At 41.7% G+C, this 1,075,591-nt stretch overlaps 4 protein-coding genes and 2 pseudogenes across 33 annotated transcripts in view; 2 read left to right on the top strand and 4 right to left on the bottom strand.

Annotated features, from left to right (window-relative positions):
• The window catches only part of CADPS (calcium dependent secretion activator), a 483,094-nt gene extending 445,740 nt beyond the window's left edge, over nt 1-37,354 (top strand). For all 23 annotated transcript variants that reach the window (XM_045990930.1, XM_045990927.1, XM_045990929.1 and 20 more), the window contains 2 exons: nt 32,674-32,778; nt 36,126-37,354. In XM_045990930.1, coding sequence (XP_045846886.1) covers nt 32,674-32,778; nt 36,126-36,305 — 285 coding nt within the window. In that variant the 3' untranslated portion in view covers nt 36,306-37,354. The remainder of the gene's footprint in view (nt 1-32,673; nt 32,779-36,125) is intronic.
• A 24,760-nt stretch (nt 37,355-62,114) lies between these two features.
• Nucleotides 62,115-66,013, top strand: FEZF2 (FEZ family zinc finger 2). Its single transcript, XM_045991702.1, has 5 exons — nt 62,115-62,367; nt 62,737-63,651; nt 64,003-64,137; nt 64,323-64,455; nt 65,370-66,013. The coding sequence occupies exons 2-5, from the start codon at nt 62,800-62,802 to the stop codon at nt 65,627-65,629; spliced, it is 1,380 nt and encodes a 459-aa protein (XP_045847658.1). The 5' UTR covers nt 62,115-62,367; nt 62,737-62,799; the 3' UTR covers nt 65,630-66,013.
• Nucleotides 66,014-100,777: 34,764 nt separating this feature from the next.
• Nucleotides 100,778-119,151, bottom strand: C20H3orf14 (chromosome 20 C3orf14 homolog). 5 transcript variants are annotated; one of them, XR_006816389.1, is made up of 7 exons: nt 119,073-119,151; nt 118,311-118,421; nt 117,610-117,693; nt 116,083-116,206; nt 106,721-106,795; nt 104,382-104,784; nt 100,778-101,043 (listed from the first exon to the last, which is right to left on the bottom strand). XR_006816389.1 is itself a non-coding variant. In XM_045989707.1 (6 exons), exons 3-6 carry the CDS (start codon nt 117,660-117,662, stop codon nt 104,653-104,655), a joined length of 384 nt encoding a protein of 127 aa, XP_045845663.1. In that variant the 5' UTR covers nt 117,663-117,693; nt 118,311-118,421; nt 119,073-119,151; the 3' UTR covers nt 102,309-104,652. The 5 variants fall into 5 exon arrangements, 1 of the variants encoding a protein (XP_045845663.1); XR_006816391.1 differs by having other exon boundaries at nt 117,610-117,690; XR_006816390.1 differs by having other exon boundaries at nt 118,311-118,416; nt 119,073-119,128.
• Nucleotides 119,152-144,881: 25,730 nt separating this feature from the next.
• PTPRG (protein tyrosine phosphatase receptor type G) lies at nt 144,882-841,826 on the bottom strand. 4 transcript variants are annotated; one of them, XM_045990633.1, is made up of 30 exons: nt 841,025-841,826; nt 662,402-662,506; nt 435,677-435,856; nt 421,705-421,853; nt 352,106-352,201; nt 304,681-304,747; nt 282,875-283,032; nt 271,880-272,072; nt 248,978-249,162; nt 245,760-245,868; nt 239,440-239,489; nt 236,865-237,642; nt 223,279-223,411; nt 210,667-210,753; nt 197,896-197,987; nt 185,548-185,639; nt 178,241-178,337; nt 173,178-173,260; nt 172,856-172,990; nt 171,726-171,860; nt 169,629-169,801; nt 167,982-168,117; nt 167,101-167,247; nt 165,082-165,175; nt 164,105-164,181; nt 163,497-163,625; nt 159,896-160,042; nt 159,062-159,204; nt 146,290-146,425; nt 144,882-145,746 (listed from the first exon to the last, which is right to left on the bottom strand). In XM_045990633.1, the coding sequence occupies exons 1-30, from the start codon at nt 841,107-841,109 to the stop codon at nt 145,600-145,602; spliced, it is 4,338 nt and encodes a 1,445-aa protein (XP_045846589.1). In that variant the 5' UTR covers nt 841,110-841,826; the 3' UTR covers nt 144,882-145,599. The 4 variants fall into 4 exon arrangements, with proteins under 4 accessions (XP_045846589.1, XP_045846590.1, XP_045846592.1 ...); XM_045990634.1 differs by having other exon boundaries at nt 223,279-223,408; XM_045990636.1 differs by lacking the exon at nt 159,896-160,042.
• A 68,501-nt stretch (nt 841,827-910,327) lies between these two features.
• LOC123933207 lies at nt 910,328-910,578 on the bottom strand (annotated as a pseudogene).
• Nucleotides 910,579-1,012,908: 102,330 nt separating this feature from the next.
• LOC123933262 lies at nt 1,012,909-1,013,574 on the bottom strand (annotated as a pseudogene).
• Between the last annotated feature and the right edge of the window lie 62,017 nt (nt 1,013,575-1,075,591).

The raw sequence follows: 1,075,591 nt of genomic DNA, 5'->3' as shown, positions 1-1,075,591 counted from the left end.
TGCACCACACCCAGTACTCCATGCAATACATGCCCTCCTTAATACCCACCACCAGGCTCACCCATCTCCCCACCCACCCACCCCCAAAAAGCTCACTTTGTTTCTCAGAGTCCACAGTCTCTCATCTTTGTCTCCCCCTCTGACTTACCCCAATTCACTTTTCCTTTCCTTCTCCTAAAGTCCTCCATGTTATTCCTTATGTTCCACAAGTAGGTGAAACCATACGATAATTGATTTTCTCTGGCTTTTTTAAAGGGAGAGTACAACTTAATTGTTATTTAAAAAGTAAGAGTTGAGCCTTGGCTAGCACAGGTAGTAAGACTAGACTTGCCGGACCAGGAAAGAACACAGTCAAATTCAAGCCCTCAGACTTTTAGTGCGAATTAGTAATGAATAGACATATTTAGTAAGCAAATTGTGTTTAGGGTTGTTCGGGAACTCACAAGTATTTCTAGCCCCTTGTTGAATTGCACTGACCAGCGTAAAATGACATCAGTAACTCTGTGAGGATCCTCACGGTTTATTCTTATATTGTCCTAATTATGTTTCCTGAGGGAGTCTTAGGTAAACTCCCCAGAGTATCTGATTTTAAAGACTTCACCGTTACTCTCATTCACTGAACCTCACTCCTGCCTCTGTGGAAAAAATCTTTTTAGTAGCTTTTATGGAGCGAACGAATTTCTTGCCATTTACTTTCTTAATTTCCAAATAACCTGCTCCCCTAATTTACGGACTATTGGTGCTAGGCAACCTAACTGATGGAGTGCAAGAAAAGTTATTGAATCTGTCATGGATTTAAACATTTAAAACATTTGTCATTTGAGAAACCCAGAGCTTCTCAAAAGCTTCATTACCATGCAGCCTCGGCAATTTAATTCAGTACTTACTGTTTTTCTATAATCTAGCAGCAAAACATCAGATTACCAACATGTTTGATTATTTGCAGCTTCTGTTTCCTCAAGCATGGGGTTTATTTCTTTGCATATATGCTTTGCAAGGCTCTCGTGTCCCCCGAGCTAAACAAGGGGATGGACTATTAAGGCAGAAGGGTCTTTGAGACTGGCCACCCTCAATTTCTTGCCACAGTGAACTTATTCTTTCAACTCCGCTCCTTTGCGATGGTGGTCCTAGGGCCGGTTTCTAAACAATTGGCAGAAATCTATTGAGAAAAACTTGTTGATCTGAGAGGGTTCTCTTCCAAATTTGTTGCATTTTGATAAATGGCAAAAATGAATAATAGAAAATTAGCATTCTGAATGAGGAAAAAATATATATCCGAGATTGTTTGCTATTTGGGGGTTGTTGATTCTGACTGTTGTGTCAGTCATTGGTTTTTAGTTCCTGCTGGCATCTGTCAATCAGAGGCCTATTCTCCGAGTTCCCGTTGTGTTTTCAGCTGTGTTTCAAAGCATCCGTTTTATTTACCTGATATGTCCTTCCAGTTCTTGCTATTCACTTTTGTTTCCCCGTCTGTCCCCCACCCTTTTTTCCTTTTTTCTTTTTTTTTTTTTTTTGTGCTTTGTAGAAAAGGCTGGATGGCATCAGCGTGTGTTTGTATCTGAGAATATTTGGACTAATAGCTGGTCATTTAATGAGCGCACTGTCCATTCTCACCAGGCCCCTCTCCTGCGGCTCCCTCTGATATAGCTTTCTCTCTGCCTTGTCATTGTACTTTTGGCTGGAATTGGGTGCTTGTGGGAGATTATCGGCATAGCATTTGGGGCTCTATATTTAATGTTCTGCATTTTTATCTATTTTATTATGTAACTTAAGAGCAGCTTTCCAAATTCATCTTCACCAACACTTTTTTTTTAAAACAGGCGTTCTCTAGGTTTATTGAAACAAGACGGTCAGACAGAAGGTTGCCTAACCAGGTCTTTTTGATGCAGTGAAAGTTTCCCTGTGTGTTAATTATTGATTTACACTGTCCCTCTGTAAAATACTATCAACTTTTTTAGTCATGTACCTAAGATACAGCTAACCAGTCCAAAATTAAGGGCTGATTGGAAAAGAATTCTCCAACTGCTTACCCTGGTATTTCAAATGTGCAGCTGTACATTTCATCTGCATTTTTGTATATCTTTTTCTAAAAATATGACCTACCATTGTGAACTAGTTTCAGCTGCTGGAAAATAACCACTTAAGATATTTCAAAACAAAAGGTTTGGAGATTTCAAGCAAGGGAATAATGCATATGTAAAGTAACCATGATTATATTGATATAAAATTATATTAAAGAAGCTGAATTTTTAAAGGCGAATCAGATTGCTGTCAGACTCAGGTGGAGGCTTGGCCCCCTGGAAGGTTATTGCTGACTTTTAAAGAAAATACAAACCTAGACATGAAATAATCTCCATGTTCCTAAAGCAGCTGCTGGGGAGGAAAACACAAACCCAAGAAATATCTTGAAGACCGTGATTTAAAGCTTGAGTGTCCATAAATCATGCAGATGGCTTCCCCCCCCCCCCCCTTCTCTGGTGATTAATTCAGTATCTTCCCCAAAACAAAAACATGCTTTTTGAAATTAGAGATCAGATCATCGAGAGAAGCACCTAAGATTTCAAGGTCTAAACAAAAATTAATTTATTTTCTTTCCTCCTTGTACTTCTTGAAGACACAGACTGAGAAGAAAATCGGGATTAAAAGAGAGTGCTTAGGGTGAATTCATCTGCTTAAACCTCACAGGCTCGGAGATGAGTGATTAAAAAACCATCTCAAACTTGGATGGAATCCACGTTGGTGGTAATGCCCGATCTGCACTAGCCTTCCTCAGGCCCCGAGTCGTTGTGAACCAGGCCCTGGGAACATTTGACTGGAGATGATACATGGATTATATAGGTCAATTATACACTTAATCTGCCTTCTGGAGGATTAAGTATTTGCAGATTGACTCTGCCTTTGGCTTCTCCGTGGCAGTTATCAGATCAGGAAAGGGCCCCTTACCAAACCCGCCCGGTAAGCACTTAATCAGGCAGTGCGGTCAGGTTCGGATGGGGCTGCTGCTCTGTGTTCTTTGCCTTGCACAGATTTTAATTTGCTGTTCCATTATCAAATCTGGTATTTGTCCACTTTATGTGTCAGCACAATAATCGAGTGTGAATATTTCCCATTAAAGGGGTAATTTGAAAAATGAAACCTTTGCCTATTAAAATATATTTGCTATATTTATATATGAAGCCACAGATAACCTTATTTCAATAACCTTATTAAATTACAAAAACACGATGCATGCAAACATTTATCAATCCAACCAGGAGTCCCCCTGCTTGAGGAAGTAAATGCTGAATAGGCTACCAGGAAGCATTATGTTCTTCTGTTACATCTGTAAGGTGTATCGCCAGCTGTCCGGGTGAAGGAAACTAGTCCCAAAAGTACGATGTGGGGAGAGGTGCACGAGACTCACCAGTATAACAGGTTGTGTTTCCAGGGGGGCTGATTTAAGAAAATCGAGGCACACGGCATCTGGGCACTGAGATAGTGAGTTCTCTCCTCTACAAGCAATAAGCAGGTGTGAGTGCCCCAGATGGGAGCTATGGTGTAGTGATCATGGGCCTTGCTGCGGAGCCTTCAGACTTCACCCCGATCCTTACAAGCTGATTGACCTTCCACAAGGTATTTAATCTCTCAAAGCTTCAGCCGATTCATCTATGTAACAGAGATGATAATAAGCAGAACCTCCTCGTGGAGTTGTTACAGGGTGAAATGCTGCGTACAGCTGCAAGCATCGGGCTCCGGGCGAGTGCTTGGTAAGTGTTAGCCGCCGCCACCATCATCATCACCACATTGCCATTGTCATCGTCATCCCTGAAATAGACGTGCTTTTCCCACACCTCCTCTTTTCTTGTTGAACGGAGTTCCGTATCCGGCTAAGGTGCTGTAAGAGTATCACTGTCACTTTAAGATGCTTAACCCCAGACTTGCGGAGCGTTGTTTGATAGACAGGAGACTGGTACCTTTTTACTTTTGGTAAAACATAGCTCTGAAACAGGCAGAATAACAACAGTCAGGACTGGGGTTTTGGAGTGACCCAGATGGGGATAGGAATCCTGGTTTTGCCATTGCTGAGCTGACCTCAGGTGAATTATTTAGCCTCTCTGGACCTCAGTTTCCCCAGCTATAAATAAAGTGACTTCTTACCATAATTGTGAGGACTAAGTACTGTAATGGCTGTAGACTGGCGTCGTCAACAATTCAAGAAGCACTTGGTCAGCCACATTATCATCTCGTAGAATTATTTGTTACCACAAGTGATTTTGAATTGACCCAGCCCTACCCCTTAAACAAAACTATAGTGCCTTGGCACATTAATCGCATTTGCATTTCTGAATGTGAGAAGTTTTTTAGGGCATGCAGGAATGGCTAACACCTTTTATTATTACAGATGCAAAATATGGACATTGTAGACATTTAGAAAATACAGCTAAGCGGGTGTACCTGGGTGGCTCAGTAGGTTAAGCGTCTGACTCTTGATTTCAGTTCAGGTCATGATCCCGGGGTCGTGAGATGGAGCATCGTGCTTGAGATTCTCTCTCTCTCTCTCTGCCCCTCCCCCACTCCTTTAAAAAAAAAATACAACAAAGCAAAAATAAGAAAATGCTATGTCCCCAGCACCCAGAGATTATTACTTGAGTATTCCTTCTTCGGGATCCCTTTTTATGTGCTTATATACATTATGCATTTTTTAACAAATTAAGCAGAAATTGCTTTTTTAAGCTAATGATTTCCATTTTCTATGTCAGTAAATTTTCATCTAATGCAGTATCTATATTGAGAATCCCCCACTTGTACCCCAGATATTCTTGACATCTGGTTTGTGCAAACCAGGGCCACATATCGCATCTGGTGGTGATACTCTTTAAACTTCTTTCTACCAGCACTGGCCCTTTCTTCATGATCCTGAGTTGTTAAAGGGATCGCTGTGCCAATTGTTCTAGAGACTGGAGGAGTTTATTACCAGCTAAACATAGAACTGATTTGAGGAGGAAAAAAAAATCTAGCTGAATTCAACCAAGTAGTTCTTTTAGACATAATTAGTATCTCCGCATAATTCAACCAAGGATTTTTTTAAGCCGTTCTTTGTATGTACAGAGAATTTTTAAAGCTGGCTCTAAAAAACAAACAAAAGCAGTTAAACTAAAAAAAAAAAAAAAAAATCCACGAGGCTAGGGTACACATTGGCTATGTAAAGAGCTACAGGGATTTTACTTGATATTTTAAGGCACAGATAGGTGAGCATGGATGGGTAAATCTGGGGTCCACAGTCCACTGCTTCTTGTGTCTCTGTGACTTCTGTGGTGAAATCTTAAACTAGTAATTGACATATATGTCTCTAGACCATTAGGAAGTTTGCTTTGTTAATTCTGCTAGGATTTTCCCTGAGGTTATCAATCTGATATTAAGTTCTCCAAATCAGTCAGAAGGTGAGTTTTCAGTACTCTTGAGATCAAAGTTTAATTGAACTCTGACCTTGTCCTTATCATCTTCATTTACGAGGCTAAAGCGCATATACTCCAGCCTATAAGGACATCCTTTTGAGTCTGTGTGATTATATATGTTGGAACGGAAGATAAATCTGAAACGTACCAGGGAAAGCAGTTAGGAAAGAAAAAACAATTTATTTTTTTTCCACCTAGTTTTGAACTCCAAAGTAAATTCTGACTATTAAGCCATGTCCTGAGCCACACATTAGAGCTGTAGAGTGTCATTTCCCAAGAAGATTTTGGAAACTGGACACAGAGTCAGAGGGAAATGAGAAGTAGAGGGCCTCTCCCTCCCACTTTGATTGCAACATTATTACATTACCAGATACACAGCACTTGCACACACACACACACACATGTGCACACACACATGTGCACACACACGCATAAACACACACACACAATTAGGGTTTGAATTCTCGGAAGTGAACCTCAGACCCAAGACTTTTCCAAGTGAGAATTCTAGGACCATCCAAATTCATCCTCATGACTTTGCTCCTCCAGTGCCCCTCAAAGACACAATGTCTTCTAGATTTTCCTACTTCCCCCACCATCTAAATCTGCAGATTTATTATTCCGCTGTTAAGATGAAGAAGATTTAGTGCTGCCTTTGTTGGGATATTTGCAATTTTAACAAAATATTGAGCCAAAAGAATAAAGCACTAACAATAGAAGTTTTTGATCTTTGATAAGACAGAAAGCGAGCTCTATTAGGGTGGGAGTGGGTGGACAGAAGCGTTTTGATGCCTCTGATGCCCTATTGCAATGAATCTTATATTCAGATATGAATCCTCTCTTGCCATGGCCTTCAGAACAACAAGCAAATGATAACAATTCATTATTTTTCTTGGAGTCTTAGATATAGAAACACATTTCTATTCCATGCAGACATGGGAACATGTCTCTCCTTGCCTGATTTGAGGTTTCCGCAATCCCAAATGCAAAGAAGGGGCATTAATAGATTTGGATTATTTGGATTAATTGTGTCAAATGGATTATTACTATCCAAAAGTAATTGCTTATGTTTTTGTTAGTCTTACCCTTACAGATTTACATTTCAGTCGCATGTCTTCAAGTAGTTCATTTCTAATCTAGCTGCTTCTAAAGCCGTTCATAGAAATAGGTCTCATTGACTTTTCGGCAAAGCTTATATAAAACCAGTCTTGAATTTTCTCTGGAGCCTGTGTGCAAGGAAGAGTTTTGCTAAGTGTCTTTATCAGAACAGCTTTCTCTGTTCCAGGAGACATTTGGTGAATATACTTAATTTGTTTTCTTTTCCAGAGAAGAATGTTCCAAAAATCATTCTAAGAAGCTAGGCTGATTGCTCTGTTATATTAAGGTCACAGTAGCCTTGCTAACATGACCCACACAATACTTTTGTGTCTTAGAAATGTTTTTTTTTTTTTCCCTATGGCAGACTATGGCATGGAGGCAGTAAGCAACAGACTTACATACACCACACATGTGCATGCATGCGGACACACACACACAACCCACAGAGTAGCCTAGGCACATTTTGTGGAACAAATATTACCACATTGCATCATAAGATATGGATGTATGAAATCCTTAAATACTACCCATTAATTAACCAACTATTTTTCTCCCTACCAGGCTCTATAGAGGCTACCCTCAAAAGGTTTCACTGACACTCAATACCCAGAGTCCTAGCACTTGCATATATATATATATATATATATATATATATATATATATACACACATACACACACACACAGACAGACATACATACATGCATACATACACACACACACACATATATACATACATATATACTTTAATAAATGAATTTAAAATGTTGTCTAGGTTCTTACTCTTCAAAGTGTGGGCCATGGACCTTCAGCATCAGCCTCACCTGGGAGTTTACAAGCAGTGAAGAATTGCAGCCCTAACCCCAGCCCAAAGGAATCTGAATCTGCATTTTAGCAAGATCCTCTGTGGATTCGAATGCACATTAAAATCTGAGAAGTCCTGAGGAAGATCGGTGCCTTTCTACCTTATTTGTTTATGATTCACAGTAAGAAATATTGCAACCCAGTTATGTATACACATATACAACAGTAGTTTCTGAAACAATATTTACTGCTGTGTGATACAGTCTGACATTTTCTATTACATCTTTCAAAATTTTTGGTGTTAACCAATAAAATTATTTTATCACATACTAATAGGTCACAACCCTCAGTTTTGAAAACACACCTAGAACCAAGTTTCTCACCCTTGGCACTAGGGTGACATTTTCAGGCAAGTAATTCTCCATTGTGGGGTGCTAATCTGTGAACTGAAGAATACTTCTGCCCACTAGATGCCAGCAGCACCCCCCTCTCGGTTGTAATGACCAAAAGTGTCTCCAGACTTGCCAAATGTTCGGTGGGGGGCGGGGGGGCAGGGCCAGGGAGGCTAGGGAGCAGGAGGGGTATCACCGCTGTTTGAGAGCCACTTACCTGGATGAACCAGAAAAGAAATGAATGCCCGATGTGTGCAGGGAAGCCTACCTCTCTGCATGTCAGATGTCCCTCTTCCACCACCACCACACACACAGTGAATATGTTATAGTAACAGCAACAATAAAGTGTCCATTTGTCAACCAGGGAGTTTGCTTGGGAGCTGGGCCAGTCTCAGAAATAGGTTACGTTTGGGGGCTTCATGCAACTACAGTAAAAGCTCGGAGTAATCCACAACTCTGTACCCCTCCCAGAATAATCCCCCAGAATTCTCCCCCAGAATAATCCACTCAGAGCTGGTGGAAGGATCTGGAGCAGTGTGTTAGATCAGCAGTACTGATTCCCGCTTTGGCCTCCCTAATTGCTTTTCTTTTTCTTTTCTTTTCTTTTCTTCTTATAATTCTACCCAGATCTTGGTTTAAAAAAAAAAAAAAAAAAAAAAGTCATTTCTTCCACCAGGTGGCTACATATTTGTGTGTCCAAAAACCTGAAAAGAAGGCTCAACTTGAATACTTCATTCATTCCAAATTCCCAAATGAGAAGAAAACCGTTAATAGCTTCTTGTTCTTCTGTTAAACTCCTGCCAAGTGAATAAAAATCCAGTTAATAGAGTCTAGAAGAATATTCCCGTATCAGAAGGCTTCCAGTGCTAGTATCACTTTGCATATTGGGTTCCCTTGACTGCCTTTGGCAAAATTTTTTACTCTAACCATCCATACAAAACAACAAACCTCCAGGTTCTGCCCAGGATGGGAATACTATTAATTACCAGATCTGTATGCCAATCAGGATATAAAAGCCCCTCTCATTTTTTGTGTAAGAAGAATTAAAAAAAAAATGATGTGTGAAGTAAGATAAGTTAAATTCATAAGTTTTCTCATGAAATTCTGGAAATCACTTTTGAAGAAAGGTAACTATCCCTCCTTTTTGTCCACAGATTTCATTATTTGGTCTAGAAAACTCGGGGCACCTGGGTGGCTCAATGTGTTAAGCCTCTGCCTTTGCAGAGGTCATGAGCTCAGGGTCCTGGGCTCGAGCCCCACATTGGGCTCTCTGCTCAGTGGGGAGTCTGCTTCCCCCCTTCTCTCTGCCTGCCTCCCTGTCTACTTGTGATCTCTGTCTGTCAAATAAATAAATAAAATCTTAAAAAAAAAAAGAAAAGAAAAAACTCTCCCATTAAAAGAAAAAAACTGTTACAAAGTGTCTCACCAGTTTTGGGGAGAACAGTGCAGTGGCACTCATTCACAGGTGATTTTGCCCCACAGAGAACATTCAGCATTTTCTGGAGATATTTTGCTCTCCCAGATGGGAAGGTGCTACTAGCCTCAAGTGGGAAGAGGGGAGGGGTGCTTCTAAACATCCTACCATGCCCAGGACAGCCCCACACAGCACAGAAGCATCCAACTCAAAATGCCAGTAATGTGAAGGTTAATAGATCCTGCCCTAGGTGATACCTGCCTCCCACACAGATCCTCTGTCTTTTAATGACATGGGCTGTGTGAGTTTAAATTTTGCTATACATCATGAGCAGCATCTGTGGCCCATTTTCAAGAATACTTGGCAGATATATCAGAAACTAGACTCAAAAGTCCTTTTCATGGGGCGCCTGGCTGGCTTAGTCAGAAGAGTGTGCTACTCTCGACCTGGGGTCATGAGTAAGAGCCCCATGTTGGATGTAGAGATTACTAAAAGCAAATCAATTTTAAAAATCCTTTCACAAGATTCAACCAAGGATCTAAACAATAAAAGCTAAGGAATTCTTAGCATTTACCTTTCTCAGCTTGACCTTAACACTTATCCATATATAGTTCTTAGGGAGCTCCCATACGTTTGTGAAAATTCCCATTTTGTCAGTTACGGTGAACCACAACTGCTTCTTTCTATTGGAAGGTGTCCCTTGAAATATTTAAGGGACTGGCTCTCATCTATCAGGCAGACCTTCAGAGCATAGGCTTTGCACTAAGACATGCCCAAGCTCAGTGTCTGGGTCTGCCACTTACTAGTTGTGTGATTTTGGGTAATTTACTTAACCTCACCAAACCTCAATTCCCTCTTCTGTAAAACTGAAGATAAAAATAGTACCTGGCTCTTTGGATTAAAAAGACTGAATGAGACAATGCCTACAAAGCATAAACCAGTCTTGGCACATGGAAATTACTCCATAAACATCTCTTTTTGTTGTTCTCTCCATTAGTTAGTGGTGCTAATATAAAAACCAAGGCACACCTTTGCCTAATGCTAAAGTAGGCTTTGTAGCAGAGAGGAAAGTAGTGATACATTCCATGCCAACAGGATTATTAAAAGTCAGAGATGAAAAACTCAGAGAATATGATGGCAAGTCACAAAGACCCTAGTTGAGCTGCCAGATCCCTAAAGAAAATGAACTTTAAAGTAGAGCAAGATCCCAATGGGATGGGGTCTCAGAGGAGGCAGCATTGAGCTGGATCTAGATGCCTAAGATTTGGGAAGGAGAAAGAGAGAGGATTCTATGCTCAGGCACAAGGAGGACTGCGTTAATGCATCCTCTGGGAGCTTTTCTGACTTACCCACACAATATCTTCATTAGCCTTAGAGCTTCTTTTTGGAGAGGTTATTTCAGAATTTACAGAAAGTCTGGCTTCACCCAGCTTGCAATGACTCCAATCTAGGCATCCAGATATTTGCTTTGTAGGCATTGGCCATTCCATCCCCTTAAAAACTAAATTCTTTTTATATTAATATGAGTTTTTCTGTTTTTTTTTTTAAATATATGCTTCTTAACCTGGGGTATACATCAGAATTATGTTTTTTTTTTTTATTTTTAAAATGTACTCACCCCAACTGTATACCAAAAATTCTGAGTCAGTAGATCAAAGATAGGGCTCAGGCATCTGTTTTGTTTTTGGTGTGTTTTTTTTTTTTTAAGTCCAAGGATTTAATCTGATCAAGAACTGTTGATTTAAAGCAGTGATTCTCCACTGTGGGTGATTTTGTCGCCCAAGGTACATTCAGAAATGTCTAAAGATGCTTTTGGCTATCGCGTCTTGGGTGGGAGGCAGATGTTACTGACCTCTAATGGGTAGATGGTAAACATTTTCCATTGTAAGGACAGCCCCCCACTGCAAAGAATTATCTGGCCCCAAATGTGGATAGTAGTAAGGTTGATGAATCCTGATATAGGAGATAAAAGACTGAAAGATGTGTTTATATCTATTATTTCTATCAATACCTTTTCTATTCTGTATCCTATGAAACAAGTTCACAGCCTTTAAAAAAAAAAATTCTATAGCAACAGTACACAGAGATACCCATTTTTAAAACAAGAACCTCAGGTCCAGAAACTACTTGCCCAGGACCTCAAGACTCCAAGGGCCCCAACTCCTGAAATTATGGCTTTTCCATCCCCAGCCTCTGCGAGCAGTGAGGTTGTCTCTCTCATTGACCATGGCATCCCCAGCGTGTGGCATATGTAGGCCCTCAAGACTCTTTGCTAAATAGGTATTGGTGAATCCCCAGTCCCCATGTATTATCCTCTGTCCCTCGTCAGGGATATTTTCTGTTTCCAATTCTAAATCTAAAAATATGTATCAAGGTCATTAAGTATCTCACTCTGAATGTTTATGCTTTTCACCTGATTTTCCCAGAAGCTTTGAAGATATAATGTTCTGGTTAACTTAATGAGGAATGAGTTCTTTGGGCCCACTTGATTTTTTTGGTTAATTTGAAGATTCATTGGAACACCATTTCTGTTTCTAATTTTGAAGCAATTTGTAGAATGTCTTAGTTTCATTTTCTGCTTTTTTTTGAAACAGAGGGTAAATCTCTTGGTCATGATCTTTCAGGGTTCTGGTTTTACCCAACTTAATCCCAAGGGTCACTCTCCAATCATGAAAATGTAAAATGAGTGAATTATCCAGGCTTGCATCACTAAGAACTTCCCAGACTCTAAATACAGTGCTCTTTCTGCCATACCCCATGCCTCAGGAAGAGGGAGCTGAAATGTTTATTAGCCCAAAGCACATCTGAAAACTGCTCTCTTGATTTGATCCCAAAGAGGACTTTTGTGGGGAGGAAAAAGGGAAACTTTCTCCTAAAAGGGAAATGCAAATAAGGGTAACAATTCCAATTAGTTGAAGGTGTTAATAAATGGCTGTTTAATAACAACAGTGATAAATTATTTAGAATTTCTTCTATGTACATTTCCCATCTTACAGCTCTGGGGACTGATGAGAACCAGTATTTATTGGGTACTCTCTATGTGCCCGGCAGGATTCTAGATACTCAAATGTAATAATAATTCACATAATTCTCATAACTTCCTTGGGAAGTAGGTTTTTACAGATAAAGAAGTTAGGTCAGTGAAAGGTAAATTGACTTCACTTATTTCAGAAGTCCGGGAAGTGACCAATTCTAGATCAAACCCCTGTCTTTCTGATGCAGAGTAGACTCCTAACTGTAATATCTTAGGGTTTAAAAAAAAACAAAAACAAAAACAAAAAAACAAACCCTGCAGACTCAACTCTGTGCCCCCAAAGTCCCACTCCACTGAGAGCTCTGCATCCCAAATTCCTCTTCTGAGGGGTTAGTATAAGAAAATCACTATTTGTTGCACAGTACCAAGGCAGAAATTACAATTTCCTGACTCCTCGTACAAGGTGGCTTATTAGTCACGGCTTGTCCACTCACAGTGAGGGGAGTTGCATAGCTAATCAGGCAGACCCCCTAATAAACATTCAACTCTGCCAGGCCAGGCATCCTCCTGAATGTGAGGACAGTGTCACAGAGCTTGAGTTCCGTGAACACCAGCAGAACCTAGATCTAAAGGTGACAGATCCCAGGAAGTGCTACTGTACCCACTTCAGGGTAAAACCACATCCTCAGCGGAGAGGGACCACAGCACGGTGGGGAATCTTGCATACCATATGTGCTGCAAAAACCCCTCCTACCTGGGCCCAACTGAGGGCTGGGTTTCGACTTTCAGTCTGTATCTCCCTCTGTGTTCCGTCTAAGATCTTTCATCCCATAAGAATAAAGTTTTGTCGTATATTTGGAGTAGAAGGAATGATGGTAACACAATACCATTACATCCCAGACAGTTGATAAGTGGTTTAGGGTAGCAGCTTAAGTTCCTTAAGCAAAGCTTGACACAGTGGTATTATTAAACAACAATGCCCAAGACTTTTCTGCAAGGCCTGTTGACTCTTTTTTAATCTACCCACATAGCTAAGTTTTCAATGGCACTATGAGGTTTTACAGATCAGCAGTGCCTTACAGGAGGGGAAAAGTAATCCAGAATTATAGAATAACATGGTTATACAATCTGTTCATAATACAAATGCAGTTGCAACTAAATCATTACATGGTTATTATCCAGTAATACCTCAAGTGTCAGCAATGTGAAAATTTGTGATCAGGTATCACGGAAGTCCTTCCTTGATTTATTTCCAGCCAAAGCTTACAATAAACAATGTGACAAGTGATGACGGAGGGAGGGAGGGAGGGAGGGAGGGGGAGGGAAGGATGGAAGGAAGGAAGGAGGAAGGGAAGGGGGAAGGGAGAAAGGAGGAAGGGCAAGGGGGAGGGAAGGAAGGAAGGAGAGAGTGAGCCAGAGTTGTTTTTTTTCATCTTGAAGCTTTAAAGAGCTTACCAGAGAGATCGTCAGCTGTTAGCCAATCCTTGAAAGTGGCAAATCCCTTGGCCAGTGGAAAGTGGTCTCTGCATTGTTTCTAAAGAGTTTGTTTATTCAAAATATGTCTGCTTTTGGCATTCAGTTTCCAAGTGAGTGGGGGCTCAGGGGTATTGGTCGAGGTCAGCTCTGTGCACTGGTTAATGAAGCTGGCTCCTGCCTCTGGCTTCTGAACACCACCAAATAGTGGAGACCGAGGCACAGGGGACAGGGATGCGGATGTGAGGGAATTCTTTTAAAGGCTCCCCACTTGGCTTACACAGAATTAGAGAAGTGGAAGCCTGTTTGCATTTGTTGGTATACATTAGAAATGAATTTGGGCATTCAGCTTAAAGAACTCACTAACGGCAAGATGCACAAAGAAATGCTATTATGTATTTAGCACAGTCTTTGTAAGCTTGGCCAGGCAAGGGGGTTTATCAAAAGAAATATGTAAATAACACAACCTGCTTTACAAAAGAAAAGAGAACAAAATTAATCCAAGACATCCGTGGCATAATACTATTTTCTGCCCTCAGCTTTTCTTTTTATAACTTGAGACATGCAGCCTAACAGTTCAGCACAAACAATAGCACACTCAAAGAAGGGGAGGAAAAAAAACCACCCAGACCTGGGGCATCCCCTCAGTCCTTAGGAAAGAACTCCAAAGGAGTCTTCAGCCTCACACACAATATTATTATTAAATCTAACACGATCATAGCCAAATCATTGGCTTGGGCACAATTCCCCCCTTCCCCCTCCTTTTTGGGGAAAAAGGGGGAAGTGTTGGGAGGGGTGGGGGAACCAAGCCAATCAAAGTTAAAATAAAGTCTCTTTCTAGCAAGACTACTGTCTATAACATGTTGTTCCTTATAGAAAGTGGGATATGGTGGCATTTGCTTGATTAACTTGCTCGACAAAAGTGACAGCTGCTGTGGGTGCATGCGGATAAGCTACACGGCGCAGTTCCGCCTTTGTACATCTGTCAGCAAAAAGGGAAGAATAAAGAGTGAAAAGAGACAAATTGGTCCCAAAAGACACTCCATTCAACTTAGGAGGTTTGCCCCATTCAGGCGCTCGCTGTACGCCTCAAGTACTGAGAGCTTATTCAATTTCATTCACTCTTTCGAATGAACCCACAAGTGTTTAATTTCTTATTCTGTCGCCTCAAAAAGGTGGGGGGAGGTGGAGAAAGGGGGGAGGGCACCTTGGGGATGGGAAGCATTAATGGCATGGCAGGGTGATCCAGGCCCACACATTAACTCATGGCTAATTTAGGGTTTAACTCTATGTGCTCGGTCCCTGGACCCATCTGAATATTTCACTGGGAGGCCTGACGCAGACATCTTATCTCCTGGCTGGTGGACCCAAAACTATCTAGATATCAAGGGCAGCCAGCGAGGTCGAGTGTGCATCTTGTGTAAGGACAGTGGCCTGAGGTTTATGCTTTTACCAGAGATGGGGTGGCAGGCTCCCCAGGATAAGGTTTGGGTAAGTGATCTGGCAAATGTGGGGGTTTTTTTCCCTCCCAGAAAGAGAAAAAAAAAATTAGAGTCACACGCAGTGTGAAGTAGTAAAAGGGGAATATGGTTTCCAGAGATTAAAAATAAAGCAAGAGGAAAGGGCGCCATTGGGAGGCAGAGCCCAGCTGCACATGGGGAAAACGCATGTTAACTTTTAAAAAGCAGCATTCTCTTTCTCTTTCTCTTCCTCGTCTTTCTCTTCCTCGTCCCGGAGCCCCAGCATCAGAACCTGCATTCTGGCCTCCTTTATACGGGCAGTTGCTCTGCACACACTAACGTTTGCTGCTGGGAGCTTCAGGAGGCTTTGCCAGTGCACCTGTGCCACCATGCTCCACCTGCTCTCCTGCCCTCTCTTCTCTGCCCTTCAGGCCTCCCTGCCCTTTCTGTGAAACCTAGCACTTCCTTCCAGCTTCTGGGCCAACGGCCCAGCCCTGTCTCTGCACCTGAGCTTTCTTCAGTGACTGCTTTTTAAGATTTTGTTTATTTATCTGAGGGAGAGAGAGAGGGAGAGAGAGCACGAGCAGGGAGGAGAGGGAGAAGCAGACTCCCCCGTGAGCAGGGAGCCTGATGTGGGGCTGGATCCTAAGACCATGAGATCATGACCTGAGCCACCCAGGCGTCCCCAGGGACTGCTTTTTGGAAACTACTCAGTGCCATCTCTGGCCCCCTAGATGACTTTCCTTATGAGAAATCATTTCCCATAGAGCTTGGGTTCACTAAGTTGGCATGGGTCTAATTTTTTTAACTGTTTAGAGAACTTTGCAAAAGGGTTCTAGACCCCGTTGTAGTCGTTGGCTTTTGTTGTCTTGAAATCTCAGAGCTTTGGACAGGGACTCTTGGATGCTGTATCAATGTGCTTTTCTTTTTATCTGCTTGGAAAGTAGCTGTGTGGTTTGACCTCAAGCATTCCATTTACCTGTTTACCTGAAATTCTTCCCATGTAACAGCATGGAAATTATGTGAATGTTAAGACAAGTTCTTTCATACTGAGAGTAATGATTAAAACAACTTCAGTCCAAGAAGACAACTCCCTAAAGTCACTGCAAATTTTCCTGCATAAGAACTTCAACTTTGACTCACAAAAACTCTCATGATTCATGACTCTAGAAAGTTTAATATGTGCAAATTATGAAATTACCCCTAATGTGATTAACCAACCGTTTTAAAATGACAAAGTTGGCACTCCACTTTATCTTTCCGTTCTGTACATGAGTTACAATCCTTATTTTAGAGTATGATTTCTATAATCATTTCTATATGGTATGCAAATTTCTTATTCAGTTGCTTACGTCAATCTGCTTGCAAATTAATGCAATTTAACTCTAAATGCACTTCCCGTACCTAAGAAGCAATCAGCGAGTGGGCAGATGCTGTTCGTGAATAATCTGAATTCAGTTCATAGGATGAATCCTTCTCCTACTTCTGAAGTCCTTGTATACATATCAGAGAATAGTTTTCCAATAAATTATTCACAATTCTCACATGGATAATGGGTGGTAGGATGTGCCACCGAAACTAGAATTTCGTTTTCGACATAATTGAGCTTTCAGGGATTGCAATGACTTTGAAAGTGTGAATTTGGATTATAACTATACATTTTCTCAAAACAGTAGGTTCCTTTGAGAGGACAGAGGCTAAAGGCATGGGGGTCCATTTTTTCAGTGCACAGGGAGGCCTAGGAATAAATCCTCAACATATCCACAGAAAAATAGGCCCCAGAAAAAGGTATTGTTAACCGTAGTCAGTTTGTTAATGCCCAAACTGCACACCTGCCCTGGGCGGCCCGGGTGGCAGATGAGGCCTGGTTAGAAGCTGACTGGAGCTCAATCACATTCGGCTCATTATTTACATCTCTCGGAGAAAGAAAGACCCTGAACTGAGAAAATCCAGGTACGTCAGAGAGCTGTTCTTTTTCTCTCAAATATCGCAGATCCCTAGTCCACTTGCTTGCTGGAAGTTAGGTATCAGCCTGACTGACATTTGCTGAAAACTTGTCTATGAGAAGTCGGAAACTCGAGTTTGTCCTGATTTGCTGTCATGGGTCCTGCTGATCAGCCAGAGGGTATTGGAACAGCTGCTGTCAGGCCCATGTTCCATCTTTGCTTCTGGGTTTGACCACTAGTTACATTTTTACTCAATTACTTAAAGGACCAGCAGTTTGAGAAGTCATGTTGTGTACAGGCAAGCACAGATCCAATTATGATACTTACATTGGATTCTGTCTTTCAGGACAGTAGGGCTTTGAAGGCTAATCAAAAGAGAGGGGAAAGGTATATTTTGCCATTTGGGTACCTTAAGTTCAAAAGTGGAAGAATTTCTCAGAAAGGTATGCCTCGTTCCTCGGTTTACTTTATATTAAACAGGGCATGGCATTTTAGAAAATATTATTTACTTGGGGAGCCCATGGGATCTCTGGAGAGCCAGAAGCAGGAGAAATATACTGAAAATTAATAGCCAATTTATTGGGTATGTCTTATTACATTTCCTTTTCTCTCTTTTTCATAGAGAATGAATTCATATTCTGTGCTATAGTAATGTAAAATGGGATTTTATTTTATTTTTTTTAACTTTTTTTTTAAATTTTTTATTTTATTTTATTTATTTGACAGAGAGAAATCACAGCTAGGCAGAGAGGCAGGTAGAGAGAGAGGAGGAAGCAGGTTCCCTGCAGAGCAGAGAGCCCGATGTGGGGCTCGATCCCAGGACCCTGGGATCATGACCTGAGCCGAAGGCAGAGGCTTTAACCCACTGAGCCACCCAGGCGCCCCTAAAATGGGATTTTAAAAGTAACTATTTCTTGAAGTTGTTGAGGGAATTAAATGAGTAATTCACATTGCCCAACACATACGTGTTCATGAAACATTTCCTGTTATTATCGTTGTTATTGCTATGTATTAATATTGATGTCATTATAGAGCTTTTTTCCAAAATAGGTTCAATAGAATATAAGTGACCTGAAAGATATTAGTAGATGGGTCATGGAAAGTGGTTCTTTAATCAAATATGTTTGAAAAATATGAGGAAGAGTTAAATGTGTTTCTTTACCGCAGGACTTATCTGAGCGTTTAGTTTGTTATATAACCGTGTGACTCTGAATTGCTAACAGCATTTAGAGGATAGAGCATGCTTATATGTCTTCACAGACAGATTCACAGGTCCGTGAAAATTGCAAACCTGGAAACATTTATGCCAATATTACTTTTATTTCCTTTTGATGTTTTGCAGTTGACTCCCTCAAGTCTTTTTTTTGTGTGTGTGTAGAGTTAGCTCCACTGGCATAAAACAGCAAATGTTCCCAAGTAAGAGTCTCTCATTCTCCTCCTCCCAAATTCTGGAGCTGATAGCTAGAGGCCCGAGCGGGGCACACGACTTTGGCTGCAGCTGGGAGGCTGCTGGCCTTTGGTGCACACGTGTTCTTTTCTTGTTATTGGGCATTGTTCTGTGTCTTCATGATGTTTTTGAGCCTATCCCACAGCCTCAAACCCATACACTTCAGAATCTCCTTGGATTCCAAAGGTGACAGGCCCTTACTCCAAATCTCAAAACAAGTTCTTGTCCTGGACAAAGAAAGGAGTGGCCTCTATCTGGAGCTTTCCAGTCCAAGTACATGTCACCATTGAAATAAATAAAAAGATACAGACTCTCCGGATTGGTTGAGCTGCACTGGGAGCCCTGCGATAAGAGGTCACTGGTGTGAGTTACTATGGTAATTGAGCACTATCAGGAACACTTTTGCTCTCATGAGCATTAAAGCACATAATAATAGGCAAACAACAGTGGTTAAAGCAAGCAGGTAGGATTACTATGTTCTTTTGTCAGAAGTATATAATGTCTTGTAGTCAGTTTTAAAGACTTCTCAACCCCCAAATCCACCCCACCATCACCTGCTGAGTAATTTTGTATGCTTAATCTCCTGCCCTCAACTCGAAGATCTCTCCTAATTTGAGGCAAATGGGTATTTCTGACATTAAATAGGGCAGCAAGGAAGCTCTGACCTAGAAAGCCCGCATTCTGAAGCAGCGAGAAAAATATTCTTTCAACAATTTTCGTTAAGACTCTTGAATGAGGGGACGGGGGTGGGGGGGAATAGCTTTTACTGCAACGGGAGGTTGCAACCTCCCAAGGAAGGGGTTTTGCAGATCAAGAAAAAAAGAAAGAAAAAAGAAAGAAAGAGAAACTTGCAGAGCATCCCCGCTCTCAACTTCCCCCATAAAACTTGTCACTTCGCATTGCCATCCGCTACCGCAACAATAATCACTCTGTGCCTATTGCTAATTGCAAGCACAGCTGAGGCCCAGCGGGGGGCCCTTGCACAGTCTCAGGCCTTTATACGAGGCTCAATCTGTTGTATGGCACTTGTTCACACACAAAAAAACTACCAGCAAAGGCAGAAAGAGGCAGAGTCACAGGTTCCTTGTAATCCCTCCGCCTCCCCGCTGACAGCCCAGCCCTAGAAGCATTCCTGGTTTTGTCCTCCTCTTCACAAAATCTGAAGTGACCTTAAGCTACGTGCATGTCAGCTTTTGAATGTCGAGTTGCTGGCTCCTTCAGGTGCATTAAGGAGCGGGGCGGTGGAGGGGGGGGGCTACATCTGGCTTCTGCGTGTCTGTTTGCAGCACCCCTGGGGCGAGCTGTGGCTTCCTGTAACATGTAAAATATGAGTGTGAACTCAGGGTTCATGGCAAGGAACAGGAGGTCATGCCTCCATTCAGTTCTGAGTAAAGAAACCGGGAGTTTGCAGATGTTTTTCTGTATGTGTAATGACACCGCCCCCCTCCCCAGCCACCGAGCAACTGAGCGCCGTTTTTTGATAAAATGTGCCACAATCAGTGTGCTACTTGCAGATTTATTCATATCAATTTTTGCAATTTATATATTCAGAGACAAGATTGCTATTTCGGCAACTTTATGTTGGATGCCGTACGTTTGCGTCTAGAGAAAGAGGGAGAGAAGTACGGGGTGGGGAGGGTGGGCACAGAAAGAAAAGAAATTAAGTCTGTTCCTAGGCCCACCAGCTGGGGTGTTGTCAAGGCGACAAAGCATCGGACAGGAGGGTCTGTGTCCCCCTTTTGCCCAGCGGTCACTTCCTGCCTAGGCCTGGAGGTGGGAAATCTATTGCTTCTGGCCCAGAAGAAGTCCCACTAACAGCTACTGTGAGGAAGGGAGTAGAGTTTGGGCTGGTGGAGAAAATCCCCTCAGTAGATAAGGTTCCCGCCACCTGAAGAAAGGTCTTCCATCCTCCCACCAGGTTAAGAACAGGTGCAGGCCCGAGAAGATGCTTGGCCCTGGCCTCCATCTGGGCCTGGCAGGGGGCATCCAGCCCCTTGTGTCCACCTCGCCACCCTCCTTTCCAGTTCCCATTTTCAGAAATTTCTGTTCCCAGCCCAAAGCCTCAGACCATATTTTCACCAACGAACGACATTGGTCGAGCAAACATGGAGATTAATCCTCCTTAGCCCGGGGAATAAATGCTCCTCAGTGGGGCCGGGTTAATTGCCAAGCTTGGTGCAAAGATCATTTTGAGGCATTTAAGAAATACATGATTTTTATTAGTACAACTGTTCCACGCAGGAATTATTTCTCAGCAAAGGGCAAAAGCTTTGCCTGCCTTGCATTATTAGCCTAATTCTACTTAATTGTTTCCTAAAATAAGGGCTTCCTGAACACACATTCCAAACCTTAATAAGTCTGTTATGCTGGGAGTGATTCTGGATGGGGCAGCTGCTGCCCTTTTGGGCAGGGGAACTGGGATCTCAGGGCTGATTGCTGCTTGATCAAATCTACGCTTGGAAAATCAGGGGCGGGGGTTCTGTCAGGGGCCGGGGTAGTCTCCGTGAAAACCTAGGAGGTGATGTGTTGCGCAGTGCAAAAAATGCATCCTTTTTTGTTGTTTGGACCCAAGCCTCTGTGAGGATTCTTAGTTCTCGTCTCTGGGCTTCATTTAATTCTATTTCACAGATTTAGAAATGTTGGCCCCGTGGCATGTTTTAAATAAACCAAATAAATGACTGAGCAAATGCTACCAGATTTGTTCTTTGTTCTTTGCTGTCTCAAAACTCGGCCTCGAGAAACTGTCTCAGTCCTGTTATTAAATGAAATACCCATGTCATCTTACAAAGAATTTTTTGACTTTTTGTCAAACATGGTTGGGTGTTCTGATTAGAATTTGTATATTGTTACATACCTGAGCTTTCTTAAGGAAGGTTTCATTTTCAGTATAGGAAGTGATTTTTTTTTCATTCCCATGTTTTTGTTTTAATTGTGGCAAAATAATCATAACATAAAATTTGCCACGTTAACCGTTTCAAAGTGTACGGTTAAGTTGCATTGAATGCATTCACATTGTTGGTGTAACCAGTCTCCAGAACTCTTTTCATTTTGCAAAACTGAAACTCTGTACCCATTAAACGCTAACTCCTCACTTCCCCCTCCCCTGCCCCTGGCAACCGCCATTCTGTTTTCTGTTCCCACAAATTTGACTATTCTTGATTCCTCATATAAATGGAATCATACAATATTTGTCCTTTTTCCACTGGCTTCTTTTAATTCACATAGTGGCCTCAGGATTCCTCCATGCTGTAGTATATGACAGTATTTCCTTTCTTTTAAAGGCTGAATAATTTTCCACAGTGCGTGTGCGTCACCTTCTGTTTATCCGTTCTGTCCGTGGACCCTTGTATTGCTTCCATCTCTTGGCTTAGAATTGTTATGAATATTGCTGATATGAACATGGGCATGCAAATAACACTTCGAGATCCTGCTTTCAATCTTTTGGCATCTATACTAAAAAGTAGAATTGCTAGATCTTTCCTGATAGCGCCTCCTCGCATTGTGAAACTGGTAGAATAGGGATGTTTGCATTTGAGTTGAGATAGTGGCCACAATTGAAAATTCACATTAGGGCCTCTGCTTTCCCATCGTATGCCTTCCTATCATTAGGTAGATAATCTATGGGTTGGTCTTTGGCTTCGTTCTCTCATTCAGGGAGGGCAAACTGTTTCCAGCAATATCTTCCAAGTATTAGGAAAGAAAACCTTTCAGAGACCATCACATCTGCCTGCAGATAGCCACCTGCCATACTGAGATGTGGGATTGGGCAGGATTCACGGGGTTTCATACAGTCCGATTCTTTCAGAAGCGACAAACGCCTTTCCAGTCTGTCTTTGGGTAGCTTGGATAGTTTACAGAGATTGGCAACAAGTTAATCAAACCATGAAAGAAAAAAAAAAAAAGGAAAAAGAATGTCTTGCAGAGGAAGACCCCTGGATAGTCCATGTAAGCTTAGCTTTAAATTAAACTCTCCTGCTTGATTTGCTTTCAGAAGGGATCCTTCAGGACTCTAACTTCCCTTGGATTTCCCCTTCAGCAAGTAATAGTGACAGGCCTGACTTGGATAAGAAGGGGCAATGCATTCAGGATCCAAGTACGGTTTGATCATTTCAAACATTCATTTGAAATGTCAGTGCCTTATAAAGACTTGTTGTTGGATGCTTCTGCACATTTCAGGGTTAGAGTTCAAATTTGGTCTTGAATAGATAATTGCTTATTTTAATAAAAGAATACTAAGGTATTAATTAGGCCCTTTCAGAGGAGGTTAAAATGATATTTCTCCCAAATGCTAAATTCTGTTCATCTTCCTATAGAAGAATCATCAGTCTTAAGCAGTAACAACTTAAGTTTTTTAAAAAATAGTTTGATTTACGCTGTCTTTCTTATGTGAAGACACTAAAGACAAAAAGAGTGGGTGAATGCTCTTGGCTCCAGGTTGTAGGTGAGGATGGTCTCTGGTGCCTCTAAGTTCTCCATTGGTCTGGATCGCATCAGACTTTGCGGGGTGTGATCCAGAGTTTAGTACCTTGAAGAACCACAGCACTAAGATATCTTTGCAAAACCTCAAAGAAACAGCTGTTTTAGGCATCCAAAAAAATTACATAGTTAAAAAACAAAACAAAACAACACCTCCACTATAAAGGACTTTTGAGATAGCTCGGAAGCTCATTCTGATTACCTTCATCCTCTGACTTTGGTGTCTGTTTATCTTTTGGTATCTTTGTGTTTTGAGCTGAGCGTCCTGAAGCTGTGACAGGGAAATACCCATTTCTAGGTTCAATTGTTTGGGGGAACCAAATCCTGAATTACAATAACTCTGGAAGAAAGCAGAAGATTACATTTTTCAGCTTGTGCCCAGGTTTAAAAGCACTCAGATGATCCGCCCTTTCAGAAAGTGTTGCTTCAACCCTTGGGGAACTTTGACAAATCCCGAAATTTGCATGTGGTTGTTTATTGCTTTGCCCATTTGGCATAGAGGGCTTGAACATGCCAAGGTTTCTTTGTCAGACCCTCTCTGAATCTGGAATAGAACACTGAATACAACCAGATCCCTGGCAATCCTTAGACCTGAGAGACCCATGGGGCTGTGGAATTGTGGTTTGGGTTCATGAAGCTATGGGAACCTTGGTAGAAGTGTCAAGAAACCCTGGATGATGCTTTTCAAATGTTCTTAAATTACCCATATTGTAAGGAAGAAATAAGAAATACGCATTGAAAGGTGTAAATGTAAAAGATTTCATTACGGTATTTCAATATAGCAATTTAAATAGGTTGTGGGTTAATTCCCCTCAACTAATAATAACCCACTTTTGTCACAAAAGCAAAGTGAAGAACTTAGTCATAGGGGTGTGGTCAAAGTATTCTCTTCCTCTTTGACTCCTTGCCAACAAACAGAATGCCCTTGCTTTCATTAGACGCTCTAGGGTAGGTACTGAGCCAATTTCTCTGATGCATGGCTGTGTTGAGTTGGAGAAAGGGTACTTTCCAAAGAAAAGATTACCATCCTCCAGCACTCACTGGGTTTCTTCAATTCAGAAGTACAGGTTGGTTACCAAGAGGTTATACATTGCCTGTTTGTACAGACATTTTTAGAAGAATGGAGGCTTTCTCAGAAAGCTTTGTGCAAACTCTAACAGCTGCACTTAGAGAGGTAGGATTCCCTGTTTGTAAGGTGGGGCAGGATAGCATGGCTAGGGTTTTGACAGCTAACATGTAGGATGTGCCTGGCTCTGTGGTAAGCACTCCACATACATTAACTCCACACATATTAACTCATTTAACCCACCGCCCCCCCCCCCACACAACCCTAAGTAGTTTTCATTATAATCCCCATTTAGCAGACAAGGAAACCGAGGCTTAGAGAGGTGAGAGGTAAGGGGACTTACCAAGATTCAAACGCAGGAGAGGCCCAGGTCATGTCCTTTTTCTTAGCCACAGGCTGCCCTGCCTCTCAGCCTCTTTAGCTCCATCTCTTGCTAGCGGCCAGGCCACTTCTCTGAGTCTCGGATTCCTCACCTGCTAACAGAGACGCGACTTGTGAGAATTTAGCCACGAACTGCCCAGGCATTTAGTGGTGTGTCTGCCTAGCGTATAGGCTTGACCACACTGGTTTCAAAGGAAATACATATTTAGAAATGAACTAACAATAGAACTCAGATCCTTGTGGATTTCAGCTATCATTTATGCCTACGATATATTGGACCAAGTCACAAATTTTTCATCCAAGAAAGTGTGTGAAGTTGGTGTGTGGTGGTTATTGGCCCTTAGGCCAAACGCCATACTTTCAAAAAGAGCTCATTTTTACAATATTGAGCAAAATATTACCCTTAATTATAGGCATGGGGCAACATCTTGTTCGACGTGTGTGTGTGTGTATATATATATATATGAGAATATATTTTGCTTAAAGCAAGACACTACAGTATGTGTGTTCTACTTCAGTAAAACTTTTTTTTTTTTTTTTTTTTAAGAGAAAAGCAACAGAGAAAGAACTGGGTTTTGCACTAGGCTATTTTCATTGGATTTGTTACTCTGCCTAAAATTATTTCTTTTATGGTGCTTTCCGTTCTTTAATTTCACATGAAACCAAATTTCCCCGAGGTCTTACTATGTTACTGTCCCTATTCACTGAAAATTTTAAAGCTTATGATGTGTAGTTTTTCAGAACTGAAATTTTAAGATTTTATTTGTTAGAGAGAGAGAGAGAAAGAACATGAGAGGGGAGAAGGTCAGAGGGAGAAGCAGACTTCCCATGGAGCTGGGAGCCTGATGTGAGACTCGATCCTGGGATCATGCAGGATCATGACCTGAGCCAAAGGCAGTCGCTTAAACAACTGAGCCACCCAGGCACCCCAGAACTGAAATTTTAATCAATGTTATAGCTTTTGTATTTCTAAAACTCTCAGGAAAATTTAGTCCATTGTGATGAAGGCAACTTTTCTAGTTGTGTTTCCCCTTGAAAACTCAACCTGCCCCTAGTGAAAACTTTCTACCAGTAGCATTTGCTAAGTTACCAAGCTAAAAGCAAATAAGAAGAGATCAGGAAGGGCTACAGATAAGAAGAAAAAATACACTGATTCTAGCTTGGAAATTACATGCCCTCATTCCCATCCAGTTTTTTCTAATCATCTCCATTAAGACTCAGCAATGATTGTCTCCTAGCCATTAGTTCTTTAAGGCTGTTGAGTGGTTTTCCCACATTCTGCTTAGCCAGTTTCTAAAGTCATAAAAAGTGGAATCTTTTCAACCCCAAGCCAAGCTTGGGCTCTGAGGGAAACAGGATCGACAGCATTATCCTACTCACGCACTTCTCCTTTGAGAATTTCAGAGCTGAATGACTTTGCTGAGGAACCACACAGAACTGGAATTGTCTCTCTGTAAACAGGCCATTACTTTTTAACATTATTGTATTGAATGGGGCAACTCATACACGTGTTAGTGGTAAATAACCAACTTGAAGCCTATCGGACCACTTACTCGTTGTGTGGCCCCAGGCTACTAACTTAATTTACCTATGCCCTTTTTCCTCATCTACAAAATGAGGCTGTTAATAGTGTCAGCCTCCTAGAAGTCCAACTCAATGACTGAATTATAAAATGTTTGCAGAATACTGTGCAGAGCACTTGAACATTGAAAGGGTTAGGTGTTCAACAAATAGCTAACTACAGGTTCCTCCTGCTATCCCAAAATAGAGCATTCCTCTGAAAACCTTCTTAAGCCAGAATGGTATAAAGTGAAGCAGCAGTTACCATTAATTTATATGGAAAAATTTTTTGAACATCCCCAAGCTCCCAAAATAACCTCTCTTAGGGTTTTCTGATACCTTAGGACACACATGGCTAATGGTTGCACAGAATAAATGGAGATAAGGTGCAGATGCTCGTAGACACTGGTCAAAGCTCTGGTGGCCTGAGGCTGAGATGCTGAGTATAGTTCCCAGGGAAGGAGTTTGTTGGGGCCACTCTCGCTGCTCGGGGTATGCACACTGCCTTTTCTAATGACTCGCTACAACAGAAATGCTGACCGCTGTTCTTGCTTTTTGCCTTTTTTCATTAAAATGAAAATCCTCTTCCAATTTCTTTCAGTTAGCGAAAATGGGTACTAATGTAGGTCTTTCGTAAAAGCGAAGTGGCACAAGGTGAACTTTAGAAAAGTGGGGGATACCTGTACTTTCATTAGCTGTGTGTATGGCAAATCCAGTACACAACAGTTACTACGTTTAAAACAGGAGACTCTAATGCCAGATACGTGGTTGCTTATATCAAGGGCATATGTTACCCTCATGATCAGTGAGGATGGAGGCACACCGAGTTGTTCTCTGCTCACCCTCTACTCCTTGCTGTCATTGCTGCTCATGTTTGCTCTGAAGACAAATGAGTCATTAACAGTCAGGTCTCTTTAGGACATCAAATTAACATCAAGATAGGGAATGCGGGTTTCAAAGGAAATACATATTTAGAGAGGAACTAACAATAGAACTCAGATCCTCCTCTATGGAGGAATTCAGATGCATCTAGGTGGCTCTGGTGGCAGAAGACATGAGGGCAGCAGCCATCCTGTAGTCACCGTCTTGCTGGCTGATTAGGGCGTCTCCAAATCCAAGTGGAAGTCCGGTTGCTGTGAACCCTCTATTGTCTAGTGAAGTGTGAAGTATTCATCATCCTATCTCTCAATCCTGCAGCACTTCACGGTGATCAAGTTTCCAGGGGAACAGGAAGCCCTGGGGCTGGGATTAGGAAGAGGTGAATGAGTCCCTTCTCAGTTATAAAATTTAAGGGGAAACCAAAAAAATATGGTGATTAAGATCAATAATCTTTTAATGCCACCTTAAAAAATCAAAATGGATGCAAATAATCCAGGATGAACAAAATATCAGAATATTAATTAAAGACAATATCTGATCCTGGGGCTCTTGGGTGGCTCAGTGGGTTAAGCCTCTGCCTTAGGTTCAGGTCATGATCCCGGGGTCCTGGGATCAAGTCCCGCATCCGGGTCTTTGCTCAGCGGGGAGCCTGCTTCCTCTGCGCCCCCCTCCCCCCTACTCTGCCTACTTGTGATCTCACCCTGTCAAATAAATAAGTAAAATCTTAAAAAAAAAAAAAAGACAATATCTGATCCTGTATTTGCAAGATCCTGCCTCACTAGCCTCACCCTAATCCTGGTATGGCAAACCCCAATATTATGGAAGAGATAGTTATGTATAAAGGTTTCTCTGCATGAAGTCAGAAGGCACAAATTGTTACCTGAGTAGATCTGCATATTAACTGTCAAAGCTCCTACTAGAAATGAATCATGAAAACTCCTTTGCATTGTATATTGAAAAAGCTCTCTTTATGTTTCTGGGAATAATAATAATAGTCGCTAATTTTATTTATTTTTTTTCAAGATTTTTATTTGAGAGAGGGTGCGTGCACCAAACATTAGTGGGGGGGAGGGGCAGAGGGGGAGGGAGAAGGATGAGCAGCCTCCATGCTGAGAGCCACTCAGAGCTCAATCTCAGGACCCTGAGACCATGACCTAAGCCTAAACTAAGAACTGGACGCTTAACCAACTGCACCACCGAGGTGCCCCGTTGCTAAATTTTATTGAGTGCTTAGTATGTGAGAGTAACTCTGCTGGGCACTTTACATAATTACCTTTTTTAATACTTGCAGTAATCCTATGAAGCAGGTACTGGTATTAACCCCCAAGAGGAGACTGAGAGTCAGAGAGTTAAGTGTCTTGTTTGAAGGTTATCCAGCTAATAAGTAGCCAACCCAAGCTAAAGCTGTAACTTGTGCACAGGGAGTTTGAAAAAATCACTCATTATTTGTCTGAATCCTTTTCATCCAGTATTAAGTCTAGGTCTAATGTAGTGAAAAATGTGCTTTATGCACCCAGGATGGTTGTCTAGGTTTGGGTGGTGATCTACCACAAAACACTTTACAATGGCATTGCTGAGAGTTTGTCCGTGTCCTGTAAGACTCATGCATACAATTCCAGAGGTATTCCGACAGGAGCCATTTTCTCCATAGCCACATGTCTTTCTCTGGTCACTTGCTCATCTTCCTCCCCCGCTTTATGGCCTTTCTTGGTGCGTGAGAGAGAGAAAAAGAACAGAGAGGTGATGGTGATGGCGATGAAGACGTGAGTGGTGACGGTGGTTAATGGTGGTGATGGTGGCAGCAACTCACATTTCTCGGAGCCGTATTATATGCCCAGTATGGGGCTGAGAGCCTTGCTAGCGTAACTTCCTTGGGTCGTCAGAAAGCCTCTGAAAAAGGCCAATTAATCCCCATTTTCTGATCAGGAAACTGCATCTTTGAGAATGTAAATAATTTGCCAAAGATCACAAAGTTGGGGTGAGGCCTCTGCTCTTAAGGACTACACTGTAGAAAGGAAGAAAGAAAGATTAAATGACAGAGTCTCAGAGCAGCCTTCTGGCTCCTCCTCAATAGAGCTTTCAGATCTGGTTGCAACTACTGGAGAAGTCCCTAGCTTTCCAAGGGTTTTCCTCTGGATGAGCATCCTTTTGGGTTCCAGCTCCAGAACCCTCACCAAACTCTCCCCAGAGAATACTTTAAAGGCGCCCCAGGTACAGTGCTTTTTTAAGATTAAAGTAACCTTGGGACGCCTGGGTGGCTCAGTTGGTTGGACGACTGCCTTCGGCTCAGGTCATGATCCCAGAGTCCCGGGATCGAGTCCCGCATCAGGCTCCCAGCTCCACAGGGAGTCTGCTTCTCTCTCTGACCTTCTCGTCGCTCATGCTCTCTCTCACTGTCTCTCTCAAATAAATAAATAAAATATTAAAAAAAAAAAGATTAAAGTAACCTTATTTAGGAAGTTTCCAATTAATATTCCTGAACAAAGGGGAGGCCAGCAAAGGAGTCATGATTATTCTTAAACACTTAGTCCATGTTGTGAGCTCACAATTTTTATCCTAGTGTTTAGAGAGCACCTTATCAAAGTTTTAGTGTCCAGGTGTTAGGATATTTCTGGAAAAGGCATATCTGCACCCAAGACAAAACAAAATGGGGAGACCTTAAAATGTTTCATTTCCCGTTTTGAAGAATCCTAACAAATCTGCCTTGTTAGCATCCATCTCAAATAAAGCAAACCTGAATAATAAGCCCCAAATGAGAACAAGCAGGAACAACCCAGATACCCAGTAATGTGCTGGTAAATGTTTAACAACTGGCTTTCTGAGAGGGAGAATGCCGTGGTTTTTGGCGTTTGCCAATTTCCATGGTGTAAAAACTCCCACTAAGGCCTATTTCTAGCTGTCGATGCAAGATCCTGAGCATGCAGTTGGAAAGAGGTACACATGCTCAGCTCTCCCGACCAGCATACTCTTGTGCCCCTCCTAGGGAGGAGTAATTCCATGATCAGCTCGCTCAGTCCAGTGCCTAATCCTAAAAAAAACCCACCCCTAGACTCACTAGCTACGTGACCTTAGGCAAGTCACATCACCTCTCTGGGCCTTTGTTTCCTCCTCTACTAACAGGGAAGATCTTTTTCACCTCTAACATTTTAAAGTTCTAGAAGGCAGTGACTCTTGCTTCCTCCGACACCCAAATGCCTTTAAGCGCCTTTCTGGAAAACCAAGTTAGCGCTGTGCTGCATCCAAGTTAGCGCTGTGTGCCTCCAATTTCATCTACTGAGCATAAGGTTTGGAAAGGAGTGACTTACTCCCTTTTGCCTCTTGAAATGCGTAGCCAATGGGGCATCATACATTTTTTACACTTCTTTTGCTAGATGTGAGATCCAGGAGGAAAGGCATGGATGTTCCAGGGCTCTCTTATTCTCCTGGGGTGGGAATCGGCAAGCGTGATACACTAATCCATTGCTGTACGCATTTGCCACCTCCCTACCCTTTCCGCAGCAGAGAGAGATTCAGAGTATCCTACCTTTTTATTTTTGTTTTTATTTTTTACTCTCTAGAAGCCATTTGCAAGAATAGGAATATACTTATACAAAGTAAGGGGGGGAGGTCGTTATTTTTTTTTTCCCCCTGAAAGGTGGCACGTCTCTCAGCAAAGAGAAAAAGGCATGTTGCACGAGGCTTGCTGGCAGTGATATCAGCCAGCGCCGGTTTGCCTGTTGTCACAGCCAAAGCAAAATGCCACCTCTGCCTAGAAGCCAGAGTGCCACATTCCTCTTTTGTGTCCCTGAGATGCACCTGTCATGTGGCCCTGGGTGTGTAGGTTTAGCCAGGAGGACCCCATGTTCTTTGACATGTCATCTTCCAACCCCAGGAGGTGGGGTCGAGGGGAGACCGATGCTTGTGACTCTCGAAATATGTTACTGCATGTTAGAAAAAGCCCAGCAAACAGGATTTGAGTGCTGGGGTGAACACAAGAGAGCCCCCAGTTGCTAAGAGTGAGGGAGCGCTGCAGGAACACCGGTGACCCAGTGGTATTTCTGTCCCCAGACCCCATCTTAACAAACCCAGATGCAGTGACAGCAAAGGCTCCAGAATCCCAAGGCAGGAGGTGCCAAAAAACACTCCCCAATAATCACTCCCCCACGCCACCCCACCCCAAAAAAGTTTCAGTAAAATGTTCTCACTCCTAGAGGGGAAAACCTGTCCATGCCTGAAGCAGCTTGACCCGGGCAAACCCCCTCCTACATGGAGTGAACTGTGAATCTCAGGGAAAAAAATTCCCCACCCCCCACCCCGCCTGCTCCCTGGGGAGGGACAGAAGGTTCCTAAAACTGACAGTTTCGCCTCCATGATCTTTAAAAGAGCAGAAGTTGGCTGTGAGGCTGCAATGCCGCCTTGATTGGGGTAGTGTGGTCTCTGTTTGCGGCTGGGCTCCAAGGAGAGCCACAATTGGCTCTGATGAGGAAGGAGCCTAGAAATGAAAGATTGCAAAGAGGGCTTCTGAACGCCATGGCTGAGACTGTGTCGTTTCTTACAAGGTGAAACTTGGCAGTTCTACCTTGCAAGTAAAAACCCAAATTAATTTTTTTTTTTAAAGAAATTAAGTCAGAAACAAGGCTTCAGAAAAACTGTGAGTGTTAGGCATAAACTGATTTTGGATGATCTTTAGGTGAGAAAGGGTGGAGTTACCATCAGAAACATGTTTTTATTTATGCTTTTCAAATCCCCACTGGTGTGCAATGTGTGTGCGTGTGCGTGTGCGCGCACGTGCACGTGTGCATGCGTGCTGGTTAGCACGAGACGAGGCATCATCTCGATTCTCTAACCACTCTTTTTTTCTTGCATCTCTTCTGTGCATGGTTCATATAGATGCCCCATAAATAAATATATAGGTCCATCCACACCTTTTCATTTTATTTGTAAATTGTTTGGTATAAGCGGCAATGCGTAATGAAACCTGGTGAAGTTTAAAAGATTAGATTTTTTTTTTCATACTGACACTTCCTAACACTGTTCATATGTCTCCGAGTGAGATTTATGAATATATGAGCAGTACTGCAGAATCATACCGCACCAGAGACTTCCTGCACCACAGGGGTGGCAGTCTAAAGTGACACAGCTTCAAGCATTTTTCACAGACAAGAAGCAAAATTTAACCCCCTTAAGGGGAAGTATGATTTCAACAGCTTGAAATGAGCTCATTTGTAGATGGTTTTTTTCTTCCATCTTCCATAATTTTTTGGTGTTAAGATTAAAACAGATTGCACAGCCGACGTAAGGGCACAGAAGCTGCCCAGAGTATGATTTGGCCCTTAAAGAAAAACCTCCTTCCTTGTCTCTATCCCAGTGCCCCCAGGAGGGTAAAGGAAGGTACGCTTCACCCTTAATTCATAAGACTCTCAGCCCGATTCCCAACATTGTCCTCTGCAGACAGGGTCTGGATTTTTCAAAAGGTAAGTAGCAGGTAACACCAGTTTGTCCCGCGGAGAAAGCCCCATCGCCCTGGGCATCTAAAACAGCGGCATTAGGAAATAAGCAGTGACTTGACTCTCAACAGACTAAAACTAACCAACAAAAAGGAGAATCAGAAGAGCCAAAATGGTCTAGATGTATTGACTGTGTAAGAGATGTTGATCGTGGAAGAGTTCTGTCTTAGATTCAAAATCCAAACCCATCTCTTTTTAGGCTGATGGGGTAGCATGGCATTTTTGTGTCAGCTAATGTTCACGATTTATCTCTGCTCTCAAATTCCCTTTAACCATTTAGTCTCTCCTCGGAACAGAGCAGGTGCTCAAACATGGTCTGCTTCCTCTCTCCTCTGCAAACGCTTCGTGATGTGTTGGCTGGAGAACTTTTGTCTCTTTTTTCAGCAATGGTACAACAGCTCCATGAACGTGATCTGCACCTGGTTGACGGACCGGATGGACTTACAGCTTCACATTTATCAGTTGAAAACACTAATTAGGATGGTAAAGGTAAAAGAAAAAATAATTATTCTTCTTTGCAAACAACTCACTGAAATACATTTCATTGTCCAGCTGCAGAACTTCCTTAACACAAAAGATATTGGCTTACGTATAAAACAAGACGATTTCTAAAGCAGCATCCCGTGCAAGAAAAACCTATGAAACCACTTCGGGATGCATGGTTAATTCATTACTCAGACATGAAAGGAAAAATTAACAAAAAGGAATTTGATATTTTATCCAGCTGGAAAAATACTTTACGTATCTGTCATGCAAAAATACTGCAGGGGCCTTCGTGCCCTGTGCATTAGACTCTAAAAAGCTGGTTTGGGTACCATTACACTAATCACATAATTACCAATTTCATTTATGGTTTAATTAAATAAAATCTTGCCACAATTAATGTAATAGAAATATTTACCTCCAGCTATTTCTAAATATGTCCTGTGATCATTATCAGGATGCAAATCAATATTGTTCTCATAGTTAATTGAAGTAGTTTCTCTTACAATGCGTGTATACAATCAAATGGGAAGGATCACAAAGGTGAGATAACATACCCTGAAAGTAGCTTTTTTCCCTGTTCTTGTGTGTGTGCCTTGGACTAATGATAATTATTTCAGCGTGAAATCTCAGTGGTTTACATGAAATAATAAGATCACAGAAGGGGGTAAATACGTTTTGATCATTTCAGTTTCCATTTGATGCTTCGCCATAGAGGGTTTTAAAACATTCGTGATGCAAAAATCTCCTTCAAAGCAGAAAGTGTCTTTAAAAACATTTTAACAACAAAACGTAGCTGAATTTCTATGTCTTAACGGTTTGCCAGAAGTCCCCCCCCACCCCGTCTCTACCCCCTACCCCCTCCATCCCCCGCCCCCGCCCCCACCCCATTTCTTAGTCTCTTTAGGATTAGCACCATTTCATTGAAGGTGCTCCTCTACCCCAGTGCTGACTTAAAACCAATTACTGTTCTGTTGAGTGTAATTAAAGAGAATTATTATCATCTGCATTTGATCTCACAAAGCGTCTGCGCAGGGAAGGTTACAGACAGCCGTGTATTGCAGATCTTAAAAAAGAAATGTATGCACTCGGACCATAGACCCAGGCTAATTTTCATATTTTTAAAATTTCAGTTCCTTAAAGCAAGCTCACCAGCCATTGCCTGAGCACTTCAATTCCATTTCCTGGGAATAAACACTCTTCTTTTGAGGGGGGCGGGATTTGTTTGTTTGACACTTACTGGGTGGACATGAAAAGAAGACATTAATTTTAAGATTTTAAAATATATATCTTCCCATTACTGCCATTTCTAGATCTACGTTGGGAATATTGGAACTAGCAATATTTCATTAAGGAAAAAATGTAAGTCTGAGAGAGGTTTATTCTTAGCCTTCTGCCAAAAAAAACCACAGACATGAACCACAGAGAAGGGACAGAAACGTCACTGGCAAAAGAACTCCCTTCACTTTTGCCAGAGATGGGCTCAGCCTAACTAGTGCCACAACACACAGGTATGAAGCAGAGTGTGCCACTCCTCACCAAGCCCATAGCCAGAGGTCTCCTTCTCAGAGGCAAACTTCCAAAGACAGCTGGCTTGCTTTCCTGCCTCCACATCCATTCTCTTCATTCCTCCATTCTTTCCCTCCCTCCCTTCAGCAAGCATTTATTCACTCGTCCAACACTGCATAAGTATTAGTTGAGCCCCTCGCCGTACATTTCAAGATCGAAAATTTTAAAATGACTAGATATGGTCTCTGTCTGCAGGCAGTTAGAGTTGAGTTGGGGACTACTGTTCTGGAATTTGAATAAAGAGGGGTATCCTCAAGTGCTTTCTACCTTTCTTTTTCCCGTCACACTCTGGCACCAGTTATATTATCTTAAGTGGAAACAGAACAACTGATTGAAAAGTACAAAAAAATCAAGTTATTCTTCTGGATATCTGGTCTACACCATGCCCAGAATTTATTCAGCCTCCTACCCTTTCCCATCAAGGTGAAGACAAGTCAGGTAGCTATCTAGCTACCTAGGAGAGCCTTGCAGTCTGATCCATACTTAAGAGGACCTGTTAACTTAGTGCCAAAACCAGATTGCTTTTACAAAGGAAAGAAGGTGCCATGATTAATCATGCTGAGACAACAGGTGTCAAGGGGACACGTGATCATCATATCCATAATTTGATATTATTGGACTTCACTGAGCTGAACTGCATTCACTAGTTAACTCTGCAGTCATTATGACATGGGACCTTCAAGAGGGGTTGACATTGTGATTGTTGATACTGTGATTGCATTAGATGGACGACAAGAAACAGAAGTCACAATGGGAATGCACTGAAGTATGTTAACATTCCTTCCCATGCCCCTTTAGCAAGTGTCCCATATCAATATAAAAAACACACAGCAGAATCAGTAGCTGAAATGATATGCAGTGTGATGAGAAAAGTTGTTAGAGAGAGACCTTTTTCCAAAAAAAATGTTAAGAAGTAGACAACAGCCAGATGCTTCTGGTCATGTTCAATTAACGCTAAGGGATTTCTAGAGAAAAAACAAAAAAAACAAAAAAAAACAGAAAAAAAAAAAAGCAGTCCCTGGGATAACTCAGGAAATCCGAGAGAAATCGCCTGAAGGAACAAAGAAAGAATGTGGTACAGTAATACCAAGCCATTGTTCTTGAAAATGAGCCAAATTTCTTCCCCGAGACCATGAAGTTGTGAACGGAATAGATACATGTCTTTCCCGGGGAGATAAGAAATGAATCACATGTCTGCGACATATTGATGAAGCATTAGCGCTCCGTCTTCCCCATAGTTGTTGCTGCCCATACGAGGTTTCATATACCAACATACATATGTCTGTCTTCTGAATGAGACAGAGGGATACGCAGTTACGAGCCTCAAAAATATTAAAGACCAGACTGCAAAGGAAATTGCAAAATACCGTAATCAGTTGATCCATTATTAATGTGTTACGGCCCTTTACACAGTCTATCATCTTATAATGCACTAACCTAAGAGAAAGAACCAGACCAAAAAAAAAAAAAAAGAGCGAGCGAGAGAGAATCAAAACAATCATGGAACATTTCCCTTTATGGAATTGAATAAACACAAGCTTATGTTCTTTGCTTTGTCTCAGCTAATACAGTTTATCCTGCTACAATTTCTCATTTTCTGTCATTCGGTGAATCTCAGTGTTCAGTACGAGTGAAATCTGAGCACGGTGGCTTTTCATATGACAATGCATAAAGTGAGACACTTAGGCAAATGTCAGTGTTCTCACACCCACACGTGCTTTGTGTCCTTTCCCTCTCTTCATGGAGATGAGACCTCTCTTATCACTGATCTTTTCCCTCCTTAGAAAACCTATAGAGATTTCCGATTGCAAGGGGTCCTGGACTCAACCTTAAACAGCAAGACGTACGAAACCATCCGGAACCGGCTCACTGTGGAGGAAGCCACGGCATCAGTGAGCGAGGGTGGGGGCCTGCAGGGGATCAGCATGAAGGACAGTGATGAAGAAGACGAGGAAGACGACTAGAATGCTAGGGCCTGAAGTCCTTTAGGACAGAGTCCTGTAATCAATGCATGTCCTTAGTCTGTTAGTTAACCCCATTAGGGAATTTTCTGTCAACTACCATGCCCATGAGATGTGTACCGATACAATTGCCATTTTAGCTATGTTGTACCAAGATTAGCAAATGACCTTCGACCCCACTGATTTCCTGATCCCATGTCTCTATGTTTACAAGCAATATGGAGCACCATTCTTTAAATACTGTTCATGGAAAATACATAGTCCAACTGCTAGGTGTGTTCCTGTTCTCAGCAAAGTTAAATGATGCTTCATTAATGTACTGTGTATGCATTGATGGTAAATGGATGTGAGGGCGAGTGTACCAAGTATTGTACTTATTTGTTTCACATTACGTGGGTGAGAGTTATTTAAATGAGTACAATGGATTAATTTAATCAAGACACATAGATCTGCTTTGTTTTTTGGAAAACAAAAGGCAAGTCTCCGGCAACCAACTTTTGGTTCTTTGTGTTTGCCTGAAATGAAAACATGAGCCCCTGGTTTCCTTGTTAACTCATCCTCTCATTGATCCGTATAGTTAGCCAGAAAAGGACGGCTACACACCAGTGGATTGATGCTCTCATTTGCCACGGCAAGCGCGATCCTGTCATGAGTTAACACCAAGCACAGTTCAGAACAACCGTCTTCTGTCAAAGTTGATCCTAATAAACGTGACATTTTGCTTTTATGTTTCAATAACCGTGTATGTAAAAAACCCGAATATTTAAATTACAACCCTAGACTATAAATGTGTTTATAATAAGATATGGGTATTTCCTTCAGTAGATTGTAACCATAATTTAAATTATTTTGTTCCACACTGTTTTTTATATCTGTCATGTACATTGCATTTTGATCTGTAACTGCATGACCCCGGGGTCCTCTGCAGAGCTATTTCTTTTTGTGTAAGGTAGTGGATCCATCTTGCTTTTGCCTTATATAAAGCCTACAGTTATGAAGGTGTGGAAAACTGTGGCTTCTCAATAAATAACTACTCAAATGTCCTAAGAACACACTTCTGAGTCTTTCTTCCTATGTCTCTTTTGAAAGCCAGAACTGAAACACACACAAATTGGATAGAGGAGAGCAAGAGCAGGGAAGAGGTCGTGTCCTTGAAACTGGTGGAGGGGTGGTTTTCAAATGTTTGTCTCCACAAGAGGCAGCTAGAAGTCCCACTAATTCAGACTTCATTAATTCAGAATGGTGGGCATTTGGACATGTTGGGCAGATTATGCTTGCATTATAGGATAAATAAGGGTCTGCTAAGCAAGAGAGTAGTGTAAACGAGAGAAATGTTCTCCTGTACGAAAAGAAGGCCAACAAACTGTTTTTAAGCACTACTTTAACAGCAATGTTTGCATTCAAACAAAGCGTGTGCCAATTATATATGATTCTTATATATTTGTTAAAGCATCTTTCAAGATTCTCTAAGATATGGAGCACTCTTCTTGCTCCCCATTTCTTGTCGGCAAAATAATCACCCCGATGTGAAACAACTCAAATGTTTTGCAAACTTATCCGTTTTACTTGCATCTGTCACTAAACCAAGCTGACCTTTCCTTGGGGCTGACCAAGGTTTTAGAGACATGACAAATTCATCAGTAGGACCAGGTAGACCAGTTGTTCTCTACCAGTCAACCCCTCTGAAGAGTACATCCTACTCTCTTTATTTTTTTTTTAAGATTTTATTTATTTATTTGACAGACAAAGACCACAAGTAGGCAGAGAGGCAGGCAGAGAGAGAGGGGGAAGCAGGCACCATGCTGAGCAGAAAGCCCGATGCGGGGCTCGATCCCAGGACCCTGAGATCATGACCTGAGCCGAAGGCAGAGGCTTAACGCACTGAGCCACCCAAGCGCCCCATACTACTCTCTTTAATCCTTGAGGTCTACAGGTACAAATCAACAGTACTTCCTGCCCTTAGTGGGATGACAAGGATAACTCCCATTTACTGAGCAACTATTCTGTACCAGGCATTCTGTATGTAATACCTCATTCAAATCTCACAACCACCACAAGGGAAGAAGACTGTTAAAATCCTCATTATAGGGGCGCATGGGTGGCTCAGTGGATTGAGCCACTGCCTTCGGCTCGGGTCATGATCTCAGGGTCCTGGGATCGAGCCCCGCGTCGGGCTCTCTGCTCCGCGGGGAGCCTGCTTCCTCCTCTTTCTCTGCCTGCCTCTCTGCCTACTTGTGATCTCTCTCTCTGTCAAATAAATAAATAAAATCTAAAAAAAAAAAATCCTCATTATAAACAAACAAACTGAGGTCAGGAAGGTTAAGGTTACTTGCTCTGTGGTTACACAACTCCATGCGGAAACATTAATCCAGAGACACTAGCATAGAATTGGTGATACATAAATGGTGGGGATATATCATTCAGGTGTAAAAAAATTTTGACTGCCCAATGGCATCAAGATAAGTCAGTGTGGCAGAGCCAGAATTTTTTTTTAAATATTCTATATATTCATTTGACAGAGATCACAAGTAGGCAGAGAGGTAGGCAGAGAGAGAGAGGAGGAAGCAGGCTCCCTGTTGAGCAGAGAGTCCCATGTGGAGCTTGATCCCAGGACCCTGGGAACACGATCTGAGCTGAAGGCAGAGGCTTTAACCCACTGAGCCACCCAGGTGCCCCCAGAGCCAGAATTTTTAAACTATATTTGTATTACATTTTTTAGTTACAAAGCTAATAGTTTTTTCACAATTGTGAACAATTAAAAAATGTGCAAAATAAAAAGAGTGTCTGCCCAGTGTATTGTATAGTTGGAAGGAGGAAGAAAATGCCCAGGAGCCCTGGAGGAGAGCTAAGTGAGTGAGTTAAAGAACCGACCCTAGGGCATGATCCAAAAGACATGAAGAGAAGCAAGTCTGAAAATACTGTGCCTTCCGAATCTGGGGCGGGGGGGGGGGAGGGGGCAGGCAGGGGGTAGGAAGAGTCCTTCAAAAGGGGAAATCAGCACAGCCCAGCACTGAGGGTCCTGGTGAACAGCATCCCCCAGCTGGCATCCTGGGGGAAGGGCTGGGCAGAAGGCAATGATAGCAGACGAGATCAGAGAGAAGGATCTCACCAAGTGTTTAAGTCTCAAGTTATCCTTGCAACGAACTTAAAGCCGAGAAGGAGACTATTGTAGTATCTTGTGCTTTTTTTTTTCACTTCTTTCAGACAGAATCTTTTCTCGTTTTATTAATTAATTAATTAATTTTTGTGAAATGAAATATACATACAGAAGAGTGCACAAATCCTAAGTAGGCAGGTCAGTGATTGGGCCTGAACAGAGTGAACACACTCTGGGAATGACTGCCAGCTCAAGAAGTAGAACATAAGGAACACCTCTGGACACACCCATGCCCCCCCCCCACCCGGCCCTTCCCAGTCTCTACCTCTACCCCCTCCCTCACTCAACAAAGGTTAACCACCATCCTGAATTTAAACCCTTATGTAATTAGAATCACAGTATGTATTCTTTCAAGTCTGGTTTGTTTTTGCTCTACATTATGTTGTTGGTGGAGCTATAGTTCATTTCTTTCCAGTGCTCTATAGGATGAACATGTCACGATTTATCCATGTTCACACGTTGTATTTAGTTTAGGGCTATTGTGAGTAATGCTGCTGTGAATTTCTTTGTGCCCCTCTTTCAGTGCAGTTTCTGTGTCCTAGGGTAAAGGTACGTTCGTTGTTTCCTAAATACTGCCAGTTTTGCCCAGAGGGTGAACCACATACAGCTCTTACCAGCAGAGTATCAGAGTCCCTTAATGCACCAGGTATTGTCACTTTTTTTAGTTTCCATCATTCTGGTAAATGGTGTTGTGGGTTATAACTATAGCTCACTGATTATAAAAATAGAGTTGATTGCCTCTAAACATGTGTACTGGCAGTTTGGTTAGCCTCTCTTGGGAAGCGCAGGTTTAAGCCTTTTTTCCTTTTTTTGAAGAGGAAAATTCCAGAGTTCTTTGAAGGACTGGTAGGGAAGAGGCCATAGGAAAAAGTGCCAGATGGATGGTGAGACATGGAAATGTAGAGAGAAATGTGAACCTGGCGGAAAAGCACTCCCTGTATTATCAGCCCACAAATCGTTGAGTACATACTGGCCAGGCGTTGATAGAAACACCCAGGCTCTCTCTATGCATCCCCCTTCATCAGCCAGGGGGACTTTTCTAAAAGGCAAGTGCAGTTTTGTCCTTCCCCTAATTAAAAGCATCCGATGGCTTCCCTTGATCACAGAAAGAAGCCCCCAGATTCACGAAGGTGGCGTGCATGACCACGCACGATCTGACTCTGACCTGGCCCTCCAGCCTCCTCTGCTCAGTCTGCTCCTCTGGTTCCCTGCGTTTCAGCTGTCCCTGCCAACTTTCACTTCCTCTTGTGCACCACGGTTCTGCCCTCTTGGGGGTCCCCCTCCAAGCACTTCATCTCATCCTTCAAACCCCAGCTAAAGGTGGCTTCCTGGAGAAGCCCTTCCTAACCCCACCCTTGGTTCAGCTTCCTTGTCCCTGGTATATATTCTCCTAACACCCTCTACTGCCCTTTCGTAAGATTCATCACACTCCTCATGAAGGGGTTCTTTCCATCAGTACCTGTTTCATGCAGCTTCTCTCCACCTCAGGAAGCTGTGGTCTGTGCCAGCTTCCCTACTCTGTCCTTACAGTATTCACTAAATATATGATGAATAAATAGACCGAACATACAAAAATGTAGATGATCTGCTGACTGTTCTCTTAGAACCTTTAGTCTCGGTGATACGAATCTCCGAAAGCTTCAGATAGACTGCATACAGATGCAAAGGAGGAAGAAGAAAGGGAGGACAGGAAAGGACATGGACCAAAGCAGAGGGAGGCAAGGGGAATGGGCCTCTTGGCCGAAGCTCTTTTCTTCTCTGATAAATTCTCAGTGCACATAGTAAACCCTCAACAAATACATGTTGATGTGAGATATTAATGGATATGCTCAGAGCGTTAGAGGAGCCCGGCTTCCTGGAGAGGGATTAAGATGGGAAGAGTGGATTAAGGTTTCAAAAAAGGACATGTACTTTAGTTTAGCTTGGGTTTGTTGGGCTAAATAACAGAGAGCTAAGCAGTATTTTTATTTTTTTCAAAATATTTAAAGAAGTTTTTTAAGTTAAAAAAAATCAAATAAAGTAGAATTCTATGAAACAAAAAGTTGAAGCCTCTTCCTTCCCCAACCCATTTCCCCAAAGTAGCCATTGCTAACAGATGGGCATATATTCTTCCAAATATGTTCAAATCATATCCAATATCCAATTGGATATATTTATATATTTTATATATTTATATATTTTTAAAATATATTTTCACAAGTGGGATTCATCCTGAGCATACTAAGGCAAATCACATTTTTCATTTATCAGTGTAGGATCATTTTTATCTCTGCACGTCGAGATTTTCTGTATGACTTTTAATGGTTGCGCTATCTTTAAAGAGGTTGTCTGGTCAAAGAAGAATCGAGAGCAAACTTTGGCAGAATGAAAATCCAGGGTAAAATGAGGATGGACAAGACATAATGGAGGAAATGAGCCATCTGTGGAAGTGACCCAAGAGACTGTTTGAAAAAAAGTGACTGAAGAATTTCTGAAACACCCCAAATCGAATCCCTATCGAACTGAACTATATTATAATGATCTGTTGATGTGTCTGTCTCTCCGCTAGACTGCCAACTTCTTGAAGTCAGGGACTGTATCCATTTGTGTGTGCTGGTCTGGTGCCTGGGATACAATAGGCATTCAGTAAATGTTGGCTGAACTGAATGGATGGGCATCAGAGAGGCACACCTGAGTATGACCCTGACCAAGAAAGCATGAACGAAATGGACTGCAACATACTCTATCTATAAAGGAAGAATGAATAAGACAAAGAATCTCAATGGCTTTAGGAAAGCCATCTACCTCCCCACTAATGTGACCTGAGCTTCCAGCATGGACATGAAGTCCTGGTGTCACAAATTTGAGCTTCTGTAGGAATTCCAGGAAATCAACCAACGAGGGTGGTTATCATTATTGTTTCTGCACAAATGTTAATATATTCATTTTATTTAAATTTTAAAATCCAAAACAAGCATGTTCCTTGTGGCCAGTTTTTATCAGTACATGATTAACCAATCTGAAATAAATCAAATCATGCACGATTGGGCAATTCTTGGTAAACAAATTTTTTTTAAAAATTAGGATTCATCTTTTATTCAAGGTTGTTTTGCTGCTTCATCTAAATACGGAAATTATCGTCTGTTTTCCTCCTTCTGAAACCATGCATTTCATCTAAAGTTGTAAATCTGCATTTGTTGTAAGTAAGCAAAACACAAGGAAAGGGCTGGGATGGTACAATCTGCCAGCCAGCCCTCTCCCCCGAGGACAGCACAGCTCGGGTCAGAGAAAAACACTGCACAACAAATTCATCCCAGCCACCGGCAAACAGAGGGATAAAGTCATCACAGTTACTACAACAACCACAAAATAACTAGAATGCAAAGAAAACAATAAGCCAAAAGTACGCAGATAAATGGTTTTCTTTCCTAAGAATCGCTGGTGCAATGGCACAAAGCAATTGTAAAGATGGTTAAGTTAGCACATGTCCCTCTGTCCAGCAGAGATGAGTTGGCTTGTTTCCTGGGTGGTGACTACAACTGCAAATAATAAACAAGGGTTTGCTGAAATATCAAGTAGGAAACGGAATGGAAGAGAGTACGGATTTCAGAGAAAGTGCTGGAAATATGGGGATGTACTTAGAAGGAAATCAGAGGCAACATGAGAAGGCACATAGGGGTGGTATTTGATGCAAAGACAGCTACAGCTTACGTGGAAGCTGGGCTGAGGTTTCAAATTCTCCTCTCACTACATTATGATAAACAGGATGGCTGAACCGTACCCCATCCCTCACCCCCCTCCCAGTGCAGACCTGTGAACACAACAGTTTCCTCCACGGCATTCCTCGGTGCTATTACTTTCATTCTGAGCACAAAGTACCCTGCAAAAGAGTCAAACATAAAGATTTTTGACTCCAAATTCCAGAGCCTGTGGAGCGAATTGATGTCACAGTGTATTTGGAAAGTTGAGCTTTGCGGTAGTCACTTTAATGAAACGCCAATCTCTATGCTGAACTCCTGTGACATGATTTTTGGCAGGATGAAGAGAACTCTTTGTCTCCAAAACTCAGAGAATAGTTATGATAAAATGATTCTGGGCAGATTAATGTAGACGAGTGTTTTTCCAAATCAAGGGAATGGGTTTCCTTCTGCAATGACAGCAAGTAAAACCATCTCTGATCCATTTCTTATTCCTCTCTTGGTCTGCGATTCTGATATCATATTTTAGGGAGTCTCAGACTAAGTTTTTTTTTCACTTTTATCATCTCCTGAAATTGGATTTCATTCTTCCACTGTAAGTAAACGAACTCACATTGAACCTGCTCTCTGTCACCACCATCTACCCCGGCAGTGAGGCTGCTAGGCACCCAGTATTGGGGTCATAATTCTGTGGAGAAAGCAAGGAATAGGGAGTACCTGTCCCAGAGAAGAGACTTCCACACAGTGAACTGAGGGCAGGGGCAGAACCAGGGACTGACTCAGGAGTGGATACGTAAGAAGTGTCCACTTCTCCCCAAAACATAAAAGAAAGGTAATCCTGAGATGGGGAGGGACAAAGATTCGGTTGGGACAAAGGATGTGAGCTCAGTCCCCACCCCCCACCCCCCCACCCCCCACCCCCGCTCAGTTAAAGGTTAAAGGTGAAAGCTGGGGCGGCAGATGTCATTGGACAGAATAGGCAGTGGAGTCAAGAGCACAGGGCTCTGGTCCCTTCCACACGGAAGGTTTCCAACTAGGGTGACTGAGGCTGGCCAACCTCTGAGGGAGACTTGGGCACCCCCCTCCCCTCACACCTGGAGAAGGCAGACCCCACCCGGTGTCCCCCTTCACTGTGCTCCCTGAGGAGACCCCTTTCCCCCATCAGTGGGAAGCCGCTTGTTGGCGGAGCATTCAGTGTGAAAGTGTAGGGCCCCCCCAGGAGCAGACAGGCATGGGCTTTGTGTAACAAATGCCTGCGGTCAGGGAGGATGACCAGAGGCCCCTTGAGCTTTCCAAAAGAGGTGCTGCAGACTGATTTGATGCCATACATGGAAATAACCTCAAGAGTAAGGAAATAATAAAATATAGTCAAGGAAAAGAAAGAGAGGTTCTAGAGTCAGGCTGAATGTGGTCCAGATTTCAGACAGTTGGTGGTAATCACTAGCCATGTGACCTTGAGCAAATTACTTAATTGCCTGGGCCTCAATTTTCTCATCTGTAAAATAGAAATAACCAGAAGAATCCCCTAAGCATTACCTATTATGGTAATAATGGTTTTAATTATTATGCATAATTATATTATGGTAATTATGGTTTTAAGCTCACTGGGTTATCATCAAGATTCAATGCGTTAATACATGCAAAGTACTAAAAAGCCAGCATACATGCTAAGTTCTCAATAAATGTTAGCCAAGGGGCACCTGGGTGGCTCAGCGGGTTAAAGCCTCTGCCTTCGGCTCAGGTCATGATCTCAGGGTCCTGGGATGGAGCCCTACATCGGGCTCTCTGCTCAATGGAGAGCCTGCTTCCCTTCCTCTCTCTCTGCCTGCCTCTCTGCCTACTTGTGATCTCTGTCTGTCAAATAAATAAATTTAAAAAAATCTTTAAATGTTAGCTAAGATTTTACTGTTCATTTCTTCCGCTCTTAAGAGCTTGCCGCATGTTTCAGGCTCTGAACAGAGGATAGGTACGGCTAGGTCAGTGCCGTCAAGATGCTGGGTTCTGTAACTCCCCGTTCCTTGTGTACTCTTCCCAACAGAACCCCTCCTGATCAGCTGGGGATTGGACAGCAGTGCCTCGAGCAAGGTATGCTTACGGCCCACTTGTTTTAGCATTTGCTTCTGTGTCTTGGAAAGGAAGAATTTGTCCCTCCTGTCTACATTTGCATTCTCCACTTCCCTCTGAGTGTGGACCTCAGTAAATAATGATTGAAGGAATTAATTAATGAGCAAATGAATTTCTCTCCCTGTCTCCCCATCTCCATCACCACTGCTTTCATTTGGGTTTCCCTAGAAACAGACCCTGAGATAAGGATTCAAGTGCAATGGTTTATTGCGAGGTGATCCCAGGAAACGCTACTCGCAGGGATGGGAATGAGAGACTGGGAGGTGTCAGTCACTGAGAGGAGCTGGAGTTTGATCAGCCTGGAGAAGTCCAGGAGCCCCCGCCAAACAGATGTGTGAGAGTTACCCCCCTGAGGTGTGTGAGAGCCGGCTGAGGGCTGAGGGCTGACAGCCCTGGTCCTTCTTGCCCTTGGCCCAGGGCAGCTGAGAGGTGAGGAAGGGAAGGTATTTCTCCAGCCCTTCAGACAGGCTGGGCAGGCGGACAAAGACGACCCTGGTTATCCCAGAAAGCCCTCCGGCAAACAAATGCAAGAAAGGCAGTGGGAAATCAGGCCTGGTTGGGAGGAAGTGCTAAAGACTAGCGGGAGTGGGCAGGACACCAACATAGTCTGCTACAGAATCAGCCTTCTGCACCCCAGGCCAGAGACTGTAGTCAGTGTTGGCCTGAGGACAACGAGACAGAAACCACATTTCTCATGCCAGAAACACAGCCTCACCAGGCTAGACTTGGAAGCCTCTTGCGAGCAGAGAAATAAATTCTTGCCTTCACTATGATGGAATACAATGGAACCAGGAAAAAGAATAAAGTAGGCTTTGTTTGTTTTTCATATAATAGTCACTATTGTTGCAGAGGTTTGTTTACTTTTGTTTTCCTTGCGTAGAGTTGACACACAATGTTACATTAGTTTTAGTGTCCGGCATACTCATTGGACTTCTCTCTTCCTTATGCGGTGCTCGTCACAGAGTAGCTGCCGTCCGTCCCCGTACAATGTTACTGCACAACCACTGGCTGTATTCTCTAGGCTGTACCTTTTATCCCCGTGACTTCTGCACTCCAAAACCTGATGCCGGTATCTCCCGCTCCCCTGCCCCCATGTTGCCCACTCCCCATCCCTCCCCCCTCAGTTTGTTCTCTGTATTTATGGGTAGAAAAAAGTACGGGTATATGTGCTGATACTGCAGAATGCCCAAGATATATAGTTTGGTCTTTCTTTCTTTTTTAAGATTTTATTTATTTGACAGACAGAGATCACAAGTAGGCAGAGAGGCAGGCAGAGACAGAGAGAAGGGGAAGCGGGTTCCTTGCTGAGCAGAGAGCCCGATGTGGGGCTCGATCACAGGACCCTGGGATCATGACCTGAGCCAAAGGCAGAGACTTTAACCCACTGAGCCACCCAGGCGCCCCTAGTTTGGGCTTTAAAAAAAATAAAACAAAAAAATCCACGGGCAGGGGGCCTGGGTGGCTCAGTGGGTTAAGCCGCTGCCTTCGGCTCAGGTCATGATCTCAGGGTCCTGGGATCAGGTCCCGCATCGGGCTCTCTGCTCAGCAGGGAGCCTGCTTCCCTTCCTCTCTCTCTCTGCCTGCCTCTCTGTCTGCTTGTGATCTCTCTCTGTCAAATAAATAAAATCTTAAAAAAAAAAATCGGGGCGCCTGGGTGGCTCAGTGGATTAAGCTGCTGCCTTCGGCTCAGGTCGTGATCTCAGGGTCCTGGGATCGAGCCCCGCATCAGGCTCTCTGCTCTACAGGGAGCCTGCTTCCTCCTCTCTTTCTGCCTGCCTCTCTGCCTACTTGTGATCTCTCTCTGTCAAATAAACAAATAAAATCTTTAAAAAAAAAAAAAAATCCACGGGCAGACCAGCACTTAAAAGAACTAAAAAGTCAGGACACCTGGTGCAATCGTTAAGCATCCAATTCCTGGTTTCACCTCAGGTCATAATCTTTGGGTCATGAGATTGAGCCCTCCCTCAGGCTCCATGCTCAGTACAGAGTCTGCTTAAGATTCTTTCTTCCCCTCTCCTTTTGTCCCTCCCCACCATGCTCTCTCTCTCTCTCTCTCAAATAGATAAATCTTTTTAAAAAATAAAAATAAAAGACTTAAAAGGTAATAAGCAGATTTATCCATATGTGTGTATGTGTATTTATATACACACATATTTTCAAGAGAGTAAATGGACGTTTGTCATTTTGGCCTCCCAGACTCCAAATCCAAAAATCCATAGAAGTTGGAGGGGATAGAATGTTCTCTCTGCATGCCCATGGCTGCTGGTATGTGGCTAACAATGCTTTAGCTCAGAACTTTGATGATTAAGGAGGACCCAAAAGCACATCAGCACCAGAAGACTCCCAGTCTGGCTGCAGAATAGTTCCGGGTACCTGATAATGGGACCCTGGACCCAGAAGCAATTGCAGCCCACACAGAGCTGTCCCTGTGACTCTTCTGACTGTGCCTCACCTCACGTGTCCCTTGGCTCCTCACTGAGCCCGTTTCCCCAGCCCTCTCTGAGCAATTCATCAACTCCTCTTCTGACACAAGTTTCTGCTATTGGTGACCACTGGTGGCAACAGGAGGGCTTCAGAAGAAACTGGGAAGAGTGGTTACCACTGGGGAAGGGGACAGCTGACTTTCGATGGAAAGGAGACATTTTTCAGCACACAGTGTTCTATTTTGTTTGATTATTTTAACCATGTGTATTTATTTATTTTTTTTTTAAGTAATCTCTGTCCCCATCATGGGGTTCAAATGCACGACCCTGAGATCAAGAATCACATGCTCTCCTGACTGAGCCAGCCAGGTGCCCCTCAAATTAAAAATATGTTATTTTAAAATTTTTATTTATTTTAGGGACGGGGAGGGGAGGGAGAATCTTAAGTGGGCTCCATGCTTGGTGCAGAGCCCAATGCGGGGCTTGATCTCACAATCTTGAGACTGTGACCTGAGCAAAAATCAAGAGTTGGACAGTTAACTGACTGAGCCACCCAGGCACTCCTAAAATACTTTAAAGGGATTTTTTAAAAAATAAATTTACTTTTTGAAGTGTTCCCATAGAGCAGCATCTGGACAAGAACAAGCTGCTAGTAGCAGACACAGGGTAAAAGGTTAACCAGTACCTTCTTTCTTCTGCTCAGGTCCTCTTGCCAGGGAGAGAATCTTAACCTGGAGTATACATCTAGAACTCAGAAGGTCTGTAAACTTGAATAGGGGGGAGAAAAAGAAGGAGGCAGTAAACCACAGTAGCCTCTGCAGTATCCATGAATTTTTCACCAAAAGAAATCTTAGAAATTTTCATATCACATTCTACTTATTATGATATCTCAAGATATCACTTATACTCATCCATACTTCTAAATTACCTTAGGTATTAGACCTGCCACTGATCTTATTTAATGTATTAAGAAAAAAAGCACATATATCACTATATCATACTTCCTATTTTTTCATTTTATTATTTTTTAAAACATTTTATTCATTTATTTGACAGAGATCACAAGTAGGCAGAGAGAGAGGAGGAAGCAGGCTCCCTGCTGAGCAGAGAGCCCGATGCCAGGCTCGATCCCAGGACCCTGAGATCATGACCTGAGCTGAACGCAGAGGCTTAACCCACTGAGCCACCCAGGTCCCCCTCTTCTTTTTTCTTTTAAATTGGTTACAGAGACTAAGTTTTTACTTTTTTATTTTTTTCAGTAAACTCTACCCCCAAGGTGGGACTCAAACTCAGCACTCTGAGATCAAGAGTCACACATTCTACTAATTGAGCCAGCCAGACGCCCCCCCTTACCTATAAAATGTTAACAGTATCCTATCCTTTTTCATACAAACCATGTAAGCGATATAATTTTAATTTCTTGAAAGAGAGTCAAACCACCAAACTGGCCCAAACAATTCAGCAAATGGTAGTCTACAGTTTATTGCTTGAGGAGATTAATATGTCATATTTTTGTGCTTCTACATAAAGTGAGATCATGGCTAAGGGCAAGAAGTCTGGGGACCCACTCTGGCTAGCCAGGGGTTTTGGTTCTGCCACTCAACTAAACACGGAGCCTTAGACTAATCACTGATACCCACCAAGACTGGTTTACTTTACAAGATGGGGATAACCAGTAGCTTTCTTTTACAGGCTCAGACTGGTGATAAAATGATCACAATTGCTAATAACTGCTAGGCTCACAGCACACGGCACATAGTCAGATATCAGGAACTGTAGTTGCCCTCTGGGGAAAAAGACTAAATTTGGTCAAAGGGAGACTTGATTTCCACTATATTGTAGACAGTGTACTATATTACGTTGTTGCAACTCAGTAAGTGGTCACAACTGTTACTATTGGGTCCAAAAAGTCAGCAAGTCAGGAAACATGAAATTCGATTCTACTAATAACCTCCTAGGTGATCAATATTAATTTATTTACTCCTTTAGGTTCTCTAGGTGAAAACTTGATCTAACCTGCAAACACGTGAAAAGATAATACTTCCCATGCTGAACTATGTGAAATAAGCATATGCTCCAATTTAATTTAACAAGAGGGATAGAGATTTACTTGCTAGGGCTCTTCTTTCATTCCCCAAGCAAGCTCTTATTTATAGAATGTTAAGTTTCTCCCGTACATAAATTTGTACCACCTCCACTCCTACCCCCAAGGAAACTATGGAGGTGTGGGTGGGAGAGAGAATGAGATCTAAAGGAAATCTTTATTCTGGAATTAAAATAAATATCTTCCCAATACCCAAGGAAAAGTCTGGGAAGCCTTCCTTTCGTTAAAAACTAGACATTTTTAAAAACATGAGTAAGGAGACTAAAAGCACCACCATACATTCCAGAGCCACAAAGGATGAAAAGTCAGTCTGCCTCAGAATTAGTCAGGAACGCAGAATCTTGATCTGAGCTGAGCCTCATTACAGGACAGTGGGGAGAATGTCTGTTTTTGTAAACCAACATGAGGCTGATCTTGTCCTTAAACACTAACCACATGTGGAAAAGAAATACATATAGGGGTGCCTGTGTGGTTCAGTGGGTTAAGCCTCTGCTTTTGGCTTAGGTCATGATCTCAGGATCCTGGGATTGAGCCCCATATCGGGCTCCCCAGTCGGTCGGGAGCCTGCTTCTCCCCCTCTCTCTGACTGCTGCTCCCCCTACTTGTGCTCATTCACTCTCTGTCAAATAAATAAATAAAATCTTCCCAAAAAAGAAAGAAAGAAATACATGTAGTACAAAATGCAATGCTGCAAGGTGAGTTCAAGGGTGTACATGGCAGAGACATAAAGGAAAGAGCATAATTCTTCCAGTCATTTGTTTCATCCAACAAACCAAGGGTACCTGCTGTCCACTGGTAGCTGTGAGGCCAAGACGAAAGCCGAACAAGAGAGGCCCCTGCCTACCAGGAGGTCACAGGCCAGGAGGTTTCAACAGCAAAAATGTTCTCTCAAAAGAATGTTCAAGAAGGAGTGGCAGAAAGAAGGGCAGTATCTTAAGAAATGAGTTTCTTGGGGCGCCTGGGTGGCTCAGTGGGTTAAGCTGCTGCCTTCGGCCCAGGTCATGATCTCAGGGTCTTGGGATTGAGTCCCATATCGGGCTCTCTGCTCAGCAAGGAGCCTGCTTCCCCCTCTCTCTCTCTGCCTGCCTTTCTGCCTACTTGTGATCTCTCTCTGACAAAAAAAAAAAAAAAAAAAGAAATGAGTTTCTTAAATTACCAACACCACGGGGATGCTGTCAGCAAAATTCAGACTATGAAAACTACAGGAGAAAAAAAAAACAAAATAACACAAAAAATGTAAACAGAGGATATTTTAGGTGATGGTAGTTAAATTACTTAAGGGTGACCAAATATTATGCCTGGGACTTGCTTTAGAATAATAGGAAGGCAGGAGTACCTGGGTGGCTTAGTGGGTTAAAACCTCTGCCTTCTGCTCAGGGTATGATCTCAGGGTCCTGGGATCGAGCCCCGCATCGGGCTCTCTGCTCAGAGGGGAACCTGCTTCCCTTCCTCTCTCTCTGCCTGCCTCTCTGCCTACTTGTGATCTCTGTCAAATAAATAAATAAATGAAATATTTTTAAACAATTTAAAAATTTTAAAAAATAATAGGAAGGCAGAGTAGATGGGGACATAGAGGAATCAGGTTTGGTCTTGGACTTACTTTATTGGGGTTGGATATATGGGTTTGTTAAATTATTCTGTGCTCCCATTGAAAACCCCTCATATTAAGGTTCGGTTGTTTTTTTGTTTTTTTTTTTTATTTAGCTGGAAAGATTTAACAGAAATCACAAAGGTAATGAAAAGCATGCATTTCGCTGGCTAGGGAGAAGCTCAAACTGGACATGAAAATCTTGCTCTTGTGAGTAAATAACCTTCCAGTATGTGCCTTCTCTCGTATTTGTATGATATGGACTGGACCACTCTTCTCATTTTCTAGAACTTCCTTCCTCTGGCACTTCTGATTCTTTTTCTAGGCATGGTGAGAGATTTGCATCATCACACCTGTTCTCAGGAGTGTCCCCCTTCTGGCCAGCGACCTTCCATTTACAAACATCTGTCCAAGGCCAGGGCACCATCCTTTGGGTGACTTTTGTGAGAGTTGCAGACCACCTTGGCTTCATTAGCCCGAGGCTCCCACTCATGGGGGTGCCACATCTCCTGCTAGGGGTCAGCACCCACATGCAGGACCTAAAGGGCAAGCTCACCCAAGAAGGGATAGAGGGCCTAGACGACATGAAGGGCCCAGCAGCTTGCTTTCTGACTAGGGATTTCTGAAGATCAAGGTTTCTCAAGGAAATGTTCAAAACCTAAAGCAATCTGGAACCATATAGATGCCACAAAATGTGTGACACTCGTCTCCCCTTTCTCTGGAAGGTTCTCTCTCTGAGATAGCCTTTCCCATATTTCTTCATCTCTACTGTCACCCAGGTCTGTACCATCATTTCTATATTCCAAGTTCTCCATAGCTTGGTACCTGAGTCTGTCCTGGATGAGAAGATATGGGCAGAAGTAGAAATGAGAGACCATTTGGGACCTACCTGATTTGTAAGGATTTTTCTTCAGTGATAATGCCCAGCATTAGTTAAGGTGCTGGAAGAAGGCATTGTATCTTCTTCTGAAAGGCAATTTGTCAGTTGATATTTAAAGCTTTTAAAACGTGCATATCATTTGCCATAATAATTCTGCTTCTGGGAATTTGTCCTAAGGGAATTCGCTATGCACAAAATGTACGTATGGAAATGTTCCTGATGGGAGCTATTGCAAAAAAATGGGAACAACTTAAACATCAAATGATAAAGGTCTGTTTAACTGAATTAAAGCCATTTCATGGAGTAGTACGGAGACATTAAAATTATGTCTTAGCAGCATATTTAAAATGGGAAAATAGTCATGCAATATTAAGTGGCAAAGCAGATTATAAAAGAGTACATATCTATGATATCAACCCTGTCAATTCATAGAATATATGCTAATGCATCTGTGATTTCTCCGTAATAGGATTATGCACACTTTTAATATTCTTTGTAGTCCTCTGCTTTTCCCAAAATTTCTTCATTGATTACTTTTTAAATCAGAAAAAAACGCACAAAGTTTTTATGTACAAAAACATGAAAGTAATTTTGGGGAGAGCGCCTGGCTGGCTCAGTCGTTGAAACATGCAACTCTTGATCTTGGGGTTGTGAGTTTGAGCCCCACCATGGGTTTAGAGCCCCATCTTGGGCACCTGAGTGGCTCTGGGTTGAAGCCTCTTTCGGCTCAGGTCATGATCCCAGGGTCCTGAGATTGAGCTCTCTGCTCAGCGGGGAGCCTGCTTCCTCCTCTCTCTCTCTCTCTGCCTACTTGTGATCTCTGTCTGTCAAATGAATAAATAAAATCTTTAATAAAATAAAATACTTGAAAAAGAAAGTAACTTTTTTGCCCTCTTTCTCCTCCTCCAGGCAGACTGAAGGACAATGGTATGGATAACAATAGCTCTTGTAATAACAATAGCAAACACACATGGAGTGCTTTCCTTGGCCAGAAACGAGTGCTTGAGCTCCATACTCATTTAGTTCTCATTTAGTCCTCGCCACCCTGTGCCCAAGAAGATGTCCGTCTCCTGTCAAAGCTGGGCAGCTCCGGCTTGCAGAGAGTTTTTCCAACCTGCCTGGGGATACACAGCTGACTGATGAGCCAGACTTCGATCTGATTCTAGAACCCACAGTGCCACAAAGACAGCCCTACAAAACCCAGGACGGAGTTCTAGATTGTGCCATAATAGCGTGTTTCAGGGAGACCCAAGTCCACGCAGACCAGAATTCTATCTCCAGAAAAATCACCAGGCAGCAAGCTGCCAAAGGGGGAGTTCACCCACCCATCACAGATGCCTCCAGAAACCTGTTCTTTATTAGTTCAGCCTGCCACCTCTGTTGGAATGGGAAGTTTCTTAAACTTTCTAACTTCCCTGTCAGGGAGTTTTTTGGGTTTGTTTTTTACTTCTTCCCTCTAACTGCCCTCTTTGAGTATCTTGGACCAGCCTCGCCACACCCATTAGCCATTCTCTATTTCCGGACACAAAGCCGGGTTTGCAGAAGGTAGTGACCCATGTCTATTGGCTGAATGAAGGAATGTAAGCTGCTTCTGGGCAGGGATCATGTCTATGTCGGTAAGCACTGTATCTGTGGCGTCTAGATATGGTGCTCAATATAGAAAAATCTCAAGATAGGTGTGCTGGCTAACTAATGAATTAATTATATCACGTTGGGTCTTATATCTTCTCACTCTTTCAGGACCAGAGAATTATTTTTAGTCTATCTAAATTAGAGCACCAGTTCTTACCTCCTCACTCCTCCCTTAATTGCTTTAGTTGTAGGCTCTGGGTATCTTTCTTAAAGTGCTGAGATCAGATTTGTAACCAGACCCACTGGCAGAATTCACCAGAGATTTGCACAAAGGGATTGTCAAGTATTTGGTTTGGTTTCTGTATCCCAAGGCTTTTTCCTGCTAAAATAAACTTTGCCACCCTCTCCCAGAGCAAAACCGCTAGTTCTGCTAACTGGGTCACTTGCCAGAGAGCCAAGATTCTGTCTTTTTTTCTCCTGGTCTTGTCTAGGGCCAAGACCCAGTGAGTTGAGCTCTAAAGACTTGCCAAGACTTTCTATTAATGCCAGTTCCTACCATCAGCCCATACCCCACGCTCCTGCCTTCAACCAGACCCTCCGCCTCCCAAGGCCACTTGCCAGATTGTGTCTCTGGAAAGTTTGAGGCAGTTCCTAGCCTAACATTTTTCACCTGGTGCCCTGGCAAAGGGCACAGGTCCAAGGTCAAAGCTGCCATCCTTCCTCTGAGGTCTTGGGTATGAAAAATGCTTCAGATGAAATCCCCTCATTGAGCCAAGCATTCTTGAGCCCATTGCAGGTTCCCTGGGAAGTTGGATCCATGGTCCAGGCTCCAAAGACTACTGTGTTAGGAATTTGGTAGCAGCTTGTTTTTAGAAGTCTATATGCGAGGCCAATTAACTAATGGAATTGTCTGGTCTAGAGGAAGAAATTCAAGGAGAATTCCTCAAAAGGCAGGTGAGCATTGTCTCTTTCAGATTCTGGGGAAGGGAAGCAAGTCAGACAACTTAATGCTAATTATTAACTTCTTTAACAGCTAATAGAGATATTATAATAGATATATAGAAAAGTGACTAAGTATATTTATCAGTTATATAGAAGTAGAACAAATACATAAAAAGATATTCAAATAATAAGTGTATACATCTTGATAAATATCCACAAATCAGAACCCAAATTAGGAAATAAACACTTGCTAGCACCTCAGAACCGCCTACTGCCTTGTATCCCCCAATTTTGCCTATTTTTGAACTTTTAAAAATGGAATCATGCAATACTTTGTTCAATATTGTTTATGATATTCATTGGTGCTATTTAGTATAGCAGTGGTTCGTTGATTTTTATTGATGTATGTAGCGTTTCATTTCGTGAACATACCCTTATTTATTTATTTATGAGTTCCACACTTGATGGTTATTCAATTTCCAGTTTAGGACTATTACCAATAGCACGGCTATGAACATTCTAGTCCACGTCTTTGAGTGAGCATAGGAACACACTGCTGTTGAGTATATATATAGGAGTGAAATTGCTGGATCCTAAGGAATGCAAATATTCAACTTTAGTAGCTACTGCCAACCAGGTTTTCAAAGTGTCCCAATTTACACTCGGCTAGTCGTTCAGGCTCGTTGTTTAGCTCTGGGTTTTTAGTGTGGTGGTTAGGAACAAACCGGTCCTGGAAACAAACTCTTCCTGGTCATGTGACCTTGGACATGTTATCTAGCCCCCAAGAGCCTCAATTTTTTCAAGTCTGTCTAATAGGCATATGACTATATGCTTCATAGGAAAAAGTGAGAACTGAGTAGAGTGGGCATTAGCTTAGTACCGTGTCTGGCATATCACGGGGCCTCAGTAATAAGTCATCATCTAATGATTGCTACCCTAGCTTCATTCCCCAAAAAGAGAGGGTCTGTGTGTGAGGGAGACAGCAAGGGAAGCAACAAGAGGCTGGTTCATTCTTGCTGGAGCTCTACTCAGGGTCCTTGCTGTCACCATTTTGTCTTTACCAAAGTTAATCTACAAACCACCAGGGGGGAGAACTTAAGTGGAATTCTTGACCCAGGAGTGGAGAAGATGGGATTCAGCTGAATAGTGTACCTCAAGAAACCCAGGCTGGAAAGAACTTTTTGCCCTCACACCGGGGAAATGCCTGTCAAAGCCAAGCCAAGCCAAGCCAAACCACCCACCAAAGGAGAGAATGGACAGATAGCTTCAGAAGCGATCCTAGTATTTCAGGTTCTTCTCCAGTGGACCAGCCAACGCAGACCTATGCTGCCCAGCAAATTTCCAGAAGTTTGGACAAATCTGAAATCCGTTCCTCTCACCCCTTTGCCCCTTCCAGTCCTTCCTTTTCCCTGCCGGCTTAACTCCAGCTCTCAGCACTTAACGCTAATACCTTTGGGCAGGCTCCACCGGGGAGTTTAACTAGCTGCCAAGTTAAATAACACGGAGGATCCTAAGCCGTCTTCCCAGGAAGTCAGAAATCTTCAGTACCCGAATTAGGCAGGGCCAGTTACTTACCAAAACTCCTTTTCATTTCCTGTGTATGTGTGTATATATGCACACACAGTATGCATATATCACACACCCATATATGTATGTATATATGCATATGCGTGTGTAGTATGTCCTTCTTCATAAATGATTGTTTCCTCTGGGTTGCACACCAAAACCGCATCGCAAGGGGCAAAAACACTTTTGCGTGAGGCGCCTGTCTTCCCCACGGCGCCTTGCAAAATGACACGTCCGCTGACAAACTGCTGTGTGAGGGTATTGGATCAGGTTCCTAATTAATGGCATTTCTAAGTGAAGGGTTGTCGATAGCAGTGAATATATATACATATACACATACATATATACACAATGAGTATACATAACGCATATATAATATATATTTAAATATGTGCACTTAATTACATACATATGTAAACGTGTATTTAATTTGTGATTATATATGCATCCAGTAGTCAGAGAGTAGAGCGCACTAAACTGGAATGGGTAGAGACTGCAGATCTGCTCTTGGGGGAGAATCCCCCTGGCCTAGGAGCGCGAATTTCCAGGTTTCCAAATACATAGCTAATGTCCTCTGATGTGATTGCAGAGGGGGTTGGAAGGATTCTGGAAATCATGATAGGTTTGCACCACCGCCTGATTCTCCTCTTGGCTGCAAAGCCGGCCGCCCTTGGCTTATAGGCGCCTCTCGCGTTCAAGGGTGAAAACCAGTCTGTGGGTGCATTGAGATTTGCAAACTAGTCCCCGAATGCAACGGGTGCTGCAAAACCGCCGCCGGGTGCAGTGGGACGGGCACTCGGCCACCCTGGCTGTGGGCGCCGCAGCCTCCCTGAGGACTCGGGCAGATGCAGTCGGCTCTGGCCCATCTGTCCCCGGAGGTCTGGGCCCGAGACTGTGCTCGCGCGCTCTGTGCGGGGATCCGGAACCCGGGAGCTCTCCGGGCGCACCCGGCCTCGTGTGGCCGGGGTATCTGGGGCTCTTTGTCTCTTGGCCGCACTAATCCTGCACACCGCGCACCGAAGGCGGAGGCCCCTGAGCCTTGGACAAGCCCACTCCTGGCAAGCCGGTCCGAATGTTTTCAATAAAATGCTTCCTGGGGGGGTGGGGAGTGGGGAGAAAAAAAGAGGATCGCAGAAAAATTTCTCTGCAGAAGTTAATCTATTTTCAGCGGTTAAGCGTGGCACCATGTAAATCAGATCCTAAATATCCCTTTAGGAAGAAGTAAGAAAGGGAGGAAGGGAGGGAGGGAGAGTGCTTCAACCATGAAGTTTGATTTGGGGTTTTTGTTTTGTTTTCCAAACAAGTTACGGCGGAGCGGGGAGAAAACATCGAATCCGCCCGGTGGGTGTTTCCCCAAGCCCGGCAGCCTGGAACACGCCGTCTGCCCCCACGCTGCTCAGCTCCCTGGGGAGATGGCAGGAGGATGTATTAAGTATTGCAACCTAAGACTCAGGTGAGAAAACAATACTACTATTTAAAATAATAGTGCCTCTTGCCATCTAGAACCAACAGACAGATACAAGCGCCCAGAGCTGGAACTGCAACACCTTCTCTGTGGTAGAAATGCTTGCCTGTCCCCTCGGTGATGCCGGCAGTGGTGCAAAGTGTGAGCTTTTGCTCAAGGAAGGGATTTTCCTCTGAGGCTGTCTACACCCGGGGAAGGCGTCTGCTAAGTAATTTGTCCTCCAGTGAGGGCGATTCCTGGCATTAAACAACAAAAAAAATTGAAACAAAAGTCATCATTGCAGTGTTCGGGTTAGTGACCATAAAAAGGCCAGAAGGAGGGGGCAGGAGGAGAGGGGAGGCTCTAGCCGCGCCAGTCATATTTAATATGCTTCCCACAAGAGAAGCCCTTGCAGAATCAATAGACAACCACCAGCTGCGCTTAAACCTGCGATTTCAATTAAAACATTGCGCTCCAGTCCTTGGGGTTGAGCCTGGATCCCCAGTCAGTGGTGTGCGAGTGGCTTGGCACGGGTGCGGCGTCCCACAGCCGCAGACCCCTGAGGTCGCGGCGTGGGTCAGGCCCAGCCGAGCCGCAGAAGCACCCGGCCTTGGCACCCTGCTCTACAGCGTGGGAAGAGCACAGGCCGCCCAGAGGCGTCAGGCTCAACTCTGGCGGTGTTCCCCCACCGTGGTCGAGGTGCTGAGGACCAAGCGTGGGCCAGATGGGCCAAGGCAAAAGCGTCTGGCTTTCAGTTGAGGCGCAGGAATGAGAGGGACCTGGGGCTGAGGCCTCGGGGCAGAGGAAGAGCCCACGGTGGGGCCAGGCCTGGCAGGCCAGGAGTAGTGGGCTGCGGTCCGCACTGTCCAAGTGAGGCTGGCTGCGGTGGGCCTAAGTGTAGGAAGGCAGCTCCAAATGTGGCCCCTGGGGCAGAGCGCTCAAGGCCTAGTGGGCCTTGCCTGGGCCAAGACCCAAGTGCCTCCAGGAGAGGTGTCTTGCTTGGTCTAGTTGCCCACGAAGGCACCTGACCTCCAAAGTGGAACTTTTGTACCAGTCTGGACTGGGGAGACAGATGGGACCTCTATCACCACAGTCTTGGCCCACTTCTAACCATGAAGAACAGGTCTTCTCTAGGGCGGGAAGCTTTGGAAAACTTTTCCGTAGAAGGATTCCCATCCCAGAAACATCTGCGTATCCCTGGAGCCTCCCGTTACCCTTCAGGTGGAGTTATTTTGGATCCCCTCTCCCCAGTCACTAAAAATGTGTGGGTAGAAAAACAGCGACCCGTCATCTCACAGAACTCTGCCACCAACTTCATAAAATGGTCAAATTTTCATTCCCAAGGTTGTCCCTCTTTGTTTTAACATTTCAGCCTTAAAAAAAAAATGCTGCAAATGAGATGAATTTGAAGGGTTGAGGGGCAGCGAAAGGAAATCTCAGCACTCTCTCCTCCAAGCGCTGTTTCCCTAGTCCTCTTTTATTCTGCCTGAAATCATCTCGTTTACAGAAAATATTTGTTTGCACTATTAGTTGGTACTGGAGTTAATTACTCAATGTGTTAACGTGAAGTAATATGTATAAAAGTAGGATCAGTGTTTATTGTGTGGGTGAGCTGTTGAGCGGTGCTTGAATAAACTGCAATTAGGGTTAGATAGAGATTAATTAACATGTGAGTGGCAAGGTGTAAAATAGTCTCCAACCCTCCACTTCAATATAATCTGCGGGCAAGGGAAGAAGTTTGTGGAAGCTAATTAAATACTTTTATAAAAGCCAGTGTATTCACCCAACATTTGGAAAGAGAGGCACATTAGGGGCAACTTGTTTTTACCCAAATGTTTTCTTTCTGTAGAGGTAGCACTCCTTTGTGATGCCGGGGAGAGCAGGATGGCTTATGCAGTTACAAAAAGCGCTAGGGATGGCCGGGCAGGTTCACGGAAAGACTGGAAGCCTTTCAGCCTGATGGAGCTTTCAAAACCAGCAGATCTTTCGTGCTGCCGAGATCAACAATTACCCAATTTGGAAAGGGGGTTGGGGTGCAGTGCCGGTGGCTGAATGAGACACGCAGGAAAGTCGGGATAGAAATTCGGGTTTTCAGCCCCTGCGGGTGTATTGATATTATTTCAATGTCGGGGTGAGTTGTTGGTTTGTTTCATGTTTGGTGGCGGCGGTGGTGTGTGTGTGTGTGTGTGTGTGTGTTGGGGGGGCAGTTCCGCTGTGTTGTTTTCACATTAACTTAGGGATGGGGGTACACTGGGTCTGGAATTCTGCCTCTCCAAACATCTAAATTCAGTGGGCTGTATATGGAAATATTTTTTCAGACGAGCAAGCTTCTTTCTAGCTTTGAAATCTCGAAGTTTGGGGAGAAGGGCTTTAGGGGGACAAACTTGTGCCTGCTGAATTTAGGGGCAGTAGAGGCAGTTTCCCACCTTGGCAGGGTGAGAAAATCAACCCACTGGTGTCACCCTCCAGGCCACTTTCCCTCGGAGACATCTCTTTGTTCCCTCCCCTTGCTTTCAAGTATACTTTTCCTTTCCCTCACCTGCCAAGTCAATATCGGGTCTGAAATTGCACGTCAGAGGGAGAGCGGGTAGTAGAGAGAAGTTCTGAAGGGGAAAAGGAGTGCTTTGCCTTCAGTTAAAACTAGACCTTTCCCTTCCTTTCCTTGATGGTTTTCTGGGATGTTTTGCAGCTGAGAGGCCTGGGGGCAGGATACTCAGTTTCTCAAGACCTGTTTCTGAGTGAAAAAGGAAAGGGTTTGCTTCCAGTAGCATTTTCTGGGGCTCCACAAGATCGTGTATCTTTGGAGATAAAATTCACTATCAAACCCTCAACCCTGTTTGCTCATATTATACACACCGTAATCCTCTTAAACTGTGGTTGCGGCTACAAAGCTCGTGGTCTTGCAAAAGCCGGCTGGCAAGATATAATTGTCCCGCAAACAAAACCGTCCAAAAGTTTTTAAAAACCCCTGCACCCCCTCCTCCTCCTCCCCAAACCTAATTCTCTCGCTCTCTCATGCTAGCCGTCCTCCCCACCCCCCATAAGAACCCTCAGCCTCGACCACTTTTGTTGTCGCCAAGAGTACCCGGCCTGTTGAAAGTGCTGGAGCGTCTTTGAGCAGTTTGTTGTGATACGCAGGTGGAATGGTCTGCAAACAGATGAATTCAGCCCCTCCAAACTGAGCGTGGAGCGCGCTGCTTTTGTGCGCCGGGCACAAAACGCTGAATTCCTCCGAACTTACTTGGGGCCTGTCTAGAAAAGGGCCTTTTCTTCCCTCTGCTTGTACCTCTGGCCACACTAAGTCTCTGCCCGCCCCCCTTCAAGCCCCCTCCCTCTCCCCTCTGATAATCCTTCTCTTTATTTTAGAAAAACACAAAACCCGGTTCCACGCGGTGCTTTAGTGGCTAAAAGTGAAAGAGCTGCCTTGGCAGAATTCAGCTCTATGAATCACTTCGGAAAATTGGTTCGACTGAATGGCCTTAGGAGGAAAAACGTTTTAATAGGATCCAGGGGAGGTTCTGCTGTTTCAATCTGCTCCTTAAACAGGTGGAGATTGGACCTTCTCAATTATACAAACAGTAAGTACCCATCAGCAGGGAGAGCTGCCCTCCGATTCCTCCCCGCACGCAGCCCTAAACCAGCCGCGGAGCCGGGCTTTGCCTCAGAAACCCGATCACAAATCAGCGATTCTGATCGATTAGGATCTCAAACAGTCCTCCAGCTTGCTGTGCAGTCTCCCCCAGCCGCAGGCGGGGAGTCGGCCAGAGAGGGGGAGGCGCACCCGCTGGGCGCTGAGGCCCCCGGGATCTGGGCGCGCGGCCTTGCTCTTCCGGACGCTACGGGGTCGTCCTCAGGCGGCAGGAGCTCTCTCCCGACCTCCGACGCCAGCCAAGGCGAGCTCGTTGTTTTTGCATAAATTAATATTTCCCCATTAACAAGTTCCCCCCTCCAAACGCGGCGCCCGCGTCCATGCGCCACATCCTAATGAGGTAATTATCATTTGCGCGTGTTCGGGGCTGGCGCCGGCTCCGTGGGTAAATGGCAGTTTATTAGCACGATGCCCAGCTCGGCTGCAGAGGGCTAAGGGATAGTTCAGCGACTAGACGGACACCCAGGGGCCCTTTGGGGCGGCGCGTGCAGGACCCTCTGCCCTCCCCGCATCCCTCAAACCTATAGGCCCCCAAAGTTGTGAATCACGCACAGAACTCTGCCTGGGTTTGGGCTCCCCCCACCTTCTTTCCACCGGCAAAACCATCACGATTCCTCCCCCTCCCCCTCCCGTCTCTTCCCTCCTTCCCGATTCGCAAACCGCTCGCACTTTCCCGAGGGGAGCGCGGGCGCCAGTTGCCTCCTTTTAAAGTTTGAGGGGCGGTGGCGGCGGCGGCCGGCAGGCGCGGGGGAACACAGGGGCCGCTACGGGAGCCGCGCCGCCGCCCATGTCATTCCACTTCAAGTGACTTCATGTGATGTCAGCTGAATGTAAAAGACAGTGATCTCACGCGGAGGGGAAGATGTTTGCCATCAAAATGTGACAGAGGAGACACGCTGCATGGCTCGGAACGCATCTCCTTGGCGGTGGGGGAAAGAGGTAAATGCGAGGTGGCTCTCCTGGTCCTCTTTAACTTTGCCCCTTCACTGTCCAGCTCCCCGCACGCGTGGCGGAGGCCAGGGTCCAAGGAACGGCTCAGGGGGGGTTAATTTGAGGCTCTTTTCTTTCTTTCTTTTTTTTTTCTCTCTCTCTCCTTTTCCTTTGTAAACCCTCCCCCTTCTTCCCCCTTTCAAAGTCTCAGGGCAGGGGCTGGTGGGTTCCTTTGCGCGCCGGGTTAATGGGCGGTAATTTGGTACCCTTGGGTGCACTTTGTTCTGCCCCTGTTCATTTGAATGCAAATGGGTGACCTGGACCCGACAAGGTGCTTATTAAATTGCGGTTTCCCTCCCTGCCTTTTCCGGAATGCAGACTTAGAGAAGAGAGGCTGCGCCCCGGCCCAGTCCAGCACGGCAAGGCTCGGCTCGGCGCGCCATGGCCAGCTCGGCTTCCCTGGAGACCATGGTGCCCCCGGCCTGCCCGCGCGCTGGAGCGTCGCCGGCCACTTCCAAGACGCTGGCCTTCTCCATCGAGCGCATCATGGCTAAGACGTCGGAGCCCCGTGCGCCCTTTGAGCCCCGGCCGGGGACGCTGGAGGCAGACGGTGGCCAGGGCAAGAAATTGCTCAACCTCTGCTCGCCGCTGCCCTGTATGATCCCCCTCCAGCCCCTAGGCTACGAGGTGCCGTCCAAGACGCTGCTCAGTTACTCGGAGCTCTGGAAAAGCAGCCTCCGGGCGGGCGGCGGTGGAGGAGGAGGAGGAGGAGGCGGCGGCGGTGGCGGGGGGGCCCCGGTGTGCGGCGCCAGCGGCTTGTGCAAAACCAACTGTGGCGTGTGCTGCAAGGCCGATCTGGGCCTGGCGCCGTCTGCGCTGCCGGCGGGCAGGGTCATCAAGCCGCAGGTCATCAACCAGGCGGTGGGGCTGCCGGCCAGCGGCTCGCTCTACTACTTCAACTACCTGGACTCTGCCGCGTACCCGCCGTCTGAGCTCCTCGGAGGCCACCTCTTCCCATCCGGCCTCCTCAACGCACAGGCCCCCGCCGCCCTAGCTGCGCACCCCAAGCTCTTTTTGCTGGAGAACGCCAAGTTGGCCGGCCTGGCCACGGACAAGTTCCCCCATCCGTCCCCCTATACCCATAAGGAGCGCTTGCCCGCGCCGCTGGAGCAGGTGCTGAAGGAGAACTCGGCTCTGACCGCAGAGCGCGGCGGCGTCAAGGGCCACAGCAAGCTGCCCGGGGGCTCTGCAGACGGCAAGCCCAAAAACTTCACCTGCGAGGTGTGCGGCAAGGTGAGGCCCCGGGTCCGTGGGGGCTGGGAGGGATGAGCAGGGACAGTAGCTTCCCTGAGGGAGCCTGGCCCGCCCCTTTCTCAAGTTCAGGAGCTTCCCAGTAGTTATCTACTACTCACATTGGGGCCCTAGTTGGGCCTCAGTTTCCTACTCTGTAAAATGGGCATGTCGTTGTCAGTGACCACACGGGAAGGGCCTGCGCACAGTGGGTCGAGAAGAGGTTTGCGAAATGAAAAGGGCTCTGGTTTCTAAAGGGAGTGTTGGTTGGGGGATGTAGGCTATGGCCTCCCCAGTTTGATTCTACTCTCTCTCGGACGGACACACCACAAGGCCCCCTCGTGTCCTTCATAGGTGTTTAATGCTCACTATAACCTCACCCGCCACATGCCGGTCCACACCGGAGCCAGACCGTTCGTGTGCAAAGTCTGCGGCAAAGGCTTCCGCCAGGCCAGCACGCTCTGCAGACACAAAATTATCCACACCCAGGTACGTGGCCCCCGGGTCCACTTCGGCCCGCGCGCAACACCCGGCGCCTGAGCGACGGTGTTGGGGAGAGCATGGCAAGGGTTCCCCTTACTCCTCCCGGGGGCCCGTATCCCTTCAAGGTGCCCCTGAGGTGGCTTCTCCTAGCCGGGGCCTTGGCCTCACTGTGCGCGCGCCCCTTTCCGCAGGAAAAGCCGCATAAATGCAACCAGTGCGGCAAAGCCTTCAACCGCAGTTCCACGCTCAACACGCACATCCGCATCCACGCGGGCTACAAGCCCTTCGTCTGCGAATTTTGCGGCAAAGGCTTTCACCAAAAAGGTAATGTGCAGGGCGAGGCCCTCTCTTCACCTCTCACCTCGGGACTCGGCGGGTCCCTCCGAGCGGGAAGGCAAAGAAGGATCCGCAGAGAGGGAGCGTGAGAGCTGCCAGCTCGGGCGCAGCATTTCTTTGGAATCGGGTTATGACCGGTTTGGGTGGAGGCTCTCCGAGCCGGGCTAGTAGACCTCGCTGGAGTCAGGCTGGTTGCATGGGGAGACTCCGAATTTAGGAGGTGGGAAGGAAGGAGGCCGAGGGAAAGGAAGTAGGAGAAAGAGGGGCTATTGCCCTATAGAAAAAGCTTGCCTTTGTAGCCGGGACACCCCTTTCAGATGAACAAAAAAAAAAAAAAAAAAAAAAAAAAATTGAGACAAACTCCACCTCCTGGGAATAACAAGACTGGGGGAAACCATTATTGTCCCCAAGACCTCCAGGCCTGGCGCCCGGCTTCGGTTTTCCAACGCACTTTTGGACCTCCAGGTGGTAGCTGGGGGTAACAGAGGGAGTAACTTTTAAAATGAGAAGATAAACATAAAATGAGGGACGAAGGCCGGGTTCGTGCGAATTTCTTCCAGCGAGGCAGCAGCCGGGAGAAGGACCCGGTGCGTCTCTGGGCTGTGCAAAAGTTTGCCCGCCAGCCGAGCACAGCGGGAGGGACGCTGCGCGGGCCTGTGCCCCGGGCGGGGCTGGGGCGCAGGGCGGCTACGCGGGACTCGGCCCTCCACCCTGTCGTGAGAGCCTTCGGCTTGATGCAGACGAAGTTTGACAACTTCTTCACTCGGAGAGGTCGCGCCCGCCTAGCCAAGCGTCGCCGTCTTTGAGCGGGCAACTGAGCCAACCCCGGGACGCTCGCGGGCCACCCCACCCCCGATCCTACTTCATGCCCCCCCTCCTTTTTTGTTTTTGGTCTCCCGTAGGGAACTACAAGAACCACAAGCTGACCCACAGCGGCGAGAAGCAGTACAAATGCACCATCTGCAACAAGGCCTTCCACCAGGTCTACAACCTGACCTTCCACATGCACACCCACAACGACAAGAAGCCTTTCACGTGCGCCACTTGCGGCAAAGGGTTTTGCAGAAACTTTGACTTAAAGAAACACGTGCGCAAACTCCACGACAGCGTGGGGCCTGCTGCCCCCTCCACAAAGGACCTGACTCGGACAGTGCAGAGCTGAGAGCTACTGCCTCGCCCTCCCTTCCAGCCCCGTCCAGCCCCAAACAGATCACACGTATAAACTTATTTCTAAAATTAAAAGAAAATAAAAAAAAACTATAGCAGAGAGGCTAAAATCTATTTATCGAAACCAGCATATTTTTTGGAAAGCTAAACGTTTCCTCGATGACTGGCAGCAAACGCGTGGCTCCCACCTTTGTGTATTCGGGAAACTTATTTAAACTCAGTGCGCTGAAACGCATTTCCTTCCAGGCCTCCGCTTCTCCTCGGGCGGCGGGTTTTCACCCCAGCCTGTCACGTGAACGCCCCGGAAGAGCGCGGCGCCCCCAGCCATCTTTATACAGCCATGTAAATCCTCCTGTTACAAGCGAACTCAGAATATATACATGTCTAACACAATAAACAGAATCACTAGTGCTCGTTTTCTTTCCCCCGCCCCTCCCCTCGCCGCCAGGTCAGCTCAGCAACCCCAGAGAAGAAGGAAACAGGCGTTTATAGCATTTCCCTGCCCAAATGCGACTTCCTTTGGGGTGCTGGGACCAGGGTGAAGCCAAACCCGTGTTCCTGCGGCGCTTGCTTGTTAAGAGCCAACCCCCCACCCCCACCCCCCCCGCCCGCCCACCCCCAACCCTACACACCGGGAGCGAGGGAGCAAAGGTCTACATCGGCCTACACGTGGTGCCAAGTTTTTCTCTGGTGACTCTTCCGACGCTTGGGATTCTGGGTGTTGCCTTATTTGGGTGAGAAATTAAAAAAAAAAAAAAAAAAGGAGGGGTTAAAAGTGGATAGGTGTGGGAGAGCTGGGTTAGGTGCATCTATCTTTCAGCAAATCGCCTTGCCCCGAGAGGGCAAACGGCCGGGGCAGTGCCCTGCCTGGGAGCTTCTGGGCATGTTCCCCTTTCTGGGCGACCTCCGGGCGGGGGCGGGGAGACTCTTCCTCCCAGTCTTTCCTGGAGACAGGAGCTGGAGGCCAAGGGTCCCCAGCCCAGCCGGAACTCCGGGGCTCCCTGGCCGGTGCTGAGGATCTGGGGCCAGCGTCCGGGTGCTGTGCGCCCTGCCGCGGGAGGGCGCCCCCGGACTCCGGGAGCTCGCAGCCGCCGCCTCCCGTGCCTTGATTACCGCGCAGTTAGCCCATTTTCTGAATAGCTATCTCCGCCGCCGAGCACGCTGATGAAATGATCTCACGCTTGCTTCCTAAGTAATGACCCAAATTAAGAGAGAAAACAGAGACCCTTCAAACAGCATTACATTAATCATCTAATCATTCCCAGGAGGGGGTCGGCCGCCGCCGCCCCGTTTGATCCGAATCTGGATAATCAAGAGCTCAGATTACTGGCTCGGCGCGCCGGACCTCCCCCCACTCCACACACACACTCTTAATATTCGCGCCGAGATTCAGCCCACGTCTTCTGGAACACTGTTCCCCCGCGTGGGGAGGAAATGCGGCGCCGGGCCGGGGAGTGCGCTCCACGCAGCCTTGCGGTGGCAAGGGCTAGGGTGGCGGCAGCTGGGCGCCCATCCCACGCGGATTTCCACGGCAAGTGGAGGTTATTTGGAGGGAAAGATAGTTAATGCAAAAGGAAACTCTCTCGTAACTTTGAAAGTGACTTGAGTGTGGGTTATCCCAACACCCAGTATACAGTCGGAGCTCAGCGCTCCTCGCGCGGGGGGGCTTCCACGATCATAAAAGCTCACATTTTCCCCAGGGCTTGCTCCATTCCGGGCTCTCGACACACGTGCTTTGGAATGTTCACAGCAACCCTCAAGCTGGGGATGGTTTACGGACGGACAAAGAAATTGAGGCAGAGATAAACCAAATGACACGCCTAAGGTCACATAACTGGGTAAGGCTGGGATTCGAAATCCGGGAGGCTTTTCGGGAACCCAAACTGCCTTCAGTTCTCGTGGGTGGGGGATAAATCTCTAGGTTGGCACCCGCAGGAAGACGTTTGGCTTCTGCGTGGAAGCTCTGTCCTGGTTACAGCCAAGGGTTGGGTCCCGACCCCCGCCCCATTTGCAGACCCATTGCGCAGGGAAGGAGAATTGTCGATTTTGTTTGCACAGAGGACGGCGACAGCTTCCTCAGGCTGTCGCGGGAGTATTTTTAGTACCTCCGATTCAGAAATAGGAACGTGTACATTAGAATTCCATTTCCTGAAAGGAGAGCGTCCTCGTTTTTGTAATCCCCCACCCCCCAAGTCTGGGAAGACGCAGTGAGGGGAGGGGGAACGAGGAAGCGAGGAGGAATTTAAATGTTAGCTTGTTCTGGCTGCAGTTCGCTGAGGGGAGATTGGGACCCAGAGGGATATGCAGATTTAACTCCGAAATCTCCATGGATGCCACAAACCCCAGGAAACCCCAGGATGGGCGAGGAGGACTTGGCGGCTAAGGATATGGAAATATCGCCTTGCTTTTCCCAGACATCTATCCCCAGGGGGATTGCGGGCTGGTTTGAGGAGTCAGCTTTCCCCCCCTGTGCTCATACCAGGTCTTATTAGACCCTCCTTATACACAGACACACAGAGAGACACACACATGCACGCGCACATGCACACACACACACACACACACACACACTCCCTCCCTCTCCCATTTCTGGGAGATCCTGGAGCCCTGTGACCATCCTCTTAACCAAAATCTTTCTCTTCCTTCATTCCTGAAAGGACCCTTGGCAGATTCACTTCTTGGAGACCAGATAATGGCCAGGACAAACCCACCTTCTTTTAAAATAGTTCCAGAACTTTGGGCAAGGGGCAGACACCACAAAATTTAGTGCAAATCATCCACTTAGAGAATTGGGTTAAAAAGTTGGCCTGCGTGTGGAAATCGTGATCAAGTTCTCTTCTTTCCCTTTAAGAAGAAAAGATTAAAAAAAAAAATTAGATGGGGCACCCCCATCCAGGGAAATCACTTTCTAACCTTCAAGGGAGAAAATTTTGAGTTCTTCTGTGCTAAGTTTTCACAGGAGACAACCCAAAAAGGGTCACCCATCTCATGAAACCGGAGACATTTTGTTTCCAGGTGACAGTTCTGAAGATGGCGTGCTTGCAAGCAAGACAGCAAATGAAATCCGAGAAATGGGTGGAGTAGGACACGTTTTGTCTCCTGGACTGCTCATCTCTGCGGTTACTGTGACTCTGAGGCTCACCTGCCTGAGCAGTGTCTGGCATGCTCCAGCCTCCTTGAGGTTGTTTCTGCATAACCTGATTGTTACTTAACCTTCACACCAGCTCCTGTCAATCGCTCTCACCTGAGGAGGTGTCATTTCACATCTGGTGGTAATTGCAGATAAACAGAGTTCTCCTGTATAGATAGGGCTTAGCTCTGCTTTCCACAGGTTTGAAGTCACTCCTTAGGGTTTATGATGTCTGCCTCAGGTGTGGGATTCAGGAAAGGATTCCTTCACCTGCCAAGGAGGACCAAGAGAAAAGGAACCTTCTGCCTGAGCGACTAAACACCTTTCTGACCTTCACCTTTCTTCAGCCAGCGAAGGTTCTGAAGCCAACATTAAGCCTTTCAGTAACCATCTAAACTGGGATCCTTCTTAGCTATTCACCATGCATCGGAATTGATGGGTGAAAGGCTCTGTTTTCTGATTTTTTCCCCCCTCTTCATATTAAGCTGTTTGTGTGACTTGTAGTTTGTAATATTAATAAATGACTTAAACAAGGTAGCCATCAGCTGCATATTAATCTTCTAACCTTGATTAAATGGAAGAGGCCGCCCTTAAAAAATATTTTAAAAAAATCAAATTGCGGGGGAGGGGAATCCTGTCACAGACACAAAAAAGACTCCAATTATCTTTTCCCCTTCAAGATGTTTGTTCTGTCCATGACTGCTCACACTTCAGCAATCTTGCCAGCAAGACTCAAAAAAAAAAAAAAAAAACCCTCCTTCTTCCAAAGCCACAGCCTTGTACATAACAGATTGTACAGTCCTATTGCCTTAGGCGGGTTAGAGGTTCCTCTCTGCAAAGAGCGACACAGAGAAGTTGCCAGCATCCAGACACATTTTGGGGGGTACTGTACTCGTTCTTGCCTTGGCTGCAGAAGTGGATCTATGTGGTCCCCATTTTGCTGTTTGGCTCACAAGAGGATAGGAGGCTGCCTGAGCTCCTCGCGGGAGAGAGTTACAGCAGCAAGGCTTCCAGGTGTGCTGGTGGTGAAGGGGGTGGGGGGGGAGGAGAGTCAGGGTGGGGGGCTGCTCAAGAGAGGACAGGAATCTTGAGAAAACGCTGGGAAATAAACAACCTCAAGGCAGCTGCGTTGCCCTTTTCCCTGCACTTCCCTCTCAAACGTCTGAGCAACCAGTTTGCTCCTAGAAACATGTTAATTGCCAACGGAGCTCATTAAGGCATGCACATGCAAAACACAGCAAGAAAGATTAAATGGACAAAAGCGCAATAATGAACTGTCAACAATCGGGCCCATCTACGACCAGGATCACTCAAGAATGAGGCATTTAGAGGCAACAAAGGATTGTCTGGGACAGGAAGAAAAGACGACCTAGACTTTTGTTTAGTCAACACAATTGATTACAAATGAGAGATTAACAGGATAGCTTCAGATTTTTTTAAAAAGAGGCAGAAAAGAAAAGTCCAATTAAGTCCACCGAATGTTAACTACATTGCGTTCCATGCCTAGCCCCAAAGAAATTCTCATTAAACCATCCCTGGCGATCCCTTTTGGAAAGTAATTTGTCTCCCTGATGGAGCAGAGAAAGAGAATCGTGTAAAAGAAAGCGTTAGTTCTTGGCACAATGAGCTTAGGAGACACACTAGAAAGAGCCAAAGGGGGAGTTAATGAGCATCTGACAAACTGCTTGGATTCAGGCCTAGAGAACAGCGATGAAAAGATGAAATTGGCCAACAACTATTCTTTATATCAAACATAAAAAGGCCAATCTGAAATGGGGCTGCTCAAAACTGGTTGAAAGTACATAGCCCTAGAAAAGGGAGCTGTGGCCAGGCCCCTTGTTGGACACCGGACACAGAACTCAACGGGGCCGAGAGCTAGGAAATAGGCTGAAAAGTGGGCTCTCCATCGCAGAGCAAACTCCAGCCACCGGCCCCAGGCTTTGAAGATGCTGATCCGAAGTTCTCCGTGCCCACCCTCCCTGCCCCCTGGATGTTTTTTTCGTGATTTAAAAATGTATCAGGCTGGCCTTAAAGGGTCCCCTAAAAGTTCTGGTAATCTGGTAATTAGTCCCTGGCATTCACCAAACTACTCCGCTCCCTTCTAGAGTCATCGGCCCCCCAGGAGCACCACATGTCTCCCGTTCACATTCAGTGCTTCCGCGCTCCCTCCTGCGGACCATTTGAAATCCTCCCCACCAGGAGCCGGCCGGCCGTCCTAGATTTGCAGAGGGCAAAGGTGGCCAAGAGAGGAAGACACTGATCTCCCAGGGCTCTATGGCACTGGTTAGGAAGTTTTAAAACTGTTTCTCATAGTGGTTCATCTGGCTTTAAGAAACCACTTCATTTTAATGTTTCCTTTTTTGAACAAAGTAGGTCAATGGTATGTGTCTATATGAGACATAGATTACATCTTAATTCAACAGAGGCGTCCAGGCTTCCTAACAGCACAAGTGTTTGGATGTTCCTTTACACGCAGTGTCCAGAGCCAGGTAAACAGAATCTAGCAGTGAGACAGGGTTTTCAGTTCAGTCCACCAGCAAGGAGCAGAGAACAAATTTTGTGGGTTTTTTTTTTTTTAATGCCTTATTTATTCCATCTTTGACGTGGGACCCGTGCCATCTCAGATACTAGAGTGCAGCATTTAAATCTTGATTCTAGGTTTTGTATTCTTACTCTCAAATCCTTGGTAACAGCTATCACATTTCTGAGGGCTTGGCTTGCACTTCAGGCTTTGCTCATGCTTCATGGAAAAAATATATTGGTGTCTAGAAGTAAAGAATGAGGAAGAAGAAGTATACCAATTCAAAATAAAAATAAAAACAGTTATCTAAGATTAAAGACTACTTCTGGCTTTCAAAGCACAGAGGTGTTATAAAATCGAGAGAGGTGCATTTCAGGCAAGGGGAGAAAAGGAGACTTCTGTTGCAGATGAAGCGGAGACTGAAATAATTAGTTTTTCACCAAGGCATGACCTGACACACCATTGTCATTGTTTGTCTTCTCTCTTCAGTGTTTTTCATCCCAAGCCTATATTTGGAGCTCCATTTCCTCCAAGAGTTTCATTGTCCTCATTTTGCTCCCCCCTACCCCGAAAGTGGGCGGTGGTGGTGCATGCCCAGAGAATGATAATGTATTGTCTATAAGCAGAAAGTGGGAGTCGGTGGAGTCTGGCATGAAGCAGCTGAGTTCAAATCCCAGCTAGCTCATCCATTAATCAGGAAAAATGACTCTGTCTCTGTTTACTCATCTGCAAAATAGGAATAATAGGGGAACCTATCACATCCGAAACAAATATAACATCGGATGTCAATTATACCTCAAAAAAAAAGGGAGAGAGAGCAAGAGAAAGAGAGCGAGAACCTAGCTCCCAGGGTAGACGTGAGGCTAACATCAGTTACCACGTGTAACTAGAACTTAGATCTGCACCTGACACATACATGGTAAGTATTCCAGAAGTTAGTGATTCTGATTACGGAAACTCAAGTCGTGAGACTGGAATTCAGCACTTTACACAGGAACTTTATCCGTGTTACCTTGTTGATTCATTACATATGCATCAGGTAGGTTTTCTTAGCCCCATCTTAAAGAGGAGTAAAGGTAGTTGCTGAGAAGGTATGACTCCCCTTTGTTCACACAGTGGGTCACAGTGGCCTGGGGACTCACTGAGGTGATTCTATGATGTGACAGTTGCAAGAGGACAGTATACAAGAATCGCAACAAGTTGTTTTTTTTTTTAAGATTTTATTTATTTATTTGACAGAGAGAGGTCACAAGCAGGCAGAGAGGCAGGCGGAGAGAGAGGGGGAAGCAGACTCCCCACTGAGCAGAGAGCCCGAGGTGGGACTCGATTTCAGGACCCTAGGATCACAACCCCAGCCGAAGGCAGAGGCCCTAACCCACTGAGCCACCCAGGCACCTCACAACATGTTTTTGCTGAAAATGCACCTGAACCCCATTTCCTGACATGCTGAGTCAATACATCTGCTCTGGGCCCAGGATTCTGTATTTTAACCTGAAGTAGTGGGTTTCCTGGACTACATTTTAAGAAACACTGTTTAGCCTCTGGGTTCTTCCCACCTCACCACGATGCTCTTGATAGAAGAAATAACACCATCAGCTATTCACAAATTAATGAGTACATCTGATCATTCATTCCACGAATGTGACCTGAACACCTTCGATATGCCCAAGCCTATGCGCTGGGCGCTGGAGTTACTAGGAAGAGAAGGGCAGAGACACTGTCCCAGAGTTTGTGGTTTATTAGAGGAGAAAAATCACAGACAACAAAAATCCCCTTACGAAACTTGGTTATGAAGACGAAATTGGGCATTCAATGCAGCCTGGGTTTGGGTGTGTAGTGGACATCTGTTATTTTTGCCTGCTGATCATCATTTCCCCGTCTGGTAACAACATCCAACATTTCCTTTGGAGACGTCACCCCTCCCCCATTCTCAGTCCATATGGTTAAGGTGGGGGCTAGTCCTTCCCCCCACGGTGGGCATGTGACCCAGGCCCGACCAATCAGAGCACAGCATCTCCCTGGCCGCAGTGACTGGCTCAGGACTGGGCACCTGACCCAAATAGGGCCAATAAAAGTCCCACTCAGGACTTTTGCCAAAGCGGAAGCCTTTCCTCTGGGTTTCTTAGAAGGGTGGTCCTCAGTTTGGAGGTGTGGTGTAGGCGTGTTTGCGACAATGTTAGCAGAGCCCGTCGGGTACTGAGAGTGGTAAAGGCGAGGAGGGGGAGGAATTAAGAGCCCGCCCTAAAGACCTCTTGGGACCCTGGTGTGACCGAATCCTGATGCACACCTGGACTTCGTGGCTCTTTGCTCTACTCCAGAGCCTCTACTCTCTCCCTAAGACTTCTGACCGATACGGGGCAGAAGAAAGGGAAGTCTGAGATGCCACTGTAGGGGAGGTGGTACCTGATTTGAGTCTTCGAAGACCAGGAGGTGCTCGCGATGGAGGAACGGAGGAAGAGCTCTCTCAGGCTGCCTTAGCGAAGCCCAGGAGTTAAAGAACCGTGACTTGACGCAAGTAGGTGGTGTTGGTACGGGGTTTGGAGATACGGTATGGTTTAATGTCGCCGGGTGTGACTTTGAAACTCAGTTCTGGTTCTGAGCAGCTGTGGGACTCTGGGCTGGAGGCTGGGCCTCCCAGGCCTCAGCTTTCTTCTCTGCAAAGCGGGCTGTTAGGAGGCAATGCCTTGGGGAAAGTCAAACACCTGATTCTGTTGCAGGCAATCGGGAATGGCTGCAGTTGTAATCACGGGAAGCCGAGGCACCTTAAGAGGAAGTGACTGGTTGGCATTCGGAATTGCTGCGTGGTTCAGTGGAGGGGTTTAATGGAGCTAGAGCTCTCTTGGGGCAGGGATTTCTACCCCAGTACTGCTGCTGAAGCCCTTCTGTTTCTGAGTGAAGCAGGTTAGGTACATGCAGTATTGGAGGCTTTGGAGTCACCTAGATCAGCCGCCACGCTCACCAGCTGTGTGTGACTGTGGTTGTTTCCACTTAACTGGGAAACAGAGCTGCCTCATCTTTAACGTTAACTTGGTTGTTAGAAGGATTTAAATGAGATAATATGTGTAAAGTGCCAGGCACTTTGTAAGTGTTCAATCAATTATAGCTATTTACTCGTACTACTAATTACTACTATTAGAATCATGGTTGAAATAATTTTGAGATCCTTGGTCTGAAAAGCAAGTAGGACGGTAGTATCTTTATTTTAATTCCAGTAGAGTTAACATACGGTGTTGTATTAGTTTCAGGTGTACAGTAGAGTGTTTCAGCAGTTCCATACATCACCTGGTGCTCATCCAGGACTGCAGTATTCTTTAACAGTAAAGTGCCGTGTGTGCTAAAAGGGCAAGGACTGTCTGCTTTGTTCACCGCTGTGCGCACAAAGCTTGGCACATAGTAGGTGTACAAAATTAAAAGGTGGTTATCATTTCTTTCTCCTCCCCACGGGTTAGAAAGTTCCCCTGCTCAGTCTAGGCAGACACTTGCACTCCATTGCATACTGGTTCAGTTGTAAAACAAATATTTATTGAAGGCTGTGTGCCAGGCATTGTGCTGGGGAAAGACCTGTAAACAAGACAAAGTTCACCCCAGTACATCTTCATCCAGTGGTAGAAGATAGATGACGGATAAGCCAAGAGTCAGGAAATAATTTCAGATTATGTAAACAAGAGGAAGGAACTAAGAATGGGACATGAAAGTCTTTAACGTGGGAGAAGTCTGCTTGACATAGGTGGTCGGCACCAGCAGCTGTGTGGGCACACCTCTTGTACCCAGCAGTTACGAGAAGCATCCATAAAACTCAAGGTAGATCCTAGAATTAATCCATTTGTACCTAAAAAAAGAAAAAAAAAAAAGCCTCTTTCCCACAGGTTCATTGGTTGGTCCAGCTCAAATCTGCTTGGGACTCCAAAAAAGGGTTTTCCAGGGTAGGCTGCAGAAAACAAAAAGCATTCCTGGGCAGTGCGTGCTATAGGCCATTGACCCACATACAGTTTTTCCTCCTGAATGGCATGGTAATTGATCAAAGTAAAAAAAATTTATAGAAAGAGATACTGCTGCCATGTTTTTAAAGCCTGTGTTTCCCAGCCAAGTCTCCAGATGGAATCACCGAAGCAACACATCCTTGACTTAAATGTGACTGTTTAACAGTTATATTGGGTAGGCCATATTTTTCCACAAGGAGGTAGTTTCTTGTCTTAGGAACTTGAGACTCTTAACAGACTTTTGGGTGAGAGCTTTCCAGGATACCACTCTTTCTCTCACACTTCCTGAAGTCACAGGAGTCAGAGACCTAGCTGTAGTGTCAGGAGAGGGGCACGCTAGAGTGAAGTGTGAGGCAGCTCGTGGGATGATGAGGTTTATAGGATGCCTTAGTGCCAATCACTGCCACTACTGAACAGCTCATAAGCATAAAGATGGTTCATTTGTTTCCGCCTGACTGGCCTCCCCTTTCCCTTCTTCTGGTTATCAGCATTCTGGTTTTGCTTTGAGGGAGCTGCCCTCGTCCACTGAGCACAGACCATTGTAACTGGGAAGAAGGCTTCCCATGTCACATCCACTGGCCCAGGGACAGATATGGGGCAAAAACCAGGTCACAGAGATGATGTCTTTAGAATCTGACCCTTGAACAGAGGGATAAGATTACAGGTCACTGATGGACCTCCATTCCAAGGAGACTGTGGATCAGCCTACTCCTTATACACATCTTGAGTTGTCCTTATCCCTGCCCTTCCAAACCTGGCATTATAACTCTTTGTTTTATTAAGTCCCACATAACATTCCAGTGGATTAATTTTCTGCATAAATTGGCTACAGCTGTTTTCTGTGGCTTACAACCAAAGACACTGACTAGTAATCTCCCCACCCATGATTCACCTTCTTCTAGCCCTGAGAAACAGAACATCTGAAGTTAAAGATGAGATCTTCTTGTCCAGCCTTTTTATTGTCTGCCTGAATTTCATCCTTGAGTTTCAGGAATCTTCCAAGTGGATAGGGCTTACTTTATGACATGAAATACTTCTGGAGGAAGAAAACCCTACAACCCTACCTCCACTCCATATTTCATATTCAGAATAAAAACAGAGTATTCAGGGTGAGGTGGGGCTGAGGTTGCTTCAAGCAATTCAAGGAAGAAAGAAGTTAAAAAATACAGCGCAACAGAGGTGAAGTGGAGGGTTATTTTGCAGAGAAAGGCCTCTTGGGGTAGGTGGAGGGAGATGGAGGGGAAGGGGCGATGGTTGTCCAAAGGTATAAGCTTCCACTTAGAAGATGAATAAGCTCTGGGAATCTAATACGCAGCCTTGTGAATGTAGTTAATAATAGTGTATGTTATACTTGAAAGTTGCTAAGAAAATCGATTTTTAAATGTTCTCACCCTTCCCACCACACACACACACACACACACACACACACACACACACACACACAAACACACACAGTGGTTCTTAAACGTGACTGGATGGGGGTGTTAGCTAAGGCTGTGGTGGTAATCCTATAGCAAAATGGAAGTGTAGCAAACCGACACCTTGTATGCAAAGTTACATGTCAATTATATTTCAGTAAAGCTGGGGAAATAAAAAACACCACCACCACCTCCCCCCCTTCCCCCTGAAAAGGAAGGAAGAACACTCAGGATATGATCTGGTTCTTTTTTTCTAGCATTCCCATAATGTAGGAACAATTTGTTGAGTGTAGTACACAGAAAAAAGGATGTCTCAACATAGACTTTAGGAAGAAGGTGGGCTGAGGTCAAGTAGTGAGCTGGAAAGAAGGCCGGCTTTCATTTCGGGGCTCTGAGCCTAGAAGAACACAACTCCTGAAACGCAGCGCACCTCAAGGGCAAGAAGCATTATTATTTGTCTTTTTCCAAAAATGAATTAACATAATTTTATCTCAATCCCCATGTATTGAATAAGGTGGTCGATATAAATGGAAAATTAAGGTAACAAATAGAAAAATGTGGGGCACCTGGGTGGCTCAGTGGGTTAAAGCCTCTGCCTTCGGCTCAGGTCATGATCTCAGGGTCCTGGGATCGAGCCCCACATCGGGCTCTCTGCTCATCAGGGAGCCTGCTTCCTCCTCTCTCTCTCTGCCTGTCTCTCTACCTACTTGTGGTCTCCCTCTCTCTATCAAATACATAAATAAAATCTTAAAAAAAAACATTAATAAAATAAAAATAAAAAACAAATAGAAAAATGTGGGACCTGTAAGGGTTAGAGAGCAGACTGGCTTGGACAGACGCTGAGTCTTCTGGGAGCTGAGGCAAAGGGAACGACAGTGGGTTTTACTCCGCTGCCGTCTTTAAGGAGCACCAGAAAACAAATAGAACAGCTTCCTTGACCAGATTTTCTCAGAGACTTTCCTTTTGAATCACCCCTTCAGTCTCGAATCTTGTGAAGTCTGCCCTCACAAACCCACATACTGATCAAGTCGTTAGAGGTTAGCATCGCTTGGGTTGTGACTGGAAGGCGCCAGCCAACTTCAATCATGGCACAGAGTTCATGGAAAAAGAAATGCAGGGAGCCAAAGCCCTCTGACTAGTGTGGCTGGTTCATGAAAATGCATGGCTTCTAGTAAAAGTGTCCTCTCGGCCAGACTTTTTCTCTCCTATAAATTTCTCCTATGTTAGACATCGATTGTAAAACTTGCACGTTTTCTCTGGGGAGGAGGGCAGAGCGCAGTTGGATGTGTAGAGCGAGCCAGAGTAAATGTGGGATTTGACTATAGAACTAAGATTAATTTGAAGACGACGCACAGGTCTCTGCGGTTTTCTCTCAGGTCTATAAAATTGACATACGACCGTTGACTATCTGCTGCAAAGGAATATTGTGTTGGAAAAAGAATGTACTGATGTTTGCATTTGCCTCCCCCGAGGGCTGCTTTGTAGGACACATGAGTGGTTCCTCTAAGCTTAAAGTACTCATCGTATCACTTCTGGGGAGATCGTGGGAAGTCAAGAGCCTTGCAAGGCAGTGTTAAACATTCCACCCTCTGGGAAAATGAATGCCAAAGTCCTGTTAGAGAGGAGGGATTTGGGAGATTTTCATTTCCCCATGAGACTTTTTTTTTTTTTTTAAATAGTGGCTCGTTTCTGTTTGAACTTCCCCACTTCTGGTGTTCTGCACATGCTGTTCCCTGTAGTCAGCCCATGGAGTGGCCTCCTTCACCCTCCTCTACCTCTCTCTTCTTGTGGCCAGTTCCTTCTCATCCTCCTAGTATAGCTTATTTCAGAAAGATCTTTCTTGGAAAGGATGGGGTTCAATGACACTGACCGGTTACTAACGGTAGGGGCGGGTTTGGCCTACAAATGAGCCTTACCCTGGGAAAGAACCTATGTCTCCCTTTCCCCCCCCCATTTTTTTTTTTAAAGATTTTATTTATTTATTTGACAGCCAGAGATCACAAATAGGCAGAGAGGCAGGCAGAAAGAGGGGGAAGCAGGCTCCCCGCTGAGCAGAGAGCCTGATGTGGGGCTTGATCCCAGGACCCTGGGATCATGACCTGAGTTGAAGGCAGAGGCTTTAACCCACTAAGCCACCCAGGCGCCCTTCCCTTTTTCCCCTCATTAACTTAGATGTTCTTCCTCTGTTCTTCTCTGCTCACGCACTGCCTATTTCCTCCCTTCCTAGGAGTTGTGCAAATCCTATATTTACTTATTCCTTTCTCGTTGGCTCCCAAGTACACTGGAAGGACCACAGTCATGTTGTCATGTTGCTACGTGTCCAGGGCCTGGCTTTATACCTAGCATGTTGTAGGCACCAATCACGTCTCGGGGTGATGAAGTTATAGACCTCCTCCTTGAAAACATCGTATGGAGAACGATGTACAAGGTTTGGGTTGTGGTTGTCTCTGCTGGTATGCTCTCACTTGGAGTGGGGAGCAGAAATCCAACAGCATTTATATTCTACCACGAGAACTTGCATTTATTTGGCATCTTCTGTGTACAGGGAATTTTATCAGCATTATTTATATTTCTTTCTAACCTGCAAGGCCCATGTCCTATCACTTGGGGGAAAGGAGGTTCTGGAAGGCTCCAGTTTGGCCCTGCTCTTACTGGTTGAGTAAGCATTAGAAGCCACCTCCAGCTTTGCCCCTTCCAAGGAGCTCTCCTCCCTGCCATGGAAGGGGCTAAATTCTGTGTATCCTGAAGGTTTGGCTCAACACTACTTCCTTCTTCCAAATGCCCCGTGTGAGTTGTCTTTCTTAAACTCTCACAGCTTTTTATCTATAGCTGTCTAATGATGCCTGTTTTCTACCTCGGGTCACCAGGTTCTAATTCAGACCCCATTGCGTGGACTTCCCCATCCAGCCCAGTCTGGTTCCAGCCTATGCCTATGCTTGCCTCTTGAGTAACTCTCTTTGTGCTTTGGAGGCTTGCTGTACTGGTTTCTTTCTGTCCTTGCAGCGGGTCACAACTTTCTCATTTCTTGGACCCTCGAATGTGTGGTTCCCTCTCCTGACATTCTTTCCTCCACGGTTCTATTAAGCTATCTCCTCTGCCTCCCCTAAGACTCTCCTCCAATATTGCCACCTCCAAGAAGTCTTCTTTGATGCCCATACCCAAAAGAAGCCTCACAGTGCACTCCCCTCACCTATCTATCAGTATGTAAGGTCCTTGACGTGGTTTTCAGCATTATCACAACTGGCTGTGATTTCTGTGAGGCAGTTGACTTGCTTTTCTTTCTTTCTAACTCCGATATAAGCTTCATGAGGGTGGGGACTGTGTCTGTCCTGTGCATCAGTATATACCCAGCACCCAAGTAGATGGCCTAACACCATGCTTGGCTCACAGTAGGTGCTCAGTGGAATATTTGCTGAAAAACACTGGATCACATCACTTTTCTACTCCAAGTTCTCTAAGGGTTTGCCACTTACACTCAGAGTAAAAAAAAGCCTTACGGTGACCTACAAACCTCCTCCCCATATCCCCTTGAGTTGATGTCTCTGGGCTCCTCTGCCTTCTTCCCCTCACTTACTGCACACATCCTCATTGTTTCTCATACATGCCAAGCAAGCTTCTGCCTCAGGACCCTTGCATTGGCTGTGCCTTCCTCTAGAACCCTCTTTGCTTTGGATCGTCCTTCTCTCCTTTCAGGTCTTTGCTCAGATCTTGCTTTCTGAAGGAGACCTTCCTCTACCAATCTCTTTGGAATGTGAAACTTTCCCTTAGATGCCCACAGACACACTTACTGTCGCACATTCCTTCTGCCCCTTCTATGCTGTATTTATTGTCCATCTCCCCTTCCCCCCCACCAATAGTGTAAACTCCCATTAGGATGGGATCTTTATATATTTTCTTTCTGGATCTCGGACTGGACATCAACACATAGTAGGTGCTCAGTAAATGTGAAATGAATGGCTATCTTGCCTCGTCTGATCTGCCCCATTGTTCATTGCCCTTGGAGGAACAACAACTTTCATTGAGTCTCCCTTCAAAGAATGAGTGACTGTCACTGAGATGCTAAATATGGTCCCTTCTAACAGTGTACCAGACGAGCACTTGCAGGACTTTCAAGAGAAATACTACTGCAGTAACACTGCAAAACCTTAGCTTTTTGCGTTCTGCTGTCCTTGGTGAATCTGCGTAATTATTAATGAATCTATTAAAGAAATGATTAATGAATGGCTGTCTTGCCATCCTTTGTTCCCTGTCACTGCTGATGTTTCTCATGGCTTCCCCTCTGCAGACTCCCCTTTCTTTTCATGGTCGACCCTCTCTCGTCTAAGGAGCTGGCTTTAAAGGTGGGGCAGTTCTAGTAATCCTTGGGGTGTGTATCTAGACCTCTAGGTTTCTCTCTACTCTTAAGAGTGGAAACAAAAAAGCAATCAGAAGGAGCTGAAGAGAATGGATTTATGATGCGTTTTTCAACCCTATTCATCCAAAGCTGAATGTTGCTGTACAAGTGTTACCTTAATTAGTGTGGCTTCTTAAGAACGGCAGGTCCCAAGGTGTGGGATGGTGCCTGCTTCTTGCCAGCTGGGCTGTGTGATTCCGCCATATTAAACAGAGTAGTCTGAGTTTTTGTTTTTGTTTTAAGAAGCAGCCCCTCCTTTAAGGTTTTTTTGTTTTGTTTTGCTTTGTTTTTTTAAGGTTTTATTTATTTGACAGACAGAGATCACAAGTAGGCGGAGAGGCAGGCAGAGAGAGGGAAGCAGGCTCCCTGCTGAGCAGAGAGCCTGATGTGGGGCTCGATCCCAGGACCCTGGGACCATGACCTGAGCCGAAAGCAGAGACTTTAACCCACTGATCCTCCCAGGTGCCCCTCCTTTGAGTTTATCAAAGCTTTTAGTTTTGCAGAGATTGCAGGGTACTTTGTGCCCCCCCACATCCCCCCTGTGCCCCACCCCCACCCCAGGGCTTTGTTTCTGCTCTGCCCACACCTACTAGCTCTCTGCCACAGCAGGTACCAGCCTCTGCCTCACCTGCTGGTCTCCTCCTGCCCACAAGCTTCCTGGGCACATGGATAGTAGGGGTTCCAAAAAAGTTCATTGAAAAAACTAATGAATGAATATTATTTGCTCTCCCCTTTCCCTTCCATGATCAATTTGGTTTGCTAACTTTCATTTGACCCAAATGTGAACCACACTGGAGTTACTCTTCCTAGATAATTGGTAAAGATAAAAATGTCTCATTTCAACTTTTCAGGAAATTTAGAACCAAATCTTTGCAGAATCTGTACTCACCTAGTCACCCTGTGTTTTTGGTTTTTGTTTTGTTTTTTAAAAAATTACAGGCTTAGAAGGAGGCCTGATTAAGAAATCCCTTCTTTAGCTTATTGTATAAAGTATAAAACTAAAAGAAAAAAATTTAAGGATTAAAAAGCCATGAATTTCTGTCAATACTCACCTTTTGTTAGATATAATGCCTCTTAAGCCAGATAATTTCTAAATCCTGCTCCAGAATTTGCTTCTGTTCTGTCGCACTTAGACTGATCAATTTTCAGAAGTTGTAGGAGAGAAAATAAATTCTGTCTCCAAATGATGTTTATAATCTCAAATCTAAATTAAAACATGTCGATTCCACAGCAATAGTCACTATGGAAATAGAAACATATAGGCCTCGATTCTAAATCAAGAGAGTGTTTAGCTGGGTGGTATATATTTTCCATCATGTTTTTGAAAAATCTGTTACAGTGTATGCATTTTCAAAGGCTTAGATTTGATAAGCTTCTAAGAAATAGTACATGTGTGGGTCACATTAAAATGAAATGTACTTTGTACATGTTTGAGATGCGGTTCATAATGTCCTGCCCCTATCAGTGAAAATCCTGTTAAGGTACTAGACTAGACTTATGGAATTTTAAAAAATAAAACAAAAACCTGTTTGAAATAAATCCATGGAAGTCTCCAGAGCAAGCAGATATGACTATATATTATCTCCATTCAAATTCTTCTAAAATTCAAATGTTATATTAAGAATACTAACAAGTATAGAATGGATTTGAAAGAGTTTAAATAGAATTGCCACTCACATCTCAATTTACACCTAATTATCAAGCTTCATTTAGTTTTAGAAACTTTAAAAATATATTTGCTAGTTTAAAAAATTGTCAGCTTAAAAAAACCCCAAAGCTAATAATAGGAATCGTTTATTCTAAAGGTATATCGTATAAAAAAGACATTAAGCTTATTTAAAAGTTTTAAAACTTAAAAAAAGGTTTTCCCCTTCTATTCAGACGAATAAACAATATGCCTTCGTCCTTTCAAACTCTTTTCTAGTAATTAGTCAACGAATGGTACTTCAGCCGGATTCTGTGTGCCTACTACGTGCTAGGCAATGTTCTAAATTTGAATGCCACTTTTCAAATAATATAAAACAAACATATGCTGCGATCATTTTGCTTTAAATACCATAAGCCAAGCATATAACTCTTTTACATAAAATACATAATTATTCTTATTTTAAGATTACATAGTTCCTTTCTTTCAAGGAGCCCAAGTTTTTTATTTTATTTTTTTCTTTTTAGAGTTAAAACCACTATCTTCATGTTACCCTCCTACAGTTAGTGGAAACCAAGCGCGACCTACCTTTTCTTGCACCAGTCATGCCTCCCTAAAAATTAAAAATGGAAAGGAGTGATCGTTCCCTTGCCCAGTAATCTCTCCTCAATTGCAGAATGAGGGTGGCCTAGCCTCCCTCTCCCCACAAAAGGATCTGTCATCAATATTCAGTTCATCTTCCTTCACCCCCATCCCTCCTTCAGCAAGATGAGATCAGCATCTCTCCTTCTGCTGAAACTTGACCTCAGCCATCACCTGCTTCAATACCCTCTGCATCAGTACGACGTAATGAAATAGGTCAGACACTTTCTGTGTCTGCTCAGAACTTTAGCCGTTTGGACATCTTTTTAAGTGTGCAGCTTGTCTCTAATTAGCCAGAATTCTAAGATCCTTCTCTAGCAGCTGACACCTTAGAGTCGTGCCTCCAAACGTATTAGGGATAATGATGTGTGAAAGTCAGAAGTGTGAGAGTTCTTTTTTTCCCCCAGTTCTAATAGGGTTAACCGAGGCTTCAGTTTTCTTTTCTACTTTTTTTTTGCTCTATTTGACTTCACCCCATTTGCTAGAATACCCCTAGACTTAGAGAGTTGTGCCATTGGGGTGTTTTCTGGTACCGTACCAACTCATATACTTCCTTTTTTTGTTGTTGTTTTTTGAGGTGAAGAGACCAGCTGTTTAGGAGTCCTGCAGGTCCGCTATTAGTTGAAGTTCACAGTCTGCTTAACCAAGGATGGATCCAATGTTTTTTTCTGGAATTTTAAAAAGCTAATGTATCATTTAGAGCTCTTACCTGCAAGTTACATGCTGGCGGCTCAACTGACAAGGAATCGATCATTTCATATTGTAAGAAAGTCAGGAGTAGGAGCCTCTGGTCTTTCGCTGTGTGATTCTCTTCGATCGGCCCTCCCCTGTGTGAAATCTCCTTGGAGGCTGACGGAAAGATGCTGCAGGAGTCCCAGCCACACGGGAAGGCCAGATGATGTCCAAATAAACTATCTTCTGCCTCTTAGGAGGAGGAGACTATTTCCCAGAAACCCTCCTGGCTGACTTGCTGTCCTGTCTCATTGGTCAGAATTTTATCACAGAGTTCACTCCTACACCAGTCAATGGCAAGAAGAAGGCAAGGATTGGCATGACTGGCTTAGATAAATTGGAGTGTATCCCCTGAATGTAACCTGTTGGGACGGGACATCTTTCCTGAAGTACGTCACCTTGGAGAGATGAGATCTCTGAATAAAACTAAGTTGCAGGGGTGCCTGGGTGGCTCAGTGGGTTGAAGCCTCTGCCTTCAGCTCAGGTCATGATCCCAGGGTCCTGGGATCGAGCCCCGCATTGGCCTCTCTGCTCCGCGGCAGGGATCCTGCTTCCCTCTCTCTCTGCTTCCCTCTCAGCCTGCTTGTGATCTCTGTCTGTCAAATAAATAAATAAAATTAAAAAAAAACAAAACAAAACTAAGTTGCAGTCAAAAAGGGGGAAAGGGGGTCGGGGCACCTGGGTGGCTCAGTCTGTTAAGGGTCTGACTCTTAGTTTTGGTTCAGGTCATACTCTCAGTGTCCTGGGATTGAGTCCAGCTCAGGCTCCCTGCTCAGGGGGAAGTCTGCTTGTCTCCTTCTCCCTCTGCCCCTCCCCCTGCACTCACTCTCTTGCTCTCTCTCTCTGTCTCCCCACTGTCCCTTTCTGTCTCTCAAATAAATATTTTTAAAAAGTGAAAATAAGGGGACACGTGGGTGGCTCAGTGGGTTGAGCCTCTGCCTTTGACTCAGGTCATGGTCTCAGAGTCCTGGGATTGAGCCCCGCATTGGGCTCTCTGCCTGCCTCTCTGCCTACTTGTGATCTCTCTGTCAAATAAATAAATAAAACTTAAAAAAACAAATGAAAATGAGGGAAGCAGTGATAGGATGCTAGAAAGCCAGCCAACAATACCCACTACACCAAGATTTGGGAAAGAAGGTAAGAAAGAGCTTTACAGAGCCAGAGAGGCACTGTAGAAGCAAAGGATAATTTCCTTGGGTTAGCAAAGGAAGGTAGTGTGATATATATATATATATCTTTTGGATCATAGTTTTTTTTTTTTTTAATCCATCCCTTAACACAATGAAAACACTGGGTATAGATAGACATACTTAATGTTGGAAATTCCCACTTAGTACAGAAATAGAACTAGTCTTTTAGAAAAAATGAGCTTATACAATTCATTTGTTTTGTAAATTAGCAACTATAATTAACAACGGAAAGCACTGAATAACCTCCGTGTCCAAAGTTCAAAATATTACCAATGGAGATAATTAATTAGCTGAAGTCATCTGAAATACTTTTGTAATTTGTTTTCCTCTCCATTTGATTTGACATTTATATTAAACCCAGATTTTGAAAAAAAAATGTTTTTGATGCTACTTGGCATATCTCTGTACTACATTATGTGTTGCTGTAGAATTTACAAGATCAACATTTAGATGTCACCAGAGAGACATACATCCTTGTACTGTGATAGACATTATCAGGCACTCCCAAAGTAGCAGCAGCTATTTACATTGAACTTAAATAGACAACTATGGAAATGTCAAGAAGCATTACATTTTTAGAAGTTGGAAACATTGAGGAGAATTAGGCTTTTTGTTTTTAATTTGCATTCAAGTGACCAAAAAGTGTCTTCTGTGTGAGAATGATTCGTATGCGCAGAGCAAAGACCAAGGTGGCCAGCAGTCTCAGGCCGTGCCTCCCACACCTTTTAGTATATCATGAAATCAGGAGAGGGGTCGTTACTAGCATTTCCCCCTGTCTATGGTTTAATTTAGAAATGAACAGAAAGTATCAAACAGCATTGTGCACAGTAGGGGAAAGAGTGGGGTGGGTTCACTTCATTTGAACCTAATGTTTTTATTATGAACAATTTCAAACATATGCAGAAAGTAGAGTAGTAGAATAAACCTATGTATGCCCATCACCCAGATCCAACAATTATTAAGATTTGTGCCATGTCATCTTTTTTTTTTTTTTTTCTGATGTATTTTAAAGTAAATCCCAGGGCATTATTTCATTTCATTCCCATATGTCTTAGGATGTACTTAAAAAAAATTGCAGACCTCTTCTTACATTATCACAATGTAATTGTCACTAATCTTAATAAAATTAACAATTGTTTAATTTTATATAATATCCAGTCTTCAGAATATCAGAATATTCTACTTGATCTGAAGGATGCTTTTAAATTTTTAAAAAAATAAGTCTTTTTTTTAAATTTATTTTTAAGGTTTTATTTATTACAGAGAGAGAGAGAGAGAGTGAGCACAGGCAGACAGAGTAGCAGGCAGAGTCAGAGGGCAAAGCAGACTCCCCTCTGAGCAAGGAGCCCGATGTGGGACTCGATCCCAGGACGCTGTGATCATGACCTGAGCCGAAGGCAGCCACTTAACCAACTGAGCCACCCAGGTGTCCCAAAAAATAAATCTTTTTATAGTTTATTTAAAACCTGAAACTTGGGGCGCCTGGGTGGCTCAGTGGGTTAAAGCCTCTGCCTTCAGCTCAGGTCATGATCCCAGGGTCCTGGGATCAAGCCCTGCATCGGGCTCTCTGCTCAGCAGGGAGCCTGCTTCCTCCTCTCTCTCTGCCTGCTTCTCTGCCTACTTGTGATCTCTGTCAAATAAATAAATAAAATCTTAAAAAAAAATAAAACGTGAAACTTTTGTCTATGTGTCTGTATATCTGTGGTGAAATAGATTTCTTAATGTAGGTTATAATTAAAAATACTCTGGGAAGTCATTGCTGAGGACATTGACAAGTATTTGTTGGAAACTCAGGAACAAACTTTTCTTCTTGTAGAAGTTTCTTTAGATGCTTAAAGATCCTATAAGGTAAAAATTTCAGCAAGCAATTGCTTGTTTGCTCTAAGCAGAGCTATGGAAGTGCTCTGTTTTTGCTCTTTTCCCTAGCTGAAGTATGCATTTTCTTACTTTATGAATACCAGCCTTTCCTTCTAAAGATTTAGAAGGAATCTATTGATTTGACTATTTGTGGTACTTGACTACATAATTCAGACTCACGTTTAAGAGTCTCTCCTCAAGCAAATAATGGATTTAGATCCTTGTTCTCTACTAAAAAAAAAAAGCATTATGTGGGGTATATGGTGATGTTTAGTTACATGATATAAAGTCCATTCTTCTTCAGGTCGACAAATTAGGGAATAGCATGGAACAGTCTTCTCAACAACCATGTTCTCAAAGGTCCACTGAAATAGCTGCATTCTGCCTTTCCAGCCTCAAGACCTTAGCATATGCCATTTCATTTGTCAAGAAGAATTAACTTCTTGGGCCACCTGGGTGGCTCACTCGGTTAGGCTTCTGCCTGCAGCTCTGGTCATGATCCCAGAGTCCTGGGATCGAGCCCCGCATCAGACTCTCTGCTCAACAGGGGGTCTGTTTCTCTCTCTCCCACTACCCCTGCTTGTGTTCCCTCTCTCACTATTTCTTTCTCTCTGACAAAGAAATAAATAAAAATCTTAAAAAAAAATTAATTTCTTTACTCATTACTGCTTCTCCTGCTTTTTTCTTTTCTTCCTTTAAATCTCCATCTCCCCTTCCCTAGCAAAGCCGTCTCTGACCTTAAGTCCTATTCCGCCATTATGTGGTTAACCCACCTTGGACCGCTCCTTTCTAGAACTTTCTAGTGTTATAATTTTATGTTTCTCTGTCGGGGCAGTTCATCTAGTATCTCTTTACTTGCCTCATCTGTGAGCTTCACCAGTGGGGACTTTACGTGCTTATCCTTGTAGCATTAGCACCTAAAGCAGTTGAACTCAACAGCAGTTTGATGAATGAATGATGTGCTGAATGATGAACTGAATGCTCTCGCCCTAAGGCAGTTAAATATTCAGGCTGAAAACATCTTTATGGTTGAGCATCCTTGTCTTTTTTCTGACTTAAGAGTTTTCCTGGAGTTTCAAAGAAGTGGGGCATGGGCAATGGATTAGGTGCCGAAGTCCGTCTGTGTTGCTCTTTTAAAACGTCTAAACTCATATGATGATACTAGCCAGACAACTTCTATAAATTAGGAGAGGGGCTTATAGATAATGACTGTTTAGGAAAGCTGTAAGAGAATGTAATGATTTAAGATACATTTGAAAATGTGTAAGGTCAGTCCTGGTTATTGAGAAGTTTCCCGTTGTTCTCAAAGCTATGAATTACATTAGAACATGGGTGAATGGTGTGGAGAGGCATTAGATAAAACCCATGAGACTTAGGCTGGCCCGCAAGACTGGTCACTGTTCACGCCAGGCAGCCTCTCTAGTTTCCATTTCCGCCACTTGTTGCTTCAGTCTTCGTGCTCCAACAATACAGGCCATTTGTTCTTCAGATACGCCTCTTTCATGCTTTCTTGCTGTTGGCTCTTTTCCGAACACAACCCTATTGCAATCTCTCCGTTAATTTCCTTATACTTTAAAATATATTTTCGGGGCGCCTGGGTGGCTCAGTGGGTTGGAGCCTCTGCCTTTCGCTCAGGTCATGATCCTAGGGTCCTGGGATCGAGCCCCGCATCGGGCTCTCTGCTTGGCGGGGAGCCTGCTTCCTCCTCTCTCTCTCTCTGCCTGCCTCTCTCCCTACTTGTGATCTCTCTCTGTCAAATAAATAAATAAAATCTTTAAAAAAAATATATATATTTTCACATGAATTACCTGTGAAATATTGAAGTGTGACCTATAAGATAAGGTACCCTTTGATGGTGGACTTGCTTCTGTACCCTTGGGCATACACATGCATTTTATCTCCTTGTGCAGTATGTAGTAGTAACTCTGTGCTCTTTTTTTTTTTTTTTTTTTAAAGATTTTATTTATTTGACAGAGATCCCAAGTAGGCAGAGAGGCAGGCTCCCCGCTGGGCAGAAAACCCGATGTGGGCCTCAATCCCAGGACCCTGGAATTACGATCCGAGTTGAAGGCAGAGGCTTTAACCCACTGAGCCACCCAGGCGCCCCTCTGTGTGCTCTTTAAAAAAAAAAAAAATTTTTTTTAAATTAAAATTATTAAGAGAGTGGGAGAGGGAGAGAAAGCACAAGCAGGAGGAAGGTACAGAGGGAGAGAGAGAGGCAAGCCCCTTGCCCAGCAGGGAGCCCAACTCAGTCCCCAATCCCAGGACCCTGGGATCATGACCTGAGCTGAAGGCAGACACTTAACTGACTGAGCCACCCAGGTGCCGGGATGCTCCTATTTTTAATAGAAATGATATATTGAATAATTCTGCATTTTGCCTGTTTCACTTAATGTGTCTCTAAGAGGACTATGTACTATTATATGTAGATTTATCTCATGCTGGTTAACTAGTGTGTGTTATTGTATGAATAGATAGTGGGGTTTTTATCCATTTCTCTACAAGGATATGCACATTGTTCCTAATTCTTTTAATATTATAAACAAGGCTTCAGTAAGCATTCTTCTCTATGCCTCACTGCCCAGCTGTGTGAATGTTTCTCTAGAATATAAATGGAAACGTTGGGCCATAGGGTGTGTGAATTGGGGGGATTAATAGATACTGTGAAATTGTCCTGCAATGTAGCTACCCCAACTATGCTCCTCCCAGCAGCATACAACAGGACATTTCCCCCTTCTCTTTACCAGCCCTTAATCATATTAAACTTTGTTAATTTTTTTCTTCCTGATTTCCCGATCCTTGTTATTATTTCCTGAGTATTTCTACCCGGTTTCGCTGATTGTTTTTGAGATTTAACTTTGTTTCTTACCTGAGTGACTCTGTCTTGCTTCTTGCTGCCCTTCCTGGTTGCTTCTTGTTTGGGTCCTGGTTCACTGCTTTGGCTCCTCTGCTCTCACGTCTGGGGACTCTTTGTTGGGTTTTCCTCCTGTTTTTTTGTTTGTTTTTGTTTTTAATAGATTTTTATTTATTTGACAGAAAGAGAAATCACAAGTAGGCAGAAAGGCAGGCAGAGAGAGGGGGGAACAGGCTTCCTGCTGAGCAGGGAGCCCCATGCAGGGCTCTATCCGAGAACCTGAGATCATGACCTGAGCCGAAAGCAGAGGCTTAACCCACTGAGCCACCCAGGTGCCCCTAAGCTTATCTTCCTTCTGTTTTTTTGAGCAGAACTGTATAGATATTAACTTCTTTCTCTTTTAATATATTCAAAATGTATTCCTCAAGTGCCTGGTGGCAGCCAGCCACCATAGGGGCCAATGGTGCGGTGATGACAAGACAGACTCTGCCATCATGGAGCTTGCATTTCAGTGGGAGAAATAGATAACATAGCAATAAATGGTTACATAGTACAATGTCATGTACTATGAAGACAACTCAAGTAAGATGGGGTAGAACTTAAGAGGCATAAGGAAGAGGGTGTGTTATTTTAAAGAAGGTGATTAGGGAAGTCACAGGAGCCAGAGGCCTGCATGAAATGAGGGTGAGAAGAGACTTCCAAGGAGATGCCTTAGCAAGTGCAAAAGCATGGAGGTAACAGGGAGGAATGGGAAGAAAACTGGCGTGGCTGGAGCTCAGAGGTCAAGGGGCAGAGTATTAGGAACTGATGTTGAAAAGGCAGCCAAGATCCAGATTGTGAAGGACTTTGGTGGCCATGATAAGGATGATTATATTTCCAGGTTAATGGGAAGCCTTGGAGGTTTGTGGGCAGGAGAGAATCATTTAGATTATTCTAGTTGCTCTCGAATGAAAAGAAGGACATGCGTCAAGAGGTTACTGCCATTGTCCAGGCAAGGGTATCCAGGTTGATTGAGGTGGTGAGGAATAGGTGTGGGATATATTTTGAAGGTGGAGCCAGAATGACTTGTTGGTTGGGGGAAGAGTTGGGTGATGCCAAGGTTTTGACCTGCACTCCTAGAGTCATGGTCTTTACAAAGATAGAAGAGACTGGGCGGAGTATGCTTGAAGAAAGAAATCCAGAGTTCCATTTTGGACATGTTAAATTTGAGGTGCTGATTAGATATCCAAGTGTTGAGTGGGCATTCAGCTCAAGGGAAAAATCAGAGCTGAGAATATATGTTTGGGAGTTGTCGCCTTCAGGGATCATACTTAATACCATGAACTGCCTGATATTAATGAGGGAAGAGCTGGAGAGAGGAATAGGATCAAAGACTGAACCAAGGGCGACCCAGTGTTGTCAGGGACCTAGGAAGAGGAGCCTATAGTCAGGAATGGTCAGGGCTCTGGAAACCAAGTGAAGAACCGTTTGAAGAGTGAGGGCAGGGCGCTTGGGTGGCTCAGTCTGTTAAGGGACTGCTTTCAGCTCAGGTCATGATCCCAGGGTCCTGGGATTGAGCCTCACAGTGGGCTCCCTACTCACTGTGGGGGGGGCGTCTGCTTCTTCTGCTCCCCCTGCATGTGCTTTCCTGCTCTCTCCCTGTCAAGTAAATAAATAAAATCTTATTAAAAAAAGGAAAAGTACATTACAGACAAATACTACTAATCATCAAATTATAGATGGCGAAATGGAAGCAGTGTGACATTAGTGACTGTCAGAGTCCCATCAGGGAATCCATTCCTATACCTGGGCACTCAGATGCTCATTGTGTCAGATGCTACCAAAAGATGGAGGAAGATGCATGCTTAGAGCAAGCATTGGACGTAGTATGATAGACGCGTTGGTGACCTGGACTGGAGTAGTCTCCGTGGAGGCAGTTGGAGAGAGAATTGGAGGTGAGGAAGGGATTTGTGTACACGAGGGGCGTACACTCACATACTGCTACAGCCAGAGAACTGTCGGTCTCGCCTCTCTGGGATCTTGAAGTTGAAAGTCTCTTGGTTAATTTCTAGTCCTCTATTAGAGATACTTAAAATGTAGCCCTGGTTTCTTTCTCTCACCGAAACTCCTTACCTTTCCATGCTGTCCCTCCCCTGTCCCAGGCTGTGATAGATGCCCTCCCTTCCTCTTTCTACAACATTTTATTTTGTAGGTATGGCTGACGACCCAAATACAAGAGCCCTTCAGAGGCAGCCACATCCTTTAGCTCCTAATCCCTGGTCCCTTCCGGGTCTCAGGAGTAAATATTTGTTGAATGGTACCTGACTTCCAATTCAATTCTACAAGGGAGCTGAGGGAGAAGGACGCTTTGCTGTAGTTAGAGGGGAGCCTGAATTTGATGTGCACGTAGGAGAGTAAATGAAGAAAATAAATTCTACCAAATGAGAAAAACTACCTAATTTATGCAGAAATAGCACTAATTCTCATGACATGTGTATTGCCAGTGAGAGCAGAGCAGAACACTTCAAGGACCTGGTTGTGTGTGCGTGTGTGTGTGTGTGTTTTAAGTTAGTTTTGAATGAAGGTTGATACAAAGATCTGCTCAGAGCCTCTACCAGTGAGTGACAATGATGTTAATTCCATTTTGGACCCAGGCTATTAAGTTTATGAAGTTAAAATACATGCTTTGTGAAAGCAGTGTTTCCTCTCAACCTAATTTTAACTGGTAATTGCTTCTCTCTGGTTCCTCTGGAGAACCTGTTGGCGTGGCCCTGGAAGCAGGGGAGAAGCAGAAACTGTGACTGCTGAGTGCCCAGGTGTAGGAGTGGATCCCCTGATGGGACTTTGACAGTCACTAATGTCACACTGCTTCCATTTCGCCATCTATAATTTGATGATTAATAGTATTTGTCTGTAATGTACTTTTCCCATAAAACATGCTTTGTTATCACCAAGTAGTAACATGGCCTCCAATGATTAGCAGGGTCCTCTGAGGAAAAACCAACCTTTGATTTCAGTATCCCACTTCTTTTTAATCTTGTACTGTAAGAAAGCCAATGCCAAATTATTTCATCTGGCTAGCAGCCTGATGCTGTTTCATCTTTAATTAATGTTCTCATCAAATGTGCTTTAATTAAGTCTGGTCAAAATGCAAGTCTTCATTTTAATATTCATTGAAAACTATTTATTGAGCATCTAATATCTCCTAGCCGTTGTGCTTGGACTTGGGAGTTTTAAATGAATATACATCTTAATACAATTCTGAAGACAAAACAATATTCTACTCGGCTCTTGTATATTTTTTAAAGACTTTATTTATTTATTTGAGAGAGAGAGAAATAATGAGAAAGAGACCATGAGCCTCTACTTGGCTCTTGTAAACTTTCATTTAACTTCTGAAGTGTTCTGTTGGGAGTGAAGTATGAAAATGTCAATTAACTACTTAACCTTAAAAATTTTCCCCAAATCCAGTAAATTATAGTCTTTGTTATTAAATATGAGAATGGATTTTTTAAAAATGCTTTTAGGGGTGCCTGGATGGCTCAGTTGGTTAAGATCTGACTTTGGCTCAGGTCAAGATCTCAGGGTCCTGGGATTGAGTGGGGAGTCTGCTTGTCTCTCTTCCCCCTCCTTCTCATGTGTGCAGACTCTAAAATAATCTAAAAAAATGCTTATAAAGTTTCTGATTCAGGGAGGTGCTAGTGTTCGTGGTTTAAAGCTGCTCAGTAAAATAGAGCAAGTTTCATATGCAATTAGAATTTTCTAGTAGCTACTTTTAAAAAAGTAGAAACAAGTGAAATTAATAATATATTTAATTTTTCTGGAACACTGAAAAGAAATAAAAATAAATCTACCTGGGGTGCTTGGGTGGCTCAGTTGTTTAAGCATCTTTTTTCAGCTGGGGTCATGGTCCCAGGGACCTTGGATTGAGCCTCGCATCAGGCTCCCTGCTTAACAGGAAGTCTGCCTCTCCCTCTCCATCAGCTACTCATGATCTCTCTCACTCTCTGTCAAATAAATAAATAAAATCCTTAAAACATTAAAAAAAATTTAATTCAGTATATTGAAAATATCATTTCAATATAGGATCAGTACAGAAATTAAGAAGCTACCTTCTTTTGTTCCTACTGTTTTTAAAATCCAATGTATATTTTACCCTTGTAGCATATCTCCATTTGGAAGATATGGAAATACTTGATCTCTATTTAGATTCCATAAAACTTAGTTCTAAGAGTACATTCACATACCCAGCTTGTTCCAAACATACTTAAAACTTTTTCCAGCAATTGAAATTAGATAAAAATTAAGTTTCTCAGTTAAGCCAGCTCCAATTTTAAGTGCTCTGTAGCCACATAGGCTGGTAGCTGCCATATTTAGGCAGTGGGGATAAAGAACATTTCCACCATCAGAAAAACAGATCTCCTTCAATGCACTGGAGTGGCAGTTAGTAGCAGACCTGGAACCTAGACCCTTGTTTGTAAGGAGTTTCATAGGTTTTAAATGATCTGGAAAACCGACCTTTCCAAAGACAGGTGGTCAAATGAATTGGGATGCTTGGGGTATAATGCATTCACTGTTGACGGAGAAGTTTTCCAGGAGGAATGAACCTGCTTACATATGCTTGATGGTCACACATAATGAGACTGAAATCAAAGAGATTACATTATGGAATTATTCAGGTTATGTTTAGTGAGGAATTTGTAAATTGTGGCAACATATACATAAAATTTACCATTTCAGCCTTTAAGTGTACATTTCAGTGGCATTTAGCACACCCATATGGCTCTAAAACCCATCATCACCAGCCATCTCTGGAACTTGCTCATCTTCCGAAACTAAAACTCTGCTCGTTAAACTCTTAACTCTGTAGCCCCTGGCAGCCACCATTCTACTGTATGTCTCCATGAATTTGATTACTTCAGGTGCCTCCTATAAGTGGAATCATAAGTACTTATTCTTTTCTGCGTGCGTTAATTCAGTTAGCATAATGTCTTCAAGGTTCATCCTTGTTGTAGTTATGTGTCAGAGTTTCCTCTTTAAGGCTGGATAAGATTTCATTGTTTGGGGGCACCTGGGTGGCTCAGTGGGTTAAAGCCTCTGCCTTCAGCTCAGATCATGAGCTCGGGGTCCTGGGATTGAGTCCCATGTCGGGCTCTCTGCTCAGTGGGGAGCCTGCTTCCCCCTCTCTCTTTCTGCCTCCCTCTCTGCCTACTTGTGATCTCTGTCAAATAAATAATTTCTTTAAAAAAATCTCTAAAAAAAAAGATTTCATTGTTTGTATATACCCCATTTTTTATTGGGATAAAATTGACATATAACTTTGTGTAAGTTTAATGTGTATAATCTGTTGCTCTGATATATTTATATAGTGTAATATAATTACCATCATAGCGTTAATATCTCTATCACATTACATAATTATCATTTATTTTTCCTGTGAGAACATTTAAGATGTAGTCTCTTAATGGTTTTTAAGATTTTAAAAATTTGTCAGAGTACACAAGTGAGAGTGGCAGGCACAGGGAGAAGCAGGCTCCCTGATGAGCAGGGACCATGATATGGGGCTTGATCGGGGACCCTGGGATCATGACCTGAGCTGAAGATAGATGCTTAACCGACTGAGCCACCCAGGTGCCCCCTTTTAGCAGTTTTGAAGCACAGTATGTATATGCAGTATTGTGTTTACACATAGTAAATGCAGTATTGTTGACTACAATCACCATGGTGTGTATTAGATCCCCGGAACTTATCTTTCAGTTGAAGTTTGTAGTCTTTAACAATATCTCCCACTCCCCACCTCCTGCACCGCTATCATTTTTAGGAGCTTGCCTTTTTTAGACATGGTGTCATACAATATTTGTCTTTCACTTACCTCACTGAGCATAATGCCCTCAAAGCCCATCTATGTTGTCGCAAACAAAAGGATTTCCTTCTTTCTTAGGGCTGAATAATATTTAATTGTATTTATGAATGTATTCATATATATACATATGTACTTATGTATACACGTGTATGTGTGTATGTATATATATACATTTTCTTTCTCTCTTTTTTTTTTAAGATTTTATTTATTTATTTGACAGACAGAGATCACAATTAGGCAGAGAGAGAGGAGGAAGCAGGCTCCCCACAGAGCAGAAAGCCCGTTGCGGGGCTCGATCCCAGGACCCTGGGATCATGACCTGAACCGAAGGCAGAGGCTTAACCCACTGAGCTACTCAGGTGCCCCTATTGCTTGTCTTCTTGATGATAGCCTAACAGGTGTGAGGTAATACCTCACTGCAGGTTAGATTTGCATTTTCCTTTTGATCAGTGATGTTAAGCACTTCTTCATGCACCTGTTGGCCATATGGATGTCTTCTTTGGGAAAACGTTTATTTAATTCCTCTGCCCATTCTTAAGTCGGATTGCTTTGTTGTTGCTGCTGTTACTGTTATTCAGCCGTATGAATTCTTTATATATTGTGGAGATTAACCCCTTAACCAGTACATGGTTTGCAAATATTTTCTCCCATTCTGTGTGTTGCCTTTTCATGTTGTTGATCATTTCTGTTGCTATGCAGAAGCTTTTTAGTTTGATGTGGCCCTACATGTTGATTTTTGCTTTTGTTTGTTTTGCTTTCGGTGTTCTATCTAAAAAAATTGTTGCCAAGATGTGAGCTTTTTCTCTCTGTTTTATTCTACTTTTACCATGTCCAGTCTTAAATTTAACCCTTTAAAGGCTTACTCCATTTTGAGTAAATTTTCCTGGGGGTGTACGAGCGAGGTCCAATTTCATTTCTCTGCATATGGTTATTCAGTTTTCCCAGCACCATTTGTTGAAGAGACTTTCCTTTCCTTATTGAGTTTTCTTGGTTCCATTGTCAAATATTAGCTGACCATAAATTTGGGGGTTTATTGCTAGGCTGTTGAATCTGTCCTGTTGGTCAATATGTCTGTTTTATACCAATACCATACTGTTTTAATTACTTAGGTTTGTAGTATAGTCTGAAATCAGGAAGTATGATACCTCTTTGGCTTTGTTCTTAGGATTGCTTCAGCTATTCATGGACTTTGTGGTTTCATTTAAATTTTAGGATTGTTTATTCTAGTTCTCAGAAAAATGACATTGGAATTTTGAAAGAGATTACTTTGAATCTGTAGATGGCTTGGGGTACTTTGGACTTTGTAACAATATTAGTTCTTCAAAACCACGAACATGGAATATCTTTCCATTTTTTGTGACTTCAATTTCTTCCATCAGTGTCTTGCAGTATTTATTGTTCAAATCTTTCATTTCTTTGGTTAAATTTATTCTTGTTTGATTATTTTTGATGCTTTTGTGAATAGGATAATTTTTTATTTCTTTTTTAGATATGTCATCGTTACTGTGTAGAAGTGCAACTGATTTCTGTATTTTGATTTAATATCCTGCAGCTTCACTGAATTGATTTAGTTTTTTGGTTTTTTTGGCTGAGTCTTTAGGATTTTCTCCATGTAAGATCATGTCATCTACAAATAATGACACTTTTACATCTTCTTTTCTGATTGCGATACCTTCTGTTTCTTTCTCTTCCCTACTTGCTCTAGCTAGGATTTCTGAGAGTGGGCATCCTTGTCTTATTCATGTTCTTAGAGGAAAAGCTTTCAATCTTTGTCGTCAAGTATGATATTAGCTGTGGGTTTGTCGTGTTTGGCCTTTATTATGCTGAGTATGTTCTTCTATACCCAATTTGTTGAGTGTTTTTATCATGAAAGGATGTTTTATTTTGTAAAATGCCTTCTCTGCATTTAGTGAGATGATAATATGGTTTGTCTTTCATTCTGTTAATGTGGTATATCACATTTATTGATTCATGTGTATTGAACTGTACTTTCCGGCCAGGGATAAATTGCATTTTTTTTCCATGCTGTATGATAACTTTCCTGTGTTGTTGTATTTGGTTTTCTGATATTTTGTTGAGAATTTTTATATCTGTATTCATCAGGGATAGTGGTCTGTATCTTTATCTGGCTTTGATATCAGGGTAATTCTGGCCTTATAAAATAAATTTGGGAGAGTTCCCTTCTCTTAGATTTTTGAGAAGAGTTGGAGGAGGATTGATGTTAATTTTTTTTTTTTAAATATTTTATTTATTTGACAGAGAGAAATCACAACTAGGCAGAGAGTCAGGCAGAGAGAGAGGAGGAAGCAGGCTCCCTGCAGAGCAGAGAGCCCAATGTGGGGCTTGATCCCAGGACCCTGAGATCATGACCTGAGCCGAAGGCAGAGGCTTTAACCCACTGAGCCACCCAGGCGCCCCTGATGTTAATTATTTTTTAACATGTGGTAGAATTCATCAGTGAAAAGATTTTAGAATAATGATTTAATTTCCTTAGCAATTACTGATTAAGATTTTCTATTTCTTTGTGATTCAGTCTTGGTAGGTTATATGTTTCTAGGAATTTATCCATTTATTCTAGTTTTATTGAATTTATTGATGTGTAATTGTTCATAGTAATCTCTTATATATTTCTGTAGTTATCAGTTATAATGTCTCCTCTTTAATTTCTGATTTTGAGTCTTCTCTCTTTTGTGTTCGTTAGCCAACATTTTGTCTATTTCATTTATCTGTTTTTAAAAAGTGCTTATTTTCATTGATCTTTTCTATTTTTTTCTCATCTCTAATTTATTTCTGTTCTAATCTTTGTTATTTCCTTCCTTCTGCTGACTTTGAGCTTAGTTTGTTTTCTTTCTAGTTCTTGAGGTTAGATTGTTTACTTGAGATCTTTCTACTAATAGATGCACTCATCACTATAAATACCCCCTTAAGAACTGCTGTTGCCGTTTCCCATAGGCTTGGCTGTGTTGTATTTCTGTTTTCCTTTTTTAGAGATCTTTTTAAATTTGCCCTTTGACTTCTTCTTTGGCACACTGACTGGCCAGGAGTGTGTTGTTCAGTTTCCATGTGACTGTAAATTGTCTAGCTTTTTCTTACTGATTTCTAGTTTTGTCCCATTGTGGTCAGGAAAGATGCTTGATGTGACTTTCAGTCTTCTTAAGTTTTTTAAGACTTGTTTTGTGGCCTATCCTGTGATCTATCCTGGAGAATATTCAGTGTGCCCTTGAGAAGAATGTGGATTCTGCTGCTGTTTGCTAGAATGTTCTATAAATGTCTGTTAGATCTGTCTGGTCTAATGTATGATTCAAGTGCAAGGTTTCCTTGCTAATTTTCTGCCTGGATGATCTGTCCATTAGTGAAAGTGGAGTGTTGAAGTTCTTATTATTATTGTATTGTTGTCTGTTTCTCTCTTCAGATCAGTTATTGTGTGCTTAACATAGGTAGGTCCTGTGATGTTGGGTGCATATATATTTATGTGATATATTTTTTTGATGAATTGACCCTTTATTATATAATGACCTTTTTGTCTTTTGGTACTATTTTTGGTGTCATCTATTTTGACTGATGGAAGAATAGCTACCTCCACTTTCTTTTGTAAACAAAAGGACATTTTGTTGTTGTGAACATTCATGTAAAAAATTATCTGCTGAAATAGGTTTTCATTCTTTTTTTAAAAAATATTTTATTTATTTATTTGACAGAGAGACAGAGATCACAAGTAGGCAGAGAGCCAGGCAGAGAGAGAGGGCGAAGCAGGCTCCCCACTGAGCAGAGAGCCAGATGCAGGGCTCCATCCCAGGACCCTGAGACCATGACCTGAGCTGAAGGCAGAGGCTTAACCCCCTGAGCTACCCAGGCACCCCGGTTTCATTCTTTATTACAAATCTATCCATTAAATTTAGACAATGTCCAAATCAGTAGCAGTGAAAAAGTTTCTTCATTGGAAAACCCCAACTCAAGATCTTTGAATGGGGGGGGGGAAATGTCTTCTGGTCATATTTTCTTTTCTTTTTAAGATTTTATTTATTTATTTGACAGAGAGAGATCACAAGTAGGCAAACAGGCAGGCAGAGGGTGGTGGGGGAACAGGCTTCCTGCTGAGCAGAGAGCCCTAAGTGGGGCTCAATCCCAGGACCCTGAGACCATGACCTGAGCCGAAGGCAGAGGCTTTAACCCACTGAGTCAGTCACCCAGGTGTCCCATTCTGGTCATATTTTCTAAGAAACTATGAAATCTGCTTTGTTTTCTTGCATTGAGAAGATATTTTATATGTTCATACTATATTAGATCTTATCACCATCTAATATATTATGTATTACTTGTTTGTTTTAATCTAACTTCAAACCTCCCCACCCTCCACCCTCTCCACAGTGTGAATTCCAGGAGGACATGGATTTGAGGGGCAATTTTGTGTCCTGCTATACCTCTGGCGTTTAGAACTGTGAATGCTACACAGTGGGCAATCAGTAAGATCTGTTGAAGGCATGAATGAATGGTGCTTAAATGTTATCCAGCTTTATGTTTTCCTGGATAGCATTTTAAAAGGTTCTACATTTAGCTTCTTTTGAACATCTCAGTGTTACTGGTTTTCCTGGGGTAGAGCATTCTAGTACAAAATGTCTGTGTTATATAGACCTTATAAATGGTTGGAAACAAGGTACGAAGAAGGATTATGTTGTATTGGGAAAGGAGAGAAGATAGAGATGGATTAGAGAAATTATATACATGGAATTTTGTCCCCCTCTGATCTGACTATAGTGTCCCCAAAGTGATAACATGCAGAACATCAGAGACCCTTGTACAATGATAACCCTGACTTAGGAAAGAATAATAAAAACTCATTTGACCCTAACAGTGAAGGTTAAATGATCTATCATCAAAAACACAGAAACAAACTAAATCATCCCTTTCTTAAATGAGAACACGCCACCGTTTCTGTTCCGTGCAACTATTTATTGACTCATGCTAGTCAGTCGAGATACTGCTTTAGCAGTCTCAGGCTCTGTCTCTGAGATACAAATTAGAGGTTTTAAAATAGCAGGAAATTTGCAACATTACTGTAAGTAGGGAACCGGGTCCTTTTTCTCTCGTGAAGCAAGGAAACTTGACTCTCAGAGGTAAGGTGATGTCCGGAAGTATTTTTTAGCCTCTGTCTTTGTTGGCGTCCTTTTCCTCGTCTTGGAGTTAGGTAAGGATATAATGTCAGTTCTAGTTAGAAAAAGGAGATCACAATGCCAGGTGTCAAATCCACGTATCAATCCTCTCCTTAATTGCTGAAGTTTGACACGTCCCTGTGTTTGTCCCAGAAAACTCAAAACGGTCTTTTATTAGCAGTAGGGAATTAAATTTCCTACGTAGACAAATTAACTTCTAAATTATAAGAGAAACAAATAAAAACACCACGAGAAGGTGGGCAGGGCACTTCCTGCTTCAACTTAAAGCTTTCTCAAAGTAATTTATTTTTCCCTTCTCCATATTTTCCACAGCTTGCTTGCTTGCTTGCTTTTCCTCTTTTTCTTGCATTGGAACTCACTATCTAGTTAGTACCTTCTCTGAAGAGTAAATTTTTAGTCAGAAACACTTAAAAAAAAAATCTTAGAATCCTAATTAAAGTGAAAGAGGTCAACCAGACTATTGAAATGAAAAGTGTTTTCAAGCCATGTGGCTATTATGTTTGGGCAATTCTTGAAACAGGGAGGGTAGAAACTCATCCGAAAGATTTAAGACTTTTTTTTTCAAATTCTATTTTAAATATAAAATGTGAATTGGTTTAGAGTAATAAAGACTAATAGAATAAGGAAAGAAAAGAATATATTTTGTGGATTTACCAAACTCATGGCCTTGCGCACTAAATTTTATACTCTAAAATCTATCTGACAGGGCCTTACACTTGTGATTGCAAACCCTGGTTTTTCAAACCCCCCCACTTCCACTCCCAGGCTTGTCTCAGGTTATCTTAGAAGTGACAAAATAATCTCCAAGTAAGCTTAATTTTAATTCAAAAATACAGCCACATACCCATCTCTCTCTCTCTCTCTTTTTTTTTTTTTTTTTTTTTTTTTTGATGGAAAAGGGGATGAGGGAGAGGAGACCAAATTGTGAAGAAAGGTAAAGATTATTACAGCCCTCTAGGTCTTCAGCTGACAAGTGAAAACACCTTGTATGTAATGCAAAGGAAAAACTGTCCATTTGACCTCATTTTCATTCACACTGCTCCCAACACCCAGGAAAGACCAGATGTCTGGTTTCTAGAGTATTGGGCTTTTTCCTAGTAAAATTTATTTTTTGAAGTTTGGAGAAAAATGGCAGCTCCTTCTGACCTCAATATTTTATAGTTTAATAATTTCGTATACTAAAAGTGTTCCAGCATAAAATGAGCTTTGAATATTTACGCATTTGCAATAATCCAAGGAAGGCTGTGCAAAGAAAATCTTGAACTTTATTTTGAAAATCTTGTTATTATTATTAAAAAAAAAAAAACCAACAACCCAAAAACAAATTCATAGTTTTCATGAATAGGAGGTACAATGTAGCCAATGGTAAAGGTACTGAATTGGTGGGGTGGGGTGGGGGACAGAGGGGTAGTATGAGTAGACGACCTTTCTTTTTCCTTGTCTAATTCCTACTAAGAGCCATACAAAATATACATGAGCTATGGTATTCCTTCCTTCCTTACAGAAAAAATAGTTGGAAATTCCTATGTAAAGCTAATTTGCCTCGAAGAATATAAAGCCCTTTAATGGGGTATCTAGGTCCCTATGGAAAAATTTTTTTTTAAACATACACCATGTGGTGCAATCTGTTACAGTCTACAAGGAGGGAAGGGGGGGAAGCTCTGTGGGGGCCAGGAATAAAGTCACATGTGGGAGTTTTTGAGGTATTCACTAGTAATAGGGAAACAGTACAGCTAAAACCTAGAAGTAACATTGCTTCTGCCCTAAGTCGTAACCCAGGATATATTAAATGTATGCTCTTTTTAGAAACTATTTAGCAAGTTAGTCAATTTAGGGGAGGAAAAAAACCCACCTTTTCTGAGATGGTTAAATTGCTATTCATTTTGTATTTTAATCTAATCTACTGGTGATTTAATTTACAGAACTCAAAGGAAGTGTGCACTCAAATATTTGAGGATGTTAACGTATCAACCACTGTTTAATTTTGGAATGTGCCTACTTGCTTGACACAATATTTTACCATCTCAACAAATGTTTAGCCTTTTTTTCACTTGACTAAAGAGAAATAAGTTTCACATCGCTTCATTCACCTTCTTATGTGCATATGCTGGGAAAGATTGGATGTTAAAAAAAAAAAAAAACTTCCTCATGTTCCTTTCTACTACATCTAAATCTGTTTACCAATTCAAAGCTGCTAAAAAGCCCTGTATTCTCCTGCTAAATCAACTGGATGGCTAGAAACCAAACTGTGATGTAACAGGAAAAAAAAATTATCAATTTATTTTCATGTCAGAACATTCTTGAGAAGGTATAAATTGTTCTGGTCTCTATGCCAGTTTTCTTTTTTCTTTCTTTCTCTCTCTCTCTTTTAAAGGCTTTCAGCTTTTAAGCCGATACTTTTTATAGTTATATAACAGTTCTAATATTTTGTGACATTTTGTATTGTGACACTATAGATGAAATTGTCATCGGACTGACACTCTGTGCTGTTTACTCCTTAATTACAACTGTTAACACTGTAGAGAAGTGTGCTAATCTGCCAGCGCATATTATGAAAACAACATTATTGTTACCCACACCAACACCCACTCAACAGGATATTTCCAAGATGGTAGTTTAAAGGAACTGATCAGCACAATAGATGTTTCAATATAGGTTTTGTTTGTTTGTTTGTTTTTTAAAGCTTGTCCTACTGTCTTCATGTAAAAACACACACCAGTTTGAAATTTTTATACTCTTGAATTGTAATGAGCATAGACGCCCCTTACTAGCAGGAGCTGCGTCTATAGTCAGAAAAATAAAAAAAAAATTTTGAGCACTCCAGCAGTGGAGGACTGGGGAGCCGCAAAGCTTTCTGACAGTTGTTTAGGACATAAAGAAAACAAAGGAGAGGGAAGGGCAAGTTTAAAGATGAAAAGATGAGAGGAGTTACTTCCATTCACAGGGTTGGTAGTTCTTAAATAACTAAGTCAAAATCCAATAACCGTTTCTAGCTCTAATAGGTGACCTTTTTCAGAACTAAGTCTGAGCCCCGCTGAAACTGGCTACTTCTCAAATGCTTTGTTTGTAGTTTAGTTCTTTCCTCCAGAACCTTCAGAGGTTTGATTATCTATAAGGCACAAAATCCTATAAATCCATTGTTTAACATACTATATTGAAGCAGTTCAGTGCTTCTATTTTTTCCATTTGTTAAAGGAAACTGTAATGGCCAACAGCCACTTGGATCCTGTGCTGAACCCAATCCCCATAATAAAAGAGCCAAAACGATTCTAGAAAATGTAAAATCAGAACGAGTATTGTTTAGATGAGAATGATTATAAGTGATTTTTTTTTTTAAAAAAGGACACATGTAACACTTATTTAGCGAGTTACTTAATAAACAGTCCAACTTTCGGTATTAGCTCTTAACACTTCCATGGGTTTGGCAGAAAGCAAATTCATGATCCTGAAGTAAGAGTAGGTCTCAAAGTGATAGAACCTGAGACCTGTCAGCTGATCTTCTTATCTTCATGTCGTCGAGGAAGTAATGGGACAATATGAACATATTCGATTCCTAAGGCACCCGAAATGACCTGCGTATTCTTTAATACTCAGCTCTACTAAACAGGTTTTTTTTTTGAAAAGAGTACGTGAAGAGAAGTTATCACTCTGCCTCATTCTGAACGGTATTTTCTGCTTCATTTTCATTTTCAACACCGATAGGATATGGTGCTCTTCCTAAAAGAAACTGTTCCCATTTGGGAATATATTCTTCTACTGATGCCCAGTAAAGAGTCTGGAAAAAAAACAACATCCAAAAGTAAAAAAGCATATCAAGCAATTGAACTTGGCTCTTCATAATAGTCTAAATGTTTATTCACTGAAGTGTGTGTGTGCGTGTACACACACACACACACATATACGTAGAATGCACTTCCTCTAGAGAATATTTTATGTTAATTTTAGAAAGAAATCTGGCTACTTACTAGTGTTAATTTTCAAATTTCTCAGTAAAACCGGAGCCTGGCAGAATTACAGGTTTGGGGATTTTATTGTGATTTTACACGCCCTCTTGTGGCCAACCGTGTGATTATTACCAGTGGTATCATTTATGGCTACAATCATTAAATGTTTTTGTTTACTCTTCCAAATCCCATACCAAATGATTACCCATACTAAAAATATTACAATGAAATGATTAGACATGGACAACTGCTTTATAACTAATATAAAAAGATTTCACCTGGGGTGAGATCAGGAACTGAAACATAACTAGTGTGTTATAGTACAGGACTCAGGTAAATTGACTCCTTAATTGTATGGGGAAAAACACTTAAAATATTCATCCACTGTATCTTTTAGAAGAATACTCAATATGGTAAACTGTAATTTCTTCCCAGTTTCTTCCTTCCTTTCTTTCTTTTTCTTTTTGTATACTGAGAATAATACCAATAATACCAATATCATGTAACCATTTTTATTTCCAGTAACTTGGAAGTTGAGACACTGTATTATTGGTCTGAGTATAGTAAGTCTGTAAGCTATGAAAGCTCAGGCAAGATCACCATATAATATCTACAAGCTTTGATGGTTCTTGGGTGACTACGCTGAGGGGGCCAAAGAAAAGTGTACTGCCAAAAGCTCTGTATCATGGGAGGGCATTTTGGATGGGATCATCACTATCAATCTTATTTTGGGGAATTAAGACAAAGAATTACTTAGCATTAAGAACACACAGTGATTCACTCTGCACATTAACAAGGTATAGGAGTTCTGAAAGTTGAAATTATGAGCAGTTTTGCATATCCACCCCTCTGTGCATGTGGTCTGAGAAATCGCCAGACACCCTTAAAATGGAGGTCATCCTGTTGTGCAAGACTAGCTAAGAAAAATACCAACCAGGGCCTGTGGTCGGGAGTTTCTCCACCATTCACGGCTGGATTAACCCCTATTGTGTGGGCCCCGTATAGGCCAGAGTAAGGTATTGGAGAATTCAACAAAGAAAAAGACATGCCCAAGGCACAACTTTGTACCACAGCTCTTTCTGTCCTTGATCACTGCCTTTTCTTATTACTCTAGATGACACAGAAAATTGAAGGGCAAATTCTCAGCCTTTAATTTTGAGTCTATTCACATCCCTGCTTCGGCAGCAAGCAAAACCGTATTTGAAAAAGGTCATTAGGAATATAAAATTAAACTATTCTATATGTAGTAAATTTCCTTTCATCACAGACATATTCATATACCAAATAGGGTTTATTTTTGCCAACAGTCTTCCCAATCTGTTCTTGAACTGAGCAAAATAAAACAGACAAAAGCCACACTATACTGCATGATAATATGCATTTAAATAGCTTTGGTTGAAATTTGGTGAAAGGACTGAACTGCTAACATTAGCCAACAGGAAAAGCACTTCGGTTAGGCATGCCGTCATCTTAGGATTTAGTGCTGTCTACCGTCTGTTATGGTTTAACAGGATAGGTGTTCCCAGATGAAAAGATATAGGATCTTTATAAAATTGTCACTTGATAAATCTTTAAAAATCAAAATACTTATCAGTTCCTTACTGTGTACAAAGCACAGCACTGTGGACATGGAAGGAGCAATCAGACACATCTTATTTTACCGAATAAATGAATCTGGGAAATACACACATCTACCACAGTTAATTTATAATGCACTACTAACAGAATGGGGTCTCTTTCTATACTTTTGTTCTTTAAGATTCTCACCTCAAGAGAAAGCACTTCTGATGATGGAATTGGGTGAATCCGGGTCTGCAGAGACTTTTCTGCGGCTTCTATATCCTGTAATAGGTGTCAGTGTTTTAGAAACAAAATGTATTTATGTAACACATACAAATGGTATCTGTAATAGCAATGTCAGTACCCCAAATGTCAACTCTTCTCTGGATAAACCGTCTGAACTGAAGGAAGGGCATTGCAGTAGGAGGACTGATCATTACTTAATCAACCAGTTTCAAGTAGAAAAAGCAGCGTTTCTTGTTTTAAAATAAAAAGTGGGGGCGGGGGGAATTTCAAGGTCTTCCTCTTCATTTAAAATAGTAAATGCCAGTAATTCTGGCAAACGGGACTTTCTTCCAAAACTGCTCAGGACACTAACGTAGCTCTAAAACCGTTAAAAACAGCCAGATGCATAAAATGGTCCAATATTCAGGTACCAGAAACAGTCAGAGAGTTAGCCCCACACTGAGCTAACCTTAAAAGTGAAGAGTTCTAGTCCAGATCATGCAAATGGTGTATTAAGGTCACATTTCATCTGTTCAGTATTCTGTTTTTTAATTTTATACTTATGCAAATCCTCCACGTATTCGAAAGAAAGTCTATGAGGTACCTCAGTACTTTGCAACAAGAGTCTTTTCACGAGACTCTAGGTTCCTAGGACTCGATTTCTGGGGCATTCTCGTTGGCCGGCTTTATGGCTGGGTCGTACATCATTCAGCTGATGACATTTAAGCCCTGTGCTTTAATCTGTCGTGTGACATGTGGGTGTGTGCCTTTTCTCTTGCGGTTGCAGAAGCACAGGGGCAATTACATTTAACGCAGACCCGGGTGAAGATGTAACCTTGATATGTGGATGAAGTACAGGCCTAGAAGTGCAGGACTCTCCCATGTTGTCAGTGAAACACTGAGCTGTTTCATGCTCCCCAAATTGGCACCTGTGTTGTCTTGTGCTTGCTTATGTTTGTCAAGACAGTTCACAGAGGCCTTGGCTGGAGGCCGTGTCAATTTTGTCTCTCCTGTGAGCTCAGTGAGTTAATCGAAAAGGGAAAGTTCTCTGATCCATGTACGAGCATTGGAGCAATCTAAGTACAGGGCTGTTGGGCAGACGGAGAGAGAGGGAAAAGGACGTGGGAGTGGGGTGTGAAGAATCCAATGCTGAACAGGAGAAAAGAGCGAGCAGATGGCAGTGGCGGGAGCAAGGAATGGGTGTGAAATGTAAAAGGGAAAAACAGGAAATTCCCTAAAGGGACTCCCCAAAGTTGCACAACCATTAATGCACCTGCTGTCTCAAAGAAGGTGATTTGAAGGGGAAAACCGTCAATTTAGGGATAAAGAGCCCATCTTATTAGCCCCATCTATTCCCTACCAGAAGTTTAGGGCCAAGATGCACGCTAAAGTGTTTCTGATGCCAATGTTACAGCAGACACCGAAGACTGACTCTTTTGTGATTGCACGGAGATTTTTACAACGTCCTGGGAAAATTATTTTTTACTTTCATAAATCAAACAATAGACTCACAACTCCACGGACCCCATGATAAGAACAGTTGTAAATTTATGGTTGGTGGTAGACCTAGGTGCCACTAGCACCTGTAGACAAGATGATAAACACTTCTCTTAAAGACCGGGAAATAAGGATACTGGCTCTCTCCTAGAAGAGCAGATCTGCAGTGGAAGAGTAGGTACGAGCAGGAATCTGTGGCCTCGTAAAACAGGCCTATGGTTAGTAACTTGACTGTCATCTCTGCAGCCTGTCGACAAGGGATTATCACCCCTCCAGAGAACTTCTTTCGTAAGTGAGATTTTACTTTCTTATATGTTTTGCTTACCTCTCTGACTCCTACTTCTCTTTCTCCTAAGTTGGCGCCTTTTTCTCTTCTTAATCCCAAGTGTGGGCTTTCTAAGATTTGTGACATCTGTCCTCCTCTTTTTACTTTTTCTCTCTCCAAGACTGTCTCTTATCTAGCTTCAACTATTAATATAGAGGGATGGATAACTTTTCTTCCCAGCCCTCATTTCTCAACCTGATGAAACCAAACTCCCCTTATTCCTGCTGAGGGTACTGAATGTTCAGTAGTGGGAGTTCTACTCCCGCAGACACCTATGCTGTATCTTCTACCTTCGACTGTTCTTATTCCCTGACATTTAAAAATGCAAAGGTCCATAGATGACTCCTGTAGGATGTTTCCTCTAGCCGGTCCATGCCATTCTCAGTGCTGTGGTCTCATTATCACACTTACTTGTTCAACAAATATGTATTCGGACCGTATCTCATTTTACTTTAACCACATATGGAATTGATTAGTTTTGCTAAAATTACTACTTTAAATATGTCTTTACACAGATTAAAAAAAAAATAGAGACCTACTACACAGAGGATAAAGTATGAATTCCTTAGCCTGACTGAAAAATCTCTGCCTTCTGTAGCAAGTTGTAGCCCATTATTTCCAATTAAGAACCGTCTGTTTGACTGACTATACGCTGCCAGAAGGTACGGACTGTTCCTCATTCAACCTTTCAGCATCCGAGAACCTAACAAAGTGCAGGGTATGTACTAGATACTTAAATATTCATTATGTAAATAAATGACTAAGGTGTCAAGAGTCTCCTGTGCATAAATAAAAAACTTAAAAAAAAAAAAAAAGTACCCAAGGGGGTAGGGGAAGAAAAGCAAAAAAACAGATGAAGAGAGGCTAGACTCACCTGTTCAGACCTTGGTATCTTGCCTTATAGGTCTGCCACTAGATCATTTAAAAACATATACAATTATAGAACAAATGAAAAAGCAATCCCTAAAAACTGAAAACAAAAGGAAAGAATCTGTCATCTAGTTGGGTGGCATAACCACATTAAGAAAAAGTACCTCAGGTGGTCTTTAGAACACAGTATTTTGACTGAGCATCTGTAATGAGATATACCCCACGAACAAAAAGGATAGTGAAAAGTGTCTGACTGAAAACCGTACTCAGTAATCATATTGTTGCTGGTAGTGCTGTCTATATTATGGGTTAAAGTAAACGAGTAGTTATGCTGGTACTGGAAAATTATTTAGGAACTGAGGTTTTTGGTTTGAGGGGGAAAAAAGTTAGAGGTAAAAGATGGATTTTAAGTTAAAAGTCTTACAATCATGTAATCAAAATGGAATTATTAATATGAGCTCTTGATGAATTTAATCTTTTAAAAAAAGTTATAATAAACATCCCGAGAGCCCAGATGAAGGGCTCTAAACATGTATTCCCATCAAAAGGATCTAGGGCTCCTTGGAGCAATGGTCAGTTCCAGGTCTAAGTGGCAAATGATGGCCTGGAAGAGGCCAGAGTGGAAAGAAAGAAAACTATCAAAGACTGTTAAGATAATGTCAGAGGCATTCAGGAGATAACATGGAGGCTCCCACTTGGTAAAAATGGGATAATTTGAGCATCACTGGGAATACAAATTGAAGAGGGTCCAGACCTTTCAAATCACAGAGGTATTTAAGAGCATCAATATCTAATTGGTCACTTTTGGGGGATATTAGAGAACCAATCTATTTTTGAAAACTAAGTACGGAGAAAGAAGCAAGCACTTACATAATTTTTCCTATATGAAGTGTACTTCAGTGTAACCAAATAACCGATGAGGGGACGTTTATCTTTGAATTTGAGTATCACTTTGCAATCCTTAGTGAACAGATCATGATCATCGGTGACTGCTAACATTTCGGAAAGAGAGACAGCCAGGCATTATGAAGTGTTCTTCCCCAAAACATTGACCCTGAATCTGATCCGGCCTCTAGATCTGCTCTGTTAATCCATTAGGCTCAGTGACTGCTGAGCACTTGAAATGTGACAAGCCCGAATTGAGAAGCACTGTAAATATAAACTACACACTGAATTTTGAAGGCTCAGTGAGGGAAAAAAACATAAAATATTTACTAACTTCCAATATCAGTTACATTTGAAATATGAAATTAATACATTTCCTTTAATCTGTGTCTTTTAACTTTATTAAAAGTGGTTACTAGAGGGGTGTCTGGCTGGCTCAGTGGGGAAGAGCAGGGGATGCTTGATCTTAGGGTCATGAGTTTGAGTCCCATGTTGGGTATAGAGATTACTTAAATAGATAAAAGCTTAAAAAGTCATTATTAGAAAATTTAAAATTATTTGCATTATCTTTCTGTTGCATAACATAACTTCTGTCAACTTATGAGAATTACAGGGAACAGAGGAACTTACTAAGTGATACCTCAGCAATGTAATTAGCAATATTCAGAGTTGGGAAACTATAAGAGAAATGAGCCAATTCCTTCAACAAATAAAAGTGGGTTAAAAAAAAGGCAGAGGGAACTTTTAGAGTTTTGAGAGACCTACCAATCAATTACGTACTAGACTTTATTTGGATCCAGATTCAAACAAATGTAAAAATACTTTAATCAGGGACATCTGAATCCTGACTGAATATTTGAGGAATTATTGTTAATTTCTTGGATCATGGTATTGTAATTGTACTTAAAATAGCCCTTATCTCTGAGTGATAATTACTGATGAAAAAGATGTGATACTTACAAATGAAACAATGTGATGTCTGAAGATTAGCTTAAAAATAATTTGAGAGGTTGGATGTGAAGGTGATGAGTGTAGATGAAACAAAATTGGCTGTGTTTTGAAAATTATTGAATCTGGGAGATAAGCACATGGAAGTACATTCTTCTATTCCCTCTTATACATAGGTTTGAAATATTATGTAACAATTAAAAAACAAGTTTCCATTAGGGATGGTGGTATAAATATTATGCCATGACAGGATTCAGCAGCCTCTGTAAAGGAGTTGACTTGTGACTAGGAAGGATCAACTATGAGCACAAAGTCATTTACTGAGATTTCTTTCTTTCCCCTTGTCTAGATCCGTCCCTTCCTCCCAACCCAGCAATATCTATCTTCCTATAAGTATATACAGTGAAGCCAGCCATGGCTGGATTGGGTTTAATCTTTTAATTTGCTGAAGGGGCAATTTCTGGGATTGAAAAAAGAAGATCCTAAGGCATGAGATACAGGGTCATTGGTACAAGGAACCCTTAAGCATTTGTCAAACTTGCTCTTCATTGAATTGGAGAAAGGGAGAAGTGTGAGGAGGAAAGAGGAGAGACTGGGTCCTCTAAGTCACTGGCCTCGGGGGTGGGGTGTGCAGTTTGTTGAAGGCTGTAACTGCCAGCTGCCTCAAGAAGGCCTCTAGGACCCGCCTTAAGTCGTATGTCTAATCTGCATGCTCCCATTCTTTCTCACCCTGGAATGTTGGTCCAGCTTCCATGAGGTGATGCTCGCTACCTCAAAATTGCCCTTTTGGGTTAAACTAAATTTTGTTGGTGGGGCGGTGGGGTGGGGAAAGAGGTCGAAGAGATGACTGTTTACATCATAGAAGTATTTATAGAAACAAAATTCTCTTTCTCTTCCAAATCTGTACCAATCATGTTTGTTTTTAAGAGGCAGACACATCTTATTTTACTCATAAGAGGGAAACTAGCAGAAACTAACAATCTATTATCATCTGTGATATTTCATTGACTAAACCCTCAATTTGAATTTTTTCACTACTTAAATTCATATCCATTGTTTTACTCTTATGCTTGGATCTTTGGGATTAATCTTTTTGTTATTGTTCCCATTTTTAAATCATTCTTTTATTTTTTCCAAATACATTTAGAGAAATTTTGTTGGGTTTGATGCAGATTTTGGTGGGCTTATTTTTAAATCTAAAAATAACACTGTGACCCCTGACTTAAAAAAAAAAAAAATTGTTTCCCCATCAGGATTAAGGCCTATGTCTCCATTTAAATTTTAAATCTCCCATTCAAATGTAAGAATTATTTTTATACCAATCATGCATATCCCTTGTTAAAAGCATTCCCAAGTGTTTTTATAATTTCACTGTAATGTAAATGTCATTTCATATTTTCCATTTGTATACATATAGGATTGTTACAGATTTTAGAATGGTTACGTTGTATCTGTTAATTTTACTCAACTCACAATACACTAGTTTTTAAACAGCTTTGGCTTTTCTAAGTATATAGCCTTATCAATTAAAAATACTGGGGTTATATCTTACTTTCCAAAAATTAAAGCTCACTCTATGTTAGTGTTTCTTATATTGGTCAGAGCATCTAAATAAGGTCAAATAATGGTTGGTAATAGAGCTTATCCTTATTTTGTTAGTATCTTTAGAGGAATGTTTCCAAGTTTCAGTGGAACCATTTTTCAAATGTATTCTGTACTGAAGTACATATCCTTTTTTTTTTTTTCTTTTAAAGATTTTATTTACTTATTTGTCAGAGAGATCACAAGTAGGCGGAGAGGCAGGCAGAGAGAGAGGGAGAAGCAGGCTCCCAACGAGCAGAGAGCCCGATGCAGGGCTCGATCCCAGGACCCTGAGATCATGACCTGAGCTAAAGGCAGTGGCTTAACCCACTGAGCCACCCAGGCACCCCTGAAGTTTATATCCTGATGTAACTGAACCTGTTCTTGACAGGGAGTGGGTATTCGGAGTAGTTACTTCATGTTCTTCCTCTCTAAATTAGGAGATCAGCGCAGGTCAGTGGTTTTCATTTTTCCTTAGAGCCACAGTAGAGCAGGCAAGGAGGGGCTGAATGGATGGGCCTTTGGCCAAAGCAGGTCCACTTTTACCCATTCTAAATCTTTGGGGAAAAAAAAGGTTTTTAATGCTAAAAAAAAATTTAAAGCCTTAAGTGAAAATATAATCTATGTGCTTTTTAAAGTTTCTCCCACCTGAAAATTTTGTGATTAAGTCCTGCTTAGGTCACATTCATGATAACCTCTATAGTAGAGCTCTTAAAATTATTTCCAAAGTTTAAAACAAAATAATAAGAAAAGCAGGATAAAAAAAGATTACATATACAACTATTCAAATATGTTTTTAAAAAAGTCAGGGAAGGGGCACCTGGGTGGCTCAGTGGATTAAGCCGCTGCCTTCGGCTCGGGTCATGATCTCAGGGTCCTGGGATCGAGCCCCGCATCGGGCTCTCTGCTCTGCAGGGAGCCTGCTTCCTCCTCTCTCTCTGCCTGCCTCTCTGCCTACTTGTGATCTCTCTCTCTGTCAAATAAATAAATAAAATCTTTAAAAAAAAAAAAAAAAAAAAAAAGTCAGGGAAGAGACTGCATGTCTAACAGCAAGCGCTGTATCTGGAATATAAGGGCTCAGTAAATGCTTATTAAAACACTAAACGGAAATGTATAAAAACATTAATTTCAAGCTGGGTGGGATGATTTGGAAAGTATGCCATTTCATCTTCTTGGCTCTTTCCAGTTTTTTACAGCAAGAATATATTACTTTTAGGGACGCCTGGGTTGCTCAGTGGGTTAAAGCCTCTGCCTTCGGCTCAGGTCATGATCCCAGGGTCCTAGGATCAAGCCCCGCATTGGGCTCTCTGCTCGGCGGAAAGCCTGCCTCTCTTCCTCTCTCTCTTTGCCTGCCTCTCTGCCTACTTGTGGTCTCTGTCTGTCAAATAAATTAAAAAAAAATTTTTTTTTTTAAATTAAAAAGAAGAATATATTCCTTTTATAATCGGGAGCTAAAACACCATCTAAACTTCCTTCTAATGACAATGAAACTAGGTTCATTATCTTCCTTCCAGATATGGCAATGATTTCTTAGCTATTCTCCTCAAATCTAATCTCTCCATTCTGCAAATCACATTGCCTCTAAATAGGAAATGAATCTTTCTTAAATACCCATATGCTTCTTATATAAGTCCCTATTTTTCATTTGTTCAAACACTTTTAGTACTGTATTATCCCTACATATCAGGTCTCAGCTTCTTCAGTCGGTCTCACAAAACATGTTTCCCGTGACTTCACAAGCCTTGTTTCTTGTTTTCCGTGACTTCACAAGCTAGTTAGCTCAGGGTCCCAGGGACACTAACACGGCCACTCATTCTTCTGGGTCATGGTTCTTCTATAAGAATGCAATGGAATATCTTGCATTCTTCCTATTCAAACACAGCTCCAGCTTAGTTTCCCCTCTCAGACTTGTTAGAATATTCTAGCTTTTGATGATTTTTTTAATACGTACTCCTAAGGTGCTAAGGATTCCCTATAACTTAATGTTCAATTAACTAAGTTCTCTTAAGTTGTGTGTGATAACCTTAGATCATCAGTTAAGCCTGTTAGCTAGTTGATGTAAAGAACTCTGAATTATTTTGTTAACTCTACTCTTTGCTCAGAACTAGCTCAGTAGTAAGGCCCTTCTGGGCATTCACCAAATACTTGCTCAATAAAAGGAAGCTACTTGAAAAAATCCAAGTAGTACCTGTACTTGTTGCAGGTAAATAGTGATCAAGCCATCAAGCCTTCTAATTTAGTTTTTCTGACTTTTCACAGCAAATTCCAGATTATCCTATATATTTCCATTTAAAAATAAATATTGCAAACACCATTGGGCAAGTAAGACATATGGCAACATAGAATGCTTTGGTAGCACTATGGCTGTGACTTAAATTACTGTGGATCAAACTGCCAGAAGCTGAGAAGATAACTGAATTTTCCTCTTCCTTTATCCTCTAGTGACTACATAAGATAACTATATCATGCCTATCGATGAAAATATTTAACAATAAAAAACTGAAAACACTGCTTTATAACTTAAATAATATAGCCTTACTCCCAAATGTTTTAGTCATAGGATCTCTTGGAAGCTTGAATGGAAGCAAACTTTAGGGTTTTAATTATGGATGAAGCCATACAATTCTGGAAGCAAAGTATAGCAAGCAGCCAAAAATGTTACACATATGATTTAACTCCAAATGGGCACATTGGCCAAATGGTGGGGCCCTGCGCAATCACATACTTTGACCACCTCCTCCATCACTATCAAGAGAGATCTGGGAAATCTGTTATTTTAGATATGAATTCTACGTGCTGACTGTGGCCCCAGTAGGGCAAAATCAAATTTTTCTTATTTTGATGATGTTGAATAGTTTTGAGTTGGATCTAAAAACCTTATAGGTAGTTCATGGGGTTTTAGGATCTCCCTATAAATAAAAGAAGATGGAAGATGGAAAGCTACATCTTGTATTTATTACTTCTTGCACAAAGGTGACCTCTAATTTCTTCTATGGTCATTGGTTCCTCTGGTTGATTAAAAACACTTAGATTAAACAAACTTTTTTTTTTTCCACTTAAAAAGGAATCCGTATGCAATGTATCCAACTAACATGGGTTTAAAAACTAGATGGTACTTCATTAATTATATTTATTACTCAAAACAAAGTATATACATCAAAATTATGAAATTCACTTAAAATCTTTTTTTTGCAAAGGTGGGGAAAAAAGTCTCTATACTCAAGTCATGGAAACTTACCATTAAAAGACTGAGGTTCCTTTTAAAAGCAGTCTCAGCTGCTTGCATCTGAGATGCCTTTCCCTTGTTTTCATCTATAAATTTATTCTCCATTTGTTGAAGTAACATTAATCTTTGTGATACTCTAGAAAAAAATAAAGATTATATAAAGTATTTTTTTAAGGGTACATTTTTTGCTTGACAAACATAAAAAATTTATTTAATTGTACCTCACTTCAAGTTCAACCTATTTTGAAAACCAATTACTATGTCAATTAATAAGGTACTGGAAAACTTAGATAGTCCAATAAGTCTTAAATCTGGGTAAAATCATTCTTATTTTCATCAACATATCTGTCATAACTACATGCTTCTGTTTTTTTAGCCTCTATGGTCTTTGCAATTATTTTAGAGTGTTAAAAACATGTTTTAATTTTTGGTGAAAATGCAAACTGTAATACATATCCCTTTGTACACATACTTATATATACCTCCCCACACACATACATTGATATAACTTGCTATACGAAACCTTCTGCTTAACACTTCAATACCCCTGAATCTCATGTTACACATTTAGAATTGCGCTAAACTTCCATATGTTTGAAGAAGCAATAAAAATATTTTTTTCCTCTTTTTCCAAGAGAAAGATGATAGTTCCATATATGAATGAGAGGCTGTGTGTATATATGCATACTCACAACAAGGTGAAACAGTAATTGAAGAAAGATGTAGAAAGTTGTAAGTAAATTATCAAGCTACTTTGTTACATATATTTTAAAAATTTCTCATTGGTCAAATGCTCATTTTACAAGATTTTTGGTCCTCTTAAATGATTGATTAAAAAAAATGTCAGACGATAAAAAATACATGTGTGGTATATATATATATAACAGTCTAACTACTTTCCAGATAGTTGTGGAGGTTATTAAGAATTGCTGTGTTTCAGAGGGCTATTCTTGAGGGTAGCATTGAAATTGAGTTATTTCAACATTTTGATAAGGGAAAGATCTTAGAAAGCCAAGGAAGAGCGCCTGGTAATTAATTAAAGGAAAACATGAGAGCCCACAGAAAGAGGCAGAGAAGGTTATTATCAAGTATAAGTGCAGGACTGCTTATATAATTTGCAAGGCCTAATGCAAACTGAAAATGTGGGGCTCCTTTAAAAAACTATTAGGAATTTCAAGACAGCAACAGTAGATCATTAAACCAAGTACAGGAACTGTGAGTACACAGGTCACATACTCATGAAACCTGCCCTGGGTAAGAGGTATACAGAAGTCCATTATATATATCAGTGAGGAAACTAGAAAGGAGAGAAGTGTGAATTTAACCAGATAATAGTAAGAACTGTAAGAAGAGAACATGATTATACCTTGTAATCTTTGTTATTCTTAACAGACAGTGACATTCCCTAACACCAAAATCTCTCAAGTATCAGAAAATTTAAATGACACCTTCAGACTTCCTAAGTCTTCTGCACACAATATTTCCACTAACAAAGCCAGTATAATTTATTAATTTAGATAAGCCTTTTAAAAAACTTACATTTCTTCATGTCTCTTAGAAAGGCGAATTTCTTGAGCAAACAAGGAGGTCATGTTTAAGCAAAGCTGCCTTATAAGCTTTCTGCTAAATAATAAAAATATTTAAAGTTACTTTAATGCCCTCAGCTTCATAGCAGTTGATTGTCTTATTACCTCAACCCATTGGTTCTCTCAGAAGAGAAAAATAAAAATTGAGATATAATGATGTACAAAATGAAAGAATGCATTTAAAACCATTTTTATTTACGATGCAGTTTTTTATATGCTAGACGCATCCAAAAATCACCATGAATCAGGTAAACTCAACAGATTTTACATTTCCTCCTCTTACTTCCTCACACTTTAACCTTAATCTGAATTGAAAACAAACAAGCAGCTGGTACTAAGACTAGTAAACATTTTATTGAATCAACAGAAAGAAAAAAAATCCACTCTGTAAAATTCAACACAGGAATACCATCCCTTATGCATGTGCACACACACATAGAAAGGCAAACAACTTATAAGAACCAACTGGAAACTCATGGTCTTTCCTTTATTGGAAGACTGCCCAGTTCTACCATCTCTTTTCCAAATAAAGTATTTTTCATGTATAACTGCGGGGAAGAGCCCAACTGGTCTCTTTACCTTACCCTGGGTGCTCAGGACTCCCATTTGGGGAGTTTAGAAAAGCCCATTTTAATGGCACATGAGCAAGCTCACCTTGACTGAAGAGCCTGGACCAATACAGATAAAGATCAAGTGAAGTGCTTTGAAGGCTCAGAGCCTGAAGGCAAATCATCTGGTTGCGTGCAAAAGCTGAAGGTGACTGTCCTAAGGGAGAAAAAACAGGAATGAAATTCTTTTCCTGGAGCGAAGCACTGGGTTTGCTAAATTTTATGATTTACACACTGTCGCTAATCTCTGAGTATCCAGCGTCGATAGACTGAGCTGCTCCTTCACTGAGCATACATGGAGGCATACAGCACTGATCCTAGCCAAGGGCAAGGAAACACTTCCTGCCCTCAACGGGTTTCCTTCTAAAGAAACCAATGTCTTGCGTTCAGCACCGCGGACAGCACTCGCCCGCCCCGTGCCACAAGGATCTAATTACAGACACGTATCCTCTAAGATCACTACGGACCAATCGTCGTCGCCTTCCTCTCCCTTTCGAATGCAGCGTCAAGGAAATCTCGGAAAGTTAGTCCACGGTAACTTCTTTTCCGTAACGCCCGCCATCAGCACTCCAGACAAACCCCAAGATAAATTCTGCCTTTCCAACCGAAGATCCGCGGGCTCCGAGTTCTTAACCCTGCAACCACTCCAACTTCCTGCTTATACTCAGAGGACTCACGACCTTTCCTCCTCATCCCAGCTCTTTGCCCTTTAACGACATGCTCCCCACCGGCCCTGCGAGCACCTGCGCTGTTCTCGGACAGTCAAGGCACCCACTGGCCGCCCGTAACGCTGTGGGACTTCACTCACCTAGTCCCACTCGGACCTTTTCTATAAAGTCGTTCGCTACCTTGCGGACTCTGGGTCTCAGCACAGGCCTGGGCGTGGTCACGCCACCGTCTTTGCGCAGGCGCAACGAGGTGACGTGATCACGTTGCTATAAAAGGCGGGCCTCTGGCGCAAATGGTGACGGTGCTGCACTCAGGGGAGAGATTACTGAAGCGGTCCTTCTGAGCCTTACGAAAACGTTTGATGGTAGCTCAGTTTCTAGGCCTTTTAAGATGAAACCTGAATATGTTTTGGAGAGGGAAGCTAGAATGTCACAGAATATGGAAATGGGGAAAAATCCTTCAAAGTACTTCAGCGTGTTTAAATGGTCTGCAGAGTCAGTTTAAAAAAAGCTCTTTGCTTCAGAGAGCTCCCCCCTGTTCGTCAGGTGTAAAGCTGAGGAGGGGAGCCCCTGTCTGTACGAGGGACAGTAATACTGATCATGGATGTTTTGAGGGGGTGAATTTTCTTAGCTCTTCCCCTACAATGCCTGGTGATGTAGGTACCATCTTCCTCATTCGACAGAGGAATAAATGAGGTTGACTGTTTATTTGAGTTGGAGCTTGCGGTCAGTAGAGCCTTGAGGAAATTTCCCACAGCCCTCAGTTTACACACTTGGGAATAATCTCTTAGTGCTGTCAAGTGCGTTCTTAAGCCTTTTTTCCCTTTGAAATAACTTGGTGAGACACGAAGCACTATCCCAAATTTCAGAGGTAGAAACTGAGATTCAGAAGAGGTCAAGTTGCTTACTTAACCTGAGTTGGTAAAGGACAAAGTGCTAGGACTCCAATCCAGGTGTCTTTTATTTCTTAACTCCCAGAATTTCTACATGAAACTCCTCCTGCTTAGGGACTAGAGGCACTTCCTGGTTTCTTTGCTTGGAAAAGCCCAGCAACCCACACAGACTTAGTGCCTCATCTTTCAAAGCTACTTCCTTAAAGAAGCAGTGTTCCCTGGACCTTCAGTATAAAGTAGCAACTCCATTTTTTATCTCTGTCCTCCTTCTTGTTTTTTCTCCAGAACACAGTGTTCCACACATTTTACACACGCTTGTTCATGTGTTTATCAGTGCACTCCTACTAGAATTTGGACATCCTAAGAACAAGTATTTTTGATTACTTGCTGCTGTATCCTCAGGAACTAAAATGGCCTTGAAATAACCCCAGATGGAAATATCATAATTTGAGAGGTTCTGTCTTCAGCTGATAGAATGTTTGATTTAGCTGTTTCACAGCCTTACTTTGTAAAGATGAAAAACAGACCTTTGAATAGCCTTGTGTTCTAGGAACGAGATGGAACTTTTGCATGGTTACAAGCCATTCTTCCTCTTATGTAAATTTACAAATAAGGATTTTTGTTAAATTGGTAATGGGTTGCCTGAAATAGAGAACAAAGAAGCTGCACATTAATATGTGTATGTGTATGTTATTTAAAACAAACTTTGTTCCCCTCCCTGCTTTATGTAAGTTTGAATAGTGACACTTTTGGGACAAACCAGCCCTTTAAGCTTTGAATCTGTCTTCTTTTTTTTTTTTTAAGATTTTATTTATTTATTCGACAGATAGAGATCACAAGTAGGGAGAGAGGCAGGCAGAGAGAGAGAGAGAGGAGGAAGCAGGCTCCCCGCCAAGCAGAGAGCCCAACGCGGGACTCGATCCCAGGACCCCGAGATCATGACCTGAGCTGAAGGCAGCAGCTTAAACCACTGAGCCACCCAGGCGCCCCTGAATCTGTCTTCTTTTGCTCATTGTCTGCCCTAGGAGTGAATGAAGGAATGTCTTGGAATTTTCTTGCAATTTTTAGGAGAACAGTAATCAGTAATACAGACACTTAGAGGTTGTCTAGATAGACTGTGATAATATATCTTATAGCATCCCCAAAAGTACTTTCTACTTAAAGATCTGCCGTCACAGCTCCCGTCTTCATGACAACCCCCATCTGATCCTTGAGACACTTGACTGGAGAAGAAGCATCTCTGGCAACTGCACAGTCTGTCAATATACGGCTTCTCTATTTATTAGGTAAGTTTGGGTACTTCCTGGAGTGAGTCTACCATGCAGATTATTAGAACCTACTGAATAATGCCTGGCTCATAATGGGGGATTCTGTAAGTGTGCAGTGAAGTTAATATTTCCTAACCCTGGTGGAGTTCTGTTCACCAGCATGCTAAAATTGTCCCTAAGCCTCATTATTTAGAAAGCCTTGTGCTCTTTTGTCGTAAATTCTTTAAAGATATATTAAATATTTCTAAGGTGTAGCCCCTACCCTCAGGAGCCTAGAAGGCTCTTAAGGTATATACAAAAAGCTAGAGGAGGGCCTGGGTGGCTCAGTGGGTTAAGCTTCTGCTTTTGGCTCAGGTCACGATCTCAGGGTCCTGAGATCAAGCCCCCCCATCGGGCTTTCTGCTCAGCAGGGAGCCTGCTTCCCCCTCTGTCTCTGCCTGCCTCTCTGCCTACTTGTGCTCTCTCTCTGTGTCAAATAAATAAATAAAATTTAAAAAAGAATTAAAAACTAGAGGATTTTGGCTGGCAACATAAAAACGACTAATATTCATGAAGTGCTCATTCCGTGTTAGGCGCTGTGTGTGATTTACTTCAGCTAATCCTAACAACCCTGTAAGACAACATTGCTTGCTAGTTTATGTACTGTCCCCATTTTTATAGCTGAGAAAATTGAGGCTTAGAGACATGATTTAGGATCACACTGTAAGTAAATGAGCCTTGGATTGTTTGATGTTAGTATTTTATGTAATTATATAGAGTATATTGGCAACTTGTGACTAAAAAGTGTCCTGCAGATTATGAGGGTGCTGGAGAAGAAAGGAGAGGGCACCAAGAGCTGAAATAGTCTAGGTGACATTTGGAAGGCTGAGGTGAATTTTGAAAACCGGGTGGAATTTGGAGGTCAGCTTTTCTAATTGGGTGTATCAGGTGGCAAGACAGACTGTGAAGTCTTCTAAGTGAAGGAGGTGTGTGCCTGTGCAGAAGTGTGTGCATGAAGATATGTCTGGGGTGAGGGCCAGTGGAAAGGAAGCATTGAGAAGAATGTTTTCTCTTTATTTCCCCCAATTTTAAAGATTTCATTTCTGGTGTCAGAGACTCAGAAAACAAAAGTTTGGCAGTAATAATGTGAAGGAAGTATTGGAGAAGGTGAGACTGGTACGTAAAGAATAGAAAGGCTTGAGGGTGAAAAAGGAAGGACAAGCTTTAAAGAGTAAGAAACAAAAGAATCCCAGGATCTTTGAAAATATCAAAGACTTCAAACTACGGACAGTAAACTCTGTTATGGGTTATACAGAGGCCTTCTTTTTAGACTGTGTATATTTAGACAAATAATAAGAAAATGAAGAACTCATGGCTGAAATGGAGTTAGTTTTTTTTCCCTCCTTGTTTCAGGATATCCCAGATGAAATGTAGTAAAGTGGGTACAATTGCGTGTATTTCTGCTTTTCTTCACTTTGAAATAGTCTTTAGACTTTTATCTTTTTCTATAGTTATAGATTGTCCATATCACTATGGAAAAATATTCTCTACTCATAATATCTCTAAAATGCTTTAAATTGGCCCTGGATGGGTTTTGACCAAAGAGAATTTACAACCAGATACTTCTTTAGGATCTTTTGCCAATGAATCAGCTACCAGTCTAGGTCCAATCAGATAAAACTCAGCAATAGAGAAATCATTATCACAGCTGTTGCCTGCATTATATACGTTCTTAGCTGGGAGAACAAGACTGCTGATAAAACTATGCTTATTCCTTGAGATTTCCAGTAAGAATTTGCATAAGCTTTTTCTTTCTTGGGAAAGCAAATTAAAAACCTCACTAGTTCTAAAATTCACTTGAGAACACATTAGAATTTTAAAAATTGAAAGCACAAATGATAATTCTTAGCAAATCATTTGTATGTTGTATACATAGTAAATATGTATATTTCTTCCTTTCTAAATGTCAGCAATTTAAAGCTCACATATTCCTTTTGTCTTAAACTGATACCCTTCTAGCTGTGTATAATGTAAAAGGCTTTTTTTTTTTTTTTTTTTAAATCTTGGTTCCTGGATTTCCCACCAGCTCTCAATTTACAAACTAGTCTCTAACTCTTTAGCTCAGGCTTTTCTTAAAGTAAAGATTTTCTGTTTCATAGACCTCCTGCCTGTTTATTTTCTCCATGTTATCACCCCTTTTTGCTCCTAGGATCCTGTAACAACTTTATCAGTCGACTGTTGAGTAAGCAACTAAGAACTATTTATTTTAAAGATTTTATTTCTTTGACAGAGAGAGAGAGATCACAAGTAGGCAGAGGCAGACGGCGGGTGGCGGGGGGCAGGGGAAAGCAGGCTCCCTACTGAGCAGAGAGCCCAAGGTGGGGCTCTATCCCAGGACTCTGAGATCATGACCTGAGCTGAAGGCAAAGGCCTGACCCACGGAGCCACCCAGGCGCCCCAATTAATAACTTCTTAATGCATACTTGACTACTTAGAACATCGTATTCTGCAATTCCCATCTTTTTGTGATACTCTGCAACTGCGTTTACTAAAAAAATTGGAGACTCTTTGCGCCAGCCTGTTTTTCCATCATTGCTGTTTGCTGTATGCATGCACTTGAAAACCTAGCTTTTGAAAGAACAAGGGTTGGATATTTTCCACATTGCAGCTTCTTTGCTTCAAGATCTAATGATATGTGAAGATACTGTTATAACAGTCCATTCTCTATTAATGCATTTGGGACAGATAATTTTTAAAAAATTCCCCATATTCTTCATTTATATGAAAACAGCATGAAACAATGTTTTATCTAGTTTTTTGAACATTTCATATGAATACCTTTCTTCTTTTGCTAGACATCAGATCTTACTTTGAAATCTGTTTTTTTTTCTCTTAAGTATCCCTTTGGTATGGCTTTTCAGACTTTATTAAATTGAAAGCTGAGTTGATTATATTAATGGTTTGTTCTTACAGACCTCAAATTTGAATATGAATGTTACTTTCAAGTTAAGAGTATTGAAAACCTTAGTTAAATATATGCTTAGGATTTGGCTGATTTTTATAATTATATTTTTCAGAGGTTAATAACATGAAATAATTCCTGAATATCCTTATATATGGGTCTGCTTTCCTTGGGCTCTGAAAAAAATACAAGTAGGAAGCCACAGAGAAAGATAGTTGATTAATTTTCTTCAAGTTTTTAGTGTAGTTCCCTAAGTCCAAGTGTGTATTGGGTTAATTCCTAGGTTATACATTCAAAAAATGTTTTAATTAAATTAAATGTGAGCTTCAAGTTTTAGTCAACCTAAAATATTAGCAGCTGGTGGAAATATTTTTTTTCAAAGATTTTATTTATTTATTTGACAGAGAGAGATCACAAGTAGGCAGAGAGGCAGGCAGAGAGACTGGAGGAAGTAGGCTCCCTGCTAAGCAGAGAGCCCCATGTTGGGGCTCGATCCCAGGACCCTGAGACCATGACCTGAGCTGAAGGCAGAGGCTTTAACCCACTTAGCCACCCAGGCGCCCCACAGCTGGTGGAAATATTAATGGTACTTTGAAAAATTGTATAAAGTTTTCCTTTACAATTTTGTTGTCTGAAGAGTACTTGTTTGATATGGAATAGATTAAATGTGTTGGCTTATATGCCTAAAATTTGGAAGAAAAGTAGAAGAGAAAAGAAATGGATTCATTTTAACTCTAGATGGCAGTTAAACACAGCTAACAAAGACCAACTTGTTTGAAATACAGAAACACAAAAATAGTAAAACACACGCACATTCTGTTCTACCATCCAGTTAATTATATTCTCAAAATGATATCTTGGATTGATACTACTAAACAAACATGGATAAGATGTAATTACACAAAAGTGAAATAAATAGTGTAGGCTTGTAATTGCAAGATTTTTTTCAACTGGTAATATGGCATACACCTGTGCAATGGCTTATATTGCCCGTGTTTTATTTTGTCATTTTTTCCAACATTTAATTCAGTGTAGTTTTATTTTATGTACAATTATTTACCAATATCAATTCAAACCATATGCCATTGGGAAAACTATTACATATTTAATGTCTTGAAATGTTAAAATATAAGTAAAGCCTATTTTCATGAGGAAATGTGTTCTATATTAGTCCATTCCAAAAGCTGGCATAGATATCCCTGCATGTACATTTGAGATTGCATTTTATTTTACTGTACCTATTTTTACATATGAGTATTTAATTCACATTAGCTTGTTGCTTGTGGGGATACTAAATTATGTTTCTTATAGTATTTACAAGAGAAAGCAAAAGCTTGGCAGACCATACTTTGCTCTCTTTTCGTGGTCTCAGCTCTTTGAATAGACGGTAAGTTCTGTAAATTTGTGGAGCACAGCTATCTCTGGCATATGACTATGTTGATATGGTGACTGGTGAAAAGAATAAAAAGGACTTAAGTAGACCTAATTAGTCTTATCTGTCTTGTCAGTTTGCTTAGAAAAGGAAAAAATATGGTTTCTTTTTTTTTTTAAATGTTATATTGCAGGTTTATATGAAGTAACAAATTCTTTTGAGAGGACTTATTTGATTGACCTTTGTTTCTTGTATATAGAGATATGACTTGAGTCCATTTTCAAATAGTGGGTTATGGCATAGGCGGCGGCTGATATACTTCCAAAACCTTGGTAGCCTTCACTCAGGGAGGCAGGGGGAAGTGCCTCTCAGTCACAACAGTGGGAGGTTCAGGGAAGCCTACTGGGAGAAGCTAGACTTTGAAAACCTCATATCTTGGAATTAGCATTTGCCTTTTGAGTTAGTAGAATTAATGTTTAGTAGGCTTTTCAAGGGAGATGATCTTATTGTAAAGACTGATTATGCCCTTGGAGTTATTTTCCTAGACTCCAAACTCCTATTAGCAGGTATTGGTTCCTAGTAGGGCCTTGATAAATGCTTGTCAAATATGTTTAAGTTGACAAGGATAATTTTTAAAAATTATTTTAATTTTATTTTTTAAAAGATTTTATTTATTTATTTGAGAGAGGGAGAGAGGGAAAGCAAAAGCGGGGGGAGCAGCAGAGGGAGAGAGAGAAGCAGACACTCCCCACTGAGCGGGACTCGATTTCAGGACCTTAGGACCATAACCTGAGCCAAAGGCAGCTGCCTAACAGGTTGAGCCACCCAGGTGCCCCAGGGTCATTTTTTTTTTTTTAAAGCAACATTAAAAAGTCCCATGTTACTCAAAAACAGATGGAAAAGAATTTGTCTATTTATTTTAGAGAAGTTTCTACTAAAATTGTTATAACAATTAATGTAGTTGCTGCCCGTCTCTAGCACATTATTGCCTTGCAAGGATACAGAGTTGCCAGAAAAATAGAGATTTTTCTTTTTTTTTTTTTTAAAGATTTTATTTATTTATTTGACAGAGATCACAAGTAGACAGAGAGGCAGGCAGAGAGAGACAGAGAGGGAAGCAGGCTCGCTGCTGAGCAGAGAGCCTGATGTGGGGCTCGATTCCAGGACCCTGAGATCATGACCTGAGCTGAAGGCAGAAGCTTTAACCCACTGAGCCACCCAGGCACCCCGAAGATAGACATTTAGATTTCATGTGAAATCATCTGATTTTTGTTAACAACTATTTCAAATAAAACAACCCAAAAATACAACAGCAGACTGATGGTTTACAACTTTCAATGTATACCACTCTAATTTTTTAGCTCATTTAAAAAAATTATTTGAGAGGGGGAGAGAGAGAGCTCGCATGAGCAGGGGAGGGGCAGAGGGAGAAGTAGACTCCCCACTGAGCAGGGAGCCTGATGCAGGGTCCCATCTCAGGACCCTGAGATCATGACCTGAGCCAAAGGGAGATGGTTAATTGACTGAGCCACCCCGGTGCTCCTCATTTGTTGTTGTTGTTGTTGTTGTTTTTCCATAACATACAAGATTGATTGGTTTAAGTATTTTAGTTATGGTACAGTCTAATCACACTTGTTTGAGGTTACACTAGTTATCTTAAATACATTTGGAATCTTTCTGGAAATCTTCAATTTCATGTCCACCATCAGACTTTTGAGTATTATCTATGGATATCTGTTCCCATTCTTGGCATTTTGATCCTTCTTAAGTTCATTCTCGAAGAGTAACCTTAAGTTTTGGGAGTGCTTTGCTATAGTTACCATGTGCTGCCTGCTTTGGGTCCAAAAATGCAAGTACTGAAGAAATGTATGAGTGCCTCTTCATTAGTTTTACTTTTTCTACATTTTCCCTTTCTACAGTCTTCTCTACAGTCTGATTTTTTTTTTTTCAGGACATTAATGAGAACTTGTAACTCCCTTCCTCAAATCCTGTAGTGCCTTTCCATTGCCCTTAGAGTAAAATTCACACTCCTTTGCACACACTACAAGTTTCTGCTTGATCAGGCATTGCTTACCTCTCTGACTTCTCTTACCAGGTTCCCCCTCATTTGCTCTGTTCCTGCTTTTGCACACCAAGCTCCACCCTGACTCAAGATGTTTCATTCTACCTGGAACATCTTACACAGAGCTTTATAGGTTCTGTAAGTGTCACTCACCAAGAGAGTCCTTTTTTTGCCTCTTGTCAAAAATAATCCCTGTCCTCTTACCTTTTCTTTTCTTTTTAAAAAATATTTTTTTATTTATTTGACAAAGATCACAAGCAGGCAGAGCAGCAGGCAGAGAGAGGGGGGAAGCAGGCTCCCCGCTGAGCAGAGAGCCTGATTAGATTCAGGGCTCAATCCCAAGACCCTGAGATCATGACCTGAGCCGAAGGCAGAGGCTTTAATCCACTGAGCCACCCAGGAGCCCCTCTTTTATTATTTTTTTTTAATAGTTCTTGCCTCTACCTGATACGTGTGTGTGTGTGTGTGTGTGTGTGTGTGTGTATGTATCTGGTCAATTTGCTTACATGTTTGTTGTCTTCTTCTCCCACTAGAATATAGATTTCACGAGGGCAGGAACCCAGTCTATCTTATTGACTGCTGTACTTTCAGTACCTCGAAGAGCATCCCTTCCTATTCTGTTTAATAGGACTGTAAAAAAAAAAAAAAAAAAAAGATCTAGGCAGCCACAGTAGTACTGAGTAGTAAAAGAGAAATGTGAAGTTTGGAAAGGTGTCCAGGGGCAAAGCTAGGAAGACACTGCAAGTTATGACTCAGGAACCTCATGTGCTGTACTTGTATGTGTCCATCATTATACCCCGTGGCCTCAGTAGCTTTTTTTCACTTTTAGAAATTTGACTTTCTGTATTGTGTGATAGAATTTAAAAATGGTATGCTAAGCATGTTTTGTAGAACTACATTCATGTATGACTTACTAAATCATGGCATGATTTTTTGCATATGGATTACTATAGGAATACAAAATCTAGTAGAAAGTTATCCTTTCTGAATCTACACTGTAATGTTTACATTTGAGGGTCACAATAAAATCCTGGGGATGTGTTTCATGATAAACCAAATTGCTGTCAGAGAACTTAGGACTCAGAGAAATAAGGTTAAGTAATTACATATATGGTGTTTTTCTTTGCATTGTATCTACTTAGCATGTAGGAGTTCTTGATACAGAGGTAATTCACCATAGACACAATAGAAAATGTGTTAAATTTGGAAGTATTTTGGCACTGTTGAAATCAAGATTTTCTTGAGTAGTTTTTGTTATAGTTTTGTTTTGCATATGAACTTTTTATCTATTTCTATGATTGTATGAGACAAGTTCCCTAAAAAAGATTATTTGGGAGATTAGTAGTGGAACATTCATTTATGTCCTGTGTCCCAATTTTATTTCCCAAAGCTATGTAATTCTATGGCTCAGACGAATTTCAGACAGCTATGAATGCTTTCAAATTCCTTTTAAGACCACCATTTTTACTTTCATTGATCATTTAAATATATTCTGTTGAGAGTACTTATGTGATTTTATGGAAAGTCCTGTGGAGAAAGAATTCTCTTTATTTTGTATACATTTATTTCTCTACACACTTTGCTATACATAAGTATGTCCATATAGAATTTCCATCTTCATTGTAAGTAGACCACCTTTTTAAAAAATTAACATATAATGTATTATTTGCTTCAGGGGTACAGGTCTGTGAATCATCAGTCTTACACAATTAGCAGCACTCAGCATAACACATACCCTCTCCAGTGTCCGCATCCCAGCTGCACTATTCCACCTCTCCCATCCCACAGCAACTCTCAATTTGTTCCCTGAGATTAAGAGTCTCTTATTGTTTGTTTCCATCCCCAGTTCTATCCTGTGTCATTTCTTCCCTCCCTTTCCCCACAACCCCCCACCATGCCTCTCAAATTCCTAATATCAGAGAGATCATATGATAATTCTTTCTCTGATTGACTTATTTCACTTAGCGTAATACCATTTAGTTCTATCCATGTCATTGTAACTGGCAAGATTTAATTTTTTATGACTGCATAGTATTCCATTGCATATATATATATATATATATATATATTGCAATAAAGAAGATATGGTATATACCGTATGTATATATACATATACCAATATATATACATATATATACACACACATATATATACACATATGTGTATACATAGTGTATATATATACACTATGGAAAGAACCTAGATGTCCATCAACAGATGAATAGATAAAGATTTGATATATACCATATCTTGTATATGGTATATACCATATCTATATATACCATATATATGCCATATATACCATATATATACACATACATATACACACATACATGTATATATATGTATCTGTATCTGTATATCATGTATATCATATCATACATATCTATGTATATAATATATAGATACATATACATACATATATACATACATATATATACATATATATACACATATACATATATATGTATATATATACACATATACATATATATGTATATATATATATACCATATATAAATATATATATTTAACCATATATAAATAAAGAAGATATGGTATATACCATATATACACACACATATACATATATGTATATGTGTATATATATACACATATATATGTGTATATGTGTACATGTGTATATGTGTATATGTGTATATATATATGTGTGTGTGTATATATGATATATACCATATCTTTATTTATATATGGTTAAATATATATTTATATATGGTATATATATGGTATATATATTTATATATGGTATATATATATGGTATATACCATATACAAGATATGGTATATATCATATCTTCTTTATCTATTCATCTGTTGATGGACATCTAGGTTCTTTCCATAGTTTGGCTACTGTGGACATTGCTGCTACAAACATTCATGTGCACATGCCCCTTCGGATCACTGCATTTGTATCTTTAGGGTAAATACCCAATAGTGTGATTGCTGGGTCATAGGGTAGTTCTATTTTCAACTTTTTGAGGAACCTCCATACTGTTTTCCAGAGTGGCTGCACCAGCTTGCATTCCCACCAACAGTGTAGGAGGGTTTCCTTTTCTCTGCATCCTCACTTACATTTGTCGTTTCCTGACTTGTTAATTTTAGCCATTCTGACTGGTGTAAGGTGGTATCTCATTGTGGTTTTGATTTGTATTTCACTGATGCCCAGTGATGTTGAGCACTTTTCATGGATCTGTTGGCCATTTGGATGTCTTCTCTGTAAAAATGTTTGTTCATGTCTTCTGCCCATTTCTTGATTGGATTATTTGTTCTTTGGGTGTTGAGTTTGATAAGTTCTTTATAGATTTTGGATCCTAGCCCTTTACCTGATGTATCATTTGTGAATATTTTCTCCCATTCTTTCACTTGGTTTTTGGTTTGGTTTTGTTTTGGTTTCACTGTTTCCTTTGCTGTGCAAAAGATTTTGATCTTGATGAAGTCCCAATAGTTCATTTTTGCCCTTGCTTCCTTTGCCTTTGGCAATGTTCCTAGGAAGAAGTTGCTGTGGGTTAGGTCGAAGAGGTTGCTGCCTGCATTCTCCTCAAGAATTTTGATAGATTTCTGCCTTATACTGAGGTCTTTCATCCATTTTGAGTCTATTTTTGTGTGTGGTGTAAGGAAATGGCCCAGTTTCATTCTTCTGCATGGGGCTGCCAATTATCCCAACACCATTTGTTGAAGAGACTATCTTTTTTCCATTGGACATTCTTTCCTGCATTGTCGAAGATTAGTTCACCATAGAGTTGAGGGTCTATTTTTGGGCTCTCTATTCTGTTTCATTGATCTATGTGTCTGTTTTTGTGCCAGTACCATGCTGTCTTGATGATGACAGCTTTGTAGTAGAGCTTGGAGTCTAGAATTGTGATGCCGCCAACTTTGGTTTTCTTTTTCAACATTCCTCTGGCTATTCAAGGTCTTTTGTAGTTCCATATAAGTTTTAGGATCATTTGTTCCATTTATTTGAAAAAAACTGATGGCTTTGGGTAGGGATTGCATTAAATGTGTAGATTGTTTTAGGTAGAATAGACATTTTTACAATATTTGTTATTCCGATCCATGAGCATGGAATGTTTTTCCATTTCTTTGTGTCTTCCTCAATTTCTTTCACGAGTACTTTATAGTTTTTGAGTACAGATTCTTTTTCTCTTTGGTTAGGTTTATTCCTAGGTATCTTATGGTTTTGGGTACAATTTTAAATGGGATCAACTCCTTAATTTCTCTTTCTTCTGTCTGGCTGTTGGTGTATAGAAATGTAACTGATTTCTGAGCATTGATTTTATAACCTGACACTTTAGTGAATTCCTGTATGAGTTCTATCAGTTTTGGAGTGGAGTCCTTTGGGTTTTCCACATAAAGTATCATATCATCTGCAATGAGTGAGAGTTTGACTTCTTCTTTGCTGATTCAGATGCCTTTTATTTCTTTTTGTTGTCTGATTGTTGAGGTTAGGACTTCTAGTACTATGTTGAATAGCAGTGGTGATAGTGGACATCCCTGTCATGTTCCTGATTTTAGGGGGAAAACTCTCAGTTTTTCCCCATTGAGAATTATATTCACTGTGGGTTTTTCATAGATGGGTTTTATGATATTGAGGTGTGTATCCTCTTTCCCTAAACTGTGAAGGGTTTTGATCAAGAAAGGATGCTGTACTTTGTCAAATGCTTTTTCTGCATCTATTGAGAGTATCATATGGTTCTTGTTCTTTCTTTTATTAATGTATTGTACCACATTGATTGATTTGCAGATGTTGAACCATCCTTGAAGCCCAGGAGTAAATCCCACTTGATTGTGGTAAATAATCCTTTTAATGTACTGTTGAATCCTATTGGCTAGCATTTTGGTGAGAATTTTTGCATCAGTGTTCATCAAGGATATTGGTCTGTAATTCTCCTTTTTGCTGGGGTCTTTGTCTGGTTTTGGGATCAAGGTAATGCTGGCCTCATAAAATGAGTTTGGAAGTTTTCCTTCCATTTCTGATTTTTGGAGAAGTTTCAGGAGAGTAGGTATTAATTCTTCTTCAAATGTTTGGTAGAATTCCCCTGGGAAGCCATCTGGCCCTGGGCTCTTATTTGTTGGGAGATTTTTGATGACTGCTTCAATATCCTTACTGGTTCTGGGTCTGTTCAGATTTTCTATTTCTTCCTGGTTCAGTTTTGGTAGTTTATATGTCTCTAGGAATGTATCCATTTCTCCCAGATTGTCAAATTTGCTGTTGTATAATTGCTCATAATATGTTCTTATAAGTGTGTGTTTCTTTGGTGTTGGTTGTGATATCTCCTCTTTCATTCATGATTTTATTAATTTAGGTCCTTTTTCTTTCCTTTTTGATAAGTCTGGCCAGGGGCTTATCAATCTTATTAATTCTTGTGATAAACCAGCTCCTAGTTTCATTGATTTGTTGTACTGTTCTTTTGGTTTCTTTTTCACTGATTTCTGCTCTGATCTTTATGATTTCTCTTCTATTGCTGGGTTTAGGCTTTCTTTCTTATTCTTTGTCCAGCTCCTTTAAATTAGGTTGTGTACTGAGACCTTTCTTGTTTCTTGAGAAAGGCTTGTATCGCTATATACTTTCCTCTCAGGACCACCTTTGCTATGTCCCAAAGATTTTGAACAGTTGTGTTTTCATTTTCATTTTTTTCCATGAATTTTTTCAATTCTTCTTTAATCTCCAGGCTGACCCATTCACTTTTTAGTAGGATGGTCTTTAGTCTCCATGTATTTGAGTTCTTTCCAACTTTCCTCCTGTGACTGAGTTCTAGCTTCAGAGCATTGTGGTCTGAAAATATTTAGGGAATGATCCCAATCTTTTGGTACCAGTTGAGACCTGCTTTGTGACCCAGGATATGATCTATTCTGGAGAATGTTCCATGTGCACTAGAGAAGAATGTGTACTCTGTTGTTTTGGGATGGAATGTTCTAAATATATCTGTGACATCATTTTGGTCCACTGTGTAATTTAAAGTCTTTATTTCCTTGTTGATGTTTTGCTTAGATATCTGTTCATTTCAGTGAGGGGGGTGTTAAAGCCCCCTACTATTATTGTATTACTGTCGATGTGATTCTTTGATTTTGTTATTAATTGGCTTATATAATTGGCTGCTCCCACGTTAGGGGCATAGATATTTAAAATTGTTAGATCTTCTTGTTGGACAGACCCTTTAAGTATGACATTTTGTCCTTCCTCATCTCTTATTATAGTCTTTGGCTTAAAATGTAATTTATCTGATAGAAGGATTACCACCCCAGGTTTCTTTTGATGTTCATTAGCATGGTAAATTGTTTTCCACTCCTTCACTTAAATCTGGAGGTATCTTTGGTTTAAAGTGAGTTCCTTGGGGCACCTGGGTGGCTCAGTGGGTTAAGTCTCTGCCTTCGGCTCAGGTCATGGTCTCAGGATCCTCAGATCAAGCCCCACATTGGGCTCTCTGCTCAGCAGGGAGCCTACTTCCCCCCTCTCTCTGCCTGCCTTTCTGCCTACTTGTGATCTCTCTCTGTCAAATAAATAAATAAAATCTTAAAATGAGTTTCTTGCAGACAGCATATTGATGGGTCTTATTTTTTTTTTTTTTTAATCCATTTTGATACCCTCTGTCTTTTGGTTGGGGCATTTAGCCCATTTACATTCAGAGTAAGTATTGAAAGATATGAATTTAGTGCCATTGTATTGTCTGTAAGGTGAATGTTACTGTATATTGTCTCCATTCCTTTCTGGTCTGTTACTTTCAGGCTTTCTCTTTGTTTAGAGGACCCCTTTCAGTATTTCCTGTAGGGCTGGTTTGGTGTTTGCAATTTCTTTTAATTTTTGTTTGTCCTGGAAGCTTTTTATCTCTCCTTCTATTTTCTGTGATAGCCTAGCTGGCTATAGTATTTTTGGCTGCATGTTTTTCTCTTTTAGTGCTCTGAATATATCATGCCAGTCCTTTCTGGCCTGTCAGGTCTCTGTGGATAGGTCTGTTGCCAACCTAATATTTATACCATTATATGTTACAGACCTCTTGTCCTGAGCTGCTTTCAGGATTTTCTCTTTGTCACTAAGACCTGTAAGTTTTGCTATTAGAGGATGGGGTTTGGACCCATTTTTATTGGTTTTGAGGGGGGTTCTCTGTGCCTCCTGCATTTTGATGCTTGTTCCCCTTGCCAAATTAGGGAAATTCTCTGCTATAATTTGTTCTAATATCCTTTCTGCCCCTCTCTTTCTTCTTCTTCTGGGATCCCAATTATGCTAATATTGTTTCATTTTATGGTATCACTTATCTCTCAAATTCTCCCCTCGTGATCCAGTAGTTGTTTGTCTCTCTTCTGCTCAGCTTCTTTATTCGCCATCATTTGGTCTTCTATATCACTAATTCTCTCTTCTGCTTCATTTATCCTACCAGTAAGAGCCTCCATTTTTTTTATTGTGCCTCATTAATAGCTTTTTTGATTTCACCTTGGTTAGATTTTAGTTCTTTTATTTATCCAGAAAGGGATTTTATTTCTCCAGAAAGGGATTTTCTAATATCTTCAATGCCTTTTTCAAGTTCAGCTAGCACCTTGATAATCGTCATTCTGAACTCTAGTTCTGACATATTACCAATGTCCGTATTGATTAGGTCCCTAGCCCTTGGTACTGCCTCTTGTTCTTTCTTTTGTGTTGAGGTTTTGTGCCTTGTCATTTTATCCAGGTCAGAATAGATGAATGAGAGAACAAAATACTAAAAGGGTAGCAACAACCCCAGAAAAATATATACTAACCAAATTAGAAGAGGCCCAAAACCAGAGGGAGAAGCAAAGGGGAAAAAAAGAAAAGATATAGATATAGATATTGGACCGGTGAATAGAGCAGAGCCACCCACTTAATTTTTGTTGTATTCTGGTCTCTTGGAAGAAACTGCCTCCCAAATTTTAAAGAAAGAAAAACTTACATATGTAAAAATTAGAGTAAACATAGTGAAGAGATGAAATATGACTATAAAGATGACAAATAAAATAGATTCTAAAAAAAGGAATTGATAAAATAAGTTGGTTGGAAAAAGGAAAAAAGAGGAGAGAATGTGATCAGGCTGGAGCTAGATTTAGGGTATATTTTCATCTATTAGCAGAAATTATATCCCAAAATTTTATTTTATTTTTATAAAGATTTTATTTATTTATATGACAGAGAAGGAGAGAGAGAGAGATCACAAGTTGGCAGAGAGGCAGGCAGGGGGGTGGGGAAGCAGGCTCCCTGCTAAGCAGAGAGCCGGATGCAGGGCTTGATCCCAGGACCCTAAGATCATGACCTGAGTTGAAGGCAGAGGCTTAACCCACTGAGCCACCCAGGCGCCCATAGAAAGATTTTTTTTTTTTAAAGTTATTGATAAGATAAAAATTAACATTAAAAGAGGAAAGAGGAAAAATTAAAAAAAAATACAATAGAAAAAAATAGAATAAAAAAAATTTAACTTTGCAAAACTAAAGGATCATGGGGAGAAAGCCATGAATTCTATGTGTTGATTTCCCCTAGCCCTGGAGTTCTACAGTTCTCATTGATCAGTGAACTTGGTCTTGGCTGGATGTTCTTGCTGATCTTCTGGGGGAGGGGCCTGTTTCAGTGTTTCTCAAACGTCTTTGCCCAAGGTGGAATTGCACTGCCCTTGCCAGGGCCAGGTTAAGTAATGTGCTCGGGTTTGCTCTTGGTAGCTTTTGTTCCCTGAATGCTTTCTGTAGAGCTTTGGAGGACAGGAATGAAGATGGTGGCCTCCCAATCTCTGGCCGGAGGAGAGAGAGCTTGGGGTCCCACTACTCATTGCACCCTCAGACAAAAGCAGTCAGTCCCTCCCATCTCTGTGGTCTCCAGCTGCACTCTGTGCTCACCCTTTTTGTGACTGAGTGTTTCTATCTCTGGTGCACAGCCCTGTTTGGAGTCTCCAAACCCAGCAGATTCCTGCTGTGGTCACCCACACCATTCCTCCCAGAAGAGGAAAGAGGGGGTCTCTCCAGATCTGCCACTTGTTGGGTCCCTGTTTGAAGAGCAGTGGCCCGACTGTGCCTTGGATCATGGTTTAAGGGTACCCCAAGCTGTGAGCCCCCACCTCGGCTCTGTCCCTGCAGCTGGTTTCCCCGCTCTGATACCCGGGAGCTCTGCCACACTCAGACACCCCTCATCTTTCTGTGATCCTGCAGGTCCTGACACCACACTGTCCCTGCACAGGTTCCACCCCTGCTTAGCCTCTGGAACGACGTCCCTCAGTGGAGCAAACTTCTAAAAGTTCTGATTTTGTGCTCTGCTTCTCTACCACTTGGCGGGATCCGGCCCCTTCTCCTGCGGTCTATCTATCTTCCTGTCCTTCAGATTCACTTCTCCGCACATCCTGCCTTCCGGAAAGTGGTCGATTCTCTGTTCCTAGAGTTGTTGCTCTTCTTCTCTTCTATCTCCTGTTGAGTTTGTAGGTGTTCAGAATGGTTTGATAACTATCTAGCTGGACTCCTGGGACCGGGTCTTATTTCAGTTTCCTACTGCTCTGCCATCTTGCTCTCTTTGAAAGAATAACTTATTTGCTAGATATAGAATTTGGAGTCAACATGAAACATGTTTCATACCCAATATGGGGCTTGATTTCATGACTCTGAGATCATGACCCCAGCGGAAACCAAGAGTTGGTTGCTTACCCTACTGCACCAACCATGCACACTGATCAGAATATATATATTTTAATGTATTGTTAAAGTAACAAAATTCGTTATTATATATATATATATTTTTTAAATTTCATTATTTGACAGAGATCACAAGTAGGCAGAGAGGCAGGCGGAGAGGGAGAGAGGAGGAAGCAGGCTCGCTGCTGAGCAGAGAGCCCAATGTGGGGCTTGATCCCAGGACCCCGAGATCATGACGTGAGCTGAAGGCAGAGGCTTTAACCCACTGAGCCGCCCAGGTGCTCCCAAAATTTGTAATATTAAATAGTCATAATTCATCCTGATTATTTCTTCCCTCAATAATCGACAAAGTTTTGGCAGAGGAAACAAACAATCTTATTTATGTAGTGTGATATTCTGAAATAATACTTGATAGGCTTGAAGAATCTGTTACAAAACCAGGAAAAATCTCTATTTTGTGGCCATTTCTTCACAGTAGATTACTGAGTGGCTAAAGAGGCCAACTCTGGCCTAGGGTGAGGGAAGATGATGGCTGATAATGAGAGGTGATATATTGAAAGTAGTGAGAGCTATAAAAGATAAAAATTGGCTGAGGAAAAAGGAATTATTACCGTTCATATTAGTTTATAGAGTTTGGGAGTCGAGATAGAGCATTATAGCTAGTGTAGAAATGTTTGTAATTTATCACAATGCTATGCAGTATTCTGCACTTGGGGTTTGACATTAACAAATATGTTTGACTTTTCTCAGACTATGGAGCTTTTTCTAAAAACAAGTTCTTAGAATGCACTGAGAGATTTAAACCACGAGTAGAGAAATAGTCAGCATATGGAACACTGTATATATGCATTCATTCCCCGCTTCTGGCATTTTTGTTTTTGGGTTGTAGGATACATGGGCTACTTCCATTGCTCACCTTCATCTCCATCTACCTCCCTTGCATCCACTTTGATAAGGTGAGCTTCCTCACCAGTGAAGGAAGTTTTTCAGTATTACTATTTAAATGGGTAAGCTCACGTTGTTGACTTTTTGTTTCATGATTGACAAAAGGTCAGCTGAGCAATTAAGAAAAATAAAGCTAGGTGATAGGATCGTTACAATGGTTAATATTAGTTTACTATCCCAAGAGCTTTTGCAAGCATCTCATTCACTCCTCACAGCAGTCCCTGGGAGGTAGACAGTGATTTCTCTGTTTTACAGTTGAGGAAAATGGCAATTTAGAGAAGTCAAGCAACTTGCCCCAAATGACTGTCAGTCAGTGGTAAACCTGACTGGACCCTTGGCTGTTTGGATTGTAGTCCTTATTCTTTTTTTAAAATTTAATTTATTCATTTGACATAGAGCACACAAGCAGGGGGGCAGGGGGAGAGGGAGAAGCAGATGCCTTGATGAGCAGGGGGTCTGATGTAGGGACTGAATCCTGATTCCAGAACTCTGGGATCATGACCTGAGCCAAAGGCAGACGTTTAACCACCTGAGCCATCCAGGCGCCCTGTAGTTCTTTTTTGTAGTCCTTATTCTTTAACATATTTTTCCCCTGTGGGAAAATGCTTTCTAAGTTCCAGAGGCAAATTTAATATAAAATAGAATTGTGTGGGGGTGCCTGGGTGGCTCAGTGGGTTAAAGCAAAGCCTCTGCCTTCGGCTCAGGTCATGATCTCAGGGTCCTGGGATCGAGCCCCGCATCAGGCTCTCTGCTCAGCAGGGAGCCTGCTTCCTCCCCTCTCTCTGCCTGCCTCTCTGCCTACTTGTGATCTTTGTCTGTCAAATAAATAAATAAAATCTTTAAAAAAACATAGAGTTGTGTGAGCAGTGTAGAAGTTAGGGAACCTATGGTTACAGATTTTACACAAGACAAAACTGTAAAAAAAGACACAACTGTCTTTTGTACTCCATCTCTAAGACAGAGCTAAATAAGAATTTTTGAGTGAACTGAAGAATGAGTTTTTAGGATTAAGTTGTAACTTTTACCTCATCTGACTTGAAATGCCTCTGCCAACAACTTTACATTCTGTACAGGGTGTAACTAGCATGTGCCCTGTGATAGACATTAAGCAAATGCTTTTGGGACGAATTCTAACAGAATGCTAAATTTATCTATAATTTAGAATGTTCGCCTAAGCTTTGCAAGGCCCGCTGGTGCTTGCCACAAAGCCTGACTTTATGCCCTGCATGAGCAGAATGTGGGGAAGGGGTGGAAGATAATTAGTTTATAGGCCAGTTAACTGTTGAAGTCGAATGTTTTTCAAATTACCATAAATCAGATAAAGTTTCCTATTTTTCAATTTGTGAGCAACGTAATGTTATTGTTAGGTTCAGATAAACTGCTGGTCTAATTATCTTTCTTTTCTGATTATTTTTCTTGCCCAACTTCATGATCACAAAAGCCGTCTTTACCTTTCCAGTTCCCAGCTTCTAGTTATTTGCTAGTGCCTTTATGCTCTCTTACCAACACAGTCATAAATATTAAAGCCAATGTCCTTAATCCTGTCTCTGAATCTAGGCATAGTTCCTAGCAACTTGTTGCTAAATCTTGTAGTTCTTAACAATCTGAATGTTAGCTGTTAGAAATGGGAGTTTTTGCAGTAGCTTTTTGCACTCGTTTCTTTGCCCCCTTCTTGGTAGTAGAAATGAGGCTTCCTTGTATATAGTTCTATTCTGGACAGTAAAAACCAGGCAGTAGAGAATTAATTAAATTATTCTGAGCAGTTATAACTGCTTCTGTACAGAGCCATCTTGGGTGGACTTAGAGGTAATTGGGAATATGGAAGCTCCCTTTCCTCATGCTGACTTCTTAGGATTTTGGTGATGGAAGACGATCTCAAAAATTCTTGTGCAACTGCTTATAGAATCCAGGCAGGTTATTTAAATGGCTGACAGGGGGCAGGCATAGGTGATAGGAGAGGCTGGGGAGACTCTGGTGAACTGGACAGTAGCAGCATCAAAAGGGGCAACTGTGACTCCCTCTCCAGCTTGTTAGTTCCATGTGCGAATGTGAACCTGCTGTATTAACACTGCCCACATTTTTGAAAGGAGTTTGAAATCTGAATCTTAATATGAAAGTTTCCATTTCTTAAGATGCTGGTATGTAGCTAATGTGAATTTTAAGATTACAGGCCATGGGGCTCCTGGCTCGCTCAGTTGGTGGAGCATCCAGCTCTTGATCTCAGGATCATGAGTGTGAGTTCCACGTTGGGTATAGAGTCTATTTAAACAAACAAACAAAATAAAATTTAAAAATAGTTAAAATTATGGGCCAAATAACATACATCTGTGGTTGAATACGATCTATGGGCCATCAGTTTGTGCCGTGCTCTGTGATACAGAGGATTAAGTCACTGCAGGTGTCATTTGGGGAAGACTAGGGTTTATCATCAGAGAGACTCATTATTTCTTTTTGCTATAATTGGTCTCAGAGATAGCAGTAGAATAGATGAGATTAATATTGTTTCTTAAATTCCCAGTTACTTAGGGAGAAGGAAATGTAAGTTCTTCATCCCTGTGGGAAGAAAATTGGGGCTCTGGTAATAAGAATGAGCTCCTGGCCCCACTGCAAGTTCGCAGAGAATGGTGGGCCCAAGCTGCCAAGTTTGAGACCTGTGTACTCCTCCCTGTTCAGAAATGTCAAAACTGCTTGTAAGTAGAAGCAATTTTAGTGATCCTACATACATATCATAGTTTTCCAATAGTCTTGGCAGGATACATCCTTTATCCAACATAGTAAATAATTAAGAGGGAGAAGTTGCTATAAATCTAGTTGATAGACTGTTGAAAAATAGTAATTCTGCCTATAACTTAGCAGGTTCATAATATGAATAAGGTTTGATTCCATATGTAGGTAAAGCTGTCATTCTTCATTCTTTAACGATGGAAGAACTCAGAAAAGACATTTCTTTTTGGTTTGTTGCTTATGTAAAGATACTCTTAACATTTATCTTACTACCATGAAAACTAAGATAAAGGCTTGGCAGGTATAAATGTGATGTTAAGGGAGAATAGTAACTTAATTTTATTGGCCATATTTTCACAGAAATGCTCAGCACTAATGAATACATCAAAAACCATACTTTATTTTATGTATAGCAATACAATTTACATATTAAATAACACTATAATAGAATGATTTGATATATTTTTAAACAGAAGAAGAAAAAAGGGAAAATTTCAGGTTACAAAACCCCTTCACCCCTGAACAAATTAGAAGAAAAAAAAAAACAACCCCAAAACAAAACCAACCACTTTTTCCAAATGGGTCAATGCAACGAATGTATTCAGTGACTAATTATGTCTAATTCCTATTGCACAAATGGTCAATGGAATTAAGAAAGAAAACCCAATTTTCACAATCACTGCCTCAAAGAAATAACACATGTTGGGTCTTTTGGAATGCAAAGATGGTTCTTGCTACTTCAATACACAGGAAGTTGAATTCACATATCCACCACAAAAAAACCCCAAAATAACCTCCCCCCCAAAACCAAAACAAAACAAACAAAACAAAAAACTATGACGGAGTTGAAACTAGAAAAAAATTAGCTTTATATGAAAATATAAAATTCTATGATTATATACCATAGATACAAAGTTCCCAGAAGATGCTTATCCAAGCAACAAAATATTTACAGTTTTAATGATTTTAGCTATTTCAAAATGAAGTGAAGAAACATGAATTAACATGAAGGCTGAGGTTTTTTTTTCTTTTTTCTTTTTTAGAAACAATGGCTGCTTGCTAGTTTCAAATGTCCTAACAAAAAAGGAGTCACTACCCCAAATGTTGGAGAGTTGCAACATTTTATAAAATCGGCTGTCTCCTTTTCTGGAGATGTTTATTTCTTAAAACTCAAGATATTTTTCTTGAAATTAATTATCCTCTGTAGAAAATGCTTCCCTTTGCAAATATTTAACAAAAATACTAAAAAGTTTAACAGCTAAGACAAAGTAGAGGCCAAATACTATAACAATTCCTTCCTATTTGTAGCATGCCTTCTTTCTAGAGATAAGTAAAGCCAATATTGCATGTTAATGGCAACTAAGGGAAAGCGCAAAGGGGTAAGTGAAATTATAGCTCTTAAAAAAAAAAAAAAGCAGGCATTTTCCTTTCATATAAAAATTCACTGGCACCATTTGAACATAAACTTCAGAACACAGGAGTTGAAAATGCATTTTCCAGTATAACTGCTAAATTCTTAAGACAAACTACATTTTGATTATTATTTCTTAAATTGTGATGAGTTTGGGTTTATTTTTTGCTTAGAATTAGTAATATGTATCTTTGGTAAATTGGTATCTATATCTTAATTTTTAAATATATATGCATTTAAGAAAAAATTCGTAACAAGGCAGTTGTGCTGTGTCATTATAAAATAATTAAGGTTATTTGTTGATTTCAGTATGTCACTCTGGGCTAAAATTTCCAACAGCCAGACCTTGAACACCGTAACCTTCTCTGACCATGCTGGACTCTTCAACTCGAAATAGACTCTAAAAGCTCCAAGGCATACAAATTTAGGAAAACCAGTTCAATTAATCTTATTCTTGAGATTCAGAAGTAACTTTTAACACACACACACACACACACACACACACACACACGTATAAAAGATGATGTGGCTTTTGGATGCAAGAGTTCTCCTGATGGCAATATGGGTCTTTTCTGATGCCCAGCATGGCCACTTGGTCTGATCAGTGCAACTCAGTATCTTATGAGGTGTGCCTTCTGTCCACCTAGAGCTAAAGTCATACGCAGTAAGCTTATTTTATAAGCTAGCACATGTCTGTCTGCAATAGCTATTTCCTTTCCCCCTGAGCGGAGGTGATAATAACCTTGTCGTGTAGTTAAGCAGTGTGTTTATGTCTCAAAGAGAATACCGTCTTTGAAAAACTCTCTGCCTCTGGAAAGATGCAAGAATATTAACATTGATAACAAACGAAGACTAATATTCAGGCTACACTCTCTGGGGAAAGTGAGGTACTGCTGAGTAGAACTGTCCTCACTGAAGTGTGTTTGGACCACTTTGGCAAGATGGGCAAACAGCAGTTGCTCAGATTTCAGTGTCAGGATTTGTGGACAGGTTCAGGCCCACTATGGTCACATACTTTCTCAGAGAACTTCAAACCACCCTTTGAAATGTTTCTATTTACTAGCTATCTTTCTTTCGACTATGATACCTGTGTAAGAAATGGTCACAGGATTGTGTTGGAACTTAGGCCTTTGCATGACTTGAGCCCTCCGTAAATAGCACAGAAGGAAACACTCCCTGCTTTCTAACCACTGTTCACTTGTATAAGAAAAAATTACCAGGGGACCATGAGCCCCAACTTGAACATCACTTCCGAAAATCCAGTATGTGCCAACTACTAAAAAGAGTTCACTCCTGTCATTATATAAATGAGGTGTAACCTGCTTAATTGACTGAAATGATCTAGCTCTTGCCATGATCTGAAATCTTGTCCTTCCTGATTCCTCTCAGCCTCTGGCAGTGGTGGTGTTCCTATGTTCAAGCTTGCTTCCTCAGGTGTTGGGTAGAGCTTCCTGGTACTTTACCTGTGATGGGAGCAGAGGGGCTGCAAAGGTGCTGCTTTCCTCTAACACATGCCATTTAGCAAACTGCTCTGTTGTATACCTTTTCTTAAGCCTCGCCTACACGGTTCATGAACGGTGGACTGTTTTCCATGTTGCGGAATTGTTGCGATGAAAACATAAGATTACCCCTGGCAGGTACACAGTTCGTGAAAAATCTATCACCCTAGCCTGTGCGTTGGAACTCCCAAACTTGGGCCTGTAGCATCTCCTTAGCAGCTTTGACTCCACAGCACCACTCTGACAAACTTCACAGACAGCCCACTTAAGGTTAATAGAACCTCAGCACTGATTATCACTAATGTTATAGAGCCTATCCACATAGTATGATAGTAGCCAGTATGGACTTTTTTTTTTTTTTTTTTGGTCAAAGTTTATTGACATAAAAATTAACCAAAATCCTTTTTCTTTGTGACAGGCCTTTTCTTTGTGGTGATGATTTCACTTCTAACAGAAGTTATTCCTCAAATGCAAATACGAAATACAAGAACAGATCTCAGTAGTAGCTTATTTTTCTAACTGAACTGAAATTTCTTATTAATGCTCCCAATTTTCCAATTACACAGTTACTGCAGGGTAAATACGGCTCCAGAGGCTAGATCACGTAACTTCCTTGGGTTCTGTGTAATGATTATCAGCCTTTTGTGAAGTGTGCTTGTTCTTGAGGATCCATCACACAAAAGCACACAAAGACACATCTCCTTCTTTTAAAATCTATTTGAGAATGTTGATCTCTCCTTCTGTTTAAGATTGATTTCCTCTCTCTGAATCAGACTTATCGATGTGTGGGAATCTACATAAGACTTGGGAATCTATCCTAGACTAGCTAATACAGTATTTTCAGTTCCATCCTAAGTAGAAGAATGTATGTAATTATGGGACTTACTAGGAAACATTTGGCAAAGAAGGAAAGAAAAGAATGTTAACTATATAGGTAGTTTTTATTAGATAGCTATACGAGTTAATAGGGATACTTTAGAGGACTAATTTCAAAATTACACACCTGCGGAAATTTTCATTATATTACCTGCCATAAGGTGTGATATTAGAAACCAAGAAGTGTGAATGGAGAGTTACTAAAGGGAGAGGCGAGATGTGTAAAATATTGCCATAACTCTATTGTAAAAGATAGCCCTCATTGTAGGGTATAGCTATTTCAGAGGGTCAAGATGGAAATAACACACACCGTCCACATAGCTACTGTGAAAATTGTAATACAGAGATATCCTTTATTTTGACACAGTTGGGCATTTTTTTAGGCTATGAATATAACTTTAACTAATAAGTGATGTTCACATAAAGCTCTTAAAGCCTTCTAATTTCTTAATGGATACCTTCACCATCATAAATAGATCTGTTTCAAGGCCATGAGGTTGATAGACTGTCTTAGTAGCTCCCAGGAACCTGCTATTCCTTAAAAGAAAACAATGCCCATTCACTCCATTAAAATACAGAAGGCAGACAGTATGGAGCAGTGCCTGAAAAAAATAGGAGAGGACTGAGGAGAAGTTCAGCATTGCCTGCTCGGAGGATGCAACTGCTTTAGCGATAACAATAATAATAACAAACAACCAAGGTTCACTGTCATAACAAAGACCTTCACTGTACTGAACTAAAAAGTAGCATGTGTGTTGTCATGGAATGTCACATCAGGGCTTTAGTCTTAGATTATAGGCAGTAACACTGATCGTATAGTGCAAACTAGGGAAAACTGTGTTTCACTGTGAAATGAACAGGTGCAAATGCTCAGTAGGATACCATTAAGACATAAAATGGCAAAAAATAAATATCAAAACTTTTATCAGTGTAAAAAAGTAACTGGGTTATTGTATAACCTAGAGTCTGGCAAAAAAGGCCTCAAAAAAGTTCTCAGTCTTCAGAAGTTTTACAAATGAAGTGCCCTTCCGGGATTGCAATCACACTAGAGATTCCATGCTCTCGGCAGGGTCTGACTCATCCGCAATGAGAACAGCACCATTTTTGTCTACTGTCATGGGACCGTTTCCGTTTTCTTTAGTGCTGACCAGGCTGAGCATCGCTTTATAGACAAACTGGTATTGTTCCTGAAAAACAAGAGGAAGACCGTTTGAGACAAAGAACAGCTGAATCATTTCATCTGAGGTAGCAAGACCAATTAAAAATCTAATTGTAAAAAATGAGAATATACATTTATGTTAAGAAACTTCAAAAAAAGGACTTGGAGCCTTTATAATCAAGACCTATGCATTCTGCATGTCATTCTGATTGTTGCTAGTTTGGAACTAAATTCTGTTGACAGCGAGTGAAGATCTGGAGAATATCATACTCTAGAAAACCGAGTTTCTCCACCTCAGCACTACTGATGTTTGGAGACAGCTAATTCTTTGTCATAGAGATCTGTCTGCCGCATTGCAAGATGTTCAGCAGCATCTCGGGGTGGGTTCCAGTGAGCACTTTCCTCCATCCCCAGTTGTGACAATGAGAAAGTCTATGGACATTGCTGAACATGCCCGGGGCGGGGAGGCGGGCAAAACCATCCCCGGGTCACCACCAGTGTTCTAATTCAAGTGTGAGCCTGAGTTTCACCTGATGACAGAACAGGTTTCACAAAGAAACGAAGTACTTACAATGTCTGTGAATACTCCAGGCCTCATAAGATTAATCATTTTTGCAACCTGGAAAACATCCACAGCATTTTCATTCTCCAGTTGCTGGGACAGGGTGGTAAGGGCACACAACATTCCTGCTGAAACTGCCCCATACCTTGGAGAGGAGAAAAAAAAAGAAGCTATTTCAGATTTTCTAAGGGATTGAGTTTTTTGAAGGAAATTAATATATTTTTGCATAGAAGCTAAGTAGACTGCATTGACATCTCTTCTTGTAATGAGTGAAATGCTGGCCCCGGGGGGAGAGGTAAAAGGCTAGCATAAAGGTGACGTTCATTCATGAATGTGAGATCTCCCAAACTGGCTTATCAGATGCTCAGCTTGATATCCCAGATGAAATGAGAGGGTCAACAACAGACTGGGGCCGGCTATCGAAGATATGATGTTAGGAATGAGGTGGGGGGCATAATAGGAAAAAGAATATGAGGAACCCAGCTACAGGCTTCTGGACGAGTAGAGGTGGTGAAAGGATCTGGAAAAAAAAAAAAAAATTTTTTTTTAACCGTCCCAAATGGTTAAATTGAACTTCAAGAATGTGACTCAAAATGGAACTATATGGCTCAAAGTACAGTCCAAAATTTTTCAAAATGAATTTTATATTAGGTAATTATTTTGGGCACTGAAGAGAAACTTTGTCGGTAAGAGTGCTCTCGGAAAAAGTCTGGAAAAACATGGCACACACTCTTTCTTACACATATGCACACGCACTTAGAAGGATGGACTTCCCCATCAGGCTGGACTGGCAACCCCATTTTTTCCAGGAACCTGTGGTGGCTTCTCAGTGATAAGAAAGCAGAGGCGTAAATGAATTGTTCCAGGTGGTGATGCTGGTCGAAATGAAGCTAGAGTTTTATACCCCGTGTTCACTATTCTGTTAAAAACTATTAGGTGTGCAGTTTGAGCTTATTATTATCAGATACAATTAGGCCATTACAGATGTTGCACATCTTTAATACAAAAAGACCAGAGTCCCCAGTGAGAGGTGACCTATCTTGAGGTAAAACATGTTACACATTTAGGTCCAGCCGCCCAGGGTTTGGTGTATCAGTACATTTCAGTCCAGCTCGTGACTTCATGCGCTGTGTGCATACCGGACGTCCTCTCTTCCCTGTAGATGGCCATACCTCCTGTCCGTATCTTCTGCGCACCAGCAGAAGTACCATGAGTAGGAGAGCTAGGTCACAGGCACGCCCATCTTTAGTTTTAAAGATGCTGTGGTATTTCTCTCATAGTGGTTGTTACCTGTTTATACCTTTCCCAGGAGAATATTTGCTTCTCTTCATCATTCTATTTTTTTTAAAGATTTATTTATTTGAGAGAGAGATAGGCAGAAGGGTAGAGGGAGAAGCAGATGCCCCACTGCGCCGGAAGCCTGATGCAGGGCTCATTTCCGGAACCCTCAGATCATGAGCTGAAGGCAGACGCTCAATGGACTGAGCCACCCAGGTGCCCCCTCTTCATCATTTTAAAAGTTGACATGCTTCTGCTAATTTGATGGGTGAAAAATTCTATCTAATGTTTAATTTGTATTTTCTCTATTATCAGGGAGGTGGAAAATATTCTGGATTTATGGTCCATCTATAGTTCCTCCTCTGAAATTGTTTAATAATATATTTTGGCCATTTTTCTTAGCTTTGTCTCTTTTGTTTGTAGGATAGGTTGGAAATATTTTTTCCAGTCTCTGATTTCTCTTAACATTGTTTGTAGGCGTTTTCGTTAAATTGAAGTGTAGTTTACCCATAATCAAATTGATCAGTCTTTTATTTTTGGCTTAATTGGAATCTTGAGAATGCTTTTTCTAACCCAGCATTTTGAAAACATTCTCCGACATTTTTCTATTTTTATTTTTTACATTTCATTGTTTAATTCATCTGAATCTTATATAGATGTAAGGTAAAGGTCTGATTTTAGTTATTTTTTCCCATGGATAACTACTTTTTAAAATTGGATAGTCTCATTTTTTCTCATTGACTTGAGCTTCCTTTACATCATTTACTAAATCCTCATATATACAGGCCTGTTTCTGAACTCTCTGGCCCTTTAATATGTTTTTTGTATTTCCTCATATTTGTTTTAATTCCCATAAGGTTTTGATTAAGTCTCGGAATCTGAAAAAACAAGTATCTACAGTACACTTGGCCATCTCTACATTCATTTTCATTTTTCTTTTGTGCTTCAAACATACTTCCATTTTTGTTTTTATACTCATTTCCAAATACCTCTATCCCTTCCTATCCTGTTTCATATTAAATGTGAAACTGGATTGTCAAGAAATACAAGTTTTATTGGCATTTTGGTTAGCTTGTGCCGAATACACACACACACACACACACACACACGTTTGAGGAAATTAACATCTTTTTTTTTTTTCTGTTCATGTCTTTTCTCCATTTGTTCATGTCTTTTGTAGTTTTCAATTATATTTTATAGTTTTCTTTATTGTCTTTGGCACTTTCATTTTAGGTTAATTTCTCAATGTTAGTGTTTGTTACTGCTAAGAATGGCCTCTCTTTATGAAATTTTGCTTGGTTTCAGTTGATATATAGGACAGTTACTGATTTTCACATGGTGAACTTGTATCCAGTCATGCAGTTAAGTTCCTAGTAATTTGTGGATTCTCTGGGAAGCCGGCTACATCTTTATCTACCAATAATATCATGTTTTGTTTCTTCTCAACTTTTATATTTCTTTCATCTTTTTGCTTTTATTGTATTGGCTAGAACCTATAGTTCTGCATTCTAACCAGTATTTGCAAGGAGGTATGATACTGTTTTCTTTAATGGTAAAGCTTCTAAGGTTTTAGCATTAAATAAAAATATTTGCTGTAGGCTTCCAATAAATAATATTTATCAAGTTAAAGAAAAGGCTTTTTGACTTTCGGTTTGCTAAGAGTGTTTTCTTTTGGGGAGGGAGATTATGAATGAATGATTTTATTCTGCACTTTCCAACATCTATTGACTTTTTTTTTTTTTTTTAGAAATTCCTTTGATTATGTCCTGCATTCACTTGAGAGAACAGTGGTAACATTTAACCACCTCTATAAGCCCTAGGGTAAATCTTACTTTTTCATGATATAAAATTCTTTTAACTCAACACACTGAATTTTCTTTGACAATATTTTACTTAGATTTTTACAGCCATAATCAAATAAGTAAGACTGGCCTATACTTTTCCATCCTGGTGCTAGCCTTTTTTTTTTTTTTTTTTTTTTAAAGTCATGGTTATATTAAATTTCTTCTTGTTACTGTTCAAGGGTAGCCTGGTGAGCACTTGGTGGATCTTAGCAGTTTGGGAACTCATCTGTTAGTCAGTCTTCAACATTTATTAGTATGAAGAATTTCAAGTGTTTATTTCCTTTAAAATATTTCTATTTTCAACCTTTTATTATTAGAAAACATCAAACATATGCACAAGCTCAGTCACCTTCACACAGCAATTAGTTCCAGTGGTCATGGGCTCATGGACAAACTTGTTTCACATCTATTTCCTCTCCCATATACTTTGAAACATATCCCAAACATTTTATTCACTGTTTTTTTGCATGTAACTGTCTAGTTTTCTCAGCACCACTTACTGAAAAGATGGTCTTTTCCCTTTTGTATATTATTGCCTTCTTTGTTATAGATTATTTGATCATATAAATGTGGGTTTATTTCTGGGCTTTTTATTCTGCTCCACTGATCCAGATGTCTTTGTGTCAGTACCTCAGCTGTGTAGTAGAGTTTGAAATCAGGGTCTGTGACACCTCCAGCTTTGTTCTTCTTTCTCAAAATTGCTTTGGCTGTTAGTGGTTTTTGTAGTTCCATGCAAATTTTAGGATTATTTGTTATAGTTTTGTGGCAAGAATTGCACTGAATCTATAGGTTATTTTGGATAGTATGGACATTTTAATAACTGTTAAAATAAGAATGGTATGTCTTTCCATTTGTGTTCTCTTCAGTCTTTTTCATCAGCATCCTAAAGTTTTCAGAGTATAGCTCTTTCATCTTCTTGGTTAGGTTTATGTCTAGTTACTCCATTCTTTTTGATGTGATTATAAATGGGATTGTGTTCTTGTTTTCTGCCACTTCCTTATTATTGTATAGAAACACAACAGATTTCTGTATATTGATTTCGTATTCAGCAACTTTACTAAATTCATTTAGTCTATAGTACCGTCTGCAAATAGTGACAGTTTTACCTCTTCCTTACCAAATTTTTTTTAAAGATTTTATTTACTTATTTGACACAGAGAGATCACAAGTAGGCAGAGAGAGAGGGGAAAGCAGGTTCCCTGCCGAGTAGAGAGCCCGATGTGGGGCTTGATCCCAGGATCCCAAGATCATGACCCGAGCCAAAGGCAGAGAGAGGCTTAACTCACTGAGCCACTCAGGCGCCCTCCTTACCAATTTTTATGCCTTTTTATATACATTTTCTTGTCTGATTATTATTATTTAAGACTTCCAGTACTTTGTTGAATAAAAATGGGGACAGTGGATATGCTTTTTTTTGTTCCTGATCTCAGAGGAAAAGTTTTTAGCTTATCATCAGAGTATTACTAGCTATGTTGAGAATATTAGCTGTGTTTGTCATATATAGCCTTTATTATATTTAGATATGTTCCCTGTAAACCCCCTCTGTTGAGAGTTTTTATCAAGAGTAGACGTTGAATTTTGTCAAATATTTTTTCTGAATCTATTGCCATAATCATAATTTTTATCATTCATTTGGTTAAGGTAGTATATCATGTGATTAGTTTGTGGATATCAAACCATCCTTGCCATCCTCAAATAAATCCCATCTGATCCTGGAAATAAGAATTTAATTCAGTTTGCTAATATTCTGTAAAAGATTTTTCCATGTATGTTTGCCATAGATATTACCTGTAATTTTCTCTTTTTTGGTAGTATCTTTGGTTTTGGTAGCAGGGTAATGGTGGCTTCTTAGAATAAATTCCTTCCTCTTCTGGCTTTTTTTTTTTTTAATAGTTTGAGAAGAATATGTATTAACTCTATTTTAAATGTTTGGTAGAGGGGCACCTAGGTGGCTCAGTCAGTTAAGCACCTGACTCTTGATTTTGGATTGGGTCGTGATCCTGGGTCGTGATCCCAGGTCGTGATTGTGGTTGTTGGGCTTCATGCTCAGTGTGGAGTCTGCTTGTCTCTCTCCCTCTGCTCCTCCTCCAACTAGCTCTTTCTCTCTCTCAAAGAAATAAATAAAATCTTTAAAAATATCTTTGGTAGAGTTCCTCTGTGCAGCCATCTGGTCCTGGACTTTTGTTTGTTAGGAAGTTTACATTACAGATTCAATTTTGTTACTAGTAATTGGTTTGCTCAGATTCTCTACATCTAATTCAGCCTTGGAAGTTTTTTCTAAGAATTTTTCTATGTCTTCTAGGTTTGTCTCATTTGCTAGCTTCTAATTTTTAGTAGTAGTCTACTATAATCTTTTCTATTTCTTTGGTGTTGGTTGTTACTTCTTTCATTTCTAATGCTGAGTCTGCTTTCTTTCTTGAGGAGTCTGGTTAAAAATTTCTCAGTCTTGCTTATCTTTTCAAAGAACCAGGTCTTTGTTTCACTGATCTTTTCTATAGTTTCTTAAGTCTCCATTTATTTCTACTCTGATCTTTATTTCCTTCCTTCTAATAAATTTTGGCTTTGTTCTTTTTCTAGTTCCTTTAGGTTACTAAGGTTAGATAGTTTATTGTTCATGTTTCTTGAGGTAGGCCTGTGTTGCTATAAATTTTCTTCTTAAAACTGCTTCTGCTGCATCTCAAAATATTTTGAACCTGAAAGATTTTGTGCTCCCATTGTAATTTTCCTCCAGGTATTTTTTGATTTCTTAACTCATCCTCCATATGTTTGTTTTTATTTCCAGTTTTTGTCTTATAATTTAGTTTCATACTGTTGTGGTCAGAAAAAATGTTTGATGTGATTTCATTCTTTTTAGATTTTTGGAGACTTGTTTTATGCCTAGTATGTGATCCTGGAAAATATTCCATATGCATTTGATGTGTATTCTGCTGTTCCAGACGGAATGTTCTGCATGTATCTGTTAAATCCACCTGGTCTAATGTATTGTTCAAAGTCAATGTTTCTTTAGGTCATCCAGACAGAAAATTAATATTTTATTACTGTCAGTTTCCCCCCTTATGTCTGTTAATATTTTTATATATTTAGGTGCTCCTACGTTGGGTGCATAGATACTTAAAAGTGTATATCCTCTTATTGGATTGGTCCTTTTTATTTTTTAAAATTTTACTTATTGAGAGAGAGAGAGAACACAAGCAGGGGGAGCAGCAGGCAGAGGGAGAAGGAGACTCCTCACTGAGCAGGGAGCCCAACACAGCCCAACACAGGGCTCCATCCCAGGACTCTAATCATGACCTGAGCTGAAGGCAGATGCTTAACTCACTTGAGCCACCCAGGCACCCCTGATCCTTTTATTATTATGGAATTGTCTGGTCTCAATACATTCTTTGTTTTAACTATTTTGTTGGATATAAATACTGCTACCCCAGCTTTTTTCATTTCCATTTGCATGGAGTATCTTTCCCATACCCTCAACTTCCAGTCTGTGTATGTGTTTGGGGCTGAAGTGAGTCTCTTGTAGGCAGGCTCTGGACAGGGTTTTTGTTTTTTTTAAATCCATTCAGTCACCCTGTCTTTTGATTGAATATTTAAACTCCCTAAAATAATTATTGAGAGGTCTGTACTTATTGCCATTTTGTTCATTGTTTTCTGGTTATTTTTATAGTTCTGTGTTCCTTCTTCTCTTGCTCTTTTCCCTGTGACTGATGACTTTCTTTAGTTTTTTTGATTCCTTTCTCTTTAATTTTAATGTATGTTATAGGTTTGTGGCTTATGGTTTCTATAAGATTCTTATATATAATATCCTAAGCATGAAGCAGTCTCTTTTAGGTTGGTGGTTGCTTAAGTTCCAACACATACTAAAAGCTACACTTTTACTTTGCCCTCTCTAAATTTTATGTATATGATGCCATATTATACATCTTTTTGTGAATTCTTTAGATACAATTAGTTTTACTGCTTTGGTCTTTTAACTTTTATACTAGCTTTATAATTGATCTACTTACTACCTTTACTATGTATTTGCTTTTATCAGTAAAAATTTTTCCTTTCATAATTTTCTTCTATTTACAGCCTTTCCTTTTTTACCTAAAGGGTCATCTTTAGCATTTCTTCTAAGGCTGGATTAGTGGTGATGAACTCCTAATTTTTGTTTGGTAAACTATCTCTTCTTCAATTCTTTTTTTTTTTTTTTAAAGATTAAAAAATTTTTTGTCAGACGGAAATCACAAGTAGACAGAGAGGCAGGCAGAGAGCGAGAGGGGAAGGCAGGCTCACTGCTGAGCAGAGAGCCTGATGCGGGGCTCTATCCCAGGACCCTGAGATCATGACTTGAAGGCAGAGGCTTTAACCCACTGAGCCACCCAGGCGCCCCTCTTCTTCAATTCTGAATGTCAGCTGGTTATGGTATTCTCAGTTGTGGGTTTTTTTCCTTTCTACACTTTGAATATATCATGCCACTCACTTCTGGACTGCTAGTTTCTGCTGAAAAATCAGCTGATAGCTGTACGGGGCTTCCCCTTTAAATAATTAGTGTTTTTCTGTTGATGCTTTTAAGATTCTTTATATTTGTAACTATTATGTGTCTTGCTGTGGACCGCCCTTGGCTCATCTTCTTTAGGGTCTCTGCTTCCTGGACCTGGATGTTTGTTTCCTTCCCCAGGTTAGGGAAGTTTTCTGTCCCTTTCTCTCTCTCTTCTCCCTCTGGGACCCCTGAAGTGGAATGTTAGTATACATGCACATGCTGTGATTCCCTCTAGTGTATTTTTCATTTTCAGTTAGTGGTTCTTTTTTGTATTTTCTATTTCTTTGTTGAGGTTCTGAGTTCATCCACTCTTCTCTCAAGTCTCGTGAGTATCTTTAACTCTTCATCTGGAAATTCTTAATTTTTGAACAAGAGTTCCTGCCTTTTCATTTTACTTGGGACTCCACAAATTATGTTAGCTGGTCCTTGCTGACACTTACTATTTGTGTACAGAGGCCCTATTAGCTTCACACTGCTTATTTTCTCATGTGAGAAGAGGGGATCTAAATAAGAAAAGGAAAACAGTTATTATTTGTGGGTAACTTTAGAGCAGTTGACAGAGAACGCAGTCCAGATAGTTCTGCGTCTCCTACTGCTTCTCTCAGGATCAAGTGAAAATAAAAGGTTACTGGTGATCCTCAAAGAGCTTTTGTTTATTTGGGCTTTATCTACCAATATTTACTCTATCAAAAATTGGAACTGAGAAAATGTTAAACACAAAACCATGCAAGCACACATTATGGTAGCCATCAGAGTAAGAACGAACAAGGCAAATGGTATCTTTGCATTATTATGAAAATAGTTTTGACCTTTTGAATCTCCTGGAATGGCCTCCTTCCCAACCTGCAGTCCTCAGAACATACTTTGAGAATTGTTAATGGAATTAGCCTTCTAGGAGCTTTAACAGGGTGATAGATATAACATTAAATATTTGCACAAGAAACTGATCTTCTGTGAGTGAATGTCTAATCTGTAGTCTCACAAGACTGTAAAAACTGTGCTCATGTTCCAAACTTCTTCTTAGGAACGTAGGCTCTGCTTTAAAAAAATCTGACAGTAATGCTGAGAGAGGAGTCTGAACAGAACGGTCTTGACTACAGGATGCTGTGAATAAAGCAGTTTGCCTTTAAGCTGTGCTTGTCTTCAAATAGAATCAGTTTACTTTTGGGTGTGGAATTTTATCCTTAGATCATTTATCCTGAAACTTCATCCATCTGGCACACAGCTGAGAACCCTGAGAGTTGGTGTTAAGAGATGTCTGTGAAGACCCAATAAATATCAAGTCTGTCCACTCAAAAGTTCAACTCTTTGGGGGCGCCTGGGTGGCTCAGTGGGTTAAAGCCTCTGCCTTCAGCTCAGGTCATGATCCCAGGGTCCTGGGATCGAGCCCCACATCAGGCTCTCTGCTCAGCGGGGAGCCTGCTTCCTCCTCTCTCTCTGCCTGTCTCCTCTGCCTACTTGCAATCTCCATCTGTCAAATAAATAAATAAAAATCTTAAAAAAAAAAAAAAAGTTCAACTCTTGGACTTAAGTGCAAGTGGCCAGGCCTTCACACCTCTCCTTGTGATAGAGCTCAAATATTTGTAAGGAGGGAAAATAATGATAAACAAAATGCAAGGCACAAGGCTCTCTGGGGAAAGTTCCTATTAAGGATACGGTCCATATCCTTATTTGGAAGGTCGGTTTGAAGCCCAGTACCCACCATGTGCCAGGCATTGAGCAGTGGAGACGGGGACAAGAGAGTTACGTCTGCTGGTCTCCGTGGGGTGGCGGTGACAGTCCCGTGCACAAGTAGCTGCAGTAGGAAGCGGAACCCAAGAACAGCACTGGCAAGAACGGGGTGCGTTAGTGCTGTTAAACGGTTACCTCTTCAGAGAGAGAGACTTTTACAGCGTCGGTCCGCTGACTGAAAGAGCCCTCAAAGGAAATAGTATTTGCAGGGGCAAGGGGACTGCGGGACGTAATTCAGTGGAGGACTGCTTCAACCAGATCGTAAAGGAATGTGAAAAGTGTACTGCAAGAATGGGGGACGTCAAGAAGACTCGTGGCCGGAGACTATGCCGGCGGGGGACTCTGGTAGGGTTCTGGTTTGCCCAACTCTGTGGCTGGGGAAGCTGAGTTGGGTTTTAGATAGGCGACATTTGAGAGGGTTGGAGGCCACCAGAAAAAGGGGTATTTAGAGGCAGAAAAAGTAGGTAGGAGGAAACAGAAAGCTAACTGGTGTTCAGAATATTGCACTACCAGTAGCAGCTGTTTAAAAATTTCACATTTGCTTGGGTAACGTGGAAAAGTCACTTCCGTGGAATTGCTTATCTCCCAAAGAGTGGATATAATAGAAGGAACGTGTTTCTTCAGGAGGCTTTTAATGCAGCTCACTTACATGCTTTGTGCTGATCTAGTTCAGAATTCATTTGCTCTTTTCTTACGTAGGCCTAAGAACAATCTGCATTTGATTAATTTTACAGGTGACATATTTAGCACGTGGCATGCAATAAAAATCACTGAATAAGACCATATACCCCCTGAATATAGACAAATGAATTAAATAGTTTTTAAATGGTTTAACAAATTGCTAGTTTTTTCTTTCCCACATCCCTTACCGTGAAATAGAAGTTTAGCTGCTTTACTGAATCGAGCACAAAATAACAGCAAAATCAGTCACAGAACTGGGCAGCAGCATTAGAATTCAGTCTGAATGGGAAGAAGCTGGCAAAACCCAGAGGTATTTGAAAAGCTAATACAAATTAGTGGGGGGAAAAACCTATAGAAGCAGCCCTAATTTTACATACCCCATAGACCAGTAACAGCTGCCCAGTTATTTTGATGCTGGCTTCGCTATTTAAACACTGCTGGCTGTTGTCACGTTTGTAGGCATCTTAGTATATTTAAAGCTCCGACTATATTTCCCTCTTTTCCCGCTCCCCTCATCTTAACTCAATCTAATTAAGAGGCCAGCATTTTGAAATAGTCATTATTTCCTTTAAAAAAAAAAAAAAGCATACAAACATAGTGATCCGAAGGGGCACGTGTACCCGAATGTTTATAGCAGCAATGTCTACAATAGCCAAACTATGGAAAGAACCTAGATGTCCATCAACAGATGAATGGATAAAGAAGATGTGGTATATATACACAATGGAATACTATGCAGCCATCAAAAGAAATGAAATCATGCCATTTGCGACGACATGGATGGAACTAGAGCGTATCATGCTTAGTGAAATAAGTCAATCGGAGAAAGACAACTATCATATGATCTCCCTGATATGAGGACATGGAGAAGCAACATGGGGGGTTAGGGGGATAGGAGAAGAATAAATGAAACAAGATGGGATTGGGAGGGAGAAAAATCATAAATGACTCTTAATCTCACAAAACAAACTGGGGGTTGCTGGGGGGAGGTGGGATTGGGAGAGGGGGAGGGGGCTATGGACATTGGGGAGGGGAGGCAAACCATAAGAGACTATGGACTCTGAAAAACAACCTGAGGGTTTTGAAGGGTCAGGGGTGGGAGGTTGGGGGAACAGGTCGTGGGTAATGGGGAGGGCACGTTTTGCATGGAGCACTGGGTGTTGTGCAAAAACAATGAATACTGTTACACTGAAAAAAATAAAATGAAGATAAAAAAAGCATAAAAGTCTTTAGAAGCAGCCAATACTATGGCCATCTTCAAATATGAGGAAACCATGATTTGAGGTACGGGTGTTAACCTACGCTGAAAGTCTGTTCGCTTCATGTTGCAGCATTTGTTTAGAAAAAATGAAAACTTTAGTCTTACTTTCAAATTGAAAAGTAAGCAGAGTAGCTGCTAATTTAATGGATACACTGAGAATTTGCTGAGAATTTCTAAAGGAGCTACCTTGGAAGTAAAACAGAAATGAGAATATAGGGGTGCCCAGCTGGCTCAATCGGTTGAGCGGCCAACTCGTGGTTTTGGCTCAGGTCATGGTCTCAAGGTCTCAGAATCGAGCCCTACTTTTACTCCATGTTCAGCAGGAGTCTGCTGCTCTCCCTCTGCTCTGCCCTGCTCATCCTCCCCTAAAATCATTTTTTTCTTTTTTTTTTTTAAGAAATGAGGATCTATAATTGGTGCCGTATTAGCTAAAATGTTGTGAGCTTCTAAACAATCTGGGATGACACAACTGATTGTCAATCCCAGCCATGAAGTTTGACTCCAAATATTCACATATCATAAGTTTCATCTATGATCCTTTCCCTCTGAATAAAGAGGAAAATGTTGGGAGTTTGAATACCACATGGGTGCCTAGAAGCTCTGACACCAGGAGCAAATTATTTGGTCTCTTTGAGAGTCATATTCTTGAAACTTCAAAACACATTGTAAGCTCTAAATTTATGATTTTTTTTTTCGAGATTTTATTTATTTGAGAGAGAGACAGTGAGAGCATGAAAGGGGAGAAGGTCAGAGGGAGCAGACTCCCCATGGAGCAGGGAGCCCGATGTGGAACTCGATCCCAGGGCCCTGGGATCATGACCTGAGCTGAAGGCAGACGCTTAACCAACTGAGCCACCCAGGTGCCCAAAATTTATGATTTTTTTTAAAGATTTTATTTATTTGATAGATCACAAGTAGGCAGAGAGACAGGTAGAGAGAGAGGAGGAAGCAGGCTTCCCACTGAGCAGAGAGCCCGATGCGGGGCTTGATCCCATGGCCCTGAGATCACGACCTGAGCTGAAGGCAGAGGCTTAACCCACTGAGCCACCCAGGCGCCCCTAAATTTATGACTTATAGTAACATTCTCACTCCTAATCAGCTAAATCGTATTTAAAAAGTTTTCTTCTCTCATAAATGCTGAAATTCACTGTAAGGGTATAAAAATAAATGTAACTAAGTTATTAAATAACTATTTACATTATCTATTTAATTAGTGTTTTGAAACAAAACCTCAGAAAGCTTGCAAGTCTATTTTTATAGGCTGGTATACTGCTTTGACCTTCTAGAACATACAGACCAGGAATATCTGAAGCCTGGGGAGGGCCTGACACCTTAAAATGCAAACAGATCTACAACAGCACCTGCACACACTGGTAACACAGAAGGGTCAGGATCTTCCCTTTCCACTCCTAAAGCAAGTCAACAAGAAAAATGTTTGAATTTTAAAGTTAAGAAATAGATACATACTCATCATGAACAATGGTGGGGCCATCCCTTGTTAAGGCCTCTTCCTTGATGACATTGATCAGTTCGAAAGTACTGCTGATGGGGGCATCTGGGTTAGGCCATTTGGGACACTGGAAGTGCCGAACCTCTAGGACGTAGTCATCCTGTAACCAATACAAGAAGTCACAGCCCGTCCTTTAATTCCTGACACCTGTTAATGTGTGGACTAGAACTTGCTCCTGAGAAAGTCCGTATTAGAGATAACTGACGAGTGCCAAATAGTAGGGAGGACTGACTGCCTGCCCTTAAAAAATGACCAGGCCATGATAGCAGAATCTTATTTTTGTAACTTAAAATTTTAAGTGACAAATTATAAGAGACTTTATATAACCTATTTATCTATACATTTAAAGGAAAAAAAGACCCAGTTAAATCATCATTTAAGTTATTAATATAAGATAGCGCCTGTCTTTTCCACCCCATAATAAGTTATTACATATCAAAATGTCATTTCCTACTAAAAAAAAAAGTCTTACTATCATCATTTGTAACACATTGCAAGGTTTACATTTCTGGAGGCAAACACAATATTGAGCTCTAGTATATTGTTTTCATAATTAGGTCAACAGTCCTATTTGTATGCATGCTTAATCAGAGGAACAGTTACATTTCATCTACCCAGCTGCAAAAAGCAAATATTTGAAGGAAGGAAAAAGTGAAATGAACATATTTAAAATTAAGTCATACTCAAATGCCTGGGCCTGTCTCGAGGGTGGCAAGTGACTTTATTACTACTTAGAAAGATGATGCAGGGCCCAGGTATGGCTGTTACTGAGAAATGGAGGCTTAAGTTACCTGTGTAGCTTCAAGGATAAAGTCATGGATGATAATTTGTTCTTCATTAGAGAGGCACAGTCTGTCTTTGCTGATAAGGGTGACGGTAAAGGCCTCACAGTTCATGGATTCTTCTCGACTTGGCCAGTATACAAATTCATCTTCTGCCTATGAACCCCCCAAAGAACAAATTCCTCTGCAGTGCTGTCAAACATTTGTTTTTTCATTTTCTTGCAAATTGATGCATAATGTTTGCCACCTCCCATACCTCCCGAGGCACCATTTAATCATGGCCGCTTCACCAAGTCCAGGGGTGATTATAAAATAGACTCAGTAATAACGGTTTCCTAGCAGTTCCCACAGAGGTCACTGTAACAACCAAAAATGCTCCCTCTAGAGGTGATATATTAAAATTAATTGACCTAGATCCTGTTTTCATTATTTTTTTTCCACTATGATACATTACAGAACATTTTTCACCTGGCGTTAGTATATTATTTCACAGTTGCTTAAGTAACTAAGACATCCTAGTTTTTACTTCCTATGGATTATGAAAACAGTTCTACAGGTGACGAGCATTTTGGCCAGTAATTTCATCAATATTATATTATTTAATTTTTGCAACATATTAGAGAGGTAAAGGATTTTTATTATCGGTCTTTACAGAGGAGGACATCAGGACTCAGGGAAGTCCATACGTTGTCTGAAATCACACTATTGCTAAATGGTAAGCAACAGAACCTGTCTGAGAGAAGTTATGCATCAATAAGCTTATGTTGGCATGGAGTACAAAGTGCTCTTTCAAAGACAAGTTAATCTATCCATGTTAGGCTTCAAATGGAGATTAACATAGAAAAAGGCTTTCAGCCTTGAATCAGGCAAGCTTTAAATGTTCATCTATTTTAGGATTAAAAATAAATATTCAGGCGTGGTATTTGAATTCCATCCCTGAAAACTGTGGAGGCCTAAGAAAAAGTTAAGGGGTACACAGGTTGGAGATTTTGTGAGAAATACAGTGATTAGGATAAGACCCCAGCCCCCCCACTGCCATGTCTCTTTCTCTCACCAGTTCAAATGGCAAACTCTACTTTGCCTGGCATATCTGTATTTCGATGGGCATTTTCCTGAAAATGCTTAGATACTACTAGTGAAGTCAGAAATAATTCTGAATAATGTTCAAAACAAAGAAGGTTTTGTTTAATCTTACACTGTTGCATCAGAAATGAGCCAACAGTCCAATAAGACTTATCACCCTTTCAAGTTTCAATATAGCTTATTGCCAAGTACATTTTTATTTTTAAAGCTCAGCATAAGGGGAAACAGATTAGCAATTGGGTTTAGTCTATACAAAAGAAGTCTGTAACTGTCAGGGGTTTTAATACATTTTGTCCAAGGAAATGGAAGTAAGACCCTTTTAACAGATATTAAAGATGTAAGGTAATAATGGACACGGCCTATACATTTAATCGATATGCACAGACTAAGCACAGAATTTAGAATTGGATGTGATCCTGAATAAATTAATCTGGGCCTTAATTTCCATATCTGAAAAGTGGGAATAACAACATTATGTACCTCCAAGAAGTTAACACGAATCGTACATTATCAAATTGGCCTAGTAACTGCCGAAAGGATTTTATTAACGGTAGAAGAAAGGCAAAAAACAAAAACAAAAACAAACCCCCCAAACCCTTCTGAATACACATAGCAAACGAGGGAATAACTGATTATCTTCAAAGACTATGAAAAATACATGCTGCTTCTTAATTCAGCAGCAACTCCGGGCTCATGGTTATTTTGCTTACAAATATATTTGTAGATCAAAGATCCCTGTATTTTTAACAGTGCTTTCTGAGCTAGGAACTAGTGACTTTGGGCTACTCACAGCATCATGGTCTTGTCAAGTTACAGCAGTGATAAATAATGAAGCTAACAAAGGGAATCTACATACTTAGGAAAAATGTGCACTAATAAATCTGACTTTCATCCCCGGAGCTGAGAATGCAGACATGCAGGATTCCAGCCAGGCCTCCCTCAGCCTGAGACACTGCGATGACCTGTTCTGGGGCAGGTCAAGGTCCTCACTGTCTGCAGAGCAGGCAGGGACTCAGGTGGTCCAGCCTCCCCAGTACAAATGAGCCTATGTGATCGATGCTTTTGGTGACCGTCCTCTGGTAAGTGACAATAACAAAATACTGACTCATCCAACAAATGAACGTTTTAACAACCCTAAGTGCCTCCAATTTCCACATGCCAAACAGAATAGACCCCTATTGCCAGCTAATTTGAAAATTTACACTCCAGTTTTTAGCTTAAGATTCTCAATTTTGCTGCCATTCTATCATACAGAAGCAGTCTTGGTATTCTGAAGCTGGAGCAAAATGCGACAAAGTGAAGAAGTTCCTACTGCCTGGGCACACAGTCAAATGCATGTCAGCAAGACTAGGGGTTCAATCACAGGCTGTTCTTTCTTGATTAAAAAATTCACTAATCTGATCCTCATGGAAGCAGCTCATTGTTTTTTGTTTTTGTTTTTATTTTGTGGCCTTACATGTCCTCATAATAACTTCTGAACACCCAACTAATTCTGAAAGTTAAGCTCATCTTGATAAATTTGTTTGCCCTTCTTTTATATAATCTCCAGGCAGGGCAGAGGACTCAAGGGAGGAGAGAAGGGGCTATGGCTCAGTCAAGGTCTTAAAAGCACCTTTAAATTGGAACAAAATAGCCTTTGTGTATCTCCTTCCCTGTAATACATCTGCTCTGCCTGTGGAATGGAGGGAGAAATGATAATAATTAATACTATTGATAGAGGGGCGCCTGGGTGGCTCAGTGGGTTAAGCCTCTGCCTTCAGCTCAGGTCATGATCTCAGGGTCTCTGGGATCGAGCCCCGTATCGGGCTCTCTGCTTGGCAGGGAGCCTGCTTCCTCCCCTCTCTGGCTGCTGCTCTGCCTACTTGTAATCTCTCTCTCTCTCTCTCTCTCTCTCTCTCAATCTGTAAAAAAGAAAAAAAAAAAGTAAAAAAAAATAAAAAAATACTATTGATAGAAGTTTACTGGGGGAGGGCTGGGAAACCTTTCTCTAATGCAGGTTGGGACGAACAGAGCAAAAGGATTAAAAGACAGGTGACTCAGGTTCAAATCCTGTCTCCAGTCATTTGTGTGTATGCCCTTAGGCAAGTTACTTCCCTCCCTTCTCTTAGCTGTTAGATGAAATAATAGTACCTGTGTCCTAAAGAGGTAGAGAGGATTGAGATTAAGCAAGTTAATACATGTAAACACAAGTCACACACTCAAATGTTAGCTGCTATTTTGTTTTTCACCAAGCGACATACAGCAACTGAGAGGTCAGGTTAAGGTCGTATGTTCAGTGAGGTTACTCAAAGGCCCTTTTCCAAAACCTACTGCCCTGCCAAGTACAGCATGAAAGAATCAAGTTATGGAGCGGATAGGGACAGTAACTGTGACAATACAAAAGGAACCTGTTCAGACTTAAAGACTAGAGAAGTCTAGATGCCCTCCCTAGCACGCGCACACAGTGAGCCCTGTGGCGAGGTATCAAAATGATGTATGCTTATGGCCTCACAGGCTCATTAATATAGAGCAGATGTGCTTTGCTTACCAAGCTCTGGTTGTCTGGCAGCATGACAATGATCTGTGCATTATGATCCCAAATCATTCGCCAGAAATCTTTCGTAGTATGTGGCAGAGGATGCTGGGTTATAATAAATTCATTGCTCCTATAATAGCCCTTCAGTTAGGGAGATGGAAAATCAGCGGTTACAAACATTTTATTCTGATGTTGTGCTAGTAAAATACGTTCATGAAATAAGACAGCATTGTTCTGACCTCACTTAAACAATTGAAAAAGGCAGTCTGTAGATGTGGCTAATTTTCAGATGTATATGCTAACACGTGTAGATCATTTTCTTTCCACGTCCAATTCCCTTCTAGTACCCCTGCTGTTTTTACTTAACAGCAATTTCAGCATTTATTCAAACACTAGATGGGTGAAATTAACAAGAAAATTAATTCCTTAACAATCACTTTTCTTAAAGTATTTCTGTATCCCCGCTGATTAGCAGTCTTTTGTTAGAGGTCGCTCTCTAATTTTTATATTACACATCGAGAAATTATTTGAAAAAATGAAATCAGCCATATAGGTGGTATCTGCTCTTTCCCACCTTTTAGTTTAATTGAATTTATTTATAATTAACTGTTGGCTCTCACCATGATATAAGAAGCATTAATGTAATCTGTTCCTTTCATTCCAGGCAGCGGTGCAAGACCCACTCGGGCACGCTCGGCTATTGTATGGAAAACAAAACAAACCACCACGTTTGCCTTATTACACACACACAACCAATAATGCTTTCTGAGATTCACCTGGTGAGTAATCTATTTCCCTGGCTCCCCTTTCATTTTAAAACTCACCTATATTTTTAACTGAGCTAAAGGGTCAGCCAAGGCAGAATGGAAATGGAATTCTGCAGTACATTCCCAGAAGGGAAGAGGCATGAGAGGAAGAGAATCTTCCTGTGAGAGGTTTTCACAGCACATCATGAAGAGAACACTCTGTGCAGACATGACAGAGGATGTCAGATAATTTTTTGGCCCTGGTTTGATACTCCTACAATTATACCAGCACATTGTACTTTTTGCTCTTTTGCCATTCCCTTACCCATATTTTTCTCCCCATAATGCACTGAGAAAACCAGGGCCTTTGTCGGTAGAGAGAATCTGTCTAGTGATCACCCATGCTTGTGTCTACAGCACACACGGTATCCACTGCTGGGTCCTGAGTTATTCATACAAAGGTCCCCATCTACCCACCGTGCCTTGATCTCAATAGCCAGAATCATGTGATGATGCATTCCAGTTGTACAGATTAATCGGAGATTCTTAAGATTTCTAGGAGCATCAATGCCACAGTGATCATGGCTTTGCTTTTCTTTTTTTTTTTTAAGTTAAAATGGAGAAGTACTATAATTCTTGAGTTGTGAGGTCAACGGAAGCTAGACTTCATGTCACACTGAAGGAGCAGTTTGCTGGCCCGGACAGCCACCCCTCCCAGTTTGATCACACTGCCTCAACTTTCCTGGCATAACAATTCCCCTTGGTAGTCACGGCCTCTTTACATAATACATAAAATTCAATGAAAAAATACTAACACACTCAACCAAGTCAAGCTGATTTTAAGATCTTACATGGCACGACTGAAGAGTTTCGGTTCTTTTCTTTGTTACACTCTTTCTGAGCACTAAAGCATTCCACGTACTTGGCATTACATTGTGTAACCAGCTGAAAGAAAGGCAACATTTTAGTTTTCATTCATTAACTAACCTTACTGTGATAATCATTTTATAATATACGCAAGCCTCAGGTCATTACTTTCTACACCTTGTACAATGTCATGTATCAGTCACGTCTCAGTAAAGCTGGGAAACACAAAACAAAGTTATAGTTGATAGCATTTGCTTGATGATCTGGCAGACAAAGGTCAGTCACCAATTGGATTACTGAAGAGCCAAAACATTTTTCTATCCCAAAGACTATAATTTTGTGTTTCAGTAGTGGTTACTTCTGTCCCATTACCATGGCTATGTTTGTCTTATTTCTACAGTCAGGCCATAGGCTTCTGGTAACAGGTTCAAGATGGGCAGTAGATATTATTGCATTGATCTGGATTTTTCTGTTGAAAATGTCACTGCTTTTTGGCATTTGTCTTCTGTCATTTCTCCTAGGCACATGAGAGTCAGGTGGATCTACGCAAGGAAAGACTGCTTTGAGGTCACAGGAGCGAATCATGTTTCTTGAACATAACTAACTAGGTTCTCAGTACATTTCTGTTGAACTAAACTAACATTGTTCTAAGGCCACTATACATAGCCCAGTAGTTTGGTTATTCTTGTTCTTCTATAAGTGGTCGAACACTATGTCAATCCTCAGTTTTTGTTTTTTTTAGCGGGGAGGGAGTCCATCTTAACATGAGGGAACAACCTCCTCCAAACACTTTTGTACTACTGTCCGGGGTCTGGGGGTAGTTTTCAAGTTTCTTACTCTTGTTTTTCCCCTTCTACTTAAGTGCTAAAGTGGTTAGTGCCTACCAAAGGACCAGTTACCTGGTCTCCAATGGAATGAAGAGATTTCTTTTAAAAAATTCATCAAAATATGTGGAAATAAATATTGCAGAAATAGAACTTAAGAAATATTGGTCCTTAATTTTTTTTAGGAATTAATTTTAAACATTTAAAATGGGATATAGTATCGTTAATTACCTCAAATGGTTTTTCGAATAGTTAGGATGTTATAAAAGGAGAGCTAGAAATTTAAGATTGCTATGGAATGAAAAATAGATTAAGTTCACTCATTAATTTGCGTGGCAGTCTCATTGATTCAAATGATGGTTTCAGAATCTATGGAAAGTTTTACATGAAAAGTAAGACTGCACAGATTCACTCCATTTTTTCCACCTTGATACAGAATGAGAAATTACATATGGAATAATGCCAAAAAAATTTAAAAGACTATGAGAGACTAATAAATAAGAAAGTACTTAGTAATTTGAGGGACAGTGTTGGAAGGTTTGAATAATGGACTGACCTCTTAATTAATGTCCTTATAGTATTTTTTTGTGTGTTTGTTTTAACTTTTCCCTCAGTTACTTCCATATAAACCTCAAGTGCCTTTAAACGTCTTCATGCCCTTATCCAAGCAAAAGAAGAATCCTTTGGGGAAAGTTAACCTCTCTTGCGTATTCCTTGGTAACTCCTTTTCAATTTCTAAACTATCTGATAGTCTTTCAAATAGATTATTTGTTGACATACTGTCCTAAAAATAAAACCTTCTTAAGGGTAAGATAAGTTAGTTCAGAAAAAATACAGCAGCTCTTTTTTGGACTAGAGTGACCAAATCCAACTATGAGGTCACTGTGGCCAGGGGCGGCTCTTTTTCAGACTAAAGTGACCGACTCCAACCATTAGGTCACCATGGCCGGGGGCTGCTGCCGTTTACGTTCAGATGAAGCGCTAAGTGCTCAGAAGGGAATACCGCACCGCACCATCTGCTTGGATCCCAGCCGTTCACCCGCAGGTGGAAACATTATTCTCTTCCTGCTACATTTGAAGAATATCAACGGTAATGCCTTTTCAGTCTACACATTCATGCCAAAAAGTTATGACCCTCCCTAAACTCAAGCCATTTCTTTACTTCTTTCAGTACACTACCTTGAATTGTTTCTCCAGCCGTGTCTTTCCTCCTACTCCCGGTATGAGGATGCTGTTAACATAGCTGTGCAGCTGATTCGAAGATACTTCGGTCTCCTTTCCTAGAATGGCTTCCAACAAGGCATCATGGATGAAAATGTACTGCTCCTAAAAGGGACAGAATGAGGAGAGCTGGTCAGGGGTAGCCACCTCTATCCAAGTCACGAAACCGACCTCACATCAACGCTGCTCCCGCGGACTGCCCCGTGAACTCCTTCAGGCTAGCCGCCTTGCTCCAATACTCCCTGGTTTATCCCTCATAACTTACTTTTGGGTCAAGACCGTGTTTTTCCATACCATGCCCAATGCAGCAGCAAGCCGTGTAGAAATGTGTTTCACGAAGGCCTTTAGAACCATTCTACTTTTCAGGCCAGACATGTTTAATTCCCCATCACATGAACACAGCACTAGATACAGCTGCATATACTTTTTTTTAAGATTTTATTTTATTTATTTATTTATTTGCCAGAGAGAGAGAGAGATCACAAGCAGACAGAGAAGCAGGCAGATAGAGGAGGGGAGGGAGAAGCAGGCTCCCCATTGAGCAGAGAGCCCGATGCGGGGCCCGATTTCAGGACCCCGAGATCGTGACCTGAGCTGAAGGCAGAGGCTTAACCCACTGAGCCACCCAGTGTTGGTATAGTGATAGAGCAATGACACAGAAGATCCTCGCAGAAAGGGATAAACGGGGAGTCAAAGAATAGTATCATGGTCTGCACAGCTGCTACAAACCTGTACATTCCTTCAGGCCCTACCAGAATGAATCTTCTCCTCCGAACCATTCCACTTTGCTTTAAAGCACACACTAGAATCTCTCAAGAGCCCCTGCAGCCGCTCCTCACCTCAGTCTGGACGAGGTAGTTACGCTGTGTCCTGATATGCTTCAGGAATCCCAGGACATTAACTGTGCTTTTGTCTTTGATCTGCTGCAGCATGCTGTCTATTACGATGTAGGTGCCGGTCCTGCCCACACCAGCGCTGGAAGAAAGGAAGACACTCAGCGGCTACCTTCTGCTCTACTGTGTCATGCATTAACTGTAGACTGGAAAAATTACTAAGTATTGAATGAGCTTAGAAATAACCTTGTTTAGATAACCTAGTAGAGAGCGGACCGATTATTCACTGTGGACAGCATCCAACAACTTCATGAGGACATTTCCCATGAGTCTTGATGGGGGGCAGAGACAGCCTTTTATAAAGACCACAGGAGCTGCAGTGAAATGATGCATGTGTATTTGCTTTCTCAGCCTTGCTTGCTGCTCAAGCCAAGGATGTAAGTCGATGACGCAAGGAATGGAGAGCGACCCTTCCTGGCAGAGCCATCCCCCCACCAGAACCCTGTCTGCTGAGGACCCAGGTAGGGAGTTTCTGTCCCTGACGCCCAAGTTTGTGCCTGGTTCGGGAGCACCCATTATCCTTTCAATAAGTGCCCTTTCTGCACATCTTCCTAGTCTGTTCAGTACTAGAAAGTTTCCATCTAAAGGGTGCCTTCCTTTAGTCAGCCCGGTATGGAATCAGAATGGCATGCCTGCAAACTGGCCTCTTTTATCCACAGTTCCTCATTGTTAAAGAAACACCACTACTCGGGAAGATGGGAGTTCTGCCGTACTGATTAACGGGCTGCTTTTGTCAGAGTCCCCCAGCAGGCTCCCCGCCTCCCACGACCACCCCATTGATACCCCACCTCTTTGACACTTCCATGTCTCTTTTTAGCGACTCCTCAATGGGTCAGCAAAGAAAATGTACTTTTCATGAGGCTTTAAAGAGGAGATGGGTTCCAGCATCTGCCAAGGACTTGCTTTGTGATTGCATGTTATGAACAGCAGCCCAGAAGAAATGCTTAGAAAACGCCATGCCCCTCTGCAACATAGCTCACAGAAGAGGGAGCACCTATTTGAATACCAAAGTTAAAAAAAATTCCAAGAATGTAATCACAAATGAAAGATAATAAAAGTATTTTTAAACTACCTACTAAAGTTGTTTAAGGTAGTTAAGGGAAAAAAGGCCTTCCTGGTGCTTTCACAAAGGTCTTTTTTAGAGCATGTATCAACTAAAAAATTAAAAATCTTTTCACTCCTATAATACCTTTTATTATTTAGAGGAACCCTACAGAGAAGCCACTTATAAAATCTCAAACTCCCTAGTGTAGGAAGCCCTGAACTTGCGTTTAAGGTCAGATTTCTATGCAATAGGAGCAGCTTCAAGATTCCCTATAAACAATGGGGATTTTATTAATAATGGAGGTTATAAAAACTGGAAATGCATTCTTTAAGAGCAGATTTTGTTTTGGCCCCAGAAGTAGCAGGTGACTTCCGGATATTTTGAGAATACAGGGATTTTACAGACCCTAACAGGCTGTACTGGTTCCGGTTTACAGTGGAAGACTCGCGTTTCTAAAAACACAGGGCCGCAGTGGTCCCCATCTTCCCAGCCTGGCTGCTCCAGATGTTGAATCCCAGGAGCAAGAAGGAGAAAGTTGTTGGCCCCACCTGCAGTGCACCAACACAGGGCCCATTTCTGGCGTCCGGGCGGCTGAGGATCTCCTCACGAAGGTCAGGACGGGGAGCGCATACTCAGGAACTCCCATGTCAGGCCACTGAGTGTAGTGATACTGAATCACGACCCTTTCATTCTGACGACCCTTGGGATTTCCCTTCTGACCCTAGGAGAAAGGTGAAAAGAGAGGTCTGTAAGCAGACAGGTGGCATTCTGGATTAAAAAAAATAATGATGAAAGGATGTAGGAAACAGGACCTTCCATTTCATGTGCCCTGAGTACTGTTCCTGAGCTAGGTGCTTCCCCTCGGCAGCTGTCTCATGCCAAGGAAGGGAGATGCTACCTAGCTGTGTGTGAAGTAGCACACGTCTCCTGGGAGAGAAAATGGGGGAAGACTAAACCAGGAAGGAACACTGAATACCAGTGTTTTGGATGTGGAACCATCTCCAGCACTCTGTAATTTGCTTACGCAGCCTCCATGTCAACTTCCTGCCTTGACTCCATCCTTTCTCTGTGGTCTGGTTGACCATCAGGATCCTGAGTGCTGGCTGCTGCTATACGTCCTCCAGAAAGTGATTCTCAGTCTCCAGCGTCAATAATAAATTTACCTGTCACTTTCATAAATGAATTTTTCAGAGCCGTTTTCCTTTAAGTGGCTGAACTTTCTACATTTTTAACTACTATGGATGAAAAATTTCCCCAAACAGGTAACTTGCTGCTGTAGGTTTTTTGTATAGCCAATAAATGGATAAATGCCTGAAAATTTCCAATTTTTTTTGAGGACTCAAGGTCATTAATCAGCCAGAGCATGTAAGGTCTTTGGCCCTGGGCTATAGAAGCCTGATGGCTTTGATTTCTGAAATCTTCTGTTAACCCTCATTTTCCTATCTTTCTCTTTCTCCTTTTTCCTCTTGCACAAAACACCCAAAGTTCCTATTTGACTTCCGTCCTCCGACCTCAGTGGTTTTCAAATAAGGGGGCAATGTTCAAATACCTGAAGGGTTTCCATGAGTAATGGCCTTTGGAAACATAAGCTGGTTATTGGTTGGTTAGTTGAAGCCAGCTAACAGCTCTATTAGAACACAGATAAATATAGTGCTACTTGACTTTTATATACTTCTGCCATTCTAGGGAAAAAAAACTAAACATAGAAAAAGACTGTTAACCTTGGATCACAGATGGATTTTGAAGCCAATGAAATTATATATAAAAATTTGAATAAATGTGAATTCTTCTGGGGCAGGGGGCTGTAGTTTGAGCACATTCTCAAAGATGGCCAAGACTTAAAAAAAAAAAAAAAAATCCACACCCATTGCTATAAACACGTGACAGTCCTAAGTCTTTCTACAGCAATTATTTTACATTTCCTTAATGAACATCCACCTAGAGTTCCTAGTAATGGGGTCATGGTCCATGAACCTTGATAGAACAGCAGATTTTGAACAAAAGAAATTGAGATAACTTGAAAGCAGCATTTTCCACAAAGTGTGGAACTTGGATGTTAACAGTTACATTGGGAAGGGTTATGCTGAGTTGCCTTAGGAAATACTAGGCAAAAAAAAGTTAAAGAGGTTTCTTAACTAGTGTTCTGGCCACTTGTGTGCATTGTACGTATTTCTAAAGGGGAATGCATGGTATGTAGCATTCATTTTCCATATTTATTAAATAGCACCATCTCCTTTTTGCAAGCATCTTGCACGGTAAGCATTCCTTGGAACACAGTTTGGGAAAATAATGCTTGAAAACTGTCAGAAGGTTGCTACTGAAAAGCTAAATCCACAAACAGATGCTGCTCTAGTTGCTGGTCACTGAGACCTAGAAGTTCATTTTTTTTTTTTTTTTTTTTTTTAACATGAAGCTCTCACGAGGAGATTAAAGAATTTAATCAGGCCAGTTAAATTCTATTATGTGCTCTGCCAGTATCTTTCACAGCATACATTGATGTCAATCAAAGGAGTTGTGAAAAAATGTTTTTTAAAAATACTTTTTTAAAGCCAAGTTGGTTCTGAGAATTGGCCTTGGTTGTACAGTGATTTTCATACCAGTTTCAAGAGCGACGCCCTGGCAGCCCACCCATATTCCTTCAATACCTTTTTCACGTTTGTATTTCTGACTGAAAAACGACGAACAGTGTAGCAGGCATGTACTTTTGTGCTCTTCAGTGTGACAATAATGTTTCCGTACTCCTCACTGTTCTCTGTTGGCCAATACTGATCACATTTTCGCTGCAAAAAGGAAAAAGTTGTAAGTTCCAACTGCAACTGATGCCGCATTTGTACTGTTGGTAATGTGATCTCCATTGTCTTGAAAACAGGTAATATCACCATGGAGTTGACCTGAAAAAGGAACGTAAGGGCCCAATGGCTTAGGGGTAGACATACTTCTGAAGAGTTTAACCTTGGGACAACTTTGGGCAAGATCATTTGTGAAATGGGTCTCGTATATTCATGAACATCTTTCAACAGACAGTGTACTTTAAAGAGGGCCTCAGAAAGAAACCTGTGCTTGGCCTCTAAGAAATACAGCTGGCTATGTTAGGAGGCTGGGCTGCCTTCCGAGTTGCAAGAGAGTCTTGTAATAGTGAAAATTTCATTTTAGCAACTGGGTCACCAAAGGTGAAACGGGGACTCCACCGTCACGGTGAAGAAGTAGCAATCCTGAGTAACAGAATTTGAGGCTTAGCCTTTATTCCAGCCTAAATCAGCACCATGTAAACTCCTAATCTACTAACTCTAAAATATTAACCATCTCATAAAAAGGTTCTCTTAATGATGGTCAAGGTGTTTCACCAGGGTTTCCCCTCACCCTCCTCCAAACTCTCAGTAGTTCTCCCACTGTACAATGTTTCTGCCAACTTCCCTGTTTGTTGTGCTTTCTGTCCTGTCTCTTAGAAGGCCCTTCTCTAACTCGTCCTCCCTCACTGTTCACAGCTCACCTCACGTACTAGCTCCTTTATGAAATCTCAGTTCTAGAGGATGTATCCATCTTTTACAGCATCCCCATTCTAATCCTCTGTTCATCCCTCTTGCCATGTTTAATTCCCTCTTGTAAGCATTCAGCTCTTTCCCACCAGACCACAAGTAAGGTAGGGGCAAGAGAAGACGCTTTTCATCTCCTTAACTCTTTATACCTGGTCAAGTTCCTGCCCTACAGCAGGGGCTCCATAAAGAGGTTGTGAATGAAGGCACATGATTAAGACATTAAACCAAGAGGTTCTTACCCTTCCTTTTTCCACAAGGTTTGTAATCATGATAATGATTCCAGTGTTTTGTTCCCAAATCATCCTCCAGAAATCTTCAAATGTAGACTTTAAAGGTCCCTGGGTGGCGATATAGGCTTTCGCTTTGTTGTAACCCTTCAAAGATGACACAACACAAAGTAAGATGAAAGGAGTATCACAGACCAGTTAATAATTCAGTGCCTTCCATATTGAATAGGCTGTGGTTTTAGGAAAAGCTCTGTGCAGTATTAAAACACATTCAACAGTCTCTGTGGCACTCTTCAATTATGAGAAACAGGTTTATAAAATATTTCTGACTTACATCGACATAGTTTGCATTAATGTAGTCGCTGTGCTTAGAGTCTTTTCCTGGTAAAGGTCTTAACTTCACCCTACTGTGATCATCTATAGAGGATCAAAAAAAAGCAAAAACAACATGTGTAATTCACAAACTACCAGCATTCTAAAGCAGAAAACAAGGCAAATAGGCAATGTGGCGTCTCTTAGAGCGCCCCAGGAAAACTTTTGGCAGAGCAACAGCTAAAAATTTAAAGATACAGCATTGAAACCCATCTTAAAAACACAGGGGCATTTCTCCATCATGTTCTGACCTGTGAGTGCCCAAGAAATGCAAACTGGGGAGGGGGTGGGGGGGAGGGGACGGAAGCACCTGGGTGGCTCAGTCGTTAATTGTCTTCCTTCTGCTGAGATCATGATCCCAGAGTCCTGGGATGGAGCCCCACATCAGCCTCCCGGCTCGGCGGGAAGCCTGCTTCTCCCTTTCCCACTCCCCCTGCTTGTGTTCCCTCTCTTGCTGTGTCTATCTCTTTCAAATAAATAAAATCTTAAAAAAAAAAAAAAAAAAGGAAATGCAAACCAGAGTCCTTGTTAGTTCAGGTAAAATGATTTCAAGTTGCAGCCCTCCAAAGTATCCTTGTCCTGGATGTTAGAACCAAGGCTTTTGATTACCCATGGCCATGTCCCTTTTCCTTTAACATATATGTGCAGAAGTGCTTGTGATATTAAGTCCAAAACAAAATCTATTTGTTGAGCACCTATTTTCAGGAGACTCCTTTGCTAAAAACCCAGTTAGATTCCCTTCTACCCCAATAGAACGTAAGTAATTGAGGAAACCAGAGCTGTCCTGAGAGTAATCTCATTGCAGCAGTCTGGTCATTGATCAGAATTTAAGATCCCCTTAACCTCAGCTTATGAACATAGAAGTGGGGAGTGGGATATATGCCTCTTGTTGCCCAGCAAAGTGAGCTTGAATTTTTAGGAGAGCAAATAAAATAAGAAGTCAAGGTCATGATTTCATTTTCTCTAGCTAGGAACAGAATGGGTAAAAGTAAATTAACATTTCTGGTTATAATTATAAAAGTCCAGTTCAAGAAGAAGTCCAATGAGTGGTTTAGCCTAGACATTAATAACCTCAGACTACTTATCAGGCACTTTTTGAAAGCCCTCTTCATTCCTGTGACTGTGAATTGCATTTGTTGTTCTGACAAACGCTCAGACTACACTTGCCATGCAGAAGGGCTGCCTACCAGAAATAGGCTCCAAATGACAATTTATCCTCCAAATTATCTGAATACAAACCACTGTGCCTTAGCTCAGTAGCACTATATTGCATATTATTTTTCAGACTGACAAGAATACATGTTCTTCAAGTGGCAAAATTCATATTTAATCTAAAAGAGAACAAGCTCTCTAAATAGGTCAAATAGGTCACAGAAGGTGGTATGGTAGCACCCACATATACTTGGAAAGGTGTAATGGCTCTGAGAGAAGGCTTTTCACACATTTTGTTTCTCACACAGTAAGTCGTTTCATGACACTTCCATCCCGGCTTCTGCTATACTAAGCCCTTAATAATAGGGGTAGACCAAGATGACGGGTGATGTGCCCAGGATCTGACCAGGTATCTTGAACCCCAGAGTCCAACTTTCTGAACTTAGGAAAAGAAAACTGCATCTAATCTGAATTTGTGAAAGTGAAACCATAAATGAACTGAGAGAGTACAACCATATCAAACCACAGATGGTACACTTTCCAGGCAACACCATGACCCTTGGGTGCATCACACAGACACTGCTTTGACTTCCTCCCTCTATTTTGCCACATGCTTATCAGAAGTAAGGACTGCCATGGTGGAAAGAATGATATGTGTGGATATACTCAAGGCACACATGTGTATGTATCCCTGCCTGATGTACATGGTTAGAAATGAGGTATATAGATGGACAAATCATTATAATCTCAGCAAGCTGAGCCTTGACTAGGTTGGCCAACAAATACGGTCAGATTCCATCCATTCAAAGACTGGAAAGAAAAGCAAGGTTTGACTCTTTCTTGTTCTCTTTGTTACCTCCTCATTCTCTCACATAAGTGGAACCAATACTCTTATTCCAAAATGACTTGTGGTTCTTTTAAGACTTTATGTAGAGTAAGAAGTAAAACTCTATTAGTAGATGACATTATCTTATACATAAAAATTCCAAAGAATCCACAAAAAAATCACTACTAGAATAAATGAGTTCAGCCAAGGTTGTAGGATATGTGATCAATGTTAAGCAACAACTGTATTTCTATACACAATGAAAGATCTCAAAATTAAGTAAACAATTCCATTGACCATAGTGTCAAAAAGAATATGTAAATTCAATAAAAGTATAACACAACGCAAACTATAGAACATCATTGAAAGAAATAAAGGATGACCTCAATAAATGGAAAGACATCCCATCTTCATGGATGGAAGACAGTACTGTAAAAATTAATCCACAGATTCAATGCAATGCCTATCAAAATCCCAGCTACATCTTTTGCAGTAATAGAAAAGTTGATCCTCAAACTGATATGGAAACACAAAGGACCAGAATAACCGAAACAATCTTGAAAAAGAACAAACTTGGAGCAGTCACAGTTTCCGAGTTCAAAATATACTACAAAGCTATAGTCTGTGATCAAGACGAAGTGGTACTGGCCTAAGGATAGACATGTAGATCAGTGGAAGAGAATTAAGAGTCTAGAAATAAACCCTTACATTTATAGACAGTTGATTTTCAATAAAGGCATTCAGACAATTCAGCAGGGGGGAAAGAAGAGTCTTTCCTACAAATAGTGCTAGGACAACTGGCTATCAACAGCAATAGAATAAATTTGGACCCTACCTCATATACATAAGAGTTATTTAGATAAAAGATCTAAATATAAGAGCTAAAACCATAAAACTCTGACAAAAACTAATGTGAAATCTTCATAATTTTGGACTAGGCAGTGGTTTCTTAAATATAACACCAAAAGCACAGGCAACAAAAGAAAAATTAAGTTTCACCCAAATTAAAATAATTTGTGCTTCAAAGGACACTATCAAGAAAGTGGAGGGGCGCCTGGGTGGCTCAGTGGTTTAAGCTGCTGCCTTCGGCTCGGGTCATGATCTCGGGGTCCTGGGATCGAGTCCCGCATCGGGCTCTCTGCTCAGCGGGGATCCTGCTTCCCTCTCACTCTCTCTGTCTGCCTCTCTGCCTACTTATGATCTCTCTCTGTCAAATAAATAAATAAAATCTTAAAAAAAAAAAAAAAAAAAAAAAAAAAAGAAAGTGGAAAGACAATGCACACAATGGAAGAAAATATCTGCCAACTATTTATCTATATAGGGGATTCATATTCAGAATGTATACAGAACTCCTACAACTCACCAACAAAAAGATAAAGGGCAAAGAATTTGAATAGATATTTCCCCAAAGATGATCTACAAATGGCCAATAAATACATGAAAAGATGCTCAACATTACTAACCATTAGGGAAATGCAAAATAAAATGACATTGTGATACCACTTCATACCCATTAGCACAGTTATTTTATGTATCTATAGATAGAGATGTATAGATATATCTATTGATACAGATATGTAAAAGTAACAAGTGTTGATGAGAATATGGACACTGGGACTCTCATATTGCTGGGGGCAATGTAAAATGGTACAGCCACTTTAGAAAACAGTATGGCAGATCTTCAAAATGTTAAACATAGAGTTACCATATGACCTAGCTATTCTACTCCTAACTACATATCCAAGAGAATTGAAAATATATGTCTGCACAAATGTTCATAGCAGCATTATTCATAATAGCCAAAAAGTAGAAACAACTCAAATGTCCGTCAAATGATGAATGAATAAACACAATGTGGCATATCCACACCGTAGAGTATTTTTCAGCCATAAAAAGGAACAAAGTACCAATCTAAGCGACAACACGGATGAATTCTGAAAACACCCCGCTAACTGGAACAGACCCAGACAAAAAAGGCCGCATATTCTATGATTCCATTTATATGAAATGCCCAGAATTGGCAAATACATAGAAATAGAAAGTAGGTAAGTGGCTTCTAGGGGTTAGGGAAAAGGAGGTATTGGGAATGACTACTAATGGGTATGGGGTTTCTTGTTGGGGTGCTGAAAATGTTCTAAAATTAGATAGTCGTGATGGTCGTACAACTGCGAATGTACTAAAAACCACTGAAATTCAGTTTATATTTAAATCCCCATTTAAATATAAATTAACTTTAAATGGGTGAATTTCATATGGTATGTGATTTTTAACTCAGTAAAGCATTATAAAAAGCTTTATCTATAGTAGTGTTCAAATTTAAATGGTTTAATTTAATGCACTATAAAATCCTATGGAATGTGTTCCTTACCATAGTGTTTGTTAACCATAAACACGTGTGCTCCTGCCTTTAGTGTCAAGGCATCTAATATCACCCAGTGACTCAAACCCCCATGTCTATGAGAAGTAGTATGGTAGCCACAGAAGTAGCCTGTTTCCTAGGGTATTTCTGTAAGGACCTGTGTAAGAAGAGTGCTTATCTATTTGCATCCCTAACCACAAATTATGGCAGGAAGGATGAAATGCATGGGCCCCAAGGACTGGTGGTTCCATCCCTTAAGGTATAGACCACTGAAGGCATAGTACCTAGTCTCAGAAATTCAGTTTATTGATTCCATTTTCAGCAGTCCTTATTTGAAAACTTGGCTCTCCCCACCTAAAAACAATGTCTAGAGAGCCACAGGACATTCAGACTTTGGTTCCCAACACCTGGTATGAAATCACTTCATGAGAGAACCATGAAGCTCAGAATGTTTCTTTCAATCACCTCATTCTTAAGCGGAGATTTGACAGCTTAATGAAAGACTCAGGGGGTTGTAAATGTCCCCACTTCTTCCTATCCCCTGTTGAAGATGGGCTAATGAGAGGTTAACTGTCGAGTGTAGATCATTCTTGGCATTCCTGATTCTGATTGCTTGGCTTTCGGCTTATCCCCAGCATGAAGATTTAATTTCCTCACAGTTGAAGATAGTTTAAAGTTTATTACTTACATGCTAAAATGTTGATGTATCTGTTTTTGTGCTTGTTATCTGGATGATTGGAATGTTCTGCAGTGATGTTCATATCAGCCGTACAGCGTTGGACTTCCTGGTGAAAAAAAAAATCAAGATTTCAAAGATTTTAGACACACTTTTGGTGTCTCATGAGGATGTAGGAAGAAAGGAACTATAGATCCAAAAACATGAGTATTTACTCACTCCCTAGCTGCGGCCACCATTACTTCCCCACACTCAACTTCAGAAATAACTGACATATTCACAACAAATGTATAAAAGATGTGAAGGAGATAAAAGGATTTCCTTTTTTACTAATTCACCAATCATCTACTTCATTCCAGATTGTGACCTAGGCATGGGGATTACAAAACATCCTCTCTTTGACTATGTCATAGCCTGATGGGGTAGGAAAACATGCCACAAGATAATGACAGTCCAATGTGATTAATAGAAAAGAGGCCTCAAGAAACTATGATGGGAGCACAGAGGATCATTCCTCCGAGTCTTCAAGGATGAACGAGAATTTTCCAGGCAGCAGTAGAATCTCCACCAGCATTTGCAATATGCGTATAGACCATATACCTCCTTTTATAACTACCAGAGCACAAATGGATTACCCTCTGTCCTGAAGTGACGCTACTGTATTAGCCCAGTGACCTGTCCTGTGTGGCTCAAATATATACAGATTTGGTGAGTTACTTGTGAACTCCAGTTTCATTTAAGTTCTCCTTCTTTAGTTGGCAACTCTTCAGTTAACCTTTGCTACGACTGTAAACATCACCCATTAGTGTAATACAAGGTTGCTGTGAAGTCAAATTTTTTGACAGTGTCTTGTTCAAACCCAAGTACCGGTGTTAACCACTAAGGGAAGTCATCAGCAGGACACAGCTGCTACAAAGAGGAGCAAGTGACAGGAAATCATCAGGAGAAATATTTTACACCTAACAGATGTAACAGAGCTTAGGTGCATGCAGACTTTTTTTTCCCCCTCCACAAAGGAGATGCACAGCAAGTATGGCTGTCTTCCATAGCATTTACATCAGGCATAATGAAAACAAGAACTGGCAGTCTTTTATATTCACAAAGCACTTCCCAGTGAGGGCCCCTCTCTTCTCTCCATGGAGGAACGAACTCACTGTCATCAAATAATCTAAAGTCTAAAAACAAAGGGTCACCACCCATGCAAAGAGACCACACTCATGAACTCCTGATTCTTGGAAGCAGTATGATCAATTTTTCAGAGTTGCAGACCTTTCCAGTTGTCCATTAAAAAAAAAAAAAAAAAGTCCACAGGTATTAATTCAACACAACTCTTGGGGAAAGTGTGTGTTTCATAACAATTCTTACTTTTTCGTTACGTTTCCTAAAGGTGATAAGCTCTGCTCTTTTCTAAAATGGTTTATGACCTATGGTTTCACAAATGTTGATTTAAAGGGGCCTCAGGCTGCCTTTGTTTCTTTTTTTTCTAAAATGAGATAAAGGGTAGACAGAAAGTGAGGAGTCTGATACCTTGACCTCTCCAAAACATAAGCAATGCTACCTCTACTCAAAGTACTTGGGGGTACTGGCCTTTTAGAATCACCTTGAACGCCTGAGTCATACTCTTTTCAGTAGTTTCAGGGGGCAGAGAACTTTTGAAAATAGATTTGTTTTCTGGAAGAGATTAATTCAATCTAACCGAAATTGATGACATCTTTTGTTTCTGGGTTTTGAAGGTCAGGCTTTTGGCATGGGCTGGGTTGCTAAAGCATCTTGTGTTAAGAGATGATAGCTTTTCGTCCTCTGGTTTGAGATTCACTTGGTTTATCGATTTTTTTCCCCCCATTGTCTGGATCTGACCACCCTAGCTATGGACTGAGCTCGGGCCTTTATTCTAATATAATGCAATTGACCAGGACTGCTCGGGAGCAGCTGTCTGCACTGTTTAGGGCAGTCATTCAATACGGCCAATCAAATTCTTTGTTATCTAAGACCCTGGGTCTGATCCGTGGCCTCTATTTCACTTTTCCAATTATGTGAATGACAGAAAACAAAGAATAGTCATAAATAATGTTAAATCTGATTTTATGAGAACCCGAGGGGTTTGCCTATGGCCTCCTGATTTTGTCTTGTAGATAATAATGTCATCTGTAATTCCTCGCAGAACTGTTTGGCTCATTTAGATGCTGATAATATCATCTGATCCTGGAGTGGCTTTTCTCCATCAGAAACTGGCATTTCAAAGTTAATGTGATTTTAATAGGTGTTAAAACCCTCCGAAGTGACACCGGCTGATGGAGTGTGGGTAGCAAGTTACCTAGTTGGCAGTCTGACCAACAGTTCAAGATTTAAGCTTCTTTGTATTTTACGGTCCATATGACAGAGTTGGAGTTCTCAAAATGAGTACCGACAGGCACAAAACCACAAAAAAAAGCCAAGCGAAAACAAGAGGTGTAAAAATAAAGTAAAACTTAAACAAAAACACCGCAAGTTGATAGAGTCACAATTCCTGGGAGAGCGAGTGGGGGAAATCACCTGCTGCCTGGGGTCAATGAGATGAGAAGCTATGGAAAAGACCCCTGGAGACCAACTGTCCTACCCTTCTGGGGCTCGATGTGCAATCATGATGGAACAAAACACACCTGGAAATTTTTCAGGCTACTCAGCTTCCCCAAGGAAGTTGAGAACAACATACTCTGGACCAGGTGACCGACCACGTGTTAGACTGAGTACTGAGAACATTCTCAGTGTGGGAGTGCAGGCAGCCTGCAGCTGTGTGAAGGGGACCGTGCTACCGAAGGTGATCTCTTTAGGTCATCACCATGGCCTGGTGTTTGCCTTGTGGCTGACACAGAGCTGGCCCTGCTGCGTACCTGGGACAGGCCATCTTCCTGCTTCTGCTCAGGCTACCAACTGTGGCCACGCCCCATGTCTTCAAATGCTGCTGCTTTGACTCCAGAAACCTCTGGATAGAACTCAGATTCCTTAGCCAGGCTTTCAAAGTCCCATCCTACCTTCCGTCAGCTCCCTTCCACTCCCAGACAGTTTTACCTCTGTGCCCTCTGAAAAGACCAGAGGATTTCCTGCAGCGGGTCTAAAATACAATTACTTTTTGCATACTATTTGTAGGAATTTTGGCTCTGTCTCTTCACTTTTCATAAAAACCTCAACTATGGGGGCAGCTGGGTGGCTCAGTGGGTTAAAGCCTCTGCCTTCAGCTCAGGTCATGATCCCAGGGTCCTGGGATCGAGCCCCACATCCGGCTCTCTGCTCAGCGGGAAGCCTGCTTCCTCCTCTCTCTGTGCCTGCCTCTCTGTCTACTTGTGATCTATCTGTCAAAAAATAAGTAAATAAACAAATCTTTCAAAAAATTAAAAAAAAAAAAAACAAAACACCTCAACTATGGTTTTCTTCAGGCTAAGGGTTTAAAAATGTTAAGACATTTCAGACCCTAACTGGCATCTTGTCACAGGGACTTGAGTCCCCTTTTGCCATCTTGCAGGCTGCAGTCTCATGCAGCATGACCTCCCCCCCGCCCCTTCCAGCAACATCCTATTATGTGTCACCGGCAACTTGGAACACTGGATCTTACATAATGTGACTGTGACCACTGATCCCTCGAGCTCATGGGCTCAGGTGGACAAAGCTTTGTTCTCCTGATTTAAGATGAGTAACTGGCCCAAATTTAGCTCAGCTAGAGTTAATTATAAGCCAGGCGATTCCCCCAAAGGATCTCGTCAAGGGGTACTGGACCTCTGGCCTCGTCTCTGCACTCAGCCTTCCAACTTGTGACGTCACTGCCGCCTGTTAATTCTGTCGACCCACATGGCCTCGGAGCTCTCTCCTTTCGAAAGATAATGCTAGCACCGTTTGGAAACTCCTGCACGAGGACTGTGGAGGCTGGGGAAGAGTGAGGTTCGAGTCAGCCCAGGTAGCCAAGGGAACAGAGTCATCGAACCCCATCCCGAGACAAGGATTGATGTTATTTCCAGTGACTGCAAAATCTGCTAGAGGTATCATGTTGCCAGCTCTTAACAGTCTCCAACATTTATCTGACAAGGACAAAACGCTTGCTGCCTCACCTCTAGACAAAGACTCAAAATTACCAGTGAATCGTTTTTCTCATTCTCCTCCAAGCAGCAAAGTTCTGAAAATAGGACAGCTATTCACCATTTTTTTTTCCACTTCCATCCAAGATTTTCAAACAAGATGGGGCAAATAGAAATTCTTCTTCTTTGACCTCCTCCAGAACTTTCTATCCATATTTAGCGTGCACTTTGCTTCGCCCACTCTGGTCTCCACCCTGACCAGACTGAACTCCTCGAGGGCAAGGTCTCAGATTCAACTCTGTATTTTGTATTATGTCCACAGAATAGCAGGTACTCGGTGACTGTCAGGTGAATTGCTTTTCTCTCCTCTTAATGACCATACATCGATTGTTAAATGGTATTTATAAGTTTAAGATGAATTGACTAACTTTGACTAACTTGAGGCCTGTATGCAGATGTTGTGTAAGATTTTTGTAAGTCAGATTCTCAACTCTCTGGAAGGCTCTAGGCTATAAAGATCATGTAATGGGCTCCCAATATTTTTAGTGGGGTGCGGGGGGTCCTTATTTTTTTTTTTTTTCCTTGTTTCCTCTCCTGCCCTCCTTGTCAGCTGCATGATCAGTTTTAGACAATCACTGGTCATCTCGGGTTTTTTTCTCCTGAATCTGGGTTACTACAGGACACTACTTTAATGAGAGTCCGGAGGGCCTCGAGGTCACACACGGGGGCTTGAGTCTAAGAGCCTGGGCTTAACACCTAACTTCTGCCATTTCAAAACTGAGCCACACAAAGCCTCAGTTTTCCCATGGAGGAAGTTTCCTCCTCTGTAAAACGGGCACCATAGAACAGCACCCTGTTCTGGGGTAGTTCTGAGGAACAAATGAAACAATCCACGTGCAGGGCTGAGGAAATGCTGGCCACCGTTCTTCCACTTAAACGGATCTGGAAATCTGGGGTTGACTTCACTACTCTCCTGCCATAATGAACATTCTGTTTTGTTTTTCTTTTTCTTTTTTTTTTTAAGATTTTCAATTATTTCTAAGTGATCTCTATACCCATTGTGGGACTCAAACCTACAACCCCAATATCAAAAGTCACACACTCCACCGACTGAGCTGCCCAGGTGCCCCAGTTTTGTTTTTCTTTTACGCACACAAAAATCTCTTTTCCAGACCTCTTTTTATAGTCTATTACTATCTCGTTTATAAAAGAGCCTTAATAATTTCTTAAATAGCCTGCTACCCATTGTCCTTTTCAGCAGAGCTGCCAAAACCAGATACCACTACTGTTGTCAAATATTTCAAAATCTCCCTCAAGAAGAGGCCAGCCGATTAAGGACTTGTTCTGTCTCATGCCTCCCTTTATGTTGTTGCCTTATTGTTCTTTTCAGAAGAAAGGATAGTCTTCCATTCTGAATAGTGCTGATTCTCCACCTTCAGACCAGGAGGAACTGTGAGAGGACAACGGCAGAACAAGGCCTGCCTTGTCCCTGCCCTCCCGCGCCCCTCCCTTCACCAACAGCTAATAAGACTTCAGCTATAAAGTTCAATATAGGAGACAAAAGCTTCTAGCCACAGTATTTTTTTTTTTTGTTTTTTTTAAGGATAGAAATAGGGTGCAGATGCCCAGAATTTGTTAACAGGCTTGGTTTTGATGCAGCAAAGCCCATTTTAAGTCAGATCGAGTTTATAGAGGTATAGCTGATTATTTTGAATAATTAAATGGTGTCAAAACCAGCTGTGATGAATAGCACTGGGGTCTCAAATCATAAATAATTGAGAAACTGGAGTTGCATTTGGTCATCCTGATCAAATTCTGTTCTCCAGGGATAAATGTTTGTCCTGAATACCATCAACATTGTTAAATGCCTCAATATTCTTGCTCAGTCATCCAGCCAACAGTCAATTGAACTAAATCACTTCAACCGCACACACATTTGCTGTCCTCATGAATACAAAATGTTTGACTTTAAACCATGTTCTCTGTACTTGAATAGGCACCGTTTTGGTAAGCATCTAACAGCCACATTAAATACTTGACATGCTTGTGTCTGTCCCATGACGCATAGGACTTTGGCGAACACATCAGCGTGTCCCTCTTGCTCTCCCATCTTTGGCTTTGGTTTTGTTCAGGAAAACAAACAAAAAAACCAAGGGCAAGGCTTCCTTTAAAACTGGTTGTCAATACAATTGCCTTTACAATGGCCTCTGGGGACTCCGAATTTGCAGGGACGGGGGCTTGTGGTCCCGTGTTCATTTCTCATTGTGCCTCCTTTCCATGACATCACTTAATCCCGGAAACCCAGTTTGTGAAAAGAGGTGGGCAGTTTAGCAACATCCCCGTCATGTCATTTCCATTTTAAAGGATCCATTTTAAAGGAAGACTGAGCTAGAGAAAGGAACCGACTCACCCGCAAAGCCAGAAGACAGCTGAGCTGCCATGAAAACTTGGCCTCCTCGGCAGAACTCTTGCTGCCAGAGATGTGCCTTAGTTAAGCGCCTCAGTGAAGAAAAGGGCAGTCTGTTTAATAGCTCCTCATTGACACCCTGTCACTGCTGAACTGGCACGGAACCCGGAGCTGGCAGGGCCGTGCGTGCCCCGCTCTACCTTGTTTCCTGCACGACAGTTCTTAAAATCGCAGGGCTGTGTTCGCCCACGTCTTCCCTGCACGAATTTAATAACCGCCAAGCCCGCCACCATCCACCTCTGCAGGGGCTGAACAGGTCACCCGGCACCCTCAAGGACGGGCATCATTCACGTTCCCCCAACTTCGAGATGTCAGGGACATGGGCTCCATTTCTAAAAGCGAGGAAGCCAGGCCATCGGAGAGGCGGCGACGGGTCCGAGGATAAGGAAGCACACTGCCTCCTAGGGAGCCAGCTCCCCGTTCCTCAGACAGCAAACCTGCTGCCTCCTCCACACCTCGTGCAGCCCAGGGAGACGAGGCCTACCCTTGCCATGAGGGCCGCTGTCCCAGCGAGGGTTACTAGGAAGACAAAACTTGGGGACTTGCCTCATTTCTCCCACTAAGTCTGTTCTTTTCTGGAAGCGCAAGTGTAGGACCTGGGCAACCAACTCCCTCCTCCCTCGTCTTTCTGGGGGAAAAGAATGCCTGTCAGAAGGAGAAGTGTGAAGAAAAAAAGAAAAAACCATCTCCCAACTTTTTCTGGTATTGTTTTTGTTATGCCTGAATGGATTCATTTCAAGTTTATAAAAATCCTTATAAAATAAAAGTCAGGTTTCTGGAAATTACTTTTCAGTTTCGAAACATACCTCAAAATCCTCGGAGAACCCATGCTGGTTATTAGAATAGAGCTCACCAATGTGTTTAACAAACTGTTTGACAGGAATGGCTTCCATGTCATCTGTGGGGATAAAATGATATTCAGAGTCACACAGAATAAACTTCGATAGAACAAGTAACACCTTGTTTAATCTTTAATAAAGGATTATTAAAGACAAACACTTGATTTGTATGAGTAGACAGAATTGCATCACCCGAAGCAGATGTCCTCAAGAAAAGTCTCAGAATGTATTTTACTTTTCTGTCTTACTAGGATTTGGAATGCCTAGGAGCTAGGTAAAATACATTTTTTTTTTTAAATATTCAAGGCAATTTACATCGTTAAATTACCACATCATACTCTTAACTGAAAGTCTGAACTTCCTAAGGGTCCCTTTTTGTCAAGAAATTTTATCACAGCCTAAGATTTTTTTTTTTTTTTTAATTGCTCTTCAGTGGGGTCCAGCTTGAACTTGGAGCGATGAAGTTCCATTTCCGGTCTCTGAAGTCGCAGGAATCTTTATACACAATTACAGAGAGATGCCATTGTACCAGCTGGCTTCGGGTACAATGCCATCTATGTTTAAGTGTTCAAAATTTTAGTTCAAGACAGCTGTGTCTACACGATGCCAAATAATCAGTTTGACTGAATTAACTGGATTTTTTGGGTGTTGACAGACTAGGTATAGATTCAGGAAGACTCCCCCTTCCAATTTCTTGTGTTGTCATTTCAAGAGGACATTTTGCAGTTCATGAGCGGAAAGTATCCGTCTTGAGCGCATTTTCCCTGGATCTGGCCCGATATTGGAGGACTGTCCACAAAACTGCCACACCCCACTAACCGGAGCTCCCCAACCTCCTTCCCTCCACCCTCCCCCGCAAATATTTCTTTAAAAATACTCTGCTGAATTTGAGATAAACAACAGACATGACATTTACTTTATTCAGAGTGAAAGATCTTTGGCAAACGCACAAACATCTAAACTGCCACAGATGCTTTTCTTAGCAAAGGGTATGAAGATCTGTATGTGTAAATGAGGTCCTACTTTGGCAAGAATGTTATAGATCCAGGCCTGACAATCTGATTTCTCTTCATCTGGTGACAGCTAACATTGACTATGTCATTCCTTCTCTACTTTCTTTCGAGAGAGCAAAGCTCTAGGGTGGCTTTTTGCATCTATTGACATTTTCAAACTTGAATCATTCTTAAGCGGAAAATAGCATCTCTTATACTTTGTTTAAGGAAGGTGACTTATATGTTCATAATCCAAACTGCTTAGCACAGAAATGTTACTGATCAAATAGATGGTGCTCCGTGAGCACCCATTCTTTCCGTGTGAACAATTAAAGACCTAATCATTTTAATAGGCCACCTTATGAAAAAAAATTGCCAAGTTATTTACAAATATTTCAGGATTGGAGAGGTTCATGAATATGCAATCATTTTGCACGCCCAAGAATTCTATAGCTCCCATAATGATGTAACCAGCATTAACAAAGCGAGCGGAGCCAAAATGTTTCCCCAGAATATTGAGCAGAATGCACAGTTCAAGAAAAAATTCCAAAATTATCTGATCAACTTCGCCTAAAATGTTTAGAAGTAAGCAAATGCTACAGTATGGATCAAGTGGCAAAGAAACGATCTGAGGTTGAGAGAAGGATTAATATGTACAAAATTGGAGTCCTGAAAAGATTTAACCCAAAGAAACCCCTCTTTGGACAACAGGCAAACTGAGTGAGTGAGATGGGACACAACCTAGCCCTGCGATCACTTTAGTATATAAATGGCGGTGTTTCCTCCCAACACATTTAGAACCAAAGATGACACTGTTTCCGAGGGGGACATTGTTACAGTGCAATAGGCCAAGGGCAGCATTTATCCCATGATTAACTTAGAAACTGTAAATTCCAATAAATTTATGTTGCACACGACTCTGGTTCAGAATAAGCAAACTGATTCAGAATCAGCTTCAGAGGTACTTTGCTCTGCAAAGTAAAAAACACGGCATTTTAAAGGTCAAAGCCCACCACTGGTCATTAAAAATTGTTTTCAGGGTAACAACTTATTTTTTCCTGCCAAGCACTCAAGTCTAATATCCAAGGTAATGCCATCGGTGTCCAGAAATCAGTCTGCCTGCTATTCTCCTGGCTAGATGCAGGAAAAACCCAGCAGAGCTCGGCAGGATAATCATGGAAATACATGACTCACTAGTCTCTCCAATTAGCTTCTTTACCCAAGGAAGTCACACCCCTCTGGGTTTCCAGGCACCACGAGTAACATCTTAAAACTACCAGACAGACAGGCGCACACACATGCACGCGGTACTGACCACCACAGGCTACCCAGATAACGCACAGTCTTTTAATCAAGATAAATGAAGCTGAAGGGTCACACATCTTTTTTCTCAATATTAAGATGAATATAAGGCTATGACTAATTAGAAGTCCTCATAGTTATCCTCTTACATAGTTCTATTAAATTTCTCACAAAATGAGCCAGATAATTATAAAATTACCGTAACTAGCAGACGGCCAAGCAATTAGGACAGCGTTGTGGACCTGATCTTCTCAGTTTTTGTCTGGAAAGACCCTGTGGTGTTAGGGGACATCCATCTGAAAGATGTTATCATCTTTCTATCATACAGAGACCATTAGCAGCCACTAACCATGGGCCAGGCACTTTCTATGCCCTTTAGGTGGATTAGCATGTACTCCAATCCTCCCAATAATCCTGGGGGATAAGTACTATTTCCCTACTCATCTCACAGTTGAGAAAAGAAGCTCAGAAACATTAACTGGAATCTGGACTATGGCGGAAGCTGGCCACCCAAGGTCAAGGGAGAATGGCTGTGGTCTGGGTCAGAATGAATGGGAAACCACTAGATGAGGCATTTACTGAGCACTCAGGACTCAGCCAGACCGTAGGGAGGTGGTCTGTGCCCCAGGGCACATTTGTGCTGGAGAAGCGATGGACATCAGCAGGAGTGAGCAAGAATTACTCACTGCAGATTCCACCGGTCACGAAAAGGATGGATCAGAGGACGCAGGTGAGAACAAATGCTACCAACGTAGTAGTGATGAGGGAAACAAATAGGAGTTTGCATCAGAGGAAGAGGTTTTCACTAACTACAGGCTGGATGGGAGAGGGTGAGGATATATAATGAAATGGTCTCAGGACAGACTCAGTAGAATGAGAATCACCTGTGCTAGAGGCTTTCCCTACATTTAGCGTCACCAGAACTAGGCAAAGGGGACGCTGTTCTCCTCATGTTACACACAAGGTAATGGAAGCAACATGTCCAAAGCGACCAATAACTCGGCAAGCAGAGCTGGCATCTGACTCCTGGTGTACTGAACGTGAAGCCTGTGCCCCCCAACACTGGGACACCCGATTTGTCTTCATTCTCCAAGCACAACTTCCAGGAAAAACAAGGAATGAAGCGGAGCATCTCGGTTAACTAAACAGAGTACCTTGGATAAAACATTCCTGTGTCCTTTTGTGCCAATATTTTTAGTTACAGAATTTTCAGATATCAAAGATTTGAATTAGGCACAAATCAGAGTCCTGCTGTTGTCCTTAAATCACCCCAGTATAGGATGTTTGGGTAAGTCCATTGAGAATCAGTACCCTTCAGAGTGAGATTGTTATTTGACATTGTTACACTTTCTCCAAGATTTCAGCCTTTGGTGGTTAGAATTAAACCTCACCTGTAAGAGGCCTTTTATTTCAGTCAACCATCCTTATGTACCATTTCTGATGGAGTCTGAAATCAGTCTTTGGTTTGTAGGCACCCCAAGAGGCGCATTCAGAGGGTGACCGTCTACCAAGAAGCGCCAATGATGACAGATTCCATGATGGTAAAGAAGAGCTCAAGATGATGAACATTAAATAAAGCACTGTACGAAATAAAGAATGATGCACTGAAAACAGAAAAGGTGTTTCCCGAATCTGGCTATGTCCCCGTCGTACTTGCAATCTGGAGCCAGGTAGAGTGAAACCCCCCCCTATTTTGGTCTAGGGTTCTAACCTCCTTGCACATGCTCACTTTGCTTTCTCTTCCTTTTTAGGAATAACAGATAAACAGAAAGGGCAAAACTTCACTGTATTGGGTTTTTTGCTGTTAGAAAGAAAAAAAAAAAAAAAACAACTCAGCAGCCGAGGCTGTTCTTGAACATCAATCCCAGGGAGGTGCCACTGAGGGCTCAGCCCGTTGTGCAGCTCCGTGGCTGTGTCTTCAGCCCGTTACTCAGTAATGCTGTCTATCATTCCACACACCCCCTGCCCCCAGCTGTCATTTTTGTTATCAGTGGTGGAAAGTACCCTCTGTGCCAGGCACCTAGGGGCAATGTGTACGTGGAGAAGCCAGAGCCAGACGGCCTGGTGGGGTGACTTCACCTCTCTGTAATTCCCTTTCTTCATCTGTAAAATGGGAATAATAATGACTTTTCACAGAGAGTTATGAAGAGTCAACAGATGACCGAAGTACTTGTAAGAGTGCTTAGCATTTTGTAAATGCTTAATAACTAGGATTTATTGTTGGGTGCTAATTGCTTTACCCATGTGGCCCTATGATTTGGGGCTGTGATTACCCATTTTATAGATGGGGAAACTGGCTAAAAGAGATCCAAGAGCTTGGCCAAGATCCACTGTCATTATCAGGTGGTGGGGCCAGGCTGACTTGTGTCTTCTACCTTATTTGACCTCTCTCTAGAGCTTAATTTGAATATATATGGTTAGAGAGGGCAGAAAACCATAATAAATCTTAAAAAAAAATTATTTATTTGAGAGAGAGAGCACAGAGGGAAAGGGAGAAGCAGACTCTGCATTGAGCAGAGGCCTGATGTGGGGTTCGATCCCAGGACCCTGAGATCATGACTTGAGCTGAAGACAGACACTTAGCCAACTGAGCCACCCAGGTGCCCTCAATCATGGTTTTTAAAGAAACTTCCTGACTTAAAAGGAATGAAATGATACACTTTGGCTTTAACAGTAAGTTTCAGTCAACCTGGAAAATTCACACTGGTATTCTGATCACGTTGATAATGCCAGATAAAATGAAGTGTTATAGTGTTTACCTTCCTGCCAAGATGCTTAATGCTGGGATTGACTGGCTTAACATCTGTTTAAGATAATACCCATACCAAAAAAAAAAAAAAAAATACCCATACCAGCAAGTGTGGGTACATATATAATTACCATTACCATTCCAGAGGGCCTTCCGTCACCCACCCACTCTGCCACCCATCTCTGTGAAGTTCATTTAACTCACAGTAGTTCCTGCGACTCTATGCCAATTCTGTCTCTCATCAGGGGATCCTAGAACCCTCAACACAGTCCCTAGGTCAAGTCCCTCCTGCTCAGACCTTTCCCCCCTACTCCCCCATGTCTCACAACTGGGCTCTTTACCACCCCTCTAGTGGACAGACCTGGATTTCAGGAACTCAGTCCTTTCTTGCCTGCCTGCTCAGCTCCCAGAGGCCAAGTTCAGGGCTCTTTCTGCACTCGGTAATACCTCTGTGTCCACTTAGGAAGACAAAGCAAACATGAAATTAAAGAACATTATTGGGATTTTTAGTTTCCGCATTAGGGCACGACAAGCAGAGTTTTGTCTAAATCAGACTCTTTGGATGCAAGGAGTGTTGTGGAGATTGGAACATTTTATTTCCTGCCATAAAAAGAAATCTCTTTTCATTTATGACACAATGAAGTCAATAAAGAAAAGGTTTCCTTACAGTCAAAAGACCAATGAATCTCCTTTGGAGATAATCTCTGTATAAATAAAATATGCCAACAAGGTTGGTTTAATCCCAAGGGTTTTAAACTGCATGTTTAAAACCCCTTTATATGCTGGCCCCCTGCTGAAGCCAGTGACCTTCAAATTATTAAGATGTATTTTAACTGCTGGAAAGGCATGAATCATTTCTGGATTTCCAAGCTACTGGTTAGCAGCAACATTTTGTTTTGTAATGCTTTTATTAGTAAGTTAGATTCTCTGATTTCCACAAAAAAGCATTTCTAAGGACATCTGCGCCTGGCGATATGCACACTTGGAAAAACCCATACAACATACTCATTAATCAGGTTAATTGCATGAGCTAAGTTTTGATTTTAAAAAACTGTAATATAGTGAAAGTCTGAAAGAATACTATAATGCAGTGAAACCGAACTGCAAATGACATATGTATGTAACACTTCAGTAACTGCAATGAACGTATTATTGAAGTTTGTCCTTTAAAATGAGTATCTCCTGATTGAAAAGTCTAGATGTATTTTTTTTAAGATTTTATTTGACGGAGAGACACAGCGAGAGAGGGGATGCAAGCAGTGGAAGTGGGAGAGGGAGGAGCAGGCTTCCTGAGGAGTCACGACCGAGGTGAAGACAGACGCCTAACTGACTGAGCTGCTCAGACACCCCGAAAAGTCTAAATTTTTAAAAGTACTTGCAGATGTTAAGAATAATGTGAATCTTAAAGGAACTGTTTTACCACTTCAGTATCTTAAAAATGTCACAGAATTAAGTATTACTTAGCATTACAAGGGGACTGACCCGCTAAGTTTACTGCATTCAATTATGCTTTACCTTCCCAGGGTAACAATGGAGAACCCATAACCATGGAACTTTGGATTCTGAAAAACCGTTAGTGAAAGATATTAAGAGTCAAAGTCCCTTTCATTCTCCTGCACAAGTCAGAGTTCAACTTAACTGGAAAACTAACCAACCAACTAACCACTGTTCCCATATATAGTTCAACTTAACTGGATAACCAACCAACTAACCACTGTTCCCATATACAGTTCCCAGGCACTGTAACTCCAAACTGTCCTGATGAAAGAAGTGATGTCACTTCTACAGTGACTGGAACCTAACTTCAAAAGCACTTCTTTAATTTCTTTCATGTTGGATAAATACTCTTGCATCCGAAGAAGAGTTCTTTCTACTGTGGCTAACCAGCCTTAGCCATCGCGTTCACATTCTCTAGCACTTCCGCATTTTACATAAGTGTAAGTGAGATCAGGAAAAAAAAAATGTCCTCATTCTGACAAGACCGTCTTTGCTCTGTTAAATCAGGAGCGCACACTGAAGATTCTAAACTCCTGAATTTCAATTCAATTACGGAAAATTAATAACTCAGAATTCCTCAAGAATTCCTATGAATGGCTATCTCCAAAGGCCGAGTGATCAATTAGCAAAGCACTCTTTAACCATTTGCCCATTTTATAATACTTTTGAAAAAGTTAGTGTAACTTACTGATTCCACTTATGCTTTGGGATTTGAAGACTAGAGCTGTTTCTGCACTTCAACCACAGCAGAATCACCCAAAAGTTTCAACATATTTATAAATGTCTCCCCAAGCCATTTCAATCACATAGGCCTATTTTTGCACAGGGAAGGAAAGCATAGGTGAGTGGAGAGCCTTTTTCTTAGAAAGTAAGAGAACAAAAAGGACTAGGGAACAGAGGTAGAGAGGAGTTTTTGGTAAGGAGGAAACTTCAACGAAAGAATAAGGGAACTATTCAGAGGGCTGTGAGAGAATGCAGCCGAGAGGCAAAAGGTCAGGACTGGTGGAAGATCATCATCAAGAACTCAGGTGTGGGGGGGAACCACAAGGGATGTTCACATGTATTTGAAAGGCCTTGGTTTAATGAATCAATATCCAAATGAGGGGCTTGAAGGCTTGAGATAGCAGAACCTTCGGAAGAGCCAGCCGAGGGATGGCAGAGCCGTTTCCCAGGCATCTGTGCTTTGAAGCCACACAGAGGAATTCCAGTGTTGGTTCCACCCTTCCCACCAGCTTGGGTGAATTAATAGGGTCTCCGAACTCAGTTTCTGCGGCTATAAGATGAGGCTATCCCCTGCACCTGTCTCTGTAGGACTGACTGTCGTGAAAATAATCCATGGCGTCAGTAAACGCTCAGTATCTATTGTAGGATGATGTTTCCTAAAAACAAGGTTAGATGTAAAGGAAGTTCTCGGAGGAGAGCTTACTGCATAGTCCAGGGATGACCCAGGAGCTCTGTTTTGTAGCAGTTTGGTGCCTTAATTCTCAATCTTGCCCTGTTGAATCCGTAACTTTCTTTTTTTTTTAAAGATTTATTTATTTGACAGATAGAGATTACAAGTAGGCAGAGAGGCAGGCAGAGAGAGAGAGAGAGGAGGAAGCAGGCTCCCAGCCAAGCAGAGAGACCGATGCGGGGCTCGATCCCAGGACCCTGGGATCATGACCTGAGCTGAAGGCAGAGGCTTTAACCCGCTGAGCCACCCAGGCGCCCCTGAATCCGTAACTTTCTTAACTGGTATAATGGTTCAGTTCACTAGAGCAGTGGTCTGGAAGTATTTTTTTTTTTTTTTAAACAATCAGTTATAGGAAATAAGGAGTTCAAGTGATAAAAGTTGTTAAATCGCAGGCCCAGTAGTCCCGTTATTATGTTCTGAACAAGGATAAAATAACTGAGGTTGGGTGCCTGGGTGGCTCAGTCGGTTAAGCATCTGCCTCGGGTGTCATGATCCCACTTGCTCTCTCTCACATAAATAAATAAAAATCTTAAAAAAATTACAACGGAGGTCTAGCAGGTAGAACAAGTACTCCCTGTGAAGTCTGTAAATATTGTATTTTTGGAAATAAGAACAATGAGATAATTCCTAGGGTGAATCATTCAGAAGAATCCCAAGGAGGTCTCCACTAAGGAAAAGGGTTGAAAGCTTTACCAGAGTGAAAATAGCTCATGAATTTATTAAAAAGTGTGTTTTTCTTGTACTCAATTTCTTCTGCATGACATAGTTGGATGCTAATAACCAGAAGAAACCATAAGAATAAGGAGAACACTGGATGGTTAAAGTGCATCATAAATTACAAAATATTTTACAAATGGGACTATTAAACAGGTCAGTGGGGGGTTGTTTCTGAAAAAGGGAGAGAATGGGATTAAACTGAAAAAAAATTTTTTTAAAGATTTATTTATTTGACAGAGATTGCAAGTAGGCAGAGAGGCAGGCAGAGAGAGAGCGGGGGAAGCAGGCTCCCTGCTGAGCAGAGAGCCCGATGTGGGACTCGATCCCAGGACCCTGGGATCATGACCTGAGCTGAAGGCAGAGGCTTTAACCCACTGAGCCACCCAGGCGCCCCAAAACTGAAAAATCTTTAAAGAAAGGTCACAGAGAGTAACTTCTTCCCAGTTAAGAGTGAAATGAGTTGATCTGTCTTGGCATGTTCCCCCCAGTAAAGGCTGTGCCACCTGGGAAAACAGAGGAAGAGTGGCCTCATTTGGTTCTCTAGTCCTTTACCCTCTCACTGCATAAGGGATTCCAACTCCTTCATTTCCACAGCTGCTTGGAGTTCCTCGAGGCTGCACCATGTCCAGTGAGGCACAGCTGAACACCACGGATTTCTCAGTCAGTGGAGAGTCCGAAGCAGTTTCCTCTCCATATACTGACACTACCAGTGAGTATGGAATTAGGAAAAACTCACATTTCCAGAAATGCCTTTGGGTTGTGGGTACAGTAGTTCCCCCTCATCTGGGGCTTTAGTTACCTGCACCTGTAGTCCAGATGCAGGCGACCCTCCTCCTCCCCATGTATCTTCGGAAGGACCACAGGAGCCCAGTGCTACGTCACAATGCCTACGTCATTCCCCTCACTGCGTCTGGTCCCATAGGCATTTTATCATCTCACACCATCACAAGAATGGTGAGGACAGTCCAGTGAGATATTCTGAGAGAGACACGTACCTTTTATAATATTACATGGTTATAATTCTTCTATTACTAGTTATTATTGTGAATCTCTTACTGAGCCTGATACATAAATTCAACTTCCGCACAGGTATGTACGCAGAGGAGAAAACAGTACACGCAGGGTTTGATAAGACCCAGTTCCAGGAATCCACTGGGGGCGGTGGCACATATGCCTCCCGGAAGAAGGGCGGGCGGGGAGAACTACTGTCTTTACTGTGGTGATTGAACAGGTAGGTGGGAAATGGCGCAGAAAACACTGGAAACACCTATCCAGAGGTGTGGCAAGGCAGGCACAACGGACTGACAGTTTCTGAGGATTCGAGGGAACTGGAAATCCTCAAGTCCAAGGCACAGAGCAAGGCGTGGTGGGCCACACCGACTAAATCTGGTTCAGTGTTTGGGACAATCTTAACCTGAGTACCAGGCAACTGCTCATTCTCCACAGCTGCTGGGTGAACCATACCGTGATTTGGAAAGGAAAGCGTCAACAACTGACATTTCTGGGTTATGGTTTCCAAAATGCTTCTACACGTAACACCTTACCTGAGTTTTAACACTGCTTCAAGTGTGGGTAGATCAAGCATCCTGTTCATTTTACAGATTCTGGAAACTAAGGCTCAGAGAGGTCAAGGCAGTGACCAAAGCTTTCACAGCAGAGGCTGGGTGAGATCCTAGGTTTTCTGATTCCCCATCCAGTGGGAAAAGAAAAGAAAAATGGAAAGACAGCCCAAGAAGTATCTCACCACCTAACCTTTTAAAATGGATTTCAACTGCATAGGTACCCACCAACTGTATCTGTCAGATGACTCAGGGCAGAGGAAAGAGAAGCCCCCGGGCATTTTCCAGAGGCCAACACATACTCTGGGTGTCGCGAGAGGAAAATGATTACACACACATGGTAGTGCGTGACTCCTGCAGCTTGGACAAAACTCTTATTCCATGCAAGTGCAAGACTGAGGATCCCTGTCTGCTTCCTTGCCTTTCAAAAGCAGGAGTGGGATTTCCTCCACCAAGACTCAAGGGTGAGGCTCAGCGAAGAAGGATGAAGGGGAGCATAAAACCTACCCCATCTGTCTGGGGACGGGTTAGCAGCCATGAAGTGATCCAGTAAGAACTCACCCAGAGGCTTTTCTACTACCCCTCTTGTTTCTGTGTGACAAGCTTTCATGAGAGAAGGTGACCAGATTGGAGAAAACATGGCTAATTCCAGCAATCCCCAATGACTTCACATATACTGACACATAAAGGTCCAATTAACGTCCCAACCGTAACCACACCTAGTGAAGGTTTGTTTTTTTAATATCTTATTTATTTATTTGACAGAGAGAGAGGGTGTGCTCACTCACAAGCAGGGGGAGCGACAGGCAGAGGGACAGGGAGGAGCAGACTCCCCACTGAGCAGAGAGCCCAATGCACTGCTCGATCCCAGGACCCTGAGATCCTGACCTGAGCTGAAGGCAGCCGCTTAACCCACTGAGCCACCCAGGCACCCCTCATGAAGGTTTTTCAACAACAGAAACATTCTGTGGCACCAAGAGAACGACTGTACCTCCGAGCTTCACAGATACAGTCTTTGGAAAACCTGAAGAAAGCTTTGTTGACATGAATTCATTTATTCAGAGAATTAAAGAATGCTTACTATGTGCCAGGGACTATCTAGCACTAAGGAGACACCCACTTGCCTTTATGAAGCTCTTGTTATAGGAGGAGAAGACAATAAACCAACAACTACAATACATGGCATATCAGACCAGGAAGACCTTTCTGGAGAGTGAGGGAAGCTGCACGTGGGCGGGACACAGCACTAGGGGGAAAAGCAGTGCTTCTGGTTACCAAAAAAATAATTCATGTCAGGAGGGTGGATGTTGGACATATCGAGAGATAGATATTTACCAGCACATAAAGAAACCCAGAGGAAGAAAGTTCAGATTTGGCAAAAAAGGCAGGGATGCCAAACGAACAAGCTGGGAGCCATCTTCAGTTCCCACATCCCATCTACCCAACGAACCAGCTACCGAACTTCTCAGCGGCACCTGCCGGGATACACTACATCGTATTCCAACCAGTCCCGACCCCCAACACCAGCTGAGTGTTTCACCTTTTTTACCGGAGCACCCATGAAATGTGTCCTGGACCAAGAGTGTGTCCCTAGACTTCCCCACAAGTTCCTAAGAAGCAAAACTTCCAACGCTAAGCTAAAGTATTTGCAGAGGAAGGAATCTCAGGAGAAACCGAGAAAACTGTATCACAAATTGCGATTAAAAAAAAAAAATGTAAGCTCAAGTTGCCTATCAAAATGAAACCGGTCCAAGCAGACTGCAAATGATCTTTGCTTTCCCTTTTGTCTGCTGGTACTTCCCCTCCCCGTCCGTGAGTCTCTCCTGTATTAACTCACAGCTATTTGTTCCTCTTAAGAAGAGGACTCCATCACACTGCAGTTATGTATAGGAGAAAAGATTTCACTAAATCCCCCTTAGGGAAGGATCTCTTAGGGCAAGCTTTCAAAGACTAGGAAAATAATATTTTGTCATGGGTGTCACACAAAAGTACCAACAAAAGAGGAAAATGATTAGCCCGCTGGAAAGAAGAGTGTGTCTTACTTACCCGGAATAGGGATAATAGGGATACTTTCATTGGGGACGACCCGAGGTGAACTGCTATCTTCCACATAGAAATGAGCTGTCTGAAAACATTTCCTGTGCAGCAAAGAGAAAAACATGCAAACAGTGAGACCAGAGAAATACACGTGGAGTTCATTTTTTCCCATTCTTCCTTCACAGATTTTACCAGCTTTAAATACCACACAGCACTGAGTGCAAGCCCATGGAAAAGTAATAAGATTTAAGAAGGACAACATTCCATCTACTGGAAGAAGAATATAAGTGTGTGTATACACACACACACACACACACACACACACACACACACACGTATGTATATATATATTTTATTGTACCATATCTCTCCTGAGAGTCAAAAGGAGAAAGCTTACTAGTGAACTGCTCTAATCCACCCAAACTTATCATCCACAGAGCAAAATTTGCTGCACAAACTGTTAGGATGACCCCATAATAGTTCTAAATTTGACCCATTAAGAAGAGTCATTTGGTCTTCCCACACCTCCAGCCCCAAGTTCAAAACCACACCTCACACCCTCCCAAACGCAGTCATCAAACAGCCCCAAGTACACAATAGCAGCACACTGTCAGTGCTCGGAAGGCCCCCGAAGCTACACACAGCTCTCTAAGAGGGTCGGAGGGCTTGGAGCGGGCAAGCCCTCAGAATCCAGGGCCCTGGCCAGGCAACATTGTGGAGAAGAACCTGGAGCTCACAGGTGTCCCCTGCCTGTTGTCTGTGTTATTTTACCTGGACTTCAGGCAAAGCAGGGAGCAAACACTGGTCATCACAGGACACGCAGTACACAGAAAAGCCATCAGCAGCTCACTCAGCCTCTGCCTACTGATGCCGGCTGGCCCTCGGCTTTCCAGCATCCACGTCACTGCTCATTGCGGCCCTAATGAGCTGCCGGAAGCACAGGCTGAATATTTAATGAGGCTGCTCAGCGTGAATGGCTATTGTGACCAGAGAAGGGTCCCTGTTCATCTGGCCGAGGGGCTTCACAGTAGCTGCCCCTGCTGCTGGGGCTTTTAGCCAAGCAGGCGGCATCCTTCTGCTGCTCGGTGTCCTGGGACCCAGCCCGCTCCTGGGGCGCCCCACACCAAGCCCCAATGACACACTCCAGCTCTGCTGTTCCTGGGGGCTGCATTCCAACCACTAGAGTAAGTCAACTTTTCTTCAGAGCTGTCTTTGCTCATTTAATCCAAAGTATCCTGCGATGATTCCGCTGGGCACGGCACTTTTCTTTCAGCAGCGCCTGTTTCCAGACGGAAAGCAGCTCTAACCGATTGTACATTTGGGCACTGTTCTAGAAGCAATCTGGACTGCTGCTCCATGCCATTAGGGGGTTCTGAACATAAGTCACTCCTACTCGGCACATGTCTTGCAGGACTGCTCTTGCAAAGGGCTGAAAATGATGTTCCCCTCCCGCCATGAATTGCCTGGCATTCGTAATATAAATAATAAAACAAGTTTTCATCACTCATCGTTAGCTGTCTTTACCTAAATTTGGAAATAACGTCAGTCAGTCTGACTTAAGCTACACGGATATGAAATGCACAAAATGTTTTAGGGTTCTGGTAATAACCAGATCTTCTACTGAATGTGAAAATGATGGAAATCCATGTGGAAAAAAAAAAACCACACACACACACATGATTTTGTCTGAGGGAGTAGCTTCTTTCTGTTTCTAAATCAGTCATCAAGTTTTCTAATCTCGGATTCCTCTCTCCCTCAAATTTGCAGATTTCCGGAAAGTAGCATTCAAGTAAAAACACAGGTGACGAACTCCACAAGCGAGGTACAACCTTAACCCCCCAGTGTCATAGCTAGGGATGACCTGCTTTTGTTGAGATACTGGACCACTCAGGAACTTCCTAGCCCAAAGAAGTGCTCTCTAACACCGAAACAAATGACATGCAATTCATCAGGTCAGCTGGAACTAGCTGGAAACACACACACACACACGCAAGTAAGTCTCCTATTTTAAGACATAACTCCTACACCTGTTAAATTTCTAATATATAAAGCTACTAGTACATAGAACTGCTACCGGTCAAGGTAGTGCTAAAGTCAGGTGACTCTGAAAAGATCAAGTGTATCATCGCTTCTTTTTCTGGATGAAGGCAGGCACGCCATCCACTCACTGTTATGTGGGGGGCTAGCATCTTTGCATTCTCTTTGGGGAAAAAGAAAAAGGGCAGCGTGTACTGAAGCACATCACACCCCAGTGCGCCATGTGCTGCTGTGTATAATGGATTTTCCCTGGAGCAAAATAAGCCTGTGATTGTCAGAGAAAAGTGCACCACCACGGATGAAGGTCAGAAGTCTGGGAGACGCAGCTCTCCACATCGGCACCTCGGTGCAGGTCAAACCTACTTTCCTTCCACACAAGGACTTAGGTGGACAATGACCTACAGAACTTCGGGGAAACACCTTCCCTCAGAATAAAGGTTACGGGGGTCTCAGCAAACATCGATCCAGCACCCCCTGCTCGGCATGGAGCAGGCAGGCAATGCCTTCTCCCTGCAACTGCTTAGAAGCTTTAAAGCTGCTTCCTTAAGCCCGGCCAAGCATTCAAATTGCATACATAATACATGATGTCAGCAGAAAAATTAGGAAATACAAAGGCATGAAAAGGAAAAGCAATCAATTAAAGTTACTCCAAATCGTCTACCTAGTGATCAACACTATCGGCATTTGAGGAGTATATCCTCCCACGCTCTTCCTCTTTTATTACTGTCCCTCAAACATCTGCGATGAGGGGCCAGCACAGTGTGACCAAGGAGACAGACGAGGCGCTTCTCTCGGTCAAGATCTGCCATAAATAAGTCAACAACCGATTTCACGTTGTCAAGGGGCATGAAGAGAGTAAGACAGGCTGAGCCGGTCACCGGAGCGGAGACCCGACTGAAGAGGATTAGCCAAGGGCAGGTGTCGGGGAGGACGGTTCCCGGCCGGTCAAAGAGCTTGTTCAAGAGCAGAGTGAGCATGTTGCAGGAACTGAAAGGACACCAGAGGTAAAGCAGGGAAGGGCGGCAGGAGGCAAGGGTGGAGGGGTGGCCAACAGCCAGATCATGGCAGCTCCAAAGCCACAAGCGTCGCTGGTATCTACGGGAAATGGAAAGCTGACCAAGGGCTTTAATCAATGGGAAATGGAAAGCTGACCAAGGGCTTTAATCAGTGGGGGCCACAGTCAGACTCGTCTCCTTCCAAACGCTCATTTTGGCTGCTATGGGATGAGCGGGGAGGACAGGACAGCAAAAATGGAGTGAGGACATCCATCGGGGGCTCCTGTTGTCATCTCACTCACACAGAGACACACGCACAGTCTGTTTTCTGTTGTGTTTGCAACAAAATTAAACCATACTGTACTAACTCCCTTACGACAAATAGGAACTGACATAGTCATTAATGCTGGCTTTCTCCCCCATTTTATGGCTGTGTCACATGGTCAGATATTTAGCCCTTTAATCACTAATTACCAGAGGCCTGCCCTTTTTTTTTTTTTTTAAGATTTTATTTATTCATTTGAGAGAGTGGAGATAAAGAAAAAAAAGAGAGAGCACACAAGCAGGGTGAGCAGGAGAGGGAGAAGCAAGGAGCCCAACGCGGGACTCGATCCCAGGACCCTGGGATCATGACCTGAGTAGAAGGCAGGTGCTTACCCGTCTGAGCCACCCAGGCATCTCTGGTGGTCTGCTTTGACTGAGAGGCTGATCCAGATGCTGGTTTGGTGTCAACTTTTCACTATCATCGACCACACTGAGGTGAACTCTTTTGTGTGCAAATTAGACCCTGTGGGTTTACTACCTAAGAAAAGCAGCTGGTCTAAGGGTCCAAAATAACTCTGGGTCTGAACTCACTCCTTTCAGAGAAGTCCCACGAGAGAATGTTTTTGGCCTTCAGCAGTATCCAGGGATAAACAAGCAAAGGCAGGGATTTTGAAAATGAGGGGAAAGAAAACACAAGTTTTCATGCCTCTAAATGCGTCGAAGAGGCAGTATTGTCTCTCATTTTGAGCTCAGGAGAATGGGGACAGAATTTCTGAAAATGTTCAAGGGGGTCACTGTGCATACAATTTCAAATTTCTGCCCGGGTCCGATTCGCTTTCAACTTATTCTAAAAATGCCCCTAGAATGAAACAGATTCTGGATCATAAAGGGTTATTTTTCTAAAAGATCATTCTAAAAGATCTAAATTCTAATTCTAAATTCTAAATTCTAATTCTAAATGATCTTTCTAAAAGATCATTTCTTTACAATGAACATTTACTTAGCAAATACCTTAAAAAAGGAAAGAAAACAATGAAGTGCACCATGTTTGGAATGAAAAATACATTTACAAGTTAAATTACCGATTACAGTCTGCTGGATCCCCACCATACATCTTATGTTCTTCCCTTTCCCCCTTTCTTCATCCCTTCCTTGTTGTCCCTCTACTGACCACCAATATGTCTCCCTTGGGAACGGAGAACAGATAAATTTTTTCCAATGACTCTGACCAGCTTAGTAATGATCCAAATTAGGTAACTTCTGCTTCCCTTAATCTACCTTTGCAACAGATTCTGCTGACACTGAGTTTTCTAAATTAGGCACACCTCCATATTGGAGGGTCCTGAAGTCAGTCAGTCTCTCTCTCTCTCTCTCTCTCACACACACACACACACACACACACACACACACACAAGCACACAAGTCAGTAAGGTTTCAGTCAAGTGGTGGTTATCAGTGAGCTACATATCTATCTCTTTGGTCTGGGGAGCTTTTAAAATGCCCATGCTGGATGAACCCCACCCCTAGTGATTCTAGCTGAGCAGCTCCATGGCTGGGGAACAGGCCTGTGTCATCTGGAAAAACTCCCCTGAGGACGATGGTGTGTGCTCTCCCTGGTTAAAAAGCGCAGTGATACAGGGGAAATGGTTCCAGACTCTAAGAAAGCCACCGAAGAAACAGAACAGTCTCAGATGGCATGTACCATGAAAGTGACCATAAAAGTAACCATCTAGAATTTATAGGGTCCCAGATGGGATAAAAAATGATAGTTGAGAATTCAAGGATGTTAATGTAATCCTCTCAAATTCAGTAAAAAATAAACTGCATCTCATATACTTAAATAAGAATTTGAAAGGTCTTCTCCTCTGTTTCTGTTGGAACCCAAGTTCTCAGAAAGAGGATGGCATTTCCTGAAGTTGAAGCATCATCTTCTGCCACCCAGACCGGAGAACTGTCTCCTCAGATCACAGACTTCGCAAGTGAAAGTTTTCCTTCCCAAAGTGACTCTTTAAGCCACCTTCATGGACAGTTCTGCTTATTGACCAATTAAATTTTAGTTTCTGTCATGGAATTGAATTTGTATTTACTTATTAAGTAACTCATGGATGTTCTGATGTCCTTATTCCAAGTGTCCCACCACTTGAACGGAACTGAAAAACACGGAGTTAGATGGTTCTCTCAAACTCATCCCCGTGAAGAAGTATCATGATAGAGTTACAGCAAACATTCACTGAATGCTTCTAAATAGGAACAAGAAAGACACCCCGGTGGGCATAAGGTCATTTTCCTCAGTTCCAACTCAAGAGGTGTGGGGACCAGAAGACAAACAAAAAGGGAAATGCACATTTATTGCTCTCTGAGTTGATGCACTCCTTACATGCCTCTCTTAGAGAAACTGCCTCTCAGCATTGAATGCCAGTCTACTGTTTAAATGTATACATTCTTCATATAACACAGATCCTAAATCCAAGCCAAGGGTTTCTGGTGCTTGACCGAACATAGCCAACATATTAGATATACGTGCATCTCATGAAAAGTTCTAAGTAGCAAAATGCAAACGCAGTTTCTGTATCACTCTCCATTCATCCATTTTTAGAAAACGAACGTGGGTTCTTAAATTTTAAGACTTCTAGAAAAGGCTTGACTGGAAGTCAAGAGGATAATGTGGGATACCCTCTCTAGCAGCTCATCAAACCGATACAGATTCTGGCCAGCAGCTCCCTCGGTCTCAAGCCCAACCCCACAATCCATGGTCCAGGCCCGTGTGGTGCCCGAGGTCTCGTGCATGGATGGATCAGTCTAGCTTGCATATAGCCCACGGACACGTTAAGCGGGTAGTCATGAAGTCATGACAGTTTGGTCCTGGACTAAAATTTCTAAAAATAACCTCTTATTTCTTTAGGTAAGGGAGAGATTTTGAAGAGAGAGGCTTTTTCAGACACCAAGGAATCTGTACTGGAGAGAAAGCAATAAATACAGTAAACATCCACCAGGATCCGCAAGCCCTCAGTGTCGGCTCTCAGAGCATCAAGCTCCCCACTAGAGCGCGCGTGCGCATGGCCAGCACAGGACAGGCCCGGGGTGCTAAACTGCTTCTCTGGATGAGAGAGAGACAGACAGACAGACGGATGGACAAATGCTTCCCCACTGCAGCTGCTCTGACAGCATTTTATCACCATCAGTAATTACTCAAGTAACAGAGACTAAAATGCAGCCAACGAGGAAGAGGAGGAAGAAATCTCTAGACCTGCCCTTCTCCCTCCCCATCCCCTTCCAGGAATCTGACACACCCTTAACCCAGAACCCCCGAGTGACCGAAGTGCAACAGAAAGACTCATTTCTGTTGCTTCAGTTTCTTCCCCCAGATACTCGCATCGATAACTTTGCTACCTTCATTCTTACTTACAACCCTTCCTGTCCCTCTGACAAGAATCTGGGAAATAGGTGAGAGAGACTTTTCGAAAGCAAGCTGCTGATCTTGGGTCTGGGAAGGCTGAATATTGGAAATACTGGAATTCCACTTAGCACCACCGTGTATCGAAAAGGGTCCTGAAAAGGCAGCATGTCCAGCCCTGCTTATAGGACCAGCGGTTTGAGATGTACGGACATCTGGGTCAAAGCGTACATCCCTTTTGACAAGCGATGTGAGGTCCCATTGTTCTCATTCTGGGACCCCGGCTTATTACCACGCTGCCCTCCACCTCGCTGCCGCAGGGGCCCACGTGAGAGAAGAGCACAACACGGTTCCTAGAGTCCTCCACAAACCTGGGACGACAAAATAATGGAATGGCGTGTAGGGGTCAGAAGCCCAGTCACTGTCCTCCAATTAAGCTCCATGGTTTTATCATCATATCAGGGTGACAAGGACTTTGTCATGCAGCGTGCAGCTCAAAATGCTAATGGAAGACTAGAACAGGCAGTTGGCTGAGCTGCAGCTGCATATTAATTAAGCAATCTTAACTGATTTATATACTGCCCTCATTTAAATTTACAGTGCCATGCCTGCTAATAATCTCATTTATTTTCATGCTGTTGACTACAGAAAGCACATTAATATTTACTTTTGTGAATGGATCTGTTATAGTAAACCATGTATGAATAAGAGCCACTTATAAATAGAAAGTTGAGAACATTCACATGCCTTCAAGTAGATGATTGAGAGCTGTGTTAAAAAGATGGGGATTGATTTATTAGGGCAAAATGTTCTGGAAATTGAAGTGACAAAGACAACAATAGAAGGAAAAGCCTGTGGGCGTTGCTGGGCTTTTCCTCAAAGGGGAGGGTCGGCTTGCAGTAACTCAGGGGTCCCACTTGGAAAAGAGCCCACTTTAAGTTCGGAGTTGACATTTTTTTTTCAGCTGCCACCACTCACTTGCTGTTCAGTTCCCTTTACTGTATGTGAAATGATTCTGTTTGTATAACTCCATTTATACTTGTATTATCTTCCCAGGGTGGAATCTTCTAGAAAGAAGAATTCAGAATTGCACTGCTCATTTTCATAGTCTCCAAACCGTAAAAGGCACATGTGATCTGACAAATATCAAAGTACTTTTGGGAATCATCAAATGACATACTTCACATGGGGGCAATTCTGGAAATCCTGGGACATATGGTTGTCATACCTTGGATAAGTACAGCCTATCGGATGAAAGAGGAGATGAAGGGAAGAAGGAAAGAGGAAAAGTGAACCAAACTATGAAGACGGATGAGGTGTGAGAGAGGATACGTGTATCAAACGAGAAGAGGTTTCAAAATATTTTAGACCTCACATAGTCAGGAGAGGTGGCCCATTCAACTCTTATTATAGCTGCAAGTGACAAAAATCTGATTTCTGCAGCGAGAATTTCACTGGAGGATACAAAGTGCCTGCAATTACCGTCTGAGGAATGTGGGAGGAAATTAAATTATCTGCACCTAAGAGGTCTCAGCACAATACACTTTCATGCTCAATATTAAGTTTGCCAAGCAATCCTTGGAGAGTCCTAGGAATGACTGAAATACTGCTAATGCTTTCCAGGAGATAAGACAGCAGAGGTCATTTCATAAACCACATTTTGACCAGACTGAGAACATGAACAGAGCAGTTTTTACGTCGTGGCTGGCTTTCAGCAAGCTGGCTCTAAAAGCACTGCCCAGTCCTCTGAGCTCTTACCCAGAAGAAGGCTTCAAGTCGGGAGCTTTGAGGTAGCTGTGCTGGAATGTTCTCAATTTTTGGACTGAGGCTTAAGGGACTCTCCACCTCTCCTTGCCACTGTTTCAAGGCAGGGACACAATCCAGCATGGACGGAGGCACTTAATGGGGACAGGATGGTCTGACTCCTTTTGGGCAGGAAGTGGGAAATGAAAACTCACATTTTATTCCCTGCACATGATTCAACATCTGTAACATACAGTGTTCTGGTAGACACTTATTGGCGACTATCTCATGAACATGTTAAGTCGGTCAGACTTCACCAGGAAGAGTGTTATTTTAAGGATTTAGCAAGGTATGAATGTCTTTTCACTAAACAGTCCTATGGTAATACTTTCTAAATAGTTGAGACCATCTGGGAAAGAGAAAAGTTGATTCGGACATCATACTATCAACCGGGTCAAATTCCAAACCATTTAAGAATTCAACATTAAACTTTGAAGCCATACGAGTACTAAAATAAGTCATGTCAGAATGGAGGAAGACTTTCTAATGCAGACCCAAATCTGGAAACCAGCAAAGAAGTTTATGGGGGAAGTTTGAGTATATGATGTCAAAGAAACAGCATGAATATAGTTCAGAGACAAACCACAGATGAGGAAAAAAAAAATATCTGCAACCCTGATTGCTGACAGTCATCTCTCTCGATTAGAAAAAGACCAACAATGCAAAGGAAAAATGAGCAAAAGACCTACAGTTTAGGGCAAAAGAAACACAAAGGACACTAATAGGAAAGGTACTCTGGCTCACTCATGATAAGAGAAAGAATAGTCCAACTACACTTACACACCATTCCTCCCCCCCATGAGGTTGGAAAAAAAAAAAATCACTCCCGTTTGACAACACACGGTGCTGGGTAAGGTGTAGGGAAACAAGGACTCCTGTGTTGCCGAGAGAAGCCGCCCTGCGTATGGCACCAGGGAGGGCAATTTGGCACCATCCATCAAAATTACAAATGCCTATCGCTCCTGACACAGCCCATTTCCTGACTCTATCCTACAGACAGACCTCTCCACTTGCACAAGGACATCAAGTTATTCACCTTGGTACTGCTTGTAATAACAAAAGACTGGGAACAACCCAAATGACAGCTGTACAGGACCGCTGAAATAAATCAGGACGACTACACAGAGGAAAAGTGTGCTTCTGTGAAGAACAACAAGGAAACCACAGACACCTAGAGAAAAGTCACATTGAGTCAAACAAGCAAGGTGTAAGACAGTAGACAGCGTTCTACCGTGTGAAAGGTCTGGGGATAGAGGTTCCTATTTGCTCACACAGCCCGCCCCCAATGTCTGGAAGAAGGATGACAAACCAGCAGTCATGGTTACCTATTTGCGGGAGTCAGATGGGTAGACGGAGTCAGGTGGATGGGTGACCAGACGGAGACAGAGGGGTATATAGAATATTAAGCTCTTTCATTTTCAAGTGCGTCAAGTATGACTTATTCAAAATTTAAGTCAACTACTGTGTTTTTGAAAAATTAAATACTTGGGTCCGATTTTTTTAAAAAAAGATTTTATTTATTTATTTGACAGACAGAGATCACAAGTACGCAGAGAGGCAGGCAGAGAGAGAGGGTGAAGCAGGTTCCCTGCTGAGCAGAGAGCCCGATTCGGGGCTCGATCCCAGAACCCTGGGATCATGACCTGAGCTGAAGGCAGAAGCTTAACCCACTGAGCCACCCAGGCGTCTGGGTCTGATTTTTATTAATTTTTTTCCTTCTCTGTTCCGGCGGGGGATAATCGGCTGTCACTTCCTGCAGCCGATGTCCAGCCTTCATGGGCTCTGTCCACGTGCAGACTCCACAGGCATCCCCCTCCCACTGTGGGCGGGGACTGTTCGAGGCAAGTGAGGTCAGACCAAACGGGCAAATGGCTATTACCCTGGGGTTTATGTGCATGGACTTTGCAACAGCTACTGTAACTGTTTGGAGGGTTGCTATTCAGGCAGCTTTTGGGGCTCTTCTCCTGATTCCTGCCACATTTTGGACAGTATGCAGACCAGGACAGGAAATGAGAGTGGATAGAAAGAGGCCATGGCAGGAGATGAGAGGCTGACGGCCCTGTTTCCCAGAAGCACCTGCAGCCTCGTAGAGGAGGGCGGGGCCCTTGTTCTCTGGGAGGCTTTTTATAGAGCAGCAGAGGACAGAACTGGGTCAGGAGGCTGCTGCCAAGGCTCCTGGGATAAAGAAGGAGGGAGGAGAAGGGACAGTGAGCTGGTGGTCTTTAGCACACACAGCCGTCAAGAGGAACGAGGAACTGTAGGCTCTGGAGGAACGGAGAATGGCAGGGCAACCGCCTAAGGAATGGGGGCGATCTGAGCCCCTGGAGGACAGGCTCTCTCCCTGGCCCACTCTTCATCATGGATTGATTAGCAAAGCCCATCCAGCAGTGAGGAGAAAGGGCACTGCTCAGAACTCAGACTACCACAGGACTGTCCCATCTCAGCCACCCAAGCTGCGGAGCCCAGACAAGTAACTTCTCAGAGTCTCTGTCATCCCATCCTCTGGGTGGGGAAATATATTACAGGCACTAAGCACTTCTCATGTACTCCAGCATTGCCTCTCCGCAACAACCCCATGAAAAGGAACGATTACGGGACCTACCCTTAGATGATGACAACAGGGCTCAGAGGGCTTTGTTCAGTTGCTTAAGGTCCCACAGCTGGGAAGAGGTAGAGCCATGGTGAGAACCTGTCTCTCCCTGAGCCAAGGTCTGTCTGGCTTTGCTACTACATGATCAACAAAGTAAAGTAAAATATGGCATTCATAATCAGGATTGTACAAACACTTGCAGCTTTCCAAGGCAGTACTTAACTTCTAGATCTAAATGAAAGCCATCATGCTTTCCCCAAGCCTCCAGCACTCAGAAGTCGAGAAGAAACCAGAGAGGCTGGGCAGCTTGGGACAAAATACACCCTCCTAGGAACTAAAATACATCTGTAATAAGCCATTCCCACATCTGGGGCTAGGAACATAAATCAGAGTTAACCACGGACCACCTAGCTGTGGCATCGTGTCTGAGGAGAACGTAGAATTAGATGGGTGTTATCTCTGTGGGGCCTGTGAACTGAGCCGCTCTGTACTTGTTACAGTCAGAAACACATTATGACAGACTGGGCACGAATACTAGGCAGTTACATGATGTTGAAGGTACTTTCTAAGACTAGAACTTGGGATTGAGCTAAAACTATGCAGAGGGGTTTCTTGTTTCACTTTTTACCACTGGAATTTTGGAAACAGATTAGAACACTGAAGTAAAAAGTAAAAAGATCTTAGAAAGAATTATATTATGGGTGTCTGCAGTTACCCCTTTTCCCTACAAGGTCAAAACTACACCATGTAGCTTAAAAGAGGATAGATTATAGAATTTCTCATTCATCTTCCACAATTCTTGTACTCTACCTTCTCAGATCTCCCAAGTATACCTGATTAGAGTCGATAGGTATCTAAAATTTTATCTCAATGATCTGACTTATCCTCAACCAAGGCAGATGAATCATTCCATGTAAAAACTCTAAGGTAAATACCATAAATTTGTTCACTGAAAGTAATAAGAAACTACTCAACACAGTACTAGGGAATTATCCTAATTGGCAATATTAAAATAATTACCATATTAAGTAGAATTTATATAGATAAGCCTTATAAAAATATTATCAAGAGGCCCATGTGGGGTGATTAAGATCACATGATCAGGACTTCTAAAGGTCTGCTGTAAATCACTCCAGGACAACAATTTTCCCCAGTATTCGAGCCACCTAAAACGCGTGTGCTTTCATTTTTAAAAAATTTCACTCTTACGGAAAAACACATCCTTTATCCCCGTTTGCTCACTTCTCTCTTCCTTTCCTTCTCTTCTTCCTTAGCTTATGTATACATTTAGATTTCTAAAAGATATTTTTCACTTGCAAGGCTAAATGCATGCATTTTTTTACAGCTCTGAAACATGCAAACATCTGAAATTTTGGAAAGATAATGGATGCAACTGACATACAGACACACCAACATAGAACATTCCAGTATGTCCCCTTCTAGAAATAAACACCCCCCACCCCGAAACCGCCAAATAAAGCAGAGCAAGCATATCCGGGACATACTTTCATTGCTACCAGCTACCCACAAGCTATGTTGGTATTTGTAATTCTTACTTTTGGGAGTTCGGGTAAGACAGGTAAGTTGCAGCACTGTGCTGTCTACAGGACTTTCATCCCCAGAGCAACAAAACAAAAATCCAGCAAGCCAGTCCCAGCCAAAGAGGCATTCCCCGCTTAAGCTTGACCGCCCCTCACCTGCTCCCCTTCTCTCCTCTCTCCCCAGAAGAAGGCACTTCACGGAAACGTCTGGGAAAGCCCTTGGACTTTACTTTGTTACACCCTCTAAATAGACAAAAACACAAAAGAGAACAGGTATAGAAGACAGTACTTTCAATCAACCACCAAGAGGTCCACATGAATGCCCTCCCTCCCACCTAACACAGACATACCCACCATCGGTCCGAATTTGGGGCATTTTCAAAAGAGAAAGCTTACACATAAAAGGGACTGGGTTTATCAAGGTTTTTTTTTGCGGTTCCTTAAGGAATAGGACAATGGGAACTTTGCTCTTAAAAGTGGTGGTTACAGGTTGGAAACCTGTGGGACTCCTGGTGTTGATGGTAGGTAAGGCTATCGCAAATCCAACCATTGACTGGATTTTCCCACTCATACATCTAACCTTCCACCTTTGGGAAGATCGTTTGGCAAATACGATCATTTAAAACACCATTAAAGTCAACAGAACTCAGCAAGAATGTCCTGGGGAATCATCTGAACCTCCTCTCTGTCCGTGGCAAATGTAAGTGAATGTGGTGTCTTTAGACCAATCAGGGTCTTGTCTTCTCCCCAGGCATGCCTCTCCTCTCCAGACACTTCCCAGATTCACAACCCAGACTGGGGAATTGGAGGGAAGCCATCATCGAGTTACATCTATGTACCTGGTCTGACATTCAGTTTCCCTGTAAAACTTAATAACGGCAGCATCTGAGTCTTGTTTCTAGCTCTTGAAAGATACATTTTTTTGTTCCACAGCAACACTGGAAGGTGTTTGCTCAATTATATGTATTCCCCTAATAACCTAGGCTATAGGGTTTCACACTGGAATGATTCCTATTCTTTCCAAACTCTGTTGACAGAACAGCAAAGGCAGACTTGCTACAAAGTTCTCTTTCATTGGAAGTTCTGTTGAGCCCGACTCACAACTCTGAATTCAGGTGTGAAATTCCCAAGAACACTGGAGAGCTTTTGATTCACCTGGATTCACTTTTTACTCTGGGATGAACATCCTTGAATTCTCAAGCATTAGATTTCTCTTATCTTTTAATACTACCTTTTATTTATTTTGATAATCATTAGCCTCTATATTGGATAAAAGTGCTTGGCACAGGAACCAAAATTTGGAGAAGCCGAAAGCTGGGAATAGGATGTAAAAAGCATGTGTGGGTCAGGGTGGGGGGCAGGGAGCCCGCCGTAATTCAGAACTCCCTGTCTCCCTCTGTTGAGAACATTCTGGAACTACAACTGTCCTCCAAACATCACGAACGTACTCCGTGCAGCGCTGAACATTAATCTGAAGAAATCACGAGCGTGTTGGAGTGTTTTTGCAAATCTTCATAGAAACTTGAAATTTGCAGCTTCCTAAAATATTTAGACTTCTTCTCAACCCTTAGCCTTACTCTGAATTCTGCCAGATTCACTCTTTCGGGAATTTTGGAGCTGAGCCGGCTATCTCCGCAGCTTTTCCTCACACACAATCACAGGCGCTTAAAACTACCACCCGTAAACTGACAACACGTCGCTGAGAAACAAATGCCACAAAACCAATAACTAATATCTGGAACAATTGCGGGGCCACCCGGGCAAGCCCACAGGACAGACACAGTCGATCCTGCGAGAAAGGACACTTCATTGTGAGAAACCCGAAGACAGGTGTTGGTTATGTAGCAAGAGACTCAACACAGGAGCTTCCCTTTCCTGAAAAGTCAGTTTGCTTTTAAAAAATGCATCCATCCATTTCCTCCTTAACAGAACCAATCCCTTCTTTTCAGTGTCATGGAGTATGTTTAAATGGCAACCTTCAGCAGTGAATCTCTCTCTGCTTTTGTCTAATGACTACGTGTTAGCCTGTTCCAAGAGCTTCGACTGGCATCTCAGGGCCAACTCGACAGCAGGGGGCCGGTTACTATAACAACTGACAGTTCTTGTGAATTCTGAAAGGCCCCTGAGTAGCCATTTGGGAAACGGTTATCGAGCAGAAAGTTGCCTGGGATCGGCAGCATTAGCTGACACGTGACCCAGATCCCCGGCACGCAGCTGCAGGGGCAAAGGAAAGGCAATGCCCACCTCAAGGAACAGCTGGGGACCTCAGACGGCTCCCCACCCCCATGTCTTTTAGCGTCTCAGAGCAAAGACAGCTTAGCATCGCCATGTCATCAACCCGAGCCCTCTGAGGCAAGCCATACTTTGCGATCATGCAAAGCGCTTTAGCTCTCCCCACTGGCTTGACACATTGTCAGGATTTGAAGGGTTGAATCATAAAAAATTATTCCTGATTAAAAAAAAAATTGAACTATGGCCACAGATACAGGTTCCAGAAGGGGGTGAGGGACATGGGCAGTCTCCAGTTTTAAAAGAAAAAGTGATGCCTGGAATACCAGGGGTGCTGTGAGCAGTCTGTTTGCAGAAGAGATAAAGGTGATTGCACAAAGCCGCCACAAAGTGTGAGTTGGAAACCTGGATTTTTCTAGACTTGGTTAAAGCATATAAACCTACTCTTCGTTCCCATTCCCTTCCACACACAAGCCACCTAAGAGCACGCTGGACTAACCCAGTGCCTTTGCACAGGCTGAATCCCCTAGCAAAGCATCTGACTATACACACAAAAGCAGACTTTATGCGGCATGTGGGTGGCTCAGTGGGTTAAAGCCTCTGCCTTCAGCTCAGGTCATGATCTCGGGGTCCTGGGATCAAGCCCCACGTTGGGCTCTTCACTTAGCAGGGAGCTGCTTCCCTCTCTCTCTGCCTGCCTCTCTGGCTATTTGTGATCTGTCAAATAAATAAAATCTTAAAACAAAACAAAACAAAAAAACAGCAGACTTTATTTTGCATGGACAAGGGGCCGTGTGACCACATCTTCCCTCTGGCAACACAGATCTTGCAATGACCAAGTGCCTCACTGTCAGCTCTGACACAGAGATCTGCCAGCGCACTTGTGGCTGCTCTCTGTTCTGTGAAAATCACCGCTCAACATCCTCTCCTCCAAGGAGCCTTCCCTGGCTCAGTCTCATTCCAACCCCACCCTGGCAGTGGTCAGAGCCCATCCCATTCTCCCTAAGTCACGACTGCTACTCAGGGGAACCCAAATGCGGGGGACAGCCAGGGGAGGGCAGAGACTGACAGGCTGGCCAGCGGGTGCCCTTCTCCCCTAAAAGATGTCCCTGTGGTTAGCTCTATCCAGCCCACTAATGCCACAGGAGGTGCCAACAACGTTGCCACCTCACCCAATTTATCACGAGAACCCAGACAGCTGGAGTTTTAAGTAACATCTTCCAATTTTCTCAACAATCCAGATTTTTGAAAACCATGGATCAGCTAAACAAAACAGGTCTGGGACCTGCATTTGGGATTACCTTCCTTTACCTGTTCATCACCCCCATTAGCCTACAAGCTGCCTGAAGACAGGAACTCCGTCTCCTTGCTGAATCGCCTATGCCTGGCACAAACCAGATGCTTTAAAAACATCTTTGAATGAACAAGCAACTAAGGAAGGAATAAGCGGGCCAGCCATAAATGGTCTCATGTCAACAAAACAAAACCCTAGATTTAAATACTTCTGAAACACATCAGCTCTGTGATCCTGGGCAAGTCATTCTCCTTCTGGACCCAGTTTCCTCCCTTGGGAAGAAGGTGATGCAGTCTGGACCCCTTAGCTCCCACCCAAGTCTGCTAGGAGGATGAAACAGAACATTTGCTTTGTATTGATTCCACAATTACCGGTTACCGTGATGAGTATTTACCCTTTGCTATCTGTTCATGGTCACATGCAAGGGAGACAGCACTCTTAATGGCATTTGTCTCCTTTGCGACTTCCCTGGGTTGGAGGGGGACAAACGCTTAGACCGAGGGCAGTCACCGGGGTAAAGCTGGAAGTGCTGGCTGCTAGAGCAGATGTGTGGAGAGTCTGGACCTGGGCTCACGGCCGCTCTGTGGGAATCCAGGAGGGATCCCTGCTCCAGAGGGGCAGGTGTGCTGTCTCTCCGTGATCAGGAGAGGGGTATCACCACCTGCCTCCACTCAGCGTTCACATGCATCGGCGTTTTCTGGAGCCTCCATTATACCAGCATGGCACCCTCCCACACACACATTTGAGGTCTGCATCCCCTGATTTATTATGCTGTCTCCCACTGAACATCCAGGGAAGCAAAAAAAATAAAAATAAATTTAAAAAATTGCAACATAAACAAAACTCACTTGTTTTTGTGAATTCCATTCTTAATGAGGAGGCACCCGCACATGGCAAAATTTCTCCCAGTGTAAAGGTGGGAGAAAAAGAGACCTTTTCCCCTCTGCCTGTGAGGTGAAATTGGTGTTGACTGATCTGCCACAGAATTTACAGATGGCTCAGTCATGTGCCGAAGGGGGACAAACATTTCTCAGATCAGATTGTGAAATCTTCCTAATACCCACTAACAAACCTGGGTCGGATGCTACAATAACCACTTAGTGTTTCCAGTTTTTGGCTTCAGAGTCTATACGGTTAACTAAGTCCTATCTCAATCAGAGAACTAAAGCTGCCCTATGAGGATGCTTGGGTGGCTCAGTTGGTTAAGCATCTGCTTTCGGCTCGGTCACAAACCCAGGGTCTTGGGGATAGAGTCCTGCATTGGGCCCCCTGCTCAGCGGGAGTCTGCTTCTCCCTCTCCCTCTGCTGCTCCCCCGGCTTATTGCTCTCTGTCAAATAAGTAAAATCTTAAAAGAAAAAAAAAAGCTGCTCTACATTTCTGGAAAGTTTTTCAAGCTAGAATTATGGTCAATGAGATGCTCAAACTTGACATCAAAGTAATACAGCACTGATTAGCTGGTATAAGAAAGAACACACAGGTTATCTGATTCAATATCACAACTTACTCCGTTTCTCAAACCCCTGAAATTATAGTTGGTCCTGTAAAGTTTTCTTCCACGACTTCCATGACTTGGCAAATGCAAACCATAGAATTTTTTTTTTTTTTTTTAAGCAAACGTGCTATCAAAACAGGCTGTGGAAAGAAGTAAATGCCTTTGGACATGCTACTCCTCATTTAGGCAAAATAAGCTCATGATTAAGAAAGTGGCTGGGCTCAAATCCAGGATCTACCAAAAATTAACACTGACTTGGACATGTCACCTGATTTCACCAGTTCTTGGTTTTCTGAGCTGCAAAATGCAGGAATTCCTAGGATTTGAATGCTGATCAGGTGGCAACGTCTTCCGCTAAGCACACACACAATATGGTGAAGATTTGAGAAAAGATTCTTGGCTATAAGGCCTTAAGATATATGAACTCATTTTAGGTGTGCGATTTTGCTTAAAGAGCAAAAAAGCTACCTTCAGAGCAATTTTCCTCAAGGTCACAGGAAAAACAAAATTCTAAATGACTTGTCCATACTCCCAGTTCTCCGTGGACACTAAGGGCGTGTCCACAGTAGCTAAACGATGCTACAAAGCAGGGTAACGACAAGCTGTACCCCAGGCACAGTGTCTGGGCCGTCTGCACAGAGCTCTTCGCCCAGCCTCTACCTCAAGTTATGCAAATCAGAAAGAAACCTTCCAAAAACGTTCCTCTCCTTCCTGAGTGGCAGCAGCTGTGCGTCTCCCTATCTTTTCAGGAACGTCAGCACACTGGTGCCATGTAAACAGCTTGTCTTGGTAAGACAGGGGATCTGGAGCTCTTGGAAGGCGTTTCTGACTGTTAGAAACTCAAAAGGTGCCTTTTGTTTTCATCCTGAGGAGTAAGGCCTAGATGACAGACTTCAAAAACTACTCGATTTAGGGCTTCTTCCTCATTTCTATAGACTCTTATAGCTCTGAACCCATTGCCCGGTGGTTATGGATTACAGTATTTAAAAGGCACACTCCTGGCACCATTTGCAAGAGGACACAAACCGTGTGTATTGATTTTATCTTTATCAGCTGCCCGACAATCCCAGCCTTCGCTCCAAAACATTTTGCATGCATTTCTTCCTAGCCTCATAGCGACTGCTGCATGGTTAGGGATTTCGGTCCCTAAAGCCTTCAATGCACATCCTCGTAAGGAGCTCTTAAGAACTGTGACATCCAGGGCGCATGAGTGGCTCAGTGGGTTAAAGCCTCTGCCTTCGGCTCAGGTCATGATCCCAGGGTCCTGGGATCAAGTCCCACATCGGGCTCTCTGCTCCGCGGGGAGCCTTCTTCCTCCTCTCTCTCTGCCTGCCTCTCTGCCTAGTTGTGATTTCTGTCAAATAAATAAAATACTAAAAAAAAAAAAAAAAAAAAAAGAACTGTGACATCCTACCTGTGACATCTGTGCTAACCAATGCTCAGAAATTAGGTTCTTCCCCAGATTCATGTTGCTACCTGTAAAGACACCGCTCAAATAGTCCCCAGTGGGCCTCTATGAATCTTCTAGTTAGGGAGGCAGTGCAGGAAACAGGTCCCTACTATATTTTCTAGTTTGGGCCAAAGGTGGAGTGATGAGACTCACCAAATGATTGACCTCCAAAATTGTTCCTTCAAGGAGACTTACTCTTCGCTAAATGATGCCAGTGGGTCTGAGTTATGAAGGATACTTCTGGCCACTCAAGCAACATCCATGTGCTCTCCACCTTAGCCTGTATCCTTGGGGCTGGGCGACCCTCTCTGGCCCAGGGTGAGCAAATGGAACTGTGGGATTCCAGTTCTGGGTCATGCGGTTGAAAACAAGGTGCCTCCTTGATTTTTCTACCCTATGGCAGCCATTTGGGAAACACGGGTCCCAGGAAGAGAGGCTACAGTTAGAAGAGAGCTGCCCAGCTCCATGAGACTACACATAGGTGACAGGTAACCTTCGAGTGGTGAGACCACGAGGGTGTTAGAGTACATCTAAGGAGGCTCATGCAGCCAATCCCGAGTGAAGTAGGCTGACCACGGGGCTTCAGAGAGGGCTGGGTGGTGGGTCAGTCATGCCTCGAACCTAGTTACTTAGGGACGGGCTCCTCTGGAATGGCCTCTAGGCCCACTGGGAGAGTCAAAGGAACCTATCTCATTAACCTTTCCTTTTTTGGCCCAAAGTGGTTCTCCTCAGTTGGTTCACCTACATTTACACTATATTTAGCTCCAGACACATGACTTTCAGTTATTTCTAGGATAAACACTCGGCATTGCTGGTATTCAAAAGAATGAACTCTAGAAGGAACTTCCAAAAGCTATTTTCAAGCAATGCTTTGAGCAAGGACCCCCTATCAGAAAGTGTACAACTACACACGGTTACACTTAGGGGACAGCATTTGTTGAGGTCTGTCAATCCGAGGCTATTAAAGAACAACTTTTGAGGCACACCAGGACCCAGAACTACAATGTGATTTCTCCCTGAAGTCGGGGGTCACAAAGCCACTGTGGCTCACTTGTCATCTGCCAGGCGCTGGGGTCACCCTCTCCCACAGTGAGCCCAAGGGACACGTTTCTTAACTATTTTGCAGATGGAGAAGCTGAAGGTGGTAGAGTTTTGTCAAAGACCCAGCTCCTCTGTCCTCTGTCCCCCCTTGGTCCTTCTCCTAGGGGGCCCTTTCCAAAGCTCTTATTTTAATTCCAGTGAGTTAGCAGAATAGTGTTCTCTCCATTTCAGGTGGACTGCGCGGGGATTCAACCCCTCCACACACCAGCCCGCGCTCCTCCCGACAAGGGCACATCCGGAGGAGCCTTCACAGACCGCTTCCTCATACTGCCCCCCCACTGGAATGTTAACACCAGGAACCTGCTGTAAATCTGGACACCATATGCCTGAACTTATAAAAAATATATATATTTATATATATAAAAATTGTGGGGTTTTTTTGTTTGCTTTGTTTTGTTTTGAACTTCCTGAATACCCAATTTTACCCCTTTGGGAATAACTGCACCCCTGCTGGTGACACCAACTCGGAGGCCATGGGTAGTAAACGCCAGAGCCGGCTCCAAATCCAGGCTGGGTGCCTCCGGGCCTGTGCTGCCCCCTCAGCCCTACATAGCATGGCCGCTTTCTCCTGTTGCCTTCCTATCCTGCTTCAGGTAAGGTACATATCCCTTCAGGTGGCACCCAGAACCTTCAGGTTCTGGCTCTTGCCGTCCCCATACTCTGCTCCAGTGATGCTGGACACGGGGACGCGCTTACGACTGGCCAGCTTCTCTCCAGACCGTACACCCTCTTGCTAGCTTCCAGCTGCTTGCTCTCCAAGACCCAGGGTTGACATCAGACCTCCAGGGAGCTTTCCCTGACCCTGCCGCCCCCTCTCTAGGATGAAGTCCTACCTTTATGCCAGCACAGCACCCTGGATTCCAGCCTCCAAACATTCTCTATGCTCCATTTTATGGACTCGTCTGCTTCCCCCAACTCTTGGGAGAAAGCTCATCCCCCGATCTCCAGGCCCAGCATGCTGGGCAGCAGGCATGACAGAAACACGGCACGAACAGAGGAAGGTGCACGGGGGTCCCGTGCCCATGCAATTGAAGAAAGCACTTTCTCATTTCTTCGACAATGAGATACTTCTCAACTGCTGTCTGCCGGCTCTAGAAATTCTGCAGCTGAGATGGGACTGGAAGTGGCCCGTTTTTCCACTCCATGCCTATGCATTCATGGCACCGCATTCCTCACGGAGATTCTGAGGCTGAACAGGCTCAGCTCCCATGCCTACCTTATTCCTTTCCTCCTACTTGACTGCGTCATTCTCTGCCATCCAAGTCTGAATCCTTTCTTCTCAGAGGAAATCCCTCCCCTCCTCATTCCAATCTCCCAGTGTGGACATGGGCTGCTTCTGTCTGCCTGACACCTGCATCTGGTCCCCTTCTGGGCTTTGAGGTTCCTTGGGGGAAAACCCCCCATATGCACTCTCGGTGCATGTGGTTTATGATGGCAAAGACTGCATTTCTGGGTTCCAGAGCCAGACCTGACCAAAGTCTTTACTCCCTCTGCTCCAGAAGGTTCTAGGGGTGAACAAATGACCTGAGTCTGCTAAGAGACACCATCTGGGGATTTAAGCAGAATGGTTAGGGAAGAGAAATTCCCTTTCTACCAGGATGGGAGGATGTAGGTCTGACATGGGCCAGAGGCCACCATGTGGAAACAGAGGGCCACAGAGAAAAGCCAACACAGGGGGAGCAGACACTGGAGACAAGGGAGAGACAAAACAGGAATACAACCCAAGCCGAGCCCGGCTGTCCTCATTCCATCTCGTCTGTCTAGCTGGGCCTGATGCTGCAAACTTCCATTTCATGAATAAGTGGATTTTTCCCCCTTATGCTTAAAGCACGGTGAAATAGATTTTTATAAATCCCAACACAGTAGATAGGAATACTGCACACTGCTTAGCCCATAGTGGGCCTTCCACAAACCTTAGTTCCTTTACCTTCCTGGTCAAAGCTGGCAGGGGAGGCTCACAGGAAGGTGGTGGCACAACAGACCCACTAATCCCACCTCCAACTGACTTTGCTAAATGTCGGTCATGCTCAGCTTTCACAGTATTTAGGTGGGAGATGAGCACCTTGATGCTTCAATAAGGTTATGGATTCTAGAGTGAAGAGGACCCATGGTCAAAACCAGGGTCCACCACTTCCTACAGGACCTCCAGGAGCTTCCAGTTCCTCATTCTTAAATGAGGATTATAGTAGTCCCTGCCCTAAGGTTTCCTCGAAGAATCACAGGAGATGGTACCATCTGAGCACTGGGCATGGTGCCTGGCATGTAAAAAGGGACCTGGGAAACATTAGCAAGCAGGAACACCATAGTACAAGGGGACACTGGGAGAGAAAAAGAAATCAGAGCTCAGGTTCCATTTCTACTGTCTCATGAGCTCATTCGATTGCAGCATCAATGACTCCAACACAGTCAGGAACCAGCACAGTTGCAAAGGGTCGGCCCTTGGTTGTAGAAATGGCCACCACGGCGAGCTGGTTTGAATCCCCAGGTGCACACCTGCCACCGAGGACACAACCCAGAAGGCTTTCATCAGCCTCAGTGTCCTACTTAGGTCAACTCTGCCTGGCAATCATCCACTCTTGCTGTGCTTCAAAAGGCAGAGGAAGGGCACCAGGGTCTTAGCTTCACACCTGTGTTGCCAACGGGAAATGCAGTCTCTTCTGCACTTAACCAGTTTTCTGTGTGAGCTTCCCGATGCCTCCTGCTTGCACGTTAACGAGAAACAAAAAAGTCGGACAGAAAATAGGTCCTTGTCTCCTCTCGGCTGTTCTCATGCTTAGCCAACTCATCCATCCTAATACTAATTCAATTTCACTTCCAACCATAAGAATGTTCTCCTTCATATAACCCCTTTGTGGACTGGCAGGAAGAGTCTATGAACGCTCGTGTACAGAGCCCACTGACATTGAAACTTCTGGTTACTAAAAATCAAGCTTGGGATATATCCAAACTGGTAAAATGTAGGATAGAAATCACACATTTTATACATCCAGTATTATTTAAAACATTTTCTGTTCAAACTGAAGTTTTTGAAAGTATAGACAGTTGTCATTTTCTAATGGGAAAATGCCTCTTGAATGTAAGGGTCTCAGTTCTCGTTACTGTATTACACAGGCCCCTAGCGTAGCTTGTAGTGTCAGCGTGCATGTTTTGGCTGGCCTGGTCTCCATGGATGCTCGGCCACACAGCTGTTGTTCACAGGGATCTGTTCTCGGGTGGGCATAGGACTGAGGTGGGCCTGTCAGAAACAGTCCTGAGGTTTTTGCTACAACTGCTCACGGCAGGAACTTTTCACGCCAGGGCTGCTGAGCGATAGTGCCCAGCCTGGGGGCAGCTGTGCACGCTCTCTGCTCCTCTGTGAAGAGGGTCTACGACTAAAACTATGTAACAGTATGGAGCAGAGCCAAGAGAGAAGAATGCTGAACTTTTCTTACTTCCATGTGCTCAGTTAAATCCATGTCAGGCAGCTTCCCATTTACCAGTGGGCTCCAGACCAATGTCTGTTTGCAAACCACCTTGTTCTAGAGAAGGCACAATAGGGAGAGGAGTCTAGTGTTCCCAGGCTCACCCCCCAATACCAGGAAATTCATGATCTTTCTCGTCTGTTGTATTCATAGTGCTACAGCTGCCATCAGACACCTGGGGAAGCTGGGGATGAACCCTTTTTTATCTCCTGGTTCTACTGAAGGGAGAATGGGCCCAGGGACCCACAGCCCTTCTGCCAGCAGATTCTGTCGATCCCACCTTCAAATGAGGTCTAAATCCAACTGATTCCTACCACCTGCACTGCTACCCCCTCACCATCTCCTTCTGGACTTGTTTCATCTCCCAGCTGGTCACCCTGTGCTGCCCCTGATCCTCTTCAGGCTTTCTGCAACACAGCAGCTAGGTAATCCATAAGTCAGATCACAACACAGTTCTATTGCAAACCCTACTTATCTCAGGGTGAAAGGCAGTATATTTACAATGGTCCACAAGGCTGTACATGACATGACTCCCTTCTACCCCATCTCTTCCTGACCCTCTCTCCTACCAATCTCCCTCATGCTCACCTGCTCCAGCCACACTGATCTCTTTGCTCTTCCTGAAATGTGCCGGGTACACTCCTGCCTCAGGGCCCTTGCACATGCAGTTTCTTTTGCTTGTTACCTGCCCCTAGTGGAGCCCATCTGACTCCCTCTCACTTTAGGTCTTTGCTCAAATATCACTTGCTATTTAGGGCTTCCTTAACTACTTGGAATACTCAACCCAAGTCCCAGAAGGCCCCTCCCCTTTCCAGATTTAGTTTTCTCCATTACACACTTACTATCACTTTAAGTATCACATATCTTACATGCTTTTCTTATTGCCTATCTCCAGTAAGCTCCAGGAGGTAAGACTGTCTGGCACATAACAGGAGCTCAAAATTAACAGAGTGAATGGCAAGAGGGAAAGAAAGGTTGGAAACAGGACACCTGTTTGTCACAAAGGAAGCTCCTTCAAGGGCAGAAGCTTCCTATAGCAGTCAGAGAGGTGAGGCCCAACCAAGTGGGCCAGCTGCCTCACTCAGTTAAGCTGCCTCAGAGAATGTAGCTGGAAAACACGAACTTTCAAAGAGAAGCTGCAAGCAGCCTTCCCAGGGGAACAGTGAGAACCAGTTCAAGGACAATGATAACTCAGGGAGGACTTAAAAATCAGCTGTTTTTATACTGCGGGTAATAAATGCCACATAATGTGCTCAATGTTTCCCGATCACCTGATTTCCAGCAAACGGCTTTCACAAACATCTTAAAGTCAAGAAGGGTCATTATGCAGATACAACAAAGTGAAACATGGCCCCGGAAACCTGGAAATGCTAGGAAACTTACTCATTTTGCAGGTTTAGGAACTAAAGCTTAAGGTAGAAATGGGGTTTGGATCCACCAAGTATCAAGGCTGGGGTCTGAATGTGGAGGTCCCCGATTCCCAGGCAAAACCTTTGGCTTTCAGTCATAGCAGCTCCTCCTAAGGGCCTTGATCTCAGTCGTGGCTCTAGCCCACCAGCAGCTTCCAGATAAAGCAAACCCCCCAGGTGGTGACCCTAGACACACTCCAGCTGCCTTGCCTTACTGAATGAGAGGCCCTGGGCTTCCCCGCCCCACAGCCGGCCCCGCCCAGGGCAACGTGCTTATAGCAGAACCTAGCCCCTCCACATCCCCTCTGTAGCTACAGCCTGGCTTACTCACCTCCAGTAAACTAGCACAGCGATGAGAAGGATGAGGCACACGAAGGTCAAGGCTGATACCACAATCAGAGGGATGATCCACTCCATCCTCCCTGGAGAAGGACGGCTTATCATTCCAGAGGTGTTCTTTTCTGCTGCAAAGAGAAACCACGGCAGTCAGAGGACAGGGGAGAGGGGGAATGGGGAGCCAGAGCAAGACTCTCTGTTCCACTTTGGGGTGGCTTCCAGGGGACGGGGCTGCCTGCTCCGGCTGTCCTAGGACAAGAGGGGCAATTTGCAGCAGGCACCATTTCCTACCGAGTCCCAGACCAAGCCGGGCCTTTTCTCTAAAGGCCAGTGGGAAGGACTCGCAGACGGAGGCCAAGATGTTCTCGCAGAGAGTTGCATAGGAGAAAGACATCCAGCTCCACTCCAAGAACATTACGACCCAGAGCAGCTTCTGGATACACTGAAGAAATGTGCTCTGTCCTGAATGCAGCATCACACTTGCCTCAGGAAAGGGACAGGAGTGGTGGTGGGAGGTGGCTGGGAGCCTCTCAGGTTCCCCAACACCAAGGCCGGAGGAAAGGCAGGACGGGTTTTGCTAAGATAACTGGCTGTAACCACAATGGTTCTATTCTTTGCCTGCTTTGCACCCCTTGCCCCTTCCTCTAGTACCTGCCCTCACTTGTGTTTGGGGAAAGCAGCTCTCCCTAAAAGATAAAGTTGTAGTGGGACAATCCTCCAAGCATGGGGCTCCTAGTCTCCTGGGCAAGGGCAGGGGCGGGGGGCAGGCACGGGACTCCAGGTAGGGCTGCCGCTCTCCCCCTGGAGTCCCAGTCAGCCACTTAGACTCAATTACAGCACAGTCCACCGGGGCTCCCGAAGACGCTTCTGCCCAGCAGTCCCCACCCTCAGACCCCTGGAGAGCCTGGGTCTCCAGCTCTCCTTCCCCTCCCATTACTCCCCACCCCCACGTGTCTAAGAGTTCATAGACAACTGGAGACAGGAAGCCCCGCTCTGCTCCCGTCTAGAAGTCCACAGGCTGAAATGATCCGGGATTCTCTCTTTTCCGCCGATAACTCTTACCCAAGCAGCTCTTTCCTCTGGTTCTCACAGGCCCCAAGGATCTTCCCAAGTCCCCAGGAGCCTCCGGAAGGAACCTACTCTCCTTTATACTGCCGGGAAGCTGCCTGGAAAGCTCCAGGTGGCGCAAATGAGGCTCTGATGGCGGCCGTGCGGGGCTGGGAAGGGCAGGGAGGCTCACTGCTAATTATGGGAGGCAGGTGGTGAGAAAGCAAAGGTTCAGTGTGAGCACCGGGAGAAGCCCCGGGGAAAAAACCTACAGCTGGCTGCAGGCTAACTTGTGCTCGGCCAGGATCCTCCTGCTCTGCAAAAATGAGGCCAGCGTTCAGCCAGCCCAGAGTGTCCCTCTGCAGGGTGGCTGCGGTGCGGGGCTAATCAGTCTGGGTTTCCAAGTCAGAGAAGGTGGGTTGCCCAGGAAAGAAGTAATTGGCCCCGAAAGCAGATTTATAAAGAGGCAAGGCTCCTGAGTAATGAAGAAGCGTGTTACAGAGCTGTTCACCGGCTTCTAGCTTCCTTTGATCACCTCCTTTGTTTTACACACAGCCCTGTGCACCACACGGGGCCAGACGGAGGCCGGTTCACACGGAAGGAGACAGAGGCAGGCAGGCTCTGATGACACACCGTAACACGGCACTTCACAGTTTATAAAGTACCTTCCTAACTGTGCCAGCCCATCGCTCTTGACCCCCTGCTCCACGATTTCGCATTAGGTAACTATTTGCAGAGTCTTCAGTGTGTGCCCAACACCGTGCTAGGTAATGGGGTTGCTGCGGGAAGTCAGGCAGGAATCAGCCCTGTGCTACAGGGTGGGAGTCACCGAAAGGGGGAGAGGCAGACGCCAGAAGGAGGAATTAGGATAAGACGAATGGGACACGGGGGAGAGCCCAAGGGCTATGCACAGTGGAAGAGCTATCCTAGCCTAAGGGTCCTAAAGGCTCCGGAGGGGGCTTGTGACATGGATACCTGGAGGGTGAAGGGGAGTTCGCCAGGCTGAGTGCAGGGGAAGAAGTGTGTTCTGGACAGAGAGCATGAGAATGAAGGGGATCAAGATGGAGCAGTAGAGGCCACATCCACCAGGGCCCTATAAGCTGAATTCAGGAAACGTTCTAGTTCCATCCAAGAGTACTGGAAGCTACTGCAGGTTTGTAAGCTAAGGCTTACAAGATCAGGTGTGCAATCTCTCCCTTGGCCTAATGTTTGAATAGCAAAGCTCTGGTGATCGGCCAGAAGAACCAGTTAGGAACGAGAATAATTGTGCTGGGCTCCAGCAGGGGCAACCCAGCCAGGCAACTATCTGGCTGATAGAAGCATAGAGCATCTTAAAGACGGGAAGGTCCTGTTAAAGGAAACTACTTTCCTTTAGGAAATGTCAGGAGGATTGACATTACAGGTCACATGTCCAGTGAATTCAGTATCCACTCTGGGAGGCCTTGGCATACTGGGGGAATTCCCGATGTCTTTTTTCTCTCCCGGTCCCTTGACAGAAAAGGATTCTTGTCTGGGCTACCAACACATAGACAGGAAGGAAGGGAGGCCGCATGCAATCTCCAGGTCTTATTCCCCCTCAAGCACCCAAAAGGACCCTTGGCCGGAGGAGGCCCTCACACCCATCTCTCTAAACAGTCATTGGAAACACCGGGTCCAGGCTCTCTCTGCCATCCTTAACCCAGTCAACAGTGACCACTCCAGGATTTCTGGGCCTTATGAGTCATGCTCTAGCTGTGAGCATCAAGGGCATATTCCATGGTCCCAGAAATCCCATGTGCCAGCTGTTGCATCTGTCCCCCGCTCGTCCTCCACAAGCGAGGGTGCAGGTTCTCATCAGCTTCTCGGGGGAGCCTTAGGCCTCAGAAAAGACTTGCCAGAGGAGAGCACGGTCTGCAGAGCAGGGGGTCTGGAAAGCACAGCTAGCCTCCAGCTGCACGACTGAGTCGCTGCTCTAACATTTCAGAGCTTGTGTGCGAATTTTGTTTTGAAGGAGGTGGAGAAGTGACCCTCAATCAGCGGCACTTGGCAGCCTGCCAGACCTAAGAAAATTCTGTTCTGCCAGCAGCTCCATGTGGCCAGGGCTTTGCCCTACTGGATGTCCACGTGGGGCCTGCCAAAGGTGATTTCATCGTCATATTCACTGTCCTGCTTTGCCTTCATGGTACCAGGATCTGAGATTTTCATCACACCTGTACACAACCACGTGAACTCTGCTCCTGTCCCTCCGCTGAGGAATTCCTCGCTGCCCTCAGGGACAGCAAGGCCTGCCTCCAATCCCCCACCCCCTGCCTCTCATTATCTCCTGCTGCTCCTCGCCCATCCCCTATTGTGTTCCAAGAACACCCATGCAACCAGTGACCTTGCTGGGCCACGGGGGGGTGGAGGGGTCCCCCCTCTCTGCCTTCGTCCCTGTCATCCCACTTCCAGGAATGCCTTTTCCACCTTGCCCCCAGAAGGCCCCATCGATCCCCCAATCCTGGTTCAGGTGCTACTTCCTCCGTGAAGCCTCCCCAAGCCTTCAGGCTGTGTTATCTCTGGAGGGCCGAGTAGAGTTCAGATCACAGGTTCAAATCCAGGCTCTGCCATTCTATGTGACTTTCAACTAATAACTTGTATCAGTTTGGGCCTGGAGTTCTTCCTCTATAAAAAACCTGCTCCACAGGAGGGGTGGCAAAATTCAAGGGCAAGATGTGCCTGGCGTGGGGCAGTGCTGTGCACCTACTCTCGTCCTTGTCAATACCCTCGCCACGCACTTCCCTTACCGTACACGTCATACGCAATTATAACTGCTCTCCTATTCGTTACCAAGGTCCCCCCAAGGGAGGGCTGACTCCCAACTCTACATGGAAGAACAGTAGTGAAGCCCTGTCTCCTATGAGCTCTGCAGCTCTGGGCAGGTTCCTTAACCTCTCTGTGCCTTCGTTTCCTCCTCTGTAAATGAAGACGATTGTATTGCCCACCACCCTGTGGGGTGTGCGGCATCAATGAACAAGTACATAGAAACCACGTAGAATGCTGCTTGGTAGCCGTTCGGCAGCTGGTTCAAGTTCTCAAAGGGGATGATCACCATCACCAGCCCCACATTCTTCCTCCTCATCACCCCAGCAGCACAAGGCACAGGCTGAGGGTGATTGCCCTGTGGTATCTCAGAGCGTAAGTGGCGATCACACAGGCGCTCCAATGAGCTGGGCATTAGCATTCTGCAGGTGGAGGCCGAACCTCCCAGTTGGCCCTAAGACCAGCCCGCACCACTCGTCTTGCTGTCCTTCAGCAGGAACACCTGTTTCCACTGTGGCCCGACAGGCCCTCAGAGGAGCAGGTGTAATAAAACGGTGAACCGCCAGAAACTACTAGGCACACGTGACATGCTGCCTGGGCTGGGTATGTACTCTCCTGCTTCTGGACTTGTCCTCCTACGGTCCTCCCCATGCTAAGGCCCCCAGACACTGGAACAAACTATACACTATTCCGTACAACCAACATCGTGCACTTCAAAGTCAGGCAGACCCGATGACAAATTCTGGCTCAGGCCCTTCTAGCTGTGTGACTTTGGGTAATGACTGACCATCTCTGAGCCCCTGGTCCCTCCTCTTTCAAAGGGAGACATGACGCTCACCTCTCAGAAGACTTATAAGAAGTAAACAAGATCATCCAATGTGAAGAAGATTGTACAAATGATGGCCATGTAATTTACAGAGCCAGGTGCAAAATGAAATCAGGGGGCCTGTTCGTAAGTTATTAAAGAGTTTCAAGATGGGGACAGCTGAGCATGGAGGCCAGCACAGGGCCTTCTGAGCACAGAGCCCATGCTCCTGAAGCTGGCTTGACCAGGCAGGCATGGAGCACAGGGCCTGATATGGAGGAGGCACCCAGAGAGTTCATTCTTCTCTTCTTTCCCATGGAAGCAGGCAACAGGGCCACCAATGGGATAAAATGAGACACTCCCAATTGTTGGGAGCAGCTCACTTTCATTCAGAGCCTCATTTGTAACCCAGCTGTCTCCTGAAAGAACTTGGCTGCCCAGTTCCTGGAGGGTGTGCTCCCTCCCCAATGCCCAAATCCTGACACCAGGATAAGTGTAGGACCTTTGAGTTAACAGAGGTTTTCCTGCCCTCATCTCCATTTCTGATTCATCCAGATGGTCTGGTTTTCCCAGCAGAACTAGCCTTCGATTCCTGCCCACCGTGGGTTGTGTGAACTGGCAGCCCACACGTGCGCCTGGCTTGGCACCCCTCCCCCACTAATTATTATTAGATTGTGAGGTAGCTGCCAACATTAACAGGCAATAGAGTTCACATAAACCAACAATGGAATCGCCTGTCAGCAGTGTTTGAGGTTGGCAACACGGGCCTGAATTCCATCAGGAATGGCAAACATCAGCTAGAACCTGGCAGCACACTCTCTTCAGACAGGGCATGTCTCCCTAGTTTGCCACAGTCCTCGCTGCTCCCTAATGTCACACATTGGACCTGCGTCCTCACCCCTGGCCCTGACAGCAGCTCACTCTAGGCCCTCTAATTCCAGTCTGCTGGGGGCCGTCTGACCCAAGTGATTCTGAAATCACTAACCTGGCTCAAGAGAAGACACTGCTTCTGGACAAGGCCCCTTTCCTAATTGAATAATGAACTTCACCAAAGAGTTTTTATTTTTCAATCAATTAGAAATTAACCAGGCTCTTGCTCCAGCCATACGATGGGGACCATTCCCCTCAGTGAACTTGGTGGACCTTTCTCATACTCTTTCCAGAGCTGCACCTTGCTGGTCTGCGTGCACCAGGATGAAATGGGATGGGGGTAACAACTTCCACCCACCTCTCCCTCCACCCCTGTGGCTGCAATAAAGGGATGCGGGGAAGGTAAGAAGAGGGAGGCCAGCCGGAGCTGGGACTCAGAAAATGAGTCTCCTTCTGAAATGTCTTCCAGATAAAACTCGGAGCAAGATGCTACCTAACCTGCTCTGAGCATTCGCAGGAGGGAGGCAAGGATGAATGACCTTACCCACATCCCCCTCCACCTCCCAGCTTTTATTTCAACATCCAACAGAATCTGAGTAAAGTGCCTCCATTCTGCTTTAAAAAAAAAATTAAAAAAAAAAAAAAAAGAAAAGAAAAACAGTTTTCAGTGGCATATGTCATCACTGAATTAATGCTGTTTGCCTTTTACTGGCTTGGCTCTCATCCCAGTAGAAGCAAATAAAAACGGAGTACATTGTACTATAAATGCTACAGGCAGTGATGCATCAGATGGACGCATGTGGAACGCGCCTACCCCACGGTCAGGGCTCAGCTTCGGCGGCGGGACAACCACCCCTACGCCGTCAAGGCTAAAATGAGCTTGGATCCAAGAGACCACTCTCAGGAGTAGGCGAAAGCGGGATTCTTTCCCTTTTCAGCAAAGAGCAAGAGAAGGACACACTCCACACTCATAATACAGCCTGGTTTAATGGTGGGCAACTTGACTGCATTTGTTCTGAGTAACACCGCTCATTAAAAACCACCCACATCCGCGAATTAAGACGGCTGCTTTAAAATACACACACACACACACACACACACACACACACACACACCAAGAAACTGTGGTTAAAAAAACACACAAAACTTACCATCTTAACCATTTCTAAGAGTGCGTTTCAGCCGTGTCCAGTGTATTCACACTGTCGGGCAACCCATCTCCAGAATCTGTCTTTCCCCAGCAGAACGGAAACCCTGTACCCATTAAACCCTAGCCCCACCCCCCAGCCTTTGCCAGTACCTTCTCTCTCTGCCCCTATGACTCTGACGACCCTAGGCACCTCATGCTCGTGGAGTCACAGATTCGTCTTTGTGCAATGGGCTTATTTCGCCTGGCATCGTGTCCTCAAGGTTCACCCATGCTGCAGCGCATACCAGAACATTCTTCCTTTCTGAGGCTGAATACCATTCCATTGTATGTGGAGACCACATTTAATTCATCCACGCATCTGTTTGAGTAACAACCCAAATGTGCCTCCCTCGGCGACTGTAAACAATACCACTGTGAACATGGATACACAGGGATCTCGTCAAGACCCTGCTTTCAGTTCCTTTGGGGAGCTACCCAGCAGTGGGATGGCTGGTTCATATGGCAGTTCTATTTTTAATTTTTTAAGGAACCACCATATTGTTCTCTACAGCGGCTGGACCGTTTTACATTCCCACCAACAGCGCACCGAGTGTTCCAAATTCCCTCCATGTTCGCCAACGTTTGTTATTTTCTGTTTGGTTTTGTTGTTTGCATGGTAGCCCCCCAAGCAGGTGTGAAGTGAGAAGGTGGCTGGTTTTTTCCAGGGCCACAAAATGTGTCTTTATTTTTCTGGAGCCCTGGCATCGTCTAAACCACGGCAGCAGAGACACGGCTGTCAGTTACAAACACACATATCCACCTGCAAGGGGCCAGGGCTCTGGACTCCCATTACTGTGCTAGACCTGGATTAGAGCGTCGTGTGTTTCCATCTGTATTACCACCCGAGGGGCACCTGTGGGGCTCAGTGGTTTAAGCCTTTGCTTTCGGCTCAGGTCATGATCTCAGGGTCCTGGGATTGAGCCCTCACATCGGGCTCTCTGCTCAGCAGGGAGCCTGCTTCCTCCTCTCTGCCTGCTTCTCTGCCTACTTGTGATCTCTCTCTCTCCATCAAATAAATAAATATTTAATAAATATATATATGTGGTTATATAACCAAACACACACACACACACACACACACACACACACATTACCACCCAGAGTCCCTGTGAATAAGCAATCCTTGCCCCTTCACAGAGAGTTCCCTTCATCACACACAATCAAACAACAGTCTGTTATGTCTCCTTCAGTCAGGCATTGGAAAACTAAAGGTGTTTGATAATCCCAATTTCACTCTAAGTCCTATAAGTACTCTGTTCCTGACCTACCAAACTGCCACCACAGACCTTGGTGGCAACATCACGTGGCCCGGACATCAGTTGGGAAAGAGCTCATCCATGATCTTGTATCAAATACATACGACAACCTGGATTCCTGACCCCAGCCTTCATGGAATGTCCTGCTTGTTCTCAGTGGGGCCTGGTTCCCCACCACCGAGATACAGACTCTTCCTAGTTCAAAGGTAAGTTCGTGTAGGATAGAAACTTCCAAGGGGCCAGACGCCTTCTGGGAGGACACTAAACCATGACAGCACTGAGCAACTCCTTCAGGTTGCTCCCAGTCGCTGCCTTCTGGCCCTCCCAGGAAGATGACAGCCGAGAACAGGGACAGGCAGGATAATCTAAAAAACATCTCCAAAGAGAGGACCTGACCCATAAAACTAGCCCTGGCTGCCAAGTGCTTTGGAGAGTCCCTACAACAGGCTGCCATAACTTATTTTAGATAAAGTCTCCTACAGTTCCCTCCACGTCCACACAGTTGGGCTGAGCACTACACCCATGATTCCTGCCCTGTCTCCACGAACCTGTCCTAGCCCTTACTTCTGTCCTTAACTATTTCTTTCCTCAAGTGAACTTTGAAAAGGACACTGCATATTAACATGAAAAATCAGTTTCTCGAGCACAGCAGTGTTGGCACTGGGGACCAAGGAGGTCTTCGTTGTGGGGGGCTGGTCTGTGCAGGGTTAGGGTTCTCAAGAGCATCCCTGGTTTCTCCCCAACTAGACACCAGGGGCAGCCCCCTCCCCAGGCATGACAACCAGACATATTTCCAGATGTTGCCAAATGCCTTTGGGGAGTATGGGGACAGAATCCTCTCTGGATGAGAACCTCTGCCATAAATGGAAAACTGCTATTTTTTCCTAAAGCACACATTCAAATAGTCACTTAATAATTAACATGCCATCTGAAATCATCTCGTGTTGCCCACTCAGGGAAGGAGCCCAAAGCCAGAGGGAAAGCAGCGCTGTGTGAGGGGGACTTCCCTGGCCCGTGCTGGAGCTCTGTGTTGCCTGGACATGTTCCTTAGCCTTCTGTGCCTTAGTTCCCTCACTGGCCAAAGGCAAGAAGGACAGCACAGCCCCACAGGGGTGCCATAGGACCACAGACACAGTTGGGCTTTTCGCACAGGCAACAGCAGCAAAGAACAAATATCACCCAGTACTGTTACTATTTCTAGAATCAAAGATTTTCAAGGTGGGTTCCTCAGAGCTCGAGGGTTCCAAAGGGGCACCTCAGGGTTTGCCCAAAGGAGGGGGGTGGCTGGAGCTTGGCGCCCTCCCCTGTGGTTCAAGGCAGAACCGCAGGGGGTCTTGAGTGGCTCGGTCGGTCAGTTAAACAACCAACTCCTGGTATCAGCTCGGGTCATGGGATCAAGCCCTGCGTCTGGCTCTGTGCTGAGCTCAGAGTCTGCTTGTGACTCCCTCTCTCTCTCCTCCTGTCCCTACCCCTTGCTCTCTCCCTCTAAAATAAATAACTATTAAAAAAAAAAAAAAGAAAAGAAAAAAAGAAGCAGGAAGCCCAACGAACTGACTCTGATCATTCTCAGCTCATGGTTCAGACAAAAGGAGGCCGGGAGACTGGTAGGCTGACCCCGGAACCGTACCGTCCTTTAAGTACCTGGCTCAGGACTGACCCAGAGAGGGGCGGCTGCAAGCTTTCAGGGAATGAGCATTTCTCTACTGGGGTCCTGAGCAGGATTCAGTCTGAGAAAGGACTTTCCCTGATTAGAAGAAACGAAGATGGAAAGCCCTAGCACTAAATGATTGTTTTATAGACCACGCCCACTCTGAAATGCTTCTGCCAGGGCCTGCTGTCCTGCACATCACCCCAAGAACATCTTATAGTATCATTTGGCTACTGGGGGTGCCTGCACCACATTCTGCCTGTGGCTCCGAAGAGAGTGGCTACGGCGGATTTCCACACGGCACACGGCCCATTGAGGGCTTCCTGCTAGCAGAGGCCAGCACACAGACACAGCAGCTGCGCGGAAGCCTCTAATCCTTCCCATCGGTCTGCAGGGCAACTGGAACTAGAGCTATCAGCTCTACAGCCGAGGCCAATGACCAGCGGTTCCCACCTCCCTAGTCCAGGGATGTGTTTAGTTGGCGTATGTGAAAACGAAAAACGAAAGGGAGGAAAAAGGGAAAATGTCTTAAAAATTGGAACTCATTTAAAAATTGAGAGATGCTGCACAAAGATTTGGATCTCTGGCTTGTGAGGGATCTTCAGGGGCTGTAATCAGGGGAACTGAATGAGGCTGTCCTCTTTAGAAAACACACGTGCACTCTGGTTTGCTGTGGTCCTCACCCCTCCCTAATGTCTGCTTCTCTCACTGACCACCCCATCTGCCTTCTGTCATTGTCTGAGTTTGCTGCTCCTCCCACAGAAGGACTCCTCTTCCCCTTCCTTGTGAATTAATACCAAAGCCACTACTCACAGGACTTACAAATATGTTATCAGACATCATGGGAGTTTAAAACAAGGCTTCTGGAGATGCTGGTCAAAACAGAACACAGTTCGTAACTTTAGACATTAATGCTTGTTTCAAAGAGGCTAAATGTAGGGGCACATGGGTGGCTCCGTCAGTTAAGCATCCAATGCTTGATTTTGGCTCAGGTCATGGTCTTGAGAGTCTTGGGATCGAGTCCTGTGTTGGGCTCTGTGCTCAGCAGGGAGTTTGTCTGAGATTCTCTCTCTCTCTCTCCCCTCCACACCCTCCATCGTGCTCTCTCTCTCTCTCAAAAAAAAGGGGGGGGGCTAAATAAATAATTGTGTTTACTTACCGTGAAGAAAAACTAAATGAGATTTAAAGAAATGTACATACAAAGTCTTTAAGTCACCACTGACAAGCAGGTGAGTGGCTTTATTTAACAAGTAAATGCCAAGCGGGAGGAGGCAGACGAGGAAAGACTAAGAGGGCTGGAAGGGAAGCGAGGCGGCAGGATCATGGACTGATGTGGGGTTGTGGGTTTTACCATTGAGTCACTCATACCCTTCGTCAACCAACAAGCACGCACATATTTTTGCTTAAACCAGGGGTCAGCAAGTGCCGCTGTGCGGGTCTAACCAGGCTCACTGTCTGGTTCTGTACACGGCGTTTTGTTGGAACTCAAGCCCATCTGCTCACTTACATATGATTCTGGCTGCTTTTGTGCCACCTGGAGGGGCTGACAAGTTTCGACAGAGACCTACGGCCCACAAGGCTTTGAGATGTGAACCTTCCCACTAGATGTACGTGGTGAGGGAGTGGCTCTAGTTTACCAGCCTGTGGAAAGAGCACAGTTCCTGGAGGTCATTCCAAATGCCAGCTAACTGGGGACCAGAGTCTTGGCATGCTCCTTACTGTCCAAGGAGGATGACAAAAGAAAGACCCACGTGGAGCCTCCTTATGGTTGCCATCATGATTTCGTGGCCTTTGGGCTGCGACAGCGCCTCCTTCCTTGTGATGGACCGCAAGGGTGACTCCATTTATCTGTACTGAGAGCTCGTTATCCCCATTTTACAGACGAGAACACCAAGCACAGAGACTGCCCGAGGAGTCAGCATGAGTCCGGGGCAGAGGCTACTGGGGTGACCTGACTCCAGGAGGTACTCTGCCAAGATGGCACATGGTGATGCTTCATGGTGGAAGCTGGAGACCCACACGCCCCAGCCCCAGGGCTGCAAATCCCCAGGGATCACTGAGTCTTTCCCTTTCCCTGGAATCAGACACCAACCCCAATGACTCACTGCCTCCCCCCGAAAAAGACACAGGTCCCCCACTGCTCTCTAGTCTCACGAAGTATGAACACTCTAGTCTCACGAAGCTCTCAATAGCCATCTTTGTCAGAAGTACGGGCAAAGCAGTGTTTAAGAAAACAGGTGGAGAAGACGACCTTGCCAGAGCCCTGAGCCCACAGGCACAGCCACTCAGGATTGAAAATCTGCTGTCGACAAGGTCTACCACTAGTCTTCGGAGAAACCCCACTGGTCCAAGCCGCCACAGCCCTCACTGCCTAACTGGGCTTCTTGCGTCTCTTCCTGCCTCCCCTATATAACCTCCACAGAGAGAGGCCACAGGGGTCTTTCAAAACGTTAATCAGACGAGCCCCTCTCCCGCTGAAATCCACCAATGGTTTTCCATTTCAATCAGAATCAAGTCCTCAGCATGGACCATGAGGCCCCTCCTGGTCTGAGCTCCACCAATCTGTGAACTCATCCCTTCTCCCGACTCTCCAGGGTCCACACACACTGGCCCTGGGATCGCGCCTCCACCACTCCAAATTCATCCCGACTCTGGGTCTCTGGACGTGTATTCCTCCGGCTCTCCGCATGGCTACCTCGTCAAAATTGGGTCTCTGCTCAAATGTCATTCCTCGACCTCTCGATGCCCCCCTGCCCCCACCCCGACCCTAGCACTCGCCACTATCTGATGTTACACACTCATTTTTTGAAATATCCTCAAGCTTCCCCACTAGAACAGAAACCCCCGGAGAACAGAGGCCTGCCTTGATCTGGGTCCCTTTCCCAGTGCTTCGTGTGGTGCCCGGTACATGGAGAGTACTCCATAAATATTTCTTTAATATCTTCAAACGCAAGAAATTCTACTGTCTCACAGTAATTCCTAGAGGAAATGTCACTGTTCGTGTCGGAATGGCTTCAAACGGATTTGTGAGTGGCCCGCTATTTCCTTCCCTCAACTCCACAGAAGGCTACTCTACACCTTTCCTGAAAACCGGGACAAACTGAGCAACACCCACAGGAAACCCAAACTTTAAAAAAATGAGTCCATACCAGCTTTAAGGAGGAACGTAATTCAAAACATGAAAATTTATTCTAAGTTGTATCTTAACATACGAGATCTCAGCTTTAGATGAATTTTAATGTTTACAAGTGCAAAAGCAAATAAATATTTACCAGTTGCTTTTTTTTTTTTTTGCACTCTTATAACTCCACAACAGCTTAGATGCAAAAAAAATTGTTGCTAAACATCTTGTAGTCTGGCAAAAAGAAGAATTTCTTATTAAGAAAACCCCTCACAACAATCACAACCCCTCATGCTCACGGCTGCCTCGCAGACTATCAGGATGGTTTGTTAGGATCTGAGCGCAGGATAGAGCAAAGAAGCACTACGGGTCGGGGTGACCGGGGATCGCCGGCTCAGAGCGGGGGCCAGAGCAGCCACACCCAGGTCTTACCATCAGCTGGGTACTGCATACGGCAAATGGGGCTCTGGCAGAGAGAGCCCCATTGCTTGGGCAAGGACTGTGGGCTCCCCACTGAGCAGGGAGCCTGACATGGGCTCGATCTCAGGACCCTGGAATCATGACCTGAGCCGAAGGCAGACGCTTAACCGACTGAGCCCCTCAGGAGCCCCTCATTGTGTAGTTTAAATCCTCAGAGTTATTCTGCGCTAAGTAGATTTGTTAAGGAAACAAATATCACAACGGGGCTTATTCCAGCCACAATGAGAGAGGAAGTTATTCTTATGAGAATAAAAAATACAGACAGACAGATAGATATACACACACAAACATCTCTTATGCCAGTGACATATACGATCTCAGGAACACTAAGCACTTTCTGGAGCTTTGTCTCCCATCCCATCCTCAGATGAGGACCGGGCCACTTACCTGGATTAACAGTGATAAATTTGCTATCCTCGGAAAATCGGTCCCCTCGGGACATGGGCTTTTTCGATGGCATCTGGGGCCTCCTGGAATCGCTCCCTTGGAAACGCTCCTCTGTGACTGTGGGGGGCACTTGGGTGGAGGTGACCGAGACAGAGTCCAGGCCGGGGCGGGCATCCCTCACATCATTGGGCTGGTCTGTGGGGACGGCAGTGCGGTCCTGCCTGGGTCCGGGCAGAGTCTGATGCGCCCCCTTCTTGGCAGTCCTGTTGGAGGATGAGGGGGTGGGGGTGGGCTGGTCCTGCCTTGGCTCCTGGGCGGTGTGGGTCACCCCGCTCTTCTTCTTCTCGGGGTCCTTCTCCCCCTCGTCCTCGTGCTCCCGCTCCCCGTCCTCACTCTCACTTTTCTCATCCTTCTCCCCTTCCTCTGTGCCCTCGCTGTCCTTGCTCGGTGCCGAGTCGCCGTCAGGGCTTGGGGAAGCCAAGGCCTCCGTGGTGGCCAGGACGGGCCTGACGGCCTGCTTGCTGGCCGAGGCGGCCGTGGGCAGGCGTGTGGGCCACACCGTGCTGGGGAAGGAGGGGATGCCACCGCCGCTGAAGCCCAGGCCGGCCAGGAGCGTACTGGTGACCACCGAGGCCACGGTCGCCTGGCTGCCGCTAGAGGACGGGCCCATCCCAGTCGCCATGGAGACAAATGAGAAGGGGATGCCGGAGGATGTCCAGGTGGAAGAGCCCGAGCTGATGGGGGCCATGTCGGCCGACGAGGCAGGAGATGCCGTGGGCTTCAAGGGGTTACACGGGGAGGGCAGGAGAGGGGAGAGAAGAGAGAGCAGAGCAGCATCAGTCATCAGGATAGGGAAAGAGGCCCTGGTTATGGCCCTTAATGAGTTTTACTCATCTTTGATTCTGCTCACAGGGTTTCTCAAAGAGCAGTGCCAAAGGTGACACGAGGCAATCCGTGAACGACCATCTCTGGTCTTCATGGTTTCACAATCACTTGCAGTGCATTAAAAAACTTAACTAGCCTATCAAACCCAACTTTTCACTAAGCTATGGCTTAGGATGAAGCCAGGTGTCAAAAGAAAAGTAAGTACTAGTAAAGTTGGTGGAAAAACAAATAACAACTAAGTAATAAACTGGCCACGTCAGATGTTCGAGTGATCCCGGGGTGACCCTGGAAGACACAGGCGCCCTTGCCTTTCCATACACCAGAGGCCCTCGTGGAGAGGACACAGCAATTAGGTCCAGAAAAGCCCTCCGGAGTGGCCACCTGAGTCAGCAGCAGCAGGGTTGGAAGCAGGAGCCACACTCCACACTGCCCGCTTTGGGAACTGGCTGACAGCCATGTGCCTTCGGGGTGGGCCCTGCACCACCACCGGAACTTCCAGCATCTCTGGGTCTACATGGTCTATCTATGTCCACATATATGGCAACAGGAGGAATTCCATTTAACAAGAACCCACTGTGTGCCAGGCCTTCACACCCTACCCTGGAGGCACGCAGGTTCATCACCCCATTTTATAGGTCAGGAAACCGAGGCACAGAGATGTTAAGGGCTGGAGGGAGGGCTGCCTGTGTGTGAGCCTCAGCTCATTCTTCCCACCACACCAAACTGGGGCTTACGTGTGGGAGCCACATATGGTACCTCAGGGAAAACAAGAAATGTTGCTCTAAGTTATCCATTTAATTTTAGTTTTTATAACCTGGTGTACAGAACCCAGATTTTCACCCCATCACTTCTATACTTGAAAACAACACAGCCAGAACAACTTGGATTTCATACCATTATCATCATATTGTAGCTGGGAAACTTTGTAGTTTAAGGATGGCCGAGTTAGCAAATGTTAGGTTCTAAAGTTGGTTAATGAAATTCCAAATGCCAAGTAAGATAAGGTGCCTAAGACAGAGAAGTCAGATGGTCTGGGCTTGAGTTGACAAACCCCTGTATGGGGGATGCTGAGTACATTACTTTTAACTCATTGAGCTTCAGTTTCCTCATCTGTAAAATGGGAACAATAGTAATACAAATCTCATGGGATGCAGCCAGGAGTAAATAAAATAATAAAATAATCTGGGTCTAAAACCTAGGAAATGCCAGCAAATTTTAGACTACGACTGTTATCACCAACACTGTCATTAATATTATGATTGTTAGTCACACTAGAAATGGCAAAGCTTAGATATTAACTGAAGCTCCAGAACTTTGCAAATCCACGTAACACTGGGAAATGAGAGCCTCTGAACTTTACCATATGTCAGTGAAGGGCTTGGAAGAGACCTTTTTCACTCCATTTTGAGTACTCCTACATGGTATGATCCCACAGATGACACATAATTTAAAATCGAGACAGTTTTTATCTTGGTAAGAATTATACAGTATAACACAACTGCTTTAACTCTGTCACACAGCTTCTCTTCATAACACACTGAATTATGAACAGTGAGAAATGGAAGGGTTTCTGTATTTTCACCTCTTTGTGAGCAGTTTAGCAACGTCATACTGCCACCTCGTGGTGAAAGTTTTTACTGCACGTGAATGAACAACGAGCCGGACAAAGCAATTACCATCTGCTACTTACCACTCCTGTTTTAACAATTCTGGTCCCTTGGAATATTCGAGTAGTATTAGCTGAAACAAAGAAATTACATTGTGAATAATACACCTTTTCTGTTGTTCCAACAAAACTTTACTTAAGCTTTACATACAATTGTCACATGTCACGAGACACAATTTCTGCAGACTTTCTCCCAACTGTTTAAAAATGTAAAACCCTTCTTAGCTTATGAATCATTTAAAAACTTTCAGAATGCTATACAGTTTGCTGGCGCTTAAGCTATTAGTTTCAGGTTTTTGAGTTTTTAAATTGTTTTCTGTTTTGAAGTATAGCTTACATAAGTAAACATATAAATCTTAAGTGTATAGTCTAATTTTCTTTTCTTTTTTTTAAAGATTTTATTTATTTATTTGACAGAGAGAGACCACAGGTAGGCAGAGAGACAGGCAGAGAGAATGGGAGAAGCAGGCTCCCTGCTGAGCAGAGAGCCCGATGTGGGGCTCGATCCCAGGACCCTGAGATCACCACCCAAACCGAAGGCAGAAGCTTAACCCACTGAGCCACCCAGGTGCCCCTATAGTCTAATTTTCTTTGTAAACACCTGTGTGACTACCACCTGTACTGAGACAAAGATGTTCTCCAGGACCCAGCAGGTGTGTGTACGTCCCCACCTTTCCAAAAGGTAACCACAATTCTGACTTCTGTCAGAGTTTGGTCTATTTTAGAACTTCATAGAAGTGGAATCATATTATTACTATTCCTTCCTCTTATCTTTCTTTAAAATTTATTATTATTTTTTCTTTAGTAATCTCTACACCCAACATGGGGCTTGAACTCACCACCCTGAGAATGAGAGTCCCATGCTCTTCTGACTGAGCCACCCCCCAATTATTTTTTGTTTATAATGTCTTTTACTATCCATTCAGTCATTATAATATGAATCCTGAATTTACTGTAGTGTATCTTAAATCAGTATTTTACCACTTGCTAAAAACATAAGAACTGTACAATAACTTAACTCTATTTGCCTGCCTCACCTTTTGTGTAGAGTCAAGTATTTTTTTCTACTTGTTTTGAAACCCAGTAAGATATTGCCATTACTACTTTAAGTGGTCAAATTCTTATATGATCCACACAATACTCATGCTGGTGTTCACTCCTTGTAGTTTTCTTTGACCATGTTAGTATTATAAACAGGAAACTGAAAAAAAAAGTTTAATTGTATAAAACGCACATAACATAAAGCTTACCATCTTAACTACTTTTAAGTTGTAGTTCAGTAGTGTTAAGTATATTTTAATTGTTGTGCAATTAATCTCCAGAATTTGTTCATCTTTCGAAACGGAAACTCTGTATCCATTAAACAATACCCATTTTTCCCTTTCCCCCGACCCTTTCTATGTGTTTGACTAGCTACTTCATGTGAGTGGAATCATATATTTATCTTTCTGTGACTGGCTTATTTCATTTTGCATAATGTCTTTAAGGTTCATTCAGTGCTGGACTGTGTGTCAATTTGCTCCCTTTTCAAGGCTGAATAATATTCCACTGTATGCATATACCACATTTTATTTATCTATTCATTGTTGGTAGACATTTGGTTTGCTTTGCTGTTGTGAGTAATGGGAACAGTATAATTTAAAAAAATAAAACAAACTGACTCTGCGATAACTCTCAAAAAAAACGGTACTGTTATATAAACTAAAAGTTTACTTCCTATATATACATAGCACTAAAAAAATCAGCCCCCCCCAAAAAATGCCAAAATAAATAATATGTGTACCTGCTGTTAAGTTTTTACCTAAGCCAGAAGTGGCAAATGACTGACATAGTTTTTTGTTTGGCCCGTAAGCTTTTTTAAAAAGGTATTTATTGCAATAGCCTTCAACCTAAAAAAATCCCAATTTCCTGCTTTTCTGAAAAGTCACCATATTCGGTAAAACTGAAGTCTCCTTCCTGCAGGGGCTGAGCGTCCCTCACTTCCTTTCGGTGGACGGAGGATCTCTGACTTCCCATGGATAATCCTCCCCTCCTCTGTATAGGCTCCCCGTGCAGCATTAGGGGCATGAGGGTCTGTAACCCCCGACCTAACCATACATTCCCTATGCATCGTTGTGAAGTCCAATGTGTGAAGAGACAGATGTGGAGAAGAGAACCATCTAAAAGTCAGGACAACTAGGTCAAACACAGCAGCCTCAGAAGCAAACAGCTCTTACCTGGGAATAACTAACTGGTTTAAGCAGGGGTGACTTGGATGTTTTTTCAGGACCATTCTGGTCTGAAGTGCTGAACTCGGTGCCCATGGGATCCAAGGACAGGGGATAAAAGGCATCTGACTTCCCATTAAGCTCTCACTGACATGGTGGAAGGGCTTCCTTCCACCATGAAAAGCAGGCAACAATTCTCAGCCACCCTAGCGGGACCGGAGACTTTGTCTCTGACTTAAGTCGGATGTTTTTATATTGCCTTATATATTTGTCATAGCTAGTTTGGAGTATCATTTATGTTCATCACTACTCAGAAATCACAGTAGCCAACAGACTACTTGTCTGTAGCTTGTCATTCAATGTTTTAATAATAATAATAATAATAAAAGCATCTATGACTACATTCCAAATTTGTTTGAAATATTTTGACAACTATACTTGGTACTTGGATATAATTGGTTGTCTTTTCTATGTACTTTGCTTATTTATTTTAGGCCATGCTGAGAGAGGATCCGTTGGCTTCAGGTTGCCTGACGGGTCCGTGGCTTGGAGAGAAAGCTACAGAACCATGATTTTCTAGGACTGTTGAGAACTGCAGACAGGCTCTGAACACGCAATCAATCTTTCCATCTGTTTGGTGAGTTACTGGGGGTACAGGGCAATATTTACTCTTTAGGGGTGGTCTGTTGCTATGTTTAAATGACTGGGTTTTGGAATAAGAAATTCAGACCCCGCTTAGTAGCCAAGTGATTTCTTTTGCAAGTTAGTTCACTGCCTAGGAAATCATTTCTCCATCTGTAAAATAACACATACGTTACAAGCTGCCACGGGTCAGATGGTGTAACTAATGGGAAAATGTTCTGTAACCGTGAACCATTCTGCGGATACCACTTGCTATACTACTGTTATTATATTTACCCCACTAAGGCAAATAGGTAACATTTATTATGCTATACAGAACATAAACAGTGTGGTATTTACCATAATGTAAAGAGTCCACCTGGCTACCTCATGCTCTCAAACCAGATGTAAATTTCATCACTGGGAAACCCAATTATTCTGAGCAAGGCTTCTGTGAAATTCTAAACACTTTTCCCCTCCCCCCCCCTTTTTTTAAAAGATTTAATTTATTTATTTGACAGACAGAGATCACAAGTAGGTGGAGAGGCAGGCAGAGAGAGAGAGGGGGAAGCAGGTTCCCCGCTGAGCAGGGAACCTGATTCGGGGCTCAATCCCGGGACCCAGAGATCATGACCTGAGCTGAACACAGTTGCTTAACCCACTGAGCCATCCAGGCGCCCCTCTCCTTTCCCATTCAAGACTTAAGTCCTACTCGTTGCTCTGTGTTGTGTATGGGGCCCTACTGCTCAAAAATGCATACTTGGGGGTGCCTGGGTGGCTCAGTCAGTTAAGCATCTGCCTTTGGCTCAGGTCATAATCCCAGGTCCTGGGATCGAGCCCCATGTTGGGCTCCTTGCTCAGTGGAGAGCCTGCTTCTCCCTCTGCCTCTCCCTGTTGTTCGTGAACTCTCTCTTGCAAAAATAAATAAATAAAATCTTTTAAAAATGCGTACATGGCTCCCAACAAGAGGTGTGCTAGCCTACCCAAAGGTCTAGTTGGTACACTGCCCTCTGGCTGCTGTAGGGAAGATGTGAAACCCATCTCGGGGAGGAGTGGAGGACCAGAGCCCTCTGTCTACACATGGGGACAAACACCAATATATAACACGCGTCAACTCATATCTACCTCCAAACAGACTGAGTCCGTGCACAAAGGAGACACTGGCCCTTGCCAACAAGTCTCTGTGATCAAACATTTTAAACACTCCATGCCTGGAATTTATAGCTGACAAGGCCTTTTTGCATTACCTTACATTATAAACATTTAATTTTTCAAAGTCCACGCAGAAGCCAGCAAGCTCGGGGGCCTATTAATCAGGAAAAGCATTCTGCAGAGCCCAGGTTCTCGGTCAGAGCATGCAGGAGGCTTAATCATGATTTATGTGTCCCAATTTCTAGGGCCCTGGCCTCAGCAAGTCCCACTGTGGCCTCCCCTTCTCTCTCCCTCAGGGTGGCACAGGCCCGACTTCAGCCTCCTGGACCCTCCTCCTGGACCCTGGGCAGAGCCGTCAAGACACTCGGCACAGGTGGCCATGGTGAACATGATTTATGTGGGCAAAAAATCCAGCCTTGCTCATTTCAGTTAGTTTAAATGGAAGCAAGACAAAATTTAAAAGAGCACCAAACATGAACCTGAGCGAACAGCTAAAGGCAGAACTGTAAAGCTAGGAGGGCTCCTTAGAGGGAATCAAAGGCTGAAAGGGCTTCCTGCCCAGGGTTCATCATTTCTTATTTTTTTAGACCAAACGGAATACTGAAGGGACATCTATAGTTGGTGCCAGGCGCTTTGCTAACTACTTAACACGCTTCACCGCGCGTCATTCTACAAGGCCCCTGTGACAGGGGTACTGTCACTATTACCCCCTTTCAGCCCATGACACTGTAGCTCAGAGAAACTTATCAATGTTCTCTGAGTCCCACCAATGCTGAGTGGTAGCCAGACTCAAACCTGGGGCCTTCATTACGGGACCAGCACGTCAGTCTTCACTGCGCAGGCCAGTTACCTGGGCCATCTGGCTAGAACTCAGATTCCTGGCCCCCACCCTCAGATTCTGATGCAATTGCTCTGGGAGGCACTCAGATGTGTGCATTTCTCGGAGACTCCCAGATGATGCTGGAGCTGCTGGTCCACAGACTATGGGCTTCACGGGGCCCCTGAAGCTGGATGCAAAATTCTGGCATTTTCTACACACAAGATCCAACACCCTCATCAGATTATGTGACTCCAACAAAAGATTAAGATCCACTGGTTTGGCGTAGAGGTTTCTCTGAAACTGGGGATCCCGGAAGGAAAGGACCTTATCAGAGAGGACCTCAGGCTGACAGAGTAGGACCCAAAACTCTAGCGTCCCCTCCATGCTGGTCTTGATGTATGTCACCAAACCAAGTCAGCAAACTACAGCCCACAGCCCAGCTGCCTATATTTGTCAATAAATTTTCAGTGGAACCGGGGCTGGGATTAGGTTGGGACAAGTGAGACAGAATGGATCCTATCTTTATTTAAAATTTGGGTATTTTGGGGGTGCCTAGGTAGCTCAGTCGGTTAAGTGTCTGCCTTTAGCTCAGGTCATGATCTTGGAGTTCTGGGATTGAGTCCCGCATTGGGCTCCTTGCTCAGTGGGGAGCCTGCTTCTCCCTCTGCCTGCTGCTCCCTCTGCTTGCGCTCACTCTCTATCAAATAAATGAGTAAAATCTTAACAACAACAAAAAAAGAATTTGGGCATTTTGTCCACAAACTTTTTCTTTTCTTTTTTTTTTTAAAATTTATTTATTTATTTATTTATTTGACAGAGAGAGAGAGAGAGAGAGATCACAAGTAGGCAGAGAGGCAGGCAGAGAGAGGAGAGGAAGCAGGCTCCCTGCTGAGTGGAGAGCCCGATGCGGGACTCGACCCCAGGACCCTGGGACCATGACCTGAGCTGAAGGCAGTGGCGTAACCCACTGAGCCACCCAGGTGCCCCAAACTTTTTCTTTTTTTAATTGAAAAATACAACATATCTGATGACTGAGGTTTTTGGTGCTCTTTTAAATTTTGCACCAAGGTTAATGCCTCTATTGCCTCACTTTAGTCCTGGCCCTGGAAATTTCTACAAGACCCTATATCAGCAGGTACAAGCACCTGGGATCCTGTAAGCAGCGGCTCATTTGTGTGGCTTGCAAGCCCAAAGAGCGGGCCGGATATTTGTGCTCTAGTTCTCAAGAGAACAACTAACTGAATCAGGCTAGAAACCCAAACACATGACAAGGAGGTGATTTCACAATGTTAGTGTTAGACAAATACTTGGTTCCCCACAGTTGGAAAACAGCAGTAGTAAAAAAAAATCAACACTTTGCTCTTCTTCCCCATTTTCTGGCCTATGAAACACCCAACCTAAGAGGCAGATTTAAAAATCCCACCCTGATTCTTAGGCCAGGTTTATTTTCTTTTGTCCAGGTCCCTTATTAGAAATGCTAAGGCAGCATAAAGTAGGAGGGGCGCAGGGCCACTGGGGCCTAGAAGGATGGGAACCAGCCTTACCTTGGAAGAGCATCGTCTGGCTGAAGTCACTGCGCATGTCATTCCGACACACCGCCTGGACCCGGAACAGGTAAAGGCTATCAGGGGACACATGGCTAATGGTGGCTTTCTGCAGGGGAAGAAAGGAAACGTAGTGAGTTGGTTTTGAAGGCTGCTACACACTTTACCTTCTAGAGCTGAACCTAAAATCAGGGAAAGTAGTCCTTTTAGATTACTGGGTCCCCTGGCCAAGCCTGAGAGCACTGATGTTTCCCTGACCATAGGCTCACTTTGAAAGGGAAGGAAGTTCAAAAATAACTGGCTGGGAGTCTGTTTTCAACACTGACATGTGCAGGGTGACAGATGTAACAAAATCCATCTTGACTCGTTCTTGAGTGTTGTTTGGGACACGTCCCCTGCCTTCTTTCCACTCACTAAACTTGGACTTCTTCTGTAACGACCCTACCTTTTGTGTAGTTACAGGCTATCCTTATTGACCCTAAACAGCCTCTAGAATTATCAAGTAGACTGACTTTTCAGAACCATGCAGAGATCTTAGTATCAGTAACAAAATCTTGGTGTGTAGGTTTCTTTGCAGTTCAAAGGCCTTGTTGTACCTTGACTGATGGATAATGTGGGGCACGATGCCAGGAGAGATCACCTGACTAGAAGCCAGATGTCAAGAGACCTACCTTTGTCACATCATTCACTAGCGGTGTGATTCCAAGTCAGTTGCTCAATGTCTTTTTGGCCTCTGCCAGCTTCAACTGTTACATGGAAAGAGTAGTGGCAACCTCCCAGAGTTCTTGTGAGTACTCCATAACACAGACCATGCAAAGCTTGTTCACAGGTATCCCACACCACACAACAAAAAACGCCCCTGGTCTAACACAGAGGTCAGCAAACTACAGCCACAGGACGAATCTGGCCCACTATCTATTTTTATAAATAAAGTTTTATTAGCACACAGCCACACCCATTCATTTACATGTTGTCTGTGGCAGCTTGCACCCCACAATGGCAGAGCTGAGTAGCTTCCATGAAGACCTTATGACCTCGAAAGCCCCCAAATTTTGCTATCTGGCTCCTTCTAGGAAATGGTTTGCCAACCCCTGGCCAGGCGTCACCAGCCAAATCCAGATTCCCACTTTTCATATTCCAAGAGCCTCTGAAAAGGAGAAAATGGAAAATTCCTGAAAAGCAGGCAGCCCTTGCTTCCTGAAACAACACACAATGAAAGAAACGGATTCTCAAAGACTTCCTAATGGATGAAATGTCCCGTCACTGAAACGTACATTCTGGGCCAAATACGGAAAGCAGTTCTCGGAGCTTAACTGCTGAGTGGCTAGTGAAATGCCTCTGAGCAGGTGGGCCAGTATGACTCACGACACCTCGTGCTGTGGCCTCACGAATGGTTTCCTGGGGACGGCACTGGGTTGGGGTCAAGTTATTTCACTCAAAGACTCATTTCTTTATTTTGGAAAAGGCAGGTAGTAACACCTGCCCCACAGGTGTGTAGCAAGGCCATGAAACAAGGACTCGGGCTTTTAGGTTTCAGAGCCACTGCCACCGCAAGTTAGAGAACAGCTTTGTTGCCACTAACTCAGCACACTTGACTTCCTGAGGAGTTAAGGAAATTCGTTTTGTGTGTCCCCAAAGAAAACAACCACCCTTAGAAAATTCTGATAAAAAAAGAACCTGCTGTCAAAGCATGTTTTTCTTGCCATCTCTCCCTTTCTCTGAAACTAATTTATGCCTCATTCTCGAAACCTCTGACCCCTGTTCAGTCTTCATTCAGAGCCAAATCTTTGCTCCGTTTATGCAAGGGTTTATTAGAATTCACTACCAACCCGTTATCTATTTATCTTTGTGTGTTTATTTTCCACCTAGAACAGGAAACCGCATAAGCACCTGGACAGTTTCTGCTGATGAATGCAAGTCATCTTTCCTCCAGAAAGAGGAAAATCCCTTATGGACTTCCAGCGGTGACAAGAGAAAGGTTAAAACATATCATAATTTTGGGTGCCTTTCAGTAGATTTCTCTCTGATTTCATGAAGCTCGTCATTCCCTAATGTGACCCAGATAACAATGTCTCGTGGGGAAATTGAAAATATAAATGGAAATGAAGTAAAGGAATCTTCATCTAAAAGAATATGAAAAGTATTATTCCATAACTGATTGAATGGGCCCTGGAGACTCTGTATTGGGAAGGAAAAAAAAGCGATAACCATCATTAAGAACCCCACTTGGTATTCCTACATTTTTTGTGTGCACATACAATTATGCTTTCATTATGCCACAGCCTTTTTTTTGATCAACAATAAGTGCAAGGCTTTCAAGCCCAAATGTGTCACTTTGAGTTTCCAGACAAAGACTTCCAGCCTCCTGCTTGTTGGGAGCATTTGCTTTTCCAGCCGAGAAGACAGCATCTGCAAACATCTGTTCTCAAGGGCCCCGCTGGGTATTGGGCACTAAACACTGATGGGAATGTTCACATGAGAAGCTGAACTGGGCATGAACAGCTCAAAGTGAGGTCAGATTGCCTAGGGTCTGAGATCCTGAGAACAGTGATTAAAAATCACATAGTCCCAGGGATCCTCTGTGGAATGGTCATGTGTAAGGCTGATGGAACACAGGAGTGGTGGGGAGGGTGGAGAGCTGCCTGGTCAAGGTGACTGTAAGAGTAGCAGGTGGGGTGGGGGGCGGGGCAGGAAGAGAAAGAAGAATTCTAGGAGTAATAGCCTGCCTTTATCGAGCACTTACTATGTGCTAGGACCTGTCGTGCGTTTGCATAGCTCATTTAATATTTATAATAACCATAACCGCTAAAAAGTGCTTCACGGAAGTTCTGTGTTGTGGTTGGTGGTTTTTCCAATGAAAGAACAAGCAATCCATTTGGAAAAGCCTGATTCCAGAAAAACGACCTCGCTTTTCCTGGCGGTGCAGTTAGACAGCGGGGCAGGGTGGACCGAGCCACGGGTCGGGGCGGGGGGGCGGGGGGGAATCAGGCCATGCCCCCGCCGGCAGTCGCTGCACCGCAGAGCACAGCCCTGGCTGGGGGCGCCCTCCGCGGGTGGGGGTAGCTGCGCTGACAGAGAAGGCACCAGGCGCGGGGACCCCCGGGACCCCACCCCCACCCCTGACAGAGATGCGGTGGAGGACAGGGGTGGGGGGCGGGGGAGGTCTTTTCGAACTGCAAGTCAGTTCTGAACATCTGCGCACAACAGGGAGCTTTTACCAAGTCCTTGTCGCTGTCCTTCGTGAACGTCTTCTCCTTCTCGTCCTCGTTCTTGGTCCAGCTGTAAGAGATCATGTAGTTCATGATGGGCGGGTGGTAGATGGTCTCTGGCTGGCTCCAGGACACCTGCAGCGCCGTCTGGTTCAGAGGCTGCACCTTCATGTGGACGGGCGGAGAGCTGCAAACTGAAGACAAGCACGCACACGCTCAGGGCCTCCCCGCCCAGCGCACGCGTCCGTCCTCCGCCCTGCAGTTCCTCAGCACTCCAACGTCAGGGCGCCAGCGGGGTACAGGACACAGCCGTCCTCCTTCCGCCCAGATTCACCTGCTGCTAACAGTCTGCACCTGTGTACTCCCAGTCTCCCCTCCTCTCTCTCTCACACACAACTGTTTTCCTGCAAAATCACGGGAAGCAGCTCACAAACCTGCTGACACGTCACTCCCTCATACTTGGGCCATTCTCTCCTATAACGGCATTGCCCTGCACACTTACACCCTCTTCCCCAGATTCATATGCTGAAGCCTCGCCTCTAATCTCATGGTATTTGAAGGTGGGGCCTTGGGGAGGAAACTGAGTCACGAGGGTGGAGCCCTCCTTATGAACGGGATTCATGTTTTTATAAAAGAGACCCCAGAGAACCCCGCCACCCCTTCACCCCAAGAGCACACAGCCATCTATGAACCAGGAAGCGGGCTCTCACCAGACAGAAAATCAGCCCGTGTCTTATCTTGCACTTGCTGGCCTCAGGGACCAGGAGGAAAAAGATTTGTTGTTTACAAATCACCCAAGCTACAGCAGTTTGTTGTAGCAGCCTGAGCTAAGACAATAACCATAATAACGTTATCATACCTAAGAAAATAAACATTAATTCAATAACATGATCGGAGGGGCGCCTAGGCAGCCCAGTAGCTTAAGCCTCTGACTCTCGGTTTTGCTTCAGGTCATGATCTCAGAGTCATGAGCTCAAACCCTGCGTTGTGCTCCCTGCTCAGCAGGGAATCTGATGGAGATTTCTCTCCCTCTTCCTCTGCCCCTCCTGCTCCTTCTCCCTCTCAAGTAAATAAATAAATCTTTAAGAAAATATTATCTGATACCTAGGCCATATTCAAATCTCCCTGATGGTGTGCAATGATTATTTCTAGCCATTTCCCCCATCTCATGCTGTAATTAGTTGTCACAACACCTAAGACTCTTCAAATCTATTAGAGTCCCTGGCTTTTTTCCTTGGTGACTTGTTTGAAGAAACCAGGCCGTTTGACTGTGGAATATTCCAACAAACTAAAATTGTAGATGAAATTTTGCTATAGGGGCGCCTGGGTAGCTCAGTCTGTTAAGCATCTGCCTTTGACTCAGGTCATGATCTTGGGGTCCTGGGATCGAGCCCCGCATTGGGCTCCTTCCTCAGCGGGAAGCCTGCTTCTCCCTCCCTCACTCTCCCTGCTTGTGTTCCCCCTCTCTCTGTCAAATAAGTAAATAAAATCTTAAAAAAATTTTTTTGCTGTAAATAGTTCAGAGTATAAACACATAATTTAAAAAGAGACTTTAAAGAATTTCAAAGACACAAATGTGGATGATTTTCCTATGGACGAGCAGCACCTCGTGTGATTACCCTTCTGGGGGGCATGAGGAAAACCAGGCAAATTCTCCTTTTCACTCCTGTGGCTGGTAGATTTGAAAGGACAGGTGGTTCTCCGTCTCTTTACAGACAAGACCAATCAAGGGTCGACACTATCAAGCTGGCCTTTAAAAGTGTGACATTTAGGGGCACCTGGGTGGCTCAGTGGGTTAAAGCCTCTGCCTTCAGCTCAGGTCATGATCCCGGAATCCTGGGATCGAGCCCCACATAGGGCTCTCTGCTTTGCAGGGAGACTGCTTCCCCCTCTCTCTCTGCCTGCCTCTCTGCCTACTTGTGATCTCTGTCTGTCAAATAAATAAATAAAATCTTAAAAAAAAAAAAAAAAAGTGTGACATTTAGGCCTTTCGATGTGTTCCTTCCCAGTGGCCATCAACCTGCTTCCAGGGGACTTAGGGGCTACAGCAGGGTTTCTTTTCTTTTCTTTTTTTTTTTTTAAAGATTTTATTTATTTATTTGACAGACAGAGATCACAAGTAGGCAGAGAGGCAGGCAGAGAGAGAGGAGGAAGCAGGCTCCCTGCTGAGCAGAGAGCCTGATGTGGGCCTTGATCCCAGGACCCTGGGATCATGACCTGAGCCGAAAGCAGAGGCTTTAACCCACTGAGCCACCCAGGCGCCCTACAGCAGGGTTTCTGAGCCTCAGCACTACTGACCCTGGGCCAGACAAGTCTCTGTTCCTGGGGGTGGGGGTGGGGTGGTGCTCCTCTGCCCGTGGGATATTTGGCAGGCACCAGGATGTAGGCGCCAGGAGTGCTCCCTGCCCAAGTTAGGACAATGCAAAAGGTCCCTGGATAAGGCCAGATGTCCCTGGAAGACCAGTCGCCCCCAGCTGAAAACCACTGGTCTAAAGGGGGAGATGAGGATTCAGCAAAGAATGATGGGTGCAGCTGGTATGACACACCTGGATGGAATGGATGGGCGTGAGGAGAGGCACGTGGTGTTTTCCAAGCACACTAGGGGAGGATCTGACGCAGGCTTTTCGAACAACTCCCCTGAGGAAGGCACATCTGCCTGAGAGCCGACAGGTGAGTGGAGATGAAAGTGGCGGGAGTCAGGGGAGGACGAGAGGGCAGGTCAAGGGACCACAGCAGGGAGAAGACCTGAGGGGCCAGAAGGAAGCCAGGAGGGCTGGATCCGGGCCCAGAGAACAATGTAAGAGGCAAAGAGTTTAGCTGGTGTGAGAGGCCGCACACCAGATGCAAAGTCTGGTCTTTATCCTATGAGCACTGAGAAGCCACTAGAAAGATCTAAACCAGAGAACAAAGCAAGCAGGTTTGCACTTTTCAAGATCCCTTGAGCTTCTACCTCCAGGTGGAAGAATGTGGAGGAGCCAGGAGTGAAGGAGGGAGGTGGGGAAGAGTTACTGCAGGGGGTCGGCCTTGCAGACCAGAGAGAGGGTATGAGAACAGCGAGTTCTAGAGCAAACACTTAGAGGAAAACTGAGGCCGGGTGATGTACTGGATAGGAAGGATGTGAGGGAGAAGGGGCAGTGAGGACCACGCTCAGGTCTGGGGTGTAGGAGGTGAGCAACACCGGAGCACGTGGGTCAGGGGACCATGGCTGGGTTATGGTGTCTACTGGAAGATCAATTACATCGTAAGCAGCCCACTGCGAGCCAGACTCCCGCATTTTCTAACCAAGAACCCCAAGCCCAAGGCTGCCCAGCATAGCATGATGGCTTTCCTGCCAGAAAAGCATGGGCCCAGCTTTAAGGACGTGGCTGCTGGAGACAAGCAGAGATTGATTTTGACAGGGAGGCATACTTTTGCTCTTCAACTGCCAAATCACGCTTCAGCCGGAGAGATTCGCTTTGTGTGACTGGGACAGGAAGGAAGGGATAAATTAATGAGGCATTCCCACTGCCCCGCAGAACCCCGGGAGGCATCGTGTTGCCTGCCTCGCAAATGCCACCAGCACAGGGACATCAAACACGGAATCTGAAGGGAGACTTCCAGTGAGACGCCGGGGTGTAGTGACAAGATAAGAACACAAGGTGGTGCTAATATACCGCTTTTAAGTAGCCCAACTTACTAAGTGGCTGTAGTTTCTCAAGACTCAGCATGGGGGTGGGAGGCAGGAGGAGGTGGGGGTCAAGAATCAGGAAAAGATCTACACCCGTCCTTCTGGCGCCAATAATGAACCAAGGAGATTCAAGTATTGGAAAGCTTCCATCTCTCACTGATGACCGTGTCAGTGTCAGATTTCCTGATTTCTACCTCTCTTCTCACCTCCTACCATGTTCTTATTTGATCTCCTTTATTCTGAAGACATCACTCCTCTGCTCCAATTAGTGGTGAGCGGTACGGGGATGCATCTATCTCCAACAGTTACATCACCACCACATAAATAATTCTATCACCCACATGTGGATGCAACCATTCTTATTTATTCTTTGAAATTAAAATAGCTCGGTTTTCCTTTTGATTAAGATGATTCATGTTAATGTTTTTAAAAAGAAACCCAAATGATACAAAAAAAGAAGTGAACTTAAAGAAAAAAAAAATTACCACCAATCCCAGAATCTAGAGATAACCATTGTTCACTTTATGGCGATCGCATATTCAGGTATCTCTTCATACACACGGAAAAGCACACACATACAATTTGATGTAAATGGGATATGCTTTTACATTATAGTTGTTACATTGTTGTTGTGTTTTACCCAGTAAATCGTGACAATATTTCCTTGTCAGTAAAGAGAGTCTGGCATCACTGTTTTGAATGGAGGTATGCAGGTACAGAATTCCACTGTCTCAACAAACTAGAATATATATATATATATACACACACACTATATATATATACACACTCGAAACCAGCACTTAACTTTTTAAATGCTGAGATTATCATTTTTGGAGACTCTGTGGATCACATGATAACTAGGGAGAATCTCTGTCCCACAGGACCTTTGTTTAAAAAAAAAAAAGTTTATTTTTATTTGAGTAGAATTGACAAACCATGTTACATTGTTTCAGGTATATAACAATGCACTAGAAAACACTGAGTGAAGCTCACATAAGAGGCAGGTCTGGTCTCTAAGGAGACCATCTACTCGGGCTGAAATTCAGTAATGGAGGGGCGTCCCAAGATCCATGTCTGTCCTGGACTACGTACTCAGTCTTGGAGTGCAAAACCAGCTCAGGCAATAAGTAAAGGAATGAGCATGGCCGCACACCCGTCAAACTTTATTCACGGACACTATGTTCCGGTTTCTTACGATTTTCTTTTTTCTTTTATGTTTACTCGCTATTTAGATACCAAGTCCTCTATATTAGTCATTTTTTATTCAATTTATTTAAACTTAAAAAAATAGTTCCCACATGGGTTTTCATGTGTTAGGAAATCCTTTTGATTTTTTTTTCACCTGCTTAGAATAAAACCATTATTCCTGGCTCATAAGGGTACAAAATGTTGTGCTCAAGTTGGCCCATGGGTCAGTGGGCCCATGGCCCACGGATTCCTGATGGAAGATAAAGGGAGGCCAAAGGTTTATCTGAAGCGTGTTCACCACCTACATTCGCGTTCTTAGCACTGGATGCTGCCCCTCCATACAGCCTGAGAGGCTCACTCCTCCAAAGCTGAGACCCTTCCTAGCACCTACTAGTGTGGAATTATGTTCGTGACTTCACTGATTACCCGTAATAGATAATCTACGTGCCCACTCGCATGGAGACTAGTGAGGCTGCTGCGCTGTCTGTCTGGCCGGCCGCATTATCCCCGTGCTTAAAACAGAGCGGGCCCTCAGTAAAGAGTGGCTGAAGGAAGGGCACGGGGGGTGGATGGACTAAGTGCCCGATTCCCCTGGTGCACGGGTCCTGTGTGCCAGCACCCATCCCATGCCCACCATTTCCCTCCAGCCCTCTCTCCGGCCAGCATTCCCACCCCGCCCTGCCCCAGCCTCCTTGAAGGACTGGATTCAGCCTCACACTTCCCCTCTGACGTCTCTGGGCTCCCGGAGCTCCCCACCTCAACCTGCCCGTCACGCGTGTCCCCATTAGCAGCCCACCTCTCCGTCTCTGTGGTCTGACTGGAGGCACCTCCCGGGCAGAGACCACACTCCTCATCACTCGTGCCCTCGGCGGGGCCTCAGATTAGATTCACAGAATGAGGGAAGGTATTTAGCGCCTCAGTCAGGACCACTGATAAAGTTCCTGTCTACAGAATTTTAGTGCCACACAATCCATCCCTGGGGTCACCTTCAGAAGCACTCAAGTTTGTGTGAAGATCCTGTCCCCCAGGCTTTAACTCACATCTCTGTCAAGGGGATGTCTGCCGATCAGAAAAAAACGTTCGGTCTCCGGAGGTGACAGAACTGCCGGTATGCTCAGTGGCTGGGGGAGGCGAAGTGATCAGATGCCCTTCAAACAACAGGCACATAAGCAGACAGCACAGCCCTGTGTTCTGTGTTTCTAAGTTCTGCTTGCTTTCTGGGAAAAAGTTTCCATCACTGTGATGGAAACTCTTTCCCTAAAACCTCCCTTTAAAATGCAACATATAAAACACAGCATTAAGGGATTTTATGGAACAGTCTGGAAAAGCTGGTCTGTTAAGCATGAGCTTTGGAGCCAGACTCCTACACAGCCTTGTGTTCTCATCTGTACAATGGGTGGCTGATATCTGGCAAAATCCTCTTCCCAGGGTTGGGGCAAGGATTATAAAGAAGAGTGGGGCTGGACAAGAGTCTGTGAGGCTCAGGCCCAGTGGCAAATCCAGGGAGAAGCCACCACACGCACACAGTGTTTTTAAGAAATTGGCATTTTTTTTTAAAGATTTTATTTATTTATTTGACAGACAGAGATCACAAGTAGGCAGAGAGGCAGACAGAGAGAGAGAGGGAAACAGACTCCCTGCTGAGCAGAGAGCCTGATGCAGGACTCGATCCCAGGACCCTGAGATCATGACCTGAGCCAAAGGCAGCAGCTTAACCCACTGAGCCACCGAGGTGCCCCCAAATTGGCATATTTTACACATACAGCTGGATTTTTAAATTAGCGGCAGAACAGCTTTCCTTCAGCGCGGGGGAAAGGGTGGTGCTCACTTTTGCCACAGTTCCTACCACTCCCCATTGCCTCTGCCCAGCGCATGTCACTCACAGCTGCCCGGCTTCCAAGGCCAGCTGACTTTTCTGCTGGTCTAAAATGAGCACCAGGAGCACTGTCCTAGGCACCCAACAGGTGCCCAGTACCCTTGAAAATGACCTTTGCAGCTGCACCGAGACCAGGGAGAGGGCCAGTCATCTTTTATACAAACCCGAAGCCTTTTAACCACGCGGGAGTGCCCCAGCTGGCTCTCTAAACAAATCTTCCCTGTGAGGTGTTCCTGCCATCAGCCTTCCCCTTCTCAGGGGCCTGATTACATTCTCACTGGCTTCTGATTGCTTTACACAGGCATCTCAGATGATGCTCGGTGTCAGCTCTGAGAATTTCTGCCTTCCTTCTATACCACCTTTAATTAGGAGCCCAGACTTCGTTAAATAATGAAGAGGCTTCTAGCAGCGCACCCAGGGTCCTCTGATTCTAAATCAATGTCAAGGATATTTTCTCAGTGGTTCTTAGAAAAGGGTCGATTCCCCCCAGCCCTACACCTACCCTTCTTCCTTCTGGGTGGTAGATAAACTGATGGGACAGGTTCCGTTTCAAAGTCCCTGGTAACTTGCCTTCCACTACTGACGGGTCTCCTCCCTGCACCTGCCACCCGAGTGCCACGGGGGAGGCAACAGGCTGATTCCTGATCCAGACTCAAGGGGCCAGCTTGGTTCAAACATAGCAACTTGGCAGAGAGTCACAATTTCACAATTCTTTCAACAGAAATCCCACTGTGCCTCGGCCAGGGGGCTGTGGAAGGGGGCATCTATCTGTGACATCATCTACCACACGGGGTCATGTCCGAGGCAGACAGGGAGAGGGGATGGTAAGGAATCCTATCTCAGAGCGGAAGGGACGCACTCAAGTGACCCAGAGCCACCGAGCCGCGCCTCAGACAGCTTAAATGCCTGTCACTTCTTTATCATGCCGCTCAGCTTAAGAACCCTTGAACATGGAGTCCTGTAGGGGAAATTTCCAAAGAAATGGCCTCAGGGAAGGATTTTTCTTTTTGACGGGCTGAATCAAAGGGGCCTAGGTAAACACGAAATCCCCCAAAGCAGACCACGTAGGACTTTAAACCTGGAATCCCGGTGCTCTGAGGTGTCACCTCGCCCACCCCGAGTGAGCTCACAAAAAGGAAGCTGCACAGGGACTGAGCCAGAACCGGGAAGGAGGACATCAAAGCCAGGCAGATCTGGCATGTTGGGTTTTTATGACATCCCAATAATGTCTGTTTGGTGCTGCCAAGCATGCTGAGGGCCAGGCTCCATGCCCTCATCTCAGATAATCCATGCACATATAACTAAATCTGAGGGGTGGGTTCAATTATTCTCCCCATTAAAGATGATGAAGATATGGGATTCAGAGAGCCCAAGTCATGGCGCTGGGCCAGTGACAGAGAGGGAGGAGGGTTCCAAACTAGAACCCTGTCTGTTGCACTTGAGACCAGAGCGGGTGGCGGGTGAGCCGTGGGAAGGTCACGGGCTTTCTGTTCACATACGCCTCCCACATCGGTTTGCTATCTGCAAGATTGCAATAAAATGACAGGAGTGTTACTCCGAGGTTTCAAAGGTGAAGCCGGCCCCACACAGGTACTACGCATCACTACGCAGCCTCCTTCTGCCCTTAGCCGTCCCCGTCCGCTCTGTTCTCAATGACAGAGGAGAGCGTAAGGTGTCTAGACAGTTTCCACAGCAGCCTCCCCCTCCTTCAAGGCCCTGGATGGATGGAGCTCTATCACCACTCTCCCTCTCAGAAATGCAGTCTAAGCTTGTGGTCCCCCAATCCATCACAGGGATGCTGGAATTACATGGGGTGGTGCAGGGTGCCCCCTCCCAATGCCTTTACTGCCTGCCGTTCCAAGCTGACGGTGCAATAGTAACGAGTCCTATTTGGTGAGTCTGGCCCTGGGCTGAGTTAGTGCATTTCAGAAACCGGGGCATGGAATCCTCTCTGTCATTCTCTGGGGCTCCCGGCTCCATCCTTACTCCGGTTTCGGAGTCAGAGATCCAAGAGGGTCATCCGTTCACTTTCTCACTTTGGAGGCAGACTGCTTTGGTTCTGGACACACCAGAAAGTTTTGGGTAAAACTTTCAGGGTAAATGAATGAAAGGCGCAAGCACATTCTGACTGACATATAGGAAGTGTGCTGTCAAGAGTTGTTATGGTTAAGTATTTATTGAGCACCTACGAGGTACCAGGATGTGGACCGGGAACTAGGGATAAAGGGGAACACAAACTGACACAGTCTGGGACCTTCTAGAGATTACAGCCCAGAGAGAGAAACACACCAGCCACTTAATCCTCCTAAAACAGAGTTCTTAATTCAGAGCTTCTTAGAGGCTCTAGAATGAATCCACAGACATCTGTGAACACGGATGGGTAAAAAAATACACTTTTGTTTTCACGGATCGTTCCCTAAAATTGAGCATTGCCTTACATTTCAAATGCTGGCAACAAAGTACAGCAGCAGTAATTAGCAGGACCTATGAGACATCGCCAAAGGAAATCACAGATATATTCCTGTTAGATTACAGTTGTTGCCAAGATCTCAAATTTTCCTTCATGTTCATTATTATTTCAAAATTACAATGGTTATTAGACCTGCTGTTAGATTTTATAATTTAATGCCTTCATCAAGAAGTGGATAAATTACTGTATTTCAATTAAATTTTTTGGGATAATATCTAAGGATAATTGGCTTCCTTGGTAATCTATTTTACTTTATTTTATGCTTCTAAAAAACCACCAAAATGAAAAGAAGTCTGTGGGATTCATCAGACAGCGGCAGGGGCCTGTGGCATCCAAAATGTTTAAATACTCCCAGCCCTAAGGATTATGTAATTATAAAAATATTACATTTATTCTGTACAAAGTTTTTTTTTTTAAAGATTTTATTTATTTGAGAGAGAAAGTGTATGAGAGAGAGAGAGAGGGAGAGAGAGCACAGTGGTGGGGAAGGGGCGGGGGAAAAAGCAGACTCCCTGCTGAGCCCAACGTGGGGCTTGATCCCAGCACCTGAGATCACGACCTGAGCCGAAGACAGACACTTAATCGACTGAGCCACCCAGGCGCCCCTGTACAAAGGATTAATGAAGGACCCGACCCAGGTTTGGGGGGTTGGTTAGGAAAGATTTACTGACCAGAATGACGTCTGAACTGACATCTGAACAAGAATAAGTTTTATCAAGTGAACAGGAAGGAAGGAGGCTTAGATATGTCTGAAAGAAAAAAAACCAAAAACCAAAAAACACACAGCTTGTACAAAGGCCCTGCAGCTGGAAACCTGGAAAGAACTCTAGAATGGCAGGCAAGCACAGAATGAAGAGAAAGGGTCTAAGGCCAGGTCTTGAAGTCAGTAGGTGTTGGAGCCAGAGTCCACCCAGGTGGGTCTTACTCAAGGCCAGCCTTTGCAGGACAGCCACTTTCTCATGATGGGACAGACTCTGGTGCCCCACATTGTGCCAAGAACAAGGACAACTGTTTCTAGGTTTTAAATCTATGGTGTTTTCACTAATGCAAATGGCATCCGGTTATGGGACAACAGAAAACATAAATGTTCATCCCTGCCCTCGTTCCTGGCACAGAGCTCCTAAAACCCTTGTAATTGTCTGAATGCGAAGATCACTAGGGGAATCTCGTTATAATGTTTGTTTCTGACCCCATCCCTGGCAGAGGGCTCCTGCCACTCTTGAAAATCTCTACGTGATAACATGTTCCTAACTCCACAGGGACAGAGGAAACTCCTACACCGGGGACCCTCCCAGATCTCGCCCTACGTAACTCTTCACCTGCATCCTTTATCATTCGCTCTCGTAGACTGGTGAGCGAAATTATGTGTTTCCCCAAGTGCGGCTCTCTAGCAGATTAATCAAACCTGAAGCGGGGGCTGTGGGAACTTGTGATTTGTAGCCACGTTGGACAGAAGTTTTTGGTAACCTGGGGACCTACCACCTGTGACTGCCATCTGAAGTGGGGTGGGCACAGTCTTTGGGGACTGAGCCCTTAATCTGTGGGATCTGATGCTCTATCTCCAGGGAGATAGTATCCAAACTGAGTTCAGTCTGTAGGACACCCAGCAAGTGGCAGAGAACTGCTTGCTGGAAGACTTCCCGCCCCCCAATTTGGTAACCAGAAGTGCCTAAAGTGAGTTTTCAGTGTAAAAGTAAGGGATACACGCACATGAGGTGGAGAACTGGGGTTTTCCCTACGCAGGAGGAGAACCGTAAGTTTCTCTAACCCATCTGCGGATTTTTTTTCTAACCACCCAACGGCAACCCCTCCATTCCCATGAACAAGAGCTGGTGTGCAGTTTCCCAGCCAACAACTGAGGATTAGAGGCTCTGTGTGGCAATTACCACAGAAGACAGCAAATTCTTATCCCATCAGCTGTCTCTGCTGTGCACGTAACAGAGCCCCAAGCTCAGAATACAGTGGTGGTGGCAGCGGCGGCAGCCAGTGTCCAGGAAGGCTGAAGCAGAAATTCTATTCTCCAGTCCTCCAAGCATGCGGTTCTGACTTTCCCACATTATGCTCCTCCTGATCTCTCCTACCTCCTTGGAGTCTTTTTTTTTTTTTTTTTTTTTTTTTTTCCGTGAGAGCCTCCTTCCTTTGAGAATTAAAGGCCATGGGAGGTGTCCATGTCCTGTGCAGGAAGCAGCATTGTTCAGCCTGGCGCTCAGGGAGGTGGCAAAGTTCAGAATGAGGCATATTCCCAGCCCCACTTGACAACAGCTGCTTCTTGGACATTGGGTGGGAGACAGGACTCCCTGTACTGCAGGGCCCCCTTCCCTCCCTTTCAAGCTGAAGGTGCTGTGATTTCCTGCCAAAAGGGCAAAGTGGACCCATCCCACTCTAAGTGGGCACAGCATCCTCTCAAGACAGTCCTGCCAAACGTCTACCTTCTCCCTCTGCCTTGCTCTGGGTACGGGCTCCAAAGGGAGGTGTGCACCAGACACCAGGGTACAGGGCTAGGGTGAACAGAGGCCCAGTGTCCCTGTGTTGGAGCTGGGTTTTCTCCGGCTGAGTCTCCTATCCCCACCACTGAAATGACGTTATGGCCTCGGGGATTACCAAGAAATGCCCGGGTCACCTAGAGTTCTGTAGCTGCCCTCAGCAATGTGAGACTTTTGTCAAAACACCACCCAAGATCTAAGCTCCCATGAGCTGACTTTATAAGAGAGTCCAATAGCCATGTCAAGAGATCAACTAATGACCCACACTGATAGGTTTAGCCATTGATTCTAGATGATTATGATTCATTAGGTCAGGCTGCCCATATCTGTTTCAATCTGGCTCTTACAATAACTTTTCTCTTACAAAGAGGTATCTCCAAGGCTAGGTATCTTTTAGGTTTGAAAGGGGTGTCCTGGCTCCCACACAACGGTCACCTTGTCAGCTTTAAATCTCTGCCTCTTGGGTGCCTGGGTTCAGGTCATGATTCCAGGGTCCTGGGATTGAGCCCCGTGTTGAGGGGCTGGGGGGGGGGGTTCTGCTCAGCAAGGGGTCTTCTCCCTCTCCCTCTTCCCTGCTCATGTTCTCTCCTCTCTCTCAAATAAATAAAATCTTAAAAAAAAAAATTAAATTTCTGACTCTCCTTTGGCATTTTCCTCTTATTTGATCTCAGTTGTGGCTCAGGGCATGAGCTCCACTGTTTGGATTCCAAGCTCATTTCGACCCCCAGATGCAGCATCTGCACCAACTGGCCATTTGGTTAGGATGGCCCTCAATGGGATGGTTCCAGGGTCTCCTGTATGTGGAGACTGGCCTCGAGCAGCCAATCCTGGGGCTGGCCAGAGGACCCAAGAGGAGAACAGAAGTAGGATGTGCGCAAGGAGACCAGACTATGAACAGGTAGCGCCCCTGGTGGACACCAGTGGCAATTACCTATTCAGCCCACAGGAAGGACAAAACCCCCTTGGTATCTGGCTGCGCCTGGCATATGGATCCACACACCCTGAGGAGCCACATAGATTTCTAGCTGGTTTCTGGAACCAGCGGTTTTAAGTGGTGAGGACATTCCTGACTGAAAAGGCTCCTCTCTTCTGGGCAGGCTTGGCTGTCGCCAGCCCATGAGCACAGAAACTGCAGGGCTCCTCACACTCCATGATACTTATTATGATTTAGTGTCAGACGCGTAGACAGCACCTTTCCAACACAGGCAGAGATTTGAAATAGGAGAGCCAAGATGCTCATTTCAAGCACTCAGACCATTGCTTTGTAATTGCAAAACCGTGTACGACAGGGCGCAGGAGTGAAGCCCACAGCCAGGAGGACAGCTGGTTGTGCCGGGAAGGCAAGAGAAAAAGATGCTTCCAGAGGACTCGACACACAACTGTGCCTTTACAGAGGGGTCTCTGATTATCAGGTCCCAGGGATGGGGGAGGTTAGAGGTTTATTGTGGCCTGAGAAAGCCAAGGGTTCTGCACACCTTCCTTGCACCTGAAGAAAAACAGCCTCAACTAAAGCCTGTTTGTTTGTGGAATAATCAGCAGGAAGATAAATAGTTTTGTCTCCCAGCTACATTCCTCCTGTGGCTCCACGGAGATGAGCGTGAACGTCTCGGAGCCTCATGCTTCATGGGCCGTGAATGCTGGTTAGCTAGGAAGAGGGGACGTCTGTCACTCTGGGAGGAAGGATGCTGCTGGCTTTTATTAATTTCCAGATTATTGTTCACCAGCTCCACAGTGTCCATACAAACAAACCCGATGTCAGGGAGGTTTTTCTAGAAAGCAAAGAAAAGCTGAGGCTGTAGGAGGGTTGCTAAGTTGGCCTTGAAGATTGAAGTCTGCATATCTGCCTGGAGACAGCAAGAATTAAGTAATTAGGGGGTATTTATAAGGTGAGATAACCATAGATGGCCCTTGGTCTCTGTTACTGAAGTCAGCTCAACAGCTCTCAAGCCATAACACAGCTCTGCCTAGCAGCATCCCAACACCAGTGCCTATCCCATGTTAAGTGGTCATTCTCTGCTTTTTGGTGTGGTGGGCGGTTGTTCCTTGGGACGGAGAGGAAAGCCCTCTATTCATGGTTTTTTGAGATGAACATTTCCATCTAAGTAGTTTACGGCCAAAGGAGAAGATGGCTTCCCAAATTTCAGGAGACGCTCTGATGTCGGGGACCGGGAGCAGTGTGGAATCCTACTCCAAATGTCTATAGCTATTCTCCTCCCGTAAGAGGATCTGGTTCTGGCCTAGATCATAAATGTCCCAACTGTGCCAATTCTTGTAGCAAGAATCCTTTGACTCCTGGCCACCTGGCATGTATGGATTAGCTTAATCCATTCAACCATCCGTCCCTCTTTCCCACCCACCCATCCATCCATCCATCTTCCTATCCCTCCATCCATTAATCTACCTCCCACTCCTCCTCCCCTTCATCCATCCAACCATCCATCCCACTATCCATCCATCCACCCATCCATCTATATCCTCCCATTCATCCATCCAGTTACATATTCACTGAGGAGCCAACAGTGAGCACTATACCCTCTCCCCACCAAAAAAGAAATACAAAGACAGTCTCACCCCTCATGGAGCTTATAGGGTGGTGGGAGAGTTAGACATTAGGGGGAAAAACACACAACTGAACAGAAAATTCCAGCTGTGAGAAGTGTTACCAGAGAAAGGTCCTGACACCCCAACACAGGCAGTTGGGCCAAGCAGTCAGGAAACTTCTGTGGGGAACATACCCTAGAACGGAGCTATGAAGGCTGAGGAGGGGTGGATGAGGCACAGAGGTGAGGTGATGGCCTTCTAGGTGGAAGACACAGCCTGCTGGAACTGGGTTGCAGGATGCCTGGACGTGGGCACCATGTAAGGACTGTGGATTTCACTGGAAAGTTTTAAGAAATTCCAATAGCCTCAGTTTGCATTTCTACCAGGAAGAGAGCCTGGTCCCCTTATTCTGAACTGTGTTCTCCAGTGAGCATGTCACATGCAATAGTTTGTCCTGAGCATACAAAGAAGCCACAGGAACCTACAGACCAGAAGGTATAATTATTTGCAGAGAACTTTCCATGTCCCAGACTCTGTACTCTTTGTTCCCTACATTGTTTCATTTTAAAGGCCAAAGCCAAGGAAGGGTTGTTGTTGTTTTTTTTTTTTTCCCATTATTATTTGTATTTTGCAGATAAAGAAGCAAAACTTGGGTATTAACTTGAGCAAGGATGCAGCAGAGTAAGTGGTTGGTCTGGAATTTGAGTTCAGGTTTACCTGACTCCAAAGTCTGTATTTTTATCAATCACTTTTTACTGTCTCATCGTTCATTCATTCATGAGCAAACAATGACTATATACCCCCCATGTCCTACGTGTCGTGTCAGGCGCTGTTGATCCAAGGGTGCACAAGACCCTCAGATGAGGAGGCCCCAGCATGCAGGTCAAGGGGTGCACTGGCCCTCCCAGGGAAAGACCCTGTGATCAAGGCCTCAGGGGCCTGTGCCTTGAACACCCAAGATAACCCTACAAATTTAGCCAAGCAGATAAAGACTGAGTCCAATGATTTCTTTTCAGATGATAAACTCAGATCTTTAGGAAGAATACCCAATCCCCGCAAGTATGTTTATTTTTGAAGCTCTTTGGTTCAGAGAGGGAGTAATACGATGTGTTGTTCAAGCCACCTAATGACATTGAAAACAAAGAGGCCACTGCTTGTAGATCCACGGAAGCTAGAAAATAGAAAGAACGCTGCATTTGGACATAAGAATGCCTTGGTTCTCATCTCCACTCTCCCACTTCCTCCTTGAGAGTCTCTGGCGGTTCCCTCCTTGCTCTCTCTGAGCCTCAGACCCCTCCCATCTGTTAAAGAGAAACAGTAATGCTATGTTTCTCTTTTTGCTCACCCCCAACCAGCCTGTATCCAAATGATAAGTACAATCTCAGAGGCTCTATTTCAAACTCCATCCCTAATGGATCATTTCTGCCTCTACTGGGATCACCATCACGCAACCACTATCATCCTGCAGGGACTATTTCTATCCGCCACGTCCTGGTCTTGCAAGTTCCATCCCAAGTCCCCTTGTAAACATTTTTCACGGAACAGAGAGAAGGGTTTAAAAACCTGTTCAGAACATGTCATTGCCTTTCTTAAAGCCCTCCAAAGGCTTCTCACTATCCTAAGAATACCAAGAAAAGTCTTTTCCAGACATGATATTAGCTCATTTCTCCATGCTGGTCCCCATGTCTCAGGGCCTTTGTAAATGACCTTTCCCTCTAAGAATTTTGCAGGGCTGGCTCCTTATCACCTCTTGCCCTACCCAGGGAAGATCCCTTCCCCACTGCTTCACCACACTCTACCAAACTCAGAATACTACTTGATTGGATCTTGAGAACACTGAAGCTTTAACATTGTCAGTTGATTTATTTCTTTGTTCCCACTAAAATGCAAACTCCAGGATGACGGACTCTTCCCCCTTGTTACCTTTATTGCTAGTGCCTAGAACTAGCAATAGTTCACAGTAGATGCTCAACAAATATTTGGTAAATACGAAGTGAAATGAAAAGTGGTAGGGGGGTTCTCAGGATTCAAGAAGACGTATGAATAGACAAGGCCAGCATAGCATCTGACACATAAGACCCCCCACACAGCCTGTGTAATCCCTGGTGCTTTAGGCACAACTTCTAGAGTACACAAGCTCCCCAATGGAATTTGAAGATGTCTAACAGGTGAAATGAAATTCACTGACTACAAAACATGAAGCAAGAGTACTTAATGTTGCATTAAATGTCTACGAAATATCAACTTCATATCAACCAAACCAAGGAAAGTTATACCAACTCTTTACATAGTTACATAAAGTTACAGTAATCATAGGATGCCTGAGCAAATAAAAATGTTTGATACAGCATGGCACGGCCTTCCAAAGAATGAGGACCTAGGATGCTGGAGAATCCTAAAAACAACCCTACTTTTTTGCCTTCTTTTTAAATCATTCACAAGGTTAAAAAGTAATGGCTAATGACAGTTATTTTTAAAAGAAGGGGGTTAAAATCACTCCACCGGGGCTGTGTTAAAAGTGTTTTTTCTTAAAACTTTTCTGTGCTGGAAGTTTCTGAAAGTAACAAGATAAGTTTTTGGAAGAGTTTCTGGGAGGACAGCTGCCTACAAAGGAATTAAGTGCTCATATCAGAGCTTCTTTTAATAAGATAAAGTAATTCAAGCTCATTAATCTGGTGAGTAGAAATGATTAAACTAAAAATAGAACATTAATATTTTCTCCCCAAATAGCAAAAACCCATGAATTTCAATGTCAAACTCTTTTTTTTTTAATTTATTTGTGTCAAACTCTTTTTAAAAGCAATCATGGATTTACTTCTTTGTTTGCTAATTTGGGTGGGAAATGGGATGCTCTTTCTCCATGTGTTCTGCTTTAAAATAGGCTAGTTACTTAGACATTCTCACACAGTGGTATATGTTCTTAAAAAAACACTTTTAACCAAAACAGGAAGCAGTCTTTACCATTGAAAATGCAGCTAAAAAAGGGATTCCCTCCATCAGCAGAATCAAAGACATGGCATGGCATGACTTTGGAGACTGGCGGGGGGCACACGGGCAACCCAGTGTCCTCCTGGTTTCTGTTGCTTTTATTACATTATGCAGTGCCACTTGAATTACGCCATCAAATCAAATTATCAGATCAAGTGGTTTTGATTCCACTGTGATTTGAACAGGTTTCGTTAAATTAATAAACCATATGTTTCATGTTGTTGGAAGGAAAGTTATTTTTTCCTCAATTCATTGTTCCCAAAGTCTTCACAATAGACAGTATTCAGTACTTAATCACCAAATGCTCTTTCATGTGCCCGGGATGTGTTGCAGAATAACTGAAATGACAGCCCATTAAATCCTAAAGTCTGTCCAAGTTATTTACCGACAAAGGGCAGAGTGGCAAATTGGATGTCCCTTGAACAATCCACCGAGCCTAAATATTGTTTCCATTTACTGGAACTGAAGCTTTATATTTTTTATGGATGACATCCATTATAAGTCTTTCTGTAGCAACAATACAGTATTAAGATGACTTTTCCCCCCTTCCCTTTGGTGTTGTACATGACCATGCGTCTGGTGCTGGCACTGAAAGGCTTGATGCTGCTTTCTCTATTCCAGTATGTCCAATCATCCTGACAGAAGGGCAAGATGGGGGCACATTAATTCAGGCATTCCTCACTGTGCAGCTCAATGAACACCACTTAATGATCATGGCCAAGGGAACAAGGGAGGTGTGGGGCTGTAATCAGTCCAGGGAGGCTCTCCTTACACGTCTGCTGTGAAAGATGACCAGGGGTTAAGGTGAATTGGTTACTGAGTTAATAAATATCTAACTGGTCCCAAGGTCTTGAGGTGGAATGGAGAAGTAGAATGAACCGATGCTTCATAGTCATGGTCATGGTCATGACCATCTTCAAGACAGAAAAAATGTACCTTAAACTGAGACTTTGATTGAGTTTCTCTATCTGACTATGAGCCATCCCCTAGAGCACAGTAGAGTCTGGTCTGCTGCCTGTTTTTGTAAACAAGGTGTTTTTGGAAGATAGTTTTCTACACATATTCATTCGTATATTATATGTCCATGACTGCCTTCATGCCAGAGTGGTAGAGCTGAGTGAGTAGTTCCCACAGGAGACTAAGTATCGAGGTGTCTAGGTGGCTCAGTCCTTAGGCATCTGCCTTTGGCTCGGGTCATGGCCCCAGGGTCCTGGGATCAAGCCTCACATTGGGCTCCCTGCACAGCGGGAAGACTGCTTCTCCCTCTCCAGCTCCCCCTGCTTGTATTCCCTCTCTCGCTGTGTCTCTGTCAAATAAATACATACATACATACATACATACATCTTTAAAAAAAAAAAGAGAGAGAGAGAAAGTAAGTGCTCACTCTCTGGTCCTTAACCAAGAAAGCTTGCTGACTCTTGCCTTATGTAAACAATTTATTTTTCCTTCTTCTGTAACAATAGCACAATAAATGCACAGTTCCATGATCAACACTGTAGCTCTCTTAGGCACTGAAAGTTTCCAATAATGATCAGATAGAGAATGCCAACCAGACAGGCTTCGTTTGTTTGAATTACCAGAAGATTATAGGACACCTTCTCTCTCAAATCTTTTTTTGCAGAAGACTAGAGAAGAGAAAGGAACTCTTCCTTTCTATTGGGACTCTCCACTGCATCAAGGTCTAAGGCCAGTCATCTATGCCCTCGAGGCTGCCTGCCTCCATGCTGGCATTTGTGACTGGCTTTTGGCCCATCATGCCATAAAACTACCCAACACTTCTTGCGGGGAGGGAAAATAAAAGGAGGACCATTTGGTCATGTAGACTATGATTCCATGAAATGTACACTTAAAAACAAACAGGGACATCATCAATCATTAGGGAAATGGAAATTACTACTACTTCGCTTCCACTGGGATGGCTAAATAAAAAAAGACACACAGCAAGTGTTGGTGAGGACGTGGAGAAATCCCACACACGGCTCCTGGGAACGCAAACTGGTGCAAGGGCTCTGGCAAACAGGTGGGCAGTTCCTCGAAACTGGAGAGCTGGAATTACCAGGTGACTCAGCAATTCTACCCCGAGGTGTGCATCTGAAACAACTGAAAACTGATGTCCACAAAGACACTCATACGCAAATGTTCACAGCAGTATTACCGACAACAAGGTGGAAAAAGCTCAAAACACCTATCAGTTGAAAAGCAGAAAAACAAAACATGGTATATCCATGTATTACTTGGCCATCAAATGAAAAATCCTGAGATCCATTCCAGTATGGATAAACTTTGAAAATATTATGCCAAAATATTACACTGGAAGAAGCCAGAGACAAAAAGGCATAATTTGGGGGCAGCTGGGTGGCTCAGTCGTTAGATGTCTGCCTTTGGCTCGGGTCATGATCTCAGGGTCCTGGGACTGAGCCCTGCATCAGGCTCCCTGCTCAGCAGGGAAGCCTGCTTCTTACCCCTCTCCCACTCCCCCTGCTTGTGTTCCCTCTCTCGCTGTGTCTCTCTCTGTCAAACAAATAAATAAAATCTTAGAAAAAAAGGGGCATATGTTGTATGATTCCACTGATATGGAATATCTAGACTAGGCTAATCCAGAGACCCAAAAAGTTGCCTAGGACCAGGAAAGCAGGAGAGATGGAAGAAAGAAAGTGAGGAAGAAGGAGTGAGTGATTGTTAATGGGTGTGGACTTCTTCTGGGGGGCAATAAAACTGTTCTGAAGTTTGTGAAAGCACAACTTTGTGAAGAGTCAATTCACTGAAGTGCACGCTTTAAAAAAAAAAAGAACTTTACTGCATATTATGAACTCTCGATAAAGCCATTATTAAAAAAAACAAATAGGTATGCTAGTGCACGATAAAAAGGGACGAGCTACTGACAGATGCTACAACAGGGATCAATCTTAAAATCCTAACGTCATGCGGCAGATACAAGCAGATTAGAGGCTGTCTGCTATTGAGAATAGGAGAAAGAATTGAGGGAACTTTCTAGGGTGATGAAAATATTCTGAAACTGGATTATATGAACAGAATTATGACTCTAAATTTATTAAAAATGATTAAAGTGTACATTTATAATAGTTGTATTCTATGATACGTACGTTTTGCCATAAGACAACCAGGAAACCCTGACCGACTGCTGGCAGGAGAGCACGGTACACACAGTCCCTCTGGGGAACTGCTGAGCAGTATCCAACCAAATCAGAACATGAATCTGCATTCCAGGCTGTCGCCACTGGACCCGTGGCGTCATGCCAATAGAGATGTGTCCAGATGCTCATCGAAAAGCACGGTCAAGGATTTCTCGTCATCGCCAGAATGTGGAAACCATGCATACGCTCACGGATAGCGAAATGGATGAATAAATTCAGGTGGAGCCTCACAATGACATTCAACAGTAAGAACAAACCACAACTACAGGCAATAGCATAGATGACCCTCAGCGTAGAGTGAAAAAAGCAAGACACAAAAAAGGACAGAGGGGATAATTCTATTTCTATGAAATTCAACAACAGGCAAAGCTAATTCATGCTTGCAGTTACCCTTGGGCATGGACGGTTCCTAGGAAGAAGGAGCTAGAGGTGCTTCTGGGAAGCCGGTGAGGTTAGTCTCTTGACCTGGGGGGTTGCTATTCAAGTCTATGGGGAGTGGGACGCATCAGGGGGTACATGTCCGCTTTCCTGTATGTTATACTCCAGTAACACGCTGAAGACACAAATAGGACTGTACCTCCACCCTCTCTGCCTCTAAAAAAGATCACAAAACATTGCAAAAGAGATCAAAAAACATTTAAGGAAGGGTCCACGGCTCGGCTCAAATTCAGAGAAAGCCCATCCAGTAGAATATCTTGCCCCCTTTGACAATTTAATGCAACAGAAACCATTTTCTTCTCTAACTTTTTCGGGTAGTAAGAGCCATGCACTCCCTCTGCACAGCTGATGTATCTTATTCTCAGCCCGTTTTTTAGGGAGGAACTTTGCAACTGTCATAACCTCAGCAATTCTGAGCTACCAGATCTTGTATTCACTTGTGATATAAATTTGTCATCCCCCGTCGTCCTCTGCATTCACCTCTCACACAATACTTACTCCCTAAGAGATTCCTCTTTTCCCAAGCAAGTTCTCTTGGGAGAAAGCTTTGCAGCTTGGTTGTTTTCTTTATTTTTAGCTTGGTTGAAAAACAAAATTAGCCCAAGTGCGGTTTGCTATGCCAGCCAACCCAAGACATTTCCCGGGTTGGCGTGCTTCTTACTTCTTAACCCACCCATTGTTCCCAGCTGACGACGCCCTTGACAAAGTGTCGGCTCCAAATTACTTGAATCTCAAGCGTTTCTGGATGGCATCTGGCCAGACTAGCTTCTCTCACCGTCCTCAAACAAAATCACACAGACAGGAAGGAAACGATCACATTCTTAAGTTCCTTTTCCTCTTCTGTTAGCTTCTTTTCAGATATACGAGCCTGGAAAACGGGCTCATTCTTATCAAAGTGCACATCAGTGCAGTTACTTGTGGAATACACTCGCATCCTCCTTATTCCTACAAAGGTCATATGCCAGTAAATTAGTCCCTTTCATTGGGGGGTGGGGAACTCTTAAAATGTCCCCGTGTAACTTACCCCACTAAAAATACCACAGTCTGTGTCCAGTGTTGATCAATGACACAAGCCCTTCCCATATGACCCAAGCTCACGATTTCAGAGAGCACACTGGCTCAGAAAAGAACCATCTCAAAAAAAAAAAAGAAAAAAAGAAAAAAAGAAAGAAAGAAAGAAAAGAACCATTACTTCACACCCAAAGAGAATTCCTTCTTATTCCTTCCTCCCTTCCAAATACTGGAATTTTTTTAAAATATTTTATTTATTTATTTGAGAGAGAGAGAGAGAGAATGAGAAAGAGAGGGAGCCTGATGCGGGACTTGATCCCAGAACGGATTGAGTTGAGCCAAAGACAGATGCTTAACTGACTGAGCCACAGAGGTGCCCCCGCCAAGTACTGGAATTTTGATCAGCCTTATTCTCTAAGTGAGGACACACCATGGGGCCTGAAGTAGAGCTGTGAGGATAGAATTTGACTTTCTAGTTTCCTGGAAGAGAAATTTATGTTCAATTCACATAAGAATGTAGAAATAGAAAAAGACTAAGATGCCTGAAAAGAATAAACTCAAGTTTATCGGATATGGGAATCAAACCGTTAAATAGTGGTTTAAAAAAGGCCACATGGTGTCAGGTAGGGGTGGAGAGCAGGAGGGGGAGGTCTTGACTGGTGCGGAGGTCGTCAGTAAGGAGGTAAGGGTGGGCTGCAGGGTGCAGTGCTGGGGGGCAAGTCAAAGGTGCTGGTGCCTGAGGTCAGAGACAGCGTCCTGATCCCAACAGAAGGGGGTGGAGGGGCAGGTATAAGGTAAGACACCCACAAGCTTCCCTCAGAAATTCACTAGTCAGTGTTGATGTTATAAGGTAAAACTACCAACAGAATGACTGGTATATTACTAGTCAAAAGGGCAACTCTGAACATATCTATTTAACTGAAATTTTTCCCACAACTGCTTCTATTTATCATCCAGACAAGTCTCTTTTAGCAGAGAAACATATGCTCTTAACACGGAGTTCCAACTCTTGGCTGGTTTGGAACTTCTTTTAATTTAAAGTAATTTATGATAAGGAATCTTCCTCCGGGCAAGGGCACTTAATCCAACTATACCTTTAGAGGCTTCTGTCCCCAGTGGGTTTTCTAAGAAGTCTGTCATGTCGTGGTTCCAGGCGTCTCGGACCGCAGACTTGGACACCACCCTGCCGTTCAGCTCTTGCTGTGGTCGGAAGTTATTTCTCAGATACTCCACCGACTTGACGTGGTCTTGCTGCTCCGTGGTGAAGATGGAGTAAAAAGCCTCGAGCTAAACAGAGAACCGGAGAGGGGAGGGGGGAGAAAGAGACTAAGAATGAGAAAAGCGATGTGGGTGGGGGGGCTGGAGGGGGGACCAAGGACACAAAACGGTAGGATGTGCCCCAAGCCAAGTCTGACCAACCCAGCAGGATGCAGGCTCCTTGCTGGAACCACTGCCCAGGGGCTTATCTGGCTGTGGTTTCTGTCCTGCCAGCGAACCGGGAGAACACTCCACCGGAGGAGGCTTGTACAGAACTCTAGGAGCCTGTGTCTCAGAAAAGAGTTCCAGTCTTTCTGCTCTGCCCCCTGGCAAGACTGTTCGTGTTCTGGGAAGGAACACAAGGTGATGGTGCAACTGGCAGGTTCCGGAGCCTGGAGTACCTGGATGGAAAGTCTAGCTCCACAGCTCACCCACTCCGGGGCTCTAGGAAGTGACTTCCCTGCTCTGAGCCTCAACTATTCCTCAGTAAAATGGTGCTAACAACAGCAGCATCGATCCCGGCCGAGTTTGTGCCAGTACTCAATGAGATAATCCACGTGCAGTGCTTAAAACAGTCCCTGGCACAGAAGGGCTCAGTAAAGATGAGTGATTCAGTTCTTACTAAGCGTCTTCTTCCGTATGTAATAGGGATTCAGTTCAGCAAAGTTGTTAAGGCAGAAAGTTGATGGCTCGTGAGGTAAACTACTCAGTTTCGACACTTACCAGATGGGTAATCATAGTCAAACTATTCAAGCATCAGTAACTCAATACATATCAACATTATATATATATATTATATAAGACAGATATAATACTAGCCGCTATCTTTTAAGATCATGGATAAAGCTTATAAAATAAGATTATTTTCATCTTAAAAGATTAAAATGTATGTAAACCATTTAGCAGCCATTAAGTCCACGGTTAGGATTAGCTGCGCTCATTATTATTCATATTATTAAAAAACACTTTCCAGAAGACTACAGACCCAACTTTTATGGAGATGCAAAGAAAAAAAAAAATCAGGACTTCAGGATCATATTTCCATTATTAAAAAGGATTCTTTGTGGCCCTCCATCTTCTGCTCATTAAAAAACAACAACAAAAAAACAAACCTAAAAAAAAAAAAAACCAACAAAAAAACCCAGAACACCACAGTAATGCTTTGATAGAAGAGAAATGAAGCTGAGGCTGGGCCAGAGGTCGTTCTCAGCAGACCACAAAGTTATCCTGGTCACCAAAGAAATAAAATTAATATAAATATATAAATATAAAATAAAATTAATCTAAAATGACCAGCCGTGGAACACACTACTTCCTTGAAGTGGGGGATGAAAATGGAATGAAAAAGAGAAAAACTGAATAAATCCTTTCTGGCCCATTTGGTTCCTTAAATACCCAATCAGAATGCTTCCCAAGCAGCCACTGAGTGGTCGCCCTAGGCTTTCAGGGACCATGGCCAACACCAATGTTAAATACACAGGAACATTACAGTGGAGTTTCTTTCTTTCTTTTTTATAAGTATGCTCCACGCTCAATGTGCAGCTTGAACTCAGGACCCTCAGATCAAGAGTTGGATGCTCTACCCACTGAGCCAGTCAGGCGCCTCCCAACCTGGGTTTCTGGATGGTCACCTTGAAGCCTGGAACTAACCCTAGTGTTTCTCAAACAGCTTCAGACAATGTCACAAAAATTGATCTGCTTGATCTGAAACTCCCTCTCTTTGCATGAGAAAGCAATGAATGTGTATAGTGATCACAGCCAAAAAAAATCATTTAACTACCTGGATTCATCTATCATTTCACCTTCCCTGCAATTCCCCTGCAAATGTAAAGTGATAACAAACCATGAAACCTTTTCTGGTTTTTCATCAAGGTAACAGATCCAAAATATCTCTCAAACCAGTCTAAAAGCAAAAGTAGTCTGCTCCTGTGGTGTTTCTCCAGTTCTCCAGCAGTCTCGTAACTTCTAACAACTCCTGTGGTGGCTATTCAAAATTGTCTTTCTTCCCATTCTTCCTTGTGATGTTCCTTCTTTATTTATAGTGAAGAGAGAAAGGCAATAAAAGCAGAAAAATTAAGAAAATTGGATTGTTTACTCTGCCAAATGTGACCCACTCAGATGAAGATAATTGGAGGTATTGAAGAAAAACCAGTCTCCTCAACCTGGCAATGTGTACTCACTCCAACTCGGAACTGAACACATCCACACATGAGAGAAGGTTTTAGAGTTTCCTGACAGAAAATAACTTCCTAAGATTACATGGAAGGAATTAACAAAGACTCTGGAGACCGTCTAGGGAAAGACCAACCACAGTGATTACAGGGACAGAGGCTAACTCCCGTGTGGAAAGGTGAAGGGAAGTGGGAAGTGTTTAGCCTGAAGAAAAGGCAAGTTAGGAGTAATTTGATTAAAGGCCCTTGTATGTGGAACATGCTGACCAGCTCTTCTCCATGTCCAGAGAAGGCCAAAGAGAGGAAATTGGTTTAAATTAAAGCCTTAGAGACGTGAGTTGAATAGAAAGAATTCCTTAACTTCCAGGGTGATTTTTCTTTCTTTTTTTTTTTTTTTAAACGGCCAGGCTGCTATACATAGCAAGTTAGAACGGAAATATTCTGGAAGAGCATCCATCTGTCCTGAAATAGTTTAATCTCTGAGATGCCAGAAAAGGATGGCCTTGGAGACTGTCTTGGCAATCCGACTCTAAGGTTTGTTTATTCTCCAGAAGACTTGCTTCTTTCACAGCTAGCATTTAGTTCCCCTAAAAAGTTTCATTTCTGATGCCTCAGGAAAGAATTAGTCATATAACTGTAAAAAGAGGCAGGTTCTGAATTTAACACAAAAATGCTTTTGCTTAAATTGCTCTTACAGCTTAATGACATGCTATGGCTTAAAAGCTCCGCTGCTTCCTTGTCATTAACTCAACTTGCCCAGAGATTTCCAAGGAAGGATGTGACGGTTTTCAGAGTCAACTGATGACCTGGACGATATTATATTGTCAACTGGATCATAGCTTTGCTTGACAGTCATACAAAAGAGGAAAAGGAGGTCAAGCTTAGCAGACTCATCAAATGTCCTTCGGGATGTTGGCAGTGTTCACTAAAACCCTGTCATTCCTCTAAGTTGAATGAAAATTGCCAGTGGTCTCTCTCGCTGGTGCCTTGCATGTCTGGCCATTGAGTGGAAACCACCATGATGCCTGGATTGGCCAAAGGAGTCACGTTTGCACTCTGGCAGGTGAACAGTGATACTCCGGGTGAGAGCCACTGATGGATCATTACACAGCTACTCCCCTTTGTCCCTTGATCCTTACCCTTTCCTTGTAACCACACTTGATAAAGGTGAATCCAACGACTACCCCGATCTCTACTTTTTGATTCCAAGGGATGCCATTTATAAAGACTACAATGAGAAGGTGCCCCCTAGAGTTGTGCAGGTCTAGCAGCACTACCTAACTCTGCAGCCACAGGACAAGCTGTCAACTCTTCTAGATCTGCTTAATAGCCACACAGCTATTTTCTTAAAATGTACATGAGATGCCATCATGCCTCTGTTCAAAAACTTTCGAGGGCCTCCGATTCTAATGGTGGGGCCCTAAGGATCAGCCTGTGCCTAATTCTCCAACCTCGTAACACTTACTCTTGCTACCTGGGTTCAAAACCCTGTTTCCAATCCCCACTTGCTAAGTGTATAACCACGGTCAAAGTATTTGATGTTTCTATGCTTTGGTTTTCTTACTTGTACAATAGCAATAACACCAATTGTGGTTTTTGCTACATTAAATGAGATACCATACCTAATGCATTTGGAATAATTTCTGGCACATGGTAGACATTCACTAAGTATTATTAACATTACTATTATTCTTCTTTTATGAGGAATGTGGTAACTGTGATTGTATTACAAACTTCCAACAACTCTAAGATGCTCTCTCTGCTTCTCCCTCTTTTCCTCCTTGGAATGTGTACTATCAAACGCATTCTGTGACAGGTACTTTGTTATGCAATTCAAACATTACTTTGGTTTCTCACTTGTTTTAGTTTAAAATAATAACATTAAAGTAACATTGTTAACACTATTATTATATCATTAACACCAGCAGCTAATATTTACTGAGCGTTTATTCCAGGCATTGTGTTAAGAGTGTTAGGTGCTTTCTTTTACTTCCTTACTTCCTCACAGAAGTCTCATAAAGTTGGTAGTATTATCATATCATTATTTGTGACTGAGGAGGAAGCTGGGCTTAGAGACTTGACATGACCTGCCTAAGATCACAGAGGAAACAAGAGTTGACATGACTGGGGTGCCTGGTTGAGCGTCCTACTCTTGGTTTCGGCTTGGGTCGTGATCTTAGGGTCGTGGAATCAAGCCCCTCCATCAGGCTCCAAGCCCAGCTCAGAGTCTGCTTTAGATTCTCTCTTCCTTTCCCTCTGCCCCTCCTCCTGCTCATGCACACTCTCCCCCAACCCTGTTGAAGTGAGGATTAGAAACCTAGGTCTGTGTGAGTGTCATACTCTCAGCCACTTCATGTCACATACATAATAGGCCTGCAGCATTATTCATGGGAAGAATAACATCGCAGTGGAGTTACTGAATGTGAGAACAGAAGTCCCCAAAGAGCTCCTTCTGCTGACCCTGAAAGACCACTAATGCGGGGCACCCACCATTGGCAATATAAAACTATCTGCACTTTTCCGCACTCTGGACGGAAATAGCTTATGGCTCAATGAAGAAGGAACTGGGAACCAGGAACAAGATGGTGGGCACAAGGAGGAAAAGCTATGCCCCACAAAAAGCCCACACTTACTCACCTATTCTTTTCCAGAGCCAAGTAATAAACACACTGGATTTATCTTCACTTTAACATAACTAATGAAGTCTTTATCATTTAGTAAAAATAAACGAAAGTTTTTATTTCTATAATGTAAAATTGACTTTTTAAGTTTTTATTTCTATAATGTAAAATTGACTTTTTAAGTTTTTATTCCTATAATGTAAAATTAACTTTTTAACTTTTGAAGCAAACACGTAAAACACTTCTTTCTTTTATCCCTGCTTGGGGAGTTGTAATTGCATTTTAACTGGTGCTGTTTCAAGACCAATTTTAACCTTGAATTGCAAATGTGTTGGCTGGAAGTGTATATAAATCATTTCAACTTAGTTTTTATTATAAAAATATTACAGAGAATAATTAGTTTTTAATCTGTCAGTTCAAATCAAAGGAAAGTTGAAATCTATTCACGCTACTCGTGTGCAGCAAGAGCTCTCATCCACGAGATGTGGGGAAGGGCCATCATGGCTGAAGGGGAAAAAGGAGAGAAAATCCGAGGTAATATAATTATGAACCACTAAAAGGCTGCTGTGCACAATATGTTAGAGGACGGGCATATTATAGCCTTTACACAAAACCACAGTCCATTATAAACATAATCATAAACGCTGGAGTAAGCATTAAGAATGGAAATGTCACACCTAAGGTCACGGAGACACTTCAACTTCACCACACATTGGAGGGGTGATAGGGCAAGCCCTGGGGTGTTGACTCATTATTAAACAAAAGTGATGGAATATTAAATTCCCAATAGCCCAGAGCATCCAAAGTTTTACTGACTGAACCATGGCTGCAAAAATAAAATCCAAGAATAGCTAGCTAACTACAAGGACATGTCCCTCCCGCAGCAACAGAGAGTTTTGCATGAAGACAATTATAAAAAGGCCTTCCACAGAAAGAAACGGATTTAACCATAATTACCACCAAAGAAAGCTATCTGTTGGGATTAATAATGACACCTTTACCCACCATTTAAAAAACCCTCTCTATTCACATACACGGTGCATAATGTAGTCTTGGAATAGGAAATTTTTGAATTACGCGATTCCTTAGGTGTTGAGATAAAACGTGAAGGCTACAACAGCCACGAGCCCAATGGAGTTGTTTCCCCAGAAATGTGGTGAGCTCCTTTTGTTGGAAGGATAATAATTTGGATATACTGGGTTGAATCAAATATAATATTAAATGAGGTTCACCTGTTTCTCTTTACATTTTTTATATAATGTGGTGACTAGAAAATCATGTATGTGCTGGACAATGCTGCTCCAGAGCCTTGGTGACAATTTAATAATAGCAACAACAACAACAAAAAATCCACCTAATATGTCTTGCACATACCCTGTGGCGCTAGGCACTAGTCTAGGCATGCCACATGCATTCTATCATTTAATCTTTATAATGACGCCATGAAATGGATGTATTCTTATATCCCCATTTTACAGAAGAAAACTGAGGCACAGAGTAAGCAGTGGAGTAACTGAACTCATGTGGCTGAAAAATGGGGCCAAGAATGAAACCCAGGCTGTTTGTCTCTGAACAGAGAACATAGTCTTAATTCAATAGAGTTTCTCTGCTCTTTACGACAGAGATAACACTGGTTAAAAAAAAAAAAAAAAAAGTATTGCAAATCAACCTTTCCTAACCACTCCAGCTTATTGTTAGAAAAAAAAATTAAATATCTGAAAGCAAACAAACTAGACATCTTTATATTTATTGCCTTTTTTTTATAATTTATTTATTTGACAGACAGATCACAAGTAGGTAGAGAGGCAGACAGAGAGAGAGGAGGAAGCAGGCTCCCTGCCAAGCAGAGAGCCTGATGCGGGGCTTGATCTCAGGACCCTCGGATCATGACCTGAGCTGAAGGCAGAGGCTTTAACCCACTGGGCCACCCAGGCGCCCCTATTGCTTTTTTCTTTTTTTTTTGATTGAGCCTCCAAGAGGCACTTAAACAAAATTCATGCTAGGAAAAATTATAGGTAGTATCATATTTTAAAGTACAGGAAGCAGACAGTTCTGGAAACGGAAGGTTGGGGTAGTTTCCAGTGGCCAATGTGCCATCATTTGAGAGCCACCACTCTAGAATAAAACACATCCCTGTCTACTGGACTCAAATGATCATGTTCTCTGATTGATCATGAACACAATAGAGGCACCATCTCAACATGCTAGCCTCGCTCCTTTGACCTGGTAAACCAGCACCAAGAGTGGCACCATTTTGTTGGGATGATAAAGTCATGACACAATGTTTGTCTAATATTTACAGAAGATGTTTTGTGGAACCAACCACCTAAGCCACACTGACTGCTAGCCAACCAAGCCAACACGTGATCCCATTAGCAACACTGTATCAGATCCAGATTATCACAGGGACCAAAGTCAGAGCTCACCGGCTGTGGGGCTGGTTTCAGTGTCCAAGGAGACTCACAGAAGAGGCAAAACAAGGAATTGCTCCTATCTGGAAGGCTTTAAAGAAATCCACGTCATACAAGCCACCATACAAGTGCTACCCACTGCATTATATGGTGAACACATTCTCATTTTCATTGCTGACAGACACTCACACGGTGTAAGGGGGGACAGAACAGAGGAAACAGTCTTTGGAGAAAGAGAAGAAGGAGGAAATCCGAATGTTTCCTTTCTGACAGCAGCAGACGTGGGATTCTGTCTGCTTGGTTTTACGCACTGACTGTCTGTCTTTCTGAAATGAACGTTCTGTGCTAACTTCCGAAAGAATGTTGGCAGGGTCAGGGTGGGAAGGTCTGAAGGGACAATACTTGGATGGTTAATGGTTTCCCTTCTGAGCGCTGACACCACTGTGACCTGCATGCAAGTGTGCCAGCAAGGATCCCGTTTGGCCGCAGGAAAATGAGCTGTTTTTCCTCCCTTGGGGTGGGGGGAGAGGGATAAGGTGAAGCTGTGTCTGATGAAAGTACTGTCTAAGCATAGTTTATAGTAAAGAAACTGGGAAGCCAGTATGATTAATTGATCTCTTTACTATTTCCTTGAAACAGAACTACCTGCAGACCAAGTCATATATTCCAAGTCACAGAGAAAAACTCTTCTACTTCCTCTCTCGGAGTGTTTGAGCGGCACGGAGTGAAGGGTACACAGCTGTTAACTAAGCATTTCTTGGGCGCCTGGGTGGCTCAGTTAAACCTCAGAGGGTTAAACCTCTGCCTTCGGCTCGGGTCATGATCTGAGGGTCCTGGGATCGAGCCCCGAGTTGGGCTCTCTGCTCGGCAGGGAGCCTGCTTCCCCCTCTCTCTCTGCCTGCCTCTCTGCCTACTTGTGATCTCTCTCTGTGTCAAATAAATAAATAAATAAAATAAAAATCTTTAAAAAAATTTAAAAACAAAACAAAACAAAAAACTAAGCATTTCCTAAGATGCCCAATGACCCAATGTCAAAATGCGTCTAATTGACAAACACTTGACAAGATATCCAAGCCTACAGCTCTACCTTTTGTTCGGACCCACAAAATATTTGAAATTCTAATAAAACACAGTACTACACAAGTATTACTCTTTGCCGCTCCCCTCCACAGAGTGTCCTACAAAAAAAGTGGCCAGACTTGTATTTCTTAGTCTCGTTATCTCAAGCCTTTGTATCTCTGAAGACAAAAGCATCTATCTTAATGGACAAAAAGCATCTCTTTTCAAAGTCCCCTGCCCCAACCCTGGGGATATAAATATTTGGACTGCAATTTTACTTTATTCTAGTAAGACAATGCTGGCTTCACCATTAGGAAGAAAACTCGTTTCCTGTTTCATTATCTTCTTAAAGCTGGCAGATCCTGTTCAGCAACCAAACTGCTAGTACTTCTTTTGTCATCAGAGAAGAATTAAAGGAAAAGAAATTTCTTGAAGTAAAATGTCTGCCAACGGCAGTGAAGCCAAGTCCGTCTGGCCTAACTTTGTTGGCAGGACAACATGTCTCTCCTGCACATAGCTCCTTCTAAACGACAAGCTCCATTTACCCCCCGGGGGAGGGGGACAACACTAGGTGTTTTAGGAAGCTACCTGGTCTGTCTGCTGATTTACTTAAGGATGGACACATGACCCAAGGCCAGCCAAGCTGCTGGCTGACCAACATCTATTCAGATCTATCTTCTTGAATACTGGAAGTAGGACCCTCACGATTGTCAGTTGGTAGCTGGCCCTTGAGTTGAAAGGTGAACTGGTACGAGAGCAACCGTATTTGGCCTGGTAACCAAAACAAAACCAGCTGGGCGTTAGAAAAGCACGAGAATTTTGCAGAAGTACAGAATCACAGAATCACAGAGCAGTGGCAGAAACTCCAAGATTTAAGAACCTGCGTGGCCCCTGAGAGAGGGCTTTGCTTCCCAGTCACAGTCCTGGTTACGACGGCTTCATCTCAGGGTGCCTCCACCACTGTTTCCTTAAAATACTCCCTTACCTGAGCTACCTTACGTGGGTTGCTGATTCTTAACTCCAAAACACACCTGACCATGACACCCTCTAACCCTCTTTCCCCAACCCCTTATTCCGAACTTTCTGCCTTTATTAGGAAAATCTTTGGACTCTTCCCCACTGCGGCCAGATCCACAATTTTGTTGCCCATATCTTCAGTTATATCGCAGCTGCTGTCACATAATTCTAGAACTTCCCCTGGCCTACTACAACATTCCTTATTCCTACCTGTCACACTCTAGGAAGGCATTTCTATGAGCAGCTCTGATAAGATCCTTCCTTTTTTTTTTTTTTTTAATTTTTAAAAATATTTTATTTATTTGACAGACAGAGATCACAACTAGGCAGAGAGGCAGGCAGAGAGAGAGGAGGAAGCAGGCTCCCTGTGGAGCAGAGATCCCGATGTGGGGCTTGATCCCAGGACCCTGGGATCATGACCTGAGCCGAAGGCAGAGGCTTTAACCCACTGAGCCACCCAGGCGCCCCAGATCCTTCCATTTTTAAACAGTCCTGCTTAATGGCTCAAATTCCGTTTCTTACAATCCTACCCACTGTTGCTGGCTCTATTTTCTGAAACTATGGAGAAGAAACATACCCTTCTACTTCAGCGCATGCTGCATTATGATGACTAATATTTCCCCTCTAGGAATTTTCTCCTTCCATCTATTATCCCTCATGAGGTAATTTCAAGCCTCCCCACCCATTCCTACTCCCACCCGCCCAGTGGCTCCTCTTCCTCTGACACAGCCCTCAAACCCATCTCCATTTCACCAATTTCCACATCCACCTTCCTAGGAAGTCAGCCCAGGCCACACTCAGAGAGAAGAAGTTCAGTGTAATGGGCAGCTACAGGGGTTTTGGAATAGGACAAACCTGGGCTCAGTTTCCGGCCTCAACGTCATTACCCATGAATTCTTGGCTATGTTACCCAATCTCTCCAGGCCACGATACCCTTACGTGCACCATCCTCGGGCAACAGCCATCTCTCCACGCTGCTTGGCCACGAAACTGACCATGTGTAAAGTGCTTAGCGCACAGAAAGCGCTCAATCAATGGTATTTATTCCTTCATTTCGTCATGTATACAAATCTCTCCCTTTTCTGAACTTCAGGTAGGCTTAGTGGCTCAGAGCATGACTTTTGGGATCGGACACTCTGGCTTTGTAACTGGTTGGGTGGCCTTCTGTATCTCTTCTCTATAAAAGGGTTGGGGGGGGGCAAAGAGGACTGCTGTTTGTGAGGATTAAATGGGTGAGCATATATAAAGAGCTCAGAAGAGTTTCCAGCACAAGCTGGACAGCTGTTCTCTCCTCAAGATGGAATACTTACCTAATACCTGATTTTATACCCTCAATTCTCCTCAGCCAGTCAATTTGTGGCTGAGAAACTGTGTTTTATACTTGACAATTCTTGGGTTCAAAACATGTCTGTTAGACAGAAGGAATTGGGGCGGGGGGGGTGATAAAAAAAACTGGTGTTTTTTTTAACTGGTGTTTTGTAGCCACATTAAATGGTTACGTCCTAATGCAAAACAAGTGAACACTGAGGTCCCATGTGGCGCTGAATATCTACCTGATGGTAAGAGATGGGGACAGGCCTCCGGAAGACAATCCATTCCACGATTTCGCTACACGGTGGGGTGGTCAGAGAACCCGTGTACCGGTAATAGCTGCCCAAGGACGCAGGCAGGAGATCCCGGAGAATGAAAGGATCCAGAAAGGTCTCCTTCTCTGTGTGGAGGAAGGAGGAAAAGAAAGGCACAATGACGTAAGTCATATTATGCTGCAGACATACAGTTGAAACCCTCGGCATGCTGGTGCCACATCACAAGCCTTCTGTTTGTTTACATCCCGAGAAGCACTAGCATTTGGTGGTGGGAGGGCCACAGCAAACAAAGCAGTGTTTCCCAGGATGTGTTCTGAGGCTCCACGGTGCACTGTATTTCACAAAAAACAGGTTCCATGACGAGTGCTGCTGGGCAACCTGCGGTCCTTTCTTTTCCCCACCCCAGGGAACAGACAAAACACTAGCACAGTCAAGTCCCTGAGAAGTCCTGCAGAAATGAAATGGACTTGATTTCATGTAACCCATCCCTTCCCAATCTTGCTTTGCCACCGAACCCTTCCCCATCCAATACTTAGGAACTAACAATCAGTGGCATAAATGCCGGGACACTCATGAGAGATCTGGCATAAAAAGAAAACTGTTAGCCAATGGTAAAGTTCAATTCAAAGCTGGTTACACCTGATTGTGGTTTCACCCAGCACCTCTCCAAAACAAAGTGAAATCTAACCAACCTACAGACCTGAGCTTATAAAATGGGGGCCCAGAAAATAGGCTTCTTCTTTTTACAAAAGCAGAGTGGTCTTTCCTTATGTGGAAGGAATGATATTTCAACCAAGACTGAAAAATGATACCTGACAATAACTCTATGAGAAAAACAAGGTGTGGGGGGGTTAGTGCCTGCCCAAGGTCACACAGCTCCTAAACTTCAAAGCTGGCATATGAACCCAGGCACTCTGACACCAGAGCGTGCACAGCTCTGACTCAGCTAATGAAGAAGCTGAAGCAACTTCAGTGAATATCGAAGGATAGGGGTAAAAGAGAAGAGCATCTGGGGCTGCGGGAATAGCATGTTCAAAGGTCCCAAGGCAGGAAGAAGCAGTGCAACAGTGTTTAGGGCACTGTATTATAGCTCTCCCAATCCGGCTCAGTAGATCATCCAGCTTCTTTCCCAAATCAGAGAAGGCTCTATTCTCTCTCTGGGTCTACAAAGGTCTAGCCCTGAATTTAAAGTCTGGGATTTCTTTCTTAGCCCTTTTTGGGATGTAATAAGGCTATTCTAATCCTGCTAATGGTTTGCCTTAGCTCCCTAGTGGTCTCCACCATGGGCTGAAGGATATTCTTGCGAGGACCTTAGGGCTCCAGGTTACCTCCTGGACACATCTGTGCCTACATGAGTAGTCCTTCCAGGTTCACACCCCTCCTTCCTTTTCTTCAATGCAGAATAAGCAATACAGGTCTTTGTGCAAATGTGCATCCATGGACTTGAGAGAGCTCTGTGACTGGGGGTTATGCAAAAACCCCAAGAGAAATCAACTCTTTAAAAACAAGCAAAATGGCAATTTTCTTTTGGGAGAGATTAATTGACTAAAACTTAACACTTATTTAGCTTTATTACCATATGCCGGACACCATTCTGAGGGTTTACATGCTGTAAACATTTACGCAGTACTTACCGGATGTGCCAGCCCTTGTTCTTAGAGTTTGATAAAGATTAATTTATTTAATTCTTAAAAGAGCCCCATGAAGTTGTCCTATTATTATCACCAATTTACAGGGCTCGGATGTACAACGGGTAGTTGAGTTTAGAATCCAGGCTTTTGTTATTCTTAAACCATCACTATATGCTTTCAATTTACAACTTGACTCAAATTTCTCAGATGTGGAAAAGAAGGCACAGAGAAGTTAAATGACTAAGCCCAAGATCACTAGGGATTGGGGAAAGAGAAGCCGTTATTCATGAGACTCCAAAACCTTGGCTGATTCTCATATAGGTTTTCAAATCTGTTTTTAAGGAAAAATTAAATATTAAGTCATAAATGCCAAAGTCTCCAAATTAGAGGTTCTATAACCAAAATGACAAAAGCAGGTTCTGTTTGGACAAAAGGCCGGAAATCACCAAACTGCCCCTCCGCCCACTGGCAAGTGTGGGTTTTAATTTAAACCTGGTTACTGGCAACCCAATGACAGGGTAAATCTCTGCCAGCGTGCTTGGCTGCGACTGGGTTGGCTGGGAGCAGGACAAATGCTGGCCTTTGCTTGCTGCTCCTGCACTTCCCGAGCTACGTAAACAGACAAGGCAAGGCCCCAAGCAACAGAGGGAGCATAGGGCCTGGCATCACAAACCACAAAATCACCATCTTCATTTTTCCCTCACGTTGTAGGTGAACTTGGCGTCGCACCGCAGCACATGAATCGACCTTAGGATCAAGGACTCCAGGCTGAATGGCCAGAAAACCTGGAGAGTTTTCCCCTAGGAGCCTGATCCAATATTGGGGCTGCAGTTTAGCATGCTGTAGGCAGACAGCTAGTGACATGACAGTGCTCGCAAGCCGGCAGCGGCACAGCCCCCACCTAGAGCATCCACTAGAGGATAAAAGATAGAGCAGAAACACCTGCCCCCCACCCCATCTGAGAACTCTGGATCTCACCAAGGGCACGTCGTTTTAGTAGGCTCAGGAGTCTCCTGTAAGTTCTTGTACGGGCTTCTGAATTCGGCAGGGACATTGCTACAAAGGCAGAAAAGCTTTTTTTGTCTTTGACCAACCTAAGGGCTTCAGGGGCAGGTTCTGTCTTTAAATGATCAGCAGGTGCAATCAGATGGGAGGCAGGGAGGGTGGACATGGTGAGGGGAACCAAGAAGGAGGCTTTGCTGCTTGTTGATTCCGCCACAGTCACTGCAGCTGGGTCAGGATTCTGAGACCTGGAAGGGGCTTAGACCACCCTCATTCAGTGATTTTGGGAGCCAAGGAACCCTTTATTCAAACAAAATATTACACAGAAGGCAGCCAACTGAAACAGCTAAAATGCAGCCACCATGGTTAAAGCTGAGCTGGGAACCTAGGGACACTTTGGAAACCACCAACTTAGTCCACTTTACTTTACTGCGGGGAAAATGGAAGACCAGATGGGAGATAAAAAACTTGAGAACACAGAAACTCAGAGGGGATCCCTTCTTCAAGGAAGCCACTTAGGATCTGGAACAGTAAGCCTAGGACCAGAAGTGTCACCTAGCAGCAGGAGCTGAAAACTGCAATCCAACCACTGCTTTCATCAGCACCTCATTTCTCCATCCCTATGGAAGCTGGGGAAGAGAGCAGATTCTCAGCCGCCAGGGTCTGAATCCCAACTCCTTCACCTGTAAGCTCTGTGATCGCCGTTACTGAAGCTTCCTCGGCTGAGAGCTTAAAATAGAGTAAGCATCTCATAAATGATAGATTTTTTATTTTATTTTATTTTTAAAAGATTTTATTTATTTATTTGACAGACAGAGATCACAAGTAGGCAGAGAGGCAGAGAGAGAGGAGGAAGCAGGCTCTCAGCAGAGCAGAGAGCCCGATGCAGGGCTCGATCCCAGGACCCTGGGATCATGACCCGAGCCGAAGGCAGAGGCTTTAACCCACTGAGCCACCCAGACACCCCTAAATGATAGATTTTTAAAAAAAGATTCTATTTATTTATTTGACAGGGAGAGAGCGAGTGAGAGAGGGAACACAAGTAGGGGGAGTGGGAGAGGAAGAAGTAGGCTCCCCACTGAGCAAGGAGCCTGATGCAGGGCTCAGGCCCAGGACCCTGGGATCATGACCTGAGCTGAAGTCAGATGCTAAATGACTGAGCCACCCAGGTGCCCAATAAATATTATTCTTATTCTAATTCTTATTACTTATATTATTATCATTATTATTAGTTTTCTGAACAACCAAGGCCTAGCCATCTACACCTTACATAGCTATACACTTCCTCTAATGCTGGTACATGTGTCTTTTTTTTTTTTTTTTATTTAAACCTTGATTATTAGTGCCTTAAAAGTGCCTCATGTCTGACAAATTCTCCACCAACCTGAGCAACACAGGTTAGAATTTTCTTTGCCAAAGTTCTAGTAAGAGCTTTGGAACCAACTGATATTTAACAGCTGGGTGACTTTAGGGAAAGGTCTTAAGCTCTCTGGGCTACTTCCCTCATCTGTAAAATGGGAATTCAGAGGGTATTTACCCCTCAGGAAGGCTGTGAAAATTAAGCAAGCTCATAAACGTAAAGGGCTTAGCAGAGTGCCTTGGGAGCCCTGATTTATCAAGGCAAGCACTTGGCTGAGAGCAGACCAGCTCATTTTGTGTTTTAAGCCAGGGATTGGCAAATGTTTTCTGTAAAGTGCCAGATAGTAAATATTTTAGGTTTTGCAGGCCAAGAGGCAAAATCAAAGATGTTATAGGAATACTTATATTAACAAACACATTCCCACAACCTTATTAACGATATTCAAAATGCTAATAACAATGGAGGATAATTTAAAATATATACATCTGCTATGAGAAGAACAGAATTCTTTTGGGGGGGTAAAATTTCACTTAATTACGGTTTGAATGTAAAAATCATTCTTAGGTCAAGGGTCATACAACAAGAGTCAGTGAAATGGATTTAGCCATCAGGCCACATTTTCCCCTGAACCCCCACTTTTAAAAAAGATTTATTTGCTTATTTTAGAAAGAGCATGAGCAAGCAGGGGGTTGGAGGAGGCAGAGAGAGAATCTTGAAGCAGACCCCGCTGAGCTGGGCTCTATCCCAGGACCCTGAGATTATTACCTGAGCTGAAATCAAGAGTCGGCCACTTAACCAGCTGAGCCACCCAGATGCCCCTTCCCTGCTGTTTTTTTATAGCAACTGTTTGTGTGTTGCTGTGTGTGTCTGTAGGGGGGGTGCACCGGTGTTGGAAAGTCACCATGAGGGGTGCCTGGGTGGCTCAGACGGTTAAGCATCTGCCTTTAGCTCAGATCATGATCTCAGGGGCCTGGGATCGAGCCCTGTGTCGGGCTCCCTGCTCAGCGGGGGACCTGCTTCTCCCTCTCCCTCTGCCCTCTGCCGTTCCCCCTGCTTGTTATGTGTGCTCTCTCTGACAAATAAATAAAATCTTGAAAAATAATGTGGGGGTGCCTGGGTGACTCAGTTGGTTTAATGTCTGCCTTCAGCTCAGATCATGATCCCGCGGTCCTGGGATCAAGCTCAGAATTAGTCTTCCTGCTCAGCAGGGAGCCTGCTTCTCCCTCTCCCTCTGCAGCTTCCCCCTTGCTTTTGCACTGGTGTGTGCTCTCTCTCTCTCTCAAATAAATAAATAAATAAATAATCCCGGAGAACAAAAAAAGAGAGTCACCATGATAGCCAGAGCTAGAACTGGGGTGTGTGGGGGGTAACTTTACATGTTCTGATGCCTCCACTACTGATGATCATTTCTGTTGTGAACATATATTACAGAATTAACTCTTGAGCTGTTTTCATTCCTCCTTGAGTCTTCTAGCTCAAAATGAACATCAATTTTTACTCATCTTTCTGAAAATTCCATTTCCTGCTCAGGCCCATAGGCAGTGCCCCCCTGACAAATGGGGTGTTCACAATGCTTAGGTGTAAATAAATAATTTTAGAGATGGTAGCCCTCTACTTTTAGCACTGGCCACAAAGCCCACATAAGCCACAGGGCGCTCAACTGGCTGGACCCAAGACAGGGACCTTCCTGAGGACAGCCACTAGAAGAAGGAAGGAGGAGTGCACTTTCCTGGTGAGAGCATAAACTCTCTCATGAAGAAAGTCTTAATAAATGTAGGTATTATAAAGCGGAGAGACTTGCTAGAGCCAGGGCCCTGGGATTTGACTCCTAACTGGTTTACTTAAAGGTCTCACCTGAGATAAGCTGTTGAACCTCTCCTGTAACTATATCCTCATCTTCAAAATGGGATTATAATAGTGTCAAGCTCCCTCAGCAAGTTCGATGAATAAATGAGTATTAAGTGAATTAACGTGAGTTAAGGGCTTAGGAGAGTGTCTGGCACAGGATAAGTATATGTAAGTGCTCGTTAAATAGCTTTTGTTAGAAAAGGGCAGTTTGACTCCAAACCCATCCCCAATCAGGGAATGGTACCTCCAACTTTTAACCAAATTAGAAATTTGAATTCAAAACATTCTTATCCCAGCCACTTACCTAGTTGAGAAAAATATTTGAAACACTCTATTTATACCACCATTCATTCCATTAAACCATAATAAGCAGGTTCTGTGCATTACCAGATAAAAGAATTGAAAGGGAATGAATCTCATATTCCACTTTCAAGGATCCCAGTGCTGTATGCAGACAATATTATATTTTAATAATTAATTGTTCATCAAAGAAAAAGATGAAGAACAGGGATGCTAAATTCAAAGTTATTCAAATTGCAAAAATGAATAATGTATGACTTTTATATTAAATACACACTGTATTAACTAGTCTACATTTCACCCAACTCTGTCTTTCATTTTTAAGCATTTTGCACGTACAATATGAATAATCAGCTGGGGAGGTTTATTTAGAAAAAGAAATACCTTATTTGAATGCAAATGGAATATATCCGAAGATGATTAAATTTTTCTTATCAATTAGGAAATTTTGTATGAGGGCTCTAAAGTCATGGTCACCATTAAACCCAGCGTGGTCCAGTTATCCTTGCAGTTTCCTTTCAACGTTAAATTATATCTGGCTCAATTCTGTTCAATTCCTTATTTCTGATAGCAGTGCCAGGAGGCAATCTTTAATTAAAGAAAATTTGAAAGATTCAAACATGCATAATTGGATTAAAAATGTGATCATTAAAACATTAGATGATAATCATCTGATTGATTGCATTTTTCAGTGTGTTAATAACCTCATATTTTCAATGCTTTGGTTATATAGGAAGAGAGAAAGCCCTTTATAAGATACGATGAACAATCAAAATATTGATGAGACCTATGGAGTAACCAGGCATCATGGAATTATACTGAAAACACACACAAGCACACATATCCCAATGAACAAAGTATTACATTGGAAAATATATAGGGAAGAATGTACCAGCCCTCAAAAAGCAGTCAACCAAGGGGCGCCTGGGTGGCTCAGTGGGTTAAGCCTCTGCCTTCAGCTCAGGTCATGATCTCAGGGTCCTGGGATCGAGCCCCGCATCGGGCTCTCTGCTCAGCGGGGAGCCTGCTTCCTCCTCTCTCTCTGCCTGCCTCTCTGCTTACTCGTGATCTCTCTCTGTCAAATAAATAAATCTTAAAAAAAAAAAAAAAAGACTCTCCCTCTGCCCCTCTCCCATCTCATTGAAAAAAAAAAAAAAAAAAAAAAAAGCAGTCAACCAATTTTAGAATAGTAGGTAAGATAAACAAATATGAGAAAGCCCAAGCTTCTGTTTTTAGCCCAGTGATTGTTTAGTTCCTTCAGGATTTCCCAAAACTTTATAAGGAAAAACTATTACGTTTTCCTTAACCACTTCAAAGCACTGGTATGCTTTGTGTTGGGGAGGGTAGGGAGAGAGTAACATTGGAAAAAACTGGGTCATAGGTCACTCCAAATGGGGGAAGAAGATTCCTAACAGTACTTCTCAAAGTTAATGTTCATGCACATCACCTGGGGAGCTTGTTAAAATGTAGATTCTGATCCCGAGAGTCTGCATTTTTCATAATGCTGAGCATATTAGAGTAGCCAGTTTCTGTGAGCAATGTATAATTGGGCCCCCACACTGTCTGCAGCCTCATCCACCGCTACTTTCTGACTCTTAGGTATAGCCATCCTGGTCTCTTTGCTGTCCCATGATCACATGACCCCAGGACATTTGCACTGGCTCTTCTTTCTTCATCACTCTCTATTCATGGCTGGTTTTAGATCAAATGCCTTTGAGCTGCTAACAAGTTAGTCATATTGAATGACACATTTCTCAATGAGGTCTCCCCTGACTATTCTGAAAACAGCAATTTTAAAAGCAGGTTCATTGAAAAGGAAGCATCTGATTAAAAACCCGAAGGCAGAAGTGAGCCTTGCAGCAACCTTGAAAGAACATTCCTATCAGAGAGAAAAGCTGATGCAAAGGGATTCTGCCTGGTGTATGGCTGGGGTGAAGTGAGCAAGAGGGAAGATAGAAGGAAAAGTTCAACAGTCCAAAATTTGACGGGCTCTAGGAGGAAAAAAAAAAAGATCAGCTGCTGGTTAAAGTACAATCTGGAATTTGTTTAAAAATTATGAAGCTGCCAAAACACTAGAACACAGAGTCAGCAGCTCAGGGTTAAGTCCGGATGGGCCATGAGTGTGCTGTATGATCTGGGAGGAGCTCTGGGTGTGACAAGCTCGTGACTAAAGGGCCTGCTGACCACAGAAACAGAAAATGGAAGTCATGGTGGAAATAGAGAGCCTGAAGGTCAGAATCCAGGGAATTTAGGAGTGTGGCTTCTAGGAGCCATCACAGAGATCAGAAAGCATTAGTTTAAAATGAAGATGGTGAGAGAAGCCTCCCAGAAGGAGCCAAGGAATTAATTTTATGATCTAAATATGAGGGGCACCTGGGTGGCTCAGTCAGTTTAGCGTCTGATTCTTGATTTAGGCTCTGATCATGATCTCAGGGTTTTGAGGTCCAGCCCTACATCAGCCTCTGCGCCAGGCATGGACCTGCTTAAGATTCTCTCTCCCCTCCCTCTCCCTCTATCCCTCGCCCCCACCCTCTTGCTCATGCACTCGCTCTCTCACTCTCTCTAAAAATACATACATACAAACACACAAGCAATGATACCTGCTTTATATAACTGGATGCTGGCTGTCAGGAAGGAATGGGAAAGATGGACCAAAGGGACGGGCCAGGACCATTTTCACAGTGTAGCTATTTACAAGGCTTCATGATAGATGATTTTAAGGAACAAGCCTAAGGTTACAATGAGGGGATCCTGGGCAAAGTCCCCCAAGAATCACAAAGCACTGCAGGGTTCCAAAGAGTTACAGAGGATGCTAGTTCCACTTCATTTTACAAACAAGGAAAACGAAGTCCAAAGGGGAAAAGTGACTGGGTCAGGATCACAGAGTGAGGTGGGAGAAATCTCGGTCTCAGCCAGCACTGGGCTCTTTCTACCACCCCATTCTCGGTCCCAGGGCTCTGAGTCCTTCACAACGTAAACACGAGGAGGTGAGAACATCTCACAGAAGACTGAGAACTCTTCCAGCTTTTACAAGCATAAGTCTAGCCCTGACACTGCCCAGCTCAAACCTTCCAGTGGCTTCTCACTTCATTCAGAATAAAATCCAAACTCCCACCGCGGCCAAGGGGCCCTGCATGATCTACCTCTGCAGCTCTTTGCTTCTGCTCTCACCCCTGCTGACCACCCACCTGTCTCCTCACCATGCTGTTCCCTCTGCTTAGAATGCTTCTCCCCACTGCCATTCCATATGGGGGATTCCTTTTCATCCCGGGAGACTCAGCTCAAATGCCATCTCCTGAGACTCCACCCCAAACACCCCACCTTATATGTTCCTGATGCCATTAACTCCATCACACCTAGTTCATTTCCTTCTCAGGTGTGTTTACTCATTTACTGTCCTTCTCCCTCAAGAGCCTGATTTCGCACAAGGGCAAAGACCTTGCCTTTCTCATTCACCCATACACCCAGCAACTAAAACACTGTCTGGAACATAGTAGGTTCCCAATAGTTACGTGAAAAGAGAATGAAGGAACAAACAAGCATGGTAGTTGGGGTATTTTAAATAACCAATAAATACGAGATACTGTGTTTCTTTCATATCTAAGTCACTAACGACTATAAGCAAGATGTATCATTATTTCAAATGCCACTACTAAAGGCGGCTCATTACTAATTAGATAATGACATGATATCAGTGTAAGATGCTCCCCAATTTTAGAGTTGTTAAACTACAAAGAAATGAAAAAAACTGCAAGTATGCGTGACGAGGGACGGATCATCTCCCATTATATATAAATATCATACCATTATGTTGTATCCCTGAAACTAATGTCATGTCATGGCTAAACACATGACAGAAAGCACATGAAGAAATGAGAGTCACAGAATTGAGGACATTAGGATATTGACATGACTGAGGGTCACTTCTTTTGACCGGTGCACGTTTATGGTATGTGAGCTCAGGGTCAGGTATGGCTGGTTTTCTCAAAACAAGGCCTCACAACTTTGTGGAGTGGGTATCGACATCCTGATGAGGGTTGATACCTTGTTCATGGTCATGGCCGTGCAGACCTCAGTCTCATTACAGGCCATGTAATTGGTGGATTGTGATCCCCTCTCTAGAAGGCTGGAGGCTCCAGGACAGCAAGACCGTAGATCCTGACTATACCCCGGGGACACAACACAGGGCCTTAAAGGGTAGGTCCTTCATACATGGCTGAAAAACATGGATCAAACTAAGTCACTAAGTAATTCTACATCAAAAGTGGCCCAGAGGCCAAATCTAGCCCAGTAGCTATTTTTGTAAATGAAGTTTTATTGGGACACACCCTCGGCTATTTGTATACAAATGATCTATGCCTGCTTCCAGGTTCCAACTGCACAATTGAGTTACTGCAACAGAGTACATATGGCCAGCAATGCCTAAAATATTTGCTATCAATCCCTTTACAGAGAAAGCTTGCTGACCCCTGTTCCTATAGAAAAAGTAGGACGTTTAAAAGGGATGGCAACAAACATCCCATTTGAGAATGAATGGGGCAAACTACATGGGGATGCAGAGGTATGGACCTTATTTCTGCTTTGAAACATTTTCCACCAGTGGGCAGAGAATTAAATTCCTCCCCTTTGGCTTTTATGACAGGCATAGTCTGGAGAAAATCCTACAGGCCCATATTATGACATGAACAGCTAGTGTTATTCCAGGTTCTGAGCAGGGAGAACTTGATTAGGTGACAGCCTACCTGATTAAACAGATTCTTGAACTCAAGCACCCACAGAGGCGCTCCAAGGTCATCAAACAGCCACTACACCCTGGTTCAAGGACATTTAAGCTCCTTGAGTTTACTGGTCTCTTCAATTGGTCAAATGTGGCATTTTAATTTAAGGATTGACATCTGAATGAAACTGCACTGTCATTAATACTTCCAAAGAAACACAAAGAGCAGGGTCTTGTCAACAATTAAGGAAATGAACATGACACATTATACAGACGCATGTAGTGAAAAAACTCGGTGTTGTCACCCAACAGTTCCACTGCTGCCTCTTCTCCTTACAGGGTGGCCATGACTGACAGGGTACGCGCAGTCTTTTAGCCTCCTTCTGATGCTTGATCAATGACCTAACTCACAGAAGAAAAACTGAGGTTCATAAGAATGAGTGGTTTTGACAATAATCAGGATATTAATCAATGCTGGAAACAGAACCTGGCCCAGCAGAGCTGGTAAGAGAATGGATTTCAGAATCTAATACACTTGGGTTCAAATTATTGTTCCACTCCACGAGCTGGGACAATTAGCCAATCTCTCTGAATCTCAGTTTACCCTTCTGTAGCGCAGGATTAAGAATTTCTACCTATCTGTGCTGCTGGCTAGGATTAATTAAGGCTATACATACAGAACATGCAGGCAGGGCTGGGTCCACAGCCTAATGGAGGAGAGGCTACTGCTTCTTCCTTTCCCACACTTTCTGATTCCTTGCCCCGACCCTTTTCCCTGATCTCAAAGGGACTGGCTATTCCAAATCCTTGGTGACCATGGTCTTCCTCATTTCATTTTATTTTATGTGACTCAACTAATTCAAGTAACACACATTCTAGTCAGGTACTGACGGCGGCAACGCTCAGGGGCCCACAATCACTTCCTGTCACCACACAGCCTTCCCCAGACGCACGTCAACAAGTTACAACAGTAATGGGGAGGGTGGCGGTGAAAGTGGCAACGACAGCGGCTGACGCTGAGTGCTGACCGTGTGCGAGGCACAATTTGGTACGAGAAGTCACTACCTCCTTGAGATAAACCAGTAACACTGGCATTATTATTACCTCAGCATACTGTGGAGAAACTAAGTGATTCGTGCAGGCTGTACGACTAGTCCAAAGCAGAACCGGTATTCACCCCCAGGGCCTGTGCCCTTGCCTTCGACCACGACACCACAGCGCCTCTCCCACACCAAGGTGGAATGGATATAGCAAGGTGAGAAAAATCCCACAAAGTAGCCCCAGGCACTTTAGTGAGCACCTTGCAGGAGATGACGGGAAACACAGTTTAATCTCTCTCTTGGCTCTCCACATCCCATGGAAACGACCAGGAGAAGCATTTCCTTGGGCTCCCATGATCCTGTTCAAACGATCAAATAGTGACAAAGAAGTCTGGCCAAATGACAATTGGCCTCAAACTCAAAGACGACCTGAAGGGAATCACTTTTGAAGTCTTTTTATGTCTTAACATTATTGTTCACAACACTATGGGTGATAAAATAGAGGCCGCCCAGCATCCCATTTCCTGGCTTTGGCTAAGAGAAGAGACGCAAATGGCTCACATCTATGGCTGTGGTTCTGACACACCGAAGTCCAGGAAACTGTGGAAATGGCTTCAGTGTGACTGTTTCTCCAAGATTTTGAGATCAAAAGTGTTCAGATAAGCATCTGCCCTTCCTGGATCCCTAGCAGATGGGAGCCAATTAGCCAAGACCAGGGTACTGCATATTCATAGCACACTTCAGGAAAGTTCCACGTAATTCGACGCCGGGAACATAAACTTCAAATGGGAAATTTTGTCGCATGTTAAGACATTCAAAACTATTGGTGGGCTGCTCAGTAATAAAGCATTGGGCTTCCCATTCAAAAGGGAGAAAATTATTTGATTTCTTTCTCTGAGGTAAACATTAAAACACACCCCTCATTAATTCAGGTGAAACACATTCGGATTGGCTGGTGATTCTGGCAAGATCAAAAGTGAAGCTCCTCTAGGGGCTCCTGGGTGGCTTAGTCGGTTAAGTGTCTGCCTTTGGCTCAGGTCATGATCCCTGGGTCCTGGGATCAAGTCCCACATAAGCAGGGAGCCTGCTTCTCCCTCTCCCTCTGCCGCTCCCCCTACTTGTGCTCGCGCTCTCTCTCTCTCTTTCTCTCGCTGTGAAATAAATAAATAAAATCTTAAAAAAAAAAAAAAAGGTGAAACCCGTCTCTGTAAAGTCTATCAAATAGTAAGAAGTAATGGCCCGAGTAGGTATTTACATTGTCCCCACGTGAACAGGCCACCGGGGGAAGGCAACTCTATTAGCAGAGCTACTATAATTGCTACTGCTTAGGTAAGGCGGAGTTGACAAACCTTTTCTGTCAAGGGCCAGAGAGTAAATGTTTAAGGCTGTGCAGGCCAGACAGCATCTCTGTTATGGCTGCTCAACTCTGCTATTATGGTACAGAAAGAGTCATAGGCAATAGGTCAACAGGTGAGTGTGACTGTGTTTCAATAAAACTTTATTTTACAAAAGTGGGCAGCAGGCCAGATTTGGATCACTGATTGTACTTGCTGGCTGCCAATGTAGAGGACAGTGGACACATGCCAGGTGCCCTTCCTTCTTGGTTCTTTCCCTATTCTAATACATTTAGCATTAATACCTACAGGCGAGGTCCTTTCCTTACCCCCATTTTACAAGGTAGAACCTCAAAGGGATGGAGAGATGCAGCAATTATTTATTTATTTATTTGACAGACAGAGATCACAAGTAGGCAGAGAAGCAGGCAGAGAGAGAGGGGTAAGCAGGCTCCCCGCAGAGCAGAGAGCCCGATGTGGGGCTCGATCCTAGAACCCTGGGATCACCTGAGCTGAAGGCAGAGGCTTTAACCCACTGAGCCACCCAGTGCTCCGAGAGATGCAGCAATTTGTGCAGGATTCAAAACCAGGACAGTTGGAACTCTGAAGCACTGTTCCAGAATCCTTGCAGAAACCAACGCTCCTAAGAATCACAATATAGGTGAAAAATAACAAATTCCATTTCTTTAGAAATATTCCTTAACACAGACTTTTCAAAAAACTCATTCCACAGTTCTAATTGCTTATTCATGTGAACATATGAGATTACTTTGCAGGTGAAGAATATTAGTGTTTTTAATCTTCAGCAACAAGAATGGGAAGGACAGAAAAAAAAAGGGGGATTCTCATGATATTAAATTTTCCTAAAGGCAAGGAAAAGCTTGTTCATCTTACTCAACACCTTACCTATCACTTCTTAGGCCCTCCATAGATGGGACAACAGTTAGACTCTGATTAAAGAAGCTTCAGGTTCACATATACAAAACAGGCAAGAACCTCTCAAGCCATACCAGTACATCTCTGGGCCATCTTCTTGCTGCCCGATTGTCATGACACAGATTATTTCTGCCTAATAGTTTAATTTCCCCAAAAGTCCCTTGTTCTGGGATTTGTCCTTTTCTTCCAAAGTTCGTGCAAGATACTTTTCAGGAACTTGAGCCATTTAGCCTCAGACAGAGAGTTTATGTCCAGATCTCAGACCCCGGGGATAATCTCAATGTGCCAGAGTGATGATGACAGACTCTGGTCCTGTTAAGTATTTCTTCAATTGCCCCTTCCACAGTCTATATGACGAACGTCAATCAGAGGCAGATGGTGTGACCCTGGCAGAGAACAGACGGGGAGATGGTCTGGGAGTTATGAGAGCCACTCTCAAGTCATGAAGACCTTACTTCAAGCCACTCAGCCAAGGCTTGCTCTGCACGCCCTTCTGTATAATGGCGTGCATGAGAGCTGTGTCTCAGAGGCTTTCTGGGGGATTCAGCGGTGCCTGTCAGGCCAATGAGACCCATGCCTGGTGTAGAGCCAGCATGTACCCACACAGCAGCATGGGGAGCCTTTGGTTTTAGACCTGAGACCCGAGTCTCCATCCCCCTTGTTTCTGATTTCCTTCTTCTCAATTCCCAAAGGAGATATTGGCTCTCAAAGTCATCTCTTAATGATAGAATCCCAAGGCAGCCACAGTTCTTTCTTTGGCCTGCAATCAACTTGTAGAGAAACAAACAGCCTGTCAGGGGTGCTTACAGTGAAAAGTTTTTTAAAAAGTGCTGTCGATTCTCCTCTTTGCTTGTTGCAAAGCACCCTGGTACTTGATGTGTCCCAGAGGAAAGCACCATCAGAATCTCTTACTTTCTAAAGCTAGTGACTGTCTTTGATTATGAAATTTAACACACATTCAGCAAAATGCCCAAAACATAAATAGATAAAGTAAATATACTAAAGTGAACCCTGGAGTGACTAGAACAGGAGAAGCCCCTGCCACCCTCCCTGGGCAGGTGCCTCAATACTTTCTGAACCTGCCTCCATCATCTTTCAGAAAGTAATCATGACTTTGCTTTTCCCTTTAGTGTTTTACCCCATGCACTCTTCAGCCTCTTGCTTCACTTTGTGGTTCTCAGATGTGCCCCAGTTTGGGGAGAGGCATAAGATTCCAACCCTTTCCATCAGGCTGAAATGTTCTCTTAAAGGCCTGCATTGGGTTTATCTAGCTTGCTGACGACAGGCCTGTGAGGCATTTCTAGGAAAAACAATGCCAGAAACATTCTTGTATGCATCTCACGGTACACTTTTATCTGCTTTCTCTGGGGGACATGCTTGGGAGCTGGTGTACTGAATCAGCGTGGCTAAATACCACCAAACTGTTTCCAGAAAAGTATGAGAGTTCCCAGCATTCCCAGCCTTACCTATACTGGACACTGTCAGGGTTTTTAACATTTGATTGCGTGGTGCATGCTGCCAGATTCTGTTTGAGTTCCGTGCATGTATTATCTTTGAGAAGTCACCGTGCAATATACATGGGCTACTCTTTCATTTACAAACAACTGAATGTATAAGTCTAAGGGGACAGTAGGGTGAATTTGTATATTATTACCTATGTCATCATCCTCCTGATCAATACGTAATATTTTTATCATCCAAGGAAATTCCCTTGTGTTTCTTCTCCTTTACTACACCCCACCGCCTCAGTATTCTGGCTTTTATCGCCAAAGGTGAGTTTTGTTGGTTCTTGAACTTGACAGAAAGGGAAGCAGGCGGTATGTGCTCTTCTGTTTCCATGTAAATGAAGGAGTGCATTGTTTTTCATTGCTGCATAATACTTCACTGCCCGGTTATTCTACAACTTGCATATATAAGTAGACATTTGGGCTGGTTCCACTCTGGGGCCATTATAAACAAAGCTCCCATGGGCTCCCACTTTCTGTGGACATTTCTCTTGGGTACATACCTACATGTGGACTTGCCAGCTCAGAGGATAAGGCAGAGGGGCGACATGGGCAGAAATGGCCACGTCACTTTCCGAGAGGCTGGACCATCTGCATCTCCACCAAGGTCCCAAGGTTACCGTGTCCTGGTCTGTCTTCTTTTTAATTACTGTATGTGGTGAGCGATGTATCAGCTGCTGTGTAAGAGAAAGCCTAGCCACTGTTTTAGAAGAAATTCAGACCATTCCAGGTCTGGAGTCTTTTCCAGATTATTCCCGATTATAGGAACCTCTATCCTAGCAAGTGGAATATGGGAAAAAAGAGCAGATCCAGCTGCATCAACTCCTACCGCCATGTGGAAAAGCTTGGCCAGGTGATCACGTATGTTCGCAAATTTCCTTTATTTCTCCCCTTTCTGTCAAATGCCTGGACTCTAGCTATTTCATGACTTTGTCTGTCAATCTGGTGAGTGGATGAGTATCCCAGGGCCCCAGGGCAGGGGAGAGAATGGGTATAAACACTCCCAAAATGAATCCAAGTGAATAAACGAGTCAGTCGGGGAAGCTATTCTGTAAAGAGAGTTTTGATCCTGACACAGCCCCAACTTCCATCACTGTAAAATTTGTGCCTTTCTTTAATTGCAGGGTGTTCTCAGGTGATCATTTAATTACTTGTACTTTCACTGACAGCCTTCTCAGAAGAACCTGGGGAGGGAGGACAACGGGATGAGCCGTCTGGCTCTGGCCGGGGTCTGAGGCAATTTCTAACTGGCCCCCTCACGTTTCCTCTAAAGAAGGAAGGTACCATCCTGCTCACTAAGGAAGATGATGATGGGGGGATGGGAAAACACAGTCAGGGAGTCAAAGCTCAACATCCAAGCAGTTGCTACTAGCAAGTTTCCTTGCAAAAAGACAAAAAAAGGGTCTCTCTTAGATGATGGACAAGAAGGAGTGGTTCGGGTTTTGATGTATTTTCACGATACTCTAGAATAACGTACACAAACAGCCTGCCAGATTTTCTTTGGGTGGATATTATAAAAAAAAAAAGAATAGAAAAGCAGGTAATCCAAAAATGTGAAAGTAAAAAAACCAAACAAACAAAACTTTTTAATTGACATAGGATATAACATACATTTCTGAGCATCGGTCAATTAGGTAAAACTAGCTGTCAGGGATGGTTGTGTTTCTATACCAATGTACATACAAGTTGGGTTCCCCCCCCCCCCCAAATGGGTTAAAAAAACAAAACAAAACAGAACTAGACTGTTTTTTTGGAACCAGTATTTCTATCAGGCGTGACTTCTACTGAGTGCTGGTTGCTGAATACAAAAAGCACTGTAAACGACTAAGTCCATGCTATGACTAGGATTCACAGTTTCTCCCTAGATCTTTCCTCCACGGTGGGTCTTGGGAGTGTGTAAGCAAAAACAGCAGACGACACACATTTTAGTGCTTCCATCTATGCTCAATGGATAGACGGGACCAGAATCAATGGCAAATCACATCTTTCTATTCTATTTATATTTCTTCATGGCTCTCAAGTTTGTAAAAATCACAATTTACACGGGAACACGAACACATAAGAAACAACACTTCATGTTTGCCAACAGGTTTCTAGATCTCTCTCGCCGGCAGCACAGTCGCCATGTTGTCGAACGCAGAGCCTCAAACAAGCTCCATGCACTTCCACCACCAGAGACCTCCATCGACTATGGCGCTGCCTGAAACCTTGACCCCTCGCTTCTCCTCCTGCAGGGTCTCTACGCACGCTGGAGGTCTCAGTGGTCGCTTTGCCTGAGGTGCCACCTCCACACCACCACCGCCCCCGTCTGAGTTAAACCTGCTGTTCCCCACTCTTCAACACAATGGCAATGCTTAACTGTGTGTGTCCCCAGAGACTTTATAAATGCGAGGAGGGCAGGTCTAGGTCTGCTGTGTGCTCTCTCTGCCCAGCTTCGTGGTCTGCCTCAATGAGGCACTTACTAACTATGCATGAGAGGACCAAGCACTGCTTCTAAGAATCTGTGAGCATTTTAAGAGTGAGGGGACCCAGTAAAAACCTCTTTGGAAATGGGATTAGGAAGGAAGATGGGAACCTCTGTGCCAGCCAAGGGAGGTATGTGCCCAAGATCTTCCTTCCAGAGACAAGCTGTCATGAGGAGCCTTGTTAGTGGCCAGGCGATAGTTTCTGCCCCTTCAAGGCTGAACACAGTGTTCTCATGGGGTCTGGTCTTGATGGGACACTCTAGCCAGTGACTCTACGTGGCAGGGGAACCCAACACAGGACGCCTCTCTCAGGCCATCTTGGCCCTGAGGTGCTTCAGGGACCTGGCCAGAACTTTCTGAGAGCTGCCTTCAGGCAGTCCTCCTAGATTCCTTCCCCATTCGGAGATATCAGATCTGTACTACGGTGCCGACCCTGATTCCAACCGGCCCTGCTTCTTCCTCTCCTCTTTATCCCTCCTTGCCAACAAATTCACCTGCACTGAAAACCCCACCTTGCTGTCTGCCTCACAGAGGCCCCTGATGTCCATATGCTAAGTACGACTGCAGGGGTGACCAGATTTCTCACTGTCATTTCAGCTGAAAGAATGTGCAAGATTTTTCCTATTAAAAAAAAAAACTTTCGCTTAATGAGGAATTAATATTCTAAGATATGGCTCCCAGAGCTGACGAAATAAAACCAATTCTAAACTGTAACAGAAATGCATATTGATTTTTCCTTTTTACACATTTCTAGCATCATTTCAAGCCAGAGATTCCGTGAAGGACACGATTATTTATGTCCCATCAAATTAACAGATCATTCAATTCCCTCACAGGACCTTCAACTTGAAGATGCTTCTAGTTCCAACAAAAGTTGTTTTAGCCATTTCAAATGTTCACTCTCTGTCAGAAGAACGACGAAGAGAGGACGGTTATCACAACGGAAGTCGGCAACAACCTGAGAATTGGGGGCGGGGACAAAGTCAGTTTCCACGATGTTCTTACTCCCTTCTCTTCCCAGTCAAAGCAAAACTCAAGTGGCCTTTGGTTTCTCCTCCTCTTCTCCCAGTTTCATATTTTGATATTTTCACTTATTTGTAGGTTTATTTGACTCACTGACTTGGCTAAAATTTACGGAGCATCTGTCATTGGCCATACATGCTGGAGGTCTCGCCCTCACGAAGCTGACAGTTTAGTAGGTAACACATGAGTATATAAAACACACAGTTATTTCAGATACTTTTCAGGGATTCGAAGAAAGTAACTTAAGATGACGTGACAGGGAACCACGGAAGTGGGGAGCGGGTGAGGCATTTGACAGGATAATAAAGAAAGAACTGTCTGAGGAAGCTCGAATCTGAACAGAGACCTAAAATGATAATGGGAGACCACCCTTGTGATGAGCTGAGACAAGAACCTTCTGGACAGAAGCTGCAGAAATAGCAAATGCAAAAGCTGGGAGGGACAGCACTCCAGGCAGGCTGGAGGAAAAGAGAGGCGGCCCCTCACCTCACCTCACCTCCCTTCCAGACACCTCCCTGCTTCTCTCAATCACACACAGGGGGCCTGCCACTCTTTTTTACTGTCTGAGTAAGTAAACTCCCTTTTGCAGGGCATTGTTTCTGATAGGTCTCCTCTGACTTCTCCACTAGGAAGTAGTGTTGAAACCACATCCCAGGACATCTCTGCCACCCTCCCTGTGCCAGTAAACATAGAAGAGCGTACACAGAACAGCCTTGCTTTGTGGATAATGAGCAAGGATAACACGATGTTAGCACAGAGCGCATGAACTAAATGATGACTACCCAGTGAGTTTGCAGAGATCTTGGGATCTGGGAGCTAGCAGAAGCTTCTGCTTACTTTTAACATATGGGATTTCCTTCAATTATAATTATGGAGATAAGAACACACAGATCTACTTGAATGCCATAGCTGGTGGAATGCTTCCTTTCAGACCAAAGAATTGGTACCTATTTCGAAGATTCCAGCATTCTCCATGGTGTGTTTGTTTTTATTATATTTTATAAAGATTTTATTCATTTGTCAGAAAGAGAGCACAAGCAGGCAGAGAGGCAGGCAGAGGGAGAAGCAGGCTCCCCGCTGAGCAAGGAGCCCGACGCGGGACTCGATCCAAGGACCCTAGGATCACAACTCGAGCTGAAGGCAGTGGCTTAACCAACTGAGCCACCCAGGTGCTGGTGTGTTTGTTTTTAAACAGGACGAAAAGTTCATGGGGAAGGAAGATCTATACATCATTCACTACATTTCAAGCCCCCAAACTCAGTCTACACCATGAATTTCTGGAAGGAGTTTGATCGACTTGGTACCCAAGGGGATCTTCTGGGAAAGGAGCTCAGAATGCACAACGCGTTGCCCCCAAACCAGCTTGCTTTGCACTTTCGAGGCTGCCCAGAGTACAAGGCGAATATGCTTACTGTCCAAAACTACCCCCGCGGTTAGCAACAGCAAAGCACAAACGTTCAGGCAGAAACAGTTTGGGTAAAGGTGCTCTGTTCTCTGGCCAAACAGCCTAATCCAGCTCCGCGTGAGGCCTTTGCTTCGAAACACAAACTGAAACTGAGAGGAAGCCGTGGATACATGCCACCCATGAAAACCTCTAGGTGGGTGTCTTCGGCCACACTACCTTCCTACTTTTACTCACTGTATTACTGTTACCTGCTGCACGACTGAATGGTTCTAAGAGCAGGACAATTACATTCCAAACCCTACTCGCTTCCACTGCACGCTGACAACGAGTTTTAGCTTCCCTGAGAGAAATGGGAGAAGAGGTCTGGGAAGCTCTGCCGAGTCGGCTAATGTGAAAAGACAATCCTCCCAGAAAGGTGTGAAGATGTTTTATCACAGCTGTGGAGATGAAGGGGAGATTTATTATGGTTACTAATGCTATTTCTGTCAATGTCTTTGGAATTCTAATTAGATGATTAAAACTTCACAAATCATTACATTACCTCTAAGACTCTGCACCTCCCTACGACAAGGGTACTTTTGAAATCAAAGGATCCTGATGTCATAGGTAATGATGCGTCACAGATAATAAAGTTGCAGGGAAATTCCTCCAATAAAAACCAGTTGGGAAAGACAGAACCCATTTATCTTACTTTATCTCCCAGTTTTATGCCTGAGGATACGATGCCTGCTACACAGAACACGGCCTAGCTTTTTCCATGCTAGGAGCTGGTGATGCTTGCTCACACGCAGCCAAGTTTAATGACTTATCACAGCTACTTAAATTTTTTTCCCCCGAAATCTGAGAGGCAAATCAAGAAACTTATTAATGCAAAAATACACGAAAGAAGAATATTTTTAAGGGAGACATGAGACAGTGGCAGATTCCGCGCATACCAATGGTGGCTCTTTGGGCGCTTTGATTGATAACATATGCATTCAAAGTGGTACCTGAAGAGAAACAAATTGCTTACCGTTAACCCAGATCCCTTTGCAGGTAATAAATGGGCGTGCTCTTTACCCATCAAATAATGGCTCTCGTGCCCTTCAACATCAGTGGGTAAAGAATGGGTGTCACCCTCTGTCCTCTACAAGATAACCCCATTCCTTTAGGTAAAGACCTTAGCTGTTCACATCCCAGTAAAAAGAAGTGTACGTGGCTTACTTACCATGATGTACGACGCCCTTCAACCCATGGATAATAGGATCCAGTGCAGAATTGTCCCTTGGACTGACCTACATGTAAAGGAAACATGATTGGTTAAATCTGTTCTGGCATCAGACACAACAGCCTCAGTTTAATCTTGCGAAGAGAAGGGGGGGTGGAAATAGGTGTTATCTAGCAGGCTGTGTAGGTCTTACATAGACCACGGCTCTCACCAAACACAAAAGATTTATGACATCATGAAATCAAGGGAGGAAGTCTAAATCAAAAGAAAGAAACTTCTCAGAATACATCAGAATGGGAGAGAAATACCACAGTCCCAGTAAAATCTTAAAAAGCAACTGTAAGACTTCTCTTTCGCTTTTGTTTTATTAAAAGTACACCCGGATCTGCTAAAAAGTCATGGAAAGTCATCAAAGAGTAATCCATCATTGACTGAATATTTCAATACCTTCTTGTGATGTGTTTTGTTTTTTTTTTCCTCTCCTTTTTAGAAAATGGATCTGTGCCCTGCCAGCCTCCTCTCCTTTCTAAGGCTCCCAGTCTCCTGTGCTTTACCTCATACTATACGAGGAATCTCTAAGAGTCAAAGCAGGAGAGGGGAGGACACAACAGGAGGGGAGCCTGAAGAGACAGTGTCTCCCAACTTCATTTCCCCCTGGGGTTTTTAATTCCCCCAGAAGTCAAGCCTCTTACCTATTCTTTCCCTAACTTGCTGATATTACTCAGCACAAATTCTCATTTGTGCCCCCTCCAGAAGGCTACAATTCCACCAGCATACTCTAATTTTGGTTTTGAGGTACTTTCTTTCAGACACATTATTGAAATATTTACAAATGAAATGAAATGATGTCTAGATTTTAGTCAAAAATAATCCAGGAGTGGAGAGCCATTCAGGAAGCAAGCAAGGCATAGATGCAGGGAGACTGACACTCATTCCATCCTTTATGACCTTAAATGATGCATATCGAGTGGGTCTTGATATAATTTTCTCTACTTTTGTGGATGACTGACTCTTCCCAAATAGTTTCTCAAAATCCATTCCTTTGGCCAGCATATCCCCTGAATTTTTTTTTTTTCAGGAGTAGTATTTCTATTTAATCCATTTTTAACATAATGAAGTTGAGATATTGGTGAACCTTTCAGCATGTATCAAGACCCAACTTGATATCTCCTAGTTAATTCAGGGCCATCTTAGGTGAAAATTTGAAGGTAACTAAAATTTTCCATATTCCTTCTGCCCCTTATAAAATGGTCCATTGGGTTCTGCTCCTGGTTTGCTCTCTGACAATACCCACACTTCATGCATTTCTTTCTCTTTTCTGCTTTAGCATCTCCAAGTCGGAGTAGTGGTTCTCAACTGGAGACGGATTTTACCTATCTCCCACTCCCCACCCCCCTCCAGGGGACATCAGGCCATGACTGTAGACATTGTTGGCTGTCATAAGTAGGGTTGAAGGCGGAAGGGCTACTAGCATCACGAGGATAGAGGCAGCTGCTAAAAATTCCATAATGTTCAGAATAGCCCCCCACGGCAAGAAATTATCTGGCCCAAGGTGTCAATGAGGTCGAGAAATTCGGGTTACGTGCTCTATGAGGTCACAGCGATTACCTATTAATGTCTGGAGCCCTGAGTTATGACTAAATTCAAACACAGGTTTGAATAAACATACACAGACACATTAGGTATGGTGTTACATTTACAGACTAATAAAGTGAGGTGGAATTTTGTACTACGTCGTAAACACTGCAGGTACTTTAAAAAGGGTAAGTGACTAGGAACTGTGTATTATCAGATCGTCAAGGTGGAATTCTGGGAGCTCGCATTGGCGTGACAAATTGCTTGACAGGAAGCCCTAGCCAGGGCTTTAACGTACTGGAGGAGCACTAAACAGTCCTCAAAGGCAAATAATCACAAAAAATACACCAAAATGAAACATTCATATTTACCATAGCAAATACTTATCAACATTTTAAAAACGTGGTCAAAAATGACATCACAACTTAAGAATGCATGATAAGTGAGTCTACCAGTCAATGTGGCCAAGTTTCCAAAGTGAAAGAGCTGAGAGAAATATCCCATATCAAATTGAAGTTAGAGACAAAAACATGGTTTTCCTTCTTCAGATTCAGTCAGGCAGAGAGGTTTAGGCCAGTTCAACGACCCGTAGTTACTCTCACATCTGTGGGAAATGGCAAAAGGGCCACAAACTCCTGTCCTCCCTGTCACAAGCACCTCTTCGATTTGACTTGGCTACTCTTCCCATCAAGAATATAGATCAACGGCTCCCCTCTTTAAAACTGGGTTTGACCACGTGACTTGCTTAGGCCAGTGGGACATTAGCAAACATGATGTAGGGAGCAGCTTACAAAGGCTTGCCTGCCAGAGGTTTATCCTCTCTTGTTACTCTTTGAAATTCTGAGACCACCCTGAGAATCCCATACTAGCCTCCTGGAGGGGGAGATGACATGGAACAGACAGGCTGTCCCAGCTGAGGTCATTCCAGACTTACCTGCCTCAGAAGAACTACCCCAAGTCTGCAGAGACCACCCAAACTGGTCCCAATGAGAAGAACTGACTATCGAACCTAGAGTCATAAAGCAATAATTTTTGTGTTAACTAATTGGATCATTTGTTACAGCATAAAGTTTACCTGTAGAGTTTCTAGAATGTGTAGAAGTGGAAGACTGGGGACAGATTATGATGCCAATAATTTTTGCTTATGATTTGTCATAATGGTTTCTCAGTGAGAGTCCACATACGAAGACACAGCATTTGCCATCAACCCAATTAACTCATGTGTTTCGCAAAAACCATGTTACCCCTCCCCTACTACCATGGAAGTATTTCACGGATACTTTAATTTCCAATCCCAACTGCGGATGTTTTCTAATCAGGGGGACCATTTAATGTATTCAGTCTTATTTGATGATGAGAAAACTCAAAGAAAATGTTCCTAACCTCCCATGACTTATGCCCACCGATAACATGTGAGAGGAAAATAACCAGGCAAACTAATCCAGGTTTACTTTCTGACCACCTCTGGCTACAGTAGCTCCATGTCTGATTCCTCAGGTCTGGTCTCATTAAAGCTTAAGGGCCTGACCCCAGACTCTAAGCAAGTCCATACACGAAAACACCTCCTACAAAGCCCATTTACCTCCACAACCCCTAGTGGCTAGTTTCCATGGCTGGGATTGAGAAGATATATCAGGAGAAGGGAAGAAAATAACAGAGATTATTGGCTGGTCCAAGTAACTCACTAATTGTACTGAGCTTACTCTCCAGTCTGTGTCTTGGTTCTAAAACTCAGGGTGGGAATCCAAATAGCATGCTAATAAGTGGGTTTGTTCCAGTAAAGGCACAACCCTCACTGATAAATCCCTTCCATTTACTGTTTCAATCAATTTGCCACTTAAAAAAAAAAAAATCACGAACATAAGCTAAGCAATTTGGACAGCTTTGAAATATGCCTACAGTGAAGAAGGCTGTTTGAGTACAACCCGTATTTACATTCTGGTCTCCATCCAGAGTAGAGAGGGCCAAGGGGTGGGGGAAAAATGAAATTCTGAGTCAGGGACGAACCCTTAGAGCTTCAGTGTCCTCACCTGTAAAATGGGGACATGATTTCACAACGCTGTCCTGAGGATTACATGTGCAAAGTTGGAGTGTCCTTCTGAATCCAAATGCAGCGTTCAAGAAGGATGGAGGTGACTGGGCAACAACCTGACCCAAACAGTCACATTTCAATGAATGTCAAACAACAGCAATTTCATCCCTGAACTTCTCAATGTACTCGGCTCTAAAAGTAATACCTACTTGAGCTCACATTTCAAAAGATCCAAATTTATGTTTTATTATTTGATATCCACTCAATTTCATAATATGCTGCTCCTTTTAAACCCGCACGAGGAGCTTTCCTGGCTCTTGAAATTTGTCACCTTCCACTCTGAGATCAAAGGAGTTACGCAGTAATACTGAGAAGGTGGCAATTGCACAAATGAGCTTAAAATGGCCTTGAAGAAATGGGAACCCCCCCCCCCCCCCGCGGTCTTTGCTCTGACAGCAAAACTTAGCTCCTGGCCCTTCCATTTCGGAGCAGCTTTCCTGGCATTAGTCATCTTCAAAAGGACAGCATGCCCGTGACAGAGGGCTCTGAATTAAAGCCTTTAAGTTGTCTTTAGATATAACAAACTACACAGAGACATTAGCAATACAGGAAACTGTGACACGTAGCTTTGGGCAAAAGGCCAGATTCATAGGAATGCCTGATGAAATCTAATCTTCATCACATTCTCTTTCCAAAAAAATAGACCATGTTAAGGACTGAACCAACTATCAGTTTCATAACTGCATTATCCATCATGTCTAGAGCTGTGTCTGGAATCCAGGCCCTTAGGAGAACCTGTGGTCTCTCCTGCCGGACGCAAGATGAAATGGAAGCAGAGAGGCCCCAGCAGACTGTATGCGCCTGCATTCAGATAGCTGCCGCCATCTACTTTTCCAGTCCACCGTGCCATCTGGCCCTTGACTTGCATCCTGATAATCTTCCATCTATCAAGTCCTGGCCATCTGCTAACTAGGATGGCCAAGACAACCTACTTGCCTTGAATCCGACATCGCCAGCTGCTCCTTTAGTCCTATAAACGTAACATCCAGCCAATATCCTCTTGTGGGAAAAAGGATTTATGCCTGCTGGGAGTGAATGGCTACACTATTAAACCATGCCTGCGAAGGAAAGTGATGAACAGCAGGACCAGAGTCCCCACATGGCCTTTCTGAACTGCAGAGGTGATGATCCATCCCCTCCGAGGCTTAGTGGGTAACTGTGTCCTCTGATCAAGACAAGGGCAGGCACTTCTCAGGAGATCTGATTTCAGATCTGATTCTCCTCTTCTTCCCACAGCTCCTACCTACCTAAAGAGCCAGGCAGCAAGGATGCCCCACCTTCTTTCATTCTGACTTCCAACACCTTGGTTACCACTCACCACATTTTGGTTCAAGCTGCTGTCAAGAGCTTCCTGGCTCAAACCATTCATAACTTGGCTATGGTCACAAACTGCATTTTGGCTAGGCCTGACCCAGAGACAGAACACAGACCAGATTTCTTTATTAATAAATCAAACACTGTCCGGTAATTTAGGAAACGTATCTGTGTTCAAGGAGACAAGTATAGCATCAAACCACTAACACCTGATCCACAATGAGAACATCGTTCTTCTCCTGACTTCCCATAAGGAAAGTCCATACTCACAGATGCCACTTTTCTTCATGTACAGCCTACAGCCTCCATTTCCGATGGAAGAAATTTCTTTTTTTCTCTTTTGATATCCTACTGATGTTTTCTGTTGTTTCCTGATGCTCTCTGCTGCCATGGGATTACAAAAGGTCTTGGTGCATTTGGTACCTCCAAGTGCATGGAATAAAGTCAGAGAGAAATTGGACACCCAATCCAGAATGAGGCATGGCAGAGCAAGGAGCTCTATGAAGCTATAGGGCCTTTCATGGAAGGAGGGATTTTAGTCTCCCCAGTCAGCTAAAGGCAAGTCACCAAGGGTGGACTCCTGGCCAGGGGGCTTGGTTTAACTTGAGTAATAGGTTTCCAGAATTACTTTAAGCCTAATCTCATAGCTATGTAGAATATCACAGATGCATCTCACAAGAGAGGCAAGAGCTCCTGTGTGTGTTGGGGGTGCGGGGGTAGGGAGGAAGGGTATGGCCCCATATCATCATCAATTTTCTGGTACTTAATGGGACACCCTCTTGGGACTGGTTTCCATCAACAGATGAGAAAAATCCTAATTCCTCAGGCACGGGAAGGGATTAATATGAAAAGGTAACACAATTAAAAATGTTAATAGACTTCACCCTCCCCCCTACCCCCAACTGAGCTGGAGCATTGACACAGCTTACTTACTGTTAATTCATAATATTAGTGGAAACTAGTCCATTCTCGAGTTATTCATCTCTGGGGAATTGAGATACATGGCCAGAGAAGGCCATGGAGGAAATGAATGTAATGCTCTTGGTCTACTTAAACTGACCTTCTCTATCCCTCTGCCTCCACCACTCCTACCCACCAGAGTATTTACCACTTAATTGTCAGACTTGGCTCGGAGGAGTCTATTACTGGGAAAACCAACCCAGCAGGGGGACAGTGAGGCCCAGTAGCAAATCTGCACTACCGCAGATCTTGCCAGCAGAAGCCTTGCCTATTGTCAATACAGGCAATTTCTCCTTTTCATGAGGATCAAACTGTCCTGGACTGAGTAGACAATGCCATTTCCTCTGGCTTTGGACTCACTGAAAAACTCAATTTCAAAGTCAAGGCAGGAGAGAGAGAGAAAGAAAACGGGCAGGCTGGGGCACCTGACAAATGGAACTTCCACATGGTGATTTTTGTCCTTCTTTGTCTTTTTAATGCATTGTGTTTCAGAGCCAAGAAGGTAGTGGGGAAGCCTTTACAGCACTTACAGACAGAGACCCAGAACCTGCCTGTCCCACCCCTGCCAGACTTCTCAAAGTAAAGGTTGCTCTTGAACTGGGAGGAGGCAAAAAAGAAATCCCAACCTAGCAAAGTAGGACCAGGAGTCTTAGGCTAGAGTGCAAACCATTTCACACAGATATTGTTATGGTTTTTGAATTTAAGGAGGGGGGGAGCACGCAATCTGGGGAAGCCTGGGGCAAGAGAAGCTTATTTCAGGTTCAGTGACTTGCACGCAAGTTTCTCTCAATTCAGTGCGGCAGTGCTGGACAACTTGGCCTTTCTCTTGCTGATAATCCTGCCATGCACTGAAAAAACCCCAAAATATCAAAGTCTTGAGTGAACTGCTTCCACAGGGAGCAAGTGGCTTCAACCCAAACACATTACATGTGAACTCTCACCCTTGCTTTCTTATTCCCCAGAAGCAGAAAGCTGCTCAGGGAGCTTCATTTACAAAAGACTCAGAATCCAGAAAGCACTGTGTGGTAACTGCTTCAAATCCGTACCATGTGTGCAGCAAGAAAAATATAGAAGATGAGGCATATTGGATCAAAGGGGTCACCAGATGGATCCTTCTCTTGAAAACATTCTTCCTTAGAGGTAGGTAAGGTTATCTACATTGGAAATAAATGAAACATCCAGATAGCAGTATGAGGGATGGGGGAAGACTCTGTAAATATCATGTAGGTATTACATATAAAATATTAAAATGACCTTGCTCATCTTATAGTTCTATAAAGAGGTGATGGGGAAAATGGAAGGATGCCCTTGGCCTAAATGGAAAGAACCCATGTCTTATACTCATTCACTCAATAACTATGTTCCGTGCGCCAACTGCCTGCTGTGGCGGGTTGTCACTAAGATGGCCCTCGATGACCCCCAACTCCAGGTTTTTAGGCCCCCAATTCCTCCTTTGAGGCAGGCTGGATCTAGCGGCTTCCTTTTATTTTATTATTATTTATTTATTTTTAACATAAAATGTATTATTTGCTTCAGGGGTACAGGTCTGTGATTCATCAGTCTTACACATTTCACAACGCTCACCTTAGCACATACCCACTCCAATGGGTATCCCTAACCCCCCACCCCCTAACAACTCACAGTTTGTTTCCTGAGATTAAGAGTTTCTTATGGTTTGTCTCCCTCCCAATACCATCTTGTTTCATTTTTTCCCTCCCTATCCCCCCATGACCACCACCCTGCCTCTGAAATTCCTCATATCAGAGAGATCATATGATAATTGTCTTTCTCTGACTGACTTATTTCACTTAGCATAATACCCTCTAGTTCCATCCACGTTATTGCAAATGGCAGGATTTCGTATCTTTTGACGGCTCCATAATATTCCATTGTATATACACACCACATCTTCTTTATCCATTCATCTGTTGATGGACATCTAGTCTCTTTCCATAGTGTGGCTACTGTGGACATTGCTGCTATAAACATTTGGGTGCATGTGCCCTTCGGAGCACTACATTTGTATCTTTAGGATAAACACCCAGTAGTGCAATTGCTGGGTCATAGGGTAGCTCTATTTTCAACTTTTTGAGGAACCTCCATGCTGTTTTCCAGAGTGGCTACACCAGCTTGCATTCTTGCCCACAGTGTAGGAGGGTCCCCTTTTCTATGCATCCTTGGGGCTTCCTTTTAACAGATAGAATGTAGCCAAGCCAAAGAGATACCCCTTCGATGATAAGGTTAGAAGAGATTCTAATCTCCATCTTGCTAGCAGATTTTCACTATTGTTTACTTGGCTTGCACACTTTGGTAAAGTAAACAGCCATGCTAAGAAGCCCATATGGTGAGAGACTGAAGGTGGTCCCTGGCCAACAGCCAGAGGGACACTGAGGCCCTCAGTCAAATAGCCCTTGAAGAAGTGAATCTTTCCCCAGCTGAACTTTCAGATGAGACCTCAACACTGGCTGATAATTTGATTGCGGCTTGGTGAGAAACCATGAAGCAGGGGGCCCACAGAAATTATGAGATGGTAAACGTGTGTGGTTTCAGCTGCTAAACTCATGGTAATCCATTACACAGCAGTATAACCCCATGCCAAGAACTGGGGGCTGGGATATGGCACTAAACAAATCACAGACCTCCTCCTCACAGATCTGCCAGTCTAGTGCTCATTCGCACAGGAAGACGAGGGCATTGGCCTCCCTAAAAAAATCCAGGAGCCACCATTTTCCTTCCATGGCTGCTGCATCAGCTCTTCAAGGTAGCCCCCGCCCCTCCGAATGGGTTCTTGCTTCTCACAGACCTGAATACTATGTTACATCATAGCTTTTAGAGTTTGAGGGGAAGCAGTATGTTTACAACCCAAGTTCCAACCTGGAAATTTGGGCAAAAATGGCGAGCAAACCCCAAATTGATCAAACAGCCACCCATAATCAATTCTGGGCAAAGAGTTTTCAGTTGCTTTTATGTTTGAACAAACACAGGAAACAAATAAATTGCAGCAGCAAACCCAAAGCTTTCTCAAAGAAAGATGTCCTTGGGCAAGGGGTACAGCAAAATGCACTGGTGTAAGCAGCCACTGTTTCTGATTCACAGCAACGAAGCTAAGGGTAGACTAACTGTACACTCCATACCTTTCCTTTTGCTTTCGGAAGGGGCATTTCTACTCTGTGCCTCCTTCAGAGCCCTGATAACTGCTCCCATAGTGTAGTCTCTGAGGACTGATTAAGTATCAATCCACTTTTCCCAAGCAATAACTCACAGGGCATTGCCTATTCCAAACCACACATTTATATGAAGGGTTTAGTGCCCGATATGGTAAGAGGAACTTTACACCATCTCTGTCCTTGGAAATCAGTCCATTAACTCATCTAAACGTCCCATGTCATCTTACCAACAAACCTGTGAAAATTGTTTTCAGGATACTATCATTAAAGTTGGAGTATCTGATTTAAGAGCCTTACTTAAGCAGTGTTTTGGGGGTACAAAAAATTATTTAAGTGTACAAATGTCTTCAAACCTACAAATTAGGAGAATTCCTTTCAAGTACATGATAGTTTACAGGAGGGCCAGCCCCATCTCCAGGAGGACACAGATTAATGCTAACCGAGCACTTCAGCTTTGTACTGAAATGCACCTGAGTTCAACAGAGGATAAAATTAAATTGCAATGAGGAAAGACAAAATCTTTCCCAGCAGGCCTTGATTGATAGAACGTGTTATTTGTAGCAGAACAAAATGGAAAACCAGAAAGTTTGTTCCCAGCAATCATTGTCTCACTGGGCCAACTTTCTCTCCTTTGAGAAAACAATATGATTTCTTCATAGAGCATGTAGTCTACTTATTTAGGCAACAGTGCTCAGGATCTTCCAATTCCTCCAGAAGCTCACTTGAAAAAAATGGCCCCAGTAGGGGAGATACAGGTAATATTTAACCAGGAAGAGGCTTATCTTGTGAAACTGTCATTGATAATGACCTGAGTATAAGTCACTTCTTAGAAAACAATGAGCATGCATCTCCTGTGATGAACTCATTGGAAACTTGCCTGTATAAGACTAGCATAGGGGATAAGTGGAATTTTTTAAACCAGGTTCGTAGAACCAGGTTCAAAACCCTGCTCTTCCACTTGACAGCTGGTGATCGTGTGAAAGTTAACTACAATCTCACTATGCCACAGTTGCCTCATCTGTGAAAAAGTGATTATTGTCCCCTAACTCCACAGTGTTGTTCAAAAGGACTAAATGAATGTTCAGTACAGTGCCTAAAACACCCAGGATTCTATTAAAACAAAACAAAACAAAACAAACAAAAAAAACAAAAAACAAAAAAACAAAAAAACTCGGCATAGCCACTCTTTCCCCAAAGGGGCAGGTGTGCCCTTCTGGTACCCAGCCAGGCATACACAAACACACATAAAGACACAAGTACAATTACTTCTGGTTACAGACAGACCACTAGTATCAGGGTTCCAGGCTCAACCCAGCCAGGCACAAGCTCCCCCACCTTTCATTTCAGTAACATGGTAATATCTTTCCACTCAGCAGACCAGGAATTAATTTCCATCCAACCCAGGGATTATTTTCTTTCCATACCCATGTATGATTATATGAGAGAGTCCAGAAGATTCTCCCTCTGAATCAAACCTCAAATCCGAATTCATACACCTGTTCTCTTCAGCTCCTCCATTCTGCTGCCCAGTCCACCATCACTGAGCCTAAACGACCTCCAGCACACTTACCTAACTGGCTTCCCTATTTTCTCTATTGTACCCTCCAAGCACTGGCATCACCTTTAATCAGCTTTAAAAGAACAAGAAAAACAAACAATAGCAATGATGAAATAAAGTTCTGATCAACCTGAGATGGGATCTGGGCATCTGGATGTTTGAGAGTTCCCTTGGAGACTCTGACAGTGAGAACCCCTGGCTTAGCATGATCCTTCAAAAGCTAAAAGCTAAATCTAATTACAACACATGCCTGCTTAGCGGTTCTCCAGGATGAGGGCCAAGGCCCTCTGCAGATTCTCACTGCCATGATTCCCATGGTTCACTACAGTCCAGCTCTGCCGGCCTCCCTCCTTCTTCTTCCTCAGATACGCTTTGGTTCTTTCACTTTGGCCGGGGTCCTGACCCTTCGGTCTAGAATGTTCCTCCATCTGATCCTTGTAGGGTGGATTCTCCCTCTTCAGATCTCAGCTACAAGAGGCTCTCCTCCACCACCCTAACCAAACTGGCCCATCCCAAATATCTGCTAACTCATCAATCTCTTGCTCCTCCCTAGCACCAGTCTCTGCCTGTCACTACCCAGAGCTCAGAGGGCAGCCCAGTTGGTTGGTCCACTGAGGAAATCCAGATTGGGGGGTGGGTGGGGGGAGATCCTCAAAGTTTAACCAAGTCACAGGTCTTCATCCCCTCCAGTGTCACCAAGTGCCACCTGTAAGGCATCCTCTGTGACAGCACGACCTGCTTAAACACCTATCTCCCCAATGGGGCTGACAGCTTCCTGAAGGCAGGGCTCCTCCTTTATTTAATTTGATTTTCTATTCCCAGCTCCATCCAACTGAGTGTCGGCTAAGAGTAAAAACTAAGAAATGTTTGCTTTCCAGAGAGAACAACAGGCAGCTATACGAGCAAAAGGGGTACAGAAATAGGAGAGGGGGAAAAAAAAGATAAGAGAAAATTCTAGCCAAGAAATCTGGGATTTATGTCCAAAGAATCTGATTCCAGTCCTGGCTGTGCATTGGTTGTGTGACCTGAGGTCCATGACTTGATGCCTCTCAGCAAAGGGACAATGATTCCCCACCTCCAGGGATGGGCCTGCAGGTGTAGAATGGAAGGATGTGAATGACAACAGCTATCACATTCCACAGCATGCAGACCAGGGGACTATTACCATGAGGGGAGCTTTGGTTTTATTTCCTCCCAAACTCACAACTGAAAAGTAGTATTGTTGATAAAGGAAGACTTTGGAAGGAAAGGAAAAAGCAAAGCAAACAAGTAAATAGAATAAAATAATTATTAATGAAGACTGCTAAAATAAGTTTTGTTTTTTTTTCCCCCTAATTGGTTATTCCTAATTGGTTAAACACATGGTCTTTAAAGTCACATTGCCTTGGTTCAAGTTAAAGTTCCATCACTGATGAGGCATGACAGGGGTCAGCAAACTATGGTCTTGAGAAGACCCACTAACTGTTTTTGTAAATAAAGTTTTACTGGAACATGTCTAAGCCCATTGGCTTACATATTGTCTGTGGTTACTTTCTGGCTACAGTGAGAGTTGACCAGCAAAGCCAAAAATACTTACTATCTGACTTTCTAGAGAAAGTTTGCCCGTTCCTGGATTCAGATAAATAAATTACCTCACTTCCCTAAGCCTCAGGGTATTCATTCTATGCAATGGAGATACTAACCATATATCCCTCATAGGGCTATTAAGAAAGTGAAATTATATAATCCACATAAAATACTTAGCACAGTGCCAGGCATATATATATAGCATTTGATCAGTTTTGAATAGTAAAAATTTTTGTTAAATTATCAGTGCTAAAACTAGCCAGTCAACCAACCACCTGCCTATTCATTAATATAAAATCAACAAATATATAAAAATCAACAAATATTAGGACGTCTGCCTGGCTTGGTCAGTAGAGTCTATGAATGTTGATTTCAGGGTCATGAGTTCAAGCCTCATGTTGGGTGCAGAGCCTACTTAAAACAAATAAAATCAAGTCAGCAAATATTCACAAAGCACCAAACAAGTGCCAACAATTGGAGTAGGATAGATTTGGCTGCACACATATCTATTAGATGAACAAAAGGAAACGAAACCCAAGACTATGAAGTTTTTCTGTCTATAATGTTCTCAAAGCCTATGAGCTATTCAACAGTGACATGAGTATTTCAGTATTAGTACTGTGTCAACCAGACTTTGAGCTTTATTTTGTTTGAAGGGGTATAATAGGAAGCCAGTGGCCTCTCCCACCTGAAGACTTCAAAAAAATCTTTGGGGAATGGCTGACTGATCAACGGTTGTTACAAAGAGTCCAACAACGGAGCGGGGAGGTTTCTAATAATGGCATAAAATCTGCCCACGTTTTAGAGACAGGAAATGAACCGTGTCCATCTATAAACGTCACAGGAAAATCTCCTAAAATCTAGGAATAGCTTTTGGCAAGAGTTGTGCTATTCAGACCCGAGTATCCGCTGCAAAAGTAATTCAAAAAGGCTAACAGTGCACCGGGAAACGTGAGAGTTCCTTTACAATGTTAAATCTGTGCAGTCCAACACTGCTCGCTCTACGAGGCGCAGAACTATCTGTTGGTCGAAGAGTATAGCGAATGAGCTACATAAAGTGGTTTGTCAGCTGATGGGGAGCGTGCCCTTTTAGTTCTCAGACTTCCTTATAATTCTGGATAAAACCTTTGTAAAATGTATGGCATGCTTTAATAAGAGGTTTCATGAAGCATTAATTCTAAGATGCAAATGTCCTTAGATTAAAATGGCCCTCCCATGGACACTGAGGCCCCAGATGAAATGTATGCTGTGATTTACTTTTTATCTGGATTTTAAATTGAGATACAACATAAAACAATAAAGGATACAACATCTTAGGTGTACAGCTGTAGGACTTTCCACAGATGTATACACCCATGGCATCTCAGTGCAGATGAAGACGAAGACAAACATTTCCAGCATCCCAGCAGGCTCCCTTATGATCCCCCCCACAAGTTGGCAACCTCCCATATCTGTCTCTTGTTTCACCTGCTTTCACTCATTGCAATATCAATGGGATTCATCCATGTCCCATGTAGCAATAGTTTTGTTCTTTTTTATTACTATAGAGAATACGACCATATGAATACGCTGTGATTTATTTATCCAACATTTGCTATTTTAGTGGAAAATGATGTCTCCTTCTGTCATATAAACCATGACCAATTTGATGGAGTTTATGGGAAGGTTTTCAGCCAATAAAACAGCTAAGGGTGGGGAACAACATCTTGGGGAAGCAGGCAGCACAGCAAAGACACTGAATTTGAACTGTATTCAAATGGCACCAAAAGGCATGGCCGATACTATGACAGACTGGCCCCCGTCCCAGGACCAGGGTAGTCAGCGGAGCATCATGGTCAAGTGCAAGGTGTCTGAGAGTTAGGTAAATCCTCAGGTTTCAGTTCTGGCTATCAGGCTGACTTTGGACAAGTCATTTAACCTCAATGTAATTCCATTCTCTCAACCTCAAAGTAAACACAGCTTTTATAACCTCTTACGGCTGTCATGAGAACTGATGGCTCTAATCCACTTACGGAACAAGCACCCTCAAATACTATCATCACTGTACCACAGTATAGAAGAGATAAAATACATTGGGAAAAGTTGCTTACAATATACACCTCTGGCTAATTAAAAATATCATAGTAATAAACTGATTTTTGTAATAACCCTTCTACTTAACATTCTCTCCCACTATGAGAATGTGACTTGAATCAATCAGTATGGTGTTTGGTACAGTTACACTCTATAATCTAAGTTGAAATTCTTCGATAATAAAGAGAAATTAATAATACTTCAAGCACATATGTAAGGGACATATGAATTCTTTTCTCCAGGCTTAGCTATCAGTGAAGAGCAAACATGAGTTTCCAAGTCCTTCCTCCATGATCAATCATTTTTCACAGAGCAATAACCCACCTGCTTATATACCCAACCCCCTAGAAAATCTGTTGGTATAACTAAAGAACGCCATTTTAGTTGGGAGTCTATGTCAGCAATAAACATCCTTTTTTATCTCCTGAGGGAAAGGAAAAAATTTTCATTTGTGATTTTTAGTCATTTGCATTAGTGTTGGGAAGATAAACCTATAGGAAGTTTATGAATTTGAGATCCTCTGTATACCATCTTCCATGAAACCAACAGGAGATTAAAATTCTATCTGGTTGAAAATCAGGCCACTGGGGTACAGAAGAGGTGGGAGGCAAGATGATAAGAGAAGAGACAAACGTGTTCGTGGCCTAGGAATCTATATTTTCCTGATGGCTTGAAAATCTATTAGCTTTGACTGTGCCTCTATACAGCTAAAGCTTTTAGCTGGATCCCATTTTAGCAAGGCTATAGCTACTACTACTAGCCCAAGAGTATAAATTGCTGTATTTATTTTGGATTAAAAAATTGGTTACTTTCTAAAATAGCTTCTAAACAATCTTTAGAGGTCAACATTTTTTTTGTTGTTTCCTACTGACTTTCTTTCTTTCTTTTTTTTTAAAATATTTCATTTATTTATTTGACAGAGAGAGAAGTCACAAGTAGGCAGAGAGGCAGGCAGAGAGAGAGGGAGAAACAGGCTCCCCACTGAGCAGAGAGCCCGATGCGGGGCTCGATCCCAGGACCCTGAGATCATGACCTGAGCCGAAGGCAGAGACTTTAACCCACTGAGCCACCCAGGCGCCCCTCCTACTGACTTTCTTAAACGCTTTCAACAGTTGAAGAGGGTGAAGTCATGAGGCTACTACACACAAAAGGAGGAATGAGATTGAATAATAGCACAAAAGCTTTGTATGTTAAAATAATGACGTCCACATCAAAAATGCCCCCAGGTTGTTGAGAAAGTTGTCAAGTAGGTACTGGCAAAATTGGTTCGAGTAGTTATCGTCTGTGACAGCCTTCCAGAATTAATAGTTATTGACCTAGCATACTTATTGACCTAGCAAATCGACTTCTAAGAATTTATATAAGGAAAAAAACTTGTACAGGCGGGTAAGGGCACAGACAAGTGACTATAACACTTTGATATTGCTTATTATAGGGAAATTGGAAACAACTAAAAAAAAATCTATTAATAGCTAACGGGTTAAGTTATGACATCACCGTTCAGTATAACAATATAAAGTGGTGAAAACAGGACAAGGAAAATCTGTATTTACCAATATCCAGACATGGCTATGACACACTACTAGGGTCAAAACCACCATATAGTTGAGTTTTGACACATAGTTATAAATGCTTTTAAAACTCCTGACTGCTGGGACACCTGGGTGGCTCAATCAATTAAGCGTCTGCCTTTAGCTCAGTTCATGATCCCAGGGTCCTTGGATTGAGCCTTGCGTTGGGCTCTCTGCTTGGTGGGGAGTCTGCTTCTCCCTCTGCCTCTCCTCCCTGCTTGTGGTCTCTCTCTATCTCACTATCTCTCAAATGAATGAATAAATCATAAAAAAAAATAAAATTAAAACTCCTGACTGCAGACAGAACAAACATCAGTAGTTCTCTTCGGAGGGTGGGATCAAGGGCATTCCAGTTTTCCTTTCTCCTTAATGGACCCTGCTCTCATGCTGTTTGAAATTTAGACAACATGGTAATTTTTAGAACCAGAAAAAAGTTTATTTGCCTTTTGAGAAAACACAGCATTCTGATCTATCTGTATCAATTCACATGATAAACAAATTAATTCATGATAAACAAATTAATTCATATACACTTATCTTAAAGCAAGCATTTTAGCAAAGACAACCCAGGGCCAATGACACCAACAGCTTCCAATGGGTTCCTGTCTTTCTGACACACTGTTGAGAGGCTGTAAAACCAGAGGCCTCATTCCTATACCACTTTTCTTGAATCCCCTCCTCCTCCCATGGGGACCTGGATGGGGACAGAAAATGCCACTAAATGCACATCTCCAGGGACCCTCACAAGCCCCACCTCACCCTGACCTGCACTAGGAAAACAAAGAAGTGTTTTGCTAAGCTAAGCCTAGGCAGCTCTTTTCCCAAACAGGTGCAGACTGGAATCCACTCGGAGACAGGAATCATGGTTTTTATCCTGCGAATTGTGAGGCTCATGATTCTCTACACCGGGATCAGATTCCAAGTGGCTTGCTCTGTGCTGAAGGGCAGGTGCTTTGCACTGAGTGAAGCTGGAGAACACCACAGCACAGGGGTAAAAAAGCAGACACGTGATGCCCAGCTCCTTCAGCAGCTTCTGTGTGAGTGGCTGGGTTTTGTTTGCATTCCTCAAGTACCCCCCTCCTTGCAGACATGAATGCACACACACACATAAGGGACATGGCAATGCTTCTGGCTTAACCTGGCATCAGGCAGGATATCTTTCACTTGGCCAATAGCACCTCTGCAAACCTTGTTCAGAATTTCCTGTGCCTCTAGCACAGTCAGGCACGCTCTGCCGAGGGCCATCCCACAGGCTGGCCACCACCTAATGCGTTCTCAAATTAACAGTGAGGGGGAAATGCACATGTACTACCACCGCGTGCTTGACGTTCATTTTTTCACTTTGCCCACAACAAACCTACGAGGTAAGAACAAGTAATCATGCTCCTGTAACACGTTTGGCAACTAAGGCTTTAAGACAAGTGGTTTGTCAAAGTCAGAGCTATAAAATGGTAGGACTCCAACTGAAGGCCATGGGCTTTCTGGCACAATCTAAGCCACTGCCTGAATCATCATAATTCCTATACCTCAAATGCATGGTTCCCCTTCCAGGCCCCATGACCCTTTATCCAGACCTTCTAATTCTTAGGGATGGCAGGAGACACCAAAAAACTTTTTTAAAAAGCCATATAGGTTCTCTCTCTCTCTCTCTTTCTCTCTCTCTCTCTCACACACACACAGGTGGGTAAAAGCTTTGATGACAGCTATTCAAATACAACAGCCAGATTCCCTAATTAGTACAGAGAAATCAGTATTTTGGTGGGACAATCCATATTTAAAGGAAGAAAGGATCCAGCATAGACAAAATTTCAGGAATACCTTGTTAGAAAATGACAGGTTCCTTTTATTTTAGGACTTGTCAGCAACCTTTTGTTATGCTAACTGGCACTGTCAGTGTCTGAGAGCAGGAGGATATTCTAGACTACAGAGCATTTCCCAGGACTTGACCGAGGTCAACCCTCTTCCAGGATCACTGCTCCTCAAAGTATGTGCTAGCAAAGGCTGGGCTAGCAAATTCCAGAGCATTACCTTCACCAGCTTCAGAGCTCCAGACACCAAGGTATTGCTTCTCAATGGGATCTAATGTCTCTGCACGAACAGCCCCCCCCCACCCCGAGAAGGGCACACAGTTCCACCTGAGGGACTCCCTAGAACAATGCTGAGACGAGAACATCTTCAGGACTATTCTGTACAGCGCACATGTATAAAGAGACACCAGACTCTCCATCTGGCTCCATGAGTCTTGCCTACGTCCAGATTCCAAAACTTGAACCACCTCCCATGGAGCCCCACAATATCCAAACCATTGACATTCCACAAAGCACTCCTGCTTCATCCCGCACAGCTGGCTTCCAGTAATTTATACAGTAAAAGAGATAACGCCTCAAGTCCCAAAGTGTGCATATTCAGACACCATTTCAAAGATCTGGTGTCATAAACTATTTTCATTGATTACAGAGGACCTACCAATTTGCAGCCTTCGAAATTCTTACCAGCAAGTATCGAGTATGTAGGGAAAATGGAAAACAATTGAAAAGATAAATGAACACCCATGCGCTTAGAAATGTGAGTGGATGATACAGAACAGAATACTGGTGTTCTGCAACATTACTTAGTCTGGAAATATGAAGCAATACAAATGCTAATGGGACTGTATGCTGCCTTGCAAACTTATTGCATTATTGGTTAACTTCTCACACACACCCCGGGCCCGTCTCCCTGACAAGCCTGCAAGGCCAGGCTGGAGGCCCATTCCTTTTTTTAGCTCTCCTCTAGTGCCAAGCACGCTGACACTGCCGGATAAATCTCTTGCTGAGTGGATAAATGCCTTCATGTTATGGAGGCATAAAGGGTATTTACTTATTTCGTACTCAATGCGGTAATGCTGATGGACATAGCCAGCACCTGATTATGGGCCGTCTGATGTAATCCATACTAAAATAAAATCAGTTATTAAGCACGTTGAAGAATACAGAGTGTTGGTCATGAGCTGGCAGTTCAGTGGAAATTAATTTGTTCCGCAGGTGGCTTTTCTCTTGTCCCTTCTCTTTCGGTCAGGGTCCAGTTAGGAGACAGGAGCCTCATCAGTAATTTGAACAGGGAAAATTTAATACAAAGAATGGCTAATGAGTCAAAAGTGGCTTACTACCAAAAAGCTTTAAAAAAAAAAAAGAAATAAAAAAGAAAAAGAAGATTCTAACGGTAATAGGAGAAGCAAATGCAACCCATCCCCTCTCTGAATCTTCTGGCCTTAAATGCTTCTCTAGGCAAGTAAATGAACACATGTCCAAAGGCAAGTAAATTCACAGGAGGCTTTCTAGGGGCACCCGGGTGGCTCAGTCAGTTGGGTGTCTAACTCCCGGTTTTGGCTCTGGTGGTGGGATCGAGCCCCACGTTGGGCTCTACACCCAGCATGGAGTCTACCTGGGATTCTCTCTCTCTCCCTTCATCTCTCTCTTTAATATAAACAAACAAATAGGGGCTCCTGGGAGGCTCAGTGGATTGAGCCGCTGCCTTCGGCTCAGGTCATGGTCTCAGGGTCCTGGGAGGCTCTCTGCTCCACGGGGAGCCTGCTTCCTCCTCTCTCTCTGCCTCTCTCTCTGCCTGCCTCTCTGCCTACTTGTGATCTCTCTGTCAAATGAATAAATAAAATCTTTAAAAAATATATATAAACAAACAAATAAATAAAATCTAAAAAACAAAAACAAAGGACGCCTGGGTGGCTCAGTGGATTAAGCCACTGCCTTCGGCTCAGGTCATGATCTCAGGGTCCTGGGATCAAGTCCCGCATTAGGCTTTCTGCTAAGTAGGGAGCCTGCTTCCCTCTCTCTCTCTCTCTCTGCCGACTTGTGATCTCTATCAAATAAATAAATAAAATCTTAAAACAAAACAAAACAAAACAAAACAAAACAAACAAAGGATGCTTTGTTTTTTGCCCAAAGGAGGCTTTCTGTATTAGGAAATCTGTGTCTGTATTAGAAAATCCTTGTTCTCCTGTGACTCAGTGGTTTTATAGCTGTTGATTTTAGTTGTCCATATTAGAAATGCATCAGCAGCAAGACAATTAATGCCAATCTTGAATATCCTCAAATTTTACTTCCTGGGAAAAAAAGTCATGTCAAAGTATAATAAAACTATGACAGTAATTAGCCCAAATCACACCCCAGAACATTAATAAAGCTATTTGGCCACCACTGCTAATACAGATGCCCCACAAATACAATGAATTTTCCCACTGACAATGGCTAGAGCATGCTATTTGTCTTGGTGAAACTTCAGCCATAAATATCTGTGGGCAATTGTTTCTTCCCCCACCAATTCCACTGGAACAATGAAGTCCCTACATCTTTTAATAAAAAATACTGGTGTTGTAATGCCAAAGTGACCACACTTGTTGCACTGAGATGTTTTCCACTGTTAATTGCAGAAATTTAAAAAATACTCAGGCACACTGGGAAAAAAAAAGAACAATCAAAATCAAAGTTCATGGGGCGCCTGGGTGGCTCAGTGGGTTAAAGCCTCTGCCTTCGGCTCAGGTCATGATCCCAGGGTCCTGGGATCGAGCCCCGCATCAGGCTCTCTGGTCAGCAGGGAGCCTGCTTCCCTTCCTCTCCCTGCCTGCCTCTCTGCCTACTTGTGATCTCTGTCTGTCAAATAAATAAATAAAATCTTAAAAAAAAAAAAAATCAAAGTTCATTCTATAGTGCAGATGTAAACAATGTTAATATTTCAGTGTGTAGACTTCGAGTCTTTATTCAATGCAATCTCCAATCATTGCTATCACTGACATTATTATAGGTCACATTTGTCATGTGCCGAATATTGGGCTAAGGAGTTTATGTGAATGAGTCCACTGATTTTCACAATGACCCTATGTGATGGATAAACTGAAGGCAGATTCTCAGGTGCCCCCAACATTTTCCTGTCTCTCAAATGTGTGAAAAGTACATGTACAAAAATAGCTTCATTTTTTCTGGTTATTAAATATTCTTCAACATCACTTTTTTTTTTAAATTTTAGAGAAAGAGAGGGAGAGTGTGTGTGTGCACAAGCAGAGGGAGGAGCAGAGAGGGAGGAAGAAAGGGAGGGGGAAAGAATCTCACGTACACTCTAAGCTGAGCAGAGTCCAGCACGAGGTCTGATCTTAGCACCCCGGGATCATGACCTGAGCTGAAACTGAGAGTCAGATGTTCAACTGACTGAGCCCCCCAGGAGGCCCCAACATCTTTTTTAGTGTCTGCTTATGATTCCACCGCAGAACCACAATGTATGTAATGTGTCTCCCCATTGGATAGAGATTAGATTCAACTTTTCACTATCTTTTTTAAAGTTCGAATGAACATCTTGACGGCGATGTACATAGGCATGTTAAGTTCCTTAGTATAAACTTCTAGAAGTAGAATCGCCAGGTTGTAGAAACCCGGGAAAACTACAATTTTGGACTCATGGTCAGATATGGCACTCACAGACAGTTCTCGATTTCACTCCCACAGAGCATGGGAGGGCCTTTCCCGGCTCAAGTGTTTAAGTGAATTCTGTTCCCCACCTAAAGCAACCTAATGAGGAAACAGAAATTATGCTCAAGTCCACTATTTTACATGGTCCTTAATACCAGAAACACAAACACCAGGACACATTTCTCCCCTGGACACTGAAATGGCTAGGATATAATCTCATAGTGTCTAGGGCATACCAGATATTTCATCCTCATTTACCGAGTGAATGACTGACTATACAAGAGAATAAAGCCAAATCATTGCCAAGAGAAGGACAATTTCCAGACAACAAAGACGAGGAACTGAAAGCTCTTTAGGTTGGACGTCTAGGTATCATTTAGAGCTACTACTTAATTTTGGCTATTAGAGAGGGATTCTGGACTATCCAAAGCCGTAGGATTTCATCCCTAAAGCTCATTTTGGCTCACAAAATAAGACAATAATTGCATGTCACAGAAGCAGTACAGGATACACATCAAACAATGCCCATATGCTATCATTTTACCATGACACTGTTCCCGAGTCAATATGCTGGGTGGAACAGCACCAGAATCATGTCCTATGTCTTTCTTCCATTTGCTTTAAAAAAAAAAAAATCCCTGGAAGGTTGCACACTAGTGTTGCCATAAAGTACATTTTGTGTTTAGACAGAAAGTAAAGCAAGTAGGGCTCCCTCCCACATAGTAGAAAGTGTGGGCGGTCGCACACTATGTGACCTGAAGTGGAGGACATTAGACAAATGATAACTCGAGGGAGACAAGCCACAAAGCTGCATTTCAAAACCAGGCAGGGCTCATTCTCTGCTGATTTGGCCAGAGGATACCAGCCCTGATGAATCATTGTTAGCAATTAGAGTTGGAAAGCTCTTCTAATGTGGGAATCTCAGAAAGGACTGATGGTGACATTCAAGAGACAGTAAGCAACGAAGCTTATATGCAGATACAGACACGTATATCCATGCATTTCTCTCTCTCTTCCCTATCTCTCTATATGTCAGAACATAAAGTATAAGGAGGCCAACAGGAAGACAGCTGATCACAGAGAAAATGTAAGCATATTCCTCCTCTTTTGGCCTGCGTCAAAAAAGCCTGTCATGTCATGAGGTCAAAACGATCACTTCTTCCATTTCTGCAGTCCCCACCAGACTGTCAGCTTGGCAAGAAGTTGGGGGTAGATCCATGCCGGTGGATCGCTTTAGGCTGGATAGTTCAGCTGACTTGAAAATGACATGAATATTGGATAACAAGTCACCTAGGGAAACATTTCCAGCTTACTCTCTTTACCAAAGCATAGTTCTAAAGCAGTTATGCTGGAGAATAAAAAATATATCTAACATTCTAGAACCTGAACTAACAACCTTGTTTAATCACAGGGGTGGCACAATGTTGATTGTGCTTTTATTTCATTGATACTTTTATTGCATAGAATCTGCGCCTCATGGTGGGAAAGTCAAGCAAGAGAAAACATGAGTCAAGTTATCAGCAACTCCTGTGGAATGCCAGTTGCTTAGAAAAATTTGGGTCCAACTACAAACTCACATGAGAACTGCATGTGCTCGTGAGACCCCAGTACACTCGTTAGCTGGTGGGGCCTCCAGGTTGCCCACTTCCTCTGCCTTGTTCCTGGGCACTATCTCAGTCTGTATGCCTAGATTCTCTGGTGACAGGTGTCGCCAAAATGCAGACACAGATATTCTGACACCTGGCCTGGGATCGCTGCTTTTATTCACCATCTGTCACCAAATGACACCAGAATGAAAAGAAGGAGAAAGCATCATAGGCTTTGGTGGAACGAGGAACTGAGGGGATGGATCAAACAGGGGGCATTAGCGGGTGGGGGAGGACAGGGAGGTAATCAAATATGCCTTACTACAGTTGGCCTTTCTGGGTACATCTCAGACTGTGGGAACAGGGAAGATGCTTTTTAAAACAATAGGACTGGGATCTGAGGTATTTGAAATGGATGACTTACTCCAGAGGAATTAGATGCACACAGGTGGGAAGAGAAAGCAAAACTCTACTTAGCTCTCTAAGTGGAGGTGACCTGGTGAGGACTGAGTGACACAAAATTTCATTAAGAATGTGACGTAATGGACATCTACCCAGAATAGTCAGAACCTAAAAGATTGGCTTCCTCAGGTTTTAACTGAGTCCAGGCATGCCACGGGAAGATCAGGCTCTTTGGGTCCAGTGCTTAGAAGCTAGAAATACAAAGTAAAGGAAATTTGATGAAAATAGCTGAGAAACAAGATTTATGAGAAAATCTCTGTGAAAAAGGGATTTTCTAGAACCAAAAGTCATGTGGAAGAAGGGGAGCAGGAAACGACAGAAGATGGACTAGTAAGAAATAACATAAAGTGATGTGCCTGGCTGGCTCAGTTGGTGAAGCGTGTGACTTTAGATCTCAGGGTCATGGGTTCGAGCCCTATGCTGGGTGTAAGCCTTGCACAAAAATAAAATCTTAAAAAAAAAAAAAAATGGCCTCTGATTTATCTCTTCATTTTTAATACCAAGATTGAAAAATGGGGGAAAAAATGACACAGAATAATCTAGAGCAACAAGCTGAAAAAAAAGTCTTCCCCAAATTTGTCAGTCATACTAAGTCTTTAATTAGGCAATGGCATGAGTGCAAGAGAAATTACTGGTGAGTGTGATGTCACACAATCAATTTGCACATTTTAGCACGACAGTGCTCCTTTTTGTACTAGATGCTACTGGTATGGAGTGCACAGTTCAGAAATCAGAAGAGGAGTTACTCACACATTACAGTCACCGGCTTCCCAGGACCCTGGGGTTTCCTCTCGGAAGCACTGAGTAAAAAATAGGGTTTCTAACAACAAATTGCTACTCAAAATGGACACTATTGTATTCTATGCACATATGAGTCCCTACCCTGCATCAGACACCAGACCAGGGTCTGTGAATGCAGAAATGGGTCAGATGATGGGAACATCTCAGGAAATTGACATTTGAGAACAGAGGGTGAGCCTGTGTCTCGCTGTAAAATAGTGCTATGAATGTGATTAAAATAAAAGACGGGTATTATGAACAAATACATTTTAAATGGAAAAAAACTGAACAATAATGAAAATTTGGGAACTAGTCATCCTCCATGATAATTTTTTTAAAAAGCAAACTTTAGGGCTGCCTGGGTACCTTAGTCGGTTAAGCTTCTGACTCTTGGTTTCACCTCAGGGTCTGAGATCCAAGCCCTGGGCCAGGCTCTGCACTCAGTGGCCAGACTACTTCTTTGCCTCTCTCTCCCTCCCTCTCTGCTCCTCTTCCCCACCCCGCTGAATGTGCTCTCACTCTAAAATAAAAAAATAAATCTTAAAAAAAAATAAAATAAAATAAAAAGAATTGCCCCCCCCGCCCATATCAGGAGAGATTCTGAAAAATAACAATGCCCACTGCTTCTTTGTGTATGATGAAATGGGCATAGTTACATCATTGGTAGGAGCACACAGTGGCACAACTCGTTCAGAAGACGATCTGAAAATGAGTATCGAGAGATTTCAAAAAGCTCATTCTCTTGACTGTATGGTTCCATTTCTAGGAAATGGTCTGTAGTCGAAGAAATCAATCTACAGGTAGGTTTCGGCCAGACTAACATGGAGTTTATGGAAGAGTAACCAGAAGTCCACTGTCAAGTTCCAGTCACAGATCACGATGAAGGAAAAGTGCCACCAGTCTCTATGGAACAGGTAGTATGGCCGGGAGGGCTGAGAATCTGAAATCCAAGGGAACACTTCAGATACTTGCACAAAAGTTCAAGGGTGAGAGAGTAAGGGCTTCTAAAAGGCTCACAGCTCAAAAGCCACACTTAGCCACATCAAAACCCATTAATATGATTACTGTAAAATTAGCTGAGTTGAAAAAAAAAACAGTCAAATTATTCTTTGGCATGGTTAAGCCTTGTATGCAAACAATGTGATAGACTGTCAGAATTTTTCACATTTCAACTGCTTGTTTTGGCATTTTATAGACTAAAGTTCTATGTAAATTCCCTGAAAATTTCCCTTTCAAATGACATTTGTTGCATCTCATGATGCAATGGGACCACCAGGAGAGCAGTCAGGTGTCTGATTCATTTTCTTGATGACGACAATGTTTCGACACGAACAAAAGTGGAGAGAGTAATGAACTCCGAGGTGCCCATCACACCACCTCATAGCCAATCTTCTTTCATCTGTATCCTTACATTCCTCCAGTCATGCTGAAGCAAATCTTTGACCAATATTCTGTTGATAACCACCTTCATACGTATTTTTAAAAGAAAGGGACTCTTTCACATGTCTTTCAAGAGATTCCTTTGGCATTTGGGGTATGACTCCATCATTGCAAATTAGAGTTTATAAAGGTAAAACACTGAAAAAATGGTTTAGCAGAGGGCTGCCTGGGTGGCTCAGTCCGTTAAGCATCCGACTCTTGATTTCAGCTCAGGCCATGATCTCAGAGTCGTGGGACTGAGCTCCACATGGGGCTCTGCACAAGCATGGAGTTTGCTTGGGATTCTCTCTCTCTACCTCTGCCCCTCCCCTCTAGCTCACGCACCTGCATATTTGTTCTCTCATAAATAAATAAATAAATAGGTTTAGAAGAAAGTCAAGGGAAAAAACAAAAGAATACTGATTCTATTTTTTACCAGCAAAAGAACAACAACAAAAAGGGGGCTATATCAGAAATAGCATAAACAACCCATCTGTCCATAGTTCAAGGGAAACACTGCACCATTTGAAAATGCTTCCCATTATTTATTCCATAAAGTCTTTAGAAGTATTTGTTCCATGGCTAAACGGCCCAAGCATTTAGCCAAATCAACTAAAAATTACAAGATGGGATCTGAGGGATCCAGAACTCAGATCATATATTCTTCCATGCCTCCTGGATTTTTGCATTTGATTGGAAAGCAGAAAAATGTTCAGGCGAATTTGGAATGTGTCCAAACCCACTCAAGCGATGCCAAATCACGGTAGAGGAAGCCTGTCCACCAAACTGGATGGCACAGAAATGCCAGCGTAGGGGTGGGTTTTCATTCAGTGACAGGAAATTTGGGAAAGTATAACGAAGGCTCCCCTTTATTCATTTATTTAAAATTGCATTATGTCCTAATAACAAAAACAGCACACGTTCTTTAGAAGATACAGAAAAACTCTACAACATGGGTAAGTGATCCAAATTTCCACCATGCATTCCTTTCCAAATTTTCCATACACACATGCGGCAATATGGAGGATATCATTTGTGACATTACATTGGGAAGAAGAACTAGAGTGGCTGAGTTCAGGTGTTCAAATCCCCAATCCTCTACTTCTCAGCTGGGTGACCGGACATCTGGCCTCCAGTTTCTTCATCTAAAAAATGAGCTTACCAGCAGCACTTCCTTCCTAAGTACCAGGAGTACTGACCTCAATGTGATGTGAAGTGCTTACATGAGCTCCTCATAATATGTCCCTGATGTGTGTTTGTTCTTCTTAATCGCTTGGTGTAGTCACAATAATGGTATTTTATCAATAACAGTATTATTTAATAATATGACTTTTGTCACTTATGTCATTCAAAGTCTCCATAAAGCATAACTTTTAATGGCTACATAATATTCCAACTTCAGGACGGGCCTGATTTATATCATCATTCCTGAAATACTGGGCCTATCGACTTGCTCACTATTATAAATAATTTTAACTACCATAAATGATAGTGTAATGAATGCTTTTGTGTCCCAACCTTTTCCACCATTGGAATGCCTTCCTCAGGATTATGTTTCAGGCCTAAAATACCATTTTGGAAGACTAATTTAAGTAGGGGTGGGTGGTAAAGATTTAAAAGAAAAAAAAAAGGAAAAACAAAACAAAACAACCAGATTCCACACTGACAGTTTGTTTCAACCCAAAGCTGTGGTGAAAGCAGAGATGGTTTTGAAAACCCTACATGAATCCAACTGTGGATTCTAGCGCTTTGCTCCGAGTCCCGAGTACAAGAAAAACCTCTTTGATAGTCACATCTCAGAGAGGGATCCCAACTCTGCACCAACGGTGAGAATTTTTAAATGTGGGCATTTCAGGAGTACCTCAGAAAAAGAAGCTATACGGCAGACGGCTGTCAGAAGCACTTCCTGTCTCAAACAACACTAAGCTCTGAATTTGAATACAAGATTCTCGTCTCAGAATTTGTCCAGTGCCAGTGGATATGCACTTCTGTTTCTAAGACATTCTGCGTGTTCCGTGTCTCCTCCCTACAGTCAGAATACACACTGTGGCTAAAATCTTTTCAGTGCATGGATTCCATTCAGTCCTACGACCTGCTAATGGTGAGTTCGAGGAAATGGAAGTTTAGGAACCAGGAGACCTTGCTGCCTTCCTGGGCCTACATATAAAATTACTTAGCATGTCTTTCAGAATATCCACTGAACCTGTCCACCCATGAAACTTTAGAGAAGGCCAACAGTTATAGATACATCAGCTTTCCTGGAAGGAAGTAAAGAATTCGAGCATAATAGCTAGGGCCAGACAGCCCCAGCTTTGTGATCTAGGGAAAGTCACTTAGCCTCTGATTTTTCCTTCTCCAAGTCTGTTAGGAAAAATCACCAGAAAAGAAGGGAGGGCGGCCAGGATGGGAGGTGGGATGAAACCCAAAATGCCTTATTTGCCTACTTGTCTTAGGATCAAACAATGTAAGTAAAGGCAGTTGATGAACTGTCAAGCCCTGTAGAAAGGTAAAATGACATTAAAATATTTGTTCTGGTTCTTTTACTAATTAGTTATATTTATATCAAAAGTTTAGGACCCATAAAGCATATAATGTCTAATTAAGATTAGTAGATCTCTAAGAATGCGACTGTTCAAACCTGGTAAAGTATGCTGTGATAATTATTACTCTGAGATATTTATTGCCTGCTTTGGTGACTAAAGTTAATTTCCTAGCATTATACTTTGTTTAAAGTTTTTTTTTTAACCGAAGGTACTTTTGAGAACACCAAATGCCTCCTCTTCCAGAGACGGCTCTCTGAGATAATAATGTTTGGCCACGCCTGTCATTCCACTTAACAATATTTCTAAAAACATAAATCATATACTTTGTGTTCTTTATGAAATAATAGAAAATCGGAAGAGAACTGAGGAGGAAAATCAACACCATTTCTCTGTATTAAAAATACATAATTTAATTTAACCCATGTTTCAAAACAGAAAGAGGATATATAGCAAGATAGAAAATTCCATGGAAGAGATCCTTGAGAAAACAAGTATCTAGTTTTGAAGTATTTTTTGACCATATTAGTTCATACTTATTCTTTATTAAATACATAATTCTGTATCATTTTCTGTATTGTTTAATACATAAAACAGTGAATTTAACTTTTGGACTATAGGGGGGTTCTTGAAAAGTCTCTTTTCTGAGCATTCTGGATACAGAGGGTTCGAAGGTCTGAGTGAAGTTTATCTCATACAAGGGATACCATCTAGAACTCTGTTTTCTGAACAGATCCCTTCTATGCTATGGGATTTTCTAATTTGGGGGAGGACTGTAGAGGACTCCTCTTTTGCCCTAAAAGAGGTGTGCCCCCAAATTCACATTCCTATACCAGTAACACGAGCATGTCCAAAATGCACCATTACTTCTGGGAGTGTTAATTTATTTATGTGGAAATGCTTGCTCAGACCAGGAGTCCTTTAAAGAACACTAGGTGCTGTTATGGGGTTTATTTAGGTTTTCATTTGCTGGAACAGTCACAGGTCTGGAGTAATATCGCCTTTGGCAGAACATCCTGAACCACATTTAATAGGAGTCATACTCTCACTTTGCAGCAGGAAGATTACACAAGCAAGATCTAAAGGAACTGGGAAGGCCATCCTTTACATGGTCTATTTTATATCGTTAGGTTTTACAACCAATATCTCCTTTATAGGACTAAGTGGAACACGGCAATCAGTTACAAAGAGAATCTGAGTTTGCCCTTTGCTTAAATGTACGATAATAGTAACGACTGGCTAGGGGTTTCTTTGTGCTTCTGACAGTGGCTCCTAATGGTGTCATCTTAAGCCAGCTTAGCCCCATAATTTCACTTTTCAGATGGATGGCTTTTTGCTTTGTGTTTTGAAGATGAGCTGGTAAATGGTGTATGTTTAAAAATCCTTCTGTGCCATAAAAGAAACCTAAATGGAAGGTTTTTTAAACTGTACACTGTAATGGAGTGTGGTGTGATTGGCATTAAAGGTCCCTGCAGCGAGGGACGGTCCACCTAATTTGGCCTTGTACTGTGATAATTAGAATTAGGTTTCAGCCCGGTCATCAATCTGTCCTGAAACACAGAGGGTGAAGAGAGAATGTGGTTCTATGAATGATGAGTAGAATTTTTCTATGTTAGAACTATTTGCAAAACACATGACTGAATGCCCCTGTTTTTAAAAAGTTCAGTCTGTGGGTTTCTGGATTTTGCATCGTGGCTGCAAAATTAATTTGCACGGCAGAAAGCAGTGGGCTGAATTTGCGATGACAACACCTGGCAAAATGCACAAATGAACTGATAATCATAATCACAGCCCTGTCCAGCTCTCCAAAGTTAACATGGAAGCCGAAGGAGACAGAAGGCCCATTCAATACACTTGTACAATGCCCATAAAACAAGTAAGGAAATAAACACAACAGGAGAAAACATCAAATGCAAAAAGCAGTGAAATTGCCAGTATCAAGACAACGATGAGGACGTTTCTACAAACCAGATCGTGAGCAGCATTCGTAAACCCTGCTGCCCTGCTTCCTTACCCCAGAAGTGTTATGTTCATTAGTCACCAAGTTGCTTCAAATGCATGCTCCCAGAGCCTGAAACTAATTTTCTTCCTCCTCCATAAGAACATAAAATTCCTACAATCTTGGTAATAGAAAGAGATCATTTTTCCCCAGGTTCCAGCTACCACCATCTCTTTTCTTTATGACAAACGGATGACAGTATCCTCCCAGGCTTCTCTCCAGCTTGAAGCTTTCGCCACTGCATTCCTAATCATCTCCAAAATGCTAACCAACTTGGTCCCCTTGCCTGGGCCAGTTTTTCAAGGGCTCCCAGATAAAAGTCCAGAGCTGATGGCCTTCACGAGTCCGTGGGGTCCAGCGCCAGCCCTGGCACCTTCCTGTATGTCCACGGGCATTCTGTCCTCCCACACTGGAGTCAACATGCATGCTTTTCCCTTGGAGCTGAAAACTTCTTGACCCCCATCATGTGCTCTCAAAAAGCTCTGACTACCTCTTTCCTTTGCTGGACTTAACCCAGGCTGAATTATGCATCCACTGGCACATTTCTATGATGAGTATCTATCCCTCCAACAGACTCTGATTTCTATAAGGACAAAGACCCCATGGTTATGTCTTTACCAGGGTAGCCCCCAGTGCCTATCAGAGAGGCTGCAAGAAATCTTTGGGGGAAGGAACACTGAAAGGAGACAGTAAATTCTGTACACAGACACTGCAAGGACCTAGATATTAACAGGGTTCTTTCGTGGAAGATGAAGACTGGTCCATGATCTGCTGGACTCATGGTGTAGAGTCCACTATCGTCATTTGTAAGCAGAAGAGTCTTGGAGGTCCTCAGTTAGGTGGGATCCAAACCAAATCGTGAAAACCTTCTTGGACATCCTTCTCTGGCTCACTGAAGGCCACACGGGGCATGATGTAGCTTTGACATTTCAATGACCAATAGCATCACTGACTAACAGAGGCCCCTCTGACGCCAAGACTGTCTCTGCTTCACAACTTGTGATGGTAAAGACCACTTTCATTTTGCTTTATAGCCCAGGAATTTTTAAATGAAGCTTTAACAACAAGGAGGTAATTGAACGCACAGTGCTTTGCTGGGTATCTGGGCTGATTTTACACATTTGCCTGACAGAACAACATGGCCACATTTCATCGTTTATAAAGCGAGAGGGGAGGAGATTATTACGCTGGGGTGCAGGCAGATAAAGGCACGGATGGCAGATTCTCATTCGGACCAGCAAAGTCAGCTCGTGGACAGAAGTGCTCCCCTGCAGTGGGTCACAGCCTTCCTGATCCAGAAACTTCAAAAAACACCTGGTGTTGGCAGAACACAGCTAAAATGCTTCTGGGCTTCTGAAAAGTTTCAGCAGCAGCCGAGAGGCTTATCAGCCAATGGAGGACTCCCCCTCATCCCCGAAGCTTCCTCAGGCTCATGAAACCAAGATGATTGCCTCCAGGCCCCGTGTGTTAGTGAGGCTTGACGTCGGCGCTGGATGGCCTCACCAGGGACATGGGGTCATGGGAGGACTGGCTCTGGTACTGAGACATCTAGCTGGGGCTGCTGGAGCTTGGAACTTCCCAGATCCAAAATCTTTTACAGAAGCAACGGGACCGAGGGAGCTACATGGCTCCCACCATAAAAATCCAATTTCAATGGGCTTGAAACTAGGTTCCATAGGTAGCTAATTAAAATCCTGTCCTTTGGAGGCAGGCTAGTGGAAAACACAAAGCTCTCAGCACCTTAGCATCATCCAAATTTTATAATAGCTGCTGGCAGGAGAAGTGGTTCAAAATACAGGTTTCCCCAAGGAAGACTTACCCTGAAAGTCCTAACTGGGTCAGGTCCTGAGAACCTGGGCATCTGCCACCAGGCATCTGCCCCAAGCCTACACTCCTGGGGAGCAGAGGGGGGCTCTGGAGTTTACAGAATGGTGGGAAGCAGCACACTACTGAGATCGAGAAGAGAGGAAGAGCCACTAGAGTAAGGAAGCCAGGAGTTCAGACTCCACCATTTTCCAGTCCTGTGACTTTGGGTCATTCATCAAATATGGCTGTTCCTTGGTCGCTTCATTTGTCAGGTAGGCACAGAGGCACCTACTGCACAAACCTGAGGCATCAAAGCAGGTAATAGGTAGAGACTGGCCAACAGGAATATAAAACTCTCCTCCTCAATATTATTTGTCACAGAAGGAACAGGAGGACAAAGACAGAAACATAAAAAAAATGTTACTCTTTCTCTCTCCCACATTCCCTCCAGGGCTCAACAGAAGTGGAAATTTGTACCGACCTGCATTGATTCACAAGTCCTGGGGAAGCTCTCTCTTTTCCTATCAGTTTCCTACCCTCCATAGCCTCCTCCCCAAGGGAAAGGCAGTCCTTCCTCCCCAATGCTGGGCCACTCCAAGAAAAGCAAGCACAGCTCTCTTCCCCAGGAGCTGTCCTCCCAATTCTCCAGCCATCCCCAAGCCAGAGGGGATACCCTTGTTTCTAGCCTCCAGAATGAAGCAAACCAGCCAAGACAAGACCCTAGTCCTCACCTCTGGTTCCCAGGCTGTGACCCAGGTTGGCCTTACTCTGCTTAGCGTCTCCAGGAGCAGAAGCAGGAAGACTCACGGGAGCTCCAGTCCCTATCATATCGCTCAATCTGCCTTATCCCCAAACAGCTCCTACACCTGAGCTTCTTCTGGCCCAGACTAGGAGGAGGCACAAATAAACAGGCTCCTCTGCACCTCTGAGAATGTTAAACACATTCTCGGATAAACACAACAAGGTGGGGTCACCAACAGAGGACAGCACTTCCTGAAACCATTCCCAACAACGTGAGAACAGATTCCACCTGGGACTGGTGTTTCTCTGAGAAGCTGAGCAAGGGATGCTCATTGGGGTCTCAGCAGTCTCTCAAGAAAACGAGACCCCCACCGAGGAGTGCCTAAAGGAATCACCTGCTAAGCAGAGCGCCGGCTGGGTAGGAGTTGGGGGTGGAGAGCCTCAAGAGGCTGTAGTTCTCATAACCTGCGCTGCACTTTAGAATCACATGACAAGCTGTTACAGATACTGATGCTCAGGCCACCTCCCAGACCAATGACGTCGAAGTCCCATGAGAGGGACCCAAGCATCAGCGTTACTTAATGCTTGCTCAGAGATCCCATTGTACAGCCACCCTGAAGGACAACCGTCCACACCCTTTCAGTCCACTAAGTCTGGAGAAGAGAGAGAGAGAGAAAAAAAAAACCAAAAAACACAAATGTAGATAACATGTCACAAACCCTGTTCAGGGGAGCACGCCTCGCCTCTCCTACACATTGCAAGCCAACCACTCCACCGACTACGTTCCTGTTATGGCGGGTGGCTAACTTTTCCCACCGCATAAATAACAGCACGTGCTGCTGCTTCAATGACCATGAAAGCTTACACTGATGGAGGACCTCCTATGGACTGGGTACACAGTCATGCCACTTGTGTGAACTACCCGTCCTCGAGACAACCCTCCAGGATAGGTCTCCTTATTGGCTCCATTCTCCAGATGAGAAAACTGAGGGACAAGAAGGCTAAGTGACTCTGACTGAAGTTTACCGTTACTTATGGGTAGAACTGGGATTTAATCAAGCATCCGGGCCTCAGAGTCCATTTCGTTTATCAAGTAGACTCTCTGGTGTTGTCTCTTGCTTTCACTCAGTATCTTTACAGTCAGCACTGAGACGATTAACACCAAACAAGCAGCGGTCCTTGTCTTAAGGAGCCTCAAGGGGGGGGGTGTGGGTGTGTGTGTGTGTGTGTGTGTGTGTGTGTGTGTGTGTTGAAGGGGAGAGAGCATGGAGCATGGAGTAATGTCCTCAACAACAGGGATGCTTTATTCAGTCCTCCGGACACTGTGCTGACTGCCGTATGCAGGACACCTTCATGACTCCATGACTTTGCAAAGGGAATCAACAAAGGAGCAAGAGAAGGGCCACAAGAAAGAAGCCAAGAAGGATATGTGTTCGGGATTATCTCACTCCCCTTCGATGAGGGGAGACACGGCCACACCTGCCAAAACGCAGAAGGGAACACACCTCCTACTCACAACCCTAATCTTCAGTGTGCATCAAACACAAGGATGAATGAAATGAATTGCCACAACAGGCAATAATTCACATGCCGTGGTATTTAAAAATCTGTAACGATCACATCATTATTGCTGGCAGTGCCTCTAAGCAAGCAGACGCTAATAAGGGATCGCATAAACGAGGATGTATTTCCAGCACAAATAAGGCCACATAAAGGCTGCCTGGTTTACAACTGTGACACTGGAGAGAAACTCACTCCCAGGAATTAAGCAGTCACTGGGGGCCAGTGGAAAATCTGATGAGGCTCTTTTACTTCCAAACGGCCTCCCCGCCATCTGCGGGCATCGCCCGTGTCGTATGTTGCCTGTCTCTCTCTCGGATGACTGGCGGCTCCAATTAAATAACTATTTATTTCACCAGCCAAGGTGTTACAACTAATTACTTTAGCTCCTCTTGAAAGTAGTAAGAGAGACGTGTTGATGCTCCTTGAGGAAATTTGAATTCGGTTACCTCCTCCTGAATTAGTGAGTGACAGCACCAACAACCACCACTGAGAATTCAGAATCTTGTCTCCCAGCCAAGGCCGTCGGAGAACTGAAGCACCCTTCACCAAAACGCAAGTACGATGGCAGGTGGCACACATCTAATGCCCCGAAAGCAACATGTTTATTTGAACGTTACTGGTTCTGGGCCAGGCTTTGGACGTGCAAGACTAATGGTTCAAACTATTCCTTATGATCTCTAGTTGTTTCTAATTGCCACCATCATCATCACTATCTTAACATACTGTATGCAGTGCTTCAAAGTTCCGCACCCTGGTGCTCTCAGATATAGTATGTCCTCTGAAGTTCACAACCAACCCGTCAGCTATCAATATTTCCATCTGATGAACAGAAGGAACTGAGGGAGCGAGGGAATGAAGAAATAGTCTAGGGGAACATGCTGGTGAGTGGCAAGTCAGAATTGTAGCATAAAGCTTTTCACTCCAAAACCCCAACCCAACCCTCTTCAGCAGTTTTCCTAGACACTGATTTCATCATCAAAGGGAATCGAAGCATCTGGGGAAGGTTCTAGAATCGGAATCTCCTTCTCAGAGGGCTGTAAGGAGAACTGAGTGGGATAATGTATGTAGAATGCTTGACAGAATTGGCAGAGGGCCTGATACAGGACCAGAGTCCATAACTATCACTTATTTTAAAAAATCATTGTTTATATTCAAAGAGAATCAGAAACTGGAAATGTCTTTCTAGAAGACTTGTGATTTTACCTGTCAGAACTGTTTTAGTGGGATGAGGACATCTATACAATGTAAAATAGAGAAGAACCAAAGCTTTCGGCTGCTTGCCATTAAAAAAAAGGGGAAGGCTAGTCAACCTACCAAGTTCAGATGTGGCCCTAAATATTCATTTCCTTTCCTGAAAGATTTAGGAATTGGCTGTGTGTTAGTTAGCTGCTTCCATTTCTGAGACATCTGGCACTAAACCCTATAATTGGTTGTTAAAAAAAAAAAAAAATAGAACCAGTCCCTGGCAGCCACCTTTGGAGAGTGACTAAAAATAGAAATAATTCACTGAAACCTCATTAGAATGGTGCTCAAGAATGCCAAGATACTGGGGAAAACACTGCAGAAAGTCGAGTAAGACCTTAGTAATAGAATCTAGAAGTTCTAAGAACTCAATTATCAAAGAGTAAGAACTGGGTATTCAGAGTATATAATTTTATCTCATATGATGCAAACCAATTTCTGGTAGTGTGATTTTTAAGAATACTCCTCACCAAACCCATTTATAATAAATGATATGTATAAGTTGTCCATTAGAACCAAAGGACTGATATCAAATGAATACTACAAAAAATTGGTTGATAATACTCAATTGATACACACAGATTAAGCAATTCTTCTCATTCAATGCTGTGTATAGGGCTGATGTGCTTAACACTTTCGTCAGCATCAGTCTTGGCTTATCTCAACTTTGGAAAACCCAAATTCCAGGTAAGCAATCTCTAAATTAATTAGTGCTATCGTATTATTTTGTATACAGTTACCTAGGATCTGTATGCATATCAAAATCATGTAATTTCATGCATATCCAGAAAATACAAAAGGCTAAGAAAAACAGAATCTGTTGTACAGATATGTCCAGACAAAGTCAAGATACAAGTAGGTTTCCCAGCTCTCACAAAGAAAGCCCCAAACAGGAGGGGGATCCAATACGAATAATTTTCTTGAACGACACATTGGCAGTCTTGACCAAGAAATGAGGTAAGCGGCCACTACTGTGGCTTTTACTCAATCCCAGTTGGACATTTACTTGTTGCAAGTAAAAGGCAGGAAGCATAAAATATTTCTGTTTTGGAAGTTCTCCCCATTGTCTCTGTCTCCTAATCCTCCACAAACCTAAGGAGTTGCATTTCTGAAAAATACCACAGTTGGCCAAACAGTCTTGCCAAGATCAAGGTGCAGAGGAAAGTTACTGGCAAATCATACACAGTCTCACACCAAAAGATGAAACTCAGTTTCCTACTGGTTTGTTACCACATCCTGTAAAAATGACTGAATGGATTTCCACTGAATAGGAAAGATCTATGCAAACTGGTCTGTCTTGAAACCACGGAAATGGTACATGTGCTTTGAAAGTATGTGACAGAGGCACCCTCCAGAAATAGGCTCTGGGCTTCAGATGGGTACAGACATACCACATATATCAAGATGCTACAGACAGGGAAAACAGTTTCCTCAATACAAAAGAATTGTAAGTTGCTTCTCCTAGAGGCAAGTCTGTGTTACAGCACTGCAGGTGAGTAGCCTCAGGATTCATACAGTTAAAGACAGTTCATCATTCCTCTGGGACAATGCCTAGATGCACAGAGAGTAACAAGATTTTCAGAGACAATAACAAACCTCTAAAATAAAACCAGCATTAATAGTTTTAGAATCCTGCCCTGGGAAATTACTTCTGTGAAGCAATGGGACCAGGGTAGTGCTATGATTTGCAGAAACCAATCCTCCTGTAACCTCCACAAGGGAGTTCCACTGATCTTTGAGGTTTTCAAACCAGCTCCCACTGATTTCAAGTTCAAAGGCATTTGCACATGCTCTTACCTTTGTTTGCTTTTCTGTGTCTGAAGGAATGTTTTATCAAATTGGTGCTCCTTTCACAAAGCACTGTAGTATCTGGAAATAAACACCCATGTGGGCTCTTTAATTTAAAGGGGTTATAGGTGAGCCTGGAATGTGTGGGCTGATGTGAAACAGTGCCAATTTAAATATTTTGGCATACAAATATTCATACCGTGTCTTTAAATCCCTGGTGATTATACCTTGTTTGGCCAGGGGCTGGGGACTTCTCAGGCATGATATTTTTGGTTATTCCTACAGCCATCAATGAGCAGAATAATGCAAACAGCTCCCCCAGCCACTGAAATCAATACTTCACGCGTCCTCAAATACTTCCTTGAGGACCATGAAGCAGGATTTCTCAATCTCATCATTGACATTTTGGACTGGATACTTTTCTGCTGGGAGGGGCTGTCCTGTGTATTGTGGGACACTGGGTAAGTTTTTCTTATCTTTATCCATCACATGCCAGTAGCAATGACACCCCAATAGGACAATCAAGTGCCTCCAGACATAGCCACAAGGCAAAATCCCCTGTCCTCTCCCTCCTCCCCTATAAGAACCACTGTCATTAAAAAAGTTAATAAGTGACTGTTTAAATCTCTACCCCATCCACTCACACTATTCTTAATCTAACCACACCATTCATTCAATACTCTTTATACCTTTTATAAAGAAGAGGAAGCAAAAAAAAAAAAAGAAAAAAAAAAGGCTGTCATCAAATGTATAAAATAATTACAGGCACAGAGCTTAAGAGAATTTAGAAGAGAATCAAAGGTTTTCATTCTGCGCAGAAAGGAAGAGAACACAGTTTTAAGTCACAAGATAATAGCTCTTCAGCTACCAGCAAAATTAACACAGGCCCTGAAGAACTTCTTTCCACGTGGTATTAACCAGAACCAATGATATCTACTTCTTTCTCTACCCTTTCAAACAGAATAGTAACTCCTCTGATTCAGTATTCTACTAAGAGAATAAACTGTGGAGATGAACTGTTGCTATTGAAATACTGGCTTTAACATCTATTGGCCTGTGTAGGCTTGCAAAACTGACATTGAAAAGAAGCTCCATGCCTCGAGCTTCTGCAACTATAAAAAGAGCGTAATAATTCCTCGAGCGTAATAATAACCAGTAAAGGTTAAGTAAGAGAATACTGAATATAGTCATTTTATTTTATTAGCATTTGCCATGAATTAAATCCATAATAGATACTAACTTTTACTAGCAGTATTCGTATTCTATTTATTTATTTTAAAGATTTAGAGAGAGGGTGGAGGTACGTGTGTGCAGGAAGCAGGGGGAAGGGCACGGAGAGAGAGAAAGAATGTCAAGCAGACTCCTTGCTGAATGCAGAGCCTGACATAGGCTCAATCCTACAACCCTGAGATCACGACCTGAGCCAAAACCAAGAGTCCATCACTTAACGGAATGAGCTACCCAAGTGCCAGATTCAACTAGGTCTGGGGGAGGGGAGGAGGAAGAAAAAGAACTGCCACTTGCTTCTCTACCTGGGATGCAAAGTGCTTTAACTGTATCACCCAAAAGTATAGTCCGCCAAATCATCTACTAGGTCACACTCCAAGAAGAATAAAGCTAGGGAAAATGAGAACTGGATCAGGAGTCAGGAAACTCGGCTTCCCTTGGCTTGTAGATGCCAAAGAGCTAGGGGATGATGGTCAACCTCTGAACCCCTCAGAGCTAGGTTTCTGAACTGTCCTGTTTGGTGGGTCACCATGTAGTTCCTTACATTTTCTCTGAGACTATGACAATCAGATTCTACGACTTCTATTAGAACAAATGGCCCAAAGAACTAAATTCTAAACTAAATGACAGATTCTAAACTATTTTCACTTAGTGAGATACAGAGGCAAAGTACTTGGTAACCATCCTTGAAGTGCAATGATTTAATTAAGGAAGATTTTCACACGGTCTTTTTCAAAGTCTCTTAATTATGTGATGCTTTGCCAATTATTAAATTGTCCTCCGTAATGTCTGTTAAGAGGAAATCTGAATTACAGGCCATTTGCAGACAAGAGATGTACTGAAAACACCTGATAGGCTATAAATTCAATGTTGTACATCCACAAATCTACTCCAAAATTGCATCTGAACATTAAAAATGACTCCAGCCTTCACTTAATGCTAAGTCCCATGAAATCAATTAGCTGTTAAAATAGTTTAATTGGAACATATGTATTTTAATTTTGTGTGTGTGTATAAAAAAAAAGTCTTGCTAATCGGCCCCAAACATTCTGAAATTACACTTCTAGGTAATGTAGTGAAAGAAGTGAACTTATAACTGGATAAAACCAAGGATGTGGAAAATGTGAGAAGGATGATATTCAAACAGCAGCAACCAGCAAGGAATAAATTAAGAATCCTATCAGTGTACTGCAATTATCCTGAAAAGCACTCTCAGAAGGAAGTTTTACAATTCACCATCACTCACTGACTCAAACTCACAAGTTCTCCCACTGACGAACAGCTACTGGCTTTTGGGGTGGGTGTTGGTAGATAGGTATAGTTAGTAATTCCTTTTCTCTGTTAGTTCTTTCCTTCCCTCCCTCTCTTCTTCTTCTCCTTCCTTCCTTTCCTTTTTTTCTATGTGGTAGGGGCCCTTGTTTCACATACGCAACTGGAATGGTCAAAAGTTAAAAAAAAAAAGAACTAACCACAGCACTGATAGCAAATGTATTCTTCATTTAAAAAGGGAAAAGATTCCTAGGGGATGGTTAAAAAAAAAAAAAAAAACAGAAAGATCGATTTAGGTCACCATGCATAAAAGGGATGATTTATACTTCCACAGTGGTGTTTTACTTTGAAGAAAGACAGAGGAAAGAAAAAAAATGCAGAAAGGAGAGCCCACAAATACAAACTTCATAATTTAAAATGAAAATTTACCATTTTGAAAATGTACACGAGATATAATTGTATTTTTTCCTTGATATTTCATCTCCCTTACCTGATTCTCCTTTCTTATTCCAGTAATAAAATGATGCTACCATTGAAGAAAGGATTCAGAGGCCAACTCTATTCAAAACCTCCAGTTCCCTATTACTTTGCAGGCAAGCTAGTATTCTGAGGATACATTGACAATTTTCATAGAGAAAGGCACAGAGAAGGTGAAGGTGCTTAATAAATACTGCAGAGTGAACAAATGAGTTAGCAAATGAGTGCATGAATAAATGAGAAAATACTACATTTTGTTCAGTTAGAGAATATGAAGGAGAAAAAGGGGGACAGAGGAAGAAAAACACAAACATGTAAAGAATAGCAAGAGCAAGGAAAAGCAGAGACATACACAGAAGCACCCTCAAACACACAGAAACTAACCCATCAACTATCACAAAGAGACCCCAGAAGGATACAAATAAGAAGCAACCAGAGGCAAGCCAGAAAAAAAAACACAGAAAAATAATCCACAAAAGCCTCTCCATCCACCACCTACTGAGATAAAAGCATTTCTGGCAAGAGACTTTATTTTTTATTATGTTTTAAAAGACTTATTTATTTGAGAAAAAGAGAGAGAGAGTGAGTGCCCACGCCCCGCACGGCAAGAGGCAGAGGGAGAGAGAGAATCTCAATCAGACTCCATGTGGAACATGAGTCCAACACAGGGCTCGAACTCACAACCCTGAGATCGTGACCTGGGCTGAAATCGAGTAGGATGCTCAACTGACTGAGCCACCCAGGTGCTCTAGTAAGAAACTTCATAAAAAAATTCTCTGATACAGATATATCCTCGTATTCTTGGCACCGAAACACTCCTTTGAGGCCTCTGAATGTGCTACTACTTTAAGACTTGTAAAGCCCTGGTGGCTTTTCACAACCACAGGCATAAATGGAGAAACATTCCTTTATTGGCATGACAGATCCAATGGAATCCCGCTACCATTGTCAGATGGTTACCATCCTCACTGAATCAGGAGACTCGTAGCCTTCACGTTCATGTCCTTGACCATATCAAGAGATGGTCTTAAACTTCTGCATGACCACAGTCCCTTTTAGGTGAAGCTTACACAACCACTGGACATGCTCTTCACAATACAGATGATTCATGTTGTGGGAGGACCCCGAGAGGTTTCTGATAACTTAGCCCTATTCAATATCTATTTCCTGAATAGAAACTGAGGTCAAGGCACTGATAGGAGGGCGAGAGAAAGGTGGGCGGTGGGGTACAAACAGAAGAGGAACAAGACATGGACCTCAGCCTCAAAGAGTTTCTGGTGTTGTAGTCTCAGGTCCCTTACTCCTGGGGCCAAAGCATCTACTAGATCACACTCCAGGAAGACCACCAAGAAGAACACCTGATACTCCCCAGCTGACGGGCTATCAGGTTGCTCCTCTCCATTCAAGACAACAAAGCCTAAGTCTGTCTCCCCTGAATTCAGTTAAATAATGGCACAACCAAGCCACAGTGTTAGTCATTTGCAAGAGATTCACTGATGAGTAAGCAAAGACTCCCAGTCCTCAATGATCTCACAGTACAAAGGCAGAAGCAAGCAAGTAAAGTAACAGCTTTAATGCACAATGGAATGCTCAGAGAACAGTGGGTTAAGGGAAGGACGAATCCCATCTACCAGCGTGGGGAAGAGGGGGAGGCGAAATGCAGGGAAGTGGAGAAAAAGCCTTCCTCGCCAGCCCTAGATAGATGAGTCATCAAGAACTCCTCCTGCCTTCTCAAGGTCTATAAATAATCCCAGGTGCTGCCATTTCATTTAATTACTAAGCCTCTCCAGATGGAGAAAAATAATTAAGCAGTCTGTACCACCGACATGATATAAAGAATGGGTTAGCAACTTGTGAAACATTTGAGTTTTGAAGTTTGCTTTAGACTCTGAAGGGAGGGCAGAAATGAAAAGGGGGGCAACCACTGAACCAGAGGCATTAGAGGAAAACCAAGCGACCATGGTCACATTCTGGGCAGAAATTTAAACAGCAATAGGAAAAACAAAAACCCAAAACAAAACAAAACAAAAAAACTGGAACAAGGGGGCTCAAGGTTGCCAGGAGGAGTGAAACTGAAACATTAAGTGAAGAAACTTCATTGAAGATCAGTTGTCAAGAAGAAACACTTTAAGACAATCTATAAATAAGTCAGGAACCAATTTATTTCTTGAATGTACAAGACAGACACCATTGACTGGGTTGCTGGATGCAGACATAATAAAAATTTTATATCTTTGTGGCTGATGCTAAGATTCTGAAGAGACTCTACCCAGAAAGGTCTACCAAGGAGGCTGGTGAGAACAGCACATGAGAAAAGTTATTAATTGTAGCTGCTTTAAAAAAAAAATCATGCATTTATAATTCCATAGCCCAAGGGAATCAGGAAATATAAATAAAATTTTAGGCATTCCAACAATTACTACTAGGTAGTAAAACAAAGGAGATGCCCCCCTCAAATGATAAATTCAACAATAATCATGTGCTTCTTGAAAAAAACACAATCATCAAACCCATAAACCCATAGTAATCACAACTGCAAAAAGCTTGGGGATACCAACTTTGTAGGAGCACCAGATGGAAAGACAGTAAGATGTTTGCATGGATTGAAGCCATGTGGATTCTGATGGAAAATGGAGGGAAGTGTTCAACAAGGAAGAAACAGTGGAAGAAAAGAACTAATTCAGATGGAGATGATGGAAGACTTCTTGGTCTAAAAACATCCAGGCTACTTAAGGTGAGGTCATTCTGAGAGCCTGGTATTCTCTAGTCATAAACTTAAGCCAGAGCCAATCAAGTCCTTTTGTGTGTTGTTTTCAAAGCAGAGCATTCTTCCACAAATTACCTAATCATTCACCTGTCATTTCAGCTGTCCCGTTAACGTTAAGTTTTTCATATTTCTCTCTTTAAACAGATAAGCTAGGTAGAGTGTTGTCAGGATAACAGAATATTTTTCAAGAGTATTTTAATGGCATTTGGTATTTTACATTTTTGCAGGAATTCAAATCAGGCTAACAGCAAAGAAGAGTAGAGATTCTACTTTAACAAACAGAAGACAATAATTTTAATTTCTGTACTTCTATAGATTAGCTACAGCACTTATTCTCTTTAGTGGTTTAACAGATATCTCCAGCCTTTGCCCATCCTTATTGTAATTATTTGTTTTAAAAACCCTTTAGAATCAACCTCCCCCCCTTACCATTACCCTAGATCTTCTAGAGGGTTTCTGATCCAAAGATGTGTGTGAATTAGAATAAAGGTGTTCTTTCCTCTAGACACATTACTCACCAGTGCCTACGAAGTGAGCGAACCTTCTAGAACTGTGTGGCCTCAAATGTGCACGAGCATATGTGGTTGCTGTGATTCATTATCCTCCCTACATGGAAGTGGTCCCTCCTTCCTGCAGTGGTGTTCTATGAAGAGCTTGGGGGAGACCTGGCTTACCATCTTTCAGCATTAAGAATGACTTTCAACTCTGTAATCCAAAGATGTTAGGGACACCTGGGTGGCTTGGTCAGTTAAGCGTCCTACTCTTTTAATTTCAGCTCAGGTTATGATTTTAGGCTCATGAGATCAAGTCTTGCATCAGCTCCATGATGGGTGTGGAGCCTGCTTAGGATTCTCTCTCTCCCTCTCCCTCTCTCCCTATCGCTATCCCTCGTTCAGCCCGTCTCTCCTTCACGTGCCCCCCACACCCCGCAACTTGTTTTTTCTCTCTTGCTCTCTTTAAAAAAAGAAAAAAGAAAAAAGATGTCAGTAACCATTTAAATTACTGGTGCTCAGGTTAGGGGTCATGATCTTAAGATCATGTTGACATGAACGCATGAAGATAGTGCTGCGATGGGAATGTAGGCTCCCCCTGCAGTCACAGACAGCCCCTACTCGCATCTCGATCACTGCTACATCATCAGGACATTTTATGTAATATCTTCCACCTTCAACAGAAGAAGAGAAGAGTAAATGGTACGTAGGTTCAACAAGAATGCCTGTGAGCTACAAGAGAACTACCTGCAGTGGTTCTAGGCTAGGCCAACATACAGTTCATTGGTCAACCATGTGCATACCAGGCCGGGCTTGTTTCAGTGCTTTGGAAACATTAAGAACTTTAAAATATCCAATCACAGCAAAGGCAGTGGGAGAGCTCAAATCATACAAACTAATGGGCACATAATGAGGAAGAAAAGGGAAACAAAGATACTGAAAATTTGAAGGTGTAAGAACATCATTCTAGGGTACAGAGTAAGTTAATATCAGGACAACAACATCTATATGGAACTCAGCCTTGTCTAGACATGCACCTGTCATTCACATTACATCACTCTGGATAATTAATATGTGGGTTTATAAGCACCAAGTCAGCACACAGCCTCTTTACAAATATAAGGCTTTCTCCACTCACCTCTTGCTAGCTGTTATCACATGAGACTCTGACAGTGAGGTCCCAGTGGGCAGGAGCTGCTTGCATTTATTTTATTTAATGTAGCAACTACTACCCTCCCTGGCACCGAATCAGTGCTGAGTAGATGATAAATACCTCCTCAATACCAAAATGCAAGATATCAGGTTTGAATTTGAAAATATATATGAAGATTTATCTGATTACTTGGGGGAAGAAATTTAACATTCTTACAGCAAACCACAAAGATCTCGAAGTATTGAATGTTATTAGACTGTTAAATTAAAAAAACAGTAACACTATCTTCCTCTCCATTGCTCAAAGATGTATAAATGCATATGTGGACTTAAGAGGGAAACAAAAGAAACTGCTCAACACTGTTGGCATCTAAAAAAAAAATTCTGTTCTATTTTATGTTATCTACCTTCTGTGTTGTGTACACAGGGCAGCAAGCCAAAATTTTTAGAAGGATTTATCAGATGAAATATATCTTTGCATGTGAACTAGTTGTCATGTCCTAGAAATACTTTAAAAATTTAAAACCTGTATTTCACACTGAGGTGTTCCGCTGGTTTGTACACCAATGGACTTTGCCTGCCTAACTGGTCTTACATTTCACAACAGTTTACGGAGCTGGAAAGCACAGAAACCTTCTGCTTAGCACATATTATGAACTGGTTCTTCGAGGACTCACAGAAACATTTTTAAACTTTGTTTCCCTGTAAGAATGGTGACCTATACAGTAGGACCTGGTTGGGCTGGGCATGGATGGGCAGGACAGAAGGAGGAAAGGGTTGATTTGATGGTGCAGCTATAGTAGAGGTATCGCTACAAAAAAATATATTGTCCAAGAGGACAATCACAGAAAACAAGGGATTAACCACGGAAGTGGGTATGGTTCAAGAATGGCTCAAGTGACCTCAGTATTGCATAAGGCAAACTGATCATGGTTTAGATGCAGAAGGGGTATAGACAGAACCCAAGGAACCTACCCACAGGGCAGTGCCCAAAACAGCCTTCTGTTCATGCAAAGATGACACACACTATAGGCCTCCATCCTATAGAAAAAGACTTGCATGGATATGGATACAGACTTTATTTGGCATTAAAAATGTCTACTATGTGCCAGAACCCACGCTAGGGCCTTCATTTAATGACTACTTACAATCTTAATGGTGTAGACAGAAGTTTCTATCCCCATTTCACAGGTAAGAATACTGAGGCTGGAAAGTTTAATAACTCCATCACCTTTTTGCAGCTATTAAGTAGAGACGGGACTCAAAAGCACATAGTTTTGATGCTAGTGAATGAGTTTTTAAAACATGATGTTCAACTGATTTATGAAAGTAATCAGGGAAAAGACATGTGTGAAAGAACAATGGGGAGATCAACCAAATACATAAACAGAGAACTTAGAAAATATCGGACCATGAGCCATGGTAAGAAATATGTTTTGTAACATGACCAAGTTACAAACACTATGCCTCTCCATATAAAAGCATCTAAAAAAAGGTCCTACAAAAAAAAATTTTACCCTTATTATGAGTAATACACTCTGATATTTTCTGATTTTTTTTCCTGTTCCATCATTATTCTAAAAGTACTGGCAGGATTTAATAAAATTATTTCATGGCCCACTAGTAGGTCAGAACTCACAGTTTGAAAACCAGGGCCATAACCAATCCTAATGACCACCACTCTTACTGTTTCTGAGATTTAGGAAGAATATTGGGGTTTTCAGTTTTCCATAAATAATCTTCCATTTGAATCTTTATCCATGAAAGGAAAGGGGGAAAGGTAGTGAGAGCACTGGATAGAATTGTCTATCATATGTCATATGCTAAAAAGAGAGGAGAAATTAACATACTCCAAACAAGAATGGGTCTATCTCAAAGACAAAGAAGCTTGCCCCAAAAGGCAGAGGTTAAAGACCCATGGTAGAAAAGGTTCTGATGTCTTAAATATTCCTTTGAGTTGCCAGAAAGACATCATTGTCCAACAACAACTCATTGATGAAAGAAACACTGACATGTAGACTTCGGGCAAATTTTAAGACTGAAAGACAAGTCACATACCTACAACTCAGGTTACTTTCTGCCCAAAAAAGGACCAGGTCTCCTCTCAGTTATTGTTTCAAGACACTTGATGGTGGACACTATTTCAATTAGATGTGACTTAATAAAAAGCCTGGACAGTATTATACAGTGGAAGGATACAATGTTTGGCTTCTAGCTATAGAACCAACATAGGAGCCCGAAGAAACACTCACTATGAACACAATAAAAAAGAGAAAGAAAGTATGGGAGTTCATGAAGGTACTAGCTTGGAAATGAGCTCAGTGAAAACTTCCGTTACCATGGGGATTTCTGGGAGGGAAAGAAAAGGGGTCTTTTCAGAGACGTGACTGATGCTATTTATTAATCTACTTGCAAGTAATGTCAAATTTTAAAGTTGCTCCAAAGAATATCACCTTTTTTTTTTGCATCAGCCTTTTAACATGCTGGAAGAACCTGTTCAGAACGCTTCAGCAGGGACGTAACTTAGATGATAAATGTGTTCTTCAATCTGTGCGCCAGTCAAGTAGCAATAAAATCAGAATAATTCATGCAAAAATTTTCATTATGTTTCTCAACACACTTATTTACATTTTAAATCACACATTAGACAATATGAAATATCTTTCATTTAGACAGGTGTGAACTAGAAAACAGATGCATTCATTAGACACAGAACAATTCGGCGAATTAAAAAAAAATATCAGAGAACTCTCGGTTGAAGTACTTGAGCCACCGTTAACTTACTTGAAAAAATATGGCCATGGCTCCGATTATTCTGTTTTCTGAAATTGCAGTTTGAAAGCTGTCAAAGTCATCTGGATTATAAAAGAAAATCTGCATCTGTAAAAGAACAATTAAAATATGTATTAGGAAGATTTCAAGCCTAGACACAAGTAGACAGAATAGTACGAGGGACACAGATTCCTCACTTCCTAAGATTTCACCAAATATATTCACCTATCCATATTTTTCCTTTGCTAAAGTATTTAAGAGCAAACCCCAGACACTATCATTTTCTCCTTACAAACCGCATAATCACACATCTTCTCACAGAAGTGCCTTCCTGTTACCCAAAAGAATGCTGACACCTGATTGCCTGATATTCGTGTCACGGTGAAAGTTCCCATAGTATTATGTAACAAAAAAAATTTTTTTTTAAGATTTTATTTATTTATTTGACAGAGAGAGATCACAAGTAGACAGAGCGGCAGGCAGAGAGAGAGAGAGAGGGAAGCAGGCTCCCTGCTGAGCAGAGAGCCCGATGCGGGACTCGATCCCAGGACCCCGAGATCATGACCTGAGCCGAAGGCAGCGGCTTAACCCACTGAGCCACCCAGGCGCCCCATTACGGAACAAAATTTTAATGGAGTAAAACATTTTGAAGTTAAAAAAAAAACCTAAGCCTATGAGATGCGGTTCACTTGCTTAAATTATAGATACTTAAATGGGCACATCTTTATAAGCAACACCCTTTGGGAGGAATTTGAAGGGGTCAATAGCCCAAATGGAGTCTTTCAGTGTATCCACAAGAAATTTCATGGTAATAATAATACTTGACATTTTCCAATTTGCAAAACTGTACCATATATTATTTTACTTAATTCATGTAACAATCCCTATGAAGACAGGGCAGAAATGACTATCCTCAGTGATTTGAAGAAATCAGATGAAGAAAGAGTGCTTTAGAAAGTTGATGTTAACTTGGCCAAGATTGAACATCCGAGGAAAACTATAAAATCCAGGTGCTTTCACTGGAACCGTAAATACTTTCTTTTACATTTGGGTAGAGTTTCTTACTCAAAAAGCAGAATACAGATAAATCAACTTAAAATTGTTACATGATCTTAATGCATGAAGAGTCTTTGCTATTTAGTACACAGCAGAGAGCAAAAATGAATCACGGAATGTTCTCGAAAGAATACATATATAATAAAAAGAACAGCTTTGGGTTTTATTCTAACTTCTTAATTTACTGGCCTGTAGACTTCACACAAACAAGTCTAATTCAAAGTATCAGCTTCCTCAAGTACAGAATCAAGTATTTACCCTTGGAAGGGGGGGTGTGGAGATCCAACAAGTCACTGTAGTGTACAGTATGTAGAAGCATCATGCCTACACTTCATCTGTGCTCAGCAAATCATTATCATCATCATCATCATCATATTTCAAGGTTAACATCTGGCAGACACTGTAAAATTTCTAATAAGACTGTGATTCCCCTGAATCTTCTGGAATGATCCTACTCCTCATAGAAAATCCGATCTCCTCTATCATTCATTAGGTCGTCCCTATTTTACAAATGACTTGATGCTATTCTCCACAACAAACTGAACAACCACACCCCAGAGGCAATTTGCAGATAGGATACTGAATGCTAAATTCCCACAGGGGAAAGCTAAGTAAGAAACACTAGCTCAAGTATAGGTCAAAGGTTAAACAGAGCTAAATTACCTGAGACTTCAAGAATAAAGTGACCCTTCTTTTCTGAAGGGTAAAATCAGGTGGTCCAGTCAGGATACTTTCTAGGAAAAGTTATGCACCCAAGTGGATGAAAGAAAGATGGGTAGATTCCTTTGAAGGACTTTCCTTCTTACAGTGAATTATTTTTCTTACACTGTGAATTCTCACCGATTCTGGCAGCCTCTTACACATGTGTTGCCTTTAGGTTTGGACAGCTTTAGACATCATGCATTTACACTGAGAAAACACCTTTCAATGAGGTGCAGATTAAAAGAGTTTAATACCTAGGTGAATTGCTTTGGGTACAATGCTGTGAACGCAAGAAAGAAATGCTACACAAATATATTCAGAAAATACACCTCAGTTTCCTCTTAAAACTCAGGCCCTCAAATTAAGTAAGTTCATAGAAGTTTTTCTTATTCTACAGCCCATGAGCAGCGGTGGCATTGTATAATGCATCACCTGAATAGTGTGTGATACAAAATACTTTAAGACCTCTTCAAGGGCATTTTCATTTATGGCCAGGTGAGGAAATTCATTTTCAGAAAATGTCTTTGAGTCATGGCTCCACCCATCAGAATAATAAAATGTCTCATAAAGAGAACAGTAGCAGAAGTCTGAAATATCAATTTTCCTTGCCTCTTCTCTCAAGTTGTAGCCTACTGAATTAGGTTAACTTTTGAAGCTATCTTAAATATGAAGAGTAAGGAGTAGATGGAGTTTTGCTGAGTGAACTGGACTTTAAAATCACTTTGTTGTTATTGCTGATGAGATAAATGGGGGCAGAAGCTGGAAACCTGTTTCCCAAAACCATATCTGAAAGGTGTTGGGTTGGCTATAAAATATCATCAGGAGCCCACTGGCTTTCTGTATCTGACCTCAAAAGCCATACCCAAAGTCCTCTCCCATCACAAGAGTGTTCTTCCTAATAAAGCAAATCTAAGTCATGTTTATCTGTATCAGTGTATCAGTCCTTCTCCTGAAAAATCATGGTACACAACAACTCAAGGAAAAGATTGGGAAAGTCTGGCAACAGAATGGTCTACGAACTCTTCCACGCAGCCTTTACCAGGAACCCCGATTATTTATATTTTATCCATTTGCAGTCAATCTCTCTCTCTCTTTCTCTCTCGTCTGCACACACAGATATACAATTTCTTTTTATAAATCACCGGGTAGTAAGAGGGAGAAAATATGCCCCTTTACTGCTAAATACTTAAGTGTATAATTTCTAAGAATCAGGACAGTCTCTTATATAAGCACAGTATAATTATTCAAATTAGCAAATTTCACATTGATACAATACTATTATCTCATTCACAATCCATTTCGAATTTTGGCAAATGCCCAAATAAAGTCCATTACAGATCATTATTCTGGTTCTTAGTTCAGGAATCCAATTTAGAATCAAACTGTGCATTTCATTGTTACATCTCTTTATACTGACCCCTCCAGCCCCCACTCCCATCTGGGACAGTTACTCAGTCCTCCTTTATTTGAACAGTGTGAAGTGTGCAGGTCAGTTGTTAGGTACAATCAGGGTCTGTCTCATAGGTTCTCGTGATTGAATTCAGGTGATGCATTCGGGGCAAGTTTCCACAGGACTGACATTGTCTTCATGACGCACCATATCGGGAAGTACACCCTGTGGATTTCTCCCAAAAGGAGGGGTGTTTAACCTCATTGTATGGTTAAGTTGATGTCTGGCAGGCTTCTCCACTATCAAGTCATTAATTTTCCTTTTATAATTAAAAACAGTTTTTAGGGAGCTACTTGAGATTACATAAATACACTGTTCGTCACTGAATGTTCATCTGCTAGTCTCAGCATTCATTGATGACTTTTCCAAGTGCACTACCCCCTCTGTATGCATGAATGGGATTCTAGTGTAAGGAATACCTTTCCCTTCTCCACAGTTTATTTATCCATTCATTCATTTATTTAAATCCACATGAACTCATTTATTTTGTTTTATTCAATGGGTTATAATACATTACCATTATTTATTTTAATGTACAAACTGTCTCAATAGGAGATCTTTTGCACAGTAGGAACCCTTCCAAATGGACTGCTGTCATTCTGCTATGTTTCCATCATTTTATATTTTTTATATTTTATATTTTTGTATATTTATATTTTATATTAGCTCCTTATTAGCTGACACAGACGTTCTAGACTGATCTTGTATTTTCCCTGTTCCAACACTAAAATCGGCCATAACTTGGGTTGTGGCCATTCCTTTCAACAAGGAATGGTATATAATGGCATTATACGCTTACGTCAGTATTTTCCAAATATGTTTGCAATTAGAACATTTGGTCCTTCAAGAAAACTATACAGCTTAAGGCTCAGTGACTCTATTCCAACCAGGACCTTCCTTCCATGGGAAGGAGAGCTGGATCAACTTCATATAAATGGATGTCATTCTACCATTCAGAGTGTCATGAGACACATAAGTCTCCTTAGTTCCAGAAACAAACCATATTAAGATTAACTAAAAAGGGGCGCCTGGATGGCTCAGTGGGTTAAGCCTCTGCTTTCAGCTCAGGTCATGATCTCAGGGTCCTGGGATCGAATCCCGCATCAGGCTCTCAGCTCAGCAGGGAGCCTGCTTCCCCACCCGCTTCTCTGCCTGCCTCTCTGCCTACTTGTGATTGTCAAATAAATAAATAAAATCTTTTAAAAATCAACTAAAAAGCCACTGGTAGACTATGTACCAGTGCACAGTCAAGGGACCAGTTCTTCAAAATCCTTCAAATTCATGAACAAGCCTCACAGATGATCCAGATGGATCATTTGATTCTACCTTGTAGAATGGCTGGATGGGAAAAATATTTTTCTAGCCAGATCAAGGTGATAGAAAAAAACAGAGGATCATATAGTATGACCTGACATTTGTAAAACAGAATTTTACAAAGAGGAAAAGCCCTACCAGTGACCAGGAGGCTTATGCCAAAATATAGGTATGGAAAGTGCCTGAATGAATAGCAACACCTCCGAGTAATGGGAGGGGGATGAAATGGATAGTGTGAGCATAAGTTTGACCAAGGTCAATGCTCCACTGTTGAAGGGTACTAGCATGATGCATAGAGAGTCACAACAAAACGCCCACTTAGCTTCCCCTTTCTCTTGCCTTGAGCCATTTTTCCCCCTTATAGTTAAAATGACTCTAGGTGCAATTTGATATAAAAACTATCTTTATGCCTGCTTTCCAACTGAATCACTAGTTGTGTTAAGCTGAATGAATGCAAAGCAACAAATCTGAAAACTAGATCCTTCTATATTTTTATTAATTCTGTTATGTTCTACACACTTAGGGAGTGCTTACTGTATGTCAGGGACTTTGCTATCATTCATGAATACTCACTGAGGCAGGTATCACCATGATTCTCACTTTATAGCCAAAGAAACCCAGGATTTCCAAGATTTAGAAAGAAGTTAAGGAAAAGGGAGAGGGACTGTCATAGGAACTTAATCTTTCCAATCCTAGAGTTCAGGTCTTAATTATAGGACTTCCTTACAAGGGACAAGTGTATTTGCTTAGTACCCATTATGTATAAGGTACTATGAAAGATGAAGACGTATTTTGTGCTTAGAAAGATTGAAACATCAATAATGAGGGGTGTCTTGGTGGCTCAGTTGGTTAAGCATTTGCCTTCCACTCAGGTTCTGATCCCAGGGTCCGGGGGATCAAACCCCACGTGGAGTCAGGCTTCCTGCTCAGTGGAAAGTCTGCTTCTCTCTCTTGCCAGCCTCTCCCCCTCAGTTCATGCTTTGTCTCTCTCAAATAAATAAATAAAATCTTTTTTAAAAAAGAAATATCCATTTCTTTGTTGAAGGGCATCTTGGCTCTTTCCATAGTTTGGCGACTGTGGCCATTGCTGCTATGAACATTAGGGTAGAGATGGCCCTCTTTTCACTACATCTGTATTTTTGGGGTAAATACCCAGTAGTGCAATTACAGGGTCATAGGGAAGCTCTATTTTTAATTTCTTAAGGAATCTCCACACTGTTTTCCAAAGTGGCTGCACCAACTTGCATTCCCACCAACAGTGTAAGAGGGTTCCCCTTTCTCCACATCCTCTCCAACACATGTCGTTTACTGTCTTGTTAATTTTGGCCATTCTAACTGGTGTAAGGTGGTATCTCAACATGGTTTTGATTTGAATTTCCCTTGGACCACTGAAAAAATAAAATAAAGTTAAAAAAAAAAGAAATATCAATAATGAAAGAAGGTTACTTTTTTTTTTTTTAATGCCAAAGTTAGAATCATAGGTAAATGTATCACAAAAAAATGTACAGCAATGAATGGCTCTTGGACAAGTGAGGCATGTAGTAAATGAATATTAAAATAATGCGGGTGATAGGTTAGAGGGGGAATTTCCTTTATGATGGACTTTCTACCATCTAATGTTATAGCTGTGTGCATAAGTCAGCTCTCACATCTCCATGATAATGGAGGCAAGAGGCCATGACCCCAACACGGGTGGAAAAATCCAACACTGACTTTTCCAGTGACTTAGAAAGCTCTACACTTTAATTTCAAACAACTGGTATTTCTACAACAGGCTTCCCACATACCTATGCACCCAAGCAAAAAAAAAAAGATAAATTAAGTAAGAAAAAAGCATGCAGACAGTTCAGAAGAAAGGCAATCTACTGAAAGATTCCCTAGCCACTTCCAGATACTGTTGGGCACCTTCAGTGGAGTGGAAGAATACACACAGGAACAGCTACAGGAGAAGAATGGACAGAGATGAAATGTAAATGGGACAAGATAAGGATAGTAATAAGAAAGGCAACAGCGACATTAAAAACCATACAGGAGGCAGTAGATTGCAGAACCAAAGAGGTGAAATGTACTTTTCTGATCATGCATGGCATCGACCTGGAGTAAGCCAGATGAGAACATAGCAGACGGCTAGAAACACATGTCCGAGTATAAAAATGTGTAGTAAAGGCAAAGCACAATTCCAAGCACAGTTAATGACCGGCTGGTTCCATCTGCTGGATCACTTGGCTAGGATAATGTCAAAATTGAAGTTTTTGCACAATAACTTCTTAGTCTGACTTGATTTGTAGACTGTGCTGCACCATACTGCTATGAAGCCAAATCATAGATACTCAACACTGCACGTTCTACTTCTTTAATTCTGCCACTGCCATCAGACAGGAAGATCGATGCAGGTAGGAAGTACATCTGCCAAGTCAAAGCTAGGTCTTTCAGAGGGCTGTTCCTTGTAAATAGTAGTACCTTATTTTTGGTGTGAATAACATGGGTGGGGGGCTCTGTGTGGCAGAAGCAAGGAGAGACAACCGATAAATCCAAAAACAATGTAATGAGTTTCTTCCTATATATAGGAATAAATAACTAAATGAATAGCAACGACGGATCAGAATACTAAGAGAATGAATGGATTTAAACCACTGGAGAAAACGCTCAGGAACGTGCAGACGCCAAAATCACGGGGAAATGCTAAGTGGCCCAGGTACGGTTCTGCTAAACACCGTAGATTATATTATTTTCTCCTTGATCTATAAGAAATTCAAACCATTTTCTACCTAAGTAAGTAGGTTGAAATTCTGAAACTCTAACAAAAGAAAACCTAGGCATGCAAATTATGGAAAGCATGATAAAAAACATGCTATATATAGCATATAGAAATAGATGACACAAACATTCTGAATTTAGAATCATTATATGGGCATTTTGTTTTATATAAATGAACAATTTTTACCCCCAGTTACTTTTTAAAAGGATCATTATTATATTTTTAACCCTGTGATAGTTATTTTATATGTCAGTTGTCTAGGCCGTGCTGCCCAGCTGTTAGGTTAAACATTGTAGATGTTATTACAAAGGTTTTTTTTAGATGTGATTAATATTTGAATCTGTAGATTCTGAGTCAAGCAGATTACCCTCCATAATGTGGTGGGTCTCATCCAATCAGGTGAAAGTGTAATGTCCCTAAGTGGAAGGAATTGCTTCTCCAGGAGATTCTGCCTGGGTTTCCAGCCATCAAACTTAAGACTACAACATCAACTTTTGTTGGAATTTCTAGGCTATTCTGCAAATTTTGGACTTGACTGCCCCACAACTGAATGAGACATACACCCCCAAAGTTAGGACTGATTTTAAGCACCTATATACGATATATGTACATGTGACTGTGTATCACATTCCAAACCATTCTGCAAACTGGTTACTTTTTGAGCTTCCTTGAGCTCTGAGCTCTCACCTTCATTCAGTTCTTTCTAATAAGGTTCTCCCTGGAGAATGTAGCCCCTGTTAAAACACAGCTCATACATTCTTGTGGCTTACAGCAAGATGGCCATGAAGTTGTCTGACAACATGACCATGGTGACATAAACAGAGATCGAAGAGCTTGGGCTAGCAAGTCAGACCTGATTCGAATACTTAAGACACCTGAGAGCTCCAAGGCTCGGTGTCCACTTCTGTCCAACAGGGGTATTACTTAATGTCATCATATCCAATAAGCACATGCTTTGGTAAAGTAAGAACAAATTAAGCAGCTCCCATGTTTTATTATTACGTATCTTTACTACTGTATGACCAGCAAGGATATATGAATTAAGGTGAAGATGAATTGTTTCCACAGGCCAGCCAACAACCCGGTGAGTCATGCCACAAAGTACAGCAAAGAAACGTGTATTTAGGCTTCACACAGTCCTCACTGGAAGACTATTTTTAGAAGACTGTGCTCCAAAGAATAGCAGGGAGTCAGTACCTTTGTAGGCAAGGTACCATTTAAATAAACATTCTGAAACATTTGCTTTATACAATATTATTAATCACGGAGTATGCTAATCCTTAATTATTTCACTTTTTTTTTCTTTTTACTTTCCCTGTAACATGGAATTATCTTCAACTATTTTACAGCAGGAATCCAAATTTCTGCAGGAGAAGACTCCAAAGTGCACACTAGGACTATGACTCATACACAGTGAGGTGCTGGGATGATTTCTGGGATCCCTTTAAAAAGTCTCTGTGTGTTACTTGTTTGTGCCTTTCTAAGTCTATTTATCAGCTGATTTTTGAAATTTCTGGTTCGATGATGCATCTGATTAGTCACATAAATATTTAATCTTTGTATTTTTCCCTTGGTAAGGAATGATTCAGGCCCTTGCTTACAGTATCAAATTGACTTTTTTAGGGATTTACTATGCCTGATTCATAGTTATTTCTTAGAGTTCAGCATAAGTTCAGACACAAAGGAGGTAGGTTCAACATCCACCTGTATATTGGCCAGTTACCCTTTTCAGGTCCTCAGGATAGGGAGCAGTAAGCTATAGGTCTCCCATTAATTAGCTGTGTGACCCAGTTGAAATCAGTTGCCCTCTCTATCTTAATATCCCCAGGAGTAAACAGGATAAGAAATGCACCACTGGGGGCGCCTGGGAGGCTCAGTGGGTTAAAGCTTATGCCTTCAGGAGGACATGAACACATATTTCTCCAAAGAAGACATCCAGATGGCCAAAAGACACATGAAAAAGTGCTCCACATCACTCGGCATCAGGGAAATACAAATCAAAACCACAATGAGATATCACCTCACACCAGTCAGAATGGCTAAAATTAACAAGTCAGGAAATGACAGATGCTGGCGAGGATGCGGAGAAAGGGGAACCCTCCTACACTGTTGGTGGGAATGCAAGCTGGTGCAATCACTCTGGAAAACAGCATGGAGGTTCCTCAAAAAGTTGATAATAGAGCTACCCTACAACCCAGCACTCGCACTAAAGATACGAATGTAGTGATCTGCAGGGGCATGTGCACCCGAATGTTTATAGCAGCAATGTCCACAATAGCCAACTATGGGAAGAGCCTAGATGTCCATCAATAGATGAATGGAAAAAGAAGATGTGATATATATATATATATACAATGGAATACTATGCAGCCATCAAAAGAAATGAAATCTTGCCATTTGTGATGACGGGGATGGAACTAGAGGGTATTATGCTGAGCAAAATAAGTCAATCGGAGAAAGACAATTATCATATGATCTCCCTGATATGAGGAATTTGAGAGGCAAAGTGGGGGGCTTGTTGGGGAGGGAAGGAAGAAATGAAACAAGATGGATCGGGAGGGAGACAAACTATAAGAGGCTCTTAATCTCACAAAACAAACTGAGGGTTGCCGTGGGGAGGGGGTTAAGGAGAGGGTGGTTGGGTTATGGACATTGGGGATGGTATGTGTTATGGTGAGTGCAGGGAAGTGTGTGAGCCTGACGATTCACAGACCTGTACCCCTGGGACTAATAATACATTATATGTTAATTAAAAAAAAAAAAAGCTGCCTTCAGCTCAGGTCATGATCTTAGTGTCCTGGGATTGAGTCCTGCATCAGGCTCTCTGCTTTGACGGAGCCTGCTTCCCCCTCCCCTCTCTGCCTACTTGTGATCTCTCTGTCTGTCAAATAAATAAATAAAATCTTTAAAATAAAAAAAAAAAAAAGAAAGAAATGCACCACTGGGTCATAGTGAGCATTAAACAAAATAAGTCAAGGAAAGCACCTCCCACAATGTCTGCCATACCATAGGCCCCCAAATGATTCACATGTCTTTAACAATTAGTTAACAGGAAAAAAAAAAGCGAAGAAGTTAATGAAAGGATTATTTGCAGTCACTCCAAACTGGAAACCAAACATTAGTCATTAATGGAATTCATAAATTGTGAGAGTCACATGTAACAATACAGACAAACAATGCTGAGCCAAGTAAGGCAGATACCAAAAAAAAAAAAAAAAAAAAAATTAAAATTAGAAAAAAAAGTTCACTGTGATTCTACTGAAATGAAGTACAAAGCCTAGGAAGAACTCATGCAGTTAGAAGCCAACACAGAGGTTACCTGTGGGAGCAGTGAGTGGAAAAGGGATTCTGGGGGTGCTAAGAAGTGCTCTTTCTTGATCTCAGGGCTGCTTACAAGAGTATGAAAATTCATTAACCTGTATTATCATTTTTGTTCATTTTCCTCTTTGTACATAATATTTTAATATTAAATAAAAATTCACGAAATTCTACGCTTTTGAAACTGGGATAAACAAAAGTATAATGCCACCTAACAACAAGAGCAGGGAAGAGTTTGCATCCTTTTGTGGGACCCATTCTATTTCATGGAGGCTACTCCAAATCTGAGGATAAGGTTAGAAGTAACATATCTGCTTGACAAAGCAAGTTAAGGGGACTGTCCCTTAGTGTGTAGAATCAGGCCAGCCTAGGACCAATAACAACTGTCCAGACCAACCATCATCTCGCCCCCCCTTCCCTCAAGGCGGACATGGCCAAGGAAGCTCAGAGCTAGCGTGTCCATAAAACATTCCACAGGGCTGCTTAAATGTATCCAATCCTTATAATACTTTACATGAATTAATTCCTTTCATCCTCACCACTACTTTTTGTGGTACTAGGTCTTATCTGAGTAGTAACAAAGCTGGGATTCAAACCCAGGCATTTGATTGCAGAACCCACACATTTAAAATCCTCTCTATAAAACATCCTGATCAGAATTCCACTAGCAATGAGGAATACCTATTAGTTATCTCCAGGATCCTCACACAAAGTTTCCAGAGTAGTAGTTCCCCACTATGGGAGTCTTTGGACTCCAGGGGACCCTGGCCATGTCTAGAGTCATGCTGGGTTTCAGTACAGGAAGGGGTCCTACAGGCATTTAGTGGGTAGAGGCCAGGAATGCTGCTAACCACCCTACAATGTGTAGAACAGCCCCCCAAAGCAAAGAATTATCCAACCCAAAATGTTAATAGTGTTGAGGTGTAGACACCTTGTCTATACTCACTGTCACATGAAACCTAGCCAATGGATTTGGTCAAGCATTTTGTTTTTCTATCTCTCTTCCCACTACTACTGACCTCTAAAGGGGGAGAAACAAAGTTTATTATAATGGGGCCCAAGGACTGGGAGAGCAGTTTCCCCCCTACGCATACCAGTAAGTTCAAACCACTTTTACTTATTCTTGGAGTTACTGTAATAACTTTCTTTTCTATTAAAATTACCTTCCCTTGCCTGCATAAGTACATCACACATCAGGTTGATTCTGAAATGCAGTGGAGCTTAACACCTTGGACACAGTGGAGGGGGAGGGGACCCGCAGGTGCATTGGAACTCATTTGTATTTCAAAAACACGAAAATAACCACCGCAGTGTTTGTGCTCTTTGTAATATGAAACTTTTTAGAAATTGCTTTGTACTTGGTAGTAACAGCCACATGATTCACCATGAAATGAAGTCTGGAAAATCATTTTGGATAAATGGACCTATAAATTCAATAGAATTTCCATGACAACATAGACTGCAGCACTCAACCACAAATAAAAGGTTATAAATCATCCAAAACCAACTAGGAATCAGCAACACGGCTCTCATTTTGAAATATAAGAAACCTGAAATATAGTTTATTTGTTACTTACTCACCCAAACTTCCCATTACAGTTTTTTCCTCACTTCTGATATTGTATTTTCTACCCCATAATAGGTGTTGGGAAAATGAAGAAGCCAAGAACTTGCAATTAAGCTAAATAAAATTAACACAGGTACAGCGCTGGTGGTATTCCTCCTTCTCTCCTAGCCAGAACCCCACAAGAAAGCTTGTGCACAAAGAAAAGTTATGCTGTTTTATCCAGAAAACTGCAATTTGCCCTACATAGCTAATTCTGCCAGATCAGGGTATCTGTAAGAAAAATGTTCATGCAAAACATTTCTGAGAACACACATGCAAGATGACCTGAATGCTTCTCAGTGCTTCTGAGTTCTATAAATCAAAATCAAATCCTCTACTGTCTTTAGGACAATCCCCACACTGAAGGAATTTTTTAGATTAGCTGGGTCAACCCAACTAGAACATTTGTTTTATGGAACAGCTCTCTGTTCCTTGGGTCATCTGTTTAATTCTGGTGGAGATGCCCTTCTGATGGACTCTTTTGGATAGAGTATGCTGGGACTTCTGCTCGTGGGAGGTGCTGGTCCCAGGACCAAGCACACAGTAGGAACTCCTGCAATGACTGTGGGATAAATGAAGGGATATTATTTCTGACACTGGAGGAAATGCACTGCCCTGCTCCATTCACAGCCTCTGATTCTTTTTTTTTTTTTTAAATATTTTATTTATTTGACACACACAGAGAGAGAGAGAGAGATCACAAGTAGAGCAGCAGGCAGAGAGAGGGGGAAGCAGGCTCCCTGCGGAGCAGAGAGCCCAATGCAGGGCTCGATCCCAGGACCCTGAGACCATGACCTGAGCCAAAGGCAGAGGCTTTAACCCACTGAGCCACCCAGGCGTCCCAACAGCCTCTCTGATTCTTGAGTCTCCCTAATAGCCAACGTCTTTGGGAAGATAACTGGTAGAGTAGGGAAAACAAATTTAGGAGCTAGGGCTTTGGTCTCCAGAAGGGCTGCCTGAAATGCCGCCAAAAGATGGATATGTGTGCACTGGACAGTGTCTTTCATTTTCTATCAGATGAACTCCTGTGGTTCAGGACATACAATGTGCTGATAACTCTTCAAGATGCATTTTTCAGCCCTGATCTCACATGGTCCATGGCTTTTGTCAAAATCTTCAAGGGCTCTGCAAGCCGGAAAGGTTAAGAATCAGGGATACAGGGGGGAAAAAAAAGTGAACATGCCCTCCAGGAGCACAAAATCCTTTTCCTAAGACAGATACGTAGAAGCAGTTCAAACCATCCTCTGAAAATTGTACACATTTCATATTCTAGTCAACAATGTCCAAGAATACCAATCTTCCTATACCATTGCTAACAGTGGATTTATGAACCCTTATTTTTTATACATTGGATGAACATATCTGTTCTTATTTTTAGTTTTCCCAATAACCAATAAGAGTAAGGATCTTTACTCACTTTTTTTTTTTCTAATGATTTTCCCTTTTTATCACTTAGGAGGTCTTTTTAATAAGAAAAGTATGACTTTGCCAGAAGTGTTCTAAATACAAAGCAAACATATTTGCCCCACCCCTACTGGTATCAGGGGAAAAAAACAGACATGCATAATAAATAGGAGAAGTGGTAAGACGAACCCTGGAGGGAAGAACAGAAGTTGACCAATAGGCGATGCTATTAAAAGTTCTCAAAGATATATTGCCAATGGAGAAAGTCAAGATGCATGATAAATACACACTTGACTTTAAAAATGCCATAAATCAAAATACTTTATTTGTTGCGGATGTATCTGCACAGAGGTACAGAACTAAGAAAGCAGGTGCAGGGCAAAGCTCAGGAAAACAGCACAAATAACCATGGTTTTCTCTAGGGACGGGGCTCGGATTGGTTTGGGGCTCGGATTGGTTTGGGGCCAAGAAAGGTGGCTTGTTTCATCCTGACTGTTTAAAACACTTGGTGGCTCTAACTCATTGCACATCCAGGGGGAAAAGTCTTCTTTAAAATGAGAGAGAGGGGATAAAGAAGAAAAATTGAAAAGGAAAGGCACAAAACCAAAATCCCTACCACTGCTACAGAGGGAGAAGGTGAAGCTCATGTATCTGTTTGGGGATGGAACTAAGAAAACCAGCCTTATCAGCAAAGTGCTCCAAAGGAATGAATCCATCAGCCCCTAGTGACAGACAGCACAATATCACACAGGCTATGATCCTACTTTATCCCTGATATCACTTTGCCACAATTCACTTCTCATTTATTTCTGCCTGCTATGAAACATACAACCATTCAAGCTAATACTCCGAAAGAGAGGGGGGTGGGGAGTAAAGGAAAAATGGAGCTCCTGTTTCTGATCCACACAGACTATCCAACTAGTCGCTCTCTTGAAAAATGTATTTATGCAGATGAATAGTTTCCCACTTTTTTTTTACTTAGCCCTAAAATTATAGTGTACCCTTGGTAAACACAAAGTACTAATTCTCTCAGACCATATCTATGGTCAGAAAGACAGCAGCAAATTAGGGAGCCAAACAAGGTTGCCCAAGCCAGGAAGAGCACCAGCTTTGCCAATGTACTTACTGGGTACAATCTGGAAGGGATGATTTTGGGAGAGCTTTTTTTGGGGGAGAGGGGGATGATTTTTGGGAGACACTGACATTCTTAATGGTGAGGACAGAGCTCTGCCACCAACATCACTATGATTATAGACCAAAATATTCTTGGCTGAGTGATCCTCCTTTCTATGAATTCCCCAGAGCACAATTTTGGATGAGTTTGGAAAGAATACTGCTGTTAACACCTGTATATCAGCACCTAGATTCTACCATTAACTTTTTAATACACTCGCTTTATCAAGAAACAGTCCATTCCTCTACCCATCCATTCTGTCAGGTACCAAGTTTTCAAGGAAAAAACCCATCATCATTCTCCAACAGTCAGTCATTGTCAAACTGTAACCTTGACATGAAGAGAAAGCCAAGCAATATATGTCCAAGCTTTGGGTCCAAGCCAGAGGATGCCTTGCTGGTTTGCGAGGGGGTTAATAATGCTATTAATGACAACATCTTGAGATTCTGATAGCTACATCTCAGCAGGGAGCTGTTAATAATTAGGAACAAAGACAGAGTTTAAGGAAGGGGATAAAAACAGCATAATATCAAAGCCATGGTTTTATGAAGCCAAGAATCTGCAGGAGAGAATGACAGCCAATAATCATGTTATTGATTGGCTCCATTCGTGTCCATGATTAGCTAACACTAGAACACATCTAGACAGACTATACATTAAATAAAACTGTGCTCAAACACTTGTTTTACTTGTCTTGAAGCTATAACATGTGATGAAACAGTGAACACACTCAGAAGCCTACCCAGGAAACCTGGTTCATTATCTCCAGAGCCATCTTCATAAAAACCCTAGCCCAAAATCTTAATGAAGAAGGTGTTTTAAATCAAGAGCAGCTTAAGTCACTGCCTTGTCTGGGATTTAGAGCAGTGTCACAGAAGTTACAAGGGTGATGCACGGAGCTCATGAAGCATTATTTATGAAATCAAAATACTGTAGATTAGTTCACTGTCAATCAGTCGGAGAATGACTCAATGAACTTGGATGCATCCATACTGTGGAATATTACGCAGCTGCTAAAACGAACGATGTCGATTCTGTATCTGATATGCAAGGTCACCCATGATATGTTATTGAGTTAAACAGGCAAGTTATGATACATTGATTATCTCATTTTTGGACTAAAGGGGAAAAACACCAAAACATACACACGGATGGAAAAAATCCTGGAACAATCTATGAGAAACTTAATTGTGGTTACCTCTGAGAACTGAAAATGGAGATAAGTACAAAACAGCAGCTTCCACTTAGACTCTGTGTGTTCAATAAGATTCAGATTCACCAATGAGAATTTCTTCCATAGAAATAAGTGAAAGACAACAACCACAAGGAAAGACTAAAGCGGAAACCAAACAGCATACGGATGACAAGATTGATCAAACACGACAAAGTACTGACGTGCATGCAGAATAGGGTGCAACGTAAGTGCACTTGCGGACGATCCTGACGAAGCTTCAGAGGATGCACACCCATGTAAACCCTGGCCCTCCAGACACCCTGTGCGCCCACTGGGTCACCATCTTCAACCAAGAATAACCATATCCTGACTTACAAAGGCAGACAGTCATTTTCCTGAATTTCCTTTTAAGGGCATTCTATGCATGAGATGCTATGATGCTTTAAAGTGAATCCTCACAGATCAGGCAAAATCTGTGTTTTCACAAGGCCATTAGCTGTAAGATCAGGGACAGCGCCTGTTTTACGGATGATGGCAGTTTGGTGGCGAGCTAGCAGAGTTCTCAGAGGTAACTCTGAGTAGATACATTTTGAAGATGATTGCCCAAGGTGGTTGGAATGCAGTTTGAGGAACAAGAATTTGAGAACCACCCACTCCAAAAAAATCATAAAGTATACTTTACAAAGATAAGGGAATTTTATCTTTGTGGCATCCCTGTGAGGGAGCTGCTGCTGTTACCCCATTTTAAAGGCTGTGAACGGGAGATTTAGAAAAGTGAAGGAATTGCTTCAGGAACAGCCAGTAAGCAGTTGGGGACCCAGACTTGCTCCTCCTCAACAGATGAGACACCTGGGGATGTGGCATACCCCACTGGGCCCGTCCGATGCCGGAGGATTATTCACTTTGGTCCATCAAGAGTGGAGCCCCTTTGGTGCGATAATCACTCATGGCTAAAGGGCAAGACGCACCCAGCAGACGCCATAATGCAGTTTGGAGCAGGGAAGAACATTTGCCTCGAGATCAGAGCTCACCTTCAGAGCGTCCTATCACTGGGATTCTGCTTGCTTTCTTTAAGGACCCTGAACCTAGTTTGTCTTAATAACAGCTTGGGCTAGAATTCAAACTCTCTCCAGTCTGTTAGACGCTGACTAGTTTTTTTGTTTTTTGTTTTTTTTTTTAGTGACTCTGAATTCAACCTGGTCACTACTCCCTACTAGGGTCACCCTCACCAATGGTCCCTGGGCATGTCCTGCAGCCCAGGGCAGACCCACTGCACACAGACTCAGCACACAAACTTCCCAGAGCCATAAATGCAGGGCGAGAACAAGGATGAGCAGAATCTACAGGAGCTCTTACTTGGATAATAAGAAAATGTGGGAGAGGGGGTAGGCTCTAGAATAAAAGAACAGCCACAATTAAACCGAACACCCAAACGTCACTGTACCGTCAAGCCCCCTCCCCATCACAAGGCAACTTATGCTCACTTCCAAAGTTACTAAAGTAGAGGTCAGGAATGGAATCGTTCTACACAGGGCACAGAAAGATGCATAGCTAATGGGAAGAATGAAAGCCAGGTAAGCACAATTTTCCATGCTGCTTTCTGAACTGCACAGAGAAAGGCTGGATCAATGAAGACCTGCATGCTAGGAGACACACATCTACACACACATTGTGAGCTTTCCAAAGGGGTCACGGGTAGCAGTTATGTTTTTATTCCGAGTATTGTATCCCATCTTAATAGTCCCGTGTCCTGGTCTAAAGGTTGGAGTATTGGGCTTTATTATTTCTTCAAACGCCTACACCTCAAGTATTTTTAAAACAGTGGCTCAATAATTCCTTCCCACAAATCCCCCCACATGATTGTCTATTTGTGCTCACGGAGAGGTCCTGCTTTTCATTCCTAGTCTGGGAGCATGGGGTGGTGTGGAACATAGAGCTCTCTGAGTTTTATGTGTCTTAAACAGCACATTAGGACCCTTCTTGAGTTCTCAGGCATTACCTTTCTGGAATATTAACCACAGAGCAGATGGGTTTCTTTGTCGTTTTTCAAAAAGCATTCCACTGGGCTTTTCCAGGCCATCAACACAGTGGTTCTAGGAGCTGCAAACCTGTCCGGGTACCACTTTGGCGGGGCTATCTCTGTCAGTTGGCATTCCTTGCAGGAGAGCTCTGAGTTCATTTTCCAGTCTTGTGAGCTGTTACCAGGGTACACAACCACGGTAATGGTTGGGGCCAAGAGAAAATGCACCAGCTGACATGGAGGCAAGATAACGCCTTCGGGTGTGATGCCCAGTACATCTTGGGAAATGGCATCCTGTGGATGTCCCAACCAAGTGACCCACAAGGAAGCATTTCTCTGAAAAGAAGAGCAATATTCCCCTTTCTTGAGCAGTAGAAAACAGTGTGGACCAGAAGTTGAAGGATATGGGTGAGCCTTAGGCAGAATTTCCTGATGATCTGCTCCAGTATTCCGCTGAGAATGACCATGGCTTCTCCCCATAAAGAAAAGGATAAAAGACCTCACGAATGTCCTGCAGGTATAAACAGGGTAAACCACTCCCTTTCCCTAAGACAAAAGGCCCTTTAAGACCCTGATCTCAAGGCAAGTATCTCCCTAAATCACAAGTAAAAACACTAACTTCTGGTCTGCCATTAGAGTCATTTGCTTTTTTCTGGAAACATGGATAACCCCTTAATGTTCAAATAAAAGATCTTTCCTTTTACCTCACATGTATTCCAAAACCACTATCTTGCTTTGAAAAAAAAAAAAAAAGAAAAGAAAAGAAATCATTGTTCAGAGAGCACACAATGTGCTTTGGATCTTTAACTCTCTTTACCTCTATTGTCCTCCTTCTCCTGCCCACAGATGCCACCGGGCTTCAAGGAAATTTAGCAAGGATGGCTTGTCTTGCTCTCTCTCTCCACCGGCAACCACCTAAATAAACATGAAGTCTAGGCAAAGCAGATCAAGTGCCAGGCTACATGCTACTCCTCCCTCTCTAACCCAGTGATTCTCAACGGAGGTGATGTTGCTCCCCAGGAAACATTTGGCAATGTCTGCAGATATTTTTGGGTGTCGCAACTGTGACAGGGTGCCAACGGCATGTAGGTAGAGGCTTAGGATGCTCGTAAACACCCCACAATGCACAGGACACAAAAGAGAATTATCCAGCCCAAAATGTCATTGCCAAGGTTGAGATGCTCTGCTCTATTTAGTCTACAAGGCACTGTGACTCATTTGTTCTTTGCACACAAAATGAAGCACATAACTTGTATCTGAGTGGAGAGTAGAGCCCTCCACGTTCATGACAGCTGGACTAACACTTCTTACCAGGACACATTCTCAGGTCAATCCTGTCTGGGCAAGATGTCAATATCATGATGTGTGCTAACTGACTGCTGAACTGAGAAGTACACGATGTACTTGGATATGAATGCATTTCCCAAAGGTAGGAGGCACAGTTGCTATAGCCTTGAGCTATGGAGTCACGTGGACTTGAATCTGAATTCTATCTCTTCTGCCTTTTAGCTGTGTGAGCTTACACAATGTTATGGTTTGAACCATGTCCGTGAAAAAATATGCTGAGGTCCTAACGGGCAGGACCTGGGTCACATTCGTGACCTGATTTGGAACTAGGGTCTCTGCAAATGATGAACTTAAGATGAATCCAATATGACATGTCTTTATAAAAAAGGAGAAATTTGGGCACAAGACACACACAGTGAGAATGTCATACGTAAGCGAAGGTAGATGCTGTGGCTACAAGCAAAGAATGCCAGAGATTGCCAGCAAAGCACCCGAAGCAGAGAGAGTAGCATGGAACAGACTCTCTTTCATAGCTGTCAGAAGACAGCAGTGTGGCCAGCATCTTGATCTGGACCTTTCTGCCTCCAGGGCTGAGCAACAGGAAATTTCTGCTGTTTTTAAGTTCTCTCTTGTTTACGGTACCTTGTTAGGGCAGCCCTAGGAAGTGAGCACAGGGGACTCCACAGGTCTCAGGTTTCTACAGCTGTTAAGTGGTACTGAGCAAAGTAGCATCTAGCAGGGAGACACGCCTCCCCCTGCCCCCACACTGGATGGACAAGACGCAGCATCTGTGCTGTGAGCCTGGCTCGCCTCAACGCCACCAGCCAGGTTACTCTACTTCTGTTGCAACTTCATCTTTTTTTTCTTAACCACAATTTGCCGTTCTAATCCAAAATTTAAAAATTAAGTATGGTGTCATCTTTAAACGGAGCGTAATGCTATCATCATAGTCCTATATTAATTACTGTCTTAAGTCTTGCAATGCAATAAAAGCACAGACTCGATCCCACTAAGACTTGAAGCATAATTGGGCCTTAATTACAATATTAACCGCAACAGCCATCTGTGATGGGAGTGTATCAATTCAGAACAACCAGAAGCAGGAAAGCCAGACATAGAATTCTACCTGCAAAACTCCCACTCATCATCTTCCAAGATTCAGATGAAGCATTACCTGCTACATGAAGTTTTTCCTAACCAGGGAGCCATTGTTCTTCTACCTGCTTCCTCAAAGAACTCTGGGAGCAGGGATCATATTTTGCTCCCAATATAGGCTATCGTTTGGCCTTATAACTTGTCTATAAACTTATTTGACAACATATATACATCTCCTGTGTATGTGCCATATAGACAGAAACCACATCTTTTTCATCTCTGAATGCCACGTCGCAGGTTGCCACATGCTGACTAAATGAAGGAGTACACAGCTCTGTGAAGACTATGATGTATGATTTTGGGGGGCACCTGGGTCTTGATTTCAGTTCGGGTCATGACCTCAGGGTCCTGAGATGGAACCCCAATGGATTCCCTGCTCAGGGGGGAGTCTGATTGAGATTCTCTCTCTCCTTCTGCCCTTCTCCCTGCTCGTGTGCTTGCTCGCGCTCTCTCTCTAAAGATAAATATTTTTTAAAAAGACTATCACGGGGTACCTGGGTGGCTCAGTCATTAAGCGTCTGCCTTCGGTTCAGGTCCTGGGATCAAGCCCCCATTGGGCTCCCTGCTCAGTGGGAAGCCTGCTTCTCCCTCTCCCACTTCCCTTGCTTGTATTTCCTCTTTTGCTGTGTCTTTCTCTGTCAAATAAATAAAATCTTAAAAAAAAAAAAAGACTATCACATGATTTCTTAAAGGTACCTACATAATCCAGATGCCCGTTTTTGTTTCCATTTTCATAAATTTGGAAGAGTTCAAATATCCCAAAGAATCCCCTGATTAGGCAGCTGCCCCAACCTCCACTGTTAACATTAGCTCCTCCTCCCTATACAGGTTGGCCTAGCAGACAAGTGAGATCAAGGGACACTCAGAAGAACCCCTGACTTTCTTGATTCTTTTCGTCAAATTACCCGTAATTTCGTCAAATTACGTTTCCCTCCTGGAAGGGCCATCCCACTGCCAAGGAACAAAAAGCCAATGGGATCCAGTGATCTTCACCCATGGGTTTGCAGATGTTAACATCTTAACAAACAGGTGACAAATATATTAAAGTCAACAGGAGAGAAAGAAGACCAAAGGAGGAATAAAACCATAATTCAAAATAGTAGCTAACTAGTAATAGATGCTTGATTACTATAGAAGACCTACTGCAAATTCTGATAGGACTTTCCCCTGGCTCAGAGCTCTAGATGCCATAGAAGTACCCCAAGAATAATATTCTAATATTCTAAGAACTATGATATCAGCAGTGATTAACTTTGGTCATAAAGAGGCAACAGGGGACAGGAGAGGACCCAAGTCAGCAGAATGAGAGCTTTGGGGTGAAGAGAGGTTTCTGAATGGGAAGGGGCCCCAGGGGGACATCAAAGGAGATAGAAATATTCCATTTCTTGATCTGGATGGGGGTTACATGGGTGCACACATCTGTAAAATCCATCAAGCTTTACATTTACCACCTAAAAACTTTACTATAGGCATGTTATACTCAATAGGAAGTTTCAAAAATTCAGCACTAAATGAACAGCGGGCTTGGCAGAGCTAGGAAGCCAAATTCCCTACCCACCAGTTTGAGCCTTCTGACCCTTTAAAAAGCCTTGGGAGGGAGGAAGAATCAGAGAGAGAAGGGGTGTCTATACTTTCGTTTACATTTAGATGAGAAGAAATCTCAGAACGGAGACCATTCCCTAAAGACACGGAGGGCCCTGAGTATAACTTACTGCATACTTTTCATCCCCAACACCACAGGTGGGAACCAGATGTCACGCTTATCTTTCCTACAGCAAACAAATTCATGCCTTCAGAATATTAAGCACCAGCTAGAGAAATTTCGAACATATTAAAAGCAAGGCAGTGAAGTTCAAAATACAGATAATCGCTTACAAATTACTGATTTCCTTTGGAGAGTAATTACATTTATAAATATGAATACAGTCTATATTAAACCAAGAAAATGACACTCAAATATCTGTCAAGAGTTTGATGTACCCTTAGGAAAAAAAAATTTTTTTGCTGAAGCCAGAGAATGCACACTAGCGTATCCTTTTGTCAAACGGCATTGAAACTGGAAAAGCAAATGGATTTAAGAGACTCTGATCTGAAGAACAGTTTAAAAATTAATGTGTGGCCTGAGCTGAGCTCCCTGGCTACTCTAGGTATCTCCCTCTTTTCCATCAACAAAGCAATATGCAAATGAATCTGACAGAGCGAAGGCAATTTATTAACATGTAAATACGGATGAGGTCGTTTCCCTAATGGCTTAAATCTAACACTAAATGGCAGTTTATTTTTGATTCTTTTCTTTTGTCTTTTTAGAGTCAACCTATAAGGAAGTGAAAGGCTAGCCAAATGTGTCATTATAAGGGACCCTGAGCTCCAAGGATCATCATTTATTATTATTATTATTATTATTTTTTTTTTTTTACAGAGCACTGGTCTCTATATTTTTAAGATCATGTGCCTACCGCACGGGTACAAATTTTCTGTGCACGTGCAGTCCCACTCTTTTTGTTCACCGATAATGATGCACCTGTACTACCGTACTAAATAATACAGAACATTCATTCTAAAACACACACAGAAGTAGAACTAAAAAAAGGAATACAGGAGGATTGAAATAAACAGTATTTCAAAATATAATGCTCATCTTCATATTACTGTTTGTTAAATTCACAAAGTGTAATTTTAGGTGAGACTGATGATGGTTAATGACAAGGGACATAAAAGCACATATCAAATTATCTTGATAACCCATGGTTTCCTTGTCTGAGCCAATTAGAGCCTAATTAATTTTTACCCGGAAGATGGCTGACATAGAGCATGTTGATGAAGCCATTTGTCTATTTTGGGAATGGCGGTTTAGTTACAAACATAATATTAACACATAGATTCACTCATACAGGGATACATAAAATGCAATTGACTGCAATATGCTGAAAGCAATTGAAAGCTCATGCATTTTGGCACACCTTTCTTTCCACTGGATATCTGCCACAGAAGACATGAACACCTGGCACGCAGACCACGTGAGGGCGCCAGCTGCCACGTATATATCAAATACTAATACAGCTTTCTTTGAAAAAAACATTTAAAAAACCCCAGTCTAGCAAATACTCTTCCCTGAGCCCCCGTGGTTCAAGGTTGTGCAGCTCACTTTGGAGAATAATTTTATCATGTATCAGAATTCCCCTGAGTAGCTTAAAGAAAACATAGATTGCGAAGCCTAAAATCAGAAATTCCATTGAGGTCTTGGAATCTGAAGAGTTTAACTCCAAATCAGGTGCTCTACACCCCTAGCTTTGAGAAACTCCAACTCGGTTTGCACATATGATAGAAAATAATCTGCAAATGACTAACAGACATTTTTCTGCACTTAGAACACTACTTTCTAGCACAGTAATTAGTTCCTCATCAGGAGGCCTGTTGAAAGAGCACATTTTGGGGCTCCTCTGCCAGAAATTCTGACCCAGTAAGTCCAGAGGGAGGTGTGCTAAAGGATATCCATGGCAGCCAGCTTTGGACACGGGCACCCTAGTGCCACTCCAATCCAAACTGGGATCAATTTGGTAGTGAAACTTGCTACCTTCTGTACATTGTTCACAGATGACATGGAGTTAAGTGTTTGTAGGATTAATGATCCCAATGGAAAGAATGACAGTCTGACGTCATAGAGTCAGGACACCCAGAGGTGAGCATGAGTTCTGCCCAGAAGTAGCCTCTGGGACACCTGGAAGTGTGACCCCCATCTCTGACAACCAAGTTGTGACTTTCTTCAGATAGTGTTTCCTTCCCCACTCTTAGAAGAAAAGCTTCCTATGAAGCTTTGGATTGATGGAAATGTGACCCATTAAGAGGAAGACAAAATTCAATGGAAAATTTCCTAGAAGTTTTCGAGGAAGAATACTTCTTTTCCACAGGATTTGAACCTAGGAAGATATTAGCTGCAGTTGCTGTAGGCAACCCCAAGAAGACTGTTTGAGAAGAGGAGCCAGGCCATAGAGAGAGGTTCCTGATAACGTGTCTTTATGGCCATAAACCGACCCTACCCTGGACTTTGCACTTAAGCAAGACGCTAAATTCTCAGATTTTTCTTAAGGATTCTGAAATTCCCAATCAAAACAATGCTAACACAACCATGCCAGCTATTATCATCCCCGTTTGTTAATTTTCTTCTGTAAAAAATCAAAACCACTGGGTTGTCTCTCAAGCAACTGCCAAGTCTGCATTTCTATTATTCTCTATACAAGTCAAGAATCACTATATTGGAACGCCCGGGTGGCTCAGACAGCTAAGTGGCTGCCTTCAGCTCAGGTCATTATCCCAGAGTCCTGGGATTGAGTCCCACATAGGGCTCCCTGCTCTGCGTGGAGCCTGCTTCTCCCTCTGTCTGCTCCTCCCCTTGCTTGTGTACTCTTTCTCTCTCTCTGACAAATAAATAAATAAAATCTTTAATAAAGAGAATCATTGTATCATATTTTTCTTCATATAATAGATTTATTGTGTTTTACTTCTTGTACCTCTTTTAACAATGTCTCTAGATATTATCCTTCTGATAATACTGATATCCACTGAAACACAGAACATGCTTAATTTTGCAGTCCATTGCCAGCTTAAAAAAAAAAAAACAAAACTCCTTGGTGTCAATTTAATCACACATTCAATTATTTCTAATATTTTCCTACTTTAACACCATTCTTGATGTTTTTTAACATCCAAGAGAAACAAGATAAATTCTACAGAAAGTCACATGAAAATTACTTCCCAATACCACTGTACTTCAGCCAACAAATTTTAGCTTTCCTCAGAATTTATCTGAACAGCTCAGGAATATTTTTCTTCTCTGCTTTGAATTCCTTTTGACTTACCATGAAAGCTAAGTACTGCAGAGTTCATAAAGTATTCTACATGTAAGTTTCCCTAGAAGTTTTCCCATCAACCTGTCATGGTACTGTGAACCCATGCAAGTTCAAGAACAAATTACCTCCTGGCATCTTTTGCTACTTATCTAGCAAAGATAAGCAAAAAATCTACAAATCCAGTTGATGATTTTAATGGCACAAGACAGGGAAAATCCAGCATATCACTGAGAAACTTACTGAGTAAAGATGCATTTGATCACGTTAAGCATCGAACATCTTCAAAGTAAACTCATTAAACATGCACTGCCACGTAAATATTTCAAATGGGAAAGACATTTTTACCAGACTGAGACATTCAAAATTACTTCTAAACAAACTCTTTTCCACTCAGTATATCAGATGACTAAGCACTTCATTAATTTATTTAGAAATGGAGAAATTCTATAAACTAAAATTCACTTTCAAGGCAAAATGAAGCATGCATGGGGCACCTGGGTGGCACGGTCGGATAGGTGTCCAGCTGTGGGATTCAGCTCAGGTCATGATCTCAGGGTCATGAGATCAGGCGGGTTGGACGCCACACTTAGTGTGGAGTTGGCTGGAGTTTCTCTCTTTCCCTCTCCCATTTCCTCTGCCCATCCCTCCCCCCCACGCTCTCTCTCAAAAATTTCAATAAATCTTAAAAAACAGTCTCCCCGGGGCACCTGGGTGGCTCAGTGGGTTAAAGCCTCTGCCTTTGGCTCAGGTCATGATCTCAGGGTCCTGGGATCAAGCCCCAAGTCGGACTCTCTGCTCAGCGGGGAGCCTGCCTCCCCCCTCTCTCTCTCTGCCTACCTCTCTGCCTGCTTGTGATCTCTGTCTGTCAAATAAATAAATAAAATCTTAAAAAAAAAAAAAAAAAACCAAAACAGTCTCCCCTCCTTATTCATGGTTTTGCTTTCCACGGTTTCAGTTATCTGCGGGCGACCACGGTCTGCAGCAGAGGATCGTTGTTCTGATATATCATCAGAAGGCCAGTAGTAGCCGAATGATACGTCACCACGCATATATCATTCATCTTACTTCATCTTATCCCACAGGCATTTTATCATCTCACATCAAGACATGAAGAAGAAAGAGCACAGTACCGTTAGATTTTTTTTTTTTTTTAAGATTTTATTTATTTATTTGACAGAGAGAGATACAAGTAGGCAGAGAGGCAGGCAGAGAGAGAGAGGGAAGCAGGCTCCCTGCCGAGCAGAGAGCCCGATGCGGGACTCGATCCCAGGACCCTGAGATCATGACCTGAGCCGAAGGCAGCGGCTTAAACCACTGAGCCACCCAGGCGCCCCACCGTTAGATATTTTGAGAGAAACTACATTCACATAAATTTTATTACCGTATATTGTTATAACTGTTCCATTGTATTGTTGTGGTTAATCTTTCACTGCCCCTAGTTTATGAATTAACCTAGGCATGTATATATAGGAAAAAACTTAGTATATATAGTGTTTAGTACTACCCATGGTTTAAGGTATCCACTGAGGGTCTTGGAATGTATCCTCCAGGAATAAGGGGGGGGGCTTCTCTATATAAACCTGTAATGGACAGGAAGTCATTTGGTACTGAGTTAGTTGAAGGATACAGAACAGGTACAGTGAGATTTCTTTTCCTAGATCCTGTTTAAAAACAAACAAACAAACAAACAAACATTTTATGATCTTTGCTTTTTCACACTGCTTTTCAAGTTTATCAACTTCAAATTTGTATCAAAGTCATTTCTCCTTTTTCTCTATTTCCTCATTCAGTTCATAAAAATTCAGTCTACACTGTATCCCCTCTGAAAAGGCCAGAGAGAGAGAGAGGAAAAACAGGCAGTGGGCCACTTGTTCAAGCTTATCTCAAACTTCCTTTACTCAGAGACTTTAATTAAATGAAAGTTATGTGCCTTCACTGGACCAATTTTTGAATTATACATATTCTCTGGCTTTGTTCCTTGCAGGAGGGGAAAAAGAACATGTTCACCTTTACAGATCAAATAAAATGTGATGACACAGCAATTCCGTAATGCTGGTAACTTGCATGATTGGAGATGGAGAATAAAGGACTACAACATTTTTCTTCAATTTCAGTCTGCAAGTGTTCCAGGGGCTTCCAGGGACTCAAAGAGACTGGATGGTAAATTAAAAAGATGGTAAGAAGACATACATTTACAAAAGTTGTCCTTTCTGTTGAAAACATTATGGTCTTTTCCTATCTCTCAACTTTGTAAGAGGTGATTAAAAACTACTACAGTTTTCCATTGAATAGACATAAGGATTTACTTCTAGCTATTATGTCTACACTTAGTGGTCAAAATATACACATCTTGGGAGAAGTAGGGACATTCTACACTGTTCTGTCCCCCATATCCCCACCCCCTAAGAGTCAAAAGCAGGTAGCAGTAACTTTATAAGTTGCCAAATGAGCAGGTTACAACACACATTACCCACTTGCCCCTGACTAGATTTGGGTTTTTTCTGGCTTATGTGTAGACACTGTCTCATGTGGGTGTGTTTTCTTTAATCCTGGGAAAGAGCAACATTCATTGTCACCCTCTTTTCTTTCTTTTTTACAGCAGGCTTTTTTAACATCAGTATATAATTCACCCTCTATTCTCCATAAAACAACATTATTATGTTAACATGTTATATTAAATATGAAACACTCAGAGGCGGCTTGCAGAGGTAATTGTCTTACTTTCAGCAGGCTTCTAAGAAAAGCAAGTTTCACTTCCCAATATGAAATATAGTAATTAATGGATTGTCAGGTTACTAATGCACATTTACAAAAATATGAGTGAAATTAGCTATGCATCCCACTGTTTTAACTGCAGACTGGAGTTCAATAACCGTGCTGGCTTTTTTTTTTTTTTTTTTCCTTTTTTTCATTTGCATTCGTGTAAGTCTCAACCTGAAATCTGTTTTAAGAAGGCAGGGAGGGAGTGGTAAGGGCAGGAAGAGTCAAGCTTACTGTACTGATGAATTCAAAGGCTTCTGCTGGAATGATTTCTATCTGGTACAAAGGGGTCCTACCATCCGGAGGCACGTGCTGCCTCTGAGGAAGTCAACATCGACATCCAGCATTAAACAGACAGGGGAAATGCATATTATAATATGGTGACAGCTGAATGGGGTAGAAAAAACTTCAACTTCATGCAAGTCTGAAACTGTGAGCAAGGCATTCAGGGATACTATGTAAATAACAGGAAGTTGTGCGTGTGAAACAAGAAATAAATCCCTGCATTCAGCACAAGGCAATGAGACAGAAGTCGGCGGGGTTGTGTCAGTGTATTTTAAACAGAAAGATTAGGATTTAAATTCAAGATGAAGATGCAAATCCAGCAGACAGGGGTTTTAATTCTGGGCTCTGGCACTTATACACATGGTCAGATTATCCTCTCCAAGCCCCGCTTAGATCATCCATAATACGGGATGCTAATATTACCTACTTAGCACATTTACGAGAATTAAATGCCATAATGTTCATAATTGGCTCAGCACAGAATCCTGTACCCAGTAAGTGCGGAATAAAGGGTAGTGGTTATTATCAGCATGTTTTCCCAATGCATACAGCAGGTCTACAAATTCCTTCGAGGAGGGATCACAACAATCTGCACAACCAACAAATATCTCCTGCTAAACTCAAAGATGATGTTCCCAAAAGATTTTTTCAATATCCTTCCCCTGAATGAAATCACACAGAAGATTTTTTTTCCCCTTTGAGGTGAAGTTGACATAGACAGAGACTTTTGGGAAATCTGTGACTAGTGAGGACATGTAACTAGTTCAGATTGAAGGTGATACATGAATTCTGAGAGTTTGACTTTTAAAAAAATTAGCACATAATGGGAAGAGACAGAAATCTCCCCCAGGCTAAATATCAGGAAGAAAGAGTTGAATTTGAATCAAAGGTAGCAAAGAGGTTTAATGTAGCATGCAAGTACTGACTAATTGGTGGTGGCTGCTTGGCTCTAATCTTCCAGAAGGATTAGGAAATCTCAGGGGTCTCAGGGGAAAGGATTCTATGATCAGGTAGTGAGGTCTAGCATGGGCTCAGGAGCGTCCCACACATAAGGCACTAAGTCATTTGGTACTAAGTTAGTTGAAGGATACAGAAGAGGTACAGTGAGATATTATTTTCCTAGATCCTGTTAAAAAAAAAAATTACCTGCAACTAATTCTCCCACTATATATGCTGCTATCCTCGTGAAAGAGAAAAGGTCAGTGGAAGGTGGACAGTCCCATGGAAGAGAGAAAAACAGGAGTCCTGCAGGGTACACCCCGGCGTGTACCTTCTAACCACAGATGGAGCAGAGTAGATGCAAATGAACAAGGACATCTTTTGGGTAAAGAGCAATATCATGCAATTTTAAGTACTGCTCCAACACCATTCTTACCTAACAGGTTATAACTGACCTCTATAGAAGGTCTGTCACGGTAGGTGCCCTGGTGAGGTAACCGGAGCATTCCACAGATGACAGTTATGGCCTTCAAAAACAACAGAGAGAAGCAAAGGCTGCTTCATACAATCATCTCAGGTGGGGAAGGTAAGGGAACAGAGCACTGCTCAGAGTCAACCACCTAATGGAGAACCCAAGACTGTGGTGGTACAGCCGGAACACTGTCTTTGAGATACTCTGACTGAATGGTCACTCAGTCTTTGGCCCTACACCTTTGTCTCACTTTAGCCAACCAAATATAACTGAGTCTCATTTCAAAAATAGCATCTACTACTAGGTACTTACCCAAAGGATACAAACATAGTGATCTGAAGGGGTACCTGCACCTTAATGTTTACAGCAATAATGCCCACAACAGCCAAATTATGGAAAGAGCCCAGATGTCCATCGACAGATGAATGGATAAAGAAGATGAGGAAAATATATACAAGGGAATATTACTCAGTCAACAAAAAAAATGAAGTCTTATGATAGGCAACGACATGGACAGAACTAGAGAGCATTATGCTGAGTCAATCAGAGAGACAATTATCATATGATTTCATCATGTGTAGAATCTAAGAAACAAAACAGAGGATCATACGGGAAGGGAGGGAAAAATAAAATGAGACAAAATCTGAGAGGGAGATAAACCATAAGAGACTCTGAACTATAGGAAACAAACTGAGAATTTCTGGAGGGGAGGGAGGTGGGGGGCTGGGGTAACTGGAGGACGGGCATTAGGGAGGGCACGTCATGTAATGAGCACTGGGTGTTATACGCAATTGATGAATCACTGAACTCTACCTCTGAAATTAGTAACAGAGTTATTTAACTCTGTTACTTAACTGAATTTAAGTAACATAAAAATTTTTTAAAAATGGTATCTATCGGGGTGCCTGGGTGGCTCAGTGGGTTAAAGCCTCTGCCTTCGGCTCAGGTCATGATCCCAGGGTCCTGGGATCGAGCCCCGCATCGGGCTCTCTGCTCCGCAGGGAGCCCGCTTCCTCCTCTCTCTCTGCCTGCCTCTTTGCCTAGCTGTGATTTCTCTCTGTCAAGTAAATAAAATATTTTAAAATAAAATAAAATAAAAATGGTATCTATCAGGGGTGTCTGGGTGGCTCAGTCAGTTAAGCATCTGCCTTCGGCTTGGGTCATGATCTTGGGTGTCTAGGATAAAGCCCCACATCAGGCTCTCCACTTGGTGGGGAGTCTGCTTCTCCCTTCTACTCTACCTCTGTGCTCTTGTTTTCTCTCAATTGTGCTCTCTCTCAAATAAATAAAAATAAAAATCTTTAAAAAAAAATGATGTCCATCAGGACACCTGGGTAGCTCGTCAGTGTCCGACTCTTGACTCAGCTCAGGTCATAACTGGGTCATGAGATTGAGCCCCATGTCGGGCTCTGTGCTCAGGGGGAGTCTGCTTGAGATTCACCATCTCTTTTTCTCCCTCTACCCACAACCTCCACCCCCTGGCTCGCTCTCTCTTTAAAATAAATAAGTAAATCTTCTAAAAATTGGCATCTATGAATGAATGCAAAGCTTTCCCTGTAAAAGTACAATTTTCAGTGGAATTCCACCAGGTTTGGGAGTAGGGAGGAGCTCAGAACCATGAGTTATATAGGTCATGACCTACTGAGAGAAGACTTAACATATTTTATTCAAGATAAGGACTGGGAACAATGGTTAAGTGTTGAGTGACTGTCCCCACTCTCCATGTACTTAGGTATTACAACTTAGGACTAAGGACACTTGACAGAGTAGAGAGAACAGCGGCCTTCAAGGGCACGCAATCTACCTACAGGCGCCATTTATATGCTTTCTGACTTGCAGAGATTCGTATCTAAAAACTGGACAAAATGAGGTTGGACACTACATAATTCTTGTCTTTTGAAGAATTAAAAGGAATAAAAAAGTCCACTGAGGAGAGAAACGTATCAGTTTCCTTTTCTGTTTCTTGGCTAAGGGCTGTACGGCTAACCCGACACCAGCTTTGGAGCCTCCAAGTGGGTAAATTTAAATTTCCTTCAGATAAATGTTTTCCCAAATGAGAAAATGCTATTTTTAATGAAACCAAATAGCCTTAATTGGTTGTGATGGGAAGTAAACTCAGAGATAAACACTGCATAAATAATTCAAGGCTTTCCATCTGGGGAAACTTCTTCCTGAATTGGATAACGAATATTCGACCTAAGACAGAGTTTGCATCATTTGAAAGCTAACATTCAAACACACAGCTAAGAATCAAGGTAGCGTTCTGGGACAACTCTTGAGGGTTTCACGAAATGGCTGCCCTCACCCCCAATACCGCTCCCTCCCCATTCTTGCAATGAAAGCAAATTAAAACACTCATCCAGGTCATACTCTTTTATCCTCTCCTCTATCACCATACTGTTTAATTTAAAATAAATTACTTTGCTCAGTCTTGATTAAAAGGATGGGTAAGAAATGATCCCAAGTTTCCAGGACATACATAATAAAATCCATTAAGTATTAAGGGCTATAATAAACACACAGGAAAAAGTAAATAAGAATACAGAAGGGTAATTAATTCCAATGGGTGATGAGGGAAAGCTTAATGGAAGAGTTGGCATTTGGGCTGCGCAGTGACATATCTGAGATTAGAAGGATATTAACAATAATGACAATATGGCTGCATAATATATGTTATTGATTATTTTTATTCTTTATGAATAGCCACAGTTAAGATTTCAGGAGTATTTATTTACTGTGTGGCTGGCCCTGAACTGTTGGCAATGCCACAGCTCACTTCATCCTACAATCATCTCGAGGACAGCATCACTATTAACTTTAAAGATGGGGAAACTGACCACAGAGAGGTTATACAATTTGCTCACTTACTGCACAGCTACTAAGCAGCAAAGGTGAGAATCTGCATTCATAATCAGATTCTGGTCACCCTGCCTCTGAAAAGGGGCAGGATTTGAAATGTCACTCTCACAGGTTGCAAAGAGAGAGCCAAAGAAAAGAAAGAGGGACTCATGGCTGGGTAAGAGGGTGCTGGCCCCATTACCCCTGGGAATGGATTACTATCCCCCCGCAAATGTCTTACCCAAGAAAAGTGAAAATTTCCCACCTTAATCTTCCACGTTGCTTCTAGCTCTTTGTATACATTAACCATGTGCACATTAGCCCCCTATGATTTTCGAAAAGCTGCCCTGTTTTTTGATAGGCTCTGACAGAGATTTCAAAACTGCATTTCACTGATAATTCTGTTTTCTCTTTCATGTACTTTCTAAATAAATCATATCACCCCTTGGATGGGAGTTGGGTCTTTTTTTTTTACTTTTTTGGAACCTATGAGAGGCTATCATGATTCTGATAATAAAACTGGCAGAACTATAGAAATAAAACTAAGCCCTGACGTAAGCTTGTTTTTCTACACCGAAATCAAGATGCCTTAAATTCTACACACATGAGAGTCCCCCAAGTTGCTGAATTTTCAACAGAGGGCCGAAAAAGACCTTTCAAAGCACAGGACAATCTTATCTGTCCTTTGAAAGTAAAACAAACCACGTTTCTTCCCTGTTGAGTTTCTTTATTCTCTCCGGCAAAGGGTTCTGTAGTGATTGCCTAAGAGGACGGATTCTAATTGCATTATCCCAAGGCAGATATAAAAATTCTTTAATAAAATAAACACCGCCACATTAAAATCATTCTGGAATAGGCAAAAAAGTCATTTGGTGATAATTGAATGTTGATTTAAAAAGTCTTGATGTGTGCTGCTGGAGAGAGAAAATAGGATATGAAAATAAACAATATTGCATTTTGGAAGGGAAAATGCTGAAGGTGTACCTATAGCGTTGATTCTACAAAATAAATATAGAAGCCTAATGAAAAAACATAGTGGGCTTCTTTGTATTTGTCGAGATAATCTTATGTGATCAAATTAAACAGAGGAGAGAAATGAGTTTTGCCTTTCCATATACCTTCTGTCTGCTAAAAATGAAAATTTCAAACTGATGAACTTATTACCCCCATTACCCTAATAACCTCCTTGACACCTGTTGCTCAATGACAAAAAAATATACCCTGAAGAGTCCTGGAAATTTATTTTTACTACGTCTTGGTTAACTGTACTTGAGTAAAGGATTTGACCCTTTTACATTGTGGGCCTATGATAAAATGTCACAACCTTAACTCTTTATCCTGAGCTCCTTGATGTGGTTCAGAGATGCAAACATGGCATGAATTCATTCAAGATGACTAATACTTACCTAGCACCTTCCTTGTACCAAGGCAAACGCTAAATGCTGAACACACAGGGATGAACGGGACCACAAGAGTTAACATCTTTTTTTAGCTCACCACTTTAATCCAGGAGAATCTCCTAGAATGGCAGATGTTGGGAGGAAAGGCCAATAGGTGATTTCTAAGCACAGTGGGAGAAATATGGATATTGCAAGTAAGGGGTCATAGGTTTTATCTGAAGAGGTCATAGGTTTTATCTGAAGGGAGAGATTTTGGAGAATCCCCTTGCATTACAAAGGGGAAGGAATCCAAGGACAACCTCATCGCGTTGTCAGTATCGGACTGAGAGTCCTATGTTTCTAGAACTCATGTATGGTATCATCTCAACTTTACCCACAACAACTCACACACTGGGAAAATATGCCAGTGTTCAGCAAACGCTATAGGAGAAGCAACAATGTTTTGTGTCCTGGACTTATCAAATCTGGCATCCCAGTAGGCTTCTAAGTCTCCAAGTCAATCCTTGGAGAAACGATGCTGCAGAGAAGGAACTCTGCTGTTCCATGGCGTGCACACACGTGCATGCACACGCACATGCGTGCGCACACACACACACACACACACACAGGAGCAGCAGCAGTAAAGAGTTCAGGGATACCAAATATAGTGTGGATGCTGAGCAGGAAACTTCCATATACATTAGCTCATTAATTCGCAAGACAATCACAAGACTCAGATATTACTATCTACATTTTATACAGGAAGAAAATGGTCTAATGAAAGGTTACGCATCTTGACCCAGACTGACTAAGCCAAGTGGGCCGGGGCAGGCCTCAAAGATCACACTGGTGCTGACCATCATCACCTTGGCCTAATCTCTCCATCTGTCCCTGCAGCATGTCAACCCCAAAGCTTAGCCTGAGCAAGCCACTTGATCAGAGTCGGCAAGATTATCAAAGCTACTGCACATGCTGAGGACACATGGAGGCTTTAAGAGAGAGAAAAACTCCAGAGGCCAGGCTGGAGCTCTTTCATAACACAAATCGAGGTGTGGACTCATTCCTACCGCTGCCCAAGCTCTGAATTCCTGAACTTCACTACCTTGTGTTCCACTTCAAAACTCCACTCGTGGGAATCACGTACAACTTCACATAAACTCAGAGAAGGCAAATTGACTTATCTGTAACGTCTCAGAGAGCTTCCATGGGAAACAAAATTATATGTCTTAATCATTATCCACAACACATTCCCTGTCGGTGCTCAATGCTAGATAAATGCTAGATAAATACGTTTCTTCAATTGTGCCTTTGTGTCTGGTGTCTTCCAAGCCATTAAAACTGATATTTGCGGGGGTGGGGGGGATTGTCTCCAATTTGTGAAACTTGGAATCCACTTTGGTGTATGAAATATAAATATGCTCGAAAATGAAAACGCTTTTTTCTTATGTTCATTAGGAGTCTTTCAAATTTTAGAGGCAATCCTCATGTTATGTTTTATACACGGATGCACCAAGCAGCTATAAAAGCAACTTTTTAAATATTAAACACTTGGAGCTGGTTGTCAGCTGGAAAAGTAACTACCTATAAAAAATACTTAACACTGAAAACCATCAGAAACCAACAATTTCTTATTAAATCTATTTAATGTCAAGAGTGTCTCACTGAGTGGAATAACTTTGTAAAATATTTAACACATAGAGTCACTTGGAGTCTGAGAAGGTATTTTTTGTTAAACATACTTAATGATTAGCACTGCTCTAATGCTGGGGGGAAAAGGCAAGTGCTACAATTGTTACAAAGCAAAGGCACCAAGTGTTTACAGCTGTGATGGTAGCAGATGGGACGCTGTATCAAGCACATTTAAGGATCACCAGCTGGAGAAGTCCCTACAAAGACCATCACCCCAAACAGATTCTGAAATCAATTTAACACATAGCCACATTTGTTTCTAGCATCCCTGAAATTAATTTCTTAGAATGGTAAATAATAGTTCTGTGCATAACTCTCTTCAGATCTACCCCAAAATTGATCTGAAGTTCAAATCTGTGTACCTGATTATGATTCGCCTTGAGAGAAGGAAAATGTGGGACAAACACCAAAGTATTTGGAAAACCTTTTATGCTTTCACATGGCTATTACTCATCTTGTTTCCATGATTTCAGTAAAGGAAAAGAGATTTTTTCCCCCCCTATTGCATAAAAACACTGATTCTTTATGGCAAGGAACTTTCTAGAAGTTACTAGCTTAAAAAATTTTGTTTTACTTAAGTTGTACACATAAACACTTCAACTCTTCTAAAAAAAATGTATCTCTCAATCTAGATCTAAGTCTACCTATAGATAAATGGATTCCCATACATGTACTATTGCCTCATTTCAGCTGTTGACAATTCCGGTGACAAAGTATTAAAGCATAATTATTCATTGGATAAATTCTAACACATTTAACCAACTGCTCTACATAGACTACACCACCCTATTACAAACTTCACTTTCAGTGTGCTTTTCCACCTTTGAAGGTAGTCCTGTATCACCACCTAGGTAGTGTGGTGAGACAGACTTGTGGAGAAAAAGAAAGAATAAAAATCTCTTTCCTTTTAAAAATTACACATCTGGGGACTGATTGGTTCTTTTAATCTCCAAACCAAACCCACAGTTTTATCTCTATTTAGCAAGTCAAGAAAGAGGCTAAGAAAGGTTAAGCTGGAAGAAGAGGAACTTTTGTCTTTTGACTTCACCCTCTGTATTGTTCCAACACATCAAGGCTCAGTGCTATAGACTGAATGGCTATGTCCCTTCAAAAATTCTTATGTTGAAGCCATAACTACTGCTGTGACAGTTTTTGGAGATGGAGCCTTTGGGAAATAATTAAGAGTATGGGGCCCTCATATGGGATTAGCACCCTTACACAGAAATAGCAGAGAGCTCTCTCTTTTTCTCCCTGGGCAGAAAGAAGGGAGCATAGGAACAAGAGCCAAACTCCACCGCAAGATGGCTGCCACCTACCAAGCCAAGAGAAGAGGCCTCAGAAGGGAACCTACCTACCCCACCCCTTAATCTTGGCCTTCCAGCATCTGGAATGGTGAGAAATAAATTTCTGTTGTTGAACCGACACAGTCACTGGTATTCTGTTACGCAGCCCAGGCTAACTAAATCATTCAGCCACAGCTGGGAGATCCTAGATGGATTGGAAATTTGACTAGAGATGATGAGTTTGATTTGAGCACATGAGAACAAGTCTATGTAATCTGAGCATCTAGACCAGAGGTTCTCAAACGGAGGCCATCTTGCCCCACAAAGCACATTTAGCAGTATCTGTCCAAAGGTGGGAGGAGGTGCTCCTGGCATCTAATGAAGAGAGGTCAGAGATGCTCCTAAACATCCTACAAATCACAGCACAGCCCCCACAGCACAGAATTACTTGGTCCAAAATTTGAGTAGTGTTGAGTTCGAGAATCCCTGTTCTGGAGCATATATTATGCCCTCGATAAACACCGTTGCTTGAGTATATGGATGAAGGCAAAATTACTTAGAGAGCACAGCACCTTCCCTGCCAAGCAGGCCAGTGGCTATAAGAAAGACCAGGGACTGGTCCTTCTATGGGTGTGTTCATATTCCTGAATTTCCCAGAAGCACCAAAGAAGTGGTAGGTAGGGGTGACCTACTTTATCAAGAGGCATAAACTCTCCAGGTGAGAAAGAAGATATCCAAGTATAGAGGGCACATGTGCAAGGAGAGGCAGATTAAAGTCAAGATGTGAGTCTTTGAGATATTCCCTTACAATATCAAGAGCCAAACTCCATCAGCCCTATAACCTGGCACCAAGCCAACATAAAGGATGTATCTGGATATAACTGGATGTATTCTTGCATGAGCCCTGGGGCCAGAATGCCCGGGTGCCCACCCTGACCCCTTCATTTAACTGGCTGTGGGAGACAGGCATTGCTAATTTAGCGATGCATGGCCTCCATTTCCACATCTGTAGAGTGAGGACCTAAAAAAGCACTTCCCTAATATGGTTATTGTGAGATTAGATAATGCCCAGAAAGATTATTATCATGAAATAATTATCATTACTGGTGTCTATACATTAGGGAATGCTACGTGTGTGGTACGGGGGGGGGGGTGGCAATTAAGCGTGAGTTATCTGAGGTCACAGCTATGCCCATGCGTGTGCCGACCCACGGCCACAACAAGGAGGAATGGAGAGTGCCCCGGAGGCCCCGATGATTTGCTCACGGCCATTTAATCAGAGGATAGTACAAATTACCCAGCATTTGTCTTCTGGCTTGTTCTGCAGCACACTGCCTTAGCTACTGCTTTCCTTGCTGTTTATTTACACTGTTTCGTTTTGGACTAAAATCTCAGTAAAATTGCTCTGGGGACATTTTTATCTTTTCCCTTCCTATGAAGTTGCATATATAAGTGAGCCATTAGAACTGAATCAGGTCAGTGAATCATAGTGAACGCCAATAAAAGTGAGGCAAAAGCATGCCTGAAGCCAACACCCTCCATTTATTTAACTCTAGAATGGATCTCAGGACACAATGGAAGTATCACACACAAATGTCACATTCTGAGGTCTCCCAGTTTCATCCAATTCCCCTTGAAGTGAGAAGTGACGGGAGGGTTGGCCACTGTCCTCAAATATTGCCGGAGGCTTGGATAGAAGGAAAGAGGACTTAGAAATTGGGAAGAAAAAAGGGGAAGGATTTTTAGGTTCCAGCAACCCAGGATTTAATATTCTCCAACATGGATTTTTTTTTCCCCATCTAATCTGGAACTCCTTCCTTAGAAAGCTCTGAGATACCCCAGCTCAGGCTCACCCCCTTCAAGGTTTTAACTTCAATGTCCCTTTCTTCATGAGGCCTATGAAGTTGTCACTCCTGATCCCCAATAAATCCCTGGCCCAAATAATAATGCACATTCTTTTTCCCAGAGCACTTTTCAACCTTCTAACATATGATATTTTACCATGTTTTTTTGGTCTGCCTACTCCTTGTTAGAATGCAAGTATCTTGATGATAAGAATTCTTGTCTACTCACTGATAGATCCCTGGTATATAGACAGCATCTGGCGCAGAGAAAGCATTTCATAACACATGGGACGTAGCACTGCATTAACCGAACATCGATTCTTCATCCCTAAAACCTAGAGTTAAAAGTTAACAGTGTTCCCACCAATGGTCAGACAGGCACCTATCATTGCGTGAGATGAACACAGTCTCCAGTGCTGGAGAGAACGGCTACTCTCGGTGAGCACTGCATTTAAAATGAGGAATTTGCATGGGACGCGCCCGCCAACTTTCTGCCTAGAAACGTATAGCTCCTCCATTAGAGAATGATAAATGTCATTGTCATAATCAGAAATTTTCTGTGGTTTTCAATACGCTGGCTTTTTATGCTGAAAGCCAGAGCATTAAAGCAATGGAAGGGGTAGGATTAGAAGTCTAAAAAAAAAAAAAAAAAAAAAAAAAGAAGAAGAAGTCTATGAATGTCTGTGGCAAGGTTTCATATATGTCACTTTGTAGTAATAAAGGACTTCAGAGAGAGTGCTGGGACTGGGCAGCATAGAAATACTTGCATTTTTTTTTTTTTTTTTTTTTTTAAACAGAGGATAGTAAAGACAGGACCAAAAGCAAACACATGACAAAAATGAGGGCAAACTCAATTAATCATTGACCGACTGACATTTTAATGCATTATTGTTATAATTACTCTGAAATGTCCTGGAGGAATCTACACCTTCTCACCCCCCCAGTCTATCTGTCAGGGCATGAAAGTCGAACTACAACCCTTTTGATTGGCTTTTATGTTTCAGGGAACTACCTCCCTATTTCCAGGTACTGCAAAGATTTTTTGGTTTTTTTTTTTTTTGGAAAGATCAGTCTTGACTGATGACCAGGGATTCATGTCACTCTCTTCTAGCTTTGACTTGTCAGTAGAAAAGAGAAAACAGTCTTCAAAATGCAGGTCTGAATGCAGTGCCGTTTTCAAGCTCCAAGCAGAGCTCTGATGTTCAGATTTCAACTTTCAATTTGCCCCCGGGGTTTTGCTGTTCTGATCTGGTGGCACTAACTTAGTCAGGGGCTGGGGGCCTGCCTGGGAGGAGCCCACAACGTAGGGTTCCCATTCTGCATCGGAACGCTTAATATTCTCATCCATCACCCGAATCAATACGAAGCAGTCCTGGTCCCTCAAAAGGAGCCAGGGATGAGGACAGCCACATGGACTAAGTTAATTTAAAAGCAATAGAGTCAGGGGCGCCTGGGTGGCTCAGTGGGTTAAAGCCTCTGCCTTCAGCTCAGGTCATGATCCCAGGGTCCTGGGATCGAGCCCCACATCGGGCTCTCTGCTCCGCAGGGAGCCTGCTTCCTCCTCTCTCTCTGCCTGCCTCTCTGTCTAGTTGTGATTTCTCTCTGTCAAATAAATAAAATATTAAAAAAAAAAAAAAAAAAAAAAAAGTAATAGAGTCAGATCGTTCCCATTACATTTATCAAACCAGCATTTCCAGCAACAGGATGCTGTGGAGGCCAAGCCCGCCACAAATGATCACCAGGAAAACCCAGCAAAACCATAGCGTTGATTTTACATATTTGTAAATCATTTGTCGTTTTGTTCTGCTGGGACAGATACTTTTAAACTTTCTTTGTGGGGAGGGAGTGCTAATTAGCGGCTGCCAAAATGCCTTTCCCTGGATCCCTGGACTAGCCTGGTCACTATCAGAAGAGAGAAACCTACACAAGCTGTTAAAAAGCTTAATGGATGTCTACACAAAGTATGTGTAACTGACAAACTAGGAAGTTCAGCCAAGAGAGGTTTGAAAGACATCGTAGTGAGAGACTCAGCACTCCTCTTTGAGCTGCTGCCTTTCAAGACTCCACATCCACCACTGAAGCTCCCAGAGGACATCGCTCCAGATGCTGAACTGCGTCCACACCACCCACTGCACTTACTAGCTGGGGGACTTGGGCTGGTGACTTAACCTCTCTGTATCTTAGTTTCTTCTTGTGATGTGCATGAAGACAGTGCTGACCTCAAGGTTCCTGTGAGAATTCAAACAATCCACATGCTCGGCACATAACAAGCCCTCAATAAACACTAGCTTGGGCCATCATTTTCCCTGGGAGAATCCTCCATTAACAAGAATGGTCACTGGAAACCTCGAGTGGTCAAAGTAGTGGTTTTCCCAAACTCTCTCCTTTCTTCTGTCCCTCCCTAATTTGCATTCACTCAAAAAAGTACAGGCAACTATAAGACTAGAGAACAGGGTCCCTAGATCTCAGCAAGGAAGACTTCCTCCCTTCCTCAGCATGTGTGCTGAAACTATATAAAAAGAGAAGTCTGTTCAGAAGTAGGACAAGCCAAGAGAGTAGGTCCAAAAGTCCTGGGGCAGGAAAGACAAGGCCGTTGAAAGGAAAAGGGTCACTGAAACAAGTGAAGAAGAAAGGGAAAGAGTATTCCCCGTGGTGGCTGGGGGTGGGAGGCAGGAATGGGGGTCATGCACATGTAATACTTTTATAGGATGTCTATGCTAGCATGTCACAGGCAAATTAAACATCCAATGTGAGATTAAAACAAGATGAACTCATCGTGTCTCTATCTTAGAACTAGGTCGGTCATTCAACCATTTCAATATTATCTTGCAGGAGCGAATTTATAGATAAGCCTGTGCAAATTCTGCCATCTGATTCCCTTTAGCATTAATAGTTCTGCCTGACAAAACCATCTGCACCGGCCTCACACTCCACTCTAAGTCTCTTATACATGAAGAGGCGTCATGATTTTTCACTGATCTGAAATTAAAATTTCCAGCCATAAAAAATATATTTAGATCCAAGGCTACATGTCACTTCTGAAATCTTGTCATTTAAATCACGTTAGGCGTTGAATGAGATATAGGTGAAATTTAACTTTCACTGCATTTTAGTCTCGATCATGGCAAATTTATAACCCGGGAGTAAATCTTGCTGTCAAGGAAAATGTCTTCACTAAATCAGATTTGTTGCTTCCCTCCTTCCTTCAATACTTCTCTAAAATTGGAATGCTTTTCAATAAAATTCAGTTCTTCCATTCCTTCCTGGCCACAAAGGGGCTACGGGTGCTGCTAGGTTAGCCACTGGAAACTTCGGAATCTCCTCTAACAGAGTATTCAGTATACAGGTTTGTTCAGCAAATGGGGTGTTGAATATTTAAATCTAAGGCAACTGCTTGGGGAATGGTCACCAAGAAGTTTTCTTGTAGTGGAATTCCATCGCAGCCCTTATCCCCATGTGGCGCTGAAGGGAACACCTGACACTCTTGGCTCCTCCTTCTTTTTTTTTGTTTTTAATTGTGTTATGTTAGTCACCATACAGTATGTCATTAGTTTTTGATGTAGGGATCCAAGATTCATTGTTTACATATACACCCAGTGCTCCATACAATATGTGCCTTCCTTAATTCCCCCCACCAGGCTCATCCCAACCCCCAAACCCTCGGAATTTCTGAGAGTTCACAGTCTCTCATGGTTCATCTCCTCCTCCTCAAAACAAGTGTGTCCCTGCCCTTGGGAACACAGGTTTCCCTTCGACTTCTGGGACTATTTCACCTTGATCTTCTTAGCAGAGCCATCCCCTCCAGGTGTCTCCTAAAGGCCGATGTCACTCACGGCTCACGATCACCTATTTTCACTCAACGGCACTGGCCCTGCTCACTTCCATTCGCACTAGGGCATTAATTTGTGCAGGCATGTGAATGAATACTTCTTGAATCTTCATTTCCAGTTCTGACTTGTCTTCCCAGTGGCAGATCCATCTCACCAATCGGTTTCTGAGATATCTCCCCCCCTCCCCGCCAGATATGCCCTTGTTTGTCTACAACAGAACGAATCTCAGGGCCTTCCACAGGGCACACTGTCTCAGGGCAGCATGATCTTGGATCCAGTTGTGCAAACCAAAACCCTTCACATCATCTCTCTGTCTGCTCTCCACAACCCACACCAAACCTTGTTAGCCTCATTTCCTAGATATCCCTCAAAGTGGTTCACTTCTTTCCCTGGCCCTTGCCTCCAGTCAGATTTAGGTAAGTAACCATCATCACTTACCTGTATTACTGTGGGAGCCTCCCAAGGTGATCTCAGACTGCAGGCCACCTGGACTCATTCCCCATCCAAGTCCACGTCACTATCTAACAGAGAACTCTGATCACCTTGCTCTCCTTCTTCAGGACACTTTAAGGGATTCTCATTTCCCTTAAGATAGAATACAAACTCACTACTGTCCCCATCTCCAGTCTCCAGTCTCCTCTCTTACACTTTCACTCTGTCCATTAGCTATCCTGGACCTTTTTCCTCAAATGTGCCATTTGCTCCCTAGCCTCTGGGCCCTGACATGTTGGTCCCTTTGCCTGAAACACACGGTTCCCCAGGCTCCCCCATCCAATTCTTCCATATTCTTCAGGTTTTGGAGAGTCTGTAACTCCTTTCAGGAAGCCATCCCTGAGCTTTCAGGCCAGATAAATCACTCATCTTGCTTTTCTCCCCATAGCCTGTAGGTCACCTGTTGTCCTTTGACTGAAATTAGGGCACCACCAGTTCTACTTTGTTCACGTAGCACAGAGACCGATATAGTCAGTGCTCTATACCCCTTTGTTGACTGTTACAGTGGCGGGGGGTAGGGGGGTCAGACTAAATTCCTACCCTATTCCAGAGATGCGTCAGCCTTCATCCCAAATGAAGTTAATGACAAGTTCCTATCTCGTTCAGGTTGTTGCACCACTAATCCCATTAGACACACTCATGTCATATCCTTGGATTTGTCTGCAACTCAACAGTCTTCACTTCGTACTGTTTGCTGTTCATGAGCAGCTCCTGAGCATACCTTGCATCCCAAACGGGACTTTATGATTTATGAAACCCCTACCACTCTCAGATTCATGCCTTAGTATTCACTTGAAAGTCCACTGATGGATCAGTGATGCCATTTCCAGTAAAAGCCTGATTCCTTTTACCCGTAAGTAGGAAACACGCTGAAGCTGACTAATACCCGTTTAACCACAATCGTACAATAAATCCCTAGGCTGAAAGTTTTAATTTATAGAAATGTTGTACCCATCTATTAAAAAATACTAATTAGTCTTATGTATATTTTGTCTCCCTACCTGCCTCGAATTCCCTAAAGCACTCTTTCAATTAGATTGTTTCTACGAGCAACTCATCTATGAGGATTTTGACAGTTTGACATCAGGTCACTACATAAATGTCAATATCAACAAAAACATACTTTTAATAAACTAAACTTTTTTTGGGAGGGGGTAATGTTCCGAAACAGATTTAGATAAAAGAAATGCAGAAGACGACTTAAGTTCTAAAGAAGGGAAAATGTTTCCATCGTTTTAGAACTGTGTGTATACACAGCGCGTGTTTCTGCACCCAAGTTGAACCTGTGTTCAGACACACATGATTTCACTAAAAGCCACAAGTAATTTAAAACTTGAATAATTCAGAATACACAAATGATAGAGGCAAATTGTAAACAATATATTTACGCATCTAACCCATATCCTCTAAGAGAACGTAAGGATAATCTTGAAAGTAATTTATGAAGTCATTCAAGCAGAGCCAGAAAATGCAAGTTGGAAGATCAGATTGGACAATGCCTTGTGACAGGTGGAAGGGGGCCAGGCAAGAGGAAACACACTGTGTTATTTTAGGAACATGACTCTTGCATGGTATTCATAACTCATATTTTCTCATCACTTATAATACAAAGTTTAAAGTAAATGCAAGGTCTTATGAAGGAAGACCTGATCTCAGCAAACAAACAAGAACAGATATACCTGTGTGCATGCATTTTCCCTTTTTCTCTCCTCCTTCTGTGCCAACAGAATAGGAAATGCTGTCTGGGATAAGAGGCGGTTTGAAGGTCATCTACATTATAGTCAACTTGCCTTGGATTTTAATTTATGTGTTTTTTAAATGTGGACAGCATCCAGATGGTAAGTTTTCCAACAGAGATGGATAAGTTAATAAATAAATAACCCAGGCATCCCTTCAGAGGACATGCTGCTATTCTTACTTGTTCATAAATAATACTCAGTGTTTTAGCAGTTTTTAAGGGCGTGGGAATGGTAGCTAGGACACCCCTGGTCACCTTTCAATAATGAACCCGCGTTTCAACAACAGATACCTTTCTCTTCTGTTCTAGGAGGCAAATTTGAAGCATGTGAAAATGGTAGAATGAAGTAATAAGTAGGGTTCCCCAGTTCCCAGATAAACTTTAACTCAGATCTGTGTCAGTCACGCTGGCTAAGCCGTGTCTAGATGATACACAGAGAGTTCCTGCAAGACCATTGCTCGAGATGTGATGTTGGCCCAGAGGCACATAGTCTTTCAGAGGTAAAAATGAAAAAGTCCTTAGTGTGCAAGACAAGGGACATTTTAGGGACTCTGCAGGCCCCTTTTCTCTGGAAACATCCACACAGACAACGACAGGACAGGTCCAGGCCTACCTTCTTGTTTTTATTCCATGGGCACAGCCAACCGGACCAGGCCTGTACCACTGGAGCCAACTTGACCAATCAGTTTATCTTTCCTGGGTCTTTGGTCTTAGGCCCAAGGGACTGTCAGAATGAATCCATAATCCATGAACTCAAGAAGGCTCAGGAACCATTATGTAACACAATAACTGAGAGAATCTATTTATATCAGAAGATACAAAGGAAGAAAACAGAAAGACAAACAGAAACGGAATATGAAAAATAAATAAGTAAATGAATGAATGAATTCTGTCTACTTTCTAGCTCCTTTCTTGCCACAGTAGTACTCTTGCATTCCATGAGACCAGCCTATATATTTATAATAAACTGTTCTTTTGTGTTTACGCTGACCCAAGTGGATTTCTGTGTGCAACTCATGAATGCAAACAAAGCCACAGCATATGACAACATCCTGATTTAAAATTTGCACATGACTTTCTTTTTTGACGGTGACCAGGCAACATCACATTATATGGCGGCAGGTTTGACTACAAACAGTAAGGTCTGTGCATATTTGGAAATGCAATCATAATACCTCAGCACTCCTGGTCCTCTGTTTGAACTAAATAATTTTCTTCTGACTGAATTAACAACAGAATTTAACGAAACCACATATTTCATAATGTGGTTGGTCATGCATTTCAGTTTTGTTTGGAATCAGAATCACTTCTCTCCCAGAATATGACAGATTAAACTATTAAAAATGTATAGGCAGTAATTAGTGTATCACTGCCAGAAACACAAGAATATTTTCCAGTATAATGCAGATGTCATCAGGAAAAGATCACTTTGAAAGAACTCTTATATCAAAAAAAAAAAAAAAAGAAAGAAAAAAAAAAGCCTATCTTTCAACAGGATATTAAAAGGGTATCGTTAAAAGTGGTTCTCCTTTCTAGGGAGGATTCCTTTTCTCCCCTTTAGAACAAAGAACCAGGCAGATTCTGACTTCCAGTAAGCCACTGACTTATCCTTTCAGTAATTAATGGATGCTTTGATACTAAGGAATCCTAAAGAACATTTTTCAAGCCTTAAATGCAGGCTGAGCTGATTCACACATAGCACATCTAAAAAGATCTGGGGAATAAATAATCACGAGTTGCAAACACTTGCCCGGAGCATTTGGGCACCAATCAGATTTCCAACAAGGGATGTGATTTTTTATTATAACAAGGAAAATTACTTACTGAAACACAAAAACGTGCCTCTCTTCTAACCCCTGGCCTTGTCCTATAGACATACACACACATATTCCCCGGGCGCTCACTTAGCAAATCCTTAAAAAAAAAAAAAGAAATGTGACATTGTCTGAGGGGCACATTTTTTTTGACAGATTTGGAAATCTGTGCTCATGAAGAAAGTTTATTTCTTTGGCTAGGTTTCTGACTATGTTAAAATCAGATTAAGCTAGCCTACAGGTAAATTTTTGTCAGTTGCTTGGCTTAAAATATGAATTGGCACTTGAAAATATTTGGAGACATTAGATTTAGCACGGTAGAGTGGCTTTTTCAGGTAAGGAACAAATTAGTCTTAAGCAGGCATTTGCTTTCAGCAAGGATCCTGAACATCTAAGACTCTGTTGAATGGATGTCTGAGGAACTGATTTACTGGGACACAAGCCCATTGGGTGAAAACTGCTCCTCCCAGGAGCTAGGGTGGGGGAGGGGGGATGGGGGAGGAAGGAGGGTGGCTGGCAGCAGGACAGTGTGGCTCTAAGGTGAGGTCAGTCACCTTCTACAACCAGAATCAGAATAAAGTACAGGCAGTGAAAGCCAGCTTAAGAGACCACTCTGGGGACAGTCAGGGCCATTGATGGGATACAGACAGATGGCCTCACCCTCACAATGCTCTTCAGAGCTTGGTCGGCCCAGGGGCAGGTCTTTTCTGCTCTATTAATTGGTGATTGTTTAAAATCTTTTGCAGAAAACCCATTTTGGTTTTTGTTTTGTTTTTAGAAAACCCATTTTGGATTAATACAATGAGCACCACCCCCAATTTACCCTATTAAATAGCTCTTGGGTTGGGGGAGGAGAAACACTACAATAATAGGAAGGAAAAAAAAAAGAATTTAAATTTTCCCCAAGAGAATGCAATACCCATGCTGACTCTCAGTGACGGCTGTGCACGAGACTTGATTCGACTCAGTAGTAGTAAGAAGAGCTGACAATAGTAACAGTCATTATCACGTATTTGTGTGTATGTTGGGCATGCTGCCAAGTACCATCACCACATACTTGCTCTGTTTTATACAGTAATCTTCTATGCACTTTCATTCCCATTTTTTAGATGAGAAAAAGGAGACTTGCTGAAGTCAAGTTATGTGTCCAGGTCACGCGGGCAGGAGCCAAGGGGCTGCCATTCAAACCCAGGTCCACGTCCAAGTTCAAATCTTTGGAGCTTATTCACATTGTTCTTTGTGTCTCTGAGGTGAGCATAAAGAGTGTGCCAGTGGAAACCATTACTCTACCGAGTGACAGAAAAGATACCTGTAAGATAAGGACTTGTCTAGGAAGTAAAATGTACAGGTAAGCAGTTAATGTGAAAAAAAATTAATGTCAAAAATGACACGTTTTCAATCTTTTAAGTATGAGGTTTCCAAAACGTCCGTATCCAAGAAGGACTACAGCTAATCAAAGGCCAACGTTTGACATAGTCATCATCAAACACTTGTATGTGATAAAAGCTGCTTCAGGCTAACGGATCAATTCCATTATGGCTATTTATGCAGCGACACTAGTAAATCCATGAGAAATAAACTGGCCTCACTTACACCATTGATTACTGAGTCTTAAGACAGATAGCATTGCATTCTTTAATGTATGGGTTGCAAAATCATTTTTTTCTTTAATAACATGTCCTATTGAAAAAGAAATCATTTAAGCATCATGACAATACAGCACTGCAATTCCTTTTAACCTTTCCGAAAAACCTGTGATTATAAATATATCAGTAATATATGAGAACGAATATAAAAATGGTTTTGCCTTTTAAAAGCCAATACTTAAGGAAGACAATGCTTAAGATTTTTCGCTTATAACTCAGATTAATTAATAAAAATTAATTAGGTTATCACCGAAGATTCTACAGAGCCTAATGCAATTATTCTTTCTCCAATCAGATTGGTTTTATTGTGCCTTAATGCTAAGACACTGGTAATTTTTACATTGGTCAAAAGAGGGTTGTTCTGAAACTTCATTTTTAAGGATGGGTAGATACTAAAGGGAAAAAACATTAGAATAATTGAGGTCTTATGAAAAGAATTCAAAGGGGAAAGAAATTACCCCAGAATGGTTATATTTTACATTTGTCAGGAAAACAAAAATCTGGGCTCCCTTTTGAAGTCCTAGTCACTTAAAACCAGGTCATTTCAATTCAAATATAATAGATGAAAATTTGGTTACTGTAATATAGGAAAAATCATCCTCAAAAGAACTAGAAAGAAGTGGTTTTCCAACATACTAAATTGAGAAGTCCTAAAAAATAATGGCAGGCAGAAGCACACACACACACCACACACAGTGAGAGCACTTCCCAGTGCTTCTGCCAGGGTCACACGACTAAACTCTCAAAGGCCTAAGCAAAAACGTGAAGCAAATTCCCCATGATAACATTAGTGCATCTGCATCCAGAATATGTGTGTTGCTATATATAATTTTTTTTTTTTTTTTTTTTTTTTTACAATACACTCGTCTCTTAAATGCAGAGGTGGGTAGTGACAGCTAAGACACCACATATTAAAAATTTTTACTGCTGCATCCCACTCTCTGTTACAGCATCTAACTCTGGCTTCACTGCCCACATACAAAAACCTTCTGGTCTAACTCCCAGCTTCTTACATAAACATCTCTCTCCTAACTGGGGTCACAAGCATGACTTTCACACTCCAGGAAGATCACACTTGATCTAATAAACAACGAGGAAGTGCTCTAAGGGTAGGTCTTCATGACAAAGGTAGCAATCCACTCTTCAAGACCAATAATACTGAAAACGTGGTAAGTAATGGATACTGGCAAATAGGAAAATCTCCTGTCAAAAACAAAAAACAAAAACAAAATAACCCACTCCAAAAAACAAACAAACAAAAAGAAACCCACAAAGCAAAGCCTAACTAACGATCCTAAGCGCAGTAATAAGAATTCAGGTCTAAAGCATTTATCAGACACACTGAGTTTAAATTCATTCATTAATTGATCAGCTTTAATCAGATAATGCAGTAGGGGTTCAAGACAACTTGCCTCCAAAAACATTTACTTTTCTCTTCAAATACCGGCTTGTTATATAAAGGTAGCAAGCAGTGAGATGCGGAAAAGATTCCAGAGACGTGGGTAAAGTGGAAAATTCACACACAGCTAATGAAAGTCAGTTGAACTCTGATTTGAGTCCATGTCCCATTCCATCTGCTAAAATGCAGGTGGGGCAGGGTACCTCAGTCTGATGGAATGGGAAATCAAAAGCAGTCCATGACAGTAACAGAGCCGAATGCTCTTTTGAAGTTGCCCGGCATTCCAAAAGGCGTATGCCCTATAACTTTCTTCTAGCAAACATACCACAAAGATAAAGTAGTGGACATTATAGCTATTGCCAAAACAAATTACATCATGGCAAGATGGAGACATGGGGGATCGGTAACAGTGTCTTAAAAAAAAATTTTTTTAAAGACTTTATTTATATGCTACAGATAGAGCACAAGAGAGTATAAGCAAGGGGAGGGGCAGCAGAAGGAGAAACAGCCTCCCTGCTGAGCAAGAAGCTCCATGCAGGACTTGATCCCAAGACTCTGGGATCATGACCTGAGCTGAAGGCAGACGCTTAACCACCTGAGCCACCCAGGCATCCCAATTACAGTGTCTTGATAGAAAAAGAAATTCATTCATTACTACCACCAGGTTCTGTTAAACCAAAGTACTGAATTAAGGTACAAAGCATTTGGAAAATGGTGAAAGTTAATACCTAGAAAGGGCTAGTAGGTACCACTAAACAGTCTCTCTCATAACGACCTTATTTCATTTGTCTTTTCAATAATGACCACACTTAGACTTCTTTGAACCTCTTCATGTCTGAAAGACAATTATGATATGTCCTAAGATAAGTTTTTCATTGAGTATTCAAGTATTCCCCAATAGGAATGAGGTTAATAACACTGTCATTGAAGAATTATTGCCTAGTTTGTAATCTTTTTTTAAAGACTTATTTATTCATTTGAGAGAGAGAGAGAGAGAGAGCCCACGTGTGTTGGGGGAAGGGGCAGAGAGAGAAAATAATCTCAAGGAAGACTCCAAGCTGAGCAAGGAGCCCAACATGGCGCTCAATCTCACAACCCTGAGATCACGACCTGAGCTGAAACCAAGAGAGATGCTTAGCCGATTGTGCCACTCAGGGGCCCACATTGTCTTATAAACTTGTCTGTACTTTTCGATAAACCTTGCGTTTACTCAGGTTCTAATAAATTCTAAAACACAATAACCAGTGCGTTTCTTAATGTTTATCAAAGACCAGGAAAACAGATTTTAACGTCTTCATATGCAAGACTTGGCATTGCCAAAGTTGGTGCTGGGATCTTAGAACAGTCTCTCTGGGTTTCCATGTCAGTTAAAAAGGGCAGATTTTCACGCCATCTAAAATTCTGAAATTTTAATTATTTTTTAGTAACCGTGCCTAGAAATGATTATTTGCTTTTTGTTTATTGATTGTGTGTTTTTTGTGTATTTATCCAAGGATGATGGAGAGAGTAGAAAGTAATACATATTCAAAAACAATAGCTGGAGAAATGCATTAACACAACCAGAAACATTCCAAACCAGATGGAGCCCTTACTAATAACTAAAGAAAAATGGCTGAATATGGGGTGACTGGCTGGCTCAGTGGGAAAAGCATATGACTCAATCTTGGAGTAGTGAGTTCAAACCCAACATTGGAGGAAGAGATTACTAAAAAATAAAAATGACGTTTAAAAAGAAAAAAAAAAAAGAAGAAAAAGAAAAATGGCTGGAGAAATTCCATCAAGAAGATATAAAGAAAACTGGAAGAGACCAGGGTGGCGGAGGAGGGGGTCTTTGGCTAAAACTTCCAAATGGCTGCACACTGGGAAAATGTACATTTATATTAGTGGCACTAATGGACAGCTGAGGTGAATGTCATTGTAAATGACTTTGACCAATTCCATCTTTAGTATAGGAAAGTTCTGGTTTCCTGACGGAATATGAAGGCAAAACCCTTAACACCTGCTTGTTAATATATATATTCTTATCTGAGACTGACTCAGGGTTATGTGTAAATATAACATGGAGGTATAACTTACTAAATAGAAAACAGGCATTGTTACTGGTTTTTTCTGTTTTATTAAACTATTTAGAAAAGGTAATTTAACCACAAATGCGTAGCATCAAAGTTAAGCTGCAGTCTTTTGAGGTCAAATTTAATTAATTAGTGGAGTATCTTCCTAAATAATGAGATTGTTTTGTTTTGAATTTACTTATCATATTATTTTAATAAACATACAATAAGGCTGAAGAACAGTCTTTAAAAAAAAAAAAAAAGCCAAGAAAAATAAGAGGCTTCAGATAAACAATATATCACCAAGCAATCAATTGCCTATTTTTATGAACAAAAATAATAGCTTTTATTTCTGCAGAAATATTAGTTCCACAGAAAAGCCACTTACAGCTTATGTGCAAAATGCCTTTGAAATGTTAGTGCCACTAGGTTTGTTATCTTAAGCAGTTGCTGGGGTGAATTTCAGACCCAAAAAGTGTATCATTTTAGCTCTTGGCAAATCGATTTACTAATCCACCCAAGACTCTATCAGTCCCAAAGCCAATCTTTCTACCTATCACCAAAAACCAGGGTTCCATCGCCATTCATAAGATCATTAGACACGTCAAATAAATTGAAGGCCCTATTCAAATCCCAGCTCCCTGCCAGTTTTCATCTCCACCTCCATCGTTCACACTGTAAGCTACTTAAATTGAACAAAGCCTGTTGGGTAAGACCTTCTGAACTTTCCACCCTCTCCTGAGCCAACAGAAGGTGACAAGCATTGTGCCTGCCAGTCAATATGTCAAAACAAAATGCCTACCAATACTGATTCTGGTGTGCCAGGGGCTGGCCCTGGGACCAGATCTCACTAAAAGAACATTTTATGAGCTAGTTCTTGTGAACCTGAGTTGGAAGGCTCCTTACATGTCTAAATTAACTAAGATAGAGAGTAGTGGATGCATTCCTTTATTTTACAAGAAACTGAAATAGGTCACCTGCAAAGTACAAGGTTCTGTGCTTGGCAGTGAGGTTATGGAACTTAACAAGACAGTGTTGGTCCATGCCCATTGATGCTGGTAGAATAGACATGTCAGCCTTCACTGTGAGCCTTCAGGACTCTAGAAAATTTATGAGACTAGTAATGAGGTTATGAATAAAATTTTATGTAAACTTTATATATTCTGTACATTAGAAAGTAGAAGACAAATTAGTCCTGTACGAACTAAAAATCTGTTTCTTTCTCTCCAGATTCTTTACTATTTTGGAGGGGGATTCAGGGGAGCACAGAACACAATATCAGAGTCTAAATGAAGCCCTAGATCAAAGAAAAAAGAAAAATGAAAAGGAAAGAAAGGAAAAGACACCTAAATTTCAGGAAGTTTATTAGCCCCGTATTAGGAACTGACATCCTGGTGGGGGAAAGTAATTATTACAGTTTCAAAATTAGTATAGAAAGCCACCAAATTATATTACCATATAATACTATACTGACTTTGTATAGCGAGTTGAAGTTTTGTTTTTGGTTGTTTTTTTTTTTTTGGAGATGGAGGGGTGGGGGAAGGGCAGAGGGGAAGGGAGATAGAGAATCTTAAGCAGATTTCCTGCCCAGTGTGAACCTAGTGTGGGGCTGGATCTCAAGACCCTGAGATCATGACTTGAGCTGAAATTAAGAGTCAGACGCATAACCGACTGAGCCACCCAGTCACTTCACATCTCGAACATTCTTAATGAATGGTAATGAAGGTAAAAGGCAGACACAGTGAGCTGTAACACAATAAACTTTAGCTCTGAGATTAAACACGCTGGATATGAAACCCTAATTGATCACCAGTTCTAGCTCACCAGTAAACTGTGAAAGCCAAGATAGTATATTTTATATAAAGGATGTCGTACACAGATGAATACAAATGGAGATTTCCAGCTTGTTTTGAAAAAAGCTGGAAGTTCTGACTAATACTGGCTTATATTCCCAAAGGTCAACAATACAAAAAGCATTTTAGATAATTCCTACCTTTCACCTCATGTCATATGGCTGGTCCCCAGAGAACCTCAGTTTATGCCAAATGCATGGTCTACAGAGCTGTGACAGTTATAATGGGGAAAAATGGAAACAGCCCAAATGTCCACTAATGAGACATTGCTAAAATAAATTATGTCATACCCACACCATACAGGCAAAAATTTATCAACCCACTATGTGATACTCAACTACGCACTTCATAAATATCATATTTTTAGGTCTTCCAAAAAGTCTCATGAAGTAGACAGTAGTATTAAATGTCAGTCTACAGATAAAGGAATAGGTTAAAGCCCAAAATCACACAGCTCTTAAGTGTCAGTGATGAGAGTCGAACGAACTCTGGTGATCCAGCTGAGACCCTCAGTGATGCAGCATTTAAATATCATGACACAGACAGCTACTTACTGACTGTGGAAGACCTCCATCAACTAGTAAGTGGGATGACCCTGCAAAATTAGTGCATACTGGCATTTCTAAGGAGGATTATGTATTTGCAAGAGAAACATGCCCTGGGACGCCTGGGTGGCTCAGTGGATTAAAGCCTTGGCCTTCCACTCAGATCATGATCCCAGGGTCCTGGGATGGAGCCCCACATGGGGATCTCTGCTCAGCAGGGATTGCTTCCCCCTCTCTGCCTACTTGTGATCTCTGTCAAGTAAACAAATAAAATCTAAAAAAAAAAAACCAAAACAAAAAACGGGGGCGGGGAGAAACACGTCCTTTTTCTTAGCTCCTATGATGTTTGAATTATTTTATAATGAACATATATTACTTCAATAATCAAAAGACTATGAAACTATTTGAAATTAGAGAAAAAATTTTTTATGTTTTCATATGCTGCCTTTGTAGTTGCTCCTGCTTAGCAAAAATAAGGTCTCTGAAATGACATTAAATTACTCACTGTCTTGTTATTTTCTTCCCCGATCTTCAAGTAAAATCTGTTAATTCTGAAAAATTTGTAAAATACAGCAAGGTTCAAGTAAGAAAATTAGATTTTGTTTTTGAAGGAATGAAGAACCGTTCAAAATATGGAAAATATTCATAACATGTGAAGTGATGAACAGACTATGATTCACTTCAATACTGACTATAGCTTTATTAACCACCTCCTCTATCCTCTGCCAAACATTGGAAGGAAATAGTTCAACATGGCTAACAGGGATCATTCTGTGATCACTTGAACATGGCATCTAATCTCAGACCACAAAACTCCTTAAAATGCAGTGTTAGGCTCTGAGATTTCATTCACAATGACTCTCTTAGTTCAATTTTCTTACCTGAGAAGAAGAGATTCTGATTCCTAACCGCTGTTTTTATGGAAAGATGTTTCTAATACATGATGATTGAATGATGCCATGTTTACAGAGGTCTCTAAGTAGAAACAGTGGGTACCCTTTGAAGAGCTACCTATCCTTATTTTCCCAGGAGTCGTTTTGATAGAGGAACTATCAAAATGGGGGAACATGGGGCACCTGGGTGGCTCAGTGGGTTAAAGCCTCTGTCTTTGGCTCAGGTCATGATCCCAGGATCCAGGGATCGAGCCCCAAATCAGGCTCTCTGTTTGGCAGGGTGCCCGCTTCCACTTCCCTCTCTGCCTACTAGTGATCTCTGTCTGTTTAATAAATGAAAAAAATTTTTTTAATTAAAAAAAGGGGGGGACATCTTCTCCTTCTCCACACCTAATGCAGGAGGTTCCCAGAGGGACTGGGGGAATATGATTTTGAAAATTTCTTCTGAATTACGTGGCCAGGGTGCTATGCCCCCGCTGTAACCAGTTTCTTCAGTAGAGTCTGTTTCTATAGGTCCTGGTTCCACTTTGCAAGCCCAAAGACTAAGGGGATTCCTTCTTCCACAAGAACCCTTTTCAAAATATCGAGACCCGCAATCCGCTCTATCTACACACCATGGTTGGTGTTAATCATCTGCTCTCCAGATGAGGCAGGTTCTAGTACCAGCATCGATCAATCCAATGTGTCTTCAAGATCTGAAGCTTCCTCTCCACAGTCCGCACCCTCATTTACACAGTGTCTGGGGCCTCCTTCTTCCCTCGTTAGTGTATCATCCAGCCCACTGTGTCCCCTCAGAGTCTACTTCCCACCCAAATGAGAAGTGGATCTGATGAGTTTTATTAATGTGTTCAACAGAGATAAAACTCTTACATTTTGTCCTTTCCCTTGTGTTAGCATTTGAAGAGGCAACGATGCCTTAACTCAAATGTGGGAACTTCAGGCACATTTGACACTGACTTAGCCTCAATCATTTAAAAAGACTGGTCTAAAGGAAAGAGGGAGCCACTTCCCAGAGACTACATACCATCTATTATTTGACTCCAAACCCAGTTCCTGCATAAATCATCAGATTCTAGATTTGCACAGTGGCGAGTATGGTGTTCAAGTATAGAGTACAGAACATTTTATCTGAATGTGGAAAAGTGGACTGATAATGAGTGTTTTTGTTTTGTTTTGTTTCCATCCACCAGTAATAAGGAATGAGTGAGAACTATATAAATTTGATTTTAGAAAACTTTTTTAAATGCCTGCTTGATTTTGTAGTAAATTCTGGTTAATAAGATTCACCCTGCTGGCAATGTCCACAATAGCCAAACTATGGAAAGAACCTAGATGTCCATCAACAGATGAATGGACAAAGAAGATGTGGTGTATATATATACAATGGAATACTATGCAGTCTTCAAAGGAAATGAAATCTTGCCATTTGCAATGACCTGGATGGAACTAGAAATCAATCAGAGAAAGACAATTATCATATGATCTCTCTGATAGAAGGAATCTGAGAGGCAGGGTGGGGGTTTGTGGCAGGTATGGAGGGAAAAAATGAAACAAGATGGGACTGGGAGGGAGACAAACCATAAGAGATTCTTAATCTCACAAAACAAACTGAGGGTTGCTGGGGGTGGGGGGATAGGGATAGGGTGGCTGGGTGATGGACATTGGGGAGGGTATGTGCTGTGGTGAATGCTGTGAATTGAGTAAGCCTGATGATTCACAGGGCTGTACTCCTGGGGTAAATAATACATTATATGTTTTTGTTTTTTTTTTTTTTTAAATCAACTCTGCTGGTCTCTTGGGTGTCATGAAGTCAAGGGACTTATTTGTCTTCTGCACTATGAAATTCCCAAGTGCTTATCACAATGCCTGGTTCTCAAGGATTACAGAGGCAGGCACTGGTCTGGGATGGGGTGAGACCAGGGCAGAGGACAGGAAACTGGCAACTTCATAAAATTTTATGTATAGGCATTGGAGAACCTTCTAGAGAACGATTCTGCAGAGAAATGCAGCACATAACTCTTAGGGCTCCTCCCTTAGCTCATGAATGAAACTGATAATCTCAATCTAAAATTCCCAAAGGCACGCCTTTTAACTCTGCTACAGTAATTGCTCATGTACATATTAACAGCTCTCAAAAACCTGGACCTCATTGACTAATTGGAACAATCTGTCTTGATATGTAGATGTAATGGTTGTTAATATAAGAGCTACCCTCTGGAAGAAAAGACCTTAAAAAGATCATTTTTGTGAGCTGCACAACTAACCCTAAGCCTCACAGGCAACAGGATGAATGTGTTTATTTGGGAGTAACTAATTTATTTGGGTCTTTCACACCCTTAATATGAGAGGTAGTTTTAGGGGAGGATTTGCTTCCTTCAACATCCTTTTTATGAATGAATTACAGGTTTCTCTTCTCGGGATTTAGAGCTCCTTACCCTTTAAAGCCACTGAGACAAGAAGATGAAGATACAATACAAAAATGCTGGTTTCTTAATATGTATCACAGCCGAGTCTTTTACAGGACTGTATCCATCAGCAGCAAAGACTCGGCAGTCAACAAGACAGACAGGGCCCCCTGCCCTCCAGGAGGTGACATGTCATGTAGCGGGGTAGGGGTGAGGGAGGCAAGTTAATAAACAAGTAAACAAATCAATAAGTAATTTCAAAAAAGTGATGGGTGCTATGAAGAAAATGAAGCTGGGTATAGGAAACAAAGGAGTTAAGAGGAGAGAGCATGGGATGTCATCATGGGTAGGATTTAGAAAGGAATGAGCCACAAGAAGGGATAATAGGGGAGAGAACATTCTAGACCCACTGAAAACTAGGTGGGGAGAAAGGGGTGGGAGGAGTAGGAGCCACATCTGGTAAGGCCTTGTAGGGTACAGTGGGATCTTTGGATTTATTCAACATGTGACTGGAAACCACTGGGAGATTTTTTAAAACAAGGGAAAAACATAATGCGATTCAAGTGTTTTGAAGAACGTTGGTCACTAGATAAGGACTGGGAGGTGGGGCCGAGAGAGCTCTCTGGAATCCTTAGCAATGGTCAAAGGGGGACACGGTGATGGCCTGAACCAGGGTGAAAACTGTAGCAAAGAAAATAAATAGAAGGACTGAGGATGGGTTTCCCAATGTAAGTAGAGGATCTGCACACAATACCAGCAGCTAACACTGAGCGAGCTCTTAGCCTGTGCCCAGTCCTGCGTGAAGCACTTAAATCTATTAACTCCAAGCAAGCCTTTGAAAAGGGGGGTTTGTTTTATTACTGTTGTGTTTCATCAGTTCACTATGGGACATTCTTCTTCTTCTTCTTTTTTTAAAGACTTATTTATTTATTTTAGAGGTGGGGAGGGGCAGAAAGACAGAATCCTGAAGCATACTCCCACCTAAGCATGGAGCCCAATGCAGGGCTCCATCCCAGGACCCATTATACCATGACCTGAGCCAAAATCAGGAATCGGACTCTCAACCCACTGAGCCATGCAACTGCCCTCACATTCTTTTTTGGTGTACAAGAGATAGCATGTAATCAGAACTGGTCTATAATCCACATAACACTAAAAAAATTTGTGTATTATATAATCAACAATTTAAAAGAATTTTTTTTAAAGATTTTATTTATTGACAGAGAGAGAGAGCAAGAGATATCACAAGTAGGCAGAGCAGCAGGCAGAGAGAGGGGGAAGCAGGCTCCCCACTGAGCAGAGAGCCCAATGCGGGGCTCGATCCCAGGACCCTAACATCATGACCTGAGCCGAAGGCAGAGGCTTAACCCACTGAGCCACCCAGGCGGCCCAACAATTTAAAAAAGAATTTTTTAAGAATGAAATGAAATGCTATATAATATTACAGACTGGTCAATGATCCATGATTTTTTTATCCTAAAATTGTTTTGTTTTTTTTTAAACAGGAAATACAAACTTTATCATTAGGGAAAAGCATCCCTGTCTTATCTCTTGCTTAGCATGTCATTCCCTCAAAATAATGCAAATTCAACCTCTTCTCCATATATCCATCTCTAGCACAGGCCATCATCACCTCTCTTGAAATATCATAATCACCTTCTGAATTCAGTGTCTGCAGGTGTTTGCTATGGTCAAGTGCAGCCAGAAGGATCCTTCTTAAAACGTAAGACAGATAATGTCCACTCTCTGCTAAGGACATTCCGAGGGCTTTCCACCTCACCTGGAATAAAAGCCATAGAGATGCCCATGGTCCCCCATGACTCATATCATCAGGACCCCAACTATTTTGCTGACTGCACTCCTATCACTCTACCCTTTGGTTGCTCGAATGTGTAGGGCACGCTTCTGCCTCAGGGCCTTAGCACCACTGAAATAAAAGCTGCTTGAGGCCAGGGCATTCTTTGGCCTACACAAAGAAGGCTCTATTGATCAACTGAATAAAAACTGTTGGTAATTCAGAAATGAATGAAGAGTGTAAGAATGTAATTTAAACATTATATATAGCATTGAGGCATGGGAAAGAGCTCCCCACTGAACTATATGGATGCAGGAAATTCTCATCATTAGCCTCTCAGGAAATTACAAATAAACTAAACAAAACTAAATTAAACTCAACTCCATGGTCAGCTGAGTTTGGGAGATTCCTGCTGTATGAAAACTGAACAAGTTTCCTTGCTGGAGTATTTGTTAATAATTTTATTATGTTAGCCCACGATCAAACTCCAAGAGAAAGGTATAGTAGGTAGCATTTCCTAAATATATCTGACCACACATACTTTTTCTGCAGAGCATTTAGACTAACTAACGCAATCCTGAAAATGTACCAGGACTGCTATATATGGTTCTGATGTTTACCCCACATTTACCCTGCTGATAAATAAATATGAATAAATAAAGTAATCAGAGGTAGAGTCAGAGAATTGAGCAAATTTAAAGGCAGAAATAGGCTGAGAAGTGAGTGGCAGGAGGTAGTGGGATGGAGTTTTCTTTCACCACTGGCCTTCCTTGGTCAGGGAACTGTGAACACCGAGGCATACAGTAAGAAGATTCCGTGAAATACCATTTATAATATATAAATATATATATGTATAATATAATATAAAAATGCATTTATAAACCAATGCAGTAAAGGTTTTAATAGGGAGATTCAGAAATCAAAGCTCTACCTAGTAACAGGTGGGATTTAGGAGTCATTTCACTATTAACCCAAATATCTTTCCTGTATTAACCTGAGTTTTAAAGCCCTGTCTTCTAAGACATCCTCAAACATTCAAGAGATGAAATTTTAAGTAAAATAAGGTTTTGGTGAATTTGCCCAGCTGGTCTCCCGATGTCATAGTAAATGTACCCAAATTCATATCTATGCTCAACATAGTGCCAGGCCGTGCAACCAGGGAGGGAAGCTTCAGGAAGTTTCCTCTCCTTTCTGTTAAAGGGTGGGGTTGGTGGGGGAGGAATCTATGAAATTCTATGCTGGGGATTCAAAAGGGAAATAGACTTTCTTTCAATCCTGACTTCTTTCTCTTCCTTATAATTCTTCCTCACTGTTCTTTCTGAGTGGCGGTGGCATTAAAGAACTTGCTAAAGGCTTTAGATTTAAGATGGCTTGAAACCTTCCTGCTCCTGCTCAAATTTTGACAGGACAGGAGAAAAAAAACAGTGCAGGGGTGGGGGTGTGGAGGGGTGTCTCTGAGCCTTATGCCCATAAACCCTCCTGACCCTGAATTTACAATCCATCTGATCTAGCCGCCGGAGGTCTCTACCATTGGTACACAAAGGTCTCCTGGAGCGAATATTATTCGAGTTCCTCAGCTTGGAAATAGATTCTGAGAAAAACAGCGTTCAAAGTCCTGGGAACAAATGTTCTAAAAATAAATAAATAAATAAGTAAATAAATAAGGGGCAAAAGACTGAAAAGCTTACACAGAAAAAAAATGCCAGCATCACATCTAGGTGAAGACTTCTACCATCCAGGTCAGATCACAAAGCAAAGCTAAATGGTATCTATTGTTTGGTTGGGCAGGAAAAAAGTATGTGAAGTATGTGAAGTATGTGAAGATTCGGCATAAAAATTCCTCCTAAAGAATTTCTGTCAGTCCTTTGGCTAGTTTATCATCTAAAGTCCATGAGTGTGGCCTAGAGCCCTCACGTCTGCATGTTTCAGGTATGGTGTGTGGCACTGAGCATTTGAAAATTGGCCAGTCTGAATTAAGATGTGCTGTTAGCGTGTAATACACACCAGACTGCAAAGATAGTACAAAAAAAGGAATGCAAAAAAAATAAAAAATAAAAAAAATAAATAAATAAAAAATAAAAAGGAATGAAAATAGCTCAGGAATAATTGTTTGATTATGTGTTGAAACAGTAATTTTTTTTTAAAGATCTTACTTATTTTATTTAACAGAGAGATCACAAGTAGACAGAGAGGCAGGCAGAGAGAAAGAGAGAGAGAGAAGCAGGCTCCCTGCTGAGCAGAGAGCCCGATGCGGGACTCGATCCCTGGACCCCGAGATCATGACCTGAGCCGAAGGCAGCGGCTTAACCCACTGAGCCACCCAGGCGCCCCGAAACAGTAATATTTTGATGTATTAGGGTAACAATAATAGATTGTTAAAATCAACTGAAACTTAATTGATTTTGTAACAATTATATACCACAAATTGTATAAGATAGAATGAGTTATTCAAATCAAGTAAAATCACTTGTTTCTTTTTACCTTTTTATTTTTTTTAAAGATTTTATTTACTTATTTATTTTTGCACACCCATGTGCATGAGAGAGAGAGAGAGAGAATGAGAGCACACTCAGGTGCATGAGTGGTGGCAGGGGACAGAGGGAGAAGCCAACTCCCCACTGAGCAGGGAGCCCAACACAGGACTCGATCCCAGGATAATGTGATCATGACCTGAGCCAAAGGCAGACGCCCAACTAAGACACCCACATACCCTCTTTTTACCTCTTTTAATGTGGCTGCCAAAAATTAAAAAGTACAATAAATGGCTTGATTATAGTTTCTCTCAGTGTTGTTCTACATGATTAAAAATAGACAGAAATGGCCGATCCAGACAAAATGTGTAGTTTCCTACCATGTCTCTAGGCAAAGAGCTGACAGCATTTCCAGTTCCCCTCTCCTCTCCTCGCTGTATGTTTTACGACTGGTTCAGCTACTCTGAACATATGAAGTCCTTTGATCTTTTTTACCCCGTCCCTGTTATCCAATAAATAGCAGTTACGATTCCAGCAAAATTATTTCTACTACATCAGTGATTCTAAAAACAACCTAAGGCATTGACAAGAAAAACTAGGAAATGACTTATCCAATAAAAAGAAAGCTAGTTAAGATTTGGTAGACACTGAAGCCTAGATTCTGAAGTCCTAACAGTGAACCTCAGCCAAGCCACTTACCTTCCCAAAAGCTCAGCTGTCCCATCCTTAGGGTACCCTTCTCATAAGGCAGGCGAGAAAATTAAATGAGGTAACATCTAGAACATTCCTGACGCAGGCAATGCTTATTAAATGGTGTCTATAGCATCATCATCACAATCTCAACCACCAGCACCACCTTCAACACCATTACCACCACCTCTCTGCCTTCTTTTTGGTTGTCTGAGGGTTCCCTGGGGTCATCAAGTTTCTAGAGCAAAATAATTTCCTATTTAACTGGGGTTTCTTTTCACACTGTCATCTGCTTTTCTGTGATTCTCAGTATAATCCAATCCAGTATCAGCACACCACATTGTCAGCAACACACCATCAAAACAGCCCAGAGCCAAGTTCACATCTAAGGAAGATTCTGTGCGACGGGCGCTGTGGGACATTATGGCAGCCAGGGGCCAAGGCTGTTCCTGCCTTGCCAAACCAGTTCCCTGGCTTCGTACAATGAGGCATTACTTCACCAATAAACGTACGCTAAGTATTAGGGCCCTTTCATATGTTCCCCTTAATTAATCCAGATCATACACATAAAAGATCGGACAGATGGAAAACAAGTATTTCACTAGCAAAGAATGAAACATTCTGCTCTAAAATGGGATCTTTATTTCAGTAAAGTCATTGATTATATTTCAGCCAATTCCCTCACCATTTAATGGAAGTCACTACAGAGAAAAACATGACCGGCCCCACCACAAAGCAGCAAACACCAGATAACCAGGGATAGCGGCCTTGACACTTCCAGTGTTCATTAGGAGGAAGGACAAGGGAAATAGGCCGTGCCTTTAGCATACCCACAAAGGACTCTCCAGGAACAAAGCAATTTTTCAGAGAAACTGCAATAATTCCAGGAATCTCAGTCAAGTAGAAGGCAGGATGAAAGAAACAGCATGATGTGGCAAAACTTATTTTTAATAGAAAACGTCTCAATCTTCCTTTTTTTTTTTTTTTGGTACTTTTATTTATTTAAATGATCTCTATACCCAATGTGGGGTTCAAACTCACAACTCTGAGATCAAGAGTCAGATGTTCTGCTGACTGACCCAGCCAAGTGCCCCTCAACTTCCCTTAATGACAGCTCTCTCTAATGACAGACAAAGTGAGACACTACTGAGTTTATAACAACTGTTTTGTGAACAAGCTGAGTTAGTTTTACAATTTTCAAGAAAAGTGAAATCAAAATCATCATTGGTGTCTTCTGGAAACATTTATTTGAATGGGATTCCATTCCTTTTTTTTTTTTCTTAAAAGATTTACTTATTTTAGGGAGACAGAGAGAGAGAGAGAGAGAGAGAGAACGAGCAGGAAGGGCAGAGGGAGAGGGAGAGAGAATTCTAAGCAGACTTTGTGCCAAGAATGGAGCCCCATGTGGGGCTTGATCTCACAACCCCAAGATCATGACCAGAGCCAGAACCAAGAGTCAGATGCTTAATTGATTGCACTAGACATCCCTCCATTTCTTACAAGGGATATGGACAGAATAGAGGACAGGAGAAAGTTATAAATCTCATTTCCAAAAGAGTGATACTGTCAACTTAAACTGAGAGGGGAGTGGGACACTGGGCTTATACCAGTCTGGAAAAAAACTGAGTTACATAAAGGTAAACAGATATCCTTACTGGAAAACAAGCCTTTAAAATTGGCCAATATATAAAATACACCTTCAGGAAGGCATTTTTGTATCTAAATTTATTTCCAGCAGAAAAGGACGACTCCATAAAGCAGCGCCAGCCAACCTGAACATTCAGTCCGTGCTCCAGAATACCAGACTACGGAAGTCAGGGGTCGCTGTGGGAGCTCAGCCTCTGGTAGACTGGCCCACATCTGCGTTGCGTCATAGCCCACCATGCTCACAGGATAGTGGAGAGCGACTCTGGGGGAGCGTGTGTCACAAGTGCAAGAGCTCACCTGGGAGCGGGAAGGCAGATGCAAGTCACTGGGAACATAATCTAGGGGTCCAGTAGGAATATAAGTGTCTAAGCGGAGTGTAATAAACAGAAACACTCAAAGAACCAAGATCCATTTTACAAAATGAAAGGTGGTACCATTAGCCTGACTCTAGGCAGGAAGATGGGAGCTGGGCAGACAGGAGGGGAGAAAGGAGCAGGTCAAAGTAACAGGCCCAAAGATGTGGATACTGAAGGCAACTGTGGGCTTAAACAGAATGTTAAAATGGGAAAGAATCATGGAGCAAGGTCAGCCTAAAACAAGTACGTGCTTACCCCCCCGGAACAAAACTTAACTCTAAGAAGGCCGTACACCACCACCGGATAGTTCCTGCACCTGCTGGGTCTACTGGGAAGACAAATAATCCAATGTGTTTGTGTCACGGTTGCAACTAACCCATGTTCTTAGGAACCCAAACCAGGGGAGCCACACTACAGATCCAGTCTTTACAACACAGATCCATAAATCTTCATCAGTGATGATGAAATCTCAAAAGCTTCTAAGACGAAAGGTGTTTTGTTATTATTGTTATTTATGAATTGAGGGCGAAAACTAATTTGGTGGTAAAACCTGATGGGAAGCCATTTAGAATACTGAGATTCCCCACTTAGCGTGAATATTCATTTCCAAGTTTCAGGGTTATTGATGCATCCGAGCAGTAGAGTGCCAGCCCCCACTATGTGTCCTCAGTAAAACATACAGCTTATGCACCGTAATACCTTTCCGGAAAAAATCCTGAATTCTGAAACTTCTGGCCTCATGAGTTTCAGCTAAGGGATTGCAGTCCTGTACCATATGGTAATGTGTACATGGTATATTATTAGGAAAAATGCCTTTGCTTCTATTCACTTGCTAGGATGCTCTAAGCAAAGCTGAAATGAACCAGCTGTGAGTTTCACTAGAAAGGGCACACACAATCAGTTTGGATCATTTAAGCTTATTGAAGACTTCAACTCATAAAGTAGCAATAAGTCTGAATCAACAACTCCTGCGATCTCTTATTGTAATAAACGGGATTTTAATTACCTCAGACAACAAGTATGCAATGAACCTCCACTTTAATGGAGCTATCAGAGGCTTCATCCGGAGATTTCTCTTTGCATTAACTCTAGCCTCAGTTAGTAGTGAAAACACTACATGATTCAATCCTATTAGTGTTACACAAACCTTTGTTTAGGTTACCAATCAGAACAGGGAATGAGCAGGGGCAGACAGAAAACTTAGGATACAGTAGAAGCTGCCATACACAACTGTGGTCACAGAGGTAATACAAAGTCAAATGGCCAGGAACGGGAACAGGACCTACCACTGTTTTAATCACTGGCATGTTCTGACACTTTTCACTTTACGGTTACTTAATCATATGTAAAAAAAACCCCTTTTTCCATGTAAAGCAATATATATATATTCATAGGACTCAGGGATGAGTGAGTGGACATTTTGGAGGGCCACTATCCTGCCTATCAAAACCCCCAATGATCCTTTACTCCTTCAACTTACCAAGCATCTCCTGCCTCAGGGCCTTTGCATGTCCCTGTTCTATGAGCAGGCTCCAACTCATCTCTTCCATCTTAATAAATATCACTTAATAAATATAGCTTAATAAATGTCTGTCTATTAGTCTTCCATATCTCATGACAAAACACTTTTCTTCTGCAGAGACAGTATCAACCGATATAACACAACTGTATGTATGTGACTGCTTGCTCAATTCTGTTTCATTACCAGAGTGCAAATACCTTAAAGGCAGGGGCACTGCCTTTCTGGTTCACTTTTATAACCCAGAGCCTACATGACAGTAGGTACTCAAGAAACATTTGTTGCTCGGCTAGAACTAAAGCCACATAATAGGAGGGGAGGGCATCTGAGGATCCAAATTGGGTCTACACTCCTAGGCATGGCATTGTAATTCGATTCTAAATGTTTCCTAACCTAAACTGAGCTGTAAAGAAAGCCAGTTATTGAAGGGCTCTTATTTTTCTATTAGACAGAATGTTTTTAAGTATAGGAACTCTAAGAACTAGTCCAGGATCCCAGCCAGGAAAATGTGGGGAGGTCAGATCTCTGGATGTGTACAAAGTTGTTATAGGTGAACTCAGGGCATTCCCAGGAAGCAGCAAAACTGAACACGTTGGGCTTGTTGCCACTGACCCTAAGGGAGCAGGACCAGATTCTCGCAGGGCTATGCTTACAATTCAGCTTGCAGAGCTGGAGCCCTGAGGCAGCTGCTGAAGTCCATACCCAAGGTTACGACTTAACCTCAAGTGGAACCTCAAGGAACCAGGACCAGCAATGTTCTCACCCATCAGGCCAGGTACATTTCCTCTCTGAAATCCACAAGAAGATGGAACAACCTCAAGCAGGGAGATCCCAGGATGCAAACATACTCAAAGTGATGCCACACAAGTAAAGGAAGGCTCAATTCCAATGAAACGTATGCATTCTCTGCTCCAAAGTCTCACAGCAGTAACATTTTGAGTGGGATAATTCTTTGTCTGGGGGCTGCCTTATGAACTGGAGGTTTACCCACATCCCTGGAGGTTTAACTGCATCTCTACTCACTAGATTCTAGGAGCATACCACTGCCCCCTAAGAGTGACAACCAAACATGGCCCTGACAATGCATCATGTCCTCATGGGCGGAGCACGCGGTCTCTAGTTGAGAACCAGTGCTGTGCTCTGCCAATCTCAGTGCAATCTTCAACAACCATGACTCTTCTCTGACTCTGTACACAAGACAGAAAAGTAGTGTCCCTGATGCTGATAAATAACCCCATGATATACAACAATTTTTTTACTTTCATTCTTTAAAAAAGTTTATTTATTTTTTACAGAGAGAGAGAGAAACCTAGAGACAGTGATCGTGAGCTGGGGGAGGGTTAGAGGGAGAAGGCAGATAAAGAATCTCAAGCAGACTCTGTGCTCAGTATGGAGCCTGACTCGGGGCTCGATCCCATGACCCTGAGATCGTAACCTGGGCCCAAATCAAGAGTCAGAGGTTCAACTGACTGAGCCACCCAGGCTCCCCTTCTTACTTTCATTTTAATTTCTTAGAAAGCAACATAGTTATGCAGAATGAAATAAACCAAGTCTGAGATGTTCAAACTGTAAGACCAGCAGGGAGAGTTCCTGTTCATAAAGAGCTCCAATAAAGCAACTGAACACAAAATATTACAGACATGTTTTGGGCAAAAGTGAGCAACTTTTCCTTGCATATTTTAAAGTTAAATTTGATCCCATTACCTTTGGTCTCTGAAATTCCAAGTTCCTCAAATACACCAAGTAATTTAACATGTTTATCACATTAAAAAAAAAAAAGCTACAAACCAGATGGGCCTCGATGAGGAACCCAATTAATACAAGCAGCCTTACCATCTGACATTACTTAAAAGAAATAAATTCAAACAACTTGGCAGAACAATAAGTCTGTGCATTATACCTGCCATTTCGAAATAGCTTCTGAATTTCAGGGCACTCTTTGAGTAACAGAAAACTGAAATATTCACTTAAGGTAGTAAATTTTTAAAAGAATATGCATCTAGTCTATGCATTTTTCCAAATATGAATGGAATAAGAGGAGGACACAGGCCCTTCACCACGTTAAGAGATATAATTAAGAATGAGGCAGAAGTTCCCAGTTCCCATCTCTAGAGCTCTTCTTTACCAAGGCAACTGCCTAAACAAGTTTTCAATCTTTCAAAGCACAGGTCTTTTGTTTGGACAACACTAGAGGAACAAATAGCAGCCTGATTCTGAGATAAAGAGGCTTTTGAGAAAAACTAGCTGGACGCCAACTGTCCCTTCAACTTGCACTGCCAATGGGAACTGGTCAGAAAGAACCGAGGGAAACCCGAAACTTTTAAAAAGATTATATAATTTGCTTCTAGGAATCAAGTTTTCCAAGTACCAATAAAGCTAAGATTTCTAAGAAGTGATTCATTTAGTACAAAAGGAAGATGAGAGCCCATTAGCAAAAACCCTTCTCAGGAGACCTTTAACTAGTGTAACTAGTACAAGAAGTCCCACAGACAGAAGAATCTTAATACTGGGAAATTGTCAGTTGAAGGAGAAAAAAATGTGAAGCATTTTCTCAGAATAGTTACCTCTGCTTTCTCCATCAATCACAGATAAGAAACAAATTTATACATGAATAAAGGCATCTCTTGACAAAGAAATACTACTGATTTTTCTCATCTTGTAGCGATTCTTCACTTATGTTTCGAGGATGCCTATATGGTCCATAAATAGGCTTGAGGAGCTAGGGTGCATGACGAAGCCCTATAAACTACGTGCAAATCTGTGCGTACATCTGTGTAATTTCCCTATATGGAGGGGATCTCAAGTATTCCTCAGGTAATCAAAGTAGGTCATGACTTACTAGAAGTTATAACACACTAAGAGTTGCTGTTCCATGTTTGAGTCCAATCATAGATTTGAAGGCACATCCATTCAGTTCTTCCTCAAATTTGTAAAGCTCACCACATAAAAGAACCAAACCTAACAAACTCATGTGCCCCAACAAAAGAATATCCCCATCCTGATGATGGTGAAAGGTAAAAACAAGGTTAGCAATGGAAAAGGTATGCCGCCCCAACCAACACTAATGAAGGAATCTGGAGTCTTGCTCTCTCCTCCCTTCCTCACCAAAAAGATGCAAACCGTCTCTCATACCCACCCTTTCTTCTGTCTTGCAGGAAGGATGTTTGAGAAAACTGACACAGGAAAGGCAAAATGTCACCATTGATCCCAGCAACGTTAACTGAGAGTCATACCACCAATGGCCACAGCCTCTTTCTCAACAGCTGGTGGGAACAAACAAACCTTACAAGAGCTTCCCCACCGAGAGAAGGTTCTGAGACACCTCTTCATGTATCAACTAAATTTTCTCTTTTTTAAAGGGCAAAAACAGTCACCTGAGTTTCATACAGAATTTCACCTTTAAAAAGTGGGACTTCAGAAAAACAGAGTAAAGAAATTGTGCCAGATGAAACAAATGGTTGAAAATCCTTGGCCAGGGGTGAGTCTACTCAAAACCACAAGGCCCCTAACTTCCCCATGCTTCTTCAGTCAAACAAAGGTGAGAAACTTGAGGAGGAATGTACACCTGTCACGCTGTATATAAACAGTTTCCAGAGACCAAGGTATGGACAGTATGAGTTTCATTCGCAAAGTCACTGGGGGTAAAGACAAAGCATCTGACTAATATGAGGACCCTAAGTGGGGCTACACTTGACATCTCGATGCCTTCTCACCTCGACAGGAAAGCGCCTCCCGTTGATGCTGTGTTCTGAGCCCGCAGAGCCATTGCTGTGTCCCCAGTGAAATTCCACCTTCTCGGCTTTGAATCTGCCAGGCAGGCCAGCACCACTTATAAAATAGTCGTCCTTCAGAAGGATGGCAACTGCAAAAATATGGAAGGGAAGGGGAACAAAGTGAATCTCAAAAAAAACTTGAATGACTTCCTCCACTGCTTCCAGTAAAGTTCAGGATTACATGATGTGAATTATTTCCTCACGTTCCTGTTGGAAAAACAAGTCAAAAACACTGGTTTGAATAAATTAGCACAATCTATCTGCAGAATGTTCTCAAGCTCTGGTTCACTCTAAATCATGAAAATTCGCAGGGAGCGATCTCAGAATTTCTTATCCATTTCACAGATGCGGGGGGGGGGGGGGAAGAAGAGGAAGAGGAAGAGGAAGAGGAAGAAGAAGAAAATGGAGACAGTCCCAGAGTATGATGCTCTGAATCAGGGTCTCATTAGTCTGTTCAATGACCAAAACTATCTGGAGAGGGAGAATTTTTCTTTTTGTAAGCACTGACTCCAGGGGCTACGCCTGGGTTCAAGGTCTGGAATGAAGTGGGAAAAACATACAATAAGCCAGATGTGAGAGGCAGGTTTCTTTGATTAGAAAGCTTAGACAGGAAATAAAATTTGCAGGTTCTTTCAATTTTAAGGCAGTATCAGTGGACATATGGCAAAGGTGGGGGTTGCATTCCTGGTATTTGAAAACAGTGGTATTGAATACCCTAAAATTTTGAAATATCGAATACCACGAAAACATGGTATTGAAAACAGTGCCCAGGAAAATGCTGGCAAAATTTTATACATTAAATCACTCAAATAACTGCAGATAACTAGATTTCATGTAATGCTTTTTAAAAAAAGAAAATTATTTCACATATAGGAAAATTTTACTTAACCCATCCAAAAGAACACCTGAGAATTCCAAAACATAGGGAACCTTCAACAATTTAAACCCTGACTTTCAAAAGGATCCCCCTCCTGAAACACAGGAAAAGAGAAATTGAAATGAATAACTTGGATTTATATTGGCATAACAATTATTTTCCCAAAAGGAATGTAGTATCCAGATGCATTAGCAAACAGATTTTCTTTTATAAGTGATACACTCCCTTTGTTTGTTTGTTTTCTAAAGTGAATTCATGCATTCATTCAACAAACACTCACTGGCTGCTAAATATGTGTAAGATGTCAACCAATATACTTCATGGTTTGTGATCAACAGCCAAATTTGTGTAAACCGCAGAAAAGCTCTTGTATCATCACTGTCTCTTCTTCCTAAAGTGATCCCAGTTCAGGCTTTGTGAGAAATCCTGCATGAAAATTAGGTCTCCGTAAAAGACTGGGACAAGGCTAATGACCCATCTCTAAAACAGTGCAATTAGTTTCAGTACTCCTCTATATAAAGGAAGCATTAAAAGCAAGTAAAGGAACCCTGCTCATATAAATCCCTTTTTATTGCATTCAAAAGACAGTTTTTCTCCAATTTCTGAAAAAATATACAGTGAATGTTCAATTAGTGGGACAGCAAATTAAGAGATGAAACGAAGTCAAAGCAAGTGTTTCTTGTGCAGATTAAACATGCTGTGGCTGTTTTACCTGTGCTGTGTGGTAGGCACATTTAACAGGGATTGGCAAAAGTTCTCAAGGGCAAGATCATCTCTGCGGGCCCTGAGATCCCAGTTGCAACAACCCAACCTAGTCCTTGTAGCACAGAGGCAGCCAAGCACAACATGTAAATGAATGTTCCAATAAAACTTTATCCAAACTAAAATATGGATATAATTTTCATGTGTCATGGAATCTTATTCTCCCTTTGATTTTTATTTCCACATTAAGAATGGAGAAACAAGCAGGGGTTGTCATTTGGTGATCCCTAAAACACAGTATGCTATTTTACAAGATAAAACACAGTAAACCAATCACATGCCTTTAGTTCTAAAGCCAAAATATCTATGAATTAGGTCAGTAGTGTCTTAGATATTTTTGATTACTCTCATCCTGTTATAAATTCTATACGTAACATTTTGCATCCAAAGGATGAAGGCAAAGCATTTTGAGTGCATCTGTTACAATACATCCAGGGACTCAGCAGCATCTTATAAATATTTGATTTTACCTAAATCATTTATGTCTCTGTCAGGGGTCATTTTACTTGTTTTATATGAATAATTAAAAGCATAATTAGGGAACTGTACAATCTGAAACATTAGTCTCATTTTTCATTTTACTGTATTCCTCACTAGAGCACACAGCACGCTTCGTGTTCCTACTCCCCCTTCTCAATGCGGCTTCTATTTTTGTTAACCTATAAAACTGCGAAGGGAGAACTTTCTCTGCTATCACGAAACCATTTTCCAATGACCACTGAGGACACAGAGCTGTTTGAAAACAAAATCAAGATACTTCCTACAGAACATAGAATATATTAAGAGCCAAGAGCTCAGAAGATGGACAGACCTGGGTCAGAATCCAGTTCTGCTGACTTTAGAGCAGATGACCTTGGACCAAGTTACCTGACTTCTTCGTGCCTCAGTCTCCACCACTGTTCCCATGACACTAAAAGGGTCAACGGGGCAAGGCTGTTTTGATGCCTGAAGGAAATCACACAGGGAAAGGCCTTAACCAACCAGTGCCAGAAAGCCAACAAGTACACATTCAGTGGAGATTCCTGTCAGACTCCTCTGTGGAGGTATGGACGGAGCTCACGTGCCACAAGGAGAGGGACCCACAAAGGTGTGACTCTCCTTTTTCAGACAGAGTTCCATTAAAAAAAAAAATATATATATATATATATATATATATATATATATATATATAATTTATTTATCTGAGAGAGAGAGAGCACAAGCAGGGGGAGGGGTTGAGGGAGGAGATAGGGAGGAGCAGACTCCCGCCAACTGGGAAACCTGACAGACTTGGGGCTCTATCCCAGGACCCTGAGATCACGACCCGACCTGAAGGCAGACGCTTAACTGACTGAGCCACCCAGGTACCCCTCGGTTCCATTTTAAAGCAATACTGACTTCCTCACAAAATGAAGTGTCCTAGGGCAAGGACCACAGCAAGACTTGAGAGACATTGTAAGTGGTGAGTAGATGCTCTGAATTCATTACAACACAGAGTTAAAAAAAAGTATTTTCTCTTCTTGATTGTTTCTCTGCTTTGTTCACATCAAGGGGAAAAAAATATCAAATGTGGTGCTGATCTGCTCTCCACACTTCCCTGATACTCATTTCCCCCTTGTACCCAAGAGTAAGTATTATGCTCAATTTAGTAACTTTGGTAATTTGATTTATATTCACAGATCACAGGCATACATGCCTATATTAGTCTCTCCAAGTCAAATAGTACAGGTCTTCCCATTAAGGTGTTGGTACCAACACTTTATAATCAATTTCTGTAATTAAAATAAAGAGAGCCAGTTGAAAGAAAAACAGTAAATAGATACTATTCTGATAATAATAAAGGGGTGCCTGGGTGGCTCAGTCAGTTGAGTGTCTGACTTCTAATCTCGGCTCACGTCTTACTCTCAGGGTTGTGAGTTCAAGCCCTGAGTTGGGCTCCATGCTGGGAGTAATGAATTTTAATTTCAACTTTAAAACAACAGAAGTAAGTTGAATCAGATTAGGTGACATGAAAGTAGCCCGTAACAGCTAACGAATAGAGACTGATAGGAAAGGAGGAGTAAACAGGAAAGGTACATGGGAGTGGACTTTGTAGAACAGGCCCTCTGGTTGTTGAACCACTACTGTGGACTGGGATGGAATCACAACAGAATGACAAAGGGAGCAGAAGGAACGGAGGCTTCAAATCTGGAGTTTCTGAACCTAGAGTTCATAGTCCACAGCAGGAGCCACCCACGGGCTTTGGATCTACACCTTTCTGAGACAGGAAGTAAAATGCAGAGCACAGGCGTAGAGACAGAGCCAGACTCTGGAGCCAGCTGAGTCTGAATCTGACTACTACCACCTGTCACACTCCACTTGTAGGAAAGGCATTACATTTCTTGGTGCTCTAGTTCCCATTCTTTAAAACTGGAATGCTACAACAGTAGCTTCACGGGTCTGCTGGGAGATCACAGGATTGACAAACGAGGATGCTTACAACAGTCATTGCTATATGACATTACAGCATAAAGATGATATTGTATAATTGCATAAGCATTGTTTATAAAAGTTATTATCCTAGGGAGATAAGCCATAGCTTTTATAGACTTCCCCTGTGTCTGAGGCTCCCCCAAATGCAACAATACCCCAGGGCTGTGCGCAGGGGGAGGGAACAGGTGGGAGTCACACGGCAGATAAGGAACTGGTTTTCTCCTAAGCTCGAAGGGATAACTGAGTACCTGGCATTCATGGCAATGTTTGCAGGACATCCACCCACTGTTTATAAATTAGACTCAACATGTCTATATGATGCTGGGCTAAAGCAAATGTTCATACCAAAATCTAAGTAAACAGCAGTAAGTGCCAAAAGTTAAATAAAAATGGATGGCAGGGAAACTAGCTGCTTGCTATTTACTTCCACTATTCCCAACCAATTTTTAACACTACAAAATGAGAAAAGACCACTATGATTGGATCTTGATGGTGGAACCCTTCCCCCCACCCCAGACCACCCAAAATGCAGGTGTCCACGAGGGAATGCTTAGGGCCCTTGGTAAAAGGGTAACGTTCTGGTCTGGTCTGGTCTGGCAGTCAAGAAACATGAGCTTATCTAACACTGGCATTTATTTCTTCAAATATTTACCAACTTATGACCAGAGAAGAAAAGGTTAGTGAATCAGGCATAGATCTTGGCTTCAGGGAGGGTACAGCTTGTGGGAAAGACAGGTCCTGTCAACAAAACGACAGCAGATGCAGCCCAGCAAGTGGGACAAGTGGTAAGAGGTGAGTCCAAGCCCAGACAGGAGCAGGGGAGTGGGTATCTTCAAGGACTGATCAAATTACGTGAGTTGATAGTTAAAGCAGCAAACTTGGGAAGTACTGACAAGAGGGGAGCTTGTCCAAAAAAAAAAAGAAGCTGATGAAAAGACCCTGCTGTAGTGAGAGTAAGTAAGAGAAAGCCAGGGTGGTTGGCACCCAGACAGCAGGGTGTGACACAGAAGCTGGGGAATAAGGCAGGGACAGCGATCAATCTATCTTTATCCCCAAGAGAAATGGAAAGTCCTTGATATCGCTGAAAGAAAGAACAAGAATGAAAGAGCGTGAGACAGAAAGAGAGACATGATCAGATTTGGGAAATAAAATTATTCTGGCTACTAAATGAAGAAGGCATGGGAAGAAAGCAACACTAGTTGGTAGGAACAAGAGTTGGGAATTTACTGTAGTCATCTGCTAAGGAGAGACTGGACATGTTAAGTTGGAGCAGCCTCAGACATCCAGGAGCTGTCAAGTCATGGAATTATCCCAGGTCTCAGTGAACTCACTGCTAAACTGAGCAAGATGAATAAAGTGGGTAAGTTGACCCTTGAATCATACAATGTATGACAGATATCAATCTAGCCGAGAGAACTGTGCTCTAAAAAACAAAGACAAGCCTCAGACATGACCCCCAAAATTCAAAATTTACTTAAGTCTCCCTGTGTAAAACAGCACTGGTTTCCCCATTATCATTGGTTATGCAATTGGCATGTAATCAGTTTCCATCTACCCCAAAACTTGTTTCTACTACCAGAGTCAGAGAAAAGAAATGGAGCTGAGCAGACTGAAACAGAGCTTGTAGTGGTCTAGCTAAAGACAGACCCAGTGAAACAACTCTGACTTGAATTCGAGTTTAGACAAGACTGAATAATAATAGGATGAAAGAACCCAAGAATTTAGAACTCTGAAACAGGAAAAAAAAATTTTTTTAAAGTTTTTATCTTAATTTCAGTCAGTTAACATACAGCATTGTATTAATTTCATGTGATTCAACAATTCTATACAGGACTCACTGTTCAACATAAGTGTATTCTTAAAGCCCGTCACCTGTTTAACTCGCCCTCCCTCTGTAACCAGCAGTTTGTTCTCGATAGTTAAGAGTCTGTTTCTTGATTTGCCTCTTTCTTGTTTATTTCTTTTGTTTCTTAATTCTAAAAATGAGTGAGATCACATGGTATCTGTCTTTCTCTGACTTATTTTATTTAGCCTTATACTCTCTAACTCCATCCACATGGTTAAAATGGTAAGATTTCATTTTTTTTATGGCTGAATAATATTCCATTGTATATCTATATAGCACCCCTTCTTTATCCATTCATCTATCGATGGACACTTGGGCTGCTTCCATACTTTCCCTATTGTAATCTATATTCTTTAATTAATTTAACAACGATTTCCTGAATCCATCAATGTCAGGCATTGTGGCAAATGCAGACAAGTGGGCAAGAACATAGCCAAGGGAAAAAAACACAGAGTGGATAAATATAAAGTGGGAAAATGGAAGTAAATGAATGCATGATGACAAATCCTTGACTATCTGTCTGTCCTTGGTGTGGGAGGAAAGAAAAAGTAGTGAACACCAAACACCAAAAAGCCCTCCAAAGAGTTAAAATTCACAGGAGCTCATGGCTTATTAACATACATCAGAAGCACCGTCTTAAGTCTTAAATTCTGATCATTTAGCTAGAAGCTAATGCTAGGAACAGCAAGATTATCTTGAAATGTTCTTGATGAATGCATTATCTTTTCATTCTACAAAAATGAAAGAAAGGGAAATAACTTTAGATGAAATCAAATGAGAAGTGGCACAGTAGACAGTTATGGCTTCTCAGGAAGAAAAAGAGAGATGCTATCTGTCTTGTAAAGATATTTTAGACAACTTTCGAGAAGTGGGCTACGTACAACTAACTTGCTCTATTGATTATCCTGGATTGGATATATAGCCCTCTCAGGGGGTTAAGACAGATATGAACATTAAAACTGTTTTATGGGAAAGTTACTGTCTGTATGTAATAGGCTGCTTTAAATATTAACTTTCTATATTCATATTTTAATATCCAAAAGACAGTCTATTTTACAGATAAGTGAACTGTAAATTTCCATCACAAAAAATAAATACTCTCTACTGAATTTATTTTCTGGAAGAAAAAAATTCACAAAAGACTTTTGGAGAAAAATTTAAAAAAATGTGTTGGTTAAAAATTAATGGAGAAGGAAAAAGAAGTTTTTTCTTCATCTAGGTATCCAAGATTAACATAAAATGAAGAACCACAACAAAGAAAGACAATGTGGCTTCTGTGGGGCGTCTTTAATTAACCTTTTAATTTTTCTGGTAATTATAGATTCACGTGGAGTTGTAAGAGATAATACATTGGTCCTGTGTCCCCTTTGTCCAGTTCCTCAAAAGGGTAACATCTTGCAAAACCTTAGTTTGATGATACGCGCGTTTCGTAAAAATGTTTTTGGAACGTCAACAGTTTACTCAAAAGCAAATGTTACACTTTAATAACAAAAAACAACCACGCAGAAGCATTGTGTTTTTCCTCTATTATGTTAGCAAATACACAGAAGAGCAATTTAAAAAATGAATTTACTTCAAAGTACAGGTTCTTACACCCACAAACACACACCTGTAATATTTGCCAAGGTTTTTCAAAAAGCACTTAAGTCCGGAGCTCACTTTTGGGGAAGGCTACAACAGCGGTCAGGACCTGGGTATTTTTAAAAAGCTCCTTAGGGAGTTTGGATGTTTCCTTCTGCTTGACTCTCTAACTTTAGGTCGACTGGGGAATGTTGGGTTTTCCGGGCCAGGCTTCTGAGGTGTGGAAAGATTTCCTTGCAGATTTACTAGAAATAGTGAAGAACTTGTCCTCTGATTTTTGGGAGTCTGTCATGGGTCTTTTCTCCCCAATGAAGAATTTCATTCTTTCTCTGCTGCTTTGATTCTTTGATTCTTGGCTTCTTTCCTGGGCCTTTACCTGGGGTCTTGGGCTCTGCAGCATTTAGGGTTGCCAAACCTGGGAAGGCCTTTCTCTTCCCATGAGCTATATCCGGAGCAGGGCTGAATTTGGGAGACTTTCCTGTGGCACGTTTTTGCATGCCACTGGTAGCAGCAGGGGGACTTCATCTTTGGACTTCTCTAGCACTTGGTGCTTTTCCTCTGCTGGCTACCTTCTCCTCATACTCTGAGGTCTCTTCCTTCCTAGGTCCAGATTCCTTTTCTGGAACAGCACCAGCTGTAGGTCTACCTCAACTTCAGTTGGGGCTGAAGATAAATGGGTGTTTTTCTAGGTTACCTATCAATACTACTCACTGGGGATATTATCAATCCTCGCCCTTAATTTAGACACAGCACCCTACATTGTCTGTATACTGTTTTCAGTTGAATTTATATGATCCATGCATAATGGACAAAACAAATGAATCTTCAATTCTCAAAATACTTGAAAATTCATGAACTCCTTTAGCATTTTAATAAGTACAGGATGAAAGAAGTTTCTAGGTTTGTGCTTATTAAAAAAAAAAAAAAAAGAAGTTTTAAAAAAACAAAGAAGATAAACAACACAGTGTGATTTTTGCACTCAAGTTTCTATACCACCATACATTGAAACTCGAGAGAACAGAAAAACAATTCCAGGTTCTTGTTCAAAATTGCATATACATGGTTGTCATGTTTTACAAAACAGTCCTAGAGAATCATCTTAGATTATTTGAGATATAGTTTGTCTAGGATGATGTCAGGAATTTACAGTAAGTATGGTCTGAGAAGTAAGGGGATTTATTTCTACTTCTCAGAAAGGTGTGCTTCTTCTCAAATTTCTGATATAGATGTGCTCACATTTGGATGGCTATGCTCGAAAACCAGGCACACATACTCACAGACATGCAACAAGTTGTGGATCACTCCAGGAAGTCAGCAAGGTGACAGAGATTGAAAATCAGCTCCTGCCAGACCAAGGTCATGAATCAACTTGCTCTAAAACCTGTCATTGGAGATACCAAGCTGAAAGCTGTCACTGAAATGTGTTATCTTTGCAGAAGGCTGTCAAGCGTTGCAAGTCAAGTAGAAAACCACATCAGAGAGCCCAGCAAATTGCCTTTGGCAGCTTTTCTGGAATGTGGCACTGAGGTGGCACTTGGCTCTGAGGTCTGATTACACCCAGTAGGGCCACGCTACAGTCCACCACATTCAGATTGTTGGGGGAGTCAATATTCCCATCCTGGTTCTCCAAAGGACGCACACATTGGAAACATAAAGCAGCACCACTGGTAGAGAAATTCTGAATTGTAACAATAAATATACAATCTACATTGGGGAAGAGAGGGAGGGGTGAAAAAGTGTGTACAGATAACCTTATCAGTCACAAATTTTTCCTGAGCAGATACACCCAGACGGATGACTTAAGGTACAGGAGAGGGTAGCCTGAGATGAGGCAAGGAGAACTGATCATGAGAACATTACAAAGAAGAGTCTGAAGTCAGGAATCATGATGCGGACTGAGAAGCAACTCTATGAACACACCAGGCCAACCCAAAGCAATCAACCAAGAATAATCTGAGACAAATGTTAATTTGGAGAAGGAAAATGGATCCCCCCAAAGTCGCCCATGCAGCCACTTAGGTTAAAAGAAAAGGCAATGCTGGGGCACCTAAGGGGGCACAGTTGGTTGAGCACCGACTCTTGGTGTCAGCTTGGGTCTTATCTCAAGGTTATGAGATGGAGTCCCGTGTCCAGCTCCACACTCAATGGAGTCTGATTGAGTTTATCTCTCTGTCCTCTCTCTGTGTTCTCCTCCCTGGACTCTGGGGGCTATCACTTTCTAAAGGAAATACATAAAATTTTTAAACAGAAAGGAAAGAAGGAAGGATGGAAGGAAGGAGAAAGAAAGGAAAAAAAAAAAGAAAAAGGCAAGTTTGTGACCCATAATAAGAATGAAACCAAAGGGCTGACACTGAAGTTGTTTTAGCCCAGTGTGGGGGCTGTGGCCAGCCAAGGCTGTTGAAAGGGATTACCAAGAGTGGTTTATAGTGACATTCTTGGTTACAAAGGGATCATTTCAAAAAAGAGAGAGAGAAAGACAGTGAGCTTGTTTTAATGGATTAGAGTTATAAGAGTCAAAAAATAAGACATGAAAAATATACTTAGTACCAATGGAAACCCAGGTAGCACTAAGCAGAGATATAACACCGCTGTGTTTATTTTCAGGTCAGACAGTGGAGCACAGCAAGGCATTCTCTAATTCCATGGACCATCTGAAACTGATAGTTGCACAACAGTGATTAAGAGGGAGGCAGCTCTTTGTATTAGCAATGGTGAAAACAAGAAGTTCTGTATTCATAAATTTCTGAAGACAAATGAGGGTGATGGGGGTAATTAAAGTCAGGAGCATGAAGTTGCTGGGCTGATATAGAAAAGCATGAGAACATGTTCCTTTGTCCTCTAATGTAATAGGAAATATTAAAGCAAAACCTTGGGGTACCTGGGTGGCTCAGTCAGTTAAGCTGCTGCCTTTGGCTCAGGTTATGATCCCGGGGTCCTGGGATTGATCCTGGCATCAGACTCCTAGCTGAGCGGGGAGCCTGCTTCTCCCCTACCTACCATTTCCCCTGCTTGTGCATGCTCTCTCCCTCAATCCCTCTATGTGTCAAATAAATAAATAAATCAAAATCTTCAAAAAAATAAAAAAGCAAAAACCCAAGGAGGTAAGAATTTTACTTCCATTTGTGCATTTGGCACAGAGCTGTCCAACAGACCATTCTGCAATGACAGAATGCACTTGATCTTGCTGCCTCCCTACGGTAACTGCTGGCCATATGTGGCTACCAAGCATTTCAAATGCAACTGGTACAATACTACCTGTGATACGCAAATTCAGTGCAATTGCTATCAAAATTCTAAGGGTATTCTTCATAGAAACAGTAAAAACAAACCTAAAATTTCTACAGAACCATAAAAGACCCTGAAGAGCCAAAGGAATTCTAAGAAAGAAGAATGAAGCTGGAGGCATTTCAAACTATGCTACAAAGCTACAGTAACCAAAAGAGTGTGATACTGGTGTAGCAACACACACAGACTATCGAACAGAATCTAGAGCTCAGAAATAAGCCCACACATATACAATGTATAACCAACTAATATTTGACATGAGAGCCAAGAACACTAAGTAGGAAAGGATAGTCTGTCTCTTCTATAAATGGCGTTAGAAAAACTAAGTATTCACATGCAAAAGTTAATGAAGTTGGACTCCTACCTTACATTATTCACAACAATTAACTTGAAATGAATTAAAGACTCTAATGTATGACCTGAAGCCATACAACTAGAAGAAAACATCAGGTAAAAGCACCTAGACACTGGTCTTAGTGATGATTTTTTGGACATGCCATGAAAAGCACGAGCAACCAAAGCAAAACCGAACAGGTGAGAACACATTGAACTAAAAAGTTTCTTTCTCCAAAGCAAAAGAAACAATTAAAAAAAAAAAAAGGCAATCTATTGAATAGGAAAAAAAATTTTGAAAACTATACATGTGATAGAGATTTTAATACCCAATATACAAAAAGAACTCATGCAACTTCGTACCAAAAAACCCCAATAAAAACCCACTATAAAATCCAAAAAAAACCCTCAATAACTCAATAACCCTGGTTAAAAGTTGGCAAAAGATCCTAGGCATATTCCCAAAGATACACAAAGGGCCAATAGGTACACGAAAAGTGCTCAATGACCATCAGGGAAATGGGTGGCTCAGTGGGTTAAAGCCTCTGCCTTCGGCTCAGGTCATGATCCCAGCGTCCTGGGATCGAGCCCCACATCGGGCTCTCTGCTCCGACACATGAAAAAATGTTCATCATCACTAGCCATCAGGGAGATTCAAATTAAAACAACATTGAGATACCACCTGACACCAGTTAGAATGGCCAAAATTAGCAAGACAGGAAACAACGTGTGTTGGAGAAGATGTGGAGAAAGGGGAACCCTCTTACACTGTTGGTGGGAATGCAAGTTAGTGCAGCCACTTTGGAGAACAGTGTGGAGATTCCTGAAGAAATTAAGAATAGAGCTTCCCTATGACCCTGCAATTGCACTGCTGGGTATTTACCCCAAAGATACAGATGTAGTGAAAAGAAGGGCCATCTGTACCCCAATGTTTATTGCAGCAATGGCTATGGTCGCCAAACTGTGGAAAGAACCAAGATGCCCTTCAACGGCTGAATGGATAAGGAAGATGTGGTCCATATACACAATGGAGTATTATGCCTCCATCAGAAAGGATGAATACCCAACTTTTGTAGCAACATGGACGGGACTGGAAGAGATTATGCTGAGCAAAATAAGTCAAGCAGAGAGAGTCAAGTATCATATGGTCTCACTTATTTGTGGAGCATAACAAATAACATGGAGGACATGGGGAGATGGAGAGGAGAGGGAGTGGAGGGAAACTGGAAGGGGAGATGAACCATGAGAGACTATGGACTCTGAAAAACAACCAGAGGGTTTTGAAGGGGCGGGGGTGGGGGTGGGAGGTTGAGGAACCAGGTGGTGGGTAATAGGGAGGGCACGTACTGCATGGAGCACTGGGTGTGATGCCAAAACAATGAACACTGGTATGCTGTAAATAAACAAATAAAAAAAAATAATTGAAATAAAAAAAAAGTACTGGTGAGGATGTGGAGAAAAGAGAACCCTTGTATACTGTTGGTGGGAACAGAAATTGGTGCAGATGCTACAGAAAAGAATATGGCAGTTCCTCAAAACACTAAAAATACAACTACCCTATCTATGATCCAACAATTCTACTTCTGGAAATTCTACTTCAGGAAATGAAATCACTATCCCAAAGAGATATCTGCAACCTCCATGTTCACTGTAGCATTATTCACAAGAGCTGACACATAGAAATGATGAGTATCCACAACTGATGACCAGATGAGTAAAATATACATTGGAGTATTACTCTGCCATAAAAAAGAAAGAAATCGTGCCATATGTGACAACATGGGTGGACCTTAGGGGCATTATATTCAGTGAAGTAAGTCGGACAAAGACAAATATTCTATGGTCTCACCTATATATGTTATCTAAAAGAGCTGAAATCATAGAAACAGAGAGTAGAATGGTGGTTGCCAGGGGCTGAATGTACAGTAAATGGGAAGATGTGATCAAAGGCTATAAACGTCCATTTGAAGAGAAATAAGTTCTGGGGATGTATAATCATGGGGACTATAGTCAACAATACCTTACTGCATACTTCAAAGCTGCTAAAAAAGTATGTCTTAAATGTTCTCACGAAAAGACACAAAGGAAAGGAGGAAGGAAGCGGGGGAGGGAATTGAGGATGTGAAGTGATTGGAGTGTTAACTAACCAAATTATGGTAATTACTTGGAAATATAAACATGTATCAAATCATCATATTATATATACTTATATCATGTTAAATAAAAGTCAGATCTTCCCCCCCAAAAACACTCCACGAAGATTTTAAGCTGTATCCTCTGCTTTGAAATGCTGTACATAAACAACCTAACAAAGTCAGGGGGAAATACAAAAAAAGATATGTGGCTATTACAACTGAGGGAGTGAACTTTAGTCTTACTTACTGACGGATTTAATAGTAAAATTTAAATAGCCACATGTGGCTAGCAGCCACCATAAAGGCTAAAGCAGATTTCTGAAAGTCCATTTTATATACACTTTACCTATATGGATTCGCTAAATCCTTACAACTTTATGAGGCTGATATTTTATTACACACCTTTATTGTATTTCTAAAACCTGAGGCACAGAGTGGTTAAGTAATTTGCCCCAAATCATACAGCTTGTAGAGCAAGGGGCTGATTCTCCAACCAAGAGCTAATTCCAAAGCTCTCACTCTATGTTCTTTATAGCAACACGCACTACTTAAGGAGCAAAAACCACGGGTAAGGTAAATATTAGAGCCATCTAAAACTATTTCCCATTGATTTGTTGACTAGTAAAAAAGTCGGGAGTCTACCTGTCTTCCCTGTGTTTTTCATCCAGGTTTTGTTAGAAGACTCATTGTCAAAGCCATCCAGCTGCAACTCCTGGTACTCTTCGCCGACCCGTGCATGCTGGTCTACAATGTCTATGGGAGACTGGAGACGGCCCCCGCAGCTGACACTAGACGTGACCCAGTGCTCAGGACCATAGGCACCTGTTAAAAGAGAACGATACTTCAGTCCTCATGACTCAAGGGTTAGGGATGAAATGAACAGGACGCAGGAAGCCAACCACTGTATCTCTGAAAGTACATCACACCCCCACCCCCACCCCCCCCACCCCCACCAATGTTCCCACCCAAAGAAGTCAGTCTGTTGAAAACTATGGATCCAAGCCATTTGCTTGATAGGGCGACAAGATTAAAGAAAAGACATGTTCCTTAAGATGGTTTTGCTTCTTGATTTGTAATCAAACATTTGCTACTTTATCTGTAATCAGATTAAGGAAGCTGAGCAGAAGGGCTGTCAGAGTTGTTCATATTTTTAAAAAATTCTAAGTAAGTCTTCCAAAATAAGCAAAGCATTTATTCACAAGAAACCACCTTCCTCTGTTCAGCATGTTTTGCTAGTACCAACGGCATACCAAACACAACTGCTCCTAGGAGTCTGTGAACTGGAAAAAGGAAAAATTAAAAATTAAAGGCCACATAACACAGGATGAGACTCATGACAAATAATGGGGCAATGAGGCAGGGTTTTCTTTTGGTTAATCGTGGAAGATTTTTTGGGTTGCCAGAAATTGTAAATTAGTGGATTCAGGCACTCATTGGACATGGGGGTATGAAGGTGCATTCAGAATGAATGCAGCACTCATATAAATGCAGGCTTTTGGGCGGACACATGCAGCAGGAATGAAAATGCAACAGTGCAGAATCCTACTGGGTACCAAGCAGGCATGGGCAGAGAAAACGTACTGCATGCACCCCACCTGTCTGCACTACTTGGAAATGAAATAATCTGGGGATGATGTCTATTAAGTTGATAACAGGCTCTGAGATTTTTCTGCACCCAGCCTTTAACCTTCTTAACATGACAAAGCAGGAGTGGCCCACTGAAAGGAAACACCCTTTGCTAGAAAGATTAACATACATCTCTTTTTAAGAATTGGATATGAGGGGCACCTGGGTGGCTCAGTGGGTTAAGCCTCTGCCTTAGGCTCAGGTCATGATCTCAGGGTCCTAGGATCAGCCCCGCCTGTGGCTCCCTGCTGGGCAGGGAGCCTACTTCCCCCTCTCTCTCTGCCTGTTTGTGATCTCTCTCTGTCAAATAAATGGATAAAATCTTAAAAAAAATTTGGAATTTGGATATGAAATAAATCTAAATGTTACAATTTTTAGGTTTCCCAAACAATAAAGTATAATGTGCATATATATATAGAGAGAGAGAGAGAGAGACAGAGTCCTAGGTTTCAGTTTTAAATTTCTTCACATATCAGATGAGGATGGAATGGCCAAAGTGATCTGAAGAGACCAACCCACCCAACCACCAGTACTTTCCTACCTCTCTCTAAACCTAGCGTCGTGTGATGGAGAAAGAGAGACACAGTACGTTTTCCTACTGCTGAATAAAAGGCCACACACCTGTGCCCAACCCACTACCATGTTCACACAGGCCATCAATATCCCCACCCCCCTAAGTCTATACAGCTCACAGCTGATGTAAACAATGGTCCCATGAAAAAAGAGACAACCACAGAACATCTTTTTAATTACGGTAATGGTCAACACTGCAAGAGCAATGGGTCCCCCCCGAAAAATGATGCATATTCTTGCTACCTGGCAAACAACCTGGCTTTCTTCTACGCCTGGGTAATTTTCCCTAATTCTCATCCGAAACAGTAAGATGGAAGAGACTATCAGGAAGAACACGCTCACTGCTTGGCAAAGGTTTAGCAACCTCAGGGCACTTTTCAAAGTCATTTACAAGTGTCATAAGGCTTTTGAGAAAAAGTTAACATCACCATTTTCTTGACTATAAAGCTCCTTACTAAAACAAGCAGCATAAAGGGCTTTTCACTCATGTTTCCTCACCTCTTGGTCAAATTCCCTAAGACTCTGATGAATCATAAAGGAACAGAGTGTGCATTTGCATATATTCTAGCCAAACTTTATTTTCATCTTGCATCATTACATTTGAAGGAAAAAAGGAGGGGAAAAGGGACATTAGGAATAACTCCAATTTCCTGTCCATTCTTTAAATTTTCTTCCAGAGGAATAAAGTGATTGTTGCTGTGTCTCATGAGCCTGTATGTTCAAATTATGGAAACTAATTTTTTTTTTAAAGATTTTATTTATTTGACAGTGGGGGAAGGAGGAAGGGCACACACAAGCAGAGGGAGCCACAGGCAGAGGGAAAAGGAGATGCAGGCTCCCTGCTGAATAGAGAACCCCACAGCTGGGCTTGATCCCAGAATTCTGGGATCACGACCTGAGCCAAAGCCAGTTGCTTACTGACTGAGCCACCAAGGCACCCCTGGAAGCTAAAGTTTTAATATCGTGTGTGTGTGTGTGTGTGTGTGTGTGTGTAATGACTTTTAGAAACTCACTAGTACGATAAAATTATACTCAATGAAAAAAATGCACAGTAAAATAAATCCAAACATGTTTGACTCCAAAGAAATAAGAATGCAAGCTGTCCTTTGTAAAAACACAGACACCTCGTAATTATCCTACTAATAAAGAAAAGTACTCTGCAAACTCTGAGAAGCACACTTTCCATTCGTATTATTTCTCAAAACCTTCTAGACATGGGTGACATATAATTTAGCACTCTGTAAAAATATAATCAGGGTTCGTACCAGTGGGATTCATTTATTCACTGGTAACAATCTGAAGATTTAAGCCGACTACATGCTTGCTTTCACACTTCTACCCAATGTACATTCAAGTGCAATTTTAATTGAAACTGATCTTCCACTTCAGATTTTAAATTAATTTTTCTTTGGAGTGCTTCATGCTCCAGACACCCTTGCCTTGCAAAAACCCCTATGTCATTAGTGGAGGAAATAGAACACTTTTCCAAGCTTGGAGGTATTGATTACCTATTCTCACATCGAAGCACCATCGCCATTTCACACTGTATAAATCTCTCCAGTGTTAAGACACTTTATAAAGCGCTGAGAATTATATCATTAATCATTTGCAGTTGTACAATCTCAGAGTATTGAATGCTTTGTTTTTCAGAAGTTTGAATAAATGCTTTTAAGTAAAAAACATGACACTAAATAAAGACCGCGGTTAACTTAAACCTAGTTTTGGGGAGAAAACCAATCAGCGAGAAGCCTTCCACCATCAGGTATGACATTCTCCGTCTAAAATAAGAAGGAAAAGTCATTTGCACTTCAGTTTCCCCTTACTGACTCTTTCTTAGAATGAGAAGGACATGCGTGCAGTTGGCAACCAGACCCATTTTCAATAGCTCACCAACTCTGACATGGCGACCTACTATACAAGGCTATCTTCCCAAGAGGGGCAGGGTGAACCGGGAGCATAGAAACCACAGGGTGGCTGGGCTGCCAAAGTAATTTGCCATTCACCTGTTGTCTTGTGGGAATGCAATCTTCATGAAGACATGCTGCCAACATATTTGCAGCCAGAGAATCTATAATGGCAGTGAAACCTCACTCAACCTGTGATGAAAACTTTCTTTTTAGTGAATTCCATGAATGCATTTAAAACTCCTGCCTAAAGGTTTAATGTCATCGTCAATACACTCTGGTTGGGGAGGTTTCCATGAGGCATGCACAAGGGCCATGGACCGTCTTGGCAATGGGCACCTGTGTTCTTTGGGACAGCCTATCACTCATGTAATTTGTTGTCCACTCCTTAATTTAATGTCTGTCTTCCTCATTAGTTCATGACTCTCAAAAGAGGTTCCTTCTCTGTGCTGTTTACCATTACTGCCATATGTAGAGCAGGGCCCTACCTACAGAGTGCTGCTAATACATATTTTTGCGCACAAATACATGAATTAGAAGATGACATTAAAGAGTTGCATAGTTGTGTCTCCTAATGACACTATGGTGCTATTTTGGTTTTAATTTTATACTTTTATCTTCTGACTTCTTCCTTCTCTTCCTGACTTCCTTGGTTTCAAGAGTCAGGAGATCAACCTCCTTCCTTTCATCAATAATAGGTTAAATTGGTCTGAATGGGGAGAAGGTACAACACGCGGTTTAGGAAGTACATGATGGAAGCTGTGTGCAAATTTAACTAGCCCACTAAAGGCAATTACACTTTTTTAAAGAAAGGAATGTGACAGAACTTGGCTTGCAACGCCTTTCATGAAGCATGATTATTTTTAAGGCTCTCTTATTTTTTCTATGCTTTAGCAGAGCTCTCTATTGAAAGAAGGTCAGGTAAAGAGCAAAACAAGTCTTGTTCATCAGTTCATCACTGTACACATTTAAATATGGACTTGACACCTGCTCTGTACCAGCCACAGTGCTACGAAATGGATGCCAGCAGGCAGAGCTGCCACAGTTCACCTGGGCTTCCCCTGGAAAACTGAAGCTGCCAGAGGCTCAGGCTGCTCATCTGTACAATGGGAAAAATTAGTGGTGTCCAAGTCAAAGGTTAGTTTTGAGGATTATATGAGATAAGCAATGGAAAGTACTTTAAGAAGTACCCAACAAGGGGCACCTCGGAGGCTCAGTGGGTTAAAGCCTCTGCCCTCCGCTCAGGTCATGATCCCACGGTCCTGGGATCGAGCCCCGCATCAGGCTCTCTGCTCAGCAGGGAGCCCGCTTCCTCCTCTCTCTCTGCCTGCCTCTCTGCCTACTTGCAATCTCTGTCTGTCAAATAAATAAATAAAAATCTTAAAAAAAAAAAAAAAGTACCCAACAATGGGGCACGTGGGTGGTTCCAGTGGTTAAGCATCTGCCTACCTTCAGCTCAGATCATGATCCTGGGGTCCTGGGATCGAAGCCCATGTCAAGTTCTCTGCTCAGTGTGGGGGTGTCTGCTTCTCCCTTTCCCTCTCCCTCTGTTATCTCTGTTATCTCCCTCTGTTGAAGAGCCCAACAATGAAAACTCTGTAAATGATGGCTACTCCCACTGCCACTGCTATTGTTACAAAAACGTGTCGCAGGCCCTCAAGAACTTGACTGTCTAATGGAAGAAACAAGCATGCAGTCCAATCAAAGGCTAAGGTAGGTGGATAAGCATTTTGCCATATACAAAGAGAGAAGAGAGGCCCTCACCTCTCCAAGGGCAGGACTTTGAAGGTGACATTTCAGGGGAGTCACTCCTTGAAATGCTGAAAAGTATGCTGAACCCTGGTACTTCCCATTTTGGAGAACATAAGTCAAAAAGTACCCCTGATTCTCTGGGAAGTGGAGCTTAAGCCCACTGACAGCTGGACTTAGTGCCTAGGTTTCAAAGAACAGAAAAAGCAAGCTTCCCAGTGGAGAAGCCTGGTAATCCCACCTTAACCAGGTAGTGAAGGTTACCATCACCTGTGATGCCACAGACCATCATGCACATCTTAACAGATGTGGTAAGAAGAGGATATCATCTCTGTGGGTTCTTCCTAAAAATCTATAGCCTCAGGGGCGCCTGGGTGGCTCAGTGGGTTAAAGCCTCTGCCTTTCGCTCAGGTCATGATCCCAGGGTCCTGGGATCGAGCCCCGCATCGGGCTCTCTGCTTGGCGGGGAGCCTGCTTCCTCCTCTCTCTCTCTCTGCCTGCCTCTCTCCCTACTTGTGATCTCTGTCTGTCAAATAAATAAATAAAATCTTAAAAAAAAAAATCTATAGCCTCTGTCTAATCATGAGGAAAACACATCAAACAAACCCAAACTGAAGAACATCCTATGAAACACTTGGCTGATACTCCTCAAAAACCTCAAGGTCATGAATAACCAGAAAAGACTGAAAATTTGTCACAGAACAAAGAAAACTAAAAGGGGGAAGAGAACACACACACACACACACACACAAACACTTGCACGGTGGTATTCTAGCTTGAGTAGCAGAACCAAACAAGGAAATAAGGGGGAAAACTCAGGAGCTCTGAATGAAGTTGAGTCAGTTAATACACCCATGTTTGTTTCCTGGTTGTTCATTGTCAATAGGGTCATTTTCTTGTGGTTACTCCGACGAGATGAAGAAATATTTATGAAATTGCTCAGAAGTCAAATAAAATCTAAGTTTTGTGAATATCCATATTTTATTGGATTTACTGTTATATATTTGGGGGCAGGTCTATGGCCTAACAGGTAATGGGCACTGATTTATAGATAATGCTGAGATTGCTGTCCTCAGCTCTGCATGAATTTCCACTGAGCAAAACCAAAGTAAGAGAGAGATTTGTTTGAAGAAAACACAGCAAGCGTGTGGGTGATATTTCATTATTTAACATTATATAAAAACATTATAAAGTTGGAGAGACTCACCTTTAAAAACTATAGTTAAGGAAGAACATTATTAGCTTAATTTATGGCTCATTTGTGCATTAAAAGAACCCACTTCTACCTCCCTGGTGTACCATTAACAAGCCACTGTATTTTTCTTGTTTTCAGATGCTCCAATTCAGCAGACTAGCATCAGGAAGACATATTTCTACAGTAATGTGAATAAATCACACAACTGGAGTTTAATTCCAACTGGCCTGTGTAAGGCAGACAGAATTCCCCATGTGAAAATAATGGCAAATACTGTAAATCTGGGATTACGTCTAAGATCCCACTTTAAATTCAGTGTCTCTTTAAGGCAGATTTAACCCAAGAATTTGGTCAACATACATAAATTCTGGACCAAAACTAAGTTATTGTGTTCAAAGAAAATTCAAATAAAATCTCAGAGAAAAATCTAATTTTGACCCTCCACTTCCAGCAATATTATTTGACAAGTCCAATGTGAACAGATATAAATATAGCAGTAAGACTTTTCAGCAGTTCAAGTAAACAATCTCATTTAATTACAGTTCATTATTAAGATCTGATTTGAGAAAGAGAGAAAATTGCTGTTTTAGAGGATATAAAATCATACTTTTATCTAAAAGTGAGGAATTTCAAATATCTGTCTAGGATTTGTGTTCCAAACAATAATTTCTTTAAATACCTAAGAGATTCTTTACAGAAAATAAGCATACACCTTGAATTTATTTTACCATAATACATCCAAATAACGGTTTCTGTTCACTAATGAAAAGCCATTAAAAATAATGAATTCTGTCTAAATCTAATTAAAAACAAAACTAATATACATGTTATGTGCTGTTTCTAGTCAAATATGCTTATTAATGCCTCCCTCAAGGAAATTATATTAAAAGTATTACCTGAATCCAGGCTTATTACCCTGCATTTTGTTGTCTACTTTTAACCAACAGCAACAATCCAAAAATATTAGTATTCATTTTTTTAACCTAATATTATAATTAATGGTTTTTCTCCCAAATCTAAAACACATCTTAAAACTATTCCATTTTTTAATTAAAAAGCTTTATGGGATTTAGCTTATGATTCTTTTGCATTCTCCACTATCGGGAACTTAATTACCTTTTGTGCATTTATTGCCATATGTATGAAAAAAAGGAAAAAGTACTAAAAAGCATTCATATTACTGATCTCCAGTGTTTTCATCTTTTATGCATGTATCATTATGAAATTGTTCAATGTTATTCATAGGAATATTCTAATGTTTAAGCCAGTTAAGAAAATGTAAATTTTCCTTCCAGGTAATAGAAGAGTTGGGCAAATTTTTGTTTTTAAATTTTAGGTATAAAAACTTTATTCCTCCATTTCGCATCAGTGGTGTGTTTTTAAGGGAATATCAACAACTAACCATAACACCAGATATACTATCAGACAATAACAGAAGACATGGGAATGCTTATATACTTTTTTTTAATACCAACTATTATTCATTTTATTTCACAGCATCTCTGTCTTAGGACTAGATGTCAAAACTAGAAAACAGCACAAATCTGTAAACCAAAGATCCCTGATTCTAATCTTGATGCTTAAGATCTCTCTGGAGGGGGCGCCTGCGTGGCTCAGTGGGTTAAAACCTCTGCCTTCAGCTCAGGTCATGATCCCAGGGTTCTGGAATCGAGCCCCGCATCGGGCTCTCTGCTCTGCAGACAGCCTGCTTCCTCCTCTCTTTCTCTGCCTGCCTCTCTGCCTACTTGAGATCTGTCTGTCAAATAAATAAATAAAATCTAAAAAAAAAAAAAAAAAAAAAAAGATCTCTCTGGAGCCCATTATATTGTCCTTAATAATGAGAGTATTGCGGGCCCCTGGGTAGCTCAGTTAAGCCTCTGCCTTCAGTTCAGGTCACGATCCCAGGGTCCTGGGACTGAGCTGTCATTGGGCTCCCTGCTCAGCTGATAGTCAACTTCTCCTCTCCTTCTGCTGCTCCCTCTGCTTGTGTGCTCCCTCTCTCTCTCTCTAAATAAAATCTTTTTTTTTTTTTTTTTTTTTTTTTAAAGAGGGTATTGCATAGAGTAAGGATGCCAGTAATAACAACCTGGGAGTTTTGAGCTGCAGAACTCCTGCTGAGTAGAGGCTCAGAAGGATTGGGTGATTGACTAGTAATGTCTGTAGGAGTATGTGGTATGACAGCAGTAAAGCAGGCACTATGCAAGCATGCAATTCACAGACTAGAGGATTCTGATCCTTTGAAGACAAAGTCTGTAACAATGCATGTTTAGACATACCTGGGATATAAAAAATTGTATCTTTCTCATGTAATCTATCCTCATCCAAACATGCAGTCAAAATTCTTACTAATAACTGAGATAGTTTATTCACTCAAAATCAAACAAATATTGTTTTAAGTTGGGGCAACTTCATTTTTACTTCTTGTAGATACAAAAAGGAATTGGTTACAAAGAGCATCTGAGGTATTAATAACAAGTCATAATTCTTACTGTCCAATGCCAAACATCTCAAGTGTTCACAAGCTATGAGTAAGTTTGCTCCAGACCTAAAGCTTTCTTTCTTTCTTTCTTTCTTTTTTGTTTTTACTTAAAGATTTTTATTTATTTATTTGACAGAAAGAGACACAGCAAGAGTGGGAACACAAGCACGGGGAATGGAAGAGGGAGAAGCAGGCTGCCCCACTGAGCAGGGACACCAATGCGGAGCTCAATCCTAGGACCCGAGGATCATGACCTGAGCCAAAGGCAGATGCTTAACTCCAGGTGTCCCTGGAGCTGAAGGTTTCAACCTTCAGATCAACTAGGTCTTCAAGCAATCAACACTCTTCAAGTGACAAAGACTTGTTCTTTTAGAATTCTGACTGCCTTCCACAAAACTTAATGTAACCATCCAACAATGAAAATGGCCATCTGGCACGGTGGGAAGAGGGCTGGGTAATGAGACTCGCCATCTGAGTTCTGGATCAAAGATGGCCAATAAGTTCTAATTCACACGTAGCTCCAAATAACTGTATGATTACTATCAGTGAAGAGCAGATCAGTTAGCAATGCCTGCCAGGAGCACGAGAGAGGCAGGTGGTGACAGCACTGCCACAAAATCGTTCTTTTCACTCCAGTCTCAACTCTGGAAGATAGACTTGGATGTGGCTGCGGTCAAGTCTTATAATGATTCCATTTCTTTACACACACAGTACAAGATTATATTGGATTATTGCTAAAACTTCTGTAAGAGTTCTAAATTCACAAGAATGCTTCCTGTAACACCTAGAAGAATGAACTAAGCATGTAAGGTACTTGTTAATAGCCTAGCCAAAATTCACTCTCACCGACGACATTCATACAAGTGACCACAGGGATGTGACGAGTATTAAATAAGTCATTACATATAGAGCATGTCCCAGAGGACGTGGCACATAGTATCATAAACATAAACATGATTATGTATACTTTCTTCTGCAAATTACATTCAAACCCTAAAGTCTGGAAAACCTGGCCTATTTCTAAAGCTCTGGAAATAATGTCTGGTTGGTACCTGGCCATCGGTCTAATTTCATCCTCCTTAACAAGTAATTGGCTTGGGAAAGGGTGTTAACCCAGAACTAAGCCAATTAGCACATGGGATTTCCCCAACTGGATAGAATGTTTTAGATTAGTGTGACTCAAAACAAGGCTCCAGATTTTTCTAAGAGCTGGAGGGAAATATACCCTCCTCCCAGAACATGAATGAACAAGAGGAAGGGAGTGGAGTGAACTGCAACCAAAGGGGAATCAACTAGAAGCCAATGCTGACAAGTACAAAGGCCAGAGGAAAAACAGGAAAAAGGGAGGAAGAGGGAGGTGAGGGGAGGGATGGGGAAGGGAGGCAAAGGGAAAGGAGGCAGGGAAGGGAAGGGAGGAAGGGAGGAAAAAAGGGAGGGAGGAAGAAAACAAGCCTGATTAAACCATTCCTGAAATTTAAATTTCACCTCTAGACTTCTTAAGTTTTTTTTTTAATGTTTTTGTGTTTACAACAGCTTGAGTAGGCTTTCTGCTATTTGTGACTAAAAAAATACAAGATATAATCAGAATATTTGTTCAAAAAGACCAACAATTAAATTATTCAATGCTTTTTCTACATTCATCACTAAAACGAAAATGTCCAATTATCAAGATAAAAATCAGAAATACATGCTGGATGGACTACGCGGGAGGATAACATCTCCTGATTCCCCTTCCTTCCTGTGTCACTAGCAATCCTCAAGATAAACTTGAGTAAAGGTTTAAAGATCTCATTTAGACAAAAGGAAAGGGAACAAACTCCGAAGTCCTTTGCTGTAAATTCTTACTCTTGGTAACAGAGAGGGTAGGAGTCAGGGGTAAGAATCCCTGAAAGCCTTCACTAGAACAGCTGCCTCTCACGGAAGACTTCTGCCTAAGACAAAAGCCACAGTACAAGTCATTAGGTAGGGAAGACCCACAAGGGTCGCAACCACATCCCACCAATGAGGCAAAACTGACAGTTGAGGTCTGGCTCAGACAAGGTGGGGATTTCCTGTCTTGTGCTAAAGGGCCTTTTTCTCACCATGACTCTCTAAGGCCAGCATCACGGCTCAACATGCTCAGAAGAAATCTCAGTCATGAGTAAGAAGAGGGAAAAATTCCCATAGTTTGGTGTTTGGGCGGGCTAATAGTCTACGAAACAACCCACCAACATAAGGGCTGAGAGGAAAGGAACAAGAAATTAAAAACAGTTTTGTGAGGCACTCACTCAACAGCTGGGAGGCCTGGTGTGGAGGGGGTGTGTGGGATCAGGAGGAACTTCAGAGGGTGCAGACAGGATGATTAACACGCTTCCTGTGGCAACTATAAAAGGAGGAATGTAAGCTTGAAATGTATCAACTATTAAACGCTATCTGGGAGTATGTCTAGACAAAGCGACACATTTATGAGGTAAAGCCAAAACAACATGACGGATCATGTGTCTCTGTCCCACTGTGAACAGTTCACTTTAACTTGAACTTTCCTCTACTTCAATAAATGTATAGTGTAAGTAACTTCCAATGAAGGGGACCTAGAAGGAAAATTGGAGAGATTTAAGAGAAGTGACAGCGACAAAAAGAATATCAACAGCCCCACTTCCCCTAGTCTGAGGACTCTTCCCTCTAGCCACCTGAAATAGCACTCCCATCCACATCCCATTGCCCTAACTTTGCTCACTTCTCTTCGTTGTATGTAGTCCATGAGAAAATAAGCTCCATGATGTCGGGTATTTGTCTACTTTGTTCATAAGGTACACAGAAGATAGTAAGTACATAAGGCAAAGCAGATAATCTTATTCTAGGGTAAGTTCCAAATGGATCCAAGGTTTAAAACGCTTCAAGATATAAAAGCACAAGAACTAGTGTGGAGAAATCTGGAGTAGGGAAAACATTTCCACATATCATGTATAAACCCAAAGTCAGAAAAGACTGATAAAGTCAAATATGTTAAAGAAACATTTAATTTTCTCATTCCAGAAAGCACCATATGAAACATCAAAAGATGAATAATCATCAAAAATATCTGCAATTCATACCACAAAAGGGAAAATTCTTTAGTACATCCTTTTTTAGAATTCCGAAATTCTAGAAATCAATAGCCCCAAAACCCATATAAAAATGGGAAAAGGCTATGAACCAATAGTTTCAAAAAAGGGGAAATGAAAATGGATCCTTAATGTAGGAAAAATTGCTGTGCCTCATTAATAATGAGAAATACAAATTAAAATTTATAGATGCATTCTTTCACCTACTAAATTAGTAAACATCAAGATGTTTGATTATACACTGTTACCAAGGATGTATACAAATAAGCACTTTCATTTATATGGCTACTAAAAGATTGATACAATTTTTCTCCAAGAAAATCTGGCAATAACAATTAAAATAACAAATGTGCACTCCTTTGACCCTGGTGTTATTTCCACAGATATATCTGCATTGGTACAAGGTTAAGGTTAGTTATGGCAGCACTGCTGGTAATATCCAAGATTGGAAACAAGATAAACGTACATCACCAAAGGGCTAGTTAACTAAACTAAGGGAAATCGACTGTCATGAATAGTGTGGAATGGGACATAACAAAGTAGAAAAAGAGAGCTCCTTAAGCTAAAATGGTAAAACTTCCAAGTTGCTTTTTTTTTTTTTTTTAGATTCTATTTATTTGACAGAGAGAAATCACAAGAGAGGCAGGCAGAGAGAGAGGAGGAAGCAGGCTCTCTCCGCTGAGCAGAGAGCCGGATGCGGGACTTGATCCCAGGACCCTGAGATCATGACCTGAGCCGAAGGCAGCGGCTTAACCCACTGAGCCACCCAGGTGCCCCTTTTTTTTTTTTTTTTTTAAGTTAAACTCTATACCCAAGGAAATCAGGACCCCAGAGATCAGGAGTCGCATGTTTTACCAACTGCACCAGCCAGGTGTCCTCCAAGTGACTTTTTTTTAAGTGGGAAAAAAAATCATAATAATGCTATGATTTTTATTTAAAAATGAAGGGGCGCCTGGGTGGCTCAGTGGGTTAAAGCCTCTGCCTTCGGCTCGGGTCATGGTCCCAGGGTCCTGATATCGAGCCCCGCGTCAGGCTCTCTGCTCGGCGGGGGGCCTGCTTCCCTCTCTGCCTACTTGTGATCTCTCTCTGTCAAAAAAAAAAAAAAAAAAAAGGCCTTCAGAACCATATTTAAGAAACCATAACATTTGGGGCGCCTGGGTGGCTCAGTGGGTTAAGCCTCTGCTTTTGGCTCAGGTCATGATCTCAGGGTCCTGGGATCGAGCCCCGCATCGGGCTCTCTCCTCAGCGGGGAGCCTGCTTCCTCCAATCTCTCTCTCTGCCTGCCTCTCTGCCTACTTGTGATCTCTGTCTGTCAAATAAATAAATAAATAAACAAATAAATAAATAAATCTTAAAAAAAATAAATAAAAAGAAACCATAACATTTGTAAGTGAAGAGAAAAAGGTATGGGAGATTTTTCACTTCTTATTCCTTTATGATCTAGGAAGATATTTATTTTGAGAATACATTTAGTACTTCTGTAATTGACAACAACAACAAAAACACGCTTTAAAAAATTTGGACATACACATCACCTTTTTCGCATGATTGCTAAGCCAGATCCTTTTTTTTTTTTTAAAGATTTTATTTATTTATTTAACAGATAGAGATCACAAGCAGGGAGAGAGGCAGGCAGAGAGAGAGAGAGAGGAGGAAGCAGGCTCCCTACCAAGCAGAGAGCCAGATGCGGGGCTCGATCCCAGGACCCTGGGATCATGACCCGAGTGAAAGGCAGAGGCTTTAACCCACTGAGCCACCCAGGCGCCCCAAGCCAGATCCTTATTAAAGCAGATATCCTATTTTAACCTTAAAACAAGGCAACTATAAAAACAGCCAATATTATTGAGAAGTCCTTACGTTCCTCACTGTTGTTTGCAGTGGCTATTGCAAGCCTTGAAGTTGTGATTTGAACCATAATTTGTACAATTTTTCCATATTTTCACATTACCTGTTGCTTCTCCTCTATAACATATTTAATTTTCACCCATCATTCCCGCCTCTCAGGAGCTGGGGAGATCCTGATTTTGACATCTAATCTCAGAACTGTGCCTCCTGCCAGCATTTCACTCGCAAATTTAATAAATCCATTTCTTCTGTCAAGTTGTTGATAAAAATACTCAAAAGGCCAGAGCCAAAGATAGAACTTTCCATCATTACAGTGGTGCATTATCCAGAATTCCCTGGGCAGAGTTTTTCAATCTACTATGAATCCTTTTTTCTCCATCTCAACTCTGAGAATATCAAGAGACATTCTGTCAAGACTCTCTCTGAAATACATATAAGCCCCCTATTGGTTGTACCTGAAAATCCAGCAATGTTTTCAACACACAGCAGAGCTTAAAACAGGGAGTAACAGGGAACTCCCTTCCAGAACATTAGAACATCTGAGGGCAGGACATACGTGAATTTCCTCGTCCTTGTTACCCACATCTGGCAGAATAGGCACTGGATAAATAAGGGTTGCATGACATAAAAAGAGTATACAAGGGGAATACAAGGGAAAAAGAGCAAATCAGGCAAAACTCAGAAAAGGTCATCTCTCTTGTTTTTATTCTGTCAAAAATGTGTGATCAAAATAAAGTGTTTAATGGGGAATTTCATAAATCGTAAGAATCACTCTTATATTTTAGGAATGAAACTGATCGTTGACGAAGAATAAACAAATGTAATTGTGAGAGTTATGGAAGTGACTTAACTATACTGACAGCAAAGCCTGCGGTCACCATAAAAAAAAAAAAAAAGCATCCTATAGAAAAATACCAAAAATTTCGTTTGCAAGTGAACTACAATTTCATCTCAGGATTTAAGTGGCAAGATGTGGCTGCCCACTGATGGCCATGGTGATGATGGAAACAGTGGTCCCAAATGATGAACCAAAGACAAATGCGGGGCTTGATGAACCAGAGAAGTTCAAGAAAAATAGAATTCATACTCCTGAGCCTCTAAGAGCAGCACATTCAAGATTGGAGGTGGGGGGTCAAAGAAAATGTGTTTTGAGAACAATGAAAACAGCCCCAAGCAGTCCTAAGACATGACACTTAGTACTGTTTCCAGACATTGTGCTAAGTTCTTTACAAGAATCACCTCACCTAATCCTCAAATCCACCACAAGCTGTAAACTTTACTATTATCCTTATCATATAGGTGATGCACACGAGGGTCACTGTGGTCCAAGACCACTTCCCTAGGAAGCAGCTCTTCATGCCCATTCTTTACATAGAGCTTAATATTTACAGGTCACTGACAATGGACCAAAGTCCCTGGATTATTTTATTCGTTCCTGGCAATACTATTCCCATCTTACAGATGAAGATATTATGCCTAGAGAGGTTACTTTGTTTGGTATTTAGATCACACCACTAAGCAAAAAGTAGAACCAGTATTCAAACTTAGGTACGTGGCTCCAAAGGCTTCGCTCACCCTTTAAATATCCTGCTACAGTAATATTTAAATGGGTAGAGACTTCTGTAAACCAATTTGGAGGTCAATTTCAGCTTGGGTTGTATGGCTAGAGCCAAAAAGCTGCTCCACAAAAGGAATTTGTCAAGGTCATTGACTGGGAAGAATAAGGTCAAAGGTAGCTTTGACCTTGGTTCCTCAAAATCAGCAAATAAAATATTTATCAACATTAAAAGTATTAACATTTTCAATAACACCATGTGGTTGTGGTTGGAGCACAAAGTTAAGTAGGCAGATAAAGGTAGATGAAGTGAGTAAGCAAGGGCTTTTGTCATCTACAGACAGCCACACACAGGACAGAAGGTCCCATAATTACCATACTGAATACCACAAACATTGCAGAATTAAGATGGAAGGACAAAACCGATGGGAAAAATTACATACATGTACAACTAATTAAAATCATATATCCTTTCATATGGAGAAGGTCTTCCCTACTTAAGGTAACAAATGATTTAACTATATTTTAAAACAATATTAACCCACTTTAAAGAAAACAGTGGTGAGGCATCACAGTAAATAGCTGTATTTTGATTAAAAGAAAAAGCTTGGCTTGAGGTGGTTTTGGTTCTGTAATTATTCCACTAGCTCATTAAATATCAATACCATGAGGTAGACTAGGTATGATATTAAGAGGACAAAGCACAATTTTATAGTTACCTGGTGGGACTCCTATATCTGGGACTCCTCAAAGAAAAGAGAAGAAACTAAGCACTGTTTAGAAAATACGACCAAGAATCTTATTTGGCAAATGTAGAAACAGGATTAAAAAGAAACTGAACAAAGCACCCACCCCTTGTGACTGAGCAGGAGACAGACCCTACATTTTCCCTCTGGGTTCAAGAACCACAGCCCTGCACAAGGCAAGTACATGCCTAGGTCTTTCCACCACACTGATGCACTTAGCTGGAATCGTTTTAGTTTAGGAATTCACATCCCAGAGAAAATGTTTAGTGATTTCCAAAACAGTAGGATCCCAGTTGTGAAAAGCAAGCTCTCTAATTAGCAAATTAGAAGTCCCTTCCTTGCAGATAAAACTGCTAATGCAGACAAAGCCTCAATATAAAATAATCATATTCAGAAGATGCTGGGCCAAGAGAGGGAAACACACTCTAATCAGCTTTCATTCTCTTTGCAGCCTTAGTGTCCAACCATAGGACCACTCTTTACAGGGGAATTTAGGCCTTCTGGGTATCGAGGTGAGAGGTTGTTTTCATTTATTAGCATTAAAAATTCTCCCCAAAGTGCTCCAGAAACACCTAACTCAGAAAAACAAAGGGGAAAAGGTTTTGATTAGGAACAGGCATTTCTTTAAGCAGTAGATTCTTAACCATGCTTACTGGGTCATACGAACAGACCTCTAAACCATCGTGATTCTGAGCAAACTTAAAAGTACTATACTTAATATTTTACTCTGAATTTCCTTTAAAATAGGTCAAACGAGGGCTGCCCCCCTCCCTTTGGTTAAGATTCTAAAGAGAAGCAAGTTGGTAGGACACCAAGAGAAATCAATCCAACCACTCCTTTGGCTGCTCATACTCCATCAAAATCAGGACTGAGTAAAACTTAACACCTTCATTGCTTTTGGCCTGAAGTCCTCATTTCCCCCAAAAGTCCCAAGCCCCGAAGGGCACATATGCTCCCTCTGAGAGTAGGGGTAGATAAAGGAATCCGTGGTACCTTCAGCTTCACACTTCTCTGCAAGCTTGGAAGGCAGCTGTGGTGAGTGCAGGTGTTGATTCTGACCCCACAAGACAGGCTTGGGCAGAAGATACAAGTCCCTGGGGACATTGGATCCCAAAACCCCAGTCTTGAATTCATGTGTCTACTCCACATCTTTACTAGTCATTAGTGAGCATCTCAGATTTCACATGTGCAAACCTGAAGCTCCAGACCTCTCTTCCATCCTGAACTTCATACAGGGTGGCCTTCACCATCTTACTGGCATCCTTTAAGTACTCAGGACAAAAACCTTGGTGCCGACCCTCACACCTTCTTTATGTTATGATGTCCTCAGATACAGGAGCAAATCCTAGGATGTACCTTCACAGCAGATCTGGAAGCTGGAGTCTTCCACCTGCTCCCACTCTGGGCCACGCTCCCATCATCTCTCCCACAGATCACTGCCACAGTCTCCACCCAACTCCCTGACTCTCCCTCCTCTCCTTCACTCTGTTATCAAAACAGCAGCCAGTGATCTTGTTAAAACACAATCTATCAACTTAAAAACCTCCAATAGCATCCTTCTTCATTTAGGGAAAAAGCCAAAGACCTGAAAAATTGTGTACAAGGTGCAACACACACATCTGCTTCCTGACCCCAATTACCTCCCTGATCACAGTTCCTACTTCTGTCTTCATTGATCCCACAATGGAAGCCAAACGGGTCTCCTTGCTGTCCCTGAACATGTCCAGCATTTTCCTGCTGTCCTCTCTGCCTATCCAGAGTAACAAGGAACCCCTCACCCCCCCCCTCCGAGATTGTTCCTCACCTATCACTGTTTCATGGAGACCTGCTCCACCACTCAAATTATGACCCCAGCTCAAGGTGCTTTCTTCTTTTATCTCCAAAGCCCTCACCTCCTAATATTTTAAATACTTGTTTTGTACATTGCCTGCTGTCGACTCACCGCCCCTCCACCAGAAGGCAAACTCTATATGGACGGGGTCTGCGTATTACCTGCACTGTATATATACACAGACCAGGAAATAGTCTAGCAAACGTAAACAATAATGTGGCTTCAGTTTAAAATAGAGAGGGTCTTACACAACTTTACTGACCTATAAGATGTATGCTTAAATTCAACCATTTCAAGCATACAATTCAAAGATTTTTAGTCAATTTATTGAGTCTTACAACCATCAACACATTCCAGTTTCAGAACACTTCCATTACATCAAATGATTTGGAGAGAAATTTGTAACCGGAAAGTACCTACATTACCTCTCCTCCCTTGTGTTACAAGGCAATCAAACTTCTAGGAATACAGTTTTTACTAAAAGTAACTTGGTCATGGACCGCTGTTACTCATCATTTTATGATTTCCTTTTGTTTCAAGATGGAAGGATTTTTTTTTCTAAGTTTATACACAGTACCCAACATCGTGAGATCAATGGAAATAACAGAAGAGTAGAATTTGAATTGTGGTCTTTTACCAGAAACACTGGGTAACCTATGCAGGAAATCAATATACAAATATGGAGTTCCTGGCATTGTCTCTACCAAATATGGAAAAGATTTTCTCCTCTTGATACAGTACCAATGGGACCAGGTGCCTCCTCAATGGGCTCTCATTCAAGTACAACCTGGTGTGTCCTTCCAAGATGGTGAACCGACAATTAGCAACTGTCACTTTTGGAAACCAAGGGCTCCTTGAAAATACCACTCACTAACATTCAAACCACCCCGGGACATTAATAAACTAACCACAGGAGAGAGAATAAATAAAATGTTAATTAACATATAGTTACCCTAGGGTTTTAGGAAATCTGTCGAAAATGGCAGGTATAACTTCCCATACAGGAGCTTACTTGGGTCAAATACGTTTATTGGGGTTTCTCCCCTTAACCTGCCACTGCAGACCTACCAAGTTCAAAGCCAAGATTTAAATATCACTTTAAGATTCAGATTCAGATCCTAAGATTTTCATTGAGAGTTCAAAATAAATTCTGAACATCTAACTTAAACATCACTATTAAGAGAGCACTAGTAATCTATACTTACCATTGATTATAGCCAACAACCCCTTCCAATTCCAAAGGTGTTTTTCTCCTTGCATATTTATGAAAACATTTGTTACACATTAACAACTGGAATTTCAAAGCAAAACAGTGTGTCTGTCCTTTCAAGTGTTACCTATAATTTGCAGAAGCAGATGTTAAGTTAGCTTTTAAAAGTAGCAGACTTTGACAACAAATTTCAAAATAAGGAGACTGACCTCACTAGATATTTCTGTTTTCTGCATTTCCTTGTTGGTAATTTTTAAAAACAAGGAAGAAAACACCTGAAGTATGGTCTTCTTAATACAAAAACGCTGGTAGATGACAAAGGAGCTAAAATCATTCTTTCCTTTCCCTCACAAGAGATGAAGTTTCTTAGCACCACCCAAAAGTCACCCAGATCCCCCAAACTGGCGAATCAAATTAATCTGAATTGACATGATAAACACAAACAACTGGAAGATACATGTCACATGATTCAAAAACCTGGCATTTCATTAACTTGCTTAGGAATATTTACGACTGGAGGGTCCCCCAGGTGGCTCAGTAGGTTAAGCGTCTGCCTTTAGATCGGGTCATGATCCTGGGGTCCTGGGATTGAGCTGGCATAGGCTCCACGCTCAGTGGGGCGTCTGCTTCTCTCTCCCTCTCCCCACCCCCCCCCGCTCCTGCACTCTCCCTTTTTCTCCCTCTCTCTAATAAATAAACAAAATGTTTTTTTAAAAAAATATTTATGACTGGAGTCCCATGAACAGTTATCCAACGCTGAAAAGAAATGATCGGAATTTACGGCTGGAGATAGGCTGACCTCAAAATTATCCCAAACGTCTCCCCACTGCAGCTTTCCAAGGGGAAAAACATTGTGTAATTTTCCTCCCCCACAAACCACGTGCAAGATGGAGGGAATGAAGGGCACAGAGTCTGCAGGATATCTGTGGAAAAAAAATCATTCCAAACAGCATGGTGTGCAGAGCCCAGAGCCACTCTACCTCCTCATTTTATGCCCTGATCACACTCCACTCACCCCCTTCCCCAAGTCCTACCTCTCTCCTTCCTCATCTTCTTCAGTACTGTTGCTGAGCAAGAGAACTTGCCCTACTCAATTCAGTATTGGACTACTGTGTCCCCAACTGTTATTTTCTACTTCATGTATTTAATTAAAAGTCCCCAAGGTGAAGAATTAATTCACTTACCATATATCAGTAACCGTTTACTACTCTTATTCTGCACTCATTGATGCAAATATTCAGTCAAGGTTTTCTCCGAGGCTCAGTGTTAACCAAGCTCTGTGTCCTGGGTACACTTGGAACGCAACTGAGGGATAAGATCCTGTGCCACAATAGAGAACACATTTCCTGCACAACCACCAGTCTTGTTGTGGTCATCACTACCTACCATTCGTGAACCACTCATTGAACCAGGCAATGGGCCTGTAATATTTCATCTCACTCCTCATCCTTCCCCGTGTCCAATATGGTATAACGTTCCCATTACACAGATGTGAAAACTGATGCATGAAGGAGTTAAGTCACACAGAATGGAAATACAAATTCTGATGAATCTGAGACTCATCTATACTCTTTTATCGTCATCATACATGACATCGACCTTGAATAAAATGTGCAGAGAATAGACTCTGGGTCTCAGAAGAACGTAAGAGTTTACATCAAAGTGAGCTGTAAGCATAACGACCCTACAAATGTTCTTCAAGGTGGACCAGCTGTGTTACCATTTATTTTCTTTGTCTAATTCCCCTGAAAGAGTACCCTCCATCCCACCACAATTCATCATCCTTTACCTAACAGGTGAGGAAAGTAAAGAAGAGGGGGCTTACATGAAGAGCCCAAACATAACTTAGCAAAAGCAGCACCCTGACTTCACCATGTTCAGAATTTCTATCAGACAAATGTTCCCACACAAGAAACCACTAGGGATTTCCACCACCACCACAAGGGCAGAAGTACTCTCAGACAATGCTGGAAGCACTAGAGTAATAGCACAAATATTTTGGGGAGAATTGTATTAATGTCTTAACAAGTTTCAAACTGAAACCCACAGAGTCTATATGTGGGAACCTAAGGACTCAAGAAAACCCAGTTTAGTAAAGAAAGAGAGGGATGCGTACATATGCTTCCTATCCTTATTCGTAATGACAAAAAGGAAGAACCAACTGCCTGTCCCAAAATGAGCCAGCATCCTCACCTAGTGGAATATAACAGAGCTCTGAAACCAGGGAAATGATGATGACTAGGAAAACGATTATGACAAGGAGGAAGAGCAGGATATGAAGTCAAATATCTACTATAATAATATCTACTATTCAAACATCTACTATGTAGCCGTAACAGCAGCTAAAACCATAAAGGTTTGACACAATAAAATTCCTTCCCTTTAAGGGTTCAGATCATTTAATAGCAAAATATAGTACTTGCTTATGATCAAAATGGTATCAGCCACTTGGCTCAAAGTCAAAAGCAATCACTTCCTGGAAGAAAAAGATGTTAAGGGAATTTCTTCATGTTTGGACTCAACTTACAAAATAAAACAGCCTTGAAATATTTTAACATATATATTTCCCACTACTAGTTCTCCGTGGAAGACCATGATCTTGTATCTAAAGTTAGTCATACCATTTGTATTATTACCGGAATTACTTCATTTACATGTCCGCTAGAGAACATCTAAAAGCCATTTGTATATACACAAATACATGTGTGTTCACAAAATGCATACAACCTTTAGATTATACATACATCTTTAAAAACACCTATTCACTTTGACCCAAAAATCCCACTTCAAAGAATATTTTCCTACAACAACAGTCAGAAATACAGGAGCCTTTTCTTTTTTTTTTTTTGAAGTAGACTTTATGCCCAATGTGGAACTTGAACTCATGATCCCAAGATCAAGAGTCCCATGCTCCACCGACCAATCCCCTTCACAAGGCGTCTTAAACAACATGGAAAGCATTTGTTTAAATTTGCCAATTGTAATCAGTGTTTGGTGACAGTCATGTGCAGGAAATCTGGAAGAATGTCACTCAGGTCTTATCAGGCCATGATGATCAAATATTATGTCATTAGCTCTTTTCTGCCTTTAACTGTATACCTTTCCTTCCTAGTAAGGGAATGAATTTAGACATCTAGAATGCAGCTAATACAACACTGAGGGTTTTGATGCATCACTAACATTTGAAATGAGGCTTGAGACCATTCCTATGGTGGAATAATATTTCTTACTACTTCTGACAAGTAGAGCAGAGATTACGGAGTTGGAAAAGCTGAGATGAATTAAAAGTCTTGCTGATAAAATGAGAAATAATACGATCTTTCTAATGGAGGTTTTTAACGCTCCATTCTGCCTCGTTTGTTAGAAAGGCTCTTTAAGAGTTTGATGTGAGAGATAATCAGCAGCTCCCCCCCCCCCCCAAAACAGGCCCATCTCCCTACCAGGAATATGGATACATGTCAGCTCTGTCATACCTGCAACAGGACTTGTGCCTAGTCTAATAATGACCCAGGTCAGGCCGAGGCTCAGGATCATGTCTGAATTATGTATTCAAGGAATCCCTGCTTTGTCCCCCATTCTAAATCAGTCGACTTTGTCAGAAGCTTTGGGAAACCACATTGTTTACCTTTGGTACCACTGCTCTTAGTTTCATTCATTCACTTGGGAAGATTTGGGGCCTCTGGTGTTTGCGACTACTTTCCACCAGAGCCAAGAAAATGTTTCATGGCATTGCCAAGAAATAGCTAGGAGAGAACATGGGCTGTGGACCTCCACATCATCATGTAAATAAACATACAAGTTAAGTAAAGGCAAAGTGCTTGCTATACCAATGTTGCTGCAAGGCAAATCCTGCTGGCTCCAACTTCCGCCCACACTGTAGTGGCTGAATTTTATATAGAAACTGAAAGCCACCTGTCCATTTTGCTCCCTGTTGTTCCCACTGAGAACAGCAGAAGTATCTGGCACACAACAGGCCTCCAGGAAATCCTCCTTGAATGAAAAACTGAAAAACAAACTAACAAATGAATGGGAATTAACCCAGTGGCTCTAATCGTCTTCATACACGTTGTTCATATGAAATTGATGTGGACTTATCAACGCGGAATCCCAGGCCTCGAACGCCACTGGTACCACGAGAAGTCAACCTCTCATCAGTGCACCTACTTAAAACAATGGTTTGGTTCACAGGGTAAACATGCCATCGGAACAAGGCCATGTGTGGCCCTCTTGACATTCCCCATCCCCTACTCATCAAGATGACTCATTAACAGCCCCGTTTCAGGTGTCTCAAGTAATGCCTCATCCTCCGATTGCTGGGGGCCGCCTGTTTGCAGCACTGCCTGCTGTGCACACAAGTAATTAACTTGCAATGCTCCACTGGCTCTGACACATTCCGTGGCATCAAAAATTTCACCAGCAGGTAGTTAAGCATGCAAGCTGCTTCCCAAGTTAAACTCCATAACCAAATATCACATGTAAGTGTCAGTCAATACAGAAGACCTTGTTGACACGCAAGTCACATGTCAGGTGTGGAGGCATGGTACCCAGGGTTAAATCTCATTCCTTTGAACTCCATTCATTCGGATTCCACGGTCATGCAGACAGTTAGAATAAAGACTAACTTCTTGCAAGCTACGGGAAAAGTTTGTTTTGTGAGCCCTGAAATACAACTGTATGGGACCGGCTGCACTAGATGAGAAGTTCAATAAGGAAAGAAGATGTGCACAGCCTAGTGATAAAGACCAGGAATTTTAGAGCCAGATCACTAGTTGGTGCAGACGTGACCCTAGATAAGTCTCCTAAACTCTCTGCCATTTCATTTTCCTTGTTTGTAAAAATGGGATAATAACGGTAAGTACCTCATAGCACTAGAAGGAAGCGGAGTGCTTAAAATGGTGTCTTGCAAAGAGCGAGGATACTACCTATTCACTATCAGCTCTTAATACCACGAGCATTATTATTACACCACACTGAACACACAGTAGGCCCGTGAGATGACTGAGCATACCCAAATCTCTATTTTTTTTCTTACAGGGAACCCAATCACAAACAACTCATACATTTTTACTCAGGAATATGGGTCCCTTATAAAAGCTTTAACTTAGCATCCTAGTTATCCTGGATTCTTTACTAAAGATGCTATTATTTCATTTTAGCTGGATTTTTTTTTTAAAGTCTGAAAAATTCAAACACACCTAATCTAGACTATATTTTCTTCTAAAATTCTAGGTCAGTGAGATGGTAGGTGATCAGATGACAACAGCGTGGGCTGGAACTACCCAGCGACTCATCAAAAAGCTTTAAAAAAGCAGCGAGAACAAAGCATCAGGCTCAGGTTGAGCCTCGTGTGTAAAGCCGTGACACAACAAGGACGGACAAAGGAACTATAATAAAGACTGGGGAACGGGGGCCAAGGCAATAAAGACAAGAGGAGATTCACATGAATGGAGAATTATTGGCTTTATAGGCGCCTGGAGAAACATGGAGCAGGTCGTATCGCTTTCCTTGCAGTGAAGGGCAGTTTAGCAATTTGGAACTCAACGACGTTGGATACGGGGTTTTGATCTCCAACTAACATTTTGCTATGACAGAGCAGTGCGGATGGCTGGTCAATTCATAACCCCAAAATAAATAAAGACACATGATAATACAGGCCAGGAATGGACACTGTGGGGAGAACAGCTCAAGAAACTCCTGGAATGTACAAGAGGGATCTTCCCCATGATGCTTCCCACCTCATTCACCATTTTATACCCCCGTGAAGATTACTGATTAATTTTATCGTCTCGAAGTCATGTTATAAAGCCGTCTTGCCAATATCTTTGGGAAACTCTCCAAACCACTTCAGCGATTACAGGATAAAATGGTTCTCTGTGTCCCATCAACTTAGTTTTATATTCCTGAAAAGATAACACGTTAACCGTTGTAGTCTACACCTCCTGAAGCAGATTCCACGTGACAGTTGCAATTCTGTTTATACTAATAAAGTTTGCTTTCCAGCTATTTACGCATTCCCTGGATGCATTCAGGGAGCCACTGTACTGTGACCAAAGTACAGTCTAGGATGCCATTTGAAAGAACAAGCAAAATCACAAAAACCATCTGTTCATATGCTTGCTTCTTATCTCTTCTCTTCATCTCCAAATTAGAAGATGAGTGCCATAACAGTAGGAATAGTCTGAAGAGTTCTGTGCTGTCCCAGTCTCTAGAAGAGTTCCTGACACATATTAAGCCCTCAAAAACCACGAACTGAAAGTGTGAGTCATATTGGATTTACGCTATGCACATAACAGATTAATGTATGAATTAATAAACATATGGCTTATTGATTAATTACTAAATAAGTTCACCAGTTTTGACCATACTTTTGAAAGTGTTTTCATTCTTCAGAAAAGCCAGATGCACTTGACTGCAAATGTACCTGGAACCTAAGGAGACATTTCCTGTGTACATATTACTTAACCCTCACCATTTCTCTTTGAGATGGGATGAATTAGACCCATTTCACAGATGAGGAAAGCTGTGTTCAGAGAGGTTGAAGATGTTCACTCAAAACCGCACAGTTTCAGGAGCAAAGCTGAGATTCTACAACGAGGTAAACCTGATTCTAAACCCCAGTTTTCTGGTGTATATAGGAAGAGTTGATTCCCTTAGGTCCTAAGGAATAAACTTAATACATTCCTTTTAGATAGTCTGTTATCCTTGATCTTGTCTTGAGAGTCAACACAGCTGTCAACAGTCTTCCACAATGGTAAACATACTCTTCGAGACATATCCCTCTCACTGCGTATTTCTCCCTCAGATTTAGAGACACTTCGGGGACTTAAAAGCTTAAGGTGTCAGATCTCTTTGAGTCAGAACCTAAATCAACACACAGACACATCAACTCTAAAATCCATACCAATTCCCAGACATAAATGCCTGTAGGTACCCGGAAGGTGGTTTAACGCAGAGAGCCAAGCCCAGTGCACGATTACAAGGAAGGGTGGGGATTGTGGAGAACTTAAAAGCATAGGCTCACGGAGAGCTTCTCAGACATTCCGTGAAAGCAATACCAAAAGGGCTTGAGAAAGGTTGCTGCACCCAATTTGCAGTTTCTAACTTGGAAACCTCAGAGTGGGATCTAGGGTGCGTGCTTCTTAGACGATCCCAGGCGATGCTGATGCTGCTGGTCCAGAGACCACGCTTTGAAAACAGCTGGTCTATAGGGTGGAGGGAAGCTCATCGGTAGGGCCACGAGCTGAGAGCCTTGTGAGAACAACTGGTCTAAGGAGAGCAGCTTCACTCTCGATGCCATTGTTGAAATTAAGGAATGTAGAATGTAGATCCAGAGGAACCTTATGATTTTTTTTAACAAGGTTGGATTTTTCCCATTCCATTTTTATTTTTAAAGTAGCAAGACAAGGGCGCCTGGTTGGCTCAGTGGTTAAGCCTCTGCCTTCGGCTCAGGTCATGATCTCAGGGTCCTGGGATCGAGCCCTGCATTGGGCTTTCTGCTCAGCGGGCAGCCTGCTTCCTCCTCTCTCTCTCTGCCTGCCTCTCTGCTTACTTGTGATCTGTCTGTCAAATAAATAAAATCTTAAAAAAAAAAAAATAAAGTAGCAAGACAATCAAACAGAACAAGACTTCAAGGCGAGCATGTCCAACCCTTGAAGAACAACGTGCTTAAACTTTATTATTTCAGGGTCGAAGCAAACAGTTAAGCCGCATTTTCCCGGAGAAAACAGAACACAGTCTGAGGTGGGCAGCAAAGTGAAGTAAAGGGGTTTTTTGGTGCTGTGCTTTGTCAGGCCAGTTGCAGAATTTTCAGATGTCCATTTGCACCTAAGCCATAAGGTATCACCACTGCTGAGGGAAAAACCACACACATGCCTGTCCCCACACTCGACCCCTAAAGACGTCATTTGGAAACAATAAGGAAAGCTCAATTCAAAGCATATAAATAATACAGGAATCCATGCTTACCGATGTTTCTCTCGCTCAAAATACTGTTTGTGCCTAGACGTACCACATTTCCTCCTTCCTGGCCTCCCTCCAGGTAACATTTGTAGCACATTTTATTTTATTTTAAGATTTTATTTATTTATTTGACAGAGAGATCATAAGTAGGCAGAGGCAGGCAGAGAGAGAGGGGGAAGCAGGCTTTCCGCTGAGTAGAGATCCCTATGCAGGGCTCAATCCCAGGACCCTGAGATCATGACCTGAGCTGAAGGCAGATGGTTAACCCACTGAGCCACCCAGGTGCCCCATTTGTACCAAATTTTAGAGGTCTCCCGGAGGCACGAAGACGAGGATGGTGATGACAAAGTTTATAAAACACTTTACTGTCTGTCTTTGTGTTGAGAACACACAGCATCTTTTCTTTTTTCTTTTAAGATTTTATTTATTTGACAGAAAGAGAGACAGCAGGAGAGGAAACACAAGTAGGGGGAGTGGGTGGGGGAGAAGCAGGCTCTCCGCTGAGCAAGGAGCCCAATGTGGGGCTTGACCCAGGACCCTGGGATCGTGACCTGAGCCGAAGGCAGACACTTAAGGACTAAGCCACCTAGACGCACCACCCCCCTCCTTTTTAAAACTAGGCTCTAAAGTGGGGCTTGAACTCACAACCTTGAGATTACTGCACCAGCCAGGCGTCCTGAGAACACAGAGCACCTTAATGAATCCTTCTTGGATCCCTGCTCAAGCAATAATACTATTACCCCTATTTTACAAATGAAAAACAGAGGCTAATGGATTACATAACTTGTCCAAGATCACACAGCTGAGTAGTAAAGGGGCAGGAGCTTCTACCTGCTGGTAGGACTTCTACCACAGCTGAGTAGTAAAGGGGCAGGGGCTTCTACCTGCTGGTAGGACTTCTACCACAACTGAGTAGTAAAGGGGCAGGGGCTTCTACCTGCTGGTAGGTCTTCTACCAGTCCTCCAGGTGTGCAAGGTTTTACCCCTGCCGCTGGCAGCCCTTTAAATTCCTCACAGGAATTTTAGAAGCTGGGTACCTGAGTCGAGAAAACACTAGTTGGAACACAGGGATGGGCCATACCTCCCAAGCCCCACGGAGAAGCTGTGATTTCTTAATACCATAATTAGCAGGCCAAAAACCATCTTGCCCTCTAATCTAGAAGGGAGGGGAAGAAAGCTCTTAGCTTGCTCATTAAGAAACAGAAACAAAAGGCAAACACCTCTGTCAAAGCTGGACAATTAGTCCTGTATCTGGGAAGGAAAAACAACGGCTGTCAAGCAGCATCTACTAACTTTCTGGTTCCTGAGACAGATCCCATTGATGTGTCTTACTTAGACTCAGTCTCGAGAGTTGACTTCATAACTTAAGTTTACGACTTGATCAAATGATGCAGAAAAACAACCCCAAAAGCTAAATGATTATATTATGCACATTATGGAGCGCTCTGTTCATGACAGGGCAGCTGACTAAACAAACAGGGAATTTATCTCCCTGATACAGATGGCCTCACGTGGGGTTCGGTTTTAGCTGTTGGAGAGGAGGCTCTGTTGCATCTCAGGAAGATCTACAGCAGCCCAACAAATGCATGCTAAAGAGGCATTTATGGGGCTCCTACTGGATACCCCAAGCACTGGGATCCAGGGTGGACAAGGCAGAGGAGGCATTCCAGGGGGTGAGAAGGGCAGTAAAGAAGCAAAAATGCACAAACATACTCAAATGCACTAAAGACTATGAAATAAGTGAACGTGAAGTAAAACTTTTATTTTAGGGGGGCTCCTTGCAATACAGGTCCTCTGGAGCAGATGACATTTTAGCTGAGCCCTGATGGATACATAAAGGGAGGGGGAAGGGCAGTCTGGGCACAAGACTCAGTAGGAATGAAGACTGCAGTGTAAAAGACAAGGACAAGGAGGTTGGAGAACAGGGCAGGGCTCAGCCCAAGCAAGTGTGAAACGAAGGGCATGGATAACTCTTTAAAAGCATAATGAGGGCAAGATCATTCTGGGCCCCAGTGGCTCAGGAAGAGAAAAAAGACACCTGTCTCTTGGGTCCGAGAGACACACAACTACAGTCTCCAACAAATTCCTGCCTTTGCCTAAAGCAACTTTATGAAGATTTCCCTTCTTGCCGCCTGATAAACCCTGGCCGATACAAGGAGGGTTTAGAGGGTAGTTAGTCTAGAAAATCTGACTATCTCCAGTTTAACAAGTAATTATCAAGTGCATATTCTGTGTTCTGCAAAGCAAAGCGAAGATGAGTAAGACTCCGTTCCCATCTCAGAAGGCTTTGCCATCCAGTAGGGAGGCAATCATGAAGAAGTTAAGCAAAGCAGCCTCATAAAGAACACAACAAAGGAAAAACCAGTAATTACAGAAGCATACTAAACAGGGTGATCCATTTAAACTAGGAGAAGCCAGGATGGCTTCACAGGAGAGGCAGCATTAACAACCCTTGACCCTCATCTGTCCTCAAATGCAAGCGATATCACAAAATTGCTATTATTTCAACTGAGCAAAAAGAATTCCTTGAACAGTTAAAACCAGCCCACCAACATGCAGAAATTAATTAACTAATTAATTAATAATTAGGTCTACAATGGTTTGCTTGGGGTAATGGAATGGGTATCCAACAACCAACAAAACACATAAGCTTCATTAAGGCAAATCCTCCAAGCCAGATAGGAAAAGGGAAGTACAAGAGTCACAGATTATTAACTGGCTGCAGACACCTGCTTTCAGATTAAGAGAGGGGTGGCCAAACCACCCAAACGCCATTGTTTTACCCTATCTATCTAAGGTGGGCTGACTCAATAGTGCAAAACTTACTGCTGAGAAGTCAATTAAAAAGGAATTGCACGAAAATAGGGATCTTCACACAGAGGCAAAAAGAAAATACAAAATTGCTTGCAAAAGACAAAATAAAATTCTTTTGACCAGTCACTCCAGGAATCCATGGAATGAACTTCTTCCATCGCCCCATAGAGAAGCCACTGACACCTACGTGAAGAGAGAAGACAAGGCATCCTGTTGCAAGCCTAATGATTACCTAACTGTTCTCCGGGATGGGAAAGAATTGGCAATTACCTATACCAGAAGACCTATGTTCAGTGATTACATGTTTGTACACTCTCCATAAAAATGCTGCATCCAAGTCAATAAATCTGTGGAGAGCATTATACAGCACAACGCATCATTCACCTAGAACTGCACAGCCAAAGAAGCAGAGCAGATGGCAAGTGAGAAAGAAATATTGATCACCATGAATAATTTTTACTAAAAAGCATATAAAAACTGGATTTTAAAATATTTCAAAATAATTTATTCACTGTGGTCTCACTGTTTTACATTTCTGTTTATAAATATTTACAATGCACTACCTTCATAAAATAATTATTATTCAGTGTTCACAGTAAAGAGATGGCATCTGAGACTGACTGACTGTGAGTATGACTACACTAATCTGTGTGACAATATTTTAATTTAGCATTAATTCTCAACTCTTCCCAGTTAAACATACACGGCTTTATTTGTTCTGTTTCAGGTGATATTTATAGACAAGCAACGTGCATCAGAGTATAAGTTCTTATTTGTAGTGATTTAGTGACACGAGGGAGAGAGAGTTCAAGTTGATATTAATGTGGGATGCTAGCAAGCTCTCGACCCAACTTCCTATATACCTTAAACCAGTCAACAGAATAAAAGAAGCAAATCAGAGAGATGGGTATGGACAGAGAGCAAGTTCATTAACGTTTAAACGAAGTAAGAAGCACACTGACGTATGACTCCAGGCAAAGAGAGATGGTTAAATCACCAATGACTAAAAATCCCTCCTGAATGTCACATACCCAGTCCAATCAGAAATGTCACAACAGGGGTGCCTAGGTGCTTGGTGGGGTAAGCGTCCCACTCGGGATTTTGGCTCAGGTCATGATCTCAGGGTTGGGGGATGGAGCCCCATGTTGGGCTTCAAGCTCAGAGGGGAGCCTGCCTTAGATCCTCTGTCTCCCTCTGCCCTCCTCCAGCTCACACATTCTCCTTCTCTCTCAAATAAATAGATCGATCTATAGATCAACAGATAGATAAAATCTTTTTTAAAAAGCCACTACATCCTGCAATGGTTCTGAAAAGAAAGACAGGACACCATACTCTATCACCGTTGACCGGTAAAAATCTCACAATACAGATACAGAAGTTTTAGTATATTTCTCACTTGAATGTACCAGTAACAATGGTTTTTTGCCCTTTGATTATTGGCTTTCAGGTTCCCTACCTTCAAGTGTCTGGTACATCTACGGAGTTGAATGTTGAGATGATTTTTAAAACAGGAATCGGTAAGTCGACAGTCTTTCTGGATTTCTCTAAACTAACCAGATTGTGACCTACTCGATCCTTGTTAAATATTTTTGCAATGAAGAGCAGGGCAGAGGGTCAATGATACGTAGAAAGTTGCAATAAGACAACTCTGAGATGATTGTGCACACAGCTGGAATAGTAGTATCAATAATAGTACCTTCTTCTCTTACTCTCCTTCCCTGTAGAACAAATGTGTGAGTATGCAGTAAGCATGTATGTGTGTGTGTGCGCTGAATGCTATGGTGATATATGCAATGTAAATAATTAATGAAACAAAAATTAAAAATAATTCCTCATGGCACTGTTTGGAGGATGGGAATCCCATGTCATTTGAAAATAAAGACATACAAGACAATCTAAGATAGAAAATTCCATTTTTAATAAATACATTTCATTAGTTCACATGTTCTTTCATCTCTAGGTTAAACAAAGGGGTGACTATCTATTTCTTTCTCCAGAAATAATGAACACAGCAACTATCTCTGAAACTGAAATTCTGTTCTTTAATGAGCATAACATATTATGTTATGTTACCTATTTGGGGATTGAAGAAGTAAATAAGGATCCCGTGACACTCCACAGTGATATGAAACCAAGCATTTTTATTTTATTTCAGAGAATATTAAAATCATCTATTGTTAAAGAGATTCTCAAGTACATTTGTATATACGTATAGATACGCATGGGCCTGTGAGTGCTAGGATTTCAACGGAACTAAAACATAATATAAATCTTTAACTCCCCAGAGTAAGCCAATATGATAATCACCAAGCACATTCCCTACAAAAGTAAATTTAAGACAAGGATATTTTTAATAATGGGTAACTAACTGTGTGGAATTTGACATTCAGTTACACCTGAGCAGGCAGATTTCTAGCCAGATACCTATACTGCTCAAATTCCGAAAATACAAATAAATAGACTTAAGCCATAGTTGTACTTTCAAGCCATTTTATTCCTATTGCCTAATTCACATACATTTATGTAGATGTTCATAAATTTTTCCTAAGTCCAAAGTGAGACAGCCTAGTACTGCAGGTTATAAATATTATTTTAAAATTAAAAACAATCTGAACATTACCATCGTCATTAGCTAATGGTTCTTATCTTCCTCTGGGACAATAAAAGCATTAAAATTCAATTTATACAACATTTACTTCTCATAAAAAAATGGTCATTAACATTTCCCAGTTTAAAAACATCTAATATCCATCAGGTCACAAATAATAAAGACTTGGGTCTCACAGAGAAAGAGTTGAAAAAGACTGAAGTAGGAAAATAATAATAAAATTCAAGGATATGACATATATACATAGGCCCAGGACAGTCAGTAATTCTTATGCATCATATTTTCAGCCGAAACCGCAGCTTATATCCAAGAACTAAGATGGAGGTTAATGTTAGATTAATTGCTGGGTGATGCCAGTATGCATGGTCATTAGACTGAAATAATACTATAATTCTAACAATGTATCACAAGCTGATTCGATTAGACTATTATTAGGGAAGTTTCTCAGGATATGCTGGTGTTGTTTAATCAAACTCTGCTGCCTGCATCCCTTATACCTGAATTGATTTCTCTTCAAGCATCCCCTCTCCCACCTGATTTGTTAAGTCTTCTGCTCCACATCTCATTGAGATGTTGTCCCCCGTACATCTCCTCATCTTTCTACTTTATGCTGCAGAACTCCCATAATTTCACTGCAAAATATTTCCAGTGAATCACTGCTATCACCTAGCTCAAGAAAAAGTAATGGATGTAGTTTGGGATTTCGTAAGGGATAAAGGGAAGTATCTTATGAGTGTCAGTATCTGAAAAATCATCTTAAATTCTCCCCCTTGCATCTCTTGAGTCCGGTCTCCCCTCTCCAATCTTGCCTGCCCAATGTGTGCCATTTTTCAGGGTTATAAGAAACGTCTCCCTCATGAATCTCTGACGGTCCCTATCACTTACTTCATTAAATAGAAAAGCTCTGCAAGCCAACCTTGCCTTTATCTATCATTTTATCATATATAGTCCATCAAGGTGATGGGAACATATGGTATTTATAGCTTTTACCAGCCCTAACAGTCAGGGATCCTGTAATTCAACACCCTTGCCTGACCAGCCCCTCCACACTGTAAAAAACACGTGCCAACTGACCACTGACGCTCTGCTCCACATATCATCATTACAGAACATATACCATGAGCCTCAAACAAGGGATCAGCAGGCAACTACAGATGCATTTACATCTGGGCAGTGGACCAGAACTTTTGGTGGGGGGTGGGAAGTTAGCATGAATGGGATTTAGATGTGAAAGTCAGCACAAAAAGTGAAACCAAGTAGAATACTATCAAAATTACCCTCCAAAATCCTTTAGGGAGACAACTGGAAGGCCAGTCAGCCTGTCTTTCACCCAGCATTCCAACCCATCTCTCTTTGTCTGGGGAGCACTCAACACAGTAGTTGGCTTACAACTTGACCTTGGGCAGGAAACAGACCTATCTTGAACTTCTGAATCATACGCAGTAAGTCACCATAGGAAGAGGCTGCAGCATCTGGGAGACCAGCGGAACAACACGCAGTATTTAAATGCATGAGTCTTTGTTTCTATTTCCCTCTCCCTCAGTGTGGTTGAGTACTATTAAAAGAGTATAAGGTACATCTCCACAGTCCTTCCACACTGGAGAAGAAAGTTCAGCAGTGAGCCTTGGGGCTAGAAATTATGTTAATTAGAAGAGCGGCAGGGAAGGCACCCAGTCTGTGAGCACAATCTCCCTTCCCCCACAGAACCACCACAACAATCACGTTTATTACACTGCTTAATTGCCACTGCAATATCCAACATTAATTTACTAGGGAGCCCTTAGGTAAACCTTCAAACGTGCTGCCTGGCATCCAGTAATGTTCCCCTTCCTAGAGAAGGATGGATATATGGGTTCTTCAGTAGGTTTGGGTTTTAGAGCAATTTTAGGTTCACAGCAAAACTGGGAGGAAGGTAAAGAGATTTCCTATATATCCCTTGTCCCCACACATGCATAGGCTCTCCCATTCTCAACATCCTGTTCCAGAGGGGCACACTGGTTACAACTGATGCACCAACCTACACTGACTCATCATTATCAACCCAAAGGCCATACTTTACCTGGGGTTCATACTTGGTGTCGAAGAGTTAATGGGTTTGGACAGAGGTATAATAGCAAGTACCCATCATTGTAGAATCACAAAGAGTATCTTCATTGCCCTAAAAATCCTCTGTGCGCTGCCATTCACCCCTTCCTCCACCTGTCAGCCCCTGGCGACCCCTGATCAATACTATAATATTTTTAAAGATTTATTTATTTATTTACGAGAGCGAGCGAGAGAGAGAGAGAGCACGTGCATACAGCAGGTAGGGGCAGAGGGATACAAAGAATCTTAAGCAGGTTCCATGCTCAGCACGGAGCCCCATGTGGGGCTTGATCTCACGACCCCGAGATCATGGCGGGAGCCAAAATCAACATTTAAACACTGAACAGACTGAGCCACCCAGGCACCCTGAGCTACACCATAATTTTAACTGTCTCCATAGTTTTGCCTTTTCCAGAATGCACATAGATGGAATCATACAGTAGGTAGCCTTCTCAGACAGTGCCAGAGTTTTAAATACTAAAGCACAAGGTGTACAAGGTACACCAGCAAGGTGTACCCTCAATTCATTTTCTAACCATTCCTTTCACCAGCATGCCTATGCCAGCACCGCCTTTCTCGCCCTCTCTTTCTCTCTCCCTCTCTCATACGTCTCATAGGTAATCCTTAACAGTCAGAATAAAGGTGGTGCAGGGCATGGGAAGAAGGACCTACCTGGGGGTGGTGATGTCCGCTGAGTCCTGATGCAGGAGTTAGCGTTTAACCAGCAACAGTGGAAAGGCAAAACTGGACATGGGGGTAGTGATGAAGGAGTTTCAAGGAAACTGAGCTGTAGGTGTGAGGCCTGTAGGCTAACTGTGGACTTGACACGGGCCATAGGAGGTAGGCGGGGAGAGATCATGAAGAAAAGCTTTGCTGGGGGTGCCTGGGTGGCTCAGTTTGTTGAGCATCTAACTCTTGATTTTGGCTCAGGTCACGATCTTAGGATCCTTGAACTGAGCCCTGCGTCAGGCTCTGCACTCCATGGGGAGTCTGCTTGGGATTCTCTCTCCCTCTGCCTCTGCACATCCCCCCCGCAAATAAATAATCTTAAAAAACAAACAAACAAACAAACAAAAAAAAAAAAAAACAGAAAGAAGAGCCCTTGCTGGATCCTGGAAGGTATCCTCAGACTAATGGAAAGCCACCAAAACATTAAGGTAATATGGTCACATTTCCATTTTAAAGGATGCTCCAGATTTCTGTGCAAAAACAGTGCGGTTAGAAGAAAGCAAACCTGGAGAGATGTCCAAAGGCTTCTACAGTCATTCAGGCCAGAGATTCTATTATAGAGTGCTAGCAATGAAGAAAACGGATTTCAGACACATCCAAGGGTTAAAACTGACATACATTAGCTAATGGTTAATGAAGACAGAGGCAGAAAGGAAGTCCAGGTTTGAGGTTAATGTGAACGGACTTATGATTCTGCCATTCCTTGTGACAGGAAGGACTGGAAGGCAGCAGGCTGGAGGTAAAGAAGCAAAAGAGGGGCAAATACCAAGCTCGGTTTTAAGGTGTCCTGAGGAAGAAGTAGGCTATACAGGCCTTAAGATCAAAGAGGAGATCTCAGCCAGAAATATCAATTTGAGAGTGCTCTTGGAATAAATGGTAATTTAAGCCATTATAAACTTGCCTGGGGAGACAGAGCGCAGAGTGAGAAGAGAAAGGGCCTCCATCTGGATCCTTAGAGAAATTCCAACATTTAAAGGAATTTAATGAATGACAATGATTCGACCCTTTTATCATTTAGAGCCTTGATGTGGTTAAAATGATGGCTTGTCACTCCCAGATCACAAACTGCTGAAGAATTCCCCTTCATTGCACAAAGCAAAATGCCCACAGAAATCTGACAATCTTGGCTGACAAGCCAGATGCCAAGATGGCCCGCTGAGGTCAATGGTGGTTTCCTGGGGCCCTGGGGTTGCAGTCCTTCCCAAGGTTGCCGAGCCTGACCTGCCTCCACTTTGAGGTCTGAGGAACCATGGGACTCTGATTCTACCAACTTTATTTTGGTTTGACTTCATCCCTTAATACCAATCAGACAAGGAGGACTTCATGAACACCGCTCTCTCAGCAGGAGAGCACATGCTCTCCACCCTGAGTAAAAACCAGGCCTTAGTACCCTGTTGCTAGAAGACAGCCCTGCCCATTCATTCCCCCACAAGCACTTTCTGTCGCCAGCCTTAGAGCTGGTCAGTGAAATGGGCATGCGAAAGGCACAGGGAAATTCGGTGAGTTCTCTGCTCGTGGGAAGACCAAGAGGGTTGATCGGGATGCATCCCTCTGCTGAATGATCCAGACTAAACATGTGAAGAATTCCCACCACTACACAAAGATGAAGAATGTTTCTGAAAAGGCTGCCTGAAGAAAATGCACAACCTTGATGTGACATCTAAAATACTAAATGAAAGGAGAGATTTCCAAAATATCACAGAGATGGAGTCTAAATAAGTTAAAGAAACAAATACGGCAAGCAAATTTTGAAAAGACAGAATTGTTAGGAAACCAAGAACAGTAAAAGCCACAGCTGGAGGAGCTTCCCTACCCCAATAAGAACACTTCCTAAATTGTTAGAGACCAGGCCCCGTAGGAAAACACCGGATAGCCTAGACTGGAACTGATGGTCACTTCCGATTCTAGTAACCAGGGGAAAGAGCATAAAGGGGAGGGGAGAAGACTCTTTTCCAATAGAAAAGATAAGATCATAAGAGGCTAAAAAAGACTGAAGCATTCCTAAATTCCACATGGTATGCATTATCACATCTGACAATGATTACTGCCTTTAAGAACTCTGGAACAATCCACGGCCTCTTCCGCTACAAAAGAAAATGATTTTTTTACCCACTTCCAACTTCCTGCGATGCAAGTTCTACGTAGACAGTGAGCTAGAAGGGAAAGATGGCATGGCTTGGAGACTCCTGGGTTCATCTCCACAGGGTGTATTTGTTCACACCACAGGACAAAGGATTATTGCAAACCTACCTGATTCATCCCAGGACATTCTACTTTTCAACCTGAAAATGTTTTTGAATGTAGCATGCCATGTAGCACCTGAGCTCTTTTTTCGGTTTTGAGTCCTTATATTAATAATCTAAACCTACGGTTCTAAAAATACCCAATTTCACATTTCCTGGGGTAGCACAAATATGGTGAATTATGAGGGCTGAATCAGCCAGTTCAGGTACAACAAGATTTCCTAGGTGAATGAAGACTTTCTCGTCCAACCACCAGATGCTCAAGATAGCAAATGCAACCTGTCCCAAACACAACCATAGCAAACAAACTCTTAGTCAATGATTTTTTTAAAAAGATTTTAATTTCTTGGGGGGTGGGTGGGAGGGGAGGAGAGAACGAAGTGTAGGGGAAGAGCAGAGGGAGGAGATAAGCAGACTCCATGCTGAGCCTGATCCCAGGACCCCGAGTTCATGACCTGAGCCAAAATCAAGTGTTGGACACTTAACCAACTGAGCCACCCAGGCACCCCTCAATGATTTTTCTTTAATATTAATAAAAACCATAAGGCATGATTGCTACTCCTAAAGATCTTCTTGAGGCTTCAATGTAACAAGAAACACCAAAAATTATTCATCCGCTCAAACCTACCATTTCCTCTTTTTTGAGCATCAACTTCACTGAATATCTACTATGTGAAGACAAAAAAACCAAGATACAATTTCTGTAAGACTGATACTCCCCAAAGCTCCTGCATGGGAAAACACCATGGGAGGCATAATTTCTGTAACAGAGATATAAGCAAACTCACATGGGCACGACAAGTAACAAGATGGCAGACGCTGGAGTGGTAGAGAGGTGGGGAAAAAATGAATGTTGGAAAGGACAGAACAATTCAGAGTAGGTCTGGAAACTATCCGCAGGAGCTGGTCCAGAAAGAACTTTGCAATCCATGCGATGTAACTGAAGACTGTATCTTAGTGACCTTGCAAAGCCATTCAGGGAATCCCTAGAGGCAGGGTCCTGCCCACTTTGCAAAGTTTAACCAGATGAGTTGAGATATTCAAGGCAGTCATTAAAAACCAAAGGCTTAGAAATGTCCCTGGTTTCACTGCCTGAGCTGCCATTTACCAGCTGTGGAAACTTGGCTCCTTAAACTCTCTCTGTCATAAATTCCTCAGGTGTAAAATTAGGACACTATTGGTTCCCAGGAAGGGTGAGCTGTGCAAAAGGTAAGATATATGAGGCCCTTGTGAGGCAAGGGGCGCATGGTAAATGCTACCCAAAGCCACACCTGAATCAGGGTTTCTCCCCCATCACGCTGAGACCCTGGTTCTCTTCCACATACCTGATTTCTGATGCTACTATCCTCAATCATGACAGCCTGTGCCAGATCCTCTCCTTGATATTCTCCCTCAAAAAATAGAGAGTGCCAGACCTTCATTCTGTTTCCATCAATAAGAATAACTGTATTATTTTTATTTTTCTATTTGCTCACTTAATCCCATTTTTTCCCTCCATTACGGAAAGCTGTATCACACCTACTGTTGTCGTAGTTTGTAAAGTCATCAGGTCATGCTCTAAACAACAGAGATCTTTGGGGGACAAAAATTAAGCCACTGGCGAGATCATTTGAGCATTGTCAAGTGCTCACGTGAGGAACAACTGGGGGGCTCAGTTGGTTAAGGGTCTGCCTTTAGCTCAGGTCACGATCCCAGGGTCCTGGGCTAGAGCCCCTCATTGGGCTCCAGCTCTCAGAGGGGAGTGTACTAGTCCCTCTACCTCTCCGCTTTCGTGTGTGTATGCATGCTGTCTTTCTCTCCCGCTCCAATAAATAAATAAAATCTAAAAACCAACCAACAAACAAAAAAACCGACAACCCAAAACCCCCAAAACTCTACCACATGTTACAATCCGGTGGCATTGTTTTGCTTATATTTTTTGTTAAGTACCTTTACTGCTTCTTTGGAGTGCTAGCAAGTTGAGCTCTGTTACTGAAAGTGAAGAAGAAATGCCTTTCTCATTCCCTGACAGCTATATTCCCACTGTGACAAAGATAATCATAGACATTAACAGTGGTAACGAGCTATTAGATCATCAATTCAGTGCTTCTTCGAGGGCAGGCAAAGCATCTAAAATAACACAGTATCATGACTGCATCCTCAAAGGTAAATACATTAACTCTCAGTCCCAATTAACAAAAAGGCTCTTTACACACATATGCTAAATCCCTCTGTGCTTTATAAAATACTCCAGGTATCCTCAGTCTCCTCTTAAGAGGTATTCAAACCTCTCCCCATCCTTTCTCTCCTCTTCTCTAATACACCCAATCTCCAGTTCCCTTGATTACTTGTGCCATTCCAGAACCAGTCACCCCTTCTGCTCTTCAGTGTATCTATAGCAACCATCACTCCAGATTTGGAGAACATACTCCATTCTTGACCTCTCCAACAACAAACAGCATGAAAATGTAATAAGCTCCAAGAAGAAAGGGATTTGGGGAGGTTTTGTGCACTGCTGGAACTCTCAGCACCTAGAACCATCTCTGGTCATAAGGGGTGCCCAAGAACTCTTTGCTGAAAACATGAGTGAATGAATGAAGAATCAGACCACAATGTCCTTCCTGATTGCTTGTAGAAGAGGTATGTTCCTGCCTAGGCTGCATCAGTTCCTCTCCTGATGACAAACTCAGATTTACCTTGGGAGAACTAGCTCCTTGATCCATACTCTATCTTTCTGAAAAAGGCAAGCAAGGTGTCAGGACCTCCTTTGAAAAAGGAGGCAGGCAGAAATCCAGAACTAGCCATTAGATGTATTTATCTCTCTGGTGCAGAGAGTGACTGGTCCCAGGATAAGACCTTTGCAGGAAATGTTAGGGAAAGGCGTTCTTGTTCTATCAGTATTGCAAGCCATAGGATGTTTTAAGCCTGTGTGAATGCTAGAGACCTTTTACAAGGAAAGGATCCAAGTGCAAAGGAAGCCAACCCAGGCAGAGGCATACAGACCCCCAGCCAAGTTGGAACCCAGAACGGGGACCAGACCCTTCAGGTACTTCTGTCTATAAATTCCCATTTTGATTTCAGTCCCTTTTGTCTTGGAGTTTATACCGGCTACTGAACAAGTCCTCATGGATCCATGCACATCCTGATCTTCATCGGGGCAGCACCCCCATCAAGAAGATTCCCCAAACATCACTGGCACTTGTCCCTTGAATACCTCCCCTGTTTGTTTCTGGCTTTCCCATATTGTTGAGCCACGGGTCTGAAACCACTGCTGCTAACGTTAATCCACCCCTGTGTCACATACGTAATATTCAGGTATGATTCAAGGACTGGCCGTTCCATTGTAAGGTAGCTTTGTTAATGTGGTGGATTTTTTAAACAATCGTTCTGCATACTTTGAAGAGATGCTCACTTCACAGGCCAACCACAGAAATGACCTTAGCAGGAAAGTTTATTTCCTTTCCAGGCCCACAAATTAGCATGGTATCAAAAGCCCAAATGCTGACATAATTAAGCCGGACTAATTATCACCACTAATGAAAGCAATGTCACCCTGGTCAGTCCACTCTGCTGATTTTTAAAAGAAACCTGGGCCTTTTCTACAAAGGGCTAAAATCACTGGGGGAAGCCTCTGAAACCCTTCCTGACTTAACCAGAGTACACATCCCCCAAGAAGGGATTTGAGCAGAACCGTCTTCCCTGTAACAGGAGCTGTCATTTCTCATCATACCATGTCTAAATTTGTTCAAATGTTTTCACTAATTTTCAATAATTTAGTAAAAATGTTCTAGAAGACATAAGATACCGAAAGGAACTCTACTGTAAGAACAAGCTCATGTCCTACAAATTTAGCGTGCTTGAAAAGGTCTTTCAAAGTTGAAAGTAAACAGATGTCTTCAAATTTCTGCAACAGAAAAGAACAGTGCCAAAATAGCACATCGATGCAGTACGCAGTACTAATTACTGAGCCCTGGTATTTTTGGCCTCTCATTTACAAAATCAAGACGGAGCTAATTCCATTCCCTGGCAGTGAAATGTACCGGCACTTGCCTTACCTGTGGATAAGCAATTCATCCGGATAAAACAAGCACACTACAATTCAAGCGGGAAAAGAGAACACCTCTGAAGGGGATAGGGGGTCCACTATCAAAGAGTCCCAGAGAAAAGCATAGGACTTCATTCTTCTTAATTATAACCTAGGTCTTTATGAAATCATCTCTAAATTAAAATCCTTCTCTGTTCCCATTCCAAACTTCTCAGGCAAGGCAGGAATTAACATTTTTATTTATCAACATTAAAAATAAATGTACGTTGGGGCGACTGGGTGGCTCAGTCCTTTGGGCATCTGCCTTTGGCTTGGGTCATTATCCCAGGGGTCCAGGGTTGGAACCCTAAGTTGGGCTCCATGCTCAGTGGAGAGTCTGCTTCTCCCCCTTCCTACTGCCTCTCCCCTTGCTTGTGCTCTCTCTTTCTCTAGCTCTCTCTCTCTCACACTCTTAAATGAATAAATAAAATCTTTAAAAAAAATTATGTCGTTCTTAGCTCCTGCTACTTGTGGTGTTATTCTCAGAGCACAGCCTGGATGGATCACATGTTTGATAGACAAATTTGAAACTTCTTCTCCCGTCAGGCTTTTATTTCCTGCTCGTGAGGGTGGAGCAGAATTTGGGTTTGGATGAGGAAGACAGAAAATACTCATCCCCAGTCCTGCCTTAAGAACCTTCTGGCAAAACAGATTTTTAACGTTGTGCTGTTTCAATATTCAAAACTGAATCACACATCCTGTATTCTAGGTAACAGTTTATAGTTTGATACAAGGGGTAAGGCAATACTGAAAATTCAATGAATGAACGAATTCAATCAATCAAAAAAACTTGGCGGGGCAGAGGAGAGCTTATTTCGACAGTTATGTTTAATGACCACACAGGTTGGGCAAGCCACTTCACATCTCTATGCTTCATTTCTCCCGCTATGAGACAGGAATAGCAATCACGTCTACTGCTGGGCCCACCTTCATGGTCACTGTCAGATTTTACATTCAGAGTTCTCAAGACAGTATCTGGGTATGCACTGAGGGCTCGATGAATAGTAGCCCCTGTTAGCTTTACTAATTCAGCAAAATGACCTGAACAGAGCAAAAAAATGTGTTTCCAGCATGAGGTCATTGCTTCCTTGAGAAATCTGTAGATGAATCCTTAGTGGTTCATGAAATCTCCTAGATGTGCCTCAATTTCAAGTTTTCCTTCTAGAACTTTCTTTCTCTCTCTCTTTTTTAAGATTTTATTTATTTGTGAGAGAGAGAGAATGAGAGCAAACAAGCAGGAGAGGGGGAAGGTCAGAGGGAGAGGCAGACCCCCTGCTGAGCAGGAAGCCTGATGCGGAACTTGATCCCAGGACTCCAGGATCATGACCTGGGCTGAAGTCAGTCGCTCTTTCTAGAGTTTTCTCTAGAGCTTTCTAGAACCTCCTTCTAGAGTTTTCAGGGTCAGCTGCATTCAGTGTTTCAACAGACATTTGTCAAAGTATAAAAAAATTCCCAATTGTTGACAAAGACTGTGTACCTCAAAACATGAACGGATATTCTGTTCTATGCTGGGACTCAAACTCAGCTTTGCCCCTTGGCTATCCACTGCAGACACATTTCACAGAAGAGCCAGGAGAAGAAAAGACGAGAAACATATACACTCTGTGGAAGTCTTCAGGACATACCTTGTAGCTTAAATATAATTCCTTTCTTTCTCAGCAACCACTGCAGTCTGTAGGATAGATCTCAGGGAGCACTTTACAAAATACCTTTAACACCAAAGGGTATTTCTGTTAAGGAGCAGGGGTGGGGCTAGGGGGAAGCCTGCTCCCACTGATGCCATCTTGTCTGGTCCCAAAAGGTTTAAATTCAGCAGGTAAAATCATAGAGATAAATGTAAATCATGTAAGTTTAAAAAAAAAATTAACCAATTAACCAGTCTATTGTTGCTAACAATACACTTCAGAGAAAAAGACTGTGGATTAAAACTGAAAATTTTTTTCCAGAATTATACTCTGGCAAGTCATCCCAACCATTCCCTGATAAATTTAAAGGGCTCAAAATCAGATGATCTGATTATTGTGTAGAATGAAGTTGGCCCTTCCGAAAAGACTGAGGCTTCCCTAATGTCACGGAGTTCTTCAAATTGGGAGGCACTTACATTCACCTTAATCAGGTCTCCAGACTTGCACTGTAGCCAGTCTGTTGTGAGCTGAGAACAGAGCTACAGGAAACGATACCTGAAGCATCTGCTCACCTACAATCCAATGCCACCACACACCAGAAGACTCACTCCAGCTGCTCCCGACTACAGGAGGTCATCTGTTTTAAGAAGCATCCCCATGACAGGGACACTAGCACAGAAAAACCGTGCATCATAAACACTGTGGCTCTGGACCCAGGGTGTTTGGTTCCCCAGCGGACATCTGGACCATGTCTAGAGAGATTTGATTATCACTACCGGGAGACGATGCCCCTGGCATCTCAAGGGTAGAGGCCAAATATGCTGTCAAACCTCACAGAATGCACAGGACAGCACCCACCAAATGTCACTAGCACTGGGGTTGAGAAACCCTGTGGCTACAGATGAAATATGGCTATTTGGTTTGCTGCTGTTTCCCTGGTAGGTGGCACTTGCTCAATATATATTAAATGAAAAGATAAAATGACTTTTAGTGTAAAGGAACTCAAGGAAGTATAAAGAAATAACCCCAGATTTGAGACCACCTCTGAAATTCCTGCTTCTTGATTTTCTCTGTGTCTACACTTGGGACTGGTGATAATCTCTACTCCTTCAGCTAACCATCATCTATCCCATCTTCTGAGAGCATGAGTCTGCTCATTTCAATTGTTCAAATGTTCAATTTGTTTATAGGGACTCACAACAAGTGACTGGTATGAAAAATTCCCAAGTATCCCAGGAAGGAAATGAAATGTTTTAGGGTAGTACGATGATGGTGGTAAGTCAATGACATGATTAAAAACTACCCTACGTTAAAAATTTATTGGGGAAATTGATTGGCTCTGTTGGTACAGCATGCAACTCTTGATCTGGGGGTTGTGAGTTCAAGGCCCATGTTGGGTGTAGAGACTACTTACAAAAAAAACTTGGGGCACCTGGGTGAGACCGTTAGGTGTCCAGCTCCTAATTTCAGCTCATGTTATGATCTTGGGGTCCTGGAATGAGGCCGGTGTCAGGCTCCCCACTCAGCATGGAGTCTGCTTGTCTCCCTCTCCCTCTTCTCCTCCCCTCCCAAAATAAATACATAAATCTTTAAAAAAAAGTTAAAAAATTTATTAATTGCTCTGTGTTCTTTAGTATTGCTTAGGCAATGTAAACTGAAAGGAAAACTATTATATGTATTTTTATTAGCATTTATATCTCTGCATTTTTAAAAAGCAAACTTTGAATAATAAGATGATATGGCCAAAGTCCCAGACTAGAATAGAGTTAAGCCAAAAATCCTGTAACTCAGTCCCCTAACTCAGTGCTCTTCACACTATGAATAATCATTTTTAGTATATCTTTTTTTCACCTGGGGATTTTTCAGCATCTGGTGCCGCAACATCAGGAAAAAACTTGAAATGAAAATACAATTGCTTACACACAAATCATTGCAACTTCAAAATGGTATGTCTGCATAGCTAGAATATTCGATATTGCAAAGCAAAGTCAACATTCTGCAACTGGCCCACAGATCCGCTACCAGCCACATGACAAAAGTCTGTGCACACCACTTTCCACATTCCGAATTGTGGATACTGCCCTTTTTACTACTGGCAAACACATTCTGGAAGTCTGAAGTGTCTGCTTGAAGGAGACTGCAGTTACTTCCTAGATCATTTATGCTTGGGAATAAAGCTTACTCCCAAGTCTTATAAAAAAGTCACCCTTTTGGGGGCACCCAGGTGACTCAGTGAGTTAAGCCTCTGCTTTCAGCTCAGGTCATGATCTCAGGGTCCTGGGATCGAGCCCTGCATCGGGCTCTCTGCTCAGTGGGGAGCCTGCTTCCCCCTCTCTCTCTCTGCCTGCCTCTCTGCCTGCGTGTGATCTCTCTGTTGAACAAATAAATAAAATCTTTGAAAAAAAAAAAGTAACCGTTTTCTATACACTGAGACAGTATTAAAAAGGATATTTAACGGAGGGAGAAGTAATTTTTTCTTGATTATTTTCAACATAATGATAATAAAGATGGACTATATCTTTGCCTCAAGATTTGGGGCAGATTTGGTGAAATGGGTAGAAATAACCGAAAACTGTCTAGGAGGGTATGATGCCTAGCTCTTCTAATTAATAGCTGTGTTAGTTGAGACTAGTTCACAAACCTCTCTGAGTCTCAATTTCTTCATCTCTCTCTTTTTAAAAGATTTTATTTACTTACTTGACAGAGAGAGTGACAGTAAGAGAGGAAACACAAGCAGGGGGAGAAGCAGACTTCTCTGGGGCAGGTCCCAGGATCCTGGGATCATGACCTGAGCCAAAGGCAGACGCCCAATGACTGAGCCACGCAGGTGCCCCAATTTCTTCATCTCTTAAAGAAAAGAGAAATAATGATAATAATCATTATCTATATCAAAGATTGGTTGGGAAGATGTAATGAGATGTGAACATACCTAGCACAGTACTTAGCATAAAGTAGGCAATAAATATTTGTTAGGCTGAATTTTGGCCCATAGATAAAGTCTATAAATTGAAAAGGATCAAAGGGGCCAACGAGTAAACTTACTTGACTCCACAGGGTCAAGAGAAATCCTGGCTCATCTTGGCCCAATTTTTGTTTTCCCTTATTTAATAGGTATAGGAAAGAAACAGGTACTTCACTTCTTAGTTCTCCTGGAAAACAATAGCATGTGGGTGGGTCGACAAAGAGCAATGAACATTTGGCTTCTGATTTACAGGGCAGTAGGCGCAGATGGGGGGTGGGGGCAGGGCTAATGTCAGAGCACATGTTCAGGTAAAGAGAACAATGCCAACTTTGCTATGGCTAATTTTTGCCATGATGCAAAATGTACTTAGTTTTTCAGAAAAAAAAATCTATGGTTTTATGTGCTAGATAGCATATCAAATATTTCTTTAAAAACAAAAGTGTCAATCAACAAAGTAGAAGCCAAACAGTAAGGACCATATACACCCAAGATGGGCAATTTAAAAACTGTTGTAAAAGACAGAAAGAAGGACAAAGAACAAGAAGTAGGGAGATATCGCGGGCTAAATTTAAGTGGTCAAGTCATCACTAAGTCATATTCTATGGTACCAAAGTCACTTGCATCTTGATCATTTTGCCCCCATGAGAAAACCCCTGGAGAGAATCCTAAAGATGAGAGTCGCATATGAATGAAGCACTGTGGGAGATCACAGGACAATGGCTCCCACAGAGATGTCATTGATTGTCATCTCTGACCTGCACGAGTTTGTGAAATAGGACTTTTCTTTCCCATTTTTAGAACGCACAGTGTTGTCAATTAACTTGTCAAAGAAGTACCAGTAGCTGGTGTTAGGATCACAAAAGTCAATCTGTCCAACCTCAAGTAGAGCTGCACTCGTCAGACCACATCGTTTAAGCTCCACATCATGCGCATCTATGAAATCCACAGGACTCAGTAAAAACCAAAATAAAATTTGTGTTTTTTTCCCCCCAAAAAGAGAATGCAAAATCCTACGGACATAACAAAACTGGAAACAGAAACAATCACATGACATACACATAAGCATAGGCCAAATCAGATGCATAAACAATCAGGACTGAAACCAGCAACTGATAAAGTTAGAAAAAGCGTCAAAACTCCTCTCAAAGTATTGAGATTAGGGGTTCTGAAGTCCAGCATTAATCAAATTTCAGTCATGCATGCGTGTCATTTACGACTCATGCTCTAACAACCCATCGCCTGCATGATTATTTCTTCCCTATTTTCCTATCCAATGACTTGTTTAAAATTTAAAGGAGGTACAGAGGAATTAAGTCACATAAGCACCTCAAAAACAATTTGGTGATGAAGACAAGACTTGAACCCAGTCCAGACTTCTTTTTATTCATTCAAAAATGCTCCAGCATTTTCTTTTGCTTTACCCCATGTCTCATGGGTGGACACAGAGCAAATGTATTATGGTCAAGGGAGTAGCTCAGAGAGACTGCACTCAGGATTCCAGGTGCAGAAGCTCTAGAGTTTTCTACGTAGCTTTCAAAAAATCGAGAATTATTATTCCCTAAATAATAAAAAGTCTGCGTTATCTGGGCCCCTAAATGAAGTTCAACATACCTCTCTCAAGGTTGCAAAGCTAGGTCAACATTCAGCATCTGCCCAGGCGATCTGCTACCAGCCCCATGAAAAACCAAAGTTAAACATACCTCTCAAACCATTTCATGTACTATTAATAAAGACTAGAAGTCCATAACTTCAGAAACGGGAATATGGATTATTTTGTGGTGACTTATTCCTTTCACATGCCTACACCTCCACGAAAAAAACTCTTAGAAACTCTCAGGCCATTTCTCTGTGTCTGCCTGGCATTTTGCTATGACGATAGATTAAGCAGTATATCTTCACCTTGCAATTTCATTAAGCATTGGCTTTTTCTTTAGGTTCAATCACTTACGACTTTTTATGAGCTCTGCACATATTTACTCAATTTTGCTCTGTAAGCAACCTCTTCTTAAACTGATTGGAGGTAAGGAGCTTGTTTGACATCTGCTTAGAGCACCTGATTGCAAGTTATTCCACTAAGCTTTGTGATCTGAGCATGAGTAAATATAGAGCTGCTTTGCATCAGAAAACAGTGTTTTATTGTTAAAAGTTTCCTTAATTTGTGTAAAAATTACTCCCAAATGCACTGCAAGTGTGATGACCAGTTTGGTCTAACCTACGCAGCATCCAAACACCTGCCAAAATGGCGGGTGTGAACACTGCAGCTGTACCAGCTTCTGGGGTGCCAACAGTGTCAGTAATCTCTCCAAGTTCTAACCAAAAGGACACATTTACACTCAACTTCAACGGGCCATTTCAAGTACACATCATAGATGTCTGAGTTTACTTTCCATTCATATAAAGAGAATAGGGAAATAAAAGCCACTTATAAAAGTTTTAATGTCCAAAGCCATCATCCGGACACCAACAGCTGGGTCAAAATGTGAACCAATGCTAATAGTTCTTTTCGTTCCAGAAGATCTACCTGTTCTGTTCTTCTAGATAAATAGGCCAGGATAATAAAAATCGTCATTCCACATTTGGAACTACATTTTGTATAAATTACAGAGGAACAACACATATTTCATCTGACCACAGCCTAAACGACAAATTAGTAACAGCGTTCAGGACCAAGCCCCTCTGAAGCAGCATCAGATAAATGTCACTAATGTAAGTAGAACACTTACACAATTCATATTATATTCATCCCAGAGCACCGAGGACTGGATCGATTTCCCTTCTCTACTGGTATTTACAGATAACCCTGAAACACCAAAAATAGAACTTAATTCATAATAAATTTCAATTTACATACAAGTCCAGAGAAATGTATGAGATATTCTGAAATCCCTTTTCATTTTAGAGAGTCTCTGATTTTCAGAATAAGATGAGGCAGAAACTCTCTTAAAACGGGTTTTCAAACTTTATGACCACACGAAAAAGTTTATACCCCATATTACATGATTACTCAAATGAATCTGGAAAATAATTAAAAAGAAAAAGCACCCGGGTGATTCCATCTGTTGATCCTCTCCCTTTGGCTTAGGTCATGACCCCAGAATCTTGGGACTGAGCCCCACATCAGGCTCCCTGTTCACTGGAGAGCTGCCCCTCACCCTGACTGTGTGCTCTCTCTTTCTCTCTCTCACAAATAGATAAATAATCGGGGTACCTGGGTGGCTCAGTGGGTTAAAGCCTCTGCCTTCAGCTCAGGTCATGATCCCAGGGTCCTGGGATCGAGCCCCGCATCGGGCTCTCTGCTCAGCAGGGAGCCTGCTTCCCTTCCTCTCTCTGCCTACCTCTCTGCCTACTTGTGGTCTCTATCTGTCAAATAAATAAATAAAACCTTAAAAAAAACAAAACAAAAAACAAATAGATAAATAATCTTTAAAAAAAAAAAAAGGAGAAAAGGGAAAAGAGAGGAGGGAAAAGCTACACAGGAGGACGGGGGGGGGGGGGGGCGTGGAGAAAAAAAGGAAAAAGGAAAAAAAAAAAAAAAGCCCACTACATTAAAGCTTTGTTAAAATGAATCATTCAGATTTGGTTAACTACAGAGAAAAGAAATTTAGATTAAAAAGAACAGTATTTTTAAAACCTTTCCTAAGATAAGACAGATCACTTCAAATGCAGTCTTCGAACAGTAGGAAACCTTAAGTCCAGACAGAAGGAAAAGGTGGTACTATAGTTTTAAATTCCAATAAAAGTACTCATGGCAAAATTCTCTTCTAAGATAAATTCACAGAAGGGGGGGCGGTGGAAACCAAGATCAAGTGCAGGATTGTTTTTCCTTTTCATTTACAGCTTAAAAGCTTCTTGGCAGCACCGGTAATCTATCAGAAAGGGTGAAAAACTGTGCTTAATAGATAATTTTAAGACTTTACTCAAAAAGATGTTAATAAATAGACATGGGCTGGGACTTGGAAGTGGCACCAGCAGTTCGATGAGCACAACGTTCTCCTTTTGCCGTCACCTGGTATAAATCTAAAAATGTGATCACTCTGACTGCATGTTTCTTGCCCTAAAATAAGCAGGAAGCTGTGAAAATGTTTCCAAGTTTCCAGGCCTCAAAGAAGAGAACCGAGAGCCCATAAAGGGAAATTTCTTTAGCTGAGAGTTGCTTTTACATTTTTAAGCATTTGCTCTGAATAACAGAACTATGACCCGTTTAAAATCCTCCATGACAGAACGGTATTTTTCAAATGGCTTCTACTGACTCTGGATCTGGCCATGGACTCTGGGTTTGGTTCACAGATAGAATGTCCATGAGGTGAGAATGTGACAGGTAAGCCTTGCGTCTGCACCCTCAGGATTCAAAAGGACAGCGAGCAACAGTGCTGAGCCCAGGGTTAAAAATGGAATGGCTCAGGATTCTTCATCAAAAGGGACTGGCGGGAAAGCAAATCTTGTGGGCACGGTCAATCCCATACTTGCTGACTCCCAAGAACGCAGTTCCTTTCACAGATCAGTCGTCCTCCAAAACCTGTGACTTTCAATTAAAGTCTTTTGCAACAGAAATATCTAGAGTGCATTTTTTTTAAATTGTACATCTCATCTAAATGACAGGAGGCAACAATGCACTGTCTTTAGAGAAGGTTCCTATTTTAGTTCAGAACATGCTGAGAATTATCTAAAAAGAAAGCCTTAGGCGGCCTGGCTGCTTGATTCACAAGATACCTGTGAGGCTAAAAGCAAGGATTTCTCAGGTATACCTCACTTTCCTGAACTTCTTCAAGGATCAAGTTTTGCTTCTACATCAAACATACCTTAGTGTGGCTTTTTTCAGGGGGTGCTTATACGGTTATGGTTTTTTATGAATTAAAATCATGGAAGGTATTTCCTCCCGATGATCACTTCTGGAAATTCTCTTCACATGTCAGCTATAAATAACACATGATCTCCATGTCCAGAACTTAAGGCTCTGAGATATAACTCCGAGCCCTCGTAGTGTTACTAAGAACTCAAATGTGGTTACCCCCATTTTGCGGCAGACATATAAAGGAAAAGTAAAACACCACGCTCTGAGTCACAGAGCTGCCATGGAAGTCGGTCCTTCCCAATAGACAGCTCTCCATTCTGGGCATCACCGTACCTCCAACAGAATGGGCTCGGTTCTGTTTTGACTGGTATGTATATGTGTGCAAGGTTGTATGTGCACACTCATGTGTGCACATCGGGAGGGTGAAGGAAGTCTCTTGACTGTTTTCTGGCTTTTATTTATCAGTTTCTTAATGTACACCAAACTATGATGACAGCCATGGGAAACCATCAAGGTCATAAATGAATACAGTAGAGCTTACTGATTGTGCTTAAGAGCATGAGGTCTGCAATCAGACCTGCTAATGCTAAATCTCATCTCTGAAAAGGAAAAGTGGGCAAGTTACTTGCCTCACTCAGTCTCAGCTGTCTTGAGGAGGATGCAAGGGGTCCCTACTCCAAAGGTTAATAACTATTTTAAATGAAGTGCTTAGAACAATGCTCCGGTCCAACCCAGGATTAAGTGAGGGTGCAAATATTAATATGATTTTAAGACATACATATTTAATGTAAACAGCACCTCCTTGGATTTGAGACATCTTGCAAATATATAGAAATGTAACATTTTCTCAAAAGGTGGAGGCATTGAAAATGAGGGTAGTGGGGGGGGGGGGTGAAATTAGCAGCTACCCAGAGGTCCAGCATCTAGAGAAGGATAAGGAAAGCTCATCCTTTCTACTTGCTATGGAATGTATTTAATGTGTATTTTTGGAGGGCAGCATGTGTGGGAGGGTATATATGCACACGCATGTCTTGGGCACTCCTATGTCACAAAGAAAGAAGCTGTAGTCAAAAGTTTGGAGAAGAGAGGGTGTCCATCAAAAGCACATGAAGCAGAGTGCTTTCTGTCCATCTGTTACTTGCAAAACTGAGAAGCTGTGCTCCATTCTGTAGATCACACTTTTAAATGAGAAATGAGCAAAACTGGAATGTGCTTGGAGGTGAGAGACAAGTATGGGGGAAGGACCTCAGCTTACAAAAATGTGCAACAGTAAAAAGAAATGTGGGTGCTGGGCGTGGGAGAGAGGTTGGGGGGACACAGGGAGAACTACGCTTGGCAGCTATCTTGAAACCAACTAAAGGCACATATATGGGATGAGGAATGGGGTTGTTCAGTAAACCCTTAGAATAGGAAGAACAACAACAAAAGATTTATGGGGAATTCCACACTCAGGCTGCAAAGATGAAATGGGCTCTATCCTATCCATTCATTCAAGTAACACATGTCATGCATCAGGGACGTGTTAGCCACTGATCTGAGCACCAGGGATATGGCATTTAACAGGAGAAACAGGTTCCTCACCGTGAGAAGATTACAGATATATAGCCTATGTCAACTCAACTGAAAGAAATTAGTAATAGGACCCCTAAGTATTATGCAGACAAATGGCCACTCACACTGAAGACTACATTTCCCAGCTTCCCTTTGCAGCTACATGTGCCCATGGGAGTAAACTGTGACCAAAAGGACAAGAACAGGAGCAGAACAGACAGTTCAACGTACTTAAAAGGAAGAAGACATGCCTTCCACCTCCCTTTCACACCTTCCTCGCCAGAGGACAGATATGACGGCAAGAGCTGGGGTCCCCACCTGAGATCACCGGACATACTATGGACAGCAGAGTAACAAGAAAGAAGCAGCTTGGGTCTCTAACAGTATCATTATATCAGGACTAAATTGCTTGAGTGCAAACTATCATTGAGGACCAGATTCACAATACTGGTTAAGCCACAGTTACATGGGCCACTGTCAAAGCAGATGAATAGGACAATACAATTATCTAGAAAATACAAATACACATGCCCAGAAAAGATACTTGGATTTCGTGAATGGTAGATTACTACAGGTATCCCTGCTTTTCACAAGTTCATGTTCCACCATGTCACATTTACAAAAGATCTACATTAGTACCTGCTTTTCCTAAATGATAAATATTAGAAGATTTTCCTTTCTACCAAAAAAGGTGAAAAGTGAAAACAACATCTGAAGTTTGTATTGTAGCAAGCCATTATAAAGGCAGCACAAACCCCACATAGCCAGAGTGGCCCCACCAAGCTCTCCCTGAACTATAGCCAGCCTCTCAGCATCAAGCTGCCACAGCTCTGAATTGTGTCTGTGAGCATTTGTGCTTTACTTGATCTATTCTTTGCATCCATTCACAAGATGTGTCGTAAGGTATCAGAGAAGACTCAAAGATACCACCTCACACCAGTTAGAATAGCAAAAATTAACAAGTCAGGAAATGACAGGTGTTGGCGAAGATGCGGAGAAAGGGGAACCCTCCTACACTGTTGGTGGGAATGCAAGCTGGTGCTGTCACTCTAGAAAACTGTATGGAGATTCCTCAAAAAGTTGGAAATAGAGCTATCCTATGACCCAGCAATCGTACTACTGGGTATTTACCCTAAAGATACAAATGTAGTGATCCGAAGAGGCATGTGCACCCGAATGTTTATAGCAGCAATGTTCACAGTAGCCAAACTATGGGAAAAGCCTAAATGTCCATCAATAGATGAACAGATAAATATGTGGTACATATATAAAATGGAATATTATGCAGCCATAACCCCCCCCCGAAATCTTGCCATTTGCAACAACGTGGATGGAACTAGAGGGTATCATGCTGAGTGAAATAAGTCAACCAGAGAAAGACAATTATCATATGCTGTCTCTGATATGAGGAATTTGAGAAACAAGACAGAGGATCATAGGGGAAGAGAAGAAAAAAATGAAACAAGACGAAACCATAGAGGGAACCAAACCATAAGAGACTCTTAATCTCAGGAAACAAACTGAGGGTCACTGAATGCAGTGGGGTAAGAGGGATGGAGTGGCTGGGGAATGGACACTGGGGAAGGTATGTGCTATGGTGAGCACTGTGAATTGTATAAGACTGATGAATCATAGACCTGTACTCCTGAAACAAATAATATATGTTCATAGAAGTAAAAAAGAAAAGCCTAAAATGATATTTTGGGGGTCTGGGAATGCCCCCCAATTTTTCCATATAAATTAATGGCAATTCCTCCTTCATCTTATGCCATTTGGGCTTACGAAAGCTTTCATAGGAACATCCTACTTTCAGAAAGCAGAGGAAGACTGTATTGGAAAATTCCAGTCGTAGGGCAAATGCAAGAATATAATCCACTCTAGACCCCTTATGCATCCACCTCCAAGGGGGGCATTCTGACCTATATCAGAATATGCAATGTTAGTGATTCTAATTCTCATTCATACATAAAAATACATAAATATAGGGGCGCCTGGGTGGCTTAGTCATTAGGTGTCTGCCTTCAGCTCAGGTCATGATCCCAGGGTCCTGGAATCAAGCCCTACATGAGGCTCCCTGCTCAGCGGGAAGCCTGCTTCTTCCTCTCCCACTTGCCCCATGTGTGTTCCCTCTATCTCTGTCAAATAAATAAATAAAATCTTTATAAAAAATAAATATGCATAAGTGCATACACGCACATCTACATACATGCCTATAGAGAACTTAGTACGATGAGAGCTGTGTTTAAGACTGACACCTTACTTTTTACTCTAACTAAGATATAGAACTTGGATATATTCCCCCCCACCACGAAGAATCAAAACACCCAGTAGAACAAGCTAAATGTTCTCACAAAGCAAGGTAATTATAACTGCATCCATAAAATATTCAGGCATGAAAACACAGGTGCAGGAATGAAAGATGAGGCCCCAGCCCAAGCCACATATGGCTCACTTGCAGAGAGGAAATTTGCTTTCCCTGGGCTTGATGGCACAGATATCTAATGGAGTGAATTTCTGCAGTGGAGACTATTTTCAAACTAGCTGATCTACTGATTACATGTTTGATGTGAACGCCCAAGAAAGAAAAGACTGGCATCATTGAGGAGACAAGGGGGGAAAACTGTTGGATTATCACATCATGTCCTTTTGCTACTGGTGAGATATAGAGTCTGAAAAACCCAGGAAATGTAGAGAAACAATAAGATTCAAAGAGCAGCAGAGGTCACTACTGTCAATGGGAATCATACTTTGATAATCTCAGATAATCTTTTCCAAAGTCTATTGCTACCAAGTTAAGCAAGGAGTGATGTGGCAGGAATCAACTAAATCAGTTAAGTGGAAACTACTGTTAACAACCAACATTTCAGTTATCACTTATATCATTATAAGCAAAGTGCTCTTTGTGTAGAATCTTTTGGAGCTCCTCAACAACCTGTGAACGGGCCATTGGTTATCATGGCCATTTTACAGATGGGGAAACTGAGGCCTACAGATTAGTCACAACAGATTTAATGAGTGCCTACAGGATTCCCTGTACAATTACTAAGAACATAAAAGGGCAAAAAAAAAAAAGTTTCTGCCTTCACAAAACACAAACTTGTATCCCAGCAACATTTCGGAAAGCCATTAAGTTTTTAAAATTTTATTACTGTTACTCTTCTAATTTGAAAAAAGAATGCACCCTTCCATACCCATTCAGGCTCCATCATTCTCTACTCTCTTATACCATCCCTCTTTTACATATTAATAATCCCTGCCTGGCTTCCTGCAGATATTTGCTTTTGGGAACCCAAGCAAGCACAGAATAGTAGCAGAGGCTCTGCTCAAACAATTTTCCTTTTGTGACCACAAATTCTTGGCCATATGGGTTTCATAATTGGCAGTCCACTCTCCAGACGGCCAGCATCACCATTCTGGACTTTTCATCCCTTAGCTAAAAGTAAAGTACAAAGTGTGTGGAGGGGAGGTAATTGCTTTCCCCTAGCTCCCATCTTGACTGAGTGACTCGTGGCTCTCAGGGATGGCCTGCCTCTCAGGGACGGCCTGCCTTTCAAGAGATATTGAGGCATGTTATACTCAAAAAATCTGCAAGGGAAAGCCAAGAAAAAGTGAGACAAGTGAGTTGTTTCTAACATGACCAAGATTTCCACAGTGGTGGTGGTTTCAAGTTTTGGGTTCAAAGCATGTGGGTTCAAAACCCAGCCCTTTCTCTTCCTGTGCAACTTTGCCAAGTCTCATGACCTCTCTGGGTCTCCTCAACTGTAGAATGAGAATGTAACAGACCCAATGCTGAAGACTGGATGCGACGAGGCAATTGAAAACAGTGCCTTGCACACAGTAAGAACTCAGCAAATGATGGTATTAGGTGTTTTTGTATTTGACCCTTTCAAAGTCTAATGCCAAAGGCACTTGGTCAGCTCATGCTGGGAAGCTCATAATACGTTTAGGATTCATATTTTCCCACATCTTCCTCCTAGCTAAGATGCCTGAGGCTGCCAGAAATAATCACACTATTTGTGATCCTATGTTTATGCAACAGAAACGAAATGGAATTTTATGGTCTGCTGTGTTCAACAGCAATGTGCACATTGGGATAATTCCATGCAGTGCTGTGTAACAAGAATTTATGCAATATCCAGCCAACGATATGCAAAGAATGCAGCTCCTAGGCCAACAAATCTTTACCAAACTATCAGCTTAAGAAGGAGGCAAGCCACCCCACATCTGTAGACTTCATATCACATGCTTTCAGTGGGAGCTACTGAATTGACCTGGAGAGTAAGCAAATACATTCTGGAGGGGGAAATACTTTCTATAGAATGTATGTTTCAAATCATAAAAAGGAAGTGAAAAAATGAATATACAAATGAAGAATAATTATTAAATTGGGGGTAAAATAGTTGGGTGATAAGAAAGGAAGACAGTAGGGGGTGCCTAGGTGGCTCAGTGGGTTAAGCCTCTGCCTTCGGCTCAGGCCATTATTTCAGGGTCCTGGAAATGAGCCCTGCATCGGGCTCTCTGCTCAGTGAGGAGCCTGCTTACCCCCCAACCCCAACCTCTGCCTGCTTCTCTGCCTACTTGTGATCTCTGTCTGTCAAATAAAAGAAAAGAAGACCGCGAAGAAGAGCAGCGTTTCAGGGGTAATCTTAAAAACTTTTGGCCCTAAAGGCTCACTATGGAGTGGAGAATGGGACACCATGTTCTTCATAAAAACAAGAGTTTGCCATCCAACAACCCCATGGATTGAACTCTGAAAAATGTTAAGAAGATCATCACTCTTGAACAGTGTACTGGCACTGTTTATTATTTCATCCTGAGCTCAGGAAGACGACTGGCTCAAAACAACAAAACAAAATGAAACCCCACAGGCTACTATACTTTGAGAGTGTTGAGGTCTTCTGTTTGTCAAATAATGTTCAGTATTCCCCCTCCTTTTCTGCTACTCATTTGTCTCTAACCAACTCATGAGGAAAACAGGTCTTAATAGTAAGTAAAAAAGAAAAAGGTACCAAAAAACTCAAAGCCCATACCCCAAACGGAACGGATACAAGGACCCTCCTTGGGCTGTGAACTTTTTAGCACATTCCTGAAGAGAGAGAGAGCAAGCACACGCGAGACAGCATAGCTCTGATCTTCAGAAAAATCACCAAATGAAACTTGTTGAGACTAACTCTCTGGTGTCTCTGGGTGCCCCTTGAAAGTAAAAAGCAGCACACGATACAGAAACCAATTTATATAAATATAGGTCTTTTATATTCACATCTTCCCAAAAAACACACACATATGCTACAGTCAAGATGGCTGTCACAATTCCATTTTGTATGTACGGCTGTATTTATAGATACAGTGTAGGTAGTAGCTCCATATCTTTCTCTATAAATACACTGGCAATTGTCAACCTGATCATGAAGAATTAAAAGCAATTTGCAGGAGCAAAGAAATACCACATTCTCTGTTATTCCATCACTAAGTATGTCAATATCCAAATTCCAAGCACAAGAAAGGGCATTAGTGATAACTTTAATTAAAACTTGATATTTCATTACTGACAGTTCTGTGTCTTTTATTTAATAGAAATTAATATACACGAATCTGTATTCATAGGATACACACAAAGAAAACAAAAACCAAGAAGCGGAAACTATACACACAAAAACTTTAATGCAGTTCAAGGTCAAAAGGATGTCACTTTGCAAAGAATCCACCCAGAGCTCTCTCTACTCAAACACTGCAGGCTGAAGGGAAGAGCAGGCCTTAAATGTCTGTCCTGGGTCTGAGGTGTGGTGCTCAGTGTGTCTAATAAGCAACCCAGTGTTTCATTTTTCAAGTGCATTTCTGTTCATCTCAGGTCACAACTTAAATGAATCTAACAATTTCATTCATCAACTTTTGGGCAGGATCCACAATGAAAAACCTACATCGAGGACATTTGACTGAATTAATGGGCTTTTCTCAAAGGAAGTTCACAATGAAAAGCATACGGAACCAGAATGTAACTTTCATTTCACAATTAAATGTTGAGTTCTAGTCTAGGAAAGGAATCTCTGGACTAAATATGGGATCATTCAAAAATCACTGAACTGAAAAAGAAAATCACTAAAGAAAAAGTCAGTCCTATAAAGCAATGCAGTTTTTAAAAACGTAAACGTAATTCTTCAAAAAACTAGAATTTTATAATGTGAAAGAGTACTTCAGCCTTCAATCCCAAAGAAAGAAAAACCTCTAGGAAACAATTTGGCTTGGAAGGCTCACACTTGTTATTTTAAAACACAATGCTTTTTGCATGGGATAAATGGCTGATATATTTCTGACATGTTTCTGGTGATGTCTTAAATGTCACGTTAAATAACAAAAAGCTCGGGGGCAGAACATTTGGTTTGGGCTATGCTATTCTAAGGTTTCTCAACAGCAGCACTACTGACATTTTTTTTCACCAAATAATTCATTGATGTGGGATCTGTCCTATGCATTGTTGGATCATTGGCAGCATCTCTGGCTTTCACCCACTAGATGCCAGCAGCGTCATCCTTCCCTGTTGTGACAACCACAACAAATGTCTCCACGATTCACCACATGTCACCCCCTATTGAGGGGTAGGAGGTGGGACGAAAATCACCTTTAGCTGGACATCACTGTTCAACTCCAATCTCCCTGCTTGATAGAGAAATGACATTTTATTATATCCAGAAACTGTCACAGTGTAGTTGATACTTTTACATAAACCTACCAAAGCCGGAAAAGAGACAAGACATTTTCAACCTCTTTATCGCCAACATCTTTGCAATTTCAAAAATAAATCTAAAATTTTTAAAATAGAAAGAAGAACTAAAATGAAGAAAAAAAAAATTAAGCCACCAGTGTCATGGTCTCTTCTCCAAGTCACGTTATCACGGGGGTAGAAAAGCTTTAGTTTTATGGAGACTCCCAAATAACATTCTATCATGTAAAAGCTCATAAACTTCAACTTATTCTAGGAAACACTGATCCCATCCACGAAAGAGAAGTCAATCCCCTCTACGTGATGATTCCTATGATGTCTCTTTCGGTAAATTCATGTAATTTCATCTTCCCAAAAGACATTAAGGGATACAAAATGAACACGGAGGCAAAAGAACAAGTGTGATTTGGAAAATGTGATTGGGTTTCGGTCCTAATTCACTTGAGATGGGAAAAGGTTTCATGGTGTGAGGCTGACAAACACATTCATGTTGTCTCAGTGTCTCGTGAGATCTCGCAGTGAGGCTGCGTTCTTCAGGAGGCAAGAGTAGGTGTCTCCTGGGTTGTCATACTTTCAGGGTGTCCAGGGCGTTGTTCCCAGATCCAGAGTAGAGGGAAAAAGAACTATCAGGGGATGACTTTAACAATTAGATGTAAGCTATCAGAGCAAGCTCCAAAGGCCAGGAAGCTGTGCTTTGTCCGCCCCCGCCCAATATCCTCCACCCCACTGTCAAATGATGTGACTGTGTGTCAGTCACTTAACTTCTCACTCCATACTCCTTATAGTAGGAGAAGGATGACATGGCGGGTAATCTATCATCTGGCTAATTTATCTTCCTCCACACTTCATGGAAAACTCCTTCACACACAGATGGATGGCCGACACAGACAAAACACCCAGGTACAGATGCCTTCCTGACAACCCCTTTCCCAACACCCCCTGCCCATCCCACCCCTTCCTCTTTGAGAAAAGTACACTTCACCTGGAGAGAGGGAAAACGTCCAACTTTACCAAACAAACACTTACGGAATCTTTACAGAGCAATCTTATCTCCAGTTTCTATTAAATATTAAGCTACCACCGTTACAACAGAAAGATAATCCGATTTATAAACCACAGAAATGACACAACTTTAAAGGAGGCCTCAATTTTATAAAGCAAGAAAATCCTATAGTGAGCTTTTAAAGCTTACAGACAAACCACACCAAATACAGCCGCAGGGTTATTTTGTCCCGGTCATGCTTAAAAGGCATCATTCTGCAGACTCAGATGGTTAGCAGCAAACCACAGTGAGTTCCCAAATGAAATCATGCACTTCTCAGAACCCAGCCAGCATGGCCGCATAAATGGGATAGAGGGCTTCTGGCCGACACTCCTGGCCAAGTTCATCCTGTTTCAACAGTACAGGATATAACTATCCTCCAAACAGCCAAGTGGGAGACCTGCCCAGCTGGCAGGAACAGTCTTCAATAGGCCTCTCCCCATATTTAGCTCACGACAGCACACCAGTTAATGAAATTCCAAGGGACAGTTAAGAGCCCTGCCTTAGAATGTGCTCCAAGTCTTACAAAGATGACCGCAGGCAAAGACCTGTTGGCGGGGGCCGAAAGATGTACCATGAGACCAGCCACATTTCCAGTTAGTCAGGCTTTTATTTCCTGGGGAAGCCCTCAGCACTCTGAGCAGAATACAGCTGGAAGAAAAAACATTCTTCATGCTTTGGAAGCTAATGTGCCTACCAATGGAAAAGATCAAATGAACAAGAACAAAAAATAGAAACAGAATTCTGAAATGGAATTTGGTTGCTTAACTATGGAGTTTCCTGTATGTAGTCCAGAATAGAATCCAGACACTTGACAGTCACGGGCGCTCACGCAGTGGCCCATAATGAATGATGGAGAATTATAGGTTAAATAACGACAAGAAGTCACCTATGTGCACTCCAATATGGGTAAGAAAGAATATTGTGTTTTTGAAAGATTTATTACTTTATTTAAGAGAGAGAGTGCACGTGCATGTGAGTGGGGGGACTTATGAAGGGAGAGGGAGAGAATCCCAAGCAGAGCCCCTGCTGAGCAGGGAGCCTGAAGTGGGGTTCAATCCCATGACCCATGTGATCATGACCTGAGCGGAAATCACGAGCTGGACATCTAATTGACCTAGCCACTCCGGCGCCCTGAAAGAACGCTTTTTAATAGACTCCTTTATTGCCAGGACTTTGTGTTCTGTTTTGTTTTCTTTTGTTTCAATCTCCCAACACCATGAACACAGCTAGGACTTGCTGGGGGAGAAAGGAATGAGATGGGACCTCTAAATGACTGTGGTTTACCTGGAACAGCCAACGCCACAAGATGTACGAAGATTTTAAATGTGAAATGTCATTACCAACTGGAGTCACAATGGCACTGCGTGAACAGGAGACGAGGTGGTGCCACCAACCATTCAGTACATTCTTTCTCCAGTATCAGTTGAACCATTCTTAAAATGGCCTTTTAGACCAGCACCTCCCAAATTTTAATGTCTCTGCAGATCATCTGAGGATCCTGTAAAAATGCAGATTTGGTTCTGATTCAGTGGTTCTGGGTAAGGTGTGAGGTTCTGCAATTCTAACAAGCTTCCAGGTGATGCGATATCCCAGGTCAGAGATCAAGCTGAGAGTAGCCAGGATCTCAGTTCCTATGAAAACACGGCAGGCTACCTCAGTATCAGCCTTCTCCTCTCTTCTCACTCAAAGAACCTTGATTTCACTGGAACAGCAACGCACTCAACCCCAGGGATTGGTCATGCGCAAGCCAGCCAGTGCTGGGAATCTCAGTCCTCTCGACCAGATCCCAGCTTGGGGGTGGGAAGATGATCCAGCAGAGGCCAATGATTTGCAAGGGGATGTCAGCTAAACTTCCTGTGATGAAGAAGTTGTTTTCTGTCCTCCCTTCACTCCTGCTTTGGCCACTACCATAGGAGGCTGGGCTCTAGGACACTGAGGGAGCCACCTTGAAATCACAGAATAAGAAAGACAAGGCCGAAGGACTGCACACAGCAACAAAATGAAAGCAGAAAAAAAGAGCCGAGATCTGGGGTCAGGAAGCCATGACCTATAGGCCAAGTCTAAACTGCTGTTTTCATAAATAAAGTTATATCTGACAATACCATATCCATTTGTTCACTGATTATGGTTGCTTCTGTGCTACCTTGGCAAAGATGAGTATTTTGGAACACTGAAATTAAAAGAAAGAAAAAAAAACAAAAAACAAAAGATGAGTATTTGCAGCAGATACCTGACTCCTAAAGCCTGTATTACTCTCTGGCCCTTCTCAGAAGAATTTTGCTGACCCTTAGCCTAGGTCATTAAAGCACCTATCCATATGCTTTATTCACCCTTCACTTCACCTTGACAGCACTTTCAGAACTAGTAATTCTGCTTCAATAGCTGTCTTCCCTGCCGGACAGGCAACTCCTTCGCCATCTTGCTTATTAGCAGATGCTGCTCCGTAGCACAGTACCAGCATAGACAAGACACTCAACAGCTGATGCAAATTGGAATTAAGCCCATACTCTTTAATCAAGATGTTTCCAAGTTTCCTTCCCATCTCTGACTCTTCAATGTAAGGCATTAAGAATAAGCTAAAAATCACAGTTCTTCATTTAGGCTCCTATTAATAACAATAACCTGTTCTTTGTCCTTTACAAGCTCCATTTCCTTCCTCTTAGACTGGTTAGAGGCAAGACAGAATGGAGTTTCCAAATCTGGATGTGCATTATCCAGAAGCAGGAGACCCCGAGACCTGGAAATCCAGGTCAGAATCTGTGTGACCCCCAGGCCCGGGGCAAATGTGTGGTGGACAGTCCATTTTCCAACCAACTTAAGTTCACAGCAGAGAGAAAATGCAGGAGCAGGCAGCCTTTTGTAAGGCCAATATAAAACATAAATTATGAATAAAGGAAGTAAAAGAAAAAGAAGATGATTCAGGGATGATAAAAGCTCCAACTTCCTACTGCATACGACCTACTACAGGATATCTTAAAGAGACCTCTAAACATTTCATAGAACCGTCTCATAGCAAAATAGTATGATGGAAATAAATGCTTACTAGTTATTTTCAAAGATGAAGAGTTTCCTTGATAAAACTAGTAGTCCATACATCCCCTCCAAGCTATTTCATAGCATAACACAATGATGAAACAAAAAAACATAGACCACAGAATCTGAACGTGGCTGGAATTCCTACTGGGAGACTCATATAAATCATTTTACCTTTTTTAAGATTCATTTATTTATTTGAGAGTAAAGAGAGAGAAAGAGCATATGTGTGTGCATGCATGTGCCAAGAGGGGCAGAAGAAAAGAATCTTAAGCAGACTTCCCGTTAAGCATGGAGACTGACATAGGGCTCAAACCCAGGACCTGAGCCAAAACCAAGAACTGGATGCTCGCGGCGCCTGGGTGGCTCAGTCAATTAAGCGCCTTCCTTCCACTCAGATCATGATCTCAGGGTCCTAGGATCGAGCCCCACATCCGGCTCCCTGCTCAGTGGGGAGCCTGCTTCTCCCTCTGCCTCCATCTTCAACTTCCCCTGATTATGTTCTCTATCTTCGTCAAATAAGTAATAAAATATTTTTTTAAAACCCATACATATATATACATACATACATATACATATGTATGGTTTTTCTTAGGATTTCATATATATATATATATGAATTGGATGCTCAACCACTGAGCCACCTGAGTGCCCTTAATTTTACCTTTCTAAGCCTCAGCTTCTAATCCATAAAATAAGCATAATACTAATATTTCTCTTCCACATTTGTCAGGTGAATACTTAGATGATAAGATATTCTTATTGCGGTTTCATTTTTAAAGCAAAAATACAGATAATCATCCAAATACACTACCTAACAACTGTACCCTTTTTAAAGTTTAACTGCCTTTCCCCACACACTATCTTTATCTTTTTTTTTTTTTTTTAAAGTAATCTCTGCACCCACACACCATGGGGTTTGAACTCATGACCCTGAGATCGAGAGGCACATACATGCTCTACCTACTGAGCCAGCCAGGTGCCGCTCCTTATACACTATTTGGACACCACACCCTTGTTCTCTATATTTGAACCTCCCCCATCTGGTATTATTTGCTTGTTCCTGAAAAAGATACTACAAGTAGTATACAAGCTGATCATTACCAATCTATTGCAAGCTGTGTCTGAATATTCCTCCTCAAGGAAACATGAATGTGAGAAACAGAGTTGCAATATGAGGCCTCCCCTTTCAGGAAAACACTGACGACTTCACTCAGCACAGAAGAAATTGGTGAGAATAGCAAAAGTTCACTTTTAATACTATTCCAAAGCCATTATGTAGCTGAGGGCCTCTACCTACACACCTATAAAACAGAGGTTAGTTTTGTGATGACTGGAGAAGAAAGACAGTAATTTAAAGGGCTCAAATTCATGAAAAACACTGACATGGTATGTAAGCATTAACGAACTTAACAAATTTTAATCAGTTCTTCCTAAGCTCTACACACTAGGAAAACAACAGGGTTCAAAGGGTTAAGTTCTTATGGAGGACTATGACAACAATGGCAGGCAGGATCATTTTTCTGAAGAAAATTAAAGGAAGTTGGGAGAAAGGAACAGAATGTGACAGAAGTGTTTTAAAGAGGCTTGTCTGAGGTCTCCCTGGGAAGGTGAAGTTTGAAGAGAGACCAGAATGGAGTGAAGGACCAAGTTACCTGCACTGAGGGTGGGAGCAGAGAGGGAAACATGCTCCAGATGAGACAGTTAAGGGCAAGCCCCTGAGTCTGTTCCAAAGGAAGACAATCCTTGGGTCCTGCAACAATCACACACACACACACACACACACACACACACACACTCACTCACTCACTCACTCACAACAGGAGTATGTGATGAAAGATGTAAACATTTCCGAACATGGCCTCCCACAGGCACAGTGTTGGAAAAACTCTGGAAAGCACATTTGACATGGGAGAAGTAGTTTGTTCTAGAACTAAGGTATATGGGCATGTCCAGACATGCATCATCTCCTCATGCGGGGAAACCTCTCTTCATCAGGGGAACATCTCCCTCTCTCATAACAATGATCATCACATCTCCTGAGACTACCCTCTGGCTGGAACACAGCTGAGTTGCACACTAACCACGCCTCCTGTTATAGGCGGGAATCAAGAGAATTTCCTAACAGGTGCCTGGGACGCCAGGAGCACCAGGTGACTCCTCACGGGTAACTATGGGATTAACAGACAGCAACTACTGGAGACTGCTCTTAAGGTAGGCCCGAGAAGACAACTGGGCCTCTGTACTAAGGACAGGCTGCAGAGGGGAAGAGGGATGGGTGAAGGGAAGAAGGAGTAACAACTCTTCACCCAATGTCTGAAGCACTTTTGTTTAAAAAAGGCGGCTTTTATATGCCAAGTGGATGGCTAGTGTGCAAATACCAACAAAGGCATGTTACAAATGTTGAAAGTGTATTTCAGCAGAAGTCCATTCAAACCAGAAGTGGTTATGAGCAATCCATTAACAGGTGTTGGGGAGAGACTTTTATAAAGAGGAGGAAGTAAGAAAGGAAATTACTGATTGCCTGTACCTCACAGCCTCATTGGCTGCTTGTGACTGGTTGTCCTTTGGCGCCAATTTCATAACCTTGAAGCATTTATAGGCTTAAGATATGGTCTGTAGGGGCACCTGGGTGGCTCAGTTGGTTAATCAACTGCCTTCAGCTTAGATCATGATCCTGGAGTCATGGGATCGAGTCCCGCATCAGGCTCCCTGCTCAACAGGGAGTCTGCTTCTCCCTCTGACCTCTCCCCTCTCATGCTCTCTCTTTCTCTCTCAAATAAAAAAATAAAATCTTAAAAAAAAAAAAAAATATGGTCTGTAGGCCACCATGACAGAGAAGCCACCTCAGTCTAACAGCCTCCTTGTTTAATTAATTTAACAGTAGGTTAGTGGACAAGTAACTGGATCCATTGACAAATGAATCTGGGTATTGTCTGGCTTTTTATTTGCTTTCTATTTGTTGCAACATAAATAGAGAGTAACCCTTTGACCATTCTCTAGATGTTCTGTCACATTCTTAACTTTGGAGAGACCCAAAACACTCCCCCGTTCCACCAAGCACAATCAACCGCATTTGCGTCACCAGCGCTCCACATAGAACTTGGAACAGAGCAGGAGACAAGCAATTATCTGATGGCTACACTCCATGCAAAAGCAACCCCCACCCCCCTTGCAGCTGGAAAGCTGTGCTGACTGAGGACAGCGCTAAGTCTAGATCATGTGTGGGACTTCAAACGCAGGCAATCACAAGAATTACAAGCACCAATGCCCTGACCTTTGGGAGCATTTTCGCCACTGGGAACCAAGTTAAACACCAGCTCACCTCCTACCATGTGGGAGCAGACTACGGTGATTCCCTGGTTCCATTCCTACAACCACTGAATTCTCAAGAAGCCATTAACAGCATTTACAGATGGGTAAAAAGATATTTACAGAACCAGGCTTTCCCCAGGAAATGAGGTAGCCTTTTTGACTCACAGTGTAAAAGAAATCAATGAGGATCAGTTGGCTAGCTATATAAAACGTATGTTAGACAAAAAGGAAGGAGAGGTAGAGGGAGATGGTTTAAATCACCACCATATTCAGTGCATAGCAAGGGCATTTCCTGCCCCAGGCCCTCAATCCATTCATGGTGTCTAATTCAAATACAGTCCTTTAAAAACCTTAAAGTGGCAGAGGAAGCTGGTCCAGGCACCTTCCTTATCCGTGGGATTTCTGCGCTTAGAGCTGAAATAAACAATCAACATTTATGGATTTCACTAAATGTAAGGGGCATTTACATACTATCTCCTCCTATCCTCTTTATTTGTACGGGGGATGACATTACACTCATTTATAGATGAAGTTTGGAAAAATTAATTGGTGTATCTCTAGTTGATGTGTCACACAACTAGAAAATGATGCAGCTGAATGTCAAATCCAAGTCTGGAACGCAGTGCTATTTCCAGAGCACCATGAGGCATCTCAGAGTAATTAAAAATAAATTTCAAAAAATATATATGCATTCAATCGTTGATTTTTTCTCCTAATTTACAAACCTGACCTGTCCATATGTATCTGTGTCCTTATGATATCAGTAAGGAACTCATTGTTTCTGTCTAAGTTAGTCTCCCCAAAATGTCCCACTTTCATATTCACATCAGAATTACTGCTCACAAAGCCACCCCACCCCACCACATCTAGGAACCATCATTCATCCTGGACTCAATGCAAGGACTTTTGGTTCTGGATCTTTGTTGGACGATCTCCACCATGTTGCCTTTGCCCCCTTTCCCCCTCTCTTCTCACTTATCATTGGCTGAGTTATGGGAGCGGGGGTGGCGGGCAGGGGTTGATGCAATAATTCCATAAACCACTTTCTACTGCAAAGTTCTATTTTACTGATCTCTACGGGACGTGGTCCGTTCCTTGCAGGATGTTACCACCTCCAGCATCAATGCCTGTTTGGGTTCTTAGCTTCGATATGAAAAGCAACCTTAACTCCACATCCCTTGTTAGCAGGACACATAACCAAGATTTCAAGACCTGTGGGTTGAGCTCTAGAGAGTCTCCAAATCCTGACATCCCAAAGGAAAACTTGCATGAGACAGGTGTGTTCCGGAACTTCATCCATGGCTCACACCAAAGCAGGGCGTCATTTCGGCAAGACGTTAAGGACCTGCAAGACGATGAGTTAGACACGGAGCAACTGCCAGCAATGTGGCATGTTCATCGCTTAAACACTCCATTTCATTCCAAGGTACCAAAACGATAATAGACTTTATTCTAATTGGATTGTCTGCAATGAGCCAATTTAAGTGCTAAATGCTGCGAATTATTCAGCCTGACATAGCAATGCACTGATGTGAGCTGCTGCAGGGCAGGAGGTTTGTGGAAAGTGTGAGTTCCCTAAGCATAATGAGGAGCTGCGAGTCGAACTTGGCAGACCTCCACCACACAGACTCATATTGTCTCAACAGCTGCGGGGGACACAAAAAGCATTGGCTGCCACCTTGACCCAAAATGCATCTGCCATCAGCCAGTACAGCTGATTCTGTAGGATCCCAGCTCCGGCGTCACTGGGATGCAGAAAGGTCGAAGGCGTAATAGGAGAACAGCTCAGAATACAAGAAAAAACTATTCACAAGAATGGGCATCATACGCCATTGCTGTGGTCCCATTATTTGGAAATTTTCAGAATGTTGTCATGTTTAAACTTATAAAGGCACTGGCTGGAGTTTTATAAACATGATTAAAAGCTTGAGATCTGGAGTGGAAATGGATCTACCACATGCCACCAGTTGAATGACTCCAAGGCAGGTCATGTAATATTCTTATACCCTAGTTTCTTCACTTTAAAAATGGGCAGGATATGTGATATCTCTGATATGAAGAATTTGAGAGGCAGGGTTGTGGGGGGTAGGGAAGGAAAAAACAAAACAAGATGGGATCAGGAGGAAGACAAACCATAAGAGACTCTTAATCTCACAAAACAAACTGAGGGTTGCTGGTGGGTCAGGGGTAGGGACAGGGTGGCTGGGTGATGGAACATTGGGGAGGGTGTGTGCTTTGGTAAGCAACCATGAACTGTGTTAGCCTGATGATTCACAGACCTGTACCCCTGGGACAAATAATACATTATATGTTAATAAAAATAATTTTTTAAAATAAATAAAATAAAAATGGGCATGATAACAGTAACCTAATTGTCACATGACTGGTATGAGGATTAAATATACATAGGAGTTTTGAACATGTATGGAGCCCAAGTTAAGTAATTAAAAATATATAATGATTAAAAATAAAAACAATGTGTACTTATTAGTTTTTTTTTCCCCAGAACAGATTTAAGGAGAAATAAGTAAACAAGCATTTATGGAGCCCCATCTTTTACCTAAATTGTCACTATCTCATATTAGACATAAAAAAGTGCCCTATTTGAAAGTGAGATTTGTTCTGCCATGGCTTCACCTCTAGAAATCATTTACAAAAAACCTAGGAGGTCAGACAGATGGTCTCTTGGGTGCCATCTGGCACTAAAATTAGAATTTTCAAAATTAATTTATGACTATGATAATCTTGTTACTGAAATAATTTTAATAGTGCCCTATTTCTAAATTGAGCTATATTTTCAATAAATACTATGGCTTTATAGAAATAGCCAAAAATAAGTCTAGAATGCTGTGAAAAACTCAATTTACAAAAGCCAACAAAGAAAAAAAAGAGCAACTTTTAATTGCTCAAGAGGAGAATGTTCCTTCAGCTTCCTGACTAAAGGGTAAATTAAAATTTCTTCCATGTCCCAGGTCAAATACAATGGACTCCATTTAGGCTGAAGGGTTAAAGGGTCATAATATTCATGTCTGAGTTAATAGTGCTGAGTATATTTTCTATTCATAAGAATTAACAAGAGCTGAACCGTTTACTTGGTGACTCTACCCTCCTATGTGCTAAGTCACACAGGCCTGGACATATTAATTCCAGATCTGGCTGGAATTATTCATTCTGTTCAGCTAGGAGTTATAAATGCAAACTGAGCTGTTTCGGTGTCACTGTTTGGACTTTCCTCTATGATTCAGGTTCAGGTATTTGATGTTAAATCAAGTGATAACATGGTACTTTGTAAACTCCAGTAATACTCCTTACAATGGAGCACTTCTGCTGAAAAATTAATTTCCATTTATATAGACTATCTGAAAACAACAACAACAACAAAAAAACACTACTTGAACTTCTAAGAAACAACAAAAAAGGTTCTTATACAGCCTCACTCAGCAAAGGCTCAACAGATAACTTCTGAAGAGGGCTCCACAAACTTTAAGTGATGTGTAGCGAGAGGCCAAAGAAGAATAAGATGATGACAAGTAAGACAGATTTCACAGCTCTATTTACAGAACAACAACACCTTCCTCCAAATGGAAGCCATCTCTTGCTAAAAACAGTAAAGAAAGACGGATACTTCCACATTAATCAGGATTTTAGCTCAACTCCCCCCCCATGGCCATACTCAAGCCAGGAGGAGAGAAGAGTGATATGTCTTGAAATGTTCAGAAAACACTGAATAATTTTTAAAATAGTGTCCACTTAAATTATTTTGCAAATAACAGATTCTCATTGTCAAAGAGTCAAACAATACCGTCGTGGTTGGTGAAGCAAAATGCACCCCTTATCTAATTCCCAACCCACGTCCTCGTCTTCTTCAGCGTGCACAGAAATGATGTCTTAGGCTTATGTACACCCTGCCAGTTCTTTTTCTATAATGCATATACCCAGGGAATCAGGCCTGCTCTGTAGAATTGATCTTTTCTTTCCTTAGTAATAAGTTAGGAAGCAGATTAAGCTAATGAAACAGGCAGAGATTTTACTCTAAAAAGGAAAAACTAATGTCATTTCAGAACACCACCTTAATCCATAAAGACAAAGACCGTTCGGACTTATTTACGAAGAATACTTTCAGATGCTTAAATGTGGAACAGGAAAACAAGGGGATGGGTAAATACCTACCTCCTACACCGCCGTTCTCATAGCAGGGGAAGATACATAGGCAGTGATGACTACCAGATGCCAAGGAATTGTCACCTATGGCTGAGAGTATCTAAAAATTTCTCTGAAAATTAGCAGAGAGCAGAAATTCAAAGTTCCCAAGAGGGCACTGATTTAAACTGGAACATAAAGATAAAGACTCACCTCCAAGAACATCAATGAACTTTACGTCTTACACCAACATGGAATCACAAGAAGAAATGGTATGTCAAATGACATGAATCCTTTCCAACACAGGAAAAGTGGGTCAAAGAATTCAAAAATCCAGAGGCCAATGGAATATTTATCATGACCTTCATGTGATTTGTGATCCTGAAGTCAATTATGGGAACATCTGCCCAAAGTCCTTTCCCACTCAAGATAGGTGCTGGAAGGGAGCTCTAAAGGAGAAGAAAAGAACTCCATGACCCAAAGTTTCCATTCAGATGGGAAATAAACTGGATCTTTTGTGATTTCACGGAGAAATAAACTTAATTTAGGCTGAAAAAAGGGGGAAGTTCTTCTTCTGTTATAGCACAGACACAAAAGAAGACTCTTTAGTAAACGTCTACTAATCTCTGAGAGCCATGTTCTTCTCTAAGAGCATGCTTCTCAGTTTACAGGGCTTTGAAAAACTAGACATTCCCACCAGTGAGAAGAAAGCGCCAGAAAGAACTAAAAACTAGGGAGTATTCCCTCAGGTTAGTAACATAATGGCGTACACTCATTTGAACTTAAATGGACAGAGTAACGCTGATCCAGCCAAGGGTGCTGATTTATTGAGGAACATTCTATAAATGGGGGTGGGGGGGAAGATGCCCACAACACTGGATATCCCTTCACAAAGATAAAAAAAGCAAGATTATAAAGAAACAAAAGAAAAGAAACCCTCATAGAAATACAAAACCTAGAAACCGCTTAGCAACTACCAAGCTCACACATCCATCATGGTGAAAAATGCAAATGTACCAGCAGAGATGGCTACCAGCTCATAGAGAGTGTCTGCGATTTGGGAGAAGGTACCCCTAGCTCTGGAATGCAGCCACCCTGTGCTCTTGGCCAGCGCTCTGGCACAGTGAACATCCTGCTCAGCTGTCCACTGCAGCCCTTCCCATGAAAAAATACATGCTATTTTTAGCATGAAAAAAATCAGTGAAGAGAAAAGAAATTGGAACAAAAAGAAATATTTTTAAATAGTGAAAAAAAAAAAATCTAAACATCAAGCTAGGACTTGCTTCGAGGCCATGCAGTCCTTTTCCTCCCCATAAACCAAACTACCCTTGTCAAACCACTCTTGAAATTCTAGACTCTGCATAATTTAAATGCTTTAGAAGAAACCCCTAACTGCACTGAGAATAAAGAAATGCCAGCCTCCCAATCTGAGCTCCCAATTGACAAGAATAAGGGGAATTAAATATAAAACTATGCAGATTATTCAAGTATATCAAACAAAAAGGCAAAGGATTAAAAAAAAAAAAGTCATGAAAGTTTTGGAAAAGATTGCCAGTCTTCTGTGCACAAGAATCAATCATAATGACAAATTCTGATGGATTTTTTCTTTGCCTTTTTTTCTTTTTATTGGTACATTAAAGGGTAATTGAGTCACGCTTAAGTGAAGTTTTGCAGTTTGAGTTCAATAAGCAAAGCTTAATTCCAAATGATGCTGGGACACCAAGGAATATAAATCCATAAATAACTTTTAAATTTAAAAGGGAACCAAGAAAACACACTCTCCATGCCATGCATGCCTCTCTTTTTGGTGGAATATTTCCCACCCAAACTAAGAGAAGTGTTACTGCTTTGCCTTGGTTTTAGTAGCGCTCGGGGGCCAAAACAACATTTAAATGGGATTTACTTATAAAGAACGAGTATTTCTGAAGCTGACTCTACTTTGTTGCTTATTTTCTTAGAGTATTAAAGAATATTCTTAGAAGCAAATCCTGTAAGGTTCAAAAACTACTCCCAAAAATAGTAAGCGGGAAGGAAAGATCCTGACTACTTGCTCCTTATGCCACTCTCAAAAAGAAAAGATGTGACGACATTAGGAGGACATCAAAAGATGCACTCTGACAATTTAAGCAGAGGAAATGGAAGGCGTCTATCATGGCGGTGAAAAATGCACATATTTACTCACAGAGAAAAAAACACAAATTGAAACAACTTTAAAGTTACACTTCGGAGCTATTAAAATACAATGAAATTATAAAACTCAATTTTGGTGGAGCTCTGGATAAGCAGGTACACACTGCCTAGCAATGAAATCAACTTCAATCCTTCTAAACAATCTAGCAGCCTTTAATCAGAGCTGCTCAAAACCAGTAATTCCAAAGAAATTACTCGGGGAAAAAGAGAAATTAATTTATACCAAGAAATATTACATATCACTATAAAGTAATGAAATCGAAAACAACCTAATGCTTCAAAATAAGGGAACAATTATACAAAGCATGACATAGCAGCTCAGTATATAATGATATTTAAGCTAATAACATGCACACACACCTCTATTAAAAATAAACCTGTAGACAATGTTAACAGAGAGAAGTGTATTTAAATACATCTATTCAATCACCAAGAACAATGCAGTTAAATCCATTTATGCACTAAATGTAAAAGGTAGAATCAAAGGTAGGTCCAGATCGACTAATCAATCCAAATGTTTTGCAAAAATGAGATGTAAAACCAAAGGAACAGAATCAGCATTGAACGTACATACACTTTTACCCTTCTGTCCACAAATACTAATGCTGCTTCTTTATTTCCAGTGCTAACCTAGATGCTCGAGATACAGTAAAGAAAACAGAGACGTAGGTACTGACCTCATGGAGTTCCCAAGGAAAATGCTTTTGCCCCCGCCCCAATCCTTTTGCTTTTAAAACAAAAAAATTATTAAATACTGTAAGTAGAGCAAGAGTTTCAAAGAAGGAAGTAGAGGTGGACATATAGGCCATAAAGAGACCTAATCTAGTTTAAGAAGATCAGGGAGCCTCTCCTGAAGATGTCATGGAAAGCTCCAGATAGAGAGAGGGCAGCCATAGGAGCAGAGGGGAACAGGCTGGGCTGAGGCAGAGCAGGCCCTGGAAAGATGAGGAAGAAGTCTTCTGTGGCTGGAACACAGAGCACAAGGGAGGACCAGAGTGAAGGATGAAATCAAAGGCAGGCCTGGAGACCCAGTAGATTCAAACCTTGATCTTAAATCCAAGGGAAGCCATTGAAGATTTGAAGCAAAACAATGACCAGAAACCATTTGCTCTAGTTTGCTGGATTGGACTGCAAGAAGGCAGGAGCTCAGGTGCAAACAGTAGGCTGGGAACAACTGCACAGGGACAAGTGAATCTGGAGGTTGTCAAAAGGTGAAAGGAAATGCAAAGAATAACCTCACGTGGCATCTCACAGTCTTGGAGTCTGCTCTGAGTACAGCAGAAAGACTTCATACAAACTTCACCAACATAGCTCAGAAAACACATGAACCACCACAAGAAAAGAAAGGGAAATGCAACTTTCAAAACAGAAACTGGGAGTACCTGGGTGGCTCAGTCAGTTAAGCATCTGCCTTTGGCTCAAGTCATGATCCCAGAGTCCCGGGATCCAGGCCTGCATTGGGCTTCCTGCTTATCAGAGAGTCTGCTTCTTCCTCTACCCCTCACCCTGCTCTTTCACTCTCTCTCTCAAATAAATAAAATCTTAAAAACAAAATTTAAAAAATACTATTAAATAAAAAATTAAAAATTAAACAAAAATAAAACACCCAGAAACTGATTTGAATAGGCAATTTCCAGAAGGGGAAAATCTAATGGTTAGATATATAAAATGCTGCTTAACTTAAGTAGCAAGAAACAAAAGACAAAATTAAAAGAGTTAGTTACCATTTTATACCCACTGGATTGGCAAAGATTGGAATATCAGACAATGCGAATTATCAATAAGGTCATGTGAAACCCATACGCAAACACTGGTGATGTAAAATGGAACAGTCATTCGAGGAGGTGATGGAACAGACTTAGGTGAAAATTCAGTAATTACCAAACTCACCATATTTGTAAACTTCAAGAAACCCATTTTGGATGGAGGAATGGAGAGACGAATACGTACATACACATGCATTCACAAATGCACATATATGCACATACAGAATCACCTTTATACACACATACACACACAGCTTTATATATCAAGATCCACAAAGCAAAAGGCATGAAGATGCTCACAGTAGCACTGTTGTGAAAGCAACAAGTTATAGACAACCAAGGTGTCCTTCCTTGTGGGAATAGGTAAGCTGAATTGGATGGATGGATTCATGGAATACCACACAGCAATCTAAACTAATGAACAAGATATACATTAAAAAATGTGGATAGACTTTCAAAGATGGTGTTGATTAAAACTACAATAATAGAATGAGTTCTATAGCACAAAAGGAGTTAAAATCACTACTAGTGAGAATCTTTGGGTGGGGAAAAAAAGAATGGAATCAGGCTGAAGGACGATAATAATGAAGATGAAACAAAGCATCATGGGCCTCTTCACAATCCAAGGATGATAATATGCCATAAATTAGATACCTTCTGAATCTTGTGCCCAAATTTCAAAAATAAAATTTCTAAATGATTTTGGGTTTTTATGTTTTTTTTTTAAAGACTTATTAATTTGACAGAGAGAGAGATCACAAGTAGGCAGAGAGGCAGGCAGAGAGGGGGAAGCAGGACCCCACTGAAAGACAGTCCGATGTGGGGCTCAATCCCAGGGCCTGGGATCATTACCGGAGCTGAAGGCAGAGGCTTAACCCACTGAGCCACCAAGGTGCCCCTCTAAATGATTTTTTTAAAAGATTTTATTTATTTGACAGAGATCACAAATAGGCAGAGAGGTAGGCAGAGGGAGAGGAAGGGAAGCAGGTTCCCTGCTGAGCAGAGAGCCCTGTGGGGCTCGATCCCAGTACTCTGGGATCATGACCTGACCTGAAGGTAGAGGCTTTAACCCACTTAGCTACCCAGGCACCCCAACCTCTAAATGATTTTGAAACAAACTGTAACCTTTATCAGTGATAAAAGCTTCACTTGATATTTTATCATATAAGAATATCATGACAGCAATATTAGCAATTATATTTTTCTAATGTGTCTTACCAATTCTAGTTGTGTTACTGTCTCTTGTTGTTAGGGATTGTGCTACCTCTCTTTTAAACTGTACAGTCCTAAAGATCTAAAAACCTGAATTAACAGAGATTCATATTAGCAGGCTGGAAAGGGCATATTTAGCCTAAGAGACCAGCATCTCTACCTCCCAAGAAATACTTGGAAGTAGGTTGTATCATTTGCTTGACCCCTGATAACAGGAAATCTAGAATCCTGGGTTACTGATCTCTGAATTTTCTACTGAGGAGAATGTGAACTCCCATGTGCACAAAAAATTATCACGAAATTGGCCAAGAAACGAAGCCAAGAATAGCCTTGCTATTTAAAAGCACCTGGTTATCAAAAGAGGTGGGAAAACCCATTTTGTTTCTACTCTTAGAAAACACAAAAGTCTTTTTAGTCTTTCTGAGAAAAGGTGGCATTATTTAGTGAAAGAGTAAGTCAATGAAAGGAACACCAGGAAACTGTACTTGGGACAGGCGGGGCAATGTTTCAGACCTACATCGGCTTCCCCGTAATGTCCAACAAATTCAGAGACCTGAGACCCTTATGTGTAAGCAGAAGCCCCTGAAATGATTTAAGTCTGCACTGAGAGCAACATAATTAATGCTCTTTCTCTTAATGTCAGTATTATTCATTTTTATGTAGATTGGTGGTAACTTCTGCCACACCAACAGATTCTCATTATGTCTGCTTAAGCACATAAAATCAAATTAATTCATGTTTGCATTCTTCCTATCTGCCCTTAATTCCTGCAGAGAAGAAACAGAAGCAGAAGGTTCCAGGGTTTATTACTGTGCCGAGTCACTAAATTATACAGGATTGAACTGTGGATCCTAAATTACTCAAAACTCTAACCATGTCCTCCAAAGTTTATGTGCGTCATGGGGGTCTAAGGCAGCCCTTCCAACACTGATTTCAAAAAGTTGGTTCAAAACCGTACCTGGGTCTCTTTTCAAGATTTACAAAGGAAACAAGTCCTTCAGCTTTATCACAATTGAGAAACAAGTTTCACTGACAGTCTGACCTCAGATAAAACCAGAATAACTCAGGATTTTCCTGAGCAGACCGTGACCATTTGTATCCTCTTAATACAGGAGTTTCCATGTGCATTTTGCAGATCCTCTACAGTTGTAGGATGCTATGGTGTTGGAGTAACCCTCCCAACCAGAAACACAAGCTCCTAGAATAAAGAATTATTCTGCACCTCCCTTCAGCACTGTGGTTTGCCCATAAAAAGACCTTCGATATAGATACTCTCATTCAAAAATGACAAACAGATTTCATGTTGACATGACTGATAGAGGCGGCTTGCAGAGATGTGCTAAAAAGACCCAGGGGGACATAAGTGGGCTCTGCGAGGAAGACTGATCCACTGGCGATGTCTTCCACAAGCTCAGTGAGAGATGAGTGCCTGGAGACCCAGACTGAAGGTTTTCCAATCACTGAGTTTTAAACTAGTCTTAGGTTTGAGAGTCACCCTTAAGCTTTCTGTAGTAACAGTGCAAACCAGGCATACTCTATAATGAATATTGATTAGGAGACACCATTAATGTGAAAAAGAAGAGAGGGAAAACCAAGAGGGAGGCAGGACCCCAGCAAACGTTAGCAATGTTAGCCCCAAAAAACAACTGATCAAGAAAATGCTCTGTAATTTCAAACTTGATGTGCTTAAGTTGTCCAAATCAAAACTGCAATAATTTCATTTATTGGTTCAAGCAATTCTGTTTTCTATTAAGGAAGAAAAAAACAGAGCTCTTTGCCAAAGACAAAGCTGAACGCTTTTCTTAATGTTTTAGCCAGGAGCAATGGCAGTCAGAACTTTAAAAACCTAATTCAAATATGTTAGCGTTCTACAACAGGAATACAAAACCATCATTTTTAAATACCAGGTCTTGAAATGTTTTCCTCAAATAGGCTTTCACATTCTCCACAGCAGGAAAGAATCCTTCCAACTTTAATGAGGACACATGCAATTGTGGAACTAAATGAAAGCATAAAAAATAAGGCTAAATACGTTCACAGCTCTTTAAAATGAAACACGCTGATGAAAAAATTAGTATTTACATGATTCTTTCTGAAGAGCCTATTTTTGCCAAAATACAAAGGACCTTCCTCCTGAAGACACGACGAATGTGACGTGAGTGCTACAATATTAAATACCCTTCATGTTTTTCCAGAGGAGAAATATTTGGAAAGTCAACTGGACAGAGATGAAGAGTGAAGAAATACTTGGGCTCTTATTTCAACCTGTATGACTTCACATGAACGTTTTCTAGCATGACCTGTTTGTTCCACCAGAACGAGGCTGAATACCCTACGAAGTTGGACAAGCATCTGAATGTGCTTGATTGCTTTCAGAAACTCTGTCTTGAACGGGTGGGTCTTTCATTCAGATGCAAGCCCCAAAATGTGAAATGTTCCCAGAGAAGCATTTAAGAGACTTTCCGAGTTCTAGGGATTCCTGTTCAAACAAAGAAATGGATGGACTAGTAAACTATGCCAGCAAACGGTTAAAAGAATAGCTACACCTGAGGAGGTGAAAGTTCAATCCAGAAAATGAAGTTCAGAGAGCAAAGAATCCTGAGGATTGATGGCTCGGTGGGTGAAGCAGCTGCCTTTAGTTCAGAGGTCATGATCCCAAGGTCCTGGGATCAAGACCCATGTCCTGCTCTCTGCTGGGTGGGGAGCCTGCTTCTTTCTCTCCCTCTGCCTGCCGCTTCCCCTGCTTGTGCTTACTCTCTCTCAAATAAAGGAAAAATAAAAAAGAAATCTGAGGATTGAAGAAAAGTGTCAAAGACGGTAAGGGAAGTGATTCTCAAGGACTTAACCAGACACTACATATGGTCTTTGCAGATTCTAAGGTGAATGCTGAAAAGTGCGTGGCCAGACCACGGAAAAGGAGGGGAAATGAAGCTTGGAGTCTTGGGTTCACCATGTCCTGTCTCTATGATTGTAAGCAGGCCTCCTACACCTCTCAAAAGCTCATTTACTCCCACGGAAGCCTAGGTGCCCTGCCTAGCTCTCCTGGGAATCGCTAACATATACATGAGCATAATATCAACTGCTTGGGTCTGCACAGCTGGACGATCAGAACAACGTTCTAATTATTACATCTGGTTTTCAGTTATCGACAGGCAATCGTTTGAGCAGGGAGGAGCCTGTTCCTTAAAAAAGCAGTTCCTTTGAGGTCTTCTATGTGTGGATAAAAGCCCTTCCTTCATCAAAGTGCTTGGAAAAGGCAGACAGCAGGAGCCAAATGTACAATTTGCTATCCATTTTCAACTTTGCTCTTGAGCATCAAAAAGAAAGTCTTTCTGATTAAAATCAAAGATCACTTTATATTTCGGTCATATTTAACAATTTACTTTCCGGGTTTGAAAACCCAGTATAAAATTACTTGGTTGATTTGTGTCAGCTGAAGAAAGAATGTATGTGTGAAATGCCAATACACATATTTAAATGCCAACATTGCTCATAGATGCCTCTCATGGCTTTTACAGGCTGGATTTATACCTTTTTTAAGCCACCTAGGAGATGACTTTTGAAAAAGACTACATTAAAATCTGAGTAACACTCTCAATGCAGGGAAAAACCCAGCTGTATGCTTGGGGATTATGTAAGAGTTAGAAAGCTGACCACAAAACTAGGTAGATAGGAGCCGGAAGCTTGTGGGCATCAGAGAGGAAAAGTTTTCCATCCTATAAAGGAGGTAGTCAGTAAAATACTGTATCACGGGAACTCTCAAAGGATCCTGGGAGGCTGCGTCAGCGCTACCCACATTTGTGTGGGGCCTGTAGGGAGATGGTTAGTCAAATGACATTTAAAAAGAAAAGAAAAGAAAGGGAAAAAAAAAAAAAATACCCAGCAGCAGAAACCACTGGCCTTGCTTTAGAGACAGAAAAACAGAGGGTGTTTGCACTTCTTTCTCTTGGCACCAAATTCTTCCTTTTCATGAGACTTTCACAGTCTCTTGAATCCTGAGGGGCGGGGGGGGGGGGGGGAACCCACCTCCTTCTGGATGGAGACTTAGCATCACAGCAGGGCCCTGTTTCAGGTGGTGGGTACCGGCAAGTCTGAGGCAGACGAAGGCCCCCACAGCTGCACTTGCGTGTTGGAATGAGGGAGAACAGAACGAGGTTCTGCCAGAGCAGAGGCACAGAGCAGCACAGGCGGGATCTGTCCTGAGTATGGGAGGGAACACCAGAGCTCATCAGATTCTCTCAGCCCCAGCAGGAGAAACCAAGCACCCAGATGTGAAAAAAACTATTTATACAGAAGTGTCTCTTCCTGCCAATACCTGAATGACATTCATCTTTCTGGCTGACAAGTTTAAGTGGGTCCAGAAATGTGAGAAGATAGAACAGACACAAATACAAAGGAAAGAGTTGGGGAGAGCCTTCCGATTTTCAAGACATGTTTCCTGTTACCAAAAAATACACAAATAATTGAGTTAGTGCATGACTGCCGTGGGACCCAGCTAGAAGGCCCTGGGCTTAGTGTGTTTGAAATAGAGAATACCCATGTGAGGAATTCAGTTGGCAGGCTGACACGCATTCATACAAGCATGTGTCTGGGGCCTGCAGTTCCTGTTCGCTGGCTTCCTTCAGGAGCCTCCATCCTCATGGCTACATGGCCGCTTTGGCCAAAGAATACAGCAGAAGCGAAGGCCAAAGAGCGCTGGGGGGAAAGGTCTAAGAAGATAAATTCTGTTCAGATGGAAGCACTAGGAGAGGCATCGGGAAAGAGGTAACTTCCAACTTGCCTGTTCATGGCTGAGGGAGGGAGATACCAGGTGGAGAGAACCACCAGCATGGGGAGACGCCAGAGGTGAGGCATGGTACGGTTTGAGAGATCGGAGAAAAGCTGTCTGCTTAGCCAGCATGCAAGGCACACAGCAAATGCTGGAGGGTAATGAAACAGTAAGGATTCTGGCAGGCTATGTATGTGTATGTGCTGCTGAGCCAGTCAACCCAACGACATGGCCAAGAAAAGCGGGTCTCGCTGGTGGGAAAGAGAGCTGAGAGCTTGGGGCAACGCTGCTGGTTACTGAGGTGGCAGATCCCTTATTATGTCTCTACAAGGTAAAGTACAAGCCCTCCCAACACCAAGGTTTCTGTCTCCTTTTTCACGGATATGTCCCAGACACAAAACACAAGGGCAAATATGGATCATGCGCTCAGAAGAGATTTGCCGATTGATTAGGAAGAAAACAGCACTGGAATGGAGGAGTAAAGGAAAAGAGTTGATGATTACTGAGTGCTCACTATGGGTTGGGACACCATTCGCATATCACAGGTATTAACTGCTACGGTTCTCACACACGAATGCTGGATTGCTTCCGTATTTTACAGCTCACATCTTCATCTCTCAAAAATCAGGAGAGATCCTAGAATTTATGGCATCTTTAGCAATATGTCACAGTTAAATTAGTAATGAGATTTATTCCTTAGGGGTACATAAAAGAGTAGTGAGTTTCATACACAATGGTGAGACAGAAGTATCATTAATCACCTGCTTGATAAAATAAAAGTATTAGTCATCTCAAGATACAGATAATGGAGACTAGGGATCCATGAAGTTAAGTTTGTCCTCTTGGGCCTAGAAGTACCTGTGTCTAAGCACGCTCCTATGCCTGATCCCACTCAGCTTGACAGTCCTAATATCCACACCACACTCACTGGGTGTTCTCCTACCTAATCCTTACCCCACAAAGCCTTTCCCCACAAACTGGCAGAAAGACTCCCTGAGGCCACTCTGACAGCCATGCCATCTCTCTTCCATCTCAATCCACAGAAAAGACAAAGGCTCTTCTCTCTGCAGGCCTACAGAGCAAGCTAACTGGTCAACATGGGGTATACCACAGGGTAGGTAAGATAAAGTCAGTCCACAGTGGGTGATAAGCCATCAGTCTTTGTAGACTTAACATTCTCTATCTCCTCATACCAAACTGGTAGGAAAATACCTTCTCAACCAATCTGTTTTTTACCGCCATGTTTCCTTACAAGATAAAAATCTTCACTGAGAAAAAAAGGGAGGGGGATAGAAACAGGCAATCATAACTATTGAGTTAATAGTATTTTAATATGTCTGCTTTGTGAAACAGATTCCTTTTGCTCTTTAATAGCACAAGTATCTGGCAATGGTATCAATGTTTACAAAAAATGAAAGAAAAAGGCATTCTACAAAAAGTGAATTGTTGGGGCACCTAGGTGGCTCAGTTAAGCATTTGACTCTTGATTTTGGCTCAGGTCATAATCTCAGGCTCCACACTGGCTGTGGAGCCTGCTTAAGCTTATCTCTCCCTCTCCCTCTCTTTAAAAAAATAAAATAAAATTGAATCCTCAAGTTGTCTAAAATAGGATGGCTCTGACCCCAGGAGCAGGTGGTCACCCTAGGAGAGAAACTGGAATATTGGCTGATCTCTGAGACAGTGTAAAAGGGCTCTCAGATTCCTGGACTGAAGATTCCGGGATGCTATTAACACTTATTTTAGTCTCAACAGACAGTGCAAAAGGAGAACACTTCTCTGTGGGTTGAAAGACCTCCAGCTGAACCTGGGGAGCATATAAATTGTGCTGATATGAGTTATAGTATTCACGGGGGCTAGAGCACTATATTCAAAGGTTTTCTTATCTTATTTCCAACTGGACCTGATCTCATTGTATATCACCCAGAGTGAGCAACTGACAACACGATCCTATCATCAGCAGTCAATACAGACATCCAGTAACATTTTCCAAAACAAAAAGTTTAAATGGAGGCAGCAGTCCAATTCAACTTTCTTTCTCATTGCCTTATAAAAACACACTGTAAATGACCACATATTATCATCATTCTGTGTGGTTTTAGGTACCAAGAACTACAAACATTCACTGGAATGCTCACAAAATAAAATTTAAGAGAAAATCCCAGGAAAGGTAAGCAATACATACAGATACATTTATTGGTTTCCAGATTTAACAATGTTTAAATGCAGACTACTCCAACCTCTGAGATCCACATTCATTCACCTCATTTGCCTTCTATTTCTATAAGGCATGACTGCCTTTATCAGCAGATATGAAACTCAACTGTGTGGGACAGGACCCAGACTAAGAGTATGCTGACTTCCACTGAACTTTACAGCACACCTATGAGATAATTGCTATTAGCATCTCCAGACTAAAGAAAAGGTAACAGAGGGGAGCCTGGGTGCCTTAGTCAGTTAAGCGGCTGACTCATGATCTCAGCTCAGGTCAGGATCTCAGGGTTGTGGGATCAAGCATCACCTTGAGCACACTCAACATGGATTCTGCTTGAGGTTCTCTTTGTCCCTCTGCCCCCGCCATCCTGCCCCACGCTCATGCCTGTATGCTCTCTCTCTCAAATAAATAAATAAAATCTTAAAAAAAATAATAAAGACAAGGTAATAGAGGCTAAATGAGGCCAGGTCCCTTGCCTAAGGCCATAGTGGGTCCAGCACCTATACTTGGCCAGTCAAACTCTAGAACAATTATTCTATATGACCACCTACATCTTTTTTTTTTTTTTTTTAACTACAAAACATGAATATGGTAACAATGGCCTAAACTAACATGCTTGGAATTCCCGTGGACTCTCCCCTTGAACCTGATTTTTGTTACCATCTCAACAATGCTGCCACTGATTTCTGAGGAGGGAAAATGAGCTTATAACCCATAAATGCAAAACCTACATCATGTGCCTCTGCATTAAGGGTCCTACTTTTGTCTCAGCCTTGGAAAAAGGGTGGTTTGGCAATCCCATGGTAGCAGATCTGAAGGGGGGCAGACTCGGGAACTCCTGCAAGGATGCCTGAGGAACAGGAGAGCGCACTTTGGATCAGGGACAGGACAGAGGAGTCTTGGCAACTCTGCAGGTGTGTGTGTCAATTTATGGACTTCTAACAGATCCACAGATGTGTCTGACAGGAGGAGCAAGGCTCTAATCCAGAGACTGGGGGAGAGAGGATGAACAACACAGCAACAATGGTAAACGACATTTATTTTTCTAATTAAAATCTCAAAGTGGTGGGAGTAGCCTATTAAAAAAACAAAACAAACCAAATAGAGGTTAGCATCAGCATTATTTTTAAATGATGACACAGATAAAAAGAAGACATTACAACCTTGTGTTGTTTCCTTATGGCCTCCATCTTTGGGTTCTGAACATCATGATACCATGTCATCTGATAATTTGAGCTGATGCACTCAAAAAGACGATTTGTGTTTAAAACTGTGTTAGAAAATTACATTTCTTTAAAAAAAGCATTTAGAGAGCAATTCCTATTTGCTAAGTGCTTTCCAGTTGTTTGTTTGTTTGTTTGTTTCAGACATTCTTAACAACAACCATGTAAAGTGGGCCAGAGTTTTTATCCCTTATGCCTCTTCTTTCCTTTTTTTTTTTTTTAAATTAAGCTCTATGCCCAAAGCTGGGCTCAACCTCATGACCCTAAGATCAAGAGTCACTTGCTTTGCTGACGGAGCCCATCAGGAGTCCCATATGCTCCCTCTTCTAAACGGCTGAGTCAAGGAAGGTACAAAAAGGTTAAGTGCTTTACCCAGGGTTGCACACAAAACTGGTAGCAGAACCTGAAAAGCTACTACAGCTGTTGCACCACAAGGGGTGACTCCATCTTGGCGGATCTCATTCCCCTTTCAGCTCCATTTCAGAATTTCCTCGGAACTTTGTCTAAAAGAATCCATACAGATTCCTGCGCCCTCCTCCAAAGCTACTGACTCAGAAACCACAAAGCAAGTCCTGATAATCGTTCATGGGACAGCGCTCCCCAGATAAGTCCGCAGGGCCATCCAGTTTGGGATCTACCACTGGTGGGTCTTCTGGTAGCACGCCCTGTCCCCAGAGCTCCCCGCAGGTAGGACTCATCAAAACAGAAAAAGGCAGCTCTCCTGCAGGAAGGTGCCTTAAACAACCCATTAGAGATCACGTTCAATTCACAGGTTTTCATCATGTTCACTTTCAAAAGCAACAGTGTCTGGCATTTTGGCCTCTTTCCTGGGAAAAAAAAAAAAAACAAAAACAAAAACAAAGGACAACCTCTCCTTCAGTTCCTTTTACCTGATAACAGGAGCAATTCCATTTCAGCGTTCATTCTACAACCACCTTCTACTTTTCATTTTTCTTCCCTGCTAGAATTATCCACACATTCCATGTCCAACAACACCATGACCAGAACAAGCCACCACTGATGAAGAACTTAAAAGATTCCTAGGGACTAAGTAGTGGTTGACTTGTATTATTTCATTTTATCCACCTGAGAGAGATGTTCCCATTTAAAAGATTTGAAAAAAACCTTATAAAATTACCCAGGGACCTACTATTACTACTTCCCAGAACCCAGGTTTAAGCTAGATTAATCTAACCCCAGAATCAATACAATCATTTTCTATTTTTCACAGTCTTTATTCAAGGTTCCTCTTTTGGCTCTCTATTTCCCTGTATTTAATCATTTTGCAGCACAAAACCATATAACGTCCTTCCCCGTAAGCTTTGGCCAATCCAAAAGAGAATCCTTTAAAAAAATCATATCCTGAGGAGTGACAATACCTGCAAACAACAATGCAATGTGATTTGTCACATTTATTTCCATTGCCAAATCAGAAAAGCTATGTTAAATATGAACTCAGATGATTCAAAGGTATGAACAGTCCCTAATCCAACTTTTCTGGTCTGGACTATCTGAAGCATAATTTGTAGACCTATATAGAACAAGAGCAACAGCGATAAAGTCAGAACAATAGGAAGACAGAGAAACAAAATGGGGGTGAGACACACAATGAAGCAACTGTACTCTGTGTGATGATTAAAAAGATGTAAGATTCCTGACTCCTTCTAAACCCAATGTCATGAGTATAAAATGTGAAACTGAAAGATTTAAAAAAAAAAAAAAAAAGACACAAGAATACAATCCTCCATATGAACAAGCTATTTAAGGAAAATCATATGACCATATCAATTGCTATAGAAAAAGCATTTGACAAAATCCGATATCATTCATGATCAAAATTCTTAGGAATTCCAAAATAGAAAAAAATCAAGCCAATGTGAAAAAGCCCCTACAGAACAGCATCTACTGGGGCATGTAGGTGGCTCAATCGGTGAAGCTTCTGCCTTCAGCTCAGATCCTGATCCCAAAGTCCTGGGATCTAGACCCTTGTTGGGCTCCTGCTCAGCAGGGAATGTGCTTCTCCCTCTTCCTACCCTCCCTCTCCAGTGATACACATGCATGTTCTCTCTCTCTCAAATAAATAAAATCCATTACGAAAAAAAAATTTTTTAAAAAGAAAAAGCATCTACCAAAAACCTACATCATACTTAATGATTGAGGACTGAATGAATTCTGCTAAGATGTTTGCTCTCATCACTCTTATTTAACATAGTACTAGAAGTTCTTGCCACTAAAATAAGGCATGAAAATGAAGTAAAGGCATACAGAAAACAAACATAAAAAAGAAATAGAACTTTTGTCTTTGCAGATGTCATGATTGTCGACACAGATAATCCCAAGGAATCTACAAAGAAATGAGTTCAACAAGGTGACAGAATAAAAGATGAGCACACACACACACACACACAAAATAGATCACATTTCTATATATAACAATGAACAAACAGAAATGAAAATGATACCATTTATAAATCTTTTCAAAGAAAATTAAATACTTAGGAATACACTAAACAAAACAAGTACATGATCTGTGTGCTGAAAATTTCAATGATGCTAAAAGAAATCAAAGAAGACCTAAATAAACAGAGACACACTGTTCATGGGCTGTATGACACAACACAGTAAAAACGTCACTGCTCCACAAACTGATCTATAGTGTTAATGAAATTCCTATAAAAATCCTAGCAAGGGGCGCCTGGGTGGCTCAGTGGGTTGGGCCGCTGCCTTTGGCTCGGGTCGTGATGTCAGGGTCCTGGGATCGAGCCCCGCATCGGGCTCTCTGCTCCGCAGGGAGCCTGCTTCCTCCTCTCTCTCTGTCAAATAAACAAGTAAAATCGTAAAAAAAAAAAAAAAATTAAAAAAAAAAAAAAATCCTAGCAAACTTTCTGTAGACATAAAATACCTTATTACAAAATTTATATGGAAAGGCAGTAGCCCTACAATAGCTAAAACAATCTTGACAAAGAAGAATAAAGGGGAAGAATCACTCTGCTTGATATTAAGACTTACTATGCTAGTCACAAAAATCAAGACAGTGTGGAGGGATAAACACATAAATCAATGGAATAGAAGGAAGAATCCAAAAGTAGACCCACAGAAATCTGCTCAACTCTTTTTAATGAAGGTTTAAAATTAATAGGATAGCCTTTTCAACAGATGGTGCTGGAATAACTAGACATCCATAGGGGGAAAAAAATGAACACTGACCTAAACCTCATACAAAACTTAACTCAAAATGGATCATGGACTTAAATGTAAAATGTAAAACACTTAAAACTTTTCGGGTGGGGGGTGTGGGGAACACAGGAGAAAATCCTTGGGATCCAGGGCTAAGCATAGCGATTTTGGACTCAAAACGAAAAGCATCATCTGTATAGAAAAAGCTGATAAATAGAAGCTAATCCAAACTTAAAACTTTTGCTCCCTGAAAGCCCATATGAAAAGGATAAAAAGACAAGTTACAGAGTAGGAATAACATTTGCAAATCAAAAATCCAACAAAGGACTAGTATTTAGCATACATAAAGTACTCTCAAAATTCAGAAGTCAAAAGAAAAGAAGTCCAATTAGAAGAGAAAATGGCCAGCAGACATGAAAAAATGCTGTACAGAAGAGAGTATACAGATGGAAAATAAGCATATGAAAAGATACTGACATCATTAGCCATCAGGAAAATGCAAATTTAAACCACAGTGAAATTATCTCTACATACCTACAAAAATGGGTAAGATAAAAAAGATTTTTAAAAAAGTGACAATATAAAAACTAGCAAGAATACAGAAAAAATAGATCACTCATATAATGCAGTGCCAACAGAAAATGCTATAGGGATCTCTCTGGAAAACCATTTGCCAGTTTCTTATAAAACTACATATGCAACCACCACACAAACCAGCAATTATACTCTTGGACATTTATCCCAGGGAAATGAAAATTAGGTTCCTTACAAAAAGCTGTATGTGAATGTTCACAGCAGTTTTATTTGTAATAGCCTAAACCAAAATCAGCCTAGATACACTTCAACATGTGAAAGGATAAACTTTAGCACATACATACTTAGACGTATTATTTTATAGTAAGAAGAAACAACCCACTGACACATACAATTTAGATGAATCCCCTGAATTTACACTGAATGAAAAAAGCCAATCCCTAAAGATTACATACTATAAAATTCCATTTATAGAACATTTTTGAAGTAGTCATCTTTTTTAGAAACAGAGGCAGATTAGGAGTTTCCAGGAGTTGGGGATGGAAGTCAGAAAGATGTGAGTATGTCATAAAAGGGAATCTTAACAGATCTTTTGGTGTCTGTGCTGCTCAGTTCTCTGGACTGTGATGGTGGATACATGAATCCACACAGCTGGTGAAATTGTATAGAACATAATACACACACACAGGAAAGTATACATTAACCTCTGGACATTTGAATGAGATCAATGGATTGTATCAATGTTAATATCCTGTAACATACTAGAGTTTGATAAAACGTTGCAAATTGGGCAAAGTGAGTAAGAGATTTCTTCCTATTATTTTGTGTAACTGTTAAGTGAATTTAAAATCTCAATAAAAAATTAAATTAACAGGAAAAAAAAAAGACGTAGGTTGCTGATCAGTACAGATATATTACTTAAGTGTGGGGATCCTAAAAGGTAAATAGTATCACTTTTAAATGTATCAAAGGCAAGCCTAAAATAGTGGCAGTTTTTATTCTGTTCTCTTTTTCCAAAATAGTGTTTTGAAAAGCGAAGGACAACTTTTTATGTGAAGGATCGTCTTTCAAACTGAGAGTTTGACAGAATACACCAAAAGCAGAATAAATACAGAATACCAACAGAAATCACTTAGAGAACCAACTCCTGCTTATCTGCAACAACAAAAGATAAGTAACACATAAAATCTAAATTACATCACTAAATCCCAACATTTTTATCAATTGTTTCAGCCCCTATTCACAATAAAACTTGGCCTTAAATTGCTACCATAAAGCCCAATAAACAGGTATTTGGGAACACAAAACTTGACTTCTTAAAATAAAATGACTTGCTGGTGATATTTTCAAAGTCAAAAGGTGGCCTACCCTGTCTTAAGATATGTGGATAATTGCTCCTCAGTTTATAAGGTCAAAATCCTACACATTTATATGCACGGCATGCGATTTTACAAGCTGGAAAACCTGGAACAAATCATTAGCTGGACTGTAAACTTAATCACTGGCAAGATAGGCCAGCAGATCAAAAGAAGATTAAAAGGACAGGGAGAAAAGCATTTAAATATCCAATGCTCTGTTGCTAAGTAGGAAGGAAGCATGGCTGGTTTGTAGAAAAGGATGTTAGTATCCTCTCTCTGTGACCACTTCCTCTAAAGGATGTTCCAAGAATTAACCCACATCAATCGCTTTACAGATTCCTCAGCTCCGATCCAGACCTACTAAGACAGAATATGCGAAAGAAAGAAAGAAAAGAAAAGAAAAGAAGAGAAGAGAAAAAACAAGCCATTGTGAACAAAATACCAAGTGACTTTATACACACCAAAGACTCAGAACCCATGATGAAATCCTGTGATACTCCGGACAGGCCCTGTAACACAGAATTATCCAGCCCAACATATCAGTCATGCTGAGGTCGAAGGTCACTGACATAGAGAAGACTTGTGTTGCGGGGTGAGAGGAATACTCATATACTATAAAAACATGTGAGAATAAGCTTAATAACTTAGAACTCTTAAGGGGAACTGAACCCCTCCAAGGGCAAAGGATGATCTTAGTCCCTTCATCGTCTTTAGTCTGATTCATCCCAAGAAAGAAAGATCTTTTTTTTTTTTTTTTTTTTTTTCTTGTGGTCACTATGCTTTTAGAGCGTCAATCCAGGAGCCACAGTCGAGGTTGGAATCCCAATTTTGCCACTTAATATCTCGGTGACATTCAAGTAGGTAGTTACCTTTGGCAATTCTCGGTCTGTTATCTGTAAAGGGGGGTGCCTAACTGCTCTTCCCTCTAAAAGCTATTAGGAAAATGAAGATACATACGATGCAGCTGTCTGAGCATAGACCCCACACAAGAAATGTGTTTTGTCACTGTTAATGGACTCTCTCCCATTCTCACTCCCATCTATTATTTCTCAACTGCCAATGGAGTGAACCACATCTGCTTCTACATCTTTCTGGGATTGAATTTGGCTACTTTTCAACTGATCCCTTCCCCTGTGGCATGAGATGAGAAGAGCTGGGCATTTCTCATTAGTCTGTACACTAGGTGGCAGTTGCTTTCTTTGTGGATAACCTGCCAGCATCTTCATTGGTCACTTCCCTCGCTCCACAAATACTCTATAAGGAATGACTTAACTATGCAGAAACCACCTTTTTCCCATTATCTAAGCAGTAGTTCACAAGACTGACGCCAAAGAAATGTATGGCAGATATATGCCGTTAAGAGTTGTCTGTATAAACAAAATGTTTCCCTGAGCCCCTAGTCACACAAACCAGATACCTCAGCTCAGGAATCTAAGTCCGGCCAACAAATATTTATTGCACACATTGAGAGCCTGGCTATGTTGGGTACTAAAAAGAAAATGGTGAATTCAAAGAAACGGCTCCTTCAAGGTTTAGAAGAAAATCTTTGCACCCAAAGACTCCAATACGCACTCGGTTAACTAAATAGATAAAGGAAAAGCTTTCTGTTAAGGGAATATTATTGAATCTGCAAATGGATCTTTCTAGGGGGCATCAAATCACAGAGGCAGCTGAACACAGTGGTCAAGAATCCAAACACTCACCATCAATATAACGGAAGCACTTTTGGTCTTTGCTGCTCAGAATGTTAATAATAGATAAAACAGTATCTACCTCGTGGGGTTCTCACAAAGATTAAATTAGTCATTACATACAATGCAGTCCAAAAGGACCTGGTCGTCAGCTAATAGTGCTATTAATATCCTCACTAGTAAAGGAATTTGAAGGTTACAACCTCATGTCTTATAGTTCTTGATTCTTTAACGTGTCTACCCTAGTATCTCTCAACAGCCTGCAGACTCACTCACTCGCTCCAAATATGCTACCTTCGAAAACTGTGACAAGATCTTGCACTTCCCACACTCAGAGCACTCCAATTAGAGCTCCCTCCCCAATGGTACATGGCTCCCAGCAGCAGTCCTCTGACCTTCATCCATCAAGATGCAATCACATCTGTTACATCCCTGTTAGAACCTGTGAGAAACTGGGAATGGAGGCTTTGAGCACATCAAGTTTGATACTCACTCTGTATTACACCTTCTCCTTCATTGTTAGCCAGCCTTGACCCTTAAGACCATCTTTTTAAAACTGAACAAAGCATGTCTGGTTCATTATTTCAATAACTGATACATGTAGATACTGCTAACCCACTAGAGAAGTCCAGGTACCTGCCTCAGTGTTACTGTCACACCGTCTGGGTTGGGAACCTAGTTTCTATTACTTGAACTTTAGCTGGATGGACTAGAGAGCGTCCCTCAAGCTGAGATAAGCTTTCTCATCTATAAAATGGAGATTAAAAATAATACTAACGACATCACAAAGCTCTGGAGAATACTGACTGAAAATCATTTTAAAAAATATTTTATTTATTTATTCACTAGAGAGATGACAAGTAGGCAGGCAGAGAGAGAGAGAGGAAAGCAGGCTCCCCACTGAGCAGAGAGCCCAATGCAGGGCTCCATCCCAGGACCCTGAGATCATCACCTGAGCTGAAGGCAGAGGCTCAACCCACTGAGCCATCCAGGCACCCCTGAAAATCATTTTTAAAAATAGCACAATGCCTAGCACATTCTCGGCACTCAGTAGAACTGAGGAATTACTACTTTCACAGGGACAGCCATGAAATTATTTTAAAAATCAACTAAATCCATTCACACTGAAAAAGGATTACCAGTTTGTGTTAACAACTGAGTGAAAGCGTACAACTGTTCTTCAAAAAGTGCCAACTTCCAGAAGGGCTGACACTTGTGGGGGTGAACATCTTACATCAACTATTGTCTATAACGACCATAATAAGTTAAAAGGTCAAGAAAGTTATAGTAAGTACATAATGTGTAACAAATCACACTGACCTTCCTAGAACCAACCCTTTAAGAACTTAGATGATATACCCTTTTCTATGGTAAAAACCAACCTCAGGTTATCTCTACTGCTCTCAGTGACTCCATGTGCCTTCCAGAAGGTAAATGTCTACATAAGAATATTTTATGACCTAGAATTTTATTCTCTGGATCATATATCTGTTTCTCCACTTATTAGGTCAACACCAGGTTGACTCACCAAAAAAAAAAAAAGGCTGACTGAAGGAATTTTTTTAAATCTACCGAGCTATTTTTCCACTGGTATACAAAAATTAAATGGTTTGCACATTGATAACCTCCATATAGACTCATGTCATTCAGAGGATTCAGAAACAGGTCTCTCAGAGAGTAGATCTGAGCCTGCTGACCACAAACGCAGGGTGAGATGGAGGATGTTTAAAAATTTTTAAACAGATAAAGCAGACACCTGAAACCAACACTTCCTACCCACGAACACACTGAATTTTCAAGAGCCAGTGTAATGATTTTAAACTGCTCAGGGTTTGTAAAAGTACATTCCTAAGTCTAAAACAAAGAGCAATCTTTTGACACTGGTGAAAAGGAACAGGGTAAACACTGTGGGACAGATCCCATTTTCTCTCATATTGACATAAGCAAAGTATTCTGTCAAAAACTCTGACAGTCAAAAGCCAATTGGTTGGCTTTTTTACCCTTTCTCAAACTTGAAAGCTGGAGAAGGAGACTTGGTTTCAACCCTCTGCATGTTTAGAACAAGGAGAGATGAAATGTAGTAACATCGCCTTCAAGGAATGCCTGTAATTTCATTGCTGCTAAAGCTTCCAGATGTCGTAGCTCAAGACTAGACTTATTGAGTTAGGACCTGAAAAGAAAATGGACAAAACCTGACTATGAAAGGGCAAGGAAAGGGGGAAGAAGGAGAAGAAGAAAAAGAGAAGGGGTGGGGAGAGAAGAAGGAAAGGAAGAAGAAAGAAAAACTAAAATACCTACCAGTACTTTCATCATCCATCACCTTGTGTGCGAAAATGGAGGGCTTGGTTAATACAAAAGACTAACATAGGTATTCACTGAGATGGGAGATAAGGAGAACCCAAGATCTGAAATGACAAGATCGTTTGCTAAATTGTTCCTGTAGTTAAATCTGACAATCCAGGTCACCTTAAATATCAAGCTATGGATTATCTTCCATCCAATAAATACCTTCAGGATAATAATTGAGGCTGATTTTCAGTCTGATCTTCAGACTGCAAAATGAATCATACTCTGCTACTAAAAAGAATGCAACAGCTGTCCCCATATCCCCTGCAGAAAAGCTTAAGTGGGAAAAACTGAAAATATCTTTCTTCAATAAGTATGAGAACAGTTACGTGCAAAATCTCAAGATTTGGCGTTCCCTTAGCAGAACACTTGCTAAATCAATTCCATGGGGTTCACAGAGAACCCTCCCGATCCTCAGTGTCTCTGACATGGATTTTTGTTTGCAGGTATGGCACTGTATTATAAGACTTCATTTTTAATTAAATCTAGATTATGATTATGGGCCTGCTGCCGAAGTGACAAGGGAAATAAGATAAATATTAAAATAACAAGAAGGAAATACACATGAAATCACATCTGCAGTTCATTATGGAAATAGTTTAGCTGGGCATGGCTGATTTCTGGGGCAGAGCGTGATGCCATCCCCTTAAGAATCGTCCACTTATTGGAAGATTCCATTTTAAGATGATATTAATTAACTTTAAGTAGACCATAATGTCTAAATGAGCTAACAATTCAAATATATACACCAGAAATAAGAACCACAGCCTTTTGTGTGAGCAATGTAAAAATACTGGTAGAACCAAGCAACCTTATAATGGTTAAAGTTTTCACACAGTGGGGTATACAAATATTTCACTGTTGTGTTAAAATTTAACTTTTCTAATCAAGTTAGATATAATAGGGACATGTTCAAATGATAGAGGAATCTATCTTGAAGGGATCCCACTAGCTTGAAGGGATCCCACTAGCCAAATCTGGGACAATCAATCTGAACACCAAAATGAAGATTTTAGCCATTGAACAAAAGCAAGGACAGATGAGTTCTCATGATAAACATCAACAAGTGAATAAACAATCAGGGGAAGAAAGAAAGTACTTCCTTCCAGTAGAATGCCAACTAATATGGAGAAATCATCGTAAAGAAATCACAGAGTTAGAAAAACACCTTTTCGTAACTCTCACAGTATCATCAACAATGATCAATGCATGTTAAAACTAGTGGGTAAAGTTCTGATGAAAAAAGAGCAAATTTACCCAGATACACAGTATCATCCAACAAATCATTTATTAACAATAACCTGAGAATATAATAGGTTCATGGTTGAGCAATCTGGTGGATACCAGATTTAATCTTCAGTTTAAAAAAAAAAAATCACTTGAGGGGAAGCCTGGATGGCTCAGTCAGTTATGCGTCTGACATGGGCTCCCTTCGTCGTGGTCTCAAGGTCCTGGGATGGAGCCCTGTGTCTGGCTCTGTGCTCACCATGAGTCTTCTTGTCCTGCTGCTCCTCAACCCCCACCCTGTTCATGCTCGCTCTCTCTCAAATAAATAAAATCTTTAAAAAATATATATATATCACTTGACATCCAATGCTTCCCACTTTGATGCACTGAGAAAAACACAACATCACCTATGATTTTTCCAGTTGAAAATGCATGACCTAAATCTAACCATAAGGAAATATCAGAGAAACCTAATTTGAAGAAGAGTTTGAAAAAAAAAAAGAAAAGCAAAAAACCAGCCTCTTCTCAAGATGCAAAGACATACTGAGGAACTGTTCCAGATTAAAGGACACTAAAAGAACATAAGAGGCGATGCAGTGTATGATCCTGGATTAGAGAGAAAACTGCCATAAAGGACATAATAAAGACAAAGGGTGAAATCTGACTATGGAGTATGGATTTAGACAACAGTATCACACCAACATGGAATTTCCTGGTTCAGACAATTCACTTCTGCTATGTACCAAAATAACCTTTTTCTCAGGATATAGTGAAATTTTTATTTATAAGTTATGGGGCATAATGTTTGAAATGTTATAAAACAAATATAGAGAAAAATGACTTAAAAATGGATGAGTTTGGATTAAAGACATAGTTTTGCACTATTTTTCCAACCGATCTTTGAAGTTTGAAATGATGTAATAGATTTGCCAATGCACTAGTTACTGTAAACATACAGAGTAACCCAAAAAACTCAAAGGTACAGAGAAAAACATGAATACTTTAACTCAATCATGAAACCACATATTTGAGTATCATCTGTATCTCAAGCTCTGTTCTTTTTTTTTTTTTTTAAACGTATCTCCCTTATTTGATATCACCTTAATCCATTTTGGTATTCTCCAGAACTCTCTGGGTGAATCTATAACATTGTTTCTATGACAAATTAGATTAAGTAATGTTCCTCTAATAACTTTGCATTTCCAGGAATGATACTTCAGCAATATTCAGGTAAGTATTCTATTAATTCTTGTTTAAGAGTAAAGAATATATGCAAAGATACTCTGAGGTCCTCTTTTTGGCCCTAAATAAATATGGATGATTTAACTGTCAGCTTTTTTTTTCCCCTCCACCTTTTTTTTTTTAAGCTTACTGCAAGCCATTATCCATGATTAAAGCTTGTACTATATGGTTTAGAATTTGCACAACAGTAGTCCAACCATATAATGCGATTAATGTCCAAAGCTACCACACAGCAAACAAACGGTTAAAAAAGCAACTCACATCCAAAGTTCCAAGAATTTCATTAATTTGGTAAATAAGTTTCCCTTAAGGTATGTATGGGCTTATTTTTTCCTAGCCTCAAGAAATCTGAAATCACTTCCACTGGGGACATGACTGTAACTAGTGCATTGGGAAATCTCTAAGTGAGAAAATCTTCAAAGTTTTGCTGGACTCTTTTTTCTTAGCATGTTTTTTTTCACTGTGTCTAGAGGTCTTGTTAAAATTGGTTTAATGGCTGTTGGTTAGGGTGAAGAAATGACTGCTGGGGGGTTAGCAATCACAGCAGAGTCTCATCCCCTAGATTTGTTTTCGACTTTCCTTTCTCTTCTCGGAAGGACTGAATTTGTTTTACCAGGCTGAAATGAGTATTTAATGATGGCACTTAAAAATAAGATGCTAAGGTTATTTATATCTTAAAAATAGTATTTACAGATAATGTTTAAGTGGAAGACAATCAGAAAATTGGAACTGTACAGTCTTTCCTCTTATTAGCAGAGCACACAAGATGCTTCATTGCTTTGCTTGATCGTCCATGAACACTGAGCACTGTTTGACTTCATCCCTAATCAAAACTTCACTGTAAAAAAAAAAAAAAGAGAGAGAGAAGTCCAGTTCTCTTGCTGATCAATTCCCCAAAAGCAGAAAAATGCCACAACACTCAGAGTCTGTGAAGCAAACATGTAATCAATTGTTACACTCAATTAAGCAGAAAATAAAACCTGTCTATTTGGAAGAAGATTATCTATAAAACACAAATCTGCAAAGAAACGTAAAGTGGAAGGATAGTTAAGATAGCTCCAAATGATCGTGGGTCATGACTAACTAGGAAGTACTTCCCCAGGAACATGTCGTGTGCTAAATAACTCTTCCCATCAACTTTCCCATTACCTGATTCAGGTGTTCTACCTTCCGCAGTTGTCATCAGATGTCAATGTCCTTGAACACTATGCTACAGCAGCTGTGAATGTCCTTGAACACTATCCTAATTACTCCAAGTCACCCATCTTTGCAATGGTTTCTGTGTGATCTCAAATCAAAATATTCAACAAAACAAAAACACCATTCCCCATAACGAGGCATAAAGAATACAGAAAAATAAGTGAACTATTAGCTAACCTTCAACATAACATTAAGATTTGGAAATTCAAAGTGGAAATGCTTACTTTCATATGTATCCTCAAATGGCCTGGAAGGAAATAGTTCCATACTCTATCCCTTATAAAAGGAGAGTAATAATCTATCCATCTTAATTCCTTCATCCAGTTCTTTCCCAAGGGAGGAGATGGGCTTTCTGATTTGGAATAACTGAAAAGAGGACTTAGTAGGTAGAGTGAAATATCTTACAAGTTTTCTGGCGATAGCTTGTCTATAACAAGTCCTCTCTTTCTCTCTCTAACTGGTATGCAACCTACACCTGCAGGGTAGTCTTCTAGCCATCTAACTGCTTTTGATCTATGTTGCATGCCCCATCTACCCATGGAAAGGTCCCAAGACTTGGACTCAAGAAAAAAAGAATATAGATGGTCCACTTATAGATCTAAGAAGTGCTGTACAATTCAGCATTACCAATGATGAAATGGATAGCTTGATCTGACACGTGGTTTTTTTCCTCTCAATTAATGGACATCCACTGGCGACGGGGGAGAGGTAAAAACAAAGCAGGATAATAAAATCGCATATATGCCAGAGCTTCTATATAAAACAATTTGAACATGCACATACAGAAAAAGAAACTAGAAAAGAACACACCAGTAACACCTAGTTCTTGATGGTGGAAAATGGGTAATAATTTTTGTTTCTATAGGCTTAACTGTATTTTCCAAGTATCTCACAGTATTCAAAAGAAATCCACACAGGTAAGTTTTTGTGAGTTGGCTTTTTTGGGGGTGGGGTGGGGTGGGGGGTGGAAGGGTTTGAAACAGAACAGCAAAATTGAGATTTATAGGCAAAACTGAGAACAAATTTTGCCCAGTGTCTGATTCTAAGCAAAACTGTCACAGTTTACCCTGTTAGATGATCTATGAAATTCACAAATTGGTTGAAAAGACAGCAAAAACTCCACCTCTACACCTCATCTACTTGTATTTTCATAAAAGAGCATGGTTTTCAAATTGGCAGAGTAAAATAAATGACATTTTGCTCTAGCCAACAATGAAAGCAAACACCACATGTCAACATTATTTACTGACTACAAACGCAGGACAGATCTATATGCGGCTCTGGGCATAGGAGCAGGTATTCTGATTAAACTTGAAGCATCCCACTTTCCCAGGCTCTAAACCTGGGAAACCCCTCTGGGGTTTTCTTTTGCTAGGGGCATTTTAAATCTGTCAGGAATCAAATTTGAAGATCACTCCCCTAGAGTTTAGTAGAAGTGGCATGTGAAAACCTTGAAGCCCCGTGTGGCCTTGTATAGGCACCTGCTTCTTTAAATGAAAAAGCGATGAAGATCTTCAAAGATAAAATGTTAATGCCTTTAAAGAGAATTCCAACTTTTCCATGAAAAACGCTTTCATTTTTATTCTAATAATAATTGGACATTCCTCACTTCTTCAAACCTATCAAAGTATTGTTAGTCCTAAAGCCTTGGGCAAACTGTTCTCTCTGGAAACAACACCACCTTATCTCAACAACCAAGAAAATCTCAAGTCTTCACACTTGTTTGTGGTTCGGGTTAAATGCAATCCTGAGAAGACCTCTGCAACCTCTATTCAAGCAGATCAACTGTCTCAAACTTTCTTTCCTCCAGAGGACTTTACACAATTTCTAACCATTGAATGAGTATGTTTCTTACCTTTTGCGGACTACACTGCCCACGAGACTAGGCTCTAAGCTCCAGAAGGCAGCCCAACATCTCAGATAACCTCAGTACTCATTACAGCTCGCTGACACACTATGTGTTTCATACAAAGTAAATGAGTACCAACTTTAACTATTAAATAATTAAACAATTATTAACTATTAAACAATTAATAAATCCCTATTCTGTCTCCTACAGCATTCGAGTACAGTAACATAAATATCAGTTTCGGGACCATACAGGTAAGTCTCAAAAGGTAAGTCAAGAGGAAAAAAAAAATGGGAAACTTCCAAAACAATGTATTAGAGGTGACAGGACGGAAAAGGCTACAAATGTCCCAAAGACAGCACACATTTTTTTGTTGTCTTTCACCATTTTATTTTTATTTTTTAAAAGACTTTATTTATTTATTGGGGGGGGGGAGAGGAAGCATGAACAGGGGGAGGAGCAGAGGGAGAAGCAGGCTTCCCACTCAGTAGGGTGCCTGATGCTGGGCTCCATCCCAGACCCCTGGGATCATGACCTGAGCCAAAGGCAGATGCTTAACCAACTAAGCCACTCAGGCATCCCGGTCTTCCACCATTTTAATCACCAAAAACTTGTAAGTGAAGACAAGAATATAACTAAGGAGGGGGTGCCTGGGTGGATCAGTTGGTTAAGGGTCTGCCTTTGGGGGCACCTGGGTGGCTCAGAGGGTTAAAGCCTCTGCCTTCAGCTGAGGTCATGATCCCAGGGTTCTGGGATCGAGCCCTGCATCGGGTTCTCTGCTCATCAGGGAGCCTGCTTCCCCTCTCTCTCTGCCTGCCTCTCTGCCTACTTGTGATCTCTGCCTGTCAAATAAATAAATAAAATCTTAAAAAAAAAAAAAAAAAGAGTCTGCCTTTGGCTTGGGTCATGATCCCAGGGGCCTGGGATGGAGCCCAGCATCAGGCTCCCTGCTCAGCGGGGCGTCTGCTTCTTCCTCTCCCTCTCCTGCTCCCGCTGCTCGTGCGTTCTCACTTGCTCTGTCAAATAAATAAGTTAAAAAAAAAAAAGAAAAGAATACTACTAAGGTGGAAGAAGGTGGTCAAAAGGCAAAAATTTCCAGTTATAGGAGAAATAAGTCCTAGGGCCGTCATGTACAACACTGCTGAGTGCTATACAGGGAAGCTGTTAAGAGAATAGGTCCTAAGTTCAAGGAAAATAATATATCTCTATATGGTTGTTTTTGGATCTGGATAAGATGTTGGGTATTAACTAAACCTAATGTGGTAAACACTGCATGGTATGGGTAAGAAAAATCATTATGCTGTACAACCTACTCTTAGATCTGTCAATTTTATCTCAGTAAAACTGGGAAACTATATATATATACATACATGCATACTAAAATGCAAAGAAAAAAAAGAAAAGAATATAACAAGAGAAGTACTTCAACCTATTAAAAACTATTCCAAACCTTATGATGTGCATTTTTATATTAATCTCACTCTGGCCATGTTTTAGATCCTAACCCTCAAAGACACTGGTTTTTGTCCCCATAGATTTATTACAAATTCTTCCATTTCCCATGAACTACCTTAATTCTTTTTCTGGAACACTGGGAGTTTTGAATTACTAACTGAGAATTATCATTTTAGAAGTATTGTAAAAGGACATTCTAGTAGGAGAGATCATACTGAAATCAAGAAAAGATTTCCGAATGACTGGACTTTTATACTTCGTAAGCCTTGTGGAATGGGCTGGAGTGCCCCAGGTGAGGAACTACAGGGAAGGGCAGACAGGAACCAGGAACAAAAGGACTCTTGCCAGTACGTAAGAGAGACAAAAAACCTGATATAGGAGTAAGCACAGAAACTGAAGGTTGTTTGCTTAGAAGACAGGAATGTAGTTCAACGTGTCAATCTTAGAACATTTTTCTTTTCTTCCCCAAGGTTTTATTACCTTGACAGTGAGAATCTTTTAAAAAATTTTAAATCCCCAAGAAGGATATATAACTTCATGGCCCAGCCTCAAACCCTGTCCATATAAATTGCCACAGCATTCAACTACGGGTGACCACCTACAGACACCAGCATACAGACACTGAATTTGAGAAATTCAGAACATTGGAGTTGAAGGTTATAAAGTGACTTCTGTCGTCTAAAAAGAAGACTGGCATTAAGGTGACCATCAAGCAGGTCCCAGAATCGCTCAGCCAAGATGGCAGAGCCTCAAGAGGGCACCAGAGGAAATGCAAAAAGGAGGGTAAATACCAAAAGAGACTGTGGAGGAAGAACCACAGAACACCGGGCCACTCATGTAATCAGCAAACATTTGCTGTGTGTCTACTTTCTTTAGGGACATGCATGATACATAAATAGACAAAAAGGGGCACCGAGGTAGATCAGTCAATTAAGCCAACAACTCTTGAGTTTTGGCTCAGGGCACATCTCAGGGTTGTGAGATCGAAACCCATACTCAGCAGGGAGTCTGCTTGGGATTCTCTCTCTCCCTCTCCCTCTGCTCCTACCCATGCTCATGATCTCTCTGTCTCTCTCTAAAATAAATAAAATCTTTAAATAAATAAATACATAAATGGGGAGGAAAAAAGCAAGTATGAAAACTGGTGCTCAGGAGTACACAATCCTGCAGGAAAGACAGAGAAATGAACAGGTGATTGCAACACAGTGTAACAAGTGTTCTGACAGAGTGCCCTGAATCCAGAGAGGAACACTCTAAAAATTAAGATGTCAACTAGCATGAGGTAGAAGATACCTAGAAGCATAAATCTACGACTTATGAATTTTGATATTCATGGGAGTATGTGGGACTTCCAAACTTTTCTGGAAAAGTACAGGTAAGTGAAATTGCACACTCCTTAAGAACACCTCATACTGACTGTGTCACCGAGATAGGACCAAGCCAAATCCTCATGACCAAGAGCAACAACCCGTCTATCCAATGCAATTAGGAGTAACTCCCCAGTAAGTGCATTAATGTAACTTCAAAGTATATCATATCAGAACAGCACACTTTCCAGGATATTCTAGTTACCCGAAGGGCATAAACTTATTTTAACAACTTTGCAGTCTTGCAGAAAGTAAATCCATCTGAGCAAGCCATTCAGTTCAGGGGAGATAGCTTTCCAACTAGCCACAAGCACTGGGTGCACAGCCCATGCAGTTCACTGACCCCAATGTCTGTTATTCAGATACTCTTTAATTACGTTTCAAAACGCCAAATGATTTTTCTATTTGGAAAACTGTTCCCAGCTTAAGTTCTCAGGAAATTAAAGATTTGGCAAGTACCTTACTAAGAAGGAAGGAAGGACATTCCCAGTCCTAAGGCGATGTAACAAAGGCCCAAACCACAAAGCTCTTACCCTCTACGTGAGACTTCAAGAGGAAAGCAACAGGTCTGGTATATGTGTGTGCTTAGAGGTGCAGTGATTGAGGGTGGGGCTAGGAGGCCGTAGGAAGGAGGTCACAGGAGCGCATACTGTGAAAGGTGATTCATACTTTGAAATAAACATGTATTTCAAGGGAGTTACAGGAATGTTTAGAAATAGCCTGTACAAAACAATTTCAGAAATAAACACACTAACAAACAATCCAATCTATTGTGATGGTTATACCCTGTCTCTAAGTTCTATACTGCTACGTACCTGATCTGCATTTACTCTTATGAGTCCTGTGAGAAAGGTTATTAATAAAATCCATTTTACAAATAAATCATGGAGGAGTTAAATACATAATTCCCTAAAGTAGATGCATCATCATGAAAACGTAGTAAATACTCCTAGATATGTACTGAAGACTAAGAAGATATAACCAAACTAAAGTAGAGTCAGTGGTTCTTGACCAGGGCCAATTTTGACAACCCTGCAGCCCCCGGGACATCTGCAATGTCTAGGAAAATTTCTGATTGTCACAACATGGGGAGGGAAGTGACACTGGCATCTGTTGAATAGAAGCCAGCAATGCTGCTCAACATCCCACAACCATATAGGACGCTTCATACACACATCAGTGAATTACGTGGCCCAAAATGTTATGGTGCCAAATTTGAGAAACACTATTGTAGAGGAACGTGGATTTCCAATGACTATCAAAGCTAGTGTTTTTCCACATGTGCCCCATGGTCCTTAAGTCACCCTATTTAAGGAATGAAAAGGAAGCTATGAGGACAGGGGTGAGACTAAGATTATCACTTCATGTCTATATACTGAAGGTAGGGGGTAAGAAGGCATGTTATGAAAGAGTATTTGAGTGAAGTGTTCTGTACCTAAAAATAATAAATCCGCCCAACTCTGTATTTCTAAGAAAAATAACTAGAACTTTCCTTTGAAGAAAGGAGCTATCACTTTTACTATCATTGATTTCCTCCCTGTTCTGTGAAAGACCTAGAAAAATACCAGTATAAAATGATACAATAAGGACACAAATGATATGATAAGGATGCCAAGAAAATAACAAATGAGTCAAACAGGCCAAATGGAGACAGTAGGGAGTGGTAGGGACTGTGACAAAGAAAGATAGCATGCTTTGTCAAAACAATCAATGGCTACAGAGTCTAACCTGTTCCCATGAAAGAAACATCAACCCAGTGGAAATATCTTGGTATAAAGAGACTGAAAATCTCTCTTACTCCAACTTGCACTTGCTGGCCACTGCCTGGATGCTAACCAACATGTCACTGTGTCCAAAGGACAAGTAATAGCAACCATTAACATGCATGTTCGTTCTCTTCATTCATATAACAAGATTCTTGGCCAAGACATCATTCAATCACTCCTGATTCTTCTAGCTCTTCCTCACATTACATGGTTTCAGACCTTCTCACTATGCCACAAGTCAGTCTCTGAATGCATTTGGAAACAGGAATTCAAGGAAAGAAGGTGGGGAGGAAATAAACAGTCTAAACAAATTTTACATCTAACAATTTGATTGTTAATTTGTCTGCAAGCAAGTTTCTTACAAACTGCTATTTCTCCAGAACATCCATTATGCCTGATATCGGTAAGTACTCATTAAATACTTGGTGAATAAATGATTTAAGTTACGTGTTTGCCTGATGTGACTATTCTTTTAATAGAGCCAAAGATTGTGGAGTTCTTTTTTTTTTTTTTAAGATTTTATTTATTTATTTGACAGACAGAGATCACAAGTAGGCAGAGAGGCAGGCAGAGAGAGAGGAGGAAGCAGGCTCCCCGCAGAGCAGAGAGCCCGATGCGGGGCTCAATCCCAGGACTCTGGGATCATGACCTGAGCCGAAGGCAGCCACTTAACGACTGAGCCACTCAGGCACCCCTGTGGAATTCTTTTTTACACTACGATGCAGGGAAGAGGCATAGAAAACAATCTGCCGGGGCGCCTGGGTGGCTCAGTGGTTTAAGCTGCTGCCTTCGGCTCGGGTCATGATCTCGGGGTCCTGGGATCGAGTCCCGCGTCGGGCTCTCTGCTTGGCGGGGAGCCTGCTTCCTCCTCTCTCTCTCTGCCTGCTTCTCTCCCTACTTGTGATCTCTATCTGTCAAATAAATAAATAAAATTTAAAAAAAAAAAAAAAAAAAAAAAAAGAAAACAATCTGCCACTGGAACCATTACTGAGTTTTCATGTGACCACATAACATGCCAAATTCAGGAAAAGGGTAGTGTGCTGCAGTGGAAACAATCACTGGTTTAGTCTTCCCCATCATCAACTATAAAATGAATTTCAGTTTGTTTCATTATAATATAAAGGCTTACAAAGCACCATGTAAGATTATATACACAATCCAAGAAGAAGAAAATACACCCAAAAATACATTAAGAGGTCAAGGATGTCTACTCTCACTAGTTCCATTCAACACTGTACTGGAGGTTCTAGCCAAAGCAATTAGGCAAGAAAAAGAAAAAAGTCACCCAGATTAGAAATGAATAAGTAAAGCTATCTCCAATTCCTAACGACAACCACCAAAAACTAAACAGTTAATAAATGAATTTAGCAAACTTACAGGACTACAAGACACAGATCAATAAACAGAACTCAGTGTTTTTCTATATACTAGCAATGAACAATCCAAAGGTGAAATTAAAGAAAAGATTCAAGGTAAAACAACTTCAAAAAGAATAAGACACATGGGGGATGCACATATGCATATGCATGCATGTTTTCAGTTCTTAGAAGCTTATGAAAATCTGCTAGATTTGTGATTTTAATAAAATCGTTAGGAATTTGAAAAAAAATGACAAAGCAAACAAAAAAAGAGGAAGACACTTAGGAATACATTTTACAAAAGAAGTAAAAGACTTGAATACTAAAAACTACAAAGTATCATGGAAAAAAATTAAAGACCTAAATAAACAAGACATCCCATTTTCATGTATCAGAAGACTTAACATTGCCCTAGTATTCAGTCTTAATGGATCCTAAGAACAGAGACAGGCAGCCTAGAAGACTTATCTAGGTTTTCACTGCCTTATTAATCATCACCGTTCTGTGAAGTAAATGGTCTCCTCATCCTAGAGCTCATATTTCCCAAGTATTTTTGTAAGGAATTTTTTAGAACTTGGTTTTATTTCTTACCAAAAAAGGAAATGAAGTGAATTCCACAGGATTTATTCCAGGTTGAACCTATGCTGGGTTGATTCTTAATGACGAATGCTTTTCAGTTCTTTACAAGACTCTTGATATTCTTTCTAGTACTCTATGGAAGTTTAAAAACATGAAGGAATTCTAGTATACACAGGTTAATGATCTTAAAGATCAGCATACACTACTGGTGAAACCACATCACTTGATACATCTACAAACTATGAAAGCACATGAAGATACCCCACTCTCCAACCCCAAAGCTGTCGAAAACTCCACTGTGTTTTACAAACATGGGGAAATGTCAAGTTACAACCCAAACGGGCATGCAAAGGAAGAAAACTGGTATTCCAATTTTATATTTCCTGCCGTGACTCAGCAATAAACAATTAGAGAAAATCCAAAACAAAAGATGAAGGAATTAAATCCTACTGATGCCCAACTCACTCAATAAGGAAGGCTCTGCAGGGCAAATGGGCTTGTCAGGTCTTCAGAAATTAATTTCTTTATACGTGATTGGGCAAATTCCCCAATATTCATAAAAGGCTCCATCAATAAAACTGAAAATGTTAAGTGATTCAGTGAGTTTTGGTGATAAAGGCCAGAATATGAGGTACAATTCAGAGACCCTGACAATTCTAGTGAAAATTATCTCCTACACAAAGCCCCAAATTTAACAACAGAGATCTCAGGAAGTACTTCTCTCACTTAATAAGCCTTGGCAGCATTTCAAATTACTCTATTGTGCAAGGAGCTAATTATGTTAAGATTAAACCCAAAGAATGATAGGGACATTTACTGTACTCTCGGTAATTATGCCAGCCTTCTATATTCGAGAACACAACTTGTACCCCCTAATTCTGAAAGGTGTCACCACTAACACAATAAATTCCACAACATGAACAGCTTGTTTGGAGTTTAAATATTTGGGAATCAAAGAGATATTTTCCATACCCAGCTGGTATTCACTTTAACTTTTCTCCCTATTTTTGCCATTATTTTCATTATATCAGTCCCAATGCCTCAGAAATGCCTATATGTAAACATATTAGCATCCCATGCACATATTTCTGACGTGAATCTAAACCATTACTGCTTTATCTACCAAGGCCTGCACACAACTCCTGAAGTTTATCCTCCTTAGTGTATTTTTATGAACTACTCAAATATGAAAAATTTTTGAGAACTGTTTACTCAGCTGTTTTCCCCTTTCTGGACTCCTGATAAATTACAGAACAACCAAATCTAGGCACCTGTGTGGCTTCACTGTGGTTTACTTATTAACCCCCTGTTGGGAGCCTAAGCATTATAGCAGAGTTTAAAAACACAAAATTAACTTCTGAAGGCCAGGACAGCATTCGCACACACTTCTCTCCTGCTGTATGGCATTCCGCCTTCTCAGTATTTAGAAATAAATATCCAAACACAAAGTCACACTTCTAAGCTCCCTGCAGGTCCACACTGGTCTAAAAATTCAATAAAAGCTGGAAACCACAGATTTAAACATGACTTTGCTTCTTTGCAGATTAAATGTAAAATGTTATTATATTTGGACTCAGACATTTGGTGTCTAGGAAGTTACATTGTAGATACAAAATAATTAAAAAGGAAAGCAAAGATTGCACAAGGCAAAAAGACTCCACACTCTCTGTTACAAAAATATAGGCCTGAATTAAAAGCTATGTAACTTAAAAAAAATAAAATAAAAGGAATGCAATGAGAGGAGATGTTAACACATGATGAATGAAATCTGGAAGACAGATGAAATTTCCATAAATAAGTAGATGAATGAATACATTATAAAGGATCCAAAAAAAACAAAATTTTATAGCAGATAAGGCAGAAATACATGAATACATGTACTGAAGAAAGGCCTGAGTTACTATTAGGTGGGGGAGGGAGTGTCAATTATCAAAGGGCTCATACAGCAGGATCCCATTCTGCTTAATTTATATTCCATAGACTCAGGTACTGGGTGAACTAGAAATCCTGGAAGTGTCTGCACCTAACTTTTCACAATAGAAGGTAGCACAGAGATAGTGTCAGGGGAAGTGGAGAAAGCAATGGAGAAGAATACTCATCGCTGCTTGATATAATTTAAATGTTTACGGTAAGCCTAATTACTTTTAAGATAGTTTTTTAAATGCCAAGTACTAACATGAAAAAGTTTACTGTATCCTCTCAATTTAAAAAATAAATTTCCGGACGCCTGAGTGGCTTAGTGGGTTGGGCCTCCACCTTTGGCTCAGGTCATGATCTCAGGGTCCTGGGATAGAGCCCCACATCGGGTTCTCTGCTTGCAGGGGAGCCTGCATCCTCCTCTCTCTCTCTCTCTGCCTGCCTCTCTGCCTACTTATGATTTCGCTCTCTCTGTCAAATAAATAAATAATATCTTTTAAAAACAAATTAATTAATTTTCCATTTAAGATTTGCAACTGATAGTTCCATGGTTTTGTAATTCATAACATACCCTTGTAGACTATTTATGGGAAGTGCTATTTAAATTGCTACCTCAATGAAGGAACAACAGAAAATGTTTAACTTAGTTTGGTCACACAGACTAATTACTGCTTCTTTAAAAAACAAGTTTGTACTGAAAAAATTGCAGAATTACAGAAAAGTTCCAAAAATAGCACAGAGTTTCCATATATCCCGCACTCAGCTTCCCTAAATGCTAACATCTTACATAACCATAACACAATGATCAAAACCAGGAAGTTAATATTGTTATGATACTATTATCTCAACAACAGACATTATTTCAATTGTACCAGGTTTTCCCTTAATGTCTTCTTCTAGTTCCCAATACCATATTGCACTAATTTCTCCTTAGCCTCCTCCCATCTGTGACAATTTGTTAGTATTCCCGGTCTTGACAAAAATGCCTTCATTAGTTACTATAGAAGGTTTGGGGTGTCTGATGTCATCCCAGGATTGGAATGAGATCATGCACTTTTGGCAAGAAGGCCAAATAAGTAATGTCATGTTCTTCTTAATGACTGATTTTTTTTTTAAAGATTTATTTATTTGACAGATCAGAAGTAGGCAGAGAGGCAGGCAGAGAGAGAGGGGGAAGCAGGCTCCCCGCTGAGAAGAGAGCCCATTGTGGGGCTTGATCCCAGGACCTTGGGATCACGACCTGAGCCAAAGGCAGAGGTTTTAACCCACTGAGCCACCCAGTGGATTTTAATTGTAAAAATCTTTTATTGGCATAAGGTTAACAAAAACGAAAAATTTGGGGGCGCCTGGGTGGCTCAGTCACTTGAGTCTGAGTTACTCAGACTTAGTTTTGGCTCAGATCATGATCTCTGAGTTGCGAGATTAAGTCCCACGTCTGGGCTCTATGCTCAGTAGGGAATCTGGTGCAGATTCTCTTTCTCCTTCTCCCTCTGCCCCTCCCCACACTCACAGGCACTCTCTCACTCTCTCTCAAATAAACAAATAAAATCTTTAAAAAATAATGAAAATTTTCAAGTATTACTTAAAATGCCCTTTTTTATTCATTAAAAAAATCTGCTTTTAGTTGAACATGATAAAGTAGGGACTGGATTTCAATTATAAGGTTTCCCCACTGCCAGTTATGTCTCTCACGGTAGGTTCTTATCAAAGTGGGTCAATAATGAAATAGAATCTGGCCTATCCTTCATCTTGATTCTAGGCAGAGGGTAGAAGTAAAAAACCAATTCAACCATCTCTTCAAGGTCTGTCCTCCAGTTACACTGCTGTGAGAAACTATGGCACTTTTCAAAGTAAGAATAGAAGGACTTCAGCAAAGGCATGAAGCCAGTCTATAAACTCCGGCATCTGTGTGTGTGCGTGTCCATGTGCGTGTGTGCAGCGGGGGCACGGCTCCAAGCCGACAGCCCTCCATCTGATGGATGTCTGAATCACTCGCTATCCAAGTCCCAAAATATAAACACAGAGCAAACAGCTCTTTCAAGCCACTAGGTAACCTTCACTTTGAATAATTCCCAGTTCCCATTATCTAGAAAGACAAGAGTTTACGGATTCATCAGGTTCATGAGGTAACCTGTATAATTAACATTAAAAAACATTATGATTCCTTTAAAAAGAGGATCCTCTCTCCCCCCAAAGCCTTCTGCCTTGCAGATGGGATTCAAGTGCTGTGGATACCTCCCCTCACAGTTCCAGGGCCCTCCTGAAAAGGCTCCTAAACGGTATCAATAGGAAGTACTTCTTCGAGTGTCAAGCCAGAATGCAGCCCAAAGAAGGCTCCAGCCTCTGTTAACACTCAATATTCTAAGCAGGTCTGCGCCTTGACATATGATTTCTACCCTCTGAAAAGAGAAGAAGAAAATGAGAAGAGGGATCAAAAGCCAGAGCAACAGATTTCTCAAGATCATTATCCACTCTGAATCTCCCTTTTCAGATAAGAGCACATGGCTGCGGGAGAAGAGGGAGAAGGATTTCTAAAGGAAGCAATTCTCTATTCGGGCTTATCCTGGACACCTGTTGGGAGTCCGAAGCTGGGTGGGGGGGTGAAGATGAGGGGGGTGTACTTAACAGGTTTGCTCCTCCCTTGGTCTGCTTTGTCTTTGGCTCTCCATCAGTCTTTGATGCCAGATTTATTCCATGCTGAAACAACACTCATGGGATGAGGCCCAGAAACTTCCATTATGTTACTCAGTTTACAACTCTCACTGGGCCAAGGACAGAGCTTTACAACCTCAGCACAACTGAATTTGGGGTTGGAGAATTCTTTGTTGTGGGGCCTGTCCTGTGCAATGTAGGGTATGCAGCAGGGGTAGCACCTGTGGCCTCTGCGCACGAGATGCAAATAGCACCCCCCTGCCCCTACCTCAAGTCATAACAATCAGAACTGTCTTCAGAAGGGGCCCCTGGGTGGCTCAGGGGGTGAAGCGTCTGCCTTCAGCTCAGGCCGTGATCTCAGGGTCCTGAGATGGGGACCCACACTGGGCTTCCTGCTCAGCAGGGAACCTACTTCTCCCTCTCCCTCTGCCCCTCCCCTCCCCTTGTGCTCTCTCTCAAATAAATAAATAAAATAAATAAAAATAATAAGATAAAATAAATAAAATCTTTTTCAAAAAACGTCTTCAGACATTACCAAATGTCTACTAGGAGCACAACCACCCCCGGTGAAGGACTCCTGCAGACCAAGTCCTACAAACTTACAGGGAGCGTGTCTACATGTGTTGCCTCACCAACACTGAAGACACGTGCACAGGCTAGATAGGAAACACATCTGATGAATCACGATCAAAGTGGAGACCACAAACTTCCCCAAGCTGGCTGACGGAATCTGGCAAAGGCTGCCAGGCCAACCCCACATCCCAGCGCATGGAATAGACACTCATTTCTTAGAGTGCCCCTGGAGAGTGGGAGCTGCAAAGACAAGCCGAGTCATGGGAAAGTGGCGAGATCGGTGCTATGGGCTCTGGATTCACGGGGCTGTGATAGAGCCTGACGCAGAGCCTCTGTTGCTAAGGCCCTGACACCACATGGTGGAGTACTATTCCCATAGCAAACTGTGATAATAAAAACAGCGAACATTCATTCTCAAACACTGTCTAGCGTTCGAATCAACAGAAATAACTCCATTCAGTGCCTACAACTCCTCCAGTCCTTGTTTTATAGAGAGGCAGCCGGGTGGAAGGTTGGCCCATGTCCTCATACCCAACTGTTTGGAGCAGGAGCAGAGACAGACACCGAAGGCTGACTCAGCAACTGCTAACTCAGCTCCTCATAGATGCTGCCTTCTGAACGGCCACTCACTTTTTCTCACACTGAAGAGTCAACGTGGGGTTGACGATGGTGTTTTAAAAAAAAAAAAAAAAAACAAAAAAAAACCAAAACTCCCCTCAACACGAAAAATACCCACATTCACACAAGACACTTAATTTGTGCCACACATTACCACATTTCCCTCCAGAACTTTGCCTAGTGAACCCCTACCATGAAGGGACAGAGCAGAGCCAGGACTCAAATCTATGTCCATCTAACATGAATGTCCCTGCTTTCAACCCCTCAGGTCATCTTTCGCCAGGCTTCCTTTTATAACATAAAGATAAATGCCAAAAGCAACCCATAACTCATCCTATGGCATCGGTTCCGGTTTTTTCTACCAGCTTTCTTAAAAGAAACGTTTCAAATATACAGAAACAACGTGACTGACAGCCACCGAGCCAGCACCATTATTTAACAAGATGTAACACTTTGCCCTTCTTGCTTTAGATCCCCTTTAATATTAAAGATAGAAAATGTTGCAGGCTAAGGCTGAAAATGTTGGTCCACGTTGATAAACTGTTCCTGTTTATTCATTTTAGCAGCCACACGGTCCCCTAAGGGATGAATAGACCACATATATTTACTCACTGCCTGGTGAAAATCATGTTAGGTTTGAGCCCATTTTTCCCGATCACAAACTGTGCTGTTATGAAGATTCTTGTACGTGTTGCCCGGGCTACATGTATCATGAGTTTTTTTCTTAAACGACCAACAGAGTTACCTGATCATAAAGCATATACATCTTCCATTTTACTGAACAGCCTCCCCAAATGGCCACATCAATTTTCTTCCATCCAATGAGTCTTCTAAGGAAGGATAGGGGGTGACAATCACATTTTGTAACTCCATTATTTCATTTTTGGACTCTCCATCATTCCAGTGATGAAAGAGTCTGAGCCAATACCAACTCTCCAGATTTTCTAAAGATGGATCTCAAATGAGGAAGAGAATTTCAAGGGATGTGTCTTTCATCCCAGACCTCGTTGTTTTGCCAGGTTATTATACTCCTGCTGTGACTTCTGGACTCTTCTGGAAACACAGCCTGGCCATATAGAGTTCTCACATACAAACCGGCCCAGATACTGTTCACCTAACCTCTCCACAAGAGCACGCTGGTGCCGCTCACTGAGGCAGACCACTTGAAAGCCTTCCCAGGAGAAATTACTGGGATGCTTTCTCTGTGTGTGATGACACGCTTCACAGAGAGCCAAGGGTGGGAAAGAAATTGTGCTCATGCTCAGTGAGTCCTTACTAAGGGCCAGACAAAGCAAACACTGCCTGCATTATCAAGTCATCCCAGAACTAAGAGTGAACCCCATTTTACAGATGGGGGCTCAGGTAAGTAATTTACCCAAGATCACAAAGCTCCCTGGCTGCGGAGCCCAGCACTGGAAAAGCAACTCACCCTAACTCTAGAACCAACATTCTTCTTCTTGCATTTCAAATAGCAGCTATGCTACAGAGACTGCCCTTTACTCTAAGTGTATATGTTACTTTTTCACTGCAAATGTATTTATTTGGCCCAATCCTCTCCATAACAAGATATTTTAAAAGTGTTTCCCTTTACTGAAGTTGAATCAGTAAAGGGAGTCTATAAGAAAAGCTCCGTTATCCTAGAATCAGCTGCTCCCATGTTGGCTGACTAGAGGAAGCGGGTATTTTCAGCTGAGAGCTTTGAGCTTGGCTTCTGAAATGTTGGGCAAGAACACCCAGCTTTAAAACACAGATCCCTGGATCCTTAATGCCTCTGGCCTTTAAAGTTAAACAGCCTTCTGAGAGGCGAACAGAAAGAGAAAGAGAGAGAGAGTGCCATTTATCTCCTTCAAAAGAGATGGCAAAGAGGCACTGTTGCTGGGGAGCTAATTCCAAAAGGCCTCGGCTGATTTCTAGAACCCGCTGCCCTGATTACCAAAGCTACTACCCCCTGAATCAATGGAAAGTGGGACGCAAGATGAATTCTAAAATAGAAGGCCAGTGAGAAACAAGTCTTTCTCCCGTTCCCCTGTGCCAACTTGTCACTTTTAAGGTAACTAACCTAAAACCCAGTGGCTCCGAACATGACAGTCAGATCCTGGCAGAAGAGATAAAATAAATTTTTTAACACATCAACAAATCTTTCGTCTTTTCACGGAAGTTACTACAGATTCCATCAAACAATCCAACCCATATTCAACTGCCCCCAGAGGAGAAATTTTTTCTATTAGAATCAAACACCCAGTGGAGAGTCAGCATTTTGATGCTTTTCAACAATAAAAGGGAATGTGGGAAAAGTGGAGAGTTGGAAGGAACCTTCAAGATACTCTACTTACTGCCCCTTCATTCTAGAAACAAGGAAACTGAAGCCCAGAGAGACTCACAATCTAAACAAACTAAGAAAAAAAGAAGTAACCTCAGTTCCCCCCCCCCAAAACCTTGATTTGCAACTTCATTTGCAACTATATTCCACTGCTCCATTTTTTTTCTTAAAAAAAGTAATTTAAGAGTTATAATCGTTAGTGGAGCTCTAATTTACTTCCTAAATGGAAGCTTAACACAACCTAGTTATTACTGTTAGGACTGCCCCTATTCTAACCAACATTTCAATGGAACATTGTGATTTATACAGCACTTTTGCAGATTTGATATCAGATGATTCATCTGATACTCAAAATAAGGAGGTAAGAATCCTTTTTCCTACTTTACAACGGAAAATTTAGCATCAGCAGAGTCTATTGTGGATAAAAACTATTTATATGTATTCCCACCAAAAAACAAGAAAACAATGATATTTATACAATAGCATAAACACTTTCTTTTCTAAAATGATGGAAACGATAACGCAGGGCGTTTTGTGTTTCACATGTATTCCTGCTCAGATGATTTTAAATCATAGTATTATATTTTAATTAAATAAGACAATATGCATCATCACTGTTTACGCCCTCATTTAAAAAGACACTTAAAATATTTTCAGAATTATGTCTTTAAGTGTTTTTATCTTTAAAGCCCTAATACGCACATATCTGGAATAACAGCCCTTCACGATGGCTCTTCGGCACCCTCAAATGCAAACATTCCAGTGTCCTCCAATGTCCCCTCATAAATAACACTTGCATATCGGAGAGAAATAAAAATAAATATGTCCACAGAGACAGTACTGACCCTTAAGTTCACAGCAGTTTTATTCACCAGAGCCTCAAACCAGAAACAACCCAAATGCCCATCCACAGAAGAGATAAACAAATGGTAATACAAACATACAATGACACAGAACATGGCAAGAAGAGGGAACAAATCACAGGCACATGTGAGAGCACAGACAAATCTCACAGACAAAAAAATCCAAGCACGTGGAAGTACCTACCATACGATTCCGTTTATAGGAAGATGGAGAACAGGCGGCATTTATCAGTGGTCCCAGAAAGTAGAACAGCGAATGCCTCTGGAGAGGGCAGTTTACAGATAAGGAAGATGTGGAAGGGAATTGTTATAAGGTGCTAGAAATATTCTTGGCATCCACGTGGGTAGTGGTTCTGTGCATTTCAGCATTATGTCTCATTGAGCTGAACAGTGAAGGTGAGTGCACTTTACCCACGCATGTGCTACTCTGCCATAAAAAAAAGTAACAAAAGTAATTTGAAGAAGCACACAGGAAGTGGCGTATTATTTTTACATGACCTGATGGATCCCTCGGACAAAGGACAGGGTAACGAGTCTGAGCTTAGTGAAGGAATACACTCTGAAATGCTAGAAAGATCTCTATAATAGTGGAAACATTTATTGGATCAACATACTCCTTGATGGATACAAAGGCTAATAAACAGGCACGTCTGTGTTTTTCTTACTTAACATTAATACGTGAGAGTCTATCTGCTAATCGGCATTTCAATAATTACAAGTCAAAAGAAAAGCCAGATTGAAAGTTTTGTTTGATAGTTATCTGTCTATCAAAGACCTATTTTGGTTCCTATGTAATATCATTATGCTTTTGAATAATACAGCCTTTCCTATACAGTTATTTGGTTCTAAAAATAACCCTTAAAAAAAAGTTATCAGCCACATCTTCTTAGGAGAAAAGAAGAAGGCTCAAATGAGTTGATGAACAGGCCGGTATGTCTCTTCTGAAGTACACAGAGGTTCAACAAAGAGACTTTAGAATTGGGTAGTCAGAGTGCCTGGGTGGCTCAGTGGGTTAAGCCTCTGCCTTCAGCTCAGGTCATGATCTCAGGGTCCTGGGATTGAGCCCCACATTGGGCTCTCTGCTCGGCGAGGAGCCTGCTTCCCTCTCTCTCCCTCTCTGCCTGCCTCTCTGCCTACTTGTGATCTCTGTCTGTCAAATAACTAAATGAAATCTTAAAAAAAAAAAAAAAAAAAAAAAAAGAATTAGATAGTCAGGGTTCAAATGTTACCCCTGGCACTCCTAGCTATATATTCTTGGATAAGCAACTTCATCCCTTCAAGCCAGAAGCGAGCAAACTACAGTCTGCACGCCAAATGCAGCCCCCCTCCCATTCTTTCATGTATGTCTCATGGCCACATTTGTGCCATAGAAGCAGTCGAGAAGCTCCCTGGGGCCAGGAAGCCTGAAATATGGCCATGCCCCCCCTTATCCCTAAGGGATATGTTCCAATCCCCTCCCAAACGCCTGAAACCATAGACAGTATATACCCTGTATATACTCTGCTTCTTTTTCCTATACATACATAACCTACGGTATAGCTGAATTTTTAAAATGAGGCACAGTAAGAGATTCGCAACAATAACGATAAAATAGAACAATTATAACCATACACTATAATAAAAGTTACGTGAATGTGGTCTCTCTCTTTCTCTCTAAAAAGGATCTTAGTGTAGTGTATTCACCCTTCTTGTGAGGATGTGAGATGACAAATGCCTACAGGATAAGATAATCTGAAACCACAGAGGAAGGGGGAACTCCTGTATTTGCCATCTGGCCCTTTCCAGGGAAGGTTGACTCACCCCTGCTCAGTAAGCAGGGGTGATTACAAGGGGGGAGGAGTGGAAGACCGGAAGCGGGGTGGGGGTCACGGTGGCACGAGGGATAGAAAAGGAGAAGACTGTCACAAGGGCATTAAAGTGACAAAATCAAGCACTGGAGTACACCACAGATAACTCTGGAATGTTCGCAGGTCAACACATTAAAGAATCTACTGGCACACTCTGAAAAACATGCAGCTGCTTGACTGAAAAGCAAATGTTCGTTCGCGGCTTTGACATTTTTTTAGTAGTGCAGCCGAAATACTGAAACATGATTTAATTTCTCACCAAGATCTGCCTACTACAGACTGACCACAAGATGTTCATTTTGTTCTGTGCCGTCTGCTCAGTAGGACCGCACCCAGGGATTTGTGCAAGGACACCCCTGCATCAAAATAGAAAATAAACTCTGAATTCCATGCAGATGCTTCCCAGTGCGAAAACTGTACATAGAGAGCGCTGAGTGCCGTCCATCATCCAAACCCAGTCCCTCATGGACAGCATCATCACTGGATGTGGAACTGGCAGTTAGGCTAGGATAACAGAACAAGCACAGATATTTCAGACCAAAACTAAATTTCGGGGCAGGAGAGGCCATAGCAACTAGCAAGTGAAATCCCATCTTCCTCACCTTCTATCTGCAAAGCAAGGAGGCCACACAGGAGACCAGACTTGTTCTACCAAAGAAAAGACCTTGGAGAGGTCTTGGTTACCAACCCGAAGTCCAGAGATCCCATGACACTGCTGAAATATATTAAAAAAAAAAAAAAAAAAAAAAAAAGCCTAAGTGAGTTATCAAATAAGACCTTGCTATAAATGTGCATGTTGAATTAAATATGAGGCTATTTCAGGTACGAAGAGTGATGCCCAAAGGAATCCAAAACACCACATTCCAAAACTAGACAGCCTGGCTCTAGAAAGTTCGAAAGCTTTAAGGAATAGTATTTGACATTGACCCTGGATTGTTTGCCTTACTTGTGCTTACTCAAACAAAAAATCCATCCTTTCACAAACAATGTTCTGTTACAAATTAGCCTCAGGGCAATTCTATAAGCCAAATGTTTTCACATTGCCCATCAGAACCTTCAACATCAAACTCCCAGGAGAAACATTTAACAGTAGGAGGAGGGAGTCTGAAATGGGGAGGTGAGCAAGGAAAGAGAGAGGGAGGCAAGAGAGGGCACAAGAGCCAAGCCAGGTGGGTAACCGTACAGCACACGAAGGACCGCAGAGAAGCTAGAGCACCGGGGAAGAGAGGTGGGAAATGAAGTCAGATAAGCACAAGCAAGATTACATAAGGTCTTTCTTCTGGAACTCAGGGATTCTGGAATCTATTCTGAGAGGCAAGGAACCACAAGAGGATTTTGAACAAAGAAGGGACATAAAAGGTACCTTACCCTCTCTGATTCCCGGCCTCTTTCACCATGAGATAAGATGAAACACGATCCAGTGCACAGAGTTTTTATGAGGATGACAGGGCATAACATTTAAAAAAATTTTTTAAAGACATTCTTTATTTATTTGAGAGAGACAGAATGTGAGAGCACAAGCAGGAGCAGGGGTTGGCGGACAGAGGGAAGCAGAGAACAGACCCCAGAATCATGACCTGAGCCAAAGGTAGATGCTTATCTGACTGAGCCACCCAGGCGCCTCAAGACATAACATTTTTAAGATTTTATTTATTTATTTGACAGACAGAGATCACGAGAAGGCAGAGAGGCAGACAGAGAGAGAGGAGGAAGCAGGCTCCCTGCCGAGCAGAGAGCCCGATGCGGGGCTCGATCCCAGGATCCTGGGATCATGACCTGAGCTGAAGGCAGAGGCTTTAACCCACTGAGTCACCCAGATTCCCCAAGACATAACATTTTAAATGCTTAAAAGCGCTTGGCACAAACCGAGATCTCAAGACATGTCCTTTCTTCTCTTCTTTGTACTTCTTCACTTCGTGAAGGGAGACATCAAGGGCAGAGCGAGGAAAATGACGTGAAACAGGAAACCTGATGCACACAGGCATTAATAACCAACCCTACTTGTTAAGCCACATCTCCAGGACACCCACAGAGGAAGGGAATCATGCCAGTGTCTCATGCTCTGGGCTGCCTGGAGATAGGTACCCAGACCAGCGGCATCCCAAGTCCTCAGACTCTCTGCAGTGCTCAAACTTTATAACCCAATTGCAGACCACAGGCTGAGGTGGGAGCTCACCACTGGGGTCCACACAGCTCTGGGCTTCCCTCGTCTTACAAAAGGTGAGAAGCGTTTGTCCCCCAACAACTGCATTTTCAGTTCCCTAAGGAAAGCCCTATGCCCTTGACATCGGGAACTCTCTCACAACCCAGTCCAAGATGGGTACTCAGGAATCGCCAAGGAAGGGAGGGAGAGAGAGCTACAGAGAGAGAAGGAGAAGCAGCACAGGGTGGAGTTGCAAAGAGCCTTCCCAGGCTCAGCTTCTGTCACCTACCAAGAGGCATGAACTTGAACACGTCACTTTACTTCACTGGGCCTCAAGTCCCCAATTTTTAAATATGAATTCAAGAGTCATGAAAAGATCAAACAAATACTGGGTGCAGAGAGCTCAGTTATGGCTCATACAAAAGCCATGAATTGCTAAAGTTATTATTATAAAACACAAAGAGGAGAAAGAAGAGAAGGGGAAAGGCGAGAAGTTTGGAAAGGTTACCAACTTCAGCAGCATGATAGACACAGGACCCCTTAACTAACCAGCTACCCAGCAGGGACCCACTTCCCTTGGCTTTTTCCTTCCATTAATTACCCATTTAACCATTCTCCCTTCAGGCAACCACGGAGCTCAACAGGGGCCGCTGCTTTGCCTCCACATGCAGTCTGGCCTTGGCCATGGAGAAAGGCTGCAGGCTGTGGGAAGCAGGAGGTAGGAGGCCATGCCAGGCGCCCGGTGGGGGCGCCATCAAGGCCTGCTGTTGCTGAATCACAGTGACAAGAAACCCCTGCTCAGCTCCAGAAGGAACTTCTGGGGCCAGGAGGCCATCTGGTAGAGCTTCCTTCCCAATCCTGGGCAACTGGAGGAGGGACTACTGCTGGCTCAGAAACTGATACTCTTCAAAGCCAGTAAAAAGCCTTGACTCTCCTGTCTAGCCCTCCTCGGAACTTGGGTGCTAGCTCGCCAGTGTTATCTCTTCCATATAGACTCAAGTGTCCACCAAGATAAAGGAGCAACCTGTTCCAGAGGGGAAAACTCTGAATAAATGGCATTTTTACAGAAGGAACTATGCCCAAGTCTCTCCCTCAACTCCCAACCAGGGGCTTTACAATGGGGACATGCTCCCCCTTTCTCCGCCGGGTCCTCATACCACCCTGGACAGGGGGTCGGAAGCCCTCCAGATCCTGACCGACGTCATCTTCTGCTCCTCTGTGAGGCCAGATGTAAGAGTAATGATCACAGTGAACTGTGAACAGAAGTGTGTGTTATTGTGGGTAAAAGGAAGAGCACTTCTACAGGTGCATCAAAGGCTGGGGATAGGGAAATACAGGTGCTCCACAATTAGAGGCAGTGTCCCTAAAGAGGAGACAGATAAAAGTCAGCCCATTTCCAGATGCAGTGAAACCGGTATTTGCATGAGTCACCTGGACCAGCGGAGTTTAACCGGTTCATTTACAACCGACCCAATCTCTGCACTAACCTTATGGTGGTCCATTCAAAAAAGCAGAAGATTATGCCCATAAACAAACCAGAGTGGCTCTGACCGGCAAAGGAAGCCTGTGTCCACGTTGACTTAACCCTGCAGCCTTGTGATAGCAATAGCCTCTAGGATGATAATTACACATCAGTGCCTTTTGAACAACTGCCGAATCTCGGCATTTCCCAGAAGAGTCCAGATAAAGCCACAGAAAACAACCCCGCTCCAAAAGCCCAGGCCTTCTGTGGCTGCCGTGGCTATACGGCCCTCAGAGGAAATGCATTTTATCCTTGGGGTGGTGGGCCCCGAAATCTGGCTACACTGATGGAGGCATGCACACGCAGGAAGAAAGGACTCTATCACCGAGAAGGCAGGCGGGCTTCACCACGCTCACGTCGCGGGAGCACCACGCTCACGTCGCGGGAGCACCACGCTCACGTCGCGGGAGCACCACGCTCACGTCGCGGGAGCACCACGCTCACGTCGCGGGAGCACCACGCTCACGTCGCGGGAGCACCACGCTCACGTCGCGGGAGCACCACGCTCACGTCGCGGGAGCACCACGCTCACGTCGCGGGAGCACCACGCTCACGTCGCGGGAGCACCACGCTCACGTCGCGGGAGCACCACGCTCACGTCGCGGGAGCACCACGCTCACGTCGCGGGAGCACCACGCTCACGTCGCGGGAGCAGCTTGCTGCCACCTGCCCTGTCAGCGTGGGGTGAGCCCAAGTCCAAAACAGGATGATTTTATTAGCTCATGTATGAGACCGTCTGTATCACTCCCACCCCTGCCTGCTCCACAGCTGAGAATGACAGTCAGGAAGGACCCACAGTCACTACAAACTCAAGTACAGGGTAGAGACGGTCTGGGTTTGAATCTTGGCTTCACCGCTTACAAGACAGGTGCTTTGGACAGAGACCCATAGCGCTCCATTTTCTCAGCTAGAAAATGGAAGGGGGTGGATAGTATTTTCCTATGGGAATTTTAGAGAATTAAATGATATGATCCAACAGCGGAGATCTCTCACGGGTAGCTACTGTTACTTTTATTGTCATCATCATTATTGTTGGGCAAGGATATAGTTGACATGGATAGAGTGGGGAACAGACACTGAATGGCAACTTTCAAATTGGCATCCTATCTGACCCCACAAATACTTTAGCCATAAACATAAAGCAATTCCCCAATCTCCCTCGGGACAAAAGCACCATCATCCCCCCAATCAGCAAAAATGATCCCTGGTCTCTGGACACCCAGATGGAACCCAGTGCTTGAGTATGAAGCAGAGCATGGGACAGAACAGAAAATGGTCTCGGCGTGGGTGAATGAGGGAATGAGTGGATGCGCCCCTTTGACAGCAGCATACTGACACGAAGGACCATTCAAAGACATCGAAATCTCATGACAGAGCTTCCGCAGAACCACTGACAGCAGTGGAATGATCTGGTAAAAACAAGAAAGCAGTCACTACACAATACAAGGAGCTGGATCCTGTGGTCCTCCCTGCCTCCTTCTGAGTCATTTCCTAAACGATAGTCTCCTCTTAATTTCCAAAGCACAGATGTTGAAGAGGAAACCTTAAAATGCCCAGGTTATTAAATGCTCCGGGTGGCTGGTGAACCAGTTTAAAGACATCAATGGCAGCCAGAGGATTACGGTCACAAGGTGAAAAATTAAGAGCTGAAACAAATTCTATTCACCATGCAAAGCTGAACTTGATAGTTTATTAGAGAAAGATCAAGTGACAAGCAAATGACTCTTGTTTCCTAATGCTCCTGGGATTTGCCTTAATTCTCCCAGAATCCTTGAGATGCTCGGCTTCACCTTCTGCTTACAATTGGGCTGAGAACCTCTCTACCCAGCAATCAGGGGTCGGGGGAGCACTAACCACTTGCCAGTATGTTGGACAAAGATGGACATCTTTACAAATCGGTGTCGCAGGACGACGCCCCCACGTGTCTGTGAGAAAAACACCTTTGTCTCCTGGGGGTACTGAACGAAATTCTAGATATATAAAAAATAAAGGAGTGAAATGATAGAATAGGTCCTTAATTAGGTGGCAAGAATTCTACCACCCCAGGGGGCACGTTCAAAGGGATATTATAGGGATTATTTATTTTGTTTTCATAAAAATCCCATGTGATAAGTAATTTTATGGCCCCCGTTTTACAAATGAGAAGAACTGGGGATTCAGAGAAAGTAAATGACTTCCCTAAAGTACCTAACTTAGGAGAGGGTGAGATCTCAGATTCCAACCCAGAGCTTTCCAGCTCCACTGCTATCTTCCTTAATCAGCATGAACCCAACCTTGGGCAGCTTGTTCAGAGATGGCACTGATAAACGAGTTCTGCAAAGGACACGAGGCAACTCTGAGGTTCCTTCTAACTGATTCTCTTAACCTTCTGAATTCTCTTAATGTAAATGGGGAAAAGCTGAATTGTATACTCATTACACACACAAACCTGGCCTTTCCTTTTACTAATTTAAATGTTGTGTTGAGAACTGAATGATGACCTGGGGAGGGGTGGGGATGACAAACTCATGCAAGGCTTGCAGACAACAGGAGGGAGGAGAGCCCTGCCCCCAGAACCAGGCGTCATGCTGCCCAAGATGTCCTGGGGAGTCCAAGCCTCCAAGATGGAAAAACTGGGATAAACTGCTTCACCCAACAAGCAAGTAGAGAAGGTAAAATAAAGATGGGGGTGTCCCTCACCCACTACAAATGCCTGCCCTGTAAACACTTGTCACTCCACAGGAACACCCTGAAACAGAACCTGAAAAGACCAGGAATTAAGTCTATACTGAAGGCACCTAACAGCTAAACACACACTTTGATTTGCTCCCAAAGTGTAAGCAATGAAATTCCCCCCTGGATCTTTTTCCTGTATGTTACAATGAAAAGGTTCAAACATACAACAACACCGGAAGAATTTTCTAGTGAATACCTACACGCCCACCACCTAAATGTTTGCATTGGCATCATCGAGGCAAGCCTTACAGGTGAGACAGGTGAAAAGTTACTCACTCACAGAGGGTGGAGAAAGGTGATTCCACGGGACCAGTCCACCGTTATTTCATTCCCCAGTTAGTGGGAAGCAACCCACCACCTGTGCCTGCCTGGTCTTAAGCACCAGAAAACCACTGAGACTCACTTGCTCCTTCCATTAAACAGGTAGTCCCTGAGTCTAGGCGAGAAGTTTTAAGTAACCCATTGTCTCACCCATCTCGGATCAGATAAAGGTGGCATGTCTTGTACTTTATATTCAACAGATTTTGTTGGCTGCGAAAACTGGAGGGGACTTTTGGTTCATCAAGTGAAAGCTAATCTTTGACTTTACAACGGAGACAATTAAGACCCTGAGAGGTTCAGTATCAGGCTCGGGGTTACATATAAGGAGAGACCTTAGAACTTTCCAGTAAACCACCCTGAGAAATTGCAGAAATACGAACTGAGCTGAGGACAGGCAGAAACTAAGGAAATAGGAAGGGAATTCGAGAAAATAGATTTTTATGAGCAGGCCCAGAACATACAGCCCAGATAAGTAAAATATAACTATATTCTGCCACTCTTTAAAGCCTGGAAAACACCCACATTCCCAATAACTCCAGTAATCAGTGTAAGACTCTAATTACACACTAATACAAGCTATGGTTCCTTGACCAAAGCTCAAGGGAGACCACTATTTTTGGTTGGCAATACTAAAAAGTTTCAGTGCATTTATTACATGATGACACACTTTTAAACGACATTTACCCCTTCAACCTCTGCTTGTGTCCTATCTTCATTCTTTCCATCTAAATTCGCAACTCATACCACATGTCTCCAACAGCAGTGTACCCTACCATGGTACATGGCAGAAAATTACATAACACAATAAAAGCCCCGGGCATCCATGTGCACTACCTGCCCTCAGAGGCAATGAAAGCAGAGGAGTGCCCCAGCCTCCAGAAGGAACTGCAACCTGATCCCATATGCCAACACATGCCTTCCCTCTCCCATTCAGGGCTAATTAACACCACAGGAGGCGTTCTTATAAGGCTTCAGAAAACCACTGTGACTGATCTCAGCTCACCTGGAGCTGAAAATTACTTTGCCAATAGCAGAGAACAATACCTTCCCTCATAAACAACAACAAAGACAAGCCTCTTTGGTGGCCCCTGCATCATTCTCTTTTATGTGGCGCATTTCTCCAAAGCTTTGAAGACAAAGGACAGGACTCTACTAACAGCCAACAATGGCAAGCCAGACAGCATTTTCTGCCCTCAAGGACTTTCTCCTACAATGATATCTTTGATCGGTGTCTTTGTGGGATTTTGTTTTCGGCCCCCAGTTTGACAAAAGCTTCAAGAAGAGACATCTGTGCCTTTTTTTTTTTAACTTAAAAAATTAAAAAAAGCCACTCAGTGGACACTCTGGAGAACAACACTTATAGCAAAAAAAAAAAAAACAACAAAACCTGCCTTTGACACCTTATGTCACTGAAACTACCATCACGAAAGCTTGCTTCCTAACGGATTGTCTTAAAACAGTCCATATTTTTTTAAAAACTGGCATTAAGAACAAGACACTTATTGATACATTCAACAATCTGGAGGATTCACTAGAACATCAGACTCAGTAGAAAAAAAGCCAAATCCCAAAATGTCACTGATTGTATGATTCCAATTCATACAGCATTTTGAAATGACAGAATCCTAGAAATGCAGTGGTTGCCGGGGCCAGGGGTTAGTTAGGGGCAGGGGTGGGAAGCTGGAGTGAGGGTAGGTATGGGTATATGAGGGAAACAAGGGATTCGTCTGGTTTGGGACCTGCTCACTTTGGAGATGGATACATGAACCTACACAGGTGGTAACACTGTATAGATCATACATAACATGAACACAAGCACATGGACACACACAAACACACACAAATGACTCCAAGAAATCTGAACGAACCTGTGTAAGACAGGCACACTGTACTGATGTCAGTAGCCTGGTTGTGACAGGACCCTACAGTTGTGCAAAAATGTTACCTGCTAGAGGAAAGTTTCCCAGCTGCAACTACATGTGAAGCATCGGTTATCTGAAATATTTTAATTTTTAAAAATCAGTTATACTTCAATGCCATAAGAGGAAAAGCAATTTTTCCCACTAATTTCAGAGAAGAATCATCAGAGTCAGTGACAGCTGAAAGGATAAGTCCAATTGTCAACAAGATGGGCTGTGATAATTGGGGGACACATTAAAATTTAGGGAAAGGATTTCCTTCTCAGTACAGCAAGCTTCCCAACTGTTTCAATTTCACATCCCGCTCTGAGGTAGAATGTTTCATTCAGAGATGTACAGAGAGTATTTTCTCCTCTGTATTTCAACATCTTTAGTAACATGACAAAGCACTCATGCACGATTTTACTGACCAATGTACAAACCAAAATCCTTTAGTGTTCCTTCCAGAGTTTACTAAATCTTAAAGGGAAATGCTAGTTACAAATGATGTGTTCCATTCATTGGAAATGAAGACACAAGATAAGATAAGATAAGATAAGATAAATCATTTGGCTCAGGTCATTAGTTCTGCTTCTATTCAGTAGGCTTGTCATTCACCAGTCTGGACATTCTTAAATCTTCTTGCTTATTAAAAACAAAACAAAACAAAGCACAAAACAGAAGTCTTGACCAGTTCAGTGGGTGACAAATCAAACTCCTCAGAGACTGGCCACTGTAAGTATAGACTACCCTTCACAGCCTCAAGCAAGAAGCGGTCCTTTTGTCTGTTGTACATGGCGCTCCCATAGGATTTTACTTGGAACAGAGTTTCCACACCTAAAGGAAAGAGGAAATTTGGCACAGAGGTGTGGGAAGAATTAAGATTTTATTCTTACCATTTGCAAAAGCATGGATGGACAGAGAGCATACTCTGCTAAGTGAAAAAGTTAGTTGGAGAAAGATAAATACCATATGAAATTCAAAAAATTAAAAAAAAAAAAAAAGAGGCAAAGAAACAGATGAACAAAATCAAAACCCAAAACGTTGCTTGCCATAGAGGAGGTAGGTGGGAGGATGACTTAAACACACAAAGAGTGTAAACAGGTAAAACTTTCAGTTATAAAATATGTAAGACATGAAATGAAAAGTATAGCATAAAGAATATAGTCAATAACATTAAAATAACATAGTATAGTGAAAAGTGGTAACTACGCTTACCATGGTGAGCATATCACAATGTATTTAATTGTGAAATCACTATGTGATACACCTGAAACTAATATAATATTGTAGTATATATTGTAATATTATAGTATATGTATTGCAATATAATATATTTCAATAAATAATAAAAAAGAGTCTTTAAAGATTGATGTATAGGTTTGCTGGTGTTACCATCATCCACACATTCATTTAAAAATTCCCCATAAAATTTTCGCCTAATGCTATAAACACAAACTGACAACTACTGTTAAAGCCACTGTTTCTTTCGTGGTCAATAAATGGTGATTTTTTTTATTTCATGATGACTCTCTTTTCCTTGCTGTGACATTCTATGATTTTCAGATAAAGGGTAATTTAAAATCAAACCTGGGTTTGAATCTCAGCTCTGTGATTCAATAACATTGTGATGTGAGCTACTTAATAATCCTCCCTCCGAGTCAACTTCCTCGTTCCTACAAAATTACAGTACAAAATGTCCTTGAGGTCTTAGACAATGCATAGCACATAGCAGGCATGTAATAAATAATCAAAAGTATTCTAATGATTAAAAAATAATCCAAGGATCTTTAAATATTTTAAAACATTAATAGTAAAATGTATTCAAAACAGAATTATTTTAAAAAAGAATATCACTCTTTTTGAAGGTCTCCACTAAATTCATCGTCATCCCATTTAAACTTTTTAAAAACCAACCACAAAACAAGTCAAAGGACACAATCACTAAAAAAATGTAAATAGGGCGCCTGGGTGGCCCAGTGAGTTAAAGCCTCTGCCTTCAGCTCAGGTCGTGATCCCAGGGTGCTGGGATCCAGCCCTGCATCAGGCTCTCTGCTCAGCGGGGAGCCTGCTTCCCTTCCTCTCTCTCTGCCTTCCTCTCTGCCTTCTTGTGATATGTCAAATAAATAAATAAAATCTTTTTTAAAAAATGTAAATATTCATTCAGAGAATTTTATCTCCATATTCTAATTTCCTCATTATAACCTGGATACACAAAACACTGGAAGTGATGTTTACTAAAACAGAAAAAGGGCAGTATTTATTTTTAAATTTATTAGTGTGCAAGTTTATTAAAAAGAGCTTGCAATGAACTAGTCTATCATGCTCTATATAAGAACCATGGTTATAATCTTTAAAATTCAATGAACAGTCTTCTCCAATTATATACAAAGACACCATCATGAAAAGTTTAGGGTATTTTACTAGTAAAGCAGGCATTGGGCTCCCTTAATTTCAGCTTCCTGCAGCTGGCATCTGTTTTCAACAGAAACTATATCTAATAGTGAGCTTCTTCATTAATGTATTAACAGAGAGTAAAAATTCATTAACAATTCACTTACCTATTAAAGAGAGATGGAACACTAATATCCTAGGAAAAATAAAAAATGACTTTTTTCTGTACTGCACTGAGAAAATAACTGACACATCAAAGTTAATTTCATTTATTCCCATGATGATCAGATCGTTCTATTATAAACACTAGAGCTATTACAGGTTTGGTTTTTTACACTAAGTGGCAAATTTGTCCTCGTTTTTATGAATAAAATTGGCTGGAGAAGCACTGTGACAGTAGAACATCCTTTCAAAAGAAGTAAGATAAAAGAAGTTGGCAATGCTGTTAATAAAAGTGGACTGAAATACATTCACTCATGAGAGGGCTGCCTCCATCCACATTCAGACGTAGCTTCTGGTAGTAGTGTGCCACCTATTGTTGCAAAATGAGCTTTTTATTTGTGTTTTTTTTCCTAGCCAGTTCTACAGTGAAGCCAATTGTCCCACTGTCTTTCTCAAGATAATGAGTTTATTTTTCTTCATGTTTTCCTGCCATTTCTAACACGTGACATACAAATGGACCAGAGAAAATAAGCTTTTTAAAAAATTATTACAACCCAATTAAAGCATGCATGAGTTTAAGCCAGTAGATCTCCTACAGTGGTGATATTGCCCTTGAGGTATCTGGCAATGCCTGGAGAAATTCACAGTGGTAGAGACTGGGGTGCGGGAGGGTGGTGTGGGGGAGGGGGAAGACCCTGGTTTCTAGAGAGTAGAGAGACCTCGCTCGGGTAAACACCCTGCAAAGCACAGGACAAACCCCCACGACCAAGATTTATCCAACCCCAGGGTCCATAGACTGAGGTTGAGACAGCTGTGTTTAACTACAACCAGCGTCATTTCTTCTACAGAAAAAAGAAAGTCTCATTTGATTGCAGGAAAAAATAAATAAGCCAATTCCACAAGCATATCGTTCAATAGTAATATACTAATACTAAAATTAAAAGTGGATCAAGTTAGGAATGACATCAGTCTTGCCAAGATGAGTAAAATGACACCAGTAACAGCACCAATTAGGAACTTATAATTCAACCACTTAAAAAAAAAATTAAAGCAAATATTGGCTAACTAATCTCAAAGGCCTGTCACACATTAAGACCTGAACCTGAGTTTGTGATTGGTCCCCAGGCTGACTCTTGCAACCCTTCAAGTATTATTAAGTCTCCGGTTAAACTCAAGAATTGTCACCATCAGCATGGGCCTCTGGGGCACAGGTAAGACATGACAAAGGGACTGCCACTAGTCAGCCCTCCTCTTCTATTCATGGCAGATCCCATGAATGAATCCAAGTTTCAGTGCATGGAAATGGCCCGGAGATGTTGTCTATCTGGTATTCGTGATAGACTAGGATTTCAGGAGGGGTGGGTTCAAGGCTTGCCTTGGCCACTGGAGGGCTATATGAACTTAAGCAAGTCACTTGACCCCTCTGAGTTTATCTGCTTCCTTCAGGTATATGACACACATTAGGGGATCTTACAGGGCACTTTTAATTCTAACTCTAAGCATGTCACAATAGGAGATTTTGGAATAATGAGGTATTCAGAGCTCCACTGGAAACTGCCAAATGCTAAATGTCTGAGGCTCTGCGGTGGGAATGAAGAAGAGCTACTAGGCACACACGGGAATAGGAGAATAGGGTGAGAATTGACTAGAAAAAAGGAAGGGCCAACAAACAAAGGGCATTTTACCTTTAAAAATAAGGAAACAGCATGCAATAGCACAAAAAATCCATTGGAATTAAATCCTTAAGACCTTACTGTAAGAGCATCACAGAGCAATACTGTGTCTGACTTAAGATAAATGATCTAACCTCTCTCTGAGGGTCAGTGTCCTAATACACAAAAGGGGCTCATTCTACCTGCCTGGCCCTCCTCACGGGACTTCCTCTAGATTAATCACTACATCTTCAAAGGGCTCCCAAGAGTAGCATGACTGAGTAATTTATTGACTATCCACACTATGAAATACTACCGAGCTACAGAGTAACTCAGTCAAAGCTGTTTGCACCGATCTGGAGAGATATCCATAAAGTATGTTCAAAAACAGCCAGTTGCAGAGGAATGTGTTCAGTATAACCCCATATTCATAAAGAATAAGAAAATGAATCAAAGATATGTGAATGTATGTGCATGCAACGAGAAAATGTGGGGATGGATACACCCAAAGATGTTTAGCACCAAGGCTGGGGTGGTAAAAAGAAGCACGAAATTGTGGGTTAGACTGTGGGCTGTGCTTCAACATAACTCATTCTTTTGGCTTGTTCGTAAGCTATCTATAGCAATCTATAGAAAAGTTAAATATCGTGTTTTTAATATCCTGCAAAAATCCTTGGTCTTAGGAAGTAGATTAGAGGTTGCCAGAAACCGGGAAGTGGGAAGTTGAGAATGACTGCTTAATGGGAATGGAATTTCCATTAGGGGTGATGAAAAAGTTCTGGAACTTGGTAATGGTGCTGGTTGCATTATACTGTGAATGTACTAAACGTCACTGCACAGTACAATTTATGACGGTTAAAACGGCAAATTTTATGTTATGTATATTTTACAATTAACATCATTCTTCGTTTTTTAAAAGATAGATAGACTGATTGATTTATGGGAGGGGAGAAAAAAGGGTGGGGAGAGTTGGAGGGCAGAAGGAAAAGGAGAAGCAGTCTCCCTGTTGAGCAGGGAGCCCAACAGGGCTCTATCCCAGGAGCCCTGGATCATGATGATCTTTGCAGAAACCTGACTTAGCCACCCAGGCACCCCAACATCATTCTTGGTCTTAATGTTCCATTGAGATTGAGACCATCACACTTGACGGCGATCACTAACACCTCCACCAGTAGACTTGGAGCAATAAAGGCAAAGGTGGGAAAAAAGGAAAGAACACTGTAAAGTCCCTCCAGGGGTAGCAAGAGGTAGGCCCAGGTGTGCCCAGAGGGGTTTATAGACATTTGCTTCTCCTTAATTCATGGGATACCCAAACCCAGGTTCTACAACACCCTGATCTCCAGCAGGTGTCTCGCCCAAGCTTTCTTGGTTTAATGCCTATCAACCCCCCTCAAGGTTTTCAGGATCCCGAGCAAGATCTGTTCATACAACCTAAGGCTCTCAACCACAGCAGGCTTCCTATTATGAAGCCTGAAGCACTATTCAAACTAAGAACATGAGTAATAAAAGAAATTATTATAATTATGTATGTGCTTTACTTTAAAAGGTCTACCCTACCATTGTATTTTATATCCCTAAGTAAAACATTACAGAATTATGAAGTCTACTTTAACATAAACTTTTTAAAGCTATTTCAAGTCTTTTTTCAAACTGAGTTTTGAAGTTTTACCTGGAAGACCAAAATATAGTAAGTAAAATTCTGTTAAGACTCCAAGAAGCCAGAGAATTCTAGAATACACTTGGAAAAACCACCAGACTTGGGCAAAGATCCTGTTCTTTTAGAAGGGGTATGACAGCATCTCTATCTAGACCATGAAAGCATAGTGGGGATTAATTACGGAAGACTTAACCTTGTAAACTGTAATGAGATGATCATAAAATCCGTGGTTTTAAGAGAACCACATGGGAAAAAACTCCTACAGGAAATAAAAAGGCAGAGATGAACTAGGAGAAGAGTACAGTTGCCCAGCTGTGAAAGCTTTAAATCCTACTACGACAGTCACCCCCTACTTGATCATGCCTTCAGGTCAGCAGCCGCCATGTTAAAGAGCTTAGTAATCTTTTAAGGGCCCTCAACACAAGTCTGGGCACAAAACAGGCAAGGAAATGGTTGGCATCAAACATGAAAATTGTGCTCTTCTTCCAATGCAATGACAATAAGAAAGATCTAAGTCACAGCCAGCTTCGACCTCTATAAACCAGTAGTTCTCCAGCTTTACTAGAAAAAAGTGCAAATATTTGATTCAGGGAGTTAAGGGAGAGAGAAGCCAAAACAGGTAAGAGTTTTGAATCTCAAGTTTAGAAGTGTAACATGCAGATGTACCTGCAGCATTATCTGGTAAACCAGAAGAATAAAGTATCCGTCTGTATAGCATAGACAACACACTCTATCTACACACCGCACGTCACAGACCGCTGACACTGGTTTAACCCTCAGTTAAGTACTGCCCACTCAGATGCCTCATAGGTCAGAAAAAGACCTGTTCAAGTCTTATCAATGTCCCTCCACTAGCTCAGATCTCGATAAGTCTGCAAATTCCTATAGCTATACATACATTATTGTGCACTAGCACAGTCTTCCCAACAGGGCAAGGTGAAAAAAACGTATGCGTGCATATACACATATATATACATAAACATATATGTACAGATAAGATAGATAGTTCACATTTTCTTGTTTGTTTTTCCAGAGGCACAGATCTTAATTGAAAAAAAAAGCCCTCCTTGTTCTGAAATGGAATGTATGTAGGGGTAGGGGAAATGGAGTTAAACAGAAGAGACAGAGGAAGGTCTCTGCCTACCTTCCCCTATTAATGTCTCAGGACAGATAGACTGAAGAAGGTAAAATCAGATCCATTTTGTGAAAGAAGGAAGGAAGAAGCAACCTTAGTTAGAATCTTACTTTGGGACAAAATTTCCCTTTGACAATATACACAGTTTAGTATTTATACTCTAGATTTTTCCATGCGTTTTGTTTTACCTGCTGTATGTGTGTATGTGTGAGACGCCTTGTGTTAGACAACTTCCCACCCATCTCCCCTGCTGCCATGCACAGTGCTCAATAAATACTTGCTCTGGAAGGTGGGTTTGGGAACTCAGGGTGGAGTCCTGATCTTGGGTCAGAATCCTATGGAAGTATTTGAGTGATTGAACCTTTCCCTTTCCCACTGCCTGGATTGTATATTGCCTTCAGGTGCCAAATAAATGCTCATATTGGGGTGCCTGGGTGGCTCAGTGGGTTAAAACCTCTGCCTTCAGCTTGGGTCATGATCCCAAGATTCTGAGCTCTGCTCAGCAGGGAGCCTGCTCCCCCCCCCCTTTCTCTCTGCCTGCTTGTGATCTCTGTCTGTCAAATAAATAAAATCTTTAATAAATAAATACTCATCTTTATTTTTCAAAAAATCAGACCCATTTTATAGATGAGAAAACCAAGACGAAACAAATTCACATCAAAGTGTCTTAAAGAAAACAAAACAAAGGGACAAAGGAGTTAATTGGCTCACATACCTAGAATGTCTAGGGGTACAGCTTGCGTCTACACACAGTGCTACTAAACACAGAATCCAAGTGCCTCATCACAGAGCACTCCCTCCCCTCTCCCTGCACTTTCAGCTCTGCTTTCCAATACTGGCTTTGATCTCAAGCAGGCCTTTCTTTCCTGATAAGCTACCCCTAGCTCCTAGCTTATGTTCCTATCAGCATAGAAAGGGGTTTTGGTCATGGCAGTTTGAAGAAAAGTATAGAATTCAGTCTCCTTAGATGGGCTTTGGCCACATATCCGTCTCTGATCCAATCAAAGCAATCATCAGATTCTGAATGCCTGTGCCTGGGTCCCATAGCCAGGCCTAGAGCCCAGGGAAGCTCACCCCAGAACCCATCACCTTGGAGGAGAAAGGAAAGAGGGGCACATGTATGTCCCCAAAGCCCTTTTAGGCAAGGGCTCTCTTGACACGCTACATTTGTTACCAAGTGCCCTATAGCAAAATCCCCCAAAATTCAGTAGCTTGAAACATGAATAAATGGTCATGACCTGTCACAGTCTCTACACATCAGTATTTAGCAAGGGCTTAGCTGGCTGCTTCTGGCTTGCGATTTCTAATGAGATTGCAGACAAGAAGTCAGCTGGACCTACAGTCCACCTGATGCTTACTTAACTTCAACTGGAAGTCCTCTTCCGAGTCACATGGCCAGCAAAATGGTGCTGGTTGTTCTTGCCCAGCACCTCATGACATCGTGGTCAGCTTGTTCCAAAGGAAACCACGAGGCCAAGGCAGAAGCCACAAAGCGTTTCGGGGCCCAGTTTTACAAGGGATAAAACAGTGAACAAACCTTTAAAACTCCGGACCTCTTCAGACTTACATTCTACTGTAGGATGTGGGCCATGAGTAAGGTAAACAAATACAATACTTTAAAAGGCGTTACATTCCAAGAAGAAGTTAAAGGAGAAGTCAGAGAAAACTGAAACTTTACATAAAGGTGTAAGACTTGCTTCTTAATGCCGGATTCTGGTTTTTAAATTGTTATCCTAGGTACCAGGCCCATCTTATAATCACCATACAACATGTGGAAACAGAACCCACCATGATAGATTCTCAAGAAAGGTGAGTGGAATCCTCACTACAACTTCAGAACTGACACCGAAAAGAGAAAGTCAGGCCTCTTGCAAAAGCACAATGAACAACAAGCCAAGTACCTTCTTTTCAAAGATGATGTTTAGGGAAGGGTGGAGGCGGAGAGAGAAAACTAGGATCTAGTATTGTCCTTAAACATCTTAGAAAGAGGGCAAGCACAGGTGGTTCTGTTCAATTCTCTAAAATCGAATCCCCAAATCATCAGAAATATATCCCTACCAACCAAAACTACAGGTCCAACTGTACTGATACTGCATTTGTTATCAGTTACTGCATAACAAATGACCTCAAAATCTAGTAACTTGAAGCCACTGACTCATTACATCCCAGTTTCTGCAGGTCAGTCATCCATAAAATCACAATCTAAAACATTAGAAAATGATGTAGCTCCAATTTAAAATGACTCCTTCTCCACCATACGTTCTCATTTTCTGACATTCGAAATTATGCTATTGAAGGTAAAAGAGAAAAGAACTGACTATGCGAGCCGTTTGAGAACCCCCATCAGAATATTTTTTTATCGCTATAAATAAGTAACCATGAACCCATCAAGAATAGTCTAATAATCCCAAGCCTCCCAATTCAGGCATTTGAAAATTCAAATGTGTGTTATGTATACTTCACCTTCATCTAATTATTCTTTGAAAATGGATACTTCATTTTTTTTTTTTTTAAAGATTTTACTTATTTGACAGAGAGCGAGCGAGCACAGCAGGGAGAGTGGCAGGCAGAGGGAGAGTGAGAAGCAGGCTCCTCACAGACCAGGGGGAGCCCAATACAGGGCTAGATCCCAGGACCCTGGGATTATGACCTGAGCTAAAGGCAGTGGCTTAACCAACTGAGCCACCCAGGCACCCGAAAATGGATACTTCAATTAAAAAACCAGTCCCCCCACCATGGAAGTAAACAAGTTCTAGATGTGAAACCAAACCTTGAAAATACTGGGTATTTGTAAAATTGGCTATGAAATATATGAGTACATTTACTCAGTGGCAGCAGATACTGTGTGTCTTCTAATAGCCCAGCTGTGTTCCGCCTTCTGGTAAAAGCAACTGGATTTCCTTTTGCATTACTGTGCTTTCCCCCACTAGATCTTTTCAAGCAAGGTATTCACCTTACCCTAGGCTAGTCCCATGATATAACCAAGAGACTTTTAGACACAATAGGGAAAGTAAGCATGGAGCAATTTCATCCCTAAAGCTAATCTTTCTGAGCCAGGTTTTTCAGTTTTCCCAGGGTGTTCCCCAGGTCCCCTGTCTTTTTGCAGTGAAGTCCATCATTCCTTGAGCTTAGCCAGAGTAGCCTTTTCTTGTGTGTGACACGGACACACCATGAGTTATTTTTATACTATTTGTGAAATCAGGTTGGGATCATACAACCAGGGCACTCTACTATCAGTGAGCAGACAGAAAGAGGGGCCGTTACTGTTAGCATTTTGACAAAACAAGCCCACCTAACGTGACAACAAGCTCGTCGGTACAGTAAGCTCTCAGAAACTTGGTACAGTTGCCCCCTTATCCACAGTTTCAGCTACCCAAGGTCAAGTGCTGTCAGAAGCATATGATCCTGCTTCTGACGTACATCAGAAGGTCAGGGTGCCTGGGTGGCTTGGTCATTTGGGTGCCTGCTTTCAGCTCAGGTCATGACCCTGGGGTTCTAGGATTGATTCCTCCTCAGGCTTCCTGCTCAGCAGGGAATCTGCTCGTCCCTCTCCCTCTGCCACACACAAACCCCACCACTCCTGCTCTCTAGTACTATCTCAAATAAATAAATAAAATCTTTAAAAAAAAAAAAAGTCAACAGTAGCTACATCACAATGCCTACATCATTCATCTCACTTCACATCATCACGCAGGCATTGTCACATCACGATGCAAGAAGAAGGGTGAGCATGTTACAATAAGATATTTTGTGAGAGAGAGACTACTTTCATGTAACTTTTTTTTTTAATTACATGTAGAATTACCAGAGGATCCAGCAATTCCTTTTTTTTAAAAATATTTTTATTTATTTGACAGAGAGAAATCACAACTAGGCAGAGAGGCAGGCAGAGAGAGAGGAGGAAGCAGGCTCCCTGCAGAGCAGAGAGCCCGATGCGGGGCTCGATCCCAGGACCCCAGGATCATGACCTGAGCTGAAGGCAGAGGCTCAACCCACGGAGCCACCCAGGTGCCCCTCATGTAACTTTTTTTATAGGATGTTGTTATAACTCTTCTATTTTATTATTGTGGTTGCTTTGAATCTCTTACTGTGCCCAAAATAGAAACTTTATCATAGGGAGGTATGTATGTATGTATAGGGAAAAAAAGATAGTACTATCCATGGTTTCAAGCATCCACTGGGGGTCTTAGAACTTATCCCTGTAGGTAAGATATTAAACAGGGAAGCAAAACTGAGATCTATCTTTAAATATATCCTTTTTCACATAAAGGCATGTTCTGCTTTGCAAAAAGCATCCCTAAAATTTGCTTTATGATGCCGCTTTCATTTTTGCACTATTAAAATTTTTAATATGCCTACCATAAACAATACCACAAATGTATAAGGAGGTGTGTAGACATATGTTCAGTCAAGCGTAATTCTTAACATCGATAAAATATAAACAAGCTAAACATCTGAATGGAAACGCAAGTAAATATACACTTTGTGGACAACATGTGCAAGATCCTCCCGCTTAACAGGGCAGGAGATGTGTAAAAGTGTAATATTTAGGGGCACCTGGGTGGCTCATTGGTTGAGTGTCCAACTCTTGGTTTCAGCTCAGGTCATGATCTTGGGGTCCTGGGATCGAGTCCTTCATCAGTCTCAATGCTAAGCGGGGAGTCTGGTTGAGGATTCTCTCCTTCTGTCCCTCCCCCTGCTCGTGGCTCTCTTTCTCACCCTCTCAAATAAATATTTAAAAACTATATAGTTATACACACATATAAACACAAACACATATACTTAATATACTTAAAATTTTAAAAAGAACAAGGACATAAATATTTCCAAAGGGGATATGAAGATCCATATATACACTTTAAAAGTAGTTAGTAGAGGGCACCTGGGTGGCTCAGTCGGTTAGGGCTCTACCTTCAGCTCAGGTCATGATCTCAGGGTCCTGGGATAGAATCCCACATCGGGCTCTTTGCTCAGCAGGAAGTCTGCTTCCCTCTCTCTCTGCCTGCCTCTCTGCCTACTTGTGATTTCTCTCTCTGCTAACTAAATAAATAAAATCTTTTTTAAAAGTTAGTATATTCACAAAACGAGTAATATCTTTTATTTGAGAGGAAGAAAGAAAAGGATCTGGTATTAGGGAACAAATGAGAGAATGACACTTACACAAAACATTTCCATTTTGTCCCCAGGATAATGTAACCATGTATTGCTTATAATAATTTAAAATTTACCATAAAAATACAGTAGCCTAAAAAACTTCAATTCGGCCTGAGTCAATTCAGCTACCAGAACTTTGTAAAAAGAGACCCAAAATATAAAAGGGCTTCCAATGGTTATAGAAGGAGGACTCCATGCCCAAAGACTGGGGTAATAAACTTGTTGAACACCCTCACCCTTTTGGATCCGCCATGGATAGACCTTGGATTTGTTCTATGAATAGTTTCAGCTACTGTTCTTTGACAAGGAAAATGCAATGTCTAAGTACATCCCTTTTTTATTACTGGGTAGACTTTTCTCACATATCATCTCCTATTTCATTAAGCTGGCTACATTCGTTCCTGTCACAATTAGCTCGACCCAGGCTTCAGGTAGCCACAGGAAATCCTGTCCTCAACACTTAACGGTGCAGTATCCTATTTGACTTCAAATCCATTTTCCAAGAAAGCTTTCAAAGAGCTTCAATCATATAGTGCTCTTTTTCCTCAAAGACACATATGTTTTTGCTGCATTTCCAGTTTATAAAATAAAGCCCTATAAAATTTTTCATGAATTTCCCATGCGGCAGGTTTCAGTAATTTATTCAGGTACAAAATGCGTAAATGAAACCATCCACCGTGATGCTGATTTGAAAGCACTAATTGTGGCAGTGGTTTTATAAAGAATGTTATCTATTTCCATCCTGTACAAATTTAGGAGAAAATGTGGTTTCCTGTTCCAGGGTGTTGTCCAAAAACGAGTCCACAGAAGTCTGTAAAAATAATCCTTGGCGTTTTTGTTTCAAGAGGAATACTTGGAGTGTTTCCCAATGAGAAAGGAAATGGGCTTGTCCTGACTGCAAAAGGCCCCGTGTGCTCCCAAGACTGCAAGAACAAACACAATTTTGGTTTTAACAATGTTTCATGAAATCACTCTTCCACACCCTCTCTGGGAGGAGGCTTGTACGGTGATGTCTGATAAGCTTCCACTGTTCTCCAGCGGTCATCTGCTTGGGAGATTTCCCCCAATCTCAGTTTCCTTGTCTTCGTTACAAAATGAGGATTACACCTGCCACTTCACTAAAATTTAGCATAAGGATGGAAATGAATGCACTGTGCTTAGTAGAATGCCTGGCACAGTAATGGCTTTTAGATTTATAACATACATGTAATTTCCATGCATGTAAATATATTTATAACATACATGTAAATATATTTATATTTATGACATGCATGTAAATATAGTTTTTCCATAAAGAGTATTAGGATTAAGTATAAAACAACTCAAGAAACACTATCCTGAGCTATTTGAGGAACAGTTCTTTATGTTCTATACTCATTACTGCAATGACTTCAGCTTAACAAAACCCTAAATGAATAAAAATAGTCTGAAATAACAATTCTAATATGAAAAGATAAGATTACTTTCCAAAATCATATTAGTTGCTATAAAAGCTATATTAAAGATACTCTAAAGTACAACCCCACTCTTAAAAGAACACCCTTAACTTAAAAAGGTTAAAAAAAAAAAAAGCCAATACCCCTTCAGTGCTGACTTATGCAAGGCCACCTTTGCCAAAGTGGCCACTCCAAGATCAGGTGAACAAACTGTTTTCACTTGACCGAGGACCCTAAGAGCCTGACTAGCATCCAAGGTACAACCTCTTGAAAAGAGAACGAAGAGTGCAGAAAGGACAGTGACTTTGCCCAATCAGGGGTCACCCCGGGGCCAGCAAACTGCTGTCCCCATCCAGGAGGAGGGGCCTCTGCACCAGGGAGGTTTTAAGGTTTAGTCCAGGCCTGAGAGGCTTTACCCTACCAGCCAGGTCACCTGAGCCGCTCCCAGACAGGTTCTCCCCCTTCCGCACTCCAGCCAAAGGAAAGGGTGCACAAGAGTTTCGTCACATGTCCTCGTCCACCACTGGGAACAGGGAAGGCTCTGCAACCCTTGCACATCACAAAGCAATTATAAAACCAGAGCGGCAAACCCTCAGCAGCTTGTGTATTTACAGCTTGATGTGTGTGTGTGTGTGTTGGGGGGGGGGGGGGGCAGGAGTCCTTGCAAACACTTTCATGGAGCCTGTTGAAGAAAACAAGGGGGAAAGACCAGGCTGGATACAAAGGAAAGCTCTATATATAGAATGTAATTATGTAAAAGTGTAACGGTGGAAGCAGAGGCAGAGATTCATCCTGCACATGAGACAAGGGTGTCTTGGCTTCTTTCTCCATCTGCACCAGAACAGGAAGTCCTCCTGAGTATTTGGCTGTCGGAATAGCCCAGTTTTCAGGCAGAGCGTTCCCCTCCCCTCCCCTTTTAAATCCTTTATTGTTTTGCCCTGGATTTCAGGACAAAGAACATACTTCATAAAACTCATTCAACCTTTTGTACTTTGTTTTAATCTTAAACTCAAAGGGCTGTGAGCAGCCTAGAATCTCCCGAGGAGTACTGTCCAACCGAACTTTCTGCAACGAGAGCCATGTTCCCTATCTTCACCATCCAATACAGGAGCCACACCCCATATGGGGCTATTTCTGCCTATGAAACATGGCTAGGGAGGCTCGGTACAGTCCTCTCCTAGGGCTGTGTAACAAAGTATCACAAACGAGGCCACCTAAGAAATTGAAATGTATGACTGGGCATTCTGGAGACTATAAGTCCAGAGATCAAGGTGTGGGGGAGGGCGGGTTCCTTCTAAGGGCTGTGAAAAGAACCTGTCCCATGTCTCTCTTCTCCCAGTGTCTGGTGGTTTGCAGGGCATCTCTGGCTTTCCGTGGCTTGTAAAAGCCCTTACCTGGGTCTCTGTATCCGCATTCACATGGCATTCCCCCCTGTGTGTGCATCTAGGTCCCAATTTCCCCTTTTCATAAGGACCCTAGTCACACTGGGTTAGGGGTTCCTCTGACCACAGCACATTCCCACCCTAAGTAATCACACCTCCAATGACCTTATTTCCAATTAGGATTCACAGGTAGTGGGGTTTAGGCCTTCAATATAAAAATTCTGAGAGAATGTGATTTAAACCAAAGAACTGAGGAACTTATTTTTAATCGTATTTCATTCTAATTAATTTGAATTAGAATCACGGGCACAAGTGGCTAGCAGCTACTTTATGGAACAACATAGCCCCAAAATATTTTTTCTAAATTCAGAGAAGCTAATTACTTGTACTTTTTCAAGGTCAAAGAGCCTCTAAGTCAGGGTGAATCAGGATGTGGAATATTTTTACTCCAAACCCTATGTCTCGAGCTGATCCAACAGCTGTTTCCATTACAACTGAACTTCTGTAACTCTCTTGGGACTTGCAACAGTCACATGGATGACTACTCCACTAGCTGCCTCTTCTGGGAAGACAATTCATCACTCAGATATTAATTGCTATTATAGGGATTAATTACTTGCTGTTGTAGCTTTAGGTCTTAACAATGTAACATAATTACCTCTTAAATAGTACCTGCGTAAATAATAGAATATAGCAATTCAAATTTTTATAGCATTTATCAGATATTATGCACCGAAATGAGGGCTTAATACAGATATCCTCCAATCCTAGTATTAATTACTCTTATTATCCCTATTTCATAGATGAGCAAACTGAGGCTTTCAAAGGTTCAGCGACTGGCTTCAGGTTACAGAGCAAATGAATGGTCCTCAACTGACATCTTTCAGGATTCTAAAACTCTTCCTTCCTAAGCCACTCCGTCATTTGATTTCATATAACTTATTAACATATATGCTTATGTGCCAATAATACAATGGAAAATACCATGCTATAGGATAGTAAGTTTCTCACAGCCTCCACAGGGGTTCACCTTGGAAAGAGCCCATGCCATGTGCCACGGAGAACCAAAACATTTTCTTTTCTAATCTTCCACAATACACACCCGTTACAGGGAGTGTGTTCCTTGAAGATATTTCTGGTGAGGAAGGTTTAGCTCAAGTAACAGCTTTGCATGAGAGTTTAAGGATGAAGTATGCGATTTTAAAAAACGACATCATAGCTTTTCAAGGGGAAAATTGAAAACGTTATTTCAAGTCCCCAGATAATAAGATCAATAGACAACTTCCCAGCGGAGGCATTTGCCTTTGACTAACTAAAGCAACAGTCTCTGCAGTTTGCCTCAAGAGGCCACCCCACAGTTTAATCGTCCTCACTGTTAGGTTTTTTTGTCCTCATCTATAGCTTAAAATTCTTTCTGTTAAATTTCAACATGGTAACCACAAGCTGCTCTCCCAAATAATCGACCTCTCTCCACGTTCTGCACCCACCAAAACCCCTTGATCAGTAACTGTTCATTCATGAAGCTCCTACCAGTTACCTCCAAGGTGCCTTTCAAATCTTTATTGCTTTGAAAACACAAAAAAAGAATATGAAACGATCTCCACCCACAAGATGCTTAAAATGGTCTGCCAGGGAATGTGTGACAAACCTAAAAGAAACAGAATGCCAAAATGAATGGATCAATTTCCCTTTTATTCCTAAACAATCATGTAAGAAATGGATATTGAGCACTTACTATGTGACAAGCACTATAACAAGATTAGGAACAGAGCAACAAATAAGGCAGACACAGCCTTACCCTAGTTTATAGAGACTTAAAAACCTTTCAACATCACCATATTTATTGTAGTTTTATCTCCAAACTATCAAGCCATTTAATATCCTTTTTAAGTTACACAAATAATATAGCTCCAGAAACCAGGGTTGCCAGATTTAGCAAATAAAATACAGATGATCATTTAAAATCTGAACCTCAGATAAGGGACAAATAATTTCTAGTGTAAAATACGTCCTATATTTCATCTGGCAAACCTAACATATTGTTTGGCCAGTAATATGAGGTTGCAAAATAAATATGAAATACACATTTCTGAACCAGAGCTCTCATAGTGAATAACTTCAGGCAAATGACCATGGAGCACTTCTCATCTTTGAGTGCGGACTTGTGAAACATTACATGACAATTGTGAATGGCACCCTGTAGCTAAGCAAAAAAATGAAAGATCTAACTAAAATTTTGTTTATGAGGTTGTAGTTTCTGGTTTTATTTGATAAGTGCAGTTACAGTAAACAATGCAGTGTTGAAGGTGGGGGGAGAGATAAGTAAGTCTGTCTTTGAGTACGCTATCACACCCTGCTCCACATTTAATCCAAAAAAGTCAAGGTTAGAAATCTATCCCGCAAAACATCTATCAGTACTGTGTACATCCATCACTCAGTAGCAGTACAATTTCTTACTGTTTCTGGAGAGAATCCACACTCTTAAAAGGCAGTGGATTAACTCCAACATGCACGTGCACACCTAGACATAAACACACTCATACATTCTCTCACCAGCCTAGTTAGCAGCACTCCTGGGCTCACATCTTCAATCTTGACCTTTGCACCAGAAATATCCCCAAGGCGGGATGATCCAAATCTACCTTCACTACATGTGGCCCTTGTATTCCATAGCCAGAAAGGCAAAATTCTGAGGCCCCCACTTAAGTGACCCGATGTATATTTAACATGTTCAGAGACCAAATACACTGCAGTGGAGTCATCTTCTGCTACAGTGAAACTTGTTTCCTTTTCTTCCTAATGAGACAGTAAATTTCCCAAACTCTCTCACTGCAATATAGGAATGGACAACAGAAATCATGTAACTCAATGAAATGTGGCAGAAGTCAAGTGCATCACTCCTAGGACTAACCTGTAAGATGCCCTCAAGCTTGATGGGGATGCAGAGCTACAAGACAGAAGGAGCCTGGGTCTGTGAATGACAATCTGGACATGCATTCCTAACTGTACCTGAGTTAAAAAGCAAATTTTCTTATTCTGTTGAACCATGGAGATATGAGAACCTATTAAATAACCACCAGCAATATTAATATATTTGCAATGCAAACAGAAATCCAAATTATATTTCACGAAATCAAATTTAATGAAATCGCTCCATAATTCTGTCACTCCAGCCTGAATTATAATACTTCTCTACTTTAGAGGGGGGAACAAAAATCTCTTTTATTTCAGTTTCATATTGACTCATTCTGCAAAATAATTCCAGTTTTGCTACACATGTCAAATTTAAATTTTCATCAGTCATGCCAGCACCACTATTTGGAAATTAAGTCTACAGTTCATCTGGAACAAGAGTCACCAGAAAGAATTTGCAAGAAGGAAAATAAATATCAAGAATTTGCATGATGAGAAAAAGCACACTGTACATTGTGGTACTGCCAAACAATAGATGAAGCTAAATAAAATATATATGAATGGCCTAAAAACAGACTCATGTACAAATGGAAATTAAGAGAGATATACAGAATATAGGATAGTACCTACCCTCAAAGAGAATCTGGAGACAACTCACAGGGGAAATTAACTAAAATGTTTAGGTGAAGAAGCTAAATGCTGAGTGGACTGGTATGTAAGGTATCTTAATAATTTTGCCAGTTCCCAAATTCTTCAGTCCTTCCCAAATCCAAGAGGCACACCCCTGAGGCAATCTTCTTCCCATTTTTATTCCCATATCAAAAATATTTACTTTATTGGCAGGATTCCATTGACTAGTAAAGATTTTTCCTTTAAAACTCAAATCTTAGCTCAAATCCTTCCCTAACGCTGCTAAAGTGAAATACATTATTAGCTGATGCCAACACCTGATACCCAAGGTACTCCAGCAGAAAATCTCTTTAAAGAATTGAATGTTTCTTTAAAAAAATAAAGTTCCTCAAGTTATCAATTCCATTCACTCAGAATGCTGCAAAACCCAGGCAAAGTAAAATAACACTGTGATTTATGTTCATGTCATAGAACAGTTAGGGAATTTATAATTACTAAGGAATACCTTTCCAAACCTTCCTTCAGGTATAACTTCAAAGAGGAAGGGAGGAGGTCTAACTACCTCTCATTTTCATTCTAAATCAACCTATATAATGTACAATTTACATAAAATAGTATCCACTAATTGTTAAGTGTACAATTTGACTATTTAACAAAATAATATAATTATATAACCAGCACCACAATCAATTTATGGAACACTTCCATAACCCCAGCATGAATCCTCACACCCTTGTAGTCACTTTTCTCCCTGGTACCTGTAGACAATACATCTGATTTTCATCATTAGAATTTCTTGTCTTCTAGAATTTTGTAAAGCTGGAATCATACATGCCATCATCTTTTACATCTGGCTTCTCTAAGATTTCATCCATATTGTAGCAGGTATTCATGATACATTTCTCTCTCTATTTTTTTCCTGAGTTGAATTTCCTCTATATTGTTGAATTTCCACACATTATTGATCTACTCACCAGCTGATGGACATTTGAGTAGTTTCTACTTTCAGTGTATAAAGTTTTGGTGGACCTCAACTGTTTTGATTACTGTAGCTTTACAGTAAGCCTTGAAATCAGTTTCAGTCCTCTAACTCTTCTTTTTCAGATTATGCTAAACTATTTATGTCCTGTGTATTTCCAATAAATTTCAGAATCAGGTTGCCAATCTCTAAAGACATGGTGGTTATTTTGATTGAGTCTACCTAGAATCTGTACATCAATTTCTTACCATAATCATAAGAGATTCCAATGCGTAGGTTTCCCAGCTAGCCTGTCATCCATCTCATATCTCTTGTCCACCCTAATAGTGTGCATTTTATTTTTTTTTTAAGATTCTATTTATTTATTTGACAGAGATATATATACAGAGAGAGAACACAGGTAGGCAGAGAGGCAGGCAGAGGGAGAGGGAGAAGCAGGCGCTCTGCTGAGCAGGGAGCCCGACATAGGGCTTGATCCTAGGACCCTGGGATCATGACCTGAGCCGAAGGCAGTCACTTAACTGGCTGAGCCACCCAGGTCCCCAATAGTGTGCATTTAGACAGGGCTCCTAAACCACCAGGCCGGCATAGAGTAAGTGTAGTTCTGGGCATTCCAAAAGGCTGAACCCTTCTCCTTCAGTTCTCACTGTCGGTCCAAGCCTTCCACAGAACTCCTGCATCTCCCCATCTACACAGCCTTTGCCTTTAACTTAGGTGGCAGCCCACACTCCTTCCTTGGTTCCAGCAAAAAAGCTTGACTGACCCCCAACTGCACCTCAGGAAGTTCCCTTAGGCTCTGGGTTCTCTGCCTCACACATCTGTGAGTATCTTCCCAGGGAGATCATGCCACCAACCTCAGTCTTACGCTAAGGCACTGCACAGGACTACAAGGTCCTATCACAGTGAGTCGCACTGACAACATGGCACACCCACTTATGGGCCTTTGTTCACCCAATTACCGGTAACCAAGCAAATTCACCAATCCAAAGTATTTTCTTTGTGTTTTACCTTTAGTTAATTTCACTTAATAATATGCCAGTACCTAATTCTTCTTTTTTGGTGCCATTTCCTAAACATGAAAGCATTTCTCAGGGGAAACAGGGTGGGGAAGGAAGACTAAGTTTAATCACACCTTCTTTGACTTGGCAGTCAAGGACGCAATAAAAAGGTTTAAAAAGAGTCCACCTTGTACCTCTGGTTAGTTCAATGCCCCATTAGTCTGAGTAATGACTTTATACCTACAGGACAAAGATTTTTTTTCCTCCTTTTAAAAGGGAAAAAAAAAACCCTCACAAAACTAAAATCAGTGTAAAGAAAGCAATAGGTTCTCAATTCCTCCATCTGGAGTGTACAATGAAAGTCCTAACTTTAATTCATGTCTTTTCAACAACCATCTGAGTTGGAAAGCCAAGTAAGCAGTATTTCCCCCCCTCACTATAACTACCTAAGCTACATATAAAACATTTCTTTAACATTTTTTTGGTTTAACTTCTATAACAGTCACAATGTATAACTGATACTTTCTATTTTTTCCATTTGTATTGTACTTGGCAAAATAATTAATGGATGGATAAAAGGTATTATGAGAAAACAACTCTGAAAGTAACTGTATCTTATATATTTGTTAAGTCACATTATTGTCTGTCTCAACACTAATCCTCCCTCCTCCAATGAAATAAAACACACTCTCTGTCCCATTCACCAATACCCAAAAAGTGCGTCCCCAGGATTAGCTACTCAAGGATTCTTTGACGAATAAAAGAATATGCATTCCATGCTTAAATCAACATGACCAAAGCAAAAAAAGAGTTAACACAAGTCACACTTTGACATCATTTATAATAAACCCCAAATCGCTCCTTACACACTTAACCACTTATTAAATCACTTACTTTAAGAGATGAAAGCCTATTTTTTTGTTGCCTTAGAACAATATAACACATACTCCCAAATTGTAATTCAATATGTAAGACGTTCAATTTTTAGATAATTTGAGCGTAGAACCCTCAACACTCAAACTTCAAAGATTCAGTAACTGGAAGAATACAGATCAACATGGTTTCTGGATATTTAGATGGAGAATTCACAAAGAATGTTCTTAAGAAAGTTAATTATATTTACCCCAAAATTAAAAGCAACCTAAATGACTACAACAAAATCATAACAATTAAGACACAATCTCACAAATTCACATGGGTTAGCCATCATAAGTATCAAGACCTTCCTACTACTGGGGAATGCTTATGATATCAAGGGAAAAATGGAGGCACACATCTAAATATATATATGCATATAAATTGTTAAGTGTATATATAAATATATGAGCGCTATATTCCCTAAATTCTAAGACTCCATGAATTCTGAAACACACAGTCATTTTAACAGCAGCTTTTTGGAAGAAAAAGAAATAGCACCACATAAAATACACACAGCTCTAAGATGCATTAGGATTACAAAATAAACCAAATGTATGAGGAGGGTGGTTTTATTATGAAGAAAATGCTGTGTATAGGTAGGGGTATGAGGGTAAGAGGTGAGAGAGTACCCAGCCAGAGAACAGCACTGGAATAAAACCCACAAAATGTCAAAAGCAATTCTTTTTCCTAAATGCAATTAATTATTATTTTTACTTCTAAGTTTTTCTTTATTTTCCAGCTTCTCTATATTGAGCACACATTGCCTCTATGATTTTAAAAATAAACTTCATCAAAAGATATTTTTATAGCACTTTTTTCAATCCAGAAAGTCATGTTGCTAGGTAAAGTTGTTTTGGGCAAATTCCTATCTTTTCCTTTTAAGCCCCAAGTCTCTCAACCTCGGTTTCAAACATCTCTGGCTGAAGCTCTTGCAGCTGGTACATCCCCGACCTTCCCCTCTTCTGGTAGCTGGAGAATATTTACTGTTATATGTTAGTTTATTTCTGCATTTATCTTCCTGGCTGACCTGGGTCTTCCAGGAGCTGGAAGACATATTTTTAAAGACACAGAACATTCTCATGTCCACTGTTGTCTGTGTACCTGAAATAATTTCCATTCTCCAGAGGCCAAACTCCAGATCTATACAACAGTAAATTCATTTCAGATGTTATCAAGTCAAGAGATATTTGAAGGTGTGAACGAATTAAATAAGTTTTTTCTGCCGCTGATAAAAATGATAATTTCCTGTGAAACAAACATCCTTATTTTTTCCTTAGTGATGTTTCTTACCACAATTCAGCTTTTTAAACCCATCAATGAAAGCTATTTATTATCTTAGAGGAGATTTACCTTATTAGGTTTAGATTTGCTTACAACATTATAAATTCTCTGGTAGTAACATAGACATCAGAAACCTACATACGTCTCTCAATCCTTACAGAATTCCTAAAGCACTGGGTTCCCAGACATTTTAATTAATATGTGCTAGCTTCACACTATTGTTCATTTCAAGACCAGCCCATTAAGCATGAAAAGCTTAAGATTTTTACATAGTTCCTTTTTAAATGCAATCTCTCAGAATTCTGGAAACAACGACACTAATAACATGCTATCAATTTTATTTACAGAAACATAAGACAAGAACTAATTCCAAATGACAGTTTTAGCAGGAGGAAGCAAAGGGGGGGGGGGGAGCTCAGGGAGAATGGTAAGATAAATTCCTTTTCTCACTTTTGACCAGTCATTTGATAACGAAGATTATGGTGTTACTAAAATGAAACTTAGTTGACGATTTTTTAAAAAGTTTTTCTAACTTGGTATTTGGTTCAAAAGGTTCAGTCCATAGCAGTAAACTGAAGTACATCACTTACTTAAGGGATCATTTTTACTTAAGGGATATGTGTGCCCCTTAACAGCTACGAAGAGTTTTAAAGGAAAAGCCTGGTTTCAATCGCCATGAGAGCCAGAATTAACACATCCCAGGGACTCCTCTGTCTGAGGGCAGGCCAAGCCTACAAAGCAGTTGAACTGAATGAATCAAGAACATTGAAAACTCAAGGGTGTGCTAAAACTTACTAAGAGGTTAAATCTAGCACTGTTATTTTCTCATTAGGTCTAAAAGGGATCTTACAAAGAAAGAAAAAAAAAAGTAAATATACCTTGGTGGCCTTAGCTTACAGTCAGACTGAACCTCTAGAATTAACCATTTAATAAAAAGAACATGTCTTCTTCAATTGATCTGAGGTAGGCCACCCAACAGCATAAGTATTTCAAGTATGCTTCTCACATACTAAGTTGAAGACAATCGCTGTAATACCTATACCATCGTTGTGTGGCTTTCTGGCCTCTTGGACCAGTTCCTCCCTGTTTACCAAAACTTCAATTTCAGGCCAGTCATTTAACCTTCCCTGGTGATATGGACTGAACTGTACCCCCTCCAAAATTTTAATGTTGAAGGCCTAACTCCTGAAGTGATGGTATTTGTAGACACAAGATTTAAAGAGGAAATTAAGAATGAATTAGGCCATATGGGTGGAGCCCTAATCAGTAGGACTAATGTCCCTAGAAGAGGACACACAGAGGCAAGAACACAGGAGGACACAGCGAGTTGATGGCAGTCAGCAAGTCAAGGAGAGAAGCTTCAGGAGAAACCAAACCTGCCTACCCCTTGATCTTAGACATCCAGCTCCCCTAACTATGAGAAAATAAAACCTGTTGTTAAAGCCAACCAGGCTGTGGTATCTGGATTTCGCAGCTCTAGCATGCTAATGTACCTGGCTGCAGTTTCTTCACCTATTTTTGATAATCCCTCAAAATCAAACCCTGAAAGCATCTCCTCATTGAAAACTGGAAAGACATTAAGCAAGGCGTGTGGAAGATATTAAGAGCATAGTAAATAGCAGCTGCTATACTTAGTATCATTATCCCTAAATGAAGCTGGCAGGCAGGAGAGATGAAAACATAGTGGCCTGTTCTAGAATTGAGTCTACCACCCTTGCATACCAACACCAGGCCCCAGAATACTATAATCACAAACCACATTCACTTCAGCCGTTTATGTCCTAGCACTTAGTATGTGCTAGATACTCGGAAAACATGGGAGAACGTGAGGGGTGCCCATACCAGAGAGGATGAAACAGACAAGAGGCATATACTTTAATAAAGGCATATACAAAAACAAGGACTGGGAAAGAAGTAAAGAGACCAGGAAGGTCTCGCTCACAAACTGTTCCCAGCCATAGCTCTAAGGACAATGCCTGAAAACACCCAAAAAGCCATGAACTAGCAGTGGGGCCTGGATACCTGTATTTTCATCAAATGTTCCACAGGAATCCTGATAGAGGGCCAGGTTTGCGAACCACTGATAGAGACCTCAAGATGCCAAAAGGTCAGACTACCAAAGACTTGAAAGGTGGCAATGACATGATCCAACGGAGAAAGACAACTGACCCCATGGTGGAACACTGGAGGCAGGAAGGCCTGACCAGCCTCTGATGTTTTAACTTAAACCCTTTCTTCCAAGAGAACCCTGAGGTAGAGTCAGAGGAATACAACACCCATTAGCACAACAGCTACCTCTCTCTGCCAAAGCAAGAGAAACCTGAAAAGTACCAGCCTTGACAACATAATTCTGAATACAGGTGTAAATAATCTTGGGATGCCTGGGTGGTTCAGTCAGTTAGGTGTCTGCTTTATGCTCAGGTCACGATACCGGGGTCCTGGGATTAAGCCCCACATAGACTCCCCGATCAGCAGGGAAATCTGCTTTTCTCACTCTCTTTCTGCTGCTTTCCCTGCTTGTGTTCCCCCTCTCTCTCACTGTCAAATAAATAAATAAAATCTTAAAAAAAAAAAAAATAGGGGCTCCTGGGGCTCGGTCGGTTAAGCATCTGCCTTCAGCTCAGGTCATGATCTGGGGTCCTGGGATCGAGCCCTGCATTGGGCTCCCTCCACGGGGACCCTGCTGTTCCCCCTCCCTCTGCTTGCTGTTCCCCCTGACTATGCTCTCTCTCTCTCTCTCTGACAAATAAATAAATAAGTAAATCTTAAAAAAATAAATAAATAAAAAACAAAAACAAACTTTACACCTTCAATCTGTAATCTGACATTTATGATACTGGACCTCAGGTGTATTTCTGTATTTAACTGGATTAAAGATGGAAAAGTACAGTCAAGAGGAATGATGATGTAAAACAAAGCCCAAAATACAAAAAAATAATAAGCCTAAAAGTTAAGCCTTAACATTGGCCTGGAATGACAATCTGAAACAAAATCCAAGTGTTTAAGCACTGAGCCCTGGATTCCCGAGAAGTCCATTCTGAAAACCTTTCAGGATGAGAAACCAAAAGTCAGCTTCACACATCAGAACTAGATTTTTAAATAATTTAAGCTCGACAGTAAAACAAGCTCTGTACTATAAACCGTCCCCCCTACCCGGGAGAATTATTTGTGCGAAAGAAATCTTAAAGCTAAAAAAATATCTTTATGAACAAACTTGACAATAAAAATATTCCAGATGATTCCAAGACCAATTTTTATCAAAGCTCATTCCAACTATTATAACTGCAGGAGATTTTTTTGGGGGGTGGCGATTAAGAAATGACTTGAGAGAAGAAACATGTCAAAAGCGGAGTCTATAACAAATAATTTCCTCCCAAGGCTAATGTCTTTTTTTGACAAACAAGCTAAAAGAAAGAATATAAGAATAAACTATCCATAATGTTTATTTACCAAAAAAATAAAGAATGCTTTCAGAAGTCCTAAAGCTGACCTTCATTAGCATATGAAGCCACTAGACAGCATCTAATTGAAGCAGTAATATAGATGAGAAATAAAACCCATAACCTTGTGGATAATAACAACACTCAGAGCTCTCCTTTTATAGATATGCTTCCATGGAAAACACCTCAACACTGAAGGAATTGGGGAGAAGAGGCAGGGGTTAAAGGGACACACTGGTTACACAGGTTCAGTGCAAGTTTTCAAGGTCTCTCTCTATGAGGTGCAGGATATCCGCCAATACAAACTCAAGCGTAAAAATCTAAATTTCTGAAATAAACTAGATTAAACCAGGAAAAGCTGGTAACAATCTCTTGTGTTTTCTTTTGCAAGTTTTTAAGCAGAGTTGATCTATTAAAAGTATGCAAGCTTAATTTTGATAGATGGGGCAAACTGCCCTGGAAAATGATGGGTATTAAAGTATATGCCCTACAGAATATTTAGGGACTTGTGTGGAATTTATTTAAAACTCTCAATCAAGTGACTTCACCTACATCTCAGCCAATTCCACTCCATCAGTCCAATAAAAAGAAGCAGAAAAATAAAGTTAAGAATACCAGTGCTCTGGGGTGCCTGGGTGGCTCAGTGGGTTAAAGCCTCTGCCTTCGGCTTGGGTCATGATTCCAAAGTCCTGGGATCGAGCCCCAAGTCGCGCTCTCTGCTCGGAGGGGAGCCTGCTTCCTCCTCTCTCTCTGTGCCTGCCTCTCTGCTTACTTGTGATCTCTGTCTGTCAAATAAATTAATTAATTAAAAAAAAAAAAAAAAAGAATACCGGTGCTCTTGTCCCAGGAAATTAATCTGAGTTTCAGTTTTGTTAGCTATGAAATGAAGGTAACAATATACTCTTCTGTCCCCGCTATAAGAGCACAGGGCAACCTAAGGTGAAGGGAAGGTCTGATACCCCGAAGACAGCACACCATGTGGTTAACAGTGCCAGGAAGCCTGGATTCAAGTCCAGACCAGTCTCCAACCAGCTGTGTGAGTCTGTGCCAAGCACTTCACCTCTCTATGCCTCAAAACTCCTGCCAAAAATGAGATTATCCTAATACCCTACCTCAGAGGATTGTTAGGAGAATCAAATGAGTTAGTACAGGCAAAGGATTTTGAACAGGGCCTGCCTGGCACATAGAACATTTCAGGGGGAAAAAAGACAGTCATTATCTTTAGCAGCAAATTCAATATTCCAAACCCTATTTCCAAATCCAATAATTTTGAAAGTGGAGCTTCTATCGCCATGTCAAAACTAAAAGCACAGCTGTGGAGAGAATATGCCTGCTACAGCTACGTGGAAATGTGAATGCATCTGCATGGAGTTGTGCATGCAAAGCACCGCCTTCTTGTTAGGCTGAACATCATGATTATACTTAATTCCGCCAGAAATAATTTCCTGATTGACTCTTTCTGGGATATCTGATAAGATACAAATATATAAGTCAATGTATAAATGAAACTCTTCATCTGGAAATGCTTTGTAAAAAAAAAACTGAATGGTTTTTTGGGAAACAAATACACCACCTAGAATAGCTGTAAACAATTAAGATGGAAGTGTATACTCTTTTCTCTCTCAATAAATAATTCCTTTGGTTTGCTCATCTGAAGCATTTAGAAAACTTAAGCACTTAGAAGACTTTCACCCCCATCAATACCGGTCATGGAGATGTATGTGTATGTATATGTACATGTACATACTTCTGGAACCAATAATTCCTATTAAAATTAATCTCCTTTTCTCAATGAGGGGAAAAGGTCTCAAAAATATCATCTCCCATAAAAGAGGTTAAGTCAAAAATATCCCAATTTGGTAGCCCTTTGTCTTGGCTTCCGTGACCATGGGCATTATGCCAACTCATCCATTCCTGAAATTCCCAGGTCATTAATGGGGGAAACACTTACACAGGGAGCAATCGGATTAGCATAGTAAAAGATACCAGATGGATGGAGCCATGGGAGAGAAGGATGGTTTGGGTCCAATTCCACTCTCACCGGTGTTGAGCATTAAGCTAGGAGAGTAATATGGGGAGAAAACTGGAATCACCTAAAATAAAATTTAAAAAGGCTCCTTCTGTTCATGATATATTTATAATAGGTAAGAATTATCCCAACAGTGCCAAAGCAAGCTATAGGAGTTACAATTGCTCACTTAACTGCTTTGTTTTTTAGCAGCTTATTTTTTTCTCTTCAGCATCAGTGGTATTTGTTCTCTCATGAAGCGTGTGAGACAGAAGTTTATACTCATTATTAATGTGTTTCAACGAAAAGGTTGGCAATTGTTAGCTAGGAATATTCTGAGCCATGTGCAGACTGAACCCTCCACAGAAATATCATAGATATACATGTGTTGTTACCTCAGCTTGTAGTACATGACCACAAGAAATATAATTTGCAGCTAAATGCCCATCACACTGCTGATTTCCCTCAAAAACTTGAAAATACTAGACTATGTGAGGTAAGGCTTGAACCAGAATGATTGCTACTCATTCTCTTTAGGACCTAAAACGGAAAGAAAGCCACTATATAAAATGAAGAACAAATTTCACTTTGGCTTCCTCAGATCATGATGTGCTGTTAGCTCATCATGCAAACCTAGAGAGACCCTTAAGTCAACTTTCCATCATTTGAAACACACACACACACGCGCGCCCATTAAATATTAACAAATGTTTTCTTTTCTAGTTTACGGTTGGAATAAAATCATGCAACTGAATTAAACACTACCAACCTGGAAGGCAACAGCATTACGAGAAAGTAACAGCTCACAACATACAATTCCAAAGCATAGCAGTCTCAAAATTCACACAGTGACGTTTCCAAAAATATGGCAATTCTGCTTGGCTGCACAGGTTTCCAGAACGGGCAGCATTCCCAGGGTTAGGCGAGATGACATCACAGCATTTCTCATAGCCGGCTTTTAAATACATTTTTAAGTGAACAAATCTGACCAGCTTTTGGTGCAAATCTAACTTTTAAGGACAAACGTCGTGTGCAGCCAAGTGCCAGCTTCACGCTGCCGTCTTACAACTGTCCTGTGCAAAGAGTTTTGTCTGCTTTTCTGGAAGATAGGCACCACAGGGAGGCTATGAGAACCTTGAGGCATTAACCAAAATAAATCAAATGACAGGGTCTCCCCTAGCTACATGCTAAACCAACAGAACCAAACACAACACGAGCAAGACAACCTTTTAGTCCACACTCAGAAGCACGATAGGCTGGCTGACTAAGTGATTTTCTGGACCACAGGCCTCTCATTTGAAGGATGGTAGAAACTTTCAGTGGGGAAAAAAAAGAGGAAGTCTGATATACGGAAACAGAACAGCAAAACCTTGCAAGAAGCATCAGTGTTGGAAATACACTTTTCTTGGGGATTAGTACCCTCTCCCTGACAACACTGTCAAGTGACTTGACTCAAGGTCTAGTAGAGTCAAATCTGAAAGAGAGATGGAGAGAGTAGGGGAGGAAGAAACACAGAGGCAGCAGGGAGGGTCAGACAATATTTGCTTTTGAAGTAGTTAACCCACAAAGGCTTTCCTTTGGAATGATCCTTTAAGCCAGAGTATTTCCCTGGTGGTGTCCTTTAAGGCAGTGATCGGCTAAGTGAAACATGACGAATAGCCCCCAGCCCGCACCCGCGGTGACACAGGCCCGTTTGGCCCTGGCCACGGAAACAGAAAGGTCATTCATTACCCAATGTGAACAAACAGAATGCACGTTTGTGATAAATAACGGTCATTATTGAACTACAATGCTCTCTGGGAATTCCTCAACACTTCCTTGACATTAATGTACTATTCATGGAGGGCTCAGCGAGGCGCTCTCAATATTATTTAGTGCTTCATGTTTACGTGGGATACCACAGAGACACTTACTTCTCCTTTGTTGGATACATGTATCTGAACAAATATCAAATACCTTTTATTCTCCTGCAGTATACCAGGTCTGTTCCTCCTCACTGAAACATGTGTGCGTGCAAACAGACATACACACACTCTCACACACACACACACTCACACACACACACCCCACGTGCAAAGGATGTGTACCTGTAACAAAGAAAGCAGATATTAACCAAACTTAATCCTGTAAATTTTGCAGAAATGGTCTGGGCTTTGACCTCTTCTGAGTAGAGGCTCAGGCACATAGGTAACTATACTATACCTATGACCAAGAGGGTAAAAAAAAAAGAAAAAGGAAATATAAAAGATATTGGCCCAAATAAAGAGAGTCCTCAGGGAAATGAAAACCATAGCTCACCTCTTCTCACACCATCTTCACCACTGTGCCTTCACACAAGCTGCTGTCACTGTAGGCAAGACTTGTCACTCTCGCCCACACACACCGGGAAGTCTTCACCAAGCCAACTCCCGCTGTCTCAAGTTCAATACCACCCTATCTGAAGTCTTTCCAACACATCCCACCCAACCACGCACACTTAGTCACTCCCTCCTCGGGGTTCACACAGTAGCCTCTTGAGAGGCTAGACGAAGCACCTGGTAGGAGGCATGGCAATTATCAGCCACAGGTCCCTGTTTCACTCACTCACTATGGGGACTGGGCACGTGCCAGCACCGCACACATGCAGGGATCAGGCCACGTTCAAACCAGACCTTGTCTACCTTGTTCCAGTCCAGTTGCATTCTCCTCATGGAGTAGCAAGGACTTAGGACTTCTTCATTTGCACATTTCCAGATGCTGTTAGCTCTGTGTAATACATTGGAGCAGTACAACACATGTGTTCCTATCTCAAAGGATGGACAGATGGATGACAGAGATTAAATATCTTTCCAACTGTGTCATCCAGGTTTGATTACTGCATATGCCAAAGTGACTTACCCCTTTGCAAGCCCAGGATTTTAAACTTTTAAAATGTGAATGATGACTATTTTGTTTCATAGTAAGGCTTGGAATATAAAATCCACGTGACATGCTTGATTAAGAAGAAAGGGCATGTAGAAGAATAAAATCACACACTCTACAAAAAGGTAGCAGTGACTCGGTACTAAATAGCAAAACAAAAACTAATTATTACACATGGGAAAAGAAGCAGAGAATGCATAATTGACTTGATCCAAGGGTCATGAGTTGATTTAAGGAAAACACTTAAGGAAAAATATATGATAATGGTAAAAACAAGACCTAATATTTCAAAATATGTGGAGACTAAGTATCTCCCTTTCAAGCAATACAGATGAGGTAATGTGCTATTTCATTATCTCTTGATATAGATATTTTTAAGTTACTATATAATGAGCACAGAATGTACTCTCCCTTGAAATAATTCTACGGAGCAATCTCTCCTTAGGCCTCTAAACTAGCTATCTAGGGGCGCCTGGGTGGCTCAGTGGGTTAAGCATCTGCCTTCAGCTCAGGTCATGATTCTAGGGTCCTAGGATCGAGTCCCGCATCAGCCTCCCTGGAGCCTGCTTCTCCCTCTCTCTCTGCCTCTCCTCCTGCTTATGCTATCTCTCTCTCAAATAAATAAATAAAACTTTTTTTTTTAAAAACTGGCTATATAAAGATAGGACTACTAGTGACAACCTGAATGCTAGAATAGAAGACCTTGTATTTTATCTATTTGATGTTAATATTTATATCACTTTGATGATTACATAATCTAATTTTAGGGAACAGACAGATGATTGATAGAGGAAGATCAATCCTTCTAGATAGATATATGCATACACACACACACACACACACACACACACACACACAAGCACATACATATACAATAAATCTGTCAAGAAACTACCCCTACAGCCAGGGACATTTCCATGTACTGAAGGACAAATCGAGGATGTCATAGGGTGCCAAGAAGCCATAGGAAGACTGTTTACATTGGCTAGACGGCACGCAAAAGATGTCTGCCCTTTGATCCAAGAGAGCACCTTGTACCTCCAGATTCTGTCCTCCTCCCATAAGACATGAGCTGTTAATGGTGGGGAGTGGAGGAAGAAGGTGGAGCCCAAGTAAGAACAACGTATAAAAAGATCACAGTGGGAACCAGGAATCGAAACATGTATTAAATTACATGAGGGGCTAAAAACAGAAGTCATATTTTCACCCCATATTTCTCAGGGTAAACTAGGTTATGCTCCAGAAACAGTCCTCCAAAACAGAAATTTCAAACAAGACGTGTTCTTGCTCATGGTGCAAATGTACTGTTTAGGAGATGAGGTCCATCCTCCTCCCCCAGGCACCCAGGCTGAGAAGCACCACCCTCACACTTCCCTGACTGCAGAAGCCAGAAGAGGCACACAGTGAAGCGTGAGCTCACTCTTCAGGCTTCCACCTAAAAGGAACACTACTTCCACCCGCTTACATCCCAGATGCCTGGTCCAAGTCTAAGGGCCACCCTCAACTTGGCAGGCGATGTGATGCTACCGTCTACCTAGAGGCATAGAGTTAAAAAATACTCTTTGAAGCACAATCATTACTACTTGTCACCAAATGATTTCAGGACAGGCCAGGTTTGGCCATCCTAGGACCAATTAAAAACAATAAAATGAAACTCTGTCTTTTCAGAAAATTTTATATTTGAGCATTTTTTTTTAAAGGACTTTAGACCAAGAGTACTTAAGAGATGGAGCACAGAAGAGTCGCTCATCTGTGCTTCCAAAAAAACAAAACAAAACAAAACAAAAAACAAAAGATACAGAGTGATGGAATAAACAAGTGGTAGGGTAAGAAGGAAGTATTTTTACCACCCTAAAAAAAAAATACTCAACTCCAGGCTGCTATTAACACAAACATTAAACATCCACCCATTCTTACATTTTTAATAAGTTAGTGCCCACCAAAAGCAGAAAGGGGGAAAATTGTAGAAATCAGATTTATACGTTCCGAAAAACATGGAGAAATGGATTGAGTTGACCCCAAGATGACTGCCAAAACTCTATCAATCATCTATCTGTTCCCTAAAATTAGATTATGTAATCATCAAAGTGATATAAATATTAACATCAAATAGATAAAATACAAGGTCTTCTATTCTAGCATTCAGGTTGTCACTAGTAGTCCTATCTTTATATAGCTAGGACACATGCATTTCCCATGATCCCCAGTGACCTACATTAATCACCAATAACCTCACGTCATTATCATGTCAGATCCACTTAGCATCACTGCCCATCAGTCTCCTGGCGCATCCCAGATCTGAATGTATTTGCATTGATACTCACCATATGCAACACACCAAGGGGGAGAGGGGTCCCTTTGACAGGAAAGGGATGAGTGCGTTTAGTCCTACAGACTCTAACTCTCCAGGAGAGTAAACAAACGAAAAGGTTTCCGCAGGCCACACCATCCAAAAACCACACTCACCGAATTAAAAAAAAAAAAAAAAAAAAAAGACTTAAAATTTTCAGAAAAGAGTTTTGACCTCTCGAAACTATACTAGTTCTTAATGAGAATAATGGCCAAGAAATTTTGAGCACTCTCTGTACCATGCACATTGCTAAATAATTTACATGAATTACTTCCATGAATCTTATAAAACTGTGACTATTATCTTCATTTTATTAACAAGACATGGAATTAGCAATAATAGCACTAGCATCAAATCTGGTCTCACTCCCAACTTTGTGAAATTTAGCTACCAAATAATATTATCTTTTATTTAAAAAGTATTTTTAACTGTAATGTATGTTATAAAGTCACCAAGTCAATACATATGGAATATTAAAATATCCACATTTCCCCTTGGTATATTTTGGTCTTTACTATATCTATAGTTCATAATCAGAAGCAAATTCATCTCTTAAATGACTTCCAGCACTCGCTTACATTTTTGCATAGTTGTTCTACTGATTCCATGTGCAATATGACTGGTCTTCTACAGGAAGCATTTAATTTACTGTGCTTCAAAATAAAACCTGGGAAGACAGTATGCTCACTCACTGGGTTTTTCCTAAGTGGTGATCCCTTAAAAGCGTTGAGACACATTGGTGTGTAATATATTCGAGTTCTGCCAAATAACCCAGAAAGTCTCTGCAGACCATGTAAATACCAATCTTCAGTGTTCTGAACCTTCTCACAAATCATGCTCCAAGCAGATGGAGGAAGAGGGTTGGAAGGCAATCCCTTCTCTCTACTCCAGAATGTCTCCTTTAGCCTTGCCATTTTACCTCTCTGGGCCACACCTCATGAAAGCAGCTAGATGTCAAGTCCATTTCCTCCACCATCCAAGGCTCTATCTTAAGTGGGCTGTTAAACCTAAGGAAGCCAGTTGGACCCTACATGGGTTATGAACATGAGAAGCACACAGTTAAGGTGTTTTGGCTTATCTTGAGCAAAATTTTCTTGACTGTGATTTTACTTAAGCTTCTCGCTGAGGCTAAAAATTCTTACAGTGGAATGAACCTGCAGCTATATTTTCCCAGCTTCAAGGCAAGTCATCATCAATGGAAATTTTGGTTTGCTTCTATATAACTACCCTAACTTGAATAGCTTGGTCGTAGAAGGCTCTATGGGCTTTGTGGGTGAAAGCTGCTTGCTGTCTTAGGAAGTATAATCTTACCAGCCAAGGAAGCAAACAAATGAAAATTCAGCCTGGCTTCCCAGGCAGAATGAACACACATGTTCATCTATACATATGACAAGTATTTTCAGAAATTTCAGAAAATTCCAGAAATACTTAAAAATACTTAATACTTAAAAATACCTAAATATGACTTTAAAATACTTAAAAATAACTCAACAGGAATATTTTAGTCTGGCTTCTATGACTATTTAAGGTCTTTGACTCAAATCTCAGTGTCAACAATTTTTTCAAAACCATTAAAAAAGTGTATGTTTATATCAAAATGTATACTTTCAGTATCTTACAATTTTATGTTAATGCTACCTCAGTAAAGCAGCAATTTTTAAAATAAAAAATTTTTAAAAACATTGAAAAAGATCATCAGCAAATAAGACAAATTCAAGAATTAAAGGTATTTTTCTATTATCCTACTTTATTAATTTCTAATTGCATTGTGAATCCACGTGACTTTTATCTCCATGAATAACAGGGTTTTGGGGGAAGGGGTGATTCTGTTTTGTAGCACCTGAACATCTGCTCTGCAAGATAAAATAAATCGGCAAGTTAAAATCTACCCCATTTTTACTGCACATATTTCTTATATCAAAAATGCACAGCAGTTAAGTTCTACTTACTCCTTTACATTAAATAATGATTTTGCTAATTAATAACCCTTATGCAGCTGGTTCATTAACCCCAGCTCCATCAATCTCTTAAGGCAACCAAACTTCCAGGAGCAAAAAGCAAAAAATGGGATGGGGTGGATGGTGGAAGATATTCAACCTGAGGAAATCAAATGCCTCAAGAACTCTTGACTGGGAAATGTAACACAAAGAATATCACATGAATGTTGACCCTTGAGAACAAATACTCCCTTGTTCTTCTTTCTCCTGTGAACAGAAACTCATGGAAGGTGTTCTCAAACACTCTCAGCCATGTAAAAGAACTTAAAACAATACTGCTTTCCTCATGTCCCTTTTGGAGGAAGGTCTGAGAACACAGTCAGAGGAAATTCTCCTCTGGCTGGAAGAGTCAAGATTGCTACACCACAGACCAACAACTATTTTAGGACCAAAAATACCCTATTAATGGCCATTTTCACATTGGAAAATTCCTCACTGCTTAAACTGGAAAGAAAATCTCTGGGCTATTAGAATTTTTATAAATATAGCACTCTCAAGGATGTAGCTCCTTTCCTTCAAGTGCCTGATTTATTTTTCTTGTCTATTTGGCTTTTCCAAACAGGAAGGATCCCTGGGAGAACAGAAAAGATTTTTTTTCTTTCCTCTTCTATAGAAGGTCACTGTTCTACATTCATTAGCAGAGCTGGCTGTGAGTGCTTCCATTGGTGAATTATTGCAAATAAAGTTCAGGGACAACATTAACACGTTACACCTCATTACGGAAAAGTTAAGTCTGAAGTCAGGGACCAAAAAAAAAAAAAAAACAAAACACAAAAAACTTTCTCTAAACATCAAGCCAACATTCCCAACAGACCAGGATTATTTTCAAGCTGCCTTTTATCTTTTCCGATTATCACATGAAACTCGGCCATTACTTCCTTCGTACTTGGGAATGTGCACGGAAAGCGAAGAGGTGAGCAGTAAGAAACAGGAAAGGAAGTTAAAGAAACAGTATTGAAAAGACAAGAATGCTGCCTTAGAGAAGCCACTCCAAAAACAAACCCAGTGAGCAGAGTCATAATGTTTCCCAGTCAGTAAACAGATTCTTTTCTTGGCTCTGCCGTTGATTGAAACGTTAAGTGCTGAGGGAAGTTACTTAACCTGTCTGGGGTACAGTTTCCTAATCCCTGAGAGAAGGAGTGAGACACATTTCTATGATGTGTGGAGACGCAGTTAAATCCTGGGGTCACGGTCAAACACTGACTGACTGGGCCAGCCCAGTGCAACACTTCCTTCTACTGATCTATAAAATGGAAACAGTGGGGGCGCTTGGGTGGCTCAGTTGGTAAAGCGACTGCCTTTGGCTCAGGTCCCAGGATCAAGTCCCGCATCGGGCTCCCTGCCAGCAGGGAGTCTGCTTCTCCCTCTGACCCTCTCCCCTCTCATGCTTGCTCTCTCTCTCTCATTCTCTCCCCTTCTCTCAAATAAATAAACAAAATCTTAAAAAAAAAAAAAAAGGAAATAGTGGTAGCTATCTCAGAAAGGTCCCCTGATGCCCTGTGGTGTAACACTACAAAGATACTTACCCTGCTTCCAGGGAGAATATTTTCTACCCTTACCATCGGGGGTACCATCATCACTTACTAGTGATTCATATACATAGCTGACCACTCATCACACCCTACTGTCCATACCTCTTTAACCTTTCTGTCTCTTCCCTCTTCTCATCTCTGTTCCTAACTTTCCCTCTTTGGCTTTTGACCCTTAACAAGTCACTTATCATGTAAGCCTTCAAAACTGAAGGCATTCAAAATTGAAAGAAATCCAATGCACCATAGATTCAGTAATGTAAAATAGCACAAAACTTCTCAGGTTTTCTGTCAACCTGAGGAGAGGAGAGCATGTAAAATGAGAACTGAATGAGAACAAATATGACTTTGTTACTATTATTATTGTTGTTTCTATTAGCAAAAAAGTTACTACTCTTAAGGCCGAGAAGTAGCTGTCAATGGCAGGGTAAACCTGTATTGACACGAATAATGTAACAGAAAGTACAAAGTCCGTAAGAAACACAGCCTTTAAACATTCTAAGGAAAACAGCATTTGAAATGCTTGGCATACATAAAAGAAATAAGCCCATAAAAGTTCACAGTGAATCCAAAAAAAAAAGCAAAACACCAACAACACCCCATGTCTTATAAAGGTGTTAGAGGTAGCAAGTCAAGTTCTCCACGGGGCCAGGAACACTAGGAAATCTCACTTGTGTGTGATTTCCCACTACCCTAACAGAGGCGGTGCGAAAAAGGAACCCCTGAAGATGAATACTGTATCTGTTACTTGAATGATGCCCCGAGACCGGGAGTCTTGATTTACTCAACACCAAAACGCGCTTCTTCCATTCTGATGACCACAGTGATTCCACACAGGTAATTACTGTTTGATCACCTACCGACCAGAGGACAAAAGGGACACAAGACTGAGAAATAAAAATGGTGCCCTCTATGAAGATGGTTAACTTTATGTGTCAACTTTACTGTCCAAATATTTGGCGGGACATTATTTCTGGGTGTGTCTGCAAGGGTGTTTCTAAGTGAGATTACAAATCAGTGGACTGAGTAAAGCAAAGGGCCCTCCCCAAAGTGAGCACCAGTCAATCTGTTGAGGGTCTGACTAGAAAAACGAGGCTGAATAAACAGTCCAGCTCGGCCTCACTAATGAACCTGCCAATGGTCGTCTCAGGCCTTCTAACTCAGATGGAACTTAAACCACTGGCTCTTCTCCTGGGTCTCATGGGACTTTTCAGCCTCCATAACAACATGAGCCCATTCAATAGAACAAATCTCTATTTTTATTTGCTTGGCTTGTTCCATTTTGATTTATTTATATCCAACCAGTTCTGTTCTCTGGAGAACTCTAACACATCTATTAAAATCTTGAGTTATCAGCATCCCATGTTCAGTAACTGGCCACTCAAATCTTTTATTTATCCTTTTTCTTTATTAGTAATAAAAATCAGGGGTGCCGGGGTGGCTAAGTCAGTTAAGAGTCTGCCTTGGGCTCAGGTCATGATGATCCCAAGGTCCTGGATCGAGTCCAGCATCCGGTTCCCTACTCAGCAGGGGAGTCTGCTTCTCCCTCTTCCACTGCCCCCTCCCCCCGGCTCATGCTCTCTCTCCTTGCTCTCTCAAATAAATAAATCTCTTTTTAATTAAAAAATAAAAATAACATAAAATAAAAAATATGAATTGCCAATTCCTAAGAATCCAATATTCACATCTTCCCAATTACATTACCATTTTTTCTATTTTACAATGTGTTGGATTGATTCGGGATCCAAAAACTGTCCATACGTTAAGAAAAATCAATGGAGTCCCAAATCTATGGGTTCTTCTTTCTTTTTTGTACTGTGAAGTTTCCCAGAGTCTGGATTTTTCCAGTTTTGCTCTTTACATCACTGTCGTGTGATTTAATATGTTACCCTATTTATTTTCTGTACATTTAGAGAGAGTCCTAGAAGCTTTATCAAACAAAAGCTCCGTGTCTCTTTCGCAAAACAACTTTATAGGTAGTGCTACATACACCTATAAAGAAAGTATATGTCATGTCTTCGAGTCTCCGTATTTGTAATGCACTCAATATATTATTGCCTGGATCCATAAATGGATTTCAGGGTGGTCAAACGAGATCACCACTGGTGCAATCTTCCCTGAACTCACCGGACACTAAAATCATCATGATCTCAAAGGCAGACTGTGGCTTTATTACCTGAAATACTTCTATAAAGAGAGAGATCCTACATCAACCATTTAGTTACTCACTTGGATTTATATAATCAATGCTTCATGTTTTAACCTTCAGAGCTTATCTCTACTAAATTCTCCAGGAAGAACTCACAGGAATACCAGTCCCTGATTTCTAGCACATTCACAATAATTTGTCTCCTAGTTAATATCTGAAGATCAGTTTGACTGGTTATAAATTTCATGGCTCACCTTTTTTTTTACATGATTACCTTAAATATGATACTCCACTGGTTTTGGGGGGCATAAAATATTGCTGTCAAAAAGAGTCTCGTGAGAATCTAATTTTCTTTCTCTTATAGTAACAACATTTTTTGTTCTGTTTGTTCTGTTTGTCATGGATGTTCAAAGGTTTTTATTTTTTTCTTTCATTAAGGACCATACTTTTACTGAACTATATATCTCAGTAATGATCTGGGATGATTTTATGAGGAACAAAGTAGCCTTTTCAACAGTTAGCTAAAAAGAGTCTTCTTTCAATAAAGTTTTCTTTTTCTTTTTTGCTGTTTAACTTAAATTTCCTTGTATGGGACTCCTCGTATACCTATCTAGTTATTTTCAGATAGCTTCCATACAGCTTCTCTGGAAATCTTTTTCATTCCCATACTTTTTGCTCATTAAAATGTCCCACCTCCCACCTCTCTGCTTGTGTCTACACATTAACAATAGCATTTACTCACTCTTGCATTTTTTCTTGTTACTCTTAATTTCCAAAATTATTGTTTTATTTCCTTTCCTGAGTTCTGCCATCTCCCCTTTCAAGTTTTCATTTCTAACTTTCTCTAATACTGAGGTATAAGGAAGGCTCTTTCATACCCCCATTATGTTCTTAATATTTTTGGCTCGTTTTAAACGTCAGGTATATAGTAGTCAACTCTTGTGAGTACTCTTCCTTATTTTTGCTTCAATGATAGTACAGGTGTATGGAGTTTAACAGTAATCCTACTGCCTCTTTCTTATTTAAAATAATTATTCCTGGGGTGCCTGGGTGACCCAGGCGTTAAGCCTCTGCCTTTGGCTCAGGTCATAATCCCAGGGTCCTGGGATTGAGCCCTGCACTGGGCTCCCTGCTCAGCGGGAAGCCTGCTTCTCCCTCTCCCACTCCCTGCTTGTGTTCCCTCTTTCCCTGTGTCTCTCTCTGTCGAATAAATAAATAAAAATCTTAAAATAAAATACATATTACCCAATTTTGTGGGGAGGGGAGTTGGTAATTGAGATTCTCTTGTTCAAAGGTCTGGCTCTGCTGCTTTTACTGTTCCCACCAAGCAATTCCCAAAACTGACCTACCTTCACAGGACTTTTTTCAACACTTATCTGAGTCTCTCTTCTCTTGACCCTCCCTGCCCCGCCTTGCTCAGTTTGGGTTTTACTCCCAGTACTTGCTTCTGGATGCTGAGTTTAACCTTTGAAGGGACATTCAATGCCTGGACCTTGCTACATTGTAGTAGGCTGCTTGGCCTCACCCAGGAACCAGATATCTGTGGAACCACTCTGGTTTTGAGAAGCACATTCTCTCTGGGCCCACTTTATGTTCCAATGGGAATCTGTGGCTGATCTGGGGAGCTCTTATCTTCCCTCACGTCCTTTTAAAGTCACTTCTAACCAGGTCTTGAGCTGTCCAGTGGTTTGTCTCATCCATACATATTCTGAGAATGATAGAGATACCACGTAAACTGGTTTTACCGAAGATACTATTTGTGGTTTTTATAGTTCAGCTTTCCCATTGCTCTATTGTTTCCTTGGAGAAATTTGAGATTTCAAAACTATACCACTGGTGGTCTCCTCCCAGAATTCACTGCAAACTCAAGTTATAATGAGTCTAAACCAAAACCATCAGTTAAACTTCTTGTATTACTTATAAATATTAATAGGTATATAAAAATATTTCAAACTCCCCTCAAATCAAATAGTCTCACCAACATTTTCTGTGAAATTTTACAAGCGCTGTTTTTGTTTTTCATGACATCATTTTAAAAGATCTAAATGAAAAAGGTTCACCAACATTTCTTTCTTAGATTATCGTAGTTCTTTGTAAATATATCGTAAAATATATATACAAAAAGAAAATTGATTAATGAAACCCTCATGTACTTACTAACAAGCTTCCTGGCACTACACTTAAATGAATTTTATCAATAAAATTATCTCCCCAAAAGGCTCTATTTTCCTTTGGATTTTCAAGTGAAACTGTTCTGATTAGCCCAACAAGGTGTCAACTGTGTCTCACCAAAGCCTTCAAATCCCTTCACTACTAGCTCCCTCATGATCATCCCCAGCCCATCTTCATCATGTCTCCCAATGGCCACCTCAAAAACAGCCTTCTATGCCCCTCCTCAAACCATTTTTGAATAATGTATGAACAATTCGGTTATCTATAGCCACGGGGCAGCTTTCTGGGAAGAGGGTGTCCAAGGGATCCTTTGGCCCCCAAAACCTTAAGAACCAGTAGAACTTTCACCTGTGTAGCAGTAACATGGGATGCAGTCACCATCAGTAAAGCTGGAACTGTCTAGTAGTTAGATAGGACACATTAACAGTCTACCACTTGTTGTGGGTCACTGAATTCTGTTCAGAAGTGTCAAGACACCAAAGAACAACAAGGCAAAATCCCTACTCAGAACCAAGTTGCTTTGCTATTTGAATTTCCACATCTGGAGCTTGACTCGATGATCTTGAAGTTATCCTTCAGATTTCACAGCCAACTTCAAAGAGCTTATTCAACGGGCAAGGAACACTCAGCAAACCAAAGGCCTCAGTTCTGCTACTAAAAATATCTTCCGTGGCAGTCATGTTTTCAGGGGTTCAGTTAGTAACCAGTGCTTTTATGAAATAAAATAGACTTTGAGTAAATAAAACTAAAATAATGAGAGGTCCGTTCTCGAATTCCCCAACTCTAGTTACTTTTCTAAGCCAAATCAGGAACCTGATCTGCTTTGCACCACCATTGTATCCCAGTGCCTATAAGAGTGCCAGCATGTAACACGAGCTTTCTAAATATTTGTTGGATGAATGCATGGATCTCCCTTAACCTAATAAACAGTCACGGTATCTTTCATCTTGCTTGGTAATGACTGACACCATAGAGCAACATGGTTCTCAATAAGCACCGGCAATAGAGAATGGATAAACTATTTTTGCTCAGTAAAACAATGAAACCCCATCATCTGGGTGCCTACAATCTTGCCAATATAAGCTCGTGTTCTTCTATTAGCTCAAATGAGAGATGACACTGGGAAATGGTGATCCCCATTGTAATGTATGCCATCTCTAGGCTGCATTAGAAACAAGATTACAGCCAGCCAAATGAAACAATGGGATTTCTTTTAATAATAAACAAAACTAAATCTGAGAAACCAGCAGCCATTAAGGACCAAACTAGCAGGCAGGTCACATAGAACCGAGTCTGAGGCAACCCTCCCGAGGAAAAAGAGTACCAGAAATGGAGTTAGGCAGGTAAGAGTTTGAATTCCATTTCTCCTTTGGTCACCCTAAGCCTTGGCATCTTCATATATAAAGTAGAACTAAAAACTATAGTTCCTTGACAGAGCTGCTGCCCAGAGTAAATGAGATTAGATATGCAAAGCACTTAGCAACAACATACTCCGCACAAAGCAGTCATGTAATGAAATCTATTTTCCCAAGCCCCTCCTAGTCATCCTAAATAAAATAAAAATGAAAAAGAAGGGGTGCCTGAGTGGCTCAGTCGGTTGAGTGACCAACTCTTGATCTCAGCTCAGGTCTTGATCTCGGGGTCATGAGTTCAAGCCCTGTGCTGGGCTTGAAGCCAACTTAAAGAGAGAGAGAGAGAGATGGAGGTAGAACACAAGAGAGATACCCTGTAAGGACGCCTAAGTTTTTACGGATGTCCTTTCTCCTCTTGCTTATACATAAAGACTAGACATAGTCAGGTAGCTATATGCTAAGTTAAGGAATGTTAAGCAGCCTTCCATGTAACTCACAGTTCCCTGAGGTCTGAGAAGAACTTAAAAGCAGATCTTAAATTATAAAACAAATAAACATATGGAAAACATATATGGGACTATTAGACGGAGGCCAAAGAACAGCAAGTCAAACTGCAGAAAAGTAAGTTACCACCAAACATAGCTCTCCTGGTCAATTTCAGATTTGCTCTCTGTCAATAAGAAACAAAGCCTGTCCTTGGATCTGTTCTTTCACACAAGAAGTAGAATAACGTAATGGCTACTAAACACAAGCTCCTAAGCAAGATGGTTCCAGAGTGTATCCCAGCGCCATGACTATGATGGGCCAGTTATTACTGGGAACAGTGAAGGAGTCCACTCTACAACCAGAGGGCCCAAATTCAAATCCCACTCCACTACTTACTAACTGGGACTTCAGACAAGTCCCTTAACTTTCTCCACCTCAATTTCTTCATCTACAAAAATAATCTCTCATAAGATTTATGTAAAGATTCAAGTGACAACTGCAAGACACTTAGAAGAATGCTTGGCATATATTAAAACACTACATAAATGCTTCGGACATAAAGAAACCACTCTCCTTCTTTTGTCAGATGAGAATTTTAACAGCCCCTTCATTGTTTGACTGTGTCCATGTAAAGAGGATAGCTCTAGGCCAGGAATCCATTCTGCATTCAATAAATGATGATTAATATTGCAACTACAACTCAACTATTACTATTACATTAAAGGCATCCAGAACTCTTCAAACCCTGATGGCTGATAAACAAACCACTACAATTACACACAGAGACTTGAGTTCTTATTTTCCTCACCCTGTTTGATGCCTTGGACACCACACTCTGCCACTAACCCCCACCCAATACCGCATGCCAGATTTTTACTATGTTCTACCTCACTGACCTGTCCTAGTTTCTCAGGACCCTTGTCTTTGCTAAACAATAATGGATAGAAACCTATTTAAGGTAATCTAGGCTATTATTCATTGCAAGTAAGAGAACTGCTTATAAGATTTAAAATTTAAATGTTCCCATAAAGCAAGGGGCATTTAAGACCCTAAGACAGGTATGCACATTTAAATGAATCCAGCAGCCTCCACCAGGAGGTGCACATTAAATATTCATCAAACCAGCAAAACAGTTGTTCATAGCGTTCCTTTTAATCTGCCAAAACGCCCTCAAATACTTCCTACACTCCCATTCACAACACCAGATTTAATTCAGGGCTGGCCCAACGCAGAGGACAACTGAGGTCTACCGTGGGTGGGTATCAAAGGGGCCCTAAGAGTATAGCACTTACAAAGGCATACACATATGGTTAGAATAATCCTCCGTTCCTCCTGTAGAAAAAGCAGCTAACCAAGGCATTGTGTGGGAACTTAGGATATTTAACCTGACAAATCTAAAATAAATCTGACTTTATGCTGGTGACGTATTGTCAAATGTACATATCCATTTTGAATAATCTCCAACCTTGTATGAAAGATGATCACGTACGAAAGGAAAACTGATCATGCCCTGAAATGAAGGAGGAGAGCAAATATTTGTTGAATGGCTGACAGATGCATTGACAAAGTTGAACGAGTGAAAAAATGTCAGGACTGCAGCTCACTTACCTTTAAGATGGTAAACCTGAAATTACAGTTAGGACACACACTTAAAAAAACAAACAAACAAACAAACAAAACAAAAAACAACTAAAGCTACCAAAAAGAAGCTGCCAGAAAAATCTATTCTTTGCAGCAAGGATGTGCTGTATCATGGTACAAGCTATTCTTCACCCTGCAAAAGCACATATATTTCAAAACCTGTTATATCCCAGCAATTTTACCTCCTGAAACACTGAGGATAAACTCATGGTTTTACACCAATACATCCTCAAGCACATTTTGAAATAAAAGCTTTTTGTGAAGACGGGGCCACAAATAAATTAAATTATTTCTGTTATGTCACAACTAACGGAGAAAAAGCGCAGAGCTCAAGATGAACAATAATCTGAACCGTTAGATCTGATTTGTAACCTAATGATACTCTGGCACCGACAGGGGAACAAAACAAAGCCTGAGCTCTAATAGCAGGCAAGGTGTGCTGTCAGCACTCTTCGGGGAGTTTTTATTTTTCAAGCCTCCGGGAATTTGGAAAAGGTCCATGGTACTGTTTTTTCTTTATGTGACTGACACAGCTGATTACACCTTTAAATTACACTTTAAATTAAGTCTAATAATGCCTACTGCCTTTATTAATCAGAATATGCAAGCTCAGGTTGCGTTTTGTGAAAAGGCGTATCATTTTACAACACTAAAAGCAGGCATGATGGAATACGGCACCTCACTAGAATTCAGCGTTGGTCAAATGGAAGGCAGATGACATGCCCCTGGGAGGCACAGATTCATTTCCCAGCCTGCTGACCACTCCAGCTCCTCACTTTTTTGGGTGAAGAGCAAATACGTAAGTCCATGTGGCAGCTGGATAGGTCAGATTCTGCTACAAAAACTCTGTGACCAAGGGGAAAAAAGAAGAGTAAAAGCATTTTGGTGGTGGGTAACAATAAGGGCTCAGGTGTGCTGGATGAGCAGAAATTGCAGATTGGGGCCAGGATGCTGCCCACACAGCCCTCATTCTGTGACCAGAAGCTGCCAGGGAACCTGGGACATGCTGTTCTCAAGGCAGGTGGCAGAGCAGAAAGGCTAAGTAAAAACCAGGCAAGCATGTTCAAGCCCTCCACTCATGTACTTCTACCACGTTCCACCAACCAAAGAGAATCATGGAGCCCAGCCCAAAGTCAATGGGGCAAGAAGGTGTCTACCCACCTGGAGGCAAAGCAGAGATCCATAGCCAAGGGGCTGGAGGGCAATTCCGGGGAGCATATATCACACCTGCCCTGCTGCTGAGTCTCCCAATCCCCAACACAGGTAAGCAACAGGCCAACGAGGACTGTCACTGGCCAGTGGAGTGGTCACAGTGGAGACGGAATTTCTATACCAATGGAGCTGAGAGGAGAAATTTACACAGAACATGTGGGAGTGGGGGTGGGCAGCCACACGGGAACTGGTCTTCCAGCTGGGCATGTATAACAAGCACATGGCTGTTTGTATGGAGGTCACATGCCTTAGAAGCGATGGAGGCTAATGGAGAACAGTGGAGGGGAGGTTTTAACCATGTTAAATAAGGCCTCCCTTGGCACTGGCTCTGCCTGTGACAAGCTCCCCAAAAAGAAATCATTCCCTTAGCCTTACTATTTGGTTCTTGTCCATTCCTCTGTACTCTTTCCTTACTTGGGAATCACAGGGGTCCTTTGCAACCTTCCAAGCAAATGATTCCCAGTTCAGTACTTCCATCCTTGGAGTCTAATCCTAAATTTCTCTTGCCTGTGGATCACGTCTTCCTGGAAGTGATCACTTGCACCCGGAACTCATGTTGGGTTTACAACTGAATTTAACAGCTTTTTACACACACCTTTACCTCTTCCTTGGCTTTCTGGGGTGCGGTATTTTTCTTATTATTTCCTGTGCCTCCTAGCGAGTACACTCTGGGCTCCAACATGCCGTTAAACTCCCAGTGACAGACATTGCTGGTTGCCTGGCCCTACTTTCCAGGGGCCATTCCCATGCACACAGACAGCAGTCTTCCAGCTACAGAGACACAACAGGCTGACCACGTTTCCAGACACACACGGCTACGGACTGGGCCTGGGATCCAATGCCAAGCAAAGGGACTCAAGGTAAGTGTGCAACGGAGCTTCTGGAAAAGGTCTAACTCCCTGACACAGAGAGGTATGGAGAGACGCGTCTTTCTCTGCTATTCCCTGAGGCATTGTTTTGAAATCAGGAGAGGAGACACCTTCAATGTCTGCGCACCTGGATCAAAAGCTTCCATGGCTCCCACCTGTCAAGAGAATAAAATCCAAACTCCTTAGCTCAGTACTGAAATGTCTTCATCATCGGGTACGCATTTATATTGCCAGCTGATGTCTTTCTATTCCTCTTCATACCAGGAGGGAAGAATGACACACAAGTCCCTGGTATGTGGGTGCTTGCGACATGCCAAATATCCTGTTAGGCAAACTACATGCAGCATCCACTCACTCCATGCAGCCCCGAGTGCTCGATGTCAACGCGCCCACTTTATAAGAGATAACAGGACCAGAATTCGCATGTCAGTTGCTCTCCATGAAACCCCATGCTTTTCAATCATTATTTCTTGGGTGCCCTGTGTGTGCCAGACACTATTTTACTCCACATCACTTCCTGTTCCAGTGGGCTCTTCTTTTGGTCCCACTCCTTTAGGTTCCCCCCTCTAGGCTCAGCTCAAGAAGCCACTTCACAAGGGATGCAATGTTTCCTATCAAGATGCAGCAGAAAGTCCTAAGCGATCACCTTCTCCTCTGAAAAACTTGCAAATCATTTTCCCTTCTTCCCTCATAGCTTTCAGTCCTTCCCTGCTTGTACTACGGTAATTTAATTACACCTTATACAAAATTTGAGGCTGCAGGCGCTTGACCATGGTAAGAGCTGCCACTCACTCATTTTGTAAGTTCCCGACCCCTGTGACAACGATAAGACACAACTGTTACTGAGCCTCTGCTACGTGGAAGACGGCGAGCCAACACTTTGCACACTCCTTCAGTTTGTCTTGCGATAACTTTATGAATTCTAGTACCCTCGCTTTAGAGGTTTACACAGCAAAGTGTGGAAACATGGAGTCGCCTGTCTAAGGTCACATGCCTCACAGGCAGCAAAACGAGATTCAAATCCAAGAGGTCCAGAAAGAAATAATAAAAAACGTTTAATGTTGTATTATACCTCAGTTTTCATCAGCTAAGATACAAAAGGTCTAACTCTAAAGCTTGTGGATCAAAAGGCTTCATTAGGAGTGGACCCAAGTTTAAAAGCCTTATTTACTGCCAGATTTGAACAATAGGCTTGGTTTTGAGAATAACCTTCACTGGGATACCCTGGCCAGTTTTTGTGTGGGAGGGCAGGAGAGGGAGGAGTTTAATTCAGTATTATCTAGAGCAGCAAATCTGTGCCCAGTGGACTATACGTCCCAAAGATTTTAGGTCTAACTCGAAATCTTTATGTGCTTTACAAAAAGGATGGTCTATCTTACATAATTAAATCTGCTTTAAGATCCAAAATCACCTTCCAGAATTTAAATGACTTACATCCAAAGAAATCAATTCCTGCCTGGGAAGGTTATGATGAGGTTGACAATCTATTTTAGGGGTTCCCAAACTGGACCAAGGGACCACTTGCATAACAATTATCTGGGGTGCTTGAAATACAGATTTCACAGTTATGGAATAGGGATGGGAGCCATTTACAAAGGTCCCTGGGGTTTCTGATGAATACAAGATTTGAGAACCCTTGGATTCCAGTCTATTCCATACCTCAACTGTTAAAACTTCTGTAACTTACCTGTTTAAAATATAACCGTGCAAAAAATAAAAAAGAAGAAAAGAAAAAAATTACAAGATTTTTGTCATCATTTCTGGCTTTCGTCTCCAACAACTACAATTTTGAAAAGCTCCAGACTGTGGATGTTAAGTCTCCTCCATATTTGGTTACATCCACACAAAAGCCCTGATCCTAAAGAACCCATTCTACGAGTTTCGGCTGCGTCTATTGAGAGTTCGGTTTATATGATGCTATCAGGACGGTACCCAAGCAGGATTACATATACTCGGGAAGTAGGAGGCACCTTCGGAGGAAAGCAGCTTGCCTTGCAATAATCTGATAAACAGGCGTTAACAGTAGCACCACACGTGCTGGATGCCTAAGCCTCGGTGCCTTTGTTGAACCATATGTCAGAGTGCTCCTAGCTCTACATGAGATCAAAAATGTGGCCTCCCAGATAAAGTCATTCTCCGGGATTCTGGCCGGAACACGAAGGAAAGAAAGGGCTTTGCTCAGAAGGCATGCATAAACAGTCTCCCTGTGCAGCTCAGAGTGTGAAAGGGTAAATATCATCCTGATAACATTCAATAATAAATGCATACACACACACACACATATGTACACACACATTTGACTCCGTTATCAACATGGTATTTACACACACGTGCATGTGTATGCACATACACACACCCCTTCTTTCTTTCCTGTCAGTCTTGGACTATTTCAACTTGACTCTGTATCAGCTAAAAAATTAATTAAAACATAAAATAGTGCACCATAACTTAATCAAATAAAATTGACTCCTGGAATTTATTCTGATCGAGACAAAGAACAGACCACAATGAAAAGATATTCATCAACACCCAAATGATGAAAGGGGGATAGAGAGTGTGAAAGAACACCACACAGCTCTCGAGGTCAAATCTAAGTTTTGACAATGTCGCTGGCATTGCATACGCTCTGTCCCAGGGACAGAGCAGAAGCAAACCTGAGCAATGACAAGTAACTTTAATTAGACTCTCCCCATCTGCTTATAAGCTTGATGAACTTCAAAACCTACTTGCTCAACAAATCAGGGTCTCTCCAAGCGGTAATCCTTTCTTATTAATCTTTGACAAACTATTAAATTTCCCATTTTTCCCCTGACCAATGGTACAATGCCCCCTCTCCCTATGATTTACAAGTAGTCTCAGAAATTAGAAAGTGATGTACAGCTCGTGCGATTCATTTTAATAGGAATCTGAATGGCTTCTCTTTCCCTTTTTCAAAATATAATATCCTGGATTGTCCTCTCCATGCATGTGATAAATAACGTGGGTGCAGAAAATGAAGAATTTTTAAACGGCAAGATAAAAGGCATGATTTTATATTCTCTATTTATGAAAGGCCTGCTCTCTGGAGTGATAAAAGCTTCAGTCCTGCTGTGTTTCCACCTGCAAAACTCCTATTAAATCTAATAGAACTTAGAGGGGTACACAAGCCACTGAGGATGAAACCTAATTTCCATCGCGGTTCATTTGATTTCCTAAAATTACATCAACAGCGAAATCAGATAGATGGTGGACGCTGGTTTTATGAGGCTTCTAAGAGGTAAAACTCTATTCTAGTATTTAAAGAATAATTACCACTCTGTGAGACTCTGCCTCTCAGAACCTATTTTGTCACTTCCTTTTCCTTCGTTTGCCCACAGACCTAACCAGCACAATCCCACCAACGACTCTATCACATTTCTAATTTAGGAAGAAAGAAGGATTTTCATTAAGATGCACTGCAAATCCAGAAGTGCAAAAATCACTAGAATTTCCACGACTCAGAAATCAAAAGGACTTAATCATTAAATTCAATTTTCCACTAGTTGCATCTAAAATGAGTCACAGAGCGGACGGGGCAGATGTATTTAGGACTTGGATGAGGTGGGTGGGTGAAGCAAGGTTTTTAACCCGTCGACTGCAAATACCCTTAGATTATTCCAGAGAGAAACTGCCTGGATGCACTCACACCCATGCAGGAGAGGTGTCACTGACTTTAGAAACCCAACTCTGTTTCTTGTCAACACCAGTAGGGCCCACGAAGTCTATTCTAAGAGTATTGAATCCAGCATGCTTGATAGAACTGGATCCTCTCTAGCTCCCACCCTCCACTCTGAAAGACCAAAATGCTAACGCTCGAGGATCATCTCAGTGACCCATCCCATTAAGCTCAGGCTAAAAACGGTGCACAATCTCCAGCAGAGACCTGGGCACACAGAACTGTATGTAGTGCCCTAGATACCTGTCAATTCAAAAGAAATTAGCTCCAAAGGCCTGGCCCAGCACCTTGGCCATCATCATACCAAATTTTGTCACCATGTCCTAAAATCTACAAAAGGGTCCGTGTTTTCTTTTTTAAATGGCAAAGAGAAAATATGATTGATGGCTTAATAGAAAACACAATCCACAATATAAAAATAAAAGGTCACGTCATACTTTGCAAAGCACAAGATTTGTAAAATCACTTACCCCTCTTTTCACTATCCAGCATCTACCCTTCATAAGAAATCACATTAAAGTGAAAAACATGAGTTTCTCTCTGGTAAGAATGTCTAAAGAGCATTCCTTTTTCTTCCTCCCATCAAAAAGTAAATACACCATGAAATTTAATTGCAGTTTATACCGTCATATTTCCCAGCGGGGTGGCCCATCTGGGGAATGAATCTCTGACACCCTTTAGCTTAGACTTCACAACCTTCTGGGCTCTGTTAATTACCCTAACCCAGAAAACAGTCCTCCGAGGGAATATCATCAGTGGGCAACTCATACCATGGGGCCACTTTGATGTTTTTTTTCTTTCCTTTTTGCAGAAGAAATAGACCTGGGATTTTCTTTGAGACAATTTATTATGAATATAGTTGGTGGCTTTTCATTTGTTGGCATGTTTTCAAAAACAAGAGAGAAAGACAAACACAGGCCACAGCTCCATCCTAGAAAGCATCCCTTATACCTGGGTTTCTCAACTTCATCACCGCTGGCACTTTGAGCCGATAATTCGTTGTTGGTAGGAGGCTGTCCTGTGCATTAAAGGATGTTTTAGTAGCATTTCTGGCTTCCATTCATTAGATGCTGGTCACTTCAGTCCTCTTGCAACAACCAAAAGAGTCTCCGGACATTGCCAAATGGCCGGCTGAAGAGAAAACTGCCCCCAATAGAAAACCACCGCTTTAGAGCAAGAGATAGTCCCTTTACAATGAAGACGATCAGTCCTGGCATTGTTGGCCAAGGAATGCTGCAGGTCTGTCCAGCCTCTGTGAGTTCCCAAGACCTGTGTCCCCATCACCGACGGAGCTGGGAGCCAAGATCACCAGCAAACTTATCAACAGACCTTTATTCTAAAGAACCCATCAAACCTTTCATAATGTGCTACCATAAAACTACAACCCCAAAAGGGAAAATGCCTGTGTCTGCAAAGGAGGGAGGAGAGTTAGCACTGATACATCAGGAAAAGGGAAAACCTTCTGCTTCAAAACTGCTGCTTTGGCAAATGCCTGATTCTATGAGACCTATTTTTAAAAGTTGGGGCAGTGGGGGGAGTGGGCAAGGAAGCAAAGAAACAGAAAAGTCAAAGTATGTTTATAACATCTTTTCATCTTTTTGACATATCAATGGATTTTTTTTTTTTTTTGAGAGAAAGAGAGACAGGGGGAAAAAAGTAACTCCCGCAGTAAAAATAAAAAATGAGCATATGAAGAAGTAAAGCTAACCATCAGCACTTTTAAGCTCTTCTTAAACAAAAAGACACTGATGAGACAGATTTATTTTAACCCCTTGGTAAGAGAGGTTGCCAAATTCAGTCTACCACAAGGTACCACTGGGATAAAGAAAATTCCAGTACCATTTAGGAAAAATTAAAAGCAAACCAAGTCTGGCAGCTTAAAAGCTAAAACCTGAGATGACGTTCCTTGCCCCCAAAATTGGGTTACTCAGGTGACAGAGGTCACGCCCCAGTGGAGAGGGTGCCAACTTAGTTCTAACCACTAACCCCAGATCGCTCCCTCAAAGTCCCTATCTTCCTAAGAAAAGAAGAAAGGCAGTCTGGGCCATTAAGTCTTTATGCATCTAACATCAAACTACAATGAGAATTTCAAACTAATCAAAAATACTTTTAATAGTCAGTTGCCCCAGGTTAATTAACACTGCTCCCCTGCCCTCCTATGTAAGACGCTCAAAGACCCATATATCGAATAGCAGGTTGGTGTTCCTCACAGAAAACTCACAGGAATAGAAGTGACCAAACACTTTTTCCCAGAGGCCTTGGAAACTATTATTTTTCTTTACTTCAAACCTACCTTCTAATCTTTCTCCGTGAACGAACGTGGTCTTGTTTGCACTAAGCATTTTTCAGAATTTCTCACTGAACCGTAAATCAACTCCCAGGGAAAGGTAGTGATTAATACAACAAATGGATCTAGCCACCGCAGATTTTTCATACCTGACAGTTATGTCTTACAGGAAGTAGTACAAAAGACCCAGAACTGCAACTTTTAACTTTCCAAATGCCTGGCAATTATTCTAACAGACCTAGAAGAACCATAGCAAGTAGACATTGTTGAATCTCTTGAGGGAGGAACGACTTGAGAGCTGGTGCATGGTGGCTTGTCATCCAGGGAGAGGGCCTGGCAGACCACCACTCACACTCTGGCACTGAGTTCTTGTAAAACAGCAACGTTCGAGAAGCAACAAGAAAAATTCTCAGCAAAGTCTCATCAAGCATGCTCTAATATATGAACGGAAATTGAAAAGGTATTGTGAGGGGCGCAGGGGTGGCTCAGTGGGTTAAGCCTCCACCTTCGGCTCAGGTAATGATCTCAGAGTCCTGGGATCAAGCCCCACATTGGGCTCTCTGCTGTGCTTCCCCTTCTCTTTCTGTCTACCTCTCTGACTACTTGTGATCTCTTTCTGTCAAATAAATAAAACCTTAAAAAAAAAAGAAAAGAAAAAGAAAAGGTATTGTGAGTTGCCATATGCTCAGAGACATGCTTCAAGGCAGAACTAGAATCTACACAGGCTTCAACACAGTGGCTACTGGCCACACATCGTCAAGTAGGCACTCGAAATGTGGCTTCATTTGGAATTGAGATGTACTCATGGTGTCGAACACACACTGGATTTCAAAGCCTGAGCAGGGAAAAGAGAACATTAAAAAAAAACCAAAAACAACAACAACAAAAAACAAAACCACAACTCACTAAAAACTTTTTTTGTTTGTTGGTAACATAATGAAATGATAATATTTTGGAGATACTGGGTTGAATATACTATTAAATTTAATTTCATGTGTTTCTGTTTTACTTTTTTAATGTAACCACTGAAAAAATTTCAATTATATATGCGACCCTGTTTATGGTTTACATGGTATTTCTTTTATATTCTTTTTCTTTTTTTTTAGAATTTTTTTTTTTTTTTTTAAAGATTTATTTATTTGACAGAGAGAAATCACAAGAGAGGCAGGCAGAGAGAGAGGAAGGGAAGCAGGCTCCCTGCTGAGCAGAGAGCCCGATGCGGGACTCGATCCCAGGACCCCGAGATCATGACCTGAGCTGAAGGCAGCGGCTTAACCCACTGAGCCACCCAGGCGCCCTTTTTAGAATTTTTTGTTTGATTTGACAGAGAGAGAGATCATAAGTGCACAGAGAGGCAGGCAGAGAGAGAGGGGGAAGGAGGCTTCCTGCTGAGCAGAGAGCCCTGGACCCTGAGATCATGACCTGAGCCAAGCCAAAGGCAGAGGCTCAACCCACCAAGCCCCTACATGGTATTTCCAACAGAGAGCTCTGTTCTAGAATAGGAGTCTTCAAACGTTCTATAACGACCTGATAGAAAATATTTCCAGGCTCTGTCTTAGCGTAAAGAAGCCATGGAAAATATGTAAACAAATATGTGTGGCTGTGTTCCAATAACATCTTCTTTACAAAACAGGCAGAAAAATGAGTATTTGGCCTGTCAGCTCCAGTTTGCCTACCTGGCGTCTCGATCATTAACCGTTCCCTACAAACAGGAAGATGAATATACCAGAGTCCTGTGATATGAAGTCAGCCTGCAAATATGTTTGTGCATCCAGGATGGGTTTTGAGCAAAAGGCATTTGAATTCAAATGCCTTTAAACTGGCCCAACAGGGTTCCAGCTCCCACAGCTCCCTCCCTCCGGCCATCACTCCCCAAGTCCGGCCTTCCCACAGCAGCCATGTGCATTCAGCATTCCCCAGGTAAAGCTGGGGTTATAACAAAGAGCTGGACAGTCACCCAATCAGATAAGAGACTTCTATCAGGAGGGATAGGTCAGTTGACTGTATAACTTATCATCCAAGAAAATCAATTTAGAGAATGAACATAGGCGTAATTGATAATTATATCCGGATAACAGGCATCCATCAGATTGTATACAGTTACATTATGGATCAAAGATGCTAGGCCTATAATTAAAATACCGGTCAACTTTCTCCAAAATGCAGACACAGACCAAGAAGGGAATGCTCAGTGCCATTTCCTCTGGAGCACTCCGTGTTACTGTTAAACACACCCACCGAACATATCTAACAGGGCTGGCCTCCCTCGCTGTCTGTACAGTGGACACTGCAGCAGGCGTCACCTGTTTGGTCAGCTTCCCAAGCTCTTACTTCACCACTTCTGGGTCACAAGCCTGGATTCAGTCTGGGAGGTCATGCCTTCCCTATCCAAATCAAGAACTAATGATTTTTTAGAAGTTCCATCCAGGAGTGTCTGGGTGGCTTAGTTAGTTAAGCATCCAGCTCTTGGTTTCAGCTCAGGTCATGATCTCAGGGTTGTGAGATCGAGCCCCACGGCAGGCTCTGCAGTCAGCAGGGAGTCTGCTTGAGATCCCCTCTCTCTCCCCCGCTCTGGCCCTCCCCAACTCATGTGCATGAGCATACACACTATCTATCTGTCTCTCTCTCTCTCTCTCTAAAAAAATCTTTAGAAACAAATAAAAGCAAAAAAAAATTTTTAATAAGAAGTTCTACCCAAGCTGGGTAATGAATCCATGGGGGCATATTACACTACTCCCTCTACTTTGTGTATTATTGATAATTTCCATAGTTTAAAAATGTTTTTTAAGGTTCCACTTGGACGTCAGAGTTGTAGCATGAACCTCAATTTGTTTAAAATGACCAGCTACACAAATAACGGAGCTAGGATGCACCTGACGCAGTCTGGAACACTGAGCCACCTGGTGTTCTCTGGAAGTTCTTGCTCCCACACCACCCTTCCCGCCTCTTGGGCTGTGGACAGCATCTGGATAATGCTGTCGTTGTGGCCGGCAGAGCCCAGAGACGGAAATAAACCTCATCCCTGATCCCAGTCTTAGGCTGCCGGAGCCAAGCAAAACTGAGTACAACACAAACTTTATCCTTTATTCTCTATTCTTTACTGTTGAAACCAACTTGAGCTGCGTTTCTGTTGTCTGCACGTGACACAGGTTATTCATATGACCATCACCTTCTTTTGCCCAGAGTGCCTGCCCCTTCCTTCCCTCTCCCATCCCTCTTTTCTTCTGGGTGAGGGTAAAAATGCACACACTCACACACACTCACAGATACCCTCCAGGTACACACCACTGGGGAGTAATCATGAAAATATGTGTGCTTTTGAAGTGAAATTAAGCAGTCAGAAGCCATTTCCCACCTCGCAAGCACCCCCCTGAGCTGCCAGCGCATCTGTTTTGTGGAAGCAGCTGGTTACACAGTTTTTACCTCACCAGGAAGTCACATCCCACAGGGACGCTGAAACTGGTGGGGCTGGGTGGGGGAAGGGTGGGGAGGTCTCCACCTGAGCAACACTGCAAACAAAGCTTTTAACAGATGTCTGCTTCCCACCTTGCTCCTTCCTCAGCGGAACTGTTCAGAGTTACGTCCACACCCCAGGTCGCTTTCCTTTCTCTACTCCTGTCACCTCAGGAAAACTAACGTTCTTCATTCGGCTTGAAACACCGATCCTGAGAGGCAGGAGGAAGCACCATGATACCCTCACAGGGAACTCCGGCTTCAGAGGCAACATGGACATCCTCTCCAGAAGGAGCAACCTCTAGAGTGGCCAAGATGCCAAGATGCCACCCTGAGGATGTCCACAGTCTCTACGCCTACGACTCCTCTAATAACAACTCTTTATCCTCTGTCAGGGCTCAAGATAGTTTGAAACCATATGGTTCCATGTTTGATCATTCTGATTGCTGAAACTGGTGCTGGAGCAGCATGACATCTGTCTTCAGCTCACCCGGAAGCCCTACCAACTTCCACAAAGATGGCCCAGGAGAAAAATCACATCAACTACATTTAAAATCAATAGTACAAGTTCCCCCATCCACACACACACACACACACACACACACACACATATTTGTTTACTACACAATCTCAATAGTATTTATTAAGCAGTTACAGTTTCCCGGGCATTGGGCTAAGGGTTGCAATGATTATTTCATTTAATGTTCAATATATTCCCATAGTGAGCCCCCTACTACGGAGGAGGAAACTGAGGCACAGCAGGTTTAAGTAACTTCTCTAGGCTACACAGCTAGGAGGGAGGAGGGTTGGAATTCACACCCAGGCTGCTCTGACTTCAGTGTCTACACTCAAATGTATGTAGTGTACATAACCATCTTTCAAATCACGAAGCATACTATCTCAAATTAGGAATTCAATTCCTTGTTAACATGTATTGTTCTGGAGAGGAAATGTTATGTAATGCTCTCAAAGCAAGAGAGAGTAACTCCCTACTCCTTAGGTATGGCTGCTCACAGTGAATTTCCTCCGAAGAGTACAATGTGGAAGAGCAGGGGGTGAGGGCGTTGTTACTTTTCAGTGAAGAAACTTAAAAAATCAACCCCAGCAAGCCAGGTGATCATGGTCAACATCAACAGGCATAAATTGTGTCAACAGCATGTACCTATGGATAGGGTACAGGGAAAATGCCACTTTACTTCTGTTTTCTTCTACCCAGAAAGCTACAACCCCGGTCTCATCATAAGAAAAACAATCAGACAAAGCCAAATTGAAGGCTATGCTACAAAGTATCTAAGGAATACTCCTCCTAACTATCACCATCCTAAGACTATGAAAAAAACAAGCACCGTCTGAGAAACCATCACAATCCAGATGAACTGAAGGAGATATGAAAACTACATTTAACATGGTATTCTGGATGAGATCCTGGAACAGAACAAAACATTAGGCAAAAACTAAGGAAATCTGAGTAAATGTGAACTTTAGTAACAATGAATCAACTTTGGCTCATTGGTTGTGACAAATGTACCAAACTAATGGAAAAGGTCTATTAACAGGGGAGACTGGATATGGGGTGTACAGGAACTTTCTGTATTATCTCTGTAATTGTTCCATAAATCTACAACTATGTAATATCAATGGTATATTGTAAAAAAATGTTTTTGTCTCTAACAAGTTGGAGGAAACGAGAGAAAGAACAAGAAGCCCTCAGTTTCCAGCTCTAGCAATGAAGGGCACTGTGCTCGGAACAGAAGGCTGGCCCCAGTCCTGTAAAGTTCTGCCTCATCAACAGGCACTCCACAAGTCGTCATGCTTCTGGTCTGTTTCAAGGATGGCTTCATTCTCTAGTTGCTACTCAACCATAAAAGCAGATCATTTAATTCCCACTCTTGAGCTATCTGAGCTATCAGGCTGGCTATTTTTTAACCAACTACTAACTGAAAACAGTTATCAAAAAGACCTGAAAACATTTACAAACAAACAAAATAAAACAAGAAAACAAAACCCAAAAAACCTTCATTAAGGGCCCCTTCCAATGCAAAGGTAAAAAGGATAAGATTCAAAATCATAAAAAAGTTAAAAAAATAAAATAAAAGACAACTACCACAGCACTTGGAATGCCTTCAGATGGTGGTGAAGAACAGGCTTTTTAAAAAGCAATGTGACTGAAAAAAATGTTTATTCTTTTCTGGGAAATGTTTTGTACAGAAGCCTCAGAGGAAGAACAGTAAGTTACAAAGGATTTTGACCAGCACTACACTGATTATTACGCTGGTACTATTTTCAACACCCAAAGAATCCTTCTTAACCCATCAAAAGAGCTCTTGGTCCTTTATGGTTACCTATCATATTTTGGTGGGAACTTATGGGGTTTGGGGTAGCAATTGAAACTGTGCGTTGTAATTTACAGTTACGGCTGTATCCCTTACTTTCCACAGTTATCTTTCCTACATCCCCGCTACTAAACTCTTTTTAAAAAAATTCTGGACAGGGGCACTTGGGTGGCTCAGACAGTTAGGCATCTGACTTTGCTCAAGTCGTTATCTCAGAGTCCTGGGATCTAGCCTGGCACTGGGCTCCCTGCTCAGCAGGGAATCTGCTTGCCCCTCCCCACTCATGCTCTATCAAATAATTAAATTAATTAATTTAAAAAAGCAAGCCCTGGACAATACTGGGCAGGGTGAGCCTTTGTGGAAAAAGTTTATTCCTCTGAGAAGTAATTCATGCAATTATCTGTTTGTAAATGTAGACAAGTATTTTAAGAAGAAAGAAAAAAGTACAGGGCCAGACTGTCCCAAAGGAAGTACTCTGTTTGGATTCAGTAGACAGTCTCAAAATCCAACTTATTTTATACAATGAAGAAAATTCCACATCTCCTGTTTTTCCCTTCTTCCCCCCCCCCCCCCACCTCTTCTCATCTTTCTCCTTTCCTTCCTTCCCTCACTCATCCTCTCTCCTGCTTTCTGATACTGACAACTGGAGCTGAAGCTTGGGGACCCCAGGAGTGGAAATAAAGGGCACTGGTAAGATGCCCCCTCCACACCTCACTCCAGGTGGACAACATGCAACAATTGTGACATCTGTCCACAGACCCAAGGCTTGGCTTCCTATCTCTGAGTGCAGAGCTCCATGGAGCCACTGGCCATCGATGGTACCAGACAGGGAACCTATGTGACAATCCAGAAAACCAAAACCTGGATTTACAAAGGAGGGTGGAGAGAGGTAAGATGACTACTATTTCAGGCTTAAGGCTAGAACCAGAGGACTCCAGCCTCTCTCAGTTCTTAGGCCTAAGTTTCTATTTCTGTAAGAAGCTACCTTTCTTTCCAAGGTGATATTGGTGCCAACATTTTTTTCTGCTCTGTGACAGATGAAAAAAGATAAGAACACAAACATTTAGTATACTCCTAACACAGACACACCTCTCCTAATTACCTTATTTCATGAAGGTGAAGACACCACTGATTATAAGACTCATCCCGGGGCGCCTGGGTGGCTCAGTGGGTTAAGCCGTTGCCTTTGGCTCAGGTCATGATCTCGGGGTCCTGGGATCGAGTCCCACATCGGGCTCTCTGCTCAGCAGGGGCCTGCTTCCCTCTCTCTATCTCTGCCTGCCTCTCTTTCTACTTCTGATGTCTCTCTCTCTCTCTCTCTCTCTCTCTGTCAAATAAATAAATAAATAAATAAATCTTAAAAAAAAAAAAGACTCATCCCGATTTCGGGAATGTTCAAATGCAAAAAACAAAAAAAAACAAAACAAAAAAACAACATCCAATAACCATTTTCAAACACCACTAAATGAAAATTACATTCTGATTTCAGAGATGTTAAAATGTGAAGAAGAAAAAAAAAAATCTCAGCATCAGTGAGATCTACTACATCCTGTAATGTTCAGGGGAAGTCCCTAACAGGGTAAGCATCCTCCTTGTCTTTCAGACAAAATGGAAACTAGATGCAAAGAGCCGTGATGGACGTCAAAGCTGCTGGGAGCCGCAGGAACACTCACATGATATCCATCGTCCTTCAATAACCTGATAGAAAGCACCCTCCTGTTCTCTCCATCCCTGCAGTCCTTCACTTGGTTTCTTATTCCCAGGCATACAAAGATGGGTCTGAAAATTAGCCCTTCACCTGCGAGAGAACAACACTTAAAACATGGAGACAGAGGGGCACCTAGGTGGCTCAGTGGGTTAAAGCCTCTGCCTTCAGCTCTGGTCACGATCCCAGGGTCCTGGGATCCAGCCCCATGTCTGGGATGGAGCCCCACGCCGGGCTCTCCGCTCACCGGGAGGCCTGCTTCTCCCCCACCCCCACCCCCCGCCAGAATCTCTGCCTACTTATGATCTCTGTGAGACATAAAGTCAAATAACTTTAAAAAGTCTTAAAAAAAAATATGGAGACAGGGGCGCCTGGGTGGCTCAGTGGGTTAAAGCCTCTGCCTTCGGCTCGGCAGCTCAGGTCATGGTCTCAGGGTCCTGGGATCGAGCCCCACACCGGGCTCTCTGCTCAGGGGGAAGCCTGCTTCCTCCTCTCTGCCTGCCTCTCTGCCTACTGTGATCTGTCAAATAAATAAATAAAATCTTAAAAAAAAAATATGGAGACAGAGTAAACGTGTTCATTATGTGCCACCTGGCCAGATGGGAAGCCCGAGCAGGGGGCGGGGAAACAAAATCCTCCAGATGGGCTCTAGTATCAGAGACAGAAACAATCAACAAGTTAATAGCAACAACACAAAAAAGGTAAGACCGCTAAAAACTGACATTTAACTTGTGATTTGGAGAAGAGAGAATTCAGCCAAGAAGAAAAAAAAGAGCAGAGGTAACAATGCAGACGACAATCCAAAGGTATGGTCCTTTCCAAGCAACTACACCGCTTCATTCTCCCCACCGAACCGAGCTCTCCCTCTTCTGGCTCTAGGACCCAAAGCTCTTGGTTCTCCTCACTGCTGGACTGAATGACTCATCGTCAATGACCTCAAGGGTCAGAGCCATTATTTATTATAGTCCTCTTTTGTTTTGAGTCATTTAGGAGGAAAAACTATCAATAATCTTTGCTTTGGGATTGCTTTCTACAATCTTCTTTTTCTGTTTCTGCAGCTAAGATTAAAGGGCCACAGATGCTCTGGAAACCAAATTTGAGTTACCTGGGTGTGGACTACAGGATTAATAATACTGACCAACGGACTCCTGCGTCATCACTCTCTTTAATCTTGCTCAATGGTTAACATTTGGGAAACGCTCCCTTGTCTCCCAGAGACATTACTTTCAGTTATAAGCTATGAGGACATCCCCTCTGGTTATCAAATTTAATGTGATGATTATTAAAGAGAATTTGCTAATATTAATGCCCACTTTCAACTTGAGGGCCTGAGCTACAAATTTCTCCGCATTTTTAACTGGTGGGGAACAGGCCAAGGACAAAATCTGAATAAAGTTAAGGAGAAATCTGTGACTGTTCAATTATTTAATATGTCACCTAAGACAGAGATAGTGACTCATTATCTACCCAAAGGTACTGTTAAAAAAAAAAAAAAATTGACAATAGGGCCAAAATGAAACCACCTGTGCTAAACCCCATACCAGCAAATCAAGCCTTAATATCAAAGCTAATTCAGTTTCAGCCTCTCCCAAGGGGTGGAACTTTAAACCAATCAGTCTGAAATTTCCTGGTCAGCACTTGTGAGGTAATCAGTCTGATAAGATCCCTCATCTTCCCCTAAAGAAAGGTAACTTTAAGCCTAAAATAACCCAGTCTCATAACTTCCTTGTCCCACCCTCCACATGCCTGTAAAAACCTTCATTTTGTACAGCTCCAGCGAGCTCCTGCTATATGGGGATGCTGCCCGATTCATGAATCATTTAATAAAGCCAATTAGATCTTCCAATTTACTCTGCTGAATTTCGTTTTTTACCAATATGATTACACACAAAGCCACAATGAACATTTACTATTCAGAGGCCTCTGGGATGGGGGAGGACACTAAGTTAGAGTTCTGTAGGAGAACAGGAATCAATAGCCTTAATAATAATGATGGTAATAGCTGGTAGCTACTGAGCACTGATCAGCTAGGCATCTATACTTACCAATTACCTCTCAACACTTTGAAGGTAATGCTGTTTCCATCTCATTTTTCCAGATGGAAAAACTGGTAAGATTTACGAATGTCAAGTACTCATGGGAACCTTCACAGCCTGTACTCTTAAGGCCTACACCACGAGGAAATGCAGTTTAGAGGCTCAGTCCATGAGCAACTGGACTCAGACCACCAAGACTGAAAATCCCAGTTCTACTACTTATGAGTTGTATGACTTAAGAAGGCCAGTGAAACCATTCTCAGCCTCAGTTCCCTTGTCTGTAAAATGGGACCATCATACGGATTGATGTATACAGTTGGTCGAAGGATTAAATGAGCCGCCTGGCAGGGTGTCAGGAATATACGAGGCATAGAACGAAGGCTGGTCACTGATGCTACCCAAACCCACAGCTTTCCTTCTTGATTTTACAATATCATTAACTGACTATTAATTTGTTTTAGCCATTCAGAGGCTAACCCAATGAGTCCACACACCATCATTAATACAACATGAAGCAGAAATTACGGAGTATAAAACACACCTGATTCCTTTCTCATTCCCAAAGAGAAGGGTGAGCCCTTCCTCAGTGGAAATCCTATTGTAAACCAATCCAAAGAATAAAAACACCAGTGTTTAGACATGCTCCCGACACAATAAAAACCTTTCTTGTAACCGGATGACTTTAAACTCCTTTCTCCAAGTATACAACCTGTAGATAATGGTTAAAATGCATAAGGGGAACCAGGCTCCATGTCTGAAAGGCGTTTTCATATTCAACTTGCAGGCAGCAATCTGCTCTGGTATAACAAAGCATGCTATCACTGACATCTTACATTTTAATTTTCTTTACACCCAAACAACAAAATATTTAAACAGTTAACATCTGCTCAAAGACCTAGGAGACGAAAGACTTCAGAAGGCATAAGCAGTGTGTTGACTGTAGGAAAAGTCAAATTACGCAGGGGCCAGATTTTTGAAGGCCTGACCTATTGTGTCAGAAAAGGGGAGCCAAATGCCAGAAAATGTATGGAGGGAAAAACTGAAACCATAAACAATCTGAGGAAATTTAAATGAACAGATGGCAATAGGAAAATAAAGACAAGGAGAATTTTAAAAAAACAGTAAATCTAACATCCTTAAAAAAAAAAGATACTCCAAACACAAGTCCATCATCATTATTAAGCAAAATACATTTTATTCTGATTTTTGAAAAGTAAAATGGAGGTGGGGGTAGTATAAGGGGAAAGTAGTGAGGGGGGAAAAAAAGGATGCAGATAAAAAGCATTTATCCCAAATCATCTTCTGTGCTCATACAGTGTGGAGGCACCTGAACAAACTAAAAACAAAGAGAGCCTCCAGCATTAAGCAAATACACCAAAATCCGCATCATTATCCACTATGGGGGATGTCACCTCCTCCACGGTGATCAGTCGAGTCCAACAAGCTATCTGGTGGGAACAGCTTCAACATGCCATAGAAAAACCAGTTTTGCTCTAACTGAACGATCGAAAAGCTGTTTATTTCTGTATGGCAGGAAGAAACAGAGAGCAGATGATTCACACAATTTCTTCTTTACAACCTAGCCAAATCAGGAATTAATTTTGGTCCTTTCAGCTGAAAGGAAATCGGCAAGTGGGTGGGGAGTGGGGGACTGTGACCACAGAAGAGACAAGTAGACAGCATTAGAAAGCAGTACCGAAACTCCTGTTGAGCTGCAGGTTAGGGCCCTATGCTAAGAATAGTAGCTTCTGGTTGTTATTGAATCAGTGACTTTTTGTGTCCCTCTTCCCCAGCGTATTACTTGGGTAACTTGTACCTTGAAAGAGTCATAAATCTAGACCTTTTTTAAGAAAAGAAAAATGAGATTAAATGACTTGAGACTGAATAATTGGAAAGCTGAAGAAATGAGGCTTCAGGTATAGCTGGCTCCAGGGATGACAAAAGGTGTCATCATGGCTCCGATTCTCACTCCGTCAGACCAAAACATTGTCATCACAAAGCCAAAACCTGCAACACACTCTCTTTTGGATGAGAGACACATCTAAAAGAAGAGAAATTCTCTGGGTGACCTGATTGGTAAGTTGGTAGAGCATGTGACTCTTGACCTGAGGATGGTGACTTCAAACACCATGTTTGGCACAGAGCCTACTTTTAAAAATAAATAAATAAATAAATAAATAAATAAATAAATAAATAAATAAGGGGCCCACCTAGCAAACTAAGGGAAGACATTCATGAGGCTTGCCTGGGATGCACAACCAGTCTTCAAATAACCACTACGGCTCAGTACTCTGACAAGCCTGGGTGACATCCCCATCCATGTGAAAGGCACTAATCCAGGTAACTAGCCCACTCCAGCTCTGATCACTGGGATGGACAATGCTCCAAGCACTGTGTAGACTGGGGGTGCAGAGAAGACCTGGGGAAGGGATGCACTGGACCAAGAGGGACTGTTCTTGAGAGGCATCAGTACTCTCACATCTGCCCAATCTTGGAGACTGTTTCCTCCACGTGCCATATTTCTTGTGCCACTCTCACCACCTCCATTCAGCCAGTGAATGGTAAGCTGTGGGCTGGAGAAAAAAAAAAAAAAAAGGAGAGGAAAAACGTTCCATGGAGAAAAGAATTAAGGAACATGTGAAAAGCACACCTGAGGTTTGAACACAAAATCTTGAATTCTTCAGGGGTAGGAGGCCCAGAAGAGAGAAATATGATGTGTGCCAACAAGAGGCCTCTAAAGACAGCATCACGGTTGAACAAAAGCCGTAAACTCGGGGCAACTGGGTGGCTCAGTGGGTTAAGCCTCTGCTTTTGGCTTAGGTCATGGTCTCAGGGTCCTGGGATCAAGCCCCGCAACAGGCTCTCTAGCTCAGCAGGGAGCCTGCCTCCCCCCTCCCTCTGCCTGCCGCTCTCCCTACTTGTGATCTCTCTCTCTCCGTCAAATAAATACATTAAAAAGTCTTATAAAAAAAAAAAAGGAATAAACTCTCATGTGCTGGGGAAGAGGAGGCGCCTGGCATCCCTACACTCGCCCGAGCCTCCTTTGGTTCCACTGCACTAACGGGAAGACCACAGACCCTCCCACCTCTCCTGTCCCTCCAAAACAGTCTGCACTCTGTGCTCACAGAAACCCAACCAGAAAGCTGAGCTTTAATAAGTGAAGTTCTCCAGCCTTTACAACTCAAGATCCTGCTTCTTCTTTATGAAGATGCATTCAATATGTACTTTTCTACCTTCTTCTCTTAAAACAATGCAAACCATTAAAAAAACCAAAAAAGTGAGAGGAGATTAAAATCAATTCATTAAGTGCGCCTGGGGGGCTCAGTTGGTTAAGCAACTGCCTTCGGCTTGGGTCGTGATCCTGGAGTCCCAGGATCGAGTCCCACATTGGGATCCCCGCTCAGCAGAGTCTGCTTTTCCTGCTGACCTTTCTTCACTCATGTTGTCTCGCTCTCTCAAATAAATAAATAAATAAATAATCTTTTAAAAAATTTATTCATTAATAAATAATTCATCCCAACCCAAAAAAGTACCTTAAACAATGTCCCAACTAGCACAGAGACTTGCAGTGTGTGGAATAATCACTGAGAAAAGATTACAAATAAATTTATTAGAAATATAGCGGTCCTGGGCATCTAGGACTACCCAATCTGTGCCACAAGCAGATTACCTACATAATAGGATCATTTCAGTTCCTCAAGATACTTAATGATACTGAATCAAAAGCTGGAACGCCATGTCTCAAGAAACTGATCTTTACAGTAAGAAATAATTTCCCAGCCTCTGTGGGAGCAAGCCTGAATTGCAAATCTAAGAAACAAGACGTTCTAAGTAGGTGAATGTTCTTGGTAAATGTTCTTGTTTGTCCTGACCACTGAGAAATGACTTCCCAAAACTATCCTCAAGGCCTGAGGGCTAATAGCTCTGAATTAATTATATATAAATATAAGTAGAGAAATAAAGTCAAATAATAAAAGTTACATCATACTTCTTCCCGTTTCATGAATAATTTACCAACATGGCAATAACTGATTGGATTGCTGTTGTTTTAAACTGATGACCCACGCCTCGTCTTAGCACAGTAAGAGGAAAAAAGCGGTGTTGATTTATAATTTGTTTCAAGTAAGAATTCCTTTGGTAATATACAACAGATCAAGAGATCAGATTTTACATATACTCAATGCTATTGATATACAAAGGCTTATCTACAAATCAATCATTGTACCTACCAATGGCAAAGATGAATGACTTATTCAGGAATACTTTACCAGGTAAAATAATTAAATCACAAACTGAATAACTGAATTTCAGGGGAAAAAATTACCAAAAAAAAAATGTTCAGACAAGTCAAAGAACTGTAGAGATGGAAGGGATTCTGAGGCTGAGAAGTTGTCTTGGTGAATCTTTGATAAATAAATAGCTATAAAAATTCTGCACCAGTCCTTTGTCACAGGTGGATATAGCCAAAGCATGCATGTACAACCTTACCTAAAAAATCGTATCCGCATTTTAATCCACGAAGGTCAGTCACACATCAATAGCAATTCCGTTCTCCGTGATAATTCTTATCTAGCTCTCAAAGTTCAAATCAAGTCACTATTGATGTTTGCAGTAAAACAGCCTTTGGTCTCCGTTTTGTCATAAAGTTTGATTTTAATCTAAACCACTGGACTAAAAACCTTTTCACTCAAATGCCAAGTTCATAATAGTTTTAGGATAGCTCTGAAGACAAGGTGGTAGGCGGGGAGGGGACAAGCCACTATAGGAGAAGAGGGCTTTCTAAATTAGTAGAAAAGCAATCATCCCTAGGGTTCCCCCAGTACAGGGGTGAGATGGGGATAGGACAGCAACCCCTGTCCTCCACTGGCCATGACAGCCATGGCTATGTGCTCACATCGATCATTGTGGACACACACACACACAGGTGCAGCCCGTGAACTCTACAATCTCAGGGTAGACACCATCCATCTGAGTAAATGCAGCAAATGAAAAACCCACTAGCCATGCTGACCTTGATGGTACCAGGAAAATGAAGTCTTACATAACCTGCTGTACAAAATCCCAACTAGGACAGCACATGCCAGTTGCAAAAAAACTCACTTTATGCACAAAACTCACTCCCCCAGATGAAAGAACTACTTTTCTAGCATTATCTTTACCTCACCTTACTTAAAATAGAAGCCTAAAATAATAACCAACTCATATGGAACACAATATATCCGATGTAATATGTTATCTCCATCTGTGAACAAATTGACATTACCATAATCTAAACATTTAGGATTTCTGAGCTCTCTGCTCTTTTCAAATAAAATACTTATGTAAATGAAGGCAAGGTGACTTCCAGATATGTGGGGTCATGAAAAGAAGGAAAATTATCCGTATAAAATTTTAAGTGAAAAGCATGAAGAGGTCTTGGGAGGGAGGAGTGTGGTATTATTTTTGTCTTCCTCATGGTTCCAGTACCATTTCACGCTTAACTACTGCAGCACTGGTAACACTGTACTTAGAGTGACCCATTTGCAGTCTCCCTAACCAGGAGGGGGTTCAGTCAGGACAAGGAGTATGTCTTGATCATCTCTGCACTGTAAAAAGACAGACATACCAGGGCTCAGGACATATGCTTGTTAAATTGTATATAACACAAGGAGTATAAGACACAACACCTGAACATGAGCAAAGAATGGTATTGATCATTACATCCCAAATCGAGAATCTATCAGCCAAGGCAGAGCGTTGAGTCTCAGCAAGAGCCTTCATCTAGATGAGGGGTCAGTAAACCAGGTCTCTCTTTTTCTAAATAAAGCCTTCCTGGAACACAGCCCTGACCATTCACTGAGGTATTGTTTACAAGCACCTGCACAAGGCAGAGCCAAACAGACACAACATGGCTTCCATGCCTCCAAAGCCAAAAGTATTTATGTGGCTCTTAACAGATAAAGGGGGTGATCCCTGGTCTAGTACAACCCAACCTGTAGCTAGAACTCCAGTCATCTGTAGACTTGAAAGGAAAAAAATAAACTAGTTTTATTCTTAACCACCTCAAACTGGTTGCCGAATTTAGCACGTAGGATTTCCTTCCATTTATGTATTCCGACAAAACCACAGTCACAATGAGCAGTAGTTGAGAATTTATCATCGTCAGAAATCACTCACCTTACAATTGCTGCCAGTTATCTCAAAACACCAGAGGCATTCTTGACAACTTCAATACGATGATAGTTGCTAGACCTGCTACTAGAATCTTGTTATATAATGTTAATAAAACCGTTATGTAAGACCAAATCACAAATGTTCATATTTTTGTAACTATCCCAACAATTACTTCCCTCTGTGATCCCATGGACTTGGATACATGCAGTTAAAATAGTGATTATAAATGCGGTCATTCTAGGCACCTGAACTTCTTTCTAAGCCCTAGGAGTAATGGTGAGTCTTTGTCTTGATACTTAGACTATCCCATGCACTACAGCCAGATGCTGAAAATAGCACTCGGAACCATGGGAATACATTGCTATTAAACTGGGAAAGAAAAGTTGGCCAACATGGCCAATTTTGAGGACAGAAGAAGTAAGCAGCAGGAGGCTCTCAAACTCAGAGCTACTATCTTTAGATATTCTGGCTATTGCTACAGAACCTTTCTTTTTTTTTTTTTTTTTCCATTCAAACCCACATGTTGGCAGTTATCCCCCCATCGGGCGCTATCTTCAAGAAGAAAGTACAAGAGTGGAGACGGTGTCCTTGGGGAATCAATGGCCAAATTTTAGTACTTTGAACAGGATTCCACTGGGTAACGAGCAGTATTACAACAGCCATGGTGGGCACGAGTGCCTACCTAAAAAGGCAATTCTCCTAATAAACGGAAATAGCTTTACAGCCCATCAAGTCAATAAATCGGCCTTCTAAGAAGTTTCTAAGAACAAATTGATTTTAACAGTCCATAGGAACCATTGTGATATAATTGTGTCCATCACACCAAAATTAAAGACTTCTAATAAGGAATGAACACTAAGGTCCTGAAGAGGCAAAAGGAGTCATTTATGGTCCATGGGGTCAGTGATCAAGCAATTATGAGCTCTCCAGAAGGACCTAATAAAACAGACCATGGCGATTTGGTTACTGTGTGAGTAAAAAGTCCTGTGTTGAGGAGGGGCCTTCTACTTCACAGACTACTGAGAATTGAAAAAAGAACAAACCAATCCAACCTTCATGGTTTCAAACACCAGTGAGGTAATCCACCCACCAAAACCAAACACAGGGAAGGTTTTTTCGAACAAAACAGTGTGATTCTACCAAAGCTGCCTTAGATCCACTCAATAACAGGGCAGAAGAGAGACTAACCGTCTAATTTAAATAATTCCTTGTAGAGAGTTTTTCGTGTTTCTGGGTCCTTTCCAAAATAATTTCCTGGACTTTAATCATCAACAGGAAATACAAATGAACACTGAAAAGCCACAACAAATTATCCATCACCGGGATTTACTCCTCAACAAACACAAACTCAACAAGCTACTTGATTCTTAGCTTGAAGAACTTTTTCTTTTTTTCTCCCCCTTTTCCACACAAACCATCCAGATATTGGGAAAAAATCAGAAATTCCTTCAGTCTATGTTATAAAACACATTTGAAGAAGCACATTAGATCACCTACTATTTTCCCTTTTGGGATACATGTTAAAAACTGAAACTGTACTTTGCTTAGAAAAACCAGCAGCGAGATGTGGAAAACTAGAGTGGTAATTCAGAAAGAGTGCAGAACACATCTATATTTCCCCCCCTGTCACTTAAGCACAGTTGCAGTATGTGTGGTTCTAGTGCCTCTGAGACATTTCAAAGACACCACACTAATTTTCCTCGGATTTAGGATATTCTAAATCTACATGATCAAATTAGACAGAGAATCATCATTTTATTTTTTTTTAAAGATTTTTATTTATTTGACAGAGAGAGACAGTGAGAGAGGGAACACAAGCAAAGGGAGTGGGAGAGGGAGAAGCAGGCTTCCTGCCAAGCAGGGAGCCTGATGCAGGGCTTGACCCCAGGACTCTGGGATCATGACCAGAGGTGAAGGCAGACGCTTAACGACTGAGCCACCCAGGTGCCCCGAGAATCATCATTTTAAAACATATTCGTTTCAAAACATGATAGATATACGTCATTTCTAGTGTTTAGAAAATTACTAGACAAATATAATAATAAAAGGACCACAAGGGTAAAAGCAGGCATTTCCTCCAAAAATAAAATTTCTGCCTATTCCTGACCCTACCAAACAACATAAACCCAACTTTAAAATGGATTTCTTTCGTCTTTTCCAGATTTTCCCTACCTTAACTCCCAGCTGCTCTTGAATTCCTACAACAGTGAGGACAACCAGTCCAGTTGTTTCAAAATGTGTCTTATAGCTTTCCAAAGATTAAAGACTACATCTAGTGACCAAATGAAAATGAAATAACGCCAGCCGTGACTCAGCCATCAGGTCAACCCACAGCTAAATACTGGGTGAACTAAGCTTTGTTGTATCATGGGCCTTCCTGGTCATGAGGTTAGCCTGAGCTACAGTCTGTCCTCTTTTCTCAAATTAAAAGCTAGGAGCAAACAAGGAAGGAGAAAAGGAACAAAATGATTTTTTTAGAAGCTAAAATAAAGTGCCACTTGCCCGAGGCAAATCTTCCTCTTTTAATTTCTAAGCAACTACTCTGACGGGCCCATCTGATACCACCTACTCCACCTCCTTCAGAAAACAAGTGAAAATATGCTTTTTTTTTTTTTAATTCCACAGTGAATGTGGAGGGAAGCAAGATACACGTACGATTTGGGGAACATATAGATAATGTTCATTTAAGGTGGCATTTATTTATAAATCTAATTAGTGGTTGTCCCTTTCAGTGTAGGGAAGGTCTATAAGGAAAAGGCTAATGGGTGGCCAGAATCAGGAGGAAGGCTTTTTTTTTTTTTTTTTTTTAAGATTTTATTTATTTGACAGACAGAGATCACAAGTAGGCAGAGAGACAGGCAGAGAGAGAGGGAAGCAGTCTCCCTGCTGAGCAGAGAGCCCGATGCGATGCGGGGCTCCAACCCAGGACACTGAGATCATGACCTGAGCGGAAGACAGAGGCCCAACCCACTGAGCCACCCAGGCGCCCCATGGAGGAAGGTTTCTTTACAGGAGAAGGGAAAGTACAGAAATCAAAGAAAGGAGAGGGGTTGCAGAAAACTGAACCCTGGTGTGTGTGTGTGAGTGGGTGGGTGGGTGGGTGTGTGCGCGCGCATGCAAATGCACGTGCGTGTGTGTACACAATGGACTGTGCACAAGGATATTATCACCATAACCCTACATATACATTCCAATCTGTTCACGTGACTTCTAATGAAATCTCTACTGCTGTCTATGTATTATCTGGATATAGATGCTGAATTCCAAGCAGATTTGTCAAGGGGGTGCCAGCATGCTTTCAACTTGATGTGTAACACTTTATATTCCCCATTTATTTTCTCCCTGAAGGATGTCTGTTTATCAAATGTGCACTATCAGTTGAAGCCAGGTCTCCACCAACACAATAGAACAAGACCGACACAAATTATAAAGCTAATTTAACACCCAAAATACTGCTTTAACCAGAAACATGCAGCTAATGAAAGTCTAAGGATTTGGGAAGGACCTTAATTAGCTTGAATTATCGGGATAATGACATTGATTTTTGCTAAAGTAAATTCAGTCTTAATTGGTAAAGCTAATTATATAAATATATATCTCTTCTACAATTTTCTAGATTATTCAATCCAAAGGTTTCTTGTTTGATTTTTCTAGGTAAGTGCTAAGTTCTGCACTTCGTTTTACATTTGTATAAACAAACCCCTGTTGTGGACATGACCTAAAAAAGCACGTATATCTCCTGCATTGTCCTCCCTCTAATTACAACGTTCTGAAAACCAAATACGGCAGAGGTTAATGTGCAGAACCTATACTTAATTCACAAACATGGCTTGGAAAAATGGTTAGCCGGTGCCTGTTAGAAGCACAGCCATCAAAATTTCTGTCGAGCTTCTGCATGTAATTAGCCTCTTTTTTTCCCCTCAGCTATTTATAAATGCATAAATATACCTGCGCTCTACGTAACGATGACAGACAGTGACAACATATTGATATACAGTGCCACTTCGTAGTTGGAAATGAATATTTCATTAGCTGAGTTATCACTACTGGGTTACGACCTTCAACTCTCTAATTTTAAATTCATCCGTTTTCAGACTATTAAGCTGTTCTTGAGCACACCACAAAAATTACAGAAGGAGAGGTAAATTTTCAAGATAATTTTTAATTCCAAAAAAGGTCAAGGATATGCATACTAAATTCTTTAAAAGAATTGTATCTCATAATGAGAGCATACGGGTCATTTTGGTTGTTGATGATATTTGCTTCTACATGTAAAAAGGGAAAGGCACAAGAAACAGATCGTGATCACTAAATGAAATTATCAAGCTCCTAGTTTTCCAGTCCCATGCACAAGAAACTTAGAAAGATTACCTAGAAGATCAACTAGCTCTACTAGCTGGTGCCTCACAGAAGCTGACAGTTGTATAACTTCAAATACAGCTTCAATTTCCCCATCCACAGCACCCCACCCAGGAATGAACTCGAGGATTCCTTTCTCACACACACACAAACACACACACACACACACTCACTCGTTCCTACTCTCTCTCGTTCACACACTTTCGCCCTCTCTAACACATACACACTTTCTCTCCCTCTTTTTCACACACTCTCTTCCTATCTCTCACACACAACTATCCCACTCCTTCACACACTTTCTCTCTCCCTCTCACACTCACTCTCACACACACTTTCTTCCTCTCTTCACACATGTACTCTCTCTCTCCCTCTCATACATACATTGTCTCCCTCCCTCTCTCTCTCACACACACACTCCCTCTATCTTACACACACACACGTCACCCTCTCTTTCACACACACTCTCTCTCCTTCTCTATCCATCTCTCACATATAGACTCTCTCTCCCTCTTCCACCTTTCACACACTCCCTCTTCCTTTCATATAGACAGATATACATTGTCTCTCCCTACTACACACACACAAAATGCTGAGTTTAAAAATACATCCTTGGGTGCCTGGGTGGCTCAGTTGATTAAGCAACTGCCTTTGGCTCAGGACATGATCCTGGAGTCCCAGGATTGAGTCCTGGGACTGAGTCCCGCATGGGGCTCCCAGCTCCATGGGGAGTCTGCTTCTCCCTCTGACCTTCTCCCCTCTCATGATCTCTCTCATAAATAAATACATCCTCGTTCAGCCACTTCTTGGCCTGTCGGCACCAGCCCATCCTGGGCAGCATGGAGCTGTGCAGTTCAAGTTGGCCACTGAGAATAGGGGGACAGTCTCCTGTGAGTGAAGCACTCCTTACAACTTCCCAAGCAGTTTCTGGCTCGACCCAACACTCTAATTTCTCAATGCAGGCCATCCCTAGCCTCCTTTTAGGATGTTCCTCTTCCCTTATCAGATCCTTAAAAATTGGCATTTCTCAGAGGGCTTTGGTCTGTAAACTCTCCTTTGGCCAATCTCAACGTATTCCACCCTAATCTTCAGACTCAAACAGTCAGGGACTCGTGGGACTTTTCCAGCAAGATATCCTCTGGTTATCCTCAGATCAACTCAGTCACTGGCATGGATCCCTCTCATGGCTCTCCATTTCAAATTCTAAAACGTGGCATGAAGGCTCTCCATGATGAAGCCCTTGTTCGGCCATCCAGGCTGATGGACCCCCACTCCCTGCCCTCAAGTTCCTTCAGGGCTCAGGATCTGCCTTGGGTTCCCCAACAATCAGCAAGGTTGGTCTCCTCACCACACCTTGCTCACACCCTGCACACAGCATCCAACCGGCTGCCACCAGGCCTATCCCAACCCAAACAATCTCAATCTCTATCCTCCATACACCAACCTTCCTCACCCAGACAGCCTCCACTGAATGATTATGATTCAGCACAAGTGTGGCCCTACTCCCAAAAAACATTTCCTGTCCATCTTACCACACCTCAGGACAGATTACAGCTAGATCCCACAAACATATATATGCCTGCCTACTCCTGCAGTCACCACACAGTTGTATTATGTGACTTCTCACCTTAGCTCTCCTACCCTAACTACAATGAACACCCTTTAAGTTCTTAAGTACCCAGGGCAATGCTGAACATGAAGTGGATAATCAATAAATAATCCCTTAAAATGTAAATTACAAAATGAAACAAACAACCACACTCATGTAATTATTACCTTGCAAGAAAGAGCAGATCCTGGATATAACCTTCAATTCTAATATCAATTGGCAAAAGAGGCCTCCAAGATGCCCCTGTTCAACTAGATTACACATTCCTCTTAAACAATCTCTTGAGCCCTTGTCTCTCTAGACCACCCTGTCTCAGTTAACACCACTCCCCTCCTTAGAACTTCGGTTTCTGGCTCGCCCAATACTCTCGTTCAGCACACGCCAAACTTCTTTGCACACGTCATGCTTTTAAATCAATGACAGGTGAAATTATTTATCTCCTGTCTGTTATTCATACCAACTACAGGCAGGGTTCATCAGCCAGGCTGATGGTTCACACTCAATTTATTGGCGGATTTAACACATGACTCAACTGATGAATAAAGCACTGTCCTCGTCTATTATTAAATTAGCACAGATTGGTTGGTCAAATTAGCCTAACGATACCTGGAAAATAAACATCTGACATTGAAGAGATGGTAAATGAGACAGGCACATTTCTTTCTTTTAAATTAAATTCTAATGAATGCCAAAAGGAAGATGGAACCACGAAGTACCTTGTTTCCAATGTTATAAAGAACCAACACGAAATAACTTCCTACGGTTGTCGTTGCTCGCAGACGGAATTATATTCACTCAGAGAAGTAGCACAAGTTCTGACCAATTTAAATCCCATTTATTAAGAAAAATGAGGCAAATAATTAATGATTTAATAAATGCACTAATTTAAATAATTGATATCCTCATAATAATCCAATTGAAAATCAACTATTTGCCTCTATCTAGAAGTGGATGGTGTTAGCACGCTGAAAAAAGTCTACCATGGTAATGGACAAGATTTTCTGCATAGAGTGGTCAGAATGTGGGAAGAGATAACATGAACCAAATTCCCTGTTCCACACAACACAGAGTATTTCTCATGAGTTTCAAAAAAAAAAAAAAAGGAAAAAAATAGAATAGACTTGAAATAGTGATCAAAAGACAATCATCAAATTGAAGGCACACAGGTTTCTTCTACCATTTAATTCCTAGGAAAACAGATCCTATACGTGCATATACCCAATCATCCTTCAGTGTTTTAACTGAAAGGCACACACAAATAAACCTATTTTATATGAAACACTGGCAATTTCATTTCACTGACTCTTCTACTCCTAAAAGTTTATGAACTTTTTAAACGTAGATGGGAGGAAGGAATCAATCATGAATTTCCCAACAGATACAAAGACAGGGAATCCTTCCTCCTACAGAGGACATCACTGAGCAGAAATTCCTCCCCAAACCTGTTTAATATCTCTATCTCCCCTCAACCTTTCTGCAGACACTCAGAAGTCATCTGAAATTAGCTAACATAACTAAAGAGACCCAAGTCAGATACTCTATGAGCTACATAATTACAAAAATACTTCCCCTTTCCCTCTTGAGGCACGTTCTGGGAGAACTCTGAGCTAATCGATCTTTTGGTTAACCAAATCCCATTAACTTATAATATCACACTATCGAGTAGATCACCCTCTAAAACAAAGAGGATGGACACAAGCACACGTTTTAATTTCATGATCTTTCATCTCCGTATTTAAAGCTAATTGGCAAAAGCGCCTAAGAATTAAGTTTTCAAATAGTTAATGAATGGAAAACAAATTCTTAGATCATGGATGCAAATTCAACTGTCTCACAGGGCCAGGCAGTTAATATAGATGGCAGAGCACAAGAAATTACAGAGCAGCAGAAACTGACTGGAAGGAAGCACGGTTGTCACACAGGAATGCGGGCTCAGCATCGCCAGACTGCCTAATTTTACAGTTTCATTTAGATAGAATATGTGCACCGCGCATTTAATCTAAGGAAGCTATTAATAGTGGTTTTTTAAATTAAAATCCCCTATGTTTAAAACTTGGACATTAATTCAAAGACATACAAATAAAATATTTGCTGACCAAATCAGAGACAAATCTAATTTCCCTCTGATTTAGTCTCACGAAGGAAATTCGCAATAATTTCCTCAAGCATTCCCAAAATTTTCACTGCGGGCCTTAGTGTCTTGCCTGCCCCCACTCAATGTTCTGACATTTTTCAGCTTCACAACATGGTCTTTCCAACTTTAAAAAAAAAAAAAAAAAAAAGCAACATCCAATTGTCATCTCCCAGAACTGTTGATTAAATGACTGATCCCAAGGAAACTCTCATCACGTGATTACATTTTATGTAATAACTGAGTTTGTCTTATTCCCAGAGACATACTTAGTTAGGTTTTCTATGTGACTTTCCTGTCTGGTAATGAAGCTTTGTGGACATGAAGTTGTTAGATCAACTTTTCCTAGTGTAGAGTATCTTAGTTTGGGGTTCCCCAGGATGAGATCCAGAGACAAGGATTCGAGTACGAGTACTACATTTGAAAGGTGACCCAAGGAACAACAGGGGAGGGGGAAGGACACAGGGCAGCAGTAACCAACTCCCACCAACCAATGGCTGCATACTGTTGGCAAGGGGTATGGATTTCCCCTGCCTCTTCCCAACTGCCCTGAGCAGGTTCCTGTGGTTCCAGAGAGCACTCAAGAAAAAACTTACAGGTGCCAGCACGTAGAAGAGGAGACAGGAAACAGGGGCAGGACACGAACAGTTCATACGCTATCTGAGCTTCTTGGCATCGCTACGGAGAATGAGCAAGGGCTTAAACAAGAAGTTAAGAAATCAATGTTCCTCCAGCTGAAAGGTTTGGTGGGATGTGTGCTCTTTGAACTGGCTCACGCCTTACCTGCCCACAAAAGCCCCTCCACTAACCTACATCCCTAACCTCTCCTGTCTCCATTTCCACTGCCCATGGGGGCTATGAAGGAAAGGTTCATCTTGAGAGATATTTCAGTCTTGTGTCTTCGGGGACAAGTCGTCTGTGATATAGAGTGCCAAGCACCAGGCCTTCAGTCCCCAACACCCACATGTGTGATTAGGAAGACAATTAGGAGCAATCACACTCTTCTGGCCAATTACTGCCTCTCAGAGGGGGGTTCACTCTTAAAATGAGACCTGCAGTTGAAACCTACATGTGCAGCATTATGTCCTCTATGTTTGTCTCTCCAAGGATTCATCAGATGTTCCCCCAGTTTATTTGCTTCAAGCACTCCCAAGAGAACACAGAACCCTGTGCAGTTTCTTAATGGATTTTAATGTATGGCCAAAAGAGGTATCTCAAAATAGCACTGTAACTGAGCCTAAGTGTTCAGTAACTTCTCAGAGGGACTAAAATTCCACAACTTTCCCTTCCTCAAAATGTTCGAGTATATGTGCTTCTAAGTAACTCTTCTTGAAATAAATGTAAATGTTGCTCACCTTTAATGATTTCTCATGATCCCCAGGATTCTGTGCTCTTTCTACATCCTATAATATTCTGTAGCCTCTGAGTCCTGCCTTACTCCCTTTCTCCCTCCCTCCCTCCCTCTGGGACCTCATCTCGAAGGACTTATCTCTTTCTTACCCTCCTCCAAGCTCCATGATCTCCCATGAGAAGTTAAAGCAAGCCAAGTATTTTTCTCCATCACATGTTCTAAGTTCTTAAAACAGACCCTGATGGCTTTTATCTAACCCAAACTCATTAATATCTTTCACGACTATAACGGCTCACTTTATTGATTGATATTGACCAATTTCTCCCCTGCCTGCCCCACTAAGATGGGTGTCATGAAACCAGGGGGCAAAAGGGTCCCATTCTCCAGTACAGCCATGGTACCTGGCCTCCATCAAAGCATCAAGGATTTGCTATACAAACAAATGAATGAATGTAAGTTTCCTGGGTGCCTTCCACATGGAAGGTATTGTGGTAGGCATTGGTGATTCAATAATATGTTAAAACTGATATGTGAAAACCTTGGAAATGTAAATGTCAGGGCTTAGAGTCAAAGAATGAATGAAGAACTGAAGCCCCTTAGTCCTGCCCCCAATTCCACACTTGTAGCTGCAAACAACCCTGGGCTTAGACCACTGTCATCTATGTGTCCCCAATTCTCTGTTTCTCCTGACACTAGCACACTTACTGTCCTGCTCGAATGAGTGCTGGCATCTTGCCGGTCTCTTGAGAGATTCCCGAGTCCTAGAATTAACGAACTCTCTTGGCATCACCAGGGCCTAAAAATTGTCTTGTCACCTAGCAGGTGCTTTAAAAAGATTGTGGAAACAAAAGACTCTTTGTCTCGGGAAACAAACGGAGGGTTGCAGGAGTGGAGGGGGGGTGGGAGGGATGGGTGGCTGGGTGACGGGCACCAGGGAGGGTATATGCTATGTTGAGCACTGTGAATTGTGTAAGACTGATGAATCACAGACCTGTACCCCTGAAACAAATAAGATATTATATGTTAATAGAAAAAAAGAAAAAGAAAAAAAAGATTGCTGAAATGAAAGAGGAAAAGATCCTGATTAAAACAGTACTTTCTCTGCTTACAGTGGACAATACAGTGGCCATTGGCCACACATGGCTATTACATAAAATTTAAATTCTGTCCCTCAGCCATACTAGCCATATTTCAAATGTTCAATGGCCACATTTGGTTTTTGGCCACCGTGTTAGGAAGCATAGAACAGAACATCTCCATCATCGTAAAGAACTCTCTTGGACAGCACTGGTATGGATCTTTACAAAATAAAGCTACCAAGTAAACAGTTTATTATTTATTGACTAGAAGAAATGTTATTTCTGTGTTCTCCAGAGACATGTAATTCAATAAGATACTTTAAGTATTTATTTAGGAACTTCTCTGTGCGTAATACCAGGTTAGGCCCAACAGAGATTCAGAGAGGAATGAAACCAAGTTTGCCCCTCAAGAATCTCAAAAGGCAAAAGAGCATCAGTTAGTGGTTAGCTAAAATTCAGCGCAAAAATAACAAATCAGGAAGTCACAGAAGCATACAATAATTAATTCAAATTGGAGGATAGAGCAATGTGAAAAATTTGGCAACATTTAGGCAAAGAAGTGAGTTCTGAAATATGTCTTGAGGACGGGAAGGATTTTCACAGAAAACAAGAGGCCACCCAAGATTGAAAATCTGTGTAAACTAGGATTCAGCTGCAGGAAAACTCAGAGAATGTTCCAGAATAACAAATGTCCTTGGCGCTGCAGTAGAAAGTCTGAGACAGAGAGTGTGGCAAGTAGAAGGCTATGGATGATTGCAACCAGAGAACATGGAGAAACTGGAGCTTCCAGTTAAAAGGAAAGATGTTCCTGTGTAGAAAACGTGGAGCCGCCCTAGCAAGACCCAAGGATAGAAGGCGCACTACAGATGGGAGTTTCCTGGTTTTCTGAGGCTGAGGAACTAGTCCAATCAAGAGAAAATAATTAACAGCCATGAACCGGTATGTTCCATAACCATCAAGTGATAAGCGGGATTTCTACTATGTGAGTATCCCTATGTCCTTGCAAGTTTCAAATGCTGAAAGGATTTTCTTTTAAAAGATAAAATGTCAGGGTGCCTGGGTGGCTCAGTTGGTTAAGCATCTGCCTTCAGCTTGGGTCCTGATCTTAGGCTCCTGGGATCAAGTCCCACATTGGGCTCCCTGCTCAGTGGAGAGCCTGCTTCTCTCTCTCTCTCTCTCTCTCTCTGCTGCTCCCCCTGCTTGTGTGCACCCTCTCTCTATCACATAAAGCAGTAAAATCTATAAATTTTTTTTAAAAAAAGATAAAATGTCACACTCGATTGCAAGCTGGTTACAATTATTCCTGGGGCTAAGGGGTGACAGGAGAGGGAACCTACTGGGGAATTAAGAACTACAGAAAGAGCAGGAGAGGGGGCCAACCTGGAACTGAATGGAACAGGTGTTCTGAAAGAATAAATTTACTGTTTTAGGGAAGGGGAGAGACCCAGTAATCCCGGGGTCACTTAGACATCCATTTCAATCTCGTTTTAACCATTAACCTTTTCTAGGGTTGTGTTTTCATGGTAACCCTCGAAGCTGATCAATAGCCACATGTGGTTAGAGAGTGGGGCTCCGATCCCAGAGGACACGTGCTCTTCCGTCTCCACTGCCTGGTGCACAAATCCTGACACATTCCTCTTGAGCCTATGATATTGGTGCTAATTATGAAACAACAGTTTTAACTCTAAAATCTCCCAAGAAGGTGGTCAAGACATATCCAGTCTCACACACACACACACACAAAAAGGCAAAAAACCCCAGAGTAGAACAGATTTGATATTTGCATCAAACTGAGACTGCCAGAATCCGCGTGCCCTGATGTCCGCTGGCACTGCTCTGCTGCGGACTCCTTATGCAACAGCCCCGGTACCAACTGTCACATTACTTATATAAAAAGCCAAACTTCCAAGGGCCAGGAAATAAATTCCAAATGGGGTATTTATATCCGTACTATCTTCTGCAAAAATGATTAGCTGAAGCCTACAAATGAATAGCCATGTAGTCTGCTGCCAGGCACACGTTCCCAGGGCACCAGCCAGACATGAAGACCTCTCACCATGGAGACCCCTCAGTCATCAAACTCATGTAGACATTGCCCAACTGAATTAACGAGGTTGTGTTTTATGGTTTTGTTTTTTCTTAATCTTCCTTCAGTGTCATGCTTTGCTATGTTCTGTGTGGTCAAATTTGGGGAAGGACTGCTATCTCTTAGATACTCTTAAGGCCTTCAATGGATGGACAAGTAGGCAGGCAGAAGCTTTGAAGTAGACCCTTTTCTAGAATCTCAGGATACAGAAGTGACCAGAAAGCAAGTTACTTAAGCCTAAGTTCCTTGATTTGTGCACCTATAAATAACACTAATAACCACACCTTCATCTCAGGATTGATGGGGGAAATCAAAAGACATTATTCACTTGAAAATACCTTTTTACAAAGGAAATGTTCAATAAAATATTACTTATCCACTAGCCATCATCCATCCCAAAAATGTTTGATTTGGACCATATGTATCAAACTCCCAAGCTACAATGTCCCTATAACTTTCCACCACCCAGCAGTCCTTTACTACTTTGCAATCACTGGTCAATAGTTAGGTATCAGTGTGTCCTCTTCCTCCCTCCTTTTCTTCAGCTCAAGCAAACAATAGTTCTCAAACCTATAAACAATAAAAAACAGGGCAAGCAAACCACCGGATTTGGTTAATTCTGATAAAGCTCCTAAGTCTCTAATTTTACGTAATTGTTAGAGTATGGTATTTTTCACTTTTTTTCAGAATACTTTCCACAGGATAACATTTGTCCAGAAATCCTTCCAAAGATTTTACAGAGTAGATTCAATTTCCCCAAACACAACTCTATCATATCCTACCTTACCCCAGCCCTCAACATACATATTTATTAAGCCATGCACTGTGTACTTAAGTTTAAGTTCAGTAAACCAACATCCGGTGTTTTAAAAGTTGCATTTGGCTAAAAAGCAATTCTTTCATGGTTGACTACTTCACTTATTTTCAGTCTATATATAATGGGAGTTGTTCCATGCGTTTCTCCCATTCTTTGTCATAGAGAAATAATCAGATCTGAAAAGCCCTGTGCTGCAGAGCATGGGGAAAAGTGACGCCATATTCCTTGATCTCGCACCCTTATTTTTGATGATCTCTTTAACAAAAAGAAAAGCACAAGCATGTAAGGATGAATTCTGAAGCCCCTCAGTAGTGTCCAAAAAAGCTGGACACAATGCAAATGCCCAGTATTAAGGAAATGTTTGAGTGACTTATGATACATCTGTATCTATATTGTGGAATGAAATGTGGTCATTAAAAAAACATGGACCTTTACCTATTGACTCAGATGAAAATTCACTCTACATTGTTAAGAGAATAATGTTAGCAAAAAAAGCAAATGGTTTAAAAAAAGAAAAATGTTGGGTGTGTGAACAAGGATTAGAGTAGTTACCACGGTTTTCATATCTGCTCAGCCCTACTATGGTTCAGCTAAGGAAAAAGCAGGAGGAAGGGTGCCTGGGTGGCTCAGTTGGTTAAGCGACCAACTCCTGATTTAGGCTCAGGTCATGAATTCAGGGTCATGAGACTGAGCCCCAAGGAGGGCTCCCCACTGAGTGTGGAGCTTGCTTAAGATTCTCTCTTCCTCTCCCTCTCCTTCCCTGCTCCTAAGCGAACATAGGCATGCATGCATGCACTCTCTTTAAAAAAAAAAAAAAAAGAGGGAAAGGGAGGAAGAAGGACTATCATTTTAACATTGATTCCCAAAGTTCACTGGAATAGGAGCACATTAAGCCAAAGTATGAAAAATGAGTTGGTCCAATAATTATATTTGGTATTGGATTTATATCTCATCTCCATGGTAATTAAACGGCTAAACAAAATAAGTTACACGAGAAGCCAAGGGATTAGAGTAATAACCCTCAGCATCCTAATGATCTTTAAATGTGAGTTAACACACAGACAGAAGTCACACATAAAGGATAGCTTGTACGGTCCCAGTGAAACTCAGACAACTACCAGAATATGAAATTAATATGCCTTTGAACTTTAGCAGAAATTTTTTAAAAAGGGGGGGGGGAGATAAAGTGCTGGAGTTTCCATAACCCCTTTTTTCTCCCCCCTCTCAGATGTGAGAGCAAACTTGAGCTTGAACACAGAGTTTGGCAGATTGGGTCCACTCAATATCATGAGAACTAAAAGCTTCATTATGATCAAGTGTCAAAGCTTCATCACAATGCATCTTACTTTCTCTTTGTTCTGATTTTTTAAAAGACATTGTACAGTGTAAAAGAGATAAGAGTCCTTTCACTGAACTTGACTCCCTTGACCTTACCAGCCTCCCCAAACAAGAAACACAGAGGGTTGGAGAAATAAAAGAGGCCACAGCCAATGTGAGATGCAGCTGTCCCAGGACAGAAACAAGAGACAGAGGTCAGGGTAATTTCTCTAGATCCAGGGGGAGGTAAAGAGGGCGGGGGAAAAGTCTGCCAAACAGAATTCAAAAGCTCAGGACACAAGGGTAGAAGGTAAAAGAAGATGTGACAAAGGGTACCGCCATCCACGCCAAGGGGGGAAAACACATTCCTTGGCGGGCAAAAGAAAAGTTTAAAAAGCCTGATTTCTGCTCTGAAATTTAAAAAGCCAACATTTAATTGCATTAAAATATGAATTTGAAAATAATATTACAAGTTATTAAGCTACAATTCTAGATAAAATTCTAACCCGGATAAATGCAATTTCCAGTTTTTTAAAAGAAGATCTCAAATCACAGCTCATTTTAAATGCTTTATGAAGCCATTTCCACAGAAATTAGAGATGATCTGAATGAATCGAGATTAGATGTTGGGGTGGGGGCAAGTGTATGCAAAGTTAAGAAAATCATTCAAAGAATTAGTCATACCCACCCCCAGACATTACATATATGGTAATATGGTATGTCTATATGCGTGTATATATATTCTGCAGGCTGAATTATTCATCTAATTAACATTATGACCTTATCTACTGTTTTGACTTAATTCAGGCAGCATCTTTAATTCCTCAGACAAGCAAATGTGGGATAAAGTGCTAGAGCTATAATCCCGCTAAGGATGAAATGTCTAAAAACACACCCAATCATTCATCCCTAAATATTAATCTTAAACAATAAATCGTACAAATCAGAGGCAAACATATATCCCATTAACAAGGCAACTCCTTACTGTTCTTCATCTTTAATCTGAGTTACAATCAACTTCATCCATGCTCTCCAGGGCTGACATAGCAGAAATCAACAGGAAATAAAATCCATGCCACCACATTCATTATAACAAATGGGAAGAAATGCTTTTAAAATCGCCCACTTGCAATCAGGAACCTTTAGCAGTTACCTAAATAAATTTGTCAGGTCAAGCATCATGGCCAACTTTACCACCTAATAATCTACACTATTGCACACTATTACTACCCATTATTATCATGTGTACCACGCTCTATAGCAACCAAGAGCGATTTTGCTCTGTCCCACAGCCCCCCCCCCCCCGCCCCCGCCCCAGGGACATGTGGCAATGTCTGGAAACATGTTTCAAGCTCCTGATTGGGGAAAGTGCTAGTTTCCACACTCAGGAAAAACAAAAGGACAATGAGGGAATCATGGCACCCTTCTTTCTTGCCATACTCTCCATTCCCACTTCTTTTCTCTCTCTCTCTCCATTCTACCCATCCTTCTTCCTCCTTAAAATTTCATATCCAAACTTAATCTTCCCGGGCATCTTCACTGGCAAGACCCAATCACGTGTGGTCTGGTTTGACGGTAATTTTGAATTCCATTTATTGCAAATAAACCCTTCTTACAGGGTTTATTCCTTCCATCTACCCATTTGTTGGGGACAATTCTCTTATTCCCAAATTCAGTATGAAATAAAACCATCCCACAATCCCATATACCATCACCCTCTTAAAGAAGGTATGATACAAAACACATTGTCCTTAAACTTAAATGTAGTCATTTCTTGTAAATATTTTCATTTATGGTGACTTGAATACATATTTTTGTCACACTTAACTAAATGGCATTCTGTCCCCCAAGGAATTCTCTTCTTCACAAATGTTCCATTTCCACTAAGCAAGGAAAAAAGTGGAAATCTTTCTGATGTACATGGGCATGGCTTTTCCTTTGATTTGAGCATATAGATCTCTGCACTTCATAGTGGAATCATGTGAAACTCATCCTTTCCAACTGAAATTTCCCTGTAACCATACTCTAGAGTACCAGCATGGCCCTTTCAATACTCTGAGGGAATATGATGGCAGAAGACAGGGATCCAGCTCCCAAGAACCAAGCTCCTACATTACCTTTCAACACACTGCACCCACACACCCTTTCCCTCTCAGAGCTCTGAGTGCACAGTGAAGGTGAAGTGCCCAAGACTAGGATATTAAAGTTTCTGGTAAGTCCTGCAATAAAGATGGGGCGCCTGGGTGGCTCAGTGGGTTAAGCCTCTGCCTTCGGCTCAGGTCATGATCCCAGGGTGCTGGGATCGAGCCCCGCGTCGGGCTCTCTACTCTGCAGGGAGCCTGCTTCCTCCTCTCTCTCTGCCTGCCTCTCTGCCTAGTTGTGATTTCTCTCTGTCAAATAAATAAAAAATATTAAAAAAAAAAAAAAGTCCTGCAATAAAGAAATCAACACTGTGGTGTTTCCCCCATCTTCCTTGGTCACAGGACCTTCCTGCCGTAAAAAGTCTTCTAACAGCACACTGATTTCCTGTTCCAGACACAGACTTTGAAACAATGCTGAGCAACCACCTTGACTTATTAGCCCTTTAATGAGGACTCCTTACCCTGAGACTCAGGACTGAGGTAAACGCAGAGATGCTCCAACAATTCTGTTCTAATGATAATCTTCTTTTTGCTCATAGAAATTCTACTTCCAGAGGCTTATGCCAAGAAATCAGTAAAATTGTTTAAATCTTTAAGTAACAGTTAAAATGGCTATAAAAGTCTCCCAATGACTAAAATTAATTCCTGTAGTAAACGTCCCTACCAAAAAAGGGCATACATCACACCTGTGAGTTACAGAGATATAAATTTACGACTCGTTGTGATAAATGGTAGGACTAGTGTCTTTTTTGATGAATAACCCACTCTCTGAATCAAATTCCAAGACCATAAACATGGATTCTAATAACCATATTTATGACTAGTATTTTACAGACAAAAATCTGAAATCAATTAATATATGTCTAATTATTATATTTCCTGTCCTCCCAATGCATAAATCTGTTCTGTTCTGTAATGGGAGTTCAAAATCAAATATCAAATATTCATCTGAACTTGTATTTTAAGCATTCAACAACCCACTGAAGTGTCTTTGAACCCTGGGAGTCTGTATTTTCCACTTTTTATATTATAGCTGAACCTAATTTATTAAAGTAACTGAAACCACTTAAATGCCAAGCAATTAATATGAAAGAATACTTTAAATGCTCTTAATATCCTTTAAAATACATTCTGCAAAGGGCAGCGCTCAGTGAAGCAACCTTTAGACAAATTATTTAAATGAGAATCTATACATTTTGGGTTGTCTATCTGAGGAAAATTAGCAGAAATTATTTACAACAGTGAAATTATTATGTATTTGAATAAGCCCCAAGAAAACAGAGTAAAAGAACACGTTAGCTTTCTTATCACTAAAATATACTTATTAAAAAAAAGGAGTGTGGGGTGGAAAAAAATGTGGCAATTATTCTAAGTCACATATTTTTAAAATGAGTAGCTGTTTTATATCCAGAATTTTTAATTAGGGAACTATGTTTTAATATAATAATGGTGTTAAATAATAAATTTCTAATAGGAACATACTTTTTTTATAACACAGTTTGTGTTTTCACCAGATTTAAAATCCCAATTTCATTCCTTTTCATATGCAGATGGAGACCCAGAAAATGGAACATCAATCAGAAATGTCAGATTCAAAATCTAAGAGAAAAAAATTAAAAGAAAAAAATACTCCAAAAATAAAGTCTCTTCATCAATGACTGAGGAAAATCCTTTGCAATTAGTCAGGGATGTGAGAAAGAATCCAAGGTGAGAGAAAGAAGTTAAAATAATTCTAACAGTTCTTAGGGCAGAGAGTGCTTCTCACATTACCTTCATCAGCAGCAGGCTTCTGGACTTGAGCTTCAGATGTAAGGACTAAGGGAACTGGAATAACACATCTGAACATAATCTGAATGGATGTGTCAATACTTTAATAAGGTGTTACCATTCTAATTTAAAGAAAGAATATTTATGGGTGCATGGGTGGCTTAGTCAGTTAAGCATGGAATTTCTGATTTCAACTCAGGTCATGATCTCAGGGCTATGAGATGGGACCTGCATTGGGCTCTGAGCTCAGCAGAGAATCTGCTTGAGATTTTGTCCCCCTTTCTGCCTCCCTCCCCTCCGAGCACACGGGCAATAGCTAGCTCTCTCTAAAATAAATAAATCTTTTTTTAAAATGTATGTATAAAGAAAAAATATTTCTGGATGAGCCTGACATCAGAGTGATCCCACAGCTTTTCAAACTCTCCATAGATCTACCATAGCTGTATCAGGATAAATATATTAGATCTTTGTATACTTAACCTTCAGTGTCACTAATCATTCATTTCTGAAAGGGAAACGAGAAAAAACTTTGAGCTCCCGGGGTCAGCGGCCATATAAATCTGTCTTTATATCTAAACATGTACAAGAGGGCTTGGGACAAAGCAAGCACACAATAACCATCTGCTCTGTAGAAAGTCTAGGGCACCATAACTTATCTAGGTAAATATACCCGCATTTATATGATCCCACATGATATGATTTCTGTTTAATCCACCCATAGAGAATGAGGAATCCATGCCCATTATTATAACATTATTATAACCCGTATCCCATATTTAGCTGCTGACACTTGACAAAATGCCGGATCATGATGACCTGCCAGTCATCATTCAGAGCTCTATCTTCCTTTCCACTCCTTTTGTTAAAAGTGATCTCTTAAGAATGAGCACTATGCTGTGCCCAGCTATGAAGTGACTTGTCAAGCTTACCACGGGGTAATGATAAATTTTCTCAAGGCGCTGCCATGGCTTGATCAGTGATTCTGGAGGATCCTTCATGGTTAGCAATCATCAAACAGATACTATTTCACACCAGCCTCTTAGATCAAAGGGTTGACACATGGAGTAGCCACCAGGGACCTCAAAAATAACACAATAATAATAAAAGCAACCTCGCCATCTCTGGACTGCCGCGTGGCCATCATTCATTGCTTTCATGTGACGTGAGCAGTGGGCTTTTCACTACCACCAGTGCTGTGTGTGATTCATCCCTTGATGGTTTCATGCACTGACTCCCAGAATGGTCAACCTGCCAAGCTTTCCATTTCTCCTCTCCAGTCGCCACAGAGGATCGAACACCAGGCAGCTCACTAGATTCTGTAGTGCCTTTGCCAGCCATTGTGATTCAACCTGTTGCATTCTTGCCATAGAAACCTGGCACAATTGTCCACACTTGAGCCTGTAGATCAATAACTAACTACAAAGGTGGAATTCGCATTACATCATGGCAGCAGACTGTGTAAAAGCCATGAGCTCTGGCGAGCCCTTCATGCAGGGTTTCTCAACCTTGACACTATTGACATTTGGGGCCAGATCATTCTTTGTTATGGAGGCTGTCCTGGGCAGTATTAGACACTGTAGAGCAACCTGGGCTGATCAAGATTCTAGAACAAGGTCCAGCTGAAATTAGCAGAGTGCTTTTCGGTCCAACATTGAATCTATTTGAGTTCCACCGTCTCCTTTCCTTGTCTCGCCTGGAATGTCTGTCCCATAGATTCACAGCTATATAATGAGATCCTCATTATACTCAGGTCTCTCCTCCAATATCCCTCCAAGGCTCCTCCTTTTGAAATACTCTCTCTCCATCCTTCATCACTCTCAATGACCTTGCTTTGTTTTTTTATTGCATCATTTGATGAGATTACATATTACTTTGTACAAGCTTTCCTGCCAGCATCCACCAGGTAGGAATGGCATTTCATTTATTTTGTTCTCTGCTGTAGCCCAAGTGCCTAGAACTCAGCCTGCCTCCTGGCCAGTGTTTGAGAAATACTCTTTCAGTGAATGACTCAATGAACTGAAGACTAGAGGAAGGAAGAAACACAAATACCTCACTCATGAAAAGCCCCTGATTTCTTTAGCCAAATATATAGAGCCTCAGCAAAATAATGCTTGGGTCCTAAACAGGACAGTTCCCCAAGACCATCAAAAGGGCTGGGGGGCCTACCTGGGGCCTCTCTGGATTTGAGAGGCTTAGACACTTGGAGTACATTCAAGTTTTTCAGGAAGATGAAGTCAATATCTGTACCTAACGCTTTGCATTTAAGAGAATATTTGCAAATATCAGGTTGTCCCACTTCTAAACTTAGTCCCAGTGGCTAGGAGGGGGAAGTAGGAGGGAGAGGGTGCATAGACAGACAGATGTCACTGCTCAGGAGAGGTCTCCAACTTGCTCCCTAGGAAGCCACTTCCTAACCAAGTTTTGCCTTTCTGCAAAAAATGGTATTATCTCATAGGGCCGGTTTGAACATCAATTAAGACAGAGCAATATGCCCAGTGCCTGAGACAGTCTGTACTCAATAAATGTACCTGCTGGCTTCTCTATAATGGCTAAATCCTCTGAACAGCACTCTCCAATAGAGTTTTCTGCAAGAATGGAAAAGTTCTAAATCTATGCTATATGAACAGGTAGTCATTAGCCACTTTTACCTACTGAGAACTTGAAATCTGGCTAGTGTCATTTTTATCTAATTTAAATTAATTCAAGTGTAAATAGCCATGTACAGCCAATGGTGACAGAACTGTGGCATGCAACCCCTAATACGATTAAGCACCCGAAATTCAGAAACTTCTATTATCTTATGTGCAACCATGACAGGCTTCTACAATCACATTTTCACTTCAGAAGTAAAGACATTTCTTTCCTGTAATTTATTCCCTTATTTGGCACCACACAGTTGCTTAGCTTCTGAGATCTGGAAAAGATAATGAAGGTAGCAAGGGACTGGGCTACTCATCCAACAGCCATTCCCCTATGACCCTTGGGTAAATCCTGATGGGTCTGAGTCAACTTTGTTCATTCCTTGTCTCTTGCCAGTGATTGGATTAAGCGTGAACATGTGATCCAGTTCTGACCAATGAGAGAGACTGGCCAGGGGTAGGGTGCTAGAGAAACATTTGACTTGCCCCTAAACAGAGAGGCAAAAAAGGGGTACTTTCTCTTCTTTCTCCGGACTTCGTACTTTAGCTTGTGACTTCTGGGACTGCTGAAGCTGTATTAAAAACACGAGGTAAAGGGACTCTAAGGAACAAGCCCAGGAATGTAAAACAACATGGAGTATACTTTAAAGATGACAGAGTATAAAGATCTGTCTGGAGGTGCCCTGCCTCTAGAGGGCTATGTTAGATCACAAATTGCTCTTATTATTAAGCCTAGAGAGGCAGGAGGTCTTTTCCAGAGGCTAAAACACAGTAAAGGATGCAAAAACAAATCCTTTTATGTAAACATGCTCCTGGAAGTGAATTCTGTGTGAATATGGGAAAAAAATCCTGGTCACACTACTAGCAGCCAGGAGTACTCATAAGACGAAGGAAAGCAAATCTTGACGAGTTCTTTCTGGCACAGCAGGTATGTGGTCCAATTGGCCATGAGTGTTGAAACTTCCTTTTCCCACTCTAGTGGATGGTGAGAGAAAGGGCAATCTTTACAGGAAAAGGATGTTACAAGATAGCTCATTAAGAGGTGGTGTAAGAATGTAAAAGCCACAGGACCTTCAAAAAGTGTCAAAATCATTCCCCAAGAGGAGGGTGTAGACCACATACTTTACAACAGTGCCGAGAAAATACCTCCATTATCACAGTGAGTCCCAGGAGCAGAAACACACTACAAATGGCTCCTCTCATCTTTGCAGATACTACTCAAACAGCCTGGAAGAAGCTCATATTTAATTTTCCTGCTAAAATTTCTGAACAATCAATCAATACCAAATGTACTGATGGCATGCACGCCTGCTAGAAGGAGGAACATTGTCCTAATACTTGGAACCAGGGTAAGGGTGGGACAGAGAAAAATAGGTTCTGGGGGGGAAAGAGGCCAATAATAATTGGGGCAGAGCAACTAAATGTTACCGTTGGGAGTAGGAAATTTTCATGCAGCTTCTAGAAGGAGCTTGTTTTCCTCCCAGAAAATGGGCCTTCCAACTGGGGGAATGTGGATCTACATAAACAGGAAATCTAGATCAAGTGGCTTCCCAAGCCCAGGGAAGATGTCAAGGTTAACTGAATTCACTAAGTGAGTGGGCTGAAGAGCATAAAACACACCCTGCTACACCCCACCCTTTCACTCTGAAATTCCATCTGTTTAAAATATTTAACAAACCAAAGGCAATAACCAGTAACAATCAATGGTGGAGGTTGGGTCGGTCCACTGTTTGATCCTGGCGTGTCTCAAAATGGGAAAAGTGGCCAAGAAGTGAGGGAAGGAAAATTCAGGGGGCTTAACCCACTGTGTATTTTAAGATTTTTAATAATCTATATGGAGTCAGGCGCCTGGGTGGCTCAGTGGGTTAAGCTGCTGCCTTCGGCTCAGGTCATGATCTCAGGGTCCTGGGATCGAGTCCCGCATCGGGCTCTCTGCTCAGCAGCAAGCCTGCTTCCCTCTCTCTCTCTCTGCCTGCCTCTCTGCCTACTTGTGATCTCTCTCTGTCAAATAAATAAATAAAATCTTAAAAAAAAAAAAAATCTATATGGAGGTACTAGAACCAGGACATACAGTGAGCCATACTTTATAAATTAGGCCACTAAATATCGTCCTTAATTTTTAAGCCACTTCATGAAAACTCTTGACCCTCTGTGATTTTGTTCACAGCACTGATATAGTTTAATTGTATAGCATGGAATAAGAGGCTTTCGATTCTTCTGTGACAGTAGCACTATCTCCTAGAGAAGAAGATTTATTTGGCCATATTGGAACACCAACTGTACAAATGCTATGTTTAAATTTTTCTTAAAACTGGCTCACTTTTTATAAAATCTTAAATATCTAATTAACTGGAAATTTAACAAGCCAGAATGGAAAACTAGCATGGCCCTCCAGATAGGAAGGGTACCAAAATATAATAAAAGCCCCAAGATCAAATTCCAAAATACTCTCCCAGCTAAAGGCTCTAGGGAAGACCTGTCCTTGTTAAAAAGAGATACTGGCAAGTGACTTAGGTATTAAAGACCTATTAGCTCCAGGCTGTGAGTTTCTCCTTGATAAACAACTCAAGAAGAAATGACTTTATTATGTTAAAAGTCAGGTTCTTAGACAGCAGGTAAAGTCATTTCTCATGTGACATAAATCACATTCAATACTCCACTCACGGAAAAGATTATTTATTATACAACACAGTATTCTTAATGAAAAGTAAGGATCCCTAACGTTAATACAAAGTATTTATCAAGAAGGCAAGGTTCTATGTTATACACATCACCACTAAACAAAGTCTTGTCACATGACAGAAAATGGGGTTACTGTAAAGGAAAAAGAAGACAGGCTATATTTTAATAGCAAGAAAGACAACCAAGAAGATTCACTACCCTTAATGCTATTGATTTTAAGTAGGGTCACAAGAGATTACCAGCTGAAAGGTGGAGGTGAGATTAGTTTCAGGATCCCTTAACAAACCCCTGAGGACTAACATCACCACTTCACACTGTCATTAGACTAGAAGAACACTTAAGGTGGACTGACCACAACTGGACTGTGTAAGACGTCTGCACAGGTATGAGAGTAATTATACTTGACCTTGTGGGCAGAGTTCCCTTCTGCATTTAAATAAACAGGGAGAAAATCCAATCTTTAAGCACATATTAGACACACATACCAGGTATATATGGGCAGTATTAAAAGTTCACAATCCACAAGACAGCTCTCCCTTTTATATTGCGACCAGGCCCACCCCAGCAAGAGAAGAGACAACAGGATAAAGAATAGGAGTGCAGTTCAACTTAATAATTTCAACCCAGGGAAGGCCTGTAAAGTGTTACTCATCATGATATATATCAACGACATTTTATTTGCCAAAAAAAATTCTATGTAACATTGCTTAACAATATCCACAGGGAAAGACAGCATATCTCCCTGTTTTATAGAGTCAAGGTAGTGGGTTTTATGAACCAAATCAGATATAATAAATGAGTACCTAGTGTCAGGTTAGAAAAAAGATGAGTAGCCTTTAAGTAAATCACACAGCACATTCAGATAATCATTTTCCAATTTTTTTAAGGCATGGATGAGGCTAGGTATATCTTCCCTTTGAAATTTTAAAATAATAATGTCCTTCCACTAACCCACACTCCCCCCACCCCTGCCCCCAACAAGCTAGTTTCAAAGGCGGGAACATCATCCTTTCAAATTTGAAACCAGGAAAAAAGATACTTGACTTTGATCCATCACAGATACGAAAAATATATACTTAGAGATAACTCTGTATGCCTTCTCTAGACACTAAGTTTATAGATTATTGAATATTAAGATTTATGTTGTATCAAAGCAAATACTGACCTTATCTCTGCCTGGGTCAATATTTACTGCTTTGCTCAATAAATCTTGATGTTCATTTTCAAATTGAGTCAATATCAGTTCATTAATTTCTGTATGGTTCATATCAGCATTTTATAAAATTTGAAATGCCAGTGAAATGTTTCACCTAAAAAATTCAGATACAGTCAATTAAAAAGACAAAAGGGCTTTTGCTTCCCTTCTGGCTTTCCTTTTTAGTTTTTCCTTTCTTCCTCTCTCCTCAAAGTTTCAAAGAAAACTGCCTAAATTTAATACAATCCAGCCATCTATTCTAAAATAAAAAGTTACTTTAGGAAATATTATGAATGTACTGGTATTAGAAATTTAAATATTCTACGTAGGGGCGCCTGGATGGCTCAGTGGGTTAAAGCCTCTGCCTTCGGCTCAGGTCTTGATCTCAGGGTCCTGGGATGGAGCCCCACATTGGGCTCTCGGCTCATCGGGGAGCCCGCTTCCTCCCCTCTCTCTCTGTCTCTGTCTCTCTGCCTGCCTCTCTGTCTACTTGTGATCTGTCTGTCAAATAAAAATCTTTAATAAATAAATAAATAAATATTCTACATATAATTCTGTAAGATAGTAAAATATTATAGATATAAATGTAAAAGCAGCAGAATCCCTCATTTCTCAATAATAATAATAATTAACATCTCTGTATATTCTCCAGACCTCTCAGCTCTATTCATTAACAGGACCCTATTAACCACATTATTTTAATAGACCTTATACCTATCTCATTTTGGTGGATGTTTAGTATGAATTTCATCATAAGGATATACTAAATTACCATTATCCCAAGTCCCTACTTACAGTAACTTAGGCTGTTAAACACAATGTCACGCTGGGGATGTGCACAAGTGTTTCTTAAAGACAAATTCCCAGAAACAGAAGTGCTCGATCAAAGACTATCAATATTTAACATTTTCACAGATATTGCCAAAGAGCCCTCCAAAAAGACTCCATCAACCTGCTACCTTCACAGTCCATTTAAAACCCAAACTCTCGGGCTTCCTGTTAGCTGCATTTGAAATATCCCATCATAGTAACAACTGAAATGGTTATCACTGATATCTATTACTTGATACCAACTGCACCGAACAGTACTTCATCTTCCTAAGATGATTTTCCAAGGGTCATGAAGACCCTAAGGAATTTATTGATATCCTCTCATAGCATACAATAGCATCCATTAACTTTTATAAACACTTGTGAAACCATCTCCAGAGAGAAGATGCCAAAAAAACTTCAGAACTCAGGTAGCAAAGATTAGAAGAAAGTTTAAAAAAAAAAAAAAAAGAAAGAAAGAAAAATGAAAAAGGCAGCCTCTCTAAGATATGAGAACAGTTTCTTTCCAACGGGTAGGGGCGGGGGAAGCCAAACTTGGCCAAGTATTGAAAAATGCTCAAGGTATCTTAAGCATATGGCAACACATTTTTCTCTTTTATACATAAAGTCCTGATTAGTGTGTGACCATATGTGTTTTTTTCTCACTCTATCTATCCCTGTAATCACAGATCATATGTAAAAGAAAAAAAGAGTACCTATAGGAAGAAACAGTTTGTTCTACAATGTGTTCCCTACCTTGAGGCCCTCCTTATTCCAAAACATTTAAGAAAGAACGGGGAAATACCAAGAGTAATTACAGACAAAGGTTCTGTTCAAGGAGAAAGTTTAAGAGTGTAATTTGGACAAAACACTATACTGCATCTTAACAGGTTCAAGTCCAAAATGTTTATCTTCACAACCAACCCACCAATCCTCTTTACTCATTTAAATTAAATGCAAGGCCATCTACAATCAACTCAGGATCATCCTAGATGACTTTGTGTTCCCTTCCACATATTAAAGGTAACGAATTCCCATGAACTCTCTCCTTCAATCTTTCAATCTCTCTAATCTCTGATGACACAAACTTCATTATTTTTCATCCTGCCTTCTTCCCCCACTGACCAATCCTTAATCCTACAATCAGAGGTCTTACTCAAATATAAAACCACTTAGTCCATTTCCACCATGAAACCCTGAAATGCCTCCCTATCACCCTCAGGTAGATGTTCTAGATCACTAGCAGAATACTGTGAAGACCCTTCATGGTCCAACACGCTGCATTATTCCCTCGACTTTCTCTGCCCTACCATATGCTCTATACTTACTGAGCTCCTTTGAGTTCCCCAGTCACTGCCAGATCATTTTAAGGTCTCAAGGCCTCCGCACAATCTGGCAAACACCTGCCCATCTTTAATGGCTGGGATCTGGCAGCAGCAATTCTGGGAGCTTCTCTGACCCTTCCCATTATAGTACAACACCTTGCGTACAGTAAGCAATCAATAAGTGTGTTCAGTGGATAAGTAAGTATCTTCAACTTACAACAGTAAATAGAGCAATAGGGAATTATAGAGAAAAGAGAAATTAACTGTTAAAAAAAAGGGGGGGAGACTGAAAAGGGAGGGAGGGGTCCAACTAGGCTCAAAGTGGAGGTAACTTCGAGCTGGGACTTCGGAAGATGAATCTCAAGACTGATTCCTCCCCAGTGGTATGGTTCCATCAGAGCAGAAGCTCGTTATTGCAAATGCAGTGTCTCTAGGGAAATGATTCCCTTAAGAAACATCACAGAAGGTATTAGAAGAACAAATAATACAATATTAATATCAAACTCTGAGGTTCTACAATGGCTTCCATTGTTCTCGGGACAAAGGCAGACTTCTGCAGGCATGTATATTTTGCTTTACCCTTTATAGACAAAATTAAAAATAAGCATGGATGGTGGGTAATGGGGAGGGCACGTTTTGCATGGAGCACTGGGTGTTGTGCAAAAAGAATGAATACTGTTACGCTGAAAAAAATAAATAAAATGGAAAAAAAAAAAGCATGGAAATGATATTTTAGGAATTTAATATTATCTTAAGTTCACCAGGGGGGCCGATTACTTAAAAGGATCCAGTGGTGAAACCTTTTGTAAATCGCCCACTGCTTTATCTGAATTTCATGGCAGGATCCCGAGTGAGTTCTCAAGCCAAGACTCTGACATGAGTTCATTTATCAGTTCATCCATTCACCCACTTGAAAAAATATGCACTAAATATGCACAAAATAAGATGCTCTGACACAGAGCAGGGGAAAAAAAAAAAAACAACAACGAATTATGAACTATAATCCTTGTCCTCAAGTACTGGACATGTAGTTGGGAAAATGAAACATACACCTACGTGCACCACATACACACATGCACACACATTATAAAATAAGATGTTTATATGAATAATGTAGTGGGCTGGCATATAATTAAAGCCAAATGGGTAATACGTATTCCACTCCAGAGTGGAAGCCAAGAATTCTACCAGGTGCTTACATAAGTTTCCTCTAATCCTCAAAGCCTTCCAGCAAGGTATGGCCTTTTTATCTCCATTTTACAGCTGACCAAGTCATCAAGCCCAGGACAATTAAAAGGGACCTTGGAGGTCTCCTCCTACAATATCCTGACCACAGCTGGAATGCCTCTTAGACTAATCCTGCTTGGCCTCTACTCAGCACACCACCAGACACTTCTTACAGGGAATTCTGGTCGTTACATGTCTCAGTGTTGGAGAAATAGTCCCCCTTGTATCAATTCCTAGAATCTTTCTATAAGGAAAGAACATGAGATATTGATTATTTGAAATGTAGAAAACCAAACAGGGGAAGTTAAAAAAAAAAAAAAAAAAGATTGGGAAGAGAAACCACAACCTGCTTTTTCTCCAAGTCTCTGAGGGGGAGGAGAAGAAACAGATAGCTTTATAGAAATGCCTCAAATTTCCCCTTGAACTTGCTCCAGATTCGTTTCTCATTTCCCTTTCCAGCAATAATGACCTACCTAGTATTTGTTACTTTTTTGTGTAATAATTACAGAAGTTCTGGGTAAATTCCAAAATTCATGAGCTGTCATCACTTCAAGTAACACAGAAAAATACCTGTGTCTTAGTCAAGTAAAACTAATAGAAAATTTGTTTTAATTTTTCCAGTGAGAAACTCTTATGCATCTATTGGTTTTCTTTTTTTCAGCATAATTCTGTATGAAATATATAAAGATGTCTTTCCCTTCTCTTCCCTGTCTTGGAATAAGGAAAATAAACCCAAAGACATAAAGTAATCTTGAAATTACAAAGCTATCATTAACAGTTAACGATAATAATATCTTATTTATGTTCCACTTCAATGTCCTATGCATGATATTTTCACACTGAACTCAGATATCATGACCTCCTTTTTTGACAGTAGACAAAATAAAGAACCAGAGAGATGACCAATCTTCAGGTGATCCCAAAGGAACCAGAGCACATATTTCCACTCCTCAACAAACAGTCCTCTATGCCAGAGCTGTAGGTGTTCACAACAGCATTGCCTAATAAGCCTACAGAAGTAAAGATTTTACCATCTCAAATATAATGAGGGGGTGTGCATTATCTGAAGTGATACAGACAAACTGAAATAAAATGGTTAGTCCTAATGTAAAAGTTATACTAATATTGATGAACTACTGTCGTGACAATATCCTAAATATAACCTATCCACACCTTGAAAACTTCTGCAACTCTCCTCAAGTGACTGGGATGGGGGGGGATGCCAGTGGGATAACTAGGTCAGCATCAGGCATCGAACCCCATCCACACAAAGGCAACCTAATGAGTAGGACACACAGTCACCGAGGGGCAGGGGGCCCCAGAACCATCAACACCCACCCATCTCCCGGCTCCGTCTCCTGAAGCACACCCCCCTCCACTCCAATCTTTGTTCTTCCCAAGTCCTTTCCAAAAGCAGGATCACCCAACTCACTTTGAATGCTAACTAGGAGACGTGCTCCTCTTCCAGCTCAAGAGAAAATGCAGGGCAGGGGGAATAAAACAAAACAAAACACGACATTTTCCAAATCTCTGAACAGTTCTGTTTATGAGTCAGGCTAACATCTGCTCAAAAACCCAAGTGATCTCAATGCAAGCAAGAATTGGTAAACCTCTTCTCCTAAGAGCCAGATAAAAATATTCTAGGCTTTTTGGTCAATGTCTGCAGCAACTACTCAACCCCAGCACAAAAGCAGCCATAGACAATGCCCAAAGGAATGGGCCTGGTTGTGTTTCAATAAAACTTTATTCACAAAAACAGCACTGGTGTGTATCGCCTGCCAAGCTCTGAACTTGAGGATAGTTTGTTTAATATAGTTTGCTTAAAATAGACTTCAATATAGTTTGTTTAACACAGGATAACCTAGTGCCCACCCATTGTACATCATACTTACCCACTGAGAATCCTTGTAACAACATCAATAGTAGCAAAAGTAATAACAGTATCTAAAACAGCAGGCATATTTGATACCTGATGCAAGAGACTCTGTTGCCTTTTTCACCCGTATTGACTCATTTCATTCCCAAAACAGCTCTAAACGGGAAGTGCTGTTAATCATCCCCGTCTCAAAGATGGTGACACTGAATCTCCAGGGAATTAAATCTCTCCCAATGTCCAAAAGATGTTATGAGATAAAATTTATATTTGAGCTACAGCCCATATGACTTCAAAATTTGTACTCTCATATACCACACCCCCAAAACACCAATATTATCTTAGGAGGAACTAAGATAAATCTGGGAACTAGAGGTATGAAATTAAAATGTGGACCACCAAACCCATCTTTCAGAAATGGCCTGGTTGGGGCACCTGGGTGGCTCAGTGCGTTGAAGCCTCTGCCTTCGGCTCAGATCATGATCTCAGGGTCCTGGGATCGAGCCCCACATCAGGCTCTCCGCTCCGCGAGGAGCCTGCTTCCTCCTCTCTCTCTGCCTGCCTCTCTGCCTAGTTGTGATTTCTCTCTGTCAAATAAATAAAATATTAAAAAAAAAAAAAAGAAATGGCCTAGTTCACTTCTGCAAAATTTAGAAACAATTTCCTCTACAAACAAAGGGACTTTCTTTTGGCAGCCCCACTTTTCAGGCAGCATTTAGGCCTAGAGGTATGTGTACCTGCAGCTAAGAGCCAAATCTGGTCTGTTGGGATTTCAAGACCTTGGTCTGAAGTGTCAAAAGTGATAGGTAACAATGCCTTCCTTCCTGGTCTTCGTCTATTGGCTGAATGCTAAGGAGGGTCTCTGATGGACCCTAAGTCTTTTTGACATGAGAATCGTTATTCCACCATGTTGGTGTGAAGCAACCACTAATACTGTGGAATTTTTAGAAAAAACTGTTGAAAGCATGAGGACTATGTACCATCAATTGATACCTGTCTCATTCTTTTCTTCTCCTTTTATGCTTTATTTTCTCCATTCCACCCTCAAGCAAGTGACTTCACTGGTTCTTCCAAACCAGTCTATATCCTTCCGGGGGACTCCTCATGTGACTGTTCCATCCCATCCAGAAAAAAAAATCAAGTAGGAGAGAGGTTGACAAACTATAGCCTGTGGACCCTATCTAACAGGCCACCTATTTTAATATAGTCTAAGAAGAATGGCTTTTGTCATTTTTTTTTTTTTGGCTTTTGTATTTTTAAATGGCTGAGGAAAAAGAAGTCAAAAAGAAGTATATTTCTGACAGATGAAAACTATACACAATTCCAGTTTCAGTGTTCATAAATACATTTTTTATGGAAACCCAGCAGCTCGTCTAGCATCATCCATGGCTGCCTTTGCACATACTGGCAAAGTTGAGTAGGTGCAAGAGAAACCACACACCCAGCAAAGACTGAGATATTTACTGCCTGGCTTTTTATAGAAAAGGGTGCCAAAGCCTGTGGCTGAACTACTAGCCCTTATACCTGTAGGGGCAGTTCCCAAATCCATTCCAGAAACACATTCCAGAAATGTGAAACAGACACTCATTAAGTCCACCAGAGTTAAGGATATCAACAATTGCTCTATACCAAAGACCTTACCACTTATGTCCATTCTCAACTGAGTAATGGGAAAAGTTTTAGGACTTTCATTTCTTCACTGCCATTTGCAACTGGAGATGCTGATGGGATATAACTTCCAATTTCTGACTAACAGCATTGTTATTCTAAATTGATGAACTGTAAATAGCATGCCACTTTATGCCTCTTCCTAACTGATATCAGAGCCACTGAGAACAAAATGATAAATTTTCTTCAGTTTTCTTGGCAAGAAGCTATATATATATATATATATATGTAATTTTGGCCTTCATCTCACTATTCCCTTCATTTATCAGAAATGGTGACAAAAAGGATCTAATTAGATAATTCTAATCACAAGGAGCTGGGTGTGATGGAAGACTTCAGAATCACTATCTGTTCCTTGCAAAACAAAACAGATAGGCTATTCTCCCTATAGGGGCAGGAGATTTATCAATAGACAAAAGGATGCAAAAAGCCAATAGATAAGGTGTAATTAAAGATCAAGACTATAAATTTTACACTGACATAAATTTAACAAGATTTGCAGGTGGAAATTCAGGATTTAAAACCAGAGCACCATTATGAAAATAATGCCTCTCAATTCTATATGCAATGACACTGCATAAACACAGATTTATTATTAATACTAATACCCCATGCCTTCAAGCCTTTTCAGACAAATTATTTGAATTATTTAGTGCCAAAGTAATTTCCAAAGTGGTCTATCTTCCTCAACCATTCCTCCGTAATTAGCTACATTTTCCATATATACCGGAGCATCAAAATTTCTACTAGAAATAATAAGCCACCTATCATATTTTTGGTAGTTGTTGGGAACATAATCCAGAACCGTCTATATATTCTTGTAGGTCTTCATTTCGCCCCCCTCAGAATGTAAAAAAAATTATTTGCAATGTAATATTCAACATAGCTTTTACAATGCTCTCAGTCTTCAGTGCCTGGAAGGCTGTAAGTTTAAAAGCAAAAATGAAAAGAACTGCAGAATACCAGAGAGGGCTGAAATATATTCAACTAACAAGATCTGATTTGAAAATAAAGTTGCATTTTTTTTAGATTAAAGCATAACAGATCATTTTGATATGTGACGCTTTGTAATATTTAGCAGACATTAAGCAACTCAAGACTACCCTTCTATTTTCTGCTTTGTGAAATCACAGCCACTGAAAAGACGGAAAAGAAAAGGCTGGGTCTTTGGGGAAATTACAAGTTTGGTACAATCACTCACTAACAAGTAAAGTTCAGAAATAAACACAAATTGAGGGGGAAAAGCAGGTTGAGAGAACAGGTGGGAGAGAGAAATTAAGGTACTTATAACCTTGAAGAAAAACAGGGTTGAGTGTTTCAACTTTTAGTGAACTACAAAAGGTCTGTACAAACAGGTTGGGTGTGAAAGCAATTTAAAGAGTACTTTCCAGAGAGCTCAATGGGATGGTCACTGGCCAGTGTGAGCCTGGCCAGACCCCATCCACTCACCTGAGTAGGCCCAGTACGGGTCACCTGAGGCCTTACGCCGGCGGATCTGCGCTGAGCTGCCGTGTCTGTTCTCGTGCAGGGCCCCGACGTAGCCTTCCGTCAAGGCTGGAAGAGAGGGGAGAGCACAATGAGTCAAAGTTTCCACTCCACTGGACAGGGGATGCGTGTCTAACATACCACCGGTGACTTCCCAGCAGCAGAGACCTCAGGGATAACAGATGAGATCCTGCAGAAAAACAGCTATAAGATAACCTAGCAAGACAACCAGGATTAACATTAACACTAACAGGAGCTTACAACAAGCCTTTGGGCCACCAAGCATGACGCATTAAGCACTTTATATATCGTATCTTACATAATCTACAGAACACAACCGAGCAACAGACCCAGTGGTCCCAATAACAAGACCATTCTATTGATAAGCAAACTGAACCTTAAAGAAGTTAGGTAACTTTGACTTGCCCAAGGTCATACAACTAGTAGTAGAAGACATAGAACTGGAGGTCTTTGTTCCAACTACATGTATAAGACTATGTCCTATCTGCAATAGGCCTCTGAGACTTACTTGATCTTCAGAGAGCAAGGGGTCATTCTATCTCTTTTACAGATGGAGGAATTAAGCCTCAGAAACACTAAGTAACTGGTCCCAGGTAACACAGGTAAGCATGCAGCACATCAGGGAACCAAACGTAAGCATGCCTACATCAGAGCCGGAGCCACTGCCATCCAAAAGCATCACAGTCTAAGGCCTGGGAGACCTCCCATGGTGAGTACCAGTCCTCCACATCTTTTGGAGCCCAAAGAGTCACCTGTTACATCTAAAGACATGAAACCCACAAGGCCAATGATGCTCAGAAAAGAAACTCTAAAGATATATTTTTTGAAAACTCATAATGAATCCAATCTTCTCCGCCATTATAGAGACCTTCCATCTGCTTGCTACAGTGTTCAAAGTCCTCCCCTCCCACCAAATTCATGAATGTAAATTTCTTTTCTTATGAGCCCACACCTAAATGCACTGACTTATAAGAAGACAAATACCGCAGGTGCCCAGAATCCAAAATGAAATGGAATTACACACAATACATCCCAGCTGTCTATGTTAATATTTAAATGCACCCAAACAAAATCAAGTGTGCTTTTAAAAAGCAGGGGAAAATGGTTAGGGGAACTGTAGATTCAATTTAAGATTAAGATGGCACCAGGAAAACAGTACATTCACCACTCTGAATTACTCCAAGTAATAATAATGATGTCACCTGATGGCAATTTAAGAAACGTGTGAAGTACACAGTCCCCAACTTATGATGGACAAGCTAGCAATTTTTCAACTTTACAGTGGTACAAAAACAATATGTGTCCTGGGCACCTGAGTGGTTCAGTCAGTTAAGCGTCTGCCTTCTGCTCAGGTGATGATCCCAGGCTCTTGGGATCCAGTCCCACATCAGGCTCCCCACTCAGCAGGGAGTCTGCTTCTCCCTCCCTCCCTTGCTCCTCCCCCCTGCTCATGCATGCGTACTCCCTCTATCTCTCTCTGTATCAAATAAATAAATAAAATCTTTGAACTTTGAATTTGGATTTGGATCTTTTCCCCAGGATGACAATATGTAGAGTAAGATCCTCTCTCCTGATGCTGGGCAGCAGAGGCCCCAGCTCCCAGTCAGCACCAGCCTCCCCCACCCCCCACCGATCACGAGGGCCAACCACCAACACAACTTACAACCATCAGCACCCATATAGCCATTGCGTTTTTCACATTCCATACAAACTACATGAATTACATGAGATACTCAACACTGTATTATAAACTAGGCTTTGTGTTGGAGGACTTTCCCAACTAAGTTTATGTAAACATTTTGAGCATGTTAAGGCAGGTTAGGTCAATCTAAGACATTCAGGAGGTTGGGTGTATTAAATACATTTTCTCCATAAGATATTTTCAACTTATAATGAGTTTCCCAGGACATAAGCCCATCACAAGTGGCACAAGATCTATGTTGTATACTTGCATGTCAACTCCAAAGACTGAATTTATAAAGAAAAAAATGCTTGAACTAAGAACAAAGATATTCCATAGACATAGGCCCCTTAGAAGGAAACAGGAATCCTGTAAAATTCAAATATATTTATGTTTGCTCATGGTCATTTTTAAGTATAATGAAGGTTCAGGTACCCGCCATCCAGTCCATCCTATGATTTTGCAGATGAGCAGGCAGAGCTCCAAGAAACTGACCATTCTAAGCTTCTAGGGATCAAAAATAAAACTTTCCATCTCCTATACTCCTAATCTATTTTTCCCTCCACCAAAGCATGCTACATAAATAATTGTTCAGCTTTTTTATTGTCTGTGTGTGCGTTAAATTTTTTATGCATCTGTTTAATATGTTTCTTAGAGCTAGTTCATTCTAAATAATTATCTCCAAATAATCCATCCTCTATTAAGGTCATGAGTAAAGCACTGTCTTGAAAAAGGAAATGGGACTTCCGTTAGAGTATGTGGCTGAGCATCAGTTTCCTTGCCTCTTAAATAGAGCTACAAGTAGCAGCAACTTCACAGCATTGTTACAAAAACAAGACACTGTGAGCCGAGCAACTAACTCAACAGTGGGCATGAACTGTTTTTTTTTTTTAAATACCTAATAACATAGTAGAAAACTGTTGCAGAGACTCTGTTTTAGTAATCATCACACCCTGCAACCCACCTACCCACAAGTCATGCAGTGCATGGCCATGTCTGGTCAGCCCATCCCTGCCAGCTCCAGCGGTGGGCCTTGTGTGGCTTAAGCCAGCCAGTGGTTGTAAACCATACCCCTGGGGCCAGTGACCTTATTGGCAATGGGGATATCAGCCAATCAGAAAGATTCTTCTTTCTTTTTGCTAGTGTTAAGACAGGATTCTGAAGCCTCAGGAGCCTGGTTGGGGGTCAAGTAGAAGATCGGCAGAGGAGTTCAAAAATGTAACCACACCATGGGAAGCAAAATCTATAGATCAATTCTCTTGACAAAATTTAAGCCCATGACAGAGGTAATCTGAAAGTGATCCTGTGGGGATGTTTTATATTTACATGAAGCAATGATTGCCAAAACTCCCTTTTTGTCCCTTGTATGCAAAAGATCCCCAAATGACACTAAAGGTGACCCTGATGACCTTAAAATGGGTCGATGCTACACCTGATTGTCAATTTCTCCATAAAGGCCATCATCAGACTACAGCTCTGACTCTCAACCTGGATGCTTTAAAAATAAAACAAAACAAAAGCAAAATGAACAAACAAAAACAGAAACAAAAAAATCTGTGCCCTGGACTTTACCATCGGAGATTCAGATTAGATGACCTGGGATGGGACCACGATATAGGATACAGGTACTTTAAAAAAAAAAAAAAAAAAAATGTTGTCTGGGTGATTCTATTTTGAAGCCAGAGATTAAAAAAAACACAAACTTCCTTGCTGAGCTCGACCCGAGGTCCCCCTCAACTTTGACATTCTCAATTCACCCTCACAGACTGGAACCTAAGAGGCTAAGTGAACCCTGGGAAAAGTCTGGCCGGGCAGAGATGAACTGGCCGCTGCAGAAATCACACCAATATGGTGGCAACCTCAGACGTTCGCTAAATCTGAGCTGAACCAGAAAGCGCAAAAACAAAAGTAAAGGAGGAATGGAGTTATCCTCAAGAATATTCATTTATACCTTTTACAAAAGATTTTATCCAGAGTCAAGATCTCCACAACCAGTCCCCCTTTCTTTCCTGAAAGGGTGGTGTTTTTCATTTTCTGGAACCTTTGAGAACACCAGGCTAGGGAACAAAAGAGGACAAAGGCTGCCAGCACCATCTCTCACTGGAGTGGCTTTCATGTGGGCAGCTGTGTTACCCATCCTGCTGGAAAAGCAAAGCAACAGAGTCCAGGGCTACATCAGGGAACTGTGAAAACCTCCAAGTCCTTAGATTACAACTGCATCAGTCTTTAACTACACTTGACAGAGGCCATGGTTTTGGGGTCTCACACTTGCTAGCTTCCCAAGCTCCTTAAATACTCAGTACAAAAAGCAAACCTATGGAGATATATCCAATTCAAGAAACAAGGGAGGTAAACATCAGAGCTCCTCTGACACGGCAATGTAATGGGATCCACACCACCCCAAAGGGCAGTTGCCTTCCCAGTCATCCCATACACAGCATACTGGGACGAAAGGGGTCTCAGCAGCGTGGCAGAACTGTCTAAAGGAAGATCATTTAGGACAAAAGGAAGAGTGTGGTATGGGTGGACACAGAACAATGGACAGGAGGTAACACAGAGAGCAGGGCCATCCCAAGGAAGGTGGGCTATCCCTTTCTTCATCACACACCCCCAAAGTACTGAGGTATGATGTGGGTTGCACACAGCAAGTGAAGAATGGACACAAAACTCTGCTTCTGAAGGATGTGCTGCACAGAGATAAGAGACTCTAAGCTCCTTGGAGATAAGGAGCATCTCAACCTCCCAGCCAGGATGGAGTCTGGAATATGGGGGTATTCAATAATCAGTGAATGAATGGATGAATGAATGAATGAATACACATACACATGAACAACATAAAGGCTGATGGTGTCTGTGTTGGTCTAAGAGTGTGCACATGTATGCGTGTGTATATATAAACCACAAGCAAAACCACAACCTTCTCCCCACTGTCTCACTTTCTAGTCACGGCCCACCCATCACAACAGCAAACATCTGAAACATGAAGCTGGAAGGAATGATCCCCAAGCACTTCATAAGCCACTGTTTAGGAAGGCAACTCAGAAATGAACAGGGAAGCAAAGGACTTTATCACCCTGGCACCAGATTTCTTTGTGACACAAAACTATTCATTAAAGATAACTATACCTGGTTTTCCATTTCACTCCATCCAGAGCAGTAATGTGTGATTTCTTTCTCCCTATGAACATAATCATATACAAATGAAACTTGCATCATTTGAAACAAAACAAAATTTTTAGTCCCCTCCTCAAATGTATTTTAAGCATATAATAAGGTATTTTTTAAGAACAACTTTCAGAAATTATTTGAACCGCAGTCAAAAAAATGTATATTGAGTATATTAAGCAACATAATATTTTATTGGCAAGGAGCACAGATTTGCAAAATGAAACAATCTGTGGTTCCCAAGTAAAGATACAGACTCAGCACACCAAATTCAATCAATTTTAATACTCTCTGTACTCTTCTAAACTCTAACAGCCAACCAACAGCAGCATGGCAATGATATGGTAAGGCTATAAATCATGCTATTGATTTTCAATATCTTCTGTGCAGAAAATTAAATTATGCAAATGCATGCCTTTACGGATCCTTACCTTAATGTGAAATTGCATACTTGCTTATGTCAGCAACTTAATTACACAATTAAAAATGGAGAATGCTTGTGAAAATATGTATTTTCATTCTTCAGAATAGACAGTAAGTATAAATCTGCCTATGGTTATCGTGTGACTAACAAGAGGGAGGAGTCGGTGTTGTGCAAACATATATTCTATCAGGTTCTACAGCACCAAGACTAGTATGGTTAATGGAGCTGAAGTCATCTGTCAGCAGAAAGCTCAGGAGGGCTTTTACTGTTGTGATAATGCTTTAAGGAAGGGATCATAGCGACGGAACAAGTGTAGAAGATACAAAGGATGTCCAAGAGTGCACGAGGCTATAGACTCCCCCACAAAAACAGGTAGTCTCCAGTCATTGTGGCTTTAACCAACACCACACACACACACACACCCCTAACACACCTGGGCATGAGGAATATCAAACCAGGGCAGCCTGGTCTGAAGGGTATAATAATAAAATGAGTTTAGAAAGTTAACACCCAGCTACCCCCATCATCCAGGAGAATTGGAGCCTCTCAATTTTGACAGGATGAAAGTGAAGATTTCAAAACCAATAGCATTAACTAGCCAATGATGCTTATGCCTCGCTCAGCAGGAGGAAGCTTAAGTCATGTTGGTTGCTATGCAGAGAGCGAAATGAGTGACAGGTATTTTCATCAGGGAGATTTCATAAACTCTACCACCTCTCAGAACTTCTCTGGAGCCTACCTCATTTCCAGCCTGAAGCAAAAAAGATAAAAATGTTTCCAGACCCAAAGGCCCAATCCTTTGCTATTAAAAATATCCTAAGAGTTACCTACCACTGAAGATATCAACGAAACTGTTTCCTATGTGCATGATTTAATTTCCCAGAGCCACTGGACATAGTTTATAACAATAAATGTTTGTATTCTGGGAATATAAAAGCAGATGTGTATCCCATCTGCCTTAACCGTATCTTCAGGAGATTCTGTGTAACCTTGACTCTCAGTGTTTCACAGAAATTTTGACTTGGGGCAAATAAAGACAGAGTTTCAAGCTGTCTGAACTCTACTGTGTTAATCTGCAGGCTCAACATTTTTCCTACAGAGAGACCAGCCCCTCTAAACACTACATTATATAACATTCTCGACAGAGCATCTTTTCTTAGGCTCCCCTGTCCGAGAGGAGGGTCAATGAATCTACATCGGATAACACTAAACACAGTTATGGAACGATGGAAAATAGTCTTCTTCCAAAATTGCAAATGTGTGAAATAAAACTACAGAGTACAACTAATGGCTTGTTGTTTTGACAAAGGTGGTACATTTGCATATGCATCTCTGTATCTGGAAATGAGTGGCAGTCTAAGATGCCCACCAAGAAAGAAAGACAACACGGTCACTACACACCCACAGCATTCCCTCACATTACTGTTTTCACCTTACCACATGGAACCAACCATGTCTATTCGATACCAGCTATGTAAGGATCCCCTATAGGGGAAAGTAGCTGTACGGCAGAAGTGACACCAGAGTAAGTTTATGACGAGAACAGCCCAGAGTTGGTCTCATACATCCCGTACCCAAAGCAAAATAGTAGAGTAACACTTGAGGGTATTTCCACTCAACTGTATGTCCAGTTCTAGGTCATTCCAAAGGACTTAGAAGCCTAGAAGAACTGGTCAGCTTCCATCCAAACTGAAAACATCAGAACAAAGACATTCCGGTTTCCTAGTGCCGGAATACAAATTAAGATGATGGATGAACTGGCTCTCATATGAAGAGTCCTAGTTCTCTACCAGAGTTACTGCCAAAAATAAGCCCACTAAAAATAAGTAGAGGCACTCACATTCAGAATGCATATTTCCAGAATGGCAGGCAAGCAGTTAAGCGGGCTGTTTATATCTATTATAACTATTCATACAACAAACAAATTAAAGATCCCTCAAGGATGGCAAAATCTCTAACAAGCATAATTTTCTCTGAATTTTAAAGAGCACTTAAGAACATTAAATCCCACACAATAGTCTAAAATGAATAAATCTTTATCTTTTTTGTGCCTACAATGGGCAAAAGTATCAAATCATAGTTAAAGTAATTAAATATTCTGATCAGCCTCTCATCTTCTTTGTGCCTGTATTCCAATTAATCGTAGTAAAATGTACTTAGTGAGTGTCCCAAAAAGTAGAATCAAGAAGTACATTCCTTTGTAACTACTACATTACAAATGGTCCCTCCAGTTTGTGATACTGAGCTAACCTCAAACACAATAGAGTATATTACAGTAGATTACCTATTTCATCATATTCAAATGTACCTATTGTCCCAGCTACAAAAATATATATATATGGTTTTTGGTTTTTTTTTGCATCATCTAAAGTGATAAAGAGACCTAGTACAAAGCCATGACTTTTTTTTTTTTTTAAAGTAAAACAGATTGTAATTCAAGGCAAAGAGGAATCTCATAGCAATGTAGTATCCTAGGGGAAAAAAAGAACACAAAAAAAGGTGGTAGAAATGACTACTTGAGTCAGGTAGAGAGAAAAAGACTGAACTTCTCCTTGTGATTTAACTTTAAAACAACACTGATTACAAAAGACCACATCTATTTTTTTAATCAGACAAGACTAAAAGAGTCAAAAAATTAAAGAAATCCTTCTGCTATTAACTATATCCTAGCTTAAAAACTTCCGAAATAAAAATAGATGCTTCCCAACAAGTCCAAGAAGAGGTACACTTAGAAAGGACAGGGGCTCATGAGACATTTGTCATAAAAATCCGAAAAATACCATGGTTCACTCTTCCTCAGAGCCACCCTTCCAAAATAGAATAGGGCTCCTGGCTTCAAATATTCTACAGTATCAGACTAAAATAAATCAATCATCTCTCTTTGGTTCTCCAAGAATCAAGTCCTTTGATTCTTTGATTATCAAGAAAACAACGGTTAGTCACAGATAGGGCTATGGAGATGTCAATGGCCACAAATCTATACTTCAATTTTGTAGCTGCATCATCACTTTGAATCCTTAATGACCAACGAAACAGGCAAATACAGATCAGAGATTTCACCCTGGTGGCCACCACACTGAATACAGCCATCCCTCAATCCCTCCAAGTATGTTGTTCAATCTATGATATAGTATGACATGGTATGGTATGGGGTGGTGTGTGTGTGTGTGTGTGTGTGTGTGTGTGTGTGTGTGTAACTGGTTGCCAGCATGGGAATATCTAGAGTGAACCCCAATATCTGTATTTTTTTAATGAGATCTGGACTTTGATTGCACCAAAATGCTAGATGAATAGCAAGTAGCTCTTTCAAGAAGATTCATAACCCCACCCAGTTCTACTTTATCATTTATACTTCCTATCGAGTCCCTATGGCCCTCTGAATTTGCCACCCATGGCCTTACCCAATGAGAAATTCTTCACTAACTCCCTTATTGCCTATGAGGCAGACACTACTAAAAATACCATCAGTAATGGCTTGTGTAATTCCTCCAATAATAATCTTGTGGGTTACACTCAGAAAATGTATATAACTTGCCCAAGAACACAAAGCCCTGAATAAGATATTACTCTCAAACCTACAAAATGAACACAGTACTACAACTGTTCTTCACAAAATTCAAGTTTAGGACTCATAAAAACATCTGTGAACTAAGAGTTCCTACATCTACTCAAAAGTAAAAAACAAAAACAAATCTTCTTCTACATGGGCCTCAGAAAACCAAAATCATACTATTATTTTTTAAAGGCAAGTTTATTTTGGGGTGCCTGGGTGGCTCAGTCATCAAGCATCTGCCTTCAGCTCAGGTCATTATCCCAGAGTCCTGTGTTGGAGCCAAAAAAATAATAATAAAGGCTTTTTAAAAGATTTTATTTATTTATTTATTTGAGAGAGAGAGAGCGGGAGCATCCACAAGCAGGGGGAGCGGCAGGCAGAGGGAGAAGCAGACTCCCTGCAGAGCTAGGAGCCTGACATGGGACTCCATCCCAGGACCCCACGATCATGACCTGAGTCGAAGGCAGAAGCTTAACCAATGGAGCCACCCAGGCGTCCCTAAGAACATAGTAATTTTTATTATTTTTTCAAATGTAAGTTCTGGGCCCACTGTGGGGCCTGAACTCAAAACCTCAGGATCAAGACTTACATGTTCTTCTGACTGAGCCCACCAGATGCCTCTAAAAACATAATAATTTCGAAAGAAAGGAGTTGTCTAGGCTACTTTTACCATCACTACTGGTGAATGTCTAAGATAAAATCACGGTCCAATAATACGAACAGAAAAATAGAGTGATTTTCCTAACATGATGTGGAGAATATTCAATTACAATTATATAAACATTGGTCATTGTCTATAAAAAAGTAAGTCACTTCTAGTCAAGCAGAAATGAATATTAAGTTACAACTTGAGTTAGGGAAACAAAGTGATACAGATTACTAAATTCTCTTCATTCATATTTTCTTTTGTTTAAAATCTGTCACTTTGACTGCCTAATAAATGTTTATACTGGAGAAATAAAGGATAAGCTTCATAACTTGGGTCTTTGATATAGTTGAGTCATTACTCACACCCAGTCCCTCTGAAATATAAAATGAAAAGCACTGAAGGAGATGGGTATTCTTTTTATGGAACAAAAAGAAATGGACCAAAAAAACCTGACTTAAGTATTACTAGGTGGCTATTTCCAAACCATGCCACATCTACCAACCCTAGCAAAATGTGCACAATGACAAAAATACTCACCAAGATAATACACAACCATGGGATACTGTAGAAAACACATAGTAGGCAGAAGCCCTAAATCCCGGGCTTGAGGATGAAATACAGAGGGTACTCCAACCATGACACTCCTCTGCTCAAGATACCAATCATGGTGGAGACAGATCTGACCGGCTTAGTAAACCCAGAAACCTGTGTCTTCTAGAGCCATGTTAAAGATACCACTTGAATTGTGGCCAGCCTGGATACTCAGTGGCTGGTAGCTATCTACGGCCCAGAGATTTGTGCTTCTGCTCAGCAAAGTACCTACTCCATCTTCACACTTACTATCTGCCTAAGCTTCTCTTCACTCCTCTGGCTGAGAAGATAATTTCCCAGGAGTCTGGAAAGATGTAGCCAAGTATTGATATTCTCTCCATGTACTGTCCCTACCTCCAATAGGGTACTACATCAAGACATTCAACAGTATGTACCCTACATTGCTCCTGCCCTCTTAGAGCTCCCAGTCCACTGGGGAGGGTGGCAACCAATAAATACATAAATTATAATTAATATGCATGGTGAAACAAATATGAAAATTAAATGAAACCTACATGGTACAATCATAGAAAATACAAGTAGAAAAGGAATGTACGTAGAGAAAGTAGTCAAGGAAGGAGATTTAGCTGAAGGCACTGGCAAGGCAGAAGGATAGAGTCCAAGGTAGAGGAAGAGCAAGTATGAGGAAGTTGAGGTAGAAAAGAGTATGCAGATAAAAGTCCAACCTGGCCAAAGTCTGGTGAGCTGGCTAGAGGAGAAAAAGGAGGCTGAGAATAAAGAAGGACAGGATCCTACAAGACCATAAATGGACTTTGAAATGAGCTTGGGAAGGCACCCAAAGACTCCAAGGGGTCAGCCAATTAGGTCTGACATATGCTTTCTTTTAAGGCACTTTTATTAAAATGTAATAGTTTTTAGTATATTTACAGAGTTGAGCAACCATTACCATAATCTAATTTTAGGGCAGTTTTATCAAAGTACGCTCAACACGCAGGGAACTGATTGGAGGGAGGCAGGAAAGAACAAAAACAGGTGCCTCAAAATCCAGACCCCCAGGGTGAAGAGATACAAATCATTCGTTAATTGTGTAGCTGTACCTTCGGGAGGGAAGCTGTGCTCCTGGAGGTAACATTTTTGGAGAGCAGACCATGGTCTAATATTCACAGCAACATGGCCCAAAACCTACTCAACTCATTTTTAGTTTTATCTTGCTAATATTTTCTACACCTTCCCTCTGACTTTTTCATCTAAATTAGGATCTGCACTAATGTGATCAAGCAATTAATTGCTTATGCAGTACATGTCAATAAAAATAGGTACCAGTTAATGAAAAGCAAGCCAGATACAACTATTTACAAACAAAATGAGGAAAAGAAAGCAAGATACTCATTACCACTGTATTTTCTTTTGGAGCTATATACTGCATAAAATTATACCCTCAATTTCACACAAGAAAAATAACTATCTCCCTATGTGATCCTTGGAGAAGTACATAGCTTATTAATATACATTTCAGAAGGAACTTAGGTGGGTTTTCTTTTTTTTTAGGACAATTTTATTATTGCTTAAACATGGACACATGCACGGCTTTAAACCCAATTTGACTTTCCTCTGTCTCCCCAAACAATTCTTAAAAGAAACCTCTCTCCCACAGCTAAGGGTTAGAGTTTGAAAAGTGACCCAAGTAAAGGATAATTAATAAATTGAATAATTTGCCTCAGCACAATGGCAAAGATTTTTGTCTTAGCAACTGTTCAGGATTGTCTATAATCATGAAAAATGTATTCAGGGACAAGTATGCTTTGTGGCTGGTCGGGAGATAGATTACCAAATATATACCCCTCTGTTATTCAAAGTCCACAGAACGACTTCTCCCTCCTAAAACAGTGAGAAACAGGCCACCCATCAGCGTTATTTGATTTAATCAATTAGGCTGGACCCTGAATTTTAAAAATAAAAAATACAGGGCATTTGTGTGGCTCAGTTGGTTATGTGGTCAACTGTTGATTTCAGCTCAGGTCATGATCTCAGGGTCCTGGGATGGAGCCCCCACATCAGGCTCCTCAATGAGAGAGGAGTCTGCTTCAGGATTCTCCCCCTCCCTCTGCTCCTCCCTGCTTCTTTCTGTCTCTCGCATTCTCTCTCTGAAATAAAAAAAAGAAAAAAATTTTTTAAGGTAAAAAATAACCCAAGGAATTTAATGTTTCTGGTCAGAATATCCCAGAGCTACAAGTTCATTTTTGTTATCTCTCTTTTTATTAGGTGTTAGTTTTGCTTCCTTTCCAGCAAGAATGAGGTTTGCTTTGTTCTCTTCAATTGCACAAAGAAATCATCAGAAGAAATATCCTGCATTCTGCTTGCTTGAAGAGGAGTTATTAACTTGAAATAACACAATGCAAGTCTCAATGAAAATAATTTGAAAGGGCTATTACAATCTTAAATAAAATGATTTAATTAAAAATTCTAACCACATAAAAATTGTCACCAGATCACATCAAGATGGCTAAAGCATTTCTAAGTCTGCTTTAACCAGGTTTAAAAGCAGTTGCTTAAACTAATTATATGGGGGAAATTTTTTCCCTTTTTTGGAAAAGGAGCTATTTAACCAAAAGTCCTTTTCTGTTGAAGAAATGGCCGCTATTAAATAAGTACAATTTGTTTCCTTTTTTTCTTTTTTGGTTTTGGTTTTCCTAAAGCCTTCTATGACTCTGACCAATTATACCGCAAGATCCATTTGCAGAGTCAAGTGGAAAACCAGTTTTATGACTTCACAAAGCTCAACTCTCAAACTAAAAGTTTCAGTTCAATATTGCTTTTTTTCCTCTCTCAATATCTATTTGTATACAAGGAGCTGAATGAAATCAATTGCAAGGAGACTTTTCAACTCTGAATTTAAATCCTTTTATGATTCTGCAATAGAGTCAATCAAACTGGTGCTGGGAAGGAGAAGAGAAGGGCAGTTTCCCTTTTTAATATTAAATAAATAAATATAATGATGTCAAAAGGAAATTTTGTATCTTTGGAGGCTTTCCTATTGGGCAAAACTGAATGAAACAAAACTGTTCCTCTGATTTTTCAGACAACAGATAAGAAGGATCTACCATAAGCAACAGAAAACTCTGGAACAAATGGGTATGACACATGTACCCAAACCACAGAACTGCAAATTACAGAAATCCTGAGTGAATTCTGGAAAACAAATACTCCTTTCAATATCATTTACAAAGGTTTATTAAACACATTTGCTCTTAAATATCACCTCTGTATAACCAGTGAATACTGAGAGAAAAGGATGGTGTTAGAAGCTGCTAGAAACATGGGGTTTTTTCTTTTGTGCCAGGTCCACATTTAGGTTAATCCATTCTTTTTTATTTAACACAATGAAACCAAAAAAGCTGCAGATTTTAGGTGTTTCAGAAATCATACATGATATCTGAGTCTTATTCGGGAAACAGAGAAGGTACTCTGTGAAATGAATTCAGGACTTTTCCCTTCACACTGTGAGGCGGGGGGTGGAGAGTCCTTGAATAGAGATGCTCTGACCAGAGTTCTTATTAAAATATTTCTCCCCAAAGTGAAGAGAAGCTCAATCCCAGAACAGAACAGTGGATGGAATGGGGGAAATGAGGCTAAAGATATCATGGCAGAAACAAAGATTTTTAACATATGTTTCAAGAAGAAGGAAGGATTTTTTTTTAAAACCTTATCTCAGTGTCAAAGCCATTCATTCCTTAAAATTTCCCTTGTATTGCTTTAGTTTCTAAAATTAAGATAATTAGTGAGGATGCTGAAGACAGCTATTATTTCTGTAGCACCTACTATATGTGGCGAGGCACTGTGCCAAGCTCTTCAGCGGGATTATCTCATTTAATCCTCACCAGAACTTTGAAGGTTCAATCCCCCCAGCATTCCCCTTTCCAGAGGCACAGAATGGCAATGTACTTCACCCAAGTCACGGTACGTCATCCATGCAAAAGTAATTCAAACCCAGACTTTCTGAATGCACAGGACAGGAAAAATAACTGAGATGCCCCTATAAAGTCCGGGGGCCTGCAACATGGAAATGGATAGTGCATATTTAGGTTCCTTTTAAGGTTTTTTTTATTTATTTATTTATTTATTTATTTATTTATTTATTTATTTATGGAAGGGCATGGATGGAAGGAGGGAGAAAGAAAGAGGGAGAGGGAGAGAATGAGAGAGTGCAAATAGGGGAGGACGCAGAGGGTGAGGGTGTATCTCAAGCAGATTTGGCACTAAAAGTGCACAGCCTAACATGGGGCTCAAGGTCACAACCCTGAGACCAAGACTCAAGCCGAAATCAAGGAAATCAAGAGTCCCATGCTTACCCCACTGAGCCACTCAGGCACCCCATATATGCGTTCTCTTAAGAAAACAATACAAAGACCCAAACATAAAACATTAACAAAGAATCTTTTGCACTGACACAAAGTGACCTCTGAACCCTGTCCTCTCCCAGACAAATCTAAAATCTAATTTTACATACTCTTGTCTCCAAGCCCTCACTTCATTAGTTCGATGTCCCAACTCTGCATCCCAGAAAGAACGATGTGCTTTTTTTTTTTAATTGGCCTTTTAAGAGATTTCACACGGAAAGAATTCCCAATGTAAAAACTTTCTAGTTGCAACTAAAAATACTATTATAAAATAGTGATAATTCCTCAAAATTATTATGAGGCTTGCAAAGAGAATTCTCACACTACAGCCTACACAGGAAGGCATTACGCTAACACCAACCAACTGCTGAGAAAACAATTCACTTTCTCTAAAACAGAAAAAAAAAAAAAGGAATGTTCCATGCAGACATATGTTCACATTTTAACGGAGATGGAGGGGATGAGAAGAGGCATTTCCGATTCAGTAGCCACCAGACGGAGCTACCACGAACTGAGCTGTAATGATAAAATATAGGAGCATGTCAACACTGTGGAAGAAGAAATTACTGCAAAATATCTCGTTATTATTTTTCATTTTAATTACAAGTTCAAATGACACTTGGGATATTTTGGATAAAATGAATCTGCTCCATCTAAAAAGTCCAAAACGGGTTTCTTTAAAGAGTTCAATAGCACAGTAACAGTCAGCTTTAGTCCCTTTTGCTCCTGCACCAAGGACAAAATGTGACTTAGAATACTGTAGCGAAACCCTCCTTCTTCCTTCTATTCAATCCATTCCCCCAAAATAGAAAAATTCAACTTCTTTTTCCATTCTTCTATTGAAGTGACTATTAATTCAGTTGGGGAGGGGTGAGGGGGAGGTATTTCATAGAGACATATGGTCCAATGGTCTCTTTATCGCTTCTGCAATGAAGATATAAGGTCATAAATGCATCAGGAGGTCTAACGGCTTGGCACTGAACACTGCAGGAACCACAGTATCTGCCATGCCAGCCATTCTAGTTCACAGAAGGAACTAAGTTTTGAGGACATACAGCATCTACAAAGAGAACAATTTCATTTAAAATGCTACTCTTTCCGGAAAACATAACAAACGAATCACCACATTCAACCTGGAAATACAGTTTCTGTCTTACAATGACCATGAACGTTTTCCAGGTACCACAATTTTAGGACCTTTCCCAATATCTTACTCCCAAAAGCAAACTTCCCAAAAAGCCGAGGCACTCCTGGGAGTGCCCAATTTGTCACATAACCACTGATCTTTGGGTCAGCTAACTCTGTGCCCACCTCTTTTTTTTTTTTCCATTAAGATTTTTATTCATTTATTTGTCAGAGAGAGAGAGCACAAGCAGGGGGAGCAACAGGCAGAGGGAGAAGCAGACTCCCTACTGAGCAAGGAGCCGGATGCAGGGCTCAATCCCAGGACCCTGGGATCGTGACCCGAGACGAAGGCAGTGGCTCAACCGACTGAGCCACCCAGGCACCCGGTGCCCACCCCTTTAAAAAAGAACAGATATCCCTTTGGGTGCTCTGCCCTTGAAGCCCAAATCACAGGTTTAAATACTGCAGCAAGAATATACCTCTAAGAACCTGATCCTCTTGGTCTACAGTAAGGCTCTAGAATAAATCTTTAACCAAATTCCTTTTGGGATCAGATGCAGGTTGTCAACAAACCACATTCTGAGCAACAATAATCTGCTCAGACCTTCAACACTATAAACCCACTGCTAATGTAGAACAAGGAAAATGAAAATCTTTTCTAAAAAATGAGAAAACTATTTTTAATGAAGCCCTCTAAACAGAGCTGTCTACAGAAAGCCTGGAGTTTTGTATTTCTTTCTGCTCTGGGTTTTGAAGGTCATGAGACTCACAACAGATGTGGCCTGGTTTGAACCGTAAAGGTCTACACGGCTAATAACAGTCAGTATAAAAGCACAACAGCTGAGCCACTGTGGCAGCAACAGTCGGTGGGCTCAAGCCCAGCAGGGCAAGCCCCCGGCTCTGCCAAAACAGACGGCATCCCTTGCAGGCAAGCTGCCCAAGAGTAGAACCAGCAACTTATTTGCCCCATGGTGATCGAAACCCATTTCATCAAAGCAATTACTGCAGCCCTAAAGAAGACCCATCTAAACTTATCTAAATAGCACAATAAGACACACCACCCCATCATTTTCCTGAAGCAAATGAAATAATGAACCATTACTTTGTTGGCAAAAATCTGAGAACCATGAAACTGATCAATAATCATATTATCACATATCTAGGCATTTCCACAATGAAGTCTGTTTTTAATAGCATTTATCGCTTTTCCTGATTAGAAAAGCAATAAATATTTGTTGTATAAGCACACTAGGTGAAGTACATTAATGAGCAGAGTACATTAAAAACAGAAGACAGCACATAAAATGCATAAACAAGAAAATAAAAATGACCACAATCACTATTAAAATTTTGGTGTGTAGGGCTCCTGGGTGGCTCAGTCATTAAGCGTCTGCCTTCGGCTCAGGTCACGATCCCAGGGTCCTGGGATCGAGCCCCACATGGCTCCCTGCTCAGCGGGAAGCCTGCTTCTCCCTCTCCCACTCCCCCTGCTAGTGCTCCCTATCTCGCTGTGTCTCTCTCTGTTAAATAAATAAAATCTTTCCAAAAAAAAATTGGGGGGGGGGGCACCTGGGTGGCTCAGTGGGTTAAGCCGCTGCCTTCAGCTCAGGTCATGATCTCGGGGTCCTGGGATCAAGTCCCGCATTGGGTTCTCTGTTCGGCAAGGAGCCTGCTTCCCTCTCACTCTCTCTGCCTGCCTCTTTGTCTACATGTGATCTCTCTCTATCAAATAAATAAATAAAATCTTTAAAAAAAAAAATTTTTTTTTTTTTTGGCGCGTTTCCCTCTTCTGTTTAAATAATCAATACAATCATTTTTGGAACTCAAAAAAGAGTCACTATTAAGGACAGTTAAAAAAAAAAATGAGTCCGTGTTAAGGGCAGCATAGATGGACCTTGAGGGTATAACGCTAAGTGAAATAAATCAGACAGACAAAGACAAATACCATATGATTTCACCTATATGTGGAATACAAAAACAAAACAAACACACACAAAAAAATAAAGACTCATAAATACAGAGAACAAACTGGTGGTTGTCAAAGGGGAGGAATATGGGGGGATGGATGAAATAGATGAAGGGGATAAAGAAGAACAAACTTCGAGTTATAAAATAAATAAGTCAGGAAGATAAAAAATACAGGCAATAATATTATAACGTTGTATGTTGACCACACTGATCATGATGAGCATTGAGTAAAGTACAGAATTGTCAAATCAATATGTTGTACCCCTGAAGCTAATAACACTGTATGTCAATTATACTTTAATGAAGAAAAGAAAAAAATAGTGTTAAACCTTACAACTCCCAAAGGGGAAGAATATGTACAAGTAAAGTCCCATGTCCATAAAAACTTTAAGTACCACCACAAACGGGTCCTGCCAATTTGCCCTAACCAACTATTTTGTCTCTAAAAGCAGGAGACTGGGGTAGTGACTAACCACTTTGGTCACCTTCAAGTTCTAACACGGTCTTGTGAAAACAATTTTACCTTTCTTACCGGACAATCTAAATCAACCAAACATGGCAAACTGGTGTCCCGCTATTTGGAGCCCATACACATGGTACGTTATGCTAATCAGTTGCCAACATTTACAAAAGGAAATGACATATGACAATCCAGGCTTCAGCCTCCTCTTTAAACAATTTTAATAGAAAGCTGTACTGAACCATATGGCAACAGTTGGCTTGAGATGCATAGTTGCTGCCATCTTCACTTACTGTGAACTTTGCCACTGTACCTGCCAATCACGAATCTCTCCCCAGCTGGGATGCTGGTTATTACTTGCCGGTTGTCCCTGCTCCTACGCTTGATCTTATAGGACTTTTCAGCTATTTATGGTGTGCCTCTCTGGTCCTTTTAAGCAAGTCGGTTTGCAATCCTTTAGAGAACATCTAGTATGCAAAATAAAAAGATGCACGTATCTATGTAGGCATCATTTTTTTCCCTTTAATCCTATAATCTTCGCAGCATCGCTATGAAGTAATCAGCACCATCGTTCATCCATTTTAGGTGACCAAAAGAAAGGCTCAGAGGCTAAGGAACATGCTCAAGGTCGCATAGGTAAGACATGGCAGAGCTCTGTCCAAGCTGAGGACAGCAGAGTAATTTAAATTGTTTGGGAATCCACCCATACTGTTGCCACCACTCTCAGAAGATAGAAGAAATACAAATGCATTCTACCAGGATGAAAGAAAGAAGTGAGGATGGAGGTGAGAACGAAGTGCAAAATGCAATGAAAATACCACAGAGTTGAAGGGCAAGCTTGGAAAGTGATTTACCAGGCGGACCAGGCATCAACACTAGCCAAAAGCAAAACTGTAAAGCAGATAAAACCCAAGCACTGTCAGTCTTTCTGAAGCTTCACAAACTGCTGATGAGAAAAATTACCCAAAACATAGAATAAAGAGAATGCAGAAAGTCCCTTTCGATGTCACATTGCAGCTGAATTGAACAAACGCACCTAAAATAATTTAATTAACTAGGGAAATAGACCCTTGTTTAACTTGCTTTCACTATCTGTATACACCAGACTTGGTAAAGTTACACATTAACCTGGAGATTTCTCGGCAGTTCAAAAAAAGAAAAAAGCAAAAGCATTAGTTTATGGTTTCATAACACTGTGGGAAATTAACCACTGTTGGAGCTAACCTAGCAACCACAGTCTGACGTTCTTCATTAACTAAAAATACCCAGGTCCTCCAACTGCTCTTCCACCCGGCTTTACCATGTTATTGTTTGTCTCATTAATGATTTGAATTTGATATGTATTAATTTTATTTGTGTAACTGTCATGTTTCTAACTTCTGAAAATTACGATTTGACAAGGCAGTAAGTAATGTGAACCACTTTCCTGAACAATCTGGGTCCCAAGCCTATCCCACTCATCTCTTCCATTTCCAAACTAGTACACTCAGAAACGTGCCACGGAACATCAAATTAAATTCAATAGCTTAACCTACCACAAACTCAGGGGAACAGACAATTTAATAGAGAAGATTTCCGGAGATGCAAATATACAATAATAATGACACAGATGCTGAAACTTCAGGCATCAGAACAGATGATTCAGAGGACAGGCACTGAAGAAGATATAATTCAACCATCAATCTTTAATGGATTAAAAAATGGTCTTGTAGACATCATCAATATCCTAAGTAGGAAAAGTTCTACTTATAGTTATGTTTAGCACTATGTTGGTGTTTTCCATTTAATGGTAGTACATTTCCATTATAAAAATTGAGCTTTTAATAATATATTCCCCAAAAGTTACTCAACCAATTTTTCTGGATATATTCTAACAACCTTTATCTTTCAACCATTAATCCATGCATATCTCTACCCATGGTGAAGAAAAAAAAAAAACCCCACCAAATCAGAAATGCAGCTCTCCTCAGATTTATCTTACAAGGTCATGATTCACTGAAAATATTTAAACTGGAGAGGTTAGGTTAAGTATGTGGGGAAAGCTTATCCTCTCCCAGCTATCCCAGCTACAGTCATAAACTTCAGGCTCTTCTCCAAAAAAATTCAACAGTGCCTTATTTAGTACCAGTAAGCAGAAGCCCAGCATTCTTGCTTCTATATGACTATCCTAAACCCAAGGTAGCTATCACTCAAATTTCACAAGACTCTCCTGTCTTCTCAGTCCTGCTCAAAATTGGATTCCAGAAAAAGAATAAAATAAAACACATTATAATAGAGACATCACCGATCCATTGGAATTGACCCTAAGAATAAAATGTGCTATTAAAGTGCAGACTCCTGGGGCGCCTGGGTGGCTCACTGGGTTAAGCCGCTGCCTTCGGCTCAGGTCATGATCTCAGGGTCCTGGGATCGAGTCCCGCATCGGGCTTTCTGCTTGGCAGGGAGCCTGCTTCCCTCGCTCTCTCTCTGCCTGCCTCTGTGCCTACTTGTGATCTCTCTCTCCGTCAAATAAATAAATAAAATCTTTAAAAAAAAAATAATAAATAAAGCGCAGACTCCTTTTTTAAGTTTATTTATATTTTTTTGGAATCTCTACACCTAACGTGGGGCTTGAACTCACAACCCCGAGATCAAGAGTCACATACTCTCATGACTGAGAACCAGCCAGGCACCCTGAAAGCACAGACTTCTTGAAGGGCACTGAGGTCATTTACACTGAACACAGTGATTGTTCAAAGCAACAACAAAGCAGGGGATGGGCTGAGAATCAAGTCTTCATAAGAGAATATCATCAAAAGAGAAGAACAGAGAGTGCAGAATCACTCTCCCCAATCTTAAAACTGGTTATACAGCTACAGTAATCAAGACTGTGTGGTACTAGCAGACACTCAGATGCATAGATCAATGGAACAGAACAGAGAGCTAAGAAAGAGACCTGCACAGCACAGACAACTGATTTTTGATGAAAGTGCAAAAACCAATTCAATGGAAGGATAGTCTTTTTTAAATCAAATGGTGCTCCACAGAGCAGCTGAATATCCTTAGACAAAATAAAAAGAATCTTGACCTAAGCCTAATACCTTATTACAAATATTAACTCAAAATGGATCATAAATTTTAATGTAAAATGTAAAACTATAAAACTTTTAAGAGACTGAACAGGAAGAAATCTTCTGGACTGGGGCTCAGTGAAGAGTTCTTGGAAATAACACCGAAAGCATGATCCAGAGGGGAAGAAATGAGTAAATTACATTTCATCAAAAACAAGAAGTTCTGTTCTGTAAAGGATCTTGTTGAGAAGACGAGGGGAGAGGCTACAGACTGAGAAAAATATTTGCAGACCACATAACCGACAGGAAACTACTATCTACACTACATGGAGAACTCTCCAAACTCAACAGTAAAAAAACAAACAATCCAATGAGAAAGTGAGCAAGGGACAAGAGGAGGCATTTCAGCAGAGAGGATGGCAAATAAGCACATGGAAGGATATTCAGCACCACTAGTGACTAGGGAAATGCAAACTGCGACCTCACTGCACACCTAGCAGAATACTTAAATCAAAAAACAGGACACCCTCCAAAATCTGGAGGGAATGCAGAAAAGCTAGATCTCTCATACACTTCATACACTGAGAGTGGGCCGGCAGGATGGTACAGGTATTCTGGAAAATTGTTTGGCAGTTTCTTTAAAAAAATAAAATAAAATAAAAGGATTATATGACCTAGCAATTGTACTGCCCAGTATTTATCCCAGAAAAATGAAAACTAATGTCCATTCAAGATACTCTACATAGCTATTAATAATTGACTTGGTTTTGAAGGAAGGGGAAGAAAATGAAACCTCCCTCAGAAGGTAAATAGTCATAGAAACTGCGGTGTGTCCACGCCTCTAAAATAAGGCTGAATAACTACGAAAACAACAACCTGGATGGAGGTCGGGGACATTATGCAGAGAAAAGAAAAGCCAACATCACTAACCTCCTAACCGTTAGGGAAATGCAAATCAAAACTATAATCAGGGGCGCCTGGGTGGCTCAGCGGGTTAAGCCTCTGCCTTCAGCTCAGGTCATGATCCCAGAGTCCTGGGATCGAGCCCCGCATCGGGCTCTCTGCTCCATGGACATCCTGCTTCCTCCTCTCTCTCTGCCTGCCTCTCTGCCTACTTGTGATCTAAATAAAATCTTTGAAAAAAAAAAAAAACAAAACTATAATCAGATACCGCCTCACTTCTGCTGGAATGGTTATTATCCAAAAAAACAAGAAATAACAAGTGTTGGTGAGCGGCTGGAACAGAGGGAACCCTTGTACACTGTTGGTAGGAAAGGAAAACAGGATAGAGGCTCCTCAAAATTAAAAACAGAACTACCATATGATCCAGCAATTCTACTTCTACGTATTCACCTGAAAAAAAAAGAAAACACTGATGTGAAAAGAATGATGTACTCCTTTGTACACTGCAACATTATTTACAATAGCCAAGATATGGAAGCAGCCCAGATAGATGAATGGATGAAGAAGATGTGATATACATACATGGAAAATAACTCGGACATAAAAAAGAATGAAATTTTGCCATTTGCGACAATACAGATGGACCTAGAGGGTATTACGCTACGTGAAATAAGTCACACAGAGAAACACAAATAACATAAAATTCACACCTGTGGAATCTAAAAAAACAAAACAGAGCCTCAGGGTGGGGGAGGAGGATGGATGAGAACAGGTAAAGGGGATTAAGAGGTACAATCTTCTAGATACAAAATAAGTAAGACATGGAGATGTACAGCATACGGGATACAGTCAACTTTGTATGGTGAGAGATGGTAACTAGACTTATTATAGTGACCATTTCATAATGTATATAAAATGGAATCATTATGCTGTATACTAAAACTAATATATTATTATATGTCAATTATTCTTTTTAATGAAGGGGGAAAGCTAATGCCAAAGGTCACATGCTATATATGATCCCATGTCTGTACATTTTCAAAATGACAAAATTATACAGATATAACAAAGACTAGTAGATGCCAAGAACGGGGGATGGTGGAGGAAGGAAGGACATATGAATGGAAAGCAGCAGAATGAGGGAAATCTTTGTGGTGATGGACTCATTCTCTATCATTTTTTTTAAAGATTTTATTTATTTATTTCACAGACAGAGATCACAAGTAGGCAGAGAGGCAGGCAGAGAGAGAGGAAGGGAAGCAGGCTCCCCACTGAGCAGAGAGCCCGATGCAGGGCTCGATCCCAGGACCCCGAGACCACGACCTGAGCCGAAGGCAGAGGCTTTAACCCACTGAGCCACCCAGACACTCTATCAATTTTTTTTTACATTTATTGAAATATTGACAGAAAGTGTTATATTAGTTTCAGGTGTAAACATAGTGATTCGACGGGCCTCTGGGTGGCTCGGTTGGTTAAAACGTCCGACTCTTGATTTTGGCTCAGGACATGATCTCAAGGGTTGTGAGATGGAGCCCCAAGTGGGGCTCTGCACTAAACATGGCACCTGCTTAAAATTCTCTCTCTCCCTCTGCTCCTCCGGTACCTTCCCACCCACCACTTGTGGCTCTCCCTCTCTCTCTCAAAAAAAAAAACGAAAACAAAAACATAGTGATTCAACAATTCTATACACAATGCTCACCACAATAAGGAATCATTCTGCATCTTGATTTCAGTGATGGGTATACCAATCTAGATGTTAGTTGCAAGTGTACAACACAGTGATTTGACAGTTCTATAGGCAATGCTCACTATGATAAAGAACCATTCTGTATCTTGATTTCGGAAATGGGTACACTAATCTACACACGTGACAAAATGTCATAGAACTATACACACACATTGTACCATGTCAAGCTCCTGGTTTTGATGCTGTGCCATAATTACATAAGATGGAACCCACAGAGGAAACCAGATAAAGAGTACTTGGGACCTCTCTGTACTACACTTGCACCATTCTGTCAATCTAGAATTATTTCAAAATTAAAAGTCAAAAAAAGAATAGACAGTCTAACAAGGGTCATAAGTTTTGCTTTCCAGCCAACCCATTTTAATAACTCTGCATGGAAATAAGGAAATCATATCAGAAGAAATGTGTGTTTACAGACAATAAGACCATGAGAGTTTTCCCCCCCTGAATTTACACACATGTCCCATTTACTACTGTCATATGGCAGGGGTGAGAGGGGGGGATGGACACAGCAGATGAAGCCTGGCAACTTCTTAGAACAATATCCCCACAGATAATCTGATCATGAAAACTAATGATGTGACAGAGAAAAAAGTGGAAAAGCCACCATTATTTTAAATTTGTAATTTCCTGTTGATCATCTGATAAAATACTTGGGAAATAAAACAAGAGTATGTTAACACACATTACCAGGCCTTTGAACAATGTACCAATTAGGGAACAGATTATATCATATCTAAAACAAAGACATTTCCTAAAAAGAAAGGAAAGAGAGCAAAAACAGATTCCTAAATATTTGGCCTAGGTTGAATACCAAATAGTTCTAACCCAGAGACAGATTACAAAACCAGCTCCTTTAAAGTAACCATCCACATCTGCCCACTCCCACAAACTCCTTCCCCAAACAGTTCTTTAAGTTCCAATTCTCTCCCTCAACCTATTCCAATTAAAACGTTGCTGTCATAACTCCAAAATGCGGGTTGGCACCTTTTATACAGTTCTGAACAGCAGAAAATAAAACATTTATTCATATCCTCATGATTCAATAACTATGGATTAAACATCTGTGTACCAGACAGGATACTAAATCTTAAAAAAAGAAAAAGCAATCTGTTTAAGGTTTCATCAAAATAAACAGAATTCATGCTAAAATATTCACCATTATTAATTACCCAATGATACTAACAGCTCCCCTTTGAAACTGTTATCACTATAACTTAAGGGAAAACAGGACTATGAATTTGATCTTGACTTTCGTATTTCAAATAGTTGCTTAGAATTTGAAATGTTTAGAGGAGACTTCTGCAAACAGGGCTCCAAAGGCACAATTCTAATTCCAGCAAGTGGGTCGGATGCCCGGTCTGTGTCTGTTCCCCAGCCTTACCTGCCCTGCTTCCTCCTCCAGATGAGAACCCACGTTCAGTCCCGACTCCCCCTCCAGCACTCAGCTGTGAGCCTCAAGGAAGTTGCCTCAATTCATGGCACCAGGCAAGTAGCCAAATGGGTTTAACCTAAACGCCTTCTGCTGGTCCGGATGCCATACCTTGTGTGTTCCATCTTGCCACCCAGAGCAGAGCAACTCTGAGGACAAATCCATTGCACCGATGACAGAGTGGAAAGTTGGAAACAACCTGAGTTTTCAGTGAAGTGGCTGCCCACTGATACCTGGAAATCCACTATCTCCGGATCTCTAGTATAGACAATAACATTTCTTTTTCCTCCTCCCTCAAAGTTGGGTCTCTCCTCACTGGCAGCTGAGAGCATCAGAAGTAATACAAGGGTCTTGCTTTACAAGACAGTCCTCCTCAGTGCGTGGTCTCTGTGGGTTTTAAGAAAATCAAGCCCTCCAGGCACTTCCTTACTTAGGAAAATATACAGGACATGGTGTTCACTATGAGAAACAGAACACAAAATTTGTCCTCAAATACAACGCTCATCTTCTTAATTTTTAATGACTGCATAATATCCCATCATACTGACAATCAAGCCCAGCATCAGATGATAATGGTTGGATGTGTGAGCTAAAAATGGTACCTCTTCTGGACACTTCTCTGGCCATCTGCCAAGACAAGGAAAGGCCCAGTAACTTTCCTTATCAATTATATAGTGCCTCTGTAGTGAATGGCACATCCTTGAGTTTCTAGACACCTCTACAACTGGGGACAGTTCCAAGCCAGTGGCTTAAATGGAAGCCACTTCATCCTTAAATTCATTATCAAATTTCAAACAGTTAGCAGTACAATCAAATCTGACGACCCTCTATTACTTAAAGCACTGAAACCACTCAGGCTGCAGTTCTAATGGAGGCATCCAACTAGAACAGTAACCAATTCTCCACGAGTCCCAGATAGCGGCCAGTGACCAGGAACAGAAATGTACAATAATTCCAGCTAGGAAAGGATCAGGACTGAAGGGTAAAATTCGGTGCAAATTTATTATGCTTGGCTGAATTTACAATGTAGTTGAAAGGCAAGGAGAAGTTAAATAATCCTGTAAGACAATCACCAGAGAGATATCTGATTAAGTGCCTAGCAAACAGAATAGACAATAAATTAAAATTACGAGCAAGAAGAGTGGACTTAAAGAGATCACAGGTAAAATACTTAAATAATCAAGGCCAACACAGCAGAAACAAGTGACAAATCTAATTGGCTAAGTTACAACGGCCAGTGTCTTGCAACTGGATACTTGAAGAGCCTCTAATTGCATTTCCCAATAACTGGGATGAATCCGCAAAAGCAGGTTGGCTTTCGACACCTAGCTACATCAGCTGCGCAAGTTTCATTTCCAACAATATTTTAATTCACTCAATTTTTGCTTCATGCATGAGCTGTGGATACAGCAACTGACAAAGTCCCTACCATCCAGACCTCAGCTATGACATCAGATCTTGGGGTGGTATTAGCCCTTGAAGTGAAAAACAGTGACTACAAGGTGATGTGAAATGCTGGTGACATCCTGCTCCTTGATCTGGAGACCAGTCACAAAGGTGTGTTCAGACTGTCATCATTCACTGAGCCAGTCATTATAATGTCTGTACTTTTCCATATGCGTGTTTCCACTCCATCACAATGAACAAGAACTCCTGCTGCCATCATGGTATTTTATATTCCAAAGGGTGTAGGGGTGCAAAGAAAAAAAAAATGAAGGAGCTAAATTAAAGTAAGACATATACTGGGTGGCTCAGTGGGATAAAGCTCTGCCTTTGGCTCAGGTCCTGATCTCAGTGTCCTGGGATCAAGCCCAGTATGTATTAGGCTCTCTGCTCAGCGGGGAGCCTGCTTCCTCCTCTCTCTCTGCCTGCCTCTCTGCCTACTTGTGATCTCTGTCAGGTAAATAAATCTTTTTTTTTAAAGATTTTATTTATTTATTTGACAGTCAAAGATGTCTGATGCTGGATGCTCCCAAAAGGTATCTTGCTTGAGAAGAGGGCTGTCAGTCAGGAGGGGCGAGAATGGTGGTAACAGTTTCACAATACTCTGCTTGCTGCCAATCCCAGATACACACAAATCCTTTTGTTTTTAAAAATACTGGGTATTTACCCCAAAGATACACATGTAGTGAACAGAAGGGCCATCTGTACCCCAATAGCAGCAATGGTTACAGTTGCCAAACTGTGGAAAGAACCAAGATGCCCTTTGACAGACAAATGGATAAAGATATGGTCCATATATGCAATGGAGTATTACGCCTCCATCAGAAAGGATGAATACCAACTTTTGTATCAACATGGATGGGACTGGAGGAGATTATGCTGAGTGAAATAAGTCAAGCAGAGAATCAATTATCATATGGTTTCACTTACTTGTGGAGCATAAGGAATAACACGGAGGACATCGGGAAATGGAGAGGAGAAGTGAGTTGGGGGAAATCAGAGGGGGAGACGAACCATACTGCAGACTCTAAGAAACAAACTGAGGGTTTTGGAGGGGAGAGGGATTTGGGGGTGAGGTGAGCCTGTTGGTGGGTATTATGGAAGGCATGTATTGCATGGAGCATTGGGTGTGGTGCATAAACAATGAAATTTTGGAACACACACAAAAAATAAATAAATTTTTTTTTATAAAGAGGGCAGGTGGTGGTATGAGTGAAATAGGTGAAAGGGATTTAGAGCACACTTATGATGAGCATTGAGTAAGGCTGTACAGATTTGTTGAATCTTTATATTATACACTTAAAATTAACATAACACTGCATGTTAACTGTACTGGAATTAAAAAGTTTAAAAAAGTTAAAAAAAAAAAAAAAAAGAAGAGCCACACTGAGACTTCCAAGACCAGAAATGTCTCGACACAATATAGGCAGTTTGTTTGAATTTGCTAAATACATAATAGTGTCACCTTGATATTTTTTTTTCTTTTGTGTGGATAACAATTGCCATAAATTAAATACAAGGGGACTTCTGTCTGAAAAAAGATAAATAAAATAAAAGTACAGATCAACATTCATAGTGAGAGCACCGTGCACATTAGCGTGCTTACCAGAAACCCAGAGGCTCCCCATTTAGAAGTTCATTAGGCCCCTTAGTTATCCACTTAGTTGATAAATGAGAGTCAAAGAACCAACAGCAAGACACATGTTCTCTGACTCCAAGTTTCTATCTTTTTTTCCACTATAATTTCTTCTGTAATTAAGCAAAGTGCTGGCTTTTAGTTTTCCTTGATAGCATTATTCTACAAGTATTTAGAGAAGCCCTACTATGTGTCCAGCAGAAACAAATAATAAGGCGGAAGGGGCTGGCTCTCCAAGTCAACAAGCCACTTGACTCAAGGAGTTGAGAGTCTTCGCTAGAGGAACAGGTACATGGAAGGGGTATATGACACTCAGCTTGAGGCATGAAGGAAGGTTTCCTGGAAGAACTGGTAGCCAAGGTGAGCCCCAAAGGACAAATGGCTTGGTGTAAGAGAGACCAGAGAAATAACACAGCACATGGCTTGGCACAAAGTAAGTGATCAGCCCAACTGATGACAGTCACTAGCTGGACCACCACATAACCTCAAAATCCCTACTCTTCCCAGCCCACATAATGCTGGTGAGCTACCCTGTGGATGACTCAAGCATTTTCCTCTAAAGCGTTGATAACTGGTATTACTTCTAAGGAACAGAATCTATAATTCTGATTCCCCTACTTTGGAACCTATGACCCTTCAAGGCAGTGAACAGTGTGGCCTAGTCTAGAAAAAGAGTTTGCAATATAAATTAAAGGGAAAAGGCTGAACTGGTTTAGGAAACCAGTTTGATATATTTCAACAGAGAAACCAACAAGTGATGCATGTACCAGGCAAGACGGGCTCAATGGTGGCCAGGGAGATGTCTCCGTAGAGCAGGATTCTGACACTGGGAACAGGACAATAACCTGCAGTGGGCAGAGGAGAGGGGGTAGTATTGCGATTGGGGGCTGTCCCATACACTACAGGATGTATAGAGCAGCAATGCTGGCCTCTACCAACTAGATGCCATTAGCAAGCTCCTCCCCCAGAGATGTGACAACATGGAGACAGGGCCAAATCTCCTCTTAGTAGCAAAACACCCTCCCCCTCTCCCACCACAACCAGTTGAGAAACACCGCAGTAGTGAGGAAACCACAGGCCTTTAGTAGTGCTGGAAGGAATACTAGGGAGGAGAGAAGCAAGGAAAGAGAGAACGTGCTTATCTCCTGACCCATGACAAGCTGCACCATTCTGTAAAGAACCAGAAAAGTGATGATCAGAGAAACTCAGCCCAACGGCTAGCTCCACTCTTCCTAAGCCTGAGACGCACACAGACTCAACTCAGAGACTAGACTTCAGGTCTAAGGTAAGGAACACCTCACTGCCACAAGAAGGAAAAAGGATAAGAGACTGAGAAGAGGAAAAGGAGAAAGACATCAAAACAGGACAGGCGGGGGGCACCTGGGTGGCTCAGTGGGTTAAGCCGCTGCCTTCGGCTCAGGTCGTGATCTCAGGGTCCTGGGATCAAGTCCCACATCGGGCTCTCTGCTCAGCAGGGAGCCTGCTTCCCTCTCTCTCTCTCTGCCTGCTTCTCTGCCTACTTGTGATCTCTCTCTGTCAAATAAATAAATAAAATCTTTAAAAAAAAAAAAAAACAAAACAAAAACAAAACAGGACAGGCGGACCACCCAACGGATTTGTTCTGCCTCCCGCCACTGCCCTTTCCCTTCCACTACCGAGAGAGCCACCAAAGACACTACCTCGGGCTGCATGGTGGAGGACAGGAGGCACGGAGGCCCAGAAGAGCCTATAGACAAGAGCAGGGCCCGAACTCTGACGATGCCACTCCTCAAATGCTTTGGTAGGAAAAGGCTGCGTACCTCAGTCAGGCCCGGAGCCTCTGGTCAAGGCCCAAGGCTGCCAGTGCTTGGTAAAGCCTGAGAAGATTGGAGTCTTCTATTCTAAGGAAGGATATGGACCCCAATGCCACTCCAATACATCTTCATGCACACCGGTCAACAGACAGATTCCTTCCTAAAGATTTCTGTGATTCATACGCTATTGCCCCTTTTCTCTCTCCCTGGTAGGATTTTATGGTTCAGTAGCAGGAAAAGCAATACAATGTCTCATACAAGGGATCCTTGCTGTTTGAGAAAGCTTTTGCCATAGCCAAAGTGGAAATCCTTGCCTGAAATGAGGTTTAGAGATGTTTGTGGCTTTTAGTAAGCCAGGTGATAGCCAGTACCTGTACCATTCATGAGGGAGCATTAGGGACAGTTTATGAAGCCAACAGAGCTATAATGAGGTAGGCATTCACTGTTGATTGTTTATCCCCTTTCAACTCAAGACCTGCACTTCCAACTCACCGTGTGCATCACAATTTAATGACTGCTCAAAGCCAATAGCGTTGAAATCCATGCTTTATTACAAACGGGAAAGGACGTGAGGGGACAGGGCACCAAGCCAAAAAGGTTATCACAACCTTGTTGCAAAATCTGGCTTCCCTTGGTGAGCTCATCAAGCTATCCTATTGAGTCTTGGGGCCACTTCAGTGCCCTCTGCTTCCAGAAGGCCATAGAAAAGCTGCTAAGTCAAGGGAGCACTGAGCTTGGTACCCAAGCTGCTATTCAGGGCACATCGAATTTCCCTGATTTATTTCAAAGCAACGGAGACGCTGGAAAAATTTCCACTTTCCTGCTTTCCCCTCAACCCCAATAATGAATATAAAACAGTCCTGGATTTTATTTATTTATTATTATTTTTTTTAAATTCTGATTTAAGTAGTCTGGGGATTGAGTACCAAATTTTCACAGCTCCTGGGGTGATTCTAAATTTTTTTTTTTTTTTTAGATTTTATTTATTTATTTAACAGACAGAGATCACAAGTAGGCAGAGAGACAGGCAGAGAGAGAGGAGGAAGCAGGCTCCCTGCCGAGCAGAGAGCCCGATGCGGGGCTCGATCCCAGGACCCTGAGATCATGACCTGAGCTGAAGACAGAGGTTTAACTCACTGAGCCACCCAGGCGCCCCAAAATATACTGCTTTCCCATAGGGCAGATGATCTCATGGTTTTGCTTTGCTTTATAGTAAGAAATTGATTTCACTCCTCTAATTGAGACATAACCTTGATGAACACCAAAACTCACCGTCGTACAAAGATATTAGGACTCTACAGGTAAATTATTCATAAAGCAAAACCATAAAATTACCGCAAAACAGCACTTCAGAGGCAGAAACAGACCTCCACAGGGTTTGAGATGACGTGAGACCCTCAGCCTTGAGACATCAGCCCCTATTCTGGGAAAAAACCAAAGAAGCATTCCCTAAAGAGTTATAAGGGGGAGAGGAGTGGCAGGTGGACAGAGCCATATCTGCAGCCTCTCCAGGCCTCTGGACTCCCCTACCACAGGGAGGACCCTCTCCAGCTACTACATCACGATGTCCCTCTGGTCTCTAGCACACTGCCCGCTACACGGCAGGCAGGCAGTAAGGATCTGGTGATCGCTCTGTGGACTTAACAACACAGAAGCAACACTCCCTTCTGCAGTGGAGAATTAGACACCAAAGAGGAAAAAAAAAAAGACCTTTGGTGGGAAACCAGCATTCACTCTATTCTAGTTCTTCTTTGAGAGCACCCAGTGGTATGATCACGTGTTGTCACGGCCTTCTTCTTTTTCTTCTTTTTTAAGAGAATTTATTCTTAAGTAATCTCTACACCCAATGTGGGGCTGGAACTCATTACCCCAAGATCAAGAGTCTCATGCTTTACCAACTGAGCCAGCCAGGCGCCTCCTCTGTCCTCTTCTTCTATTTAGTTCTCTTTAATTTCTTTTTCGGTGCTCAGCATCCATCCCACATGCTCCCAGCAGCATCCATGCCTTTCTGGAAAAAACATGCTTCCTTGACTGCGGGTCATTAATCAGTCAGCCCAGATGCGTAAGCTCCCATTACAGGAACTGGAAGCCAAAAGGTCAGGACATGGGCCTCTATGCCTCGCCAACTGGACACCCTGCTCTCATGGCACCGCTGAATCACAAATGAGCTCCTTAAGGAGAAAAGGCAAGGCTGGGGGATTACTGTTCCTTGCGGCAGGAGATGCACCTCTGACCAGACTCTTCTGCTCCCCAGCCTCCTGGCTTCTCTTTGTTCTTGCCTATGACCTTGCTTTGTGTGAGCTCCTGATAACCTTCCACAGAACTTAGCTGACTTAACTTGCCCAGATCTGGTTTCTGTTGTTTGCAAGGAAACAAAATGTCCAAACCTAACCCTTGCAAAGAAGTGATATACTTATCAGGTTTAGTGGTGCCTATGAAAGTACCAGTTATAGAAAATGTCAAAACAATGGCTAAAACAAGATAAGGGTGACTACTCTCTACTATTAATCAAGTTCAAAAGTTAGGGAGGTCTGGGGATGCTGAGATATTCTACAGTAACAAGGCTCATGTGGCACCTCTGAATAAATTAGGAAAAGGAACCCCTCAGGGTAAAAGCAGCCCTGTGGGTACAAGGCTTAGCAAGCCTATGATCCTTTTGTAGAAAGCAAAAGGCCCAACATTTCTTCACATACACACCTTGGGAAGCAGAGCCTGTGTTGAATGTTAGTCCCTTAATCAACCTCTCACTCAGAGGTCCTTCTGCAAGAAATAATATACACACAAATATATACATATATATAGAGTGCTATCCAGACTGCTTCTACCCTGCGGCTCTGACATCTTCTGTACATAATACCGACCTCATGGGCCTAGGTATCTGCTCAAGATTCAGCCATTATGTCCACATTCCAGCTAATAAGAAGGAAGAAATAATGAATGCCTCTTTCCCTTTAAGGAAACTTTCTGGACATCACATGCCATTTCTATTTATATCCCATCAGCCAAAATTTAAATCACACATAACCATACAGGCTAAAAGCTGGACTTTATTCCATGCAGCTTTGTGCCTGCCTAGAAAAACTGAGCTCCTACTGTTGCAAAGGAAGAGAAGAGAATCAGCAATCCCTAGTCCACTATCCAAGGGTCAGTTAATACACTGATAAATGACAAAAAAGGAAGGCTGTGGCCTCTCCTTGAAGTTTTCTGGAACGGACACAGTTGATTTCTCACAAAATATATTAACAGTAATAGTGCTTGTACTTCAGAAAACCAGAAAGAACTTACTAGAAAGGATTTTAGAGATCATTCAGTTCAAATCTCTCATTTGAATATTAATGTTTCATGACATATACCACTTTGCACAGATCTATAATATTGTATTTTTAAAATATGGCATTATCATTCATTTGTAACCTACCAATCCTTTGTTAATTATTACAACAAATGCTTTAAAGCCTTTTTAACATTTAAATCACCCATGCAATTAGCACACTGGCTAATAACAAATGGAAATGGGCACATAACTTTTGCAGGCCATTTAATAAGAGTGCGGATGCCTCATTGCCACATAATAGATAAGGTGACCACCTTCTACGAACCAAAAATTGGGGCACACTGCCTGTCACATGCACAAGGATGGGAGTAACCACTACTGATGCTAAGATCGGCATGTAGAAGCTAGGGCTCCACTTAACGACGAGTATCACTAACTTTGAGACAAATCATATCACGCATTGGGGGAGGTGTGGATGGGAACCGGCATAACCTGAATAGAAGCTCCATGGGGATGGGCTCCTTAACATGTCTCATTCTCTACTATTCCCTCCTGCCTAGCAAAACACCTGGTAGCTACAGGGGCTTAAACAAACAAACAAACAAACAAAATGGGCTTCAAAGACTGTCAAAATTCTGATAGGCACTTAAAGATCCAAACCCAGAGATGTAGCCTAGGAATTTTCAAGACACTGGAGAATCTAAACGGAACCAACAAACAACAAAATACCTGAATGATGAAAGCAGGAGAATTTCTGAAGGTAGTAAATGTTACGAATTTCTGAAGGTAGTAAATGGTATTCTTCTACTGCCTACAAATCCCCCCAAAACATCAAGGAACACCACTGTCTCATCTAATCTCATCACGTAATGATCTGTCAACACATTATCACATGCTGAAGCTGACATATGTGACTTTCCCTGCATGTTTCCGTACTTTTGGTACATATATAAGTATGTATAAGTAAAACAAGGCATTCCTCTGAGTAGGAAAGCAAGGACTACAGATATTTAGGAGCTTAGCAATTCTCTGGTGGTTTTTTTTTCCTTTAAAAAAAAAAAAAATCTCGGGGCACCTGGGTGGCTCAGATAAAGCCTCTGCCTTCGGCTCAGGTCATGATCCCGGGGTCCTAGGATCAAGCCCCACATCAGGCTCTCTGCTCAGAAAGGAGACTGCTTCCCCCACCTCTCTCTCTGCCTGCCTCTCTGCCTACTTGTGATCTCTGTCAAATAAATAAATAAAATCTTTAAAAAGAAATCTCTGCAGTCAATGTGATCAAAATATTAGCATCTGTTCAATGTGAGTGTCTAGTGTCTTTTCTGTATATAAAATTTTTCCATAATTCAAATACTAAAAAATAATTATGACAGTTAAAGTAGAATCAAAAGCTTTTTCTAAGAAAATAACATTCATAACAATTTACCTAACGAGCCTTTTTTTCCCAGGGTAACACATTTGTAAGTTTGAAGAGAAAGATAGGATTCACACTTGGTTGCCATGGAGGAGGGTAAAGATGCGATGATAAGAAAGTAATGGAGATACTGTATCATGAATAAGGATCTAAATGATCAGGGGCCACACACTAGCCAAATGACTTGGATGGGAAATTACTTCTCACAGTTCTTAACATCTTAGCTCTCCATTTACTTGCTTTTGAAATGGAGATACTATTATCGAACCCCACAGGATTCCTTTAAGAGTTTAGCACAAAGACTGGAATACGGGCGCCTGGGTGGCTCAGTGGGTAAGCCGCTGCCTTCGGCTCAGGTCATGATCTCAGGGTGTTGGGATCGAGTCCCGCATCGGGCTCTCTGCTCAGCGGCGAGCCTGCTTCCCTCTCTCTCTCTCTGCCTGCCTCTCTGTCTACTTGTGATCTCTCTCTGTCAAATAAATAAAAAAAAAAAAAAAAAAAAAAAATTTTAAAAAAAAAACAAAGACTGGAATACAGTAAGATATCAATAATTGATACCAATTATTATACTTTAAACAAGAAACAGGTTTAAATATATATTCAATCACATGAAGGATGAAAATATTTAAGAGGAAAAAGTGAAGTTTTCAAGTATTGTCTATCTATTCTCATCCAGCTTTTGCCGCCATATTTTAAATTTCTTCATTCTCCAGAGGCTTTTTTTTACTTAAGGCACAATTTTGTCATTCTACAAACCTAAGGCTCAGGCTTCAAGAGGCTGTTCTGTCAGCAACTGGAGTAAGAACCTTCTTGCAGGTCTCATTTCTCCTCCTCATGTTCCTCACTCAGTCAAGGCTTCTAGTGTGTTCCTGGGAACAGCAGTATCAGGCCCCCTGGGAAATTGTTTAAAACACCACTCCTCTGGTCCCACTGTAGACATCAGGGTCAGGGCTCCAGAATGTGTGTTGGAATAAGTCTAAACATGATTCTGAACCATGCTAATGTCTGAGAACCACCAGCCTACCTGCCTTTCCCATTTGCGTGCAAAAGTTCCTTTTTGGTCTTAGGTAGCTGACATAATAGTCAAGAGCACGGGTTGTGAAATTTTTGCATAAAAGGCTAACTAAAACACATCTTAAGCTTTGTGGACCAGGAGGCAAAAATCAAGGTGATGTAGGTATTTATGTAATCTTAAAAGGCAACCATTTAAAAATGTCAAAACAGTGTGTACCCAGTGGGCTGTACAGAAGCAGGTGATGGGTCATATTTGCAGACCCCTAGTCAAGAGTTTGGACTCAGGCCTACACACACATAGCCCTCAAGTAACCCACCTGCTGCTGGTTGTTTTGTTTTAAGTACGGTCTTACTCTGAGTGTTTACTTCCTTCTGACAGACCTAGGAGTCCAAACTTGCCAGTCCTTGTGACAATTTCTAAAATTATCCTGTTTGATTTGTGTTCTTGGGGCTAGTCCCCTCAAAGGCAGTTTGGAAATAGCCAGATGAAAAATAACACATTCCCAAACCATATTTTAGGAAACCCAGACCGGCATTCTCCACTCAGAATTAAATTTTTACACACTATGCAACTTAAGTAACAGCCAGCTCATGAGGAAAGATCTAATGCACGAAGGTTTGGATGAGTTAAAGAAACCACCCGTGGGTGAGTTAAAGTGTCTCTTGGCTTCTGCAGCGGCTGCTGGAGGCAGGTCACTCTGCCCCAGTGAGAACCTGAAACCACAATGCACTCCTCGTTGGTACAGAAGACAGACGATATTCAGGTCACCCCACTGTAGTGACTCAGTACTTTTTAATGGACTTAGGTCAGCAATTGACTGAGATATACAGAATGAATACAGTCTTTGGGTTCTTTGTGGATTGAAGCAACACAAAGTGACAGCATTTTAAGGAGGAAAAACTATACACTAAAATTAAAAATAAAATACCCTTAATACCAATTAAAGTTCTCTGTATTTAACCATAGGTACAAAGGCCTATTTCCAAGAAGATACAGGTACTAAGCCTTGGGTTTTCACTGCAGCATTATTTGTAGTAGCATATAACCATGAACAGTTGTATGAACTGCAGCATAGCTCTGTTGTGGAATGCTATGCAGCCATGAACAAGGATGAGGCCTTTATGGAATGACCTGTGCAGATCTCCAAGATATATTAAATGGGGGAAAAAAAGAAGAAGAAGAAGTCTGTCTAATAATATACATACAGGTGACTCTTGAACACAGGGGTAAGGGGCCCTGACCCCCCACACACTACCTAGTCAAAAATCCACCTGTAGGGGCGCCTGGGTGGCTCAGTGGTTTAAGCCGCTGCCTTCGGCTCAGGTCATGATCTCAGGGTCCTGGGATGGAGCCCCGCATCGGGCTCTCTGCTCAGCAGGGAGCCTGCTTCCCTCTCACTCTCTCTGCCTGTCTCTCTGCCTACTTATGATCTCTCTCTGTCAAATAAATAAATAAAATCTTAAAAAAAAAAAAATCCACCTGTAGCTTTTGACTCCCTAGAACCTTAACTATTAATAGCCTACTACTGACCAAAAGCCTTACCCATAACTAGTCACTTAACGTGTATTTTGTAGGTTATGTATATTATATACTATACTCTTTTCATAAAGTAAGCTAGGGAGAAGAAAATGTTATTAAGAAAATCATAAAAGTGGGTACCTAGGGGACTTAGTTGGTTAAGCATCTGCCTTTGGCTCAGGTCATGATCCTGGCGTCTTGAGATCGAGCCCCATGTAGGACACTCTGCTCAACGGGGAACCTGCTTCTCCCTCTGCCTGCTGCTCCCCCCTGCTTGTGCGCGCTCTCTCTCTCTCTCTCTGTCAAGTAAATAAGTAAAGCCTTTAAATAAATAAAAGAAGAAAATCATATGGAAGAGAAAAACACGTTTATAGTCCTGTGATGTATTCATCACATTCAAACTCACATTGTTCAGGGGGTCAACTGTATATCATTCACATGACATGAAAATGAGATATTTTCTATATATAAAAGCACAGTAAAGGCACAAAATTCATTGCATTTATCTTTCAAAGGGGTCTGGAATTATGAGGGGCTCATCAAATATGTTTCCGTATTGTTAAAATTTTTTAAACTGCAATGTATCTGTATATTGTTTTCTAACTAAAAAAAAACTAAAAATATTAACACACTGGCAAAATAAGATAAAAATCAAAGAAAGAAATCAAGAAAATGTACATTCAACACTCATTATCCAAAGCCAGAAATGAGGAGCTCCCTTCACTGATAGCTTTATAGATACTGTGTTGCCCAATTATTAGTAAAAGAAACAAATCAGGGCCTTCATTTAAATCGAAGTGTAGCTCATACTGGGCACCTACCCCATGTGACAAATCCCAGCTGGATCCTGTGCATTCTCCCAAGTTTTTTTTTTTTTTTTTTTTAAACAAAACAAAACAAAAAACAGGGCTGTTCTTTTATTTAATGACAGGTAGCCCCCAATTCCAAATTCTCCCTTAGCACCCATAGCATTTTAGCATGTCAGTGAACTGCAAGCATTTCATCTTGCCTGCATTAACAGGGATCACATTCTGTATTTTTTTTAAAAAGATTTTATTTATTTGACAGAGATCACAAGTAGGCAGAGAGGCAGGCAGAGAGAGAGAGGAAGGGAAGCAGGCTCCCCGCTGAGCAGAGAGCCCGATGCGGGGCTCGATCCCAGGACCCTGAGATCATGACCCAAGCTGAAGGCAGAGGCTTTAACCCACTGAGCCACCTAGGCGCCCCTTCACATTCTGTATTTTCAATAGCCACCCCTCTCCAGACCTGGGGGACACACTGAGAACTCACTGTCTTACAACATGAGGGCACACAGAAACAACAGGGAACAGAAAGCAGAGGAAAGGGACCACATCTTGGGAGTGGGACTATGTGTGGGTAGTACGACACTCTTGCCAGCCATTTAGCGGAAGGTCAGAGGCAAAGATTGGGGAGAGGAGGGCAGGAAAAAAATGAGAGAAAAGCCCTCGGGAAGGCACCTCAAATATCAGGAGCACCACAGCCTCTGCCCAACCACCAGTCCCTGTCAGGGTGGGCAAAGGCGTGAGAGCACCGCTCACTAATTCAGCCTTCCTTCAACACAATGCACCCAGTCTCTCCGACATGCAGTCAAACAATGGAGCAGCCTTCAGTGACCTCTTCCCCTGGCCCTGGGGAAAGAAGGGAAAAGAAGGACCGATGGCTATACCTTCTGGAACCCCAAATTCATTCCACATAAATGACTCCTCTTTATTCCATGGTCACATTCTTCCTACTTCTTTGAGGACAAAATACCTTTTCTTTTATGCAATGATACTAACAGTAAACGGTCTCTCTCTCTCTCTCTCTTTTTTTTTTTTTACTTTTCTTTACACAACCTCAATGGACAAATGTAAAGGTCATCTACTTGACATCAGCCTCAAGTTTTATATGAAACTGGTCCACAAAATCCAAAGCCGGAAACCAAACAACATCCTAGAACAAAGAGAGGGAGAATAAAGAAACAGAATCTATCTAACCCCTCTTTTCCAACCTCCAACTCCCTCCCTCACCAAGCAAACAAACCAGACAGCTACCACACTCCCGGACGGCCAAGGGCTTTCCCAGCAGGGCCATCCTAGACATCCTCGCCAACACAATGCCCAGCCCAAGGGACCCCACACACCACTTCTTGGTTGATATGTCTGGGGTGTGTGGTCATTAACCAGTGAGGAGAGAACAGCCAGGGCTTGTTTCTTGGCCACCCAAAGCCCTTCCTGCATGGGTCTTTTATCGTCCCCACGGCCTGGCACCTGCGCCCACACCTGCAGTAGGCCAGCGCTCTCGGCAGAGCAGCGTGGCCTCATCATCATTTAGCAGATCTGCTCTGAGCAAGGCCCAGGAGAACAGAGTCTGTTCACAGGAAACTGGGCTGCAAATGGGCAGGTAACAGAAATTGTCACATCACAGCAGCCAGAGGCAGGAGGCAGGCGATAGCGACGATTTTTCAAGAAGCAGGTGGGCATTAATCCTACCTGAATGAATGCAGTTCATCTCAGAGAGCACATCAATAATTCAGTAAGCAGGGAACAAAACAGACTTTTGTTACCTGGGTTTTGTTAGTATCTTGTTTTTGTTTCCACCAGTGGGGCATCAGGTAGAGAATTATGGCTTTATTCAAAAGTTTTTCTTTTTTCTTTTTTTTTTTTTTTAAAGATTTTGTTTACTTGAGAGAGAGAGAGAGCATGAGAGCAAGAGAGCACAAGCAGGGGGAGCAGCAGAGGGAGAGGCAGAAGCAGAATTCTCACTGAGCAGGGAACCTGACATGGGCTCAATCCCAGCACCCTGAAACCATGACATGAGCCGAAGCCAGACGCTTAACCTACAGTCACCCAGGCGCCCCTAAAAAAGATTTTCTTTAAGGCAGTAGTCACCAGGATTTTTTCCGTAGCATTTAGAAAATCAAATTTAACATAAGGCCAGTGGTTCTCAAGGAGCCGAGGGCAGCAGAGGACATTACCTCTTCCAAGATATTTGGCAACGCCTAGAGACATTTTTGGCTGCTACAAGGGGAGGAATGTAATGGGTAGAGTACAAGGAGGCTGCTAACCATCCTACAATGCACAGAACAGTCACCCCCCAAAACAATGAATAACCTGGTTCAAAGCATCAAACAGAGCCAAGGCTGAGTGACTGCCTTGACTCATTTACAACTCCAAAATTCTCAGAGGCTTTGTGGAAGGCAGTCGGAACTCTAAAAGAACAGATCTTTTTCACATGAAGAGTGCTGACTGCTTGAAGACAAAGTTGATCTGAAGGTTGAAAGCTTCAGGTCCAGGGACACCTGGGCGGGTCAGTCAGTTAACGGTCTGCCTTCAGCTCATGTCATGATCCCAGGGTCCTGGGATCAAGCCCTGCATCGGGCTTCTCGCTCAGTGGGAAGCCTGCTTCTCTCTCTCCCAATCCCCCTGCTTGGGTTCCCTCTCTCGCTGTATCTCTCTCTGTCAAATAAACACATACAATCTTAAAACAGAAAAAAAAAAAACAAAAAACTCTAAAATCCTCAAAGGTGGCTACAGTAATTATGTACACTCTTTACCCAGAAGGACAAACAAGACACACAGAGAGTTAAATAACTAGCCCATATAAATCAGAGACTCCCATCCGGTCTACCTGTCTACCTCCAGAAACTACACTACTCACCATTATACTACCTGCCTTCACAGGCAACCAATTTTTGCCCCTCCACTCCAGCAGCTCTTCATCATGTCATATCCTACTCCTCCTGTCCCTCCTGATGGTAAATCCTAGGAGGAAAGGGCTGGAGTCTGACTCACTTTTCCATCCTCAGAGCACAAGGCTGCCTCAGAGAAGCAGTCCGCAAAGACATGACCAACTACGCATCCAGCTCACTTTTCTTATGGGGTCACCATGGAGGATCATTTTTATTTTGACTATGACAGTATCTACCAGCAACCAAAGAATAACCTAATGCAATAAAAGATTTCTCTTCCAATATGCAGAGGTAAACTTCCATCCAATATTAGAATTGGAAATATCCTGTATAACCAAGGAATCCTGAGGAAATACACATGAAGAAGCCCATATCAAATCTGACACAAATCTGTATTTGTTTCTCAAAGGAGAGAATCACCCTTTAGATTATCACAGGGATCAGACAGACCAATAAAAGTTTAAGAAAAGTTGAGGCAATCCTGTATGTCCCATTTTAAAATTTTAAAACTGAACAAACAAAGGTATAAGAGAAAGTGGCTTTCCTAAGGCCACATAATCAATTAACACAAGGGGAGCACAGGGGAAAAAAAAAATGATGTCAACTCTCCCCAAGCTGTGGAATGTTTCAGAAACACTATTTCTGGTTTCTGAATTTGGATCACTCGAACTTTGTTACCCAGACTTGGTATTAAATAAAACAAAGCCAAAATAGAAAAAAAAAATCAGCCTCATTAAATGTAGTTCCTCTCAACCCCAATCTTAGGGAATCTAACATTACTGTAACCAAAATTTCTTCATAACCTTTCAGGCCATCAATCCGGAAAAGATGCATTCTTCTGGCATCCTGTATCCATTTTTACAAAAATGCAAAAGTCTGAAAACAAACTGAAAGGGTGGACAGTTTCATGGCCTGGCGCCTGAGTAAGTGAGGCAAACACACGTTTGCTAAGAAAATCTTGTGATACAGTGACCTACAATAAGAAATGCACTCTTGGTCTTTGCCCCAGTTCCTGACTGAGCTCCTGAAACCCTTGGGGTTTCCTAAGTGTTACCAGCTATGAAGATGAACAAGTCCCTTTCAACCGAAGGTGAGTTGATGTTAATGAGGTGACTTTTAGAAAGCCACAATAAAAATCCCCAAAGCATTGGGTGGGGAGAGCTTTCAGGCTTGAACCAGAGCATATCACTGTGCCAGGACAGTGACACACGCCAAAGTTTCACCGGGACAGACACTCCTGTACTTGCGACCCTTCCAGACTTTGCCCTATTTATTTCTTCATCTGGCTGTTCATTTACATCCTTTCAGGTACCTTTTGTAATAAAACAGTAATCTAGTAAGTAAACAGCTTTCCCGAGTTCTGAGTCATTTCAGCAAATGACTGGATCTGAGGAAGAAACTGTGGGTACCTCTGATTTGCAACCAAGTCAGACAGAAGTTCTGGGTAACCTGGGGACCCATTATGCAACTGTCATCTGAAGAGTAAGAGTGAGTGAGTGAGTGTGTGTGTGTGGGGGGGGGGGGCATGGCGAGGACACACCATCCTATGGTATTAAGCCTTTAACCTTTGGGATCTGAGGCTACCTCCAAGTACACTGGATTAAACTGTAACACACTCACTTCGTGTCTGCAAAGAACTGAGAATCGCTCACCGTGGAAAAAAATAACACACATCTGGTGTCTGAGGTTTGTGAGGGAGAGCATGGCAGTCACACCCAGTAGAGGAGGAAAGGGATTTTTCTTGTCACATCTCTAAGTACCACCACTCCAGTGAACTTTCACCAAAAAACCTACAAGGTCATCACCCAAAGGCAGGGGCAAAGTACCAATACCCCGAGGACAAAGGACCAATTAAATTACATCTTAATATGTAAACTTATCTGTAAATTAACTTGGATTCTAACTCAAACTACCAAAACATTTTAAATCATTTACAGAAAAGTTAAGATCAACTCCCACTCAGCCATGTGCTGGCTGAGGTCCTAAAGGTCAGATACTCAACTTCCTGGGCCTCAATTTTCTCTCCTGGAGAAGAAATGAGAGGAAGAACTCGTCTTCTCACCAAGTTGGAGTAAAAACCGTAACAAGCAGGGTAAGGACGGGCTCCATCTTCCCAGGATGCCTCACAACGCACAGGCTGCTAGGATTTCCGTCACCCCCACATGAGGGTTAACTCTTCGAGCCGCTTCTGGGCTCATTTCTCTTCAGAAGCATGTTACGGAAGGGGGCACCAGCCCCTCGGGGTGGGCTCTGCCCGGTTCCAACCCCACCCTTCGGCCCACAAAACCACACGCCAAGAGAACAAACACGTTCTTCCCAACATGGCGCGCAACGAGAGAGGCCGCCTAAAGAAGAAAATGCGACCTGAGGCCTCCTCAGCCTCAGCCCCACCGGAAGTCTGAAAAGAAAACGGCGCGTCCCGTGGCCTCCTGCCTCCGCGTCGTGCCGCCGTCCTGTCACATACCTTGTTAGCAGTGGGTGCGAGTGTGAGACAGCTCCCACCGCTATTCTGCATGTTCTGACAGGACTATGAGGAAGCACAGTCCCCAAAGAATCAGAGCGCCCAGCATGCAGCCTGATTAATCACCAGAGGAAAAAGCCCATATGGCGCGATGGGGGAGTGCTCCATGAACACACAGGAAGAAACACGGAGCCAGCAGTAAACAGACAAAAGGGCCCGGCAAGGGGGGTGGTGGGGGAGGGGAAGAGGAGCAACTACTAAATCTCCCACATGACATGTTTCCAGAAAACCAGGAGCCTTACCCTCCCTCACCCTGTACACTCCTTTCCTAATGGCTGGGGTTTCCTCTAGGGGAGAAGGACCTTTGGCCCTTGGATTGGAGGCAAAGCCTACAGAGGTGGCATTCCGGATAGGGATGCAGATTTGTTTCCATCAGACTTGTGTGAATGTTTTACTTGTATACCCTGCAGAGTAGAAAAGTGTGCAATTTAAGATTCAAAGGGGCACAGGGGGGTCCAAGTAGCAGATGTCATAAATGGGGGTGGGGATACAGAATGTGGATACAGAATGAAAGGGACAGAGCCACACAGAAGTCTGACAAAATAGAGGTATGTATCCTTTTCCATGCAGAAAACCCAAAACGTGAGCGTCTTTGAACAAACTAGGATTGTTTCGTTGTCGTTCCTTTCTTTCCTTTATTTTTTGAGAAGCCCTAGCGTTCGTTCACCTGCAAAAGGCAGTCAAGTTCACTTCACCACCTTCCAGATACAGATTCATCTCCTCAGCGAAGTATCACTGTGCTAAGAGGTAAATTAAACCAAAATATGTTATCATGTGTAATAAAAGTAGGCAACCAGGGAATTCACTGAGCCCAATTTAGTTATAAATTCCCCTTAAAGTTAAGCTAAATATACAGAAAAGGCAATTAGTACAAGCTTTTAGCACTGGGCTGAGTTACTTTAATATTCATTTCTATCTAGTCGGGGCTACACAAAATCTTGACGTTGCACATTCTCATCTTATTTACAGTTTTATCCCCCAATCTATTTGCTCGCCAGTATCTATGAACAAAACAGATCTAAAGTAATTCTGCCTTTCTTTATGAGGAAAATCACACATAGATGGGTTTATATTGGGATCTCACAGTACAGTTTTAACAATGCATGAGTCAACTTATTTCTTGGTTGAAAAGTCAAGTTCTGTCAGCCAATGGCAATCTTGGGAGGAGGGACTATATACAAAGGAATAAGGACACTTGGGTATGAAAAATCCAAAGGTATTCAGAGACACCTGTTCATTAAATAATGATCAATTTCAAGAGGACCACGGGGACACATTCTCCCCCCAAATAATCCAAACCTCCAAGTATCTTTGCCCTAGAGTTTAAGAGTCCTCAATACTAAAGTAGAAGACATTTGTTCTTCAAAATTCTACAGTTATTTCAAAAGCAGCCACTCTAGGGTTGAATCTCTTTTTGCATTTAACCTTGTTTTCTAGGACTTTTTCAAGTGTTTCAATTTTATGCAAATCAGTCTTTTAGGCTTCTTTGTCATCAGGAGCACTTTCCTGTTCTGAAGCTCCCTTCTTTTGTTCTCCTTTACTCCAATGAATTCAGACTCTCTCCTGGCTTTTGTTTCTCTACAGTAGTAAAACTCTATTGCAATGCAGCCACAGACAATTTAAGCTAAGGTGACAATCATTTCAGAAAATAAAGCAACCTGCTTTCATAAACTCTTACCACATGACTAAATATGCTTCCTGCGGTGGGGGGAAGGGAAGAACAGCACAACCTTCACTTTTAGCACAGAATAAGATGACAAAGGAACTTGGAAATGGAAGGTGGAAGCAGCGAGTATTTACAGGGTAGCATCTAATTCAGTCTCCCTTAATGATGTCTACAAAAGGGGATTCTCAAAGTATGGTCCAGAGACCCCTGGGGGCCCTCCCAAGATGCTTTCAGGGAATAAAGTAGGAGTCTCCCAAAGACCCCATGACTTGGAAAATCTCAACAGATTGAATGCAAATGCAGTTAGGAAATCTAGCTGTTTTCTGTTGAGTCAGACATTAAAGAGATTTGGGGGGAGGGAGTAAAGCAGTGCCATTCTTCCCACTAACATTTCTTGTTTTGGAAAACAGTTATTTTTCATAAAAAATGTTATTTATGTTACTGTGCTATGGTTTTATTAGTTTTATTTTTAGAGATTTAATAAGACTTTAATAGGGCAAATATCAATTGAAGTAAACCCACATAAACAAAAGCTATTAGGGTCCTCCCTAATGTTTAAGATTTTTAAAGGTTTGAGAACTACTAGTATAGAAATGGGATCATCAGACTATATGCCATGGGCCGAATCCAACCTGCCTGGTTTTGTAAGGTTTTACTGGCACACAGCTATGTTGTTTATAGACTGTATATGTGCTAAATCCAGCCTGTCTCCATTTTTATATTTTTTTAAGATTTTATTTGTTTATTTAACAGAGAGAGACAGCAAGAGAGAGAACACTAGCAGGGGGAGTGGGAGAGGGAGAAGCAGGCACCCTGCAAAGCAGGGAGCCCGATGTGGGGCTCAATCCCAACCTGAACCGAAGGCAAACGCTTAACAACGGAGCCACCCAAACGCCCCCAGCCTATTTTTAATAAATGCTTTTATTTACTAAAATTTTACTGAAACACAGTTATATCCCCCTTGTTTCCATATCATCCATAGCTGCTTTCCTGCTACAAGGGCAGAATTGAGTCGCTGTCACAGAGACAGTATGACCCGCAAAGCCTAAAATATTCACCATCTGGCCTTTTACCCAAAAATGATGATGATGATGATGATGATGATGATAATGATAATGATGATGGTGATGATAGTGAGGGCGACAATGATCAGTCTTAACTGGCCATCTCACACATGCCAGGCACTGTGCTAGGAGCACTTTACAGGGCTCAATTCAGTCTTCTCAGTTAACTCCAGGAGAGCAGCTCCACAAGACTCCATTATACAAAAGAAAAGCTTAAAACTCAAAGTTTCAGGGACTTTCCAGATACAAGGCTTTCTCAGCAGAGAAGGCAATATGCAAAACCAGTATGACTCAAGGATCAACGATGACCTGATAGAAGTAAGAAAAATAAACATGGTAATTCCTCATAAGACCTCCAGGAAAAACAAAACAAAACAAAAAATACTTCTAGCAAAACTCAGAAAAGGCATTTTTCAATTGAAGAAAACACAGGAGTCCAGTTGTTTCCATGACTAGCTGGTCCTCAGGTTAATTCCTTGCTCATCTGTACACTCACACTGAAGTGCTTAGCTAGTGTAGACATACAAGGAGGTGTCTTCGTGCAACCCATCTGCAAAAAGTCTTATACAACAGGGGCACCTGGGTGGCTCAGTGGGTTAAAGCCTCTGCCTTCAGCTCAGGTCATGATCCCAGGGTCCTGGGATGGAGTCCCGCATCTGGCTCTCTGCTCTGCAGGGAGCCTGCTTTTCCCAGGTCTCTCTCTGCCTGCCTCTGAAAACTTGTGATCTCTGTCCGTCAAATAAATAATCTTTTAAAAAAAAAAAAAGTCTTATAAAACAAAAGATTGGATTACATTAGAAATGAATGTGTGGTTTTTTGTATATCAAGTGAATCTTAATAAAGCTGAAAGGAGGAGGAAGTGAAGGGAATAGTGGGAGAAGGTGAGGAGGAGGAGGGGTAGGAGGGAGGGGGAAAAGGAGGAGGAGAAGAACAAGTAGTAGTAATAATAATTGGAATCCTTTTATCCTCACTGATCTCAGAGAAAAAGCTTCAACATTAGCCACTGAGTATGAAGCTTACTGTAGATTTTTGGTAGTTACTATTTATCAGGTTAATAAAAGTTTCATCTACCAACAAAAAGAAAAAAAAGAAAAAGAAAGGAGTAATGAGCCTGTGGTTAGAGTTTCTTAAATGGCTGTGCACTTAAGATGTCAATTTGTGGCCCTTTACAATAACAACAACAAGAAATACTTAACATGACCACATAAGCATTAGAGGGAATTTATGGGTACTACACTGTGAAAAGAAGCACTGATGAGGTTTGTTCTCCTGGCAACACCCTTAAAGTCTTAGTTTTAAGAACTGTATTTACATTCCAATCAGTTCAATCTCCTACTGATGGTGCCATAGAATGTTCTCAAAACCTTTCCTTAAATCTCCCTCTCACACCAACCCCTCCCTTGCTGAAATACACTCATTCATTCATTCTAATATTCTTGAATTAGTCATGTATTTGTTTAAAAATTAATGTATATTTAATATAATGGTGTTTTATTAATCTCTACATTGACTCTGTATCATATAATCAATAACATCTTTGATTATTACGATTAGTGTTAAACTGACAGAAACAATACTATTATTAAAACAAAACAAATAGAAAAGTACTTTCTGGGGGCGCCTGGGTGGCTCAGTGGGTTAAGCCTCTGCCTTCGGCTCAGGTCATGATCTCAGGGTCCTGGGATCGAGCCCCGCGGCGGGCTCTCTGATGGGCAGGGAGCCTGCTTCCCCCCCGCCCCTCCCCCCCGGCCTCTGTGTGCCTCTCTGCCTACTTGTGATCTCTCTGTCATATAAATAAATAAAATCTTAAAAAAAAAAAGTACTTTCTGAATTATACTAGTGCTACCTGGAAGAGGTCATACTGGCCATAGAACTCATTATACCTTTAACAGAAATGTCAGACTTCATTTTTTTTTTTAAAGATTTTATTTACTCATCTTGAGAGACACAGAGAGAGAGAGCATGAGAGATAGCGTGAGAGATAGCGTGAATGGTGTGGAAGGAAGGAGCAGAGGGCGAAGCAGGCTCCCCTCTGAACAGGAAGCCCAATGTGGGGCTCTGTCCAAGGACTCTGAGACCATAACCAGAGCCAAAGACAGATGCTCAACTGACTGAGTCACCCCAGTGTCCCAAAATGTCAGACTTTAAAAGAATCTCTTCGATATTCAAGAGTCAGAAAACAAAACAGAACAAAACCAAATCAAACTCTAAAATCTCAAAGTCATGCTTAAAATGAAAAAGGTACTTAGGGCCCCTACAAGGCACTAAGTGTCAGAGATGGAAAGGGAACAGAGAGACCCTTTAGTTAGAACTTATACTCAAAGCAAGAAAACGTAGATCTAGGAACTAAATTAAGTAGCAGAGCCTTTGATATAACTGGGTCTACCCAGTCCAGTACTCTCAGGACATTAGGGAGCTTCAGACCAATATAGGAATTTTTATTTTTAAATGTTGACAATATGGGGAGTACTCTATAACAAAACTTCAAATAGTTCAAAAGAGTATACAAGTGAAAAGTTGTGGTCCATCCCCAGTTCTCAGAAGTTACCTTCGAAATAGCTCTTCTACATCCTTTGACTGGGGTAATTGTGTGCACATGTGCAAATGATTAAACCTGACAAAAAGAGAACCCACCCCTCATTGGAGAAAATACTCATAGAATACCATACGAATTCTGCACTTAGCCTTTTTTCACTCAGTATCTAAATCAGAAATTACTCTTAATATATATATTGCAACTGTGTGTGTGCATGGGGGCCCAAGATGGGTAGGGGTGTGGGGAGACACAGAGGGAGAGGGAGAGAGAGTCTCAAGCAGCTGCCATTCCCAGTGCAGAGCCCAACGTGAGCTCAATTTCACGTCCTGACCAAAATCAAGAGTCATCACCCAGTTGAATGAGCCGTCCAGGTGCTTCTCCCAGCTCCTTTTTTTTTTTTTTTTTTTAACTCTCTTCTTATAAAAGCCTACATAGTGCACCACTATGCAAATATGTCAGAAATAGGAATTCTAATTATGCATATTTAGATTGTTTCGAGTTTCTGGCTATACCATTAACTGTTGCATTTACTATCTCTATACCTAAATCTTATTACAGACGTGCAAGTTTCTCCACAGGATAAACTCCCTTAAGTAGGAATGGGACTGAAAAGGTATGCATTTTTTCCTTGGAAACTTAAAGATTACCTTCCAAAGATTTCTGAACCAAGCATGCATTCCCACTAACATGGTTGTAGAGGCCAGTATAGATAGTACTTTTATCCATACCCTTACTAATTTGATGCTTTATCAAACAATGAATCTCTGCCAATCAATATAAAATAAATAATGTTATCTGACTATGTTTTTAATATGTAAAGGGCTTTATGAAACCTATTCCCATAATGGCTCCTTATTAGCTATAATCCTTTCTGAATTATTATTATGAAAGGCCTAGAGAGTAAAAAAGATCACATTAATCAGTCTTGGCCCTTTTGATTAAAGTGTAATATTTACTGCTTATGAAAAGAAATCCTTGGTGCATGTGCTATCTTGGAGTCCTTAACCCATCGGTTAATTTTGACCAGGAAAGAGGAGAAAAAGTGAAATCAGAGGGAAAAAGAGTTGGAATAAATGAGTGTAGCCAGTCATCAAAAACATGGAGGTAAAGGTGTGTACGGAGGGTGTTAGTATGTATGTGTATAAAATGGTGTATTTACTGGCTGTTAGCTTGAGATAAAGTATAAATGCTTCACACCTTCTTACTGCTTCATTCCATTCTCTCCAGCTTTTTCCATGTTCTAAAGAGTATTCATAGTAATTACTACCCTCATTATTTATGTGACAGGACTAATAAAAAGTTAGAAGGTAATAGTTAGACAGTACATTAGGATTCAACTTTAATAGAAAGGCAAAAAAAAAAAAAATTGTTACTTTTAAATACTAGTTTGGAGAAGGAGGGACTGCAGGAAAACCCAGCCTACCATACTGGCAGGAGTAAGGAACTGCAAAGTGAGGGCTGGAGCAAGGGCCATGGAAAAGGGCCATGGAAAATGGTATCTATACCAAGAAGTTCTTCTTTTATTTTTTAATTGGTCATTGAGGTTTTCTTAACGTATAACTGACATATATTCAGGGGCGCCTGGGTGGCTCAGTGGGTTAAGCCTCTGCCTTCGGCTCAGGTCATGATCTCAAGGTCCTGGGATCGAGCCCTGCATCGGGCTCTCTGCTCAGTGGGGAGCCTGCTTCCCCCTCTCTCTCTGCCTGCCTCTTTGCCTACTTGGGATCTCTGTCAAATAAATAATAATCTTTAAAAAAAAAATCTAAGATATTTAAAGTGTACATCGTGGTGATTTGATAGACATTTACATTGTAAAAAAAAAAATTCCCCGTATCACTTCACATTTTTCTCTCTTTTTGGGGAGACTATGAAAACATTTAAGTTCTACTCTCTTAGCAAATTTCAATGATATAATACAGTGCTATTAACTGTGGTCACCGTGCTTTACATTAGATCCCCAGCTGAAAGTGTGTACCCTTTTACCAACCTCTCCCCCACTTATTAGCTATAATCTGAATGCCTTTAAAAGACACACAAGGCCCTCATGAATTGACCTCCTGCCTACCTTCTTATTCCAGTTCTGTCTCTGTTATGTCCTCAGCCACTCCCTAAAGAGGTGGCATTTTTATGCCCCCATGTCTTAACACACGCTCTTCCCTCTACCTAAAGTCTTGCTCCTTCTCTCTAAAATGTCTGTGCTGACCTTCAAGCCCAAGTGGGTCATCCCCTACTCAACTCAAACACCACTTGCTTTTCAAAGTCTAGGCTCTCTCAACTCTTCTCCACACAGGAGGCCAGAGTCAGATTTCATTGTGTCTTCTTCTCCCTCTCTATACCCCAAAACACACACTTTTTAGTATCTCTGTTCTGTGCCAGATTTTATCTTCTGTCTCTTTATTCTTACAGTGTTTGAGCACACCTTTCTAGGGCTCGGACTCAACCATCTTTGGGTCCTCGTTAGCACTAAGTCCAGCCACCTAATGAGCAGCAAATGTCTGCTGAATCTACTGGATCCTGGCTGACAGACAACACTGATATGGACGTGCATTCAGTTGTAACACATTACCAGTGCATTCAACCGGAAGAGTTCAGAATACATTAGCAAAAAGGAATACAGTGCCAAGTTTAAGAACATCTCATGGGTAACAAGTAGAAGCATTTGAATATTCCCTTACATAAAATATATTATTTCCCATCACAAAACCTAATGGAAACATAAAAATCATTTATTCTACCAAATTTGGGACAGGTATTAAATTCAGAATTTCGCACATATTAATCATTTATACATCTTGCTAAATAGTTGGATGTTAATATGATGCCTACCTCTCCATAAAACTAAATTGTCTGAGATAATGAATGGGCAAATTGCGTTTTTAATATTCTTCCATTGTTAATCTTTTTTTCATTTTTATTCCAAGGAATAGCAACCAATTAATAAAAATTCTTACTCTTATATCATATCCAATTGCTATAAAAACAACCGTTCATAGAAGAGCTGGGAAGATGTTGAATAAAATGTACAACATACTAAAAAGTTTTAGATGTGCTTACCTAGAAATGGCTAACTTTTGCCATGAATTTTTCAGTTCTGATCATTTCCACAGTATAGTACAGAGTAATAGCAGGTTAACAGCCATCGAACGACACGTGCCACACACTGTACTGAGGTCAGTCCTCTACACTATTTCACACACTTCCAACATCAACTCTGCGGAGTCGAGAATTTTGTTGTTTGTATTTTGTAGCCGCATGCCATGCGATGAAAGCGTAACACAAGGACGTGCCCCCACCAAGTTGTGCAATGGAGACTGAATACTGCTTCGTCCAATTTCTCGAAGCAAGCTCTTTATCACTACCCAAACCTCAACTCCGTGTATCGTGAAAGCTGCTAACGTCCGGGTGCCTCGGAGGCTCAGTCCGTTGGCGCTCTCTCTCTCCCCAAAGTAAATAAATAAATTAGAGTTGCTAACATCTACGTTAAATTTTAATTATTTGCCATTTATGTGCAATACAAAATTCTTCAGCAAACCATTAACTGGCACCACATACACTGAAGGACACCTGAATCCTTAAAGAGGGAACACCATATGGTAGTATAAGAAAACTCTTTTTTTTTTTTTTTGAGAGAGAGAGAGAGAGAGCACAGGAGGGCATGCACGGGGTGGGAGGCGGGGTGTGGAGGGTAGAGGGAGAGAAAATCCCAAGCAGGCTCCATGCTCAGTGCAGAGGCTGACGTGGGGATCGGATGCACAACCCTGAGATCGTGACCCAAGTCAAAATAGAGAGTCAGACACAACAAACTGAGCCACAGAGGCACCCCAAAAACTCATTACTTATCCTATATGACAGTTTAGCAGGGGAATATACACAAGGGATATAAGTAAAGACAGCATGGAATGCTCATCCTTCATCCTAATTACCTAGTTACTCTCCACATCCTAAAATGTTCTATCTTCAACCTGTATATGATGTAATACCCCTTTTCCCTGCCCCCCTCACTAAGTCCTTTATGAGTCAGTGTTCAAATGTAAGTCCTGTTTATTTACTGTAACTCCATTGTACCCACCAGCCTTTAAGAAAGCCCCATTTGCCCTTCAGGGTATTAAAATTTAATGAAACATTTGAACTTGTATCTGTTCTTGGTGGAAACCCAAATGGTGACCTCAAGCAAAGTACTGTCCGCATTAATCTCGTTGGGATATTTTCCAAAATTTGTATGCCCATATTATATAAAAGCATACTCACTATGACATTAGGACACACATAGGCCCAAACAAAGCACAAGGTCACCCTTGTCTTGTCCCACCCAGTGCTACCCAACGCACCCTGAAGGCACACGGTTTAGTCTATACCTTTTTAGTCATTACACATACATACACAGAGATACACATACATATTAGGCTGGTTCTTCCACTTCCTTAAAGAACAGAAATATACTTCTACCACACACTATCCCGCGACTTGATTTTATCCCACAACAACTATGAAACATTTATCCATGTCTGTATACACAGGCTTACATCATTTGAGGGTACCTAATATTCCACATTTCCAGTGTGCTACGATTTATTTAACCATTCTTCTGTCGAAAGATAATGCGATTTTCTTTTGTCCATGTTAAAACACAGCAATTCCCTCCAAAAATCAATCACTGCTAAGCAGTTTCATCTGAGAGATGTGAAGAAATACTAATGTGCCTTTCAAGGAAGACAGCGCTGAGATCTAAAACTGCCAGGCTTTAAGTGTATCATCTATTAATTCCTTGGGGGGAAAAAAAAAAGGCAAAAAACAAAACCACTCTCTAGCAAAAGCCTGACACAAGCTCCAAAGCCAACAGAGAGTTGCTGTTATTCAAAGAGCTTTGTTTCTGGTCAAATACTTAGAAGGGCATTTCAAAGAGAACGGGAGTCAACTACCAGGAACCATTTGAGGGAACGGTTTTCTTAGGATGTGGAATCTATAAACGGTACAATGCTGGCCTTCGTGTATGCTAATGGGGAGGGACAATGAATTTGTCCCTTCCTGGATCTGCAAGGCAAAAACACACCAAGTGTCTAGGGTCCCAGGCTCTCCCTGCTTGTGTGCATGCTGGTTCAACCTGTCCCTCCTTCCTGTGTACACTTTGCATGTATCAGATGTCTAAGAGATGGAAAGCAAGTCAGGCAGGATCCCGAAACACCTGCTGTGTATGACACATGTCCCAGTCAAGCACAGGCACAATTCGGTGCTCACCTTTTGTCCTGGAGAGAATCAGGAACAAACAGTCAAAAAGGGATCCGACCATGACCCTTAGTAAGTCTCTGTCCTCTCACACTCGCTCCATTCTCGGGGTTGGGGTCCTTGAAGAACCAGGAAGCCTCTATCCTCCAAGAAGTGAGAGCAATCACCCCAGCCAAAGCATTTGTGTCCCAAGCCATCTGCTAAAAACAATGAGGGCTGGTGAAGTTGTCACAACAAGTCAGGCCCACTGCCTGGTTGGGGCTAAGGCCAGAACAAAGCCTGGCAAAGCTCCCCCCTCACCAAACCCAGGGAACAGCTTGGCCTGTGTGCAGAGGAAGGGGGGGTGGGGTGGGAACAGAAGAACAATAGTATTGGAAACAATTGTGTGGGAAGAACAATGAGACATACTAGAAGGTATGCTCCTTGCCTGACTGGCGGTTTTACACAGATGTGCTTCCATTACAGAGCACTTTAGAGGAGCACAGTTTCTAAGTGCTAAAGCTTAGTAGCTGGAGAATTTTCAAAACATAAACTGAGATTCCCAAAACGCTTCTAGTGGAGGAAGCTACCTAAATCCTTGGTTTCTCTGATCAACTAATTTCGATGATGGGATAAGCACACTTTAAAATAAGACAGACTGCATGGAGCACTGGGTGTTGTGCAAAAAGAATGAATACTGTTACGCTGAAAAAATAAATAAAATGGAAAAAAAAATAAAATAAAATAAAATGGGCGTCACTGATTGGATTCTTTCAGTAACTGTCTCCTAAGATCTTGGAAGTTTGGGAACAGTTTTACATTCATGCTAAAAAAAAAAAAAAATAGAACTGAAACAAAATATTTGAAATAAATTTCATATCAAAAGTCAAAAAAAAAAAAAAAAATAAGACAGACTTCTGGGGCGCCTGGGTGGCTCAGTGGGTTAAGGCATCTGCTTTCAGCTCAGGTCGTGGTCCCAGGGTCCTGGGATGTAGTCCAGCATAGGGCTCTCTGCCTGCCTCTCTGCCTACTTGTGATCTCTGTCTGTCAAATAAATAAATAATCTTTAAAAAAAAAAAAAAAAAGACAGACTTCTTTCTGTCATCATTATGACTACAGGCTAGAAGGTTCTCCACTTCCTGAGAAAATTTACTCACCATCAATAAATAGAAATACTAGAATTTCTTTTTTTTTTTTTTTTTACGGTTTTACTTATTTATTTGACAGACAGAGATCACAAGTAGGCAGAGAGGCAGGCAGAGAGAGAGAAGGAAGCAAGCTCCCTGATGAGCAGAGAGCCTGATGCGGGGCTCGATCCCAGGATCCTGGGATCATGACCTGAGCCAAAGGCAGAGGCTTTAACCCACTGAGCCACCCAGGCGCCCCATAGGCCACATTTTAAGTCAAACCATCAAAAATATGTATCAAGTCTTGTCGAAAATCCTTCTAGAGTTAAGAACCAGTAAACAGGGGCGCCTGGGTGCTTCAGTGGGTTAAAGCCTCTGCCTTCGGCTCAGGTCATGATCCCAGGGTCCTGGGATCGAGCCCCACATCGGGCTCTCTGCTCAGCAGGGAGCCTGCTTCCTCCTCTCTCTCTGCCTGCCTCTCTGTCTACTTAAGATCTCTGTCTGTCCAATAAATAAATAAAATCTTTAAAAAAAAAAAAGTTCCAGTAAACAAACGATCATGCGTATGTGTGTATGTGAATGTGTGTGTGTACATATATGGGCAAATGTACCTATTTAGATCTTCCTGGGCTTACAATGGGGCTATGTCCTGATAAACCCACCATATGCTGAAATATGTTTGTCAAAATGTACTGAATACCCCAACCTACCAAACATCATAGCTCAGTCTAGCCTACCTTAGGTCTAATCATCTAACACAAAGCCTAGTTTATAAACAAAGTGTTGAACATTTCGCGTAATGCACCAAGTATTGTATGGAGCAGGTGTACAGATGGCGTAGTTGTGTGGGTACAGATTGGTTGCAAGCGTGTCCACTGTTGACCCTTGTGATCACAGGGAGCTGCCTAGGAGCCAGGCTGCTGCTGCCCAGCATCAGAGAGACAATCTTACAGGTATCACCAGCCCAGGGAAAGATCCAGACTCAAAATTCAAACTATGGTTTCTACTGTATGTGTCTTGCCTTTACACCATTGTAAAGCTGAAATAGCTTAAGTTGAACTATCCGGGGTTTAAACTCTTTACTACATATGATGATAGAGGAGCAGTTGTATGAATCATTCCCTCTCCCCCCACACAGACCATTCCAATCACCAAATCACTTCCGGCTGGCATTAGGGACCTTTGTTAGAGCAGCTCCACATGTGAACTGCAAAATGGTCTCCTTGAGCTAAGAGTAAAATATAATTAACATTCCTAGTACATAAAACCCAGAGGGCTGGATTATTTTGGTGAATGGAGTACTCAAACAGAAGCCAGGATGCCTGAGTTCACTCCTTCAACAACTGCAGGTCCATAGCCAAACCTTAACCTCCGCCCTCTCTTGAAGGGAAAGGTTCTGGCAGACAGGATAGGATAGGATACTTCCCCTCATGCACTGAGCCATGAGGTAGGATGGTTCACGAGCTTGCCAGGCCACTCAAGGTCAAGCCACCCCATCTAAGATTCTGCCACTGACAAGCCTCACGCCACAAGATAACTAGAAAAGGAAAGCAGGGATAGGACAATGTTTGCCATTTACTAGGCAGTGACCCAGAAACAGAAAAGGACATAGAATTTAAAGTAGCAGCTGACAAGAGCACTGAAGTTGAATTTTGCAAGCATAAGTGTTAAGTCCTTTGGCATGGAAAACACAACCTTGGGGGGGCTGGGCTGGGGGAGGGGGAGGACGATGGGACATTGGCTCCTTTCTTTTACTGAGTTGTAGTGCATCCCACTCAGTGAGGAACCAGATTAGTCTGCTCCAATCCACCAAAGAGCTCCAGGACCAAGGGATGTGCAAAGAGACTTTCAGCCGTGCAGCTAATCACCAACAAAGCTCAAGATCTGCTTCCACAGCTGGTGGCCTCTGACACTCTTGAAAGATGGAGGCAGACCAGGACAGGGGGCTCCTGGGAAGCCCAGGCTTCATCTAGCTCTGCCTCCTCCAACTCTGGTAACAAATGCCTGGAAACTGAATATAGGCCGCCCCTTGGAGAGCTGCTCCCTCGGCTGGTCAGCACACAGCCCTTTTTAGGCTTGAGGTCAGCAAACAATTCTCCAGGGCAACACTGGTCTACATCCTCTGTAAATAATCTAAATCTGCCTGGAAACATGGATTATTCCCGGGAAGGCCTCCCTCTCTGTCTTTCTCTGGAGACAACATCCCTACCTAGCAACATATCTTCCCTGACAACCACCTCAATGGGCCCCGAGGTGGAAAAGATGATGTCAACTGCGGGTCGGGAAGGGCAGACGCCCTTGGAAGAAGAGGCTCGAGGAGCATGTCTCCAAACCCTGTGATTATCGCCGAATTGTACTTACATGATTTCTGCCAAGAAGCAGCTTGCAAAAACCAGGTACCCAAATGCACTTCGGGAAGCTCGTCGGAGCTTCCCACACCCTATCAACATAATGGCATGTGATTAAACTGTCTTATTCTGTTAGCCCTTTAGCAGACATGAAAACAAAAAAAGTCATAATCCTATCATAAAGCTGTCATATTTTGAGGGCTATTTAACAAATTGATATCCCCAAAAAGGAGCAGATATTGCTGCACGTGGTACGCCACCCCCACAAATGTTTCTCTAAGTGAATGCAAATTGGCCTCTAAAGAATTTGTCTAGGGTGCTAATAAAAAGATTTCTGTGACCAACGAAGCTACAGAGTCCTACTTAAGAAATAATTCACACGTTCCTAACTTCACATTCTTTTTCATACTTTTGTATCAATATGAAAGTTAACAGCTACATTTTCTTTTCAGTGCAAATCACTTTGTTTGGGAGGGGATAAAAGAACATCAGTCAGTAACTTCCAAAAGGATCCCAGAGCCAGATTTTAGTCAGGTCAGACCAGGTCCCCTCATGTCCAGCCCCAGAGCCCATGCACGGTCTTGACAAATCCATGTGGATGGGGGACACCCCTTGCTTGCCCGGAAGAATTAGTAACGTTGTTACATGAATGACTGTTGGCTGTCACTCTGAACACAGCTCACACAGCTGCAGATGTGTCCTCCGCCACAAATCTGGGTCAGTGGGTGACCTGGCAAATGGCTAAGTACCAATTCGAGGTGCCACGGAAGGCCCCCTGAAGCGAACTCCCGATAAGCCAGAAAATAAGATTTTCAAGTGGAACTATTCCCAACATCTCCTCCAAACTTGGTGAAAATCTCCTTGGGATTTTTTCCCTCTCAACAGATTTTTCTCATTTTATTTCAATGTAGATATTGTCTAGATGATAAACTTTTTATGATCTCTTCCCCCTGGTCTGAATGGCCAGTGCCTAATTCATTTTTAGCTCGTCAGTTTGGGGCAATTTCCTTATTGAATTTTCTGAATTGATAACACATGCATATATTGTAAGAGTTCAAGTCAAAGGTACAAAAAGATGCACGGTAGAAATGACACCTTAGTCCCTGACCTCCTCCCCATACCTCCCAAGGCAACACCCATTACCACGAAACTAGTGAAACTCCTGTACATGCCCCAGAACAAAGTAGCCGGGCACCTTGCCTTCTCCCCCCAACTAACCAGATAACGAGGGAAATACAGATATATAAGTACACATATGCATCAGTTCAGATAGAGTTGTTTCACTGATTGTAACAGCCGCACATACGCCATGACCTAGCATACCATAATTTATTAAAACAGGCCCTATTAATGGGCTGTCAGGTTGTTCCCAATTGCTTCCAAATCCAAAAGCTGCTGCAATGAATAACCTTGACATAAGTCATTTGACATTTGTGGAAGTTCATCTGCAGAATACTCACCTGGGGGCAGAGTGGCTGGATCAAAGTTTATACACATATGTAATTATGGCGGACAGAGCCTACTACATTCATAGGAGCTGGGAGAAATTCAAGCTCCCAGTAGCGGCAGCTAAGTTTCCCCAGCCTTACCAACTATTTATAGCGCAGGCCAATTCTAAAGCCCGTTAGCAAACAATGAGAGGTCTCAGGGCACTGGTGTGGGCCAAATCCTCCTTGCATTCATTCCCCTAGCTCCCAACTCGGCCTTGTCTCGTGGTAGCAGAGCAGTCAGGATCAGAGCTTGGTGGACAGAAAGAGTGGAAGTTCCGTCTCCGCCAACTCCTGAGCGGAGGAGTGTGAATATCTAAGCTCTTGAAAGCTCAGTTTCCTCATCCATAAAGTGGACAAAGAGAAGCTAGTTCCTCCCTGTGCCAGAATGTTGGAAGGATTAAGTGAGATAACTACAATACATGACCCCCAGACTGTTTAGCACACCTTCACAATGACCACATTCTAATTCATAATCCATGGAGAGGTGAGTACAAATGAGGGATCGAGGTATGTGAGACCTCACACTGTCATACGCCAGGCTGCCAGGAAAGACCCTCTTCCATACCGGCTGGTCGGCTGGCAGTCAATGATACAGGTAAGGGCCACATGCTGGGCAGGGGCAACAACTCAGATCTCCTTTCAGGAAAGAACTTGCTGCTCAGCTGCAAGGAAACTGCAAAACCCAAGCAGCTTGGGGCCAAGACAATGCTCTTCCCAAGCATCTCCCAGGCAAAGGCTATAAAGGGTTCAGAGATACTGGGGGCTGAATGTTTCTCCCCAAAGCCCAACTCCCGTAATGGGCAACCCTTGCTTCAGAGCATCCGAGGGGGCTGGCTGAGACCGTGACAGATCTGCAGCACGTCCTGAGGTTCTCCCCGTCCAATCCTGCCTCCCACTACCGTTTATCTATCAAAGGCATTAACCCCCAATAAGCCCCTTGTATCCCTAACTCCGTGTCTGCATCCCTCTTAAACTCATGCAGATAGACCCCCCTGCAGGGATCATCTTGAGGAGTCCGGATCTTAACAAAATCCTCCTCATGTCCCTCATCAGACCTTCGTTTCTAACCAAGCCATCCTGTTCTCCACAAAGCTCTCGGCCGAACCCGTGTCCATCAATGCTCATTTGCACCTGGCAGTTTCCCCCATCTTGCATACTTTCTGCCTGCATCAATAACTTCAAATTCTCAATTTAATAACACCAGGCACTTTGCCAACTCTTCACAGGCCCTGTCCCAATTAATCCTGATGGGGTAGGCAGGTACTCTTGTATTTAAGAGAGAATGAAACAGGAAGGGCAGGCCAGAGAGAAGATCCATTTCCAGGAGACTAGACTAAGGTTAAACAGTTTGGCCCAAGGTCAGTCAACAGCAGGAAAGCAACTCACACTCAGGTGCCCCGGATGGCATTGATCACCATCATGTTCACCACACACCATATTGATTCCTTTAAAATCTGGTTCCCAAATGCAACTATTCCAGGAAGCCTTCTCCAGTGAACTATAAAACTTAAATCCACAAGTCGCATGGAATCATACAGGCAAATTTTAATCTATATTAATCCACACTTGTTGATTCTTGGTTTTGAATCTGCTCTGATCGATTTCACATGGTCCGGTTTTGGCTCCCTGACTAAGCTGTAAACACCCCCCAGATCAGAAGCCCCCACTTTTACGACTTCTGTGTCTCTCACAGCACTTGGTGTGAGACTTCCCACAGTAACAACCACACCAGGTTTGGGAGCTCCCGTCACACGTTGACAGAGCCCCTCTGGGCTTGGACGTGTTCCTTTTGTTTCCCCCAATATTGCTGGACTGTGGCAATTACTGGCTCAGAGAAAACCCACACTAAAATGACTGCATTTCCGAAGGGCTGTAAAGGCTCCAAACAAGATTCTCAGAGGAAAAACTGAACGTACGTTCACCTTGAAAAGTCCCAAAAGGACACACATAGTCACATACCTGCGTCCAGACAGCATATCCTGGAGGAGAGCTAGTCACAGTGGCCCAGCAAGGAAACAGAAGGAAAAATACCTCCCTTACCACCACCACTACACACACACACACCCCCTTACCACCACCACCACTACACACACGCACGCACACACACACACACACACACACACACACCCCCATGTGATTGCCTCACCACTACCGAAGCATTTCTGTTTGAGCTACTCTTAAAAACACAGAAAACATCTCCAGTCACTTCAGGGAACAAAGGAGAAAACAGTGACAAACGGAGGCATGAACTTCTCATAGTTGTTTCGTCTCCAGGAAACCTCAAACCAGGGCACAACTACAAGACCACGTCATGTCATGCTCGCTGGTACGAAGGCACGTCTCCATCTAAACCAGGCATGAAGTTACACATTTCTCAATGGTACCAATAGAACAACACATTCTAATCACAGCCTCGAGATAATAATCACATAATTTCTACTTTGGACACAAAGGCTATTATTAAATGCCTAGACTCCAACGGGAAGTCTCCTTTATAACTAAATTTACCATGTTTTTAAAATGTCAGTTTATTCACTCTACGCCTAATGGCAAACTGTAGCCCATGTTTTTCAAGGTTTCCAAAATTCAAGCGAGGGTTAAGTCGTAAGTCGAGACAGGGCTCCAACAGCATGAAGCGAAAGAACTAAATTTAACAGACAGCAGAAGGGAACACTGTGTCCTGTGAAGAGGAAAACAATTCAAAGGGATTTCCAGTTTAGTTTGGCTACAGAAACCATGGTTTTTAGAAAAGGCCACAAATTCAAAAGAGCTCCGGGAGACAGCCAAATAACCCCAAAGATAAAGAAGCTGTTAAGTGTCATTTGCAGAGGACAATTTGGGCATTTGGTTAACCAAACAGTATGGGAACCACACATTTCCTAAAAGGGAAAAAAATATATCCTTGACTTGGAATTGAAAATTATAGTTCCGTGGAGAATTGACTACTAATTCTAGCCCAACCCATAGCAACAGCTGTTACCACCGCTTCACTGACATGTAACCCATTCAGAAAACCGTCCTGAGCCTGCACCACTGACGCGGGTCTCATTCCGCTGTAGCCTGACCCAGGGTCCCCAGGTCGGGGTTGCGGTCAATGACCAAGCCCAGCTGTCTGCCGCCACGGTGCTGATCTTTCTGGCCTGACTTTTGCGATGCTGAGTGCACGGAGCAAATTGATGGGACAGAAAATAAAAACACCTCGGTAGCTCTGTAATGACTCCCTGTTCAGCCCAGGTGTGACATCCCTGTAATTAATCAGCAAAACACCCTGCGCTTTGTTAGACCTTAAAAACAAATCCATTTATCTGCCAGAGAGGAGCTATTCATACCACATGCAAAATTAAGGAAGGAGGGGAGTAAGAGGGGGTGGGAGGGGGGACCTTTCTACTTAAAGACAATTTGGCTAATAGATCACATATGTTCAGCTTTGTCTTCCTCTTGCCTATTTCTGGTTTTAAAATTTTATTACCCTGGGGCATTCGCACCAAACAGAACATCTTCGTTGCTTAGGAATTAATCTGCCCCTGCTGTTTATTCCTCATTTGAGTCATAATCCTCTGTTCATGACATCACAATTAGCCACTTGTGGTGATGATTATAATGTCATGAACAAAGGATTATGACTTGGAGTTAGAAACGAAACAGCAGGAGCACTGACTGCGGGCAAAGCAGTTCCTCTTTTCAAAGAACCATACCTAGGAATCAAGAATTGGAGGGTGGGAAAGGATGGCTGGACGGGGAACTCTTTAAGTGGGAGAAACCCATCACTTATTTGACAGGAAGCTCTAGGAGAACTGAACCAGTAGTTTTGCCTGGTCATAAATACGGAACATTTACCAGCTACACGTTTCCTCCCCAGCCCACGTTAAAAACGAACAAACAAACAAACAAACAAACAAACAAAAATGGAGATTAAATAAGACTATGAGGCCCTGTAGATCCTTCACCCAGACCCATCCTTGTCAATGTTAGCACATCTACTTTCTAATTCTCTCACAGAATTTTTTCCTCAGCTATTTGTGAGCAAGTTGCAAGCATAATGCCCCTTCCATCCCCATGTTTTTCTGTGAACTTTTTAAAAGATTTTATTTTTAAGTAATCTCTACACCCAACATGGGGCTCGAACTTACAACCCCAAGATCAAAGTCCCACCCTCCACTGACTGAGCCAGCCAGGCGCCCTGCCCCTCCTTCAGCAAATTTCTTAAGAACAAGTACATTCTCTTACCTAACGACAGTACAATAATCAAATTCAAAAAATTTAGCATTGCTATAATATGATCTAATTTACAGTCCATATTCGAATTTCACCAATTATGCCACTAATTTCTTTTATGTCATTTGTTTTCATTACTAGGTCGCTTTTCAGTAATCAAGAAAATGAAGCCAAACATCGTTTTTCAACTCTTCTCAATAGTTAACAAAGATTAGTAACCCAAAATTCAGGAGTGAAAAGAATTTAAATCTGGAGTAAGAAAAATGATAACGGCTATCCTTTATTTGGTGCTTCCTATGTTCTTCTGGCAAGCATTTTCCAGGAATTGTCTCAATTAAACCTCAGAGAAACTCCATGGGGCGTGAGTCCTTATAATCCACATTTCTTAAAAGAGGAAGGAAAAACCATCTCCCGAGGATAAACCATACACTGAAAAATAAGTCAAGGTAAAACAAAAACTACCCAACTGCTTCCTAAGACAATGTTCCTCCAAAGAGCTGAATTCAAGCTGGTCCCACAAGCCTTCTGACATGAATAGATTACTCAGATCCAGTCAACCTTCAGGACAAACTAAGAGCAAACTAAGATCAATACTCCACTGTAAATGAAGACTGTAATTAAGAATGCACATTGCAGGGTTACAGCTGATTATAATGTTTCAGCATCTGATCATTGCAGAATATTCCAATTCATGTGTTGCCCCTCAGCAAGTTTTATGGTTGGCTGTGCAGTGGGCAGTTTCCATGGCATTATTAACTGCCTATTTAACAGATCCAGGAATGTCATTTATTCTAAACACAGAGTGAAGGTTTTAAACACCAGAAACGAAGCTTTTCACAAGCTAAAAGCTTTTAGGATGGGATGGACCTTAAATCGCCTATTTCACAAAGACAGAAATGGCTCCAGGGAAGCTTGGACATTATTACATTTTTTTTTCCAGAAGACATAAAGATAGAAGATTAACTCAACCTGACTCAAACCCAAAACCGTTCATCTAAACTGGTTGTAGAAAGGAACAGAAATTCATGACCTAAAAGCCATGACTGCATTTGAAAATGATTTCTATACCACTCTTGTTTCCCATTAAATACATCCCAACTTGACATGGGCCATGTAGAGATTTCCATCACCCAGTAAGTTATGCTGAAAACACCAAACCCCAGCGGGTACCAATAATCACCATCCTGCACCCTGTGTCCCCAGCCATCCCCCCCCGCCCCCAGCACCCTCTACAGGAACTTTATGATGAGAAGTAGACCTGGAAAAGTTTGTGCAGCCACATATTCCATACAAGGGGCTGGTATCTTGCTACATCTTCCCTTTTTTTCCCCTTAATTGCCTATTTGGAAAGAATGAAGAACTTTCTTCAAAATGGCTGATGGGGCGCCAGGGTGGCTCAGTCGGTTAAGTGTCTGTCTTCAGCTCAGGTCATGATCTCAGGGTCTGGGATCAAGTCCCACATTAGGTTCCCTGCTCAGCAGGGAGTCTGCTTCTCCCTCTGCCCCTCCTCTCTGCTCATGCTCTCTCTCTCTTTCTCTCTCTCAAATAAATAAAACCTTAACAAAAAAAAAGTGGCCAATGGATTACCCACCACATACTTTGCTTGTCCCACAGTGTTTATTATAAAGCTGAATAACCGCCAATGTTTAAAAATTGGGACAGTCCCCTAACAGTCCAGATTTCCAGCTTGAGATCTGAGACTCAGTTGGGACAACAGTGGGGACACATCCACCCAAAGCACCGTTGGTGGATCAGAGCACCAGTCACCCCCCAGGATGAGGGCCTGTCACTCATTACAAACCCCCCACCACCCCACTTCACTCACCCCCACTGGTTCCTAAGGTGACCTCAGAATTAAATGTCTAACATGGGACACTTCTGAGCATGAAGGGGAGGCACTACAAACAATGGCACTAGGACAAGCTGGGGTTAATGGGACATACGATCACCCCGCTCGGGTTCCTGATGTTGGCTCCAGCTTCAAATGTCTGCGGCACATTTGTCTTTGTTCTTTTCTACCCCAAATGCTTTGGTTTGCTGTGTTCATCAGTTTTGCTTTGGGAGTGAGAGGCTGGAAAATTTTAATGTCTAATTAGTAAATTGCTTAAGGGGACAACTGAAATTGAGAAAGAGAAAAAGTTCCAGGAGTGGAACAGTTGAGAAAAAGTGGGACAAGTTGAAGGGGGCAAAATGTCACGGATTTTACTTCTCTTGGGGAAAATCCTTAACTTCTCATCGAATTCCATTAAACTGTGCAAACCTCTGATCATCAGAGGTTTTAGTAGCTGGAATCTAATGAGACTTTGAGATCACACTGTTAAGGTTCTGAGAGTGCTCACCAGAGTCACTCTGGCCTGGCAGGTGGTAGAGGCCCTAAATTTCTAGCACCATTTAAGGAAAAACTACAAGTTCCTCTGAAACTGAGCAACTACTCAAAAACCTAGCAGGCATTCTGTCCTCCTGATGAGCTGTCAAGATCTCCTTTTATAATGAACCCAAGACACAGTTGGGCTCCTTGCCAAATGTGACGGCCATTAGTTTGAAAACAGTTTGAAATCCTCAAGCTTTGGAGTCATATAATCAAAATCAATTAATGTACCATTTGGGGCTATGTATATACATTCATCCCTGAGGCTGTCAGGTTTGACTGTGGCACAGTCTTGCGTTGTTTCTGTCTTTCCAATTACATCAAGCTGGTGTCTTCATGAATATTCTCTCCTTCTCCTACTCATACAAACTTAACTTAGGGATGACGGTCTCATTTAAGGAAACAAAAACAAAAACAAAAAACATTCTTCCTGAGAAGTTTATGAGGAAGAAAAAACAATTACCTAACACAGAGATCTTTAATAAAGGTGGGCACTCAAAGGCATCCCAAACTTCAGAGGTAGGAATCCACTCTCAAAGAACATATTGGGTGCTACAGTGGGCATTTACTTCTGGAGAACAAAAAGAAGCTTTCAGGGGCGCCTGGGTGGCTCAGTGGGTTAAGCCTCTGCCTTCGGCTCAGGTCATGGTCTCAGGGTCCTGGGATCGAGCCCCATATCGGGCTCTCTGCTAAATGGGGAGCCTGCTTCCCCTCTCTCTCTCTCTGCCTGCCTCTCTGCCTACTTGTGATCTCTGTCTGTCAAATAAATAAATAAAATCTTTAAAAAAAAAAAAAAAGAAGAAGAAGAAGAAGCTTTCAGTCCAACAGAAAGTGGATGAGTTTGGGGGTTGTTTTTAATAGTTATCAAAATGGGACATGGTTACAACAGGATTGTGAAATAACTCAGATAATGCTGTTCTAAAAACTCACTTTAGGCTCTCAACCACTCAACATTTTATCATGGAGGTGGCCATCTTGTCCGGGATGCTCCAAGCTGGACAGATCAAAGATTTGAAGACAGAGGGAAAAGCTACAGTGGAATTCACTTTTTTCCAATTAAAAAGGGAGATGAGATGGGTGCCTGGGTAGCTCAGCCACCCAATTCTTAATTTCGGCTCAAGTCATGATCTGGGGGTCCTAGGAGAGAGCTCCAGTTGGGCTCCACACTCAGAGGGAGATTCTCTCCCTCTTCCTTGGCTCCTGCCCCTGCTCGAGCTCACTCTCTCTCTCGCTCTCTCTCAAATATATAAATAAATAATTTCTCCCCATTAAGGGAGATGAGGGGTACCTGGGTAGCTCAGTTGATAAGCATCTGCCCTTGGGTTGGGTCATGATCCCAGGATCTTGTGATGGAGTCCCACATCGGGGTCCTTGCTCAACAGAGAGCCTGCTTCTCCTTCCCCTTCATACTCTATCTCTGTCTCTCTCTCTCTCAAATAAATAAATAAAATCTTTAAAAAAAAAAAAAGAAAAGAAAAGAAAGAAGCGGGGGGCAAGATGAGAGAAAAAAACTATCAGGTTATACCTGCTAATTCTAATCCCAATTCCAATCCCACCTGAGTCCTCCCTATTCTTGAACTCGTACTTCACGTATTCAGACAACTTAATCTATAATGATAGACCACTATGCAGACATTTCAAAACACATGTTGAGGCTTTCTTTCCTGGCCCAAACATGACTATCTATCCCTTTCCTTCAGTTCTTAAAATTCACCAGGTTACCCCTTCAGGTATTCTGAATCGTTTCTTCAGCTGCTGGTTTTCCAGTGTCTTTCAAAGAGACAATCATTTCACCTTCATCATCCATTTCCTTGACATGGGGGAGGGCATCTGCACCCAAGCCTCTGGGTGGCTCATGAGGCTGCAACGGGAAGCCGCTGAGTGGGGCGCACTCATCACTCCCACAGCCCCCTCCTTACTGGCTGGCCTGCACCCTTGGACTAATGATGATAAAGCATCCTAATCTCTACTCCACATCGAGACTCTGCTCAGGCTGCATACAACCTGCTGTGTTTCCAAACCAGATGCCTGTAACTCTGGGTACTGAACTTCCGAAAAGATTTCATAAATTATAATCCACAAGAAAGCGCTGTACAGAAGCTACCTTTCAAAAACACTTACCATCACTTCCCTGTCCCCCCACCATGCCACAGCCCACAAATCAAGACATTCTAAGAGACTCATGTTTTAGGTATTCCACATCAAAGGGGGCTTCCAATTTTCAGGAACTGCTAACTTAAAAAGCCTATATATCAAATAAACAAGCCACCTTACCACTATGGGACCCCACACGTTAGCAATTGTTTTATTCCAAATCAAAGCAAGACAGCTGAAAATGGAAAGTCGGTAAAATTTAGCCACTGAGAAACACATAGAAAAGAAACTTTAAGACACATAACCAAGGGGCGCCTGGGTGGCTCAGTGGGTTAAGCCGCTGCCTTCGGCTCAGGTCATGATCTCAGGGTCCTGGGATCGAGTCCCACATCGGGCTCTCTGCTCTCTGCTCGGCAGGGAGCCTGCTTCCCTCTCTCTTTCTCTCTGCCTGCCTCTCTGCTTACTTGTGATCTCGCTCTCTCACTGTCAAATAAATAAATAAATAAAATCTTAAAAAAAAAAAAAAAAAAAAGACACATAACCAATGGGCAGATTTTAATTCCCGGCCTATATTCTAAGGCTTTCCATCGCTATACACTATAATTACTAAGTAAATACACATCTACCAAAAATTCACCACATCCATTTGGATCTTGGGCCAAGCTCCTAAATGGGTTGACTAGTGTCCAAAACTATCTAGAAGTGCAATCTTCTCTGAGCACGCTTCTCTGTAGGGCTCCTTTCCGCACGTGCAAAATGGGGGAGAATAAAAGAAACTGCCTCCACCTGCTGCTCTCAAGATAGAGTTGCACAAACTGGGTACCAGGTATTACATAGAACCTGCCCTACACTTAAGCTCACACAAGAGATAGTGATTGAGGAGCACCTGGATAGCTCATTTGTTAAGCATCTGCCTTTGGCTCGGGTCATGATCCCAGGGTCCCGAGATGGAGCCCCACATCTCGCTCCCTGCTCGGCGGGAAGCCTGCTTCTCCCTCTCCCATTCCCCCTCCTTGTATTCCCTCTCTCATTGTCTCTCTCCTTGTCAAATAAAATCTTAAAAAGAAAAAAGAGAAAGATACCAATTGATATTAAATTAACCCAAAATTAACTTACCCAAATTGACTTGAGGCTCACAGAACAGGCTAATACTCCTCACTCAGGACTCTCAATCTAACTAACTACAGAATCAGATAAGAAAGAAACTGCTGGTCCATGATCACACAGTTACCCAGTCTCTATTCTGTCTGGACTGTCGGCACCATGGCCAGGGGGAGGTCTAGAACAGCTCTCAGCTGAGAAATGGGATTAAACAACACGAGGACGACAGACCACAAGTGAACTAGGCAATTCCCACGGACCCAAAAGACGTCTTCAAAAACATCAAGGGAAATGGCATCATGTCTTAAAATATATCAAGGCCCCAAGACATCAGGCAATATAAATTGTTTTGTGGACTACTGTGTGTGTGTGTGTGTGTGTGTGTGTGTGCGCACGCGTGCACGCGTCTATGGGGGGGGAGAAATTATAAGATTCATCTGTTTACCACTACGCAGTCAGAGAATGTACTACTGATTTCACAGACTTTACTACTGCTAAATACAGATTTCAGGTTCTCCTCAGTAATTCAAGATTCTTTATTGAGTAATGAAAAACAAATAAAATTTAACCAAGAAATCCTTAAGAAAATGATCAAACAAGTTTGCATTCACTTGCAAGAATGGTCTAAGAAACTGAGCTCTAACATGAAGGCAATGGTTAAATCATGACTATGCTCCCAGTTAACGGTCCATGCTACAATTGCATGACACGGGGCTCATAAGAATGATGAAAGCAATGTTCATCTGTAGACCTGGGGAGATGTTTAGGACTAAGTGACACATGCAGACATAAATTTTTTATTAAGGGAAATTCAAAATGTATGCATTAGCAAGAATACAGTCAACCCTCATGTACCCGTTACCCAGCTGTAAAAAGGATCCACAATGTGTGGTGAAATTTTGTTTCAGTTGAAATTCCAGCCATACCCTCACTTCTTCTCAGTATTATTTGGAAGCCAACCGTGGACACCACATCAATCATGATATTCTATCAAACAAGAAAAAGACAACATAAGACTGCCTATAAAACATACTGCTGTAGTGGCGCCTGGGTGGCTCAGTTGGTTCAGCATCTGCCTTCTGCTCAGGTTATGATGTCAGGGTCCTGGGATGCAACCGCACGTCCAGCTCCCTGCTCATCAGGGAGTCCGCTTCTCCCTTGCCCCTCCTTCCTGCTTGTGCTCCCTCTCTCTTCCTCTAAAGTAAATAATATCTTTTAATAAAATACTGTTATTTTTAAAAAGCAAAAATATATACATACCATGAAAAAATCCATATATTCCAATGGTAATAGCAATACCGATGGATGATCAGACTATATATACCTAAGTTTCTGGCTGATGTGCTTTTAATCAACTATTTCTGCAATGAACCAGACATATATGACTTGCATTATAAAGACAAATTAAACTCATATTCATTCTGTCCTTAAGGATATGTTAGTCCTAAAAATGAAACAATCTCCAGATTCACTTCCACTAATATCCACATTTACTGCCAAATTGTTTTTTCTGTTTTCTATATTTTCCTAAACTTTACCAATCTAGGATAGTCTCCTCCCTCCCAAAAAACGATTCAAGCCAGCAATGTAAAGTTAATATAAGAGAAGAAAAATTATACACACACACACACACGTGCACACGCACATGCAGAAGTAAAGTCTGTGCAAAGAACATTGCTTGCTATACATCACGTGCCCATTTTTACTAGAAAAGAAATCATTATTCAAAAAATGTTAAGAGTTGATGCAAATTTATAGGGCAACAGTGCTGAGTGACAGACATCTGTGGTTGGGTAATGCTAGGCTGTTTTTTGCTTTGTTGATTCAACAATCAGCACTGAATGTCTTCTGTTCTAATTTATTTTAACTTCTGCTTAATTAAATGCATAAAAGAACTAATGTGTTGGATTTGGGGATTTAAAATGACTTTCACCCAGCTGTTTTTAAATGCACTAGGAAATTTCTTGAATATAATTGTTCTTTTAGAGGCAAAAAAGCAGACTGTAACCATGACATTCGCACAGAGGGGAATTATCACCTAGTGACACTAGCTGAGGACTTCTAAACATAATTCCCATTCGGAGTTTGAAAGACATTCCAGGACTTCTCCAGCTACCTCATAAGGTGCTATAACAATTGCAAAAAGGAAAGGTCAAGATAAAGTTATTTTGAATTCATTTTTAACCACAAGCAGGTGCTCGATAACATTTGCTAAATAAACAGAATCCAGAAGCACATGACACTTTCTGGAGAATTATGAGATCTTCTCCTCCTACCCCCATGCCCAATTTTTTAAAAAAATACAGTATGGGATTCCAATATGGCTTTAAATACATTAGGTAATAATAAAACCCAAAAATGAGAGGGAGGAAATGGAGATCAGTATCCAGATCTTTCTACTGAAGTCAACATTTGCATGTCTATCTCAGAGATGCTTAATGGGATTTTTCTCAAGCACAGAATCATGTTTCTTTTTCCTACGACATTTTTTTTTTAAAGATTTATTTATTTGTGAGAGAGTACACAAGCAACTGAGGGGGAAGAACAGAGAGAGAGAGAGAGAGACAAGCAGAATCCCGACTCCAGGCTTGATCCCAGGACTCTGAGATCATGACCTGAGCTGAAATCAAGAGTCGAAAGCTTCAGGGACTGAGCCACCCAGGTGCCCCTCCTACTACATCCTAACCTAGGGAATTTACACACTACTTATTCCGACCCTCCCCTCCAATCAAGTGTTGCTCACAGTACATATTTAAATAGAAGAACATGTAGGGATATATTATTTTAGTCAGTCTGATGCCTAATGCTGAGTTCGCACTCAATAATAGCACTGAATTACAGTAACATCTATAATAAAGTATCCACACTTTGCAGACTGACAGATCACAATGGGAGGCCAACTTGGTAAAGACTCAATCTGGTATTTTATCCCATGAGACCACTCAAGTTCTTGGTTATTTACCTAAAAAAAACAAAACAAAACCGTAAGCCAGAGGTCTGGCAAAAACCTTAGGCGACCTGTTAATCCACAGAAATTTCAATTACTTTCAGAAAACACAAAACACTGGCTTTACCTGCAGGGACAATTTTTGTTTTACTTGCAGCGATAACATAACTTTTCAGCCTCCAAAATATGAGGAACTGCAAGAAACAGTTTCTCTGCAAAGCATTCACCTCACCCCATGTCGGGGGAACTCCTAAGACCTGAAGCAGAATAATTAAACCACAATCCATCATGTTTTCAATTGAATCATGTTATCAAACCGATGCCAATGTAAGCATTGCCTTACCCGGCTGGATTCTTCCAGTTTTATGAAGTTTCTACCTCGCATTTCCCTCCAAGTTAGAATAAGCTTACAGAGGGCTGGGATTTCAATGACCACAACACAAACATGCGCAAAAAAGCCAAATCCCTCCATGTTGTGAAAACTTGCACTAATACAAATACCTCTGATCAGGCCTCAGAAAAAAATCAGTGGGGCTGAAAGAGACTTTAAACACTCTGCCTCCCAGAGCTAGTTCCCTTCTGGAAGGTTTGTATTTCATGTCAGAGAGGTTAATGAGTTCAGTGGCTCTCCTCTAGGTCCAGCTTTGGAATTTCACCATATGCAAAGCAGAGATAAGCAAGTAAGAGATGGGGAGCTGATCAATATGGCAGCAGATAATGCCATTTTGAACACCGATTACAAGGCCACAGTGCTTTGGAACATAGTTTAAACAAACATAACAAAACAAAACCAGGCAAGGTGCTCAACAGTAGCCACTAACCTACATCCTGAGTCCCAAAGAAACTCAATCCACTGAGATTCAAGTAAAGAAACAGGAACCCTTACAGAGCATTTACTGCATATCAAGCCCAGTGATGAGCTTTCCACCACCTTCCCAAGACCTTATGTACAGGTATTTAGTCCCATCAAAGAGACATGGGAGACGGCAATGGTCTGAATGTGTGTGGTCCCCCTCTCCCAAATTCTTAGGCTGAAATCCTAACCCCCAAGGGGAGACAATGTATTAAGAGGCTGCTGGGAGGTCAGGGCGGGGCAGAACCCTCATGACTGAGATTATTGCCCTTAAAAAGGGACCCCAGAGCGCTGGCCTGTCCCTTCCACCCTGTGAGAACTCAGTGAGACACTATGAACCAGAAGGTGGTCCAGAGACCTCCTCAGACACTGCCTCTGAGGACATGTTGATCGTATACCCCCTGGTCTCTGGAACTAGGAGAAATTAATTTGTTTATAGGCCACCCAGGTTCTGGGACTTTTGTTAGAGCAGCCTCAAGGGATTAAAATACAAAATGATATTCAAAGAGGTTGAATCAAGTTGTCCAAAATCAAACAGCCAGTGAGGCAGGGTTTGGACAGAAATCTAGGTCGGCTGAACTCCAGAACTGAGGCTGTAACCTCCCAACAAGCATCCTCTTCCCCAAAAGGAGCAGCCCCACCGCACTGCATACACTGAAGTCTACTTTCATTGACGGAGAGCTCCCTCCCGGTCCCACCTGCCATCTCCTCGTATCACCCAGCAAGCTGTCAGTGATGTCTGTCTGTCTCCAGCACGGCTGATTTGTGTGGCAAGGGAGGACACAGGCCTCAAAAACAAATGTGCGTCTAAAAAACTAGGCTACCATTGATCTACTGTACACTAAGTATTCTGTGAATTAGGTGTGCCCGAAAAGCTTTATGTTGAGGCTCAGAGTAATTTCAGACAAAGAGGAGTCTATGTGATGGAGTAAATCCTCCGAGGAAATGACAGCCTAGTGTAACATACTTTCAATCTAAAATAATATCATCTCTGGAAAGTGTTGGAAAGTCACATTTGTTGTGATTTTACTCCAAGAGCTCATTACAATTTTCAGCAGAGGGTAATGCTCACAAAGTAACCTTAAAAAAAAAAAAAAAAAGGGATAAAACCACAAAACCAATTAAAGTCCTATACATTGCCTCTAACACTTTTTTTTTTTAAGATTTTATTTTATTTATTTGACAGAGAGAGATCACAAGTAGACAGAGAGGCAGGCAGAGAGAGAGAGAGATAGGGAAGCAGGCTCCCTGCTGAGCAGGGAGCCCAATGCGGGACTCGATCCCAGGACCCCGAGATCATGACCTGAGCCGAAGGCAGCGGCACAACCCACTGAGCCATCCAGGCGCCCCTCCCCTCTAACACTTTTTGTAAAATCTGTAAAATTTCTGAATTGACACAAAGAATTCATTTCTTGTTTTCTATCCCCACCCCACCCCCCAGCATGGTGCCATTTGCTTTCTTCAAAAATGGGCCTGCCAGGGGCACCTGGGTGGCTCAGTCTGTCAAATGTCTGACTTTTGATTTCAGCTCAGGTCACGACCTCTGAGTCGTGGGATCAAGACCCACATCAGGCTCTATGCTGGGTGTGGAGGCTACCTGGGATTCTCTCTCTGCTTCTCCCACTGTCCCTCCCCACCAATCCACCCCTCACAACTCACTTGCATGCTCTTTCTCTATTAAAAAAAAGGGGGGGGGGTGCTGTCAGTTGCTATTCTGAAGCTGTTAACAGAGAAGCAGGAAGAAGAATGGAAACTTTCAGAGTGCTATTTTCAGATTTTGCAAGGCGTTAAAGCCCACTTTGTAGTGTATTACTGTCCACATTCCTTTTCCATTTTTGCACACCTTAACTGCATACTCATTGACAAATATCCCTCTACTTTGCTATGCTGTCTCCAATTTTTCATGTGTTTAGCTTTATCTGGTCCTCTCCCCCTCTCAAAAAGAATACTGGAGAATACCCTGAGGAAGGGGGTGTCCTAGAAATGTCTTAACATCCATTATAAGACTGAGAACGAACACCACCAAATACTTGGGCTCTCAACATAGGAGATGAATGTTAACTAAATCATACTTGAAATTCTACAGAATTTATGATTATTTTTATTTTCCTACGCAAGCTTTCTGTATTACACATATGGATGAAAATGGTCTTGGAAGGCGTGGGCCAGACGGTAAACATTTTAGGGCTGGCCAAGCATACATTGGTGGCAACCACCAAACTCTACCATCTTAGCAAGAAAACAGCCATAAACAGTAGCAGACATGACTGTATTCCAATAAAACTTTATTTATAAAAACACACAGTGGGCCAGAATCTTTGTTATTGGACTATGTTCCCTGGTCTTATAAGTCTTAGAATCAGCAAAAATGAGGTTAAAAACTAATAGTCAGGTTGCCACTTATTAGCTGGATAATTCTGGGCAAGTTATTAGTTAACTTCTTTACTTCAGTTTCCTTGTTTCTAAAATGCAGAAAGCGCTGCAGTCATGACAGGACCTACCTAGCTCATAGGACTGTTCTGTGAAGCAGGTGATGTTAATATAGGGAACGTGCTTAGAACAGTAGCTGGCACATACTAGGTACCATAAGTTGGATATGAGCATGATTTTTAATATGACTAATATTATTATCCAACAACCAGCCCCCAAATATTTATATTTTCATTTCTAGTATGCTTATGTCAAAGATGCCAGACTTTACAGGAAAAGTTAGAAAGATATTTCCTCCCTAACCTTATGTCAATTCTTAAGCACCTTAGAAACAGACATTTTTAGAGATCTGCAGAGGTTAAAAGTATAAATCAAATACATAACTTGTGCAATCCAAATTTAGCTTGCTGGGGACACATTTAAGTTTTGAGCTCATTTGTGACTCTCTTAGGATCTGAGTTCTATTACAATTGTTGGTCTCAGGAGACCATTCTATTGTTTTCATGTCTATCCTAAAGCAATTAATGCTGGTTTAAGCCAACGGCTAGGCTTAAAATTTTTCTTTAAAGATCTATTTTTTTGAGAGAGAGACAGCAAGGGGAGAGGCAGAGGGAAAGAATCTCCCCAACATGGAGCTCAATCTCACGACCCCAAGATCATGACCTGAGTCGAAATCAAAAGTCGGCCACTCAACTGACTGAGCCACCCAGGCACTCCACGGTTTGGCTTAAATTTTAGAAACACCTTTTAAATCACTCATTCAATGAATGAGTTAAAAAAAAAAAAAAGAAGAAGAAGAAGAAGTAGAGGGGACACAATCATGATATAATTTTTTAATTAAGTATCAGGGATAATATTAAATTGAAGTCATTCCTTCATTCCACATACGATTCAACACTATTTTCAATCAAAGGAAAAATTTAACATTAGGCTTTAAGTACCTTTTTAATCAGTGGTCAGGGAGCAAATGTGTCTGGAGGCATCCTTGGAATCACAGGTCAGGGGGGATAGGGGAGGGTAGTGGCATCAGAGATCCTGCTAAACATCCCATAGTGTACAAGAGAGATCCCACGAGAAAGAATTATCCAGTCCAACCCAGCAGCAGTGGTGAGGTTGCACTGACTGCCTTAAACCTAGAAAAAACCAGTGACTGGAAAACCACCAGCCAGGTACACTGCTCCCCAACACCTCTGCAAAGCTGATCCTCCTCGTGCCCGCTGGCTCACCCAGGAAAAGACAGAGCCAACGCTCAGCGGCCGGCTCCCAGTCCCACGGCCTCAAAGTATCAGCAGAGAACTGAACACAAGCCTGTCACAGTGACCACATGCCCTCCCCAGAAGTGGAAATTATTTGCCAAATAAAGACTGGTGGGTTTAACTTAAGGGAAATAAGATATCCAAAGTCCGGAACTGTTATCAAAAGCGAGTCCCTGTCTCCGTCAGGCCCAGAAGTAATTCAGACGGATAGCAGGAGAGGAGAAATCTCATCACCTTCCCACTGGTAAGGAGCTTTCCGCAGCTCTGCAGCGGTGCCCTTGATCTGGACCAGTCAGCATAAGAGGAACAGGGGTTTTATTGAGCACCTGGGAGTTTATTACACTCTGCAGCTCTTTCTCCTTTATAGGATTTTCTGCCCAAATTCAATAGCCACCAGCATTCTGGGGAGGTTAACATCATTCTTCATTTACCAAGTAAAATGCTACAGCCACCTGTCTCTGGTTCCCAGTGTAATTAGCCATTTCATATGACAAAAAGATAGGTAAGTCTCTAAGAGCCAGACTCCTAGTCCTTTCCAGTTGCAGGACTTCTCAAATTCACCTATCAATTTTCCACTGAAAGAGCTTCATCGGCACACTGTGGTTTTTAAAAAATAAAATATTTCATTGACATACATAAACACAGAGAGGCAAGTATTGCAGGTCAGACAACGTGTTTTTTGGATCCTCATTTTATACCTCTTCTAGGTCTCAAGTCCCAAATGGTAGGAAGGTAGGAACTCACATGATCAAGATTACAACCCCCACTGACTACACAGGATTTCCTTTCTTCACAGTTTCACCCACCACAGCGCAACAATATAAAACAGAACAAAAACGGATGTTAAATCCGAATTTCCCCATTGAGTCCCCACTCAAACAGGAGTGATATTGATAGTAGCACTAGGATTTCTCAGAAAACTCCATTTGTTAAAAGTACCACACACACACACACACACACACACATACACACACACAAATAGGGTACACCCAATTGGTTAAACTTCATAAACCCTTCAGACAGAAAATCCCTACTCACTATCTACCAATTATGTCTTTTTTAGCCCCCAAACTATCACTGCTAAGTATTTTTTTTTTAAGATTTTATTTATTTATTTGACAGAGAGAGATCACAGGTAGGCAGAGAAGCAGGCAGAGAGAGGAGGAAGCAGGCTCCATGCCGAGCAGAGAGCCCGATGTGGGGCCCAATCCCAGGACCCTGGGATCATGACCCGAGCCGAAGGCAGAGGCTTTAACCCACTGAGCCACCCAGGCGCCCCACTGCTAAGTATTCTTTACCGCACAAAGGTAGCACTGTTTTTATTGAATATATGGATTTATATTAGGTCACTTTATTGAAACAATCTTACTGACACAAACACTGTGGCGGCGCTCTTGGACAGAAGACAGATGAGGAGAGTGATGACGGTCCATCAGTATCCAGAGCTCTACTCAAGGCCACCCCAGGGAGTCCCAGGAATGGGGCTTCCTGCTGGGTAACTCCAACTCATGGCTGCAACATCCAGTTCTTGGAAAGGAGAGGGGAGTGACATCAGCTAGATTACGAAGAGCATGTGGAGTGGGAATGTGGTGCTTTCCACTTACTATGATCCAGACCTGAAGCCAACTCCAACAGTTCACTTTCTGAATTTATCACCAACAACTGAGCGAGCTGAACTACCCAGACTAATTCCACCAAAACAGAAAGAACATGACCAAACTTCACGCTCACTCTTCAAGGATTTCACAAAATACATGTCCACTTCCTGTAGGCCAGGCAATGTAGGACGTTTACGATCTTCAGCCCTTAAAGTAAGCTTATAAGAGAGGAATTAGTCACCCCCATTATACAGAACAGGATACCGAGACTGAAAAAAGATTCTCCTCTGCTCACAAATCACATGATAATGTTCATTCATTCACTTAAGAAACATCGACTGAAAACCTTCCACATTCTACAACACCTTCAGAAGGGAATGACACATCCTGGCCTTGGTGGAAATGACAGTCTTCTAAGTGGCAAAGCCAGATTTCATGTCCTGGCTCCTTCCCATGGTTCTGAAAACTAAGTAAATGAGTCCCAATGGACTTGGAGATCAATCAGAAGCCGATTTCTATATCCTGCACCTGCAGCACCTGCTTTGCCCTCCCCTGTTCACCTGCACTCCTGCAGACCAACAGTCATGGGAACCAAGTCATTATCAAGAAGTGTTAGTTGGATCATATGATCTCCCTGATAAGAGGAAGTGGAGATGCAAGGGGGGGAGTGGGGAGGGTGGGAAAAGAATAAATGAAACAAGATGGGATCGGGAGGGAAACAAACCATAAGAGACCCTTAATGTCACAAAACAAACTGAGGGTTGCCGGGGGAGAGGGGTAGGGAGAGGGTGGCTGGGTTATGGACATTGGGGAGGGTATGTGCTATGGTGAGTGCTGTGAAGTGTGTAAACCTGGTGATTCACAGACCTGTACCCCTGGGGCTAATAATACATTATATGTTTATTAAAAAATTAAAAAATTTTTAAAAAAAGAAGTGTTAGTTGGGAGGTCTTGAAAAATTGCTACTGCAACACATCTTCCTTATGCATGCAAAGTACCAATTTTAACCCCACAACATTCCCCTTTCAGCTCCTAGAAAGACCTTTCCCAGGGTGTCCATCATTGTTGGTCCCGATTCGAAGGGTATGCCAACAGAGGAATTTGCTTTAGGATTCAGTGACTGATAAACTGTTCCTATTTATTAGCTATCTACAACTGTGTAACAAATTATCCCATAACATAGGTGCTTGTAACAACAAACACTGATTATCTCATAGCTTCTGTAGGTCAGGAATTCCTGAGCAGTTGAGTCAAGAATTGGGGCACAGCCTTCCTCCTGAAGCTTCCCTCAATGTTATCAGATGGGCTATAGTTATCTGAGGGGTCTGATGGATGGAAGATACAATTCCAAGCTCACTCACATGGCTTCCGGTAGATGCCCCCACCCCCATTCCTCACCACAAGAGCCCCCTCCCCAGGGGGCTGCTTGAGTGTCCTTACACCATTGCAGGTGGCTTCTGCCAGACTGAGTGACCCAAAGGAGGAAGTCTCTTCAGACACCTACTTGCTTAAGTTGTTATCACACTTTTAATCTTATTCTGTCCATTAGAAATGAGTCACTGAGTCCAGCCCATGCTCCATAAAAGAACTCTATCAACAGCTCCAGCTCCTGAAAGAAGAATCAAAGAAATCTGTGGGCAGACTTTAAGATGACTATTACCTTATAATCCCATTCAAGATAGGAGGAAAAGAGAGCTCAGGTTTATTAACCGCAAATCTAGACATGGAAGGGAAGTTTAGATGTTTTTTTTTTCCTTTCCCCCCAAGGTTTCACCCACTGGGGCCTTTATTCATAAGGACCTTCCAGAACCCTCCATAGTGGCACTCAGGCACAGCCCCCAGAGTCCCAGAGGGAGGCTTCCCAAAGTCTCCTGGTGGGAGGGTGTCTCACTGGGACAATCCAAGTAAACAATTTCTCCCCTCTTCTCTAGGCTTCAGACAAAGGCTATGACTCCAGGGAAGGTCTACCGTTCTCTGCAGCGGCTCCTGCCTCTCCAGTGGACTTGGCCACAGGCAGGTTGCAGGGTTCAGGGGATGGTCGCCAGAAACTGCCATTTCCTACGAAACTCTATCCCCTCTCACTGGTACATCCTTTGTTCACAAGAGGCTTGTTTGAACGAGGGTTGATTCATTCCTTCCACACAACTCAGCACCGCGCCCTGCCCACGGAGGCCTCATCCTTCTGGTGCTCCAGCTCCCCAAGGACAAGGTACAAGGAGTCCACCTGGGCTTGGAACAAGTCTACCCACTTGGTAGAGAACAGGTACTTGGCTGTGTGAGCCCTCACGGTCACTCAGGATTGGTCCTGTCACCACCGTGCAGCTGAATCCTCGGGAATTTGATGAGGGAGAGGCCAGTACCAGGAGATCCTAACTTTCCCCTGGGGCAACTCTTGCCCTTCTTGGGGGGGGGGTCCTTCCCTAGGGGGTCACTTCAGGGCCCCCCCCCCCCGCCGCCGGAGGATAGCGATGTGTCTGCTCACCAGATCTAAGTGAGCTACACCAATGTGTGTACGATAATAAAAGAAAACCATACTTGATGAGGTGTTAGGCCTGATGCTTATTAAAATTTAAATGATCAATATTTGGAAAGAAACTGTAAAGGACTGGTATTTTGTTTTGTTTGTTTTGTTTTGACAGATCAGTGTTCTTAAATCAGTATTCTCTTTTCCACAGTCCCATTTCAAACCTAGCTCATAGGTACTGGCATTTTATGCATCTAGGGCTGCAGTCTTTACATCAAAGTGTTAATATTTATTCACAAATGAGTATCTATGCTTATTCACTCTGCAGGGTTAAAAAAAAAAAGGCAAGGTAGTTTTAAAACAAAGTACTTCACCCACTGGAAAATAAAAGGGGTTGGATTTATAAACAAAAATGAAATAAACTCATTCTTTAATTTCTAGTGTTTCTGATATTTATAGCCTGATAGAATGTCTCAGCCTAGAAAGAGTCATTCACCAAAGATGCCATAATTCTAAGAAATATTCAGTTACATAAATGCTTACATATTCTAAGCTGCCTCGGGCACCCAGATAAATAAGATATACAAAAGCACAAGAAAGAGCATATAGAAACTAGGGGGAAAATAAGATATTCATCAAAGTCAAGATTTGCTACTCCTCCATCCAGAAATAACTTCCCCCTTTTTTTTTAAAGTGGTGGGGGGTGAACCTTCATAAAAATAATAATAAGATTTCAGGCTTGAGTAGTCTCAGCAATCAGCAAGGCCAGCTACCACTTTTTTTTTTTTTAATGAGGAGGAAAATATTCAAGTAGGTTTAATGACGTGTTTAAGGTTCCCGGTGTCCAACAACTATGATTACCATCAACATTACTAAACCGTTTGCTGCTGGACCCATTTAAAATCCTCCTACCAATCCGAGGAAGCAGGTATGGTTACTGCCCCAATTTTAATGACGAGGAACTGAAGCTCCTCCCACTAGTTATGCAAACATTAGGCAATCTCTACTCTGTTCTACATTCTATAGTGCTGCTGGCGTCTACACACAAAGCCTCTCTCCAAGACAGCGTGGGTAGGCTTTGGGTTCAGATCTACCTCCCAGTCAAAAAAGAAACTTAATACAACTCAGTACCTCTGCACTGCCTTTAGAAATCCCATGAACTTCCACCAGCACGAAAATCCCCACAGCGATCCTGTCAGACAGCTTAACATTCATCTGCTTCATGTTTCCAGAATTTCCTTCTTTCTCATAGTATGTTCATGGTTTCTGCCATATCCGAGTCATGCCCTCTATATATAAATTTACTCTTATTTTTAAAACCAACTCAATTCTTTCAATTAAACTAACTTATTTTTAAAGGAAACTTTACATTCCATCTGGGAATGAAAACCAGTATCCTCGGTTTAGGTAAATAGGCTACTGGAAATCCTAAGTCAATCCTGACAGTTTGCCAATGAGCCTACAGAATTCCAAATCCTTCTCAACACAGTGATCCAAGGAGTCTCAATCTATGAATCACCCATGACACTCAAAATTAAATCTACTGTCCACACCACATCGAATCTAATCTACTTTGGATAGAGGAAGAACTTGACGCTCAAGGTTTAAAAAAAAAAAAAAAAAAAAAATCTGCCCAAGCTTTTTTGGGTAGTGAATGCTCAAAATCAGAATTCAGACTCCCATTTTATAGCTATCTTTTCCTGCTACATCCTACTGCCTGGAGAAACCATCAGCAGAGGCTTTTTCACTTAAAGAACATACACGGCACTATCTCCAATGAAGCAGAATAGAGTCCGTCAAGAGCTACCGAAAATTGAACTAGAAAATACTGAACTGAGCGGCGCTGTTTGGACTTGCACAATCATAGCCTTTGTGGAGGAAAGCAAACGTACATTCTATATGCCTCTATGAAGCCCTGAGAACATCTAATCAAACTAACAGCTGTGGAACTTAAAAAATAAAAGCAGCCAGCCTCCTTTCTTTGATGTTCATCAGGCCATGGCTCAGGACCCTTAAAAGCAGCGATCAGCAAGTCTTTAAGTCTGCAGGAGCCCCCCAGGTGCCCCTGCCAGGTCTTGGGCACCATCAAAGAAAGGGAAACAAGGAACAGGGGCAGGGGCAGGAGAAAACACAGTAGAGCTCAGGCTCACTAGTAGAAGGCTGTCAGCAGCAATTCTCAAAGACATCCTCCAAAGCAAGCCATGGGAACAAGTGTCTCATTCCTGGTCTGAAAACAGACTCAAAAGTCAAGTGCCAAGGGCATGATGGCAGAATCCATGATGTCTAAAACATACACTGGGTTCTTAATTGAAGACGATCGTTTCCAGGCTACAGCAAAGAAATACGGGCCAGAGAGCACAAGAAAATGACCATGAGACTCCAGTACACAGGCTCTAGGAAACTCACTCTTTCATTCTTCAGATATTTCATCTCTTAGATGTTGGCTGCTGGAAGAGGAGCAGTGGGGAAAAAAAGAATCAAACCCCTGACTCTCAAAGAATCAGCAATTTAGTTAGGGAAATAGACAGTAAAACAAACCCTTGGGGCACCTGGGTGGCTCAGTGGGTTAAGCCTCTGCCTCCGGCTCTCCATGATCTCAGGGTGCTGGGATGGAGCCCCGCATTGGGCTCTCGGCTCAGCAGGGAGCCTGCTTCTCCCTCTCTGCCTGCCTCTCTGTCTACTTGTGATCTCTCTCTGTCAAATAAATAAATAAAATCTTTAAAAAAAAAAAAAACTTATCTCAGTGATAAGTGATAAAAAAAGAAAACAAAACTTGAAAGCACACATGTAATGGGGGTGGGGGAGGGAGCTAAGGTAGGCATGTGACTCGTATTTGGAAGATGGAGAAATGAGCTCATATTGTCATCCAATTTTGCCGAGGGCACACAAAATAATTAATGGCAATGCTAGCTTCCTGGCTGCAGGGCCAATCCAAGCTCTGAGTCATGACAGCACACCGCCTCCCGTAACCCTGTGCCTACTTCTAGGACCTCACCTAGTCACTCTCTTGGAACACCGTCTTGTCAGGATATCTGGATTCACAAAGCCCATGTGCAGTGTGACCCGTCCCAAACCTACAGCCATTGGTACCTGCCTGGTCAAGGCTAGAACATTCTTATTCTGGCAGCATTTGCAATCCCTGGAAATTAGATCCTCTTTACCTCCCATCCTGGGGCCTGGAGCTCTTACACTTCCCCCACGTCGTCTTCACAGAGCTGTCTGCCCACGGGGTGCATATGCAGTGTGCCTGCCCAAGCAAGCACAGTAACTAAGTTCAAGTGCACCCTCACATCTCCAACAGCAGCAAGGCCAGGCCGAGTGGACCTCAGCTGCTTGGCCGCCCACGGCTCCACAGGCACGGCTCAGGCCTCTTCCCTGCTGATGCCTGCTATCGACCCACCAAAGGACAGGGAGACGGCACAGTGCTCAGCAGCCACGTGGACAGCACTCTCCAAGAAAGAAAATCCAACTGCTTACTGTGAATAACCACTTTAAAGCCTACTGTATTCATTTCATTTTTAATCAACTGATTCCATTTTGAGCTAAAAGAGTTGGAAGGCTAGAGAATAGAACATTCAAAAAACCCTAGGGCAGGGGTGCCCAGGTGGCTCAGTGTGGTTGAGCAACGTCTCTTGATTTCAGCTCAGGGTATGCTCTCAGAGGTCATGCACAATGGGCTACGCACCCAGCAGGGAAGGGAGTTTGGTTGGGATTCTCTCTCTCCTCTCCCTTTGCCCCTCCCCCCAGGCTGGCTTGCACTCCCTCTCTCAAACAAACTGAAAACAAATAAACAAACAAACAAAAACACTATGGCATAAGGAATCCCCTCCAAAAAACAAAAAAAGATACATGCAACGATTTAGCTGCAAGCATGCAAGCTTCATGAAGACAGGGATATCTTATTCACTGTTTTTTGTCTTTTTAAGAATAAATGCTCCTGGGATGCCTGTGTGGCTCAGCCCTTAAGCACCTGCCTTTGGCTTGGATCATGATCTCAGGGTCCTGGGATGGAACCCTGCGTCAGCCTCCCTGCTCTGCGGGAAGCCTGCTTCTCCCTCTCCTACTGTGTCAAATAAATAAATAAAATCTTAAAGAAAAAAAAAAAAGAATAAATCCTCCTTTATTGACATGATGGAAGCTTTTTTTTTTTTTAAGATTTTATTTACCTTTTTGAGGGAGGGAGAAAGAAAGAGAGAGGAGGATTGGAGCACGACCAAGGAGAGGGGCAGAGGGAGAAGCAGACTCCCCCAGGGAGCCCAACATAAGACTCGATCCCAGGCCCCCAGGATGATGACCTGAGCCAAAGGCAGATGCCCAACCAACTGAGCTACCCAGGTGCCCCTTTGTTCATTGTTCTGTCCTGGGTGGGTGCCTAAGCATACAGTGGGTTGTAAATAGTATCTGGGGAAAACATTTACAATAGCAGAAAAAAAAGCAAAAACAAGATAAAGTCTATGAAACCAAAAAGAAAAGAACAAGAAATAAAGGAAAATGTCTTTAATATTCAAGAATTCTGCACATGACCCAGCTAAGCCATCCTTGACCTTGTGGAACAGTCAGCGGTTACTGATTCACACGTAAACTGGGCACTGTAGAAGCATTTCAATTCTACCTTTGCTAATCACTGAGACTAGGCCAATTCTGTGTCACCTCGTCTTTGGCATCCGGTGAGGGATGTTCAGGATAACACAAACTCAAAAGAAAGGAAACCCTTCCATGAAAAGGATGACATCAACACTCAAGAGTGAAACAGCCAAACTGTGTAACCACAGATCAACCTGAATACAACCTTAAGAAAAACTGAATATAACTGACATTCCTTCTTGAGTAAGGGGTCTCTTTTTTTTTTTTTTAAGAATTTTTATTTATTTATTTGAGAGAGAGAATCCTCATGAGTGGGGGGAGGGGCAAAGGGAGAGAGACAAGCAGATTCCCTGCTCATCAGGGAGCCTGATGCAGGGCTCAATCCCAGGACCTGAAGATCATGACCTGAGCAGAAGGCAGATGCTTAACTGACTGAGCCACCCAGAGGCCCCTTAACTAAGATGTTTCAGTAATAATATCCATTCATTCTATATTTTTTAGCACCTACTATATGCTGACCACATGCTCTCGGAACATGTAATACTGACATGCCTCAGACATATGGTGAATTCCATTCCAGACCACCACAATAAACCCATAACTCCAACAAAGTGAGCCAAATTAATTATATGATCACCCAGCACATACATAAATTATGTTTACACTCACACTGTAGTGCTGTAAGTAGGCAATAGCATTATGTCTAAGGGAAAAATGAATATACACCTTAGCTAGAAAATATTTTATTGCTAAAAAATCTGAACTTTCAGCAAGTTGTAATATTTTGGCTGCTACAGGGGATGGCTCATCCTTGACGCCTGCTGACTGATCGGGGGGGGGGGGCTGCTGAATACTGGAGAGACTGTGGCCAATTTCTTAAAATAACAAGATAAAACAAGCTTAAAATAATGACTGCTGCACGGATTGACTCTTCCTTTCACCGAAGATTTCTCTGTAGCACGTGATGCTGTTTGATAAACATTTTATCCACAGTAGGACTTCTTTCAAAATTGGAGTCAGTGCTCTCAAACCCTGCCGCTGCTTTAGCAACTGAATTTATGTAATCTTCTAAATTCTTTGTGTCATTTCAACAATCATCACAGCATCTTCAACAGGAGTAGAAGACTCCATCTCAAGAAACCACTTTCTTCATTCATCCATAAGAAGTACCTCCTCATCTGTTACAGTTTTCTCACCTGATTACGGCAATTCGCTTCCATCTTCAGGCCCCACTTCTCACTCTGGTTCTCTTCCTGTTTCCACCTCATCGACAGTTATTTCCTTCCCTTCAGTCTTGAACCCCTCAACGTCCTCCAGGAGGGCTGGAATCAATGTCTTTCAAACTCCTGTTAATGTTGTTATTTTGACCTCTTCCCATTAAATCACAAATGTTCTTAATGGCCTCTAGACGGTGAATCTTTTCCAGAAGGTTTTCAATTTACTTCACCCAGAGAGATCAGAGGAATCACTGTCTATGGCACCTAGAGCCTTAGAAATCTATTTCTTTTCTTTCTTTCTTTGTTTCTTTCTTTCTTTCTAAAGTAGGCTCCAGGGGTGCCTGGGTGGCTCAGTGGGTTAAGCCTCTGCCTTAGGCTCGGGTCATGGTCTCAGGGTCCTGGGATCGAGCCCCACATCAGGCTCTCTGCTCGGTGGGGAGCCTGCTTCCTCCTCTCTCTCTCTACCTGCCTCTCTGCCTACTTGTGATCTCTGTCTGTCAAATAAATAAATAAATCTTTCTTTTTTTAATAAGTAAATAAATAAAGCAGCCTCCATACCCAACATACGGCTTGAACTCATGACCTCAAGATCTAGAATGCCCTGCTCTACTGAGTCACTTGGGAGCTAGCCAGGTACCCCCTATTTCTTAAGTTTAAGTCTTGAAAGTCAAAATTACACCCTGATCCATGGGATGCAGAATGAATGCTATGCTCACAGGTACAAAAACTACATTAATCTTGCGTACATCTCTATCAGAGCTCTTGGATGATCCAATGTATAGTCAATAAGCAGTAATATTTTGAAAGGAATCTTTTTTTCTAAGCAGGTCTCAACAGTGAGCTTAAAATATTCAATAAAGTATGTCATAAACCGATGTGCTGTCATTCAGGCTTTGTTGTTTCATGTACAGAGCACAGACAGAGTAGATTTAGCCTAATTCTTAAAGGCCCTAGGGTTTTCGGGATGGTAAATGAGCACCGACTTCGACTTCAAGTCAGCAGCTGCATTAGCCCCTGACACGAAGTCAGCCTGCTCTTTGAAGCTTTGAAGCCAGGCATTGACTTTTCCTCTCTCACTATGAAGGTCCTAAAGGGCATCTTCCTCCAACAGACGATGGCTTGGTACGGCCACACCTGTATTCAAGATCTGAGCTCAATCTTCTGGGTCACTTGCTGCCTCTTCTCCATCAGCACCTGCTGCTTCACCTTGCACTTTGACAAGACAGAGACAGCTTCTTTCCTTAAACCTCATGAACCCACCTCTGCGACCTTCAAACTTCTCCTCTGCAGCTTCCCCACCTGTCTCAGCCTTCACAGAACTGAAGTGAGACTTAGGGCCTTGCTCTGGATGAGGCTTTGGCTAAAGGGAATGTTGTGGCTGTTTTTTTTTAAGATTTTATTTATTTAATTGACAGAGAGAGAGATCACAAGTGGGCAGAGAGGCAGGCAGAGAGAGAGGAGGAAGCAGGCTCCCTGCGGAGCAGAGAGCCCGATGCGGGGCTCGATCCCAGGACCCTGAGATCATGACCTGAGCCGAAGGCAGCGGCTTAATCCACTGAGCCACCCAGGTGCCCCTCTTGTGGCTGGTTTGATCTTCTATGCAGACCACTAAAACCTTCACCGTATCTGCAAGGCTGTTATCATTTATGTATTCACTGGAGCAGCACCTTGAATTACCTTCAAGCACTTGCCCTTTGCATTCACAAGTTGGCTGTTAGGTACAAGAAGCCTAGCTTTTGACCTGTCTTGGCTTTTGACATGCCGCCCTCCAAAGCTTATTCATTTCTAGCTTTTGATTTAAAATATGAGACATTCAGGGGCACCTGGGTGGCACAGTCAGTTAAGGATCTGACTCTTGGTTTGAGATCAAACCTCATGTTGGGCACCACGCTCACCACGGAGTCTGCTTAAGGCTCTCTCACCCTCTCCCTTGCCCCTCCCCCCTCTAAAATAAATAAATAAATCTTTTTTAGAAAAGGAGAGACACGCAAATGTTCCTTTCCCTCAAACACTTAGAGGCCATTATCTGGTTATTAACTGTAGGACTAAGGGCCCAATATCGATATTGCTGTGTCTCTGGGAATAGGGAGGCCCGAAGAGAGGGAAAGAGATGGGGGAAAACCCAAAAGGCGGAGCGGTTCGTCATCTTAGATGGGCGGGGTTCATGATCCCCCCAAAATAATTATAAGAGTAACATCAAAGATCACGGATTACACATGCGAGCTGTGCTTGTGGTGAGCAGAGCATAACGTACAGAGCTGTCAAATACCCAGAATGTACACTACCCATGTACACTACCGAGACACAAAGTAAACAGATGCTGTTGGAAACACGGCACCCCCCACAGACGTGCCGGACGCAGGGTGGCCACAAACCATCAGTTTGTAAAACAACACAGTGTCTGCGAAGTGCAGGAAGGCAGCGAGCAATAAAACTGAGGTGTGCATGTGGAAGAATGGATAAAAGTGATACAGCCCTGGTCAGTCTTACCTTAATCTACGGAGCAAAGGAAGATCACGTACAGATCAACAAACAAATGAAAAGGTGCAACTTGCCAATGTGTCTGACTGCCGGAAAGACAGCAGCCGGCGGTGACAGAAGGAGACGCAGGGGAAGGAGAGAACACCTATTTTCTGTCCCTGAGAGGCAGCCCTGGACTCTAGACAGACATGGCAAGGGACTGAGACTCCACCGCCCCACCTGCAGGATGCCTCACAAGGGACTTAGGGTCCCTTCCCGCCCACATCTCAGCAAGCTGGTAAGAAAGCACGGACACACCCTCCTCTGCAGGAAGCTCAAACCATTCAAACCCTGGGCCAGCTGCAAGAGCCCAGGACAGAATGGTCAAGGGGCCAGAAAGTCATTATAAATGCACATTCACCTAAAACTTGAGCCTCACATGAAGGAAACTCTGACAGAATTCCACCTACCTCTGTCTCCTGAGCAGACCATTAAGACTTGAGAACGCACATCAAGCGTCTGGTATAGGGTACACAGACAATAGGTACTCAGAAAGTGACTCAAAAGGCAGTCTAAAGGCAGGGAGGGAAGGAGAGCAGCCTCCATTCTCCTCACTCTCCCAGCGGATCCACTTCTGTCAACAATTCTATGAGGCACGGAGTAAACTGAGGCCCAACGAGATTAAGTAATTCACCAAGGTCAAATACTCAGAAAAGGCATGAAATCTCATACCCTCTTAATGCCTCTCCTGTGCCACACTGGGTTTCGCACGAGGCCAGCCATGAAAACCAGCACACAAAAGACACCATTCAGTCAACATTCTGTGTAACGTTAAATTTTGTAATTAGCGTTACATGTTCCTTGACAGTTCCCCCAGTTAACAAAGCACACACATGCTGTTTCTAGTATATTCTGGCTCACGCGGATTTTGCTAGAAAACGGGAAGCAGCCTGAGCCAAGGTTAAGTCTAATCTCACAGGCAAGCAGATTCTAGAGATTTCCGTTCATAGACACTAAGTCTTTACGCTGGGAAGAGGTGGTCCAAGTGAGCAAAGGAAGCTACCAGGGGAGTCAACACCTAGGAGAAAACAGCAGGGCACAAGGAATCTCGACAGGACAAAGCAGAGAGACGTACAATGACTTCGCTGTAAGATTGCCATGAGACTGGAGGAACCATTAGGGCAGGGCTCTGTGAGGCTCTTCTGTTCTACCCTGGGTACCTGAGACAGGAAGGCCTGGCACATAGCACATTATAAATAAGTGTTTGGGGAATAAATCAGAGTACTATTTGGAACAGGGGGGGAAAAATTAAATGTCTAACATCAAAATTACAGAAAAATGGATATTGCTCCACAAATTAAAGATTACTACTACAGCTTGCTAAAAAGGATGAGGAATAGCAGACGAGGTGTTTTGTCCCTTGTGAACCATGCTGGAGAAGGGGAATGAAAAAAATGGGAAATATTCACAATATAAAGGGGAAAAGCAAAACATCATGGGCAGTAGATCTCTCTCTCCCTCTATGTGTACTATGTCTTTCCTACACATAAGATATGTAAGTCGAAGACTACAAGAATAAAGAACAAAATACCAAATCGGCATTATCTCTAGATTACAAGACAATTTTCTTAATGATCTTCCCTCTTTGGCTTATAAGTACTTTTTTAAAAATTGCCCTTCCGGGAACATCTGGGTCATTTAAGCATCTGCCTTCAGCTCAGGTCATGATCTCAGGGTCCTAGGATTGAGCCCCACATCAGGCTCTCTGCTCAACAGAAAGCCTGCTTCTCCCTCTCCTTCTGCCTGCGGCTCCCCCTGCTTGTGTTTGCTGTGAAATAAATAAAATCTTAAAAAAAAAAAAATGCCCTTCCCCATCTTACATGTATTTACAAAATGTTCTACAATAAATACAAATTTGTTGCTTGACAGAATTCCCACCTTCATGACATGGGTGGTTGTGCTGTAGATCTCCTCTCCCTTGACAGGAAGATTCTGCAGCTGCCAACAGAGCTTCTGACCTTTTACCCGTGAGAAATAGCTGGCAGTTATTTTAGAAGAGTGGTTCTCAAATAAGGGGGATTTTCGCCCAGAGGACTTCCGGCGATGTCTGAAGATTCTTTTGGTTGGGGGCGGGAGTGCTAGTAGCATCCATTCAGCAGAGACCAGGGACACTGCTAAACACCCTACAATGCACAGGACAAACCCCACAACACAGAATTATTTGGTCTCCAAATATCAACAGTGCTGAGGTTGAGAAACCCTCCTATAAACTATTAGGATAGGGCACCTGGGTGGCTCAGTCGTTAAGTGTCTGCGTTCAGCTCAGGTCACAATCCCAGGGCCCTGGAATCGAGCCCCGCATCGGGTTCCCTGCTCAGGGGGGAGCCTGCTTCTCCCTCTCCCACTCCCCCTGCTTGTGTTCCCTCTCCAGCTGTCTCTCTCTGTCAGTTAATTTTTGTTTTAATCTTAAAAAATAAAGTATTAGGATAAAAGTCATATGGGGGGAGCCCAAATGCCTATCCGAAACACAAATAAGAGGAGAAGAAAAATTAACAGTACTTAAAAAGTTTTGTACCAGAGGAGCAAATTTCCAGAAAGACAGAGATGGGGAACACTCGTTCCTCTGAGGATCCCCTCACCCTAGCACTGTCCGTGGCACAGAAAGGGGGCCTAGCAAGTGTGCCATCTTTTGGGAACACAGAGCTGCACCGTGGTGGAAATTCCAGCTGCAGAGTCAGAGGCAGACAGACTTCAAGATCGCCTCTGCCAATGGCTAACAGATTGTGTATCCACAAAGTGAGGGTTATAGTACCATGTATTTAACTCTTGTATGACTTGCATGGGACAATGTGTCTGTCGCTTTTAACACTGCCCAAGATACACAAGAGCCACAGTATTATGAGTACAAGGCACATATCCAAAAAACTTCCAACAAGCATGCATGGAAATTGCTAAGCTTTAAGCTCAATGCCAGTGAATCAATCCAAGGAAGGGCATTTCTCCCACGGACCAATTACTATCTCCTGGAGGAAGGTGTGTGCCATGAACTAAGCCTAATCCTCCAACTTCATCGTGTTGGTTCAGGACACCCTATCACTGGCCAATCAGTAACTGCATGAACACATACACACACATAAAGGGCAGGTACCATCAACAACCAATAGCTTGCGTGAAAGTTCTAAAAAAAGATTAACAACAGGACAAAACAGAGACAACTTTTTAAAAATAAAAATCCAAAGGGGGTAAGATTGCCTCTGATGAGACTGGAAATCAGTTCACAAGAACTTCATCAACTCAACCCTACCAAGACAACAGATGGTCTGTTAAGTATTTTGGGATTTTTATCTTATAGCCAACACACCCATCTGGTAGCATACAGAAATTACGTTTTTCCTTTAAAAAAAAAAAAACAAAACAAAAAACCTGAAAGTGTCCAAATACACCGGTGTGATTGAGGTTGATAAATAGGGTTCTAAAAGTGCAGGCAGTGAAGAAAGAAATATAAACACACACACAGATAAATGTATAATTTATCTGAGCCATTAGAGTCAGTAGAATCATATAAACTTTTTACTAGACAACTGCACAGCAAAAAATATAGGTTCAAGTTGCTGAATCATTGTTCAGATGTAAATAGGATTCTTAAAACTTTTATTGGTAGTTAAAATTCGTTTATAACATAAAGTAAACAAGAAAAGCTAGCCATAAAACCAAACAGTGGTGGAAGCCCTCTTGCAAACGCAAACATCTGACAAAAGGAGCTCATTTGCAATTCAAGGAGTAAAAGAACACAAAAGCAGCGGAGAATGATCGCATTAATAAATTTTAAAATAAAACCTGACTGCATCTGATGATGAAATGTTTATTTAATCCGATTAAATGTTCACACTAGTGCTCAGAAACATTCATTCCACAGAAAAGAACACTGCTGGTGAGAAACACATGGGCTCAAACACAACACTTCCTTCCTCAGTCATCACCCCGAGCGAGGTCCCACAGTCCTCCTCGTGAAAACAGGGGATGCCTCCGACGGTTGGATAACAGTGCCTCCTATTAAATCAGGTGCCAAATATCCTTTCTCCTGGCCAGGGCTCAATCATTCATGAGCTCTTTTCTGGCTGCTTCTCAGCAGTTTTGTGCAGAGGTCTCCACTCTGCTCTTCGAACATGAGTCTCATTCCACAAAAATCTTGTATTACACATTCCCGCTAATGTTCCCGGGAACGTAGCAGTGGCCAATTCCGTAACACTTCGCTGGCACTCAACGTTTTCAGGATTACGGTACATGTAGCCTCCACCCTTGGCTTCCTTGATTCTGTTTTGTAACTCCTTTGCATCAAAAGATCGTCTCTCGACAGCAGGATAGAGCAGTGCTGTTCATGTTTTCACTGTGTTATCATTGCATGTCTACAGGGAAAACTAAAATTACCAGGCATCATAACCCCTGGTGCTTATAAGTTTCATTTTTCTTTTTCAGAAGAAAAGAAGGGAAAATAGAGGACAAAGCGAAATCGAAAAAGAGAGAGACAGACTGCAAGAGAGATGTCCCTCATGAGCGTCAGTAGTAAACCCCAGGGCTGTGTTTATTAGGACCTCCTGGCTACTCTTCATAAAGGGTGTTCTTTACAGTCTGCTCTTGGCAAGAAAGAACACAGCACGCTGGCTAAAATAATGGGCTCGGGGAAATAATAAAGCAGAGTCCAAACCCCAAAACCAGACTCTGCCAGCCCTGTCCCCAGCCATGTGGTCTTGAGTAAAAAACTGTCAGTTTGCTTACAATATGTGTGAAACAGGACAACATGTACATGTGAGAGCAGTCAAGATTAACACAGAACCTCACGTTACACTTAACACAATAACCTACTTCTTATTCTGATTGAGCCCAAAGTTTCCACTCGGCTTTTTTCCACCTTGGTAGTAAACTCACACGTGACTGCTCCTAGACATCACTATCCTCTGTTGAACCCGTGTGCATTTCTTAGCGTGTGGGCTTGCAGAGACAGTTCAAGGAAAAGACATCCTTTATTTTCTCATGGAACTAAAGAACTGTTTCAACAAAGCTCAGAGTCGTTAGAGTGGAGATACGCTTACTCTACCCACCCACTGCCACCATTACTCTTGCTCCTATTTCAAGTTTGAAATATACAAGGAGCTCATGAAAACATTCTCTTGGGAAACATTCGAGCAATACACCATTATTCTTCCAATACAGGGTAATAGAACCAAATAGAACATTTTCTACCCCTCTCTTTGGAAGATGTGTAGTCCAGATAGCAGCCAAACGAGTGCAACAGGAGTGTGTGCTCTGCACCAGAAAGCCTAGGGGTGCAGGCATTCCCTCGGTACGTTTGCCTGGAGTCACCCCAATCAAACATCCTGCAGTTAGCCACTGGCACAAAATGAAAGGCATTTTGGGTCAAAACAGATGGATTTAGGTATTTCAAGATGTTTGCTCTAGGAGGAAATTTCTCTTCTACCACAGGAACATATAAGAGTATTTCATTCTTTCCTTGGATACTCTCTTTTGCCATTCCTCTTAGTGAATGTGTATACCCTGATGCAAGGGCAGGCTAAGTGTCTTACATCTGGATCCTTGGAGCCTGGGACTGTGCCTGAAACACATGAAGGCATTTAAGGAAGAAAAGGAAGGGTTCCTTGGGAATGCCATGGAATCCTTAGTGGTTATGTTCTGTTAAGTGCAGCTAAGATTCAGTTATGGGGGCTTGGACATAGAACAGATTTACATGGGTAACAAACCTACAGCTACACGAATGTGTTGGGTTATTTTAATCTCAAAAAGTCTTCATCTCCAGTGTGGTTCATGAGACCCAACGATAGTTTCCTTTACTACTTGCACTGTTAGAATAGTCTTAGGTGACCATGCCACAGGATCCATGTAGTCCAACATTAAGCCCCCACTCAGATGAAGTTGTGGAAAGCCTTGGACTTCTGCTTATGTCAAAAGCCAAGAGGGCAAACATAATCCAAAGCAAGAGAGTGTCAGTAGGTTGGGCAGGGGGGCTGTCATGGGCTTTAAAAATGCCATCATCAGAATTGAGCTACAAGGAAACATGGGAAGGTGTTGAGCAAATCCACCATTCAGTGGTGCTTTAGAAAGGCAGTCTAGAAGTGGTTAACAGTAGTAGCTCCAAAGACAGAGTTTGAACCACGGGATCTGCTTCTTCATGTCATCGGAGAACTTGAATAAGTTAATTACACTCTTTGTGACTCAGTTTCCCTCTCAAGAGAAAACTATGGTATTGGCCTTCCTTGAGGAGTTGTTATGAGGATGAAATTACATACCGTGTGTATGGTGCTTAGTAAAATACTTGGCAGGTAAGAGAGTTGCAATTATTGTTTCATTAAAATTAACCCAGATAATGGTTTGAAGGAGGATAAAACAGAAGATAGGAAGAACTCTTCCAACACCGCTAATACAAGCTGTCATGCCTCCAGCTAAGGAAAATAGTTTGGCAGCTTCCTATAAAACTAAATGTGCGCTTACCACATAACCCCGCAATTGCACTCTTGGGTATTTATCTCAGAGAAATGAAAACTTAGGTTCAGTCAAAAACCTGAGTGTGAGTATTTGTAGCACTCTATTTATAACATCCCCAAACTGTAAAAAGCCAGACACCCTTCAACAGATAAGCTGTTGAACAAACCAAATTACATCCATCCCACAGAGTACTACTTAACAGTAAAAAGGGACCAACAGCTTGGACAGGTCCGGGGAATTATGTTGAGTAAAGAAAGCCAACCCCAAAAGGTTACAAGGTTAAATGACAACAAATTAATGATAGCCAGGGGTTAGGGATGGGCTCAGCGTGGCTATAAAGGGGTAGCACTTGGGACCTCTGCGGCAATGGAACTGTCCTGTATCTTGACTATAGTGGTGGTTACACGAATCTACACATATGATCAAAATGCACAGAAATACACACACAGACATACCACATACATAGCCGAGTGTGTGCAAAACTGGTGAGAGAGGAACAAAAGTCTGCAAATGTGACAATGTCAGTCTCCTAATTTTAATTTCACACTACAATCATAAAGAATGTACCATTAGGGGAGACTGGGTAGAGGGTACACAGGAACCCTGTGGGGAGGGGCAGAATTTCAAGGGAAAGGATTTCTGGATGTCCAACTCCAGAAGAGCTGTAGATGAAGAGCACAGGTTCAGTTAAGAACTAATACTCCAGATAATTAGGAGGGTGCCATATTTTACCCCAAAAAGAGCTGCCATTTCTCTGGAGGTAGGCATGGCCCCTAACTGTATAAAGCAGGTATGGTTTCATAGCCCCTCCAAAGAGTAAATTAGGTCTAAGGAGTCTGCAAGGAGAAATAATCCTCCTGGAGGCAAGAAAAATAAACCAATTTTCCCCAATCTAAGAAAAAAGAATTTGTTGCACATAGGAGGTAGCTTAGCTCCCAAGATCATTGGGTAGGCTCAATCAGGGTTTGGCAAACTATATCCAAATCCATATATACTGACCATGGTTGCCTCCATACTACAGCAGCAGAATTGAATCGCTCCAAAAAGACTGTATGTCCCACAGAGCCTGAAATATTTACTATCAGAAAACACATGCCAAGCTCAGGAGCCAAGCCAGTTAAGGCAAAGACGACCCTCCAACAACCACCGCTGCCTGTCAGTGGGATGTTGTAGCTACTGCCAAAATGCCTTTTCCTCTGTCCCTGTGTCTTGGCAATGCCAGCAAGAGATCGAGAGTCCCAGGCAGACATATGTAATTGGTGGTGTCCAGGTCACACATCCCCGTATTAGCTGCAAAGGAAGCGGGAAACCTGACCATCAGATAGGCTCCTCCACGACCCACAGCAGACAAGGCCCAAACCCAGAAAGGGGTTTCTGACAGCAGACAGCCAAACACACAGGAGGGAACTGGTTATGTGTAATGTGGACAAAGCCATCAACCACAACCCAACTGGGTAGTTTTTATTTCCTGTGGTTCAACCCAAATACTGGGTTTTCTGCCAACTTGACCAATAAGAGGTGTTAATCCTTGTCAATATTTGCTAAACCTAGGCTCTCATTTGTTTACTTCCATCTTCAGTTTTCCCTTATATCACTTAAAGGATATTTTTATCTCTGGCCTAGAAATGCTTTGAGTTTTCTTTTTTTTTTAAATGCTCTCAGTTGAGAAGGAGGAAAGGTAATACCCAAGCTCCAGCGTCTCTCCAATTGTGTGCATTGATGAAGCTAATTTTAAAAGACAAAGCAAACCAGGCAGTCCTAATATTCTAACAAGTCCCTAGCAGCAAATGGGTTCTGTCAATCATAAAGCAACACCTTCCTCTCTCATCATATTGACTTTAAGACAAATGAGTATCTTGCCTGTTCCGGCAATCTAAAGCTTACAGGTAATGAGAGATTAAAGGAAGATCAAGTAATATTTTCAATGATTATCTCATTAAAAACAGCTTCCTTGACTTTATATGGTTCCATAAATGTGAGATCATGGGACATATTCCTAGCACGCTGACTCACATGCAGGATTTCTAACTCAATGCTCTTTTCCAGTTAACAAAAGCCAAACTGTGACCAGCTGGGATGGAGTTGGAAAAACTGATCAATACTGATGGGCTATGAGTAAGCATATAGGAGATGCACACCCTTAGAGCTGAAGTTAAATCTTGCAAGATCCAAGTTGAAGGTTCCTTCAAAGATAGAGTCGGGCGCCTGGATGGCTCAGTGGTTGAGCCTCTGCCTTTGGCTCAGGTCATGATCTCTGGGTCCTGGGATCAAGTCCCACATCAGGCTCTCTGCTGGGCAGGGAGCCTGCTTCCCCTCTCTCTGCCTGCCTCTCTGCCTACTTGTGATCTCTCTCTCTCTCTGTCAAATAAATAAATAAAATCTTAAAAAAAAAAAAAAAAAAAGAGTCATCTCCCCAAATACACCAAAAACCCACTGGACTTTAGAATCACCCTGAATTCTCTTCCACACTTTTTAGTTCTTCCCTGAGATGACTCTGTTCTAGCAACTCATAGATGAGAAACTATGGCTAGATATCGCTCCCCACTCTTTGCAAACAGAGTTTCTACTGACAGGGAATTCACATCAATTTTGCAGGAAGGTTTCACGAGGGACAAAAGTAAAACCAAGGCCTGTGGGAGATGATGTCTGAAACCTAGAGCTCAAAAGTTAACTTCGGCACATCTGCCAAAAATGATTTTCCAGGGCTGCGCGGGCTGACACGGGAGGTGACACCTCTTTATCAGCTCCAAGAACGCAGGGCATGTAATTAGCACCCAATTAGTTATTAATAACTTCATACTCACACATCTGCTCAAACTCTGTAGGTGCACAGTATAATTTAAGTGTGATCGTGATCGCCCGTTAGGGTAGGTGCCGTCATACATAATGGATTGAATTCCACAGAGCCCGATGAGGGGAAAAAACGGGAAGCCTCATCTGTTCTTTTCTGTGGGGAATAAATGGTCAACTCAAACCAAAGGTAGCCCAGTCGATCTGGAAGAGTTAAATGAACCCTGTTATAGGCTCAAACTGACCACGTAACAAGCATTAGTGGACTGCTTACTATAGGCAATCACTGTGTTGGATCGGATGCCTTAAAAGGCTCCTGAAAAAGCTAGCATATCAGTATTATTATTTATAAAGCCATTATTACACACCAGGCACTGATCTAATCACTGTAAACATACGGACTACTTCATTTTTTATTTCACTGATTCCTCACAGCCCTCCGTGAGTTAAGTTCAATGACTGCCCGCCATTTCACAAATGCGGAAACAGGAAGCACAAATCCACATCATCTGCAAAGGATCACAAAACCACACGTGGCCCGGCTAGGACCCAACCTCGGTCCAACCACAAGGCTAGAGTTAATCACTTTTCTCTAAGTTCTGTGTGAGAAAACCTCCCCATCGGTGGGATGACACAAGGCTAAGCAGGGGAGTCCTAAGCACTTCCATTCACTCGGCTGCCTTCACAGAAGGCCTAGGTGGGACTCTTGTTTTATGCCAAGCACTGTCAACCTAGATGAGTAACTTCACTTCTAGTTTTTTACGTCAGACTCCTATTTCTGTTATCTCAAGGCACTAAAATACTTTTCCTACCACTCCCCATGTCTCCACCTCGAAAATCAAACAACTCACTCTTCAGTTAACCAAAGTCCTCTCATCCAGAGAAAACAAACATATAAGTTCCTGTGTGGAATTTGGAAACACAATGAATTTCAAGGATTGTCCAGTCTTCCCCTGCCAGGGTGAGGAAAACAGAAAAATAGGACACAGAAATGACAGCGGACCTCTGATCACAAAATATGGTTCTGTGAGGTCTCTGAACAACCCTAGCGGCTGGCCGCACCCAAGCTACACAACCCAAAGCATTTCCAAACACAAGTTAGGCCAGTATGATGTTCTTCTCCCAAATCTGTCCCAAACGCCAATGCTGCAAAGTCATCTGGGAGCTCCCTCATTTCCAGTACCCCATGCTACCAAGGAAATGTCCCCTTCAGACTAATAAATGTCAAAGCATAGGGCGGACCTCATTGTTTTTAGCTTGAGGAACTGCTGAATATTCATTTTATTTTACCTTTGTTACAAGGCCCCACCTAAGTAATAAAGATGGTATCTTCTTTTCAAGCTCCAATGAGAATATGGTGCCTTCCAAAGATCTGGGAAACAACAGGCAGTTGTGTGAACATTCATGGACATCTTGACAAGTTTATGAAACGGAAGGATATTGAAAATATGAGGCTTACTATGCCGAGAGAAAGCTAAGAACATTTCATAAGCAAGTGTACAAGCAAAAGCTATCCAAAACACTAGGGACAAATACTGCTTTAGATTTCCGAGGAATTTATTTTAGGAAAGTAGGCCAAGTGTTGGGATTTAATTAGAAGGATTTTCATCACAGTGCTCATTATAATATCCAAAATTATAAGCACCATTTATTTAACAATAAGGAAATAGTTAAATAAAATCATGGTATAAGCATTAAACCAAACATTTCTCGATGGTCAATTCTAAAGGTTTTGGAAGAGTAATGGCCTATAACATGCAAAATAAACAGTTCAACGAAAAGGGCAGATCACAACAGAATAAAATTTAAAAAAAAAAAAAAAATCTAAGACAAGTATATGCATAAATACACCAAGGTATTCAAAGTAACTAACACAAAGGCATATTTATTTTATCTGTGTTTATTACAAGGAACACATGTGGCTTTTACATTAGGAAAAGCTTTTTTTGAAAAAGCTTTACCATATCTCCATTTTTTTTGTTTCAAACCCTGGAAAATTTCCAACAAACACAAATATAAATAGAAGCCTCACTCCCATATTCAGAGCCCAGCCTAAGGGATTGTGAACCATGGCCAGTATTGTTCCATGATGCCCACCTGCATTCTCTCCTTGCATGTGACCCGAACCCATAAATATTTTTAAAATAGAAGCTTTTTTTAAAAATCCATAAAACTGGAATGCCTGGGCAGTCTGTTAAGCCTCCAAGTCTTGACCTCAGCTCAGACCTTGATCTTAGTGTCCTGAGTTCAAGTCTCACGTTGGGCTCCTCACTGGGCATGGAGCCTACTTTTTTAAAAATCCATAAGACTATCATTACCCTTAAACAATTTAAAAATATTTCCCTAATACTCTACCATTTCCCATCTGGGTTATAATTCCCAAATGCCTTGTTTTTACTAATTAATTTATTTGAATCAGGATCCAGATAAGGTCCATACAGAACTTGACAAGTATGTCTTTTAAAATCTTTAATCTAGGGGTGCCTGGGTGACTTAGTTGGTTAAGCATCGGCCTTCTGCTCAGATCATGATCTCCAGGTCCTGGGATCAAGCCCCACATTGGGCTTCCTGCTCATCTGCTTCCCAATCCCCCTCTCTTTCTCCCTCTGCCCCTCCCCACTGCTCATCGTCTCTCTCTCAATAAAATCTTTTTTTTTTTTAAACTTATTTATTTATTTATTTATTTGACAGACAGAGATCACAAGTAGTCTGAGAGGCAGGCAGAGAGAGAGGAGGAAGCAGGTTCCCTGCGGAGCAGAGAGCCCAATGCGGGGCTCGATCCCAGGACCCCAAGAGCACAACCCGAGCCGAAGGCGGAGGCTTTAACCCAATGAGCCACCCAGGCGCCCCTCAAATAAATAAAATCTAAAATTAAAAAAAAAGAAAAAGAAAATCTTGAATCTACAGGTTTTCCTCTTCATCTCTCTTTACTTCCCCCTTGCAATTCATTCATTCAAAAAAATCCAGATCTGAGCTGCCTATTTGGCACAATCGGTTCAGCACCTGACTCTTGGCTTCAGCTCAGGTTATAATCTCAGGGTCCTGAGATTGAGCCCCAAATAGGGCTCTGTGCTCTGGAAGAAGTCTGCTTGAGATTCTCTGACCCTCTCCCTCTACCCCTCCTCCCAAACTAAATAAATAATTTTATTTATTTTTTTTTTTTAAATGCAGATCTTTGGTCAGTCTGGAATCTGCCTTCTGTATTTTTTTTTAAAGATTTTATTTATTTATTTGACAGAGAGAGATCACAAGCAGGCAGAGAGACAGGCAGAGAGAGTGAGAGGGAAGCAGGCTCCCTGCTGAGCAGAGAGCCCGATGCGGGACTCGATCCCAGGACCCTGAGATCATGACCTGAGCCGAAGGCAGCGGCTTAGCCCACTGAGCCACCCAGGTGCCCCTGCCTTCTGTATTCTTATGGTGCCATTTACCATGTTTTTCAGTCCTCCACAATTCCTCTACACTGGTACTTGGACACTTGAAAAGACTCACCTGGGGTTTGGGTTTGGGATTTTTTTGGAAGTCGAGGATAGAGCCTCCTAAAATGTAATGTGTTCTACTACCAGAAGCTCATAAAATCTGGCTGTCCTTTTTATGAGATGACTAAGTGTTGATGCCCATGCCTAGATCTGGCAATTCCTTCAAAATGGCAATCCTCCAAAGCCGTCCACCACTCTGCCTTCATTGCTAGCTACAGATATTTCATCAAGGAAAAACCTCCTACTACTTGGTTACTCAGTATCAAAAGCTATTCTTAAATTTTTAAAATACATACATACTTACAGACCTAAGCTTCCACTACATATAGAATAACCAGAAGCCACGGCAAAAGCCTCCTTATTGTCCAGCCAGATCAGAGCTCAAGGAGTACCCCCAAAGTCAGGAGAGGCGCACTTGGTACAAAGGGCATCAAAGCCGTCCCACTGGGGTCTGCAGAGAGCTCAGGCCTCCCTTAACTCAGCAGTGCCCTTGGCACAGGTGTGCCTGTCCTGGGGTGATGGGCCACCTCTCTGTGTGCGCCCAGGTGGTCAAGAATTTGCAACCTGAACACTCCTCGGTTGCATTCTCAGCACCATCAGCCCAGAAGCAGGCATCAGTGAACCAAACCAAAGACCCCCCCCACACCCCCCCCCAGGCTGGCCAAGGAGAGTCTTACATGAAGCATTAAAGCAGAGAGAACTGACAAACTGCACGAGAAAAATGGAATTAACAGTCTGAACTCAATTTAATGACGACTTACAAATTGGAAGGCTGACGGCCCGAGGCGGAGAAAGGCACACAACACAGCACGGGGTCAGGGTCTGTGGCTGGTGGGCAGCTCTGCGGCTGTGAAAAACGGCCAGGAGAGCCGATTTAATAACTCATGGTCGGCACTTGGGCTTCTGCCTGGGCCTTTGATTTTTATAAACTAACAATCCAGGCGAGCGGGGAACAGGAAAACAAGTTCGCAGGTAAACCTTGCAAAGGCCCAACTGGTCACCGCGCCAAATTTCCCTCCGGGGTTTCCAGATGGGGAGGCTGGGCGTGACCTCCTTCCTGCCAGCAAGGTCTCCTCGGAAGGCATTCATTAGCTAAATGTGCACCAGCCCACAGGAAAGAGACCTGAGCCATTAAATATAAATGCAAAACAAAATTAGACCCATCCATCCTAAATCTCAGATGTTTACAGCAGGGAAGGTTTACTTCCAGCTTTTAATTTTTCTAAAAGTCAAAGCATTGAAATTTCAACTCATGACCATGCCTCTAGATTTGGGCCCCACCCCTCCCCAAACCAAAGAAAGAAATTACTTTTATTTTTTAATCCCTGTCAGATTTCATGAGACATCTGTGGACACTCCTAAACCTGGATTAAGTTTCTATATACGTACTAACGGCCCATCTTTTACACAGAACCACAAGCCCATCTGCAGTGGGACAAAACACAGAAGCTGATAAGCCTTAAATGAATTGGAAACACTTACCTAAATGAGAGTCAGAACTACCTCAGTGGTTTTTCCTTTAAAAATCCATTAACAGAGAAAGCAAGGAGAAATAAGCATTTGTAAAATTTCTCTCCCCCAGATTAATAAAAATAATCACTGCCTAACAAACTACTTGTAGTATAGCTGTAGTCCACAGGATAACCATGAGCTGTGGCTTCTGGTTCTCGTGATTTCCAATCTGTCCCAGTTAAATAAGCACCCACTGAGGCAAGGGTTTTCAGCTGTTTCTGTTTACTGCTACATCCCCCAAAGCCAGGAACAATGCTTCATGATAGGTGTTCTATACATATTTAAAGGAGGAAGAAAGGGAGAAAGAAAAGAAGAAAGGAATCCCATTCATTTCAGTAGAAACAGGTAAGTCAGAGCTTAAGAGGATACTCAAAAGTAGATGATCAAATAGTTAAGCTTCAGATTCTTCTCTGGGACTATCCCTCTAATTGCACATACTCAGGAAGCAACCTGCTTGGACCCCCTCCAGCCAAAGCTGGCAGAGCTCTCCCCTGAGTGCCCCACTTCTCCATGCTAAGCTCTTCAGAAACCCCCAACATTGACGGACACCATGCAATCCATCAACCGCTCCTCTGATCTGCAAAGACCTTCGGATTTAAAGCAATAAAGGAAAAGAAACTCCAAAGGCTGGGCTCCTGTTTATTCCACATCCATTATATTCTGAAAACTAAAAAGAAACCAGACGACATGCAATATCCAAAAGCAAGTGGACCTGAATAAATCATTGCAATGCTTTTAAAGTAACTATAGTCTATGTTAGACTTCATTTCCTTAAAGCCTGAAAGCCCATTGTACAGTACAGGATGAATGAAGAGGCAGGTTCTTACAGGTAAAACCCAGGCTCTAGATCAATTAGCTCAGACATGTGCTAGCCACAGGACTATGAACAGGTAATGTCTCCTTGGAGACTCATCTGTCTCATCTGTTAAATGGGATGATAATAGTAGCTCCCTTGGGGAATCGTATGGGAATTAAATACGATAACGTACAGAAAGTACTTGGCACGGGCTCTGAGCTTCCATGTGTGTCCTTCAAGTTGTATTCATGAAGAAGAAGTCGATGAGGAGGAGGAGGATGACGACGATGAGGACGATGGTGACAATGGCACTGATTATGATCAACATATACCCCACAACAGAGACAGCCCACTGTAGTGCTGGAAATAGCCATGCCATATACCCCAGGTCTATTCTGCGTTCTCCAGAGGGGAGCTTTCATCTTGAGGAAATGACAAGATAGTGATGGCTATCCCTTGCCCACCAACCACATCAGCTTCACGTCCTCCCCTAAGGCTGCTATGAATTTTCATGTTCACACAGAGCACTCAGCCAGAAAGGAGGCTGTCAATCGTGGACGATGGGCAGACCTCTCTGAAGAGAGCGGATGGAGTGAGGGAAACGTCTGTATGGCCAGCGGGTGGTTAAGAGTTCAAAGCAGAACACATTGAGAGTCTCCAGGGGAATGCAAACCCAATTAAAGACAGACCTAGCAGTTGTAATGCTTCGATGGGTACACCCCCAACACGCCTACCCGGTGCCTCATACGTGCCAAGTTTTTCACTGAACAAAAAACAGAAGGATGCCACAGAAGACCAAGACATCACCTCATTCCCTGGAAAGCAGCCCTTGAGACTGCCGAACATCCAACATTCTGCATTTACATTTTTGTCAGCTGGAAATCTAGAGGTTTAGGTTGCAGCAGTAGTGACCCCTGACCCCCCAACAGACAGAAGTCTATGTCTTCATGCCCAGAGCTGGTGAATATTACCTCGTACAGTCAAAGAGTAAATACTACCTTACAAGCAAAAGGTGTGATTAAGTTAAGCAGGAGATACTGATCCTAGATGATCCAGGTAAGTCCTAAATCCAATGAGAAGTGTCCTTAGGCGAGAGAGCCCAAGGGGAGACTTGACAGGCGGAAGAGGTGGAGACAGTTGGACCACAGAGACAGAGCTGGAGTCACAAGTCCAGGGATATTGACAGCCACGGGAAGGAAGAGGAGGTAAAAAAGAGATTCTCCTTTTAGGTTTTAAGTTTTGCTTGCAGCAGCCCTAGAAAACAAATATAATTTCCTCACTCACATGTCCAGGTAACACACTCGAGTCATCACCTCGTCCTTCTGAAGGGGTCCAAAAGCCGCAAGTGGAAGCAGGCAGGTAAGAAGATGTGAGAAAATGGCACAGCAACAGTGCAGTGCAAGGCAGTTGGAGCAAGGCAAGAATGCAAGGACAGGGGTGCCTGGGTGGCTCAGTGTGTTAAAGCCTCTGCCTTCGGCTCAGGTCATGATCCCAGGGTCCTTCAGCAGGGAGCCTGCTTCCCCCTCTCTCCGCCTGCCTCTCTGCCTACTTGTGATCTCTGTCTGTCAAATTAATTAATTAATTAATTTTAAAAAAGAATGCAAGGACAGCAGAGCACAAATATCAGGTATTTGAGAAAAACATGGATGTCAGCTCTAAATAAAACTGCCTAATATTTGAAGCTAATAAATCACATATATATTTAAGTTATATATACATACACATACACGTATGCAACTTTTTTTAAATTATCTGCAAACCTGCAAGCAAACAAAATCTCAGAAGATGGCATCATACCTTCTGATCTAGAACTTCATGAATCTGCAAGCTACAGCCTCCTCGAGACCATCCGAGGCCCTCACTTCCTACCAGTGGGCTCAACACTGGAGCACGGTTTCTCAAAACACAGCTGGAAGAACACTATAGTCTTCCTGAAAGTCCACAATCTCAAGATTTCTTCTTTATTTCTAGGATAAACTAAAATAACATATTCCCATTTATGAACACCAAACACGGCCAGAACTCTAATAACTGGTAGTCAAAAGGCACGTTCATGCAACAAAACTTAACTGTATTGTATCTGTGGGGCTCAAATTCATAGGGTTCTGGCAAGACGTTTCTCCCTTTGATAACGTCTATACAGAAATTTGAGAACCACTGCTCTACGGTACAGTTTTGAAATTTTGCTCAACATAACAGGAAAAAAAAAACCCTACACACAAATATCCTTCATCTTGAATACAAAGAACATCAGTTATCAGTTTCACAATTCTGAAGAGAATTAGCAATAAGATCACTCTCTTCCCTCAGCCTTTCCCATTTTTCTAAGATCTCAAAGGGCAAGGCTATGTGAGTTCTGCCAACGACAACTTGGTACCACACCTTGAAAACAGTGGCTGGGGGCACCTGGCTGGCTCAGTCGGTGGAGTGAGTTCGAGTTCAGGTTGTAAGTTCGAGCCCCACGTTGGTCATAAAGCTTACTCACAAATAAAACCTTTTAAAAAAGAAAACAACAGCAGAAGGTCTGACAAATGTAAGGCCAATGAACACCCTTTTTAAAAAGCAAGCAGACATGTTTTCTTTAAAGAATGTCCTTAGAATTCCACAAGACTGAGTCACAGCTCCAAGTGATAAAGTGAAATCCGATCGCCATGCAGCAATAACACACAGTTCTCTTCACAAGATTATTCCAGTCTGAGTAAATGATAATTCACAGCCTTGAATGAGAAGACGTCTACCCTCACTTATCACCATATCACAAGGTAGGCAGATCCTCCAAGGGCAGGGCTCTGTTCCCGGGGCAGTTTTCTCTGGATGGTGACCTGCAGCGTTTGGAGATGTGACTGCCATCTTTGTGGCGTGGGGCCAACAAGAATAAACTCCCACGCGAAAATGCTGAGGAGGAGGAGGCAGCATAGAAACCGGTCACCTCCTCCGGAATCTAAAGTGCCACAGGTATCACCAACAGCTTCATTTCCTTCAGAAACTGAAAGAGGAACAAGACTCCGAAGGAACAGGAGGCGTTCTATGTGATGTGTGATAGCTCTAGCTCTGGCATTGAGAAAATCACAGAAAACTCTCTGGCTCCCATTTTCTCCCTTGAAATACAGCCCTCACCAGGGTACCTGGCACACGATCTGTACTCTGTATGGATTCCTTCACTCAGCCCTCTCCACAACCTCGGCAAGCAAACGTTCCTCTGATCCTCATTTTCCAGAACAGAACATTAACCAAGCGTCGCGTAACTTGCCCAAGGTCACTCTGGTACTGAGGGCGGCAAGGGCCAGAATTCAAACTCTAGTCTGAGCTGGAACATGAAACAATTCACTGACCGTACTAGAGATAAGAAAATGGCATAGATAATCCTGTAATATCAGAACGCTTTAGTGCTGGCAGAAAATAAAAAATACAAAAAAAAGTCTTTGTAATTTAAAATACTTCATACCAACATAAAAGTGTGTTAGTCCCTAACCTGTACACAGACCAGAGGCTGGAAGAAGGTCGACCCGCCTCCTCCAGTCACAGCCATGTGGCTGAGAAGCCACTCTGTACTGAACAGCATTTTGATCTCTGATTGCGGGGAAGACAGACAGTGGAGATTTAATCAACTGGCACAGTGCACAAGGTTAGAATGAACAGATCACACAATAGATCAAAGATCCCAAATTTCAAACATCCAGTAAGGTGGAACCAGACTAAAACCCACAATGTGAGATTTTACCAGGTAAAATATTAGACTCAGATGAACCAACAAATAAATACAATGCAGGACTAGGGAGAGACAAGACTGTTCCGTCAAAAAGAATTTGGAACAAACGTTCATACCAGCATTACTCATGAGAGCCAAAAAATGGAAACTACTCAAATGTCCATCAAATGATGAATGCATGAACATAATGTGGTAGATTCATAAGTGGGCTACTATTTGTCCATAAAAAGGAATGCAGTTCTGATACATACAAGATGAATGAACCTTGAAAGTATTATGCTAAGTGAAAGAAGCCAGTCACAAAAGGCCACATGTTGTCTGATTTCATTTCTAGGAAGTGCCCAGAATGGGCAAATTGATACAAAGAGTAAGCAGATTAGTAATGCCTAGGGCTGGGGGTGTTGAGGGGAAATTGGGAGGTTTTTGTGAACAGCATGGGGGTTTCTTTGGAGGGTGTTGAAAATGTTCTAAAATTGATTGTTGTAATGGTTGCACAACTCTGTGAGTATTAGATGGGTGAACTGTATGGTATATGAATTTACCTCAGTAAAGTTGTTCCCCAAAACAACAACAAAAACCATCTGGAGCATTTAGTTGTCTGTATGTTTAAAAAAAGAGATAGCGGGGTGCCTGGGTGGCTCAGTCTGTTAAGCAGTGGACTCCTGATTTCAGCTCAGATCATGATCTTAGGGTCGTGAGATCGAGTCCTGCTTTAGGCTCCGTGTTCAGCGGGGAATCTACTTGAGATTCTCTCTGTCTTTCTCTCTCTCTTGCCCTCTACCCTACCCAATGCACATTCTCATGTGCTCTCTCTCTCTCTTTAAAATAATAAAGAAATAGGGGGACCTGGGTGGCTCAGTGGGTTAAAGCCTCTGCTTTCGGCTTGGGTCATGGTCCCAGAATCCCGGGATCGAGTCCCGCATCGGGCTCTCAGCTCCATGGAGAGTCTGCTTCTCCCTCTGACCTTCTCCCCTCTCATACTCTCCCTCTCTCTCTCTCAAATAAATAAATAAAATCTTTAAAATAATAATAATAAAATAAATACTTTAAAAAATAAAATAAACAGAGATAGCCCCTGCTTTTCAGAAATTCTACACCACTTTGCTTTCAAGAAAGACCTGCATTCCTACCTATTTTCACTAACTAAAAGAAATCTGAAGGGGATTTTTTCCTTTTACAGAAAAAGATGAAAAGCAAAAATTGTGTTCATTGTCTGTTTTGCAGCAAGCTTTCCAGAGGCAGTATGTGCCCAAGCAGCTAGAGAGGCCCCACCAAACTCCTCCCTGAACTACACTCAGCATCTCAGTCTCACACCACCAGATCTTGGAACTGTTGTCTGTGAGCATCTGTGCTTTATCTCGATTTATTCCATGCATCCGTTAGCAAGTTTGTCCTAAGATATCAGAAAAGCCTAAAAGAGGTTATTTTGGGGGTCTGGGAATGCTCAAAATTTTCTTCACATAAATTAAAGGTAATTGCTTCTTGGCTTTATGCCATCTCGGCTTACAAAAGGTTCCTATGAAAGAAACACTTACACTATGGGATAGTGGGAGAACCCTGTATATGCTATAATTCTAGGAAAACAATATGACCCATCGGTTGGCTCACAATAAGGAAGCAAAACGAAAAAGTTGGCCAACATGAAGTAGTAAGCTCTTCAGTGCTGCAAGCATTCAAGCAGAAACCACCTGACTTTCTGGTCAAGAATAAAACCAAAGGGATTTATTTCATTTATAGGCCAAGAGCTCCAAGATACTATCTCAAAGATACTAAAATTCTAATATTTGTCATGGATGACACTAAGTAACTGAAAAGTTAATCACTGAATTTGGATATGTTTGAGAACACAAAATGTGGCAGTAGGCTGCTGGCAATCAAATCCATTCTCTACCATTTCATAATATGGCCTGAGGGAAGCAATCAGCCCAAGATTCAACTTTTTATTTTCTATAATGGAGTTAATAATAATAACATAAATTAATACTTTATACTAATTGGTAAGAATTCAACAGCAAAATGATGAGGCCCTTTGCATAGGATCTCACTGAATTTTTAGCCACATGAGTCAAAGCCATAGCATCTCAGCATTTTTAGTAACATTAAATGGATGATAATACAAAAACTTCCAACTAAAACTAAAATACCATCCCATAGCATCCACTGATTAAAAGGGGCAGACACGGGCACCTGGGTGGCTCTGTCGGTTAAGCATCTGCCTTCAGCTCAGGTCATGATCCCAGGGTCCTGGAATCAAGCCCCACATCAGGCTCCCTGAGCTGCAGGAAGTCTGCTTCTCCCTCTCCCACTCCCCTGCTTGTGTTCCTTTTCTCACTGCGTCTCTGTCAAATGAACAAATGAAGTCTTAAGAAAAAAAGGGGGAGGGGGTGGTCAGGATTCTCTGCTAAACAGAGATCCCAGCAAATATGTTGTTTTCCAATAAATATACAAAAGTTCTAAGAAACATTAGTGCTATTTTAATAACTTAATGAAGCTACGGGGTAATACTGGCAGTAAGACTCGTCCAACAAAGAACTAATGTGTTCAAACTACTGAACTTGCTAAATGAACACAGTATGATTTTATGGATATCCTACCTTACCCTTCATTCTCATAGCTGGCAGCTTGTTTTTGCACCAACTCACTTTGCTGGATGTGATTTTAACATCAAGAATAGAAGTCCCATGCCACCAAATCATGCTTGTAATATGGCTGTTTGACAGGCGCCAACGAGTAGAAGTTAAGTCTTTATTACATGCTCAGGAAGTCCATATGTGTATTTTACAAGGTCTCAGCTCTCCTTCGAACCTTGTCTATTATAAATGCAGGCTTTAGATATATTCTCACTTTAAGATCACTTACACCGTTGACTATTTGCAGGGCAAACGAATGCAATCAAACACTAAAGCTTCAAGGAGATTAGAGAACTGCCGAGGTCTGAACTATATCAACAGCTCGAAATCAGCTCATTCCACACTGCTTTGACAGTATTACACCCGCAAAACAAACATGGCAACAGTGTGCACGGCAGGTATGACGTCACGGCCAGCACTCTGCGCCTGTGACTTGCGGGGAGACATCCTGTCAGCTGAGCTGTTCCCAGAGAACCAGCATAGGCATCCTTCTCAGAGAGTTCACCCTGCAACCAGCACTGCCTGAGCAGTTCAGGAGCTCATGGGAGCAAAGGGGGACACTCCCAAACCTCTGCTGTGTGGGGGTCAAGAAGAAGACTTTTGTCTTGCAATCAGTGCTTTAAAAACAAAAATGCTAGGGCGCCTTGGTGGCTCAGTCAGTTAAGCGTCTGTGTGCCTTCGGATCAGGTCATGGTCCTGGAATCCAGCCCCACATCAGGCTCCCTGCTCAGCAGAAAATCTGTTTCTTCCTCTCCCTTTGCCCCTCCCCCCTGCTCATGCTCACGCCCTCTCAAATACATAAAAATCTTAAAAAAAAAAAAAAAAAAAAAGAAAGAAAATGTGGGGCGCCTGGGTGGCTCAGTGGGTTAAAGCCTCTGCCTTTGGCTCAGGTCATGGTCTCAGGGTCCTGGGATCGAGCCCCACATCGGACTCTCTGCTCGGCGGGGAGCCTGCTTCCCCCTCTCTCTCTCTTTGCCTCTCTGCCTACTTGTGACCCCTCTCTCTCTAGAATAAATAAAATCTTTAAAAAAAGAGAGAGAGAGAGACACGCAGATTTTAAAAGAAAAAGCAAAACTATCTCTATTTGCAGATGTCCTGATCTTATAGATAGAAAATTCTAAGGAATCCACAAAAAAAAAAAAAAAAAAAAATACAACCAATCAGAGCTTATTATTCAGTACAGTTGCAGGATATACAAAAATCAAATCAAAAATCAATCATATTTCTATACATTAGCAATAAACAATTCAAAAATGCAACTTACGTTTGTGTTTCATCAGCCTTATCCCCCCAAAATTCCAGATTTCCAATCTACACGTGGGAAATGACAGAGACTCCAATGATGTTCATTTTTGCCTGTTGGAAGACTATCTCGATCACACCTTAAGCACTTGAAGACTCATTTGTTCATTTAATATATTCTTATCAAGTGCTTCCTATATCAACACCAGGCACTAGGGAAATAGCAGTGAACAAAAATTCCCTGTCACCTCCCTCCATGAAACTCACATTGTAGTGAGAATATAAGACAACAGATAAACAAAAAACGTTGTAACTTCCCATAGTGCTAACCATCGCAACAGACATTAACTCGGGGAAGAGAGATGGAGGCTGAAGGGAAGGCAGGATGTGCTTCAGATGCAGAAGTCAAGGAAGTCTAACAATGAACCAAATCAAGAAGAGGTGTGGGGTTCGTTTCTGTGTAGGTTTTTGGGTTTTTTTTAAAACAAATTATTTATTAAGGGATCTCTACACTCAATGTGGGACTCGAACTCAATATCCTGAGATCAGGAATTGTATGCTCTTCTGACTGAGCCAGCTAAGTGCCCAGGTTTCTGTGTGGATTCCACACAACTGCAGAGGCATGTGTTAAGGACTCTGGGATGAAAACAAGCTTGGTGTGTTCTTGAACCAGCCCGTGTGCAGGGCTAGCAAGGGGGCTTGTCCAAGGCCAATCCCTGTGAGGGAAGACAGGGCTCAGCTCATACAGGACCTTGCAGGCTATGGTCCAGAGGGAAAGCTTTTCCCTGATTTGTGCTGGGAATCCACTAGGCAGGGAAGGGAAGAGGAATGAAGGGAAGTGATATGAGGTGATCACTCTGCTTCTTTGTGGAATAAACAGTCAGAAACGTTGAACTCAAACACATGGTTGCATAATCGCTTGCTGTGTGACCCTGGGTATGCCACCCAACCTCTCTGAACCAGTATCTACTCTATAGCTCAGCTGCCTCCCAGAGGATGAATTTGAAAGCTCTGCAAACTGAAACCTGCGCTGAATATACAGCAAAATTATCATCATCCTTCCTGAGCCCTTCCCTAACCTCCTAAAACAGAAGTAATTTCTTTTACTAGAAACAAAGAGCACTTTACCAGTCTACCTCCTTTAATACTTACCACTTTCTATTCAGTATCATGAGCGTTATCAGTGTATCTTTTCACTTCTTCTATACACAAGAGGCAAATCTCACCTCTAAAGAACTGATCATTCCTTATTATATACTGGCTTCCACTGCCCCTCCTGTAGACCACGATCAGAGTATCTTGTTCATAGTTAGACTTCCAGAGCCTACATCACTGAAAAAGCAGAAGCTTCTCATGTGTTTGCAATTTCCATCTTCCCTACTGCTTCCTCTCTCTCTCTGCCTGCCTCTCTGCCTACTTGTGATCTCTCTCTGTCAAATAAATAAATAAAATCTTAAAAAAAAAAAATCTCCTCAACATGTGAGTAAAATAGACACCCTTACAGAATTCAAACTATTTACAAAAACAAAGGGCTTCAAAACATTGGCAACATGCATTTGCATATTACAAGTGTAATTTTTGGAAAATAATATACTCACATAACAAACTTGGGAGGATCTTTACGTCTAGCAAAAAGGTGTGAATCGTTTTTAATTTGTTTGTTTTTTTTTAATAGCGATTTCAAGGCAGTAAAACCAGAACTCCTAGTTTGGATTCTGCACCCCAATCACGGTTCTTGCCCCCAAAGAGTCTCAAGGTTTGACTTAAATTAATCTTCCAAGATACATTTTCTTCTTTATTGACAAATAATGTGTAAATTTAAGGTATAAAACTGGTTATTTTTTTACATTTATAGATTGTAATATGATTGCCATTGTAGGGATAATTAATACCTCTACCACATTACTTAATTATTCTTCTTTCAGTGGTTGGAATAATTAAGTTCTAGTCTCTTAGCAAGTTTGTTAATTACAATACATCTTCTATATTCACAATAGTGTACATTAGGTCTCTAGGGCTTATTTACTACACGGTGGACATTTGTACCTTACTCACCTGCCTTATCCCTCAACCCTGGCCCCATGCTCTATTAGCCACCATTTCACTCTGTTTTCATGAGTCTGACTTATTTGTTTAAAATTTTTTATACTACAAAATGCAAAATTATCTTACCAAAGTACATCAGTGAATTAATTTGATTACATGGGAGCCCAATTATTTTAAATTGAATGGTTCCCCTAAAATGCCTAAAACCCGAGTCTAATTCCTATCATGTGTTATCCTCTTTCCCAAAATAATGCAAATTAAAATTAGTGTCTGTATTTGTGATAAACATATAAAAGTACCTAAAAACTCAAAGCAGAGTTCCTTTTCTCGTTCAAAGTTCAAAGTCTGCCTCTCTATTTCCTCCTGTCCATTCAAAAGAACTGGTTAGGGAGACTGACGGGGAAGACAAAAACCTGCAGGATGTTTCTGTAAGCTCTTCTGATCCTCTGTGCTGTGTGGGAATGAGTTTCATACCTGAGATTACTAGTTTATCACTCTTCCTGCTGAAAACGTATCAGCAACTTGTTCTGAGGGATCAACAGCAGTCTAGAGGAAGCTGCTCATTTAACATGTATTTATGTCCTCTGAGAGATGAGCGGTTCTCAAAGTGCTGTCCAGGCCAGCAGCATCATCAATAGTGACCTTGTTAGAAATGCAAATTCAAGGGCCCCACCCTTGAATTTTTTCAGACCTACTGAATCAGAACCTCTGGTGCGTAGGGCTCAGCAGTCTATTTTAAAGAGTCCTGGATGGGGATGCCTGGGTGGCTCAGTTGGTTAAGTGTCCGCCTTGGCTCAGGTCACGATCTCAGGATCCTGGGACAGAGCCCCTCCCCCTGTTTGTGCCCTCTCTGCCTCTCTCTCTCTCTCTGAAACAAATAAATAAAAATCTTAAAATAAATAAAAATAAAAATAAAGAGTCCTGATGATTCTGATGTGCCAAGTTTGAGAACTACTGTACTATGCAGATTTAAAAATGGCCTCTCCACAGAACTTACACACTTTAAGGAAAATAACTGTGAAAACATGTATGTTTCAGTGAAGCCATATATGAGATACAAGAGCCATATAAAGGGGAAAAAAACATGTTTTTTGAGATCAGGAAAGGCTTCACGGAGGAGGCTACACTTCAGTTAAAGCGTCAGAAGTAGGGGCGCCTGGGTGGCTCAGTGGGTTAAGCCGCTGCCTTTGGCTCAGGTCATGATCCCAGGGTCCTGGGATCGAGCCCCGCATCGGGCTCTCTGCTCCGCAGGGAGCCTACTTCCTCCTCTCTCTCTGCCTGCCTCTCTGCCTGCTTGTGATCTCTCTCTCTCTGTGTCAAATAAATAAATAAAATCTTTTTTAAAAAATAAAAAATAAAATAAAACGTCAGAAGCAGGAGTTTAAAAAAAAAGTGCAGCAAGCATTCGAGATTAAAGAACTAGAATTGAAAGACTGAATCTAGACCATAATCAGGCAGATTCTGTGGTGGTTGACACTTTACATCTTCTATAGAACCCTTTGCTCTTGATCTGGTTTGCAAAACTTCATGGTTAAGTCCCTCCAACTCTCAAGTATAAATGGAAATATCTAGAAAACAAGGCAGCGAAGCCAGAATCTGTAAGAGAGAAATATCGTAATTAAAGGTCTCAATCAGAGAAAGAACTGGCACAAATGTTACTTCTGGGTATTCTGTTCTTAATACTTATATGTATAAGTATTTCTGTATTCACAGACAAGTTACTGATTTAATTTTCCTGTATATAAGGGGAGGTAATAGTACCCACGCTATAAAGGCTATTAATTGCCAGGATGAGTAACTGAGATAAAGAATTTGGGAATTTTTAGATTCCACACATAAGTGATATTCTAGGGGCACCTGTGTAGCTCAGTTGGTTAGGGATCTGACTCTTGATTTCCACTAGGGTCATGATCTCAGGGTTGTGGGATCAAACCCTGACATTGGGTTCTGTGCTGGGCCTGACATTGTCTCTCTCCCTCTGTCACTCCCCACCCTCCACTCACCCTCTCACTCTATTAAATAAATACATACAAATATACATACATACATAAGTGATATCATATAGTTCTTGTTTCTTCCCTGATGTATCTCATTTAGCACAACGTGCTCAAGTTCCCTCCATGTTGTTGCAAATGGCAGGATGTCCTCCTTCCTTACTGAGACACATTTTCTAAGGATTTGACAATTATCATACTACTTTGGGGAAAGTACACGAATTCTTCTTTCTACCCTTGTTGTCAAAGAAACTTGAGATGATGAATATTTTGAACCATGTGAAACCACAAACACTGCAAAGCATGTCAACTGAACTGGAAAATTCCTTTGGCTGAGCCAGTCTTTTAAAAGATCCCCCAAAGAGCTCTCCAAAGAAAGACAGTTAATTTTTATTTTCTGATTGGGGGTAGAAAACAGGACAAAATACCTCTGACTTAGAAAAAACTCCCGAGGTGCCTGGGAGACTCAGTGGGTTAAAGCCTCTGCCTTCGGCTCAGGTCATAATCCCAGGGTCCTGGGATCAAGCCCCACATGGAGAGTCTGCTTCTCCCTCTCACTCTGTGTGTTCTCTCTCTCTCTCTCACATACACACATATAAATTAATTTTTAAAATCTTTTAAAAAATAAAAAGAGGAAGAACAATCACGATGAGAATTAGAACATGGGGTGTATCTATAACATTTTATTTTTTAAAAAGAGCTGAAGCAATAAAATCTTAACAACAACAACAACAAAAAAACCTGTGCTATTTTGGGGCACCTGGGTGGCCCAGTGGGTTAAGGCCTCTGCCTTCAGCTCGGGTCATGATCCCAGGGTCCTGAGATGGAGCCCTGCATTGGGCTCTCTGCTCAGCAGGGGGCCTGCTTCCTCTCTCTCTGCCTGCCTCTCTGCCTACTTGTGATCTCTATCTGTCAAATAAATAAAAATAAAATCTTTAAAAAACACACACACAGAGAAAAAGAAAAAACTCTCTATTCATAGTAAAGCATGGAATGCTGAAGTATTATTCACCAGGTATTTCATAGTTTAGTACCTAAAACACTGAAGAAAAGTGGAAATGTTTTATTCTCATGTGGCTCTCCTCTTCATGTATAAAAAGGTAGAAAACCAGAAGAGTGGAATTTGTTCAGATTAAATGAGTTAGTTCACGTAAACTATTTCAGAATGAAGACCATGCCAACCTCCTCATCTCAAAATCTGCTCTGGCCAACAGCTCCATAAAAAAAGGTTCAGAATAAGGTCCAGGAGGCAAGCCTACAGTTCTCTCCCCATCATTTTATTTCCCACCAATAAGATCATCCATTTAAAGCACACATCTAGCTGACCAATTCCCACTGCCCTGTGGCCAAGAAATACCACTTAAATGCACGTCTCAGTCACCAGTCCCTACTCAGCATCTTTGGGCACATTACCGCAGCCTGAGTAACTTCTCCAATCCTATGATTTACTGTCCATTACTTGAAATTGCTGTTCTCCATCCACCTTCTACCTGTTTTCCAAGGCCCCTCAGCAGCCTGACGGAACAGCTCCTGAAGGGAAGAGGAGCCCAGAGCCAAAGACAAGCACACTCGTGACGCTACGGAACCTGGAGAGCCTCCAGACCAAACACGGTCTGTTTATCATTACTTCACTAACTCCACGTGCCTTCAAAAGAATCTACAGTAAACCATTATGCTTTTTAGCTCCTTCTTACCGGAGACCACAAAAGTAATGTCAGTTGCAAGCTTTAAGATATGCTTTCCTGTCGATGCAGTGGACTTATAAGCAGCTTTGTTCACAAAGATCTCTCTGTATTACATCAGGAGACCTTTTCATCTTTGAGGTTAAAACAAAGTAACAATACAGACAAAGAACTAATGAAGCCATTTCACAGTAAGGAAATTACCAGTGTCTGTCTGTCCTTCCCGTGCCCCTTTTTTATCCAGAAAATAAGTGAGTTACGGATCTAATTTAGGCAATCTTAAGTCCGTGCATGTGCCCAAGGTGAACTACGCAGGGGCACAAATGCCCATCTCCCAGTGTCCCTCCTCCTGCCCCTCAACTTGCCATATGGAGTCCATAAGAAGTAGCATCATGGTGAAAATAGATCGTCATTGTCTCAACCTACACCCTGGAGAATGCATATGGCATGTTGGTTACCAACACAACTTTGCACAGTGCATTAACCAACAAAGATGCTCAGGCACTATGAGACCCTGATCAATTTATCCAAGCTCTCTGAGCATCCTTCCTTCCTCATAAAATAGGAGTGATTCCTACCTTGCAGAAATTTTGGATGAAATAAAGTAGACAATTCTTCACGCAGTACCTGGCACAGGGTCAGTGCTGGGTCGATGGTAGCCATTCCCCCACCCTCCCTCACTCCCACCTCCAAACTGCTTCGACTTAATCACATCTTTTTCCCCAGATCCAGATAATTTAACAGCACCATGGGCCTTGCATCATTGGAAGTTGATAGGGCAATGTTGCTAGAAAAAGAGAAAGTTGGGGGGGAGGGGCAGATGGGAAGGAGCAGGGGACAGTTTACACTCCAGTGAGACAAAAGAGCAAGAAATGTAAACTCTGGGGCGCCTGGGTGGCTCAGTGGGTTAAATCCTCTGCCTTCAGCTCAGGTCATGATCCCAGGGTCCTGGGATCAAGCCCCGCATCAGGCTCTCTCCTCCGCTGGGAGCCAGCTTCCTCCTCTCTCTCTCTCTCTCTGCCTGCCTCTCTGCCTGTGATCTCTGTCTGTCAAATAAATAAATAAAATCTTAAAAAAAAAAGAAAGAAAGAAAAAGAAATGTAAACTCTGGTTAGCTCTGTTCCTCGTGGGCACTCCAGAAAAATACTCGTAGCACGAAAATAAAATGCAGAAGTGTAAGTCACACCCCACCACTGAGATGGGTGATAAATCCATCCATAAATCCTGGCTTATCTCAACTATCTACACTGGAGGGCTAAGGTATGACCCCAAAACACCTTGGCAGTGTGCCATTGTAGCTGGTGTTCTCTTCACACAGGAATGTTTGACCAAAGGGCAGAAAGATTTTCCTTTGGCTTAGTTTACAATGAAGCTGGAAAATATTAAACCGCACCTCATTTGACCTTAATAAACCCAGGACACAGGAGAACAGATTTATTCATTTCTTCCAAGTTCTCCCATTGGATTCTTTCATATTTTAAACTTCTTTTAATGACTTTCTACTGTGTTCAGCAAATACAGAATCCTCCCATTGATAATTAAACACCTGCTAATTCCTACAAAGGCATTCTAAAATAAAAAAGTGAAGTCTGATGAATAAAACATCCCCTTTATTCCACAGGGCTAAGTTCAAATAAAGGAAAATGGCTCATTATCTAAAAACTGTCAATTCTTTAAGGCTTGGTTCCTGCAAGTCAGTGACTGTATTTATATTTAGATTACTCTAAGGTGAAAGGTTATATACTAAACTATTTATTGCCCTAAGAATACTTAAAAAGAAGTAGAAGTGGTAAAGTTAGCAGTCATCATGGAGAGCAGAAAACAGGTAGGTCATTATTACTTTTTAATTTTCTATTGAAAATTTCAAACATTCAAAAATAAAGATTAAAATCCCCACAGAACTATCTCCTGCCTTCAACAATCATCAGATAGGAAAAATCTTATTCCTTTTCACCCCGACTCCCTACTCAAGCTGGATTAACTTAAAAGCAAGTCCCGGCATCATGATTTTCCATAACTAACTCAGTATCCATCACTAAAAGATAAGGACTCTTTTTTAAAATATAATTCCATAACTGCCATCTTGTCTATACCCAAAAAGTAACAGTAATGTCGTGAGTCAGATAATCAGTACTCAAATCTCCCCATCTCAAAAAAAAAATTAACATTGATTTCATCAAATCAGTATCCCAAGTCCATACCGTGCATTTGCCTCTTTAATCCTTTTTAATCTAAAGTTTCTTTTTTGACTCTTTAAACCACCCAGTACATTTGTTGAATAAATGGAGTCATGTGAAGTAAAGACTTCCTCTCGTTCTGGGTTCTGCTGATTGCATTCCAAGTGTGTCCATTTCTATAGTGCTCTATGCCCAGCACCCCATCAAGAGGCTTGATCTGATTCAAATTATTCCTCTTTCTTCCAAGAAAACATCATAGGTGGTGAGAGAGGCCCCATAAATTAAACCAGATGACAATTTAATGATTTGCCAGCTGGATTTCCTCTTCTCTAGGCATTTACTGCTGACCACGTTGGGAGGTGGGCATCCAGAACACGATACAAGCAGGAGCAGTTACAGTGCTCATCTTCAGGGGTGCCTGGGTGGCTCAGTTGGTTAAGCATCTGCCTTCAGTTTAGGTCAAGATCCCAGAGCTCTGAGATGGAGCGTCCCTGCTCCCTGCCCCCTGCCCCAGCATCAGGCTCCCTGCTCAGCAGGGAGTCTGCCTCTCCACTTTCCTCTGCCTGCCTCCTTGTGCTCTCACTGACTCCCTCTCTCAAATAAATAAATAAAATGCTTAAAAAAAAAAGGGGGGGGGGGAGCCCGGGTGTTTCACTGGGTTGAGCCTCTGCCTTCGGCTCAGGTCATGATCTCAGAGTCCTGGGATCAAGTCCCCCATCAGGATCTCTGCACAGCAGGGAGCCTGCTTCCCCACCCCCACCCCCGCAACCCCCTTTCTCCCTACCACCTGCCTCTCTGCCTACTTGTGATATGTGTCTGTCAAGTAAATAAAATCTTAAAAAAAAAAAAAAAAGAGCAGTCATCTTCCTGACTGGGCTGAGTTCCTAACTCCGAGAAGGTGAATAACTTAGTGGATGCAGAGAAAACTAACTCTAATATCATCTTTGTTCAATCTCACATGGGAACATTCCCCATTCTTTGGCACACGCAGGTTTTGAACACTCCAAATGAAAAAGACCACTTTCGAGTCACCCACCTATTCCACAATCCACCAATATGGAAAATGCAACCCCTTATGTCTTATGTTACATTAAAAAAAATGAAATTCAGTTGGAAAAAAAAAAATCCAAAAAAAAAAAAAAATGAAACTCAGGCTACAAAATCCCTTTTTAATGGCACACCAGCAGGCAAATATAGATTTTCAAGCAATAAGCAATTTCTACTATCACTGCTAAGGGAAGGGGGGGGAACAGCCTTTCTTTTTTGCTGCTGTCAGTAAGGATGATTAGAGGCTAGAAAAATGCATTTTTAGTTTTTAAAAAAGCTTTATCGGGAAACAGGCCACCAAAAAGTAATTCATCTATAAAGCAGTAAGGGATATCATCAATTTTACCTTACAGTTGAATCACACTCTTGATTCCTATCCGGCTGTATTTCAATTATGCCTTTTATTTGAAGACAAGCCCCTACAAATACATAATGTTGCTTAAAAGTGATCTTCAAAAAAAAAAAACCCTATCGGGACAGGAAAGTTATTTATTTCATACATAATCCACTCTGCTTCACTCAGAAGGTAACAGTCTCCATGCTTGACATACTTGGAAAGAAAAAGGGGTTGCAAGAACACCGCATTAACATTTTCTCTTCCAGATTTTTTTTTAAATATTTTATTTATTTATTTGACAGAGAGAGAGATCACAAGTAGGCAGAGAGGCAGGCAGAGAGAGGGGGAAAGCAGGCTCCCCGCTAAGCAGGGAGCCCTCTCTTCCAGATTTAAACAGAGTTGAAAAAAGTCTCCAATGGCAGAAACTTCAGCACTTTTTTTTTTTAATGTTTATAACCAGAATGTGACTTAAACAAGTCCCACCCCACGGAACTTGCACCGGAGGCTGAGATGTTTAGAGCATCAGTACAGATATTTTCAATAGCCTGACGTGGTATGCCCTGGGGACACTGTGGGAGGACACTCAAGGCCCTCACCATCGTGTCAATCACCAAGAGCACCCAGTGACCATAACATGTATGACTGTGACCACACTGAGACTTCATTCTAAAGAATTCTGAAGGGGTGCCTGGGTGGGTCAGTCAGTTAAGCATCTGTGTTCGGCTCAGGTCATGACCGCAGGGTCCTGGGATCAAGCCCCACATCAGGCTCTCTGCTCAGTGAGGAACCTACTTCTCCATCTTCCTCTGCCTGCTGTTCTGCCTACTTGTGCACTCTCTCTCTGTACAATAAATAAAAATAAGTAAATAAATAAATAATCTTAAAAAAAATTTCTGAAGAATATGAAATAATAAATAGCAGACTTTTAAATGTCCTAGGCATGGGTTTGAAAGCTACCTAAGTGAATACTCACATCCAAGAGGGACATAAGAGCTGACAGTCCCTGCCCTAAAATTACAACAAAGGGCCCTTTCACAAGCCCTTACTAATTCTAGAACCTAAAAGTATAAATTAAAATTTACAAAACGGGACATTTGGGGGGGTACAATTTTTCATTGAGAAGTATTTGATATTTTTGTAAAGAACTTCCATGATGAGAAAAAGAATGAAAGACTAAAACTTCAGTAGGTTACATATGTACCTACCATGACTGGTTAAACCATGTCTCCCCCAAAAAGGATATGTTGCAGTCCTAACCTCCAGTACCTCAGAATGTAACCCTTTTTGGAAATAGGGTCTTTACAAAGGTGATCAAGTTACAATGAAGCCATTAAGGTGGGCCCTAATCCAATATGATGGGAATATAAAAAGGGAACATTTGGACAGACAAACACGTATAAAAAGAAGATGGTATGAAGACACAGAGAGACGATAACCATCCACAGCCAGGAAGAAAGGCCTGGAACGGGCTCACCCCTCACAGCCCTCAGAAAGAAGCAACTGTGCCAGGCACCTTGAACTGGGACTTCTGATCTCTAATGCTATAAAACAATCAATTTCTGCTGTTTGAACCACCCAGTTGGTGGTTATTTGTTACCTAGGAATCCTAGGAAAGGAATGTATGGACCTATTGTGATATGCATGTATTATGTGAAAATGGTAACAATCATTTCTAAAGAAAAGTAGCAGCTGTCAATCATGATGATAAGTACTTTGTTGCACATGTTGCAATTAAGTCCTTACAATGACCTCACAACACACAGTACTAGTATCCTCATTTTGTAGATGGGGAATCTGAAGTTTGGAACCAGGAATTGCATTCTGATGCTGCTATCAGAGACCCATTACAGGAGCTTAAACACATAAGGGTTGATTTCTTTCATCTAACAAGAAATCTGGAGATAAGTGGCTGCAGGTAGACACTCAGCAACTCAAAGATGGCCCGTCTCTGCAAGTCCCCTAACCATTTCCTCATGGTCTCAAAATGGCTGCTGTAGCTCCTAGCCCTCACATCTGTATCCCACGTCTGAAATGAAAAAATCTGAAAAATAAAACAAAAAAATTTTTAAAAGAAAAGTGTACTTTCCACTGGACTAAATCCCTTCAGAGAACCTTTCCTGGAAGCCCTTAAACAACAACTTCTACTTGTAACTCATCAACCACCCCTATTTGCAGCATCAGAAGATAGGAAATGTATTTTTTTAGTTCAATTTATCCTGAGCTCAGTGGCTTTTCCTCTTGGGTTTCTACAGGTAAACTGAGCACCTCTGAGCACCCAAGGAAGCAGTCAGCCCAATGGAGCCTCTGATGTGCTTCCAAAAGAATATTTTGTGAGGAAATTCTAGAGGACGCATCTGGGTCTTGGCAGTAAGATTTAAGAATAGACAGACTTACACGGCCAGCTATCATCCCCTCGGGTATTTGTTTGTGCAAGTGATATTTATAATTCTCAAACAGGTGAAGGCTTTCACAGGTAGTCATTTAGTTGGCTTCTACAAACAGCAACTGGAAGTTTTCTTCAAGTCGTCTTTAATTGCTCCTTTCCAATTATAGATGGCCTCTATTTATAGGCATCCGCTCTGCTTCATTGTCAATACTTTGTCTCTGCTAATTGAAAGAGATTTTCTTTCCCAATGTTGGATAGCATCACTGAGGACTCAAATTCTCTAGCCTGATGCAAAGGCGACAAAAACCAGCCTGAACAACCACAGTATAGCGCCCCTAACCACCAGGCACACCCATCAGGGCTTCCAGGGGGAATCCGGAGCCCCTCAATGTCCTCTACCACTATCTCTAGGTTATGCTTCCCGCGTTTTCCCCTCTATTCTCCATGCAGGTTCCCTGTCCTCCCCAGCCAAGCAAAGCAGAATGTCACCAGGGAAGGATCTGGTTCTTGAGTGAAGTGTCGTCCCTAAAAACAAGACATGGTAGGGGCCAACTCATTTGAACACCAGTTGGCCACTGGCTCTCATTATCCTGGTTCCTGCCCATTGCAAGTTGGCTATCCCATTTTTTTCCTTGATCCTGACAATAAACCTAGAGGACCTTTGCAAAGCCAAATCTTGACTTAAGTCAGTGAGAATCCATCACATTGCCAGCAATTAAGGAAACCCTCTTCATCAGTGTGATATGCATGTGAGGTATTTCCCTGATATTAAGACACACAGCTGGAAATTAGTCTTTCTTTCAGCTTCAGGAGGTCATGCCTGGAATTCTAGAACAGGAAGATAAGGATATTATTACTTTCAGTAAAAGAAGCAAAATAACCATCTCCCTGTATTGCATTTAGGATGCAAATGTACCTTCCTAAAGACAACTTGTAGGAAAGGAAGTGACTGAGGCACTTAATCGGATTCATTAAGAGGCAGTCTGCTAACTGGAAATAACCAAAATATATTACCTTTCATCTTTGCTCGGTAATCCACACAATTTATACTTCTTGCCTATTAAGGTAAGACTGTTACAGAATGAGCAAAACCAGAAAACAGATTCTAAAAGACATGAAAAGTTTTACTCTGCTTGGTTACAGGATTTACAATTATTTGCATAATAAATCAGAGAAAAACACTTTCAGTTGCAAGAGCAAAGTAATTTACAAGATTCCTAAATCCCTGTTGTTTAGTAAAATTAGATCTTTACCTGCAGTGTCTGAAATTCCAACAACATAATCTTTCAAATCAAAATGGGTGGCAGGTCCTAAAACATGTACTGCAATCTGTCACTTAAAAATAATAGCAAAAAAATATATATATATATCATCCAAAGTGACTGACAACACAAAACGACAGAAGTGTACCAGCTTCTGTTTGGCACTAATTACAATTAGCAAAATCTCATTTCTTTTTTTTTTTTTTAAAGATTTTATTTATTTATTTGACAGAGAGAGATACAAGTAGGCAGAGAGGCAGGCAGAGAGAGTGAGAGGGAAGGAGGCTCCCTGCCGAGCAGAGAGCCCGATGCGGGACTCGATCCCAGGACCCTGAGATCATGACCTGAGCCAAAGGCAGCGGCTTAAACCACTGAGCCACCCAGGAGCCCCAAAATCTCATTTCTGAAATCCTTCCCACTCCCCCTTCCTCCTCCACCTTCCCTAATTCCAAAGTCTTCAGAGTCTACCCAAACCTAAGTCTTTTGATTCAGCACAAAAATGCCTTTTCACCTGACAACTAAGAATTAGTTCTTTGATTACTCACTCAGCATGGTGCTGGACAGAGAGGCAAGAGAAGGCAACCAACCACAAAAGAAACTTAAGGCTTGGTTTCCATCCTCCAGAAACCAAATGTGCTTGGAAAAAAAAAAAAAAAAAAAAACGTAAGTAAAAGAACACCTAAGTGAATGATCACATAACTGGGCCCAGCAAATATTGTCATTGTGGTGTCTAAGAGCTCTGAGGTTAGGGAAATCAGTCTTGGCCAGATTAAGTGAAGACTTTCAAGAAATACTTTCAAGAACTGAGGCACCTGGGTGGCTGAGTTGGTTAAGCATCTGACTCTTGATTTCAACCCAGGTCATAATCTCAGGGTCCTAATAACATCAAGCCCCATATGTCAGGCTCCATGCCAGACATGGAACCTGCTTAAGATTCTCTCCTTCTGGGGCACCTGGGTGGCTCAGTGGATTAAGCCGCTGCCTTCGGCTCAGGTCATGATCTCAGGGTCCTGGGATCGAGCCCCGCATCGGGCTCTCTGCTCCGCAGGGAGACTGTTCCTCCTCTCTCTCTGCCTGCCTCTCTGCCTACTTGTGATCTCTCTCTCTGTCAAATAAATAAATAAAATCTTTAAAAAAAAAAAAAAAAAGATTCTCTCCTTCTGGGCACCTGGGTGGCTCAGTGAGTTAAATCTCTCTGCCTTTGGCTCAGGTCATGATCTCAGGGTCCTGGGATCGAGCCCCACATCGGGCTCTCTGCTCAGCAGGGAGCCTGTTTCCCCCTCTCTCTCTGCCTGCCTCTCTGCCTACTTGTGACCTCTGTCTATAAAATAAATAAATAAAATCTTAAAAAAAGATTCTCTCCTTCCCTCTTTTTCTCTCTCCCTTTCTCTCCCTCACTCTTTCTCCCCCTCTCTAAATAAACAAAGAAAGATTAAAAATAATAAAAAAGAAATACTTTCAAGAATTACAAGAAGTGGGCACCTGTCTGGCTCAGTTGGTAGACCATGCTTGGGGACTCTTGTAAATTCAAGCCCCATACTATGTGTATAGAGATTATTTAGAAATAAAATCTTAAGGGGGGGCACCTGGGTGACTGAGTGGATTAAGCCTCTGCCTTCAGCTCAGGTGGTGATCTCAGGGTTCTGGGATCGAGTTCCGCATCGGGCTCTCTGCTCGGCGGGAGCCTGCTTTCTCCTCTCTCTCTCTCTGCTTGCCTCTCTGCCTACCTGTAATCTCAATCTGTCAAATAAATAAATAAAATCTTTAAAAAAAAAAAAGAAAGAAAGAAAGAAAATCTTAAGGGGTGCCTAGGTGGCTCAGTTGGCTAAGCATCTGCCTTCAGCTCAAGTCATGTTCCCAGGTCCTGGGATTGAGCTCCTTGTCCAGCTCCCCCTGCTCAGCAGAGAATCTGCTACTTCCTCTCCCCCTCCCCCGGCTCAGGCTCTCTGTCTCTCTCTCTTTCCCAAATAAAGAACTAAATTAAAAAATAAAATAAAATCCTAAAAAAAAGAAAAGAATTCCAAGGACAGGGACTGCAGAGACAATAATCACATCATAATGAAATAGACATTTACCTGATGTCAAGCTCTGTGAAGGCTCAAATGCACCCTCCTTAACCTGACAGATATCTACATGGGTCAGCTGAGATCCTTACTACACACATAGGAAAACAAGAGAATCAGAGGAACTCACCAAGATCACCTAACCAGGACAGCTCAGACTAAGATAAATCTATCGATGCTTTCATTCACTCATTCAAATACTATAATTATTCTAACTTCAACCCCCATACAGAGAGAAGACCTTAGAAGAAAACATCTATATATGGAAAAGAATGTGTCCCAGTTTCCCCTGGCACAAAAAAAGAAAAGAAGGGGAGGAAGAAGGGAGGGTGGGAGGGAGGGGGGAAAAAAAAGAACAAGAAAAAAAAATAACTGAGATAAATCAGAAAGTAAACTTCTAAGATAGAACATCCAGATAAAACCTGAGCTGTCAACTTTTGTAGACTTAATTCTAGTCCAGCCTACACTCTGCGTCCAGGGAGGAAAACCACTTCTGAATGTCTAGTATCAATCCAATCCCATCTGCAGCTCCCACCACACAATCATAATCAAGGTTTAAGATTAAGACACTTCCATGGAAAGAAGGGCAGCCCAAAGTTCTCCATGATCTGACAATGTCACCTAAGGCAACATTAGCACCTGTCACTTCCAGCAGTGAGCACCCAAGGGCTACACAACCTGGTTCCTTAGGGATGTGAGGAAAAAAAAAAAATTAATCTTCTATCATAACACTTTTTACTTCATGGATCCCATTTCTTTATGTTTTATAGTTTATATAACATTTTGGTATAGGACCACATATACAATATCTACAAACAGACGTACATTGGGGTCATGGGTCCAATTTTTTTCCTGATAAGACAGTGAATAAGATCAGAGATGATCACTGATCTACACACTTACCAAAAGGAGACCCGGTTACCTTCCAGTACCCTCACAACAGCCCAACTAAATGACACAACTCTGGAATCACTCCATTAACTAGAGGGGGGGAAAAGCAGCAACAACAAAAGCTCAAGTTGCATTTTAGTCTCTCTTTGAAAGGTATTTGATGCCTAGCTGATTCTGGGCACAAACAATGGCTGACCATTACAAATCTATGGGGCCACCTCATTATGAGTTCATACTGCAACCAAATCCCATTTTCCCTCTGCAAATTCAATTCACATCAATAGCCCTATATATCACTGGCTACTGCTGTTGGCTGCCTGATTTTGAAACATAAAATTTTTTTTGAAAGATTACTGCCAACACATAATAGGCAAACTGCAATTTCAATTCCCTACACATGTGCTTGAAGAGGGGGGAGGGATACAAGCTACAAAATGTAAATGAAGCCTGTTGTTATCAGCTGTTTAGAAGCCCCATGACGTCCTTCTCCCTTATTCCTCCAGTCACGTAAGGCAGGAAAATAACATCAGAAGTGCCACCATTCAAGAAAGTCCTTTTATTATTCTACTCAATCCTCATTGCCTGGTCTCTTTATTTTCTGAGGTGTGTACACAAAATGCAACAAAATTAAGCAGTGGGGTCTGTACACAGCCAATCTTCATTAGGCAGAAACCAGGGTGAAGGCAGAACGCAACGGCGGGACACTGCTTACGATGTGACTTTCGTCACCAGCTTGTTAGGAAGCCATCGCTTACAAGAGCTAACAGCAAAATGTGCCCTCTACTCTAAGACCGACTTCCAGGGTGGGACAGAGTAACGCCCAACCCCGGGAAGCAAACCCCCTACAGGTCCTTTCGCAGACTTCTGGCTCTTCCCTAACACACTGCTCACCTTTGACTTCCCAATGAATTCTTCCAGAAAGCACGATTGTTTTTATCAGTTCATGTTTAATATCATATACTATCCACCGGTGCTATAATGGGAGGATGAAATACAAGGAGATCCGTGGCAAATCCGGGCCCACCTTTACTGTGGAAGACAAAGGGAAGCGTGATGAGTTCACTGTTTGTTGCTGGGTCTCTCCACTGCTCACTATGGACATTTTGCAATTCTTTCCTGTGGGAGAGAGACTGTCCTGTGCCCAGCAGAACGTTTAGCAGCATCTCTGACCTCTACTACCAATGATAGTGGCACCACCTACCTCCCAGTCCTGACAATCAGAAATGCTTCCAGACATTGCCAAAATGTCCCCTGAAGGGAGAAAGGGGGCAAAATTAGGAACCCCTGGTTGCAAACCACTGGCCTACTAGGTCTATGTGTCATCAACAGGCAGAAATTGTGTGTACATGGTTCCTCTAAGCTGGGAACACCAGCTTAGAGGACATCCACTGAACACCCAGGCAATGGTCTTACCATGTCCATAAACCTTTCTGGGACACTGAACAAAATCAAGTTAGCCTACCAAACAGAAGAGATGCTAAGGTACTAATTTTGACTGTTAAAAGTCTACTATCAGTCAAAAGTACCCTTCTTATTTTAAAAAAAAAAAGGGACACCAAACCTGTCACTCTATTACTGCATTGGCTCAAGGACTATTCAGAGAACACCACCTGAAAAATATCTGTCATGGGTTTTCCCTATTCATCAGCAGAAAGCTTCCAGAAAGTTCAGCTTCGTGGGCCAAAATTTTTCATTTACTCAATTGTCAATAAACCCTTAAGAAAAATTTCTTCAGAGTCAAGCCCCCCAATAGAAGATGGATAGATACACTCTGATACTTAGTCGAACAGCAACAAAGAGATGAAACGGTTTTGTGGGTTTTCTCCCCCTAAACAACCACTGTGGAACTTCTGCAAACCAACACTAAAAAAGACAATTTTTATTTAACAGTTAAAGAAACCAGCTTCCAAAAGCTCAATTGCCATCTGCAATTATAATCAGGCCTAATTTAGAATACCCCACCATGTTTTAGTCTTAATTAAAAATGGCACATCCTTGCAAGGGAATGCAATGTGAATTCACAATTCAATACAAGAAGGAGACACATGCACGTTTCTAACGCTGGAGTCTCGGCCTGGGAGACTGTAAACTGGTGACTGTTTCACCAGTCTCCTAATGGATGTAACTTCAGCATAAACTTTGTTTAACTCTCCTCTTTTAAATTAGAAAGGCATGTGGATTATGTTAAGACAATTTGCCAGAAAGACAAATGGATTTTTTAAGCCTGCCATCTTTCACCCAGCACATGGCTGATGGTGTATCCCAGCCACTATTATCTTTCCTCTGCATACAAGGCACCACGCTTCCGTATTTTGTGATGCAAAATAGTTTTCCACCACAAGAAATAATAAGATTTACCAAGTACCACTTGGCCTTTTTGTACGTTTCATAATTAGTTATTATAATGTGTCCCCACACGTTTATAATTCAGTGTAATTTTTATACTACAATTCCTTAATATGGTCTCCAGCACAATCAGCCCTCTCCCTGCCTACAGAACATTAATGCGGACATTATCTGAAAACCGCCATACAAACTCCCAGTGTCAGTCAAAACCCTCTAAAATAAGATAAATACGGAGAAGACGGAAAACAGAGGGCCTAAGAACAACACAGGCACACCTTTAACCTGGAGGATGAAAGAGCAGTTGTTCTCATGTCTATCCACGACACGGTGACTCCTTGTAAAAATCTAACCTCTTCCAAAATTTGTTAGCGTTGGATTCCGGCTTCCCTGCTGGAGCAGAGCCTCTGGCGAAGAAGGCAAGAGGGGGTGGAAAGCTGTAAACAGTAAGTGTGCCTCCCATGAAAGCCTGTAAAATTAAGCCTCTCTCAGTTGGACAATTAGCTTTATGTAGCTAATCAGGAAGAAAGAAATGAAGGCCATCTGGTTCCTGGAAGAAGTTCTGTATCTGATTAACACTATCTTTTAGAAAGTAAACTTCCTAGGTACAAGAGGCCAAGAGAAAGCAAGGAGAGAGAAATGCCCTTTTAGGTGGTCTCTATACTCTGATAGAACCACATGCAGATCAAGCCCCAGTTTTATCCAGAAGCAACAGAAGAGTGATTACATGTCGACGCCCTAACTGGACCGACCTCATTTGATTCCTAGCTCTGCCACTTATTGACAGGTTAGCCTGAGTCAGACAATCTGACCTCTCCCTCACAGACAGGATGATTGGCCCCTCCATCTAGGTCCTTTGCCAGTCAACTTAGCAGTTCTTTCTATGGTGGATTTCTCTGTCTCCTGGGGCTTGGCCGTGTGACTTGGCTTGGGTTGGTGAATTTATTAATCAAGAGTGAATTTATGGGGCACCTGGGTAGCTCAGTGCCTTCCACTCAGGTCATGATCCCGGGGTCCTGGGATGGAGCCCCGCATTGGGCTCTCTGCTCAGCAGGGAGCCTGCTTACCTTCCTCTCTCTCTGCCTGCCTCTCTGCCTACTTGTGATCTCTTGTCTGTCAAATAAATAAATAATCTTTTTTTAGAAAAGAGTGAATTTGGGGCGCCTGGGTGGCTCAGTGGGTTAAAGCCTCTGCCTTTCGCTCAGGTCATGATCCCAGGGTCCTGGGATAGAGCCCCGCATCGGGCTCTCTGCTTGGCAGGGAGCCTGCTTCCTCCTCTCTCTCTCTCTCTCTGCCTGCCTCTCTCCCTACTTGTGATCTCTGTCTGTCAAATAAATAAATAAAATCTTTAAAAAAAAAAAGAAAGAAAAGAGTGAATTCATTACAAAAAAATGAGACTGTCACTCAAATTCCAAGAGCAGGGATACATCTAGCCTCAGACACAAACTCAGAACAGGCATTCAAGCCCTCTATGATGCCTCCACCAGTCCTCTGCCTCCAACCCCTCTGTCCATCTACATTATTCCCTCTTAGTGAACCAAGCTTTCTCTGTCTTCCTGTGCCAATGTCAGGAAATCAACTACCAGTAGCACCCTTTCTCAAACCTCCTTGGTTCAACACAGCAGCATCTCTGAGAGAGCAGCAACAGCACCTAAGTCCCCAGGAAGGTTAGAAGCCCACCATCAACCAATCCAGCGTAGTCAGGGATAAAGTCATCAGCACCACCCTATAAAATGTGGGTACCTGATGTGCAGCGTAAGTCAATCAAGAGAAGTGAAAAGTAGCCTACACACACCACTTGCCACACAAGATGCCCTGGCATGGGGCTGCTCTCTGCCAGGGGGAGGAGGTACCGTTTTTCTTTGCACAAAGACACCATCTGTCCAAAGTGGTGAAGAGGGCATCTATACCTGAGGAGGAGAAGAGCTTGGCATGGATTGTTAGTATCTCAGAGTTGAGCAGAGTGTCTTTATGGAAGAGTGGCCTGGATGGGGTGGGATGATTGAATAAGGAAATATATTTAAGATAATGGGAACCAGCTTCCTCACTGTCAAGAGAAAGTAGTTATGAATACAGAAAAGAGAAAACAAAGTTGAACCATGTGTTGTTGAAATGGAATTGGAGGTAATGAATTTACAATTTTTAATACATAAAAATACAGAAATAAATACAAATGTACATATATATACATATGTATACATATGTAATAATCCTTTGATGTGTCCACTGAACAGGTCTGGAAGCTGTAACATCTCACAAGCAATGAACACACCTAATGCCCAGATCTAGGTTTCTAAATACCATTCTCCACTAAAAGGAAGTTCAGCTCCCTGACTCCTCAGCAACATAGCCAAATCCAGACCTGGGACCAGCAAAAGCACAAGATGAACCTGGAACTTCTTGTTCCAAAAAGTAAAGAAGAACTCAAACAATGATGGCAACACACGTCAAAGGACAGGGGAATCAGTTGGAAGGAACTCCCGCTATCTAAACAGGAGGAGAATCTGAGCATCAAAATAATGGTAAAAGATGATAACCTGCTAAATAAATAGAAATCCATGAGTCCAAAACTGGTATGATAAACAAACAGGTTGAAAGTTTAGGAAGGGTCTAAAAGTATCAGTCCACAAAATACTACAAAAGAGAAAAGAGTAACTTTATAATAAAAGAAGTCTGGCACACGCTGCCTTTATCAAGTGATCAAAGGGAACATCCCCAGCAACGGACATATGGAAATCATGGGCCACCTGACAGGATGCAATGGAAGGAACAGGGCTTCACTTCTGTTGGTATTCCCGCCCTGACACATAACCTGAATCTAATTGTGAGGAAGAGTCAGACAAACCCAAATTGATGGACAATATACAAAATAACTGGCCTGTTATCTCCAAAATTATCAAGGTCATAAAAGTCCAGGAAAGCCTGAGAAACTGTTCCAGAAACCAAGGAGGGGACGCCTGGGTGGCTCAGTTGGTTAAGCGGCTGCCTTTGGCTCAGGTCATGATCCCAGTGTCCTGGGATCAAGTCCAGCATCGGGCTCCTTGCTCAGCAGGGAGCCTGCTTCTCTCTCTGCCTCTGCCTGCCCCTCTGTCTGCCTGTGTTCACTCTCTCTGATAAATAAATAAATAAGTAAAATCTTAAAAAAAAAAAAAAAAAAGAAAAGAAAAGAAAAAAGAAACCAAGGAGACTAACAACTAGCCCATAATTCTAAGTGGCTCCTTTTTCCATTGGGACAATCCCAGCAAATTCGAGTGGGGCCTGAGGATTTGATGAGAGTGTGTTATCAAAGGTAATTTCCTGATTTTGATGGGTGGATTGTGACATGATAGGAGAATGTCCTTGTTTAGGAAATACGCATGCAGAAAACACACATAAAACTGTTCAGAGAAGACAGGGCATCAGCCTGGCAAGGAATTCGACCTGTTTCGTAGGGGGTGGGGAGGGTGTCTCATATTTGTTTTTGCTTTTCTTTTTCTATGATTTAAAAAAAGCTTTTCCAACCTGTAATGGGTAGAGCGACAGGTGGTGATGGATGGAAAGGGTGGGCCCTTTCAGAAGCTGGATGATGACAGTCACTCAGAAAGGACATGTAAGTTGGGTTATACAAGAGAAGAAGCCAGAACACAAACTCCAATAGGAAGAGACAATAATTACTATGCTAATTTTAGAACAAAACAGTACCATCATCTGACTCTTACACAGTGCTTACTGAGTGCAAAACAATGGTCTATATTCTTTCCGTATTTTCACTCACTTATTCCTCCCAACTTTACCTAGGATTATTACTAAGTATTATCAACTGGAATTATTATTACACCCATCTTAAAGGTGAGCAAACTGAGGCACAGAAAGGCTTCAGTAACTTATCTGGGTCACAAGGCTGATTAGTAACACAGCCAGGATTTGAACCTACCAGTCTGGCTCCAGGATCTAGGCTCAGCTACTACACCATCAGGATTACCCCAAGTGAGTAACTGCATGAGAGGCTGAGGTCGAATAGGGCAGAACTACTAGGTGAGTCTGGATTTTGCCATGGGTAACGAATGGAAAGATATTACTGAAAGCAGGGAGACACTTCAAAAGGGCTTGGATGGATGAGCCGGGACACAGAGAGGTCACTGTATATTGCTGGTAGTTTTCTGTTCCGGTCAACTCACAATTCTTCCTTCCTTCCTTCCCTCCCCACCCCCTTCCTTTCTTCCTTCCTTTTTTTTTTAAAAAGCACAGAGGGCAAGAACTGACCCTCACCCTCTTCTATTCCAGGCCCTTTCGTCACCCAATAACAGTTCATGTTTTAGTGAGACGATATCATGTTCAAGTGAAGCAACCGTTGCCCCAGAAAATAAACAATGTCCAGTTCATTCTGATTTCATAGTTTTCCTTTATACAAAGAGACTTTCTCTCCCACCGATTAAGTCATTTGTTCTCCCTGAATCTCATCAAAGATTGTACCTGGCACTGTAGGTGGGAGGGTTTTAAATAGATAATTTAACCTTGAAAGGATGTTCATTTGACTCAACACATCCTACCAATCTAAGAAACACACAAATTCTCTTACATTTCAGCATGTCTTTCTTTCATTGTGACAGCAGTGCCGAGAAATTCATCTCAAGGAGCTAATTGAGCCACAAGGGAATATTAATACCTAAATATTGAAGCAATCCTGATGCTCTGCTTAAAGGGAAGCTGGGTTTGCTAGATGAAAGGTTCCAAAATGTCTCGGGTCTATGCCTTTAAAAAAAAAAGAAAGAAAAGAAAAGAAAATCCATGTCTTTAGCATATTTTCATCTCTCTGCATTAAGTCAGAAAGTAAAAGGTACAGTTTATGTCTCTTAAAAATGAAAAAAAAAAACAAGCTCTTTGCTTTCTACTGCCAGTAATTGCATCTGTTAGAATGCTGCTAGGTTTCTGAGTGTCCTGGTCTAAAGGTTGTGATTTTCTTCACTTTTGAATATGCAGGAATAAATGCTCTTTCAAGTCTTTGACAGTCTAAGTGTATCCGACTCTGCAGTGCGGACTACGGCTACAGAAACAGCATTTCACACCGCAGGTCGGAAATTATACAGGGGTGAGCAGGACCGCGAGGAATGGAGGGGGCACAGCTGACCTGTTCTTTGTCATCCTCTCGTTCATGCCAAAATCTGTCCCATCAAACGATTACAAGTACAAAAAAAAAAAAGAAATAAAAAATTCCAGGAACCAGAGAATTCAGAACGAGTAATAGGATCCCATCCCCCCCCCAGCTGATATCATCAAATTCTCTCACATGATTTACAACCTGGCAATCTATCTCTTTCCATTGATTATCCTGCTATTATGGGTTATAACTGCTCTCTGCCCATTCCAAGAACTCTAAAGTGTTGCACTGAGAATACACTAATGCACCTTTAATGCAGAGAAGACAGAGGCGAGGGGGTGGGGGGAGACACCAAAGGAACAAAAGAGGCTGGAGAATGCATAAAACTCAAGTCCCTTTCAAAAGCAGTGGAGAAGTTAACAGCTTTTCGGAGAGGCAATCAAGCCATTCAGGCCTAGCAGCTACTAAGGCTCGAGGCATTAACATTTCTAATTGGAAACAGGCCCTGGGCTACACTGAACCGGATACCTCACTTTGGGCAAAGGCCATCCAAGAAAACAGCACAGGAATCCGATCAAATTGCAAAGTCACCACCAATGTTACAGAAAGATGCTTCCCATTCCAAGACGCTGGCCAGACAAGCTTTGTAAATGACACCCTCCTCTGCTGCTTGGATTATAAAATACGTTTAGCAAAACCTTCATGGGGGGGTTGGTAAACTCCAGTCCATGGCCTCTTTATGGTTTGTGAACCAAGAATGGTTTTAATATTAAAGAAAAAAAAAAAGGAATGGCTGTTGTACTTTTCATTGGTTGGGGGGAGTCAAAAGAAGACTATTTTGTGACACATGAAAAATATATGAAATTGAAATTTCGGTGTCCATAAATAAAGTCTCATTGGAACAAAGCCATACCTATCTAACTATTTCTGAGCAATAACACAACCAAGATATATGGCATGCAAGGTCAAAGACGTCTATCGTCCAGCTCTTTGTTGAAAAAGTCTGGCAATCCCTGCCGTCTTTCATCCACAAATTTTAGGAAAACAACTCCAAATAAACTGAAGGCCCGCGAAAAATACATATAGTTACTAATAAATGAAAAATGGTTCTTTACCTTCTAAATAGGCTCACTTCTCAGAAAACTCAGCAGAAACAACACAATGTTATGTACAAAAAGTACCCCAAAGGCTTTCATGTTTGCTGATGGAGTTAGAAACAAAGCAGGAAAAAGATGAAAAAGAAAAAAAAAAAAGATGAAGGTACCATGAGGTCCGTCAGCCACTTTACATACATGATTCCATTTGATCTGCAGACCCACATTCTGAGGAACAGTTACACCCATTTCACAGATGAAGAGACTGAGCCCCACAGAGCGTATCCAACACCCTCATGAGGTCCTCACAAGGTCACAGCAGTACATGGTGCCTTCAGAGCCCTGGTCCAGGTTTCACTGGCTCTAAACCCCATGTTTTTAACGATTTCAAAATGATTAGGATTCCTGATCAAATACTCTTACTGCCTTTGCAATTTGGAAAGAGAACGAGACAGTAAGAGGATAAATAACATTTAAGGGAAGGAGAGAACTACCCACCTTTGAAAGGAATGGTCATTTAACAGAGAAATATTTGTCTTATTAAATGCTGCATGCTTTAGTGAGGGGCTCTTAAGTAACAATCGGTTCCTGTACTTACCATCACCCTGAGCACAGCCAAATCCATCTACACAAACACGCTATATAATCTCTTTATCCATCTGCCACGAAGACTGCTGGCTACAGCCCAGCATCCTTGCCCCACAGAGTCTCCTTCCCCCATGCTTACCTCCATAGGGCAATTTTTTATATCCAGCAATAAATCACTTGTAATCTCAGAGACACTGACACTACATCTATCAAATGTTTCGGGTCTTCCAAAATCTCTTAACAAAGCCTGATGCTTCAGCCAGTCGTAGAATCAGAGATCTTATTACCATTATTGTGACGCTGTCTAGCAGCAAACACACACAGCACTTAGAGTGTATCAGGCACTGTTCCAAGCACTTTAAAAGGGCCCATGCATTAAATTGTTAATGCAAACATCCTTACAAGGTTGGCACTATAATTATTTTTATTTTATAGATCAGGAAATTGAGGCACAGAAAAATCCAGCAATTTGCCAAGGACCCAAGGCCAGTAGGTGGCAGAGCTGGGATTCAAACCCAGTGTGGCATCAGCATTCACACTGCTTACCAAGCACATTGCTCACTGCCTCTCCATGCTAGATCAAATAATCATCATCATCATAATAAATGTGAGTATCAATTGTGCATGGGCAAGCTTATCTGTACTTTTAATAGCAGAAAGGTAGTCTTTAATTTTTTAACAGCTGGAAAAAGGTTGGGGAAAATAATATGCATAAACCAACAGAAATAAGAAAACCTCTTAAAATACAATGTTATTCCTTATTAAATGATGAAGGAAGAGGAGGAGAAAAGAAAAAATAACATCTGGAACATTTAGAGATAGCAGGGTGCTTCCAGTTGATTTACATTTAGAATAAAAGTCAAGCAGAGACCCCTTTCTGTTCTGTACTCTTCTAGAAGCCTGAAACTTTGTGGATTATACAAAACACCGCTGAGCATGTTTCCTTTTCTTAAAAGTAATGAAGTCTATCAACCTGAAGAACGATTTTCCTAAATAGTAAAGGTCATAGTTTAGTTATTATTAATCCTTCTCTAACCCTTTAAAGAAATCAAAGGCCTCAGTTTCATGTTCAGGTTAATGTGACCACAAACCATCGACGGCAAACACGTGGTCCGCTCACCACTCTGGGTGCCTGTGACATATGTAATTGATGAGGTTTCTCTTCCCCATGGAGACCATCCTTCTCAACATAAAGATGCGGTATTACACTAGACAATATTCCAAAGGGGCAACAGCAAGGGATCAGAGTAAAGACCTAAGAAGAAATCCTTCCACCACCTAGCCCTGAAGTAGTGGCAGCCCAGCCTGGCATCAGGAAAGGCATCCTTTACCACCAATGGTTCATGGGGTCCACAAATGGACTGTCATCTCCCCTAGTCTGCTTCTCAGGCCAACTCAGGCTGCCTTCACCAAGAATTTAATATCTCAAACAAAAGAAGTCCAGTGGAAGGGCAGTCTTCATGAAGGGCTGGTTGATTCAGCCCCTCAAAGATGTCAACAAGAATCCAGGTTCTCCTCTTCCCGTCCAGGTTGGTCCTCAACTTTGACTTCATCCTCAGCCTAACAGCAAGACAGCTGCAGTAGTTATGGGTGACCCACCTGATAGCACCAAGGGCAAGTAGGGACCACAGCTCCCCTGGCCTCAAAGAAAAATGCGGCTTTCTATGGGAGGGCCCAGCACACACATCTTCGCTTTCCCCTGGACAGAGTCAGGTCACACAGCCCAAATGCTGAACCAATCACTAGTAAGGAATAGAAACCCAAGAAACCCAACCCTGGACCTAGGGTTTGGCCTATCCCCAGCTACAAGGGTCCACAGGGGAGGGTGAGCCCTGTTCAAAACTGAGGCTCTGTGAGGAAGAAGGAAATGGAGCCTGCAAGGCGTCAAACAGCATCCACAGCAGGCCCTGTGACCTGGGCAAGATGCACACCAGAGGCCAAAACTGGCCACACAGAGGATGAGCCTCACCAAAAGATCATTACTTCAGCCTTCATGGTGTAATAAAAAGTAAAGTCATTAGACAAATTTAAAATCAGAAGTAATTCAGCGAAATTTAAGATCTCTGGTTTCTCTTGAAATAGTGGAATGTTCTAACACTGGCTCAAATCCCCTCTGGGCAACAATCAAACTGAGTAGGGCTAGGTTGTCTACTTCTCCGAAGTCCTGCCATTCCCTCTGACTCTCCTCACTCCTCTATGTTAGCTTCCAGAGCCCAGAGGGCATTTATTTCAGTCTGCAACCTGGACATCAGCCATCCCAGAAACCAAACAGTAAGCCCTCAAACTGATAAAACCCAGCAAGAGGAAGGTCCACCTTTAGGCCTCTTCACAGAGAATTCAATTCCAAGGAGAAGCCGGGGGTTAAGGCTGGTTAGTAATAAAAAATTTCTAGCCACATGCTTAGATCCCCCTCCCCCCCAAAAGTCATATAAGATTGAAAGAGTTTGCGAAGCTGCCTTTTAGTGGTAAAGAAATACCCTGTAAAATGAGAGTGCGTCTGAGTTTTAGTGCGTTTGATGCATCATCGGCTAGCATTGGGCCCCAGGCATTTCGGTTTTAATGAATCCCAAAGAACACAGTTTGATCTGACTTCTTGAATTCATGTGGCATTTTCTTAGGACAACATTCGTAAGTCTTTAAACGAGACCCATGTCAAGAAGACAGAGGATTTACACTAAAATGAAAAGCTACCGGGGACCGCCACTTCCCCAAAGCTTTTAATACTTCACAGATGGCTGTCCACACCACTTCTGTTTCACCAGCAATGGTGTTGAGGAAGGAGGACTAAGGAATACTGATTCTACCAAAGATGATCCACTAGGTTGTATCTATCACTCCAGGCTTCAAACTGGGTCTTCGTAATTTTCACCTGACAACGCTCCCTCTCTCTTCCCTTGGCAAAGCCCCCTCTTTCCTAAAAGAAAGCTATTACAAGAGCCTAAGTGGAGCTTCTACTCCTACCTCACTCATAGTGGTGCAGGGACATGATCTGAGCTTGTCTGGTTATTGGTCTTAGCCCAGTGTGACCCAGGTCTTGATAATAAAGAGTAAGAAGATGTCTAGACTTAGGAAAAGTTTCTTTCCTCAGAAATAAGATTACATCATACAAATCTACAGGTGTTAGGGGAGTGAGGGTGGTTATCTATCAATATCACAAGAGCTAGCAGATGAGGCTATTAAAAAAGGGGAGAGGCCTGATAACATGGTTTGAAAACCTGGATCCAGCCAAGCCTGAACACATCACTGCTACACACTTGTACTGTAGCACTGGTAATTTCTATCTGCTTGACCTACTTTGTATTGCTTTCTCTTCCTCCCAAATGAAAATGCAATTTTTTGAAATTAAGAATATTTTAGTAATCGAAAACAGAGGTTTGGAGATGAAGCCAGAGAACCAGGACTCTATACAAAGAATCTGCATAGCTTTATGCTAATCACAGATTGGTGGAGCAGATGCTAATCATACTAAGCCAGTCACAGTCTGAACACTCTGAACTTAAACTCTGACTTGCTCATGAACTATGTGGACATATTTAACTCAGGTAAGGGAGAGGATATATGCAAATAACATGGGTATAGACCCAAAAGGATAGAAGTGTCCTTCACAGTATCTGGTAAAAGAATTCTAAGATGGCCTGTGACCAACACCCTTGTATTACATCCTATGTAATCTTCTTCCTTTGAGTAGGAATGAAAACTACGGTTTTCTTCTAGCCATTAAAAATGACAAAGAGGGGCACCTGGGTGGCTCAGTGGGTTAAGCCGCTGCCTTCGGCTCAGGTCATGATCCCAGGGTCCTAGGATCGAGCCCCACATCGGGCTCTCTGCTCAGCGGGAAGCCTGTTTCCTCCTCTCTCTCTCTCTGCCTGCTTGTGATCTCTATCTGTCAAATAAATAAATAAAATCTTTAAAAAAAAAATGACAAAGAAAAAGGGCCTTTGTAGGTTAATGTCCCTTATCAGTTGACTTCAGTTTAAAGAACGGGGAATTTATCCTGTGTGGGCCTGACCTAATCAGGTGAGTTTTTGAGAGCCTAGAAGCTGCAAAGTCACTCTCCTATTGACCTTGAGGAAGCAAATATCCCTGTTGTGGAGAAACACAGCAGGCAAAGGCAGGCAGCTTTGATGAAGCTAAGGCCTCAGCCCTATAAGTACAAAGAACTGAATTGTGCCAAACATCTGTAAGCTTGGAAGTTAGAAGAAGACCCTGAGCCTCAGATGAGACCAGAGCCCTGGCCCATGTCCTTGATTTCAGCCTGAGCAGAGGACCCAACTAATTCATGTTCCTTCGTTACTTTGAGATAGGTAGTTTCTGTTGTTTGAAGTCGCAGAGTTTGTGGTGATTTATTACACCACAACAGAAAACAAAATATGCCAGACAAGCTGAGAGTTGTCTGCAACTCGGAAAATGGCAGAGACAGAAGACCTCGTGAGCTTTTAAGGAAGCTTGGCCATGGAGGAATCTAAAACCTTCTAGTTCTGAGAGCTGAGCTGTGAGTACCTCTTTACACGTGCTCACCCCTTAGCACCCCTTAGCACCCCTTAGCACAGTCTTGGCACATCATTAGGGCTCTCTCAGTACTTGCTGACTGAATGAGAAAATAGATACACACATGTCTAAGACCTCAGCCCACGAGAAGGATCAGAAATAGCATCTGTCGGATGTGGGCTTTGCTGAAAGGCAACATGACAGAACCCAACAAGAAGGATCTCTGGTCCAGAGATACCCGGGCTCCTATCTCAGCCATCCCCTTTTATCAGCTCTGTGCCCCTGACCAGTGAACAAAATTCACTTTATCGCCCTATAGTTCATTTTCTCATCTACATAGACTGTAACAACTCGGAAATTTGGCATCAGGATTGAATTAGGTAATTCATAGATGAAGGCACCAGGCTTAGTGCCTGATTCTGCCAAGAGTTTATAAAACATGAGCTCTTCCTTCTTCTCGCCTACTCTGCCGCAATTAACCCTCCATGTGGATTTGGCACAGCTACTAGAGCTCTGGGGAATAAGACTCCTGACAGGTAAGTTGACTAAAGGCAGTGCTATTTGGATTCAGATACCTAATACGCCATCTGGGACAACTGTTCCAATTTGCCCACAACCAAACTCCTAACCTGTTCTATGGGAATAATGCTACTTAGATGACAGGATGGCTGAGAGGATTCATTGAGAACACACGGGGGGGGGGGGGGGGGACGACTTAGTATGTAGTATGCCACTTAGGTATTATACATGTAGGGCGCTGATGTCTATTTTTGTTATCTGAGCTGGCAAATGCAAGGTGTCCCAATAAGAATTAGAAGACCACTGGAGGCTGTTAGGGGTTAAATTGTGTCCCCAGGGAAACATGAGGTTAAAGTACCAATCCCAGCACTTCAAAATGTGACCTGGGCGCCTGGGTGGCTCAGTGGATTAAGCCGCTGCCTTCGGCTCAGGTCATGATCTCAGGGTCCTGGGATCGAGCCCCGCGTTGGGCTCTCTGCTCAGCAGGGAGCCTGCTTCCTCCTCTCTCTCTCTGCCTACTTGTGATCTCTCTCTATCAAATAAATAAATAAAATCTTTAAAAAAAAAAAAATGTGACCTTATTTGGAAATAGGGTCATTGCTGGTGTAGTCAGAGATGAGGTCATACTGGAATAGGATGGGCCCTTCCTTAATCCAATAGGACCGGTGCGCTTATAATAAGGAACAAGAGGCACAAAAGGAAGATGGCCATGGGAGGACACACACAGACGTAAGGAGAAGGCCACGCGAGTGAAGATGAAGGCAGAGAGCAGAGTGATGAACCCACAAGCCAAGGAACGCCAAGGACTGTCAGCAAGGACCAGAAACCAGGATGTGGCAAGGGACAGAGTCTCTCCGCAAAGTGTCAAAAAAGGAACCAGCCCAGCTGACACCATGACCTTGAACTTCCTAGTCTCCAGAAAGATGAGGCAATAATTTTCTGCTGTTTTAAACCATCTAGTTTGCAGTACTTTGTTATGGCAGCTGTTATGGCAGCCCTGACAAAGTAATATGAAGGATGGCCCAGTCCGAGGTGTATTTGTAAATATTCTGCCATCCTGCTCTGGGGTGGGGGTTGGATGCACCATTTCCTGATATCCGTGGTTTAAGCTAATTTCAAATTACCACTGTGACATCACTAAATGTGAAGCAGGAAAGGGATGACCAAAGCACACCGTCGTCCAGCATTCCTACCACGCGGATACAACAGACGTAAGCTCAAGACCATGCACAACAGTAAGAGGAATTAACATAATTAGGAAGCGAGGAGCTCAGGGTATTTATTACCTCTTCAAATAATTTAATTGTAAGTTTACATAATTTTATGCTTAAAAAAGATTATGTTTAATTTCATAAGCAGCTCACAAAATTCCTGGGAATGTAACAATCCATTCTCACGAGCCTGCACAAACAGCACCCTGGCCCCAGGAAAAGTTGCACGCCATAGAAGAGAAGCACACAACGCATAAATCCTCCAAGCTCCCAGGACTAAGCTATCCCTGGCCCTGGGAGTATGGCCATCAAAACCAAGCCCCTCTGCAGAAGCGGGGTCACACCGCTGTCACATGGTAAGAGACAGTGTTCGGTTAATTAAGCAGGTTTTAGTGCAGCTAAAACCCTGGCCCTATCTTCTCCCTGATCCCATAAAGCATTTGTGGCAGTTTGGTTTTTAACCAATACAGGAGTAATTTGAAATCAATTTCCCCTCTCCTTGATGAACAATGGACTATTTAGTGTAAGCCACAGAGGAAATGAGAAGCCCATGTACGTGAGCCTCAGCTGCAGAGCACTCCACAAATTCCAACCCAGAGCCAGATGCTGAGCTGGTCCACCCTGAAGAAGCTGGTCTTAGTCCTCTCGGAACGGTGTTACCAACCGCAGGCTTGGATGTCTGACCCTCTCTCTACAGGAAGCAGGAGCCATATTTTATCCTTCTTATTCAAAGAACAGCTAGGCGCTGGAGACCCAAGGGAGCAAGCCAGATACAGCCACAGCCTTTCTAGCACACACAGGCTGGCAAAAAAGCTAGGAGGGTCTGAGAAAGAAGCCCAAGAAGGTTCCTATGAACAAAGTCACAGAGAGACGTCTGTCCAATTAGGCAGCGGCATGCTGCATCAAAAGGCTGGAATTCTAGAACTATTTCCCAGGGACTTGATCCTGAATAACTTCAGCCTTAGCTTAATGTGGATCATAACACGTGCTCTTACAGAGTGACTGTTGGGTCCAAATGAGATTTTGCAAGAGAGTGGGTTGTCTGTCCCCTTCGTCCCAGACACCACATGCTTAACTTTACTCAATGTCAGTTTTTTTACAATAGGCCTATTTAAAATAGGTGGCACAATGGGGGGCCTGGCTGGCTCAGTCGGTGGAATGTGCAACTCTTGACCCCAGGGCTGTAGGTTCGAGGACCAAGTTGGGTATAGAGATTATTTAAAAATTAAAAAAACAACAACAAAACTAAATAAATAAATATCTTTAAAAACAATAAAAAATACAATAAATAAAATAGGTGGTGCCTACCCAACTCCCCACCTCCAACAATGCCCAATTCCCCTTAATCTTTTTGCCTTGTCCTGACGCTCATCCCCTTCTACTACATTCATCCGTTTCCCCCCACTGAAACACAAGTCCACAAAGGCAGGTATTATTAGTCTCATCACTTTTTCAAACACGGAAAATGGGACACAGCACAGAGGAGCCACTCAACAAGCATGAAGGAAGGTTGGATGCGTAAATGAACGAAGACTAAAAACTCTTACACAGAAGAGATTATATCTCACAGATCTCCAACATCCTCCAGATTACTCTCCATTTTTGCTGAATAAAAGAACAAAATAACATATTGTGAACACTGATTTGACGTATAACTGACATACTCAAATGCAGAATCTAGAAACCAACAAAAACAGAGGCACTTGGTTGGCTCTGTGGGTACAGCAGGCAACTCTTGATCTCGGGGTTCTAAGTTCAAACCTCACAGTGGGTACAGAGATTACTTAAAAATAAAATCTTCTAAAAAAAAATTTTTAAAAAGCAACAGTAACAACGACAAACCCCAAAAAGCTCATACTCTTAATGTCTGCTGGGGTCATGATCTCAGGGTCAAGATTTCAGGGTCATGGAATCAAGCCCTAACTCAGGCTCCACACTCAGTGTGGAGTCATCTTGAGGTTCTCTCTCTCCCTCTCCCTCTGCTCTTCCCACAGCTCGAGCTCACCTGCTCTTTCTCTCTCAAATAAATAAATAAAACTTTAAAAACAAAGAATACCTTCATGTCAAGATTTTTTTCTTTTGCCAAACAAACAAACAGGAACCCATCTGACCTAATTTTCATCTGAGAGATTATCCTCTGAGGTAGGGAGGAGGCTAAGTTCAAAAGTCAGTGTACAGGGGCACCTGGGTGGCTCAGTGGGTTAAAAAGCCTCTGCCTTCGGCTCAGGTCATGATTCCAGGGTCCTGGGATCAAGCCCCATGTTGGGCTCTCTGCTCAGCAGGGAGCCTGCTTCCTCCTCTCTCTCTGCCTACTTGTGATCTTTGTCTGTCAAATAAATAAATAAAATCTTAAAAAAAAAAAGTCAGTGTACAAGATTTTATTTAACAGGAATCAAAATTACCCTTGACAAATCCCTCCCAAAGTACAGGGTATGTTTTAAGTCATGAGACAATACACGGATTGTGTAATGCCAACAGCTGCTACCCACTGAGCTTGATTAAAATAAATTAAACTCTTCATGCAGGTGACTGGGATTTATTATGCTTTTTCATACCCAGATGAAAACAGAAGATTCTAAGGTGTTCCTGCTCATCTACAGAGTCTGCTCTATTTTATTCTATTACAAAATCTCAACAACCTGCACAGACACGAATATATTTGTTTGCTGCGGGAAGGAACACAAGATACATGAAAGTACCTAGAAAAAAACTGTGAAGTGCAGTAGGTGTTTACTAATTTTGAACCTATAGGTTGCTGACTTGAAACCACTCCTGAAATTTTAGAAACACACAAAATCAGCCATCAAATCCATCTGTTACAAACTGAATTCTGTTCCCCCAAATCACATATATATCCTAACCCTAGTCCCTACCCTCCGTACCTTGGAACATGACCTTAGTTAGAAACAGGGTCACAGAAGTAATGAGTTAAGATGCAGTCATTAGGGTGAACCTTAATCCAATACAACTAGTGTCTTATAATACAGGGGAAATTTGCACCCAGACATGCACCCAGGGAAAACACCATGTGTACATAAAAGCAGAAATAAAGTGACGTTTCTATGAGCCAACGAACGCCAAAGACTGTCAGCAAACCACAAGAAGCTGGGAGAGGGGCATGGAGGAGATTCTCCCTCACAACCCTCAGAAGGAACCCATCCTGTCCACCTTGATCTTAGACTTGTAGCCTCAGAATGGTGACACAATACATCTCTGCTGTTTAAGCTACCCAGACCGTGGTAGCTTGTTCTGGCAGCCCTAGCGAACTAATACAACACGCAAGCTCACATGTTCTCCTGTGGCCCCAGTACACACCCTGCACCATGCTCTTGAGCACTGGTCTTATGACTCTAAGTGATGTTACAATTTCACTGATGCCTGAGTTTTATGAATGTGTCTGATATCTCTCCCTTCTATCATCAACTAATAATAAACCCAAAAAATAAGAGACAGGAAGGGGAAAGCACTGGATGACCAACCGCAGGTCCTGGTTCACAGATAAAAAAAGAAGTCTTCAAGGTAAAAAAAGAGACACCGGCTGAACTGGCTCACTCAGGCATGAAAAACCGTTCTTCTCAATTGCTCTACTTTGTTGGCCCACTCCTTTTCTTCCCATGGTGAATAAAAACACCCAAGGGGAAATGCGGACCCATTCATCAACATTCCTAGCCAGACAGTGAGCTACTTAATGGCTTTATCGATTCCTTGTTTTGCTCTACATTATGTGTTACATTGGCTCAAGCAGTCCATACAAGAAGAATCAAGATGGTGTTGGCAAAAAGGCATTATTCCATTTTAAGCTTGTTACCACTGAGACCAGTCAACCCTGAACAGAAGTAGCCGAGTTTCAAAACAAGCATGTGCAAAATTTCTATTCATGTCATGCCAATAGCTCCTTCCCATGGCCAATGCCCCTGGGTTTCAAAGCCCTATCTTAGTTGTAAAGAAAAGTGAACTGTAGCAACAACTGTGCCCTTTAAGTGGATTTTTCATGCTAGGATAATGTTTTGTTTTGTTCTATACTCCAAGATGATGATTCCAAATGCTTTAAGAGGATAAATTTCATATTAGTAAAATGACTCTAATTACAACGAACACAAACCACTCTGTCTCTCCATTTTCACATAAATATCAATACGTGGCAAAATAAAATGATTCAACGACTCATGAAATCTGTCAAAGAAATACAGGATCTTCAATGCCCTTGCAAATGTATCCATGATAACTGATTAAATTAAACTTGCTAGATGCAAATAATACACAGGCTATTAAAACAAATTTGTTAAATTTAGGACAATGACTTAACACCAAACTCAACATGGTAAGAAGATTAAATCAAACCCCTGAATGACCTGGCAGCCTTAGGCAATGTGGTCAGTTGGCAGTATCCTATACCTAATAGATCAGGAAAGTGAAATTTGATACCATATGTCCCATACCATTTTCTTCAATCCCATATACAGCTACTAACAGTTCGGTTAAAAATAATAAAAACCCGGGGCGCCTGGGTGGCTCAGTGGGTTAAAGCCTCTGCCTTCAGCTCAGGTCATGATCCAGGGTCTTGGGATCAAGCCCCACATCCGGCTTTCTGCTCAGCAGGAAGCCTGCCTCCCCCTCTCTCTCTGCCTGCCTCTCTGCCTACTTGTGATCTCTGTCTGTCAAATAAATAAATTTTAAAAATTAATTAATTAATTAATTAATTAAAACCCTGAGTAAATTATTTGATCCTGAAAAGCAGTTCAGACTCTAAATTCACATGCGTACAATCATCATGTCTGCTCATCATTCTCTTTCAAAGAAGAAAACAATTAGGAACTAGCAGCAGAGACATCAACTTCAAACCCATTCCACTACTAAATCCCTGTGATGCTGAATGGGTCTGAAACCCCAGACCTCAGTATTCTCATCAGGAATGACAGAGGGCTGGACTCTATCAAAAACAAATACCCTACTCTAAAACTTAAGGTGGCAATAGAGTGTTGTGTACCCCCCCAATTATTTGTCAAATAAATAAGGCATTCTATATGTTTTGCATTCTGTGCTTCAACGAGAAAAGTCAGACTTGAAGAACAGATTCTATGCTTAAAAAACAAAATCTGAAATTGGGGGGGGGGGTTATTTTTGTTTGGATTTTTCCCAAAATAATCCTGTAACTAATTATGCATTATGCATGTTGTTTCCCACTCACACAAGTAATATGAACTTAAAGTAAAATTCCACTTATTTCTAAGCTAAGTGTAGATATCCGGTGTTTTCATATATAAAGGAAAAACAGCACTGAGACCAATTTTAGGAGGTTCAAGATTAAGAAGATAATCACAGGAAAATTTTGGCTTTAACCTAACCATTTCAAAATAAGCAACTTCTGAAGAATAATTCTGTCTGAAGATATCTTTTTTTGGGTAAAAGTGTGTGAGCGAGTGAGAAGGGGACGGAAGGAGAGGGAGAGAATCTTAAGCAGGCTCCACACTCAGGAGGACCTGACAAGGGGCTCGATCTCACAACCCTGAGATCATGACCTAAGCCAAAATCAAGTGTCTGATGCTCAACTGACTGAGCCACCCAGGCACCCCTGTCTGACGATAGCTATTGGCCAGAGTTGGCAAAAAAGTGATCTAAAAGGCATACATCTTCCATCCCTGCTGAAAACAAACCAAATAAATTTGAGATGTTCACATTTTTTTCTTCCAAAACAAATTCTCCTCCTGCCTAAACAGGCTTTACCTTAAAACTGAACAACGTGGGAACCTGGGTGGCTCAGTCAGTTAAGAGTCCCATTCTTGGGATCATGGGCTCGTGGGATAGGGCCCCACAGGGCTCCATGCACAGCACGGAGTCTGCTGTCCCTCTCCCTCTGCTCCTTCCCCTGCTCACACTCTCTCTCAAGCAAATAAAATCTTTTTTTTTTAAAGTGACCTATGTATACATTAAATGGGGAAAAAAGCTTTCTTTTCAAAACTATTTTCAATTTTCCAAGTATTGCTACAGAATACAATGGTGCTAACACTTCAGGCTGCAATTGCCTCAAATTTGTTTTATTTAAAGAAACAGAGAAGTAGAAAAAGAAATACAACATATCAGTTTCGAATGCTTTACCTTCACATGAATATGAGCTAGATTACTTGCCCTTTATATAAACCAGCTATACCCAAACCTCTAAAACTGGTAATGTCTAAGACGCAGATCCAGTCAGGAACCGACATTGAGACACAGTTCCACCGAGAGCTTCCCAGCTGCTGTGTGTGTACAAATGGTACTCCACCTACTCCCTCAAGAACATGACATTATTTCATTCAGTAGATGAGTCAAGGCCTAAATGAAATTCCCTGACACCTTCCCTCACACAGGCATAAGAAATACCCTTTTTGGGTGCCTGGGTGGCTCAGTCAGTTAAGCATCTCCCTTCTGCTGGGGTCGTGCTCCTGGGGTCCTGGGATCGGATCCCGCATTGGGCTCTTCTCCCTCTGCCTCTGTGTCTCTCTCATGAATAAATAAATAAATTAATTTTTAAAAATCTTTAAAAAGAAATACCCCTTTACCCAAATTCTGACATCTAATCCTTTTGCTAGAACTGCAATGTTGTCCACACAACTTGCAGAGCACGCCAACTGGGCGGACACCCTCCCAGCTGTTCCAGAAAAGACCCCCAGGAACTTCTGTAGTTCTACTTCCGATAACTTCTTTGAGCAGCAAAGTCACACTCTACAATCAGACTTTCCTCCCCATCTGCAAACGCTGTAAGGACAATTAACAAACTTACTATAGTGTGCTAGTGTGTGTGTGACCGTGCAGATCTGACCATCCAGCTACGGTGGAAACGAAAGGCTCCTCAGCAAACACAGATGGCAAAGCTCCTCCACCCGGGGTGCAAAGGAAACACCCCTCGTCTTGCTCAGTTCTGTCCAGGGAGGTGGGAGATTATCACTGCTCTGTGTACACAGGCACATGCCTCATGACCAGATGGAAACCAAACACCGCACGGGGTCATCTGTGTTTTCGCTAAACGACAAACATCTGTAAACAAACAGACAGGCTTTCTCGCTTTTCATCTGGATCAAGGAACAAACTCCTTCATTTTCCCACAACAGATTAAGAATGGTTAAAAGACTAAAAAAAATGCACTAATTGTAACAATTCCCTGTCGATTCAGACCAAAGCTATGCTTAGATCAGGCCAATTTTGTTGTAACATCGTGTTTCTTCCTGTAAGCTATTTCCCCAAACACACTGTGCAGATTTTTCTGTCATGCTTTATTGATAAGAGTCAGGCTTGAGAGCAGGGCTGCCAGATTGTTAGCAGAGCCTAAGTTACGGACACGCCGAGGGCTTCTGGAGGCTGGCTCCACGGGCACCACCAACCAAATGGTAGACAGGAGGCTTCAACTGCTGTACAAAGTAGATACTTAATAAATATATGCCAAACGGAGCAACACTCTACCTAACACACACAGACATCATCAAGTCTTGGGTGTGCTTCAAAAGAGATAATTGATTTGGACTGCAGCGGAGGGGGCGCGGTGGGGGGAGGGGCGCGCAGAAGGGGCGCACAGACCCTCCAAATAAGCTGCATTGGCAATCGCTGCCTCTTTTCTGCTTGGACTCCCGATGTCTGAGAGCTACAATTAAGGCTTGACCTACTTTACTTGAGCCTATCAGCACGTCAGCCACCAAGTCAATTCATACTTGGTCCGCTCCGAGTGGAAGAAATGCCCATGTCACTCACAGCCCACAGCTGCGCTCTGCATGCGCGGAGATGCGGGCTCTGCGCTGTAATCCCCCGGTCCCCTCCTCCCGGATAAGCATTTTTCATCCTCTCTTTGTGTTTAAATCCATTTTGGTCCAGGGCATTCTGAGGAGCCCATGCTGAGAGAAAACGGGCTTCCAGAGACTTGTTGATTCCATCCCAGTCCTCAGAAACAGGCTGGAAACTCAGTAAAGAACCTTGCCTAGTACATAGTTTACAGACTCTGGTTTCAAAATTGTATTTTTTTAAAGTAATTTTTATCAATCAATACACATTCATTACATGCCACAGTGAACACCCTGAGATGCATTTCATTTTTTTCAGACACAGCTGTCCATCCGCTGCCTACATTGCTGATAAAGCTCTAAATGATTAAGGGGGAAAAAAAGAATTTGTTTGCTGTGATAATACACAGATCTGTGTATCTTTCCAATTGCCTTCAAGGTTGAAAGAAATGAGGTCTTGATGAGTACCAGCTAGCTATTAATTAGATTTAGTAGCAACAAAATATTACTTTTCAAGCACTTTAAAGAACTGAGAACAGCTACAGAGCTCAGCAGAATTTTTCTTTCTGTGTTTTGGTTTCCCTGGCCCCTTTTCTAATTCCTTCCCTCATTAAAAATGCCTCGATCTGAAAGGAAATGAAGAGAACAAGAGCTGATGACTAAATGCAAGTGATTATTATAAAAACCTCATTCATCCATCTCCAATTTTCAAAACCCAGTTCATTTTGTTTAGCTAAGAAAAGGAGAACTGTACACACAGCTTACTTTTAAGGAACTGACTTTAAATCTTAAGCAGTAATTCCCACCCGTGCTACCACAGCTGTTTTGACTGTGAGCAAAATTTGGATCACCTTCTTCCTTTCTTAATCCCATTATTTTTACCCAGTTAACAAAGGAAATGCTGATTCCTGGGCAGAAGGGAATGTAGAGGGCTCCCAAAAAGCAATTCAGCCCAGCGGGGCCCTTCCTGACTTATAGTTTTAGGTTTCCAAAGGTGTCTGTCCTGATGGGGAACAGAGATGCCTGGTGTGTACGTGAGGAAAAGCTGGCCAAGAGGGGATGTATGGATGTGGCCAAGTTGCCCTGATTTGTCCCAGCCCGTGGCTTCTCATATATTCATGTACATAGGAGAGAATAGATAAGAATAGATCCAGAGTGGGGTGAGATTCTAAAAATTCCACATTTCTAACAAGTTCCCAAGTGATACTGATGCTGCTGGTCAGCAGATGACACTTTGAATACTAAGATATAGAATATTCCAGAACAAATGCTCTAGGTCCATTCAGAACCTGAGTTGTGTTTGCATGCCCATCTGCCCATTGTGGGACTGAAGAGAACCAACCAGACTTCAGGGAGGCGGAGGATGATTTCCCTTTCTTTCCTCCCCAGCTTTCTTAGGGTACAGCTGACAAAGAGAAAGTGATTTTCAAAGAAGTGTATCAAGTTCACAGATAGGCAGAGCCACCCTCTGGCCCCTGCCCCTGCCAAAAAATGGGTATTTCTTACAATTACTACAAAAACAAAAAACAAACAAACAAACAAACAAAAAAACCTGATTTGAACTCACTTTAGTTACGTATAAGCTTTATTTTTATTTTTTTAAAGATTTATTTTATTTATTTGAGCGAGTGGGGGACAAAGGGGCAAAGGGAGAGTCTCAAGCAGACTCTGCACTGAGCATGGAGCCTGACTTGGGGCTCGATCTCATGACCTCAAGATCACAACCTGAGCCCAAACCAAGAGATGGGCGCTTAACCAACTGAGCCACCCGGGCGCCCCAAGTATAAGCTTTATATCAAAGCAAAAAATGGTCTACTGCAATATCTACTTGCTTTAGCACAGTGTAATAAGCTCCAGAGAAAGGAAAGATTCAGTCAACAGGTTTTTTTTCCCCCTCATTTATGTTTTTTTAATGCCTCTTACTGAGGAAACTCCAAGCAGTTTGTCCTATCTCTTTCTTGGGCTCATCCAACATTTTCCTTATGCTCATTTATTTATATGTCAGCCTCTAGCCTGTGAGGGCTCCCAAGGCGAGACCACATCTTAGTTTTCCTTTCTAGTCCTGGCACCAAACTCAGTTAATTGGGATAAAGTAGAGAGTTAACTGGCACCTAATAAGGGTCAGGCACTGCAGGTGGCCCTTCATATCCACTGTCTTCGGGAATCTCCTCTTTGGGGAATGATTCTCAAGGATCCTCACAAAGCCCCGGTTCAGAGCAGGCTAACTCAGTTTTCCACGGCATCCTCGCCTTAAAGCTGAACTGTCTTAGCAGAAGGAGCCAGTGGTATGCGAAAACTACCGGGCGACAAGACAGGAGGGCAGTGAGGAGCATAGGAGAACGAGGGAGAACCTGCGGAGAATGGCACTGAACTTGGCCATGAACACGTGACGTGCTCCTATTTTGAAATATTTGCTGAAGCACCATGATATAGTTGGTGGGGGGCATAGCCTTTGGAACTGGGGAGGCAGATCTGGTTTGAATCTTGTTTCTAGGCTTACCCAGCTAAGTTAGCCTGCACTGTACCTTTCTGTCACTCCACAACAAACCGAGGGAAGAAAACCCGCTGTGGAGCCTGTGACGCAGTATGTGGGACATCCTTGAGTTTGTGTACGCCTGGCCCGCAAAGGTCATGGCGAACTCACCCTCCTGCCCTCTCAACTCCAAAAAAGAAAAAGAAAAAAAAGAAAGAAAGAAAAGAAAAAGCAATTTACACAAAAACCAAGGTTCAGTGACCCAGCTAGGGAAAACTGAATCAGAGCCTCGGGTGTCCAGGGCACGAAGTGGGGAGAAGGCTAAGACTCCCATTTCTGTGATTCTAATTGTCTGTACTGATCCTAAACAAATATGGGCAAACGTGCATGAGGAGGAGCATATAAAGGTTTTTCTCTGCCAAGTAACCCTAATGACCATCCCCTGGGGAAGCTCCCACCCTCTGCTGGGGAGGCTGAGCAGAGGAATACTACACTGCAGGCAAAAGGACGATGGCAATGAAAAAAAGCAGTAGATTATACAGTATATTGTTTGTGTTAAAATAATGTATGTATTTGTATAAATATATATGTAAATCTATGAAAATAGCTTCACACTCTGGGGAGGCAGAATGAGAAGCAGTCAACAGATTTAAGCTTTAGCTGAAATGTTCTAAGGTTAAAAATATACTCCTATATGAAATGCAGTTTTTTTCACTGAAGAAAAAAATGCCAGGGGAGTCTACCCAAGTAGTAGATAACCACTTGCTTCCGGCCCACCATTTCTATTAGAAACAGAAGATATCCTTCTAAGAAGGCACATGCCCATGGAACACAAAGACGAGGTCTAGGCATTCCCAAAGAACAGTGCCAGCCACAGGGCCCGCTCACCAGGATCCCTGGGACACTTTGGTCTGACACCTTTGTGGCGTCGAGACTTACCTCATATTCCTAAGTCCTCAACGTCTTGCCTTGATTCCCTAAGGCCACAGGACTCTTGCTCTGGCCCAGCCTGAAGGGGCCATTTTCAATAACTTTGATCCAATAACTGAACCTGACCACACCTCCCAGATTCTTCTTTCATTTTCTAGGCTGGGTTTAGGCATTGTCTCTCCACCTAGGTATCCATCCTTCAACCCTTTACTAAGCAGCCAGCAGTTCCCAGCATGCTAAACACATGGCCATGGACAAGGCCTACCTAATCACACAGACCCGTCTAGTGGCCTGGGTGACCCACATTGACCCCCAACCACCCCAGCAATCACCTGACTTCTAAAGTCCAGAATGACCTTAAACTACCAAAAGCCAAGATGAAAAAGAGCTGCTATCAAACTCTACCCCATTCTCTTACCAGCTTTATAATTGGGGGTAAATTTTTCCCCCTGGAAGCTTCACGGTTTCTCATATGAGGATGGAGACAGTATTTTAGAAAGAGTTATGTTAGCAGACCCCGACTTCATCGGGCTGTGATATAGATTAATGCATGCATAGCTCTAAGCTCAAGACCTGGAACATATCACTTGGCAAGTGGTAGTTTCATTAATAATATGGTGTCAGAGTGGGAAAGTTGGCAACCTTTTTCTTTAACAGGCCATATGGTATGGGCACGGGGGTCACACAGTGCTCTGCTGTTTGTGAAAAACTGAGTGTAGCTGTGTTCCAATAAAACTTTATTTGTGGACCTCAAATTCAAATGACATGATTTTCACCTGTGGTCAGTAGTAATCTTTTTTAAACTTTTTAACAATTTCTTATGTAAAACGTTCTTTTTTCTTAAAAGATTTTATTTATTAGAGAGAGAGAGAGCACAAACAGGGGACGGGCAGAGGGAGAGAGGGAGCATATCAAGCAAGCTCCACTCCCAGCACAGAGCCCGACACGGAGCTCAATCTCACGACCTGAGCTCACGACCTGAGCCTAAATCAAGAGTAAAACTCCTAAGAGACTGAGCCACGCAGGTGCCCCATAATGTCAAACATTCGAAAGCTCACGAGCTATACAGAAACAGGCAGGAGGGTCACATTTGGTCCCAGGCTATGGTTTGCAGAACCCTGTGTCAAGAGGAAATCCTATAACCTACAGAGACCAAGGAATCCCAACTTAACATGCAACTAATTTTTTCTCCCCACGGAGAGCCCACCGCAGCTGCTGTTTGCAAGAGTTTCCAGCGCTGGGCTATCTGAAGAAAAACAACAGAGTATCTATGCATTCACATACATGTACGTATATGACAATGTGTGTGGGTGTGTATGAATATGTACATAAATATTCATTTATCCCTCAAAATTTGTATTTTGGGAATGTTTTATGATACATAACATCAGTATAATAGTATCTGTTTGCTATGGAATGAATTTTGTTCCCCAAAATTCATATATTGAAGGCCTGAGCCACAATGTGATAGTACTTGGAGGTGGACCATTTGGTGACATAATTAGGTCATGAAACTCCATGACAGGAGGAGTGTCCTCATGAGAAGAAACAAAAGACAGCTCTCTCACGTGTGTGCTGTCTCTCTTTGCCATGTTCACACAGCAAGAAGATGGCCATCTGCCAGCCAGGAAGAGAATCCTCATCAAGAACCAAAGCACCCAGCATCTTGATCTTGGACTTCCTAGCTTCTAGAACTATGAGAAATGAATTTCTGTTGTTTAAGTCCCATAGTCTGACAGTTTATTAAAGCAGCCCAAGCTAACTAATATAATCTATAATTTAGAGAAATATGTATACGAGTAGTAAATGTTCAAAACTTTCTACCCCCGATAGGTATCAGATCAAAAAATGCTGAGGCATGGGGGTGCCTGCGTGGCTCAGTGGGTTAAGCCTCTGCCTTCAGCTCGGGTCATGATCTCAAGGTCCTGGGATCGAGTCCCACATCGGGCTCTCTGCTCAGCAGGGAGCCTGCTTCCTCCTCTCTCTGCCTGCTTCTCTGCCTACTTGTGATCTCTCTCTCTCTCTCTCTCTGTGTCCAAAAAAAAAAAAAATGCTGAGGCATGAAGCTGGGGTTGGGGAGAGAAGAGCTGAGGCAAGTTCTACATGTTTCTTCTCAGAAACAGGGTACCAGCTGCAATAAAGAATAAATCATAAAAGGAATCTAATCATGAGTAAACATCATACAAATTCAGGGAGATTTCACAAAATAAGTGGCCTCTACTCTTCAAAGGGCAAGCTCATGAAACACAAAGGAAGTCTGAGATTTGAGAAGACTACAGAGACAGGATAACCCCAAGCAATGGGCAATAAAGTGTCTGGATCCTGAATCAGGAAAAGTTTGGGGGGGGGGGGGGACAAAAAACACCAAAACCTTAAAATGTGTTGTTTGCATATAAAGGACATTAGTGGGATAATGGACTAAATTTGAGTGAGGTCAATAGATTAGATAACAGAACAGTCTCTATGTTAATTTTCTGCTGTTGATGGTTGTGTCATGCCTATATAAAATCGAGATGGTGTCTGATGTCACCATAGGACCTGAATTTCTGCTCTGGGTTAAGAAAAAAAGAAGCAAAACACTCCCCATTCCCCCTAGCAGCGACCCTTTCAGTGGCCTGGTCACAAGCAACCTCTCTACCCTTGGCACACACCAAGGGTCACAGGACTGGAAGCAGGAGCATACCTGGGTACACATATACCTGGACAGAGACCTGGCAAGGTGATACTCAACCCTGCAAAGTGATACTCAACCCTACAAATAAGGATTAAACGGGAGTAGAAAAAGGTTGCCCATTCTTCCCTTGATGCCCTGTCTTTTCATATCAACACTAGTGAAAAAATCCAAGTAGATCTTATCCAAGAAAAGAAGATATCCCACCCCTGCCCCCCACCTTCCGCCAAGACAAATGTCAAATGGAGACCACGGAGATGATCTCACACTCTCTCCCATCCCTGTGTTCTCTGTTTGCTGATTCTGCCTGATCACCACGGCCAGTTCCTTCCCGAGAAGCCAGCCTCTCTTAGAAGTAGCCACTTTTTAATGCTGATGGCCCTGCAGACAAGATGATGTTAAAAACTGTTGAATCATATGAACGGACAGAACAGCACAATATTAGTTTTCTATCCGTGAGCTGCGGCAATAGCAGGTGATAAGATCTAAAACCATCCCCAACACCCCAGCACTGAGAAGGTGCTCCCTGGTTGCCATACCATCTTTACACACCACGGTCCAATCCCAAAACCCTGACATGAAAATGACCTGCTAATTGGGTCCCCAGTGCCTCCATCATAAATAGATATTACAACTGGCAGGGTAATTAGCAAGCTTCTGCTGCCAAGACAACCACCTTCTTTCCCCCACCAATGAAGAAGCTGCCCTCCCCGACCTTAAGTTTCAAATCCTAAGTATTTTCAGATGGAGAGGTCTGCTCACTCAGAGGAATGTACCACCTAGTGAAAGTAATTAAAGAAGCAGTTAATTCCAAATCCGTATTAGCAAAGCAAAACATAAATAAATAAAAAGGAAGGAAATTCTGCAAAAAGCAAGCCATATTAATAATTTTCCTTTGTCTCAACTACCCAGAAAATGCACGCTAGGGATCAAAAGCCCAGTAAGGGTCTCAATTTTCATTATCTGTGATTACGGACGTAAGGGTCCTACAGACAGGCAGCAGTATCCAGCACATAGTAGCTCCCTAGCAAATGACACAGGTTTGGGAGAAAAGAAGGTCTCCAAGAGTTTTCTATCACCGACCAAAGGAGATCTTGGATCATCTTTCCTCTCCTGAGAATTAAGCTTTACGATGAAAAAAAAAGTTTTAATCTTTCACGATACGGTTCTAATATTGCCTTAAAAAAAAAAGTTCCAACAACCCACCAAAAGGCCACAGACCAACAACTTAATGATCAATCATTAGTTATGACTGGGTGTTGGGGTTACAGATGATATTTTCCTCCGTGTGCTTTTGTGAATTCCCCTATTTTCTGCAATGAACATTTGTCACACTTCCATAGAAAACATTAGGGAGGTTAAAGTAACACCCCCCTTCAAACACAAAGAGCAGTCTCCAAACTCCAGAGGTGCAGGAAATCAGCAGGGGGTCTTGCTGCAGAGCAAATTCCTGCCCCATCAGTCTGGGAGAAGGCTGAGGTCCTGCATTTCCAACAAGCTCTCCTAGGATCGCTAGACAAACCCAATGGGTCTTTGATGGCCAAGATCTATGAAACACCAAAACAACTCAGATGCCAACGATCCCAGTTGTAAAGAGGAAGATGAGAACAAGGCAGGCCTCTATCAAAGCAGGGCAGCACCGGCAACATCTTACAGTGAAAAATTAATACATTTGGGGCTGCAGCCAGGAGAGGAAAGTGACACAAAACAAAACAAAACTGAACTCTACTCGAAGGTACGGTGCTCTGTTGGAAGCGCGTGTCTTCGTAGTTAAAAACAAAATGAAATTGCTTCTTATTGATTTTAATTTAGGTTGGGACATTTGCTGTCCGATAATGCCAGCAGAGAAGACTGTGAGCAGGGACAAGATATGATAAGAGAGGGCTCTGGGGGCCATCAGCCACTCTGCTGACCTCTGGTCTACGCGGTAGTTACAGCATGACAGACAGGGCGAGGTGCAGGGCCAAGTACACACCCAGACTCACAGCTCCGCACTCATCTCAGCCTCCAGGGCCTCTTACCATTAAGGACTCTTTTTATTATTTTTTTTTAATTCTGCCTCTAAATGTTGTTCAATTAAGTTTTACTCATTTCCTTACAGATCCTTCGGATTCTCATTTACAAATAAAACCAAGGGAAGCAGTTAAGGCTCAGCGTTATCAGCATGTCTCCTTGAGAGGAGCTGTCCCTAGCACCAAAATAAAACGCCTCGAATTCTTGGAGATAAAAAGCTCAAAATGAATGAACTCAAAAAACCAAACGGAGGAATGAAACCATTATTAAAGGACTATTGCGGGCAGGGAGGGGAGAGCATTTCTGTCCTCAATACACCTGGTTACCAACCCCTTTATGTATTTCCTGCTGATACAGGTGCCCTTTGATTGAAAAGGACCAAAATCAACCCTTGGTTAACATAGGCAGAAAAAAGAATGTATTGAAAGGATTTGGGACATCTCAAAGAATCCAATCAACAGCCAAACAACCCAGCTTCTCAAAGGGCGAGGATCAGAGCAGCTCTGGGAATTCAGAGAGCAGGAAGGAAGAGAGATGTCAGTATTCTTGTCACTTGACTTAATCCTCCAACTCCAGGAAGAAAACGTATGACCATGACCAGCCTCGCCTGGGTTTTGTGCCACCCTAAAACAGGGATGGATAGAGCTCCCTGAGCAGCGTAAGGTACAGAGGGATCAATACCGCAAGAGTAGCAAGGATGCTAAGAGGAAAAAAGGGTGAAGGGATGCTGGGCAGGCAAAATCAAGAGTGCTCTAATATTAATGACCATAGCCATGTGCGTGCAAGGGACAGGGCCTTAATTACGTTCTCATTTAACTCTAACATCAACTTTGTGTGATGGTGTCCATTATCCTATCTTATGGATAAGGAAAGTGGGGAGTAAGGGCACCAAGCTAGCCCATGACAAAGCGAGAAAGCACAGCAGTCTCTGTACAAGGCCACTGTGAGAAAATCTCTCCCTGCACAATTTTACAGACCGAATGCCCCAGCCTGGCAGTCAGGGACAGCCAATGTGTCCGACACTGGCTCCCATGCCTGTCAAATCACTGCAGGGTCCATCTGCAAGCAGACAGTCACTCATGGCTTTATGCCATGAGGAAGCAGGATCCCAGGATGTCCCAAGATGGCATGACTCTGCCATCTTGGAATAGGCCCATTCACCCACGTGTCAACCCACCTGAACAGGATCATTCCTGTCCCTGCTCACTAGCTCCCCCTCCTTCACATGCACATATAAAATATCAGCCAGCCTTTCCCAGGTTTAGAGAGCACCTCCCCCCAGGAAGGTATATTTCTCATCTATCTATTGCTCCTGAACACTTAGGGACTGAATCACTATTTCACCGTTTTATCACATCTTCAGCCCCAAACAGCTAGGCAAACTGTTTTATGGGCCTTTACCTTATTTCCCCAATACACACACATTTTTAGAATCCCCAAAACATGAAGCAAAGCGCTACACACACAGGCGTTTCCACTATTATTTGATTTGAATCATCCCCTTCCTTGCCATAATGCACAAGAGGATACTCTCCCTTTGTAGGTAAAACCACGACATCCCACTGCATAGCTCAGACATTCATTTCAGTCTCTAGATCGGAAATAGTCAAGTCCAGAAGTCAACAGCCTCACCCAGCGGGGAATCTGGTCATCCTTCATTTCCAGGCATCTCAAGAGACACAAGAGAGTATGGTTAAATTCAACATTGTTTCCACTCTGGTGGAACGTAGACAAAGGCTCCTTGGGTTCAAATTCCACTACCTTCTAGCTGTGTTCACTACCCTGGCTAACCTGTTCAAGTTCTCGTCCTCTCCAAGCCCCCCCAGGGAAGCAGTATCTACCTCAAGAGCCACGCCAAGATAAGAAATAATGTATTGAAAACAACTTATCACTTTGGCCACTCTTGTTGCTATCCTTGTAATCTGTATCATTTATATACTATATAAACACATCTCTATTTATTTATATATTTAGTATTCCTGGCCAAAAAAAAAACTAAGGATCTAGCAACTGCCAAGATGAAGCAGCCGCTCTAGGTTCTTTCATTTACTCCTTGCCCCTCTTGGCCACTGCTCTCCCCTCTAACATTCTTGCAGCCACACACCTTCAAACTGGTGAGCACAAATCTAACATCACAGGTGACCAAAAAGCCCCATAGCCATGTGCAGGCTGCACTCCCAAATGGCTCAAACACAGAGTTTGGGAACAGAGAGAAAATAATACTGCAAACCCTTTCTGTTAAAACGAGGGCTTCAGTTACAGGGAGAAAGACATCGGATTTGACCTTGCTTCTCACCCTTGAGCTTTCAGGCTTGCCATCTGATTAGCTAGTGCCTGGAACTAATTAACAGGTGTGGCAAGAAAGAAAGAAGAAAACAAACCTTGGCAACTTTCTCCCAGGGAATTGATGGCTTTAGATTTACAACCGCTCCTCCAGGAAAGAAGGAACACAGAGAACTGAATGAGGTGGGTTCAATATTCAGAGTGTCCACCTACCTGCTCTGCCTTTAGAAGTATCCACCACCAAGTCAGTAAAATTAAAAATGCATCCTCAATTACCTGGTTGCTTTCTTCACTATAGCTGATGCCAAAAATATTGAGAATAATACCTGAGTGGACTGAGCTCCAAAACCTCAGAAAAGTCAGAATGAGAACATCTGCTGGTTGCTCTGAGACTAAATAGCAAGAAAGGAACACAAATATTTTCCTCCATCAAAGACATAACTTCTCTGGAACAACTCAGAAACCTCCAGAAACCTGTACAAATCGCACAGTACCTTGCAAACATGCCTTCTGCAGATGAAAGGTATAATTATATCCTGCTATCCAAGGTAATTTACCAAGAGCTCCTGAAAGGTTTCTATCGCCAAAAGAAAATAATAATCTTTACGTTCTTTGACTTTATTTGAGGCCACAGGAATCAAACACACTTACCCAGTAAGGCTTTTTCCTGATTTTTATTAACATACATATCATCTACTGAGCTTAAAATGCATTCTAGCATTCCATCAACATTAGTCAAAAGTCAGAAAACACAAAGACTTGGCCCTATATCATGTGCTCCGACATTGGCCAAGTGCGAAAGAATGAAGACATCTGTCCAAGTTAGCCTTCCATCCTCACTCACCTGGCCTTTTGCCTTTTCAGAATGAACCCAGAGTTCAACCCAGTGAGTGCAATTCAAAAGAAGTACAAAGCCAATTATCTATTAATACAAGCCTGTGTTGTTAGTAAAAAGATTTCTGGCTGTGGAGTCAGAGACTTGGACCCCCACCTTCAAAGGTATCTGATGCTGGGCAAGTTTCTTAACAAAGCAAAATTTCTATCTGCATACCTAGGAAATACAAGGATTTCTAATAGAGTGTATCTGACCCCTAGCAAGGATGGCCCATTTGCTCGTAGCAGGTGCTCAAGCAGGAGAGGTTAATGTTAGCCGTGACACACTATAAAAACACCTGGACAAGGAGGAATAGCCACATTTCTGGATACCCTCACTCTCCCCTGCAGGAAAGGCTTGGGAGGTAGGTGTTCTTCCTAGAAATCAGGGCTTAGAGCAGAAAACGCTACTCAGCAGTATAAAACTCCCAGACCTGGGGCGCCTGTGCGGCTCAGTAGGTTAAGCGTCTGCCTTCAGCTCAGGTCATGATCTCAGGGTCCTGGGATCGAGCTCCGCATCGGGCTCTCTGCTCAGCAGGAAGTCTGCTTCCCCTTCTCTCTCTGCCTGCTGCTCTGCCTACTTGTGATCTCTCTCTGTCAAATAAATAAATAAAGTCTTTAAAAAAATTGTGGGGAATATTTGAAGAGCTTAGAAAAATGTAACTTTGAGGGAAATGTTGTTTAAAAAAAAAAAAACTCCCAGACCTAGTCAAAAGCCAGGAGGGAGGAGAGTGACGAGCAGCACATACAGGAGATCACAGGAAACCTAAAAAGGGAGGTAGCCTGATAACTTGGCAACGGAAACACTAAAGTTTCTGTGTGGACAGAAAGGCCTGGAGGACCATTTTCCCTTACGAGTCACTCTGAAATCTGGCTCTGCCAAAGAGAATAAGAAAGTCCTCGGAGAACTCCTTTTCTTCCCTTTCCCATGTGGCCATGCACGGCTGCTCTCACCACCCCTCCCCCTGGGGTTCCGGGGCAGACTCAGGGTGGGGCTCCTTCAACACCCTAACTTGAAGTCTTCAACATCCTTGGGTCTCCCTCGGAAAAGCACTTAAACAAGCAAAAGCCAGATTCTTCTCACCTGCATCAAACAAAGGGCATGTGTCCGCCCTGTCAGACCTTCCCTGGGAAGGCAGCATTCCCAACCAGAACCTGAAAACAATTAAATAAGGGTGCGTCTTCCCAGCCAACTAGCCACTTCCTTCCAGCATCGGCCACCCCTGCCCAAGTTCTCGACCTGCACACATTAACACACTAACACACAGGGCCAGTACTAGAAACCCTTCTAGGCGGACCTGAGCTCTCCAAGAAAAGTCCAAGAAAAGCATGTTCATGTCTCCCATTTTCCCCATCTCCCACTTCATAATCAAGCAGCAGGTTGGCAAGTTCAGAATATTTACTCTGCCTGGAAGAGCCTCCTATCTTCCTGTTCTGTTGGAGGAAGAAACCAAACATCTTAAGAGACGTATGGACAACTCGACACTCCACAGATGGCCCCGCACCATCTCACTGAACCCACAGCTGTGTTAACGCTGGGACCAATGCTGATAACTGGAAGTCCAGCGCCTGGGATCAGTATTATCTTGGCTACTAACTAGAGATGGGAACTCAGGCCTCAATAAAACCAGATACTAAGGAGAACAAAAGCAAGGGTCCCCGGTGCTGCGTGACAGCACCTCCTCCCACCAGGCAGGAGGGGACAGGCGCTGGCATGGATTAGCACTCTTAATTTTTTTTAATATTTTATTTATTTATTTGACAGACAGAGATCACAAGCAGGCAGCGAGGCAGGCAGAGAGAGGAGGAAGCAGGCTTCCCCGCTGAGCAGAGAGCCCGATGTGGGGCTCGATCCCAGGACCCTGAGATCATGACCCGAGCCGAAGGCAGAGGCTTTAACCCACTGAGCCAGCCAGGCGCCCAGGATTAGCACTCTTGACCCTGAGGTTCCACAAGCTGCTTGCAAGTCAGAAGATCTCTGATATCCTTTCTGCCTTTCAAATGGCTGAACATGAGCTCAATCACAATGCTCACGGGTCTTCACACTGTCCTGGATGTCCAAGGCAGCAGAGGCTGGCATTTTAAAAGCATGCAGGTCGGCTTTGCAACCCTCCACAGATCCCACAATACATCACCAATTGGAACCAGAAGAGGGAGAAATCAAAGCCAGGAACTCAGCCAAATGCCCCCTCTGGAGTTAGTAAAATAACAATAAATGCCATTATTTTCAAATGCTTACTATTTGCTGGGGCCTGTGTCAATTGCCTCGCATGGCTTTCCTCATTTAGTCTTTCAACAACCTCACGGAGCAGGGACTGTTAGCCTATTTTACAGATGGGCAGACAAGCCCACACGGCTAAGTAACCTCAACTCTCTACCCTGATACCCAGACCAGTGCCTGCTAGTGACAGCGCCTTCCAGGAAGCAAGCCTTTCCACCAGTGACAGGAGTCTCCTGGCCCTATGTGTTAAAGAGGTGTGGAAAAAGAAGAGAGGTTATTGTCGCATGGGGCTCCAGCTGGGAAATACTCTTCCAGAAGGTGAGACAAGGCTGGAAAGAGCACTCTAGACCTGTGCTATCAGATAAAATGAAAATACAAGCCAGGAATGGGAAGCACATATGTAATTTTGAGTTTTATGATAGTCACATCGCATGAAACAGTAAAAAGAAACAGGCGATATAAATTTTAATAATATATTCGACTTAACCCAATATATTGAAAATATTATCATTTCAATAGACAATCGATGTAAAATTTTAATGAGCTATTTTACATTCTCTTTCCATCTGTCTTTGAAACCCAGTGTGCATTTTACACTTAAAGCACACATCTCAGGGGCACCTGGGTGGCTCAGTCGGTTAAGCGTCTGCCTTCAGTTCAGGTCATGATCACAGGGTCCTGAGATGGAGCCCCACATCGGGCTCACTGCTCAGCAAGGAGTCTGCTTCTCCTTCTCCCTCTCCCTTCCCTGGCCCTCCCCTTACTACTCTACTCACACTCTCTCACTCTCAAATAAATAAAATCTTCAAAAAAAAAAAAAAAAGCACATCTCAATTCAGACAAGCCACATTTTGGGTGTTCAATAGTTGTATGTGCCTAGTGGCTACCGCATTACACAGAGGGGCCTTTAGGGGGAAAAATTCATATTCAAGGAACAAATACGGGGTTACTTGACATCATCCAAGTACTTGGTGTATTACCAAATACCAAAAAGTTATCTGATTTCAGCTTCACGAAAGAATTCCTTTCGCCTTTTATCCCGGTTCTCCAATTTCAGTAGCAAAAATAACACTGATCAGGGGACCACTCAAATTTTGAGAAACAAGCTACCTAAAGGTAACAATGAATTTATTCAGAGTAAACACGAGACACTTTATACCAGATATAAACAACAGAGGGAAAGAATCCATTTAGTCAGTCACACTTTTAAAGACTGCTGTCACCAAGCCCATACTTAACACTTACTTAAATAGCTAAGAATTCAGAAAGGTGTCACTTTGGAATACAAACAGTCCTACAGGAGCCTTAATCTGATGCAAAACCTCTGGGCTTTGAAGAAAGGAAAAATAAGCAACTAATTTCAAGTTCCTAAACCTACATTAGTAAAGCTTACCAATTAGAATATGATGTAACCACCACCAAGAGACTGGATTTTTTCCCCCTGAATAAATGAATGTGAGTCAAATATGAGCCAAAATCAATGTCATGGATCAGGAAACCTTTGCACATGATACCTGATATCGATACCTGCTCTTTCAGGTCAATTTCAAAACAGCTCCATGACTTAAAAATTGCCCCAATAGCAGCAAGAATATAAATGTCCCTTGGAAATTCTTTTCTTCGTGCTATTTTCTAAGGCAGGCTAAATGTCTCAGAATAGCAGAGTGATGGCACCAAAGTCCTGTCCCGGGCCAACTCCTGACAAAGAATTTCAAGACCCAGTTCAGGTGTTAGCAGGAAAGAACTCTGTGATCAATAAGCAGTGTCCGTCAAGGCTAGGGCAATGAGGTTAGGGCATTCACTTCAAATGTCAATTTCCAATCCCTGTCTAGGAAAACTGCAAAATAACACCAGGGTAAGTAGGGAGACAAACACAGGAACATACACATGCTACAAATGTTCACGGACTATTTCCTTTTGTGTGTACCCAAGGGGTAGGACGGGCCCCACAGTAACGGATACATGTACATTCTACCCACACAGATAATTTCAGTAATGAGATACCAAGAGTAACTGTAAACCTGTTCCTTCAAGCTGCGGGTCGGGGGTGGGGGGGTTGTACAGGGCAAATGGAAACCTAATAGCCATCTTTGGTAAATCTCTGTCAATAGAAAATGTTCCTGAGTAGCACAGGAACCTTAATTTATCCACTACCTACTCTGTTAGCAGCGAAGGAACATGACACCATCTAGAAAGCCAAGTTCACAATCTGACTCGGCCGTTTCATTAACTGTGGGATCTCCCCTCTCGCTGAGTGCCAGCTCTCCCACCTCCTCATGGGGCTGCAGGGCATTAACTGACAGCCTATCTCTGCAAGCGTTTCTTATACATTTTATTAAAAACAGCTAGGCACCATGTATAATGCCCTGTGTTCCTAATGCTTTCCTGGTGCTTCACACTCACAGTCTCATTGCATCATCAAAAGGACTCTAGAAGGTGGAAACTCTTATTTTACAGATGAGAAAACTCATTGAAGTCACTGGCCCAGGTATGTAAAGCACAAAGCTAGGATTCGCTAAGTTGGGCAGGTTACTTAAGTTGATGAAGACCTGAGCAATTCGAAAACCATGAGCTTGCCAGTGGCCTGTTTCACCAGAATCCACCTGTCCAAGACTCATTTCCTTAAAATTGTTAAAGATCCTGAGGCACGTTAACCGTTATCTTTGCAGGGGCACCCTGGTGGCTCAAACGGTTAGGCATCTGCCTTCCGCTCGGGTCATGATCTCCAGGTTTTGGGATCCAGCCCCATGTCAGGCTTCTGGCCCAGTGGGGAGTCTGCTTCTCCTTCTGCCTCTCCCCTGCCTGTGCTCTCTTTCTCTCTCTCTGTCTCAAATCAATAAATTAAAAAAAAAAAAACTTAAAAAAAAAAAAGAATTATTTCTGCAGACTCCTTTGTTTCAGAGTGCTTACCATTTCCCCCAACATTCTCCAGAAATCAAGGTTAAACCTCCACTTGGCATCCGAGTGAAGGCAGAAAACAAGAACCAGTAGCCCCCTTTCCTTCAGTTACTGGGAAACCTCTCCTTTAAAAAGCACATCCTAAAACAGGGTTCCGAAAGAACTCCAATGCCAGAGGTTACCCACCCTCTATCACACGAAATAATTACAGCAGCTTCTGCACCAGCTGTCCAGTTGAGAAAACGAGGGGCTGATGCCTCACACCATCAGGTGATTGTCCTTACCCTCCACAAGGCCTCTTCACACGTGTTAGCAAAGAAAATGACTAGTTTTAGAAGAGAAAACGAATAGAGGGAAGAAGAAAAAAAACAGGTGGACATCTAGAAAACTGAGGTTCTGTCTAGGCACATTTGGAATCACCACACCGCACCAGCGAGTACACACCAGCGAGTACGGGTCTCATCATGGCCAGTCGGCAAGGTGGTCAACCAATGCTTGTAAAGCGAGCAAAAATGGTCGGTTCAGGCAAGCCCTTTTCCTAGACCAACCTGCCCAAAACCATTACCAGGCAACAGGTCAACATTCATCTTCAGGCGCTATGGTCGGTTCCAGCAAGCTCTGCTGCCCTCTAGATACCTCACGTCATTATGACTAGAACAAACAAAGCAAGAATGAGAAAGCCCACTGCTCTGGAATCAACCCTTTACGCCCAGGGTACTACGGATGGAAATGAACACCAGATCACGGAATGTAGCCCGAGTTACTCCACAGAGAAGGAAAAAAAAATTTATAAAGTTTGTAATCATCAAAACATAACCCGACTGCCCTTTAAGACATTTGAGTCTAATTAGAATATATTTTGTTTCCAGCAAAGGATACCTCGGTGGCCAACAATGGAAAGTGAAAATTCAGCTTCTCTCTCTTTAAAAGATGGGACTTCAAACACCGTGACAGTATATACACTCTGAATTCTCTTAAGAAAGAGATAGCCTGTGTCTAATGAGAATGCCATCTACCAACGTGAGATTTCTGGAAACCACACAGATATCAACGTCTTGTAAAACGTGCTCTGAAGTGTTTTAGGGAGCATTCGTTCTATCAGTTCTCAAATATGACTACCACCATCTAGATACTGAAGGCAGAGCAGATGGAAGGAGGAATGACATCCTGGTCTCAAAGACAGAACAGTCTACTGAGGCTCTGAATCCACATGGGGAATACATGTGAATATACCATGTATTTAGAATGGCCACTTAAGGGGCGCCTGGGTGGCTCAGTGGGTTAAAGCCTCTGCCTTCGGCTCAGGTCATGATCCCAGGGTCCTGGGATTGAGCCACGAATCAGGATCTCTGTTCAGCAGGGAGCCTGCTTCCCTTCCTCTCTCTCTGCCTGCCTCTCTGCCTACTTGTGATCTCTGTCTGTCAAATAAATAAATAAAATCTTTTTTAAAAATTAAAAAAAAAAAAAGAATGGCCACTTAAGGAAATGTGCTAGAAGGAGGGCAAAGGAATCAAATCCTCCATCTGTCTACACCAAAAGCTGGCCACTCTACTTCATTCAAAGTTCAGGTTCTCATATGTTGCGGTTGTAAAAAATGCAGATGGGCTATTTCTATCATATATTAATCCATGCATGGGTATCATGTGCAAAAGAAATTATGGCCCAGGGGTGTTATGTGAAAAAAATAAGATATTTGACAAGGAACTCACTAAACTGACTGCACTATTAACGGACTCAGATCCTTCTATATTGGCCACTACCCTCTTTTACCACCTCTACCTTCCACCCCCATCATCCTCTTCCAGTACAGCTGGGTAACAAGAAAGTGACCAAGAGAGTTAGTTCTTAAATCAAATGATACATTTTTCAAAACGACTTTTTTTTTCAAGTTGAATAAGCCAAAAGCAATTTCGATCAGCAACAGAAGTCACCATGTTACTGTAAAATACCCAAGTAGCAGGCCATTTATAGAGCAAAAATAAAAAGGCACAACCAGCAGAGCTGAGCTCCAGCTTTCATGGGCCAGACTGATAGGAACGAAGTCACTCCATCACCAGGGATGGTCTTCCTTGCAGTACTACATACACAACCCATCCACATTTACACACAACCAATCCAGAGAATACAAAACCTCAAACAAGCAGCAAAAAAAAAAAAAATCTTTCCCTCGAGCAGAGACTTAGAGATCTCCTACATGTACATGACAAACACCTCCAGGGACCAGCCGAGTATTGTAAATAATCTCTACGGGCCAGGTGAGCGTCCCATCTCAGGGGGCAGCCACTACTGAATGCAAGCTTACTGTTGTTGTCAAGAAAGGACACAGGCCCTAGGTTGCAGTACCTTCCCATTCTTCAGGAGTAACCCAGACTTCTATGGGAAGCCACCATGAGGAAAGGAGTTGTAGTCACCACTGTCCCCACCCCCCCAGTGCCCAGAACAGTGCCTGGCACACTGTTAAGTTTTCAGGACACACTTGTTGAAGGCAGGAATGCAAAATGCCCCAATTTTCTATTTCATTTTTTAAATTTTCAACACACTATGGCCAAACCAGTATGGCCAGATGCCCCCTGCAGAACTCCAGATAACCCAAATGACTGTCCTGTCTCCATTTCTCTTTTCCAGAGCAAGATCCAGAACTAGCTTTCCATTCTCTTTTTAGACAAAGAATCCTACCCCTCACCCCAATCACAAATCACATTCATTTTAAAGGCCATACATAACTTGAATGGCATGAACAAGCCTCCATTTTTTTTTTTTTTAACCTGGACTCCTGGAGAAATAAGATTTAATGTTTAAAAACAAAAAATAGCTTACAGGCATTCCATTAACCAAGATCCACTCACCACCTTGTTTGCTGCTCCCTCGGGATAGTCTGTCGCAAGGTCAGCAACATAATCAAAGGGTTCATGGACAGAGCCTTAGGAAGCAAGCTCTCAGAGGAAAGTTAACGAGTACACCTCAGACACCACCACGTAATATGCAGTGAGCACCGGACTCGCATATTGTGGAAAAGCCTCAACCTCCCAAACTGTGCAGCCCGGCATCGACAATCCCTAAAATTCCAGATGAATCTCCAAAGCCATTTAGTTAAGGATGTGGGGGAAAAAAAAAACAAAGAAACAGAGGATGTTGCCTAGATCCCACAGCTGGCCTGGCTGGTTCCCGAGGCTGGTTCTAAACGGTAGAGGAAAAATCCAGAACCCAAACCAAACCATCTCCTGCCCCCAGGTACAAGTCCCTCAGATCTTTTCCGGCAGTCAAAAAAGGACACAGCCAGGTTAGCTGAGCTCCAGGGCCCGCGGCCCACACTTAAATGATATATCGGAGAATAATAATACCACCATGTCAGAACATCACCCTCTTCGATGCCCCGAACAGAAGATCTCAAATGACAGACTACACTGGATCACTCGAAGAGCAATCAAAAAAAAAAAAAAAAAAAAAAAAACTGGGGCGCCTGGGTGGCTCTGTGGGTTAAATCCTCTGCCTTCGGCTCAGGTCATAATCCCAGGGTCCTGGGATCGGGACCCACATCGGGCTCTCTGCTCAGCAGGGAGCCTGCTTCCTCCTCTCTCTCTGCCTGCCTCTCTGCCTACTTGAGATCCCTGTCTGTCAAATAAATAAATAAAATCTTAAAAAAAAAAAAAAAAAAAAACAACCTACCACCAACAAACTCACTCTGTCCACAGCTATTATCACCTTATTGAGAAGCTAAAGTAATTTGCTGAAAGGTCATCTCTTCAATGAAACCAAATAAAGTCCGATACTAATTGCATCATTTCCTTACTTATGTGTGGCAAATCCAGGAAGACACCTTCACTGCAGTGTGGATGGTCCTCGCTTATATGAGAAAAGGAAGAGGGCAAAATACAGCAACCTGGGTCTGGCTCTTCATTGGCCTTCCCACATAATTTGGAAAAACAGTTTTCAAACAATCAGCAACCGGTCTGAAATTCAAAATTACCCTGAAAGATGATTAGTGACATTTATACTACCCACCCCCCACTTACTACAGGGTGACACCTTGGACCAGCGACAGCTTCGCTCAGCTCTATCCTCCAAGCAGAGATATTCAGTTTCTACTTCCAGGTAGATCAAACGTACATAAAAAGCTTAGGCACACAGACGCCTGGACTGCTCGATCCGTTAAGTGTCTGCCTTCAGCTCAGGTCAAGATTCCAGGGTTCTGGGATCTAGTCCCACATCAGGCTCCCTCAGCGGGGAGTCTGCTTCTCCCTCCGCCTATCCCCATGCTCGTGCTCTCTCCCTCACCCTCTCAAATAAAGAAATAAATAAAATCTTAAAAATGCTTGGGCACAGTGCCTAGATAACGGCAAGCACTTGGTGAGGTGAGCTAGTACAACCACTGTTCCCATTTTGTAGGTTAAAACACTAAGGCCCATTTGCCCAAGGTAACACTGCTGTAATAGAACAAAGAATTTCAACCTGGGCCTCTAGGGTCCTAGAGCGGTTCGTGAAGAAGAGGTATATATATGTCAGCCTCCCGGACCACCAACACCACTCAACCCCCTTTCCACAAGTTGTTGTGTAATTCACCCAAGGCGGCCCAATTACCCGGTGCCACAGCCAAGAAGAGCACGGCTAGCTCTCAGCCTCCACACACACAGAATGGAAACACTTCAGGAAAAGTGATTTTTAAAAAAAAGAAGAAGAAGAGATATCATTTATAAATAACAATTGCTTTGTAAATAAATCCTTTTGACACTGCGTGACTAACTTCACTCTTGGAAAAGTCGAATGACATTTCCTCACTAGTCTGGCCTATGCTTTCGTATTTGGTAAATTGTTTATGGCTGCATCCTCTATCCAAACTATTCCAAATTGATGCATTTATCTGATTGAAGTGTACTGTGGAGTTTACAAGGCTGCAGTGGGGTGAGAATTCAACTACCTCTTGGATTCATGCAACCAGTGTAAATTCCTCAAAAGTACGCCCAATGCAGTATCAATCGACAAACCTGTTTTGCTCTCCTGGTTAGAAAAATACTATCATAGACCCAAAAATAAGACCAGTCGTCCTATTTTCTTACATGGAAGTGTTACATATTCCATGAACTATGCTTTCATTTCTTCTTTTTTAGTTGCTAGATTTTAGCAGCCAACTGTGTCACTTTGCCACAGCCCCAAAATAGCTAAGTCGAGTGGTTGAAAATCGCATTTTGTTGTCTGGCCAGGAAACCATCATGCTGATTTCAGTTTGCAAAAAATTGATTTGAGGGCAGAAGCGAGGCGCGGCGTGGGGCTCTCTCCTGCATGCTCTCTGCAGGTCTGAAGCCACGGAGAGCTGGAGACAGGGATGTGGCTGTGTCCAAGGGCCATACAAGTACAAAATAATACCCAAGTGGTACAGTTTGCTTCCCATCAGCAGCACGAAATTAAAAGCCAGAAATGACAGTAACAGGCAGACCCACCCTCCTGGGTTACAACGCAGTCCGGAAGGCCTGAGAAGAATCGGCATCCCAGGGTGCAGGACCAAGCAGCTCTTTCTACAATGGATAGCACCACGCATGGCTCCTGGAGATCCACGTGGCACCTTTCAAACCTGTGGAAAACATTTTTCCCATTTAAAGTTGGGGACGTGGCGACCCTCCTTTGGAATGTGAGTGAGAAGGTCTCTCAGACTTCATTGAGGCTTTCTCACTTTTGTAAACCTCAAAATCTAACCATTTCACTGTTTTTATATGGGATATCCTCTTGCTAGTCTAACTCCTTGTCCTAAAAAAAGCTAAGCTGGTTCGAAAACCCATTGGTCAAGTTTATGTAAATACTTTTTAAATGTTTTTGTTTTTACATTCGGTTGTCCTTTTCGGTTCTAGTCTCCTCTTCCCATACACTTCTCTTTCAATCTCTTTAGTACACATAAAATAAAAATGACTAATATACTGAGCACTTACTGTTTACCATGCAAAGTTCTCAGTCCTTTAGCACGCATTCTCGCTCAAGCCGCACAAAGACCTCAGGAGTCAGGGTCCTATTGCTGTGCCATTTCTCAGAGAAAGAGAGAAAAAAGACAGGCACAGAGAGGTTAAGTAACTTGTCTAAGGCAGCACAGCTAGTGATGGAAAAGGCGAGCTGGCTGCAAGACCACATTCTTACATACTTCAATATACTCAGTACAACTCTCCATAGCCACCTGATTTAAAAACAGAAACAGAAAATGTTAAGTTCTAGGCTCCTACAAGACTTCTCCCTGCTATATGCTGATACACCAGTACACGGACCCTCAGGAGAACCAAAGTTCTCCCTCAATGTGAAAGCTGCCTCCCACCCCCCCTACAGCAGGACCACCACCCAATTCAGCTAGAGGGCCTTCGAAAAATGAAGCCAGGCACATCTCCAGCCTGGTCAGCTGTCATTCCTCCACGGAGTCCTAAAAGCACTTCTGACACTGTTTTTGCAAAGAAGCCCATCAAGCACTATACTCATAAAATCTTTGAACCCGCAGAGTCCTGGCAAACCATCTCACATAGGTTATCTATTTTTTTTGTCAAACACCAGAGATTCTGCTAGAAACGATACCAGGTAAAAGGGCCCCTCCAATCCCAGGTGTCCTTACAGAAGCAGACAATGGCACAGGGAGCCCTCTAGCTACTTCAGGCAATCTTACACAGCTATCTCTTATAAACCTCCCCAACCCCTTCAGAGTGGGAGCAAGCCACAAATGTATCTATTGTAAATTTCAATTATCAGACTTTCCTCAAAATGAAATTCACCTACATTAGTTCCAGATTTGCTTTTTTTTTAAAAGAGACATTAACAATTCGGTGGTCTTGGAGACAGGAATTGTAAGAAAAAGCAGGAAGAGGTAAACAGGGCTTTTAAAACACGTGTCCTTTTTGGAGTGGTGTTGTTGGGGGGTTTTTTTGGTTTTTTTGTTTGTTTGTGTTTGGTTAGGATTCCTTGTAAACACAACCTTGCCCTCCCAGGCCCCCAAAAGAGTCAAAACAAAGACACAGATAACCGTTTACCTTACAAATGTGCCTCTGATCTTTTAAGTGCACACAACATTGCCATGGTCCTGCGTTTAGTTCTTTACACGGAAGGCGGTCACTCCCATTCCTCAGGCAGAGAACCCAAAGTAGTACCTGATCTTTTAATCGTTTGCAAATATTTAGTGAGGCCCTAATTAATGGGTGCCCAAGCAACGCCATTCAGGGACAAACTCCACAAGCAACTCCCACTGCCTGCTGGGGCAGGCTCTTCTCGAGTGATTATTTCTTTCCACGAAACCCTCCATAGTACTTACTAGCTTTGCCTACAATAAGCTCTGGTGGGAGCTGGGCACACTTCCTTGGCCTCCTTCATATTATTAGATACACAGGCCTTTCATTCTCCACATACAGCCAAAAATGTAGTTTCAGTGATTACCACTTACTGCCTGAGTGTTGTCAACCTGTACCAGAGCACATCAAGGGCTTATTGGGGAGGGAAGTGGGTAGAGCATCTAGAATTTCTGAGACAACTTCAGATAACTTCAGTTGTGCTTTATGAAAGGTGATTTCATGGAAGATGTCCCCCAGGATGAAAATGTCAATCATCATTTTTCTTAATCTTGCAATTAAGAATGCACACCCATCTTAAAATCTTTACCTGCTTAGAAATACCACTGCATTGTCCTGCGTCCTACGCAACTAAAATGTTGAACGGAAATTCAGATTAAAAAAATATAGGGGCACCTGGGTGGCTCAGTGGGGTAAAGCCTCTGCCTTCAGCTCAGGTCATGATCCTGGCGTCCAGGGATGGAGTCCCGAATCGGGCTCTCTGCTCAGCAGGGAGCCTGCTTCCCCCTCCCCACCCGCCACCTGCCTCTTTGCCTACTTGTAATCTCTGTCTGTCAAATAAATAAAATCTTTTAAAAGAAAAAAAAAAAATATATATATATATATATATATTTCACCATAAAAGGAAGGAGGTAAAGCAACAAAGCATTAGCAACACTTGCTTTCTTGACCTAGGTTAAGTTAATGTTAAGTGTCCAGACTCTCCTTTTGGTTAAGAAGTTTCCAAGGAAGGGAGTACGGTGGTAGGAAAGGGGTCCTCAGTAACAACGGCTATGGGGCATTTATAATGATCTTACACGAATGGCAAGAAAGTCCACTCCAACAGGTGCATCAGTATGTAACTGATTATACTATATTAACTTGGGAGTTTTTCAGAACACAAAAATGAACGTAAAAGGGGTTTGGTTTTGTTTTGCTGTCCCTGCACTGCCTCACGAAAACAATATAACCTTTTACTTGGTGAAAACAAGTCCTTAATTATGGGGAGAAGCCTCACTTTCGGAGACTTCTTTTTCTCCTTTCAGGCAACCTTTCCTTAACCTTTCTCCCTTCAGCAACAGCAACTTCCCATTTCTAAAGAGCTCTATATGCCCATTTGGTATTGCAGTTCTAACTCCATCAACTCCGTAAGAGGGACGCTGTTTACACAGAAACATGAAAGACTATATTTATTCCACAACTGTGTCAGAGGGCCCGAGTTGCAAGACCGGACAAACAAAGATTCTTCATGTTGGAACAGGATATCTCGAGTTGGGGTTAGGGAGTGGGGGGACATGCATGATTTCTCACTCCATCCCTAAAGACTAAGACTGCTGCTGGCTTTCAAACATTACTTCCACATTTTTCTAAGGAGGCCATAAAGGATGTCCATCAGGAATAAGCATGTACATGCAAATGCGCCAAGAGACAGCGGAGAGAGAGATTCACCAGACATCAATCACGGATCCTCCGCTTCTGACACATCCAAAGTACACAGCGGAGCTTATCCATCTGAAGTGTTTCCAACGTCAGCCTCCTAAATGTAATGTAATTATGGTACAAACATATCAGAATCAAAGAGAACGGTTTCACTCTGAGGGCGGAAAGAGAGAAGAAATCAATAGAAAAAAATTTTTCCCGTTTCTGCTGAATAGCTTACAAATGTAAAATCATAAAATGTTAACCCTCTCAAGTAGGATATTTTGTATCCTGTTGAAGGCACTTAGACTCTCAATGATTAGATACATATATATGCCAAATGCTTAAGTGAAGTATGCATAAGATTTGCTTTAAAATAATGAGGTGTTAGGAAGGGTGGTGGGTACAGAAAAGACTGAGTTCATAATTGGGGTAACTGGGTAGGGATCCATTATATTTTCCTATTTTCATAAATCTTTCTATAACAGTATTTTTTAAAAGATGTAGAAAAAGAATGTACTATGCACTAAAATATGTTTGATAGCACTTCTGCTCTGAAAAGTGGAAATACCACTTTAAACACTAACCGAGATGCTGGTCCCACACCTGCCATATCCTGTACTGTTGTTGGGAGACTAAAAGCCACTGTTTCTGACCAGCTGGGGAAAGATCCATGGCAGGGCTGTTTCCAAAACCCTTCCAAATTACAGCTACCCTGTATCCTGAACATGAACGGAGAACAAATCTAACTGGAAAGTTAGTCATTCTGAGAGGAAATAAAATAATAAGGGATTTGGGATAAGGCCTCACAAGGAGGATCCTAATCCAACACCACAGGCATCCTTGCCCGTCGTGCCAACCAGATAAAAGCTTCCAAGGTTACGGAGGGCAAGTGGGGGGGGGGGGTCCCAAAGCGAACGCGGGCCCCCACCGGGTTCCGAACGGGCCAGAAGCAGCAGCACCCAGCGCAGGCCGCCTCCTCGCTCCAGGGCGCAACCGCAGCCCCGGAGCCTCGGAACCTGGCCGCGTGCGCCCCACCCCCGCTCCCACCGCGGCCCCACCGCACCCAGAAGGCAGAGCCGGGCCAGTGGAGGTGGTAAGAGCCCCACCGGTGGCTCAGGGGCGCCCCCTGAGGTCCAGCGGCGTCGCGGCACCCTTGAAAAACGGAAAGCCTCCCTCTCCCACGGCTCTGACATTTTAACTTTGCCTGGTTCGAAAGGCTGCTCGCTGCACCCTCTCCAGAGGCACTTTTCCAAACCACAGCCCCTCTTCCCCGCGCCTCACACCATTGCCCCTTCCCTTTCCGACACCCTCAGGCTCCAAGGCGAGGGAATGTGCTATTTACCTCGCAGCGTGGGCACGAAAAGAAAATGTGGAAGATGAAAACTGTCCAAGACCCACGAAGGCGGCATCACTGGAGGTCCCATTTTGGATTTCAAGCTTCCTGAGACATCAGGAAAAAGAAAACCACGGCCAACCCACTGGCTGCATACCCGAGCTAAGGAGAACGCCAGACGTGAAATTAGAAATTCCTCTTGTTTCGCAAGGCTGCTCTCCTGCTGCCTCCCACTGCCCCCATTAAAAAGCATGACCCTTACAAAGCTCGACCCCACTGTGCACCTGAGCCTACTCAGCCGGCAAGCTCACGGCAAAGAAAGTCCAGAAGGAGCAGCTGGAGAACACAAATACTGAGCAACAGTCTTTTAAGGGAGAGAGGGCATTTCTTGAGGGGAAATGTCCACACCGCTCCCAGCCCCGTGGAGGCAGGACCCTAGTAGGCAAACCGCAGGCCTCGGGGTTAGGGTGGGCACACGTCCTCGCTAGCCATCCGAGCTGGGTTTCTGGGCAGTGGCAGGAGCTCCCTGCGGTTCTGGGGGCAGGAGGATGCGCAGAGAGTAAAGGGGGTGCCGTAGAAAAAAGACTGCTTTGCCTCTCTGCTCCTCGAGGCCACCCCTGTGCCTGCAAAAGGGACACTCGCTGCCACTCCCCAAGCAGGTCCCCGAGGGCAGCGAGTGCCCGCGCCCTGTTGCAGGGCGCACGATGTAGCTGGAGGACCCGCTGCACCAAAACCTTGCGCTCAGGCCGCTCGGGGACAAGCGGCTGTGACCAGAGAGACCAGAAACATCGGGGCACGTTCCTTTTTCCCTTCGTTCAAATAACCCCACCTCTAGGTAACCAAGAGCTAATGGATGAAAGGGCAGAAAAAACGGGGGCGGGGGTGTCTCTATCCTTAGAACAACGAGATTTTAAAAAATTAAAAAGCAAATCGCCCCCCTTCTTCCCACCCGTTCCCCGGCTAGGGCAGAGGACGTGGCCTCCACCCCCGACGAGGGGGCCGGACAGACTCAAAGGAGCTCTGGGGTGCAGCTGTAGCGGGGGGGGGGGGGGGTAGAGACGCCTGCATGAGAGGCGAGGGAGGCGGCTGGCCTCTGCCCTGCGGGAGGGGAGAGGAAAGAGGGTCGGCCAGTGGAGGGCTGGAAGTGGAGGGTCGCAGAGCCGCACACCGCTACGTGCGGTGATTTATTATCGTCACCAATGGCCAATACTGTTCCCGTCTTAACCCGGCCAGAAAGGAGCGGGTCTAGGTCTGCCAGCCGCGAACAGCCTGCAAAGAGGCAAAGATGAAGGTAGGGAGGGCGCGCGAGACAGGAAAAAATTCGCCCCGGCGCGAACAGCAACCCAGCAGCCGACCACCCCCGCCGCCCCCCCGCGACCCTACTGGAGCAACACCGCGGAGCAGAGTTGCAGGGTAAAGGGGCCGCGGGCCAGGGCTGGGGAAGCCACGGTCTCCCTAAACCGCCTGTTCCCAGCCCTCCCACCGCTCCCGGGCCCCGGCGCCGGTGAAGGCTGGCTCGCTCCAGCACTGAAGGGCAGCCCACGTCCCAGCCCCGAGCTGGGGTCGCCCCTCTCCCCGGACACAAGAACGCAGGCTGCTCTCAACATTCCCAATCCTCCACGATTAGCCTCCAGCTTCCATCCTCCTAACACCGTCCAAAGGGTCGGGAAGCTGCAAAGCAAGTCCCTCTCCTTCCGAGCTCCTTCAATTCTCTCGCGGGTGTGGGGCGCACCCTGGGCCCCCCAAACCCATAGAGGCATCCTCCCCTGGCCCCAGTCTCCTCAACGGCCCCAGAGCTCTAGCTCTCTCGAACGGTAACGGATCTGCAAAGCGAGCTTTTCTTCTTACTCGGGCTCCCCCAGATCCCCCCAAACCTGAGCGAGAGCAGACCCCTTACGGCCCCTGTCCCATTTTCCCCACCAGCTCCTGCTTCCACCATCACCAACCATCAGCTTCCCTAAACGCCGCCAGAACCAGCGGAGCGTATCCCTCTCTCCTCCCCGTGTGCCCGGCCCCCCTTCACCCTCTCTGGGGTCCCCGGGACGGGCGCCCGAGCTCCGTGCCGCGGCGACAACTCCGCATCCCCCGCGCGCGCCGGCCAGGGCCGGGTCCCCTCAGCGGCCGGCACTCACCGGGAAAGCACACGACATAATGGAGCACGGAACTGGTGATTTTCAGGAACAAAATCCACCAACACGGTTCCAGTAACCTCCGCATGTCCGAAAACGCACATCGAAAAGAGGAAGGCAGGGGGGTAAACTTGTTGAATAAGTTCTTGTCTCCGTGTGAGCCTCCGCTAATCCCTGGCTCTTCCCCTGTTCGCTCGCTCTACGGGCCCCCCGCGCTCGGCGGCCCGAGTCCCCCTGGAATCCGGGAAGCCGCCGAGCGCCCCCCGGAAAAATCTCAAAAAAGTGACCGGGGACGCGGAGCCACGCTGGGGACGATCCTCGGCGGAGATGGGCTGCTTTCCGTTCAAAAAAAGAGCAAGCCGAGCGAGCAGGGCGAGTAATCGGCGGGCGGCGACGATGCCCGGGGCCCGGGGCAGGCAGGGACCGCAGGCGGCAGCGGCGAGCAGCCGAAGATCCCCAACTTGAGTCGGCGGCGCAGCGCAGCCCGAGAGCCGGCGGGCGGCGGCGGGGCTGAGCGCGGCGCGGCGTCTCCGGGCTTCAGGCAGGCAGCTCCTTCCAGGGCCCGGGGAAGGAAGGAGGCATGTTTGCGAGCGGGGAAGGGGAGGGGAGAGGCGGGGGGAGCGAAGAACCCCCCCAAAATAGAAACGGCCGGAGGAAACGCAGGAAAACACAAAGGATCTCACAGGGGCGCTGGGGCGAGGGCGCCTTCAGTCCATGCTCCTGAAAGTTGTGGCTCCAGCGCAGGCTGGGGAGGAACGAGGAGCGCGGGTCTGGAAACTGGCCATGCCTCCATACAGGAAGTAACATGTGAGCATGGATCCTGGCAGAGACTTTAAAGCCGGCGAGCGAGCGAGCAGGGGGCGCGCGGCGGCGCGCGAGGCGGCGCGCGAGCAGGGGCGCGCGGCGGGCGCGGGGGCGCGCAGCCGGGGCTGCGGGCCGCGAGAGCGCGCCCACCGCGCTCTTAAAGCAGCCGTGTTCGGCTCTCGCTTCACAGGGGGCTCAAAGCCGGGTTCTCCCCGCGCTCGGCCCGCGATACTGCGGGCTCGGCTGAGGCAGTTTGGGGGCTGGGGACGGCTCCGGCCGGGTCTCCGGGAGAGGAAGGAGGGTGGCTGCCTTCTTGAGCTGGCGAGTCTTTGCCAGATTCCAGTTCTGCCAGCTCTTTAAAGACGCCGAGCTTTGCGCGGGCTTGACAAGAGGTCTCCCCTCCGTCCGCGTTGCTCGCAGATCCCGGGCCTGTGGGGAGGGGGACTTGGTTCGGGTCTAAGGAGAGTAGGGGGACGGCCGGCTCCTTTCCTTTTTTCGATGAGGGGGCTTCCTCTTCGGCTCCAGCGCTCCAGCAGAGCCGGAGCGGGGCGCGCCCTGCTCAGTCCCCGCTCGCGCCCCCAATCCGGCGCATTCCCCCGCCTGGAAACAAAGCCGAGAGGCCTGTGCACTCGGGCTGCGTTGGGATTTTATTTATTTATTTATTTATTTATTTATTTTTCTTTCAGACTTCCATTGGCCGAGTCGGCGGCTGGGGACGGGGTGGGTGGGGAGGGATATCGATCCTAGGCTTGCAAAATCCAGCCCTTCCGATCCCCACACCCTTTTTCCCCTCGCCACGATGGATCGGTGGCGGAGTTTTTCCAACTCGCAGCTCCGCGGGAGGAGGGAAGGTTCCCGCGCTCCGGCTGGGTGGTGGGGAGAGCGCAGGAAGTGTGCCTCTCACCCCCGGCTGGGTGAAAGCAGCGCCGCGGGGCAGGACCGATTTCCTGGCAGTTACCCGGGGAGCGGCTGCCTCTTTAGCAATCCGGGAGAGGCGTCCGGGGGAAATGGGAGGAATGGGCTTATCTGTAATGAGTTTTGTCCCTTGGCTCTCGGTGAGAAGATCTTTATCGCTTAGACTTCTAAGCGCCCTATTTTTCTCTTCTTACGCGGGTGCTAAAAGTCGGGAAGGCGGGCTTTTGATTAAACGTGTAATTGAGCCAAGGTAATTTGCCATTTGTAATTTTTGCCTAATTTTTCTGCCTCTGTTGAAAAGCCATTCTGACAAATGTTTTTAACGTGCCCCTGCTGTTTCATCCCACCACGCAGGGTCCCCCACCCACCCAAACATCCCAACCGGATGCTAGGTTTTCAAATAATGTACAGATGTTCCGAGATTCTCCTGCAAGATGTGATTAGGGAAGCAGTTTCACACCCACACTTCTAAAAGAAAAGCCTTTGAAAAGTTAAGTTTGGGATTACAAACTAATAAAAGCCAGGAAGTTCCTGGGGAGGGCCCCCGCTCTATCTTTAGCTGAACAGGAGTGAACACCCACCCTCAGTGTGGGTAATGAGTTTGTTTGCTTTGGAATTTGGTCCTTCCTGGTTTTGTTGGAATCCTGACTCCCCCATAAATGCTTGAGGGTCAGTTTTCTTGGGAGTGTTGTATTTAAGGGATACCCTTTGTCAGTGGGCGCTCTGAGAGAGGTTAAAATAACCCCTGCGTGTCTGGCTTACTGAAGAGTGAATGATAAAATCCGTGTAATTTGAATCAGAACAGAACACACCTGGGCACACCTCCCCAGGTGAGTTTCCTCCTTTGCAAAATGTACAAAATGAAAACTGCCATTTGTGGAACGCCTGCTACTTACCCGGCACTGTGCTCAATTCTTTCCACAAAGTGTTCATTCAGCAAATTCATTGAGCGCTGAACTGTGCAGGCCATAGTAGGAACACACCCATGAAGAAAAAAGGCAAGGCCTGTGACCTTTGTGAAGCTTACCTTCCATAGTGGAGGATACATTCTCTCACAGAATCCTTACAAGAGTTCTGCCAGCGGTCGGGATTATTTTTTCCTCTTTTATCGACAAAGAAACAGGCTCTGAGGTGTAAAATAATGGATCCTCAGCTTGTGAGTAGTAGAGTTGGGATTCTGAGATGTGTCTGCTTCCACAGCTCTGCAAATGCAGAGAAATGATGAGACACTGAAATGTGAGTGGGAGAAGTGGCTTAGGAGTGGGGTAAAGTTCACATGGGTTTAGAGAGTAAATTACCAATACCCTTAATAGGATGCCCCACACTAAAAATTAATATTGAATTAGATCTAGGCTGGTGACTGTCCTGGGGCCCTAGGGTGGAGTTTTGCAAACTGCTTTTGAAGGCACTTCCCATAACCCAGGCCTTACCAGGCCTCTTGATAAAAAGAAGTTTAATTAAAATTTTTTTAAGATTTTATTTATTTATTTGACAGAGAGAGAGATCACAAGTAGGCAGAGAGGCAGGCAGAGAGAGAGGGGGAAGCAGGAAGCCAGATGCGGGGCTCGATCCCAGGACCCTGAGATCATGACCCAGCCGAAGGCAGAGGCTTAACCCACTGAGCCACCCAGGCGCCCCAAGAAGTTTAAATGAATACCAAACTGGATACCTTTTCATTCATTCTACGACCAATTACAGAAGAGCTCATACATGTCAGACACTGTATCCAGTGTTGGTGGCACAGAATGACCAGGCGGTGAACCTGACAATGCACCCACCTGATGATTACAACCCACCACCCTGCCAGGAGACATGGTGGGGGGGGGGGGTTGTACAATATGGTGAGCACCCCAGGAGAGTTGTTGTGAGCGGCCCTGGGAGTGCCAAAGGAGAGAAGAGATACCCTGATGAGAAGATAAGGCTGCAAAGAGAGAGGGCTGGTATTGGTAATAAATTACCCCCAAACGTGGCAGCTTCAAACAGTACATATTTATTATCTCACAGCTCTGTAGGTCCAAAGCCCGGGTGTGGTGTAACTAAGTCTTCTCCTGAGGGTGTCCCTAGACTGAAATCAAGGTGTCTGTCAGGCATTCTCATCTGCAGCTCAGGGTCCTCCTCACAGCTCTTTTTCAGATTATTGACAGAACTCAGTTTTTTGTATTTGGAGGACAGAGATCCCTATTGTCTTTCTGGTTGTTGGCCAGAGGTAGATCTTAGCTAGAGATGGTCTTCAGGTCCAAGCCACGCAGCCTTCTCACAAAGTGGCTGCACACTTCTGCCAACAGAGAATCTCCCTACAGGCAGCTGTGTGGGAGTTTTGGGAGTAACCACCCCAACACTTTGGGCATAAAATATAACCTAATGAAGGGAGTAACTATCCCATCACATTTGTGGTCTAACCCACTCTCAGAAGTGGGGATTATACACCAGGAGGTAGGAATCTTGGGGACCATCTTAGGGTTCTGCCAACCATAGTGCTGGTGGTCTATTTTGAGTATAGACTGATAGTTACAGGTGATCGGTCTCAAGCCAGTCTAGTCTGATGGGATTTACATCTGTTTGACCACAGGCGACTTAACCACTTCATGCCTCAGTTTCCTCGTTCATAAAGAGAGAGTAATAACTGCACCTACTTCTGAACTGAGGAAATTAAAAGGAGTTAAAAAAAAAAAAGTGAAATACTTGGAGTAGTGTGGAGCACCTAATAAATGTAAGCTATTGCTGTTCTCTGTTCAAGAAGCTGATGCAAGGGGCGCCTGGATGGCTCAGTGGGTTAAAGCCTCTGCCTTTGGCTCAGGTCATGATCCTGGGGTCCTGGGATCAAGCCCCACATCAGGCTCCCTGCTCGGCAGGGAGCCTGCTTCCTCCTCTCTCTCTGCCTGCCTCTCTGCCTACTTGTGATTTCTGACTGTCAAATAAGTAAATAAAATCTTTTTTTTTTTAATTTTTTAAGCTATTTTTTTTTAAGATTTTACTTATTTATTTGTAAGGGAGAGAGAGCGAGTGAGCACAGGCTGACAGAGGGAGAAGCAAGCTCCCTGCCAAGCAAGGAGCCCGATGTGGGACTCGATCCCAGGACACTGGGATCATGACCTGAGGCAAAGGCAGCCACTTAACCAACTGAGCCACCCAGGCGTCCCTAAGTAAATAAAATCTTAAAAAAAAAAAAAAAAAAAGCTGATGCAAGAGAGGTTGAATATGTTACTTTCCACCTGCTCAACTTCCATGTCTTTACTTCCAGTTTTCCTTTGTACTAATCTCTATGGATGGTCTTGGTCCTTCTTCCTCCAGTGATACCCTGTGCCTTTCTACCTCACTGGTTCAGCATTGACACATGTCCCAACCTTGACCATTTGGAGCATCTCAGCCTCCTGGCCTGATTGGGTTAGTAACAGCCACAGTTTCCACTTGGTCCAGTGAACGTCAGACTTCCTCCTGGGTTTGCCAAGCTGGATGACCTTAAGCCTCAACAAGAAAGCAGGGCTCTACTTGGGAAAAGTCTGTTTGAGAATGAAGCTGATACCCAGAGGGAAACAGAGTGGAGAGAGGGAGGCCCACAGACCTCTGATTTAACCACTTGAGTCCTTGAATTAAGTCCTACTGGAAGCCAGACCAAAGCCCCAAACTTTTCAGTTACTTGGGCTGGTAAATTCCTTTTATTCCTTGTGCCTCTTTGAGTTGGATTTTTATTAAAACGAAACTAAAAACTTGAAACCTGAAACTGATGACAAAAGATCAGCAAAATACCCACACTTTAAAAAAAAAAAAAAGAAGAAGAAGCAGGAGCTGTTAGAAGTAAGTGATTTTTTTAGTCAAGGTGATTGAAATAGTAAAAAAAGTCTCAGCTCTACTGTATCAATCATTTACAAATCACTGTAACAAATCACTGGAAAATGTAGTAACTTGAAACAACCACCTTTTTTTTTTTTTTTACTCTTATTTTGTAGGCCAACAATCTGTGCTCTGCCAGGCAATACTTGTCCTAGTCATGTCTGAGGTCTTTCATGCAGCTCTAGCACCAGCTGCAGGAGCCTCGACTGGGTCCGCCTGGTCCTTCCTGGACCAAGAAGGCCTCACTCACTTGCCGGGCAATTAGTGCTGCACCTCGGTTCTCATCCACTGACAATTCCAGCAGCCAGTCTCAGACTTATTCACAAAATGGTCTCAGGTCAGTAAGAATGAAAGTGGAGGCTGAAATGTCTTAATATCTAGTCTCACCAGCGGCATCACATCATTTCCATTGCATTTTATTGGTCAAAGCAAGTCTAAAAGTCCCAATTCAGGGAGAGGGAGAAACAGATTCTGGTTCTTATGGGTAGGAGCAGCAAACTCTCTTTGCAAATGGGGTATGAAAACAAGGATTAGAGGAATGGTGATCTTTGCAAACAATCTATCTACTCTTAAAACTAAATGATGTCTGTAGGTGGAATTGTGTCCCCCTTGCCCCCAACCCTGCAAAAAGAAATGTTGAAGTCCTAACCCTTAGTACCTAATTCTTAGAACCTCAGAGTATGACTGGACTTGGAAACAGGGTCTCTACAGAGGTAAGTGAAAATGAGGTCATTAGAGTTGGCCCTAATCCAATAAACCGGTGTCCTTAAGAAAAGCAGAAATGCGGACTCAGACACAGACAAGTACAGAGAGAACACAATGTGCAAACATATGGGAACTAGATGGCCATATGACTAAAGTGACACCTTTATAAGCCAAGAAATGCCAAGGATTGATGACAAACACCAGAAGCTGGGTAAAAGCAGGGAAGACTTTCCCTACGTGTTTCAGGGGGAACATGGCTCAGACAAAACTTTGATTTTGGACTTCTAGCATCCAGAACTGTGCAGCAATAAATACCTGCTGTTTTAACCTCCCCAGTTTATAGTACTTTGTTAAAGCAGCTCTAGGACACTACACAGAGGCCATTAACCTTTTCCCCTTCGATTGTTTTCATGAGTAGACAAACCATACTTGTGACTATGTTTTCAACCTCACAAGTGAAGCCTTGAAAAATGATAACAAAAGAAAACCTCTTCTAGTCATTCTGACCTCAACTTTGGGGGCAATGTTTATTGGAGGGTAAAAGAAATAAAGACAGCAAAATATGTTTATTCGGAAAAAATGTAAAAAAAAAAATCTCAAAGACCTCTAATAATACTTGTCATTACACAATGCCCTATATTTAGCAGACTAAAGAGAATAAACCAGTAGTGACACTATTTTAACAGACTATTTAAAAGTAGGATTAAGTGGTGCCTGGGTGGCTCAGTGGGTTAAGTGTCTGCCTTTGGCTCAGGTCATGATCCCAGGGTCCTGCAATCGAGCCCCATATCAGGCTCTCTGCTCAGTGGGGAGACTGTTCTCCCTCTGCCTCTACCACTTCCCTTCATTCTTTCTCTGTGTCTCTCTTACAAATAAATAAATAAAATCTTATAAAATAATAAAAATAAAAGTAGGATTAAATACTACTGGCAAAAATGACTGTTAAAGGTGTTTTGGTGGGGCACCTGGGTGGCTCAGTGGGTTAAGCCACTGCCTTTGGCTCAGGTCATGATCTCGGGGTCCAGGGATTGAGTCCCACATCGGGCTCTCTGCTCAATAGGGAGCCTGCTTCCCTCTCTCTCTCTCTCTGCCTGCCTCTCTATCTACTTGTGGTCTCTCTCTGTCAAATAAATAAATAAAATCTTTTAAAAAAAAAAAGGTGTTTTGGTAACAAGTAAGAGAAGCACCAAACAAAGCAACTGGAACAAAAAAAAAGGAAGTTATTGTTTTCTTTCACTGGTGGGAAGTTTAAGGCTTTGGGTAAATCTGTATCCAGGTTCTCCAATGAGGGTTCCAAATTCCCTCCAGAGCTCTGACGACTTTATTCACCTTTCCTTTGACTTTCTTGTCTGGCTCCTAGTGATACCTGGTTTCAAAGACAGATGTTTCCCAATGCTCATATTGACTCCCCAAAATATATTTTGACTGCCCTTGCTTAGGCCCTATACATACTCTGCCTAAACTGGGGTTATAGACTTGACAAACCTGATGGTAGAGGCAAGGCTTACTTTCGATTTTTCACACATTAGAAGAATAAGGAACAGGAGAAGAATAGATAGAAAAAAAAGTAGCTAAAATCTCATTTAAGCCTTGATAACAGTCTTCTAAGGCGGGAACTATTACAATTCCTATTTTAAAGAAGTAAAAACTAAGACATCAAAAGGTTAGATAATTTGAACTGAGGCTACCAAGGACTGCAAAGTAAGGCAGGGTTCAGTCTCTCGAGGACCCTAGGCTCAGAAAGTAAGTCTTAAAGGCTAGTTACCAGACCTAAATGCTAAACTTAAAGCCAAAGTACCATGGTTCACAAACATCATAGGCCCAGAGTAATCAGAGATGGTGATAACAATTCATGAACAAGAATCTTCACCACAGGGGCGCCTGGGTGGCTCAGTGGGTTAAAGCCTCTGCCTTCAGCTCCCGTCATGATCCCAGGGTCCTGGGATCGAGCCCCGCATCGGGCTCTCTGCTCCGTGGGGAGCCTGCTTCCTCCTCTCTCTCTGCCTGCCTCTCTGCCTAGTTGTGATTTCTCTCTGTCAAATACATAAAATATTAAAAAAAAATCTTCATCACAGTATTTCCAGTTAAAATTTGGAAAAAATGTGAATTTTCAACTATAAGAGATCAATTAAACAATTATATACCTATCTAGTAGAAATTATACTTTATTTAAAATGATGCTTTTGGAGGCACCTGGGTAGCTCAGTGGGTTAAGCCCCTGCCTTTGGCTCAGGTCATGATCCCGGGGTCTTGGGAAAAAGCCCCTTGTCAGGCTCTCTGCTCAGCAGGGAGCCTGCTTCCCCGCCCTGCCACCCACCACCCCCTGCCTGCCTCTCTGCCTACTTGTGATCTCTCTCTCTCTCTCTGTCAAATAAATAAAATAAAATCTTTAAATAAATAAATAAATAAAATGATGCTTTTGAAAGTGAATGTGTTAAAACCCAAAATTGTTTCCACAGACAGAGTATTTTCCACAATTGCAGAAAATAAGGGAACTTCAAATAAATATGAAATATATGAAACCAATGGATTTAAGTTTTCTGTTTAGGATTTTGTCAGTGAAGGAGGATCTTAAATTTTTCTGAAGGGGCTGTTTTGTTTTGTTTTGTTTTTTTTAAAGATTTTATTTATTTATTTGACAGACAGAGTTCACAAGTCCACGGAGCAGAGAGCCCGATGCGGGGCTCGATCCCAGGACCCTGGGATCATGACCTGAGCCAAAGGCAGAGGCTTTAACCCACTGAGCCACACAGGCGCCCCTGAAGGGGCTGTTTTTTCCACATCTACAATGTTTCGGCAACCTAACCCCCTAAAAATGCAAACAACAAAAAATGAAGGAAGGAAGGAAAGAAAGAAGGAGAAGGGAAAGAAAGAAAGAGAGAGAAAGAAGAAGAAAGAAAAGAATGAAGGAAAGAAAGTTCACATGCAAAATATTCCTTGATAATACTAAATGCTGGCAAAAAGGCCGTGAAGTGGGTACTGATAGGCTGTCAGTGAAATACAATTTGGTATAAATGTCCTGAAAAAATACTAGTCAATATGTATCATGAACTTCAAAAATATTTACATCTCTTGGCTCCAGAAATTTAACTTTCAGTACTCTCTTAAAACATAGATAACAGGAGCACCTGGCTGGCTCCAATGAAAGAGCATGTGACTCTTGATCTTGGGGGTGGTGAGTTCGTGCCCCACAGTGGGTGTAGAGATTCCTAGAAAATAAATAAATAAACTTTTAAAACAGAGATAATCAGTATCAACTGTACTTGAATTAAAAAACAGAATAAATAAAATGTAATACTTAATGAATAGATAATAAAATAAGACATATTCATGAAGGATTATGGGAAAGTATTGTCCATCATTAGGGAAATATAGGTTATTTAAAGAGAGAGAGAAGCGGGTTAGCAAGATGGCAGAGGAGTATGAGATCTTAATTTTTCCCAGGAATTCAGCTAGGTAGCTATCAAACCATTCTGAACACATATGACCTCAAGAGGAGAGCAAAGAAAAGAATACTAGCAACTCTGTGAACTGAAAAGTGACCACTTCCTCGAAGGTAGAACATGTGAAGTGAGTCCAAGGCAATATTTCGGAAGATAAAGAGCGGTGGGGGGGCGGGGGCAGCCTGGGTCCGCCAGTTCCCGGGGAGAGGTGGAGCAGCCGGGCACAAAATCAGAGCTTTGAGAAGTCTGCTCTGCTAAGGGACATCTCTCCAGTGGCTGAGCAGGGGTCGGGAGGTGGAGGAAGAGGGGGGTAGAACCCTCGCAGGGACACTGTGGTCTCAGGACCCACGGGGACACAGAAAGACTTGGGGTGTCTGAATGTGGCAGAATTCCCAGGTATTGGAGTAGGGAAGCTGACTACAGAGACGGAACCAAGGTGGGGGCTCTCAGCTCGGGGTTACCTTAAACTGTGATCCTAGGCACAGTCCGGCCACTGCTCTTTGAGCAGGGACCCGATAAGCGGCAGATTAGGAGGAGCGGTATGAAGGGTGCTGCAGGAATCTGCTGGGTTTGGAGACTCCAAATGGGGCCATGCACCAGAGATTGAAATGCTCAGTCACAGGCCGGGTAAGCACAGAGCACAGCCAGTGACCAGGGAGATGGGAGGGATTAACCTCTTTTCTCCAAGGGCGCACTGGGGAGTGGGGCCCTGAGCTCTTGGCTCCTACCCGGTGGGAGATTGTGAGGCTGCCATCTTCATTCTCCTCCTCCAAAGCTCTACAGAAAGTGTTCAGGGAACAAAAGCTCCCAAGAGCAAATCCAAGCAGATTACCTAGCCTGGCTCCTGGCAAGGTCAGTGCAATTCTGCCTCAGGCAAAGACATTGGAGAATCACTGCCACAGGCCCCTCCCCCAGACGATAAGCAAGAACGTCCAGCCAAGACCAAGTTTACCGATCAATGAGAACTGCAGTACTCTAGTGCTATGGGAATACACCACCTAGAATTCATGGCTTTTTTCCCACCATTTTTTAGTCTGAAAAAGGTAACATTTAAGTTTCCTTTAGTTTTTCTTTTTCTATTTGTTTTTCTTCCCTTTGAATTTTTCTTTTCTTTTTCAACCTTGTTATCAATTCCTTTTATAAAATTTTTTTTCAATTTTCATTTTTTTTAAAGATTTTATTTATTTATTTGACAGACAGAGATCACAAGTAGACAGAGAGGCAGGTAGAGAGACAGGAGGAAGCAGGCTCCCTGCTGAGCAGAGAGCCCTATGTGGGCTCGATCCCAGGACGCTGGGATCATGACCTGAGCGGAAGGCAGAGGCTTTAACCCACTGAGCCACCCAGGTGCCCCATCAATTTTCATTTTTATAGTCATAGTCCACCCCATCATTGTATTTACCCTTATTTTTGTATATGTGTAAATTTTTCTTTCATTAAAATTTTGGGAGGCAGTTTGTTCTAACAGAACAAAATACATCCAAAATCTAGTGTGGGGCTCTTTTTAATTCACCAGCCTGATCATATTCTCTACATTCCCCTCCCCACTGGTTTGGGATCTCTTCTGATTTGTTTAGGGTATATTTTTCTGGGGTTATTGTTACCCTTTTAGCATTTTGTTCTCTCATCCATCTATTCTTCTCTGGACAAAATGACAGAATGGAAAAACTCATCTCAAAAAACAAAGAAACAAAACAAAACAACAACAAAACAAAAACAAACAAACAAAAAAAGAAGAGATAGTACCAATGGCTCAGGACCTAATCAACATGGTCATTAGTAAGATGTCAGAACTAGAGTTCAGAATGATGATTATAAAGATACTAGCTGGGCTTGAAAAAAGCATAGAAGATACTAGAGAATACCTTTCTGGAGAAATAAAATCTCACTAAGTCGAAATCAAAAAGGCTGTTAATGAGGTGCAATAAAAAATGGAGACTCTACAAAATACCATCAACTTTTTTCAAAGAAATGGAACAAATAATCCTAAAATTTATAAGGAACCAGAAAAAAACCCCGAATAGCCAGAGGAATGTTGAAAAAGAAAACCAAAGTTGGTGGCGTCACAATGCCAGACTTCAAGCTCTATTACAAAGCTGTCGTCATCAAGACAGCATGGTACTGGCACAAAAACAGACACATAGATCAATGGGACAGAATAGAGAGCCCAGAAATAGACCCTCAACTCTATGGTTAACTAATCTTTGACAAAGCAAGAAAGAATATCCAATGGAAAAAAGACAGTCTCTTCAACAAATGGTGTTGGGAAAATTGGACAGCCACATGCAGAAGAATGAAACTGGACCGTCTCCTTATACCACACACAAAAATAGACTCAAAATGGAAGAAAGACCTCAGTGTGAGAAAGGAATCCATCAAAATCCTTGAGGAGAACACAGACAGCAACCTCTTCAACCTCAGCCACAGCAACTTCTTCCTAGAAACATTGCCAAAGGCAAGGGAAGGAAGGGCAAAAATGAACTATTGGGACTTCATCAAGATCAAAAGCTTTTGCACAGCAAAGGAAACAGTCAACATAACCAAAAGAGGACAGAATGGGAGAAGAGATCTGCAAATGACCTATCAGATAAAGGGCTAGTATCAAAAATCTAGAAAGAATTTATCAAACTCCACACCCAAAAAACAAATAATCCAATCAAGAAATGGGCAGAAAACATGAAAAACATTTCTGCAAAGAAGACATCCAGATGGCCAACAGACACATGAAAAAGTGCTCCACATCACTCAGCATCAGGGAAATACAAATTAAAACCACAATGTGGTACCACCTTACACCAGTCAGAATGGCTAAAATTAACAAGTCAGGAAACGACAGATGTTGGTGAGGATGTAGAGAAAGGGGAACCCTCCTCCACTGTTGGTGGGAATACAAGCTGGTGTAGCCACTCTGGAAAACAGTATGGAGGTTCCTCAAAAAGTGAAAACAGAGCTACCCTATGACCTAGCAATTGCACTACTGGGTATTCGCCCCAAATTTAGAAATGTAGTGATCCAAAGGGGCACACACACCCCAATGTTTATAGCAGCAATGTCCACAATAGCCAAACTATGGAAAGAGCCTAGATGTCCATCAACAGATGAATGGATAAAAAAGATAGGGTATGTATATACAATGGAATATTATGCAGCTATCAAAAAAGAAAATCTTGCCATTTGCAATGACATAGGTGGATCTAGAAGGTATTATGCTAAGTGAAATAAGTCAATCAGGGAAAGATGATTATCATCTGATCTCACTGATATATGGAATTTGAGGAACAAGGCAGAAAATCATAGGGGACAAGAGGAACAAACAAAACAGGATGAAACCAGAGAGAGGAGACAGGGAGGGAGACAAACCATAACAGACTCTTAATCTCAGGAAACAAACAGATTTGCTGGAGTGGAGGTGGGAGGGATGGGCTGACTGGGTGATGGACACTGGGGAAGATAAGTGCTTTGGTGAGTGCTGTGAATTGTGTAAGACTGATGAATCAGAGACCTGTACGCCCTGGAACAAGTACTACAGTATACGTTAATAAAAATAAATAAATTTTTAAAAATAACATAAAACAAAAAGAGAGAAAGAAATAATCAGAAATGGAAATCTCTCAAAAATGTTTATAAAGGTGTTCTTGCGATAATATTTATAACAGGAAATTATACATAAAAACAATTGAAATACCTATCTTCAATATATATTATTGCATAGGAATTTAAATGATGTTTATGAGGACATGGGGAAAATATTTACCTTGCTTTGTAAAGTAAAAATGGGAACACAAATATGTAGTCTTAGTTTAAATTTATAAAAAAATATATAAATGTACCTTGTGTGGCTCAGTCGGTTAAGTTTATGCCTTTTTGTTTTTTCTTATGCTTTTGGCTCAGGTCATGATCCCTGAGTCCTGGAACTGAACCTGTGCATTGGGCTCTCTGCTCAGCAAGGAGTCTGCTTCTCCCTCTACCCACCCTTCCCCCAACCCCACTCATGCTTGCAATCCCTGTCTTGCCCTCTCTCTGTCTCTATAAAATAAATAAATACGTTCTTAAAAAATTGAAAATAAGTATATATGATATTGGAAGAAAATACGCTAAAATATTTTAAATGACTATCTTAGGTTGATAAAATTACTAGTGATTTTTATTTTCTTTCTTATATTTCTTATACACTTAAACTTTTCTACAATAAACTTTTTAAAAAAAAACAGATATAGGGCGCCTGTGTGGCTCATTCAGTTGAGCATACAACTCTTGATCTTGGCTTAGGTCAGGATCTCAGTGTTGTGAAATCAAGCTCCACATTGGGCTCCATGCTGGGCGTGGAGCCTGCTTAAGATTCTCTCTCCCTCTCCCTCTGCTCTTCCCCTGCTCCCTCTCTTAAACAACAGCAACAATAAGTCATTTATGGTGATATCAACATCACGGTGATAGAGATGTCCCTTGTTTTTACTCCCCCTGCCCCCACAAAACAAAACCTTGACATTCATCCATGAAAAAAAGTGTTTGAGGGAACTAGAGCATCCAGCACCATTCGTGAAGTGGCCCAGAAGAAGTTGCCCACCCATACATCAGGCAATAGGCAGACAGACTTCAGTCTCAGCTGAGCACCCTGCAATGGCCTGCAAAATGGCTCCAGCCCCTCTTGTCCACGGTCTGAGAGCCCATGGAAAATATTGACTTGAACAATCACTTGTGAACCAGAGAGCCTTTGTGGAAGTTCAGGTTTCCGACGAAGTTCCAGTACACCACACCGGGGGGAGGGGGTGGGAATGAGTTTAGACACATTAGAATAGGTATTTAGTAAAGACCAGAGGAGGTAACTGCTACTTTAAAATGCAAGCACACCAATGCAAAACCTCAAGGAATATGAAAAATCAAGGTAACTTGATCACAATAACCTTCCAGTAATCAAACACACGAACATGAAGAATAGGCGGAGACTTCAATATCCTGCTTTTCGCAGCGGATAGATCACCTACACAGAAAATCAAGGAAAAATTGGAATTCAACTATACTTTAGACCAAGTGGGCCAGCAAACGTATATAGAATATTCCATTAAACAGCAGAAGAATACATATTCGTTTCAAGTGTGCCTTTGATCATCCCCCAAGACAGATTACATATGATAGGTCACAAAATGAGTCTTATCAAATTTAAGATTAAAATCATACCAAATATCTTTTATGACTGCAATGGTATGAAACTAGATATCAGTAATAGGAAGAGAGCCAGGAAATCCACAAATATATGGAAATTAAACAACACACTTCTGAACAACCATTGGGTTCAAGAAGAAAGAAAAAGAGAAATCTTAAAATATCTTGGGGGGGGAAAAAAAAGGAAACAGAACATGCCAAATCCTATAGGATGCTACGAAAACAGTAGGGAGATTTACAGCAATAAACTGTAAAAACTTTTTTTAAAGAAATATCTCAAATAAGCAATATAACTTTATAACTCATGGCATAGAAATAGATGAAATAAATGAAATAGAAACCAGAAAAACAAAAGAAACCATCACTGAAAGAGCTGGGTTTTTTTGAAGAGGTGGATAATATTGACAAGCCTTTAGTTAAACTAAGAAAAAGAGGGAAGACTTAAGTAAATAATATCAGACATGAAAGAGACATGCAACTGACACTATAGATATACAGAGGACCTTAAGAGACCACATGAACAGTAGTACAACAACAAATTGAATAACGTGGAAGAAATGGATAACTTCTTAGAAACATACAACCTACCAAGATGAATCATGAAAAAATAGAAAATATGAACAGACCAATAAAAAGTAAGGAGGCTCGATCAGTAATCAAAAACCTCCCAACAAGGAAAAGTCCAAGACCAGACATTTTTCCTGACGATTTCTATCAAGCATTTTAAAAAGCATTAACACCAATCATTCTCAAACACTTCCCAAAAAATGAAGAGGAGGGAACACTCCCAAACTTGTTTTACAAAGCCAACATTATCCTGATACCAAAGTCAGATCAGGACACCACAAGAAATGAAAACTACAGAACAATATCCCTGATGAACATAAATTCAAAAATACTGAATAAAATAATAACAAACACATAAAAAGGATTATACTGCAAGATCAAATGAGGTTTATCCCTGGGATGTGATAGTCAATATATACAAATCAATATGCGTGATACACCACATTAATAGCTTGAAAGATAAAATCATATGGTCATCTTCATAGATGCAGAAAAAGCATTGGCAAAATATAACATCCCTTTACATGGAAACACTCAACGAATTGGGCATAGAAAGAATAAATCTCAAGATAAAGGCCATAGTTAACATCATATTCAACAGTGAAAGACTGAAAGCTTTTCTTCTAAGATCAGGAATAAGACAAGTGTTCACATTCTCACCTCCCATTCAACATAGGACACCTGGAAGTCCTAGCCAGAGCAATCATGAGAAAGAAATGAAACAAAGACATGTACCATATGAATTTACTCATATGTGGCATTTAAGGAACAAAACAAATCAGCAAAAAAAAAAAAAAAAAAAAAAAAAAAAAAAGGAGAGAGAGACCAAGAAATAGACTCTTAACTATAGAGAACAAACTGATGGTTACCAGAGAGGAAGGGAGTGAGGGAGTGGAGTGAAATAGGGGATGGGAATTAAGGAGTGCACTTATGGTGATGAGAACTGGGTGATGTATGAAATTGCTGAATCACTATATTATACACCTGAAACTAATATATCACTGTATGTTAAAAATACTGGAATTTAAAAGAAAAAAGAAAAAGAAATAAAAGGCATCCAGTTTAGAAATAGAAGAATAAAATTGTCTTTGTTTTCAGATAAGATCTTATATATAGAAAATTCTAAACACTACACCCAAAAAGTATTGGAACTAAGTTCAGTAAAGTTGCAGAATTCAAAATCAACATACAGAAATTAATTGCTAAGTGTGTATTTCATATAAGTATGAAATATCTGAAAGAGGAATAAAACAATCTTACTCACAATAGCATAAAAAAACAATAAGATACTTAGGAATGAACTTAACCAAGGAGATGAAAGATCTGTACACTGAAAACTACAAGACTTTGTTGAAAGAAATTGAAGAAGATACAAATAAGTGGAAAGATAGCCCATATTCACAGATCAGAAGAATTAATATTATTAAAATGTCTATACTATCTAAAACAAGCTATAGATTCAAAGTAATTCCTATCAAATTCTAAATACTAATAAGTGAGTTTAGCAAGGTTCTAGGATACAAGTTTGGCCTACAAAAGTAACTTGTATGTCTACATACAGGCAGTGATTAATGGGAAACTGAAAGTCAAAAAACTCTTTTATACTATATCCCCAAAAGCAAAATACTTAGGTATAAATCTAACAAAACACATGTAGGATCATTATACTGAAAACTCCAAAATGCTGTTGAAAGAAATCAAAGTAAAGCTCAATATATGAGGAATAAACCATGTCCATAGATTGGGACATTCATCACAGTTACAAAGTCAACTTTCAATAAATCTATAGATTTAATGCATTTCTAGTCAAAATCCTAGGAGGACTTTTTCTAGATACAGACAAGCTGATTCTAAATGTGTGGAAAAGAAAAGGCAACCAAGCAGTTATGAAAAAGAAGAATAAAGTTGGAAACCTCACATATTACATGATCGTAAGACATGCTATAAAGCTACATTAAGTCAATATGGTATGGTGGAGGTAGAGACCCAAAACAATAAACTAGAAAAGAGAACTCAGAAATAGACCCATGCAAATACAGCCAACTGAGTTTTACAAAAGTGCAAAGGCAATTGAATCTAATGCCAACAAATGGTATTGGAACAGCTGGACATTCAGTGCAAGAAAATAATCCTGAGTCTACACCTAACATCTTACCCAAAAATTAACCCAAAATGGATCATATATCGAAATTTAAAACTTAAAACAATTTAAAAATTTAGAAGTCATAGGAGAAAATCTTTGTGATCTTTGGTTAGACAAAGTGTCCAATGATATACCAAAAGCACAATCCGTAAAAGAAAAAAGAATCAATAAATATGGTTTCAGCAAAGTAAATAATTTTGCTCTAAAAAAGATGCTGTTAAGAGACTGAAAAGACAAACTACGGATTCAGAGAAAATATTTTCAAATCACATAGCCAACAAATGACTTGTAGCTAGTGTATGTGCTGCCGAAGCGAGCACAAATGACTTGTATCTAAAATATTTGAAGAGGGTCACCTGGGTGGCTCAGTGGGTTAAAGCGTCTGCCTTCGGCTCAGGTCATGATCTCAGGGTCCTGGGATCGAGCCCTGCATCGGGCTCTCTGCTCAGCAGGGAGCCTGCTTCCTCCTCTCTCTCTGACTGCCTCTCTGCCTACCTGTGATCTCTGGCAAGTAAATAAATAAATCCTAAAAATAAATAAATAAATAAATAAAATAAAATATTTGAAGAGCTCTCAAAATTCAACAATAAGAAAACACGTAAAAATGGGCAAAAGATATAAGCAGACCCTGCACCAGTGAAGCTATATGGATGACAAACACATGAAAAGTTGTTCAACATCATAACCTATGATGAAAATGAAAATTAAATTTTAACAAGCTATCACTGCATACCTATTAGAATAGCTTTTTAAGGAACTCTAACAATACCAAGTTCTAGGTAGTATACAAGGCATATAGAACTCTCATTCATTGCTGGTAGGGATGTAAAATGGAAAATATTATAAAGTTTAACATATGCTTACCATAGTACCTAGCGATTGCACTTTAGGTATTTACCCAAGTGAAATGCAACTTATGTTTGCACAAAACGCTATGAATGAATGTTTACAGAGGCTGCATTTATAATCACCAGAACCTGAAAACAACGCAAGTGCCTTCAATGAGAGAATGAATGAGCAAAATTGTGAGGCATCTAAACAATAGAATACGACTCATCAATATAAAGGTATGAACTATTAATACATGCTACACCTTGGATGAATTTCAAAGGCATTATCCCAAGTATAAGCAGCCCATCTCAAAATTTACATTTGTGTGGTTCCATTTATGTAACATTCTGGAAAATATAACACTATAAGGATAGAGAACAGATAGTCATTGCCAGGGGTGAGGAACATAAAGGTTTGACTATAAAGGGGCAGCATGAGGGAGAGAGTGTTTGAGGTGATGGAATTGTTTGTATCCTGATTGCGATGCTACTAATACATATTCATGCGCATGTGTTAAAACTCACAGAGCTATGCACCAAAAAGTAAAGTCAATTTTATTGTATGTAAATTTTATTTTATTTTATTTTTTAAAAAACATTTCACTTATTTATTTGAGAGAGAGAGCGAGAGAATAGGAGAGAGTGGGAGAAGGAATCTGAAGCAGAATCCTGAGTGCAGAGCCTGATGTGGGGCTCGATCTCACAGGCCTCGAGATCTTTTTTTTTTTTTAAAGATTTTATTTATTTATTTGACAGAGAGAGAAATCACAAGTAGGCAGAGAGGCAGGCAGAGAGAGAGAGAGATGGGGAAGCAGGCTCCCTGCCGAGCAGAGAGCCCGATGCGGGGCTCGATCCCAGGACCCTGGGACCATGACCTGAGCCGAAGGCAGAGGCTTTAACCCACTGAGCCACCCAGGAACCCCATGGCCTTGAGATCTTGAGCCGAAACCAAGAGTCAGACACTCAACCAACTGAGCCACCCAGGCACCCTTATTGTACATAAATTAAAAACAATGTTTTAAAATGCTGGTTCAGGTAACACTGACTTCAGTAATAGCTGAAATCAGGGGCTTAATCAATACCAGCTAATATTAGCCTCTCTCCAATTCTGTGTCTCGTACAGTAGGCTAGATTTATTTCAAGCCTAGCCTTTACATTGACGGGACTGACTCCCTGCACCAACTTGGGTCACATGTCCATCCTGGCATGGTGGATGCCATCCATCACAGCAGAGAAATAGAATATGCTGATCGTCTGGGCCTGGGTCATATGCCCACCCTGTCTGAGGATCAAACTGATCCAATCCACATGGACAGAATATGGTAGATGTTGTTGCTCTAAGAAAAATCAAATGGCTATTACAAGAATAAAAATATAGGCCAGACAGGCAGAAACAATGGATGTCTCTGGCTCCCACCTGGTATTTCTTTAATTCTGAATTACGTTATACTCTGATGACTATGTGATATTTTACCTCTAAAGCATACATTCTTTGCAAACAAAGACTGCCTTTATTTTTTTTAGTTTTTTTAGTTTCCAACATCATTCACATTTATTCCCACATCGTAGGTGATCCATAGTATTAACAGCATGCATGAATGATAGAATAAGGGATAACTAAGTATATATGAGTATGCTATATGCTTCGTGTATACATCAAAAGCCTATAAAGTTACATTATTTTATGTTTTTCTGCAACCACATTAATAGCCACGTTTCCGTTCAATCTCACTTCTCTCTGCAGAAGTTTTAACATGTGCAGCTCAGTTTTCCATCAATGGCAAATCAATCATTACATCATCATCCATCATGTCTGAGTTCTCAGTAATGAAGGTGTCTTTCTTTCCACATTAGCAATTTGGGTGGGCGAAAGAGCCATAAAGATGTATGACAGAAGACTGGTGAATTGGATTAAACAAGGTTAAACAAGATTTCATCTTCTGGGTCCCTTTTTGCTTCAGGAATTTGTTGGTCCACAGAATGAAGGGGCCAATTGTTTGCAAGTTTTTTCTTTACCACTCTCAGAAGAAAATTGTACCGAAATCATTTTTTGCTCTGTTATTGGAATAGCAGTGAACCAGGGAAAACAACTCAAAACAGTGTCTGGTTTATTTTCAAGTTATTAAAGGAGATACTTTGTTTACCGAAAGTCATAGTTTGTAGCTATGGAGTCCTGGTTAATTGTTCTGAAGCATCACCATTTAGATGTGCTCATTGCCAAAGCCAAAGAGCTCCCTCGACACCTTCTAGTCTCCCAGGCCTCAGAATGTCCCATCCACACTGTCTTTTTTTTTTTTTTTTTAAGATTTATTTATTTATTTGAGAAAGAGAGAACAGGTCAGGGAGGGGCTGAGAGAGAGGGAGAGAGACTCTCAAGCTGACTTCCTGCCGAGGTCTGGAGCCTGATTCGAGGCTCCATCCCATGACCCTGAGATCATGACTCATGACTGAAATCAAGAGTTGGAAGATTGGGGCGCCTGGGTGGCTCAGTGGTTTAAGCCGCTGCCTTCGGCTCAGGTCATGATCTCAGGGTCCTGGGATCGAGTCCCGCGTCGGGCTCTCTGCACTGAAGGGAGCCTGCTTCCCTCTCACTCTCTCTGCCTGCCTCTCTGCCTACTTGTGATCTCTCTCTGTCAAAATTAATAAATAAAATCTTTAAAAAAAAAAAAAGAGTTGGAAGATTTAACCAACGGTGCCACCCAGATGCCCCTCATCCATGCTGTCTCCACACAGTGAATTCCCATTTCAAGGTCTTTGTAGTTGTCCATCCTTGTAGCTTAGGTTTCCTAACCTAGGCCATTGGCATTTAGGTCCTGATAATTCCTTGCTGTGGGGGCTGTCTTATGTGTTGTAGGATGGTTAGCAGCATTGCTGGCTTCTACCCAGTGGATGCCAGTAGCACTCCTCCACCCCGCTAGATGGCAACACCAAAAATGTCTCCAGACATTGCCATTAACCCCTGGGGGAGGTGGGGCACAAAAACTCCCCAGGTTGAGATCACTCCTCTGCTGGAGTTACTTCTTTCAATTCTTGGTGTGGCCATACTATTTTGATCCCTCTGAACACAGCTTCAGAGAGGCTTTCCCTGACCACCCAACCCAACTGGTCACTTCTTATCACGACATACTATCCCCTTCATTGAAAATGATCACATCCCATGTGTGCATGGTCCTGTTGTTTTAGTCCTCGTTGCCTTCCCCTCCATTGGCCTATGGGTCTCATAAGCAAGCTCACCTATCTGCATTTCTCACTGCTGGGTCCCCAGAACGTGGACCAGAATGTACACATAACTAGGGCTCAATACATGTAATCAAACACGTTGGGTTCATGAACAAAAGAGGGATGGCTTTGACACCAGGCCTTTTACCAGATGTCATTGGCAGTTCCACTACTGAGGGTTTCTACTTCTTACTCCCCCTCTTAAGATTTCTCATAGTCTCTATCTTGGACTTAGTAGGAGGAGCAAAGTCAAGAACTAGTCCTCAGCTTGGCCCTACCTTTCCTGCGTCAGCCCTTCTCCTCTAGCATTTCTGAAGTCTAAGCGTCTTCTGCCTCATTTTTTAGATTCCAGTATAATGAATATACAGCTTTATATTAGTTTCAGGGGAACACTATAGCGCTTCAGCAGTTCTACACGTTGCTCCAGTGCTCATCACAGTAAGTGAATTCTTTACCCCCACCCCTCCTTATCTCACCCCCACCCCGGAACCGGCAATTTGTTCTCTGTAGTTAAGATTCTGTCTTCTTGTTGTTGTTTTTTAATTTGTCTCTTCTTTTCTTTGTTCATTTGTTTTGCTTCTTAAATGCCACATATGAGTGAAATAATATGGTATTTGTCTTTGTCTGGCTGATTTATTCTACTTAGCATCATACCCTCTAGATCCATTCTTCTTCTTCTTTTTTTTAAAGATCCATTCTTCTGCCTCATTTTTACCCAAAGTTATTCTTACCAGGCGTGAAGATCTGACGTATATGTCACCTCCCTCTACAGGCTTTGAGTATCAGTGAAACAGGCACCATTTCTGACTCTTGAGGTCACTCCCAAGTTAGTGCCCCCCACCCCCGTCTCCCTCCTCTTCTCTTTCCTTCATTCATCAAGCCCCTTTTGTGTACCAGACCTTGCTTAGACCCAGAGTCTTTATAGCCCTTGCCAAGGAGACAGATAGTAGGCTACTAATTAAAACGATACAACAATGGATAATATTTACATTGTGAGCCCAGGGTACAAGGACCTGGGAAGGCTTTGAAAAACGTCTTTCACATTGTGCTCCTATGATAGGTTCTCATGAAAGTGAATTTCTCTCCCTTTCTAGATTTTTCAGGTCCTTCAAGACAGAGACTTTGTGTTTTCGTTATTTTCATCTCTGTAGGTGCCCTCCCTAGCACTCAGCATGGTGTTTTTAATACAGCAAACACCCAATAATTGCTTACTGAATCAGTGAATAGTTGCTTTTAAAATACTGATATGGAGAATATCTTTTTTCCCCCTTTAATTTGAATAGAAAATGCATTTTCAGTTACTTTACTTAGCATAAGAACATCTCTACTGGGAAACAAATAAAAAGTCTTCTAATGTATTTGATCCCTCAAAAGACATAAGGGGAACTTGAAATTGAGAGGAAGTCAGGTGCTTGAATGGAGTACAGAGAAAGAAACAGACAAATATTGAAAATAATTCAGATAGGAGAGGGCTGTTGAACTGGAAAAATATTAATGCTGTTAATCAGTTTCCACTGTGTACTCTTAAGACTCAGAACAATGCTGAAAGCACCTGGAAGGCACATTTGTGAAGTCAGGAAGCCATAACAAACAGGTGGTTTTTTTGTTTTTGGGTATTTTTGTTGTTGTTTTTTTGTTTTTTTCTCTGTCAACTTTGGAAAACAGAAAAAAAATAAGCTTTTCTAAAAAATGCAAAAAAGAGGTGCTTTTGGTTTAGTTTACAGAATCATGTGATTTATAGACTTCCAAATTGTTCCATATGGCTAAAAATAGAGGATCTGAACTTGTAGTTCATAAGTTATGTTAACAAGAGCGTTTCTTTCTCAACCTCAGGATAGATGCAGTTCTTCTTGGCGTGTGTTCTGAGTGCTGAAAGTCGGCAGGGAGAACCTGCTGAGGTTCAGACGTAGGGGCAAGCCAGGCAGATGGTGAGAAAAGAGAGTTTTCTTTTCAACATAGTCACAGAAACACGTGGTGCTGACTGTGATTTACGACGACATAAAGACAATTAATCCAGAGCACTGGGGGAAGCAAAGTGGGAGAGAAACGATCAGAGGTAATGAGGGCTAGAAGCGAGGAGACAGGTCACGGATAACCTCAAATTCTGCTTTGCCAAGCAGAAAGTCTGGCAACAAGCAGGGGAATATGGATGCTGGCCTCAGAATACTTACTTAAGTGCCCTGATCTGTCAGTTTTTAACAAAGGATGGGCCTGACGGCCAAACATCCCCAGAAACTATCCGGTATCCAAGGGGAAAAGAACCTAAGTTCTCTGAAGAGACTCAACATCCAGCTAGATCCCCTGGGCCATTCACATCAGCCAATAATGAGGCCCCATTTATGGAGCACTGGCATGGGATAGGGTAAAGACAGGCTTTATCAACCCCACTTTGTTGATCAGACAAAGTGTGGGTGAGGAGAAAGGCTCAGAGAGGTGAAGCAACTTGCTGAAAGTCACACGGCTAGTAAGTTGTAAAAAGATAATTTGAAGGCCGTTCTTTCTGGCTCCACAGGCATATTGTTCATCTACGTGCTTGCTGCCCAGATGGTAAACCCAGCAGCAGCATCACTTGGGGGTCCAACAGGAATGAAAGACCTGAGACTCCATGTGGACCTCCAGAATCAGAACCTGCATTTTAACAAAATCCTCAGAGGATTTATAGGCTCTTGAAAATCTGAGAAGCACCATTTAGTCCTTGCCTTCTCAATCCTTGCCACACACCTCAATCACCAGGAGGGGAGACTTTAAACCCAAAGATGCCAAGGCCCACCCAGGATGATTACATCAGATTCTCTGGGGGGCAGAGTTGGATACTGATAGTATTTTCAGCTCCTCGGGAGACCCTAATTCTTAGCCTGGTGCTATTGGCTGAAGCGCGTTCACAGGCTATTTAGGGCAGAGTGGTAAGGAGGTTGGGCACTTGCCTTTTTACAAACCCGAGTTTGTCTAATCTGACGGTTCCCCCTCAGAAGCTTTGAAAACTCCTGGTGTGCAGGTCATCTGCCATACCTGTCAAACCAGAGCTGTGCCGGGGCTGTGGGGGAGGGAGGGATCTTGGCTTTTGTAATTGTTAAAGCTTTCAGGGGTTTCCCCTGTGGGGCCAGTGTGGAAACCTCCTGGTCCCATTAGAATCTCTGAGACCTGAATCTCATCCATTCCAGACTAAATGCCAGTTTTCAAGAACTATAAGGAACAGAAGAACAAAGGATATAGCACCACGGGGAAGCAATAAGCCAAATCAAGAAGTGACAACCCAGTTTCTCTAACAAATACAACAAAGGCCTTAAAAAAGGAGAAGACATCCACTATTCGGCTTTCTTTATTTTGTGGAACAGACGTTCTCATTTCTTAAATAATAATAAGGTGGGTTTTTGTTTTTGTTCTTGTTTTTGTAATCTTGGGTGGTAAATCCCAAAAATCTGCATTTAACCCAGTCTACAACGGATCCTGGTGAATAACTAAACCTTGAGGTCTCCTGCTCTGTAGCAGGAAATTCATCGTGTCCCAAGGCTCTGTTGGTTCCCACCCATGTGGGTTCTGGTACTAAAAATTCTCAAGTTGCTGAGAGCATTTGGGTCTTTGTAAGCTTTTGTTGAGGTTGTTCACACCTGCACTGCCCACTATAGAAAGCACTTCTTCTGTGGAGTGTGAAATACATAGCAGATTTCAAAGACTTATATATAGGGGGGGAAAAAGTAAAATAGCTCATGAATGCTTTTTGTATTGATTATATGGTAAAATATTTTAGATATATAGAGTTCAAGAAAATCTATTAGAATTAATTTCTGTTTCTTTTTTTGTAAGGTGGTTCCGAGACAGTGTTAAATTACATTTGTGGCTCATATTATATTTCTAATATTTCTATTTAACAGCCTAGCCCTAGGGCTTTGCTACTTAAAATGTGGTCCACTGACCAACCAGCAGCAACAGTGTCCTCTGGGAGCTTATTAGAAATGTAGACTTGATGGGTGCGTGGGTGACTCAGTCAGCTGAGCATCTGACTCTTGGTTTTGGCTCCAGTCAGGATCTCAGGGTGGTGGGATTGAGCCCTGGTTCTGCACTCAGTGCAGTCCACTTGAGATTCTCTCTCTCTCTCACACTCTGTCCTTCCCTGCTCGTATGCACTCTCTCTATAAAATGAATCAATAAAAAATCTTAACAAGAAGGAAAAAAAATGTAGACTTGAGCCCCATTTAGGACTCAGTTGGAAGCTGAAGCAATTGACCAAGATCCTTCAGTCCCTGCTTGTCCATCAGGCTGTCAATTCTTTCTTCTTTTCTTTTTCTTTTTCTTTCTTCTTCTTTTTTTTAGGTTTTATTTATTTGACAGAGAGAGAGAGAGAGCACATGCAGGGGGAGCAGCAGGCAGAGGGAAAGGGAGAGGGAGAAGTAGGCTCTCCCCTGAGCAGGGAGTCTGATGTGGGGCTCAATCCCAGGATCCTGGGATCATGACATGAGCCAAAAGCAGACACTTAAGGACTGAGCCACCCAGGTGCCCCCAGGCTTTCATTTCTTGAGTTTTTACCACTGTCTGCAACCCTGTGGCTCAAAGAGACCCAACAAACTCATGAGTCCATTCCCTTGCTCCGGACGACACTGCACTCAGATTCTCTAAGTACATCACCACCATCTTCAAGTTACCCACCTTTCCGTGCAGAACGAGGAGACAGAAAATTTCTCATTTAACAACCCTCCTGCAGTTTATATCCTTTGATTTCTGGTTCTTTTCTCAATCACTGCAGAACACCAATTACTATTGGTCTTTTCCCCTTAATACTTTCCCTTCCAGGCCTTTTTAAGATTGTTTCCCAATTCTCATCTAATTCCAACCATGTCTCCTAGGACCCATTTCCGGGCTCTTCCCATCACCATCAGCCCTCCTTCCAGAGGCATGCTGTCCGCTTCAAAGGAATCCACTAAGTGTTAGGGTGTCGCCAGCCTGTTCTTTTTTTTTTTTTAAGATTTTATTTATTTATTTGACAGAGAGAGAGATCACAAGTAGGCAGAGAGGCAGGCAGAGAGAGAGGAGGAAGCAGGCTCCCCGCCGAGCAGAGAGCCCGATGCGGGGCTCGATCCCAGGACCCTGAGATCATGACCCGAGCCAAAGGGAGCGGCTTAATCCACTGAGCCACCCAGGTGCCCCCGCCAGCCTGTTCTTTATGGTAAGTCTGAAAATGACAGGTTCCAGGCAAGTCCTTTTGAGAGAGGATTTTATTAATGTTCCTATCTTTGGAAGATCAGACAAAGGAAAAAAGAATAGGGAGGGGCTGAACTCCTCAGAGACCAAACAGCAAACAGTGAAGTGAAGTGCTTTTACCTGGGATGGAGTGTTTCCTCACCAAGGAGAGGGTGCAGGAAGTTAGTGATTCTAATTTTGGCTTTCATTAGCTTAAGTCATAAGCTTAGAAAAAGTCACCAAGTCCAACCACCCCAATTTTTTCCAGGCAATGGGAGATAATATTACTCTTCTACCCCACAGAGGATTTTTATTTTATTTTTATTTATCTAATCATTTTCTTTTTAAGTAATCTCTACCCGCAATGTGGGGCTTGAACTTTCAACCCTAAGACCAAGAATCACATGCTCCAAGGACTGAGTCAGCCAGGCACCACCTGTACCCCTCCCCCCGCCGGAGGATTTTTTAAAAGACTGGGATAAAAACAAAATCATCACCCTTAAAACATCAAAAAAACACACCAGTTTCCTTGTTCATGAACAACACTATTTCCAATGTGGGCCATGACAACTATTCCCCCGTTTGGGATTTCTATGTGCAGTTTATTGGTCAAATGGCTAATACCTCCATTTTGAAAAGCTAAATAGTTCTTTAAGCAAGTCGTTATTCTAGAACACCTCACTGATCTAAACCAGCTCGTAAAAACAATTACGTTGATTTAGTGACTCAAGGACCCTCACTTCCACAAGTGAAACGAGCAATTTAATACTCAACAGAGAACCTCTTCGTGACAAAGAGAAAATTTGAGTGCTATTATACCCATATTAAAGCTAGAGATAGTCAGTAGTGGAATTCTTTGGAAATTGGAAGCAAATTCATTTTTGCTAAAGGGATCTCATGGAGAAAGTGGTCCTATAAAATTCCTAGTGCTTTTTGTTTTTTCTCTAGTTTCAAAAACTTCCCTCATCTCCCTAGGCTCTTCCTAGCTCTGCTCAAAATGAACCTCGGCCTCTGAAAGCTAAGCATTATCACCACCATGTAATGTTTTTCTGCCAGAAAAAAGCATTGAAAGAGTTACATTTCTTCTACAGTGTGATAAAATTCCTTGCACTTAACATTTATATTTAACCCTTTAAAAATTAACCGTATTCTGCACTTCCAAAACACTTTACTTCTACTAATTAATATCACAGTTGGGAAAGTGACTTTTTATTCTTTTCTCCAGGCAAACAAGCTGAGAGTTTAAGTGATTTACCCTAAGAAGAGGTCATGGCCAGAATTCCAGGATTTAAACCTGTACAAAGACCATTACGACAATTGTTCAAGGATTTAACAAATACTCACGTGGTGATGTTAAACTACCTTTGAAGAAAGGAGCTTTTGACCTGGACTGAGGTCTGGATTTCAAGAGTGAGGAAGATCTATCTATGTGAGGTGGGTTGACTTCTCTACCAGGAGGCAGCTGTATGGAAGGCAAGTGTCTGACATTTCTTGAGTCTGACAACAGGCATAGGACTTTACTTATATGATCTCATTATCTAACATGTTAAAGTGTGTACCTTATTATCTCCCTTTTACAAATTAAAAAATAAAAACCCTAGTGAGATCTAATAACTTGTCTAAGATCAAAGGCTAAAATTTGAACCAAGAATCTGAAGCTAAAAACTCAAGTTCTAACCAATATCCTCCCAATGTTAACCCTGTGTTTATACCTATAGAAGTCATTCACCTTCTCAAACCAAATATTCACACCCACTCTGCTTCATTTCCGGAATGTTAGTCATGATTTCTTATTTAAATTTGAAAGGCTAGTAGATTAAATTTTACTGACTTGAAAGTTCATATTCTTAAAGCAAGACATGCTACATCATTATTTCTATTTCTCAATTGTAATATGCATCTTAGAACAGAATAAATATGGATGACTGGTTGGCTCAGACTGTTAAGAGTCCTCCTTCGGCTCAGGTCATGATCCCAGAGTCATGGGGTGGAGTCCTCTATCCCGCTCTTTGCTCAGCAAGGAGCCTGATTCTCCCTCTGCCTGATAATTCCCCTGCTTGTGCTCTTTCTCTCTCTCTCTGTCATACAAAAACAAAAACAAAACAAAACCCCAAAACCCCCAGCCCCCCCCCAGCCAGAATAAATAATCTGGGGACAAAATGAATGACAAGGGCCTTGATCTATTAAGAGTACAGATAGCTCTTATTTTTTATTTATTTATTTATTTTTAAGTATGCCCTATACCCAATGTGGTACTCAAACTCACAACCCCAAAATCAAGACTTGCATGCTCTATGGCTGAGCCAGTCAAGCGCCCTGATAGCACTTATTTTTCTTTTCTTTTATTTACTTTGAGATTTATTTATTTACTTATTTGAGACAGAGAGAGAGTGAACGGGGGAGGGGCAGAGGGAGGGGGAGGAAGAGAAGCAGACTTCCTGCCAGGGAGCCTGAGGTTGTGGTGGAAGATCTCACAACACTGAGATCAGGACCTGAGCTGAAACCAAGAGTCGGAGGCTTAACCGACTGAGCCACCCGGGTGCCCTATGATAGCACTTATTTTTAAATCACCAAAAGCAGCAAACTGAGTTAAGGCATGTATCTCAACACCTTTATTTTTATTTCTATCTATTAAAAAAAAAAACAACACACCAGAATTGCTTTATTTTCAGTAAGAGGAAAGGGGAAAAAGTTATCCAGGATATTTCATACTTGATTGTAAGTCCATATCATTTAAATGCAGAGAGTTTGCATTTCCTCCATTATACCTTTTTTTTTTACTCTATTTCTCAAAGATCTTTGTTTTAAGCCTTTAAAAATGACTAACATCAATCTGAAATACGGAATCTGTTAGTATTCAAGTTCATCAGTAACACTAGGATAATAGGAGAGCTTTCTGTGAATGCTTTTGTCTATTTGATATTTAGATGTGAAGGTCTCCTCTTTCAATGCTTAAAGTGTTACTTTGTTATTTAGACCTTGCTTATTATCTTCCTAGTTTTGCTCATATCATCCTGAAATCATCAGGATTAAAAAAAATTCTTGTATTAAAATACAATGTATTATTAGCCCCAGGGGTGCAGGTCTGTGAATCGTCAGACTTATACACTTCACAGCACTCATGATAGCACATACCCTCCCCAATGTCCATCACCCACCCACCCTATCCAGACCCCCCTCCCCCCAGCAACCTTCAGTTTTTTTGTGTGAGATTAAGAGTCTCCTTCCCAATCCCATCTTGTTTCATTTTTTCCTTCCCTACCCCCCAAGCCCCTCACTCTGCCTCTCAAATTCCTCATATCAGGGAGATCATGATAATTGTCTTTCTCTGACTGACTTATTTCATTCAGTATAATACCCTCTAGTTCGATCCACATCATTGCAAATGGCAAGATATTATTTCTTTTGATGGCTGCATAGTATTCCATTGTGTGTGTGTGTGTGTGTTTATATTACATCTTCTTTATCCATTCATCTTGGACATCTAGGTTCTTCCCGTAGTTTGACTACTGTGTACATTGTTGCTATAAACATTCAGGTGCACGTGCCCCTTCGGATCACTACATTTGGATCTTTATGGCAAATACCCAGTAGTGTGATTGAGGGTCATAGGGTAGCTCTATTTTCAACTTTTTGAGGAACCTCCATACTGTTTTCCAGAGTGGCTGCACCAGCTTGCATTCTCACCAACAGTGTAGGAGGGTTCCCCTTTCTATGCATCCCTGACAGCATCTGTCATTTTCTGACTTATTAATTTTAGCCATTCTGACTGGTGTGAGGTGGTACCACATTGTATTTCCCTGATGCCGAGTGATGTGGAGCACTTTTTCATGTCTCTGTTGGGCATCTAGATGTCTTCTTTGCAGAAATGTATTTTCCTATCTTTTGCCCATTTCTTAATGGGATTATGTGTTCTTTGGGTGTGGAGTTTGATACGTTCTTTATAGATTTTGGCTACTAGCCCTTTATCTGATAGGTCATTGCAAATATCTTCTCCCATTCTATCAGTTGTCTTTTGGTATTGTTGACTATTTCCTTTGCTGTACAGAAGCTTTGGATCTTGATGCAGTCCCAATAATTCATTTTTGCCCTTCCTTCCCTTGCATTTGGCGATGTTTCTTGGAAGAAGTTGCTGCGGCTGAGGTCGAAGAGTTTGCTGCCTGTGTTCTCCTCAAGGATTTTGATGGAGTCCTGTCTCACGTTGAGGTCTTTCATCCATTTTGAGTCTATTTTTGTGTGTGGTTTAAGGAAATGGTCCAGTTTCATTCTTTTGCATGTGGCTGTCCAATTTTCCCAACACCATTTGTTGAAGAGACTGTCTTTCTTTCATTGGACATTCTTTCCTGCTTTGTCAAAGATTAGTTAACCATAGAGTTGAGGGTCTATTTCTGGGCTCTCTGTTTTGTTCCATTGATCTATGTGTCTGTTTTTGTGCCAGTACCATACTGTCTTGATGATGACAGCTTTGTAATAGAGCTTGAGGTCTGGCATTGTAATGCCACCAACTTTGGTTTTCTTTTTCAACATTCCTCTGGCTATTCTTTTCTGGTTCCTTATAAATTTTGGGATTATTTGTTCCACTTCTTAGAAAAAAATTGATGGTATTTTGATACGGATTGTATTCAACGTGTAGATTGTTTTAGCCATCATAGACATTTTCACAGTATTTGTTCTTCCAATCCATGAGCATGGAACATTTTTCCATTTCTTTGTGTCTTCCTCAATTTCTTTGATGAGTACTTTATAGTTTTCTGAGTACAGATTCTTTGCCTCTTTGGTTAGGTTTATTCTTAGTTATCTTATGGTTTTGGGTGCAATTGTAAATGGGATCGACTCCTTCATTTCTCTTTCTTCTGTCTTCCTGTCAGTGTATAGAAATGAAACTGATGTCTGTGCATTGATTTTATATCCTGATACTTCACTGAATTCCTGTATGACTTCTATCAGTTTTGGAGTGGAGTATTTAGGGTTTTCTACATAAAATATCATATCATTTGCAAAGAGCGAGAGTTTGACTTCTTCTTTGCTGATTCGGATGCCTTTAGTTTCTTTTTGTTGTCTGATTGCTGAGGCTAGGACTTCTAGCACTATATTGAATAGCAGTGGTGATAATGGACATCCCTGTTCCTGACCTTAGGGGAAAAGCTCTCAGTTTTTCCCCAGTGAGAATAATATTTGCGTGGGTTTTTCATAGATGGATTTGATGATATTGAAGTATGTACATTTATCCCTACACTTTGAAGAGTTTTGATATAGAAAGGCTGCTGTACTTTGTAAAATGCTTTTTCTACATCTATTGAGAGTATCATGTCGTTCTTGCTCTTTCTTTCATTAATGTATTGTATCACATTGATTGACTTGCAGATGTTGAACCAACTTTGCAGCCCTGGAATAAATCCCACTTGGTTGTGGTGAATAATCCTTTTAATGTACTGTTGGATCCTATTGGTTAGTATTTTGGTGAGAATTTTCGCATTTGTGTTCAATAAGGATATTGGTCTGTAATTCTCCTTTTTGATGGTGTCTTTGTGTGGTTTTGGGATCAAGGTAATGCTGGCCTCATAAAATGAGTTTGGAAGTTTTCCTTCCATTTCTGTTTTTTGGAACAGTTTCAGGAGTGTAAGTATTAAATCCTCTTTAAATGTTTGGTAGAATTCCCCTGGGAAGCCATCTGGCCCTGGGCTTTTGTTTGTTGGGAGATTTTTTTTTTAAGATTTTTTTTTTTTTAAGATTTTATTTATTTGTCAGAGAGAGGAGCGAGAGTGAGCACAAGCAGACAGAGTGGCAGGCAGAGGCAGAGGGAGAAGCAGGCTCCCCGCCGAGCAAGGAGCCCGATGTGGGACTCGATCCCAGGACGCTGGGATCATGACCTGAGCCGAAGGCAGCTGCTTAACCAACTGAGCCACCCAGGCGTCCCTAAGATTTTTTTTTTTTTAATTTGACAGATACAAATAGGCAGAGAGGCAGGCAGAGAGAGAGGAGGAAGTAGGCTCCCTGCTGAGCAGAGAGCCCAATGTGGGGCTTGATCCCAGGACCCTGGGATCATGACCTGAGCCAAAGGCAGAGGATTTAACCCACTGAGCCACCCAGGTGCAGCTGTTGGGAGATTTTTAAAAAAAATTTATTTATTTATTTGACACAGAGAGAGATCACAAGTAGGCAGAGAGACAGGCAGAGAGAGAGGGGAAGCAGACTCCCTGCTGAGCAGAGCCCAACGCGGGGCTCGATCCCAGGATCCTGGGATCATGACCTGAGCTGAAGGCAGAGGCTTTAAACCACTGAGCCACCCAGGCGCCCCTGGGAGATTTTTGATGACTGCTTCAATCTCCTTACTGGTTATGGGTCTGTTCAGGTTTTCCATTTCTTAACCTGGTTCAGTTTTGATAGTTTATATGTCTCTAGGAATGCACCCATTTCTTCCAGATTGTCAAATTTGCTGGCTTATAGTTGCTCATAATATGTTCTTATAATTGTTTGCATTTCTTTGGTGTTGGTTGTGATCTCTCCTCTTTCATTCATGATTTTATTTATTTCAGGCCTTTCTCTTTTCTTTTTGATAAGTCTGATCCGGGGTTTATCAATCTTATTAATTCTTTCAAAGAACCAGCTCCTAGTTTCATTGATTTGTTCTACTGTTCTTTTGGCTTCTATTTCATTGATTTCTGCTCTGATCTTTATTACTTCTCTTCTCCTGCCAGGGTTAGGCTTTCTTTGCTGTTCTTTCTCCACCTTCAGGTGTAGGATTTGGTTGTATACTTGAGACCTTTCTTGTTTCTTGAGAAAGGCTTGTATCACCATATTTTCCTCTCAGGACCGCCTTTGCTGTGTCCCACATATTTTTATTTTTTATTTTTTTTATTTTTTTAAATTTTTATTTATTTGACAGAGAGAAATCACAACTAGGCAGAGAGGCAGGCAGAGAGAGAGGAGGAAGCAGGCTCCCCGGGGAGCAGAAAGCCCGATGTGGGACTTGATCCCAGGACCCTGGGATCATGACCTGAGCTGAAGGCAGAGGCTTTAACCCACTGAGCCACCCAGGCGCCCCTGTCCCACAGATTTTTGAACAGTTGTGTTTTCTTATCATTTGTTTCCATGAATTTTTTTCAATTCTTCTTTAATTTCCTATTGACCCATTCATTCTTTAGTAGGATGCTCTTTAGCCTCCATGTATTTGAGTTCTTTCCAACTTTCCTCTTGTGATTGAGTTCTAGCTTCAGAGCATTGTGTTCTGAAAATATGCAGGGAATGATCCTGCTTTTTTGGTACTGGTTGAGACCTGCTTTGTGACCCAGGATGTGATCTGTTCTGGAGAATGTTCCACGTGCACTTGAGAAGAATGTGTATTCTGTTGTTTTTGGATGGAATGTTCTGAATATATGTATGAAGTCAATCTTGTCCAGTGTGTCATTTAAAACCTTTATTTCCTTGATAATGTTTTGCTTGGAAGATCTGTCCATTTCAGTGAGGGGGGGTGTTAAAGTCCCCTACTATTATTGTATTACTGTTGATGTGTTTCTTTGATTTTGTTATTAATTGGTTTTATAGTTGGCTGATCCCACGTTAGGGGCATAGATATTTAAAATTGTTAGATCTTCTTATTGGACAGACACTTTGAGTATGATATAGTGTCCTTCCTCATCTCTTCTTATAGTCTTTGGCTTAAAATCTAATTTATCTGATAGAAGGATTGCCATGCCAGCTTTCTTTTGATGTCTGTTTGCATGGTAAATTATTTTCAACCCCTTCACTTTAAATCAGGAGGTGTCTTTGGGTCTAAAATGAGTTTCTTGTAGACAGGATCTTGATGGGTTTTGTTTTTTTATCCATTCTGATACCCTATGTCTTTTGATTGGGGCATTTAGCCCATTTACATTCAGAGTAACTATTGAAAGATATGAATTTAGCGCCATTGTATTGCCTGAAGGGGACTGTGACTTTATTTTCTCTGTTCCTTTCTGGTCTACTACTTTTAGGCTCTCTATTTGCTTAGAGGGCACCTTTCATCATTTCTTGTAGGGCTGGTTTGGTGTTTACAAATTATTTTAGTTTTTGTTTGTGCTGGAAGGTTTTTATCTCTCCTTCTATTTTCAGAGACAGCTTACCTGGATATAGTATTTTTGTCTGTATATTTTTCTCATTTAGTGCTCTGAATATATCATGCCAGTTCTTTCTGGCCTGCTAGGTCTCTGTGGATAAGTCTGCTGCCAATCTAATATTTTTACCATGGTATGTTACAGACTTCTTGTCCCAAGCTGCTTTCAGGATTTTCTCTTTGTCACTAAGACTTGTAAGTTTTACTATTAGATGCTGTGGTGTGGACCTATTTTTATTGACTTTGAGGGGGGTTCCCTTTGCCATATTAGGGAAAGTCTCTACTATAATTCGCTCCAATATACCTTCTGCCCACCCCCTCTTCCTTCTTCTTCTGGAATCCCAGTTTTTCTAATATTGTTTCATCTTATGGTGTCACTTATCTCTCAAATTCTCCCCTCGTGGTCCAGTAGTTGTTTGTCTCTCTTTTGCTCAGCTTCTTTATTCTCTGTCATTTGGTCTTCTATATCACTAGTTCTCTCTTTTGCCTTATTTATCCTACCAGTAAGAGCCTCCATAGCTTTTTTGGTTTCTGCTTGGTTAGATCTTAATTCTTTTATGTCTCTGGAAAGTGCTTTTATTTCTCCAATAGGGTTCTCTAATATATTCCATGCCTTTTTTTGAGCCCACCTAGCATCTTGAGAATCGTCATTCTGAACTATAGATCTAATATATTACCAATGTCCTTATTGATTAGGTCCTTAGCCTTCAGTACTGCCTCTTGTTCTTTTTTTTTTCTTTGTAGTGAGTTTTCCCACCTTGTCATTTTATCCAGGTAAGAATATATGAACGAGAGAATAAAATACTAAAAGAGTGGCAAAGACCCCAGAGAAATGTAAAAAATGTATACTAACCAAATCAGAAGAGACTCCAACTCGGGAGGAAAAGAAAGGGAGTAAAAAGAAAATTTTAAAGAAAGAAAAACTTATATATATATATGTGTGTGTATATATATATATATGTGTGTGTGTGTGTATATATATACATATATATATATACACACACACACACAAAAATAAGGGTAAACACGATGAAGGGATGGAATATGAATGTAAAGATTAAAATTTAAAAAATTTTCTAAAAAAAGGGAATTGATAAGATAAATTGGTTGGAAAAAGAAAGAAAAAGAAAGTGGAGAGGAGTGCCTGGGTGGCTCAGTGGATTGAAGCCTCTGCCTTCGGCTTGGGTTATGATCCCAGGGTCCTGGGATCGAGCCCTGTGTCTGGCTCTCTGCTTGGCAGGGAGCCTGCTTCCCTTCCAATGCTTCTCTGCCTACTTGTGTTCTCTATCTGTCAAGAGAATAAATAAAATCTTTAAAAAGAAAAAAAAGAAAAAGAAAGTGGAGAGAATTTGCTCAGGCTGGAGACTAAAACAAAGCCCTGTGCTAGATTTAGGGTATGTTTTGATCTATTAGAAGAAATTGTAGCCCAAAATTATTTAGAAGAGAAAGCCCTATATGTTTACAAAAAATAAAGTTAGATACAATGAAGGATAAAATATGACTACAATAATGAAGGCTTAAAAAGATTTTTTTTTTTAAAGAAAGGTATTAAGATAAACTCGTTTAAAAATGTTAAAAGAGGAAAAGGAAAAAGTTAAAAAATTAGCATAAGAAAAAAGTAAAATTAAAAAAATTCAATTAACTTTGCAAGACCAAAGAATCATGGGGAGAAAGCCATGAATTCCATGCTTTGCTTTCCCCTCCTCTGGAATTCTGCTGTTCTCCTTGACCAGTGAGCTTGGTCTTGGCTGGATTTTCTTGCTGATCTTCTGCAGGAGGGGCCTGTTCTAATAATTCTCAAATGTCTTTGCCTGAGGTGGAATTGTGCCGCCCTTGCCAGGGGCCGGGCTAAGTAATCTACTCAGGTTCACTCTCAGAGCTTTTGTTCCCTGAGTGCTTTCTGTAGAGCTCTGGAGGACGGGAACGAAGATGGCGGCCTCCCAGTCTCTGGCCAGGAGGAGCCGAGAGCTAGGGACCCCACTCCTTATTGCGCCCTTGGAAAAAAGCGGTCAATCCCTCCTGTCTCCCTGGTCTCCAGGTCTCCACTGTGCTCTGAGCCCACCCTGCCTGTGACCAAGCGTTTCTGTTTCTGACGCACACTGCCCCGTTTGGAGTCTCCAAACCCAGCAGATTCCTGCCTCCAGAGGTGGAAGGTGAGTATCCCTGGGTATACCACTTGTGGGGTCCCTGCTCGAAGATCAGTGGCCTGACTCTGCTGCAGATCAAGTTTAAGGCAACCCTGAGCTCAGAGCTCACTCTTTGGCTCCGTCTCTGTAGTTGGCTTCCCTGCTCTGATACCTGCGAGCTCTGCTACACTCAGACACCTCTTATCCTTCTGTGACCCTGTGGAACCTGAGACCACACTGTCCCTGCAAGGGCTCCACCCCACCCCCTTAGCCTCTGGAGCGATGTCCCCCAGTGGAGAAGACTTCTAAAAGTTCGGATTTTGTGCTCCACTGCTTGCTGGGAGCCGCCCCCTCCCACCGCAGTTATCTTCCCATTGCTTCGGATTCACTTCTCCACATGTCCTACCTTAGAGAAAGTGGTCGATTTTCTGTTTCTGGAATTGCTGCTCTTCTCTTTGATTTCCTGTTGGTTTTGTAGGTGTTCGGAATGCTTTGTAGCTATCTAGCTGAACTCCTGTGACTGACATCATCTCAGACTGCTACTACTCCGCCATCTTGACTCTTCCCCCAGGACTTTGGTTTTTTTTGAAAAGTTTAGACATTGTGGCAAAACGGCAAACTTTGGTTGAACTAGGCTCACGGACATTTTTTCCCCCTCATAATGTTTTGTTCTGGACATTTTACATGCATGTATATATGTCCTGGCTTCTCTTGAAAAATCATAAGTTGTGATATATTGAGATGATAGTCATCCCGACAACTTGGTAGTGAATGCCTCACAAGATAACCTGAGCCAGGGGGCGCCTGGGTGGCTCAGTGGATTAAGCCACTGCCTTCGGCTCAGGTCATGATCTCAGGGTCCTGGGATCGAGCCCCGCATCAGGCTCTCTGCTCCGCAGGGAGCCTGCTTCCTCCTCTCTCTCTGCCTGCCTCTCTGCCTACTTGTGATCTCTCTCTCTGTCAAATAAATAAATAGAATCTTTAAAAAAAAAAAAAAAGATAACCTGAGCCAGAACCACCCAGTGAAACCACTTCTGAATTCCTGACTCTTGGAAACTATAAGATAAGAAATGCTTATTTTCTTAAGCCACTAAGTGTTAGAGTAATTTGTTATATAGCAGTAGGAAACTAGTATGCACTTCAGATTCATCTAAGTAAATATGGTTGTTTATAATTTGTGCATTATTTTCAACAGATATTGATAGCCTCCAATAATTAGGGCAAGTGAAAGTTGTAGTTCCTCCTGATACTCTCAATGAACGAAAAAACCATGTTAGGTGTCAGATATAATTCTACCACGCAAATAAGCCCATACAAAACAATCACATAGCTAATCTCATGAACCCAGTCAAGTCCTTGTCTTTGTCAGTTTAGGCTCTTTGTTATCATTGTGCATAAAATGTTCCTTTCAAGGCAAATGTGACCATGTTGCAATGGCAGGAGCTACTCACCTAGTTGAATCAGGTGAAAGAATTCTCTCACAAGTCGAGATGGCACGGAACTGAACTGAATTATCTACCTCAGGTGTCACTCAGGAGGCGTTAGGCTTCTGGGCTCACCAGATAATTATACCTCATCCATGCCAGAATGAAGATGCCTGCACAAAATTTCCTGCCAACCTCACATCATTTCACACATGGAAACTTATTTTTAACATCTTTTATGCTAATTAATAAAACTTCTGGAGCAGATTCAGATGGAGATATTTGCAGTTCTTGGGGAAGGGGCTTCTCTGGTGTGTTGATTTCCTGATGAAGATCCTTTTGATGCTGCTGATTATAGTCTCTTGATTAGGACATTTTGACTTCACCGCACGTAGACGGTGATGTGCATACAGAAACATGTGTCTTAATGTCTCCTTTTTTTTCCCCCCTTAAGTAACTTTCCCAAGCTCACATAACTATTGTTAGAGTCAGGATTTGAAATGACATTTGTTTTACTCTGAAGTTCATCCTCTGTGTTATGTCTTTTTTTATTCAATGTATTTAAACTAAAAAGAAAAAGTTCACCTATTTCTTCCATCTTCCCACCCCCACTTCTGGCAACCACCAATCTGTTCTCAGTATTTATGAGTTTTTTAAAACTTGTTTATTTATTGATTGATTCTACATATAAGTGAGATCATTTGGCATTTGTCTTTCTGTGTCTCCCTTATTTCACTTCACATGGTGCCCTTAATGTCCATCCATATTGTTGCAAATGGCAAGATTACATTTTTGTAATGGCTGAATATTATGCCTTTGTGTGTGTGTGTGTATATATATATATATATATATACACACACACACACACCCCACGATTTCCTTATCCATTCAACTACTGATGGACACTTAGGTTGTTTCCATATCTTAGAATAATGCTGCAATGAACATGGAGGTACAGATATCTTTTCTAGTTGGTGTTCTTGTTTTCTTTGGATATATACCAAGAAACAGACTTGCTGATTCATATGATGGTTATATTTTTTACTTTTTGAGGAAATTCCAGACTGCTTTCCACAATGGCATCACCAATTTATGTTCCCACCAACAGTGCACGAGGATTCCCTTCTCTCCACATCCTTGCCAGCACCTGGTACTTCTTGTCTTGTTGATAATAGCTATTCCAACAGGGGTGAGTTGATATCTCATTGTGGGTTTGATCTGCATTTCCCTGATGACTAAGGATCAGGGTGTCTTTTTGTGTACCTGTTGACTATATGTTTTTGGAAAAATGTCATCAGATTTTCTGTCCATCTTTAAATCAGATTGCTTGTTTTTTTTAAATTTTTTATAATTATTTATTTGCTAGTGTGTAGTATGGATCTTAGCCCCTTATCAGATATATCTGATTTGCAAATATTTCCTCTCATTCTGCAGGTTGCCTTTTGAATTTGTGGATGGTTTCCTTTGCTGTGCAGAAGCTTGTTAATTTGATGTGGTCCCACTTGTTTATTTTTGTTTTTGGTATCAGATTTAAAAAATCATCCTCTCTGAGACCTATATCAAGGAGCTCTCCACCTATCTTTTCTTCTAGGAGTTTTATGGTTTCAGGTCTTACATTCAAGTCTTTAAGCCTTTTTGAGTTACTTATAATTTTTTGTATAGTGTAAAATAATGGTTTTTTTGTTGTTGTTGCCAAGATCTTATTGTTCAGATTTGCACCAGAATCCATGTCTAAGCCACTCTCTTGGCAACACGATAGATTTTTGTTGATCCTATTAGATTACTCTTGCACTGATCCTATGGGGAGAGAGTTTGCCTCACTTGAGTCCATGAGATGGTGGGCACACAAACAAAACTGAGTCCCTACCAAAAGGAAGAAAAGGTAACAAGGTTGGAAAAAGAAGGATTGGTTGGTAAATGTGGACCTGCAACCCCCATTCTGAATGCATTCCTCATTTCCAAGTGATGTCTCATTTCTAGTTTCATCCATTTCTGAGAAAATCCAATTTATAAACAATGCCGGGGACCACATATTCTTAGACGAAAAAAGAAACCATATGGCGCAGTATGATATCCAGAATGCTGGGAGTGTTCCTGCTGATCTTGGGCTCCTGCTGATCATAGGGGAGTTTGTCTCAGTAGTCCACATGGCCAAGGCTTGGTTGTCAGTGAAGAAATGATAGAATGGCCCATGTTTGTGTGTGCCAAGCAGGTCTTGGGAATAATAAACAGAAGCCAGGAGCAGCTGTTGATTCTTCTTTCAAGAAGGAATAGGTAGGGGCGCCTGGGTGGCTCAGTGGGTTAAGCCGCTGCCTTCGGCTCAGGTCATGATCTCGGGGTCCTGGGATCGAGTCCCACATCGGGCTCTCTGCTCAGTAGTGATCCTGCTTCCCTCTCTCTCTCTCACTCTGCCTGCCTCTCTGTCTACTTGTGATTTCTCTCTGTCAAATAAATAAAATCTTAAAAAAAAAATTAAAAAAAAAAAGAAGGAATAGGTAGGTATCTGGGGTTTTCTTTCTTTCTTTCCTTCTTTTTTTGTTTGCCATATTCATTCTGTGTTTCAGGCAAAGGTGCTTCATCTCACTATGTATGGGTTTGTTTTTTGTTTTTTATTTTTTATTTTTTCCTGTTGAAGTCTCATTGACACACAGTGTTACATTAGTTTCAGGGGTACAACACGGTGACTGAACAAGTCTAGACCTACTGCTGTGCTCACCCCATGTGTAGCTACATTTCGTCACCTCGTAGTGCTGTTCCAGTGCCATCCATCTCTCCCCATGCTCTCAGCACTGCTGCTTCCTCCTCTCCATGTAGGAAGCTCTCACTTGTGCCCTGTATCCACGGGACTTCCTTCCTGATCTCTGAGTCTGTCATTCAAAGTTCCTCTTTCGTCCAAAGCTGCCCTCAAATCCGGGCTCATATCCTTTCACACTACTGTGTCACTGCTGACATATTTTGAAGTAAGTTATAGACAATATAAATAGGAGATGTTCTGCGAGAAAACAGCAATCAGTGATAGCCTCCAGGGGTGCCTGGGCAGCTCAGTCGTTAGGCATCTGACTTTGGCTCAGGTCATGAGCCCAGGGTCCTGGGATCAGGCCCCACATCGGGCTCCCTGCTCCACAGGAAGCCTGCTTCTCCCTCTCCTGCTCCTCCTGCTTGTGTTCCATGTCTCGCTGTGTCTCTCTCTGTCAAATGAATAAATAAATAAAATCTTTTAAAAAAAATGGTATCCTCCAAATTAATTACCAGGCAAGGTACCTCAGAGGTGACTTAACTGAAAGGCTCACAGACCAAATTAAGATGTTCAAGTCATATGGTCTGTTGAAGCAATTTAAAATACACATTTCAGGTACCTGGGTGGCTCAGTTGGCTAAGTGTCTGCCTTCAGCCCACGTTGTGATCCCAGGGTCCTGGGACTGAAGCCCACATCAGTCTCCCTCCTTGGCAGAAAGCCTGCTTCTCCCTCCCCCACTCCCCCTGCTTGTGTTCCCTCTCTTGCTGTGTCTCTCTCTGTCAAATAAATTTGAAAAAATCTTTAAAAAATAAAATAACATAAAATAAAATACACATTTCAGTGCTGATTGGGTGGCTCAGTCAGTTAAGCATCCAGCTCTTGCTATTGGCTCAGGTCACAATCTCAGGGCTGTCAGGCTCCGTGCTCAGCAGGGAGTCTACTTGGGATTTTCTCCCTCTCTTTCTGCCTCTCCTCTGCTCATGCTCTCATTCTCTCTCTCTCAAATAAACAGATAAATCTTAAAATAAAATACACATTGCAAACTAGGAAGAAGAAATGGGATAGGCCAACATATTTAATACAGACTACTAATGGGGTGGAGGGCCCACACTATTTGAATTCTGGAGATGTTTGCATATTCTCTCTCTCTCTCTGTTTCTCTCTCTCTCTGCCACATCAGTCTTCCCAGGGATGGTGTGTTTACGGGGATGAGAAGTGAGGTTTGAGCAAGGCACCCAACAGACCTAAGTTACCTGCAGTCTTTTTTTTTTTTATTAAGATTATTTATTTATTTATTTGACAGACAGAGATCACAAGTAGGCAGACAGGCAGGCAGAGAGAGAGAGAGGGAAGCAGGCTCCCTGCTGAGCAGAGAGCCCCATGCGGGACTCGATCCCAGGACCCTGAGATCATGACCTGAGCTGAAGGCAGTGGCTTAACCCACTGAGCCACCCAGGCGCCCCTGCAATCTTAAAACGCACTTGCTCTATTGGAAACACACACCCTGTCAAGCACCGCTGGTCAACGTCCATAGCTGCCAAAAAGCCAGATGAGCAGCCATCATTGTTTCTTGGGCAGAAACCCTGGTATCTGGATAAGTGTGAACAACAGGAGCCATTTTAAGACCTCATAGATTGAATATTGCACAGTTCATGTTCTTGGAAGCAACCATCGCATTGATGTAATTTCCCTGTATGACATCCTTTTAAAAAATCTTGTTCTTGATATGTGTAGCAGAAATATTTGGTGCCTCTTGTTTTGTCCATCCCTTCCTCTCTATGTTGGCAATGTATTTCTCTACTTAATTTATCTATGTCTCCTGTGACTCGTAAGCTACTTGCTTCTTTGTTTAGTTTCATCTCCTTTCCCTGTTTGCTTCTCTTATTTTCCATTGCAGAAGTGAATAATCTTAAATAATACAGCAAACACACATTACAAGAGATTATCATAGAATTAAGAGGTTTTGATAAAAAATACTGGTTGTAGAAATGATGATGGAACCTATTGTACAAAATTCATTTAGCTTATCTATCTTTGGAAATAGCCAAGGGAAAAACTTTTCTTTGGTGGTTTGTTTATCTAGGGATTTTACTTCTAAAAAGAGAGGGCTTTCAGGAAAGAAGACATTGCAGAATTAAATTCTAAGTGGGTTTGTGAAAATGAAAATTGGAGATGGCTAATTCAATTAATTTCTATTCATGCCATCAGTGAGACAGGAACTCTGAGCATCATATCAGATGCAAGAAATCAAGTGAAGCAGGACTCGGGAAACCAAATGGCTTTCCGAGAATTCAGTTTCAAGAGCCACAGAAATAGTCTTGGTTCAGTTGTGTCGACAAGCTCAGCAGCCCTGAGACCTTTGTTTCGTTTATAAGGTCCATACCGGCCATAGAACACATTCCACAAGGGGGAGCCGATTTGCCTAAATGAGTGAGTTATTTCACTTCATAAATCACTCTGCTGGTAATTCACCTGTTTTTGTTGAAACTCGGAGCTCGTTCAGCCACCTCTGACAATTCTGAATTGAATTAAAACAAACAAACAAACAAACAGTCTCCCTTGGAATGAAAGGATACTGTAAGAGTGGAAAGCAGTTACAAATAGGCTTTACGATTACAGAATCTTATAAATGGGTCCCCAGGACAAGATTGACCTGGGCAGTTTAAAGAAATGCACATTTCTGGGCTTCACCCCAGACCTAACTTATCGAATTAATATCTCATGGGCTGGGGCCAGGAATCTGCATTTTCAACAAGCTGCACAAGAGGCAAAAGAGGTTTTTTGTTGTTGTTGTTTTGTTTTGTTTTTAACATATAATCTATTATTTGCCCCGGGGTACAGGTCTGTGATTCATCAGTCTTACACATTTCATAGCACTCACCATAGCACATACCCAACTCCCAATGTCCATACCCAGCATCTTCTCCTCACCCCCTCATCCCCCAGCAACCCTCAGTTTGTTTCATGAGATTAAGAGTCCCTTAAGATTTATCTCCCTCCTGATCCCATCTTATTACATTTTTTCCCCTCCCTATCTCCCATGACCCCCTGCCCTGCCTCTCAGATTCCTCATATCAGAGAGATTATATAATTGTCTTTCTCTGATTGACTTATTTCACTTAGCATGATACCCTCTAGTACCAACCATAGCATTGCAAATGGCAAGATTTCATTTGTTTTAATGGCTGCATAGTATTCCATTGTATATATATACACATCTTCTTTATCCATTCATCTGTTGATGGACAGCTAGTTTCTTTCCATAATTTGGCTATTGTGGACATTGCTGCTATAAACATTCAGTTGCATGTGCCCCTTTGGATCACTACATTTGTATCTTTAGGGTAAATACCCAGTAGCGTGATTGCTGGGTCATAGGGTAGCTCTATTTCCAACTTTTTGAGGAGCCTCCATACTGTTTTCCAGAGTGGCGGCACCAACCTGCATTCCCACCAACAGTGTAGGAGGATTCCCCTTTCTCTGCATCCTTGCCAACATCTGTCGTTTCCTGACTTGTTAACTTTAGCCATTCTGATTGGTGTGAGGTGGCATCACATTGTGGTTTTAATTTTTATTTTCCTGATACCAAGTGATGTGGAGCACTTTTTCATGTGTCTGTTGACCATCTGGATGTCTTCTTTGCAGAAATGTCTTTTCATGTCTTCTGCCCATTTCTTGATTGGATTATTTGTTCTTTGGGTGTTGAATTTTAGAAATTCTTTCTAGATTTTGGATACTACCCCTTTATCTGATAGGTCATTCGCAGATATCTTCTCCCATTATATCTGTTGTCTTTTGGTTTTGTTGACTGTTTTCTTGCTGTGCAGAAGCTTTTGATCTTGATAAAGATCAATAGTTCATTTTTGCCCTTCCTTCCCTTGCCTTTGGTGATGTGTCTAGAAAGAAGTTGCTGCTGTTGATGTTGAAGAGGTGGTTGCCTATATTTTCCTCAAGGATTTTCATGGAGTCCTGTCTCACATTGAGGTCTTTTATCCATTTTGAGTCTATTTTTGTGTGTGGTTTAAGGAAATGGTCCAGTTTCATTCTTCTGCATGTGGCTGTCCAATTTTCCCAACACCATTTGTTGAAGAGACTGTCCTTTTTCCACTGGATATCATTTCCTGCTTTGTTGAAGATTAGTTGACCATAGAGTTGAAGGTCCATCTCTAGGCTCTCTCTTCTGTCCCATTGATCTATGTGTTTAAGCCAGTACCATATTGTCTTGATGATCAGCTTTGTAATAGAGCTTGAAGTCTGGCATTGTGATGCCACCAACTTTGGTTTTCTTTTTCAACATTCCTCTGGCTATTCGGGGTCTTTTCTGGTTCCATATAAATTTAAAGATTATTTGTTCCATTTCTTAGGAAAAAAATTGATGGTATTTTGATAGGGATTGTATTCAATGTGTAGATTGCTTTAGCCATCATAGACATTTTCACAATATTTGTTCTCCCAATCCATGAGCATGGAATGTTTTTCCATTTCTTTGTGTCTTCCTCAGTTTCTTTGATGAGTACTTTATAGTCTTCTGAGTACAGATTCTTTGCCTCTTTGATTAGGTTTATTCCTAGGTATCTTATGGTTTTGGGTGCAATTGTAAATGGGATCGACTCCTTCATTTCTCTTTCTTCTGTCTTGCTGTTGGTGTATAGAAATGCAACTGATTTCTGTGCATTGATTTTTATATCCTGTCACTTTAATGAATTCCTGTATGATTTCTATAAGTTTTGGAGCGGAGCCTTTTGTGTTTTCCACATAAAGTATTGTAACATTTGCAAAGAGCAAGAGTGACTTCTTCTTTGCTGATTCGGATGCCTTTAATTTCTTTTTGTTTTTTGAATGCTGAGGCTAGGCCTTCTAGCACTATGTTGAATAGCAGTGGTGATACTGGACATCCCTCCCATGTTCCTGACCTTAGGGGAAAAGCTCTCAGTTTTTCCCCAGTGAGAATGATATTCACTGTGGGTTTTTCATAGATGGCTTTGGTGATATTTAGGTATGTCCCCTCCATCCCTACACTTTGAAGAGTTTTGATCAAGAAAGGATGCTATACTTTGTCAAATGCTTTTTCTGCATCTATTAAGAGTATCATATTGTTCTTGTTCTTTCTTTCTTTAATGTATTGTATCACATTGATTGACTTGCAGTTGTTGAACCAACCTGGCAGCCCTGGAATAAATCCCAGGGCGTTGTGGTGAATAATCCTTTTAATGTACTGTCGGATCCTATGGCTAGTATTTTGGTGAGAATTTTTGCATCTGTGTTCAACAAGGATATTGGTCTGTAATTCTCCTTTTTGATGGCGTCTTTGTGTGGTTTTGGGATCAAGGTAATGCTGGCCTCATAAAATGAGTTTGAAAATTTCCCTTCCATTTCTGTTTTTTGGAACAGTTTCAGGAGTGTAAGTATTAAATCCTCTTTAAATGTTTGGTAGAATTCCCCTGGGAAGCCATCTGGCCCTGGGCTCTTGTTTGTTGGGAAATTTTTGATGACTGCTTCAATCTCCTTACTGGCTATGGGTCTGTTCAGGCTTTCTATTTCTTAACCTGGTTCAGTTTTGATAGTTTATATGTCTCTAGGAATGCACCCATTTCTTCCAGATTGTCAAATTTGCTGGCATATAGTTGCTCATAATATGTTCTTATAATTGTTTGTATTTCTTTGGTGTTGGTTGTGATCTCTCCTCTTTCATTCATGATTTTATTTATTTCAGGCCTTTCTCTTTTCTTTTTGATAAGTCTGATCCAGGGTTTATCAATCTTATTAATTCTTTCAAGGAACCAGCTCCTAGTTTCGTTGATTTGTTCTACTGTTCTTTTGGCTTCTGTTTCATTGATTTCTGCTCTGATCTTTATTATTTCTCTTCTCCTGCCAGGGTTAGGCTTTCTTTGCTGTTCTTTCTCCACCTTCAGGTGTAGGATTTGGTTGTGTACTTGAGACCTTTCTTGTTTCTTGAGAAAGGCTTGTATCACCATATTTTCCTCTCAGGACCGCCTTTGCTGTGTCCCACAGATTTTGAACAGTTGTGTTTTCTTATCATTTGTTTCCACGAATTTTTTTCAATTCTTCTTTAATTTCCTATTGACCCATTCATTCTTTAGTAGGATGCTCTTTAGCCTCCTTGTATTTGAGTTCTTTCCAACTTTCCTCTTGTGATTGAGTTCTAGCTTCAGAGCATTGTGTTCTGAAAATATGCAGGGAATGATCCTGCTTTTTTGGTACTGGTTGAGACCTGCTTTGTGACCCAGGATGTGATCTGCTCTGGAGAATGTTCCACGTGCACTTGAGAAGAATGTGTATTCTGTTGTTTTGGGATGGAATGTTCTGAATATATGTGTGAAGTCAATCTTGTCCAGTGTGTCATTTAAAACCTTTATTTCCTTGATAATGTTTTGCTTGGAAGATCTGACCATTTCAGTGAGGGGGGTGTTAAAGTCCCCTACTATTATTGTATTATTGTTGATGTGTTTCTTTGATTTTGTTATTAATTGGTTTTATAGTTGGCTGCTCCCACGTTAGGGGCATAGATATTTAAAATTGTTAGATCTTCTTATTGGACAGACCCTTTGAGTATGATATAGTGTCCTTCCTCATCTCTTCTTATAGTCTTTGGCTTAAAATCTAATTTATCTGATAGAAGGATTGCCATGCCAGCTTTCTTTTGATGTCTGTTTGCCTGGTAAATTATTTTCTACCCCCTCACTTTAAATCAGGAGGTGTCTTTGGTTCTTTTTTTTTTTTTTTTTTAAAGATTTATTTATTTATTTATTTGACAGAGAGAGATCACAAGTAGATAGAGAGGCAGGCAGAGAGAGAGAGAGAGGGAAGCAGGCTCCCTGCTGAGCAGAGAGCCCAATGCGGGACTCGATCCCAGGACCCTGAGATCATGACCTGAGCCGAAGGCAGCGGCTTAACCCACTGAGCCACCCAGGTGCCCCGGTGTCTTTGGTTCTAACATGAGTTTCTTTCTTTCTTTCTTTAAAAAAAAAGTTTTTTTTATTATGACAGAGAGAGATCACAAGTAGTCAGAGAGGCAGGCAGAGAGGGAGGAGGAAGCAGGCTCCCTACCTAGCAGAGAGCCCGATGCAGAGCTTGATCCCAGGACCCCGAGATCATGACCTTAGTCATAGGCAGAGGTTTAACCCACTGAGCAGCACAGGTTCCCCTAAAATGAGTTTCTTATAGATAGCATATCAATGGGTCTTGTTTTTTTTTTTTAATCTATTCTTATACCCTGTGTCTTTTTATTGGGACATTTAGCCCATTTACATTCAGGGTAACTATTGAAAGATATGAATTTAGTGCCATTGTATTGCCTGTAGGGGACTGTTACTGTTTATTTTCTCTGTTCCTTTCTGGTCTACTACTTTTGGGCTCTCTCTTTGCTTAGAGAACCCCTTTCAATATTTCCTGGAGGGCTGATATTGTGTTTACAAATTATTTTAACTTTTGTTTGTCCTGGAAGCTTTTTATGTCTCCTTGTATTTTCAGTGATAGCCTATCTGGATCCAGTATTCTTGGCTGCAATGTTTTTCTCATTTAGTGTTCTGAATATATCATGCCAGTCCTTTTTGGCCTGTAAGGTCTCTGTGGATAGGTCTGGTGCCAATCCCCCATTCTATGTTACAGACTTCTTGTCCTGAGCTACTTTCAGGATTTTCTCTTTGTCACTGAGATTTGCAAGTTTTACTATTAGATGATGGAGTATGTACCCATTTTTATTGATTTTGAGGAGGGTTCTTCCTGCTTCCTGGATTTCTATGCTAGTTCCACTAACCAAATTAGGGAAATTCTCTGCAAATTTTGCTCCAATATACCTTCTGTCCTTCTCTCTCTTTCTTCTTTTGGGATCCCAATTTTTCTAATATGTTTCATTTTATGGTATCACTTATCTTTTGAATTCTCCCTTCGTGGTGCAGTAATTGTTTGTCTCTCTTTTTTCTCAGCTTCTTTATTCTCTATTATTCGGTCCTCTATATCACTAATTCTCTCTTCTGCCTCATTTAGCCTACCAGTAAGAGCTCCATATTTGGTTGCACCTCATTAATAGCTTTTTTGATTTCAACTTGATTAGATTTTCATTCTTTTATATCTCCAGAAAGGGATTCTCTAATATCGTCCATGTTTTTTTGAGCCCAGCCAGCACCTTGATAATCATCATTCTGAACTCTAGTTCTGACATATTACTAATGTCCATATTGATTAGGTCCCTAGCCATCAGTACTCCCTCTTGTTCCTTTTTTTGTGGTGAGTTTTTCTGCCTTATCATTTTATCCAGGTAAGAATAGATGAATGAGAGAACAAAGAAGAAAAAGCATAGCAATGATCCCAGACAAATATACATTAACAAGTGGCTCAGTTGGTTAAGCCTCTGCCTTTGTCTCAGTCATGATCTCAGAGTCCTGAGATCGAACACTTCATTGGGTTCTCTGCTCAGCAGGGAGCCTGCTTCCCCCTATATCTCTGTCTGCCTCTCTGCCTACTTATGATCTCTCTCTCTCTGTCAAATAAATAAATAATCTTTAAGAAGAAAAAAAGAAAAAAATATACACTAACCAAATCAGAAGAGACCCAAAACCCAGGGGGAGAAGAAAAGGGGAAGGAGAGAAAAATCTATCTATCTATCTATATATCTATCTATCTATCTATATTAGACTGGCGAATAGAACAGAGTTCAACATTTGATTTTGGGTGTATTTTGGTCTGTTAGAAGAAACTACTTCCCAAAATAAGGGTAAACATGATGAAGGGCTAGAATACTAATGTAAAGATGAAAATTAAAAATGATTCTAAAAAAGGAACTGATAAGGTAAAAAGTTGTTTGAAAAAAAAGGACAGAAGAATGTGATCAGGCTGGAGACTAGAATAAAGCTATGTGCTAGATTTAGGGTATATTTTGGCCTATTAGAAGAAATTGTATCCCAAAATTTTAAAGGGAAAAAAAAAAACCCTATATGTATACAATATGTAAGGTCAAATAAAATGAAGGGATAAAATTTAACTTAACAATGAAAATTTTAAAAGATTTTTAAAAAGGTATTGATAAGATAAAATAGTTAAAAATGTTAAAATAGGAAAGAGGAAAATTTTTAAAAATAAAATTAGAAAAAAATAAAAGATTATGGGGGAAGAAGCCATGAATTCTATGTGTTTTTCTGGAGTTCTCATTGATCGATGAACTTGTTCTTGGCTGGATGTTCTTGCTGATCTTCTGGGCGAGGAGCCTGTTGCAGTGATTCTCCAATATCTTTGTCCCAGGTGGAATTACACCGCCCTTGCCAGGAGCCAGGGTAGGTAATCTTCTCAGGTTTGCTCTCTGTAGCTTTTGTTCCCTGAATGCTCTTCCTAGAGCTTTGGAGGAGGAAAATGAAAATGGCACCCTCCCAATCCCCTGCCCCATAAGAGCCCAGAGCTCAGGGCTCCCATCCTCAGTGCACCCTCAGAGAAAAGCAGTCAATCCCTCCCATCTCCCTGTCACCAGCCAAGCTCAGAGCTCATCAAGCCTGTGACCGATCATTTCTGTCTCTGGCACATGGCCCCATTTGGAGTCTCCAAGCCTAGCAGATTCCTGCAGCGCCCTCCTGCACTGGTCCTCCCAGAGGAGGAGGGTGAGTCTCCCTGTTTCTGCTGCTTATTGGGTCCCTGCCCAAAGAGTAGTGGCCCCACTGTGCCTTTGATTACAGTTTAAGGTAACCCTGAGGTGAGAGCGCACTCCTCTGCCCTGTCTCTCTAGCTGGCTTCCCTGCTCAGATACCTGGGGTCTCACACTCAGACACCCCTGTTCTTTTTGTGTCCTTGTGGGTCCTGAGACTATACTGTCTCCGCAGGTGCTCCACCTCCCTCTTACTTTCTGAAAGGATATCCCTCAGTGGAGCAGACTTCTAAAAGTTCTGATTTTGTGCTCCACTGTACTACCACTTGCTGGGAGCTGGACCCTCCCCCCATGGTCTATCTTTCTGTCACTTTGGATTCACTTCTTTGCATGTCCTACCTTCTGGAAAGTGGTTGATTTTCTGTTCCTAGAATTGCTGCTCTTCTTCTCTTCTATCTTCTATTGAGTTTGTAGGTGTTGGAATGGTTTGATAACTATCTAGTTGAACTCCTGGGACCTGATGAAATTTAGGTCTCCACTCCTCCACTATCTTGTTCCTTCTCCCAAGAAGTTCTTTTCAGACTGAATTTTGATCACTAGAACTAGGGAATTGTTTTGATGACTGTCACAAGGATGGAGCAATCATGTTTGGATTTGTGTGGAAATTGGAGTTCTTTCTTGTAAGTTTGCCCTTTTGCAACTAACACTAATGAGTCCAGTTGAATTGCAAAGAATTTTTTTTCTATCCTTATTCATAAGGAATGTAAGACAGTGGACCAAATTTTTAAAACCCCATCATGTGACTCCTGTAGAATATTTGGTATACTTGGATATATTTATGTTTTGATAACCCTTTTCAGTTGGGTTTGAATGGCAGAAGAAGTTGGAACCTAATTTTTTTTAGAGTAGGATTTACTCCTCTGAACTCAAATCCTAATGATTTTTTAAAAGACCTGGGATTATTTCCAAATTGAGATCTGATCTCCTAAATGTCAAGTTCACTTTTATGTTCCTTCTATCTCTTCTGATCCCATTTGTCTCATTTGTGCTTGACTCTTCACCAAATCACCACCCTATCTGGGCTTTGGAATCCTCATCTGTAAAGTGGGAATAATGACAGGGTATACCAACCACTGTTTTCATGAAGATTAACAAGAGCCACTAAAACACCCTCCTGATTTGCAGTCTTAAATTTCCTTCTCATGTTCTTGCAACCAGCAGCGCAACTCATCCTCATCAATGTCCAGGCAATTGGCTGAAAGCTATTTTTTGAGAGAAAATGATAGATAAGAACCAATAACCTTTCACTTATCCATTTGTCTCAAGGGGTCATATGTATTCCAGCAATTCATCCACCCATGTAATATCTATTGCTATGACTCTCCAAGCATTGAAATTAGATCTGTCTCAGGGCAGGGTTTTCCCAACTATCCAGCTCTTATGCACTTTTTCAAATACAAATTTTAGATCTATTCTTAGATAATATGATTGAGGATTTCTGGGAGGAGAGGGTGCTGGCATCAGAATTTTAAATGAGAATTCCCCCCAGAGCACTAAGATTGGATCAAGTTGGGGGTGTTGTCTGAGGGTGTTACTGTCCCTTATTAAACACAGCACTGATTTCTGTTGTAAAAATGTCTGGCTGTTTTGGTCCCTTGGTACAATCTGGTTTGAATGGGACTGGGCAGCCGGGGGCTGACTTTTATTTCACTGTGAGCCCTACTTGGAGGATTTCCTTTTTGTGTATTTTCTCAGCTGTGAGAATGAAAACAAGGTGGCTGAGCAAAGAGTTGGTGTTTAATCATAAAAGCACCCATATTGTAACAAGGGCTTTTTGCGCATTCATTGGAGGTTTCTCAGAGAACGTGTTCAGAAGGAGCACTTCCTTCTGCTTCCGATTCTGCTAGCCATTCTTCTCTATGGATGTTCCTAGCATTTTAGAATTGCTACAGTAAGAGATATTAGGATGCGTTGAGTGAATCCCATCCACTGTGCTCACTGTCACCCTCCCTATGTCAACTCATTGTTTGAGATGAATAATGGCCCATAGGTAAACTACATGCAGGACTTGGTGTTGAACTTTTCTCATGTTCTTTGATGTTAGATGACCTTGGTGAAACGATTTGGGGAACCACACTGATCTTCGCAGGTTACATCCCAGGCTCATTCGGCAGGTGGCAGCTCTGGGCACTGTTCCAACCACCACACATTCTCAGGCTTGGTCTCAGAGACTCCACGTTGCCTGCTGGGCATTGCAAAGGACAAGCTGACCTTTTCTGAACTGATGGAGAGTAGTCTCAGAAATTGCACTTGAGCCTGGAAAGATCTGTGTTCCAGCAGCGCTTCTGTGATCTTGTGTGTGTGGTAGGGAAGTGTCCAAGCCTTATGGAGCACCCTCACCTGTGAACAAAGGGTGAGGGCCATAAAGCCTCCATCACAAGGCTCTGAAGATTGAATAATACAAGGTATGCAAAGCACCTGGAAGACTGCCCAGCTAGTGGAAAAAAAAAATGAAAATTCAGTTGCTTCTACCATGACCAAGTTTATCAATTCTTAAATGTACATAATTTTTTCATATTTTTAGCTTCCTCGCAGATGAGGATGTGTCTCACAGTTGGTGGCATGCCACAGTTTAACTGGCAGTGCTTTTTCTTCACTGCACATGAAGAAGTGGCATGTTCTACAGTTGATGGCACTTTAGGTTGGATGGAAAATGGCAGCAACCATCACTGTTATTATGATAGTATTTGGATTATGTACCATAGGACCATGTGTATTCTCTGATGAAAGCATTTAGCAATGTGTAGCTCGTTTCAAAAATTTTTTGGAATCACTGCTGGCCAGTGAACTTTGTCTCTCTTTCATCTATTCAGTGAATCTGCAAAATGATCCAGAATTCCTAATTGTGGGTGCCTGCTTCTCCACACATTGAAGTGCAGAAGTTTCTCTCAGGAAGAGCTACTTGGTCTCCCTTGTAATAAAACACACACTAGTTACAATAAGAATGAGGTACATTTTTTTTTTTTTTTTTTTGCCAATGAGATTGACTTAGAAGAAGCAGTAATATGGAGAAGAGATGAGACAGTGGGAACGAGGGGACTATTGCATGCTGCTGTTGGGGATGTACTTTTTTAGGGAATTCTTTTTGAGATGTCTACCAAAATTAAAATGCACATACTCTTTCTTTTTTTTTAAGTTTTTATATAAATTCAAGTTAGTTAAAATATATGGTATGTACATAATCTTTCACCCACCAATTTCACTTGGAAATTACCCTATAGATATACTTGTTTATATGCACAAAGATGTTCATTGAAGCAGTGTTTTGTGTGTGTCTGTGTTTGAGAAATAGAGAGAGAGAGAGAGAGAAGACATAACCTAATTTCTAGAGTAGAGGAATATTTATTATGTACATGGTAGATGCCTGGTACATCCATTCAGCAATTGCCAGAATGAGGGGGACCCTGTATCTTGTAACATGCAGTAGCATTCATCATGTATTGATAAGAGAAAAAAGGGGCATTTTATAAAATCATGTTGAAATAGGTAGCAAAAATGGCTGGAAGACAAGAAAGTGTTGAAAGTGGTTATTTGGGTGAAGTAAGGAAAGAGAGGAGTGATTTTATCTTTCATGTTATTTTCCTCTCTGCTATGCATGGATTTGTTTTAAACCAGGATGCATGCGGTATATTTAAAATAAAATCCTGATTTGAAAAATGCCCCACATGATCCTTCTTTCTCCTAGTACACTAAAAAAAATTCCATTTATAAAAATTTGATTTATTCACTCTTTTCTGGAACACATCTACTCCATTAAGGTACAACAATACAGTTAAATGACCCATTGCCAATGGCTTTCAATAAGAACTTTCTTCTCCACTGGCCATTTCCTCTGCTTGGAGACTAACAAACTTCCAGGGAATTAGAATCTCCCAACTGAAGTGATTAGAAACTTTCTAACACTCACAGTGCAATTAGGTTCATTTGAAATGAATCTATGATTACAAAAGATTAGCAGATAGAGTTTCCCAAACTTTACTGATCACATTAACTCTGTGGTGCTTTTTTAAAAAGAGAGACTCTTTTATCCTTTCTCCTCCATTCTGACCTAATAAATCAAGGTTGGTGTCCTGAACCTTTTTTTTTTTTTTAATTTCTCAAAAGCCAGGTTAGGGAACTCCTGTCTTGCACCGTGTGTCTTCTCTTTCTTCAAAATTACTATGTGATGTGCAAGTTATTCTCCCTAGAACGGGTGTTTCTATTTATTGGCTCAGTAACTGGGAACATGTTTACAGTTACCAGAAGTTTATTTACATGCAGAAGGAATGCACAAGTGAGAATGGTATTTCTTAAGCTTCTCCAGTAAAGTTTTCAGTTACAGAGAACGGCATCTTAGAAGATCGCAGCTATGACATCTGTTGAGGGAAAATGATGGGAGGCGGGACTGATGAGAGCTGTTTGAAGAATCACTTTCCAACAATCTAAAGAAACAAAGAGCTTCTCAAGGCAGTCTAGGTGGATGTAGGGGCCCTTGCTGAAATCGTTTCCTTTAATGCTTACCTTTTGTCAAAGCTTTGGCTATGGTTCTCTTCGTAAAATGGACATCGAGCTTGAAGAAATTCAGCTTGGTCTTGAATGTACATATCTTTTCCCCTCCAAACTATGTCACCTAAAACATTATCCAGAGGTTGGTTTGAACTGGGCTTGGCTTTAAGAGAACTACCTATCAAGACCTTTGATTTGTCGCCCCACCCCCCACGCCCCCCCACTAATTCCTACTTTCGTGGAGACTTAATCTGATTTTCTTTGGCTCACAGTCATTAAAAATAAAAATAATGCTTTCATGCTGAAAAAATTGTGCTGACCCTGCCTGTTTCTCTAGATTCATCACTCACTGCCCCCACTGTTCATGCATCCCTAGCTCTGACCTGAACTGTTTGCCCTTTCACGAATGCTCTGAGCTACTCCATACTCTGTGCCTTTACCCATTGCTGTTCTTTTGTTCTTCCTTGTCTTTTTGGCTTGGCTAACTCCTTCCCTTTAATTCCAAAATCAACCTCTCTGCACCCCTCTGATCTTGTCATCAGTAATTATCATTTTACTCTCTAAAAATTCTATTTCTGTGTTTGGATCTGCACAGAAGATCTCTGGACAATGTATTAAAAATTAATAACAATTGTTTGGGCAACTGAGGGACTGGGAGACAGGGATGGGGTGCTTCATTGTACATATACTTTTCGTTCCTTTTGAACTTTTGTATGATGTAAATTTATACCTATTCCAATCAATGAAATTCACATTTAAAAACAATAACAAATCTCAGCTGCAGAAGAAATTCTATTCTATACTCTTCTCAGATTAACATATTTTAGGCATATTTCCAAATCTGTCTCCTTTAAAAAAATCTTTATTTTTAATTTCACAAGTAATATGTAAATTCTCTCCATTATAAATGCCAATGCAAATTAGTCTTTCTGCTACCAGCCTTCTCTAACATGGTACTCATGTAATTTCCATTCTGGTCTTAAATATGTCTTAAGTTGAATATTAAAAAAAAAAAAAAACCCAAAAACCTCTGGGGTGTGTTACAAACCTGAAGAGGGTGAATTGTTTACAAATTGTGGACTCAAGGGCACTTTTAAATTAGTAATGTTGGGTTTTGCTGGAAGGGTTTATTAGGGTGACCAGCTGTCCCATTGGTTGGACTTTCAGTGTTAAAACTGGGGAAGCCTGTTCAAAGAGGGATGCCTGATCAGTTAGAATGGACACTGGCCCAGTGAAAAGGGATGCCTGATATAAAAAGCCATACTGGGTGCTAGTGCATGGCAACTGATTAGCAGCCCTGGTTTTATAGCTCTTTCTTTAAATTTCCAGAATCATTGTTCATCAACTGAATGACATTTTTAAAAAGACCTTAAATTCTACTTTAACTTTCATAATGAAATAAGTGGCATAAAGAAGAAATTTCTATGACATTTGATGCTGTTATGTTCTTAACTGAAGCTGGGAGATTTATCACCTTTAATGGTGCATGCAAAGTAAATCTTATTTTTAACTCTAGATTCAAAAAGAAAATATACCATTCTGACATTTTTTTTTTTCCAAAACAGGCAAAGGTTTACTAAGTCTAGAAGCACTGAATACAATTGTATAGTAGGGTAGAAATAAGTAATTAAAAAGTAAATTAGCAGATGAAAATAATGAGTTTGTGAGTAGGAGAGGCAGCAAGACCTATAAAAACTACTCAAGCTGAGAAGAAAGTGAAGAAGATTAATTTCAGTTAGAAGTTGATGTAAAGAGCTCATGCCATTTTCACCTAAAATGGAAATCACACTGAATAAGGTTGTGCTAGACTTTATTGACCAGTTTTCTCTAGGCCAGTAATCTACGCAAGAGTGACAGCAAATAAATGTGGCAGAGCAAACTAAAGAAGTTTTTCAAAATAAATATCTTTAAATAGCAGTAAGCTAATTAGTTAAAATAGCAAACAACTCCGAAAGCTAGCTGATGAAGAATTTTACCTCTTTGAAGCTTTTTTCTCCTATTCACAATTTCATTTCCTCATTTCAGGAACCTATAAATAAAGGAAGCAGTTTCATATATTCTGTGGATCTTTGCAAAAAGATGAAAGCTACAGACTGGAGGCTTTGTACACAGATGGGTTAGGTAGATCACATAGAACATTTTAAAATGGTTTACTTTGGACATTTCTGATGGTTTGGGGTAACCAGAGTAGGAATTCTTTAGCTAGAAATCTTTCTGGAAGGACAAAACCAACTAAAATTTAGAAACTGTCTGCAAAGTTTTGGGTTCACATAACCATGTGTGTTTTTCTGCAGGAAAAATCCTCAAATTTCTTTGAATTTTTCAGGGAGTTCTGTCATCCCTATAGTGGACAGGGGCAGGTTGCCCCAGGAAGGGCCACTTTGACATGAAGATTATACTGAGTTAAAAGGCAATTGAAACCCAAAGGATTCAGGAAAAGCTCTTTACCTCCCCCCTCAAACATCACCAAAGAGTTTAGATAGAGAAATTGCTGCAGGAAGAGAGTTATCACCACGGATAACTGCATTTTGACAGAAAGTAGGTGTGGGAAACCAGGAGAAACTTAGCAAAGCCTGTTTGATCAAAGTCCTCTATGTCCCATTGTTTCTGAGTGGCCCGGCAAACATTTATTTACCAAACATTTACTCTTTTTCATCTTCCTGTGAATTGTGTTCTGCCTCTTTGAAATCTCAGACCCGAAGACCCATTTTCTTAGTTCAGAATGACATGTATACCTCATAATGTCCGACTTTGGAGTTTCCATGTTTGTGCGGATTCACTTTATGTACACTATTAAATTTGATTTTCTCCTGTTAATCTATCTCATGTCAATTTGCTTCTTAGTCCAGCAAGAAGTGTCATAAAAGGAATAGGAAATTCTTGCCCGCCAAAATCTCCCATAACGTTTAGTATAAACTGAAGTGCAACGAAAAAGTTCTTTGTCTCTATCTCTGCCTCTCTCTAATCTTTTGGCAAAAGGGCTTTCTGTTTGCTTTACTTGCAAAGGACTGAAAAATCCAACTCTATAAGCAGAGGAGGGACACTACTTTCATTCTCTACCCATTGGTGACATAGATAAAATATATCCAATATATACAATACAATAATATATCCAATATATACAAATGAGTAGATAGATAACAGACTCACATACAGATGGTTTGTTGATTGCTGGGAATAGTTTGGAGAATTTGCACGGGGATTAAAATCTTCAGGGAGGAAAGACATCTAGATTCCCAACACTTTTCTTTTCCAGTTTAATACAGCATTTCTAATGGACTAGGAGGACCCTGCTGATGAAAGCCTGCTGCCCGGAGGGGATTAAAAAAAGAAAGCCCTCTTCAAAGATGAAAGTAACCTTCAGTAAGAGTGAAGTCTGAACTGGTGAATCAGACTCCATGTGATGTCAGAAAAAATATCCATAACTTAAAAATAAGGAAGAGCTATCTCAGTGTTCTTCAATGAGGTATTGGGTCGACTTTCTGTTGTCCAGGCCATTTTATGACTCATGGCAGGGAGACGTTAACTTGGCCAGATTGCTAAGTTAAGATGGCTTGGCCAGATGAAATTAAATTCTCTCTGGTGGAATAGATAATCATAAAGGTTATACTTTTTGATCCTGTGGGATATTAACTAAGATTGATGTAAAATTCACGAAATGTAAAGTTAACCATTGGCTATTTCAAAGTGTACAATTTAGTACATTCAGAATGTTTTGCAACCATCATCTCGATCTATCTATCTAAAACATTTTCATCACCCCAAAAGGAACTCTGCACCCAAGAAGCAGTTAGTTCCCAATCTACCATACTCTGAGCTCTGGCAACCGTGTGTCTGCCCTCTGCTTTTGAATTTGCTTACTTTGAATCATATAGTCTATGACTTTTTGTGTCTGGATTCTTTTACTTGGCATAATGTTTTTGAGTTCCATCCATGTTTAGCATGTATCAGTGTTTCTTTCTTTTTATGGCCAAATAACATTCCACTGTATAGATATACCACATTTGGTTTGTCCATTCGTCTTTTGATGGCCATTTGAGTTATTTCCAAGTTTTGGCTATTGTGAACAGTGATACTATGACCATTCTTATACAAGTATTTGTTTGAATACCTGTCTTTTATTCTTTTGGGTATATACCAAGGAGTGGAATTGCTGGGTCATACAGTAAATTTCTGTTTAACATTTTGATGAAGTGCCATACTGGTGTCCACAGTGGCTATACCATTTACATTCCTAATGGCAACATACAAAGGTTCTAATTCCTCTACCTCCTTGTCAACACTTACTTCCCATTTTTGTTTGGTTTGGGGAGTTTTTGTTGCTGTTGCTGTGGCCAACCTAGTGGGTAGGTTTGCACTGCAGTTTGATTTGCATTTCCTTAATGACTAATGACACTGAACATCTTTTCATGAGCTTTGTAGATCTTTGGAGAAATGTCTATGCAAGTCCTTTGCCCATTTTTAAATTGGGTCATTTGTGTTTTCATTGCTGTATTATAGGCATGCTGTATATGTTATGAATATTAAATAACCTTTATCAGTTATACAATCTGCAAATATTTTCTCTGATTCTGTGCTTTGTCTTCTCACTCTCTTGATAAAGTCTAATTTATCTGTTTTGTCTTTTGTTGCTTGTGCTTTTTGTGTCATATTTAAGAAATCACTTCCAAATCCAAGGTTATGAAGATTTACTCCCATGTTTTCTTCTAAGTTTTTTTTTTTTAAAGATTTTATTTATTTATTTGACAGAGAGAGAGATCACAAGTAGGCAGAGAGGCAGGCAGAGAGAGAGGAGGAAGCAGGCTCCCTGCAGAGCAGAGAGCCCGATGCGGGGCTCGATCCCAGGACCCTGAGACCATGACCTGAGCCGAAGGCAGCAGCTTAATCCACTGAGCCACCCAGGCGCCCCATTTTTCTTCTAAGTTTTATAGTTTTAGTCTTTTAGTCTTTGGCCAATTTTGAGTTAACTTTTTTCTTAACATAAACTCTACGGCCAATGTGGGGCTTAAACTCATGACCCTGAGATCAAAAGTTGCATGCTTTACCGACTGAGGCAGTCAGGTGCCCCAGTTTTCAGCTAATTTTTGTATATGATATGAATTAAGGGACCAACTTCATTCTTTTGTATGTGGATAACAAGTTGTCCCAGGACCATTTGTTGATGAGACTGCTTTTCTTCATTGAATGGTCTTGGCCTACTTATCAAAAATCAATTGACTATAGATGTAAGGGTTTATTTCTGGACTCTGGCCAATCCCATTGGCATATGTATGATATATATATATATATATTTATGCCACTCCCATACTTTTTTTTTAAAAAGACTATTTATTTATTTGGTAGACAGAAATCATAATTAGGCAGAGAGGCAGGCAGAGAGAGAGGAAGGGAAGTAGGCTCCCTGCTGAGCAGAGAGCCTGATGTGGGGCTCCATCCCAGGACCCTGGGATCATGACCTGAGCAGAAAGCAGAGGCTTTAACCCACTGAGCCACCCAGGTGCCCCTAAAGATTTTACCCATACTTTTTTGTTACAATGTTTCCTTGTTCACATGCCTCAAATCTCCACTGTAACACCATGGTCATCAGATGTGGACAACTCCTGACTTCTTTGCCCACATTTTCTGTTCAACCCCTGAGCAGACCCCTCTATAGCCCAAGGCACACAGAAGTACAGAAGTAGGTGACTCCAAGGTGGGGTTCGCAGCTGACTGATGGGCTTAGACTTTTTCCGTTTTTCCACTCTTTGATCCACAGTGTATCAGAGACTTCTATTCCTTCAAGGTTACAAGATGTCTATTGTATTAGCAAAAGAGGAACAATGCCCAAAAGCAGAAAGAGAGAAAGAGATTCTCTCATTCATTTCTCTCTTTATCCCAAGAAATTTCCCCTTCAAGTCCCATTGGACAAGAATGGGTCACATAGTGACACCCTAATGTCAAGGAGGCTCGGAAATGGAGTATCAGGATTTTCAGCTTCCCTGGGAACATGGAGAAGACTCTGTGGCAAGAAATTAGGGTAGGAAAATGGCTGTTAGTTTGCCGACCAAAACTGTCTGCTTTCAGATACCATGGTAATACCACTTCCCGTTATATACATCTGTCTTTACATCCTAAATGACCACGCTTGAACGTCTGGCGTACTTTGTTAGGAGAAAATGAATTTGCTTAAGGATGCTACAGGCTGCTAGCAAATCCTTCTGTGTCTCACTGACCACCTCATCATACTGAGTCCTGATTCAGTGTTGCTGTGACGAGGGAGCCCTATGTGTCTTCCTCCTTTGGGCTTCTGGAGAATTCCTTATCCCCTCAGAGGCAGTCTAATTTAATTAATCTCATAAAGGACAGCACAGAAGAAGGTTGTTATTGTGCTGCAGTGCTCTGGAGGTAGCTTTGTATTTGCTTAGTTTTTTTTTAAGTTTGATTAAAAATCCAATAAAACAAACAAGTTATAATGTATAATTATCACTAATCTCAGAGAAGATTATTTTCATGGACTTATGAAAAAAAAAATACTCCAGTAATCTTGCCCAGCCTTGCATTATAGAGGCAAATTCACTGAGGAGCTCTTCTTTGTCTCACTTCAAGATTCTACTCTGTCCCAATATTAGAAAATTTAACTTTTTTTTTTACATAATTTCTACCTTTCTGATCAGTTGTTTTTTGCTCAGACTTAAAACAAAAAAAGTATTGTTTAGTCATGCACTTTGGTTGTCAAAGAAGACACAAATAATATACAGTCTAGAAAGTAAAAAGTGAAAGTGCCCACTTTCATCCCTGCCCCCCAGCCACTCCCCTCTCCTGAAATACCCTTCCTCAGAGTTGTCCACAGTTAACGGTTTCATTCCAGATCTAAGCTAATACAAATAAATATAGGTGACTATTGACCTGGGTGTTTCTTTAAAAGTTGTATTTCATATTTTTCTCCAACTTTTTTTTCATTTAACCATGTGTTCTAGTAAACTTTCCATATGCTTATGCATAGATTTATTTAATTTCTTATCCATTGTATTCCATATATTGTACTTTTTACAATTTTCAAAATATTTTCATCTCCCCACTCCCCTTTTTTTTTCCATAGGAAATAACTCCTGTTGACTACAAGCTTAATGACTCTTTAAAGAGTCTTTAAAACAATTCTAATAAAGTTTAGGAGTACTAATGTCTTGATAGAATACAACCTTCTCTAGCATGGACCTGGGTAGAAGAAGACTCTCTTTATGATTTTATAATGATGATGATTATGATAACTCCTACTCATGTTTATACATTTTTAAGATAATTTTCTATAAAGGATCTCATTTAAACTCCATCTAATAATATTTTGCTCTGGAAATGCCTGCAGACTCTCCTGATAACACTATTTTTATTGTAATAAGGTTCTACAGTATGAGCTGAGAACAGCATGATAATGTTGTTATTGCTACCCACACAATTATTATTTAATAAAGATAAAAATTAATAGCTCCAGCACTACTTCATGTCCAGTCTTACGTATCTTTGAAGGTAAGCTTTGTGACTATATCCTGCTGTTTCCTACTTCTTGGCTTCAAAATACTGAGGAAAAACTGACAGGATTAAAGAGAGAAAGGCAATTCTACAATTATAATGTTGGATTTTAATATTCCATCACAAGAATTGATAGAAAAACTAGACCAAAAAAATTAGTAAAGATGTGGAAACCTTGAACAACATAATCAACCACCTTGATCTGATTCATATTTATGTTACTATAGCAGGCACTACAGAGTCCATATTCTTAAAAATAAACCATAAGCAAGTTCATAAAATAAGTCTCAATAAGTTTAAAGGGAATTAAATAATACAGTTTGTTTTCTGACTATAGAGAAATTGAATTAAAAATTAATAACAATACAATATTTAGAAAAACCTTCGATACTTAGAAATTAAACAACTACTTCTAAATAATTCATGAATCAAAGGAATCACAGGAAAATTAGAAAATATTTTGAGCCACGTGATAAAGAACACATAACCCATCAGAATTGGTGGGAAGAAGCAAAAACAACATTCAGAAGGAAAGATAAAGCTTTAAATACTTATTTTAATAGCCAAATGTTGTATATTTACAAGGAGCTAGATTAAGAGCAAAGTAAACTTCAATAATAAGAAGAAAAAATCAGGACAAGAGCAGGTCAATTAGGGACCCCTGGGTGGCTGAGTCAGTTAGGCATCTTCCTTCAGCTCCGGTCATGATCCCAGGGTCCTGGGATCAATCTCAGGGCTTTCTGCTCAATGAGGAGTTGGCTCCCTTTCTCTCTGCTCCTTCCCCACACCAATCCTCCCCACCCAGCTCTGCTCTCAATCTCTCTCTCAAATAAATAAAATCTTTAAAAAAAGAGAGAGAGAGCAGATCAATTAGATAAATAATAAGGGAAATTAACCAATCAAAAAGTTGATTCTTTGAAATCAACAAAATTCACAAACCTCTAACTACGAACGATCAAGGGAAAAACAAAACAAAAATCACCAATATCAGGAAATAAATACTTTTTTTATAGATCCTATAGGCATTAAGAGGACAATTTAATGTTATAAACTTTATGCTAATATTCAACAACCTGGATGAAACTGACAAATTTCTTAAAATATACAACTTACTAAACTCATATAAGATGAAACAGAAAATTTCAATAGCTCCATAGCTATTAGAAGTTAAACACATTACCAGAAATCTTCCCACAAATAAAATGCCCTCTAGGTACAGATAGTCTCACTGGTGAAATCTACCAAATATTCAAGGAAGATATCAAACTACTATTACACAATCTTTATTAAGATACAGAGGAGAGAATACTTCCTCACTCAGCTTATGAGGCCAGCATAACCCTAACACCCAAACTCATATGCACTGATTCAAAACTCAGAAGAATTGATAGAAAAATCCTTAGCAAAAAATTACCAAATCAGACGCAACCAGAAAAAAAAGGATGAGATATCATGACTAAGCAGCTTCTATTCCAGGCATGCAAGATTGGTTTAACATTAAAACCCAGCTGATGTCTCTTTTTTCTTGCCAGACTTGATACCTACATTTCTGCCAAGAGCTACCAAGGCAGACAAGGTAGAGTCTTGCAGGAGAGGCTGAACTACATCCCATAGCCTGATTCAGGAAGCTTCTTTCCCCCCCAAGGGCTCAGAACTCTCCTCCCTCACTCAAAGACTACAAGAAAGCTAGGATCTTCCCAGTAGGGAAGCTGTCAAATGACAATAGATTTTTCATCTGAAACCATGGAGGCCAGAAGGAAGTGACATTATTTTTGAGATGCTGAAAGGTAACAATTGTCAACCATGAAATCCAGATCTGTTGAAGCTCTCATTCATGATTAATGGGGAAATAAAAATATTCTTAGTCAAAGGAAAGCAAAACAAATTTGTAACTTGCATATCTACCCTTCAAGACAAGTTAAAGGAATTTCTTTAAATGGGAAGGAAATGATAAAAGAAAGAATCTCGGAGTATCAGGAAGGAAGAAGGATGAATATGGATACACAAAATAGGCTAACCTTTTCATGAGTTTAATAAGTAATATTTGACTATTGAAAAAAATTATTATATCATTTGATGTCCAAATCAGTGATACTCAAAGTGGGGGAAACAGAAGGTTCTAAGTAAATTAAGATTTCTATACTCAAAAAGGTAAAATGTTGATAACAATAAATATTACATGTCACATATGTATATTAAAATACCCAGAGTAACCATTACGAAAACTATAAAATATATGAATTTAAAAATACTGTAAATAGGGCTTGAAGGATCGAATCCTAAATTTCAAGTAAGGCACAGGAAATCAAAAAAGAATCACAGAAATGAGTTTTAGGGCAGCTGTGTGGCTCAGTGGTTTAGCGACTGCCTTTGGCTCAGGTCTTGATCCTAGAGTCCCTGGGGTCAAGTCCCACATTGGGCTCCCTGCTCAGCGGGGAGTCTGCTTCTCCCTCCGACCCTCCCCTTTCTCTCTCTCTCATTCTCTCTCAAATAAATAAATAAAATCTTAGAAAAAAAGAAATGAGATTTAAAGGAAACATAAAGAAATAATAAAAAAGACAGACTGGGGCGCCTGGGTGGCTCAGTGGGTTAAAACCTTGCCTTCGGCTCAGGTCATGATCTTGTGGTCCTGGGATGGAGCTCTGCATCGGACTCTCTACTAGGCAAGGAGCCTGCTTCCCCCTCTCTCTCTGCCTGCCTCTCTGCCTACTTGTGATCTCTCTCTCTGTCAAATAAATAAATACAATCTTAAAAAAAAAAAAAAAGACAGACTTCTGTGATCACATAATTACCTTAAATGTGAATGATCTAAATACATCAATAAAAAGATTGTTAGAGTGTATAAAATCCAACTATAAGAAATTCACTTCAGGATGAAAGTAAGAAGAAAAAGCTTTATCATACAAACCATCAATAGTGGCAGGAGTGTCCATATTATCTGATAAGGTGGATTTGAGAGAAAGAAAATTACTAGAGACAAAGAGGGCATTACATAATGATAAATGAATGAACCCACCAAGAAGATGTAAGGATTCTCAGGGTGTATGCACCAAACAACAGAGGCTCAGAATATGTGGAATAAGAATTGATAGAACTGAAAGGAGAAATAGACAAATCCACAATTATATCCCTTCGTGGTGCATGTTACACATGTTAATCCTTTTTAGAGAGAGAGAGAGGAAGAGGGAGAAGGAGAGAGAGAATCTCAAGCAGGCTCCACGCCCAGCTCCATCTCACAAACCTGAGATCATGACCTGAGCTGAAATCAGGAGTTGGACACTTAACTGACTGAGACCCCAAGTGCCCCACACATGCTGCTTCAACAACATAATCAAATGACAGAATCTTATCGATGTACACTGAACACTCTACCCCCAAAGAGCAGAAGAGTCCAAGGACCATGCATCATATCACCATAACCTAGCCTTAAAAAACAAAACAAAATGAACAAACAAAAACCACTTCAACACATTTGAAAGAGTTAAGATCATATAGAGTGTAAACAATTTGTGACTCAAGAAGTCTCAAAAAAACTAACTCAGTGAAAAACACAGTGTATGTAATGAAGCTAAAGCAGTGCTGGGAGGGAAATGTATAGCCCTAATATTTATACTAAAAATGAAGAAACAAAGAAGATCTGAAATCAATAAACTACATTCCTACCTCAAGTAATTAAGAAACAGAAGAACCAAATAAACTCAGATTAAGTGGGTGAAAGGAAATAAAAAAGGAGTAGACAGCAGTGAAATTGAAAGTGGACAATCGAGAAAATCAATGGGAAAAAAGCCCATCCTTTAAAAAACATAAAATGGATAAACCTTTGGTAAGAGCGACAAAAATAAAAATATACCAGAAAGAGGTGCCTGACTGGCTCAATTTGTGGAGCATGCAATTACTGATCTCAGGGTTGTGAGTGTAAGCCCCATGTTGGGGTAGAGATTACTTAAAAAATAAAATATTTTTAAAAAAATATATAGGACGCCTGGGTGTCTCAGTTGGTTGAGCAACTGCCTTCGGCTCAGGTCATGATCCTGGACTTCCAGGATCGAGTTCTGCATCGGGGTCCCAGCTCCTTGGGGAGTCTGCTTCTCCCTCTGAACTTCTCCTCTCTCATGCTCTTTCTCACTCATTCTCTCAAATAAATAAATAAAATCATATATATATATATATATATATATATATATATATATATTAGGCACCTGGGTCATGTCAGTAGGCTAAGCAACTGACTCTTCGTTTCTTTTTTTTTTTTTTTTATAAATTTATTTTTTTTTTTTTCAGCGTAACAGTATTCATTGTTGACTCTTCGTTTCTGCTCAGGTTATGATCTTGGGGTCATGAGCTTGAGCCCGCCTCAGGCCCTGCAGTCAGGAGAGTCTGCTTGAGATTCTCTCTCACCCTTTCCTTCTGCCCCTCCCCCCATGTCTGCACTTGTGCATCACTCTCTCTCTCTCAAATAAATAAATAAATCTTTTAAATATATATATATGTATAAAAGAAAGAAATCCCTTATATTAGCAATGAAAAAGGGGATATCACTACAGATTCCACAACCATTAAAAAGATAATAAGAATACTGTGAACATCTTATCTTCATAAATTTGACAGTTGAGAAGAAATGGACCAATTCCTTAAAAACCACAAACTGCCAAACTCAACCAATAGATAATCTGAATAACCCTGTAAGAATTAAAGCAATTGAGTTCATAGTTTAAAATCTCCTGAAAAAGAAATCTCTAGGTCCAGATATTTTCTGTGGAAAATTCTGTGAAACCTTGGAAGAAGAGTTAGCCCCAATTTTATACAATCTATTCCAGAAAGTTAAAGAGGAAACATTTCTCAATTTATCGTAGGAGGCCAGTATCACCCTGATACCAAAAACGGATAAAAATAGTACAAAAGGAAAACCACAAGCCAATATCTCTCATGAATTAAGATGTAAAAATCCTCAACAAAATGTTATCAAACCAAATCCAACAATATATGGAAAAAAAATTATATGCCATGACTAGTGGATTTATTCCAGTTATGCAAGCCTGATTCAACCTTTGACAATTAATCAATATAATCTGCTGCTATCAACAAACTGTAAGCAAAAAATTAAAATTCATATTTATAATATATATAAAATCTATTTATAATATATGTGAAATGCTTTTTTATATTGGCTGCAAATAAGAAAATAAAATTAAATTCCTAGTGCAGTACTGCTCCCAAATACAAAATACTTAAAATGTACCAGTGATATCCAAGACTTTTACACTGAAAATCCTGATGAGATTTTAAAGAAGATCCAAATAAATGGATATATATATATATGTGTATATATATATATATATATATATATGTGTATATATATATATATACACCATATTCATAGGTTATAAAACTAAATGTTAAGGTCAATTCATTCCAAGTTGATCTACAGATTTAACAAAGTCCCGATCTAAATTTCAGTCCTCTTTTTTAAAGAAATCAACAAACAGGCCTTTAAATTAAATGTAAATACAAATGCTCTAGATTTGTCAACCCAATTAAAAAAAAAACAACCAAGTTTGGAGGCCTCAGTCTTCATTGGATAGGAGTGCTTCTATGCTATTTCTATTATTGTACTCATCATGTTTTACTGTAATTATCGTTAGTATAATGAATGCTCCTTGAGAATAGGGACAATGTCTTAATCATCTAATTTCCCCCCCCCATACTGTATCCAGCTTTGTTAAGGACAGTTTTCATAAACAGTCATGGTATTTCAGGCAGGGCCTGGGCAGACCATCGTTAATAGTATACAACAACTTTCAAACTCTCTTGTTCAATGGACTACCAAAATAAAAAAGCCACTATAAAACCCAGTGAAGTCTTCATGTGAATCTCTGAACAGGGTAAGTTTAGAGGGAGGGTTGATATTTCACATGTAGCATATTGTCCAACAAACTTCTCACAAGCCAATCCTGACTTTCTGGAAATGCAATGAAGATGGCAGAATTATCCACCTGAAGATCCACAAGCTACAAAAGGAGCTCTTTGGAGGGATGCCATCTCCATGGTGACTCTGGAGAGTCCAGACTGCCTGACATACTGGGAGTCATGTTTGGGGTCATGTTCCAACAGGTTTCTGGGTTTAAGGGAGTCAAGTCTATGGTGAAGGCAGAGAGGGAGAAGAGGACATTAAAAAAAATGAATTTTAGTTTTTCCTTACCACAAGGCTTTTGTGCCAAGGTGGCTAATGTGTGTCAACATCAAGGAATCCCTCCTCCTGGGAACCAAGAGGAAGTTTCTCAAAAGTAGAAGGAAAAGGTGTTTCCCCCTGTATCAGTCTAGCTTTGGAGATATTCTACTAGTAACATATGTCCTTCCTCCAAAAGAACTATGAAGTGTTCTGTGTGCTAACAACATAGCCTAAAAGAGAAGTTAAAACAAAATTCTGCATTTTTAGAAAACTTGATAAGAAATAGGATTTCAAACTGTACAGTCACCACAAGTACACAGGTATCACTTGGCATCTCCAGCACCCTCAGCTTTCTGTGCCTGGTGTGTTTGGCATCTCCGTTTCTGCAGGGTTATTCCATCCTTGCCAGCATCAGCTTTCCCCCTTTGCCTTTGGGTACCTTCTCTCCCCTCTTTGCAGGGGCATTTTTAGGCTTGAACTCTGGCTCTGGAGAAGCAGATTTATCAGATAACCTTGCAGAATTCACCTTGGCCTTATTACCTTGAGCATCCACTTTGGCCTTTCTCTTGGGCATGGGAATGATGGGGGCGGGTGTAGGCACTGGACACAGGGATGCAGTGGTGCGGGCCTTGGTCAGTCTGGGGGGTTCTGGCCTCTTCTTCATGCTGCTCCTATCATCTTTGGCTTAGTCACCTTTGTCTTAACACAACATAGATGTTTTCAGTACTATGTTTTGAATTGGTTAAAATATTGACCATTTTGTGTTTATGTGATTTTAATTTGAGAAAAAAGGAAGATGGGCATGTAAATCACTCAGCATGTGGACAGGAGTTTCTGGTGATAACATCAGAAAAGTAGCCAGCTTTTTCTCTTTCCAAGAGCAAGGTCTAGAATCTTGGGACTCTGGTTTCCATTTAACACATGGGGAACTTCCCTGGAGGTAATTCAGTGAGTATGGTTTTACATCAAGGAATTACTTGGAATCTGCCTTTAGCCAATTCCACATTAATTATTCATGGAAAATATTGCTTGCCAATTTTTATCTTTGTTTGTATTGGCTCTGATGATTCTGAATATGTATCATTCAATTCTTCAATGTGAAACAGAGGGACCCTTTTCAACATTTAAGGTGAAATTCTCAGTTCCAAGTAACATCAGCCAATGGATTTTATATCTTGCCAGTTCTCTAATACTTTATTCTTAATCCACAGCCCTTTGGAGTTTTATAAATAACTTTGATAAATCCAAAAGACCATCCATTTTCTCTTCACAGAAGTTGCAAATTGGTATTGGTCCGTGTGTGTATTTCCAACCATTTTTCCTACCCAAAATTGTTTGTTTGCAATGAGATTTGGTCCAGTTTAGTGTCCTTTGAGATTACTCATAAAGGCTTTTGGAATTGTTTGTTGTTTGGTTGTTTATCTTTGGGAAACTTCATAGCACATCATTGAAGTCACCCCAGTCAAAGCCTGTTTTTCTTTCCATTAGGTCATCAAGGACAGCACCAAATCAAGTATAAGAAGTAGCTTTTTCCTTCTATAATAAACGAAGATGCTCTTATTTGATTTCCTGGGTTTCTCATTCTCACACTTTCTGATCCAGAGTATTTAAACATTGTGAAGGTAATGCAAAACAGATAATCTGTTCAGATAAATAGATCCAACATTGTCTATTCCAAGGGTGGTTATGGGGGACACAGACAAGATATGGGCTTTAAAGTATCAGAGTCAATCTCACAGGTAGCATCTACAGGTTTATGCTAGTTTATAGGTAGCGTCCAACCAGTCAATGTTTGCTAAACATCAGTAACATGCTGCGTTCAGTGATATGAAGATTCCAGGCATGAAAAATATAAGGCTCCTAGACATATGTATGCAAATAAAGCAAAGAAGTATGTGATAAGGATCAATGGAAATGTATGAATTAACCCCCTTTAAAAAAAAGATTTTATATACTTATTTGAGAGAAAGAGAGACAAACAGACAGAACACAAACATGTGGAAGGGCAGAGCTAGAGGGAGAAGCAGACTCCCTACTGTACAGGGAGCCTGATATGGTGCTCCATCCCAGGACACTGGGACCATGACCTGAGCTGAAGGCAGAGGCTTAATGGGCTGAGCCACCCGGACACCCTTGAGTTAACACTGTTGAACATGAAGGGCAAAAGAAACTTACAATTGGTAGACACTACAAGACTTCATGGAGGAATATAGTATTTGAACTGGGCCTTGAAGGAAGGTAATAGTTCCATTGGGAAGGATGGATGAAATGGCACATGCAAAAGCCTGGAAATGAGAAAGCCAGAAAGCGGCCAAATCTATCTGTCATGGACTTTGTGCAGGGTCTTCTGGTCAACAAAACTTCGGTTGTTAGCTGTTTCATTCATAATGGTGAAGAGATAGGAAGCAGGAGATATATTTAACCAAAGTCACCTCTGTACAGAAGCCACTTAGGGATTTCTTATTGGAAGAATTAGGCTTTTTGTTTTGTTTTGCTTTTTCAAAGAACAGCTTACTCAGTAGAATAAATCCAGTGCAAAGATTTTTACCTTGCACACTTGTCATATAGTGGGCAGACGCTTCCTGTCCGTTGAAAAGAGTTGAGAGAACTGACCTAAGCATGGTCTTGTTAGGTTGGACCCAAAGGTAAAGAGCAGTCCAAAAAATGGGGTTGATACAGCTTTGATGATTGGTGCTTGATACAAACATCAATTTTAAGAATCATAGCATTTTTTAAAAGATTTTATTTATTTTAGAGAGAGTGAGAGAGTGCATGATTTGGGGGGAGGGGCAGAGGAAGAGGGAGAGAATCCAGCAGACTCCACACTGAGCTTGGAGCCTGATGTGGTCTTCGATCCCAGGACTCTGAGATCAGGACCTGAGGCAAAATCAAAATCAGTCCCTTAACCCACTGAGTCACCTAAGCACCCCAAGAATCATAGCATTTCTTAATTATGTGTATCTTAGCTTAATATTAGCATTAGTTGCAAATTCTGTACTTACTCTCCAGACATGACTCTGTCTCCCAAGAATGGGGAAAAAATGTACCTGGATTTTTTTGAGTAAGAAATAGATACAAATATTAACATGTAACATTTATGGAGTACTAACCATATGAAAAACCCTGAAATGAAAGTTCAGGTACATCCTCTCAATCTTCATATCAGTACTGTGAAGTGGAGAGTACCATTATTATTCACAAGGAAATTAATGCACAGTTAAATAATTTGACCAAAGCCCCATTGCTAGTAGGTAGAGAAGCCAGGATTTGAAACTAGGCAATGTAGCTCTAGCATATATGCTGAATTGCTAGATACTAAGCTGCTAAATGGAAATAATAATGGTATACCTCTCATAGTGTCATTATGATCATTTCATGAGTTAATATGCGTCAAGTGCTTATCACAATATCTGGTGTCTAGTAAGTACTCCATAAATGATAAAAACTATTATTGGAACATTAAGTAACTTGTCCAGAGTTGCTTACACCAGAGCACCATGCCTTCAACCCTTATAAAACTATAGATAATCTTGGCTTCACTATAATCATGTCATCTTTTGTTGTTGTTTTACTGAATTTTGCTTTAGGAAGCTCAACTTACGGCAATGTTTTCAGAGGCCAGCAGAAGTAAATGAGTTCCATGTGAAACATGTAGAAATCTCATGTACATTAAAGAACATGAATTCTTCAATCACCATGACTCAAGCATTAAAAACACATATGCTATTCCCATGGGTGTTGTAGCATTATTTTTATAGGCTAAAGATGTAAGCCAGAGTGTCCATGGATGAATGAATGGCTACACAAAATGTTATATTTAGGCACAATGGCATATCGTCCAGTCTTTAAAAAGAAGGAAATCTTATCACATGATAGAATGTGGGTGAACCTTGAGGATATTATGCTAAATGAAATAAGCCAGTCATAAAACGACAAATACTGTATGATGCAATTTATATGAGGTACCTGGAGTAGTCGGATTTAGAGAGACAAAAAGCAGAATGGTGGTTGCCAGGGACTGGAGGGAAAGGGAAATGAGGAGTTATGCTTTCTTAGGTAGAGTTTTAGTTTTGTAAGATGGAAAAAGTTCTGGAGATGGATGATGGTGATGGTTGCACAGCAGAGGGCATGTACTTGATGCCATTGAATTGTGCACTTAAAAGTGGTTAAAATGGGGTCACCTGGGTGGCTCAGTGGGTTAAGGCCTCTGCCTTCGGCTCAGGTCATGATCCCAGGGTCCTGGGATTGAGCCCCGCATTGTATCATCGAGTTCCCTGCACAGTGGGAAGCCTGCTTCTCCCTCTCGCTCTGCCTGCCCCCCAACCCAACTCCTACTCACATGTGCTCTCTCTCACTCTAAAATGAATACATAAAATCTTTAAAAAGATGGTTAAAATGGGGGCCCTTGGGTGGCTCAGTTGGTTGAGTGACTGCCTTCCACTCAGGTCATGATCCTGGTGTCCAGGGATCAAGTCCTGCATCAGACTCCCTGCTCAGCGGGGAGTCTGGTCTCCCTCTGCCATCCTCCTCTCATGCTCACTCTCATTCTCTCTCTCTCTCAAACAATAATAAAAAAAAGATGGTTAAAGTGGTAAATATTTATGATCTGGGTATTTTACCACAGTTTTCAAAAAGCACATATATAAATTGAAGTTCTATATATATAAGATTTTCAATATTTCAAGTCTATATATTCAATATATATAGTTTATATTTCAATGCAAGGGCCTTCATGGTCATCATAATAAAAATGAGATCTTTTTGAAAAACAGGTAGAAGTCATTTTCTTTCTTACACATTGTGAATGCTACTTAGTAAAAAAAATTGTTTATTTTAAACACTGAAACATTAATTGGAACTTTCAATATTCCACAGCTGAACACTGGGTTTCAATAATCCTCTTTGCTGTTTTTCTGATGTTCTTATTTCTAAAACCCAATTCTCCTGGGGAATGCATTACTCTCTCTCTCTCTCTCTCTCTCTGTCTCTCTCTCTCGCTCTTATAGCAGGTGAACAATTTCTATAATTTAAATATTCAAAAACTTGAGGCCGCTCTGCAGTGGGAGGACACAGTAGGCAGAGATGTTATTATCTTGAGGATACCATATTACAAATAAATTGGATTCTTCATTCCCTTCTGGGAAAAGAGATGGGAACTGATATGTTTTTGAACACCCATTAGCTTCCATGGTTTTTGCAGCCATACAGGACACTTTGTATACATTATCTTATGGGACGGAGATGAAATAATATATTGAATGTTGAGGCATTGCAAGTATTTTCCTTCCCTGGTTTCTAAAGAGGGAGACTTGCTGATGCTTTAGTCAAGGAGCTACAATCCTTTATTGTACAGGATTCAGGTGTTCCTAAATGAAAATGAAGATGGAGAGACTCAGTTCATCTACATATCTGGCATCTTGATACTTGGTGCCAAATAGTTCTTTGTTTTGGGGGCTGGCCTATGCATTGTAGGATGTTCAGCAGCTCCTGCTTGAGAGTCACAGATATCCATGTTCATGGTGGAGGTTGGGAGGGGAGGAAGAAGCTGGGCTAGAGAGGTGACAGAGCTGGATGTTATAGACAGTGTTGGATGGGAGAGAGAGAATTTTTTGGAGCTACTGCTACAGACAGAATATGAGAGAAGCCCCAAAAGGATTTTGAGAAATTATCTTTTTTTTTTTTAAGTTTATTTTAGAGAGCAAGGGGGAAGGACAGGGGAGAGGGAGAGAGAGAATCCCAAGCAGGCTCCACACTCATCAGTGCAGAGCCCTACTCGGGGCTCAATCTCATGACCCTGAGATCATGACCTGAGCAAAATCAAGAGGCGGATGCTTCACTGGCTGAGCCACCCAGGTGCCCCAAGAAATTATTTATTAAGAATGAATGTTCCCCTTTATAATTTTCTTGAAAGTTTGAATCGAGATTCTCCGACTCATGATTTTCTCTCTGGTTGTTATTTCTTTGAATGTGATTTTTGTGTTGAAACTGAATCACATAGTACGGGTTCATGTGGATTACACTTATAACAGTCCTTTGAATTTGCATTTTCTCCATTTTTATAAAAGATGGCCTGACCTTTCCATAAGGTCAGATTGCATGGTGTGCCATTCTGCCTTCTCTCTTCCCTTTGCCTTCCGTAAAGGGAATATGCTTAGTTTCCTTGAGATTTTAAAAAGAATAGTGGGAAAAGATACCTCTCGTTCTCTTTTTAAATGATGTCAGATCTGATATTCAGAGGTAATTTACCATCTGACCATCCTATGATTTAAAAAATTCTGTCTGCTTCATTTATTCTTCTCCTATCCCCCTAACCCCCCATGTTGCATCTCCACGTCCTCATATCAGGGAGATCATATGATAGTTGTCTTTCTCTGATTGACTTATTTCACTAAGCATGATACCCTCTAGTTCCATCCACGTTGTCGCAAATGGCAAGATTTCATTTCTTTTGATGGCTGCATAGAATAAATGAAACAAGATGGGATTGGGAGGGAGACAAACCATAAGTGACTCTTAATTTCACAAAACAAACTGAGGGTTGCTGGCGGAGGGGGGGTTGGGAGAGGAGGAGGGGAGTTACGGACATTGGGAGGGTATGTGCTATGGTGAGTGCTGTGAAGTGTGTAAACCTGGCGAGTCACAGACCTGTACCCCTGGGGATAAAAATACATTATATGTTTATAAAAAAAATTAAAAATTAAAAAGTTCTGTCTGCTGTTTTATTACTATTGCTCTAAAAATTACCATAAGTTCAGTGGCCTAAAACAATGCTTTCTGGAGACCCATCATCAGTGGGCTTAACACCCAAGTGTTGGCTGCATTCCATCCAGAGACTCTGGGGGAGGAGAATATGTTTCCTTGCCTTTCCAGTTTGTAGAAGTCACATGCATCCTTGACCCTTGGCCCTGTAACACCTCAACCTGTTTCTTTCATTTTATCTTCTTTTTGTCCTGCCTGCCTCCCTCTTAGTAAAGACACTTCTGATTACTTTGGGCCCACCTGAATGATCCAGGACAATCTCTCCCTCTCAAGATACTTAATCACATCTGCAAAGTCCCCATTGCCACATAGGGTAACATTTTCCCAGGTTCCAGGGACTAGCATGAGGACATCTTTGAGGGAGTGGGTGTGTGCGGTTATTCTGCCTCCCACAGCTAGAGTATAAACACGGGCAGGATGTGTGGTCTCCTTCTGCTAGCATGCTTGAATTGCTCCATCTTGATTTTATTTTTTTTAAGCACTTGAAATTCTTAGGCTCAGCCAACATTTAATTTTCACATTAGAAAAGTGATAAGAATTACTCAAATTATAGTAATATTGGCGGAGAAACCAATCGAGCTTTTATTACAAACCCAAGTTCCTCTTTAACCTCATTCCTAGTAGCTAATTACCAGGTCTGTTCAGAAGGACAAAGCACCTTCAATGTTCTTCCTGCAACATACAACACATCTAACAGTTAAACGTGTGCAATAAATCCTCTTTCAACATTCAAAAGTATCACGTAATCAGCGCAGTGCCCAGCACAGAGTAGTGTTTCAGGAACATTGGTTGAATGATTGAAAGGCTACATGATCACATCAGGTTTTATTAACATTAAAATACGTTGGGACTGAAAGCTGTTACTTCATTTATTATTTATTTGGGGATAATGTGGTTTGACCTGTGCCACCTAACTTCTGGTGAAACTCAGGAGTTGGGTATAATAATGCTGATAGCATTTCATTTCACTTTTTCCTTGTTAATAGATTCGAACCAGTTTCTCAGAAGCTTTTTTACTCACTTTCGTAGGTGTTTAATAAAGTGAAATTCCATGTGATTTAAAATTTGCTCCTTCTGGAAGGTTCAGCCAGGGACTGGAGGGAGAGTATATAGTGTATGATTTAAGAGCATGGACTTGGCCTTAGTCTGATGGCATGTTCAAATTCCATGTCTGCCACTTGCTGAGAAGCTGTGTGTCTGCCCTGTGCCTTGGTTTCCTCACCCAAGAAGAGTGATAATTGTCTCTCTCAAATCATAGGGTTATGGTGAGGGTTTCGGGGGGAACAATGCAAAATGCAAAGTCAGAGCCTGGCACATAGTGACCACTTAGTAAATGAGAGCTAATATTCGTCCAATTGAATTATTATCTATTTAGGGATAGGATTGTAAAGTAGGCTTTCTGGCACTTTCCTGGGTCCATGCCCATTCTGATGGGATTTTGGGGGGAGGAGCCATCTAGACAAGAGGATATGTCCCCTCAACTTTTTTGGGAAGAGGTGAGTGTAAATAGATGGTAAAATGAATACACACAGAATACTAACAAATAACAAAAAAGGAGAAGAGGTTCTGCCTGGTTCTCACATTTCACCCAAAGCTGACAGAATGAAAACAACAATTCGTCAACATTTTCTGAAGGCCTACTATGTACATCGCTTCTCAGTGACACAGGGAGATACAAGATATCCATGACGACTAGACTGTATTTTTACAATTTACCAGTGACCTCCTATATGCTTTATAGTCATTATCTCTAATCATCATGACCAGCCTATGATATCTGTGTTCCACCTCTCAAACTCCCGCCCCTCATTCCACAGGAGGGGAAATGGATGTCGACCTTGGAGTTCACAGCTAAATAAAGTGTGAACTCAAGCTTTCTCTGACTTCTTCTTCTTCTTCTTTTTTTTTTTTTTAAAGATTTTATTTATTTATTTGACAGAGATCAGAGATCACAGGCAAGGAGAGAAGCAGGCAGAGAGAGAGGAGGAAGCAGGCTTCCTGCTGAGCAAAAAGCCTGGGATCATGACCCGAGCCGAAGGCAGAGGCTTTAACCCACTGAGCCACCCAGGTGCCCCCCTGCTCTGACTTCTATGACCCACTTTCTGTCCATTCAAGCTTGTGTGCTTTGTACCCTTTATTCTGGAGAGAATATGTATACATATAAACAGAAGTCACAATAGTAAGCAATACAAGATGAGCACAAACTATGGGACACAGACAATAAGTTGGCTCTTGGAGTTCATAGTAACTGGAATAATCATGGAGAATGGGTCTGATCTGGGTCTTAAACATAAGTAGTCAGGGTGCCTGGATGGCTCAGTAGGTTAAGCGTCTGCCTTCATCTCAGGTCATGATCTGGGGATCCTGGGATCCAGCCCTGCATTGGGTGTCCATGCTCAGTGGGGAGCCTGCTTCTCCCTCTCCCTCTGCTGCTCCCCTGCTTGTGCTCTCTCTCTCTTACTCAAATGAATAAATAAATAAAATCTTAAAACACACACACACACACACACACACACACACAAACAAGTAGCCATCAGAGACTAGGGAAACCAGTAGGGTTTTCCAAGTTAGCAAGATGGCCTAAGCCAACAAGAGATGAGTGGAGGCTTAATGCAAGGAGGACAAAATGTTTAATTTCTGTTTCCTGTTTGGTTGATCGGTAGTGGTTCTAGGTTATGCATTCACACGAGAATTGCCTAAATACTGACTGCGCTGTTCAAGTTAAATAGAAAGAAACTGGCAGAATATGGTTGGAAAGGTATTAGAACTGGCTTTAGGGTTTTTTAACCTCTTTCAGAAGGAATCCTTTGAAGATGTGGAGTGAGTGATGAAAATTAAAACAGGGGATGTAAAATGACACAGTTCAGTAGCTTCTCCAAAAATTAAAGCTGAATTACCACATGATCTAGCAATTCTGCTCTTAGGTATGTACCCCAAGGAATTGAAAACTGGTCTCCCCACAACAGTTTGTACATGAACATCCATTACAACATTCCTCTCAATAGCCAAAATGTGGAAACAGCCCAAATGCCCCTCCACAAGTAACTGGATGAACAAACTGCGATAGCAAAGCAGGGGAACAGTATTCAGCCACCAGAAGGGGTGAAGGGCTGATACATGTTATAACACCGATGAACCTCAAACACACTATGCTAAATGAAGGAAGCCAGACACAAAAGGCCACATAGTCTAGGATTTGATTTGTATGAAATGTCTATAATAGACAAATTCATAGAGGCAGGAAGAAGATTAATGGTTGTCAGGGACGGGAGGAAGGAGGGAGTGCATGCTTAATTTCCTTCAGAGGTGATAAGAATGTTCTGGAACTAGATAGAGGTGGTGTTTGTACAACATTGGTAATGTGCCAGATGCTACTGAATTGTAGACTTTAAAATGGTTAAAATGATGAAATTTATGGTATCTATATTTTACCCCAATTAAGACAAACAAACAAGCATGGGATGATCTGAAATTTAGGATATGTGGATGTAAGGGGGAGCTGGGGATATTTGTATATGCATCAGCTGAAACTCAGGGGTCTTAATATAAGAAAATTAGATCTTAAAACATTCAAGAATGATACACTTTGGTTTTTTTCTATTATAGTCAAATAAAACTAAATTTAATCTTTTATTTAAAAGCCACCTGATTTTTAAAAAAAATTTTTATTAACATATACTGTATTATTAGGCCCAGGGGTACAGGTCTGTGAATCGTTAGTAAAAGCCACCTGATTTTTTAAAAAGCCATTTGATTTTAAAAATATCTGATTTTACTAAAGCTTTTCTACCCATCTATCTAACCTATTTATCCAACACTTTGTTTACCTAAGAAGACAACCTTCTCTCTACACATACCTAGAAAAAATTCTGTGATAATAAATAGTCACCAGATGTATATAATAGGAATTCCTGGATGGTAGAATTTGGCATGATTAAAACAAGCTTCCCTCTTATTTTTCTGCATTGTTTGGATCCTTTATATTGAATGCATATAATTTTTAAGAACATCATTGTGTGATTTTTTTTTTCTTAAATCAGTTAGCCTACAAGCAAACACAGAAGGTAGAGGCAAATAAGCCAAGCTGTAATGGCAATTAATTCGAGGAAAATATGGCTGTTATTTCTCTTTCTGTACTTTTATTGGGGTACTTTTTCAATCCCCAAACTAGTATTTTAAAAGTTTATAAAACTTAGAAACATTAAGAAAGTTTCCCAGTGTGAAAGCCGCTAGAGGTAGAGTCAACAAAGGGCTGGGTGGGGGTGGGGATTTCAAGTTCAGATTTGCTTAACTCCAAAACTCAATTCTCAGCCTCGAGTTAACCTTGCCATAAGTGATACAGTTTATTTTTCAAAAATTCAACCCCAGTGCACCATTCCACGCCCCCCCCCCCCGCCCCGGATTCTAACTACTGATCAAGTCCTGCATCTGGCCTTTGAAATGCCAAGACTACAGAGGAGGGTATTGTCTGTGGTACCTCTCAAGAACACGAAGAACTTGCTTTGTTTCCAGCAAATTATCCACCTACTACCAAAATGCCCACGGATGGAGCATCTGCTGTGTACAGGGCACAAATGAGAGGCGTTTCGCAGAGAATCTGAGTCTGAAGTTATCCAGGAATTAAGATGCCCAATAGCCCACTGAGGAGAGAATTTTGTGGTAATGAGACATTCGTTTGCTTATTTATCCATCTACTCACTGCTTATTGAGTTCCTGGGAGCTATAAAGGTTGATTCCTGATTGTCACTAATGTGCTCCTTACGACATTTTTGGTTGTAAGAACAGAAACCAACTTAAACTAAGAAAAAAGGGAAACTTTATGAAAGAAATATCAGGTGGTTTTGCAGGTTTCCAAGAGGGAGGACCTTAGACACTGAACAGCAGCAGGGATAGGCTTTGGAGATTTGGAGCAAATGCTCTGAAGACAGATTGTCAAACAGATTGTTGGAGTCTTTGCTCTGATGTGAGCCCTCTGTTCTTGAACAAATTACTTAACCACTCATTGTGCTCATCTATAAAATAACTATCAGAACAAGAACCACCACCACCACCTATCATAGGTGGTTCTGACATGAAACAGTAACGGGGGTGAAGGGCAGATCTCAGTGCCTGTGACTTAGTAAGCACTCAGTCACTGTTAGTTTTTGAATTCTCTGTCACTGTCTCCATGGTTAAGAATGGCCACTCAATCCCAGCTTCAGGGAACAAATTAACTTGACACTCTCTTGGTTCCAAATTGACATTTTTAGAGAAGCAAATGCTTGGCTTCATGGAATAGGCATCCATCCCCGATCAATGAACTGAATCCAGTGGGCAGGGACCTATTAAGTAATCATGGCTGCCAGGAGCCTAGTTTGTAACCACGTGGATGGTGGGGGGAAGGGGAAAGGTGGTGGATACTGGCCAAACTGAGAAGCATATAACACACCAAGGAAACCTCTAAATATGCTACTTCTTAGAAGTGTTTAATAGGAAAAGGGAAAAATGGAAACAAAACAAAACAAAACAAAAGAGAAACAAAATCCAAAAGCCAAACAACAAAAAAGAAACAAAACCCCCCCGGTCTTTGTTTTATCTGAGATGTCCAAAGAATATTTCTGAATTATCATCTTTCTACTAAAACACAAAACAAAGCAAAGAAAAATAGTGTTCTTAGATTAAACATTTCGTGATGGAGACTTTGCAAATTGCCATGGAGACGATGGAGGAAATTATGCACTGGCTCTTTTTTTCTTCACAGTCTATGCATAGGGATGGACGGAGGTATTAGCCTCAGCTCTGTTTCCCACGGTGAACTGAAGTGTTTTAACAAAATCTGTCACTCTATCAGCAATAATAGACTTCTCTACATGTTAATGTTAAAATCTTTTCATTGTAATGTATTCAACTTTACTAAACACCAGGCTACATTTTCTTGTCAAGTAAGATGCCCTACCCTGTCTAAGCTGTGACTCTGATAATCTGGATAATTTTATTCAAGTCTGATTTTTAAATGATGTTTATCTTCTAATCTCATTCCAGCCTCCATTCATAACTAACTAGGTTACAACCATTATCTTTTATTTATAAACGTTTGGTTACAAGTGGCAGATAATCCATTTAGAGTAGTTTAATAAGGGAATTTACCAGCTTATTTAACTGTAATGTGCAGTGGGATGTTAGGTTTCAGGTATAGATTGATCCAGAGGCTCAACCATGTTACTAGGAGCCTCTTTCTTTTTGTTTCTCCATACTGTCTTCCTTAAATTTAGTTTCATTGAAAGATAGGTGTTGTTTATGAACACCAAAGGATGGCATCAAGAACAGGGGTGACACTTTTCTGTTTTAACAGACAAGAGAAAGAATTCTTTTGGAAGCTCCCACAGAAAAGAAAGGATTCTTCTCAGAATTCCTCCAAAAAGCCATCCACTCTAGAAGGAAACACTGGTTGACATACACCAGTCAGCGCCTACCCTTGGACTCTAGGGAGAATTCAATCCCAGACCAACCTCATGCCTGAGAAGTCTGAGGCCCTGTTAAAAAGGAACAAGGCTTAGAGGGTATGCAGGGGTGACAACCAATGAAGGTTCTCTCCAAAACGTAACTTTTTATTTCGTGGCCCACTCTTATCTTCCTCCCTAGGTTGGAATGCAATATAATCTTTTTGTCAGTTTTTTGGTGAGTATAGCTAGATGTCTGACTTTAGTGTGAGAATAACATCCACCTCTTTATTATGGGCTGCCTCAGAAATAAATGAAGGGTTCTAGCTTTTCCTATTGAAGACATCCATCAGAAAGATGAGATGAGTTCTGATTTATTAAGGAAGAACCTGTATGTTTAATGAAATACTATGTAGATCTATTTTCATATTATGAAGGGAATCATGCTGAGACATCTTGATTTGGGTTTTACAATAGTTCCAGGCTGGCTACCAAGCCCTGTTCCCGTTATGGAGCTACTGTTAATTATTTAGACATTGGTGAGCGTTCGCTTCATCTCATTGTCTATCAACAGCCAAATTTACGCTTGAATTACTTGAGGTTATACAGTAGTAGGGATGTCCACAAAAAAGAGTGTCAAAGGGTGGGGAAATCATATAATAGAGGAAAAAATCAATTTGGATGAAATTTGGAGACTCTTTAAATCATGTGCTTTACAGACTTCTTTGGTTCCCTTTGATCAAATAAAACAAATTTGAACATCCAGAAGAGTGAGGTGGATAACCAGAGGAAAACATTGTTATGTCAGATAATTATTCTCTTTATACTGCTTTTCCCTGGTGGCATGAATACTTACCAATATCTAATACTTTTCCTCTTCCCAGTTTGTCTTGTAAAGGCTTTTGAGATCATCTTGGCTAAGTCTCATGGCATTCAGGGGAAGTCTAAGATCATTCCTGGTAAGCTTCAATATTGATATAATGAAGGAAAGCTACTGGCTGTCATTTCTTGAGCAAATTAACAAGGAGCATCATATCACTTTGTTCTGTCTAAAATGTCTCCCAAAGCTTAGTATTTCATTTTTCTGACAGAAAGGAAAAAAGAAAAAGAAAAGGTTAGAAAAAAAGTTAAGCAAATAGATAGAACAAGTCATTCTTTGTAGTATGCTTCTTGCAAATCTTTTGTTCTCAGAGTTACCTTTGGTTGCTCTCCTTAAAACGCTATAATTTCTTGTTCAATCACTAGAATACATAGAGTTTGTTGAAAATTGTTCTTTTAAAATTTTTTTCTGTTTTTAAATGTGATAATTAAGTGTACCTGTGTAATAAAGAGATGAAAGTTTTTTAATTGTTATAGTTTTATGGATGAAAAGACACAGCCTTTAAATTATCACATCCTGCTTTATATTAAAATTTTTTTATCTTTATTTTTTTTAAAGATTTTATTTATTTTTCCATTTGAGAGAGAGAGGGATCATGACCTGATCAGAAATCAAGAGTCAGACACAATCAGCTGAGCCACCCAGGTGCTCCCTCCTTTATATTAAATTTTATTCTGGAAGTATTTTATGATCACACAGTAGAATTTGTGTTGCAAACCCAGGTGAGGGCTGGCTTGTAGTTACAAATTCTCAGGGGAATTTTTTTTTCCCCTGCCTTCATCCAGATCTGCTTTATTCTGGTTGCTTTCAGTATACAAGGTTTATTTCTCCTTGCGCCTTGCACTGAGGGTACAACCTGTTTAGGTTTCTACTTTATACGAGAACACCAAATTAGCTTCCCTCTACACCCCCAACCCTACCCCTCAGACACCCTCTCTGAGTAGTGGTCAATGTCGAAGTTCAAGGTCTTGAGTCTCAATAGAATGTCTCCCAGGAGCCATGCTTTTCTCTTCCTGGCCTCTGGAGAATCCTTCTTTTCAGCTTAGCCCAGCAAAGCACTTAAACAGACGTTTTTATGTTTTTAATCCAGTTTTTTACTTGTTTCATTCAGTGGTATTGTTTATCTAGTGTCTGCCCTGCTGACATGAAAGTACTGAATTGCTTTCTAAAATGGTCTTTCAAAGGTTTGTTTACAAATAATATGACCTGTGGATATGTGAGGTCATACATTCAGGAAGACTTTCTGCATCTATCTTAAATCTCTTTTTCATTTATTTTTAAAAACAATATTGAAGCAGCTAGGTGGCTTAGTCAGTTGGGCATCTGACTCTTATTTTCAACTCAGGTCATGGTTTCAGGGTCATGAGATCTAGTCCTGCGTTGGACTCTGTGCTCAGCAGGTAGTCTTTCTCTCTCTTTTTCCCTCCCCAACCCCCGCTTGCACTCTAGCTCTCTTTCTCTTTCACTCTCAAACACCACACACACACCCCAAACAAAAAAACAAAAACAAAAAGCAAAAACAGTATCAGGTGACCTCCATAATTATCCCAAACCAGCATTGTTGCAGTCAGTTATGGTTCAATAATTCATTCTCCAAATTAAGATATTTGAGCTCATGTCCTATAATGAGAGACAGGGTAAGGACTCAGATATAAGGCAAATCTCTTCTTTCTGGTGAATAAATGAGAAAAAAAATTATTTTATATTCGTGCATATGTGGTATTCTCACCCAAACACCCCGGCATCATCGCTGGGCTTTGCATCCAGCCAGCCCAGGAAATGATTGAATAAAAGGACCTTAGAAGTGTTCCCATTTCCTGATTGTGTTCATATGTTCTTGATTATTTGCATGTTCCTCTTCATCAGCTTTGTCCATAGTTGGAGCCAGAGTCTTCCAGGTACGAAGGGAGTCACATGTTTCCCCTGTCACCTGTGGATAAGCCTGAGAGAAAATAGACGAAAGTGGTAGTAGACACACCCGCCTTGGACAGCTGTTACTTTCCCTTTTCTGCCAGCAGAGTAGTTAGCCGTTGCTGTGCTCTGGATTCCGGAACCCCTGGATTGTCTCCTGCTTCCCATTCTGTATCACAGCCCCTGCTTCAGGGACAAACAGCAATACGTTTGCAAGATCACTTCCTGAGGACAGTAAGGCCCACCCTCACCTTCGTGCCTGGCTGAGGCCAATTGAAATGTCTGTGCAATTCTGGTTGTATTCTTCTCATTCCTGGCATTTAGCCTGGCCCAACTTAGTCACTCATGATTTAGGATAAATGAATGAATTTGCATTCATGAGGGAGGGAGAGAGAACACCAACAGACAGAGTAGTGGGCTCAAAAGTCCCAGCAATGACATTGAAAAATTTTGTCTCAGTACCATTGTAGAATATCATATTGAGAACAAGCAAGCAGTTTTACTCTTGTCTTCATCTCAGGTTGCGTTCTCCAGAAACCAGATGCTAAGCTGAATTTTGGAGTGCAGGATGTTTATTAGGGATCATTCCAGGGTGAAAGGAAGGAGAAGAAAGCAGGACAGAAGAGGAAGGCCTCCAAATTCTCAGCCAGCCTGGTGGGGAATTCTGAAGTATTAGCCATCCCAGAATTCTGCTTTAGGCTGAAATAGCCAAGCTGCACACTTAGGTGTCTCTCACCCATGAGGTGTAGGCTACCCCAGGAAGGGCATGACCTTGAAGGAGGGGCTCTCTGCAGCTGATGGAGGAGTGCCAGCTAGAATGTCTGCTGCCTGTACTCCCTGCAGCCCGACCCTAAGTTCCTCCATGAAGGGGCTGTGGGTGGCCTGTCTCTGCGTTCACCATGGTGTATGTTACTGGATTTGAAAAAGGCTGCAGTTCTCTATGCTGGATGCTGTTAATCTCCTTACATTTTATGTGGAAAAAAACATAGGTTAAAGGGGTCATATAACTTGCCCAAGTGGTGGAACCAGAATATATATAACTAGATCTGCCTGAGTCCCCATAGCTGGGGTGCTATTGCACTAGATTACATGAACCCGAGGACCGAATATTTATTAGACTCTTAAATCCTGAGATTGGGAGAGGACAATGCACTTCCTTACTGAAGTCAAATTCTGAGACAAAATTTTCAGCAAGGGCCCATTATCCTACTACCCTCTATTTCTTATAGCTTTTGCCCATGGAGATACAGAGGGTTAACTAAAGTTGGGGGTTGAGGAGAAGAAAAAGACGGTAAAAATAAATATGTCAAAATGAACTTTTAAGACAGACAGTATGTATCCAAAATTCCATCAGAATGACACAGTCCTTAAAAGACTTATTTCTGCTTATTCTTCATCATTCCAAAAATGCTCATTGAGCACCAACTCTACACCATGTGTCATGTTCTGCATTGGCAATACTATGGAGAACAAAAGGAACAAAACCCTATCCTCACGGATCTTATTTTCCAGTTTGGAAGGTAGATATTAAATAATTACAAGGTAGATAATTGTTTAAAATTTTTATTTATTTATTTGAGAGAGAGAGAGAGAGGGTGAGCGCACAAGCAGTGGGGAGGGACAGGAAGGGGAGAAGCAGACTTCCCACTGAGCAGAGAGCCCAGTGTGGGGTTCCATTCCAGGACCCTGGGATCATGACCTGAGCTGAAGGCAAGCACTTAACTGACTGAGCCATCCAGGTGCCCCCAAGATGGATACATTTTGATTAAAATCTTAAATTTTTACCTGGTCCTGTGAGGCAACACATGGTCTGACCTTATGCATGTCTCTTTTCTCAAACTATTCTCCCGGGTCTTACCAGCACACCTGGTCATTGTACTTAGGGTCTTTACGTTTGCTGCTTCCTGACGTTCTTGTTCCCCCATCATTGCTTGATGGATTCTTCTCATCATCTGGGTCTCAGCTCACATGTCAATGCCTTAGAGAAGCATTCCCTTACCAAACTGTCGGTTGCCCTGCTTTAGGTGCTCATTGCTATGCAAAGTTAATTTCTACAGCTTCATGAGAACAGAGGCCCATCTCATTTTATGTATGCTTACATCTCCAACACCTAGAAAAATGCCTGGCACTCAGTAGGATCAATACATTCTGAATTACTGAAGGAATGAATGACTCGATTCCATGACAGAGAAGTTCTATAAGCTATGAGAATCCTTAAAATGGTCAACAATCAAATTAAGAAGTCAGGTAAATCCTGGACATGTTTGTGCATGTGGTCTTTTCTTTACGTTGACAATGAACTTCTGAAAGGCAGGAAGACTACTTTCTATTTCTCGGAAGCCTCTTCTGCCAGCACATAACATTTTAAATTCCGAAGGTGCTCCCTAAACCAAAGCTACCCAGCATTCAGAATCTGGAACTGATGCTCTGTAATTTTGAGTCCCTCCATGGTTGAACGTATTATATGTCAACCCAATTTTTTTAGAAAAGATTTTACTTATTTATTTGACAGAGAGACACAGCAAGAGGGAACACAAGCAGGGGGAATGGAAGAGGGAGAAGCAGGCCTCCTGCTGAGCAGGGAGCAGGATGCGGGACTCCATCCCAGGACCCTGGGATCATGACCTGAGCGAAGGCAGACACCCAACAACTGAGCCAGCCCCGCACCCCCAACCCAATTTTTTAGTTGCATATCTCTGTACCTCTCTTTTCAGTGGAACTTTTGGACTCTTATTCTTCTGTGTATCCCAGAGCTTAACAGAGTGAATGAATGAATGAATGAGTGGCCCATCATTATACCATGTATATAGTGTGTAGCATGTAGGGGCTGCTTAATAAACACTGAAAGAATAAATTCTGCACACTGATGCAGTTTGGAGATTAATCGTGATGCATCTACAATGAAAAGCTCATGGTGTTACTTTAGTGAAAGGTAGGGAACTCTGGGTTCTAGTTTGTTTCTGCTGTGGAGCTATTGAGCAACTCCAACCATCCTCACACCCCTCTGCTTCTCATTTTCCCCATCTGTGAAATTATGTGCCTAAGCTGAGGGCTGATCTGTCAAGTTATCTGGATTTCAGTTTTGGTTCTACCATTATTGGCACTTTTAAGCCATGGGAAAATGCAACAACTTTCTGACTTCCAACGTCCTCATCTCTAAAGGGAGAAAAAGAATAGTCCTAATCTTTTAAAGCTGTTGCCAGAAATAGGGTACAAAATTTAAGAGGATGCCAAAAAACTCAGCAATCGAGATAAATAATATTTTAATACCATATTTTTAAAAAGTCAAAATTAATGCAAAAAAATTCACGCTGAAAAAAAATATCAACATTCTCAATGAAGACAGGATCCGTAATGGTGCAGTGCCAAGCCATACTAGAGTCTGAGGTAAAAAGAAAAAAGGGTGAATGAGAACATGTTTTTAAGGTACTTAGCACAAAGCCTTTCACATAGTAAGCACACAAGAAATGTACATCAGTACTATTAAATTATCTCCAGGGTTTATTCTAGTTATACAATTGCTTAGCTACCAATCATCCCCACAATTTGGAGCCTTTTAAAAAATGGCAACTACTGTCTTAATTTTATGCAAAAATTCTGTAGGCTTGGTGCAATGCCTACCATCCTTCTGTAAAAATGTAGAAATAGTACTAGAGAAAAGAATAAAATGAACTACATTCTAAATTTCTTCTATGTGCACTTAGGATACAGTTAAACACATTGAGCAGCAAAAATAATTTCAGAACAAAGTTAAGTCTATATGCAGCCAGGACTACAGTCAAACTAAGCACAAATAACCAGTATTGTTCTCAAGTCATGGAAGTACCCATCATCCACCTGCTCACAAAGTTCAGATTGAAGACCAAGAATTATGTTCTGGTGCAATGAGCTAGACACTGGACATAGAACAACGAGACAAGTGTGGATCCTGTGCCTGGTGTTCTCTAACGGGGTCATAAACAGGCCTGCAAACACAGACAGTCCTTATCACATGTCAAGGCCACCTCTCAGGAAAAATGCAACTTATAACACGAAGACCTGAAATGGGAAATCTTTATCCATTAACACTGACCTAAAAACACGTTTTAAACACACTTAAAAAGATAAAATTAAAAAAAAGACTTTATGTAAGTACTGAAGGAATAATATGAGGCCATATGCAGATATTTGGACCCTAAAATGCTGCCCCTTGGGTCGGTGGAGGAATTACATGGACACAGTGAGATGCTGCGCAAAATCCCATGCCAGAAAAAGTGTATTTGTCACTGAGAGCAGTGACCATGGGGAAGAGAGAGGGGAATAAGGGTCATCCAGAGCCACCTCTTTCAACACTACATCTGGGTCAACTCCACATCTGTACTGGGGAAGTGAGATAGAGATGGGGGTGAGGAGGAGCAGTTGCATGAAGGGCTGAGAACAGGTGTTGCCTCTTTTATATCCTTCTCAAAGACAACAAAGAAGGAATAAAGGCTACTGCTGGTTACGCCCAATCTTAAAGAGTTGTAGGTTACAACTTGTAACAGTTAGTTAGAACCTGTTAGATGCTTGTAATGAGATGGAGGTGGGGAGAGGAAATGGGATAGGTTTCCCTAATAATTTTGGTCAGCTGAGGCTCACCTCTCAGCTGTTCCCACTGAGCACAGGTGCTGTATGAAAGATGTGTCTTCCTAGTGAATGGAACTCTCCTTTTAATTACACTGCCACACAGGTTAATATGACCAGAGATGCACAGAAAAGTGTCTCCTGTGTCTGGTATTCGCCTCTACCCCTGGTTTCAAGGGCTGGCTTAAATACCCTAATTTTTGTGCTTCCAACTCTCACATGAGTGACCTCTTGTGTTTTGATGTTCACGATTGATTTTAAATCGTGCCAGCAGAGATAATATGAACTGAATATGTGGTTGATTAGTTTTAAGCTACACCCCAGGGGCAGGCTCTCTGACTGGGGATATGTTCCAGAAAGGGCTAGTTTACGTTATTTGTAAGACCACACTCCAGATGAATTTAACCACAAGTGCTTCAACTATATTTCTCCTTAACCAATACCAAAGGTCTTGTTAATAGCATATTGAATGTTAGCAGGGGTTTTCATTGGCAAAATGACTGGTATTCAAGAGATGTAGATGGACTAAAAAATTTTAGAGACTTACTTCCCAATCTTACATGATTGGGACATAAAGCTCCAGTGAGCCCTTTACCATCTAACTTTTGGAATTGTGGCTTGATTCTAACATGGTCCTACTGCCTTCCAATGGCAGTAGATGATTTTGGTTGCCTTATGCTGGTTAGGAGGCTAACTGAATCCTGCCTCAATAGTGTTGTGTCTGTTTCAAGCGAATTTGTCCTGCAAAGAATAGTTGGAACTCATAAAGCAGAGAGGTGGTAAGTCATTGAGCTTGGAAGTTTTTTGAATGTTCTTGTGCCTGCTTGCTGATAAGTTGTTATCTAATAAATGTTTGTGTGACAGAATCTGGTACTAGATTCACTTTTATTACAGCAAGGTTGGGGGAGGTAGTTTCTGCTGACCTATCTCTAACCAAGTCTTGATCTACTGTTTGCTAAACAACAATGTGCCCTCTGGGAACTTAAGTCTACAAGAAAGCCTAGTAGTTCCTTTTTTTTTTTTTTTTAAGATTTATTTATTTATTTATTTGACAGAGAGAGATCACAAGTAGATAGAGAGGCAGGCAGAGAGAGAGAGAGAGAGGGAAGCAGGCTCCCTGGGGAGCAGAGAGCCCGATGTGGGACTCGATCCCAGGACCCTGAGATCATGACCTGAGCCGAAGGCAGTGGCTTAACCACTGAGCCACCCAGGCGCCCCCTAGTAGTTCCTTCTTAACCAGACTGGCCCGAGTCAGTTCACACTGTCCTAGTCCATCCTTCCAAGCAAGAGATAGATACATTCCAGTTGAGAGTTTTTTCAGATGTCAATGGCTATCATAAACTACAACTTTTGTTCCCTTTCTTCCTGGGTTTTCTCGGTTGAAGAATCATTTAACTTGTAGAAAAACAAATACAAGAATGCATTAGGGGTTTGAGAATTTAAGCATTCAGTTTTTAAGGCTTTTTAAAGTTTTTTTCCCCATATCACATGGTTCCTTTTCTCCTAGTGAGAGCTTCTACCCAATGAATAACTTTGTAATGCGTGTTGCAAATAAATGCATGATGTGATTGTAAAGGGGAAATTGGAAGTGTCAGTTCGCAAAGCAGACCCCTCTCATTGCAATTCTACAAAGTGAGGGTAACGAAAAAGATGTGGAAATGTACATGGTATTTAGAGGAGGGAGTCGTTACCTTGAGCTAAGGACTGTGATGAAGGGCTTCATGAAGTACATGGCTTTTGAGCTGGTTCTTTAAGACTGGAAAGGTTTGGGATCCACACCTGCATTTATCCCCCCGTGTTAAAAATAAGAGATACAGATTTTTTTTCCTTAAGATTTTATTTATTTATTTGACAGAGAGAGAGAGAAGAGAGAGAGAAGAGAGAGATATCACAAGTAGGCAGGCAGAGAGGAAGGTGCGGAAAGAGGCTCCCTGCTGAGCAGAGTGCCCGATGTGGGGCTCGATCCCAGGACCCTGAGATCATGACCTGAGCTGAAGGCAAAGGCTTAACCCACTGAGCCTCCCAGGTGCCCTGAGATACAGAATTGTTAATGTGATTTTTTTTTCGAAAGGACTATTCGGTATAATCAGATATGCAACAGAGTGGCTGCTCATTTGTCTATGAAGGGAAAAACGTCTCTTGTGGAAATCAAGATGCTGGGTTTATGGCACCCTTGTTAAAGCTAGCAAACCTAAGATCTGGTCAGCAACAGGGAATTCGATAATGTTCGGGGGGGAAGACAATTAAAGAACACGAGAAGGGCCTTTAGTTATATGTTGACATGGTGAGGTTTTCTGAAAAATTGGGATTTGCTAATAAATAAGGAGGCATGTACTATTAAGAAAGCCTCAGTAAGTAGCTGAGGCATCACACATCTGATCATCCCTAATAAGACTAATGGAAAGGAGAAATCTATAAAATTAAGAGACACTGTAAAAGCCGTGTAACTTGGTGGCTCTTTCATTTACTTTTTGTAGGTGTGTGAGTTGATAAAGGCTTTTTGGGACAGGAACTTGGCAGTGTATCAGGTTAAATGCAGTAACCAACAACTCCCAACTGATGGTGACGTATAACAACAAATGTTTATTTCTCATTCTCGTGTGTGTGTGTGTGCGTGTGTGTATTTGTTTGTGGTGGGTCAGATGAGACTCTGTCCCACATTGTTCCCAGTACACAGGTGGAGCAGTCACTATCTGGAATATCTGGAATATTGCTGCTCACTGAGGCAGAAGATAAAGAAGGTTCTGGAAGGTTTGAAAGTGGTAGTAAAATGGTGATGACATCTGTCCCTTGTACTCATTACTTAGTGGCCAAGTCACACGGTCTTTGTACTGGCAAGGGGACCAACCCTGTGAGACCTTAGATGGGAGAAAGCTGGAAATATTCTGGGAGGTGAACAGAAGAGTCTGCCTTGGGCCATAACTATTAAAATAAAAGACGTTTAAAATAAAAAGTACCTAATGACACAGGAATTCCATTTTTGGAAACTCATCTTAAGAAAATATTCCCATTAATGCCCAAACCTGTATGTTCAAGGATTTTCCTTCCAGCATCGAAAACCTAAATAACCATCAATAGTCAAAGGATTAAGCAAATAATAGGATACCAATGCCTTGGAATATTGGTTATTGAAGAGAATAAGATTAAGAATAAGATAGATGTTCCAGATAAATTAAGCATTAAACAATTACAAAAATTTACACACAGGAAGGTGCCATTTAAAAATTATACACGATGTTAAAAATTATGACTGCGTTTGCACAGAGGAATGATAACATAGCAAGTGTTTCTTGGGCATTTATTACAGTTGGGCACTGTGTTAAGTGTTAAATGTTTTGTAAGCATGATTTCCAGCTAAGGCGACAGGAATCATCACTCTTATTTTACAGAGACCTTAAGCCTCAGAGAAGTTGAGTGACTTTTCTAAGGCCGCACAGACAAGCAGTTCTGCAGCCAGAGCCCCAATGTGTCTGAGAATAACAGCTGCCTCAGGGCACTTGGGGGGCTCAGTCACTGGGCATCTGCCTTGGGCTCAGGTCATGATCGCTGGGTCCTGGGATTGAGTCCCAGGATGGGCTCTCTGCTCAGTGGGAAGCCTTCTTCTCCCTCTCCCACTCCCCCCCGCTTGTGTTCCCTCTCTCACTGTCTCTCTGTCAATTAAATAAGTAAGTAGGGCGCCTGGGTGGCTCAGTGGGTTAAAGCCTCTGCCTTCGGCTCAGGTCATGATCCCAGGACTCTGGGATCGAGCCCCACATCAGGCTCTCTGCTCAGCAGGGAACCTGCTTCCTTCTTCTCTCTCTCTTCCTGCCTCTCTGCCTACTTGTGATCTCTGTCAAATAAATAAATAAAATATTTAAAAATAAATAAATAAATAAGTAAAATCTTAAAGAAAAAAAAAGAATAACAGCTGCCTGTAAGAATGGGGGCACAGAAGGGAAGACTTTCACAGTATACTTTAGAGAGTTGAATGAGCCTCTATTTGTTTTTCCTATAGTAGTAAGCCCGCATTCCTTTTGCCAAAAAAAAAAAGTTAAAAAAATAAAAGAAACATATTTTTTTTAAACTTGGAGTGATGAAACAAAGGCAAAAAGTAGAAATTGCATAGACAGGATGGTGATAGCCACACATAAGTAGAAGTTGAGGCTCCTTGGGGAAAAGAGTCTACCAATGTACCAACCCCCATCCAAGTGTTTGAGTTTCAGGGGAGGTAAGAAAGAGCTCTCATATCAAGCTGAGTGAATGTGTAAAACAAAGGTAGGGAAGGAAGCTGGTGACGGACTTTGGGAGCGGGGGGGTCTCTCCTGAAGGCAGGGTGGGCTGGCCCTGGCCATGGAGTGTTTCTGACAGCCTCCTGAATGAATCTTCAAAGGCCATCTTGAAATTCTGCAAAACCTGAGCCCAGTGGATCACTGAAAACAAGCAGCAGGGTTCATATGGAATAACTCAAAGCAGGCAATTTGACAGCCCTTTATAAATAGAATTATTAGGCTGCTGAATAAAAGAGGCAGTATCGTCCTCTGCATTTGGAACTCAGCAGGACTGTTTCAAGAATCCCTCTCATACCGTTTTCTCAAATGGGCTCGTGCTGGGGACATGGGAGTGGAGACAGGTAGAAAACAGTCATTTACACACTCAAGGATGCAAAGATGCCTGTACAGTATTCATCATAGCACCGTGTATCATAGGCAAAAATTGGAAACAAACTATATGTCACCAGTTGGAGATTTGTTAAAAATATTGGGACTATCCAGGTGCACACCTGGGTGGCTCAGTTGGTTAAGTGCTCGACTCTTGATTCTGGCTCAGGTCATGATCTCAGGGTCATGAGATCCAGCTCCTGTGTGAGGCTCTGCGCTCAACGTGAAGTCTGTTTGTCCCTCTCCCCCTGCTCCTCCCCCTGCTCTCTCTCTCTCTTCTCTCAAAGAAATAAAACCTTAAAAAACTATTTTGGGCTATCCATGAAATAGACTATTACATAGCTGTTTAAATCAGGGCTAGGTGATCTGTGGTGCATGGACCAAATTTACCATGCAAGTGAAGAATGATTTTTATTTAAATGGTTAAAAAATATTAAAAGGAAAAGACTATTTCACAACACATGAAAATTATACGGAATTTGACTCTTGTATCCATAAATAAAGTTTTCTGGAACACAGCCATGCCCATTCATCCACGTATTGTCTGTCGCTGGCTGCTTTCATGCTGCGTTGGCAGAGACCATGCAGCCCCCAAATCCCAAAATATTTACTATTGGGCCCTTTATAGGAAACGTTTCCCAACCCTTATTCTGGAACAGATTGAATGAGATTCTTAGAAATAGTAGTGTCCTCTCCGTCCGCTGCCCTTCCTGAGGCATCTGTGCTTTTACCCTTCACCATGGCTTTCTGTGCTTTCTTTGACCTGGTTCATTTTTTATTGGCTTTGTTGTGTTTTCATTTGCTTAGCTCTCTCTTCATCCTACAGCTGTTACAGTCATTATTCTGAAACCAAAAAAAGTTAGTTTTTTTTGGTATTAGCCCAGGAGTACCTTACCATGATTTTTTTTTTTTTTGCTGTTTATATCAAGTTTGTTCCTTCTTTTTTTAAAATTTTTTATTTTTTTAGTATCTTTTCAGTGTACCAGAATTCATTGTTTATGCACCACACCCAGTGTTCAATGCAATATGTGCCTTCCATAATACCCACCACCTGGCTGACCCAACTTCCCATCCCCTGCCCCTTGAAAACCCTCAGATTGTTTTTCAGAGTCCATAGTCTCTCATGGTTCATCTCCCCTTCCAATTTCCCTCATCTCCCTTCTCCTCTCCATCTCTCTATGTCCTCCTTGTTATTTGTTATGCTCCACAAATAAGTGAAACCATATGATAATTGACTCTCTCTGCTTGACTTATTTCACTCAGCATAATTTCTTCCAGTCCCGTCCATGTTGCTACAAAAGTTGGGTATTCATCCTTTCTGATGGAGGCATAATACTCCATAGTGTTTATGGACCACATCTTCCTTATCCATTCGTCCGTTGAAGGGCATCTTGGTTCTTTCCACAGTTTGGCGACCGTGGCCATTGCTGCTATGAACATTAGGGTACAGATGGCCCTTCTTTTCACTACATCAGTATCTTTGGGGTAAATACCCAGTAGTGCAATTGCAGGGTCATAGGGAAGCTCTATTTTTAATTTCCTAAGGAATCTCCACACTGTGATTTTTTAAAATAGAAATCAAACAATATCTAATATATGATATAATCCATTCATGTCAGTCTCTGTTGCTGGAATGGAAACTCCCCTACAGCAGGGTCCCCAATCTCATTATATCCCCCAGGTGGTAGCACAGGGCCTGGCATGGAGTAAGTACTCAATAAATACTTTTTTTTTAAACATACAATTTTATATTTGTTTCAGGTGGACAACATAGGGATTCCACAGTTTTATACATTGTGCAATTCTCACCATGATGAGTGTCTTTATTGTCACCAAACAATGTTGTTACAATATTATTGACTGCATTCCCTGTGCTGTACTTCTTATCCTGGTGGTTAATTATTTTATAACTGGAAATTTGTACGTCTTAATCACCTTCACCTATTTCACCCATCTCCCCCCCGCCCAACTCCCTTTCTCTTTGGCAACCGTCAGTTTGTTCTCTGTATTTATGAGTCTGTTTTTGTTTTTCTGTTGTTCGTTTGTTTTCAGTAAAACTTTTTAATGCGTTATTATATGAATGAATGAATGATCGCTATATATATCTACATATCTCTGTCTATATAAACATGAGATCTTAGGCAACATACTCTTTGTAGTGTGCTTTTTTTCTACATGATGACACAGAGGGTACATGAATGCATTGAGATTGTATTGACAGTGTGATGAGAGAAAGCAATTTCCTTTATTCCTTGGTGACAGAAAACACACCCCTCTCCACGGGAGCCCAGGCCCTTATATAATTTGTCTCTGGCTCAGGGGTAGCCTCAGGCAGGTGGAGTGGGTCACAGTCATGAAGCATTTAGTTTATCTGTTTTGGGGGCGACATACAGGCAGGGACAAGGGAGCACAGGCATGGAGCATTGCCCAGGTCCTCTTCCTCCGGAGAATAATTGCATTTTTTTTCCATGAGCACAAACCTTGTTGCTCTCCGCACTGCCCATGCTCTACATTTGTTTTTATCTTCTGACTGGCAGCTCTGTCCTCCTTTCCCATACTTTGCTTTTCCCAGCAGATACTCTGAGTGTAGGTGAGTTAATAACCCTGCCTTCTGAGCAAGTGGCCCTGGGCATCATGTCTTCTTAGCCTTCAATTTATGGATTTATGCCGGGCAAGTTTGACGATACTTATTTTATAGGTAAGGAAACTGGGGCACAGAGGGTTTAAATAACTTGCCCACGGTGGGAGTCGGGCACCCACAGCAGTGATCTAACCATTTTGCTAGGCTGCCTCTCCAGCACACACATTTCCTGTTCCAGCACCACGCTTCTCTGCTAGATGGTCAGGACCATGCTTGTCTGTGTACCCTCAGTGCCAGTACAGAGCCTGCACCCAGGAGCGGACACCTGGAAGCTAGTTGAAAAGATGAACTAGAAAGAAACCTGATGAAGTTTCCCTGGTGTTCCCTGTGCAGCTACTTTGTAAGCTCTTTCCAGTGATGCTGGGCGTACTTGGTTGGAACTTTTACGGTGGGTAACTTGGCAATATGTAGAAATGTTCTTACTGTTCGGCAACAGCAATTTTACTTCTAGGAATTTGTCTTAAGGAAACAATCACAGATGTGTGTGTGAAGATGTGTACATAGTGATGTTCATTGTAGTCTTTTCTATAATAATGAAAATTGGACAATAGTCTAAATGCTGAACAATCAAAAATTACAAAGATCGTGATACATATCTATGAGGGAACATTATGTATCCAGGAAAAAAATCAAACTTAAGGGCAAGTGGGGAGGAGATATTATTCCAAATGTATATACAGAAAGTTTCAACTGTGTCTGTGATTCTTTCTTTTTTTTTCTTTTTTAATTTAATTTGTGTGTGTGTGTGTGTTCCAAAATTCATTGTTTATGCACCACACCCAGCGCTCCATGCAATATGTGCCCTCCATAATACCCACCACCAGGCTCACCCAATCCCCCACCCCGCCCCTCCAAAATCCTCAGTTTGCTTCTCAGAGTCCACAGTCTCTCATGATTTGTCTCCCCCTCCGATTTCCCCCAACTCACTTCTCCTCCCCATCTCCCAATGTCCTCCGAGTTATTCCTTATGCTCCACAAGTAAGTGAAACCATATGATAATTGACTCTCTCTGCTTGACTTATTACACTCAGCATAATCTCCTCCAGTCCCGTCCATGTTGCTACAAAAGTTGGGTATTCATCCTTTCTGATGGAGGCATAATATTCCATTGTATATATGGACCACATCTTCTTTATCCATTCGTCTGTTGAAGGGCATTTTGGTTCTTTCCACAGTTTGGCGACTGTGGCCATTGCTGCTATGAACATTGGGGTACGACGGCCCTTCTTTTCACTACATCAGTATCTTTGGGGTAAATACCCAGTAGTGCAATTGCAGGCTCATAAGGAAGCTCTATTTTTAATTTCTTTTTTTTTTAAAGATTTTATTTATTTATTTGACAGACGGAGATCACAAGTAGGCAGAGAGGCAGGCAGAGAGAGATGGAGAAGCAGGCTCCCTGCTGGGCAGAGAGCCCGACGAGGGACTCGATCCCAGGACCCTGGGATCATGACCTGAGCCAAAGGCAGACGCTTTAACCCACTGGGCCACCCAAGCACCCTCTATTTTTAATTTCTTAAGGAATCTCCACACTGTTTTCCAAAGTGGCTGCACCAACTTGCATTCCCACCAACAGTGTAAGAGGGTTCCCCTTTCTCCACATGCTCTCCAATACTTATTTATTGTCTTGTTGATTTTGACCACTCTGACTGGTATAACGTGATATCTCAATGTGGTTTTGATTTGAATCTCCCTGATGCCTAATGATGATGAACATTTCTTAGTGTGTCTGTTAGCTACTTCTTTGGAGAAGTGTCTCTTCCTGTCTTCTGCCCATTTTTTGACGTGATTATCTGTTTTTTGGGTGTTGAATTTGAGGAGTTCTTTATAGATCTTGGACATCAGCCCTTTGTCTGTAGTGTCATTTGCGAATATCTTCTCCCATTCCGTGGGTTGCTTCTTTGTTTTGTTGACTGTTTCCTTGGCTGTGCAGAAGGTTTTGATCTTGATGAAGTCCCAAAAGTTCATTTTTGCTTTTTGTTTCCTTTGCCTTTAGGGTGATTATTTATTTCCTAAGCTGGGTAGTCGGTATAGGGTGTTCCTGATATTATTTCTTATACCTCTTTCTATGTCTGAAATACTGAATAACTAATTGAAAAAAATTAATTAAAAAATCGTGTTTAGAATTTTAATGATGTGGAAGAATGATCATAAATATTGTACTTAAATAAACACGTTGTAATAAATAATACTAATAAAATCCTACCTTTCTAAATCAGTGAGTATATCTATACATAAAAGGAACACACTGAATTTTTAATCATCTCTATCTTTGGACATTGTAATTACAGGTGATTCCTATTTCTACAATATAGTATTAGTTTTGTAAAAAGAAGAAGAAGAAGAAATACTTCTAAATTTTCCAGTTCTAATCCATGGCTGTTTTCTATTTGGTGTTTAACTTCCTAATTAAAAAACTCTAGTGTGATTTCCAATTGGTCTTTTTCTTTGTAGTCACACACCCAGTTTTTGCAAGATCTTACTATTTTTTCTTTCTTTCGCAATTTCCTTAATTTTTGTCTCTAGTCATTCTCTGCAAGGCTTTAGAATTGAGTTTTTATCATATATCTAATGCAGAGGATCTTTGAGTTACCCTCATCCTGGTGCAGTAGTGTTGAAAACCACTGTGTGTTTTTTTTTAAGCAATCTGTGTTTTATTTTTAAGTTCCTTGAAGACAGCACAGGGTTGGGCAATAAATTACTTGTGAGGAGTCAAGGATGGTGATAAGCTGCAAATTGATTTTATAACTTCACACAAGTGAGGCATGTTGGGGATACTCAGGACTTCCATCCAATCACATCAGAGAAACTGTTAAATATTAATGGCCCAGAGTCCCTCGCTGAGGTGTGAAGGCATTAAGAAGCAGAGTGAGCACAATGGGATGAGTTCAAGGAGGCAACCCCGACCTGCTTTCTCTGGGTGTTCTCTCTGGAATTAATTCTGATGAAGAACTCGATCCAAGGGCGGGATGGCAGTGGCTGGGCTAATGACCTTGCCCTGATGGGAAGGTGTTCTTGTTTCTTAAAGGAATTACAACTGGAAGAAAATCACCAAGGTGATAGGGAAGGCCGCAAAAAGCGAAATGGTTTCCTGAAGAAAGAGAAACAGTGGAAGTCAAGTTCATTTGGAATGTTTCAGCATATGTTCTGAATTTGAAAACATTGTGCAGAAGGAAGGCAAGGAAACAAGATTTTTGCCGCATAGCTTAGGAAATGTGTGGGAAAGTGTTTGTAGCAGGAGGATTCAATTATAAGAGCTTCCTGTCCTTCCCTTATGCCTGATCACTTTCCCTTCTAGATCAGAAAGAGTAGTTTATAAAGTTTCAGATGAATGGCTTAAGAAGCCCATGAAACAGTCTTTGTGGGGTTCAATCTGTTGCTTCCCATGGGCATGACTCAGGGTCTTTGTGGTTGCAAGTGACAGAAACCCAATTCAAAAATAACTTAAGCCGGGGCGCCTGGGTGGCTCAGTGGGTTAAAGCCTCTGCCTTTCGCTCAGGTCATGATCCCAGGGTCCTGGGATCGAGCCCCGCATCGGGCTCTCTGCTTGGCGGGGAGCCTGCTTCCTCCTCTCTCTCTCTCTGCCTACCTCTCTCCCTACTTGTGATCTCTATCTGTCAAAAAAATAAAATTAAATTAAAAAAAAATAACTTAAGCCAAACCAAACAGGACTTTATTGGCTGGTGTAATGGAATAGCCCAATGGATAGTGCCACTTCCATCATGGCCGGATTCAGGGGCTCACAGAAGGACACCAGGGATCTGTCTTACTTAGTCTCTACTTTCCACTGAGTTGGTTCAATTCTTAAACTGGCCCTTTCTTGATGGTGGCAAAACTAGCCTGGATCTAACTACATTAACAAACTTGGCAGAAAGTACCTTCCTCCCAATGACTCTAGCAAACGTCCAGGTGTGAGTCTCGCTGGTCTGTCTCATGTCATATGTCCATCTCAGATCCATCACTGTGGCCAGGGAGACAGAATTCTGACTGGCCAGGACTATGCTCTATGTCCATCCCTGGAGCTAAGGAGATGGTGTCACCCTCCCTGAAACTATGCAGGCAGAAATTGTCTCCCAGAAGCACACGGGGCTGCCATCCTCAGAGAAGGGGAACAATAATGATGGTGTCCAATGGAAAGCCTCAGAAGTCTCCTCTCCCACCAGAAATCCATGCTTCCGAAGATCGAGATAACTCCAGCATCTAGAACTAGTTTGTTAACAACAGTACATAACACCAAGGCACACGAGACTGCCTTAGCTGGGAAAATAGAGTTACAGCCCTTATTGTGTTCTGCTATAATTTGTGCTGTAATGACTAACTCTTTAGTCAGAAATCTGTGACCAAAGGCTTATTATCATAGAAACTTTATTTGAGGGGACAATTAGCATCTATTGTTATCATTGGAATGTCATCATTTTATCAGGAGTTGCTAATAATGGTGCTTTTCTGGTTTTCCATGCTTTCCTGTGTATCTTCCTATTGCAGTCAGTTCCCAGAGGTCATGGCCCGATCAACACATTACCAGGCAGCTAATTAGTGGCTTTTCAGTTGTCTGCTTGGCTCTACCAACTCTTCCTCTTTGGGCTAACAGAGTCCCCCAAGATGCACAAATAAAAAAGAGTTAGTAATTCTGAGTTTGCTAGCCCAAGACCAGTATTTTTGGAGCTTAACAATAGTGAACAAGGACAGAAAACCCACAAAAAACCTTATTATATGCAGAGACTACAAGCATGGTATGCACTAAAAGGAGAATGAAGTATTATGAGAATAGGGTCTCCTTATGCTTTTGACAAGTTTACTTATGTGGAAATATTGGCTGGGGGTAGCTAGTACTGGTAACATATCCTTTCCCAGAGTTGTTAAGTGGAGAACTGCTGAAGATTACGGGCAGCGTTTCTCAAATGCTGGCCTCTGGGTGTCTTGCATCAAAATTGCCTGAGGAATCAAGGAATATCTCTCTGGTTGCCAGGGTCAGAAACTGACCAGCTAACTTAGAAAAAAGGTGTTTTTTGAAAGATATTTAGGGAAGTAGGTTGGGGGTTCATTGAATTGAGGGACAAGGTAGGTGTTAAGGAAACTCTGTGGACAAGAAGCAGTAAGGGAACAATCACCTCATGACTAAGACAGGACTTCCCTGCTGAGTTTCCTCATCTCCACTTGTTCCTTCACCCAAAACTTAGTCTCCGGAGAGGGCATATGATTAGCTAGGCTTAGTTTACATGCCAAGTCCTTGGTCAAACTAATTGATGGGAAAGGGGTTTGGCTTCTGTGGAGGTGAATGCCTGGAACGACCCTCCCCCGCACCAGGAACAAGCCCTGCAGAGGAGGGGCAAACCCCCCCCCCCAAAAAAAAACTGGGTTGACTTTAGGTCAGGGAATGAATGGTGGGCAGCTACAAAGTAAAAACTGTCTCTCTACCTAGGATGCTTGTTGAAAATATAGAGGCAGGGTTCAAAACCAATCTTATTGAATCAGAAGGTCAGAATGTGAAGCTGGGCCATTTCTGTTTTTACCGAGCTCGCCAGGTACACAAAGGTAGATAACCACTGGACATTGTGGGCAGGGGTACGTGCATGTACACACATCTGAAAAAAACTGTAGCAATTGCTGTAACATCAACTTCAATGGATGGGCAGAAAGGACTGGTACAGTTAGTAACCAAAATTCTAAAAATGGATTCCCCCTTCCCTCCAGAATTTGCTTGGGAGCATGAAGGACTTACACTTGGCGAACATTTAAGGATTGCAGAAATTCCTTGAATGTTTGGCATGCAATGCCTGCAATCAATCCATGATAGTACAGAATAGACTCATTGAGGGTTAGGCTTGGAAGGGGTTTCTTATTCATTTGCTATTCAGTTACATCCACAACATTCATATTCAGTCACTGGAAAGGTAGTAGAGTTGAGGTCTTAAGAGTCTGGGTTTTGAAATCAGACAGAACTAGGTTCAAATTCTATTCTGCCAGTTACTAGTTTGGTGATCATGGACAAATTACTTAACATCTCTTTACTTCACTTTCCTTATGTGTAAAATGAGACTAGTAATACCAACCTCACATGGCTGTTCTGAGAATTAAAATGAGAACACAGATGTAAAGTCTTAGCACAGTTCCTGATTCAAGGTCTCTGCTAGGTTAATAACAGCTGTCACAGTTATATAATCGATACCAGGTATTTGTGGATTTCCTATAGGGATGGCCAAGAGAAGGTATCCACTCTTAAAGAGCCTAGGGAAAGAAAGAGAAGGTCACTTGTGGTCTTGATGGAACCCACTAGAATGAGAGAGGAAAGCCTTTTCATTGGTTTCCCTCCTTCCTTCCCTTCATTGGATCCTTCAGGGTCCTGGCATTATTGCTGTTCCCCTCCAGCCTAGTGGAGATGATGTGTCCTTCATATTCACCAAAGGGAGCACTTCTAAGAAAGTCAGTCCTTTCTGTATTCTACATTGACTTGTCCTAAAAATATCTACTCTTTTGCTCTGTTTGAGCAAAGACTATACTCCAAGACTGACTAGGAGGGGAAGAAAGGGGAAATGAGGGTAGGAAAGTCACCTCAGGACTCAGTTAATTGAAAAGCATTCCTCTACCAGAGCAGCACTGAGGAATGTACTGGTCACTGGTGGTGGGCATTGTGATGAGTTAGTAAAAATAGTAGGGAAAACAAAATTGATACTAAATGCTGGAGAAAATGTGGCGTAACTAGAACTCACATGTGTTGCTGGTAGGCTGCAAACTGGTACATTTTTGGAAGGTAGTTTGCAGTTTTGTTTTGTTTTTTTAAGATTTTATTTATTTATTTGATAGAGACAGAGAGAGAGCATGAGCAGAAAGAGGAAGAAGCAGACTCCCCACTGAGCAGGGAGCCCAATGTGAGACTCAATCCAAGGACCCCGAGATCATGACCTGAGTTGAAGGCAGACGCTTTACCGACTGAGCCACCCAGGCGCCCCATTTGTCTGTTTCTTAAAAAGATAAACATACACTGACAATCTAGTCAGTCTTCTTCCAGGTATTTGGTCTGGAAAAATGAAAACACATGTCCACACAAACATGTGTACAGTAGTGTTTATTATGGATTTATTTATAATAACTCAAGATTGGAAACCACCCAAATGTCCATTAACAGATAAATGGCTAAACAAATTGTGTTGTAGCGATACCAGGGAATACTACTCTGCAATAAAAAGGAGTGAACTGCAGATACATACAACACAGTTAAATCTCAAAATAATTAAGTGAGTGAAAGAAGCCAGCTCCAAGGAATCCTTTTATACTGTGTGGTTCTGTTTATAAAAAATTGTTAAAAATGCAAACTTATAGAAAGTAGATGGGGGATTGCCTAGGAATGGGAATATAGAAAAGGATAAAGAGGCGTAAGGAAATTTTTGAGGGTGACAGAAATATTTGTATTTATTGTAGTGTTGGTTTGACAGGTGAATACATGTATCAAAATGGATCAAATTGAACCTTTTGAACCTATGTGATGGAGCATATTTCAGCTATACCCCAGTAAAGTTGTTGCTGCTGTTTTAATAAAAAGGAACATTGGATTAGGAATTGGAAGGCAAGGTGCCAGCCCTGGCTCCTCTTCGAGTGTGTGTGTGCCCCTAGACAAGTCCTTTTTAATTCTGTGTGTCTTCATCCTTTCATTTTTAAATTGAAAGTGGTAGATCAGCTCGTGTTCAAAGTCTTACTCAGTTGAAAAATTCTGATTGTTTAATGGCCTTTCGGCCAATAGGTAAATCCATCAAGATATCAGTTTCTTCCATTGATCTTTTAATGCTGCAGCAATTTTTAAACCAATTTACTGAATTCTCAGATCTCAAACACAACACACCAATAGAATGAACTTTTTCAAGCTTTGGAAAGAGATCAATATAAGCCTGAGGTCTTCATGTTAAGTCTGTTATCAGCACCTGCAGATTCATAAGCAATTCTCAGACGAGAGATGTGTGTTAACAATGATTCTTAAGGGTGAGAATTACAAGAGAAATACGATCACGTTTTCTTAACACCGGCTTAAGAGACTATGGAGTAACTGTGTCAGCTCACACACCGTCTCCACTACAAAACCTTCCTGGTACTCTTCTGTGCAACTCACACGGCTCTTCTGGAATCCAGAAGTACTCTGCTTGCCTCCTTATTTTACTAGTGTGATCGTGGGCAAATGATATAATTTCTTCATGCCTCTCATCTCTAAAATGCATATAATAACAGAGCTACTGTGAGGTTTAGAGGAGACAGGCAGGTGTAATATTTTAGAGTTCCTGTGACAATGCAAGTCCCCTGATACACATTAATTGCAATTGTTCTAATCAGCGTCACTGGGCAATATACTTATTCAAGCACATGTATCATCTTGAGGCAAGGAGCGGTCACGGCTTCGGTTTCATCATTGTGTCCCCCAAGACCATGCACACAGTAGGTGTTTGATGAATGTGTTTTGAATGAAGGCACAGATGATGAGTAATAGAAAATATAGGGACTCAGGATGTTAATTTCTTCATTGGACACACAGCCTCCGTACAAATCTTGCTGACTGCAAAGGAAATGTCACCAACTGTCAGAGATACGGCAACACATTGCTCAAGCATATGTGCCAGGGAAGCCAGAAACTTGTTATTGTATGTGTGAGAAATCCACAACCAACACAGTCCAAAAAGCGCTCTTGGACTCTTCACTGGACTCCAACAATGTATTTACATACATTTCATTCTTGCATGAGTTTACAGGGATCACTTATCATTGCCCTCCTTGAGAGCAAGGTCATGAGGTGGAATTAGAACTCCAACTTGTTGGTTTCCCTCCCCCTGTGCTTTCTCACTTGTACTCTGAGGGCCTTTTTCATCCCCGGGGGGCTGGAGTCATTCACTTTGAAAGCCGCAACAGAGACTTTAATACTCAGAGAAAGAGGCTTCTGGCCCTAAGATGTTGAATGTGGGTTTTCAGGGTAAGTGTTTCTACTCGCGGGAACTAGGTCAGTCCCTGGCTCAGGAATAGGTACTCTTCAAGCTGGAAGCTGACTCAGTTCCAAGGTCATATTGGCTGCTCTCGAGGGAAAAGCACCAATGGGCAGGAGCCAGCCTGTCTGCGACTAGGTCCATTTGGAATTGACAGTTGTAGGTGACTTAGAGACTCTGGCTGGTTCTACTCTTAATTTTCACCAATCCATTGCTGTAGCCAGCCTCCATGTTTCTGCTGTAGGAGGCCCTTCCTATTCAAACCGAGAGTGTGAGACATGGGCCGATTAGAGGCTGGTGGTAGCACATGAATAAAGCGTATTGTGAGGTGGGACAGCACAGAAGCTGCTAAAATTTTCCCTATGAGCCATTGCACCTGTGGACATCTCTTCTTTTTTAGTAGTGAGGAAAGCTCTGGAATAAGACTGCATGCATGAATTCTAATCCAACACTACTGTTTTCTAGCTGTATGACTTTGGATACATTACTCAACCCATGTTATCGTCCTTTCAATGACAATATTTTTACTCTAACTTACTAACTGACTATAACTTAAGCAAAAATAGTTTATTAGAAGGATATCAGGACTCAAAGATCTGAAGGCACCATACATGGAATGTTAGAAAGAAGAGCACCCCGAGTGGTCTCCTTGTCACAGAAGTCTGGTCTGAATGCAGCCCCTTTCAGTCCCATTCTCTTTTCCTAGTATTCAAATTCCAGGGAGAAAGCACTTGCTTAGCCTAGAAACCTGGGTTGCACCTTGACACTTGAGCCTTGTCTAAGATTCTGAGCTGGAGAGTATCCCCTGGGAAGAATAATTTCTCAAGGCAAATTGCGGATGTTAAGACTTGTGTGTTTGGGGAAGTCCTCAACCAAAAAAAAATGCTCATTGTACTAATCAATATAATTTTTGTGAGTATTAAATTGAGATAATAAAGTCAAGCTCTTAGCACAGTGCTTGGAACAAGCTGTTACCATCCACCGGAGTGTGGGCTCCGTGAGGTCAGCACCTCTGTGTTTGTCTGCCATTGCTGGGCAATATTTGCGAGTAACTGAATAGTTGTTGAGTGAATGAGTGGGTGAATATCAGTATGCGGTCAATGTGTTTTATTGTATATTTATAAAGTACATAGTAAAACTTTGGATAAAACCAGATGCAAAATGTGAAAAGTGAAAATTACCATTTCTTTTGTTTTAACAATCAGGAAATTGTTAAAGCAAAATGTCCATATGCTTGACCCCTGAAATAAATTCTGCAATGATAATGTCTGGATTTTTTACCATCAGTGCGTCCAGTTATCCCTGGAAGCATCTGGCTAGTCACTACAGATGGTGACATGTGGCACTGACTTAGTGACCACTGGATGGATCATTCCTGGAAAGAGATGGAATCTGTTAAGTCATCTTAGCACCTTATCTTTTATTTAAGCGTCATTATTGTTATTGTTTTTAATTATAAGGAAGTCAGACCATGGTTGATGTGTTGATTCTTCATCAGGGACCTAATCTTGGTGATCTTTAGGTGCTTGAGTTATGATTTTTAGGTACTTGAGTTGTGACCTTTAATAATACTTAATTGTTGGGCTTATACTTCTAAGGGAGATTTTTTTGTGCCAATCATTTATGCATTCTTTCATTCATCCAGAAAATAGTTTTTGAGTGTCCACTTTGTGCCAGTGACAGTGCTAGGGGCCAGATAGTCACATGATGAACAAAAGTAAGTGCAGTCATGGGGCACCTATTTGGCTCAGTCAGTGGAACACACGACTCTTGATCTCGGGATGGTGGGTTCGAGCCCCAGGCTGGGTGTTGGAGCTTACTTTAAAAATAATATTAAAATGCTTTTTTAAAAAAAGTAAACACACTCAGGTCCATGTGGAACTAGGCATGTTGTGTTTGACATGAATCAAATACTCACAAATACATATAAAGCCATCTGTGATGAGTGTTATTAAGGAGAGGTATGTGTTGTTTATAAAAGGGGATCTGACTTTGTCTGGATATTAGGAAAGGCTTCTCCCACTAAGTGATTCCAGAGCTGAGAGCTGATGGATGGGTTGGCATTAACTAGGCAAAAAACAGAGGGAAGAGAGTTCCAGGGAGCGTGAGCTGAAAGTGCGCATGCTCCGAAGTCAGAAGGAACTTGGCTGGAGGCGGGCAGAGGAAAGGCCAGAGTAGCAGGAGCAGTGAAGTGGGGAGTGCAGTCTGGATTGCATCTGGAGACTTGGTCGTGTGCCAGATCCCATAGGGTCTAGCAGGTCATGTTAAGGAGTTTGGTCAGCAATGGATTTGAATCATGGACGTGACCCAACACTATTTGCTCTTAAAAAGACAACTGAAGCAGTGGTTTGGAAAAAGGATTGAAGGGGCTGGAAACACTCCAGTGTATTAATTGTGCTCAAAAGTCTGCAGAGACATGTCTTGGGTTGGTGTGTATAGCAGATGACAACTGTGGTGAGAACTGTTCCACCAGGCATGTTGTCTCCCATCTATCACCAACATTTGGTAACTGACAACTCAAATAATGCTTAATGCTGGCCCTGCAGAGGCCTCATTAGCAAGTAGGAGTCTATAGCAACCTTCCAGTAGATCACGGGGACTTCCATAAAAAGAAACGTGAAAGAAAAAGACTGAAAACAGATGACACTTTAATGCTCTCTGCTCCAGCTAGGTTTAAGCCTTCCCACGTTCATTTAAAAAAAAATATTTGCAACCGTTCTATCGATCTTCCATTCAGTGATTTTTTTTTCATTCATTCACTCATCCAACACTTTCATTCCCCACAATGTCCACTCTTGCTCTAGGTGTTGGGGAACTGAAGAAAGTCTCTTCCCTCTTTCAGAGAGAGCACATTCTAACGGGAGGGGACATCCACACTTGATCTTAGCCAAAAGGCTGAGAAGCGATGGGAGGGGACATCCAAATAGAAACAATGAACTACTACACTGTGATGGGTTTTATGACAGACACATGTACACAACTATGTGTAAGCCTCGGAAAGGCGTGGTGACTGCTCTTACAGAGGAGACAAGGGAGGCTTTGCTGAGGAGGTCAATTTTGGTTTTGTTACAACAGCTGATACTTGTAATCGAAGGGAAGGGAAATCCATTGTATTGGAGAAAGAGAAGTATTTTAAGTGAAATATTAAGTATAGAAGACATATTTAGTCACTGGGGATATAAATATATCACGTATATTTTTAATATAGGCTGGGAAATAGTCTGTGTCACACTGTGTTTGTCCAGTGTGATAGTCACCAATCACCTACAGCCATTTATACTTACACTAATTAAAATTAAAATCAGTTCCTCACGAAAACGAGTCACATTTTGAAAGCGCCACAGCCACATGAGGCTAAGTGGGGTACCGTATTGGACAGCGCAGACATAGAATATTCCATCATTGCAGGAAGTTCTACTGGAAAGTGCTGTACTAACCCAACTGGGTTTAGGGGAACATGAATCGATCAGAGGAGTTATAGGAAGACCTCGGTAAGGGTCGTTTAGAGAAGAGGTTGCAAAGTGTTTAGAATCTCATGAGCACCAGAGTGAGGTAAACCAGTTGGAGATTAGCCAAATGAAGCAGAGGATTTGCTGAGGCACTTCTGATCGTCTGTCGAGAGCGGTTTTCCTCTCGCCTTAATGACATAGTAAGGAGAAAAGTCACATGCAAATGAGATAAACAGGAACAGTGTGTGGTCTGGCTAATTTCACTGTGGAGGGAAGTCCAGGAGAAATAGCCAAAGGTTGTGTGTCAGAGGAGCAAGGACAAAATGTCAGCGTGGGGCTGTGGTTAACAGAATGGTTGAACCAAGCATCTGAATTTGAGAGTTTACCAGCTGTTGCAGACCTGGGGTGACTCTGTTGACACGGTTGCAGCCAGCAAAAATCAAGGAGGTGGTTGTAAACCCATGCTGCCTTGCCCGTGGACCTGGCAGCCTCTGCCCCAGTGAGGGGATTGGCAGGGGGAGGCCAGACTGGACGAGACAGTAGCTGTCTTTCTCTGGGAATTGGCTGGGGTAACTACGTTTTGTCAGCTTGTTTCTGAGGACATCCTGCCTTTTGCTACCAACCAAGAGGGTTGCAGTCTACCCAAAGGTGTTAATTTAGGTGGAGGAGAAAAAGGTGGGTTGGATGTGCATAGAAGCAGCAGGAATAATTTATTTAAGAGCATGGAGGAGGAAAATGCAGGGCATGTTTGGGATTATTTCCCAATAATCCTGTTACTGAAACCAAGAGCCTAGGGAGGAACGTAGTGGTAAATGGGGGCGGGACTGCCCAGAGTGTGCTGGAATATCGCGATAACAGGAGGCACAATGGAAAATGATCTTGATCTTTGGAACCAGAGAGTCCTCGTATCTACTGGTTCTCTGAACTGGGGCAAGTTGTTGCTTTTTGCGCTTCAGATTCCTCATACTTACCCCTTATAAGTAGGAGTTTCCTACTAAAATGAGTAGCAACATTTTAAATACTACAATTTCCAAGTACCAAAAATTACAGCTTCTTTATTTCTATAACTTATCTAAACATCTTAAGTGCCTATTCCCTAAACGTTGCATAGACATCTGGAGAGATCTCCAATTCTGCTCCTCTGCAAGAGTTGCCTTTCTTCTCTTTCTCCTAAGCTGGTGCCTGTGACTAGGAATGGTCATGGTCTGGGTCCTGGACTCCTCCACAAGGCTGGTCCCTGAAGGTGTTTACTGGTCTCATAAAGGTGTCCTTGGTCCCACTTGGCAATTGCCACCAAACTTCAGGGATGGGAAAGCTTTTATTTTTCTGGTTTGTGTTCTTCGCTGTGTTTTCCTCCCTTCCCAGGCTGCTGTGGGCATTCTTGCTGCAGATGCCCCGAATCTTAGCTCCGTCCTGCATGTGAGCTCACGCTCTGGTCCTGCACCCCGAGCCTCTTCAGCAGTCACCTCTCATTGTACTGCTGACTCCCAACCTTCTTGTATACCCAACTGGGTGCGTGTGGAAACATCTGGATTCCCCCCATGCCATTGCTGCCAAAAACATGCCAGGCTTCCTTTTCCTCCATTGTTACACATCTGTTAGAGGGAGCCAGAGGCTCCCTTCATAATTACAAATAGAAAGTAGGTCTCAAATCCCTGAGGCTTTCAGCCTCCATTTCACATTACTGATGGTTTTTTGCTGCCTTTCACTCAGTCCCACCCAAGCTTCTGACCTTGAAGGGAAGTCAGTACCCTTGGGCCTGACCTGGGTCTGGGCTCCTTTCTTCTTCCTGCACACTCCCCTCCAGACTCCCATACCTGCAAAGACCCTCCACTTTGGATCTGGGAGGCAGGGAAATTTCCTTTTATGTCCTATCTTGATTTCCAGGTTCCTCTGGCTTGTGGTTAAAAAAAAAAAAATGTACATTCGGATTTTCAAGCTTTACTTTTGATATGTTCAAGGAGGGTTTTGGAATTGCTTTTTCTTTCTCAACTCAGTCTAGCTTCCAAAATCATTGTTTCACTGGTGCGTCATTGTCCTAAAGAGATGATGATTAATAGAAGCACCAGCAGATGAGGTTGGAGGGTGTAGGAATCTTAAAAGGCAAAGGATATAGAAACAGACTGTTAGCTAGAGCGGAATTTGTCACTGCCTGCTCTCAGAGGGATGGCTCTCGGGTCCCTAAAATTCTTCATAAGGACCTACAGCAATGAGTGTTGTTACCTGTGCTGAATGAGGGCTCTGCCAGGTACCAGAAGAGTCTCCTTTGCCAATTTTTTTTCTGAACTCCCTTAATTAACCTCTTTTCCTGCCTGCCTTTGTTGTTGTTTTTTTCTTTTTTCTCTTTCTTTCTTTTTTTTTTTTTTTAACATACAAGGTTATAGTAGTTTCAGGTGTATAAGATAGTGATTCAACATTTCCATAAATTACCTGGTGCTCTCCGTGATCCCCATCCCTGCCCCCACCTGCCCTCTGCTAACCATCCATGTGTTCTCTATAGTTAAGAGTCTCTTTCTTGGGGCGCCTGGGTGGCTCAGTGGTTTAAGCCGCTGCCTTCGGCTCAGGTCATGATCTCAGGGTCCTGGGATCAAGTCCCACATCGGGCTCTCTGCTCAGCAGGGAGCCTGCTTCCCTCTCACTCTCTCTGCCTGCCTTTCTGCCTACTTATGATCTCTCTCTGCCAAATAAATAAATAAAATCTTTTAAAAAAAAAAAGAGTCTCTTTCTTGATTTGGCTTTGTCTCTCTCTTATCCCTTCACTCACTTGATTTGTCCTTTCTGCCTTATCTGGAACATCTAGCATAAGAGGGGTGTCACCTATATTGGGGCAATACAGTCTTGACTCCTTCCTTAGTGTTTGCTGTGACCTGAATGAAGAGAGGGGCAATTCCCACTAGGGCCTACTCATCAGCCTCTGAGGTCCACTCCTGTAGCAGGGAGCTCCAAGCCTGAATTTCATGGTCATAGTTGAGCAATATATTTTAATGTTTCAGCCCAGGGTTTCCCAACCTTGGCATGATTCACATACTGGGCTGGATAAAGTCTTTGTTGTGGGGGGCTCTCCTGTGTGCTGTAGGATCTTGGGCACCCTTGACCTCCACCTTCTAGATACTTCCTTTTCTAGTTGTGATGAGAAAAAATATCTCCAGACCTTTTTGTCCTTTTGGGGGACAAATCATCCTGAGTTGGAAACCACTGCTCTACCTTGTATCTGTTCTCCTCAGGAAAAGTTGAAACCATTTACTCAATAGACAAAAGGCCACAGGGCACATTCTTGAAGAGAAATTTTAAAAAATCTTTATTTAATAATTTATAAAATATAATTGTTATGTTATTATTATAACATATATAAATATAAACATATATAATATAAATATCATAATTATTATGTTATTATAAGCAAATGAATTGCTTATAAAATGCTCAGCATGTAGGTTTTGCTAACGGTTATTATGAAGATTTTGGATCTAGTCCAGTAGGAAAACAGTTTGTCATTGAAGATTTTTAAAACAGGCTCCTGTCAATATCAGATTTATGTTTTAGGTGTGTCTGATGGCACTGTGGCGGCTTGATCCTCCGAGATAAGGTTGGTGACAGCAAGACTGGTCAGAGTTTAGGAGAATTTGATTGTTCCAACATAGCTAGAAGAGTCTGGGCCAGATATGTATTTATACTGTCTGGAGATGAGATAATTAGCTGCAATCAAGGAGGCATTCAGAAATTGTCTCTAGAAAGACTGGGAGCCCAGTGACCGGACCCCAGTCAAATGGGCTTTGTTGTAGGATGAGGTAGCATACAAGATTCTCACATAAAGAAGTCTTCTATTTTTACCCCCCTAAGTAAACTAGAGTCCAGTCATAAACATTTAAAATGTATTAATATTATAAAAATCTATTTCTTGGAGATGGCTTTCTGCAGATATAGCAACACTACTTACAATGCCCAAAAGTGTCCTCTTCGTTAGAATAGACTAACTCATTGGCAAAATCATTTTCAAAGTTTCCAGGTAGAAATGATGGATTGTTTGTGTTCAGTTTTAGCACTGGTATCCTCTTCTTTTTCATAAGTTACCTGCTTTAAAAGAAGGCTTGGCTCCTAAGCATCCTAAAACACAACTCCATTTGCTACCTTGTGCTTTGGTATATGTTGCATTCTAGTGGATGAGAAATGGCCACAGTTTCTGCAAAAATGAATTTAGAACTTGAATGGCACCTGGATCAGTAATCAGTCTTGGAAAGAGGGAGCGGCAAGCAGCAGAGTTCTGGAAACAGCAGTAGTCTTTTCCACCAATTATGAGCTAAAACTCATGCATATTTTTGTTTCCACTTTAAACTGGTAACATTTATAAGTCTAGCTGCTTATCAGCCATCAGTGGTTGACAGACATAGAGCCATGCCTTGCTCTCATTAGCTTTTGCAGGTGTGGTTTTCAACAAAGGACAATTTCTGCACTTCTCTTCTCCTTTTGTGTTAGGAAATTGGAGAGATTCCCCCCCCGCCCCCCCCGCCGCCCCGGGCTCTGCCACATCTCTTTCCAACCTGTAATCTTTTTTACTTTCCCCTCATAATTAGAAAAATGAGCCTTTATGATAAATTTGTTCTTAAATTAACTTGAAGAATGTTCCCATCCAGATTGTAATGTTAAATGTCTTCCTAAAAGTCAGTTAAGTCCTTAAAAGTTTCGGTGCACTGAGAGGGAAAGGCTTTAAAAAAACAAAAACAAAAGCAAAAAACCAAAAAAACCCTGCGGCACTTTTTTTCCAGAGTTGGATATTTAGAGAACTCCCTCTTCCTTTACACTGTACAAATCTCTTACGTTTTGCTTATGTCTCACTGATTGGCCACTTTGGATTTTTTTTTTAAGTCCAAACTAGCTACTGATATCCTGCTGCTCAAACAGTATAGTTCCTCTGATTCAATGCCAGACAATCCCTCTCAATATAAAAGTCATGTCTATAATCCACTGGCAGGCCCCCCAAAGTGGTCTTTTGATATTTTCGAGTTGTTTTATTGTACAGTTCCAGCCTCTGGCTTCATAAAACACAAGTTTCATAACAGATGTAATTGCTAAGTCCATTTTTCTCATATACTAGGCCAAGGTTTTCTGGAGCATGTTGCTTTTTCCAAATTAACGGCTCCCTTTCTCCTCCAGCTCTCATGCGCTGACTCCCTTCCACATTGTACCCTCTGGTGGGGAATGTATTGGAAAACAACTCTAGTAAAATGATCTTTTCCTCAAGGAGAAAATAAGGCTCATCGCAGCTTAAAAAGAGAGCAGGACAGATGGCATTTACATTCCAGAATGATGATGGTGATGATGGTGATGATCGTGATTCTAATGATGCTGCTGCTGTTAATGGGAACAGCTAATATTTGTTGAAGGCTGATCAAATTCTATGCTTGCTGCTAGGTGCTTTACACACACAATGTTATTGGACCCTCACAGTTGTGCAAAGTGCCATTGCTATTCCCATTTTACAGATGAGGGAACCGAGACAAGTTATAAATCAATGATGATTGTAAATAAAGGGAAGAAATAAAAGTTCTGGATGTTAATGGTCAAAGGCAATATCTGATGACATAGACTCATTTGTTTGTTTGATAACGTGTTAGTTGTTACCTATCTACCAGGCCCTACACTGAATACTAAGCCATAACACTCTCTAAAGTTGTTAATGTGCCTAAAGGGATCTTTATTTTAGATACTCACCAAAAACCTGCAATATATAGGAGTTCTCTGCTGACATCTAAATGAAGATTTGCCACGTTGGAAGCTTGGTTGCTTGAAAGTCTAAAAGACCCAAGTTCTTTGTAGCATATTGACGTAGGTAGGGAAGAAATTTCACTCTCTTCCTAATAGTGTTTCATCTGTTTTTGAAAACTAAAAATAACTGCCAGTTATAATAAAGTATTTTAGATGCATTTAACATAAAAAGTGAAACTCCTTAGCTCCCTTTATTAATTTCTATTGATGCGATTGAATCTTTGTTTCTAAAACTGTTTTTAATCTATTTTAAAAAAGAATAGCAGTGAACTCTGTTTTGCGTGCAATACATCCCTATAAGCTCATAGGTTTTATGTGCCCTCGGATATTTTAAGAACGGGTTTATCTACTCTTGAAATATTGGGATGAGTGGTTTACTAAACTCTAAATGGGGCAAAAAAATATATAAATATACCTTTTACATGAGTATTAAATAAATGGAACCTATTTCCTGAGGAATAGTATAACACAAACATGTAAATCCCTTAAAAAAGGCTTTGCCAAAGTGTACAAATGGCAGCTAAGGAAAACTGTCCTTTGAATTTGATGTCAAGGAGGCTATGCTCTCTTGGAGCTATTAATAACCTTCATTTGTTGAGCAAATACTGTATGTAGGCACTGTGCTATGCAACTGTTTGAAATTACATATATACTTTCATCTAAGCTCTCTTGTCAATAGTGTTATGGAAATGGAAAGTTGTATAATCAGAGATTAAGGGTTACTTCTTTTAGCCTTCAAAAAAAGAAACACAGGCGTACTTATCAATATAGCTATAAGGATGTTCTTTGCAATGTTGTTTTGAACGGCTGAAAATTGGAAATAATCCAAATATTCAACAATAGAGAATTTGTTGAATAAATGATTGTATTAGGCAGAATTCTCCAGAGAAACAGATTCGCTTACATGCTTATGGAGGCTGAGAAGTCCCGTTATATTGTCTGCAAACTGGAGAACCAGGAAACCTGGTGGATAATTTAGTCCAAGGCAGAGGGTATGAGAACCAAGAGAACTGATGGTGTATCTTCCAGTCCAAAAGGCCCAGAAACCAGGAGCTGAGGCCAGGGAACCAGAACTCTAACATCTGAGGTCAAGAGAAGATAGATGTCTTATCTTATGGAGAGAGAGAGAGAGACAAAGAAAGCAGGAAGAAATAGTACATTTGAACAGACCAATCACCAGCAATGAACTTGAATCAGTAATCAAAAACCTCCAAAAAACAGAAGACTAAGACCAGATGACATCACAGGTGAATTCTACCAACAATTTAAGAAAAGTTAATACCCATTCTTTTCAAACTACTCCAAAAAATCAAGGGGAAGGAAAACTTCCAAATTCAATGTACAGAAATCTGTTGCATTTCTCTATGCTAATAATGAAGCAGCATACTAAAATGAAATTAAGAAAACAATCCCATTTACAATTACACCCAAAACAATAATATATCTAAGAATAAACTTAACCAAAGAGATGAAAGACCTGTACTCTGAAAATTATAAAACACTGATGAAATAAATTCAACAGAATGCAAAAAAAAAAATAAATAAAAATAGAAAGACATTCCATGCTCATGGGTTGAAGAACAAATATTGTTAACATGTCTATACTACCTAAGGCAATCTGCAGATTTTAGGAAATCCCTATCAAAATGTCAATAGCATGTTTCACCCCTGGACCACTTTCTTACACCATACAGAAAAATAAATTCAAAATAGATTAAAGACCTAATGTGAGACCTGAAACCATAAGAATCCTAGAAGAGAGCACAGGCGATAATCTCTCAGACATTAGCTATAGCAACATTTTTCTAGATATGTCTCTTGAGGCAAGGGAAATAAAAGCAAAAATAAACTGTTAGGACTACATCAAAATAAAACTTTCTGCACAGGGCACCTGGATGGCTCAGTGGTTTAAGCCGCTGCCTTCGGCTCGGGTCATGATCTCAGGGTCCTGGGATCGAGTCCTGCATCGGGCTCTCTGCTTGGCAGGGAGCCTGCTTCCCTCTCACTCTCTCTGCCTGCCTCTCTGCCTACTTGTGATCTCTCTCTATCAAATAAATAAATAAAATCTTTGGAAAAAAAAAACCAACTTTCTGCACAGTGAAGGAAACACTCAACAAAACTAAAAGACAACCTATTGAGTAAGAGAAGACATTTACAAATGACATATCCAGTAAAGGACCAGTTTCCAAAATATATAAAGATCTGATGCAATTCAGTACCTGAAAACCAAATAATCCAATTTAAAAATGGGCAGAAGACATGGACAGACATTTCTCCAAGGAAGACACACAGATGCATGAAAGATATTCATGATCACTTACCATCAGGGAAATGCAAATCAAAACCACAGATATCACCTCACACCCATCAGAATGACGAAAATATAAAACACAAGAAATAACAAGGCAAGGATGGTGAGAATGGGAGAAAAAGGAACCCTCATTCCCAACATGGGAATGCAAATTGGTGCAGTCATTGTGGAAACTTTATGGAGGTTCCTCAAAAAATTAAAAATAGAACTACCCTACAATCCAGGAATTATGTTACTGAGTGTTTACTCAAAAAATATAAAACATTCATTCAAAGAGATACATGCATCCCCATGTATATATATTATATATATAATATTATATTATATATTTAATATAATATTTATAATATATTATATATAATAAATATATATATATAATATTCCATGGGCATGTATATACAGATACACACACACACACATACATATACACACAATGGAATATTATTTAACCATAAAAAATGAAATCTTGTAATCTGCAACAACATGGTTGGAGCTAGAGAGTATAATGCTGAGCTAAATAAGCCAGTCAGAGAAAGACAAATACCATGTGATCTCACTTATATGTGGAATTTAAGAAACAAAACAAATGAGCAAAGAAAAAAGAAAAAGAGAGATAAACCAAGAAAAAGACTCTCAAGTAGAGACAACAAACTGATGGTTGCCAGAGGGGAGGTGGGTGCACTTATTATGATGGGAAAAAAAAGATTAAGAAAGAGAGAGAGGGAATAGAATTTGCTCTTCCTCTGCCTTTTTGTTCTTTTTTGGCCTGCAAGGGATTGGATGATGCTCCCTGCATGGGTGAGAGTGGATCCTCTTCATTCAGTCTATTGATTCAGCACTAATCTCTCTTGGAAACACCCTCAGAGACACACCCAGAAATAATGTTTTACCAGTTATCTTGGCATCCCTCACCTAGTCAAGGAGACACATAAAATTAATCATCACAGTGATATAGAGTATAGTCATTAAAATGGCAATGAAGAAGAATAATGAAGACATGGGCAAGGCTCCCCAGCAAATTTCTAACATGGAATATAGTGAGATTCCATTTTGAAAGTTTTATGTATGCATAGAAAATTGATTAGGAAAGGCATATTCTAAATGTTAGCAATGACAAAAATTAATGTTAGCCATGGCTCTCTTGGGTAGTAAAATGAAGGTGGTTTTCCATTCTTATTTTTCCTTACCTTTACTTTAAAAATATCCTACAATAAACATGTATTACTTTGTAATTTGCAAAAATAAAAACTCAACATAGCCTGAATAGGTTAATGTTTGAAAAAATAGAGACCAACATTATACCATGTGATTTAACTGTTCCTTTCTCTTGTATTTCTTGTGCTCGCTTCGGCCTTACCTTTACTTTAAAAATATCCTACAATAAACATGTATTACTTTGTAATTTGCAAAAATAAAAACTCAACATAGCCTGAATAGGTTAATGTTTGAAAAAATAGAGACCAACATTATACCATGTGATTTAACTGTTCCTTTCTCTTGTATTTCTTAGTTTCATTTTTGTGGACCCAATTGTTTTGGACAGAGATTTGGGTTTGAGTAGGCAGCTAAGCCTTGTGGTTTGCCCCGTGCCATTTTTTTGACCCATACATTGCTCTGCTGTGGGGATATCAAAGTATATCATAAATGCTTTTACTTCATCCTCACAGGCAGATGCTTCAATAACAGGCATCATTTTGGAAATTCTGTTCACAATTTACGAACTTGAAGAATTACTGAATCCATTCCCTGTGCCATATCACTCCTAGAGTACAAGTGAAGTACAAAAGTAAATACAAAACAATTATGGTGAGGAGAATGACTAAATCGCATGAAAAATAAAATTATCGCTATTTTATTTGAACCTTGGAGAAGCCTATTTTGTTATAAAAGTGGGAAAATGTGTGCTTTTTACTATATATAAATTATGTTGGAATTACAACATGATGGCTATTACAATCTCACTTTCTCTAATACTAATGTGTTAGGGTGGTAGAAAAGTATAATGTCGATGTGGAAAGTGACTGCAAAATGTTATGGTTTACAGGGTTGGGGAGGCCGGGTAGGTGGCACCAAGACCAGAGACATAATTAACAGTCCCAGTGCTGAATGAAAGTGCAGGGCCCCTGTTCAAAATGTATTAAGAATCTCAAGATTGGGGCGCCTGGGTGGCTCAGTGGTTTAAGCCGCTGCCTTCGGCTCAGGTCATGATCTCAGGGTCCTGGGATCGAGTCCCACATCGGGCTCTCTGCTCGGCAGGGAGCCTGCTTCCCTCTCACTCTCTCTGCCTGCCTCTCTGCCTACTTGTGATCTCTCTCTGTCAAATAAATAAATAAAATCTTAAAAAAAAAAAAAAAGAATCTCAAGATTGTTGTAACCCAGCATTAATCCAAGTGCAGAGTCCTTCTAAGCGGGGGGTGGAGGGGGGAGCTTTGTGTGACTGCTCAGGTCACACACTCATGAGGCCAGCCTACATGGCAAAGAGCTGAGAGACAGAATACCAGGATTCTAGTCAAATTCTGTCACTAACTATATGACCAGGCCAGTTACTTATTCCATCAAAATTTCATTTCTATTTTTAAAATCAAAAGGATATTTTTCCTGGAAAATATTTTGTTGTAAGTGATAAAGGTTCAACTCCCATTAGCTTAAATGTTGGTGACTCACGCACGGTTTGGGGTGGGCACGGGCCTTGCTGAAGAGCACGAATCTGTGAACCTTTTCTGTAAATAGCCAGACATTAAATTTTTTCAACTTTGTCTACCTTATGATCTCTGTCACAACTACTGAATTCTGAGGTGAAGCATAAAAGCCATAGATAAGAGGTAAATGAATGAGCATGGCTGTTTTCTAATAAAACTTGATTTATGGACATTTATATGAGTTTCATATAATTTTCATGTGTCACAAAATATTCTTCCTTTGACTTTTTCCCCAACCATATAAAAAATATGAAAGTTAAGGGCACGTGGGTGGCTCAGATGGTTAAGCATCTGCCTTCAGTTCAGGTCATGATCTCAGGGTCTGGGACCGAGCCCCATGTTGGGCCGGCTCTCTGATCGGTGGAGAGCCTTGTTCTCCCTCTCCCTCTGCCTGCTATTCTCCTTGCTTGTGCTCTCTCTCTGTAAAATAAGTAAATACAATATTTTTTAAAAATGTAAAGGCTATACTTATCTTACAGGCCATATAAGAACAGGTGGAGGGCTGGATGAACATGAGTTTCATAACTCATGTTCTAGACCCAGAAGACAATGTCAAGTGCTGGTGTCAGTGTGCATGTTTCTTTCTCACAGGGCTCTGTTCTTTTAGTGTCGATCTCATTCCTTTCTACTAAAGATAGACTTCCTCCACATGACCAGGTGAGTGGAGGTGGGATGGGGAGTGAGGTCAATGAGAACTCTAGCCGCACTACTCTAATTTGGTTACCTCAGAGCAAAGAGTGCCTCTTCTGTCTTCCAGTACCTACAACTATAATCCTGTCTGATGGGATTGATTTGGTTTATATGCCTCTTGTGGGTTAATCACTGTGGATAAATGGGTGGGATATTCTGATTAGTCAGCCAGGGCAAAATCTTGTGGACATGTACTCCTGTGGGAGCAGTAGACAGTGGATCCCATAAATTTGCCATCCCCATCAGACCCACAGGACTTTCCCATGCCCTTTGTCTTTCAAATTACCACTGCCAAACAGCTTGAGGGCATTCTCCATGGAATTGACTCCTTCCTCTCCCAATTACTTTTAACCTATGGTAATCAGGCCTCTCTATTCCTTCTCCGCCACTAACGAGGCTTCCTTGTATACCAAGGATTTCCAGATTGCTCTGTCTTAATTCTTCAATAGTTTGCCACATTATAAAGAGCTGAGCATGCCCTCCTGTTTGATGTCTCTTCTTGGCTTTCATAATTCTATCAGGACAGCGCAATGCACTTTCTGACAACTATATTATCTCACCTAATCCCTAGAATGAACATGAATATAGAAAGGGTAGGTCTTGTTCTTCCCTCTTTTGAATGAAACTAACATTCAGAAATGTTAGGTGACTTGATTCAAACAGTTCCACATCCTTGATATCTGGCAAAGCTAGGACTTGAGTGCTAGTCTTTTAACAGGAAGACTTGGCCAGTGTACATGCTGGTCTTTTACAGCAGTCAGTAGATCTTTTCCTTTTCCTCTAACAACTTCTCAGTCTCTCAGGCTGGATCCTGTTCTTCCTCCCTTGGGGGAATATGCAGGTGGTCACAAAGGATCTCTACCTTCTCCAACTTCACTTCTTGGGCAATACGTCCCACTTGAGGTGACTTTTACATGGCTTTCCAGGTCCCCTTTATTGATATGAGCCATCACTTCCTCTGTGCCTTGCCCTTCACAATTTTTTAATGTCCCTTTATAGCTTTAAAAGGTGAAAGATTTATACGATCTGAAGAGAAACCAGAGTAATCCCCATATGGCTTTGATCATATAATGCCTCTTGTGTGCCTCACTCCCTGATACAGAATATTTCAGTCACCCAGCTTAGCTTCACTTACTAACTACAAGGAGATAAGCATTTTTTCCTTAAAATGCAATTAAACTTAAAATCTTTTGTGCATCAAAAGACATTAACAACAGAGTAAAAAAGCACCTCACAGAATGGGAGAAAATATTTGCAAATCATCTATCTGATAAGGGGATAATATCTAGAATATGTAAAGAGCTCCTATTACACAACAACAAACCAAACAACCCAATTAAAAAATGGACAGAAGATTTGAGTAGCATTTCTCCAAAGAAGATATATACATGGTGAATAAGCACGTGAAAAGATGCTCAACGTAACTAATCACTAGGGGATGCAAATCAAAATCACAATGAAATACCACTTCGTGTAGAGTGGCTATTAAAAAACAAAAACTGGGGAGCCTGGGTGGCTCAGTGGTTTAAGCCTCTGCCTTCGGCTCAGGTCATGATCTCAGGGTCCTGGGATCGAGCCCGCATCAGGCTCTCTGCTCAGTGGGGAGCCTGTTTCTCCCTCTCTCTGCCTGCCTCTCTGCCTACTTGTGACCTCTCTCTCTGTCAAATAAATAAATAAAATATAAAAAAAGAAAAAAACAAAAAAACAAAAACAAAAATTAAAAAACAACCCACAAAATAACAAGTGTCAATGAGGATGTAGAGAAATTGGAACTCTTGTGCACTGCTGGTGGGAATGAGAAATGGTGCAACCACTCTGGAAAACAGTAAGGATGGTTCCTCAAAGAATTTAATGTAGAATTACCATAATCCATCAATTTCATGTCTGGGTATATCCTCCAAAGAAAGGAAAGCAGGAATTTGGATAAATATTTGTACACTGATATTCATAGCAGCATTATTCACAACAACCAATAGGTAAGAACTACTTAAATGTCCACTGACAGATGACGAGATAAACAAAATGTGGCATATATATATGTATATATATATTTGAATAAATATATAGATAATGTATATATTCAAATAATATTAATTCATATATTATTCAACCTTAAAAAGGAAAGAAATTCTAACAGATGCTACAAAATGGATGAATCTTAAAGACATTATGTCAAATAAATAATCCAGACACAAAAGGACAATCATTGTTTATTTTCACTTATAGAGATACATGGGATAATCAAATTCAGAGAGTAGAATAATGGTTATCACAGCTGGGGTAGGGAATAATGGGAAATTACTGCTGAGTAGGCACAGAGTTTCAGTTTGGGAGGATGAAAAAGTTCTGGAGATGGATAGTGGTGAGAGTTGCATAACCTGGTGAATGTACAATTAGAAATGGTTATAGTGGTAAATTTTGGGTTATGTGTGTTTTACCACCAAAAAAAAAAAAAAAAAGAAAGAAAGAAAGAAAAGAAATGTAATTGAACCAAATTGCATTGCAGTGGACATCTTTTACATACTGTTCAGTCCCTTACCACAATGATAGAATGTGTGGTTAAGGACCCTCATTCCAGACCAAGACAGCTACCCATAAGATTGAACCTCAGCCTCATCACTTGGGCATTGTATGAACTTGGGCCAGTTATTTACTTCACTTTGCCTCACTCTCCCTAGCTGTGGAATCACCATGGTGAAGAACACACCTATGGGCAGTTAGGAGAATGAGATGAGAAATGCAGGAGGCTTAGCAGGACTACAGCAAGCCTTCTGTGAGCCAAAGCTATTAGTGTGATTTCACATATTTTACATATGCTAAATAATCAGTACAATTTATGGAGTTTCTCAATGAATTCTTTGCCTCCTGGGCTATCACTTGGGATGGAATCTCTGTTCAATCATCCATTTTCATGGACGTATGGAGTCTTAATATCTTCAGTTTGCTTTAGCCTCACTCCCCCATCATCTGCCTAATGGACTCAGACCTGCAAAGGATGAGCGAGCTAGCCAGGTGAGGCTTGTCAGTCATCCTTGGCAGAGATCCACATTGTGGATATAATTTAACAACCATTTTCATACTGCACATTTTTGCCAAGCAATTCAGTGCTGGTCCTCATAGGACTGTGTGTACATTGGGACTAATGATATTTGGGGTGAGCTTTGTGATGTGATTAAGCCAGAGGCTACATGGGGTATTATTTAATTAGGACAGATGTGTCTCCATGCCCATTTAGGAGGCTGTTTTTTGTCTTGCTACACATTTCCACAGAACATATCTGAGGGCAGAGTTCCCTTTGAACTCTGCAAGCAGCCTGTCCTCAGATAAGCATCACAGCCCTTGGAACATGAGCAGAAAGTAGGCCCTTCTGAGATCATTAAGTAGTGTGAGTTAAAAAAAAAAAAAAAAAGCTATGTCATGATATAATAGCAAAATGTAAAACCTTGTCTTGAATATGGAGAAGAATATGTTGATTTGATTTTTACTCATTAGGAATTTGGGCAAGTTAAAGCATTTTGAATTCTACCTATGTCCTATCTATGAAGTATGGGGTTCTAACATAAATGAATGAGATAAATAAGATAGTTCAGGTAATGTTTAACCTACTTTTGAGAATCAACTGTTTTTTAAAGGATTTAACTGGACCAGTTCCCAGGAATTACCCCCAGTTCTTTTTTCTAGTCTAAATTTGTCTCATTCCTCTCTCCCACCTCCTATAATCCCCATTCCCCAATTTATTTTCTTCCATGTTATTTTATTATATGTCTTTGACCATTAGCCAGGAAAGCCTGTTCCTCTGTCTTCTAATGCCAGCCCATCATAAAACATTAACAGAATACTGAGTAAGTGTCAGAGCTGTGTTAAATGCTGGAGACACAGAGAGAAAAGAGGAATGGCAGAAGATGATTTCAGAGGTTGAAAGCATGGACATTCATGTTAGATAGATATGGATTTGCATCCTGGCTCTGACACTTGATGGTTGGATCACCAGGCAAAGTTCTTAATCTGGGTGAGTCTCAGACATCTGATGCATAAAATGTAGAGAATTACAGTATCTTCCCCAGAGAACTGTTACAGAAATCAAATGAAACAGGTGTTTACTAAGCAGGTATTTCTAGTTGCAAGGGTTAGAAACAGAACAAAAAATGTCATAAGGCAAAAAAGAGGCTGTCATGACTCAGATAACAGAAAAGTCTAGAAGTAGATTTCAGGTATAGCTGGATCCAGGAAACCTCATATCATCAGTGTTCAACTTCTTTTCCTATCTCTATGTTTTGCTTTCTTCTGTGTTGGCATCTTTCTTTAGAGGCCTTTCGAGTTTTACATTATTTTCCTTATAGTTAATTACCATGGAAGAAAGAGACTATCTCCCTCCCAATAGTTCCAGCAAAAGTGCAACCAATTCTCATTGGACCAACTTGGGCCAACCCTGACAAATGACTATTGGTCAGGAAGTTGGAATACTTTGAGAAGCCTAGACTGAATCATATATCCACTTACCTAAACCAAATGAACTATAAGCATGTGTATGTGTGTTTAGGTATGGGGAGTAGAAGGAGTTCTTCAAAGTAAAATCTGGATGCTATTTCCAGAAGAAATAGGCAGTAAGTAGGTGTTTACCTGAGTAGGTTAATGTAGAGGCTGGCATATAGAAATCTTTATTATTATTATAATTATTACCTTGAAAATGATTAAAATGAAAATAAATTAAAATGAAAGTATGAAATCACAATTTGATTAAAATAATGAAAATGACTAAAACAAAAATAAAATGGAAACAATCAGTTTCCCATCAGAGAAGGATGGAGAGGATAAGCAGGAAATTAGAAGGGAAAGGGTTATTGCCAAGGGCAGACTGGCAGGATTTGGAGAAGATGCTAAGTAAAAATGACTGAAAATATTCCAGAACTATTTGCTCTTTGACAGTTCCTGGGTATCATTGAATGATAGTACATGCCAATGATAAATGCCCACAAAAAGGATTCTTAATGAAATACTTCTTTTATGATGTTGGAGGGATCGCTGATTATTTAGAAATATTTGTTTTCTAATTGAGTAGGCTGCTCTATAAATTAGCTGATCTCTCAGACAGCCAGATTTATGTTAGTCCTTTTGTGTTCCTTTGGTGTCCTCCCCAGCATTCTGCACATGGGTGAGCATGTGGTAAGGAGCTTGGTAAATACTTGTTGATTAATATAGGTGAAAAGAAGCAACTAATGCACATTTACAAATGAGTCTCATTCACCAGTTAAAACTGGTCTTAACATCAGGTCCAGCACTTTGTCAGCGCCCCCCCTTTTTCATTTTAGAGGCATGTACTAGAAAAACAACATTTGCTTTATTTTCAAATATTTTCCAGCTTATATTTTACTAATTTAGACTGGCCTTATCCTCATTAATCCAATTAGTGCCATTTTAGAGTACACACACTCTTGAATACTTACCTTCTGTTCTCACACTATTTAGGCATAGTTTTCTTACTTTAGAGTTCCAAAAATTTGATTATTTCCAGCTCTTCCATTTTAAGTTCAGATATATTTTAAATGGACCAAGATAAAGATTATCTTGCATATAAACCCTTAAAGACAGACACCTCAATTCAAGACTTTATTCTGTTTATAGCAAAAAAAATCTGTATCAAATTCTCATTATTTATAATCCCATTATGTCCCTAAGACATTGAGTTATGTAATGTTTTGAACTGATTGATTTTTTCCCCTTTGCTTCCTATTAATTCAGAAAGATCAGTATCTTGGCTTCTGAAAAATGTGTTTCAAGATCTATTTCATTTAGGAAGATTGTATGATAAACAGGAAGTATAAACGCTTACCACTGAAAACGTTTTATTTTTGCAATGAACTTTTAATAAGTTCAACCCGTTGTTTTCCATCCATCATGCCTTAAGGAATGTGTTCTGCCTGATTTATGATGCACAAGTTTATTATTTTTCTAAGTTATAATCAATACCTACAAGGTGCTCTGGTTAATTAGGAAACATTTTATCATTAACTTTGCATTTAAGAATCCTTAACCCATTTTTTTCTTGTGCATTTCCAGAGACTATGGTTAGTATTTTTGTCCTTTTGGTGATAATTCTTTTCTTTTCTACCTGACTATTGGCCCTTGACTATCTCCTTGACTAGCGTTTCCTATCACTATCCTCTCTATGACTGTACTTAATAGGGCAGGGGTTCACCATAGAGATTAATCAAACACTTACCAGCTCAATTTGATCATCAGAGAAGTTATTCACATCAAACCAACTGAAGCAGTTGTGGAAAGAAAATATAAACATTTATGTATACATATTTAATATGCAGTTGTACATGCATTTGAAACTTTTAACTAGCCAATCAGCTTGTCTAGGTAATCCACTTTATTAAAAAAATTAAGGAGGGCGCCTGGGTGGCTCAGTGGGTTAGGCCGCTGCCTTTGGCTCAGGTCATGATCTCAGGGTCCTGGGATCGAGTCCCGCATCGGGCTCTCTGCTCAGCAGGGAGCCTGCTTCCCTCTCTCTCTCTGCCTGCCTCTCTGTCTACTTGTGATCTCTGTCTGTCAAATAAATAAATAAAATCTTTAAAAAAAAAATTAAGGAGTCAGTTTTCTTTAAATCATCCCTCACATTATTTATGACACATCCAGGAGACTGGGCAAAAGCATAAACTTATTTTTTTTTTAATTTTAGACACAAGTCTTTTTGGAGAAGGGTAGATTAGTTGAGTGATTCCTTACTTCAAATCATGTATTCCAGCATTGTGTTAATGGCAAGGGTGAAATTATGGTCACCTAAATGTATAAGATTAGTTTTTTTATTGAATTAGAAAAGTGTCTATAAAGCATCTTGCTATGATACTGTTATTATTATAATTGTTATTTACTCAACATCATGCCTCCTTTACCAGTTAGGAAAGAGGAGGGCACTGGTGGCTGAGAAATATTTTGACTATTCTATATCCTTATGTCATTTCCAGCCTTAACTCTTCCACATGGCAAGTTTATGTTCAAGAGATTATAGAAGCGGCATCACAATATACATTATTTGTTTTTTTTTTTAATTTTTTTAAGGATTTTATTTTTATTTATTTGACAGACAGAGATCACAAGTAGGCAGAGAGAGAGAGAGAGAGGAAGGGAAGCAGGCTCCCTGTTGAGCAGAGAGCCGGATGTGGGGCTCGATCCCAGGATGCTGGGATCATGACCTGAGCCGAAGGCAGAGGCTTTAACCCACTGAGCCACCCAGGCACCCCCACAATATGTATTGTTAAAGAATGTAACATTCATCACTCTCTATACAGTGATGTTACATTCTGTATTAAACAATTACCTTATGGTTTTAAGGGTCCCTAGAATGACCAGCTGGCTCTATTTTCTGGACCAAGCAAACAGCCCATATAATAACAGTGTCTAATACCTCTCCAGATGAATAAACTGTCTATATTACAGGGAATGGTTTACTGGTCATCCAGGCCATGAACATGAAGAAGAGGCTACTCTAACCAGTATCATCTTAGTTTTAGCTGGTGGTGTTATCTGGACACAATTCTCTTACTCTTTAGAGCATGCAATGAATTGGTTGACTCATCTGATACTGCTCAAATCATTTTTGTACAAGCTTAATTGCCAGGAGGATATGAAACTAAGAGCAGATTGGGTAAAAGCAATAAAATTTAAAACCAGCCAAAGAGTTTTGGTCATCTAACATAACCTATATAGCCATTTTTAGTCTTATGGATTTTAAAAAAAGTATTATTGAGGTATAATTTTACTAACCAAAAAATCCACTCATTTAAAGTGTATAATCCAATGATTTTTAATCAGTTTACAGTTGTGTGACCCTCACAACAATCTAATTTTTGAACATTTTTATCACTCCCCAAAGAAACACTCATTTGCAGTCACTTGTTTGGAACCCTACCCTTAGGCAAACATTAATCTACTTTTTCTGTTTCTACAGATTTGCCTTTTTTGAACATTTCATATAAATGGAATCATGCAATATGTGGTCTTTTGTATTTGGCTTTTTTCACTCTGTAATATTTTTTGGGTTTTTCTACATTGTAGCATTTATTAATGCTTAATTCATTTTTATAGTATTCTATTATATGAACACACACATTTTGTTTATTCACTTGCTAGTTGATAGATGTGAGTTGTTTCCACTTTTTAGCTATCAAGAATAATGCCATTATGAACATTTGTGTGCAAGCCCTTATATGAACATACATTTACAGTTCTGCCGCTTAGATACCTAGGACTGATTTTGCTCTGTTGTACAGTAAATTTATAATTAAGATATCATTATAATTATATATATGTGTATACACACACACACACACACACACACACATATATATAAAATTTTAAGATATCACTGCTGGACTGTGCCTAAGGTGAGTAGGTGGAGGAAGCCAGGCCAGGGCAAGAAGGAGGAGTTGATTCTGAGATGCAGAAATGAGAAAAGCCATGTAGAGAAATTTTGGTTGTTTTCTTCTTTACGCTCTGGTTTGCATAATGTCCAGCTAAACTTTGTTTCCTCTTCTTGGATTTGTGACATTGCTATAGTACTACAAGGAATCCTCACCTCCCATTTTCATTTGGGCTAGTTTGAGTAGTTTTTTTTTTTTTAAACTTATTTTATTTAAATTCAATTAGTTAACATGTAGTATATCATTAGTTTCTAATGTGGAGTTCAGTTATTCATCCATTGCATATAACATCCAGTGCTCATTATATCACATGCCCTCCTTAATACCCATCACCCAGTTACCCCATCCCCTGAGCCACCTCCCCTCCCACAACCCTCAGTTTGTTTCCTGTTTTGAGTAAGTTTCTACTGCTTATAATCAAAAGAGCTTTGGAAAAAGGCTTCAAAGCTAACTCAAGATCGTTTTATGCGCATGTTCACTTTTAAATCCTTGTAAACAGGCCTTTCCAATTGACCATTATTTATCACTTTTTTCTTTCTGTGGACCCACAGATAGTGTTTATCCATATTAGTAATGGTAAACAGTGAAATGTGTAAACCAAATCACTAGATCACCTCCTCCTCCTCTCCAATCCCATAGCTCTCTTTGTTGTTGTCCTTTTTAAGTACTCTCTACCCCAGCTTGGTGCTTGAACTCACAAAGGTGAGATCCAGGGGCATGCTCTACCCACTGAGACAGCCAGGCACCCCATAAAATTTCATAGCTTTCTTTGTAATGATTAAAAAAAAATCCTCGGAATATTTATATCCTCTGAGCATTTCAATATGATTCATTTGAGGAGCACTTGTTGATTGCCTGCTTATTTCAGACCCTGTCCATAATCCTGGAAAGATGAGGTGAACAGGAGGTCCCTGCCCTCAGTGAGCTCTCCCATAGGAAAAGCCTAGAGTCACACTGAGTAACAGAGAAGGACTAAAAATATATGTGGATAGTTTACACATGGATACAAGAAAAGGGATGATGGCATATGATAGTATTATTTCCCTTGTGAATGGTGCCCCAGTGCAGATGGCTTTCTGAGAGCTAACCCACAGCCAATCTGTTCCCCAAGACCTGAGGAATAAACTGGCAAAAATGAACAAAATCGTTCGCGTATAGAAACTGCACAGAGCAGCTTAACCAAAGGTAACAAAGCCCCCAGAATGGGGACACCTGAGGAAAAAGAAAGAACAAAACAAAACAAAAACCCAACAAGAAAAAACCCTCCAAGATTCCAAAGAGAATGGAAAGATGGAGGTGTCTATGGGGTGTCTAACTGCTAATTCTGTCTGGGCCCCATAAGTATTGAGTGCTCAAAATCTGAGACTTCTCCTGGACACCCCAACCTGGTGACAGAAACACCCTGAAAGTTCTCGTTGCCTTTGTTGCTCTCCTGACTAAATCATGTTGGAAACGGCGCTGTGTAAACAGCTGATTGGGATGTGACTCCCAGTCTCAGGAGTGGATGAGCGGGAACAATTGCACCCACTTCTGAGGTGGGGCAAGATTGTACGCTGGATACGGTGACGTGGGTTCTGGTAATTTAACCAAAGATGCTAGCGCGCAGCTCAGGAGAAAAAGAAAAAAAAAAAAAATTTTTTTTTAAATTTTTAGGGGGGGGGGAGCCAGAGTGCGCGCCTGCGCATTGGCTGCCATGTGCCTGCGCATGCGCCACCACAAGCCTGCGCAAGATGGGGAGGAACAGAAGGAGAGAGCGGGAGTCTTAAGCAGGCTCCGCGACTGCCGGAGCCTGTGACCGTGACCTGAGGCAAAATCAGGAGTCCAGGGCTCAACCGAGTGAGCCACCCAGGTGTCCTACAGCTCAGGAATTCTAATGGTGGCCTTACACCAACTCCCTGAGCGTCCTTGTGAAAATGGAGAGGCCTGCACCGTCTCCACCTGGTGCCCTCAGGTCGCAGCCTTGACAGGAAAGCCTTGAAAACTATAAGGTGGGGCAGGGCGAGGGAGCGTTGGAAAACCGGTGCAGCCTTCAAGAGAAGCGCTAGTACCACAGGAGAATGGTGCCAGCTTGAGCAGAAGCCTGCCTGCCGAGTCAGATGGTGCCCATCCCTCTTGGACCTCCGTGTGCTTCGTTCTGGTCAGGCCATGCCTGTGTCCTGGGAGAAAATGGAAATACTGGTAGTTTAGCGTTCAGCGGAACGAACAGACACTGCCAGCCGGGTGACCTACTTTGTGAACTACAGCATATGAACATAATCGTGATCCTTGAGGTCTCTTAGGCTCTGAAATATTACATAGTGCAGTGATCTGCCTACAACCCTATCAAGGGTCACATTTACGTGCTAGGAAATTTTTGATGTACGAAAGAAGGTTCTGGAATCACTTCTGGACTAACTTCAGGACCTGTTCGCGCCACAACTCAAGGATTAAAACCTGGAACTTCTGAATTTGCTGACTGGTTTGAGGTGAGGTGAGAGGAAAAAGCTTTTAGTGAATGATGCTCCTTAATCTTTAGCGTGTTAGTCAAATAACCACAAATGAATGGGATTGCAGTCTTTGGGCAGTTTAGCGAGATTCTTTGAAGGAGGCTTGGCTCCTACCAGCGGACTATCACTCTAAAGACACTCTGGGAGCAATTACAGACTCAGTAACCCCTTATTAAGTAGCAATTTTATCTAACCTTACCCATTTCCTTCTGAGTGCGAGAAAGAAGAGAAAAATAAATGGAAACACAAGGAGAAGCTCCGTATGCTCTCTCACCTTGACCGGTGTGGGGAGCCCACGGCGTTGAAATGTTCCACGCTATACCTGCAGAAGGTGGGGGAGGCGGATTTGGGTTCATATCTCCCACTTCATCTCCACCCATACTTCAGTTTCCCAATGCTGGCAGAGAAATGGGGTGGAATTTGAGGGGAAGAACAACTTGCTGGCATCCTCCCCATTTCCAGGGGCCAATGTGCATGCAGCATCAATCCTTGTTCAGACTTGGGGGTCTTAACCTGAGGCTGCTGAGAAACAGCATGACACAGTCTCTTGAGAAGGGGATGATCAGCCATTTCTCTAGACTCATTTGTCTTAATGCTTGATGTTAAGATTTTTTTTTAAATTGCCTCAACAGACCTAAATTAATTTATGACAAATTATGCTTATGTTACAGGGGCTGAGACAAATGCAAATAAGTAGGGAAATAAAATGGATCCAGAAGTAGAGGACCCCAGAATAATGCTTTTAAAATATTTTTACTGGAACCTTCCTTTCCTATGTAATGATTCCAAATTACCAATAGCAAGCTTGTTTTCCTTTTTTCACCTTCTGCTTTATTTCCCCAGCCAGTGAAAAAAAATAAAAAATGTGAATAAAGACTATCTTAGGATCCCTCCCACTCCTCTTTAATTCTGGAATCTTTGCTACTTTTGTCCTTGCCCTTAGTTTTCAAAGATTTGTTAACCTAATAAACGGCATTTTCTTCTTGACAGTTTAGGGGTATGGTCTTGGTAAAGACAAAACTGAATTTTAATTTTTTTACCTCTTTTCAGATCACTGTTTTAGGAGTCATCTAGCTCAAGAGACAATTCAATATCATGGAGCCAGCTGCCTGTTCCTGTCTCAGTGCTGCTACTTACTCGGTAAATTTCTTAACTCCTTTGCCCCTGTTTTCACTTGTTCAAAACAGGGATGATAATAGTATCTACCTCCTAGAGTTATATGGAGGTGGAATCATTTTACATGTGGAGGGAACTTAAAACCATGCTGGCATGTAGTGAGTCCTCACTAAAAATTAACTACATTCATTGTACCAACATTTCTTGAGGACCTGCTGGTGTAAGGAATTGTTACAGATATGTTTAAAGATAGAGAGACTGGGGGTGCCTGGGTGGCTCAGTGGGTTAAAGCCTCTGCCTTCAGCTCAGGTTATGATCCCAGGGTCCTGGGATCAAGCCCCACATCAGGCTCTCTGCTCAGCAGGGAGCCTGCTTCCTCCTCTCCCTGCCTGCTTCTCTGACTAGTTACAATCTCTGTCTATCAAATAAATAAAATCTTTAAAATTTTTTTTTTTATATATTTTATTTATTCAACAGAGAGAAATCACAACTAGCAGAGAGGCAGGCAGAGAGAGAGGAGGAAGCAAGCTCTCCACGGAGCAGAGAGCCCGACGTGGGGCTCGATCCCAGGACGCTGGGATCATGACCTGAGCCGAAAGCAGAGGCCTTAACCCACTGAGCCACCCAGGTGCCCCTAAATAAAATCTTTAAAAAGAAAAAGATAGACTGGGGCGACTGGGTGGCTCAGTTGGTTAAACATCTGACTCTTGATGTGGGCTCAAGTCATGATCTTAGGGTTGTGAGATTGAGCCCTGAGACAGGCTCTGCCCTGGGGGTGGAGCTTGCTTAAGGTTCTCTCTCTCCCTCTCTCTTTCTGCTCCTCCTCTACTCTCTCTAAAAAAATAAATAAAAGTATAGAACCAAGAACCTGCTCTCAAGGAACTTCTTAAAAACTAAACAATACCTTGGGAATATTTCTTCATGTAATCAAATGCCATTTTAAAAAATAATCTCCATGGGACAAACCATAAGAGTCTCTTAATCTCAGGAAACAAATTGAAGGTTGCTGGGGAGTGTGGGGGAGGGATAATTTGGCTAGGTTATGGACATTAGGGAGGGTATGTGCTATGGTGAGTGCTGTGAATTGTGTAAGCTTGATGATTCACAGACCTGTACCCCTGGGGCAAATAATACGTTATATGTTAATAAAAACAAAACAACAACAACAACAACAACAAAAAACCAATCTCCATGGTAATCTGTAATTCACCTAATTATTGGAAAATTAGACTGTTGATGTTCCCGTTTTAGGTTTGGATGTAGTGACTGTAAACACTGTCAAAGCAATCATTCTTCTGTTACTTAAATGTTTGCATGGTGTTCTGTCTTTTTAAAAATCTTTTTCAGGCGTGTTTTGATACATGTTGCCAATTCACTAACATGTACCTACTTGATTTTTTGGTGGGTATAGACTCTTCCAGATTACAATCATAGTCCACTCCACTTTCTCCTTTGACTTTATTTTCTTTAAGACTTCTTTAGAGGTCTCTCTTTTAACTTTCATGGGAAGGCTACTGGAAGGAAATAGCAGTTATCAGGGTTGGTTGGGAACAAAATAACCTGACTGGCACCCAGCTCCTGATCCTGCCTCCATCTAAACCCTACAGGTGGGATCACAGACCCCACATCACTAAAAGCTCAGAACATTTTAGCTTCCGTAGTTGGGAGAAACACTGTGGCCAAAGTTTCTCAACTCAGCATCAAATCCACTTCTTGTTCGTCTTGAAGCTTTATACTTCTTGTTTATTTTCATGTGACTCTGCTGCTGGTTTGAGCAGTGAGTCCCCTGCTTTTGCCCTCTGTGTGTGAGTCCTTGCTTTGGTTCTCAGTTTAGCAGCAACCTTGCTTCAACGGTGATTCTGTCTTGTCCCCCAGGCTTGTAGGGCCTGGTCCTCTACTATATCTCTTACCAGTTATTTAGATTCTACTCCTGCTCTTGGGTTTAACCTATGTCTTTTGCACTTGGAGGGTCAGTTTTGTTTCTAGGTCCCAATCAGCTCCCCGTCTGGCAGTTTCACCAAATCCAAATCTGATATGAAATGAATAAAAAGAAAACAGCTGAGTCACTTATCTCCTTTCTCTGGTTATTTATTTCTATGTAAGAAATCACCCTGAAATTTAGTGAATTAAAACAACAAAAGTAATTTCCTTACCTTTCATTGTTTCTTTTTTTAAAATGTAATTTATTTATATTTGAGAGAGAGAGGGATAGCAAGTGGGGGGAGAGGGGAAGAAGCAGGCTCCCCACAGAGCCAGGAGCCAGACGTGGGGTTGATCCCAGGAAGGCACTCACTTATCTGACTGAGCCATCCAGGTGCCCCCCCTCATCATATTTCATCATATTTCTTTGGGTCAGAAATATGAGAAAGACATGACTGGGCTCTTTTGGCTGGGAGTGTCTTATGTAATGAGAGGTGGCTGGAGTTGGAGCAGTTGTGGGCCGGCCAGCCATTTCTCTCTCTTTGTGTCATCTTAGGTCCCTCTGTGGAGTCTCTGTAGTGACAAGTTTGGGCTTCCTCACCACATGGCACCCCCAAGGCAGTGGAAGTACGTACACAGTAGCTCAGGGCTCTAGCTGGAGCTTTCTGGGGGAAAGGGCAGAAATGGAATTCTGTAACCTAATCTTGTAATTAGCATCGTGTCTGCCATAGTCTCTTGGTTGAAATTGTCACAAAAGCCAACTTATGTTCCAGGGTGGGGAATTAGAATCCATCTCTTCATGAGAAATGTGCCATCTTTGGAAAAGATGATTGACCACATCCCTCCACTACAGCCTCTTCTCTAGTTTCCTTCCAACATAACACACTAAGCTCTTCAGTTAAGTAGATGGGCAAAAACAGAGACTCCTTATTTGTCCTCTTTCTTAGTAAAGTAAAGCCTGTTCACCTGTAAAACCAGACTGAACTCTCCTGCATCCTCTATGAGGCCTTCCTTAGCTCTCCATACCATTATCTTTTCCAAAGCTATAAAATACTGAACATCGAAATAGGGTCTTGTATGTGACAAATACTCCACCTTGTATCGTTATTCAAATGGTACTGGTCTGTGGGTTTCCCCTGCTTATGAGCAGGAATCCTGTATTATGAATCTCGGTACTCCCTCCCTCCCTCCCACCCACTACCCTGGCATTGAGACCCAATGTAATTCTTCATGGATGTCTACTTGGTGAAAAAGAAATGAATAAATGAATGAATGAATGAAACAAAGAAGAGACAAAAACACAACATAGGAGTTGTGCTGAAAAACATCATAATTCACGAATAACCTGGGCTTAGAAATGCCTTTCTTTAAAATTGCTCTGGGGGGACGGGGCACCTGGGTGGCTCAGTGGGTTAAGCTGCTGCCTTCGGCTCAGGTCATGATCTCGGGGTCCTGGGATCGAGTCCTGCATCAGGGTCTCTGCTCGGCGGGGAGCCTGCTTCCCTCTCTCTCTCTCTCTGCCTGCCTCTCTATCTACTTTGGATCTCTCTCTGTCAAATAAATAAAATAAAATCTTAAAAAAAAAAAATTGCTCTGGGGGGCACCTGGGTGGCTCAGTTAATTGAGCGACTGCCTTTGGCTCAGGTCATGATCCCAGAGTCCCAGGATTGAGTCCTGCATCAGGCTCCCTGCTTAGAAGGAAGTCTGCTTCTCCCTCTGACCCTCCCCCTTCTTGTGCTCTTTCTTTCTCAAATAAAATCTTTAGAAAAAAATAAAATAAAATTTGCTCTGGGTTTCAGATGTCCTGCTTTTGGTGGACAGTGACTTAGTTACAAAATTCTAAATTCCCTCAAAAATAGGAGTTCGCCGGTGATACCTGTTATTTACTCATCCCCTCTTCAGTGGACTGTCCTGCCTTCTATGCTTAGCGGACCAGATAAAAGCTGAGTTGTTGACAGACCAGAGTGTAAGGTAAAGGTCTGGGATGCATCATTAGATATATGGTCTCCTAGGAATTTAGATCTTCCTGCAGTAGGTGGAATTTGTAACACTCTAGCCTCTAGGACCATATGGTTGTATTTAGAGATGCCAGCAGAAATAAATACTTAACTTCTAGTGCAAGATTCTCTTTTGCTGGTTCTTTCCACAGCCATAGTGATGTTTCCTAGGCAAAATTTCAAAGCACAAAATTAACATTTGGTTCATATCTTTTCACTGGCTTGTTAGTGATAATTTCATCCTGTGTATAGGATTGGTTATCCTCGCTGAGGGTCCATGACCGTAGGCTAATCCTTCAGGTGGGCAAGGGGCATGCTGTCTTTGAAATGATTCTGGAGTCTTAGCTGTGGCTGGTTAGACTGGTCTGATCCCTCACCTAAGACAGCCACTCAGGATAGCACTTTGCAGGATGGCCTGGCTTTATGAGATCTGCTCTAAATAGAAAGGAAACAAAAGAAACTCCACTAGCAACAAAAAATTGGAAAGTAAAATTACAAAAACTATGCTGTTTACAACAGCATCAGAAAAAATGAAATCCTTAGTCATAAATTTGACAAAAGATGTTCCACACCTGTACACTGAAAACTGCAGAACATTGCTGAGATGAACTAAAGAGGATATAAATAAAGGGAGAGAGATTCACATGGATAGAATGACTCATTGTTAAAACACTGATTCTCCCTAAATGAAACTATAGAGTCTATGTAATCCCAGTTAAAATTCCAACAGAATGTTTTGTTAAGGAGTCAAAATAATAATAACCATAATCAATAATCATAACCATAACTCTGTAAAAAAGGAATTGGATGACTAATATTATCAGATGTTATAAGACTTACTATAAGGCTATAGTAATCAAGACAGTATAAACAAATAGATCAAAGGAATAGAATGCGGAGTCCAGAAATTGACCTCCACATATTTAGTCAAAAGTATTTTTTTAAAAAATATTTATTTATTTTTAGAGAGAGAGAGAGTGCACATGCATGTGAGCATGGGGATAGGGAAGGGGTAGAAGGAGAGGGAGAGAGAAAGTCAAGCACACTCTGTACTGAGTGTGGAGTCCAACATGGGGCTCAATCTTGTGACTCTGAGATCACATCCTTGAACAGAAACCAAGAGTCAGATGCTAAACTGAAAGTGCCATCTAGGTGCCCAATCAAAAGAATTTTTTTTGACAAAGGCCATTCCAAGGGCAGTTCAATGGAAAAATAATAGTATCCCCTCAAAATTATGCTGGAATGTTTGTTTATCTGTATGCAGTGAACTCCAATCCATACTTCATACTATAGAGCCAGATTGACTCAAAATGATCCATAGATTTTAATGTAAACCCCCAAACCATAACACTTCTATAAGAAAACAGAAGGAAATCTTTGTGACCTTGAGTTAGGCAGGTGTTTTATATATAATATCAAAAGCACAAAACAATAAAGTTAATAAATTGGACTTCATCAGTTAAAATTTTCTGGGGTATCTGGGTGGTTCACTCAGTTAAGCATCTGCCTTTGGCTCAAGTCATGATCTCAGGGTCCTGGAATTGAGCTCTGTGTCTGGCTTCCTGCTCAGCAGGAAGTCTGCTTCGCCTCTCCTTTTGCATCCCCTTGCCCCTGCTTGTGCTCTCAAATAAATAAATAAAATATTTCAAAAAAATTAAAATTTTCTGCTATTTTTAAAAAATGCAGTTAAGAGAATGAGAAAGTAAACCACAAACTGAGAGCAAATATTTGCAAATTATATATATGAGGAAACATTTGTGTCTAGATTATACAAAGAACTCTCAAAGCATAGTAAGAAAAACAACCTAATTAAAAAAGTGGGCAAATTTTGAACGGATACTTCACCTAAGATATATGGATGGCAAATTAAGCACATGAAAAGATGCTGGACATTACTAGTCATTAAAGAAAAGCAAATCAAAGCCACAGGTAAATACCATCACACCTATTAGAATAGCTGAAGTTAAAAAAATGGACATGCCATCATGGGACAGCTGAAACTCTCATAAACTGCTATGAGGATGCCAAATGGCACACCCACTTTGGAAAACAGTTTGGCAGTTAAAAAACAAGAACAGACTTAAATATGCACTTAATATAAGACCATCCATATTACTCCCAGCTTTTTTACCCAATCTCAATGAAAACATATGTCTGTACAGAAACTTGTACACAAATGTTCACAGCAGTTTTATTCATAATAGCTAAAAACTAAAAACAAAACAAAACAAAATATCCATCAACAAGTAAATGGATAAACACATTGTGGTATATATGATGGAATACAGCTTAGTTAAGTAAAAAGGAATGGACTGTTGGGGTACCTGGGTGGCTCAGTCAGTTGAGCATCTGACTTTTGGTTTCGGCTTATGTCATGATATTGGGGTTGTGAGATTGAGCCCCCCCGCCCCCGCCACTGGGCTCCATGCTAATGGGGTTCTGCTTGAGATTCTCTTCCTCTGTTTCTCCCCCCACTTGTGTGTGTACCCACCCATGTGCACATCCTCCCTCTCTTGAAAAATAAATCTTAAAAAAAAAAAAGACATCCAATGTCATGGATGAATCTCAAAATCAGCATAAGCAGAAGAAACCAGAGAAAAGGAGCACATACTGTATGATCACTTTGATTAAAAAATTTTACAAAATATAACCTCATCTATAGTGACAGAAAGCATATCTGTAATTGCTGAGGATTGAGGGTGGGAGGTGGGAAGGGCAGGGAAGAAGATTAAAAGGGATTTTGGAAATTTTGGGGGTGACAGATGTTTACTCTTTTTTTTTTTTTTTTTTAAAGATTTTATTCATTTATCTGACAGAGAGAGAGATCACAAGTAGGCAGAGAGGCAGGCAGAGAGAGAGGGGGAAGCAGGCTCCCCACCGAGGAGAGAGCCCAATGTGGGGCTCGATCCCAGGACCCTGAGATCATGACCTGAGCTGAAGGCAGAGTCTTTAACCCACTGAGCCACCCAGGTGCCCCCAGATATTTACTCTTTTGATCCTGATGTATTCGTGGGTGTAAACGTATATCAAAACTTATACTCTGAATTTTAAATATGTCAATTATAAATAACTAAGCTAAATAAAGAGAGAAGGAGGGGAGTAAGAAGGGAGGGTGTTCTGTAGAGGGGGGAACAAAGAGGGGAAAGGAAGAAAGGAAAAATAGAGTCAAGAGAAGCAAACCAAGGGCGGCTGTCATGCTAACAGCAGCCTCTAGGAGGCGACCTCTGCAGACTCCTGTTGAGGAGACAGAGATAACCAGATGTCTAAGAACCTTGGATCCTGAAGGAGACACGGTTCTGGCCCCATGAGGACGGTCTGTCAGACCTGCTGTTCTTTCCGAGAATCTTGCCCCCCTCACTGCTACATGTATCCCTACAGTCTTTTCAAATTAGTAGCAATCGCTTCCCTGCAACCTAAAGGGAGTGGATGTCAAGTATTGAGTCAGCTTCACCACTGCCACATAAACTTGAGTTTAGTTTTTATTGAATTTTTTTAAGTTGTTATTTCTCCTCGTCTTTTCTTAATTAAGCTGTATCTTTTTCTTTCTTTGTAGCCAGTTTCCAGACTGGGGTATTTATGACTCCTCCTTCTGAGTTTGCAGGTCAGTCTGTAAATAGGGAGAGAGACAGAGAGACAGATGGAGACAGAGGGAGACAGAGAGATTGGCACCCTGTCTTTCTGTGAATGGATGTTATGTTCATACTCCACAGCTGGTTGTTCTCCTACCATGTTTACTTGCTGTTGGGGGGAGGGCTGGTAGCTGCAGACTGATAGCTCTTGGAGAGGAGGGATTGTGTTTTTATTTACCTTTGTGTTTAGCAGAATGACTACCATAAGTAAATGCTCAATAAATGTTTATTGAATGGATGTTTGACATTGAGAAAAATTGCCTCATGTTGGGTCACAGGGAGAGTTTCCATCCTATTTCTCTCTAGAAGGGCCCTTTCTATAACAGTCAAAAGCATTTAGAACTATTTCACTTGATGTTCTTTCATTCATTCATTCCACAAATTCATTCCTAGCACCGACTAGGTTCCAGGGTCATTCCAAGGACCAGTTAGAGCTATGAACAAATACACAAAAGTTCTGTCTTTATGGTGTTTACTTTTTTTCTGGGGAGAGAGAAAATAAATAAGACAAATAAGTAAAATATATAGTGTGTTAGATCAGTGCTGAGGAAAAAAAATAAGTTCACATAAATGTAACAAGTCTTTCCCTAGGCACAGCAGGATGCTATGTCTGGGAAGATTTCTGGAAATCTGTTTCTTTTTATCTGTTGGCTTTTTCCCCCTCTTCTTGGCTTCAGTATCTGGCCGGTAGTCTCTTGGTGACAAGGTGGCTGCTGAATTTACAAAATTTACAACCTCTACTGAGAAGCCCTAGGGAAAAGGGAGATGTCTTCTCTAGTGGTTCCAACAGCTATCCTGTTATTGGGTCTCGTTGATCTAGTTTGGATCACATGGAAACGGGAATCTGCTGATTACTCAGCCAGGTATCTGCCCTGAGGTAGAGCTGGGGAAGTGAGGTCTGGTGACCCAAACCCCAGTGAAAGATGGGAGTGGGAGGTTTCCATCAAAAGGAAACATATGTTATTATCAGCAAAGGGAGCACAGATGCCAGACAGCAATAACAACAGATAGCTGCCATTCCATCCTTGCTTGAGGAAGAGAGGCTGCTGACTAAGGCTCATGAAGCATCTGCCCTGCCTGAAAGGATAAAACAGCCACAGGTCAGAACCACAAGTGGCTCTTGGGCTTGGTATGAACCACCACCCTGCTGGGCATCCACCTGAGCATGTCTGCAGACCACCCTTATGTACGAACCAGCCATTCTGAGAGTTCTTAATCCTCAGGATCTCAGAGCAATTACATTGCCAAGTAATGCCGTTTAAACTTAAGTATATTCATGGGGCGCCGGGGTGGCTCAGTTGGTTAAGCTCTGCCTTCTGCTCAGGTTATGATCTCTGGGTCCTGGGATGGAACCTCATATTGACTCTGCTCAGTGGGGAGTGTGCTTCTCTCTTTCCCTCTGCTTGCTGCTCCCCCTGCTTGTGCATTCTCTCTGTGAAATAAATAAATAAAATCTTTAAGACAAATAAATAAACTTAGGTATATCCAAGGAAAGGGATGTGAGTTATATTGTTGAGCCTTGCTGTCACAGACACACTGTTTATGGTGATGGATTCCCTGTTGGATCCACTCCAGGACAACTTCCAAATTGTAAAGTAACAAGTGTACAAGAGTTGAGAGGGCTGGAGTCTCATCCTTCTGGATTTCTGTTCCAGAAGGGCAGGAGAGTACAGTGGTGAAGGCATTGTTGAGAGCCTGAAAGATCTAGGTTAAAAGCCTAGTTCTGTCACTTCTGTTGACCTTGAGTAAGTTGGTTTGCCTTCATGCTCGTGTTTTCTCATCTACAAAGGGGGATGATCCTAATACCTACATCAGTTGGTCCTTGAATTAATACAAATAAAGCCTTTGTTGTTATTATAATCAAAACCATGTGTCGTCCTACAGTCAGGGATAGTCCGTGTGGTGTAATTTGTGCACAGTAGAAAGCATGTACCCTAAAACTTCAGCCCCACAAAACTGCCTTGGGATCTGAGGTTTCAATGTTCTTTCAAACCTTTGGTTTGGTTTAAGAAAAAGTTTGTTTTTGGTTTAAGGAGGAGTTTGTGACATATTTTGGAAGTTTTAAAGTTCCAAGGATGGACTTTAAGCACCAGTAGGGATGGCAGGGTGTGTGGGAATTGGATAGTCCTCGGGACCCTCCCCCACTACCTCCAGCAAAGGAATTTTACTTACCTCTATTTTACGTACTGACTTCCATAAGAATTCTTTGAGGAAGAGTTCTGTGGTTGAAGATAAAATTCATAAATGGTCCTGTCAAAGCATCAGAGCCCCCTGCTAGAACATCATTATATCAGCTGGAAAGGGTGAGGGATTGAGGATGTTTTGCTCAAGGAAGAAAATCCACAGGAGGAGGGGTGATGACTCTTTATGTATTGAAGTGTCATTCTGTGGGTCCAAAGAATCAAGAAGAGATCAATTTCAGCTTGGTGGATAGAAAGAGTAGAACATTTCTAGCAATTCAAGCTCTTCTTCCACAATTCATTTATGGGGCCGTGGTACACTGCCATCCCCGGAGATGGCCCAGCAAAGACTTTAGGCTGTCAGGGACAATACCAAGGGGATTCCTCAAGAGGAGAATGATGGACTGTGACTGCCAAGCTCATATCCCAACTGTAAAAGTCTGTGATTCTGAATAACACAGCAAGCTATTAATATGTTATACTCTGTGAACTTTATGGTGAATTTTATCACTTATTTAGATTCTAAGAGTATGGCTTTAAAAGAATGTGGCATAAGACAGTGGCATTTTGAACTAATTTCAAATAACAGTAAAGTTTTTAAAATAGTCCAAAAAGTTTCATTATCCCTCACCCAGCTTCTTCTAATGCTAATATCTTACATAATCGCAGTGCAAAGATCTGAATCAGGAAACTGACATTGCTATGATAGCATTAACTACAGTAAACACCTTTTTCAGATTCCATCAGTTCTTCCCCTAATGCCTTTTGTCCAACAGTGAATCGTCTGTGTCTTATTATTTACAACATATTTAGTTATTTGATCAGTGTTAGTAGAAACTACTCAAGGTAGAGTTTTTAAAGTCTTTATTTAATACATTCCAGTTAGTTAACATACGGTAATATTAGTTTCAGGTGTACAGTTTAATGACTCAGCACTTACACATGATAGCCGGTGCTCCTCACAAGTGAGGAGTGCCCTCCTTAATCCCCATCACCTATTTAATCCATCCTCCCCACCACCTCCCCTCTGGTAATCAGCTTGTTCTCTATGGGTAAGATTCTGTTTCTTGGTTTGCCTCTTTTTTTTTTCTCCTATGATCATTTGTTTTGTTTCTTAAATTCCACATTGGAGTGAAATCTTACGGTATTTGTTTTTCTCTGAATGACTTATTTCACTTAACATAATACTCTCTCACTCCATTTTTTTAATAGCCGAATAATATTCTAGTGTGTGCATTTGTGTGTGTGTGTGTGTGTGTGTTTACCACATCTTTATCCATTTATCAGTTAGTGGACATTTGGGCTCTTTTCATAATTTGGCTACTGTTGATAATGCTGCTATAAACATTGGGGTGTATGTATTCCTTTGAATCACCATTTTTGTATTCTTTGGGTAAACACCTAGTAGTGCAATTGCAGGATCATAGGATAGTTCCATTTTTAACTTTTGGAGGAAGCTCCATACTGTTTTCCAGAGTGGCTGCACCAGTTTGCATTTCCAGCAACAGTGTAAGAGTGTTCCCCTCTCTCCACATCCTCTGTTGTTTCTTACGTGGTTAATTTTAGCCATTCAGACTGGTGTGAGGTGATATCTTATTATAGTTTTGACTTGTATTTCCCCAATGATGAGTGATGTTGAGGATCTTTTCATGTGTCTGTTGGCCATCTGAATGTCTTCTTTGGGGAAATGTCCATTCATGCCTTCTCATTTTTTAACTGGATTATTTGTTTTTTAGGTTTTGAGTTTTTAAGTTCTTTATGGATTTTGAATACTAACCCTTCATCAGATATGTCATTTGCAGTTTTAGTTTTGTTGATTTTTTCCTTCACTGTACAGAAGTTTTTTTTTTTTTAATCTTGATGACGTCCCAATAGTTTATTTTTGCTTTTGTTTTCCTTGCTTCAGGAGATATATCTAGAAAAATCTTGCTATAGCTAATGTCAAAGAGGTTACTGCCTATATCCTGCTGTAGGTTTTTAATGGTTTCCTGGCTCACATTTAGGTCTTTAACTCGTTTTGGATTTGTTTTTGTGTATGATGTAAGAAAGCAGTCGAGTTTCATTCTTTTGCATATTGCTGTACAGTTTACCAACACCATTTAAAGAGACTGTCTTTTTCCCATTAATCTTTGTTAAAGATTAATTTAACAAATTTATCTGGCCAGGGATTTATCATTAATCTTTGTTAAAGATTAATTGAGCATATAATTGTAGGTCCATTTCTGAATTTTCTGTTCTGTTCCATTGACCTAGGTGTCTATTTTTGTGCCAGTACCATACTATCTTAATCACTACAGCTTTGTAATATAACTTGAAGTCTGGAATTATGATGCCTCCAGCTTTGCTTTTCTATTTCAAGGTTGCTTTCAGCTATTCGGGGTCTTCTGTGGTTTCATACAAATTTTAGGATGGTTTATTCTAACTGTGAAAAATGCTGTTGGCGTTTTGATAGGGATTGCATTAAATGTATAGATTGCTTTGGGTAATATAGAGGTTTTAACAATATTTGCTCTTCTGACCCATGAACGTGGAATATCTTTCCATTTCTTTGTGTCATCTTCAATTTCTTTCATCAGTGAAATATAGTTTTTAGAGTACAGATTTCTACCTTTTTGGTTAGGTTTATTCCTAGGTATCTTACAGGTTTTTGGTACAATTGTAAATGGGATTAATTCCTCAACTTCTCTTTCCACTGTTTCATTATCAGTATACAGAAATGCAACAGATTTCTGTACATTGATTTTGTAACCTGCAACTTCCCTGAATTCAAATACCAGTTCTAGAAATATTTTAGTGAAGTCTTTTGGGTTTTCTATATAGAGTATCATGCTGTCTGCAATTAGTGAAAATTTTGCTTCTTCTTTGCCAGTTTGAATACATTTTGTTTATTTTTGTTGTCTTATTGCTGTGGCTAGGACTTCTAGTACTACGTTAAATAATAACGATCAGAGTGGACATTCCCAACTTGTTCTTAATCGTAGAGGGAATGCTCTCAGTTTTTCCTCATTAAGGATGGTATTAGCTGTAGGTTTTCCACATATGGCCTTTATTACGTTGGTATCTCTTCCCTCTAACCCTACTTTATTTAGGGTTTTCACATGAGTGGATGTTGTACATTGTTAAATGCTTTTTCTGCATCTATTGAGAGGATCATATGGTTCTTATCCTTTTATTAATGTGGTGTATCACATTGATTGATTTGTGAATAATGAACCCAAGAATAAATCCCACTTGATCAAGGTGAATGATTCTTTTAATGTACCATTGGATTCAGTTTGCTAGTATTTTATTGAGAGGTTTTGCATTTATGTTCATCAGGGATATTGGCCTGTAGTTCTTTTTTTAGTGGAACCTTTATCTGGTTTTGGTGTCAGAGTAATGCTGACCTCGTAGAATGAATTTGGACATTTCCTTCCATTTCTACTTTTGGAATAGTTTGAGAAGAATAGGTGTTACCGCTTCTTTAAATGTTTGGTAGAATTCACATACAAAGCCATCTGGCCCTGGAAGATTTTTTTTAAAATTTGTTTATTTGTTTATTTACAGCATAACAGTGTTCATTGTTTTGGCATCACACCCAGTGCTCCATGCAGTACGTGCCCTCCCTATTACCCACCACCTGGTTCCTCAACCTCCCACCCCCCCGCCCCTTCAAAACCCTCTGGTTGTTTTTCAGAGTCCATAGTCTCTCATGGTTCATCTCCCCTTCCAGTTTCCCTCCACTCCCTCTCCTCTCCATCTCCCCATGTCCTCCATGTTATTTGTTATGCTCCACAAATAAGTGAGACCATATGATACTTGACTCTCTCTGCTTGACTTATTTCACTCAGCATAATCTCTTCCAGTCCCGTCCATGTTGCTACAAAAGTTGGGTATTCATCCTTTCTGATGGAGGCATAATACTCCATTGTGTATATGTACCACATCTTCCTTATCCATTCATCTGTTGAAGGGCATCTTGGTTCTTTCCACAGTTTGGCGACCGTAGCCATTGCTGCAATAAACATTGGGGTACAGATGGCCCTTCTTTTCACTACATCTGTATCTTTGGGGTAAATACCCAGCAGTGCAATTGCAGGGTCATAGGGAAGCTCTATTCTTAATTTCTTCAGGAATCTCCACCCTGTTCTCCAAAGTGGCTGCACTAACTTGCATTCCCACCAACAGTGTAAGAGGGTTCCCCTTTCTCCACATCCTCTCCAACATCCGTTGTTTCCTGTCTTGCTAATTTTGGCCATTCTAACTGGTGTCAGGTGGTATCTCAATGTTGTTTTAATTTGAATCTCCCTGATGGCTAGTGATGATGAGCATTTTTTCATGTGTCTGATAGCCATTTGTATGTCTTCGTTGGAGAAGTGTCTGTTCATACCTTCTGCCCATTTTTTGATATGATTATCTGTTTTGTGTGTGTTGAGTTTGAGAAGTTCTTTATAGATCCTGGATATCAACCTTTTGTCTGTACTGTCATTTGCAAATATCTTCTCCCATTTCGTGGGTTGCCTTTTTGTTTTGTTGACTGTTTCCTTTGCTGTGCAGAAGCTTTTGATCTTGATGAAGTCCCAAAAGTTCATTTTTGCTTTTGTTTCCTTGGCCTTTGGAGACATATCTTGAAAGAAGTTGCTGTGGCTGATATCGAAGAGGTTACTGCCTATGTTCTCCTCTAGGATTCTGATAGATTCCTGTCTCACGTTGAGGTCTTTTATCCATTTCGAGTTTATCTTTGTGTACGGTGTAAGAGAATGGTCGAGTTTCATTCTACATATCGCTGTCCAGTTTTCCCAGCACCATTTATTGAAGAGACTGTCTTTTTTCCATTGAATATTTTTTCCTGTTTTGTCGAAGATGATTTCACCATAGAGTTGAGGGTCCATATCTGGGCTCTCCACTCTGTTCCACTGGTCTATGTGTCTGTTTTTATGCCAGTACCACGCTGTCTTGGTGATCACAGCTTTGTAGTAAAGCTTGAAATCGGGTAACGTGATGCTGCCAGTTTTGTTTTTGTTTTTCAACATTTCCTTAGCAATTCGGGGTCTCTTCTGATTCCATACAAATTTTAGGATTATTTGCTCCAGGTCTTTGAAAAATACCAGTGGAATTTTGATCGGAATGGCATTAAAAGTATAGATTGCTCTAGGCAGTATAGACATTTTAACAATGTTTATTCTTCCAATCCAAGAGCATGGAACAGTCTTCCATCTTTTTGTGTCTTCTTCAATTTCTTTCATGAGTGTTCTGTAGTTCCTCGAGTACAGGTCCTTTACCTCTTTGGTTAGGTTTATTCCCAGGTATCTTATGGTTCTTGGTGCTATAGTAAATGGAATAGATTCTCTAATTTGCTTTTCTGTATTTTCATTGTTAGTGTATAAGAAAGCCACTGATTTCTGTACATTGACTTTGTATCCCGCCATGTTACTGAATTGCTGTATGAGTTCTAGTAGTTTGGGGGTGGAGTCTTTGGGGTTTTCCATATAAAGAATCATGTCATCTGCGAAGAGAGAGAGTTTGACTTCTTCCTTGCCAATTTGGATACCTTTTATTTCTCTTTGTTGTCTGATTGCCGTTGCTAGAACTTCTAATACTATGTTGAACAAGAGTGGTGAGAGTGGGCATCCTTGTCGTGTTCCTGATCTCAACGGGAAGGCTGCAAGCTTTTTCCCATTGAGGATGATATTTGCTGTGGGTCTTTCATAGATAGATTTTATGAAGTTCAGGAATGTTCCCTCTATCCCTATACTTTGAAGCGTTTTCATCAGGAACGGATGCTGGATTTTGTCAAATGCTTTTTCTGCATCAATTGAGAGGACCATGTGGTTCTTCTCTCTTCTCTTATTGATTTGTTCTATCACATTGATTGATTTGCGAATGTTGAACCAACCTTGCAACCCAGGGATAAATCCCACCTGGTCATGGTGGATAATCTTTTTAATGTGCTGCTGGATCCTGTTTGCTAGGATCTTGTTGAGAATCTTTGCATCCATATTCATCAGTGATATTGGTCTGAAATTCTCCTTTTTGGTAGGGTCTTTGCCTGGTTTGGGGATCAGGGTAATGCTGGCTTCATAAAAAGAGTCTGGAAGTTTTCCTTCTGCTTCAGTTTTTTGGAACAGCTTCAGGAGAATTGGTGTTATTTCTTCTTTGAAAGTTTGGTAGAATTCCCCAGGGAATCCGTCAGGTCCTGGGCTCTTGTTTTTTGGGAGGTTTTTGATCACTGCTTCAATCTCGTTACTAGATATCGGTCTATTCAGGTTGTCAATTTCTTCCTGGTTCAATTTTGGGAGTTTGTAGTTTTCCAGGAATGCATCCATTTCATCTAGGTTGCTTAGCTTATTGGCATATAACTGTTGGTAATAATTTCTGATGATTGTTTCTATTTCCTTGGTGTTAGTTGTGATCTCTCCCTTTTCATTCATAATTTTATTAATTTGGGCTTTCTCTCTTTTCTTTTGGATTAGTGTTGGCCCTGGAAGATTTTTGATTACTGATTCGATTTCTTTACTGGTTATTGTTCTGTTCAAGTTTTCTATTTCTTTCTGTTTCAGTTTTGGTAGTTTATATGTTTCTAGACATTTATCCATTTCTTCCAGGTTGTTCAATTTGTTGGCATATAGTTTTGCCTTATATTCTCTTATAATTTTATTTCTGGGGTATTGGTTGTTATTTCTCTTCTCTCGTTTGTGATTTTATTTATTTGGGTCCTTTTCTTTTCTTTTTGATAATTCTGGCCAGGGGTTTATCAATTATATTATTCTTTTCAAAGATCCAGCTGCTGGTTTCATTGATCTCTTCTATGGTTTTTTTGTTTTTTGTTTTGTTTTGTTTTGTTTTGTTTTTTTAGTTTCTATGTTATTTATTTCAGCTCTAATCTCTATTATTTTCCTTGTTCTGTTGACTTTAGTCCTCATTTGTTATTCTTTTTCTAGCTCCTTTGGGTATAGGGTTGGATAGTTTATTTGAGATTTTTTCTTGCTTCTTAAGATAGGCCTGTAGACCTGTATTGCTGTATACATCTCTCTTAGGACTGCTTTGGCTGCATCCCAAAGGTTTTAGACCATTGTGTTTTCATTTTCATGTGTTTCCATGTATTTTTTATTTTTTCTTTGATTTCCAGGTTGGCCCATTCATTGTTTGGTAGTATGTTGTTTAACCTCCATGTACTTGTGGTCTTTCCAAATTTTTTCTTGTAGTTGACTTCAAGTTTCATAGCATTGTGGTCAGAAAATATGCGTGGCTTGATCTCAGTCTTTTTCTACTTGTTGAGGCCTGTTTTGTGACCTTGTATATGATCTGTTCTGGAGAATGTCCCATGTGAACTTGGCAACACTGTATATTCTGCTGCTTTAGAATGCAGTGTTCTGCATATAGCTGTTAAGTCCATCTGGTCCAATGTGTCATTCAAAACCATTGTTTTCTTTTTGATTTTCTGCTTAGATGATCTGTCTATTGATATAAATGGGGTATTGAAGTCCCCTACTATTACTGTATTATTATCACTTAGTTCCTTTATGTTTGCTATTAATTGTTTTATATATTTAGGTGCTTCTGTGTTGAGGGTATAAATATTTACAATTGTTAAATCTTCTTGATGGATTGTCCCCTTTATTATGATATAGTGCCCTTCTTCATCTCTTGTTACAGTCTTTGGTTTAAAGTCCAGTTAATCCAATGTAAGTATTGCTGCTCTACCTTTCTTTCAATGCTTATTTGCATGATAGATATTTCGCCATTTCTTCACTTTCAACCCGCAGCTGTCTTTAGGTCTAAAATGAGTGTCTTGTAGGAAGTATATAGATGAATATTTTTTTTTAATCCATTTTGGCACCCTATGTCTTTTGATTAAAGTGTTTAGTCCATTTAGATTCATAGTAATTATTGGTAAATATATATTTAGTGCCATTTTATGCTTGTTTTGTTTTTGTTTCTGGGGATTTTCTCTATTCCTTTCTTGTTCTTCATAACTTTTGGTCTTTCCTTTCCACTCAGAGTGTCCTCTTTAGTATTTCTTGCAGGACTGGTTTAGTGGTTTAGTGGTCACTCCTTTAGTTTTTATTTGTCTGGGAAGCTCTTTATCTCTCCTTTTATTCTGAATTTTAGCTTTGCCAGATAGAGTGTTCTTGGCTGCAGATTTTTCTCATTTAGCACACTGAATATGTCATATCACATTCTTCTAGCTTGCTGAGTTTCTCTTGGGAAATCTACAACTAGCTTTCTGGGTCTTCCCTTGTAAGATTTTATTTATTTATTTGATAGAGAGAGTGAGAAAGAGCACAAGTAGGGGGGCAGCAGGCAGAGGGAGAGAGAGAAGCAGGCTTCTCACCAAGGAGGGGAACCTGATGTGGGGCTCCATCTCAGGACCCCAGGATCATGACCTGAGCTGAAGGCAGACGCTTAACCGACTGAGCTACCCAGGTGTCCCAATTTAGGGACTTCTTTTGTCTTGTTGCTTTTAAGATTTTTTTCTTTATTGCTATGTTTTATAAATTTAATTATAGTATGTCTTGGTGTTGGCCTGCTTTTGTTGATTTGGGTGGGAGTTCTTTGTACCTCCTGAATCTGGATGTCTATTTTTCTTCCCCAGATAAGGGAAGTTTTCTGCTATTATTTCTTGAAGTAAATATTCTGCCTGTTTTCTCCCTTTTCTTCTTCTGAATGAGTCTCCTATAATACATAAAGTGGTTTTAAGATTATTAAACCATACCCTTGAAAGAAACACATCTACTGACTAGCTTATGGCTCTATTATCCGAAATCATAGAATTTTAGTTTGGTTGTCATCTCAATAACCATAGTTCATCTTCCTCCTCTTGAGGAAATCCCTTTGATATTGTCCCATCTTAAGGAATGCTTGGCCTGAATTTTTTTCAGAACTATGTTCAATAGATACACATTTAACACCTATGTATGTTTCAGATACCAGTGATATAAAAATAATAGCTATGACCTTGCCTTCTGGAAGCTTGTATTCTAGTAAGAGACTGAGAAGTAAATGGATGATTATCATGGTGTAGAATGGGGTAGAGAAAAGAAAGCAAATAAAAGTCACACTACATGGGGTAAGTGTTATGGTAGGATAGATACTATGGAGCACAGAGTGACACCTCTCTATCCCAGAGTATCCGAAAAATCTTCCTGGTGAAGTTGATGGATGAGCTGGGTGCAGAGAGATTGGATACCTAGATTCAATTCCTCTTGTGTCTCCTTTGGATCCTCCAACTTCAAGGAATCTGATTGTGAGAAAGACTAGAGGATCTACATATATATTCAGTGATATAGATGTATATTATATTTTATTGTTATTATTTTTATATATTAAATTTTAATCCCAGTATAGTGTTATATTACTTTCAGGCCTAGAGTGATTCAACAATTTTAGACATTGCTCAGTGTTCACAAAGACAAGTGTACTCTTAATAATACGCTGCATTTGTAAAGGACTTTACTATGTGTTGTTGCTTGCTATTTCTTTGACTGCTCATAGCAAGCTTGGCAGATCTATGAAACAGATGATGTCTGTGGAGAAAAACTATAAGAAGGCAAGAGTGGAAGTCATAGTCCAGACCAGAGATAATGCAGTTCGGACATACAGAGTGAGAAATTAAGCCAGTGCCATCTGGGTCCCATACTAGCTGTGGGATCTTGATTAAGTTACTTAATCTCTCTGTAGGGAGCCCAAGTTCTCTCTTCTATGAAACAGGGATTAAGAATACCTATTTCATAGAATAAATGTGTATATTTGGAGTAATACATAAAGTGGGGTCTTACAGTAAGTGCATGTCCACCACATTCAATACTTATATCTGTCAGGGTCTCAGTAGGGAACAGATGATGCCCTCAAATTATGATAATTCGAGGAGGGTTTAATTATGGGACTATTTTCAAAGCTATTGGCAGGGTTTAGGAAACCTACAAAGAAAAGTGTAGTACCCCAGGAGCCGTTATCATCTCTATGCCTGAAAGGACAAGTTGGGTAGCAATTACCGGAGCCAGGAAGGAAAGTTCAAGTAGAGAAGGTGGTCATAAAGCGAGAGCTAATCTACAGCATGGTGACAATATTCAACAACACTGTATTGTATACTTGAAAGTTGCCAAGAGAATAGACTTAAATATTCTTATCACCACTACAACAATAAAAGAAATTATGTGAGGTGAAGGATATATTAACTAACTTTCTTGTAGTCCTTATTTTGCAATATATATGTGTGTCAAATCATCATATTATACATCATAAACTTACATAATATCACATATCAACTGTATCTCAATAAACCTGGGGAAGTAAACAGGTACTGTACTAGTTGGCTGATGGTTGTAACTAGACTGTAAGGACCCCTTTCTGCCTCCTTTAGATCTACTGTGGGTTCCCCACTCACCAAACTTAACAGAAGTCAAAAAGTGTAGGGACTGGTACTCTTATCCATTCAAGTCTGCCTTTGGGACAGAAAGAATGGTTAGAAAGGTGCAGAGTGGAGCCAGAGGGGCAAGTTGGAAGGTATTGGCTCAACCTGTGAGGCAAATGGAGAGATTTACAGAGAAGGGTGGTCAGCTAGGAAGATGCCCCAGGAGGGGTTCGCTCAGCTTCCTAGCTTAATGTCAGTTTGCCCACCCACTGCCCTTGGCCCATCTTTTAGCTGGAAGCTTTGGCAGACATTTGTTATTTTCCCTTCCAGCTTCCATTGTTGGTTTTTTTTTCCTAGCAGCATTACTTGCATCCATACCTATCCACCCCCCACGGAAAGCTCGTAGGGTTGCAGTGGGATTCTGTCCTGCAAGGCTGAACATGTGACCCAGGCCCGAGTTAATCAATATGCCCAGTCCTGCTGGCTATGGTGGTTGGTCCCAAACTGTACACATGGCTTAGTTAGAATCTGAGAGAGACAACGACTCTTTTGCCAAGAATGAAGGCAGAGAGAAAGGAGGAGCTGCTGCTCCCATCTTGACATCAGGAAAGACACCTTGAGCATGAAAATAAAACAAATTTGCAGAAAACCGGAAAACCTGGAGTATAAACATGAAACGAATTTGGAGTCTGTTCCAAAGGCTGACTTGAATGGGCAAAGTTCCTGTACTTTCTGTCTTCTGGTTGAGTTTGGCGAGTGGGGAAATTTGCAGAAAATTTGTAATTCACAATTTGCAGAAAACCAGTCCAGCTGTGCCTGAAGGTAGCATCACCTTTGAACTTTACAGTTAAGAAAGCTGTTAAATTATATTTTCACTTACATTGTTTTGAGTTGGATTTTCTGTCACTTACACCAAAAAGAGTCCTAGTGTAGAAAGGGAACTTTCACATTAGTTCTTTTTTCTAGATAATAATTTTAATGCAAATGTGAATTTAAAAATAAGTATTAGCCACTCTCATCACTATTAAAGGCTATTCCTTGTATCTTATTACACTTTATACTGTACCCCTTGATAGAAGAGTGTTAGTGATATTCTACATAGTATAAAAGCAATTCACATGGTAATCAGCTGTAAATGTAATAATAGGGTAGTTGAGATTTGTGTTTTAAAACACATTCTTGCACAATTACTTCCCCCATTAAATTCATAGAGAAAGCTGAGGCTGGAAATCAAGATTGATATCACATATCTGCTAAGTGGCTGTCTGGGTAGAAAATGAAAATCGTGCAGAAATTTAAAATCCACTCTTTGAATGAATTGACAAAATAGTAAAATTCCAATTGATCTAATTCCCAGTGGCTGGTGCTTTTATAATTTTTCTTAACAAAAACTATGATTTGGGAATTATGGGGCTCTCTCTAAATCATTGATCAGCAGCTCTTGTTTAAATGCCTCCATTTCAATATAATTCTTATATTTCAGCTAATTGAATTTTAGAATGCAAGGATCGTTTTAAAGAACATGACTTTAAAATTAAGAATTTAAAAAGTCAGCTCTTAACCTTGTTTTTACTTAGGAATTTAGAACCTGGTTTCTCCCAAGGCATAATAAGAAGGCTTTTTTTTGGTAATAGCTTTATTGAGATATAATTCACATGCCATAAAATCCACCCTTATAAAGTGTTCAATTCATTGGCTTTCAGCATATTCACATGGTTGTGCAGCCATCACCACTATCTAATTCAAAAACATTTTAATCTCCCCATAAAGCAACCCAGTACCCATTAGCAGTCACCCATCCCTTCTCACTGTGTCCCCTGACGGTCACTCATTTACATTCTATTTTTATGGGTTTGCCTATCTTGATTTTTCCTATAAATGAAATCGTGCACTATGTGGCCTTTTGTGACTGGCTTCTTTCACTTAGCATGACGTTTTCAAGATTCACCCACGTTGTAGAACAGGGAGTGTTTGGCTTGAGCTTTCGAAGAGCATTAAGGATGTTGATGTTGGCCAGATGCTTGTCTCCCTGCATACTTTACCTGTCTATTCTCCACATCACGGTCAGAGTGATTTCTTCCACCTACATCAGTCGATGACCCTTCCATCTGCCCTCAACACAGCCCAAAAGGTCCTGCCTAGTTGCCTTGTCCCACCTCCCCCAACCCCCGTCCCCCAGCTCCAATAGGCTCTACTCTTCTCTTCATTCAGTCCCTGACATGCTTCCTCCAGCTAAGGGCATCTACTTACGCTGTCCCTTCCACCTTCAGATGCTTTTCTTCTGTCTCTTTTAGTTAATTTCTTAGATTTCTTTTTCATGTCTCAACTCCAGTGTCACTTCAAGTTTAGGTCATTTTCCTTAATCACTTTACTTCATAGCATTTATTTAAAGCTTCTAAATTATACCCCCACCAGTGTGGCTATTTCATTAATCTTTTATCACTACTTACTAGACCATAAACTTTCAGAGAAAAGAGATCATGTCTGTGTGGCTCATTTTTAAAAGTTGATAATTCCTGGCCCATAGGAGTTACTTCTTTTCAGTCACAGAACTTCTAAAATGTTTTAGTATGGTTTTCATGTTTGGCGTATTTGTGAATAGTAGACAACTTTGCACATTGCAAACTCTGTCAGGCAGTGTATTGGACTGACCTTCGCCTGACTGGGCCGTGTAACATAGTCCACTGGTCTTCATTTAATGTTGACCACACTGGTCTGTAACAGTGAATTAGAATCAGATGGAGAGCAAATAAAATGGGGAGTTGATGTAAAAAAGTTCCCTCCTAAATTGTTTTGGATTAAAACAATTCTCTCTTGAGGTGCCTGGCTGGCTTAGTTGGGGTAGCATGTGACTCTTGATCTCATGGCCAGGAGTTCGAGCCCCATGTTGGGTGCAGAGCATATTTAAAGGAAAAGAAAATACAGTAAAACAGTCCTCTCTCTTTCCTCTCCTCCTTCTCTCCCTCCCTCCTTCTCTCATAGCTAGAGAAGACCATCTTTCAAATTAAAATTATATTTTATATTATACTTAAAAAACCAAACCTACATTTTTATAGAATAATAAATGACATGATCTCATCTTTTTACAAGATAATTATATCAGAAAAACTCTTAAAAGTTTTACATACAGCTGATTTATATGCCTTTATATATGTAAGTATGTATTTATATAGAGATTCATCCATCTATTTTAGAGAGAGAAAGTGTGAGTCGGGGGAGCAGCAGAGGGAGAGGAAGAGAAGCAGACTCCTACTGGGTGTGGAGGCCACTGCAGGGCTTGGTCCCACCATCCTGAGATCACAACCCAATCTGAAATCGAGAGTCAGGCACTCACCCAACCGAGCCACTCAAGTACCCCTTAAATGTCTTTAAAAACATATGATAAACTATGGCAGATTCTCTTTTACAAAACCTAATTGATATCCTGAGGGACCAAATGAAATGGTATGGAAATTCCTGTCTTTACAGGTGTTATGAAATTCAAAATATATATTGAACAGCAGTCTGTGCTTTTTGAATTTTGTCTTCCCTTCCCCTCCCAGGATATTTGACAGTGTTTGTAGATATTTTAGTTGTCACAGTTAGGGACTAAGAGCTACTGTTGTCTATAGGTAGAGGCCAAAGATGCTTCTAAACATCCTATAATACTCAGGACAGCTCCTGCAACAAGGAATTATCTGGCCCAAGTATCAATAGGGCCAAAGTTGAGAAACCCCGATCTATATAAAATAAATGTTTTGTGATGTTATTAAATAAAACTAAATAGTCACTTAGTCATTTTATTCTCTTGTTTAATAACAGTTTATGGAAATTCTTGAATAATAAAGTATATCTTCCTTTGTTCACTCAACCAACATTTCTTTAGCACCTGCTTTGTGCCAGGGATGGGGCAGATGGTACAGATACATGGTTTAAAATATATGACATTCATTGTTCAAGTGCTTATCAACAGAAAGACAGATAGAATTTGGTATTTAATATATATGGGAAAGTTTAAGAGACCAGTGTGCTCAAGGTTCTCGGGCCACACATATGAAAAACCCTTTGCTTTGGCTGAGATAGAGAGGCTTCATGGAGAACATGCCCACCTGGAATACATCCTGAAGGTTGATAGAAGTTAGACAGAGGCAGGGCATTCCTCGGAGAGGAGAGCAGAGCAGAGGAAAGGAAGTGTGAACAGCATCTTCAATCCACTGATGTTAGTAGTTTAGTGTTGAAGGCAAGGAGAGGCAAGAGATAAGGCTTAAGGGATGGATTAGGGTAGGTAATGAGGATGGGATGTATAGACTGAAGAACTGGAGGGGAGGAAGGCAAGGCAGAATTGTATGCGGCAGAGCAATTTATCTAATTCGCATTTTATATAAATAACTCTAGCTATCCTGGAAGTGATGGATTTCAGGGGTCAAGACTGGATGCCAGGGGACTAATTAGTGAGTGATTACAATGTTGCAGGTAAGAGATAATGAGTGCTTGGACCCAGGCACAACCCAAGAAGGCTGAAAGGGGGGCTTGGATTGAGAGATATTAATGAGACAGAATCAGCCATGTGATGAGAAGGAGTCCTCAAAGGAGGAATCCCAGTTTTCCTGCTTGGATGTCTCTGGGCAGGATGGGGATAGAGAAGGAAGAACCAGGACAGAAAGTTACAGCGTACTATTATATATACTATTAATATGTAATATGTAAATATATATCCATGTATGTGTCTAACCTTATCTTAACTTGATTACATCTGCAAAGGTATTCCCAAATAAGGTTACATTCTCAGATTCAGGGGTTTAGGACTTTGAAAAATCTTTCTGACGGATACAATTCAACCCATAACTGTATGCTTTTAATTTTTTTTTCCAGAATTTGTTTTAGAGAGAACAAAAACGAGAGAGAATGTGTGGGTACATGTGGGAGGGACAGAGGGAGAGGAAGAGAATCCTCAGGCAGACTCTCTACTGAGCACAGAGCCTAACGCAGGGCTTGATCCCAGGACCCTGGGATCATGACCTGAGCCAAAACCAAGGGTAGATTGCCCAACTGACTGAGCCACCCAGGCACCCCTGATACTATTTTTAAATATTAACAGGGTTATAAACAGGCTTGGGGATGGTGGGTCCTAATTCAGGGACTGGTGTCTTCATAAAATAAGGAAAATCTGGACACAGACACAGGGAGAAGGGAATACTGTATGAAGACAGAGACACACAGGGAGATACCATGTGACAACAGAGGCAGAAATAGGAACAATAAATCTACAGGCCAAAGAATGCCAAGGATTTCTAGCAAGAACTGGAAGCTAGGAAGAGGGCAAGGAAAAGTACCTTCCTAGGAGCCTCCAAAAAGGAACCAACCCTCCTGACACCTTGATCTTGGACTTTCAGCCTCCAGAACAATGAGAGAATAAATTTCTGTGGTTTAACCCATCTGGTTTATAGTACTTTTATTAGAGCAGCCCTTGGAAGCTAATACACATTTCCATGATTAGGATATTTTAAAAATAAGAAAAGGAAAGAGAGTAAATTATTAGTGAAAATACCCTCCCCCCCATTTACCAGGTATTTGGGAAATCTATCTACATCAACACATACAGAACTACTTATTTCTTTTAAGCTGCTGCCCATTGGGAATACCAGTGTTTGGCTGTTAGGGAGAAAGGAGAAGAAGAAATAGAGATGTGGGCAGGAGGAGAATTGGTCAAAAGTAGCATCTCAGAAAGTGAAAGCTTTGAGAAGACCTAAGTAGTCAACGGGTCCAATAGCGAAATAGACCCAGGATATCAAGACTGAAAAGTATGCTGGTTATTTACCCTATGGAAGTCTTAGACAGTCAACTTAACCACACTTCAGTGGCACTAGAGTAACAGGAGCTAATATTCAGTAAAAGATCCCATTCTCCAGGTGTTCATTCTCTAAGACAGGACAAAATAATGGACAGGACAAATATTCATGCAGAATAATATGTAAGTGTGTGTGAGGTACAAGGTAGAATTGAGATAGGTAATAATTGATTGCAAAAGGTATAAAAAGGCAATATTAAGCTTTAGCATGGCTTTAGAAGTCAGTATAGGTATGTACTCACCTTGAATGTCAAGATATAAGACTTTTAGACTGGAGCATTTTGCCTTTCATAACGTCATCTGCTATCAGAGTCCAGACCCATTGTTTTACAGCTACATACATATGCCTTCCTAGCATTAAGTGCTTGTTATCTTCTGGGTACTGTGTCCAAAGCATTTAATTTCCTCAATCACCCTCTGAGGTGGGGCCTTTCAGTGTCTTCATTTTACAGATCAGGAAGCTAAGGCCCACATATTTTGTTTTTTCTAAGGTTACTCAAAAAGGAAAGGTACTAGAATATGAATCCCAGCTCATGTGACTCCAGAACCCAGGCTCTAGCTACCAGTGTAAGAGGGAGAGGAGATGGTATTCCCCTATCATCCATTAAGAGTAAAGTGTAGATAGCTAGGACCAAGTCCAGCTGTGCTATGTCCCCTTAAACAGTATTATCCAATCAGGCTGAAGTGATGGGGATAACAAAGAGCAAGAAAACCTTTTGGCCAGATTTGTTCATCTGTAGGCCCAGCAAGAGTCAGTAGAGGCTTCCTGAGATATTAAATTAAAGTATATGTCTTATTATATACTACTCTGTAACATTCTCATTACCTCCAAACATGGAAGGTATCTGCAGAGCAACTGAGTTTGAGTGTAGAGGACAGACTCTATGCCATGTTTGTCTAAGACGTGAATTTTGTGAGTGGGGTTGTAGAGATCAGAACCTGGTAGACGCTGGAGCAGGGACCCTCCCCCCGTGCAGTGGTGCCCTTCATTGTATAAGCCAAGAAGACATGCTTTATAGATACCTGTTTTTCTTTTAAAAATGTGTAATATACATGTTATGTATCTTTGTATGCATATAAACACAGGTATAATAAATATCCACATGTACATACATGTGTGTATGCATGTGGATAATTTCAAGCATATACAAAAGGAAGGAGAACAAAATAGCAAACATTTATGTCACAGATGGTATGTGGAATGTCTAGCAGGCATTAGTCAGCTGTCAGAATGATGTTCACCATAGACAAGTGAGCAAGCCATCCTGATAAAGACAGCCGACCCACTGTTCTTCCCCCTCTTTTCCTGAAGAAGTGCTTCAGCTCACTGTAATAGAAGAGTACATTTTGAGATGGAGCTAGTGTTTTCACAAGCAACATTTTTACTTAAGAATTTTTGAAAGAAAAATTTTAAGATTTCTTTACTCTGCTTGGTATATAATTTGCATTTAATGAATAATATCCATTTGTATTTCTAATAAGGTTTGGAATAAGTAATATATATATTAGTTTTAAATTAAATAGAAATAGGGGCTCTGTCCACACAGAGCAATTTCTAGTCATGGCATTGTCTCAACTAAAATGTTCCTATTCCCCTTCTCTTAATTTTTGATCATCTACAGGCTGAAAAGAGGGCTAAATAAGAGAAAGAGTTAAGAAGGGGTAAGAAATTAAGAACCAGTGAAACACATACATAGTCACTAGGGTCACCTTTTATGGTTATCCCCAGTGCTGGCAAGTCAAAGTGGTTTGCATGGAAATCTCCACTTCCACATCGCAGAACAAATGTGTTTATTGCTAATTTTGCTGGTAGAATATTTATAAGGGAAAGCCAACTCCCAAGTGAAGAAAGTATGTTCCTATCCCTCGTAATACACACTCGTTAATGGATTTTTCCAGCTCTTGTGAGTCAACAGATATGGCCATAATTCGAGGAATACTTCTCTCTGGATCCATGAGTCCTATCATAAAATAGTAGTGGCAAGAGTGTTAGATAAATCTGGGAGATAATGAAATCTGTCTTACCTTCCTCACAGGTTTCTTGGGAGGATAAAATGAAATAATGAATGTGAGCGTGTTTTCAAAAAGCAAAAAATGCTGTAAAGTTCAGGGCAGTATTTTTTTGGTGCCTTGGTTGCAGAGTTGTTTTGTATCCTATTCCTTGTTTATCAGCTGTTCCCCCACATATATGCATGTGAAAAAGGCACCCCTCTTCCTTTTCTTCTACTCAAGAAATTAGAAGATTTTTTTAGGGTCCCTGGGTGGTTCAGCTGGTTAAGTGTCTGCCTTCAGCTCAGGTTATGATCCCAGGGTCTTAGGATTGAGCTCCCTGCTCCGTGGGAAGCTGCTTCTCCCTCTCCCTCTGCCTGATGCTCCCCCTGCCTGGCTCTCTTTCTCTGAGTCAGATAAATAAATCAATCAATCTTAAAATAAACAAACAAAAAAAGAAATTAGATACTACTTTTATGAAGGTAGTATCACTTAGATTTTCACGATATTCTCAATTCCTCATTTATTGATTCTGCACTGTCCATGGTGAGTTTAAGATAAGTACATAGCTCATTCTCTGAGGCCTAGAAATCTTAGAACACATCTAAACAGCACAAATGAAAGGATCTCTCTGGGAGTAACATCTCCAGTCCAATTTGAAAATCTATGGATCAATCTGTTGATAAATTAATAGTGATATACCAGCATGTTATGTCACCCACATGGATAATAACATACCCACACTTAATTTATAGATGTTTTCCTTTTTTTTTTTTTTTCTGAAATGGAGGCCATAAAGATTTCAGACTCACCATTCAAATGTGTCCTGTTAGTCTTTCTTCTAAGACATCATTACATTTTTTTTTAGCCTAGCCAGTAATTTCTTTAACTCCCATAAATATCTATTTGTAACAGGAGAGATTGGAGAAAAAATATAATAATACATACTCAAATGTTTTTCATTTTCTAACCATGTATAGCTTTTTGTAAATAAAACCAAAGACATGAAACTAGAAATAAACTGAAATGTAAGCTGTATATATTTGTGTCTGAATGCTACTCGGGTAAGGAATGTGTCCCCAGATGAAAGCAGTGTGAGTCATTTCAAGTCTAACAGCCTCATATTATCATAAAATTGCATTGATGTATTTGTAAAAATCCATGAAGAATTCTGTAAGGAACTTTTGATCTTGGTAGGATCCAAGGGTAGAAATGCAGACTGAGGAGGGAATATTTGTGTTTTTTATCCAGTGGATTTTGCAATAGTCACATTTAATTTACTAATAAAAGCTGTATCAGATTTTTAGACTAAACTAATGATGAGATTTGAAGACAAAAATAATGACATTTTCCTGCACGGAATGTTAGAACTGAAAGGGAATTAGCATCTAGTTTAGGAATAGATCTTTCTACAGCACACTTGCATTGCTAGTTAGTCCCCATATTTCTTCCTGCTAAGCCTCTAGATGCCCTCAGAATCCTCAACACAGCCTTCCAAGCAGCCATTATCAGGTAATTAGAGGTGACATATAAGTGAAATTCTTTATCAATCCTCCTATAGAGCATTTTAAATAATCATCTTTAATATCCTTCAAATATGTCACCATATTTCTTGTGCATCATTATATTCCAGACATTGAACATATACACAAATGGAAGAGATCTGAATGTCACCCTCAAAGAACTTAGAGTTTAGAGGAGGGAAAGTGACGTTAACAGGTGATAAAATACAATGTACTAAGAGCCAAGAGGGAGGTACGCATGGGCCATGCAGAGGAGGGGTGGACTTGACATTCTTCTTAAGAAATGATGCTGGGGGACGCCTGGGTGGCTCAGTGGGTTAAAGCCTCTGCCTTCGGCTCGGGTCATGATCCCAGAGTCCTGGGATCGAGCCCCGCATCGGGCTCTCTGCTTGGCGGGGAGCCTGCTTCCCTTCCGCTCTCTCTGCCTCTCTCTCTGCCTGTCCCACTGCCTACTTGTGATCTCTGTCTGTCAAAGAAAGAAAGAAAAAGGAAGGAAGGAAGGAAGGAAGGAAGGGTGCTGGTCTTTACCTTGAATAAAAAGCAGGATTTATCCAGACAAAGCTGGGGTATTCTGGGACAGCAATTCTCAAACTTTTTTGGTCTCCAATCCTTTTATACTCTTCCAAATTATTGAGGATTACTCAAAAAGTAAAACAATTTTATACAATCCAGAAATTCCATTTCCAAGTATATGCTCAAAGGATTTAGAGTATTGTCCCTAACAGATGCTTGTACAACAAAGTTCATAACAATATTATTTACAAAAAAAATCATCCATCGACAGATGAATAGATAAACAAGATGTGGTATATACACACAAAGGAGTATTAGTCTTAAAAAAGGGCGTTTGGGTGGCTCAGTCTGTTAAGTGTCTGCTTTGGCTCAGATTATGATCCAGGGGTCCTGGGATGGAGCCCTGCATCAGGCTCCCTGCTCAGTGGGGAGTCTGCTTCTCCCTCTCCTTCTGCCCCTCCCCACTTCTCATGCACACCTGCGCTTTCTCTCTCTCTCTCTCTCAAATAAATGAATAAAACCTTAAAAAAAAAAAGGAATGAGTTTCTGATAATGGCTACTAAACCGATGAGTCTTGAAAACCTTATGTTAAGTGAAATAAACCAAACACAAAAAAGAGTAAATACTGTATGATTCTACCTATATGGGGTATCCCCAGTAGGGAAATTCACAGAGAGAGAAGGAAGAACAGAGGTTACCAGGAGCTGGAGGGCAGTGGGAATGGGAAGTCATTATTTAATGGATACAGAAATTATTGAATGATAAAAAGAGTTCTTGAAACTAGCACTTTCTCTGCAACGGGGTACTCTCATACCTTGCTACTGGGAGTGCAAAAGTGCACAGTTCCATTAGAAAGCAGTTTAGATGTTTCCTTAAAATTTAAACATGTATCTGACCCAAGTTTTCTCAACCTCAATGCTTGATAGTTTGGGCCACTCGGTCCTTTGCCATGGATGCTGTCCTGTGTATTATAAGATATTTAGCTGTAGTCCTGGCCACCACCCACTAGAAGCATCTCCCAGTCATGACAAAAATGTCCCCAGACATTGCCAAAATTGTCCCCAGCTGAGTACCACTTATCTACACTATGACCCAGTCATTGCACAACTAGTTATCTACTCAAGAGAAATGAAAACATATGTTCAAAAAGAGACTAGAGGGGTTGCCTGGCTGGTTCAGTCGCTAGAGCATGCAACTCTTGATCTCAGGGTTGTGAGTTTGAGGCCCACCTGGGTGTAGAAATGACTTAAAAAAAAAAAAAAAAAGACGGGAAGAGACTAGTGCACAAAAGTTCACATCATGTTTATTCTGGATAGCAACAGGAATGGAAACAACCAAATATCATTTAAGAGGTAAATGGAGGGGCACCTGGGTGGCTCAGTCATTAAGGGTCTGCCTTCAGCTCATGTCATAATCCCAGGATCCTGGGATCAAGTCCTGCATACGGCTCCCTGCTCAGTGGCATGGAGCCTGTTATTCCTTTCCCACTCCCCTTGCTTGTGTTCTCTCTTTCACTGTGTCGTTCTGTCAAATAAATAAATAAAATCACTAAAAAAAGAAGTAAATGGATAAATAAATTGTAATATATTCATAGACTGGGCTAATTCGTGTATTTTCTTCTCTGTTCCCACCCCTCACTCAGCCTACCTATTCCCCTGCCTACATGAAATTTCCTTGAGAAGAGAGTGACTTATTTTGTTCATCACTATATTCGCAGTGCCAGCAGGGCCTGGAACATAGCAGACACTTACTAATTACTTGACTGAATGAACGAATGTAAGTTGTAGCTGATTTTATGGCTTTGGTTAATCTGTCTCCTTAAGGCCTTTACATGTATTTCTAACAGTAGCTCAGAAAATCTGCAGACCCCTGGCAATTCATAAGGTCCAAAGAATTTTCATTATAATCCTAAAATGTTATTTGCTGACTTCACTGTATTGACATTTGTACTAATGGTGCAAAAGCAAAGGTGGGTAAAACTGTTAGTGCCTTAGCATGCATCAAGGCAGTGCTCCAAACTGCCCTTGACATTGTGTTCCTCACTGCCATGCAGTCCAGTTAAAGAAAAAACAAAAACAAAAAAACCCAGCTTCACTTAAGGATGCCCTTTTTGAAAAAGTATAAATAATTAGTTTTTGTTAAATCTCCTCTCCTGAATATGAGTCTTTCTAATATTCTGTGTGACAAAATGGGGGAATTTTGCATAAAATACTTATTTATGCTGCATAACGAAGTTCACTGTCTGTGTCTCGGCTAGGGAACATTTGGGTGATGTTTTGAGTTGCAAAACATCTCAGAGAAAAAAACTATGGCTATTTAGACTCAGGTGTTTGGCAAGCATTCTGTCAAAATTTTTCTCAAGAATGAACAATGTGAACCTGTCTTTTCAAAACAACTGACAGATTTTTTGCCAATGATAAAACTTGAGTTTTCAAGCAAAAAATTAGGATTTTGGAAAAAACTCCCTTATGAGTAATGCCTTTTAAATCTAGGAAATCTTTGCCTACCTCAAAAACCTTGTGAAGGTATTCTATGTTTTTTTCCTAGAAGTATCAAATTTAGTTTTATGTTTAGGTCTGTGCTTCATTTCAAGTAAACATTTCTGTGTAATGTGACATAGAAGTTGAATTTCATCTTTCTTTGCACAATATACATTTAATTCAGCATAATTTATTGAAAAAAAACCTGTTCTTTCCCTGGTGAATAATCTTATAACTTTTGTTTTAAATACTATAGGTTTATAGTTAAGTCTTGAAATCAAGTGATAGGAGTCTTTCAATTTAGTTTTTCTATTTTCCATTATTTTGGTTATCCTTAACCCCTTTGAAATCCTAAATAAATTTTAGAATTACTTTTGTCAGTTTCTTCAAAAAAAATTCCCAAGGAAATTCTATTTGGGATTGTTGAATTTGTAGATCTATTTGAAACGAACTGACATTTTCATAATATTGAATCTTCTAATCATGGTATGGATCTTCATTTATTTATGATTTTAAAAATTTTTCTTGGCAATGTGTTGTTTTCAGTGTACAAGTTGTACTATTTTCCCACTTAAACTCATTCCTCAGTGTTTATGGTTTTTTATGCTATTAGAAATGGTATTTTAAGTTTTAATTTTCTAATAGTTGCTAATATAGTGAAATACAATTGATTTTTGCATATTGACCATATATCTATAATCTCACTAAATTCACTTATTAATTCTACTAGTTTTAAAATAATAGGCTGTTTTTGATTTTCCATGTAGAAAGCTGAATCATTTGTGAATAAATACTATTTAACCTTCGTGCTTTACGTTTGTGCTTACTTATTGGGTTATTCAAATTTTTATATATTTTTTTCTGTAAGTTTTTATAAGTTGTGGTTGTTTTTTTTTTTTAGATTTTTTTTAAAATTTATTTATTTGACAGCGAGAGAGAGAGAGAGATCACAAATAGGCAGAGAGGCAGGCAGAGAGAAAGAGAGAGGGAAGCAGCCTCCCTGCCAAGCAGAGAGCAGAGAGCCCGATGTGGGACTCGATCCCAGGACCCCGAGATCATGACCCGAGCCGAAGGCAGCGGCTTAACCCACTGAGCCACCCAGGCGCCCTATAAGTTGTGTTTTTAAAACAATTGTTAATTTCCTATAACTTGTCAATATTACAGACATAAAATCGCTAGTCCTCATTATCCTCTGTCTGTAGAATCTCTTTTAATACCTTTCATTTATTCCTGATATTCATAATTTCCAGGCTTTTTTTCTTTTTTTGTCAGTCTTATTTGGGGTTTATCAATTTGATCAATCTCTTCAAAGAGCCAACTTTTCTTTTTTGGTTCATTTTTTGGTATTATTTTGTGTGATGTATGTCATTAATTTCTCTTATTATTGTTTTCTTCCTTCTATGTAATTTGCAATCATATTTAATAATAATTTACTTAGAATTATATTCTTTAGTTTACAAATCTTTGCTCTTTTCTTTATGTTTTATTGTAGAGCTGACACAGCTTGCTGGTAGACCAGATGTGGAACATGAGAGAAAGAGGTAATCAAGTTTGGCTCTAAGGATTGTAACCTAAGCATTGAGGTGAACTGGTAGTGTGGTGTGCTGTGGTGGGGAATGCTTGGGTAATAGCATGTTTAAGTTAAGTCAAGAAGTTAGGTCTGAGCATTTAAATTATATTGTTGAGTGTGTATTATGGAAGTCAAGGGAGGACTCTCTGGCATCGTGAAAGAAATGTATTGTTCTCATGTTTTCTTGTTAGAGTATACATATGAAGTAGAAAAATAAGAGTTCAAATAAGGAAATATTCACTGAATAGAACACCATCAGAAAAGAGTTCATCATGCAGTCTTCTGACTTCTGTTTGATTTTAAGGAGATTAAAGGTATGGACATCTTTTGCCAGTTATGTTAAAGGTCAGTAGTGAAACCGTACTTTACCTACCAATGGCCACCATATGGTTCTATTACTGGAACAGCATCAGAAAAATAAAATAGTGACCAAAATACAAATAGTGGAAATAGTCCTAGATCTGGGTATTTCTCTGTCTCCAAGATGTGATGATGGTCTTCATATGGAAAAATCCAGTAGCTTATGGCTCAGCTAACCCATTTGTCTGTTAGAAGATATGTGAGGTAAGGTGGCAAACTTTAACATCCTGGTATCTTTGGAAGAGGGTAAAAGCCAATTAAAATATTTTAAAATTTTAATTAGTTTACTAAATTTTTGCCACTGGCTTAGAAAAAGTGAAATACAGTAAAAATCCCCTTTTTACCCATTTCACACATGGATTCAGTTTTCTCCTACCCCACTCACCAGAAACCACAAATTTTCAAGTATCTTTCTAGAGTTTTTTTTTTATGCACATACAAGCAAATATTAATATATATTTATCTTCTTTCTTTTTAATACAATAGCAGTATATTATGCATAATGTTCTATATACCTTGTTTTCTCACTTAAAAATACATTCTGGATTTTTCTTCTAATTGTATATCATTCTTGTCTATAGATGTACTGTGTACCATAATTTATATAACCAGTCTTCTACTGATGGGCATTTAGATTTTGAAAAATATTTTGCTGTTAAAATTAATGTGGTAGTGAATACCCTTGTACCTCAATCATTTATCTAAAGGAAAAAGTCCTATGGATGGAATTGGTAGATCAAACAGTATTTACATTTGTAAGGTGTTAGATATTGCTAAATTGTCCTCTATGGGGCAACCCAGAAATCCAAAATTATTAATCTCTCAAGTCGTATATAATGTTCAGCTTGCTGAAAGAACATTCTTCTTTGGACTAGAAGAAAGAAGAAGAGAGATAACATTTTTTTGGAGACGTTCTTCATGAGCAACTTAAACAATTCTTTTTTTTTTTTAATTTTTTTTTAATGTTTTTTATTTATTTGACAGAGAGAAATCACAACTAGGCAGAGAGGCAGGCAGAGAGAGAGGAGGAAGCAGGCTCCCTGCAGAGCAGAGAGCCCGATGTGGGGCTCGATCCCAGGACCCTGGGATTATGACCTGAGCTGAAGGCCGAGGCTTTAACCCACTGAGCCACCCAGGCGCCCCGACTTAAACAATTCTTAATGAGGGGCACCTGGGTGGCTCAGTCGGTTGAGCATCTTCTTTCAGCTCAGCTCATGATCCCAGGGTCCTGGAAGCGAGCCTCGCATTGGGATACCTGTTCTGGGGAATCTGCTTCACCCTCTCCTCCCTGCTTATGCTCTCCCTCACTCTCTCTCTCTCTCAAATAAAGAAAATCTTAAAAAAAAAAAAAAGCAATCCTTAATGGAACAAAGAAAGGATATGAAAGAAAAGAAAAATCATTTAAGGTTCTACTACTGCATATCATGTGTTATTCTGGTTATTTATGTAGGTGAATCCTCATCATCACTCTGTAGCATTGACTTCTTTTTCTTATTCAAAGATGAAAACCTAAGGTCCAGAAAATTTAAAAATTTCACCCAAAATTGCAGTAATAGTTGTTTAACAGAATCTAGAAGGTTTTTTCTTCTCTCCTAAGAGGATATGTCTGTAACTGGGGAGATTCTATTTTTTTTTTAAATCATGATCAAACTCCATACACCGTTTGATGGTGAATCCGTCTCCTCCCTGATTCTTGTGTTAGGAAGAACTGCTAGGAAAATATATGCTGACCATTGAGATCTGATTCACCCCAAACCTGATTGAACTATGAAACTCACTGTCAGAAGATGTCACAGAGTTAAACTCTCTAGGATAGATTTTTTCATGGTTCTGTAGAATATCTTATCTAATAATAGCATTTGCAGTTATACAACCTAAGATAAAACAATCAGATCTTTTGCTTAGGGATATAAATTAATTGCTGGCAGAAGTCAGTCAAGAGAAAGAATATAAGTTTTGACCAGAGTCCAGTGAACAAAGAATCTTAATTTAGGCAGGCTACTGATTTCTAGGGGACCTGAGGCAAGATATTTAACTGTGACTGTTTTAGCACTCTATCTATAAAAAGTGGGGGTCATTATTGATAACAATCACTAACAATGTACATGGCATAAAATTAGTCATGATTTCTGATGCAGCCTGAAATAGGAACTGGATAAGAGAATAGACTTTGCAGACAGACAGACCTGGGTTTCGACCTCTTTCTGCTCTTTACTGGATGTGTGACTTTGAGAATTTAAAAAATTTTTCTAAGTCTCCTTTTTTATATCTGCAAATGAGAATATTAGCAGTAGGGGCGCCTGGGTGGCTCAGTGGGTTGGGGCCTCTGCCTTCGGCTCGGGTCGTGGTCCCAGGGTCCTGGGATCGAGCCCCGCGTCGGGATCTCTGCTCTGCGGGGAGCCTGCTTCCTCCTCTCTCTCTGCCTGCCTCTCTGCCTAGTTGTGATTTCTCTCTGTCAAATAAATAAAATATTTAAAAAAAAAAGAATATTAGCAGTACCTGCCTTTTAGGGTTGTTGTAAAAATTAAATGAGATCACATGGATAAAATACTTAGCACAGGGTCTGTAACATAATAAGTATATGGTAGCTGCTATTAATACTACTACTACTATTATTATTATTTCATGTTACTGCTTATTTCTACCCTTAGCACTGGGTGCTGGGGCAGATTTCTATACTGTGTGAACCAATTTAGTGTGCTTACTATGGCTTTATTCTCAGCTAAATCAAAACATAGAGGTAGAGCTCTACCTGACCTTGTAGGCGATTAGCTTTTGCCTTTTCATGCGTGAGATTTGATTATCTTTATCATTGTCTTAGCTTGTGTTACCTACATATCATAAAATTATCCCAACCTTTTAATATCCTGTCACAAACATTTATCTTTTTGACCTTCAATGGAATTGTGGTAAGATTGCCTGCTCTTGAATGCATCTATCTATCTCATGTAATGTGAAATTATCAGGGTTTAAATTTAATATTTACAACATGGTCACCTGGATGCCATGAGTTTTGATTCATCCTTGCCACTAGATGGCATCATAATAGAACACATTCATTATAGCTATTATCCTTTACTGTCTAGCAAAACATGCCATAGAAATAGAAACTATGGAGGAGTTTTCATACTTGAAAGTGAAGTTGAGAGGTTTGAAACAAGGACACTTTGTAAGTGGAGGATTTAGTGTTTGAGCATTATGTGGCTGGGGTTCCTCCAGAAGCATACCCCAAGACAAAGGCTTGTGTGCATGTTTATTTGAGAGGCGATATCGGAACAGGAATGAGGGAGCAGGAAGAATGAGATTGGAAATGAGAAAAAGGAGAAACATAAGGATGATGTTTTGAGATTGTGGATAACAGAGCTTCATTCTACTGAAATATCCTAAAACTCCCACTCCTATCTAGGACAACCATGGGGAAGAAACTAGAGATATTGTGTGGGCTATAGGTGAGATGCTATCAGGTAAAGCAAATCCAGTTTTGCATGGAATGATCTATTCCAACCTGGTTAAAATCAGATGTAAGTCTAGGTGGATGTGACTCAGGGCACCAGATGTGTCTGCTGCAGCTACCTAATAAATCATGTACTCTGTAAATTCTTCCATTTGAAATAAACAAAGAATCCTAATGAACCATCTGCAACTCAAAATCCTTGGGGACTACCCAGTAGGTACTCTGGCAAATGTTTAGTGAATAGAAATATTAATGATTACTTTATGAAATTCACAGGAAGATCTCTTGCCCTTTGTAGCCTAGTATGAAAGGCCTAAATCTTATCCTTTTTATAATTTATAAATCTTGCCTGTATATAACTCAATATGGAAGGATTCCCAAACCTTTTATCTTTGTGTACTAGGACATAGGCATGGGAAGTGTTTGTTGTTACAGGAACAGGAAGAGTTTGCTAATAGGAAATCACTAGATGAGTAGTTTATAGAGATGGAATTGTATTGAACTGGGAGTCAAAAGAGTTCAGGATCTATCTGTGATGTTAGATAAATCAGGTCACCCGAAATTAACTTTTGGGACCACAATGTCTTTATCTGTAAAAGGAATATTCGGCTGAGCTCAATCATTTTGTTTTTAATTTGCCTTTTTAAAAAGATTTTATTTATTTATTTGACAGAGACACAGCGAGGGAGGGAACACAAGCACAGGGAGTGGGAGAGGGAGAAGCAGGCTTCTCCCCGAGCAGGGAGCCCAATGAGGGGCTTGATACCAGGAACCTGGGATCATGACCTGAGCCGAAGGCAGACCCTGAATAACTGAGCCACCCAGGTGCCCCTGAGCTCAACCATTTTAAGGTTTCTTCTAGTCCTATGAGATTATGAAAATTATATATGTAGAAAAACAGTTGATTTTTGTAAATGAACACATCATATTCATACCCATTTATATTTTCGCTGATGATATTATAACTTTTTAGACATTGGAATTGATTATCCACTTAAACGTGTGGAAATCTTGTTGGTCTTTTAAATTTATGAACTTCTTATTCTTTTTTTTAAGATTTTATTTATTTATTTGACAGAGAGAGAGATCACAAGTAGGCAGAGAGAGAGAGGGGGAAGTAGGCTCCCCGCTGAGCAGAGAGCACAATGTGGGGCTCGATCCCAGGACCCTGAGATCATGACCTGAGCCAAAGGCAGAGGCTTAACCCATTGAGCCACCCAGGCGCCCCTGAACTTCTTTTTCTGATTCCAGAATGATGTGTCAGATATTCAAGTAAATAGAAGAAATACTAATTCTAACGCATGCACAAATAATATATAAGAAATCTGTGTGTGGGTGTGGGTGTATTAATGGTGGCAGTAAAGTTTATTAAGCTGTGTCTTAGTGTAAGCACTGGGGCTTGCCCATGGTGCTCTTAATGTATAAAGCCCAGACATTCTGCCAATTCTTGAGCAATGACACCAGGAAATTGACAGCTAGACAGATATTGTACAAAAGCCCATTCTTTATCATCCACATGTGACCAATGGCCACTGCCAGACACAACACCTTCTTCATTTGGAATTTGACTATGGGACTTCACTTCATCGACTTTGGCCACCATGTTCTCATTGTGGGTCAATAAAGAAGGGAACTTGCCAAGCTTATTCAGGCCTCAGCCCAGGATTGATGGGATCTGCTCAGTTAGATATTCCAAAGCCAAAAAAGCATCATACTTCTTGATCAGCTTCTTGAGGAATTTCTTATTCTTGTTAACTTGTTCTTGTTAAGTTTCTTGAAGTTTCAATGTCCATGTGGGAGATATCCACAGCTGTGGCCTCATCATAGTGCTGCTGGTCTCCCACAACACACACAGAGAACTTGGGGGCAGGGAGTGGACTTAAGCCTAGTGGTGCCCAAGAAACATTTGTCCTACTGAGGGTCATAGCTCTTCAAGTTGATCTGCTGCTCCATTGTGTACAAAAATTTCTGGTGCTTCCACTGGTTCCTGCGTGGGACTTTCTGCACTGCCTTGCAGAGGTTGTCAGAGGAGACTTTGCTGTTCATGGTGCCTCATGCCACAGTAACTGCAAAAGAGCAAAATCTCTCTCTTCTTATTTTTTACCTTTTTTTGTCATTTGGCATTCTTTTTAAAATAATTAATGACTATTTTAATGGAGGCCAGAAGAAAAATAAAATAACCTTTAGAGGTAAGATACTCATCATATCTTTTATTGCATGTACTAGACCCTTTTGAGAGTGAAAGAGGGCACTAGTGATTGTTATTTCAGAATAAGAGCCATAAATCAGAAGCATCCCAGATACTAAACTGGGATATAGTATCACTCTACTTAAAGGTTGATTTCAATTTTGTTAGAGGTTGAACAATAGTAAGATAAAACTAAATTCTCTAGTATGAGACTATCTCCATTGAGAAAACTATGAAATCTCAGTAAAGTGCAAAATAATAGCTGTTTGAAGCCATCAGACAATAATAAGGTGTCAAACTTGAAGGGTCAGGATCTCAAGAAGATGGGGGAAAAGCATAAGGTGAATCTTACATTTACTGCTACTTTTGCTTTTGGGACATTTGTTAATTTCTGTTGTGGGGCATAGAAACTGAAGAGAAAGCAGAGACCTGGAGTTTGCAGCAATATCACTAGGATGGGGAACCACAAACTTAACTTCAGTACTATTAATGTAGCCATGACTTATGAGGCCAAGATCCTGAAGAAACAGGGATTTCAGAGAAGTGATCCGGAACTCTCTATACCATTTCCCCTCAAATGAAGGGAAAGGTGAACCAAATCTAAGTTTGTATTGAATTATCTATTCTAATGTAAAATCAGACATAAGGCTAATTCCTAAGCTGAGCATGCGTGGAGTGAGAGCCTAAGAAACCCAGAAAAAAGTAGTTGCTAAGCACTTAAAAAGCTAATCAGAGCTTTTGGCAGCCTCATGGTGCTAAGGAGAGAAAAAAAATTTTAATTTAGAACCTGCCAAGGAGAAGAGATCTCAGTAAATTCCCCAGGTTTTAAAAATAGACCTCTGAAGTATCATGGCTGGTGATAGGGATAAATCAGTAATAGATCAGCCCTCACAAAGTCTTTTTTTATTTTTTATTAAGCAGGCTTCACACCTACCATGGAGCCCAATTTGTGGTTTGAACTCACGATCCTGAGATCAAGACCTGAGCTGAGATCAAGAGTCAGATGCTTAAGTGGATGACCCCACCCAGGCACTCTAGCTCCCACAAAATCTTAAGACTAGGCTCTAGTTAATTCAGTTTTAATTGGATCAAAATTTCCTGCCTGTTAGGCAAAGAAAAGAAAATATTCTCTGGAGAACTTTAACATCATCTATAGTCTAATAATCACTCATGCATAATGTCAACATTTGGTCCCAAATTACCAGCTATTCAAGGAAACAGGACAAAATGACAAAACCCTGACAATAGAAATAGGTCTGTAAGTAATGCAATATCAGGGTTGACAGAGATATAATTTAGAAATAGCATGGTTAACACGTTAAATAAATGAGGTAAAATAAAAGAGAATGTCACCATAAAATTAAAATCTTAAAGTATAACTAAAGTTCTAGAACAGAAAGAATTAAGAAATCAAAAGATGAGTTTAACTGCAAATTAGACACAACAGAATAGAGAATTATAAACTGAAAGTAGGTAGGTAGGAAATATTGCTTGAGGTGCAGAGAAGAAAAATAAATAGCAAATAAAAATAAGAGCATAGAGCCTATGTAAGACTTTGTAAAAGTAACTAATAATGGGGGTGCCTGGGTGGCTCAGTGGGTAAGCCTCTGCCTTCAGCTCAGGTCATGGTCTCAGGGTCCTGGGATTGAGCCCCACATCAGGCTCTCTGCTCAGCAGGGAGTCTGCTTCCCCCACTCTCTCTCTGCCTGCCTCTCTGCCTACTTGTGATTGCTCTTTCTGCCAAAGAAATAAATAAAATCTTTTTAAAAAATTTAATAATGTGCAAGAGGGAAAATGGAACAGAAGAAATATTGAAGATACAATGGCCAAATAATTTCCAAAACTAATGGAAGATACCAAACTGCAGATTCATCTAGCCTTATAAACCCCAAACAGAATAAATACAAAATATCACTGGAAAAAAATGATGACACCTATAAAAAGAAAATCTAAATCATATTCCAAGAAAAAAACAGGTGAATGTCCTTTAAAAGAGCAAGAATAAACTGACAGCTGACATTTCAAAAGAAATGAAAAAATAAAATTATGGAATCAGAGAGGGAGACAAACCATAAGAGACTCTTTTTTTTTTTTTAAAGATTTTATTTATTTATTTGACAGACAGAGATCACAAGTAGGCAGAGAGAGAGGAGGAAGCAGGCTCCCTGTGGAGCAGAGAGTACAATGCGGGGCTCAATCCCAAGACTCTGGGATCATGACCTGAGCCAAAGGCAGAGGCTTTAACCCACTGAGCCACCCAGGCGTCCCCATAAGAGATTCTTTTTTTTTTTTTTTTTTTAAGATTTTTATTTATTTATTTGACAGAGAGAGATCACAAGTAGGCAGAGAGGCAGGCAGAGAGAGAGAGAGAGAGAGAGAGAGAGGAGGAAGCAGGCTCCCTGCCGAGCAGAGAGCCCGATGCGGGACTCGATCCCAGGACCCTGAGATCATGACCTGAGCTGAAGGCAGAGGCTTAACCCACTGAGCCACCCAGGCACCCCCCATAAGAGATTCTTAATCATAGGAAACAAACTGAGGTTTGCTGGAGGGCAGTTGGGGGATGGGGTATCTGGGTGATGGGAATTAAGGAGGGCATGTGATGTAATGTGCACTGGGTATTGTATAAGACTTATGAATCACTGGGGCACCTGGGTGGCTCAGTGGGTTAAGCCTCTGCCTTCAGCTCAGGTCATGATCCCAAGGTCCTGGGATCGAGCCCCACATCAGACTCTCTGCTCAGCAGGGAGCCTGCTTCCTCCTCTCTCTCTCTCTGCTTGACTCTCTGCCTACTTGTGATCTCTCTGTCAAATAAATAAAATCTTTAAAAAAAAAAGACTTATGAATCACTGAACTCTACGTCTGAAACTGTATAATGTATAATAATACATTATATGTTAATTAATTGAATTTAAATAAAAAAATTTTTTTAAAAGGGGGAAAAAAAAGAAATGATGAAAGCTAGCAGATACCAATGATATATATAAACACCAGGAAGAAAATAACTGCCAAAGAAGAATTCTATGCCCGGTGACAAAACCTTTCAAAAATGAAGGTGAAATAAGGACACTTTCATTCAAATAAAAGTGGAGAGAAATCATTGCTAGAAAACCCATGCTAAGATAAGCACTAAGGGAAATTCTTTGCAGAAAGTTAATGGTCTTAGGGGTGCCTGGCTGGCTCAGTCAGTTAAGTGTCTGCCTTCAGCTCAGGTCATGGTCCCAGGGTTCTGGGATCAAGCCCCACATTGGGCTTCCTGCTCGGCAGGGAGTCTGCTTCTTCCTCTGCCTCTCACCTTGGCTTGTGCTCTTTCTCTCTCTCAAGTAAATAAATAAAATCTTTTTTAAAAAGCTAATGATCTCAGCATGGAAATGCAGGAAGGAATGAAAAGCAGCAGAAAAGAGAAATATGTGAATAACTCCAAATAAATATTGACTCTTTAAGACAATAATAATAAGGTCTGTTGGGTTTAAACAATATGCAGAATTGGTGTGCCTTGTGGCAAAGTTGGTTAAGTGTTGGACTTTTGGTTTCAGCTCAGACCTTAAACTCAAGAGTTGTAGGATTAAGCCCCACGTGGGCCTCCATGCATAGCACAGAGTTTGCTTAAGAGCGCTCTCCCTCCAGGGAGTGAGTTACGATGGTGAAGTAGTAGGGGGACCCTGAGCTTGGCCTTGTACCTCAAAGACTCTCTGCCCCTCCCCCTAAAATAAATAAATAATTACAAAAAAACCCAACATGTAGAATTGAACTACATTACAACAGTAGCACAAAAGGCAGGAAAAGAGTAATGGGAGTTAAGGTGTAAGGTTCTTGCATTATCTGAGAAGTGGTACAATTACTAATTTAAGGGTATGTTGCAATACTTAAGGTAAATAGTAAATGAATAAAAAAATCCTTAACTAACAATCTAATAAAAGGAAAAAAATGGAATGTTAAATAATTGATTAATCAAACAGAATGCAAGAAAGAAGAAAAAAGGAATACAAGAAGATCAGATAAATGACAAAATTGTAATATGGTAGATTTGAATTCAAACATTTTAGTACAGTCTCTGATTTTTGAGGTGTGAAAGCAATCTGCATTCTGTAGAAATTGTATTTCAAATTCTGAAAATTGATGTTTTCCCATGCTAGTGATATGCAGCCTATTTCTGTCTTGCGTTGCTGTTCAGTGGCAGTCCTGGCGCTCAGTTAGCCGCAGGATCACGAAGGTAAACAAACAATACACTTACAACTGTTCTGTACCCAGACAACCATTCTGTTTTTCACTTTCAGTAGAGTATTCAATAAATTGCATGAGATATTCAATACTTTATTGCAGACTAGTCTTTGTATTAGATGATTTTGTCCAACTATAGGCCATTACAAATATTCTAAACATGTTTAAGGTAGGCTACAATGTTTGATGGGTTAGGTGCATGAAATGCATTTTCAGTTTAGGATATTTTCAACTTACACTGGGTTTATCGGGATGCAAGGCCATCATAAATTTGAGGAAGATATATAATTATATTAAATGTGAGTGGGTAAAATATTTCATTTAAAAGCAAGAATTGTTAGACTGGATTTAAAAAAAAAACAACTCAACTATATACTGCTTATAAGAGATATGCCTTAAACGTAAAGACATAGAAAAATTGAAATGAAAAAGTTGGAAAATGATTCAGCATATAAATGCTAATCATAGAAAGGTGGTTTATCTGTGCCAGTAGTAGACAAATTTTCATGCAAGAACTATTGCTAGAGATAAAAAGAGTTATTTTATAATGATTAATGGGACACTTTAACAGGAAGATATACCAATTTTAAATTTGTGTATGCCTATGACATAGACTCTAACATATAAAAACAAAACCAGATATGAATAAAAGGAGAAATAGATCCATAATTATCATAGTGAGATGTTAACACCTCTCTCTCAAACAAAAAATTTAGTAGATATTGAATATTTAAGCAATATAATTAACAAATTTGCTTCTGTGTGTATGTGTGTGTTGTATAACATTGCACTCAACAAATGCAAAATATATACTTGGAATGTTTATCAACTTTTTTATTATTAACATATAATGTATTATTTGTTTGAAGGGTACAGGTCTATGATTCATCAGTCTTACACAACACACAGCACTCACCATAACACATACCCTCCCCAATGGCCAACTCCAAGCCACCCGCTCTCCCACTCCCTCCTCTCCCTCAACCCTCAGTTTGGTTCCTGAGATTAAGAGTCTCTTATGATTTGTCTCCCTCTGTGGTTTCATCTTGTTTCATTTTTTCCTCTCTTCCCCTATGATCCTCTGCCTTGTTTCTTAAATTCCACATATCAGTGAGATCATATGATAATTGTCTTTCTCTGATTGACTTATTTTGCTTAGTATAATGCCCTTTGGTACATGGAATGTTTATTAAAATAAACCATTCTCTGAGTCATAAAGCAAGTGTTGACAAATGTCAGGTTATTTTTTCCAAAATACACAGTCTCTATCCAATCGTTAAAAAACCGTTAGGCAAATTCAAATTGAGGGACTTTCTACAAAGTATCTGACTGATACCTCTTAAAACCATCAAGATAATGAAAAGCAAGAAAAGACTTACTCTTATTAACCAGAGGAAGCTATTGATACATAAAGATAAAATACAATGTGTTAGCCTGGTTTGGATTATGGAAAAGAAAAAGAACATCATAGTGGAAAAAGTGGAGACATCCATATAAAGCCTGAAGTGTAGTTAATATAAAATGTACTAATGTGGGGCGCCTGGGTGGCTCAGTGGGTTAAGCCGCTGCCTTCAGCTCAGGTCATGATCTCAGGGTCCTGGGATCGAGTCCCACATCGGGCTCTCTGCTTAGTGGAGAGCCTGCGTCCCTTCCTCTCTCTCTGCCTGCCTCTCTTGTGATTTCTCTCTGTCAAATAAATAAATAAAATCTTTAAAAAAAAATGTACTAATGTGGGTTTCTAAGCTTTAACAGATGCACCATGGTAAAGTAAGATGTTAACACCAAGTGAAAGTAACTGAGGAGTACATTGGAAGTCCTTGCATTATCTTTACAACTTTGCTGTAAATAATCTAAAATTATCTCCCAAAATTTATTAAAAATAAAAAAACAAAAATGGATAACTGAAAAAAATGACCAAAACGTGAGGAATTTTAAAAAATTATATACAAATGTCCAATACAGACAAGAAAAGATGATCAGTTTAATCAGTCATGAAAAAAATGTAAATGAAAACCCCAGTGCATTATCACTACATATCCTCCAACATGAGTAGAACGAAAAGACAAGACAGAGAATACCAAAATAGGTGAGGATGTTGAGTGACTGGAGCTCTATATACTGCTGGTGGGAATGTAAACTGATGAAATCTTTTTTTTTTGGCAACGTTAACTAAAACGGAAAAATTGCCTCCCCTACCCCCCAGGAATTCTGTCCTGCATGTACATGTATGCTGAAAAACATGGGCAAGAATGTTTAGAGTCACTTTATTCATAATAGCCCCAAACAGAAATGCCCATAGATATATGTACGAAAGAAATATGAACTACCATTACAAACAAAGATATAGTTGAATCTCACAGACTTAATACTGAAGAGGAAATTCATACTTCATGACTCCATTTATTTAAGGTTCAGAAGTAGATGAGATTAGTTGGGGTGATGGAGGTCAGAATAGTGGTTTCCTGTGGGAGTGGTAATGACTGAGGGGCAAGAGAGAGCCTTCTGAGGGACTGGTGATGTTCTAGATCTCAGTTGCACTGGTGGTTATAGGAATATGTTCACTTGGTCAAACAAAATGCATCGAGTTGTGTCCTTAAGATTTGTATACTTAGCTATATGAATATTATATACCAATAAAAATTAAAAAACACAAATCCTCTGGAAACCTGAATTTCAATATTAAAACATTTTTACCATGCTCTGTAATTCAAACTATAGCATAATGTTTTAGGCAAAGATTCTATAATGTTTAGACACAGAAAATCTAAGTATTATTAAAAGACAATGGAAGTCACGTGTTGCATGGAGCACTGGGTGTGGTGCTAAAACAATGAATACTGTCAAGCTGAAAAGAAATTAAAAAAAAGACAATGAAGGAAACAAAACAGTATCAATTCTTGAGTGCATGTGTGTAACATTTAAAAAATCAAACTTACGGGGAATGTTGTTAGTAGAAAATGTCTGCACAAGACTTTGATAACCTATTCATTGATCTTCTGATCTTTGGGATTTATTATATTCACCACCTAAATGGGATCCAGGGAGACCAGGTACAATTATTGTGCCAACTAAGGCCAAATTAGGCAACAGATTCTCTTAATGTTCTAATATTTTGTGTAGAGAGAACAATTTGAATGCCTAATACTGCATTTACAAAATTTGGGGACCTCATGATCAAAGCAAGTGAAGATTAATATTCCTGGGAGATTTAACAAAGAGAAAATATGAAGGCAAGTCAATATCCCTGAGAGGAGGCTGAGAAATTAAAAACAAAAAACCAAAAAAACATGACAGTAGGAGGTTTTAGAGCTTTGGGGGCTTCCTCTTTTAAAATAATTTATTATCAGCAAGCTAGAGTGTTTGAGCATTTACTTTGTGTTGGATAGTGATTAGTTTCTCTCTATCTATACATATTATATAAAAATATAAAATATAAATATTTTTAAAAATGTAAATATATAAAAATATAAATGAATATAAATTATATAAATGAATATAAATATTAAAAATATATAAAATCTATTTTTAAAAATTCTCACAACTCTGAATGATACTCTTGCTATCTTTCCATTTCACAAATGAAGCAACTGAGGCTTGGAGACTCTAGATTAAGTTACTTGACGAACAACACTTGTTCATAAATGACAGGGCCATGATGCAAACAGGTGTGGTGGGTTCTTGAGCCCAGGCTTTTAATTCACTTTTGTTCACAGAAGTATCTAACAGTGTGAGCCATGTGCCACCTGCCTGAAATCCTAGGGGACACTTGTGAAGTAGCAATTCCCAGATGCCCAAAGCAGGCAGAATCTCTGAAATGGGAGGTTGTTGGTCTCAATTTTTCTTAAGAGCCCTGTATTTGAGAACCACTCCTCTTTGCTCTAATGACCATGAATAGAAGTAGGATATTTTATCCATATCTGACCTCTCCAGTTTGCATAGTTATCAAATAATAGAAGGAGATAATGCTCCTTGAGTGTATACATGCCATTGTTGTCTCATGTAATCCCTTTTTTATTTACTATGATTTCACCTGAGGTTTTTAAGGGAATAGATCCAATTTCCAATTTCAGGCTGTTTATGTGTTGAATATACACAAAAGGAACTTCAGGTTTGTTTAAATAGATGTTTATGAGTCCCAAGAAGAGTATATGCTTATTGATTCTTTTCACTACATTCTAAATGTTAAGTTGAAGCAATAAATTCGTCAAAAGGAATATTATCCTGCCTACACAGCTTCTATATTGGACCCCTTGAGACTGGTGGAAAACCCAATAATGATATGGCATGTGTTTTTTCAGTATAAGATACAAGACAAAAAGTAATGTGGAAATGATCACATCATATGTAACAGTTAATTCTTTCAATCTAAAAAAAATTATTTAGCACATTTCCTTCTCCAAAGCCTTACTTTCTTGAAAAAAATGAGATGGGGGTGCCTGGATGGCTCAGTGGGTTAAGCCTCTGCCTTTAGCTCAAGTCATGATCTTAGGGTCCAGGGATCGAGCCCCACATTGGGCTCTCTGCTCAGCTGGGAGCCTGCTTACCCCTCTCTCTCTGCCTGCCTCTCTGCTGACTTGTGATCTCTCCCAGTCAAATAAATAAATAAAATCTAAAAAAAAAAAAAAAAAGAAGAAAGAAAAAGAAAAAATGAGATGGGTAAAAGGGTAGAGTAGAGGTTGTAAAGCTTAAACCTTGTATTTTTTCCTCCCAGTTTTTGGGAAAAAATATCTACTATCATGTCTGGAAAATTTTTGTCATAGGCAGAGAAAAATCACAGTAAATAATAAGGAATATTAGTCCTTAGGAGTCTGAGACACAACCAGACCTGGGTTTGAGGTCACCTCTTCAACCTCGTATTGAGATATTGGGCAAGTTCTTTACCATTGCTCTTTGTTTCCTCATCTTTCAGTGTGATGGCTGATAGTCTTATTTCATGGAACTGAGAATTAAATGAAATAATGCATGTACGAAGTACAGCACAGTGCCTGGCACCTAGCAAGTAAGCAGCAACATTAACTATTGTAATTGTTAGTATCCATTTGTTCTACCAGACCTACAAAAGTAAATATGAAATATACTATTACAGTTTCATAAGTTAGGGAACTGAAGAAATAAATATAAAAAAATAACAAGTGATTATTTGACAACATTTCCAGCCATGTGGGATTTTAAGAGCTCCCCTGTGCCAGATGCATGCTACCTGAAACAAGGTCCTTATTGTTTCCTGCCTTCCGTCCTGTGGCAGTTTCTTCCTGGCCCCAGCATCGGTGGTTCCTTTTCTGAACATGAGCAACTCCATCATGCCACAGAGATTTGAGAAAGAAAAATAAAGTTGTCTTGTGATATGGAGGGCCAAGCTGATAGACACTGATGAGCTTGTCACAAGTCTGTTTTCTGAGGATCTCTTAGTTCCATTGCTAAGTGCAGAATGACCGTAGCCATGTTTTCTTCTTATGAAAACAGTTTGCTCCTCCCCATACAAACAACATGTGCTTACTATAGAAAAATTGAACAAAAGGGAAAAGTAAAAATATGAAAACAAGAAATTAGAAATTACTTAAAGAAAAGCACAGTTAACATTTTGGATTGTTGCATTATAGGTTTTCCCCCCTCCTATATATTTCTTGTTAACAAACAAAAGCATATATAGAGTTTGTATTGTCCTTTTTCTCTAAGTAGTATCACATATATTTCCTATCATTGACTCTTTTTCCACCCTAGCTACTTTGTATTAGCATTTTAAAATGTGTTATAAGATAATTGGAAAAGTCTAACACTCAAGAGTGTTTTTTTTTTTTTTAAGATTTTTTTATTTATTCATTTGACAGAGAGAGACCACAAGTAGGCAGAGAGGCAGGCAGAGAGAGAGGGGGAAGCAGGCTCCTAGCTGAGTAGAGAGCCTGATGTGGGGCTCGATCCCAGGACCCTGGGATCATGACCTGAGCCGACGGCAGAGGCTTTAACCCACTGAGCCACCCAGGCGCCCCACAAGAGTGTTTTTGTTATCTTTTGACTTAATGTTTAAATTTATTTATTGATTCATTTGATCACTGATATTTATGATATCTCTGTACAGATGACTAATTTGGGACTTTCTGAGAGACTCTGGTCTTGTTTACCCCCACCCCTAGTGTCTCAAGCTGTGTGGAGACACTTAGTAGATGTTGTTAAATGAATGATTGTTCAGTGCACACTTACTGGTATTTCTACTAGCTTTCATCCCAACAAGGGGTTGGAGTATTTAAAAAAATAAACTGCATCACTGTCCTGAATGTGTCTCTTAGCCAGTTCTGGGATTGGATTCTGAAGTGAGGGGAACTTGACTTAGTGGATAGCTTCTTTTTGTTTCCAGGTTCAGGAAAGAGGACATTCTGAGATCCAGACTCAACTTGCTATATGGTATTTGACTGTGGAAAGAGGCTGTTTGCATATGCCATTTGTGTATGTATGTGTGTATGTTTATCCAGAAATGTACTTTCAAAGAAGGTCTTCACATACCTATTTATTCTTTGAACTGAAGCCTATATGCATTTGGTTTGCTGAGACCTCTCAACGGACTTCCATAACCCCCGACTTGTTCCCCCATCAGGCTTCCAAAACTTCTGGAACAGAGTGCTTCATAGCAAGGTACTCAGTATGTAAACTCGGGCTGGAGTGAGGCAGAAACTCGGGGTTTCCAATCTGAAAAGGTAATTTCCTCTCTAAGGTTTGAGATTAAAAAATAATTGGGGCTGAGGGAAAAGGTCTGTCCTCTAAGAAAAATGACTTCTTTCCCTGTGATCTTTTCTCACTGAAGGTGAGTTAAGAGTAGGAATTGGCTGGGAAAATGTGTGGTGAGAGCAGTTGGGGGAGAGGGACGCAATCCCAGATAAGACCAATTCACACACATCATGATTACCTAGATAGTTCTACAGCAGCAGGTAAAGGTGCATTATGGACCTGGGCAATAATTTCAGTTCTCTTGGCCTCATTTCTGTGCTTGTAAAATATGTCTATTAGCTGTGACTTTTATGTTTGTGCCACAGGGATGGACATAACTTGTAATGTTTCTTTGTTAGCCCAGTATTACATTATGTTTTCAAGGCTGAATCCAGAAAGAGGAATACCAGCTCTCCTGGTATAAACAAAGGTTGCGAGAAATGGTCTCCTAGCCACGTGTTACTGTTATTTATTTATTTATATATATATTTATTTATATATTTAAAACTTTTTTTTAATATTTAAAACTTTTAAATATATTTTACCCTAGAAATATGTTCACATGATTTAAAAAGCTATTGGTACAGTAAGGCGTACCAGGAAATACAACTGTCCCCTGCTCTATCCCTCCCCACCACCAGAGGGAGACTCTTCTAACCATTTTTATTCTGGGGGATTACTTCAGTATCTCTAAAAGTTTTTCATTTCCTACTACTTTTTAATTTATCTACTTTGGGTTGTCAACTGACGACTCCTCAGAAAAACTACTAGAAAACCTTGTTTATTAGGCAAATTTAAGTTTGTTAGATTTACTGCTGTAGGAGGATCACTTTCCCAGAAACTTACCTGAGTCTCAGAAAGGGGAGATGAGAGACAGATATGTTTAAAGTTTTGGGTGATTTAAGGCAAGTCTTGCAAGGAAGAAACTGATTGGAATTGGGCTGAGTTAAGGGGATACTAATTCTAGATTGGTGGGCATGAGATGATACTTTGAAGCAAATGTTGATGAGCAAGCTGTTAGTCTTGAGTAGTTAGTTTGGTCTTATTTACCAGCAGCAGGTATTCCCTGGAGCAAGGAACTAAATTTATAGTTTTGTCCCAGTACTGTTTAGCACCGAAACAGAAAGCAAGTTTTGGTCTGGGTGCTTAGGTGCTGAGTAACTTCCTGCTATGATACATGAAGATTGATTAAGTCATTCATATCAACCTCTCCCCCACTCATTCTTCAGAACTATTTCCTCCAATGACCACTACTCCTCTACTCCTTTAAACAGTTAAGACACGGGGCGCCTGGGTGGCTCAGCGGGTTAAGGCCTCTGCCTTCGGCTCAGGTCATGATCCCGGGGTCCTGGGATCGAGCCCCGCATTGGGCTCTCTGCTTGGCTGGGAGCCTGCTTCCTCCTCTCTCTCTCTCTCTCTGCCTGCCTCTCTGCCTACTTGTAATCTCTATCTGTCAAATAAATAAATCTTAAAAAAAATAAAAATAAAAAATAAAAAAATAAACAGTTAAGACACATAAATTTACTCTTTGTTCTGTCACCAGATTGGATCTCTTCATCATTCGTCTCCAATGTCTCCAGCATTCCCCAAACTTTGTACCATGAAATTTGTTCTGTGATTCTTGGTGTCAAGGAAACATTTTTTTTTTTTTTTAGCTTGCCAGATCAAATTACATTAACTTAGATCTCAGCAATCTAGTTGGCATGATGGCTGCTCAGCATTATTTTGGCCACTCTTCCTCTCAGTACTGGAAAATGGTTCTAAGGTCTTATAAGAGTCCGGGAAAACCAGTTAGTGGTGACTCTTCTGGTTCTCCTTCACCTGGGTTTACTTGAGGGAAGGGAATTCTGAAGGCACCCCTCTTTCCTTTTTTCCATGACAGACCTAACTCCTGGGACTTCACACCATCTTTCAATACCATTAAACCTTGGTGCTCAGTCCCCCAGAGACCCATGTACTTACCCCACCAAAGCTCTTATCAACCTGTAAGCTCTGTGTGGGAATGGGGCACAGGTCTTCATCTTCATTGAGCCTTTCCATTTCCCTGGCTTTAGGGGACTCCAGCTTTCTAAGGGTCAGACTACTTATCTTTCCTTCAATTTTTAACAACGTATATCTGTGCCACACCAGGTTCTAGCACTCTAATACTTGTAGCAGTTAAAATCATGGGCTCTGCCAGGTTGAAATCTCTTTCCAGAGCCATCTATGTGTTGGAGCTCTCTAACATGTTTCCTAGCTAATGGCGCCCATTGTATAGGGTTATGGTGATGATGAAATAATTTAATTGTCATAAAACATGCTTTGCACCATGCCTGGTACTTACTAAACCTTCAGTAAATGTCAGCTATTATTATAATTATCATTATATTGCTCTGTGATTGGAAGGTTATTAAAAATACAGTCTTTAACTCTCCCCTGGGGCAAGGGGAGCTGAGTTCTCTGGGATATAAAGCCTGGCTCCACTTTAGAGAGGTGAGGAGAAAAATACCATGAAAGTTGGAGACAGATTATCTCTCAACTGTGTGATCTGTCACATCAGAAGTCTTGGTTTTAAGATAGTACAGGGTTTCCATAGACCAGGAAGTGGCAAACTAGGCTTGTGGGCCCCTTACCTGATTTTATAAATAAAGTTTCATTGGAACACAGCCATACCCATTTATCTAAGTTGTGTTGTTGCTTGAAAGCAGTCATAGACTATATAAATGTATGGGCAACAAGCCTGAAATATTTAATATCTGTCCCTTGAGGAAAAAGTTTGCCGGTTCCCATCCTAGACCATTTAGGTTGTCTTAGGATTTAAGTTAAAATACATTAAAGCAAACACTCTCAATCTTCACCCATGAGTAGTGTGGGAGTCAAGGCAACTAATCTAACCTGGCAATGCTCAGCCTTCAATCAGAAGGATGACATTGACAGGTTTTTCATGTTCTATCAAGAGAACTAAAGGGCTAAAGAGAAACAACGAGGGGTCCACTAGCTTCCAGTGATCTTCTCCATGTGCTTTGGTGGGCCTCCTAAAAGTTTCTTCTCATTCTGCCCTTAGACACAGACAAGAAGAACCCAAGTTTTAAAGGACCCCACATGTGACAAATATCCAAGAAGATTATTTTTCTTTTTACTCTTGTAAGAAGATTGAGTAAACATTTGAGTGATCAACAACTAAAGAAGAATGGCCTTTGAACTTATTTGGGATCTCACAGCTTGAGAATATGAGACTGAGGGCTTGCATGTATGGGGGTGGGGGATAGGGAGAGAAAGCCACAGCCTTTGTGCTTTTGTTTCAAGTTGGGTCACCGGAAGGTGGTATCTAGACAGACTCAGTTACTCAAATAATTGGGTGCTGTAGTTTTAGGGGTCTTTAAGACAGCTTTTGGAGATATATTCACATGCCACACAATTCATTTAATGTGTACAATCCAATGGTTTTTAGTATACAACCATCACCACAATGAATTTTTTTTTAAAGATTTTATTTATTTGCCAGAGAGAGAGTACACACAATCAGGCAGAGAGGCAGACAGAGGCAGAGAGAGAAGCAGGCTCCCCGCCAAGCAAGGAGCCCAGTGTGGGACTCGATCTCAGGACCCTGGGATCATGACCTGAGCCGAAGGCAGCAGCTTGACCCACTGAGCCACCCAGGCATCCCACCACAATGAATTTTAGGACATTATCAAAATGTTTCGAAGAGAAACCCACACCTGTTAGCAGTCATTCCCCATTTCTTCCCAACCCCCTCAGCCTTAGGCCATCAGTATTCTCATTTCTGTCCCTACAGATTTGCCTATTCTAGACATTTCATATAAATGGAATCATGTCATATGTGGTATTTTGTGGCTGACTTCTTTCACCTAGAACAGTGTTTTCAAGGTTCATCGGTGTTGTAGCTTCACTTCTTTTTATTGTCAAATATTCCATTGTCCATTCATCCGTTCATGGACATTTGCGTTGTTTCCAATTTGTGGCTACTAGGAATAATGTTGCTGTGAACACTCATATACAAGTTTTTGTGTGGGCATGTAATTTCACTTCTCTTGACTACCTAAATGTGCATTTTGCTAGGCAATATGATAAATTAGTGTTTTTAACTTTTTTTATTTTATTTTTTCAGTGTTCCAAAATTCATTGTTTATGCACCACACCCAGTGCTCCATGCAATATGTGCCTTCCTTGATACCTACCACCAGGCTCACCACCCAAACTCGAGGAACTACAGAATACTCATGAAAGAAATTGAAGAAGACACAAAAAGATGGAAGAGCATTCCCTGCTCATGTTTTTAACTTTTTGAAGAAATGCCAAACTGTTTCTCCAAAGTGGCTGCACCATTTCACATTCACACTAGAAGTGGATGAGGGCTCTGATTTTTCCCCCATCTTTGCCAACACGTATTTTTGTCGTGTTTTTTTGTTTGTTTTATTTTTTTATTTTTTTTTTTAAAGATTTTATTTATTTATTTGTCAGAGAGAGAGAGAGAGAGAGAGCGAGAGTGAGCACAGGCAGGCAGAGTGGCAGGCAGAGACAGAGAGAGAAGCAGGCTCCCCGCCGAGCATGGAGCCCGATGTGGGACTCGATCCCAGGACGCTGGGATCATGACCTGAGCCAAAGGCAGCTGCTTAACCAACTGAGCCACCCAGGCGTCCCTGTTTGTTTTATTTTTAAATTTTTTTGTTATAGCTGTTTTAGTGGGTGTAAAGTGGAATCTCATTATGACTATGATTTACATTTCCCTAATGAGTTAGGATGTTGAGCATTTGTTCATGTATTTATTGGCCATTTGTATACCTTCTTTGGAGAAATGTCTATTCCAGTTCCTGGTCCATTTTAAAATTGGGTTATTTGTCTTTTTTACACTTGAGTTGCGAGGGTTCTCTGTATAGTCTGGATACAACTCCCTTATCAGATGTATGATTTGCAAATATTTTCTCCCATTCCGTGGGTTGTCTTTTGTTGTTGTTGTTGTTGAAGGCATCCTTTGAAGCACAAAAGGTCTTAATTTTTGATGAAGTCTGATTTATCTATTTTTATTTTGTCATTTGTGGTTTTTGTATTGTATCTAAGAAGGTTGTGCCTAATGCAATATTTATTCCTACCTTTTATGAGTTTTTAAATTTTACCTCTTAAGTTTAGGTCTATAATTCCCTTTGAATCAAATTTTCTATGTGGTAGAGATCAAACCTCTTCTTTTGTTTGTGAATATCCCAACACCATTTGTTGAAAAAAATACTATTTCCTTCATTAAATTGTCTTGGCACTTTTGTGGAAAATGAATTGACCATAAAAGTGAGGTTATGCTTCTAGATTTTTAAATTCTATTTTATTTATCTATCTACCCTTATAGATATACACACATTGCCTTAATTACTGATTACCATAGCTATGTTTTTTTGTTTTTTTCTTTTTTTTTGAAATTAAGAAGTATGAGTCTTCTAACGGCTCTTCTTTTTTCAAGGTTTTTTTTTTTTTGGCTATTCTGGATCCCTTCCATTATTATGTAAATTGTAGGATCAGTTTGTCACCAGCTGAATTTTGACATGGATAGTGTTGAATCTATTGATTGATTGATTTGGGAAGTATTGCCATCTTAACAATATTAAGTCTTCTAATCTGAACATGGGATGCCTTTCCATTTATTTAGGTTTTCTTTAATTAAAAAATGTTTTTATAGTTTTCAGAGTATACATTTTCCATTTATTTTTTAAAGTTATGCCCAAGACTTTGATTGACACACTGGACCAGATGGACTTCAAAGGTTTATATGGAACATTTCATCCTAAAGCTACAGAATAAATATTCTTCTCTAGTGCACATGGAACATTCTCCAGTATAGATCACATACTGGGTCACAAATCAGGTCTCAATGGGTACCAAAAGATTGGAATTATTCCCTGCATATTTGTACCACAATGCTTTGAAACTTGAACTCAATCACAAGAAGAAATTTGGAAGTAATTCAAATACTTGGAGGTTAAAGAGCATCCCGCTAAAAAATGAATGGCTGAACCAGGAAATTAAAGAAGAATTTTAAAAAATTCATGGAAACAAATGAAATGAAAACACAAGGGTTCAGAACCTTTGGAATGCAGCAAGGGTGGTCCTAAGAGGGAAGTGCATAGCAACACAAGCCTTTCTCAAGAAATAAGAAAAGCATCAAATACAAAACCCAACCATACACCTAAAGTAGTTGGAGAAAGAACAGCAAATAAAGCCACAACCAAGTGGGAAACAGGAATTAGTAAAATTTGAGTAGAAATCAATGAAATGGAAACCAAAAGAATAATAGAACAGATCAACAAAACTAGTAGCTTGTTCTTTGAAAGAATTAGTAAGATCAATAAACCCCTAGCCAGATTTATCAAAAAGAAAAGAGAAAGGACCCCAATTAATAAAATCATGAATGAAAGAGGGGAGAAAATGACCAAAACCAAGGAAATACAAACAATTATAAGAACATATTATAACCAACTACATGCCAACAAACAGGCAGTCTGGAAGAAATGGATGCATTCCCAGAAACATATAAACTATCAGAAATGAATAGGAAGAAATAGAAAACCTGAACAGACACATAACCAGAAATGAAATTGAAGCAGTAATCAAAAATCTCCCAACAAACAAGAGTCCAAACTTGGATGTATTCCCAGGGGATTTCTACCAAACATTTAAAGAAGAATTAATGCCTATTTTTCTGAAGCTGTTTTGGAAAAAAGAAAAAGAAAGAAATGGAAGGAAAACTTCCAAATTCATTCTATGAGGCCAACATCACCTTAATCCCAAAACCAGACAAAGACCCCCATCAAGAAAGAGAATTACAGATCAATATTCCTGATGAACACTGATACCAAAATTCTCACCAACATACGAACCAATAGGATCCAATAGTACATTAAAAGGATTATTCACCACAACTAAGTAGGATTAATTCCTGGGCTGTAAGAGTGGTTCAACACCCACAAATCAATCAATATTATGCATCACATTAATAAAAGGACAAGAACCATATGACCCTTTCAACTGATGCAGAAAAAGCATTTAACAAAATACAGCATCCTTTCCTATTAAAACTATCCACAGTGTAGTAATAGTAATAGAGGGAACATCCCTCATTATCATAAAAGGAATCTACGAAAAGCCCACACCAAATATCATTCTCACTGGGGAAAAACTGAGAGCTTTTCCCCTAAGGTCAGGACATGGGAGGGATGTTCCCTGTCACCACTGTTGTTCAACATAGTACCAGAAGTCCTAGCCTCAGCAATCAGACAACAAAAAGAAATAAAAGGCATCCGAATTGGCAAAGAAGAAGTAAAACTCTCACTCTTTGCAGATGACATGATACTCTATGTGGAAAACCCAAAAGATTCCACCCCAAAATTGCTAGAACTCATACAGGAATTCAGAAATGTGGCAGGATATAAAATCAATGGGCAGAAAGACCCATCATTTGCATAAGATAACTAGGAATAAACCTAACCAAAGAGGTAAAGGACCTGTAGTCTAAAAGATTTTATTTGTTTATTTGACAGACAGAGATCACAAGTAGGCAGAGAGAGAAAGAGAGGAGGAAGCAAGCTCTCTGCCAACCAGAGAACCTGATGTGGAACTCAATCCCAGGACCCTAAGACCATGACCTGAGCTGAAGGCAGAGGCTTTAACCCGCTGAGCCACCCAGGCACCCAAGGACCTGTAGTCTAAAAGTACAAAACACTTACGAGTGAAATTAAGGTAGACACAAAGAAATGGAAAAACATTCCATGATCATGGATTGGAAGAATAAATATTGTTAAAGTGTCTATGCTACCCAGAGCAATCACATTCAGTGCAATCCCTATGAAAATATCACCAAGTTTTTTCACAGAGCTGGAACAAATAATCCTAAAATTTGCTTGGAACCACAAAAGACCCTGAAGAGCCAGGAGAATGTTGAAAAAGAAAAGCAAAGCCGATGGCATCACAATGCCAGACTTCAAGCTCTATTACAAAGCTGTCATCATCAAGACAGTATGATACTGGCACAAAAACAGACACATAGATCAGTGGGACAGAATGGAGAACCCAGAAATGGACCCTCAACTCTACGTCAACTAATCTTTGACAAAGCAGGAAAGAATATCCGATGGAAAAAAGACAGCCTCTTCAACAAATGGTGTTGAGAAAATCGGACAGCCACATGCAGAAGAATGAAACTGGACCATTGTCTTACACCACACACAAAGATAAATTCAAAATAGATGAAAGACCTAAATGTGAGACAGGAATCCATCCAAATCCTAGGGGAGAGCACAGGCAGCAACCTCTATGACCTTGGCTGTAGCAGCTTCTTGCTAGACACATCTGCAAAGACAAGGGAAACAAAAGCAAAAATGAACTATTGGGACTTCATCAAAATAAAAGGCTTTTGCACAGCAAAGGAAATATTTAATGAAACTAAAAGGCACCCTATGAAATGGAATAAAATATTTGCAAATGACATATCAGTTAAAAGGCAAGAATACAAAGAACTTATCAAATTCAACACTTAAAAAACAAACAGTCCAGTCAAGAAATGGGCAAAAGACATAAACAGACATTTCTCCAAAGAAGACATACAGATGGCCAACAGACACATGAAAAAGTGCTGAACATCACTTGACATCAGGGAAATAAAAATCAATACCACAATGAGATACCACCTCACATCAGTCAGAATGGCAAATATTAACAACTCTGGAAACAATAGGTGTTGGCGAGGATGCAGAGAAAGAGAACTCTCTTACCTTATTGGTGGGAAGTCAAGCTGGTACAGCCATTATTGAAAAAGTATGGAGGTTCCTCAAGAAGTTAAAAATGGAGCTACCCAACAACCCAGCAATTGCACTACTAGGTATTTACCTTAAAGATATAGATGTGTAGTGATCTGAGGAGACACCTACACTCCAGTGTTTATAGCAGCAATGTACACTATAGCCAAACTGTGGAGGGAGCCCAGATGTCTATTGACAGATGAATGGATAAAGAAGATGTGGTATTTATCTACAATGGAATATTACTCAGCCATCAAATAGGATGAAATCTTAACCATTTACATCGATATGGATGGAACTGGAGGGTACTTTGCTGAGTAACATAAGTCAGTCAGAGAAAGACAATTATATGGTTTCACTCATATGTGGATAGCACAGAGGACCATAGATAGGGGAAAGGAGGGAAAACTAAATGGGAAGAAATCAGAAAGGGAGACAAACCATGAGAGACTCTTAACTATGGGAAACAAACTGAGGATTGCTAGAGGGGAGGGAGTGGGTGACAGGCATTAAGGAGGGCACATGTGGATGTGATGAGCACTCTGTTAATGCAACTGATGGATTACTGAGCTCTACATCTGAAACTAATGATGTACTCTGTGTTGGCTAACTGAATTTAAATTTTAAAAAGTTATGCCTAAGTATTTTATTCTCTTTGATGTTACTGTGAATGGAATTATTTTCTGAATTTTGGTTTTGGATTGCTCATTGCTAGTGTCTAGAAATACAAATAGCTTTTTGTATGTTGATCTTCTATCCTGAAACCTAGCTGAACTTGATCATGAGTCTGAATAATTTTTTAGTCCCATCACCCCTCAGAAGGCTTAGCCCTAAGTTCAGGTCTACCTTTCACCCTGTCCTACACAGTATTCCCATGTTGCTTTAACATCCAGGGTGGAGGACTATTTCTAGACATTGGGCTACAGAGCCATGGGTGAGTTGCTAGCTGGGGATAGGCTGATTTATAACTTCTAAATATTTCAATGTGCTATGTGGTCTCCATTTGTAGTTTTTTTCTTGGATCCCACATATCACAAGATGGGCTTATTTTCTGTCTAAAACTCTACTGCCTTACCACTCTCACCACTATCCGTTTGCTTCTAGTCTAATGCATGATATTCTATTATTAGAACATTCATTGTCTCTGGTTAAGGCATTATTCCTGTAAGACTCCCCTTTGTCAGGGACAGATTGTTGAAATGAGTTTGGAGGACTGACCACTTGTCGGGCACAGTGCAAAGTAAATGTGATTAAACAATGAGTGTGTCTTTTTGAGGGGAAGGAGGAGGAATCATGATCAGAGTAGCTATAATGCCTGCCCCTCTTTAAATGGAAGAAATAAAAGGTAAACTTTATTCCTTAAAATCTTAATTGAAGAGAAATCTAGGATTTTCTCCAAAATGATTTTTCCCGACCCGTTTTATTTTCCTTTTTTAAAAAGTTATTTTTATGATGTATTAAATTGAACCATTTACTTGTGGTGTGCTAGTTAAGACAATTTCCTTAGCATTTGCAGAATGATTTGGCAGGCTAGACATCCTAGAGCTAAATTGTAAAATCCCATTAAAACCTAGTCATATAAAAATAAAAGATGCTGCCTGATGCACTCCATGACACGTTATGGTGAGGTCTCATCACATTACAATAACAAATGTCAAGAAGAAATGACTACTGTGTAAAAGAATATGATGAAGAAAAAGGAGTATATTAGTGATGCAGCCAACTGCATTTAATTAAATCCCATGTCCAAATTAGTTCCCTGATTGGCATGTAAAAAGAAAACATGTTTACTGTGATAGTTCAAGTAGCATAGTTGTTGTTTTAGCATTCAGGCCTTTTTAGCCTCTCTCTCTCCCTCCCTCTCCCTCTCTTTCTCTTTCATCCAGTTTCTTGCCACCTCAAAGATGAAGTAGGTATTCCTGAAGGTTCTCATCACTCAGGTGGAGAAGCATGCTCACATGGGTAAGTAGTTTCCCCAGGTTACAACCTAATAAAGAGCAAAGCTGGAATCAAGTGAGGTCAGGATAATTCCAGAGTCTGTACTCTTTCCTCTATGCCATCCGTTGGCAAAGTATAGCCCACAGGCCAAATCTAGCTAGCTCACTGTTTTTGTATAGTCCGCAAGCTAAGAATGGTTATTTTATTTTTAAATGGTTGAAAACAATTAAAAGAACAATATTTTAAACCATGAGAAAATGATACGAAGTTCAAATTTAGTGTCCATATATAATGCATTAATGGAACATCCACATCCATTCATTTATGTGTTGTCTACACTGCAGTTGTGGAGTTGAGTAGTTACAGCGGAATTCGTATGGCTGGCAAAGCCAAAAACATTTACTCGTTGACCCTTTATGGAAAATGATTGACTATAACACCCAACACATTCTAAGTTAAACATTAAAATTGGGGCACCTGGGTGGCTCAGTGGGTTAAGCCTCTGCCTTCGGCTCAGGTCATGATCTCAGGATCTCTTTCTGTCAAATAAATAAATAAAATCTTTAAAAAAAATTAAAATGAAGGCTGGGGTCCAAGGATTTGTGTATTTTTAATAAATCCTCAATGTCATTTTGAACACTTCTCAAAGTAATTATTATTACTGTGTTACATCAAGATTATTTGTGTATTTCCTTCCTTTTCCCATCAGGCCTTGAGGGCTAGCACTATGGTGAAGTACCTTTGAATGAACGAAGGAGGGTGAAGTTCACGTATGGATTCATTAGGCATAAAGTTCTGAGTTTCTACCATATGCCAGGTACTTGTCAGTGATAAAACAGAATACCTCCAGTCTGAGGAGACAAGTAAAAGGGCTTTGGTAAAGCTACATGCTAAGAGGCTTATTTTAATTAAGTAGAATAATACTTGCTATTCATAATGGTAACTCTAAGATCCTTGTGTTAGAAGGTAGAGGAGGGTCGGTAAAGTATTCTCTGAGCAGGTATTTTGAGACAGAAAAACAAAGCAAGGCACTCCGTGCCATCTACACAGTTTTTTTTTTAGGATAACTTACCGACAGAGAAGATCGGGCTGACAGATGATTCACTGGTGTCGTCTACCCCCATTCTTTGCCCAGTCCAGACCTTAATCCCCAGCTTTCGTGGAGTGAGGGGCATGGTGGTAGGGTCACAGGTAGTTATCTAAAGTGGAGCCCTCTGCGTGACACTTTATGGAAGATCAGAACAGGCCTTCCCACATTCCAGTTAGGATATACATTAACCTCCACTGGGGTCTGGAGCACATAAGCCTGATCAAGTTCATTGCGTGGGCACGAACGAGGTGGAGAACCAAAGATGGATTCAGTGTGTTTGGCACTCTAAGAGCCTTTTAGTGTCAAAGTTTAAATTTCTTTGGTTCCATTAAAGTATTAGATGTATCTTATAAAATGAAGGTTTATAACATTGGTAGTACAAAAGTAAGCTATAATGTCTAGGAATCATTGGAACTTGGGGGCCAGAAAACAGGGTGTTATCCATATGGTAATCCTCCTTTATCTGGGTTTTGCTTTCTATGGTTTTAATTAATCTGCAGTCAGCCAGGGTCCAGAAGCAGGTAATCTCCTTTCTGACTTACTGACTGATGGTCAGTGGTAGGCTAACACTAGGTCACAATGCCTGTGTCATTCACTTCACTTTATTTTATCACGTTGGCATTTTATCATCTCACATCATCACAAGGGTGAGTACATTCCAATAAAATATTTTGAGAGAGGGAGACCACATTCACATAACTTTTAGTACAGGATATTGTTATAATTGTTCTATTTTATTATTATTGTTAACCTACTGTGCCTAATTTATAAATTAAACTGTATCATAGGTCCATATGTTTGTATAGGGGGAAAAAAACAATATACAGTGACCCTTGAACAACATAGGGTTAGGGGCATCAGCCCCCTGTACAGTTGAAAATCTGCCTAAACTTTTAACTTTCCCAAACCTTAACTAATAGTGGGGAGCTTGGGTGGCTCTGTCAGTTAAGCATCTGATTCTTGATTTTGTTTCAGGCCATAATCTCAGGGTCATAAGACTGAGCCTCTTGTTGGGCTCTACACTCAGTCTGGAGTCTGCTTATCCAGCTCCATCTGCTTCCCCTGCCCACACTCTCTCTCATTCACTCTCAAATAAATAAATAAAATCTTTAAAAAACCTTAACTACTAGGCTACTGTTAGACTGGAAGCCCTAATTGATAAACAGTTGATTAACACATATTTTGAGGTGATATATACTATATACTGTATTCTTAAAATAAAGGAAGCTAGAGAAAATAAGCTTACAAAAATCATATGGGAGAAAAAATATGCTTATAGTACTGTACTATATAAAAAAAAAAACTCCTTGCATATAAGTGGATTTATGCAGTTCAAACCCATGTTGTTCAGGGGTCAACTCTATAGAGGGTTTGGTACTATCCACAGTTTCAGGCATCCACTGACTGTCTTAGAATGTATCCCCCACAGGTGGGGGGGGGGCAATACCATATTTAGAATGGAATGGTGAAACAGTGTGACTCCTTGGGACTCCTTTGTACAGCTGTTGTCTGCCTACAAGGAATGAAACAGACAGATGTCATTATACCATCGATAGAACCAAATAGAGCCCATTTTCACTTTAATAGGAAGGTGTCTGAAGATAATTTTCACACTTAGTATTGTTATGGTATGTGCAATGTAGTGTTGAATAAATGTAATGAATTTTAAAAGTATTTTTAGAATTTGGACTTGATTATAATTTTCTAGGAATAGTTTAAAGCCCCCTTTGTGAATATGCAAGGGATGCATATTAGAATGGGAAAATAAATTTTCGATTGTAATAGTGCCTCCATGTTGTGGTCATGGAAGGAGCAGTTGTTACCACATTGCCAAAGCAAAGCCAATTTTTAAAAATTAATTAATTTATTTATTTTCAGCATAACAGAATTCATTGTTTATGCACCACACCCAGTGCTCCATGCAATACGTGCCCTCCATAATACCCACCACCTGGCTCCCCAACCTCCCACCCCCCCCACCCCTTCAAAACCCTCAGATTGTTTTTCAGAGTCCATAGTCTCTCATGGTTCATATCCCCTTCCAATTTCCCTCAACTCCCTTCTACTCTCCATCTCCCCATGTCCTCCATGTTATTTGTTATGCTCCACAAATAAGTGAAACCATATGATAATTGACTCTCTCTGCTTGACTTATTTCACTCAGCATAATCTCTTCCAGTCCCATTCATGTTGCTACAAAAGTTGGGTATTCATCCTTTCTGATGGAGGCATAATACTCCATAGTATATATGGACCACATCTTCCTTATCCATTCGTCTGTTGAAGGGCATCTTGGTTCTTTCCACAGTTTGGTGACTGTGGCCATTGCTGCTATGAACATTGGGTACAGATGGCCCTTCTTTTCACTACATCTGTATCTTTGGGGTAAATAGCCAGTAGTGCAATTGTGGGGTCATAGGGAAGCTCTATTTTTAATTTCTTAAGGAATCTCCACACTGTTCTCCAAAGTGGCTGCACTAACTTGTATTCCCACCAACAGTGTAAGAGAGTTCCCCTTTCTCCACATCCTCTCCAATACACGTTGTTTCCTGTCTTGCTAATTTTGGCCATTCTAACTGGTGTCAGGTGGTATCTCAATGTGGTTTTGATTTGAATCTCCCTGATGGCTAGTGATGATGAACATTATGCACATGTCTGATAGCCATTTGTATGTGTTCTTTGGAGAAGTGCCTGTTCATGTCTTCTGCCCATTTTTTTTGACATGATTATCTGTTTTCTGTGTGTTGAGTTTAAGAAGTTCTTTGTAGATCATGGATATCAACCTTTTGACTGTACTGTCATTTGCGAATATCTTCTCCCATTCTGTGGGTTGCCTCTCTGTTTTGTTGACTGTTTCCTTTGCTGTGCAGAAGCTTTTGATCTTGATGAAGTCCCAAAAGTTCGTTTTTGCTTTTGTTTCCTTTTCCTTTGGAGACATATCTTGAAAGAAGTTGCTGTGGCTGATATCGAAGAGGTTACTGCCTATGTTCTCCTTTAGGATTCTGGATGGATTCCTGTCTCACGTTGAGGTCTTTTATCCATTTCGAGTTTATCTTTGTGTATGGTGTAAGAGAATGATCGAGTTCCATTCTTCTACATATAGCTGTCAAATTTTCCCAGCACCATTTATTGAAGAGACTGTCTTTTTTCCACTGTATATTTTTCCCTGCTTTGTTGAAGATTATTTGACCATAGAGTTGAGGGTCCATATCTGGGCTCTCTACTCTGTTCCACTGGTCTATGTGTCTGTTTTTATGCCAGTACCATGCTGTCTTGGTGATCACAGCTTTGTAGTAAAACTTGAAATCGGGTAACATGATGTCCCCAGTTTTGTTTTTCTTTTTAAACATTTCCTTAGCAATTCGGAGTCTCTTCTGATTCCATACAAATTTTAGGATTATTTGCTACAGCTCTTTGAAAAATACCAGTGGAATTTTGATCGGAATGGCATTAAAGGTATAGATTGCTCTAGGCAGTATAGACATTTTAACAATGTTTATTCTTCTGATCCAAGAACATGGAATGGTCTTCCATCTTTTTGTGTCTTCTTCAATTTGCAAAGCCAATTTTTGAGAAATAGTAGCTCATTTCATAAAGAGCTGAAAGTAGAAAATCAGAGTGTTGTTACCAAAAAAACTCAAAAACAATAACAACAACAAAAACCACTGGGGTCCCTGGATGGCTCAGTAGGTTAAACGACTGAATCTTGATTTCAGCTCAGGTCATAATCTCAGGGTCCCAGGATTGGGCCCTGCATTGGACTCCATGCTCAGCGTAGAGTCTGCTTAACCCTCTCCGTTTCTCTTCCTGCTTGCTCTCTCTCAAATAAAAACAAAAAACAAACAAACAAAAAAAAAACCACACCCAGAACCCAACTTTAAAAGACCATTTTTTCCTGTAGACTCATGTATTAACTATTTATTTTTTTCATTAATTGCATACTTTTATTTTTTTAATTATTTAAAATTTTATTTTATTTTTTCAGTGTTCCATGATTCATTGTTTATGCACCACACCCAGTGCTCCATGCAATACATGCCTTCCTTAATGCCCACCATCAAGCCCTCCCAACCCCCCCCCCCCAAAATCCTCAGTTTGTTTCTCAGAGTCCACAGTCTCTCATGGTTTTTCTCCCTCTCCGATTTCCCCCAACTCACTTCTCCTCTCCTTCACCCAATGTCCTCCATGTTATTGCTTATGCTCCACAAGTAAGTGAAACCATATGATAATTGACTCTCTCTGCTTGACTTATTTCACTCAGCATAATTTCTTCCAGTCCTGTCCATGTTGATACAAAGTTGGGTATTCATCCTTTCTGTTGGAAGCATAATACTCCATTGTATATATGGACCATTTCTTCTTTATCCATTTGTCTGTTGAAGTGCATTTTGGCTCTTTCCACAGTTTGGCGACTGTGGCCATTGCTGTTATGAACATTATGGTACAGATGGCCCTTCTTTTCACTACATCTGTATCTTTGGGGTAAATAGCCAGTAGTGCAATTGCAGGGTCATAGAGTAGCTCTATTTTTAATTTCTTCAGGAATCTCCACACTGTTTTCCAAAGTGGCTGTACCAACTTGCATTCCCACTAGCAGTCTAAGAGGGTTCCCCTTTCTCCACATCCTCTTCAACACTTGTTGTTTACTGTCTTGTTGATTTTGGCCGTTCTGACTGCTATAAGGTGGTATCTCAATGTGGTTTTGATTTGAATCTCCCTGATGGCTAATGATGATGAACATTTTTTTATGTGTCTGGTGAGCTACTTCTTTGGAGAAGTGTCTGTTCCTGTCTTCTGCCCATTTGTTGACATGATTATCTGTTTTTTGGTTGTTGAGTTTGAGGAGTTCTTTATAGATCTTGGATATCAGCTCTTTGTCTGTACTGTCATTTGCAAATATCTTCTCCCATTCCGTAGGTTGCCTCTTTGTTTTGTTGACTGTTTCCTTTGCTGTGCAGAAGATTTTGATCTTGATGAAGTCCCAAAAGTTCATTTTTGCTTTTGTTTCCTTTTCCTTTGGAGACATGTCTTGAAAGAAGTATTAACTATTTATAGCCATGTATAAATTACACAAACTTAGCTCAAAACAACAAATAGTTTTTATCTCATAGTTTCTATATGTCAGGAATCCAGGTATGGATTGGGAGAGGAGTCAGGGTCTCTCACAAGATTACATGGCCAAGGCTGAGCATAGTCATCTATAGAGTCAAGTAAGGCTGGAGAAATCTGCTTTCAGCCTCACTCATATATTTGGTGGCAGGATCCAGTTGCTCATGGGACATTGGACTAAGGGCCTCAGTTCCTCATCTGAAGATGGCCAGAGGTCTCCTCAGTTCCTGGCCACCTGTACCCTTTCACAGGACAGCTCATAACATGACAGCCAGCCTCCATCAGAAAGAGCAAGTGAGAAAGCTAGAAGACAAGTGGGAAATTTAAGTCATGTTGTAACCTAATCTCAGAAGTGGTATTCCATTAGTTCTTTATTACAAGTAAGTGATTATCCAGTCAAGCCTCAAGGAGAGGAACTTCGCACAACGCCATGTCTACCAAGAGGTGGTAAAAATACAATTGAATTTTTTTCAGATTACAAAAGTAATACATAAAGAGAAAAATTACCCATTTCATTGAGGGGTACCTGGGTATCACAGTTGGTTAAGCATCCAACTCTTGGTTTTGGCTCAGGGCATGATCTCATGGTTGTGAGATTGAGCCCTGTGTCAGTCTCTATGCAGAGCATAGAGTCTGCTTCAGATTCTCTCTCCCTCTCCCTCCCCCCACTTGCTTGCATGTGCATGCTCTCTCTCTTAAATAAATAAATACAATCTTTTTAAAAAATTTACTCATTGAGAAACACCATGCACTAATAATGTATTTATCAAGTACCTATTGTGTGCCAGGCATGGGGCAAAACAACACAGGGAAGTTTCCCTGCCTTCCTGTTGCTTATATTCTGGAGAGCCTGAAGCATTTAGGATCTTACAGCAGGGCTGGGTATACAAGAAGGCTCTCAAAGATGTTAGTTATTTTTATTTTTGCAGAGTAGACATCCTGTCACAGAAATAAAGCCAAGCTACCCAGTCCGTGGCATCTCTAATTCTATTGTAGACAGATATGATTTGCTTAACCAGAGCACAAATGGCCTTTCTTTCACTTACGGTTGAAAGAAGCAATTCATAATAGTTTGCTACACTACACGCCAGTAACTGACTTTTTTGTATTTGTAATTTTAAAGTGTCCTTTGCTACGAACAAAAAACCAAAAAACAAAAACAACCTATAACAAAAACCACTAAAGAGTCCCACAGAACTAGCAGTGCTGGTAGTTTTCCTGGAGCGTCCTGATGACCACCCTGTCCTTTTGTACTATGTGTGCCGAGTTGACCTAAAGTCTTCAGCTCTGAATGAGTTTAATTGCTTCTTTTCTGGATGCATCTTTCATTCTCTCAAGTGTGCTTTAAAAAATGGGCTTCTTGAACTACAAACAAGATTTCAAATGTGTGCCTGGTTATGCCAGTATTCTGCTGTTGCCTTCTCTAATTAATATTCCAAATCTCAAAAACTGTCTCAAAATTTTAATTGACTTTTGTCACCTCCATCTCATTCAAGTACTGTACTGGCCATTCTTGTACATTATTAATAAACCATGCATATGGTGCTTTTTCTCCCCCTGCCTAATGTGTAGTTCTTTCTTGAACTTTGCTTTGAATGACAATCGAAGGATAATTTATTGTACTGGGCTTCCAACACCCCTAAAGTCAGCTGTAGTTTGCTCTACTAATTAGGAAAAAACCTTTAATCAAAGCAGTTACTCACTCGTGAGAACAGACATAGCTTATTTGTCCAGCACATAGATTCCTTCATATACTATCTAAATAACCAACCCCTCTACACCACTAAGAGAAGTATCCTAACAACTCTGAGTTATACAATATTTTTATAAAAATGTTGATTTAATCTCCTAGGTTTAGAAATACATATATATTTTCCAAATATAATAGAAGGGTAAGAATTTCGATGAATATAGTAGTTGTTCATTAAAATGGATTCTTTGAAAGCATTCTTTAAAATACTTGGCTAGGGGCACCTGGGTGGCTCAGTGGGTTAAGCAGTTGCCTTCAGCTCAGGTCATGATCCTGGAGTCCTGGGATCAAGTCCCACATCTGGCTCCTTGCTCAGCAGGGAGTCTACTTCCCCATCTGACTTCTTCCCTCTCATGCTCACTCCTCTCTCTCATTCTCTATCTCTCTCTCAAATAAAATGTTTTAAAAAAAAATACTTGGCTGAAGTTCTTCCATTCATCATTCTCTGTTATTAATGCTACAGATTCTGCTGAATTAAATTTATCCTAGGCCCTTTCCAAGAAATTGCACATGAGTTGCCACCAAATTAATATCATTGGTACAGTGGTAGTTGTCCATCTGAAGCCTGTTGATTTTCTCTGTGGATGGATCTACCCATGAGAATTCTAGATATAGAACATCTGTTCGTAGCAATGTTGACCTTTTCCTGTTCAAACAGCATTTTTATAAATCTTATAAATTTTATAAATCTTTATAATTTCATATACCCATCAGAAAGTGGTAGCATAACTAATTTCTACTCAGATCACCTAGGTGCATAAAAACTACTGTACATGCAGTTGCTTCCATAGCGAATAAAAAAAAAAAAAACACATCATGAAGAAGGATCACTGAAGGAGACACACCTAATGCCTCTAGGGTTATTTTCCTCCCAGTTATCAGAACTGTGGAGTCTAAAGATAGCAGAATCACAAGAACAAATATTGGGGGGGTTGTTATCTTTCAGGCTAGGTGGTGAGAGCTAGAGGAAAGTGAATGAATTTTCAGGAAATTACCTAGATGTTTTGGGTATGCTGGTCGTCTTCCTCCCATAGCACATGCTGAGCCACCCAATAATGATATTTTCCTGTGGCCTCTGACATACTTACTTTTTTCTTGCCATTATCCCATCCTTCTGTTAGGGATTCTCAGCTCCAAATCCAAGGCACTTCTGAAATAGCTATTCATCCTTGTGCCAGTCATATACCTGCTCCCCTTCAGATCTGCTCCATCCTTCCCTCTACTCTGTTCGGTGTCCAGATTGCTGACCCCTGCAAATGATATTTCCCCAACTCCCCTGACAAGTGGCTTCTGGCTGAGTTTGGTCACTGAGAGGCACTGGAAGGGGACTGGAGGGAAAGAGGAGGGGATAAGCCAATGTATTTTCCTTTCTCTCTTTCTACCTGGGGTCCAATATCCCATTGAGTAGCTCCAGCTTTTGGGCTCCAGTAACACCATGTACTCTCTTTGTGCCACCTGTTCTAGAGTAATAGTTGTTTTCTGATATTGCAAATCTTGGGGTGGCTTCACTGTTCTCTGTTTAGCTTTTCAGCTCATCTAACCTTTTGTAACTAGTTGTTTGTATTAATTTTTTTTTCAAAGTTCCTGACATGAAGACTTCTGCTTCTGGGAAGATGAACAACATATTTTCCCCTATTTCTACTCTAAGTAAAAGCCCTAGACATAATGTAATGTAATAACATAATTATATGATGTATATTATAAATATAAATTCTATATTATATCATTATTATTATACTATAGCATATTATAAACTTAAAACAAATATCAGAAGACTATGAAAGGTGGTCAGAAGGCAGACTGGCTAGGGACCTCAGGACCCAAATAACAACATGGCAGTGAGTCCCCTTGGACTCACTTTTTTCTTTTTTTCCTCATATGTCCCAGACCACTGCTGAAGAAACCAGCAGTTCCAGACCACCAAGACAGATCAAATGAGTCCCAGCAAAAACCTGCTTTCTTTAACCAAAGGACCAGGAAAAGGGTAGCCTAACAAGACTGAAAACGTTTAGAAAGCAATGGCTGTAAAGAAAAAATCATTGCCCTACGCTTATCTTTGTCTCCACCGATGGTATGAGGAGCTGAGCCCCAACCTCGCCAGGCTGTCACCGCGGTGCCACACACAGAGCTCCAAGATGCAGGAAACAAAAAATGGTAGATCTGAAAGATGAAGTGGACAAACCCACAATTACACCTGAAAGGTTAGTGGGTGGAAGTGCTGCACAAAAAATCAGTAAGGATATAGAAGAACTCAAAACCACCGACCACCAGAACCAAAACGACATTCTTAGAACACACCACCTGACAAGAACAGAATACACACTTCGTGAGTGCCCATGGTACATATGCCAACGTAAACCACATGTTGGGCCATACAACAAACTTAACAAATTTAGAACTGGAACCATACAGAGCATGTTCTTCAACCACAAAGGAATCAGACTAGGTATCAATATCAGAAAGATAAAAGAAAAATCTCCCAACACTTGAAAACTGAACAACATACTAGCTAATCCATGGGCCAAAAGGGAAGTCACAAGGGAAATTTAAAAGAAAAAACAGGGGCACCTGGGTGGCTCAGTCAGTTAAGCGGTTATGTGTCTGCCTTCAGCTCAGGTCTCACTGGGATCAAGCCCTGCATCGACTGGGATTCCTACTCAGGGGGGCAGCCTGCTTCTCCCTCTTCCTCTGCTGCTCCCTTTCCCCCCTCTCATGCTCTCTTTCTCTCAAATAAATAAAATCTTTAAAAAAAAAAAAGAACATTGCACTCAATGCAAGACTTCATGTTGAATTTATGGGACATAGAAAAAGCAGTGCTGAGAGGAAAATTTATAGCATTAATTCTTGTATTAGGAAGGAGGAAGGTCTCAAAAAAAATCTAAGCTCTCTTTTCAAGAACCAGGATCTAAGAGCAGTCAGTAAAGGAACTGCTGGTGAAGGTCATGTCAGGCTTAAAGGAAACTAAGAAGGAATGGTGAAGCATCCCAAGTGTAGCAGTGGGAGAAAGTTCACCCTTTATGCCTGAAGACACAAAAAGAAGGAGTTTCTACAGAAACCTGGTGAGAGCTACAGCTTTATGATAAGGTGGCCTGGAAGGAACTTGGCATTTGCTTGAGTATCGCAGCACTGTCAACATGTGGGAAGGGGGTCAAGGAAATAAATACCCTGGTTTCTTTCTGTCCTCTGATCTTCCATGGTGCTGCCCATTGACTGAACCCAGAAGGAAGCCAGAAGGAAAGGAATATTTGGTCTGCCAAGGCCTCCCAGAGCATAGAATAGGGTGGACAATGATGACAGATGGGTCTAGAGGTACAAATAGAGAATATCTGGCATAATTTCTTTCAATGTTATTCAATAAGTTCAACTATAAGTCAAGTATTTTCTGGAAAATTCTCTAAACTACTTTGATGAGTAAGGGAGCTATTTGTCATCATCAAACATGTTAGGGATTTGAATAGAGATGTTAGAGATGTGAAAATAATGGCTTCATTTATTTTATATTCATCCTCCCCCCCCCCCCCATACATCATCAGCAATCTATGAAGAAAATATTGCTAAGCAATGATAGACATTAGCTTGGACCTGGCAATGTCATCAGTAGACTAATATTTGTCAGCTCTTCCCTTTTCTCACTGGGTGACCTTGGGCAAGTTACTTAACCTCTCTGAGCTTCTGTTTACTCATCTACAAAATAGATGAGATAATATCTACTTCCAAGAATAGTTGTGTAGTTAAGAGAATTAAATGAAAGATGCATGTGAAGGCACCTGCTAGGAACTCAATACATTTTGATTGAATTTGAATCACAAATCCCAAATTAGTGGCTTTAAAATTCACGAAGGAAGGCCACAAGTTAGAATTAAGAGCGAATTTTTAAAAAGAGAAGAAAATCTGTGTTTAGACTGTTAATGTCATCTATCACTCAATCCACAATTATGATAATATGATCAGCAAACTATTCTCTATTGAGGGATTTTCACCACATTTTGATTACAAATGTGAAATCTTACCTGGATTCAGCTCATATTAGGAATTCAATGAATCTTAATTATCTGATAACACGACAAAAAAAAAAAAAAAAAACAACCCACCCGAGTTCTTCGGTATAGGATGCTGGATACATCAAGAGTCTGTGCTCCACCCCTCTAGTCAAAGATGAGCATCACTGGCGAGTGTCAGCTATAGGAAGCCTGAGGTGCATCTCTTTGCAGCCCCTTCAAACAGGTTGCCGTGGTAACATTGACAATCACAAATTCTTAATAGAGACTACTGAGGGTGTGAGGGAAAAATAAATACTGCAGGTAGAGTTTTGATTCAGAAGTAGTTCAATTCCTGCAGTATTTGCCAGCTTTCCTTTTCGGTTGCAAGCTCAGATTTGGTTATATAAATGTTTATCAATTTTAGCAATCTTTGTTTCTATTAATTATCTTTTTATTGGCATACTTGTCAAGAACAAGCCAGCTGTACAATTCTAATAGGCAGGTGTATTTTATACATGAGAATTACCCTGCTGGGTCAGAGCCACACTCCCTGTAACTTGCTTGTGACAGAAGTCCCTAGAATCATATCAATTGCTTTTCCTTCCTAAGTAATTTTAAGACACCCAAGGCTCTGGTACTACCAGATTTTTTTTTTTTAAACAAAGAAATGAGATGTAAGGGATCATCTAAATTTTGATGGTCAAAATTTTTAGCAGCAGAACATGGCCCCTTTGCGTACACATATACACAAAATCTTGCACAACCCATCACATAATTATAAGCACCATGAGAACAGGAACCTCATTAATTCTACGTGCTCTCTATCCCTGAATGCCTGAAACAGTGGCTGCCACATAGACAATAAGTTTTCTATGTGGTTTAAAGCAGGGATCAGCACATGTTTTCCAGAAAGGACCAGGTAATAAGTATTTTAGGCTTTATGGGCCATACAATCTCTGTCACAACTACTCAGCTTGGCTGTTGTAGCCAAAGTAGATGTAGACAATATGGTTTTGGCTGTTCCAGTAACTTTCCATAAAACACTATTTACAAAATCAGGCAAAAGGGGGCGCCTGGTGGCTCAGTCAGTTAAGCATCTGCCTTTGGCTCAGGTCACTATCCCAGTCTTCTGGGATGGAGTCCTGCATCAGGCTCCTTTCTCAGGGGTTGGGGGTGAGGTGGGGGAGGATCCTGCTTCTCCCCTCTGCCTGCTGGTTCCCCTGCTTGTTCACTCTCTGGCAAATAAATAAAATCTTAAAAAACCAACAAAACCAGGCAAAGGACCAGATTTGGCCCATGGGCTATAGTTTATCAACTCAGGCTGCCAACCTTTAGTTGAGGCCATGGCATGGCAGCAGGACTTTCTGGGTATTTATCCTAACCCTGACAGCAAATAGCTGCATGACTTATTAGTACGTCCTTCACAGGAGGAGTTACTACGTTCTGCGAAACGTAGTTGTCTCACCTGTGAATGGGGTTGGGCGGGGGGTAATACTAGAGTTTGTCTGACCCTGTCAGATTTCATGAGTAAATATGTGTGAAGCTTTAGGACAAGGAAGCCACCTTGTTTTTCAGTATTCTTTTTATTATCATTTGCTGAGTGGACATGGAATAGCAAATCAGTCTTTAAGAGTACAAAACCCAAATATGTCTTTAAATATGTAGCATGATATGTTCTTTAAAGCCATGACAGTGACAAGCTGGGGAACACCAAACGTGAAATTGTGGATTTGGGATAATAGTTACTGTTTTCTATGGGTCCCAGAATCCTATTTATTTTGATCTGGTTGTGCCGTTTTAGGAAATGCTTAATAATGGTTTTAAACGGTGATGGTGTTGTTAATCATCTCGTCATGCAATCCTAGGAGACTATTCAAATAAGCAAAGATGGCAAAGGAATTTCAAATCTTGGGTTTCTATACAAAAATGCATTAACCCAGCACAAATTAACACATTGGATGTAAATTTGCAATAGGATATATTTGTGTGTGCATATTGAAATTTTTTTCATTTTATTTAGAAATATTTATACACACATAATACCATATAGATGTACCTATGTGTGTACATTTGTTATTACATGTGTAGATTCTCTGGATGCCTTCATGCAGTCCTCACATTCTAGCCAGCTGGTCCTCTTGGACGCTGTGCTGGGTGGTGGGCACTGTAGCTGGGATTTGCTCCTGTGCCCCTTGCCCTCCTCTCACCCCCGTTTTCCACCTAATAGTCTGAGTATTCTTAAATATGCATCAGTGACACTTCTGGTATGCTATCTTAGCGTGCGTCCTTGGCCTCCCTGTGCAGGGGCATCCAATCCAAGCTCCCACCCTTGGCCTAAAAGGCCCCGTGAGATCTGGGTTCTGTCTGATTCCCAGCTGTACCTTGCACCTGGTCTCTCGCTATGCTTCAACCCCATCATACAGCTGAGGGACTTCGGTCTCTTCCTGGCTCTTCAGCATGTCTGCCTCCTGCCTCCTCTGATTCTTTGTTCTCGCTGGCACTCTCTTGGCAGGAGCCTCTCTCCTGCTGGGCTGGCTCTTCCTCAGCCTCACACCTCAGTGTCACCTATTTGGAGGAGATCACCCTGTATAAGGTGGCGCCCTGCCCAGCCACATTCACTTGATCCCATTCCTCAGTTTACTTTCTTCACAGCATTCATCATGATCTCTAGTTATCTTGCTGTTCCCTTTATTGCCATCTTTCTCAACCTCGGTGGGATGGCAGTTCCATGAAAGCAGGCACTTGACCTTCTTGCTGATCCCCTCTGCCTGGTCCAGTGCCTAGTCCCGACTCCAGGCAGGGCTTGTTCCATTATTTGCAGGGCCCAGTGCAAGATGCAAATGCAGGTTCCGTTGTTCAGAAGTTAATAAGGATTTCAAGATGGCAACAGTAGAGCCTTGAGCCAAGTATTAGTCCTTTCTAAAGTTGTATGCTCAAGAAGCTGACCCTGCCTCCAGGCCAGTGACAATCTCTCCAGACTCATATTGCTCCTCTGTTAAACAGCAGAGACAGAAGTACCCCCTCACTGGGTGCTTGTGAGCATTTAAAGAGATATGGGAACCTGGGGCCTAGCAGCCACATCCTGCCCACCATCAGCTCTTGTACACGGCAGTATTGTAATTAATTATCAGCCTCAACCAAGTGAGGCGAAGCCCCCGCAGCTCTGATTTTCTGGCATTCCTCTTTACTGAAAATCTCCTTAGCAACTCTTCCAAATGACTAACCCAAGTCTATCAAACGGGATGGGGATGTGGGTGTCGCTTGCACATTATTTTGACACATTCAAGGTATGGACCGACAGCATATTTGGTTTGCTGAAAGGAATGTGTCAAATGGAGTTAGGCTGTTATGAAAACTCGTTTGACAATAGGTAAATCATGTCACCCTTCTGAGCCCACCAGTGACACTGGAATGATAAATAATACCTTTCCTACAAGAATGAGGCAAGTGTGAATTGGATTAAGAGGAAGCCAGTCGGACACTTTGATTTTCTTGGGAAGAGGGGGCATGCAGGCACTGCTTGCTGGAGAATGTGCATATAGTCAGACATCCTGTTTACTTAGTCTGTGTGGCTCTGGTTATGGTGTGCATTGTGTAACAAATAAATTGCACCTTGAATGGATACTGTTCACAGACTCTCACATTTTGATTTATTTTCGTGGTATAGCCAGTGATTCGAGTTAGTTTAGAAATGCAGAGAGGAAAAGCAGCATGCCTTTTACATTTATATTGTGGTCTCCGGGGTGCTTCCGCACAGTGTGGATTGCAAGATGGGCCCACTCCCTGGGAGGGAGCCTTAATTCATTTGCTGGAGGGAGCTCCTACCTGGGAAGGATCTGGACACTCTGATTTTATCAGTGGTTTCTCTTTGCCAGTGGAGACTAAAATGAAGTGGGAAAATAACATCTGTGAAGCATATATTATGTATCTGGCCCTCCACCTTCAGCTTTACTTGCTCTGAAAGACTGTACAGTATAAAAGTATATACTCTGATTTGGCAATTAGACCTCAATAAAGCCGGTGGGAGAGGGTGAGAAAAGAAAAAGGAATAAAAAGAATTTATGTTTGGGATGCCTGGTGGCTCCTTTAAGTGTCTGCCTCCGGCTTGGGTCATGCAGGGTCCTGGGATTGAGCCCCTCATCAGGCTCCTTGTTCAGCGGGGATCCTGCTTCCTCACTATTCCTCTGCTGCTCCCCCTACTTGTGCTCTCTCTCTCTGACAAATAAACAAAAATTAAAAAAAAAAGAAAAGAGTATATGCTCTGGATCAGATGAATGGCTTAACCTCTCCAAATCTTAGTTTCCCTGTCCATAAAATGGAGTGTGTTAGATATCTTCTCTCTGTCCCTCCAAATCTGTCCCGCCAAATCCAAATCAAAAATTCTACTCCAATTTCTGCTCCAAGAGGCTAGCTGTATGAATGCCATCAGCACGCTATGGCACCCTATGCTTTCTGTTGGGACTGGCCAAGAGGAGTCCCTGCCATAGCTGGGAGAAGGAGAGCAAGGGTGGGGTTTTTATTTCCCACTTCCCGTCCTGGGAATTTGCCTTGTGCTCTTAGCCGAATGTCATGACTTCTCTCAGGTTGCTGAGACCATACCTTATACAACTCACTCTCCGTGGGTTTGGGACAAATCATCCCTCCCGTTGTCCTCGTAGGCCTGAAGGTCGTGACAGTTGAACTGCTGTATTCTTAGGTCTCTGCAGGCTCCTTAGTGATTCCCTACACTCAACCTACACCTTTAAAAAGAGCTTCTTTGCAAATAAGCCTTCCTTCAAGGGCTTTAACTTGAGTGTGCAATTTGTTTTCTGTTAGGCTACTGATTGATCTGTAGGGATGGGATCAGATTAGCTGCCTCCTGCTGTTGGAATTTACATATATGCAGAGCTTCTAGGACTGTATCTGAGATTTAGGCCAAGTAACTTGCCCGAGGTCACAGGTGTGATTCATCTTTCCCCATCTCATCCATTCCAAACCAACTGGGAGGCTCCAGGCATTTGGGAAAGCTGATCCTGCCTTGGTAATCAGCCAGTGACTTAAGCTAGGCCAATCAGCACATTCCAAGCTCCTTTGGGCCAGGATTATTAGTTTTAAGTGCAGGTACTTGACTTAATCCAGTCCAATCTGTGTGGCGGTTGGGATTTTCGTTGGGAATTTTGGAGCACAGATGTACTGACAGGCCAGGCATTGGGTGTGGTTGCAGTAGACCTAGCTGGAAGAAGCATTTGATCACTGACCTGGTTTCATATTGCCACTGCTTTGTGATGATAATAATAGAACCACTTTTGTGGGTTTTATTGTTATTTTAAAATTCTCTGCAGATCACATGCCCCCTGTTGTGGGAACCATGGTAGATCTCTCCCTGTTCCCTGCCCTTTGCATACCAGCATGCAGACGCTGTGTGCTCCCGGGGTGAGATGGACCCACGTCGCTGCTGTGGGAAACCAGTTGAGGGTGAAGCAGCTAAAGGCAGAGGGGAACCTAGAAGGCAGTGGAAATAAAATCGGAGCCCTGCTCAAACCACATTCAAACCCCTCACTGTTGCTGGACTTTTTCAATTATGCCAACCAATAATTTTCTCACTGTTGAGATTAAGAAAAAAAAATCAAAAGCATACTTACTGATATGCCTGGATGGTTATTTGGATTTGAAACCAGGTCTTTCTGGCTCCGGGGCTTGACAATATTTTCATCTGTTCATTTTCTTCATCATTAGACTTTTATAGATCCAACTACACCTCGTTTTCCTTCAGATGAGGTTTTTCACGATTCACTTTATTATGTGAGTTTCGGGTGAAGGCAAGCCTGTGCTGGGATCTCACCTGGTCCTCTTTCTGACCCTGGGCAAGTCATTCTCCCTTGACGTCTCTGCTTTTCCATCTGTAAGGGGGGAGGCTGGACACCACGTGTCCTCTTGGATCTAACATTCTGTGACCAACCACACAGATGATGAACACAGATCTCAGAGTTGGTACAGCCTGCTTGGTCAGAGGCTAATGTAGGTCTGTGCCAATTAATAATAAAAATGAAACAACTCTGCTCATTACTATAGAAACGTGGACCATTTTTTCCACATTAACATTAATTTCCCTGAAGTCAAGCTTCTCGAAATAGTTATGCTCCACGTTGTAGCAGTTTAGTACATACTGTTGTAGAATATTCCGAATCACCTCACATGTGAAAGGCTCAACTTGTGGGCAGGATCCACTCTAATAGTTTCAAGGGCTGCTATGTCTAATCCCCATTCCAGAGTTGTCACCTCCGTGGCCCTTAGGCACCTCCAAAGCCACTTGTCTACAGCTGAAACATTTTCCCCCTCCTGGTTCCGTCCTTTCTTGGGTGGAAAGAAAAATCTTTTATTTCAAAGCTCCATCTGCCCAGTTGGCTCAACCAGAAACCACAAAATCTGCCCTCATACTCACGCAGTCTTGTCGATGTGTTCCTTAACATTTCTTTAAATCTTGAATTAGTTTTCCAGAGCTGCCTCAATGAATTACCACAAATTGGATGGTTTAAACAACAAAAGTATATTTTCTCACATTCCAGGAGTCCAGAAGTCTAAGAATCAAGGTCTCAGCAAGGTTGACAATACCGTACTGCACACTTCCGTCTCCCTGGAGTTAGAGGGCGTCACCCTCCCTGTATGTGGATGTGTTCACCTACCTGGAAGTTCTCTGAACCCCGCAGTATTTGGACTTATCTGAGAGCTTCATCACATGGGCATGATAGATCATTAACCCCATTTTCAGCCCCTTTCCCTTCTCTGGAAGAAGAGTGGGGGCAGGACTGAAAATTCTAAGCTTCTATTCATGACTTGTGTCTTTCTGGTGACCAGCCCCATCCAAGAGCCCCACCCAGAGTTACCTCATTAGAACCAAAGATGTTCTTATTACCCAGGAAATTATAAGCTTTTAGGAGCTCCATGCCAGGAACCAGGGGCAGAGACTGATATATATATATATATATTTTTCTTTATAATATATATATTTTCTTTAAAAAATATATTCTACATATATATGTGTGTATATATATATTTATATTCTCTATTATCTCACAGTATTATATTGTAAATAATGTTTTTATTTGTCTGTCTCTTCTTCAAGTCCCCAAATGAAGGGATCAGGTTTTTCTTTTTATGCCCAGTGCCTTGTACAATGTTGGGCACTTAGTAGATATTAAATATATGTGTGAATGAAGGCTGAAAGGATCATGGGAAACATAATGTAAAGCACCTGGGAGAAGAAAGCAAAATTGTATTGAATTAGGTGGACATGAGCCATGCTCCATCCTTTGTTACACACATGATTATAAAAACTATATGTAACCAAAGCTGGGTGTGAGACTTTGAAGCAGATTAGTCATTCATTATTTAAGAAACATTTATCAGTTGATTATTGATACATTTTTTGAGGGCTGGGTCCTTTTTTAAATTCACATTTGCACTCCTAATGCAGTGTCTGGCAGTTGAAAAGTACATGATTTTTTCCTCCCTATTAAATTGGACAAAGGCACAAATCAGTGCTATGAGCTTTCAGAGGAAGGTGAGGACTGAGAAAAGAACCAGAGAGGAACTTGTATGGGAGGAGCATACATAGTTACCTGGGGACTGGGACTCTAGTGGTACAGCCAGCATGGGAAGGCATAAAAAGTGGTGTCTAGTCCTGCTTGAGGGAATTAAAGAAGAACGAGAAAGTTAAAAATATGAGCTGAGTCAGATCATGGAATTCTTAGAGTGACAAACCATTGGTGCTTTCTCATTCTGATTACCTGTAGTGGAGGGTACTTCTTTCCTCCCCAATATCTGTTCTCCCCTTCTTTTTAGTGACAGGACCTTTATGTCAAGCTGGGCAAGTTTTCCAGTGTTCTTTGCAGCTGGGCATGCCCATATGAGTAAGTTCTGGTCAATGAGATATAAACAAAAGTGTCTCATGGGACTCTAGGAATTCTATTGAAAGTGGTGGGTGTGCTCTTGCTTGCCCTTTCCAGCCTTGAGCTGCTGGAGTGAGGATCTCGGTGCAGAGATTTAACTGTTCTGTCAGAGGAGGGAGGGTGGGGCTGCCTCCTAGGCGGCTCATTGAGGGTGGATGGGAGGAGCCTGGACCTGGATGATTTCTTGTAACTGTGAGACTAGTCCTCAGATGACTTCCTCCTATGTGAGAAATCTCCTACATGAGAGAGAGAAATAAGCTTGTTTTCCTTTAAGGCAGTGTTACTTGGGAAGGTTCCTGTTTTATATAGCTAAACCTAATTCTAGTTGATACATCACTCAGTGTAAGTGTTATGAGTATAGAGGAACCAAGATGAATTTTCCACGGACTTAATTTTTAGTCCTGGATACATTCCAGGAGTGGAATGTCTGGCTGTCTTCCCTTTTCAAAGCTGTGACAACATGTGCATTTTTTTTTTAAACTGAAGTCTAGCTGACACACAATGTTACATTAGTTTCAGGTGTACAACATTGTGATTCGACAAGTCTAGACCTTATGCTTGGCTCACAAATGTAGCTACCATGTGTCGCTATACAACACTATCACAATACCATTACTGTATTCCCTATGCCGTGACGTGTACATCTTCTGGAGGGTCCTCCCTTCCTAGGACCTGTTGTGGAATGAGACCGAGAGTCCCCAGCCTGCCCCACTCCTTTGCTGCCCCTGAAAATAAGGGCATGGTCCCTCTCTATTGTAAGGATGTTCATAGATAATCACTATGAGGAAACCAACCAAGAAGTAACAAACGGGGTAGTTCTAAGTGGTCCTATACCCCTTTCATAGCTTCAACACCTGTTAATGGTCTTCATTTCATTGAAAGTTATTAGTGAATATATTAGTTATTGATTGCTGCATGACAAATTACCCTAAAACTGAGCAGTTTAAAACAATACTTGTTTATTATTTCATAGTTTCTCCGGGTGGGGAATACAGGCACAGATTAGGGGGGATGCTCCTAGTTCATTCTCTCACGAGGGTGCAGGCCACATGTGGCCAGGACCTCCAGAATCCATGTCCAAGTTTACTTATATGGCTGATAATAAACTTCTAAAGTTCTATTTCTAAGTTCCCTTTTTAGGTTGCTGGCAGGCCCCAGTTTTTCTCCATCTGGGCCTCTCTGTAGGCTGCCTGATTATTCACATGAAGAGACAGTGGTCATCTGAGAGAGAAAGAGAGAGAAAGCACCAGAAAGAGACAAATTCAGAAGAATTTTTCTAATCTAGTCTTGGAAGGGACATCCCATCACTTCTGTTGTATTCTATTTATTAAAAGCAAACCAGTAAGTCTGGCCAACAATCATGGGAAGGATTATATGGAGTGTGGTTATCAGGAGGTGGACTTGTTGAGGGAAAGTCACTTATCTTTCTGCTCCATTCTTTAATTCCTGAAGGTCATAGCTCTTCAACATTCTCACCTCCTAAGAAGGTTCCTTTCTGATCTGGTGAACCTAATAGTATATTCATTCATTCAACACATATTCACTGCACAACAGCATGCTGGGGGCTGGGGATAGAGTGGTCAGGATAATAGACGTGGTTACTACCCTCAAATCAGGTGATTCCTCAGGTGCCACAGCACATAAGAACTCATTATATTTTGTTTCTATACCAGTTTGAGCAACTCCAGATAATCACATTTTGTCTATGTACCTCCGACCTTAATCATCCATCTCCAGGGTGTCATTCAGGGACTCTGGACTCAAGTGACTGATGAGAAACTTTTCTTCCAGCCTGACACCTCCCACCAGGAACGTAGTGGTAGGGGTTGGTAGGGAGGCAATTTCCTGGAAAAGGCTTGGATTTTAATCCCAGCCTAACCCCTTACTAATTAATGTTGCTGAGTATTCCATTTCTCCCAGCTCATCAAAAAGTACTCATTTTAGGGGTACCTGGGTGGCTCAGTTGGTTAAGCATCTGCTTTTGTCCTTGGCTTAGTTCATGATCTTGGGGTCCTGGGATCGAGCCCAGACTTGGACTGCCTGCTCAGTGGGGAGTCTGCTTCTCCCTCTCCCTCTGCTTTACCCCAACTCATGCACATGTATTCTCTCTGTCTCTCTCTCAAATGAATACAATCTTAAAAAAAAAAAAAAAACCTCATTTTACTTTTTAATGAAATGGGGACAAAGATTCTGTCTACTCATAGGGTTGTTGTGCAGGTTATATAAGAAAATGTTTGCAGAGTACTTGGCAGTCTGGCAAATGGTAGGCAGTAAAAGATGTTAGTGGTGCTGAATCATTACTTTGCTATTAATTTTACTACTGTGATCCTTTTGGAAGTAGCAATCAGCATGGGAAAGGAATGCATCCTCGGATAATTCAGTTCATCAAGTCCTGTTTGAGCTACCTCAAATCCTCTTGCCAGACGCAGGGCTGGGTATAAATAAATTAACTAATGAAGGAAAAAGGCTATATATTTTAACTTGTTATAACTGTAATCCTTTTTCCAATTGGAAAGTAGTCTTTTGGTAAATAGAGAAGGTGGAACATGTTCAGAATAATGGCGCTCCATTGAAATGGTCAAATATTTAGCATGCCTTGATACCAGCAATAGTCAACCTTCAGAGCTCTCAGAGTACGCCCTCCCCTTGCAGCACGCATTCAGGCTTCTAAATGTATGCCTAGCCTTTCCAGGGCTCCTTGCTTTAAATGTATTCGGAGTTTTCACACATGCTCACACGTCGGGAATGATGAACAGCAGTTTTAAGAACACATCGTGGAAATGCCAATTTCCAGATGGATTTGTTTTGCTACAAAGTTAGTTAACACTTGATTCATGAAATAGTGGGTGCAGATGAGATGTAGCGTGAGTACTTATATCCACACAAGACCTGCCAAGGCATGGGTGGCCAAAAAGCCCCCAAGAAAACTGAAGCAAATATCCAAATTGTCTTGGAAGGTAACTCATTAAAGCCACAGAGAGAAAGGGAAAGGAAACAGACAAAATCATGTAAGGCGGTGGGCAAGTGTTAACCCTTTTTAAGAATGAAGTAGTAAAATAAAGCTGTGAGTTGGTTCTAAGACTGCTTGTTTTATTCCCAAATGATGGTTAAATTCATAGTAAAACAAGAGTCTGAAATCTATTAGACAATCTCTTTTCCTCCCCCTTCCTTTTCTTCTTTTTTAATTCTTTTTGTTGTTGTTGTTAAAGTAACATCTCTTGAACAAGGCATGATCCAAGCACACAGGAAAGCATTTAAAGGGAATCCTTATCAGCAGATCCTTTCTGTATTTAGACATGCTCTAGTTTAAGCCCTAAAAATGTGGGTATTTAGTTGCTCTTCCCAGTTACAGATCGACTTTCCCTGTGAGATGCTCAGTAAGAAATGTTGGAATAATAAATGGATGGTACCTGGTAGTCAGACATCTTCTGCTTCTTCTAAATTGCTCTGTGCTCCATTTCTGTCTTCTTTTTAAACCCTTCTTTTAATATATATATTTTTTTGTTTTCAGTTGTCAAAAAATAGTATACACTTACTATGGAAAATATAGGCAACCCAAAAAGTTAAAAGAAAGTAAATAACCACTCATACTACCAAAAGATAAGCATTGTTCATATTTTGGTAAATATTTTTTTTCCTCCATTGTATAAACAAACCAATATAAAAAACATGTTTTCCTTTTCTTTTTAAAAAACAGAGTCACGCTGTAGATAACATTTATTTAGCTGCTTTTTTTCACTTAATATTTTGTCAACAGTTTTCCACATTCTTTTTTTTTTTTTAAAGATTTTATTTATTTATTTGACAGAGAGAGATCATAAGTAGGCAGAGAGGCAGGCAGAGAGAGTGAGAGGGAAGCAGGCTCCCTGCCAAGCAGAGAGCCCGATGTGGGACTGGACCCTGAGATCATGACCCGAGCCGAAGGCAGCGGCTTAAACCACTGAGCCACCCAGGCGCCCCAGTTTTCCACATTCTTAAATACTTTCTCCAATGTCCTTTTTAATGGCTACAAACTATCCCATCATTATTAATAGGCACTTTTAAAACACAGAGTATCATTCCTCACTACCTATTTAAAACTTTTTCCCCCCACTACAATAATGCTTCCATGAAATCCCTGCAGGTGACTTTTTCACATATCAGTCATTACTTTCTGAATGTCTTCCTTATTTAAACTTGTACATGCACACATCATTTCTCTTATTAACCAAACTTCCTGAGATCAACATTCAGGTTAACTCATCTTTGTTTTCCTCAGAGTTCTTTAAAATGAGGAAGAATGCTTATCAAATGAAATAATTTCTTGATATGAATTCTTTCTTAATGGAATGAAAAAATAGCAAGATAGGAAAGAGGTCATGTTAGCCAATTACTGACCGTGGGAGAATGACTTCTGCCTCAGTCTTCTGTCGGGTGGGCTCTCTGAGGATCTGCGCTGCCCAGTGGCCCCTGACCCCAGCTTTCTGAGTCAAAAACATCTGGCTGCATTTTAAATTGATTCACACAATTTATTTCACCAGCCTCTAGGCCCCAAACTGTTTGTAGACATGCATCAGCATCTGGGGTGGTAGTCAGAGGGGGCTATGGCTATGCATGGAAGAACGTAATCTGCCCTTGAGTCATTATGTTAAAATGATTCCCCCATGTTAAATTGTTTAGTGTGAAATAGGATTGTTTGCATTCCATTTACTCTTTAGTTTCTTAATTAGAGTGACCTCCAGCTTCAATTCACCAACTGCTGGATTTCATTATATCTTTCCAGGAATCCCTCCTGTAATAAGGTTAACTTTAAATACTGCATTTCCTCAAGGATGACATAAAATTCACTCTCCTTTAGAGAAAATAAATCCAAGTCTTTAATAAATGGGGCCAGACAGAATTTGAGGAATATTGGAGTCATAATTTTGGAGGCTCTTCCCTTCATTGTTGATTATAAATAGTGCTTTCAGCAGCCCTGCCTACTTTCTAGGAGGCCCTGGGTGTTAGGGCCTATCTGTAGGAGAGATCGGGACCACTTTTACTTGATGAGAGCTAAAGAGACCTTTTTAATGTTATTTCTTTTGAGTTCAGAAATCACTGTGTGACCCTTCCTTTCTTTACATTTCCTATAAAAGAAAACCAAAACACATTGGCAGGTCAGAAGTTTGGGAACCATATTGTAAAGGTTGATAAAAGCACTTGATCTTTATATTTCTGCCTCTAATTCCTCTCCACTGGCCTCCTCCCTAGTATTCAAGCATACCACATGATAAAGTGGTAAGGCCCTGGGTTGCAGGGACCAAAATAATTATGAGGACTCTTTCTTACCCCCACCCCCACAATTTCTGAAGGTCAGATAACTTCTACTTCTTTTTTTTTTTTTTAAGATTTTATTTATTGGACAGAGAGAGATCACAAGTAGGCAGAGAGAGGGGGAAGCAGGCTTCCTGCTGAGCAGAGAGCCCGATGCGGGGCTCAATCCCAGGACCCTGAGATCATGACCTGAGCCGAAGGCAGAGGCTTAACCCACTGAGCCACCCAGGCACCCCCCTCCCTTTTTAAAGATTTTATTTATTTACTTGAGAGTGAAAGAGAGAACAGGAGAGGGGAGAGGGTCAGGGGGAGAAGCAGACTCCCTGCTGAGTAGGGAGCCTGATGTGGGACTTGATCCTGGGACTCCAGGATTATGACCTGAGCTGAAGGCAGTCACTTAACCAACTGAGCTACCCAGGCGCCCTAACTTCTACTTTCTAACTGATATCTGTAGCTCCCACCAGGTCTCTACTCTTTAATTGACTGTCTAGTAGTTCATTGATCTCCTGACTTTCTAAGTGCCCTCTCTCTTTCTTCCTTGATATCTCCCTTTACTTATCTTTAAGCACCTACAACCATCACAGAGACTGATGATTTCAGGGGTGACCCTCCCAGATTCTGAAGTCCCACACAAACAGAGATGTCACCATGTCTAGTGTGATGTGGCCTTGTCTACCCTTCACCTTCCCCCGTCCCTTCTACTTCACTTTGGCATTTCCAGTTTTGTCAACCAAGGAAGAGTTCACTGAACATTTAAGCAAACAGGCATTTATTTGGGCAATTAGAATTGCAATTTGGTAGCAGAGATTCAGGTAGAAACTTGACCTGTGTTCCCAGGAAGACAAAGAGGGGTCAGGGCTATAAAGGTGAAAGGTTCTGAAATGCAGTTGTCAACCAGGCCCATTAGCAAAACAGGAATAGGAACCAGGTTAATGGGAATTAGTTGAGTCGATATGCAAAAAAGGGATGTATTGACTCCTTTCCAAATGAAGATTGCCCACAACTCAGGCAGGTGTTGTGGTGAGTCGGGGGTTAAGTCCAGGCTGAGGGGTTGTAGCTGGCAGAAAGTTCATGGTTTTTCCAATGAGGACAGATATAAATTTCTCCTCCCTGTGGCCTCCTGACCCTGTTTCAGAAAGACTCTCTTCAACAGGTTTGCTTGATCTGTTTTGAAATCTTTTTTTTTATCACTTGAGGGGCAGGGGCCTTTGTGTATGCCCCTCCCTAAGCCTGCAGTGCTCTTTCCTCCCTCTCCCAGTGATGGTTCTCTCTCACACTTTTGAACTCAGCCTCCAAGTCATCCCTTTGCAGACGGCTTCCTAGACCAGCACGCGTGATGTTCTATATATTTAACCATCCTTAGGCATAGTACCAACCACTCAGAACAGACTCCAGTGTTAGCAAATAGTTTCCTTGTACTGGGGTTAACCAGGTGAATACTAACTTCACGACCCACCTGATTATTTGATTCACTGCAATGTTACAATCTGTAAGTATTCGTTTGTGTATTTGCTCTTTCTGTATATGTTTCCCTGGTAGGATGTGGTTTCCATGAAAGCAAGAATTTTTCTGTCTTTGTCACTATCAGAGAGGAAAAACTTTTTCTCTATCCTCTTAAGTTCTGTGTTTAAGGACCTGTGAATTAAAATGACAAAGTTTAGCATGAGAAAAGGCAGATTTTTATTTACTCAGGACAGGAGGGTTAACAGAAAAATGTGACTCACAAGATAGCCAAAGGGTCATATATCCATTTCATAAGGGGAAAGGAAAGGGGGGAGAAAAAGCTTTTATGGGAAGAATAAATGTATTTCTTTAGGAAAAACAAATGGGCTTTTAGGAGAAAGAAAAAGGAAGGTAAGAAAGTTTGCGGTTTATTTGTTTGCTTAAATGTTTGTTCATGGAGGTGCAAGTACTCCTCTTTCTGGCCAGTAGCAACTCTCCAAGAGGAAATTTATGGCAGTTTCACTTTCAGTTTTGTCTCTGGGAGTGAAGGTGCCACAAAGAGGAGATTTATGGCAGCCTCACTCCCAGAAGTTTCTGTCTTTAGTCAGAAAAGGGTTTGAAGGGTTAATAAATATGATGCCAGCTGCCAGCCCATTACTTGCTGGAATAAGATTTTTATAACTTTCTTTTCTTTAGTGGAAAATGTCAAGCAAACAGAGTAGATTATTATCATGCACCCATATGCACCATCACCCAGCTTTAATAATTATTTACATTTGGATCATCTTGTTTCATTTCCAACCCAATCCCAATTCTGTTATATCCCTCAACCCCTCTCCTCACAGGGTATTTTAAAGTAAATCTCAGGGGCTCCTGGGTGGCTCAGTCAGTTAAGCTATGGCTTGGGCTCAGGTCATGATCCCAGGGTCCTGGGATCGAGTCCTGAATCAGGTTCCCTGCTCAGTGAGGAGTTCTGCTTTTCCATTTGCCCCTTCCTGCTCTCCCTCAAATAAATAAATAAAATCTTTAAAAAAAAAAAAGAAAAGAAAGTAAATCTCAGCATATTCTTTCACCTATTAATACTTCAGATCTTATTTCTAACAGATAAGCGCACATTTAAGGAAAATTATGATAAGGGGCACCTAGGTGGCTCAGTTTTTTAAGTGTCTTCCTTCAGCTCAGATCATGATCCGAGTCCTGGAGTCCTGGGATAGAGCTCCGCATTGGGTTCCCTGCTCACAGGGGTGTCTGCTTCTCCTTGTACCCCTCGCTACCGCTCTTGCTCTCGCTCTCTCTCTCTCAAATAAATAAATCTATTTTTAAGAAAGGAAATTGTGATTATATTTATATTTTTGGTGGGTGTGTTGGTTTGCTATTTGCGTTTTTTAAAATTGTGGTAAAATTCTGCCTTCAGCTCAGGTCATGATCCCAGGGTCCTGGGATCGAGCCCCGCATCGGGCTCTCTGCTTGGCTGGGAGCCTGCTTCCTCCTCTCTCTCTCTCTGCCTGCCTCTCTGCCTACTTGTAATCTCTATCTGTCAAATAAATAAATCTTTAAAAAAAAAAAAGTAAAATTGTGGTAAAATAACACAAATTTTACCATTTTAAGTGTATAATTCATTAGTATTAAATAAAGTCACATTGTTATGCAACCACTGCCCATCCATCTCTAGAACTTCTTCATCTCCCCAGCCTGAAACTTTATACCTGTTGAACAATAACTCAACATTCTCTAATCCCCAGCCCTTGGTAAACACTGTTCTATTTTTGTTTGTATGAATTTTAATTCCTTTAGACACTTCATAGAAGTGGAATCATACAGTATTTATCCTTTGTGATCAGCTTATTTTACTTAGCATTTCTCTGAGTTTCAGCCAGTGTAGCAGGCATCAGCATTTCCTTCCTTTTGAAGGCTGAATAACATTCCATTGTGTGTTTATACTGCATTTTATTTGTCCATTCATCCTTTGATGATCACTGGGTTGCTTCTACCTTTTGGCTATTGTGAGTAATTCTGCTATGAATGTGGGTATATGAGTATCTTTTTGAGTCTGTGTGTTCAATTCTTTTAGGTACATCCCTAAAGTGGAATTGCTGGATCTTATGGTGATTCTATGTTTAATTTTTGAGATGAATACACAATTTAAAAAACACCACCAGTTCTATTGCACAGCTAAAATTTTAACAATAATTCCTTAATGACAGAAACTTTTCTTTCAATTATTCAAGACTCAATACCATAGTGGTTAATAGTTGAGTCATCAACTCTGGCCACTGGGACCTTAGGTTGGTCACCGAAATATCCTGTGCCTCTGTTTCCTCCTTGGTAAAATGTGGGAAAGAAGTTAAATGAACTAATATACATAAAACACTACAGACAAGTGCCTGTCCATTGTAAGGAGAGTCATACATGTTGTCTCTACGATATGCTTATCAGGTACCAGAGCTGCCCATGAAAAGTCTCATCTAAGTCTGATCCTTGTTCTATATAGATAGTCCAGGGCTGAATCCCAGAAAGCCTAAAATTTGTAAAGAAAATTTGTAGGAAAAAGGACTCTAGAACTACACACACTCAAAAAACCATGCAAAATTTGGTATGAAATTTATTTAAAATCAAAGAAAAGAATCACAACAAATGATCAGAGTCTTGGACATTTGAGTTTCTTTCTTCTGAGACCTCTTTGACAGGTCATCTGAAATGGTTATAGAGGAGCCTTACTGGTTTCAGCCTGGCTACCCTTCTCACCTAGGGTTGTGGTGAAGTTTGAATGTATTATTGTATGTCATATGCTTAGAACAGTGCCGGACATTGTGTATGTTATCTGTAAATGTAAATTATGATGTTTGCTGGTCCATTTTCTGGAAAAGAAATATTGAAAGAGGAAGAGTTTGGTGTGGGGGGAAGTTGGGGGAGAAAGTGGTCAGCCCAGTTTGGGGCAAGAGTTTGCAATGCCTTTGAGAGAGGTTAGAAAAGATATCAGTTGGTTCTCAGTAAGTGTTTGATGATGTAATGATGATGATGATGATGATGATGATGACAGTGATGGCGGCAAGAACACTGATGATGACCACAGTGACGGCTATGGACAGTGGCTAGGTAGGTCTCTGTACTGACAGCCTTAGAATGGGCAGATCACCTGGATACTCTCATTATGAGGGACAGGAGTACTACTTACCCGATTTTGCTTCAGGGAGGGAATTAATTCAGAGGCAGGGAGCCGGCTTCTGGAGCTTCCACCAGAAGGTGGAGGTATTAGTGGGCACAGCTTGCATCCATGCTAGCATTCCTTTCTCCCTTGGCCTTAGCACCACTTTTTTGGATAAGAGTCCTCTGGTTTCTCAGGCTGGGAGTAAAATCCTGGGGTCAGCAGGTAATGACAGTAGGGGGGAACCTAGCTTTGTTTGCTTGGGGATGGAGGAACTGGGAGGGGAGCATGGAAGCCACCATTGCTCTGTCAACCAAGAATGGTACCACAACAGCACAGTTAGGAAGGTGGCAGGTTGGGTGGGGGGGCGTGGGCAGTGGTGGTGGGAGAGGGAGCTGATGGAAATAGTCTTCCCAAAGATAATTTCAGTCAACCTCTTTTCCAATCCTGGCTTCTGCTGATTTTGGCCATCTTGACTATAATTTCTAAGCCACGTTTCTCCTTCCTCCTTTGGAGTCTCCTCCTACACAACCTGCAGCTACTTCCCTGCTCCCTCTCCTTCATCTTCCAAAAGCCTTCCACCCTCTACCCATCCATCAGTTGTCCTGGTGACTTATTCACTGATGGCTGCCCCCCTTCTGTGCTTGTCTTCGTTATAGGGTCATTCTTGTATTATCATATATTGGGTCTTGGCAGTGAGAGATGATGAATGCTTATGGTCAACCCTCTGTTTCCAGTGGATGCATTTCTACAGATGTCTAAAAATACCTCACACTTGAATATTCCACTCCTAAGAAAACAATCTATTCTCTGATCTCAGAAGTGAAGGGCAAGGCTATACTGCTTGTAAAGAATTATACAAATCAAATATGAGCAGTGACAGTTGTCCAGGGCATGTTTCTGTTATCATTACATTCACTTTGCTGCTGTTTGTGCTTATGGCTTTCACAAACATGAGCGCTCATTCAGGCATCGCTCAGGCCTCTGAAGATATTTTCAGTTTCCTCTCTGCGTACTGATCTCTGCCAGCCTAAGACAAAGTTTCCTCTCTCTTCAGTCAGTTGATTAAAAAGGCCCATGTTTTCCAAAAGAATGGTTAGCAGTTTGACTTCCTGCTTCTACTACTCAGTTTTAGAACAATTGAGAACCTGGAATAGACTGCAGTCATTCACAGCCAACATAGCAACACCTTATGGAAGTAGCATAACTGTCCTCCAGACCGTGGGACCTACCAAAGAAACTAGCAGACTCGAGTCCCCAAAGCCACACACTCCCTTTACTTGGAAGGCAGTAAGCACCACGGACAGACACTCTACAGGCACACGATGGAGGTGAAGCCCAGGGCTGACTGAAAGCCCTTGCTTTTAGGGGACCATTTCTCTAGAATTCTCTTAGCTTCAGTTAAACATACAGAGAGTGTTTCTTCCTGGCCTTGTGTATTATTTTTGCATTTTAAAAAGCAGAAAGAAAAAGGGAGGAGGAAGCATAATAAGGAAAAAATAATGGAAAGGGGTGAAAAAAATCTTTGTTTGTAAATGTATCAGACCTTATAAACTTGTATAATCCACGGATCATTTCCGTAGTAGACTGTTATGGTTCCAAAAGAGCCATTGTGCTAATGTAGCAGCTGATGATCTTACACAGAGACTCTGCATACTAAATGCCCTTATGAAATTGGGAATGAAATATGGGAACTGAACATGGCCAATAACCATTTTTAAAAATAATGAAGTACTCTACCACCTCACTCTTCCATCAGCCCCCACCAGAATCACGAAGAGCTGAGTCAATGTAATGAACTAATTGCCTGAAAATGTAATTTAAAAAAAAGAAGAAGAAGAACTCTGTATGCATAGCAGGAAAAAAACAAAACCAAAATAGGGCTCGCATTTTGGAGCATAAAACATATTTTTGCACTCAGGTAAAATGAATGAGCCTGTGCCACATTTCATTTCAGCCACTGCTATTTAAGTCTTAGAAATTAAATCATAGATGCCCTGGGTTTTAGAGAAGGGATGGAGGTGGGGACCTGGCTTTGCCAAGGCACTTTGGGCCTAAGTAACAACACTCTGCTTGGTCATGCTGGAGAATAGACTGCCAATTGTGCCAAATTATATGATGCTTTTGAGATGTGCACAAATAGCCCATTACACTTTTCACAGCGTTCCTTCATTAAGCTTACAGAATTGTTTCTTTGTATTTTCTTCATAATAGCTTCAGAAAGGTCAAGAACTGTTTCCTTGACTTTCTGTTGCCCTTCGGGGAATTATGCTGTTAACCATTTGTGGCTTCTACTTCTCCAAGCTGACATTTGCTCTAAGGTTTCCCATTGGTTGTGTTAAGTTGTTGAGACTGGTATCTTCCTGTCTTGAACACAGACACACACACAGACACACACACACAGCCCTCAGCTCAGGACAGGTAATAGAAGGAGGGCCATGGAATTCCTGCCAGTTGAGATTTTGCTTGACTTCCTATTAGAGGTGATGTTCAGCTGGCGGCATTTGGAAAGTAGCAGAGAGTGGTGGTATGAGAGTGAATCAAACAAAATCTTAGTTTAAATCCAGATCTTCTGGATCCTTGTGAGCTGGGTGACCTGGGGCAAGTCATCTCAGCTCTCTGGGACTTAATGTCCAAATGTGCAAAAATTGGTGGATAACAGTAGTACCATCTCCCATGGTGCTTTTCTGACAAAAAGTAAGCATTAAAATGTTGACTCAACCAAAAACCACTAGCCTTGGAACACTTCCAAGAGGAAATAAACCTTGACTGGCAGCCTATATACAAACCTCCATTACCAGCTGGATGGTTCACACCCAACCCTCACACAGATCTGGGAGGAGGCAGAAGCATTTATCAAATGCCTTCTATGTGACAAGAGCTTACCTATGCTTCTCATTTAATTCTTTACACATTCTTGTAAAACAGGTACTGTTAGTGCCATATGAAGCATGAAGACATGGATACTCAGGACTGGAGATAATGGTTGTTGTTTATTAAATGTTCACTATGTGCCAGGCAGTCTCTTGGACACTTTCATCTGTTTTCTTGTCAATGGATATTTCAGTCATTTCCATTTAGTTGGTATTACAGAGATACCTGCATGGGGCTTCATGGGCACACGAAAGGATATTCTCCTTATATTCTCCTTGGGAGTTCACATCCAGGAGTAGAAATGCTGGCTTGAAGGTATGTGAATGTTCAATTTTACTAGATAATAGGAAATTATTTCACAAAGTGGCTACAATAATTTATTTATACTCCCACTAGAACATGTCAGCCTTCCTGTTGAACCACATCCTCCCTTAAACTTGGTATTCTTACTTTTCCCAAGCTAATGGGTATAAAATGCTATTTTGGCCTTGACCTAGATTTCTCTGGTTACTAATGAGGTTGATCATCTCTTTTTATATTAATTGGCCATAAATGTCTCCATTTCTGTGCATTCTCTGTTCCTGTCTTTTCTATTTAATTGTTTTCATTCTCTTATTGATTTGTAGAAGTTCTTAATAATTTTTTTCATAATAATCTGTTGGTGATTGTGATAGTTAATTTTATGTATCAACTTGACTGGGGTAAGCAATGCCCAGGTCACATATTTCTGGGTATGTCTGTAATCGTGTTTGTTTCTGGAATTGATGAACATCTGGGTTTATAGACTGAGTAGAGATCATTCTCCTAGGGTGGGCGGGCCTCATTCCCATCTTCTGGGGACCTGAAGAGAACAAAAAGGTGGAGAAAGGGTGAATTTGCTCTCTGGTTGAGTTAGGACATCTGTATTTTCTTGCCCTCAAACATCTATGCTCCTGGTTCTTCAGCCTCAGGCTCAGACTGAATTATGTCACCAGCTTTTCTGAGTCTCCAACTGGCAGAGGGCAAACTGTAGTGCTGCTCAGCCTCCATAATCATGTGAAACAATGACTGTAATCAATGTCCTCATATTGATGTGATCTCTTTCCTATTGGAGAACCCCGACTAATAGTTATATCATTGCAGGTATGTTTTTCCTGCTTATGACTTACCTTTTTCACTTACTTCAGGGTGTTCTCAGCCTAAGTTCTTAGTTTTAATGGGGTTGAATGGATAAGCTTTTTTTTTTTTTAAATGATTAGTGCTTTTCGTATCTTTTTAATAATTTCAGTCCTATCTATTTCTCTCTGGCATTTAAGTCTTTATCTGTAATTGACTTTTGAGTATGATTGAGATAGGGACCCAAAATCATATTTTTCTATATGGGCAACTAGTTTTTACTAGCTCAGTTTATTGAATTATCTCTCCCCTCCTTCAGCCTCTCCCCACTCAGCCATATTCTCTCTCTCACGTATCAAATTTCCATATGTATTTCCTGGGCGCTCTATTTTGTTCCATTGGTCAATTTATCTACTCATGAACCAATACACATGGTTACTATGAGTTTATAATAAATCGCTATGTTGTGGCCACTCTTTTTTTCTTCTTATAACATAGTGAGTACCCATCTTAGACAATTGAAAAAAATACAAAAAATTCCAGAGAAATTAAAATGTACTTATAATTTCATCACTCAGATGCAACTGCTAACATTTGGTGTATATTTTTCTATAGTATATAACACACACTCATAGTAAAATAGCTGAAATACATGTATTTTATGTATGTACATATACACCCACATTCATTCTTTAACAAATATAAAATAAATACTGATTGCTTTCTATAGTCGAGGCTCTGTGTTGAAAGTTTTGTTGTTGCCAAAGCTGAGAGAGTAGTTAGGGAATACGATAATATTTAAGATACTAATAATAACGTTAGAAGGAAATCTGTTTTAAATTTGGCAGTTAATATGATTCCTGTTTGGGTACCTTAGTCCAGGAAAGCATTTATTTTGAATCCCTAAGCTTTATTACTGCCCTAAACTAAGAAAGTAAATCTCTCTCCATCCCTAAGGTAACACACTTATCCTCCAAAGCAAACAACTATCCGCTTGTTTAATAAAACAAGAAAACATGGTGTATTACATTTTTAAAGAGCTATACCTTGACCTTAAAACCAGACTTGGGTTTGAGTCCTCCATCTGTCATTGTCACCTTTTTGGCCTTGGATAATTCATAGAACTTTTGGGGTTCAGTTTCTTCATCTTTAAAATGATGACAATATGTATCTTGTAGAATTGCCAGGAATGTTAATGTATTTTTTAAAAGCCTCATAAAATCCTTGCCAATATTTGCTTTTGAATTTTTAATCACTTTTTATTTTATTACAAAAGTAATATGAGCTTCTGGTAAAATTTTTGAAAGCACAGAGAGGTATACTGTGGAAGCTAGAAGTCCCTTCCCTCTGAATGTATCCGGTTCTCCCTCTCCTCCTGCTCCCCGCCATCCTCCACCCGCCCCTGCCAAACCCCCATCCATCTCACTCTTCTGGGAAAAAACCAAAAAAACCCAGCATTAAATTCTCAGGACATACGATTATTAAGAACATAATAATAACGATTATTAAGATTATGGAATCTAAGATTCCATAAAAGACAAAAATCCTTGAGATCCTTTGTAAACATCACATAATAGCCAAGCTAAAAATGTCCAGAACCTGTTGTTCCTTTAAGAAATCTTTTATTATACGGTTTTTCTATTTTCTAACAACTTGGAAACAAATAAACAAGTAGAAATACTCAAATTAAGAAGGTGATTAGAGGCTGTCTGAAAACTAACTGAACATCTGATTATGATATTTGTTGTTTTTAAAATTTTTGCTCTAATGATAATACATTCTCATGAAATGTCAAATAATTGTTAGGTGTATAAAGTAAAAAATGAAATTCCTTTTTCATACCTTCCCAATCCCACTCCCCAGAAACAACCACTGAGCACAGTGCTGAACTTTCATATTCTTGACCCACTATACTTGAAAATATCTCAGCTTAATCATATAGCTTTGCTTCTTTCATGACTGTATTAATTTTGCTTTGGTTAACTTGGGCATTTCATTTATTCATTCCTTTATAAAACATGTAGTAGGTCCCTTTTCTGGGCCAGGTCCCAAGCAAGGTGCTGGAGACTTCTAAAGGTTTGGGCCTGGTCCTCTCGTCCCTAATAAATAATTATAGTATTGTGTCATAAGTGCTTTATATTGTCAGTTGGTACAAGATGCTGTGGGACTATAAGGGAGGATAACAAATGCAGGTGATCTGGGAAGGCTTCCTGGAGGAAGTAATCTCTTAGTTGAGAAGTGAAAGCTATATTGACATTAGGCTGTTGCAAGGACCAGACTTTGGAGATGTTAGCACATTGAAGTTAGTGAGAAGCTAGAAGGAAGAACACAGCTGTATAGGACTGAGAGCTGATGATGTCAGAGAGAGATGGATGAGGTGGGAAGCTAGAAGAAAGAGGTTCAACCATGAAGAGCTTGTATGCACACAGGGCAATGGGACCCATAAAAGCATCACGAGGAAGGGAGTGACAGAGCCATGTTTGTGTTTTACGAGTTTCCATCTGTCTGTAGTGAGGAGGAAGAGGTGGGGGGTGGGGGTGGTGAGCCAAGAGCAGGGCAGTAGGAGGCAGTATAATAACCTAAGTGAGAAATACTGGTGGTCTGGAGTAAGGAAGTGATGGTAGGAGTGGGTGAAGGAGAGACATTCAAGAAGAATTGATACCTGGAAGAGGTCACTGAAAGTAAAGCCATTTCAGGCAGGGACCAATTTTTCACGTAAATAATGAGGGCAAAAGATTGAAACTAAACTAATTAAAAATAAACTAAAATTAGTTTTTATTTTATTTTATTTTTTTTTTTATTTGACAGAGGGAGAGAAATCACAAGTAGGCAGAGCAGCAGGCAGAGAGAAAAGGGGAAGCAGGCTCCCCGCTGAGCAGAGAGCCCAATGCGGGGCTCGATCCCAGGACCCTGAGATCATGACCTGGGCCAAAGGCAGAGGCCCAACCCACTGAGCCACCCAGGTGCCCCCCTAAAATTAGTTTTTAAATGTCTATTTTAATATAACAAATCATTACTTATTATAATTATGAACTAATCTTTAAGACAAAAAAATCCCATGATTTTAGGAGGCAAAATTTTCAACACAAATTGACAAAGTGACAACTTTCTCTTCATTTTAAGTTTTGTGGCAAGTTCATCATAAAGATCATTTTGGGGGAAATATTTGGTCCTTGCCAGTTTTCCCAGGGATATCTTCTTTTCATATTCAGATCATTTTCTTTTTGAAGTGCTATTATGTCATCCCTTTATGCTTTTAAACATTGAAATATAACTGACATATGATATTCTCTTAGTTTCAGGTATATAACAAATGACTCCATGTTTGTGTATATTGCAAAATGATCACCACAATAAATCTAGTTAACATCTGTTACTGTACATAGTTACACATTTTTTTCTTGTGATGAGAACTTTTGAGATCTACCCTCTTAGCAAATTTCAAATATGCAATATAATGTTACTGACTACAGTCCTCATGTTGTATATTACATCTCAATGACTTATTTTATAACTGGAAGTTTCTACCTTCTGGCCCCCTGCACTCCATTTTTCATATCTTTTTCAGCTCTTAACTAGTTTTAACTAGGCCAATTTGTCATTTGCCAAAGACTTGGCCTGCTATTGGAGCACTTCTCCCAGATTACTTTTATTGACCTCGTGAAACTTTGTATCCTTTAGAAGATTTTCAGTTTGCCTTAGCAGTTGATTTGCCTTTTTTTTTTTTTTTTTAAAGTAAACTCTACCCACAGTGTGGGGCTTGAACTCACAACCTTCAGGTCAAGAGTTGCATGTTCTACCGACTGAGCCAGCCAGGCACCCCAACAGTTGATATGTTTTGAATTCTTAGTTTAATATGGGTATTTGCAATTAACAAGAAATACTTAAATCAATGTTATTATAAATATTATAAACGGTAGGTTCTTTGGTAAATATTTTTGTGTTATGATGACTTATACTTTTCTTTGCAACCTGTTTCCTATGGGGAGTTGGGTAATGAGGAAACTCTGTAATTAGCTGTCACCTACTCAGCAAGATCATGCCCCAGTAGGGAAATGTGGAACAAAGTTCTCCTTAGGGAGAAGGAAAACAGATAAAGTCTTCATCTTCTAGGACTAAATCCTTTGTGTACATCAAAGATGCAACAGAGGAGAACATGAAATGCCTTCTTCAAATTTCTCTCCCATACTTGCTCAGCTGCAAGTATTTTCTCAGCAGTGCTCACATCAAAGGCCATGAGATTTGCTTGAAGGATCTCTGTCACTCTCTGGAAGAAAGCCCATATCTCATTACCAATAAGAGAACATCATCTTACCCACTGATGTTTTCTGAAGGGAAAAAAAAAAAAAACCCAAACTTTTTCTTCTTCTTCGATGAGAACATAATGCTCTCTCCAGCCACTCCCTAACTCCCTTCTCCATCAAGGATCCAAGGAGATCTTGAATTATGTTAATGCCATCATCCTTATGAAGAGTTAATTTACTGGGCTCTGTGCATTGGTCCTCAGTGTACACCAGGATCTTTTGATTGATGATGAACCGATTGATTATCAAACTATATAATTCTCTCCCTTACTCCATTTCCTCCTGATTTTCTTTCATAATTATGTACTGAGTATCACTGTGCACCAGACACTATACTGTGTACCCGGGCTCCAACACAGACACCATATACAATACAATGGGAAGCATCATAGGGGAGTGACTGGATCCAGTTTATGTTGATTGGAAGTATTCCCCTTACTCTGAATCTTTATTCCTGCCTTGTAAGGCATGATTTTTTTTAAGGAAGCAGTGGTTTTCATAGAAGAGCCTAAGGGATGCCAGTTCTAGTCAGATATTTTATTCCACCTTTATTATTTAACTTTTCATTTACTGTCCTTTGTTTGACAGGTATCTTTATGAATGACAGCAGTTCCCAGGAGCTCAGATTGGAGTCACAGAAGTGACTCTGAAAACCTAGTCTTGTGTGTATGGTCCCAGCCACTTGGGAGGCACAAGGGCCTGGCAAAGTCTCAGGGGATTTTTTTTTTTAATCACACCACCTAACATTCTTTTTCCAAAGGCAGTGCTCAGTACCTAGAGTTTTTCCACCCTCTCCTCTGCTCGTCGTTTCCCCTCTCCTTTGTTTTCTTCCCCAGGCAACAGGTATGGCTGCCCAGCATTTTCTACTCCTGGATCTTTCCCTTCCTCCCACATATACATCTTTATTTCTTTAGAAAAGCAATTCAGCTCTGACCTGGGTGCTCCAATCTTGCATCCCCACAGCCAGCACTTAACAACATATTCCTCAAGTAGGCTGAAAAACCAAACAAACCAAACCATACCAAACCACAAACCAGTGCACTATAGACAGTGACCTTGTGAACAGCCAAAAAGAGATGCACCAGTTTGCAACCCTGTCCCTAGTGTCTCTCCTTCTTCCCTCCCATCCATCCATCCATCCTCCCTCCTTCCTTCCTTCCCCTCCTCTCCTTCCTTCCTTCCTTCCTTCCTTCCTTCCTTCCTTCCTTCCACTAATTCACTGATACTATGACATGCTATTAATTCTCCCAATAACCTGAAAAAAGGGCTCGGGTACAGGGAATTTATGTGGGTGGTGATCTTAGGGAGAGGAGTGAGGAATGAGGAGAGTGAGCTGGGAAGGACAAAAAGCCAGTAAAGATACACTATTGAGCCAATTATTACTGGGGACACTGTGGGCAGACTCTGGAGGGGACTCTCTGAGAAACCATGTAGAATGCCCATCAGAACTGTCCTTCTGAAGGATGCATGTTGGGACATTCATCCACCAACTCTCATCCCGTTCTGACTGAGGGTCAGTCTTCAGGGTCAGTCTAACCCTCTGAGTTAAGCCCCTGCAGAGGGAAGCTGTCAGCAGACTTGGGGATGCCCACCACAGCTGCACTGTGTCAGAGAAGGGCTGACAGCCTTGAGCCTGGGGCTTCACCTGCAACTGTTCCAGACAGCATTCATCTCAGGGGTGCTATCCTCATTCCCTCCTGCTTGGTTTCTCACACAGATTAACCATCTCCATCTGGACAAGGAGAGTTTCTCCATCTTTGTTTCTAGGGTACCCAGCAATGTCAGACTCACAGGATCTGTTCAGGTCTCATTTCCTGAATGAATGACCTAACAAAACAACAATGACCTGAAACCAGAAATCTGAGTTCTAGTCATTCTTGGGTCACTAATTTCCTTGTGATCTTGAATATATCAAAACCTTGGATTCAGGGGTCTGGTTTCTTAGGAATTTACAGATCTGTGTTTAAAAAAGTCTCAACAGGGCGCCTGGGTGGCTCAGTGGGTTAAGCCTCTGCCTTCGGCTCAGGTCATGATCTCAGGGTCCTGGGATTGAGCCCCGCATCGGGCTCTCTGCTCAGCAGGGAGTCTGCTTCCCTCTCTCTCTCTCTCTCTCTCTCTGCCTGCCTCTCTACCAACTTGTGATCTCTCTCTGCCAAATAAATAAATAAAATCTTTAAAAAAAAAAAAAAGTCTCAACATCCAAGCCTTTTTGGAAAAGGAAACTATTTCC

The sequence above is a fragment of the Meles meles genome, chromosome 20 (assembly GCF_922984935.1).
Source record: "Meles meles chromosome 20, mMelMel3.1 paternal haplotype, whole genome shotgun sequence".
Taxonomy (NCBI): Eukaryota; Metazoa; Chordata; class Mammalia; order Carnivora; family Mustelidae; genus Meles; species Meles meles.
This window is presented reverse-complemented; position numbering and strand designations above follow the sequence as displayed.

Excerpts from the sequence above, each read along its gene's own strand:
- FEZF2 (XM_045991702.1), top strand. The coding sequence starts at position 62,800 with ATGGCCAGCTCGGCTTCCCTGGAGACCATGGTGCCCCCGGCCTGCCCG. Across the intron at positions 64,138-64,322 it reads ACAAAATTATCCACACCCAG|GAAAAGCCGCATAAATGCAA; the intron begins GTACGTGGCCCC and ends CCCTTTCCGCAG. Across the intron at positions 64,456-65,369 it reads CAAAGGCTTTCACCAAAAAG|GGAACTACAAGAACCACAAG; the intron begins GTAATGTGCAGG and ends GGTCTCCCGTAG.
- C20H3orf14 (XM_045989707.1), bottom strand. The coding sequence starts at position 117,662 with ATGACCTCCTTGTTTGCTCAAGAAATTCGCCTTTCTAAGAGACATGAA. Across the intron at positions 106,796-116,082 it reads GGAACCTCAGTCTTTTAATG|GATATAGAAGCCGCAGAAAA; the intron begins GTAAGTTTCCAT and ends CACCTATTACAG. Across the intron at positions 104,785-106,720 it reads CAGAAGTGCTTTCTCTTGAG|ACTCTTTACTGGGCATCAGT; the intron begins GTGAGAATCTTA and ends TTTTTTTTCCAG.
- PTPRG (XM_045990633.1), bottom strand. The coding sequence starts at position 841,109 with ATGCGGAGGTTACTGGAACCGTGTTGGTGGATTTTGTTCCTGAAAATC. Across the intron at positions 197,988-210,666 it reads AGAGGAGAGAAGGGGAGCAG|GAAATGTTTTCAGACAGCTC; the intron begins GTGAGGGGCGGT and ends TTTGCTGCACAG. Across the intron at positions 145,747-146,289 it reads CTGGAGTATTCACAGACATT|GAACAATACCAGTTTGTCTA; the intron begins GTAAGTACTTCG and ends CTTGTTTTTCAG.